Below are 1,004,774 nucleotides of genomic sequence, written 5' to 3' on the forward strand. Positions count from 1 at the left end.
CATTGGAGGTCACCAGAAAAACAGGGAATGTGAATGAAGAGAACAGGACACAGCGTTTAATAAAGATCCACTAGCTCAACTTAACTTGCATTCAGCTTCACTCTTTGCTGTTGAAACAACATGGAAAGGAGAAGAACCTGAAGTGGATTTTGTCAGTCTTCTCATTCATTAGGAATGTGAAAAAAAGCTGAACTAAACCCCTATCCTCATCCTCTGAAAGAGGCAGGTACAGCTCCTGCGTGGCCTATGTTGGGTTTCAGTGAACTGAGTCATAGTGGGGACTGGACTGAATGAAGTCTAAAAGGATGTCAATATCTGAGAAAGCTGCAATCAGCAGAGTATGAAATATGGCTTACATTTGAATTTATAAGCCCTGGGTGAGGAAAATTCACCTGAAACAATGGTTTTCCTGTTCCAAAACAACAATAATGGTGGATATTTCAAATGCATAAGCGAGTAATATAATAATACTTTGCACTTCCACCCAAGGGTCTGAAAGCATATTACAAACATTAAAGAGTTATTGGCCTGATTTTCAAAGGTGCTAAACACTTCCAGCTCCCATCAACGACTGTAAAATCAAGGCATAAACCCTATTAGGCCCCTCCTCCATGGTGACAAACTTAATTATTTTCCCCATTTTACAGATAGACAAATGGAGGCATGACAGAATTACACAACTTGCTAAAGATCAGGCAGCAATTCAGCAGCAGAGGTGGGAACAGAACTCTATACTTTAACCACCCATCCATGCAGATTATGCTTGCATAGTCTGCCAGCCCACCTTACTTAAGTGCGCATACATTCCTCCATGGTTTTAGGGCACCCGCTGGCAACTTCCAATCATCCTTCTTTTAGTTTATCCCTTGGTTAACACTACGGGCGAGATTCTGCCACTCTTACTTATGCTAAGTAGTGCCTTACTACATAATGACAAGTTTCAGAGTAGCAGCCATGTTATTCTGTATCCGCAAAAAGAAAAGGAGTACTTGTGGCACCTTAGAGACTAACAAATTTGTTAGTCTCTAAGGTGCCACAAGTACTCCTTTTCTTACTACATAATGTACCTCTTGATGTCAGTCATGCTATTTGTGTTTGTGTGTAACGGGTCATCAGTGAGAGTAAGGGTTTCACATTCTGGCTCTAATTAAAGGTACCAGTGCTAATAACGATGCTGCTGACTGAGAGTGTGTTGTTATGGTAATCATGACAGTGAGGTATTTGGGGGCTGATGTTACTGCTGGGAGAGTTCCCTTGGGACCAGAAAGACCTCCTGCTCTGAAGGACATTAGCTCCCTTCCCCTCCAAAAAATCGAGTTTATCTCATATAATCCAGACTGGGGTTGGTGCCTGCCCTGAAAAGCCACTTAACTAGCTGCCTGGGCTGGAGGTCATTATTAGTAATTATATCTCCACTGAAGACAGATTTGGCTGCCTGCCAGTCCCAGCTCCTGCCCTTCTCTGACCAGAATGAGAAAATACAGCCAATCAACAAGAGCTTTTCATTTCCTTTGCAGGGCCTTGACTGTTCAGCATGAGACCTCTGAACTGTCACCTGAATCTCATCTGTGTGTGCAGTACCACTGACCTGAGGCTGTCAGGGTTTTCATGGGGTAGGAGGGAACAGTGTAGTGGATAACTAGAAGAGAATTCTTCTCCATCTTCAGCTGTGACCTGGTTTCATAATAGTACTTAGTCCTTATCCAGTGATTTTCATCCACAGATCTCAACGCTGTGTACAAAGATGGGATAGAATTACCATCTCCACTTTATATATGGGGAAACTGAGACACAGAGACTGGGTGACTTTTCATGATCATATATCAAGTCTTTGGCAGAACTGGGAATAACAATGAGATTTCCTGATTCCAATGGACCAAAACAAAAATTCTATCCCTTCTGGCTGTGAAGAAAACCTCCCAAGTAACTACTCCCAAGTAACTTAAAGTAGAGTTTATTTCCTAAGCCTGCACACAGGCAGAGAGAAACAATAGTTCTGAGAGACGGAACTTGCTCCATTTAGTTCAATTGCTTGTTAATGCTGAAGCCCAAAGATGACAATTAAAATGTACATATTGTTAATTATTTCACTGCTGGTCATTTTAGTAGAGACACTGTGGTTTTGAACTGTGGCAGAGCTTGTATAGACTACACTATATTTCCTGCAGTTATTGTGGCTGCTGCAGTAGCAGGGGAGTTAAGAACCATATCTAGCATAGGTTGCTGGCACACAGGGTTCACATCAGGAAAACACAAAGGACATCGTGGGCGTGAGGGGGTGCGAGTGTGTGAGAGAGAGAGAATGCCACAGATTTAGTCCTGGGATTGGGTGAAATAAAATGAGCCCATACTCAGCTTTCCCTGTCCTAAAACATTAACACATTAAACTATGAACTGGTCTGATGTTAGCAATGAAATCTTTGGAGAGGTTTATCATGAACTGCGTGAGTGCTGCCCCTTCTCCATTGCTTCAGCTCCTCCCCTCCATTCAGATCCCAAATTTGGCTCCTGCCAGATTAGAGGTTTCATGCAACAGTCTCAACAACAGTTTGAACAGAGTCTCATGGAACTGGAGATGGGAAAGACATGTTATTTATTTGTAATGCGGAAGCATCTTAGAGGCCCTGACTCATTGTGCTAAGCATTGTACAGGTTTATAGCAAAAGGGGGTCCCTGCACCGCAGGGCATACATTCCGAGTCTACAGTGAGAGACAACAGGTGCACACAACAGATGGACAGGTGGATCACAAGATAACAGTGCGAGCCTCTCCAATCTGGCTTCCACTTTCTACACTCCACTGAAACTGCTTTCAGCAGAGTCTCTAACAACCTCTTCCTTGCTAAATTTCAGGGTGAATATTTCACCCTCCTCAGCCCATTGGCTGCCTTAGGTATAATTGTCCGTCTTCTCCATCTTGAAATCTTGTCCTCCTTTGGCTTTACAAAGTCTATTCCCAGGGCCTGATGCAGATTTGTTCCCGATTGTGTTATTTCCATTGTTTTATCCGGACTAGTTTTTAATGTCTGAACTGAAGCAATGCCGCTTCTTTCACTTTTCCCTTGGAAGACTATTTCTTAGAGTAACAAATTTCAGTGTTTAGTCATAGATATATTGGATAGATAGATCTTGCTGAAGGAGATCTTTCTGTTAATCTAAATTTTCCCTTTCTCATTTGTCTTCCTGTTACTGCTAGTTCTACCCTCATGTACCACTCTAAATGATTCCTATTGCTCCATGGTGTTTGAAATACTTTCCTACAATCCCTTGTTTTAGTTGTTTCTATGGCCACATCTATACTACGGGGACTACAGCAGCATAGCTACAATGCTGCAGCTATGCTGGCATAACCTCTGTAGTGTAGACGCAGCCTATGCTGATAGAAGAGGTTTTTCCATTGCTGTAGGAACTCCACCGCACCAGGTGATGGTAGCTAGGTTGATGGAAGCATTCTTCTGTTGACCTAGCTGTGCCAACACTGGGGGTTAGGTCAGCATAGCTACAGCACTCAGAGGTGTGGATTTTACACACCCCTGAGAGCCGCTGCTATGTTGATCTAAATTTTTTTAAGTGTAGGCCAAGCTTAAGAAAACTACTTTGATGCAAGAGCTTTGAATTAAACAGCTGCACTGAAGAAAATAATCCCCTGGAACATCATTGTGCACAAGGTACACTAGCCCTGCAGCAGTGACAGCCTTAATTCATATTTCTTTCCACATTCATCCTTTTTTCTCCCTCCTGTATGACCCCTTTCAAAAAACAGACAGCAGATAAAGAGAAAACACAACAGCCCCACACCTAATATGCTGTGTAGGAAATTATCTTTTTGAGTCAGAGTGTAATAAACCCCTTTCAGAGTGCAGGAGAGAAGCTTGGGAATAGCAGTTTAAAAGCCACGGGGAGAAATGTTTGCTTCATACGAATGCAGTTTAACAGTGGCTTTCCAGTCTCAAGACCTGAGCTAAACCACTATTTGCTAACACAGTTAAAGGATAGTGCTGCCCCAACCACGCTAGCAATAAAACACATGCTAGAAAATGGACACCCTCCACCCTGACCAATGCTGATAGCTGTGTTAGCATATGGCTATATTCAACTGGAGTTGGCGCTCAACAACTGCGGAAAGCAGTGCACAATCTCAAGTCGGGGAACCTAAAAACTGAGATACTCAAAATTAACAGGTGCTTTTGAAAAAGCCCTTTTGGTGGCATGAGGTAAAATTTACTGTTTGTAAAGCTCTTTGAGTGCCTCCGATGCAAGACGTTATGAAAGTACAAAATCCTGTTAACTCTGAGGTGAGCACAATGCTAGGTAAAATGAAGAGGGACTCACCGGTAGTCACACAATACAATCACTGTAGGCTGTTGGTCAAGAATGCAAATATTCCTTTCTTTGTGAGAGGGAAGGGAAAAAATGCAGCACCCTCATTTTCCTTTTTAGTAACTGTTAATTATTTTCAGGCCCTGCACTAAAGGGGAAGAACTAAAGGTTAAATGTGCCATGGTCACAAAAAACAAAACAAAAACAAAACCCCAACCCAAACCAACCACCAAACTACACAATATTAAGGCTCTCATGGAGCAGTCACCGTGAAATCCAAACTAATTATATGCCATTCTTTGGCACCTCTTTCCAGCTCAGGGTAGTAACAGAAACTTCCCTCCAAGCAGAGTGAAGTGTGGTTCTAGTCAGACACAGGACTATGTAATTGGATGATCCCATCTTTAGTTTTCTCTCTTTGCTTCTGCATCAAATGTGACTCATTTAAAAGCTAAGTCGTGGTTTTGCTGTCAATGCTGCAAACTCAATCTTGGATCTCAAAATCAAGCTACTGACAATTTTATTGATGCTCCCTGTGGGAGAATAGGATCTTATTCATGTTTCCATAGCTGTATTAGCTCTGAAGGGCTAACGGGGAGTATTTGCTTGTGATAGTAAAATAAGCACATCTGACTCAGATATACACAGGGAAGAGATCTGTTGCATGGGTTGGTACTGCTTAGATACAGTCACCTTTTCTGACTATGCGCCTGATTCACTTACTCACTGGTTTCCTGGACCAGGATCCAGTCAGTAGAGCCAAGAACACGGAAGGGCCAGGACCAAGCTGGCTGGGGGATTCAACACATCTCCTGGACAGCCTCACCCAGTGTAGCTGAGTTGATAGTTGCTCCTCTCTGGAAGAATCCCTAGGGTAGGACAGCTGAGGTGCTAGGCTGTCTCTTTCAATGTAATTGCTCCCATGGGCACACAGGAAGCAGTTTGCAACTCACTGTCCCAACACAGGTGAATCATTTCCCATAACTGCACTTTAAGGGCTCATCTAAAATAGGATAAAAGATGGGGGAGGATGGGTTAAAATGTGTGACCAAATATGTTTTAATGAAAAATATTTCAGGGCCCTGGTACAGAGAGGAGCTGTATTTTCACGTCACCTCAACCAGCTATCATGTGTTTCAATAGATCATTAGAGTTTAAGCCAGAAGGGACCATTAATGGATGATCTAATCCAGGGGTTCTTAACCTTTTTCTTTCTGAGGGCCCCACAGCATGTTTTTAAAACTCCATGGCCCCCCCATGCCACAACAACTGTTTTTCTGCATATAAAAGCCAGGGTTGGGGTTAGGGGGTAGCAAGCAGGGCAATTACCACAGGGGGTCCCGCAAAGCTAAATTGCTCAGCCTTCAGCTTCAACTCTGGGTAGCAAGGCTCAGGGTCCCAGGCTTCAGCCTTACGCGGCAGGGCTTCAGCACTCTGTCCTGGGCTCCAGTGAGTCTAATGCTGGCCCTGCTCAGCGGACCCACTGAAACCTGCTTACGGCCCCCCAAAAACCCCTGGTTGAGATTTGCTGATCTAATCTGATCTATGTCACAGACCATAGAATTTCACCCAGTTACTCCTGTGTTTGACTAACTGTTTGACTGTAATTGTGTTTGACTAAAGCACATCAACTAACAAGGCATCCAGTCTTGATCTGAGCACTTCAAGAGATAGAGAATCCATCATTTCCCTTGGTAGTTTGCTCCAATCTGCATTAAAATACTGTATACTGGAGTTTTTAAAAGTATCAGTTCACATTTATTCACTAGCAGTTTTAAAACACTCACCTTTTTATCCTAGTCTAACCCTCAGTATTTGGTTCGCATCAAGTACCACTAACGACTCACACAGCTGTGCCAGAGCCAATGGAAAAACCCCTTTACTGTAATCACAACCATTTACTTTTTAATGTACCGATTTAGTTTTTTAAAAGCCTCTAAGAACAACATTCCCAAGAAACAAATAAAAATGGTGAAAATTGTTCAACTTTGAATGGACATTTATTCAATGTTACTTCCTGCCATGAAAAAAAAGAGAGGGAAGCATGACAACAGAGTCCCCAGAATGTTTTTCCCTTACACTAGAGCTTAGAATCATCAAACCACAGAAGTGTAAAGCTGGATGAGACCTCAACAGGTCCAGCCCCTGCACTAACACAGGACCAAGTAAAACCAGACCATCCCTGACAGGTGTTTGTCTAACCTATTCTTAGAAACTTCCAGTGATGAGGATTCCACCCCACTCCCTTGGAACCTCTTCCACAGCTTAAATGCTTGTATGATTAGAAAGGTTTTCCTAATGTCTAACCTAAATCTGCCTTTCTACAGATCAAGCCCATTACTTCTTTTCCTATATTCAGTGGACATGGAGAACAATTGATCACTGTCTTCTTTATAACAGCCCTTAACATAGTTGAAGACTCTTATTCTTTTTTGAAGACTAAACATGCCCAGTTGTTTTTTTAACCTTTCCTCACAGGTTTTCTAAACCTTTTATAATTTTGGTGCTCCTCTGAACTCTCTCCAATTTTTCAACATCATTCCTAAACTGTGGCGCCCAGCACTGGATACAATGAAATGAAATCAGGAATGAAATCAGGAGGGCCAAATCGCACCTGGAGCTGCAGCTAGCGAGAGATGTCAAGAGTAACAAGAAGGGTTTTTTTAGGTATGTTGGCAACAAGAAGAAAGCCAAGGAAAGTGTGGGTCCCTTACTGAATGAGGGAGGCAACCTAGTGACAGAGGATGTGGAAAAAGCTAATGTACTCAATGCTTTTTTTGCCTCTGTTTTCACTAACAAGGTCAGCTCCCAGACTGCTGCGCTGGGCATCACAAAATGGGAAGAGATGGCCAGCCCTCTGTGGAGATAGAGGTGGTTAGGGACTATTTAGAAAAGCTGGACGTGCACAAGTCCATGGGGCCGGACGAGTTGCATCCGAGAGTGCTGAAGGAATTGGCGGCTGTGATTGCAGAGCCATTGGCCATTATCTTTGAAAACTCGTGGCGAACGGGGGAAGTCCCGGATGACTGGAAAAAGGCTAATGTAGTGCCAATCTTTAAAAAAGGGAAGAAGGAGGATCCTGGGAACTACAGGCCAGTCAGCCTCACCTCAGTCCCTGGAAAAATCATGGAGCAGGTCCTCAAAGAATCAATCCTGAAGCACTTGCATGAGAGGAAAGTGATCAGGAACAGCCAGCATGGATTCACCAAGGGAAGGTCATGCCTGACTAATCTAATCGCCTTTTATGATGAGATTACTGGTTCTGTGGATGAAGGGAAAGCAGTGGATATATTGTTTCTTGACTTTAGCAAAGCTTTTGACACGGTATTCTTGTCAGCAAGTTAAGGAAGTATGGGCTGGAAGAATGCACTATAAGGTGGGTAGAAAGCTGGCTAGATTGTCGGGCTCAACGGGTAGTGATCAATGGCTCCATGTCTAGTTGGCAGCCGGTATCAAGTGGAGTGCCCCAAGGGTTGATCCTGGGGCCGGTTTTGTTCAATATCTTCATAAATGATCTGGAGGATGGTGTGGATTGCACTCTCAGCAAATTTGCGGATGATACTAAACTGGGAGGAGTGGTAGATACGCTGGAGGGGAGGGATAGGATACAGAAGGACCTAGACAAATTGGAGGATTGGGCCAAAAGAAATCTGATGAGGTTCAATAAGGATAAGTGCAGGGTCCTGCACTTAGGATGGAAGAATCCAATGCACCGCTACAGACTAGGGACCGAATGGCTAGGCAGCAGTTCTGCGGAAAAGGACCTAGGGGTGACAGTGGACAAGAAGCTGGATATGAGTCAGCAGTGTGCCCTTGTTGCCAAAAAGGCCAATGGCATTTTGGGATGTATAAGTAGGGGCATAGCGAGCAGATCGAGGGACGTGATCGTTCCCCTCTATTCGACATTGGTGAGGCCTCATCTGGAGTACTGTGTCCAGTTTTGGGCCCCACACTACAAGAAGGATGTGGATAAATTGGAGAGAGTCCAGCGAAGGGCAACAAAAATGATTAGGGGTCTAGAACACATGACTTATTAGGAGAGGCTGAGGGAGCTGGGATTGTTTAGCCTGCAGAAGAGAAGAATGAGGGGGGATTTGATAGCTGCTTTCAACTACCTGAAAGGGGGTTCCAAAGAGGATGGCTCTAGACTGTTCTCAATGGTAGCAGATGACAGAACGAGGAGTAATGGTCTCAAGTTGCAGTGGGGGAGGTTTAGATTGGATATTAGGAAAAACTTTTTCACTAAGAGGGTGGTGAAACACTGGAATGCGTTATCTAGGGAGGTGGTAGAATCTCCTTCCTTAGAGGTTTTTAAGGTCAGGCTTGACAAAGCCCTGGCTGGGATGATTTAACTGGGAATTGGTCCTGCTTCGAGCAGGGGGTTGGACTAGATGACCTTCAGGGGTCCCTTCCAACCCTGATATTCTATGATTCTATGATTCTATGACAATACTCCAGCTGAAGTCTCACCATTGCTGAGCAGAGCAGGACAATTACCTCCTGTGTCTTTCATACAAGGCTCCTGTTAATACATCTCAGAATGATATTAACCTGCTTAGCAACTACATCACATTGACTCATATTTAATTTGTTATCTATTATAACCCCCAGATCCTTTTCAGCAGTACTTCCACCTAGCTAGTTATTCCCCACTTTGTAGATGTGCATTTGATTTTTCCTTATAAGTGAAGTACTTTGCACTTGTCTTAATTGAATTTCCTCTTGTTGATTTCAGTCCAATTCTTTAATTTGTCAAGGTCATTTTGAAATTTAATCCTGTCCTCCAAAGTGCTTGCAACCCCTCCCATCTTGGTGTCATCCAGAGATTTTACAAGCATACTCTCCACTCCACTCCATATCTCAGACATTAATGAAAATATTGACTAGTACCAGACTCAGGACAGAACACCACCAGATATACCACCCCACCCCCAGTTTGACAGTGAACATTGATAACTACTCTTTGATTACTGACTTTCAACCGATTGTGCACCCACTTTAAAGTAATTTACTCTGGACCACATTTCCCTAGTTCTCCTGTGAGAATGTCATGATTATGCTGGGTTTCGAAAACTGCCTTATTGTGGATTGTTCCTTTAAATAAGTGTACAGCAAAGGAGTAGCATAAGGAAATGTGTCCGATGGTTAAAAAAGCTGACTGTGAATCCACTTTTTCACTGTATGACTATGAGCAAGACATGGTATAATTTTTCTGTGTCTCTGTAAAATGGGTACAGCACTATTTACATAATGGGTATTGTGTAGATTAAATAATGAATGTTTTCAACACTTTGAAGTTGTCCAGCCCTATGTACATGCTAAGAATTATTACTGAGTGGAATGTACCTGCCTATTGCCTAAGAATAAGGCTGTGAAGCGGGGAGATATAAGTTGCAGGAGCATCTTAATGTCAGAGAGGTGAAAGCTTTGGATTTATCAGGCTGCTAGAAGTTAACTGGAACTGTCTGTGCATGTAGATATGTGAGAGTAAAGCCTGAATGAATGAAGTGTAACTGGACCATGACAAGAAAGTTACTATTAATCTTAACTCATACATGTGCATTCTGGACTGTAGCAACTAACTCTGCCTTGGTAGATTGGATATGGAATGCAGAGGCTCTAACACAATCAGTTCTTGTTAATGCTTTGAGTAGAGGGACACAAGGTACAGCTGATAGGCCAACTGAGGCTCCTGGAATCTTAGGATGTAGGCTGCTGCTGCAGTCTCCCTGGATGTGCAAGGTGGAGATGACACTGCTAAACACTTGTAAATTTTCGTGAGGGTTTAACTGCAACAGGCAGCAAATATGAAAGTCATGGCAATTTATTTTGCTTAACTAATGTATGCAAATGTGTGTGCAAATAAGCTGTGGCCATCCAGCTCCTGGCAAGCTGCCAGTGCAGTTTTCTGTACCAAAAGGTGTGGGCACCTCTAGCATCTTGTATCCGACTCAGTCTCTAGTTATGGATCCAGCACATCCGCCGAGGGAAACTAAGAAGGCCACGTGCATGGGAGCATTGGAGAAATGTGACAGACTCCATTAGCTCTTCCTAGGGGGATTCTAACAGACAGGAGGGAGCTGAAAAGAAAGGTGACAGCCGCTCAGAGATTTGGATGAGACAATGGGGATGAATAGTTTGAAGTGCTTCAGCATGTTGCCCAATGAGGCTGAAAGAAAGTTGGTCATTTAAAGTTTTTAAATGGTTTTGTTTAAATAGTATGTAAATCATCTTATTGTAGCTGTGTGGACACAAATGCTATTTGATGGTCTAGGATTGTATAATGTAGGCCTGTAGTAGAGATTTAAGCTCCTATCTTCCCCTCCCAATGTGTGTCAGAAAGATGATTTTTGCACACTTTTCAACTGACACTATCTCGTAGTTTTGGGGCGCTACATTTGGGCATTGTCCCCTACTAATGGATTAAATTAATCCCAGGGGAAGACAATAGAGCTGCACGAGGGGTAGATTTGGTGCAATAGGGCTAGAAATAAAGTGCTCAGGTACCACCTTGGAATGTAAAGAAAATAGTTTTCGTGGGATTGAAACAATTCTAGGGCAGTTTTGTGAACGCACACACAACTGCACTATGTGTGAGTCCACGAGAACAAGATTGAGAAACTGACCAGACTGGTTTCTGTGTCTAAGCTGAAAGAAGTGAAAAAGCTAAACAAACCACATAAAAAATTAAAAGTAAATTAAAATTTATACAATTCATTTAAGTTTAACAGTCTGAGGTGTTATTAGTAACACAGGGAAGGACCTTTTTTAAATTAAATTACATTTATTTTGACAATGTTAATTTAAATCCTCAGGGTGAATAATTTTGCAGGGGGGCTTCAATTAATATGTATATCCCAAATGCAATCTTAGTGTCCTTACCACCTTGCATAGGCATCCTGAGCCACTCATGCTGCTTGGGATTCATCAACCTATATTACATTCCTCCTCTCATGCAAGCTTTTAAATCTGTTTATAAACAGATTTTATATGTCACACCCAAGATACTGTAGAACAATTCTTGTATACTTGATAGAATCAGGAGTAGCATATTTGCAACTTTAAAAATCATATTTTTAAAAAATAGTCCTTACATGTTTGACCCCTTAGATTACTGAAATGGAGAAGATTGTTTAAAAAATACTTATTCTCCATTGATGCTTTTGTTTTGTTGTTCACTTTTCTCTATTTCACTTAGTTTGGACAGTGACAATACAGTGAATTACAGTGATGCTTCCTGGTTCTGATACATGAGCTCAGTGCTATTTTGTTTGGGTGTGCTACACATCAGGGGACTGTTTAAATAAAGGAAAGCTATTTTTATTTAAATTTAAAAACCACCATGGCAATCTTTCTTTTCAGGTTCTGTAAACCATTACTCCTCACCTCTTTACAAATAAAAAACAGCCTTTTGGATCTGATCTTAATAACAGCGCCACTTTAAGATGGTCTCCCTGAACATTAAAAGAAACTGGAGAGGGGTGGAGTAGGTGCCTCTGAGTCTATATATATTCTATTCTTCTTTCATTTACACTAAAATCAAATTTCTAATATCAGTAAAAAGCAAAGGGTTTGACGATTCAGCAAAGAAACGGTCACCCAAGGAATTTTAGATCAGTTCCTGTCTCAGTGGCAATATGCTCGTGTTAGTCACAACTCAGGAAGAAGGGAGCTACCACAACCTTCAAAGCCTCTCTAGAACTACACAGTGTTGCAGTTTTTCAGTTTTCAGTCAAGCCTGTGAGGTTTTCAGTTTTCGGTTTTCAGTCAAGCCTGTGAGGAGTAACAGTTCCCAACATCCCAACCAAAGTAGCTCATCAGTAGTGCTTTGGGAACTATGTTGCTATTTCTTTGTTTACAAAGAAGACCAAACAAAAAAGCACAAGGCCACACAAAATCTACTTCTCGGTATCAGTGTAACAATTTCCCCCTTAACATAATGCATGTGAGCCTATTACAATACAGCATCAACCATGCACAGTAGTGAAAAGATTCCATTTGGAGCATTAAAAGGAGAACATGTTTCTTCTAGTAGAACCCAGGAGGTACTATATTAGTGAAATCTACTCTTTGACAATAAATACCATTGTTATCTCTTCTTATACTTGAGTGTCCATTCTCTTCGATGTGTGTGTGTGCGTGCATGTGTGTGTCTTTGTGTTCTGGATGGGAACTGTGCGCTGGTACCACAACTCCAGAAGCAAATTGCATCTTGATCCCTGGAGCTCCTCAGGCTTGAAAGCCAAAAGCTGATGCTCTCTCTCTGAGTAGTTCTCGGCACAAATGACAACTCCAGCTCCCTGTAAATCAATGAACAATCAATCAATCTCACATGCACAGTATTATCTCTGAATACTGAGACTGTAAGCTAGGGATGGTTTCAATGGGACTGAAGGTATCTCCCCCAACTGGAATTTCCAATATCTTTCTGAAGCAAGTACAGCATTGCTCCTTTCCCGCTGGTATTGTTCACTTAGGGCATGGCTACACTGGAAACTTCAAAGTGCTCCCGCAGCAGTGCTTTGAAGTGCAAGCGTGGTCGCGCACGAGCGCTGGGAGAGAGCTCTCTCAGCGCTCCTGGTAATCCACCTCCACGAGGGGATTAGCTCCCAGCGCTCGGAGCCTGTTTACACTAGCGCTTTAAAGCGCTCTGACTTCGCTCAGGGGGGTGATTTTTCACTCCCCCGAGCCAGCAAGTTAGAGCGCTATAAAATTTAAGTGTAACCAAACCCTTAGAGTCGGACTATCCCCAGAAGTTACTGGTCAGTTGTGATGTGCAGCCTCACAATACTTTTTGCCATTTGATAACTTAATCCCGGCACTTCCCAATTAAACAGAAATCTTGTCTATTCAGTTTCCAAAAAATTTCTCCCTATCAGTTTAGTTTCCTCTTTAGCAAAATTTTAAAAAACATAGAACTCCTGTGGTCTTACACATCATGGCTACATGGTTGATTCATAATTATTCTTGTCTCAGCCCTGTTGGACATTCCAGTACATTCCATTAGAATCATTCTGTAGGCCTCTGTCAGTTTCTATTGGGCTCTATTGATTTTAATTGAAGGCCCACTAACCTCAAGAACTAGTAGATCAATGGGCCAGTTCTTCTGTTCCAAAACCAACTAACAAACCAGAACCAGCAGAAACACTTTCAAGTAGAATTTCTTTCAAGGACATAACTATGTACTGAACATAATACTGATCTGAAAATTCCTCCTTTTCCAAGGTACAGATGGTCTGAACAGCACTGAAAACTACTCTAAATAGTTTTTGGCTTGTCTAAATATGTCAGGGAGGTACTGCACATGCTGCCTGAACACAACAAGAAGATGGAGTCTCATTGGCCATTATGACTCCATGTTTAATGATATTGTATGGGGATTAACAAAAACAAAACCATTCCCATAAAACATTACAGACAGGCCTAAACCATAAGACCATCTCTAAATAGGGCATTTATAAACTCTACTGGGGAAGAAAAGGAGAGATTTCTTACCTCTACAGTAACTGGAGTTCTTCAAGATGTTTTGACCCTATGGGTGCACCATGTGTGTGCATGCACACCCATGCACCTTCCATCAGAGATTTTTGAGGAGCAGCATCCACGGGTCTGTGCCTGCACCCTACACATCTTCATGCTCCAGATGGAGAATATATAGGGAGGGGCAGACATGCCAATGCTCCAGTTTCTTCTCAACCCCAAAGTTCAAAGGCAAGGACTCCGAAGCAGAGAGGAAAGGGAGGGCAGAGTGGAGTACCCCTAGGGGCAAAATATCTCAAAGAACTCCAGTTACTGTACAGGTAATAAACGTCTCCTTCAAGTTATTGTTCCTATGGGGGCTCCATGTTAGGTGACTCCCAAACAGTACCTCAGGTACAGAGAAGGGTACTGAGCAGACAAGTTCAGAACAATTTGGAGCACAGCCTCACCAAAAGCTGCAGCTGATCTAGAGGTGTGAACAACAGCATAATGCTGGGAAAAAGTGTGCACCAATGACCAGAAGGCAGCTTTGCAAATGTCTGGAATGATATGTTCTTAAGCAGTTCTTACAGAGGTGGACTTCACCCTTGTGGAATGAGCAGTCCCCTACATGGAGGGTGTACCCCAAACGCTTTGTAACATGTTAAGACGCATTTAGATAGTCTTTGGGTGAAAAGAGGAGCTCCCTTCATTCTCTCTGAAATGGAGACAAAAAGTCTAGGAGAGGATTTGAAGGGTTTAGTTTTGTCAAGATAGAAAGCAAGGGCTCTTTTCACATCTAGAGTTTTGAGGCTAGTCTCTTCCCTTGAAGCATGAGGTTTGAGGTAAAAAAGAGCAGTAGCTGAAAGTCCTGGTTGATGTGAAAGTCTGATGAGACTTCAGATAAAAAGTGAGAATGAGGACAAAGTCACCTTGCCTTGGTAGAACACAGTATATGGTGGATCAGCCATAAGAGCTCCCAATTCACTTATTCTTCTGGCTGAAGCAATGGCTACGAGGAATGCAGGTTTTTGCAGCAGGGAATAACTTCCCATATGTTCAAAGGGGGTTTCTCAAGGCACTGAGAACTAAATTAAGGTTCCAAAGTGGCATGGACTGTCCTATGTGAGGAAAGAGGTTAGCCACTCCCTTCAGGAATCTGGTAGTGGCAGGTTGCACAAAAAGTGACACCCCTTCAACTGCTTCCACTTTTGCAGGTAGGTGTCACCAACCAAGCCATGTTCAGTCAGGCCCAGTGGTTGAAATGAGAGTTCAGCCTACTGTTTAACCCTGGGCCTAGGGTGGGCGGAGACCAGAAACGAGCCAAGGTCAGTGCCAGGACAGAAGTTGAATGCCAGGGCTTTAGAGGGTAAACTAGAGTTGTAGGCCAGGGGCAGAGCCAGAGATCAAAGCCAGAAGTCAGAAGCTAATGAGGAATGGGCTGGAGCAAAAGCAGAAGCAGGGATTGGAACAAGGCAAGCACAGTTACAGATACGATATGCACTTAGCAGCTGCTGATCTGCTGGGAGACCAGGTTTATAAGCAGAGCTGCTAAACCAGCTGCCAATGAGGAGCTGTGGCTACTCGGTCAGCTCCAAGGCAGTGCAGCTGGGCTCACTGGTTACAGTGAAGTTAGTCAGGGTGCAGGTCAGCAGCCGGTCTGATATGGTCTGGCCCCTCACAGTAGGTTTCCCTTAGGACAGGCTTCCTACTATTCAGCAGCACACACTGCAGCTCAAGAGAACAATCCTGCTCTAGGCCAAAGAGCCATCAAGGAGCCAGGTCAAGAGGTGTAATAAGGAGAGATTGGGGTAAGAACTATATTTGTCTTGACCATTTTGGAGCTAAGAGGATAACTACTGCTTTCTGCTGTTTCAGCCTATTCAGGACTCTGAGGAGCAATTGTGTTGATAAGTGTATAGCAGAACCTGAGGCTAACGGCTGAAGAAGAAATCTTCCAGGGAGTTGTGACCAAGTCCTCCCCTCAGGCAGAGGTGATGGCATTTTGTATTGGAGCCACAAAGAGGTCTATCGCTGAAGAACCCCAGGTGAGAAAAGTCTTCTGAAAGATAGTATTGCTCAGTTCTTATTTGTGATCCTGGCAGAAATGTCTGCTCAGAGTGTCTGCGAAGGTGTTCTGCAGACCTGGTAGATGGGCTGAGATGTCAATCTGGTGGGTGAGACACCAGTTCCAGAGCTTTATTTCCTCTGCACATAAAGATTGGCATGTTGTGCCTCCTTGGTGGTTGATGTAGTATATCGTCGCTCTGTTGTCATGCCTCTTAAGGAGTGACCCTGGATCCTGAGTAGGAAGTGAAGGGACATGTATTGGACTGCCCTGAGCTCAAGAATATTGATGTACAACAATTCCTGGGGGTCCATTTGCCCTGTGCTGTGGAGTCCTGAAAGTGAGCTCCCCAGCCTTGCATGGATGCATCTATGAGGATGATCCTTGTGGGAGATGAATGCAAAAATGTAAAACCCTCTTCTGTTGAATTTGGGAGGAACTAATTCAATTCCCTCAGTAATAGGAGGGATTGAGCTTCCTGCTTCAAGAGACCCTGATGAGAAGGATTCCTGAAAAGGGACAGGAAGAAGGGGGAAGTGGTTGAATGGGATGCTGTATCCTAATGAAATTATTTCCAGTATCCATCTGTTTGATATGCTCCCAGAAAGGTGTGAAATGGGAGAGAGAATTCCCATAAGTGGAGGGAGGACAGAATGTTACAGCGTAGGATTCATACAGCGTGGTGATTCGTGACTGTCAACCAATAAGCCAAAATGGTCACTTGGATGAAGTTGGTTACTAGGAGGCAGCAATAGAATACTGCTTGTGGGAAGTAAAATACTGAACTGGGCGAGACTGTTGGACTGTCTGTGACTTGTTATATTTTTGTTGTTGTTGTTGCAGGGATGTAAATGCCCAAGGATTGCAGGGTCTTTGTGAGAGTTCAGGGACGCATCTGTCTCATTGCTGAAGGGCTTGGGCCCTTCCAAGGGAAGATCTTCTAATGTATTCTACACTTCTCTAGGAAGACCAGAGGATTGCAGCCCTGAACCTCGACACATAAATATAACTGCAGCCACAAAGTGAAAGGCTGTGGCAGCCACACTGAGTGAGGCTTGCAAGGATGCTTTGGCAATTGTCTCTTCTTCTGAAATAAGGCCTTGAAATTGGTCCATCTGCTCCTGGGGCAGATGGTCAATAAAATATGAAAATTTGATGTTATTGGTGGAGTTATACTTCACCAACAAGGCATCACTGAACTGTAGTGCAGCTGAAGAATAACTCTTGCATCCAAAAAGGTCCAGGTATTTGAGCTTGTTATCATGAGGAGTAGATCTCAACCAGCGCTGTCTGTTCCTTTCACTGATTGTGTTGACCACCAGGGCGGTGGGATGGGAAAAAATGGTATTCGGAGCCCTTGAACAGTTTTTTGTCAACCATCTTCCATGTAGGTGAGATGATAGCAGATGTCTGCCATACGTTACATGCTGGAGAGAACAGGGCATCATTAACAGACAGGGATATTTTGCCATGAGACGTGGTATAGAAAATATCCACAAGGAAGTGCTGGGGCTTCTGTATTTCCTAGAAGGGAATTTGCAAAGTCATCAGATCTTGACAAAATTTATGATCATCCATACTGAATGGTGAAGGGAGCAAAATGGTTTCATCTGGAGATGAAGAGGATTTTATTGGAGAGAGGTGCCTCCTCCTCAACTCTTAGTACTTAGTCCTCTGCGGAGCAGGCTCCCTGGGTACTGGTGGTTGCTCCTCTTGACAGGCCCTTTTACATAAGAACACGCTATACAATTGGTCATCATAGGGGACCCAGGGTTCCAGAAAGCCCAATGTGACAGGACATATGGGAAAGGAACAGGATCCCAAGGGTGTTCCTGCCAGGGTTGGTGGGATAGATGACAACTAGTTTTTGGAGTCTTATTGTCAGGATACACCACTGGGGCAGGATGTTGGAATAGGAAGGTGGTCGAATCTTAGACAGAGATGTCTGATCCTGAAGATTTGTCATCCGCTGTGTCCAATGGAGGGGCAAGGAGAGTCAGTACTGGCGGTCAAGTAGGTATTGGCATCTGAGTTGATACTGGTGCCCAAGTTTTTGGGTGAGAGGGCTGCAGTACTGGTTGGTACATTGGTGTTGGCAGAAAGGCCCTCAGTCTCTAAGGAGAGGAGACTCAAGCCTCTGTCACTCTGTGGTCCTCATGGGAGAGGAATGAGGTCAGTACCAGCATTCCAGGGCAGTACTCCTCAAGCTGAGGTGAATCAAGTGGTAAAGAGACAGTACAGATGGGCTGTCTGCACACTCCTCGTGTCTGTGGCCCTCAGAGGGTGCCAGAGCTGGGGCCGGTGGTGGTTTCTTTGAAGAGTCCTTGTGCTTGGAGGACTCTGAAGGTACAGAGGCTGGTGCCAAGCGTGGTTGTTTGCCAAGATATTTTTCAGTACATAGCATGCTGGAGTTCTTTTTCAGTGAGATCGGGTCCTCAGTATTGAAGGAAGCAGGAATCTCAGCAGTACCCACAGCAGGATGCAAAGTCTCCTTAGATCCTGGTCTCTGGGGTGACTTTTCCCTCCATTTAGACTCCTTGTCAGGAGACCAAGATCTCTTCTTCTTTCAGGGCCTCTGGAGCTACCCATTGTTTTTTGCTAAACAGAGCTAGAGCCAAAGAAATCACCAGAACAGTCTGAGAAGATGAGGCCAAAGTAGGGGGGGGGGGCAATGGGATCCTGTAGATCTCAGGGAGCACTCCATAAAGAGCAGTTTCATTCTATCCTCTCTCAGTTTCCTTGATCTGCTCTTGAATCCAGAGCAGACCTTGCACTTCAATGGGATATGGGACTCTCTATAGCACTGGGGGCATTTAGAATGCCCACTACTGAATGACAGGTCTGGCAGGGTTTGGGTCAGAGCCCACAGAAGTGAGGCCATAAGTGAGGAAAGGCTGAGGGTGGCAGAGGCCATAACCATGGCCAACAAAAAAGGGAACAGAACCCCTCCCCTCAAAGGCACAAACTTGTGCAGGAAAAAAAGGAACAGAGTACTAAAAATAAAAGGAAGAAAGAAAATAAAAGAAATGGAGAATGAATAGCTAAAAGGTTAATCTAGTGGACACCACAATATTCAGTCTCTAGCCACAGGCAGTTGAGAAGGAACTGGAATGGCAATAGGTAGGCGCCTTCCTATGTATCTTTGGTCTGGAGCACAAGGATGAGTAACATGCAGGTGGACCTGCAGACACTGCTGACAAAAAAAACCCTCTGATTGATAATGTGGCACACCTGTAGGGACAATAACTCGGAGAACAACATAAAATTCAGGTAAGAAGCGTCCAACTATGAACTTCTGTAGTGAACCTAACCTAGCGGATTTCCCAAATCTGCTGAGTCACTTTAAAACACAGGAGAGCTGTTCTCTCATTTACCAGGTTTTCATGAGGAAATGTCATTGAGATTGCTTTCTCCCTTGAAATGCAGCATATGTCAGGAAGGACAGCCTACTCCCCACATTTCTCCAGCAAGGAGTATTGTAAACTCCCCATACCTGAGAGGTAGATTAATGTTAAACAGGGCCCAGACCCACCAGATTATCAGCCCTCATCCCCACTAGACAGGAGACGTCTAGCTCAGGCTTCCCCCAGTACAGAATCTTCAGCCCTTCCAAATGGTCTCTTGTTTTCCTTCAGGACTGGGTCCTTGATCTGCCTCCCTGGTAAGCCAACTGTTAGCAATCAGATGTGCACTACAAAGCTACCTGACATTTTGCCTCTGCCTCATTGCTCTGAGTCTGGTTCCCAATTCCTTCACCCACCTTGCCCACGGCCACCTTCTGATTTCCTCCCTCCTCCCCATGGGCCCTTCTGTTGCTCTCAATGTAGACTTCCAGAACATGTTACCTTCTGGAGGCTCGGACACTGGTGGGTTTAAGCAATACATGTGATAGCCACGGTCGCAGTCGTCACAGAAGAGCAGCTGGTCCTGAAGCAGAATTGTTGGCGGTGTGGGGGGGAGGGAGGAAGAGAGAGAGAGAGAGAAAGAGAATGTTGATTAGTCTATTGCTGAGGTGGGAACAAAAGCATATGTAAATCAGTACTGCACACTTTTGAACATAGCTTTAACAATAAGCACATACGGAACATGAATGGATTTACAAAACCTCACATTTCTGCTTCCAGGGTCAACCACCACACTCTCCTTACTTTGCCACAACAACCCTTTCTGGCCACATCTGAATTGAACAAGACAGCTTGAATTTCTAACTGATAAATCTCCCTTTGAGCTGCGGGAATCCACCAGCAAGATCAGATAAATGGAGAGGCATTTATCCCCGGACCACACCCATATATGAGATTGGATTTTCCACTTCATTATACCCTCATAGATTTAAAGGCCAGAATGGACCATCATGGTCATCTAGTCTGACCTCCTGCACATTGCAGGCCTTTTCTGCAGAAAAGGACCTAGGGGTTACAGTGGACAAGAAGCTGGATATGAGTCAACCGTGTGCCCTTGTCGCCAAAAAGGCCAATGGCATTTTGGGCTGTATAAGTAGGGGCATTGCCAACAGATTGAGACATGATCGTTCCCGTCTATTCGACACTGGTGAGGCCTCATCTGGAGTACTGTGTCCAGTTTTGGGCCCCATATTACAAAAAGGATGTGGAAAAATTGGAAAGAGTCCAGCAGAGGGCAACAAAAATGATTAGGGGACTGGAACACATGAGTTATGAGGAGAGGCTGAGGGAACTGGGGATGTTTAGTCTACAGAAGAGAAGAATGAGGGGGGATTTGATAGCTGCTTTCAACTACCTGAAAGGGGGTTCCAAAGAGGATGGATCTAGACTGTGCTCAGTGGTAGCAGATGACAGAACAAGGAGTAATGGTCTCAAGCTGCAGTGGGGGAAATTTAGGTTGGATATTAGGAAAAACTTTTTCACTAGGAGGGTGGTGAAACACTGGAATGCATTACCTAGGGAAGTGGTGGAATCTCCTTCCTTAGAAGTTTTTAAGGTCAGGCTTGACAAAGCCCTGGCTGGGATGATTTAATTGGGCATCAGTCCTGCTTTGAGCAGGGGGTTGGACTAGATGACCTCCTGAGGTCCCTTCCAACCCTGATATTCTATGATTCTATGATTCACAGAACCTCACCCACCCACTCCTGTAATAGACCCATAACCTCTGTCTGAGTTACTGAAGTCCTCAAATCATGATTTTAAAACTTCAAGTTACACAGAATTCACCACTTACTCTAGTTCAACCAGCAAGTGACCCATGCCTCATGCTTCAGAGGAAAGCAAAAAAACCTCCCAGGGTGTCTGCTAATCTTACACAGAGAGAAATTCCTTCCCGACCCCAAAAATGGTGATCAGTTTGACCCTGAACATGTGAACAAGACCTACCAGCCAGAGATCCGGGAAAGAATGATCTGTAGTAACACAGAGCCCTCCCCATCTAGTGTCCCATCTCCAGCCATTGGGGATATTTACTACTAGCAGCCACAGATGGGCTACATGCTATTGTAAGCAGTCTCATTATATCACCACCTCCGTAAACTTATCAAGGTCAGTCTTGAAACCAGTTCGGTTTTTGCCTCCACTGCTCCCCTTGGAAGGCTGTTCCAGAACTTCACTCCTCTGATGGTTAGAAACCGTCACCTAATTTTAACCCTAAACTTGCTGACGGCCAGTTTATATCCAATGTGTTCTTCTTCCAGCACTAGCCCTTCACTTAAATAACTCCGCTCTCTCCCTGGTACTTATCCCGCTGGTTTATTTATAGAGAGCAATCATATCTCCCCTCAGCCTTCATTTGGTTAGGTTAAACAAGCCAAGCTTAAGTCTCCTCTCAAAAGGTTGGTTCTCCATTCCTCTGATCATCTCTGGTGTTACCTAGTCCAGAGAATCCTTTCTTGCCAGGACCTTTTTACTCTCCAGCCTGGACAGAACAAATTTAGCAAAGTTCAGCAGGTTAGTGAGGGGGGTCTGTTCAGTGGCTCACATGTAAATGAGCTGTTCCTATCACGAGGACTGTAGCTCTTCACATTGTCACAAAAAAAACTCTGTTCGGATAGGCAACACCCATATACTGCACTGAAAATCCCCCCTTCGCTCTTAAAACAGAATGCACCCAGACTCTTAAGATTTTTCTGTTTTATTGCTAAAAACAAAATCCAGAGAGCTGCTTGACGTCTATCTTGCTATGGAGCAAAGGAAATGGACTAGATTATCAATAAAAAGTCCCTTCCAACCCAAATGTTTCCATGGTTTTGGGTTTTATCATAAAAATTGAAATTCATATGAGCTTCAAATTGGGTGACACGGGGGGATTAGTAATAGGAGATAGACCTGCCATCTCTAGACCATCACCCATTCAAATCCAGCCCAGATTACAGCTGTTCAATGACCTATGTGACATTGGGTTTGTGGCTTCAGTCCAGTTTCTATGGGACAAGTGTCCAAATCACAAATACGATCATCTAAAGTGGCCTTATATGACACCCATGATAATCTCAGGAGAAACAAATGATTAAATGAGTCACTGCAACTGGACCAGAGAGGTTCTTTCCATGTCAGGGCTCAGGTATACTGAAAGAGCAATGGAGGAGTGACCCATCGCTGCTGCCAGTGTTTTACAGTTTTTTAGTGAACCAGAGGACAGTATTCTAGGGCAGTCATTGCAGTCGCTTTCACCAGCACTAATTTACATTTAAAAAAAAACCAACTCACATCATTTTCAGAGGTCCCGCAAAGGCTGCAGGATTTGCACTCAATGCATTGCCACTTATAGGTTTTTACAGCCTCCGTCATGTTTGTGGTGAATTGCAGGCAGGTAGGGTGTCCTGGAGAAAATTAGAGAGGACTGTTGTTATTACTGTTTACTTTTTTAATTACTTGTTATTAAATTGGGGGACAAAATGCACATGGACATGGACTGATCACAACATGGGCTGCAACTAGCGGATACCAAAGAGGAAAGCAGGCATTAACCCTTTCGCTGCTGGGCACACAAAAAATCAGAGTAATCCCTGCCCAATTCCCCATTGGCAAAGCAGTAATTTGTTCAGAGCTCTTAAAAATTTTTTTAAAATAAAGTGAGAGGAAGAAAGAAATCAGCAGCTCCCAGTTTCAGAGGGAACTCATCCATCTTAATAGGAATGGAATTATGTTTTAATTGGCAGTTAATTCAGCCTGATTGAAGGACTTGGTTGCAATGAGATTTTATTCCTCTTTTCAAAGCTTCCCTTCCCACGGTCTAAAGATCTACAAATAAAAGAGTGATTCTGTAAACTTTGCTTGAGTGGGAGCAGCAGAGTGTGGAAAAGGGGCAAGATACAGCAAGAAGGGGGTGGTTTTTTTAAGAGCTCTGTGCTACTCAAGTTGGTTGGCACTGAAGAAGCCAAATTGCATAGCTAACCCTCCAGGTTAAACAAAAACAAAAAGCCACCAACTCCCACAAACGAATTAACCAAAAGGAATAAATAAGGGAAAGAAAGCTAGCAAAACAGTCACATCTATTTGGGAAGGACAAATTGCCAGAGTGACAACCCTCTCTCCTACATGCGTGTTGACTCCAGCTTTGTGAAACAGCAGTACCACCGTGCGGGGTCAGCAATGGGCTTTCTGGAGGGGAAAAATATAAACAAACAAGCAAACCAAGGTAGGATGAGTGTTCCTTCTACAAAACAGAACATGAAAAAAAAAGCTACACCACTGAAATAAAGTACTGTACCCCAAGATCACCATTCAAGGTTGAGACAGTCTTTGGTCACCTGGAGTTAAATATTGTCTTCATTCTCAGAAAACATTACGTTTTTCACCCTCTGTTGTATATACAAGTATTAACACTGCATACTGCATGGGAGAAAGTGGTATATAAAGGAAGTGTGTGTGTGTGTATATAAGACACACACACACACACTAAATGTAGTTTTGGACATCTTCAGGAATATTGTACAAATACACAATGTTTTGCCTCTTGCACACCTGCCATTATTGGGCAGCTATTAATAGGGAGAGAAAGAAAATCCTTTTAACTTCATTGTTGTGGAAACATTTGTAGGAAGGTGGTCAGAGTAGAAAAGTGGAAGATATTTTGCTAGTAAAGAAATTAAGGTCTGTCATTCCTTAGTGGTTACAAATGTGCATGTGAGAATGTTCCTTTCACTACCAAATGCCTCAGCAATGTTTCTCTCTTTCTGTTATACTTTCCCATAATTACTATACAATATTTGGAAGCTTGTATTTTCTCAGCAGTTACGTAAATGGTTTCTGAGAGCGGCTGGGTAACCCAATAATGCTGACAGAGAATAGCCATTCTTATAAATCAGTTATTATACAATCACCAATTGCTGTAGGATTCTGGGTCTCTGGTTATGCTATTGTGGGATCGGCATGAGAACTAAGGACATCTAGTGGTAAAATACATGTTCATAAATTAAGAAATGAACAGAACATAAAGGGGAGGCAGTATTAAAGGAAGGAGAAATCAGTGTCAGAGTCTGTTAATGTTCTTCTCTTCAGAGCTGGAATAAACAGTTTCATTGAGAGTAGTGACAGGCCCAGACCAAAACCCTGGCTAAGAAGAACCCCAATCTTTGGAGTATTTGAAATCTCCACATAGAACTAGATCCAGATTTTGCAAACAGCACCTATCGTTATGATGGATCAAACCAAAACCAAGGATCTTGAACTATGAGGTGTCCAGACACAGATTTTGTGATTTGAGCCCATCTCTAACTGAGAGTGACTCAGGGGATTATTGCTGAATGGAGCCTGCAGAACCTGACATGACACTTGGTTGGTCCTCCAGGGTTAACTCCTGGCAAAAACAGAAGTTCATTTTAATGTCAGTAATCTGAACAAGCACACCACAGGACATGTAAGAGAAGAGTTCATTGCAACAGCAACTAATTGATGTCCACAAAGGCTGCACAGTGCTGGGATATATCAAGCAAACCCACTCAGACAGGGACCCCATGCACTAATCACAGAGTTACGAGCTTCAGTCACACATGAAATCAACACTGGGAGGAATGGAATGAAATTTAACAGAAAGTAAATTAAGGCTCAATATGCACACACACACACAAACCCTGCATTGTCTGTTACTCTTGACAATATCTCCATCCTGCTTGGCAATCAGACCCATAACCCAGGAATCATTCCCTCTCCTTTCCCCATAAATCCAGACTGTTTCCAAATCTTTCCACTTCTTCTTCCATAATGCTTTTAGAATCCTGCTTTTTATTGTCCAGACTCAAAAACTCTGATCAAGGCATTCATCACCACATATCGTAAATACTGTAACCTGCTCCTCTTCAGCTTCCCTGACACCAACATCATCTTCTTCCAGTCTGTATAAAGCACAGCTGCTAAAGCTGTACTTCTTGACTGTTCTTCTGGTCACATCCTCTTCCTTTTCGAATCCCTCTACTAACTTCCCCTCTTACACCTCATGAAGTTCAAGTTTCTTGTTCCCGCTTTCAAGGCCCTTCCCAGGTTTACCCCTCCTTCCTTATCTATGTCTGTCTTTTATCATGTCACTCCTGGCCCTATTCTCCTTTGCTAATGAGACCATCCTGGACCACCTACTTCTCTACTCCTCCCCAAAACATCTGTGCAATTTCTTACACGCTGCTCCTCATCCAATGGATCCCATTCCTGAACTGATTCATCCCTCTCCTTCTTTAAATCCCTTCTCAAGACTTGCATCTGCCACAAGGCCTACAAGAAATCAGCCACTTTAAGATGGCTAGGTTGAGTTGGGGGAATAATGATAATGGAGATTGTAAAACATTTCCCATTAGTCGGATCTACTAGCAGTGCTAGTCTGGCCTATTTTTAGAGGAAGTACCTGCAAGGGGTGCCAGTTCATGCAGCCCGCCATGCCCTGTCCCGGAATGTTGTGAATGTCGAAGAGGCAACTACAGGTTGCCAAACAATTGCACATCCCTAGGACTAGCTCTCTCTGCTAAACCAGAGTTTCTTCACTTTCTGAAGAAAGAGATTGTCTCATGGATACTTGTCCTTCCAGCTTCCAAGTCAGGTTCTTATTCATGTTCACCACACTCCTTTGTGGTGACCATAGCCCCAGTCCAACTCCTCCTGCAGCCAATGGAAAGACTGCCACTGACTGCACTGTGAGTTAGATCAGGCCCTCTAGTGCTTGAAGAATTTGTCCATGTACAGTTCATAGCATTAAAATCAAATGAGTTTTCTTTTCCCTGCTCTCCTTTCTGGCTCTCCAGCTCCACTCTAGACTGGCCTTGTGTTCCGCATGACACAATGGACACTCCATAGCAGAGTGCTCCTGTGGCTGTACTCCAGCAGCACACCTAAGCTCCAGAGCAGAGCAGCTCCTGGCACTCCCTCTGCTAAGAATGGAAGAGCCAAACTGAACCTGAGTCTGGTAGACACATTTTTGTAGCAAAGAGTCCTATGGCACCTTATAGACTAACAGACATATTGGAGCATAAGCTTTCGTGGGTGAATGCCCACTTCGTCAGACGCATGTAGTGGAAATTTCCAGAGGCAGGTATAAATATGCAAGCAAGAATCAGGCTAGGGATAACGAGGTTAGTTCAATCAGGGAGGATGAGGCCCTCTTCTAGCGTTGAGGTATGAACACCAAGGGAGGAGAAACTGCTTTTGTAGGTGAAATAAATATGGCTAGCCATTCACAGTCTTTGTTTAACCCAGAGCTGATAGTGTCAAATTTGCAAATGAACTGAAACTCAGCAGTTTCTCTTTGAAGTCTGGTCCCGAAGTTTTTTTGCTGCCGGATGGCTACCTTTAAATCTGCTATTGTGCGTCCAGGGAGATTGAAGTGTTCCCCTACAGGGTTTTGTATATTGCCATTCCTAATATCTGATTTGTGTCCATTTATCCTTTTACTTAGGGTCTGTCCAGTTTGGCCAATGTACATAGCAGAGGGGCACTGCTGGCACATGATGGCACATATTACATTGGGTTGACATGCAGGTGAATGAACCCTTCAGACAGAGACCAACACCTACAAGATCTTCACCAAGTATTCTCAAAACTATGATAACCGCACGAGGAAATAAGGAAACAGATCAACAGAGCCAGATGTGTACCCAGAAGCCTCCTGCTGCGAGACAAGCCCAAGAGAGAAACCAACAGAACTCCACTGGCTATCACATACAGTCCTCAGCTAAAACCTCTCCAACACATCATCAGTGATCTACAACCCATCCTGGACAACGATCCGTCACTTTCACAGGCCTTGGGAGGCAGGCCAGTCCTTGCCCACAGACAACCCGCCAACCTGAAGCATATTCTCACCAGCAACTACACACCGCACCATAGTAACTCTAACTCAGGAACCAATCCATGCAACAAACCTCGATGCCAACTCTGTCCACATATCTACACCAGCGACACCATCACAGGACCTAACCAGATCAGCCACACCATCACTGGTTCATTCACCTGCACGTCCACCAATGTAATATACGCCATCATGTGCCAGCAATGCCCCTCTGATATGTACATCGGCCAAACTTGACAGTCCCTACGTAAAAGGATAAATGGACACAAATCAGATATTAGGAACAGCAATATACAAAAACTTCCTGGACATACAATAGCAGATTTAAAGGTAGCCATCCTGCAGCAAAAAAATTCAGGACAAGACTTCAAAGAGAAACTGCTGAGCTTCAGTTCATTTGCAAATTTGATACCATCAGCTCAGGATTAAACAAAGACTGTGAATGGCTAAAAGAAAAGGAGTACTTGTGGCACCTTAGAGACTAACCAATTTATTTGAGCATAAGCTTTCGTGAGCTACAGCTCACTTCATCGGATGCATACTGTGGAAAGTACAGAAGACGTTTTTATACACACAAACCATGAAAAAATGGGTGATTATCACTACAAAAGGTTTTCTCTCCCCCCACCCCACTCTCCTGCTGGTAATAGCTTATCTAAAGTGATCACTCTCCTTACAATGTGTATGATAATCAAGGTGGGCCATTTCCAGCACAAATCCAGGTTTTCTCCCCACACACCCCCCCCCAACACACACACAAACCCACTCTCCTGTTGGTAATAGCTTGTCTAAAGTGATGACTCTCCTTACAATGTGTATGATAATCAAGGTGGGCCATTTCCAGCACAAATCCAGAGTTTAACAAGAACGTCTGAGGAAGGGGGGAGGGTAGGAAAAAACAAGGGGAAATAGGTTACCTTGCATAATGACTTAGCCACTCCCAGTCTCTATTCAAGCCTAAGTTAATTGTATCCAATTTGCAAATGAATTCCAATTCAGCAGTCTCTTGCTGGAGTCTGGATTTGAAGTTTTTCTGTTGTAATATCGCAACTTTCATGTCTGTAATCGCGTGACCAGAGAGATTGAAGTGTTCTCCGACTGGTTTATGAATGTTATAATTCTTGACATCTGATTTGTGTCCATTTATTCTTTTACGTAGAGACTGTCCAGTTTGACCAATGTACATGGCAGAGAGGCATTGCTGGCACATGGTGGCATATACCACATTGGTAGATGTGCAGGTGAATGAGCCTCTGATAGCGTGGCTGATGTTATTAGGCCCTGTGATGGTGTCCCCTGAACAGATAATGGCTAGCCAACTACAAAAGCAGTTTCTCCCTTGGTGTTCAGACTTCAACTGCTAGAAGAGGGCCTCGTCCTCCCTGATTGAACTAACCTCATTATCCCTAGCCTGATTCTTGCTTGCATATTTATACCTGCCTCTGGAAATTTCCACTACATGCATCCAACGAAGTGGGTATTCACCCACGAAAGCTCATGCTCCAATACATCTGTTAGTCTATAAGGTGCCACAGGACTCTTTGCTATTTTGGTAGATTCACAGTGATAACATAAAAGGCCTGTTTTGCAACTACAGGTATTTCTAAAAAGGCTTGCACAAAGAGCAGCCCAAGAAATGGCCTACATGACAAGATGTGGTGGAGCTGTGTGCGACAGGGAGCTATAAAGGTTTTACTGCACCATATCTGTGGTTGTGATTGCCTAGAAATACTTTTATTTCTACAATCCCGGGATAAACTGTATTTAGGGAAGGCAAAATGCTCTTGAGATGTGCAATGAAGGTTCTGTAGTTGAAACTCAGTTAATAATCCAGATTATAACAGACTCCAGTTCAGTCTCACATACCCGTATGAGCTCTGCAAGCTAACAGGAGTAAGAAGTAGCTCAAATGTATTGTGTCCTTAAAGTCAATAGACAGAATGCTAAAATGCACACAGGCACTAGCTTGGTCAAAGGTTCACCAAGTCACTTTTCTAACAGACCATAACTACACTCTAACGATATCTTTCGCTATGGAACAAATGCTATAAACAACACATACAGCCAAACCTGCACGAAGGAGGGTAGCAGCAAGCAATCCCTTGGCTGTAAGCAACCAGTTTAATGCATAGATATCCCTGACTCAGAACTCCAAATCTGAATGAACACTCGCCATCATTGTGGACGTTCAGATCTGGATCTGAACTCTGTGGCTCAGGCCTACATGGCCAGTACTTTATAGTTCTCCCAATGTTGCTTCAAATGTCACGTTATTTGCTCTTACAGCACATCCAGTAGACCGCTGATTTGGGGGTGGGAGAGATCACTTCAGAAATATTAACTGGGTATGCAGACAATGCTAGTACAGGCTAGTAGAGAGGAAGATTTTACACAAATACCTTAAAAAATATTTAAATCTCTCCAGTCCTCACAGACTATGTGACACTAAAGACCAGGAATGACTCTGCGGCCAATCGTGATCTGCTGCATCCAGGCATTCTGCGATCAGTACAAACCTTAGAATGGCTCATTAGTCCTTCTTCAATAATGAATTCTGCATCACAAGGTTAATTGTAACTATGTGTGCTGTCACAACCACTGCAGACTGTTTAAATTAACAATCCAAATCAATCATCTTTTCCAAACAATAGCGGAGATGATTTTGAGACAACAATAAGCACCAGCTTCATTTTTTTTAAAGAAACAAATCTAAAAATATTTATGCTAAGCAAAAGGGATTTTCACCCAGTTTCAAAAGGAACATATAATCAGCATACAGTGCAACTGTCAAAGAAGATTATGGTATTTTTCAGTCGTTTCCTCAACCTTGTATGTGTGGTGAGGTTTTTGTTTGTTTGTTTTTGTTTTAATCAATGGCATAATGAAAACCCATGGGGATCATGGTTACCTTCTGTCAGTAGTCCATACAATATTCAGGTCTTTAAACAACCACAGATAGATGGTACAGGTAGAATGCTCAATGCTGCAACCGACCCACAGAGGTAATGGAAATTCCACGGGTAAAGTAACAGCAGAAATCAAGCCCTTCATAGTGCTAAGATGGAATCAGTGTTGCTATAACTGATGTTGTTATTACAAGGAATTAGAGCAATTACTGAAAATAAAAAGGGCAAGCTGTAATTCTAATGGGGGATATCATGTAAAGTACAGATCCTGTCCTCACTTGTCTGCCTAAAGATATAGTTTATAATGCTTACACATGTGCAGTATTGCCAACACCAGGCTTTCAAAAATCATGAGTCAGGCCCCTGCAAAATTATGAGATTGTTTTAAAATGCATAAGATTTCTAAAAAATAATAATAAATTTTGGGTTCTTTTCATTTGCATTCTGGTATTTGCCTCTCGGGGTCCCATTCTGAAGCTTTCCTCAGTAACCATAAGGCTAGAAACATGTAAATATGAGAAAGCTGAAATTCTCTATAATCACAGGATTCCAGGAGCCGGAACTTTAAGAAAAAGCACCATGTGTCACAAGACTCATGATCAAATTACAAGAATTGGAAAAACTGGGTATTTATTCTTGGAGTTTCCATAGCCCTTTCTATCATCAGAGCTCTTTCTCAAAATACTAAACCTCTAATTGTGCCAATATTTACGCATGTGAATAGTCCTAGTGACTTAAAGGGGACTATTCATGCACCTAAGTGTTTGCAGGATGAAGCCCTAATTCACTGATCATCACAATAGCCCTGTGTATTGGGGAAATACTGTTATTCCCATTTTACAGATGGGGAAGCTGGGGCACCGCGAGATTAAGTGATTTGCCCAAGCCTACAGAAAAAATCAGTGTCAGAGTAGGGATTAGCACTCAGGAATTTCTGGCTCCAAGTCCTCAGAACAGACCACAATTGAATTCAGCTCTTGAAATCACTGAAACTGTTAAAAGCATCAGTGCCGGATATTGTTACACCCAGCCAGTATTCTATTATTAAAGAAAGAGAGGAGAAAAGGAGGCACTAAAAAGCTTATTTCTGCCTCTTGGTGACATAAGAGTGAGAAAATCTGCCCTTTTCTTTTAATAGAGTCACTATATGAATACGCACATTGCTGCACCCCAGCGAGAGATAGTTGGCATTCTGTGGGCGAGCAACACCAGTGCTGCAGATGCTGCTGACCAAATGCCTTAAAGGGTTCTGGTGGCCTTCGTTAATAGACTAATTAGCTTGATTCAGTCAGCTACCTCCAATATGCCAGTAATTGTGGAAGAATTAACTCCATCAATAATTGATGGAGATCTGAGGCCATTCAGCTGTAGCAGAGCACAGCAATCTTCACCCCAAAGTTTCTCCTTGACCAGTGCGGACAAAGGGGAAGAAAGAAAAAAAAAAAGATACTCTGATGCCCTAGCACTTGGGAGGTGCAGACAACTGCATTCAAGAGATGATAGTTAGCTCCCAGGTACTGCCGGTTCCAGTGAAGTAATGCATTTGAATTAAAAAGAATATCAAATAGAATGAACCCTGTTTTAAGTGGTCACCCACGGCGCCAAAAAAACTCTTGCATAATAGACACTGGGCCAAATTCTGCTCTGAGTTATGCAGGTATGACTCCAGCTGGAGTCAATGGGAATTGCATATGTGCAACTGAAAGGAGAATTGGCGTGTGGTCTATATATGAAGTTCTCCTGGAAACGCTAGGGATGTTTTATAGTGGTTGTTTAGTCCATAGAGCTGGCTTCACTGTATTCATTCACATGCTTTCCAAGTGTTGTGCAGGACTGTAGTCATGCAAATCTCAATGATCATTATGGGAGTGAGTCTCCTAGCTAAATACCTCCCAACCTGAAGCAATTCTTTGAAAATCCTCTAGCCTAGGAAGCTAACCAGCCAGATCTCTCTCTCTAGCCTTGATTATACGACACATTTTCCCTTAAAATTTCCCACCATGGCTACCAACCCCATATGTACCCTGAGAGTGCTAGCATACATGAAATGCTCGCAATTTTAGGTAAAGCTTAGGTAAAAATGTGTAGGGTAGACACAGCCCTTTTCTCATAAGGCAAAAGCTCTGACATGACTGGCCATATTTTTAACAATTCTGTGTTTATACTGATTGAACCAATCTGCTATCAATTATTCATATTTTTAAAGGGAAAAACCCCAGCACTTGCTGGGCATTAAAAAGTGTAAAACAAAAATACCTGCCACTATTTGTACAAGACCGACCAGCAAACAAACAAAAAACCCACAAAGTTGTGAGCTCACCACATTAGCTAACACCCAGGAAATCTCTGATCAAAATAAATCATGAGCTAGTACCTAAAGCAAAGAGCAAAGAGTTGGGAGTTCTAGGTTCTGTGCCCAGCCTTGCCACAGACTTCCAATGAGAGCTTGGGCAAGCCATTTAACCTCTTTGACTCAGTTTCTCCATCTGTCAAATGGCATTAATTATTGTGACAGGAGTTTGGTGAGGCATAATTTGTTAATGTTCGTAAGGCACTTTGAGATCTGTGAAGACAAGGTGTTATAGGTGCAAGGTCTTTGTTAATAGAGCTGACGAAATTACCAGTGCTAATTATTATCATTATTCATCAATGTTGCATAAATAATGAAGTCAAAAATAGATATGTTAATTTCAGCTCCATTATAAATACAGGTGTTGGGGAAAACAATCGATGTTTGCCAATGGTAAAGGACCAGAGATGTAAGGACAATGTGTTTAAGCATGGAAGATATTTAGAGAGAAAATGAGGAATTAATCAACTGGGGTAAATTCTGCTATTACAGGCAAGCACCCTTAACTGTAGAATTAACTGAGAGCAAAATTTGGCTCAAAGGATGCGTGTATTATAACATTATGTACATATCTGCGGGGGGGGGGGGGGGTTGTGCACATACACACACACACACACCCCCTACCCGAGAGAGAGAGAAAACAATTCATTCTAGAAGGGTGTGCTCTGGAAGATTTATTTGTAACAGTTTGGGATGACCTGCATAACACACAAGTGGCAAAGCAATAAGTGAATTATTCAGGCGATATCAAAAGAGTGCCAGTAAAACGTTTATCCCACCTCAAACCATCATGTCTTCTGAATATGCTGCTATTTTACACACAAATACCTTTAAAATGCTTTAGAGTGTTTTTAAATGGTTTTATTGGTACTTCTAAAAATCTTTTCCCCTGTAAATCCAGACTTCCTTAGTACACATACTCCAGCTGTACAGGTCTTAATATACCTAATAGGTTTTAAAAGCCTCTAAAATTACCTAAAATCACTTTAATATAAATAAAATGTCATAATGTGAGAGTTCTATATTTTGGGCTAGAACTCAGGGTACAAGTTCTCTATGTCTCACTGGACAATTGGGAAGAGGAAGTAACTTACCTGTAACTGGAAGTTCTTTGAGATGTGTGGTCCCTATCTGTATTGCAAATGCAGGTGCACATGCGTGCCGTGCACCAGAGCCAGAAGTTTTCAGTAGCAGTATCCATTGATCCACACATGTGTCATACATTGCCTCATGCTCCAGGCAAGGTTATAAAGGGCCATGTGCGGTGATGCACCCTTAGTTACCCACTTACAGCTGAGTAGCACACTCCGCAGCAGCAGGGACAGTGGGCAGGTATTGGAATACAAATAGGTACCACACATCTCAAAGAGCCTCCAGTTACAGGTAAGTAACCTCCTCTTCTTCTTAGAGTGCTGGTCCCTATATGTATTCCAAACGTGGATGAGTATCAAGCAGTGATCAGCTTGGAGGCGGATGCGAGGAAGCAAGAGGTATCGCCATCTGCAGGACAGCCTGTCCCACAGCTGTGTCTTCTGCCACTTCCTGGGTGATGGTGTAGTGGATGGTGAAGGTATGCACGGAGTGCCAGGTCACCGCCCAGCATATGCCATGCCAGGGGATGTCAACCAGGGAGGTGGAGGTGGCCGCATGTGCCCACATGGAGTGGGCCTTAATCCCGTCAGGCAGCAGGGTGTTAGACTGCCCATAGCACTCTGTTATGCATATAGAGGCCCATTTTGATATGCTTTGTGAAGAGAGGGCTTGGCCCTGCAACCTCTCTGCAATGGCTACGAAAAGGCATGGAGGGGTGCAAAAGGCACAGGTTCTGTCAAGGTAGAATGCAAGTGCATGGCGGACATCCGATGAGTGCAGGGTCCTGTCCACTAGAGTGGTGTGTGGCTTAGGATGGACGACTGGGAGTGGCTGGACTGATTGAGGTGAAATTCCAAAACTACTTTCGGGAGAAACTTAGGGTGAAGGTATCCTGGAACTCTGCCACCGTGGACGGCAATTTGCTGAAGTGATGGCCACGAGAAAGATGACCTTCATGGATAACTGTGAGAGGGAGCACATAGCCAGGGGCTCAAAGGGAGGTCTGATGAGGGCAGAGAGTACAAGATTGAGGTCCCTGGGGGGTGTAGGTTTAAGGAGCAATGGGAAGCTGTTCATCAGCCCTTTCAGAAAGCAGGTGGTGGTAGATAAACATCGAGTGGGAGGAAGGCACTCAGCGCTGCCAAGTGGACTTGGACCGAGCTGGGGGCAAGGCTTGAGATCTTGAAGTCCAGAAGGTAGTCCAGGGTGGTGGAGACAGAGATATCACTGAGCGGGAGATGGCGTCATTGCGTCCAGGAAATGAAACACTTCCATTTCGCTGCATAGCACGCACGTGTGGAAGCTTGTCTGCTGAGTGTAAGTATGTGCTGCACCAGTGTCGAACAAGCATTGTCTTGCAAGCCCCATCCAAAAGCCAGGCCATGAGGCAAGGCAGGCCTGGGCTGGGATGTTGGACTCCATCCTGGTCCTGCATGAGGAGGTCCAGCAGCACAGGGAGGTGGATGGGGGGTGGACATGTGTAGGGGCATGTGTCCATTCAGGTGGGCACCCCAACTGGCTAAGGAGTCGTCCATGCTGAGAGTGGCAGTTGGGACAGGAATGGTGAAGGCGGTGCACCTTGGAGGGGTCGGTCCATTACGTGAGGGAGGCCCGGACCAGACATGGGACAGTGTAGCATCCAGGTAGTCGATGTGGTGTCTGCAGACTGATAGGAGCCACAGCTGTAGACAGCGCATGTGCAGGCGGGTCTGTGGAGTCATGTGGGGGCAGGCCGCCATGTGGCTGAGGCAGAGACTGCTGTGCACCATGGCACGTGGGTTGCAGCATAGGGCTGCCACTAGGGATGTCAGGGTAGGAAAAGGCCCAAGCTGTCCCAGAATCTAGGCATGCCCTGGTGAAGTGGATTGTCCACCTTGGGACAAGCACAGATTGCTCCTCATTTACACAGATGTCAAGAATGCAGATGGCCAATGTCATCTCTGCGAGGGATGGTGTCACCAGAAGCCAGTCATCTAAGTAAGGAAACACAGAGTACCCCAGTTGTCTTAGTTGGGCTGCCAAAACCACAAAGACTTTGGTGAAGACCCTTAGAGCTGTCACAATGCCAAAGGGGAGAACTCTGAAATGGCAGTGGTTGTCACCCACACGGAAGCGAAGAAACTTGTGGTGAGCCGGATAGACATCAATGTGAAAATAAACATCCTTTATGTGGAGAGCTGCAAACGATGCCTCCTGTAGGAGGGATAGCATGATGAAAGCGAGTGTCACCACACGGAAATTGATTTTCCTAATGAAAGTATTGAGTAGTAGGAGATTGAGGATGGGGCAGACTCCTCCTCCCTTTTTAGGGTTGAGAAAGTACAGGAAATAGAAGCCCTTGCTGATTAAAGGATTGAGCACCGTTTGATCGTGCCCTGTGCCGGCACATGAGCCTGGATGGAAGGGTGTAAGACCTGGGAAAGCAGAGATGGGTGGTGGTATGGGTGCCAGGGCAGCCAGTGTACCCATGGGGTTGGGTCCCGGGGATACAGCAGGCCCCAAGGATATCCATGGCAAGGCAGCGGTGCGGGAGTGTACAGAGCCCGAGCTGTGCCATGACACAGGTGAGAATGATGGTTCCCCTGATGAATAGCTGTCTGAGTCCAAAGAGACCTCGAGTAGCAATAGAGCCATCAATGTGGGCCGTCTGTGCTTAACTGCCAGGTGTGGTCTCTGTCAAAAGAGGAGCGGTACGTCCCCCAGAGTAGTGGGCTGCAGTACTGAGAGCAGTGGAGGGGTGGATATGGCAGGTCTAGGTGCGCTGTTGGGAGCAGAGATTTGATGCACCCAGGCATCCAAGGGATATCTCTTGGACCACTGGAGCGTGGAGGCATGTGCAGTGCGGAATGTGGAGACTCCAGTCACAATGGGGGTGCATGCCATGGAAGGCAGTCTCTTTGCACAGCTGGGATGGCAGTCGCAGTACCAGTGCCTCCTCCTTCCTTTTAGCTTTACCCACTGCATGGGGGAGCTTAGGAGGTGGCACGGTGGGGTTCATGTGCGATGTCTCACCCAACCTGGCACGGCTCGGGGAGGAAACACTGTGCTTTGGGGCAGTCTGCAACAGGGACTTGCTACAGTACCCATGAGAACACTTACAACCCTCTCACTTGGACTTGCCCTGCACCAGTGGTACTGATGGATCTGGGCAGGAGGCAGTGGGTGGAGCACTCGCCACCGGTGAAGGGAGGTGCACTGTCAGTTCCATCGGTCCTGGATTAGACTCCCCACACAGCTAGAGACCATTCTCCATGAGGAACTTCCGGAGTCGCAAAAGACGAGCCTCGCAGGTCTGAGGGGGAAAGGACTTGCAGATCTCACAGCATGCAGCAAGATGCACCTCCCCCAAGCAGTACGAGCAACAGTGTTGCTCGTCACTCACTGAGAATGAGCAAGGGCACGACGCACAGTTTTTGAACCCCATAATGTGGGGCATAGTCCCCCAGCGAAGTCGAGACAGGCCCTGAGCAGGGCAAGACCAATCATACCAACTAATTATGAACTGTCTACACTATTAAGAAAAACTAAACTAGCTGCATACATAGACTACAAGCATGGAGGAAAGAGGATTCCGACTCCGACCATGCAGTGCTAAGAGGGAACTGAAGGAGTGTGGCCCACGCGGCCTCTTATAACCTCGAGCATGGGACAACATACGACATACATATGGGCCAACGGACACTGCTATGGAAAACTTCCAGCTCCGTCACATGGAGTGCATGTGCACCTGAGTTTGGAATACATATAGGGACCATCACTCGAAGAAGAATTTTCCCTTTCCACTGGTATCAAGCTGCCATGTAAATCCTGCAGTTGTAACAAACAGCATCAGAAGTTATACCTGTCACTGGTGCAGAACTTACTATTGCACATTCTGCTGCCCTGGATCTAGGGCCACAGTAATATGGAGGACGGATTCCACATTTGATGGGGAAAGGAAAAAACCCTTCTGGAGCACTCACTGGTGGTGAGTGCTCCACCCACTGCCTTCTTGATTGGGTTGCTTAGGGTGTCAAACTTTAAAATCCTAGGGGACAGTTCAGTGACTGGTGTAAATTAGAGCAACTGCGAGGCTGCTCTAACTTACAGTTGCCTGCAGCAGTCATCCAAAAGGCTGTTGTGGCAGTCAGGGATCTCCAGAGTACAGTGCATTCTGGCTAAGTCCCATCCCTTGACTTACTATTGTACTGGGGACTGAGAGGTTGGATGGTGTTTCAGCTGCTTAGGCCATCCTTTAGAATGCTTCGTGCAAAGCAGCCCTACCATAGCTGAGGATCTGGCCCTTTGTTTTGAGTTGCTCAGAGGTTTGGAATATTACAAGCAGTCAAGAGGAGATGGTGTACTGGGCAAAATGCAAGTGAAGGGCAAGGTGCACGACAAAGGCTTATCACCTGGCTCTGCAATTCACAAGAATATCTTCAGCACTTATGTAAAGTTATAGAGAGATAGAGATATAGATATGATGCACCTGAGTCTCCTCTGGTGTACACCAGTTTTACATCAGTGCAACTCTATTGACTTCAGATTTGTACCAGCATAACTCTGATCAAAATCAGACTGTGTATAGAAAAGTGGGCCTGATTCTCCACTGCTTTGCACCTTGGGTAGACGCAAAAAAGCTACCATTCCTGTTTGCACACAGTACACAAAGTGCAAGGCAGTGGAGAATCAAGCCCAAGTCATACTTGCCACAGTTTCTCATGGAGCAATAAGAATATGTTCTGCTCACTGATTAGCATGTCCAGCTTTCTGACAACAGAAGGCCTGATTCATTCCTGGAGTTACACTGTTCTGAAGCTGGGGTAATGGAGTGGTGAAACAGGCCCTAACTGAGAGGTGTTAGAGTGGAACCTGACCTTAGATCCATTGAAACCATTGTCTTCTCAGAATTTTCCATCCTGAATCAAACAATGTTCTGCTTCCCTCTTTCCCAAACTGACTCCTTTTAGAGACTGCTGGCTGCTAAGCAAAATGGCTATTTCTTGCCTAAGAAAAATAATGTGGGAGCACTCAAATGACCTTGTATTGAAGTCTCAGCTTGTTACTGTACTGCATAAACCGTCCAACACTGTACAATTCCTGGGGGTGATTTAGGTCAGCGCGACCTCCAAAAAACCCAGCAGCCCGCATCACAGTGTGCATAGCATTATGGGTAATGATCTGCTAATTGCCAAAAGGCGGTTAGGCTGCTTACCAATGCCAACAGGAAAGAAACCGCCTTCAGGCACTGCACAGATTCTGTACACCAGGGCTTTCAGTAGCAGGAACACAGATCCCAATAACTAAAATGATACAACTTATAAAGTATGGCAGAGAATGCTATTGCTACTGTGCTGAGTCCTACACCCAGCAAATGTATGTATTGGCGGATATGCTGTGTAAAGCATTCCTAGCACTGTATTCCTTTCAATACAAGATGTTTTCTGTATTTAATTGTCTACCAAAGTGAGGAAGTAGTAAGATGAAAGAGTGGATGAAGGAGGTAGGCTGCCTGTCCAGACAGGGTGAATCTCCACAACCTGAAAAGCCAACGTATCACTTGTCTGGGGGACCTTGTTATTATCCCTCAACAAACTGCAGTGGAAAACACTCCTGCACAGCTCAGACCTCGTCACTATGCGCTGCAGGCTCCCCAGCCAGGCCAGCTCACACACCAGAGAGCTTTCAGTCAACTGGCAGGCTCACTAATCCTTTCAAAATGAGCAGTGAAGCAAAAACACTTGGTCATAAACACTAAAATAAAGGATGGAGGGTTAAGGTGGTGTTTTGTTGGGTTTTTGTTTGTTAGTTAGTTAAATCAGCTCTTCCCAGCAGATTAAACACATCTGCCCTGTAGCCTATTTACGACATTACTATCCCAGGGGAGCCAGAGATTTCCAGCGGTATGGTTATAATGGAAGGAATGCTGTAATGTCTAAGGTGTTTGGGAAGCCATGGACTGGGTATCCATTTGTCAGTGTGTGAAAAAGAACCTTATTTTTAAAATAAATATGATCTCCACCCTTTCTATACAAGCAATAAGCCTGCCATCTGTTAGAACCAACAGTACTGACTGCTGCTGCCCTATTACCTGCTCCTTCTTCAACATCACTGGTGTTAAACTACTGTGTTAATACAAACAGACAGCAGTATGTCTGCAGGGGATCCTAGTGCTGTCCAGCATACTGATATTTTCAAGGGTTACCTTCAATGTAACAGTTTTCTAGGCATGCACTGGACCCTGGTAATGCCATCTGTTCCTGAAAGGTGGAAGAAGGGGTCCCAACCAACATTGCACTGCAATTTAGAACTAGCCTGACAAGCTGATGGGACCAAAAGTGTCACCCACATTTCAAGCACTGAAAACACCTCTTTTCTAAGTTGGTATTTTACATTCCAGGGATGATTTTTGGATAGACTTTTATAACCATTTTGTTGTTGCTATAAAATTCTGTTTTTAAAATTCATTTCTTCACAGGACTTCCCCCTCTCTCCCACCCCTTATGAGGTTGTTTGGCTCTTTAAAAAAATACTCTACCCTACACTGTTTTGTAAGGAAGACTTGCAGTGTTGCAAGTAGAGCATTGCCCCAGAACACAATTTTTGCATGACCTTAGTATTCGTAAAAGGTGCAGGATGACAACCCTGAAGCCTCCTATTTATCCACAAAACAGGCTTTGCTACACTGACCTGTCTCAGACCTGAGCTAGAGGGACCATCGGTAGTGGTGAGAGCATCAGCTGGTTTCGAGGGCCTTTCAGTCCTTGGCTTCTCTTTAGACTTCCAACAAGGGGGGCACTAGTAGTGATGCACCACTGAAATTCCACTTAAGTCCATAGGGGCTTCAGTGGTACAAAGACTTAGTCTCTCTGAACGGGGTGATTTCACCCATGTGCCACGAAACAGCCATCAGATAAGAATGACTCAGACACAATTGAGTGGATTGGTTTTTAACTTCTGAATTTGAGGGGGGAAGTATCTTATCAGTCTTCTCAACCAACTAATTCAATTCCTAGAATGCGTTAAGAACAGCTCAGAATTAAGTTACTAGCCAGAATGGGTCCCAAAAATTCAAATCAAATGGCAAACTCCACAGAAATTATTTAAATTTCACTATTTAATATTCAATAAACTGCAGAAATAACTATGCATAAGACATTATGCCATTGCATACACAGTAACCTCATTGCTGTTACATGAGGTAACTATGTATCATACAGGTAGATAAATTCAGCATAATGAGTAAATGGCTCACAATCTACATAAACATATACTGTAAACGTAACAGCTCTGGCTTTCCCATGCAAGTCTGTTGAACCGCCTATAATTTATACTATTGCTAATATAGTCGTGTAATTGTATACTCCAACATAACTAGTGCCACATCACTCAGCTAAACAGAAAGAAAAACAATTCTGAGTAAGTTACCTCATTCATTCATTTAAATGGACTCCTTTACCTAGTGTGTGTGAGTGAGAGAGAGAGAAAATATATTATATATAAACATACTTGTCATTGATTGTAATACAATCTTAGAAGCTGGAAAATAAAATTGCATGGTCATTTTTCCATTCTCCATTTTTTAAACACTTTGGTTTTCGTCTCTTGCCAATGGAGCATTGGTCAACATGGCTGCCTTTCATTTACTTCTCCATCAAAATATCATCATTTAGTGGGAAGTGCTTAGTTAGTTAATGACATGCTGCAACCAGCAGGGGGCGCTCACACAGTGATTTCAATAAGTTATGCCAAGGTGGTGGTGGTTTCTGTTTTTTGGTGGAAAAATGGCAGACTAACATACATTCATTTGTTAGATCCCAGATGACCTTCCTCACCAGAACAACAAGTCAAAAGGTCAGTCATATTTTAGGCTTTAACAAGCTAATAGCATTCCTTTAATGTATTTAAATGATATTTCATATCACCTAAATATCACATTTGATTAAACAAGCAATTAGCAAGTGCCACAGCAGTGGACATAAATGCTTACAGTCCATTCAGCACCAAAAGGAATTACTGAGAAGAGGCTATCATGCAAATTAAAATGAAACACTATTTTATTTATTTATTTCCTTGCCCTGTTGGAATTCATTGTAGCTCTTAGGCCCCTGATGCAGTTTTATTTTTTAGCTGCTAGCAGGCTTGGTAATGGGCAGTTCTAGTCATGACAAAGGGCCTGAGGGATTTTCTCATAGAGCCTCCAGGCTTGCAAGTTTCTGAATGTCTTTGACTCCAATTAACTTTAATGGGAGTTGGGAGTGCTCAGCACCTCTCTGATCAGGTTTCTAGGGAGCTGCATCCAGGTACCAAAGAAGCCTTTGTAAGAGAACTAGTGCTGGGCCCCTTAAATACAAGAGGGCCTAATTCTTATTTACATACGGCTCCTTTACACTGCCAGAACAGAATGGCAATATTCCTAGAACAGTGTAAAAGGGGCTTCGGGGTCAGATTTGTAAAGGTATTTAGGTGCCTAGTGGGAATTTCAAATGTGCTTAGTTGCCTAACACCCATTGAAATCAACAGGGAACCAGCTGGGAAGAGGGCAGGTGACACCTCTCCAGAGCTCCCAGACCAGGCCTGGGAGAGCAATCTGCAAGAAGCAGCTGAGGGACCTACAAGGAGCAGAAGCCTGCTGGGCACAAAGCCCCAGCTAGAAGGGCTGCAAAAGCCTGAGTTTGGAGGGAAGGCTATAAGGAAGGAGAAACCCTGATAAAGGACTGGAAAGGGGTTTAACTAAAGAGGAGGTGTATATGGCTGCTGAAGCCCACTATAAACTGAAATGACTTATTGAGCTAGGGAAGATGGCTGAAAGGTTTTGAGTGTTATGTTATAGTAATAAGCTACACCCAGAAGCAGAGCAGTATTGTGGAAACCCCAGGATTTGTGATGGAAGGAGAAAATGAGATCCTGCTGCAGAGGGTGTTGTATGAAGTTTTATGTCTGGCATATAGTGGTTTTACTGGGTATCTGACACTTACAAAAATAAAAACATCCACCTTCGTTACTGATCAGCTCTTGACTGCCTCACATCATATGGGTTCCTCTCACTTAAACGAGTTGGCTTCAGTCACAGTACTTGTTACCGAGATTAGCACAAAAGTAACTAATGCCTGTTACCTGGTGACAGAAATGTTTAACATCTTAAATTAAGTCTCCAGTAATATTGACATAATTCTGGGAGTGCTCTTTTTAAAGCCTCTAATCTGTTTCAGGGAAGCTGGTTATATGTGAAGAACATGCTCCTCCTCCTCCCAAAGCACTGCATGGTGAAGTCACATTGCTGCTGATACTATGACAGAGACCCAGAGGCTGATGAGGCAGAGTGGTTCAGTTCAAGGGTTCAGTTCAAGCAAAAATGTCTCAAAGAATCACAAACATTTAGGAGAACACAGATATGAACTGGAAGGTCTCTTAGGGAATTTGCCATCAGAGATGGTTAAGAATAGCATCAAGAGGCAAATTATCTCTCTGGCAAAACCAACGGGAATATGTCCTTCTCTTGCCAGGTGGAGCTGTCCATCAGCCAGGAGTTCAAAGGAGGACTGTCCCCTTTCGGAATTTGCCAAAACTTCTGTTGCTTTCATGCAGGCAGCAACAGTTCAGAGAACTTCAATCCATCATTCAACTTTCATTGTTCAAAATATGTCATCTTTTCCGTGCAGCTTTATAACTGGCCCCTGTCTGTAGGTCACCCAATACCACTCCATATATTTTAGATAACTTTAAACTGAAACCCAGTCAGCAGTGTGGATGATGATACTGACAAAGACAAAACTGTGCTCCAGAAATCTAGTTTTTTTTAAAAAAAGAAGGCGGCACACTTCCTTATCATGGAAGAATTAGATGCCAGATGGATGAACAATCATCCAAATCATCGTCATGGTAAGTACTTTTCTAGACACAACCTTGTGTCTTATCATATGATGGCCTCATCAGAACTAGGATTAAATTGTTTTAAATGTCCAGATTTGGTGGAGCAAAGGAAATCCCATTTTACAGTGTTTGCCAGGGAACAATAGAGAGCTTAAACAAATACAAGCCCCAATTCAGGAAAACGGTGCTGCTGCTCCACTGAAGTTAATTCAGTGCTTTCCTGAATAGGGACGCTTTAGTGAGTAGGGAAGTTTTGGTGACTCGGGCTTCTGGTCAGGGAGCATCAAAAAGGGGAATGAGAGGTTAGGTCACTTCAAAAGAATATTAAAGGTTTTGTTTGAGGGAGTAGGGGACATGCTCCCTCATACACCATTGGTTTGATGGTTCTGATTATAATTGGGACTCACAGTTTTAGGAAGAAAATATTAACCAGAAAAAGACTTCTTGCAGATACGGAGAAGCAGTGGGAATAAACCAGAAATTGTATACTAGTAAAACATTAATTTAGGCCAAACCAACCCACAACTTTTTCACACAGTTCATAGACTTTGCCATCACAGCCCTCAGCTATACAGTCCTCGGGATAAATCGCCACATTGATTGGGAGCAGTACAAGACTGGTGGACATGGGGAGGCAGATTAGATGCAACTGAAAAAGAAAATGTTTCCTTCTCCCCTCTTTTCACCACTATCACCAGTAGGAGCACGTCTCTAGAGTAGAAAAATGAGATGTATTTATCTAACACTTTCCTACTCTAGACAGGGTGCCCAAGGGTGCAATCAGAAGTAACACTGCTCAGGAGCTTGGAAGGAACCTGAGCTCCCTTAAATCCTACATTGTTTCTGTAGAATTAAAACTTTCATCTAAGTATAATTATGTTTCTGGACCTTATGGGTTTAAAAATGCCTTCTAGATGGGAGCTCGATGCAGAGCTAAAAGCCTAAAACAGGTTTCAGAGTAGCAGCCGTGTTAGTCTGGATCTGCAAAAAGACAAGGAGGACTTGTGGCACCTTAGAGACTAACAAATTTATTTGAGCATAAGCGAAAACAGTAGCTCTATAGTGGTGGGAATGGATGGGGCCTTAATAAAAGTCTAAGAAGGCCAATTTAAATGCCAGCTTTCATTTCTGATCATTTTAGCGGAAATATCTAACTCATCTGCTTATCCACAATTATTGGACACAATGGCAGAGATGATGGGGGTGGAGCAGGGCAGGGAAAGATAGCCTGTATTAACTTAACAGAAAAGGTACAGTGATATGAGCAGTGGAGTCCTGTAATAACATCTGTTCTCTCCTTGATTTGTTAGTCGCTAAGCCTGCCCTCTAGCTAAAGTTCCCTGTCTAAGAGAAAAGCGAGGGCAAATGGAAAAAAATCACTGGGCTTCTACCCATTGTCTAGGGAGATACAAGGGAAGGATTTTTCCCGGCAGTTTTCCTCTCTCCTTGTCAAGGATCAACAGCTGTGTACGGTAGTCCACCCTCTTACTGATCTTCCTGCTGGCTGCGTGCTCTGTTCAGCAGCACATCAGGGAGCTGGAAATGATCTAGGACGCAGGCACATTGCAGCTGAGGAGAGGAGGAGCAGAGACTGCTATGATCAAGGATTTAGGAAGGGGAACAGGGATTTGCTATGGCAAATCTTCCTCCCTGCCCAGATATGGGGCAGGGAAGAAGAGCATCCGCTGTCTAAAATCCCTCTGGAAGAATAGTTTTGTGGGTCTGCACTCAGGTAAAGGGGGAGGGTGGGTAGTGCCTCCAAGAGTGAAGCCCAGAGAGAGGCAACTGGAAGTTGCTGGGCGAGGGGGGTTAAAAGGTACTAAGGGTCAGATCCTAGAGTTTGCTATAGTGACCCTAAGCAGCCTTAGAGCTACCCTAGTAGGCCAGCTGGGAGATTCCACCAGAGATTCTCTGCCAATCTCTCTCAGCCCCCTCCTAGCCCCAATGTACGAGATTTGCCAAGAATGGGAGGGGCATGGCCAGAATACAGCACAATGGCACCTTGACAGCCATTACAGATGGTTTATCTTGCAAAAGCCTTTAGGTGGCTCTAAATTTTGTCAGGGGCCAAACTGGCTCCTGGCAGCTACAGTGATTGGGGGAGAGAAAAGGTGGCTTAAAAAGCATCTTTCCCTTCAAAACTTTTTTCACCAACATTTTCAAGTCCTCTCCACCCCCGATGGAGACAGGAATCAAACTAGTGATTGAAATAAAAATTACACATGTGAAAGAGGCTATACAAATGAACAGAGGATGGTAAGCTTTCCATTACTGGGATATTATTACAGGGATATTAGCTCTACTATATTGGAGGATTTAAACATTCCAGAAAGTCTCATTCTCTATGGGTTTTAGCGTAATTCCTACACAGTCCTACTGGATTCATCCCTATTAGATTCTATAGAGAATTATTGGATTTTCTTCTTTTTGCGATCTGTTATTTGTCATTCAGCCCAGTTTTGGTTTCACTACTCCAGGGACTCTGTTCCCAAACATCAGAAGACCACTTAAGAACTGCTACTATTGCATGCACACATGAACACTGAAAATGCCTTCTGTAACCTCTTCTGGTAGCTGCGCGTGTGATGGGGGACAGGGAAACCCAGCAGAGTTTCAGATAAATGACAGCACAGTTACCAGAGGAAAAAGAAACAAAGAAAAACCTACCTAAAAAGGCTACTGCTCCCAGCAGACCTAAAACAGTCATCTCTCTCGTTCCTTCCCCATCACCCCACCCCAAAATGTGTGTGTGGAAGGAAAGGTTGAATCTTTACATTGTGAAACAACAAAATTAACCAAAAGCTTGAAACTGGCACCTAGATACTGAAGCGATGGCACATTAGAAATATGATGGATAGGTTCTGAATTAAAAAAAAATGATGTAACCAGTTAAAATCTATGCTAAAGGGGGCAGTGTCAAATAATTTAGACTCTGCATTTGACCTACTTTAACAGAGTTGTATTAATCTCAAGGGGATTAATAAATACACAATTAAGATCCAATGCTATTGCCAAACGATGGAAAAAACAATCATTCTTATTTACTTGGGCCCTACACAAAAGCAATATTTTAGTCTCTCCTTTGCCTGCCTCCACAGAAGCAAGTAGCAAACACTGTTCCCAAAATCCAGCCAACAGAGAAAAACAAGAAAGCTGTGTTAATTTCAAGCTTCATTAGCAAATACAAAACAAAACCCAAGGACAAAAGTCATCATTTACCAAATGGAAAAGGAAAACAAAATCAATAGAGAAGGAAGTTTTATTTTAAGCCTTGAAGAGAATATTGTAAACAATGGAGAGCTTAAAAAAGTGTACGTACAGCAAGTATATCTGACAGTGGGGTTTAAAGAGATGATAGTGTGCACTAAAAAGATCTTGTGGAATTGGTTGATAAAGTAATATTTACAGAGAAATATACAATGGGGGCATCAGAAGGAGACTTTTATTTAACAAGAATATTACACAATTTAAATCCAGACCCTACAGTTTGAGAAGTTTCATTACAGTTGTGCATCTTGTTATATTTTAAAAGAACAAAACCTGATTATTTTTAAAGGCAGTTTAACAACTGCAGATTTCAAAAAAACTGGCAAAGTGTCCTGCTCCTACTCCCATTGATGGCGATATAAGTTTTGCCATTGAATTCAGTGGGAGCTGGAGTGGGATCTACCAGTGATGTTACATTGCTTACACCTGCAGATTTGGTCCTAGGTGTTAAGAATGGGAGGTACTCCTCCAGATTCTGCATTCCTAACATACCCAAGATTCCCAGTGAAGTCAACTGAAGTCTTGGGTGAGCAAGAAACAAGATGAAGGGTCAGGACCTTCATTATCATCACATATTCTACCACCTTCTTGTCAATGGCAAAAGAACAGGTTCTCCCCAGATGCCTTTGATAAATAAATAATTTAGTGACTAAGCAGAGATGACTCACTGGATGAGGCGGGACAAGGGATCTCAGGCCAGCTCTACACTATAAATGTTTTCTGGCATAGTAATGTCAGTGTGATTGTTTTGCAACATTTCTATACTGGCAAAAGCCCGGTTATATGAGCATAAAGATGTTTCTGCCAGTATAGCTTATTTTGCTTGGGGAACTGATACCAGCTTCACCAGTAGCAGCTATAATGGGAAACCTTTTCTAGTGTATACTAGGCCTCAGGTTCAAATCCAAGGCCTTCTTTAGGAGACTAGGCTGTCCTGTATCTTTGAGACACTCAAAACGAGACTGCACAAAGCACTGTAGGAAACAATCTTGCACTGGCCCCTAGAGATGGACTGGGTAACCAAATAAGTCCTTCAATTCATCTATGAATCAATACCTCTTACCAGGCTGAGAAGATGAGTAACAGTTTAAAATAAATGTATGAACTCCTTCCTTCCCACACACGCTCCATAAAACTAAATTTAGGGTTCTACACATGGCACCTCACACTTGCCTCCTCCTGAGTCACCCCAGCTGCTTATTTCTGAGGTGCTTAAAAGAAGTTCTGCATGCCTTTGGATGTCCAGGAGTTCCCAAATTAGGGCTCAATTATGCAAGGGCACTGGCACTTGGAGTGCAGGGGACTTCCACTGGGAGATTCCACACCCAGAATGCTTGCACGCGCAGGCCCTTAGATTGCAAGCAGCTCTCAGAATGAGCTGCTGAGTTACTAAAATGAAATGTAGCACTGCTGTAAATTGAGTTGTTCCTTTTTTTTACCTCTATTTTCAGCAGCAATATTTCCCAGAACTGGTAAAGCCAAAACTTGTTTCACTCTATAGAAAAGATACATCAATATTCCTTCCAGCCTGGACACAAAAACCGAGAACAAGAATTCAGCCTTTGGGTCTGTTCTTTGCTTTTTCAACAGTATATTTGTTCAAATTTGTGCCTGCTACAGTAAAGCAAATAAGCTTTAAATATCTAACAGGGAAACAGTACCAAGAATTTAGGAGGAAGTAAACCAGAACAATCTTCACTTACCACATCCAATTTGCAAAAAATAAAAATACCCAGCACATGTATGAATGGCTTCTTTAAAGTAAGAGAGAGCAGAGTTGATCTTTATTTTCGTAATTTAAAAAAAGGTTTTCCTTAAAGTAAATATTCAGTCTTTATTTTACATTAAGTGCTTTTTTAAATTTTCACGTCTTCACAAAATTGCTTTTAAATTTTGAAGTAACCTGTATTTTAAACAAAAATACTGTGCAACTTGAGCACTTCTTTTCTCTCTTAAATATTGAAATAAATAAAATAGTTGTCTTTTTTTCAGTGTGTTGGTTTGTTTTTCAGTCATTTCTATTGTAGATCAATTCCAGTTTGACCTGGGTTTACACACACGCATAAAGGACAGTGAAATCAAGACGTTTAACAAAGAAAATGTTTTCTTTGTATTGCACAAGCTTAGGGCATTCCAAAACTTCTGAGCAGGTGCCAGCAGGCTTTCCACAGTCCAGGCTCCTGTGCCAGCTGGGATGGATTGGGCAAGGAGAGGAGAAATATCAAAGCATTCTGGCTTCTCTTGGCCTTCTTCGGAAATGGCTTGCTTGAAGGATGCTGGAGTCCATGAGGGCAGGGCAGACTGCAGAGGGAAAGGCAATACAAAATAAAACTAAAAAACCCCAAACATACAAAAAAGCAATTCTTCAAAAAGAACAAAAGCAAAATCTTCCAGTTTGGCTCCCACTCCGCTTCAAACTTTTAAAATATACTTAGGCAAAACTCAGTTTCTATTGAATGTGGGTGTCCTAAATGAATACCAAGAGAAGTTAAATGGGACGTGAAGGGGTTACACCCAAAAAATCCCCAAACATTGTGAGCTTTTTTCACTGTGAACATGTAGTTACATTTCCCCTCATTACTCATCTCCTACAACTGCTTCTTCACTAGCGGTTATGACCTTTGGCTTACGAGATCCTGAGCTGTTTTAAATTGTTATTGTAATCATTTATATAGAGCCACATGTGTATGAAAGGCAGGAACACATGTTCCCTACCCTGAGGAGTTATGTGATGCCAACCAAATTTTAGAACTCACACACGGATGTGGTGGTGACAGCCATGTGATAATTCTGGAACAAGTGAAAAACTGAATATCACACCTGCACTTCACCCACTAGCTCATCTCCCCTGAGACTAACTCCTATATTCCAAACCTCTGAGCAGTGTCAAATGGCCACTAACATAGTCTCAAATATTTCTTTCCCCAAAATGTGAAATCCACTCATCCCCCTCACCCCCAAAACTGCAATGGTCAGAGGTTCCGGGACAGGAAGTATTCAGTCATGGAGCCGTGATGAACTTAAGAGTCAAAACCGCAGCAACTATTGGTGACAGAAAGAGATGCTGGGAGACAGGGGAGTTCCCCTTTCCTTCTGGACACACCACTCATTTCTAGTTCCAGTAAATTATGAGATATCAGGCCTTAAAATCATGAAACCTGAAGTTTCAAAATTATATTATAATTTCTCTTCTTTTTCATGATACTAAAGATAGGTAGAGGGATATGAATAATAGTGTCAACTCAATTGTTTGAACTCTAAAACATTTCAAAAGTTTTTTCCCTATGAAATATATATTTTACACACACATGAATAATTACAGCCTACAAATAAATACAAAAAAAAGGAGAAATAGGGCTTATTGAAAGCATCAATTTATGTTACAGTAAAACACATACTGGGCAGATCTTATTTAAGCAAAATTCCCGGCTGAGTCAATAAGACATTTGCCTGAGGAATAGGCTAAGCAAAATTGATTGCCATTAGCAATGAGCCTAGGCCAAATAATGTGGATCAGGATCCACATTTTGAACACTCAGAGTTTGGGGTGTTTAGATCAGAGATTGTGTTTAGAGACCATCTCTAATGGTCATGAAAACAGTTCAACAAATTATGGGACAACAGCAGGGGGAGAATGTATTCATAACAGATGGTGTCCCAGAACCGGCGGGGCTCAGCCACTGTCTGGATGCAGCTCTGATGTGTTCCACGCATCAGCAGGCAGCAATCTGAGCCTCTGTCTCCAACCAAGAACCAAAGTAGAGAGCTGTAAAATGGCAAATTTGAACTCAAAATGAGAAACTAATGTAAAAGCTTCAAGACGAAACTACATGGAGGGGGTTACTCACGCCAAACTAAATACCGCATCCAGAAACAAATGAGCATCTCACATTAACTCGTGTGTGTACAGTACGATCTGCCTGCAGCAGCAGAAACTACCCCGGAAAGCTGGCTGCTGGGCCTATTGAAGCCAACGGTGAAACTGATTTCTGTGGCAGCAGAACACAGGAGACGCTAGTCAATGCGAGCTGCTCCTTTGTTTCACTAGTTTTTAGTTCGTTATATTTAGTTTGTTGTAAGTAATCCTACCTTCGTTGCTTCATTCTGAACTGCACTAGATATACAAAGAATAAAAATACAAGTCAAAAAATCATTACGGAAGGGAGAGGGAGGAAAATATGAGCTAATTTCATTTCCATCCCTTCTTTGCCACTTGCCCAAATAAAGCTCATGCTGCATATTTATCTCCTAGCCATTACATCAGCTAGGCCCATGTTAATTCCCCACCTGCTTGCAGGGGCTGGATCAAGAAGCTGTGGCTCTTCCTGCAAGTGTTCTGAGGCCCTTTGGTATGCAGGAGTTGGGAAGTGCTTGGGAAGGTGCCCCACATTATTAAGGGAACATACAAAAGCCTGAACACAAAACCTGAGAAACAACGGAGCCTGAGCTCCAGCCTGAGCCGCAACTTCAAAGCACGGTCTATACAGCTACTTTTAGAGCCCTGCTAGCCCAAGTCTGTTGACCCAGGCTGGGGAGTTCGCTCCAAAATGTTGTGTAGACATACCCTGAGGTTGTAGAGTGCAACATTTCCCTTGGGGCTTAAGAAATTATTTCCTCCCCCACCCCCAATTTATGACCTGGAATTCAAGTCCAGAAACTCTCTTTATGCCTTCTTGGCTTGGTCAGTGGCTTGTTTTTCTTGGGATACATGACTAGGACTGTGCAACTCCCCCACGCCTACTGAGAAGTCCATGGTGCTGGTGGTGTCAGGGACCTCCTTTTTCCTCTAGCTAATCACAGCTCCTCTCACATATTCTCTACCTTCAAAACTGAATGTGATCCGACTCTCCTCTCCCCACTCCTACAAGAGTATCAATTAGCACCCCTGTGGACTTGCTTATGCTTTCATCTCTGACCTCTATGGCCAACTCTCTTCCCCTATTCTCAATCCCATGCCTCAATGCCATTCAACACTCCTGGGTGTATTTAACTTCTATTCCAATGATCACTTCCATAGTCGCAATTATGGTCACTCTCCCAGCCTTGTTTTCACAAGGCACTCTTTCCTCTCCCACCACTACATTTTCGTTTCCTGTCTGTTATCACACCTTTTGTTCAGCATCACTGTCTGTGACATTCAATCTCCAGCGATCTCTCAGATTCCTCTACTGCTCTCAACTCTCTCCTCCCTTCCTTGTCTGCCCTGTACTCTGCATATTGACTCCATGACCACAGCCTTCAACTCCAGCTTCTCCTTCATGCTCCACTCCTACACTACACTCCCACACTGCTCAGCCTGTCCTATTAAACCCTGAGCTGCAGCTCTCTCCTCGCCTTTGTTATCTTACCATAGTGAGCACATCTGAAGAAGTCCCATGGACTACAGTGCTCTCCTCCACAATACATTTATCCTTTCTTCCTTCGTCTGTCAGGGCCAGATCAACCCAAGGAGTGGGTGTAAACACACACACACACACACACACACACACACAAAATATAGCTACTGGGGATTTTGTACACTACTGAAAATAAATGTTAGCTGGCATATTTTTATGCAAGTGCACTCTTACTGAGAGTCTTGCCCCTGCTCTGCTGCCATTAAGGTTGGCACCTAGTGGCTATGGGCACAAATTGACATATATGGTCATCAGAACTTTATTCATGAAAGTAAGCCATTATTTAATGCATTATTAATATTTGATTATCATTTGTATTCCAGAAGGGCCTGTAATGTGCTAGGCCCTGCTCACACAGACAAAGACAAAATCTCTACCCTGAACAATTTACACTTAGACACTAAAACCCAGACAAACGAACGAAAAAGGACAAAGTTCCAGCATTTCCTTTTCCCTTGTTAACCCATCTTCCACATGACTCCCATGAATCTTTTCTCCTTCAAAATATACTCTACCCTTTTTGGGGATCTCTATTTATTTAAAGGAACACAGTCAAATTTTAAAAAAATCACAATTCTGTCTGAAATTTTTTTGAGGCTAGTATAATTCAAAATAGCCACTATGGCAGTGGTCCCCAAACTGCCTCAGGGGGCACAGAGGAACGTTCAGGGGGGCACGTGGCAGGGCCAGGCTCAGCTCTCACAGTAGGATGGGGAGGGGGTGCCATCCAGCCACACAACTAGCTCTGACCCCAGCCGTAACTCCACTCTGCCCCCTGCTCCACCCCCAGCCCAGATCCAGCCCCAGCTGCTCCTCCCCCCTGCTCCGCCCCCAGGCCAGCTCAGCCTCTAGCCCCAGCTCCTCTGCCATTCCCAGTTCTGCCCCTGCTCCACGTTCAACCTAGGTTCCTCTACTGAGGAAGCCTTGGCTGTGCAGTAATGGGGGGAGCAGGGGTGCAACAAGAAAAGTTTGGCACCATTGCCCTATAGTATGATAACTGTAACAGAAGGAGATAAGAAATAACATTTTCTTCTCTATTTTTTTTTTAGTTTGTTTACTTTGTGCATTTGACAGCACTTTGTGAATAATCAGTTCTACTGCTTCCTTTGTATAGGCAGTGTCCTCTGTTGCTTGTGTGGCCTTTAACACCGCAACAGGAGAGAGAAAAACATGTTTTAAATACAAAGTTACAAATGTGACTGAAAATCCATAAACATTAGCTGGAGTGGACAGGGAGAAGGGCAGGTGTAGTGCGAAAAAGTACTTTAAACTCATTTTTTGAAATATATTAGATTTCAAGTTCATAGCATCCTTTTAAGTCTTCAGAACTACTGGACCAGATTCTGCTCTCAGCTACATTGACACAAATCCAAAGGAACTCCACTGACTTTATTGGTATTACTCTGGATTCACATTAGGGTCAGTAAGAAAATAATGTGGCCTATGTGTCTATTCAACTGTGGACTCCATTCCATGCTATCCTCCACCCTGACTTCCATTCCTTCAGTCTTCACATTATAATGTCTGATTCTTATATATATATATGAATAAAATAACAGATAGATAAGCAAAACAATGACTACAAGGCTATTATTCTTTCAGGGATTTGAGATAATCAGACAGCTCTGTTCTTGCGGCTCGCCATCAGAAGCAAGATAGAATTTAAGCTTTTAATAAACACAGAAGAGCTTCACAAACTGCAGACTGTAGAAACAAAATATTAGAAATCTATTCCATGTATTTGTTCAAACAAAACAATGATTGTGGAAAGAGTGAATGTTAAAGTTCATGTTTCATTGACATGGTTAAGTCAAAATACCATTGATCTGACATTTGATCGATTATAATATGACTTGACACAGCAGTGGGAACATAGCCCAGTAGAATAACAACAGGAAAAGATTACTAACATGGGGATGCCTTAAAGGAGACTTTCTTTGGGTCACACATGCATTAATATATACTATATATAAAAATACAGATTTATTTTGGAATTTTATGCAGCATTATTTTCTACAAAAAGGGCAGATTCTTAATGGAATCCAGAAGTCAATGGCATCACTCCGGATTTACATCTGCATATCTGATGGCAGATTCTGGCCATTAGTTATTTCATTTCTGATGTCAACTATAAAGATGCACAGAAGCATCACACCCAGATGTCTAATAATAAAATAAGGATTAGAGTTTATTTTAACACTAGATTGTGGCAAAAAGACTGAAGGAGCCATAAAATACCTGTTACAAACTGTGCTATGCTGCCCCAGCAAAAGAAAGAGAGTAATGGAAATAACCAGCCCTTTTTGGACATGATTTACTCAAGAACTAAAAGAATGTACACCCAAAGTCTACAGTGCATGGATGTGTTTCTATCATGAGTTCTGGTAACATGAATACACCACTCAAGCTTCCTTCTTGGGGTGAAACTCTGGCTCCACTGAAGACAATGGAAATGCTGTCATTGACTTCAGTGGGGTCAGGATCTCACCTTTATGGTTTATGTTGGCACTATAAAATGCCAAAAATATATCCTTACCCCTAATCCTGCAGTCCTTACAATGAGAGCATTGCTTGCATTAGGACTGCAGGGTGGAACCTACACACTTAATGTCTGGGTATGCTTTATTCCTGGTTATACGTATTGAGCCAAAGCTTGCTCGGACAAAACTCCCATTGAATTAATAGGGAACAGGGCCTGGCCTGCTGTACATAACACAATCACACAGTTTACTTTAAAGGACTTACTGCTATAATAAAACAGTAAATAGTTTGTTGAAAATCCATAGCACAGAGGGTTCACAGTGGCTGAAAAACATTTCTGTTGGGACATACCTTTGAAATCTGCCAAATGGCTCCTTGGTCCTGGGACAGCCGCTGGGAGGGAATCACTCTCTTCTCCATTGCCCTCAGGACTTTAGTGAGTATTGCTTTGGTTTATTTCAAGAGAAGCTATTGAAAAACAACACAAAGTGCCTCACAAGACACTACAGACAGAGAAAAATCTGGGCAACAAAATGTGTGTGTGAATTTTTAAAAAAAAAAAAGAAAGAAAAATTTAGGTGAGGTATTTTTCCTTTTAATTTCTTCCATGATTCATTCCTCCAGCTGTTTTGTCTTTGCAGAGCCTGTGACTTGCCATTTATATTCCATCCCTGTGCTTGGAAATTGCTCTCCATGAGGTGAAAGGTGAAGAAGAGAAAAAAAGAAAAAGAAAAAAAGCCGCACGGAGTGAGGAGGAGATGAAAAGGTGGGGGCGGGGAGGAGGAGATCTCTTACGAGTGCAGAGGTGTCCAGAGGAATAATGGAAATGTGTTCCTCAGTGTCATGGTCTTCAGAACTGCTTGCGTTTTCAAGCTGCTAAAGGTGAGTGGTACAGGAGTACGCGAGGGGGAGTCACAAATTCCACGCGCTACAGTAAGTGCAAAATCTCACATTGCAGAAGTCATCAAACCAAGGGCTTCATTGTCATCTCAAACAATCCACCCCACAGTGGTTTTTCTAGAAACAGTTCTAGTATCAAGTAGACGTCCATTGCTTTTTTGTTTTTTGTAATTTTTTATTTAAAAAGTCTTTTTTCTAATAATATATAGAATATATAAATAATAATAATAATAATAATAATTAAAAAAAATTATTTGGGTTGGGTTTCTGCTCTCCAACCCATTTGTATTTTTGTGGTTTGCTGATATATATTAAAAGACGAGAAAATCAACTCTGCTCATTATTAAAAAAAATACTAAATCCACATTTCAGGTTTCCAGAGAGAAAGAGGGGGGAGGAGAAAGGAAACAAATTAAAATGAAAAATAAAAAGTGAATCAAAACTTTCTGTCTCTTTGAAGTAGTTGTCTAGGTTTTATAAGTTTGTGCTTTCAGTGTACACACCCAAAGGGGAAAAAAGGGATCTAAAATTGAAAAAAAAAAAGTAGTAATAATAATCATAGTAGTAAAAAGGATAGAAAATCGCTCAAAGAGTTTCTGTGTCTGTTTAGTTATTTTAGCAGCCACCCTTTTTATTTGTGGAGGGAGAGCTGCTACCATGGCCGCCTCCTCGGCTCAAGAGAGGCTCTTCCGCATCATCCTCATCAAAGCCGTGAAAGGTCGAGGTGTCGCTTTCCGATGTGGAACCGAACAAGTCCTCCGTAGTGCGTGCTGGCGCTGCTTCCTCCTTCCTGCCTTCTCTTCCCAAATGAGCTGACATGTATGATGAATATATCAGCACATGGGTTAAGCAACAGGCATCATCATTATTTTTTAAATCATCATAATTATCAAACAATGCAGACTATCAACCTGGTAGGTGTGTGTGTCCACAAATCAACAACAACATAGGACAGTAGAATAGCAGTAAGAAAAGGTAAAAAGGGGTTGGTTTTTCTAAAAACCTACAATAACACAGATGCCCGTAGGTATGGCAGCGAAAAGGTTAATGTTGTTTTCCTCTCTTCAAGAGACATTAAAACTATTCTCTCTTGATTACTTTGATCAGTTTTAAAAGATTTTTAGACCACATAAATAATTAGAAGCTGTTAGATTTAAGCACAATGATTGTCCTTCAGATTGGCATCAACTGTCATGAATTTACTGCTGTAGAATAACAACTTACTAGGTATTTCATCAGTATTGCAATGGGATAGGTTTTTAAAAAATTCTCATCCCTATCTCTTCCTGTCCCTGCCCTAAAGTAGCTCCTTTGAAGACAAAGTGAAAAACATTTTAAAGACTAAATATTCATTAAATTAATATATTCCATGTTAGAAATTCTGTGGAGTCTCTTGTGAAAAACAAAAATGAATCTACACCATCTAGCCACTAAAAATGCCAGAATAAAGAATGATCTGCTTTGGGGGACACTTGAAAGTTTAGGAAGTCTTTCAGTCCATTTTTTCCATATAGGGTAAGAAATACTCAGCATAGACATCAGGAGCAACAAACAACAACAAGAAAGCTTTAAAAAGAGAAGTTAAATACTGAAATCTGTAAAACTGAACTTTTTTCTGAATCAAATGTGATATGTAATTTGCAGTACAGATGTCAGAATCCCACTTCAAGAAATGCAGGAGAAAATATGGCCCTTGAGCCCTAGGAAAATGAAAGCCTCATGTTTGGTAGGGCCGGGAGGTTTGTGGTGCTATTCAGAAGCACTAACTAACATGATGATACACCAATTGCTTGGTCCCTTAAGCTGAAGGAAGCAGCTCTGTTGCAATTATACTGTATTTCCTAAGAAACAGATTTAGAATCAAATCCTGTACCCCAAAAGGAAATGAATATAATAAAAGAATCGGTAAGTAAAATAATCACTTCATAGGGATGTGATTTGACTGACTGAATACTGGGAGGAAACAAAAGAATGCACATGGCCTCTCCTCCGTTTGTCTTTCATCACCAAGAAAAGTAAAGACGGCAGCCACCAGTCATTAATATTATAGCTTAAAAAAATCTATGTATAGTTGCACTTTAGGCATTCTCATCATACATCTATCACACAGATGGAGAACCCTTGTAAATGACTCAGGTGGATGAGAATTTGTTAAAAGTGTTTAATGGAATTGTTCTGGGGGGCTTGTCCACAGATAGGATACAACAGCTACATGGGGCCTGATAATCTACTTTGCAATACAACAAGGACACCAACAAACTAGTGTATCTCAGTCATGTTCTGAAGTTAAATATGAAATTACAGTAACAAATAGCTACGTGACAGAACATTTGGATCCCTGTCATTGTGCAAGATTGGGGTAACACTGAAATGAGTGAGGCTAGGAAATAACACCCAAGGTAAAAGGGGAAAACGGGAGTCATTTTCCAGTATGGCAGTGTAGACAGTGTAAGCTTCTTCTCCTTTATTATGAAGCAAACACAAAAAGACTTATGTTAGTGTCTGCAGAGCACTTGTAGCAAAGCCCCTTAGAAGACCAAGGGTTGCCACTGGTCCAGCGATAAGTAATTGTTTTCAACTCAGGATATCTTCAAAGGTCAGAACAACTGTAGAGGACATTTGCCATCTAGGGCCCAGTCCTGCTCCCTTTGAATTTGATAGGAATTTTGATATTAATTTCAATGGGAGCATGAGCAGACTGTTATTTCAGTCCCAGAACACTCTGCATTATATATCAGCAATTATACAACACACACTTTCCAGTGAATAAAGAGCAGAAGTAGCAGCAATTCTAAAGGTTTCAAATTTCAAAGGTTTTTTTTGTTTTCAGATTTATAATCCATGGCCTTTCTCCCCCCTTTCCAAAAAATCACAACAATTGGGAAATTTGAATTGGAGATGGAATATGCTGTTGTTAGAGACCCCATTCCCTTCCATAGCCAAAAATAACAGCTCAGCTGGGACAAAAACAAAAAAGAAAAAACAACCAACAACCCAGAAATAAAGACAGCTCAGGATGGGGAAAGATGCAACTTCCTAAATTTAAAAAGAGACACAGGAAGAAAACAGATAAATAAAAACTCTTTAAACAGAATTAATGATAGTCATCTTGTAAGAGAATAATTCTTGACAGCTACTGCCATTCCTACCCTGTAATTTCCCCCCTCTTTCTTTTTTGGATGAAGAAATGCATGAAATGTGTAATCAATGGAAATGCTCATCATGCAACTTTCATAAATCTTGAAAGTAATTTACATTTGTAATTATGGGATTTGAAGACAGAGCCCATCCTTTAACATTGTCATAGGATTTTCTCTCTCCATTTAAATAAGAACAAGTATGAGTACTTATGTTCATGGCAGCCAATAAATACAATATAGCATTATATAGATAGATACATAGATTATATCATAATTGTCTTGTTAGCCCATTAGCAGAACAGAAACTTTGACAACCATCCTTCCCCACAAACAATAAGCAAACTACCCCAAAACATCAGAAAGAGCAAAAAGGGAATCACGCTAAATTGTTCATCTTAGAAAGTTGCAAGGAGGAGTCACCTACCCGAGCGTCCACAGTCTGAGCATGACACAAGCTCCTCTGGACAGCCACTTTTTTTGTTCATACTGGAGCCTCCAAGGCAGAAGTCACAGTAGTTGTTGGGAATGATAGCCCCGTCTGGTCCTTTTTGGGCTGCAGGCAGGTTAGAAATCATTTTTACTTAAAGAGCACACACATTTCTCCCTTCTCCTCTTCTCTGTCATGTTAATTTGATGACTTTGGTGACAATAGCCTTCCCCAAATATTTTCAGTTAGGGTGACAAGCGAATTGTACAAAACATTTTCATTTTAAGTACATTACATACCAAGGCACAGAGCTCTGAGGCTCTTCTGAACATCCTGTTCAAATGGGCATTGCTGGTGTGCGATGTCCTGCTCTCCCTTAACAGGTGGAGAGGTTGTGTTGATACTGAGCAATCCAAAGTGTTTTACTTTTTTTTTCTTTTAAAGAAACACTGTCAGCTTAAACATTCTATTTTTTACTCTAAAATTTTTTACCTACACTTATTTGATTTTTATAAATAACTCTTAGGATTTCTATAACAGAAAGAAATTAGAGGGGGAAAAGCATTCTCTCTTTCCTTAGCTTGTGTACTTTGTGCCTTTCGCAGCACTTTCCATACAGTAAATGTCACCTTTTCCTCATATAATCAGTTAGACCCTGATCCTGCACTGGAATCTGCTAGCAATCACTGTGTCCATACAGAATCCCAAATAAATGGGGTACCTCTGCTAATGGACCCACAGGCAAAATCAGAGCCTTAGCCAGTATTCTCTGCCATTTTTCTTTTGCACAGCAACCAGGGAAGAGAAACAAAACAGAAAAAAATTGTAAATCCACAAAACACCAAACTCACACCAGGATTCCCAAAAGTTTCATGAACTGTTGACTGAACAGGTTTGTTCAGGTCATATTCACGGGTCTGTATCTAAATCAGGTGCAGTTTGTCATTTCAATTAAATGTGATGGTGTTTTCAACAGAGGCTTTGTCTACATACAGATTTATACCTACTTACCTAAATCAATACAAGACATTTTAAAAATGGTTTAAGGGTTTCCACATAAGGGTTTGCATCAGTTTAACTAAATCAGATTAAAAGAACACCTTTCATCAAACCACTGAGTTTTTGTGCGGAAAAGACCTAGGCTCCACCGAACACATGTGGTTTAAAACCAAAAGAAAAGGATCTCAGAAATCCTGGCAAATTAACCTTCAAATTCCACAGGGCTCCAGTTCAAAACACATTTTTTAAAACGCTGGGTTTGGCTAAACAGGTTCGTGTTTTTCTTAAAGCCCGAGCTCATGGGGGCAATCAACTTGGTTAGTTTTAAGAGAGAATTGGACAAATGTATGAGTGCAATTGAATTATGGGGTTGCTTGTGATGGTAGGGGGCAGGACTCAGTAGCCGGGGGCTCACTGCCAGTTTACGTCTTATTTTCCTAAAGCTCATGCTTCAGGATTTCAACTGTCCACTGACAGAGGTCAGGAAGGGATTCCCCCCCCAGTGTATGCTGGGAGGTGTTTTTATCTCCTTTCTGTGAAGCATCATGGATTGCCATGGCTGGAGATGGGCCACCGAGGGGATGGGCCAGAGGTCTGAGATGGCACTAAGTATTCTCTCTCAGGTACTTGGCTGGCTGGTTCTATGCTCAGGGTCTAACTGAATGCCATATGTGGCATTGGGAGGGAATTTCCCCCAGGTCGGACTGTCAGTGACCTTGGAGAGTTTCCCCTTTCTCTGCTGCATGCGGGTGCAGGTCACTTGCTGGGATAATCTGGGTATATCTCATTTAATCATTTCCCTGTCATTACGGGGGCCTCTAGCACTGGTGCACCTCGGTCCTGCCTATTCTCTCATTGTGGCACATAACAGCCTAGTCTGCTGTGGGTTTCATTTACTTTTGTCTCATGTCCATTGTTGGGTTTAGTGTGTGGGTGCTGGGTGGTGTTGGAGGCCCGTGATATACAGAAAGTCAGACTACATGATCCAGACTACATGATCTAGAGATCCCTTCTGGGCTTAAACTCTGTGACTCCTGGAGTCATATGAATATCTGAGCTTTTATTTAAAAAAAAAAAAAAAAAGCTTCTAGTCCTCATCGTTACAGAGAATTTTTGTCCCTGTTATGCATTTCAAAATTAGAAATGTTTCAGCTGTACTTGAAAACATGAACCCCAGGGGCTCATGAACCAGAAAGCAAATAAAAAGAACTCTATATTTACTTTTTAAATTTCACAGATTTTATGCCAATCTCAATTTTTGGGGCCTGACTCATGATTTTTAAATGTGTGGGGTTGGCAACACTGCAAAGAAGACGCCTAATTCTCCATTGCTTTGCACCATCTTGTAGTCCTTTATATCTGTGCAACTTGAATGCAAATTGTGTGTAAAATCCTACCATGCAATGAGTGGAGAATTCTCATTCAGTAACGTTTTGCACGCACTTTGCACAATGGCCACACAAGTTGCAAGGTAATGGAGAATCAGGACGGAGGCGTTTGTTTTAGGTTGGGGTTTTTGGTGTTTGCTACTTTAAATGAATACAGCAAATTGCTTATAATTAGATGGATGCCATTAAAAAGGGATTTTTTTTACCCTCTTTACTCCTGCTCTATCCACCCCCTTCCTATCCTTTTTCTTTCCATTTATCTTATCCTCTCCTAAGTTAACGCACCCCACATAAACATAGGCAATGGGTATAATAGCCAAGGTAAGGCTAAGCCTACCCTGGAACAGCTGCTGCCGACCCGCCACCTGGGCTGCGGTGGCCCTGTCCCAAGCCTCACCGTCTGCTGCTGCCTGCCTGTCGCTGCTCACCATGTCCCTCCTCCTTGGGGTGCAGGGGAGTGAGGAGGGAACACGGTGAGCCAGCGGTGGGCCAGAGGGTCTGGCAGGGGAGTGAAGCGGCTCGCTTGGCCGTGCACTGGGGCTGGCTGGGTGTGGGGAGACCAGCAGTTTGGCCCGGCCCAGTGTGGCTGGGGCCGGCAGCTCTGGAGAGGCCAGTGGCTTGGCCTGGTACTTGGTGGGGCTATGGCCTGTCCAGTCCAGTGGATGGCTTGGCCCAACATGGCCAGCTCGGTGTGGGGGTAAGGGGTGGCTCGACCCGGGGTGGCCGGCTCAGGGGGGACTGACGGCTCGGCCCAGCGCTTGGCAGGGCCAGGACCCATCCTGTCCAGGGGCTGGCTCGGCCCAGCATGGCCAGCTCGGCGGGGCTGGCAACTCAGCCGGGCATGGCTGGGACTGGGCAGGCGCTCAGGGGGGTGGGCCCAGCGTGGCTGAGGTGGGCATGCCACGGGGCTCCTCCAGTCGCCAGGGGGTAGGGTCTCCGGCGTGCGGGGGCAGGGCCTCGGGCGGAAGGGGCGCAGCCAGCAGGTTAGCTTCCCCAAAGTGGGGTTCACCCGCTGCTCATCCACATAAACAAATACTTGTAAATGGAACTAACACGCCATCTGCTGCCATCTCAGAGTTCACTCTGCCTGTGTGTTCTACCCCTTCCCCACCCTGTGTCTGTCTTGTCTATTTACACTGTAAGCTCTTCTGGGCAAGGACCATCTACCACTCAGTGTTTGTACAGTGCCTGGCACAGTGGGGGCCCATTCTCAGTTGGCCTTCCAGCATTCCCATAATAAACAAGGGTAATAATAATCTTCACAGCATGGGGGTTCCCACTATTGCCCTACTTACTTTCAGCTTGATCCAAAGCTCACAAAAATCACTACAGCTCTTCCTATTGAATTCAAAGGGCTTTGAATCAGGCCCTTTGCTTCCACTTGAGGCCAAATATTCCATAATGGATACCTAGGGGAGCATATCCTGAAAGCCCATATTTTGCAACGAAGAAAAAAAACGGATTTTTCTTAGAAAATATTACAAGCTTCTTTGTCTCAGACTTAGGCCCAGATTCCCCCTCCTGTACCTGCTCCCCACCGTTCACATCTACGTCCAACATTTGGCTGCCAGTTCAGTTCAAAGCCAGCCAATAACCCATCCTGTGTATTTCAAGTTTTCCCTTGGAGAACTCGATGATATATAATCTGAACCTATAGGGTAAGTGCCACTGTGCTTCTCTTGCTCTCTTTGCCCCCCTACTGCTGACAGATCTCATCCCTCTGGAGGGCTGACATGTTTCCATAGCAACCAGAATCCTAGCTCCGGTTGCCTCTGGTCTTGCCACCTGTTATTACTTCATCTCTCAAGTGTAAGGAATTGTAGCATGTCCCCTTATTTTGCTGCTCAAAATGCATCTACAGAGAATAGATGGACTCAAGAAACAAGAAATTAAAATAAAAAAATACATCAATGGGAGTTTGGGGGAGCAGCTGCTAGAAGATACACCTCAGGAAAAGCCACCCTCTAACAGAGCAAGAGATGGATTCCCAGCTGGAGATGCACCCACTTCCACCTGGCTTATTCCCAGTTTTTAATGAGAAATGGAGAAATTCATGGGGGTGGGTTGCAAAGGGAATGAATGGCTCATTGCACAGACGTGCCAATTTTTTAGTGTAGGGCAGAGCTCTGGATTAGAATAACACAAGGTAGATGGCATAATCTGTGGGTGTAGTGAAGGACAGGCCAAGTAGAGCTCAAATAAGTTTAGTTCACTTCACCCACCTTCCGTGTCTCTCTCTCACACACACACACACTTATGTATTGCTCTCTCCTATAAACTATTCTTACAACTTTTTCATTAAAATTCATGGGAGGAAAAATGCAAGTCAAACTAAATGAGAGGAAATGGCCAGATTCTTTGCCATGCAAGCCTGAGAAGCAGGCTGCACCATCCAAAGAGATGTTACAGTCTGCACACATCCAGAACTGGCACCTCCCATAACAGCATTTTGGCCCCTGCTGGAATCAGTCTCGTGATGACGCAAGAAGCTCTGGCCTTCATATGATTTCTAGCACCGCTCTATAGCTGTGATTGGCTGATCTTTCCCAAGAGGTGGGAAAAGCAGTCAAATCAGAGCTTCTGCAGGAGGCCAGTAGGGTTCTCCCATCCTCCCCTTATGAGCCAAGAGGAGTTTTTGGGTAGGACAGGGAGCAGCTGATGCCATTTTCATAGGAACGGCTATGGGGCTGCGGACCATAATTAATTGATGGGCTGTGGGTGGGCAGGTGAGAGGCTGGGAGGACACATTAATTAATTGGATTTTTTGGGTTTGGGGAGAAAGTGTTAGCTCTCTGAGATGTCAGGCAGCACTTTATACAAATTTGAGCAATTTGATCTCAGCTGAATCTTCTAGTAAGAGCTCCTGCAGCAGGGGGCCAAAATCGTGTGATTCACTGTAAATCTGTAAGAGCTGGCAACATGATAATTGTCCAGCACACACTGGAGATGACCAGGGGGAGTTTAAAAATGAGAAGACAGACCAAAAACCCATTATATTAAACTCTCCTGGTTTCTGGGCCAATCTCAGGATTGGGAGGGATCTGATGTATGAGTTTTGAACTTTTGGGGTTGGCAATACAGCACTCCCATCCTAACCGGAAACTTAGGGAGGGATTGCATTACCTGAGGCACAATCCATCCTGGAGTTCACACTGGGTCAGTGCAGCTCTGCACTCATCCAAAATGGGCTAGTACATTATGGGCACACATTGGTCCCTCCAATATGTAGAGCACTTTGAGGATGTAAATTGCACCCACGAGGCATGTGTGAACTCATGTTAACTAATTTCAAGCCCAGTCAAACACTGGAGGCTTTCTTGGGTTTGTATTCTGCTTTGGAGAAAGGAGTCAAGAGGTGAGAGAGAAAAATTATAATAAAAAAATATAAATATGTGAATTACACAATACAGAGGGCCCAAACCTGAGCCAGCCTTGGTTTTTTTTGAGGGAGGAAGTGGTCGTGGTGCAGCATATGATTTTCAAAGGCCAATTACTCAGTCAAATCAGAATCAATTTCCTCCAAAACACTTCAGAGTGCTTCTCCTCATTAAAAAGAAGAGGAGTACTTGTGGCACCTTAGAGACTAACCAATTTATTTGAGCATAAGCTTTCGTGAGCTACAGCTCACTTCATCAGATGCATACTGTGGAAAATACAGAAGATGTTTTTATACACACAGACCATGAAAAAATGGGTGTTTATCACTACATCAGCCACACTATCAGAGGCTTGTTCACCTGCACATCTACCAATGTGATATATGCCATCATGTGCCAGCAATGCCCCTCTGCCATGTACATTGGGCAAACTGGACAATCTCTACGTAAAAGAATAAATGGACACAAATCAGATGTCAAGAATTATAACATTCATAAATCAGTCGGAGAACACTTCAATCTCTCTGGTCACTCGATTTCGGATCTCAAAGTGACTATCCTTCAACAAAAAAACTTCGAAAACAGACTCCAACGAGAGACTGCTGAATTGGAATTAATTTGCAAATTGGATACAATTAACTTAGGCTTGAATAGAGCTTGGAATGGTTGATTCATTATAAAAAGTAACCTATTTCCCCTTGTTTATTCCTTCCCCCCACCCCCCACTGTTCCTCAGACGTTCTTGTTAAACCCTGGATTTGTGCTGGAAATGACCCACCTTGATTATCATACACATTGTAAGGAGAGTGATCACTTTAGATAAGCTATTACCAACAGGAGAGTGGGGTGGGGGGGGGGGGGGAGAAAGAAAACCTGGATTTGTGCTAGAAATGGCCCACCTTGATTATCATACACATTGTAAGGAGAGTGATCACTTTAGATAAGCTATTACCAGCAGGAGAGTGGGGTGGGGGGAGAGAAAACCTTTTGTAGTGATAAACACCCATTTTTTCATGGTCTGTGTGTATAAAAACATCTTCTGTATTTTCCACAGTATGCATCCGATGAAGTGAGCTGTAGCTCACGAAAGCTTATGCTCAAATAAATTGGTTAGTCTCTAAGGTGCCACAAGTACTCCTTTTCTTTTTGCGAATACAGACTAACATGGCTGTTACTCTGAAACTTCTCCTCATTGAAAGCTACTTTCCTGCCAAAATTTCTGCACCCAGCCATTTAAGGTCTCAAGAAGATTTTGTACGATGGGGAAATGTATGTTTTCACCCTCCCCACATTCATAATGAGTGAACAGGGTTTCCTCAAACTTCCCCACAACATTCAGGCATAGAAAATGTCAGCCCAAAAGGTAAATGTTAGGGAAAATTACGATTAACTAAAAACAGAGGGTACAAATGGAACCTGTTATGCACCCTTAATGACAGGCTGTTATAGCAGCCACTTCTGCTATAATTCTGATGGCACCCTCAAATTTCATTTTAAAATGACATTTACATTCATTCCTTTATAAAAACCAACAAAGGAAAAGAAAGAAAAATGGAATAAACTAATGAGATATCTAATCAGGGCATATGCAGCTCTTCACTGAAAAGGCACCTGCTGTAGGATTTCCTGTAGGAAGGTGGGTGTTGGAGCATTCCTGCATTCAAATGTAGCTCCTATCACCTCCCCAGTGAGAAACAGTGCTAAGGCAGAGAAAGGGAGGCCTGATGTAGCTTTTCAGATTGATGCTGCTTGTGGAGAGGAACAAACAGTTCATCTCCAACTGAGGGGCTGGCTCTTGTCATTTATTCATCTCCAGCCCCCTGCCTGGATGGAAATAAAAATGTTTCAAAGAAGGCTGTGTGGGGGAGCTGGAGGACAGCTTGGAAGCACAGTGAGGTTAGTGCATTCATTTTTTATCTTTGAAGCCTAGGTATCTAATTATGCTTAGAATATACAAATGCCGTTGACTGATCTCTCAACTAGAGATTTGTCCACATCACAAGATCTGCCAAAGAAATGGGCAAAATTGGAAGATGCCCTGAACTGGTACAGCAGTTGGTCTGACAAGTCAAATCTGCATATTAGCAGAGCTGTGTGAGTGCTCTGGACTGCAGCAGCATTAGCAGAGTGTATGGCAAGTCCAGACTGGTATTGGAAGAGGTGTCCAGGTGCCTGAAGTCTGAACAGCATCTGTTCACACTATGACTGACTTTAGACACTGCTATGAGACCCTAATTTTTTGGAACACTACAAGTTATCCTAACGTTTAAGTTTTAAAAAGCAAAGTGCCACTCAGATGATTCACTCCCATTTAAAAGGAGAAGATGTGCTCCTTACAGACAGGCACACACCTTCCTGTTCCTTTAGCAATGAAATTAGTTTTATAATACCACATTCATTGACACATATATTTAAATAGACAGATATCAAGTTAATAAAAATCCCACTTTAGAAACCTTTCAGAATCTGCAGGCGGCAGCTACCCCAGTTCATCCTATAACATTAGGATGAGATGTACATATATTGCAACATGTGTTCAGTGGCAGATTCATGGACTCACCCTGGGCTCAAAGCTCACATGCCGCCAATGCCGAATATTGAAGGATGAAGACAGCAGAAGAGCAGGTTTGACATGATGTGGAACTATTTTGTTCTATTGTCAGGGTTCAGGTTTGCCTGGTTTTTAAACAGTTTTCTATAACTTCTTTTTCATGATTTCAAATGCAGCTGACAAGTATTTGCAACATTAGATAACAAGTCTGTATGGGACTAAGGCAAGTTTGGGTCTTGAAGGAGGGACATCCCCCTATATCAAGAGAGTGAGCTGAGATATAGAAGTAAATCACCTAACGCCACATGGTCACAGCCTGTATTAAAAAGCATAGGCTGCCTTGTTTTAGGGGAAAATAGGAGGTCAGAGAAGGTGATCTGGGAAAGGCTGAACTATATGTCAGTGAGGCAGACAACAAAACCCACGCAACAGTGATAAGGAGAGTGAGAGATTCAGAGGAAACGGAACATCCCACCTGGGTTGGTGGTTGTTCTGTGATACAGACCCATCAGAAGCCAGTCAGTTTAAATTAGGCTGTTCCTATATTAATCTTTTTTTCAGTCCCTGGAGTATATATGTAGCCATCCAAGATGGCCTGCGGGTAATTGAGGGTGTGGGTACAGAGAAGCGTTGCGAGAGAGATGAGAGACCATCAACTGTTGAGCTGGCACCAGTCAGAGGATCAATAACTGACTCTGGCAGAGGCTCTGCTCCAGAGAAGTTCCTTCTGTGTCAGCAGGGCAGTTGTTACTGCAGGTACTGCTGCAAGCAGTGACTGCACAGGAGACATGGGAGTGGTAGAGAGAATAAAATGGCAAGAAGTTCATACTGGAGCAGTCTGCCAGAACCTCGCTGCCACAGACCCCACTGCCCACAGCACTGCAAATTCCAAATGGCTGCTTTGGATTTGCTTTGCCTTTTCTAAATTAGGCTGCATGTATTTCTCTGCCACACTGCTAAGGATATAATCAGTGCCTGCTGTTTACTGTATTTCTGGCCCTTCTCTTCCATAGATTGCAGATTAGCTGTTTGGATTAACATCCCCTCCTCCCCCCACAAGCCCACACGGAAAGGATATTTGAAGCCCAGACCCTGTGACACAGCAGACCTGTCAAATCTAATTCATAACACATGCCCAGCAGTACTTAGGGGAAAGGAAGGATCTGATGCTCTGGCTCCCCACCTTCCCCATGTACAAAGGGGCCGTTTAATGACTGTATATTAGCAACATGGACAATTAGCATTCACATGGAAGATGGATGGCAGCATAAATTAAATACTGCCAAATGAAAGAGGGAATATGCAAGAGCTGATCTCCAGGCTGTAAACCAACAAACAGAAAAAGGGAATAAACAGCCAGTCCAGAGAGTTGCCTCCCAGCGTACTGTGACTCCCCCCAGCAGAAATCTCCTGGCACTTTTACATGGTTTCTGTCCCCACCCTCAGTGGCCACTGATTCTTGAGCAGAGAGAACATTCCACTCAAGGATCTGGATCTCAGAGTGATTTACAAATGCAAAGGGGATGCCTGTGGCATTAAGCTACACTCTGTGTTGGGAGCTGCACACCAGCTGCCTCTCCCGGAGGCATTGCACCTGCCTCATGCAAAATGCCTGCAGGAGCCCGGGAGACACACAAGTCTGAGCAGCCCCTGCTGCACTCTTTTTCAGAGAGCAGAGTGCACTCTCCTCCACAATGGCCCAGGTTTGCTGGCTGGTGAGGAATGAAGGAGGTATATCATTCCATCCTTCCCAGCTCCTTTTGTGGAGTTTGGTACCACTCATAGTGCTAACATCTCCCTGAACCTCAGAACCGCAAGAACTGGGCCTGCCTCTGGCCCCTGTGCCAGGCTGAATGGTGGGGGACAGTGCCCTTCCCTGTTTGCTTATCTGTGCAGGGCTAAGATCAACACTAATTAATTAAGCCTCAAAAGCCTCATCAGGTAGATAAGTATTGTAGACCCTATTTCAGACACAGAAAACTAATCTAGAGACAGCATACAAAATAAAGAAACAAAATCCCCTCTCTTACAGCTCCCTGTGGGATAATGGCCCGATAGTGATATTCTAAAGCCTGCCAGAACAGTAACTCCATAGAGTAATGGTCAGTTCAAGTTTATCCACAACTCAGCAAGTCAAAACTGCTTCTGGACAAGTCAAAACATCTTACTAAACATGTTAAAAATGAAAAGGTGGAGCAGAAAGGTGATAGAAACCTTAGGATTGCACAGCGGGATCAGACCAACCCAACAATGGTCAGTAGTAGATGCTTTGGAGAAAGGGGAACCCCTCCCCACAACCACATGAGACAATTATGGATTATCCTGCTTAAGGGGGAAATGGCTTCCTAGATCCAAGTTTCTTACTTTATACTTATGTCAGGAAGAAACGGATTTGCCCTGTATTTTATTCTTATAAGCATTTCATTCTGTTGTCAATAAATAATAAACAACAACAATAATTTCTTTGAACTAAAATGGCTTTTCCATCTAAGGACCTGAAAGTATTTTACAAATATCAATGAATTTAACCACATGATCTCTCTGAGTGGGAGGCAATTATTACTTTGCACACAGGGAAACTAAGGCGGAGGAGGGCTAAGTGATACAATTCACTAATAAAATATGAATCTCCTGACTCCCAGTCCTGTGTCTTAAAAAGGTTAAAATGGGCTTTCCTGTGCCAGCAAACACACTATCTTCCCCCTACTTTGGTGCTAGGATTACCAGAGCACAGCCCTTCTGTCCTTTCTTGTGCCATCAGATCTGTGAAGTTAATTTTCTAGTCCTTTGGTTTTTCCAGATTAATATTTAGAAAGTGGTATTTGGGGATGTGGGATCATGGGGCATTTGTTGAGAATTTTATACCATAAAACTGAGAAGGGAATAAAGATCTTTTCTCAAAGAACATAGCAAAGAGGATGCACTGACATGAATTGTGCATTTTCTTGATCTCCACACTAAGCACTAAGAGGCTGTTTGATGACGGGCAGGTGTGGCTCCCTTCCCTCTCCCCTTGTCATTTTCTCCCCACAGGAGCAGTGATGGAAGAGTGATTTGCGGCAGAGTTAATGCTGAGTTTGAACTGAATTCTTGACTAGCTGAGTGCAGCACCAGGGCAGGCTGAAGTTGATTAGCTCCACTAAACATCCAGGTTCCACTCATTCACAAAGAAGCAGAACAATCTTAGAAACTGCTGAAATGCACAGACGAAGGGGGAGGTAACATCCCTGAAAAAAAGATTGAAGGGATGACAAAAGCAAACACTACTCACGTTTGTGGTTCTCGTTTCTGTGGACGGGTGGGGAGCATGTCTCCTGCTCTTGGGCTTCATCCCCCTCTTCGCTGGCTAGGTGAGTGTGAGCATAATGGTAGCTCAGTCCAGGTCTGTTCTTATAACGTTTACCACAGACTGGGAGGGAAAGAAACATGAGGGAAGGGAAAAGAGAATGGAATATCAGTACCTTCAGCAACAGTGAGAATGGCCTTTAATACATCATCCCCCACTAACATCACTGCACATCCTTCTTCTTGTTATCTGAAACTTTGCAAATATAATGCTGATGAAAGATGACAGATTGACAGCCCTGCAAGCTAATGTCCTCTATTTATCCCCAGAACACGTACAGCACACTCAAGCTTCCCTACACTACACCAGCACTGGTCCCTATCCCTGGCCTGGATGGAGCATCTCTGAGTTTGAGAGGGTTGGTCAGTCTCCCTGGCCCATTCAGTCCTTGACCTGTCCACTGAGACTGCCAACAAGGTTGTCTGTCAAACTAAATTAAATGACAATTGTGGTGTTGATGTTTTGTGATATAATGGGCTCTTTACCAATGGGAACCAGAGTGAGACCAAGCAGCATTGTTTCATGATTACTGACCTCGGGGAGAAGGAACCAATATTACTAGCAGCAAGAAAAGAAGAAAAAATCTTTAAAAGCTCTGCTTTCCAGATTTAAATCCAGACACAAAAGTTAGGAATCACCTATTGCTTCTGGTTCAAAGACCATTCAGCATGCTTCTATCCTCTACCCAGTTAAGCCTCACACTGAGCGTTCCAGTAAATAATATAAGAACATAAGTGATCTCTCTCCTGCCATCCATCTCCACCCTCTGACAACCAGAGGCTAGGGACACCATTCCTTACCCATCCTGGCTAACAGCCATTAATGGACTTAACCTCCATGAATTTATCAAGTTCTCTTTTAAACCCTATTATAGTCCTAGCCTTCACAACCTCCTCAGGCAAGCAGTTCCACAGGTTGACTGTGCGCTGTGTGAAGAAGAACTTCCTTTTCTTTGTTTTAAACCTGCTGCCCATTAATTTCATTTGGTGGCCCCTAGTTCTTATATTATGGGAACAAGTAAACAGCTTTTCCTTATTCACTTTCTCCATACCACTCATGATTTTATATACCTCTATCATATCCCCCCCTCCTCCGTCTCCTTTTTTCCAAGCTGAAAAGTCCTAGCCTCTTTCATCTCTCCTCATATGGGACCCGTTCCAAACCCCTAATCATTTTAGTTACCCTTTTCTGAACCTTTTCTAATGCCAGTATATCTTTTTTGAGATGAGGGGACCACATCTGTACGCAGTATTCAAGATGTGGGTGTACCATGGATTTATATAAGGGCAATAAGATATTCTCCATCTTATTCTCTATCCCTTTTTTAATAATTCCTAACATCCCGTTTGCTTTTTTGACTGCCACTGCACATTGCACAGACGTCTTCAGAGAACTATCCAGGATGACTCCAAGATCTTTCTCCTGATTAGTTTTAGCTAAATTAGCCCCCATCGTATTGTATGTATAATTGGGGTTATTTTTTTCCAATGTGCATTACTTTACATTTATCCACATTAAATTTCATTTGCCATTTTGTTGCCCAATCACTTAGTTTTGTGAGATCTTTTTGAAGTTCTTCACAGTCTGCTTTGGTCTTAACTATCTTGAGCAATTTAGTATCATCTGCAAACTTTGCCACCTCACTGTTTACCCCTTTTTCCAGATCATTTATGAATAAGTTGAATAGGATTGGTCCTAGGACTGACCCTTGGGGAACACCACTAGTTACCCCTCTCCATTCTGAAAATTTACCATTTATTCCTATCCTTTGTTCTCTGTCTTTTAACCAGTTCTCAACCCATGAAAGGATCTTCCCTCTTATCCCATGACAACTTAATTTACATAATATCTGTTGTATGATGGAGAATCCTCCATTAAACTTTGCATGTACTTATTTAGTCACCAAGTCAACAGGCCTTAATAACAGACTCAAGCCATTGAGATTCATGAAAGTACTTATGCTCGCATGACACTCTACAATGGGTCAAGCTTTATCACAAGGTTCAGGATAGCTATATATTAAAGTTTTTAATAGGAATTTATTTTTATTTGGGTTATTGCCTGTGAAAATGACAACCCAACCCTTAGCACTTTTCATCTTCAAAGCACTTTATCAAACAACATAATTCTCTTTCAAAGCCATTTTGTGAGCTAAGTCTCATTAGTACAGTTTTACAGATAGGATAACTGAGGCACAGAAGTTACGGGACAGATCCTGCAAAGTCTTACTACCAGACCCAGTACTTACTACTGAGTAGTCCACTCATCCCACACCTTGCACAGTACTGTTTGCAGGACTGAGCCCTAAGTAACAAGCCTAAGCCAGAGAGGCAGTTGGTGTCAGCACTGGGAACAGAACCCAGCAACTCATGGCTCTCCATACAGTTCTTAGGATCAATGCTCCCTTTAAGGTGCTCTGATGCTCCGATTCTGAAAATGCCTCTTAACCGTGTGATTTGTGTGTCTGTAATACACAGTGCAATTTCTAGACAACTTTATTTCACTGTGGCAGGTGGTGGAAAGCAATGCCAAGCGTGGTACTGCAGGCACTCCCTGTACAGTCCACCAGTCGTGGTCACAAGCTTGTCATCATTCTATACACAGCACACTAAAAATAACGAACTCAAACTTTGGCAGTCTGCACCTTTAAATAAACAAACAAAACTCCAAGGCAAATGCCTATCTGCAGTGCTTGAGGGCAAAGCCCTGGTCTGGCCCTCAGCTATCACAAGGAGCTTGCAGCTCCTCTATTCCAGTCTCACTCTGCACTGCCCAGAGAAGAAACAGGCAAGCCTTCTTAACTGGCCTGTTGGCTATTGATTGGTCAGTATATCCTCCTGGCCCTTCTAGGCTCTGGAGGGCTATCTTGTTAGTAACCTGATCTAAGTGGATTTTCATTGAGCAGGGAATGTCAGGGGTCCGATGCCTCCTGATAGACCCTGCACATTCACCTTCCCCACATGCAGGAGTCCAACAATGTTCTAATGCTCAGCAAAAAAGCTCAAAAAGCACTTGTTCATTTATACTCCGGTAATCAGGATTGCACTATTAAAAACTTTTCTGCTACTTCTCACAAAAAGCAGAAGGATGATCCACATTCAGGAGGAGATTATGTGAAATTGCAGACTGTATATTGGTGAAGTAACATTTTAATCTCAACTTGTTCTAACTAATTTGTAAACTCCCTCAGAGAACATACCTGGTCTTAGGTGTTTGTAAAGCATGCTTATCTATGGCATGATATCAATAAGAATAATTGATTCATAATGATAACCATTCTTGTCCTATTTTTCTCCATCCACTATGGTTAAATAACACATGTATAACATTTATGTTATTTCCTTTATTTACACAAAAACAATATATTAAAAAAAAAAAGTTAAAGAAATGCCTTGATATGAGCAGGAAACACACAACTTAGGCAGCAGCAGTGCAAGCTTCCTCCATGCTAGCCAGAAAACATGCTTCAGGAGGGACCATCTCCCAAAGTAAGCGGGGAATTCAGTCTGTATGACACATCCAGCCCTTGCCCTCTTTGCTGAGAGTTCCAACAAGGGGATCAAGTGTGAGGGCCTATTATCCAAGAGACCAGAATTTTTGGTTTTTAATAGGAGGCAGTAAAATGATGATTAGTTTTACACTAAAGAGAGGCCATTAACTTGGGTCAGAGTCCATTAACATAGGTGCAAGTCTCATTAATTTCAGTGGTAATTGTGCCCATGGAACTGAAAGGATTATCAGGCACCAAATGAATAAAACACAGTAGATCTAAGGCATAAGGGTGTGAAAGAAGGATAAAATGTTAACACTGAAATTCCCAGGAGACTGGCTGGGTCAGGGGACTGATAAAGTGATATGGTCTCTCTCACCTCTAGGTCACTAGGTCCAATCCAGCCCTGGTTGGTAATTTCCAAAAGACACTACTATATTATAGCTGCTTGGTGCACACATGAAAGAGTACTGTGTATATTCCTTGCTGGTATTGTTAAATATTATGTTAAGGCAGAGACTCACTTACCATTGTAAACTCAATTTTAACCGCTTGGTCCTCAAATGAAAAAAAAAAAAAGATCCTTTCCTCTTCAAATTTTGCAGGTGTCTTCTGTTTTGGTTAAATTTGTGGGGAATTATACAAGCTGTTTCTAAGACATGGGAATCAGAAAAATAGGTGGTGTGTTTTGAAGTCTTTTTTCTTTTTTGTCCATCTCAAAAATGGTTTGTTCTAGAAACTTCAAATTAAATGTGATCAAAATATCTTAGTGAAACCTAGTGCACAAGATCAATTCTTGGAGGGGTGGAAGGCATGTTTAAGAACTTATTCACTATCCAACTAGAATATCAGAATAGCCCATCAACCCTGGTGGGCTTTTGATGGAGTGCCATGTGACTGATGGGAGACCAAAGCTTTTATTTTAAAAAAGTAAGTCTCTATCCCTTTTCCTTGGAGCAATAGACTCCAAAATGTAACCTGATCATTAGGAAACTTTGTTACAATTATTTTTTTAAAAAAAGAAAAAAATCAAAGCCATCCCCAAGCATGTTCATATCACAGTTTTAATACATCACTTGCAGCCTATATTTGTATAAATGCCTAATCACAGCAACAGAAGTCGAGATGGGGAGATGGGGGAAATCTAAGTACAAACAACCAAACTCTAGGAAGGTCTGAGTAAAAGTCCACTTTTGTTTTGAGTCTGTGTACCTCTTCTTTCATTGCCCAGATCCCATGGCCACTGGTGCACTATAAGAGTCAGACAGAAATACAAGAGAGTATCCTCCAAATTTAAGTTTTTCACAGCAATGGACCACAGGCTTCCTATAGCCCTTATGAAAAAAATGAAGGAAAGATGGCAATTATACACTTATTGTATCAGTACAGACTTTTTCCAAATTAAAATGCCTACAGCCATAGGCTTCTTAAAACCCTTTAAAAAACACCTTTAATACAAAAATAACACTTACAATGAAGAAGCAGATATATAGGGGTAGAGTTAAGATTGTTTGGATGCCTTAAATGTATATATTCAAACTTTAAACTCACTGGGCTGCTTTTAAGTGTAACTTTAACTTTGAATTTCCTATCGGGGGTGGGGGGAGTTAATAAACAAGACTGTTTTTAGGTATAGGTCCTTTAAGAAATGTCTTTTAGGTCCTTTTAGAAATGCAATTTTGATCTCCCATCTTTCAGTATCTGCCAGATACTCTTTGATTGCATTTCAGAAGAGGAAATCAGATCCCACCCAGATCTTCCTTCATCCCACAGAACATGGGACACACTGGTGATACAAAAATTATCAGGCAGGCAAACAGCAAGAATTCACAACCCTTAACATTTTACACAAACAAGACAAATAGAAAACACTTATTGTTATATGGCTTATAGTACAAAGAAGTATGATTTTAAAAGATAAAGTCCTCTGATTTATACGACTCTTATTACATACCTTGGAAAAGACAGATGGAGAGATGTTCATAGTAGATTACTTGATTGTTAAATTGATGTATCCTGCACTATCCCATTTATGCTCATGTGAATGAAAAGGAAATTTTAAAAAACATTTACACTAGTCTTGTGAGCTACAGATACTATTCACAGACTTCACTACAATATTTTAACTTACGTGTTTTTGTCAGTTATATGTTGAACACAGCCTAAGGCTGTACGTAAATTCTGCAACTGGCTCCTCTTTTCTGTAGCAATCCTTATGATAGAGACAGGGGGGTTTCCAAGGATATCAGCAGGCAGGGGCATTCCTGGCAATGAAGGAGGCCAGTGAACATTTAAGCCAGAGTGGGAGGGGGCCCACTGTACATGGCCCAGTGGATACCTTGAGGGGTTGGAGGATCTCAGAGGATCTGCAGGTGTTTGAGGCTGAACCCACAGCTTCTTCTTGATGGCCAAACCTTTCCACTCCTCTCACTCATACACTGTCAACTCCACCTCTTGAAACTCTTAGGATTTCCTAGTCTCTGTGCAAGTTTATTTTTTGTAGGAGAGAAGGGTGTCCTGTGTTCTTATCCAGGCAAAACAATCACCACCTTCCCTAGGAGTATGCTGGAATAACAACTAACTCAGAACTTGGATGTCATATTGGAATCTCCCCAGACTGGTAATAGGCGATGGATCACTTGATGATTACCTGTTCTGTTCATTCCCTCTGAAGCACCTGGTATTGACCACAGTTGGAAGACTGAATACTGGGCTAGAGGGACCATTGGTCTGACTTAGTATGGCCACTCTTATGTTCTAAATTCTGCCTAATCTCTTATTTTCCAGATAGAATATATTTTATTAACCTCACATATCACTGTGTTCAGAGATAGGTATTGTTAATAATTACTCTTTTATCGACACTATCACTTATATATGGAAAACATTATTCAAAGGGATTTTCAGACATGAACTAATTAATCCTGCCCATGCTCCTGTGTGGTGTTATCCTCATTATACAGATGAGGAAACAGAATCACAGAGGGGTTCAGTGACTTGCCAAAGTCACACAGTGATCCTTTGTCAGAACCTGGATTAGAACCCATGAGTTCTTGATTCCCAGTCCTGTGCTCAGAACACATCTCTCTCATTCTCTTAATTGCCAAGGCTGAGATCAGAACACGATCTTACAACCCAGATAAAACTATCCACTGGATGTTATGCTCTGCTACCATGCACCTCCCCCTTAAATGAAGAATGTGCACTTTACAAACGTCACCATGTAGCTCTGCACTCCATTAAACAGCCTTGTATTTTTTTTTTCACTTTCCTCCAGGATGGACACATCAGTCTAGCAATTGACAGATTTTCTCCTGTTTTCTAACACTGAGGCAAGTCCTCCCTTTTTGGCTTGGACTTTAATCAGGCAACCAAACCAGGTTTTGAAGGATTTGGCCAGATATGCCTTTTGGTCCATCCTGCACTTAAATGATATGTTTTACATTCAGCCAGCTATAAACCATAGAGTGCTATGTTGTGGACAAACTGAGTGAGCAAGCCACATAATGAAACAGTGCAGATCAAACTCTTACTAAGCCTCATTCTCCAACAGATGCTCTTCTGTGATTTTTCTTAATTTGCTTCCAAATTTTGAATCTGAAATTAACATTTTACCCAATTATTTTATGGGAAAACAAGCCCTACTTAGAGACAGTTTGGTTACATACACAGGGAGCCTCACAAAAACAGGTTCTATTCCCAACTCCGTCACTGAAGAGTATTGTGACCTTGGACAAGTCACTTCAGCTGTGTCTCAGTTTTCCTTTATGTAAAATGGGGATAATGATACTTCTTGTTTTAAAAAGTGCTTTGAGGTCTATGGCTCAAAAGGCTTTGTCACTAGCTATTTATTGGCTGCACTGCTCTCATTCTGAGACTGTTACACATGTGGTCCTTGGCAGGAGGTGAGCTATGTTCTAGCCAGCACTACACACACACATACAATCTGTCACTAGTACGAGACAGAAGAAAATCATCCATGTGTCAGTGGAAACAGGAAATTGGGGGAGGTGTGAGTGCTGCATTCTCACCACACCTTCTCCCATACATTGGTCTTCTTTTTGCTTCTGTTTTGCCTGCTTTCAAATGGCTGTTCTTTCTTCTCAACTGGAGGGAATGTCAAATGCTAAAGCCTAAATTAATCACTGCCAGGGAGCCATTTTGTGAAGTAATCCCCATCTCCTATTCTCCACACAAAAAAATCCAACCCGGTTTTGCACTGGCTCTGGAATATAGTTTCCATTATTAAAACCGTCATAATCAGACTCTGGAAGTTGGAGATGTCTAACATTTTACAGGTTGCATTTTGAACTTCGTCGGTGGAAAAGCAGTAGGTTTGGTTCTTGCTGATCAAGGGTGTCATGTTGCAAGTCTAGTTAATCACAATGACAAAATGGTAATACATTTCCCACTGGATTTCCAAACAATGAGTGGTTCTGTTTGGGCTGACCAACTGGATGTGCCCTGGTACCTACCTACTGTGCTAATTTCAGGCTACATGCATATTAAAGACAGAAACAAAACGTTTAAATGTCTTTTTTTTTTAAAATGTGACTATATGTGGTTAAACTAATTGCTGGTGAAAGCTATGGATTGGAAACCCTGAAAACTGATGGCCTCTGTTAATCTCCAGAGCAGCTGCAACACAGGTAGAAAAAGCAACAGAGTCCTGTGCTGCGCCACCCGTGTGCCTCAACCCTGATCTAAGTGGGGCCCACCTCTACAGGTCAGAGACGTGTAATCTCCATATCTATTTAATCCTAGGCTTCTCTGCTGAGACTGCCAAAAATGGAATCAATAAGCAATAAGTGTAACAGGAGTAATGAAGGTTTTTATATGGACGCTTATCTAGAAAGCGGACTGAGACCATCAAATTCGTTTAACATTGGCTCCCAAACAGTTTCACAGGGCACAGGACTGCCATCATCCTACATGGAAACCACAGATAATTAGAGGTCTAGGACCTTCTGCAGGGACAGGAAGCCTCTGAGTGTTGTGAGGGATGGACTAAAAGGCTGATATTTGGCTTTGGACAGCTAAATATCATAGAAAGAATAGGCCCTCTGAATCCCAATGTCATCCTATTCATCCATCCTTAATAGCAACACTGGGTAACCCCATCCACTTCTAACTTCCCTTCTATTTTATTCTAGTTCTTAGTGCCTAAAGCTACTTTTCTTCAGTCTTCACTAAGCAGGGTAATGTCATCCCGTGGTTTAGCACTTAAGCTTCTAATAGTTATCAAGGGAAGTGTGACACAAAGCAGACTTCTGAGGGAGCATGTCACAAGGCTATAATCAGAATATATTCAAATTAACTGGATGCAGTGATATTTATCCTAGAGAGTTCAATGGGCCAGTGGAAGTACTATCAAAGCCATTGTTAATGTTTTTGAGAACAAAAAAGGCAGGTAAGGTCTCAGAGTCCAGGCAAAAAGCAAACATAACACCTGATCTTGCAGGCCTTGCTCCAGAAAACCTGCCACTGAAATCAATAGGAAGTTTGCGCAAGTGAAGATGGAAGGATCATGCCAATTTCAAAGATGTGAGGAAAGACTACAGGGGAGTGTAGAGGAGCAAATTTAATTTCAATTCTTGGTAAGTTGTTAGAACAATGAATAAAGCAGTTACTTTGTAAGCACATACCGGAAAATATGGTGATAAACAGAGAGCAACAAAGGTGTGCAAAAAACAAGTTATGCCACAGTTATGTAATATGCTATGCTGGGCTAGTTGGGTGCTCAGCTCCCATTGAAATTCAGTGGAAGTTGGGTGCCTTAACTCCCTTAGGCTGCTTGAAAATCCCAGCCTAACAGGATAGGGTGAGTGTACAAAGGGAATGCAGATGACAAGGTGTATTCTGACATTAATGAGGCCTTTGATACCATGCCACATGACACACAAGAAAATTAGAAGAATATTGATGAGGTCAACCTACAATGTAGAGGCTGCTTTTTTAAAAAACAAAAATCAAATTTAGAATATTAATTGTTCAGGGCCAAGTTCAAAATATTCACCGGGGCCACATTTACACTGGTATTTAGGTACCAAAGGATGCACCTAGTGGGATTTTCAAAAGTAAATTGAAGTCAGGATGATCCAGTGATTGAGGCATTAGCCAAGAACTTAAGAGACTGGGTTTACTTCCTGGATCTTCCCCAGACTGACTGTGTGACCCTGGGCACTTACTCACTGTGCCATAGATCCCCAACTGTAAAATGAGGATAACAGCACTTCTCTACTTCGTAGGGGCATTGTGAGAATAAACATATTAAAGGTTAAGGAGTACTTGTGGCACCTTAGAGACTAACCAATTTTTGCGAATACATATTAAAGGTTGTGAAGTGCTCAGATACTTTGGGGAAAATCCCTCTAGGTGCCTATCTGCATTGTTAAGCACCAAAATACTTTTGAAAAACTGGCCCTAGGCACTTGCAAGAGTCCATTTTGGGTTCAGTACTAGTCTATATTTTTATTACTGATTTGGCAGATGGAGTGGAGAATACAAGAATGACATGTGCAGAGGACAGATTGTTGGGAAAGATCACAGACACTTGGGAAAATAACAAAAAATGCCCTGCATGAGCCTGATAGATTGGAGAAATGAGTTGAAATCAATCATTTGATTAATAACTATGAGATCCAACAAAGATAAATGTAACATGTTTCAAGTAAGACAGATTAATAAAATGAAGAAATTGAAGCCGGAGGATAACTAGCTGAGGTAGCATGGAGACGGAACAGGTATACTAAATATAAAGACTGTTTGAACGTGGCAGTGGAGAAAGCCCCTTTGCTTGAGATCTTTAAATCATGAGTGAAAATAGCCCTGGAGAATACAACCCTGCACTGGCAAAAGAATGAACTAACTAACTCAATAGGTCTATTGCCTCTCTAGCTTTCATAACATGTGCACAAAAGGAATATGCTATATGAGGAGCATTATGGGTAAAACAAAAAAAATAGTTACTGAACCTAATACCTATCTTCTGCACTAGTTCAGCCTTCTGATGTGAGGTATGTTTAGTTTTGGCCACCACACTGTAAAAAAATAGACAAATTGGAGACAGTTCGGAGGACAGCAACAAGCTTGATAAGAGAACTGGAGGAGAGATATGATAAGTGTCTTCAGATACAGAAAAGGAGAGTATAAACAAGCCAACAAACAATTATTCTCATTAGGCACCAAGAAGAGAATACAGAGTGATGGGTGTAAGTCTACAGCAGAGAAAATTCAGGTTAAATAATTGGAGAAACTTGATAACCAAAAGGACAGTTGGGGCAACAGAACAAGCTTCTAGACAAGAATCATCATCACTAGGGATACTCAAGGCTGGATTAGTCACTGGTCCATCAGGGATGATAGGAAGAATTAAACCAGTTCTACCATTGTGAAGGGGATGGACTAAAAGGCCCACTTGGGATCCCAGCCTCAAAGAGTCTATGTACAAAGGATGCTATATAAAGTAAGCTGTCTTAATCAAAGTGCACTATAAAGAGAAGAAAAGTTACACAGAGATGAGAAGAAACAGTGAGACAGAATAGAGAGGGAAATGCTTGACAAAGTTACATGCAACAACTCCTTTTATAGAAGCAGAAAAGGGAAACCCCACATGTGATGATAGAGTAGAAGGAAAGAACACTGGAATTTAAAAGAAGATGCAAGTAAGTATATTTGCAGATTAGTTACAGTGAGGTGGGGGAAGGAACAGAAGGAGGAAGAAGAAGAAGGGTATGTCTACATTGCTGCTGGAAGCGTGCTTGCCAGCACGGACAGATAGACATGTGCTAACAGTGCTTGAGCTGGTACACTAAAAATAGCCGCGTAGCTGGGGCCAGCACAGGTAGCAGCTTGGGCTAGCCATCTGAGAACAAACCTGCCCACACACCCTGGGGTAGCCCATGCCAGGCCCGGGCAGCCCCCAGCTACAGTGCTATTTTTTGTGAGATAGCTCAAGCAGAGCTAACATGAGTCTGTCTACCCATGCTGGAAAGCATGCTCTCAGCTGCAGTGTAGACCTACCCTAAGTAGCGTCTCGATGACTTAGCACAGGTGGACCACTTCAGACAGATGGAAGAACGTCAGCTAGTCTAGTTCAGAAGCTAGAGTTGATCACAGTTTTTTGTTCCAGAACCCAAGCTATGAAACTTCATATAATGTTGATGAAGTTTTACCAGAGTGAAGATGTTTGATTTTCAAAGACAACCAAATCATGGATAAGAACACAGCTGTGGTGAGACTTCTCTGGCTGGTGGATCCCACGGGGCAACATTTATGACCATATGTCATCAATTGTCCTTTACTGTCATTTATACATTCATTCATTCACTCTGCCCTTCATTTGAAACTTGTACCCTGTTGTTCATCTGAAGCTGCTGTAGTAGGAGCTCCCCAGTCTTCCCCGGGCTATGTTGGGTTTGCTATCTAGCATGGTTTGGTACCCTGGCACCTACTTAGCCTGGATGTATGGCCCTATATCTCCTAGTTATGTATTCAGGCTGTGTTTGTAAGTGGCAGTACACATTCCTGCCTACAGCCCTCCCACATGGTCTCCTCTCGGTCCCCCTTTTCAAGGGTATCTGGTAGAGCTGGTCGAAAATGTTCAGATTGACCAGTTTTCCATCAGACAATGCTGATACAACAAAATGGAAACTTTTCCCAGGAACATATCAATGTTGTTGTTATTTTTTATGAGAAATTATCAAAACATTGTTTCAACTTTTATGTTACATTAGAATGTAATATAAAAAGTCAAAATGTTTCAACCATTATAGTATGTTGTATAACAAGTCAAATGAAATATTTCAGTAAGATTGAAATAAGATTTTCATTTCACAAAAAATTCCACATTTTTGACTTTTCATCTCGATTTGGGACAAAACCAAAATTTTCCTAAGGGACAAAAGTTCCATTTTTCAAGCAGCTCTAATTTCTGGACCAGCCAACTGGGCAAAATCCGCTCAGGTGGCACATAACCAATTACCTGTCCCCACTTGGTCAGGGCTGAGTTCCTTCTCTGGAGTAGCATTGCCATCTTCCAGTGGAAGGAGGTCTGCCAGCAATAAGTCAGAGGCGAAGAAGCTAACAAGGGCTCAGGGGTTAGCTCCTTCACAGCCATGCTGCTGACACATGGACAGGTAGCTTCTCACAGACCTTTATGCGAGTACTGACAACTGTTGAAGTAGATTCTGTTTCCTAAGTATAGTTTTATAAATGGGAAAGCAGAGCTGGTCAAATTCCTCAAAGAATTTTCTGTGACTATATCCTTTAAATAAATAAATAAATACTTCAAATCAGTTCTGTCTGTGCTCCTTTTGTGTTTGTTCATTTTCCACAAACATTCAAGCAACCAAATTTACTGGCAGGCATGTTTGTGGAAACAGAATATTTGGAGTGAAAATTAGAGAATATACAGGAAAAGCAAATTCTGGACTCATGAAGGCAATCATTCACACCAGTAACGTGATTCTAAGAGTAATGAGACAGGGAACAGAAATGATACTCTGTAACCTGCATGCTCCCATCTAAAACTAACCAATCTAGCTGTGAATTTATACATTGAATATTGGGAATTAACGTTCCCCAAACAATCTATAGATCAAGATATAATTGTAGAAAATATTTGGCAAATAATTTTGAAGAAGAAATAAATTTTAAAAAATCTTAAACTGTTTGCTGACAATTCATTAACAGAAAAGGGGTCTAAATGTGCCAAATAAATTATTCACTACAAATTATTTATATAAGTTCTAATGAATATTAAAAGGGAGGGAGAAGATGGCACTATAGCTGGAGCAACCCTCTTTCCGTTCCCCCATAGTAATGTAAAAGAGTTCTGTTACCTATAACAACCTTCTCTTAGCCATCTTCGTTGGTCCCCACTTCTGATCATAAGTTTATTAAAAACGAAAGATTTCAGCCAAAGTGAGTGGGAAAGATTTATTTTTCAAAACAAAAAGTAAATTTATACTCTAAAATGTAAACCAGGAATTAGCAATGGGCAAAACTACATCGGTACAACATGCACCATAACCTTGGCTTCAGCTAAGATTTCTGTTGCCTGTGTTGATCTCTTTGATGTGTCACATACTATCTGTGAATCACCTCTTTGCATGTCACTAAGGTGCCTGGGTGAACCCACAGCTGAGCTAAATCATTTATACTCTCACTAGGGAAATGGGAGTGACCAGAAAAGAGTCACAATGTCTTCAAAATGCCTATAATCCACAGAAGTGCCCTTGCATGTGGGGGCATTTCCAAGAAAGGAGATATAGACAATCCCACACACACATCCACTCTCACTGAAAGGCTCAGGATTTTCAACAGAAAATATGTGTTGAACTTCTGGACAATCCTTAGAAGGGGAAATTTCAACCCTCCAATGTCAAAACAGATCCTTAAATATAAACCTGCAGAGGTGCCCCCCATCCTTTCAACCTAAAGAGCTCCTCCTCCTGTGATGAGGTTATACTCATGTGCAGACATATTAGAAACCATTCTGCCCATTCAAGGCTTTACTTTCTCCCTCCCAAATCAATTGCACCATTAAGGAACTCCATCCCTAGAGTCCCCATAGTATTTGCATTGCCAAAGCAAGACATTTGGAATGCCAGTCACAACACCATACAAGGGTCACCCAACCTCACCATGAAAGAGCATGGCTGGACTGTGGGGAATAAACCTTTCATGTATGTTCCAGATTTCTTCATTTTTTAAAAACTACAGATTCATAGATAGCAATTGTGATTACTGGTCTTTTGGGGCTGGAAGAGTTGGGAGGTTGGGGGCAGAAAGGAGTGGGCGTACCAACTCATCCCAAACCCACCAAAACATTTTGGAGCTGTGAAATGAAGATGGTCACCTCTCCTCCTGACACTATTAGCTTTCAGTGAAACAAGATGGGTGAGGTAAGATCTGTTATCGGACCAACTTCTCCAATAAAAAAATATTACCTCACACACCTTGTCTCTCTAGTATCCTGGAACGGACTCAACACACAACAACACTCTGTTAGCTTTGGTTAGTTACCACTTGCTATGCTAAGTGGTATCTGACAGCACAAGTTCCCAATGAACACCCAATCTATGCTAGGTATTGAAATGGGAGCTTCTGAGAAAGACAGAGATTTGGCCCAGCATGTCACTCACTGAATCGGATGTATTGAAGCAAGAAAGTGTTGAAAAGAAGAAGAAAAAATGCCAATGGACAGATCCTAACTTTAAAAAAAATTCATAGTATGCCAAATTCTGGAGTTCTTCCTCACAGGCTGACACCCTTGCTTGTTTTGAGTAATGCCTTACTTCACCTGCAGTCCCACTGGAACCCATCACAGAGTCAGCTATTACTCACAGTGAGTCAGGGTACATCTACACAGCAAATTAAGGTATGACAGTAGTGTGGTTAGGCTCATCCATGCTAGCTTTCATCTAGCTAGCTAAGGTAACAATAGTAGTGACAATATGGAAGCATGGACTTCAGCATTGGCTAGCCGCCTGAGCTGCATACCCAGGGTCCCTGGCAGGAGGCACTGGGGCAGCTAGCCCACACTGAAGCCTGTGCTACCACACAGACACTACTGTTGGTACTTGAGCTAACTAGATTAATGCCCACATGAGTATGCCTACCCAGGCTACAATCACACCTTCCTTTGGCGACAGAACTGGGCAGTCAGGTTTTAAGCAGTGCTTACCGAGGCACAGCTCCCACTGATGTCCCTAAGAGCTCTGTCTGAGGAAGGGCTGAGAGAGTTAGGACTTTGAGATTTAGCCCACTGAGATTTAAAAAGGGATTGAAAGAAAGGAAATCGCCACAAAAATAAATGAGAGATACACAATGGTGAAGTACTTTTGTCAGAGATTTTTGAGTTAAGCTTTTGTTTGTAACAATCTGAAACAGAGAAAGAAATAGAGGGTGAATCTTACAAGGGGGTGCGGGGAGAGAGAGTGTTAAGGCAAAGAAGCTAGAGAGAGAGAGAGAGAGAGAGAGATTGACAGAGCATGAGAGGTGATTTCACTTTCTTTCCTTCATGCAAAAACCCCCAACAGCAGCAGCAGCAGCAGGTGAAAGACATGCAAGTCAGAGAACAGCAGGACTCTTTGCTGGAAAGGAGAAGATGAAGCCTTGATTGCATTTGAGCTGGTTGGACCAGGCCGGAAGCAGAGCTGGTGGTTTGGGTGTTACTTACTGTCACAAACGTAAGGTTTGTCATGGTCATCCTGGGAGGCAGCATCGTTCCTTCTCCTGCCACCTCCAGATCCCCGAGCCTACAATGAGAATAAGGATGTTAACGCCATTCCGGTGCCCCTCACAGCTTTCAACTTGCCCCAACCAGTATAAACTATGGACTAAATGCATCTTTGACTTCAGTAGCGTTACATCATTGTAACCAGATTACTAGGGCCCTGCCTTTTCCTAAAACACACTGTATATTTATTGAGCTTTCAATGTGGCAGAGCTCCCTTAGAGTAGAGATCCCTACCTGATTAGTCATAGTACTATAATGATTCCTGCCTCACTGCCATGGCATATTTCAGTCAAGTCACAGGAGGTGGTGTTCAAGTATTGAGCCTAATCAATGAATGAATGAATGGGAGGGCATAAATCCATTTGTGGCTAGAAGTAACACGATTGAAATCAGTCTGAAAACAGGCTCATAATATTATGAGATATAACTATGATTCTTTCCTTTTAATATTTTTAAAGTACATCTTGTGCTGGTGAAAGGTGCTAGCCCAAAAGCCCAGGAGACTGAGGTCCTTGGTTTATCCATAAAGTGCTGCCCTGCATATGTGCATCAGTGTTGATATGAACACCAGGGATAAGAATGGAGTTCAGTGTTAATGCCATTCAATCTTCACTATTCTCAGCTGAGATTGCCACCTTGGGTACCAGTTACAATGGTCAAGGTTGCGATGTGGATTATTTTATGTCGGCCAATGGACAGTCTTTAAATGATAATAACTTTGGGCCTGATCTCTATTCAAACTAGTGATCTCAAGGGAGAAGGTTACATGGCCCTTTCCTAATACTCTGAGCCACTGAGTCCTCAGGCAAAAGCAACACACCTCAATTGTTTCAGTCTTCCAAATAGATAAGTCCTTGGCTCCTACTTTCCCTCCTAGAGCTAACTGCTCTGAATCCCTTTGCTTTTTGTTTGAGAGAATATGAAATTGAAGCAGCATTAGCAGGTAGAACTGAAGATGATGCAGAGATGTAGAAAGTAGTATTAGTGTCCCAAATACTAAAGGGTTCCATGGGCTAACCTTTGCATCTCCTCGATGTACACTGAATAGCACTCAAGTTAACTGAGCCGTATTCCATCATGGGTCTGAAGACAAGGCATGAGGGACAGTTTTACACGGACATACCATTGGTCGATGATGAAAAGAGGGACTTACATAAACTGCACAGGTTAAAATGAACCCCATCCCATTGGGTTGCTCAGGTCTCCAGAACAAACCCAAGAAAGCCTCTTAACCACTTGGATGGAGTAGGACTAAGCCTATCCTCATTGTAATCCTGGAGGAGAGGGACAGATTTGTGACTGGCTGGATGGGGTGGATACTGTTAGGTATGATCAGTAGAGTTTTGCCTCCTGCAAGCAGAGTTCAAAGCAGGGCACTACATTCTGACCAGTGTGTGATCTCCTCGAGTGAGTCACATGTAAATCAAATGAAATGTAGTGAGGTACAAACTCCACATAGTAACTACAAACACAATCTTTAAGGAAGCTGATGTGCATCCAGGAAACAAGATTTGTAAGAATAAATTAAAGGGTGCGTCTACCCTGAAAAATGATTCTGCAATAATTGATTTATGCGATCCATGTTCATTGTCTCTCAGTGATTCAATATCAGGTTCAGTGCTCAGTTTACAAATAAAAAAAGATTATTTTTTTTCCTGATTGCCAGCTCTGCAAACTCACCCTAGGCGCTGAGAGTAAGCCTAGGTTCCTTCCTTCTCTCAGCACAAGCCAAATCAGGCCCTTAGTGACACCTGTGCAACCCCACTTTCTTCCGTGGGTTAGCACAGGTGTAACTGATTGGACCTTAAACAATTCTATTGATGGACAGACTAGACTCCAACCCCCTGGCCAGGCTAGGGGCACTGGTTCTGCAGGGCAAAGAGGAATAAAAGAGCAGTAAAGACTTCTTTTTGGCACTAGTTAGCAGTATGACTCTGTAGACACACAGGGAGCAGATCTGTGGAGTAAGGTGGTGTCATTTTAATATAATCACTTTTCAGAGTAGAATGGCAATTTAAGATCCATTGCTTAGCATTTTACAGCCAGCTGTTTCCCTTCTAACTGTCCTTTACAGAAATACAAGTGCAAAGCATTCATGACATGACCACATATACTCTTTTTCATAAATCAAACATGGGGAGATTTTCAGATTGAGTCAGTGTCTTTCAGTAGGACATGGCTCCTAAACTCCTTTGGCATTTTTGAAAATGTCCCCCCACACCCCCCCATATGTACTTGAAGAGCACTTGTACTGGACATGTGCAGCTGCATTGCTTTTATATTTTTTAAACAAACTTCATGGCCCAGCTCCATCCAACAAAGATTTTAAAAACCTCTGTGTGAATCCATCTCCTTGGCCTTCAGTCTCTTTACTAGCACATCCATTATTTCAGAGCTAGCCTTAGGGGGCCAGAAAACCAGGCAGTCACCCCAGGGGCACAAAACTGAATGCCACGTTCATGCTGTCAGGGCTTCAGTCTGTTGGATTCAGTCATCCACAGCTGCCTTCATTCTCCTGCTGGCATGCAGCAGGGACTAGGATACTTGATGTATGAAGCCTGGAAGCCTCAACAGAGCTGATTTGAAGCAGCTTAATGGAGCCAAACAGAGAGAGTAGCCAGAGGGACAGATGTAGGGTCCAGAATTAAAAATAAAATCATGCTGTAGGAAAAGAAAGGGACACATAGAATTTGGAATGTTCAGAGCAATAATTCTGCTGCATTAATCCTGTGTCAATGCCTTCAGTCCTCATTTGTTCTCCAAATAGCAAGAGGTTTATGGGCCAAACTTTGCAGAATCTAGTTCCCTTCAGCATGTCCTCCCCTGTAGTCTACCAGCCTTTAACAATACCCTATCCCTCCTTTCTAGGCAAGGAAGTGCAGTCCTTTCTCGGGTTCAGCTTTCAAGTCTCCTCAATTTTGACCCCTTTGTCCTAATTCCTACTTCAGGTTGCATACTTCGTGAGGAGCAGGGCATTTCAAAAGCAGACTTCCAGTTTACACCAGCTGAGGAGCTGGCCCTACATCTTAAAGTATAATTCTGTTTTGGTTCAACATGCTGACTTCACTCAATTAAAAGTTTATGGCATTTCTCCCCTCTGCATCCTCATCACTGTGAGAAGTCAAGGTCACCAGCAGAGCAGGACTCACTAGCATGGCAAGGGAAAGAGATTCTATTGTGGCTGGTTGCACTGTGCCCGCGCTTAATAAGGGGCTCTAGAACAGAAAGCAAGATATAAATGTATGCTTCCAGATGGATGAGAAGAATAATTAAATGCTCCCAACCCCCAGAGATTATTTTATTTATAATGGTAAAGCTAAACAATTAGTATTGATTTCACAGAGCTTTCTGGAGAGGGGAGTACAGCAGTGCATGTAACAATAACAACATCAGAGCATTGTTTGTATGGGTTGAGGATGCATGGAAATGAATGCCAGGAAATATAATTCTCCTTTCCCGACCTAAATATCTTTTTCACTATCCATTTGATCCTTCATTTCCAATGACAGGAATGCCCAAATTCCATGGCAGGAAGTTTATTACGAAAGGCCCACGTAGCTGAAGTATTAGTGATAGCTATAGTTAAGGTTGTATGAGTGTATCCATTCTAACCCATTTTTTATTACTAAATCATATAGTTTTCTGAAACTCACCCTTTTCTGGCTCTGTTTAAGGCTAAATTTTAAAAAATATTAAAGAAAGATTCAGTCAAACTGTTCAGCCAATTTTGATAATGGGGAGTGAAAAATACACTTTTCCAATTAAAAAAAAGTATTTTGATCTTTATTCAAAGAGTCTTAGCACAAAAGTGAACAATAGCAGGAAGCTGAAATAATGGAACAACAGAGGGTTTGCACAAACACGTTATGAGTGAGGTTTCAAACAGCTCTTCTTATTTTTTTAATTTTATTTTTATCTGTTTTTTATCTCAAAACATCCACCAAGCACACCAAAAGGCATGTTCAGAGATTATGTGCCCTTGCAGCTCCCACTGCACTCAATGACAGATGCAAGTGCCCAGCACCTCTGAGAATCCTGTTTACTTTCATTTAGGGGGCTATCTTTAGGGATCTACATTTGAAAATTTTGACTCCATGTTTTAAAATTGTGACCTTGTTACTTAGCTGACTTACTGCTAGATCTGTGAGAGGACATGATAGGAAACTATAGGGATGTTGTCTCCTGAGAGTGAAATCCTGCCCCATTTAAATCAAGGGGAGTTTTGCCATTGATTTCTATTGTGCCGGAATTTTACCCTTAGAGTGCTACTACAAACTTTCACTGCTGACTTTATCTTTGAAGAACATAGAGAAATGTATTTAAATTGTTAAACAAAAAACAGAAAATCAAAGATGACTTTGTTTTGGCTTATGGGACTGCAAATATTTTTTGCATTTATCTTTTAGTAAGGAATGGTATTTCAAGGTCAGCGGATTGTAATAACAGGATAATAATAATCATCATTATTAGATTTTATTTTAAAAATAAAAATTCATCCCTATAATAAATTTGCTCCATCTTCTAAGTCTCCCAACAGTGTTATTTCTTAGTAATAGGCAGAAATAAACTGAAAACATGAGAAGACATAAAAATCACTGACTGTCATTCCACAATTTACCACATGGATATCACTTCAGCATATCTGTGTGTGTGTGTGTGTGTGTGTGTGTGTGTGTGTGTGTGTGTGTGTGTGTGTGTGTGTGTGTGTGTGTGTGTGTGTGTCAGAAACCAACTGAGAATGTGAGAATAGGGGTTTGCTTCCCTTCTTTCCTCTCTCATAGATTCCCAACCTACCCGTCCTCTGGGCCTGTTCTTTCGTTTTGGAATATCTTCTTCTAATTCCTCTTCCTCATTCACTTCATCAGCATTTTCATCATTTTCCAAAACTCTCTATAGGGAACAATAATCATTTTTAGAAGAAAAGACGATTGTTTGCTAGAAGACACACATGGTCAACTATTATTTACAATTGAGATTGTGGTAATGCCCAAAATGTGCTCTTCAAACACAAAGAGAGAGACAGTCCCTGTCCCAAAGAGATTTCAGAGGTAAAGACAGACAAAAATGGATATAACATGCAAACAAGAGGTCTAAATAGGTGATTAAAATTACAAGTGTACTAATTCTCTAATGCCAGAATCAGATCCAAGCATCCCCAATTCCTTCCAGTCAACACCCTCAAAAGTTAGAGAGTTCCTCCCTCACCCACCCTCATTTCCACAGGGAAATGGTTCCTGAGAAATACCAGTCTTAAGGCTGACATCCCAGACACTAGCAAGACACAGTCTAGGGGGTGAGGGGGTCGTGGAGATTCTCTTCTGAAATTAACTCTTAGAAGATGTAAATCAACATTTCTTTCCCTAGTAGTCTACAATTTTTCCCATTTAGTGAAACATTCATTTTCTGCGTTTCTAATGGCCCTTGAAATTAATATCATTTTGGGGTACCAGTACCTTAAGTAGCTATACAGCTCTGGAAATAAGGGGTCCTGATCCTGCAAAGTGCTGAGCAAATGTCATTCCCACTGAAGTCAATGGGAGTAGCAATTGCTCATCACCTCACAGAATTGTGCCTGGGATTTGTTAATTTTTCCTGTTTTTGTGAATTCCATGCTTGGGGAAAGGTGTCCCATTTGGTAGCTCTGGAAGCATCCACAAAGCAGATATAGCAAGCAGTGACAGTGCAAGCTTCCCCCACAATACTGAGATGGAGCAAACTCCTGTTGAGGTGAAAGGATTATTCAATCTTCATAACCCACTCAGTCCTTAGCATCTCTGCTAAGAGAGCAAAAAGGGGCCACCCAGTGTCAGTCATGATATGAGTGCTTATTCTTTAGGAGCTGGTCTGAAACCACTCAGACAGGCCACCACTAAGTCTTGAGATGGCAACATCATTTCGCCATGAAACGGATTCAAACCACTGAGTTAGAGGTGATCGAAAGGTTTTGTAATCGGTTACCAAATTCTGACCTATCCAGTCTCCTGGATCATTATTAGTTAAAAGCTGCTACAGAGCCAGCAGAGGGAGAATAGGAGCAAAACACATTAGTTTTGAGCCCTGTGTACCTTCGGCATTGACTGCTCAGGGTGCTGGGAGAGAATACACAGAGAGATTTCACTGACAAGGGATTTAGAATCTGGAGGACCACCTGAACCACATTATTATAATCTTATCCGTTTACATTTTTGAGCCAAGATATTGGACATTTGTCACAGTTTCAGGGCAATTGCACCTCTATTCCCCCTCCATGGTCCACCAAGGGCACCCACTTCTAGGGTCCCGGCTCCCAGCCATCACCTCTCACCTGCATCTCACTCATGCCTGTGTTGCCCACAGTTATGTTACCACACAGCTCTTTCTAAGCAAGCACATTTATTCTTAAAGTGAAAGCATTACAGAGGAACATATTAAAAACAACAAAAGAACCTGCACGCATGCTAAAAATCTTACCAGAGATCACCCCACAACTCTAACAAGGACTCTGCTAGGTGTCAGTCCTTCAAAATCCACAACTGGGTTTTCCCCATGGTTACAAGTTCATAATTGTCTCAGATTCAGAACCAGAACCCAGGCAGAGCAGTTCAGCTGTTTCTTTACTTACTGTCCCAAAAGTCCATTTTTTGCTTGCACATCTTCAGTATAGTCCTTTGAACTCCCAGGCCTCATAATAATACACAAACTTTGCATTTAATATAATGGACACCAAAGATATTTAAAACTTAATTTAATAACGTCTCCCGAAGAAAGGCAAGAAATTGCTATATCTGTCATGGTGTCCCTTAAAAAAGTTTAAATAACCTGTAGAGTTTGGTGGGAAGTCTAATATCTGTAGGGTTTGGGATTTATGTTTCTCTCTTTTTTAATGCCTAAGGGGGCCATTTATGGGATCAAACTATTGTGAGTCTTCTCCCATAATTTTAGTTCCTGGAAGGATGAAACATTAAGTCACTGCCCATCACCACATATAATTATTATTTCAAAATTCACACAGTTACATATATTGGTAGGGGCGACTTCATACTTTTAAAGTCCAGAGGATGCCTGAAGAATTTTTGTTCCTGAAGAGATAAATGCTATGTAAAAAATTTTGAAAACTACTTATAACATCTTCCATTTTCACAGTGCCTTTCAACTCCAGCAACTCCATTCTGTATCAGCAACACTACACAACAGTATTAAGGAGGGATAGTGTAGAATACTTTCTCCAGTTGAAATTACAGGGCAAATTCAAAGTAGGCAGACCAATTAACCACATGTGAACATGGCCAGGGTGCCAGGTAATACCTCTAATTCTTGTGGAAAATGCCAGGTCAACTTTTAATGACTGATCAAAGACTTTGGTTTAAACCTATTCCAAAAGATGATGCCGTTTTCACCCCACTTGAGGCATTGGTTCAACAGTGATCTCACATGCGGCCAAATCTCAATTCATGTAAATAGTAGATGAACATCTGGCCCATAGTGACTGCACCTATTTAAGAAGGGGCAATCTTTATTCTTTTTTTAGCAAAATATCTATTATTTTCCTACTCTGTCCTTCCAAAACACTCTTCCAATTCACCATATTTTAATGCAGGTAAGCAACGAGTCCCTGCTTTTCTCCCAATCCACATTAAGGGCTAGAGTGAAAGTTTACTCTCAGCCCATAGTAAAGGGCAGTTCCTAGCTGGGACCAAGGAGGGAATTATGACTCTGTTCATGCTCCCCCACCTGCATGGGAGGAGGAGTAGCAGCCCCACAGAGACTGCTTCCTCCTGGACCTTCCCAAGCTGAGACTAGCAGAATGTGTAGCCTCTGTAGAGGAGTAAGAGGGAGACTTGCACATACACACACGCAACCTCCCTTACACCTCTACATGGGCACAAAGAACTAATGATGATCTTGTCCAACTGTCCAACCATCCCTACCACCTGCTGAAAGTGAGCTATGGTTAAAGTAATTGTTGCACAGACTGAATCCAACAAAGCTGCACATGCATAGGAAACAGCAGCAAGGAAAGCCTCTCATCAGCTCCGTGATGAAACCGGCATCCATAAGACAGGTCACAGCTCAGAGAGTACAGCTGAAGGCTCCTTGCACAGACACTTCTTCCCTCCCCACTTTGTAATGCAGTGATGCCAAGACTGCTGTCAATTCCGCTGTCTCTGAAGTCTCTTTCCTCAGGCTGATGCCAGGGATAACTTGGGAGCTCAGATTGCACAGCAGCATCCAAAGGCACTCATAAAGATGCTGCACCATGACTTCTGGTGACCTTGGAAGCAGCTGTAATAGAGTCTTTAGGGCGTTGAGTTTATTAAAGTCAGAAAAGGGGAGATGAAGGAGGCTTTTCACATAGACCTCACTGTGAACATGGAATGCTTCTCCTTTGGCAATTTTCCATCCCACAGAAAAGAAGGTTCTCATTTAAAGGGATGTGAAACAGATTAAAAATCATTACCTACATTTTGGGTGCACCAAGGTGCAGGCCATCTGTCTTTTGAAAAATCAGGTTCCTTTATTGTGTCCCAAGCTGGGCACTACAAAACTGAGGCTTACAAAATCACAAGTCACTTTTGCAAATGTAGACATATATATGTACAGTGTTTCCTTACATATGTCACTAGTAGCTCTAATCCTGCAGCCCTTACATAGGTGAAATTTCAGTGAGGCTGCTCGCAAGCGTAAGTGCTGCAGGATTGGGTTCCAGAGCTATGCAGATTTGATGCTCGTGATTTTCAGTTTTGATCTCTGTTGGGCCACATACTTGAGTTTTGCTTCAAGTTTCAGGAACGAACCCCAACACTTGCATCTCAGCCAGAATCACCAAGTTTTGCCAGTTTCACGTGATTCACACTAGAAACCACAGATCGGTGTAAGTTCATTCTGAACGCAGCTTTCAGCTCGTTCAAAATTTGCCTCTACTTCCCTGAAAGGTTTGCAAACCTCAACAAAACTGGCCAGAGTCAAAGATTTCATTATGAACATTGCATATAACTCTTCTGGTAGTCCCTTAGATTAGCAGGATCCTAGCTATACCAGAGACCAGCAACTAGTTTTTACTTTTAATATTGGTAAATGATCAGAAGGCAATCCTTATTATTTAATATTTAAAGGGATAATGGAAAGATATAAATAAAGTTTTCCCTGCCTGTGTTACTAATAATAACTGGGATTATTAAAGATGAAAGAAATTAAAAACACATTCATGCTATTTGCTTTCAGACATTCTGTTTGGACAAAGAAAACAGACTGGCCAGTGCCACTTTTTTTTTTTTTTAAATCAGTAGCTATGGGCCCAATTTAAGATCAAAATCTGAACTCTCCCAAAGCTCGAGGCTGTTGAGATCCAGTTTATGGTTTGGACTCATCTCTCTCCACTAGTCAGTCGCGTAGCTGATAATCTCACGTGTACAATGCTGCCGTGTTTGGGTTGCAAGCCATCAAGAACTTGTCAGGCAGTCCCAATTCTTGTGACACTTTTAGTTATAGTTTTGGATAGTTATACAAAATTCTGAATTTATTTTGAGCATCACAACATAGTGTCAGGGTTTCATGACATTCCGTGGCACATGGGTATGATATCACTATGCATTAATACAGCATTCTGACACAAAGGCACAAACTGCAAACATACAAATGATTTGGGTTTGGAGAATGAAAGGTAAAATCTTAAAGGCAGCCCTGCTGTCCCAGTCTGGAGACATATGGTGCAGCCAACATAAATGCTCTTTTTTACCTGGATTTCCTGTATAGTGTCTTCCTCTTTAGTATCCACTTTTTTCTCAATTCCTTCCCCGCGCAGCAAGGCTTCCAGTGTGGTTCCCTCTGATGTGAACCCATCCTTCTTCAAAGGCAGATCAACTTCTGAGAAACAAAACAAAGAGATTATGTCTATTGCCTGTGCACAACTGCACAGCGGAGGGAGCAAGAGGATAGGTAGCAGGTTGCCTGGCTCTTAACCCTATTCCCATTTTAAAGAAGAGGGAGAAGTACTTTAGTTAACCTCTAAACAGGGGATTCATTTCTAGCTTGCTGAAGCTCTGGGACCTTTTCAATTTGCTCTGTTGGGTTGCAACAAAGGAAGGCTGAACATATTATCTTGTAGGGGAATAAAAACAAAAACCATTCTCTTTTACATGAACTCCCCATACACCAAATGGGAAGAAAAGCCACATAGCTTTTTAGAGCAGGTAGCTAAAAATATTAAGGTCTTCTCCCAAAAAACAGGATATATATATTTGGCACCATTCATGATACTCAATTGTGTACAGGATCATTTTACATCAGGGGCCAAGAACCAGACTTTTCAGGGGTAGGAAAGGGGGAGAAGAGAGATCATACAGTGGGAGACTGCTAAGAATTAATAAAAATAATTAGGGGATGTGCAACCAAATATTGATTCCCACTTTTCTTATTTAGGCCCAGAGTCTACAACCCTTGCATAGACTTCAATGGGACTACTTACATGAGTAAATATTACTCAGCGTATATAAGGATTGCAGAATCCGGCCCTTGTGAGGTGGAACCTAACTCTAGTTCTCCCACTGCCTAGAGCAGTGGTTCCCAAACTTGTTCCGCTGCTTGTGCAGGGAAAGCCCCTGGTGGGCCGGGCTGGTTTATTTACCTGCCGCGTCTGCAGGTTCGGCCTACTGCGGCTCCCAGTGGCCGCGGTTCGCTGCTCCAAGCCCATGGGAGCTGCTAGAAGTGGCACGGGCCGAGGGACGTACTGGCCGCCGCTTCCAGCAGCTCCCATGGGCCTGGAGCAGCAAACCACGGCCACTGGGAGCCGCAATCGGCCGAACCTGCGGACACGGCAGGTAAACAAACCAGCCCAGCCCGCCAGGGGCTTTCCCTGCACAAGCGGCAGAACAAGTTTGGAAATCACTGGCCTAGAGCATGTGCCCCCATTAAAAAAAAACACAAGGATTAATGAGGAAGCTTGATGCAACATGGCACACAGAAGAAAGAGCCGACAGTACGCTAGTTTTGGATGGCTATCACTCACGGCTGGCCTTACCATGAGGCGAACTGAGGCGGCCGACTCAGGTGCCAGACTGTGCGGGGGCGCCACTAGGACCCAGAGTGTAGAAAATTGTGTCTGGTGCATATGTATTCTCTCTGCTCTAGATGCACACAGATGGTGGAGTGCTGTGCTGGAGGAAGGAGGGCACAAGAGACGTAACAGGCAGGCAGGAGAAAAGGTGAGAGGGAATAACAGAAAGCAGCAGGAGCTGCAGGGAGAGAGAGGACGAGGAGCCTCTTATGTACCTCTCTAGCACCCCCAGGAGCCTGGACTGATTAACACCAGCTTCTCAGGGAGCTTCCTGTTTCCTGCTGCTTCCCTGAACCCACTTGAAGAGAACAGGCAGTCAACTGAAGTAGTAGGAGCCAGTTAGGACCTTAAGACGCTGATATCTTCCCTCACTCAGGCCCTGCTACCAGCCTGCTTATGTGTCCCCTTCAACTGAGTGTTGAGAGCCACTATAGCTGACACAGAACAGCAGTCATGAATGAAAGAAGAAAACACCCCTCTGGGGCAGCATTCAGAAGAAAGAAAGAAAAAGCAAAGGAAGCTTTTCTATCTAAGCAGGAAGGAGCTCTCCCGAGCTACATAGACACAAATGTTCACAGTGAGCCTTCTGGCCACAGTGAGGATGTGAGTGGTGAGGAGATGCCTGATCTTCCAGTTAGTCAGAGTGCAGGTGACCTGGCATCTACTGCAGCATCCATATCTCCATCTCAAATGGATGTAACCATGCACATTCCTGAAGAAAAGTGTAGATCAGACAAGAGTGTGGTGGAGGCGCAAGAAACAGCTGCTGCTGAGTTTAGTTCCTTAAGTCTAGATGATCCAGGACTGTGGACCCACTTGAGCAGTAGCCTGAGGGACTTCCCTGTACTGCATGGGCCACAGCAAGTGAAAAACTTCCTGTTCTCCAAAGACAATGAAAATAGACGTTTCCATCCAACACATTACCGGCGTGAAATCCCCAATGGTGACAAAGTGGAGAGGCCATGGCTTATGTACTCAAAAACCCAGAATGCTGCATACTGTTTTTGTTGCAAACTCTTCCAATCTAACGTTCCAGCCACAATGGGTGCTACAAGAACAAAGGGCTGGAAAAATCTGTCTAGAAATCTGGCATGCCATGAGAAGGCAACAAATCACCGGAGAGCACTCCATAGGTGGAAAGAGCTTGAGATGAGACTAAGGTTAAAGGCCACCGTAGATGATCAGCATCAAGAGAAGATTGCATCAGTCTCTTTACTGGCAAAATGTTCTGAAAAGGCTCATTGCCATTGTGAGAATGCTTGCTACCCAAAACCTAGCACTGCGTGGCACTTAAGATCAGCTGTATGTGCCAAACAATGGAAACTTCCTTAAAATTGTGGAGCTGATGGCTGAGTTTGATGCTGTACTCTAGGAGCATCTAAGAAGAGTCACCACCCAAGAAATGTACGCCCACCACTACCTTGGAAAAACAATTCAAAATGAGATCATACAGTTACTGGCAACAAAAGTCAAACAGAAGGTTGTGGCAGATCTGAAGTCAGCAAGATATTACTCTGTTATTCTGGACTGCACACCTGACATCAGCCATATGGAACAAATGACTTTAATGTGTTTTGTAACAACAGCAGAACCTAGTGAAAATGTCCCTGCAATGGTGACTGCCAGAGAGCATTTTCTAGAATGTATTGACATTGATGATACTACAGGAGCTGGTATGACAAATATGCTTCTTAAAAAGCTGGAAGATACGGGAATTGCGATAGCTGACATGAGAGGTCAGGGCTACAATAATGGTGCCAACATGAGAGGAAAGAACAGAGGAGTGCAGACATGGATCCAAGAGTTAAACCCTCAAGCTTTTTTTTGTCCCGTGCAGTTCTCATTCTTTGAACTTGGTGGTCGGGGATGCAGCATCAGCTTCCGGTGAGGCTGATGAATTTTTTAATGTAATTCAAAGCATCTATGTATTTTTCTCTGCATCAACTCATCGATGGCAAATTTTAAAGCAACATCTGGGAACATCCTCTCTGACACTGAAACCACTGAGTGCCACATGATGGGAAAGTCGAGTGGAGGCAATAAAGCCTATCAAACACCAAATTGGGAAGACAGATGATGCCATAGTTGCCATTATGGAGGATAATGTTGTGACAGGAACTTTTCTTGGGAGAACAATGGCAGAGGGAAATGGAATCACCAGAAACATACATAACTTCCAATTTCTGTGTGGCTTAGTGTTGTGGCATGACATACTGTTTGAAATAAATGTTCTAAACAAGAGACTCCAAGGTGTTGACCTTGATGTATCTGGAGAAATGGAACAACTGGACAAAGCAAAGTCATGCCTACAGTCTTACCAGTCAGATGAGGGATTTCAAAACGTTCTGAAGAGTGCACAGAAGTTGGCAGAGGAACTTCACACTGAAGCAATTTTCCCACCCATTCAAGAATACAAGAGTCACCGAAGAAGACGACATTTTGATTATGAGGCACGGGATAATCCCATAAGAGACTCCAAACAACAATTTAAAGTTGAATTCTTTAACCAGGTGCTAGATTGTGCAATACAGTCAGTTGAAGAACGTTTCATGCAGCTCAAGGAACACAGCAGTATATTTGGGATGTTGTAGGATATTCCAAAAACTCCTCACTATACCTGAAGAAGACCTACACCAGTAATGCAGGGCACTGGAGACAGTGTTGACACATGATGACATGGGCGATATTGATGCAAGTGATTTAGGTGATGAACTGAAAGCCCTTTCAAGATACATTTCAGTAGGATCAACTCCAAAGGCTGTTCTGGAATATATGTGAACAAATAAGATGACCACCCTCTTTCCAAATGCTATTGTTGCTCTGCGCATACTTCTAACACTTCCTGTAACAGTTGCCAGTGGAGAACACAGCTTCTCCAAGCTGAAGTTAATAAAAACACATCTATGCTCCACAATGACACAGGAGAGGCTGGTCAGCCTTCCAACCATCTCAATAGAGCATGAGCTGGCCAAGACTGTGGACCTTCAGGAATATAAGAACATAAGAATGGCCATACTAGGTCAGACCAAAGGTCCATCCAGCCCAGTATCCTGTCTACTGACAGTGGCCAATGCCAGGTGTCCCAGAGGGAGCGAATCTAACAGGTAATGATCAAGTGATCTCTCTCCTGCCATCCATCTCCACCCTCTGACAAACAGAGGCCAGGGACACCATTCCTTACCCATCCTGGTAACTTAACCTCCATGAATTTATCCAGTTCTATTTTAAACCCTGTTATAGTCCTAGCCTTCACAACCTCCTCAGGCAAGGAGTTCCACAGGTTGACTGTGCGCTGAGTGAAGAAGAACTTCCTTTTCTTTGTTTTAAACCTGCTGCCCATTAATTTCACTTGGTGGCCCCTAGTTCTTATATTATGGGAACAAGTAAATAACTTTTATTTATTCACTTTCTCCATACCACTCATGATTTTATATACCTCTATCATATGCCCCCCCCCCCCCCGTCTCCTTTTTTCCAAGCTGAAAAGTCCTAGCCTCTTTCATCTCTCCTCATATGGGACCCGTTCCAAACCCCTAATCATTTCAGTTGCCCTTTTCTGAACCTTTTCTAATGCCAGTATATCTTTTTTGAGATGAGGGGACCACATCTGTATGCAGTATTCAAGATGTGGGCGTACCATGAATTTATATAAGGGCAATAAGATATTCTCCATCTTATTCTCTATCCCTTTTTAATGATTCCTAACATCCCATTTGCTTTTTTGCCTGCCGCTACACACTGCGTGGGTATCTTCAGAGAACTATCCACGATGACTCCAAGATCTTTCTCCTGATTAGTTGTAGCTAAATTAGCCCCCATTATATTTATGTATAGCTGGTGTTATTTTTTCCAATGTGCATTACTTTACATTTATCCACATTAAATTTCATTTGCCATTTTGTTGCCCAATCACATAGTTTTGTGAAATCTTTTTGAAGTTCTTCACAGTCTGCTTTGGTCTTAACTATCTTGAGCAGTTTAGTATCGTCTGCAAACTTTGCCACCTCACTGTTTACCCCTTTCTCCAGATCATTTATGAATAAGTTGAATAGGATTGGTCCTAGGACTGACCCTTGGGGAACACCACTAGTTAACCCACTCCATTCTGAAAATTTACCATTTATTCCTACCCTTTGTTCCCTGTTTTTAACCAGTTCAAATCTTTGCAACCAAGAAGGCATGGAAAGCACCACTTTGATTATTCAAACAGATAAAAATGCCAGTGTTTACTATGCAGACTGGAAAGTTACATTTGCTATTCAGGCATTTGAAAGTTAAGCGTTACTTAAAATTTTTGAACAAGTCATTTTAAGTTGTTAGTTCTCCTTTATTGGGGTAGGTAGCAGAGCAGTACCAAGAGAGGAGTAGAACAGGAAGAAGGCAGAATTGAGACCTTTCAAAGTTTTGGCCCAAGCGAGAGAGTATGGGGGCGTCATTTGAGCTCCTCGCCTCAGGTGCCAAAATGTTGTGGGCCGGCCCTGCTATCAGTGGATTGTGAAACAAGTACCGCAGTCAGGAAAATACAGCATGGGTGTTAAAATACATGCAGGGAAGAATTCCATCTCCTACTCCATTTACATAGGAGTTTGACTAGAATAATCCCACAGTAACCTCTTATTATGGGGCACCCTTATTGCCACAGCCACCCTTCTCAAGCCTCCCTCCTTCTCTTCCAGGATAGGTTCCTCTTCCCAGGCTAATATGTTTGGGAAGGAACCAGGAACCAGGGCTGATGTTTTACAAATCAGTATCTGTTGTCTTGGTTTCACTGCTGTGTCCCATTCTTTCATCTCACTGTGTACCCCCTCATCTAGTTGTTGTATCCACCTTCTATCTCCTGTCGTATACTTAGACTGTAAGATCTTCAGTGCAGGGACTGTCTTTTTGTTATGTGTTGGCCCAGTGCCTAGCACACTGAAGTTGTGACCCCTAGGCACCACCACAATACAAATAATGAATTATCATCATTTGGTGCAGAGGTGTGTAATTACTTTCTAGGGGAGCCATTTGCCCCTGGAGAATGACACTTATCTGTCAGGAACCCAAAGCCATGAAAAGATGTGGGGCTCCCTGAGCCAAAGTGGAGGCTAGGGGATTTGCAAAGTGCTCTCTCAAATGTATTGGAGAGAGGGGACTTTAGCTACCTTCATGACCTACCTTCAACCAATAGACCACAGAATGTGGGTAGTAGCCACAGCAAAAACTATCCCACTCATTGAGTGGGAATCAGAGTACAAGCCAAGCAGAACCCCCAAACCTCGGGGGCGGGGGCAGGGGGTTGTCCAGAGGAAACTTTCCCAGAATGACTCTCAGAATGGAAGCTGGAGTACTGAGTTGACAACTTCTCATCAAAGGAAAGGCCAAGGTATTCCGTCAGGATTTCTCCAGAATGGAGTTCTCAACCTTCTCCCACCACCAGACCACCTTCTACCAGGTTTCACTGCTTATGATGCAGGTTCTCTCCTGTGATGCTTGAGCTGTAAAAAGAGGGAAACTGATCCCTTAAATATGAGAGAGGGGGTCAGCTTGAAATTCCCTGTATGAATTTCTGGTCCCTCCTTCCCTCTCCTCTTCCTTATTCAGTTGGTCCATGAAAGGTGTGTTAAATCTGGGGACTAAATTCAGACATTTCAGAATGGAAGAGAGGGATTTTAGTCCTGATTCAAACGCAAACTTCAACACAGCCTTAACTATGGAGTCATTCAAGCACCTCTATAATAACGTCTCCCTATGGTCTTGACTTGATTACAATTTCTGTGCTGTGGTGCAAAAGGGTATTAGTATTGTTTTTGGAACCTCATAGGACTGAAAACTCCAGCTGGTCAACAGACATGTTGCAAGTGAAGGTGAAGCTTCAAGCAAACTCAAGGGCATCAGTAACACACATGTCTTCATTCTGACAAGCTACATCTGTCTCTGGCTTCTGATACATTCAACAAACAAATGCATTAGAACAGGGAATGGGGGAGGGAGTTCAACAAAATCCATATTAAATCTTAAACAAAGAACACAAAGTGGGACCTGTAAGTTACAGAGAAATTGAAAATTAAACCTAACATGGAAAATGCAGGGCTTTAACAGCAAGGAGGGCAGCTGCCTTCTAAAAACACACTTGTTTGTTGTGGTGCTGATACTTGCTACTGCAACTAATACTCAGCCCTCCTACAGTACTTCCCATCTTAGGATCTCAGAGCACTTTTAATTTTTAAACTTTCCATCTCCCTGCAAGGTACGTATTATTACCCCCCTTTACAAATGGGGAGACTGAGGCACAGAGAAGTTAAATGACTTGTGTGAGAGCACACAGGGAATGAGCAGAAGACATGGGAAAAGAACCCAAGACACCTGATGCCCAGTCTTGTGCGCGAACCACCATCCCACTGCTTTCTCTCCTCTTTTAGTACTTTCCCAGCTTCACATTTCAGGGCCATCTTAGCAGCCAAACTGTTCAGTGACTCATGCATGGAGCACGTAGAGACAGAAAGAGGGAGTTGGTCCACCTAGCTTACTGGGCACAGGGTGGTGGGGAGGAAATGAAGCCTCATATCATCCAACATTAATACATTCATGATAAATGAGTTGACCTTAAAAGAGCTCTGAAAGGTGCTCAGCTCAATCCTTCCGGAAGATGGATAGTCAGTATAACACAGCAGATGTACAGGGCCGGAGGGGGAGCGGGAGGCTACATTACAAGGATGAGGGAGAAACCTTTATAAAAGCACAGGTTGGACTGGGACTTCAACTGCTAATGCCCCAGTCCCAACTTGGTTACCCAGCCTGTTTGCTTGCACTACAAGGTATATTGTACTGTGGTTGTGGGGGAAAGCCTGGAGCTGAAGGATATGGCAAAATGCAGAGAATCACAAAAGAAAATTCCTTTCCTCATATCATTGGTCCTTTCACACCCTTAAGAAAGTGTCCTATAGAGAATGTAATAGAAAGTGATAAGGCTTTTTGAACCCGCCTAGATAATATAACAGAGAATTACATCCCAGCTACAGAATTCTGAAAAGTAGTTCAAATCAGCCTACAGAAAAGATCTTATTCTCTATTAAATACTATCAGGTTTGTGGAATAATTTCTATAAAACCCTAATGGTTTCCTTCCTGTTAAATTCTACAGGAATTTTCCATAAAGGTTGTCAAACTGCAGTTTTTCCCCTATAGCCCTACCCAAAGGGATACTGATAAGTAGATTTAGGCCCCAAATTTAGGTTTTGTGGGAAAAGTAAGGGCTTTACAAACAGAGAAACTGAGATCCATCTAGTCCAGTATCCTTTCTCTGTCAGTAGCCAGCACCAGACACTTCAGAGGAAGGTGTAAGGACCCCACAGTAGGCAGATGTGGGATAATCTGCCCCCGACATCAGGTGTCATCCTGATCTCTAATAGTTAAGCCCTGAAATATGAAGTTTAATATCCCTTCCAAAATATTTGTTTTCATGACAACTCTGTATATTCTTGTTATCCTTATAAATGTCCAGTCCCTTTTTGAATCTTGTTAAGTTCTTGGCCTCAACACCTTCCAGTGACAGTGAGTTCCACAGTTTAATTACACCTTGTATGAAAAATTATTTCCTTTTTATTGGTTTTAATTTTTAACCTTTTATTTCATTCAGTGCCCATATCCTCTTGTGTTATGAGACGGAGAGAACAGAAGCTCCTTATACCAGTCATTATTTTATATACTTCTATCACATCCCCTTTTTATTTACCTCCTTTCTGTGGTAAACAATCTTTTCAATTTCTCTTCATGTGAGAATTTTCCCATACCTCTTATTCTCATTGCTGTTCTCTGAACCCCCTCTCATTCTGCAATACCCCTTAGAGATGGATCAGTACTGCACACAGTATTTCAGATCAGGCTGCACAGCTGATTTATGTAAAGGCATGATAATAGTCTCCATATTATTCACCATCTTATTCCTTATGCATCCTAACATCTTATTTGCTTTTTGACCACAGCTGCACACTGAGCAGAGGTCAGCATTGAGCTTCTACAGTGATATCCAGGTCCCTTTCCTGAGTTAATTTAGAACCCTATAAGGCAGGGGTGGGCAAATCTTTTGGCCCAAGGGCCACATCAGGGTTGTGAAATGGTATGGAGGGCTGGGTAGGGAAGGCTGTGCCTCCCCAAACAGCCTGGTCCCTGCCCCCTATCCGCCCCCTCCCACTTCCCGCCCCCTGACTGCCCCCGTCAGAATGCCCCACCCATCCAACCCCCCTGCTCCTTGTCCCCTGACTACCCTCTCCCAGGACCGCCCCCCCAACCATCCCGCCCACTGACTGCCCCCCTCAGAACGCCCCACCCCCTATCTAAGCCCCCCTGCTCCTTGTCCCCGGACCGTCCTGACCCCTGACAGGCCCCCCAGGACCCCTGACCATCCACCCCCACACTTCTTGTCCCCTGAACCTCCTCCCAGGACCCCACGCGTTTTCCAACTCCCCCTGCTCCCTGTCCTCCCCCCACACTGGGACCCTCTAACCCCACGGGAACCCACCCCCTATCCAACCTCCCCCCTGCTTCCTGAATCCTGACTGCCCCCCTCCCTGAATCTCTGCCCCATCCAACCGCCCCTGTCCCCTGACTGCCCCCGGGACCTCCTGCCCCCCCACCCCCCACCCCCTTACCATGCCACTCAGAGCGGCAGGACAGGCTTGTTTGAAAGCCTGGGAGGTGGGCAGGTGCAAGCCGCGTGCAGCGTGGCTGCAGGGGAGGGGGGACAGCGAGGGAGGGGCCGGGGGCGAGCCTTCCTGGCCAGGAGCTCAGGGGCCAGGCAGGATGGTCCTGTGGGCCGCAGTTTGCCCACCTCTGCTATAAGGTGTACGAGCAGTTCAAATTTTTCCCTCTAATGCGTTTTACTTGGCATTTATGGACACGGAATTGTATCTGTGATCATGTTGCCCATTCAACTATCTTGTTTAGGTCCCTCTGAAGTTCCTCACACGAACTGAAGAGGCTGGGCCATAACACCCCTTAAATCCTTGGTTCGCAGGCCAAGGAGAAGGGTGCAGGTGGAGCCCAACTTAGCAAAAATCTTCCACTCTCAGGCACATGGGGCACATGCCTACCCACAGTGGAATACGCACAGGGACCATCAATTGAAAAAGAACTTTATGTCATCTACAGTTTTGCAACCTCACTACTCACCGTGCTTTCCATACTGCTGATATATTAAACAAGGCACGTAGTACAGAACCTTGAGGCACCCAGCTAGTAGCCTTTTTGCCATGATGAAAGTTGACCATTCAATCCTACTCTTAGCTTTGTCCTTCCTAGACAGTTTTTGATTGGTGACAATACTTTGCCTCTCACCCCGTAACTACTTAGCTTCTTTGGTAGCTGCTTATGCAGGATCTTCTCAAAGGCCTTTTTTATAAAAGTTGTTGAGTCTCTTTCTGTCTCCTCCCTAATTTCCCAGGGCCTGGGCGTCTCTACTTTACAACCTTGGTGGTTACAACTCTCGTTAGGGACATTCCTGAGGTGGGGGTGCTTTATCAGCAGCAGAACATCCTTTTTTTCCAATTTTAGTGATGAACTCCCTGAGTTTCACCCAAGGCTGGCTTAATATGGGGGGGGAGGGGGAGGTGATCAGGTCTCAGGCCTACATCAACCTCTTCCCCCTTTTCCATTACTTTACGACTTCCAAGAGATCAGAGAGACATGATTTTCCTTTGCAGACACCATGATGGTTAGATCCTATCATATCTTTCAGGTGTTGCATTATTCTGTTTTTAATTATTGTTTCAACCAATTTGCTGAGTACAAATGTAAGGCTTACTGGTCTGTAGTTCCCTAGATCAGCCTTCTATTGAATATAGGTAACTATATTTGCTGTCCTCCAATCCTTCAGAGCAGTAGCTATTTTTAATTATCAGTTTGCTCCAACGCCTCTTGTTCTGACATCTCAGTCTCTGAGAGTACCTCAACTTTATTACCCCCCAAAGCTGCTACTAAAACTAATATGAATAAAAGTTTTCATGTGTTTAAAATAGAAATTTCAATATACTTTATATATAAATCTCCTCACCGTTGGAATTTCAAACGCAGTACCACCTGGCTAGTGCGTGAGATACAGGAAGCAAACTTGACCAGGCTAGTTTCAATGTCAAAGCTAAATAAAATACAAAAATACTTGTATATTTTAAGGTTTCAGTCATGTTAGTCTGTATTCGCAAAAAGAAAAGGAGTAGAGACTAACAAATTTATTTGAGCATAAGCTTTCGTGAGCTACAGCTTATGCTCAAATAAATTTGTTAGTCTCTAAGGTGCCACAAGTACTCCTTTTCTTTTTGTATATTTTAAGTCTTTTTTCAGTTTTAATTAACTTTGATATAACTGGTGATACAGGTAAACATTGCATACAGAGAGAGAGATTGTAACTTAAATTTCTGATTTTAACTCGACTGTGTCCCTTTCATAGTGATTAAATTAACATGGATATTTTTGTTTACTAGCTAAATGCTAAATACTAGTAAATTTTGTTTACTAGCTAAACCTGTATAGGTATCAAGGTCCTTACACTTATTTACACAGAATCTGAACAATCGCCCATGTCAACATCACTCCTGGGTCTGTTCATTAGTGAACTTGCTACTTCTAAGAGAAGCACATTTTTATAGGTCCTACAAAATGGGGGTTTTTTTTAATATCAGTTTTTATCAAAACAGCAGTATGTTCCACCCTTAAATACGCACAACTTAATTCACAATGAACTTGGGGCTAAACAACTTCACAATGCCTACTCAAAATACAAATTAAAAACAACCTTCCCTTTTTCTAGACAATGTAATGTATTTGTTTCACAATGGATCATTTCCATCTCCACGGTAGCAGCTGCCACCGGAGCCATCATCTCTGTGCACTCATAAGCAGCTCCATTTCCAGGTCTAATTGGGAACAGAGATACTTATTGGGTGAGTTCCAGCATGATCCATCAGACCAGAGACAGCTACTGTGCAAACCAAAAGCAATCCAGCTTCCAAAAAGCCTCTTAGACGAACAGTGACTATGCTACAGGGATTCTTGTGGTCTTTGGTGCTGTTTCTCTAAAACTTAAGAATCGCCAGAGGAAACTACATATTAAGAATCCAATAAGTGCTGTTTAACATAGATAAATCCAAAGACGTAGCCTTAATAGCCACAACCTCTTTAAAATTACACAGGTGGTCAAAAAAAGCCACCTAATTCGCAGCAAACAGATCTACCACTGGGTGAATGCAGCCACTAAGCTCATTAACAGAATGTGGCAGGATGTGCCTGAAAGTGTCAGACAGTGGCTCAGTGAGCAATTAAATCCCATGTCACTTTAAAATAAAAATCTATCAGTGTCACAAGAGTGTGAAGCCTCAGCTCCTCTGCTGTTTCCCACCCCAGTCTTTTATTTATCATGGCATATCGGGAACAGTTAAAGACACAACGATTATAATGAAATATGCCATATAAAAACCAGATTAAGCCTGCTCTTCTTTTGGGAAATATGCAGAGAGAGAAGCTGTCTGTTAGCTGTCGAGTTTGCAAAAGATACCATCTTTTGGGATGGTGCTCCCTGCCAGCAGACAGAGTGCCCCAGGGGAAAAGGTGGTGAAAAACTCAGACAAGCAGCATCCATCCATCCATCATATGCTCATCTCCAAGGCACAAATATAGCATTAGCGTGCAAGGGGGTGGGGGGGAATACTTTAAGAAGAAATAGAATACAATGCTCTTGCTTGACTGGCTGTATTTTGTAGCTGTTTGGGGCAAAACCAGTGAATATAGCATATTTTGCGCGCGCTTGTTTGTTTTTGTATTTGTGATCAGTTTCGTGATTTTCTTATTGTTCTTGAATTGGATGGATTCACAGCAGTGAGTAGAATTAGGTATACTGAGGGAGAGCAGGTGCTCTGCAAGCTTCCTTCTACACACTTCTGCCAATGCAACTCAATCCTGATCTCCTGCAGCTCTCTCCTATTCCAGATCTGGACCTTCACACAGCTCTGCCAATGCACAGCCGCAACCCCTGTTATTCCAACTCTGGGTGCCAAAACAGCATTGCCATGGTGCTTCAATCCTAACCCTCAGTACCCTCTGCTATTCCAACCCTACCCTCTACCTTCTTTCCATTCTGTCAATGCACTTCACTCCTGACCTGCAATCCCCTTCTATTCCGGTCCTGGGACCTACACCCAGTTCTGATCATTCACTCCCACCTGGCTCCACGATACCTCCTACTAACCCAGTCCTGGGCCTCTCCGGAACAGAAACTGCCAATAGTGCTGAACTGTGCAGTGGGTTAGTGGTGCAAACAAATATCTTCTGGGATCTAGTCTGAAACCATCACATTCATTTCCCTTTTGATCTGAGACAGACTGGGAGAAGCCAGGTCTCTAGTGGAAGTGAAAGGCTACTGCATTAAGTCATGCCCAAACGTCTTCACAACTAAGGGCCTGATTTTCCTGTCTATCAATGCCCCTTCACACCGCACTGGCGATGTAAAAGGGGGCTGAGTGTAAGAATCAGGCCCTAAGTCACCATTAGGGAATGGCAAACCTGTCCTTGAACTAATCCTACTGGAAAGTTTGAAGATGTTTGGGAAGCAATATCTGTCTATTATCTCCCTCTCGCAACACATCGCCTTGAGTGGGGTGAATGAATTGATGGATTTTCCTCCCTCACGTAAAGGCTCTCTTCAGGGGGCAAACTGGAGCTGTACCTCACCCCGTAGGATGCTGCAGATTAAAGTGGGGCCCACTGATCCCTAAAATGGGCCTCACTAAACAGTCTTTCTACATGTAAAGGCCCACTGGGGCTTTCCTTCGATTTATGCCCCAGCAAGCACTGGCAGATTGGAAAGTCCTAGGGCTTCATCCCTTCCTTTCCTACAAAAACTACTAGGCTTGTGGGGAGGGAGAGAGAGAGAGAGAGAGAGAGGGGATGTGTGCGCACTATGGGACTGTGCAATTCCATGGGACACTCTGGGTATAAATTGCAAGAAAACCCCAGGATGCCTTTGAATGTTCAGACATTTCCCCTGGGCCCAAGGGAAGGATCCCTGGATGCCACTAGCACCTACCTAATTGTACAGCGCATGAGGTTACCAACGAAGGGGGAGAGAAATAGGTTGCAGGGACTGGTAGCAGTCCTCAGAACATGGTTAAGCATTGTAAAATTTGCCCATTACGAATCTGTGTGTTTTACAAGCAGAATATGGTAGCCTAGTCTCTAATAGACATCACAGTAAAAAAATAGCCCTCCCGTTGATTGTGTCTCAGAAGTAATTTACACGTTTATTTCTCAGCACAAATATAAATCAATGGCACATATAAAACATTGTACCTGCTTTTCAAAGACTTCAAACTTACAATACCTAGCTAAATTCTGGAGCAGCTAACTTCCCCCAGGGCATCAAATCCTAAAGTGATCTCTCCCTCTATTCTCCCCTCCGAAACATTGTTCTAATTTCGCAGTCTTTGCCATTCATTCTCTCTCTTTAAATAGCATCCTATATCAATTTAAAACAAGACGTAATGCAACTCACCCTTTCACAGCATCAGCTCATGTAACAATTATATTATAGTATTTGAGGAAAGAGGTTGCATAATCCCTACATTTGACAGAAGTCAGTAATTCAGGTGGTACGGTGCTGTGGAGCTAGGTGTGATCTAGACATCTGAGCAATGGACAAGGAATTAGGAGCTGCCAAGTTCTAGTCCTGGCTCCGGTGTCAATGCTCTCCATAGCCTTGAGCCAGTTACAGCCTTTCCACCTCAGTTTCCCCATCTATTAAATGGGACTATAATTACATACCTTCTCAGGGAAGGGTGGAAGTGTTAATGGGATGTGCTAAGTGTTATTACGGTTTGCTAAAAAAAATGTAAATTTTAGATTCTCCTAAGGTAATTTGTGGGATCTTGTGAGATTTTGCAGGACTTCTATAATATCCCATAGGACACCCTAGAGAGCTTGTAGTGAGAATTCCCCACATTTTAGTCAGGATGCTTAATAAGCAAACTGCACCACAGAAGTGGGGCAGGTGCTGGGTACTGTTGCAATTGTTGCTAGACCAATTGCTTTAAGCAACTTTAATTGACATGCTCTAGAGGGAAGGAAGGTTGACAAGAGGAGTTTCAAATGGGACAGGGAATTGAGCATCTTGGATGCTGTCTCTAGTCCTGCCACTAATTTGCTGTGTGATCTTGGGCAAGTCATTTACCCTCTGCCTGCTGTAGCATGGAGATAATCCTTATCTACCTCACAGGGTGTGGTGAGGCTTGTTTAGTGCTTGCAAAACACTCAGATCCTCAAATAAGAGTGTCTATAAAGTGCAACGTATTATTATAGCTGCTTGCAAAGGTTTAAACCATTTTTTCAGTGAAGAAAAAGAAAGTGCAAAACTTAGTCGACTTTATTTGCACACATAGCAGATAAATGGCCAGTTGATAAACCTCTAAGAATGATACTTACCCACATTGATAAAGGCCATCAGACAGATAGCGATATGTAATTTCAACGTACTGTTACAAAGAGGTACGCTTGTAATGCAAACATTGACACTTTCCTCCAGAGGTGCCAATAAGAATCTTTCTGGCATTGGGAAAAAGCACAACAAATGTATCCTCGGCTCTTGCCGCCACATGAAGATGAAAAACTCCAACAGCCCCATAAAGATTTTAGATTAAAATGTGAACTCTAGAATTAATACCAAAATGGGTAAAACAGGAAGATTAATGGCAGCAGAGACAATGCAGATGGTGAAAGGCAGCCTGCAGGTTCAGCAAGACTCTGCATGAGGGAGAAGGAGGAGCAAGAAGCAGCAAGGGGTAAACAAGGTGACATTCAAAGGCAGTAGAATGCCCTCCAAAAGGCCAGCCAGAGGGCAGCTGTGGACACAGATGGGCCATCTGGGGTAGGCAGGCTTATGCTAATATGGCAATAATTACTTCTTAAAAATTGGCAGGGAGGTAAGAGGGCCAGAAGCAGATAAAAGTGATTTGTTCAACGTGCAGATAACACAGTAAAAAGGGTGGCAAATAGGAAGACAAGTATACAGAGAGAGAACACCTATTTTAAAAAGAATGTACGAATGAGAGAGACTGAGACCCCCCACCAGGAGCCCTGTAAGGAAGTTTCCATGGTCACGTGGTACATTGGGCCAACACCACAAATAGATTATTTCCCCATGCTAACGTTTTCCCCAAGGATTTATTACTGAGGTTTAGGGAAAAGAGGTCAGAATTAAAGAAACAAAAGGGTTTTAGACAGTAAATAGTAAAAAAGCTCATCTCAGACTGCAACCCTGCCCTCCAACACCAAGACATGGAATTCTGACTCTTCAGAGACTCCTCTGATTTGACAGAGTTCCCTGGCTTTCTTCTCATTGCCTGAATGGGCCTTCAGCTTCCAGCCACGCTCCATTTGTTCCATCCTGTGCACCTCTGGAAGAGATGCACCAGGTTTTATAACTATTTGCTTACTGGTAGAGAAATGGAGGAGCAAGGCCTCCCTTACCCACTCTGACATAAGAAAAGGAGTACTTGTGGCACCTTAGAGACTAACCAATTTATTTGAGCATGAGCTTTCGTGAGCTACAGCTCACTTCATCGGATGCATACCGTGGAAACTGCAGCAGACTTTATATACACACAGAGAATATGAAACAATACCTCCTCCCACCCCACTGTCCTGCTGGTAATAGCTTATCTAAAGTGATCATCAGGTTGGGCCATTTCCAGCACAAATCCAGGTTTTCTCACCCTCCACCCCCCCACACACAAATTCACTCTCCTGCTGGTGATAGCCCATCCAAAGTGACAACTCTTTACACAATGTGCATGATAATCAAGTTGGGCCATTTCCTGCACAAATCCAGGTTCTCTCACCCCCTCACGAAAGCTCATGCTCAAATAAATTGGTTAGTCTCTAAGGTGCCACAAGTACTCCTTTTCTTTTTGCGAATACAGACTAACACGGCTGTTACTCTGAAATCTGACATAAGAGTGGCTTAAACAGGCTCCGGTGGCTTTCTCCTCTCCTATTCCAGGATAGCAACCCTTCTCCACATCATTACCTGAGTTCATCCTTCAGATAAGAATGAAACTTTTTACAATCCACTTCCTGGTTTCTATCTGAAACCAGATTGATAGCACTGGGGAAATGAGGAGCTATGACCCACCCTTCCCTCTGAGCTCCAGGCTCAGGGCCCTAACAAATACACAAGAAGAAATTGCCCAGTCTATTGAAAGGTGCTGACTTTTCTTTCCCAAGAGCTCCCAGTGACAATTTTCTCTGTCACAATAGCACTTTATAATACACCTAGAGTGTTGATAAAAATGCAGCTACCTCCAAGGGTGAAAGGCCAGCAGGTGGCCACACTACGTAGTATAACAGTTTGGGGAAGGCAAAATGTTGGCAAAAGACACCAAGATAAAATTCCTACTCTTTAAACATTCCCTGGAATCTTCAATGTCCATATAGAGCAGATAGCAGCTCAGTACTTTACATCTTTTCTGAAAGACCTTCTTGCATTAAATTGCGCTGAACCCAAATGAAAATATGAAGGGCTGAGTTGCCCCAACAGGGTTTGAATGTATGTTTCTTGAGGGAATCTGACTCAAACCTGATGTTCAGATCATTAGAACCAACCCATAAAATTAAAAAGTAAATGTATTCATCTATTTATTAAATGTATCAATCAAACATCACTTTGGTCCACATGTAATGTGTTTAAATTCACCAATGTCAGTTCTAAATGGACTCCTGCAAAATAAGTCAAGCATGTAGTCATCCCTCATCCCCCACCCCTACATACACACCCTGAGGCAAAAGTCAGAGAAAAAAAATAGACAATCCTATTACACTGTGCCCTGAAGGTCAATAGACTGTCTCTGTCAATCCAACAGGATAGTGAATTCAGGAGTCCTAGACATCCCTCCAAGCCCTTCCAGCAGCCTTTAGACCATCAAATCTAGGAACTGTTAGCAAGAGTGTCTGAGCTGATGGCAAATGTTGCAACAGCAAATAAAGTGTAAGGTGGTCTCTTAGGTAGCCATACCATTTGGCTGTATCTAATACTACTATAATAGACCAGGACAGGAGCAAGTAGATGCAATGCATACTTGAAAACACTAGATGGGGTGAAGGAAGGAGTCTTAGGAAGAAGTGGGGGAGGGAATAAGATGAAATAGCAGCAAGCTTGTATAATCATGCCATTGTATATTCAAGCCAAAGTACAACAGACTTGTTTTGAAAATTGCAACAAAATGTATGAGACATAGATGTTATTAGCCTGCATTATGCCCTCTGTCTCTCTCTCACACCTCCTCCTCATCTAGCAGAGAGGAACTAAACTGTGTGGTAAAGCCCTAGACCCTAATAATGTCTGTCTTCTGCCTCCACTTCACCTTACTGAAAATGGCAAGGAGGATGGATGAAAGTGGGGGAAGGGAGAGAACTAACATCCAAGGGGAAACGAAAGTAAAATACAAGAAGCTAAGAGTTGTGATCCTCCTGTATTACCTTTCATTCGACTAATGATGAGCCAAAGGAGCTGCTGGGCTGGGCTGCAAGATTGATGGCTGCAGGCAGACTCCACAGTGAAGAGACAAATGACTGGTCATTCCCCTCTGATGCACAGAGACACATCCATCCTCGCAGCCATACCAAACCCAGTCATGCTCCTTTTAAAAAAGGAGAGATAAACACTGGCAGATGGAGGCACCTGGGTGTCCTTTTCCTGCAGAAGGACACAGTTGTACTCTGAGTTCCAGGAGAAGCCCTGTCCATTCCCTAACATCTGGTTGTGGGATTTGCTAGCTTCTCTCCCGCCCAGAACAATCATCCATCTGTGGAACAGAGTGCAGGTCAGGGGAAGCTGAAGAGAATGGTATGACAAGCTCATCAATCTACACATGCATGTTTGGTTATTTAGCTTTCTTTAAGCTGTTCCTAAACTGCTACCAATATGAAAAAGTGAATGGTGGAAAGGGCACAATAACTATTAAAATATTGTCCATGTACTAAAGCAGTAGGAAACTAATTAAGATTCAGGATTGAAAAGTGGTTCCATCTGTAGCCTTTACTAAGTTCAGGTGTATTTGGGGTATCATTGCTAGCAGGAACGGTGATTTATTTTGCTCATTTGGATAGCAAAACAAAGCCCCACAAAAGTATATACAAGTTCATAGATTTATAATGCTCTACTCTGGGACCTCGGAGTGGAGCCACTACTCCAGATCGAGAAAGGCCAGTTGAGGTGGTTCAGGCACCAGGTAAGGATGCCCACTGGGAGGCTTTCTTTGAAACTCTACTGGGCACGTCCCACTGGAAGGAGGCCCCGAGGCCAACCCAGGATAGGCTGAAGAGATTAGATCTCCCAGCTGGCCTAGGAATGCTGGGGAATCCCTCAGGAGGAACTTGTGCAGAGGAAAGGGAGGTCTGGTCCTCCCTATTCTCCATGCTGCCACCACAACCCTTATCAAGAAAAGCGGCATAAAGGAAAAAGAAGACATAAGAAAGAAGAAGATATTTATAATGCCATCCCCAGTTATAGCAGCTTCAGAGGATACTCAGTCTTGATTATTGCTCCATTCAATTAATAGTGTGTTTGCTAATCCCATCCTGGTCTATAGCACCACTCCCAGTTACAGCACTGCTGTTTTCAGTTTTACAGCTGTGCTGCTACCTCACTTCAGCAATGCACATTACATGGCAGATGCACCAGGAGCATCATTCACAAATGTCACATCCCTCTTTACATCCCTAGCTTCTATGAACTTAATTTTATCATCATGTACCAAGTATCTCTACCGCCATCACTCCTGGATATAGCATCACTGAAGTCAAGAGAAGCTACAGGTACTCAGCACCTCTAAAAATCAAGCCACCTGCTGAGATGCCTAAGTGTGGATTTAGATGCCTGACAGTATGACCCACACTTGTGAACGTCAGCTTTTCTTCCTATAACACAAGGTCTGTTGGTCTTTTTAAAGGTCTTCTCTGTAGATCCATAGGTCCTACACAGGGTATTTATTATTATTATATGTATTTCTAAGGCATCCATCCCAGTAGTATCTAGGTGCCGATACCTATATTTAGAAATCGTTCATTTCTCTCAAGGAGGAGGAGTAAAGTTTCCATCCCTCCCCACCCCATTAAGGGCCAGGCTCTTAGATGATCTAATGGATGCAGCTCTATTGGCTGGAGTGACATCCATTTACACCAACGTAGGCTCTGGCCCTAAATCATCAACTTCTTTTAAGAGGAATAAAATCTCGTGCATTATAAAAGAGTGATATCTAGGTCTGGGAGGTGACATTTAAAAGAAACCACACACATGCCTTCTCCCTCCCAATGCACAGTACACACCTGTCCTCCTTCCCCCAAGGAGATTATTACTGACAATGTGCTCAGAGGCAAACACTGGTGGTGTCTGAATTTTGATGCATAAAATACTTGTATTTATTATGCATTTAAATACAAGGAATATTGAAATGAATTGTAATCCAGTAAAAACATATTTAATATCCATCAGGTACAAGATGATTATGAGGCTGTAAAATGTTGACCCTAGAGAATGAAAATGACAGATTTAAAGTGTCCACTGAAGAGGGAGCGGACATGTAGTGGAGAGAAAACTATCACCGAGTTCTCTCTGTGCTCAGCAACTAAGTAAAGCTTGGCTTGTAACATTCTGAACTGGACCTTAATGTTAACATTTATTGTTTATTCCTTTATATTATACATTGGAAAAAATAATCCACTATAGATGTTATAATATTTCAAGCTACAAAACAACTTAATTTGCCATATACCAAGAAGTTAATAAAACTGAATACATGAAATTGCCATATTATTGAACAAAATGACATTCTGCAATCTCTCTCTTATTTTTTTAAGAATTTCTTTATTATAAGTGAGTATACAAGGAGTAGTACATGGTTTCCTGGTCTAGCAGTCCTTCAGTTTTAGAGGGTTCAGTCCTACAAAATGCTGAGTACTCAGACTCTAACCCAGCAGTTCCATTGACTTCAACGCAACTATTTATGTGCATTATGTTATTTGTGTGCTTAAGTGCTTTGGTGGGATGGGGCCAGAGTGATCAACACCTTGCAGGATCAAGCCCTAAGGTTTTGATCCTGCACACACTTTTGCATGCACTGAACTCAAGGGATTAATCACATGCCTAAAGATACTCACATGTATAAATGTTTGCAGGATTGGAGCCACAGGGCTCAATCCTCCAGGTCTTACTACCAGTCATAGGGCACCATTCTCCACTGCTTTGCATCTTGAGTAGTCCTTTACGCCTGTGTCAAGTGGAGGGTGCCAGATCAGACTAAGAGGGCTTAATTTCATTTACAAAAAGTCCCCTTTAAAGGCACCTTAAAGAGAGTGTAAACAACAGTTAGAGCCACTTTAAGGCCCTTTTAACACTGCCAGAATGGTGTGAAGTGGCCTTCCTGCAACTGAAAATCAGGCCCAGAGCATTTTACAAGCAATTTGCAAAAACGTAAATGACTACACAAGGTGCAGAGCAGTGGAACGCCAGGCCTGTACTGCTTACTACCATGAGCAACTCCATTGTCTTCCAATGGGACTCTTCATGGTAGTAAGCACTAGAAACAGCAGAGTTGGCAGGACCTAGCCCAGAGGCAGTACAACGAAAAGAAGTTTATTTTAGACCATTTTATTTAGCCAGAAATTCCAAATTATTTTGAAGCCTGGTTATTCTCTCTCAGCTGTTTATTGGTAGTGAACTGTAAAACTGCTGGGGCCAAACGGTCCTCAAAATTACACGGATGTAAATAAGGAGTAATTATTAAAGTCAATGGAGTCACACCAGTATAAGAGTAGCATGAGAGAAGAACCAGGCTCCTGTACTGTCAGGACTTTTTCTGACTTCAAGTGTCATGTGAGCCAGAAGTTGCTCAAGAGAACAAACTTTGAGAGATAAATGAGTCGTCTTCAGCAGAGCGGGCATGTATCACTCATCTCATGCGACACTCAGGCATTTGGCAGCCCTGACACACCTCCTTGTTGGGATGTCCTACATCCAGAAGAGTTACAGGCATTCCTCTACACTTACAGCTTTTGTACCAATGCTGGGGAGAATTCTTTTATGACATTTTTATAGCGGCTAAAGCCCTAGCACAGATGCAGGTAAGTGGTTTTGCTGGTGTAGCTTATTTTGTTTGGGGATCCAGAATAAGCTATAATGGCAAAAGCACTGAGTTCTTCACTGTCATAAACTGTATCTACACTAGCAGGGTTTTCTAGATATAGGCAAACCTTTTCTCATGTAGACTAGGCTTCTGGAGTTGCTCCTCCCTTTTGCTAAGAAGCACTGAAGTACCTCTTAAATGGCCTAATTTCAAGGGACTTCCCCTATTTTAGTCCTCAGGTTATCTACATTCAACACAGATTTGGTATTCCCCCCCCCCTTTTTTTTTTTAATTGAAAATTACTTACATCAGAAATAAATAATTGTGAGAGTAACATTATGGAAAAAGTTATTTCCTGTACACTACAGGAATGAATCTCAAACATTTTACACTGCCATCAGGAATAATTCATCTCTCTCATTCTGAATCTGTGCTGGAACTAGGGGTGCTGCCGCACTCCCTGGCCTGAAATAGTAAAACACAAACACCAACATGGGTTCCATGGTTTCCATCAGCAGCACCCCCCCTATAAAAATTGTTCCAGCACCCCTGAGTCTGCATCACACACTGCATCCCACATTTGAGCCTTGGGAGGTTAAGAGGTATGTGCTGAGGCACCTTCTCTGCAATATGCCAGGCAGCTTCTCTGCTTCAAGCTGCCTGCTCTCCCTGCTGGATCTCAGCCAGATAAGCAGCAGGCAGTAGGGAGTGGGAAGCTAGAGGAGGAGGACTTAAGGAAGTAGGGAGAATACACAGGCAAGGTCCAACCTCAGTTAACACACACACCCACACCAGCTATCCCAGGCACCTGTTACCACACCCAGCTGCCTTAGGCACTCCAGGCCAGCTCCCAAAGAATTGCTCAGCACTTTGCAGGATCAAGCTCTACATGACGAAGGGTTCTGCAGAAGCCATTATTAGCTTCACCAGTGCCATTCATTCCTTCAATTTAATAATCTTCTCACTTAACCTCTCTGTAATGAGAGTAACACATGGGAGTGCTTACAAGAAACTGAACTTTTATTTCCTGGCACCAGTCACAGGACCTGGGTCACAGTTCCAAAGTTAAATAGACGTGGCAGAGAACAGGGGTCAGTAGCTAAAGGCCCTTTATTTAAAATGTAAAAAAACATGGGGCAGATTCCTACCTAACCTCTACAGACCAATGTGCTCTCATGGCTTTGCTCCGTTCCAGTGACACAAAGCAGTTGGAGTGTCCCATGGAACTGGCTTTATGGCTTTATTCAGCTACACAAGAGAAAATGTGAAAGATGTAAATTTTTAAAACCCAGGAAATAAATAATCATTTTTTTAAATTTGGGAAATTCCAGAAACAGAAAAGTTTATATCCAAATCTAATTCAAGTTACTGTGTGGAAACAATGTACATATCTGACACACCATTAACAAAATAAAAAAAAACACTTAAAAGCAAGGAAACTCCTAGTTAAGGACATCACAAATCTCACACCATCCACATTAAAAACAACAACAACAACAACCACCAAATTGGCCAAGAGGTTTTTTTTTAAAAATGGTGACTAAGTTTGGATGCTTCCATTTTTGGAGGCCCAACTTGAGAGACCCTCAGGATGCTAAAATTCTGTTCACTTATCCTCTGAAAAATCAAGCTCCTTTCAAGTGTCTGAAGCTGGGCAGATCATTCTTGCCAGATATAACAAAGTCATCCATATTTCAGCACAACACAACTTTAACTCTCATTCAAGATGAATATTATCTTTCCAGCTGCAAACAAAAAACCTTTTGAAAACAGAAATGTAAAAATTATATATGTTCAAATTAATGGCAGTTTCACACACAGGACTTTTTTGTTATTATTTCCAGGTTTTGCAGTTTTTTCTTTTAACATCTTTCAAATTTGCTTTTGTGTACCTCAAAGAAGACAATTTTTTTATATTTAAAAAGTATGTGTCATTCATTTTAGGCCCATATACACATAATTGTGCATGCAAAAATGCAGGGTCAGCTACGTGCCTCATTCGCACGCTCGGATCCAGCAAACATGTAAATACCTGCTTTACTTTAGTCATGCAAATCATCTAATTGAAGCCAAAGGACTGCTCACCGGATTACAGTTAAGCATGTGCTTAAGCATTTGCAGCATCAGGACCACTGGATAACATTTTCAAAAATAACCTAAAATTTTTAGGAGGCTAAGTCATATTTGAAAAATCAATAGGACTTTGGCTCCTGAGTGCTTACCTCACTTTTGATAATGGGACTTGGACTGCTTGGGAAAATTTTACCCCAATCTACCCCAGTTTTGCACACATTTTGTACCTGGTCTAGATTTTCTAGGAATGGTGTCTCAAGGAAAGGCCTAGGTGGCCCAGAAAGGTACAGAATTAACATTTCCCTAGTCCTGATTATTTGCTACTTTTGCATTGGCCTGATCCACAGCACACTGGAGTTAGCGCGTGTCTGACTTCAACCAGCTTTGGATCAAGCCACTTGAGAGATTCAAAGCCCCAGCGGCTTCTTTGGGAAGCCCTTTTCCTAATTGTAAGAGCTGGCTCATCCAGGCAAGAAACAGAAGCGACACCATGTGATTTATGAGACCAATCAGTGCTAATCAACACACGTGTAATTTCGAATAGCAAGTATCAAATACTTGCCATGAACTAGTCCATCTCAATCTACAGAGGAAAGGGGGAGAAAGAGACAAAAAGTTAGTCCCATAAATTCCAAAGACAAATTGAGAAAATAGCAATGTACTTGCAGATAGTCCACAAATACAAAAAGTGGTTTAGCTTTACTGACTTAATTCTCCACCAAGAATTATTTGCTCATCTAGAAATGGGTATGTTTGATTTTCAGGCATCCAAGATCATGAAATTCCATTTGGGGCAATATTACACACTCACTTTCATGCCCTTGAACCTAAAGAATTAAATTAGAAGGCTAAGAAGTTACAGCTTATCACAAGATAACTGCTTCCAGCAAGGATTGTACGTGCTTTAATTCCCTTAGGGGGGAAGTTATCACAGCTTAGGCAGCCCTGGTAGCCATACAATGCACAGCTCACAGAAGGTCAGCACAAAGCAAAAAGAGTTACACTGGGCAAAATCAGAATGATCTTTACAACATTTACCCTGCTCATACAGCCTTACAAAATTCTACTCTTTCACTCACCTAGAGTGATTTTATTTATTTATTTATTTATTTTGGATGAATGAGTTTAAATAGTTGTTCTGCATCATCATCCTGGAAAGGGTAGATAAGCAGATTTTGCTCCTGGGCTGGTAAATTTTCATGACTGTTTTGCAAGGCTGTTTGTTGATGACCAAAATGTGGTTTAAAAACCCGTAACAAACAACATGTTTTTAATTTATATAGTCCTTTTCACTTTAAGACCTACAAGCGCTTCACAAATATTCATTAATTAACCCTTGCAACACTTCCCTAACATAGATAAAATAACACAAGTATTATTACCTCCATTTTACTGACAGAGAAACTGAGGTAGCAAGATTTGGACTTCATTCTCCACTGCATTGCATCTTGTACAGTCATTTACTCCTGTACACACATGGGTATAAAGTGCTGTGGGCCAGATGCTCTGGTCCATCAAGTTCACTTTGCAGCGTGTAAGAAGAGCAAAGTGAACAAACTGCTTAGAGATTTGGACTGGAGGGAGAATCTCTGCTGATCTAACAACGGTGGAGGTAGTGTAGACTGGGCTAAGGATGTGTATAAGGGGATGGGGAGGAGGAATGTATCAAGGGGCAGGAGACCCCTCCCCCACTAGCATAGTTTACACCTATGGCAGAAGTTAGAGTAAACCCCCTGCTGCTAACTTCTGCCAGGGTTGGGTGGATGAAGATCAGGGCATGACAAACGTTTCCCAGTGGCAGCCACTGTCTGCTAAGTACAAACTGGAGACAGAAATAGTGGAGAATAGGAGCTTACAGTTCCAACTGTGCAGTGCTTTTGCACTCACTAGTCATCTACATGCTGTCGTGCTTTGCTGAATCAGAGCTGCAGGGACTTGTCCAAGGGCACAAGAGGAATCAATATTTACTTTAGTCCAGGTAAAAGCTAAAGCTGGTCCAAAAGGGGGGGAAATGTCAATGAATTTCCTCTTATCCATTTTTCATCAATGTTTTCCAAACAGACTTAGAACCGATTAAAAAAAAAAAATAGGAGCGGAGCAGTTAGAAATTCTACAAAACAACACAAATGGCTCATTTTGCTTCCAAATTTCAAACATTTTGAAATTTTCTGAACAGCACTAATACAAAAAAACAAAAAACAAAAAAAAAACCTCAGGATTTCCTGTTCCCAGTCTTGTGCTCAGACTATGAGGCTGAATTTCACTCCAAAGTGATCTAGAAAGTATTATATCTGCATACATGCTGTACAACCACAGGGTAGACCATATCCATATGTGCATTATATCTGTTGCTCTTCTATTTTGGCATGCAGCACTGTACCCTATAAAATACTTCATGAAAATTAAAGTCTACTCCTCAAAATGTTAAATGTTTCACTGCTTGTCCTCCCCTCCAAGTTTACTGTACGTAGAACAGATGGTGGAAATCAAGGGATAATTTTGAGATATTCTCTAGGTCGTCCAGACATTGTAGGCTTGATGCAGAAATTACAGGTTGAAATTCTATGGCCTGTGTTATGCAGGAGTTCAGACCAGATAATCGTAATGATCTCTTCTATGTGTCTGTGATTTATCCAAACCTAACATTTTACCTAACTGTACCATAAAACTGTCATAGTTTCACTGAGATTGCCCTAAATAAATAAATACATTTTAAAAAAAACAAAAACAATAAACCATTCTTGTCACAGAGAAATCTATACAAAGAAATAAAACATACGTAATGGGCCTAATTCTTCTCACACAAGGTTTATACTCATGTAAATCCACTAACTTCAACAGAGTTACTCCCACTTCACATCTGTTTAAGTGAAAGCAGAGTCAGGCCCTGCACACCCTAATCACATGCTATTTGTTGCTCCCTCTGCTGGCCCTGCAGCAGCAATCTGTACAGACAGATGCCCATACAAGAAAGTAAGCAGAAATAAGCAGGGTTCGTTTCAAATTCTGCAACAAACTTAAGGGCTGGCAGGTGGAACCAGTGACTATCATATGAAAAAGGAAAAAAGAAATCAGCTAGAAAAAAATGTTATTTTTAAGCATTGGAGAGTATGTTACAAATAAAACCCTCCATTGTTTAAAAAAAATGCATGTGTTTGAATGAAAAGCAGATTTGAAAAAAAAAACATTTTAAGTTTAAGATTTGGGGGAATACTGCCAATATAATATGGATTGGTAATGGGTTATAGAATTCTTCACCTTTAGATCAATTCCAGTCCCTGTCAGTAGAGATCAAAAGTTATTACCATCTTCTGGCTGTCAGGTCAAATTTGGGTGAAAATTTAGCATTTTCAATAATGTTTACAGAACCTGAGATCAATTCCTACACAAAAAAAAACATCACTGCCGTGAAATTAAATCTGCAGGCACCTATCTGAGGTTTGGACTCTGGTAAACAACAATTTTTAGGGTCTCGTAATTCCAGTGCACCTTGCTCAATTCACTTTAACTTTTACAGAAATGTTCTAATTTAGCCACAGATCGAACCTACCAATTTTGATTACCATATAATCCTTTTTGCAGATTTTAGGGTTTATAATATAGCAGAAACTCAAAGGCAATTATGGAATAATTAAAAAGTTTCCATAATTTTTTTTAAACATTAGTGAAAACAAACTTTTCCCTCCAACATTTTTAAGTGAAACATTGCAGTCTTGCACTACTGTATGAGAACAAAGAGTGTAACTAACTAGAAAATGACTGGAACCAATGAAGAAACTTGTTAACCTATTTTAGTTGGCCAAGCTGAGAGAAATGCTAAAAGGAAACAGTCTACACAGTGAAAAGTAGATTTGACCTTTTTTTCTGCTATAATAATCAAGGATGTTATTAGTAACATAGGTAAGGAAAATTGAGACAAAGATGATCTCGTGGCTAAGGCACTGGACTGGGACTCAGGAGATGTGGGTTCTGTTCTAGGTTCAATTTCCAGCTTTGCCACATACCTATTGCGTGACCATGGGCCTGTCATTTAACATCTGTATGAGTAAGTTCCCTGCTACGTAGTTGTGCAGTGCCTAGCAGAATGGGGCCCTAACTCTTGGCTAGGTCTATAGCCCCTAGCGGAACATAAATAATAAAAATACTAAAACTGTCTTTTGAAAATATATGATTTTAATATGACACTGTCCATTTAATGCACCCAATCCTGAGAGGCACTGAGCTCCTGGGCTATGATAAGCAACTTTCATAGGAGATGAGGGCACTCCTCACTTTCCAAGAAGAGCTCAGCACCCTTCAGGATCAGGTGTAATGTCAGTTAGAGGATTTGAGGCACTTGGATGACGGGCACTACAGATTGGCTATAAAGATCCATGTGCAATCATACACAGACGCACAGTGATTTATTCCCATGAGCCATAATGCTTATTTCTTAAGATATGAAAGATCTCACCATTGAAAGATGAAGTCCAGCACATGTGAAATTAAATGTCAAATATTTAGTGTAATTCATAATTGCCTGGTAATACAAAGTGATAATGATGGCTATATTGTCACTTTAAGTAGTTACGGCAAATGAACTTATGCAGTACTTTATTTCTGCCGCATGGTCTATGGGTTTTCATAATTAGTATTAACATAAAAATTGCTAGACTGTTGATCACATGATTTTACTACAGCTACCCATGCAACTGTCCCAGTCTACAATGGCCAAAGAGAGGTGGTTGTCCAAAGGTTGCTGTAGCAACAGCTATTTAGGAGTTAGATCACAAGATGTGAAGATAATTACTGTTAAATGAAAATATTTCACAAACTAAATTCCACAGGCACAGCGCTGGACACTAAGAGCATCGTTAATTATCAGAGAGATTTTTGTGCAATGTTCATATTAGCATGGAACTAAAAAATGACAGAGAAAATACTTTAATGCAATTACATTTCACACTAAAGGGGGCTTGTATTGAATGTATTTATTTTCGATTACCAAATGCAATAGTCTAATTGGCTGAGACATGGTCCTGTTCTTTGACATCTACAGATGAAAAGTGCTATACAGTGCAAAAGTATATTGTATTATCATTACTATTTTATTACAATAGAGTAATTTCTCCTTTACACTGTGTGAGATCACGATCAGTCCCCGGGTCTTGATTTTGTCCACGGTTTGTAACCCTTATTTGGCCATTACAGTACTTCCTTCCTTTTATCCATCTTATTAGTGACCTCTGCTATCATGGGGATAATGAGCCAAAACCTGGTCTCACTGAAGTCGACAAGAATTTTGCCTCTGACCTCCCTGGAGTCAAGACTTGGCTCTGCATCTTTTCTACCTCCTGCTCCACAAGTGACTGCACTGAAACCAATTCCCTGGTATTGTTGCTCACCACTCAGTTCCCAGAGAACTTATGCTGTCAAACATTTTTTAATATTTTGTTAATTTATATTTTCGATTGAATGTGCGTGTTTTATACTGGCTCCTCTTGAAAACCACATACAGCTCCCAGTGTGTTCCCTCTTTCTCATAAATATATGACCCTAAAGACAGTATGCCTTTACTACTAACTGCACTGAGGAATGCACCACACTGCACTCTACCGGACACAGCTGCTGATCCTTCACATCTGCTTTACAATAACGCATTCAGCATCCAGACTCTCCATTTCAAATTAGTTTAGTGGTGAGGAGGAGCACCAAGGATAGCAAGGGTGAAAATCAAAGGGACTAAAACACACACACAACGTTCCACATCCTCACTAACTGTTATGATTAACTATTTATATTGCAGTAGCACCTATTGTGCTAGGCACTATACAAACTTATCAGTGCACGATTCTGCACACAAATCAGTGGTCTCACCCCTCTTCCTAGCAAAGATTTCACAACAGAGGCCATAGCGAAGCTTCATGTTACTAACACTTTGGCAGTCACTATAACAGGGTTCAAAAAAGAACTAGATATGTTCATGAAGAATAGGTCCATCAATAGCTATTAGCCAGGATGGGCAGGGATGGTGTCCCTAGCCTCTGTTTGCCAGAAGCTGGGAATGAACGACAGGGGATGAATCACTTGATTTCCTCTGCGGCACCTGGCATTGGCCACTATTGGAAGATAGGATACTGGGCTGGATGGCCCTTTGGTCTGACCCAGTATGGCCATTCTTATGATAACTGATTGTCCCTTTATATCCTTATGAATGGAAGACAAGATTCATATAAGTGGGTTCAGCTCCTGGTGGTTTCAATGAGAGTTACACCCACTTATGCCAGGGATGAATTTGGCCTGCAGACTTATATTTATTTTATTTTCTAAAAAAAGAATGGAGATTTTATCAAGTCCAGTGCATAAAGAGAAGAAGAAGGAGATAGGCCAAGACAGAGTCCAGAGACTAAGCACCAGTGCTGTGCGTATGCCAGTCTTCACTTGATCCACGATACCTCAGTGAATGCAACACAGAGGAGAGAGAAAGTGAGAAAGAAACACAAAACACGTACCAGGTTTAATTTCCAGAAGCTTCAGCCTGGAGTCCTCAGGAGGATGTAAGCGTCTCTTTTTGCGCCAGCAGCGAGCAGGGTATGTGTACAGCTGACCTGGGGCCAGTCCTGTGGGTTAAAAACAAAAAATAAATGTGGTCCCCTTTGCATTTGTAAATCCCCATTATTTTCTCAAGCATCTCTGTTTCTCCATTCCCAGTATTACCATACTATAGGGGTCAATCCTGCAAAGTGAGAAGCAGCTCAGAGAACTGAAGGCATTCAGCACCCCAGAAGCAGTTCAGCATCTTGCAGAATCAGCCCTACAGAGAAGCCACGTGTCTCACTAAACATATTTCATTCTGCACAGGGGTTCACTGCAACCAGAGCGCCACTTAAAAAAAAACAAAAAAAAAAAGAATTATAACCGATAGGATGGGAACGGCTTTAACCCCATGGACACAAATGGTCATTTTTGAACAACTTGACAATATCAAACCTATGTCAATAATGCAGAACAATCCTACCATATGGTGATAGCGGAGTGGTCTAAGCCAGCCTTACATAAAAGCAAAGAACATTCACCAAACCAGGAACAAAATCTACTCCCCAAACCAGATGTTGATTATGAAAAAAACTGACACCCTACTTACTTGTGAAAACTGGGCCATCCCAGTTCCTCACCCCAAAGGAAAGAGCAAATCAAATTTGGCAAGTGCAGCCTAAGTCTTCAGTTTGAAATATGGAGACTCCTAGAAAATAAAGTTCAAATCCCAGCAGGGTCAAGCCACCCTTTATCCTCTTGAGGCAGTGTGACAAAGTTCCTCCTCTGCCTTGGTGGGTCCTGCACTTATTGGCGGATTTTCTCACCTCAGAGGTTCACGGCAGCCCTCAGTTTGGCCACTTTCGTGGCTCAAATATGCAGTTCACTCAGTTAACCTCATCACTGGCCAGCATGGGGAAAGGAAGAAGAACAATCCCCGCAGTCTCTGCTGATCCACCTAGTGGATCGGGGAACAGGCCAGCGTCTTTCCCCTCTGGTGGAACCCACAGTCCAGGTCAACTCCTCCAGTATCAAGTAGGGAGTTGGGGGGATGGAGGGATGGGGGCAACCCGGGCCCGCCCTCTACTCCGGGTTCCAGCCCAGGGCCCTGTGGATTGCAGCTGTCTACAGGGACTCCTGTAACAGCTGCATGACAGCTACAACTCTCTGGGCTACTTCCCCATGGCCTCCTCCCGAAACCTTCTTTATTCTCACCACAGGACCTTCCTCCTGATGTCTGATAATGCTTGTACTTCTCAGTCTTCCAGTAGTATGCCCTCTCACTCTCAGCTTCTTCCACCTCTTGCTCCCAACTCCTCGCACGCACCACAAACTGAAGTGAGCTCCTTTTAAACCCAGGTGCCCTGATTAGTCTGCCTTAATTGATTCTAGCAGCTTCTTGATTGGCTGCAGGTGTTCTAATCAGCCTGTCTGCCTTAATTGTTTCCAGAAAGTTCCTGATTGTTCTGGAACCTTCCCTGTTACCTTACCCAAGGAAAAGGGACCTACTTAACCTGGGGCTAATATATCTGCCTATCACTCTCCTGTAGTCATCTGGCCTGACCCTGTCACAGCAGATAAACTGAGCACCAACAAATTCACTGGGGGATGGGAGGGGCTTTTGGAGAAGATCCTGAAAACAAAGTTTCTTGTCTGCCCTGCATGGATTGACACCATCTGTAAGAATGGGGGTTGGCTCTGGTGGCCTTAGCAACAATTTCCCTTCCCTGTTATGCAGTGTGACAGTTGTTACACCCTACCTCAGAGAATGCTGCATTTCAGTGGGTTGTGTATAGTCTATGACTGGCTTTGGAAGGAAAAACACTGAATTACCTAGCTCTTCTATAGTGCTTGACATACTTCTTCAAGGCACTTTACAAACCTTAACTAGTATTTAAATTGCTATTATTAACGTATACATTGTGACTGGCTGTGGGTCATTGTGGGGGAGCATACAAGGAGTATAACCCTCCCACAAACATGCCCTGTGCAGGGGCATTCACAGTCTTACTTTGGTGTAAAAAATGGTGAGAAAGGAGAATCAGGTTCCTTGACCTGTTCCCTTGGGATGCGGGATTTGGGTAAAATCCTGCACCTGAGCTTTAACCCAAAACCTAACTTTTTTTTTGTTTTTTTGGTAAGATTTGAAAATCTTTGGTTCTATGGTTTCTCGGTCTCTCACAAATTGGCACTTCTAGGCTCCAGCAAAGATGGTGAATCACAAACATCAAAATACTAAAAGCTCAGCTGGAAGCAGGAAGTCCCAGAAATATTGTAGGAAGGCCTCCAGCCCAATTCGTCACCAGATGGACTCAGATAAGCTCCTGCAGGCCTCCAAACTGACCCTATGAAACTTTTGAGGGGAGCTCTCCTCTGCTATTCAATAAATCCCTGCTCAGCAGTGTTCAGCCAGCCACTAAATAAACTTTCACTTGATCCACACAGGTTTGATACCGTTTTCAAGAGGGAAGATTTACACCATTGTCCCCCACCCCCCAACCACCAATCTATCAACATGATCAAGTAAAGTGTGAACTGTTGGTCATTTTTGTGGAGGAGGTGGCAAGAGAGAGGGCCTTTTACATCTGCTTTGAACCTATCTCCCCTACTCTGACTCTGCCTGTGCCCACGATAAAACATGTACAGTTCTTGCCCTCTCTAGTACTTGCTGGGTTGTCTTGCACTGCTGTGCCTTATAGGGCAACCATAGAAGGTTCCAACCATTTGCTTATAGAGGAAATAGCAGAACCTGCAGTGAGTTATGTTGTTTATCTCATTAGTGTAGGAGAGTCATAACTCAAAGCTTGCGTGAAAGGCTGGGGAAGGAAGGGAAAAGAGGGAGGGAGTTATGTGCAGTGTTGTGTGAAATTAACCCTGAACTGTGTCGCGAGAGGCAGCCTTCTAACGCCTTTACAAGAAGGCTGTAAGAAACCAAGTTTATCCATGGGGCGTCTGACTCTCCTCTCCTGCTTTTAAACCATGTGTAAGTGAAATGAGGTTCTGGATCTTTTCTGTTTCCTGTGTGCAGTGCTTCAGGTTAGAGATGGGGGAAGTGAAGGCCAGTAAACAAAGCAAAGGGGTGCACACAACCCAGACACCACAATGGCTGGTGGAGATATTGCCACAAACACAGTGTGTGCAGCCTGAAAACGGCAATGCTCACACCACAGATAGATGCTGTGTCCCGTCACAATGGGGCTACAAGAGATGGATGGTACAGAGAGACCCAAGGGAGCACTAAATGAGCTAATCACATCAAGGAACAGCAAAGCGAATATGGGGGAGGAGGGATTCTTGGTTTCTTTCTAAATCATTATAGTTTAAATAAAAAAGACCTCAGGTTTGGTAGCTGACGCAGATACAGGCGGCTTCAGCCTATTTAAATTCTAAACGAAACATGTCTTGCCACTAATCAGTCCTCATCACAGCCCTGTGAGAAAGGGAAACACTATTATCCCCATTTCGTAGACAGAGAAACTGAGGCACAGTGATGCAAGTATGGCTAAGGTCGACAAATTTGCCCAAGATAACAGTGAGTTAGTGACAAACCTGGTCAAAGAACCCAGCTCTCCTGGCCCTATGCTTTAAACACTAGACAATGATTCCTCCTATAAACATCAAGATAACAGTGTGCCTGGTACAAGGCTGCCTTGTGCCATCCTTGTAGCATATGCTCCCTCCAGCATCTGGCTTCTACATATAATAAATGCATACCTGCTTATGTGTGTAAGTGAGTTCAAACGGATAAAAACAACCGTATCTCACTCATAACCAGATGCTGCAGGAACAGAAGCTCTTGGTGTAAATACATTAACAACAACAAAAAGCAAAAATAACCTTGTTTTGCCAAAGCATAATCTCTCTGGAACAGGGAGCTTTCAGATGAAACAAAACCAACGGTGGTCACTAAAGATCCCATGAGACTTTTCTCGTGGGAAGGAAGGTCCCCAGAGACCAAGACAAATTCCAGCTCAGGTAACTACATTCTGCCTACCCAAACTCCTCCTTTAGTTTCAAGTGGATAAGGTATTACCATCCTTCAGAACTTATCCTAAATGATAATGTAGTGTTGATGTGCACTAATAACACAGCTTCTATATCCCACACCAGGAGTGGCTGCATTTCGGTGATCGGTGACGTGACTCCCACGTATCCTTTACTTAGAGCTGGTCTTACTTTGGGTATTGTGAGGTTTAACTAGTTAGGGCCAACCCTAGCCTCAGGACTTGTTTACATTGGGTGGGGGTGAGGCTGGAGGTGTTATGCTGGAATAGCCATACCCCATCAATTCCATGTGTGGATGCTCTTACCCTGGAATGAGAGCACCTTATTCCAAATTAGTTTAATCTGCTACCAAAATGGAGTAAACTAATTTGGAATAAGGCAATCTTATTCCAGAATAAGAGCATCCACACATGGAATTAATTGGGAATAGTTAATCTGTTTTAAATTCACATACTACCTTATTCTGGATTAATATTTATGTACACACAAGCCCTGAGCCCTGGTGTGCAGGTGGGGAACAGTGCAAGATGCCTTCCCACATTCTGTGCCCTGTGAAATGGCCAGGGAAAATTCCAGTCCCTGAACTTGGTGGAATGTAGGAACTGTTTCCTCCATATGCCCCTGGGCTAGCTATGACTCCACCTGGCCAGTCACAGAGAAAGGAACAGGCCTCACCATCCCAAGACTGTGGAACTGTCTACCACAAGAAATAAGAATGACCAAGGACCTCCCCACAAACAGAACTAGACACAAAAACTCACATCTTGGACTTAGCTTTCCCTCAACCTGCACATGTACGAAATGCACATGAACACACACAGAAACCAAGAGCGAGAAACGAATCCAGACATTTCCCCCAGAGGTTAGGAAGGAAGAAAGAGTGAGAGATTGTTATTTCTCTTCTTAAACACTTGAGACATTCAGATTCTATAGCCATTTAAGCACCTAGATAGATTTGCTGAAACACATGGAAAAAAAGTGGGGCTAAAATGAGGGAAGGCAACCTGCTTCCTGCCTCTATTCTCATTTGCAAAAGCATCACTGCAGAGTTTGATCTGAACACAACCAGTCTGCTCCCTCCACAGCTGCACCCCAAGAACCAAAACCACTCACCTTACTTCTGCAAGTAGGGCCCATTGACTTCAACGGGACTACTCACAAGAGTAAGCAAGCAGGACATGGCGCTAGCACTGCACACATAGATGCTGCCCCTTATTACAAATCACACCCCTCTTGAGAGACCCACATTTACTCTTCCGCCCCCCCACCAACACCACTGCCACCGCCATCTTGGTAGGATTTCATTTTTGCTTATTGTAAATGATTTACGCAAAAAGGAAACCCAGGAACCACAAATTATACAAAATACTATTCTGGCTCTAAAATGAATCACACATTCGTTAAGGAGCGGGTGCAACCTCCATTATCCAACCATCAATTATCCAAAACAGAGCTATATCATCCAATGTCTATTGAACTGAGAACATCCGTTATCCAGAACCCCAATTATTTATAAATGTGTACACTTCCCACCGAGGCAGTTGGATAATCAACCCTTCACTGTAAATTTTGGGTGTTCCCCTCTTACTTTGGGTCTTTGTCCCAAATATTGAAAAAAAAAAAAAAACAACTTGGCAGAGATCAAAATGTCAAAAATTCCATTCTCTCAACAAATAATGCATCTGGCTACATTCTCAATTACTTCAGTGGGAGTTTTGTTAGAGTAGGGTGCTTAGGGTTGACCCAACAATACTTTAACTTCCATGCGAGGATCTCAATCTGCTCTACAAACATAATGAATTAGAACCTGATCGAAAGCCCATTGAAGTCAACGGAGGACTTTCCACTGAATTCAGTGGACTTTGGATCAGGCCCATATTGCCCTCATAACATATTTATGAGGACATTTATCCTCCTTTCACAGATGGAAAACTGAGACACAGAGGTGAAGACCAAGTGATCTGTCTAAGGCAGATCTGGGAAAAGAATCTAGATCTCTTGACTCCTGGTCCCCTGCTGTAATCACTGGAGCAAAGTGAATTTCAGAAAATAAGACTCTCCTTAAATGTATGTTTCCTATTGAGAAATAAGGTTGGTGAGAGTCCTCCCTCCTTTAGAATATTTCCAAGGCTCTCTTGAATAGAGGTCCTCTATTATGCAACTATCTCAGATCAATAGCAATAAAGGAGCTGTGATGATGCAGCATTAGAAACTACTATCTCAAGCAATAGAAAGAATAATTAGGATCCGCTCACTGCAGTTACCGAAGGGAATCCCCTCCAGGCCAGGAGGTTTAGGCAGCTTCTCCTATTTGTGTGGCCCTTAACAGGTTTGAGTTTTTAGTAATTAAACCCCGCGAGGGCTCAGTGGCCTACCCTACAGACACACACACACAGAATGCTGCCTACCTGGTCCCCGATGCCTCTTCTCCATCCAGATGTAGCAGTTGTTCTGAGCTACCCCAGTCTGCGAATCTAGGAAGGGGAGGCGGACGCTGCGCTCAGCGCACAGCCGAGAGTTGTAGCTGCGGCAGTGCTCGATGGCTTCTTTGTAGAACTGGTCTCCAAGTCTGCTAGGAGGAAAAGAGCAGAGAGTAAGAGATTGCTTTGGTCTCCCTGAACAAGTCATGGAAAGAAGGGGACATGGGGTCAGTTAAAAATGGATGAGCGGAAATACTTTCCACAGACACATTGTATGCATTAACCTGAGGCACTTACTGCCACAGGGTGTCACTAAGGCACAGAGAGTAGTAAGAGTCATAAGAAGATTAGACACTGAGGGTATGTCTACCAATTTTATACCAATTGCAGCTGGGAGTGAGAGCCACAGCCTAGGTAGACAGACCCCTGTGCTAACAGGGCTCAAGCTATGTCGCTAAAAATGGCAGCGTGGATGTTGCTGCACTGGCAGAGGCTCAGGCTAGCCATCCAAGCTCAGACTCACCTCATCAGACGGCTAGCACCGGTGCAGCAATGTCCATGCTGCTATTATTAGTGTGATAAGTGGAGTCCTGTTCATGCAGGCCTGTCTACCCAGACTGGGATGCTCACTCCCAGCTGCAATGTAGACAGACCCTTAAGGATAATGCAAACGTCAGTCAGGGAAATAGATGGTAATGGGAGGCAAAGCTTTTCGCTTCCAGTTTGCCGGTTCAAATCCAGCTCACAAAATGAGCCCATAGTTTTGTTCTGTATTGAAGGGCAACTTCCCCAGTATGTTTGAACAACTGAAAAGCTGCTTTAAAAACACTGGGCCAGTTTAAGAGAACTTCATTTCAAAACCTGCAGACACACACCTCCGCTCCAAGGCTGGTCCTGCAGGTGAGACTCATGCTCTGCATGCTTATGGGTGTGTGCCCCCTGAGCTAGCAATAGGGACTTATCTGTGCTCCTAGGTAGAATAATCAGGGAGAGTGGAGAGCTAAGTACAGCTGCACATTAAGGGTTTGGCTTGATATAGCATGTTACCCCATAGTTTGTAAAGTGCTTGTGGTCCTTTAGATGACTGACACTATAGAAATGAAACACACCAGTATGTGCAACATGGCACACAGTGATCACTGCAAGGGACAGGAAAGAAATCTAACCTTTGCCCCTTTACAGCTTTCCACAGCTGGCTTAGGGCACTGGCCAGGAAGTAGGATACTAGATTTACCAGCATGACAAATCCATTGTTCTTGAGTTTATAAAGGTGGGATGATAGTTAGAGAGACTTCTCGTTATCGTATAATTTATTTGATAAATAGCCATTTGTTCCAAACTTTGTGAACCCTTCGGCTTCTATAGAGAATGATAAAAACAAAAAACAAAAACAAAAGAACTGCACACCACAGATAGCCCTAAATCTCCTAGTTACAGCTTCTTTAATAGCAAGAAAGGCATACTTTCAACAAAGTGAGGCTAGATTCTCCAGTATGTTGTGCCACTTTGATGACAGTTTGGCCGTCGAGCTGGAGCGTCACAAAGCTGCCACAGCATACCCCTGGAGCTGGCCCTCATCCTACTGGGTGAAATTCAGCAATGGGCATAATTGATCAGAAAATAGGTGTAAAGTAGTAAAGTAGTATAACTTGCACTGAATTTGGCATTAATTAGTCTGCTACAAGAGAGAAAATTCCATGCCAAGGGAGCAAAAGTGGAGGAGGGAGGGAAAGCAGCCAATAAAAAGGTGTCAGATATAGGGGCTACACATTAACAGCTGATACAGCCTCAAGCTGCAACAGCTTTTCAGAGGACTGTCCAATTGTTTCTTGCAGCAGACAACACTCATGGTGTATCTAGCCCCTCTCAGCCCCATCTTCCCCCTCTGTCCACTGGCCCCAGAACCAATAGAGGTGTCACCTCTTGCATGCAATGCTGAAGACGAATGGAGAGGACAGTAATGTGGACGTACAGCCCATGCAGAGAGAGATCTGCATAAAGCAGGATCTTCTCTGCACTCAGATCCCAGGGAGACAATACCAGGCCCCTTCTTCCAGGGGAAAAAAAAGCTGCACATACTGTATGAGATTGACTGAATAGAAATGAAAACTTATTAAAACCTCTAATTAAAGCTGGCTTTCCCATACACGTGTGTGTGAGAAGAACTGTTACTCTGATCAGTCTGAGTTTCCGTGTTACTGACTTTGATTACACACTTTGAGTATCAGCAATGCTAAGTCAAATTCCTTCCCATGTTAAACCAGGGATGTTCAGACACACGGTGGTCTTTATAGAACAAAGAGTAGAAACTGGATGAAAACAAACTGTCACACACTGCACAGGTTCTCTGTGTAGTAAGAATCACACACACCCCACCCCCAATGAAATATGAGCATGACCGGCATACTGTATTAACAAAAATTCAACAGAATAAACTACAGCAACCAGGATAGGAGTCATAGCTGGAGACTACTTCAGTTTCCATACTGCTGTAAACTGAAAATAACTGCAAATCTTTGAATGTTAAATATTTGGCTTAAAGTGATACTGTCAAGTATGGTTTAAGCCTAAAATTTAGGTTTTCCTACAAGGGGAAGAAAGGTTTTCCAAAACTTAAATGTGTTTGATGATCAGTAGAAGCTGATAGTCTAGTATATCAAATTCATCCTCCACGTAACTCCACTGAGAATTATGTTTGGCTGGAGACTAGATATTTTATACCAATTGTAATGATTTTTAAATGAGAGCTTTTTCTCTTCTATAAAAAATGTTAATTAGTTAATTGAGATGTGGATGCAAGGTTCTGGTTTGGACTCCATCACCTCTGAACTTTAGGGAAGTTTGGATCCAGATTCAAATTTCACAGTTGGCGCTTTTATGATGAGCAGAATCTAAAAACCCCAAATCCAAACAACTCAGACTTTGGAGAAGTGGGGATTTACAGTGGTGGTCTGAGAGTTGGGCCAAGCTCTGGTTCTGAAGGCTGAAACCAGGGAGAATAATTGACATTAAAAAGCAAAGCAACATTTTATTACATCAGTTACATCTTAATGGAAAACTTTGTTATTTTGTTTGTTTTAACATTGAACTTCCCTGGAATCACAACACGAGTAAATTTGGCCCACTCTGAATTTTCATTACATTTTTAAAGAAATGTGACCAAAAGCATTTTTTAATGTAAGCATCTTCTCCAGTGCTGCAATCCAAGCATGACAACTTTTTTGCTTATGCAGGAAAACCAAGAAGTAATATTATTAATATTAAAGGCATCAAAGGAGGTCAAGAGCCCATTGTGCTAGGCATTGTACGTACACACAAGAGACACAGCCTGCCCCAAAGAACTTACAGTCTAAATAGATAGGACAGACAAAGAGTGGGAAGGGAAACAGAGAACTGAAGTGACTTAAGCAAAACTTAATGGACCAATCTAGTTTTACTGACCAAATTCAACAAGAGTAAAAAGTAAACAAACCACATTAATAGTGAAAAGTAAATTAAACCTGAAAGGATTTTTTAAAATGTAATCATTTAATGTAGTTAGCAACATGAGTTAGGAAAGCCATTCATAAAATATGTAAGACCTGCTTCTCGTCTCTCTAAACACCAATGTTACGCTGATACAATTACACTGACTTCAGGGGAATGTCACTGGCATAACACCCATGTAACAGGGGGGAGAATCAGGCCCTGTGATTTCTGTTAGGTCTATGTCCTTTTAAATGTTGAGAAATGAAGATTTTCTACTTATCAGTAACAGTCTGATCTAACCCTGACCAAAGTCAATGGATAATAGTCCTTCCCTTCTTGAAACCTTTGTCTATCTTGTCTATTTAGGCAGAGAAATTTGTCTGTACAGTACCTAGCACTACTTTAATACAAGAGTTAGATCAGGCCCTAGGTCACTATTAAAGACAGTGCTCCTACGTTACACCTTAGCTGCTTTGTACCCCTTCACATCCTTCAGGATTCCTCTTGAATACAGGAAAGCCCAGGCCGGCATACAGCCAATGTAGCAGCTCTATGCCACTCCTTCCATCCTGCCCTGGTACAGAGTACATTGCCAGAGGGTGAGTGCATGCTACCAATCTCTAGCTGCTAGAGTAGCTCAAAGCTGGGCATAATTTAGAGCATTTTTTAGCACCTGTCACATCTCAGATTAGAAACCAAGGGATGAAATACTCATTAAAAACATACAGCCAGCCAACCCCAGAAGAGATCACACTCATCACCCCCAGAACTTTATGCCATTAAAATACAGCTCCTAGATTCTCACTAGACGCTGGGTACCTCCACCTTCAAACTTGGATTGGATCCAGTCCCACAGAGGTCAGACCCTCCTCTTCTGTAGTATCGTTTCCCTCCATGGCAGTGCTCATTACAAACAACTGAGGTGTTAAGATGAAAATAAAAGGAGAAAGAAACAAGCAGCCTTTTCTCTCTGGAGGTTTGCTAGTGTCCCTAGCTGTGCTGACGTGCAGAGAATTCACTGCCCTTCCCAAGAGCAGCAGAATGCCCATGGAGATTTTATTTTCTCTACTTTTTGGCTCTACTCTTATTTTAAGGCCAGTATCATTGCAAGGGCTGGGGAGAGCAATTAGAAAATACGTAAACCTGAAACTGCTCAAGAAACCAGTACTTGACACTAGTGACCTGACTAACTACCATCCCGTTTCAAACCTTGGCAAGATTCAAGAAAATAGTGATAAATCAACTCCAGCAACACAACCTCAGCAGATAATGTGGACTCTCCCAGTCTGACTTCATAGCAGAGTCTGGAAATGAAGCAGCAATGGGGTTTCGGGGCTCCTCATAGAGTTGGACAGAGGTGACTCAATCACGCTGATACTACTCGATCTATCAGCTGCCTTTGACACTGCTGATCAGGAGGTACTGCTGACTCAACTACTTGTCTTGGCATGCCATGAGAGAACTGTGCTATGCTGGCTTCACTCATTCCTTTCCAACAGATCCCCAAAGACCCATCATGGACAGCTGCTCCTCCTCCAAGAGCTCTGACCTGCAGAGTGCCTCAGGGCTCACTCCTGTCACCACTTCTATTTAACAACATCTATGCAGAACCTTAGGGGATATTGTGAGATGACGTGGGATACAATGTCAGCAATACATTGACACACCGCTGTATGTACCCTTCTCAACTAACCCAGAGAGCAGGCTCCCAGACATCTCAGTATAAGAATGAGAGTGCAAAGAAGGAAAAAGAAGCTGGTCCAACTGGAATCTAGGCAAGAATGAAGTGAAGCTGTCTGGAAGCAAGAAATGCTCTGAGGAACTGAGGAGCTAAGATGGTGCAAGTCCTTGGAGTCCTAATGGACTATAACTGGCATGGACAGTCAAATAGAAGCAGTCACCAAAAGTGCCTTCCCTCAACTCCAACTAACAAGAAGATTCCATTCTATTCCTCCCAAATGATGGTCTGATCACAGTAATTTATGTTCATCGCCTCCAGCTGGACTATTGTGACTCACTCTACCCAGGCCTAGGTAAGTTCACAACGAAAAAAAAGCTAGTACACAACGTGGCAGTTTACCCTCAGATTCTGCTGTGGGATTTTGGGGTATCTATCACACTTGGTCCAGAATCAGCAACCGCAGTTTTATTTTTTGTCTAATCTATCTGATCAAACTATCAGCACTTCTAAAGGGCTTGTCATCATAGTATTTAGGTATTGCATATGGATTATAAAATCCATTGAGAACAACCCAGAAGAGCACTCAGTCTTTGTTTAATTATAGTCTGATATGTGATGGTGTACATAAGGGTTTTTTTCTGTCAGATTCTTTCGGGGATGCTATGGCACAGAGGTGAGGGCACCACGCAAGAGCCTCAAATGATGTACAAGGGTTTGAATACGAGTAAAGGCAAGGCAGACTTTTCCAGAAAGGCCATGGAATGACGTGGTCTGTTTGCAAAATAGGTTCTTTTGGCTTTTAAATACGAACCTGGCTTCTTTCACTCTGCCTCACACACACCTCCCAGCCTCTCCTGCTTTCTGAGGCTCAGAGTCCATCAAACATCCATCCCACTTCTACACCAGTTGATTGGCTTTGTTTTGCTCTGTGGGAGAAGGGGAATCTTATGCAACTTTCCACAGCACAGGAGTCAGACGTCTATTTTTAATCCAGCCATGATCTCTTAAGACATTTGCAACCTGCTGTTTGGATGCTGTAGTGTCTGGGAGGAAAACAGATAGAGGGAAAAAAAAAGACGTTCCCTACATACCGTTTCAGTGGATAGAACGTGTATATTTTAGACTATGTATCAGATTGCAAAGCAGTATAGAGATGTAGGAAAAATAATAAATTTGTGTTTTAGAAATGCCTGAAGGTCCCATCAGAGTCAGGGCCTCATTGTGCCAGGTTCCGTACATTGTGCCTGGCAGAGGAGATGGGGAGGAGGGAAGGCATCAGAAAGTTGATTACAGCTTACTGATTCAGTGCCAGCCCAGCCCATGTATTAGAGCAGCCGGGGAGCTACTCTAACTTATACCATTGGCATAAGAACCTAAGGAACCTTATGCCAGTGGAAGATCAGTGTAACGTGCACCCACATACCCCTGGCACATACCCATCCCCAGTATCCCCCATATACGTTTTTGCCAGGGGACAGCTCCCCTTGTGAAGGGGAACTCTGCCAGCCATCAATGGAGAGAATCCATCGGTGCTACCTGAGAGGTGCTAGAGGGCTGGATCATACCAGAGAATCTGGCCCCACAGACTAAGCACACTAGTCATTGTTCTGAATTTTTTTTTCTTTTTTTACATTCACAGGTTATATTTTAATCCAGTCTGAAATTTCAGCTGTCTCATGTAAATAAACCAGCTGCAGAAGGATAGTTACAAACGGAGGCATAGCAAAAAATGTAGCAGATTTGTTTAGTCCCACCACTGCTGTCAGGAAGGTGTATGTATCCCAGCAGCATCTCCATTTAAAAGAAAGGAACATCAGGCTATGATGCAAGCTCATGCTTCTGGGAGTACCTTATTCAGCACCAAAGCATTAACAAGGAGTAATGGTCTCAAGTTGCAGTGCGGGAGGTTTAGGTTGGATTTTAGGAAAAACTTTTTCACTAGGAGAGTGGTGAAGCACTGGAATGTGTTACCTAGGGAGGTGGTGGAATCTCCTTCCTTTGAGGTTTTTAAGGTCAGGCTTGACAAAGCCCTGGCTGGGATGATTTAGCTGGGAATTGGTCCTGCTTCGAGCAGGGGGTTGGACTAGATGACCTCCTGAGGTCCCTTCCAACCCTGATATTCTATGATTCTATGAACATTCAATTTCGTTAGCTAGGCACTGCTGTTTCCTACATGTGAGGTATGACTTTCAGTGATCAGGCGAGTTAGTTCAGAAGGTGAATTTCTTTGCAATATTCAGGGACGCTGGGCTTTGAACAGCAGTAATTTATCCACATTGCCCCTTCCTCCCTCCATCCATTCCCATTGGGAGTCAGGGTCGGCGCTAGTCTCCACACCACAAAACAGGGTACCTGGGATGTTTCCAGAGACAGGCATTGTGTATAATCTTTACAGGTCTATTAGACTTAGCAAAGTGACCAATTAGGTTAAGCTCAGAGGCAGGTTCCTTGAAAGTATCTCTCTCTCAGGCCAGAGATCCTGTTTTAAAGAGGTGCCGTACCATCCAATTAAACTAACAACAGGTGGACAAGATAATTAGCTACAAAAGGGGTCTAGGTTAAGACAGCAACCAGAATTCAGATTGGTGCTAATCTCCTCAGAAGGTCCTGTGCTCTCTCTCTTCAATTGCTAAAGATGTGAACTAGTGAAACCTTCAGCACCAAAAAAGGATGATCAGTGACTGGCATCCAAGAGATTTTTTTTAAAAAAGGGGGACTTAACATTTCAAACGGTAGGGGTTTGGGAGCATTAGAAATCTCCTTAGCTCTGAGGAACTTAATCTGATCACAAATTTAGAGCCAGCTTCAGTAAAAAGCAAAATCTTTCCATCCATAGAATTCCCATACTGGGCTCTTCTTTTCCATCTGGACAGTTTGGAATGGTAGGAATTTGGACCAGTAAAAAGTATGATCTGCTGGTCTGACCTGTCTGGAAGGCAGCAGACTTGAGTTCTAATTCTGGCTCTGACCCAGACTCCCTCAGAGGCTTGGGCATGGCAGTTAATCTATTTTTGTCTCAGTTCCCCTATCTGCAATGCGGGGGCAATACTACTGGCCTGCTTCACTGGTGTGGATTAGTGATGATTATAAGCCGTCTTTGAAGATATAAGCTGTGATTCACGGTGAGTGAAAATTATTGGCCTGTGATATACAGGAGATCCGCCTAGACCCTTGGTCTTAAACTCTATGAAAGTTATTTAGATGGTTGTAAAATGCCACTCAGTCAGAATGTTAGAAATTTTGCACAGGTGTAAATAACTCTGCTGGCTGCAAAACAGTGCAGATTTTTCTATTGGGTTTCCCCATCATACAAAATTGTAATTATACTAAAATTTCAGGTGCTTCCCCCAGCACAAGACTTTGAATGAATAGGATCAAAGGACCTGATTTTCCACTGCGTTGCCTCTTTTGTAGTCATTTTGAAACAATTCTTATACAGTACAGTTTTATACCCATTTTGCACAGGTGAAAGTGATCACACAAGAAGCAAGGCAATGGAGCGTCAGGCCAATACTGTACAACCAACACCAAGTGTGGGAGCAACTAGTGCTTTGTAACCTGAGCCATTCTGTCCCCCCACTAACTACTCTGCAGTGAAAACACCAGCAACACAATGTGATCCTTGCAATCAAATAATATATTATACAGATACAGAATAAATCCGCAGAAATTTAATAATTAGAATTTACTTTGCATCTAAGGTTAGCCTTGGAAAAGGCAAAAAATTCAACCACAAACAAAAAATATTTTTAAAACAGTCCACTAATTTTGAATAGCTATAATTTTCAGTTTAATTGCCATGGTACAGCATAATTAATACAACAAACATACATCACGAAACAATAAAACCTATTCCATTCAGCTATTAGTACCACAACAACAAATACTTGTGGTTGAAAATTCAATTTTCTACTCTCTCAAAATCATACTTAGATTCGAAAATAAAGGTTATGCCTCTTTTATTTATTAAATCTTTTTATCACAAAGGGACACTCTGTTACTGATGTAACTCCAAAGACTTGAGTGAATTACACCAGAAATGCATTTGACTTGTACTAAACCTATTAGTGAAATAAGGCAGAAGAACATTGTGAGGGGGATTTGGAATCAAATTTCCCTCTCTCCACCACAGTGATTTTATCTACAGCAGAAGTCCAACAGATGCATTTTCCCCTACCACAGCATTCTACTCTGTTCCATAAAATAGAATCATAGATATTAGAGATGGAAGAGACATATTGAGTCACCCCATGCTGGTACAGGACTGTTCCCACCAGGAAGAGAAATGAGGTGTATTAAAAGTGCACTCTGGAGAATTCAGAGTTCTAGTATAGGATCTTCTGCTCATGGGGTGCATTCAGGATTTGAACCCAGAGCACATTTCAGGTGGGCACATGAGTCTTTTGCACATAAACAATGATTAAATTCTGAGGTTCTCTAAGCACATTAAAAGCACCTGTATATGTATGTCGCTAGGTATATGGAATGCATTCAGTGGGAGCTAGCTGGCACAAGTGAAGAATACATACATACACCACACTATGAGAACACTTACATCAATTACAGTTAAAAAAAATTCAATTTATGTAGATTCTCTAGCCCCATTTTACAGATGAGGACACTGAGGCATAGAGATACCAGATGATTCGCCCAAGACCGTGCAAGAAATAAGTTGCTGAGCTAGGAAGAGAAATGGGTTCTGATGACTTCCAGTCCTGTGCTTCTTCCTCAGTTCAGACTCCTCTCCTGCCAAGAAACTTACAAGGCACATTCCACGACAGAAAACCAGTTCAGGATTTTATTTGCTATATTCCAAAACCCACTGCTCATGGTCACTGAAATGTAGTTCAGGTTCTTTTACACCAAAATCAGTTGACAGAATAAGGGAGCAGCAGACCAGTTTGCCACAATTATGCTGACCTCACTAACATAGCTCGGAGAGTGATAATCAAAGATAAAACCTAAACTGGTGCCCAGCTGACCTGGGTTCTGAGTCTCTCCTTCTATCAGTTCCATTGGTAATGGCAAGGAAACATGGATCTGAATGTTGCATAATCTGGGCCAAGAAAAGAGCAGCATCTAGCTGAAGGAAAAGAATCAAGGGACTCAACTGTCAAAGCAAGGAGAAAAGGAGTACTTGTGGCACCTTAGAGACTAACCAATTTATTTGAGCATAAGCTTTTGTGAGCTACAGCTCACTTCATCGGAAGCTTATGCTCAAATAAATTGGTTAGTCTCTAAGGTGCCACAAGTACTCCTTTTCTTTTTGCGAATACAGACTAACACGGCTGTTACTCTGAAAGCAAGGAGAGGTTACAGAAAAATAGGGGAGAAAGGATAACCCATACCCCTCAAGTGATGGCTAGCCTTTAACACATGGCCTCTGCTCCTGTCAGTATTTCTTCCTGGACACGTTATCTCAGGAATTTATGCTTTCCAATAATTACCTTTCAGAGGCCTTCAACTTATCTTGCAAGAGGAATTCGCTAGTAACCTAACCTGCATTGCTCATGCTATTGCCTTCCACCCCCTCTAACCTTTCATCTCATCTCTCAAGGCAGAAGCAGAGGCTCTTCCCAGACTTGCAGTGCTGGCTCAGCAAGGGTTGGTGAAGTTGATAAAAAGAAGAGTTTTAGTGCTATAAAAATATTGATGAGTTTGAGGGCACAAGCAGTAAAGTGTTGCCAGAGGGCTAAAATACCTCGTGAAGTGGTATTATATTACTCAGAGCTGAAGGATGAACAGGGTATTGCACAATCAAAGGAGCCATTTTAATCTGAGGGCAAGTTTTATTATTTTACTTCTATTGTTCTCTGACCCAGTCAATGTGTGTTTTATTAACCCTTGTTGGACCCTCTACCCAGGCTCTCTGCTGCTCTCTTACCATCCCCCATCCTTCTCTGTCTCTTTCCCCCCATGTAATCAATTTCCCTGTCTGTCCTTTCAGATTCTAATTCACCATCAGTCACTGGAGCAGTAGTATCAGGTACGTGATTTTCCGAAGCTCTTCCAGTCAGAGCTTGTTCTGGGGCTGCCTCAGACAATCTAGCAAATACACATCCGTTCCCGTCCCACTCCCACCTGTGCCATGCCCCTTTGCTTCCCACTCTCTAGGGATGGGCTCCAGCACACTGTGTGCATGTGTATTCTTCTTGGCTTGTGCCAGCTGCTTCCCACCACCCATTCTGGGGATGGGGGAAGTGTTTTCTTCTGAGTCTGCCCTGCTGCCTACTCTGGGCACGATGAGATATTGCCTCAAATGATCAGGAATCATAAAACACAACTTATCAAAAAGCTAAGGGAAAAAAAGGAGAAAGAAGAGAGAAGGTGTTGCGCTACATAGCAGCCTGCCACCAGCTCACAAATGCACAGTAAGGCCAAATTGAAACAATGGATCAAAACCTGAGCACAGTGTAGCCATCCTGAGTGGACCATAGCCACCTTTGACAGATACCTAAGGGTTACTCCTCTCAGCCTCAGCAAGTAAGAGCTTGGCTGTTGCTAAGCTATGTGTCTGCTCCCTGACACATCAGCTTGTCTGCCATGCCAGCAAACTCCCCAGGACTCTGCCAGTGCACACCCAGCCTTGCAGGTAACAACCAGTGAACCCCAATTGCAAAGTTCCACAGAAATCTCTCTCTGCAGCATCTAGGCTGTCTCACTAGGCACTCACCAAAGTTAAGTCACTGCCTCCAAAGAGACCATACATCAGCCTGCTAGGTTAGCTGAGGACTCACTCTACACTTTAATACACAGCACAGAGATGGTTTTGTAATAAGACAAGAATAAATTTATTAACAAAGAAGACAGATTTAAGTGATAAAAGATAAGAATGACAGGTTACAAATAAAACAAAACAAGCCTCCTAGTAACAAAAATTTAATTTCAGCAAGTTACAATCTTTGTCTAAGCAGGTTTCTCACCTATGGTCAGTTTCCAGCCATGGGCAGTGGGTGAACCCCTGGCTTGGGGAGGCTAGCCCCAGGCCCACCCTTTCCACCCAAGGCCCCACCCCTTCACGCCCACCGGAGCCCAGTCCCCACAGTGGGTGCTGGCCCCTGCCCAGTACCCCCAGCACTCCTCCCCCTGTAGCTGCTGGCCGCTGGCCCAGGCTAGCGGCCCCAGCCCCACCTTCACCCCCAGCACGCAGGTCCACACCGCCTGGCCCGACCCCCAGCCAGCATGCCCCAGCCTCCCCGGGCCACACCGCCTGGCCCAACCCCCGGCCAGCATGCCCCAACCCCCCTGGGCCGTGCCTGACCCCCAGCCAGCTGGACTCCCCACCCCTGAAGGCACCCCCCGGCCAAGCTGCCAGCCCGAGCACTGGGCGGGTCGGCAGGCAGCTCGGCCAGAGTGCCTCCAGCCCCAGGCAGACGGCGAGGCCAGAGTGGCCCCAGCCCCCACACTGGGCCGGCAGAGCGGCCTCAGCCCCAGCGCTGGACAAGCAGCGTGGCCCCAGCACCGGGAAGACGGGCGGTGTGGCGCAGCATGGCCCCCAGCCTGCCCGCCCCAAGAAACAGCATGCAGGATGGGGCCTGGGGGTGGAGCATGGGCGGGGGGATGTCAGGCTGTTTGGGCAGGCAACTCCTTCCCGTGCCTACGATACCCATCGCCCATGTTTCCAGCTATTCTTGCCTCCAAAGCTAAGAGGATCCACCTTTCATGAACTGAAAAAGTGCTGCTCGCCTCCACCCCCTACGTGATGGATGACTCAAATATCTCTTTGCCCCCACTTACATTACTCCAAAGTTCACTGTCTTTATTTCAGAACCAGGAACACTTTGTGGGGATGTAGATACCATCCCTCATCGAGATCGTTAAGCAGTCATTTCCCCTATTTGTAGTTTGATGACTTTACATTTAAATGTACTTTTCATTGTCCTTTGCAATCAAGCTGGTCAGACAAGTAAATACATATTCCTTTGTCTAGGGCAGGCTGGGCTTTATTGCCTACCAAAACACATTGTAAGAACATATTTCCAGCATGCGTTTATACTCTTTGTACACACCTGTACCTACATCACGAATTATTTTCGGGATCAGCGTGTGACCAGTTAGCATAAGATACTTTACACAACAACATCTTTTAGATACACATCATGACAACAGTGTGTTTGGGGCTATGAGTGTGTCATGCCAGATGTGAGTTGTGGTATGGCATGCCCTCTGCCAGTTGGCACTGAGGGGCTCCCAGGGGCACAGGTCTCTCTCTCTTCTTTATCCTTTGGCAACACTTGCTTGCTATGCCACTAAAAACTCTTACTGAAGTGACCTGACACTGGGCCAACCTTTGCCCTCTGTGCATGTGCTATGGCCTGGTTGTATCACTTTGAGGAAACAGCACTTTTGTTATTTTCAGTTATGTAACAACGTTTGAACGTTTGAACACTCAGTAGTGCTGGAACGAGGGATGCTGCTGCACCCCCTGGCTTGAAGTAGTAATAACAAACACCAAATACATGGTTTCCATCAGCAGTACCCCCACTATGCAATTGTACCAGCTCCCCTGAACACACGCACTCCTTGAGAGACTCACACTTCCATTGGAACAGGACTGTGCCACAAGAAAGTCAGCTGGGAGAGTGGGGAGAAGAGAGCGGCTCTTCCCACATTACACTCCAGTAGGTGTGCAATCCCACGGGTGCTTTGCCACGGTCTGGATTTATGTTCAGAATTAACATATTTCAAAGCACAAAGGTCTCTCTTCTGAAAAAGGAGGAGGAAGAGGAGAAAAACCACATTCCAAGCATTTGGCACAACAACCAACTTCCCCAGCCATCCTCCGGGAACAAAAAGGGGGGGAAAAAAGCTTGTCACCACACAATTTAAAATAACCAGTCTATCCTGGCTCCACTCTGTCTCAGAGGGTAGATCCAAGTCCTTGCCCCCACACACACACACACACACCCATCAGGACTGCAGCTCAAAGCACTTGACATTCAGCAGCAGAAGGAAAACAGCTCTGAGGGAAGGGAGTCGGAGAAGGGAACAGTCCTGCCACCGGTAGGATTTGGCGGGGGAAGGGGCCTGATAAAGGTCACAAAAACTGGAGGGGAGAGGCAGGTTATAGTTCCCCCAGGATCGAAGAGCAGAAGGAATCCTCTGAGCACAGATCTCTCCTGACCATGGAGCGGGCATTCAGTCACCTCTGAAGCCCCTTCCCCCTTTGCCCCAGGCCCCATGAAGAAGCCACTGTAGGTCTAAGCATTTGTACAAGGCACATAAGGAGGATGGAGAAAGGGAAGCGCATGCATCATCCCCCCTTCCACTCCTCCCCCCAAGCAAAAAGGGTAAATGCAGCTTCATGTTCTATTAAGTTTCCCATAGCCCCCTCTGCACTGAGGAACAAACCACTCCTGTTGAGGGGGTGCGAGGGAGCAGAGTAGCAAGGGGTGATGGAAGCCCTCCGAGCATGACTCCAACAGAGGAGGAAACTGCTCAGTGGAAGAGAAGGGAACCCTGGAGATGGGGCAAAGGTACAGGGTCTCTGCACAGGTCTGGCTTTGCCAAATCTTGCAATTTTATTACTATTCTCACAATATTTGGTACTTTCCTTAAAGCCCAATTGCTGGAATAAAGAGTCTGCATGAGAATCTCGGGCTTCATTAACTATAAAGTAAGTTTCTAGCCCTCACAGTGGCAGAGAAAAGCTAGACAACATGAAGCAGGTGCCCCTAAAGGCTTGGGAACCAGAAGGCAATTTTTTTTTCCAAAACATCATTATTCATAAGCCAATCTCCTGATTCTGGGGGCTCTCATTCATGAATGCTTGGGGTTGTCAAAACTGAAGATTATCCTTTGCCTCAAGGTGTCGAGGTTTGAGACCCAAATTACTGTCAGTTTCACAGAGGACAAAACCCTGACCCTCTCCCCTCATATTGAACAATTTGAGGGGAATTCTGCAAGGAGAGCTTCTCTAAGCTTGCCTTCCCGGCCTTCTCCTGTAGGATTGTTCTTTATAACGATTTATATAGGTGCATATAATGTTTTGCACACAGATATAAAGACAAGGGGCCAAATTCTCCATTGCCCTGCATCTTTCAGTCATTTACATCAGGGCAAAGTGGGTTTAAAGCACTACCAAATTAGTGTGGGAATGTTTCACGCTCTCTTTGCACTGGCGTCAGTGACAACATGGTGAAAGGCAAGGGAGAATCAGGCCCAAGCTTCCCATGCTCAAGCTATTCGAGATCAAGACCTCAACCCCAAATGGCTGAATACAACAGGCGTGATTCTCCACTGCAATGCATCTTGTGTAGCCACTTACAACACAAAGTGAGAGCAAAGTCCAGATAAAATGCAACCACTCTAATTTGGCAGTGTTTTACCCCCCTTTGCAAATCTGTATGTGAGCATACCTGGTACAAGGCAGTGAAGAATCAGGACCAATGGAAGGGGAGAGTAGGTAACAGAAGGAGAACGTCAGTAAGTACACAAAAAGAAAAGGAGTACTTGTGGCACCTTAGAGACTAACCAATTTAGTGGAGTATTGTACACAGTAAATACTCCATGGTGTAAACTCCACTGACTTTACTGGAGTTCCCGAGGGATGAATATTGCCCACTGTATTTATATAAGGATGTCAGGAATCTCCAAACAGGAAAGAACTGTTTGACCTCTAAGTCTGCCCCATATAAAGTAGCTTTAATCCTCTTACTTAGTCTCTTTGTATCCTCTCTCTTAGGCTCACATACATAGTGTTACTAGGGAGCAACGGTGAGCGCACGCACCAGAACAAGCCCACAGCACTTCACACTGCACTGTTCATAGTTCCCACACACCTCCTGGGGGGTGGTGTGGTGTTCTGTCCCATCCAGTGGCACCAAGACCACTGGGGGGGGAGGGAAGACAGAGAGAGAGAGAGAAAGACTAATGAGTTTGCTCTACAGCCTTAGCTAACAGCCAGCTGGCTGTTAGCTCATGTGGTAGAGGCTCATGCACTAAGCTCCAGAGGTCCCAGGTTCAGTCCCACCTGCTAACATCCAGGGTCTGTTGGTGTTACAATAGTACCTCTAGGAACCTTATGAGATGAGGTGTGGCCCCAGCTGGAGTAGAAACCATGGTGCATGGCTGTCTCGATGTCATCAGTCTGATGCACTGTATGTTCATGCTCAGCACCAAGAAATTCTGGATTCATGCCACCACTAACTGTCAGGTTGAGAGCATAAAAGATAGAAGTTATTTTGTGGATTCAACCTCCAACTCCCTTAGCAGTCAGAGTTATGATGGCTGGAGGCAATTCCAGTTCCAATACATGGAAACTTTTCCATTGGGAATGGAATCATTGGGGGGGAATTATCATGGCTTAATTTTGAAAGCTGAAAAGAAAGATCCTGAAAGCTGCTGAAGTCTCAAACCTCGCATTATCTTCAGTGAGCATGGTAGGTACACAGCACCTCTCAGGATCAGACTCCTTGGCTGGAGGAGTTATAAACAGATGGTGGATCACTTCTCCATACCGTCAGACAAACACACACTAGTCCCACCCTGAATCATTCTCTGAATAAGCAGAGTGACTAGCTGAAAGAGCACCATGTGACCTGATGAAGCATAGAATGTTTTCCAGGAAGCCAGAAAATTTATATAATCTCAGATGGGCAAAATCTATTATATAAACCAGTAACAACTTGTAGCACTTTGCAGGATAACATGTGGTTCTGGTGGTGCCTGCAGGTTTGATCAGAACTCCTCTCATTCTGGATTTACAAACAAGAATGCTGTGCAAATAAACAAGGGCATCTGGGATCCCTCTTTATTCTTCCAAATTGCCACGGGGAAGGGTAGAAAGAGGAAAACTCCCCTCCATGTTGGCTGTCAGAACGAGGACCGGCTCTAGGCACCAGCAAAGCAAGCACGTGCTTGGGGCTGCACAATTCCAGGGGCGGCGTCATTCCGGCCACCCTTTTCTTTTTTTTTGCTTGGGCAGTTGCACTCTTGGAGCAGCAAAAAACCTAAAGCTGGCCCTGGTCAGAAAGAGTGGAAGAAAGAAGAAATGCCATTTTCAAAGAGCCACAAAACAATCATGGCCTAATGATCTGACATTGCCCGGAGATGTTTGCACATAGCTTACCATCAATATGTGACCGTGTGCTGCAACAGCAAGAAAAAAGCAACAAAGACATCACAACACAGTGTCAGGACACGGCACAATGGTGGTTTTGTGGCTCCCCCTGTGAATCCATTCAATAACAAAATGTCTCCGTGAGTTTAAGACAGTATATATTACATATGTATCACACATATCAAATACTTTTTTTAAGGTTGCTATCTCTGAGGTTTTTGCATTGACTGTTTTACTTTAGATGAGTTGCAGGAACTTTGATTTAGTTTTTATTAGCAGAGGATGTCTGTGTTTATTTTATATTATGTATTTTTAGATACTATGGCTGGAGAATATTCTTTTTGTGGGCAGTGTGAATAACTGGAGGGAACCTCTTCTTGATTCCTGTGTTACTTTTTGAGGGAAAGATTTAATCAAAACAGAATATTGTAGTTATGGTCCTTTCTTTCTAATGCTCCTACTTTTGGTCTAAAAAGGCAAAATGTAAAAAGTGTCACTTACAGAACATTCTAAGGGAAGGAGCCTCCAGTTCCTAGGCAGCTACTGTACAGTTATGTCCTCAGTCCACCCTCTCACAAGAAATTCTATGTCCCACCTCATTCCACCCTTCAGAGCTCATCCATCAGACTCCTCAGCTTCATCCGTCAGTTGATGAGGCTTCTCAATTTGTGTGATGCATCCAAAAGTGGAGAAACAGCTGGAAACATTGGCAGCAGCTGTCAGGCACCTGTGGCAAAATTCCTAGAGGATTTAAGGTGGCATGCTGTGTGTGTGATTATAATTCTCTATAGGCTGGCAGATTTTAAACTTCTTAATGCATAAAGATGGAGACATTTTCAAATCTTTCTGCTTCAGGGTTTTTGTAGGGACTGTTTGTTGGTTTGTGCTTTTTGTGGATCTGGGATGCACAGAGTGCAGCTTGATAGAATATTAGAGGGGAACCCCATGGAATGCAAAAAGAGGGCTCACCCTAAGTTACTTCTTTTTAAAATGTCATTCTATCTGGGAGAATGACAGTGGAAATAGTGCCATATTACTGTAAACATCTGCTCCCTTCAGATTAATATGCACTTTGTACGATAGTCTGTTCTGCAAAACCAAAAGTTACTTTAGAAAAAGTTACTGATGATTGTCATATAAATTCTGATTCCAGAAACATCATGCAGAAAGAAGAGGTAGGAAGCAGGAAAACAAAATCAACTTAATTTTTAGACACACAATTAAGTTTGCACTAACTGGAAGGTTAAAATAAAAAATGCTCTAACTGGACCTGGATTCGAGGCCTGCATCTCAACTGTAGAGGCCTGATTCTCCACTGCCTTGCACCTCATGTAATCGTCACCACCCGTGAACGCTGGATGTAAGAGGCTACCATTCTGATTTATGGTAGCACCTTCCACTCAGTTTACACAGGTGTTAATGACTGCACAAGGTGCAAGGGCACGATTGTGGAAGACTGAGGCCATATTTGCAATATAAGAGTTTTTCTAGAGTACAGAGAATACAGAGTACACTATTCGTTTCCTAACACCAGGTTTAAAACCACATTATATTGAGGGGTTTGTTCAAAGGGCAAGTTAATAGGGCAGCTGAAGTTTTAAAGTGGACCACTGAGAAAGTTGTTCCTTGCAGCTCCCCTGTGGCAGAACCACTTTGGGAAGGAGGCGTGTGAGTGGAGGCAGGTGAAAAGAGAAAAAATGAGATTCAGGGGCCCATCAGTGTGTGAGGGAGACTGAGAAGCTGATTGCCTGCAGTAACAGGTGACGAGACATGATGACGCAGGAGGACTCTGCCCATCCTGTGTTCCTACGTTCTTAACTCTGGGCCCTAGATCAAAATGGCTCCCCTACCCATTACTAAGTGAACTGTTGTAGTCAGGTAAATCTAATCCAGGGAGACTTCAGGACAAGTCAAAACTTAGATATGCTCCATACAGAAAGGAGGGTTGTACCCAGAGAAGGTAAGGAGGTACCAATAGAAGTTCTTGTCAGTAACTGTCAGTCTTATTCCAATAAAATTCTGCTAAACTTGTCAAGTGTTTCTGTACCTGTGTATTCCTCCCAACTCACCCCTCTGTACAGAGTGCAACATAAAGCTGTCATGGATCAGGTCTCAAAACTCTAGAATGGGCCTCCCCATCCCTCTGGATCCACACCTCTAGAATAGGCCAACCCAACTCCCCAGATCCAAATGTGCCTCCAGGGAAGAGGGCTCAAAATCCAGATATGAATCCTAATTGCCCCAAATTCTGGAGAAATAGGATGTAGCATTTAGATTCAACCCATTACAGACAGGCCTATCTCTAGTTTTAACTAGAAAAATCAGAGAATCAGAAATGTAGGGCTGGAAGGAACCTTGAGAGGCCATCCTCCTGCACTGAGGCAGGATCAAGTATAGCTAGAGCATCCCTGACAGATGTTTATCTAACGTGTTCTTAGACATTTCCAGTGATGGGGATTCACTTAGATACTCCAGGGGCTGGTGCTCTACAAATATCCACAGTACTGATAACAAAAAACATTCAAAAATTATGAGTCAGTCTCCCAAAAACAATGAGATTTTTTTTTTTAAAAAAAATCTGCATTTCTTATTATTTGTTTTCTGGTTTCTGAGCCTTTAGGTTACACTCAGTTCCCATTTTCAAGGTTTTCTCCACAATCAGGAGAGCTAGGAACTTTTTTAAAAATGAAAGCTGAGACTCTCATGAAGTCTCTGGATTCCAAGAGCTGGGGGCTCTCAGAAAAATCACAAGCACTGGCAAGACTGTATCCATCAGACAGAATAAATATAGCATCCCACAATGTGGTTACTAAAAAGTCATTTTCTCTCAATAAAAGTGCTTTTTGCCATTGCACTCTGAACAGAGACCATACAAAAAGTTGACCATATTGAGTGTACGCAGTATTGTTGTAGCGGTGTTAGTCCCAGGATATAAGAGAGAGAAGGTGGGTGAGGTGATATCTTTTATTGGACCAACTTATGTTGGTCAGAAAGAGAAGCTTTCAAGCTTACACAGAGCTCTTCTTCAGGTCTGTGAAACATACTAAGAGTGTCATAGATAAACAAAAGGTGGGACAGGTAGTTACATATTTCAAGGGACCATTCAAGGTGAAGTTGCAAATTATCATAGAATCATAGAATCATAGAATATAAGGGTTGGAAGGGACCCCAGAAGGTCATCTAGTCCAACCCCCTGCTCAAAGCAGGACCAATTCCCAGTTAAATCATCCCAGCCAGGGCTTTGTCAAGCCTGACCTTAAAAACCTCTAAGGAAGGAGATTCTACCACCTCCCTAGGTAACGCATTCCAGTGTTTCACCACCCTCATAGTGAAAAAGTTTTTCCTAATATCCAATCTAAACCTCCCCCACTGCAGCTTGAGACCATTACTCCTCGTTCTGTCATCTGATACCATTGAGAACAGTCTAGAGCCATCCTCTTTGGAACCCCCTTTCAGGTAGTTGAAAACAGCTATCAAATCCCCCCTCATTCTTCTCTTCTGCAGGCTAAACAATCCCAGCTCCCTCAGCCTCTCCTCATAACTCATGTGTTCCAGACCCCTAATCATTTTTGTTGCCCTTCGCTGGACTCTCTCCAATTTATCCACATCCTTCTTGAAGTGTGGGGCCCAAAACTGGACACAGTACTCCAGATGAGGCCTCACCAATGTCGAATAGAGGGGAACGATCACGTCCCTCGATCTGCTCGCTATGCCCCTACTTATACATCCCAAAATGCCATTGGCCTTCTTGGCAACAAGGGCACACTGCTGACTCATATCCAGCTTCTCGTCCACTGTCACCCCTAGGTCCTTTTCCGCAGAACTGCTGCCTAGCCATTCGGTCCCTAGTCTGTAGCTGTGCATTGGGTTCTTCCGTCCTAAGTGCAGGACCCTGCACTTATCCTTATTGAACCTCATCAGATTTCTTTTGGCCCAATCCTCCAATTTGTCTAGGTCCTTCTGTATCCTATCCCTCCCCTCCAGCGTATCTACCACTCCTCCCAGTTTAGTATCATCCGCAAATTTGCTGAGAGTGCAATCCACACCATCCTCCAGATCATTTATGAAGATATTGAACAAAACCGGCCCCAGGACCGACCCTTGGGGCACTCCACTTGATACCGGCTGCCAACTAGACATGGAGCCATTGATCACTACCCGTTGAGCCCGACAATCTAGCCAGCTTTCTACCCACCTTGTAGTGCATTCATCCAGCCCATACTTCCTTAACTTGCTGACAAGAATACTGTGGGAGACCGTGTCAAAAGCTTTGCTAAAGCTTTAACATCTCTGAAGTCACAGGAGAGAACACAAGGGGAAGGGGTAGACAGGCAGCTGGTGGGGGTTAATAGTGGGTTATAGATTGTTGTAATAAACCATAAATCTGGTGTCTCTATTCAGTCCATCATTTTTAGTGTCTAGCAAACTTATGAATTTAAACTCGCAGGTTTGTGTTTTGAAAGAGAGTTGTGCAGGTTTCCTTTGAGCATGAGAACTGATAGGTCAGATATAGAGTGATCACTTTGTGACTAGTGTTCACCCACAGGTGATACAGTGATTTTGTCTTTTATCATTTTCCTGTGTGAATTCATTAGAGAGCATAGTGACTGTCTGGTTTCACCCACATTGTTAAGGATTTCACAGTCAACAACTAACATCATATCCACCACAATCTCTCCACCACCGGGAGGACAGCTATACAGTCCCTGAAATCTAACCACCAGATAGAAGTCTAACCAGCAGACAAAGGGAGCACTATCCTCGTCCTCCACTGTGATGACTACATTAACAAGGCCAACCAACAACTCTCCGACACCTCCTCCTATAAAGAACTTGGGAATTTAAAGATATCATCAAATCCTTTCCCAAATAACTCCACAAGAAACTCTACAAACTTATTCCCCAAGGACCCACCCCATGGACCTTCTACACACTTCCCAAGATACACAAACACAGAAACCCAGGCAGATCCATCATATCTGGCCACGACACTCTTACTGAAGAAATATCAGGACTCATAGAAACCATCATCAAACCACTCACCACACAAAGAGACAGCTTCTTCCTGGACACAACCAACATCCTCCACAAACTCCACAACATTAACAACCTTCCTCAGGACACCATCCTTACCACCATGGATGCCATTTCCCTATACACCAACATCCCTCACAATGATGGCATAGCTGCCTGCTTCAAATATTTACAAGACAATGGACAGCCCTCAGATATCCACCCCAAACACTGCCAAACTCATCCATTTTATCCTCACCTATAACAACTTTACATTCAATAACAAACACTTTGTCCAAACCACAGGTACAGCCAGAGAGAGCAGGATGGCTCCCCAATATGCCAACCTCTTCATGGGCCACCTTGAAGAAGAACTTCTAGACAAATGCAACATGAAACCAACAATATATCTATCTGAGATACATCAATGATATTTTCATCCTCTGGACAGATGACAAAACTCCCTCATAGATTTCCACCACAACTCCAACAACCACCACCCATCCATTAGACTCTCTCTAGAATACTCACAAACTAGCATCAACTTCCTGGATACCATAATCAGCTTCACTATTGGAACCCTACAGACAAGAAACCCCAGATCACCATACCTAGCTTCATAGATCCAAGAGCCACCCAAACACACCGAGAAATCTGCTATCTACAGCTAGGCACTCAGATACCACAGAATATGCACAGAGGAGAAAGTCTGGGATATACACCTTAACACACTCAAAATTGCCTTCATCAAACAAGCACACTTCACCAGAGAAGTAGATCTCATCATGGAATGAGCCAACCAAGAGAGAGAACCTGCTTTGATACAGAAATATCACACACCCCTAGTTATTGTCACCTACCACCCCACACTGGAACCCATATGGGGTATGATCAAACAACTACAACCAATACTTGATGGGGACTCCATCCTGAAAGAAATCTTTCCTGAACCCCCTCCCTTTGGCCTTCAAACAACCTCCCAACCTCTCCAAGCTCATTATCAGAAGCAAGCTCCCAACAGACTAAAACGCACCAACTCAAAAGGTGGCACCAGACCCTGCCAGAACAACAGATGCAAAACCTGCAGACATATCGCCACTGATACAATGATCAACATTCCCCCAAACATACCTTTCAAGATCCATGGGTCCTACACAACATGTAGTGCACTTCATCTAGCGCACTAAATGCCCCAAATAACAACTATGTGGGTGAAACCAGACGATCACTCCAGTCTCAAATGAACTCACACAGGAAAATTATAAAAGACAAAATCACCATATCACCTGTGGGTGAACACTTTTCACAAAGCCACTACTCTATGTCTGACCTATCCATCCCCATCATCAAAGGAAACCTGCACAACACTTTCAAAAGATGAGCCTGGGAGCTTAAATTCATAACATTGCTAGACAAAAAATCATGGACTGAATAGAGACACTGGATTTATGGTTTATTACAACAATCTATAACCCACTAACAACCCCACAAGCAGCTGCCTTTCCTGCCCCCTCCCTTGCTCCCCTATGACTGCAGGGATGTTAATGGGCCATTTCACCATGAGTGGTCCCTTGAAATGTGTGTTGACTACTTATGCTAAACAATCTGTTCCAACTTGTATTTAGCTGTGACACTCTGAGTACATTTCCCAGACCTGAAGAAAAGTTCTGTGTAAGCTCTAAAGCTTGTTTCTCTCTCCAACAGAAGTTGGTCCAATAAAAGATACTACCTCACCCACCTTGTCTCTCATACTGAGTTTAGTGAGATCTGGGAGTGTTGCCCCAGGGGTGACGGCTTCCCTTATTAAACAAACTCTGAATATAGCCCATTGCAGCTTGTCAAGCAAAATCTGTTCAGGAGGAGCCTGAAATTATTGGGTCAATTGACTTAAGTGGAATTGCTTCTGATTTACATCACTGTGAGAGGAGAATCAGGCCCATTGTGTTCTGCTCTTCCCTTAGCCCTGCCAGCAGAAGAATGTTTGAAGAGACACTGTCAAGATAAAAAATTATCTTGATTGAAAGAGCCAATTTAGGTTATTGAACCAGAATGAATTTCATAAATCTAGTATCTCTCATCATTTAGCCTGTTTGTTTACCTTTTTACCTTACTTTGAAGCTTGGCTGTTCTGTTGCACTCTGTGCACTTAATTCAGTCCTGAGTGGGATACATCAGCTTCCACCAAGATGACCCAGGGCTGGGGACCCCAGATAAGAGAAACTCTGCCTGGAAGGGGTTGCAGCGGCAGCCAGAACAGCCCTGAAAGTTGGTTGCACTGACTGGGAAAGAGCCATGGCCAGAGCATCCTTGAAATTCACTGATTCAGCACATCCCATGGAAAGCCCCCCCCACCAGCTATGAAGCCTAGATTAGAACTAAAAATTGGAATCCCTGCAGGAACAAAAATGAATCCTAAATTTAGGACACACATACAGACTCGATTTGACTCCTCTCTTCTCTGAAATCTCAGGGAAGCGGGTGGGATCTGAAAACATCAGAAGAGTGACCAACCATTGTAACAGTAACTCTAGTTTAACCAAATTTATCCTTGGTATAAATCCACAGAATGCAACCAAGTGACACCAAAGATTAATTTGGTCTTATTTTTCTGCCACTATAGAACATGGAAAGCATTATATTAATAATGAAGAAATAAATAAAATAATGATCATAGTGTGTTCTTTGTTAGGCAAGGCTCTTCATGTGGAGTGACCCAGGGCAATTCTCAGATTTAATCCCTCTTCTTCCCCAAACATGCAGCTGATTCCTGCTTTACTCCCAGTTTAAAATCTTTGATCAATGTTAGGGGTATGAAAGGAGTCCCTGATCTAAGCTGAGATAATGGAGAGAGATGGCATTTGGCTCTTTGAGGTAGAAGTGGACAAAAAGCAAAAAAAAAAAAAAAAAGACAGCTGGAGTCATGAGCATTAGTGGATTTCAGGCACAAGAGAGTGTGGGGTAAGGGCCAGCAAAGACACAATGAGAGACTGTAGCCAGTTTGTTCCATCTCCTTCAAGGTGTCATTTGAGTCAATGGGAATGATTGCAGCAGATGTCAAGACACACAAGGATCATTTATTTGGCTTTTAAAAATACATTGAGAATAAAGGAAATACTAAAAAAGTGAGCCAATTGCCTGGGTCATGATGCGTGGGAATGAATAAAAAAAGGTGAGTGCCATCTGGTAATAATCTGTGGTATGTAAATAGGCTTAAGCCAGGGGAAGGAATTTTTCTGGATCTGGTCCAATGGTGTCAGCCATTTGCAAGGTCTGACTGAGATTAACCTGTGGTTTTCCACGGTCAGAGCACAAAGGGGAAAATACAATAAGTACAGCAGTTGTACTGAGGATCCTAGTGCTGTTCAAACATATATAATGCGGTCAGAACCAGCCTGTGACCACACCTGGCAATGTTCCTTAGCTCTGGAAATATCCCCAGTGAGGAATTGGCTGGCTTGCTTCTCTCCTTCTCTCTCAGGATGCAGGCATTGAATTCGAGAGACATCATCTGTTTCTAAAGCACTATCTCTAAGTCACCATTCCTTTGGAAAGCAAACCAAAAAATCGAATTTTACTGAAAGACAATTTGGGCCACATTCATCGCTCCTTATACATATACATCACACACTATAACTCCCTGAACACTATGAGCATACACCAGGGATGATAAGCTTGGCCATTTAATGCTTGCAGTTTACCAAATTGTACATCTGTTTGGTTTCTTTATTTCTGAGACATAATTCCACAAATTATTATTATGAAAGAGATGAATTTAAGAAGGCCTCATCATGTTGCAAGGACACACTGAAAAGTCTGCTTGCATGCCCTTCATTCCCTGCCCCATACACATAATTTCAGAGTTGCAAATTGTCTTCCTATAAGTGTGCAAAAACATTTCTTCGGGTTACAGTCTTCACACCAAAAGTCCGGTCCTGTGGAGAACAATTATGCAATGATAGGGAGCAGGATAGCCTTCACCATCTTTAACTTCTAGGATTCATGGTAGACTTGTGGTTTAGAGAGGAGATTCAAGGGAAGAGCATGTGTGTTGGCCTTCTGCTTAGGGCTGGAGGGAGGTCAGGGGGAAAGGGAAAATTGATAAAATTCCTTGTCCACTATTTAAGTCAGTGGAGTTGTGTTCAAATATACCAGTGTTGAATGTGGCCCAATATACATGTTATAACATATATTCTGAATATCTGGAACTTTCTGCAGTAAAACAATGGATTTCAAAAGTGTAATAGCGTTTATTTCCTTTAAAAAAAAAAATCAACATTCCAAAGGGAGTCTGAAGTCCTGAAAAAAAGCCTACAATTGTCCTCTGATGAGCCAGTCAGGAACTATCTCCATAGGCTACCTGATGAACTCAAAGGCAAAAAATATTTTTCACTGACATCAGCATAACTAATCTAGATGCCTCTATTTGTATATGCAGCCTGATTGACTATAAACTCGCTCCAGATCTCAGTATTGTTTACATTAGAGGTGGCAACAACAGAAACCAAATGACTGACTGCATGATTTTTCGACCAATTATGAGTAGGGCCTTTTCAAATTCATGGCCATGAAAAACGTGTCATGGACCGTGAAATCTGATCTCCCCCCATGAAATCTAGCCTTGTGCGCGCTTTTACCCGATACTATACAGATTTCACAGAGGAGACCGGCATTTCTCAATTTGGGGGTCCTGACCCAAAAGGGAGTTGCAGGGGGGTCACAAAGTTATGTTAGGGGCGGTGCAGTGTTGCCACCCTTACTTCTGCGCGGCTGCCTTCAGAGCTTGGAGGCCACAGAGTGGCAGCTGCTGACTGAGGGCCCAGCTCCGCAGGCAGCAACGCAGAAGTAAAGGTGGCAATGCCATACCCTGCCATCCTTACTTCTGCACGGCTGCTGGTGGCGGCTTTGCCTTCAGAGTTGGGCTCCCGCCGAGCAGCTGCCACTCTCCAGCTGCCCAGCTCTGAAGGCAGCGTCACCGCCAGCAGCAGTGCAGAAGTAAGGGTAGCAATACCGCAACGCCCCCTACAATAACCTTGTGACACCACACACACACACACACCACTCCTTTTTGGGTCAGGACCCCTACAATTACAACACCGTGAAATTTCAGATTTAAATCGCTGAAATCATGAAACTATTTTTAAAATCCTATGACCGTGAAATTGACCAAAATGGACCATGAATTTGGTAGGGGGCCCTAATTATGAGCCACGATTTTTTTCCTTGCATATAACAGTAGCTATTTAACCAGGCTCTTCCACTTTATATTATTTTTATTTTGCTAGCACCCACTTAGGTACTACTCACCTGTCAAACACGCAAAGACAAGTTTATAACATTCAACAACAGTACCCCACCGCTTTCCTTTGGGGGCAAAGACAAAATGTTGATATAAGAAAAAGTGTAAGATCTTCAAGACAGGGACTCTTGTTTATACTCCATGTCTGTACAGTGTGTAGCATAACTGGATCCTCATCCCAGACTGGGGCTCTGGACAGTAATGTAATAAATAATATTTTCTCCTCTCTGATACTAATAAAAATTATTCAAACTAATGAGAGAAACTCCTCTGAAACCTGTCAACTAATAGTTTGGGAAAGGAAAATCTACATGCTTCCTTTATAAATACCAGTAGCTCAACATGTGGCCTAATGTCATTTTCATTTTGAAAGAGAAACCTTCTAGGACGTAAGTGAAGTCTGCCTGGAATGACAGCCATAGCACCATTACAGCAGCTGGAAAGAGAGCAAGCAACAGGCCGAGAAGGGGCAGAGCTCAGCCTTCAGCATAGGATGGAAAAGCGAGGAAGAATGCTAATTAAAGACACAGTGTGGATGCAGGAGACTCACAGAGATTCTCCCCCTCCCCACCCCAGCCATCCATATGACAATGCTGCTCTGTGGAACAGAACAATAGATACATTATGCTAACCTATAATTATCCCAAGAAAAACGATAGCTAAGTCAAGGCATTACATGAACGTTGTAATACTGGATACAATCCAACAAGAAGCAAACAGGGGGGAAAAGTCTTTAAACAAAGACTGAAAGCTGCCCAGCGCAGAACATCAAAGAGGAAATTTCATGTTCTCTTCACATTTGTTTGGGGTTTTTTTTCTTTTATTTAATTATTTAAGCACAATTCCCTCTTTCGTGTATTTCTTGGCTACTTTCTGTCCTAATCAGTTCCAGTTAGGAACATTTTCCTTCGACAGCATGGTGGATTTGGCTCACACAGACCAGATTCCTGTGCACGGATCTAGGATAGAGAATTTAGCCCAATGCATGTCTTTGTTACATGTGCAAGCAATGGGAGGCAGGAAGGGTAGATGGAGATAAACTCCAAAGCCAGACAACAACAACAGAAGCAAGCCGCTGGTGCTTTAGAGAGGATGCATAATCAGGAATCACCAAACTGCAGCATGTACAAGCACTTCAATACCTGCAGTCTGATTCTACTCAGATAGGGGATACCCAATTATGGGAAGGAGTGAGGGCACACCTGTCAAAAAAAGCTTCTTACTCCTTACAGCACCATGCAATGTTGTGGAAATACGTGAAAGGGGGATTAATATCATTGTTTAGAAGAGCTGGCATGTTGGAGTAGATGGCTTATTGCCTTTCCAAATAGGTTTATACTCAATATATTAAAAAATAATCCGGTATCCCCTGAATTCTGTATAATCCCCTTTACATTCTGGGGGTGCATATCTAGGGCAACCTGATTCAAGTAATCTAGTCCTCAGTCCTCACAGCAGACCTATGCAGTGCCCATTAGGATGCTTGTCAACAACCAAACCAACAGAAACACCTTTTTCTTTGCCAGCGCTAGACGGTCAGTGCTACTCCCTGCAGACCAGAGCAACTGAGTCCCATCCCTCTAGAGACAGTACCCTCTCTCTCCAAAAATATACACTAGGAAACAGCAAGGCCGGCCCACATGAAATCTTGCCATGCCATCTGCCTACAGAAGTGTCCAAACACGGCCATTGCTAGCACCATTCCAGCAGAATTTCCCTCTCTAGTGTGAGCAGAGATATTTTGCTGAGAAACATGCTAGCTATACTGTACTACATGGGCAGGAAGCTATCACCTTTAAACAGTCATTACACTTGGATATGGCCCAACAGCATTAGCATATGGTTCAAGGCAGGGCTAGAATGACAGCACGATTTCCTAACATGATTTGGGCCTATCCCCACGGTCAGAAATGCAATAATATGGTCAGAGAACTAACAAATTATTAAACAGTTCCCTGTTCGCTGTGTTGACTGGCACCTAGTCTCCAGCTCCTACACCATACTAGCTTTTGGCTACACTGAACCAACCAGGAGAGAACAGAAAGGATATGGCACATTCCAATGCTCTGTCACTCCCCCTCTCCCTACATTAAGGGAGACAAAAAGGCAGAAACATCTGCAGGAGAGATAAGCAGTTGCCTGGCTCAATTCAGCAGCATGGGAGCCTCTCTTTTCTTGCTGCAGGTGTTACTAGAGTCAGAAGGCCAAATTCTGCATTCAGATGCACCAGTTTAAAAATCCAGAGTAACTGCATTGACCTCAAAGGAATTAGTCTGTATTTTACACTGCTGAAGCCCACAGCAGAATCTGACGCAAAGGCAATTACAGAAATAAGTTGCAGGTGACATGAGTTACCCAAGCCAGCCAAAACAACAGGGCATAAATACTACTTACTACAGAGAGAGCTGGATAGGTCAGCACTGATGCTTTTCTTAAGCAAGAACAGAGCAACTGTAGTAATAACCATTTTCATAAGGATACTAAATAGTGGAAACCTTACCCAAGCCGCTTCAAATTTCTCTCTCCATAGACATTGTCAAGCTGCTCTCGTTACCCTCCCTCCTCCTCCACAACTATGCTCCCCATGTAGTACAGCAACTCATATTTCATCTATATTGCAGGCTTTGTGTGCTTGTAAATGTGCCACCGAGTGCTGTCAAAAAAGCCACCAGCTGGAAGGGATCCTGGAATGAAATCTATGCAGTTCTGCAGCCTCCTAAGTGATTGCAACTGTGGCCGTTAAACCCGCTAATGTGCTAAGCGTTTTCTGGCAAAGCCAGCAGGTTGTGTTAGTATTTTGGGCATGGGAGGTTGAGTGCAAAGACGACTTTCTAGGTGAGCTTGAGAAGAAAGGAGGGTTAAGACAAAGAAGAAGAAAAAACCACAACCCAGCACCCACGAAACATCTTGTAAAACTCACTACAGTAAGAGTTAAATTTCAGAGTTCCTAGAGCAGCCTCCCCAGGTAAGTTAAAGCTGAACTCTTGGGTTCCTGCCAACTGTGTGGAAAGAATTTCATTTCCTAGAAGAAGAAGAAAGTTTCCTTTGCTCTTTTCCTTGTCTTGGCTTTAATCAGAGCATTGTCTGGTTGTTTTACTGATAGGCCTGGAGAAGCTTACCATGGGACAGATCCGTCCCTGGTGTAACACCATTAACTTACCTAGGGCGTCCCTGCGCAGGATTTAGTTAGACCCAATCACTCTTGCAGGCTTCCCAGTTAGAGACGTTAGAAAGTGCCAGCTAGATTTCTGACATTTCCACTAGTTAAGATGTCTCAACAATATGGCCCAAAGGAGTCCAATTTGAAACCTAGGTCTAGATCCTCAAAAGTATTTAGATGACTAACTCCCACTAAATGGGAGTTAGGTGCCTAAATACCTAGGTGCATCTGGGCCCTAGTCAATTTGAAAAAGTGAATTAAAAATAGGTTCTGGCATGACAGCTGCCATTGGGTTTTCCCCCTTACCAATCTGTGTGGTTTTCAATAACACTTTCCTACAGTTGTGTGTTTCTTCCCCCTCTCCCCGCTTCTTCTATGGAAAAATCCACACAAACGTAAGTGAAACTGACTATATGCAAAGTGCTATCAAAAGTACACAGCAAATCAACCTGAAAAATAGGATACAGTAGCTTTTTTCTGATCTCAGTTGTAGCCATCTGAGGTATTATTTTTAACAGTAGTAGGTAAAAAGTGTCCTGAGAGAATCATGACTTAAGTTGATGTTTCTACATGTATTAATACTGAAAGAAGGCTAAAAATAAAGGGTGGTAGAAATATTAATAGGACAAATTATGAAGGAGTCAGTGAGGGTTTGTCATGAATAAAAACTTCAGGACTTGATTGTTTAGTAGTAGTAACCTCCTCAGACAGCATGACTGAGGAGGAATGTCTTTGGGAGGGGAAAGAGGCAGCTACGGAACTCTGAGCTGGCTTGAGTCACACCAGCGAATGGGAAAATTTTGAAAAAAAATGTATGTTGCATGATGTCATTACTGTCCACTTACAGGCAGAAGGGGAGTAAAGGTGCTGTATGGCTAGTGGGTGGAGGAAGTCAAAGGGAATTTGCCACAGGGAGGCTGCTTTTCAAGACCAATCTGGTTTTCAGAACCAAGCTTTGTAACTGAGAAACCCTCAGCACAGCAAAACAATGCAGTTCCTCAGGTGTACAATTGATCAGCAACGTTCGAAATATGAATGAGTGAGCTGATGAAATAATCCACTTTAAGAAACAGACTTTGGCTTTCAATTCCCCTTTAGGAGCTTTAGAGAAGGCAAATAGAGACTGGTGACAAATGAAAGCTTAGACAAAGTTACTGTGCAAGACTGAACTTCTGGAAGGGAAAAAAAATTGTCTTAATACCAAGTATTTCCTAGAGGAGCTACAGGGCAGAAAGAACAAACTCCTAGATGAGCAAGCCCCCTTTCCCCAGAGATCTTTACATGTTTACAAAATGTTACAATAAGCCACATTTAAAGTAAACAGGAAAACAAATAAAAGACACTTCAAATCCCATAAAATCACCTCCCAACTCTCACCCCCTTATCACAATATATCCTTCCCTCTCTGGAAAAGCCTGGCAGAATATATAGAGCTTGCAGCATATGCTGAAGATGAATAGTTTGGGGCTCTGCTGAACTGAAGTGGGGAGCAAATTCCACTGTTGCGCACACACTGAAAACACTCTGCCATTCCCTACACAGTTAAACTAGAGGGCTGATAGCTTAGTGCTTTGGACGATTTCATCCATCACAGCATGCCACAGGAAGGGAGGTGATCTCTGATATTGTTTACAGAGCATTAAGTGTGCTGGGTCCTAGTTAAAAGCACCACCCTAAACTGTAACTGGAAAGACTGGCAAACAATGCAGATCACGGGCCATAGGTGTGACTTGCTCCCTACTCACACTCTTTATGAAGCAGACTGCCTTATTCTGAGCAGCCTTATGGTGAAAAGCACCCACCTAGTGCATGTTACAACCCCAATGCCAAGATGACCAGCGTACAGATCGCACCAGTGAGGCCTGTATCCAAGAGAGCTCACAACACCACAGCAAAGCATAAATGCTGAAAGCTTTCTTGGCCAATGCCACTACCTGGTGACTCCCTACTAACACTGCTTATCTCTACAACTCTTCCCACCTTAATCAATGAACTAAGCCTCCTGGCAGCCTGTTGAGAGAGTTATCTGCATTTTTACAGACAGGCACAAAGAGGACAAGGCTCCACTGCAAGAACTGAACCCAGATACCCTGGTTCTCACTCGGCTCTTAACCGACTGGCTACACTCTATCTCCTTCCCATCCTGCTACACAGTCAACATGTCTTCCCTGCCACTGCCCCTTTGGTTCTTTCCTCCCTTTGCATGTGACTCCAGTCATTTGTCTTAATATTTATTTGAAACAGAGGGACAGGAAGGTTACAGGCTGACCATTGTCTCATTGTTTCCTTGTGCTCCCCCATTAGTCTGTCATCCATCTGTTGTCTCTTGTCTTGTACTTAGATTGTGAGCTCTTCTGGGTCCAGGTCTGTGCAGCACCTAGCACAATGGGGTCCTGGTCCATGGCTGGGGCTCCTAGGTACTATGATAATACAAGTAATATTGTTTTTATTATTTTAATATCTTCCCAGATTGGCCCACCAGGAGCTTTTGCTGTGTTTGCATCCAGAGGTCTCCATGATGTTAAGACGTATAATTCACCTATTAGTTCTTCTTACAATCTTGTCACCCTATCACCTTTTTTTCAGCTACGCTATTCAATTGTTTTCCTTTCTCACTGTGCCCTGCCAAGCACAAGTCTGTCTATTTGGCTGTCTAGCTTCTCTGCTTTGTGTGCTATCAGGTCATGAATTCACTTTCAGACACACAAAGACACAGGAATATCCAAAGATCCCTCACTAGAAGGCTACCTTGGATATAAGCCTGACCATGGCTTCCTGTTCAGCTTGATTGCATTATGAAGGTGCCCAGGCAGAAAATCTTCCAAAGAGGAAGCATGTAGTGACTGCACAGAACTGCTTTACAAATGGATAGTCTGAACGTATCTCAGAAGCCATTCTGTCAAGGAGCTCAGTTACTCGTAAGCATTTTTCTACCTAACATACCAGCAAAAAGTTCCTCTCATTCAAATGAAACTAGAAAAGGAGTACTTGTGGCACCTTAGAGACTAACCAATTTATTTGAGCATAAGCTTTCGTGAGCTACAGCTCACTTCATCGGATGCATACTGTGGAAACTGCAGAAGACATTATATACACAGAGACCATGAAACAATACCTCCTCCCACCCCACTCTCCTGCTGGTAATAGCTTATCTAAAGTGATCACTCTCCTTACAATGTGTATGATAATCAAGTTGGGCCATTTCCAGCACAAATCCAGGTTCTCTCACCCTCCGCCCCCCCACACACAAAAACTCACTCTCCTGCTGGTAATAGCCCATCCAAAGTGACCACTCTCTTTACAATGTGTATGAAAATCAAGGTGGGCCATTTCCAGCACAAATCCAGGTTTTCTCCCCCCCCCCCTCCCCCAAAACACGCACACACAAACTCACTCTCCTGCTGGTAATAGCTCATCCAAACTGACCACTCTCCTTACAATGTGTATGATAATCAAGGTGGGCCATTTCCAGCATAAATCCAAGTTTAACCAGAACGTCTGAGGGGGGCTTTCCCCTTGTTTTTTCCTACCCCCAGCCCCCCTCAGACGTTCTGGTTAAACTTGGATTTATGCTGGAAATGGCCCACCTTGATTATCATACACATTGTAAGGAGAGTGGTCAGTTTGGATGAGCTATTACCAGCAGGAGAGTGAGTTTGTGTGTGCGTGTTTTGGGGGGGAGGGGGGGTGAGAAAACCTGGATTTGTGCTGGAAATGGCCCACCTTGATTTTCATACACATTGTAAGGAGAGTGATCACTTTAGATAAGCTATTACCAGCAGGAGAGTGGGGTGGGAGGAGGTATTGTTTCATGGTCTCTGTGTATATAATGTCTTCTGCAGTTTCCACAATATGCATCCGATGAAGTGAGCTGTAGCTCACGAAAGCTTATGCTCAAATAAATTGGTTAGTCTCTAAGGTGCCACAAGTACTCCTTTTCTTTTTGCGAATACAGACTAACATGGCTGTTACTCTGAAACCTGTTAAATGAAACTGTTCACATGCAGCAGGCGTAATCCTTGCCATATTATTCCCAGTGCAAACATCACAGTAGACTGTGATGAGACTTCACCATGCTCAGAGGCAGAGACCTATCTATCTTGTCCTTTTACCCCATTCTCTCCCCTTCCATGCTACACAAACCCATTATACTAAATCATGTTGTGGGCGCAGGAAAAAGCTTTAACGAACAGTATATTCCATTTCAAGTAATGCTGCTTCCACTGGAGGATAGCTATGCAAACAAGGCTTAAATAAAGCACCATGACAGGGAACGCCCTGTGCAAGTTGAAAGAGATGGCTTAGTCCATCCCTCACGATGGCACACAAACTCCCGAAGGCCACACGTTTAACTTCAAGTGGGATCAGTTCAGCCCTTGATCTATCTGAGGTAGGTAAACTGAGTGTCTATCATTTATTTGAATTTTTTTCTACTTTAAAATAAAAAGCACCCATTCATCCAACGCTATGAGCAACCTTGACAATCTTTTAAAATATAGCAACAAACAGCCCTTCCTTTTCTCCAGATCAACTCAAATCATCCATTCCTGTATCAAATACAACCAATAAGTACAACTTATATTGTTTCAGGCAGCATACTAGTGAAGGAAGGAGAGCATCTTTTGAATGAGACCTTAAGAGTCAAGGCCCTGTCCAATTTATAGACATTAAAAAACCTCATGGAATATTCCATAATAGTAGAGGTTCTCTCCACATACAGTTCTTAGCCAAACGTCAGCCTCCTCTGCTGTGTACTATTGGGCTGCATACCTCAGAGTGGGTTACATTGCAGTGATGCTGTAAGTTAATTTGAAAACTGAGGTGCTGCAGGCTATGTTGCCAGTAGGTCAGTAAAGTGACACTGTTTCCTCATGAAGTCACTGTTGAACCAAACACCCAATCATGATGTTGACAGCATTGCACTGATGCCATAGTCTACTCTCTGATAAACTATGAAAAAGAAGCCCTGGCCCATTGCTATCCCTGAAAATGCCCTGGAGTTTTTCATATAAGCAAAATAAAAAAAATGGCTGGAGTGACCCACCACTGGCATAGGCAGGTGCCACACTGTTGACTTTGGCTTCTGCCTACTTACCTCAGCCATAACTCTGAGGTAATGTGAGGAGCACAAAAGCTGTAGCATGATTTCTAATGGGAGGAGGAGGAAGAGTGTTATATTACCTTTGTAAAAAGCCATATTAATCCAAGAACATCTTCTGGTATAGCCCTCACCTTCCATCTTGGCCGCAAGAAAAACTCACAGCAGGATTGGTCCCATTTACAGTGAGACAGGAAGGCTGAAGAGAGAACCTAATCCCTCTTAATTATATTTTCATTGATGAGAGATGAGATGATAGTAAAAATGCTCTACAACCTACAGAAACTCATTCTTGATCAGTCCTTAAAAGAGACGTTGCCAACGTAACGTAAATAAATCGCACTTCTGTCTGAACATCCTTTTTTTTAAACCGTGTCACTGGTCACATTTATGCAATATGTACTTTATGGGTACTCTAGTACTCCACACACACATCTGATGAACTGTTTTAATCCAAATCCATAAACCTTTTTTTTTTTTAAAGTATTTTTACTGTTCTTTGGTAAAGGATCCTGTAACCTCACTAAATTCAGCTCAGATTTCAGAGGAACAGCCGTGTTAGTCTGTATTCGCAAAAAGAAAAGGAGTACTTGTGGCACCTTAGAGACTAACCAATTTATTTGAGCATGAGCTTTCGTGAGCTACAGCTCACTTCATCAGATGCATACCGTGGAAACTGCAGCAGACTTTATATATACACAGAGAATATGAAACAATACCTCCTCCCACCCCACTGTCCTGCTGGTAATAGCTCAGTTTCAATTCTGATCCAAGCCACTTGGTTTTGCATAGTTAGGATGGAGATTTCATATGAACATAACACCTCATGGGATTTCTGATAATTTTGGGTTCCAAAAAGGCCAGACTTCTCATAAAAGCAATTGTTCTCACAGTATTTTGGCATTTCCATTTCTGTATGCAACCTGCAAGTGCAGAGATGAACAAAAGTGGGGGGGAGGGAAAATGAGGGAAGAATTCTCACTTTTGAGATATTTCTCAACAAAAGTGTGGGTGGGGGGAATCAGGGAAGAATTCTCACTTTTGAGATATTTCTCACCCAAAAATCATTCCATTCTGGTCACTGTTCAGATTGCTTCTTATTTAATCTGAATTTATTTGCTCCTCCCTTATTCTGTAAAGGTTTTATTAACTTGGAAGTGTATTAATTGTTGTTTTTTGAACTAAGAGCTATGTGACTATTTAAAAATAATTCTTGTTCAACTTGTCCAACATACTATGGCACAACTGATGAGTGGATGGGGAGCTAAGCTTGACCTGTCAGAGGACAGAATAACAATCCTTGGCGAAGGTCTGCCCAGATCTTAACTTTTGTGCTTTTCCTACCAGTTTCATGGACATCTAGGGAGAATCCTTGTCTGTGTATGATAAAGTGGCAGTCAAATGGGAATTATATGGAGCCTCCCTATAACAGAATAGAAGAAAGGCTTGTAACTAAAGTTACTGAGGAAAGCAAGGTCTTCTGACTGGGAGTCAGTGTCCCTTCTGGCTTTGATTCCTGGGCAAATCGTGCAACCTACTTCTGCTTTATTTTTCTTTACATAAGTGGGGATAATACCTACCCACATACCCCTCTGCAAAGCAGTTGGATATCCTGAGGTAAGAAGCATTATTGACAAGTAAAATACAGTACAATTATTGTGAAGTAGGAGGAGTCTCAATTCAAAGGAGTTTGGGGATCTTTGTGCATGGCTCCCAAACCATCATGCCTCTGATGTGTTGGCTTTTTGCCATGTCTTTATGTAAAGTAGAGGAGAAACATTGGGTTCTCAGGAACCCAAGGGAAATAAATTCTGTGCCGTGAAATTAGCATCTGTGTTTTCAGGGTTTATTTAAAAGTGTTTAAAAAAAACTTACTCAGACATTTACAACCATTAGTAGACCCTGATAGTACACAGAGGGGCTGTTAGGGTTATTGTGTGAATGGTCCTCAGATAATAGGATTTCTGAATCAAACAGTCACTTTCATTTCAAGACAAGGTGCTTCAAGGATGTATGGAAAGGGTTTGGACACTTTTACCAACCTCTAGACTCCTCCCAAGTGCCTCAGAGCTTGTAATCTACATCTCCATTGTAGGGGTACTTACAGAACTCTTTGAATGACAGAATCCCATACACAATCACTAGTTAAAATAGAAAGAAAATACTTGGTTGGGCTATGATAAAAGTCTTGGAGATGCTGTCAAGAATAACAGGCCCCAGAGGAGAGTTTTCCTTTGAACACAAATATGCCCCAGATAACGGAAGCGTCTTTCTTTCCCTCACCCCTACAATCTCCCTCAAAAATGGGTTGAGTGTTTTAAAATCCCACAAGCTAAAGTCCTCATCCACTTCAGTCCCCTGCTAACTCCCAACAAGGGAGCCCTTAAAGCCCAGCAGTCCATCACCTGCATACTCCCCTGCATCTTTGTTTCAACTTCTATAGAAATGTTTTGGGACTGGGGGAGAGGCAGCACGAAAGGGGTTCTCATAATCCCAGATGGGCGAGCCTATCCAGAAAACAAAAGGAATCCATGTAACCCATAGGATGTGAATTGGGGATTGAAGTTCACTTTGTAATGGACAAGTTTCCACATATCTAGCACGACCACCACCAACAGCACACCTAGCAAAGGAACGAATGTGTTTGGAGACCAAACTTTTCTCTATAGCCTCATCTACACAAGGAAATTGTACCAAGTAAACTAAATCAGTTTGGTTAAATTGGTGCAATTCCCTTGTGGGAACACTTATTTTGGTTTAGAGGCACCCTCAATCAATCTGGCTTACATCAATTCCTTACCCATTCACTTTCTAAACCAGCGTAGAGAAAGCTATACAATTCTCCTAGGTTCTTATGGAGGGATGCTGTTGGAATAGATATGAGGGAAGCTAGTACTCCCACTGACCGTGTTGTACAGGTTCTTTGGACAGAGAACTTCTGGAAATCCAGAAACTTTCACCAGAACCAACATCACTGAAATTTATTTTGATAAACTGGGATGGAAAAAACCTCACTTGCAGTATGTCTTAAATGAAGTGTGCGATCTGAATTATCCTAATGAAGCCCTGCCTCTGATATGCAGAATGTTTTTGGTACCACATCATATCAGAGATTATAAAGCTTCAATCCATGATTTGTCTCACTGGGCCAAATTCATTCTTGGTAGTACTCCAAGGGTGATTGTTTCCTTGGAAACATGGAACTAAATAACGTTAAAACAAAAAAAAAGGGTCGGATGTGGGTTCTAGGCGGAAGCTGCAAAGGCAATACAAGAAGTTCAATTGGAAGCTGAGCTTGGAAGGAAAATAAAAGTGTTGAGATCTCAGGATTTGTTTTGCCGAAGGCCTGAGCTACAGAAAAGCTGCACACATTTTTATCAGCACCGGGAGCACACCAGGTAAAAACCCTTTCTCAGCATATACAAACTGTGAAGTGAACTGGAAAATAACGTTCTTGGGCCTTATAAAAAAGCACTGCATTTTTCAGTATGTTGAAATGGATGAATAATATCAGCATTACAAGAGACAGACAGAGCTAAGAGTAGTTTTTGCATTTGGTGTGAATGCCATGAGGTTGGTGGCCATTCTTAGCCCTTGTGGGAGTGTGTTCCAAGCTGAGGTGTGGCTCCCAGTATAGTTCAGCCTCTCTGTATTGACCAGTAGTTTCACTGTTCCATTGGAAAGTAGCTGTCAAGGAAGGTTATGGGGGCAGAGATAAAAGGTAGGCCAATCATGTGGAGAGCTTTGAATTCAACATTAGCCCTCCAACACCTTCATTAGTTTCCACTATGAAGTATGAAAAGGGACGCTGAGTAGCTCACCAGCCTCATTCTCTCTGCTCACCTGTTCTCATGAGCTGGCCTGCTCGTCAGCAAGAAGCTGCTCTGCCATTCATGCCAGGACATCCCCAGCCTCTGGCATAGGAAGATATTGCTTCCTGGGCTGAGGGAGAGAGTAGAACTGGACAACTAGAGGAGGTGGTTCCCACTCAGAGGGCTGTCTGGGGGATAAAGGATGGAGACCATCCACAGGAGAAGCAGGGCAGGATTAACTAACTACAAGAAGAGGTCCCAGACCAATCCCTAGAGGCTGCAGACCTTCCTTTATACAGTCCCCACCAGCAGCCTTAGCAAAAGCATGGAGATTAGCCAGTGGCAAGGTTACATCCTGCTGGGAAAACAGGCCAGTTTCCTAAGGGTTAAAATGTAAATATTTAAACAAAATGTTTCACATTTAAGTTCTTTGGCCAGCCTACTGCTGTGCCCTGCCATCCAGGAAAGCCAGATTAGATTCCTGTCCCAGTTTTTATGCTCCCTGGAGTAGCAGGCTAATTAAAGAGTCCTTTTCAGTCCTCCTTGGCTAAACACATATCAAGGAGAGAGACCTGGGGTGATCGACAGACCCTCACTGCTGGCTGATGCACAGAGCAGCTCTCCTACTGCATCACACCACCATTTGCTTTTCAGATGAGACACAAGGAGTCTGATTCCCCTCTCACCCACATGTAAATAAAGAGTAACTCCACTGAAGCTACTGACTGGGGACTATACTGTAGATTGTTATACAGTGGTGTAGGGGAGAACCAGGACTACAATGTTGCCAAGTGAACCTTAAACATTTTAAGAAACAGGATTAAAAAAAAAAATCACAGGAATCTCTCACATAGGGCCAAAATTCCACATTCAGTAACTTTGACTGCAATGGAGGATAAACCACTTTAACTGAGAGAAAACTATGTCTCTATTTCTATAACAATCATGACATTGTGAGAGGTAGGACACCTTTAGATCCAAACTGGTTCAAGACATCTGCAAACTAAAATATAATGCATTATCCCACTGGTACCACAAAATGCCAAACAGAGTTTGGGAGAAACTTGGTGTATTACTACCTAGTTTACAAAGCACAGGTGGTTAGTGACCGCTATTTGGAGTGAAAGGGAGGTCTTATATTAAGGGTTAAAAACAATACATCTGCACGTTTGCCCAGGATGACTGGGAAAGAAGCCTGCAATTATAGTGCTTGCTGATTAGAAGTTCCTGGAACCGAGAAACTGTTTGCTTGATGACGCTATTGCTCTCTGCTAGGGACTATCTATATAACCAATACACAAGCCAGCCTACACACACACACACACACACACACAAAGAGCATGAGAGCCACTGATTTTACTTCTACCGCATCCCAAACCTCAATTCCCAGGCATACTTTTACTTTTGAGCCTCAATGCTACAGACAGAAGTTTCTATGCTACAGACATAGTTTCTGTGGTTAATTTCTGGTAGCATTTTCCTATTTAAGTTTGGACCCAACAGCCACTGCATCCAGCAACTGAGATTGGGTTTGATCTAAACAATGCTTTCTACAAAACAACAACTCTGAAACATATGTCACTGGGACAGCCAAGGCCTCTAAGGACTCACCTGAGAGGCTGATCAGAGAGGATGTCATACATGGTACTAGCATCCCAGAGGAGGAACTAGCGAAGGAGCACACACAGCCATTGTGCTTCTTCTCCCACAACATAGGACTGTGGCAATTCCCTGATTAAGAACGAACAGAGATTAAGTCTGTATGCAAATATTTGAACAGCGCACTACATCTGCCCAAACTGAGACATTCAGGTGTTTATACCTCTCCACTATGAAGAGATACAAGGATGGGGTCGGGGGAAAATCTCTGTAAACTACTACACACCCCTTTCTGTTTTCATTTCCACTCTAGGGGGAGAGTCATACACTGAAGCTCGTCTTTCCAGGATGTACTAGCCACCATGCTGAAAAATTCAGTTTGGTGTGAAGATGATACAATTCCTTTTCTCACTAGAGTTTGGTAGATTTTCAGAAGGACACACCCTCTTGCTCCCCTTGGATTGCTACATTTATACAGTGCACAGGTGTGCATGGCACATTATAGCAAAGAAAACAGGCAAGTCTCTGCCCTAAGGAATTTACTATCTAAATAAACAGTAAGACTTGGCCAAAAAACAAAAAAAACAAACAACAAAAAAACCCACACACAACAACCAACAACAAACACAACAACAACAACGGGCAGTGGGAGAAAGCATGGGAAGTTGTAACTTACAATGGTGAAAGATCACAAGATCTGCTCGGTGGTACGTGTGAACTTGTTAGTTCGGTTTCATTCCCCCATACCACTGATTATATTACAAAATCTTGATCTAAATTAAATCAATGACTAAACTTCCAGTGACTTCAACAGCACCAGAAATTGGTCCAGCATTCTCTATGAATGCCAGTGTGGAGACCAGCAGAGAAAGGCTAACCAAAAGAAAGGAATATTGAAAGAGGCTTAAAGGAGGGGAGTTAGGTATCATGGCGCACAGGTTCTAGGAAGTTACGCCACAGGAAAATTCCCAGTCACTTATGGGAAACTAAAGGAGCAACAAGGCAAGCTGAAAACTAGAAGGCACTAATGACAGAGCAGGAGGCAATCAGAGACAAGAGGTCAAATTCTGTTTCTAATCACACCAGTATAAATGCACTGATTTCAATGAAGTTATGCCAGAGGGAGGGCCAGGGTAGAGTTATGCAGGGTTTTGAAGGTGAGAATGAGACATCTGAATCTGATATAGAAGGAGATTGGAAGCCAGTGCTGGGAATCCAGGAGGGGAGAGCATGTTGGTTGGAACAATGGGGAGGAAGGAGTGTTGGCAGCCATGAGAGGTGCCACAAAAGAGAGGGAGAGGCCAGGGACTGCTTTAGTGCTAAAGTTGAGGTTAAATGAAAATTTTTAAAAAGGACTTTGAAGCAGAAAACAAAATAGGGAAAAAAATGAACTATTTTAATGAGACTAAAATGATCTTACTATCTTTAAGGTGTCAGCCTTTCCTCTTGAAAGAGAATGTAAATATAGCGGCAAAAGGGAATGTTTACAAATGCAGTTGTGTTGTGCGTAGAGGAATGCAAAATAATTCAGCTGATAACAATGTAAAGGAAAATTCCCCAGATGGGAGGGGAAATGTCATACTAAAGATGCCGGGAACAGGTTGGAGAGGGGCAAAAAACCCCAGCAACGGGAAATATAATCCTAATAGGATCTTAAAAATCATAAACAGAAGATAAGAATCAGCTATGTGTTCTCTTCTCCAAAGAGACCAGAGGGAGTTTCCATGATTCAGTGGAGGCATCAGGGAAGAGACCTCAGCTGCCTCAAGAATCACCATGGGAATTAGCACCATCTGCTACACAAAACGGGGAAGGAGGAGGGAAGGGGAAAATAGAGCACACTGAAACTTGCTAATAGAAGCCACAGTTCTACAGAGTGAGAGCTGCTCCTGAGAGGCCATCAATGCAGTGACAAGAAAATGGGCAAGCACAGGATTCCTTCAAACATGGAGAACTGAGTTGATACAAATCCTGAATTAAAATAAAATCTTCACAGAAAAAGTCTGTGAAGAGAACGGGCCAGTTTCTCTGCTGGTGTACATTGGCTCAGCTCCATTAAACTCCATGGAACTACCAAAATTTACTACAGGTGAGAATCTGGCCCGATGATTTTGTTTCCCTGTACTGCTGCATTATGAATTTGGCAGGGTGAGTTTCTTTTTAAAGGATCCAGCCAGCAATAGCACTATTGCAGAGGTTCTCCAGTCTATGTAGGTGTCATGTGAACTACAGGTGCCAGAAAATCAGGACCTGTGGTTCAGACTTCGTTTAACAGAAATAGCACAATGCAAACATGTAGAGCCAAATTTTACTGGCCTTGCTCATGTGAGTAGTCACAGTGATATCAAAAGGAGTGAGGACCACCCCAGACCCCACTCCAACATACTAGCCTTGCTCTTCCAAGTAGTCCTATTGACTTTAATGGAACTATTCACATGAGTAAAATGACCAAGACTTGCCCCTTAATGCTGAACTTGCTAATGTCACTATCGAGTGCAGCCATTAAAAGCCATCAGTCCAGCAATATAATGTACTCCTGGGGGAATTCTGCACCACTGCGCAATGCAGAATTTTGAAGAAATTGAACATTGTGCGTGCAGAATTTCCTTACCCCCACAGAAATGGGCTGCAGTGCTGCTAGCTGCCACCAGGGGCCACTGGACTCAGCAGAAGACACACCTGGGGGGAGGGAGAGGGAACTAGAGGGTTCCTGGCAGCGGCAGTTCCCAGCATGCCCGGAGGGAAGGAGAGTATGGTGCGCAGGAAACACTGTGTAAGCCTGGGACCAAGCATCAAGCTGTTTCTCCCTCTGGATCCCTGGGCTCTGGGAGGAAGGGGGACAGGTATGTGGGCTGAGGAGGCCTCCCAGGTGGGCTCTGGGGGGGAGGGGTTGTGGGTGTCTCTCAACCTGCTAACACATATAAAGAACTACAAATTGCCTTGTCTTCACTACAATTTCACCTCTTGTTAGTTACCACATGTTAGCTAATTTGAGGTAAAAACACACCCTTTTTCCTAGGGTGACCACCACCTTAAGTCCTTGTCTACACTACCAAATTAGGTCAACGTAAGCTGCCTGATGTCAACATATATGTGCATGTGTCTACAGTTAAATGTGTCTCTCACTGCTGTAAGCGCCCCATTACAGCAATGCATAACACCTTCTCCCTGAGCGGCACTGAGCCATGGTTGACATACTGAGGTTGATGTAGCGCAAAAGTAGACACTGCATTACTTAGCCCCACTGCATTACCACCCCCACGAACATGATACAGTTTTGCGGTGATCTAGAATCCTACTTTCAACAGAGCCAGAAGGGTACCCAGAAGTCACCTACTACAGGACAGGCCCAACAAAGAAAGTAACAGAACGGCACTAGACATCAACTATAGCCCCCAACTAAAACCTTGCCAGCACATCATCAAGGATCTACAACCTATCCTGAAGGACGATCCCTCACTCTCACAGACCTTGGGAGACAGGCCCGTCCTCACTTACAGACAGCCCCTCAACCTGAAGCAAATACTCATCAGCAACCACACACCAAAAACACTAACTGAGGAACCAAACCCTGCAACAAACCCTGGTGCCAACTCTGTCCGCATATCTATTCAAGGGACACCACCACAGAACCTAACCACATCAGCCACACCATCAGGGGCTCGTTCACCTGCACATCTACCAATGTGATATATGCCATCATGTGCCAGCAATGCCCCTCTGCCATGTACATTGGCCAAACTGGACAGTCTCTATGCAAAAAAATAAATGGACACAAATCTGACATCAAGAATTACAACATTCAAAAACCAGTAGGAGAACATTTCAATCTCCCTCGACACTCAATAACAGACTTAAAAGTGGCAATTCTTCAGCAAAAAAAAACTTCAGAAACAGACTCCAAAGAGAAACTGCAGAACTGGAATTAATTTGCAAACTGGACACCATCAAATTAGGCCTGAATAAAGACTGAGAGTCGATGGGTCACTACAAAAACTGATTTTCCCCCTGCTGATACTCACACCTTCTTGTCAACTGTTTGAAATGGGCCACCTTGATTACATTGAACTCATTAGCACTACAAAAGTGATTTTTCCTCCCTTTTTGTCAACTGTTGAGAATAGCCCACTTCCACCTTAATTGAATTGGCTCATTAGCACTGACCCCTCTCCCCCACTTGGTAAGGCAACTCCCATCTTTTCATATGCTGTGTATTTATACCTCTCTACTGTATTTTCCACTCCATGCATCTGAAGAAGTGGGTTTTAGCCCATGAAAGCTTATGCCCAAATAAATTTGTTAGTCCCTAAGGTGCCCCAAGGACTCCTCGTTGTTTTTGCTGATACAGACTAACACGGCTACCACTCTGAAACCTGCATTACTTATGCCAACAGTGTTCCAGCAGCTGTCCCAAAACGCTCGCCCAGACACCCACTGCTGTGTCCCAGCAGCTGGCCCAGACGCTCACTGCTCTGGTCACAATTGTGAACTCTCCTGCCCAGCGGTCATAGAGACTGGAAGGTCCCCCTCCCATTTAAAGCACCAAGAATTTTTGAAATGTCTTTTCTCGATTATCCAGCCTGGCAAGCACACCTAGCAGCTCCTTACTGTTGTGTGCGACTGAGCCAGCTGACCATGCTGGCTGCACATTCCAGGCACGTTCTGGCTTGGATTAGACAGGAGACATTGAATCTCCTGGGCCTGGGGGGAGAAGATGCTGTGCAGGCACAGCTACGGACCAGCCATAGAAATGTGGATATCTACAAGCAGATTGCACAGGGGATGCAAGAGAAGGAGAATGACAGGGATCAGCAGCAGTGCTGTGTGAAAGCAAAGGAACTGCAGCAGGCATAGCAGAAGGCCAGGGAGACCAACAGTCAATCTGCTACTGAGTTGCAGACCTGCCACTTTTACAAAGATCTGCATGCCATATTTGGAGGATGTCCCCCCACATCTTGCAGACCACCATTGATACCTCTGAGTAGCCTGAGCTATAGGCCTCTGGTATGAACAATGAAGAGATGGAGGAGGATGGGGGACATCCTGCAACTGGGCAGCGGGGAGGTGTGCTGCGAGCCAGGGCCTGCCTGAGTCTCCACTGCAGACCAGGCAGTCAGGCCAAATGCAGAGGAAGGAACCTCGGGTAAGTGTGTAATTGTATTTCCCATTACAGTGATTTACTGATGGCTCCCCCAACTTAACAGTACACAGCTACTGACTTTTCATTAAGTTACTTGTACTAGAAAAGGGAGCAGTACAGCAAAGAAAAGTAGTGTTGTTATCTGCTTTTGATTCCCCTGTAGAGTTCAGCTGGGGAGGGGGGGGCAGGCAGAGCAGTTTGTTTATGTATGCTGGGATGTCTCGAATCCTCCTGAGACAACTCAATGAAACTTTCATGGATGTACTCAGCAGTCCTCTCCCAAAGGTTTGTAGGGATGGCAGCCTTATTTCCCCCTCTGCGGTAGGACACTTTCCCACACCAGTCGGTGATAACTTTGGCAGGCACCCTTGCAGTACAGAGGCTAGCAACATATGGGCCCAGGTGGCTTCAGAATGCCAGCAGCAGCTGTGCTCTCTCTGTTTCTGTTCCCTCGGGAGTGAGGGATCAGCTGAAATCACCACTGCCCATGGAAAATGGTGCCAGTATTCAGTGCCATTACCCTATACAGTGGAGTCACATCATATGCACATTTAACTTATGCAAATTAAACTATATGTGCTCAGCAAAAAAAAATTAAAATAATTTAAATAGTGAGGGCGATTCCGCCCACCATTCCACTCAATGAGCATATGCCCCAGAGTGAGCGTGAGATGGGAGACATGAATCTGCTGTTCCCTCAGTCGATCTCAGTTCCCGCGTGCCTCTCATAGCGTGAGTGTGATTTTAGTGTTTAAAGATACGTATTTTTCGTAAAACACGGCCCCTAAACACAAGCCAACTTCTTCATCTGGTGCTTAAACGAAGAAACAGTGATCTGTTCCAATGCTGGAGGAAAAACTGGCTGTGTTGGACTTATTGAGAGACGGTATGTCAGTCTCCAACGTGGCACGTAAATATGGCCGCAACAAATCTAGCATCCGTGCCATCAAGATTAGAGAGAGAGAGAGAGAGAGAGAGAGAGAGAGAGAGAAATAGCCAGTTATGGGATAAGACTTTAGCGAAGACTGAAAAGGCATTAAACCTATGGCTGGAAGACATGAACGATAAACATGTGCCTATCGATGGCAACACATTGAGAGAAAAGGCTCTTAGCTGCTATGCGCTGTTCAAACCTCCTGCCGAAGAGGGACAGCCTTCTGATGAGAAGGAATTCAAAGCCAGCCAAGGTTGGCTTAACAGTTTTAGGAACAGCTTCAACCTCAAAAACGTGCAGACTACTGAGGAAGCTGCAGCTGCCAATGAAGAGGCAGCAAAAGCCTACCCCGAACCATTACAGAAAATCACAGAAGAAAAGGGCTATCTTCCGGAACAAGTTTTTAATGCTGACGAGACTGGGCTCTTCTGGGAAAAAATGCCCAACCGCACTTACACTTCGAAATCAGAAAGACAAGTCCCTGGCTTCAAAGCAGCTAAAGACCGTGTGACTGTGTTGTTTTGTGGCAATGCGGCTGGGCATTTAATAAAGCCAGGCTTGCTCTACAGGGCTGCAAATCCCCGTGCCCTAAAAAGCAAGAACAAAAATCTCCTGCCTGTGTTCTGGCAATCAAATAAAAAGGCTTGGGTGACGGCAGCATTATTTCTGGATTGTTTCCACAAGTTTTTCATTCTGGAGGTCAAGCGGTACCTCGAAGAGAAAGGACTTGACTTTAAAGTGTTGCTGATCATAGACAATGCTCCTGGCCAACCTGAGGCACCCCAGTTTGCGCATAACGACATTGAAGTCGTCTTTCTCCCCCCACCCCCACCCAATACCACCTCCATCCTCCAACCTCTCAACCAAGGCGTGATTCGCTGTTTCAAGGCCACGTACACGAGGCTTACATTCTCACGGATATGTAGCGCTATGGATGCTGATCCCAATCTTAATATGATGAAGTGTTGGAAGTCCTTCAACATTGCTGATTGTATCACTTATATTAAACTGGCAATGGATGCAATCAAGCTGAAACAGTCAATGCATGTTGGCTAAACCTATGGAAAGAATGTGTGAATGATTTTAAGGGTTTTCTGACCATTGACAAAGAAGTGAAACACATTGTTCAGGTGAGCAGACAAGTGGGTGGTGATGGCTTCATCGATGTTCTTGAGGAAGAAACTGAAGAATTAATTGAGGGCCATAGAGAAACATTGACTAACAAAGAGTTAGAGGAACTGATAAAATCTTCTACAGAAGACGAAGATGACAATGACAAACAGGAAGAGCCAGCAAGTTGGAATCTTCATAAATTTGCTGAAGTGTTCCAAGCAGCGAAACACTTGAATGATTTAATTTGTGGATACGATCCCTCTATGGAACGAAGCCTCAAAATCACACGTCGTATTACGAACGATTTGAGACCGTATCAAGAAATGTTTGAGCAGCTCAAGACACAACAGCGACAGTTGCCGATCACCATGTTTTTCAAGAAAAAACAACCACCAGCAGATGAGCATATGCAATCAACTTCTCGAGCTGAACCAGAGCCAACCACTTCGTCTACGACTCACTCTCCATCCCCCAAGCTCTCAGTCACCTCCGTCTCCTGGATTGACATCAAGCCCTGATGACCCCCCAATAGTGTTGTCAGGGGAAGAGGAAGACTAATCATCGGAGTGTGTACAGCGCCCACCTTCATCGTCTCATCGTTCATCATACGGGCGCTATGAATTATGATGATTATCATTCATCGTCTTTGCATCACCATTGTCATAGTTGTCGTATCACCATTATCATCGTCATCGTAGACTAGCAAGAATATCCAGGATGAATGGTGAGTGGTTAGGTTTACTGTTTTCCTTTTTTATTCTTTCATTATTCTGTCTCTCTCTCTTTTATGTAATTAAAAATACTGTAAAATTATATTTTTCATATGTACTCTTTACTGTATTATGTACTGTACATTACACATATTACTGTAGAGGGTTGTATACACAAAACCATGTACAGTATACTGTACTTTATGAGCGATTTAAGGGATTTTCAAGGGTAATTTTGACTATACGCAAACCTTTAGAACCTAACCTCCACGTAAGATGCGACTCCACTGTACTCATAGTTTCATGCAACCGAGCGATTCCCTCCTCATTTCCCTCATCCATGGTGGGCCATGCTCCCCATTGTTAATGGGTGTGAGGCTGTGCACAGGCATTCAGAAGAAGAAGTGTCAGTAAGCACATCTTGTTTAAAAAACTTTAGGGAAACAAGGGAAGGGAGTTCTAAATCTTCACTTTCGCTTTCCATTGTGACTATACTGACAATGGTACTTCTGTGTTTTATCTGCAGCTGCTGTCGTTGCAACCTTGAGGGGTTCTCCTCCACAGCCATTCCATGGCTGAGCCAGATAAGGAGGAGAAAGAAAAGGACTTAGGATGTCATGTTTGATGAGATCCTGCAAGCCAGTGCTGCATCAGAACATGAGCAAAGGGCCTGCAGGGTCAACACTTCAGACAGCCTAGAGAAGGAAAGAGTGGAAAGGAGAAAGGCCCAGCAGGAAAAAGGAGGGAGATGCACCAGGACATAACAATAAGGCTTCTCCGGCAGCAAATACAGATGCTGCAGACTCTTGTGGACCTACAGGTTCAACAATCCCAGGTTCACCTCCCTCTTCTGCAGTCCCTGGAGAACTCCATTTCAGCACCTCCCCATCCCCAACATTCCACATAGCATCAGTGGCGTGCTGCCCCACCCCTACCACTCCACGGCGGGGAACATTAGACAGTGGCAGCTTCACACACTGACCTGTGAAAGCTGTGGTTGGTGTATATGTTTAGCTGAAATAGACATGAATGTTCTTTCCCTTTCATAAGTTTTGTTCTATTTATTTATTAAAGTTTTTAATGTATTTGCTTTTAAATTGCACAGATTTTTTTTTCCACTGACTATTACAGAATAAAAATTTGGAACATATTTCATCTTTATTAGTTCACAATATATGCTGCAGAGTGCCTAGCAGTTCTGAAAGCAACCAATTACTTATTACTGTACAGCATAACTCATAGGATCGGTGACAATTAGTGTTATAATCATCAATGTACAGCATGCACCCCAAAAACAGATGCATTGACCATGTAATATTCATAGATGTACACCAAGCACCACACAATTCCTAACAGGCCCCAAAAACAGGCCAGGTACAGCACACCACAACACATTACTGTGGCTCACTCTTAGGGAAGCTTTGCAAGAGCACTCTAAGGGCTTGGCTACACTTCCATTTTATAGCGCTCTAACTTACTGGCTCAGGGGTGTGAAAAATCACCCTCCTGAGCGCAGCAAGTCAGAGCACTTTAAAGCGCTAGTGTAAACAGGCTCCCAGCACTCGGAGCTAATCCTCTCGTGGAGGTGGATTACCAGGAGCGCTGGGAGAGAGGTCGTGCGCGACCACGCTCGCACTTCAAAGCGCTGCCATGGGAGCACTCCCGCGACATCACTTTGAAGTTTCCAGTGTAGCCATGCCCTAAGCCACATAGCCTTTGTGTCTGGCTGTTCAAATTTACCAGGCACCCACTCCACCGCCACCCTCCATCCCAGCGGCAATCTTTCCCCGTATGCTTCACAAATATAATGCAGGAAACAGCAGGCAGTGTTTAACCATTGGGATTTTTTTCCATTGAGATCCAATCTTGTGTGAGTAAACAATGCCAGCGTCCTTTCAGTCTACCAAAAGTGCATTCAGCTGTCATTCTGGTGTTGTTGAAATGGCTGGTGTACAATTTCCTGTGCCAGGAGAGCAAGGGGTAGTCTAGGTGCCCCAGGATCACTACTGGCATTTCAACATTCCCAATGATAATCAGACAGTTGGGAAAAAAGTCCTTGCTTGTAGCTTTCTGAACAGTCCTGTGTTCTTAAAGATCCAAGTGTCATGCACCTTCCCTGATCAGTCAAGACTGATGTCAATGAAGCATCCTTGGACGGATTTTCGAACTCCAAAATGATTTCCCACTGACAACAGCAGTCTGGCATTGCAAGTTCCCACAGTGCAATCGCCACTCGCTTCTCCACTGTCAGTACAGCTCTCAGTTTGGTGTCCCTGCGTTGGACAGCTGGAGCGAGATTGGCACATTGTTCCAGAAATGTAGCCTTGGGCATTCAAAAGTTCTGCAGCCACGGCTCATCAACCCAAACCTGCATTGCAATGCGCTCCCACCAGTCAGTGCTCATTTCTCGGATCAGAAGCAGTGCTCCACCACATGCAGCTGCTCTGTGAACACCACAACCTCCTTGAATTGGTTCTCATTATGTCTTGCAGCAATCTGTCCTCCAAAAAATAGCCATGTCCCCCACTGGTTTGGGTCTTCTTACAGTTCTGCAAATACTGGAGGATCATGCATCCTGTATTTCAATGCTTATGACAATAGTGCAGAGCTGCGCAGCCTCCAGGCTTCTGTCAGAGATGGTGGACAGGGAGAAGGGCCATGCAGTTTGCAGGATTTTGAAAAAAAAGCACAAAAATTATGGGATATTATGGGATGGACTCAGTTGCACCGGGAAGCTGAGCCCTTGCTCCAAGTCCCCCCCTCCACAACTTATTCTGGCCCCACCACGTATTGTCAAAACTTCTCAAAAGATGCTGCACTGGATGGTGGTGGGTTGCACACTGGGATACCTATCTACGGTGCACTGCAGATTGACACAAGCATTCCTGATGAGTTGTCAAGGTTCCTCCCCCACTCTGAACTCTAGGGTACAGATGTGGGGACCTGCATGAAAAAACCCCCTAAGCTTATCTTTACCAGCTTAGGTCAAAACTTCCCCAAGGTACAAAATATTACACCCGTTATCCTTGGAATGGCCGCTACCACCACCAAACTAATACTGGTTACTGGGGAAGAGCTGTTTGGACGCGTCTTTCCCCCCAAAATACTTCCCCAAAACCTTGCACCCCACTTCCTGGACAAGGTTTGGTAAAAAGCCTCACCAATTTGCCTAGGTGACTACAGACCCAGACCCTTGGATCTTAAGAACAATGAACAATCCTCCCAACACTTGCACCCCCCCCTCTCCTGGGAAATGTTGGATAAAAAGCCTCACCAATTTGCATAGGTGACCACAGACCCAAACCCTTGGATCTGAGAACAATGAAAAAGCATTCAGTTTTTTAAAAGAAGACTTTTAATAAAAAATAGCAGTAAATAGAAATAAAGAAATCCCCCCCTGTAAAATCAGGATGGTAGATATCTTACAGGGTAATTAGATTCAAAACATAGAGAACCCCTCTAGGCAAAACCTTAAGTTACAAAAAAAGTACACAGACAGAAATAGTTATTCTATTCAGCACAATTCTTTTCTCAGCCATTTAAAGAAATCATAATCTAACACATACCTAGCTAGATTACTTACTAAAAGTTCTAAGACTCCATTCCTGTTCTGTCCCTGGCAAGAGCAGCACACAGACAGACCCAGACCCTTTGTTCCTCTCCCTCCTCCCAGCTTTTGAAAGTATCTTGTCTCCTCATTGGTCATTTTGGTCAGGTGCCAGCGAGGTTACCTTTAGCTTCTTAACCCTTTACAGGTGAGAGGAGCTTTCCCCTGGCCAGGAGGGATTTCAAAGGGGTTTACCCTTCCCTTTATATTTATGACATGAGTACATGCGGCGCCGATGCAAGGAGCCGAGTATGCATGTGCATAATCTACTGACTGAGGCAGCTTTATGCCAACATAACTTGCATTGGCCAAAGTGTGTAGGGTAGACATGGCCTCAGTCTGCTGAGGAGAATGAGTGGGTTTCTTCCTTTGGAACACACACTCTGCAATCAGAAATTTTATACATGAAACTACAGTATCTGATGCACCAGTATGAAATGTCCATTCCTCATTAGGAATTACATGAATCCAATTATACTGGATTTTTCAAATACCAAATACATGATTTTGCTTGGGTATTTGGTGAGTCCTAAATCCAAATACCATGGGAATCTGCAGAGCAGCTTCTGGGAAGTCTGGGCAATTCAGGCATGACCAGTGACCGAGGCAGTACTCTGAGCTGTCAGAGCTGCCACTGCAGGGTGGGCAGTAGAATTTGGGGACTGCACTGGGAGGGAGGACCAATGGAACTGGATGGAGCAACCATTACATTGATCATTGGGGTCTAGGCTGGCACTGCACCAATGGGGACTGACATAGTGGAAGAATGACAAAGATCCTTTGTGCAGAACAAGTTTCCTCCAAATGCACTGTTGGGAGTAATACAGTATAGATAGAAGGTATGTTACAGGCATAATAAGGAGTCCATGCAGTTGCAGTGGGAGCATGTCAAAGTTTCACTAAAGTATCCAAGGCCTCATGATATACAGGACCTGAGAGTTACTGAAGACCAGACCATGGGGCAGTGTCCAGAGATTCAAACATGCCAATCCTTTTGTCATTGTCATGTCATACCCCACACAAGGCAAGCTATTGCAAGGCAACAAGCTGTGTAATCAAATGGTCAAATTCTTGCCTCCTTTCATCAGTGTAGGAAATCAGGAACATTAGTGACTTAGGTTAAAATGAAATCATTCTAAAATCATGTCTAAATACCTCAGAATTTTGGGGAGCTTGCAAACTGAACCCAGATCTAGATCTGAATTTCACACCTGCCCCTCTCTCTATGTGGGGAAAAACAAAGCTCTGATCCAACACCCCTGAAGGAACAGGCTCCAACTGTTGCAGTTAAAGCCCATCTCTAACTCCAGCAAACTGAAAATTACTTGCCTCGTATCAATGCGGTGCACATGTAAACGAGGGAAACAGGATGTGGCAAAACGAACAGAATCATTTAAATTTTATTCTGAATCAATACTCTGCCAGCGTCCATACCGTATATGGAGCACTTCCCCTGCAGGTGCAAGAGGTTTCTGCAGGATCTGCTCTTGCATGCAGCATCCCACAGACTAAAAAACTTTAATAGATGCAACGGTTGATTAGCTGATTTTTTTTTTTCCGGTGAGGGGTGAAGGAAGAAGAGGTGGAGAGGAAGATAAATGAGCCTCAGCTTTTTTCTTTGTAGAGATGCCTCTGAAAGGAGTGGCTGTATAGTTCTGGTGTGGTAATTTAACAAGCTATCTTTAGTCAAACCATAACCAGGTTTAAGTGAAATTTGAGCAGTGTAAGGACTTGATAAATTTCATGTGGGAATAAGCCTATTCTCAGAGTGGGACGGGAGGACTGATTTTAGAGACCCAGACTGCACAGAAGATACAATACATGACAGTGCCAGCAGCTCTAACGCAATGCAGGCCTGTGGTATGACTGCCATCACACTGAATCATGAGCACTAACACACAAAAAATGGAGACAAAGCTTATAAGATCAGGGGGATGAGGCCAAAAACCATGCATATGGCAACCTAACCGTGCACTGCAAAACACACAGTGGGAGTCACAAATCGCTGCTATAATAGGCAGGCCTGAAGGCATTGTTCATTATACATATTTTCCCCCACCCTCAGCCTCCCCAGCAGAGCAAATATTCAGCAGCTAGTCTGTAAATTAAGCTGTATGTAGGCACTTGACTTCCTTGTGTCTTAACCAAGCATAAGATTGGGCAAAAGCAGGCACCTTTCCTGGAAAAAACCAGCAAGCTTCCATGTGGGGTGAATAATTTAGTGAAAGATAAATACATTATGATGACAACAAAGAGCCCCGCTCCAGTCCAGTTTGGGATTTCTCTTTACTAACACAGGCAAGAAGAGCTAGCTAATAAAATCTGCACATTTCACACTGTTCTTTCATCTTCAGAGAACCATACAAATATGAACATCCACACCCTGTGCAATAGGGAAGTAGTATATTGCTATGTCATAGATGGGGATCCTGGAGCATACACCCAAAGCTCATCCTCTCCTTTTTAAGTATAGCTCTTGATGATCAGTGACCTATTATTATTAAGACAGTGCCATCAGAAATGCACACAGCACTTGTGAAGTGAGTTGGGGGTCTCAGTCTCATTTACCGTGGACAAACATCTACATCACTATAAACACTACTACTGGCATTAATTGGCCTCCTTGCTGGCAGTTTCAAGCAGAGAAGCTGAGGACTTTAAGGGCCATGAATATATCACCACACACAATTCTGTGTTCATCAAGTTTGTCATCCAGCCTTCTGGCTGGGGAGAATATCTTTCTCTCTCACTCCCGCCAGAGCAGGGTGGGTGGGAGAATCTTACACTACCACTGTTCAGACTAATTCTGCAGATAAACAGAGGACCTAGGCACCAGCAAAAGGAATAAGGAAGAGCATTCCCTTTCCTCCTTCACACCTCCCCCACCCCCATCGCAACACCTTTGCAGGTGTTAGCTCCCACTGAGGTAAGTTTATTACTGACAAGGGACTTCCTCCCACTCCCAAATCCCAGAGCTCTTTCTTGAATATACTGACAGAGAGGCTGCCACAATGCCCTGGCTACCTGAGATGTGCTTGTGTGCATGCAATGTCTAATAGCCATAGTGCCCCTTCCAGATGATGATAATAATTTGTCCTGCCACAGAGACTTTCAAAGCTCTTTACAAACTCCTATACTGCACCTGAGTTTTATTATCCCCTATTGGGGGCAGGGAGGGGACTGGGTCATAGAGCACTTAAGCAACCTGTCCAAGCCTAATTAGTGAGCAGGGAATATAACCTACACGTCCTGACTCCCCGTGCTAGAATTCTAACTGCCACACACATTCTTTCCTAGCCCTGCACCAGCATATCGCAGCTTTCATTAACATTTCGAGTGAAGGCACATTCTGAATTGTCAAAAGGGTTTTCCTGCCAAACTGACCAGAGAAAGAGGTGGGGAGGGGGGTCTCCCTTTGGCAAATCTTTACATTTGAGCCCCAAGTTTCCAGTTTGCATGATATTCTCAGAACTCAGAGAGGGCAGGGTCCTGGTTGCTTAGCTTTCCAGAGGCATGGTCTAGGAAAGGAGAGGTATCTTCTTACAGAGTTTCTAGGTGTCCTATGATAAGCAGAAAGTATCACATTATCTGCCTTTTCCAGGTGTCATGTGAAGGGGTCAGAGGGCTGCTTCAGTTTAAAAGCCCTGCTTTCATTGGAAGTGTGAACATTAAGGCAACGGAGTTTGTAAGGTGGGGGGAGGGGTGCAAAGAGAGAAAGATAAGGACTTCATGGGTTCCCTTTCAAATTAAAAGTTCCTAGCATTGATCACTGGTATTACACTGTTATCTACCATGCAGTCAACTCAGCCATCAAACTCTTATTTTTTTTCTAGCATTACCTTTTTTAGGTGCTGTCTTTTTACTTCCCCATTATAGTGTGTTGTTTAGTTCTTCCTCAGACAAATTGGATTCCTATGTCAGATGCAGGTCTCAGCACATGGAGATAAGAGATTAAGTTCTCATTTTTGTATCATTATGCAAATACAGGACCTTGCCCCCAAAAAACCCTGATGCCTCTTAAGCACTCACTAACAGGATCTGCAAATACAGTCTCTCTAAAGATACAGTCCTGAATCAATGAACTCAATGGGAACAGAGCCTAAAACTTCTAGGAAAGAAACATACTGGATCTAAACATCCTACTTGTGAGTTCTATTTTAATGTAGTAGAGTTAGGAGTTAATCTTATTCTGCTACTAAAATTCAGACCTGCAAAAATTCTATCCTGCTCCATTTAGATTCTTCCATTGTGCCTGTCACAAGAGTATGTGAGTAGCAGAAAGGGACTTAAGTTTCCAAAACCAACCACTGGGGGCCAAATCTGTCTTCAGTTACGCTAGTAAGGATCTATTTTAGGATTGAATTTAGCCCTTGAAAATCTACACTTCACACATTGTAAATATTATAGTTACTAGAGGGAACCTGGTTGTGGACAGTAGGTATTTGTGCTCCACTCAGATTAAGGAAAAGAGTGGACTCCTTTTCTCAACCCCTTTTACCTATTCTCCCATCAATGTTGGCAGACAGGTTCTTCCCCATGAAGATATGAAGTGGAAAGAGGAGATCTAACTCCCTTTAATGGTAATAGGATTTATGCACACCACAAAGAAGCAGATTCCATAGTCTTTACAGTGGTGGAGTTGAAGGAGATTCTTGGAAATATGAGTCCTAAGGAGCAGGTTTATCAATGTGGTTTTCCAGCAAGATTCTTGTGGTTTTTAATCCTATGCCTACACTATGTAACGTGAGACTCCTGACAGTCATCCAGAATTAAGAATTTTACTTTTTACCCTAATCCCATTGATGTGGGTTTTATTTTGTGCAGTTTCCTTTACATTTTAGCACATACTGTTGTTCTTTGGTAAATAGATGAGCCTCCTGCTTTACAGTATTTATTGGCTGAAAATCTCAGGAGCTGTGGCAGTATATTTCAATACTGCCTCCAAATAGCATGAAATAGAACACTTTTAATGGGCTGAAAAATGCCTCTCTTTTCCCTCTCACCATGGTCTCTGTGTAAAAGAAACAAGGACAGGAGGGGGTCAACTAGCTCTCCATTCGGATACTGATAGCTCCTGGAATTCCTGGGCTCTGCATGTTGTGTGACAAAGTCATATTTAACGTGGGTAACAGGGAGATACTGTTACAGTGGCCCAAACAGAGAACTAGGAGTCAGGAACTCTCAAGTGGTGCTCTTGTAGAGATGGGTCTCCAGAGAGACTGACAACCATGGAAAATTGGGGCTGGGGGTGGGGGGCAGAGAAACATATATATAAAATAATATTCAACCAGAGATACAGCTGCATTCTAGAGAGAGGCATGATCTGGCACATGACAAGGTGCCAGGAACACCTGAATTCTAATCCCACCTCTCTATGGTCTTGGGCAAGTGACTCCATCCCTTTGTGCCCCCGCTTCCCCATCTTTAAAATGTCATAGAGATTTTCATTCCTACTGTTTGGGGAGTACAATGCTTTGAAGATATAAAGTGCTAAATAATGGTCAACTGACAAATTACTGGCAGCTCCTTAATTCAAAGCACTGAGATTTTAAATTTAGAGCTTTCCTGATCATGTCTACACAGTCAGAGTATTCACACAACACTGACTAAACACGCAAAGTCCTCTCCAGCATGCCATGGGCTCAGTGTAAAACATCAGAAAACATTTCTGGGATAAGCCTGTTCTGTGGCTGTCCCAAAGTCCTGGGTCCAGACTGTACACATAAGGATCTTCAATAAAACTTCGCCTCCTCCCATTGTTCCCATAAATACACTGGAGAGAGCCCTCTGTGGTATTGAAGGGCAGACTGTGGAGAAGACAATACAGTCTCCCTGACTACCGGCCCTGCGAAGAACTGGGAGCAAAGTTAGTGCAGCCTGAAGCTGCAGTAACTTGTCTGTGGGCTGCCTCCACAGTGTGGAGTCCTTCTCGGGATGGTGTTCTAGGGCAGCAGCAGACGGAAGAGTCCCTGCCACCACTGCACTGCCATGTTGCCAGAGAAGAGGCAGGACGTTCCAGGCAGCATGGCTCCCCAGATCTGGTTTGTACCCCTGTTGCTGCCATCAATAGCCACTGAGATGATAAAACCATCACCCAATTCCACAAAGGTAGGAACTGTAGGAAACTATGATGGGGACTTCATAGAGCAGGCATTCTCCTATGTGGGGATTTGCATACAATGCACAATTTGGACCCTGGTCGGCAATTAGGAGATGTTCCTAGGCCATCGTTATATCTGTTATAAATAATACCAAGCTTCTATTAAAATCTTCTTCCCCGTCAGGGCCTCAGTGAAGTCTCACCCTCTTAACTGATCTATGTGCTGCCTATAGCCTGTTGTACTCCTGTGACTCATTGCTGGGGTTTGGTACGCCTTTGTCTTAAATCTGTCACATGAAAAAACCTGCACCTGCTATTCTCCCTGCTGTAAAAGTAATAGAGAGCAGGGGTGAAATAGTCATTTGGGGCAGCAAGGAAGAGCTGATTCTTAAACCTATGATTCATTTACTGTAACGCCCGAGTTCACCATTGCCGTGCACCTTGTGCTGTCTACACCAAGCCAAAATGCTACCAGATCAGAACAGGCTTTTACACCCTCTTTGCACAGGTGGAAATATCATCACCAGGGAAGGTAATGGATAATCTTGTCCTGATCCTCCATCTAAGACCTTCCCCACAAACCCATCCCATCCTTCGAAATCCTGATTATTGGTATAGGTCTATTTAGACCAAAAAATGGAAGTGTGTATAAACTAAGTAACAGTTTGAATTACTATTGCACCGAGATGCACAAAGTACTGGGAATCAGCTCTTGTTGTATTTGGCTAAGCCATACATTTCTGTTAGCTACTGTTAAGTAGTTATGACTTAGTGTTTTAAGATCATGCAAGGATTGCAAGAACTTTAGGAGGAATTAGGGTGGATAGCAGTTGATGATTTTTTTAAAATAAAATAAAGAACTGGATTTTTATTTATTTAAATCAGATATTTTAATTTAAATTAAATAATGGTTTGTTTTTTTTAAAAATAAATGTATTTAAAAATTAAATTTGAAGCTGACAATACATATTAAGGCCTAAACTTACTATAATCCATTCACTTCATCTATTGCATATATCCGATGAAGTGAGCTGTAGCTCACAAAAGCTTATGCTCAAATAAATTTGTTAGTCTCTAAGGTGCCACAAGTCCTCCTTTTCTTTTTGTGGCTACAGACTAACACGGCTGCTACTCTGAAACCTATAATCCATTCAAATCATTTAAATTAAATTTTAAAATAATACGTTTGCTACCAAGTTTTAAATAAAGTCAAACTACTGAACAGGTGCGTCTCACTGTCTTAGCACCTCGAACCAGAGTTTGTTAAAAGTGGCAAACCAGCTTTTGACAGCAGTAGCCTCTTCTGAAAGGGAAGAGAGAATATTTTCATTTTAGTTTGAATGAACTAGTTATTGAACTGAACTAGCTGAATAAAGTAAATAAAGTAAATAAATTAAGAAACCAACTGGGAGCTGAACAAGCAGGAAAGCTTGTTTTCCTTTTCAAATCCATAAATAAAAACTTGGTGTGAGAGGATGAGATCTACTACTCCTAAAATCCTGAAGGACAGGGTGATCAGAGACAGTTAATTTATTCAACAATTGAGTTAGATTGAACTGCAAAACATGTTTTGATAATCATTTTTCTTCTGTATGCAGCACATTCAGGGTAGCTTTATTTAATACAAAAAGTAAAATGCTGTTTTTGTGCACTTTAATCAAATTTGAATTTCCATCCCAATGGAGCTTGACACAAGTCACAAGTAAAAAATTAATCTAGTAAATAAGAAATGCATCATTCACCATTTTCTAACATAATGTAAAATAAAAAATGTAAAATAAGAATCGGAATAAATGTAAGTTAAGCTATATAATTGCTCAAATAGATGTGTATAGATATAATATATCCTCCTGGTTAGCAAAAAGAAGCACCAAACTGAGTGAAAAGGCTATATTTAGAGGCAAATCAACATATTTTAATAGTTACCAACCAATGAGAGTCAACTTTTTTTAGCAAAATAACTGAAGTACAAATGCAAAACATGATTAAAATCAATGATTTAAATCAAGATTTCCTGCTTGCTGATTTAAATGATTAACATAGGTGATTAAAATAATTTTGACTTAAATCAATCCACTCAGAGGATTTCTAGGAAAAATTAGTAGTGAGAGGGGGGAAAAAAGTGGTCACAAAGAGCCAAATCAGTTGACCTGCTCCCACAAGAAACCCCATCTGGGAGGGCTCAGGGGAGAAATCTCACAAGGTCCCCCTCATAGCATTTTCTCCAAATCCAGTGGTAGCAAATGAGGGGGCACAACATCCAGGGCCTACAGATTCCTGTATAGATTTTGAGGGATCCACTGGAGGCACACAACATCTGAGCAGATGGCATATGCTACTTCCCTGCCCTTTGTGGTTGAGCCATGATGACCAGTCTTCCAGGGACAACAGTGGCCCCAGAAAGCAAACCTTGAAAATTTTATCTAGTACCTATCTTTCTTGGAGACAGGATATTGAACTAAATGGACCACAGGTCTGATCTGATAGGGCAATTCCTATGTACTAGCCCAAAGACTAAGCCTACTAGCCAGAGCAATAAGTATCTGTGCTGTCACACACCCCCAAAGCCATGCTACAAGCAATTTAAAGCAATAGTCGTACATTTTTAAAAATTATAACATAGTAGCAATCGTAAGTTCTTTGGGGCAGGGACTCTCCTTTACTATATGTTTGTTTGTACAATGTCTAGTATGAGTTGGGGCCTCTAGGAGCTACCATAATACAAATATTAATAAGCAATTTTCTATTTCATACAGTTTTAAAAATGTAGCTAGCTCCAACTCTTACTTTTGTTACATCAGCTTTTATTTCACATTTCCTTTCCTATCATAGCTCATAAAACATCTTTTCCAACCTTGTCTTCAGTATCTTTCCACTTATCCTTTTCTCTCTTTCTTTCCCTACTTTGTGTTCCCCACCCCTTGACAAGTTATCTCCTTTCTTCATCACTTGTCTCTCCAAAAAGCTCTCATCTTTCCCTCTCTCAATACCATACTTTTCTTTTATAGCTCACCCCATAATTCCCATTGGTCTCCCACTCTTTCTCACACCCATTCACCAACCTTCACATACCCGCTCAAACATACCAGAGGGCTTGAAATACTTACTAGCCCTCTACTAACCAAAGACCAATATAAAAGATTGGGATCAACATCCAGGTGAGAAGCTATCCCACACCCTCAGCTGCTGGGAAAGAGAAGAATTCTGGGATTCCTACCAGGGTGCCTGAACTCTGCTTGGGAACTGATCATGTATATCATCTGCCAGCTAGCTGGCAAATCCTACCACTCTAACTTCTAAAAATGTAAGGAGAGCTCTCTTGCTCTCTCTCATCCCCTCTCCCACTCTAAGGTCCACTGGATGCTGTGAGAGGCTGCATCTCTACTACTTGTCTCTAGGGTTGCCGACTTTCTAACTGCAGAAAACCAAGCACCCTTGCCCTGCCCACTCCTTCCCAAGGCTCTGCCCCTTCCCCGAGACCCCACCTCCCGCTCTCTCCATTACTCACTCATTTTCATGGGGCTGTGGCAGGGGGTTGGGATGCAGGGGGGTGAGGCTCCGGCTGGGGGTGCATGCTCTGGGGTGGGGCCAGAGATGAGGAGTTTGGAGTACAAGAGGGGGCTCCAGGCTGGGGGGTGGGGCTGAGGGGTTCAGAGTGTGGGAGGGGGCTCCAGGCTGGGGCAGGGTATTGTAGTGTGGGAGGGGGTGAGGGCTCTGGCTGGGGGTAGGGACTCTGGGGTGGGGCCAGGTTTAGGGTACAAGAGAGGGCTCAGCCAAGGGGTTGGGAGTGTGGAATGGGGCTCAGGGCTGGGGCAGGGGGTTGGGACACAGGAGGGAGTACAGAGTGCAGGCTCCAGGCAGCACTTATCTCAGGTGGCTGCCTGAAGCAGCTGGCATGTCCCTCCAGCTCGGGGGTGGCCAGTGGGCTCTGCATGCTGTCTCCGCCCTCAGGCACCGCCCCCACAGCTCCCATTGGCTGCAGTTCCCGACCAATGGGAGGTGTGGAGCTGGCACTTGGGGCAGCGCCTGGGCCAAGGGCAGGGGCAGTGCACGGAGCCCCCCTGGCCGCCCTTGCGCCTAGGAGCCTGAGGGACATGCTGGCTGCTTCCAGAAGCCGGAGCCGGCAGCTGCACCACAGACCAGACTTTCAACAGCCCAATCAGCTGTGCTGACTGGAGCCGCCAGGGTCCCTTCACAAGCAGGCATTCCGGTCAAAAACCAGACACCTGGCAAGTCTACTTGTCTCTGCTTTATTGAAGATATTGCCCCCTTCTAGCTTCCTCCTACAGATTTAAAGAAACAGAATCTCACAGCCAGAAACATTCCTTTACAAAGAAGTAGCATTGTCGTCAGTTTCTACAGAATCACTGGTGCCGGAAGGCACCTTGCTCACCAGGGTGAAAGATACAGTGGATTTTTCAAGCCCTGCTTACAACCCCTTTAGAAGGAGGACTCTGCTGCAGGAAAGGGCTCTTCTTAGAAGTCAACACTGACGTAGGCTGGCTTGTTGATTATAAGCTCCCTAATAGGTGCTGAACACATTTAACTCCCAGAAGGACAAATCCCAAGTGTTTTACTTAGTCCTTACTCAGGCAAACTTCACTGTAAAAAATATATATATATATATATATATATATATATATATATATATAAGTAAGAGCCTCAGGGTTTTGTCCACTGACTTTCATGAGCATTACAGATGCTCGGTTCCTCTCAGAATTTGGCCCAAAAGGTGGAACAAGTCAGCAGGCACCTTTAAGCAGTCTGTTGTTTTGAGCTATTCTATTTTGCAATTGGATGCCTTTGGTTACTGGGCAGATAGTGGAACTGTACAATGGCCACAAAGAAAATCAGAACTATTCAGTTAGCAGAACAAGGATAGTCTGAAACCGAGCAGACCTCTCTGAGCTATCATTGTAAGCATAGGCTGGGGTGAATGCCCTTTGTACAGAGTTACTATTTGCATAGTATAGAATAACTGTTTGCTAAGCCATGTTTAGGGACCCCTTCTACACTATGTACAAAGAGAGAGCACACACCAGCCTCACCTCAGAACTTAAATATTTGAAGAAAAGCCAGTATGAGAGAGGGAAAAAGAGTGATCACCACAACCATTTTTCTCCTCCCAATCAAGAAATCATTGTAGGTGGCACCCATTTTGATTGCTGTATATGCAGCAATAAATTCCAGGCACAAGGAAAAATGTGTAAGTCACACTTTCGGGGATTGTTGTTTTAATTCAGGACAGGTTATTATGTGAGTCCAGGGTGCGGAGCTCCCCCCGGAGTACACAGCAAAGCATTTCCTTGGAGAAATCATCCCTAGCTTTAACCTGACAGTTTTCATATGTGTTTCAGTATTAGATCTTGACAGTTCCCTCTTTTATGGCAAGAGCCCTCCGCCTGTTTCACTCCTCAGATGTCCCCAGAGGCCAGGTGTGGTGGCACTATGGACCTACCAATGTGTTCTGGAAACATGTACTGCTCTAAACTAGTAATAACATTTCCTTTTCTGTCTTTAGCCCTGAGAGAAGCATTTGCTCTACAGACTGGCTCTGATCCTTCCCTCCCACTGACTCAACAGACCCTATTTTACCTGTGCGAGACTGAAGTTAGGTTAATAGGTGCCACAAAATCCTTTGCTGCAGCAAGGATCTCATTAGGTGCCAGGCACCACCAAATATTTCATTTTAAACACAAATGCAACTTTATCCTGGGCCCCGGAGGGATCAATACCTCAAGAATTATCCATGTTTGCAGTTCCGCTTCATCTCACCTTCTGAGCTCTAACCAAATCCACACAAGTGGGCTCTCTCCTCCTCTTCTTGACTTGTAATAGCATTGAGGCAAGAGACCACTGCACTCCCAGCACTACTACAACACCTCCTTAGACATGGCATTGAAGGAAGCCATCTATGCCCACCCGGCTCTGTCCCCAAACTTGTGTTTACTTTCTGGTCGTCTCCCCCAAACAGGATTTCTAAGATTTCACAAGTGCACAAATAGAAGTGGATCTTCCGAGCTTACTCCTGCCTGTTGAAAGGTCCATTCATATATACCTAGTGTCCTGAAAGATCCTGCAGCACATACATTTTGGATTTTTTATGCCAATGCATTTAGTGCCCTGGGAACATCAGCTCCAGATTCCTGACCAAGGGCGTGCAGGGTCTGTAGCTGCCATGTGCCCACGAACACCAGTTACACCAGTGCAAAGAGGCCACAAAGCAGCTGCATAGATTTCCCCTGTTCAGGAGGCCCAAAGCAGGAGCCACAGAGCACAGCCAGCTCTGAGTTGTCACCCCCAACAGAGTCCCCAGGCACAAAGGGCTGTCCTACAGATGGAATGGGGCAGGTGCAGAGCAGGAGGGAGGAGCTGTGGCTAGGACATCCCCATGCCCTGGTTATTCCTCAGCTACACCAGGGCCATAAGAACACTTGGCAGTTAGAGCAGACCTGAGTTGCATCCTAACCTGAGCCGGGGCTGACTGGTCCCCTGAAATCAGGTAGGTTCAAGCCACCGCCCCCTCAGTATCCCCTGCAACTCTTTGGTGAGGATGAGGCTGCCCCAGATAATCCATCAAAATATTATGAGTGCAGTGAAGGTTGGGAAAGGACTTCGGGAGTTAGAGAGCACTGTGTGAATACTGGAACTCCGTTTCACACCTCACTAATGAGACTTGATTTAAAGAGCTACCAGTTACTTGGGACCCAACAATCAGACATCAAGAATCTTTCAGTGTATCCCTGAGATTTTGAATGGTGCAGTGCTTATGCAAAATGCTAATGCAAATCCTGTTGCCTTTGGTGTATTTCATTTTGAGGCACTGACATGTCCCAGTTTCCCCATCAGGATTCTCCTCTGTTTCCAGTTCCCTACCACACAGCACCAAGACAGAATAGCCATTTGATGTGAAAGTGCCAACAGCCACCTTTATTTATAAATAATAATTTTAGAAAAAACATGTTTTAAAAGTGTCACATAAGCAGAGAGGTAGCTGAATGGAGGAGCAAGGGTCACTGATTAGAGCAAGTCTGAGACATTACTAAAAACTCATCCCTCATATACTGACTTCTTGAGGGTACAGGAATGGAAAGAAACCGTGTCTAGGAAGCCAAGTGTACTGCTTCCTCTAGTCAAATCAGATCATTTCAACTTTCCCTATGATTAAAACTCCTAGTCGAGACTCTCCAAGAAACCATCTAAACAGGGGGTTGTGATAATTAATGCAAAATTTATCTAACAGGAATGTGAACTCAGATTTTATTCTCTACTGGAATAACTGTCCTATCCATAAACACTGACTACAGCAAAATCCTCTTCATCTCAGTCTACACCAAGTGAAACGGTGTTGCAAGACCATTCTATAGAACACTCCGAGCTGCTGCAGTACCTTGCACGCCCAGACAACACTACCCCTATTTAGCACTTACAGAGTACATTTCATCAATTGATCTCAAAGTGCTTTACAAACATGGTGTCAGGTATCAGAGGGGTAGCTGTGTTAGTCCGGATCTGTAAAAGTGGCAAAGAGTCCTGTGGCACCTTAGAGACTAACAGATGTATTGAATGCATCCGATGAAGTGGGCATTCACCCACGAAAGCTTATGCTCCAATACGTCTGTTAGTCTATAAGGTGCCCCAGGCCTCTTTGCCGCTTTTACAGACATGGATATGGATTATTATACCATTTTGGAATGCAGTAACTGAGGCACAGAAAGGTTGTGACTTGGCTAGTCAGCAGCACAGCCAGGAACAGAATGCAAGTGTGTTCACTCCCAGCCCGGACGATGCTGCCTGCAGCTCTGTACAACAGCCAGATCAGGTATGGAATAAGCATTGGTTGTCTCCGTTTGTTGCAATGCCTGGTATAAACTCTGGGTGAACTGGTACAATCTACAATGTCCTCTCCCCAGTGTTGACAGGAAGGCACAAGCGTTGCCTTCGTCCTGATTTAGCCAGTGATCTTAACTCCATCCTGCATTTAAGAGTCTCGTGTTTTTAAACTACTCAAAGGCCCCTTCTTGCAGCCACGATGCTAGGACCTATGAGATCGGTGCCTCTGCAGTCTCACAACACACTGGCACAACCATAGAGGTTGGGAATGGTGCGTGTGGACATGTCAAAATGATTCTGTGTAAAAAGATTAAAAAGTCTGACTAGATGGATGCACTACCAACTATTGTGAGACTAGGCAAGACAAACGACCATTTCCCACATTCACGGTTCCAACAACGGTTCCCTCGGTTAGTGTGGGCACTCTCTTATCGTGAAGGCACTTTTCTCATCCTCAGAACAACTTCAGTCACAGTGAAAGTTCACGGTAGCCTGGACTTCAGTTGGCACCTTGCAATACGCTGACATAAATAAGAACTTTCATTCAACTTCACGACAAATGGGGTTCCAGGATAGCAAAGTCCGTGATAACAAGGTTCACTGTATTTGTTTCAGCAAACATACTTCCGAAAAGAAACAACTACTGAGAACCAGAGTGGGTTTGTCAGAGAGAAACACTGATTGGAAAGGTCACGGATCAGAGCTGCTGCATCTCTGACCCTCTCTCTGGTCTCTCCACGTGCACCTCTTCATGCCATCACCCCTCTCAGAGTAGAATCTGTGATTCTGACACTCTTAGCCCAGGGTACAGTACACCCTGTATCAACTGTTCTTACCCCGCAGGTCCAACTGGATTTAGGCACCTGAAGTTCTTCCCTTTTGGCAGCTGTGACCAGTGAATACAGTGACCCAAAGCAGACTTCTTAAAAAAAGGTATTGTTCTATCTTAAAAGTAGGAACAAAACATAGTATAAGAGAAAGGATTTTTAAAACAATGAAAGCTCTACACACAGGCTGTGTGGTGACGTGGCAGACCTAGCCGCTTCAGACATCCAGGAGTATTTGAGTGTCCCAGAGAGGGGAAGAGTCCCTTTTTTATCCACAGGTCTTTGTTCTCCCTCCCTCGGCTTTTTTGACCCTGCTAGTCCAAAACCAGTTTGATGGGAGGTTGAGCCAGTCGCCTCCAAGCCCCTTGCTCTCACACTGCCTTGTAAAAAACCCCAAGTGTTTGTTTGAGGGATGCTTTATATCGAGTCCTTGTTTTTGCCATCCTGCTTGTTATTTCCAACAGCCCTATTAAACTAAACCAACATATTCATATAGTAAACATCCCTGAGAACCATCATCATGACAAACATATAGAACACAGACTATTCAAAAATTATTACGGGGCACTCCAAATCCGACACAGGGAAGAGGAAACTCCAACCAGTACATTCTTGGAATGGCTCTGTCAAGCAAAGAAGCAGCTGTAATGAATTTTTGGAGGGGAACATACTGAGAGATCAAAAGGCACTTTCCTTGCAGCAATCTGAGAAGGTCCCCAGTGGTCCATATTGTTTCTTATTGGCTCAAAGTATGGAAACATCTGGTGTAGTCATGGCTTATTTGATGCAGGGAGCATTCTGTAGGTGTCACCAGACCTAGAGATAATTACTATGCATTGGTTTCAGGGGCCAAGAAAGAAGGGGGGATAAATTGTATAGTTGGCATTAACACATGGATGAAACACTTTGCTTCAAAACTTCAAAGCAGCAGCAAGTCAGCTGAATGAAGTTGGCACAATGGTGACAAATGGGTTTCATGACTGTGCTATTTTTACTGTGTAATACAGAAACTATAAAAGAACAAACACTGTATGTGTGTTTAATGCCAAACCTAAACCGTTGCTAACATTCTTGTTATGATCTGATTAGAATGTCACCATCACCACTTGCTGAAAGAGAGTTCATTTTTTCCCCTCTGCTAGTGTTTTCATTACTGGAGTTTTACCAGACACAGTTGTGAGAAAGAAAAGATGAACAAAAACCCCGCCCAACGTATTTAAGAGCATTTAACCATTCGGGCTCATTGACAACTTTAGTCCAGTGATTTTAAAGAGCTGATGACACCTTATAGAAAAACTTTTTAAAATATGGTACTGAAAAACAATTCTGCCAATGTGTTATATTTTCTGCTTTATCCCTTCCTTCGCTTCTCACTGGTAGAGGTATTTACATGAAAACAAGTAGAGATTATTTCAGATCTGAAACCCCCAAAAGCTTGTGGGTGTTTGGATCCAGCCCATTATAAAGACAGGAGAGAGAGTCATAAACTTCAGATCCAGCTTTACTCTTCAAAGTTAACAAGAGGTACTGGGAGCTAATATTTTTGTTCAGACCCCTCTCTGTTCCCAAGAGGCCATCCACTCCCATGTTAAATCTGTTTGGGATGTCACAGGTGGCTGCTATTGATCGGACTTTCCCACCACAAATAGGGAATTTTGATGACTCTTCACATGGGAAAGGAGTCAAAAAACCTCTTGTTTTCATGTAAATGTCTCTAGTAGCAGGATTGTTCTGAGATAACCTGGGGTTGATTCTCCTCTCACTTACACATACACTGACATAACTCCATTGACTTCTGTTGACCAACGTAAATAAGATTGGACATTGACAATAATCTTTAAAATTACTAAAATAAACTGGAAAAACCAAACCAGTATGTGCTATTCTACTGCTAATTGGCATCCTTCAAATGTGGTAAATTTTATATTGGTTTCTCTATATTCAATATACAGAAAAAAGTCATTTCAATCCAGACACACAAGCTTCCACTGTTATGTGACAATGGAAAAGAAATAATCAACCTAAATCTCCTTCTCTGTGCATTACAGCATGTGCAAAAAACCCCTCATCTCATAAAGGTTCCAGATGGAACATAATTACAAAAATAATAATTCACACTTAAACATAGCCACAGTCGAGTGGCCTTTAGGCTTCCTGATTTATATACACAGCTAAAGCAATGGAAATATTTGGTTGTTACCTTCTTTGGAAATGTACAGAAAGGAGGAGACCTAACCTTTTACTGACTTTAACCCTATCTTTACAAAATTATGACTCTTACCTTCAGGATTCTGAAGCAAGGCAGGGAAAGGAGACTAACTAGTATGCAGATTCCCATCCTGCTCCAAGAAACCTTTCTTCAGTGGTTATACTGATGACTGTGTTTCCTGAAGAGGGCTGAAGGATCCATGAGTGCTAACAGTTTGCATTTCATTGTTGCTAAGTCATGAGACAAAGAGAAAAATGCAAAAGAAGCTGAAAAAGTAAAACCTTCGGGGGTTGAGTTGACTCCTACCAAACGGACACACAAAAAAAGAAAAACACTGATCTTGTACAGTTGTTAAAAAAGCATCCAGGAGTCTGCAATGACAGCTTCTAAGGGTCAGATTCCCATCCCTTTATTCTGTATATCAGCACCTTAGGTTACTAGTAGTCCCATTGACTTCAATGAGGCTACTCAACATGACTAAGGGGATGGGAATTTAGCCTCAAAGCCTCAGTGTTCTTCCTAAAAGAAAAGGAGTACTTGTGGCACCTTAGAGACTAACCAATTTATTTGAGCATGAGCTTTCGTGAGCTACAGCTGGGTAGCTCACGAAAGCTCATGCTCAAATAAATTGGTTAGTCTCTAAGGTGCCACAAGTACTCCTTTTCTTTTTGCGAATACAGACTAACACGGCTGTTACTCTGAAAAGTGTTCTTCCTGTTAGAAACTTGCGGTGGCAACACACAGCAGAATCCCATCAGTCAGGAAGTGCTGGAAGAGGAGGAGGGAATGGCCATCATCCCCATTAACAGGTGTGCCCAAGTAGCAGACAACAATTTAATTGCAATGCTATTGTTAGAGAACTGCTAAGCCCAGCAGGTCATTGCAAAGCCCTATGGAAATAGGAGGAGACCTCTGTGCACTGGGACAGGGATTGAAACTGTTGCCTTCCGGTGCCGGGACAAATGGCAGGCACATGGCATGGCAGCCCAGCATGTGTGGCTGGAGAGCAAGGGGCAAACACACACAGCAGGTAAAGCAATTCATCCCATTTCTGCACATATCATAGCTCTGGAGAAGAGCAAATAGAACGAGCATGAGAATGACACACCAAAGGCCTCATCTGCACTAAATCACCTAAAGGCAAATCCTGCAAACAGAATTACTTACCATCCCCATTAAGTGGCACTCATTAAAGATTTTGCCCTTACATCAGTTCTCTGGGAGACAGTCCCAGTTAAACATGTTCTAACTAAATGGAGTATACTGTGAAGCAAAGTCCGCATGTCCCACATTTGACACATCATAATAGTCCCCACCATAGCAACCAATTACATTTCACAGATAGAGGGGGAAGATTTTAGGCTAGGAACAGGCAGCGGACACCAAATGATATGCACAAAAATAAAAATTCTGGGCTTGATTCGATACCGCCTTGCGCCTTGTGTAGTCATTTATACCTCTGAAAAGTGGGTGTAAAATGCTACCAAATCAGCCAGCTAGTGATTCGCATTAACTTTGCACATGTGTAAATCGATTGCACAAAATGCTGGGCAGTGAAGAATCAGGCCATTCCTTACAAATAAAGGGTCCTTAGCAACCAATGATGAGGGAAAAGAAGCACAGAAGATATAGGATGCGTAATTCAAATAGTTTTGGAAAACAGTCAATTTAGAAAGGTTACCATGAGCCCGCAGCTGCTCTTTAATAGAAAATCTGCTTCTGAACTCCCATCATTGTCAAACCATAACCCTGTCAATAATATTAAAGGGTGCAAAAAATTATGACCAGATCAGGACGTTAGTTTCCTTTCTGGGCAGGAATCCCAGCATAACAGATACTTATGCATATTCTGTCCTCATTTTATCTAATTACAGACATCTCTCTGGGGAAGGAGAGGGGAGAAGAGGTTTGATCGCCTGATTTTAGGTCACTTACGCAAGGAGTTTCTGGGATATGCATTGATCCAACGAGTGCTATAATATTCAAAAAGTTCCCAGAGTCCTCTTGTAAAAAATCATTCTTTTCCATTACACAAGTTGTTGAAATCAGCCAATGGGAAAGTTAGAACATGTGCTACAATAAATCAGTACAAAGTGTTTGAAAGGCCAGTAGATTGATTAGCCAACAATACCATTTTTTCCTAAGACTCATCTACTATAAACATCTGCTCTTCCTATAGTTTTACATACAATCTAGTACACAAACACACAATCCAGTCAGAATAAAAGCAACATAATCAAAAATTAGAATAAAGGTCATTTCATAAAATCTAAGATATGCCACTCATTTGGCTTTTTAATTAATGACTGTAATTCTGGTGAAAGCTGCCAGGATGCCATACTGGTCATATGTATTGTTAAGAGTCAAATTCAGACCTGGTCTAAGCAAGTGAAACTCCATTAAATGAAATGGAGTTGCAACTGCTTACACCAGATTGAATTTGGCCCCAAAGTCCTCAGTATTTCCACAGAACGGGTACAGCACTGCAAGCTTCCCATTGTCACAAAATGCCTCATCCCTGCCCAGAGGAACCATCTTTAAGGCTAGGTCTGTGTTCAGTCTTTGTCTTCTCATATAAGGTTGCCCACAGGGTGGTCAATTAATGCTAAGTAGGATAGTGGCTTTCATGATGCAGGTGCTTATTCACTAGAAATGGGACCCAAGATCACCAACACATTCTAGACGTGATACTAAATATTCCACCTTCTTTTTATATTAAATATTATAGCCCAAATATATATTTAAATAAATATTATAGCCTTAAATATTATAGCCCAACCTGTGCCTGCTGCTAGTATAGCATGCAGGAGATCCAGGTTCGAGTCCCAGTCCTGGTCTCTCAGTTTCTAGGTCAATAAACATCCGGCGTCCCTATCACAGCCATCTTTCCAACTAAGGAGCTCTGGACAGAAGTCCCTTCAGACCAAGTCAATATCAACCACTGAATGGTTAGCATCCTCAGTGAGACATTCCAACCTCCTACCCCTAAGGAATGTCTCCACAGCTCTCCCAGCAAGCTGGGAGACAATGGAACTATCAGTTGAATCAAGCAGAGGTAGTCTTCACATTTCAGAGGCCATCCTTTCCCATCCCATCCCACACAGGCATCATACCACATAACACATCAGGACAGAACACCATAGAGGCACCTAATGCATTTGGTGGCTTCTACGCTGCCCAAGCAACAGCATAAAAACTAACCTAACCGTGCCCAACCCAAAGGGTGAGTTTAAGATTGCCATCTGATTGCAAGTCCTGTACCTGAGGCCTCTTTACACAGCTATGAACCTGCCCTGTGGTCAGGGTGTAGGATCAGCCCTCAACTCAAACTCCTGAGTGACAGTTAGAGCTGGACAAACTGTCAGACAACCGGGATGAGGGCAGTCTCATCTAATGGTCAGAGCAGGAGGTCTAGCCTAGTGGATGAGGTCAGAGACATAGTCAGGAGCCAAAGCCAAGAGTCAAACCAGAAGGCAGAAACAGATATCAGAGCCGAGGGTTGAGCCAGAGTCCATAGTCAGGAGCCAGAGCCAAAGGTTAAACTGGAGGTCAGGAACTGGAGCAAGTAGGGTATCAGGCAAGAAGGGTTCAAGGCAGGGGCAGGACAGAGCAAGATTGAGCGCAAACCAGGAGAAGCAGGAACCAGATCATAATGGAGCAGGCACAGTGGCGGGTATGAGCATTGAGAAGCCAGCAAGCTGCTGCCGCTTCTGGCATAAGAACCAGTCTGCTGGCCTCTGCAGTCAATCAGGTTGCGTGGTTAACCGGGTAGCCTGCTGCAGGCCAGCTGATGAGGCTGCCTGGAGACTAGCTCTGCTGCAAGCCCTGATTCCTGACAGTACTCCCACTTTGAGGGCACCATCTAGAGGCCTCAGGACCTGGTTTCCCAGGGTAAGTGGGGGACAAGGTATCCAAGAGATCCAGGGTATAGATCTGTTCTGCAGTTCCCATGAACATTCATCTGGGCCATACCAATCCCAGTCAATTAGATATTGTAGTTTTCCTCAAAGCCAGTGAGAGTCTAGAATCTGCCAAACCACGAATTCTTCTTGGCCCTGAGCAGTTGTAGGCAGAGGAGGGGGAGCAGTCCAGAGTGGGAAGTGATTTTTGACTAATGGTTTTAGAAGGGAGACATGGAAGATGGGGTGAATCTTGAGGCAATCTGATAGCTGTGATTTACAAGTATCCAGAATAATCTATTTCATGATCTGGAAAGTCCCCAGGTACTTACAGCCCAGCTTTGCAGAGGGGCAAGTTGATCAAAGATTCCAGGTGGACAACCAGACCTTGTCCCCTACCCCAAAGCCAGGTGTTGGCTGGCAGACCCGGCTGGGATACCATTTGCAGATAGCTTTGGCAATGCCCAACTGCCTCTGGAATTCTTGATGTACCTGCTGGATGTGGGTTCTGAGTTTGGTAAAAGTGACCATCGATGATTTAGAGGGGATCTCTGGATGAGCACAAAGATGGAAACCACAGTTAGCAAAGAAGGAAGTCTGCTTGGTGGAGACATGCATAACATTGTTATATGCAAACTCTGCATGAGGAATTAGGGACAGCCAATCATCCTGAGGATAGTTTAGGAATGTAGGTACTGTTCAAGGACCTGATTGACACGCTCTGCCTGCCCATTGATGCTGGGGTGATAGGCTGTTAAGGTTAGGTCTTGATACTCAGAAAGTGTAGAAGTTCTTGCCAGAAGCAGGAAATAAACTGGGATCCTAGGTCAGACACCATAACCATAGGTAAGCTGTGAAGATGAAATATGTTACTCACAAACAGGTAGGCTATCTCCTGAGCAAAGAGAAGCACACAATGTGGAACAAAATACGCCATCTTGGTTAAGTGGTCAACCACCATTAGAAGGTAGTGTGGCCTTGGGAAGGTGATAATTCCACAATAAAGTGCATGGAAACGATGGCCCCTGGCCGCGGTGGAAAGGTAAGGGCTGGAGGAGACCCAGCAGTCTTGATGAGGGGTTCTTGATCCAGGCACCATGGTCACAAGACTCTACATAGGATGCAACACCTCTGGGCCTCCAAAATTTCCTGGAAACCAGGTCTCGGGTCTTGGAATGACCAAAGTGGCCAGCTAGCAGAGCGTCATGGCAGAGTTGTTGGACTCTAAGCCAAGTGGCCCCTTTGGGCACATAGATATGTCCCTCGTGGTATAGGATCCCATCCTGGAATGTGAAGTCTGTGAAGGTCTGGTCCTGGTCGTGGTCTAAGGCTTGACAGTTTGGATGGTAAATGGGTCACTCGGTAACTGAGAGCAGATGGAGGATAATAGGTCAGAGACTGTGGTGCCAGAAATTAAGTTTGAGGGTTTAAGAATCTTGGACGTAGTCTTCCCACTGGGTTTGTAGTACTGATCCTTCCACAATGTGTCTGCCTTCCTGTTCTTTATCCCCAGCCAGGGAGTGACCACAAACTCAAATTGTGCAAAGAGACACCAGCATGCCTGCTGCTGGTTCAGGTGCCTGGCCATTTTTAGGTATTGAAAATTTTTATGGACTGTCAGGACTTAGACTGAGAACCTAGCATCCTTCAGAACATGGTGCCATTTTTCAAAGACCAGCAATTCCTTGTCCATGATGTCATAGTTTATCTCAGTGAGAGTGAGTTTTCACATGTAAAAAGTATACGAGTGAAGATGATCATTGGGAGCAGCTGGTTGGGAAAGGACTACCCCTGGTGCAAAGTTTGAAGCCTCTACTGTAAACTGCCTGGCAGGGTCTGGATGGATCAAGATGGGAGCAGTGGTGAATTTCTGCTTCTGATTATCAAAGGCAGCCTGGGCTTCTGGGGACCATGAAAACCGGTCTCTCTTTCTCAGCAAGACTGTAAGAGGGCTGGCCAAACCAGAGAATTCTGGGATAAAATTGTCTATAAAACTTAGCAAAACCAAAAAAAGCATTGGATTCCACGTACATGCTTTGATGCCACCCAATTTGTGATGGCCGCCACCTTGCAAGGGTCCCTTTCCAGTCCCTGCGGTGAGATAATATATCCAAGATATTCAAGGGTATCTCAATCAAACCCACATTTCTCTGGCTTGGCATACAAGGGATTCTGGCATAGTCTTTCAAGAATGCTATGCACATGTTGATCATGAAGAGCCGGGTCTTTGGAGAAAATCAGAATGTGATCAAGGTACATAATGACAAAGTGGTCCAGCATATCGCAGAATATATCAATCACAAAGTTTTGAAAGGTTGCTGGGTCAATTGCATAAACTGAATGGCATGATTAGATATTCATAGAAGCCATATCATCTCTGAAAGGCAGTCTTCCACTCGTCTCCATCACACGCACACACTAGGTTATAGGCCCTGTGCTGCACTAACTTTGTGAAAATACATGCCGCACAGAGCCAGTTTAGGAGCTCGTTGATAATGGGGAGTGGGAAGCGGATTTGTATGGTCACCATGTTCAAGATCCAACAGTCAATACACTGCTGCAAAGAGCCATCTTTCTTTTTGACGAAAAAGATTGGAGTGCCTGCTTGGATGCAGATGGGCAGATGAAACCATTGGGTTATCCTGCAAGTAAAGGCAGGCAGCTCGAAGTTCGGGTTCGGAGAGGGCATATATCCGACTGAATGGGATCTCAGCTTCAGGCTGGAGATCGAATGGGCAACCGTAAGGCCGATGTGTGGACAGGATGTCCGCCTTGCCCTTGTCAAAAACGTCAGCAAATTCCTAGTATTGGTGAGGAATCTTGGACCCAGCCAGCAGTGCCACAGGGGGGCACTGGGGCTTCTGACAGTCTTGTTGTCTGGGGATTGGGATCTTCCAGAGGACACCATGAGCCGCAGAGTCTGCTGGCCTGTTTCTCAGATCCTGGGAGGGGCACGATAGCCGGCGATGCCTAAAATTAAAGTGTAGGTCCCCTTCCACCAGTGAATGTGGGGGTCATAGGTGGTAAACCAGGGTGTACTTAGGAAAACAGGAGCATGAGGGCCTGGATTAATCCTGATTGTAGGGTTTTCTGATACCCCCATTTGCTGACAACCCCTAGCTCTGCATCTCTCACCTCTGACTGAGCAGAGCAAAAGAATGAAATACTCAGTGGCTAGATAAGCTTGGGGCTTAGAGCTTCTCTGAATACAGAAGTTGTTCTGGCTTAAACTAAAGTTGTGATGATAAACTGAGTTAGTTGTACTATTACTGGTATCATCTGGTGGATTACAGTCCTGAGGAGAGAAGAGACCCATCAATAGTCTTGAGCAGCTCTGGATGGTCCTTGCACATGATGGAAACCGTATAGGTCTTAGCAAACTTTAAGTCCATAAAGTTACCCAAGGCCCACAAGTTGACTAGGGCCTATCGGGGGATTTCAGAGCTTACCAGTAGTTGAATGAATAGAGGTATTCAGAGTTGTGTTGAAAACTGACGCACAGTTCATGCTGTGCCGACTCTGACCCTGGAGTGCTGGGAACCACTGGAGAGAGAAGAACACCAGCTCAGCCCATACCCCCTCCTAAGGGCTGGGGACATGGTATTTCCCAAGTTTTACCCAAGTCTTTGCTAGATAGATCAAGGCAAAATGGCTGGGTTCCCCATAATACAGGCACAAGCCTAAATCCCAGTGTCAGTGCTTCTCTGAGTCAGAGACATGCAGGCAAACCTGGTTGGCTTGCATGAGCTACGTATGATGCCAGGAAAGATCTGCATGTCTGGGGTGTCGGGAAATGGCAGCTTCCAGAAAATCAAGGTATACTCACAATGCCGCTCTGTGAAGTGATCATCGATTCTGATGCATAATTCAATCAGGTTGTCCAAACCGAGCAGAGGTTCCACCCATGCAAACTCATTTTTAATCTCCTTGTTTAACCCCAGGTGGAAATAGTGGTGCTGTGCCTCCTCACTCCACCTGGTGTCAGAAGCCAAACGATGAAGTTCAGCAGCATACTTGGTTATGGGCTGGCCTCCCTGCCGAGAGGCCTGAAGGGTTGACTTGACAGTCTGCACATGGTTGAGGTCACAAAAGATGGTGGACATAGGTTGAATTAATTCTCCTAATTGTTCCAAGAGAGGGCTGGACTGTTCCAGGAGCAGGGAAGCCAAGACCAAGGCCTCCCTGGTCAACAAACTTAAGATGAACCTCCCACAGCCCTGGTCCACGGCGAACGATCAGGAGCGTAGGAGGAACAGAAGCCCACACTGGGTCAGGAACCTCCGAAACCTGTCCCGATCTCTGTGAAATTGATCGGGCAGAGGAATCTTAGGCTCCAGGTGGGGCAAAGTAGGAGGAGCCAGCTGAGCAACCTTCACCTGCAGGCAACATTCTGTGATTGCAGGGCGGTCACTTGCACCTGCAGGTTCTGGATGGCATCCACTAGTTCTGGTGGTGCCTTAGTTGGGTCCATGTTAGCACCAAGAGCCCCTGGCCCCAATTGTAAGGTCTTCTCAATCAGTCAACCGATCAGGACAGAGAGGTCTAGCCTAGTGGTCAGAGCAGGCATAGGCCTAGTGGGGTAGCCGACAGGCCCAGTGGTCAGGGTCAGAGCTGTAATCAGGAGCCAAAGCCAAGTGTCAAACTGGAGGTCAGAAACTGGAGTGAGCAGGGTATCAGGCAAGGAGGGCTGAAGGCAGGGGCAGGACAGAGGCAAGACTGGGTGCAAGGCAGGAGTAACAGGAACCAGCTCACACAAGAGCAGGCACAGTGCAAGCATGAGCACGGAGAAGCCAGAGAGCTGCTGCTGCTGCTGGCTTAAGAGCCAGCCTGCTGGCCTCTGCAGCCAATCAGTTGCATGGTTAAATCAGGTAGCCTGCCGCAGGCCAGCTGCAGGCCCCGATTCCTGACACAACCCAAAATACTGAAATTGTGGGTAGTTTGGGGCTTGAACGTGGAAACCACACCAGGTGAATTTTCTGAGTGTATTTTTTGGGCACGTGAACCTTTCACTGAATGTCAAAGCTAAGCTTTTTTACTGTCTCTGGACAAACAAGAATTTGGTCCTTGCATTTTGGTTTGACAATGAAATTTGTGACAAATCCTCACAAACATATTTGCAGTGCAAAGAGGTTCTCCAGCTTTTATTATGCCTTGGATCATAGTGCAAGAGAAAGATCCTCTCTTCCCAACATCTTAATCATCCTTTGTTCTCAAAATGATTCATTTGGCCAATCACCTGGAAGAGCTCTCTGACCTGCTGGTGCTGCAGAGACCATAATTTACGAACTATGATCAACTTAATGAGTGTCACTGATTCCATTTTTAGTCTCAATTTTGTAAACAAGCCCAAAAAACTCTACAGACTAAAACGGACAGAGGTTTATTGAAACCCATGCAGACTGAAACCAATAAATTTCATGCAACTTTACTGTCAATGCAAATCCCTAACAACACACTCAGCACCTGAGATGGCCCCTTTATAAATATTTTTTTTAAAGAACAAAAGCAAAAGGCCACCTCTTACAGCCCTGAAATAGATGTGTCTGAGGAAGAAAGCTGACAGGTCCTGATTGATAACCATGCTGGAGGGGGCTGCTACAGAACGCTACAGCCCCAAAAGCCTGCTGCAGCAGAAAGGGTCCTGTGTCTACTAAAGCAGTAGATGGACATGGATAATTGACTGGGAAAGTTTAGGAGAGGTGGAATTAATGCAAAGAGCACAGAGCTCAGGTGTGCGATTCTATTACCAAGGAAAAGAACCATTCAGTTGGAATTGCAATCCATTTTCAGGTCAGAGCCTTTCCCAAAGTCACAGCAGCAGCCCAACACACTTCCCTCCCCCTCTTCCAGACAGGACAGATGAGGCTAACCACCCGTGCCAACTGCCCCTTAGTTTCATACCAGAGATAACCCAGAGAAATACACAAGAATTTGCTGACCAGCCTTCAACTTTGTGTGGTGGTTGCTTAGCAATGGGTAACCTTGAAGATATATCATGAGACAGGGGAGCCAAAAAGTGTATTTTGTGGATAAGCTGGTTATGAAAACAAGACCAGAAAGTAAATAATGAGGGGGAGGGGGGAAATCTATTTTCAGATCCACTCAGTGGAACAAATAAAGTCCTAGACCAGTTGCATTTGCAAGTTAGCAAGACAAATTAAGAGCACAGGGCGCATGTTTCTTCTCTCCCACTAATTTTACACTAGTGTAATGCCACTGATGTCAAAGGAGTTATTCTGTATTTACACCAGCACTTATGACACAAGAATCAGCCCCACAGGCTTTGTTGTTGTTGTTTTCTTTAAACTGAACTGTGCTGCAGAGGATGGTAAGAAAGAGACAGCATCAATGATGGGCTATATGACAAGGGTGATCTTATGCAGTGATGTGCTGCCAATATTTTGAAATGTAGCACCCACAAATAGGTTCCTTTTAGCTGGCAGATAAACTTTGTGGCCCAGGCATGCTTTTGCCTACAGACTGAGAGGACTAGGGCCTGGGAATCTATTAATTTGTTCTGCATTTAAACAAAAATGCTCCCTTTTAACCATAACCAAGGGAGGCAAACAACATCACTGGGTAGATAACTTAGTTGTAAAAAGAAAAGGAGGACTTGTGGCACCTTAGAGGCTAACCAATTTATTTGAGCATAAGTTTTCGTGAGCTACAGCTCACTTCATGGACATGTTTATATTTTGTTCCAAATTTTGTTCCAATAACGTTAATGTTTCAATAACATTATCTTAGAATTCCATCAGTTCAAGTCGAAGCAGAATCTGACCCACCAATATATTGATAGTATCCCACCATATTCAGCGCATGTATTTTGAAATGTGGAGGGAAAGGGGGGCCTGTGGGTATCTTATTTGGGGAGGGTTTTTTTAAAAAACCCACGTGGTGCAATCTGCTTCATTACAATGGCAAAATATTTGCACCTCAGAAGCATCTTCCTATGCACCAGGGACAAGTTATCTCTGTCAGGGATGGTTTAGCAATATCTAGAGAGGGAGGGAACTCCATCAGAGGCAGGAAGGTAGCCTTAATCCTCCATTTAACTGAAGCCCCCTCCAGCACATCATTGGCCTACTACCAAAAGCAGTGGTTCTCAAACTACTTCCTGCAGCCCCCATTGGCCTGGAGCGGCGAACCGCGGCCGTGGGAGCGGCGATCGGCCGAACCTGCGGACGCGGCAGGTAAACAAACCGGTCCGGCCTGCCAGGGGCTTTCCCTGAACAAGCAGCAGCCCTAGTTTGAGAACCACTGACCTAAAGCACAGCCTTGGAAGAAAATAAAATGTGGCTATTAAATTCTTGGCTCTGCCAGTGATTCACTACAGAGCCTTGGGTAAGGCACTTAATTTCTATGTGTCTCAGTTGCCCTTTCAATATGTCTCAGTTGCCCCATCCGTAGAATGGAGAAAATAATATCTCCCTGCCTGAGAAAGGTAGTGTGACATTTACTTCACAAATGTTTGCAGAATGCTTTCTGATCCTGGGAGGGTAGTGTCAAATATTAATATTCTATGTAACAGACATTCTCGCTAATCCCTTTTGTACTGTACCTCCTGCAACACTCACTGCAGGATATGCACAGAGAGAAACTTAGCACAGCTGCTACCAGCTCAGTCTGAAGAAATCTCCTTTTGTAGAGCTATACCCAGTGGACAAAGGGAGTCATTTTATATTAAAGAGACCCAGTCAACTTACATATATTCATATATAGAGAATTAACTCAGTTTTAAAATATCCATTTTCTAGTCATGCCTCCTTTAAATAGTTTATTCTGTATGGGAGCTACAAGTGATCAATACCGCCAAGAACAAAACAATACTGAAAACAAGGTTATAAATGGCTCGTTCAAACCACACAGTGAGTCACCATCCAGAATCAAGGGACTCCGGCTTCCAGCCCCATGCTCTAGCCACCAAAGTTGCCTCATTTTGTACATTGAAAAAGAACACAAAAGTGAATCCTGCCCTGTGACAAGGCTCCAGTGGCAAAACTGAAATCCACCACACAAACTCCCTGTTCTCCCACAACAAACAGTGGCAAATCTTAGGTAACCCACCTTCCTGTTCCAGAATCCATTAAACCCTCCTCCTCACTCTGTCTGAGGGACCTGAAAAAATTATTTTGTTTGGGGAAATAATTCAGGAAGACCATGTGAGCAAGAAGAGCCACAAACAACAAATAAGGCAGATATAAATCCAGATAAAATATTAAAATCGTTAAAGGGTTGCTGCTCCCTGAAGGTTGGAAAAAATGAAGACAGTTAATTAAAAGCAATCTCTGCACAGTGCTGAGCCAGCCTGCCCTGATAAATCAGTGACTAGGACTGCAGTTGTAGAGGTCAATGGAGTAAGGAGGTTGGGAAGGGGAGGGAAGAAAGGTGAGAGAAGAGAAAACATTTCGCTCAAACTACCAACAAAAATGAGTTCGAGTCAATGACAAAGTTTCCTAGATATTTCCCTTCCCAGAGATGGTGGGTTTGATTCTAATTTCCTTAACACCTATTTCACAATACTACACCAGTGATCTCAATGAAGTTACTCCACAGCAGTAGGAGAGCAAAGTTCTCATTCCACCTGAGGGGTGGTAACGTCACTCTCATCAGCATGATACCCAAGCAGCATACAGAACTGTCAAGTTCCCCAGGCTGGCACATGCCAGGTGACCAAGAAATGAAAGGTTGGGGAGGGTTTGTTTATCACCAGACACCAGGAAGTTGCAACAGAGACATCCCAATACTGCCCAAACTGCAGTCAAACCACTCGAGAGCAGAGAGAGCTCATTCTGAAGTATTGCCACCCTTTTCTCACTCCTGCCAGGTCTCTCAAACTGTGCAGGCCCAAATATAAGAGGCACTGACCTGTTTATTTAAACTGTTATTGATTTGTTGATGTTAAATATTAAACAAGTATATGTTGATAAACTGACAAGTAAAATGAAAATGATAAGAAGCCCATAAAATTCAAACCGGGAGTTTTCTAAACATCCTTGGTTTTAAGAAAATAAACCACGAGCAATAAAGTTAAACATGTAGCTAAAAATGGGCTCACATTATCACTTCCAATTTTGCACACTGGTGTTTAATGTAGAACCAGTTATAATTTATTTGAAAACTACATAGTATATCAGCTACAGTCATTATTTGTTTTATTCACAGTCGAGAACAAAGGAATTTAACAATAATGCAGATTCTGATCCACTGGTGTTTCAAATCTCCCTTTTTCAGGCTGCAGAAGTCAAAAAGAGCTAGCATCATCATAATCGTAAAGTATATTTTATTCCCATCACTTACCAACCACTAGTAAGAAATAGTATTGAGGCCAAAACAATTAAACACAACAAATTCAGTTCTCCAAGTCATAAGTTTCTTTCTTTGGGCCTGAGTTCTCACAGGAAATGGAAATGTGGCTATTATTTTCCCCTGATATAAAATATTTACTTTGTATTTCCAAATAACCTTCATGACAGCATGGTTCAGTGGATATGTGACTACAGTGGGACTCAGGACACCTGGATTCTATTTCTAGGTCTGTACCTGATCTGGTGTGTGACCCTGGGCAAGTTATCTTACTTTTCTGTGCCTCTGTTTCCCCTCCCAGCCCTTAGTCTCTCATTTATTTACAATGCAAGCTCTTCAGGGCAGGGCCTGTCTTGTTATGTGTTTCAGTGCCTAGAACACTGGGGCCCCTATCTTGGCTGCAGCCTTTAGATGACTTGATCACAGCTTAAATAATGACTTGATCACAGCTCCAAACAGCCTGGCCTTTTTAAAATGTGTAAAAAAGACAAAATGAGGGCTCCCCAGACAGAAAGCAGGAGGGTAGAAGCTGTAAGTTAGGATGGATTCATTTAGCATAGTTAGATTTAACTTTTGTCAAGAGTCAACATGTTTATACCCATTTATAACGATAAACTACAAGAGAACAGCAAGTTTGTGTAAGACGGGTAAAATGAGAGATGTAATTGAGTGTTATTTGACTCCACTGTTGCTTAGGCTATGTCTACACTACCACTTATATCAGTATAACATGTCACTTAGGGGGGTGAATAAACCATCCTTCTGAGCAAGATAAATTACACCAACATAAGTGCCAGTGTGGACAGTGCTATGTTGGCAGGAGAGCATCTGCCACTGACATAGCTGCGGCCGCTTATTGTGGGGGTGGATTAATTATATCAACAGAAATGCTTTCTCCCGTCAGCATAGAGCAGCTACACTAGAGATCTGACGGCGGCTCAGCTGCATCAGTATAGCTGCAGTGCTGTAAGCTCTCCAGTGTAGACATGGCCTTAGGGTGGGAATGGAGATGTAATCTTAAAAGCTTGTCTACCCAGAGAGTTATTTCACAATAGTCATTCCAGATTAACTCCATATGTGGATGCTCTTATTTCAGAACAAGAGCATCCACACAATGAGATACACAGGCATAGTTAATTCACTTTATATTCACACCCTCCCTTATTCTGGATTACTTTTCATCTAAACAAATACTTTGCCTCAGTCTTTAACAAGGCTAAAGATGATCTTAGGGATAATGGTAGCATGACAAATGGGAATGAGGATATGGAGGTAGATGTTACCATATCTGAGGTAGAAGGGAAACTCGAACAGCTTAATGGGACTAAATCGGGGGGCCCAGATAATCTTCATCCAAGAATATTAAAGGAATTGGCACCTGAAATTGCAAGCCCATTAGCAAGAATTTTTAATGTATCTGTAAACTCAGGGGTTGTACTGTATGATTGGAGAATTGCTAACATAGTTCCTATTTTTAAGAAAGGGAAAAAAAGTGATCCGGGTAACTATAGGCCTATTAGTTTGACATCTGTAGTATGCAAGGTCTTGGAAAAAATTTTGAAGGAGAAAGTAGTTAAGGACATTGAAGTCAATGGTAAATGGGACAAAATACAACATGGTTTTACAAAAGGTAGGTCGTGCCAAACCAACCTGATCTCCTTCTTTGAGAAAGTAACAGATTTTTTAGACAAAGGAAACACAGTGGATCTAATTTACCTAGATTTCAGTAAGGCGTTTGATACCGTGCCACATGGGGAATTATTAGTTAAATTGGAAAAGATGGGGATCAATATGAAAATTGAAAGGTGGATAAGGAATTGGTTAAAGGGGAGACTACAACAGGTCCTACTGAAAGGTGAACTGTCAGGCTGGAGGGAGGTTACCAGTGGAGTTCCTCAAAGATCAGTTTTGAGACCAATCTTATTTAATCTTTTTATTACTGACCTTGGCACAAAAAGTGGGAGTGTGCTAATAAAGTTTGCGGATGATACAAAGCTGGGAGGTATTGCCAATTTAGAGAAGGACCGGAATATCATACAGGAGGATCTGGATGACCTTGTAAACTGGAGTAATAGTAATAGGATGAAATTTAATAGTGAGAAGTGTAAGTTCAGGCATTTAGGGATTAATAACAAGAATTTTAGTTATAAGCTGGGGACGCATCAATTAGAAGTAACGGAGGAGGAAAAGGACCTTGGAGTATTGGTTGATCATAGGATGACTATGAGCCGCCAATGTGATATGGCCGTGAAAAAAGCTAATGCGGTCTTGGGATGCATCAGGCGAGGTATTTCCAGTAGGTATAAGGAGGTTTTAGTACCGTTATACAAGGCACTGGTGAGACCTCACCTGGATTATTGTGTGCAGTTCTGGTCTCCCATGTTTAAGAAGGATGAATTCAAACTGGAACAGGTACAGAGAAGGGCTACTAGGATGATCCGAGGAATGGAAAACTTGTCTTATGAAAGGAGACTCAAGGAGCTTGGCTTGTTTAGCCTAACTAAAAGAAGGTTGAGGGGAGATAGGATTGCTCTCTATAAATTTATCAGAGGGATAAATACCGGAGGGGGAGAGGAATTATTTAAGCTCAGTACCAATGTGGACACAAGAACAAATGGATAGAAACTGGCCACCAGGAAGTTTAGACTTGAAATTAGATGAAGGTTTCTAACCATCAGAGGAGTGAAGTTTTGGAATAGCCTTCCAAGGGAAGCAGTGGGGGCAAAAGATCTATCTGGCTTTAAGATTAAACTCAATAAGTTTATGGAGGAGATGGTATGATGGGATAACATGATTTTGGTAATTAAATATTCATGGTAAACAGGCCTAATGGCCTGTGGTGGGATGTTAGATTGGTTGGAATCTGAGTTACCCAGGAAAGAGTTTTCTGTAGTATCTCGCTGGTGAATCATACCCATATGCTCAGGGTTTAGCTGATCGCCATATTTGGGGTCGGGAAGGAATTTTCCTCCAGGGCAGATTGGAAGAGGCCCTGGAAGTTTTTCGCCTTCCTCTGTCACATGGGGCACGGGTCACTTGCTGGAGAATTCTCTGCTCCTTGAAGTCTTTAAACCACGATTTGAGGACTTCAATAGCTCAGACATAGGCGAGAGGTTTTTCGCAGGAGTGGGTGTGTGAGATTCTGTGGCCTGCATTGTGCAGGAGGTCAGACTAGATGATCATAATGGTCCCTTCTGACCTTAGTATCTATGAATCTATGTATAAACAAGCTAAATTGAGCTGGATCAGTTTTGTCCCAGTATCGTCTTTCACGGGGTCTTGCAAACCATGTGGCCACTCCATTGAAAGACAGACAAACACATCCCACCCTTCCCCACCAGAAGAATAATGGTGTTGAACCCAGAGTCCCCATCAGCACCTGGGTGGGGGGGAGGGTGACTTTCTACGGCTACTGCCCAGCAGAAAGAGAAATCAGTGACTTGGGATTTGGCAGGCACACCCTGCTGATCTCAGCCACCCAGTGCAGAGTCATCAGGATCACTTCCCTGCCGTGCTGTTGCTGTTCCAATCACGCCCTGGGAAAGCCTCCTCCAGTCAGTGCTCCAGTGGCAGCAAAAGCTTCCATGTGGCTACAGCTGCAGTCACTGACCACACCCGGTTCAGGCAGGTAGAGTGAAAATTGAGAAGCATACTGACATCCTCCTGTTATTCCCATAGTGGAGGAAATGGGGGTCGCAGGGAGGATATCTGCCAGCAGCCCTCAATTCACTATATTCTTCGTCCTTGTGGCATATGCTGGGAATCTGTGGTTAAAACAGGGTTGTCAGGAAATAAACCATTTTTTCTTAACTTACCTGTGTTTCTAACCATTTTAGGTTATTAAAGTTAAATGAGAATGCTGTTTGTTTGCTTATTACATGTCACTCAGCTGAGACAGTGAAACTAGACTGATCAGTTTCACTTCTTTAGTAGAATGAGTTTCTGGTTCTTAATAGCCCATTGCTCTTGGGTTAGGTTCATAAACTGCAGGAAAAAGTTTAAATCCAAAGATAATTAAAAAGGAAAATATTACTGAAAAGTTTTGTAAAAAGGAAGTTGCCTTATTATATTTTTTTCATATTCTGTTTTGTAATATCCTTTTCCAAAAAATAAAACCTAAATGTAGAGCATAAACTAAGTTGACAGTGACCCTTTAATAAAACTGAAAGCCTGATTGTCCATACAGCGCAAAATTCACCTCGGTGTAACAGGCTAATACATCGGTAAAGTCCTACTTAAGTCTTCAGAATAAGCCTTGAGGGTTGTATAGGCCCTGTGCTGATTCTTTGCACAGTGGTGAGTTTCACTCAGACAAGTCTTTTCAGATCAGAGGTTTCTCTCAGAAAGACCCTTCAAGCCCCTAAAATACAGAGTTGCTTCTTGCCCAAGGCAACTGCACATACAGACATTCAGATACCAGGGTGATGAGCACAGAATAAGGATCAACCCTGATAAAACAGATTTATTAGGCAAATAGTCAGAGCTGAACCTAAGTGAATAAAAAAAAAAACATTCCCAGCAAATGGTGTGAGATGGGGCTATCCTAAGGCAGTTTATTTCCTGCTGAGAGAAGCCTGGAGCTATATCATTTCTGCCTTCCCCTGGGACAGCCAATTGTCATTAATTACAGAGGCCAGATTTGCAAGATGGACAAAACGTTTATTTGAAAGCAACCTCAGAATACAACGCTCACTGGATTTTAAGGTTGGGGAGCATATATTTTCAGCACCACACATGGGAAATTAGATACATTACTGTTGTTGCTGCTAACCAGGGCTCAGAGTGAAGACAGAATGCCGTTCTCTTTAGTCTTCTGGGTCATTGTATAGGCTATAGTAAACTTTTATCATTTTAAGCCCATTTAACAGTTGTTGTGGATCTACTCCACCGCAGCCGAAAGGGAAATCGTGCGTGACATCAAGGAAAAGCTGTGCTACGTTGCCCTGGACTTCGAACAGGAGACGGCCACCACTGCCTCTAGCTCTTCCCTGGAGAAGAGCTATGAGCTCCCTGATGGTCAGGTGATCACCATTGGCAATAAGAGGTTCAGGTGCCCAGAAGCCCTCTTCCAGCCATCTTTCTGGGGTATGGAATCCTGTGGCATCCATGAAACTACCTTCAACTCCATCATGAAGTGCGATGTGGCTATCCGTAAAGACCTGTACGCCCACAACGTGCTGTCTGGTGGTACCACCATGTACCCAGGCATTGCTGACAGATTGCAGAAGGCGATCACAGCCCTGGCACCTAGCACAATGAAAATGAAGATCATTGCCCCCCCGAGCGCAAGTATTCCAGTAGGTGCACTCTGAAAATGAACCCCTAACTCTGACATTTTCTCACACCCAACAAGTCCAGGGCATTAGCTCCTCTTACCCACTCTACCTCCCATATGACCCATTGTTTTCAAATGCATGAACACCACAAGTAACAGGCTTCAAAAAGCTTTTTTCAGTGATAATTTTATGATGCCAGCTCCATCCATCCATACAACCTGACAGACTGTGAAAGACTGGAATGCCAGCAAAACAAATTACAAAAGCACTGCAACAAGTAATCGTGCACAAGTCACTCATGCAACCAAAGAAAATGCCATAACTCTCATTTATCAGGTCTCCCACATTAACCCAGCATATCCTTGGGTTTTCATATCAGGGCTTTTTTTGTTTATCCTCTAACCCGCTTTATTTTTATTCCCATGTTTCCCCAGACACATCGCAGCTACATTCATCTATCATGTTATCAGAAGGCCAGAGCTGCGGTATGGTAGAAAGCATCGCAGCGAGAATGGCAGCTTCAGCCTGAAAGACGTCACACTTGGGCATGTTTCTGTTTTTACCTGACTTCAAACACGACAGAAGCCACACAAGACTCTTAGAGATTTTGATCAAGTGATTTTATGAACACAACCACCTTGCCATCAAAATGCGATTCTGCCTTCCCCTGCCCCGTTCAAATCACCTTCATTTAACTTGTCAAAACTGAAGCATGAACTTTCCATCCAACTGTCCAGCCTTTTGTATGGTTAACAGCTGCTGAAAGGAGCGTTGTGCACTATGATTTCGTTTTAATATTTAAAACTAGCAACCAGATGGCTATGCAACAACATGCAAGAAATTGGACCTCATCCGCACTGAATCACAATTTTGGGTTGATTCAAGGAATGATAATGGGATACAGAGCCCTTCAGCTCTCAGTCACAAGTTGAATTCAATCCAAAGTCGTAAGTGACCAAAAGTAATTGTCATCCAAGAGCTGTTCTGTGGTCTGTATGAAATAGGTTTGTGATTCCAGATCAGTTCCTCCCTAACAAGTTTCCATATCACAAAATCCATTATAAGAATATCCTCAGCGGGCGAATGAATTATCCCCAACAACAGAAACTGAACTACCCCGTCATCCCAGTGGTAGGCTCTCTAGGTCTTGAGCTGGGCAGTGGAAGGGGAGAGTTTGCATTGGCATTGCTATTCTGAGTCCATGCTATCCAAAGGAAATCACTGCTCTTTGGGAGATACAGATCCAGAATTACAGTGTGAGCAAGTCTCAAGCAAAAAAAGGCAGCAGCTCAGTTAACATATGCACCAGTTAATGTGTTTAATTGATCATCTGAAATAAAATTCAGCTGTTGGAGTAAAGATAGTGGAGAAAAAAAATCAGCTCTGCTTCTGAATAAGACTTTTTAAATGACAAGATCTTAATTACATTAAATACATTATGGCAGCATATGTACATCAGAATGTGGAGAGAACACAAAGGAATGGAAGTCAAGTTTTCTGAGCTCTAGCTCTAGCACAGACTTGCTGTGTGAACTTGGGAAGTTTCTTAAGCGCACTTTGCCTCAGTTTACCCTTCTGTACAATGGAGATAACAGTACTTCACAGAGGTGTTGTGAGTTTAATTGTTAGTGTTTGTAAAGCACATTGAGACAGCTGAATGACATTTTAAGTGATTTAAAGTGTTATTCTACAATATTTCCGCCTTCCATACATCCATGCATCTCATATCTATTAGAATAAGATGTGTGCCTTAAAAGCAGAGAATGAGATAGGAAAAAATATAGAGAGATATAGACACACAACAGAAGGCTGCTTAAAAAAACTTGAATTTAAAACACACCACTATCCACTGATGGTTTCTGAATATGACTGTTTTGTTGAGCCAGGACAATGTGTTTATCCAGACACCTGCTGCCTTCTCTTTATGATCTGATGAACTCAGACCTGCAATATTTCTGCCTGTAGCACCATGTTGGCAAACAACAAGGTGTTAAATGGCAGAAACAATGGGAGTCATGTCAGGTTGATTGGATCAGAGAAGCAAATAGAGGAGAGGAGGACAGAGAAGAGATGGAGACATCCAAAGTGATCAAGCAATGGAAAAAGGAGAGTAGACAGAGAAAGAGGCAATGGTAATGTAAAGAGTCACTGGTCATTATAAAGGGACCCAGCCCTGAGCTATGCAATGTCATGTATTTACACCAGATATTCAGGTACACTGGAAAATATTATCCCATGAGAACTAGTATAGTATAAACAGAGCAATGTAAGTGTCTATATACTGGAGCGAAAAGAATATTCTACATACATACATAAATAAACAAAAACACACAGGGCATTTCACAATACCTGAGCTAGTATTTCAATCTATATAAGATCTACATTGTCCCCCATCAGAGCGAAACCTTTATATGGCCAGTTTCTCTAGGGGGCGTGTCTTTTTTCTTTTTTTGAGACACAATCAAAACGCAGACAGAGGAAATGCAAATGTCATTCAGCTCCCTTTCATTGTCAGGAAGGACACATGAGGATAAAACACTGTGCAATGCATCCTTCCCTCCCCCCCCTCGCCCCCCATTATGTGTCTTAATGCTTTTGTCCTAATTTATCCCTTGCATAATTTATTTACTTGTGTATTGTTTCCTGATCAGCAAGTTGTAAGAATAAATGGAAATAGAATGTTTTATTAAACAAGTTGTTCCAAAAAAAAAAAAAAAGACAGATGGTGTCAGCCAGCCAGTAACAGTCCTGTTTCCCCTACCCAGCATTGGTACTTTAAAAGGCTCACAGAGAAAAGCAAACCCTGCACTTGAGGTCTATTGTTTCCTCTCTTCTCACCCCAGAGGGAGGGGGAGGAATAGGGGGCTAATTATATCAGACCTGCTCCTGCTCCCATTGACTTCACTGGGAACAGGACTGGGCTTCGAAAGAATTTAACTATAAGTACAAACGAGGCAGGATTTAGTACGGAGATATAAATCACAGGTGTGAATGGTACATGTACCACAATTACAAAAAGTGAACCGCTAACACAATACATCATAACGTCGTTCAGAAAGGGCTAGCCCACGTTCAAATCCCCTCCCCTCGTCTCCCGTCCTCGACACTCTCACACGGGCTTACCACCATGTGGAGTTACTCCTCATTTGCACCCATGTAAGCAAGAGTAGAATCAAGCTTCCCTTCGCTCTCCGCGCACACACACTCACACTCACACACACACACCATCCGGCGCCACGCGACACGAGACTGATCGGATGCCTGGGAAGCTCACCTTCCAACACCAAACGAACGACTTTCCCGAAAGAAAAGCAACCTCCTTTGTTATTAGTATTTACATAGTCACACAAATATACACGGCATTTCACACAACACACAAGCAGGACAGAAGTTGGTCCAATAAAAGATATTACTTCCCCCCACCTTGTCTCTCTACACATATAACAAAACCTATTGTATAGTTACCTATATTGTTTCCATGCAGTTAAATTGGCAACAATGAAGGATCTAACATATTTATTTTTTAAATTGAAAAATAAAATGATTAAAGCAGCAGAATGCGGGGGGGTGGGGTGCGGAGAGAATGTTAATAAGTTGTTCTCACTGGGACAACTATAAAATATGCACGCTGATTGGTGGAACATTGTATAATCCATATATATTCACCGGGGGTGGTCTTCTTTTTTTCCAAAAGACATCTACTCCTTTGATAACACTGTTCTAACGGCACTTCCCCCTTCTCAACAGATTTTTTACAATTTACTAAATGAAAGAATATTTAATGTAAGAAAACGTTTGATGCCAAGATGGAGAAAGAGTGATGTAAATATGCCAGCTGTGTGCCCCCTCCCAGTGTAAAGCTTTCCTTCCCTCCAGATTGCTGCACAGCACAGAGACAGCAGCAGGAATCCCTGGGAAAAAAAACTCCAAGTATTTTTCCAACTCCAATCGGAGCGAGTTTAATTGAAAGGACACAGCTCAAAGTCTGCATTACATCTCTAAAAACTCAAACGGATAAAAGCGCCCACTCGGTGTGACTAGAAAGTACAGATGAAGTGTCTCCACCAGGTACTCTGCTTTCTTGCATTATGAGCATCTTGCATTATTAGCAAGAGCTGCCCCCTAGCACAGAAGTCATTTTAAAAGGTTGAGACAGCCCCTTCTCTCCCCACATACGGTGCCAAATCCCACTCTTCCTACTGCCTTGCGGGATTAACGGTGTGTGCAGCGGAGCATGAGGAAATGAGGGACCTGATCCAGCGAAAGATGACTGTGTGCCCCTCTTACATCTGCCTTACTTCAAGACCGGAGAACCCAGCACATTTCTGTAGCAGAGGCACCTGCCCCCTTCCTCTCTTCCTATATCGCCTCGCAAACAGTTGGCCAAATTCTGCCCTTACATCCGGGCAGATTTCGGTAATCAGTGTGTCCATCCAAAGATGGAAACACAATCAACTCTCGTTGCTACTTTTAAAAGCGAAAACCTCCCGTACGCAAAGAGCTCTCTAGACTTCCTGCCTAAAAATCAACCATCAGTGACCCCGAGTCATTCATTTCACGCAAGTCCGGCTTCTCTCTTCCTCGCACACAAACCGAAGTGTAATTGCAATGCCCCTGTTGCCCTGCTGCCCTGCTAGGAAACGAGCGGTGCAACCCCCTTTGCTACAGAGCCAGCAAACGCTGGGGCTGATTCTTTCCCCCTCTTCAAGTCATCCCAACTCCAAGAAGGTTTGCAAAAGAAAACTCCGAATTGCTGTCGGAGCACTGCAAAACCGATAATTATGCCCCCGATTCCCAGGACTGATCCCTCTCCCTTGGACACGGGGTTGGTAGCCGGGGAGCCTGCCCGGACGTCAGGCTCGGGACTCTGTCAAGTGCGAGCCCCCCCTCAGGGGTCCTGCAGGATCTTGCTCTTTCCAAGATCCACGCAGCCCCAAGAGCTGCAAGAAACCCCGCTGCCATCCTCCCCTTCAGAACTCAAATCTCTCTTCCTCCCGGCCAGCCAATTAATCACAACACAAATGTAACAATTTCTTCTCGTTAATTTCAGCGCAAGACGTCTGTGTGTGTTGCACAAAAAGAGAGGAGCTCAGAAAGGAAAGAGGGAGGGAGGAGAGATCAGCTGGGAGGCTGGAGGCACCGGGCTCAGGCAGGCAGCAGCATCGGAAAGGCGCCTTTTTTCATATTTAAACCACGCGGAATATGTACATTTTTGATTCCTACTTACGCTTTCAGGGGGTTGTGAATGACAGTCGCCATTTTGCTACAATGTAACAGAATATTGTGTCTCAGAGTTCTAAAGGTTCGCTTAGGGGAAGCGCCCAGCCAATCAGAGGATGGGATACCGGCCCGCTGCCCAATCCGGCGCTGTGGGCGGAGCCTGGGCTGGACTAGTTATTAGGGGAGCTGTCAAAGCCCAGAGGTCACTCCCTTTCTGTGGAACTGGAAGAGAGCAGGTCTTAAAGGGGCAGTAACACATCCAAGCTGTAGCTCACGAAAGCTCATGCTCAAATAAATTGGTTAGTCTCTAAGGTGCCACAAGTACTCCTTTTCTTTTTGCGAATACAGACTAACATGGCTGTTCCTCTGAAACCCATCCAAGGGGCTGTCACCATACCGAACTAGATTTAGGGATCTAGGATGAGGAGCACAAGACTCTTTGGAGTTATCTGGCTTTTAATGTCAAGAAATCGAGAGAAAGGAATGAGGGAAAATACATTGTCTTTTTGTATTGCTGTGGCTGCCTTTCATTTCCCAAATGGCATGCCCCCTTGTTCATGTGCAAGGGTTGGATGCATGCCATTTCATCAGGAAAATAAATGACATGTGTACTGACATTTGGTACTGCAGCATATTTTCCAGCTTTATTGTTATTATTCCCAATTTGTTTCCTTTTACCGAAAGCCACTTTCCCCTTCAGGTTGCTTGGAACTGCTGGCGCTTACAGTGACTCCAGGGCAGCACCCTCTCCCCCTCCCCTAGGAATTTCTCAATGTCAGTCATCCAGCTCCTGCAGCCAGTGCACTGGTTACATAATGCACAGTGGCCAAACTGCCTGCCTGCCTGTTTTCTGTTTTTCCCACAAAGCAACTTCTGAAGTGATTGTCTTGTCTAGCATGTTGAGACCTGGGCCTTTGATCTTTCAGCATGGAGAGAGGGAGGGGGAAGGATTTTAACCTATGTTTCATATGACACCTACTTGCATGGTAGCAGAGGAACTTGGAGTCAAGAGTTCTGGAACAGATACAGCTGTAGTTAAGAGTCCATTTCTGGGAGAGGCACCAACTCCAGGAAGTCAGAGTTTACCTGTGACTAATTAAAAGAGTTTGCAAATGAATTATCCAGCATGAGGTGACGCTCGAGACGTGGCTAATTCTGATCTCACACCACTGTAAATCAGAAGTAACTCCACTGAAATCAGTGAAGTTACACCAGCGTTAATCTAATATAATCAAGTTCAGACTCAGACCTAAGAAGTTTCTTCCTGTTTGATATTAGTGCAGGCTTTGCCTTACAACATTTCTCTACCTCTCAAAGATCTCCCTTCCTTCAGGCATCCCCTAACCACAAATAAGGAAACATAGGCCTGATTCTTCTCTCGTCACACCAATAAATATCTAGAGAAACTCAAGTGAAGTGAATTAAATTATACTGGTGTAAAGCCAGTATAAGGGAGAGGAGAATAAGGATCGTGGCCCTTTGATTTCAATCATTCAGAACCCAGACAGTTGGAAGTATCAGTGTTTTGTGATCTGTTCGGGTGTCAAAAGAGGTTTGAGACAGCAGCACTTCTGGAACAGAGGGCTGAATTAAGAAAGGGGCCAAAGAGGCCAAAGCTTCTTATAATAGTATTTAATATAATAATGGCCCAGGTGGCACTGGATGTGACTTAGGATCCTCATGTTTGACACTTTCCTGTTGGCCACAGAAAAAGTCAACTGCAAACTTTTTTTAAACGCATGGGTGACATACTCCATGAGAGAAAGGGAGAAATGAACAGAATAACATGTTCAGGTACCAATGACCTATGCTAGAGGGCATCAGAACTGCTTAACTGTGTGTCATAGGCTTTATCTTGCTGAAAGACATTCTCCTTTAGGTCAAATGATAGGAGAATATTGGTTCTATCTCCACTACCACAGAAAAATTCTTACTGGCCATGAACTGCCACACAGAAAGGTCACAATTATCACTAGATGGGCATAGATTTGGTTATATAACATTTATTTTTATAAACCGATGCGTACCACTAAATTCCCTCTACGCCACACGGCCGCGCAACAGTCCTATTAAGCGCCACAGGAGGGAGAGGCACCTCTTCCCGCCAGCCCAGGTGTTGCTGCACGGAGAGAGAGCTGGTGGGAGTCTGCTCTCCCTTCTGTAGCCCTGGGGAAGCCTGCACCCCAAACTCGTCATCCCTGACCCCACTCCAGAGCCCGCACCCCCAGCTGGAGTCCACACCCCGCACCCCAACCCTCTGCCAAAGCCCTGAGCCCCTCATCCTCAGCCCCACCCCAGAGCCTGCACCCCAGCCGGAGTCCTTTCCCCACACTTTCTGCACTCCAAACCTCTAACCCAGCCGTGAGCCCCCTCCCATATTCCAAACCCCTTAGCCCCACCCCCAACACATGAATTTTGTTATGTGCACCAATATGGAGGTGATGTATGACACATCATAACAAAATTCATTCTGCACATGCACGGGAAAAAGTAGAGGGAACACTGGGTACCAGATGCATGAAGGTAAACTGCAGCACCATGTGGTAAACTGCAGCACCATGATACATTTTATAACCATGGGATAAATTGCAAAGCTATGTGCATAAAGAACTTATTGTGTCCTTTCACTGCCTCAGTTGTATTGTGCTCCCTAATCCATCTCCGCAGAATTTATTGTAACATTCCCAGTCCCTGAGCAACTTCAGACAGCTGTTATTTTACTTAAAATGTCTCTCAACCTTTCCAGATTACTGTACCCCTTTCAGGATTCTGATTTGTCTTGCGTACCCCCAAGTTATATCTCTTTTAAAAAAGATTTGCTTTTAAAATCAGACATAAAAATACAAAAAAGTGACACAGCACACTATAACTGAAAATTTGCTTACTTTCTTATTTTTACCATATTATTATAAAATAAATCAACTGGAATATAAATATTGTACTTACATTTCAGTGTATAGTATATAGAGCAGCATAAACAAGTCACTGTATGAAATTTTAGTTTGTACCAACTTCGCGAGTGCTTTATGTAGCCTGTTGTAAAACTAGGCAAATATCTAGATGAGTTAATGTACCCCTTGAAGACCTCTACATACCCCAGGGATACGCATACACCTGGTTGAGAACCACTGAGTTAAACAAACCTGCTCCAGAAATGTTTTGTCTTTCTCTTCCCAAAATGTAGTACTTCCTCCCACAAAGTTACAACTTTGCTTCCAGACCTACAGCCACCCATCCTACAGATATGAGGAATATATTGATCTATTTTGATTCTTCTTCTAGTTTTAACCTAATTTTAATATATTTAATATATTGGCCTGAGGCCCAGGATGGACAACAGACAATTTTTCTCTATATAAAAGAAAATAAGCCCAATATCTCCTAGACCTGCAGTGATAGAAGTTGGAGATTGATGCCACTGGGAAGGGGAGACACCAACACTCACTCCAAACAATGGTAAGTCCTATGATAGTGTACTGTAAATGATGACATTTTTAAAGTATACAAAAGCTAGTTTAGGTCATCTTTAGAAGTTTAATGAGTCTCTTTGGGCCCTGTACAGTTGGACTCATGGGCGCATGACCTGTGGGCAATAAGCTCTTGGTGACGCTGGGTAGGGAAGAAGTTGCAAAGTTTGAAACTATCTTGGTGCTCCCCTGATCCTTAGGCCATTCAGATGCTAGGCCAGTCCCAGCCTCTAATTTATACTAGCTGCCATCAATCCCAACCATCTGGGCTGTTACAGCAGCCAACCATCATCTGGGCATAAGAAAAACCCTTGACGCACCCTCTTTTCCCCTACCATTCCCCATATGCAAGGGGTAGCCAAGCCGCGGCTCTTTTACAATTAAAGTGCAGCTTGCAGAGCCCCCCATTCTCCACCTATCAGACTTAGGGGGGGAGGGGCACTCAGGGCTTCTGCCCTGCAGCAGGGTGGTGGGGCTTGGGGCTTCTGCCCACCAGGTGTCAGGGCTTCACCCGCACAGGGCACACCTGCCAGGACTCAGGGTTTCCCAGGAATGGGGCTGAAGCCCCAACAGGTGCACTCTGCAGGGATGAAGCCCCAAGACCTCCCTTCCGACTGAGCTGGAGCCCCAAGCCCCAGCAGGTGCCTCTTGCAGGGCTGAAGCCCCAAGGCTCAGCAGGCGCGACCCACGGGGCTGAAGCCCCGAGACCCTCCTTCCTACTGGGGTGGAGTTCCGAGACCTGGCAGGTGCCTCCCACGGGGCGGAAGTCCCGAGCCTCAGCAGGCGCAACAGATGGGGCTGAAGCCCTGAGACCCCGTCCCCGCAGGGCAGAATCACCTAGCTCCACCCACCTGCTGCAGGGCTGAAGCCCCAAGCCCCGGCAGGTGTGCCCCAGCTTGCGAACTTGTGCAGCTCAGAAAGTCAGTACATTTGGCCACCGCTGCCATATGCCAATGGTCAGAAGAAGGGCGTGGCATAGGAATAACTACAGTAGTGTTATGCCACTCAAGGATCTCTGTATGCAGCTTGGGGGCAACTTTGCAATACCAGAGAAATGGAGAATCTGGCCCATAGTAACTAAGGCATCAAGCTTTACTGGCAGGATATAAAAATTGTATCAATAATTTTTTAACTCTAAAACATTTCTAAAATAGATTGTCTAGTAACGTGTAATGTCATAAAAATACATGATGGTATGGTGTGGGAGATAGGTTTTATAGACCTGTGTTTGAAATGACCTAAACAATTTACTTGTGGCTTCACTTCGTGTGAGTAATGTGACTACCACAAACTCATGCTCATAAAACCTTTACATCACACTATTATGGATTCCAATTTTATTCCCATTAGCACACACACAACCTTCATCATTAACTGATTACATGTGAATGAAATTTTTGGGACCCAGTCTTCTCTCACGAACATTGGTTTTATACCAGTGTGACTCCACTGATCAGTTGTTACTGCCGATTTGGAGAATCAGTGGAGAATCAAGACCAAAATACACACATTTTCTCATTTATTAACCCACCAAGTCCTGAATTCAGGGTTCTATGATCCCCACTTAAGAGCTGATGACATCACTCAAAGCCACCTAAATCACAGCAGGGAGATTGCTAGAAGATGGAAATGCTTTTAAAATATTTAATGTTATAAAGTAGGTAGGTATATGCTCCCCAGCAGTACAGGGAACAAATAAAAACCTAAACAACTGCATTAAAACTTAAGAAAGAGAGAAAAAAATAATGAATCTATTCGTGTAGGGTAAAACTCATGCATGCTGCACAAGACCCTCAGCAAAACTTGGTGGTGATGCGGGGGTGGGAGGAGCAGGTTGGGTTTGTTGCATTGTTTTTTTTTAATAAAATCTTGTTCTACCCACTACAAAGCCTGAGTATTCAGGTTCTATGTGGATGGAATGTGAAGGGCTTGAAGAGGAGAAACCCACCCCTTCAAATCAGGGCTGATGAGCAACACGTCCCACCCCTGCCGCAGAACAGCAGCTGTAGGTCCTCCATACCGGTTGCGTAGGTGATGGGGCCGTAGCAGCCACTGGACTGTTGACTCCTGTGACTACTCCTCTGACCTACCCCCATTTCAGACTTCTCTGCACTGGTCTCCATGGGGCCAGTGCAGTGCTCCTTTCTGTGTAGCGTAGGGGACACATGGGCTCCTGATCACCCTGCACCGCGTATATGCAGGGCCTACTTTTTTCTGGGAGTGCAGTGCATCATGGGTGAGTTTCACCCTTTTGAAATAGATTCCTTATTTGTCTCTCTTTTTTGAGTTTTAATGGAGTTTGTTGAGATTTTTACTTATACGCTCCTCAGCAAAGTTGGGAACATAAAGACAACTGCTTGAGAACTGGAAAGTGAAGTCAACTAGAAACTGAAGTGAAACTGACCTGCCTGTTTAATTTTTCAGGCTGAAGAAAATGCAAAAGGCAAACTAATAGATAAAAATGGAAAAAAGCTACTAGAGCTAAAACATTATTTCAGCTGTAACAATCTAAGGTGTGATCAGTAGCACACAATTATATTTGTAATATGTGGATTTGATATGGACAGTGCTTTGTAAGGACCTAAGCCTGTAAGAGTGCTCCATGCATGGAAGTTCTCAACTTTAGGTGCAGCTCTGTGTTTGCAAAACAGGGCCCCATGTCTACAGATATTCTGTAACTGATTGAGGATCTTAACCCCTTTTTATTTATTTAAAGCTCTGCAGACATCTTGCATGCACTGTTCCTTGTCAGTCCTCCTCCCCATTTTCTTTGATCTCCACCAGTAGTTCAGTTAACTCAAAGAGAGAAAGATATCAGAGTGTCAAAGTTCCAGACTCAACACCCTCTACAAACACATCACCCAAATCTTATATAGTCAGCAGAACAAGGGTAACTGCAGAGCTGCATGGATGAAGTATAATCAGCACCAAGGATTCATTCTTTACTACTTCAGGAGTCACATTCTCAAAAGGTGACCTGCAATCTTTTCTTTAAAAGGCAAAATTCCCTCCATTGTAACAACATGTGTTGAATGCCTGTAAGTCTAGCAAGATTTATTCAACACACATGAGGCCTGATTCTAATCTCACATAGTTTTATGCCAATATCACCCCACTGGTTCTCCAACTTAGTTACTCCTGATTTACATCCACCCCAGGAGGATCAGATTTAGGTCCCTTTAGTTTAAAAATGGGTTGTTCAAATAAAGCTGAGAAAGTGCTGCAAAGTTCACATCTGAATTCAGATCTCAGGCTGAAGTTTCCCAAAGCCTGGGGAGAGGAGGGATGTCTCAGATCTCCGGTTCTGGTTCAGGTCTATCTCCACTTTAATAATGCACTGAATGCCCCTCTTAGCCTGGCCACTGGTGTATTCAGCATGCCCTGCTAAAGTTGAGGTATTTTTATAAATGATTGGTAGGAACACCTTTACGAATAAGATATGCAAAGAGTCACACTTGGGAAAACTAAATTATTCCAAACTGTCCTATAAGAACACAGAAACTTTACAGTAGTAAATGGAGTGGTGTAGTACTATCAGATTATAATACCTTGTGCTTTCCATCTTCAGCATTAACTAATAAATCTTCATATCACCCCTCTGAGATAGGTAAAGAAGACCCTGTCTACGGCACAGCAATAACCAAATCAGGGGACCACATTTGTTCTCTGACCGAGATATAAACATGATCAAATTTGTAGTATAGATGGGGATTTAATTGTGTTCTCATCTCCAGACAAAAGATTTACACTGTCCAGGATTACAGTTAGGTTCTGTCTTCCCTATAATTTTTAATTAGATTTTAATAAGGTCATGGGGTAGACATGAGGCAACCTGGTCTCCTGCCACCATTGTAGCTGGAAGGATTGTATTTTTATCAGTAAATGTTGGTAAACAGTCACTTCACTGAAAAAAATATTTCCATCAACAGTAATCAAAATATACAGATAGGAAAAGAAAAATGCTGTTTGAGAACTTATTAATGTTCAATTTAAGGATATGTACTTTGAATATTTTGACATGTGCTGTTGACAATTTCTGTGTTAAGGGTTATAAAGCTTTAACTTTTTGAATCTCAACACCTACTGTCATTAAATAATTATCATCTAACCCCCCCATCCTTTCCCCATAATTGTGAAAATGTAAAACAATACAAATAAAAAATTCTTTGAAATAAACATCGATATTATCCATTGATATGATAAAAGATACAAATTAAATTCTGACAAGTCTAATTACAACTGTGATGTAGGTGGAGCCTGAGACACTACCTATATGCAGCTGTAACTCTTTTTAAACATGGTTGTGGCCCAAGAATATTATAACATGACTTCCGTTTGCCTGTGTGAATAGAAAAGTACATTTCATAACCATGTTAGGTAACCATGCTTTAACCTTGGTAGAGAGACAAGGTGGTTGAGGTGATATCTTTAATTGAACCAAATTCTGTTGGCGAGAGAGACAAGCTTTTGAGCCACACAGAACTCTTCTTCAGGTCTGGGAAAGGTACTTTCAGTGTCACAGCAACATGCAAGGTGGAACAGATTGTTTAGCATAAGCAGAGCGCACATATCGCAATGGACCTTTCAAGGTAGAGTGACCCCCTTAACACCTCTGCAGTCATAGGATCCTGGTAAATTTACTGACCACCTCTGTGAAGCACTTTGAGATCTACTGCTGAAAAGCTCTATTTAAAGCCGGGTATTATTAATTATTATTATTATTTAATTTTTAAATAAGTTATTTAGCCCTTGTGTTTGTGAAGATAAATTCTGAGACCTGACCTACACTTAAAACTTAGGTCAACATAGCTATGGCTCTCACAAGTGCGAAAAACCCACACCCCTGAGTGCCACAGCTATGCCAACCTAACCCCCAGTGTAGACACAGCTAGGTAAATGTAAGAATGCTTCCATAAACCTAACTATCACTGCTCAAGGAGGTGAATTTCCTGCCACACTGGGAAAAAACCCTTCTTGTTGCTCCAGTCTGCATCTATGCTACATGGTTATGCTGGTGTAGTTACAGCACCAGCTATGCAGCTATAGTCCCTGCAGCATAGACATGGTCTGAATGTGCAAGCAGGTTTAAACAATAGCTCTCAGAAGTATAAATTGGCCCTTTCATCTCAATGGGGTGTTAACTCTGAAATAAGCATCAATATCACTGCATATAAGAAAGGAGAGTGATGATGAAGATGTTATGAAGACATGCTCAATTTGTTGAGACTGATATTTCATTTGGCATCATGAGTGGGTGGAAGTGATGGCGGTTGAAGCCTTAGGTCGTGGGCAGAGCTTGAGAAAACACCACCATTTTTTTTCCAGTTTGCCGCTTGTTTATTATTTTTTTTCCGTTAACACAAGCAAGGAAAACAGCCATGTTATACTGTGGTCCAAAATGTTTATTTTTGCAGAATATATATAGGACTGAAATATTACTAGCTTCACGTTCTGCTACAGCTAGTCTAAATTTTTCCAAAAAACTATCCAATCAAAAAATACATTTTTGTCAAAAACAAATGAAAAAGTGTGGGGTGAAGGACACCTGGACATTATTAATATTTTTGCTTTGCATTTTATTGTCAAAGAGAGGAGGAAGAGGGATTAAAAAAAATTATTTCCCAAAAAAGATATTCTGGAACATTTTTGAAATAAATGTTTTGTCTCAAATCCTGCAAAATTGAATCAACTTCCAACAAATTTCACAAAATTCTTTTTCTATTTTTCAGCCAGCTGTAGCAGTTTAAAGGTAGACACAGTCTAAGTTTGAGCCTGTCTAGCATTAAGGAAATTTGCAGTGGTGTTGTTAGACCAGTGCAAACCCCTAATACAGACATGCTGGGCTGGTGCAACACAGGATTTATCCTGGTAATTTACCAGGATAAGGCCACATCTACATGACACGGACGATAGCAACATAGCTACAGCTCCATAGCTGTGTCAGCATAAGCCCATAACGTAGATGCAGCCTACACCAACTGAAGGGGTTTTTCTATTGCTGTAGGAACTCCACCTCCCTGAGCGATGGTAGCTAGGTTGGTGGAAGCATTTTTCTGTCCACATAGCTGCATCTACACCAGGGGTTAAGATGGCATAGCAATGGTGCTCAGAGGTGCAAATTTTTCACACCCCTGAGCAACATAGCTATGTCAACCTAGGTTTTAAGTATAGACCAGGTGTAAATTATATTAGTTTAAGTCAGAGTTGTGCAATTACGCCTGTGCAGTGTGTCTACTTTAGGGACTTGTACCTCTGTGGCTACCTTGCATAAATTTCCCTAATGAAGACAAGGCCCTTAGTGTCAAAACAGTATAAGAACTTTGGTATTCTCAGCTGCTGGTCATTTCCTCACTTCATTATACCGCACTGCTTCAGTAGAAGAGAGCTGAAAAATACCTCTCAAAGACTATTATGTAATTTTGAGTGAAGGCGGCGGCTGATGGGACTCTGCTTGCTGCAGGGAACAGTACTATTTTTGCTACTAACCATGCTGCTTGTGAGCATGTTACAAGCATGAACATGCTCACAAGCTTGTGAGCATGAACACTCTGTTGTAGCATCCTTGTGTGACTCCGTGTAAGGCTGCCAGGTAAGGGACATACTAGGCATACATATAGGGCCTGATTCTCCTCTCACTCTGGTTTTACATCAGCAAAATGCCATTGACTTCAGTGGAGATACTAGTGCTCCTGATTTACACCAGCATCAATGAGAGGAGAATCAGATGTGTATCGTCCCGATACCACAGATAGTACCTGGGATCTATGAGGCTAGGCAGGCTCCAGTGGCTCCAGTCAAGATATTTGCTGGTATGACCAAGAATCATATATTCTTTCCTCTAGAACACCATAAGTATCACTAGTATCAATACCAGGTGTGTAACCCAAGTCCCAAAGGGCTCACTCAAGCAAGACAGAAAAGAATTGTTACCACCCAGTATTTCAGGGTGAAGTGATAGTCCAAGCACACCATCTTCACGTAAGGCTCACAATCTCCATCACCCCAACATGCTCTCCATCTTCTTATTCCTTTCAATGGCTGCCTTCATCCTTTTCCATTTTGCTGAAGGACAGAGCCAACCCGCGGGCATTTCAACCACTATATTTGAAAGGGTGCACCAGCCATCTTCAAAATCAGAAAAGATGCCAACAAACTATTTCTGATTATACCTCAGAACACCTAAGATTTCTCAGGGCCTAAGATCAGGGGTGTCAAAAGTTTAGGGTCTTTTTAGTGGGCAAAAGCATGCCATTTGGAGGGGTGGGGCCAGGGATTGGTCAAGTGCTAACCCCTCACTTTTGTAATCAGCATAGATGGTGTAATAGGGTCAGGGAAGGGCAAAAGTATGTCCCACTCATGCACAGCACACCCTTTCCTCCCTTCTGGTGTATGACAATAGAACTTAGGCACAAGGACTCAAAGGTGTTAGAACAATTTAGATGTAAATAAAAATATTTATGAAGACAATACCATGACTGCTTTTGTGCAAGCTGGAGCACTACAAAATAGTCTGTTTTATCACACAGTTTTCCTGAAGGAGATTGTCCCCTCCTTAAGGGCTTTATCATCCTCTCTGCAAAATACCAGCATTTGGATCCCAATGCTGCAGCTGCGACATGTGCCAAGCTTCTGGGAGTTCTCTGCACACAATGGCTACAGGATCAAGCCCTACAGTTGCATCTTGCCCACTCTTCAAACGTTTAGAAATGACAGCAAGAAATGAAACTGAGCTGTATGCTTTGCTGCCCGCACTGGGCCTACCGTAGCTTCCCACTATCTCCTAACCTTCAGGTCATTCTTCTTGAATACTTTTTATTAATAGCCTTTTCTCTCTCTATGTAATATTAATCCCTTCAGGCAACCATGATCACCCCTGGTTGCTCTCCCAGACAGATGCATTGGTCAAGTCCATTTTGAGAAAAGGGGGAAGGATAAAATCAAAAATACAGCCTGGGATTTACTGTACTTACATTTGCTGCAGGTGAAAGGCACGTGCTAATTAAGTCTGCACTGGGGTCAGACAAGCAGCCGACTCTCTCACTCTATTTATACACTTGGAATAATTCAACAGCTCACACTTTTCCCGGGTAAATAAATGCCCACCTCCTGAAATGGATTCCAACTTCTGGAGCACTGAGGTTACACACCAAGGGTCAGTATGCAAATTGCCATGCCAGAGCCATGCAGCTGTTTCCCTCAGTCACTCGTCCCCTACTTTTATAGGACATGAGAATTCCACTTGTATTCCAAATTCAAATGTAACCATGTTATATTCCAATAGATGCTGTGGTACTGGGGACACCCACGCCTGGGTTTTCTCAGCTAGCACAGTATTCAGAATGCTGGTGGAATAGGTGGTTATTGTGCGGAATCCTAATACTACTGAGCATGTAAATGAACTCTGACCTGCATGTCTGCACAAGCAGCAAAATGTTGTTTTCATGCTCTGCAAGGTGGTGAAAAGCGGGAGGGTGACAGACTAATGGCCCAATGAGGAAATCACCATATTTTTAAACAACTTTCCTAAGGTCTTTATTTTATTTATAGGCATTTCTAAGGCATGTGGGAGAAACATAGGAACTATACTGTTTTCAAAAATAGGAGTTAAGGGTATAAGGTCCCAGTTCAGAAGAGATATTTACACATGCATATGGGTAGTCAGCAGGACTAGTCACTTGTTTAAAGTTAGGTATGTGCTCAAATACATTGCTGGACTAGGACCTAAATGAGAAGACGGGTGTTAGCCCTGGGGACCAGGCAGGGATGAGGTGAGACAGGACAGAAGAACAATTCAGGAAGTGGTGGTGTGCCACCACTGTGGAACAGATGAGAGATAGGGTACTGGAGCAGGTTTAGTTCTATCATTCCATTCCTGAAACTGGGTCATGATTTTAATCAAAAATTCCACTGTGGCAGTAGAATAAGGCAGGACCCCTTAAAAGCAAGGGCCCATGACTGTAGGAGACCTCGAAAAAAGGAGGGATGAGTCAATGTATTGTTTGATTGCTGCAAGATGGCCATTTACCACAGACACCGGATCCGAAGAGGACAAAGGGCATCCTTCTGGGTCCACAGTGCCGCCCATTACTTCTTGAGTCATGCCACAATACATCCCAAAGGAAGATATGTGATTCTGATGACCACCATTCATGGCACAAACTGAGGGGGAATATTTTTGCAGGTGGAGGGAACAAAGTTTTGGTGGATCCAGGCTCCATGTAGCCTCAATCCCCTGTACAAGACTTTTAATACGAAACGGAACTATTTCATCCCATGCAGAGATATTTGTTTCATCTTTAAATTCTTGCTTTTAAAAAGTATTTAACTCTTAGTCTAAAAATATTACTGGGTACAGTCTTAAAACACACAAGGAAAAATATGTAAACTGGAGATGGGTCCAATTCACAAAGTTTCGATCTACATAAAGATCCAAAGTGTGGGAGTGGTTAGATCAGGATTTTGGTTCAGTCCATTATAGAGGTAGGAATCAGCATCAAAGATCACATCAGGATCCTAATTTTTGTCTTAAAGATTTGGGGTGTTCAGATATGGATTTCTAATTTACCTTTAAATAGATAGTTGATTAATAACAGTAAAGAATTATATATAACTAGACCAGTTTGTACATGATAGTGATAATTTTGCAATAACACAGAGTATCATCTCTATCTGTATGAGAGTTTACAAAGATTGGGAATATCAGTCCTGAAGATAAACCAATATTTTCAAATTTAGAAGTCTAAAGTTCGGCTCCTAATATTTACTTAAGCAGCTAAATAAGAGGTCTGATTTTCAAAAAAAAAAAAAAAAAAAAAAAACCTGAGCACCCACAGCATCGTTTGATCTTAGTGGGACTGTGGGTGTTCAGCACATTTGAAAAATCAGACCTCTTATTTCTTGACTGCCTAAATATAGATTTAGATAGCTAGCTTTAGGCTCCTAAACTTGAAAATTTAAGCTATAACAATTGAAAGACCAAAAGCTTTGCAGGCCAGATTGTGATACCAAGTAAATCTAGAGAAAGGGCTCAGTCTTGCAAGGTGCTGAGTTTTTGGATTCAGTGGAAGGTCAGGGTGCTCAGCACCTCCCAGGATCAAACTCTAACTTGCACTGAAACCAACAGAGCTATCTGCATTTACAATGGTATATGTGTAGTTGGGTTTTAAAACCCCCACACATTATATCAGTGGAGTTTTCCATTTCAATGCAGATTTCCATGTTTATATAAAATACATCCCCAGAGAGAGAGGGGGCATAGTGTACAGCCAACACTGAGAGCTAGGAAATCCTGACTTCAGAAGAATTACTGCAGATTTACATCAGGGTACCTGAGAGCAGAATTTGGCCCATATATGGTGTTTCTTCTTGAAAAAGTGACCTTAATAAAAACATACTGAAAAAGCAAACGAGTAAACAAAGGCAGGACTTGCATGCATGAAGGTTTTTTGTGTCACTTTGTATATGAACTGGTTAATTTATCTGCTAGCTTCTCTGGATATACACATCATATATTGTTGTGGTGGAGTTAAAAGTTAACATGGATTATACACAGCAAATAGCTATGTCCACAGAATCTCTAATGTCATAGACACCCCTGTTTAATTTCATCTCTCCTCTTTACTGTTCCATATTACCAAATATTGCCTCTGATCAATTATAACTTTTGTTGTAACTTCCTTGCCCTGAAGTTAGGAAAGTGAGGAGGCAATAGTAACATGTCAAACAACCTTGGAATCGCACTCAGCAGATTAATCACAGCCTAACCTGATGCTTCATCTCCCCCTAGTGGTTATTGAAAGGCATTTTGAGCAATGCAAAACTAATAAACTGGTTAGTCTCTAAGCCCTGCTCTACACTAGGACTTTAGGTCGAATTTAGCAGCTTTAAATCGATGTAAACCTGAACCTGTCCACACGATGAAGCCCTTTATTTCAACTTAAAGATTTGAAGGCTCTTAAAATTGATTTCCTTACTCCACCCCTGAAAAGTGGATTAACGCTTAAATCGGCCTTGCCGGGTCGAATTTGGGGTACTGTGAACACAATTCGACGGTATTGGCCTCCGGGAGCTATCCCAGAGTGCTCCATTGTGACTGCTCTGGACAGCACTCTCAACTCAGATGCACGATTGTTTGCTGTTGCTCTGATGCAGGGCGGGGCGACTGACGACACGGCTTGCAGGGTTGGCTTACAGGGAGCTAAAATCAACAAAGGGGGTGGTTTTACATCAAGGAGTATTTCAGGCAGGACTTCACAGAGGGTTCCAATAAGAAATGGTGCACCTAAATTATTGTTCTTATTGGAACAAGGAGGTTAGTCTGGCCTCTGATTGATACATGGCTAGATTTACCTCGCTGCACCTTCTCTGTGAGTGACTGCAGTGTGACCTAGAGGAATGAGTCCCCTAGACGGGGGAGGAGGCAAATGAGTACAAAACAAATCTGGTCTATTTCTTGTTTTGATACACTCCATCTATCTTTTACATTTTTGGCTGGCAGTAGATGGTGCAGAAGGACTGCATGCCATCCACATCTCATGGCTGCTCGGCAGAAGATGGTACAATAGGACTGCTAGCCATCCTCATCTCTTGCCTGCCCGGCAGAAGATGATGCAATAGGACTGCTTGCAATCTGTAACACCTGCCTGCTCACCATAAGATGGTTCAATAGGACTGACTGCAGGACTAAAGAGAATGACTTGATCAAGTCACTCCAAATTTAGTCCCTACACCCATGTCTGCCCAGGCGCTCCTGATCGACCTCACACAGGCGACCAGGAGCACCTCGGACATGACGATAACGGCTACCAGTCCTATTGCACCGTCTGCTGCCACAAGGCAATGGGTTGCTGCTGTTGTGTAGCAATGCAGTACCGCGTCTGCCAGCACCCAGGAGACATACGGTGACAGTGAGCTGAGCGGGCTCCATGCTTGCCGTGGTATGGCATCTGCACAGGTAACTCAGGAAAAAAGGCGCGAAACGATTGTCTGCCCTTGCTTTCACGGAGGGAGGGAGGGAACGGGGGCCTGACGATATGTACCCAGAACCACCCGCGACAATGTTTTAGCCCCATCAGGCATTGGGATCTCAACCCAGAATTCCAATGGGCAGCGGAGACTGCGGGAACTGTGGGATAGCTACCCACAGAGCAACGCTCCAGAAGTTGACTCTAGCCTCGGTACTGTGGAAGCACTCCGCCGAGTTAATGCACTTAATGCACTTAGAGCATTTTCTGTGAGGACACACACACTCAAATATATAAAACTGATTTCTAAAAAAACAACTTCTATAAATTTGACCTAATTTCGTAGTGTAGACAACCCTAAGGTGCCACTAGTACTCCTTTTCTTTTTAGGAAACGGAAGGAGTTTGGCCAAACTGGACAGTCTCTACGTAAAAGAATAAATGGACACAAATCAGACGTCAAGAATTGTAACATTCAAAAACCAGTCGGAGAACACTTCAATCTCTTTGGTCACTCGATTACAGATCTAAAAGTGGCAATTCTTCAACAAAAAAACTTCAAAAACAGACTCCAATAAGAGACTGCTGAATTGGAATTAATTTGCAAACTGGATACAATTAACTTAGGCTCGAATAAAGACTGGGAGCAGATGTGTCATTACACAAAGTAAAACTATTTCTCCTTGTTTATTTCCTCTCCTACTGTTCTTGTAAAGTGCTGGAAATGGCCCACCTTGATTATCACTACAAAAGGTCCCCCCCACTCTCCTGCTGGTAATAGCTCACCTTTCCTGGTCACTCTTTTTACAGTCTGTATGGTAACACCCATTGTTTCAAGTTATCTGTGTATATAAAATCTGCCCACTATATTTTCCACTGCATGCATCTGATGAAGTGAGCTGTAGCTCACGAAAGCTTATGCTCTAATAAATTTGTTAGTCTCTAAGGTGCCACAAGTTCTCCTTTTCTTGTTACCAGAGAGCACCTCATGAGCCGGTGCAGTTTCCGACACTACACCGGCCCTCACAAGCCTCCTCTGTTATGCGGGAGGTACAAGTTAAGATAAGTGTCTGTCAGTCCACCTGACTGGATTCACTTCTCAGTGAAGAGCTGTTGTGGATAGTACTTTTCCCCATAGAGTAAGCAGTTAGTGTTAAGGGGGCACTGTGCCACCTTTCATATGAGGCTTCGTACAAAATGTTGACTGCCTAAAATTCCCCCTGCAATTTCAGTTAGATACAGTATTCTTCACTTCCTCTAACTCGTGTAAACTGAAGCTGTCATACTTCAGCTCAGGAAAGACAACAGTGGATGAAGGGATTCCTGTGTTTGTGTGTATTTTTATATATGTAAGATACAAACACACAGGGATTATAGGTGGCACAGGTGCTGCCTGACACCTATAAAACCCTATTTTCCTTTGCTTAGAGCTTTGCCAAACTTCAGCCATTCAGGCTACAGTTCATTTCCCATGTAAGGCGTCTGCCTGGGGTGAATTTTTTGTTTTTGTCTTTTTTGAAAGTTTTGGCAAAAATGGTTCAGCCATTTCCAAAAACGAGATAGGGAAAAAATAGGTTGTTTTCCCCTCATTAAAATAAATTTTACAACCGTTTTGTTGAGAAGCTCCAATTCCTTCATGCTTTGGAGCAAGGGCTTGAAATTTAGCAGAGGGGTTGCCCTGGGGTCAGAAACAAAGCACCACATTTGGCTAAGTTATAAGTCTTTGAAAAAAATCTCTGATTGCACAGACTTGGTAGAGTCTGGCAACTAACACATCCAAAGAGTCCATCTGCAATGGGCATGGTCCTAGGGCCTATGTGGATGAGTAGGACTTTCTGTCCTCTCTCTGTTCCCAACAGCAAAGGATCAATGTGGTGCCAGATACCAGAACTGAGAGCAGGGCAACTGTCACTCCTGTGCTCTCAGTGTTCACCCTGCTAGTGTCCAGGCAGCATGAAAGAGGGAAAAATAATACCTAGCTTTTATATAGCACTTTTCATAACATGTGATCATGTAATCAAAGACTATCATAAAGCATATTCACAAGGAGGCTGAATTAAGATTGCACAGGCAACCTTAACTCTGGCATTTCCTAACTTCTGAGCACTTGACTTTGCAATCTCAACGTTTTAACTTTTTTATGTAATATATATTGTACATACACACAGAATGTCATTTAATCTTTGAAGCCAGGTTGGTAACCTTGGGACTACCTTATCACTGCATCCAGAAGCATCAGTGGTTCCACTGGTAGGATAAAAAACATTAAAAGGCAGTTGATACCCTACCAGGAAAGTCTTGAAAAACATTTAGAACTAATTCTACATCAACTTCACTATTAGTTTTTCTTCCCACTCTGGTTTACTACAATAGAGACATTTGCTTGAAAGCAAGTCTTTCACTTTTAATGGTTTATCTGCTCCTGCTGTTTTCTCCCCAGCTGAAGTCATAATTCTATTTGTGACGTTTTAGTCATTTGTACTGCAGCAATTTGGATTTGAGAGACGATTATGATGACACTTCACTTGAGGAATAAGCAACAGGATCAGAGAAACACTTAAGCATAAAGTATTGTTTTCATGCCCAAGTTCTTAGTCATGAAAAACACAGGGAGGAGGAGGACAGAAAACATTATACAATAGGTAGAATAGTTTATATATAAAAATAGTAGTTACAATTTTCCATGAAGCATCAGATGATCTTTAAGGATAGGTCAATTGTAGATGCCTTGGTTCATGTGGGATTTATTATGTAGGATTTATTAAACATACATTATAACTGATGCAGAATATAAGGGGCATTTATTTGTCTGATAGGGAGTTTCTTAAATTTCAAACAAGCCAGCTTGCAGTATTTAAAACACTCTTCATAAGTGCGCAGCAAGTTTGTACATCCCACTTCCCAAAAACCTAGTCAAAGGCATTGTACTAGTCATGAAAAATTAAAACAAGTCTGGAGTTTCTAGATCAAACCATTTTCCAGTTATGACATTCCAAGTGTCGGGGAGTTTGGTTTTGGTTTCGAAAAGTTAGAGGGTGGGTTAAAATCAAGTTGATAATGGAAGGCATATTTCAGCTTTAACTATGGTAAAGACATAACTTATGATAAAACTATCTATCCATAATATCAAGTGGAGCGAATATTTTTTTTCAGACATCAAAATATGTTCATACTCCATTACTTCCCATCTCAAAAGACAGAGGTTATAAAATATACAGTCAAAGCAATCATCCCCAAAGTTGCACAGAAATCGTTTAACAGCCCAAATGTCTATAGACAAATATTCTTTACAATTGGCTGGTTTCTGCTTAAGCGTTCATAGTTCCAGGGATGGTCCTTGTATCAGGGTATAGAAACTGAACCAAGTTCTCAGTCATTCGCGTCAGGCATTAACGTAGCTGCTATTACTCACTTGAGAGTTTTGGAAATCTGGTAGGCCATTACTGTTGTCACAGCTAATACAGACCAAATTCCCACTCTTTCCCCCCCACCTATACACATTGACTCTAGTAACAGATGGGTAGGGGGGCAGAGTGGAATAGCTTGACAAAAAGCCAGCTGCAATAACTGATCCAGATCACTGTCAATGAGCAAAGAGATGTGAGTAAAACATGTAAAGAATAGTCTTCTATAGGCAAGCAAGTGGTATGGTGGCTTGGGATGAAATGTGATGCAAAGGCCAGAAAAGTGAAACCCTATAATTTGCCCAGCAACATCATGGAGAACGGGGACATTAAAAGGACACTATCAAGTTGTTATAGCCAAAAATAACACAGAGGGCCTAATTCTGCCCTCATTTACATGTATATAGCCTCATTTCAAATTTGGCCCAGAATACTTTAAAAGTTACATAGTCTATTATATTTTCTTTTTTCATTTGTGTTTCTTTTTTAATTCAGTGGGCTTGATTTATCCCTGCAGGAGTAGGAAAGTGCAATTTGCATCCCAACCCTTGGAGCACTATCATTGCTTCAGTCAAAGGAGACCAGTTTTAAACTCCCTTTTGAGAGGCAGAGCTTGACGCAAATCTTACTGAAGTCAACAGGAGCTGTCTTTCCAGTTCTTTCAGGCCCTCCATTAGTGTATCTCCCTGATGCCCTTGCCTCCCCAATCTCTGGCCAGCCCTGTCCCTTTGTACATGTTATTATGGCTGGCAAAACAGCGGGAGGAGGGGGGCTTGTAGTGCTGTGACCGCCTTCCATACACCAAGCAGTCTTTCTGACATTGGGGGTTAGGTTCCGCCAGCTGAGCAAAGTGGACCAAATTATTCTAAAAAACTGAAACAGGCAAATTATATTTATTGTAGATCTTACACAAACAAAGGTGCACACCAGCAAAATTTGATGTTTCTATTGAACCATGTGCACCCTACTTTGTTAATTTGTTTGAAGTACAAGGATCTATGCTACAGCATTTAATTTCCAAGAGAAACACTTGAACGAATGAATTTGACAGTCTCATTCCAGTTCCCAGTGGACAAGTTTTCAGCAAAATAGAAACCACTATCCCATTTGTTCTAATTTACATTCTTGGTGGCTGTTTCAAGAAAGGCCCTGAAGTCTAAATAGGCATTGGTGATTGAACTGTCAACTCATCCTTAAAAGTGGCCCCTCTCATTCAGAGTTGAGACACATGGGAAGGAAGAATTTTGAAGGAACTTTCACTCTACAGTGATGAGATTCTATGTGATAAGGGGCAATAAGAACCTGAACAGAACAGAAATCTGAGCCAAAATCTGTTCACCCATTTACTTCAATGGGACTTGCTGGGTGAGTGAAGAGGACACAATTTATCTTCAAGTGGGTACAGAAAGGGCTTCAGTCTGTGGCCTCTTCAGGTATTTCTATACTCCCTCTGGGAGCAGGATGGATAAAACTTGGGGGAGGGGGGGCAGGGTTGTCAAAAAAGTTGAATTGTATTTAAATTGGATTTTTTATTATTTAAATTATGATAAGTTTTTCTGTTAAAAATAAACTCAGATTTCATTTTAAATGAGTTTAACACAAAATATGGTAAGGCCTAAACTTATTATAATCTCTTAAAACATTTAAATAAAATAAATATGCTGAATCCATGAGCCACTATATAAAAAAAAAAGAGTTAAAGGCTGCTTTTCTATATAAAGAAAGAATCAGAGAAAAAAATATCTAATTTGTGAGGTCAAGCTTTACAATTATGGCACAATAGATTATGTACTGTATTAAGGACTTGTTTTGTTTAATAAAAATAAATTAATATGCTGTTTTGTGGTAAATTCCAGTTACCATCCTAATGCATCTTGACATAAATCATGAGCAAAAATTATCTATTATCTACTAAATAAGCAAAATAACACACTAAAAATGTACAATTAATAAGACTCTGACCATATTAAGGTATATAATTGCTTAAATAAATGTATATGTTTATAGCATACCCTCCTAGGTAGCAAAAAGATGTACCAAATTTTGTGTAAAGGCTCTATTTAGTTGCAAGTCAACATGTTTTAATGGTTACAATCAATCAATGAGAATGCACCTCTCTTTAGAAAATAAAAGTACAAATGGAAAAGTTGATTAAAATCAATGATTTAAAATCAAGGCTCTCCACTTGATTTAAATCATGATCCAGCCTGGGTAGACAGACTTGCACTGTGTGGCCAGCGTGGGATTTGTATACTCCATCACAAGCCAATCCCCTGAAACAAGTCTACCTAGAACAAGAAGAAGAAAAATTAATAAAATCTAAAAAATGAAAACACAAACCCTACTGCTAGCAGGGTTTTTACCCCAAGAAGGGAGAAATGCCAGACACTCCATGAAGTCTACTCTTGCTCTTGATTTTATGCAAAAGATGCTTCAGATACTGCCTCCTCTGAAGCCAGGAGCCGAGCTTGACATTGTAATTTAACACTGGATACGTCTACACTGCCAAAAAAAACTCCCAAAAATCTGAGAGTGAGACTCACAGCCTGGACGCTGGCCCAAGCAGGAACGTCTACGCTTATTTTCAGCCACGTTATGGAAGCCCAGGTCAATTGACCAGGGTTCTGAGACTCACTTGCAGATTTTGGGGCTTTGGGTGGTTTTGTGCACTGTAGATGTACCCAGTGTTAAATTACACCAAGCTCTGCTACTGGTATCAGAGGAGGCAGAATTAGCAGTTGTATGTGTAACAAATAGCCTAAGGATGTGTGAACATGTCTCCTAGTGGTTGGCCCCAAAGAGAATAAGAGCTTGCTACTTACAGCTGAAGGAGTTTAGCTAAAGAGGTAGAGGCCTGTGCTTTTCATGCTGAAGTGTGGGTTCTAGCTCTGCTCCTGACCTGTAGTGAATTATTAAATATGCACAGCATGGTACAGCAGAAATGCAGCTCTTTGCTAATGCTTGCTGAATGAATAGGACTACAACCCTAAGCACTACACAGGGACGCTTGAGAGTTAAAAGGGTGCTATCAGCTTTGCTAGTCCCCAACTATCACCTCCTTTAAAAGTACTAGGCTAAAGTGGTCCAAGAGCAGGGCTTAATGAGCTGCTGTGAGCAAAATCAGCCCAACTCTACTACACCTGCAATAGGTGTCAGGCTTGTGGGAGGGGTTACCAGGAGGAGAGCCCAGCACAGATGGATGCTGGCTGGGTGGGAGACCTCAAGCTCTCACTTCACGAGAGAAGCCTGGCTGGGATCAAGAATGACTGGAGAGACTGCTATCTGCCAGAGCCACCCTCATGGAAGAGAGGCTTGATGCCGGACAATTGTGTCAATTTGCCTTCTTGTTGCTGGGACAGACTGCTGCAGGTAGTATCCCTGAGAGGGGTGATAGCCAAATAAAATCCTTTGTCTTATGCACCCACCCAAGCAGGGTCCCAGCAGTGACCACAAGCCCAGCAGTGATTCTATTACAAAGGGATTTTCTTGGTTGGGGTTTGTCCCCTAAAAATTATTAGGAACTTAATATATTAATAATTATTATAAATTAATGGTATACCAATTTGTACTCTTGGTGCTCCTGTTTCATGCTGTCTGCAGACATCTCTTCTCTGTTTAAGTCTGGCTCATGTTGAAGCTTTTCTTCACAACCCAAAGGGCTAAAACCTTAACTTTAACACACACACAAAGAGAGAGAGAGTTTAAATTTTTGAACATAAAATACCAGCCTCCAGAAAAAACTACCAGCTCACCAAGCCACCCTGCACTGGCCCAATTCAATCCCTGCTCTTGGGAAGATCCACAGATTCAGGAGAGTTATTTTTCTTAAACTGGTGGGGTCACTGCTGCCCTGATAGCCCCAACTGGTCTTAGAATGGGTAAAGATTTCAAAGACCCTCAATGGTTTTCTTCAATGCACGTCTTTAACTGCTTCTCTTATTGAAGAGCACACCATAGAATCATAGGCTTAGAAGGGACCGCAAGGGTCATCTAGTCTAACCCCCTGCCAAGATCCAGGATTTGTTGCGGCTAACCATCCAAGATATGTTTAACGTTACCTCTGAAACCAGTCCTGCATCCAGATTAGCAATACTTACATGTATTGGTACAGACATGCTCCATAAAAGCCATTTTTAATATAGAGAAAGGTATCTTCTCTACATGTAAAGCTGAACTACAGTAGCAAGTCAATAGTTATGATTATAATGGTTATTTTATTTTAAAGTCCTCTTTTTCAGTCACAGATTACTTTGGCTGAACTTTTTTTATACTTGGTGTCAAGCCAAAATGGCAGTTGTGCATGCAAAACTCTTAATAACACTGATTCAGAAGCCTGGAGTTAACACAAGATGCTGTTCTGAGGACATCCCCACTATGGTCCAGACTAGGGCTCTGGAACAGCTTAGGAACTGCCCAGAAAACAGTGCTTCCAGATTTTAAACTAAACCCAGTCCATGCTGGGAGAGGACATGGAGTCTAATCAGTGATGCAGGAATACTAATATAGTGCAAACATGATCAATAAAGTCTAAAGTCTCAGTTCTTTAAGTTAAGGAGCTTCCATGAATGCAAAAAAACCCAAAACTTATTTTTTACTCAAAGATTGTTCTCTGAGTGGGTTTGGGATTTAAAAAACACACTTGGGCAACTCATTTGTTCTAAAGCTTCAGATTTAGAATGGACTATATCTGATCTTAAGTGAAGAAATCTGGTTATGAAATTAAGTTAATTTGCTTTCAAAGACAAAATTAGCTGCAAACTTAAGAATGGAGTGGCTAGCTACTGCTGCATGATATATGACAGTTAGGTACAGGGCATAAATTTCCCTTTTACCTGGAAAACAGTTATCTGATTAGTTTCATCTACATGGGATTCCACATGACTTTACAGAAGAAAGAGCTAGCATTCTCTTCCAGAACTACAGATCATCGTAGCTAGCTTACAAGTGCCCCCTGTACCCACTGAAAAGAGTTTGTCTTTTATCTCTAGGTGAGTAGTGGCACTGTTCAAAACAATAACCCTCTAACCTACTTGTCACCTGACCATTGGGCTAAACATTTTTAAATTAATGGTATCCCAAACGACAAGAATGATATTTCAAATGTATTCTTCCTGCAATTCACTTATACATAATGGAAGTCACAGGAAGCCTCAATTAAAGTGCCAATAGCTGGATCCCTGAAGGCACGGCTGCACAGAGGTTTCTGGGGGCGTGGAGCAAAATCTGAAACTGAGGCTGTGACACTGGCAGATCAGGGGCCAGCTCATGCCAAAACTCTTGAACACTGACAAATACATAGCTAGAGCCAGTCTGGCTCACCTGTGTGTTAGTACTGTTAAAATAGGCATCAGTTATAAATAGTTATAAAAATGTGTTTAGACTTTAAGGCATGCAGCAATTTACAAGCATTTCATCATCTCACTTATACCTGTATCCCATGTTTTAAAGTAATATTTAAGTGTTTGCTCTGTAACTGTAAATCAGACATGAGAGAAGCATTAACAAGTGTGAAATTCTAGTTTCCAACAAGAGGTATTCTCTATACCAACAAAAGAAGGCCCATTAACACCAGACGAACCATTGTGGAACATCAGAAGACAGATTGTGTCCCCTCCTCACGTCACCCTCCATGAAGAAGAGATATGCAACTGAATTCCTCCCAACAGCTGAATTGGCAACTGGAAGCAGAAGGGGGCAGGGCAGAGAGAAATAAAAAGCCCTAACAAGGAGGAACTGTATCTTTTATGCTACTTGGGCTTTAAGGGGCAAGAATTACTAAGCATAAGCAAAAGATCCCCAGTGCTTGGCCTGCCTTAGCCCTAAAGGACATATAGAGCTTGCTTATCAGAGAAGCTTCTATTACTTAGATAGAAACTCATTTGTTCATATATATGTTTACTTGCTTTAACATTATAAATAACTCATTTCCTTTTCTGAGTTAATAAAATCTTTAGATAGTTTATTACAGGATTGGCCACAGCCATTGTCTTTGGTGTGAAATCTTAGGTGTAATTGACCTAAGGTAAGTGACTGGTCCTTTGGTACTGGGAGTAACCTGAATACTGTTGTGATTTTTGGTATAAGGGATCATCTGTCACAAAGGCAAGCCTACCTGGGTGGCAAGATAGTCCCCTTGGGTACTCTGGTCTATCTATGACTCCACATTAAGACTGTTGTAGTTCTTGATGAGTTTACACTTGATAATTGGTTGGTGAAATCTAAGTCTACACCTCACAGCTACTTTGGGGTCTGTGCCCTGCCTCTTAACAGTCTGCCCTGAGTTTGGTACTCAGGTTCTTGAGCCACTGTAGGAGAGCTTAACAGAGGCTACCTCTGCCCCCTTTCCAGAAAAGTCACCCTGGAGATGAAAGAATATAAAAAGAATGCTATTGAAAACTTTAAAGCTGATTTATTATCACAAAAGAAATCACACCACGTTATCTTTACAAAAACAAAAAGAGAGCATCAAATGAGTTATAATTTAGGCTCCTTGCAAGATCGTACTCTATCGACAGCATCACGAAGGCCAATACACACTGTTTACCCATGGTAGATTGGAGGCTTTAAAAAAAAAAAAAAAAAGCAGCAGCAGCAAGGCTAATTTGCTAAAGGATCACTCCTCTTGGGAAACCAAAATCAGCATAGAGACAAAAATCCTTAGAGCAATGCAGATCTGTGGGGAAATATTCTGCAGTCCTTTGTAGTAAGTCTTGTTTAACAACTTAATTAAAATCACTTTTTCAAATAGTCACTCTCAGCTTATTTTAAAAGGTGAGTTTCTTCAACAGAATCATCTTCCATCAAATCTATTGGGTAGCATTTTGATAGTTTGAACTTTTGAGATACTGTACTTGGCATCATTTGTTGTCAGGCTCCAAATAAGTGAAGATATGCTGCTGATTTTTTCAGTTGTTTCAGATCTTCTTGTAATTTTGCATATAAGCACATCTAGAGCAACGTAAAAAACATCAACTTTGAACTCAGTTTCTTGATTTTCCTGGCCACATGCAGTGGTCCTGTCTTCATCATGGAATGTTTTCCTCTTTTCTTTCTGAAATCTTGCTCAAGGCCCAGACCAGCTGCTACAAATTTTGACTTGTCAAAAAACAGAGGCCAAGATTCTCAAAGGCCCTCCAGTGCACTTAGAAGTGATTTCATCAGCCTTGATTCATCATCAAGTGTAAGCTCAGAGTCTTGAAGTAAACGACTTTCAACAATGGCTTGTAGGGTCTTAAACCAGAAAGTGTCCAGTAAAATGATTTTTAAAAATGTTAACTGTTTAAATGAATAGTCCACTTTGTTGCATAAGTCTGCAGGCAAGCTGAGTTCTTCCTTCAGTTCCACCAAAGTTTGTGGAATTCCCTTGGTCTCTTCACTAGTGGTTTCACTGCTTGTGATTCTTGCACTCCACCATATCTGCAAAATACAATGCTACTAAATGTCTGCAGCTTGTTGAATTTTCCATCTGCTACGACTGGAACTGAGAAGTCCACTGACAGACTGGTCAGGGAGACAAATCATTTTGTACCTTTGCTTATTTCTACCAAAATATAAACCCTCTTTAGTCTTATTCTCTGTGTGTGAGTTATTTATATTTACAATTGTAGCCCACCCACTTAATAAAACTCAATATGAGTTTATTTAAGCTGGAGTGCCTTCAATGCTGCAGCAAGACCTCTCATGTTTACATGGAGTCTGTCACAATATTATAAGCATTTTCCCCATTTTCAGCATTATATTGTCTTTTGAATTCATATATGTACATTTGGGTTGTACACAGTGGATATGTTTCATCCAATAATCATATTGTTCCATGGATTTGCCCTTTTGCCCCACCCTCTGGGCAGCACTTGTGTGAAGGTACAGGGGAAAACTGGTTCAACTGTAGTTGGGCTTATTCATTTAATTTTAAAAGCTAAGCAGGGCTGGACCTGGCCACTAGCTGACACAGACTGCAGAGAGGAAAACAATCATGTGAAAAGAGTATACTAGGCTGTTGCTTAAAAGCCTAAGATAGGACTATAAAACCTACCAACAAACAAAGCAGATTCTTCTCCACACCACACCAATAATAACCCCCCTCCTTTGGATGAAGGAGTTTAATTTCTTGCTAGAATGGATTCCTCACAAATAAAGATTAATCCTTCACTTGATGTTTACTCACTAGAGCAGCTTTCTGAATTATGGGATCTGTGTCTGCACATTGAAATATATATTCAGATGCCATTAGTCAAATAACCATATATGGTCACAAATACAAGTCACCATAGAGGAGCAAAATGGTCCATCTAGCCTGGCATCTTGTCTCCTAAAGTGAGCAAATCCTGAGGCTTCAGAAGAAAGCATAAAAGCTTAATTGTGCATTATTATACCATGGTGGAAACATTTCTTCCTGACTCCATCTGGTGGTCTGCTTTTGCTGTGAAGCAGTGATAGCCATACATATTTCACTCCAACTAGCATAGCAGTAGATGCCATTGCTATCCAAATACGAATAGCTAGTCTTGGGGGCTACAGCCCTGATCCATCACAGAATGTAAGCATGAAATAACATTAAGAGACCAGAGTAGCTGCATTGAGATAAGTGGGGTTACTCACATCATTAAAATTATGCATGTGCTTAGGTGATCTGGTGGACTGAGGTCTACAATTATTTGCATCAATAGTGCCCCATGATAATATAGCTCCAAAAGATCTGTTGAATTAAAAAAAATGTTTCCTTTACACCCATTTATCATCATGGGAAGCAAATAAAAGGAGTTTCTACAGGGGGCTGGCTGAGTTCCTGGTTGAATGATTTCAGGGTTGCTAGGTTTTCATTATATTGTATAAGTATTAGGGAGCCCAGAGCCTCAGATAGGCACTCTTTAATAATTATAAATCTAAATAAGCTTCCTCTGACCACATCTTTTTGATTTTCTCCGCTGGCTTCCCGTAGAATTCTATGCAGCTTCCATGCTTCTCAGACTTTGAAAGTTCTTCATAATACTGCCCCCACCTTCAGCATACCTCTAATCTCACTGGCTCCCACACAAGCTTCTACTTCCCATTTTCCAGACTTCCCTTTGTCTTTTTTGTCTGTTGTTTTTCAGATCATATACTGAGAGTGAATGAATCTTTCATACCAAAACAAAAACCAAGAAAGAACAAGAGTAAAGGCTCCATAAGAGAAACCAGTGTCCATCTCTGTTGTTCTATGTTGCGGCAATTCTAAGTCACAACATGGCAACTGCCCAGGCAGATAACTAGAAATTTAAAGGAGCAGTACACAGAAAACTAGTCTAACAATTAAGAAGCTAGACACACCTGTCTCTATCTGCTCCTTACTTCGTTCCCCCTTTCATGGTACCCTCATGCATTGGAGAGCTTCCCAATGAAAATTCTAGAGCCCACTCTCCACCTTCAGAAACCTGTTCCGTGAGGCACACTGACCAGTCTGTGTGGGTTCTGAGTTCTATTCAGGATGAGAAAAGAAAAAGAAGAGCTCAAAAGTTGATTTTTTTTCTTATTTCATTTTGAATTTTCAAAAATGATCTGTTTTGGGGACATGGGGGGTGGGGGGGAAGAGACCCACACACAGGTTGCATAACAGCCCAAAAGTAAATCATGAAAAACGTCATACCAAGTCACTTCATCATTTGTGCACACTTCTGGAAATGCTGTTGCCATGCCTCATGAAAATTCAGTTTCCTGGTGTCCTCATTCTCTTCTATGAGCCATGCTGACCAGATGGACTATGTCTCTCCTGATGTGCAGCCTACAGAGGAGAATGGGAGCATGAACTATCCAGACTGCGGCTCCCATGAAGCATCACAGCAGCATTTCACATTTTGGCTGAAGCTTTTTTGTTTGTTTTCAGATTTCCACCAAAAGAAAAAAAAATCCCAAATTTAAACAAACATTTTTAAAGCCAGGTCTAGTCAGCATTTTATAGGATTGGCCTTGATCCTATCATAGAATCATAGAATCATAGAATATAAGGGTTGGAAGGGACCCCAGAAGGTCATCTAGTCCAACCCCCTGCTCAAAGCAGGACCAATTCCCAGTTAAATCATCCCAGCCAGGGCTTTGTCAAGCCTGACCTTAAAAACCTCTAAGGAAGGAGATTCTACCACCTCCCTAGGTAACGCATTCCAGTGTTTCACCACCCTCATAGTGAAAAAGTTTTTCCTAATATCCAATCTAAACCTCCCCCACTGTAACTTGAGACCATTACTCCTCGTTCTGTCATCTGATACCATTGAGAACAGTCTAGAGCCATCCTCTTTGGAACCCCCTTTCAGGTAGTTGAAAACAGCTATCAAATCCCCCCTCATTCTTCTCTTCTGCAGGCTAAACAATCCCAGCTCCCTCAGCCTCTCCTCATAACTCATATGTTCCAGACCCCTAATCATTTTTGTTGCCCTTCGCTGGACTCTCTCCAATTTATCCACATCCTTCTTGAAGTGTGGGGCCCAAAACTGGACACAGTACTCCAGATGAGGCCTCACCAATGCTGAAGGAACTGGCGGCTGTGATTGCAGAGCCATTGGCCATTATCTTTGAAAACTCGTGGCGAACCGGGGAAGTCCCGGATGACTGGAAAAAGGCTAATGTAGTGCCAATCTTTAAAAAAGGGAAGAAGGAGGATCCTGGGAACTACAGGCCAGTCAGCCTCACTTCAGTCCCTGGAAAAATCATGGAGCAGGTCCTCAAAGAATCAATCCTGAAGCACTTGCATGAGAGGAAAGTGATCAGGAACAGCCAGCATGGATTCACCAAGGGAAGGTCATGCCTGACTAATCTAATCGCCTTCTATGATGAGATTACTGGTTCTGTGGATGAAGGGAAAGCAATGGATGTATTGTTTCTTGACTTTAGCAAAGCTTTTGACACCGTCTCCCACAGTATTCTTGTCAGCAAGTTAAGGAAGTATGGGCTGGATGAATGCACTACAAGGTGGGTAGAAAGCTGGCTAGATTGTCGGGCTCAACGGGTAGTGATCAATGGCTCCATGTCTAGTTGGCAGCCGGTATCAAGTGGAGTGCCCCAAGGGTCGGTCCTGGGGCCGGTTTTGTTCAATATCTTCATAAATGATCTGGAGGATGGTTCCTCATGCCCATGCCAAGTGCCAGTGAACACAATGAGGCTCCAGCCAGGCATAAAGGTTTGCCCACATGGATCCAATTGCAGAATGAGGGTCTTAAATGGTCAGCTCTTCAGCTCAGGAACAAAGCAGTCATTTGTTTGACACAGAGCATCTAGAGTGCTGCAGTACATAAACAATAACATCCATTTATCATCTCAGTTTTGTTGAGCCTCCTTGCTCTTGCATGATGGGAACTATTCTATATACCTCTGTCATATTCTAGTATGATCTTTTATCCCCAAATAAAATACAATTTTCTTAATTTCTCCTCATATGAAAGTTCTCCTTGCCCCCAACTACACACATGAACAGTATATTGCACTGAATCGCTTGTTTATTTTCTCTTTCTCGTGTGTCATTTTGACCAGAGGTAACAAAACCTTAATTCAGTATTCAGGGTGAGGATGCTCCACCAGTTGACACAATTGCATTATACTTTCCCCCTCTCCTTTATCTTGTTCTGTGTCCTTTATAAAATCAGGTACGTTTTATAGAGAAAATGAGTACATGGCTATTAGTCAATTTACACTCAGTTGTTACCTAGGAAGAAAAATCAATTACATCTTGTCAGGTAATTAATCCATTTTATACCCCATGGTCTGGTAGCCTCTGGAAGCTCTCAGCCATTTCATACAGCGTACTCCATCTGTCATCCTTCCTGATCCCCCACAAGGTCATAGCACAGAGTATGCCATTTAGATCCTACAGCCAGTTACCTTAGCCGTTCTTTCCTGGGGACTTGGATAGATTTCCAGTTCCTAATTAGAAAGTACTTTCTTGTGGGGAATGATAACTCAACCAACTCTAAGTCATTTTTAATAGCTTTTACCTATTCCTTTAATTTCCATCCAATCAAGTCCAAAGTCAAAGTTTTTTGGAACCTATATACCAGGAAGTTATGTAGCTACCAGTATTTTAAATATGAAAGACTAGAACTGTCTCTCAGCTCCATAACATAGGCATCCAGTTTCAGTCTCTTTTCTACTCCTGAAGACCTTCTCACTAGACTTTACTAAGAATAGGGGCAACATATACATTCTTTGTAGAGATTTGTTAGTTTACAAGTTTGATTCATCTACTAGTTCCTTCCAAAACAGTTTACTGCTTCCAAATAAGTCTGAGGCTTGGTCTACACTATATACTTACTTCGATATCACTATACTGACCTTAACACACTGTGTAGACAGCGTTATGTTGGTGGGAGAGCTTCTCCCGCCAACATAGTTACCACCCCTTGTGGAGGTGGACTTATTAAGCTAATGGGAGAGTCTCTCCCATCAGTTTAAACCATCTTCACCAGACGTGCTACAGCGGCACAGCTGTGCTAATATACATTTGTAGTGTAGACCTGAGTCTTTCTCCCCCCAACCTGATTATTTCACAGCTTTTGATAGGCAAGAGGGAGCTGGGCAGGGCACATCCCATGTACAATTTTTTAAGTAAGTTTTACAGTTTCATAGACACAGAACCCAACCTTGCAATCTCATCCTCATGGGCACACTCTGGCCACTGGAGCCTGACATTGTTTGTTTTAATTCCCTCTTACATTCTCCCACACCCCAACAAATAAGCCAAAACACCCACATGTAGCCTCTTCATATGTTGATATTGTTGATAAAGAACCACCTACTTTCCCACATTAACCCTCTCTGCTCTGACCCCTTTTCCTTCAGCATAGTACTCCTGAAAGGCCTCAAATGAAAAACACTCAAGGTATTTTAAGTGACTGGAAAGCTCCCACAACCAGACATTTTTGTTCTAACAGGAGAAAATTTGAGAGTTGTGTTGTATAAATTTAGATGGAATAACTGAGCTAAAGGTGTTAACATAACCCAATCACTGTCCAACATCAAACTGGAAACAAAGACTGGGGACTGGCATACAGAGACCTCAGCCTGCTTAGCACCATGGCAAATACACCATTAAACATCATTTAACCTTTTCTGAAAGATACAGAGGAAAATGAAAAACAGCCTAAGCATTCGAAATGTAAAGTGTTAAATAGGGCTTTGATTTTAAACAGCAGCCCTTGTTCCCTTTATCTTTAGCTGCAGACAGTTTTTTAGAAGGAAAAACTCCCTGTTTGACAGTCTTCTAGATTGCATTAAAGATGGTAATAATGGTCCTTTTGAGGAAGAGAGAAATTAGTTGAAATGGGCTGGAGTCATTGCTGCTGCTAAAGTCCAATCTTAGAAGGAAAAGCCCCCTTATCTGACAGTCTTTTAGTATTAAAGGTAATAATAACTGCTCATCCCTGGTGGTGTTTGGGATTGAGCTGGGGCCAGCAGGGTGGTGATGTCATCTGGGTCCCTCTCTCAGGTCAGGACATCCCGCAGTACAAAGGCAAAGAAGAGGGGGGCCCAGGAGACAGTGCGGGTGGCAGCCAAGATGGTGAAGCTCACTCCAGTAGTCTCCATCTGTTCTTTCACTCTGTTCTTTTTGTTCTTTCCCCACAAAAACATTTATTTTAAGGAACTAAAAAGGGGGTGATGGGTGGAATAGCCCATCCCTCATTATTTTGTTCAACAATTAAGCCCAGTATAAGCTCATTAACTTCTGGCTCCACATTTCTTGCTTTTAGCAAGTAGAATCTCAACACAGTCCTTGAATCATATCAACTTGGTCTTTTTTGTTTAGACTAATCTAGTTATTCTGTCTCCCTATCAGACCTTTTCCCATCAACATTTGTTATTATAGGTTATTGTAAGATCTTATGAACTTTTACATAGTTTTTACAGTTGAGCTCATAATTTGGATAAATATGTAGGTCCAGTTGTCAAAACAGTGGCCTGCATACTTCATAAAACCTTGCACCTCCCTTTTTCTTCAGACACAGAGCACTCAGATACAGGAGATTCAACAACATAAATCTCCAGCCAACAGAAGGGGAGGCTGTCCTGTGTCCAACATTAGATATTGTTATGGCAGGAGTAACTAGATATCACTCTTCCACATAATCTTACAAATTTGTTTTCTTCACACGGGAACAGGGTACAGGGTCTGAAGAAACGCTATATTATTGTCAGTTTTGTCATACAGTTTCTTTGGGGAGGAGCTGTTACAAATAGCAACAGAGTTCATACTCTGTATTCATATCTCTAATTAGAGTTAATTCTTGATACAGAGTTGTTTCCTGGGAAGCAAGCACTGGTTTGGGGCTAAGAGTCCTGAAAGAGGGATCTTGCCTACATACCATATGCGACCCCCTCTGTTCAAAGAATGTTGTATATTTTGTAAGTAAACAAGTTGCCTACGAAGATAACCAGACTCCATGCCATTGATTGCTACTCCAACAGAAAATCAACCTCCAAGGCCCTGCCCTCTGGTATTGCTCAGTAGAAGGGAAATATTTTCCAGATGCATGAAGGTTCAACTTCACACCTGAGGGAGACTAAGAAGGGGCTGAAGTAGCTGACAATAATATTACATCTAGGGCAAAATGTTTCCTCTGGGATACTGGCCAGTTCTTTCCACTTTTCATCACGCCTTTCATGAATATGTTGCAGTTCAGGATAACCTTCCAGCAAACACTGCATTAAGAAGCTGTAAACTGATGCAATGACTCAGCAGGAAGGGGGTGGGGGGAGGGAGAGAGAGAAAAAAAAATAGTCTACACAGCACGGCTCCCAGCGCTGGTGCACTGTCTACACTGCCACTTTACAGCGCTGAAACTTGCAGGGCTCGGGGTCGGGGGGGAGAGTTTTTTCACACCCCTGAGCGAGAAAGTTGCAGCACTGTAAAGTGGCAGTGTAGACAAGGCCTTAGTCCCATTTTCAGAAGTGACTAAGGCACTTAAGAATCTAAGTCCCATTGACTTTCAGTGGGCTTCTAAATGCGAATGTTACTTTTCAAAATGGGACTTAAATGTTTTTGAAAGTTTTAATCTAAACTAAAATTTTTACTAATTTTACTCCTGCTAGCTCTGCAGAATCAACCAATGAGCTTGATTCCATTTCTCTTTATGCATCCTCAGCAGAACAGTGTATTAAGCCCAAATCATTTACACCTGACTAATCTCACACACAGTAGGACTGCAAAGGGGCAGCAGAGGGCAAAGTTTTACTTACGGACCATCTTTCAGTGCTTACAATGAATGTCAAGGAAAGAAGCTAGGCTGACTGAGTCCAATTTGAATTGTGAATTACTAAGGCTAGTAGATTAAAACTATATATTATATTATACATACACACACATTATTAAACACATTTGATATGAAAAATATTGAGAGCCAATATGTATAGAACCCACAATGCAATTATCAAGGAATCACTTCTCAGAGTGGAGCAGCACTGTAATGTTGCATTAACACAGTCAGCACCATTGCATACACCACGTCTTATTTTACAAACTGTTATAACACGTAAAAGACTTTACTGTGAAAGTTCATGTTACTCTCCATCTTTTTGGTGTATTTGGGAACCTCCTTCCTTCAGTGGAGATGAAGTTGATATTGCAGGATACAGAGCAGGCTTCTTCAAACACCTTCAGTAGATCTTCTCTAAGCATCGACAACATCATCTGGGACTTAAATACAAATAAATACACATTAAAATATTAAAATTGATTATTATAGAATTGCAATACGGGCACAAAGCTGGTTACAAGAATACTCCAAAAGAAACACGCTGCAGATCTTGCAGTGTGTTTTTGTAAGTGCACTACTGCCCTCCACTGGATGGAATCAGGTCTGTTCCAGTATTTATAGAAAGAAAAGGAGTACTTGTGGCACCTTAGAGACTAAGCAATTTATTTGAGCATAAGCTTTCGTGAGCTACAGCTCACTTCATCGGATGCACGAAAGCTTATGCTCAAATAAATTGGTTAGTCTCTAAGGTGCCACAAGTACTCTTTTTCTTTTTGCAAATACAGACTAACACGGCTGCTACTCTGAAACCAGAGTTTATAGACTGATTCCCTGGCATGTCTAGGGAAGCTACACCTCTAACTTGACAGGCAGAAACCTATGTACTGGAAGTACAAGTTCTCAGATGCCACATGAATGCAACAAGTGGAGGATCATGATTGTTAGTGTATGCTATCATAATCCAGCTATTGATGTTTTGTGGCAATTCCTGCCTTCACAAGCTAATGCAGGAGGATATAAACCAGAATTCAATAACTAGGGCCCTACCAAATTCATGGCCATGAAAAACATGTCACAGACCGTGAAATCTGGTCTCCCCCTGTGAAATCTGGTGTGTGTGTGCTTTTACCTTATACTATACAGATTTCATGGGGAGACAAACGTTTCTCAAATTGGGGGTCCTGACACAAGAAGGTGTGGCGGGGGAAGGGGGTTGCAAGGTTATTTTAGGGGGGTGGCGGTATTGCCACCCTTATTTATGCGCTGCCTTCCAAGCTGGGCAGCTGGAGAGCAGCGGCTGTTGGCTGGGCACTCAGCTCTGAAGGCAGCACCGTGCCAGCAGCAGTGCAGAAGTAAGGGTGGCAATATCATATCATTCCACCCATGGGTGGTGGGTATAATAGGCCAGGGGAGGCTTCCGCAGCCTCCGGACCCCCGGTTGTAGGATTTTGGGGGGAAGTTTTTGATTTATTATGCCCCATGCAGTTTCCAGGGTGGCTGAGGAGGTACTCACCTCAGCTGTCCCGGAACCTGCGTGGGGCATAACAAAAGCGTCTTTGGGAGAAAAGGGATGCATGCTTTTCTCCAGGCGGCTTGGAGTCTGGGGAGGGGAAACGCGGTGTGGCTGCAGCTGGCCCGGGACTTCTGGGCAGGGGAGCTTGGGGCTGCGGCTGGCTGGGGGCTCCTCTGGGCAGTTGAGGGGCTGTCTTGGGGCTCCGGCCAGCTCGGCAATCCTCCGGCCAAGGAGGGGGGCAGACTTGGAGCTCCTGCTCTGGGGAAAGGGGCAGGCAGAAGGAGTGGAGCTGGGGCTAGCCTCCCCAACGGGGGGCTCCATCCACTGCCCATGATGCCACCCTTACTTCTGAGCTGTTGCCTTCAGAGCTGGGCGGCTGGAGAGTGGTGGCAGCTGACTGAGGGCCCAGCTCTGCAGGCAGCAGCAGGTCAAAAAAAAAACCCCACAAAAAACAGGTAACCTATCACAGCCTCTTGGGAATTTTCCAACCATCTGCATCCCCACAGGCCTTGCTCTGAGTCACTTTTAGTGCTAGGTACTTAAAAGTTAAAGCACAAGTCACTGAACCAAGGGTTGAATCCTGGAAGAACAGCCCCTTAGAACCGCTCTCATGCCACATGCACTTCCCGAGCAGCACATTTTCCCTTGTTTAACAAGCCTGTGAAGGCTAAGTAAGAAAAACGGGGACAAAACATTCGACAGAACAAGTAAGTGGATTTCCTGGTTTCCCCAACGTTTGAGTTTTCTAAATTAAACTTTTGGGAATGGCAGAAATCTAGTTTTGGCCTTTTGCAAGGGGGATCCTAACTTAGCATTTCCCAGTTTTCTTAAGTGAGGGGTTTGTGTTTTATTGTAACCCTGACAATATTTTGGAGAGGCCCAGGTGGAGACCTTACCTGACCATTCCTGTTTTCTAACATTCAGTTTGGAACCTCCACACCCTGGATGAAGAGAGGAAGGCAAAAAAGCCAGTTGTGCAGAAACAAACAACTACAGGTTAAGAAAGGTTTTTGTTGTTGTTTGTTTTAAGCAAGAGACTATATGAAGAAGCCACCAGTTACATTTCCTTCCTCCTGTTGTTCTGCTGCTGCTACCTTAGCACCCTGCTGACTGATTGCCGTCCTTGGCTCTTCCTGACACCTTACCCCCCTGAGGATTGCCTCTCCTTGCCCACCTGCCTGCCAGTGCCCTAGCTCTCAATTGTCTGTTTCCTACTAGTGCCCTCTTGCTGATCTGTCCCTCCGTTGCTCACCTTCCAATAACCCTGTGTTGTCCAACCACCTCGAGCCACCTACCAAAAGGATTATTTCAAAATTTCAAAGAGCCACAGGTAGGAGGGGACGGACAGTTTAAAGTTGCCATTCTCCCCACCCCCCTTCTCACTCTGCCTTAAATTCTTTAGAAATTGAGCAATCTATAACAGCAACTCCCCACTCATGTTCCCCGTGCCAAACTAGATTTTAAGCAGTTGAAGCTGGGTCTGGAGAGTGAAGCAGTGGATAACTTTTTTTAAGAGCCCTGCTTTTGTCCCTTCCAACCCTGATATTCTATAAAATATATATAAAATGGGATTCTATAAAAGGGCTCACTGACTGCAGGAGCACTTCCATATGGCCAGACATGGCATAGCAGCTGTCTCCCCATATGATGTCCCCCCACTAATAGCCACTCCATTCTGCAGTGGTCTCTCTTCCTGCAACTTGGGCTTCCAGCAAGGTCCCACTTTAGAGTCCATCCCTTCCAGGACACAGAGAGCCCAACCCAGCTATAGTCCAATAACTTCATAGCAGCTCTTCCCTCTGTCGCTGGGATTTGTGGTCCTTACACCCCTTATCCAGGAGACTTCACCCCACCTGCCACAGTAGCTGGTAGGAGACCTAGGACCTCCCTCCACTCTGTGTTCCAGCCCAGACACCCTATAGTTAGCGGCTAAGGTCTACTTCTTCAGACTCCTTACTGACTCCCAGACCACTTCCTACCTCTTCTATCCCACAGAGGGCGACTAGATTCTCTTTCCACAGCCAACTTCCAGACTCTATACTTACCATCCAGCTCCCCACCGGGGATTACCAATTAATCCTGGCTGTCTCCCCCCACCCCCCAGGTATGTTAATTGACCTCTCAGACCCACATTAACCCCCTCAGGACCTGTGCGGAATACACATCCAATCACACCATCCTACAGAAACATGCCCAGCTCTGCCTTCTTTCCCCATCCATCCCCTGTGAAACTATCACCTTCACTCACAATTCCTGAAGTAAACTATTTCTTTCCCAGGAACACCCACCCTTGCCTCCCTCCAACCAGCCCTAAGGAACTCAGCCTCCCTCCTTTAACACGATCCCAGCAATCCCAAAAACATAACCTAGCACCCAAATCTCTCCCTTCTTCTCTCCCCAACCGCCATGCTTCTCAGGAAATCCACCCCACCCCTAAAATCCCCGCAAATCAATTAAAGTCAGTGACTAAGGCCCCCAATCTTTCTAAGATCTATTACAGTGGGGGCACTGTCAAGGTTCCTTCCCCACTCTGAACTCTAGGGTACAGATGTGGGGACCTGCATGAAAACTTCCTAAGCTTACTTTTACTAGCTTAGGTTAAAATTTCCCCAAGGTACAAACTATTTTACCTTTTGCCCTTGGACTTTATCGCTGCCACCACCAAACGTCTAACCAGTATATTATTGGGAAAGAGTCCGTTTGGAAACATCTTTCCCCGCCAAATCCTCCCAACCCTTATACCCCCTTTCCTAGGGAAGGCTTGATAAAAATCCTCACCAATTTGCATAGGTGAACACAGACCCAAAACCTTGGATCTTAAGAACAATGAAAAAGCAATCAGATTCTTAAAAGAAAAATTTTAATAGAAGAAAAAGTAAAAAGAATCACCTCTGTAAAATCAGGATGGTAAATACCTTACAGGGTAATTAGATTCAAAACATAGAGAATCCCTCTAGGCAAAACCTTAAGTTACAAAAAGACACAAAAACAGGAATCTACATTCCATTCAGCACAGCTTATTTTATTTTCTCAGCCATTTAAAGGAATCAGAATCTAACGCATATCTAGCTAGATTACTTACTAAGTTCTAAGACTCCATTCCTGTTCTGTCCTGAGCAAAAGCATCACACAGACAGAGAGAGAGGCTTTGTTTCTCCCTCCCCACAGCTTTTGAAAGGTTTCAGATGCATCCGACGAAGCGAACTGTAGCTCACAAAAGCTCATGCTCAAATAAATTGGTTAGTCTCTAAGGTGCCACAAGTACTCCTTTTCTTGTTGCAGCTTTTGAAAGTATCTTGTCTCCTCATTGGTCGTTTTGGTGAGGTGCCAGCGAGGTTATCCTAGCTTCTTAACCTTTTACAGGTGAAAGGGTTTTTCCTCTGGCCAGGAGGGATTTTAAAGAGGTTTACCCGTCCCTTTATATTTATGACAGGCACTCTACGTGTTTTTGTAGGGTTCCTGCCACCACTCATTCTCTCTCCTGGATGCCCCAGCGCCTCCTATATCAGCTGCTGTATGGTTGGTTGGCCCCCAATCCCCTCCCAATCTTGAGAAGGTTACATGGCTCCAACCCTCTGCTTTCTCTGTTCTTAAAGGAGCAGGAGCTCAGAGGCTGCTTTGCTCTTCACTCATCCCTTCCTGAAAAATAGTTTGCAGGGAACACATTTTCAGTTATGAAGAAAAATATATTTTATTACTAACACGCTCGTTCTCAAGGCCAATTCTTAGGAGTCCCAAGGGCCTCAGGCTGACCACCCCTTTTCAATCCAGTCCCTATGCTTCCTGCCATCTGCTGGCCATTTATCTTTGCGACCTGCCTCTACAACCTTCCCCTATTCCCTACCCACCATTGTCCTAACCTCCTGCTGCTTATGGTTGCCTCTTGACCCCTCTCTCCTTACCTCCTGTCCTGCCCCCCTTCTGCCTGCCTTTTGCTGCCCAGGACTGTCCTGTACCCTTGCCACCTTTTCACCTCCAATTACTATGTTATGGTCCTCCAGCTGTCCCGCCCAGACTTTATTTGCAATTCTTCTATTTTATTCAGGAATGCAAGAAAGGACTAGAAAATGACCCTCCTGGAACAATCTGTCTTGACAGAAAGGTGTGGTTTCCTTCCTATCCATCTTAAATTGTTAAAGAAAATGAGATTCTAAGTTTTTAATTAATTTTGGGGAGAGAGAATGTGACATTTAATTACATTTACATTTCAAAGTGGGTTTTCCTTTAATCTACTTACTTGTACTTACTGCTCTCGTGTATTTTAGACAAGGAATTTCAGAGGGCATTGAAGCCATGACAGCTTGCATAGTTTCCAAACCTCTGGTTTTTGCTCAGGGTCCTCAATTCCTTTGTATAGGAGGATTGCTCATTTTTTAAAATAACACCTGTAGCTTGCCTTACTGGTGCTGGAGGAGTACATGTGAACTTTTGTGTCTCCATGGTGTCAGGTGTCACTTCCAAATCTCTCAGTAGAAGCTGGGTTTCAGTGAGAAAACACCCCTTTCTTTCCCTGTACTTACCTGTCTTTTCTTTCGTAAAACTTTCCCCAATTCCATCAGAGAACACTAGCCTCACTTCAGGTGTATTTATACCAAAATGTTACTGGAACCTCCTAGAGTGCTTCAGTGAACAATATTCTGCATTTCTATCCAAGGATAGAAGGATCAAGGCTCTCAAAGTGAATTTGACCTCACAACACCTCTGTAAAGTGGATATTACTGTCCGTATTTCACAAGGTCAAAACGGACATTGAGTGTAAGTGACTGGCACAAGGTAACACAGCAAGTCAGCAGAAGAGCATTGAATAGAACTCAATTCTCCCCCTAAAGCCCCAATTTAAATTCCTCACGCAGTTGAATAAACTACCAGATGAAAAGGAATTTGAGGCACAAACCTGACTTACAATAAAAGACTAACATAACTTTTAACATTAATAAACTATATACAGTGTATACGTTTTGAGGGAGTCCTTGTGGAACAAATCATAGCTTGAGGCTGTGGGAACTGCTGAGTTCTCTGGGGCCTAAGAGGAGGGACTTACTGTTGATCTCTAACAGCAAGATTAACTGCTGGTAAACAAGATAATCGAACAGTCGTAATGTACATGACACACTGGGTAGGTTCTTGCCAATGGAATTGCAGTAGAATTTGTTTCAGAGTAGCAGCCATCTTAGTCTGTATCTGCAAAAAGAACAGGAGTACTTGTGGCACCTTAGAGACTAACCAATTTATTTGAGCATAAACTTTCGTGGGCTACATGGATCTGATGAAGTAGCCCACGAAAGCTTATGCTCAAATAAATTTGTTAGTCTCTAAGGTGCTGTAAGTACTCCTTTTCTTTTTAGTAGAATTTGCATCTCTCAGATGGCTTTTATATGCTTAGTTGCTAGGTCTTCTTACATATTTTGAGCTGCTCTCTTTCCTTATAAAATAGGCAAACCACACCAATACCTAGGTATCACATGTTGTTTATTACACAACATTGTACTTATAAAAACACTAAACGCATGTTAAACTATTTATGCATATTATACTGCTCATAAATATTTGCTATTGTGGCTCCCAGTCCCAGAAGCAGGAATGTTCAGTGTAAACAAAAAACACTGTAGAAGTGAAGTTGTTCTACTAATTCAGTTTCTCCTTTGAACTTAAGCTAGCAAACCTACAAAACAGCGGTATGCGTGTGCCTACAGGAGGCCATTAATACCCCGTAGCAAGCCCACATCCAAACCCTGATCCGAACCTCCGGGGAGTGGTGGGTCGGGGACAAGCGGCAGGAGCTCAGACTCCTGACCGGCTGGCAGCCAGGGACCTCGGGCTAGTCCAATCCGGGCGGAGGGCGAGGAGCGGCTGGAACTTCTCACCGCCACCTCAGCGGCTGCCGCATCTGTTGAGCAGCCCGGGGGAAACGAGCCGGGGAATCAGTTACCCAGGGGCAGGTACCCACAAAACCGGCCCTAACCGCACAGCCGGTGCGGCCGGGCCACCTCCGCCGAGAGCAGACAAACGAGCGGGCCCCGGAGACCCGGCCCCGGCTGCGGTGGAGCCGCAAGTCGGGCCGGCGGCGCGACAAGCAGTCACAGGCGAGGTCACCGGCACCTCCCCCAACCATTACCACTACGCACGCGCAGCCCAGAATCCCCAACCCGTTCCCGCGTACACCTGCCCGATGCAGCCCGCGGCGTTCTTCTACCGTCAGACCGTCACGTGACATGACACGATCCCCCCCCCCCCGCCGCCACGCCTCAGCGAGTGATCACCTGAGGCCTGACCCTTTGCTCTCCTGGCAGGGCGAACAGTATGTCATATGATAGATACTGTTGAGAACCAATCAGAAGCCTACAACAAGAGACAGTTGAACCAGTGAGCGGGCTGGGAGCGGCAAGGAGGCGGGACCGAGTCGAGGAGGCGGGGCCGTTTTCACGTGTGGCGACCGAGAGCGGTAGGCCCAAAGAGGTGAGTTTCTGACGGGCGGGAGCCGGGCTCCCCCCACCCCGTGCGGGCCTCGCTCCTGCATGATTCCGCCGGGCAGCGAGCCCTGGGGCCGTGGGTGGGGACCCCGGGCAGGGGGCACGTGGTCAGGGCCCTGACTCCTCTGGGGCTACTGGCGGGGGTGGGGGCAGTCTCAGTTCAGCAGGGACCTGGTCCTCAGCATGAAGGTACAGGAGGGAGATTCTCAGAAGCAGGTTGGTGAAGAGCAGATAAAAAAGCACAGCCCGTCACCTGGCTGCTCTGTGTTCAGGAAATCCAGCAAGCACTGTAGCCTGACTCATGTTATTGGGCATGGGGCGGTGGGGGGAGTTGTTCATGAAACCCTGTAGTGACCATTTTGTTGTCCATGCATCACCCAGCATAATGGGACACCGCTCCTGATTTTGAATTGCTGGGTGTTATGTGTATTGTTACTGTGATGTAAATGTCATCTCTGTCATCATGCTGCAAGAGTAAAATACTCAAAAACCAGGTATTATATTCGTGTAGATAACCAGAATTTAAATTTAAAAAAATATTCAGTACAACCCAAGCTTGACAAATAGGTCATCCAAAAGTTAACTAAAACTCAGGCAAATAAGTCGTTTTTGTAAAACTGATATTTTTTCTCCCATCAATCTGATATCTTAATTGCTTACAGAAAGAGACTTGACACCCAAAAAAGTGTGTGATGTTATAATCTAAAGCATTGCACTTAACTCACCCCAGTTTTTACTTTGGCAGGGAAGAATATTATTGCTGCCATCATATTGTCTCCATAGAGCCAAATTCAGCCCTGATGTTAGCAAGCGTATTTCCATTGATTTACAGTTTTTTACACCAGGCTTGAATTTGGGCCATAAAAATTCTAGGTACCTGGGCATTCATACATAAACATACATAGAAATTAGAGGAAAACATATATTACGTCATTATATTGCTCTCCTATGGGCCAAATAAGGATTATTGCATACTATATTGTCTCCAGTATTTAGTCCAATCTCATTTTTAAATTATTCAAGCTGTTGTTCTTTCTCTACTTATATTACAAGTATGTGGCCTTTGTATTCTCTCTGTGTTCATCCTAAAATAAGTTTCTTCCTTCTCTTCACTGTCTCTTTTGTTTTGACCAGCAGTGGGTCAAGACAAATTTGAAATATGAGGAAAATGATGTATTAAGAGAATACCCTGTGTGTTGAAACCTTCCAGACAATTGGAATGGAAATTCTGATTGTATATGTATCTGTGTGTTTTAGTGACGGGCATGAAGAGAAACAATTGGAGAAGTAAAGAAAAGGAGGGGTGGAGCAGTCGCAGACAAACCTACCATCCCAACCACTACAGAAGACACAACCACTGTAGCTTTACTGAAAGGCAAGTGTACACAGTTTAATACTTTAGCTGTAGATTTTAAGACCTTTCACAAAGGTAGTTTGGGGGAAGGAAGGTTGGGGGCTTGGGGTTTTTTTTGTTTGTTTTTGTTTTTTTGTATTTCTTAATTTGTTTTGTTAATGTTTACTGTAAAATAGGTACATATTATTTCTCATTTTTTACAGATTGGGAAACTGAGATAAAGTTTATAGGGATTCTGTTATCTTGAGATCTAGCCCATTTTTTACAATAAAAAGTAGTTTACATATTACACCTGCCTTTGTGAGTCTTTCTGATAATTTTTTGTGGCATTAAATTTTTTTCTCTCCCCTGTTGCTATGAGATACTCACACAAATAGTAGGGGAAACTGACTAAGGCTTTAATTCTGAAAACATTGTGGACCATTGATTCTATTGGGACTACTCACATAGAAAGTTATACATGTGTTTAAGTGTTTGCAGGATTTGGACCCTCACTCCGACTATATGGGGGAAACAGGTTTAAAAAAGGCTTTCAGATTGAAGTGATTTTTTGTATGTTAATTGTTGTCCTTTAAGTAACTAGTTCAATCCCACACAGAAAGCCAGTGCGTGGAGCCAGGATTAGAACTAAGAAGTTCCTTGCTCCTAATCCTGTTCTCAGAACACTAAATTGTGCAGCCTCTAAACCAACTTGACCTACTGCTTTCAGAATGACAGGATATAAGATCCATTACAGAGCTTAGTATGAACAGAAACACTGAGAATTAGTAACACATTATGCATATAATTTTAAATAGAATCTTAAGAAAATAACCCAGGGAAATTCAACCTAAAGTATGGACCTCCTCAACTTAAAATAGCTTACTTCTGTTTTTAAAGTCTTATACCTACTGTTATTGCAAGAAATAGCTACGCTCACTGTAATTGAAATAAAGAAGTAATTTTCTCTGATCTCTTCAGTTTGTTTACTTTGTGCATGTCAAAACACTTTGGGTGAAATCCTGGCCCCATTGAAGACAGAACTCACACTGACTTCAGCAGGACCAGGGTTTCACCCATGGTGTCAGTTTCACTGTAGAGACAGTGTTTTCCCCTGTTATTTGTGTGGATCTTTTACATAACAACATGGAGGCAGGAAGAGAGCAAATCACAAAAATTGACAAGAAAATTCAGGGCAGTTGTACTAAAAAAGCCCATTAAAAGTAGTTTCAGGTAAAATTGACTAGATTTTAAGATGATGGTGACCTTTTAATGTTTATACAGTACCTTGAAGATGAAAATGAAATATTACTATTTTCACATTGTATGTTCATTCTGTGTACATATGCTGTGTATACAAAATGTACTTAACAGCCTTGCCAAATTCTACTCAACTAGGGAAAATCATTGTTTTTAGCAAAGCAAAATAGCTTTTTCATTAGAATAATCTTCATAGAAAAGGTGTGTGAGGAGATCTTGCATCTGGGCTAATTAATTTTCAAGACAGTTTTGCAAGCTGAACAGAACAGTGCATTATTGTTAGGTGTGAACAAGAGGAACCATGGAGCTCACTGAATGCAGACACCAGCAACAGTGGATCCTCTTCCGAAGTATGTCATAGCTCTCCAGTGCCTGGTAAGGGACCATTGTGTTCAGGGGCCAAAAATCAGCACCTGAATATTGGGTGCATGAAGACAGACGATCCTGTCATAGTTTACTTCGCCTCTCTAATATCCATAGCCATCTTTGGCAGAGATCTTCTAAAAGTTATGTTATTGAAAGAGTTATGTTAAATAGACAAAGAAAATACAACAATACAACACCTCCCTGTAGGATGGGAGGATCCCAGAGCTCGGGCTCCAATCTGAGCCCAGAAGTCTACACAGCAATGAAACAGCCCTACAGCCAAAGCCCCGTGAGCCCAAGTCGGCTGGCACGGGCCAGCTGCGGGTTTTTCTTTGCTGTGTAGACGTACCCTGAGTGAGCTAGCCCAGTCCACAATTGAAATGTCTCGTGGATTGTAGGTATCTAAGCGTTTGATTTGGGAAGTGTAATTAGGGAAGGGTGTTTGTCCTGGGGAAGGGGATTGCTGCTTTTATGTTTGGTCAATGATCAGTTGTCCATTGTTCTTGGTGTTTGGGATATCCTAAAAAAAATTTTTTTGTCAGCAGTGTGACTCATTTATGTTCAAGAAGAATGGCCATGTCTTTGTTCTGGAGCACCTTTCCCTGTGTTTCCCCATTTCTATTTGCTGAATTTAATCTCCATTACTGCTGATCTCCCTCTCCATATCCCTGTAATGACATTTCTTCTGCAGATAGTAGGAGCATGGTCTGGCTTTTGCTGAGGTGGCCATTAATGTAATCAATACCTCTCCCCATTTGTGACCTGCCAGTCTGGAAGCAGAAGTTTCCATGTTCTTTTTGACTTGGAATCCCCAAAGTGACGGTCTCTTGGCTGCTACTCTGGAATTGGGTGAGGTCAAAGGACAATAGAAAAAGTTTGTTCTCAATCTGATTTTGTTTGGTAAATACTCTTTATAGAACTACCAGGATTTTACTATGACCCTGAAAAGAACCGCTATTTCCGACTGCTCCCTGGGCATAATAACTACAACCCTCTCACCAAAGAGAGCCTCCAGTACAAGGAGATGGAGTGCAAGAGACTGAAGCTGTTAGAAGAGGAGGAAAAGCAAAAGAAGGTGGGTCCTGTCTCTGAAATGTCATTTAAACTTTACTGTGCTGTGACCCAAGACACCAGGATGGGCTACAGGTTATAAAACCCTCCAGTTTCAACTTTGGTATAATCGCCTCTAATGCTTGCTGTTCAAGGTCAAATGTTCAAACATTTGTCCATACCCCCAACAAAAGCTATGTTAAGATGGAGTTACGGTTGAGACTACATAATGAGTAATTTAGGGTAAAATACAGTACAGGGATGAGGTAATTATCTCAAAACCAAGTATGATAAAGTCAGGAAATTCACAGTTAAGGTTAAGCTTAAAACCTTAATTCTTCCCTGTCACAGAGTCTTCAAACAGTTCACTGATAAAACTCACTAAAACCTCATGCCTATGCATTTTTTTTTTAAAGGATTAATAGTCATTTTTTCCAGTTGTTGTAGAATTCTTTATAGTAGAACATTGTGTCCTTTAGCATCTGCTGAAAAAAACTTCTATGAAGAATAACAAGAAAAATGATGATTAATCCTTAACACTTATTCAGATGTAGCTTGGGGACAAGATTTTAGTAAGTTATGGGAAGTTTGATGTTTCTATGGTGTCCTGTTACTGAGATCATGGGGCAAAAAAAAAAAAAATCTGACACAAGGTGCGAAACTTCTTAAAGAGCCCATTTTTAGTTTAATTTTAATTCTTTAACTGATTCATTTTTAAGTTTTCAGAACAAATGAATTCTCTGAGAGAGAGTAAATACTATCATTTGGGGCCAGGATATGCTTTCTTCGCTGTGCCTACCGATGCCTCCATTAAAAAAGTGACTACATCAGTGGGCTAGTTTTCACAGGTGCTGTGCACTTGCAGGTCCTATTAATCTCAATGGGAGCTGTGGGTGCTCAGCGCCACTGAAAGTCAGGCCCCAGCTACCTATTTGATTAAAAAGTGACTTTCAGTCTATGTTCAGACTACAAAATGGATTGTAAAAACCTGGTATGCTTTGCCTTGCTCCAGCTCTGTCTACTGTTCAGTCTTTTGCTTTTATGAGCACTGAAAGTATTTCATGAGCACTGAAAGCCCAGCTGTAAAATGACAAATGGAAAAGCTCGGTTATTGCAACATTAAGGTTGCACAGTTAAAATAAAAAAGGAAATGCCAAAGCTAAAGTTTCTATGGCAGCAGTAGGTGGCCATATTGTATTTCAGAGTTTTTGATTTAAAATAAGAACTTGAGACATTATTTTGTAGTGAAAATGGTTCATGGATTTCGAACCTCAAGATGAGATAGTCACATAGTTATCCAATTTTTGCTTAATACTATGAGGAATTCAGTAAACTGAAGGGCATTCAGTTAGTTTTGTGTTTGGAAGCAGCCAGAGACTTTTCTAATTTGTTTTCTACCTCAGAATGCATATTTTGACTTTTAAAAAAAAAAAAAAAAAAAAAGATGGGAAGTGCTTTGTTCTTCTTTGAAAAACAGCTTGTAAATACAAGGGCTTAGGGATAAATTGTTCCCCAAATATCCCAGACATGAAGGGACCATGGGCTGCTTTTGATCCTATGCAACACATAACTGCACGCTTTCATTTGTTCTTTTTTAATAGAAAACATCCAGAGCTGGATTGAACTCATCACTTGTCTTACGCAAGAGGCAGTTAGGGTTACTCAGCTCCACCAATTATTGCAGGTAAGATAATTTCAAATCCCTTTTTCACCCTATAAAGTCCTACTGCTAACGTTTCTTTGCCATTAATCTCGTAGCGTACCTTGTTGTTCCAGTAAGGGACAGAGCTGGGGAAGCATCAGTAATAGACACAAAAGTCTACACTGCCTTTTTCTCAAGACATCCTGTTGTTTTCTGTGTAGCTTTTCCATTACATTTTATACTGCACGTGCCTACAGAATGGCTCAGCAAGTCTTCCCTAAAATGACAAGAATTCAGATGCAAGAAAATATTTTCTGATCATCAGGTTTTGAATAGTTTGAGTGTGAAATTTCCCATCCTTAACATATACTCTCCTGCACTTTATAAGCATATTGTGGAGTTTTCCCTTATGTAAATACACTTTAACAGACTTAGTCTACAGGAAATTTCTCTTTTCCTTAACTTGTGTGGCTTCAATCGTCCAAGTGAGAGTGCTACTGTAGACAGTGTGTCAGCAGATGCCAGCAACCTGTCTTCTGCTGTTGAAGCTGATTGGGAAATTGCAGTGGCGTGACAAGGCTGGTGTACGTACAGATGGGGGGCCCCAAAGATTATTTATTGGTGACCTCATGAGTCTTGGGATCTGAAGGTTGCTCGTGCTATACATTGCTGGGGCTGCAACCCGCCAGCTCCCTGGGCTGTTTACCTGTTGCCTAACCTGCTGAGATAAAGAAGCATCTCAATGCCTTTTACCCAGAATTCCTTTCATTGGCATTAAATATCCGCATAGTTAAACATGTTTTCGTTTATAGATTGGTCCACGAATTAAAGGTGAACTGCATGCAAAGGAGGAAGGTAGAGATTCGGAGCCCAGATTCCTCAGTTACTGGAACCAACAATTTTAAACTAATAGTGGTATGTTATGGGCACTTCAATTTTTAAGGCTAGAGAGCACTTGGCTATAGTTATTTTCTTGTGAGCTCTGGGATTTGTAATGACCCAACATATAGGTTATATACACTGGGAAGTGCTTTTCTTTGTAGCAGATTGTATTGGCAGTTTCTCCTCCCATACAGAAGGTATTCCAGACTTGGGGAGCTCTGGGACTAGCTAAGTATGAATATGGTCTCTTTTCCTTGTGACCATTCTCCTTTAAGCAGTCTGCACTGACTGTTTTCCACTCTTTTGGTGGAATGAATAAATCCTTGTGTCAAATATTGCTCTCAATTACATATTATTTATATTGTAGTAGTGCCCAAAATGTGCTGGGTGCTTTCTTAACACCTAGCCTGAAGAGCTTACAGTCTGCAAAGACAGAGCCAGGTGAAGGGTGGGAGGAAAGGTCATGAAGATAATTGTCAAGCTCTGCTGATGAGAGAGGAGGAGAGGTTGGTGGGTAATGGAGTATAACAAGGGAGGGAGGAGAAAGGGAAAAGAATGAGATTGATGGAGTGAATGGGCGTGAAAGAGTTAAATCTGTGAATAGAGCAGATTTTATAGTCCAAAAAGTCTGTGTAGATGTTAAGAGCGACATCACGAGTCTCTGGATCTGAAGGGGTTTTTTGTGGGTTGGGGGAGAACTTCTGATAGCAGAGGCTACCTGGGAAGCTCACCCACACTGAGTTCTGGCTATGTAGATGGGAGTGAGGAGAAGCAGGCTGAGAAGCCCTGAACTTACCCCTACTCCATGGCTCCTGCTATGACTGGTGCTGTGGTGAGAAGCAGCTTTTAGGGGCAGACATCTTACAGAGGCTGCCTTGGAAGCTCTCTGCTGATCTGGTCCATGTAAGTGAAAGCTGTTGAAGCCAGTGGGGGTACTGAAAATTTCCACTGGTTTAAATGAGAGAAAAATCTGGAACTCAAGACCAGCACTTTGATTGCAAGGACACCAATCTGATCCAGTAGGGGAAGGAGGCTTTCAAATGACAGAAAAGTCTATGTTTACACTGAATGAAAATTCTTGATGCAGAGCCCCATTTATATGCTGGAGCCTGTACTTACTGATTATGGTTCCACATGACAGCAAGATCTGTCCACAGTGCCATCCCAGAACTCAGCCAATAAGAGACAGCATTCATTATTGTCAGGTGTTGAAGTGGAAAATGGTGTATCTTAAATGTTTTTCTAGTGAATTTCTCTAGAATGCAGATGGCCACACACATGCAGTGTCTGTGGTGCTGAACTGCAATCAGGTGGTGGTGGGAAAGCACAGTTAATAGATTTCTCATTGGGGACCCAAGCAGACAACCTAAAGCCAGGTCTAGTTTAATTGCCCACAGTGATGCACTTCTTTTGCAGGCAGACACAGCTTGTGAGCGGATATTCACTGTGAATGATGTAGAGCATGGAGGGTGTAAATATGGTATCATCAACCTCAGTGGCTTAGGGAAGGACTCTCTCACAGTGGAGATGTATGACAACCTCTACTTCACAAACCGCAAGGTACCATTCTTCCACTGGCTCCTCATCCAGAAGGATTTCCTTCTGTTCTGGAACTCTCAAAATGTTGTAACATGGGATGTGTGAGTGGAAATGAGGAAAGAGGGAGGGAAGGGCAGGGCAGGGGGAAGGAAGAGAGAATGGAAGAATCCAGCAATAAGGGATTGAGTAAATGTAGAATCCACAGAGACCTGAGCTCTGATACTCCTGAATTGCTTTTGGAGAACGGTGTTACAAAGCAGTCAGTCCAGTACCTTTCATGAGCAGTATATTACCACAGAATTACTCTTGGCATCACTTGAAAAGAGAGGCCTTGAGGGATTAATTCTACTGCTGATTTGTTTGCTCTGTTTCTTCTTAAGAAAGAAAAAAAACAAAAAAACAAAACAAAAAAAACCCCATGCCTCTCTTTGAATGGGAAGAACTTTTAGGACAAAATACGACAACCTGTAGGTGCCCAGTTCCATGGAGAAGACCTGTCTTAGTTAAGAGATGTGCTGAATGGACCCATCCAGGTTTGGGGAGGTTTTTTTTGGGTACTGACCTTTTTCTACTTCATACAAGTGTTAGCAAGAGGCTGAAATGCCTGTCTCTCTTTATTGGGCTAGTCATCACTAGTTTTTTTCTAGGATGTTCTTGGCATTCTCCAGTATACTAAGGGGGTGTGCTCAGTTTTTCAGACTTATGTGGAATGTTTGAAAATTCACTTTTCTGAATTAAACAGGAGACGGCAAGTATTGGTCTGTCTTGCTTTTGTTTGTAGGTGAATTCTGTGTGCTGGGCATCGCTGACTCATCAAGATTCTCACGTTTTATATCCTTTTTTAAAATAAATAAATAAATAAAGCTTCAGGCTTGCTTCCACAAGACAACAAATTGCTTCACAAAACAGAACATAAGAACGGCCACACTGGGTCAGACCAAAGGTCCATCTAGCCCAGTATCCTGTCTTCCGACAGTGGCCAATGCCAGGTGTTTCAGTGGGAATGAACAGAACAGGTAATCATCAAGTGATCAGTCCCCTGTCGCCCATTCCCAGCCTCTGGCAAACAGAGGCTTGGGACACCATCCCTGCCCATCCTGGCTAATAGACATTGGTGGACCTATCTTCCAGGAACTATCTAGTTCTGTTTTGAACCCTGTTATAGTCTTGGCCTTCACAACATCCTCTGGCAAAGAGTTCCACGGGTTGACTGACAGCCACTTATCAACAAGAAATCCCAAGTACTGGTCTTAAAAGGGCTTAATGGTTCACTGGAAAATAACCAGAGAAGCCCTAAAGTTGAAAGAAAGTATGCTGTTAAGTCATAAGTACACATGGCAGCATTCAGATATATAGTAAGGCAAAAGACAAGTATCTTACAACCTAACCTTCAGAGTTAACACAATGAATAAATTACATCAAATCACTTTTGGGTATAGAGAGGAAATAGCAGAAATGACAAAATAATGGGCTGGGGTAGGAAAAGTGTTTTTTTCTTTTGTGAACCCATCAGGGTGTCAGGTTTGGGATTGGCAATGGGGAATGTCTGATTAGAGGTTAGTGGCAGAATGCTTAGACAAAAGATGTGCATCTGTACTGACGGAGGCTTGCGTGGAAGGTGCAGGGGCACAAATGGGAGAATGTGAAAGGAGCATGGAGGTGAGATTGTTGGCAGACAAAGGGTGTGTGCTGGAGTATTAGCAAACAAGGGGAGATGTAGGCAAGTGTTGGATTCTGAAGACCCTTGAAAGGGAGAACAAAGAGTTCAAAAAAATGATTCAGACAATGGCAAGAAGCCAGTGGATAGAGTGAGGGAGCAGAGTGTCATGGTCATACTACAGGGAGAGGAAGAGGACTTTTCAGAGTCATGTTTCAGACCTGCACTGCAGCAGGCCTGGAGTTTTCGCTCTCCCCCATCTATCTGATCATAATTTCATCACACTGATCTGGAAAAATTAAGTTTAAATCCTGCCCATACCTGTTACTACCTCCAGAGGGCAATGTGATACAACCCAATTTTAAAAAAATGTATGCACTGGGGAAGACAGACCCAAAGTAGTTGGTAAAAGGTTATTTTTTATGTCTTCACTCTCCAAAGTTCTAGAAGTGGATGATATTATTTTATGACTGGAAAGACCAGGAAAGATTTTATTATTCCTCCCACTCTCCTTCCCTGTTGGGTAACGTTAAATATTAAAACTAGAATCATAGAATTGCAGATCTTGTTCTCTAAGTCCTATGAGAGAAGGGTGTGATGAGGCTTAATTCATTAGTGACTGTAAATCACTTTAAAGTTAATCTAAGAGGCACTGTTGAAGGACAGGATATTATGTGTACCAGTGTTTCAGAGGCATCTCTCTCTCTCCTCTTCCTCTCCTCTTCCTCTCCTCCCCCCCCCCCCCCCCCCCGAGTTATTTTATGCAACATGTGCCACTTCTGGGAGAAATCTTGCTTTTCTTTAACAGCCTCCAGCAAGTTGTGCCTCATGGGGATTGCAGAAACTCCAGGCTGTGCCAGTCTGCTTCCAGCATCCTTATTCAGCAACTCTAACCCAGGTAGAATACCTTTCTGTTCTGGTTAGAAGTTGTAGTCTGAACAGGGCCTAAATGAGGGATGACTTCTGTATTTTCATTCTCTAATACTTCGAGTGGTTTTGTAAGCATCACAAGAATGAATATTAACACTGTGTAGTGAAGCCCAAGAACTGATTTGGATAGTAATAACTTTAGGAACTAGTTAACAAGGATAGCTTATGGCATCAGATATTAACTGTATGGTACTTGGCAGAAAATGTACTCACCTATAAAGTAAATATTTATTTGGAATTTTCCCTATGTAAGTTATTTGGCCTCCCTTAATGCATAGAACCTGGATAGATAGATAGCCCAAAAGGTGCTCACTCAAACTATCTGGTCCTTTCAAATGGAGTGAACCAGTGCACAGTTGTTCTCCCAGGTATGACCTTTGCCCACAGTAATTGTTCACATACGTTTATTGATGGGACTATTTGAGATGGCAGTCCTCTTGTAAGTCCCTCTGCTCCTCTCCCAGTACTGATCTCCCAGCCCATGACAGGCACTGTGTATAGTGTTCAATCACATGAAAACATATGAATATTAAAGAGAGATGGTTAAAATAAATTGGCTTTAATTTGATGGGTTTGGCTACATTCCCCTATGTTGTATTTGTGCTGTTCCTTTTCATAAGGGTGGAATCTCCCTTAGTTGACTTAAGTCCTCACTATGCTGCTTTCTCCAGGTCTCTTTGTAGTGTCATTGTGTAATTTTGCTACATCTCTAATTTTTGTGTCCTGTGCAAGTTTGGCCACTGTTAAATTTACACCAAAGAAGTGTCTGATGAATACAAACATGTAAAGCACCTTGATGGGATGAAAATACAGGAGTTATTTCCAGAGGCTTTTTAAAAACAGTCACAGAGTTAGTGCTAACAGGAAGGGTTGCTGTTTGAAGACTGCAGGATGCTTTACCAGTATGACAAAAGTAGTTCTAGGGCAGTGGTCCCCAAACTTTTTCCATTGTGCCCCGTCCTTACCCGTAATGGAACCTCTCCATGCGCAGACACACACCCTGAACTGTGGTCAGGAGCCATGGTCGGGGGCTGAGGCTGGAGCTGTGGCCAGGAACGGGGCTGCAGCCGGCACCTGAGCTGCAGCTGCGGTAGAGGGCAGGGCCAGAGCCAAGCAGGGGGCAGAGTGGGGCTGGTTAGTGCTCCCTCCCTGCCTCCTGTGGGGGCTGGCCCCACTGTGCCCCCTTAGAGGGGTCATGCCCCACAGTTTGTGGACCACTGTTCTAAGCTAATTTTGGAAATCACTGCCTTCAGATACATAAGACACCTACAGTGGCATCTCTAACCCCAAGCTGAGGGCTTGGTCTTAACATACTTGTGTGAAGTGAATAAAAACTGAAAATTTAGGAACTGTCAGTGGGTTGGTTTTGAACTGGGTTGGGAGTTGAGGGAACACAGTACAAATCTCGCTTGTTGCTATATAGTTAAACTTTGCTCATTCAGCAGATGGGGGGGCCAGTGTAGCATGTTCAAAGCTTTGTCCAAACAAGACCCTTCCTCACTTCTCCCCCATTCCTTCCCCCCACATAAACATAATTTCAGTGCCCAACGTGCTACTTTCTGAAAATCCTTATGAATTCTCCATCAAGGGGAGAGGCAGGGGCGTAGATAGGCTTTGGCTCTTGGGGAAGGCGAAATGGTGTCCTTGTTCCAATGCAGTTGTATTAAAGCACTATGTATACCCAGTTTTTATAAACCTTGAGAATGTGGGTGCATTATGTAGCTATTTCTTTCAGTCTTCCCTCCCTTCCCCCAGAGTCCTGCCTTTGACTACAGAGTAGTTCTAATGGCAGTGTTCTTCGGCAATCAGTCAAGCATCTGGTGGAGCAACCTTTTGTTTCCAGAACAGGGTGGGTAGCAGCACGCCTGTAATTGAGTGGTTTAGTGCACTGGAAGCAGAAACCCTGAAAGTTGTAAGAGGTACAGCGGCCTGGTGAAATTTTCTAGGGGCATAGTTAACTTGAAGCTTCCTCCCACATCTCCTTGTGGTGCCTGAGGGCTTCACAGTTTGTTCTCGTCCCTGTTGCCATGTAGGAGATCAGCCTGGAATGCTGTGCAGCTTCAAGATCTCCACTGCCTGGTCTTGTGCTTGGTGCCTGAACCCCCAGGCTGATAACTGCTTCAGCACAGGTAAGCAGGAGTGTATTTGTACTACTTCTCAAGAGGAAAGATTTGCATCATCATTGCCTCCAAGCTGTATTGCCCAAATGATGGCCATGTGTTTGTTTTGTCTTTCTTAGGTCTGATGCGGCGAGTCCTTGTGACCAATGCAATGACTGGTCACCGGCAGACATTTGGAACAAGCAGTGATGTACTGGCACAACAGTTTGCCACCCAGGTAGAAAGGGACATGGGTCTTTGATTTCTTAGGGATATGTTACGCATTGCTGATTTTGTGGAACCAGCAGCCCTATACTCACTGTGACTACTTTTTGTGGTGGATTCAGTAGCTGCTCAGTAATGAAGTTGACACTTGATGATGTCGCTGACCATGGAAAAGCAACAAAAATAAGCTACGCTGATTTCAAGCTCCATTGGAAATGTGGGGTGGGATGGGGGGAATCAATTTTGCTAAATAGAAAAAGATTAAAAAGAAAGTGAAACAACAAATGCAAGGAATTATAATAAGGCTTTGCAGTCATAATGCATCTTAAAGCACTTCACACACACTAAGTATCAGTATTGTTCCCATTTTACAGATGGGGAAAGTAAGGACAGAGAGGTTAAATGACTTGCTCAGTCAAAGTTAGTTGCAAAGGTGGAACTAGAACTTAGGAGACTCAACTCCCCTTCCCCGATCTAACCACAAGACCAAGTTTCCATTGCTTTTTTACTGCTAAATATTTGAAAGCAGAATGAAAGTCCTAAGTTGGTTGCAATGTTTTACAACGTGACTATGCAATTCTGGTTCTTGTCATCCTCCATGTACGGTGATATTATTCTGGCACTACAGTAAAGGGGTATCTTATTACTTGAACCCTTCCTACAAAAGTGGCCACAACAACTGACTAGAGAAACCTGTTTGATACTGTTAAATGTTACAAGACTCATCGCCCTGCATGTTCTGGTTCGTCTAGACTCCAGTGCTGTACAATGGCTGCCGTTCAGGGGAGGTTTTCAGCATTGACATTCGTCAGCGCAGCCGGAGGGGTCACAGCTGGAAAGCTGTCCGTCTTTTCCATGACTCAGCAGTCACATCTGTTCGCCTTCTCCAAGCTGAGTACTATCTTATGGCAGCGGACATGGCTGGAAAGGTAGAGTTTCTTTTTATGGAAAGCTAGATAGTGTCTCATATGTTCTATTGGCCATTGCCAAAGTCCCACCCCAGACCTGAAAGAGGATGCCACTGTCTTTAGGAAGTGTGTTAGTTCTTCTTTGTCCCCTACCCAATCTCTCAAAGCTTTCCAGCTCACTGATTGGTCAGAAGGAAGTTGTGAACGGTTTGCAGATGTGTGTATTCTCCGCTGTTTACTTGTGTTTCTGAGATACTTGGAGTTTGGCTATGTCTACACTAGCACTTTTGTTGGTATAACCTTTGTCATTCTGAGGTGTGAAAAAAACACCCCTCTGAGCAATATATGTTACACTGACAGAAGCGCTGGTGTGGTCAGCGCTACGTCAGTGGGAGACACTCTCTTGCCGACATAACTACCACCGCTCATTGAAGTGGTTTAATTATGTCCATGGGAGAGCTCTCTTCCATCGGCATAGAGCAGCTACATGAGTGATTGTACAGCAGCTCAGCTGCACCGAAACAGCTGTGCTGCTATAAGCTTGCTAGTTTAGACATGGCCTTTGTCTTCTCCAACTGGTGCATAAGCACGGAGCGCTGTGTTGGAGAAAAACAGTTCTCACTCTCAGGTTGGGTGCAGCAAATCAGATACACTTTATTACCTCAAGCAATTGCACAGAGGGAGAGAGTGCACTAGGACAGAGGGTTTCCCCCACCTACGCAGGTCTCTCCCAGATAAACAATTAGAGCAAGTATTTATACCTCTATTACAGACAATAATAAGCAACAACTGCAGATTGTTTATACATATTCCTTCATGATCTCTTATTTTTCTTACCATTTCTCTTATAGTCTGCATTCTAGTCTTATCTAATACAAGGTCACAACAGCCTCTTTCACAGTTGTTTTCCATTCACTTTGCACTATCCCCGCTTCTACAAATCTCGCATTATTAAAGCTAGAGTTAACCTGACTCCTGCTCAATATAGAGGCCTGCATGCAAATTCCCTTTATCTACTTCCACAACTGGAATAGCCACAACACGCTCACTCAAGAACTTGGAATTCTACTGGGATTCCCTGACCCAAGATGGGGGGTGGAGTGACTTCCCCAAGGCCACCCAACTATTCTGTGGCAGAGCAAAATTAAAACTCAGTCCTTTGCTCAATCCACTAGACAAGTTGCCTGCAGTAAAACAAATGGAACGAGCCTTTCTATAAGTGGTTTCTCACAGGCAGTATCCTAAACCAGTGCTTCAAATAATGGTGTCCACTTGTAGCTAGGTGGTAATTCCAAAACTGAAGGAATTCACTTGGAAGTTTGTAAAACTTTGGGTGTCTACTCCTTTCTCTCCCTATCACCAGCAAAAACTGTCAAAAATTGCCCCGCTTCACTAAAATGTCCTCTCTTCTATTACCATTTCCACTTGCAGATAAAGCTATGGGATCTGAGAGCAGTGAAGTGTGTGAAACAGTACGAGGGCCATCATAACGAATATGCTACTCTCCCTCTGCAAATAAATGAGAAGGAAGGGCTTGTCACAGCAGGTGTGTCAGCTTTTCTGTAGTGCATGTATGTTTGGTTCTCTACACCCAGGTATGTGGGGCATTTGTAGAGAGAGGCTATTGGAAATTACGTGGGCATTCATTCCTTTCTGGCTTTGGGAACAGAATAATAAACCACAAGTGTGTAACTCAAAACAAAAATTATTTGGATGCATTTTAATTATGAGGATGGATGAGGGTTTCAAAAGATATGCTCCAGCCAGTAGGATTTCTCAGTCAGAAGTTAGGAAAGACATTGGAAGACAAAATGGGAGAGAAAGTGGCAAGTGTTCCATTTAGAAGTAAAGGAAAACAGTGCTAAACCTCTTCATGAGGCCATAAAAAGGGTAACTATTTTACATGGAAGGATAGACATCCTGGTAAGTCATATTAAATAACAGGAGTATATTGGGTCTTTTCTTTGATATCCAAAGGAAACAGTAGGATGAAGGGGCATGTGATGGGATGTGTACCCCCACATAGGTTCTGAAGGGATTAATGTGGGCCTGAGAAGTCAGTTAAGATACTTGTCAGCACCTGCAAGAGAGAGAGCCAGGCTTAATTGATAATGAAGCCCCACTGAGGAAGGGCTGGGTTGTGATTATAATGCTAGGTAGTTTGTGGCAGAAAGGGGGTTCAGGGAGAGAGCCAGCAGTCACTCTGTGGGGGGATAGAAGAGATAGGAAGCAGTCTAGGGAGGCAGCAAAGAGTCTGAGAGAGTATGCCTTGGCTGCCAGCTTACAAGGTCTCTGGGTTTGAGCCCATAGTAGAGGGAGGGCCTGGGTTCCCCTACTAGCCACCGAGAAAGGTAGGGTGAAACCACCTGCAGTAAGGGGTTTAAGGACAACAGAGCCTAGAGACAGAAGACTACAATAAGGTAATTGGACTACAGTTTGGTTGTACTCTGTTACCCCAAAAGGGGCAGACATAAATATTGTGACCTGGCCAGAGGGCTGGGTTATGGGAAGACGCACCGCTGTCGTGACAGAGCGCATGTCGTTAGGGGGTGCCACACCAAACGACAGCTGATACACTATGCCTGGCCACCAGGAGGTGCTGTTGCAGTGAAGGGAACCCCTTTACAGGGGGTATAGAAACACCAAGATATTCCTGAATTTGTTCTCATTTTCTTGAATTCTCTGTAAGCAGCACAATTATGGTAAGAGCTTCTTTTTTTTCTCATTATGACGGATAATAAAGAACCTAGCAATTGGGATACTGCTTTGGATAGTGACGTACTAAGCTCTGTGTTGCCTGATTTTGTTTGAGCTCTTGCCTACAGTTATTTTTATCCATCCCACCCTATGTAGAGTAAAATATTTGAGTGATGTTCTTCCTTTTTGGAGGAGCTCAGGGTTTTTTCCCTGCATGGATGGAGATGGGCAATGGTTCTTTTGTTAGTGTGTTAAATACCTTTTTTCTCTTCTGGGATCAGAATTTTTCAAAGCTGGTAATGATCATTTGTGTGGAAGCATTTCCTTGTCCTGATTTGTAGTGCTTTTTTCCTCCCCAGTTGGTCAGGATTGCTACACAAGAATTTGGGGTCTCCAAGATGCCCATCTGCTCAGAATGATTCCCTCTCCACACCCATCGTCCAGGGACTCCATCCCCAGTGTGGTGTTCTCTTCGAGACTCGGAGGCAGCCGAGGAGTTCCTGGCCTGCTCATGGCAGTCAAGCAGGATCTCTACCACTTCTCCTACAACTCAGATAATCCATGTTGTCCCTAGACCAGGGATATAGATCTTCCAGCTCCCCTGGGTGGCTCAAGAGACAGCTGTTAAGTGTGGCCTCTTATTGTCACCATTGCACTGACTCAAGTTGTGTGCCTGCTCTGTGTGTGGAGTTTTGAACTTTGCCCAGCAGGTTCAGCAAATTTCTACTGTATCTGCTCTAAAACTACCAGGCAGTTGTAAATAAAAGTGATGAACTGCTCATACAGAATTCAGCTGTGAGTTTGGAAGGAAGGATCATTTGTGGGATCTGACTTTCAGCCAGTAGCTGAAACTCATTGGCAAAAGTTGCATAGAAAAAGCTAACTGTTCTACTGTCTCTCCAATAAGGGAGATAAATGAAAAGCGAATGGGAGGAGAGCACCCCAGACAGACCAGGAAGTAAGGTTGCTGTCTAATACCTGACAGAAATTTGGTTAAAACTGGAACAGTCAGGCTTCCAGGAACACAAGCAACCTCAGAGATTACAGTGAATGTATTTAATATACGGAGTTCTCTTCATCCCACAGGGCTCCATACTCACTGATACTTTGTGTAGTGTCTTTCTAGACCTAGCCACTTTGCCTCTCTGAGCCCCCCTCTTTCTACTCCTTTTTCTGATGCTCTCTGCATTCTCCCAACACAGCATGCTGTCCCCTCTTTTTTCTATGCCATTGGATCTTTGTCTTCAGATTTCTTATCCACACCACCACTTATTGCTGAAACGCAAAACTCTGTCCCTGCTAGAACAGTGAAACATTAAGGAGAATGCTTCCTTTACTGGAAAAAAAAGTCACTTAGTGGGAGTATTGTGTCTGGACAAATGCCAGTGAATAATATACATAGAGGTCTTCCCTGTTTGTAATGTTTTTGCATATGGACTGAAAAATTCTCAAATTAACTTTACAGAACAAACAACTAGGCTAATTCCTCCAGTTACTAATTCTTGGCCTGCTTGTGGCTGTTTGTTGAGAATATTTGCAGTTTTCAATTCATGCTTTGTTTGGTTATATCCTTAAGTCATTTAGATTGTTTGTTTCTGTTTTTCAGTTGGACTGGATAAGTGATTTCCATATCCAGTACAACTTGGTACAAATGGTGACTGTTACCATCTACTGTTCAATTGAGAATTGGTGTTTGGAGTATTTGAAGTTAAAAATGTCTTTTGTACAGGCATTTCTGCTAGTATCCCCTGAGCTGCTTGAACATTCATAGAAAGCAAAACAAACGGGGTTATGAATTCCATTGAATCAAAATTCATTCTTGAATTTAAAGCAGTACATTTAGAACCCCCTTCCCTACTGTTCTCCCAGCTCTAGTCAAGATCCTCATCCTGGATAGGATACGGATTCTGTAATATTTGTGTACCATTGATGTGGGAACACCAGCTAAAACGAGTGTGGCAGGAAGGCATCTTGTTTTTTTTCCTAGTGCTTTCTTCACTCCCCTTCAGGCAAAGCCCATTAAATTGCAAGAAACTCAGTTGCTGTGCCTGCTGTTTCCATGAGCTAAGCATTCGTGATGAGCCCCTGCACACACATTCATCCCCACCCCCTGCCAAAGTCCCTCTAGCTAAGGCTTCTAATTAAGCTTGTGATGGGGGTGCAAAGGAAGGGTTGGGGTGCAGGGGAACAAGATGTGACCAAGTGTGCAGGCAGTGGCTAAGGGCACTAGAATAACCTCTTTTGAGCAGCAGTAGCTGGGTCTTGAAGCAGCCAGTAGGTAAGGCAGCTAGAAAGGAAAGGTCCCAGTGCCCTGCTACTCCAATATCAAAATAATCTACTTCCTCTGCCCTGATGTCCCAGCAGAGGGACTGTGGTCTAGCAGGAAATGCCCAGACTGGACCTGAAGTCATTCAAGTTCGGTCTCTGCTAGTCAGAAGGCATGCTTGTTCACTCACTCATTTGTAAAGCCCTGCAAATCCGCAGATATCCACAGACCACTTTTGTGGATCGCAGATGGATGCTAATTCAAATTTTATATCTGCGCAGGGCTCTACTCGTAATGAGGAAGACTGAGAAAGAGAGCTTAAAAATTTCCCCAACACCTGTTTGTCCAAGGACTAAGCCTATTAGCCCTCATGAAAAATACCTGCACTGCCATGCTACCAAAACCACAAACTTTTAACTTCAAGTGACGCTCTTCATTTGCCTAATGGAAGTCTAGTGATCAGCTCAAGCTCAACATGGCTAAAACAGAACTCTAAATCTTCCCTTCCCACTACTCCCTTTCTCAATTCCCGTGGATATCACCATCACCCTGCCTGTCATTCTGGCCTGTAGGTAGCCTCTCTAGGTCGTCTTATCCAGCCTACATCTAAATCCTGCAGATTCTTTCCACACATCTCCTCTCAGGTACAACCTTTTCTATCCATTCACACAGATAAAACTCTTGTCCAGGCTTTCATATTGTGTATTATTACTGAAACATTCTTCTCTCTGGCTTGACCAATGCAGTCTTGCCCCTCTCATTACCGTTCAGAATGCTGCTGCAAAGATACTTTTCCTTGCCTGTTGCTTTGACCATGTCACCCCTCCCTTTGCATCTCTACACTGGCTCCTCCTTCCCTGTTGCATTCTATTTTATATAGGTTCTGAGACTGCATCAAACAAGCGGCTTGTCTTCACTTTCAAGGCCCTTCATTTTCTATGCCTACCCCTACCAATCATCTCTCATTGCTATCGAGCCGTTAGTGCTCACCTCTGATTGGCCCGGCGTCATGCCAATCTCCATTGCCCACTTTTCACACATGCACTTTCATGCTTTCTACCTGCTGCCTCTCACGCTCTGGAGCGGCTTCCTGTAAACATCCTCAAAGCTACTTCACGCTGGTCTTAGAAACCCTCCTTTGCCATGATGCCTGCAAAAAACTTGCCAGTAGTTAGGCTGCTGCTGTGCTGAGACCACAGCCTATCATGGTGGCCAATGTCTCATTGTATCCTTGTGTTCCCTTGTCTGTCTGTATCTGTGCATTATCTTTTGTATTGTACTTAAATTGTAAGCTCTTTGGGCCAGCGGCTGTCTTTGTGTTTTGTGTTTGTACAGCACCTAGCCCAATATGGTGCAAGACTGGGGCTCCTAGGTGCTATGGTAATATTAATAAATCAAGGTTATCTCCAGTCAAGTCTATCCTCTCTCCCTAGCCACAATTAAACCTACCACCTGCACTTAACTTTTTGCTGGCTGTGGCTACTGCTATCCCCTCTGCTTTCCCCTCCTATAGCTGGGCCCTTCATTCTTCTGTCTGCTCCAAGAGGTCACTCTGCTACTTCCCCTTCCTTTAGAAACAGCAGTGGCTCCAGCTGCTTCCTCCCTCCCTGTTAAAGGACCAGCAGCAATTGTTAGCTCCCTGCTTCCCTCTACCCTCCAAAGAAAGCACAACTCAACGTCTTTTGTGGTGGGGTCCTTCCCAGCTGGCTGCTATCCAATGCCAGTATATGGACATGCTCCAAGCAACAAGAGCAGAGTTTCCCAGTGAGTGAGGGGAAGAAGTTGGGCCTAATCCAGGGGCAAGCACTGGTCTCATTGCTGGTCGGACAGCACTGTAGCTGACATCTGTTGGGGGTTGGGACTGCATGGATACAGGAATTGAGCAGAAGTTCTGAGAAGAGCCTCTCTAGGCTTACTGAAGTAAAGAACCTTACAGACACCCAGTTGTTCTCCTTATGGTTATAGCTTCATTTCAGCAGAGAATGAGTCCATCTTTGTTACCTTAATGAAACATGTTAGTGTGCGTGCCATGAGGTACTGAAAGCAGCATACGATCCTCTTATTAGTCACTTCTCTCTGCTCTTGAATGAGATTTCTCTTTTAGCATTGAGCTCCACAAGTCACACAGGGAACACTGAAAAATGGCAGCCTCAAAACTAGAAGTTACAGGAATGACAAGGTGGGTATTGCTCCTACTGAGTGCAACTGCTGCAGTATTTCTCCCTGGCTGCTTTTCCTTCATTCTCTGCCCACAACCGCAGAACCATGGAGAAAAGTCCTGGCTGCACAGAAGCCAGTGACAAAACTCTCATTTACGTCAGTGGCTCTGCTATTATGTTCGTGACTATGAACCGTAGGCCCAATCCTGTAAAATGCTGAGTGCTCTCATCTCCTGCTGAAAATGTATTTGTGCCTTAGGAATGAATCGAACGTCAGTTTAAGCTTCCTGGCCTTTCGCATTCATTCATTGCTCCACATGTAGGTCTTGCAAAGTAAGAGCAATTGCAGGGGCTAGTTTGAATACCACTGTTTAACTAAAGATTTGCTAATGAAAATGAATTTTTAAAAACAAAAGTTCATAACATGGCCCTTTGAGTAAATGGTGTTCTTGTTTAGCAGGGGTGGGTGCCATTTCAGGTTGAGTCCTGCAAGCACTTGTGTATGTACATCACTTCAAGCGTGTGAGTAGTCAGATTGAAGTCAAACACCTACATCAGTGTTTGCAGGATCCAGACCTATCTGCTAACAGCACAATTTACTTCCTCTAGATTGCCTTTTTGAGCCATGGATTTGAAAGTACTTCACAAAATTATTATCCTCCCATTACAGAGAGATTAAGTGATGTTTTCAAGGTGTGGGCAAGTCAGTCAGAGGCCGAGTTTGACAGACCGCAGGTCTCCTGACTGTGTTCCAACCAGTAGACCAGGGGTGCCCAACGCGGTGCCCACGGGCACCATGGTGCCTGCCGGGGCATTTTTGTGCACCCGCAGGACACCCCGCCACTAAAATGCCGCCGAGAAGCAATATGCTATTCCCACAAGAAAGCTTGGGGGCCACTGCAGTAGACCACAGCTGTGCACGCTATCTGTCACTGTTGTATCATCACTGTAGCTATGAACAGTTGTGATGTTTTTCTGACAGCCACCCTTTAGGTACTACTGCTTCCCATTAAGAAGTCCAGTCTGATGCTTTAGAACTGCTTTCCAGAGTAGAAATGGAAGAATTTAACACCCATGTGGAAGTAATAGAAATCAGGTTCCTAAGCCTCCCAAAGGAAATTTCTACAATTAAAAGTGGGGTGGGGGGGAACTTATTTAACTCCAGTGAAACTGTGATTTCTAAAGGAAGCTGAATTCTACAAGCCCAGCTTTGCAACAGCAGAGCTTTCGGATACATTTTTATTTATGCAATATATAAACTACATTAATTAGTGACTTAATCTGTAATTCAATGCAGTGATCAAATGATTTATTACATTGGAGATGTTACTGTTACAGCATATACTTGGATTTTTGTAAGGGAATTGTTCACACTGGTAGTGGTCATTTCAACAGATGGTAAAAGTCAGAAAACTAAATACACTTCATTGCTTAGTTACAATAACTGATCTTGCTCTTTGGCAGCTGCCATGTTGTTAACTTACATTAACTTCCTGTCACATGAATTGTCGATTTGCAAGGCTTGACTACAGTAATTTTCCTATGTTCTGGCATTGCTGAGATCTCTCAGCTGAAGTCTTTCCACTGTGAAGAACTTGAATAGTCCCAAAATGCATTATGTGGCTTATGCTCGATGACTAACAAAATACACGAGTCAGGATAGTTTTCTGTAATAAGCAGAGATGTTTGGGGGAAAGATTGTAATTTTCATATGCATATGCATGGTATGATACCCTCTCGTTCTGTAATAAAATCTGAGTGTTTTGCTATTGCTGAAAAATGTAACATGGATTGAAATGAATAGTCTATTTGATTTTGGCAACAGCAGGAAAGCAAGACCCCTCCCCTTCCTTTAGTATTTTTTTAAAAATGTAAAATACACAATTGGCATTGCCCTGCTCTACCCAATAGTACCTTTCACAGGCAGCTTCCTCACATTTTGATTTCATTTGAAAACTGATGCTTTCAATCATTTTTAGCTCCACCTGCTGTAACTTTGTGCTAACTACTCAGCAACCTTCATTTCTTAAGCCCTTAGCAGTAGCACTTGGGTGTCAATGGCTGTGGCCCTGCACAAACTGATTAGCAAAGGATAAGGACCTTTCCACTTTTGTGGAAAATTACAAACTATATATATCATGGGTGGCCAAACCACGGCTTGGGAGCCACATGCTCCACCCCCACCCCATTTTTCACCTACCCTACTCTCGGAGAGGGGGGCTCAGGGCTTCTGCCCTGTGGTGGGACTAGGGGCTTCAGTCCTGCAGGAGGTGCCTGCCTGGGCTTGGGGCTTTAGCCCTATGGGGCACACCTGCTGGGTCTAGGGCCTTTAGGAGAAGCAGGGCTGAAGTCCCAAACCCTGGCAAGTGCCTCCTGTGGGGCTGAAGCCCCGAGATCCCCCTCCCCACTGGGCAGAAGACGCTAGCCACACCACTCCATTGAAGGGCTAAAGCCCTGAGCCCTGGTAGGTGTGCCTGGCTCTTGAACTTCCAAAGATTATTGTATGCAGCTCAGATGGTCAGTAAGTTTGGCCATCCTTGATATATATTTTCTCCCATTTCTGTAATTTTTCATGAATTTTTTTTCAATGAAAAATTTTCAAATCTAATTCTCCCACCTTACTTTCACTTTTTGTAAAGTAAAACAGTGAGAGGAAAAGGGGACCCACCCCCCATCAAAATGAAAAGCCAATCAATCCCTTTTAATCTATTAAAGGACAAATCTATTGCTACCACAGTTCCAGATCCTGAAAGGTGTTTAGGTGCCTAACTCCCATTGAAATCAACAGGAATTAAGGTACCTAAGCATCTTTGAGGATCTGGGCCAAATTGTTTCTGACAGAGACTTAACTCCAGATAGTTGCATGTAGCTACACTAGCTGCTGTTACAGTCATTGAAAGCATAGGTTGTCCGATTACACATGAAAAAGGGAAGATGTTCAACAGACAAAAATGAGAGGCCAACACTTAAACTCTGGCAGGCTGGCTAGAGGTAAGGGAACTACATGTAAAAGAGCCACAGTTAGTTCTCTGTATGACCAGGTGGAAAGCCCAAAAGCTTTCATGCTGTTAGTACTCAGGTTAATCCCATTCATAACATCTTGGGAACTGGTCAGTCTCCCAGGGCTTCAGCTGGGGCTCTAGGGGATGCGGTAGCAGGCAGATGGGTGGTTTCTAGTTGTTGTGGGGCATGGCGGAGCTATGGATCAAGGAATAATATATAAAAAAAGCACAGAGTAGTTTTGAGACTATGGTCAGGGGAGGGATTGTCTTGTTTTCCAGACCACGGACAAAAGACCCAATGCAGGAGTGACAAATCAGGGGGTGTCAGTTACAAGTGAGTAAACTGGAGAGAATATAACTCACAGTCCACAAGGACAGAGGAAGGGTGAGGTTATAGCAGGAAAAGCACAAAACAGGAGGGTCAAAGACAGAAGTTCCTTTTCTTTCATATCCTCCTGCTAGATGCTTTTCCTGTCACAACCCTGCTCTTCCACCCTCTGGTTGTCTAAGTTCTAGTAGTCTATAGTCACCGTGTGCTATATATATACCTTCTGTTGCTTCTGAATTTGGCCCAAAGATTTCCACAGTGTGGGGCCATCTGAAAGTGAACAAATTTATAGTAACAGATAAACCTCCTACTGTGTCTGGCTCAAAATTGGAGAGGAAAATCCATCTGTCTATTCAGAGGAACTTACACCACTTTATATGTAACTGACACAGTCAGCTCATTTGAAGTAAACAAGTCTGAGCAAAGAATAAAATCATCTATGTTTCCTCTTCCTGAAATCTGAGCTGCTTACTGTACACCTTGTGTAAAGAATTATTTTCACACTTGAGCAAACTGTCAGGCATATTTGCATGTCAATTCACGATTCTTATTTTAATCAATTTTTTTTCCACATTTGGTAGGAAAGATGTAGAGGTTTCTTGATCCACTGTGAATCTGCCATCACTTTTCTGGCAAAAAAATACTATCAAACACAGACTACTTCATTCTGTAAATCAAAACAGTCTGTTATCTTGTCGGGCTCAATAGGTAGTGATCAATGGCTCCATGTCTAGTTCGCAGCCGGTGTCAAGTGGAGTGCCCCAGGGGTCGGTCCTGGGGCCAGTTTTGTTCAATATCTTCATAAATGATCTGGAGGATGGTGTGGATTGCACTCTCAGCAAATTTGCGGATGATACTAAACTAGGAGGAGTGGTAGATACGCTGGAGGGCAGGGATAGGATACAGAGGGACCTAGAAAAATTGGAGGATTGGGCCAAAAGAAATCTGATGAGGTTCAATAAGGATAAGTGCAGGGTCCTGCACTTAGGACGGAAGAACCCAATGCACAGCTACAGACTAGGGACCGAATGGCTAGGCAGCAGTTCTGCGGAAAAGGACCTAGGGGTTACAGTGGATGAGACGCTGGATATGAGTCAGCAGTGTGCCCTTGTTGCCAAGAAGGCCAATGGCATTTTGGGATGTATAAGTAGGGGCATAGCGAGCAGATCGAGGGACGTGATCGTTCCCCTCTATTCGACATTGGTGAGGCCTCATCTGGAGTACTGTGTCCAGTTTTGGGCCCCACACTACAAGAAGGATGTGGATAAATTGGAGAGAGTCCAGCGAAGGGCAACAAAAATGGTTAGGGGTCTGGAACACATGACTTATGAGGAGAGGCTGAGGGAACTGGGATTGTTTAGTCTGCAGAAGAGAAGAACGAGGGGGGATTTGATAGCTGCTTTCAACTACCTGAGAGGTGGTTCCAGAGAGGATGGCTCTAGACTATTCTTAGTGGTAGAAGAGGACAGGACAAGGAGTAATGGTCTCAAGTTGCAGTGGGGGAGATTTAGGTTGGATATTAGGAAAAACTTTTTCACTGGGAGGGTGGTGAAACACTGGAATGTGTTACCTAGGGAGGTGGTAGAATCTCCTTCCTTAGAGGTTTTTAAGGTCAGGCTTGACAAAGCCCTGGCTGGGATGATTTAATTGGGGATTGGTCCTGCTTTGAGCAGGGGGTTGGACTAGATGACCTCCTGAGGTCCCTTCCAACCCTGATATTCTATGATTCTATGATCTTGTCACATCTCGGACAGACTGAAATTAATAATCTTGCCAAGACAAGTGTTCACTGCAGCCACTGAAACATTACCATTACAGTGAACTGTGAAAGTTGGTGCAAAGGCCAAACTCCCACCTTGATTTACAAGATTTTAACTGTGACTCACTAATCAGTAATCTACAAAACCCACAAACTAGTCTGTTGGAAATGTACTGAAAGAGAATGGCATTTTTCATTTAACAGGGAAATAAGGTTTTGCTTTTAATCCAGTGATGTTTCATTCCTCAATTCCAATAATAAGTGTTTTCCCCATCTCCCAAGTGAACTTCATTCAACTACTAGACCTCTTCCAGGTTGACATCATGAAGCAACCTCCAGTTTGGGCTTTTCCAGAGCTCAGGAAAGGCTACTGATGCTTGGAGGTGGACTTTTGCAAGAGTCACTCCATTTAGATGCTGTGGGAGTGTCTGTTTTACAGTGCCTGGCCCAGTGGGATTCTAGTTCATGGCTAAAGCTCCTAAATTGTTATGGTAATACAAATAAATAATAATAATGAGCAAAAATGAGTTTTTCGGGTCCTTTTCCTAGTAAAAACCCATGTCTTCAAAATGGGGTTTCCACTTCCTGTCCTGGATGCTGCCGTGTTACCTGCTTAACACTCTGAAGCATTAAGCAAGTAACACTCATTTTTCAGATTGTTTTCCCAGTTAGTTTATGCTGCTGCAGAAATACAGAGCATTGTCCAAGTTCAAGGGAGAGGAGCTTGTTCAAAGCCATTTTCTTATGAAACACATGCCTCAAGCATAGAAATCTGGTAATCCCAGCTCCTGCTGGGCTCAGTTAATATGCACATTCTAGGCATATTTATCTCCTTTAAGTGCCTGATCCAACGCCCATTTAAGTCAACATGAATCCTTCCATTGATTTCACTAGGAGATGAACAAGGCTCTCAACCAGCAGCTAGTGCTGAGCCCGCGAGGAACCCCTGGCTTTCTCATGGGGACTGTATTCCAACATGAGAGCAGGATCTTGAATTTGACTCTCCTTTTGGAACAGGGAAGGGTCTAAAGAAAAAGTCTGACTAGGCTCTATTCTCCCCACACTCCTGATACGTGATGCTGTCAGAACAGGGAGAGGGGAGGGCCCACAGTAGACAGCTTAGAGCAGTACTGGAACTCACTTAAAGTCACCCAGGTTAACATGGTTACATTGCTGATCAATTAGGGAACATGCTCATTTAAAGCTGTGCAATGCTCCCTTCTAAAGTCGTTTGGCAGCCTCCTGCTTTGTCCACTGCTTGTGGGGAGAGCAGCCCGTTGCAGCTAGCTGGTGGGGGCTTGGAACCAGGGTGGATCGGCAGACCCCCTGTCAGCTCCCTGCTCCCCAAAGTTCCATGTGCAGCAGCCGCCCAGCAAGCTATCAGTTGCCAGAAGTTCAGCTGTCCCTCCCCCCACTGCCATGTGCTGCTCCTGCCCTCTACCTTGGAGCTGCTCCCTGAGACTCCCGCTTGCTGTGGGAGGGAGGGGAAGAAGAGGGGAGCCAATGTCAGGGTGACCCCCTCCCCCCTGTTCCTGCACCCTGCTTACCCCATCTTCCATAGAGCAGGGGCGGGATGGTCTCAGCTTGCTGATCTAATTAACAAGGCAGTGTACTTCTGACCCCACTCCTCATACTTAAAGGGGAAATGCACATCTCTATCTCTCAAACACACACAGGGTGTGTGTCTCTGTCTGCCCTCCCTCCTTTCCTGCTGCCTTGTAGAGTGTGAGAGTTAACCCTTGAGGGCTCAGCCAATTGCTAATTCATCATTTAGCAGTAAGGCATTCCCTGGGAAATATCCCACCCTCTGACTTCTCCACCTCAACCAAGCTCCACAATCATCATTGCTGTGTACCAGTATTAAACTGTTTGTTTAAAACTTATACTGTGTGTGTGTGTATATATATATAAATATAAAATATAGTCTTTTGTCTGGTGAAAAAAATTTCCCTGGAACCCTAACCCCCTCATTTACATTAAGTCTTATGGGGAAATTGGATTCGTTTAACATCGTTTCACTTAAAGTTGCATTTTTCAGCAACATAACTACAACGTTAAGTGTGGAGTTCCTATATAGCATAGAACAAAGCACAGTACATTAAAACTTAGGCCTTGGGCATGGCTACACTTGCAGATGTAGAGCGCTTTGAGTTAAACCAGCCTTCGTAGAGGGCAGTAGGGAAAGTGCTACAATCTATCCACACTGACAGCTTCAAGCACACTGGCATGGCCACATTTGTGGCACTTGCAGCGGCATTGGGAGTAGTGCATTGTGGGCAGCTATCCCAGCATGTAAGTGACTGCAACGTGCTTTTCAAATGGGGGGTGGGGTGGAGTGTGACAGGGAGTGTGTTGTGTGTATGTGGACGGAGAGAGAGTGGGTTTTGGGGGGCCTGAGAGCATGTCAGCATGCTGTCTTCTAAGTTCTGACAGGAGCAGACCCCCCCCACACAGCATTCCACAGTAATGGTTGCTTTGTCTCGGAGCAGATAAGCAGCCGGCTGTCAGAAATGGAGCTTTCAAAGGGCATATTCGCATTCCTGCAGCGATTCAAAAACAATGACAAGAGTGGCCACTTGACTCAAGAGGATTATGGGACATTTCCGGAGGCTGATCAGGGCGCAGTAAAGCTACACCTCGTTCACACTGGCGCTGCGACGCTCCAGCGGGGGCGCAGCAAACGTTATTCCACTCGCCGAGGTGGAGTACCCGCAGCACTGTAGCCGCGGAGTCAAAGCGCTCCACGTGCCTTGCCAGTGTGGACGGGTAGTGAGCTAGTGCGCCCGGGGTTCCTTTATTGCGCTGTAACTCGCAAGTGCAGCCAAGCCCCTTGTCTATCTGGGAAAGTTGCACCAGTATAACCTAAGGTGTGAATTTAACCCAATCTAGTTAAACTGATGCAAACCCCCATGTAGACACTCTTATTCTGGTATAAAACTTGTTTATTTCACATTAGTTTAAATGGATTAGGAACAGCTTTAAATTAAACTGAAATAAGCCAGTTAACTGAAATAAGAGTCCTCACGGGAATTTAAACTGGTTTGAAAAGAGATGTTAGTTAAACCAGAGCAACTTTCCTGTGTAGACATGGCCTTAGCCGAGTCTCTTACCTTTCCTGTTGCTACCTTATTTAGGGTTACCTGTTGCCCTCTTCTTTATTTTACTGATGCTCAGCTACAACATTTCCCCCGACATCAACCCCATTTCAGGTAAGCACAACAAAAGGGCTCTTGCTTTGCTGACAAGATCTCAGCATGGTCCCAACACCCCAGAGCACTAGAACTGTCAGTTGGGATTGGACTCCATGTCCTAAGAAGCACTTGGATACCACCACAATGTGTGTGCTAGAAATGCATAGACATCACTTTGTCTTAAATGGACTGAGGCATCTGCCTGTGGCAGGACAACATTCTGACAAGTCAATGACACAGAGATTCTGAAGTGAAGATTTTATACAAGGAATGTCATGGATGGTTTCTCTTTGTGCATTAACATGGTAGTGAAGCTACATGCATGGAAGCCACATAGGGCATGGCCTTCAAACCAACAACAAATATTAATTGTATTGTCCATCACCGATTCAAAAATAAACAACTCAAAGTGCAGAGCTATGCTGTAAAATGTCTTTTCTAAGACAGGACTGTTACCCACTCCCATCCCCCACTCCCTTCCGGGTGACTATCAGCTTATGACAGCCTTTGATTACAAAATACAAGTTCGTCTCTGGAAGTTTAACCAGCAGGGAAGGTTTCCTCCCACACATTCCATTTCAGCTTCCGCGTGAAGTCTGGGAATAGATGCCTGGGGCAGTCACTTTGCAAACAGGTTCCTTTGGGGGTGAGAGCAAGAACTATTAGTTAAAAGGCCAAAGCCAGCACACTTGTTCAGAAGGTCTAGTCTTTTATAGCAGCTAATTTAATAATATAGTCCTAACAGAGGGTGTCAATCATTGAGCTACACAGCAGGTAGGACTAAATCAGTTTCAGAGTATCGTGTCAAACTCCAGCCACTACAATTGGAGACAAGTCCCCTCCATGGGAGCATCCCTTGTCTACATAAGCCAAAAGTTCAGTTCATGATGGACTCTTTATTTCTTGTCATGAGAGCCAAAATCCACAGAAAGGGAGCATATCAGTTGAGCGCAGTGGTTTGCTCATTGCTGATAAATTCAGTGGTTCAATGCAGACCTTTATGGAAGGGTAAAGTCCAGTGAGTGCCACTTGCTAGGAGCTGAGAAGAGATTCCTGTTTTCCAGCTGGATCTGTAGGTTTGGTTGGTTGGTTGTTGTTTTTATAAGAAAGATCACAGTCAAATCTGTGCCGTTTCTATGCAGCCATCTGAAAGACCATTGGTGGCACCATGGATTTGGAGACCCTTTAAAACTTTAGTAAGCCTAGCAAACACTAGACTGCAGGTCATGCAATCTTCCAGAAAACTGGCATTTGCCTCGTTCTGGTCACAAGCCTCTTAGTTTCTGACAAACCTCATAAAGCAGTTAAAGTCCTCCTGAAAGAAATCCAAGCGCATGGGAATGTGGTCAAGAAGAGCGAGGCCCTGCTACCTTGTGATCTTGTGCTGACATGGAAATGGCTTCTACCACAGATGCCCTAGCATTTTCCATATCATTTGTTTTCCTTTCAACAACTCTAGCTTGGTGTCTGCCATGGTGCTAGGTTCACCTCCACTCGCCTGCACTGCAGTCCCATGACCTGCCAGACCAGCATCTGTGACCACAATTCAAACAGATTTTGCAAACCCTTTAGTGCCAGCAGGTGGAGCCTCCAGAGGCAGGGACCCTCCCGTTATCAGATGCAATTCATGCATCTATGTTTGGGGAGCCTTGGACCCTCTTGGCAGCAAAGGGTCTAAAACTTTACAATAGGACCATGTGATGAGCAAAATGCTGCAAGAGAAGAATTAGAAGGCACTGCAGTGGCTATGAATTCAACCCAATACAGCAGGGTCCAGCTGCATCTCTTATTTGAACTAGAAATATTCAAAACTTCACTAGCCACCGGTATCCTTAACATACTAAATTATATAGATATAGATGTTTAAACTGGAATAAAATACACTGGATTTTGGGTTGCTCATTTACATGAGCTCCCCTTTTCCCCAATCAGTTTACAATTAAAACCTGAAGGTCCAGTTTACTCACTTGAGCTCATGTCCCAGCATTCCAAGATGGGTAGAACATGAGAGCAGGCCAGAGATCAGAAACATGCACTCTAGCTGCTAAAGGTGAAAGGGAGACCAAATATTTTTTTCTAACCCTGAGAACCTAAGGAATCGTGAAGGACCCAGACAGGAAGCTGGGGTTAAAGATCACCGGGTTTCTTATTGCAGTTAAAACAGACTCGCACTGGATGATCCCATCCACGGGAAGGGACCGCTCGGCGCTCGTTTGAACATTCATCACAGAATCCCTGGCCACAGGCTCGACAGTGGTGTTTAGAGAGCTTGATGTTGAACTCCTTCTGGCAGTTGTGGCAGTGCAGGATTTCATGATCCGGCACCCAGTAAGCAGGTCTAGCAGCATCTTTCACGAGCCCTACAAAGGATGAGAAAGAACCACAGCAATTAGAATGTCTCCTGTTCTTTGCTAAGGCAGAGGAGGGGAAGGACCCAAGGATACCAGCCATGTCTGTGCCTTTTCAAGGAGCTCATTATGGAAACTGTTAAGATCTGCCCACAGAACACTTCATTCTAGCAGGCATCTGCTAGTAGTTCAGGCTATTCCAAATCTTTCATATTGTGCCCCTGTACAATTCAATGGCATCGTTTTAATGGGGACCCTACCACCACTACGCCACTGTTTAATAAATAATAATAATAATAATTAATAATTAGTTAGAGCTGGTTTGGTAGCCCTAGAGAATGAAATCCAATAGGCACAACATGCACTGGAAGCTTCCCCTCCACATTCAACCCTGACCAAGTCAGGGGCCAGATAGCAGATCAGTCTCCAAGTCTCTCTCAATCCTAGACCTCTGTGCTAAGACTGCCATCCAGGATACCAATTTATAGCACATGATGTGGATGCTTGTCTACTAGTAACCAGACTGAGAACTCCAGTTCATTTCACATCAGGCACCAAATAGTATCAGTGGCTTACTACACTTGGTGACTACTGACCTTGGCTAGATTTGGACCAGTGACCTAAACATGAAAATTCCTGCATTAAATCTTATTCAGTCTGGCATATCAAGTTAAGTAGATCTAATAGATCTCGGGGGGCCATACAGCCCACAATGTCATGGGCTTCTTGTACTTCACATGTGGAAGTAGGGCAGCTATTATTCTTAACCTCTAGTCTTGGCTCCTCAAGAGAACAGGGTGATCAAATCTCTCTGAATGACTGGAATAATCCCACAATCAGAGTATTATGCCAAGAAAGGCAGAGATTCTGGGCTGGGAAAAAAGCACAGCCCCACGTTGCTATTTTTTTTTGCCATTTTTTGCAGAAGGCCATCCAGGGTAAGTGGAGGTGGACACCTCCTCCGGCCATGACTCGTTCAGAGAACATTGGCTTTCTCTGCCTTATCTTCTGTCCATTGTGGTTCAGCTGGGTGGTCAAAACAATCTAACCATCACTCTTTCAGGTATCAGAGTAGGAGCCGTGTTAGTCTGTATCTGCAAAAAGAAAAGGAGTACTTGTGGCACCTCAGAGACTAACCAATTTATTTGAGCATAAGCTTTTGTGAGCTACAGCTCACTTCATCGGATGAAGTGAGCTGTAGCTCACAAAAGCTTATGCTCAAATAAATTGGTTAGTCTCCGAGGTGCCACAAGTACTCCTTTTCTTCTTTCAGGTACGTGTACAATGGTGGTAACACCAACATCTGGCAGCTTCATTCCTGCTTCCATTTTATTAGATAATAAAAGATCTGCCAGCCTGATTAAATTCCAGACAGAGCAATGGAGAGAAGGTCTGATGAGTGGTTAATGCAATTCATCACCCTCTACTGCTGTCTACCTCCTGTGGGGGTTTGGTCAGCAGAACAAACAGCAGTTCAGCTGTGGAACAACATTTAAACCCAGGTACCTGCTGCGGCACCTGGGCTGGTACCCAGTGCACTAACAACCAACACACTGTCATTGTACTAAGTTCAGCATTAGGAACCATCCTCCCAGTTACTGGATGTTTAAATGTCTTGGTCCTGATTTGCAGAAGTGCCGAGCACCCGTAGATCCCAATTATGTCAACTGCAGCTGCTGGCACTCAGAACCGCTAAAAAACCTGATAAAATGTCTCATAGTTTGGCCACGATTTTTTAAGTACAGCCTAGGAAACTCAGTCTGGCAGATCACTGCAATAACCCTACTGGCGTATCGGGAAGAAGTGACACTCAGAACTCAAGGATCTGTGATGCTGCACTGTGGAGAGAATAGAAGTGAGGAGGCGTAAACTGGAAAAAAAAATGCTGAGAAAGTAGAGGAAACATAGGGAGAGAGCTTGGCAGGGCCCACGGCCCAGCAGGAGCAGAAGTCAGAAGGGGGACCCTCGAGCTACATTGGCCCCCTGAGACAAGAAGTGTCAGTGTGCCATGCCAGCTCATTTCAAGCACTGAAGTTTAACAAACAGCTCTGACATACGCAACCAACATGTTCTTAGATAGAAAAACAATTGGAAGCAAAGGCACCCACCTAGTGGGATGTCTATGGCAGTCACCACAGCTCCAAGAGTGTTCTGCACTGCCTCACCGACCTTCCTGGCGATCAGTGTCCCACCTTCCTCCTCTGTCTGTGACTCGGGCACATCTGCATGATAGAAGAGTTATGGTTCAAAATGCAAGCCACAGTTCCTGCCAAGTCTCAGTTAATTTGTATTATCAGAGAAACTAATGTTAAACCAAGGTAACTTGGTTGGTCAGGTGCAGCACCCATAGCATAGGCCTGGGGCTCTCTGGCATCCCAGTGTAGCCAAACACCAGTCAGCCTTTATTTCACACCCTCCATGCCTTCCCTGGGGAAATTTGCATGACCTTCACTGTTACGCTTTTCCTCCACCCACGTGGACAAGACACAGTCTACTCAAGACCAGTGCAGAGGGATGCTATCTCCCCACCAGCAGGAGATGTTGCCTTCTGGGATATTGGGATAAAGTCCAATTTAGAAATAATTCCTCCAAGAGATCAGATTTTTCAGTAATTTCTTGTGAATGGTATTTGCAGTAAAAATGGTCTCTCAGAGTTCATCTGCTTTCCCCACCAGAAGCATTCACAAACATGATTTCAAATCCTGCTCTGAGGTGGTGTGTACCCAAAAGAATGGCACCATCTACACCCATTACAAGGGCATCAGTTGGCAGGTTGGATCAGCCAACTTCCCTATCTGCCCTAGAATGGGGCTTTTGAAAGAAAATCAGTGGTAAGATTTCAGACACAACATATGGTTAATGCTGACAGGAAGGTGGAGAATTTCTCTCCATTCCCAGAACGAGCACAGTCAGGTCAGCATTACCTAACCGGATGCCCCTGCTGTCATGGCAGTTGTCACACACTCTCACTGGCGCCGGTCCCCAGCCCCGCTCAGGGACGGGGCGGGTCTTGGAAGAGCAGCTATCGCAGAAGCCCTCCCCGCAGGCCCGGCAGTGATGTTTCGTATCATTATCTTTAAAGGACGTGCCACACTTGTTGCAATTCTGAACAAGACAAACCAGAAAGAAAAACTATCAGTTTGATTTTCCTAATTATCTCCAATTAGAAAAGCGTCCGAGAGCTGGATCACGAGACGGCAGGGACCGTGGCACCTATGAAAGTGACTGGATCCTGCATGAGTGGGGAAAGTATTGTAAGTCTCACAGTTAACTGATCTGTACTTGCACTGCAGAGACTTTTTGATGTCTTTCTCTGAAGTGTCTTGGGCATAGACTCCACTTGGGGTGGTGCCAGCATTGTCCTTCTGGCTCAATGACTTCATACCCAAAGAAGGGACCCGTGGGAAGACAAGCATGCTGTGGCTAGGCCAGCAGCATTACCGTGAACCCTGTGGTTACAGCCATGAATTGTTACAGCTATGCTTTCTTGGGTGCCTACAGCACTGGGCAGTTGACCTGTGAACACTTGAAGGTTTTGGAAAACAAAGATAAGATGGTCATTTCCAGTTTAGTCATCTGCCCAATTCCTTTTATATGCTTTCTCAAAGGAGTTGGAAGTCTCTCTCTAATTGAATTGTAAGGGCCAAGTATTCATATCCAGCTTCATATTTTGTACAAATTGGTTGCACTTGCAAAAGTGGGAACGCAAAAATGGGAGGCCAGGACTTCAACTTTGATTCTTTATACTCAAGAGCAAGTATGTGGGAGCCAGCATTTTTATCAGCAGCGTTGATGGTGGGAATGGGTCAAACTTGAAGAAGCAGAAAGGGTCAGTGGAATAATAAGGGGACAAATTGCACATCCAGGGAAGAAGGCATCTGACATGATCTTTCTCAGGCCAAGCCAAGAACGTGAATAGCAAGGGTCCCTGCCATTGGCTCTGAAGAGCTGCCGGAGGTGGGTGAGCTGCAGTTTGCAATCCACAGTAGACGAGGCACCTGAAATCTATCAGATTTTTTTTAACTGGTTACTTTGTCATTTTATTTTTTGGAGAAGGTGTGGAGGAAGGGTTATGTTCAGCTCAGCAAAGGGAGCAGTTTCCCTCAACAGCATGAAAGCACGGCAGCTGCTACATACCAGGATTTGAGAGTTGGGTCTCCAGTAGGCAGGGGCAATCTGGTCCGTCAGCCAAGAGGTCACAGCTTTTGTGGGTCCCAGGCTGAGCTCAGACACAGACTGTGCCATGAAATTCATCCCATCCAACAGGCGCTGAGCTGCATTGTTGTTGTCTTTCAGAAATCCATCTGTCTATAACACAATGGGGATTTACATGAAAATGGAAAAACAGAGAAGGAAACGTTTACTTCTCCTGAGCAGATGCTTCTTGGAGCAAATGCCCATCCACTGCTGCTGTTAAAATGGAGAACACCACCTGGAAGAATCACACTCCCATCTTTTTTAGAGAGAGGGGATGTTTTAATGGTTTAAACATTCACACTAGGAGTCCAAATGTTGATAAAGTCAACCCACTTCTTTATCCTTCCAAGGTAGGCTGAGCACTGTTCAATTTACTGTGTGCAAGACTTTCAGTGGGACCTTAAAAAACAAGGTCCTGTCCTGACTCCTGTCTCATGTGGATATTGAATATCCCATGGCACTTTCTGTAAGAGTAAGAGGTTTGCTCATATGTCCCTTATTCCCACGGTTGTTCAGCATGCTGTGTGGCAGGTGGCTGTATTTCAGTGGGGATGTGTGTAAGGAGCATTTTGGGATGAAAGCCCACTATAAAAATGTAGAAATCATTTACTTATTAATCAGAGATGGGAAAGACCTGTTAGGTTTTCTGACTCATCTCTTGGGGACCACTGCAATATCATGATCTGTCCAATCCAATTTTTAATGTCCACTTGGGCAAAACTTGGTTGCCTCTTGCTCTGAGGATGCCCATCCTTGAAGAGGCTCCATACTTCAAGCAGCAGGGGCAGCTGCCATAAAGAGAGTCAGTCCATTTTTTCTGCCATTATGCAAAAAAAAAGAAAGAAAGAAAGAAAGAAAGAAAGAAAGAAAGAAAGAAAGAAAGAAAGAAAGAAAGAAAGAAAGAAACCACCCACATCTCCAAAGCACCCCAACAAGACTTACTCCTGGCCAGACGTGCTCAATTTCTGTCCTCACCACTGTGTCCACAGGATCTTGGTTCCCAAACCAGTACTGCCGGCTGCGGTACACCACTCCACAGTTGGGGCACTCAATCACATACCTGCAGTGAGGAACAAGGAGAACTGGTTACCTAGCAAGGGGCTGGAGGCCCAAAGGAGCTGGCAAAGGAAAGGAAAGGGAGAGCAGAAAGTACTCACCCTGACCAGGCGTACTTGGCAAGGCCCATCCAAGGGGAATCAGTGGAAGCAGATGTTTTTGGCACCACATTGACCTCCATCCCACGCTCGTAACAGGCCTGGAACAGGAGTGTTTGATTAGAATCACACGTTTTGGTACCCCAGACACTGAGTCCCATGTGACTGTTTGGTCACGAGTGGGTTTAAGGGCCTTATCTGGTGTGTGTTTGTGGAGATGGTTTGCTAAAGGGGCCACATGATGGACCCCATCATTGATAACGGAATTTTTGTGCATTATGACCCAAATGATGTCATTTGTCTAATCAACAATAAAAATATGGCTGTGGGTGAAGTAACCCCCAGGCTCCTCCACGTGACCTTTGAGTTACATACACTCCCCCCAAAAAAATCAACATTAGGGGTGGAGGGAAGGAAATAAGGAGAGCAATTCAGAGGCTTATCCATTCACTGTACGGAGACTGAAGAGCAACATCTAATGCTTAACCTGTCCTGGGAAATGGCAGCAGTGCAGCCCTCGGCGATTCAGCCAGCAAAACACGCAAGCAGTGCAACTGGGCTGCCGGCAAACAGAACAATTACCAAAGAACTGTTAAAGATCGACAGGAATCTTGTTGCCACGAGTCTTCAACAGAAAAGAGGAGCAAGACCACAGGCACATGTGAGTAACACTTCTCCCTCTCCGGGTACTGGACCCCGTCCCTAGGGTTCTGCTTACCTTGCAGGTATAGACTCTGTTATCGTACTGGTGGGAGTATCTGCATCGGCTCTTGGCTTCATGAGGAACTCCTTCTTTCGCATGGTTCATGCTGTTCTTACAGCCACACCTGGAGTTCAGAAGCAAACAGTGAGCAGGCTAGAGAGTCACTGATACAGGACAGATCTCGGTATAAGGTCAGCTAAGTTGCCAGAACTAAAACTAGGTTTTATTCAATATGTTATGTTTGTATAGCCATTGAAATGCAGCCACCATGGAGTGGAGTAAGCAGTGGTTTCACAGCAACGTTATACAGCAATTTAGTACAGGAAGTAAACACTGTATCCAACAGAAGCTGCAGAGGGAATCTAGATGGAACTAACCAAGATCGGAATTTGGCCAAGACATGAGAACTAACATCCCACCTCTCACAAAGAAGAGCTAGAGAATCTTTAATGACCACAAAAGACAGGGAACCTAGTTTTACATCTTATTTGATAGACAGAACTTCCAGCAGCACAATCTTCCATAGCACCATGTTGATACAGCTCAGTACAGACTCAGAGGGATGACTGCAACCTACTGAATTACCAGCACCACTTACCACATCACCTGGGCTTTCCTTAGACAGGACTTGCACTCAAGTTCTGAGGCATCTGACTGGTTAGTATGCAAAATCTCATCAGCCCCAGTGGGTGTGGCTTCTAGTCACAGGCCATAGGTCACAGTCCAAGACTGGGTGGATGTATGTTTTGGTGATGTTTATGTCATGAATATGACAGAAAGTCTCACAGGGCAATTATTTCTGACTTCAAGGGATTCTTGTAGACCACTCATTTCACAGTCTGCCCTTTGAGGGACTTGCCAGTTCTGAGACAACATGTTTATGAACACTACGGAAGCGATGTGGGCAAAAAGAGATTACACTGATACTTAACTTGAGATATTGCGGATTCCACAATATTAGGTTTCGACGGCAATTTTGATATGGGAGCCCCGGGTGGCCGCTCTCAGCCCCAAGGGCCGACAATGGAAAATCACGGAAAAAGTAATAATGGGCTTTATTACTGCAAATAATATGGTCCATTATTACTTTTCCTCAATTTTCCATGGCTTGTCCGCAATTCAGCCACAGTTTTTTGACCCTCGTCCCGCAATTCAAGTAGGGTATTGCTGATAAATGGAAAGGAGACCCTATTGCCTAGCTGGGACACAGAGACAGCACCCCCCACAGCACACACCTTGAACTGCTTTTCAGGGAGTTCAAATGGGTTCTGGTGTCAGGGGAAACATACAACTTCTGTATTCAGACTAAGGAGTTATCACACTGATGTCACCACCTATGCTGATGATGCTTCTCCAGAGTACTTGTGACCTCACTATGACAGTGCATTCTGATGCTGCAGATCTTGACAGTACGGTCTCCCAGAGGGACGAGGGTGTATTTCTTGCCTACTTACCCACAGCTGAGGCATATAGTAGAACAGGTGAAATACTCATCCGGAAAGAAGGAGCTGTGAGCCATCTGGTCATCGGGGATCTCACCGCTGAACCGGTCGCTCAATGCCTGTCAGACCAATTGAGAGAAATTGCTGAGGAATTCAGAGCAACAAGGACACTGATTCACCAGGCCAGTGACAGCCTTCTGGAAAGGTACACATCTTCATGGACATCCTGGGAGGCTTCTCATGGACACTCCATGGGTTCCTCTCTGGGAGAGGGCCAACTGAGCTGTGTAGCTAACAAATCATGGTTCACTGACCAGGAAACCATACGGGTATGAGCTACAAAGGAAAACTATAATCCCCCCTGCCTTCCCTCTAATACAGACCAAACAAGATCAACAATCTTGCACTTGTCAGGGAGATGGAATGGATGATCTCAAGGGTTTTTTCCATCTCTAACTTCTATGATAGGGCAGAAGGGGTTGGAGGAAGAAGGTTGCACAGAGTAAATAGCTGGATAAAAAGGGTTTTGGATTCCACACCAAAGGAAACAACATTTGGTCCTACATACTCAACACACCATGCAAGGTTTGAGCTAGGTGACTTACATTAACTAGCATTAATTAAGGACATTGGGAACCTTTTAGTGATGGTGAAATAGTGAAAGTTTCCCTCCTGGGGCTTTGTCAAAGTGCCTCAATCCTATTCTGCAGGGACCACATATGAGATGAAAAGGGAGCTCGCTCTCCATGGTCCATTCAGTCCTTGGCTTTTGAGCTCAGACTGCAAACAAGCATGATAATTAGGGCCAGTTGTGATGGTAGCTTCTGTGATGGAGACGTCTCCACTGGGACCTGGGGCTTGTCTACACTGGCAATTTACAGCACTGCAACTTTCTCGCTCAGGGTGTGAAAAAACACCCCCCTGAGAGCAGCAAGTTTCAGCGCTGTAAAGCATCAGTGTAGACAGCGCTGGTAGCTATGTCCCTCATGGAGGTGGTTTTTTTAGAGCACTGGGAAAGCTCTCTCCCAGCACTGCACCGCAACCACACAAGCCATGTTAAAGTGCTCTAGCATTTTTTAGCGTTTTAGCATTGCCAGTGTAGACCAGCCCCTGGACTGTGACCAAACACATTCCACACAAACCACTAAGTGGCTCTCAAATGTCAGCCTTTTGATTACTGATGTGGGCTGGATGTGAACTGGCAGCACCATAAACCAAATGTGGCATTAGCCCTTAAATACGTGAGAAAAGCAAACCACCACAGCACACATGCTGCAGGAATGGTGAAGAGGTTGATATTCTTCTCTTCAAAAGAGATCACTTTTCTTCTTTTACTAAAAAACCAACAAAGCAAAATAACAGACTCTGCCCACACCCCTTCCCCATTAGATACTCAGAACTATGCACTGCCCCGGTGGAGCTATGTTCCTGATCTTCACTGATCCCAAGGGTCAGATCTTTCTTTATCTAGAGAAGAAAGGCAAGAAAATACTTTCTCTTGTAGGGACACTGAGGAAAACATCTGCTGCAAATCTATGTCTAGGTGACTGCCTGGAGACCAGTTACCCTGGTAACAACATAGATCTCTCCATTGAACCAAAATGGTTGAACTGTGTCTGTCTTGGGCATTTATAACGTGCCTACCGCTGCTAACAATGAGCTTCAGGGTCCAACCCTAGTTCTTATACCCGTATTATAAAGTATTTAAAAAGCTACATTTAATGCTTTAAAGAGGCAGAATAATGTTATTTTAAAAGTTTCATTTTTACAGGCTTTGTTTGCCATGAAGCCTGAACTAAACATCACGTCTAATAGGCAACTCTATCTATATAAGGTTTTCCTGGAGCCCGTCATGATAATACTGAAGAGCTGAACAAATGAACTAAATATCATGCTACTACTTTAAAGAGTTACCACATTCTTTAATATAATATTGTTTGACTTTTATGTATATATCAGTCTCTACCAGGCAATCAATTCCTGATGGTCCCTTGGGTGACTATGCACAAAGTAAAATAATAATATAATTAAAACTCCTCAAATATTTTACTTTGTGAGGCATTTTGGAAAAGACAAGTACCATACTGTTAATCTGTCCATTTGCTTTGGTAAAACAAGTCTTTCAAGGGATGTTATGAAGGCCAAAAGTATAACTGGGCTTAAAAAATTTTTTTGTATAAGATCATGGAGGATAGGTCCATCAATGGCTATTAGCCAGGATGGTCAGATATGCAACCTCATGCTCTGGGTGTCCCTAAACCTCTGCCTGCTAGAATCATAGACTTATAGGACTGGAAGGGACCTTGAGAGGTCATCTAGTCCAGTCCCTTGCACTCAGGGCAGGACTCGGTATTATCTAGATCATCCCTGACAGATGTTTATCTAACATATTCTTAAAAATCTCCAATGATGGAGATTCCACAACCTCCCTAGGCAATTTATTCCAGTGCTTAACCATCCTGATAGTTAGGAAGTTTTTCCTAATGTCCAACCTAAACTTCCCTTGCTGCAATTTAAGCCCATTGCTTCTTGTCCTATCCTTGGAGGTTAAGAAGAACAATTCTTCTCCCTCCTCCTTGTAACAACCTTTTATGTACTTGAAAACTGTTATCATGTCCCCTCTCAGTCTTCTCTTCTCCAGACTAAACAAACCCAATTTTTTCAATCTTGTTTCATAGGTCATGTTTTCTAGACCTTTAATCATTTTTGTTGCTCTTCTTTGGACTTTCTCCAATTTGTCCACATCTTTCCTGAAATGTGGCGCCCAGAATGAGACACAATAATCCAGTTGAGGCCTAATCAGCGCAGAGTAGAGCAGAAGAATTATTTCTCGTGTCTTGCTTACCACACTCCTGCTAATACATCTCAGAATGATGTTCACATTTTTTGCATCAGTGTTACACTGTTGACTCATATTTAGCTTGTGGTCCACTATGACCCCCAGATCCCTTTCTGCAATACTCCTTCCTAGGCAGTCATTTCCCATTTTGTATGTGTGCAATGGATTGTTCCTTCCTAAGTGGAATACTTTGCATTTGTCCTTATTGAATTTCATCCTGTTTACTTCAGACCATTTCTCCAGTTTGTCCAGATCATTTTGAATTATAATCCTATCCTACAAAGCACTTGCAACCCCTCCCATCTTGGTATCATCCATTGTACTCTGTATGCTAGAAGCTCGGACTGGACAACAGGCAATGGCTCAATCAATGATTGCTCTGTTCTGTTCATTCTCTCAAAAGCATCTGGCACTGGCCACTGTCGGAATACAGGTTACTGGGCTAGATGGACCAATGTGCAGACCCAGTATGGCCATTTTTATGTTCTTCTGTTAAATGTTTAGTAATGCTACTCCAGGGTGGGAAGGGCAAGTTAAATTGTTCCTCCTTACCTAAGCTCCCTCTAGCCCAGAGGTGGGCAAACTACGGCCCATGGGCCACATCCGGCCCGTGGGACTGTCCTGCCCGGCCCCTGAGCTCCTGGCCTGGGAGGCTAGCCCCCTCACTGTCCCCCCTGCTGTGCAGCCATGCTGCCACGTCAGCATCGCTCTGGGCAGCGGGGCTGTGTGCTCATGCAGGGCAGCGTGGCAGTGTGTCTGGCTCCAGCTGGGCGGCGCGGCTGCCAGACCTGCCACTCTGAGCAGCATGGTAAGGGGACCAGGGCTGGGGGGTTGGATATGGAGCAGGGGGACCCGGGGGGTAGTCAGGGGACAGGGAGCAGAGGGCAGTTGGATAGGGCAGAGGTTCGGGGGGGGGGCAGGGGAAAGGGAACGGGGGGGTTAGATAGGGGATGGGGTCCCGGGGGGCGGTTAGGAGTGGGGGTCCTGGGAGGGGGCAGTCAGGGGACAAGGAACGGGGGGGGATTGGATGGGGAGGGTTCTGAGGGGGGCAATCAGGTGGTGGGAAGTGGGAGGGGTCAGATAGGGGGTGGGGGCCAGGCTGTTTGGGGAGGCACAGCCTTCCCTACCCGGCCCTCCATACAGTTTCACACCCTGATGTGGCCCTCGGGCCAAAAAGTTTGCCCACCCTGCTCCAGCCTGTTCCTTTCAATATGGCAGCTGCCATCCTGGTATCCCCTTGGCTTATGGAATTGCAAACTCATCAAGAAGCTAGCAAAAAAGAGTCTCCGGTACCATCTGTCAGCTCGCCAGTCTCCTGGATTCCTCTCAATCAGGCTTCAGGCCAGAACATGGCATAGAGACAGCACTTATTTTTCTGGTGTATGATCACCTCATGTCCATAAGACATTGAAAGTACACCCATATTCATCTTGCTCTGACCTCTCTGTGGCATTTGGTTCACCCAGTCATCAAATAATCCTGGCTCAAATCCAAGAAACTGCAGGGGTTAACAAACACCCTGGATTAAAATATCTCAGGTCCTTCTCCAACTGAAGCTAGATGGCTGCCAAAGACTCAAAAAGTAATAGCAATTTTTTTTTAAGTACATCAGAAGTAGGAAGCCGGCTAAACAACCAGTGGGGCCCCTGGACAATCGAGGTGCTAAAGGAGCACTCAAGGATGATAAGGCCATTGCAGGGAAACTAAATGAATTGTTTGCATAGGTCTTCACGGCTGAGGATGTGAAGGAGATTCCCAAACCTGAGCCATTCTTTTTAGGTGACAGATCTGAGGAACTGTCCCAGATTGAGGTGTCATTAGAGGAGGTTTTGGAACAAACTGATAAATTAAACAGCAATAAGTCACCAGGACGAGATGGTATTCACCCAAGACTTCTGAAGGAACTCAAATGTGAAATTGCAGAACTAGTAACTGTAGTCTGTAACCTATCATTTAAATCAGCTTCTGTACCAAGTGACTGGAGGATAGCTAATGTGATGCCAATTTTTAAAAAGGGCTCCAGAGATGATCCCGGCAATTACAGGCCTGGAAGCCTGACTTCAATACTGGGCAAACTGGTTGAAACTGTAGTAAAGAACAATACTGTCAGACATACAGATGAACACAATTTGTTGAGGAAGAGTTAACATGGTTTTAGTAAAGGGAAATCAAGCCTCACCAATCTACTAGAATTCTTTGAGAGGGTCAACAAGCATGTGGACCAAGGGGATCCAGTGGATAGTGTGTACTTAGATTTTCAGAAAGCCTTTGACAAAGGCTCTTATGTAAAGTAAGCTGCCACGGGATAAGAGGGAAGGTGCTCTCATGGATTAGAACTGGTTAAAAGATAGGAAACAAAGGGTAGGTATAAATGGTCAGTTTTAAAAATGGAGAGAAGTAAATAGTGGTGTCCCCCAGAGGTGTGTTCTGGGACCAGTCCTATTCAACATATTCATAAATGATCTGGAAAAAAGGGGTAAACAGTGAGGTGGCAAAATTTGCAGTTGATACAAAATTACTAAAGATAGTTAAGGCACAGGCAGACTGCAAAGAGCTACAAAAGGATCTCTCAAAACTGGGTGACTGGGTAACAAAATGGCAGATGAAATTTAATGTTGATAAATGCAAAGTAATGCACATTGGAAAGCATAATCCCAACTATACATATAAAATGATGGGGTCTAAATTAGCTGTTACCACTCAAGAAAGATCTTGGAGTCATTGTGGATAGTTCTCTGAAAACATCCACTCAACGTACAGCGGCAGTCAAAAAAGCAAACAGAATGCTGGGAATAATTAAGAAAGGGATAGATAATAGGACAGAAAATATATCTTTCCTCTATATAAATCCATGGTACGCCACATCTTGAATAATGTGTGCAGATGTGGTTGCCCCATCTCAAAAAAGATATATTGGAATTGGAAAAGGTTCAGAAAAGGGTAACAAAAATTATTAGTAGTATGGAACGGATTCCGTATGAGGAGAGATGAATAAGACTGGGACTTTTCAGCTTGGAAAAGAGATGGCTAAGGGGAGATATGATTGAGGTCTATAAAATCATGACTGATGTAGAAAACGTACATAAGGAAGTATTGTTTACTACTTCTCATAACACAAGAACTAGGGGTCACCAAATGAAATTAATAGACAACAGGTTTAAAACAAATAAAAGGAAGTATTTCTTCACACAATGCACAGTGAACCTGTGGAACTCCTTGCCAGAGGATGTTGTGAAGGCCAAGACCATAACAGCGTTCAAAAAAGAACTAGATAAATTCATGGAGGATAGATCCATCAATTGCTATTAGCCAAGATAGTCAGGGATACAACTCCATGTTCTAGGTGTCCCCAGCCTCTGTTTGCCAGAAGCTGGGAATGAGCGACAGGGGATGGATCACTTGATGATTACCTGTTCTGTTTATTCCCTCTGGGGCACCTAGCACACTGGCCACTGTCGGAAGACGGGATACTGGGCTAGATGGACCTTTGGTCTGACCCAGTAGGGCCATTCTTATGGGCAATGGTCCCTTCCTTTCCCATATTATTCAACATCTATAGGAAGCCAGTGGCAGAGCTGGTGAAACAATACAGACTGTAATGCCAGCACCACCTGGATTATACCCAGCTTGTATGTCTCCTTTATGTCAAATGTAAATAGTACTGGCTTCCAGCTTTCCCAATGCCTAGCTGAAATCAGCGCCAGGATGAAGAGCAATTGGCTAAGTCTGAACCCAGAGAAGAATTAAGGCAATGCTGAGAAAGAGAGGGAAGAGCTCTAAAGGACTCGTTATAGAGGTAACAACTCCCTCAATTGTGAACATCTGCTCTCAGATTGTTCAGTCAGATCACAGCCTTGGGGTTCTTTTGGACTCCTCGAAGCTACTGGATGGTCACATAGCTATGGTGCCAAAAAATACCCATTTTAGTGGCTCATAGACTGCTCTACACCCTATCGGATACAAACCTGGACAGTGACTCCCACATTGGTGACCTCCAGAGTTGATTATTGCAACTCATATCTAGAAACAAAGCGACATACCCTGAAAAAGCTCCAACTGGCTCAAAATACAGCAGTCAGTCTGCTTAGTAACACAGATCATTGTGAACACATCATCCCAGCATTCCGCTATCTGCAGTGACTATCCACTGAATACAGAGTCCAGTTCAAGTCACGTGTTCTGATATTCACAGCCCTCTCTGAGGCTGGCCCTAACCACCTGACAACTAACCTTTCCCTTCCCAACCATGACCTCCCATGACAGCTACATTCCCCTGGAGCAATTAAAATGCCCACCAACAGGAGGCAGCGTATGAGTGCAGGGGACAGAACTTTCACAGAAGCCAGATCCAGATCAGGGAACTCCCTCCCTCAGGAAATAATAGTGGACACAGGAATAACCATTTTCAGAACCAGATGCAAAAAACTCTTTTCTTCAACTTTTTGAGGGAGAACCAAGTTCATCACAAGCATACATACATAGAAAATAATCATGCTCTTTCTCCTACAGAGAGAGAGTGATTGTTATTCTTATTTTTAAATACTTAGGAAGCCCACTGATATTATGGTGATAATATAATAGATATATTAGAGAGGTCTTCAGCCTCTCTTCCACCCCTCCAGCTCCTTTCCATCAGCCCTCAAGTATGCTACTGTATCTCTAATCCTAACAATCTCTCCCTTGATCTCACTTGCTTCTCCAGATACTGCCACATCTCCCTCCTTCCCTTTGCCTCCCAGCTCCTTCAGTATACTGTCTGTACCCAGTGCCTTTACTTCCTCACCTCTCAGATCCCTGGCAATCAGAACCTAGGAACTGGGTTAGACCAATGGTCCATCTAGCTCAGTATCCTGTCTTCTGACAGTGGTCAATGCCAGGTGCTCCAGAGGGAATGAACAGAACAGACAATCAGCAAGTGATCCACCCCCTGTTGTCCACTCACAGCTTCTGACAATCAGAGACTAGGGACACCTAGAACATGGGGTTGTATCCCTGACTATCTTGGCTGATGGACCTATCCTCCATGAACTTTTCTTTTTTGAACCACGCTATAGCTGTGGCCTTCACAGCATTCTCTGTCAAGAAGTTTCATAGGTTGTGTGTGTTGCATGAAGAAATACTTCCTTTCATTTGTTTTAAACCTGCTGCCTATTAATTTCATTGGATGACCCCGGTTCTTATGTTATTTGAAGGAATAAAAAAAACCTACTCCCTTATTCACTTTCTCCACACCATTCATGATTTTATAGACCTCTATCATATCCCCATTAGTCATCTCTTTTCGAGCTGAATTCAGTTTCTACCCTTATTACAGTACTGATGCTGCTCTTAAGAAAGTTACTGATAACCTCCTCCTGGCCAGATCCATGAGCATCTTTATAAATATCCTCCATGAACTGTTTGTCACTTGCAATAAAGTTTATCACGCTTTCCTCCCCCAATCAGCTTTCTCCCAGGTGTGGGTTTGAGATTTTGCTTTTCTGGTTCTCCTTTAACCTTTCCATCTGATTCCTCAGCGGGTCTCCCTCTGTTCTTCTTTATTTTCCCCCTGTCCTGCTGTCTTCCCCCAGGATAGATCCACCCAGCCCATTCAACCGTCTATATGAGATACATTGAAGACTTTCCTTTTCTCCAGATATCTGCAATTCTGCATTAGAGTTTTGTGTGGAACTTTATTAGGGTACATGATACTTGGGAACGGTGCGACAGACATGAATAAGTACCCCAGGAGACTCTTCCCCAACCGCTGGTGAGCCACACTCTTCAGCAAATGACTTACTTTCAGTGCTTTGAAGATAACCCCAGGTTGTCGTGGGGAACGGGTGGTATTGTTCTCCAGCTGGTACTCCACAGCTCTCCTAAGTCCCGAGAAGTCTGTGGGGGGATTGTAAGTCCTCGTTCCCTTGTAGTGGATTGAGCTGAAGGCTTCGGGAAAGCGGCTCAGTTTCCGGAAGCGATCCTGGATGAGTTTTTCAGGTGCCTCAGAGGGGTGATCTAAACCCATTCAAAAGCAGTAACAGGTGTATTAACAACTGCTGGTTTAGCATAACACTATTTAACAACCAGAAAGTGCTTTAACAATGCAAAGTGCTATACTCACATTCCTAACTACTCCTCACCACTCTTCTGTGATGCAGATAAACAAGTATTCCCCATTTGACACATGGGCAGAATGAAACATTTTCAAAAGTCGCCTCTGTTTTGAATACAGTGTTAGCCCCCTACAACCGAAGTTGAGAGCTGCTTAGCACAGCTAAAACTGAAATCAGTGGGAACTGTGGGTGGTCAGCATCTCTGAAAATCTGGGCTTACTGGTCTTAAAACTGGGCACCCAAAATTAGAGGCCAATTTGACATATCTGACATAAAAAAACAAACTTTATGCTAAAGTGTGATAGAACTCAGCAGTTCCTGGCTCCGGGCCACTAGGCCATACCATGAAAGGTTTAGTGTTAGTGCCTTCATTCCCACCACTCCTTATATGTTCTTTCTACATGCAGACCCTATGGCAGGAAAGGGAGTGTCTAGGTCTACTCTCACCCAGAAAAAACAAGCAACACAGAATTAGCAATTTCAGGTCAGACCAACAGTCTACCAACTCCTAGAACATGCTTCCAGCAATGGCATATGGTGTATGCTTCATAAGAAGGCAAATCCCCACGCCTTTTAAAAAAACACAACTCAGACATCCCAACATTGTCCGTCAAGCTGGACAACTGTGCGTTGCTGCATACGGTGTGTGTTAGGGAGGTGGATTCCCTTCTGGCTTCCACAGAGATCAGCTGATGCTCTGAAGTATATGTTTTTATTACCCTGCCATTGTGCATATAACTACAACTGACATTATTGGTCATAAAATTAACCAGCTACAGCATTTGACTCTGACCTCCTGAGGCAGTAAATTCCAGCAGCTAATTACATGCTGTGTGAAATCCTGCTTCCTTATTTGTTCTACATTTACCTACCAAGGTGAGAAGGTGATGCCATTTTTGTATAGCCACTTTGTTGCTTAAAAATACATTCTGAAAAATAACTGTAGGGAGATGCTGGGCTGAATTCCTTGTTTTTTCTATTTTGCTGAGTGCCTTGTGGTCAGCAAACACCCACCCTGAAGAAGCCAGCAACAATGTTGTGGGCCTGCAGGGAGTTGCTGTGGTCTTGCACAGCAGGGCACTTCTGGATGTACACAAACAGAAGGAAGCTAAACCCCATCTGCACTGATGTAGCCAGGTGTACTGACCAGGGCTCCCCCCAACATATTAGAGCGTGGTAGGGGTGGGCAAAGCCAAAAGAGGCTTTAGTGTACACTTTGAAAGAGTAGGTAAACTCCTGGTCCCTTTGAAGTCAATCACAAAACGCCCACTGACTTCAATGGAGCTAGGATTTCACTCATAGATGTGTAAACAAGCACTATGACTTAAATATGCTTAGTCTGGCATGCAATGAACCAAGTTAAAATGCTGAAGAAGGAAATAGACAGTGGTGAGAAATGACAACATAGTGGTGCTGACATCGTGTAAGGCATTGAAGGAAAACCTACTGGCAATATTGCATATTTTGAGCGACTCCCATAGGAAGAAGCAGGACAACCCACCAGCCATTGGCGACCACACACTCAGTCTGTTTCCTAGAATTAATGCCTGCCTAGGAATGGTACCAATCCCCAGAAATCCCAGTGCCCAGGGAAGGGTGCAGGTTTATAAACAAGTCCATTTCATACCTCTTACCCATTTAGTTCTGTAAGTATGATCTGTTTCATTTATTTTTGTGACAGGGTCCTCTACATCCCTATTATAATGTTAGGGTCCCCACTTTCACCTTGCCTTGCTCTATTACCCATCCTCATGGTCCAATGCCACAGTCACTGTCCTATGTTGAGGAGGATCACAGAAGTCTCCCTTCAGGACTAATCAGTGTTGATCATTAACTGGCTAACTGGGTTGCTACCCTGTGACTTAAATCCCTCACTCCACCATCAGAGCATAGCATGCTGCCTCTGCAGACCCTCTGCCAGCCTGAAACATGAGCAAGACCAGACTTTCACCCAGATCTTCCACATGGCAGTCCAATTAACAAATAACATTTAGCTATATTTTGATTCACTGTTTCTTTCTCTCTACTCACCGGAGCCCAATAGCTTGGTGTGCACAGTCTCATGGAAGATAATGACTGCAGGACCCAGAGTGGACAAAGGAACATCCAAGCCACAGCGGGCTGTGGTTGCCTTCAGCTCCTTAGTGAAATGTTTCAGGTAGGCCTCTGAAGCATCCCCAAGGAATTTGAAGAGGTCATTGTGGAGTCTGTCAGCATGTGTACGGTAGATGACAAGGTCAGAAATGGCCAGGACCTTCAGAAGCAGCCGCGTTCTCTGGCTCACGTTTACTGTGGCCCCAAGCAGACCTTCTGTGTCAATCACCACCACTTTGCAGACTGGGTCATAGGCTGCCCATACACCGACCGTGCAGGATTCTTGAGCTGGCGATGTCTTAAAGACCTCATGACCATAGAAGAAAGTGTGGTTAAGGGTGTGTGACTTGCCATCCCCAGTGTTCCCAAAGATGGACACCACCTTCAAGTGTTGGTCAGGCTTGCAGTCCAGTTTCTTAATAAAGTCTTCTTCATTCATCACCTTCCAAAATAAGAAAATTACAACATTATAGATGGGAAACTAGAGAAGACAACACTAAAAACAGAGCTGGCTTCAGGGCTCACAGGCTTCGTGAGGTCGAGCAACTTCCATTTAGGTCCTTTATAAACCTTACAAACATATAGGAGTCCCAGGCAAAATTTTCAAAAACACCAAAGTGTTGTAGGAGCTTAAGTCCCATTGACTTTTAATGGGACCCAGGCTTCTAAGTCATGTAGGTGCTCTTGCCCTCCATCATCAGTGGCCAAATGACAGCTCCTCCATATCCTATCACCAATTCTCCAAGCCTCCCGGAGCAATTTCTCACCCCCCCGGAGCAATACATCTTATGGGATGAGTAGAAAGAAAAAAAAAAAAGCCAGAGATTTAGATCCACACTTCTGAAGTGGATTAAAGCAATTTTTAAAGCAGGCTTTTCAAAACTGCAAGACAGACAGGATATTCCATCTTGTAATATACTTGATTAGGCCTTTTTTTTTTTTTAAGCCACAAAAGTTTGAAAAACAAAACAAAACAAAACAAAAAACACATCACCTTCAATGCATACAATACATCTGGTTTCCGGGGCTTTTACTTAGGATAAGTGAGACTTGTCATACTATTTAATGGCAGATTGTGAGACACTTCTGTTCAGATAGCACAACAATGGGGCTCAGATAAAAGAGACGATCAGATAGACAAGGCAGGCTCACCTTAAATCCTAATTTTAATTGGAAAATAACAGTGCTTTAGAGTTCAAAGTTTTTGTCCTGCTGAAGGTCTGATTCTTGTAGTTTCCCATGTGTGTTCACATAGGGACAAGGCATCCTTCCTTCAATAGGTGTTTGCTCAAGACAATTTGTGTCACAAGAAGAGCAAAATAAAAACACTTACTGAGAGGGATTAAATTCAGTTCATTCCCCCCTTCACTCCTCCCATGGAGTTCCCTTCAATAGCGAAGGGCCGGATTTCCCTTCTACTGGCCACTAACTTCTGGAGGCCTGGGTCATCTCCAAGGAAAAGGAATAGAAAAGATTTCTTCCCATATGCTACTTCTCTCACAAGTGTGTCCCAAAACTCCCCACCCCTGCAGGCCAGTATGGTTGGAACATCTCAGAACACAAGATCCACAGAGGTCAGGAGGCAGTCAATGGATTCTTTGAATAGGTTTATTCTTAGATCACTGATTCAGGTTCTAAAGCCCCACCCTGCTATGGTGAAATCTGTGAGCAAGATGTAGACTGTACATTAAAATAAAGAGAGTCTGTGTTCGAGGGAAAGGCTTGGAACAGCATTCAGAAGGAGAAATTATAGAGTATGGGGCCAGGTTAGTTACAGGCAGCCTCACAACATGAGGGAAGGAAGGAAACCATCCAGAAGCGCCTCTCCTTCTCATCCACGCCTTTACATAGAGTTATCAGGCTTTCCAGGGACACAGTGGGAAGGACGAAGGCACACCCGGGTTTTAGCTGGGGGCAGGAGTGTGCCTGTTTTTGACAGCTGTGTGTTTAAGGGACAGCTTCAAATGCTCAAGTATATTGTGACTGATTAAGACAATTGCCTCTGTAAGGCTCAATGCAGAAGCCTCGCTCTTTAAAAACATCTGCTAGGTTTCCTACTCCAGCCCTTTTCCGAGGACGCCAGTCTTTAAAGAAAAAATAATCTGTCCTTAACCCCTCCCTCCCTCTGCCCCAGAAGCTAGCACTAACCATAGTGCCTGACTATTACGGCCTCGGCACTCTCTGGAGGCCAGATGGGCAACAGCTTTGTTAAAACAATTGCTTAACTATTGGCTGGGCAACCAAGTGGGGATATTTCAGTGTCTTTGGTTACATGGGGTCAAGATGTCTGGTCTGGGATGTCTGGGTCTGGGGGAGGATCAGCAATGTTGGCAGCATGAAGGCAATAGAGAGAGGGAGAGGAGGCCAGCTCCATACAGAATTCCCAGCAACAGGTTTGTAATTCATTAGGGGCCTGATCCTGGACCAGGCCCTCACTGGGTAGGGGCAGTGAGCCCCAGCACCTCTTTCCTAACAAATTAAGCACTGGGCAGGGGCATTAATGTGATATGAATCTGCATAGCTCCAATGTTACTGTTCAGCACGCACTCTTCTAAAATTACACCATGCTAGTGACCTGAACACTGAACTGTTTCACCTCTTTCCAATGCACTGAATACACTTGGGCATCCCTAGAGAATACAACACAACTGTGTAAAATCCAGCCACAGCAACTGGCTCACCAATTTCCCCTCCCAGATTTGGTCCATTTATGCCAGCCAATGACAATTGTTAAGCTTCATCCCAACTGAAAGCAATGAAGATCTCGAACTCAAATGCTTGCTTGCTCCCCTTTTTTGGGGCGGTGAGGGAAAGTCCTAAAGAGGCACAGATCTGCCAGGGTGAGCAACAGCATCTCCTGGTGTTGATGCCAAGGCCTAGGTGGTGGCAGCCCATCTACCACAAACACAGCTGTGTAAATTTCTCATGCTGCATAACACCACACCTCTAAAGTGACAATATCAGGGGACACGGGGCGGGGAGAACAAAACCACACCCATAAATGACACTGCAACATCTGATTTCAGAGAAAGAACTGCACAAGCCTGTCTAAAAAGTGTGGCCTTTTCCTTAGCCCTAGTCCCCCTGCCCATAGTGCTCTTTCTTCCCTTTTGCCATTGGAGATTAATTTACAGCTTTATTATACTTAGAGATCATAACTGATAAACACACTCTTCTACCTCGAATAAAAAGAAATCTTATCTTATTCCCCATATCACAGGTTATAACCACGTTTAGTCTTATTTTCGGTATAGATATTTATGATTATTTGCATTTGTGTTAATAATTGTCATATACTTACATAAAAGCCCCTCTCTAACATGCACTTTTGATGACATCCCCTGAGTGGGTTGTTAATGGGTTTGAATGTGGAACCTTCAGCACTAAAAGCATGAAACTCTACCACTACAGTTAAAGGGATCACTTCTGTAGCTGATAGGATCAGTAGACTCTTATCCTTCTGTGTGGATCAGCCATCAGACTGGGACAAAGATCCATAGTGCTAATGTGGTTCATGTTTGGCTCACTTGTCACTTGTAGAGGGAATTATATACTCAGAAATTTATAACACCTAATCTAATAACATGAGACTTGAGCAATAATAAAAGCAAAGCCATCAAAAAGGCAAGAGAACTAATAACATAACTTCTCTTGATCATCCTCAGGACACGAAACATAGACTGTCAAAAAACTTGGATGTTATCTTGTCTGGAAGTTAAGTACACTGTTTTGAACTTTACCCAATAAAGGGCCTGATCCAAAGCCCACTGAAGTCAACATATATCTTTTCACAGATTTATGGGCCATATGAACTGATGGGATCAGGGAGAAGGTAAAAAGATAGCCCAAGACTCCTAAGATGAACCTCCTATCCATGAATTTCTTGAAACCAATCTCATTCATTAACAATACATGTTAAAATTCATGTACAAAACCCATAAAATGAAAACATTCTCAATGACTGGCACCCAAACAACCTCAACTCTGACCCACAGACAAAACACTCACAATGACTACTACATCTAAATTAGTCTTATCCATTTTTCACAGAACTTTCTCCTCTCAGAACTGTGCATAGGACCTTTTATGTCTTACTCTTATTCATGCAAAGGTTGTACAAAGCCTTCCTGTTCATAAGCCATACACAATTCAAAAAATCAACAATGCTTCATATGATATTCAGGTAGTGTTGTATTGATAGTCTTGAACTGAAGTTTGGAATTCTATTAGTTTGAATTGTATTGACTGTTGCTTTTTAAATCCTACTCTTTGACTGGGTTCATTTTGGCCCAGCATTTCTGGTGACTAAAACTTAAAAGTGTTGGCAATCTATAGTTTTAGATGCCAAACGTATAAATCATCATATCTATCATTCAACAGACTTGTTTGACAACCAATATACCACAAAATCCCCCAACATACAACCACTGCATCGCTTAAAAGTGTATATTTAAAAAACAAAACAAAAAAACCCCCAGAAATCTATGGAAAAATAAATGACAAGATTCCTGGCAGTGTGTTCAAATATGTGTCATATATATCAGTTTTCAAATATCTGCAATAAATCAATGTCTAGAAAAAAAAGAGCAAAAATAAATGAATCACAAAAGGACTTCTTTCATTCTGAAAATTACTGGGTTTTTTTTAAAGTTATGCAATACAAAACATTCTATTTCTACACTTCTAAAAATCATTTTTAAAACTGGTAATACCTACATAAATTCAGACCAATGGCTCTTTCAACTAAAGTCAGAGTGGAAAAGAGTCAAATTAAGCTTTATAATGGAACAGCAGTTGCAATTTTAATTGTGTGGTCTCAACCAGTGCCTCCATAACAGACAGCACTGAACTTCTGAAATGCAGAAGTCAGGAATTTTTAAGCAGCGAATCTCAGAAAGGGTTAGCATTTAAATCATAGAAGTTGGAAATCAAAGAAATCCAGTCCATCTCTCCCAAGGCAACATGGCTCGCTGTGATACTAATGTTTTGGCCATTTCAGTTTTAAATTATTCAAACTATGGGGCTCCATCCAGGGCTGGATTAAGGCTGAAGCACTACAGACCCAGGCCTAAAATGCCAGCTCCTGGAATCAGGCAATGAAATCAGAATCTCAGCTTTCCTTGGGGAAAAAAACCCCCCAAAATCTAGGCCATATGGTTGTGAATTAAAGTCTGAAAATATGAACAGAGCATAACAGACGGAATGATATCTGTCTGGTTCTGCAAATTGAAAGAATGGCTCTGAGAGGTGTGAACTACTCCATGCATCTCAGCGCTTTGGGAAGCCCCACCAGTACCACCCAACGGAGGAAACTGTGCCATGAGACAAGCACAGTAAGCCCACCCACCAACCCCAATGCACCTCAGCTGTTGGGATAGTTACTGGGGGACCCCGTGCTCCTGCCCCTACACCTCCAGAGGGGACTCCTGTTGGTGTCCTCACTGCCCCTCAGTGGAGGGGAGCAGGGGAAAGTCCCTGTTGTCACTCCAGGAGAAAGGGATTCTCTACAAGGGGAGGGAGCCCTCCCTCTGCCATGCAACTCCAAGTGGAATGCAGGACCATGGAATGCGGATGGGGCCACAGTGGGGCCTCTATGTTATGGTGTGCCTAGGGACTCAGACTGCCTTAATTCAACCCTGTTTCCACCACTCCTTTCCAGCTTTCAAATGCCTCAGAGACCAGAGATTCCATTCTTAGCAGGCAGTGTGACAAGTGGGCCAGCAGGATCAAAGCTGAGCGTTTAGTCTAAAAGGTAACCCGTAGATTTGGTTTCCTACTCAGTTTATCTAATATTTCTTCTTTCTTGTCATGAGATTTTTGCTAATGTGAAAAGTCTTTCCAAAAGGGTTATGCAAAGTAGTTAATTTATAAAATCAAGTATTCCTTACTTACAATTAAAATCTAATTTTTCATAGTGAATTACGCCCTGATACTGAAAACACTTCTGCACATTTAATTTTATAGTACCCTAAGTAGTCTCATAGACTTCAATAGGACTAACAAAGATAGGTAACCATGGGCACAAGTGTTTGCAGGAACAAGGCCTTATACCATCATAGGCCCTAATTCTGAGAGAGAGCCCAGGCAGTGGGGAGGGAAGGGAACAAAAGAGGCTTTAAATCAACTTTGTGCCTCTAGAATTCTATATGTGGCCCCCACAGCTGCCTATGGGCCACTGTCAGCCCAGAATAGTCAAAGCACAGTGTTAGGATATAGATATTCAGGCCTGTCTGTAAAGGCCTATAGTCTAAGAATTTAGGTGTATTCTTACCACTTGGCTAGTTATAGAGGTACAAAAGAGAATCAAAATCACTGCCTGCCAATGTAAGGGCCTTCTCTTACTGTGACAGTCTGAGGCCCTGTTCTTAGGCTAAGGCCTTTGGCTAAGCAACAGATGCAGCCATAAGCTGGGAAGCGAACGGTCACATCCTCACATTCCAAACTAGTCACATTGAAATAAGGTGCTATTGGGCTGTTAGGATACAATCCCGTCCTGATAGTGCCTATCACCTCCAGAGAAAGGGAAGTGCCTAGAAAATGTAAAAGGAAACTTAGTTTGATAGCATCCTGTCTGGCAAGAACTCACTTATCAATAGCTGGGATGTGAAATCCTCACTTCTGTATTGTCTTGTCATTATAGTTCCCACTTTGCTATTGTTTGTCTGTATAATCTCTGTCTGGTTCTGTGATTGTTTCTGTCTGCTGTATAATTAATTTTGCTGGGTGTAAACTAATTAAGGTGGTGGGATATAATTGCGTACATAGTCATGTTACAACGTTAGGATTGGTTAGTTAAATTTCAGGAACATGACTGGTTAAGGTATAGCAAAGCAGAAGTCAAGTTTTACTATATAGTCTGCAGTCAATCAGGAAGTGAGTGGGTGGGTGTGGGCATGCGGGTGGGGGAGATGGGAACAGGGAATGGGGGTAAGGAAACTGGAATCATGTTTTGCTAACTGGGGAAATAGGAACAGGGAATGGGGGTAAGGAAATTGGAATAATGTTTTGCTAAGGGCAGGAATGGGAACAGGGACACAGGTGTAAAGCTCTGTGATGTCAGAGCTGGGAAGGAGGATACTAAGGAAGGAAACTGGAATCATGCTTGCTGGAAGTTCACCCCAATAAACATAGAATTGTTTGCACCTTTGGACTTCGGGTATTGTTGCTCTCTGTTCATGTGAGAAGGACCAGGGAAGTAAATGGGTGAAGGAATAAGCCCCTTAACACACAGCTCACTCCAGCCATGCCCCTTCCCACCATTAACTCTCCCCTTGTGCTAGGGGCTGCAAGGAGTTGCATAGGACTGTTCCACCAGGGAAGCCCCTTTACGCTGAGGGTATTCCCTAAGGGGAGGCCACTGTACCCTCTTTTTGCCTATGGAATGGTGTAAAGAGAGAATGGGAGAGAATCAGGACCATCTTTATTCTTAGAATGAAAATTGTTCAGGGTGGAGGCAGTAGCTTCATGTGTGTTTGTACAGCTCCTAGCACAATGTAATCCTGATTGGCGCAGCTGGGCATTTAAAAAAATAACATAACGTTATTATTGAAAAGTACAGGCTGCCCACGCATGGAACATGAGACTGTTGGGCTCTTGCCCATGAAAGGCAAGAAGGCAGGAGTGACAAAACCTTTTTTACAAACTTTGGGCAAGCAATGGAGACTATGAATCCAATTTCAAAGGTCTTGAGGCACACCAGGCATATTGTGGGGAAAAACTGTAAAGAGGACCCATTACCCTGAGACAGGATAGTAATTCATAGATTCATAGATTCATAGATATTTAGGCCAGAAGGGACCATTATGATCATCTAGTCTGACCTCCTGCACAATGCAGGCCACAGAATTTCACCCACCACTCCTAAAAAAGACCTCACATCTATATCTGTGCTATTGAAGTCCCCAAATTGTAGTTTGAAGACCTCAAGGAGCAGAGAATCCTCCAGCAAGTGACCCGTGCCCCATGCTACAGAGGAAGGCGAAAAACCTCCAGGGCCTTCCAATCTGCCCTGGAGGAAAATTCCTTCCCGACCCCAAATATGGCGATCAGCTAAACCCTGAGCATATGGGCAAGATTCATCAGCCAGATACTACAGAAAATTCCTTCCCGGGTAACTTGGATCTTACCCCATCTAAAAACCCATCACAGGCCATTGGGCCTATTTACCATGAATATTTAATTACCAAAACCATGTTATCCCATCATACCATCTCCTCCATAAACTTATCGAGTTTAATCTTAAAGCAAGATAGATCTTTTGTCCCCACTACTTCCCTCGGAAGGCTATTCCAAAACTTCACTCCTCTGATGGTTAGAAACCTTCGTCTAATTTCTAATCTAAATTTCCTAGTGGCCAGTTTATATCCATTTGTTCTTGTGTCCACATTGGTACTGAGTTTAAATAATTCCTCTCCCTCTCTGGTATTTATCCCTCTGATATATTTATAGAGAGCAATCATATCTCCCCTCAACCTTCTTTTAGTTAGGCTAAACAAGCCAAGCTCCCTGAGTCTCCTTTCATAAGACAAGTTTTCCATTCCTCGGATCATCCTAGTAGCCCTTCTCTGTACCTGTTCCAGTTTGAATTCATCCTTCTTAAACATGGGAGACCAGAACTGCACACAGTATTCCAGGTGAGGTCTCACCAGTGCCTTATATAATGGTACTAAAACCTCCTTATCCCTACTGGAAATACCTCTCCTGATGCATCCCAAGATGACATTAGCTTTTTTCACAGCCATATCACATTGGCAGCTCATAGTCATCCTATGATCAACCAATACTCCAAGGTCCTTTTCCTCCTCCGTTACTTCTAGTTGATGCGTCCCTAGCTTATAACTAAAATTCTTGTTATTAATCCCTAAATGCATGACCTTACACTTCTCACTATTAAATTTCATCCTATTCCTATTACTCCAGTTTACAAGGTCATCCAGATCCTCCTGTAGGGTATCCCTGTCCTTCTCTAAATTAGCAATACCTCCCAGCTTTGTATCATCTGCAAACTTTATTAGCACATTCCCACTTTTTGTGCCCAGGTCAGTAATAAAAAGATTAAATAAGATTGGTCCCAAAACCGATCCTTGAGGAACTCCACTGGTAACCTCCCTCCAACTTGACAGTTCACCTTTCAGTAGGACCCGTTGTAGTCTCCCCTTTAACCAATTCCCTATCCACCTTTCAATTTTCCTATTGATGCCCATCTTATCCAATTTAACTAATAATTCCCCATGTGGCACAGTATCAAACGCCTTACTAAAATCTAAGTAAATTAGATCCACTGCGTTTCCTTTATCTAAAAAATCTGTTACTCTCTCAAAGAAGGAGATCAGGTTGGTTTGGCACGATCTACCTTTTGTAAAACCATGTTGTAATTTGTCCCATTTACCATTGACTTCAATGTCCTTAACTACCTTCTCCTTCAAAATTTTTTCCAAGACCTTGCATACTACAGATGTCAAACTAACAGGCCTATAATTACTTGGATCACTTTTTTTCCCTTTCTTAAAAATAGGAACTATGTTAGCAATTCTCCAATCATACGGTACAACCCCTGAGTTTACAGATTCATTAAAAATTCTTGCTAATGGGCTTGCAATTTCTTGTGCCAATTCTTTTAATATTCTTGGATGAAGATTATCTGGGCCCCCCGATTTAGTCCCATTAAGCTGTTTGAGTTTCGCTTCTACCTCAGATATGGTGATGTCTACCTCCATATCCTCATTCCCATTTATCATGCTACCATTATCCCTAAGATCCTCTTTAGTCTTATTAAAGACTGAGGCAAAGTATTTGTTTAGATATTGGGCCATGCCTAGATTATCCTTGACCTCCACTCCATCCTCAGTTTTTAGCGGTCCCACTTCTTCTTTCTTTGTTTTCTTCCTATTTATATGACTATAGAACCTTTTACTATTAGTTTTAATTCCCTTTGCAAGGTCCAACTCTACTTGACTTTTAGCCTGTCTCACTTTATCCCTACATATTCTGACCTCAATAAGGTAGCTTTCCTTACTGATCCCTCCCTTCTTCCACTCCCCATATGCTTTCTGCTTTTTCTTAATTACCTCTCTAAGATGCTTGCTCATCCAGCTTGGTCTACAACTCCTGCCTATGAATTTTTTCCCCTTTCTTGGGATGCAGGCTTCCGATAGCTTCTGCAGCTTTAATTTAAAATAATCCCAGGCCTCCTCTACCTTTAAACCCATAAATTCTTCAGTCCAATCCACTTCCCTAACTAATTTCCTTAATTTTTGAAAGTCAGCCCTTTTGAAATCAAAAACCCTAGTTGCAGATTTATTTTTGTTAATCCTTCCATTCAGTTTGAACTGAATTAGCTCATGATCACTTGAGCCAAGATTATCCCCTACAACCATTTCCTCTATGAGGTCCTCATTACTCACCAAGACCAAATCTAAAATGGCATCCCCTCTAGTCGGTTCAGCAACTACTTGCTGAAGGAATCCATCAGCTATCGCATCTAGGAAAATCTGAGCCCTATTATTATTACTAGCACTCGTCCTCCAGTCTATATCTGGGAAGTTAAAGTCTCCCATGATCACACAGTTTCCATTAGTATTTACTTTATTAAAAACATTAAAAAGGGCTCTATCCATATCCAAATTAGATCCCGGCGGTCTATAGCACTATAGCACTAATTGGGAACCAAGCAATTACCGGGGAGGTTACATCCATAAGGGGCAGCTGGGTGGTACAAAACAGCTAACGAGCTTTCTAACAACTTCTGAAAGCAAGGTAGATAGATCCCCTTGTAACTGATCCCCTAGGTGGAGTACTCTTTTTTATTTTTGTGCTAATCTGAGAACAATGAATACTTCCTCTGCTCTGTGAGGAATCCAACCAGATTATTTATTTTTCAGAACAGCTGACAAGAATGGAGCAGGAATGTTAATAATACTTTGTACTCACAGTATTCAGATTTCAGAGTGGTAGCCATGTTACTCTGTATCAGCAAAAAGAACGAGGAGTACTTCTGGCACCTTAGAGACTAACAAATTTATTTGAGCATAAGCTTTCATGTTGAAGGGTTCTCCGACTGGTTTTTGAATGTTATCATTCTTGACATCTGATTTGTATCCATTTATTCTTTTACATAGAGACTGTCCGGTTTGGCCAATGTACATGGCAGAGGGGCATTGCTGGCACATGATGGCATATATCACATTGGTAGATGTGCAGGTGAGCGAGCCTCTGATAGCGTGGCTGATGTGATTAGGTCCTATGATGGTGCCCCATGAATAGATATGTGGACAGAGTTGGCAACAGGCTTTGTTGCAAGGATAGGTTCCTGGGTTAGTTCGAAAACACTTCAATCTCCCCAATCACTCGATTACAGATCTAAAAGTCGCAATACTACAACAAAAAAACTTCAAAAACAGACTCCAATGAGAAACTGCTGAATTGGAATTAATTTGCAAACTGGATACTATTAAATTAGGCTTGAATAAAGACTGGGAGTGGATGGGTCATTACACAAAGTAAAACTATTTCCCCATGCTTATTTTCCCCCCTACTGTTACTCACACCTTCTTGTCAACTGTTGGAAATGGGCCATCCTGATTATCACTACAAAAGGTTTTTTTTTCTCCTGCTGATAATAGCTCACCTTAACGGATTACTCTCATTATAGTTGGTATGGCAACACCCATTTTTTCATATTCTCTGTGTGTGTGTATATATATATATATCTACATATCTCTTCCTACTGTATTTTCCACTGCATGCATCCGATGAAGTGGGTTTTAGCCCATGAAAGCTTATGCCCAAATAAATTTGTTAGTCTCTAAGGTGCCACAAGGTGCCTCATTCTTTTTGCTCGTAGTATTCAGAGTCCTTCTCAGACATTAATTTGGCCTCCCAATGTGCTGTGAGGAAAACAGGTATTATCACCCCCATTTTACTAATACAGACAGGGAGTCACAGGCAACTGAAGTGATTTGCCCAATGGACAGTAAGTCAGTAACAGAGCCAAGAATAGCATCCAGTGATCCTGACTCCTAGACATCTTTTCTAATTACTAGACAACACTCCCTCCATACTAACAAAGTTTAACTTCATTGTGGCGCAGAAACATCTTATGCAAGGGCCTTTGATGGGGTTGTATTTAAAGAATATTTTCTACATGCTGCATCATAAACTCTCTCTTAATCTAATCCCCTTTGAGCCCAATGGGAAAGTGTGAAATAGGATGGGGGAGGGGGAAGGCAGGGAGTCAAGATCTCACTAGGAGGAATATGACAGTTCCAGTTTCATATGACCACCAAGCTACTCAGCCAACAGTGAGAAAAAAGCAGTGGGAGGCACTGAGCTCCAAGGGCTGCTCCTGTACCTGCCTCTGAGGGTACGTCTACACAGCAATGTAAGCCTAGGGTTAGTGGGACTCACGTCAGCTGACCCATGTCAGGGAACCCTGGGCTTGAGTATGTACACTGCATTTTAACCCTAAGATAAGGGGTGTTAGATGGGGTGGGATCTGAGTTACCAGGAAAGAATTTTCTGTAGTATCTGGCTGGTGAATCTTGCCCATATGCTCAGGGTTTAGCTGATTGCCATATTTGGGGTCGGGAAGGAATTTTCCTCCAGGGCAGATTGGAAGAGGCCCTGGAGGTTTTTCGCCTTCTTCTGTAGCATGGGGCACGGGTCACTGGCTGGAGGATTCTCTGCTCCTTGAAGTCTTTAAACCACGATTTGAGGACTTCAGTAGCTCAGACATAGGTGAGGTTTTTCGCAGGAGTGGGTAGGTGAGATTCTGTGGCCCGCGTTGTGCAGGAGGTAAGATTAGATGATCGTAATGGTCCCTTCTGACCTTAGTATCTATGAATCTATGATTTTCTGACGCGTGCTCAAATCAAGGGCTCTGGCATCCACACTGCAGTGCACAGACCTGAATCAAAGTAACCCTAGCCCAGAGCATCTAGCACACCCCTTCCCATGTCGACACACCAGACTTACAAATGTGTTGTACCGTGGGAAAACTCTGCTGCCCCCCTTTTTCCTAACCGTGATGGTGCTATTGATGGGACACAGGTGTCCATATGGAGCTCATGGACTGCATAATTAGCTCCTCTCGTGGCTGTCAGTAGAAGAAAACCTGGATTTGTGTTGGAAATGGCCCACCTTGATTATCATACACATTGTAGGGAGAGTGGTCACTTTAGATAAGCTATTACCAGCAGGAGAGTGAGTTTGTGTGTGTGTTGGGGGAGGGGGGGTGAGAAAACCTGGATTTGTGCTGGAAATGGCCCAACTTGATTATCATACACATTGTAAGGAGAGTGATCACTTTAGATAAGCTATTACCAGGATAAGAGTGGGGTGGGAGGAGGTATTTTTTCATGCTTTGTGTGTATATAATAAGATCTTCTAAACTTTCCACAGTATGCATCCGATGAAGTGAGCTGTAGCTCACGAAAGCTTATGCTCAAATAAATTGGTTAGTCTCTAAGGTGCCACAAGTACTCCTTTTCTTTTCGTGAATACAGACTAACATGGCTGTTACTCTGAAACCCATCTAATATGAGAATTGGGCTCTTCACCTCTAGGCTGAGTCACACTGGCAGGAAAATGCCCACGTGCTCCTGTCCTGAGGATAATTAGGCCATCAGGCTCCAGGGCTGTCAGACTATTCAAATGGAGCTTGGCAATTCTTAATTTTTAAAATGGGATGTTCCATGAAGGTGGTTTTAGTTGGTTGTTTTTTTATTTATTTGTGTGCGTGTGTGTTGAAGTTTGACATAAAAGGTAGGTTTCAGAGGAAAAAAACCACACACACCCGCCTCAGCCTGGCCCCTGCCAGCTCTGGAGCAGTGAAGTGCATCCCCAGGGCTTGGGATACAGTGTATTCCAGCACTCTCCGAGGATCCTTTATCCCTACCCCCAGAACCTGTGGGCCTGGCTCCAACTCACCACCCTCACAGTGCCCGTGTGCCCCTTCACACGCAGCCCCAGGGCGGGCAAGGAAGGCCCAGGAGTAAAGGCCACAGAGTGGAGTGGGGAACCAGCAGCTGCCCTGCAGGCAGGGAGAGCAGCAGAGTTCCTGACTCAAAGCTGTGGGAGGGGTGACCCCCAACATTCTGGCAGCCGGGAGCTGTCTCCCACCCATCAGCTTTGCTCCCTGCTCCAGGCAAGCTCTGCTCAGCAGCGAGGAGGAAATGGAGCAGCTGCAACAGGAGGCTGCGGGGAGGTTTTGGGGCTGACTCCCACTCGCCTCCCTGATAGTGCACGTGTCCCAGGCACCTCTGCACATGGGCAGCCCCAGGGAGAGCAGGGGCAGGGGCAAAGAGCAGAGTGGGGATGTGCAGGGAAGGGGAGCAGCCAAGGTATTGGGGGTCATCCTCCCCCAGTCGTGCTGCTCCTTCTTCCTGCAGGGCAGCTGCTTAGTCCCCCCTCCGCTCTCTGGCCCTTGCTCCCAGGGGCTGTATGCACTGAGGCACCCGGGCTGTGCTCTTGTGACCAGAAAGCAGCTCTCTTCGATCAGAAGCTTTTTGCAGTCTCCACTGAAAACCCTGTAGGCTCTCTGATAAGGCACTTCCAGACCAGTGCTCAGCAGACAATGGGCTAACGCTGACCTAAGCTGCTGCCATTTGCAAAGAGATGTGTGGTTTCATTTTGCAATACAGTGCAAGAGACTGTACCACAGATTGTCAGCATAGAGAGGATTAAGTAAATTGCCCAAGGAACTCTGGGATACATCTGTGACCTGAATCAAACCGGAGCTGTGTGCACATATGAAAGCAATAGAGCTCAGACCTTAGATCCCAGCTTAACACAGGCTCAGACTTTCCAGCCTTGCAGGGTCCTGGGACCCTAGGTTAGCACAACTGTTGTGTGGACACAAAGGGGTCTAGGTTTACATTGCTGTGTAGACATACCCTGACTGGCCCCGGCTGGAACAGGGGAGTACAGCTGTGGGAAAGGCCAAGAGAGACTGCATGAGAGGAGAAAAGCGGTCAGGAGATTATCAGACTGCCTCCCATGGCTTCTCTTCAAGCCTCTACTTGTTCTGTCTGCCTGTCTTCTGCTTCCACTGGAACCCTACAAAGAGCCCTTTGGTAAGCATCGGGAAGGCATCAGCATATCTGCCAATAATCCTAGTTTAGCTAGGTTTTGAAAAACCATCCTGAGACTAAGGGACAAGCAAATACTAAGTAGCCTACACCCTATTTTCAGAGCTGTGCCTAGTTCAGCAAGAGGGCAGAAGTGTGACCACACATGCAGTGGTGAACGGCAAGAAGCAGGAAAGGGAACCTGCACTCTCACTGCAGGCAAGAAGAAGCCAGTTGCTCAGGGGGAAGGTAGAACAAGCAAGCCATAGGGAGAAAAGTGATGATACAATGCTTTCCAAGAATTATTTTTCAAATCAGCCAGGAGTCAGGCTGGGGACCACTGTCAGAGTTATGTATTCTGCTGAGTTTTGTATGACTCCTCTTGCACTTCTAAGAAAAAAGTATCCTAATGTTCTCCAAAATGCTTACAGACCCGGGAGGTAGAGAGTGAAGAGCTGCTTTGTAGGAGCAGGTTTCAGAGTAACAGCCGTGTTAGTCTGTATTCGCAAAAAGAAAAGGGGTATGTGTGGCACCTTAGAGACTAACCAATTTATTTGAGCATGAGCTTTCGTGAGCTACAGCTGAGCTACAACTACAGCTGTAGCTCACTTGAGCTGTAGCTCACGAAAGCTCATGCTCAAATAAATTGGTTAGTCTCTAAGGTGCCACAAGTACTCCTTTTCTTTTTGAGGGAGCACTGTATCTGTCAACACTTTTCAGTTGCTACCATTCTTTGCACTGGGAGAACAGAAAGCCAACCAAGTGGGGGAGAGGAAACTGGAAAAGGAGTAGGAGAAAGATGAGGAAGTGCTGGGGAGGGAATGACAGGGACTGAGAGCTGAGACATTCATAGAAGCTGGGGAGAAACAAATTCACAAAGATACATAGGAAAGAAAAGCTTCCTAAATCGAATGCGGGGGAGAGAGAGAGAGAGAGAGGGGAAAACAGGTGAAACGGATGCCAGGGACATGGAAGCCCCAGTTTCAGACCATGCAAACAAGAGGCCCCACCCCTAAGAGTTGGGAACCTCTGTGCAAGCCCTGCATCTGATTGGTGCCACAACTCTGCCTCCTTTTAGAAGTCTGCTGCAAAGGCCCCACTGTGGCACTTAAGGCTGCAGGAAAGCAGGGAAAAGTCCTGGGGAAAAAGCTCAGGCTGACAGCGTCATCAAAATATTCCCACATCAGCAGATGCGGGGGGAAGATGTTACAGAAACTGGGAGCATTTGCCACACAAATGCTTCTCCACACACAGAGGCAAGCAGTAAAACACAGAGATGAGATCTTCTCCAAAGACAGAAGTCATTTTGTTAGTTTGTTTTGATTGCTAAGGATTTCCTCTTTAGGAAAATGTGTCCCATGACTTTCTATCCTTTCACCTCTGGACTCTGACCTGGCTCAATCCAGCAAGTAATAAAGTATTTTCAGGACTATTCAGGGAGTGAAGCAGCTAAGCAATGCTCCTTAAAGCAGCATTCCATCAATAGTGCATGTAACTTTTAAATTAGAGGGAACATTAGACCCCAACAGCAGAGCAACCTATTGCCCAACAGTTGCATAAAATGACCAACCAGATCATCTTTAATGGGCCATCCTTGGGTCAAGTACAGGATGTAGTTTCCTTTCCATCTTCTATGTTCAGCAGTCATCCACGGCATCTAAACTTTCTTTAGTGTTTCCATGGAGCAGTATATATATCCTATGCAGTGTTTAGAAGGAAGAAGCTCAATTCCATACCCTTGAGCAACAGTTGACAAAAGGTCTCTCACTACAGGGGTTACAGAGAAACTCAAGCATGGGGCTGAACTCAGGAGGTGGAAAGGGTTGCTCTGTTAACAAGGAAAGTAAAATTCTTACATTGGAGAGGGAGATGTTGGTTGCTGTAGGAGTTTCAGCTGAGAGAATCAACAATAAGTGGACCCTCCTTTCTCCATTTAACATTGTGGCTTCCAGGAACCTAGGCCCTTGTAACTCGCTGCAGGAAGCTTTCTTCCTCTGTTTGTTAAGAAACTCTAGCAACAAAGCTTTTTTCCTTGCCCCACTTTGACTGAAAACAAGAGGCCTAGCTGTCTCTTATGACTGCTGCTCTAGGTTCATAAGTCAGTCACCTCATGCTACAGAAGGCAGAATGCACGTGATCAACCATAGAATCATAGAATATCAGGGTTGGAAGGGACCTCACAAGGTCATCTAGTCCAACCCCCTGCTCAAAGCAGGACCAATCCCTAACTAAATCATCCCAGCCAGGGCTTTGTCAAGCCTGACCTTAAAAACTTCTAAGGAAGGAGATTCCACCACCTCCCTAGGTAATGCATTCCAGTGTTTCACCACCCTCCTAGTGAAAAAGTTTTTCCTAATATCCAACCTAAACCTCCCCCACTGCAACTTGAGACCATTACTCCTTGTTCTGTCATCTGCTACCACTGAGAACAGTCTAGATCCATCCTCTTTGGAACCCCCTTTCAGGTAGTTGAAAGCAGCTATCAAATCCCCCCTCATTCTTCTCTTCCGCAGACTAAACAATCCCAGTTCCCCCAGCCTCTCCTCATAAATCATGTGTTCCAGTACCCTAATCATTTTTATTGCCCTCTGCTGGACTCTTTCCAATTATTCCACATCCTTCTTGTAATGTGGGGCCCAAAACTGGACACAGTACTCCAGATGAGGCCTCACCAGTGTCGAATAGAGGGGAACGATCACGTCCCTCGATCTGCTGGCAATGCCCCTACTTATACATCCCAAAATGCCACTGGGCTTCTTGGCAACAAGGGCACACTGCTGACTCATATCTAGCTTCTCGTCCACTGTAACCCCTAGGTCCTGTTCTGCAGAACTGCTGCCTAGCCATTCAATCCCTAGTCTGTAGCGATGCATGGGATTCTTCCGTCCTAAGTGCGGACTCTGCACTTGTCCTTGTTGAACCTCATCAGATTTCTTTTGGCCCAATCCTCCAATTTGTCTAGGTCCCTCTGTATCCTAGCCCTACCCTCCAGGGTATCTTCCTCTCCTCCCAGTTTAGTGTTATCTGCAAACTTGCTGAGGGTGCAATCCACACCATCCTCCAGATCATTTATGAAGATATTGAACAAAACCGGCCCCAGGACTGACCCTTGGGGCACTCCACTTGATACCGGCTGCCAACTGGACATGGAGCCATTGATCACTACCCGTTGAGCCAGACAATCTCGCCAACTTTCTATCCACCTTATAGTCCATTCATCCATCCCATACTTCTTTAACTTGCTGACAAGAATACTGTAAGAGACCATGTCAAAAGCTTTACTAAAGTCAAGGAAAAACACGTCCACTGCTTTCCCCTCATCCACAGAGCCAGTTATCTCATCATAGAAGGCAATTAGATTAGTCAGGCATGACTTGCCCTTGGTGAATCCATGCTGACTGTTCCTGATCACTTTCCTCTTCTCTAAGTGCTTCAGAATTGATTCCTTGAGGACCTGCTCCATGATTTTTCCAGGGACTGAGGTGAGGCTCACTGGCCTGTAGTTCCCAAGATCCTCTTTCTTCCCTTTTTTAAAAATGGGCACTACATTAGCCTTTTTCCAGTCATCCGGGACTTCCCCCAATTGCCATGAATTTTCAAAGATAATGGCCAATGGCTCTGCAATCACATCCGCCAATTCCTTTAGCACTCTCGGATGCAGCGCATCCGGCCCCATGGACTTGTGCTCGTCCAGCTTTTCTAAATAGTCCCGAACCACTTCTTTCTCCACAGAGGGCTGGTCACCTCCTCCCCATGCTGTGCTGCCCAGTGCAGCAGTCTGGGAGCTGACCTTGTTCATGAAGACAGAGGCAAAAAGCATTGAGTACATTAGCTTTTTCCACATCCTCTGTAACTAGGTTGCCTCCCTCATTCAGTAAGGGGCCCACACTTTCCTTGACTTTCTTCTTGTTGCTAACATACCTGAAGAAACCCTTCTTGTTACTCTTAACATCTCTTGCTAGCTGCAACTCCAGGTGTGATTTGGCCTTCCTGATTTCACTCCTGCATGCCCGAGCAATATTTTTATACTCTTCCCTGGTCATTTGTCCAATCTTCCACTTCTTGTAAGCTTCCTTTTTGTGTTTAAGATCAGCAAGGATTTCACTGTTAAACCAAGCTGCTTGCCTGCCATATTTACTATTCTTTCTACACATCGGGATGGTTTGTCCCTGGAACCTCAATAAGGATTCTTTAAAATGCAGCCAGCTCTCCTGGACTTCTTTCCCTCTCATGTCATTCTCCCAGGGGATCCTGCCCATCAGTTCCCTGAGGGAGTCAAAGTCTGCTTTTCTGAAGTCCAGGGTCCGTATTCTGCTGCTCTCCTTTCTTCCCTGTGTCAGGATCCTAAACTCTACCATCTCATGGTCACTGCCTCCCAGGTTCCCATACACTTTTCCTTCGCCTACTAATTCTTCCCAGTTTGTGAGCAGCAGGTCAAGAAGAGCTCTGCCCCTAGTTGGTTCCTCCAGCACTTGCATGATCCATCTCCATGATCACCTGGAGCCCAGGAGGCTACTTACTCTACCTAAGCGTGTACATTACATAATTATAGTCTTGGACAAACTGATATTATCCCACCTGCTACTGATGGTGAGATTACACCAAAGGATTGAATTCACACTCTGTGGTAAGAACCACCCATTATATCAGTTCTCTGTGATTCTTAGGCCAAAGCTACTATAAGAGGTAAGATGAATAGTTTAGTAAAGCTAACCTATTATTTGTAGTACCATAGTGCCTAGGAACCGTACTTAGAGCCCAGAACCCCATTGTGCTAACCGCTGTATAAACACAGAACAAAAAGATGGTCCCTGCCCAAAGGGACTTATAATCTAAGTATAAGACAAGACACAACAGATGGATACAGATAGGGAAGAAACAATAAGACAGGATTGGTCAGCATGATAAGCAGTGGACTCAGCACACCAGCAGCATAACCATTGCTAAGTTTTTTGTAGGTTTCATGACAAAGGAGAGTTTTGAAGATAATGAGCAAGTTCTGAGGATGTTTACAGGGAGCACCTGTTAAAAATAAAATCTCAGCCTGTCTCTTACGTGCCATCATGGATATCTAGCAGTCAGCTCAACCTCACTGTGGCTAAAAGAGAGCGCTTAGTGGGAAGGGCTTGTGGGGAAGGGAGACTACCTTCTTTCTTGATCCCTGTGGATACCCCCACCACCCTGCCGGTCACTCAGACCTGTAACCTGGAAATGATTTTTGACTCAGACCTCTCTCTAAGTCCTCACATTCAGGCTACATCTAAATCTTTCAGATTCTTTCTGCAGAACATCTCAAAGATATGGCCTCTTGTAACCATCCGTACAACTAAAACTCTCATCTCATGTCTCAACGACTGCAACATCCTTTTCTTTAGCCTTAACAAACTCAGTTTTGCCCCACTCCTATCCATGTTGAATACTACTGGATAGGTCATTTTCCTAGCTCATCACTCTGTCTAGGTCACCCCCTGCCTTTGAACCCTTCCACTGGCTCTCACTTCTCTATTGCATCACATATAAGCCACTTTCAAGGCCTTTCAGAGTATTTCTATATAGTGAGAGATGATGTTGACTCCTCTTGCCAATCAGTCCGTCACCCACCTCTGATGCCAGCCTCCACCATCCACTGGTTACATGTTCAAAACAGGCAAAGAGTCCTGTAGACTAAGAGAGATATTGGAGCATAAGCTTTCGTGGGTGAATACCCATGCATCCGACGAAGTGGGTATTCACCCACGAAAGCTTATGCTCCAATACGTCTGTTAGTCTAGTCTATAAGGTGCCACAGGACTCTTTGCCGCTTTTACAGATCCAGACTAACACAGCTACCTCTCTGATAATTTTCAAAACAGTACCTTTGTGCTTTCTCCCATGCTGCCCCTCATGCCTGGTAGTAGTATTTATTATACACTAATCAGGGTGATGGTAAAATAGGGTCTCCTGCAGTGGTCATTCTGAGCTAAGAGCTTATCTTGATCTGTTCTCCATTAGTCCACCCAGTTCTTCTCACAGCTCTGCTCATTATCACATGATCTCTCCCAGAGAAGACTTCTGCTGTGCAAAGGGCTTATCTTTTGACAACCTCAGCAGGAGAGGATTCCCTTCTTGGATGATAATTATTTTCATATGCTAGGCATGTAAGAAAATTCCTGAGCACTATCAGCAAAAACGAGAAGTCCACTTTGGCCAAGGATGCTAATTTAGCACCAAGAGCAGATTATCCACATTTCATCATTACTGCTGTTTTATGATTCAAGTGTCTGACTACTTAGACTCCACTTGAAGAATTCTTTAGTCTAACAGAACTATCAAGAAGTGTGGGTAACACAGAAACTAAGATATCTTGTCTGTTCAAAAGATACAATAGTTCTTACCTGAATCTCTTCTGTTTCATCCACCAGGAGGAAACTAGCAACCTTTTCTGCCATCCTCCTTCTTTTGGTCTCCTCATCCATCCCTTCCTCCTCTTCCTCTTGGGATTTGCTACCATGGTACATGGTAATTGGGTGTTTTCTTTTGTTTCCCCCAGCATGCATCCTCTTCTGACACTCCACGCATAGGTTTGTTTTGCACATCTGGCACCTCATTGCTGCCCTCTGCCTGGATCCTGTGGCATTGTTGTGCATTATATTCCCATTGGCACCCTTGCAGTTGTCGCAGTAAGGGATGTGGCCAGGTCTTATACGGGTACGTTCATGGTTTCGCAGCCTTTCCTGCTTGTGCAACTCTTTTTCACAGCACTGGCATTGCAGGGTCCCACACTCATCGCACTCAAAGACTGCTTCATCGTTCCCACTGCAATCATAGCTTTCCTGACACAGGAGCGCTGTGTTCAGTCCCTTCTCGGCTGTTGGAGCGTGAGCACTCATCTTCAGCTTTTTTAAGTTGTATTTATCTGACCAGGGTTTTTGTTTTTTTTAATGGAAACATATACAGGTTTTCAAGAGCTTTCAGTTGTAAAATTAATCTGTCTTCACAAGGACAAAAAGCTGCAAAAAAAGACTTTGGATTCTTAACTTTATAAACAATGTAACGACTGCTGCTGTAAAGATTTGTACCCGCCTGAACATTGAATCTCTCTTTCCCTCTACCCCCCCCCCCCCAAAAGGTTTAATGATAAGTAAAGTGCAGATGAAGTGTTCTTTCTCTAAAATAACCTTAAACAAGGTTGGTTGTTTCAATTGCTGACCCACAGGGTTTTCTGCTTAACTTGAAGCTGTAGTTTCAGTGATGTAGAGAAATCAGACTGGGGTATTTCAACAGACAGGTTCAAACGTTTCCCTGGAACACCTAGAGCCGAGGGGGGAAAAAGATTTCTTTTAATTAGTAACATATGATCTTATGAAGAAAGTAGATAACCTTAGAAATGCACAGTGTCCAGCACTGGCTCCCTAGAAAATTCACCAGTCTCACCCCACAGTTAAGCTCTTCCCTCAGAGTTCACAGCACTCCAGGGACTTTCCTGATCTGCTTTCCCAAAGAAGAAATTCTCCTTGTATGCTCAGCCCTGTGATTCTGGATACAAAATCTAAGTTATTATAACCACACTGATGTTTGTTTGCATCCCTCACACACACAGTATTTCCAAAATAAGGCTACTAAAACCAATAACTGCTACATGTACATTGCAGATCAACTAGTCTTTGTCTGACCAAACTTGTTTACAGTTGCCACCCCATACACAAAGCCTATCGTGACTAAGTCAGCTAACCTGTCATTTAAAATGTATGTAAAAAACAAACAACTTTTTAAAAATCGAAGCTGATTGATTATATTTGTAAAGCAATATAAATCAAATCAACCAACTTTAAATCAAAACAACCAACAATTTTTTTCTTGGTCATTTTAAACACTTGTTTAAAGCAATAACTTATTAAAAAATATCATCAATGATAGGGCAGGGGGAGAGGTGCCAAGGAGAGTTAAACTGCACCTATGCGCTGTTTACACTTGTGTCTTGATCACTCCAAATACAGACTCTGCCTGGAGCTAAAACAAATGTTTTCTTTAGTCACTTCACATTTCTTGAAACAATTCTACATTTACTAAATAACCTTAGTATCGGCTGCTTGCCTGCTCATGCTTTCACCATTCACCTACCTTAAACCAGACTAAACAACATTTTGTCATTTTAACAGTTTTTTTAAAAAGCAGTAATTCCTTCTGTTAAACAACAGCAACACTATCACCGGGCAGGCGGGTTTGCGAGGGGGTTGGTGTATACTGTGCCTAGAAACAAAGAAGGCCCCCCGAAGGGGACTCCACCACCCTGTCTATTGTTTACAAAACAGCAGGCACCTTCCTCCTCCTCCTCTTCCTCCCTCCAGTACTTAGTGACTAAGGAGTCAGATCTCGGCCGCCTCTTCCTCCTCCTCCTCTCAGCAGCCTGGGGGGAGTCTGCCTCTCTCCTGCTCCCCCACCACGTTGAGGTGTAGCCCCCGGGATGACTGTGTTAGCCCCACCAGGCAGGCTGGCTGCCCCCGCGGGGTGCTTGTGCCAGTTCCTCAGCTCCTCGCCTCCGTCTCCCCTTCTTGTCAGAGGGGATCAGCTGATCGCAGGGAACTTCAGGCTTATTTTCTCGCCGCGAAGACAGGAAGGTGAGAGCGGAGAAAGGCGCAGAGGGCGCCGAGGCACGCCGGGAGTTGTAGTACGGCCGCGCCGCGCCCTCATGCCTGGGGAGGCGCGGGCGGACTGCACGTCCCAGGGTGAGCACCGCGGAACGAGGCGCCGCCGGCGCGCACAGGCGGCCGGGAGTTGTGGTTTCCAAGGCCGGCTCCGCGCAGCCCACAGAATGTGGCTGGGGGCGGTGGGGTGAAGCCGGGGTGGGAGGGTGACTTGCGCAGGGCTGAGCGTGTGGATTGGTGACTTAGGGAGAGGGGAGCTTTATCGTAGGGACTGTGCTGACGTTTGGTTGGGGGTGGTGGTGGTTTGCCACCACCCTATTCTCATGCTACTAGTGATTTCCCCGCTCCTATTCTTGTAATCACTCACTGAAAGATTTCAGAGTAAGAGCCGTGTTAGTCTGTATTCGCAAAAAGAAAAGGAGTACTTGTGGCACCTTAGAGACTAACCAATTTATTTGAGCATGAGCTTTCGTGAGCTACAGCTCACTTCATCGGATGCATACTGTGGAAACTGCAGAAGACATTATGTACACAGAGACCATGAAACAATACCTCCTCCCACCCCACTCTCCTGCTGGTAATAGCTTATCTAAAGTGATCACTCTCCTTACAATGTGTATGATGATCAAGTTGGGCCATCTCCAGCACAAATCCAGGTTTTCTCACCCTCCGCCCCCCCACCCCACCCCCTCCATACACACACAAACTCACTCTCCTGCTAGTAATAGCCCATCCAAAGTAACCACTCTCTTTACAATGTGTATGATAATCAAGGTGGGCCATTTCCAGCACAGATCCAGGTTTTCTCACACCCCCCCCCCAAAACACACACACACACAAACTCACTCTCCTGCTGTTAATAGCTTATCCAAAGTGACCACTCTCCCTACAATGTGCATGATTATCAAGGTGGGCCATTTCCAGCACAAATCCAGGTTTTCTCACTCCCCACCCCCATACACACACAAACTCACTCTCCTGCTGGTAATAGTTCATCCAAAGTGACCACTCTCCCTACAATGTGCATGATAATCAAGGTGGGCCATTTCCAGCACAAATCCAGGTTTTCTCACCCCCCACCCCCATACACACACAAACTCACTCTCCTGCTGGTAATAGCTCATCCAAACTGACCACTCTCCTTACAATGTGTATGATAATCAAGGTGGGCCATTTCCAGCATAAATCCAAGTTTAACCAGAAAGTCAGGGGGGAGTAGGAAAAAACAAGGGGAAATAGGCTACCTTGCATATCTTGATTATCATACACATTGTAAGGAGAGGTTTCAGAGGAACAGCCGTGTTAGTCTATATTCGCAAAAAGAAAAGGAGTACTTGTGGCACCTTAGAGACTAATCACTTTAGATATGCTATTACCAGCAGGAGAGTGGGGTGGGAGGAGGTATTGTTTCATGGTCTCTGTGTATATAATGTCTTCTGCAGTTTCCACAGTATGCATCCGATGAAGTGAGCTGTAGCTCACGAAAGCTTATGCTCAAATAAACTGGTTAGTCTCTAAGGTGCCACAAGTACTCCTTTTCACTGAAAGAGTCCCTCCCCCCGCTTCTCAGGTTGGGTTACCACAGTTTTCACGTGGGAGTTACACCCAGAAGTCTGTGTGCTGCTGCTGGGCTTTTTACAAGCCCCTGGGGCTTGGGTGCTTCTCCCACATCTCTCTCAGAGCCAGGAGGATACAGCCTCTTCTGCTGATGCACTGTCTTGGGCACAAGCATGATGCCATGGCAGGTGGAGCATTGCACATACCTTCAGGATCCTCACTGATGACTCAGTAACACACACAAAAGCCTCCTCTCCCACTCTAGCAGCAAAACTGGAGTGGAAATTGGCACCAGTTCAGATCCGACCCTATCGCTCATGGCAGGTCAAGAGGTGGAGAAAACTGACAGTTCGCCTTGCCTTCTTTTCATTTCCAGGACTGACTGGGAGGGGGGGAAAGCAACTTATAGCTCATTTTCCACCACCATCTCAAGTATCTTGAGCTCTTGCAAATAATTAGGTCCTCTAGAAGGTGGAGAGACTTTTCTAGATTTGATTTTGACAAAGAGGGAGGAACTGCTTGAGAATTTGAAAGTGGAAGGCAGCTTGGGTGAAAGTGATCATAAAATGATAGATTTCAGAGTAGCAGCCCTGTTCGTCTGTATTCGCAAAAAGAAAAGGAGTACTTGTGGCACCTTAGAGACTAACAAATTTATTTGAGCATAAGCTTTCGTGAGTTTGCATCCAATGAAGTGAGCTGTAGCTCACAAAAGCTTATGCTCAAATAAATTTGTTAGTCTCTAAGGTGCCAAAAGTACTCCTTTTCTTAAAATGATAGAGTTCATGATTCTAAGGAATGGTGAGGAGGGAAAACAGCACAATAAAGATAATGGATTTCAAGAAGGCAGAGTTCAGCAAACTCAGGGAGTTGGTAGGTAAGATGCCATGGGAAGCAAGTCTAAGGGAGAAAAGAGTTCAAGACAGTTGGCAGTTTTTCAAAGAGAAATCATTTAGGGTACAAGAGCAAAGTATTCCACTGTGTAGGAAAGATAGGACGTCCGGCAAGAGATCACCCTGGCTTAACTAGGAGATCTTCAATTATCCGAAACTCAAAAAGGAGTCCTACAAAAAGTGGAAACTAGGTCAAATTACAAAGGATGCATATAAACAAACAACGCAAGCATGCAGGAAAAAATTAGAAAGGCCAAGGCACAAAACGAGATTAAACTAACTAGAGACATAAAGGTAACAAAACAAATTCTACAAATACATTAGAAGCAAGAGGAAGACCAAGAACAGGGTAGGACCATTACTCATGGGTGGCAGGAAACAATAACAGAAAATATGGAAATGGTAGAAGTGCTAAATTACTTTTTTGTTTCAATTTTCACCAAAAAGTTTAGTAGCGCTTGGACATATAATGCCAGTGAAAATGAGGTAGGATAAGAGGCTAAAATAGGGAAAGAACAAGTTAAAAAATACTTAGACAAGTTAGATGTCTTCAAGTCGCTAAGGCCTGATGAAATACATTCTAGAATACTCAAGAAGCTGACTGAGGAGATATCTGAGCCATTATCGATTATCTTTGAAAAGTCATGGAAGATAGGTGCGCTTCCAGAGGACTGGAAAAAGATTAATATATAAAAAGTGGAATAAGAACAACCCGGAGAATTACAGACTAGTCAGCATAACTTCAGTACTGTGAAAGATAATGGAGCAAATAATTAAGTAATCAATTTGCAGACACCCAGAAGATAATAAGGTGATAAGTAACAGTCAGCATGGATTTGTAAAGAACAAATTGTGTCAGACCAACCTAATAGCTTTCTTTGACAGGGTAACAAGCCTTGTGGATAGGGGGGAAGCAGTAGATGTGATATATCTTGACTTTAGTAAGGCTTTTGATACTGTTTCACATGACCTCACAAACAAACTAGGGAAATACAACCTAAATGGAGCTACTATAAGGTGAGTGCATAACTGGTTGGAAAACTGTTCCCAGAGAGTACTTATCAGTGCTACACAGTCAAGCTGGAAAGGCATATCAAGTACAGGGATCAGTTCTGGGTCCAATTCTCTTCAATATCTTCATCAATGATATAGATAATATGGCATAGAGAGTACGCTCTTAAAGTTTGTGGACAATACCACAAACTGATTGTCAGAAACTGGGAATGGGCGACAGGGGTGGATCACTTGATGACCTTGCAAAGGGAACTAAAACCAATAGTAAAAGGTTCTATAGCCATATAAATAAGAAGAAAACAAAGAAAGAAGAAGTGGGACCGCTAAACACTGAGGATGGAGTGGAGGTCAAGGATAATCTAGGCATGGCCCAATATCTAAACGATTACTTTGCCTCAGTCTTTAATAAGACTAAAGAGGATCTTAGGGAGAATGGTAGCATGACAAATGGGAATCAGGATATGGAGGTAGACATTACCATATTTGAAGTAGAAGCAAAACTCAAACAGCTTAATGGGACTAAATCGGGGGGCCCAGATAATCTTCATCCAAGAATATTAAAGGAATTGGCACATGAAATTGCAAGCCCATTAGCAAGAATTTTTAATGTATCTGTAAACTCAGGGGTTGTACTGTATGATTGGAGAATTGCTAACATAGTTCCTATTTTTAAGAAAGAGAAAAAAAGTGATCTGGCTAATTATAGGCCTGTTAGTTTGACATCTGTAGTATGCAAGGTCTTGGAAAAAATTTTGAAGGAGAAGGTAGTTAAGGACATTGAAGTCAATGGTAAATGGGACAAAATACAACATGGTTTTACAAAAGGTAGATCGTGCCAAACCAACCTGATCTCCTTCTTTGAGAAAGTAACAGATTTTTTAGACAAAGGAAACACAGTGGATCTAATTTACCTAGATTTCAGTAAGGCGTTTGATACCGTGCCACATGGGGAATTATTAGTTAAATTGGATAAGATGGGGATCAATAGAAAAATTGAAAGGTGGATAAGGAATTGGTTAAAGGGGAGACTACAACGGGTCCTACTGAAAGGTGAACTGTCAGGCTGGAAGGAGGTTACCAGTGGAGTTCCTCAAGGATCGGTTTTGGGACCAATCTTATTTAATCTTTTTATTACTGACCTCGGCACAAAAAGTGGGAGTGTGCTAATGAAGTTTGCGGATGATACAAAGCTGGGAGGTATTGCCAATTTAGAGAAGGACAGGAATATCCTACAGGAGGATCTGGATGACCTTGTAAACTGGAGTAATACTAATAGGATGAAATTTAATAGTGAGAAGTGTAAGGTCATGCATTTAGGGATTAATAACAAGAATTTTAGTTATAAACTAGGGACACATCAATTAGAAGTAATGGAGGAGGAAAAGGACCTTGGAGTATTGGTTGATCATAGGATGACTATGAGCCGCCAATGTGATATGGCCGTGAAAAAAGCTAATGCGGTCTTGGGATGCATCAGGAGAGGTATTTCCAGTAGGTATAAGGAGGTTTTAGTACTGTTATACAAGGCACTGGTGAGACCTCACCTAGAAGACTGTGTGCAGTTCTGGTCTCCCATGTTTAAGAAGGATGAATTCAAACTGGAACAGGTACAGAGAAGGGCTACTAGGATGATCCGAGGAATGGAAAACCTGTCTTATGAAAGGAGACTCAAGGAGCTTGGCTTGTTTAGCCTAACTAAAAGAAGGTTGAGGGGAGATATGATTGCTCTCTATAAATATATCAGAGGGATAAATACCGGAGAGGGAGAAGAATTATTTAAGCTCAGTACCAATGTGGACACAAGAACAAATGGATATAAACTGGCCATCAGGAAATTTAGACTAGAAATTAGACGAAGGTTTCTAACCATCAGAGGAGTGAAGTTTTGGAATAGCCTTCCAAGGGAAGCAGTGGGGGCAAAAGATCTATCTGGCTTTAAGATTAAACTCGATAAGTTTATGGAGGAGATGGTATGATGGGATAACATGGTTTTGGTAATTAAATATTCATGGTAAATAGGCCCAATGGCCTGTGATGGGATATTAGATGGGGTAGGATCTGAGTTACCCAGGAAAGAATTTTCTGTAGTATCTGGCTGATGAATCTTGCCCATATGCTCAGGGTTTAGCTGATCGGCATATTTGGGGTCGGGAAGGAATTTTCTTCCAGGGCAGATTGGAAGAGGCCCTGGAGGTTTTTCGCCTTCCTCTGTCGCATGGGGCACGGGTCACTTGCTGGAGGATTCTCTGCTCCTTGAAGTCTTTAAACTACTATTTGAGGACTTCAATAGCACAGATATAGGTGTGAGGTTTTTTGCAGGAGTGGGGGTGAAATTCTGTGGCCTGCATTGTGCAGGAGTTCAGACTAGATGATCATAATGGTCCCTTCTGACCTAAATATCTATGAATCTATGATTATCTGTTCTGTTCATTCCCTCTGGGGCACCTGGCATTGGCCACTGTCGGAAGACAGCATACTGGGCTAGATGGACCCTTATGTTACCAAGATGGGAGGGGGGCTGCAAGTGCTTTGGAGGATAGGGTTAATATTCAAAATGATCTGGACAAACTGGAGAAATGGTCTGACATAAACAGGATGAAATTCAATAAGGACAAATGCAAAGTACTCGACTTAGGAAGGAACGATGAGTTGCACACATACAAAATGGGAAATGACTGCCTAGGAAGGAGTACTGCAGAAAGGGATCTGGGCACAGGCGCCAACTTTTCAAAGTCCCAGGGGCTGCTCGACCCCTGGCTTCACCCCAGGACCCGCCCCCACTCCACCCCTTTCCCCAAGGCCCCACCCATGCCCCGACTCTTCCTGCCCCTGTTCCACCCCCACCCTGCCTCTTTGCGCCCAGTTCTGCCCCCTCCCCTGAGCGTGCCGCATCCTCGCTCCTCCCCACTCCCCTGCTCAGCCTCCTGCACACTGTGAAACAGCTGTTCGTGGTGGGTGGGAGGCACTGGGGGGGGAGGAGGGGAAGGCGCTGATCTGCAGGGCCCGCCGGCAGGCACAAGGCATAGGGAGATGGGAGGGAGCTGATAGGAGGACTGCCAGTGGGTGCTCAGCACCCACCATTTTTTCCCTGTGGGTGCTCCAGCCCTGAAGCTCCCATGAAGTCGGCGCCTATGGATCTGGGGGTCAGAAGGAGTACTGCGGAAAGGGATCCGGGGGTATAGTGAATCACAAACTAAATATGAGTCAACAGTATAACACTGTTGCAAAAAAAGTGAACATCATTCTGTGATGTATTAGTAGGAGTCTTGTAAGCAACACACAAGAAGTAATTCTTCCACTCTACTCCGCTCTGATTAGGCCTCAACTGGAGTATTGTGTCCCGTTCAGGGTGCCACATTTCAGGAAAGATTCAGGGCATGACTACACTTGCAAGTTAGAGCGCTTTAAAGCAGCCCCAGGCACCCTAACTCATGACACATCCACACTGAGAAGGCACGTAGAGCACCCAGACTCTGCGGCTGGAACATTCCTGGTAATCCACCTTGACGAGAAGCATAACGCTAGATGTGCCCTGGCTGGAGCGCTGTGTGGCCAGTGTGGATGCCCTGGTCTATTAATGCGCTCTGATCGGCCTCCAGAAGTGTCCCACAATACCAGTTCTAGCCACTCTGGTCATCACTTTGAACTCTGCTGCCCTGCCCTCAGGTGACCAACCGTCAGACCTTTAAACGCTCTGGGAATTTTGAAAATCCCCTTCCTGTTTGCTCAGCAAGGCATGGAGTGCTCTCAGCAAATCTTTCCAGGTGACCATGCCTCCAAGCGCCAGGCGATCCCCAGTATGGAGCAATGGCGAGGTGCTGGATCTCATCAGTGTTTGGGGGCAGGAAGCTGTTCAGTCCCAGCTGCGCTCCAGCCGTAGGAATTACAATACCTTCGGGCAGACATCAAGGGACATGATGGAAAGGGGCCATGACCGGGACACACAGCAGTGCAGGGTTAAAGGGAAGAAGCTGCAGAATGGCTACCACAAAGCCCGTGAGGCAAACCGCCACTCTGGTGCTGCCCCCACAACCTGCCGTTTCTACAAAGAGCTGGACGCAATACTTGGGGGTGACCCCACCTCCACTCCGAAGACCACCATGGACACTTCAGAGCCCAATTCAACAAGGCAGGAGGAGGAGGAAAGCAGGAGCGAGGGTACTGAGGAGGACAGCCTGGCATCCCTAGATGCATGCAGCCAGGAGCTGTTCTTAAGCCAGGAGGAAAGTAGCCAGTTGCAGCGGCTGGTGCTTGGGGAAGAACAAACACCAGAGGAGGTGCCCGGTAAGCGGCTTTTATTTTGGGAAGGAAGTTGTTCGGTGCGGGCTCTTGGGGCGAGGAGGGTTAGGGCTGCATGCATTCCTAGATGCGGAATAGGGTGTTGATGTGCTCTCTCACATCACAGTAATCGGCCTCAGTGATCTCTTCAAAGGTCTCATGCAGAAGCTGGGCAAACCTCTTGCATAGGTTCCTTGGCAGAGCTACTTGCTCCTTGTCCCAGTCAGGCTAACATGTCCGCATCACTGTGTCTTGGGGAGCGGAGGGACCATTGCTGCATACAGGCAAGCTGCATATGGACCAGGGCAGAAGCTGCATTGTGGCAGAAGACCCTCCCTTGCTTCCCAGGTCACCCTCAGGAACGAGATATCTTCCAGGACGAACTTCTGTGGAAAATGTGGGGACAGTGTTCAGTATAGGGGCCCCCTGCTGCTGTTGGCTCTCCCCAAGGCACAGAATCACAGTACAGCTGTGAAACAATCAGTCCCCCTTGCCCCTGTGCTTACTTACCATTTTGGGGCTCCTGTGAGTTATGTGCGCTCGCTTTGGGATGGGCAATTTCTGCTATTGTGTAGACTGTGCTTCTCTTTAAGTACGGGCGAATCATTGCTCTGTCTGGTGTGAACAATGCTGCCTCTGTTAAGTGTTGCATTTTGGCTTTACAGATGCAACCTTGAGATCTCAGCCGTCCTTGTTATCAAAGGACGAAAGACTCCAAAGAATTAGGAAGCGGCCATGTAGAAGCAAAGAGAACATGCTGCATGAAGTAATGATTACCCTTAATGAAAATCAAAAAGCGCAGGAGTGATGGGAGAGTGAAAGGATGGTCTGCCAGCAGAATGCGGATCCCTTGCACCCAAGCACAGAGCGGCTGCTAAGCATTATGGAATGCCAAGCGGACTCAATACAGGCGCTCGTAGCAATGTAGGCAGAGCAATTCCACATCTGCCCCGCCCTGCAGCCCTTGTCCCAAAACTCTTTCTCTTGTGACCCCATGTCACCTCCAATCCACTTTCCCCAACATCCAGGTTCTTATCGCCACCAGCTGCCTCCAACACCTGTAGCTTCACCACCCAGCCCTGCAAACTACTACCCTTACCCACTGCACTCAACCCCCATCACCATGCATTTTAGCCAGCCAGTTACTCCTTAAGCTACAAACTGACAGTGAGGAGTCTGATGAAGATGTCGACTTGTATAATGCATATGACACAAGATTGCTTGTGGCATTCACGGACATGCTCGCCACCATGGAATGCGGCTTTTGGGCTTGGGAAACAAGCACTGAGTGGTGGGATCACATCGTCATGCAAATCTGGGATGACGAGCAGTGGCTGCAGAACTTTTGGATGAGAAAAGCCACTTTCATGGGACTGTGTGATGAGCTCGCCCCCACCCTGTGGTGCAAGGACACAAGATTGAGAGCTGCTCTGATGATGGAGAAGCGGGTGGCTATTGCAATCTGGAAGCCAGCAACTCCAGACAGCTACCAATCGGTCACTAACCAGTTTGGAGTGGAAAAGTCGACCGTTCGCATCCCAACATGCTGGCAAGACCCATCAGCATATTCCTCAGCACTTCGGGATCCATTCCCACAGACCGAAAGGGAAGACAGAGCATGCAGTATAAAAATCATTGAAAGATGGCGCCAAATGTGGTCGGAAGCACAGGGATTGCTGGGATGCGAACCGATGCATCACTGGGTGTTGGGACAGGACCCAGAATGCCCCACACCCCTCCGCCCCCTTCCCACAAGCCACAGCGCCAGAATGGGAAAAGGTGCTCTGTGGGATAGCTGCCCATAATGCACTGCCCCCAATGCTGCTGCAAGTGTGGCCACGCCAGTACGCTTGCAGCTGACATTGTGAACACACTGCAGTGCTTTCTCTACTGCACTCTCTGAGGACTGGTTTAACTCACAGCACTCTACATCTGCAGGTGTAGCCATGCCCGTAGATAAATTGGAGAAAGTTCAGAGAAGAGCAACAAAAATGATTAAAGGTCTAGAAAACATGACCTATAAGGGAATATTGGATTTGTTTACTCTGGAGAAGAGAAGAGTGAGAGGAGAAATAAGAACAGTTCTCAAGTACATAAAAGGTTGTTACAAGGAGGAGGGAGAAAAATTGTTCTAATTTACCACTGAGATTAGAACAAGAAGCAATGGGCTTAAACTGCAGCAAGAATGGTTTAGGTTGGACATTAGAAAAAACTTCCTAGCTGTCAAGGAGTTAAGCACTGGAATAAATTGCCTATGGAGGTTGTGGAATCTCCACCATTGGAGATTTTTAAAAGCAGGTTAGACAAACATCCATCAGGGATGGTCTAGATAATACTTAATCCCGCCTTGAGAGCAAGAGACTGGACTAGCAGACCTCTCGAGATCCCTTCCAGTCCTATGATTCTGTCCTAATGACCATCTGAGGAGCACTGGATGCAGTTCTCTCTGAGCCTGCCAATGCTTCTCAGTACAGTGGCTGCTGAACAGTGAAGTGAATGTTCTCAATAATGAACTCTTCCCTCTTTCTTTGTGTTTGTGGGGAACAAGAAACTCTTGCTAAGTGGTTGGGCCTAGCTCTGTTGCTGAGTTTTGGCAATCTGGTAACATGCATGTTACTAAAGTAACTGATATATCTTATCCATCTTCATGGTACTGGGCCTCTTTAATGCATTCCACTTTTTTTTTTCTTAAAGCATTTTCAACTCAAGCATTTCAAAAGATTTTAGAAATCTGTATTAATTTAGCCAAGGATTGCCAGGTCGAAAAGGGACCCTGGCTGCTCTGGTCAGCACCGCCGACCAAGCCATTAAAAGTCTGGTCAGCGGTGCTGCAGGGCTAAGGCAGGCTAGTCCCTACCTGTCCTGGCACCGTGCTGCGCCCTGGAAGTGGCCAGCAGGTCCGGCTCCTAGGTCAGGGGGCCATTGGGCTCTGCACATTGCCTCTGCCCAAGCATTGGCTCCGCACTCCCATTGGTTGCTCCCCCCCGTGTAGGACCTGGACCTGCTGTACACTTCTGGGGCACAGCACAGAGCCAGGATAGGCAGGGAGCCTGCTTAGCCCCACTGTGCCACTGACCGGGAGCTGCCCAAGGTAAGCCCATGCCCCAACCCACTGCCCCAGCCCTGAGACTCCCCCAAACCTGGAGCCCCTCCTGCATCCCAAACCCTCATCCCCAGCCTCAGCCCAGAGCCCATAGCTCCTGCCTCAACCCACAGCCCCCTCCCACATTCCAAATCCCTCAGCCTCACCCCCCAACCTGGATCCCCCTCCTGCACCCCAAACCCCTCATGCCCAACCCCACCCCAGAGCCCGCACCCCCAGCTGGAGCCCTCACGCCCTTCCGCACCCCAACTCCCTGCCCCGTCCCGGAGTCCCCTCTCGCACTCTGAACCCCTCATTTCTGACTCCACCCTGGAGCCCACACCCCCAGTTAGAGCCCGCACCCTCACTCTCTTTCACACCCCAAACCCCTGCCCCAGCCCAGTGAAAGTGAGAGAGGGTGAGGGAGAGCAAGGCACCGAGGGAGGCGAAATGCAGTGAGCGAGGGGAAATGTAGTGAGCAAGGGGGAGGGCCACAGGGAAGGGGCACGACAGGGTGTTCGGTTTTGTGCGATTAGAAAGTTGGCAAACCTAGTTTAGCCTCAGCACCGTCATGAGGTAGGTAGGTAGTTATTCCTCCCACTTTTCATATGAGCAAACTGAGGTACAGATAGGGTAAGTGATTTGCCCAGTGTCCCACGGAGAGGCTCCTGGAGAGCTGGAAAATAGAATCCTGGTCCCCAAACTCCCAGTCCCTTGCCTTAACCACAGATCAATTTTTAATCCTTGGTTTGCATAGAGAGATGGATTATCTTACCTTTGCACTTCTTGTAGTGAACTTTAGTCACAATTGGAAAGAGACGTACTCTCCATCTTCAAAGTGGTGTTCACAAACACTTTCAGCATCCATGTCCGTGAAAAGCCTACTCTCTCTCAAATGCAGTTAAGAAGTGCTCTGCTAATTGGCCTCCCTGGTTTGATTATACACAAACATCATCCAGATGATACTGAATTACATAAATGGGTTGGCTTCAGTGATGTCTAACTCACCTATGAGATCATCTGCATGATAACCAGAACTGTGTCAGGAGTCCATGTTGCAACACATGAGACCTTAACAGTGTTCTTGAATCACGCTAAAGCCTTGGATGTGTCCAAGACTTTAGTACAATTCAGGGATGTTTTGGAAGCACACAAGGTCACATCTATGCTACAAATAAGGAAATGTGCTTTAACTGTAAACAGTTAATGATTGTTGTAAATAATTATTTATTTATAATGTGTGTGAGAGAGTGCAATCTACCCTTTGATGGCTGCAGCTTAGAAAGAACATAAGGATTCACTTATATTTCACCACCAAAACAAAGACTTTCCCTTTAATTCAAGGATTTTAGAGCTAAGGACTTGAGTTCTAGTGCTGACTTTATATTTGGAAAATGTTACATTGCATATTTCAGAAACCACTTTAACTCTGCACTCTGTATAGCTGCCCACCATGTATATAACAGATACTAGTATATGTATAACAACCACAATTTCAAAAATGGAATTAAAAATTCAATACATTCTGCAGATAAGTTAACTCTCTTTTCTTTTCTTTTCTTTTGTAACTAAGTAATGTACTAGGCTGTGTTGAGCAAAGTATTCTGGGGCCCACAGCAAGTAAACATAAAGTGGATTGGGATAAACCGAATATGTGATTGGCATCTGGAAAGTGGGGTCTCTGACTAGCCAACATATTTGGCTAGGTTTGAGAAAGATAATTTTTATAATATTGGAATAATGGGTGAGCAGGTGGATGTGGGAAGGAAGTGTTGTTGCTGATCTCTATACTTGGACAATTTACATGATTTCTTGATTGGAGAGACTAGTTGGGAAGGGGGAGGGTGGAGTCTGGTGTCTAAATATTTAGGGTAAAGTAAAGTGCAATAGGCAGATGTCTATACCTAATAATGAATAGGTGAACTGGTGTCTGTGTGAGTCAAAGTACCAAAATACCATGGATTTCTTAATAAGGTTCAAAATGGGGAAAAATTACAATTGTCTTGTGAATTATTAGGATCTCTGGAAGTGGTACTGTGAATTTTGATTTTAATTTTTTTTTCAGAAAGACTATAGTCTCAAAAGGAGTAAGCAACAAGCTGTGATGTGAGAACAGGAGATGGGAGCCAGGAATTTTACGTTTCTCAATCCTGCCTCTCTTTCTTCTTCAGCTTTCCCCATCTGTAAAATGAAGATTTGTCTGCCTCTCAGGTCTACCGCATGGATAAATTAATGTTCATAAAACATTTTCATGACTAATAGTGCTAGATACTGCAATTGTTTTACATTTATATTTATTAGTAAGGCTGCAAGTCTGTCACAGAGGTCACGGATTCCGTGACTTTCCGGTACCTCTGAGACTTCTGCAGCAGCCAGTGCATCTGGCCTGGGGCCAGCCACACTGTTCGCTGCTGGGACAGTCTCGGTTCATTGCAGCGCCCATCCAGCACCAGCGGGGATCCCGGGCCACACACTGACACTTGCTCCCCCCAGCAGCAGTGGGGGTACCAGGTCGTAGGCCACTGCCCCCTGCATCAACGCGGGTCTTGGGCTGTCCACTGCTGCCCCGCCCCAAACACCTGTGGTGCCCCCGGCCATCTCCCCCCCAGAGCATCTGTGCCACCCCTGGGCCACCCTCTGCCCCAGAGCACCCAAGATTTAGTCAAGGGTATATAGTACAAGTCATGGATAAGTCATTGACCGTGAATTTTTGTTTACTGCCCGTGACCTGTCCATGACTTTTACTAAAAATACCTGTGACTAAAACATAGCCTTATTTATTAGTTATGGGGAAGTATAAATTGTAGCTACTGTATGGAGAAATAACTGTAGCTAATCTATGTATTATCCTATTTAAGTTAACAGCCTATAATAAAGAAATGTTACTTCTAGAAGAGTCAGGTATTCATAAAACAGTGTACTACTGCCAAAATTGGTCATCCTTGTACATATGCAAATCTGTCATTCTCTTTGCTAATAATTTATAGAAATCTAATGGCAACAGCTTAAAGGGAAATGGTGTGCTAGACTGATGTTTTCACTGGCCTGCTGGTTGCTCAGGAGTATGTGTGAAACAAGTTAGTGGACTCAGTTTGGTCCCTCATTGCTGAATGTTCCAACCCGCTGCCACAATTGACAATTTTGTTAGCAGAAGTCAAGGAGTAAATGTGCTATCGCAACTGAAATATTGTCTCAGCCTCTACAAGGCAGGCCAACAAAAACTGGCAGGCTCTCTGTGAAGGCTATTGTTTATCTAGAACATCTGGCAAATTTCTCCAGCATTGTATTTGTAACAAAATATATTAAATAGATTTCTTCATAGGACAGTAACTTTACCCCACGCATTGCTCTCTTCATTACTTGTCTGTATTACAGGTATTGTCCCATACTCTCCTGAAAATTGTCTTGGAGCCTCCCTTCTCACTATTGCAACATTGAGTAAACTGACCACTACAAAGCAGCTGTACATTTGTAGTGTGAGCACCCTCTGCTCTCTTTGACTTGAGGCACTAAGCTGTTGTATATACAACACTTGCTGTGAACACTGCCCTCTTGACTTAAAGTGGGTGGGCTGGATTGGCCATAGAATCACAGAACTGGAAGGGACCTCGAGAGATCATCTAGTCCAGTCCCCTATACTGAAGGCAGGACTAAGTATTATCTAGACCATCCCGGACAGGTGTTTGTCCAACCTGCTCTTAAAAGTCCACAGTGATGGAGATTCCACAACCTCCCTAGACAATTTATTCCAGTGCTTAACCACTCTGACAGTTAGGAAGTTTTTCCTAATGTCCAACCTAAACCAAAGCTTTGAGTGAGGCTTGAACTCACAGCCCCAGGAGTACTCCCCCCACCCACCCACCCACCCCACACACTAACCAGTTGCACTACTGTAGGTATTTGTTAGAAAATGCCTCCTTGCCTTATTGGGATCCAGGAATCAAACCCGAGTCAACTCCTTAGAAAGCAGCTAGGCTCACTACTAAACCACCAATGCATCCATGTTTAGGCCCTGATCCTGCAAAGACTTATCTTTATGTACTGTGTCTATAATCCATGGAAAGCTTAAAAAAGAAATAGTGAGGTAGCTTATGCCTTTTCTGATATATGTGACATGAGCTGAATTATTGTGTAAAACAAAGTCTCAAACTTACGCTTACTGTGGCCCAGCTTTTAATGGTCTACACAAGACAATCTCTTTCCTCCCCTTCACGCTCACAGCGACTTCCTCTTTCCACTGGCAATTTCCTGGTATCTTCCTGGTAACCACAGTAATTGCCTAGAGGGGAGAGTAGTCTGGGGAAGGGGCAGCGTTCTGTATTTTTAAATGTCATTGAACGCGCTTTCGCTGCGGGCAAGGGAAGCCAGCGGCAGGCACCCAGGTCGCCCTGTGTGCCCCCACCAACAGTAGCTACTGTGAGTTACACCAGTGTGTCCTGGGCGGCTCATGGCCTTGAGGGCAATGGGGCGATGCCAGGGCTGAGGATGGGGTGCGGCTGCACTGAGCCGCGATGGCTCGGGGGGGGAGGGGGATGCCTACCCCGTGAAGCTTTTGTGTTAGGCTGGTGAGACGCCAGCAGCCTCGGCCACTTGACCTCAAGATGGCGACTCTAGTAAGGGTCAATCAAGTGGTTACCGCTCCTGGTTGCCCCCAGCAAAGATGGCGCCGTACACCCCTTTTCTCCCTACGCCCTTCTAGACATCACCACTCTATGGTAAGACGCGCTTTGTGTCTCTGTGCGTATAGCGCGGACTTTCTATCAGAACTCCTAGGCTGCCTCTATGATCGGGCGGCGCGGTGCAGGCCGGGACGCTGGCGGAAGGGGCGGCTCACGTGACACCCAGCGCAGCACGGCGGCGCGCCTGGTTCTGTGCGGTGTGTTCGCGGCCTAGAGGCCTCCAAGCCCGGCGGAGGCGGCGAGCGGGACAGGCCTTCCCCATCCCCGGCTGACGTGTGCGGGAGAGGCTGAGGCGGTGCCCCGGACGCGGCTCCTGCCCCTCAGGGAAGGAGGGTGAGTCCCGAGAGCAGGTGGGGAGAGAAGCCGCCATCGGCGCCCAGCCACCCGCCCGCGGAGGAGACGTAATCCCCGGCGGCGGGACGGGGAGAATTCCCCCCCCCCGCTCCCCCTCCTGGGAGAACCCGCCCCCTCCACCGAGGACTACGAGGGGGCTGCCTAGCGCCGGGGGTGGGGGCGAGTCGCGCCCTGGGGTGTATATTGGTGCATCCCCTCCCCCTCCCCCTCCTCCAGCAAGCGGAGAGTCTCTGCCCTATGAGCGGAGGAGGCGGGGACGTCCCTTCGCTGAGGGGTGGGGGCCACCTGCCATACTCTAGCTTGGAAACGCGGAGCGTAGCCATCCCCCCCATGGGGGGGGGGGGCACCTCTTCGTCCACACTGCCTAGCCCTGTGTAGGTCCAGTGGTGAGTGAGTGGTGGTAGTTACATGTGTCAGTGAAGGCGACTTAGCGCCTACTTTGGCCAAAACCCATGGTGTTTAAGAACATGCTAGCTGGCTGTGGATCCCACTAGGATTGAGCAAGACGAGCTATTTTGCTTTTAAACTGTATTCGTTTTTATCATGTCTACACTGGTAAAATGTATTGCAAGAGAACATTTTAACTAACATGATGTGAAATGTGATTTTTGAAATGTGAAATATGGACAAGGACAATTATATTCAAAAATATGTTAGTTGGTTGTGATTAACAAAACTTTCAACCTGATTCTAGGGAGTCAAGTGTTTTAAAAGTGTTGATAAGAATATTTTTAAACAACTCTCATTTCCCCAGATATGTCTACACAAGCTCTGAGAAAGAGATGGAAGCTTTCTCTGTTAGAGGGGAATAGTCTTCCCTTCATTTTAGTTAAAAATGAGGAGTCTCTAACAACTTCCTCCACACATGCATGCTCTCTGTCTTCATCACTTTGTGAGGTGAAGATAAGCTGGGGTGGGCAAACTATGGCCCATAGGCCGCATCTGGCCTGTCAGGGCTACGGATCTGGCCCGTGGGATTGCCAGCCCCGTGGCTGCGCCGGAAGCTGCTGGCACTGCGGCCCCTTGGGGAGAGGGGGCAGAGGGCTCAATGCGCTGCCCTTGCCTGCAGACACTGCCCCCTGCAGCTCCCATTGGTTGGGAACGGGGAATTGCAGCCAATGGGAACTTTGGGGGAGGTACCCACAGGTGAGGGTAGTGTGTGGAGCCTACTGCTCCCCCCTTCCCCTAGGGGTCGCAGGGACGTGGTGCAGAAGAGGAGCAGCGCAGGGCCAGGGCAGGTATGGAGCCTACCTTAGCCCTGCTGTACGCCGCTGCCACCCAGAGCCTGCACCCCCTGCCCTGAGCCCCCTGCCGCACCCCAACCCCCTGCCTTGAGCCCCCTCCTGCACTCCACACCTCATCCTGCACCCCTGCCCTGAGCCGCCAGTCCCCTGACCCAGCCTTACATTCATGGCCCTGCGTGCAATTTCCCCATCCCAGATGTGGCCCACCCCGAGATAAGCCCCCACCACTAGTGTAGTGCAGTGCAATAAGTGTGGAAGTTTAGGTTCTAGGCCCAGTCAGGCCTTGAGAGAGAGAAGCCCAAATCATAGTCTTTTGCACTTTTTATGGGGGCCAGACACCCCCGCAGTAGTTGCTTTGCAAACAGTTTTCTGGTTCTTCATGCTCCTCTCTAAAGATTTCCTGAGAAAGGAGGCTCATTGGATGCCATAGCCCTGGCCACACAGAGGAGATCTAATCATGTTGCTGAGGAATCCTCTTCCCATTCTCAGGATTGAGGTGCAGGCAGCCCCCGCATTGACAGTGGAGCTTTGTGTGGGCACAAGAAGTTACAGAATCAGGGGCTAAATAGTAAAGTGTGTTGCAGTGAGAGGCAGGGCATGCAGGGAAGAGTAATGGGAAGAATAATGGCTGTCTGCTATTTTGGTTGAGTGTGCTGCCTCTTGGGCAGCCTTTGCATGCATAGAAGGTAAAAATCCACACCCCTGAATTATGCAGCTGTATTGAGCGAAATCCCAGTGTGCCAAGAATACAATAACAGAACCTCAGAATGATGGCAAACTGGAGTTTTAGCTGTTTTCTACTTCAAAATAGCTTAAAATTCTATAATGAGGATTGTATTGACCTAATTTAGACCCTGATTCTGCATACATTGAACTCAATGGCAATACTGACAGGAACAATTTTCTTATTCAGTTGTTTCCTCTTCCAGAGGTCATCCTGTTCTGAAATTTTTTGGATATTTTTCTTGCAAACCTGTGCGGTTAAGTGAAATGAAAAATGTACAAATTATTTGAGGACAACATATAAATGGGCATTTATTCATTCTTTGGTGTGGTACTACTTAGGAGGACTAGCCTTTGAAGACTCATGTACTGTCAGAATTGTCTAATGTTTTTCACCCTAGGAATTTTGCTTGTTTTAGAAAGTATTTAAGACACTGATGTGGTGAAAATACTACACATTTTTAACAAAATACAAGGTAACATAGTATTCAAATCACCAGCAGAATATTTGTAACATCCTTTTAATTTGAGCAATTCTGATTATGTAATTGACAAGCCTACCCAGCATAATTCTGCAACCAGCTGTATATAAAATTAGACTTTCAATAAAGCATTCCACTCCAGACAAAAAAACACTACTAAAATAAGTATTGGAATATATCTGCATGTGCACCAGATTTTGCCTAAGACTTGAACAAACCAAGCTTAAATTTCTAATCTAGACAAAGCTGTTTTGGGGATTGGTTAACCAAACAGTAATAGAAGAATTTTCCAAAAGTGAATTGCACCAACAGCATTCCCTTATTTCAGAAACTGTTTTCTTGTTTGCCTCATGTTTTGGCAAAAATATCTCCTTACTGTAGACTAAATATACAGACTTTGAAATGCAAAAGGACAGTATTGGAGGAATTTTGGAGGTGAGGTAAAATCAGAGTTAAAATGGAAATAGTCAGAAGAGCCTTGACCGTAGCATCGCTACTATGATAACATAATATGTATCTTTACCTTCAAATATATATTTTAAAAAATTAAGCACTTATTCACACAGCTCGCAAGAGTTGAAGGTTCTGTAATTCCTGTGCTACAATTGATATTACTAACACCTTGTGTAGTGCATCCTCAGTTTAACAGTGTTGTAATTAACTGTTGCATGAGGAATACAGATTTCTGAATGCTGTTTTTTATAGGTTTTTAAAACAACCTTTTAGTTACCTTTGGAAAGGAAATTACACATTTTGCTCAACCAGGTTTTGAAAAGACCAACATTAAAACAAATGGAAAATTATTCTGGGGGCTAATGCTAATAGGGTCCAAAGTTATTGTCATCAAGATGTTACTTCTGCAAGGAGGCTTAGTTGCCAATTTAATAAAAAATTAAAGATGTCCTTGATTGTTTTAATTACATTACTGATTCTAGTAATGAGAAATTCGTGATCTACTTACAGCCCTGTCTGTTCACCCACCATTATTAAAAATATATTCGATATATTTAAAGTTTAGAAGTACTCTGAGTAATTGAAATTTTAGTTTCTTTAGCCACAGAATGTGAACATGGCATCAGCAGTGCAAGCTTTCCACGCTTTCTTGCTAATATGCCGGAAGTGTGATGCAGTGGAAGTGCTTCATAATGAGACAGTAGTACAGACTCCATGTTTTTTCAGTATTTGGAATGACATCACTTGTGATGGTGACTTGTGTGTTTTAGATACCTATTCTCCAGGTGTTTAATCACTGACACATTTTGTGTAGGCTCAGTTTCATTTAAAGTCCTACTATGTTAATGCATTAGTGAAAGCCATCTGTAACTTTGCGTAAGGTAATATAAAAACAAGAACTATAATATACACTTGTAAACTCTTCTCACTTGTGAAAATATATCTATATCATTTAAGTGATTACTTCACACATTTTCTTAACACTCTGGAGAAATCTGAAGTTTACCATATACCTATTGAGTGGACAGAGCTTGAAAAATTTATCAGATCTAGAAAGCTAACCCTACTAATTGTTGGCCAGTATGAAAGGGTAGCACCTGGTGAGAAGCTCTGTACCCCAGCTGCCAGGATGCCTACTAGGGTGTTCTCTCTAGACTGTGCTTGGATGCTCATACCTTTCTGTATTAGCCTTTGGTTTGTGGGTGACCAATAGGGTTGCCAATTGTCTAATCACACAAACCCTAAGGCCCCACCCCACTCACACCATCCCCCCCTCCCTCCATCGCTTGCTCTCCCCAACCCTCACTCACTCTCACTGGGCTGGGGTAGGCAGTTAGAGTGGGGGGTGGGATCTGGGCTGGGGCTGAGGGGTTTGAAGTGTGGGAGGGGGCTCTGGACTGAGCCTGGGGCAGGGTGTGGGGTGCAGGAAGGAGTGCAGGGTGCAAGCTCTGGGAGGGCGTTTCGGTGAAGGATCGGGCTCCAGGCTGGGGTAGGGGGTGGATGCAGGAGGGGGTATGGAGTGCAGGCTCTGGCCCGGAGGCGCTTACCTTGGGTGGCTCCCGGTTGGTGGTGCAGCCGGGCTAAGGCACACTCCCTGCCTGTCCTGGTCCTCTGCTACTCCCAGAAGTGGCTGGCATGTCTCTGCGTCCTCTGGGGGAAGCTGGGGGCTCTTCCTGTGCCCACAAGCACCACCCCCACAGCTCCCATTGGCTGCAGTTTCCTGCCAATGGGAGCTGCGGAGTTGGTGCTCGGGGCAGGGGCAGCGCGTGGAGAACTGCCCAGGAGCTGCAGGGATGTGCCAGCCACTTTTGGAAGCGGCGTGAAGCTAGGGCAGGCAGGGAGTCTGCTTTAGCCCCACTGCACCGCCAGACTTTCAGTGCCTAAAATCTCCCAGTTTGGCTTCAATAGCTTCCGGGAGATAGGGCGTAATTCCAGGAGACTCCCGGCGAAACCAGGAGGGTTGGCAACCCTGGCGATTAACTTGAACCACCAAGGCCCTTCTGACTGATGGAAGGGAGAAGGAGCACATGCCCTCTTCTCTCCCTTATCTATGAGTTTACTAATTGTCATAGGAGAAATCCTGCTAATCAATTCCTTCTTCTTTCTGGTTCCTGCCTCTCCCCCCCACCCCCAAAACAAACAAACAAACCCAAAACAACCTCCTGGCTTCTACAAGGTGTCTCTCCCCTACCTTCCCTTCACAGAGAATAGCTTCAATATCTGTATCTACTGCTGCTCTTCAGAGCTCTCCTTAATAGCCAGAGAATGAAACTGACATCTTTGTCAGTTTCACTCTTCCAAGAGAATTTTACACAGCAGCAGAAAAACATATCCTATTCCTTTTAACTTAATTTTGCTGTTGCATGTGAAAGCTATGGATAGCAGAGGTACTGAAGCTCTCTCTACTCACTCAGGACTATATCATTGAATTGATTCACATTAGTAAGATCTTTTCAAGGGCTAGAAACTTGTTCCTTTTTTAAACAAGTTTAAATTGGTGAATTTTTCAAGCTGTGTACATAGCAACACATTTTATTCACTGTAGGCCTAGACGTGAAAGGTTGTAAACCCTGTCTGTACTGTACCAACTCTTTTTTTTTATTCATCTTGAGGGCTAAAGGTTATTCCACTGAATGCTAGGTTTTGCTTTGATTTTGATCAAAAACAAACCTTAGCCTATATGGACATATGAGCCTCCAGCTCATTTGGAACAAGTCTGGGTCCAATTGTTCTTTCCTGCCATTCTTCCCCAAAACTGTCTTTATGTATCCACATTTGGAGGAGTCCCTTTGTTCAGATCTCTCCTTTCCTGGGACCCCGGGGAGTGATTGCTTGGCAGGGTGCATTTGACTTTTGGTTAGGAAAGTACACAACAGAAATACGGAGGTGGAGAAGGGAATCTCCTCGTTCTCCCACCCCAAAAGTTGTAGATGTTAGTATTTCAGCTACTTTAAACTGTCTTGTGTGTGGCAGTAGATTTTTGATTCTCAAAGCTTAATGGTGAAAGGGACAGCAAAAAGAGAGCCATAGAAAGGAGAGGCATGCTAAAAAATATTGAACAGTAGAAAAGTTTGTCTATTTTGTGTGATGTAAGTATAGCTTAGATCTCATAAATGTGAGAAGTCTTCTGTTTGCTACCTGGTTTACTCCTCCACCTCAGGCCTTGTATCAGATACATTTTACCTTTACTTTTGGTGGGAAGAGCTGGATGCCCTTGGGCCAGTTAAAGGGACATTGTCTCTACTTTAATCTTTTGTTAATTGGCTAACTTTAAAAAAAAAAAAAAAAAAAAAGCTAAACTTGCATATTGCTCCATTTTAAATAGTAGGAACTGAACTTTAAAAAATAGCTGCTTTTTCTGCTCCTACTTAGAGGTATATTTGATGTGAGCTCAGGAGTAACACCACCAAATATGCTTGGACTCACTGCCCCTGGTGTACATGCCTGCTTATTTCCATAGTTCTCCCAGACTCTGAAAATAATCTTGGTTCTGAATTCTAAAATCACATGTAACTCCTTCCTCTAGAGTCCGAGGTCTCTCTCTATCTGTTATCATGGTAGGATAGGTTTCAGAGTAACAGCCGTGTTAGTCTGTATTCGCAAAAAGAAAAGGAGTACTTGTGGCACCTTAGAGACTAACCAATTTATTTGAGCATGAGCTTTCGTGATGCATCTGATGAAGTGAGCTGTAGCTCACGAAAGCTCATGCTCAAATAAATTGGTTAGTCTCTAAGGTGCCACAAGTACTCCTTTTCTTCATGGTAGGATAGTGGTATTAGCTTTTAGTGCTGACATCACAGCACTACCATGTTTTCTGCTTGCTCCAATGTAGGGAAGGTATAGTACTCCTAGGCCCAGTGGCTCTCGTTTCTTGCTCCTCCCTGCTCCAGCACGAGTGGGGTATAGATAATGTTTTTGTTCCTCATCTATCTAGCTCTTGCACCATCCACATGCAGACCTATTTCCTGCTCATTCTGGCTCCTGCACTTGGGGTGCAACTTCCCTCCCCAAACGATCGCTCTCTAACCAGCTCTTGCTAAATGAAACCCATTTTTAAAACTGGACAAATAACACCTCCAGCAGGGATTGGAACCCTGTTGGTTCAGGGATAGTGGCTGAGTCTGGCATTCTGACTTAGTGGTACCCCATTTACTTAAGAATATAAGCTCACGGTAGGATATCTGCATGGTAATAGTTACCGATGCATTAATGTATGAGACTGTATGTGCATGTTATCTGCTTGAGTAAGGCTGATGAGCATATGGGTTTTTTTGGTTTGTTTTTTTAACACCAGTTTCGTCTGTAAAGACCAGATATTTGAATAACAAGCTAGATTACTTTTTAGATAGTTGTGAATATAATTGCTATGATGGTGCTGAAACTAAGAGTATATGCCTCCCTTCTGTTCTGGTAGGAGCTGTGTGCACTTTTCAAATTGTAAGTGGTCTCTTGTAAGTGTATATATAGATAGTGAGTGCATTTTAGAATGTTCTTTATTATGGATAGGTAGCATGCTGACTCTTCAGCTCATCAGCTACCAGCCAAGTTGAACCAACAAACATGGGAACTGGCAAGTTAAAAATAGACTGGAGAACCCTCTGCATGCTTATCAACTCTGTGTTTGAAGTTAGAAATTTTCCTTGTGTTTGTCCCATTAATAGATATTGCTTTTAGCTGATTCTGACCCTTGGTAACTTGATTCACAAACATCTAATACATTACTACTTCATCTGTGCAGGAGAGCTAGTTGGCGTATTGCAAAACTTTATTCTGAATTTATTTCTGATTTTAGATATTGGAAAAGTATCTCCTGTGGGCATATTGTATTTTCTCTGAGCTCGTTATCTACGAACAGTTCTTTGTGAAATGTTTGGCATAAAGAATTAGCTTAATCTCTTGCATCAGTCCATCCTAAAAGGCAAGACTTTCATGTTTAATAATAGCACTATTAGAAAATAAGTCTTCCACTACTGCTTTGTTATTGCTTAATTGGGGAAAGGAAACATGAACTAAAGTTTGCATTTCAACAGGCAGTCCCTAGAAGGACGAAAATCAGAGTTACTATGGTGATTGTCAGTTCACTCCACTTTGAATAGATGTTTTGAGGCTATCTTTTTTTTCTCCCCCCCCCACCCCAGATTGCTGCTGCAAGAATGTCTTTTCCACCTCACTTGAATCGCCCTCCTATGGGAATCCCAACACTTCCACCTGGGATTCCACCTCCACAGTTTCCTGGTTTTCCTCCACCTGTACCTCCTGGTAAGTGATGTTAGCAAGTAGAACTACTACGGAACTAAGTAATTTTTCCTGTACTAAATTTTAAACGTTTTGTATTCACTCTTGCACTTACGCAATTGCATACATGTATTTTAAGGTTGAAGACCCTATTTATCCATAGAGATGTACAATATGAGTAAGCTTCCCGCTGGTATGCCCAATGTTTCTCTGAACAGAAATTAAAGCTTCTAGAGTGAGAATAGCTCAGTTTCTGTGTCTAATTATTCCTCATCCTCTCCATTGAGATTGGCTCCTAATGTCATTTGTTTGTGGTGATGGGTTTTATGACACCTACCTCTTTGGCAATGGACTGCAGCTTTCAACATTTTTCAAATAGGCTACTGTAACAGCCTTTGGGGATGGTAACCCAAACACCATGGAAGGCACTTGGATACCCTGGGAATGTGTGCTAGGAAAATATAGCAGCAACTTTTGGTAGTTGCTAGCCTGTTTTCAATTTGAACCCATAGGTGAAGGGCTACAGAGTCCATTAGCAGTCCCTTGGCCATGGTTTCATTTGCACACTGAGGACCCTTTCTTGTTTATGTTACAGTACAGGCAGTCCTCAAACTTACGACACAATTGGTTCCTGAAAATTGCGTTGTAAGTCGAAACGCCATAACTCAGAACCACAATACACTCCATTGCGGGACCAAGCGTCTTAAAGTCAAAACCAATTGTCGTAAATCAAATCAGGGTGTCAATTCAGAAATGTCATAAGTGCCGTTTGTTGTAAGTTAAACGTCGTAAAGTCGAGGACTGCCTGTAATACTAAGAGGCCCCAGTCAAGATGGGGCTCTTTTATGCTAAGCACTGTGTGAAGACATGGCTTATAGTTTAAGGAGTTTACAATCTAGTCCAATTTACAAATACAGGTTTTATTTTAATTCTTGTTATCAAATCTAAATATTTCCTATCAAGGTTGGCAACTTTTGGGACCATGAGATCCCCTAACATAGAAGAAGTTGTTGTTCTCTGTATTGAAGCTTGGGAGCCCTGAGTTTATTTCTGTCTCTAACTCTCTAAGCAAGCAAAATGTTCTGGAGGCATGGGGAGTGTTCTGAGATTTCATAAGGAACAAGGTGGATCCCTGGGATTGAAGATATTACTTGCTGCACATTTTGGGTTGGAATAACTTTCTAAGAACATATATAATTGCCTAAAATAAAACAGAACTCTGTGGACCATGTTTCTCCTCCAAGAGATACAACTTAGATATCCTGTTCTGTATTTTAACAGGATGTCAGCAGGCCATATGGATAACTATCCCAATACTGCTTCATATGGGAATGTGTGTGCCCTTTCTGGCATTTTTACATGGTGAAGACACACCTATTAGTACCTCATGATGCCTAATTTTTAGACCTGTTTTTTGTTGGGGGGGGGGGGGGAGGAGGAGGACTTGCTTTGACTGGACTCTCATAAGCACATTTAATGCAAAAAGCAAGTTAAAATCCTCTGCTAAACCTGTCTGTTGTAACATTAAAATTTCTCTCTCATTCCTTTCCTTCTGATTTTCTATTGTTGTTTCCTTATACATATTGTACTTCCCGGTCTCCCTTCTTCCATTTTTAAATCTCTCCCTCTGTTTCCATTCTACTCCCCTTCCAGTGTCTCTTCTTCCTCTGCTCCTAGTGCTTAATCATTGGGCTGTCATTCTAGTTTCTCTTATATTGATCGCTCATTCTTTCTTTGCATTCCCAGTGCACAGGCTAGCCTCTGTCTAGAGACAGAAGCTTTACTTTTTCAGGCTAACAGCACATTCTTCTTTCTGCACTGTAGCTGGGAGCAGGGAGTAGTTGGAGGCTAGTGGAGCAGGAGAGAAGGGTGAGAGCAGCTGTTGTATTATGTTGCAGTTAAGTAAACTGCTGCAAAATGCTGCACAGCATATGGGCTACAGAAAATACCTTGCTGACCCTGTGTGTGGCTGTATGGGTTATCCACTGGTGTCTTGTAGAGTAAAATATTTTCAGAAGCCATGTGGCTGAACTACTGCATATATGGCTATAAATGTTAACACAGTTTTGTCCTAGTGGGTAATTCTGGAATGGTTTGTAGAATATAAAAACATTCATCTCCTCTCCCCCACCACACACACCCCCACCAATCCCTTCTTGCATTACGTTATTTAAAACTTAAATAGAAGTTTTTGAGATGAACAGGCTATTATCTTTTTTCTGCTAAAGCTGCACTTCTTTGATTAAATAGACATGTTCTGCCACTGAAAACTTTGTAGTGAAATTTAAAACTGTAACCCTGTTTGCCATTACTATGTCCTGAGTGTGTATACATGTTTCCGTGCTATTGCAAGACTTTATAAAGCCTATATTTTTTTGTAGTATTACCTGAGTACCATCTCTCTTCTTTCCCAATGGCATTTTAAAGAATCTATTCTAAAGTGTTTGGTGTATATGCTTGATACATGTAAGCTTCTGTTATTTGAAGGTTTCCTTATTACCACGTAAGAGGAAGAAGAACTTTCCTCTTGCAAAGTCTGACCTTATACAAAACAAATTAACTGTTTCAGTACTAGGAATCCATATGGGGTATAAACAGGAAGAGAGAAGGATTTTGAAAATATCATAGTCTTTCTTGCAACTGGAAAGCATGATCTGCATCGCTAATGTACTAGTCTGTGGGGATAACACCTATTTCCCTAAAGAGGGGGCACTGGTTTCTCACTTCTCTACTCTTCTGTGACTAATACTACAGGCAAATAGTGACACTTGTAGTTAAGATTGCCATATACTTTTCTGTACAAGACCTTGTTTTCAGTTGTTTTGCCAGACTTTAACTGTTTGGGCTGAAATTTCCTATGCCGAGTGTCTACCTCTGGGTGAATTTTTTTTTTTTTTTGGAGAGTTTCAGCTAAAACAGTTTGGTGGTTTCTGGAAACAAGATTGGGGGGAAAAGGTTATTTTGTGCATTTAAAAAAAATCTTACAACTGATTCAATGACAAGCGCTAGCACCTTCGTACTTTACAATGGGACACGGGGTGAAATTTTGGCAAGGGGGTGTGTGTGTCTCGTCATGGTGTCAGGAATGTGAATTTTTGCTCTACCTATGAAAATTCACCTAAATATGACCAAGTTATAAGCATCTGAAAAATTACAGTTTCTGTATGCTCAGTATAGATTTCTTAGTTTAGCAGCTAAATTGTCTTGATTATCAGCGTTGGGTATACTCCATACACAGACAACTCCTTTGAGTTGACCAGACTGCTACTCCTGAGGGAATTCTGTGCAAGTGCAGAATTAATGTCCCCTACAGATTTTACTCTTTCCTTGAAGAATAATTGATGCATGCGCCCATCCTGGGCAGCAGTCCCAAGTAGGCACGTCTGGTTTGGGCATGGGGAGCAGCCTGGGGAGATACAAATTGCCATCTCTTCCCCTGCATGTGCTGCTCCAGTGGCTGGGTCAGACCCATCCCTGGGAACCTCCCCCAGCTGCAGGAAGCTTAGCACTCCCACTTCCTGTCCCCATCGCTCCCCAGCTGTGGAGGGAGGGTTCACTGTGTGGGGAGCTGCCCCCTATACACCCAGACCCCCTGCCAAGCCCCACCCTCCCTGCACCTGGATCACTCTGCTAATCCCCTTGCACCCAGACTCCCACCCCACTGAGCCCCAATGAGCTGCACCTGGACCCCCACTCCCCCAGTACCTAGGCTTCCCCTTCTATTGCTGAGCCCCAGCACCTTCACCTGGATCCCCACCTGCAGAGTCCCATTCCCACTGCACTCAGCACCCCCCTGCAAGCCTCATGCATTGAAATCCTCCAGACCCCCAACCAAGCTGCTGGCCTCCAGATTGCCCCACACACAACCCTATCACCACACAGCTGGATTGGGCTGAGCCTGCTTGCCCCACACCTGGATTGGGTAGCAGGGCTGGGGGTGCGTGCAAGATTCTGTTCCTCTTGCTCGCTATTGCAGAGTGCCTGGAGCTGGGGAGAGAAAAGGCCTTAGGGTGGAGCAGGCCTGACTCTTGTGCTGTGTCAGGGTCAGGTCTGTGTCTAGGGGAGGGGGAGGCTTCAGGGTGATCCTCCACCTCCGTGCAGCCAGTGGCCTGCGCTCCCCACTGCCGTCCTGGATCTTCCACTTCCATTGCCCTTCTAACTTATTATCTTCAACAATTTCAGTTCTAGACCAGTGACTGTACATACCAGTGACTGTACGTGACTTGCTGAGTACTACTTAGCCATGCCATTCACGAAGGCCTCAATCTGGCAAAACACTAGTTTAATTGGGGAAACTCAGGTGCTGAACTTTATGCACATATTTAAGTGCTGTGCCAAATCACGGTCTAACTTTACTCCTAAGGATGTACTGCCCTTTTGATATGTTTACACAGCAAAGAAAAACCTGTGGCTGAATTGGCTGGCACAAGCAGGGCTTGCAGAGCTTTGGTTGTGGGGCTATTTCATCACTGTGTAGACTTCCAGACTGGGGCTGGAACCAGGCTCTAGGACCCTGCAGGGTTGAAGGGTCCCAAAGCTCAGCTCCAGCCTGGGCCTGGAAGTCTGCACAGTATTGAAACAGCCCCACAGCCTGAACCCCATATGCCAGAGTCAGCTGGCACCGACCAGCCGTGTGTGTGTGGTTTGTTTGTTTGTTTTTTGCTATGTAGACGTACCCTTAAAGTCTTCTGTGCTTGATATACATGGAAATATTAGTATTACCATTCACTTTGTGGCACCATATAGATGTGCTAATATGCCTAGCATGGAATCTTTGTCAAAACTCTTTCTGAATCTTTTTTGTTGTCTGTATTGTTGCGGACGTACTTACTGAGAGAGATTCTAAAATAATTACCAAAATAAATGAAAGTGGTGTGATTATATTGTTTTTAACAAATAAAATATGGAGAATTTTAAAATATTGTGCACATAATTTTTAATTCTGGGGGCACAGAATTTCCCCAGGAGTAGACTGTGCATGGTCCATCCCAGGGCTTCAAATGTTGAGAGAGACTTTTCATGCAATTGGTCTTTGTGGCTGCAGGGGGCAATTGTGGTGCCAGGCACTATATCTGAGAGCGAGCAGACTTTCTCTCTTGTCCTCTCTGTGCTCCCTCTGCTGATGCCCAGGCAGTTTGGAGGAGGAGGAGGAAGCAGCCTGACCTGAATGGGAGTGGGTGTGGGGGAGGAGATGCAGGGCAGTTGGGGGGGGGAGGTTAGGAGCAGGATTTGGTGGGGGGTGGGGAGGATTTGAGGGTGAGGGGCATAGAATGTGGGTGGAGGAAAATAGCAGCAGATGAGGAAATGGAGCAGGAACTGGGAAGGGAAGAAAGGGACAGGAGCAGGGGGGTACAAAAATGCAAGCAGGAAGAAGAGAAAGATATGAGGACAAGAGGAGGAGGGGAGTGTATCTGGGAAATGAGTGAGTGGGTAGGATGGGCAGAACTTGGATCTGTAACCACTAGAGAACAGTCCCCTACAGAATCTGAATTCTGAATCCTTTGTTCTGGAGTCTTAATACTTCTTTGCTGTCTAGCGATTAGCACTCACTGGCCAAGTGTCTCCACCCTTCTTCTCTGTGGACCTGCCATCGGAAATAACAACCTTTTGCTTACAGTTACTCCATTAGGTCAGGTAATAGTGGGGTGCTGCGGGTTTAAAGTTCCCAGTGACCCATTTTTGGGGTGGCGAGGAAGGAGGAGAGAAGCATCCATATAGTTTCACCTGATTAACTGGCTTTTGTGTTTTTCAGTTTTTGTTTTTAAAAAACTGAAGGTTTCTTATGTAATGTACTACGTTAAAAGAACATCAAGGTTGCAAACTCAAGCTCTCACAAATTAGGAAATGCCTGAATTAAAGTTGCCCATGCAACCCTAATTTGGCCCTCTTGTACATATGCATTATGATGCTGTCTTTAATTATATGACCACATACTCCCTCCCTGCCCCCCCGGACCCCCTGCCTGGAGAATGAGGCTGTTGTCTATAAGGCCTCGTTTGTTGGAGAGGTTGGAAAGTGTAGTGAATGAGCCAGGGAACTTCATGAAGAGAGAGAATGGTCTTGTGGTTCAGGGGTATTGTGAACATAAATTCATTAATGTTTTTAAAGAACTAAGATATGACAAAGAATATCAGAGATGTCCAGGAGGAAATACATTCTGTTTTCAGTGCAAGATTTGGATGTTGTGCAGTATACATGTTGTTCCATGGTATGATCTGAATAAACAGAAACAATAGGAAAATGTTGACTGGCTATCCATACAGTGAGCACAGTCCATTCTATGCATTGTGAACTTCATATTTGCTCTGAATTTGTTCTCTGATTTGCAGGCATGTCTGCACAGTAGCATACCAGTGTTACTTGCTACTTTTTCCTTGCATACAATGATACGTGATTGGCTCAGGTGTATTCTGTTTTTGTTATTCTAGAGTGTTTGTGGGTAACATTGATATATTCTCTCTGTCTCCCTCAGGGACCCCCATGATTCCTGTACCAATGGGCATTATGGCTCCTGCTCCAACGGTAAGTAGTACTGGGAGTAGAGGCAAAGTAATGTGCACAAAACATGCTTTATTGATTGAAACTACTCTATGTAATTTGCCCCCAATTCATTAACATTCACAACCATGAAAGGAAAAGCTTGGTGTTAAATGTTAGACTCATATATTAAACTCTGACTTGGGCAAGGTTTTAAAAGGACATATCTGGAATTGCTAACTGCAAGAAATTGAAACGGCTATTGTTTGAAAATAGAAAGTTCAACTTTTATTTATATCTCAAATGAAATAATTTAGAGATGGCCTCATGATAATACTCTGCACTGCCGTGCAAAACACCAGGGTTGGCTGGCTCGTCTCTTGCTTACCAGATCAATAGGCCTGCTGGGTGCCATGAGGTATTCCGTAGCCCATATAGAAGCAGTGTTGGGGGATGCACTCACCAAAACTGACCAGAAGAGTCAGTGCTGACAAGCTACTGAGGAAGTTCTGACAAGTCCTTTTTGGCTACAATGCTGTGGGAGGGGAAAGATGCTCAGGACTTAGGGAAACCTTGAGGGAAAAACAGCTTTTAGTGGTTTTATCTATACACATGGATCCCTACTGGCAGGTAGGGTTGTTTTCTGACTATAAAATCTGGGTTCATTCTAGGTATTAAAGCCATTTCCTAGCTGTTTTTCCATCTAAACTAATGGGACTGCTGTTTCTAAAATCTTGCAAAAGTGGAATCTACTGAAGAAATCAGTCCAAAACCTAATGTCTCTAAGAGGAATATACTCATGCTAAATTATGTATTTTATAGCAGTAAGATGCTAGAACAAATGCATTATTCAGTATCCTGGAAGAAATAAGGTTCTGCCCCTGGCCTTAAAGAATTGATGAGGAGGAAATAAGCACATGTACACAATGAATTTTCTTTTTTTAAACCCCTCTTTATAACATGACTGGAAGATGTGCACACACATGAATGCCCCATACCTAACTACATATTCTCCAGTTCCAAAACCATTTCTTCTTCACATTCAAGAAAAGAGGCTATCGTAGAGGAGGGGTGTGGATTGATAAAGTAAAACATTGGTTTCTGTGTAAAATCTGGAAGTATTAGGACATGGTACTTGATGCTATGAGTGTGTTTTTGAGCCAGAATTAATCTTCTATTTACAGTTATAACTCTTAAGAATCGGTTTCTCATAAGATGTTAAGGTGTACCAATATATCAAAGGATGGCAGGCTCATTGTTCATTTTTGGAGCAGGTACTGAGCTAAAGATGACTCATAACATCTTATCCAAAAGTGATTTATTTGCACAAATGTACCTCTTTCTGCCTTGCATTTCCAGCAATGATTTTAAAATAACAATTTCATGCTTTTGAATCTAATAGGCAATATCTGTTATATTCTGTGTAGAATCTTAAAACTACTGTCCTGCTGTATTGGCTTGCAATTACCATGCTATGCTGGAAACTTAGTAGTGAAACACCTTTTATATCTCCAACTCTTCCTTGTTTTAAGACTCTAAACCATTTTCTGGTAGGTTATAAAATAGATACAGACATCTTGTTTTTCCTCCATAGGTCTTAGTTCCTACCACAGTGTCCATGGTTGGAAAGCACTTGGGAGCCAGAAAAGAGCACCCGGGCCTAAAGAATAAAGAAAATGATGAAAACAGCGGTCCCACTACCACTGTCTTTGTGGGCAACATTTCTGAGAAGGCATCAGATATGCTTATAAGACAGCTCCTAGCTGTAAGTGTAGTGATTGGTTTGTTAGACTTCGTCCTCAGCTGGTGTGTAATGTAAATATTCTGTCATCACTGTAAACGTGGTGGGATTAATTCACAAGCGGTGAAGTTGTAATGGTGCAGTAATGACATGTTCATTAGACTTGTGTTTAAAGCAAACAATCAGTTTGACCAGAATAGCTTTCTTTTAGCTAGTTCCAAATAGGAATACAGAAGAGTTTTAGCAAAATTAACCCTTACTGTTTTGATTCTTTCTCAGAATGGTACATTTGCTTATGTATTGTGTGAGCAACCGTTAAATTTATTAAATGATAACATTCTTTTCTTAATTTTGCCTTCAAGAAGTGTGGCTTGGTTTTGAGTTGGAAGAGAGTGCAAGGAGCATCTGGAAAACTTCAAGGTAAGTGTTGCTTTTTGGCATCCTGATCAGATTGATTGATTTATTTTGATTATCAGGCAGCTTTTAAAGTATATACTGACAAATTAATATAACTCTAATATTTTGCATTTAAATTGAGTTGCTTATGACAATTTTTCCTGTTAAATCTTTACAAAAAAGGAACAAGGTCAAAATCTTAAATTTTGTAATTCTTTCAGAATAATGCAATGAAATGTTTTTGTAAATTTGCAGAGTAAATATTTTCCCTTTTATGATGCATATTTCTGAAATATTTTTAAAAAGTTTGAGAACCTATTAGTTCTAAGTTCCCAATATGTAACTTACTTAATGATCTGTAAGGGAAAAGCTGTTAAATATTTACCTGAAGACATGGTTTTTTTGCTTTTTCATCTTGATCATCAACCTCCAGCTTTCGGGTTTTGTGAGTACAAAGAACCAGAATCCACTCTACGAGCACTGAGACTACTACACGACCTCCAGATTGGAGAGAAGAAGCTGCTAGTTAAAGTAGATGCCAAGACAAAAGCTCAGCTAGATGAATGGAAAGCAAAGAAAAGGGCTTCCAATGGGGTAGGTATGCGACGTGTGACCTGCACTATGTAATGAGGGGCGGAACAGGGTTATCTAGTAGGTAAATAGGTCTGGAAGCCAGGGCTCTTAGTTTCTATTCCCGTCTCAGCTCTTAACTCACTCCATGACTTTGGCTAGACTGTGGCTCCTAAATCCCATTTGAAAGTTTGTGGGACTTGGGAGCCTAATTTACTTAAGCATTTTTGAGAATTTTACCCTTAGGGCTTGTCTGCACATAAATATTTAACCAATGCAAACAACTGTTTGTCAGTTTAGCTTGCCTTTGTACATTTACAAATTTACATTTACAATTATAAGCTAGGCTTAAATTGATTTAAGGGTGTCTCCATGCAAAGTTGCACTAAATTTGTTCAAAATCACAGCTTTAAATTGATGCGTCACTGTATATCAGCCAGGCCTGAAACTATGATTCTCAGTTTATATCCATTCTAAAGAGGAGTAATACATATTATACTGTACCTTACCTGTTCTGAAACTTAATGTTTAATTAAAGATTTGAATGTTGTTTAAAAAGTGACCTATAGAAATGCTTGTTACAAAATTTATGAGCCGACTGAGGGAGCTGAATTAAGTTTCTCTTACAGCTGAATTAAGTTTCTCTTCACAATTGTTTAAAACTCATGCAAGACCAAGAAGTAGATTTATTTCTGTGCTGTTATAAGGCTGTGAATAGATCACAAGCAGATGTAACATTAAGCATGTGGGGTATTTCCCCCCCCCCCATCTTTGACTTGACGGAACACCTGTTGGGGATCAAACCAGGGTCACTGTCCATCTAACTCATTCTGAATTTTCTAGTTTAATTATTTAATTGTCTTTCTGGGGTAGTTTGGTGTGCTGCATTTACTGGGCCAATTCATCACTGGTGTAACTTGCTTGAAACTAGTAGTTATACCAAAGATTAATGCAGCCCATTTTTTGCTAATGCTTCTCTTTAGCAAGGGTAATAGAACGTGTTCATTCATTTAAAATACCTGCACTTTTTCTCTAATTGCCCCAAGCAAAGGCATGTACCAATGGACGCTCGCTCCTTGAAGCAACAACTGTTCATAGTTCTAGCTGGCCAAAGTAGAATCATAGAATCATAGAATCTCAGAATTGGAAGGGACCTCAGGAGGTCATCTAGTCCAACCCCCTGCTCAAAGCAGGGCCAATCCCCAATTTTTGCCCCAGATCCCTAAATGGCCCCCTCAAGGATTGAGCTCACAACCCTGGGTTTAGCAGGCCAATGCTCAAACCACTGAGCTATAGATTTTTCAGTTTCATTTTATAGATAATGAACACAAAAAGGTTGGTAAACTTTTGCAGTCAGCGTTTTGTAGTAGCTCAGAAAGCTACACAGAATATGCAGGAAATATGAATACTTTTTGTCCAGTCAGACCCACGGCATAAATATGACCTCAGGTTTTTAACATAATTTGACTGTCTGTCTGGCATATGGGGGTCACAAGACTATTGCTCAGAACAACAAAGTGCTAACCATGTGAAATCCATATGGCACAAGTACTCTAGTTGCTAACCTAGATTAAGGGAGGAAAGTTTGACTCGAGCACTCACTCCTGTCAAAGCTTTCCTTTTCCCCTCTGGCAGCAGTGTAATTTCTATGCTTTACGGCTGGGATTGTAAGTAACCTTAAGACTGTAGTGCAGCTGTAGGACATGAACAGGAAGGATTGTGGTTTCTGTGAATTTTTGTGGGGTTTTTTGTGTAGGAAGGCAGAGATGGTCAGTTGTGACATTGTGAAGCTTTCTGATGAAAATAAATTTAATCACTAATATATAGTGAAAATTCCTAATTCTTTTTAGGATATATTCTTTTAGTAACCTGTTGATCGCCATGTAGAAAAGCTCTGCACCCTGATTTCATATAGTTTTGACTGGCATCTTTCTAATGATCTAGACAAATTAGACCCTGGTATGTTCTCATTATTGGTGGTTGAAGGAAATGTGAATTGCTGAGGAATATTGATGTAAGAAGTTATGAAATACAACCTCCACTGAAACACGAGTATGAGTTATTGTAAATGCATTACAAGTTTATCAAAGTGCTTGCAGTTCTTTTTATTAACCCCTTCATGTCTTCCATGGCATGCAAGGGCCACTGTCAGATCAGAAAGTTGCAGTGCTCTTCTCAGAACTCATTTTCTTGATTTTTTTTTTTGTATTAATGTACATTGCAACACTTAATTTCTAATATGAGGGAGATAAACCAAGCAACACTTTAATCTAATTAGCTCCTCTTCATGATCACCTCTTCTCCCTGGACCTCTTCAGCTCCATTCCCTGTCACTGCTTTCTAGCTCTTCTCAGTCTACTCCTCCTTGACCTGGTAGCCCCTTCAGCTCCAAGTGAACCCTTCTTCCCCCCTCATTCTTAGCTGCTGCTCCATCAGACCCTTCCCTCCCTCCCGCTATCCCTCTTTTATCCACCACCTATCGCTTGATGGGACACCCAGCTGGATTCTCAGGTGAGATTCCATTTTTTTACAAAATGGGGGAGAGGGGCCAGTAAATGGGCAAGATATTCTTTATCCAAAGTATTCATAAATTTCTATATAACATTGGTGCAAGGAGATTTTTCCCAGAGTTTCCCTTAGTCCTGCTTCCCCACTGGGAGAAGAGAAAAAAGTGTTGATAAATATATGATCAACAATTAGGAAACTTCTTGTATGGTAGGGATATTTTCTTTCTAGAAATGTTGCTTTAAAATAGCTCTTTCCCCATAGCTCACTGCTTTAAAGTTAATTAGAAAAGGAAAACATTTTTATTGTATGATAGTCTCATGGGCTTCCAAAAAAAAAAGGGTTAGAGGCGAGCTACTGAAGTGGCCCACAGTTCCTGAGAGAGAGAAATCAGAAGCTATGGTAGATCAACATTAGGGCCACAGCTGTTTATACTCCATTTGCTCCCTCTGTCTCTTCCTTGATCTGTCAGTCTTATCACAATCCTACTGTTGCAGTCTACAGCCGTTCCACTTGTAAAACCCTGGAATGCGGTCCCTCTCTGGCACTGCTGGTGTGAGGAGGTCTGAGCAATAGGATGCAGTTGAGAGCTGCTCTTAAACTTTGGTAAACACGGTGGAGGCACTAGCAGGATTATAAAAAATGAACATTTGGGACAAAATTCTTCCTCTCACGTGAGTGGGATTTAGTGTGACAGTTTGCTGATTTCTCTAAATTTGCCACTTTCCCTAGAACTCCAGACCAGAGTCTACAAATGATGATGATGAAGCACTGGATGAGGAAACAAAGAGAAGAGATCAGTTAATTAAAGGGGCCATTGAAGTATTAATACGAGAATATTCCAGCGAGCTCAATGCCCCTTCCCAGGAATCTGACTCTCACCCCAGGAAGAAGAAAAAGGAAAAGAAGGAGGACGTATGTGTTTTGATTTTGGACAAAACAGATTTTTCTTCAACTCACCTTTATATAATGGGCAAACCCTGTGCAAATACTTTAACCCAAAACTTCTGATGAGAAAACAAATCGACAAGCGTTGATGTCAGCAGCAGTTTCATGTATTAAATTGAAATCTAGTCAGTTTTAGATGCCATCCCCTCTGGATGGCTTAGGGGGTCTGAGCACCTAGACTTCCTGGAACTACAGGTTTGAATCCTGGCAGGTTTGACTCAGCCTTTCATCCCTCTGAGGTAGATACGTTGAATTCAGTGCAGTTTATTGCGTGTCTATAGGTCTTTCAGATGAGACCTTAAAAAACAAGGTCCTGCCTTTTCTGTGTTAACAGCTAAAGATCCCAGAACACTTTGTAAGCGTAGTGGTTTGCTCTGGTGTCCTTTGCCAAAAATTCCTCTTCTCCCCACTGTTCGATAGCATGCCATGAGTCAGCTGATTGTTGCTACTTTACACCCCAGAGATGGGTGCATTTCAGTGGTGGTATATGTGTATAGTTTTGAAACGCTTTGGGATCCTCCAGGGATGAAAGGCATGTTATAATTTTATTATTTTTACTATAATTTACTATTATAAAAATGTTTTAGTGTGGCTGTTTGACCAGCTGGCTTTCCTATGCTTTGTGACACAAGAAAAATCTAGTGTGTGGCAGAAGTGTTCTGATGCAAACCTCCTTCATGGGTGATCCTGTCAGTGTACTAAAATAAACTCTGGAGAAGAGGGGAAAACCAAGAATTTACAATTAGCAAACTAAGACTTTCCTTTTGCAATTGAGTCTCTAACCATGTGAAAATGGGCTCTTGACACCTCTCAACCTCCACCCAATGTTGCAAGAAATCAGAATCTAGTTGGACTGAGATTTTTACCTGCTTAAATCTACTGTATAATTCCCATTCCAAGGCAGTAATGCAGCTTCAGCTGCTGATGGGGTGTGAAAGAGCAGTGCAAGAAGCAACACCTCTCCCTCTGGGAGTATATCATCCCCACATCATTCTTAGTCTAAAATAACCGGAGGTATAGGAGTCCTGAGTTGAGAATTTAGATTTCCTTCCTCACCCTTTCTTTGGGGCAAAACTTTCTGGATCAGAATCTAAGAATGAAGTCATTGTCTAATGCTGTGGGCTGTATTTTATGCAAACAAAAAAGACTGTAAAATGTTTATTGTGCTCTGGCTATTTATGGTCATGGATAATGACAGATGACTATACTATCACATTGCCATGCCACCATAATCTTGCAAAAACTGAGTGCTAAGTGTACTTTTTGGAACTCTGCTATTTCTGCATGATCTAGTTTTAGACCAGTCTGAGCTAGCAGAGCAGATTAATATGTTCTTTCAAAGACACAGCAGCTGTTGGGTTGAAATTGCACTTTGTCTTCTCTCCCTGATGGGTAGGAAAACAAGAATCTTGGAGCATCTTTGGCCTGTGGGGGTGCAGGAGGGAGCAGGGAGATGATCCAAGTTTATCACTCCTTTGACTTTTAAGGAGGGGGAAGAGAAGAATCTGTGGGTGGCGGGAAAGGAAGATGGGGGCAGGTGCCATATGAAAAAAAACTGCTTGTTCTGGGGCTTCTGTCCCCCTGAAGGGGATGGGAAGAAAACTGCTGCGGATAGCAGCTGAGTCCTTCACTAGTTCCACTGGATGAAGGAATGATGGATGATGTGGGGGAGATGAGGGTGTGTGGGAGGAGTGGCGAGTGAGTGGAATCTGTTTTTGAATTTCAAGCATGGGGGAACCTCGCTAATTCGCACTAACTACCAGGAGATCCATTACAGATGACTAAATTTTGCGAATTAGCGAGTAAATGAAGCAAGATTTATGCACCACAATGTATTGATCACTTATTTTGACAAGTGTAGTTTAGTCTTCTTGATGGTGAAATTATTATAGTGTACTAATGTCCTGAAGTACGCTTTGTAATTCTGTGATGTCTTACTAATATGAGACCTCACTATAACATCTGTTAAATCTTTGCTGAGAAAAAGATCAGTGAAGGGAGAATTAGCGAGGTTCTTCTGTAATTTTGTTGAGTCAAAAAAATAAGATCACAGCAATACAATATTGCTTATAGTTCAAACATACAAAACATTGTTTTTCAGAGTAGTGTGCAATCTATTTTTAAAAAAAAAAATCTCCGTGGATTTTTCCGCAGATTTTCCGCAGATTTCCAGTGGCCCCACTGATACCTTATCCACTCATCACCAAGGTTCGTTTACATTGTAGGCTTTGACAATGACTATGTTTACTGCTAGTTGCCAGATTTGTGACTCTTGTCCATCTGATTTTTCACTCATTAACATCAGACTGTCAGGTTTGGTACTGCAGAAGGGGTATATTTATCTCTTACAAGACTGGTACAAAACTTCTAACCTTAAAAACTTTTCTCTTGTTCTTCTGTGTATGTACAGATGGCTCTTAATGCTTTTCCTCCTGTCCCCCTTGTTTTTTAGGAGGATATAAATGCTATAGAAATGGAGGAAGACAAAAGAGACCTGATATCAAGAGAGATCAGTAAATTCAGAGACACACACAAGGTAGTATTCTTGTTTTTGCACTTGATACAAAATTAGGCTTTTACAGAATCCCAAAAAAACCCACTTTTATAAAATTTCCAATACATTACAATATCACTTAAAATACTGTTTATAATGAGGTGTAATATATATATATATGGAGAGAGAGAGAGATATTTAAAAGCCAGCAAAAGACACATACCACGTTAAGTTGTCCTTGGCATTTGTAAGACTTTTTGGTGCTATTGATTGCTTTGCAGTCTTCTCACTTTATCATGAATAGACACAACTTAAGTTTCTACACATACATTAAGTTAGATATATTTATAACTAAAGACTAAACAGGCTGCAATGTAAGACATACACTTGAGTGTGTTTCTGTAGACAGTTATAACGTAATCCAAGGAAACTTTTTATGGAGAGCTGAAACTTTAATTTTAAATTTAAGACTTTTTTATTTTAATAGTTCTAAGTTGAGTGGGGGAAAATTAAAAATAGGTCAGTGGTTACCAGAATTACCAAAATTTAGATGCATGGAAGAATTGTAAATTCCCATAAAGCTAATCTATTCATTGACCCCCACCATTATGATAGAGATCATATGGTGACTAATGCAAGATGAAACTCTCAGCTTGGAAAGTAACATGGAATAGGATGTAAGTATGAGCTTCTGTTTTTTATTATATTTATGGATGCCCCCTCAGAAAAATATGCAAAGGGGTAACTGGCTTGGAAATGTTGTGCACAGCAAATCCCACTTCAGGGTTCCAACCTACAGAAGTTTCTGTTAATGTCAGTGCATTTATGAATGTTTCTGGTTTGGAAGGTGGTACTAATGGATAGTGAAATGCAAACTGTGCATGTAATATATTTCAATGTTTAGCTTATAAGGCGGTATTAATTTTCCCCAGCAAGAGTGGAGGTGGTCCATGACCCACTGAAGTATTAACCAGTGTTCACAATTTGAGCAAACACTTTTCTGAATACCTGAAGTTGACATTGATGAAAAGGTTGAAGGTGCAGTAAGGTGAAGTGTACCCCCTGTTATTCAGCTTTACCTTGTGCAGTTGTTGGGCGGTACTTTTTCACACAACTTTATCAACATAAAGCAAAAGGAACACTGCTGGCAATGTAAATACTGCATTTTCCTCTCCACTCAATTTGGGAATGAAAGCCTAAAGAAAAGAATTCCAGAAGAGATCTTCTGGTGAATTTCAGTAATTAAATACGAAACTGGTCAATGGTGAGACATAGCAGAGTTGTGTTTAATTCCAGGCCCTATCAAGTCACTAGTACAAAATATAAACAAATCACGTGGTTTAAAAAAATTAAAATATGCTTCACTGTTTCAGAAGCTGTCAGGCATTTTACTGCCTTTGATCTATTTTATTGGGGGGATATTTTGGATTTCTTAACTTTTAAAATCAACTTTAATTATAAGTGGCCATTGCATATATTGGGTGGAATGATTTAAAAGGGCTGTTGAATCCATAGCAGCTGGCTAATGAGCACAGTGAACCTTTGCATGTTTTTAGTATGAGTTTATAAAACAATAACCACAGACTGTCAGGGTATCAGCCTTGCAGGGGGCGTCCATTTACAGCACGGACGAGTCTGAAGAGAGCTCAAGGTAAGATTTATGATTCTTCTACCTGCCCTTTTCTGTTCATTACTTCAGTGTATCTATGATGCTTTTTCCATCCCATTATCCCTTCAGACTCTCTTGTTTACACTGGTAGCAGTTGGTTAAATGCGGTTTTGTTATGAACTAGATAGACCAGTTCATTTTTTTTAATTGGATTTTTTAAGGAACCAAATTTATAAAATAGGTCATAAGAGACCAAAACTCGTACAGAGAAAAGATGTCTCTGAGACAATTTTTTGCTATGAACAAAGTATTTGAGGGGAAATCCAGGAATTCAGGCAAAGAAATTTCTATTGGAACATCTAAAATAATCTGTAAGTATCAACTATTTCAGTATATAAACTTTTCTTTAAAAGTATATGAAATTGAGGTAAGTTTGATTTTGAAAGTTGACATAGCATAATCTAACATCTTACTGTATTAGTTTGTTACATTTTAAGACATCTATAAAAGAATTTCACTTAGTTTCTAAGTTTTCACCCCTCTATTTGGTAGAATTTAAGTTTTGTTTTTTTCATAGTATCAGTTTCCTACCATTTTTTTTAATCCCTTTTTCCTTTTGTGATTTCAATGTATCCAACACTAGCATGCTTGTATTTTACTATCAATACAGTGTGGTATGGTGGCTGGATATATTGATCTCTTGTGAATTAGCTTTATTTCTGTAACCCTTTGTCAGTTCTCTGGTCCATGGGCACATGACAGAAGAATATTTACCAGGTAAGATTGCTTTTTAAAGTTGTCTTAAATGCATTGTTTAAAGAAAGAAAAAAAGAAAAGAAAATGCACATTTTATTGTTTCGGTTTTTAATTTCTTTTCAGTGGTGGTAAACGTGGAGCCAAAGGGGATAAAACCTGTTTTTTCTGCTCAGTATGTGTAAAAACCATGTGGGGTTCTGGCATCTGTCAGGCTGACAATCTTGGTCTGTCTTTGTTGTTTGGTATTTTTGTGAACCGTGTACTTGCTCTTCCTCCCAGAAACATAGCTTATAGGCAAAGTTAATCCAGTGTTGGCGATCCATGTCCTAGCACAGCATCTGTAAGTTAACACACAACAATTGCTTCCAAGGATGGATTTATCTATCATTCTATTGATGTATTTTCTATTGTCTTATAGGAGTTCTGGTTATAGATACTGTTTTTAAATGGAAACGTTGCAACTGTATACAATTTTAGTAAAACAGTAGCAGATAACCCTTTAGTTTCTATATTTCAAATGAGTGATTTCCAACCTTTTTTAATCTTTCCATTATGTAGGGATGAAAGTTGAGGATTCCGTTCGGCAGAATTCACTTTTTACCAGTGAAGAGTTAGAGCTCTTTAGGAAGGGCAAAGTGGGAGGGGTCCAGCTCCCTGCTCACTGTTGAGGCATGTGCACCAGTGTGCAAATGGATGAATTTCTTTACCCCAAATTTTCAGATAGGGTTGACATGGTCTGCTGAGACCATGGGGAAACAACTCTGTCCCAATGGGCATCAACTGAATCCTGTTTGTCCAGCTGAGCAGAATGAATTTTGTTAGCTAAAAGTTCATTTTGTTTGTACCCAAGTGGTTCATTGCACCTGTGGAGTCTGTGGCTCTGCTGTGAACCATGATTGGGAGTGCACGGTGTATGTGCACCCAGTCATTATACAACAATCCAAGGCCAGCCCTACCCTGCCATCCAAGGTTGGAGATTGCTGGTCTGTGTAGATCTATGCTTTTGCACGAAATCTAGTCTTGTGATTGTTGCATTTTGATTTCATACTTATGAGTTCCAAACAAACTATTTAATACATTAAATGTTAAATCACTGGCGGTTTTGGTACGTCCATTACCAGCCTTACATGTTGCGCCGGGATTATCAGATTCCTGCAATTATGGAATTAACTGTGAAAGTTCTCTTGTTGGTTTTTAGAAACTGGAGGAGGAAAAAGGCAAAAAAGAGAAAGAGAGACAGGAAATTGAAAAAGAACGGAGAGAAAGAGAGAGGGAACGGGAGCGTGAACGAGAGAGGAGGGAGCGCGAAAGAGAGAGGGAACGGGAGCGTGAACGAGAGAAGGAGAAAGAACGGGAGCGTGAACGAGAGCGGGATAGGGATCGTGACCGGACTAAAGACCGAGACAGAGACCGGGATCGAGACCGTGACAGAGACCGTGAAAGGAGCTCAGACCGCAACAAGGATCGAAGCAGATCAAGGTAAATAAAAGTTTGAGTTGCTGAAATAGAACTCTAGTTACGCAAGTGAATATAGTTCAATATATTGTTGGGTTTTTTCACTTAGAAAAAAGACAGCTCTCAATCCTAGGTTAAAAAAAAGGTCCATGTAGAATAGGAAATATGATTTTAAAAAACTTTTATTTTGTACATCAAAAGCACACAAAGCATGTGACCGTTCTCACAAAAGGTGAAGCCTTATTGCTCAACCTGTCATCCTAGCTAATTGGCAGTATGAAAAGAGCTAAACTGCAAGGAAGCTAGTGGCTAAACATGGTGATGCAAAGTCTGTATGCAGGTTGTGAGCCAAATGGGAAGAGGGGAGAGTGTTTGTTTCAAGGAGGTGTACATATATTAGCCTTGACACTCAGTGTCTGCACCTTAAATTTAAGGGACTGACTAAATGCTTTTGAGGCCCCTGTCTTGTGATGGTAGAGCCAGATAGAGGTATTACGGAGTGTCAGAATTTGAATGCTTATGGGGCAGTAGAGGGTTAAAAATAATGTGAAAGATAATAAATGTGAATATCTCTCAGTAGGTGGTAACATACCCTTAAAATTCATTTAAGATTGAAGCTTTGTATACAAGGCTTTTCAGGCCAGCAGTAAACTTATTTTTTATGTCCTATATAAAAAATAGAGCGGGGCAGTATTCATACCTAAGGCAGTTGTCCAGTCTGACTTTTGGGGGAGGGAAGGGGGAGGGGTTATGGAAAGATGATCTTTCATACCTTGCACAACTATCTGGCTTTCTTATTGTCTTCTGCTTTTGTGGTGGGTAGGGAGAAAGAAAAGAAGAATCCTTATAGGGCTGGGTGAGGCAGCTGGATGTGAGTCTTTCATACAGACTGGGTTTGAGGGTTATTTTTTTCATAACTGGTTGCATTACACCCACTATATCCCCACCAAAGATCCCTTTATGCCTCTTCAGACAGAGCATCTGCCCTCCGTCCTGAGGTGTTCCTTTTCTCTCCCTGTAATAATCCTGCAGCAAGGTGATACCCTCTCTTAAGAGGATAAGGGAAAGTTTCATATATAAATATAAATAAAAAGAAACCAACTTCTGCTCAGCAAGACCTGCTCTCCCTGTCACCAAGATTAACCTGACATACCTCTGTTCCTGGTAGCCTGAAGAATGAGGGACTGAGCTTGCAGTTCAAACTGAGATTTCTACAAGTAGCACAAACCTTAAGAGTTATTTAAACTGTAAAACGATGGCCTGGAAAATAAAGGGGACTAATAGCTTTGGGACATGTATGTGGAAAACTACTAGAGAACATTGACCCTTGAATACTAGCTACTGCCATATGTGCTTAGTGATTCCCAGTGTTTATGGTTGGGCTGACTAAGTAATAGGTTTGTAATAGGTTTAAAAAAAACAGCAAAAATTAAATACAGATTTACATAATCAACACCATCACTTTATTTAATCATTTTGTACAATAACAAGAGGAATAACTCCAGAGAAGACAGGGTGGATAAAAATAAATGATTTAAAAAAAAAAAATTTAAAATAGGTTTTTTCCTCAAAAAGCATTTTATCAAAAAAATCCAATCTAAAGATATCTTTGAGCTATAACGTATCTTACTTAAAACTATCTCATCATGGAATAGGGATTATAAATACTAATTCTATAGTATGAGACAATATATTCATGTAATGTTTAAGAAAAGTTTTGTAAATGAGTTCCAATAGTTCATGGATTAGGGACCCAATTTTATAGGGTTGCAGGGGCTTCCATATAGATTTAGGTTAATCTTTCTATCTACCAAATGGAACTCAGTGCTCAGTCTAGAAGATACCATCAGAGATGTTTAGTTTTGCAGTTCTCAAACTGTGGATTCGTGTCTCCAGAGATAGCATGCTTGTTAACACCAAAAATGATTTTAAATAAATAACTAATATATAGAGGTGAGAAATAACAGACCTCAACCCAGTTGTCCCTCTGAATATTTGTGTACACAGAATCAATCCCTTACCTCTCTCTAAAAGTGCAAAGTTTCAAATGTTCAATGAATAGTCGATTGTTGGGGGCAGAATAGATCTGGACAAGGAGAAGAGGTCTGGAGATAAATGTGAGAAGGGAGGGACAGGCAGTAGAAACAAAAGTGAAACTGTCTGAACAGTATATTCCAGAAGTCTTGAGGTCTTTCTGAGTGTGTCCTTCATTGATTTGAGATCTACCATATCATTCTCTCATGAGAAGGGAAAACCTATAATGGCAGCAGGCAGTAGATGAGACCCAGTTTGGGTCTCCCCTATCTCCGAGTTGTGAAGAATATGTATTAAGGTTATAACAACCAACAAGAATGCACTTTTATGTAGAAATCCATGATTAAATCGAGTCTTCCTGACTAGTGATTTAAATCATTTCCACCCTGAGAGAAGGTATCAATACTGTATTATGTGTTTGAAATTACATCCAATACTTGTTTGTTCTTGTTTGGTAGAGGAGATAAGCTATCTGGTTGTGTGCTTAACTATATTGGTTCTTGTCCTTAGAGAGAAAAGCAGAGACAGAGAACGTGAACGAGAGCGGGAAAGGGAGAGAGAACGAGAGCGGGAAAGGGAGAGAGAACGAGAGCGGGAAAGGGAGAGAGAACGGGAGCGTGAGCGAGAAAAGGACAAGAAAAGGGACCGAGAAGAAGATGAAGAGGACGCCTATGAACGGCGAAAGCTGGAAAGGAAACTGCGTGAGAAGGAAGCTGCTTATCAAGAGGTAGTTTTGTAGTCGATTTGCTCTTCAAACCTTTCAAGTTACCTTGGAAAGTCACTTCTGATGTCAGTGACTTTTTAATCGTGTGTTTCTTGGTGGTTGTCTTACTGCACAACAGTCCGCTTTTTTCCCAACCCCATATCTAACCCTTTGGCACTGGATGACACTATTCAGAACACAATGTTCTACAAAATTAAATCCGTCTGGAGGGGAATTTCTGGCCCATTTCTTCCAAGGGCTTAAACTAGAAGTAGCGAATTTGTATATCTTGACCTAATTATTTCTAAGTGTGTAGAAACTGGTTTTGTTTTTTAGTTGTTTTTAATGCTCATGAGATTGGAGAGTATTTCATATACTTTTATTGCAGCGTCTTAAAAACTGGGAGATCAGAGAACGGAAGAAAACTAGAGAATATGAAAAAGAATCTGAGAGGGAAGAAGAAAGACGAAGGGAAATGGTAAGATTTGCTATTTGCAATTGGATTTAATTTTTTTTTCCTATGTCTGAATTAGAACTGAGGCAGATTCTGTAATTTTCGTCACATAAAGGGCTACTGTGAAATATACTGTAATTTTATTGTCCTACTTACATCAACAGAACACATGGATTTTTGTATACAATAGCTTAAAGCTAACTAGCCACATAATTGTGATAGTTGGCTTTTAAAACCTAAAGCAGAAGCGTTAGGTGAGAGATCCTGGAAAAATAAAGCTTGTTTGCCTTGGTCTAGCAGAAGCAAAACAGGGAGAGAGGCAGGCAGCTGCAAAATACTCTAGTTGTCTTACAGAGAATTGCACCTTCAGTATGAAATGTTACAACTGTGACCAACATACCTGTCAAGTTTTCAGTGTAAACATAGTCTGTTTTCTGACTTATAGGACATTGGTCAGATCTAGTCTGCTGGATGTACTCCTGTGGTATGCTTGGCATGTTCAGATTCTGCAGAATGAGGGTTTTGGGGTTTTTTTGGTTTGGGGTTTTTTTGTTTTGTTAAGATTCTGTTCCTCTGTCACGTTTTGGCTCGTGGATGAGCTCAATGCTGCAGCACATTGCAAAGGAGTATTTATAGCTAAAATTATTCATTAGAATTATTTATGTTGATTAGACTTTTGGTTTTTTTAAAATCTAAATTTCAAGACTAAATGGAACTGATAGTGCCCATTTAAACTGACACTTTCAAATCCATTAAACTGACTTTTAACGAGGTTATTTGAAGAACCCTATTGTGGTTTTCTTATTTAGGACACAAGAATATTGACCATATGAAAAAGCTTCAAGATGTTAGATAATAAGAACTTCAGTGCTTGCCAGTGAGGGACATTTATCCTACCAGTCAGAGATGGACAAACATTAGTGAGTTGTCACACACTTATATGGGAGGAGGGGGGTGATGCCACTCCAAAAGCTCTCCATCTGCTGGCAGGGAGAATCTGTATTTAGTAGTTTAAACAGGGATAGAATGAAACTGGATATATTTTATCTGAGAGGAAGGAGTAGAAAACCTTTACAGTAATGTTGATGTCTCTACTTGCTACAGGCAAAAGAAGCCAAACGGCTAAAAGAATTTTTAGAAGATTATGATGATGACCGAGATGATCCAAAATATTACAGGTATGTTTGAGTAAGCAACCAAGCGGTATAATCCAATCCTCGTTATCTAGTTGTTTAATAAAATTGTCATAGTTACTGGTAGAAAATAAGAGGCATGAGTGTACAGGGAACTTGGCACTCAAATACTCTGGAGATAGGGATCATAAGAACCTAGATTACCTCATGGAGTCCATACATTAAAAATGAGGGAACTGGGTAACACTTACTGATTCATGGAGCATCTCTCCTTCCCATTCTTTTAACAGGGACGAAGGTATTGCATTAAAGTGAGGCAGAACATGAGATCAAAGTAGTCCCAAAACTGGGAAAGGAAGGGAAGAGTGGACCTTTATATAAACTTATTTCTCTGCTCTTTATGCTAGGGCTGTGAATTACATTCAGAAAAATTTTAAGTCTGGGTGGTGAGGATCCTTCTTATGGGAATACCCAAAAAACTTAACTGATGAATTAAAATGGGGAGGAGTTCTTATCAAGTACAGGTTCACTAAGGTCTATAGAACACTTACTATTCTTTTCCTAGCTTTATAAGTGATCCCACTCTAACTATAATTTTTTCATTCAGGATTTCAGAAAGAGCACTTGTCTCTCAGCATGTCTCATTATCTGCTGAGCATGATGATGCTGATTCTTTGGAGTGTGTATAGAATGGGAATTGACATTTTAGCATCTCCCATCATGAGAAAAGAGGGTTCAAGGTGCACTTATACATCTTGTGGTTTTACTTAATGGAAAAATGAATGCAAGCAGTTGTGTCTTAGATGGCTTTCATTAGATCTTAACTTTTAAACACAAAGTTTGTATCTTCTTCAGGGGTAGTGCTCTTCAAAAGAGATTGCGAGATAGGGAAAAAGAAATGGAAGGAGATGAACGAGATAGGAAGAGGGAGAAAGAAGAGTTGGAAGAAATCAGGCAGCGCCTTCTGGCAGAAGGACATCCGGATCCAGATGCAGAACTCCAGAGGGTAAGCAGCAACTGGTCTGACAAAGGAAAATGCATAGATATCTTTATAGTATTAGGCAAAGTTAAATGTTTGAGTACATATTTAATAAATTAGAGGTTTATAGCTGATCTGGTGGTAATATATGCTTTGTTCGTCCAAATGTAGATATGGAAAGCTTTTTTGGTTTCCAGTCTTTATGTAAGTATCATAAAATTGTTAATCTGGATTTTTTTAAAAATCCAAATAAAATGGAGTTTAAAAGATTATTTGGATTTACCAGGATTATCCGATTATGAAGACAGTAGTAGGGTTTGTGTATATTTTAGTCCTTAATAACAGATTATGTAGTGGACATTTCATGGGGTAGAGGGCAGGACATTTAAGTAGGTCCTTTATCAGAATTTTCCCAAATAGCACAATTTTGGTTTTGAGAGGTTTTTATGTTCTCTAATTGGCTGTTTATTTGCAGATGGAACAAGAGGCTGAAAGGCGCCGACAGCCACAAATTAAACAGGAGCCAGAATCTGAGGAAGAAGAGGAGGAAAAGCCAGAAAAAGAGGAAAAAAAGGAAGAACCAGAGGAAGAGGAGGAGGAACCGGAACAGAAGCCTTGCCTTAAACCAACTCTACGACCCATCAGCTCTGCCCCATCTGTTTCATCTGCTAGTGGCAATGCAACCCCTAACACCCCTGGTGATGAATCTCCCTGTGGCATCATCATCCCTCATGAAAACTCGCCTGATCAGCAACAGCCAGAGGAGCATAGGCCTAAAATAGGACTTAGCCTCAAATTGGGCAAGTTGGCATTTCATTTAAATTTTCCTTGAGGGTTTGGAGAGAGAAGAAACATAGGAAGTTGAGAAGCAATTCAATTTTCCAAATTATATTGTAGATTTGGGAGCAAAACCGAGCAACTTGATATGCTAAATTGCCAATACCTAGTATGCTCTTCCTGCTCAGATATCTTAAAATATTAGCTAATTTGTCTAAAATCTGGGCAGAAGAAAACAGGTTTGGCATGCTAAATGAGTGGTTTCCTAAAGAGTGCTCTGCTAGTGAGCTGATAATACTTTGCACTTACAGGTCTTCTGACAAAAGATATTTTAAGCATCAGTCCAAAAGCCCATTGAAATCTGTTCATTGACTTCAGTAGGCTCTGGTCTGAAATGCTTTACAAACATTTATTCATAACACCCTTTACAAAGACCAGAAAAATAAGGGATAGAGAGGCTGACTTTCCCAGAGCAGCACTGTAAACTGGTGACAATCCAGAATAGAACAAGAGTCTTGACTCCCATTTTCTCTGCTCTGAGCACTAGAGAACAATTTTTATATCCCTGTTCCTTATTTAGGGGTGTGAATTTTACTGTGAAGACAAACAAAACTACCTTCAGTAGTAAATTGCAAATATTTTATTATTCTCTCCTGCCTTTTTTGTAGGTGCCTGCAATAGTCCGAGCCAGCCCAATGCTGTGAAGAGAAAGAAGCTCCCCGTGGACAGTGTGTTCAATAAATTTGAGGATGAAGACAGTGATGATGTGCCCCGGAAAAGGAAATTGGTCCCCTTGGATTATGGTGAAGAAGATAAAGGCTCCTCCAAGGGCAATGTCAATACAGAAGAAAAGCGCAAACATATTAAGAGTCTTATTGAGAAAATTCCCACGGCCAAACCAGAGCTCTTTGCTTATCCTCTTGATTGGTCTATTGTGGATTCAGTGAGTAACCGTTCCTGTAATTTAAAAAAAATAAAGCTAATTTTGATTGGAAAGCATAATCTGCCAAGTGATGCACCATGGTATTCACTAAAAGACAAAACATTTGTCACCATGAGTCAGATCAATAGCGCTGACTCGAATCAAACATGACAGCTGATGCTGTACTTCCTGTCCACAGATAGCATCTACTCTGCATCATGCCATGCCTGCTTATTTTAGCTCCTGGGCCTCTCCCCAGCTGATGATGCAAGTTACAGAATGGTTTTATGATAGGACCAAAAGTCCACTAGAAACTTACAAAACTTTTGATTTAAACCATAGGTGAGAATTAGGGACATTTAATTTACTGTGTCACAAGGTCCCTAAGGAATAGCTTTTGATTTCTAACAAGTTCTAACAAGTTTTTTTGCAGAAAACTGGTCTGCATGTGTGTTGGGCAGGTATTAATTGAATTAAAATATTGATCTGACATTTATATAATGTTGGATCTTTCACTAGCTATTTGTGTGTTAGATCCTCTACATCACTGTTAGTAGCTGGCTTCTGGGTACTACTGATGGTCAGTAAGGATAAGGATAAGTCTGACGTAAATGGTGTTCTCTTTCCTTTTCAGACATTAATGGAACGTCGAATTAGACCATGGATCAACAAGAAAATAATCGAATATATTGGTGAAGAAGAAGCCACACTAGTTGATTTTGTTTGTTCAAAGGTTAATATAATTTTCCTCCGAATAACTTTCTAAACATCTGGGTTTTTTTTCCAGTTTAAAAAGACAATGGCCGGAGAATAACCGTTTGAAAATACTACCAGTTTGCAATGTTGACCAGCAGCAAGCAGCCAACACTGATTTAGTGCATGTACCCAATTACAAGACAGCTCCTTTAATACTTACTTACTCGTAGTATGCATATATCCAAGGCTCTTTGCAGTCTGGTGCACACTTAACTGGATTTCTGTAGTGAGACCCTCCAGGGCAGCAGATGAGATTTTGCAGAAACTTCAGATGAATTAAAAAAGAGATGTTTATATAATTAATAATCAGTATGTTATCCCTGTTCACTTTCATACTTAATTCAGTTTTTTACCTTGCCCCATAGGTCTCAATTTTTAGTGTTTTATTGAAAATCCATAACTATTAGAAGTTCTTGGAGGGAAGCGGGAGGTTTTGCTTTTTTGGTTCAGAAGACTTTTGACATCTGAGAGAAATGTGGGAGACACTTTGGGAGTGTGGAATAAGCATGTTAGGTGGATATAAAATGAATGTATTTGAAATATTTAACCATGGTGATATTGGTATTTGCATAGTTAGATTTCAAATTTAATAGATCATTGAAATGAATGTGGCAGTTGATACTTGCAACAGCTTTGGAACAAGCTGTTTGCAGATTCAGGCAGAGACCACTGGACTGATTTTACATTTGGTTCACTTTTTTTAAAAAGGTTTCTTTACAGCCACAGGGCTAGAAACATTTATTTTTTTTTAAATAAAAGCCTGGCTTCTGGAGCACAGTTCTGATAGGAGGTATTAATTTTAGCAAAGTTTTAATTTATTTGTTTAAACTTTATTAAATTTTATATATAATGCCACCCTTTCCTGGAAAAGGACTTTGAGCTCTGAAAAACAATTTCAAATATGTTAAAATCCATTCAAATCTCTAACAAATAAAACAAAGTGATGGGGGATGATTGATACCCACCCACTCACTATTCTCCCCCTATCCTCTCCCAGTAGCAGATCCAGGTTGGAGGAGGGGGAATTCCTTCCCCCTCACTCCCCAAATTAGCACAGCCAGGCTTGAAGTGTAGGAGCAGTTAGTTGAATGAGTCCCTTGTGGCTTGTTGGAGCTAGTCAGTGCTGGTGCTTGTCCCACATGTTGACCTTGATACTAACACTACTGTGAAAGTAGATGCAGTTTTTAAGAATTCTTAACTTGCTGTGGAGAAACAGTGGGCTGCTCGCTATAGCAATTTCAAATTTAGGTTCATTTTTCAGAGATCTTTAATATGAGTATAGTTCTTTGGTTCTCAGTTTGTAGACTGAAAACCATTTATTTGTTTCAGGTTATGGCTCATAGTTCACCGCAGAGCATATTGGACGATGTTGCCATGGTAAGCTGAAATTGAATATCAATTATCTTCTATTTTTCCCCCCTCATGCTTCCCCCTGGCCCATTCATACCTTTCAATTCAGATGGGTTGGTTTTGTTGCCTCGTATACATTATGTAGAAGCTAATAATTACAAACTCAGAATTTCTAACTTTGAATTTTTTTGAATCTCTGCCAGCATTCATCAGTTATGGACTCTTTCTCTGCAGCAGTTTGGGTATAGCAATTGACAGCAAACTTAGGATGAAGTTTGATACACTATGATAGCATTATGCAGTCATTGGTGATGGACTTTCTTAATTGGGATAGTGTAGTATGTTTAATGTTCAGAAGGAAACTGGAAATGGATGTACATTTCCAAAATAGTAATCTTTTAGGTTTTACATACCTCAAATCAGTCCACTTACAAGTAGACTGGCTCCACATCCTTGCCTTTATGATTTGACATATGTAAAATCTAAAACTGCAAATTTCTTTGGTACTGGAGAGAAGGGTTTTGTTCCTTTTGGTGGAAAAGGTATCTTGTCAAGCATGCACAAGTCAACTTCTTCCTCCTGGAGAAAGCACCTAGGCAGTTCATATTTGTTTGTTAAACTAATAACGGTATTGATGCTAGGCAAAATTCATACTGTTTGTTGTTTAGATTGTGATAGAGCCCAAAATATGCTAGGCACTTTCTAAATATAGAGGAATACATGGTTTCTACCTGTGTAGATTCTAGATAGGCAAGCTGTGTTAAGAAATAAGTACAGCATACAAGCAAAGTGATCACTGGGGGATGGGAGGGATCACATCTTCAGTTGCATCTTAGTTTGGGATTTTTAAGTTACACATGAAATTCCCCACCCCTAACCACCTCCTACAGTTCAGCTCCATTACAGAGATGGGAGAGGCAAATGCAGCTGCAAGCTTCACTATGCCCTCCCAACATTGTCTTCCCCTTCCACATAAATAACAGTTCATAAGATAGATAAAGGAAAAGATAAATAGATGACTTAGCTAGTTTCTTGTAGGTGTTGCAGAAGAAGTGAATCTTCAGAAGGGATTTAAAGGAGAGGGTGGTGGCCATGTGAGTCACCTCAGGAAGGGCATCCTATGGAAGGATAGGGAGCAGCATGGAATAAATTATGAGGCAGTTGGAGGAGCAGACAAACAGCATCAAGGTGATGCAATGGGGCAACAAATGCATGGGAGAGTAAGTAGGAAGGGGCAGAGTTACATAGGGGATGATTTTGAGAAACTTGAGGTTTGATGTGGTGAAACAGATCCACTGGAAGAATCCAAAGAAGCAATAGGGAGGTCAGATTCTGACCTTACTGGCTGTGTTTTGTTCACATTAAAAGGGGGCAGGTGGGATGTGGGGAAGACCAGACCGCAGGTGGCTGTAGTACTCAGATTGGGACTAATGCTTTACACAGAGAAGAAAGCTTGAGTTTTGGGCATATTGTGTAGGAAAAAGGAAGAGCTGGCAGTGACCTCCAGATTGCAGATCTCTGTGTTAGGGAGGATAGCTGCATGGTCACTTGTGCTGGAGAATGGGATAAGAGGATAACACTGCTTTGCAGTTCAGCCTGTTGGATCGTTGTCATGCAGTCATGTTTCTGAAACTTAAAATTGCTCAGTTGCTATTCTGTAAAACAACTGTTGATGGTGGAAGGAGTGGTTGGGGACCATGATGCACGGATATTTAATAGTGATAGAACACACAGTGTGAAAGAGAGGTTCCAATACGAACTATCTGTGCCACTGCTTGTATAGCTTGCAGAGAGAACCCTTAGTCACAAAATTTGGATCCAGATTACAACAGTTCCAAATTTCAGAGGGAGGCTCAGAAAAACATATATTTTGGTTTGGCCCATCCTAAAGATATAGGAGTCAGCCACAAAGTTTAGATATGGATCAGAACTTTTGACACTTCCACTCCCATCCTCCCAAACTTTAGGGTTCACATCCAGAGTTTCAGTTGGCCCTATCCCTAATTTGTGAATAAAATATGGCCTTCCCTAGATGACTAAATGTAGCACTGATTACTTGGAGTTATAATAAAAATAAGTACATACGACATGAAGTCAACTTAATGAAATAAGATACCTTGGGTTCACTTCACTTTCAAACTAAAATATGTGAAGTGATTGCAATCTGCTTGTGCAAATCAGAGGACCCTAGCCATACTTGTTAAACTTTATATAATGCATTACTGAAAAATTCAAAAGCTTTTTAGTTTTGCGTACTAGGATCATATCACCCACCATTTGACAATAATACATACAACTTTTTCCAGGAACAACTTAATATTGCTGCTTAATGATGGAAAATAACTTTATAACTCAATTTATTTTGCTCCCCAGACGTTTCTTTCCTATGAACACTACCAAAGTAATAAGTCTTTCTGCTAAGTTTAACTGTAGTGTCACTACCTAGAAATCCACCATAACCTAATATATATTTTTCCCCCACCTGTAGGTACTAGATGAAGAAGCGGAAGTGTTTATAGTCAAAATGTGGAGGCTATTGATATACGAAACAGAAGCCAAGAAAATCGGTCTAGTGAAGTAAAGCACTCTCCTTGCTTTTAGGGTTCCATTTGTTTTTGTTTTCCTTTTCCATCATTCAAGAACTTTGAATTTTCTCTGTCCTCGGAGACACTTGTGAGACCTGTATTTTTTTATGTAGAAAATGTGAAAAAAAAATTTGTCCTCTGCTCTGTTGAGGCCACTCTGCCCCCTCTCGGTTATGGTTATATGAATCCTGCATTGGTTCTCTTTATAATTCACCAGGTACAATTATTGGTATGTTTTATAAGATGCAGCTACTGTACAAGTCTCTGGTGATCTTGTTCGGCAAATCTGTTCCTTGTAAATATTAAAAAGACTCCCTTGTTTTGCAAAACATTTGCACTTAATGTGGAACTATATCATACAGACCAAGATAATTGATTTTACTGAAAGTGTATCATCCTCTCTCTCTCCCTCCCCCCCTTTAATTTAAAGAACGATCATAATAGGATTGAAATTAGAATTGTAAAAATAGAATAAGTGGATGGAGCGACTTTCTTGGCTTTCACAGTATGCGTGTGAGCGTGCCTGCGACTGTTGATTTGCCCCCCCCCCATCTGACTTAGGGAGAGGAGTGGCCTTAAGCTTTTCATTGTATGTGAACCTGCAGGAAAAATGGTGGTGGTTTGCCAATTTAGAATTCCTTGTGAAACTGGCCAGAATCCCTCCTGCAGATGCTCAACCTTCCCATAAAGGGAGTAGATTGCAGGATGCTTCTTATTCTGTTATGTTGACGACAGGACTTCAGTGAGCACTATTTAATGCTTTTTTACCTCAGATGTTTTGTGCACAATTATTTCATTTTAGCCCTTCTCTGCTAGCCCTTCCTACCTCCAAAGATCTGATTTTTAAGAAATTACTTTTAAAACACCTTTTTTTAGAATTTAGCAGAGAAATTAATATGCCAGTTTAGGACATTTTGGGAAAGAAAAGGTTGAAGGATATAATTAACCATAGCCGTTTATAAAACTAAATCATACTTTTTCAAACAATGTAGAAGTCTGTTTTTATGTCTACTATCAAACCAGCCCTGGTTTTGTTTTCCTTCTTTTTTTGTACTGTAAGCAGTCTGTATCGTCATTGAAAGAGGGTGATATTTTCCTGCCTTGTCTGTATGGGATTTTTATAAACAAGCTGATGCGGTATAAATGATGAGATGTACTGTACACTGCATTTTTTATCTCATACCCAGGTAAAAAGGCACTGATGATGTGCGATGAGCCGTCTTGATTGCAGGATGAACGTTTTCCAGGGAGCAAAACAAAATCTCAAACATTTTTAATTTTTAAACACAATTCTTAATAGCAAACAAATTAAGTACAGCTGTTCAAGTATCTGTGTAACTGTATTTAACTGAAGGATACAGGTTGACCTGTTTAGAAAGCATAACTGTGACCTTGAGTTATTAGATTCTTGCATCTTAAGAGGACATTTGAAAACACTGTTCTTAACAAATGGGATCGTGTAAAGGTTCCGCCATGTAAATATTTCAAATATTAAAAATGTATATATTTGATTTGGGGGCTCAAATTCTTTTGGAGTGTCATACAGCATGCCATTTTATTGAACATATCTGTTCCGGGTCAGGAACCAGAACAAATGTCCACAGAGGCTTTTTAACTCCTCTATATGGGCTTAACGGAAGAGTGCAGATGTGGTCCGACTCCTAACTTGCCCTTTTTCATCCCTTTGAGTTTGTATGTTTAAAGTGTGCTTTTCTTTATTTGGGTTGAGATCTAATATTATTTTCTGTTGTGGTTTAGTTTGGGTTTTGGTTTTTTGCACACACCCACGCACACTCCAACCTCCTCCAGACTAGTTTTTGCTCAACGTGTGTGACTGCCGCTTGATACTACCCCAATGGCACCCTTTTCCCCTCCTCCACCACCTTCTTCGTGGGCTCTTCCAGATGCTGATGAAATTTGATGCTATGAACTCCAGGGTGGGAGTGAAGAGAGAAGGGGGGGAAAGGAGAGCTGGTTGAACTTAAAAATTCAAGGCCTTATTTGTTCCCTCTAATACAGTCTTCCCATCTCTGTCCCTAATGGTATTGTAGCAGAGCAAGTTGAACTGATCTTTAATGCCAAGCAAATGTCACTGAGACACAAACTGCTCTCCGCACTTGGTATTTTGCTCAACACCCCAACAGATTATGAAACTGAAGCTAGATCTCTGCTTAGCAGAACACACTCAGCCAGTAGGATTGCTCTACATACCTGCCTATTAAATGATAATGAATTTGATGAATGCTTGTGCACTTGCTTCCTAGAGAAACTGAGTTGAATGAAGATCTGGGTGGACAAGACTTTGGTAAAATTTAAATTGGAATGTTAAGCAAATATGGATTGGTTGGGTAAATAGTACTTAAGTGTGTAAATTATTGGATTACTGATTTATTTGGAAATTGGTTTTAAGGAAGTTGAGAATTTATATCACTCATTTATGTTTGGTAGTGAGTGCACAAGATTGGATATCTGCAGGTTCATAACTGATTCCCCCCCCCCCTTTCAGAATGCAACACTGACTGTAAAGTTTTTATGCTAGTGTTGCCTGTTTCTTGTTGCACATGTTACTTAAGTTATTAATGTGGTTTACCATTGAGACTAGTTTTACTGAGCTGTTTTCCACCCACTTAGAGGATGATTCTAGTTTTTGTGAATATACAAAGATCAATATCCTCTAGGATGTTCTCTGGTTATGGTTGTGTTGTGCTTATGAACTTAAGTCTTTTCCCCTTGGATTCCTGTAAACATATTTATTAAAACAATCAGTTAGTGTTTGAAAACTTATATTTCTGATGTTTCTAGGCTTTTTAAATCTCAAAGCATTACATGGAATTGACGTCACTAGTATACAGAAAAGGAAGAAATGCTATTTGCTGGAATGGATTTCAGAATAAAGTAATCCCTAATAGCGCTGCAGAATTCTTAATATAGAATGTCTCTTCCTTAAGTGTTTTTTTCTTTCAACATACAAGAACAGGGTTATTTCAAAATACAGTTAGAAAAGAGTTGCTACAGTTGATTGTGTAAACTATTTTGAGAGACAAGGTGGGTGAGGTAATATCTTTTATTGGACTGACTTCTGTTGGTGAGAGAGACAAGCTTTCAAGCTTACTCAGAGCTCTTCTTCACCTTGCCCACCTTCTCTCTCTAATATCTTGGGACCAACATGACTACAGCGCATAAACTATTTTGATGCATATTTGACATTCTCTGACCATTCTAAATTATTTTATTCTCTGAACATGTGGAAACTTGGGCTTGTTGAATACATACTATTGACATGTCAGTACAGTGAGGAAGTGAATTAACTATATATTGGTCATGAGATCTTTTGGTTAACTGTCCCATAAACTTTGGTGGAAATTTGGTGTGGTGTGCTATAACAGCACATAAAGTACTTTTGTTCTTATTATGGGATACATTTCACTGTGGTACAAATTAAAGGAAAAATATGTATCTGTTTTGGAAGCAATAAGGGGCGCTAGTCATGGATCAGGGCCCCATTGTGCAGGGCACTACAATTTAACTTTGGTTTAAAAACAAAACAAACAAAAAAACCATACAGATGCTCTGACTATCCTGAGAATAACCCAGCAGCATTAATACCAATATACAAATATAGCACAATTTCCCTTGAAATATCAGGTTCATATTCCCACCGATGAGTGTTGCACCACCAGGTGGTGCCTAACAGTAGAACCTTCTTCAAATGTAGTGCCTATTAGAGCACACATGTGCCCCCTCCTACGCCTTCCCTTAGCATTTCCGAGAGGGAGGCTATATAAGGGGGCACTGCATCCGCTACCACCTCAGTTCCTTCCAACTGCTGCACCAGACAGAAGTTCTTAGTATAGCTTTTAATATTAAGGTAGTTTTAGGTATAGATAGTTAGGACACTACCAAATTCACGGCCATGAAAAACGTGTCAGGGACTATGAAACCTGGTCTTCCCCGTGAAATCTGGTCTTTTGTGTGCTTTTACTCTATACTGTACAGATTTCATGGGGGAGACCAGCGTTTCTCAAATTGGGGGCCCTGACCCAAAAGGAAGTTGCAGGGGTGTTGCAAGGTTATTTTAGGGGTTGGGGGGGTCACGGTGTTACCACCCTTACTGAGCTGGGCAGCCGGAAAGCAGTGGCTGTTGGCTGGGTGCCCAGCTCTGAAGACAGTGCCCCACCAGCAGCGGCACAGAAGTAAGGGTGGCAACATACCATGCCATGTCATCCTTAGTTCTCCGCTGCTGCTGGCAGCAGTTCTGCCTTTAGAACTGCGCTCCTGGCCAGCAGCCGCCACACTCCAGCTGGCCAGCTCTGAAGGCAGTGCCACCAACAGCAGCAACGCAGAAGTAAGGATAGCAGTACCCCAACCCCCTCTACAGTAACCTTTAAATCCTCCTCCTCTTCCTCCCCCCCAAAAACTACTTTTTGGGTTAGGACCCCTACAATTACAACACTGAAAATTCAGATTTAAATAGCTGAAATCATGAAATTTATTATTTTTAAAATCCAATGACCGTGAAATTGGTAAGGCCCTTTAGATAGTACATATGGTTGGGTCCAGTGATGGTGGAACAGCAGAAGCAGTAGCTGGGCTTCATGAGATGTGCTTCATTCCCAGCTGCCTTCCTACTCTCTTTTCGGGTGTACTGCTTACCAGATTTTTCACACCCAGAGCATGCAAGAACTGGCGGAACAGACTAAAACTGCTGCTTTAAGAAGCTCTTGCTGCTTACACTGTCTTGTTCTGAAGGTTCATGGGATCCAAAGACCAAGAGCCCTGTTTCAGCTCTGGTTACTTCCATATAGCAAGGCTAACTTGTGTAAGGGTTCCAGGTTGTTGGGATCTTTGTCGGTCCTGATCCTTTGACTAAAGCTTTCAAGGCTTCAAAGGCACCGTTGGTAGAAAAGAGCTGACTGCCTGCTAAGGAACCTAGAGCCATCTCAGTTCCAACTGTATTGGTTCTGAAAAAGCTGAGGGTGAACGTGGCTAGCATTAGCAGTGCAAGATCCTAAATGTCCAACTTATTGGAGCCACCCAATTCTGACATAGCCTCTGTGCTTCTGATTTTGAAACCCAAATCGGTTCTGGGTTCCACTTCAAAGTCCAAAGTTGTGGACCTGTGTATTTCTCTGGTCTGATACTCTCCAGGCTTATGGCACCAGTTCCATCCTCCACTCCTGTTCCAGGACTATCCTCAGATCCAAAGAGGATGTTAACAGTGGTGACTGATGTGCACCTTCTTGTGTTTGAGTGTTCCTTAGATCTGACACGAAGTTGGTGATGAAGAAGAAACAATCTGCTGCTGCTTCTGAAAAGAGACTAAATTTCCTCTGCTTTTCTCCTTTCTCCAGATCCATCTATGCCACCACTTTCTAAGACTTGTATGGGATCTCTAGGGAGATCTTTCTTACCTTTTATCTCTCTCCACCATATGGTTCCATTGCTGTCTCTGGTGTGGTTCATAATGGATCTGAGGTTGGATCCTACTTAAGAGGAGGACAAAGGAAGAATTAAGAAACCTGATTCATCCTGGGGTATGCCCCATGATCCTTTTGCTCCTCCTGTGTGTTTCTGAATCTCCGCTACTGGAGATTGGCAATTGTGGTCTTCATGAATTTTTGGATCATTTATGGATGGAGAGATGTTGGTGTTTCATCTGATATGGATCCAGTTAACAGTCCTCAGATCTAGTTCCTCTGGACCCATTGGCAGCTTCGACAGTTGTACCTGATATGCTTTCCGAAGAAGAGGATAAGGAGACTACTCCCTTTTTTTGAGCAGGAACAAATGGATATCTATATTGAATGTGATTTGTCACCTGATGAGCACATGAGTGTAGCTTCTGCTTTCTCCCTTTCGGAGGATGCTCAAAAGTTCCATTGTGGCTGTGGAGGAAAACCACTCATTGAGTTTTTGACATTCTTGGTGCTACGTCCACGAATAAGGTGATGTTTCCTATTCTTGGATAGTCTTTTGCAGCCTAAGGCTGGTTATCTCTTGCTTCCTGTCTGTCTGCTTTCTTGGAAATAGGCTAACAGTATCAGATTCCCCCTGAAGGATTTTCTTACTTTCATACGCGTCCTGTGCCAAATTTCCTGGTTGTGTACTGCCAGTAATAGGTTTAGGTCTGGCGGAACTCACTCTGCTTTTGGGAGTTTAATTGTGGTGACCCATTACCAACTCCACTTGTGGGAAAGCTTGGCTTTCTTTGTCCAAGATTTGCCAGATGATAAAATGCTGGCTTAATTCTATTTTGGTAGGACAGAACATGGGAAAGCATGCCCTCAGAGCATCTTTTGATGTTTCAGACTCTTTCACCATAGCACTTGCATCCACAGTTAACTTGAGGAGGCATGCTTAACTCCCTTCGTCTTCTCTGGCTGCAAACGCTACAGTTAAGGTGAAAGACCATCCCCTTTGAAAGGCAGATATTTTCAGCAATAAGACTGACAACTTGTTGGAGAAATTAAAGGAAATTAGATCCACTGCTAACTCTCTGGGTCTTTAACCCTGGCTCAGAAAGGACAGTCTACACCTTTTTGATATTGGAGCAATATTACCCTCAATTGTCTGCTTATTTTTCCTCAAATATGAGATGTCAGCAACAGCAACCCCCAGCTTCATTTCAAACCCAGCATAAAAAGAGGTCTTTCAGATCCAGACCTAAGATGAAACATCTGCTCCCTTTTCTTTGTCTTCTTTGAACACCAGGCCTCAGATTTGATGTGAAAATTGTGGACCAATCAGTGAGCATCTGTCCTTTTTAATTTAATGCTAGCCCAATTCATCAACAAATGGAGACTGATACCTTTCTGTTTGTAAACTATGTCCCTTTCTGTTTGTAATCTTGAATGGTCTGATAGACTGAGCTCAGGGTCTTACAGCCAGGAACTCTTGAGTTGTTGTAAAGCCTTTGCTGACACAGCTCCCTTAGTAACCTTAAGCCTCTTGCTTAACCTCTGAGTCAGATTCATCCCTGCTGTAACTCCATTAATTTCAAGAGTAATACCATGGATGAATTTGGCCCTCTTCTCCATTTTACAGATAAGGAAAATACTTAACTTTGTATACAGGTGTCATTAAAGACAGATTAATACTTGATATTTTCATGCAGCTATCAACTTACTTTAGGTGACATAATTTTGGACCACGTAATTGACACTTGAAGTGAAATCCTGGCTTTACTGAAGTCAGTGGTAGTTTTGCCATTGACTTCAAGGGGGCCAGGATTTCACCTTTGTGTATAAAGGGGTAGGATCTGTCAAATGGGGCAAGTCATGACTTAGCAGGCAGACTTGTAAAGCTGTCAATGTAAAGAAATGCTAAGGGGGCTACCACCTTGGAATCTAAGTGTCAGTAATATGAGCAGCAGAAATGTCCAACAAGGTGTCTTCTCTGTGTTGGTTTTCAAGTTGATAATAGGCCTGTTGAATTGCAGTTAACTCACACGATTAACTCAGAATTAATCTTGATTAAAAATTAATCTTGATTGATCGCAGTTTTAATCACACTGTTAAACAACAGAATATCCACTGAAATTTAATATTTTTGGATGCTTTCTACATTTTCAAATATATTGATTTAAATTACAACACAATACAAAGTGCAGAGTGCTCAATTTATATTATTTTGATTACAAATATTTGCACTGTAAAAATAATAAAAGAAATAATATTTTTCAGTTCACCTCATACAAGTACTACAGTGCAATCTCTAGCGTGAAACTGCAACTTACTAATTTTTTTTGTAAAATACTTGCACTCAAACAAAACAATGTAAAACTTCAGCGCCTACCAGCCCACTTGGTACTATGTCTTGTTCAGCCAATTGCTAAGATAAACAAGTTTGCTTACATTTACAGGAGATAATGCTGCCTGCTTCTTATTTACAATGTAACCCAAAAGTGAAACAGGTTTTTGTATGGCACTTTTGTAGTTGGCATTGCAAGGTATTTACGTGCCAGATATGCTAAACATTCATATGCCCCTTCACGCTTTGGCCACAATTCCAGAGGACATGTTTCCATGCTGATGATGCTCGTTTAAAAAAATAATGCGTTAATTAAATTTGTGACTGAACTCCTTGGGGGAGAATTGTCTGTCCCCTGCTCTGTTTTACCTGCATTCTGCCATATATTTTGTTATAGCAGTCTCAGATGACCCAGCACATGTTGTTCGTTTTAAGAACACTTTCACTGCAGATTTGACAAAATGCAAAGAAGGTACCAATGTGAGATTTCTAAAGATAGCTACAGCAGTTGACCCAAGGTTTAAGAATCTGAAGCGCTTTCCAAAATCTGAGAGGGACGAGGTATGGAGCTTGCTTTCAGAAGTCTTAAAAGAGCAACACTCTGATGCCACCAAAAAAGAAAATCAGCCTTCTGCTGGTGGCATCTGACTCAGATGATGAACATGTTGGTCTGTACTGCTTTGGATCGTTATCGAGCAGAACCTGTCATCAGCATGGACACGTCCTCTGAAATGGTGGTTGAAGCATGAAGGGACATATGAATCTTTAGCGCATCTGGCACGTAAACATCTTGCGACACAGGGTACAACTGTGCCATGCGAATGCCTGTTCTCACTTTTAGGTGACATTGTAAACAAGAAGCAGGCAGCATTATCTCCAGCAAATGTAAACAAACGTCTTTCTCTGTGCGATTGGCTGAACAAGAAGTAAGACTGAGTGGACTTGTAGGCTCTAAAGTTTTACATTTTGTTTTATTTTTGAATGCAGTTATTTTTTGTACATTTTTAAGTTCAACTTTCATGAAAAAGAGATTGCACTACAGTACTTGTATGAGGTGAACTGAAACATTTTTTTTTACAGCGCAAATTTTTGTAATAAAAAATAAAGTAAGCACTGTATGCTTCGTAGGGTATGTCTACACTACGGAATAAGGTCGAATTTATAGAAGTCGGTTTTTTAGAAATCGGTTTTATATATTCGAGTGTGTGTCCCCCCACAGAAAATGCTCTAAGTGTATTAAGTGCATTAACTCGGCGGAGCGCTTCCACAGTACCGAGGCTAGAGTCGACTTCCGGAGCGTTGCACTGTGGATAGCTATCCCACAGTTCCCGCAGTCTCCGCTGCCCATTGGAATTCTGGGTTGAGATCCCAATGCCTGATGGGGCTAAAACATTGTCGCAGGTGGTTCTGGGTACATATCGTCAGGCCCCCGTTCCCTCCCTCCCTCCGTTAAAGCAAGGGCAGACAATCATTTCGCACCTTTTTTCCTGAGTGACCTGTGCAGATGCCATACCACTGCAAGCATGGAGCCCGCTCAGGTAACCGTCACCCTATGTCTCCTGGGTGCTGGCAGACGCGGTACGGCATTGCTACGCAGTAGCAGCAACCCCTTGCCTTGTGGCAGCAGACGGTACAGTACGACTGGTAGCCGTCATCGTCATGTCCGAGGTGCTCCTGGCCACGTCGGCTGGGAGCGCCTGGGCAGACATGGGCGCAGGGACTAAATTTGGAGTGACTTGACCAGGTCATTCTCTTTAGTCCTGCAGTCAGTCCTATTGAACCGTCTTATGGTGAGCGGGCAGGCAATACGGACTGCTAGCAGTTGTACTGTACCATCTTCTGCCGAGCAGCCATGAGATGTGGATGGCATGCAGTCCTTCTGCACCGTCTGCTGCCAGCCAAAGATGTAAAAGATAGATGGAGTGGATCAAAACAAGAAATAGACCAGATCTGTTTTGTACTCATTTGCTTCCCCCCCTCCCCTGTCTAGGGGACTCATTCTTCTAGATCACACTGCAGTCACTCACGGAGAAGGTGCAGCGAGGTAAATCTAGCCATGTATCAATCAGAGGCCAGGCTAACCTCCTTGTTCCAATAAGAACGATAACTTAGGTGCACCATTTCTTATTGGAACCCTCCGTGAAGTCCTGCCTGAAATACTCCTTGATGTACAGGCACCCCCTTTGTTGATTTTAGCTCCCTGAAGCCAACCCTGTAAGCCGTGTCGTCAGTCGCCCCTCCCTCCGTCAGAGCAATGGCAGACAATCGTTCCACGCCTTTTTTCTGTGCGGACGCCATACCAAGGCAAGCATGGAGGCCGCTCAGCTCACTTTGGCAATTAGGAGCACATTAAACACCACACGCATTATCCAGCAGTATATGCAGCACCAGAACCTGGCAAAGCGATACCGGGCGAGGAGGCGACGTCAGCGCGGTCACGTGAGTGATCAGGACATGGACACACATTTCTCTGAGAGCATGGGCCCTGCCAATGCATGCATCATGGTGCTAATGGGGCAGGTTCATGCTGTGGAACACCGATTCTGGGCTCGGGAAACAAGCACAGACTGGTGGGACCGCATAGTGTTGCAGGTCTGGGACAATTCCCAGTGGCTGCGAAACTTTCGCATGCGTAAGGGCACTTTCATGGAACTTTGTGACTTGCTTTCCCCTGCCCTGAGGCGCATGAATACCAAGATGAGAGCAGCCCTCACAGTTGAGAAGCGAGTGGCGATAGCCCTGTGGAAGCTTGCAACGCCAGACAGCTACCGGTCAGTTGGGAATCAATTTGGAGTGGGCAAATCTACTGTGGGGGCTGCTGTGATGCAAGTAGCCCACGCAATCAAAGATCTGCTGATATCAAGGGTAGTGACCCTGGGAAATGTGCAGGTCATAGTGGATGGCTTTGCTGAAATGGGATTCCCTAACTGTGGTGGGGCTATAGACGGAACCCATATCCCTATCTTGGCACCGGAGCACCAAGCCGCCGAGTACATAAACCGCAAGGGGTACTTTTCAATAGTGCTGCAAGCTCTGGTGGATCACAAGGGACGTTTCACCAACATCAACGTGGGATGGCCGGGAAAGGTGCATGATGCTCGCATCTTCAGGAACTCTGGTCTGTTTCAAAAGCTGCAGGAAGGGACTTTATTCCCAGACCAGAAAATAACTGTTGGGATGTTGAAATGCCTATATGTATCCTTGGGGACCCAGCCTACTCCTTAATGCCATGGCTCATGAAGCCGTACACAGGCAGCCTGGACAGTAGTCAGGAGCTGTTCAACTACAGGCTGAGCAAGTGCAGAATGGTGGTAGAATGTGCATTTGGACGTTTAAAGGCGCGCTGGCGCAGTTTACTGACTCGCTTAGACCTCAGCGAAACCAATATTCCCACTGTTATTACTGCTTGCTGTGTGCTCCACAATATCTGTGAGAGTAAGGGGGAGACGTTTATGGCGGGGTGGGAGGTTGAGGCAAATCGCCTGGCTGCTGGTTACGCGCAGCCAGACACCAGGGCGGTTAGAAGAGCACAGGAGGGCGCGGTACGCATCAGAGAAGCTTTGAAAACCAGTTTCATGACTGGCCAGGCTACGGTGTGAAAGTTCTGTTTGTTTCTCCTTGATGAAACCCCCCGCCCCTTGGTTCACTCTACTTCCCTGTAAGCTAACCACCCGCCCCTCCTCCCTTCAATCACTGCTTGCAGAGGCAATAAAGTCATTGTTGCTTCACATTCATGCATTCTTTATTCATTCATCACACAAATAGGGGGATGACTACCAAGGTAGCCCAGGAGGGGTGGTGGAGGAGGGAAGGAAAATGCCACACAGCACTTTAAGCACAGCACTTTAAAAGTTTACAACTTTAAAATTTATTGAATGACAGCCTTCTTTTTTTGGGGCAATCCTCTGTGGTGGAGTGGCTGGTTGGCCGGAGGCCCCCCCACCACGTTCTTGGGCGTCTGGGCGTGGAGGCTATGGAACTTGGGGAGGAGGACGGTTGGTTACAGAGGGGCTGCAGTGGCAGTCTGTGCTCCAGCTGCCTTTGCTGCAGCTCAACCATACACTGGAGCATACTGGTTTGGTCCTGCAGCAGCCTCAGCATTGAATCCTGCCTCCTCTCATCACGCTGCCGCCACATTTGAGCTTCAGCCCTCTCTTCAGCCCGCCACTTACTCTCTTCAGCCCGCCACCTCTCCTCCCGGTCATTTTGTGCTTTCCTGCACTCTGACATTATTTGCCTCCACGCATTCGTCTGTGCTCTGTCAGTGTGGGAGGACAGCATGAGCTCGGAGAACATTTCATCGCGAGTGCGTTTTTTTTTCTTTCTAAGCTTCACTAGCCTCTGCGAAGGAGAAGATCCTGTGATCATTGAAACACATGCAGCTGGTGGAGAAAAAAAAAAAGGGACAGCGGTATTTAAAAAGACACATTTTATAAAACAGTGGCTACACTCTTTCAGGGTAAACCTTGCTGTTAACATTACATACATAGCACATGTGCTTTCATTACAAGGTCGCAGTTTGCCTCCTCCCACCGCGTGACAACCCCCTCAACCTTCCCCCCTCCCTGTGGCTAACAGCGGGGAACATTTCTGTTTAGCCACAGGCAAACAGCCCAGCAGGAATGGGCTCCTCTGAGTGTCCCCTGAAGAAAAGCACTCTATTTCAACCAGGTGACCATGAATTATATCTCACTCTCCTGAGGATAACACAGAGAGATAAAGAACGGATGTTGTTTGAATGCCAGCAAGCATACACTGCAATGCTTTGTTGTACAATGATTCCCGAGTACGTGTTACTGGCCTGGAGTGGTAAAGTGTCCTACCATGAAGGACGCAATAAGGCTGCCCTCCCCAGAAACCTTTTGCAAAGGCTTTAGGACTACATCTAGGAGAACCGCAAATGCCAGGGCAAAGTAATCCTTTCACATGCTTGCTTTTAAACCATGTATAGTATTTTAAAAGGTACACTCACTGGAGGTCCCTTCTCCGCCTGCTGGGTCCAGGAGGCAGCCTTGGGTGGGTTCGGGGGGTACTGGCTCCAGGTCTAGGGTGAGAAACAGTTCCTGGCTGTCGGGAAAACCGGTTTCTCCGCTTGCTTGCTGTGAGCTATCTACAACCTCCTCCTCATCATCATCATCTTCATCCCCAAAACCTGCTTCCGTATTGCCTCCATCTCCATTGAAGGAGTCAAACAACACGGCTGGGGTAGTGGTGGCTGAACCCCCTAAAATGGCATGCAGCTCATCATAGAAGCGGCATGTTTGGGGCTCTGACCCAGAGCGGCCGTTCGCCTCTCTGGTTTTCTGGTAGGCTTGCCTCAGCTCCTTCAGTTTCACGCGGCACTGCTTCGGGTCCCTGTTATGGCCTCTGTCCTTCATGCCCTGGGAGATTTTGACAAAGGTTTTGGCATTTCGAAAACTGGAACGGAGTTCTGATAGCACGGATTCCTCTCCCCAAACAGCGATCAGATCCCGTACCTCCCGTTCGGTCCATGCTGGAGCTCTTTTGCGATTCTGGGACTCCATCATGGTCACCTCTGCTGATGAGCTCTGCATGGTCACCTGCAGCTTGCCACGCTGGCCAAACAGGAAATGAGATTCAAAAGTTCGCGGTTTTTTTCCTGTCTACCTGGCCAGTGCATCTGAGTTGAGAGTGCTGTCCGGAGCGGTCATAATGGAGCACTCTGGGATAGCTCCCGGAGGCCAATACCATCGAATTGTGTCCACAGTACCCCAAATTCGAGCCGGCAACGTCGATTTAAGCGCTAATCCACTTGTCAGGGGTGGAGTAAGGAAATCGATTTTAAGAGCCCTTTAAGTCGAAATAAAGGGCTTCATTGTGTGGACGGGTGCAGGTTTACATCGATTTAACGCTGCTAAATTCGACCTAAAGTCCTAGTGTAGACCAGGGTGTAGTCGGTGTTGTAATTGAAATCAATATATTTGAAAATGTAGAAAACATCCAAAATATTTAAATGAATGGTATTCTATTGTTTAACAGCATGATTAATCGTGCAATTAATTTTTTAAATCACTTGACAGCCCTAGTTGATAACCTTACTGACTAGCCTTATTTTTACAGGCACCAGTTTGACTCAATTTGTCTCACAATTTATGACTGACTATTGTACTGTAAAACACTCAGCATGTCCACACGACCCCATAGAAAGCTGACACATGTACCAAAGTATAAGTCTAATTTAATTTTGGCTGATTTATAGTGGCTACTCAGCGTTGTTCACTTAACTTCAGTTTGAAAATACAGTGTTTTGTTTGAAGGAATTTGTGGTGGTCTGATTTGAATTCTCTCATTTAGATAACCATTTGTATCCCCCAGCACTAGACAGTTAAACAGAGAAATACAGAATCCTTCCCAGTGTAAAATTCAAGATTGTCTAAAGTGTCTATACTAGATTTTAAAGAAATCCCATTTATTTTATAGGGTGTATAGCCATCTCAAATAGGGTTTTCGGCTTTTTGAAAATGGAATTCAGGATCATCCTTCAAATATAATAAGGTAAGTTAGTCCTTTTCAAACCTGAATTTGCCTCCATCCCCACAAAGTCCCAATTACTGTATTCTTACTAAAGCAGGCTTACTGACTTTACATGAAGCTTAGATTTTTTTTTATACTGATTTAAAAAAAATTAAAATCTTGAAGTGAGGAGATATACCCCTCAATTTGGGGAATATTTTTAAGTGTCAGTCAGATGATGAGTCATAGGGCAATGGCTCCCTGTTCTTCAAACATTCCCCTCCCCTAGTCCTCCCTCCACCTGGTGACTGATCAAACAGGACAAGCTCATTACTACTAATTTACAACAGGAAGATGAAGAACGCAGCTATGTAGATGGCCATCTGTTTTTTATGGGTTATTTAAAGGCAGCATGAAGACTGTAACTTGTGGCATACCAACTACCAAACACCTTTTTTGTATTCAGAGTACCCCACTGAACCAACCTATCTTGGTAGAAAAAGCAAAGACGATTGTGAGGCAGTAGCCTATATCAATCCAAAGAAAACCCTCTAGCAGCTCCTAACTCGAACACTGTGAACAGATGCAACTACCCTGGTCAAACAGAGAAGCCCGTCAGGCCCACAATGCACAACCTCAACGCTCAAGGCTCAATAGCAACTTACTGGAGGTGAAAATTTTCATATTAGTTCACTAAAACTGCAACACCAAGAAAAGTTGATTTGAGAGCTAGACTCGCCTGGCAGAGTAACACTCAGGCAAAGTTTCAGATAAAATAGCTAACTTGGGCAATAGCCTGTTTCACACATTTTGTCCACTCAGCTTCTTCCTATAATTTTAAGACCTAGTCCATCTCTTGGTAATTGCAGGATTGTTGCTTATATTGAGTGTTTTGTTTACTTCAATTCTGAACATCTTAAACAGGCTTCCCAGTTCTGTGGGAGATTGTTCTAGTCTAACTGATGATCAATGCTTTCCAATTTTTGTCAATGGTATTTTTTTTTTTTAACCCCTACCTGAGCTTGTCTTCCTCTGAGGAAAGCTGGTCTTGCTTTATCTCTTTTGTCTTGACAGCTCCCTTGACAGTGTAGTGGAACTAGGGCAGAATGCTAACATTTGAGTGACTTGGGCCTTTTTCCTATGAAGGGTTGGGTGGGATGACTTTTAGTGATCCCATATTTAGGGTAAGTAGACCAGAAATGACATATGTGAAGATGGGATATGGTCTATTAGCTGAATCTGCAGCAGCCTTTCTGGTTTTCTGCCAAACTTGGATTTGTGCTAAGATTTTGTGCATGCTTATTTTTTTTTCTTAATTTACTTGGCTGCTTTCCTTTGACTATGCTACTTCATGCTGCTTGATATCAATAATGAGCCTGAAGAATTTCTGGGTGAGAAATTTCTGTGCATGCTGTGGGAGGTTTCTCACTTTCCAATTATTTTACCTTTTCATCCTGCTCTGAACTTAGTTATTTTTAGAACACTTCTAGCCTTGTTTTCTGGATTGCAAAGAAGTTACCATCAAGTGACTTAAGGACAAGATCTCCTAAGAGCCTCCACTATAGTACTTTTTCTGTATACTATGTAAGAGCCTAAAGTCTTCCACCTTTTTAATAGGTGATCGCTTTCTCTAAAATTGAGGTGAATAAGAAGCCCTTCTTATTTAAGAACAGACTCTTTTCGACCCTAGGTTTTTAGTATCACAATCTACCTGGTTTCAGAGTAGCAGCCGTGTTAGTCTGTATTCACAAAAAGAAAAGGAGTACTTGGGGCACCTTAGAGACTAACCAATTTATTTGAGCATAAGCTTTCATGCATCCGCTGAAGTGAGCTCACAAAAGCTCATGCTCAAATAAATTGGTTAGTCTCTAAGGTGCCCCAACTACTCCTTTTCTTTTTGCGATCTACCTCGTGAAAGCCAAGCCCTTCCTGCCATTTTTTGTCCGAGGTTGTGCGGGCTGCAGGACGGGACGCGAGGGCAGGACGGTGACTCCACAGTTGCGGGGACTGCCCCCAGCCCCTTTCCCGGACCGCATACCCAGCACGACAAGTGCGCAGCATCCTTCCGGCCGCTCCCCTGCGCTGGCTGCGGGCTCTGGCGGGCTGGCGTCAATGCAAAGGCCGCGCTCGATTCCCGCCCTCTGGCCGCCGGACCCCGCCCCGCTACTGGCGCGGGGGTCACCGGAACAGCTACACGGGAAGCGGAAGTGAGGTCATCGGGTGGGGGCGGGGCCCGGGGCGGAAGCAGCTGGGGCCGGACGCTCGGAAGGGAAACAAGAAACCAGCAGCGGTGAGTGGCGGGGGAGGGGGGCCGCGTGCTCCGAGGGGCCTGGAGTCTCGGGTGAGTCCCGGCGGGGGCGGCTCCGGCCCCTGTGACTCCCGGCGCTGCGCCGATCCCGGAGCCCGGGCTGGGTGCGCCTTGTACGGGCCTGGGCCCCGCTCGCTGAGCGCTGCTGGGCTCCGGGAGCCGCTGACCCCGCAGGGCCTAGGGAGGGGCTGGCGCCCGGACGGTCCCTGCTTGTGTTCCGGGGCAGCAGGGCCGGTAGGAGGCCCACGGCTAGAGCGGCGGGGGTTGAAGGGACGGACACGGGCTCCTCCTCCCAGTGCTTCCTTCCTCCACACCCGAGTTGATTGTTTGTGTTACTGGAGCGCCAGAGCCCAGCCCTGACCCAGGGGCCCCCTTGTGCCAGGCGCTGCCCAGGCCGGAACAAAAAGATGGTGCCTGCCCCCAAAGAGCTTTACAATCTGAGGAGGTGAGGGGCGCTGCTGGGCAGGTTGGAGGCGCTGCTGCTGCAGCTCACCCCCCTGTAGCCAGGCCGTAACTCTGACATCTTTAACCTGCACCAAATATTCTTACACGTCAAACAAACAAAAGCTCTGGCAAGGATCGCTTGTACAGGAGGGGTTTGACTTTAGGTGCAGAATCATATGTATCTATTTTTATCTTCTTTAGACTTCAATAAAAATTCTTCAGGGCAGCAGCTACTTGAAGTTGCATCATGTCTGCTTTCAGAGTAACAGCCGTGTTAGTCTGTATTCACAAAAAGAAAAGGAGTACTTGTGGCACCTTAGAGACTAACCAAGGTGCTCCCACCTTTTAAGCATCTGACTTGAGACTGGAGGGAAGCTTTTAATTCATTAATGCAAGACCTAAGTATTTAGTTCTTATTCTGTAGTTTTCTGGGCTTTACTATGTAGAAGCCAGTTTAGTAGTGTGGTTGATGGAAGGTTTGAGTTATGCTTGCTCTCGAAACAAAATTTAGAATGTGTGGTAAGAACTGAAGACGTTTTTGGAGTGTGAAACTGTCCAGTACCACAGTGACAGTCTATTCTGACAACATTAAAATGATTAGATGGAGAGAGGAGGTTCCTTTCTAGCAAATGCTTGTGAAGTGGCTGACCAATTGGCCATAGCCATTGATGGAAACAGAATTTATCCTGAAGAAGAGAGTAGCAGGGATTCCTGGGTCCTTTTAATATAGGGATTTATATTACACTAATTATTGACATATCTAGGTTATGTATTTCCTGTAATTTAGCTTTATCCTACAGCTGTTTTGTTAACTGTGGGACTGTCATCTTATTGGTCAACACTGATTTCTTTTGCACTCAAAGTAAAGAGATCCAGATCTCAGTGCCTGGAGGAACTGAGTTTAGTGCTTGCCTCTGATTCTGAGGAGTGCTGCAGAGGCAGATCTACTGGGCTCTCAAGGAAGAGTGTCTTATTGTTGGGATTTTGAGCATTTCTGATAATGAGGCCTCTGCTAAGCATTGCAACTCTCAGATACTACTTTATGGTTACAAACCCCCTTTGAAAGGACTTCCTTTGCAGTCTGTCTATGCCTCTTCTAAATCAACAGGTCACCAAGCAGTGATGTGTAGTTCCGAGTCCTACCGTTGCTTCCATAGCATTGTTAGCTATATATCTGCAACTTCAGGAAATAAGAAGCCCTAACAATGTAACTGAATTCCACATTGCATTACTGTTCCGAGGGATGACTTATTTGTTAGATGCATGTTGTGGCAATTACTTTAAAGTGGGGTTAAGAGGATCACAGTGAATTGGACATACAAGAAACTAAAGCATTGAGCAGACTGATTTATAGGGAGGAGTGAAACTGGGTGACTTGTTTGATGCTATTTCACAGTGTAGGGTTAAGAATCCAATGAATTCTGCCACAGCAAGTGCCATGGTAGGCCAAACCGTGGGATTATTGAAGTTACCAGATCATATAATCAGATGTTCACTGTCCTCTAAGTGACAATAGCCAATTCAGTCCTGCAGGTTCCTTCATTGTGAATAGTGGGAGAAGGGAGAGTATTGACCACATCTGACTACCCACTGATCTTACCACCAGGGCTGAAACTGCCAGGAAATGTTACTGGTGATAGCATTGTTCAGAATCCCTTGTCAGGCCGCTGCTGATGGTAAAGTAATATCTCTAACTTCTAGATCAACACTGAGGTTATGCTAGCAATTAAAACAAAATCCCAGTTCAAGTAATTTGTTAAATAATGCAAGGTTTACCTTTCTGTGGTTTTTAGACTGAGAAATATTTTTACAAGATAAGTTTGCAGGTTGAAATGTCTATAGCAAAATTGCTTTGTCAAATTTAGAAGGAACATACAATACTGCTAAAACAGATGATGTCCTGTTATGAAGTTTGTAATAGACTCTGGAGTGTTTGGTAATTAAAACAATTGCCTTCTGGTTGGGTAAAGTACACTTTCCTTTCTGTTCCTAATTTAAAGAGACACTTGACTTAATAGTGTTAGAAAGAAACACATTTGTTTACACATTACTAATAACTTAGATGATTAAATGTAAAGTTTTTAAAATTAAATTTACCATGACTGTAACTCACTGCTCTGTTTCCTTTTTCATTTTGATGGGGAAAATAGTCAGTTTTGCTTATACTCATTCACTTCTAGGTTCTTCTCAGTACTGTAATATTTTGGCTTCAGACATTTTAGGGTCATAGATTCCAAGGGCAGAAGGGACCGTTGTTGTTGTTATCTAGTCTGGCATCTTGTATAACAGAGGGGCCATAGAACTTCCCCAGAATAATTCTTAAAGCATATCTTTTAGAAAAACACCCCATTTTGATTTAAAAATTGAGAGTGATGGAGAATCCACCACAACCCTTGGTAAATTGTTCCAATGGTTAGTTGCTCTTTTTTTTTTTTTTTTTAAAGAGTCTTATTTCTAGGGCCCTACCAAGTTAACAACCATGAAAAATGCATTGTGGACCGTGAAATCTGGCTAGTGTAGGAGAGGGGCAGAGCTGGGGGTGCCCCAGCCAATGACTCCTATCTAGCTGCTAATCATGGCCAGGCTGGGCAGCGATGGGACTTCCTCGTCCCCTGCTGCAGCTGGGGAAGGTTCTTGGAGGTGGATTTGACCTGGGAGCAGCCCCTGCAGGGGAAGAGGAAGTCCTGTCCCTTCCCAGCCCTGCTAAGACTAGCAGCTGGAGCCCGATGTGCGGTATGAGGCCCTGGCTGAAACGTCCCAAGCCCTGCCCCTCACCCACTCCAGGCCCAATGTTCAAGACCTAAAGAGTTCTTTGGCTGCCTGGGGAGGGTACAGACCACGGCACCCCCTGATCATGGGGCTGGTGGTTGCCCACCAATAAGGCCAGCCCTGCTCCCGGAAAAGTGATGACCCTGCATACGCTGTGACCTCCCCCCTACAATAGCTTTAGGACACCCTTATGGGTCACGACCCCCACAGTTATAATACCTTGAAATTTCACATGTAAACATCTGAAACTGTGAAACTGACTATTTTTAAAATCTTATGACCATGAAATTGACCGAAATGGGCTGTGGCTTGGTAGGGCCCTACTTATTTCGAGTCTGAATTTGGATAGCTTCAACTTCCAACCATTGGATCATGTTATACCTTTCTCTACTAGGTTGAAGAACCCATTATTCAATACTAATTTCCCACGTAGGTACTTATGGGCTGTGATCAGGTCGCTCCTTAGCCTTCTCTCTGTTAGTCTGAACTCCTTGAGTTTATCCTGTATGTCATGTTTTCTAATCCTTCAATTCTTATCATGGCTCTTCTCTGAACCATCTCCAATACATCAACATCCTTCTAGAATTGTGGGCACCAGAACTGGACACAGTATTTCGGCAGCAGGCAGTCACATAGAATCATAGAATATCAGGGTTGGAAGGGACCTCAGGAGGTCATCTAGTCCAACCCCCTGCTCAAAGCAGGACCAGTTCCCAACTAAATCACCCCAGCCAGGGCTTTGTCAAGCCTGACCTTAAAAACCTCAAAGGAAGGAGATTCCACCACCTCCCGAGATAACGCATTCCAGTGCTTCACTACCTTCCTAGTGAAAAAGTTTTTCCTAATATCCAACACTTGTGTCAAATATAGAGGTAACATAATTTCCTACCCAAGACTCCCCTATTTATACATCTGAGGATTGTATTAACTGTTTTGGCTACAGTGTCGCACTGGCATCTCATGTCCAGCTCATTACCCACAATAATCCCTAAATCTTTTTTTAGAGTGTCTGCTTCCCAGGAAGGAATCCCCCATCCTGTAAGTATGGCCTATGTTCTTTCTTCCTAGATGTATACATTTACACTTAGCCACATCTTGTTTGTTTGTGCCCAGTTTACCTAGCAATTCAGATCACTCTGTATCAGTGATTGTCCTCTTCTTATTTACCACTCCCCCAATTTTTGTATCATCTGCAAATTGTATCAGTGATTTTTTCCAGGTCATTAATAAAAATGTTAAATAGCATAGGGCCAAGAGCAGGTCGCTGTGGGACACCACTAGAAACACACCTGGTCAATGATGATTTCCTGTTTATAATTACATTTTGAGAGCTATCAGGCAGTTTTTAATCCATTTAATGTGTGCCATGTTAATGTTATTTTTTTTAAACAAAATGTTGTGCAGTACCAAATCAAATGCCTTACAGAAATAAGTCTGTTATATCAATACCATTACTTTTATCAACCAAATTTATAATCTCATCAAAAGATATCAAGTTAGTTTGACAGGGTCAATTTTCCATAAGCCCATCTTCATTAGGGTTAGTTATATTACCCCGTTTTATTTCTTTATCAGTCAAGTCCCATATCAGCCACTCCATTATCTTGACAGTGATCAATGTCAGACTGACAGGCCTATACTTACCCAGGTCATCCTATTTACTAGTTTTAAATATTGGCACAATATTAGCTTACTTCCAGTCTTCTGGAACTTCCCCAATGTTCCAAGGTTTATTGAAAATCAACATTAATGGTCCAGTGAGCTTCTCAGCCTGCTCTTTTAAAACTTAAATACAGGCTATCTGAGCCTGCTGATTTAAAAAAATGTCAGACTTTAGTAGCTACTGGTTAATCTCCAGTAATACTGGTGGAATGTAAAGCGTGTTATCATATGATGAGACTACATCATCTGGTTTTTGTTTGTTTTTTCCCCAAATGCAGAACAGGCATGTTCAATAAATATTTCTGCCTTTTCTGCATTATTCTACCGTTTCCAGCGAGTAATGAACCGTAACATTGTTAGGATTCTTTTTCTTCCTAATATATTTAGAAAACTCCTTCTTATTGTCCTAACTCTTCTGGACATAATTTCTCCTTGTGTCCCTTTGCTTCCCTTATAAATTTTCGACAATTCCTTGCCTCTGATTTATATTCATTATGGTCAATGTCCCCTTTTTTCCATTTGTTATATATAGTTTATAGCTGCCTTCACTTCCCCTTTAAACCAGGTGGGTTTTTTAACCTATATATCCTTCCTCAGTTGCGGCTTTTTGGGCATCAACTAAAGTGTTGTTAAACAATTCCCAATTATCATTCATATTTTTCTGATTAAATTCGTTTTCCCAGCTGATTTCACTCATAATTGCTTTCAGCTTTGTGAAACTGGCCCTTTTAAAGCACCAAGTATATGTTCCACTGGTTTGGACTTTATTCTGTTTGCCCATTATAAATGTGATCAAGTCATGAAGATTTGTACCTAAGCTACCATTAATTTTTAGTTCTGTGATCAGTTTCCCTTTGTCCTGTCAAGACTAGTTGGACGTTATCTGTAATAGGATGTTTTAGTACTGGCAGCATGAGATCTCCAGCAAGTCATGGAATTGAAGTCCCCCATGATCATGCATCTCTTTTATTCTTTACACATTATAGATAGAAGTGTTCATCCTGTTCCCTAGTGTGGTTTGATGCTCTATAACAGACACCAGCTAATACCCCATCTTCGTTGTGTTAGGACATTGATCCATAAGCATTCAAGGTAATTTTCTTCTGAGTTATCAGTGACTCAGAAACAGATAATGCCATTTTTGACATAGAGTGGCACTCCTGCTCCTCTTTTGTCCACTCAGTCCTTCCTAAATAGGTTGTAACCATTGATTTTAACATTCCAATAGTGCAAATCATCCCAGTGGGTTTCAGTAATACCAAATAGATCAAATTTATGCTTATAAATGAGCAATTCCCATTCCTTTTGTTTATTATCCAGGTTCCTAGTATTGGTGTTGAGGCAATTAAATAATTTCTTTTCTCCATATCCTTTGGTTCCTTAATTAATGCTGTTCTCGACATCTTGATTTTATCCTCAGTGAACGATCGCATCTTCCCTCTTTTTACCCTCCCCTTTTGTTGTCAATTTAATGTCCTCCTGACATTTCTAGCTAACCTATTCCCAAGAGATGGTTTCCTCTTTTACTGGGGTGGAGGCCATCCACACTATACAGCCGTCTCTCCCTATAGAAGTTAGACCAGAGTTACTCAAACCCTATACCACTTTACCTAGTCAAGTGATTCATTTCAGGTTATGTTGATTGGTTTTTAAAGCAATTTTATTTTCATTTGTTGCTAAAAATTTTTGAAGCATTTGTATTAGATTTAGATTTTATTAAAGATTGTTTTTATGAGTTTGACCCAGATGAGACGGTGCCCTTTTATTATGGATTCCTTGCCACTCTTTTCTTTTTCTTTGATATTTTGTATCACTGTTGACATCACGGCTTTGTATCATTGTTGATGTTCAGGTCTTTCTGAGTGCACCCCATCTCGTGTTTGGTCTTTTGCCCTTATCTGTCTTGGGGTGGAATCTTGCGATGGTTAGACTGGGACTTAGTACGCTATACCAACCTCTTATTGCCCAGCAGGTCCAAGTGCATTTCTTCCCTTCAGGAACCTGTGATCAGTAATATTGACCAAGAGCCTTCTTAAAACCAAGTATTTTTATTTAGTAGCTTGAACAAAGCGTTAGGCCTGGTCTGCACTACATAGTTAGGTTGGGTCTGTGGGGAGAAGAGGCTGTGCAGGCACAGCTCCGATCCAGCTGTAGAAACCTCTACATCTATGAGTAGACTGCTTGGGGGCATGTAGGGGAAGGGCTACAAGAGGGACCAGCCTCGGTACTACGTGAAAGCCAAAGACTTGAACCAAAAGGCAGGGGAGGCCAGCAATCGGTCTGGTGCAGAGCTACAGACCTGCCACTTTTACAAAGAGCTTCATGCCATAAGCAGAGACCCCACCACCACCTCCAACAGCCCTGTGGATGCTTAGGAGGAGCCCGAGTCACAGGCCCCTGCCATGAACAGCAAGGAGGAGGAAGTGGAGGAAGAGTATGGGGGAGAGGCAGCTGGGGGGACAGGCAACTGGGGTATCCAGCTGTGAGAGCCAGGACATGTGTTTTACTTCACCGCAGTCCAGCCAGTCCCGACAGTCGAGCACTGATGCAGAGGAAGGAACCTCTGGTAAGTACGTGGTTTGCTTTGAAATTACAGGGATGGAACCCCCAAAGTAGCAGGACAAATCTGTTGATTTACTCTTTTTACTTGTGTTAGAAGAGGTAGTGAAACAATCAAGAGAGGTAGAGTTACTATCTGCATTTCATTTCCCTCAAGAGTTAGGTGCATAGGGCTGTGTGGAGCAGTTTGTTTACATGCACCAGGAGGTCCTGTGAATCCTGAATAGAAATCTTGATTAAACTTTAGTGGGGGTAGTCTGAAATCCTTTGCCGAAGACTTTTGGGGAGGGCTGCCTTATTTCTTCCCCTGCACTAGGACGCTTTCCCATGCCATTCAGCGATTACTTCAGTAAGCAAAAGAGCAAGGCCGGGCAGAGCGCGCTACAGCTGCACACACCTCTCTGCCTCACTATTAAAACAGTCTTTCAAAGCCTCACTGAGCCATATAGCTCTTCATTGAGCTCTTCTTATAGCCCTTGTATCTGGCTGTTCAGATTCGGCAGACAGCTGCTCCATCTCCGCCCTCTACCCCAGCAGAAACTTCCCACCTTGGCTTCGAAGATGTTATGCAGGACGCATCAGGCCGCTATTGCCGTTGAGATTTTTTTTTCCACTGAGGTCCAATCTCATAAGTAGACAATGCCAGTGAACCATCAAATGGTTAAAGCAGGAGTGGGCAAACTTTTTGGCCGAAGGGCCACATGGGGGTATAAAATGGTATGGAGGGCCGGGTAGCGAAGGCTGTGCCTCCCCAAACAGCCTGGCCCCTGCCCCCTATCTGCCCCTCCCACATTCCACCCCCTGCCTGCCCCCCTCAAAACTCCCAACCCATTCAACCCCCCCTGCTCCTTGTCCCCTGACTACCCCCTCCCGAGACCCTCGCCCCAACCGCCCTCCCTCCCCCGGACCCAACTCCCCCCACTCCCCGTCCCCTGACTGCTCCCCCCAGAACCTCTGCCCTATCCAACTGCCCCCCGTTCCCCATCCCCTGACCACCCCGCCCCCCCTGAACCTCCGCCCCATCCAACCGCCTCCTGTCCCGTGACTGCCCCCCTGGGATCCCTTGCCCCTTATCCAATGCCCTGGTCCCAGCCCCCTTACCATGCCACTCAGAGCAGCATATCTGGCCGCTGCCCAACCGGAGCCAGATACGCTGCCCAGAGTGCTGCTGAGAGTGCTACCCACTCAGCAGCGTGGCGGGGGGGGGGGGAAATGTGTGCCATCTGTCGCCCCACTGCAGTTCAGGAAGCCCATTGCTGCAAAACCATCCATTATGTCCTGCAGATTGCCCAGAGTCACAGTCCTCTGTAGCAGGTGCTTAATGGCCCTGTACACTTGCATCAAAACAGCCCCCGTGGTGGGTATCCCAACTCCAAATTGATTTCCAGCTGACCAATAGCAATCAGCATTGCAAGTTTCCACAGTGCAATCACCACTTGCTTCTCAGCTATTAGTGCGGCTCTCATTTTGGTCTCCCTGTGCTGAAGGGCTAGGGCGAGTTCGGCATGCAAATCCAGGAATGTGGCCTTGCGTATCCAAAAGTCCTGCAGCCTCTGCTTGTCATCCCAAACTTGCATGCCAATGCGATCCCACCAGTCAGTGCTTGTTTCTTGAGCCCAGAACCAACACTCAGCCATTTGCAGCTGCTCCCTGAATGCTGCTAACAACCTTGAATTGTTTCTTTCTATATCCCACAGAAATCTAGCCTCCAGGGAATCGTCCTGTTCTTGCAGCTCTGCAAATACTGCAGGATCAGGCGGCCCATTCTTGCAAAGCTCATCACAATAGTGCAGAGCTGTGTAGGATCCATGTTTCTGTCACAGATGGCAAACAGCGAGGAGGGACGTGGAGATTTGCAGGGATTTTTGAAGAGAGGCACTAAATATTATGGGCTGAAGAACACTACATTATGGGAATTTGAATCCATGCTCCCAGTCACCCCTGCATGACTCATTTTTCCCAAGAGGCATTGCAGAAACTTCCCAAAACATCCTGTGCTGGATGGTGGTGTGATTGCACAGTGGGATAGCTGCCCAGGGTGCATTGCACTCTGCATTGATACAAGCACTCCTGGTGAGGATGCGCACCGCTGACACAAGGAGGGTAGGGTGGACACGCACAAACGATGTAATAAGTGCGGGGACTGTATGCTGCCATAACGTAGGTTGACATAATTTTGTAGTGGAGAGATGACCCTTGAGGAAAAGATTTTAAAACCAGGAGCCTAGGTGCACATTAGGGTTTGTCTCCATTTAAAAAGCTACCGTGGCACAGCTAGACACTACCATTGCTGATGGGAAGGAGGGGTTCTCCTGTCCTTATAGTTAATCCACCTCGCTGAGTGGTGGTAGTTAGGTTAATGGACAAATTCTTCCAACAACCTAGCTCTGTCTATGCTGGGGGTTAGGTCTGCATAGCTGGACCTCTCAGGAGCATGGAACATTCACACCCCTGAGAGACGCAGCTATGCTACGCTAAGTTCCCAATGTAGACCAAGCCTCAGTTAGGCTACGTCTACACTAGAGACCTTACAGCGACAGAACTGTACCACTGCAGCTGCGCCTCTAAGGTCTCCCGTGTAGCTGCTCTATGCTGATGGGAGAGAGCTCTCCTGTTGGCATAATTCAGCCATCACCAGCGAGCGGCGGTAGCAGTGTCAGTGGGAGAGCGTCTCCCACTGACATAGCACTGTCCACACCAGCATGTCTGTCAGTGAAACTTGTCACTCAGGAGGGTGTATTTTTCATAAAACCTCCCCCCCACCTTCATAACAGTTTTACTGACAAAAGTACTAGTGTAGACGTAGCCTTAGTGCAGTGGTCTCCAAACTTTTTATGACCAAGATCACTTTTTGAATCTAAGGGCAACCCAGGATCTGCCCCGCCCTGTCCCCAAAGCCTTGCCCCGGTCACTCCATATCCCTGCCCCCCTCACTCACTCTCACAGGGCTGGGGTAGGGAGTTGGGGTTCAGGAGGGGGTGCGGGCTCTGGGCTGGGGTCGAGAAGTTCACAGTGTGGGAGGTGGCTCTGGGTTGAGCCTGGGAGTTGGGGTTCAGGAGAGGGTTTGGGGTACAAGCTCTAGGAGGGAGTTTGGGTGCAGAAGGGGGCTCCAGGCTGGGGCAGTGTGTTGGGATGCAGGACAGGGTACAGGGTGCTGGCTCTGGGAGGGGGGTCAGGACAGCGGGTTGGGGTGCAGGAGAGGGTGCTGGCTCTGGGAGGGGGATCAGGGCTGGAGCAGAGTGTTGCGGTTCAGGAGGGGGCAGGGTGTTGGGGTGCTGGAGGGGTATGGGATGCTGGTTCTAGGAAGGGGCTGGGGGTTGGGGTGCAGGAATGCACTTGGGGTGCTGGCTCTGGGAGGAGGTGCAGAAGGGGGTATGGGGTGCTGGCTCTGGGAGGGGGATCAGGGCTGGAGTAGAGTGTTGGGGTGCAGGAACGGGTTTGCTCTGGGAGGGGGCTCCAGGAAGTGGCTGGGGGTTGGGGTGCTGGCTCTGGGAGGGGGCTCAGGGATGGGGGTTTGGGTGCAGCCTCCTGCTGGGCAGCACTTACCTCTGACGGCTCCCAGTCAGCAGTGGGCGCAGCGAGGCTAAGGCAGCTTTCCTGCCTACCCCGGCCCCACACCGCTCCCGGAAGGGGCCAACGCGCCCCTTGGGGCAGGGAGCATGTGGCTCCACACACTGGGAGATCCTCTAGGATCGACCAGTCAGCAGTGATCGACTGGTTGTTGACTTCTACCTTAGATGGACTTACCACTTATGTTACTAGAGCTGGCTGGAGCCATTAGAGCTGATCACTCTGGCATTGTCTCTTAATGCCCATTAAGTGGAAGTCATTATTAGAAAGAGTTTCCTGTCTCTTTCCTGAGGTGGATAGACTCTGCTACCCAGACAGACCTCTAGGGAGAAATATCAATTTCCATGCATGGTATGGAAACACTCAGCTAGTGAGAGATCCAGATACAATATTATTTATTAAACAGCACCCCCACGTTTGTCACTTGGTTTTCTCTAAAACTCATACTGAATTATTTTCCTGTGTCCTGGCTTTTACAGTCGTGTTTTCTGCTTCACGTACTTAGCTGTTGGGTGGGGAAGTGGGAGGGGAGGGGGAGAGATTCATTCATATGTATCTTATTGTTTTTACATTAGAGCTTGCATAGTTTTTAAGTAATAACTGGGGCTATCACGTATATTATGCATGGCACGTTTGAATAAATTTGCCCAAGTGATATCCATTAGGGGGTGTGAATATGCCTTAATACTTGAAAGCCTGCTGAAGGTTTTTGTGCTTAGTAATTGAATGGAAGTATTGTTCTGTGTAACTCCAGGCAACTGCCAGAGCATTAAAGATACTAAATGCTATACGTCAAACTTCAGTTTTTCAAATGTCAAGATTTAAAACTATAAACTTGTACCCAGAAGCTGAGAGATCTCCAACCTGAGAATGAGTGAGCCAAGAGAGAAGAATCCTGCATCTGGTTTACCATTACTTGGCTGTGGGGTATGGTGTGAGGTAATGAGGCTAAGGAAAGTTATAGGAGGATGTTCTGCAGTCTAATTAAAAATAGAAGTATATCGTTTACATTTTGAACAAATGTGCAATGAATGTTTGCATAATTGCTCAAGGTGGGATAAAGAATTTATCTTCTTTCTCAATAATTTATAGAATCCTAAACTTGGCACTTCTTTTGTTTACTCTCATGGCTGACTAACTTTTCTGATAATTTTTTATTTTTGTGCTGGGAAATCCCCATCGGGTAGATTTTCATGAAAATGTAGCATGGTTGTACATCACCAAAGAGAAGAAGGGGAAATGGTTATCCTTGATCTACATGAGTTATGAATTTTTTTTTTAAAAAGAGTTGGTGAATATGGAATCTTAACACATCTGCTTTTCCTTGCAGTGTCTCAAGAGGAAAGTTCTGTTTTGTGTAGCAATAATTGGTTTACACAGAGCTGTCCCAATGACAGAGCTATCTGCACACCTACCTCAGTTCCAGCATGGGCAGCTGACAGAAAACTTCCCTGACAACCACCTGAGCAATGCTGTAAGTAACAAACTACTTCATCAGGCAGTCAGCTTGCAAACACCTAGAAGATAAGGAGGTGATAAGTAACAGTTAACATGGATTTGTCAAGAGCAAATTGTGTCAAACCAACCTAATAGCTTTCTTTGACAGGATAACAAACCTTGGGTATAGGAGGAAAGCAGTAGATGTAGTATATCTTGACTATAGTAAGGCTTTTGCTACTGTCTCACATGTCCTTATCATAAACAAACTAGGGAAATACAACCTAGATGGAGCTACTATAAGGTAGGTGCATAACTGGTTGGAAAACCGTTCCCAGAGAGTAGTTATCAGTGGTTCACAGTCATGCTGGAAGGGCATAACGAGTGGGGTCCCCCAGGGATCAGTTCTGGATCCAGTTCTGTTCAATATTTTCGTCAGTGATTTAGATAATGGCAGAGAGTACACTTATAAAGTTTGTGGACGATACCAAGCTGGGAGGGGTTGCAAGTGCTTTGGAGGATAGGATTAAAATTCAGAATGATCTGGAGAAATGGTCTGAAGTAAATAGGCTGAAATTCAATAAGGACAAATGCAAAGTACTCCACTTAGGAAGGAACAATGAGTTATACACATGCAAAATGGGAAGTGACTGCCTAGGAAGGAGTACTGCAGAAAGGGATCTGGGGGCCATAGCGGATTACAAGCTACATATGAGTCAACAGTGTAACACTGTTGCAAAAAAAAAAACAAAAAAAAAAAAAACACCATCACTCTGGGGTGTATTAGCAGGAGTGTTGTAAGCAAGACACAAAAAAATTCTTCCATTCTACTCCGCACTGATTAGGCCTCAGCTGGAGTATTGCATCCAGTTCTGGGTGCCCCATTATGTGGACAAACTGGAGAAAATCCAGAGAACAGCAGCAAAAATGAATAAAGGTTTAGAAAACATGACCTGTGAGGAAAGATTGAAAAAAAAATGTTTGTTTAGTCTGGAAGAGAGGACTGAGTGGGGACATAACAGTTTTCAAGTACATATAAGGTTATTACAAGGAGGAGGGTGAAAAATTGTTCTCATTAACTTCTGAGGATGAGCAAGAAGCAATTGGCTTAAATTTCAGCAGGGGAGATTTAGGTTGGTTATTAGGGAAAACTTCCTGTTAGGGTGCTTAAGCACTGGAACAAATTGCCTAGGGAGGTTGGGGAATCTCTGTCATTGGAGGTTTTTAAGAGCAGGTGAGACAAACACCTGTCAGGGATGGTCTAGTTATGGAAAGGTCTGTTAGGGAAAGGGTGTTATAAAATTTGAGGACTGCTGATCTAAACTAAATCCCTTTTTGTAGGGAGGAAAAATTGATATACTCACGCCACAAGTTTGTTTGTTCCGCATGAGAATTGTCTTTTTAATTTTAAAAATGTGAGAATTATCTGAGGTTTTTAAAAATTATTCATATGTCAGTTTTCTTGCTTGTAAAACTGTGGAAATGCAATGCCAGACCAATTTGTAGAGTTTTTTCCAGCTTTAATAATGGTAGAAATTGCTCAGTGTAGTGTAGTGAATGTGAACCGCATGAAGACTGGTTTCAGAATAATTTTCATGGGGCTTTCATGCAACAAGTGTCATAAATGTCACATTATCACCATCTTCAATAACTGTGTAAGAAGTTACAATTGTTACAAACTTTGCGCTAACATCTGCTTTCAGATGCTCATGCCTCAACAGTATCTCCACTCAAGGAAAAAAAATAGGGCCTTCAATTTGTGTAATTTCAGTTTATGTAGAAGACACATCCATGCTGTTGGATAAAAGCAACATCAATTTTAACAACTTGTCTTGTTTTAGAGTTCCTAATATTGCTTTATATTAGCGTTGTGGATTAATCGCAGTTCACTCACTCAGTTAACTCAAAAAAATTAATCACGTTTAAAAAAATTAATCACAATTAATCACACTCTTAAACAATAGAATACCAGTTGAAATTTATTAACTATTTTTGGATGCTTTTCTACATTTTCAAATATATTGATTTAAATTACAATACAGAATACAAAGCGTACAGTGCTCACTTTATATTTTTATTACAGATATTTTCACTGTAAAATGATAAAAGAAATAGTATTTTTCTGTTCACCTCATACAAGTACCATAATGCAATCTCTTTATTGTGAAAGTGCAATTTACAAGTGTAGATTTTTTTTGTTACATAAGTGAATTAAAAAACAAAACAAATGTAAAACTGTAGAGCCTACAAGTCTACTCAGTCCTGCTCCTTATTCAGCCAGTCGCTAACACAAACAAGCAGGGTGGATAAAAATCAATGACTTTTTTTTAAAAAAAAATTTTAAAAATTGGATTTTTATTATTTAAATTGGATTTTTTTGATAAAATGCTTTTTGAAGAAAAAACCTATCTAAAGATAGCTTTAATTAAGATACATTACAGCTCAAAGATATCTCATCATGGAATACGGATTATAAATTCTAATTCTATAGCATGAGACAATATATTCATGTAATGTTTAAGAAAAGTTTTGTAAATGAGTTCCAGTAGTTCATGGATTAGGGACCCAATTTTACGGAGTTGCAGGGGCTTCTGTATAGATTATTTAGGTTAATCTTTCTATCTACCAAATGGAACTCAGTGCTCAGTCTAGAAGATACCATCAGAGATGCTTAGTTTTGTAGTTCTCAAACTGTGGATACTTAGTTTTGCAGAGATAACATGCTTGTTAACAGCAAAAATGTTTTAAAATAACTAATATATAGAGGTGAGAAATAACAGACCTCAACCCAATTGTCCTTCTGAATATTTGTGTACACAGAGTCAATCCCTTACCTCTCTCTAAAAGTGCAAAGTTTCAAAAAGTTCAATGAATAGAAGATTGTTGGGGACGGAATTAATCTGGAGGAGGAGGAGGTCTGGAGATAAATGTGAGAAGGGAGGGACAGACAGTAGAAACATAAGTGAAACTGTCTGAGCAGCATATTCCAGAAGTCTTGAGGTCTTTCTGAGTGTATCCGTCATTGATTTGAGACCTACCATACCATTCTCTCACGAGAAGGGAAAATCTATACTGGCAGCAGGCCGTAAAGGAGACCCAGTTTGGGAGTAAGAACCATTCAAGAAATATATGTTTGCTGATGATGTTTTAAAGAAGTGAACTGGTAGAAGTCACTTAAGCACTTGGATTCAGAGACTGTTGAAGTGATAATCTCACTTTTAACAGCAGTAGCTTCTTCTGCTGGTGTAGAAAGAATATTTTCTTCCTTTGGACTATTTCATTCCAAATGGAGAAACCGTTTGGGACTTGAAAAAGCAGGAAAGCTTGTTTTTCTTTTCCAGATTATGAACAAATGGGAAAATGAAGGTGAAGACGACTGAGTTAGCTGCAGAAGCCAATGTTTTAAGTTTCTCATGTTGACCTGGCTGACATAGTCTATTTAATTTTTGGTTTGTGTTTAAAAAAAATTCATTTAACTATTTTAGTTTAAAAACAATTTTAACAAAAACAAACCTGATTTAAAAAACTTGAATGTTTAACTAAATTCAAAAATTCATATGCTTGTTTTGTTAAAATATTATATGTTTGCTGTTGAAGAAAATAATCCGGAATACATAACGTTATTTTAGTTAAAACAGTTTAAATGTCTGTCTGGTGATGTTCTCCTCCTAATACAGCATGACAAGAAAATCCTCCAAATATTAATAATTAACCTGTAGAATTGGAGATAGTTCACCTCCCAATGACTTCATAAATGTCTGCTTCAATTACCTTTGGTAAATGAAATAACCAAACAATCATTCGTTTTCTGATATAGCTGTAACACTAATCTGAAAAGTTTTCAGAATAAATCACTTCAAAAATGTATAGTGTATATCTTCTACAAATGAAACCTACATCTATCTCTTGAGTTGTGAAGAATATGTATTAAGGTTATAACAACAAACAAGAATGCACTTTTATGTAGAAATCCATGATTAAATTGAGTCTTTCTGACTAGTGATTTGAATCAAATTCACCTTGCAAACAAGTTTGTTTACATTTACAGGAGATAATGCTGCCAGCTTCTTATTTACAAAGTCACCTGAAAGTGTGAGCAGCCATTTGTATGGCACTTTTGTAGCCGGCATAGCAACGTTTACGTGCTAGATATGCTAAACATTTGTATGGCACTTCATGCTTTGGCTGCCATTCCAGGGGACATGTTTCCATGCTGATGACGCTCATTTAAAAAAAAAAAAAAAAAAAAAAAGCGTTCATTAAATTTTGACTGAACTCATTGGGGATGAATAGACACTGGGGATGAATAGTATGTCTTCTGCTCTGTTTTACCCTTATTCTGGCATGTATTTCATATTATAGCAGTCTTGGATGATGACCCAGCACATATTGTTCATTTTAAGAACACTTTCACTGCAGATTTGACAAAACGCAAAGAAGGTACCGATGTGAGATTTCTAAAGATAGCTACAGCACTCAATCCAAGGTTTAAGAATCTGAAACTCCTTCCAAAATCTGAGAGGGACAAGGTGTGGAGCATGCTTTCAGAAATCTTAAAAGAGCAACACTTTGATGTGGAAACTACAGAACCTGAGACATCAAAAAAGAAAATCAACCTTCTGCAGGTGGTATCTGACTCAGATGATGAAAGTGAACATGCGTCGGTCTGCACTGCTTTGGGTCGTTATCGAGTGGAACCCGTCTTCAGCATGGACACATGTCCTCTGGAATGGTGGTTGAAGATGAAGGGACATATGAATCTTTTGCGCATCTGGCACATAAATATCTTGCAACGCTGGCTACAACAGTGCCATGAGAACGCCTGTTCTCATTTTCAGGTGACATTGTAAACAACAAGCGGGCAGCATTATCTCCTGCAAAATGTAACCAAACTTGTTTGTCTGAATGATTAGCTGAACAAAAGTAGGACTGAGTGAACTCGTAGGCTCTAAAGTTTTACATTGTTTTATTTTTGAATGCAGTTATTTTTTGTACCTAATTATACATTTGTAAATTCAACCTTCATGATTAAGAGATTGCATTACAGTACTTGTATGAGGTGAATTGAAAAATACTAATTTTTTTTTTACAGCACAAATATTTCATCAAAAATAAATATACGGTGAGCACTGTAGACTTTGTATTCTGTGTTGTAATTGAAATCAATATATTTGAAAATATAGAAAAATCCAAAAATATTTAAATAAATGGTATTCTATTATTGTTTAACAGAGCGATTAATCATGATTAATTTTTTTTAATTGCTTGACCGCCCTACTTTATATACTTCCATTCTATCCACAGTTTTCATGCAGTGTATTGTAAATGCTGTTGTTTAGGTCCTTGCTGCTGAAACTATATGACAGTCAATAGTACAGTGTATATTCCCCACTCCACAGCCTCCTTGGCGTAGCATACAGATCACGTGGCAAATAGATGCTTATGGAAATGGGATTACTTATCTTGCAGAATGACAACAGCGAGAGGCGACGCCATGATACGAGCGAGCGAAGGCGCAATGACAACCCTGAATCAGAGACTAATGGGCAGCCACAGAATAGCATGCAGCAAGTGGTGGAGCAGGACGAAGAAGATGAGGAGTTGACGTTGAAATACGGGGCAAAGCATGTGATTATGCTCTTTGCACCTGTCACGCTTTGCATGGTGGTAGTTGTTGCAACCATCAAGTCTGTCAGCTTTTATACACGCAAGGATGGACAGCTGTATGTATCAAATCCTCTAATTTTTTTTTTTATTGTCTTTGTTGGTTTGGATCTGCTGGGGATCCTTTCCTTTGCTATGTGTCTGCGCGTCTTCAAGTGCCTATGTTATACAATGAACTTTCCTCAAGCCCTGGTTTGATGCTGGTCCTTCTGGAGTCCAGCAGCCCTACTTTCAACATTGTTCCCAGCTTCTGTCAGCCTGGAGACTGATCCAGACTGGTTTTTCCTATCAGATCAACCCAATTTTTCTTGTGCTTGCATAAGTTAAAGGACTTACCACGATGAAACCGGAAGTTTCTCTTTGCAGCTTTGCCAATAATTTCAAGTCTCCCTTGTAGAAGCATCTCTCTCAAGATAATTTGTTCACCATTGCTTTCGTCTGAATCTTGGCCTTTAACTGAATAGTTTGTGCCTCTTGTGTGATGCTTACGCGATATGGACTTAATTCTGAGCACAGGCCATGAAAGTTGCACTCCATTAAAAATTAAAGCTTCCTTAGTGGTGAAAAATGAGAGCTTAAAGAACATCAATATGTATGCAGGGTTCGGGTTTGTTTATGTTGCTTGTTGACAAAGAAATAAATACGTTAGCAAGAGCTGTCAAGAAATTTTCCAACTAAATTTTTCAATTTCAACAGATCTGCATTGTCCAATGGAGAAACATTTTGTGGAAACATGTTGAATTTAACAAAAATGCATTTTTGGAGGAAAAAAACTGACACACAACTTTTTGATAATGTCAGAACATGTTTGGTTTGTGGCTTCAAAATAGATATTGCAAAAAAATTCAATTTTTTAAAATGTTAAGATCAGAATGAAACATTGATCTGAAATTACTGTTTTTGAATTACATTGATTTAGGAAGTCTTAAAATTTTGGTTTTATTCTGTTTTTGGAACAGGTGTTTTTTAAACTCGTGGAATTTCCCACAGAACAGAAAATCTAATTCCTCCCCTGCACTACTCATTTTTATCTTCAGGTTGCGTTTTATTGAATATCCACTAGATGGTGTATGTACAAAGGCTCAAATGTATTTAGTGTGACCTAATTCACATTTACTTGCATGCTATAAATCAGAAGTTCTCAAACTTCATTGCATGCGACCCAAGGAGTTGGGACTGAAACCTGAGCCTGCCCGAACCCCACTGCCCTGGGTGGGGGGACCAAAGCTGAAGCCCAAGGGCTCAGCCCCCAGGTGGGAGGCCTGTAACCTGAGCCCTACCACACAAGTCTGAAGCCTGAGGGCTTTGGCCCCGGGTCCCAGCAAGTCTAACGCCAGCCCTGGTGATCTCATTAAAATGGGGTCACAACCCACAGTTTGAGAACTGCTGCTATAAATAAAATAGTTTTTAAATGTTGGTTGCTCTCTTACTAAGCAAAAAATAACTCTCACTTTTGTAACTTTGATTTGAAAGATAAGTACTGAGATGTCAAGAGGGAAATTGGCTTTAAATATCTACATATTAATCCTGAGCTTTTATCTAGAAAACTTTTATGTGGAATATGTATTGGAATTTCATTTCTTTTTTTGGTCTGTATTGTAGTATCTACACTCCGTTCACTGAAGACACGGACACCGTGGGACAGAGAGCTCTGAACTCTATTCTCAATGCTGCCATCATGATCAGTGTCATCATTGTCATGACCATACTCCTGGTTGTGCTTTACAAATACAGGTGCTATAAGGTGAGCACAAATGTTAACCTTGGTAATTAGTTCTGCTAACCTTCTTTTATTTACTGAAATGTATTATCAGGGAAAGAGCAATCATGATTAACTAAACTGGCAGCACCAGTTGGATGTTCACTGCTTTAGTTTTTGGAGCCTTGTTCCCCATATTGGGAGGGAATGGACAATTTATTGGATCAGATAGTACATAGTCTTTCATGGAGTAAAAGTGGACAAGGCATGATCTTGGCATTGCCAATAATAAAATGCACTTCAACAGCAATGTTTGTGTGTGACAGTATGTCACCTGAGATCAGGACTCAAAAATACATAATGGTATTATTGATGGGAGCTCAAACTTAATCTAGATGAGGGTCGCATCAACTTGCTAGAACTTACAGTCTCCATATGTCAAAGCTCCATGTTAAAGCTGTGGGTGTGGGCTACTTTTGGCCCAGTGATTGTGTTTTTTTCCTTTAATGCTTAATAAAGCAGGATGTGGAATAACAAAATGATATACTGTCTTTTTTAGTCAGACCCTTGAACATATGTGTTTTACAGTCACATAATTTGCTATCAAACTTGCCTCAAAATTTAGTTCCAGCTTCTTAGATTTTTGAGGGGAGTTTCTAACTGCATGGATGCAATGAAAAAAAGCCTTTTGAAAATGTCACCACATTGTGATGGATGCAATGACATCTGCCTGAGTCTGCAGACACTCTGGAAAAAGATTTATGAGGTGTTAACTTCCCCATTTATCACAATGGGGTATTGAATTAATACCCCAAACAATGATAGTTTAAAATAGATATTTAAATTATTTCACTGCTGATCATTTTAGTAGAACTGGCCAACTGATGTGCTTAAACCCGCAATCCCAAACTGTCCTTTGGGCCTCTCCAGATGCCAGAAGCCTCACCTGTGCTTACCAAGCTGCCAAAACCTCTAGCTTCCCCTTGATCATTTCTACAGTGCAGTTGTGCACTGTCATTACAAAGATCTTTGGCACATCAGAAAGTGAATATGTAGACTGCATAAAACTAAATTCAATGACAAAATAAATATTGGAGCTTTGGTAGTGATTGTATTTATTTTCATGCTTACTTCATGAAAAATGTTGAACTTTTGAATTTTAATGAAGCTAACACAGTATCTCCAAGCCGCTGCACTGAAGTGCTGAAAAATCCAGGCACCCAGTTGCTGAACATAAATCTAATTTTCTGCTGGGTATGTAGAGAATCACTGTTGGTTTACATTTCAGTGAACAGAAACAAACTTCTAGCAAAAGAATATTTGACATCCCAAGTGGTGGCAGTATGCTATCTACTTTGCTCATTTGTAGTGCCTTTCATTCAGGCATTATGTCTGGGAAAATGCCTTTGAGGTAGGGAAAGTATTGTCCCAATTTTCCAACTGGAGAAATTGAGGCCCAAATGTGAAGCGTCTTACATGAGGTTACAGAGCAAATCAATAGTAGAGCTGGTCGTGATTTCAGATTCTAACTCTAACCACCAGAAATCAAGCCTTCTCAGCTTGACTGAGTAGTTTCTCTTATTCTTTCATGTATTTTTATTTTTGCCTTAATTCCCCCATATTTTTAGTCTGTCTAAGCAAATTCTTTTACTGCCAGAGCTCCAGATTTAATTCCCTGTATTTTGCAAACCGTGGCAAGTCCCTTTTATTCAGGTTTTTAGCAGGCAAGCTGACTCTGTACCAACAAATCAGTTAGGAGTCATTGTCAGGTGAGACGTGGAAATGTTTTAATCAGAAGTCTAGAAACTTGCCATGACATGTTACGAAATATGTTGGATAACACTTATCTTTCACATGTAGTGTGTTGAGAAACTTCTATGAGAAAAGGACAGGTGGTTTTGAAAATGATTTAATATTTGAAAAGCCATGTAATGTGAAGAACACACATTACTGGTGTGGAAAGTGGTGTGATACACCAAATTGTTTCAGTTAGGTATCAGTGAGGCTACTCACGGTAGTTAAGCACATGTAAGTATTGCAGGATTGGGGCGTTAGAGCAGTGGCTCTCAACCTTTCCAGACTACTGTATCCCCTTCAGGAGTCTGATTTGTCCTGCATACCCCCAAGTTTCACCTCACTTAAAAACTACTTGCTTACAAAATCAGACATTAAAAATACAAAAGTGTCTCAGTGCACTATTACTGAAAAATTGCTTGCTTTCTCCTTTTTACCATATAATTATAAAATAAATCAATTGGAATATAAGTATTATACGTACATTTCAGTGTATAGTATATAGGGCAGTATAAACAAGTCATTGTATGAAATTTTAGTTTGTACTGACTTCACTAGTGCTTTTTATGTAGCCTGTTGTAAAACTAGGCAAATATCTAGGTTAATTGATGTACCCCCTAGAAGACCTCTGTGTACCACTGGTTGAGAACCGCTCCCTTAGTTATGCACTTTTTGGCATTTGTTCAGTAGAGCAGATCTGCTCTTTGCTAGAATGGGACATTAGTATTCAGGCACACTGGACTGCCAGGTCTCTTCTCTTCCTAGGCAGTAGGACAGTTTTCTTTGGGGTTTTCTTATTGCTAATGTGTCTTTCATTTAACCATAAAGTTATGTCATCTTGTCCATCAAAGTGACCTGAAAAGATTTTGTTTTTAAAAACAAAATCCAGTCTTTCACTCTATCAGAATATATGTGTAGCCTTACACATTATTTGTAAAGCTGATCCCCAGCTTCAGAGTTCTTCTCCTTGTAACAGTTGTTGGTGACAGAAATTTGACGTCTTCCCTGCCAACAGCATTTAAAAACCGAATGTTTAATGCAAAGGAGAAAGCTGCGCATCCTTTATTTTTTGAGACGGCTCTATCAGATATAGAGAGAGGCTAACCTGTGAGGTTACCCAGGCTTGCCAACAAGTCTTGTTACATTGAGGTTTTTTTGTAAACTGGGATACATCATGAAGGATGGCCCAGAGGAAGAGATAGAAAGTGGAAGAGATCCTGCAGAGGACTCTGAACACACTTAAGAAAATACATTTAAAACCTATATGAAACTTGACACTCTTTTGTTTGTTAGAAGGTTGTTGCTGTTTCATGTAAGTCAAATAAATACTAGTGAAACAGAAATAATCTCTACAAGGTAAAACATTAAATTTCATAAGTTTTTATTGTTTTTAAAAATGTTTAAAATCCAATATAAACCATTTGCAAGGAGGGAAATAAGGAGGAAAAACAAAACTCCAGATCAGAAAGATTGAGTTCTCTTGGATGTATAGTTGTTTTGAATAGTAAATTCTGCTCTGAATCTGGCTTCAACACAGGTAGGATTCCTTGTGCCATTTTAACCAGTTCAAGCAAGTACTAAATTACTGCTTCTGACTTCTTTATCTATAAAGAACTTTAAACTAGTTGTGGGGTCCATGTCTTAGCTTGTGTGTGAGGTTCCTTGTCTAGAAGAAAAAATATTTCTTTATATTTCACGTTTTTCATACCCCATTGCACCTCAAAGGTACTCTTCTTAAGGCCAGAACTTGCCCAAAGTCTTTAACAGGTTGGAGTTTTTGACTTACAAGTCTAGGGATCTGTTTTTCTGAAGAGATTGTCCGTTCCCCTCCTTCAGTTGTTTTTGAAAGATATCTTCTATTGCTTTTTTCCCTGGGTTTTGGATGATTTTCTACCAGTTTGATGTAGCATTTCAGAGCTTTGTTTTTTGTAATCGTGTACTTAGGAAATCTAGCATTTTGTCATCTTGCAGCCTGTCAGTTCAGACATGATCATAGTTAGAGGGCTTTCCAAATTCTCTTCAATCTTTGTTTTTAGTCTGGGACATTAGTATGAAGGACTTGTCCCAAAGTATGCTCACTCCTTAAAACAAGGTTTGATGATATTTTCTAATGTAACTTTTTTTTGTAAAATTCATGTATGTCTTGCTAGACTTTAATCTCAAAACATGGTTGTCATCTTGATATACATGGTGATGTATTTTGCTATCAAATTGTGTGATGTGTAGAGATCACACTATTAGCTGTGTTAGTATTTGCTCTTCATATGCAATAAAAAGGTGCTTACATTAGTTATTCATTCATTCCTTACGTGATGCCTTATGCTAATTCTAGTTGATTTTAATATGCTAGAATTCATAAATGTAACACTTTAACATTGTACTTCATCCATAAGGTTACACATAGATTCTGCTATTGATTTGGAAACTGGGCTGTTCATTTCTTTAAATAATAGAAAAATTAATAGATGTTTTCCATGTATTTTACAATGCAGTATATTCTGCTTTGACATCAAGCCAACATTATCAAAGTGCTGTAAGTTAATATGCTAAAAATACTTTGCACTTATAGAGCACCTTTTATTCAAGGATTCCAAAGCAATTAACAATGGTTGGTTAAGTAGTGCCCCGTTTTATAGATGAGTAAACTCAGGCACAGAAGTCAAGGGACTAGCCAAAAATCAATGTATCAGTATAGAGTATGGTATGGAGCCAAAGACTTCTGAATCTCATTCCCTTGCTCTAACCACAAGATATTAATATGGCTGGGGGCTGTGAGTGGTACTCTGAAAACTGGCTCAGATATTACTATATCTTCTGCTTATGAAATTGAACCTTAAAAAAGCATTTTTGATAAAGATGTAATTAACTTTAAAATGTCCAGTTTGAAATGGAGATGTTTATTGTTGTGTCTTTCTCTTTCAGGTGATCCATGGCTGGCTTATCATTTCTTCTCTATTGCTGCTTTTCTTTTTCTCATTCATCTACTTGGGGTAAGTCTACAAGAGTTTCAACTTCAGAATTTGCCTTCCAGCCAATCTTTGTCTCTTCACCATAAGCATACATAAACAGTTGTCCTCATGTCACCATGGTAATTGGTAAGGGTCAGCCATGCAAAGGGTATTTATTTGGGAACAGTCTCAAAGACTTAATCTACTGAAAGGAATCTGTTCTGTCACCGATACACACTTCTATTATATCTAATGGAAGTTATGCGCTTGCATCTACAGCAGAATAGACCTATGTTTCAAGGCTTTGTACTTGTCTTGCAAGTCAAATCCTGAAGCAGCACTTCACCACCTCATCAGGAATGGCCGTTCAGCAAGCTCAAGCACTGATTTTTCACAGGCCAGTGGAAGTTACCTATGACTTGGAGAAAATACACTTGTTCCCTGCGAAGTAGTTTTTCCATTCATTGTATTCAGTAATCTCTCATATCTGATTGAGAAACATAGCTCCATCCTCAAAGGGAGATTTTTACTTTCTAGGAATGGTGGGCAGCTATAATGGTGATGCAGACCCCAAACACTCTATTACAGTCAGCATGCATTTCTTACCCCTGAGTTAGCACTATGATTTCATCTAATAGGACAAAAATGAATGAAGAACCCCAGGCTTATATTCCTGGAGAGCCGTCATAACTTTAAATTTCTTAGATATATTTATTTCACAGAATATTTTGTTCTCTTCAGTTTAAAAAAATCAGTTCATTAGGGCCCAGGACAATGTCTGATCAGCTGAAGCATTCACACTACATCCTCCTTCCCTTGCATGGTTGACACAGTGGTGCTACGTGTCTAGTTGACATTCCATGCAGGTAACTAACAGAGCCATTTGTATGCCAGGAAATTATTTTTTTGAAATTTTACTTACAAAATGGAGGACCATCTATAGGTTAATCAAGGTAAACTACTTTGCATTGATGTCCTGTGCTGGCAGCTTTTTGATCTGTAACTGAGAAGGAACGAGGGTCAATGGAGGATTGTACTGCAGAAAACTGAATTAGTAAACCTGAAATAGTTTAAATGAAACACACCCTGTAAAACTAGCTCTTCCTCAGAAAGCAAACTGTTTCTTTGAGTCATTGTCAGATCTAATTAAGATCTAATAAAAGAACAACTTTGTTTGTTAAAATACATGGAGTGGAGAGTTTTAAAATCTAATTCTCAAGTTTGCCTTCTTTGTTTTTTGCCATTGCTTTAGGGAAACAGTTGCCTGTTTTCTTTATCTAATCTCCTTTTCTTAAATGTTTTAGTGAGGTTTTTAAAACCTATAACGTTGCCATGGACTACATCACACTCGCGCTCATGATCTGGAACTTTGGTGTGGTGGGAATGATCTGCATTCACTGGAAAGGCCCGCTCCGGCTCCAGCAAGCATATCTCATTATGATCAGTGCTCTCATGGCGCTGGTATTCATTAAATACCTTCCTGAATGGACTGCATGGCTTATCCTAGCTGTGATTTCAGTATATGGTAAGATCCTGAAAAAAGCATAATACCAGCAATGATGATGGCATGCCTTCTTCCATCTGTTTGACCAGACATAAAACCCAGGGTCCAAACACAGGCAGGGCAAGGGTTTTGCTGCAATGTCTTACTCAAATTCCAGGGACCAGACTGTGTTCCCTTACATCTAACCCATGGGTAAGTCCCCCTCAAATGGCTGTTACCTCTGAGTGCCTCTGCAATACTGTCTCTGTCCACATACCCTGGACCTTATGAGGGGCCCTCTCCGGGTCTGCAGGAAGTGCAGATGGGATTGGAATTGGGGTAGTACAAGGGAGGAGAGGATAGGCGTGTGACCCATATTGTAGTCCTCCTTCTGGTCTCATTGAAAATAACTCTTGTGTCTCCCACTCCCTCAAGGGCCCTTGGGAGCTATTGCATTTCCAGAGTGAAGTAGTTCCTTGGGAAGCTGGAGCCACATCCTGGGTACAAGGGCTTGACGTGGGTAGCTGTGGCCTCCCTAGGGTCCTCCAAATACCAAGGGGGTCAATCCATCTCCTGACAAGAAGGGGGTATCTCAGAAATTCCTCTAGGAGTTTTCCTTAGGGAAAAGTCCCTTCACACAGGAGGATCTAGTCATGGCATGGTTAAACACTCTCCCACAGTTCAAATTGCTATAGTAGTCATTTCCTTTTCTAGATTATCACATATTCTGTTTCATCCCAGAGAAGGCTGCAATAAACTATATCTAGAGATCACATAACCTGTCTCAGACAGTTATCATACACTTTTAAAGGGCACTGAAACCCTTCAGTAGGAATGGTACTCTGTATTTTATGCTATTCATGATCTTGCTATAAGGGCAGATGTGTCTCAAAGACTGATTTGGTTTACATAATAGGCCAGAATAGCTAAGGTTACATCTACATGACAAGCTAGGAGTATGATTTCCCCTGCTTGTGTACACATGCTCATGCTAGCTTGATGAGAGATAGCGCGAGAATAAGTAGCAATGAAGCGGTGGTAGCATGGATCGTGGCAACAGAGGCTGAGCTGTGCCGAGTACCTAACCCCTGGTTTTGGGTGTGTTTGTACTTGGCGTGGCTCAGCCATACCTCCGCTAGCCATGCTACACTTCTATTGATACTCACGTGACCAAGACGAGAGCTAGCGCAAGCATGTGTTTGTGTATAATCTAGCTCCTAGTGTATAATCGAAATTTCTTATAGCAAAGAGGAGTATCAGTGCAAACTTGCTCATAAAGAATTTGAATTAATTTGGAAACGCAGAAGTGAATTTTAACTGCAGATGGACACAGAGTCTGAAATTCCCTGATAGCAGGAAAGGTGAGCGTCTGGTTTGGTTTTTTTTCTCCATATTTGTAGAAATACAGGATTAATCAGACTTGATTGGCCCTTTGTCCATCTTAGGCCAGTATTGTCCTTAGGTATCTGATGCCTCAGAAGAAGGTGAAAATGTTCCTTATGCACATAGCACTAGCTGGTTGACCCAGTTTATGAATGAGGTAGGGAGAGTCTTCCTTGGCTTTCATAGGTCAACTGCTTATTAAGCCCTTGTATCACAGCTGGCATGAACCCAAGGGTTAGTAGTCATAAGATTTCATTTATTTCACTTTAAACGACATAGATGTTTAGACAAGACTGTCCCATCCATGTGAAATACACTCCATAACAATAACAAACAGCAGCAATTCCTGTCCAATATAAAATAGGCAGTTACCCAATAATAATAATAATCCCCACCCCTCGGATTCCCCAAAGAAACCCCACACTCGGAGCACCTTATCCTTCCCTGAGTGCTAGCCCAAGGAACACAGGCTTCACAGCGTGACCTGAAGGTCACCACATTTGGAGTATTTTCAACCTGGTAGGGGTGAATTCCACGGTTATCAGATGCTTATCTAATTCTTTTTTGAACCCAGTTGTACTTTTGACCCTCACAACATCCCATAACAATGAGTTCCAAAGGATGACTGCATTGTGTGAAGAAGTACTTCCTTATGTTTGTTTTAAAACTGCTGCCTGTTAATTTTATTGGGTGCCCCTGGTTCTTGTGTTATGTGAAGGGGTAAATAACACTTCCCTATTCACTTTCTCCACAACAGTCATGATTTTATAGACCTCTGTCATCTCCCTCCTTACTCTTCTCTTCTGTAAAGTGAACAGTCCCAGTCTTTTTAATCTCTCCTCATATGGAAGCTGTTCCATACTTCTCATCATTGATTTTGCCCTTCTCTGTACCTTTTTCAATTCTAATATATCTTTTTTGAGATGGGGTGACCAGAAATGCACACAGTATTCAAGGTGTGGGCATACTATGGATTTAGATAGTGGCATTATGATATTTTGTCATCTTATCGATCCCTTTGCTAATGGTTCTTATCGCTTTGTGTGTATAGTTGGGATTATTTTTTCCATTGTGCATTACTTTGCTCTTAGCAACATTGAATTTTATCCGCCATTTTGTTGTTCAGTCACCCAGTTTAGACAGATCCCTTTGTAACTCTTCTCAATCAGCTTTGGATTTAACTATCTTCAGTAATTTTATATCCTATCCTCTTTTCCAGATCATATATGAATAAGTTGGATAGCACAGGTCCCAACATAGATCCTTGGGTGACCCAGTGTTTACTTCTCTCCATTGTGAAAACTGATAATTTATTCCTACCCTTTGTTTCCTATTTTTTAACCAGTTACTGATACATGAGAGGACCTTCCCTCTTATCCCCTGACTTCTTATTTTGCTTAAGAGCCTTTGGTGAGGGAACTTGTTAAAGGCTTTCTGAAAGTCCACAAGTACTCCTTTTCTTTTTGCGGATACAGACTAACATGGCTGCTACTCTGAAACCTGAAAGTCTAATGTACACTAATCAACTGAATCACCCTTGTCCGCATGCTTTGAACTCCCTCAAATAATTCTAATATTTTGGTTAGGCATGATTTCCCTTTACAGAAGCTGTGTTGACTCTTCCCCAACAAATCAAGTTCATCTAGGTGTCTGATAATTCTGTTTTTTATTTTAGTTTCAAACAATTGGCCTTGTGCTGAAGTTAGGCTTAATGGCATGTCATTGCCAGGATCACCCCTGGAGTGTTTTTTTTTTTTTAAATTGGTGTTACATTAGCTTTCTTCCAGTCATCTAGTATAGAAACTGATTTAAGTAATAGGTTACATACCACAGGTAGTAGTTCTGCAATTTCATATTTGAGTTCCTTCAGAACTCTTGGGTGAATACATTCTGGTCCTGGTGACTTACTACTATTTAATTTATCAGTTTGTTTCAAAACCTCTTCTATTGACACCTCAGACTAGGACAGTTAATTAGATTTGTCACCTAAAAAAGAGTGGCTCAGGTATGGGAATCTCCTTCATGTCCTCTGCAGTGAAAACTGGTGCAAAGAATTGATTTAGATTCTCTGCAACGGTCTTGTCTTCCTGAAGTGCTGCTTTGGCACCTTGATCGTCCAGTGGCTGCACTGATTTTTCTGTCAGGCTTCCTGCTTCTGCTGCTTTTCAAAAAAAATTGTGCTGTTAGTTTTTATGTCTTTTTGGTAGTTGCTCTTTAAAATTCTTTTTTGGCCTGCATAATTATATTTTTACACTTGACTTGCCAGAATTTATGTTCCTTTCTGTTTTCAGTAGGATGTGTCTTCCAATTTTAAAGGATGTCTCTAAACCACCTCTTTTATTCTGCTGTTTAGCCATGGTAATTCCCCTTCTTTGAAGTTAAAAGCGACTGTGATGGGTTTCTTCTCCCCCCACCCCCCCCCCTGCCATGAGGATGTTATCTTCAATTACATTATGATGGCTGTTACTGAGCAGTTCAGCTATATTCACCTCTTGGACTAGATCTTGTGCTCTATTAGGACTAAATCAAGAATTGCCCCTCCCCTTGAGGGGTCTAGGACTAACTGCTCCAAGAAGCAGTCATTAATGATGTCCAGAGATTTTATCTCTGCATCCCATCCCAAGGTGATGTGTTCCCAGTCAATATGGGGATAGTTGAAATCCCCATTATTATTGGCTTTATAATCTCCCTGAGCATAATACAATGCCCATCCTGGTCAAGTGGTCGGTAGTGTATTCCTACTGCTATACTCTTATGACCACCTTTATTGATATGTCTGGTTCAGTGACTTCCTTTGATTTTATATTTACTTCTTTTAGTTTCATTCATTGTCCCATGTACAAGAACCAGAGGACTTGATGAAAAAGGGGGCTGCTCATATTTCATTATGCTGCTTATCACTTTGAATACCTCAGTCAAATCCTTGCGAATACTCCTTTTTTCCAAGATTAATAATCCTAGTTTTTTCAAACTCTCCATATATAAATATTCACGCTTTCTCTTGTTCAAGGGGGAGCAGGCAGGTTGGCAGCCTGTGTGAGACTTGCACGTTCTATACAATACCTCTGTACGCTCCACTTACCTATTCTCTTAAATTGTAATGTTACTTTAGAGAATCCAAACCGACTGTTCCAAAGCTGGGGCTATAGCACCAACCCTGTGAGTCTATGTCACTGGCTCCTCAAGGGGCAATCATATCAGGAGTACGAATAGCAATTGCTGCCCTGCTATACATATGCCACTCCTTGGAACTTCAAGTAAATACAGGAGTGTCCACTTTAACACCCATAATGACTATAGATATTATTGGAGCAGTCGTAGACTCGTGTAGCCACAGTACAGATTCTTCGCAATGAGAGCTTGGTAGCCAATCTGTCTTGGTCCTCAGATGGCAGTCTGATCTTGCTTGGTACTTCTAGGCCACGTGGCTGCATTTGTCCATGTGACCCCTTTTGCCAGGCTTCACCTATGCAGGCTCCAAGTTTGGCTGAGTAAGGTCTGTCCCAAAGAGATTCCTTGGATAAGAGAGTCGCGCTTCCTCCCAGTGTCTGGATATCTCTCAGCTGATGGGAATAGAGAGAGAGTGTTTGTGTGTGATGGGGTTTCCCTTTGCTTCTGCCCCACCCACAAAGACACTCGTGACAGATGTGTCCCTCTGAGGCTGGGGTGGCATACCTGGGTGACCAGATAGCTCAGGGCTCCTGGACTTCTTAAAAGTGCATACACCAGGTCAACCGACTCAAGCTTCAAGCAGTCCACGAACCATGCATACAATTCCTCCCCTTCATTCAATCCATTCAGGTCCAGGTAAGATCAGACAGTGTGACCACTGCTTAGTATATAAACACACAGAGAGGATCAAGGTTTGCATCGCTCTGCAGGGAGGTGGTACACCTCTGAAACTGGTGCATCCAGCACCAGATCATCCTCTGCAGTGCATCTGCCTGGGGTAATGAATTCCCTAGCAGATAGCCTCAGCAGGCATTTTCACAAGTGGGAGCTCTACCTGTCTGTCACCCAATGAATCTTTTCCCATTGGGGATCCCCATCTTCCAACTTTTTGCAACCCAGGACAACAGAAGGTGCTCAACTTATTGCTCTCTGGATGCTCACAGAACTGCTCCAGAGAGGATGCATTCCTTATGCACTGGTCAGACCTGTAGATGTACACCTTCCTTCCCATTCCGTTCCTAACATGAGTCCTCCAAAAGACCAGCCCCAGCAGTACTGGTTCACTATGGCCCTACAGGTGGCCTCCCACCCATGCAGTCACCTGTACCCATTTCCAGACCTATGATCACAGAACAAGGGCGGCACCAGGTATCCCAAACTGGCAGCCCTTCACCTGACAGCCTTGTTTTTGGATGGATGACAGAATTAGAGAGATCCTGCTTGAAGAAAGTCCTGTTCATCGTTTCCAAAAGCAAAAAACCTTCTGTGGGAAAGTGTTACACTGCCAAGTGGGAGTGGTTCTTGTGGTGTCAGGCGCAATTTGCCTCTAGAGGAATCTGGCATTCCTCTTATCCTGGACTGTCTCCTCTCATTTGAAGTCACAGGCCTATCCATTAGTAAATTAAGGGTTTGTTTAGCAGCTATCAATGCCTTTTATTCTCTGGTAGAGGGTTTTCACCCATTCCACAACAGTCAAGTTCTTAAAAGGCACCGTCAGAATGTTCCCACTGGTATCAAGACCTACTCTGTTTTGGAACCTGAACCTACAGCTTTCCCAATTCATGAAACTGCCCTTTGAACTCTTGGCTTCGTGCTGCCTCTTACTTTTATCAATAAAGGTAGCCATCCTCACAGCATCACCTCAGCCAAGAGAGTAGTTGAGCTTAGGGGCCCTCAGGGCCCTTGCCTTATATTGTCTTTCACAGGGACAGAGTATCCCTCAGACTGGACTGCGAATTCATCCTTGAGGTTCCATCTGACTTTCACTTGAATTGGACACTCCACTTCACTTTTTTTTTTTCTTTTTAACTGAAGACCTAGAGAATATAGAGGCAGGAAACGGAATGCTGGAGCCCTGGGGGCATACACTCTGGATAGGACAAAGCACTTTAGAAGATCTCCATGACTATTTGTCTCCATATCTGAGAGGATGAAGGGAGAAGCGATGTCTTTCCAGGGACTCACAGCTGGAAATCCATTCTGAATCTTTCTCTGCTGTGAGAGGGCAGTAGTCCCTCCTTCCCAGTCTGTCAGGGCTCACTCTACCAGAGTGCAAGCTGCCTCGGTGGCATCCTTTCAAGGAGTCCCACTCTTGGAAACCTATAGACTGGCAGATTGGCTCTGTTGGCATGTTACCAGGCACTATTCCCTGATTCAAGCCTCAGCTGAGGAGGCTTCCTTCGTTTCTGCAATCTTGCTAACTGTGGTGCAAAGCATGGGTGGCGGTTGAAGCTTCCCATTGGAGAGGCTCGCCCCCAGCCCTGCCTCTTTCCTCCAAGGCCACACCCCTGCTTCCTGCTCTCAGCCCCCCCACAGCCCTGACCAGGGGGTAGGGTGGGCTGGGTTGGGGCTCAGTCAGAGCTATGAGGATGGGGGCTAAGAGCTCGTCCCCAGCTGGAGTCAAGCTCTCAGCCTTGGCTGGTACTGCACACAGCTCTTGGCTCTGGCTGGGGCTGAGAGTCTGGACCCCTTCCCCCATTCTGCCCCTTCCACCTGCAGCCCTGTCCCCACTCTGCCTCTTCTCTCCCCCCGTGAGGCCCTGCCCCCACTCACTGCTTCACCCCCCTCCTTCTCCCTGTTGTGGCTGTGAGAGCAAAAAAGGTCTGTGCCCCTGCCCTGCCCCCAGGGCTGTGGTGGGGTGGGGCAGTTTTTCTGGGGGCCCCAAATCCACCATTCCTCCTCCCCCAGTGGCGTGAGGTTTGGGGAGGCTTAGCCTCCCGCAGCCTCCATTGCGCACCGCCCATGGTGCAAAGCTCTTCCTCGCACTTGCCTTCTCAATAGGCATTGCTTGGGAGTTGCTCATAGTGAATACCCATAGAGACTAGCACTCAAAGAAAGGGAAGTTACTTACATTATAGTAACAGGAGTTCTTTGAAATGTGTGGTTCCTATGGGTATTCACAATCCACCTTCCTTCCCTTCTGCTTTGGATTCTCACGTGATTCACAGCAGAGTCGGAATTGGAGAGGCAGTTGGTTTGCCCCACCCCTCACACCCTCTCTTTGCAGCGCGAGGAGACACAGTGCATTGGTGTGGACCAACAGACACTGCTAATGAAGAATTTCTGGTTGTGGGAGCAGTGAATAGCCATAGGGACCATGCATCTCAAAGGACTCCCGTTATCATAAAGTGATTAACCTTTCTTTATTGATCTACCAGATGTTTTACAATGTGTGCGCAATGGACTGTTAACAATCCAAACATCAACAATGTCATCATTAGGTTTCAGAGTTGTCCGTTTATTATAATTTTAGCAGAAACCTCAAGACTGAGTGCTTATCCCCAAGTGCTGAGGTGGATATTCCATAGGTATTGTGATGGAGTGCAGTGGGGCAGCAAGGGTGTGGAATGAGGAATTTGGAATGAAATCCTGCTTCAAATTTGAAGTTACACCCATCCCTGCCTACAAGGGAGGGAGAGGAATTCACAACCTCCCCAGTACACAAAGCTTCAGCTGCTTCCTGGTTGCCAAAATTGTCAGATGCTGTATTGTTTAGTACCCAGTCATCAAAACCCCAAGCGTGCCTCTACCAGCTTCTGTGATGAAACTACATGGTCTGAGTTTAAAAATATACAGCATGCTGAAAAACAACAGTTTGGGGACAGCATGAAAAACATTAAAAGTAATATCTCGTCAAAAGTAATGTCAGAATAGCTCCAGATATGTTAATTAGTGTACAGGTGAGTCGCATCATATGCGTATTTAACTTACGCAAATTCAACTATATGCGCTCGGCAAGAAAAGAAAAGAAACATAACAAGATACCTGTAAATAGTGCAGGCGATTCTGCCCACCATTCCGCTCAATGAGCGTATGCCCCAGAGTGAGGGTGAGATAGTAGATGTGAATCTGCTGTTCCCTCAGTCTGTCTCAGTTCCCGCGTGCCTCTCAGAGTGTGAGCATCTCGCCGTGCTGAGTGTGATTCTAGAGTTTAAAGATACGTATTTTTCATACAACATGGCCCCTAAACGCAAGCCAACTACTTCATCTGGTGCTCAACTGAAGAAACAGTGATCTGTTCCAACGCTGGAGGAAAAGCTGGCTGTGCTGGACTTACTGAGAGACGGTATGTCAGTCTCCAACGTGGCATGTAAATATGGCTGCAATGAATCTAGCATCCATGCCATCAAGATTAGAGAGAGAAATTCATCAAGCTGTGGCATCAAATGCTCCAGTAACTGCTCAAGTGATGAGCCAGGTGCATGATAAGACTTTAATGAAGACTGAAAAGGCATTAAACTTATGGCTGGAAGACATGAACCGTAAATGTGTGCCAATCGATGCCAACATGTTGCAAGAAAAGGCTCTTAGCCTCTACGCGCTGTTCAAACCTCCCGCCGAAGAGGGACAGCCTTCTGATGAGAAGGAATTCAAAGCCAGCCAAGGTTGGCTTAACAATTTTAGGAACCTCTTCAACCTCAAAAACTTGCAGACTACTGGTGAAGCTGCATCTGTCAATGAAGAATGATTTAATGTTTGAATACGATCCCTCTATGGAACACAGCCTCAAAATCACACGTTGTATTATGGACGATTTGAGACTGTATCAAGAAATGTATGAGCAGCTCAAAAAACAACAGCGACAGTTGCCGAGCACCATGTTTTTTCAAGGAAAAACAACCAGCATCAGATGAGTCAACGCAATCAACTTCTTGAGCTGAACCAGAGCCAACCACTTCATCTACGACTCGCTCTCCGTCACCCAAGCTCTCTGTCACCTGGCTCGACATCAAGTCCCAGTGACCCCGTGTAATTACCCCCCTGTAAAAATACAGTACTGTAAAATTATATTTTGCATATGTACTCTTATACATTGTGCATTACTGTATACATTATACATTTATACATATTACTGTACAGGGTTGTATACACAAAACCATGTACAGTATACTGTACTTTATGGGCGATTTAAGGGATTTTCAAGGGTAATTTTGATTATACACTATTTTAGCCTTACACGCTGACTTTAGAACCTAACCCCCGCGTAAGATGCAACTCCACTGTATTTGCATTCTTATTTAATTTATTAAAATTTCCAATATTTGAGTTTATCTGAATTTGCCATAATTTCCAGTTTCTTGGAGAAACCAGGGAGCCCTGCTGCAGGGTTTAAGTCCAGCTGGCCACAGAGTTATAAGTGTCTTTACTCCTAAAGTTCTTGGGAGTAGGGCTCTTCTCCCTGTGTGCCCTGATGACTGGAGCCAGCAGGGATGGCTCAGTGGTTTATGGCGCTGTTTTGGGACTCAGTTCCCTGGGTTCAATTCCACAAAGTTTCTGTGTGACCAAGGGCATGTCACTCAGCATGTGTGCATAAATTCTCAGTCTGTGAAGCAGGAATAATAATAACGCCCTGCTTCATAGGGGTGGTGTGGGGATAAATACATTAAAGAAGCACTCAATTACTGCAGTGATGGGGGGGGATCATGTAAGTACCTAAAATGGATGGAGCGCAACAGACCCTGGGGAACATGAAGGAACCAAAGAGAACCATGCACTTGCATATCATAGAAGTTAAACATGGAAAACATATGTGTTTATGCCAAAGGCCCAGACTTCTGACCAGTCAGTCTTCCACTCTTGCACCTCCTACAGTGAGCAAGTGTGCGGCATGCACTGACACTGCTGTATGCCAGACATTAAAAGTGGCAGTAGAATTGAGGGATATAGTGAATAGGGGAGAGGGCTTGACGGGGGGTGGGTCCCTGCCACATAATTTAGATATAATAAACTATCAACTCTATTTACCATCAATATCTACATCCACTGGACTTGTATCTTATCACTGAAAACAGGACTGGGACAAACTCATTAACCTGGTCTATATTCCAGGCAGCATCTTAGAGGGTATCCCATTACCATATCCCTGCAGCCACTCTCACATAAAAACTTTTTACAAACCAAGTCTGTAATACTGTAGTACAGGATCTTTTCTGTGTGCTCTCCCCTGCAGATCTGGTTGCTGTCCTATGTCCTAAAGGTCCTCTTCGTATGTTGGTTGAAACAGCTCAAGAGAGAAATGAAACACTCTTCCCAGCACTTATTTATTCCTGTAAGTATATTTCGTTAAAGCTTTTAGATTTGTAATCTCTTGCCTGACCTTGAGGAAAGGAGATGTAATCATCCCATTGGCTTCCTTTGCTTTAATATGTTCTGTTGCATGTGCAGCTGGAGATCACATTTCATTTCCTTGGGCCTCAATTCTTAATTTGCTATTTACTCAGAAACCTGAAATATGTTCTTTATAAGATATTCCAAGATAAAAACAGCACACATTGTTCTTTTTAAATTAAAATGGTAAAAAATGGTAAAGGATCTTGGTCTGGCCAAAACAGCATCCGTAGAATGTGACTGTAGCACGCTTAGGATAGGCTTTGTTTCTGTTTAGAAATATATATCCATTTGCAGGGCTTAAACAATCTACTCACCACAGAGCGAGGGGATCCTATCCCATGTATTCCTGCAAGAAACCAATTTTCTTCAGACTTTTAAAAATTATGTTTCTAGCTTATGGTTGCAAGGAATACCTTATTAAATGTGAACTGCTTCTGTGTTCTCTGTGTGTGTCTGCTTCTGGTATTGCTCATAGTTTGTCGACCTGAAATTATTTGCAATTTTGACACAAATCTGCAGACTAGTTTTAACCCAAAAACATGTGTAGGCTATATTCACAAAGTATATGTGGGGTGTGCCCACCTTGTAACTTTTAGTTCAGTGCTTAGAGCACTCACCCAGTAAGTGGGAGACCTAGTTCAATCCGTCCCCCAGCTGATATGGAGCAGGGACTTGAACTTGGGTCTCTCCTCATCCCCCCATCTAATCACTAGGCTATATTTTGGTGTATTCTGGGATATTGTGTTATGATCTTTCTCAGTCTCTCCTGTTGAAATTGTTCTACCTTGTATACATAATTATGCATTGGAGCAAAGATTTGAACTTGGGTTTCCCACGTCCCAGGTGAGTGCCCTAACCACTGAGCTATAGAGTGGTTCTTACTTTCTCTCTATGTTCCAATAACTATTCAAGTATTTTATACAAAGTGGGATAGCTTCAATAGGAGAGAGACCTGTCTCAGGATGTTCTATAGTCCAGGCACTCTCCTCAGAGTGGGGGAAGACACAAGTTCAAGTCCTGGCGCCATATCAGGCAAATGGGGGAATTGAGCCCAGGTCCCCCCCATACTGGGTGAATGTCTTAACCATTGAGCTAAAAGTTATAAGGTAAGGACCACAACTACCTCTGGCAGTTTTGTGAATCTGGCCTTTAAAAATGCCTGGAAACAAGACCTTTTTGGGTTGAAATTCACCAACGTTTTTTCCAAATTTTTAGATTTGGCTCAAGTAGAACCAAAAAAAAATCAGTTATTTGCCCAGCTCTAGTAAGCAGCAGCAATGTAAAACTAGCACAAATCTGATCAGTTTCACTGCTGCTGTTGGTAATCCTGGGAGCAGCAGTGAAATTGTCAAGAATCAACCAATTTTACTTTGCTGCTGCTCAGGAAAACTCTGGGATGAAAGAGGAGGAGAACTGAAACTAAAATGCCAGGTGAAGATAAAGTACCAGACACACACTTTCACCTCCAGCAGCTAAGAGACTCTCAGATAGTGGGAAGAGAGTTATTTCTCCCTTCCAGCAGCCATATTTTAGACTAATCAGGTACCCAGCAGCCGGAAACTGATTAAAAAAACCTGAGCCCCCTAGTGAGGTCCACTATGGTAATGCCAGCTTCCTCTCCCTTACCAGCAGCTGGTCTTCTCACCAGGGCATCATCCATGGAGCTCACTATTGGGGATTCCTGCTTATCTTGCATATTGATTTCTGGCTACTGGGAGTGTATAGAGCTTTTTAAGCACTGTTCATTCAGACTGGATAAATTCAGAACATCTGGTTAAACCGCTTACATATTTTAACACTACAAGAAAGCTGACTGGGTAAGACCTTACAATTGGGAGAGGGACTGTGGTCTTGTGGGATGACAGGGAGTCAGGAGTTGTCTTTTCCCTAGCTCTGACATTAACTCGCTATCTGATCATCCCCCTGCCTCAGTTGTCTTGTATAAAATGGGGCCAATACCTATCTCGCAGGGGTGTTGTGAGGCTTGTTTTGTGGCCGGGGGGGGAGACTGTTTGAGATCATCTGAAAGGCTCTATAGAAGGCAAGCTATAAAAAATCCAAAATACTTTGACATTGAATGGAAGACTCTAGTTGTTTAAGAGGAATTGCCATGTTTTTATCCAAAATAAAAAAAATCAACATTAAAGATCAGTGTTTTAAAAGCTGGCCAGAAGTGCATGATAAATGCAGTTTATTACCTAGGTATTGCCATCTCAGATATAGAAGGGTGGGTGTATGTGGTGATGTCCAACTCATCAGACAGATTGTTACTTGGAGATCTGATTTGTTAGGGTATCCACCACTGACATTTTCCATACATATTAGCTTTGAGATACTATGATGTCCTGAAAACCTAGCAAATATCATGTTGATTCAGAAAATATATTAAAATGTCAAGCACAGTATGCTGTAGACTCCATTTGGCTGCTTAGGAGAGAAGTGTGGTGGGGGGAGAGAGTTGGGTGGAGTGAGGGTTGACTTATCTGTCAATCTTAGTTCTCAGAGTAGCAGCTGTGTTAGTCTGTAGTCGCAAAAAGAAAAGGAGTACTTGTGGCACCTTAGAGACTAACCAATTTATTTGAGCATAAGCTTTCGTGAGCTACAGCTCACATCATCGGATGCATCTTAGTTCTGTTTGTACTAGTAATATCCGCCAATAGCTGTCTCAGCCCTTCTGTATGCCAAGAAGTGGAAGTTAGGGCTGGGAAACAACAAACTTGAACTTAAAATAAACAACTTAAATTGAAGACAATTGAATTGTAAAAGAATAGGAGAAGTGACAAGCCTTTTAAAAGGAAAAATAACTTCTATAGATTCAGTTACCAGCACTGCCTGTGTAAACTGGTGCTACTTCAATACCAGTCATTCTACTTCCAAATGAAAATCTGGTTGCTTCTGTAAAGGAGAGTAGGAGGAGAATCATCAGTTCAGTTCAGTTTTTCAATGTGTACTCTTAAAAGGAAACTGTATCTCTAAGGCAGCTGCAACTTACCATTTTTATAACATTTATTATGACCAGTCTGTATCCAGTCAGATCTAGAAGATGTGTTGTAGCTGAAACTGACTTAATCCCATCTATTAGTATGCTTTTAAGTAGTTTAAAAGGAAGTAAAACTGCCTGTGACAGAAGATAGTTGCAGCAAAAAAGGTAGTAGAGAAACGATAGCCCAATGCTGAGACCAGAGTTTGTCTGCTGGCACATGTTGACCAGCGTGTTTTCTTCAATAGCAACGATGATATGGCTAGTGAACATGGCTGAGGAAGACCCGGAAGCCCAACGGAAAGCTTCCAAAAGCTCCACTTACGATAAACAAGGTGAGGATTTCTTTTGCATGTTTTCTTACTATAGAACATCTTCACAGAGAACTGTCCCTGCTTTCAGATGGAGCTTTTTAAACACACTTTTTGCACAGACCGGGCAACAAATGGTTCTCCACTCCCTAAGAGTGAAAGCCCCACTAGAAATAATCTGTCTTGACTGCAAATGATGTTCAGTTAATATACAATTAATATTCTTGCAGCTATTCATTATTATGGAACTCTTGGTTTCTATTTAAGAGACTTGTCTCAACAAGTACAGGAACTCTTCACTTAAAGTTGTCCCGGTTAACATGGTTACCTTGCTGATCAATTAGGGAACCTGCTCGTTTAAAGCTGTGCAATGCTCCCTTATAATGCCGTTTGGCAGCCGCCTGCTTTGTCCACTGCTTGCAGGGAGAGCAGCCCGTTGCAGCTAGCTGGTGGGGGCTTGGAACGAGGGTGGATCGGCAGACCCCTATCAACTCCCTTAAATTCCCTGTGCAGCAGCTGCTCAGCAGGCTGTCAATTGCAGGTAGTTCAGCTGTCCCTCCCCCCACTGCCATGTGCTGCTCCTGCCCCCTGTCTTGGAGCTGCTCCCCGAGACTCCTGCTTGCCGTGGGGGGGGGAGGGGAAGAAGAGGGAGGCGAATGTCAAGGTGTCCCTCTCCCCCCCAGCTCCTGCATCCTGCTTACCCCATCTTCCATAGAGCAGGGGGGGACACACGGATGAGGGAGCTGCTGCAGCAGCAGCTGTGGTCCCTCTCAGCTTCCTGATCTAATTAACAAGGCAGTGTACTTCTGACCCCACTCTTCATAATTAAAGGGGAAATGCACATCTCTGTCTCTCAAACACACACAGGGTGTGTGTCTCTGTCTCTCTCTGACTGCCCTCCCTCCTTTCCTGCTGCCTTGTAGAGTGTGAGAGTTAACCCTTGAGGGCTCAGCCAATTGCTAGTTCATCATTTAACACTAAGGCATTCCCTGGGAAATATCCCACCCTCTGACTCCTCCACCTCAACCAAACTTCATAATCATCATCACTGTGTACCAGTATTAAATTGTTTAAAACTTATACTCTGTGTGTGTGTGTGTATATATGTGTGTATGTGTGTGTGTGTGTGTATATATATGTGTGTGTGTGTGTGTATATATATATATATATGTAAAAAGTATACAGTCTTCTGTCTGGTGAAAAAAATTTCCCTGGAATCTAACCTCCTCATTTACATTATCTTATGGGGAAATTGGATTCGCTTAACATCGTTTCGCTTAAAGTTGCAGTTTTCAGGACCATAACTACAATGTTAAGTGAGGAGTTCCTGTACTGACTGAGCTCAGTTCAGTGCAGAGGATAGTTGTGGTAAGGCAACATTCATGTGCAGGGAAAGGCAAAGTTTATAAAATGAGAGTTTAAAGAATAAGGCCACATTGAAAGGGCAGGATTTGATCAGGTTTCCTGATAGTCCATTCACAGATTTCTGTACAACACTGAGTGGTTCTGCTTTCTTCCCTTTTCTAAGGGCTCCCATCCAGTGAGCATGTGGTATAGAGCTGTTGTCTCACTGGAGAGAGTCAAAGACATTCTGCTGACAAAATGTCCTCATGTTGTCATGTCAGATCATGATATAATGGGATGACATTTTGCTGTAACCTCATATTGCATCAACAATCTCACTGTAACTGGTTAAAAGATAGGAAACAAAGAGTAGGAATAAATTATCAGTTTTCACAGTAAATAGCGGACTGCCCCCAAGGATCTGAACTGCAACCAGTTCTTTTCAACATATTCATAAATGATCTGGAAAAGGGGTAAACAGTGAGGTGGCAACATTTGCAGATGATACAAACTTACTCAGAATAGTTAAGTCCAAAGCTGACTGAGAAGAGTTACAAAGGGATTGCACAAAACTGGGTGACTGGGCAACAAAAATGGCAGATGAAATTCACTGTTGATAAGTGCCGAGTAATCCACACTGGAAAACACAATACCAACTATACATATAAAATGACTGAGTCTAAGTCAGCTGTTACCACTCAAGAAAGAAATCTTGGAGTCATTGTAGATAGTTCTCTAAAAACATCAGTTCAATGTGAAGCAGCAGTCAAAAAAGCAAACAAAATGTTTGGAACCATTAGAAAAGGGATAGATAATAAGACAGAAAATATCTTAATGTCACTATATAAATCCATGGTATGCCCACACGTTGAATACTGCCTGCCATTCACGTCACTCCATCTTAAAAAAGATATATTACATTGGAAAAAGTACAGAGAAAGGCAGCAAAAATTATTAGTTTCCATCTGAGGAGAGATTAAAAAAACTGGAACTTTTTAGTTCAGAAAAAGGATAACTAAGCGGGGATATGATAGAGGTCTGTAAAATTTTAACTGGTGTGGAGAAAATGAATGACAGTGTTATTTATTCCTTCACGTAGCATAAGACCCAGGGGTCACCCAATGAAATTAATAGGCAGCAGTTTTAAAACTAACATAAGGAAGTGTTCTTCACACAACATAGGAACTTGTTGCTAGGGGATGTTATGAAGGCCAAAAGTAGAACTGGGCTTAGTAAAGAATTAGGCAAATTCACGGAGAATAAATCCGTCAATGGCTGTTAGCCAAGATTGTCAGGGATGCAACCCCGTGCTCTGGGTGTCCCTAAACCTCTGACCACCAGAAGATGGAACTGGATTACTTGATAAATTGCCCTGTTCTGTTCATTTCCTCTAACACATCTGGCATCAGCCACTGTTAGAAGACAGGATACTGGTCTGCCCCACTATGGCCATTCTTTCATCATTTTTTCATCATCATTTTTGTTGCTTTCCTCTGGACTCTCTCCAGTTTGTCCATATCTTTCCTAAAGTGTGGCACCTAACCTTGGACACAGTACTTCAGCTGAGGTCTCACCAGTGCCGACTAGAGGAGGACAGTTACCCCATGTGTCTGACTGTATTAACAGGAGTGTCTTTGTATGAGAAACACTTTTGAAATAGGTTTTATACTATTGTTTTCTTCCCTTGAGCCGCACCGAACCAGACTCAGAATGAAGATGCTGACATGGATGACGGAGGTTTCAATCCGGAATGGGAGCAACAAAGGGATACCCGAATAGGGCCACTTGAATCAACTCCTGAATCCCGGGCTGCTGTTCAGGCTCTCCCTAGTAACTCCCAAGCCAGCGAGGACCCAGAAGAGAGTAAGTATTGTTCCAAGACTGAATAAATGTACATTTGGTTTTCAGTCAGCTAAAGATAACGTTCATATGTTACTTACATAGTACACTGTATTGCAAGGACGGGCTGAAAAGTCCCTAATGATGAGGACATGTTGATCCACCTGATGACCTTCACAGGACTGGATGGAGCTCCATTTAGGTGTCTTTGTTCGTTTTCGTTTGAGATGCTGCAGAGGGGGGATATTGAGATAATTGTTCTTATTTTGCTATTGATCAACTGTGTTAGCTCCCTATCTGCTTAAACTGTCATATAACAGTAATGACCTGAATGGCTTTTTTCAATCTGCTGATGGTCAGAGATGGTCATCCATTTGGATACAGACCTTGCAACGGCGATCCATGCCTTTTGTCACCTCAAGATTAGAATACCGTAGTGCACTCTGCACTAAACTAAATGTTAAGTCTAATTAGAAACCAAAGTTCAATGCAGGATGTTGCAGCTTGCTTGGTTTTTGTTTTTTCCCCCTGTAGCAGCCTGCTTGTTAAATGCAGTGTCTCGCTGTGAGCACATAACATCAGGGATCTGCACAGGCAGGCTTTTCGTTTCCAGGTGGAATTTAAGGTGGTGTTGGACCTGTAGAGCACTAAGCATTTTCAGACCTGCCTGTCTGGCAGACTCCCCCCGTGCGTTACTGCCATAGTTGTGAAGGCACTTGTTGAAAGTGGTAGGATGTTAGTAGGGTGTATTTCATAACCGCATCTTTGGAGTTTACTGCCTGCATTTCTCCAAAATAACCCAAATCTCTGTTGACCTTCAGAGTGAACTGCAAAGCCTCTTTTTTTGCTAGAGCTTTTGGGAAGGACACTTAGGGGCACAGGGATCTTGGGAGTGGGGTGGAGTGTATTTTTAGTCTTTTAACAACTGACCTAATTCTTTTATGTGTAGACTGGCTGTGTTGGTAGACAGTTATAGTTTTCTGAATGGATTGTTATTTAAAGTAAGTGTTAGACTCCTGTCCCAGCTGTAGGCACTTTTTCTCCCTGCCCATGTGGGTATTTTAAATGAAGAAAATAACAAATTGTTCCAAGATGTGTGTCTTTCTCCCTCTATTTCTACAATCAGTAGTTCTAGTAGCATATTTACAGTGCTGCTGGTCATACTTGTCAGCCAGCAATAACTTGTTAGAAGTATGTTGGGAAATTCACGTTGTGTGGCAGTAGCTTTGTAGCCATTGCACTGATCACTGAGCGTTTAATACACTGCAACAGTATTTAAATGTTTAATATCTCAGCATGGTAAGACAGCATTCTCAACACTCCCCTTTTCATCAAGTTACTGTTCAACACAACTTGACTTGAGAGAGAATTGTTTTAGCATGCAGTGATCACTGTGCAGAGCAAGCAGTGATACAGTCTGTTACTGCAACCCACTAGTTTTGTGGTTTTTAAGAGTAAGCTGGGATGTTGTAAGTATTTTTTTTTAATGTCACTTTGCTAATAAAGGTAAGTAAACAAATTCTGTACTGGATCCATGCAGTAAGGTTCCTACTGAATTTTTCCCTTAAAGTTTAGCATGTGTCTCTGGAGCTTGGATTATTAATCACTGTAGTCAGTGATAAGTAATGGTAAGGCATTAATTTCCTTCTACAGCTGTCTCTTGAAAGCCCTTTAGAACTGAGATCAGGACAACTGCTAGTCCTAACTCTGCATAATTCTTTTAGTTTTCAAATACTTCCTTTTCCATTAAATTAGACCTCAATATGATGAGAAATTAAATTTTGAATAGTAGCTGCAATTCTAGATGTTTTAGATATTCGGAAGTTGTTTCCAAAATGACTTTTTAGTTTTAACAATGAACCTTTCCACCAGGAATTAAAAAAAAAAGTTGTTAATATTCTTGGAGCCTGGTAATCTAGTCAGATTGGAATGTGCTGCCATGCAGTGCTTCACTTGGCCTCTAGCTTGGTATCTTCTGTGACAGATCAGTGTTAATTTGAAAGTGCTTCATAGCTGATAGAGTACAATAAAGTGAAGGGTGACTTATAAAACAATACAACCTGTCTCTTTAAAGACAGATTGAGTTAGATTTAGATTGGCATCTCCAGTCAAGACAATCAGCATGTGAAAGCTATCTTTGTAAATGAGACGTTGGAGTGGGGCTGGGAGACTATTGTGTGTGTACATGTTCAAAAGGCTCCAAACTGTAAAAGTTCTTACAGGATAAACAAGAACCAAAAGAGTTGGTCCAAAGCAGTGAACATGATCCTGAATGAATTTAGGAAACACATAATGGTTAAGTCTTAGGGGAGATCACAGTGAACAGATCAGAGTAACCTGAGCGGTGGTACTGAGGGACTCCAGGGAGATGAGAAGTGTAAGGTGCTTCTGATTTCCAGTAGTGACCTAAGTTGGCTTTTGCCTGGTTGAAGACTAGCTATTTTATGCAGACTGTTTCTTTTGTTTTAATCGATCTCTTTTCCCCTCCCCTCCCCTCCCCTCGCCAGTAATCTTGATTTACTACAAACCCTGTGGTTTTGGGACTGTCTCTCTCTGTTTGAAAGAGCTGAAACCACTGTAGAGGTTTAAGAGGTAGTAAAGAAAAGGGTTTCTGGAGTCTGTCCTTCATGGGACTGTCTGTCTAAAGGCAGACTAGGAGTTTTCTCCCCACACTTGTTGCAGCCTGAGCTGCAGTCCTCTCAGATTCACAGGAAATTTCTAGTGAACATGGACAAGAACTGAGTGGAAGGGATGTACAGTCACACCCCGCTCCTGTGCTAGCAGAGGCTCAGGGGCAACCATGCTGAGTCCCTGCAAAACGGGGAACCACCTTGCAAATCAAAGATCAGATGGGATGCAGAGCATTTCATCCAGCTAATGGTCATAGCCTCATACGAATGAAGTATGTCTACACTACAGCAGCACAGCTATGGCGCTGCAGCTGTGCCGCTCTAGTGTAGACCCTTCCTACCTTTATGGAAGGGGTTTTTCCTTCGATGTAGATAATCCATCCAGGCAGCAGATAGGTTGACGGAAGAATTGTTCTGTCGACCCAGCTGCGTCTACACGGGGGAGTTAGGTCAACCTGTCTACGTCACACAGTGTGCAAAATTTTTCACAGCCCTGAGCAATGTAGCTAGGTTGATCTAATTTTTCAGTGTAGACCTAGGCTGAAAAATAAATGTGGGGAATGGTTAAGATATGGGGACTCCTTTGAGTTCAGAAGGGAACTGTTGAGGACCTCTCTAGAAAAACCCAATAATTATAACTTAGAGTAGGAGGGTCAAACTAAGTCTGAGGTGAGGGCCAAAGTGTACTTTGACTTGGGGTTTGTGGGCCAGAGAAACAAACCTCACCGCTAAGGAGCATGTTTTCCAGCCTCCTCTGACTAGAGTGCATCTGTTTAGCTATGTTAATTCTTCCTTTCCCCTTGTCTGAAAAGTAACAGACGACTGGGTTGGTTGGTGGAGGCAGCAGTGGCAAGAAAAACATGGTGGGAAGAGGAGGACCCACTCCCATAAACCTGGTGCTGCAGGGCTTGATGGGGTTATCAGCAACCCTGACGGAAAGATGAGGAGAGGGCGAGGGAAGAAGGGGACAAAGACAGGGAGAAGAGAGAAGGAGAGAGGAGCTGCTGTGGAGAAGAGGAGTCCTAGATTTCTGTGCCTCATCTGGGGTAGCAGAGCTCTGGGGCCCTTCCCACTAGGCCAGGATGAACAGAAACAATTTGAGGGGCAAGGGAAGTTCAGAAGCAACGGGCCTCAGTCCTGGTGGCAGAAGATGCAGAGGCAGCTGCCATAGCAGGAGGAGGAATGCAGAGGAGAGGTGGAAGGGGCTGGGGCTTCCTTGCATGTGGCCAATCAGGCATAAGCCCACTCCTCAGCTCTTCCTCTTCAGCAGGTGCCCACTCAATCACCAGCTCTCCCTTGGTTCCTGCAGAACGAGCCTAGAGCTGGATTGCACTGTTGTGAGAAAGGGAGCTGTGGGCTAGATGAGAGTATCCAAGGGGCTGGATCTTGCCCACCATCCGGGTGTTTGACAGCCTTGACTTAGAGGCTTTGAAAAAGCTATGGCGCTGTCTGAGCCTTATGTAGTGGAACAAATATACAGGAAATCTTCTTTACTTCTGTTTTACAGAAATGCTGTTAATTGGATATTATGCTACTAAAGTCCCTGCCAAGGTGGTAATTACCATAAAAACGAGCACATTGGCTCATGCACTTTTGAAGGGTCCACGTACTGCAGAACCACAAACATCCATTTAATCTGAAAGATGCATCATAATTACACAAAGAGCCTTTCAGAGCTATCAGAATAAGGATTTGTAGAAGACACAAGAGGTCACTGGAATGTTTTGCTGGGTGTTGGTAATATGTAAGCTGGAAGGTATGTAAGTGGAAACTCCAAAATGACAAGTGACTCATCTGCCCACTAGGCCAGATAATAGCAATAGTCTTTTGGCAAAATGTTGCTGTAAAATGAAACAACTGAAAGTGGCTTAGATCTATAACAAATATAACAGGAACATCCAAACTTGCTCAATTCAGAGTCACGTTGGCAATTATTAGGAGTCTGAAGACCTCCTCTGATTTACATAAAGTGGAGCAAATGGGCAGAGATCCTCCTTTTTACTCTAGAAATGACCCGTTTGTGTCAAAATGGAGTACTCTGTTGGGACCTAGCCACACCTCTGTACGAAAGATGAAATCAGCTACATTGTAGAACTCTGTGAACTGCGTTTTGGCTATCCTTTTTTCCCAGAACATTTTATGTTTGAGTATTCTATTCATTTTTCCCTTTTAAATTCCATTTTCTGATGTCCGTGTTTATCTGGAAGAGATAGTCATGCAGATAAGTGCTTCTTCCCTTGTTGCTTTAAAACAGCTTCTGAAAAAATTCTACTTCTCATTGATTCCAAGCGTCCCATTTTGACTCCTTGCTAACTTAATTCTAAAAAGGGGGTATGTGTAAAAAAATGTCTCTTGTGTTTGATTTGTGACAGTTAATCTGTTTATAACTTGATACAATGAAGTGTACTGACAAACTGCAACATGACATATTCATGTGTATTGCAGACTGGAACAGCTCTGCAGCAGGAGGGTCAAGAAGAATCTGCTAATTTTTTTTGGGTTCCTTGGATTATTCTGTCTGATACGTGCAATGGAAGTCATTTGCTGTGGGAGTTGTTTTGGGTCTTTATGTAACGCTTCCATATTTTTACCATTGCAGGGGGAGTAAAGCTTGGTTTAGGAGATTTCATTTTCTACAGTGTTCTGGTTGGCAAGGCCTCAGCAACAGCAAGTGGAGACTGGAACACAACTTTAGCCTGTTTTGTAGCTATACTAATTGTGAGTATAATGTAATGTGGTGGTGGTGGTGATATTTCAGTGCATTCTTCAGTGGCCAAGGGGGCTGCTGTTGTATATTTTCCTTTGGGATTTTGCATATTGGTTATTCAGTGCCTGATCTTACCATCATGGACTTAAACTGCAAGTTTTGCTGTGGATTTCAGTTGGAGCAGGATCAGTCACTTAAGCTTCAATTCAGCACAGCACTTAAGTTCATGTTTATGTCCTATTGATTTCAGTGGGATTTTAAATATATGCTTCAGCGCTTTACTGAGTGGGCTCATTAGTGAGTTACTTTGCGTAGTAAGTGTTAATCCTGACATTAATAGCGCTCAGTGTGGAAAAGCAAAAAATGTAATTTACCAACCCTTTTGTGAGCCGTTCATCTTGATGTGTTCTGTAATACATATTTTTGCTGTCATGAGTTTTACCATGTAACGTCTCCTTGTCCTTCTTTCCAGGGTCTGTGCCTTACTCTACTGCTTCTTGCCATCTTTAAGAAGGCTTTACCAGCTCTTCCAATCTCCATAACCTTTGGGCTCGTTTTCTACTTTGCCACAGATAACTTGGTGCAGCCCTTTATGGACCAGCTAGCATTCCATCAGTTTTATATCTAGCGCACTTGAAGTTGATATTCTACAGACGTTTATATTGACTCTAGAAAATCTGGGAGGAAAAAGGGATTTTTTACTTGGTCCTCACATGACAGTGAAGTTCAATGCTCAAGATTTCTGGCCTGAATCATTGCAACTTCCTCCCATGTTTTCCTGAGCTACTGCACTGGGTAGCATATGATTCTTCTGTGTAAAAAGGGTTTTTTCTCAATTGATGGACTAACTTGGATGCCATTAAGTCACAAGCAATTTCTGAATTGTAAACGTGTAATAAGGACCACCTGTGTAAAAGTTGCTAATGCTTCTACCAGCAACGTGAGCCCTGGGTACAGGTTGATATTTTCCCAACGCTGAAGGCACTCAGGACTGCCATGAGATTAAACAAAAGAAGTTAGCAAAGTTGTTTGATTTGACATGTAAACCATTTGAAGAGAGTCAATCCAAAATAAACCTTTAAAGCAATGTTTTTCACCAGTTGAGTCCTGACCCCACTTTGGGTCAGTAGGAAAGGGCCAGATATTGCAGCAATGGGACCGAAGGAGAAAGAATAGTCTCTCCTAAAGAGAGTTCCACCCCTTAATAGCCTCTGTGCCTAAGTTTACTTGGTTTTGATAAATCTAAAAGCTTATTTTCACACTGGAACAAGAGCCTGTACTCAAATTTACTAACGCTTTGCATTCTCAAGCATAGAGCGTGCATCCTGTACTGCTGCCGCCAATGTCTTATGTAGCTACCAAGGATTGGACTGAGTAGTTTGGAACAAGTCAATCGTGAGGTCCTAACATGGATCCTTGTAAAAAGTTGGAGGACTAATACTCTAAAATTTTCTTTACTAAAATTACATGACAATTTCTGGATTTATTTTTGTCGTCTCACTAATCTTTGCTAGAATAACATCAATTCAAACTCTGCCTTTAGATGGCCATTTGCCACACTGGACTGCATTGCTCTAAGTTCCCGTTCTCCGTCACTGGATCTTTGGGCATATGAAATAGGCAGACATTTGCAGCAGCATCTCCGTCCAAAGCATTCCAGGATTTTAACCTTCTATTGTCAGGTGTAGAGAAATGGAGGGTTATTTTTAGTAGCATTCCGCTGTTTCCTTCAAACCTTTCTCTCCAAAAACATATAGTTGAAAGGCTCTGGATTACAGCAAATTAAAATGAAGGGCAATGTTTTTCCTAAGTAACATTCAGTTGACTTCTCTGTTACATGTTAAGCTTTAGGATCAGCCGCTCAAGCTTATTTCAGGCTAACACCTAACACTGAGTGATTTTATTTTATATAATGTATTAATAAATGAATATTCATTAGTCAAGTGAGCCATCACTTAGTGTTGCCTGGGAATAAAAAGTATGGCCTTTTTTCCCGGTTATAATGAGGCGTGATGGAATAGGAGATTGGCAAAACCTGGAGAAGCTTGAGGGAGAAGAGAGTCCCAGAAGAGCTGAAAGAAGGCCCATGGGTTGTTTGCCTTTATACAAAGTGAAAAATTGAAACTAAACTTAATAACCCCACCTTAATTTGTTTTGTTGTTGTTTATTTAAAACTAACATGATTTGGTGTTTGGTGAACGTTTTTTTAGAATAGGACATTTTTGGGAGGATGAGATTGGAGAAAAACTTTTTGTGCAAGCGAAGAGCCTGGTTTTGGTGCAGCTGACCTCAATGAAGCATAGGGTGAATGGAAAGGTCTGACTGTTGATGGCATTGCAGCTTACATAAGTTTAATATTGGAGTCCTTTCTAAACACCTAATGGACAAAACCAGTATAAACAGAGCCTCTGAAGCAAACTTTTTCCCCTCCAGAAAGAGCTCAACTTCAGAAACATGGAGTAGTAGTAGGACTGAGACTTCATGCACATTCTCAAGTTGTTGTTTGAGTACTAGGTAATATGGTGAGGTGTTTGCATTTGTGTTGCATACCAAGAACGCTTTGCTTTCTTTAACTGCCTCATCTTTAATGTCCTGGGAACTTCTGTATATTGCTCAGTGTGACCTCTACTAGCCACAGAATGTTGGCATCTGCAAATCAGGGCAGTTACATCAAATAAGGTGCGCATACTCTTCTAATCTGAAAGTATTTGCATTCTAGGTAGTGGCTGCATTTGCCTGTTGAATTCATTATGGATAGCATTAATAAAGTAACCACATCTCGGTACCTCATTCTGGCTGTCTAGGTCAGAACTGCCTGTGTAATTGTAAGGACTAGTTCACTGTCCCAGATATTACTTGAGTGGAACTTCATTTAAATGGGATTTTTAATACAAAGTTTTCTGCAGTTTGAGTGTTCTTTACTGTTGTTACTTGATCCTTTCATCAGCATTAATCTCTGAGAAATTCAGCTGTTTTTTTTTGGTTGGGCATTCTAACTATTGCTTGTCGTTTATATAGAAAAGGATTGCCAAAAGTTGGTATCACTGTCATCAATTTGTACATCTGAGCCAAGTCTCAGTTAACAGAGTTATTAGTAAAATGCAGAGGTTATCTTTTGTTTGAAATAGTCACTGCTGGAACTCTGACTCCCTTAAGGCCCAATCTAATGCCTGTTTGAAGTAAATAGGAACCTTTCCATTTACTTCAGTGAGTGTTGAATCTGGCCCTTAAAGAACAACTCAGAATCTTCAAAACATTTAAATTTCCAGTCTTCCACTGCCTAAAATTCTGCCATCCTTGAGTTTTAACTTCTAGCTATGTTACAGAAGGTTGTGGTGGAGATTATACACCAATATAATAACATTAAGCCTTGAGTACACTTGCTAAAGCCTGGAGATACAAAAGTAAGATTGAAACTCTTTCCTTGATTTGCCCTTTTACACTGAAGTACAGTAGCACACGTGCTGAATACGATCTTGTGATGCTAGACCACTTCAGTACTTGGTCCAGAAGGGTTAATTAAGAATAGTGTTCATTCTGCATTTCTTGGCATTTGGGAGTTTAATGCACAAGTATGAAGTTAAGTCCTGTCATAATTTCTCTTCTAGCCTTCCATAAAAATACAAATCTAATTTGTTGTTGGATTATTTCAATCTGGTCTACTTTGTATAATCCAGAGATTTCTGGTATATTTTATAGCTCTTTGAGGGGGTTATTGATTCCTAAATTAGAACACTGTTGACAACACCTTAGTCTGCAGAAGCTCTTAGCTTTTATTGTGTTATCCCAGTAGCTGTGGATCTTTCTCCTCTGTGTTCCAAACATGTCTATCACATTTGATTAACCAGTAAATGTTGTGGTTTCAAGACTAAATTCTCTCATCTCTGATAGTTTCCCTACTTTTCAAATTTTCATAAGTGATTATTCTCTTTTAATGGCTACTCATCTGCAAAATATCTTAAACCAAAACGTCATTGAGTTGTAGGAGTGCTTAAAAATGTCTGCTTGGATTTATACCATATGTTTTCTTCCTCATTGCTTTTATTTTCAGATTTAGTCCGGAGCAGATGGTTATAACAGATATTTGTAAATGGGGGAATTATTTTCATGGCTATACTGAATGCTGCTACTATAAATAACTGGAAGCTCCTTCTGACTGTGATGTATCTGCATTCAGATGCAGTCAGTGTAGGGTGAGTCTGGAGGTCTATGTGCTTGTGTAGAGCACCATGTTCAAACTGTCCTGGGAGGAAATCCTGATTTTAAGCCAAATACTCAAGGGCTGAACTCTGCTGAAAATGGCTAACCTCCTTGGAGTAAAAAGCAGACCGTGCGTTTGTTGTTTGGACTCTGGTACTGTACATGGCAACTCGTTCTGCCATTGCCACAGTGAGGAAGAATTATCCTGGACTACATCTGAGTGGAATTTCAGGACGGATGAAGAAGTGTTAGGAAACTTCTCAAAAAAAACTTTAAATAAATAAATAAAAGGGGGTGGGGAAACTGTTTTTGACAGCTATGCTGTTGAGACCAGTATAATGAAGACTGTGGAACATGTCTGCACTACGGTAGTATCTTGTTTTACAGCATAAGTTTGGTCATTGGGAATGCTGGAATATGAACTAGAATTGGATTATTTTACACTCAAGCATTTGCTGTTTTCTTTTTTACAGACACTGGTTTGTACATAATCTGAATTGAATGTGAATAAGTTTTTTAAACACCTTTCCAGTTCTTGATAAGATACAGTTTTGATAGATTATTGCAAATTTTCCTTTGTCTAATCATTAAAATAAAGAATGCATGGATCCTAACTTTGCTGATTGTCGTGGTTTCAATATGATTATATTAAACATTAAACTTGTGTTGGATGCCTAAACACTGCAGATTTTAGCTTCAGTATTTAAAGAACAAGAATCTTGTTTTAAAGAGATGTTTAAAACCCTCTTATTTCCCAAAGGAATAATTTCTTCAAACTAGATTCCCATAAAAACACATTTTTAAAGCATCCTTTCATTTTAATTTAGAGAATCTGTCAAAACCAATTATAGGAACCCACATGAGACATAATTAAGGCGTGAAATAAGCTATATAAAATGGTTGAAATTCAGGGTGTTTTATGCAGCAAAAATAATCGTAGTCAGGCAATATTTATGTAGGTCACTCGGGAAGAAATCACTTCATAAACCATCTAAATGTACAACACTGAATACTGATTTCACAGCTGTAAGAGTGAGGGAAAAGCCTTACACTCCTCAAACAGTAACATTTCAGTTTTATTCCTATTGAGTGATGCAAATGTAGGTAAATTTTACCACTGTTGTGTGAAAACTGAGGTTTCCTTTACTGAGATTTGTCCTGTCTCTGTTAAAATAGAAAATGTAAATCAAATTATGAACACACCTTAGCAAATAATTTGTGATGAATTTAGCTGTATTGTTGTTGAATTGTCCACAAGCAGCTTAAGACTTTCTCAAATATAGCTGTTCAAGAATGATTCAGTACATAATTTTGGTCTGTAAATTGTTTGCATGGGTTTCACTGGAGTTCTCACAGCAGCCACACCTTCATTAACCAAGCACTATGAGGTGGATCTTCTGCTGAGGCCTTCTTTGGCCTAAAGATGCTGCAGGTGGTGGCCCAGAAATAAATACCAACTTTTGAGCAAGCTCACCAAAATAAGGGGTACTTCTTTCCTACAGAACTTTGGTTTCATAGCCCTCCCCACATCTATTCATGGCTTGCTATTTCTCAGATGTCCAGAATTGTAGGAGATACTGGGCTGCAGAAAGGAAAGTATTGGTAAGAAATTTTCCATTCTGTTTAACATATAAGAAATGTTCCATTTTAAAAAACAAACTACTTGTACTATTTTTGTATGCTTCTGCCTATAAAGTCTGGTATAGTCACCATGAATCCAACCACATAAGTCCTGGGAGGGAGAAATTCTAGCTAAATAACATTTCAGGGATGTTTTAAATGGTGTCCCAATTTTAAGGTCTGATATCTTGGGATCGTTCAAGGTTACATATATGTGCTCAAAGAGGCAGCACCTTCTGTAGAATGAAGACTTTGGACTTAATTCAGGTTGTGGGGTCTTTCTAAGAATTATTGTTTTGCTGAAATGTGTATCCTTTTTAAATACAGAACTGAGAATACTCGCTTTACCATTCTAAAATCTCAGGATTTGCAAAGTAAAATGATAACAATTTATCCACCCCTTCACTTTGAGTCTCTTTTCTTACTCCCTTCCTCTCTAATGTAATCGCTTGGCCTATGTAACATGAGATTACTCTGAGTTGATGTTTGAGATCTTGCCATCCTTCCATTATCATGGAAAGGGCTGCCCTGCCTGCAATAGATATGGTTAGATTCTGAATTGCTGGGAAATTGCAACTGAGGCACGAGAGGTGACTGAATTCATTAGCAAAAGTTTAGGATCAAATTCTGATCTGCTGTAAGTGGCAGTAACTCCTCCGCTCAGAGCAGGGGACCACCCCTCTTCATTGTTTGTGAAGTACTTGGTATACTGTGGGTGCTATAATAAATAAATACTAGCCTTCAGTAAGGCTACACCAAGTCTGAACTGGGGCCTTTACTGTTTTTAAAACTGCATTTACATTTGGGTGGTGCTTTTAATTTGTCTTCAGATGGTATTAATAGATAATTCCTGTGTACTCTTGTTTTTTTAAGTGCAATTTTCATCTGTAAACTATGTGAAAAGGGAAACATCTTACTCAACAGAACTTCCCCTTGTCAGAAGAGGAGATTCTGAATCCAGATTTCAGTGACTAATCGGTTTACCCCTTTGATCTGGTTATCACTAGCCACAACTAAGCACGGTTCTAGGCTCATTGATGTGATGGCTGAACACCAAGGAGAACACTCTTCAGAAGACAGCACAAGCTAATTCTGTTTCTTCTCCAGCATAATTGATGCATACAAATTGTCATACCATATAAGCCCAATGGTCCTTCTACTCAGTGCCAGATGCTGCAGAGGACACTGCAAACAACTCCATCATGGAATAATCTGCCCCAAAGAGAAGTGTCCTAACTCCCTCAGTTAGTGTCTGTGTTGTCTCCTGAAGTATCAGGGCCCACTGCATAGGTATCAAACTTACTTGGTGCACAGGACCTAATTCCATTTTTTAATTATGGTCAGTGCACCAGGATATAAATGTAAGATTACACCCTACCTTCAGTCCACAGCAAAACACCCACAGATGCCAAGGGGAGGTTTGACAAAGATGGTGGTGTCTGGTCTTTATGTTGTAACTACGTTTGGTTATTTATTCACTACCTTATTGTGTCATCCAGATTCAGCAAAGGGGACTTGTCCCCAACTCGGGACATGAAACAGGCATCACGTGGAGGACAGAACTGAGACAGGAGCTGGTCCCTCAATTTAAAATATCTGGGGCAAACTCTCACCAAATATTATTTACAGAGCTGTGATCAGAGTGCTATAATTAAGGATCCAACCACTGTTTCTATTCTCAGCATCAATTAACAGGGAGTTCCAAGTGCAGGATGAAAATACACGTTAAAAAGAAAGTGTTACATTTTATAATAGGGTTTCTTTTTATAAAGTGAGTGTCAAGACTCTGGGTAACTGGTACTGAATCCTGTAGGTGCGTCATAGATTAACTCCCAGTTATCTGCTAAGGTTTCAAAACTATTTTAAGGACAGTAGAATTTGGCCATTGCCATAGCAGCAATAAATCCTTTAATCTCACTTCCTGAGGAGCTGAAGCTGTCATTTGATTATCTACTTTGGAATCTTCGAGGCAGGTTATGCGAGAGAGCAGTACAGAGACAACAGCGTGAAGAGATTACTGACTGCATCCATAAGTCTTAAAGCTGCTGTCCAGTCTGATACCATTTGATGAGGATTTCCTGAAGTGAGGATTCTACAAAGGGCTAACAGGAAGAATGCCACTAGGGAAACAATGCAAAATGAAAGTGATAGGACAGACCTCCCACTGCTATGACTATGTGAATGTACTAGCCCCTTTTTGCAGGCAGTATGGGCTAGGGATTGGAGAACTAGACGTAGGAAAGAAACCTACGTTTGCCCATGGCAGAGGTAAAAATAGAATAATCTTTGAGCAAATTGCTTCATCCTTTGTGTTTCAGTTTCCCTGTTTTATTTATATTGCAGTAGTGCTTGTAGACCCCAATCAGGGATTTGGGACCCATAAAAGCATGGTAGACGTACAGAAAGATAGTCTCTCCCCTCAAGAGCTTACACTCAGTCTGTAAAGTGAATTTGAAATACCTCTTTGTGCAGTGCCTCAATATATTTGGATAAATGTACTCTCTATCTGCAAAGTAGGGCATGCTTGCTTGTTTGTTTTAGATTACCACTTTGTGGCTGCAGGGTCATCAGAAATCTGCAGAAAACTTTTCAAATTCTGCAAGGGGCAACACCATCTAAATCTGCATTTGGAGATCAGCATGCAATAAAGCTGTCATAATTTGAATGGGGGGGGGGGGTTAAATGTCACATTGAAACACACAGCAAAATTCTACACTGCCACCAGGCATGACTCTAAACTTATGAATCCAAGATTGAGGTAGTTTTCCTCCCAATGAGTAATATTTGGCGGTTCTGGTTTTGAGCATAAGAACTGAGGCCTCTAGTCATCACTAGATTACTATAGTTAGTTCCACTGCAGTCTCCCTGGAAGGCTGGAGTTAAGTAAACCACTGAGAATTGTACATGTAAGCCAATATGTTTTGTCTGTATCTGTATTCTACTATATACCTTGTTTCATTTTTGTGTTTTCTGAAGCCTGAGACAAGCCCCTGTCATGATGCATGCTTTACCTGTATAAATAAAACCATTTGGTTTGCGTAAAGTGCGTTTCCAAAGTGGTGCTCACTGGTTGACAAATACTAAATCAGGGGTTCTCAGACTGGGAGTTGGGACCCCTCAGGGGGTCGTGAGGTTATTACATGGGGGGAGGGGGTCATGAGCTATCAGCCTCCACCCCAAACCCTGCTTTAGCTCCAGCATTTATAATGGTCTTAAATATATAAGAAAGTATTTTTAATTTATTGGGGGGGTTGCATTCAGAGGCTTGCTATGTGAAAAGGGTCACCAGTCCAAAAGTTTGAGAACCACTGTACTAAATCCATAGCTGATCACCCCTCCATAGGGTTCTGATGACAGAGATAACTTCACCTCCTACCTCCTCTTTCCTCTTCCTCCTTTCTTGCTCTGTAGCCCTGAACAACTCTGTACTAAGTGGTGAGATTGTGACACTGGAGTTAGACTAGCCAGTCGTTCTGTCCCTGTTAGTGGGATTGTGACATTACTGTGACGTCAATCAGTTATCATCCAGCCCTTTTTTTATTTCCTCCCCGAGTGGATTTGCAAAGTGAAATGCTAAAATGCTTTTATCAGTCTCAAATATTTTATTAATCATAAAACATCTATTTGATAAGATTTGTTTGGTGTCTTGCAGATCTGTAGAAAAATGTGATTTGTCTGATTACTCATTTATCTAACATGGGGTTGCCAAACTCGTGTTGTTCCAGAGGGCTGCCAAGGGTCACACAGGCTGTGTCACACCTAGGCATTTGGCCGTCCTGTTACACATTGCTGCAGTCAGGCTGAGAGGTCACACATCCAGGTAGGCCCTAGAGATGGCCTGTAATTGCTGCTGACTGCCAAGGACCTCTACTCTCCCTGTTTGCGCCAAGCTGGGAAGCAGCAGATGAGAGGAAGAAGAGGTGGTGGTGGTAGGAAGAGAAGGTGAGGGGCACAACAATTGTAGGATTTACTTTTATATTTATCTTAAGTTTCCTTAAGAAAATATATATTATGTTGTAAAGAGAGGCCCTGACTAGCAAGTAGAAGGAAGGCCTTGAAAATAATGAGTAAAGAGGCCAGGTGGAATGAAGTAGGGAGAATGTCTGGCTCAAAAAATAACTTCATGAGATAAGGGGAAATTTCTAAAAAGAAGGCCCCTGACATAGGGGTGACTGCAGATGGCTTTCAATAAGACACAAGAAATCTGTCTTAAAATGAACCAACATGGCCCTTCCCCACCCACACGCCAGTGTTATCTCAGACGTTAGGGCCTATGTGAATCCAAGTGCAAAAACTCTTCATCAGTAAGAAGGAGGGGAGGAAAAACCTTGGGAAGAAAGGAGGTTGTAAATCTTATCTGGATTAAGAATGGAAATAAGGGTGAACTGTCTCAAATTGGTTTTTAGCTAAAGTGGTTGACAGCCTGGGGCACCATGGCCAAGATGCAAGGAGAGGGGTTTGCCTGGGGTGTGAGGCCATGGAATGGGAGCTTGGGGGGGGGATGGGTAAGGACCCTGGGGAGGAGAGGCGGTGGGGGGCCGGAGGAAGTAGCAGGAGCCTGGGGGGGATGGGTGGAGACAACAGGGGTCAGGGGTGATGGTGGGGGCACCAAAATACAAGTTTGCCCAGGGTGCCATTTTCCCTAAGGTCTGCCCTGATTGGTGATGATGTTTGTTTGTTAAAGGGTTATGAATTGAAGGGTTCTTTGTCACTCTACCTAATCATGCTGGAATATGCCAAAATGAGATGGTCATCCCTAGGTCTCGTCTATTTGTAAGTATACTGAACACATGCTTATGAATACTTTGTTACTGTATTGGGTGTAGTGAGTGTTTATTTTTAGGCTGTTAGACATGTTTAAGGCAGCTGCATAAAATACCATTTGGCCTTTATAAACTGGTGTTTGTTGATTTCCCATATCAATATTATTATTAATTCCAACCACAATGGCTGCAAGCTCCCTCAGACATTCCCACTTGGTTCCAGATGCTGGACACCCCGCTGTCCCCCATAGCAGACATCATCCTGCATTCACCCTTCTACCTAACTGCCTCCCCTACACTTCCAAGAAGGTACCATTGCACCCCCTTCCCTCCCATACTCAGCTACCATAATTTGTGCAACAACACATCCTATCCCCACCATTGCCTGGCACTGTGTTGCCCAGAAAGTGAAATGTATGGTGTGTGTGTGTGTGTATGAATATTTTCAGTGTCATCCACTTCTGTACAGTGGACTGAAATCTCTTACGGCACTCTCTGTCACGGGGGTGATGGTGAATGGGAGGTTTTTGTTTTTCCTCATGCTTTGAAGCCTTATGTAAATAAGGCAGCCTCATGGAATATCTCATTTTATTTGCAAGGAAGGTGATAGTACAAAACTCTTCAGACTGTTTTATTCTCAGTCAGGCAAGGATTCAGAAATTTGTAGGTCACAGCTATTCGTCTCTCTCAGCTTGACGTCTGGGTGACCTTGTATCTAGATCTTTATTAATAACTTGAGACTTTCCCATCTTCTCCATGTGTAATAGGATGGGTTTAAGGCATTTGTTTTTATTTTTCAAAAGACCTATCAATGCCCAGGAGGGAGTTAATGTAATTGTGGTCACTTTTAGAACTGATTTCTGCTATTCCATATTTGATTTCCCTAACACGCTGATTTTGAGACAAATCCATTAAGTGCACTTGAAAGATCTCAAATGTCAACAGTTTTTCCTTTGCCCGGCCACCTGATATAAAACCCATTCTGTAGCGTGTTGATCTTCTGACTGGTGACTAGATGAAGCATGGAGGGAAAGATGTGCTGCTGCTTTCAACGATTTTCTGATTTATTTTGTAAACTTCTCAAACATTGTGTTTTCTAAGGTAAGTCAGTGTGGCCAGGGCTGTGGATGGGGAACCCTTCGGTGTGGAGTTTTAATTCAAAATTGTAGCTGTACATGCAGCTGAACCTACAAAGGCTGCCTTGAATTCCACGAGATTGAAAAGTATAAAGGCAAACATATGTAGTGATATGGGAAATCAGCCTCTCTCTGTTATACTTAGAAGTGATGATAGTGTATGCAAGGACCCAGGCATTATCATCTTGCAGTGGCCCAATAATCCATCTAACATGGTATTCTGGCTCCCAGTGTGATGAGTGCATTAGCAATATGTATGTAAGCCCCAAGGCCTGAAGCTCTAGAGGGCTTGGAGCTCATTACTGACACCTGTTGGTGAACAGGGAGAAGAATGACCCAGAGTTGCCTGAGAACTCCAGATGGGCAAAGGCTCCATGGCCGGGAGGAGGAAAACAACTGAAGGGGCCTGGCAGTTTGGGGCATTTTCGTTAAAATTCAGTTAAGTTTTGAGCTTGGGGTGCAATAAAATGCTATTATCCCTGTTGGGGAATGAAAGAACAGCACTAAATGTGCCTGGGGTAGGGGGTTGCCATGACCAAGACTGCAGTCAGGAACAGTTTGGTAAGGGAGGCTGGACAGGGAGAAAAGGAGGGAAGAGGGGAGTACCTGACTGGTGGTAAGGACTCTGTAAAGGGTCTTATACGCCAGGGGTCTCAACCTTTTTCTTATTGAGGCCCCCTCAGCATGCTACCAAAACTCCACGGCCCACCTGTGCCACAACAACAGTTTTTTCTGTATATCAAACCCTGGGCCAGGGTTAGGGGGTAGCAAACAGGGCAGTTGGTCGGGACCCCACACCACAGGGGCCTTGTAAAACTAAGTTCAGGCTTTGGCTTCAGCCCCAGGTGGTGGGGCTTCAGATTTTTGCCCTGGGCCCCAGCAAGTCTAATGCTAGCCCTGCTTGGTGGACCCCCTGAAACCTGCCCAAGGCCCCCCCAGGAGGCCCCAGACTCCTGGGTGAGAACCACTTTTATACACCATAGCTCCTTCTGTAAATCAGCAGCGAGCTGAGGCAGCACACAGAGCTGGGCTGAGGTAGCTTCAAGGGGGCCAGCTGTGGCAGCAGACAGTGCAGAAGCAGTGCTGAGATAGGTAACAGCACTGAGGTGGCTTGGGCTGAAGCCAGACAGTGCCACAGCTTAGCTAAGGGATTCAGGTGTGGGCCTCCCTATCCAGCAATCAAAGCTGAAATCACTTCAGCTGGGTCAGGTGGTAGAATTCTTGGTGCTGCACTGACAATACTTCCCTTAGAGGCTGGAGAAGGACCTGCCTGAATTCTGGATTCTGCCTATCCTGGACAACAAACTGTGAGTGAGGGAGTGGGGAGAAGGCGGGAAGTGGCTAGAACGATGGTTCTCAACCAGAGGTCTTCCAGGGGGTACATCAACTCATCTAGATATTTGTCTAGTTTTACAACAGGCTACATAAAAAGCACTAGCAAAGTCAGCACAAACTAAAATTTCATACAGACAATGACTTGTTTATACTGCTCTATATACTATACACTGAAATGTAAGTATAATATTTATATTCTAAATGATTTATTTTGTAATTGTGAGATGATAAAAATGAGACAGTATGCAATTTTTCAGTCATAGTGTGCTTAGACACTTGTATTTTTATGTCTGATTTTGTAAGCAAGTAGTTTTTAGGTGAGGTGAAACTTGGGGGTACGCAAGACAAATCAGACTCCTGAAAGGGGTACAGTAGTCTGGAAAGGTTGAGAGCCACTGGGCTAGAAGGTGTTAGCCACTCTCAGCTGTGAGAGGAGGTCTGAGGTTAAGACTGTTGCTCAGACACCCTGCAGAACATGGCTGATTTGTTAATAGCTGGCTTTCCCAAGTTCATTCTGTCTCTCCTTTTCTCCACCCCTATATAAAAAGATTTTTGTTTTAAACCCCTGGACTCAGTGCTTGCAGATTGGGAAGTATTGCCTGTCATGGAGACCCAGGGGAGGTAATTTAGCTTCCCAGGTTTTTGGTGTGAGCTCAATCTGATGTTTAAGTTTTCAATAGCAACCCCTAGAAAACTGTACCTGGCATGTTTTTGCTTCTGACGACACCTGACAGAAGGGTTACATATAAAAAAATCCAACTGGAAGGAAGTAGAAGGCATAAACCACTCGTAAGGATCCTAACTCTGGAATACAGTGCTGCTACTCTTAAGAATTAAGGTTGTATGGGTGTCACCTTGGTGACTGTGGTTGATTACTGTTGTTTTGTGTGGTAGATAAAGGGGATGAGTGTATGAGTGAGAAGGTGATGTGTGTGATATATGGCTTTACGCTATATTTCCCAGGTTTTATGTGTTTGTCTTTAACATCCACTGTCACTAATGGGCTTGGTTGGTTGGTTGGTTGCAAATTTAAATGTCTGTTCTCAAGTTGTGCTCCCTGCAGTGTGGAGGAATGCCTGGAGGCAGTGTGAGGGAACACGTTGACTTATCCCAGGGGTGTCTCCTGTGCCCCTTTGGAAGAGCCCAGAAACTAAAATGCCCAGGGTACAGTTGCTGTAATGGAAGATGAAAGGCCTTTGTGTCACCCTCTTCCAAGCACCCCTCAGCTCGACATACAGGTACGTGTTAGGTGAGCTTGTGCTTTGGAATCATTTGTGTCTCAGGTGCCCTTCTTGGTGATCCCCCTCCTCTCTCTCTTGCCTCTGGGGCTGAAAAGGTAGTATGGTCGAGTGTACTGCTGCAGCCAATAGTGGCAGTTCCCAACCAGTATGGAAAACCCCAAGAAGCCCCTTCCCTCAGCCTATGCTATTCCCTGTAATTTTCTTGCTCCTGTCTCTCCTATCTGTAGCACTAGTGCTGCCCATCTGTTGGCATCTCTTTCTCAAATGCGTACTCTCCTGTGTGGCGGGGGTTGGTGGTCATTTAGGAGTTGGGGTCTTTGGGTATAGTGTGTCTAGAGCAGCCAATGCGTGGTTTAACTCAAGCCTTCTCATTTAGTATGACCTTGACGTGACTAGGCTAGCCGTTACTGGTTGTACGCCAGACCCTTCCTTAATAATGCGATGGAAGCACTTTTTTTGTACCAGTCATCTCCCCAGAGCACTTGGGGATTAGGCACGACTGAAAAACAGTCCCAAAAATTCCCTGGACCATGCAATTGTTAACCTTTCCTCATGAACCAATCCCTGCAGCCTCCTGGTCAATTATGTTGCTCTTCTCTGAACATCCTCCAATTTGTCAGTCCCCTTCAGACAGTGAGACGCCTAGAACTAAACACCGGGTCCCTGGAGCGGTTGTACTAGAGCAGGGGCTCTCAAACTTAACTGCACCACAACCCCCTTCTGAAAACAAAAATTACTACATGACCCCAGGAGGGGGGACCCAAGCCTGAGCCAGCCCAAGCCCCACCACCCTGGGGTAGGGAGGCCCAAAGCTAAAGCCCAAGGGCTTCAGCCCTTGGGAGAGAGCCTGTAACCTGAGCCCCAGTGCCCCAGGCTCAAGCCCTCAGCCTTTGGTCCCAGGCGGTGGGGCTCAGGCTTTGGCCCTGGGTCCCAGCAAGTCTAAGCCAGTCCTGGTGACCCCATTAAAATGGGGTTGCGACCCACTTTGGGGTCCTGACCCACGGTTTGAGAATCACTGTACAAGAGCTTTAAAAGGAATGATATTAACCTTGCTGATTCATGACATGAAGCCTGTAAGTGATGCAGCTCAGCACTGCTTAATTATTTTCCTCTGCGATACTGAATCCCAAACTCGTGTTGAAGTTGTGCTGTCCCATACCATTCCCCCACATCTTTTTTCTACACTGCTGCTAGTCTGTTCTCTCCCCTACTGAATAGTTGTGGTTTGAATTATTTTCCCCCAGGTACATTAGCCTGCATTTTTCTAAGAAAAATCTCCTTTTGTTGTTTTTTGCCCATGTCTCCAATTCCTCTCTAAGGGCCCAGTCCAATGCCTATTGAAGTCATGCCCAAAGTCCCATTGCATTATTTCTCTACCCTCAAGGGTATTTGCAGTTCCTTCCCAATTTGGTATTACCTACGAATTTCATGAACACACAGTTCACTTTTTCTTCCAGATCATCAGTAAAAACACGGAATAACACCAGAGCTAGAAGTGGTTCCTTCTTTTCTCCACTAGAAACACACACGCACACTTACTTCAATTTAATGTTACCATGGTCTTTCAGGAAGTTTTCAGTTCCCACAACCAGTGTCTGTATCCAAGTCAGTTTGAATGAGTTTTGAGAGTAAGACTGTGAGAGACCGTGTTTTACGTGCTGTACTAAAGTCCAACTAAATTACCCCTCTACTGCCTTCTCTGGGCATTGGTGTTGTAATTCTATCTGCATTAAATTGTGTAGGCCTGCCATGTGTACGTCTCAGTGCTGGCAGGGATGGTTCCTCACTAATGAAGACCTGCAGTTTTGTAATGCTGTTGTGTTCCAGCCTATTCCATTACCATGCGTGTCACGTGGGGTCTGGGCTGGAAGCCAGTGCAAATGTTTCTACAAGGACTTTAGGACATATATTTTAATTATGTCTATACTCCCCCTTACCCTTCTTCCCTTTTGTACATAATGTTCCCTTAAGCCTTTGCAAAGTGCTCTGGTCCACCTGCCAGTTCTAGTTTCTTGTATGACTCTGGCCCCTTTAACCTCCCATCGTGATAAGTGCCAAGGCTCTGGCTTGAAATACCAATTCTGAACACTGTCAGGCCCTGCATGATTCCATCACTGCCTTCAGCTTAAGCTGACATGGTCTCTGCATAGTCAGAGCTCGGGGGAGGGGGATGGCTCTAGAATGAGCACCTAAAACTTCTCAAGATTAGAGAGAGAATGTCCTGATCTGAGGCCGATGGATGGAGGGAGAAGGTCTCTCTGGGAGCACGGTGTGCACACAGCTGTCTCTTTCTAAGTCAGACTGGCATTTAACACAAATGGTAGTGCCAGAGAGGCCATGTAAGGCTCCCACTTAAGCGGACCAGTTGTCACTAAGCATACAAAATAAAATGCAATGCAACGAGCTGTGTACCCAAGCATAACTAGGCTGGGGGTGGGTCTGATGGAAACAGTGTCGGTGTCTCTGTCTCTGTACACGTGCTCTGTTGGGTGAGTGGGATTATACATGTCTGTGCGTGTAGAACACGTGTGAATAGAAAGAGTGTGTGTAGGCATGGACTGGAGTAATATGAAGGGCTACTTTTTGTCCTTACTTTGCAAAAGGTATCTTTGAGCCTGTTTCCCAGTTTCTGTGTAGGCTTTGACCAGATGGCCAGTACTAGCCTACATCAAATTTCCTTCCTGTGGAATTGTATGCGACATCCCTGTTTTAGTTGAATGAGTTTCTCAGGGTTAATGTCATTACACTGGATCACAAGCAAATGAATGATCCTTATTATCTGGGCAAGTTTATTATTAAATTAACGGAATTTCCAGAGAAGTACCCATCACCCACCCACATGACCAAAGAGTGGGCAAAGTGCTCACAGGCTCCAGTGGCTGATGGCATCAGCCCATTGCCCAGGGGAATCTGGGGAGTGTATAGTTAGATCATTTTTGTGTCATTTGTGTCATTGGCATCATTGGCAAAGCTGAGATAGCCGATGGAGTGAGGGAGAACAGTAGGAGATTGGGTTTAAGCTTCAGGATGGTATGGAGCTCAGTAGGGTATTTTGTGCAAGAGTGAGAAGTTTAAACTTGATTCACTCGCTCCCCCTTACCCAGAGCAGAAATAGCTTGAATTTCCTCTTGCCTACATGTGTTTTATACCACTGTATGGCTCACTTCATTGGAGCTACTCCTGATTGACACTGGTGTCTGTTTGCAGGGTTGTTGTAGCCATGTTGGCCCCAGGATATGAGAGACAAGAGAAAGATAAGGTAATACCTTTTTCTGGAGCAACTGCTGCCAGTGGAAGCTGTAACAGGTGAGGCAGGCCATGCTCTTAGCAGGCACTGAAGAGGGTGCTGGCTGAGCGATAAGTGCAGTTAGTCTACGTGAGCGATGAGCACTGCAGAGAGCCCCTGGGTGAATCTCCATGGTGAGTGATGGGCGAGTCTGAGAGGCTGCATAGAGGGAGTGTTGTTGGGCCTTTTGCTACACAGTGCATATGTTACTGTTGTCAGCCCTTGAGCAGATTTCTACAGTGCAGTGAAAATAAGTAGATTAACACAGCAAAGAGGATTAGAGATGCTTTGGGGAAGGGAAATGGGGAGGATGAGCAGAGGAGAGCATAAAAAGAGACAGTAGGAGTGCAAGTGCCAGGCTTCCTGGTGCATGTTACTCAGGATACCTGTCTTTGGCCCCTTCGGTTTCGGGATAGGCCAGTGGAACGGAACCATACCAGGCACGATGTCGAAGGAGAAACTGGAGTCGCTGGTAAAAAACATGGAGATCATGCTGTCCGAGGTGGAGCAGCTGAAGATCCACTGCACTAAGCAGACAGAGGAGGTGAACCAGGTGGTGCAGGAGCTGCGCCGGGAAAACAAGGATCTGATGCAGAAGTATGAGCGCATCTGCCAGGATCTGAAGGAAGCCAAGGAGACCATTGCCCAGCTTCAGGATACAAAGTTTGCCTTTGAGGCGAAGGAACGGCAAGCACAGAAGCTCAACAGGCAGCTGTGAAGCAATACAAAGGAGACGCATGAGATTTCCCAAGCAGACCTAAAACCAAACCTAAACCTTCTACCACTGGAACCAGAAATCACTGGACTGAACTGGACTACATCCTTCCCAGACCAAAGGGACATGCTAAAAAAAGTCACCTATTTGTGGGGGTGAGATCTCAGAAAGGCAAGAGAAGTGCAGCTTGGATTCTATCCTATGCCCTTTAGTAATGATTGCACATTTCATCATGCTGGGAGAAGATCCCTGACCCCTGTCCTGGATCATAGAGATCTAAATTGTAGTTGTAGTGGTGACCAGCAAAACCTGAGCATGGCACCATCACATCTGCCATAGAGTTCACACAAGGACAGAGCTGCGGGAAAGGAACTGGACTCACTTTGAGTTTGCTGGAGGGGACTGGACTATGTGACTGCATAGAGGAGAGCGAGAGAGAGAGATTGTCTTCTCATTACTCCACTTTGTCGCCGTATATGCAGGACTTTTCTGTACTAGCATTAGGCTTCAATACAGTCAGGCTTTCACTTGAGGTAAACTTTCTTACTGCCTGACTGAAAGGCACTTGCAGAGGTGGCATTGTCTCAGCCTCACGGTTCCAAGCACTGGCTACTAAAGGCGTGACAGGCCAGAGGTTATTAATGCTATTACAGTCATTCTTGTCCTTTTCCCATTCCAAGCTGAAATGTAAAACTTGCTGGGATTTCTGTCTAAATTTCTGTTTCAGTGTACTCAGCTCATGATGATTTGGAGTATTTGGTGTGTTAGAATTAAATCTTGGTTGACTTTTTAACACTTTTTAACTGAAGAGCTATATTTTGACACCAGATTTACATTTATTAAATCTCAGTAACTGTGTATTAATGGACCAGGAATTAGAGGAAGAAAATGGAGGAGGAGGGGCGGGGGAAAGTACTGTCAGGAGGCTGTTTTGCTTTCACTGTGTCTGTCATTTGGCTGTCTTGTCACCAGCACTGCAATGGATGTTCAGTGCTGAATGTAGCTAAGAACAGGTGACTTTTGACCATACAGTGAATAGCGGGAGGGGTAGGAGGTGGGAGTGTGTGTGGGAGAGGCAGGTTAGAGAAAACAGCCTCAGAGCTTAAACAGAATAGCTGGAGTGGTTCCAGGAGGATCTTTCTTCCCATCAACTGTTCTATGATCGGCTTCCTTTTATCCTTCAAAACTTCTCTTTATTATTCTTTTGCAGCAAACTCAAACACACAGCGAGGGCCAAAGGGCAGGCAGAGAGGGGAAATTGAAAGGGAAAACTAATTCTAAAACTGCCAACATCAAATCATCACCTCTCATAGCCAGTGTGCAGCTGTTGGGTGTGTTTGTTTTTCCCAAATGATTAGCTATCCTGTAAAATATAATGTTCTTTGCTTTTGATGGAATCAGTGTTACTTTTTGATCAACAGAACAAGCCCCTAGAGCACTGGTTCTCAACCCGCGGCCCAATCAGCACACAGCTGCAGCCCATGTGATGTCCTCAGAGCGGTACAGATAGTGTATATAGTGTGTGGATGCAGTCCCTCATGACACATAGAGAGCTGCATAGGTGGCCCACAGTGGTAAATAGGTTGAAAATCACTGACCTAGAGGCTCAGGGGAATGGCTAATGCTGGGAGTCCTTAGATCCTGTGTCTGAAGAGAGGGGTGGAGTTGCTTGGTTGGCTGCTTTGGCGTCCCAGTGAAAACCCTGTGTTGAAAGATGCAAAACCCCTCTAATGAAGAGGTTTTCAAAATGTGGGTGTGTGTGTGTGTGCAGAGGAATGTTCAGGGTGGCGGAGGGGCAGCGATGCCAGGGGGCTTGGACCAGTACCGTGCAGGGGGAGCTCGTGAAGGGAGCATCACCTCCGCCCTCTGTCTCACCTAAATGGGCTATCTAGCCTGTGGGTCAGTGTCAATGCCTCTGTGCCCAGTGCTAGCTCCGCCCCCAGAGACCGTCACACACAGCTTCCCCAACCCTGAAAACCCAAGGCGGGAGGGCTAGGTATTGGGGAAGGGGGCATAACCAAAAACTGAAACTCAAAATGGGAGGAGGGGCTCAGCTAAAAAAGTTTGAAAACCAGTGCTCTATTGGGTCCCCATCCAGCACAAGTGATGCCAAGTGGAGTTCTGCCATTGGCTTTAAAGGGTGCAGAGTCAGGCCCAGAGTGAAGTTAGATGCATTTTTCTCCTCCAAGACAACCTCGGTTTTGGCCTGATCCAAAGCCCATTGAAGTCCAGAGAATCCTTCCATTGATTTCAATGATCAGGCCTTCTGAGCAGAGTCACTGTGTCTGAACTGCAATCAGTGCACCGGGACTTTCATTCTACTTCATAGAAATAGATTTCACTCTAGAGATCAGTGTAAGCAGGATCCATTCCATAACAGTTTGTTCCATTTGTATCATCTGGGCCGGGGTTTAACTTTAGCTCTTCTGTTTTGGGTGGGGCAGACTAGAATATTTGAAAAACACTTTGGAGATAAGAGATTTTTCCTTTACGTTATAAAGTGTAACCTGAATAGAAATGTCTGAGCCTGACCCTGCATTCCTTGCAGTCCAATGGGAGTTTGCAGGGCACAGGAAACATAGGATCCAGAACTAAGTTTCTTGTGTTTTGTTCTTATGAATGTTTTCACTTCAAATTAATTTTCTAGCCCCAATCCACCTTTGCTTTGTTTTTCTACTTTTTTTAAATAATTAATATGTAAACCAATAATAAAAAGTAAAACAAATGTTATATGCACAGCTGTGGGAGCTTCTGTTCTGCATAAGGTAATTTCTCACTTTGTTCATATCATGCTGTGTGTGTGTGTGTGTTTACTCTAAGATAATTATTCCAGTTTCAACTCTGTGGAACAACAAAGGGACTAATGGAGAGCACACAGATTACTCACTGTTCCTAGGTTAATCACTCAAAATGGGATTCTCTCTCTGGCTGCCAGGTTCACTCTATATTTAAATCCTTGACACCAGGAGGAAAAGGCAATTCCTATGAACCTGTGATCAGTTTCTTGGCAATTAAGAGAATTCTAAGGCCTTGTCTACACTGCCACTTTACAGCACTGCAACTTTCTCGCTCAGGGGTGTGAAAAAACACCCCCCGAGCTCTGCAAGTTTCAGCACTGTTAAGTGGCAGTGTAGACACTGCACCAGCTACGCCCCTCATGAGGGTGGTTTTTTTACACCAGCACTGGTGCCATGACTACAAAGCCACGTTAAAGCTGGCAGCGCTTTAACATTGCTAGTGAAGACATACTCTTAGTGTGTGTGTCTTGTTTTAGGAACAGGGCCAGCCCTAGACCAAATGGCACTCCAGGCCAAGATGATTTAACTGGGAATTGGTCCTGCTTCGAATAGGGGGTTGGACTAGATGACCTTCTGGGGTCCCTTCCAACCCTTATATTCTATGATTCTATGATTCTATCTTTGGTGCCCCCAAGCCCATTTGTTAAACTTTTGAATACCTTATTTTTTATTGCATTTGTAGCCAATTTCATTACTTTGATGCACGATTTCTCTCTCTCATATAAGCCGAGAAATGTGCACTCTAGAATCTGTAAATCTAAAAGGAGGTTCGAGGAAGATGTAGTTCTCAAAAAGTCTGGAAGGTTCCACAAGATTCTACAAAGGTCCAGAACATTCTTGGAAGGTTAGTGGAAAAATGAATCCACATACAAAATACCTGAAATATTTTACTTCAAACATTCTATTTTTGTTTTGCTAACAACAAAAACAGCACTCAACCCTGGCACCCCCAGCCTGGCACCCCAGCAGTTGCCTGACCCTAAATCCTGCCCTGTTTAGGAATGGTGAAATGACTATATATAAATGTCCTACAACAGTGGGTTTGGGATGTGAAATGTATCCGAATGCTTTCTTTTTTTTTTTTAATGGAATTGAAAACATGCCCACTGATCTCTTGCTTGTATAACTCAGGAGTAGCTCCACTGATTTAAAACCAGCATAAAGGAGATTAGAACTGGACCTTCTGTTTTTACATCCAAATCTTCACATGTCCATCTCCTGCAGGTCACTTCCCCCACTCCAGTCTATTCTGAGGTTTTGTTGTCAGAGAAACTCTCAGATGCAGAATAGTATCTTCTCTTAAAATTAGTCATGGACTTTGGAAGATTTTAATTTCAAAATTATTCAGACATGTTTTTCCTCCTCTCTCTTTTAAGGTAAGGACGAGAAGCTTGTGCTTGGTTTTTCTCATTTCACCTGGCCTGGACTCTCCAGCAGGTCAGGATTTTAATCTCAACTGGTTGGAACTAGAATCATAGAGTTTAATGCCAGAAAGGACCAGATCATCTAGCCTGACCTCCTGCAGTCAAAGGCCACTAATGGACCAAAAATAAGTAGTGACAGGCTGATCACTTGCCTGGCAGTGGAGAGGGGCAAGGGCAGTTGCCTAACTCTCTGAATGCAAAAGGTCAGTTCATGTGCTGTCCCTCTGGGGAAATGCAGTGTGGGAATCAGAGCCCAGCTGACACAAAGGGCTGGCGAAGGGGCCGGAATCTGACTCACGGACTCTAGAGCCCAGGCTGTGCTGTGCCGGAGCAGCAGCCAGCGAATAAAGTCGTTCTACCCAACTAGGAGAGGGGTGCCTCTGCCGCTGCGCGTGAGTCCTGCGGGTTAGTACAGCTGGCAATTGAACCCATCACCTTCCTCATCTCTAGGTGGCAGCTCTACCGCATTAGTCAAGAGGAAGCCTCGCATGGCCTGACCCAGTAGCGGCTAGGCTAGGCTAGGCTCTTATATCAATCACTCTTCCCTGGTGGTGCAGGCAGTGGCAGGGTGCTGACTGATTTCATTGGACTTCACTGGACAGTCCTGTCTTGATGCACCCGGGTAAAGAATCTGAATGGGAATGAGAGCGGCACCTCCAGCTTCAGGCTCCGCACTGAGATTTTTACACACAAGCCCATTCGTTTACTATTGATCAAGGTTGTATTTCGGGGGGGATGTACCATGAGCGGATGTATGGGAATCCTTGGCTGGCAGTTCATGTCATTTCAGCAGTCGTCTTGCTGAGACTGACTGTAGGACTTTGCCAGACTCTCCCAGCCCCTCAGGGGCATGAATGAACGGGAGTATAGCTTTGTTTGGGAGCACTCACCCCTTGCATCTTAGCAGTAAGCCCAGAGCATCCATCCAGTACCGGCCTTCTCTACTTGGCCAGCATGCTCATGCATGGGGAAGAACTCCCAAGGGAAGTGGTGGGCTGGAATGAAAGCTCAGTACCCCCCCACATAGCCTGGACATACAGTCCCTTGCATCAAGAGGTGAAAGAGCCCCAGCTGGTATCCACCCTGGGCAGGATGAGCTGGAGTCCCTTACTCCTCACCACTGCAAATGAGAAACAACCGTATGAAAACTTTGTTTTAAAAAATGCTGAGTGCCCATCAGTGGTCGCTCCTGGGTGTTCAAGACTTGATAATCAGGCAGGTGCCTAAATATGAACGTAGGAGCCTGACTTTAGACTCTATTTGGAAATTGTTAGCCTGAATTCTTTGTTTCATTTCAAGCCTATGTGTGTCAAAGACACTATAATAATAGCAGTACTCACAGAGTATTGATTCATGTGGCTGTAGCCCTGCTAATATTGGGAATTATTTTTCATGTACTTTACCCCACCCTACTCCGATACTATTGCCCCCTCTCCTAACCTGACCAGACTCCTACTGAGCCCTATACCCAGATGCCACAGAAAGAACATATCTGCTAATAATTGTAATCATACAAAAGTTCTGTTAATTCAACTGATCACACTGCACCGAGTGGGCCAGTCCTCAGCACTCCAGGAGATATATCACAGGAGTGCATAGGTGGCCAGACCCCTGGAACAGAGAGGCAGTTATGGAGCAGTGCAAGAATTCCTGGTAAAAAATAACTATTGCAAGTAACTTGTTTGGTATAAACAACAAGGAGTACTTGTGGTACCTTAGAGACTAACGAATTTATTTGGGCATAAGCTTTCGTGGTCTAAAATCCAATTCATCAGATGCATGGAGTGGAAAATACAGTAGGAAGATATATATACAATAGTACATGAAAAGATGGGAGTTGCCTTACCAATTCTAACAAGACAATTCAGTTAAAGTGGGCTATTATCAACAGGAGGAAAAATCACTTTTGTAGTGGTAATCGGGGTGGCCCATTTCAAACAGTTGACAAGAAGGTGTGAGTAACAGTAGGGGGGAAATTAGCATAGGGAAATTAGTTTTAGTTCTTGTAGTGACCCATCCACTCCCAGTCTTTATTCAGGCCTAATTTGATGGTGTCCAGTTTGCAAATTAATTCCAGTTTTGCAGTTTCTTATTGGAGTCTGTTTTTGAAATTTTGTTGTTGAAGAATTGCCACTTTTAAGTCTGTTGTTGAGTGTCCAGGGAAGTTGAAGTGTTCTCCGACTGGTTTTTGAATGTTATAATTCTTGACATCTGATTTGTGTCCATTTATTCTTTTGTGTAGAGACTGTCCGGTTTGACCAATGTTCATGGCGGAGGGGCATTGCTGGCACATGATGGCATATATCACATTGATAGATCTGCAAGTGAACGAGCCCCTGATGGTGTGGCTGATGTGGTTAGGTTCTATGATGGTGTCCCTTGAATAGATATGTAGACAGAGTTTGCAATGGGGTTTGTTGCAGAGATAGGTTCCTGGGTTAGTGTTTTTGTTGTGTGGTATGTAGGTGCTGGTGAGTATTTGCTTCAGGTTGGGGGGTTGTCTGTAAGCGAGGACTGGCCTGTCTCCCAAGGTCTGTGAGAGTGAGGGATCATCCTTCAGGATAGGTTGTAGATCTTTGATGATGCACTGGAGAGGTTTTAGTAGGGGGTTGAAGGTGATGGCTAGTGGCATTCTGTTACTTTCTTTGTTGGGCGTGTCCTGTAGTAGGTGACTTCTGCGTAACCTTCTGGCTCTGTCAATCTGTTTCTTCACTTCAGCAGGTCACACCTTGCTGTAGTCACACAGCAAAGTCCATCTACAAGGGAAGTCTCATAATACTTTCCAGCTTTCATCTGAGTAGCTCAAAGTGCTTCATGAACATTAACGACTCCTCACAGGCTAGTGCTCCTGGGGGTAGGTAAGTATAGTCATCCCTGTGTTAGAGATGAGGAAGCCGAGAGTCCAAGGGATCAAGTGACATGCTCAGGATCAGAAAGTGAGTCATGGCAGAGCTGGGGTTAGAACCCAAGTCCCTGTCTCTCAGTTCCCTGCTGGAAGTACACAGATATTACTGGATCCTGCTAAAATAATGAAGGAAAACTTAAATAGCAACAGCCTGTCAGTCATGTGAAGCTTGTCAAGCTCTGTATTCTTATATGAATCAGTCCTTCTGAAAGGAGAAAGGAATTTCCCTGGCAATAAGGGAGTCTGGTGGTTCCTTTCCATTAAAAGTGCTCTGAGGGTTTGTTGGAAGAAAAGCTGGAATTGCTGCTGCCAGGACAGACCCCAGCCTAAGAGATCAACAGCACAACAGAAGGGATCTCCTTCACAACATGCTTCATGCCAAAAATGTTTAACAATATAAAACAGGTGACCTGACCCACCCAAATTCTCCTCCAGTTGGTGGTCACCCCTGTGACACTGCCATTGCCTCCCCATGCATCCCCTGGATGTAGCAGGCTGGTGGAGAAGTGAGTGTCCTGTTTATCTGATTAGATTTAGTGCATCATAAATCTCAGGTTCACTGTCAAATTATGAGAATGACCTTGGATCAGTGCACTGTCACCTCTTTTTTCATTCAGAAGTGTTTCCAGTACTTACAAGGTATACAGGGATCACTTCCTCTTTCACAGAAACAGTGTACACTTTAACTACTTACAATGGCAAGCGTGGGGTCACCATGCAGACATTTGTTGCACATTTATATACAATCATTTCGTTGCTTAGAATGTATCCTTAGGGCACCACTTTGGCCTGGAAATTTTGCAATTTCAAGCTGTCTTGTGAGACCTATAGTACAGACTTCCTGAGATGAGCTGGGCCTGGATCAAAATCCCACAAGAACAGCCTTTGTTTTCCCATGTTCCTGCCCTCCTGTTGGACTCAGGAAGTGTGAGGTACAAGGCCTTTTTTGTTTGGCTGGTGGTTGGGTTTGGGTTTTTTTTGTTTTGTTGGGGGGTTTTTTTGGTTGATAAAATGAACTTCACCAAAGTTTCAGGTTGTTTGAGTTTGGAGTGAAAGTTCTGGTCAGTTCTGATTTTATTTCAACGTCCCCAGGGAGCAGTTCTTCAATCTTTATGGTTAAAAATCTCCAGATGCTGTGTTCAGCCAGTGTCTGCTTTAGCAAAGTAGGCATAGCTGTTTCTTGGCTATGTCCTGGCTAGATTCCAGTGTGGGCAATTACATTCCTCCTTCCAAAATTCCTCCTGTAACTTCAATTGTCAGTCACAAGAGCAGCATTGCCTAACCCAGGCTTTCAAAAATCGTGAGAATGGCTTAAAAATCATGTAATCTCTAAAACAAGGCATTTGGAGTTCTGTTTATTTGCCTACTGGCTTTGGAAGCTTTAGGGATCATGTTTACAAGCTTTTCTCCACAACTGTGAGATGAGAAATTTACTTTAAAAAAATATTACAATCTGAGAGGCTGGTATATTCACACGATGCCAAGGTCTGAGGGGTTAAGAAAAACATCAGCTAACACAAGACTTGTTATAAAATCATGAGACTTGGCAACACAGATTTCTGGTCAGCTTGGGGATGGTTCTCCAGCAGGGCCTTGGGCTGCTCCACCCACAGCTTGTATGCCAGGTTGCTCAGAAAGCGCTTGGTCCGGCCACAGCTGAGACAATGTACGACCATCCAGTGCCGGATGCAGCATCTTCTCTAGCACACCATGGAGCTGGCTACATTGCTGGGCTCAACAGGTAGTGATCAATGATTCCATGTCTAGTTGGCAGCCAGTATCAAGTGGAGTGCCCCAAGGGTCAGTCCTCGGACCGGTTTTGTTCAATATCTTCATTAATGATCTGGAGGATGGTGTGTGATTGTACTCTCAGCAAGTTTGCAGACGACACTAAACTGGGAGGAGAGGTAGACATGCCAGAGGGTAAAAATAGGATACAAATTAGAGGGTTGGGCCAAAAGAAATCTGATGAGGTTCAACCAGGAAAAGTGCAGAGTCCTGCACTTATCACAGAAGAATCCCATGGACCGCTACAGACTAGGGACCGAATGGCTCAGCAGCAGTTCTGCAGAAAAGGACCTAGGGGTTACAGTGGATGAGAAGCTGGATATGAGTCAACAGTGTGCCCTTGTTGCCAAGAAGGCCAATGGCCTTTTGGGATGTATAAGTAGGAGCATTGCTAGCAAACCGAGGGACGTGATCGTTCCCCTCTATTCGACATTGGTGAGGCCTCATCTGGAGTAGTGTGTCCAGTTTTGGGCCCCACACTACAAGAAGGATGTGGAAAAATTGGAAAAGGTCCAGCGGAGGGCAACAAAAATGATTAGGGGACTGGAACGCATGACTTATGAGGAGAGGCTGAGGGAACTGGGATTGTTTAGTCTGCGGAAGAGAAGAATGAGGGGGGATTTGATAGCCGCTTTCAACTACCTGAAAGGGGGTTCCAAAGAGGATGGATCTAGACTGTTCTCAGTGGACGCTGATGACAGAACAAGGAGTAATGGTCTCAAGTTGCAGTGGGGGAGGTTTAGGTTGGATATTAGGAAAAGCTTTTTCACTAGGAGGGTGATGAAGCCCTGGAATGCGTTACCTAGGGAGGTGGTGGAATCTCCTTCCTTAGAGGTTTTTAAGGCCTGGGCTTGACAAAGCCCTGGCTGGAATGATTTAGTTGGGGATTGGTCCTGCTTTGAGCAGGGAGTTGGACTAGATGACCTCCTGAGGTCCCTTCCAACCCTGATGTTCTACGAACTATGAGCAAGAACTCACTGTCCTCCATTAGCTACACTGGCATTCTGTCAGCTTCTTTCCTCCTGAGCACTTTTTACTGTTGCTAAATTGTTCTCCCTGCTGGTTTTTCACAAGGGATGTGAACTACATGGTGCATGTTAAAGGAGAAAAGAGCATCTCAAATAGAGATGGACCCGAGCTGCAATATTCATCTCCGGATATAGCCTAACTCCTCCAAAATGCTTGGACCTTTAGATCTGAGGGTCTGGTTAAGCCCGTCATAGATATGGGGCCAGCTGTGAACTGGATTTGGATTCAAATTTCCCACGGTCCGGGGGATGCCTGGCTGATGACTTGTGGTTCTGGCCCACCTCTAGTTTCAAAGAAAATGTGATTAAATTCAATATTTTGTTATTTAGACTTGGGAATTTATTGAAAATGAGGAACAGTAAGTGGAACTAGGAATTACTGTATCTGTCTCTTGAAATGCTGCCGGCAGCTACAGTAAAACTAGTTATGAAGGGCTCCACCCAGGCAATAACTTGCAGCAGAATTTTCAATTAAAGCACGCACACATTCAAAGGGAACTGGAAATCATCCCAAATCAGGCTCTTCCATGTGTGCACGGCTACAACTCTGGCTTTCAAAAGCAAAACAGGAAACTCATGAAGAAACTTTGAGGCTCAAGGGGTTAAATGAAATCCAACTCTCCTTTTCCTGTGCAGTAAGGATTAGTAACCAAACAGAAGCTGGGGAGAGGAGAGTGTTGGAGCCACTGATTAAGCTACAGAAGTGGGGAAGTGGACACACAGCTGGGCTACAGGGTGGCTTTAGTGCCTCTAAACCTTACACTCACCTTCAAACAAACTGATGCAGAAGGTAAGAGTTAGTTTTGCATTATGGGTCGCTTCTTTCCTCTCCTCTTCATCTCATTTACCACTTGTCTATTTGTCTTTCCTTTGCCATTTATGGCTTTTTATTTCCAACTACTTTTTATCAGCCTGGCTACAGTTTAAAGGGCAAGAGAGATGTTTGCTGAATGGAGTCCTGTGATTGCAAAATCAGATTTCCTGGCAGAGAGGGAAGGAGAAGGCACCCATATATTCAGTGAATGTTAATCCCTGCTGCTTCACACTCCCAGGTTAATTAGTCCAGGGGCTAATATAATCAAACAGCCATTACTAACATTCTCGGGGGAGAGGGAAGAGGTATCAGTTAATGTTGGATGAGCCTAGGGGCTAGGTGCCTAAATAGATCCTGCCAGCATGAGTGTAGAAAGCAATATAAGTTTAGCAGGGCTTGTATTGGTGCCAGTGGATTCCTGTGCCTATTGGTAATTAATACTCAAATAACCATTACTATGGGAGACAGCTGTGTGGATTGAAGGAGCACCTGCCTACTTCCAGAGGAAGTGTCTCTCTATCCTGATCATTACACACCTATTTCACCTGTTCAGAACTTACACCTGATCCTGCAGACCTCTTCTCAAGGAAGGGTTTGCAGGATCAGGCCCCACGCTGACATCTTTTGTGGTTTTCCTGTTGCTAAGCAAGTGAACATGTCAGCTGAGAAGGCTACTTTGGAAGCTCACTCTGAGAAAGAGATGGTAAAAGGATGGCTATTGTTGTGACAAGTGCTGTGCTAAATCTAAAGGCATAGGATTTGCAAAGTGCCATGGTATTCCCTGGGGAAGGGCCAGCTGCTTTAAAGGACTTACACAGCTCAGAAAACCCTCATGGCTGTCCAGCAAGGAGTTCCCAAGATCAGGAGGTACTAGACTTGGTATAGGAGCACGGGGAGGGGGACGAAGGCTAGGTGGGTCTGTTTGTAAAGCTTGATTAAAAGGATTTGTACCTCTGTACTCAGTGATCTTGGAAACTTTTGCACTACATTTAGGTTGTACGCTCCCCATGTCTACATTGCACCAGTGCAGAGCCATTCAGCAAGATTGTGTGTAGACAGCTTTGGGACTCATACTCCCATTCCTCTCTGTACTTTGATAGATGTGATCCCCTCTCTTTCTGTAATGCTTTTTGACCCTGGAATGTTTCATAAATGGTATAGACACAGGTCCAGTAAAATGCAGCTATTTCTGGGGTGGAGGTCAGCAAGCAAGAGCACAGCCCACTGTACAACAGTGTGTGTGTGGTAGGCAGTGTTGTCCAGGGATAGCAGGACAAACACACTGCTCTTATAGAAAGTGCTGGGGGATTTTTAATGCCTACCAAAACTTATAGGGCCATGGTTTTTAAAGGGATAGTAACTTAAACATCATTTAAAAAGATAAATTGCTTTACCTACATTACTAAAACAGATTAAAATGAAAATTTTCAAAAATTAAATTAAAATTTCCACTATAGATGTTCTGTGTTTACTTTATTATTTCTCTCTGGTTGAACAATGAAGATATGTTAGTTTCACTTTTTTTTTAAGTCACTTTCATTCTCAGATTCTTCAGTTTTGTAAGTGTCCTGTGTCCTTTGTCCCCCCTCCCCCCCCCCCCCAAAAAAGCCAGCAACAAAAACAACTTTGAGGCCAAATTTGCCTTTACAATGACCCCGTAAGGTCGTACTGCATCCACACAGTAAATTGTGTGGAACCTGATGTACTTACATTAGATGGATAAAGGCCTGAGTTGACCCGCTGATATTGGAGACTCTGATCCCATAGAAGCTACACACCTAAGGCTTGGCTAGTAAGACATCCCCTGTAAATGTAACCTGTGACACAGAACTCCAAATGATTTGTGGCAAATGTCAAGCAGGGGTGCAAAATTTTGTTGCTAGGTCTCTCCGTATTCTCTCTCTCCTTAATAGTTTAAAAAAACATTTGAATTTGTTTGCTTTTAAAAATAAGCTGTAAATGAATGTCTCTCTCTAAACAGAAGGATGGCAACTCTGAGGCTGGGATGCAGCATCAGACAGAAGTTAGAGAATGGATAACCTGCAATGGTGGTGTTTTATAAGCTAGTTGCCGTCTGATGCAGTCTGTTTCTGGTTTTGGCTCACTCCTTTTTGAGTCCAGGTGTTTATCAAGTGTGATGTAAGTGTTCTGCAGTGTCAGTTCATCTAGTCATTAAGGGGTTAGTTATCTCACAAGATATGCACGTGGACTCAGCTGGAGTGCATGTGAGTAGCTGTGTTCCAATTTGCATGATGTGCTAGGAAAGGTGATACCTTGGTGCTGCCTTGTGTTTTGTCTAGAGACCCAGCTGCTCTGTAGAGCAACTTGGGAATTTTTTTATTATTATTAACAACACTTTAATTATGGTATTGCCCAAAGGCTCCAATCTGGATTGAGGCCCTATTGTTCTGGGTGCTGTACAAACATAAAAAAGAGAGAATCCCTGTCCTGAAGGGTTTACTCCTTAGGCTGCTGATGGTTATCTCACTCTTTAAAGTCTATCTGTAAAATGATAAACACTTCGTTAAAGAAACCAAGTCTGTGCCTTGTGATTCTTCAGAGCACAGCATGTGCAAATAGTAAGTCTCATAAGAGAATGAGCTGTTTCTGTGAATAAGAATAGCATCTGGCATTATAGTACCTAGGATGGGATTATGAGCATTATCAATCCTCTCCTTTTAGCCTATAGGTTCATCACCATTTGGGATCAGGAGGAATAATTTTTCTCCCAGAGACACAATACTGCTCCAGCATGAGCCTGAATGGCTTCGCTGCAATGTTATAGCCCTGTGACTCAAGCCAAGGGCACCGGAACCAGGGTGTGTGTGCAGGGGGGCCATGGCCCTCCCACTTTTTAACAGGTTTCAGAGTAGCAGCCATGTTGGTCTGTATCTGCAAAAAGAACAGGAGTACTTGTGGCACCTTAGAGACTAACAAATTTATTGGAGCATAAGTTTTCGTGGGCTACAGCCCACTTCATCGGATCAACTTTTTAACATGGGTGTAGTAGCCTCAGGCAGGCCTGGCAGAGGCTGCGTTTTGCAGCAGGGGAGCTGAAAAGGTGATCAGCTCCCCTGCCACAAAGTGCAGCCCCTGCTAGCACTGCCTGCCTCTTCCTGGTGGGGGGGCTGAGGTGGGCCTTAGTCCCCCCACTATGGGGCCCCGCCCCTGCTCCTCCTCTTTCCTGAGGCTCTGACCCTGGCCAGGCCAGAAGCTGAAGCTGGGCTGTTAAGAGCTGCCCAGGGAACCCAGGCTGCTGTGGAGAGCCCCAGACCCTCCACCTGCCTTGTGTGGTGTGCACCAGGGGGCAGGGACATGGGCTGGGGGCTGCTCTCCAGCTCCCTGTCCAGAGCAGGTGGAGGATCTGGGGCTCCCCACAGTGGCACAGGCTCCCTGGGCAGCTCTTACCATGGCCTGGCTCCGGTTATCCAGCCTGCCTAGGGAGCGGGGCCTTGGGGGAAAAGGGAGGAGTAGGGGGAGGGACCTTTCGGGGAAGAGGAGGAGCAGGGATGGGGGCATGGTTCTGGCACTGGTGGTCAGCCCACTTCTATGCAGGTTCTGGTGCTCCTGGCCCAAGTCCTGTGGGCCCGAGTCAGTTGGCAGCTGTGGGTCTTTTATTGCAGTGTAAACATGGATTCCTTTGAAGCATCCAATATTGGTTATGGTTAATGGCAGGATACTGATGCTAGATGGACCACTGGTCTGATCCAGTACATACATTCGTAAATCCTTAAAGGTGTCCCTTAATCCTGAGGAATTTACCCACTGTTCTGTGAGGATAATAGAGCCATCTCCCATTGTAATCTTTGCTCTGCAGGAGCTCATTGTGTGTATATCCACCCAAGGTTGTCTCTTATTTGACTCCATTAGGATCAGACCAATAGTCCATCTAAATCCAGTATCCTGTTTCTGACAGTGACTAAAAGGCATCTCTGGTTTCTGAAGAGGGGCATATATGAATGGAACTGGATGATTAACTACACATGTGCTTGTGCATATGTACACGCCATGTGTTCCTGCTCGCTCACGCAAATGCACAAACACACTCAACATGCAAATGTATGATGATGTCTGGAAAAACTGTACCACCCATGAATTGTTTATTTTGCTACTTAGTTATTAGAGCAGTGACTGCTGTGCTCTGGCTGCTACTTGGGAAGCACAGTGATGGGTCTTTGCGGAACAAACAGCAGGTTTATTTTTAGATGACACAGTTATCATTTTTCTCTGATCACACAGTCCCATATGCGCTTCCTTTCATATCACACTGCAGTGCCAGGAGTGATCACACATTCATAAAGCTATTTTTTTAAAGGTAATTTTTAGCAACTGCTGAAAGATGCCGGGCTGGCAGCCCTGGAGACGGAAGCTCTGTTTCTCCTAGCGCAGGTATGGCCTCTTAACTTTTTTTAGTGGAGTCAAAAGGATTTTTCAATTCTGCTAGCTTTAGTCTCCTGCCACTTACACAGCAATATAAAACTGGTGTAACTCCATCACTTCCTCAGACATACTTCTGATTTACACCACTAAGGGAGAGAAGACTCGGGCCCCACAGGCACAAAGAGAGAAAGAAAACGGTTCAGATTATTTTTATGTTTACACTTGGACTATTACAATACTTGTATGGTTGAGAAAATTGTCTGTTGTTGTTGTTGAGGAGGGAGGAATAGTTTAATTGGAGATAATTACCCAGCATCTAGACTCTAGTTAGGTTCTTAAGAAGTTTCCCAAAGTTACGTGTGTTAACCAGAGCAGATAAGTTTTTAAACATCACTGTCTTTGTCTACATTCAGTGCTAGTGTTTAAAATCATGTTAGTTAATACACGTCAGCTAAAACTTTTAAAACCCCACTCATTTTCCTAATCTATCCAAACCCCAAATTAATGACCCATAGCAGTATTAGAATATGAATGTAAATCCTTAGCTAGTCTTTTTCATTCCTTTTAATGCTTAGGCTTTTTTAATTTTAATTCTTGTCATGTATTTTCTGTAGGTTTATTCTATTGTGGCTTGTAGCTGTCTAAATTTTTTATATGGGGGAATGTAATAGAGACTTAATCAACATGTGTAGTCAGTGAGATTGCTAAATTACAAGTTACAATTACATCTTTATTTTTTTGAAGAAATTTGTAATGGAACCCTGGTTGCAACCTTAACTCTGGAAGGCTTGTTGCAGAGGGCTAAACCTGAACAGATCCCTTATTGTCTGCCTATTACTAGCCTCATGAAATATTGTATTTTTCCTTGTAATGGAACATTACAGGCTGGGACAACCACTACCTCTTCTCTGATGCACAAGGCATACCTACAAATGTGTTCCATCTACATCACTAATATGACTGTACTGTGCATTTCATGGGGTAGGAAAGCCACAGATGTGCAATTTCTGCAAAGACATAGCCTCATCTCGCTTTGCCATCCCACCCCTTGTGGGTGTGTGCAGGTGAAGCCTCACTGTGGAATCCCCTTGGTCAGGAGGTGCCAGAATCTGACATCACTGTTGTAGCTGATGGTTTTTCAGTTGCTCTTTTCACAGTGCCTACGTGGTGGGATTGAAACAAGCTTTTTGTCTGCCTGTCCATGCCTGTTCCTGACTCTCAGGTCCAACAGTGTCTGCCATGAGTTACTCTTGATCGATTCTCCTGAAGTTCTGCTAAGCTTGGCATTGTTGTAAGAATCTCTTGTGATAATGTGGCCAGCTTGGGTGGGCCCTATCAGTGATCTAGATATAATCATATGTCTATTGTGAACAGTGCCCCAGATCTCACCATCTCTCCCTCCCAAATTACAGGGGATTTAGGTGTCAAAGTGATGGGGTAGTGACTGGAGACCTCAGTACTAATTGGGTCAGAAGCTTGTATGGGTGTCTTGGTTTAGTCCTTAATACAAAACCACAAACGTAGCTTTACTCACAGGGCTGGAATTGCCAGGCATGGTTCAGATCACAACTGAAGTGCATTGGCAGATCTGTAGGGGTGGATAGGACTGGAATAGCATGAGGTGCTGCAGGTTAGGATTGAGGTGTGTTGGCAGAGCTGCATGGGTTCCCGATTGGAATAGCAGGCAATGCTGCAGGTTGAAATTAAAGTATGTTGACAGCTGTGCAGGGGAAACTTACAAAGCACCTGCGCTTAACCATGAAGTAAGAGAGTGCTCTCCCTGTTGCTGCTATCGTCTGTATCTTATTTTAAGTTCAGAATTCACCTCAAATTTAAAAATGTAACAACTTCATTTAAGAAAAAAGTTACGGCTGAAAGCGTGTTTCAGTGATGACTAATACAAAAATAAAATTACTTTCTTAGAATCCTGCACCTTTTTACAAAAGGTCAAACATTAACGAGTATGGAAATGAAGAGTTAGGGGATCCAGCCAGTTCCCCACTGCCATGTAAACCTTTCTCAAGCACCAAGTCGCGCCACTGTTTGCCCTCTGGTCTCCTAGTCGTGCTCCATCCCTCCATTGTCTCCTAGCATTTCCAGCCAGTTTATATGTACAGACATTTTAAAATTTTAAACGTAGCTCTGTCTGAGTGTGTCCCAGGTCTTAGCTGCAGGTAACAGGAGAGTGGGAAGGGAAACACAATACAACCATTTTAACACACACTTGCTTGCTCATTTTCTATACAGAGTATTTTTCCACCTTGGCTCAAAGGGAGTCAGGACCAGGGCTTGCTTTGGCTTGCTGAAAAACAGAGATAGAAATGTCAAATAAAAGACAGTTTGCTTCAGGCAGGGGAGAAAAGAAACAGCGATTAAGTTAAGAAGTCTCTTGGACCCAGTTTAATCCTCCTGTCTAAGGCAAAGGATCAGTTTCTCTATGCTTCCTGGCTTGGTCCTCAGACCTTCCCGACCCTGTTTCCAGCCAGGGGAGAGCTAACCCTCATATGGCTTCTCCCAGCCTCTTTATATCGCTGCTCCAGTGAGCCCCTAGTTGCCTACCTCTGTATAGGACGTGCTTACCCCATTTCACGCTCTTCATGTTAAATCTCTAATTCCTATGCTAATCCCTCCACAAACCCTAAAAAGGTTACCTGATTCTCCCTGGCATGGCCAGCAAACCAAAAAAAAAAAAAAAAACCCATGGAGTTGAGCCATTTTGGGGATATGGTGTGCAAAACAAAAGTTAGGAACATTTTAAGAAAATAAACAGGGAAACTTTTTTTAAAACATCATGAGCCAGATTCTCTGTTCATGTAAACTTTCAGCTATGACTAAACCAGTTTAAGAATCAAGCTCCATAATTTTAAAACTCCCTTTCTGATTGGTTAGTTGGTATGTTTCTTGGGATTTTTTTTTTCTTTTCTTTTTCTTCTAGACTTCCCAGAAAATCTGTCCTGGCATAGAATTTTAGGACTGCAAGGGACCTTGAGAGGTCATCTAGTCCGGTCTCTTGCCTCATGGCAAGATTAAGTATTATCTAGACCATTCCTGACAGGTGTTTGTCTATCTGCTCTTAAAAATCTCCAATGATGGAGATTCCACAACCTCCCTAGGCAATTTATTCCAGTGCTTAACTACCCTGACAGTTAGGAAGTTTTTCTTAATGTCCAACCTAAACCTCCCTTGCTGCAATTTAAGCCCATTGCTTCTTTTCCTATCTTCAGAAGTTTAGGAGAACAATTTTTCTCCCTCCTCCTTGTAACAACCTTTTACGTACTTGAAAACTATTATCATATCCCCACTCAGTCTTCTCTTTTCCAGACTAAACAAACCAAATTTTTTCAATCTTCCCTCATAGATCATGTTTTCTAGACCTTTAATCATTTTTGTTGCTCTTGTCTGGACTTTTAGCGTGTAAACCAGGCATTGCTATCTGTCCAATGATTTTGTGAAAAGATATAGTTTAAAAAGAGAGAGAGAGATGGGTAACCCATTTTGAAGAGCAGCTGCCTAAATCGTATCAGCCATTTCCTCATGACCAAAAGGGCATGGTGTGCAGTGACTCATCCTGAGCTTCTATGGCCTCATTTGCAAATGCAGATATGACTTTTGCACAAGCTGTTTAGGCAGACACCCATAGAGCTGGGTAAAGGTGCCCAGGATTTCACATGAAGCTATAAGTTGGACCAAGGCTGTGTCAGAACATAGACCCGAGCTCGCTGAAAGGTGCGAGCCTTACTGAGCCTGGTCTGAGTTTGGAGTTTGCAATGAAATGAGATTCACTGAGTTTCTAGTTTCCATTGCCACAGTGTTCCCCTGGTGTAGTCAAAGCTACGGTGGAGGTACTGCTACAGTGCAGACTATCAGCTCATTCCAGGCCTCCTAATTGCTAGTAGTGGGTGAACCTCAAAATCTTCAGTGTTGGGTGAGTTCAGTGTTAAACCTGAGAGTCTGGATGCTTATCCCAGCCTCTTGGGACTGCACAGCTGGGCTGCAAATTTCACCAGTGCCACCTCTCACAAAATTGGTGGGATCTCGTTCTGGCCAGGTTGGATTCAAACCAAGCAGCCCCTCTTAGTATTCTGGCACTTCTGCTTCCAGGCCCACCCTTTCAAATCTTAAAAAGGTTCAGGTTGGGGCTCAGTTTGAGTTCTCGGGACAGAGACAGGTGGCCCTGAGCTGCTAAATTCACACCCAGATCAGATCTTGTCCAAAATTTAAGGTGCTTGGTTCTGGAGTGTTGGTTTGGTCCATTACAGAGCAAGAAAGTCTCAAAGTTTGGCTCTGGACCCAAACTTCAACCAAGTTTAAGTGATTGGATCCAAAGCATTGGTTCATCCCCTTCACCAGTCTACTCTGAGGTGTTCGTTTCAAAGATAGCCACAAAGTTTGGATTCTTCCCAACCTTCAGCAATGTTCAGAGCTGAGGTTTTGGCCAGGCCCTTCTCTAATTCTGGGCAAAGGTTCAGGCCGCTTATTTATGCTGAACTTATTCCTCTTATCCCTGTTCCTAATGTGACCAGGATTCAGCCCTGTGGCAGAAATGTTCATATAGGGAGTGTCCCAGCAGCTGTTTCACATTCTGCTGCTGCATCTTGGATGGAGGGAGGGGGAAGGAGAGGCCATGCAGTTCCAGCACAGAATGAAAAGGGAGTATTTTTTGAACCATAAGGAAAGGTGTAATGAGTTATAATGGGACAGGAGGCACACAAGGCAGCAGCATTGGGCCAGTCATTTCCCATAGCTTCAGTTCACAGCCCACATGCAGCAAAACTCCACCCCACACTCCCAATGCAAGGAGAAATGGGAAATGAACAGAGCTGCTACTGTGACCCTGGTCAGTAGGAGCTTTTAATTCTTACAGTAAGACTCAGTGTTAAAAGACAGAACAAATAAGTTTACTGAATCTGTCAGACATGGCTAGGTATATCACTGGAATTAACTGAAACTCACACAGTGTCCTGTCTCAGCATGCAGAGTCTGGTTTCTTTGGAGACCTGGGATTATTCAGTGACTGTCCTGACTCTGGTTGTTCCAAAGTCCTGGTTAGGAGCATGGACACATGGTCTTTCCTGAACATTTCAACTGAGGGAGGTATTAGAAAAACAAGTTTTGTTGTGGCTCTTTTCACACAAGACCTGAGTCCTATTTCAGGGTTGCTCACTGTACAGGATTCACTTGGGTAAAGAGAGCCTTGTGCACCTGTTCCACCTCTCCAGCCAGAAGTCAGTAGATTGGTTGGGATGAGGACATCAAAATTATCTCTCCTAGGAGAATGTCAAGGCCATTTCTCCCTAGATTTTAAGAATGTGAAAAAGTGAAAATGTGAATAGAGAACACTTGACAGATTCTCATATACATTCGTGCATAATCCTCCACTGGTCTCAGAGGAAGAACTAGGGGCCTGATTCAAGCCCACTGAAGTCCATCTAAAAAAACCCCATGAAGTTCCATTTTCTCATGATCTACATAGTTAGCTTCTCAAGAGAGATCTCCTCATGCTTGTTTTCTCTGTTTCCTCTCCCCTCTACTCTATTATTTTGCCTTGGGAATTTTGTATAACTGGATTCCTGTAGGGACTTTGTAGTTCTAAGGCCCATGGAAGAAACATTAAAGAGTAAACCTTTCTGCCCCAGTATACAGGGATAGTGGGCATTACCAGAACCCATGTGCATATTTTCAATGCATTGTAGTATGTTATTTTATCTGCTATGTGTCAGTGCTAAGAGCAGTGAGATTCTCCCCAGACGCAAGACATGGCACCATGGAAGTTTTGTAGCAGCTGTGAAATTCCCAGAACAGCAGCTTCCTGTTTCAAAGCAACTTTGGGAGCATCTAGAAAAAAAGATGCTACTCTAGACAGCCTTACTTTCAGGTGTCTTTTTCTTGACTTGATACTTTCCTGCAGGAAAGGTTTTAGTCTTGATGATAATTATTAAATATCAACACTGTTCTCAATAATATTATAAATTCTGCATCTCAGCCAACTGGGAGCTTGGAACTAATCGTGTGTATTAAGTATTAATATTAAAGGGACAGAGTATTAAAATGACAGGCTAAAAATTAGGTCCATGTCTGTGCTTGAGAAGGAAGAGATGCTTTGGAGGCATTGAACCCATGTAGCAGCTCCTATGTCACCTTTACTTCCTGGGGCTGATGAAGAGAAAAGATGGCTTGACCAAGGCATCCTTGGATTATGACAATCACTGATTGACTTTTGGAGAAAAAAGTAGGGGGGCCCTGAATGTCAAGTGCCTTGATTTTATTTAAACAGCAGTGAGAAGTAAGAGGGCCATTAGACAGAAGTGAGATAGCCACCTTACTACTTTTAGGGGTTGGTTTCTCTCTCTCCGCCCCCCCCCCCCCCCGCCCATTCCTCCTAAAATTTGAGCACTGCTGACAATCCCCGGTGGCTGGAATGAGCCTTGTCATGGCTATTGTGGGCACAGTGGGGCAGGGCAGTTCGAAGGAATGAAATGGCATTAATGCTCAAAAGAGGAAGTTTGTTCTGAGAAATATAAGCTGACATAGTAGGAATGGTGAAGAGATCCCATACTGTCCTCACTACTAAGCAATGTCTCTGAGGAAACCTGGAGGCAGGAACAGCATGTGAGCTGTATTTACTTGCTGACTGTGTTAATGCCGGCAAGCCCGGTGACTCTGGAGCCCTATAGGCCAGAGGCGCTGCTGGATGGGCTTGGCAAATGATACTCATGCAGCTTGAGCATCTTAAATATTGGACACCTTGCTAAGGAGCCCACACCTGACAATATATCTCATCTAGTCAGGTGTTTGATCCTGCTGTAGCAATGTTCCCTCTAAACTTTCCATATTCAGCCCTTCACTCAAACTCTTGTATCTTGGTGCTGCTCATATGGGGCACATTCTTTTAAACTTGGGTGCCTAAAGCTAGACACCTGATTCCATATTAGGCATCTAAATAAATGTAGGCACCTGACCATTTCCATTTACTTCAAAGGCAGCTGCAGGTGGTAAGCACCTCTCCAAAATCAGGCTAGATCTTTAGATGCCTAAATATGGATTTTAGATGCCAAATTTGAAGATTTTAGACATGCAAGATCACCTCCTGTATTCTAAGACCCTGCTCCTGAAGCTCCTCCAACTCAAACAGGGTGAGTCAGATGCAGAAAGAATCTTTAACATGCGAATTTCCTGGTTTTGATTGGCTGAAGTCAGAACATTATTATTTTAAATACATAGGGTTTTTTTTGTTTTTTTTAAAAGGTATGTTGTATGCATAAATGGATGGGTGGGAGGACAAGAAACAGCATGTCTCTCCCTCTTCCCTCCCCTCCCCTCCATGCCCTGTGATGGTGTTCTCATTATGCCAAAGGCAAGCTTAGGAGAAATGCTGGGGATCAGTAATTACATGCTGGCTTGCTGTGGAGGATAATTTCAGTCTTCACAGTTGCCTTGATTTGTCTGGGATACATAGTGACAAACTACCTTTGTTCCTTGTTCCTTGCCTTTGGTTTCAGTCCATCATCTTTTCCTGTTAAATCTCTATTTCACTCCATAGTCCCTTCCATCAGATCTCCCACCAGACCAGCTTGCCCCCTTCCGTCCCTGACCTGTGCTCCACAGAGAGTTCTAGCCATGAAGGAGCAAGAAACTAGCAGTTCTGATCAATGTTCTCTTTATTCCACAGAGGACGATGAAGAACTTGTTCCTCCTGCTCACGCTAACAATGATGCCACTTCCTGCATCTTCAGTAAGTTAAGCACCTTTTCTCAAGAGTGGCTGTTACCAGGGATGGCATGAAACTTGGAGTAGAGGGTTTCAACTTTGGCAGCTAAAGTGTTTGTAGAGAACTTAGGGTAATGGGTGTCCTGTTTGAAAATGACTATATACATGCACTTGAAAAAGTTAATACTTGACTGACATACACTTGATGTTGTATCTGTCCTCCACGTCTCCACCAAGGTATTGGGGCCCAGTCACCACACACACTGAGGTATATATGTTAGAAAGTCTATACTGGCAGTTTTAATAGTAAGTCATTGATAGTGATTCTGTGGCTACATGGAACTAGACAATCATGAGGTATGCCACCTAGACCTAATGGTTGTCATCAGTGGAGCTAGAACTGTGAACCTTCTGCTCCAAAACTACAGGCCTCTGCCACTTGAGATAAGGGAGAATCTCTGTTAGTTGTCATAAGGATTGTATGCTCTGCACTTCCAGCCAACAGCAGGGAACTAGATCATCTACACTTGAGCAAGTCTGACTTTCTAGTATCCAATAGAGCAGAGGTGGGCAAACTACAGTCCGCGGGACTGTCTTGCCAGGCCCTTGAGCTCCCGGCTGGGGAGACTAGCCCCCAGCCCCTCCTCTGCAGCCTCACCTCACCTCACCGTGCCACCAGTGCTAAGGCCTGCCGCTCCTGCTGGGCAGCACAGCAGTGTGGCTGGCTCTGGCCAGACAGTGGGACTGTGAGCTCCTGCTGCTCTGAGTGGAGTAGTAAGGTGGCGGGGAGCTGTGGGGAGGGTTTGATAAGGGGCAGAGGATCCCTGGGGGCAGTCAGGGGACAGCAAGCAGTTGGATGGGGTGGACATTCTGAGGGGTCGTGGTCAGGGGACAGGGAGTGGGGGGGTTGAATAGGTGTGGGAGTCCTGGGGGGCCTGTCAGGGGGCGGGGGTGTGGATAGGGGTCGGGGCAGTCAGGACTGGGAGCAGGGAGGATTGGATAGGGGGCAGAGTCCCAGGGGGGCGGTTAGGGGTGGGGGGTTCTGGGAGGGGCTGGTCAGGGGACAAGGAACGAGGGGGTTGGATGAGTCGGAGGTTCTGAGGGGGGCAGTCGGGGTGGAAAGTGGGAGGGGGCAGATAGGGGGCAGAGGCCAGGCTGTTTGGGGAGGCACAGCCTTCCCTTCCCGGCCCTCCATACAGTTTTGCAACTGTGATGTGGCCCTTTGGCCAAAAAGTTTGCCCACCCCACAATAGAGGATAGTGGTACACACACATGCTAGTCATTGCATTAGAAGGTCCATGAGGTAGTTGGGTATGCTACACAATCTCTCCTTGCTAGCTGCTAACACAATTGGCTCAAAACCAGCACCCTTGGCCAAAAAAGAGCCAAAAAAGTTCATCCCATGTGAGCAACGCACCACATTGTTCCATGAAACTGTGAAGCGGGAGAATCTCTGGGGGATGGCTTTACGCTGCTCGTCTCTGATATTAGACAATGTGTCCTAAAGTCAGTAACTTCTCTTGAAAGAATGTGTAATGGATGGAAACGGTGGTGCATCTGTAGAGGAGGGAAAGTTTAACAGTCTGTCCTTAAGTGCCTCTGTGGTGTGAGAGCCACATTGGATGCTGGAACTGCCCAGCTAAGAAGGTGTGAGGAGATGCTCTTTAATAGCCGAGAGAGGAATGGAAGCACCACCGCATTCAGATGGGTCATTCCTAGTTCCTTCCATGACAGATTAAAGGCATAACTCCTCATAGTCATAAAGGGAATGTCACGCTTAATCTGCCTCACGTGGCATTAAAAATGTCCCTCCCCCATTTGTGATTCCTGCAATCACAGAGATCAGTGAGAATTTGAAAATAACTGAACTGGAAGGTGTACTTAAACATTTTGCTGGAGGCACAGTTTTCCTCTAATGAAAGGTATTGTGTCTTTAAAATGGTGGAGCTCTGTTACTCCTCTTCTGATGTAGTAGGAGCTAATCCCAGAGCAGCCCTGCTGCTGAGGCAGGAACAGTTGTTTTGTGTTCACTGTCAAACAAGTCACATGCAGAATAGGAGTCAGGTGAGATGGTTGTATTTGTATAAAGGTAATTCACCCTTCAGTCTTGCCAGAGTAGTATGGACCTCTGAAGTCAACGGTACTCCAAAAGAGGCTTAAAGGACTGTCCAGTGACATGGCAGCATGAAAAAAAAAACTAACCATCATGTGTGGGCTTCATTGTAGACACAGTAACTTTTCTGTTGTAAATCGTTCTCAACCTTTTGCCTAGAAATACAGACAGAAGTTTTTCTGATGAATCAGAGCATAGGCAACTGTCATTGCTGGAGGCTATTGACATTTTGTATTATACAAATGCACAATGTTCTGTCAAGGGTTGAGTAACAAACCAGGGCCCTTGGACAAAAACATCTGGCTAAATACCTCTAATCACTACTGTCAAGCACATATCTTCCATTGGGCCATAAAACCACTAATATCAGGTTACTGCTAATGTTTCTTCTTCTATAGAAGCCCCAGGTCAAAAGTCCATGCTGTACCAGCTGACACTGGGTTTTTGCTATTCTAAAAGAGCCCAAATTTAGAACATTTCCTGGTAGGTGCCAGAAGGATAGAACTTTAGGAGTTACCTTCACATTTGCTGGAAATCTAAACCCAGGAAATGAATTAAAAGCTCTCTATATGTAGTCTTTTAGAAGGGGCTAGCTAACAGAAGGTAGCTCCCCAAAACACTAGCATACTTTTGCTGCTATATAATTTAATAATAATAATAAATATTTTACCTCTTGAAACCTATTTTCATGCTTCACATATGTCATAAGTGACATGTGTGTCCCTACCTAGTCTCAAATCCAACATGTCCATATTATTGGCCAGTCTTTGCTCAGAATACATGTAGGTTTGAAAGAGATGGGGTACTGCAGTGCAGGACTGAGATATATTGACAAAACTCTGAGAGGAGCCAGAGCTGGAATAGCAGGGGCATTGGAGGGTCAGCTTGATAGGAACTTACAGAGTTACTATCGCTGCCTCGTGGGCAATGTGCTCAGATCGAAAACATAGTTGAGGTGTCAAGTCAGTAAAGAGGTCCATTCCCAAAGCTGTGTAGGGATTGAATAATAGGGATGATGCAGCTGAGTTGGAGGGGCTCTGGGAGAGCTATATGTGAGAGGCTTGTGCTGTGCCTTCCTGCACTGTACAGTATTTGCCTTTAATTCTTTCATGGACAATAAAATTAATCAAATTAATTCCCCTGCCTCCCACACCAGTGCCTGAAAAAGAATCTACATGCCCTGCCCTGCTCCCACAGTGTCATTGGCTGAATGCTATGATTCCCCAGCTGAATGGGTACATGGACAGGCTAGCATATGACAGCAAACCACTTATGGCTTCATGGATTAGTCGGAGGTTCTGATCCGGTTTAGTCGGAGGTTTAACAGTATGAGGAGAAGCGCATAAGGAGGATGTGTGCAGGGGTGCTGAAAAGGATGTATGCGGACACAGTGATTTTGCCTCCTCCCCACCCCCACCCCCGGCTTTTTAGTAGCTGTGAATGTTGTGGAAAATCCAGCTGTCTCAGCTCTGAGAACAGCGAGCGGAGATTGATGAATCACATCATGGGTCTGAATCTGCTCCCACTAAAGTCAATGGGAGTTTGAACACTGACATGACTGAGAGTAGGAGTGGGCCCAGTGCGTTCCAAAATTGAGCGTGTGCCCACACAAATCTACAAAAATTACAGTCTGCTGGCTTCTGAAATTCCCAGGTATCATTGGGTGGGAGGGGAGTTTGGGAAGAAGACCTTCTGACAATGAACCACGTGCCCTAAAGGACGCGTGCTGCCTGGCTACACTGATTGGGACCACTTCCATGTGATGACATTGCCTCAAAACAGACTGCCTTCTGTGGAGGTGCCTCGAGAGCATGGACTTGGAAACGATACAAATTAATAATGATAGTGCAAATATAGAAATCAAGTTGGTGTGAGCTGCAGGCAGGGGTGTGTGTTTCTGCTTGTGAACGGCCCTCCTTTAATTTGTTTGAAGGGTGTGTCCTCGTGGCTGCTCTTTTCCTTCTCTTCTCCCTTTTCATGTTCCTGGTTTTAGTCTGAAGTAGGCAAACTTTATTTTAACGACATCAGCTGTCAGACCAGGGAAGGCAGCAGATAACTGAGTGGGGAGGTGCTGGCATAGGCGACAACTGAGAATTTGGTCTGGGTCCAGCCTCAGCAGGGTGTCTGAGATTCATGGCAGAGTGAGCTGCAGCCTGCAATAGCTAGCAGAAGGTAGCTCCCCAGATGAACTGTCTGCCTGCGGCACCAGCTGGCTGATATGAGTTTCTCTCCCAGTGCTCCATCCTCAGCAGCACCTGCTGTCCCAGGCTTTGCCTCCCCTCCTTGCCAGCCAGAACATGCTGGTACCAAGCAGAACTGGCAGGATCTCTCCCTCCTCTTCCCAACACATGAGGGACCCCAGGCTCCATAGAGGGGACCCAGGGAGGAGACCAGCCCAGTTGCCAGCATCTCCTCTGTTGTTGTTTGTATTAGTAGTGCCTAGGTGCAGGATACAGGCTCATTGTGCTAGATGCTGTACAGACAAGTAACAAAGACGACAGTCCCTGCCTCCTAGAGCTTCGCTCTAGGTGTCAGACAAGACAAGACAGATGGACAACACAGACAAAGGCCTCAGTGTAGACAAGCCCTAATGCTGCTTCTATTCTAGGAAAGTTGGGATCAATGGTAGTGATGGTGGAGGCTAGGATTGAGGCGTTTTTTATCACTGAGACTCAGAGCAGGGGGAGATAACACAACAGTAAAACTGCCCAAGCTCTGTCTACAGAACAGCTTCCACCACTTCTATTGCATGTGGAGCTGTGCCACGGGAGACTAGAGTGAATTTTCCTGCTGTAGACAAAGCCTCAGATGACAGCCACTTTCTCAAGTTCTTGCACATGAGTCATCCTTCCCTCTTGGCTATGCAGATTTTTATTATCATGCTGAGGTTTGTCTAGCACATAATGGGCCTGATTTCTAGCCAGGCCTTGTCCTGGCTTCCATTTTTGCAAGTGTAATTTTGTGCCTGAAAATAACTGCACCCTGCATGTTTTGCATCTTTTGGGCCAGATTACAAATCCCTTACCCATGCTGGTGGCAATCCCAATCATCAAAGCGGTCCCTTTGAAGTTACTCAGGCTATTTCAGTATGTAACTGCTCATCATTGTAAGGGGTATACGATCTGGCCGTTTAGGTAGTTAGAGGATGTCTAATGACTCATATTTGCCCCCACTCTGAATTGCAACAGGAGGCTGTTTTGAAGTCTGGCTGAAAATCCTGCCCAGTGTGTATTAATCTGGAGACTCCTACCTTCCACTGGTATCTCTAGATTTACACCTACATGCATAGGTTAATGTGATGTTCTTTAATCTGATGCTCACTACTTCTATACCATTTAGTGTTTCCTCTCCTGCTGCCACCACCTTGTTCACTCTACCTTGTTTTAGTTGTTCCTGTTTTGTTTGAATGCATTTCCTTGATGACTTTTGTATTATTCATAATAATGATACTTAGCACTTTTTTCCTTTAAAGCTCTTTACAAACATGTTGTGTCTCCGAGGCAAGAATAATAATGAGTTAAGACAGAATTACTGGAAATGATTGCCTGGGTCCAGCCTCAGCAGAGTGTCTGAGACTCATGGCCAGAATGAGCAGAGATTTAGCTGTTGTCTGAAATACATACAGGCAGGCAGCACTAGGTTTCAGAGTGGTAGCCATGTTAGTCTGTATCACCAAAAACAATGAGGAGTTCTTGTGGCATCTTAGAGACTAACAAATATATTTGGGCATAAGCTTTTGTGGGCATAAGCTTTCATCAGATGCATGAAGTGGAAAATACTGTAGAGAGGTATAAATACACACCATATGAAAAGATGGGAGTTAACTTACCAAATGTGAGGAGGGGTGTTAGCGAGCCAATTCAATTAAGGTGGAAGTGGGCTATTCTCAACAGTTGACAAGAAGGGAGGAAAAATCACTTTTGTCATGCTAATGAGTTCAATGTAATCAAGGTGGCCCATTTCAAACAGTTGACAAGAAGGTGTGAGTATCAGCAGGGGGAAAATTAGTTTTTGTAGTAACCTGTCAAGGTTCCTCCCCCACTCTGAACTCTAGGGTACAGATGTGGGGACCTGCATGAAAACCTCCTAAGCTTATCTTTACCAACTTAGGTCAAAACTTCCCCAAGGTACAAAATATTCCCCCCGTTGTCCTTGGACTGGCCGCTACCACCACCAAACTAATACTGGTTACTGGGGAAGAGCTGTTTGGACGCGTCCTTCCCCCCAAAATACTTCCCAAAACCTTGCACCCCACTTCCTGGACAAGGTTTGGTAAAAAGCCTCACCAATTTGCCTAGGTGACTACAGACCCAGACCCTTGGATCTTAAGAACAATGAACAATCCTCCCAACACTTGCACCCCCCCTTTCCTGGGAAATGTTGGATAAAAAGCCTCACCAATTTGCATAGGTGACCACAGACCCAAACCCTTGGATTTGAGAACAATGAAAAAGCATTCAGTTTTTTACAAGAAGACTTTTAATAAAAAATAGAAGTAAATAGAAATAAAGAAATCCCCCCTGTAAAATCAGGATGGTAGATATCTTACAGGGTAATTAGATTCAAAAACATAGAGAACCCCTCTAGGCAAAACCTTAAGTTACAAAAAAGATACACAGACAGAAATAGTTATTCTATTCAGCACAATTCTTTTCTCAGCCATTTAAAGAAATCATAATCTAACACATGCCTAGCTAGATTACTTACTAAAAGTTCTAAGACTCCATTCCTGTTCTGTCCCTGGCAAGAGCAGCATACAGACAGACACAGACCCTTTGTTTCTCTCCCTCCTCCCAGCTTTTGAAAGTATCTTGTCTCCTCATTGGTCATTTTGGTCAGGTGCCAGCGAGGTTACCTTTAGCTTCTTAACCCTTTACAGGTGAGAGGAGCTTTCCCCTGGCCAGGAGGGATTTCAAAGGGGTTTACCCTTCCCTTTATATTTATGACATAACCCATCCACTTTGTCTTTATTCAGGCCTAATACGATGGTGTCCAGTTTGCAAATTAATTCCAGTTCTGCAGTTTCTCGTTGGAATCTGTTTTTGAAATTTTGTTGTTGAAGAATTGCCACTTTTAAGTCTGTTGTTGTCCGGTTTGGCCAATGTACATGGCAGAGGGGCATTGCTGGCACATGATGGCATGTATCACATTGGTAGATGTGCAGGTGAACGAGCCCCTGATGGTGTGGCTGATGTGGTTAGGTCCTATGATGGTGTCCCTTGAATAGATATGCAGACAGAGTTGGCACCGGGGTTTGTTGCAGGGATAGGTTCCTGAGTTAGTGTTTTTGTTGTGTGGTGTGTAGTTGCTGGTGAGTATTTGCTTCAGGTTGGGGGGGTTGTCTGTAAGCGAGGACTGGCCTGTCTCCCAAGGTCTGTGAGAGTGAGGGATCATCCTTCAGGATAGGTTGTAGATCCTTGATGATGCGCTGGAGAGGTTTTAGTTGGGGGCTGTAGTTGACGGCTAGTGGCGTTCTGTTACTTTCTTTGTTACCAGTCGTACTGCACTGTCTGCTGCCAGAAGGCAATGGGTTGCTGCTACTGTGTAGCAATGCCGTACCGCGTCTGCCAGCACCCAGGAGACATACGGTGACGGTTACCTGAGCGGGCTCCATGCTTGCCGTGGTATGGCGTCTGCACAGGTAACTCAGGAAAAAAGGCGCGAAACGATTGTCTGCCCTTGCTTTCACGGAGGGAGGGAGGGAGGGAAGGGGGGCCTGACGATATGTACCCAGAACCACCCATGACAATGTTTTAGCCCCATCAGGCATTGGGATCTCAACCCAGAATTCCAATGGGCAACGGAGACTGCAGGAACTGTGGGATAGCTATCCACAGTGTAACGCTCCGGAAGTCGACTCTAGCCTCGGTACTGTGGAAGCACTCCGCCGAGTTAATGCACTTAGAGCATTTTCTGTGGGGACACACACACTCGAATATATAAAACCGATTTCTAAAAAACCGACTTCTATAAATTCGACCTTATTCCGTAGTGTAGACATACCCTTTGAAATACAAAGTACTGTAAGATCAAACTGGATATGAGAAATGACTTATGCAGTCTCTGGGTGTGATTGTAGTTTTATGCTACAAATGTTCTACGTGACTTGACAATGAGACATAGGGAACCAAGTCCACTTTAATCTTTTATCACTGAAGTGGATAGCCGTACCTTCTCTTCCAGCAGGTAACATTGTGCAGACTCTTGTAGCTAATCCTCCAATGTGAAGGCACTTTTCATCATCTCTTTTTTTGGAAATAAGCTTGTGCACCCAAATAAGCAAGGTTTGTACCAGATCAACTTAGAGTCTAACAATTGGATTATTGGGTTCAGTAAGCCCCAGACATGCTAACTGTGGCTCAAGTAACAGATTTTTTTTGAGGAATTTCCAAGGAGTTTTGAACAGCAGCTCACAATATAAAGTTGCCAACTTAGTGGAGAACAGGGCTGATTAAATACAGCGCCCAGTGCAGTTCTTTGGGAAACTTCTAAAGGGTCTGATTCAAAGCTCTTTGAAGCCAATGAAAATCTTTCAAGTGACATGGATTGGACCCTAAATGCTAAAAAATAAGACCTTAGAATGTAAGTTCCTCCTTAGTCATAAAGTGATGCTATAATTATAAAATCATTGTGTCTCCAACAGGAATTTTATGCCTGATACCTGCCAGTGCTGTCTCTGTTTGCAATCCGTAGTGTAGTTGTAGCCATGTCACTCCCAGGACATTAGAGAGACAAGGTTGGTGAGGTAATCTCTTTTACTGAACCAATTTCTGTTGGTGAGAGAGACAAGCTTTCTGTGAAGTTTTCAGAGAAGAGTTCTGTGTGTGGCTCGAAAGCTTTCCTCTCCTACCAGCAGGAGTTGGTCCAATAAAAGATATTACCTCACCCACCTTATCTGTCTGAAATACACAGAGTAAGTAAATCTCTCTTTACTTATCTACTTATCTGTCTCTCGTCTCCCTGAGCAGCTGAGAAATCTCCGAAAGGTCAACACCACACAGGTACTGCCAACATTCTCTACCCCTCCCCGTTGGGTTTCATACCTCCTCCCCACAGTACCTTGTACTATAAGTTCTGTTTGTATCCTGATTGGTTCATGGGCTCCTTAGAGCACTGTGTGTATTGGAATTGCTCTCAGAGGCAGGGTGAGTACCAATCCTCACGCGAGCTGGAGGCATCCCTTTTACACTGCTAACTGGTTACTCTAGACACAGTTGTCTTTATAAGCAGAAGATGACACAAATCAGGCCAGCAACACCCTAACCTAGGAGTTACAAATGTTACACTAAACTTAGAAATGACCTTTAAAAGATCCACTTGGTTCAGAGCACAGCAGTGGGGGTGCTAGCCCATTAGGGGCCATAAACAGGAATATTTTGCCTCCCCTCCCCCCCACTAAAACATAATAAAAATCTAATAGGTGGCCCCTTGAGCTGCTCAGGGCCCTAAACCAATTGTTTAGTCTGCTTATGCCTAGTGCTGGCTCTGGAGCACAGCAGCCCATTTACTCTGCCACAGACCACGGAGAGCATGTCACCCCAATATCCCATTCTCCTGAGTAATCTGACTCTTTAAAATCCTCCATGTCCTTGGAGTACAAGACGTCCAAGCAGAGGAGACAGTTGGCAAGGGGGCATAGGTCATTCTACTGCTTTAACCCAATGGACAGCTGCCCAACAAGGAGAGCTAACCAGGGCTTGTATTTCTGATGCCTTTATGTATCAGACAGGGCAGTTCTGTACCCTGTATTGCTTTCTCTGGCATGTTAAAACATGCTCTCCTAGGCACACCCATTGCAAATTAGAGAACTCTGTGGATGTGTGTTGCTGAAGGCAGGAAAATGGAGCTGGGTGGTACACTAATAATGAACTTTGTGGATTCTGCTCGAGGGTCCAGGAGGGACAGGGGTTTAGTCATCGTGGCTGACAATAGATGAAAGCATACCAGAGGCTGAGCAGAGCAAAGGAAGGCTGTTGGGACAAAAACTGGATAATGGCATCTAGAAACAGCTCATTATAAGGATCCTATAATAATAGATTTCGTATTTGTCATAAATACACAGACCTATAAAATATCTCTATATTTACGCAAGTCTGTACACATGCACACAAAACAAGCCCAGTGTATAGTTTTGAATATATGAGAACAGTGAGCTCAGAATGGGAAACTCCCCTGTCGCTGTACTGCTCAGCAAGGGCTCTTTTGCTGAGATATCCCTTTTGCGCTGTGGCTAAACGAAGTAGTGTTGAGTCGGTGGTTGCTCCTGGGCTCTGCAGGCCCATAAACCTTAATGTAAAGCGCCCCTGGGGATGTCCATGTACAGAGAAGAAAACAATAATACACTTATAGCAGAAAAGCCTGAATATTTATCGCACAGGGCCATGTGCTAAGGGAGGGCTTGAGGGCAGCTGCTGCCTTTCTACCCCCGTCCCAGTTATCTGATTCTCAGCTGCCTTGCGTCAGGATTTGATCTAGATGTTTTCTTCCTCTTTCTGCTGACTGAAAGCTCCTTTGTTTCCAGAGTGAATTACTGCTGCTTCTGAATCAGCCAGCTGGTAGAGAGGAGAAACACTGCAGAGCAACAGAACTGTAGCATGTTTCATTCATCCGTGTATACGGCAGAGGAGGTAGGAGGAGAGAGAAGGAGTATACAGACTGATACCAGTTCAGAGGACAGGATTAGGGGTCTGGAGGATCATTTAAAAGATTGAGAGGCCCTAAACTCCACAGATGGGACCATTCCTAAAATGGCGAGGTGGGAAGGAGAGACAGACATCCAGCAGGTTATTTCTGACCGAGGGGAAATGCATGAATGAGTGAGACAGACTGATGAATAAGAGATCAGCTTTGGACCCTATGCACCAGCAATGGGTGGTCTGGCCAGGGAGATATTGACTAGAAGGGGAAAAGTGCATGGAAGTGCCTGTAATGCAGAGAGAGCAGTTTCACTGAGTCAGGCATGCTGTAGCTGGGAAGAGAGAGATGGTCAGCACCAAGGGATTCATCTCAAGGGATTTGGATTGTAGACTTGTAGTGGAAGAGGTTGAAGAGGGTTGTAAATAGCTTGTATGATGCAAACAGGACAGCAAAGTGCAAGGAGAAGGAACGACTTCTTCCAGTGCATCCTTACAAATGCTAGGGCATCACAGGAAATAGGTAGGAAGAACTCAAGGGGATGCTGCAGCAAGACAATCATGAATGTGATTTGGTAACAGTTACAGGAATATAGTGGGATGATTCCTGTGACAGTTGTATCAGCAAAGGGAGAAACATTCTGTACAGGAGGGAAAGAGGAGGAGAGACAGCTACGGGTGTTACACCAAGGACTCGTATACGAGCAGGGAAATATAGGTAGAAAATAAAAAAGCCATCTCCAGGAGACAAGGGGGAATTTACACACCCAGTTTTCTGGGGAAGGACTAATTTGATAGTTTACAAGGGCCAGGTCAAGCTATGGCTGGGTCAACAGTTGTACTGGAGATCTGAAACAACGGTCTTAGGATCAGCCTGATCCGACCCAACCCAACAGCTATTCTGTTACAACATAAAATCACAATGAGTGATGTCATCATGCTGAGATGCCAGCCTGCAATAGCTTGTTCTTCAGCAGGAGACCATTCCCAGAGTGTGACTGGAAGAAGATGTCTGGGTGCAGGAGAATGCCAGCTTTATCAAGAACACACATGCCTTCATTGCACAGGTGTTGCAGTGGCAGTTAACACACAGGGGGTTAATAGCCTTTTGCTGCTCTTTTCTGCAAGGCTGTAAATAGTCTAAGATTTGACTATTATATGTGTTCATATTTAAAGTACCAAGAAATGTTTAGGGAAGCTCTGGATATATTCCCAAAGACACCGTCACCTTTTCACCCCTCCTTTCCTGAGCTGTACCCAATATAGCTTGGATGCAGTCCAGGCTCTGGGCCCTTGAGAGTGATGTAACCATTAGCAGAAGGCATCCTGGATTCATAAATCCTGCCAAATAAACTCAGTTGCTTTTTGGATAGAATTATAACATTAAAAGGCAAAAGAAATGGAGGGGTTGTAAAGACAGCTCCTGACTCCTGTTGCAACCTTTTATACCTGTCTCAGCTCCATCGTCCTCTCGGTAGCAACATTGGTTCACTGGCCAAGCAGCACGCTTAGCCCCTCTCAACCACAGGATTTTCAAACAGAGCCCTATCGACACAGACACACAACCCTAGTTACAAACCTTATTTTCAATTACCATTCGAAATCCAGAATGTATTATTGCTCCAGGACTCCCATCTCTCCATGGGGTGCACTGTTTTCCCCCTTTCTTCCTTCCAATTAATCTCATAGTAAGTAATCTCCTTGCATACCTGCAATCATTATTCCTTCTCAGAATATTTCCCTCCTCTCCGAGTTCCACATCCTTCTCTGTACAGATCATGCTGACTGTGATGAGCCAGGTTTCCCCCAGCTACATTATTTTATACCCTTCTGGGGCAATGTTCTCTTACTGGTAGCATTGTGCTTAATACCAATATCTTATCTTAGTCTAAAGTACCTCTGTGGGTTCCCTTGACACCATACCTCAGTTATACCATCTAAAATACAAAAATGATTAGGGCTATCAGTGCTGATGCGCACAGCAAGGATAGTCAGGAAAAAATGTCTCTCCCTGGAATCTTATTGCAGACAGCTGCATTGTGGGTGTTTTATGCCTTTCTCTTAAGAATCGGGCCTTGAGACAGGATAAAGGAGTAGATGGCACCATTGATCTGTCTGGGATGGTGATGCCTATGTCAGCATATCTTTTTGTCTAATCTGGGAAGTAGTGCTTTGTGTCTAAAGCAGGGTTTCTCAAATTTCATTGCACCACAACCCCCTTCTGACAACAAAAATTACTATACGACCCTGGGAATGGGGACTGAAGACCAAACTCCTCTACCCCAGGCCGGGGGGCCAAAGTTGAAGCCTGAGCCCTGCCCCCTGGGTTGGGAGGGCGAAACCAAAGCTTGAGGGCATCTGCCCTGGGCGGGTGAGGGCTGTAACCTGAGCCCCACCACCCAGGGCTGAAGCCCTCAGGTTTCGGCTCCAGCTCTGAGCAGTGGGGCTCAGACTTTTGGCTTCAGCCCCAGGCCCCAGCAAGTCTAACGCCAGCCCTGGCAACCCCATTAAAACAGGGTCGCGACTCACTTTGGGGTCCCGACCCACAGTTTGAGAACCGCTGGTCTAGAGTGTTGAGAAAGAGAGGTAACATCCGAAGGAGCTAGGATCCTTTCTGGGAGGCAGCCGAATGGATTGAAGGTGAATAGAGGTGGCCTGTATGTCTATGCTGCAATAAAAGACTTGTGGCACAGCCATGGCGGGCCCAGATCAGCTGGCTCAAGATCGCAGGACTTGGTCTGCAGGGCCATAAAATGGCAGTTTAGATGTTCGGGCTTGAGATCCCGTGTGTGGGTGGGGCACTAGATGCTTCTTCTAGTACTTAAGGCTTTTTGTTCCTGGGTCTTGTCCCTTTTCCTCTATCTCCTTACCCATTAGCTAGGGAGAGGGAATGGTAACACCTTTGCTTGGTATAGCATGCTGTAGTTAGTTCAATTTTGCTGTTTTTGTTCTGTCTCACCATGTTCGCTTAAATGTTTGGTTTTCACAGGCCCGCAAGGCGAAGCGGCAGATTGATTTCTGGGGGGGCTGGGGAGAATGGAGCGAGTGCAGTCGGAGCTGTGGCGGGGGCATCAGCTTTCGGCAACGGCGCTGCTACTCACAAAGGTGAGGGCTTTCTTCTTTTTATATTACTGCACTCTTTCTCCTCCCATAAGAGGCATCACCAGGTAGCTCAGGGTAGCTTTCTAATGTCTCTTGGTGAAATGAGCTGTCAATCGCCTACCAAAGAAAGTTTGATCTCTCTTATTCCCTGTATGGAAATAAGGCTAAATCTGTTTTCTGGAAGGCATCTCTAATAAGCAGCTCTCCCCCAAAAGAGTTCATCTAGATGAAGTGGAATATAGTGTATATAAATAAGAAGAATTTGAGAGGCAGAGTTTGGATCCAGAATGGGGCCAGATCCTCAGCAAGTGTAAATCATCATAGCTCCATTAACCTAAATAGAGCTTCACTAATTTACATCAGCCTAGGAGCTGACCTTAGGTTTCTTTTATTAGGGTTTGAAGTGTGGCTTCAAAGCTGAACAAGGCTAACATTTGGTTTTGGTGGTGCCAAAATTGCATCTGCTTTTCTGTCAAAATTTCAGCCCAAATATCTTAAATCTTGAGAAACCAGCTGTTCCCACTGGATCCAGAAAATAGGCCTTTTCCAGTTTTCAGCCCTAGCCACAGCTAAAATTATGGTGGTGGGTTCAGATCCAGGGGAACAAATCCAAACTGCCCCACGTTCAAGGCGGATTGGGGGCAGGGGTTCTTATCTGAGGTTACAGTTTGGGTCCAACTCTAATATATAATGGAGTCACAGTAAAAACTCCATTATATAGGAAGCTTTTCACATAGTTTTCATGATAAACCTGATGGGGATTTTCCTCTAACTTTCTGAACAGGGCTCTCTTCAGTCTGAAATGCCCATGCTAGAGGAGAATGGCATCGTTGGAAAGTTTGAGGTTAACTGGACAAGAAAAGTTGTGTTTGGGGCACAAGTTTGATATGGCAAAAGGATGTCATTCTGGTCAGGATTATGGTACTCTGGCAGCCCTGTGAGGGAAATGTGCACAGCACTGTGCCTATCATTCTCCTGAGGGCTGAAAGCCATTTCTATGCTAAGATTTTTCAGACAAGAGCTGGTGGGAAATTTTCCATTGGAATGATTTTTGATGACACGATGTTAACAGTGCCTAAGATATGTCCACATGACAGCTTCCTTTGGTGAGGCAGCACCTAATGGGAATCATGGGTGTGAAACTGATCTGGCCAGAAAAGGGTAATCGCTTCCTGCAAAAAAAAATTCACGTTTTCGAAAAATAATTCATCCCAAATTGGGACAAAAAGTCAAAAACTCTCCCTCACCCGGAAGGGATTTCTAGAAAAATTCTGATTGTCCATCAGGAAAATTGAAACAAACTCTCTGCCAGAGAGGCTCTTGTCAATTTCATTTTCTGCTTCAGGGAGAAAGTAAAATTGACAAGAGCCTTCCAGGCAGGCTGTTGGCCGCTGAGTGCCCAGGCGTTCCACCTCCCTAGTGCTCAGCCTTCCTGCCACCCCGCATACCTGACTGTCTCTCTGATAGGGAAGATGAGCCCCCCTGGTTCTCTTCTCCCCGCTGCCTGGCTGCCAGAGAGAGGAGGTGGGGAGGCTAAGAGCCAGGAAGTCAGAGAACAGGGGCGCTTGGCCTCTGGCAGCCTCAGTCAGCTGCTCTTAGATGAAATCCTTCGGCTCTCCCCAAATGGAATTGTTCTGGAAATCCCTTCCCGTGAAGAATTTTGCATTTTTGATGTTGGGACAATTTTTTCTCAAAAAATGTGACATTTTTCACAGGAGGGGATTTCTATTTTCTGGCCAGTGCCTCTGTTTTAGACCCGTGAGTCCCAAAAGGTGCTGCTCTACCAGCAGAAGCCATAAGGTGGCCATTGTTCAGGCATTGTTAACATGGTGTCATCTCACCTCTGAGCAGGCGTAGATGGTAATAATGACTGAACCTCCCTGAGCAGGTAGAGTTGCTCCCATTGATAATGATAGGTCTAAAAATCCTTCTGTAGACATAGCCAAAAAGAACACAAGCTGAAGTAGGCAGCCTCCCTTCTGCTCCCTTTGGCTCCTCAATCTCCTTTTTAAATAGGCTTTTTATAAGAGTTCTGATTATTCTGCAATATTTAAAAAAAAAACAAAATCTCCAAGCATGCCTCTTCCCTTTGCTTATGATCTGGCCTGTCTCTCTCTGTGCTGACTCAGCATTCCTGGAGACCCGCCTTGCTGTGTCATGAGTGCTGAGATGCTGGACAGAGAGAGAAGCAGGAGGGGTACAACCAGTGGTGGATTAGCCACTGGGCCAATGAGCCGTGCACAGGGTCCCCCGCCAATTGGAGGCCCCCCGGAAAAATGGGCATCCCCACGTCCCGACCCACTTCACCTGCCTGCCAGTGGGGTACAGGGGCTTGCCCTGCTCTGCCTGCCTGGCACTCCTGCCGGGGACCAGGGGAAGCCCCCATGCCTGGACTCTGCTCCCCGGCAGGAGTGCCAGGTGGAGGGGGGAGGGGAACGGGGCTGGACAAGCCCCTGCACCGCGACCCCATTTCTCTGGCAGGAGCGCTGGGGAGTGGGGTTGGGGAACTGCAGGGTGGGGGGTGGAGAGAGTTCCCCACTTGCTCTGTCCCAGGGCCCCACAAACCCCTAATCTGCCTCTGGGTGCAACAGACGGCTTTTTCAAATCCAGTTTCTCCCTGGATATGAACGTGTTAGGCATTGAGCTGTATCCCTCTCCCTCCCCTTTTGAAGAGTCAGGTATAGAATAAGGGAAGATAGTTACCTCCCTTCCCTTTGGCCATTCTGTTCTTCCAGCTAATGAGTCCCATAACAGCAGGAATGTAAATGGCAGGGTAGTTTGAAGTGTGCACACACACTGACTTCATAAGTCACCCCACCCACTCTTCCTACTCACCCCCAGGTAGACATGCTGTATCACACAGGTGCTGTTAGAGACTTCGAGCTGTGTGTTAATAAAAAGCCTGACAAAGAATAAAAGAAACTGTCTCCACTAATTGGTGGGGGGAAAATTTTGCCCCCCAGAAAATATAAAAACCACCCTGTGTAAATAAATAGTGTATACACTACCTGTATCTATAACAAGATTACAGCAACAGAATGCGCTGAAAGATGCCAGGTTCAGTTTTGTAGGAAAGAAATAGGATATATTAGGTTGTTAGCTCTTTGGGACAGGGAATGTATCTTAGGGCTGCATGCTGTGTGCAAGGTGCTGATAAATTCACAGTGTTACCTGGGAGATTATTAATAAATAGCAATGGGGATGATATTTACAATCTCTTCAGAACTACTTCATGTTGTTTCTCTGTCTTTCAGGACAGATGGTGGGTCTAGCTGTATTGGACCAACTCGAAACTATCGCTTGTGCAATATTCAGGTACAGTGCCCAGTACATTCTCTCCTTCCTGATGCTTTCTCTCCTGGAGGAACTTAATTTTCTTCAGAAGCCATGTGCTGAGCCCACTCAGTGCCAGTGGGATTCTTCTCCTCCCCTGGAGCACCAATGCCAGTATTGTTGATGGACACTGTTTGCTTGGGGATGCGCACAGGTGACTAGGCCCCAGGCTAGAATTCGTGCCCTTGTGCAATAGATTCTGGGCACATACCAACTCTGTCTGGTGATTGCAGCATGCAGAGATTAGTATAGTTACAGTTATCTCACCCTCAGTTTTCTGAAAACCCCAGTGTCAGCTCAGTACACTGAGAATTCTTTCTATTATCCACAACCTATTCAAAGATTCCCATCACATACGGAGCATCAAGGTTGCATTTGAGAGACTATGGGGAGCAGAGAGAGCAGGAAGACAATATGAGAAAATGTTTAGGGCTCTGGGTCTGATCCTGTGACTGAGATGGGTCTGGTTTATTATGGACAATGCCATGGAAAGGAATCAGGGAGCACTCATACTGTTGATGTTCATGGTTATAGCTTGGTAGCCACCCAAAGACCTTCTGTCTGGGAAGAAGCAGTTCCCTAATCACCTGCTTTAAGATAAGAATGAAGCTGGCCTGACCTGGAGACAGCGTAATGCGCTGTCAAGTGTCAGAGCTGCATTCAGGAGTGACTTTGTCATTGCCAGTCTGTGGGGAAGCTGTGAGGAACACACCCCAGTGAGATCCTTTCCTTTACCTCCCTCCTCCCTGTGCGAACTCTGTGTACCTGGGTTCTCTCTTCCCCCATAGAGCTGCCCTGAGGGCTCCAGGGACTTCCGAGCAGAGCAGTGTGCTGAGTTTGATGGGACAGAATTCCAAGGAAAGAGATACAAGTGGCTGCCTTATTATGGAGGTAACAGATACAAGGTGTTAAACTTATTTGATGTGGGGGTATTTGGCTTTGCCTGAAAGTAGGGGGTGTCTGTCTGCAAAGAGTCCTACATGCATAGGTGTCTGTCCTCTTCTGGAACAGCTAGAGGGGTCTGTTGGAATGGATCATCTTTCAGAACAATTGTGTAACGCCGACAGACCCCAGTCGTCGGCAGGCGGGATTAAACTGGGGACCTTTGGAACTTAATGCATGAGCCTCTACAGCATGAGCCAAAAGCCAACTGCCTGTTAGCTAAGGCTGTAGAGCAAACTCATTAATCTGTCTCTCTCAGTGGTCTCGGAACCAATCATTAATGTTAATAGCAATCCACTCCTCAGGGCCTAATCCCACATTTCAGGTTCAGGCTCATGGTGTGTTCGTAAGGGACTAACTATGTCATATGACACCTGTTGTTTTCTTCCCTTCCAGCTCCCAATAAATGCGAGTTAAACTGTATTCCAAAGGGAGAGAACTTCTACTACAGGCACAAGGAAGCAGTGGCTGATGGGACGCCCTGTGAGCCAGGCAAACGGGATGTCTGTGTCGAGGGAGTCTGCCAAGTAAGTCATCCTATCACCTCATCCCTTTTCTATGAGAGAGAGAGAGAGAGAGAGAGGGTGTAATTCAGTCTTCTTAGCATTTCCCTTTGTCCTATCCAGCCCTTCCCAAACAATGCCCTTGTTATCTGACAACACACCAAATGCATTTGATTTCTGGGGAACTGAAGGAAGTGTGGGGAGCATGTGCATACATTTCTGTGGACTCTTAGGGCGAATTAATCACCAGCTCCTGATCATCCCCCTTTCTACTGCACCCCAGAGCTATCTAGTTTATCCTCCTCCTAGTGATCAGTCTAGGCCCTGGCCTTTTCTTTCTTCATCCCACCCCACGCCCTGGTTTTGATTTAAGCACATTAATGCCATTGTTTTCTGACAGGCTGTCGGCTGTGACAACATGCTCAATTCTGCCAAGAAGGAAGACAAGTGCCTGCAGTGTGGAGGGGATGGCAGGGCCTGTTACGAAGTGAAGGGCACTTTTGATGTGCTCAACCTCCCCAAAGGTACAGTAGTCTGGATTTTCTGGAAGGGTCAACAGGGGAGAAGGAGAGAGTGAAGCTTAGCCTCATTCTGACCCTTTGCATGGAGCTATCTGCTCTCTCTGCTCACTGGAGCCATTAGACCAGAACACTCACCCAAGCCCACCCATACAGCGGGCTAGAGCTAGAAAACATACTGACCACCTTTATCTGGGGGTCCCCTCCTAGTTCCCACTGCAGCCCTAAGGTTCTTCCACTCCTCCTGTATCTTCCCCAGCTCCTAGTCTCTTGTGGATGCCACAACTCTTCTAGAGGTGGCAGGCTCCATTGAACTGTCCCTCAGAGCATGCCTGCTGGAAGTGCTCTTTGCAATAGAGCTGGTTACCCAAGCTCTGCAGAACCTCCAAAAGGAGTGGGAGACTGGGACCAGGACTTGGAACCTGGTTCTCCCACATTGGCTGGCTCTGAACTACTTCAGCCTAATGATTGAACTGGGATGAATCTTTGTCTACTGAGTTTCAATCTGATGCATTTTGAAATGTCCGAGATAGGAAACTCTGAAAATCAGGGTTTATAATGGAAGCCCAAACAGGCCCCTGACTGTATTGTTTTCAGGGTGCAATGCTCTGATAATGCTGCTCTCAGATGTATTTTAGCCATGAAGTGGGTGGACTACTCCATGGGTGAAACAAATCTGGGTGCAGCCATCCTAAAATCAATGAAGCTGCAACAGCTGGATTGAGTTCTTTCCGGTTATCTCATAACTCATCCATGCAGTCACTAGCGCAGCTGGGCACAGCTCCTGTGCACATGGGCGACCATCTCACATCCTCGATCACTGTCTGTCAGTACCTTTGACCAACTTCCTTAATTTTCTTCAGGTTACAATCAAATCTTCATCATTCCCATGGGAGCCACAAGCCTCCGCATTAAGGAAGTTATGCCCAGCAGGAACTTCCTGGGTAAGACTGACTTTGTAATGAGTTTATTACTTCACCATAGAGATGGACTCAAGCCACAAAATTCTATTCTGACTTTCAAACACACTGGAGTTCAGGGGCATATGGGGCGGAAGCTTGCTCCTGCCCTCTGCAAAGGGAGGAGCTGGGCACAAAGTTCAATTCTAAATCCAGGTTTGGATATTGAACACCACTAGAGAACTAGGGGTGCTCAGACCTGGGACTCGGTCTTGGCCCAGCACCACTACTGTGACTCTATATACATGAGGATAAAAAGACCAAGCCCTATTTAAACCTTCCGCCTGGAACTTCTAAGGGTCTGACAAACATGGCAAAGTTTGGGTCTGGGTTTGTCTGTTTGCCACAAAGCTTGGTAAAGTCAAATCCAAACTTCTCCTGCCACCCCTACTTTAGGGATGGGCTCCAAGCACACAGGCGTCTTCTGGGCTGTCCAGTTCCCTGTGCATTAGGCCTTATCTTCCCCATGCTCTATGGATGGACTCCTGACATGCTCTTGTACAATACAAACATGACCGGGTTTTCATTACAGTGTCAAAATGTTCTATGCCACATTGGCAGGCAAAAGTGTTTATGTTGCAAACAGAACATGCAATAATCAGGTGGGGAAGGGAGAATACAGCAATGCTGGAATGGAATCTGCGGCAAAGAGTTGGACCATGCAGTGAAGAAGGCTCAATGTGCAGAAAAGCAGAGAGAATCATAGAATATCAGGGTTGGAAGGGACCTCAGGAGGTCATCTAGTCCAACCCCCTGCTCAAAAGCAGGACCAATCCCCAATTAAATCATCCCAGCCAGGGCTTTGTCAAGCCTGACCTTAAAAACTTCTAAGGAAGGAGATTCCACCACCTCCCTAGGCAACGCATTCCAGTGTTTCACCACCCTCCTAGTGAAAAAGTTTTTCCTAATATCCAACCTAAACCTCCCCCACTGCAACTTGAGACCATTACTCCTTGTCCTGTCCTCTTCTACCACTGAGAATAGTCTAGAACCATCCTGAGCAAGACAGCAGGGAGCATCAGTAGGGCTCGAATGTTGTCACAGGATAATGATTTCCTGCAGGGACTTGATTTCACTTGGCATTTGTTGAAAGCAAACACCGAAGGGAAGCACAGATGTTTATCTCCAATGCAGAAAGTACTGAACACAAGAGGGCATTCATTTCCCATGAGTTACCATGTTTGATGCACGCACCAGTTGCCACTGTCTAACTGGTTATCCCAGCAGTTACTCACAGCTTTCAGGAAGGTTGTGGTGCTTGTGTGAGGAAGCTGGGTTTCAAGTAGCTGAACCGAGGGCTTTGTAAGTTGCTGATGTCCTGTGAGATCTAGAGCAGAGCGTAAAGCCATGTCATATGGCATCTGGTTGAAGTGGTGTCAGCATGTCATGTGAATAGTGGATCTTCCAAATCATTCATCCCCCACCTCCTCTTTTGTGCTCTGTGGCTTTGTCCAGCCATCAAGAATGTGCAGGGGGAATACTATCTGAATGGGCACTGGACGATTGACTTCAGCCGAGACCTGCACATTGCTAGCACAGTTGTGCACTATGATAGAGGCTCGGAGGGGGACCTGGCCCCTGAGCAGCTTCACTCCAGGGGTCCCACCACGGAGCCCTTAGTCACTGAGGTAAGCAGCTGTGTTTACCCTCTCTTAATATTGTCATGCTGTGGTTGTTGGTCTTGGGCTGCACGTCACATTTGGCAGAGATGATGTGCTTGGTTTCTACAGGATAATGTCAGTAGATTTCAGGGGAGGCAATACACCTGTACTGAGCCCAGTGAGCAGGGATATCAGCAGGGCCAGCCTTTTGATCTGTGGGGCCTTCACCTGTAAGAAGGGGAACTATCAAGCCATGTTCACACCACTCACTGTCTGCTCTGATCCTGTTGCCAGAGAGGCAGTAGGAGGAGACCTGGTAGTGACTAGCTGTCTCTTCTTTCTGGTCAAGAAGCTAAAGAAGATAATAGGGGAAACTCATGAATTAAAGATCTGGTATAGGATGGGGGCATCCAAGTAGCTATTCATTATGCTTGTGCGTAAGGCCAGCCCAGGATACTACCTGCTGCCTAATAGAGGAGCAGCACAATCAACCAGCTCTGAAGAAGATGCACATTCTCTCTTCACTAGAAAGAGTTCTCTAAGCCTTAGAGTCTATGATGTATTAGGGAGGAAACAAAGCACAGAAAATAAATGGCCAATGAACAGAGGGGTGTAGGGAGCAGTAGGGGGAGTTTACCTGGCTTGGATCCTGAGGTAAGGGCAGGAAGAGTGGCCAGGAGAGAGAAAATACTGTTTTGTTTTCTGGCTCTTACTTCATTCTCTTTCCTTTGCAGCTCATCAGCCAGGAGCCAAACCAGGGGGTGCAGTATGAATACTACCTGCCCTTGCAAGGGCACAGCTCGGGCTACAGCTGGAGCTATGGCTCCTGGAGTGATTGCAGCTCTGAGTGTGGCGGAGGTAAGAGGGTTGGGGGCACCCTCACCAGCAGCAGACAGTGCCCAATGCAGAGCCAGTATCCAAAAGGAAAGACGCTACATGCTGCCATCTGAAGAACTGTCAGCAGCCCCTTCCCCAGGGCTGTCCCACAGAGAGATTAAGGAGCATTGGCAGCTGCAGTAGGCTATGAAGGGTCTGTAAATCAGAGGCCAGGCCGGGGTTCCCTGCAGGATTGTTCCCTACATTCTGTTCTTTAATGCTTTGTCCAGTCTAGTTTTCTATATCCTGAGTGATGGTGCTCCCACTGCTTCCCTTGGGGACAGTTTTCCAGACCGATAGATCTCCTCTCTGTCAAGGATTTCTTCCTGACAGGCAGCCTACGTTTTCTTTGGTTTAGTTTCATCCCTTTACACATAATTCTGCCCCCTCGAGTCACCCAAAACATGTCCTCACCAAGCCCATCTCCTTGCTGCCCCACCCCCACGTGACTGAGCCTGCCACCTCTAGTGCCTCCCTATGGAGCATCCATCCAGCAGAGAGGCTGCCAGAGTTCCCCTGTGGTCACACCATGTACACATCAACACACTCATGGATTTTCATTGAAAACCAGTTTCACGGTATGCTGAGCTCCTGCTTGCCCTTTCTCGCCTTCTTTGCTGGTGGCCATTGTAGTGACTTACCTCTCTTGCCCATAATATGAGTTCAAGGATGCCTCTGTAGAAGGTGACATCACCTCCCCTGCTGTTATAATCCTGGAATAGGGATGCAGAGTTGCCCCTTTTCCCAGGGGCTGATCCACTTTCATCCTGGCTTAGACCCAGCCTTGTTGGGCTGATCCACAGCTCTGCTGTTGTAACAAGTCCATGTGTTGTAGACAACAGACACAATTGCTAGATAAATTATGTCTGGCAGGGCACACCCCATCAGGAGCCAGGATTAGAATCCTGGTTCTTCAACTTCCAAAACACAGGGCGCAGCCATCTGAGCTAAAGGAAAATTCCTCTTCGATCTCTTTTACCCTTCCTGTGGGCCCAGCCGCTATCTAGGGTAGGTACTTCTATAGCCTCTTTCACCAGAGTATTTGAGCACCTCACAATCATTTGTGTATTTATCATCCCAACACCGCCCTGGAGTAGGGTAATACTAAGATCCACATTTTACAGTTGGGGAGCTGAGACACAGAGAGTCCATGGAGCAGCAGGGAATTGAACGTAGGTCTCTCAAGTCCTAGGCTGCTGCCCTAACCACTGGACCATTTATGTGGGAACAGGTTGTATAGAGAATCCTGGAGTTGCACCTGGCCCAGTTCTCTCTGCAGCATGCAGATGCTGTGGGAGCCCCAGACTACCTCAGAAATGTGCCATTCCCCAAACGATTGCATTTAAATCCCTTTTATGGATAGGCCACTTTAACCAGAATATTATTTTCTTTTCTCCTTTAGGTTACCAGTCACGCCTGATGTTCTGCACCATAGACAATGAAGCCTATCCAGACTATATGTGCAGGGACAAACCAAAGCCAGCCAATAACCGGACATGTGGTCTTCAAGCCTGTCCCCAGACAAAACGGTGAGACTTTCTCTTTCCACCTCTCTGGATTCTTCAAGCCCCTTGTGAAGTATCTTGAGACCCAGGAAAAAGAATGCTGATTGCCTTCTGCTTCCCCCACTGCCACCCCAGTCTGGAGCTGATGAAAGAATCATACACTTCACACGTCAGTGGAAACAGACATTTCTAGACCACCCAGGGGTAGGTGATACCTGAGCTGTGACTGACAGAACAGTGGTCAACGGGACTTAGTGCCTTGCTCACTTTAAAAAATGGGATATAGGCTACTAAAGGCCATGTCTACACGACTGTAGTAAGTTGACCTATGCTACGCAACTCCAGCTACGTGAATAACATAGGTCTACACTGCCGGGGGTCGACGGGAGAAACTCTCCTGTTGACTTATTGTACTCTTCTCATTGTGGGTAGAGTACAGGGTAGACTGGAGAGCGATCTGCTGTCAATTTGGCAGGTTTTCACTAGACCCACTAAATCGACTGCCGGTGGATCGATCTCAGAGCATCAATCGGGCTGTAGTGTAGATGTAGCCTTAGGCACTTTTGAAATGTTTTACCCAAGATGTGGGAATGAATTTCTGTGCCCATAAGGAATGGATCTACATGGCCTGAGTCTGTGTCCAAAACCAGGGGCTCTCACTTTGCCTAGGTAGAGTTGCTGGAGGTATTATCCTAGCCAAAGTTGGGGAAGGAGAAGGATTCACTTAGTGTTCATTCTTCCCTTCACTTGGAGCTGCAAATGTAAGAGCAAAGGGAGTTAACTTGCTGCATTCCCCAGGTCCTGGCCCTTTCTGAGAGGGCTGAGCCCTGCAATCCTTCCTCCTATGCGGCTGTCAAGCTCCCCCTTCCATTGCACTTACAGTTAGCTGCCACATGGCTCCAACAAGGGAATCCGCAGCATGTACCATTTTATCACCCTGGGACACCCTGGTGTCACCTCTCTGTATATCCAGTGGAATTAGTGTGAGGCCTGATGGAGCCCCTGTGTTTTGAGGGCACCTGGAAACATTTCTGCCTACACAATCGGCTGTAGCTCTAGAATTCTATATATTGCTTAAAGTCCTTTAAAACCTTTGTTCTGTGTATAAAGGATATCTTACATCTATCTGCCGGGAATGTGGAGCCACAGCGGCGCCTGGAGCTCTCAAATGAAGAGGTAACAAGAAGGAGATAGAGATTATAGAAAGCAGAGCTTCAGCTATTCTCTGTCCACTTCCCACCTAGAAAATCTAGTTGCTTGGTGAACCCCACTGGGTGTTTTCATCCTTGGTGATGGTTTAGGATGGTGCTTTGCTTTTGACTCTCACTGCCCACAAATGATGGTGGAGGGTCCTGGGTACTAGAAAAGGGGGAGCTTTGCTCAGACAGTGGTGAGCCCTACTGGTGATTTGCTCTTCTGATTTGACTATTGGAGGGGACAGACAGTTCTTTGTATCTTTCTGTTTCTGACCCTGAAATAAGCATTGCCATTTCCCTTGGGCAAGGCGGCTGCTTTTGAAGATTTTGCTCAATTTGTCAAGATGATAAACTCATAGAAAGAAAAAGAAATGCGGTAGGACTGCAGTGAATCACATTATTTTACTAACTAGTTAGAATGCCAAACTTCCTTTGTTGCAACCTCAAGTTTCCTCCAAAACTCTTCTCCCAACAGCATGTGCTCCAGTGCTGGCACAAAAGTGCCTGGATGCAGTGTTTACTGCAATGATATGGCTCTCCACCCTAACACCGGAAGCAAAAAGGAGAATAATTGTCCTCCCAACAAACCACTCTACTAATGGCTGAGTGGGACTTACCACCATGTTGCCCTCTACTGTCAATAGGGGGGCCCTTAGGCATCTTCTTTCATGGCTTCAATCTCGCAGGTTACCTCGGTTTACAGATGGCCTGTGATGAAAGAAGTGAGGCAGAAGATGCCTTGAGTACCAGTTGCAAAAGCCTCTGGGTGAATTTGGCCAATTATCATAAAGATCTTTTAACACAAGAGCGGCCATGCTGGGTCAGACCAAAAGTCCATCTAGCCCAGTGTCCTGTCTTCCAACAGTGGCCAACGCCAGGTGCCCCAGAGGGAATGAACAGAGCAGGTAATACTCAAGTGATCCATCCCCTGTCACCCGTTCCCAGCTTCTGGCAAACAGAAACTTGGGGCGCCATCCCTGTCCATCCTGGCTAATAGCCACTGATGGACCTATTCTCCATGAACTTATCTAGTTCTTTTTTGAACCTTGTTATAGTCTTGGCCTTCACAACATCCTCTGGCAAGCAGTTCCACAGGTTGACTCTGTGTCGTATGAAGAAATACTTTCTTTTGTTTGTTTCAAACCTGCTGCTTATTAAGCATATTATTCTGTGGCTTTATGGGGAAATGAAAAATTGTTTTTTTAACTCCACTATAGCATCTGCAAAATCTTGATGAGTGAATTTGTTTTGAATGGTTGGCAGCCTGATTAACCTGGGCAGTCTGAGCCTTGCTGCTGATTCCTGTTGTGAGGGAATTTCTAGTTATTTTGCAGATTTAGACTGAGTTATTTGCATTTGTGGCAGCACAGAATTATATCTGGTGGGGAACAAACACAAGGTCGTCTTTGCTCAGATTTCATCCTGTGGCACTCGTTGAGGTACTGGAGGTGTTGGGTGAATTTTTAACCACAGTCTGTGATTTAGTCCCATGTCCCTCCAGTTTGCTAAAGGTCATTGGGGAAGAACTAGGTCCATTGTTGGTGGAAATTGTCATTGCCTCCTTTGTAGAGCACAAGTTGCCATCTGCTTTGAAGGACACTTGCATATGCCCTTTACAAAAGAAACCTTTACTTGACATTAACAATATGAGCAATTATTTAACCATTTTAATATTCCCTCTTTTGGGCAAGATAACTGAAAAGGTTGCAAAAAGATGCTCTTATGGTATCTAGGTGCCTCAGATCTTCTTGGCCCTTGTCAGTTTGGTTGCATACTTGTGTACGGTACAGAAACACAACTTGATGGATAATGAATGATCAGGTGTCCACACTAATATTATTAGATCTATCAACTGCCGTAATTGCAGTTGACTTTGAGTTGTTTATGACTGGCCTACAGGCATAGGTAGCAATTGACGGGGCTGCTCTTGAGTGGCTCTGTTCCTTTTTGGCTGAGAGGACCCACAGAGTTATATTGGAAAATTGCTCATTGACCTTGAAGTCATTCTTGTACAGGATTCTATTGTGTCGCTTCTCTTACTCAGTAAGTATATGGGACTCTGAGTGGAGTTAATGAGGAGGATGGGCTGAGGGCTCAGTCTGGTTAAAATGGAGGTGATAATGGCAGGCTGGGGGAACAAGTAGAAGGAGATGGCAGAAATTATATCTGCCCTCTTTACTAATCAATGGAGCTGTTTTAGCTGGAGCTTACTTGATTAACTGGGAGGTAGCTGATGACAGGAAGTTCTCCATGAGCACCCCCTACTGCCGATTTTGGGCTCCACACACCACTGTGGTCCAAAATCATAGGCACCGACTCCGTGGGTGCTCTCGGGCTGGAGCACCCATGGAAAAAACATAGTGGGTGCTGAACACCCACTGGCAGGCCCCTCCTCCCCCTTAGCACCTGCGCTGCCGGGGGGCCTCTCCAATCAGCTCCTCCCCATCTCCCCAGCGCCTCCCGCCCGCTGTGATCAGCTGTTTGGTGGTGTGCAGGAGGCACTGTGGGGGAGGAGGAGGAGGAGCAGGAGGCAGGAAGAGGCAAGGGAGAGGGTGGAATGGGGCAGGAAGAGGCAGGGCGGGAAGAGGTGGGGTGAGGGCGGGGCTGGGTGACATCAGGGAAGATTTCCCCAGATGCTGGGGAGTGGAAGGGACCAACCCCTTCCGGCTGCTGGGACACTGCTCTGCAGCGTGGCCAGCTGGTGGCTGCCTGAGAGAGCCTGGCTGGGAGGTAGCTTCCACTCCCTGCCTGGGCTTGGGTGCCAAGGACCAGGGACGAGTGACCCGGAGCTCCCCCTTCCTGCATGTTTCCAACTTGCTCAGCTGCAGTCCCCGGTGGCTGAGCCTGGGCAGGGAGGAGAAGCTGCCTCCCCAGACAGGGAGCGGAAGTCACCTCCCCAGCCAGGCTCTCTCAGGCAGCTGTCGGGCTGCGGGGCAGCAACCAGGAGGGGACAACTTTAGAAGTGGCTCCCTTCTGCTCCCTGCCCCGGCTCCATCCTGCCAGGGAGAGCAGCAGGACATGCCGGGGGATAGGGGGGTGGGCAGGAGCAGCGGGAGGACAGAGCGCCCCCTTCCTGCAGGTAACGTGCAGTGGGGAGAGTATGGTGGCCCAGGGCTGGGCGTGGGGGAGCGGTTGGTCAGGGGGACATGTGACCTCCCCTTTATATCATGCCTCCTAGTATGGGGAGGCACCAGTTGTCTATGGGGAGCCCTTGGGAGGGGACAGAATGGGGGCAGGAAGAGGTAGGGCAGGGGTGGGGCCTTGGGGGAAGGGATGGAATGGGGGCAGGGCCTGGGATGGAACTGGGGTCGACCCCGCCCCGAAATTGGGAAGTCGGTGCCTATGTCAAAAATAACCCCTATCTGATGTCCTTCAAGGTGTGCTGCAAGGCCCATCTGTGTTCCCAGGCATAGGGTTGGAGCATGGGTGGAAAGGGCTAGGACAAGGGTTTTCAAACTTTCCTAATGTGGACCTCATCCTAACAGTGGGATTATCGTGAGGAGCCCTCCCCTCCCAACTCGGTGGCAACTACTGCAATTGTTTACATGACAAAGAGTATGTCTAATGAATTTTTAGCATTTTTTAATGCAAGTCAGCAGTTGGAAATAAGGACATAAGCCAGCACCCTGTGACAAGGAAGCTGTCCACCGACCACCAACAAGGGGTCACCACCCACATTCTAAGAATGGGCTTTGAGACAGAATGGGGTTTTGGTTTTTCTCTATACTGTAGCTTGTGGCTGGAGTTTGTTAGGTGGTCGGACTGATTGCATTGCTTGTCTTCTATTGTGCAGTCCTGTATGAGATGTTTTCAAGGATCGCACTCTAGTGTGATGGAGAGATGCCTTTTTTCCCCCTCTTCCTTTTAGAAATAAATAAAAGTGGTGCTCTAAGGGCATGGTTACATTACGGGCACTATAGCGGCACAGCTGTAGACACTTCCTACATCGATGGACATGGTTTTTCCGTAGGTAATCCACCTCTCCGAGGGGTGGTAGCTACGTCAATGGAAGAATTCTTCCAGCGACCTAGCCTCATGTACACTGGGGGTTAGGTCAGCTTAACTATACCACTCAGTATGAATTTTTCACACCCCTGAGTGGCATAACTAGGTCAGTCTAAATTTTAACAGTAGACCAGGCCTGAGGGGTCCCCACACAGTCAGAAAGCCAAGTGGGTTGCACTCAGGGATTGGTTCCACAGGGCTGCCCCATTGCCCACCTACACTATGCAGTAATTGTTCATGTTTAAACTCACCTGTAACTTTACTCCAGCTACATTTGAGTTTCTGCCTCTGGTAATGTAATGGTGATCAGCTCCACACTGACTGTTATGGTGAAACTCACTTAACATATGGTCAGCTTGTGTAGTCATCCGTTACTTTCATGGCTGCCTCCTGAACATGCAGGTATAGTGCAAATTGCCACCTTTGCCAATTTTCTGGAGTGAAAGACAAAAATATGCCCCTGTGACGTCCTGTCATGCTGTGGTGGCCCTTTGTGTCTTTCTTTCTTTCTGTTGCTGATGTTACAACACAAAAAGAGATTTTCCCCTAACTGGTTGAACTGGGGATTTAAGAGTTAACCTTGGCCCTTTGGGCACCAGCTGTGATACAGCAAGCTCTATGTACAGGGTCTTCCTTGCTAGCCCTCTTTGTTCATTGGTTCTGTGACGGCTTTCTGTTACCTACAGCTGGAAAACTGGGGAGTGGGGAGCCTGCTCAGCCACCTGCGGGGGAGGTACCCAAACGCGTTCCGTTTACTGCATGTCATACAATGGACAAGCCTCCCAGGGGGTGGTGGACGATGCCAAGTGCATGGCCTTTGCGGAGCAGCCCCGCAGCACTCAGCCCTGCAACATGCGACAGTGTGCAACGTGGAGCGCAGGGCCCTGGTCAGAGGTGAGTTTACCCTTTGAATGCAATGTACATATCGGACAACCACCCTCTGAGCTAGCACACCAGGGATTGCACTGGGGACCTTCAGAGCTAGAAGTGTGAAATGCTACAGCTTGAGCTAAAGAGACAGGTTCTCCACCTAGGGCTGCAACAGACTTAGATCCTGTGCAGATTGGGCAGAGAAAGGGACTTGTAGAACATACTCTGTGCAGACGGAGGACCAAATCCTGCCTTGGTCCTTAATCTACAAAGGCATTACACTAAACTGTATGTCTGGGCAGAGTTCAGTCCATACACGATATTGCGAGTTGGATTGTTGGTGCCTGGGTGTATTTGTGTCTCCACAAGGGGGAACTCTTTGAACCACTTACATGCAAGCCTGCCAATGAGGAAGACATTTGAAATCCTTGAAGCATAGAAAGGAGAGATGGAGGACACCTATTAAATCCTGTCTAATCCATCTTCAGTGCAGGGCTGAAATTTAGTCTCCTGAATTTACGTTCAGTCCAGCAGTACAGCCTGGCAACATTTGTATTGCTGTGTTGAGACATTGCATTGCCTGAAAAGGTGCACCATAGAATCATAGAAGATTAAGGTTGGAAGAGACCTCAGGAGATCATCTAGTCCAACCTCCTGCTCAAAGCAGGACCAACCCCAGGTAAATCATCCCAGCCAGGGCTTTGTCAAGCCGGGCCTTGAAAACCTCTAAGGATGGAGATTCCACCACCTCCCTAGGTAACCCATTCCAGTGCTTCACCACCCCCCCTAGTGAAAAAGTTTTTCCTAATATCCAACCTAGACCTCTCCCGCTGCAACTTGAGACGATTGCTCCTTGTTCTGTCATCTGCCACCACTGAGAACAGCCTAGCTCCATCCTCTTTGGAATCCCCCCTTCAGGTAGTTGAAGGCTGCTATCAAATCCCCCCTCACTCTTCTCTTCTGCATACTAAATAAGCCAAGTTCCTCTGCCTTTCCTCATAAGTCATGTGCCCCAGCCCCCTAATCATTTTCGTTACCCTCTGCAGGACTCTCTCCAATTTGTCCACATCATTTCTGTAGTGGGGGTGGGTGGGGGGAGGCAAAACTGGATGCAGTACTCCAGATGTGGCCTCACCAGTGCCAAATAGAGGGGAATAATCACTTAGAATCATAGACTTTAAGGTCAGAAGGGACCATTATGATCATCTAGTCTGACCTCCTGCACAACGCAAGCCACAGAATCTCACCCAGCAACTCCTGTAACAAACCCCTGACCTATGTCTGAGCTATTGAAGTCCTCAAATAGTGATTTAAAGACTTCAAGGTGCAGAGAATCCTCCAGCAAGTGACCTGTGCCCCATGCTGCAGAGGAAGGTGAAAAATCCCCAGGGCCTCTGCCAGTCTGCCCTGGGGGAAATTCCTTCCCGACCCCAAATATGGCAATCAGCTAAACCCTGAGCATGTGGGCAAGACTCACCAGCCAGACACCCACGAAAGAATTCTCTGTAGTAACTCAGATCCCACCCCATCTAACATCTCATCACAGGCCGTTGGGCATATCTACTGCTAATAGTTGAAGATCAATTAGTTGCCAAAATTAGGCTATCCCATCATATCATCTCCTCCATAAATTTATCAAGCTTAATCTTGAAGCCAGATGTGTCTTTTGCCCCCACTGCTTCCCTTTGAAGGCTGTTCCAGAACTTCACTCCTCTGACGGTTAGAAACCTTCATATAATTTCCAGTCTAAACTTCCTGATGGCCAGTTTATATCCATTTGTTCTTGTGTCCACATTGCTACTGAGCTTAAATAATTCTTCTCCCTCTGTGGTATTTATCTCTCTGATATATCCCTCAATCTGCTGGCAATGCTCCTACTAATGCAGCCCAATATGCCGCTTAGCCTTCTTGGCAACAAGGGCACACTGTTGACTCATATCCAGCTTCTTGTCCGCTGTAATCCCCAGGTCCTTTTCTGCAGAACTGCCACTTAGCCAACCTGTAGCAGTGCGTGAGATTCTTCCATCCTAAGTGCAGAACTCTGCACTTGTCCTTGTTGAACCTCATCAGATTTCTTTTGGCCCAATCCTCCAATTTGTCTAGGCCACACTGGACCCTATCCCTATCCTCCAGTGTATCTACTTCTCCCCCAAGCTTAGTGTCATCCATGAACTTGCTGAGGGTGCAATCCATCCCATCATCCAGATCATTAATGAAGATGTTGAACAATGTAATATGACAGTGTGGCATAACATCATGGCATTGCAATTCCTGAAACAGATTCAGGACTCTACATTTGTCTTGAAAGATGCAGGAAAAATATATAAATATGGAGATTGCCACAGATTCCAGAATGGTTTGGATACTAGGAATCATGACAGTGAAATTAAAAGAGGAATGTCGCATTGAAAAACACTAAAAAATATATATAAAATGTAATTTCTAGCATAGCGGTCACAACACAGCCCCACCATGTGAAAAAACAGAGAGTTCCTGTTCTCCCTTTGTCATCAGGAGAAACCAATTAGGAGCCAGAATGTGGATCACTTGAGTGCGACAAGGTCTTTGGGCCGGGGATCTGGACAATGCAAGAACCTATGTTCTCTTCCCTGCTCTGAAATACTTACCTTATGCTGATTTCTGGATCCGGCCCACCAGCTGTTTTAATCCGGCCCTCGAGCTCCTGCTGGGGAGTGGGGTCTGGGGCTTACCCCGCTCCGGCGCTCCAGCTGGGAAGCAGAGTCGGGGGCCGCTCCATGCAGCTCCCAGAAGCAGCGACATGGCTCCCCTCTGGCTCCTACATGTAGGGGCAGCCAGAGGGCTCCGTTCTGCACACTGCCCCCACCCTAAGTGCAGCCCCTGCAGCTCCCATTGGCCAGGAACCACGGCCAATGGGAGCTGTAGGGGTGATGCCTGCGGACGGGGCAGCATGCAGGGCCGCCTGGCTGTGCCTCCACGTAGGAGCCGGAGAAGGAACACGCCACTGCTTCTGGGAGCCGCTTGAGGTAAGCGCCGCCCAGAGCCTGAGCCCTTGAGCCTCCCCCTGCACCCCAACCCCCTGCCCCAGTCCTGATCCCCCTCCCACCCTCCAAATGCCTCAATCCCAGCCCAGAGCACCCTCCTACACCCCAAACTCCTCATCCCCAGCCCCACCCCAGAGCCTTCACCACCTGCCAGAGCCTTCACCCCCCCCCCCCATCCCTCCCACTCCAGCCCGGAGCCCCCTCCTGCACCCTGAATTCCTCATTTCTGGACCCACCCTGGAGCCCACACCCCCAACCAGAGCCCGCACCCTCTCCCACACCCCAACCCCAATTTTGTGAGTATTCATGGCTCGCCATACAATTTCTATTCCCAGATGTGGCCCTTGGGCCAAAAAGTTTGCCCACCCCTGCACTAACATCATAACCTGTAGCTCGTGTGTATCACTTTGCATCAGTAGATCTCAAAGCACATTACAAAGAGGGTCAGTATCCTCATCAATGGGGAAACTGAGAGGTGAAGTGACTTGCCCAAGTCACCTAGCAAGCTAGTCGCAGAGTCAGGAATAGAACCCAAGTCCCAGGCCAATGCCCTGTCCATCAGGGTACTCTGACTCCTATATAGCCGAAGAATGATGGCATCCCAGTAACATATGCATTAGGCTGCTTCTCCGATGGTGGTTCATACTGTACGTTTTCAAAGCTGACTTCTATTTTGAAATTGGGGAGCAGAGCCAGGAAGCTCAGAGGTACCTGGCTGCATTCCCTGTAACAATCAGGCCCCTTCTTGCAGTGCTCAGCCAGCTGTGGAGAGGGTGTTCAGACCCGGACTGTCACCTGCAGAACCGAGTTGGGATCTCAGACTCAAGACTTTGCCTGCCTGACAGAGCCTAAACCACTCCTCAGACAGCCCTGCAGCAAGGAGAATTGCATCCAGAAAATTGGTTGGCACATTGGAGTCTGGGGCCTGGTGAGTGTCGTACCCTCATGGTGCTCGCTTCATCAGTTAACTTGTACTCAAGCAGTGTTTCTCACATATTGTGCTGTGACTGAATCGGTCCGCATGTTGGTTGAGGCCAGGAGCACATACTCCTTCGTTATCAGCTCCATGGCTCAGTGTCACAGCTTGTGTCTTCTCCAAAAACAAGCCCTCTGGGGGGATCAATGTTTTAGTGACTGTGGCAGCATGCAGCTGATACACTGAAACAATCCACTCCTGTTGCTTCGTTATTCCCATTTCTGTGACACCATTATCAACATCACAGCTACCCATTTGAATGTGACAGATGGAGTATGAGAGAGGCTCCATCTCTATTTCGCTGGTCATCATGTTTGGTGAATTGAAGTATGTTTCTGAAAGGGTTCAAGGTAACCCAATTTAGACAGAGGGTCGCCTGCCTTTAGGTAGAGGGCCAAACTGTGTTTAGCCTGACTTGTGGTCAGGATCAGCACCAAAGCTAGTAGACAATTTCCCAAACTCAATTTTGCCCCATCTGTGCCAGCTGAGTTAGCCTGAACTGTCTTAAAAGATGCTAAGCACAGTTCCTGGCACCATGTAGATGGGGCCTTAACAAAGCTAGGTGAGCCCTTATGCCTTAATCTGGTCCTGTCTGATGCATAGGATTCCAACAAAATGAGGGAACGAGCGCTTGGTTTGGGTGTCTAATTTTGAAAATGATGTCCTCTACCTGATTAAAGGCGAGAAGTGTCTTGCTGGGGCAGATGTTTTACACAGATACTTAATCCCCCTTCCCCGACTTCCTTGCCTTCATTCCTGGCTGCTGCCAATCCCCCCCTGCCACCCCCACCTTACTTCCTAGCAAGGGTGGTAATGCCAGTCAGCTATGCTACCAGAACCATCAAACCTGGTTGCTCCATTGTCAGCCCCATTGAAATTTGGTACTTGGCCCCAGAGAAGGGGGACGTTAGGACTCTGCCTACCAGGGCCGTTGGACCCCAGTAACAGACAAATTGCTACTAGCCATGTTCAACAGTTCAGGGTTGGTCACACCGTCATTCAGCAGGCTGCCATGGGCTATGCTTTGGCATGTTTTGCCAGCAGCTAACCATATTCCTGGTCAGCATGCCAGGCTCGTGGAGTTACTGTATTCTGTCTCCCTGCTCTCTCATCTCATCTTTCTGCCCAAGTGTTCGAAGAGCTGTGACTCAGGCATCCGAAAACGCCAGGTCATCTGTGCTGATGGCGATTCCAAATTCTACCCCCCTGAGACGTGCAAGGCCAGCCAGCCGCAGACCCCAGCCGTGCTGGGAAGCTGCAACACTCAGCCCTGCTATCTGCCGCAGCGTAAGTGACATTACTAGACCTCTGGATTTTCCTAGGATGTTCCTGCTTTTGAATAAAAATTCCCAGTTTCTCATGCCAGCAGGGCTGATTGTTTCAAAGCCTCTGCTCCTTGCCTGCCCATTTGTGCAACTTTCATAGAGCAGCTAGTTTACTCCATCTTCCCGCGGTGCCTGGAATGGGTTTCCTGCTTCCTGTGCTGTCTGAAACGTGTGAATCAAGCACGTGAGCAACACCAGTGCCTACCCCTTTTGAGACTGATGCTTTTAATTCCTGTATTTCCCTTGCCTGTCTGATGGCCTCTGTCCTGGGTGACACTGAGGATTGCATCAGGGACCACCAGAACTAAAAGTGTGAGTCTCTGCCACGTGGGCATGGCTCTGTAGCTGGGGGTTGTAACGGTCTCATCCTCTGTGGATCAGGTGTAGACAAGGGCACACAACACACTGACCAGGGTGTTGTTACAAACACTTGCTCTCCATACTTCTCCCTCCAGCCAGATAGGAGAATCAAACCAAATGTACCAAAACCTGCCCTACTGTGTCTATCGCCTCAGAACTAGGGGCATTGCTTTGACGTTTCATCCAGTCCAAGCTGTCTATCAGCATGGATGCTCTGAGCAAACAAAATTCCTCATTGGCTTCAGGAGCTTTGAGGTCTCCTGTTAGCTATGCTAATGCTATGATTCCACCCTCAAAGCCATAGGACCCACTCCTGATTGGTTCATTTATCAAGTCTGTTTGGCTTCAAGCAACAGCAGCCTAACAATGGGCCCCAGAATTAGTTACCTGAAGTCTCACATGACAGAGCAGACAGTGTTTCACCATTGCTTATAGTGCTAACTGTAGGCATCTTTGTTAATCCATCTTACTCTCTCACTATCCCCTGCAGGGCAATTAATTTTTGGCACACTGTGAGAGATGTCCAGAGTTAGGATATTGCCCCTCCTGGCCTGAAAGCTAAAGGCTGCAGAGATGTTGCTGCCCACAGCTGTGTCATGGCAGATCCATGATTTGACATGTTTCAACATGTCATCTGGTTGGCTAGGGTCTTTCTCTCCCTCCTCTGGCCTTATAGGAATGTGGCCGTGGATTATGCAGGTTGACAGAGAATGATGCCAAGCTCCTCCCACACTGGGTCCCCCCAGGATTTGGAATAATTTTGTGGACACTTTATCCCAATCTGAATATTTCTTCTCCTGTCCAATCCCATGGCACAGGTGAATACAGACACCTGTATTCACTGACTAGTCCAACCCACTGCCTATATTCTGTCATTTGTCCATCTCCTTGCAGAGGTTCCCAGTATGCAGGACACCACAGGCTATGACATCAGCCGAGAGTACTTGCTGACCCGCTACTACCCAGACAGTGGCACTGCAGGTTTGGAAGTCGTGTGTTTTCTTTTATGATGTCCTCTTTACTGTTTTCTTTATGTGGCTTCCATGGGCTGCCAGGAATTGTAGGGCGAGGAACAATTTATAGATCCTTTTATATCTATATTGAGTTGTATCTAGATACAAATTCAAAAAGGAATGTATATATGTGTGCATAAATCCTAGACTTTGATATGGGTGGCATTAGGCATAGTGTAAATGGAGTGCCTCTTTGGCAGTCATGTCCAAGAGGTTGCCAGGAGAATAATAAGTTTACTATGGTCCCTTGCCAGCAGGGCAGTCCCAAACCTTTCTTCGCCACCTGCAGACTTGCTCCCCATCTTATCTCTAGAAGAGTTCCCCTGTTTCCACTCAGTTGTGTGCTGCAGGCATCTTTAGGTTTCAAGTCTGACCCAGAATCTTGCATTGGCAGCTCCAGTGCCTTATTTTGAACCACTACTGCAGCGGATACAAAAGATATTTGGGAACTAAAGACACCCAGAGAATCTGAGAGAACAGGGAACCCCCATTTGGGGGAGAAAGTGAAACAGGTGGGGGGCATCTCAGGTCTGTTACTGAGCTGGGTGGGTTTGTAGAAGGGAGGGAGTAGCCAGCAAGTGATTTGAGGTGACTGATGCCATATTCAGTCTTCACGAAGGTCATCATTCCTTTGAAGGCCAGTCCGTGTGTATTGAGAAACCTGCTAAACACTTGCCCGCAGTCACTTTATAATAGGAATATTTGAGGGGGAAAACTGCCCATATGATGTAGCTAACAGTGTTTCCTGGACTAGTGGGAGGACAGGAAGAATATTGTTAGAGACCATTTCTTAAGGGTAATAGGTCATCTGGTAGCACAGTAATCTTAAGGAACCAGAATTCATTGTGAATGGGAACCAAAGCTTCAATCAGGAAGTTCCCTGTGACTTTCTCCCAGGTGGAAAATGTACGTTAACAAGTCTGGCCTCAGAGTCGGACTGGTAGAGGACTTCTTTCATCTATCAATGTGCTTTGAACAGAGGCAGAGGAAACAGAGACTGGATTTTGTTGCCCACCTGAAATGGTTGCATGCATTAAGGAATTTTCTTTTCAGTTTATAGCAATGAAAGAACAATCCAAGGTAGCTCCACACACCATCAGCTCCAGCCCAATGAGGACCATAGCTCTAACTTCTTGCCTCTTCGTTGGGAATCCCACTCAAGCTCTTCAGGATCCCGGCAGTTCAGCTCCCATCAGGATATTGCCACAGGGACTGGCCCTTGGGACTGCAGCCAGAGCCCTCATGGCTGCTGCTCAGATGGCCGCACTCCAGCTTCTGGCCCTTTTGGGCAAGGCTGCCCCTTCAGCACATGCCATCAGAGCAGGTTAGATGAAACAGTGAGGTTTGATCTGGTGGAACCACCCTCTATGGCAGAGTTGATGATTACAGACTGCCTTTGTTGGGTCAGGGTTCCAGATAAGACAGATTTTGCTAAGCCCTTTGTCTTTTCCCTGCAGGTATGGATGTTGCCCTGATGGAATATCAGCTGCCCAGGGCCCCAACAATGTGGGTTGCACACAATATTACAGTGATGTTTATGTGAGCAGAAACAGGCCTGCTGCAGCCTCCCCAACGGTAAGTGCCAGAACTCTCTAGAACCTTTTACTAATAATATTGAGATCTGGTTGAAATAGCACATTGTTTTCAGGGTTTGGCTCTGGCCCTGGAGACTGAGGTTTTTGGCTCCTGTTCTACGCTTTCTTTATGTCTCCTGACAATAACTCTGGGGAAGTGATAGAGGGAGGATGCTAGATGCCCACAAAGCCAACATTCCTATCTGCCGCCACTCAGTGAGCCCCACTGGAATTCCCTCGTGCAATGGGTCCCGGGTAGTGGTGTAGAAGCTGCAATTTGTGCTGCTGGGTTGACGAGTGGAGCATCCTCGTTTGGGGAAGAGACTCAATATTCCTTATTATAGGACACTGAACCAAACTCCCTCTCTCAAGGCAACTGGAAATCAGCAGCACTGCATGTGGAGAGGGAAGTATTTGATTACTGGGCCTGTGTTTGATGTATGGTTCCTGCCATTCTATGAGGCTAACTTTGATATGATTGTTTTTTTTCTGAAAATGTAAGTTGATAGGTCTTTGCAGTGGGAGATGCTAGATTCCGGACCTGTGTAGAGTCAGTTTGGGCTAACAAGGTGGTTCGTGGTCCAGTACAGGTTAGCGGGGCATGCCAAAATGCAAACAGGGACAGATGGCTTAAGCGATATCGAGAGTTTCACACTTCGAAGTTGCCCATTTTAACCTAACCTAGGTGAATAATGACTGAAATTCCATACCATTCAATTATCCGGTGGTCTATGTGACATGAGACAGTGATCCCCGTGACATGAGACAGTGATCCCCATCCCATTCCTTGTGGACAGGGGAGAACACCACCATCGCCACTGGCAGTTCCCCTCTTCGCAGTCTCAACAGAGTAGCCAAGGGCAGGAGTGGCCACAGAGAAAGAACTCCCTTCTTATCCCTAGAGTTGATTCCTTCAGGCACATTGGTGGGCAGCATAGGGAGGCTTGCACTGCCCCGGAACTTGCTGTCTCTGTTCTGGAGATAAGCAGAGAATCTCTTGGCTCCAGTGCTGTCAGTCTAGCTCCCCCCGCTGGCATGACACTTACTCATAGAAAATCAAAGTTGATAATGGCTCCTCGAGCTGCTAGACCAATCCAGTGGGCAAACTGTATGATTTCTCACCTGTGCAGCAGCTGGTGCGGTAGCAGTAGCTGCCCAGTAACTTTTGGCTTTGAATTCCTTTCACTAAGGCAAGCCAAGCTTTGTCCCAGCAGAACCCGTCTGATGAGTGTCGAGGGTCTTTCTATGGCTGCTGCTATGACAACATTGCTTCAGCTTCAGGACCTCAAGGGGAAGGATGCCTCAATAGACCCAGCCAACGTAAGTGATGTTTTGGCTTCCTGCTTTAGAAATGTGCCTCCCCTGAAAGGAAAGTCCCACAGACTGTAATAGAAAATGTGAAGCTTTGTATAGGGTTTTTCACATATCCTGTAAAATGTAATAAAAAATACTCTCCCTGCAATAGGATTCTGTATGATGGTTGGAAAAAAACATTAGAGAAATTCCTATCAACCCCTATTAACTTTCTTTAGAATCCTATTGATTTCATCTCTGTTGGAGTCTATAGGACTTCCTCGTAAGGGCCACTCTGCAGGCCAGGACTCACTCATGCATCCCTGCTTGCATTGATCCCTGTCACCCCAGTATGGTTTCAGGGCTATAATTAGGGGTTGAACATGTCACTTAAGGCTTCAATTGAAGATTTGAAGCCACATCTCTGAGTAGCAAAAAGAAAAGGAGTACTTGTGGCACCTTAGAGACTAACCAATTTATTTGAGCATAAGCTTTCGTGAGCTACAGCTCACTTCATCGGATGCATACTGTGGAAAGTCTCTAAGGTGCCACAAGTACTCCTTTTCTTTTTGCGAATACAGACTAACACAGCTGTTACTCTGATCTCTGAGTAAGGGGCACTGCAGAGCCATCGTGCTCCAGGAGGAGCTCCAGGGAAATTGTTACTCAGTTTTGTTCCTTTAGCTCAGAGGAAGTGCTGTTTGCCCCATTCTAGGATAGAGCTACTCTGTCCCCCAGGACACCAGCTGTACTTGGCAGAGTAGTATCAGGAGTGTGCTATTACATCGCCTTCCCCAACCCCCTTCTCGAGCACAGGGACAGCCACTGGGAGCATTTCTGCCCAGCCATCCCCGGGAAGGGACAACTTCTTGCACACTCCTCCTCACCCCTATAGTGGCCACTTTGTAATCTGGGCCATAGCATCTGAAGCTGCTTCTCTGATGCATCCTAGCTCTAGGGAGTCAGAACAGTGCCTGTGAGTCAGCAGGAAGCCCAAGGTTCATAGGGCCACGGGATTACATTTACTCCTTTGTCCTAGCATGTGGGGGCCAGAGCACCTTGTGTTACCCTAGGTTTTGTGGCCAGTTCTGGTTCCAAGCCTCGGGTGGATGACCTTGGAATGACACCCTCCCTCTCCAGTCCTAAAGCAGGAACCCCAGAGCTCAAGAATAACTCACAATAGTGTAACACTGTGCTGGGCTATAAAACCTAAATGAACACCAGCAGCCCCTGGGAGGTAAGTGGTGGTATCTCCATTTTACACATAAGGAACTGAGACACAGAGAGGTGAGAGTGTCTTGCTCAAGGTTACCCTGGGAGTCAAGGACAGAGTTAGGAACAGAACCCCAATCTCCTAGCTGGGTATGCTACTCATGAGATCATTCTCCTTCCACAGACAGCAGCCTTGGGTAGCATGGCGATAAAGCTATCGGGGCTATGTGCTCAGTAAAAAGGGGACCCAGGAGTCAACCCTCACAATCAGATCTTTTTCTTTTCTGCCATTTGTTCATAGCTTATCCTGTCAAGTGTCTGCTGCCCAGTGCCCAGGGCCCCTGCACAGACTGGACCACTCGCTGGTACTTTGTAACTGCTGTCGGCAAGTGCAACCGGTTCTGGTATGGTGGTTGCCATGGCAACACAAACAACTTTGCCTCAGAGGAGGAGTGCATGAGGGCCTGCCAAGGCTCCATTGGAACAAGCAGTGTGGGGCACCAGCACCACAGGGGGACTTCGCACATCCACTCTGGCTCCCACCCACGAGAGGGAGAAGCCCAAGGACAGCCGCAGCCATCTGCAAGAGGGACTGAGAGTCATAGCCAAGGAGGAGGAACACGAGGGTCCTTCCATGTTGTCCAACCTGGGCCTGATAGCCATACGGCATGGCAGGGCACAGGGCTGCACCACAGGGAGAACGGCTGGAGCAGGACCATGAATGTGGATATACTGCCAGAGTCTTCACAGAGGAATGGCACTTTGGTTAGCCAGCGCTGGGGCTCTCGTCACTCTTCAGCTCCTGGGGAAAGGAGGACAGACCAATCAAGCCAGCTGCATGGGAGGGGAGAAACAATGGTGTCTGGGCACTCGGAGAGGCAGCTAACTGTCAATGGGCAGGTGGTGCAGCATGAACATGAGCAGTGGCGGAGTTCCTCTGGAGCAGACACTCTGGGGGTGGATGGACTTGGGCATCGAACCTTGCCGGGTTCCACCTTGCAGCGAAGCTTGTACAGGTGATGCTTTTATACCACCTCGCTGTGATACCAAAGCACCAAGTGCCATCTTCTACCGGGGGAAATGTTTTCCAATCCACAACTAACTCACTCTCCTGAAATCTCCCACTACAGATTACTTACAATAGTGTCCCTGTGGAAAGCCAGCTGTCCATGCAATGGGGATGTCTAGTACCCACTTTACCTCTTCTGGGGCCCACTCCTGCACATCTCATACAGCCATTGACTTGAGTGGAAGTATTGGGTGTGTAAGGAATGCAGGATTTGGCCCTTAATCTCTATCCTTTATATCTAGTGGGCACTTTACAGGGATCCTTGTTGGCCAGCTCTGGCTCCCATTTAAATCAACAGGAGTTGTGCTTACTTACACCAGGGTTAAATTTGGCCCTGTGTGTGATTTCAAGACTTTATTTTGGCATGGTAGGGGAACAGCAGTGGGGTTAATACTGGAAATGGATCCAGATCCAGCTGATGAATGCCCCACAAATCCAAGGCATTTGAATTTCAGGATTTGAGAATTTGGTTCGATTGTAAGTCTAGAGAAAACACTAGCTTGGTGTCTTCGAGGACCTGGATTCAGATTTGATTTTGTTCTCCCAGACTAGGGTTTTAATGGTCTCTGCCTCTACCTCATCGATTGGCTGTCCACAGCATTTCAGCTTGTAAAGATTGGTCTTCTCCCCAACAGGAGAGGTCTAGCCCTGGATTGCCGAGCGCAGGCTTTCAAGCCTCTAGTCTCTAACAGAGCTATATATAACTGACCTCTGGGTTACTTAGCTCACTATTGTGTAGCCCCCATCCTGTCCTTAAGGCCTATCTTACAGGTATGTCTACGCTGGAGCTAGAGGCGTGATTTCCAACTTGGGTAGACATACCTGCACTAGCTTTGGTTGAGCCAGTGTGCTAAAAATAGAAGAGTAGCCACATCAGTGAGCGGGCATAGCTGCCCAAGTAGGTACCTATGATTTCAGACAGGATCATACATGGGCGGAAAGTCCCTCCTGCCACTGTGGCTACACTTCTCTGTTTGGCACTCACGCTCAATCAGAACTAACATGGGTATATCTACTGAAGCTGGAGATTATCCTTAGAGAAAACAAAGACAGGGTGGGGGAGCAAGAGATGGACACAGGGAGTGAAATCATCTCTATCTCTGTCAGAGTCATCCTGGAAGGAGCCGAGTCCTCTGTAGTGGAGGCAGCCTTGGGACAGACCATTCATCTTCTCTGCAAGGCAGGTTCTTCTCCCTTCCCCAGAATTGAGTGGCAGAAAGATGGGAAGCCACTATCATCTGACAGGTAAATCTGGTCCCATGTTGCAATTCCTGTTCCAACATCACGATCCCACCCCTCCCCCATTAGTTTGCAGAATCTTTTTTCTAGGACATTCTCAAAAAACAAAATACAAAGAAAATAACTTGGTAAACTGGAAAATCCCCTCCTAACTGAACCCTGCTACTAGGTGATACCAGAAAGGCCTAGGCATAGCAATAACAAATAGGCTGTTAATTGTTCAATGTGGTGCAGCTGAACACTTATGGATTATCACTTCACCAACTTTCAGCAACAACACCCAGTTCACAAGTGGTTACACAAGTGAGTTTTGAGTGCGAAGTCCTTTTCAGTGTTGTCGGAAGATGGTAGAGTTGCCCAGGAAGTGCATTAATAGCCAACCATGTATGTCTTGGGGAGCCTTAATGCTATCTGATTGCGGCTCATCCCATTTAAAATTTAACCTTTGAGAGAAACCCTTCTTAAATTTCAGCTTTACAGGGTTTTCTAGGAGGTCTCTTGTGGCAGTGTGTTGCCCAGCAGTCACTTTCTATTGTAAAAACTAAGGTGGGAATATTGAACAGTTCCCAGTCTTGTTTTACACTGGAGGGCCACACACTATGGCTGAAAGAGCAGCTTGGGACTTCAGGGGAGGGGACAATTTAAAACGGTCACAGTGTCTCCTCCCCCCCCTTTGTTTCCCCATCTCAGTTTCCTCTTTTGACAGCTGTCTCCCCTCCTCTCACCCATTCAATAACCTGGGGAGTTTTGTATTCCAGTGATGAGGACCCAGCCATTCACCACAGAGAGGTCACTGCAGCTGTGACATAAGCAGGCCCAACTGGCCCATCAGAATGTGGCTTTGGACAATCAGCACCCACAGCCAGGTTCTCATACGTAACAGCATGTGTTCCATCTGTAGGCATGCCTACCAGTCTGACAGTTCTTTGGTGATCAGCCGTGTCAGGGCTGAGGATGCTGGGATGTACACATGCATAACTTCAAATGGGAAGATGGAGAGCCGACAGATTCAGCTAAGGATCAAAGGTGACTCATTATCTTCCATTTAAAACCAGAATATTAATTCTTCTCTGTCCCTTTTTAAGAGTCATTGGTAACAGGAACAATTAAAGTCAGTTGCAGAGGCAACTTGTAATGGAACGTCTTTGAGTAGACGCAGCTGTGTATTCTGCGGAGGTGTGTGCACGCCCAGTGCACTGGCATTGGAGAACTTTGCCTAGCAATACTCACAGGAACTGCACTCGCGCCCTGCTCTCCTAGCCCCACCTCTGGCCATATAAGGGCAGCACCACCCCAGCCCCCTCAGTTTCTTCTCATGACCCGTGGCTAAAATTGGAGCTCCATCATCACTTGATAATTGCCTGGTCCGTTCATTCCCTCTGAAGCACCTGGCATTGGCCACTGTCGGAAGGCAGGATACTGGGCTAGATGGACCATTGGTCTGACCCAGTATGGCCATTCTTATGTGGTGTTTTTCACCTCGCGCTCTTGGTCTCGGTCTGAGAGACTTTTTCTTGTATGTAGTAGTAACTTAAGTTTAGTGTTAGTGTAATAATAATTGGAGTAGTTGGCTGCCATCACCAGGGTTCAAGCATTGTCCATCATGTGGGAGGGCCATTTTAAAGATGATTTTAAAGCAGATCAGGACTTCCTGAGGCGTGTAGCCACTACCCTAGGTATCCAGGCAGAATTCCTGCAGGAGAATATGGTATAAGCTGCTGGATATTCTCCAATCATCAGATCCAGGGAGAGTAAGCATCCCAATAAATGGGGCTTTTCTGAAGCCTGCAAAGGCACTCTGTTGCCTCCCACAGTGAAGCATTTGGAGAAGCAGGACTTCATGCCCATGCAGGATTTTGAGGGTTTCCACTCCCACCTGATTCCTAACTCTCTGGTGGTAACTGAAGCAAATGACAGGGCATGCTAGGGGAGGTATAAGTCTACCTCTAAGAACAAAGAGTCCAAGAGGATGGACTAATAGGAGGAAGGAAGATTTATCTCCTCTCTTTCCTGCAAATGCACATCATGAACTAGCAGGCGTTGCTCTCTAAATATGATTTTGTCAATTGGATGGCCATGTCTATGTTCAAGGACAAGTTGCCAGAACCCTCTAGGGAAGAGTTTATGGTACTCATTGTGGAAGGCCGTATAGTGGCCAAGACCTCATTGCAGTCAGCTCTGGACGTGGTAGATGCCATGGCCAGAATTATGGCATCAATTGTGACTACGAGGGCCTCATGGCTGCAGAATTTAGTCATTGAGCCTGATGTGCAGCAGATGGTTGAGGAATTACCATGTGGTGGATAGGTTTTGTTTTCAGAAAAAAATGACAAAACCCTGCACTCTTTTAAGGCTCCTCAACTACTTTACATGCTTTGGGACTTTAGGTGCTCTTGCCATGAAGAGTAACCCTACAGCCACACCCTACGTTTTTATCCAAAGTGGTTTCCCAGTTTCATTTGAAACAAGCTATATATTTACCAGTGTTCATCCCTAGCCACGTTCCACCCCAGAGGAACATCATCTTCACACACTGGGTGCCAGGCGATGTTTAGCTTTTTATCTGGATAGGACCAAAGCTTTCTGCTCCTCATCTCATTTGTTTGTCACATGCAGACCACATGAAGGGTCAAGTGGTCTCTTCACAAACAGTCTTGAGGTGTATAATTCCCTGTATCATGACAGCATGCGAAGGAGCCCAAGCTACACCACCTCAAAGGGTGCAAGCTCATTCTACGAGAGCCCAGGCACCTTCGACAGCATTGCTAAGTGCCATTCCAAGATTGGGCAGGGCTGCCACTTGATCCTCTGTACATACTTTTACAAACCGTTGTGGCATTACTGCTGTGCCCAGATCAGATGCAAACATTGGGAAAGCAATTTTGCAGTCCTTGTGTAAACAGACTCCGAGCCCCACCTTCTAAGAGTACTGCTTGCAACTCACCTGAGTAGATTACATAGCTGCATCTGCTCCAAGAAGAAGCAAACTGGTTACCTACCTGTAACTGTTGTTCTTGGAGGTGTGATGCAGACATGTATTGTATGCCCCACCTTTTGTTCCCTCTGCATCGGAGTCTGTACTTCTGATGTTTGGTGCAAAAGAACAGAGGGGGTTGGGACAGTGCTGCCCTTATATGCCCAGGGGAGGGGGTATGGCTGCAAGGTGTGTGTCCCCCATGACAAGGACTACTAGGCAAAATTATCTGGCTCCAGCACACTGGGTGTGTGCACACCTAGTTAGAATACATGGCTATAACACCTCTATAAGAACAACAGTTACAGGTAGGTAAGTTTTTTTTCTCCACTGCAGTGTCTTGCTACCTTCTTCCATGGCAGTGGCCACAGCCTGCTGAGTGCTAGCCATAATCCCAGCAATACGTTTCCTCAGCGCAGTGACTGCCGAGGGTTAGCCCTGATGCCAGCAGTGAGAAATGCTGCAGTGCCAATCATAACTGGAGCAGTGACTTGCCAAATGCCAGTCACAGCTCCAGCAGGACAAGCTGCCTCAATATATTTTCATCCTGGAGTGCTATCTTCTCTCCTCTAACACTTTACTGGGTGCAGAGAGGGCTCTAAAGAAGGGGAATCCTGCAGGCCTTGGTCTGAAATCACTGCCATGGCTGCCTGTCCTACACCATATCATGTTATATGCTCTGCTGGGACAGACAACTCCACTTTGACTCTTGGTGCCTGTGGGAGATGCTGGAGTTTCGCCCAGAATGGGCCTGCCAGAGAGTGAACTATTTACTATGCTTTTTTTAAAAAGTGCATTATAAAAAAATGACTATCTTAATAAAAGAAGGCTAAACAGCCTCCCCTCACCTCTCCAGAGCGTGCCCTCATGCCTCTGCAGGGGGATGGGAAACATCGGCTTCTCTCTGCCATTCTTTTGTGGTAATGGCAAAAGGCTTCCTTACCTAAGGGATACTGCTGCAGGCAAGGAAGGAGTCTAATATCCACTGCCTGCATGGCTGTAGCTCCCATTAATAGGAATCGCAGGTTTATAGCACTCCTCAATCAGAGAACAGATGCTGCAGGGTCTTGGCTCCAGTTCAGCAGCTGCTTTAACTCTCCCAAGTTCACACCATCTCTGCACAAGAGGTCATGGGGGATGGATCGTATTATTCACATACAGCATTTTATTTTGAATAGAGGACCGTGGATCTCCTCTGACAGAGGGTATTAGAGGTCGGCTCCTTCATGGTCTGAATCACCAACACAGAGATCTCACCAGAGGAGTTAATACTGTACAGTCATCTGGTTCCTCTGTACACCAGCCACTCATGTACAGGTAAGGCCAGCAACTGTCATCTGGCATGCCCAAGTGACACCCACCTGGTATCCATGTGGGGAAGATCAGGGTGAGAGGTGCCCTCTTGCTTTGGGGGGCAATTGGAGGTGGTGGGTGGGTGGAAGTGGAGTTTAGCAAATGTCCCAGCCATACTACTACGAGAGCGACAAACTATCTTTACCTCACAGAGTCCATTCATAACAACCAGGTTCCTGGCGCCTGGCAGTAGAGAAGGGTTTAAATGACTAGGGCTGCGCTGGTTAGCAACTGAATTCATTGCCAGAAGGAAAGAAAACAAAACAGGACTATTTTAAACAAGCACAAACCAGACCCATTGAATAACAAAAGCCCAGCACCATAGCTCCAACACAGCCCCACTCGTCTAGAGTCTTGTGAGCCTTTTAGTCCTGCCTGGTTCCCAATGGCTGGGCTGGGCATTAGGCAAGAACGGCTGCTTATATGGTACTTGGATACTTCTGGGTCCTGCTGTAAATAGAGAAGGGGGAAAACTTTTTATTCACCTTAACCACACAATTTTGGTGGCTCAGATAAAATGGGACCAGGACCTGAGCCTTCCCTACTTTCAAGTTTGCAGATCCAAACCCCCAGTCACTGAGGGCTTCCAAAACCCTCAGACCAACTCTGGCTGCAAGCAGGAGGCAGAAGGTGAAGGTGTTAAACTTTTTCTGAAGCTCAAGAAGGATTTGGTTTTAATTTTGAGTAAAGGATGGGAGTTGGTGTTTTCCCTTTACTCTAGCCTAGTTTGTCCATCCCAAAGGATAAAACAGGGCTGATTTAGTCCCATCTGAAAGGATGTTTGGCTGCATCACCTGATCTTTATGCAGACTGAAGAGGCAAATATGTTACTGGTACGGTGACCAGATGTCCCGATTTTGGGGGCTTTTTCTTATGTAGGCACCTATTACCCCCCACCCCTGTCTGGTCACCCTAAGTACTGTTACAGGACACCAGGGTAGGGCTTGATGCAGACATTCCTTGGGGGATGAGGTTCTATGGCTGGTGCTATGTAGAGGGTGATCAGTGTAATAATTATTCCCGCCTGCCTTTAAACCTATGAATGTATTCAGTTGTGTGTGATGGACAGGCACTTACAGGTGAAGCTCGTTTGGTTCCCTGATCAACAGTGCCTAACATCACTCAAAGTGACCTCCTGACATTTCTAGGCCGACAGCCAAAGGAATGCTTAGGAGGATGTGTATGTAGGTCTGCACTCTCCAAAGCTTTAATGTGGAGACAATGCATTTCAGCAAGTCACACTCACCTGGCTCCTGGTTAAACTGAGGCTATTTTTTCCAGAGGGAGAGAGGGTTGGAGCATCAAGATTCTGAGGGGAATGCACAGGTCCTCATTCCCTCCCCAGGGGGACAAAGCAAGCAGTAATACAACAAAGCTGGATTGATTTGCAAATGCTGAACTAGGAAGTCGCTGTGCTTGTGGGGGTCTGTATTGCAGATTAATAATGGATAAGAATGAGCCTTCGGTGGTGGATGCCAACATTGGGGAGCAAGTCAGACTGCCCTGCGGAGTAGAAGCCTCACCTGCTTTAACCATCGAGTGGCAGAAGGACGGGCAGCCTGTCTCCTCTTCCAGGTGAGTTCATGTGGCTTTGATGACAACGCTGGGGCTCCTGGTGCATAATGCATTCTCTACCTGAGAGAATCAAGGCCCTAATGATGGAGGCAGGCCTTGCACTGGTTTATAACGATTATTCCATCCCATCAGGGAATAGAAACAATACCATGTGATTTTAGGTGGTGTGGCCCACAGTTTAAGGTGTGAACATCATTTTCAAGTGAACAGGTGTGGTGAATAATTCACCAGTGAGCCAGAGGCTGAAATTTGTTCATATGCAAGATTGCCACATGTCATTCGATCAACCAAATTAGTTTAAAAAAAAATCACAGAGAAAGGGGATAAATTCACCTGGTAGGTACAGGGTATAAGAACATTAAGGGGAACTTCAAGAGTTACTGGGGTCACCTTGTAATAGCTTTCCCCTAGAGGATGGATCTGAGCGTTCTCTGAAGATCACAGCACTAGGATCTATTTTTGTGGAGTGGCTGACGGATGTGGTGGCACAGTTCCCCTTATTGCTAAGGGGTGTCGTAGCCCACTTAAATCTGTGTTGCTGCTGAATGTTTGCCCAGAGGGTGTTAGCAGAAACGTTGCTTAAGACCTCACGTGCAGCGCTGCTCCTAACACCATGACTGCAAACTCCCTCTCCCGACACTCAGGGGAATTTGTGGCTTTTGTCCCCAGGCACAGGCAGCAGTCTGATGGTGCCCTGGTGATCAGTCGCGTTGGCTCTGAAGATGCTGGCTTCTTCACCTGCATTGCTTCGAACGGCCATGAGCAGGATCAACGGCAGATCCAACTTCGGACTCTAGGTAACGAGGAGGAAAAGGCCCCACTCTATTTTTAGATTATTAAAAGAAGGGAGTGGGAAAGGGTGTAGAGTGCCCCAGCTGAAGTCATGGATTTGGCCTCTATAGACCCCACCGTGTGTTAGTCAGGTCACATTCAGGACTAGGCTAGGAGAAAGGGGTAGTTATATTTACTGCTTCCCCAATGGCTGTAAAGTCCATATGTGACTAGAATAGCTGCAGTGTGTAATTATGCTGCTGCTGACTGTAGGTTGACAGCTGTACCATAGTGGTTCATTGAAAGGATGTTAGTGTGGACAAGATTTCAGCAGGGGTGCAGAAGAGAAATCAAGGGGATTCCTCTTCTCTACCCTTGTCCCACATGCTAGTGCCCAGCTGGGAGAGCAAAGCTGGCTGAGGGCTCAGGAGCCTGCCCAAGTGTTGGTTGGGCATTTAGAGCCACTGTGGAAAGACTTTTCTTATGAAGGAATGGTCCCTACCATCAGTGACAGGATAGAAGGGTCTTCCTGCTATTGATCTCCCCTCTGCCCAGGAGAGCTGAGGATCTTGGGCCTGCTGCCAAGCCTCACTGTGTCGGAGGGAGAGAATGCCCAGCTCCAGTGCATGGTGACAGGCAACAATGTGAACATCAGATGGTCAAGGTGAGCAGTACAACCCTTGGTAACAGCATTTCCTGTCCCTCTTTCCTCTCTGAATGGTGTCATTTATCCCCCACTCTAGGCATGCTGCAGAACCTGCATGAAATATTAACACAGGGCAGCCAACCAGCCTCTGAGCCTCCTGCAATATCTCACCCCCCCCGCCCCAATTAATCTTACTCTTCCCCTGCAGGTACATCCTGCACCACAGCTGGGCTCTGGTGAGCCATGGAAGAAAGCAGATGCTAGAGCTAAGAACCCCTTGCAGAGAAGTTCAGGTCCTGGCTAGACTGGAAGATGCTATGATGGATAATAGTGACATTTACCTCAGCAAAAAGTAGAGGCTGAAGAATTGAGAGAGCGCTTTTTGTCAGACCCTTTAAGGGCAGGGAATTCTCCTAGCTCCACTAGAAGGAGCCATTCGTGCCCGTGCCCATCTCTCCCCCCCCCCCCCCCCATCCCCAGTTATGGACAGGGAAGAATTAAAGATCAATTACAAGGGGAAAAACATTTCCCCTCCCCCCTTTTTTTGGGCTACTTTACAAGGTGTATTTGATAAAATAAATTTTTGTGTATTTTTTCTGCTCAAAAAACAGTATCATTGTGCTGGTGTTCTTGGTGGAGGACCCAGAGAAGTGGCTTGGGAATGGTCTTGGTCCTTAATTGAAGGGGCAGGGCTGTTGAATCTATAACAAAGATTTTCTTCTATGAGCATTAGGTATTTGAATTTACAAAACAAGAAACAAAGTGTTAACGTCTGAGTAAAACGAAACCTGTTCACTGAAAAGGGTTAATTTCCTTTGTAACCGAGTTCATAATTCTACTATTCTCCAGTCCTGTATAGCGTATTCCAGGAGAAACATTAGCCAATATCTGACTTTCTACTGTTAAAAAAAACAAACACACACAAGCAGTCTTTTGGATCTTCTTGAAGGAGGAAGAAAAAGGGGCCAATCCCCCTTTACTGGCCACATGCCTGGGTCTCATGGTCAGAAGGGGCCTGGAGGAGTATGAGATAGCAAGCAGCAGGTAGCACAGCTGATCACTGCTAGCCAACCACTCAATGCCCTTTGATACTGGAGAGAAGCTGTGGTTTTACAGAGCATGCTGCTGTCTCTTCCCCACTTTGGTGGATTCTGGCTTTAAATACATCTGTAATTATAGGGCCCCTGGCATGGCAGAAGTGCTTACCTTGATTTACTTATCTTTGCCTTTCAAAAGAAGAAATGACAAAGATTCTGTCGTTCACCTGAAAAATTAGTCAGTTCAAATGCCCAAGGAAGCTTAGGCCCTCAAACTCTTATCATAGAATGGGCTTTCCACTACAGGAATGGAGTTCCAATGCGAGCGGATGGTCACCACATCCACCTGTCACAGGATGGAAGCCTGATTATAAACAATGCTCAGGCTGGTGATGAGGGATCTTACACATGCAATGCCTACAGGGGCAGCAACTCTGTCAGTGCCAGCACCAAGGTGAAAGTGATTAAGAGCAGACCTGAAGGTGAGCAAGACCAGTTCTTCCCCTCTTCTCCCCCCCCAATCACCTGGATTCATTAATACAGTATTGTTCCACTTCTAGGCCTGTTTTACGTTTACTTTGAAAGAGACTGATTAGAACAGTTTGGGTACACTAGAAAAAGCTATTTGTTTACTTGCCTTTGCAGCCCTCTGTGATGCAGTAGGGAGGGGGGAGTGTTGACCTGGGAATGTGGCAGGGGAGTTTCACAGGGGATGGAATACCTGGGAGCCTGTAACCTGAGCCAGGAGGGGGAGGTAACACCTGCCTGGGAATGTGGACAAAGGCTGCACTGTGCTGAGCACTGACAACTCCCTGTGCATCTGGTGGGAGCTGTAGGTGCTCAGCAAACCCGGCCACCTACTTTGGTATCTAACTTTGGATTTCTAGAGCCCAACTGAACAGTTCTGGAAGGTAGCAAAGACTTGTTTACACAGTCAGCATGGGGAAGGCAGGAACATGCTCTCTCCTAAGTGCTTATGATGTTTAAAGACAAAGAAGGTCCTGGCAGATCAACTGAGTTTTGACTAATTATTCATTTAGAAATATAAATGTGTTTGTCAGAAATTATGCTACTACTGTGCAGCACTAAACAGGCACTGATGCCCTCTCCCTCCCCCATTTAACTTGTCATTCTCCTCCTGCTATTTCTTTTGCTGCAGCTGTGGACCTGACCACCCAGTGTGTTGACCAGCCACACCTTGCCAACTGTGATCTGATCATACAGGCCCAGCTCTGCACTAATGAGTATTACTCCAGCTTCTGCTGTGCCAGCTGTTCTCAGTACCAACCCCAGGACAACCCTTCTCACCAACAGGGATGAGAATCAGCTCTAGCCCAGCTCCCAAGAGATGGCGGCCTAGGAAGATTACTGGACAGGAACAGGGACTTTGTCCTTTTTACTCCAAAAAACACATTTTAGGAGCCTCACTCTGCTCATCACTCAGGTGGGCTGTTTTGCCAATATATGAATGCTACTCAGTGCCATTGTTCAGAGGCAGTAGAAGCTCCACTGTCCTAAACACATCACAGCTCCTTATTTTCACACAAACACCTGCCTTCATTCACAGAAGAAATGCTAAGAACCAAAGAATCCTGTTACTTTAGAGAAGCTTAACAGGCAGCGTGAAAGAGAGGGAGACACACACTTCATGCAAGCAAGAGAAAGCTTTCCTAAAAACAAAATCTGTGAGCCACTTGGAGAAAGACAACCACCATCCACTAATACCCTGAACAGTGAGGCAGAATGTTCCCATCTAAAAGCCTGTGGGCACTGAAGGGCAACAGAACCTATTGCATGTAAACATGGTGTTCTAATCCCATGACAGCCTCAGTGTTTCTTGAAGGCTATTTCTTTCATCCTAACACACTTCAAACACAACTCCAGACAGGTCATTTCAGCATCCACTGAAATATGGCAAGTTTTGGGAAGAAACAGATATTGCTTAACTGATCACAGCAACAGGGGCATTTCAGGTGGGCCAAGTCCCTGTGCTTTAACCATTCCTGCTTTTCTAATTCATCCAGCACCATGCTGGGGCTTAGCACAAAGACTGCTTTCTGCCAACTGACTCAGCAGTGTTTTAGAGCTCTGTCCTCGCTTAACTGCCACAAGACTACATGTCCTTTAGGACCCCACCCTCTCAGAGCAGTGGAGGTAGTCATTCCAGCAGGGTGGTACTACAGGTAAGGAATTCCACATGCAGTGTAAATAGAACAGAAGCATTCAGCATTCTGTGACCAACAAAGGGTGGCACCATCAAATGTATACACAGGACTGTGAAAGAAAACGGCAGTGCCTTGCTCAAGCCAAGACACAGTAACATCCCCAAACAATTATTGCCTCCTACACTAGTGTATTATGTATAAAGCTTCCTCTAGAGAGAACTACTGACATATGGAGCACCATCTCCTTGTTCCAACATGCCTGCTGTAGCCTGAGTGAGTTGGTCAGCTACACCCCTACGCTACATTTCAGCATGTGTAGAGGCCTAACCTACTCAGTGTTATTCAACCTTTGGTATTTCCCTCTTTGATTCTAGGCTGGGCCCTGAAGCACTGCTTTTCCCTCCCAGCCAGCTGCCCCCACATGGTGTTGCCAAGTCCATTTTACTAGCGTAAAACTGGATTTTGGTCAGTTCATGTGGGTTGTAGTGAATGTGTGCTGGGTACATGCTGAGGTCTAAACTAGTCAACAAACCTAATAATCTGCTAGGAAAGTCTCTATTTTCTACTCTAACAAGGTTGAGCAAATTTTTACTGTAGCGTATCCCATCACCTTTTCTCCTCCCATGCAGGGTACTAAGCAAAATTAGCCATCCTTTCCTGTAACAGACTTTCTTTGCTCCTATATAAGGCAGCATTAAAGTCTGCATTCTCTTCCTAGCCTTGTTGTGACATTAAGCAAATCCTAACCCTTCTCTGCCTCAGTTTCTCCATTAGTGAATAGGGACACCACCTGCCACACAGGAGTGTTAAGCACTTTTCTGGTTGGCAGTCACCATGTGGAGAAATATAAATTAGTGAAATTCAATTCCTAAATCTCTCAATATTAAGATTCCTCTCAGGGGGCTGTGCATGTTCTCTACAGAGCACCAGCAGCAGGAGAACACCACTAGAGGCTAGCCCTGCCCCCTTCTGATTTACCATTGCAATGCCCTGAAGCAAGCATATAGAGAGAAGCGAACGAAACACAGTTAGAACTTTATCCGAAACTGAGTGGTCACCACACTTCCCCCAGGCTGAGCTGAAGACGATTTACCAGTGTAACAATTTCTACAGTATAATGTTTAAAACATGTTAGCAAGAGTCAACCTTTGGTTAAGTTATACAATTATGTAGCACTCATGTAAATAGTCAGCTCCTGCAGCACAGGATTGGTAATAAGTTCCACTTGAAGTAAAGGCCTTTTTTTGGTTAAAGCAGCTGATGTCACCATCTAGTTTTGATGAAGTGGAGTTAGTTACATTAAGTTGCTCATACTCTCTCTTCACTGTAGAAAGATGGATGATGGCCAGTTTCAGTATAGATATTTTGAAGCAGCTGTCCAGGTATTTGATTTTTCAAATGGATTCCTAAATAGACCCGTTACTTCACACTGTTTTAAAAAGACATACAACCACCTTACAAACTGAATGAAGCTGTCCTTTCCCCTACCGATTTTATTCTCTGAGATTTTGCTGAAGCTTTAATTGTATAGTAACCAAACTAGCAGATTGTTTACTTTTTTGGGCTGTCTCTAAATATCATGAAGTAAAATATGTTCACTGTTCAGGGAAGAATGTTAGTGGACTGCAGGAAGATCATATTCTGCTTGGACTGACATCAAATGGTAGGTGTAGCTGTATCAGACAAATCTGAATGTTGTATTCCCCTTGACTGGCTATCTACAAGAGGAATGAAAAGTGACATTTATGGTAGCATTTGTATTTGATGTTGCAGAAAAAGTGGTCACGCTGTATTTGAGAAATGGTATGTTCATGGTATTAGACAACACAAGGGGCAGAGTTAATGTTGCATGGCCAATCTTAAACTCAGCATTGCCTGACTTGAGTGCTTAGCCATGCAACTTTAAAATAACACAATAAACGGATTTTTTTTTTTAAAAAAAGGTAGCACTTGCTAAGTCTTGAGGAACATGGCCTAGGGTGCGTCTTACCCCATGGACACACATCAGGTTCTAGCAGTCACAGAAAGTACCAATTTATTTCAATGGAAAAATAAAAGCACAAGTTCCCTTTACCTGGGTTTAGTGTTTGAGACTAAACTTCTCTTATCATTCAAGATACAAATTACTGGATTCAGCAGAATGATGAACTTTTTAGAAAGGGAAATATGAGCCACATAGTGGCTTGTGTTTTATACTTAGCCTCTCTGCACAGGGAAATCTAAGCACATTCACCAACTCTCTTTGGATAAGTTGCATCACCACTTACCTTAATAGCATAGGCAGCAGCTTACATATTTGTGGAATACAAAGAACCTCAGAAAAATGGAGAGCAGTAAGAACAGAGATTGATTGCCTTCTCCAGGGGCTGCCAGGATCTTCATGCCTTTATGCTGGGTAAGAGAAAAACACCTTCTCTACTCTTTCCCATTCTGTTACATGACACAGCAAGACTGATAGCTTTGGGCATAACTGCCATGGAACAGAAGGGTATCCACCCCCTGGAAGCAAATAAGAGCCCGAGATATTCACTCTGATATGTGAATCAGTGATGCAAATCAAGGATCTCACTAGGCAGTGAAAAATGCTATGAGTCTGATTTTCAAAATACTCAAAACATTCAAATGAAGTCAATGAGAACCTTGGGTGCCCAGCACATTTAAAAATCAGGTCCAAGAGCTCTAGGTAACCAGTTTTAATAGTATGTAGAAAATATGAGAAAAGGAATTTAGCTGTTGAAAGAATCAATATTTTGTTTAACACAGGCACTGAAGTGACTTCTCAGCTTATCAGGCAAGTAAGGGTATGAACTGAGTGCATAGGATACAAAGAAGGCATGCAGAGGGAGAAAGAAGGAAAACTTTGCAAAATGCAAGTTTCTACCACCAACATTTATTTCTGTTAAAGCAGATTATAAATCATCATAATCAGTACAAATATATAACTTACTTTTGCTTGTAAGGCCAAAGTTTAAAAGTAAAGTTAAAATGAGATGGATTTCACAAGTCACCAGAGGCAGAACTTGGAACAGCTGCAGCCCTAATCACAAAGTTTCACAAACAAAGTTAAAAAACGAATCTATGGAGCAAACACAAAATGGGTTCCTGGGTAGCCCCAGATTGTAGATATGGTTACAGTAAATCACAGTAGTGTTAAAATTAAGACAAGGAAACTGCAGCAGTACATGAAAGAAAAAATACATACAATATAATATTTAGTTTGATTCCATTAAAAAAAGACAATAGAATTTCCCCATGGTTTTCAAACCATGGCAATACTGTTCTTTAATTTTTTTTTTATTTAAAACTACTCTATAGTGACTTTATTGGTCATGACTCATGATTGTTGTTGCAATATGCCACTTACAAATGAACTTATACAAGAACAAGCTAGGGACCCATCTCCTCCCTCCCCCATATTACTTACAATAAGAATCAGTGATAAATCAATCTTATGTACAATTTCTTACATCCCACCCCTTTTTACCTTTGGCAAGATTACTTACAACTCAGACAGCTTTTAATAGCCAGAACTATTTAAAATATTCTAAATGCATAAAAATAAAGATTTTGGCTTTATTTTATTCTTTATATATATAATATTCGCTCTGTTACTCAAAATGGAAGCTCAACTTTTTCCACAAACAGCTTTTGCTGGGCAGTTGACAACTCCCCCCTCTCCTAATACATCCAACAACTCCTTTCCCCACCTTAGAAAACTTTGCTTCCTCTTTCCTCCAGGGGAATGTTCACAATTCACAGAAAAGTAGAAAGAACCTAAAGACAAAGGTAGATCATTGGATATTCATCCTGTGAGATCTCTTGATATTCCAGCAAATGGGCTTCAGGGCTCAACCCCCACCTCGGATCTCTTAGGTTTCCTCTGCCATTTAGCTTTCCAAGCGGGGAGGGAGGGAGGGAGGGCGGGCAGAAAGGGGTGTTTCCATAATTCCTGTCTAATAACTGCATAACAGGTCCATCGTAGGTTTCTCCTTCCCATGACTGCTCCCTCTTCATTTGTAGGGACCTTTTTAGTTCATCAAAATGTTCAAATTAGAACTAGTCCTCTGCTCCCTCCATCCTAGCACACAATACATGTTTAAAGCTCGATCTCAAACGTCTTCTGTAAATCACTTGAGAAGGGGTTAGTTGGAGATGGGTTAGTGCGCTGCTTTGCCTTGCTTTCTAGTGCTGCCCACTGTGCTTCAAATGGATCTACCTGGTGGCCAGATGCAGGAGGCTGTAACTGCTTGTCCTCAGTGGCCCATTTGCTACTGTCAACGCCATTGAAAGCTGCGGAGCCATTTTGCTGAGCAGAAGATTTGAAGAATGGACTGGCAGTAGCACTGTTGGTTTCAGACTGGGGGAACGTCTGCTGTTTGACAAGACTAGGTGACTGATGGGGATGGGATGCTGGAATGGGACTTGCAGTTCCAAAAACATTGGCTACCATCTGAGAAGGAGTGATTCCAACCACAGGCACACTGGGAGCAGAAAAGGCCATTCCATTTGCTACAGCAAACGGCTGAGCAGGGATAAATGCTGGCTGCATTGGCGGTACCACGCCAACTGGCACTGGCTGAGGAGCAACAAAGGTGTTCACTGGAAAAGGTGGCGCTGGCTTGGAAGCCGCAAGGGGAGGCTGTGCGAATGGCTGTGGGGCCGCTGGTGGTGGCTGCTGGGCTCTGACCGTCTTGGATACTTCTTCCAACCAGCGGTCTGCCTCTGAGGGAGTGCGTCTGTGAGTCATCTGGAAGAGAATTGGTGAAGCTGCACTGGAGGAAGTGCTCCATTCAGTACCTGGAAAGAAAAACATGGGGAAGTCAGTAAAACATCAGTTTGCCAGCTATGTTCACCTCCTTATCAAAGCTAGTCAAAGGGCTCCAAAGATGTGTACTCAAATGCAGCCCCAGGCTCTCAGCCCCTACAGCTTGCGAGGATGCTGCAATCTCTGCAGCAGGAGGAGGAAGAAGGGGAGAGAGAAGAATTCCCTTGTTCCAGAAGAGATTTTATCTAACAAATTTGCCACTAGCACTCACATCACCTCCATTCAGGAGGGGACACTGGCAGCACTGAAGCATCCTTTTACAGCAGAGATCTGAGGTTGGTTTTCCGAGAGGGGGAGGAAGGTGAGAGGCAAGCGGGAAAATGTAGCACTACCTTCCCTTATTACTTGCTCCTACTTTGGCATAGGAAAGGGCAACTTAAGACTTCCCTGTTCAGAGCAAAATAGCTTTTGAACATGCCAGTCAGGCCTGGTGACTCTTAGGCCTTGTCTACATTACAAAGTTTTGTCAGCAAAAGTTATGCCGCTTTAATTAAAAGCGCTGTTGCATGTCCACACTAGGTCCTTGTGTTGGCCGAGTGCGTCCACACTAGCAGCTCTCGTGTTGACACAGAGCAGTGCACTGGGGTAGGTATCTCACTGTGCAACTGGCTGCAGGATGCGTTGAGAAGGGTTTGCAATGCCTCATGGGGCAGGTACCGCATTACATGATGCAGGTTTCTCAATCCCATCATTCCAGGGGCATCCTTTTAGATTGCCAGCCACTTTTCAACTGAAAGGGGGGGGGGGGAGGGGAGGAGAGGAGAATGGTGTGTCTGGGGCAGGGGAGACAGCAGGCTGACAGACCTATCCTGAGGCAGGGAGAGGGGGACCCCCCCTCCACGCATAAGCCCCCAGCTCTGCTCAGCACAGCAGTCTCTCCCAAAGCAGCCCACTCTGCCTGCGGTTCTATGATTCCCGCCGAGTTCTCCCACAGCCTCCTCAGCTGCCAGGAGCAGCAACCAGCTCCATGAGCTCTCTGTACTGAGGAATGTCAAAGCAGCACAACAGTCCCTCCCTCCCCACCCCCAGCAGCAGTCTGCATGCCCCTGTGTTCCTAGTGCTGAGAACAGAACAGGAGCATTCCAATGATTTGCTCTTTGTTCCCCAAACAGAGCAGCACGCTCAGCTGTCAGATACTTCCCGGAGCTTTGAAATGGGGGGGAGGAAGGGAGGAGAGGGGCATGCCTGCAGGGCAGCAGAGTTCAAAACAGTGAGCAAAGCAGTCCTGGCAAGCATTGTAGGATTCTGGTGGAAGCCAGTTATGTCAACAAAACAAACAGCAGTGTCTACACTGATGCTTTGTCATTTTAACTTTGCCACAGAAAGCCCTATGCCTCTTGTCAATGTGGTTTCGTTTTGCTGCCAAAAGTAGCTCTGTAGCATGTACACCTCCCCTGTTTTGTCAGCAAAAGGCAGCTTTTACCGACAAAACTTTGTAGTGTAGACAAGGCCTTCGAATTCAAGCTGTAGCAAGCTATGGTGGTAACAACAGTATCTTTGGTTTTTTACTTAATTAGCAGGATCACAAAATCTCTTTCCTCTACTTCCTATTCTTTATCTTGTCTTCTTTCTTGTCCCTCATTTTCCAAAACTATTTAAGCGACTGTGAATAGTGCTTGATTGGAAGCCCTGGAGACTAAAGTCTTATTCATCAACAGAACATGTAGATGACAGGCAACTATATGAGTTCTCTCCACTGCCTATGAGCCCTGAGCTGAGAGGAACCATCCCAGTTGGGTAAGGATGGTAGTTCTGTCGCATAGCCAATTTAAGCTTTGGTCTTTCTACTTACAGCCCACAAGAGTGCTGATAACCTGCCTATTAGAAATCCCGGCCACTCAGACCAACCACCAATTGTACATAGGCCAAGGTTTTTAGATGGCAATAAAACTTTAGCATTATAACTGAGGCCAGACTGGAATCCGTGACCTAGCGACAAAATGCTCTGTCCCCCAGTGACTAAGACTGAACTTGTTACAAATTCCATTATTTAGTGGAGGGATCTCAGGGGGAGAGGTTGTTGTTTGAATATCCTTGCCCTGATGGATTTTAGGATTTTTACAGGAGGTTGGATCTCATGGGACTAGGAATTCATGAACACTTTAGGGCTCCTCCTAAGGTACTCATTTTCCATTACCTAAATGTGGGACTGCAAATGTATTTTTAAAATAGTAGACAAGATACACACTCTTTGTATTGCATATATACACTCAAACCTTTGGAATGTGTATTTAACAACTTGCAACATTCAATAAAACAGTTAAACTGTACTTACTATGACACCTTTGTTTTGTTCTTCTTTCTCTCCCTTCCTTCATCTCCACTCTTTCCTTACTCTTTTCCTGCATAATTCAGTCTGTTAACCTCTGTCTAATTTTTCTGCAATGTTCAATTCTCAAGATTTCAGTATATTTTCCCTAGCAGTTCAACTTTTAACTCATTTCTTAACACAGTTTAGATCCCATATAATTTCTCCCTCCTCCCATGTTCTTCCTTTCTTCCCTTCTCAAGTTCCCCTGGTCCCCTTCTTCCTCTCCCCATGTCAGCTTTCCAACCACGAAGGAAAGGGGAACCAGGAAGGCAAGGAGGCAGTACTATAGTGCAAATGCTGCTTAGTGTTTTGCTGAAATAGAAGAGAATCTCTGAACAGTGAGTTAACAACTGTCTAATACCTAAAATCAGGCAGAGAGAGCTCTCTGACTTTGGCAGAAATAAGTGGAGACACTGTATCCACAGATCAAGAGTCTACTGCTGTCATTACACGAGCTACCTTGGTGTGTAGGGCTGGATTCAAGGATCTGTGGATAATCCATCCCTGGATGTGATGCTAAACAGCTGAAAACATTTGAGTGGCAAAATTAAACCCTTGGCTGCCTGGAAAGCTATCAGAGCAGGCGTTTAGGGCCTGTCTATTAGGAAAGTTCTGCAGGTATAACAACCCTCCAATCCCATGTAGACATTTACTCTGAAATAAAGATGGCTTTTTCATTTAGCTTAAATCTATTCCCAAGCAACATAAGCTATATCAAAAAGTGACCGGAACAAGAGTGCCTATGTGTGGGGTAGTTATACTGGTATAACTATATTGGTTTAAATTCACACCATAGCTTATACCAAAAAACCTTTCCCATGTATACAAGGCCATGGCTTCCTCGAGGGCCAGATCAACTGCTCAGGGGCAGCTTTAGTTTCCAAAAGGGTCAGATAATGAAGACAGTACACCACCAGATTAAACTCCCCTTATTAGCGCCAATAAAAAGGTATTTTAGGTATAGAAACAACACCGAATTTTCTTTGCTCTAAATTTCCATGACTTGCCTTTTTGTAACTTAAGAAAATCATCAGGTGCTAAAACAAAACTCACAGTACAGCCTATAATCCCATAACTACCCAGTTCATGGCTCCCCTCTACCACTTGGGTAAAAACCTTCTACTTCCAGCTTTTTTCACTGTCCCTTCCACTCCTTAAATGAGACACATTTGTAGCTGTCCCAGGGGCTCAATCATACTTTTGACCCTAAGTTCTCAAAACAACTCAGAGGACCTATACCCAATCTTACCAGAGAATGTGGCTGCAGCTCCAGTATTAGCAGCAGGGGCAGCAGGGGCATGAGCCCAAGGATTGGTTTCACGAACTGGCATAGCTGTGGGTGCTACAGCAGCTTGGGATGGTTTAACAGCAAGCACACAGAAGGCAGAGGCAGTGCCATTAACTAAAATGGGAGCAGACAACATCATTGCAATTAATTCATGCAAGGCATGCAGCTGACTGGAGGAAAGGGCCTTGTCATTCCTGCCAACATACGCCACTTGTACAAACACACATGACAAAAGCTTGTGTAAATTAGCTCAGTTTGGAACAGTGACTAATTTACAGCCCATTCAAACTTTATAAAGCCAGTTATTTTAATTCTACCAAATCAACTGTTAGCTACACAGTTGGACTGTGGATTTTCTAAAATCCTATCAGTAAAATAAGAAGCTAGTTTTATGAATAAAGCTGTTTCAAACTGGCTGAAATAAAAGCAGGTATGCAGAGAGAATCAGAATGGAAATTATTACAATGCAGTGAAAGTCACAACAGAACACTTAAATGCAACTGATTGTTTTCTCTGTGCTTAAAAAAATGAAGTTCTGCCATAATAATACTCGCTTCCATTCACAGGATTTCATATATACTAAAAATCTGAGGCCAGTAACACAATTATATAACTCCCACTCATCACCCCTCATGTTAAAATGTCTCCATGTTTTAGAACAAATTGATGATTCGGGTGTCCTATACATGCTTCATCTGTGATCTCCAGTTCGAGGGGCCCTCTGCATCGGACTTGCATACACTGGCACCCCATTTAAGACCGCACTGCAATTCAGTAGCCAGAATAGTAAGGTAGCCATTATCTCTCTCCCCCTCCAACCCATGGACATAACACAATTTTGGGGATGGTGTATGAATCTTTTTTGGGAGATAAACAAAACAGAGGAAACAAACAGCTATACGCACATGAGATGAATAAAGCAGAATGTGTCTTCAAACTGCAGATGATATAATGGTTGTGCAAGAGGAAATCTGAGACATTATGGTGATGGCATGCTACTGGAAAGCAAAATTACATAAATACAAGCATCATCCAGCATGTCCATGCAAGCTTAAAAGTTACAAACCTTGAAAGGCAGGAGACTGTGGTGCAACTACGGTGATTGGTTTTGTCATAGGAGCAGAGGAGAAGGGGTCCTCTGACGGTGTGCTGAAAGCATTAGTAATCTGGGAGCACAGGGAGCTAATGCTGTCCACTTCCCCTTCCATCTCAGGGACTGAAAATTAAACACAGATCATTACTCATGGAAAGTTAAGGGATACAGAAAAGATGAAGTAAATATTGTCCTTATCTCACAAGATATTCCTTCCATTGACTTGGATAGCCTTATACGTAGATTGGGTTTACCACCCTTTCAATCCACGGTGAAGACTTGGCAGTAGAAATACAAAGCCATATCCAGCATATCTGGGGAGTTTTATCCTTGAGAGAAAGTGGAGTATTTGTTTTCCAGTTTTGAAGTGAGTTTCTAATGGTCTATCTCCTGGTTGATAGGACAGGCCATCCATTTTTAACATGTAATTGTATCAGGTTTTGTTCCCAGGAAGTTCAGACAATAAGTTCTAACACAGCTTTGTTACAGACATAAGACAGTTGTACATTATATTGTCTTATGCAACATATCAATGGCTCACAAGGCATCTGATTCAAGATGTAAGATGGATGTTACTATTCAAATGATATGCTTCAAACTGCAGGACAGCAGCTCACAGGAGCTAAGAAGATGTATTAGCAGAAGGCGTAGCTGCCATTCAGGAAATGATCACATACTTTGCCCTCTAAAAGGTATATTGTGGGATGGGTTTTCCCGAAAGTGAAGCTGTAAGGAACACCACTGACAATTCCTTACTTGTATAGTATTACGGTTGTGACAGTTAAAAGCCAGGAAATACAAAGTGAGGTTGACACTGCCTAGGCATTACAGCTCATGTGGTATAATTCAATATCATCATTTGTTAAGAACCCATTTGATGTATAATGGGAACTCACCTTGATTGTGCCACATCCTTACTACTACGTCAGCTTAAATTTATGTATATTTCTTTTTAATAAAACTATGACAGTTAAGCTTTTATATGTCTATTCCATAACTAGACTTGACCACATTTCCCAGTGTCCGTATGTGTGTGGAAAAAGAGAGGTATTTTTGGCAAATGGTGCGGCAATGTCAGATTTTCCAGATATTCCTACTTGCATTGCTCTCCAAAAGTGCCTCTGGATATCAGCCCTACACCATTCAGCAGTACACGCAAGCAATGGAAGCAAAACAGGATTGCAGAGATTACAAGTGACCTGAAAAATTCAGGAAGACTGGGAAAAAGAAAAGAAGTACTAGTGGCACCTCAGAGACTAACCAATTTATTTGAGCATAAGCTCTCGTGAGCTAATCATAAGCTTTCGTAACTAATCGGATGATGAAGTGAGCTGTAGCTCATGAAAGCTTATGCTCAAATAAATTGGTTAGTCTCTAAGGTGCCACAAGTCCTCCTTTTCTTTTTGCGAATACAGATTAACACAGCTGCTACTCTGAAAGGAAGACTGGGCTAAAGCAAATGGAGTGTATGCCACTTAAATGGGACATGCTTAATCAAGACACCTCCCAAAGAACCCATTTAACCCAATACTGAAAGGAAATGACAACTGCAAAAATGGGACAGTAATAGAATAAATTCTTAACATGAATGTATTTAGCTAGTACTAAGTTGTTCATTACCAGATGCTAAACAGATGTGAAATTTGGCAACTTCTGCTTTAACATCAGAGCTTAAAGATGAAAAGATTAACAAATAAAGACATGTAAATACTGCCCGTTTTGGTCGTTATTCAGTTGGTTTTTTTTTAAACTTTAAGGTTACAGATCTTTAAAATGGGGCTATCAGAATATAAGCCATGCAGCAGGATATCCTACTTACTGGGATTCTAGTGTGCGTATATAATTTTATTACTATATTGCATAATTGTCACTACTTACATTTGTATTGGGATGATTTAGTGTGAAAGCTTCGAAGTTTAATAGACATGGCACCACACACTACTGAAATACAGCCACTTTGCACCACTTAATACTAAAAGTTGTTTTCATTGGGGAGGCAAAAGCAGCTCATTTAACTGCTCTGAAGAAGAATTTAGGGAGTCAGAATTTGACAGGGACCTCTAGGATAACACTTGCGAAAAAGGTCATAGGATCTTTAACGATCACAAGTGGTCAAGACTTTAGCATTTTACATCTCAAAAGCCATTATTAGTACAGAGCCCCCTACCATCACACCTGGCTTTGGTTTAATGACAGAGCGAAGAGTGCCACCTACTAATTCACCAACACCTCTTCCTGAGCTTTTCTTGGAAGTCTCAAACACCAAGAACAAGTCAGTTTACCTTGTGCTGATGATTTACATTTGAAACCCTAATCCCTTCCCTGCCAACATAGTTCTTCTGAGCTGTGACACTTTTGTTAGTGGCAGGCCATCTGAAGTGAAGTGGAAAGAAGGAACTGGCACATTAAACAGCACTGAGCAAGTTAGCTGCATGGTTAAAACCAGGAGGTAAGAAGCATGCAGGAAGCTTTTGTCTTCTGCACTTGCAAAGGACAATGTTACGGTACAGGGGTTCTCACCCTTTTTCTTTCTGAGGCCCCCCACAACATGCTATAAAAACTCCACAGGCCACCTGTGTCACAACCACTGTTTTTCTGCATATAAAAGCCAGGGCCGGAGTTAAGGGGTAGCAAGCAGGGCAACTGCCTGGGGCCCCATGCTGCAGGGGCCCCCTGTGAAGCTATAATGCTCAGGCTTCAGCCCCATGCAGTGGGACTTCGGCTTTCTGCCCTGAGCCTCAGAAAGTCTAATGCTGGCCTTGCTTGGTGGACCTCCTGAAACCTGCTCATGGCCCCACATGGGGCCCCGGACTCCTGGTTGAGAACCACTGTGGTAGAACACACACTTGCTTTTACCTGAGTTCTTCATGGGGAAGTCTGTCTTTCTTTGCACTGTTGAAGGCAGCTCATTTATTCGCAATGACAGCTGGCGTTTAAAGGGGGACATCTTCTGGCTAAGGGCAGGGAAACCTCGGAAAGAGCCTTGCCTAGCAAGTTGCTCTATAGGGGCATGCCTTCGTGGGATAGCATGGGGATGATTCATCTCTTTATCTAGAGAAGCAGTGATGTCAGCAGTGGGAGAGGTTGGGGAGCCAGGAGATTGGGCAGTATTGCTGGGTGTAGCACTGGGAGCTGCTGCTGTTTTCACTTCTGTTTCAGCTGTGAAAAGAAAACAGAACATAAAAGTTTAGGAAAGTGAAGCACTGCTAAACACTTTTCCCGGGTCAGCAGTATTGGTGTGTTTTCAGAGGATAAACTTGCTGTAATTATAGTTAAAACTGCCTTTGTCGCTCAAAGTGTTAATATTACAACAGAAAAATCAGTTCTCTACAGCTGTTCATTTCACCATTGGCAACTGTTTGCACACACATGTATTTAACACTAAGACAGACCATGCACTTTACATGGACAGGCGCTGTGTAAAATGTATATTCCTTTTTAGCTGCTTGGTGGTGGGGATATGTCAAGTGTTCCTAAACCAATAGGAATTCAGTTTTACTTCTGGCTCAAAAAACCCGAAACAAACACACACACAAAAACTTGTAAGATAAAAATACAGCCCCATTCTTATTTTATAAACTTGTGCAAAATTGTGAGGTGAACAGCATATGGACAGAATTGTTAGTGTTACTTCTATTCAATTAAGTCACTAAACAATTTACATGTCCCAGAAAGCCAAAGTCTCTGGTTTACCTCAGAACAGGATGAAGAGGCAGATTTTCAGTTGTATTTACCTTTCCAGACAGAGCAGCTGCCAGTCACTAGTTACATTTTCACCAAAAGCTGCTCAAAGTAAGAGCACAGATGCTTAATTTTTTGTTATGTCACTTGAAACCTACTTCCTGGTGAAGCAGTGGACCAAGCTTAGTTTTGGACATGTAGAAGTTTAAGCCCAGATTAGGTCACGAGTGAATGCACTTACAAACTAATGTCCACATATCAGATTGACAATACTAAACCACTACAACAATAATTCCGGCCTAGGAGGCACTCTTTACTAGAATATTAGATGTGCTACAACTCATGATGGATGGGATATGGTATAAAAATGCACCTCTCTAGCTGTGGCATACGTCATTCATTTTTAGGAGAATTAAACATCACTAAGTAGAGAAACCAGCACGCACAGAACCCTCTCAACTGTACAGTGCTGCTGCTTTCCAAGCACCTCTTAAAAAAGTGAATTTCTTTCAACAGGCTTCAACAGAACAAAGAGATCTGAAAGACAAACATTACTTTGGAGATATCTAAAGTGGTAAGTATTAAAGGAAGGAACTTACTGGGCTGTCCCGCCCCCTTCAATTCCTATTAGCCACAACTACTCAGAACGCTGTTCACTCAACTGAAAAAACTTTAATAAGTCTTCCTTGAAAAAGATTTCACACCTTGAGGCATGATTTCTGTGATTCATGCCCTGGAGTTACATTGACTTCTGAGTTAAAGCTTCAGTTAGTAAGTTTTAAAATTGATGCATCAGGAATAGTGGGTAGCTGATGAAGACTACAAGATATATCAAGATTAGGGTTTAGCAAGTTCAGAGAGGAAGTATGAAACTTGTTATGGGAGTTTTTATTAGAGATAACTTCTACTGAATTGTCAGACAAACAATGGAGAATACTACTTTTTGTAATATTACTAGGTTACTAGAAAATACAGAAGGCCCCAACTCATTTAATAGTTTATTTATTTGACAAAAAAATTGGGGTCTGAAGATGGAGCCATCTTTACACAAACCCTAAAACATTCTAGACCCTTTAACACCTTTACTTCAGGTCCCTCATTCTGACTGTGCAATTCTGTATAACCCCATTATCACTTATTCATCTGACTAATGAAGAAAACGTGACAAATGCAACTGACTCATAAAGGATACCTTTACATCTCCAATATTTTCTCTTTGGGTATAAAGCCATCAGTTTTCCAGCAAATTGGACAGTATCATCAAAACCAGGGAGATATTTTTGGTCTAAAGCCAGAGTTTAAAACTCTTCAAAAATGGCTGGATTTTATATTTTTTCCTTACTGATTTTTTTTTTTTTTTTAAAGCTTTTTAAAAGTCCCTGGACCATTTTCATTGTAAATCCCTTTATCCTGGGACCTACCATCTTCCCTCTACAAGACACTTTTTAACCTACCTGCTAAGAAAACAAACAAAAAGTAGAAGCTTTTTCTAGTTGCATTCACACATGGATCAATGTTTTGTGATTTTCTAGGGGGGCATGTAGGGAAGTGAAGGCAGCTGGGATCATTTCATATCTTTACGTGGACATTAAATGTTCAGCGAATGACAAGCATGCTGCACTATGTGATTAGCCTTGTTTTTCCCAGAACTGTAGGAGTTTGTGGAGAAGTTAATCCTTTATTCTCTGCATAGACTATGAGTCACTTGTACAGATTGTCCATGGTAAGCAAAAAAATCACACAACTTGCAGTCCTTTACCTTTAGCATCCTGTATGTGTCTCATTATTTCCTCTCTTTCTGCTTGCTCAGTAGCTGTGGTGACCCTGAAAGATCCCTCTCTTGTGAATGTGGTTCTGCTGGCATCAAAGGTGGCAGTCACTCCACACTCCTTCTCTCGTTTCTGCTTTCGCTCCAGGCATGCTGCAAACGCACAGCCCACAGCATGACTCAACCGTTCCCCCTGTACAAGAAGACATTGCATCATATAGGAACTGGCACAACCATACATACATGTGTTTTGTGTATTACTCAGTGATAGTTGCCTTTCCCAAGAAGAATCTAATTAAGGAGCCTCAGATAACTGCTAGGCCTGGTCATACTGCATGGGTTTAAATTAACCCTTTGCGTACAAAGACTCTCTTCTGTTACTACACAAACATTGCTGGAAAAGCCCAGCGTAAGAGTTTTCCAGATATGCTGTTTAGTTCAACTGCGACTAAGATACTAGTGGAATAATTTGCCCTTGGGTTCAACTGTGCTCAGAGGGAACTCCGTAAAGCCATTTTTTGGAGTAGCAAGCACTCAAGTCCAAAAGGTTGCCACTGTTACAGAGGTAGAAAATTTTCATAGGGCTCTCTCTGGCTCACAAATCTTGAATACTTGTTCCTGTAATGACCCTGACTGCAGACCTAAACTAGTACTTAGAGGCAGACTTTTTGAAAAATAGCTGTCCATAATATGCTCAAGATTAAGATTTACAATGGTTCCATAACAACCCCAGTTTTACTAAACAAAGAACAAGGCTACTGTGATACAAAAGGGAGCTTCCCCACATCTTATCCCCCTATTTAGAAAATGAGAGGCCAGGAAGGGAGGTTCATCACAACAGCAGTGAAACGCTAAGAATCTTCATGATTCAGTCTAGTTTGACCTTGGCTGGCCTGGATGTAGGCACACAAAGTTATTTTATTATTGTATAAAAAGCTTTCAAGCCTTCTAAAAGACAACTCCAATATTACTGCTGATGTCTGGAATTCAAAAAAACTTACTGTCCTATAAGTTGCAACAGAAGTAACCAGCTTCCCAGTCTCCTTTTAATTTTTATAAGCCAAAGGTGATCACAATTTATGCAGTTTAATTTTAATTCTGAGGATCAGAATTACTTTGCCTTCTATGTGCGTTTGCACACAAGAGGCCTCAAAACACTACCACCAAGTCTATAATTACCCTCTATAGAGTTTTTACCTCAGACTGTCATTTCTATTTCAGTTTTCAGCTGTATACATTTTCAGATACAAGTATCTTCTGTCTTTATTTTTAAATGTGTAGTTCTGTTCTGACTGCCTTCCATTTATACACCGTGCTGGGTACCATCTCTCTCCATAAGATGACTAGGCTACCACAAATCGGGAAGCAAACAATTCAAACAAAAAATTAGAACTGCAACCATAGAATTGCAACCAAATAGTAATACAATATTTTGTTTAGGGTAAAAACCCTTTGGAGCATATTCTCTAGATAAATTTAAGTTTTATTACATATAGACTTCAAAAATCTGTGGGGTGCAGCTCTTCCTCCTTCTAGCCACAGCAGAAGCTAAATGCAGACCCTATCACACTCAACTTACTGTGTCCTTTACAGCCATGAAGCAGTGGCATATCCAACGCCGGGTAGTGCCATCTCGACAGATATAAGAGAATGCCCTGTCAAAATTTCGGTCCGGAGCACAGAAAGAAACCTTCTCTATTGTCTGATCAACTATAAGATCCTAAAGGAAACCCCCACCCCAAAAAAACAAGAGTGTAAACAGGTGCTTACTTAAAAAAAACAAGTAATTTTCCATGTTACCTACCTAAATCTCAGAGACATATGATTCTCCTTACTGTACGTTTTATTTAACTCCCTTGCTGCATTTTTGGAAGCTTGCTCATAAGATACAATGATCTGGAACTTCAGATGCACTGTAAACTGGATTGATCAATATAAATTTCTTTATACATTAATCTCTCATGTATCTCTACTAGTACATAAAGGACATCAGGGTCAGGGGAACTCTGCATGTACTACATGGATAGAAATGATTAGGAAAATGTGCTTTCCTGGCAGATTAAACAAAAACAGAATTCCAGGCTCACATTAACTGCTATGTTTAGTCAGATGAGCACAGGGTGCACTGCAGAATAAGACAGTAAAAATATGCATTTCAAATGGTTCACTACAAATTTCAGTTTATTTTCACTACGTAATGAATAATTAAACTGGTCACGTGCATGTAGGCCTCTCTTTCAGTGGACAAGTACTTGTCCAAAAAAGAACAGGGGTACCAAAGATTAGAGGCATTTTGATACAATGTAAAATCAAAGTCTCACCTTAGTTTTCTCATCTACAACTCTGAGTCCATCTGCCGAAACCCACAGGACTGCCTTAACTGCCTTCTTTCCAGTCTTTCAAGGGAAGAAAAGGGAAAAAACACAGTATTACAGCAATGTTTTCAGATTGTACACCTACTTCCGCTTTCCAAGAACCACAATAGTAAGTGCAGATGAAGTCCAAGTTCAGTAGAGATGCCCAAAGCCAGATACTCAAATCAAACTGCAAAACATTCAGAGAACCAAGCCAAAGCCAGTCTTTCAGAAACACAATGCAAATGACGGGGGGCAGAGGAAGGGAAAGGAATAGAACAGGTGAAATTAAAGACAGGTTAATACATTCATTTATAGGCAAAGAATTCAAGATTGAATTGTTCACCCATTTAAAAAGGTCAACCAAGAAAATTAAAAAGTCAGATAACACTAATGCATAAGGAGTTACACCACAGGTAGCTTCTCTAGCACAAGTTTAAACAATGTAAGAATTCTTACCTGATCTTTCCACCACCCTAGCCCTCTCCCCCAATAATAGTGTGGCAGAATCACGGCATCACCTTAAATCACAGTATTAGAATCACCTGCAAAATGTTATTAGTGCTATGCACCTTTAATGCACAATACTTGCACTTAGCATTAACGGTAAATGTGTTCTTCAGCTATTAGCTATGCACTAAACGTGCAGTGACACTTAAGGAAATCTTTATTAAATCTTTATTAAAATGTTTAATATGTCTAGAAAGCATTGTGTTATAAGATGAAAAGGTTAATATTTTACATGGAGCACTTTGGCAAGCATCCAAAATTTGACTGTGGGAGCTTTTACCTGCTCTGAGTAGAGACCAACAGAAACATGGGAAGCTGAGAGGAAGAACTTGAAAAGCTAAAAGTGCCATTTATTTTTTGGATATTAAACTGTTTCATTTAAGAGAAAATAGCAAAATGCTGCATAACACCCATCAGATAAAACAATTTTTAAAGAATGACATCTCACATTAGAGATGGAGCAGTTTCTCAGTTTAGTTAAAAACACCATTTTGCTGGTTGTTACTCAGAAATGCAGCTAGAAGAAAAATTTCTTTTCCAAAGTATTGCATTTTCCTACTCCTGACTAAAAAAGTTAAATAAAAAAAAATAAAAAGGATCTATACTTCAGGTTTTCATGCTTACCTATCCTTTTCATGTCTCAGCCAGATAAACAATTTCCTTTCTTCCTGGTTTGTTTTATACACTAGGCTTCCATCACACCACAACGGTCAGTACTATAAACAGCCATCTCGGGGAGACCTTTGGGTATCACCCCTCAGGCCACTGCAATGGAGCATAGCAGCAGAAGTGTGGATGAATGAGAGATCTCTGGTGGCCTTCCTGTGTAAGAACTGCGTTTTTTAAAATGGTTCCTCTATGGCTACATCACAGATTTCCATGAGTTACTTATCCTCATACATAAAGCACTGGAACACTGCTGAAATCTATGATTCATCCCAATTTAAAGCCAATGAATGTTCCATTTATGCAATACTGATTTTAGAATTACAGTGTATGGATAGGATATTCTATTGGGTGTGCTGGAGTGGTAAGCCTTCACTTGTATTACAGTGGTTACATTATCAGAGGAAAGATGAAGGGGGGAGAGGGGAGAGGGAGAAGAGGACTTTGTAGTTTGTTGTAACTGCAACCGACTGTCCCTGATTTCTGAATCAGCGAGATAGAGGGGGAAGACCAGCACATTAAGATAAACACTGATTATGGTACCTGGAACTGAACTGTAAGGAAGATTAATTTAGAGGACTTCAGGGAAGAAAGCTATGGAAAGGGGCCCAGTTTTAAAATGTAGGTTATCAGCCAGGCTGAACAAACAGAAAATATTGCAATATATAAATAAATAATTTCTAAAATTCTTTGTTTTAGAAGGCAGTAAATATGGGATAGCCACACTCTTTGGGCCTGTGCTCCCAGCTCTCAATCAACAACTTCCATAACTTCAAAATTCTTCACAAATCTAGATGTCTCTCCTTTGACTTCTTTTAAAATGGATACCAGTTTCTTTTAAACCATCCATAATGTTAATCAATATCTTTGTTTCAGCAAATATAAAAGTCACGAAAAAACAAAGGTATGTGATGAAGCTGGGTGGGAAGAATAAGGAAAACAACTTTCTCCAAAGAGTAAATACGACCTCATTCCAGGAGAGTAAAGCTTCGGGGAAGGGTCTTTTCAAAATCTACTAAAGAAGCAAAACTTGATACAACTCTTTTTAGAAAACAAACTCAGCCATGTGCTTCTAGAAGCAAGCATTGATCCCAAGAAAACTATATCCTCATCCTTTACTCACATATCGCCAAATCCCAATTTAATGAAGCCATGAAACTCCTCCATGTATTTCTCAGAGTGAAGAGACTAGAAGATGAGAATATGTATGCCACTTCTTGCACAGCGCAAATTCAAGTTTGCCAGCGTAAGACTGTCACCTCTTAAATCAAGGATTGAAACTTTCCTACTAGAGCCCACCTTTAAGACTTACCTCAAAAACAAATTAACAGAATTCATACTATAGTCCTTGCAGTCTGTATTCTAAAAGTAGTGAGACATAGCCTGCAGTCTCTTAGCACAAGATGTTTGTTGTGCTATTTTTTATACCGAGTTGAAAATTATTCCAAAGGTTGTTGCCCCCTTATTCTATCACCTAGTCAAGAATTAGGTAGATAATGAAGCCCGATTATTGGAAGACTTCAGCAAGGAACGCCCATTTTCGCTGGAGATCCTTGATAGTCTTTACATTAAAAATGGGAAAGCTTTGTTTATCCTTTTTGCACAGTCCCAGATCCTCTAAAATTCAACTAGTGACGTTCTCCTTTTCTGTCCCCTTAGAAGTGTGGACTTTCTACAGCTCTTCCATCTGCTGAATCCTTAGCCTATCCTTCCCAGCTTGGTTCAAAATACTAAACAGTGTGAAGGGAATGCTGACAGCATTCTTGAATCCTAACAAAGCACAAAGAACTCCTCCCATAATTAGTGGAGCAAAATGAGAGGATTGTGTCAATGGTTAGAATGAAGATATGGGTATCTGTACGTATGGCACTTACTGTGTTAGCAATATTTGGGGCTGCCAAGACAGAGTGCATGAAGTACTGACTCCACCATGACAGAAGACATCCTATTCACCAGGCTATATAGATTAAGTTGTGCCAGAGACCCCAGTGTATTACATCAAGTATAATCAACAAAGCGTGAGTGAGCAAAAGCCAAAAGTTATAGGCACTGAAAGTACTAGACACACAAATTAACAAGATATGCTGGACCAAAAGTCTCAACCTATGTTATTAGGTAACTCCATCTTGATCTCCACCAAGGATATATGCAGAGACTATAGCAGCCTCTCAACGCCACACAGGTAGCTTTTGGATTATATCAATGCTGTTAAAGTGCAGGCCCCTGACCAGTGGGTTACATCAATGCCTAAAAATGGACATCAGTAGTAGAAGAAAGCAGCAGACTGAAGTCAAGTTCTTTTCTAAAGAATAGTGTTTCTCATGGCAGTTAAGGTGTTAAAATTAAGAGGCAATATGGAATTACTGAGTCACATGTCTATATGCAAGTTTTGTGACATTAAAAGCTTTAAAACAGCAAAGTAAAACAATCCTGACCACTATGCACCTAGCTGACTCAGATACTGCAAAATAAAAGATTTCATTTTTAAATACAAGTTTCCAGCCAGTTAGATTAAGACAGATTTCTGAATGTCAGCCAGTTAGCACTGCCTTAGACTAGAACAATAGCTCAGGCTACATCCAACACTTGGAGCTGGGGGTGTAACACTCAAAGGAGCTCTCATTGAGCTAGCACACTACAAATAGTAAAAAGAAAAGGAGTACTTGTGGCACCTTAGAGACTAACCAATTTATTTGAGCATGAGCTTTCGTGAGCTACAGCTCACTTCATCAGATGTTTACCGTGGAAACTGCAGCAGTAAACATCTGATGAAGTGAGCTGTAGCTCACGAAAGCTCATGCTCAAATAAATTGGTTAGTCTCTAAGGTGCCACAAGTACTCCTTTTCTTTTTGCGAATACAGACTAACACGGCTGTTCCTCTGAAACCTACAAATAGTAGTGTAGCCACCGCACCAGAGGCAGAGGTGAGCAGCAGCATGGACTAGCCACTCTGAATACAAACCCATCTGGACCCCACAGATTTGTTCGTAGAGTGGCTAGCCCATGCTTCTGCTCACAACTGCCTGTGGTGCTGTGGCTACATTATTTTTAGCATGCTAGCTTGATGAGAGTTAGCATATGTCTGTGTGAGCCAAGAATCACACTCCTAGCTCCAAGTGTAGATGTAGTTTAAGGGTATATCTACACTGTAATTAGACATGTGGATGGCCTGTGCCAGCTGTCTCGGGCTCACAGGGCAAGGGCTAAGGGGCTGTTTAATTGCAGTACGGATGTTTGGGCTTTGGCTGCCAGGATCCTTCCACCTCAAAGGGTCCTAGAGCCCAGGCTCCAGCCCAAGCCCAAACATCTATATTGCAATTAAACACTTGCAGCTGACCTATCCAACTGGCTTGGGAAGGGGCTGTTTAATTGCAGTGTAGACAAACCTTAAGAGGTATGAGCTGCTTCCATTCATTTTGTTGCTGTGTCAACTCAAGTCTGAACCCTATACAAAAATACACAGATACATTTATAATTTCTATGCATATATACAGAGACATAAGAATGGCCATACTGGGTCAGACCAAAGGTCCATCTAGCCCAGCATCCTGTCTTCCGACAGTGGCCAGTGCCAGGTGTCCCAGAGGTAATGAAGAGAATAGTTAATCATCAACTGATCCGTCCCGTCGCCCATTCCCAGCTTTTGGCAAACATAGGCATATGCCCCTGACATATGCATGCCTACACTTTACACATAAATACACATGTGGCAGTGGAATACATGTGCTGACCATTTCACCTGAGCTTACGCATCACAACTCCACCACAGACAAGTTTTATTTTAAAAAAATTACACCCTTCCACCTATAAAGGCAGGACATTAATTTATGTGTTGCACAGCGCTCAGAAAATGAAGCTTTAGGAACTTTTAATGACCTTAAAATAGAATTTTCATACTTCATTTTATGATATGATTATGGGCTCAAAGGGTAGTGATCAATGGCTCCATGTCTAGTTGGCAGCCGGTATCAAGTGGAGTGCCCCAAGGGTCGGTCCTGGGGCCAGTTTTGTTCAATATCTTCATAAATGATCTGGAGGATGGTGTGGATTGCACTCTCAGCAAATTTGCGGATGATACTAAACTGGGAGAAGTGGTAGATACGCTGGAGGGGAGGGATAGGATACAGAAGGACCTAGACAAATTGGAGGATTGGGCCAAAAGAAATCTGATGAGGTTCAATAAGGATAAGTGCAGGGTCCTGCACTTAGGATGGAAGAATCCAATGCACCGCTACAGACTAGGGACCGAATGGCTAGGCAGCAGTTCTGCGGAAAAGGACCTAGGGGTGACAGTGGACGAGAAGCTGGATATGAGTCAGCAGTGTGCCCTTGTTGCCAAGAAGGCCAATGGCATTTTGGGATGTATAAGTAGGGGCATAGTGAGCAGATCGAGGGACGTGATCGTTCCCCTCTATTCGACATTGGTGAGGCCTCATCTGGAGTACTGTGTCCAGTTTTGGGCCCCACACTACAAGAAGGATGTGGATAAATTGGAGAGAGTCCAGCGAAGGGCAACAAAAATGATTAGGGGTCTGGAACACATGACTTATGAGGAGAGGCTGAGGGAGCTGGGATTGTTTAGCCTGCAGAAGAGAAGAATGAGGGGGGATTTGAACTACCTGAAAGGGGGTTCCAAAGAGGATGGCTCTAGACTGTTCTCAATGGTAGCAGATGACAGAACAAGGAGTAATGGTCTCAAGTTGCAGTGGGGGAGGTTTAGATTGGATATTAGGAAAAACTTTTTCACTAAGAGGGTGGTGAAACACTGGAATGCGTTACCTAGGGAGGTGGTAGAATCTCCTTCCTTAGAGGTTTTTAAGGTCAGGCTTGACAAAGCCCTGGCTGGGATGATTTAACTGGGAATTGGTCCTGCTTTGAGCGGGGGGTTGGACTAGATGACCTTCAGGGGTCCCTTCCAACCCTGATATTCTATGATTCTATGAGTGCCAATTCCCAACTGAGTGAAAAACATCAGTCAGGAAGTCCAAACTGAACATCGCTTCTAGAGAGCAAAACAGATGGCATTTCTTGTCTCTCGTGGCAAATAGGTCAACTGGAATGCCCCAAACTGGAAAGATGGACTTCAGAACACTGGGCTTCTGAGACCCCCTCAAAACTCAGGGGAAAACACTTGCTAAGTCAATCCGCAAATTACTCTACCTGAGGTAAAGAATCAATCGGCTACCAAAGTAATGTTCTTCCCGATGCAAAACTGCCAGAGCAAGATCATCTCCTGACACAGAACACTTGTGTGCTCCTCCTTTGTCTGTTCACGTAATATATCGTGGTGGTATTGTCAGAGAGTATGTGAACCACTGAGCCCTTGGTGTGATCTTGGAAAGTGTGACAGGCACTGTAGATGGTCTGAAGCTCCAGGACATTGATATGCAGTGAAGCTTCCTGTTCTGACCACAGGCTCTGAATTTTCAGTGACCCCAGATGTGCTCCTCAGCTTCTTAAAGAGATGTCATTGACAATAATCCTAGTCAGTGGGGACCAAGCAAGAGGAATGCCCTGGCATACACTGCCCTGAATCTCCATCACCATAAGGTGCCCCGGACTGGTAGAGGAAGTTGGACCAGTCTGTCCAAGGGATGATGGGTTGGATGATTGACTGACTTCAGCTGCATCTGGAGGGGGCAAAGATGCAATCTGGCAAAATGGAGCATTTGTGTGTACAGTCATGTGACCCAGCAGCTCCAGGCACACTCAAACTGTAGTAGAGGGCTGAGCTCCAGACAAAGGCGACGAATCATCTGAAAATGTCTCAGACTACTAGAATCTATTAAGGCCCCAAGGAACTAGATTTTTTGAATAGTGATCAATGCTGACTTCCTGTTTAGGGTGAGGCCCAAGCAATCGAGTAAGTATACTGAGATGTGCATGTAAGAAAGGACATCTTTCCTGGACTTGCCTCTCAGTAACCAATCCTCCATATATGGAGGATATGAATTTCCTTTTTCCTGAGGTTCACAGTCACCACAACCATACATTGGGTAAAGATTCAGGGAACTGAGTTTGGTGTATTGATAGTGCTGGTTCAACACAACAAACCATAGGAATCTCCTGTGGTTCGGGAAAATCACTACGTGGAAATAAGTATCTTGACGGTCCAGGGCAGCAAGCCAGTCATTGTGATTTAATGTGAGGGCAGTTGTTAGGGTGACCATCCAGAACCTCACGTAACTGATATATTTGTTAATTTTGCAGGTCTCGCCCCTCCCTTGGGCTTGGGAACTAGAAAGTACCAGGAATAAAACCCCCAACCCTGTTGCTGCGGAGGAACTTATGCCACAGCTCCCAAATCTAGCAGAGACTGAACCTATTCAAGGAACAGTGTCTCACGAAAGAGGTTGCTGAAAAGGGACGGGAAGGAAGGTGGGGAGAAAGGATGGAAAGGAACTAGATAGCATAAGCAATATCAGATCGAGTTAGGACCCAGCTGTCCGTGGTAATCAAGTCCCAAACATCGTAAAAACGAGCCATCTTGTCCCCAAACAGAGAGGACAGGAATGTAAAAATCATGACTGGATCGCTGCCCTGGATACACAAGACAAAACTGGCGCTTAGTAGATGCCAAAGGATGGGGACGGGGACAGAGACAAGTTGACTGGCTGAAACCAGAACCAAAAGGCATTTGCCTCCAGGACATAAGACCCTTTCCAGGGTAGTCCTGCTGCCTTGTGGAAAAAGACTGCCTAATGAAGTGCAGTGAGTGGTGCTGCTGCTGACTGCCATAATATCGCCTCTGCACCATCAGAGTATACCAGGGGTCACAGTAGACCACAAGCTAAATATGAGTGAATAGTGTAACACTTACAAAAAAAAGCAAACATTCTACGATATATTAGCAGGAGTGTTGTAAGCAAGCCACGAGAAGTAATTCTTCCACTCTGCTCCATGTTGATTAGGCCTCAACTGGAGTATTGTGTCCAGTTCCATTTCAGGAAAGATGTGGATACGTTGGAGAAAGTCCAGAGAAGAGCAACAAAAATTATTGAAAGTCTAGAAAACCTGACCTACGAGGAAAGATTAAAAAAATTAGGTTTGTTTAGTCTGGAGAAGAGAAGACAGAGGGTACATGATTAACAGTCTTTGAGTACTTAAAACGGGGGTGGGCAAACTTTTTGGCCCAAGGGCCACATCTGGGAATAGAAATTGTATGGTGGGCCATGAATGTTCACAAAATTTGGGTTGGGGTGTTGGAGGGGGTGAGGCCAGAAATGAGGAGTTTGGGGTGCAGGTGGAGGCTCCGGGCTCGGGAGGGGGAATGGGGTGTGGGGACAGCTCTGTCTGGGGATGAGGAGTTTGGGGTATAGGAGGGTGCTCTGGGCTGGGACTGAGAGGTTCTGAGGGTGGGAGGGGGATCAGGGCTAGAGCAGGGGGTTGGGGTGTGGGAAAGGATGCGGGAAGGGGTGCAGGCTCTCGGGTGGGGCTGGGGATGATGGGTTTGGGGTGCAGGAGGGTGCTCCAGGCTGGGATTGAGGGGTTCGGAGGGCAGGAGAAGGATCAGGGCTGGGGCAGGGGTTGGGGCTTAGGGAGAGACTCAGGGGTGCAGGCTCTGGGCGGCACTTACCTCAAGCAGCTCCCGGAAGCAGCAGCATGTCCCTTCTCCAGCTCCTATGTGGAGACACGGCCAGGCAGTTCTGCACATGGCCCCATCCACAGGCACTGCCCCTGTAACTCCCACTGGAGCGGGGGAGTCATTGGAGCCGTGTAGGAGTCGGAGGGGGCCATGACGCTGCTTTTGGGAGCCGTGTGGAGCGGCCTCCGACCCTGCGCCCTGGCTGGAGAGGGGCCATGCAGCTGCTTCCAGGAGCCGCATAGAGCGGCCCCTGACCCTGTGCCCTGGCTGGAGTGACAGAAGTGCAAGCCCCAGACCCTGCTCCCCAGTGAGAGCTCAAGGGCCAACTTAAAATGGCTGGTGGGCCGGATTCGGCCTGCGGACTGTAGTTTGTCCATCCCTGACTTAAAATGTTGTTATAAAGAGGAGGGAGAAAAATTGTTCTCGTTAACCTCTGAGCACAGGACAAGAAGCAATGGGCTTAAATAGCAGCAAGGGCAGTTTAGGTTGGATATTAGGAAAAAATTCCAAACTATCAGGGTGATTAAGCACCAGAATAAATTTCCTACAATGATGTGGAATTTCCATCATTGTAGATTTTTAAAAGCATGTTAAACACACACACCTGTCAGGGACGAGGACTAGATAATACTTAATCCTGCCATGAGTGCTGGGGGACTCAACTAGATGACCTCTTGAGGTCCCTTCCAGTCCTACAATTCTATGATTCTACGATCCCTAAAGAACGCAGTGAGACTCGCGGGGCAAGCAGACAGACAACAGTACTCTTGCAACAAGGTATTAGCACAGCTAGTACTACATATTTAGCACCCCCCCTGATGCTGGGGAAGGCATTGGTACACAGGCCAGCAGCAGTACAGAAGCAGAAGGCGGGATTTCCTATGGACATAACATCGGTGCTGAGGAGTGTACCAGTGCCAACGAGGTCCTCTGTACTGGGCCTGGCTCTGGCCTCAATTCTATAGGCCGCAGATTTGATGGACCCTGTGTCTCTATGACATGACCAGATGGTGTCGACGACATGGTGGAGGCTGTGGCCTCAAAAAAGTGCTGGACAAGTGTAGAGTCTGGAACAGACAGGCAGAGTAAATCTGTAGCCACCTGATATGCCACCAGCATGGAGACAGTCAGTGTCGGTGTTGATGTCGTCAGTACCAGACTCAACGGACACCCTAAAGCCGGAACTGGAATCAACTGTACAGGTTCTCGGTGGTCTCAGCCTGGTACCAAGGAGTATCTGATGGACTTCCTCAAACCTGTGTGCTGAAAGTGGTATGGTGCTAGTCTGTACCCTTTTCAGAAGAGGAGACGACTCCAAAAGCCCTGAGATGGTCCTGATTAGTTTTATGGGACTTCTTCCTCAGCACCCACAGAGGGTGAATGGCTCCTCCATCTCTTGGGGGAGACTCCAGCACTGGAAAGCAGAGTGCCTCAACCACAGAGTCCGAAGGTGACCACTAATCAGATGTGGCCCTCAGGCCTTACAGCCTGCTTGAGAAAGTACTACTGCATGCTTAAGTCTCTGGCCACCTGAGTTCTTTTGGAAAACAACTTGCAAATGGAGCACCACTCCTTAGCGTGTCTCTCACTTAAACCCTGCAAGTAACTTGTATAGGGATTGCTATTCAGAATCCCCCTCCCCTCCGACAGGCAGTGTTGAACACTGGTGAGTGCATCACGCAGGGCAATAAGTATCCTAACTCATTAACTTCACTAACACTATCCATAGTATTACTGACTATATACATGGAGAAAAAAAAAAACTCAGAAAATTGGGAGGAAGAAAACATGAGGTGACTACCACACACAGCTCTGACTCCAGCCATGGGTGGTGAGAAGGAACTGGGGGTGGGGAGCGGCTGGGGCAGCACAGCCTCATAGCTATGGGAGTGGCTACAGCTACAAGGCACAATTGCCACCCCTACAGGTACTGCTGGGCAAGATTGTCTGGCTCTAGTGCATTGGAATACGTGGCTGCATCTACTCAAAGAACTTTAGTTTTCTCCAAAGGTCTACTGAAATTAATTCTGCTTTTACTCCCCAAGCAAGGTGGAAGAAACTTCTGATCAGAGAATCTGCCATAAAAGCTTTTCCTCTTTAAGCAGTAAATAAAAACATTTTAAAATTCAAACCACTAACAGGTGTTTAAGCTAAGCTTACATTTTACAAGACATCTGAAAATCAAATCCTCTTATTTGTCCTGAATAAATTAAAGCAAAGTTAAAACCTTTTAAAATGGTTTAACATAGCTGCTGTTCCCCATGTACAAGGAAGGCACAGATTACTGACGTACTAAAGGAATGCAATTTGATTTGTTAGAGGATTACAATCTCTGCCCTATAAGAATGTGTGCCCACGCAAAATAACTTTTGGTACACTACACCAACATGGAGAGTTTATGTTTATATATATATATATACACACACACACACACACACACACACACACAGAGCCAGTCTCCTCCACATAAGAGGTTGCTTTTCTGAGTAGTATTGCACTGAAACAAAACATTGCAGACAGCAGGTTTCTGAGTCCCAAAGTGTTGTTATACATCAGGGGGGTCAGGACCCCTCAGCGGGTTGCAAGGTTACTACATGGGGGTCATGAGCTGTCAGCCTCCACCCCAACCCTGCTTTGCCTCCAGCATTTATAATGGTATTAAATATATATTTTAAAAAGTATTTTTAATTAATAAGGGGGGTTGTACTCAGAGGCTTGCTATGTGAAAGGGGTTACCAGTAAAAAAAGTTTGAGAACCACTATCTTAACTTCAGTAAGAAAAAGAAACAAAACCTAAGTTTTTGCCCCATCCTCGCATGGCCTTAAATTAATTTGGTTCTCAGGAAAGGGAAGCGTATTATAGCACTGTGCCTACAAGTATATTCTCCCTACACTATCAAAAACGGCAGTTCAGGGCAGAATATGGTCAAGTTTGCAATGATTTCAGGATGTGGACAAAACTTCTAATACATCAGTCTGGCTTCCATATGACCTAGTCCAAATCTGAGCTCAGGAGACCAGAGGGGAAGTGTTAATAGCATTACCAATCTAGTGCTGTGGTTTTGTCAGAGAGACCAAACCATTTAAAAACTGGAATTTTGCATACAAAATCAGCCGGATTGTCATTAGATGGTTATTTTGAGCTGCCTTTTACCCAGATTCTTTTCTTGACAAGTGTCATTCCAGGTAATCTCAGTCAGGAGGAGACATTCTGAAATGGATTGCTGTGGCTTCTATAACACTCTGATCTAAAACAGTGCTATACCAGGGATGTAACTCCTTATAGTGCAAGCACAAATGAGGCATTAAACTTACTTTTCCAAAGAAGCCTTTGAAGAACTTCCTTTCCTGGAGGAACAGGGGGGACAAGTCGAGTGCTATTACTGTAGGTAGCTAAAGTGTCCCAGAGTTTCAAACCAACAAGCACATACAAGAGTTGGGAAATGGAGGGAAAGTAAGGGGAGTTTAGAGTTATCCATAGAGGATGCGATAGGCAAATGTGAAAAATCCCATGAAAATGCAGATAAACAGGTTTGACACAGAGTGCTAATAAGATCACAAGCTACAGCTCCAAAACTGGTGAAAAGAGGGAAATGAGAACTGAATTTAACCGGAGACCCAATTCCATGCAAAGTGGTTATTTTGTCTGCGCAGTCTCCCTGTTTAGTCCTCTTTAGTACGGTTATAAATCAAACTTGGCAGCAGGTGTGGAGATTAAACAATCCAGATTCTGTAGTTTAAGACCACTGAGAAAAATTTTTAATTTTTATCACAGCTAAGAGTTTGCTTCACATTAAAATGAGGATTAACAAGATGAATGTTTGCAAACTGGAGAAACATCTAAAATTGCCTGAATAGCACAAAGTTAAATACAGAGAGAGACACTTTTGGGACCCCATTTCCACTATAAACCAGTTTTTGGAATTTAGAACTCAGCCATAAAAAACATGCTCTGGACTCAAAGTTTTGCGGGTCTGCTTCTGCGTGCTCCCTCAATTTCCTCTGAAAGCCAAGAAATTTTTGCTGTTTTTAAAGGTTGTTTTTTGTTTTAATTGTAGATGGCCAAGAAGTTCACTTGTTTCAGAAGCTTGTTTTTTAAATTGAAGCTGTTAAAGCTAAACAAAGAATTAAGCTTGGTAAATACTCTATAATATGGATCATTTTTGGTGCCCACCCTTCTCTCGCACTTCTTTATGTCCTGGGGGTCCTATACCCCCTACCAGGAATCTTGAAGAGTCTTTATCTGCGCTTTAATTGTCCCACTTTCAAGAGGAGTTTCCTCACAACACTTATTTTGAAGCCTTTCAATGTTACCTCTTTACACAAAAGAGGTACAATGAATTCGTAGTGTACTTCCCAGATCCTCAGGATGAACAAGGCACCTCTGAAGTATATCCAACAGAAGTCAGCTCACAGAGGGAAGGTGGTTCAGTGAAATAATTGAACTCCAGTGCTCTGCATAGCTTCACACCATGGGCTTGATTTTGGTGGTGGGGGTGTTAAACAAAAATGGACAAGTTAACTGGGTAAGATGTGCAAATTTCAAGTGTAGTTTGCCAAGCCAATTCATTCATTCATATTTTACTGGCTTCACCTTTGGTGTCAAAGTCTAACAAGAGACTAACACTCAGATACATCTGAGGTAGGTACAATCTTCTTGAGCTGGAACCCAAACACTTGCTCACTCATACCCCATGTCTATATGCACGTCCATTCAATAATTAAATGGCTGGCTCCTAAAGAGCACGATGCTGCCTTTGCTATCCCTCCAAATTATTTGCAGAGGTGGCACACTGTGCCACAAGGTCATAGAATTATTCAAATTCGAGGTGAAAGATCTGTTAGATAATTCAGTTCATCTCTCTGCCAACAAAAGATTGTTTCCTACAGGACGGCTCACAATCTAATGGCATAGCAGTAACCAGCAGAGGATACCTCTACCCACAGGAGGGAAAAATCTCATCTCATTCCCCACTGCAGTTTAAGACACCATCTATACCAATGTTCCAATAGTTAAGCCTTTTTATACTAAAGATCTGCATGTTTATACATATCCTGAGATTCAAACTGATTGTTAAAACACAAAATTCTATATTTAGACAAAGCTAAGGTTGCGACACCACTAAAGCCAGGAAACTCAAAACTGAGAAGAGAGCATCAATCTTAACCTTCAGGTTTCACCTTGCATTTTCTGACTCCCCGCTGCCCCGCCCCCATTCTCAGCCTGTAATTCTTTTCAGATGTAATTTAATGCTTACTACACATTTTACTATTTAAATGTACATAAATTCTTTAAACTTGGAGATGTTCTTACATAAGGTTTATATCAGCAAAGAGGCTCCAAAGAAAGATTTTTTTAAAAGCAAAACCTCTATTTGGATGGGACATACTGAATATTAGTAGGGGAACTAATGAATTAATCACACTGTGGTGTACCTAGTGAGAAGGGGCTGGATGCTGCTGCCAAGTTGAGTAAAATCTATTGTATTAAACTAAGTAACAGCTTTTAAAAGATGTAGCAAAAGCTAAACAGATTCACCAGAAGCGACCTCATTTTTACAGGGATAGTTAATCATTAATTTTGCTCTCAGCAAAGCACTTGTTAAACATGAAATTTTTTTCTTTAAAACACCCCAGGAAAAAAAGTTAATGGAAAGACAACATGCAAAATGTTTTTTAAAAGCACTAAGAGTTAATAGTTTAGAGATAACTAATGTACGTTTTAAAAACAATTAAATTAAGTTTCTTTTACCTGCTAAAACAAGAACACACATTAAAAGAAATGCATCATTTTTTTAAAAAAATGACAAGTTAGAAACTGGTAGTACACACTAAAACAACTTAAAGCCAAAACAGATATGACACGAGACAAGAAAGTAGTCTTGTCTTTGTACTGTCTGCTTGCACAGGAGTCGCATACAACAGAGACCTGTAAGTTTAACTCCTGCATGAAGTTAGATTTTTTCAATTTGCACTATGCTTTTCTTTAATTGACAGTAATGTGGTTTGAAAAAATTGTATGTATTATATATAGTGTCTAAGTATCACAACATTAATATATGTGCAATTTAAATCCAACTGGTAATCCAGCCAACCAATAGAAAAGTGCAAGCCCCATTGTTCACAAGAAGATTAATAAGATGACAAATGGACATAGACCCCTTAACTACAAACAAGATTGCTGTGCCACTGTATCAAAATAGGACAAGGGGCTTCAAAAGCAATGACATTCTCATGTACACTAAGTGTCTATTCTACCAGGGAGGCATTTTAAGTAAAAATCATCATCCTGCCTCTATTAACTTGCAGCAATAGAATATGCTACAGTTACAGAAATTTCTTTGACAAATCTACACAGTGCTCACTTTGAATATTTTTCTTCAAATTTATTTTTCTAAACTTCCAACATCAAAACATGAAAGAATATGTTTATTTAAGTACCACTCAATCTTAGCTGTATCTTTTTGCTTTTATGCAATCTTGCTTTTATCTTTTTCTGGCTACAGTACATCTTGTTGACTATTCATGGGATGGAGATAGAAATTATAATCATATGTTTAGATGCAGTCTATTTCCTCATCCAAGTGCAGTTTTAAGCAACACTTCAGATTCATTCTCTGAGTGCAATCATTTCGTAGGCCATGACCTCACCCATGCAAGATTAATCCTGCTCTGTATTTATAAGGGGATCTTTGATTCTCTGACACTTTCCTCATGTATTCAAGTTTTGAAATGAAGGAGTTATCACTTATCAGGGTTAGCAGGGTCTCACTATCCAGAGGCTTTCTATAGTTGAAGCGGCTCTTTGAAGCTATTCTACTGCAATGAAAAAAGTCAGACCTGTGAATTTTAGTTCTGCAAGATACACTGGTCAATATGCTACAATCAACTAAGAGGTGACAACAAAACCCTCTAAAAAATCAGGCGAAATGTGTTGGAGAAGTCAATTTGTACTTTTTTTTTTTTTTTTTTTAGGAGGACATTGAGAAAAAGATTTAAAAATTATTTTCTCAATGAGATTCCTGTTTTACACTCTTCCTGAAGGATCCCATAAAATTTTGTTTGGGCTGATGAGTCAGGCCTAAGAAGTGGAAGACAATGCATAATGTATTTGCTAGATTCTGTTGATTGCAGTCCAGAAAACTGGAATTTGGAAAAATCCCACACTATTAAAACAAATATAGAAAGAAAAAATAAGCGTAACTATTGATGAGCTGCCAGACAAGCAAGCATTTTGACAACTCCAGACTACTATCACCTGTTCCCTCCTGCTTGTAACTAGGTATATCCTATGTCCATTCTTCCTATTGACTGGATTTTGAGAAAACACTACACTCACTGCAAAAAAAAGAGTCAGAGTTGCATAAAATCAGAACAGGCAACATAGATTTAAAGGCATGGTAACCATATCAGAAGTAAATCTTCTCAAGGTCAGACATTCCCTAAACAAAGTCAGAGGATTGTAGGCCAAAAACTGTTATATTTGGTTATAGGGCAGAAGATGAGCAGCTCAATTTACCGATCTAGGATGAAAGCAAGAATCCCTCTTAAGGATGAATTCCATTGTTGGATGTCAAAATGCTACTGCCGGAAATAAGCCATATATTTTAGTAATCTTGCACATGGCAGACACACACAAGAGCCTTAAAAAAAAGTAAAGAGCTTCAAATAATCTGATTCCTAAGACATTAGAGGGAAATATTCCAAAAATAAAGCCCAAATGACAGTGTCTTAAATGCTAATAACAAACTCCAAATGAACGTCGATTTCATGGAGTTCCACCATTTAAAAAATCCCTGCCAAAAGTAGACTCAATAGTCTTACAGTAGGTAGTAGGTAGCATGGCTGAAAATTTTATGTCTGTTTCTCAGGTTCCAAGCTGGCAGACAGGACTATGAAGACAGAAATTGGAATAGGCATGTGCTGTTGTCATACTTTCTGTATCAGACTCACAATAAATAATTCAAATACCTCCTTTAGATTCTTACAAGCAGAAAAGCTATCCCCACCTTGAATGCTGAATTAAGTTTGGAAACTTGTCCACAATTTAAAATAATCAAGCTATTCAGGTAATTAAACTATTTACAAGGAATATATTTAGCTGTCCACAGGAAAAGTAGGTAAACCTTTAACTTTTATTCTCAATTTAAGTTTGGTATATGAATAGGTAGTTCAAGCAAGCTAACATCAGATACCTGCTCTTGTATGGATTCCAAAGAAACAGTACGCACTGTGACTTTAAGAACTTTTAATGGGTACATATTTTACTACTTGTTAAGTTTAGTCATACTTAACTGGCTTTTGGGCTTCAGGTTTTTTTTAAAAACTACCAGAGCAGAACACTCCATTCTGCACACAATTCTCCCCCTGGGGAGGGGAAAAGTAAAAGAATAAGCTGCACAACAGATGTTAGCCATGTCACTTAATATACTAACAGAAGGAGCTTGGACACTACATCAATGATGGAAGTAAAAGAACTTATATAGAACAGAATAGGACAAAAATGAATGCAGCTCAATAGCGTGGTCAGTCTATATTTGTGTTTTTAGCTACATAAACTAAATCTGATAAAGGACAAAGTGCCTCATTTACATTATTATCTGTAACCCTGTTAGGAAAATAGCAACCAATCACTGCTACATTGCATAAGAATGGATGGGGTGTAGCTTTAACATGTTGCTATAAATCGGCTGGGGCAGAAATGAAATAAAAGATTTAAGATGAAGTTTAATCAAAGCACTGAAGTCAGTTCAGAAACTTTATAGCATAACATGACGAGGAAAAGGAAAATCTATAACAATTCTTATGTGTGCTAGCAGAGAAGAAACTCAAGTGAGAAACCATGTGACACTCGCTAAAAATGAAGTCTGGCAGCAGATGCCTTAAATTTGCAAAGGTGCAGCACCACCACCTGCTTTAAGTAATTTTGCCGCACTACTGAACAGAAGCTCCACGAACTGCTTCACTGAAGAGCTCACATAGCCAAGATGTATAGGGGAAATGACAAAAGGGACTGGAGTTCTGTATCCTTCACAGTTAGGATTATTCCTGTGGTGAATTTTATTTTCCCTCCTAACCTTCAAGGTTTTTGGAGCCTGATTCCTTGATAAAAAATTGACTGACTGGACTTCATTAGTTTCGCAGGATTTTGTGGCAACAGCACTACAGGATATAGATGACACAATCTCCTAAAGTGAGATGCAGTAGAAGAAAGCATTTGAACAAGTGCTGTTCACAGGAACAAATGTTTATCGAAGCCAAACTAAGAGCAGCCCACCATACTGACATCACAACCAGGTAATCTTTTAGGCCATTTTGAGCAGATCCAAGCTTGGCATGCATGAAGTAATGCTACTAGTCTATTTTGCATAGGAAAGAGGAGCCCAAATCAAGCAGTAGTGCTGTGTGTAATGAAGAGTGGAATAAGGCCCCTGTTTAAGGGGTGCAATAGTACTGGTAACTGGCAGACTCCAGAGGGAGAGGCCATTCTTCATATCTAACCAATACCAGTAAAATAACATCTCTTATGGACAACAATTCAGTATAGGTCACTGTTGTCTCTGTTTTTCTTTATCTGACCCTTCTTTGAAAATATTTACTAGCTACTACAACTAGGAAGAATAGACTTAACTCTCTCCCCTCTGACTCCCAGATTAACATGTGCCTCTATAATCACATGCAGTGGGTCTTATAAGTGATCCAACTGTTTTTCTTACATAAGGTGAAAAGTGCACAACTTGAAACTGGAATGCTACTGCAGAATCAGCAACATCTTGGCATAACATTCACAGCACATGAGCCAACATTTTGATGAAACAGATATACATACAGCTTTCAATCTCTTCACAGCATCTTCACAGACATGCATTCCTCTCGATTCATCCACTTCCACATGACCCAAGTACTGCAAAGAAAGAGAAAAAAAGTTAGACTTCAAGGCAGCCCCTCTGAATACTTACATGCTTACAAAAAGCCACTCACCTCCAACCCATACCAATCTAGGTGAGATGAAGGACACAAAATACCTGGTGAGTTGAGACTCAGATTTGCATTCCTACTGTACGGGGCACAGGAATTAGTTATCAGGTGCATAAGTGGCTTTCTGTGTCACTCGGGCCTATACTGAATTGCACTTTTAAAGATGACCCAGCACCAAGACGACAAACATTTACTAAGCTCAAATCATCTCAGAAAGGTTTCAGAGTAACAGCCGTGTTAGTCTGTATTTGCAAAAAGAAAAGGAGTACTTATGGCACCTTAGAGACTAACCAATTTGAGTATAAGCTTTCATGAGCTACAGCTCACTTCATCGGATGCATCCGGATGCTGTAGCTCACGAAAGCTTATGCTCAAATAAATTGGTTAGTCTCTAAGGTGCCACAAGTACTCCTTTTCTCATCTCAGAAAGACACTTTCACTATGGTAAAGAGCCCTACCCCTTATGTTCTTCCTACCACTGAGTAGGAAGACCTCGTACTGCCATTGCAACATAATTAAAATGTTCAGAGAAAGCCCCCAATATAAGATGAGGCCTAAGTTTACTTCAATAACCAAATCTAAAAGTCTTAACCAGTAAAGAATGTGGGAATGCTGTATGATACTGTTAACACAGGTTACCATATCTTTCACTTCAGCAATCCATTCCCACCATTTAATATTTTATTGTAAGGTATCTTTAAAACTTTCAGTTGTATAATTTTTGCATAACACAAGATAGAAGTCAGCCATTGAGCTACACAGTCAGAAATAAAGGAGTTTACCATTTCACAGGGCATTAAGAAATGAAAGACAGAATACATTCAACTCAGAGGACAACTTATATTTAAAAACTAAATACTTTAAAATTTGTTAAACTGGACATCAGAATTATTTTAATCTAGTACTACAAGCTCCACAAGATTTCACCTTGCCAAAATACCACGCTGTAGGTGTAGTGAAACTATTAAAGATTTAACTTCAGAGTGACCCCGTCAAGGTTCCTTCCCCACTCTGAACTCTAGAGTAAAGATGTGGGGACCCGCATGAAAGACCCCTTAAACTTATTCTTATCAGCTTAGGTTAAAAACTTCCCCAAGGTACAAACTTTGCCTTGTCCTTGAACAGTATGCTGCCACCACCAAGCATTTTAAACAAAAGAACAGGGAAAGAGACAACTTGGAGATGTCTTCCCCCCAAAATATCCCCCCAAGCCCTACACACACCCTTTCCTGGGGAAGCTTAAGAATAATATCCTAACCAATTGGTTACAAAATCCTCAAAGACCCAAACCCCTGGATCTTGGAACAATGGAAAAATCAGTCAGGTTGTTAAAAGAAGGATTTTATTTTAAAAAAAGAAAGGTAAAAATCTCTGTAAAATCAGGATGGAAAATACTTTACAGGGTATTCAGATTCAAAACACAGAGGATCCCCCTCTGGGCAAAACCTTACAGTTACAGAAAACAGGAATAAACCTCTCTCTTAACACAAGGAAAATTCACATAAAACAAAAGATAAATAATCCGCCTTGCCTGGCTTACCTATACTGGTTGCAACATTGGAGACTTGGATAAGGATGGGTTGGAGAAGATGGATTTCTGTCTGGCCTCTCTCAGACCAACCATGACCAACCATGTAAACAAAACAAAAGCCTTCCCCCCCTCCTCCCGTCCAAAGATTTGAAAGTATCTTGTCCCCTTCTTGGTCCTTTGGGTCAGGTGCCAGCCAGATTAGCTGAGCTTCTTAACCCTTTACAGGTAACAGGAAGTTGCCTCTGGCCAGGAGGGATTTTATAGCACTGTATACAGAAAGGTGGTTACCCTTCCCTTTATATTTATGACCGACCCAAACAGTGTTGTCAACTCATGACATTTGGCGTTTTTAAAGCCCCAGCTCCTGAAGGCATCTGATTAGGCAGGAATCAGCTTTCATTAAAAAAAGTTATTAAATCTTATGGTTGAGGAAAATGTGGGAAAATGAATGAAAAAAACACAACCCAAGACAAAGAATACATTTTTTAAAATCTAGTTTTTATGCCAATCCCAAGCCCAACTCTAGATTTTTGATCACTGAGGCTTTGTCTACATTAGTAACTTGTTGATATAACTATGTTGCTCAGGGATGTGGAAAATCCATATCCCTAAGTGACATGTATCCGATGAAGTGAGCTGTAGCTCACGAAAGCTCATGCTCAAATAAATTGGTTAGTCTCTAAGGTGCCACAAGTCCTCCTTTTCTTTTTGGAGTTATACCAACCTAACCCTTGTTACAGATGGCACTATGTCAACGTAAGTGCTTCTCCCATCGACACAGTTACTGCCTCTCAGAAGGGTGGATTACCTATGCCAACAGGAGGAGCTCTCTCATCAGGATAAGTAGCATCTTCACTGAGGCACTACAGCAGTGCAGCTGCAGCCTTTTAAGTGCAGACAATCCCTTACAGATGGCAATACTACAATTACGCTCCTCACTTGGCCTTTGTGGAAACTTATCAAAGAAGGGAGAAGTGCCCTGCATTCATAAAACTCCCTAACTAGAACAGGAAGTTTACTTAAATATGATTATATTTCTGTAAAAATGCATTCAAATAGCAATTACAATACATTTTTAGTAGTTATAAATGCATGCTTCCAGGCACAGTTTTATATTGCAGCTATATACAGACTGAGCTTCCAGCTCAATCATGACTTGTATGACAATAGTAAAAATGCCTGAGCCCTTCTATGCTTTGCTTTCATGTTTTCTACCACTGGTGGAGCTGCAACAATGGGGAATTATGATCTGAATTTTGTAATTTGACTGACCAAACGGTGTTAAAAATAGGTTAGGGTGTAATCAATCTTTTTAAGCAAGATTAGAAACTACTTCAGTTCTACTTAGAAGGTAGCATAGCCAGGACCAAAAGTATGCCAACATGGTATCAGAGTTGAGTTAGTAAAACCACATCACATATCCATGGATTTTGGCCAATATTTTATTTCCAAGGAAATGTCCAATCTGCACTTACGGATACAGGATAGTTCAAAGAATCTTGGAACTATTTGGGCATCTCATTTACACTAGTGTAGACAGAGTGTTTCCATCTGCATAGATCCAGCCAATTCAGTTCCTGTACTTGGCAACTTGCCCCTTGCTCAGAAAGAAGAGAAGTTGAGTAGGATAAACATTGCCTCATGTCCCACTCCAAAAAAGAGAGCCATTTTCCAAAATGTTGCCAAACCTCTCCTTGAGAAGTCACATGGTGTGATTTTCACCAGGATTTTATTTAATACAGCTCTGTCGCTGCTGTTTTGAACATGAGTTTCAGCAGCAGTTTTCAATAGCACTTTCACATCAATGAATGGGACATTATTGCACATCAACTGCATCTGCCCACTCCAGAAGAGCACGATCCAGACTTCATTCGACATCAGTCATCAAAGAATTATTTAAAAAAAAGAAATCGCACAGCTGTGCCTTCCCCCAAATGTACCAGGGCAGGGACAGAGAATGCACTTTCTACACTTGAACTTTGAGATCCTTGGATGAAAGACAAAAAGTGTATTATTTTCATCATATCATTTTGACAGAAGTCAAAAGATAGCAGCTATTGACTTCAGTGATGAATGCTACAAGTGAAATTTAAAAAAAATATTTCTGCAGTCTTTGTTGTGCTCTACAGAACAAGATTTTTAAAAATTTGTCTTTTCTGCTGCAAAGAACTTTCAACAACATAGCCAACGTGTTATTGTCTTGTTAGCTCAGCCTTGAAGAAAATAGTTTCCAACTGAACAGTAGCAGCTGGTTCTCTCCTCATTCATCTTTAGAAACCTTATTTCCAACTCTTAAAATGTGGCATTCACCTCCAGCTCAGAGGAAAGGCCTACAACACCCATATTTAACCAAAGCTACAAACTACTTTACATATCACCTGATTTAAGCTATCATGCAATCATATGGCTTCAATTTTGCTTCCAGAAACTTGGAAGGTAAGTTTACAATTTCCAGCATTTAACAGAACTGAAGACTAGCGGGGGGAAAAAATCAACTTTAGATCAGAAAAACAAAGTTAACATTTCAAATGTAAGATCAGACAGAAAGGTAAACAGAAATGGCTAAATACACCTACTAATGAAGCAACAATTATGGTTCTTCAGACCTGTATTTCACATTCTGATGAAAAACTGCTAATTAGGTTAAGATGGGGTACTCAAATAGGGGTCGGGACCCCTCAGGGGGTCATGAGATTATTACATGGGGCATTGCAAGCGCTCAGCCTCCACCCCAAATCCCGCTTTGCCTCCAGCATTTATAATGGTATTAAATATATAAAAGTGTTTTTATTTTATAAGGGGGGGGGGGAAAATCGCACTCAGAGGCTTCCTATGTGGAAGGGGTCACCAGTACAAAAGTTTGAGAACCATTGGGTTAAGACATGGTCTATTCCCTAAAATTTATGATGCAAAGTTAATCTACAGATTTCAGCATTGTTGGGTGAATGGCAACAGAATTCACTGATATTGTTGGCACTGCAGCAGTATATTGTGTTAGAACCAACTAAATTCAGGGGACCACATAAGAGTCGGCAAAACTGGAAGAAGTCCAATTGTTCTCTGCACAATCTTTCACGGTCCCCAAAAATGACCATTCTGGGAAACACACAAAGGAGGGAGAAACATTACATTTAGATTGTCAAGTTCTTTGGCAGGCAACTTGTTCTTCGTTACACAGCACAATAAGTCTGCATGGTATTTTACAAACATACAACAATGTTCCACTGAAATTAAAAACCTTCAAGAACTCAAAAACAGTGTGGGTGGCAAAAGCTTAATGTGCTTTTGTACAAAACAGGTACATGTCTTCTTCATACCAAAGTCTACACAGGGTGAAGGATTTTTTTGAAAGACAGAGAAGCAGCAAATTCATTGGTGAAAGGCAGTCATTGTTACAAGGATCATGGCATCTCTAACCTCTCTGCAAAAAGCTGGATTTTTTCCAGCAGTATGTAAATAGTAAGAATACAGCATTGAACATATTTCCATTTGGCTTCCATGACAACCAAAACCAGGAACGAATGATACCACACTATCATCAACTTGCTCACCTTTTCACCAGGATTTCACCGACAATGCCTTTATACAAAGCTAAAATCCCCATAGACAGAGCCCAGTTCAAACAGTATGTTGTGTATAATACAGGTTCCTAAGATGATACCACTGAAGGTTGTCCTAATAACCTGTCATCAAAATTTTATTTTAACCAGCGTATCTGAACATTTTCAGAAACCAATCTTTATGGGATGGATGATGGAGCAAGTTATTACCCTGACCCTTCCACTCTAGAGAACAAGATTTAAACCTTGGCTGTATCATATGTGAAGAGGAGTACAGCGGTATCAGGTTGAGTAGAGTTTCTCCCCAAGATTTTAGATAATGCTGAGGCAAGTCGAACTGGGTCAGTCTATTCCTTCAGCGTGAAAAATGTGAGGCTTAAAATCTTTAAGGTTGGGGGTGCTTTCAAGAAGGGAACATGCAGTCCATCTCCTGGCTGTTTGTCCCATACTGACATGACCCTCAACCTTGAGAAAGTAATGGAAGGAACAGCTATTTCAATCTCTAGGCCTAGTATGACCAAAGTGTACGCAGTTTGAGTCTGTTGATTTCCTATATCAACTACTTCTCTCCACTAATATTTCCTAAGCATTTGTCTTTTTCCCCATCCAGGATACATTTAAGTCTTTGCCAGGACCACATTTCAAAAACTTCCATTTTCTTTTTGTCAGCATTAACTTCCCACGATTCACATTCATAAATCACTAAGGAAAAAAGTCACAAATTTGTAGATTTTGAGATGCCATCGTTTTTCCACACTTTAAGGAAGGCTATAGCTGAGTGAGTCAGCCCTAGTTTTCTTCCAAATTCTTTGGAACAGTCTCCTTGATTGGATATATATGATCTCGGATAATTAAATTCATTACTGCCTCTACAGCTTGTCCATTAATTGTGATGTCTGCTTGCATCCTGTTTTTGTTAGTCAGGTCAACATGCATGCATTTTGTTTTCAGTCATTCAGGAATAGTCCATATTCCTCACTAACTGTTTTTACACAGACTCCAATATTTGTTTCATTGCATTGGTGGTTGTAGCAAAGAGCATCGTTTCATCATGTTATCTGAGGTCAGTTAAGACATGTTCATCAGTGGATATCCCAGCTCCTTCTATTCTGTCAAAATCTTCGAAGACTTGTCTCATAATAAATTCTGGGTATATGGTAAAGACTCTTGGGACAAAAAACACCCTGGTCTCTCATACTGCCCAGTGGAACACCACTCACTGTGACCTACGGCCATTCACGCCATGATCTCTTGGTGGTGGTGACTTCCAATAAGAGGCTTTAAATCCTCATGTCTGCCAGCACCCTCCAGAGATGCTTGTGACAGACAGTATCACACTTTAAAGTAGTCAACGAAGCACATGAGAATGGGTGATTGTAGTCTAAGTTCTTCAGTGATCTGCCTAGGGCTGTCAAACAATTAAAAAAAATAATTGCAATTAATCACGAGATTAAAAAATAATTAATCGCACAGTGAAACAATATTTAAATATTTTTGGATGTTTTTCTACATTTTCAAATATATGGATTTAAATTACAACAAGAACACAAAGTGTACGCTGCTCATTTTATATTTTTATTACAAATATTTGCACTGTAAAAAAGAGGAGTGGCTCAACAGGTCGCACTCCCAGTGTCCTTCCTTGGATCCAGGGAACATTAGACCATTGCTTTTTGTGTTTGGACCATTGCTTTTTGTGCTTCTTCCTTGGCACTAGTGAAGGGGAACAGTGCAGAAAGACACGTGCCACCAGAGGAGCACTCTGCACAGATGCCAAGGTACCCTGGGCCAGCTCGACTCCGATGCTGGTCTGAATGCAGCTTCCATCAGGATGAACCTTAGTTTAGCCTCTGTGTCCTTTTCCCAGATGAGGCTTGAACTGGTGACAGATCTGGCAACGCTCTCACATATGACCTTCCTCCAGACAGCGGGAATGCGGGTCACTCACCAGCATGGGCTTGCCATAGGATGCACAGAGTTTGAAGCATGGAGACCAGTGCATGCCCAGCCCCAGGGTCAGAGGATGTCCCTCTAAACAAACGTGAGGGTCCAACTATTTACACTACTACCAAAAGAAAAACTGAAGGGAATGAAACTTGGAAAGCAAAAACAACAAGAACTACTGATGAATGCCTTGCTGAGGCAAGAGAAGCTGTTTTTACAGGCAGTAAGAAGGAACAGAGGGTGTGGGGCTGGCCAGGCCTCTTATAAGGGCAAATGAGCGCACAGCACCAGAGGGCGCTAGAGCCACCCCAATGGATATCACTGAGGGAAAAATATCTGGCGACTGCGCACCCATCGCGCACACACCTACCATGGAAAGAAAAATGAACAAGCACTCGAAGAAGAACAGATCAGTTTCACTTGGGAAGTCCAACATCTAGGAAGGTAAAAATAATTTGGGTATATAGAAGAAAACCACCAAGTCCCACCATAGCTTGCAGATCTTATAAACTCTGCATGCTCCCAAGCACTTGACTCTTATGTGACACTCTGACATATCTAACTCAGCATAGGCTAACTTTAAAATATGATTTTCAACATATCAAGTGTTGCCAGAACTCACAATTTTATCATGAGTTTCTATTCAGGTTTTTTTTCTCCCCTTAAAGCCCTGAGCTCCTGGAATCTTGTGATGAGGAAGAGTCTCGGCTTTCATTTAAGAAAGTAAGTTTCTAGCTCTCCTGATTACAGAGAAAGGCTTGAAAGCATGACCCCAGGATAACCTAAAAGTTCAAAAACCAAAAGGCCAATATAAAAAGAATCTTGATTTTAAAAAGTTATGATTTTGGGGGGCCTGAACTCATGACTTTTGATGTTAGAGATATTGAATCTCATTCTGTGCACTAAAAATGCAGTGACCTTTCATATAAACTTTATTTAAAATCTCAAATCAGCTGTTTTTTAAATACGGTGTGATCAAATCAAGAGAATTTTTAAACTACGAGCAAAAAATCTTTTTCATGCCCCATATCTTTAAAAGGTTACCTGGACAACAATTTTAAACAAAATCTGAGACTGTGTTCTGGTGATAGACCAAAGAGGAGGGATGCAAAGTTAGGCTCACAATGGATAATGAGACTCATCTTAACAGTGGTGACCACTTTTCCATACATTTATTTATATGGCTTTCAAGTTCTTTTCCATAGCCTTAACACTATTTCTTTATATTAATTTTCAAATGGAAATTGCTGTGGCCCTTTTTAAATTTAGTATTTCCTCGCTGCTGTGCTTGTTCTTAGGAGTGGTTATAAGTCACTGCTGACATCAGAGAATGATAAGATAGCCATTTACTCCTTTAATAGGAATGCAAAGTAGTGCTTATATGAAGCCTAATTAAGACATTATATTACCCTTGAATGTTAACCTTTGCTTTATTATTTTTAATACAATGCCATTCCCACATGTTGCAGAGTTTAAAACTTCCATGTTCCAGAAGGTCCTATACGTTGCTAGCATGCAGCTCAACTTGCTACTAATACTTCAAACTGATTTTATTTAAAATAGCAATTAACACTAAGGGTCATAATATAAATTAATGCATATTAAGTTATTTATATTTGGTGGTCTGTGTATTTGTGCAGAGTAGTCTACACTTCTGCTCTAGATGAGCAAAGTGACATTCAAGACTAATTCATTCTTAAAAAGGCATTGAATAAACTGGTTCAACATTTGTTTTTTGATATTTTTATATTAAGGCATTTTAACCAATAAGATTTCAGGATGCAAATTAAAGACAAGAATGAGGAAAGGAGAAAACAGAAAGAGGGTTAAGTGGTAGTTGAAGGGAACACAGGAACATGAGGACAGTGGCTGATTTGCTACTGATGTCAAGCCCACTGGGGCCATAAAAGTAAGGCTATGATTTAATCATGGGTGTTTTTAGTAAAAGTCATGGACCGGTCATGGACCATGAGTTTTTATTTCTTACCTGTGACCTGTCCATGACATACCATAAATACCCCTGATTGAATTTTAGGGTGGGTGCTGCGGGGCGGATTCCAATAGGCCAGCAGCTGCTAGGGGGGAACCCTGGAGAGCCAGCAGCTGCCCCGGGACTGCTGCTCGGGTGGTCCCCAAGGCCAGCTGCCCAGAGTTGCCAGAGCAGCAGCTGCAGAACCACTTCAGCAGCAGCCAGCTGTTTGGGCAGCCCTGGGGTCAGCCACACTGGCCCCTGCAGTAGTCACAAAGCCCTACGTATAAGCTATTCATAAAGTGATCTTGGGCTTAAAAAGGTTGGAGACCACTGATTTACAGGTTTAGAAGATTATATTGGAGAGACTGGCATTATCTGAAAGGGGGCAGGAGAGCTTTATCCCAGAGTCCCAATATCTCTTTGCTCTATGGACTTTCCCTAGGCTCCTACATCAGCTTTCCCAGTCGTGGTACCTTAGTGCCCAGGAGAGCCAAGCTAGCAGTGCCATGTGTAGCCTTCTAGGCATCAATGTCCAAGTTACATGTAGCCATGGAGTCTATGAAGAGCAATAGCAGGTTGGCCAAGTAATTAGCTAATGAAAACTTTGACATGTGACTGGTATCTCATACCACTGAGTCACTACAACCAATAACATTGTTGCAGGCAAATTAGATACAGAGGAAGGGTGGCAGGTGGACGGGTCACCGCCATGACTGTGGATTCACAATTAAAGGTCTGTGCACAGTAGATATGAATAGCTTTGTATCTGATATGTTTAGAATACTATAATCAAAGAAATCTGTTACTGTATGATAGTGGTCTCCAACCTTTTTACACACAAGATCACTTTTTGAATTTAAGATCAACCCAGGATCTACCCCTTCCCTTCCCCGAGGCCCTGCCCCGCCCACTAGTGTCATTTGTGGTTTACAGATCCAAAATCCTTCAGGGATTGTCACAAATTAGTGTAACATTCTCAACTGTGGGGTGTGCGTTGGCTGAGTATGGGGCAGGGAGTTGGGGTGCAAGAGTGAGGGGTGTAAACTCTGGGAGGGAGTTTGGGTGCTCTGGGCTGGGGCAGGGAGTTGGGGTAGAGGATGGGGTGTGAGGTGCAGGCTCCCCGCAAAAAGTCCAGGGGCGCAGCAGAGCTCAGGCAGGCTGCTTGCCCGCCCTGGCCCCATGCCACTCCCAGAAGCGTCCAGCTGCTGGCATGCTGGCACATCTCTGCAGCCCCTGGGGCAGGAAGGAAGAGGCAGCGGGTCTCCATGCACTTCCTGTGCCCGCAAGCACCATCCCTGTAGTTCCCATTGGCCAGGAACCAGCCAATGGGAGCTGTGGGAATGGTGCAGCACACAGAGCCACCAGCTCCCCCGCTTCCCCTCCTCCCCCCGGGGGCTGCAGAGACAGGCCAGTAGCGAGCTGCTTCTGGGAGCAGCGTGGGGCCAGGCTGGGCAGGCAACCTGCCTGAGCTCTGCAGCGCCCCTGGACTTTTAGTGGCTCGGAGATCACAATCAACTGGCAGAGGCTCCAGGATCTACCAGTCGATCGTGATCAACGGGTTGGTGACCACTGTTGTATGGGGATAGCAGTAGTGTAAATGGTCAACTTAAGATCTTAATATAAAACTTATGCAGTCCATCCTTCCTCCCTCCCTCCCTGTTTTAGGGATCATTGAGCATGAAACAAAATTTCATCTCAGTCTCCCCACTAAATTGAGGGCTAGTTAGAAAGCTAAAGAAAAAATTGACTATGAAAATTCTGATATATTAATGATGCAGATGTAATTAAAAAATGAGTAAGTTGTCATCAACACAATGTGGAAAATCAAATATTGATGGAAAGCCTAAGTCTTTTGACACTAGCAGTATAGGATCCAATGTCAGAATGTAAACCCATTCTGTTCTCACTTTTATACAAAGTGGCAAAGTTTTGCATGTTTCTTTCACTTGGACCTTGCTGGTGAATATACCCTGTATTCTATTTGAATACTCTAAAATCTGAACACTTCCCTGTGATTGCTCTTGGAGTAAGTGCAACCCCAAAAGCCTTCTTAGGTGTGTTAAAATCAGAAACCACTCATCACAGAAAAGGATATAGTAAAAACGATGGATTAAACCCAGATATATCAGGCTGCTGAGCATTCTAGATTTACAAATAGGAAATCACTTATTACTGTCCTGTTTGACACATCCAATTGGATAAAAGCATTAAGAACGTGTAAAAATCTGATTTGTTTAGTTATGTGGGGAGGGAAATGACCTAATTTTTCTGATCTAAATTTCACAGACAAGTCACTCCAGAGTACACTTGTATGAATGAAAACTACTTACCCAGAAAGACCTTAGAAAAGGCATTTCAGAAAGAAAAAAAAGCTGTAATGTTGAATACTTTAGTCATTAAAACGGAAAACAGCTGCAAATTCTCAATGAGGTAGCATCTGCAGCATGAAAGCCTGTTTTTAAATGTGCATGTGTAAATTAATTTCACATTTTGTAATGGATATAAGTTTATGGAGTATGCATACAAGAATACATTTTATGAATTCTATCACTGAAATTAGAGGGTTTTTTTTTTAAACTACTACACTTCTACACTTTAAACTAATGAGAAGTGAGTCACAAGTGAAGTGAGTTTGTCTCTCCCTAGTACACTGCATATGTCTGGCAGTTTCTTCTCTACTCAGAGGTTAGATTCACTGTTGCAACATAGCATTCCTGTTGTACCTTTCCCATTTCCCTTCCTCTCCTACAGAACAGCCACCTCTGTAGGGGGGAAGTTTTGCACACCTTGGCATACAGACTTTCAACAGCATGTGGATTTAATATTAAGGGACAACTTTAAAGAGGTCTATGAACCAAATGACTTTTCCATTCCAAAAATATATTAATAGGATGTTAAGGTTGTGTATCTGAGGGGATACTCAGTCTGAAAGTCACATTTGTCTGAACATCTGGCACAATGGAGCCTTGATCCTGACTAGAGGCAGTAGGCTTTCCTGTAATATTATAAGCTCAGTTAATTAGAACACTTAAGTGTACAAAGTAAACAAATTGAAAATGAACCTTTCAATTTTAATAATCTTGACAGCACTATGCTCAGTTACTTCACTACCATAATACCACTCATGCACCCACCCTCCCCCTAGGGGCCTTTAATTTGGGAACAGAGGTCACACAGTGACAACATGTCCTTCTGAACAGGAAGGACTACCTTGCCCTCCGTGGACATCCACCCCAAGCACCTGCACCATGCTCTCTTGGGCCCAACGTGGAGCTATGATAATTGTAACTTTTTTGGTCTTTCTATTTTCCTTGAACATTCCATCAGAGCCAGAGGTAGAAAGGAACAAGTTCACAGAATTGAGACTCTGATAGTTCCATTACCATCTGAAGGACATAGCTTTACAGATTCCTATGGTGAACAAATTTCGCAGATGGGCCTATTGGGTTTTTAAAAGGCAAAGATGATCATAGAATCATAGGACTGGAAAGGACCTCAAAAGGTCAACTAGACCAGTCCCCTGCACTCAAGGCAGGACTACATATTATCTAGACCATCCCTGACAGGTGTTTGTCTAACTTGCTATTAAAAATCTACAATGATGGGACAACCTCCCTAGGCAATTTATTCCAGTGCTTAACCATCCTGACAGTTAGGAAGTTTTTCCTAATGTCCAACCTAAACCACCCTTGCTGCAATTTAAGCCCATTGCTTCTTGTCCTATCCTCAGTGTTTAAAGAACAATTTTTCCTCCCTCCTCCTTGTGACAACCTTTTATGTACTTAAAACTTATGCCCACCCACCCCCTAGTCTTCTCTTCTCCAGACTAAACAAACCCATTTTTTTCCCCCAATCTTCCTTCATAAGTCATGTTTTCTTTACTTTTTATAATTTTTGTTGCTCTTCTCTGGACTTTCTCCAATCTGTCCACATCTTTCCTGAAAATGTGGGGCCCAGAAATGGACACAATATTCCAGCTGAGGCCTAATCAGCGGAGTCATTCTTCCAGATAGATCCTCTGTCAACTGAGCTAGTCTGCCTATATGTTCAACTTCCCTGAAATACAAGAGCTCAAGAGTGATTATATATGATAAACCCATCTGAACAACAGACTCGTGCAGTAAGTATTTGCTTGTTATCCCCTGACAATTTACAAAGGCAACACTTGTGTGAGCCATTCTTCAGAAACCTGTTAATAAATGCCAGCAGGATCAATCTGCCTTCACTTCAAGAAATATCTTTTTAAATATTGTTTGCATGGGATTCTCTGTGGGGGTCACCTCCGCAAACTATAAAACCTGAATGTGCTTTCTTACATAGCCACTAATCCAAAGACTTTCACTTTAGAGGTGATTAGGAGCTGTGTATCCAACTTAAATTAAATTAAATTCCTAAAGACAGGATGAAATACTGACAATGTGTTTTACTGCATTTTATTGAAATAGTTTGGTCCTCGATTAACTTAATTTTGTAGAATGTTTTGCAATCTCTGAGATATAGAGAAAGGATATTTTTCTCATCTCTTCCTCCAAAAAATATTGCTAGCCCTGTTCACAAAAACATATCTTCACACTATGAGCATAAAAACAACTGAGTATTCAAATCCATTTCCAAAAACAAATTCATGTAAAAGGTAATAGATTAGTAGTTTCAATGGAATTCACTTTATGTTCATCTCTGGATCTAAAGCCACTCCAATCAATAGCGTGAATATCCCTATAGTTTTACTTGTTACAGATTTAGTCCCAAACGAGCAAATCCAGAGTCTTGAGATTATATCTTCCTAAAACATTTATGTTCTGGCCATTTAAGATTGTTTCTGGAAGAACATATAATTAATACTGCTCTTCAACCCCTTGGTCACTTATAGCCCTACCCAAATCCTTGCCCTTAACTATGCTCCCTACTAGTGAGCTTATAAATAAGGTTACGATTTAATATCACTGGTATTTTTAGTAAAAGTCATGCACAGGTCATGCGCAAGAAACGAAAAATCATGCCCGTAACCTGTCCATGACTTATACCAGAGGTTCTCAAACTGTGGTCCTTGGACCACCAGTGGTCCGCGAGCTCTATTCTGGTGGTCCGAGGATAGTTCCCTCTAAGGTGCATGTCTGGGCGGCTGCACACTAGAGAATGAAGGGCCACCCACCTAATTAGTGGAGCCATGCAGGTGTGGCTCCACTAATTAGGTGCCTGGATCCTGGAGAAGATGCACATGTAAGGTGAGATGGTGGCCTTGGGGCAAATAAGGGGTAGGTAGGAGGGGGCAGTGGGGTGAAAAGAGGGGTGGGGGGAATTTGGAATATGTAGGGCTGCGGCGGCCAGAAAAAGAGGTGACTTTCCCCAGTTCCAGGGCTGCGGCTGCCGGGGAGAGACCCCCCTCCTTCCAAGACCCAGCTCGGGGGCTGCCACAGCGAGGAGGAAAGGGCACATTCATCGCATTAGAAAAGTAAGACTACTGATATTAAAATATGAGTTGTGTGCTTTTATTTGTAGAACAAAAAAAGTTTATTCTTAAGGGTTTTTTTTATATAGCGCTTTCATCTAAAGCACTTTACAATAGTTAGCTAGCGGCACAAACATTTGGAAAGATCCTCAGCAATTTTCAAGTGGTCAGTGAAAAAAAAAGTTTGAGAACCACTGACTTGTACCATAAATATCCCTGATTGAACTGTGTGTGTGTTTTGGGGGGTGGCGACACCGCTACTCTGGCAACCGCCGGGGGGAGGAGCCCTGGAGGGCCCTTTGCCGCTCAGTCCACCCTGGGACCTCTGCCAGGAGCCACTGAGCTGAGGTTGCTCCCGTCTCCCCCAGAACTGCTGCTCAGCCGGTCCCCGGGGCCAGTCGCATTGGCTTCTGCTCGGGCAGTCCACAGGGCTGACTGCCAGGGGCCGCCAGAGCAGCAGTTGGTGTGGCTGGCTGCAGGACTGCCTAAGCGGTTGCTTGAGCGGCTGGTCCCAGGGACAGCTACGCTGGCCACTGCAGAAATCATGGATCCCTACTTATAAGCGTGGAAACTTATACATGCAGATAGGGGATAATATATTTCAATACTGAAGACTATACCTGTGATTATAAATATTACAAATCTGGAACTTTCCTGACAAAAAAGCACACTTAGTTAAGTTTCAGTTAAGTCATTGGGTGACTGGGCAACAAAATGGCAGATGGAATTCAATATTGATAAATGCATATTGAAAAACAATCCTAACTATACAGATAAAATGATGGGGTCTAAATTAGCTGTTACCATTCAAGAAAAAAGAACAGAGTCATTGTGCATAGTTCTCTGAAAACATCCACACACTCTGTGCAGCGACAGTCAAAAAAAAGTAACAAAGTTTAGGAATCATTAGGAAAGGGATAGACTGAAAATATATTGCCTCTACATAAATCTATGGTACGCCCACATCTTGAATACTGTGTGCAGATCTGGTTGCCCAGTCTCAAAAGATGTATTGGAATTGGAAAAGGTACAGAAAAAGGCAACAAAAATTATTAGGGGTATGGAACAGCTTCCATATGAGGAGAGATTTATAAGACTGGGACTTTTCAGCTTGGAAAAGAGACAACTAAGGGGGGATATGATAGAGGTCTATAAAATCAAGACTGGTGTTGAGAAAGTAAATAAGGAAGTGTTATTTGCTTCATCTCGTAACACAAAAACTAGGGGTCACCAAATGAAATTAATAGGCAGCAGGTTTAAAACAAACAAGAGGAAGTATTTCTTCACACAACGCACAATCAACCTGTTGAACTCCTTGCCAGAGGTTGCTGTGAAGGACAAGACTATAACAGGGTTCAAGAAAGAACTAGATCAGTTCATGGAGGATAGGTCCATCAATGGCTATTAGCCAGGATTGGCAGGGATTCAAAACTATGCTCTGAAGTGTCCCTAGCCTCTGTTTGCCAGAAGCTGGGAATGGGTCACTTGATGATTACCTTTTCTGTTCATTCCCTCTGAAGCACCTGGCATTGGCCGCAGGATACTGGACTGGATGGACCATTGGTCTGACCCAGTATGGCTGTTCTTATGTAAGGTTGCTGGACTGCATTTCTCACAAATGCAATCCGTAGAAAGCAATAACGTTAAGTCATTCAACCTCCCATCTCCATTCTATTTATCTGTTCTCCTTCTCAGTCTCAAACTGCCTCCTTTCACTTACCCACAAGAGCAGGGATAGCAATGGTGGGAGCTTTAGTGTAGCTAAGGTGCCAGCTGCCACCAGTCTTTTCTTTACCATCATGTTGCCTAGACTTGCTTTGAACAAGGTGAGCATGATAAAAGCCAACAGCAGCTTTAGGAAAAAAGACTAGTGCAGTTACAATTAACTATAGATTTAAGAATTTTAAATCTGACTACAACATTTACAAGAGGGTTCAGAGAAAGCCAACAGTGCTCTTAAATTTTCTATTTTCCTCTATATAGTCACAGACTTTTCTTAGTTCCCCATTCCAGAGCAAAAATGTCTACAAAGGAAGTAGAACTCCACGCAAGGTCAAAAAAGTAGAGCCAAATAGCTACATCTTACCCCTCCTCAATCTCTACATTTCATCCCATTTACAAAGAAAAGTTAGACAAATAGCAAACACTTTAATTGCCTTTAGTTAGCCTTTATGCTAGCAATAGGCCAATTTCCAAAACAGAGCTCAGTGATATAGATTAAATAATTGTTTAGCAATAATATTTTAAAAATACTAAACTCCATATAGCTTCAAGTTCTAAGTGTATGTTTTACTTCAGCACAGGATCTCTTACATCCTATTGTAACAACACTATGTGGATGATTCTCAGCTCTCTGTAAAATAAGCCTAATCCTTTTAAGACTCTGAATCCATCATCTTAATTGTTCAGTAACCTTTTGGGCATCTCAAAACAAAAGCTGATGGCAGAGTGAGGCAGCAGTATTGTCTCCACAGCATAAGTACACTTTAACACAAATGCTGTCTCTGCAACATTCACTTATGGGTTATTGAAATGGAAGGTCTTGTTTCTATTTTCACAGTGTATCAGACTGTTGGGATCTTTGGAAAAAAGGCAATTTTAAATGTTTTGTTCTACACTGATGTTCATCAGGAAGCAGGAACACCCATTTAGATATAAACCCATACACAACAGCACGCTTTCCTGAAGTACAGTGCATTATTGAACAGTCCCCAAGAATTGTCTGACAGGATGCTCTCCTTCAACTGGGCAAGGTTATATTCCTCTAAATAACAAAATATAGTTCCACCCACCAAACTAACAACTTCAAATTTGGTTTATCTTGTTTGCTCATAATGACATACTTCCTGCCTGTATCTGTTAAATACTGGTTACCATTCACTTTACATCCCAAAGCTAATAAACCATTTTCCATTACTGCCCATCTCAATGCATAGTGTACTGAGACACAATCAGAGCAATTTGCTACCAGCATCAATAGGTCTGGTTAACTTCTGCAATTAGAATTCAACTTCTCATCTTAAATCTGAATTTAAATATGAACTCTATTATACACCAGTGGAGCCAAGTAAGCCCGCACAGGGCAACCTACATGCATGAGAAGTATTTTAACTCAGTCATTTTTCCAGTAGGACCACCAAAATGGTTCAATTCTACAAGTTAGTTACAGCACAGATCAGGAAAACATGGCTCTGATAAAGCTCCAGCAACACTACATGATGTAAAGCAGTGGTTTCGAAATTTTTTGGATCGCACACTCCCAGCGCCAGCTCTAGGGAAGCCCGAAAAAAAAGAAGAAGAGCTGCTGCCAGCGTGCCGCCAAAGACGGAGCAGGGAGAGCCAGGCTGCCGCCGGCTTGCCACCAAAGAATCAAAGGCCCAGGAGCGCTGCCGCTGCACTGGTGGCGCTCCTCCGGTGGCGCTCCTCCTGTGCGCACCCCGCTTTGGAGACCACTGATGTAAAGGATCGTTTATTTGCTTACCTTTTTACCAGAGGGTAATCCCTTACTGTTACATTGTTTTTAATCTCTGGGAACACATGTCCAGAGAAAGGATTGGTGCATCTTATAATTCTATGAAACAAACATCTGCCACTACAACTAAAGACCCTAACTTGTAGCATAACACTTATGACATGTGAGAAGCTATTCATGCCAGTGCAACATGTAGTGATCACAGAAGCAGTTTCACTTTGAGTTAATCCAGATGCTCAACAGACTAGAAGTTAGGAGACATTCTAGCTTTTATACCTAGCCTCTTACAATATCTTATCAGAACTTTGAATCATGTGTGTGCTCTTCATGACAGCCCCTCCCTTCTAGTCTAAGGCTAAACCACAGCATTTAATATAGAAAAGCTTAACAAATAGTCGACATGCACATGCTTCAGAAGCCTCAGTATTTGGGGATACTATATATTACAGTTTCAAAGTAGCAGAAAACATCTGAACTATTTACTGCACAATGCCCTGTGTCTCTGAAAGGAGCCTTTAAAATGTCATTTTCCTTTCTGTGTACTGGCATGTAATCCTTCGGTGTCCAACACCTGAGAAGCTGACCAGTTTCTAGAGATTACTGTAGAGTTACTTAGGGTATGTCTATTCTGCAATAAAATATCCATTGCAACAAAAAGACTGACTGGGGTTCATGGGCTAGTACGAGATAAAGGCAGAAAACTCTTACCTTAACTGGAAAGCTGCATTTTCCAGTGCGAACCCCTTCTTCATCTGTTTGCCATTGGTGAGGCCTACTAGCCTCTGGGACATAAACATCTTTCTTTCGCCTAAAACTCTGTCGTAATTTGTTCATTTCTCAGTTTTCACGTCCTAGAGAAGAAAAATATATATTTCAGTAGGCATCAAAATTAAGTTTTTCCACAGTTTAGGCCCACCAATATCACTATATGTTATTATGCGAAGAATTTGTGCTTCTACAGAAATAGATGGAAGTCTCTCGAAGGAAAGTGGCTTAGTAAACAAGGAGCCAGCTAGAGATGGGATCTGAGAAGGCTCTGCTTGTATAAGAGCATTATGCTCAACTAGCCAACAGCAACATCAGATGGAGTAAAGTAATGGTAATCTAGAAGGAACAACCTTGACAGCCCCCTTCCATCCTGAAATTTCTCAACACCTCCAAAATGAAGTCTTCCTTTTGAGCAGGAGGTTTTAGAACGCAAACCAAACCAAACCAGGCAAGCCAGGCACATGCCTCTTTAGATCAAGGGGTGGGGATTGCGTGTCCAAATATGTGAGCTGAGGGGCTTTGGAAGCTCATTTCAAAAGCATTTTGAAAAGAGCACCACATAAAACTTATATGGAGAAAATTTCACAGTGGACATTTTTGCTTTCCAAGTAAAACTATTAGACACTGAGCTACATTGAAAATGATTCACTTTTGTCTGTGTTTACAATTCCTGACATCTAAACGGCTTAAAATCCTCAAAAACCACAGCTGTCACATAACTGAACACAGGAAGGGATTAAAAGTTAAAGAAACTTGCTGCCAACCTCACTCCTAGTTAACCTAGTTTTCAGAAGAAATGTCAACCCCTTTCCATCTGCCATCACTAAAGCACTCTGGCCATTCCAAATGACAAAAGGTCTGAGTTTTGTCATTAACTCCCCCGCCCCAAGCTTTGTGCAACTGTCACTTTTTGTTATAAATTAATATGGTAATTGAGCAAAGCAGTTCTCTATTGTTTTATATGGGTGTGGTGATATTAATAAACCCAGACAAAGGAAACAAAATTTTGGATTGCCAGTCGGTTTGTTTCCCTAGCATTCTTTATTTTCCTATAGCCTATTTTAAAAAGTGACACTGTCAAAATCATCATTTAAAGCTCTCTTTACTTTATCTTTATGATTCTAGCAATAAGACATCAAGCAGTATGCTTGTTCCTGGAATAGGGAATGCCTCATACTTCAATTTCATTGGAAGATTTAAAAAGCACTACAGATAAATTCCCAAGCCAGACTTCCTTCCTCATACCACCAAATAGTCTTCCTCTGCAACAATGACACTGTTTCCTAGGTTGGCCCTAGAAGATGAATCCTGAATCCTCAGAAACAAGAAAGAGCACTCATGGAGAATGACAATGGGGGAGGGAGGGAAAAGAAAGAACACAAGCATGGAACTAAAATTTCCATAGCTGGTTAATGCTAGCATTGCCAACTCTCAGAAATTTATCACAAGTCACATAAAATTTTGCTCCCTGCAGCAGGTGCTCGCAAAATGATGCGGAGACTTCCAGCCATCATGCAATTTGGGAGCAGAAGCCTGCACTCACCTTTTCCCTAAGAGCAACTCCCATTCCCTTCTCCCCAGCCCTGCAAATACCTACTGCTTCCATGATCCCTTCCTTCCTCCCCACTTGCCACAGCCAATCTTGACCCCTCCTCACCACTCCCCAGGCCTACTTTTGACTCCCCAACTTTGCTCCACACTCTCCCTGTTCCCAGCTCCTGCTTCTGATCACTGCCTTCCCACTGACACAGTCCAGGCACTGGCAGCTCCCTGCAATCTGGCCCCTCACATACCTTCCCTCCCCCTGCCCTAATGTCTCACCACTTACATGTTGGGCTGGTACTTACTATCCAAACCAAAGCCTCCACACTCTGGGCTTCTCAGCCAATACCTGCTGTCCTGAGCCTTCCCTGCAGCCACTGGCCCTCCCCACTCCCAAAGTACTTCTGTCCCCTAATCCCATTGAGTCCGCCACTGCTCCAGCCATACCCCCAGCCTGGGAAACTTCTTGGGGGGCGGGGTAGTTAATGGTCTTGATCCCCCTGCAGGCTTCTGGGGTTACTAACCAGCTTGTGCCTCCACCTCTGCCTTGGGGCCACCAAGGAAGCACAGTGTGTTCCCCCTGTCCCGCATCCAAGAGGGCACCATTGGAGAGGGGACCCCTCCCGTCCTGCAAGCTGGCACAGCTGGCTTCCACTTTTAAGCCGTTGAGTACTACCAAGCTTTGCCTCCAGGAGGGTGAGGAATTATTCCCTGGGGAGGGGGGTAGCCTAAATATGGGCAGGGATGCCACCTGTCACTGAGAAAAAGCTCCCATTTGTAACAATCTTCAAGCCCCCTTCCACCTGCACATAGGGGTCAACTGTGGGATGTGGCAATTTGGGGAATTTGTTTAAGCGTTTCTTATGAATTCCGGTTTATCTTATGAAATTGCTGTATCATGAAATGACTGCGTAAATGGAGTAATCCCTGTGCTGTCAGGCACAACCTTGACAGCTCCATTCAAGTGGGAACACCAAGGAAGGGCTGAAGACTAGGGAAACCAGCCAGGTGTGTCGGAACCGGTGTGGGGGCTGAGGGCCATGGCCCCATCATTTTTTACTCACCTTAAGGACAAGTGACCGGGAGCGGGGGCAGAGAGTAGTGAGTAGGCCTCAGGGGAAGAGGCAGCATGAGGGCGGGACCATGGTTTGGGCATCTGTCCCCCGCCCAAACATCTCTATGGAGCTTCCGGCACTCCTGAAACCAGCCCCACAAAATTGGTCTGTAGTGTGGGGGTTTGGACCAAGGGAATTTTCTCAGGAAGCAGAAGAAAAAGGTCTTAAAAGCAACAGAGCCTGAGGATACATCTACACTGCAAACAAACACACACTCCACAGAAACGAGTCTCAGAGCCCAGGTCAACTGATTTGGGCTTGTGTGGCTTACGCGAAGAGGCTAAAAATAGTAATGTAGACGTTCCACTTGGCTGGAACCCAGTGTCTGAGACCCACCCCCACACTGTTGTATATATAGCTATTTTTAGAGCATGAGCCCTGCTGCTCCATATCTGTCAACTAGGTGGAGACACACACTAGGTGTAGACATACCCACAGAGATAAAAGGAAGCTTAAGCTGGAGACGGGAACAGGCATCCTATTTCTCTGTGGGACCAGTTGAGGAAGAATTAAACTAGCTGCACTGAAGAGACACTCACCATGACTCAGAGGGGAAGCCATGTATAAAAAGCATGATCCTGGACGACTCAGATGACTCTGACCTAAGCCCAAAGAATGCTTGAGTGCGGAAGAAACTAAGGCAGAAAAATCTATAGGTGTTGTGTCTAGGTATGTATAGATCTTGTTCTAGCTGAAGTAAAGAGTGACTGGGTTTTGGACTCCTTACATAGCCTACGTTTGCTTTCCCTGTCATATGTCCCTGAAGAGGTGAACTATAAATCTGGAACTGGCAAGGTTGGAACTCTAGGAAAGGGTATGCCTAAGGTACTGGTGGGTCTGCACTAGTTCTGGAGGTCTAAGGCAGCTGGGACATGAGGTCCCATTTCTATACAGAGGTCACAGAACCTGTGCCCAGGAAACGTGCTAATCAGGTCAAGGAAAGAGTGCTGCTCCCTATTCAGGCCAAGGGAAACATAAAAGAGCACAAGGGTCCAGTTTGGTGGGACCCAAATACAGCAATCTGGTGACTATCCAGCTAGTGAAGCTTTACCAGGGCTGTGTAATGGGGATGGGAGGTAATCCCTTCCTTTTCTCAGTGGGGAGGGGTGTGTGCGTGTGTGTGTAAGTGAAAAAAAAGGTAAAATCCTCCATCTGCCATATGTCTTGTGGGGGCAAGGGAGTTTCCCTCCCTACTCACTCTACCCCACTATCTTGGGGGGTAAGTCTGATTCCTCCATCCACCACTGTCTTAGAGGACAGCACATTGTTATGGGGACAACATAAGAATGGCCCTACTGGGTCAGGAAAAAGGTTCATCTAGCCCAGTATCCTGTCTTCCGACAGTGGTCAATACCAGGTGCCCCAGAGGGAATGAACAGAACAGTTAATCATCAATTGATTCATCCTTGGTCACACACTCCCAGTTTCTGGCAAACAGAGGCTAGGGACACCATCCCTGTCCATCCTGGCTAATAACCATTGATGGACCTACCCTCCATGAACTTATCTACTTCTTTTTTTAACCCAGTTATAGTCTTGCCCTTCACAGCATCCTCTGGCAAAGAGTTCCACAGGTTGATTGTGTGTTGTGTGAAGAAATACTTCCTTTTTTTTTAAACTGCTCCCTATTAATTTCATTTGGTGACCCCTAGTTCTTGTGTTGTGAGAAGGAGTAAACAACACTCCCTTATTAAATTTCTCCACACCAGTCATGATTTTATAGACCTCTATCATATCCCCCCTTAGTCATCCCTTTTCCAAGCTAAAAAGTCCCAGTCTTATTAATCTCTCCCCATATGGCAGCCATTCCATCCCCCTAATCATTTTTGTTGCCCTTTTCTGAATTTTTTCCAATTCCAATATATCTTTTTTGAGATGGGGCGACCACATCTGCACGCAGTATTCAAGATGTGGGCGTACCATGGATTCATATAGAGGCAATATGATATTTTTTCATCTTATTATCTATCCCTTTCATAATGATTCCCAACATTTTGTTTGCTTTTTTGACTGCCACTGCACACTGAGTGGATGTTTTCAGAGAACTATCCACAATGACTCCAAGATCTCTTTCTTGAGTGGTAACTGCCAATTGAGACTCCATCATTTTATATGTATAGTTGGGATTATGTTTTCCAATGGAGGTACTTCAATATATCGTCTCTGCAATCATGATTCCTCACCCAGCAGCTACTTGAAACAACATTGTCCTCATTGCTCTTTCCTCTCCCAAAAGTCTCCTTAATTTTAATAAATATGCAAGAGTTAGTAGAATTGTGCTTATCAAACACACTGGGAGTAAGCAAGGAGAGTTCAAAAATCAGATCAAAAGTGATTTAATCATTAAAGAATTTCATGATGGGGGGTTGATTTGATTTTTGAATTTGTGTTTGGCAAAACTGTAAAGCAGTTTGGTAGTAAAAACAATTTTAACAGCAGAGGAAAAGTGTGAACTAGTATGTGATTTAACTAGAGCAACATCAAACATGAATTTGATTAGCTAAAAATAAAACAGAATGTGGAAATGAGTGCACCCTCAGCACCTGCGTGCAAAGAGATCACATTTCTTATCACAAACTCTGCTGATGCTATTGACAAAGTCAATCACTCCAAACAAGTAACTCCTCCACATTCATGAAGTCCTAACTAGGTAAGTTCAAAGTTCTTTAAATAATAAAAGAATGCTGAGTGTGCAAAGCAAACTGCAGAACAGTTCTAAAGAGGATAGTAGAGTAACATTAACTTAGAATTTTGTATTACACATGAAAACCACCTTTAAGATAAAAAACATGCAGATTAAGAATTCCAGCCTCAAGAGCCTTAGGGAATATGAATTTCTATAGGAGTTTGGCCAGCCCAGGTCATCTGACTATTTTGTCCAGGGATTATTTTGTACTAAGAGGCAGAGTTAACCAATAACCACAGGAGGAGGACTGGTTGAGTTTTCCATCTCAACTGTTGCTAGAAGATTAGTTCAAAACAATTTTTCATGAAAGTGTCTTTCAGTAGAAATTTTAATTTTCTGTCAGAAACCCAAATACGCCAAACCCCAAAATATTTTGGGCAAACAATTATTTTGTTTGCCACACTGCCTCATAGAAGTTGTACTTCGGTTACCTCATCTCCCCCATTCTCCTCTGTGGATCAGGCCCCCTACCTGGATTTCTCCCATCAGCTATGGGACTCCATGATGCACTTCCTCCACCAAGATGGGAGACTGGTGCATCATTGCAACCAGATTTATTTCAGCCAGAAAACAGCCTACAGAGGAGAAAGGGAACATGAGGCCCCTGAACTACATCTCCCTTGAGGAACTAGGGTAGCATTTTCACCAAAAATATTAACGTTTTGTGCAAAAAAAACAAGTCCATTTCCCAGTGAGCTCTATGATCATGTGCTTTCACAACTTAGTTTCAGGAATTGAAATGGACTCTTTACAGCAGGGGCGGGCAAACTTTTTGGCCTGAGGGTCGCGTCAGGTTTCTGAAATTGTATGGAGGGCTGATTAGGGGAGGCTGTGTCCCCCCAAACAGCCAGGCATGGCCCGGCCCCTGCCCCCTATCCGACTCCCCTGCTTCTCACCCCCGGGTACCCTTGCCCCATCTACCCCCTCCCTTCTCCCTGACCTCCCCCTGCCCTTAACTACCCCCCACCACCCCACTCAATCCCCCCCCACCTGACTGCCCCCCCTCCGGGACGCATACCCCATCAACCCCCCCTGCTCCCTGTCCCGACCACCCCCCGCTGCCCCATCCAACCCCTCCTCTCCTTCCTGACTGCCCCCGAGACCTCTGCCCCCATTCAACCCCCATTCCCTGCCCTCTGACTGCCCCGACCCCTATCCACGCCCCTGACCACCTCCCAAACTCCCATGCCCTCTATCCAACCCCCACCCTGCTCCCTGCCCCCTTACCACGCTGCCTGGAGCACTGGTGGCTGGCAGCGTGGCTGCACCAGGACAGGCAGCCGTACTGTGCCACGCAGCACAGAGCACCGGGTCAGGGCGGGCTCTGTCCAACTAGTCAGAACAACCACTTGCCCCAACAAAGAAAAACAATGAAAAATTGAAAGAAGCTGAACTGTTATCAGAATTGCTCGACAGCCCAAAGCAGTTTGTCCTACAAACAGCCACCTGATTGGCAATGCACGTCATCCCCGGTCCCATCCGATTTAAAATTATTATAGCTAATGTTAAAAAATTATATAGTACACAGGTTAAGAAAAGTGTGTCTGTACATCTAGGTAAAGTGCTTAGATTTACTAAGATGTTAAATAAGCAATTCAAGTGACCAAAGAGATTGAAGTGTTCTCCGACTGGTTTTTGAATGTTATAATTCTTGACATCTGATTTGTGTCCATTTATTCTTTTACGTAGAGACTGTCCAGTTTGACCAATGTACATGGCAGAGGGGTATTGCTGGTATACGATGGCATATATCACATTGGTAGATGTACAGGTGAACAAGCCTCTGATAGTGTCACTGATGTGATTAGGCCCTATGATGGTGTCCCCTGAATAGATATGTGGACACAGTTGGCAACGGGCTTTGTTGCAAGGATAGGTTCCTGGGTTAGTGGTTCTGTTGTGTGGTTGCTGGTGAATATTTGCTTCAGGTTTGGGGGCTGTCTGTAAGCAAGGACTGGCCTGTCTCCCAAGATCTGAGAGAGTGATGGGTCATCCTTCAGGATAGGTTGTAGATCCCTGATGCATTGGAGAGGTTTTAGTTGGGGGCTGAAGGTGATGGCTAGTGGCGTTCTGTTATTTTCTTTGTTGGGCCTGTTCTGTAGTAGGTAACTTCTGGGTACTCTTCTGGCTCTGTCAATCTGTTTCTTCACTTCAGCAGGTGGGTATTGTAGTTGTAAGAATGCTTGATAGAGATCTTGTAGGTGTTTGTCTCTGTCTGAGGGGTTGGAGCAAATGCGGTTGTATCGTAGAGCTTGGCTGTAGGCAATGGATCATGTGGTGTAGTCTGGATGAAAAAACTTCAAAAACAGACTCCAACAAGAGACTGCTGAATTGGAATTAATTTGCAAACTGGATACAATTAAACTAGGCTTGAATAAAGACTGGGAGTGGATGGGTCATTACACAAAGTAAAACTATTTCCCCATGTTTATTCACAACCCCCCCCCTCCGCCCCCAGTTCCTCAGATGTTCTTGTCAACTGCTGGAAATGGCTCACCTTGATCACTACAAAAGGTTCCCCCCCCCCCCCCCCCCGGTAATAGCTCGCCTTACCTGATCACTCTTGTTACAGTGTGTATGGTAATACCCATTGTTTCATGTTCTCTGTGTATATAAATCTCCCCACTGTATTTTCCACTGAATGCATCCGATGAAGTGAGCTGTAGCTCACGAAAGCTTATGCTCAAAAAATTGGTTAGTCTAAGGTGCCTCAAGTCCTCCTTTTTTTCATAGAAATGACATTCTTAAAAATCAAGGTGATTACCCCATAAAATAAATACAGACCAGTTCCCCACTAAATCCCAAGTTTCTACAAACTAATCAGAGGTTAAGTTCAAAAGTTATCCAAGATGATGAGCCAATTTAAAAATTATTTCATTTTATTTTGTGCACTTGGAATATAGTCAGTTTCACTGTTATGTAATGTCAGTTAGCCCGTAAACTTCCCCTTTCCATAGGTCTTTCACACAGCAACAGACAGAGGAAAAATCTGCAAAGGCAACTATAAAAATGAAAAAGTTGGCAGAGTGACTCTGGCAGGTCTGGCGTGGGCACCTGAAACTACTTTTGAACTTTAGTAGAGTTTAAATTAGCAGCCTTACAAGTGTCCTCATTCAGAGAGCAACTAGTTAAATTCTCATTTTGAAGGACTACACAGCCAACCACAAATCTGACGAAGATTTAATTTCATGAATTCTAACATGAACCAGGGATAGTCAAGCCACATACAAATAACACTTTTTCCACTTGGACTGTAAAGGGATATGATCCATTTTAGACCAAGTCTTCGATCATGGGTAAGGTTTGTGAAACTGTTCAGGGTGCTTGGTACCACCTGTTGCCCCACCCATGGATTAAACAAATACTGAATGTTTTCCAGATCCCTTTGATCAAAATACAAACAGGTCATATAAGGGTACAAAGTACCAATGAAGTCTTTAGCCAATAGAAAAGTAATTAGGAAGGTCATGTGAGAGGAAGCTCCCTGTGCAATCCTCCTGTTTTGCAAGGGAAACCAGCCTTTTCAAGTATAAGTCCCTTGAAGAAAATAGGTCAGATTCACTCACCTGTCCGACTCCTAAAGTAAACAAATTTCAACTAATAGAAAAAACAAGGTTTAAAAAACAGTTTTTGTTGAAAGGATTCTTCTGGAACTGCATTACTAGTCTAGCCTCCAAATTACATTGCAAGTCCGTGCACATTTTACGATAGGTCTTTCTTTAAAGCAAGTCAAGAAAAAAAAACTGCAGTTTTGGTTACACCAATTTTAAGTGACGCCCATGCCCAGTAAATAAATAATGCACTGCCACCTATCAGTGGATCTTTTTTGATAGCTAAATTAACATATACCATCTCTAGCATAGAGTGACAGGTATGCTGCCCAGAAATTAAAATCTAAATAAGAGTTGGAGCAACAATCACACTCTATTATTTTGTCTATAATATGCTTTGTACCAGAGACACTCAATGTTAGGTGTAAGATAGTCAGAAGTTTGGAAATAAGTACTTTTTGCTGCTTTCTTTCAAAGTCATCTGACATTTCTGAGCCAAGAGGAGATACAAACTGTTGCAATCTCACTGAGAATCCGGCAAGGGTGGTTCTACTTGTGTAACTGATTTAGAAGGGAAAAAACACTTGAGACACATTCTTCTACATTGTTAGGAAGATTTGCATCCCAACATAAGCCTTGTGGTCTGTGTTTTTGCCTGTAATAAGGTGTGGCCAATATCTGATATCTCAAGTTTCATGGAAATGATATTAGACTCCACAAAGCTTTCAGGATTTTAGTATGCAATCAATATTGCAGAATAAGTAAACATATGAAAAAATATGCATGTATTTCTGGTTTTCCAGATTTCACATTTTAATCTACAAAGAGTTTATAAGGTAAAGCAACAACCAAAGTGTGCTACATAGTCTCTTATAGAACCTAAAGTTTATTGTTGGTGCTTTAATATTACTAGAACAGGGGTGGGCAAACTTTTTGGCCTGAGGGCTACATCGGGGTTCCAAAACTGTATGGAGGGCCGGGTAGGGAAGGCTGTGCCTCCCCAAACAGCCTGGCCCCTGCCCCCTCCCACTTCCCGCCCCCTGACTGCCCTGCTCAGAACTCCCCACCCATTCAACCCCCCTGCTCCTCATCCCCTGACTGCCCCCTCCCAGGATCCCCTACCCCTATCCAACCCCCCCTGCTCCCTGTCCCGACTGCCCCCCTGAACCTCAGCCCCATCCAACCCCAGCTGATCCCTGTGCCCAGTGCCGCCCCAGGACCCTCTGCCACTTATGCTAAAATACTAAAATACTAAAAAGGCACAACAATAAAAAGTTTGATCAGTATATAAAATATATATTAAAAAACAGTCAATTTAATAATTTCAGAACTATTTGCTTTTCAATACAATTCCAGAATCTCCACAGTTTAAAGGAATTGAATAAAACTTTGTTTTCCTGTAAGAGACAGATATAAGCTAAAGAAAATGTTATAACCAGGTTAGAATAATAGTTTGCCTCCAGCCACATTGGGTTGCTAAACTGTTTTTCCCCTCTACAAGAGCACTTAAGCCACTCTTAAACATGGTTGTGATACATGGTGGTTCTCTCTTTTTAGTTGAGTCTGTAATGGAGTTTAGATGTGGGGAAGGGATAGCATCAGTTTGTCCCACACTATTGGGAAAGTGAACCCTTATTACAATTACATTTTATCAGCATCACTGCAATTATTCTCCAGTGCAAGAATTGTGTGAAAGAATCTGTCCTTGCTTTTTATACCAAAATCACACTCTTTTTGTATGCTTTTCAGTGCTGAGTTTTGTTTTGAATTAGTTTATTCTTTCTGGAGGCTTGGATACTGTAAAATCTAATTAAATCCAGCTCTGTCACACTGATGAAAATGGAAGGATGCACCATATGAGCACTCTCTCACTAAAGCATAGCAGTCCTACTTACACATCACAGTATGACTAACCACATTATACATTACAGGACTTTCCAACCCATTTACCCTTTCATTACTAAATTAAAATCCAATAATGTACATACTGGGGCAAACTTTCTGCTCTAAGATGACAAAACATTTGCCCTTCTCTCCATTTTAATAGTATACTGGTTTAACAAATCTCAATCAAATCTTTAAATATGTTTTGTATTTGGCTTTGAAATAGTAAAGTACTTTTGCTTTTCATTTGGGTTGGGGGGACCAAACCAGTAATGGGTACACAATTAAGGGAGCAATCCTAAGTAACACTGTTTTGGTAGTAGCGGGTTGCACATAATGATTTTTGGGAGATCAAAAATAACCTCAGGACTCTTGCTGCTCACAGAGCTGAAGACTGCACAGGTTATAGAACTATATTCAGATCAAAGGAATGGGGTACTCTGGCAGAAGACTGCATGAGACTACTCATGAAAGATTGATGGTGGCTGTAAAGCACCCCAGACACCAACATCCACATATGAATTCTGGGAGCAGGGGAAGAGTAAGTGAACTCTGTCCAGGCTGGACCTAGGTAGAACTGAAGAGCCTACGCTTAAAGTCTCACTGTGAGAACATAGAAACAGATGGTAAAATAAACACAGTTGACTGGTCTAGTCCCATTTCCTTTATGACATACCAAATAATTGATCATTACTTGAACTTTGCAAAATGCTAACAATCAATAGCAACTATGGATACGAATACGATTATTATTTCCTAAAATTTTAGGATTTTGTTATTAGGTTATTAAACGTTAAACTAATTCAGCATCAATGGCAATGCGTTAAAATACCGGTAGCTACCTGGCATCCTGCCCCAAAACTAGGAATGTCATACTCAATACATCTGAATAATCATATAAGCATCCACAGATTGTCAATCTGTAGGTGGAGCAAGCAATGAGTTGGCAGATTTAAATATGCATTCAAACTAATTCAGGCTCAACATTTAATATTCCATAAGAGTGATATTTGAAAATGTCAGCAGAGACATAATGCAAAAAATTACTCCAGACCTTCATATATTGGTCTGTCAGGAGAAACACAGGTTTACAAGAGACCTTTAATATGCTTCTTGCAAGATAAATAGAGGATTAAATGCACTGTAGATGTAACAACTATTTCATTTACATATTGAAGCCAGTTGCCCACTTGAACCTATGCAGAAAAAGGAGTTCAGCCAGTGAGAGAAAACCCAAAAGCTATCCAGTAATTACTATTCTGAAGCAATGTCCCAAATTATTAGATTCGACTATTTTTGCAAACCCAGTGACATATGGTCCTGTATGACTCACTCCCATCTCAAAGAGGGAATTTATTAGAGAAGCAATCTTCTTGCTTTATATGAAATATACCTCAAATATTTTCCCAGACAGATAGCTATACAGTGTGCTGTAGAAGCTGCCAGATCCATCAAATGTTGAAAAGTAATTTGGTTTTAATTAGCATCCATTTTAGCATCTAAAATGGACGTAAAAATCTTACCTCTGATCTTTGCTTAGCCTTTTGGGAAGCAGTAAGCGAAGTAAAAAAGAGTTGAGTGGGCAAGAACCATACATGCATTATTAAACATCTTTCCTGGGATTGTGATACAGCCCCACGTGAGCTGAACAGCAAACCAACAACAAATTCTACAATAAAAATCCCCATTTGACCCACTGAGAGTTTGGTCTGGTAAAAAAGTCACATATGCATGAGAAATAGGAAATCAAATGCAGACGAGAGAGTTAAGGATCTCCATGAAAACGTAACATTTCCTGACTAGTCAAAAAAGTGCCTCTTTAAAATAATTACTTTTCAGAGCAGCACCAAATACACAAAAGGATAAGGGAGAACAAAGTGTGGTAATTTCTGTAATCAAAGTCTTTACTACCCCTAACTCCTTTACCTTACAAAGCCAGGGAGAACAAGCTCAATTTTATTTCATCTCATGAATCAGAATTGTTTGTTAAATTTAAATTATGTAGACCCATGGAATACCTTTGAAGGCAATGGTGTTGTGTAGGTGCCACAAATGGCATAATTTGGCCTGCAGAACCATTATTAATGTGAAAAGATGGAAACAACCCAGCATGAATCAAGAACCAGGCCATGTCTACACTACAAAAAGTTTTGTATGCATGGCTATAACAGTCAGGGGTGTGAAAAAACTACATAAAAGCTGATATAGCTATGCCAGCAAAACACCCACTGTAGACACAGCTATGCCAACAAACAGTGCTTCTGTCAGCATAACTGATGTCGTCCAGGGAACAAAACCTCTGCATCCACACTAAGGGGCTCTACTAACACACAGAAAACATCTGCTTAAAGTGCAGTGGCATTCAAAAAAAATAATGTTAGGAACCATTAGGAAGGAGATAGATAAAACAGAAAAAATCATCATAATGCTACTATATAAATCTGTTGTGTGCCCATACCTTGAATACTGCATGCAGTTCTGGTTGCCTTGTCTCAAAAAAAATAAAGATTAAAACTGGAAAACAGAGAAGGACAACAAAAACAAGTAGGGGTAAGGAACAGCTTCCGTATGAGGCGAGATTAAAAAGACTGGGACTGTTCAACTTGGAAATGACGACTAAGGGGAGATATGATAGATGTCTATGAATCATGAATGGTGTGGAGAAAGTGAATAAGGAAGCGTAATTTACCCCTTCATAGAAGGGGTTTTTCGCCTTCCTCTGCAGCGTGGGGCATGGGTCACGGGTCATTTGCTGGAGGATTCTCTGCACCTTGAAGTCTTTAAACCACAATTTGAGGACTTCAATAGCTCAGACATAGGTGAGAGGTTTGTTACAGGAGTTGGTGGGTGAGATTCCGTGGCCTGCTTTGTGCAGGCGGTCAGACTAGACTATCATAATGGTCCCTTCTGACCTTAAAGTCTATGATTCTATATAACATGAACCAGGGGTCATCTAATGAAATTAATAGGCAGCAGGTTTAAAACAAACATAAGGAAGTACTTCTTCACACAATGCACAGTCAACCCATGAAACTTGTTGCCAGGGGATGTTGTGAAGGCCAAAAGTACAATTGGGTTCAAAAAAGAATCAGAAAAGTTCATAGAGGATAGGTGGGTCCATCAATGACTATTAGCCAAGATGGTCAGGAATGCAACATCATGCTCTGGGAGCCCCTAAACCACTGACTACTAGAAGGTGGGGTATATCACTCGATGAAGTGTCCTGTTCATTCCCTCTTAAGTATCTGACACCAGCCATTGTTGGAAAACAGGATACTGGGCTAGATGGATCATTGTTCTGATCCAGCATGACCATTCTTATGGTCTTATAGCTATACCAGTATAGCTCTGTAAACTGAACTCGTGTAGATTAGTCCTAGACTGAGCTGGCAGAGTTGGTAGTTTGCAATCCCACATTTAAATGTGATGACTCAAGTTGCTAAAAAATCATGACTTTTTTTAAAAAAAAAATCAAAAACTGAAAAATAAATTGTTTTATTTTTATTTGCTTTTTAGTTTAGGTCTTTAGGGTATGTTCAGGTAATGTTGTTCTGCTCTTCTCTAAAGCTGTAAGGGAGATAAGTATCTTAAATGGAAGAAGAGACACTCAACCACAGGATTCCAGGAATTGGGGCTTTAAGAAAAATCATCAAATATGGCAAGCCTCAAAGTAAAAGCAAAAAGTTCGCAACACTGATTAAACCCACATGTAAAATTAAACATTTAATTTGGATAGCACTCACTGAGAGAAACCAAAAGACCCACAATGCCATTTTTACATAGTTATTTACTGTGATCTCACTTTATGTGCTTCCTATCCAATCTTAACATTCAGGCCTTGTCTACTTTACAGAGTTTTGTTGACAATAGCTATGCCAACATACAGCAACCGCTTAATTAATGTGTCGTTGCATGTCCACACTATGCGCCTTGTGTCAGCAGAGTGCACCCACACTAGCAGCTCTTGCACTGAGACAGAGCAGTGCACTGGGGCAGCTATCCCACTGTGCAAGTGGTCGCAGGGTACTTTGGGAAGGGATTGCAATGACTCATGGGGCAGCTGCCTTTTGCCAACAAAACCGCGTAGTGTAGACAAGGCCTTAGTAGCTTTTTGTACGGAATACAAAAACTTTACTCAGTGTGACAAGTTCTTTGCTCCTCAGAGGCTCAATCTGCTAAATTTTAAAAAGTCATTAATCTTAAATCCCATGTAAAATTTTATTCTACTTTTTTGACCAAATGAAATTATTCTATATTTTCAAACTTTACAAAGCTTTTGATAATGGGGAGATTTTTTCCTCCCAAAACAGCAAGCTTGTCCCACAAAAAACACAGGTTACTCAGCAGCTATGCTGCAAGACTTGAACTACATCAAAGCATGCTTCCCCTCATATGTCCTTGCACTGCTTGTCTGGTCAACATTTTTCAGTTTGAGCATTTGCTCCAGAAATGAAATGATCATCCAAGGTCTCGCTGGAGCTCTATCCTAAGTGAGAGCTCACTGGCACAAATCCACACAGTCTGGAGTGTTCTAAATGTGTTTTAGAAGATAACCCATTCCAACCAAGTTTGGAATGTGGTGGTTTCAGTGAGCTGTATGTAGTTTTTCAGTTTCATGTGTAGGAAATAGAACTGAATACAAAAAGAGTAAGAATTCCCACTCCTTGGGGCAGCCAACTGACCTAGCAGCAGTGGTCTGCAGCACTACTCAGGAGGCCCAGAACCCAGTGTACTAGGTCCCCAGACAGAGGGCAATTGAGACAAGAAACAGTAACCCCATAGATACAAGTGTGAAGTACAGACACAATGGTCTTCAAAAGGGTTCTATTCAATTCTTAGATCACAAGACTGTGGGAGACTGATGAGAGGAGAAAAATCTGGGAGCAACTGAAGGAGCAAAAAGTAGTTTTACCTCATGGTCAAAATAACGGAAGATAAATGGACTCATTTTCCAAGAAGACTGAAAATCTTGTAAAAACTGCAGACTGTTACACTATGTTTTCATCTTAATTATGCTAGTACAGTGTCCATAATGTACTAGGCACTTTCCAGACATGAGAATATAGTACCTGCCATGAAGAGTTTGCTATTTAATATTTAAACAAGAATTTTATTTTACGAATAAGTAAATACATTAACATTTCTAGGCCTGTCCAATGCAAATCCTTGCTTCATAACTCTTTCACAATACCTCTTTTTGGAAAACTTACCAAGAACTTGACAATATTTCTCAAGTCGGTTTCCTTTAACAAAGGAAATTAATTTGAGATATCACAGTTGTACCTTCCTCTACAGCCACACCTAACAGAAGAGAAATAGTGAAGTGACCCAGCAAGCAGTTTTAGTCTTGTGAATAACTAAGGTGTTACTAAAAAGAACGAGGAGTACTAGTTTCACCTTAGAGACTAACAAATTTATTTGGGCATTGTTAGTCTCTATGGTGCCACAAGTAATCCTTTTCTTTTTGCAGATACAGACTAACACCGCTGCTACTCTGAAACCTTACAAAGTGGTTGCCATTAGTCTCTAAGGTGCCACTAGCACTCCTCGTTCTTTTTGCTGATACAGACTAACATGGCTACCACTTTGTAAGGTTTCAGAGTAGCAGCCGTGTTAGTCTGTATCTGCAAAAAGAAAAGGAGTACTTGTGGCACCTTAGAGACTAACAAATTTATCTGAGCATAAGCGTTCGTGAGCTACAGCTCACTTCATCCTACACAAATACCCCTTTACTTTGTAAGGTGTTATCGTCAACAATTCCATCACCAAGTTTTCAAGTCCCCACAGGAGCACAAAGATAATGTTTTCAGTGGTAGGAATCCAATTCCAAAAACAGGATTAGAGGTTCTTAACATTCATCCACACAAAATGTTAAAAATGAAATGTCCAGTACAGGTATCCTTATTCAATAAGATTAAACCCTGCACATCATATTCACCACTTTCAACATTAGGCTACATTTCTTAATACAGTTTCATATAGCCTCAACATGTATAGTAATGATACGCATTACATTCCTCATGACTGCACTAGAACATAAAACCTAAACTCTGATCTTAAACTTAATATACATGTCAGCCATATGTGCACTGGTGAAGTGCATTAAGTCCTCCCCACCCATGCAGAAGTTATGGGATCTGAATATAACTATAGTGAGCTGGGGGGTGCTTAATTTTGAAAGGCATGTCATTTATTCATGTGCCTAAGTAGTATTTGAGAGACTAATTTTAAGAACCCTTTATTTTTTGAAGTCTTGGCCTAGATGTTTTGTGGCAGGAACTGAGAGATATTTCCGAAGTGACAAGTATGTTATAGGGGAAGTTAATATGCCTTATATCGGTTGCAGGAAGTGATGCCAACTTTTGCAATTTTGTCATTAGTCTTGCATATTTGCGGTTTTTCTTAAAATCCCAGCTCCTTGATTCAGTTGATTTCATAAAGAACCTTAGCTTTCATTTAAGTTGATAGCTCTCTTGGTTGTAGAGAAAAGTCTGAAAACATTAACTGTAAAGGCTCAAAAACCCAGAACGCAAGCAAAAATTCAAAATGTATCGTTTAAGAGTCCCATGATTATTGGGGGCCTGGGTTATGATTTTTGACCACTTAACAGGAGAAAAATTCCTGCATCGTTCCCAACCCATAGTTTGCTGCCCCCTCTCCCCACCTGACAGGGATGTCAATGCTTTTCTCTTCGCAGTTCTCTCACAACCTTCAGAACAACCCCAATTCCTCCTTGTAAGGCAGCTACTATTACTGCATCTAGCCAACGTATTAACAGAATAGTTAATTTACACGTGAAGTGGTAAGGCTTCAAATGCATTAGACAATTAATAAAAGCATGAACTGCATAGCCTTTTATATGCTTCTCTGGAGAATCTACCCAGAGTTTGAATTGATTTACTCTTTCTACAAGTCTGTCACACCATCTCTTTAGAGAAAAATTTACCAGAAATCAAGAGATACTAATGGCTCATCTCAGACCTAACCTAGCTGCCCAAGACACTTTCATCTCACTTATTTTTGTATTTGTATATTAAACTCCCTAAAGCACTGAAGGGACTTCAATTAAACTGTGGAAGTTTTTAAAATAAAAATGAAAGGAACGTGGAGACAAGGCAATAGATATACTTTTTTTTAAAAGAACTCTAAGTTAAGCTACTTTGAGACACGAGTGTAGAAAACAAGCACAGCACCCTCCCACCACCCCTCCCGTATTTAAGTTTATTGATAATAAAGCATGATAGCTCTGTTTATGGAGGGAAAGAACAAAAATGTTAATTGTTATTGATATAGCAAGTCCCAAGGCATCAGACCTTCAGGAAATGGGTATCCCTTCCTCAGTTAATTCACTTCATACAAGTAACCATAACAAAAGTTTATTGGTTATATTACTAAAATTAACAATGACATCACACCTCTGCACATCTAGCCTACTACAACATTGTTTCTGGTGATTAGTCGAGTAATTTGGTCTTATATAGAACTAAGAACTCAACCCTTTTTACAATATGAAAGTTTGAATACAAATATTAATCAAAGCATGGGAGGAATAGCCAGAAGGTAGGTAGATAGTATACCAATGGATATAGTTTCCGTAAGTAGTCATCATAATTCTGCCTTTGCATCATCATGGCAACAAAACTGTCTTAGGTTTTTTGATCAGTTTTATTATACTAAATTGTAAATAGGACTTATGTAACATTTAACTAGCCAGTCCAAATAAGCTCATTAATAAAATTACACCAAAAAACCCTATGAATAATCTGTTTTTCCCACTAACTGAACCAGACTGTACTGATCAATAGAACTGAGCTATCCGATAAATTGTACCAAAGGACACTTCGTTGTGTCGGCTTTCAGACAAGATTTAATCTACAGTTATTTGCATTGGAGTAACCAAGTCCTTGGCCTACAATTGCTACAGGATCAGTGTCACCTGCTGAGAGAGTAAGTGCCTCATCTTTGTTACAGCATTTTTCTAGTTGCATGAGTATATAAACTTGATAGAAAGTAGTTCTGTTCCATCAGTATTATCTTTCACATATGTTATTTGAGACTTCTGGCCGCCTACATTTAGTATACCTTTTGCCCACCCCCCTATGTCAATAGTTCCCTTCTTTCATGGCAATACAAGTAGTTGTGTTAATTTTCTCTATGAAAAATCTTAGAAATGAACATGTCATTAAACCAGTGCAGGTCTTTGCACATATTTCCCTTCCAATACTGTATCCAAATATCTCAAAGCAGGTCTTTCGGAAAGAACACAATGTTTTCAGAAAAACTCAACAATGAATACATTTAAATTTCATTAAGGTTTTAATTTAACAAAATTGATTTGCAAACTTAAGCGTCCTTGCATTAACTGAAACTGCTTTTTGCAGAATAATCTAGAAATCTTTTTGCAGAATAATCTAGAAATCTTGATGAAGCTGAAAGCATTATGCAACCCATGTCATAAGTGCAATAAGACAATGAACATGTTATCTAACCAGATTTTAATATTTTAATTTTCCATCAAAAAACTGCTAGGGGCTACACTAAAGTTGATCATCTGTACACTCAAAATCAGGAAAGGCCAAAGTTAAGGTTGCACAAACATTAATGCTGTGTTTTTGCATTATGATACAGATACTATTTTTGAAACAATTTACAGGATTGTTTTTCGTAGGGTGGAAGATTAAGAGAATTCTTTGATGACAGCGAGCGAACTGTTCATGATTATTGTTTCCGACATCAAGAATCGGCAAACATCAAGACATACCTCAGAGTGCTTTCCATTTCAGCGTGACACTTTCCAAATCACTTGCATCTTATAACTATTGAAACAACCTTTGTTCACCTGTGAACAGACTGAAATAAACTAAGACACTTGGTAAAGTAGATTTTAATCAAAAAGCACCAGGTGAAAGCTACAGAAATATTGTGTGCTGCTGTAACACACCAATGAAGCTATTGCAACTAAATGACCATCATTGCAGAATGAGTTGATGGCTGAACTAAAGATCTCAGAATGAGGCTTGCAGAAAAAGGAGATTAATGTTTGCAGTTTTTTCCACAGTCATAAAATTACAATATGTTTCATACAAAGCATGCCATGATATATGAAAAGTCATGATCTGCTGAAACCCATTGTTCTGTCCAAATACGTACACTGTTAGGATTGCCAGGTGTCCAGGTTGCAACTGGATCGCTGCTGACTGGGCCACTGAAAGTCCAGTTGTGGTGCAGGCAGGCTCCCTACCCAGCTCTGCGCAGCTCCTGGAAGCGGCAACAGGCTCCTCTGGCTCCTAGATGCAGGGGCAGCCAGGGAAGCTCTGGACACTGCCCTCACCCTGCCCCCCCGACTCTGCAGCTATGGCCAATGGGAGCTGCGGGGTGGGAGGAAGGACTCATTGCCACCTGGGCAGCGTATGTGCCTAGGAGCCAGGACGACATGTTGCTGCTTTCTGGAACCTCTTGAGGTGAGAATCACCCAGAGCCCACATCCTGAAGACCTGCTGCACCCCAAGCCCCAGCTCTGAGCTCCCTCCAACACCGAAACTCCCTCCCTGAGCCTGCACCTCACACGCCCTCCCACACCCCAACCCCTGCCTCAACCCAGAGCCCCTTTCTACACCTCAAACCCCTCATCCCCAGCCCCACCCCAGAGCCCACACCCTGAGTCAGAGCCCTCACCCCTGCCCACACACAACTCCTCATTTCTGGCCGCCCCTCAAAGTCCGCACCCACCTTCCCCAGTCCCCTCCCACACCTCAAAGCCCTCATCCCTGGCCCCACCCCAGAAATCACACCCCCAGCCGGAGCCCTCACACCCTCCTGCACCCCAACCTCCTACCCCAGCCTATTGAAAACGAGTGAGCGAGGGACGGAAGGAGGGGGGATGGAGTGAGCAGGGAGCATGGCCTTGGGGAAGGGACAGGCAGGGGTGTTCAATTTTCTGCAAATAGAAAGTTGGCAACCCTAGTTAGTGTGTATGAAGTTATGAGATTTTGCTGCATGGTTGTTACTGAAATAAGTTGTAAATTTGAGAGTCTCTACTGCCACTCCCATTATTCAGCAAGGGAGTTGCAAACAAGGGATTCACAATAATATAAGAGGGCTGCACAAGAATCACACAATGGGGGACTGCTCAACTCTGACTCAGCAAAACCCACCAGGACAAGTCTGAGCTAATGTTTTCCAGGCACATGGATTGAGGATCTAAAATAGGGGACAGTGGCATCATGCTTTTATCTTTCTCCTCCCTCACCTATGCTGAAAGCAACAAGAATGCCAGGAAGACAAAGACTTTAACGGAAGAGAGACTGGTCCCAGGCTTAAAGGGAAAGCCTGTGTATTAAAACCTATAACCTACCTGCAATGTCCAGTGAAGTGAGAAAACTGCTTGATTCAAATACCGCCTAATCTAATAACGTTTAACATTTAGACTGTGCACTTAAAGTACCTTTTATTTTCTTTGGTAACTATCTCTGACCTTTTGTGCCAACCATTTATAATCACTTAATCTCTCTTTCTGTAGTTAATAAATCTGCTTTATATTTTAAATAAAACAGTGTGTTTTGGTCAAAGTGCTCGGGAAATCTCAGCTCAGTTTACAAAGGCTAGCGTGACTCCTCTCCACATAGAAGGAGGAGTGGACTGCATAATAAACTACATTGGTCAGGCTTCTGACCAGGAATGACTACCCAGCCACTCAGTTTTATGACTGGATCAACAACGTGTAGTATCTGAACTGTATTGCAGCTGAGATTTAAACCAACAGCTCAAAACCACAAGGCTCCCAAGTTAAGGCATTAAACCAGTTTTTTCTATTACAGAGTATATTTCCCAGCTTCATCTATTTAATGTAAGATCTCTCACCAGCTTCCAAAAATGTAAATTAACTCCAGTATGATTATACATAAAGTTAGCAGACAACTGAGTAACTTATAACCAAACATGGCTAAATCTTTCCATGAAATCTGCCACGTACATCTCAGAGAAGAAAATATCTGAGCACATAAAAGAAAAAGGTCATTACCAAGCTACTTTTCAACTAAGTCAAATGTTGTGGCACAGATTAGGCAACAGGTTGCTGCTTGTTTTTGATTGGCTGAGCCAGGGGTCAGAAGCCAATCAGAAAGCTTGAACTGTGATTGGCTGAGGGTCAGCATGTGCACCATTCTCCCTTGCTTTCTGAGCCTGTTGCCACCAGCATTCTGAGCAGCATGAGAGAGTTTATATGTTTAGTTGAATGCTGTTTACAAAACAGTGTACAGTAAATACATTGATGTTGCAACATTCGTCATCTATAATTCATTTAGTATAAAAAACTGGGTTATTGTGGTGAAAATAGTGTATCAAGCTTTGGTTCAGGAACCAATCCCCCCTTCATACCATTGATTCCCATGCTAAAAGCTGTTTCGACTTACAATGCAATTCTGAGGAACACATTGCAATCCAAGGACTCCCTGTAATATCTTTTCTGGCTTATGTATATGAAGCACTGGGGGCAGGCTGTGGACATAATGGAAGTCTATTCACTCAATGTCCAGAGTGACTTTGGGAACACTAGCAACCTTCACCACCCACAGATAAACCAGAGCAGTAATTTGCTTGCAAATCTCCATCGCCACAGCACTGACAGTTGACGTGCTAACTAACGCCAAACTGATACATAGTAGTCTGGAGTCGCCAGCTTCCAGGTGGCAACAGCAACCCACATGTGCACTAGAAGACCTTTTCTGCTACGTGACCTCACACTGAAGGCCTGGGGCAAATGCCTCATGCAGCTCCCCAAAGGTGACCTTTTTCATTCAGAAGTTCTGGAGCAACTCCCAGTCATTCCAGGTCTGCATGACAATGCAGTCCTACCACTTTGTGCTTGCGGTCCAGAACTCCAGCCAGCCTAGGGGCATTCCACAGCTATTAAAACCTGCATCATTAGTCTCTACTGTTCCACATCTGCACACAGACTGCAATCGCTGCTTAGCAAGGCATGCTGCTACCTTCTCAGGGTGACAAGCTGATATGGAAATGTCCTCTACCTCCCTTTTTTCTTGAAATGTGACTTGAACTAACAGATGGAATAGATGCCTTGCCACCAGTGATTTAATGTACTGAGTTCGCAGGGTAAGAGCATTTTCACACAGGAGCTAAAAAGGAAAGACAAGTTCTCTCATCTTACACTGAAAATGAAATTAATAGAGCAGTGCAACTTGGCATTGCACTAAGAGCCATGGGATACCCCATGAAAAGTCCAGCCAAGCACATGGGTTAGTACAGCATCAGTGTGGATGCAGCTCCATGAGTCTGGCACAGGAATGGCTTCATAGCGGGGCCACTTCACTAGGACTAGGCAATCCAGGGCTCACTCTGCAATGAAGACATACCCATAATATTACTGTTCACTGAATTTGGTTTGAGTGCTGCTCTGGAAATCCTTTCCACAGAGATGATCTGCACAGCAATATCTTCTCTGTATGGTGCTTGCAGACAAATATTTGGACTGATCTCTACTTCCATGCTCATGTTCAGTGATATAAGGGCAGTGGGGAAGAGAAGAATTTAAGCTTCCCTCTTCTAAAGAGCATTGGGTAAGCTTTTTTTTTTTTTTTTTTTTTTTTTAACGCAACCTGCTGAAGTATGGGAACTAGGGAAAGCACGGACTCCCATTTAGCAATATTAAAAAAAGAAAAACTAAATCACAGCAGCCTAATTTACTATTGCAGGTTATTAGAGAGATGCTTGAGAATGATATTAAAATATCCCATTTACATAGAAATGGACTAACTTACCAAGTATCAAAGATATTAACATTTAAAAACAGAAGTCTCCTTCTCAAACGCTGCAACTAAGCCTGAACACTGACTTTACTTCATCAACTTTTCTACAGCATCGGTATGACAAGTATGACATAACTACAGGCTCAAGGAAAAGTTGCATGGTGCTTACTCAAAATACCAGCATCTACAATAGAAGCAAAAAAGGTAGCAATAGAAAGGCCAAGTTACAAAAAAAAAAAGGTTACATGTATAGCTCCTCAGTAAATTTCCTCTCAATGAAAGTCACTAAAGTTATGCAACCAACAAAGCATTTGATGTCATCTTGTGACTTTCCAAGCCACAAACCATTTATGTTTCACGTAAAGCACAGTCAGAAATTCTGCCAAATTGATTGCTTCCAGTGGTTACAAGTGGGAAATTCATGAACACTGCCAGAAAAGGCTATTCATGTAAGTAGCAACAAGACATTCTATTCTAAAATCAGACATTTATACAAAACTAACATTTCCTGAAATAAACTCATGAAGTTGCAAGGAAACATTTTGAAGACTGCATTCTTTCCTGGTGAACTAGTCTGTCCTTAGAAAAGTCTGATTTACCAGTTACTCAAGTTTATATATTTGATAGATGAAACGTATTTAGTATGAGATGGTAGGAGTGGGCATAATGGCATAAAACTAGGAGTAATGGGATTCAACTAAGGAAGGCAACATGTAGACTGAACATTAGGACAGGCTTCCTGACAGAGAGATGAATGTAACAGTGGAACCGTCTCCCTAAGTAAACCTCATTTCTGACTTTTAAAAATCACAATGGATAACGTAAGAAAGCATATCTTAGGAACAATCTTGCATTGTCAAGATGAACTGAATGATAAAACAGTCTGAGTTCCCCCTTCACATCCATCTTACTTCTATAAGGTACACCACTGAATAATACAGAGGGGGAAGTATTATCTTGTATGTTTCTCTGTACTGGAAAAACTAGTGTTCAGAAGCACACTCTGAACTGACTCAGACAATCACACACTCAGCCTTGATAAGTCTCAGAATCACTGAAAAGCCATACTAATAAGTACAGTCATGCGCAACTAATTTGTTGGTTTCTCCCTTGTCACAAGATTGGTCGACAGACACCCTGTGCCTGGTATCCCCCTTTTTAAAAAAAAATTGGGGGGGCAGAAGTTACTTGTTCAGTAGTCTCTTGAGCCTCTAGATCTGTTCACATGACTATTCCTGTATTAGGCACTGTAGCAGAAAGAGAAGGAAGGTGTATGTCAAGGAGCTTCTCATCACTTTACGGACAGCAGGGAGTTGGAAATAGAACTGGTTGAGAATTTGACAAAAACTGCTTTTCACTGGAAAAAACGCAGATTCACCAGAACTTTGTGCAGGAACGTAACACTTTCAAGAACAAAAAACACCAACAAATTCATCAGGAAAAAGGTTTCTCAGATCCAGGATGGAATTTTTGGTCAAAAAAGAAGAGACAACCCCATCCCCCTCGAATAGCCAGTAGCCTTGTTGGTGGTCAGGGCACTCAACTGGGACGTGGAAGACATAGGCGCTCTCCAATTCAGAACATGAACCAGACCTGGATCTTGTGCATCCCAGATGAATGCCCTTAGCACTAGCAAATTGGGGCTGGGGGGCTCCTTTCTAAAAGCTTTGAAAAGTCTTGGTTTTCTCCCAGAACAGAAGGGAGAAGTTTTGAAATCCAAAGAATTTCATAGGACAGGAAAGCTTTCCCCCTCCAAGTCTAGTCACAATGAATTCTGGCCTCTCTACTATGCTCCCTCCACCTCCCAGGGGGAAAAAAAAAAATTCTGCCCTGCAGAATTGGAGGTTTGCAAATTGCAAATAAAGTAAAGTCTTACACGACAGAAAAAGCTGGATTTTTTATATGTGAAGAGGTTTTGAGGCAAAAAAGGAATGCAGGCCCATATTAATTTCATATCCTGGAATGAAAAGCTTTTTCATAGCCTACAATTTGTATTTATAAACTGTGTCTGATTGTTGTAATAGAGCCAAGATGACTGAAGCTATCTGCCTTCTCTAGAACTACACTGTTGAGTATAATGTTTGCCAAAATTCAACAGTTGGTCACTGTCCTGGGCTTGACAGGAAGGATACTAGGGTACAGAATCAGTTGCTTTTACCATGAAATTGTGCACTTCTGGTGAATCATTTGATGTAAACCTCTAACTGTATACAAACAACCCTTTGGCTCAATATCTGTACATAAGCTCAAAAACCAGCTGTATATAAAGCAATGTGAGGCAGTAATATAAAATTAAGGCTGAGGAGAAGATTTGGGAGATAACTGGTCTAGTCATCTAGTGGCAAACTGCCTTACAGCACAAGATATCTGAATTAGAGCACGGCTTCCTAGGAACTGTATGTGGGGCTAGGTAGGGTGACTGGCAGTCTCATTCTCTTTTTATTATAGACCCAACTCTACAAAAATAAAAGGACTTAATTCTCTTGTCTAGTCCAGAGTGGGACTACGCCTGCAACAGTGGAAACAGAAGATCACTATTCTACTATTGCAGTAAGAAATCCAAGTATGGGTTGCTGAACTAATAATGCACTAGAACTGTTCAACTAAATATACACTGTGCTAACCTTCTGACAATTCATAGAATCATAGAATATCAGGGTTGGAAGGGACCCCAGGTGGTCATCTAGTCCAACCCCCTGCTCAAAGCAGGACCAATTCCCAGTTAAATCATCCCAGCCAGGGCTTTGTCAAGCCTGACCTTAAAAACTTCTAAGGAAGGAGATTCTACCACCTCCCTAGGTAACGCATTCCAGTGTTTCACCACCCTCTTAGTGAAAAAGTTTTTCCTAATATCCAATCTAAACCTCCCCCACTGCAACTTGAGACCATTACTCCTCGTTCTGTCATCTGCTACCATTGAGAACAGTCTAGAGCCATCCTCTTTGGAACCCCCTTTCAGGTAGTTGAAAGCAGCTATCAAATCCCCCCTCATTCTTCTCTTCTGCAGGCTAAACAATCCCAGCTCCCTCAGCCTCTCCTCATAACTCATGTGTTCCAGACCCCTAATCATTTTTGTTGCCCTTCGCTGGACTCTCTCCAATTTATCCACATCCTTCTTGAAGTGTGGGGCCCAAAACTGGACACAGTACTCCAGATGAGGCCTCACCAATGTCGAATAGAGGGGAACGATCACGTCCCTCGATCTGCTCGCTATGCCCCTACTTATACATCCCAAAATGCCATTGGCCTTCTTGGCAACAAGGGCACACTGCTGACTCATATCCAGCTTCTCGTCCACTGTCACCCCTAGGTCCTTTTCCGCAGAACTGCTGCCTAGCCATTTGGTCCCTAGTCTGTAGCTGTGCATTGGGTTCTTCCGTCCTAAGTGCAGGACCCTGCACTTATCCTTATTGAACCTCATCAGATTTCTTTTGGCCCAATCCTCCAATTTGTCTAGGTCCTTCTGTATCCTATCCCTCCCCTCCAGCGTATCTACCACTCCTCCCAGTTTAGTATCATCCACAAATTTGCTGAGAGTGCAATCCACACCATCCTCCAGATCATTTATGAAGATATTGAACAAAACCGGCCCCAGGACCGACCCTTGGGGTACTCCACTTGATACCGGCTGCCAACTAGATATGGAGCCATTGATCACTACCCGTTGAGCCCGACAATCTAGCCAGCTTTCTACCCACCTTGTAGTGCATTCATCCAGCCCATACTTCCTTAACTTGCTGACAAGAATACTGTGGGAGACCGTGTCAAAAGCTTTGCTAAAGTCAAGAAACAATACATCCACTGCTTTCCCTTCATCCACAGAACCAGTAATCTCATCATAAAAGGCGATTAGATTAGTCAGGCATGACCTTCCCTTGGTGAATCCATGCTGGCTGTTCCTGATCACTTTCCTCTCATGCAAGTGCTTCAGGATTGATTCTTTGAGGACCTGCTCCATGATTTTTCCAGGGACTGAAGTGAGGCTGACTGGCCTGTAGTTCCCAGGATCCTCCTTCTTCCCTTTTTTAAAGATTGGCACTACATTAGCCTTTTTCCAGTCATCCGGGACTTCCCCGGTTCGCCACGAGTTTTCAAAGATAATGGCCAATGGCTCTGCAATCACAGCCGCCAATTCCTTCAGCACTCTCGGATGCAACTCGTCCGGCCCCATGGACTTGTGCACGTCCAGCTTTTCTAAATAGTCCCTAATCACCTCTATCTCCACAGAGGGCTGGCCATCTCTTCCCCATTTTGTGATGCCCAGCGTAGCAGTCTGGGAGCTGACCTTGTTCGTGAAAACAGAGGCAAAAAAAGCATTGAGTACATTAGCTTTTTCCACATCCTCTGTCACTAGTTTGCCTCCCTCATTCAGTAAGGGGCCCACACATTCCTTGGCTTTCTTCTTGTTGCCAACATACCTGAAGAAACCCTTCCTGTTACTCTTGACATCTCTGGCTAGCTGCAGCTCCAGGTGCGATTTGGCCCTCCTGATAACATTCCTACATGCCCGAGCAATATTTTTATACTCTTCCCTGGTCATATGTCCAACCTTCCACTTCTTGTAAGCTTCTTTTTTATGTTTAAGATCCGCTAAGATTTCACCATTAAGCCAAGCTGGTCACCTGCCATATTTACTATTCTTTCGACTCATCGGGATGGTTTGTCCCTGTAACCTCAACAGGGATTCTTTGAAATACAGCCAGCTCTCCTGGACTCCTTTCCCCTTCAAGTTAGTCCCCCAGGGGATCCTGGCCATCCGTTCCCTGAGGGAGTCGAAGTCTGCTTTCCTGAAGTCCAGGGTCCGTATCCTGCTGCTTACCTTTCTTCCTTGCGTCAGGATCCTGAACTCAACCAACTCATGGTCACTGCCTCCCAGATTCCCATCCACTTTTGCTTCCCCCACTAATTCTACCCGGTTTGTGAGCAGCAGGTCAAGAAAAGCGCCCCCCCTAGTTGGCTCCTCTAGCACTTGCGCCAGGAAATTGTCCCCTACAATTCTCCTGAGGGCTTGGCTACACCTGCAAGTTAGAGTACAGTAAAGCAGCCCCGGGCGCCCTAACTCACGACACGTCCACACTTGCAAGGCATGTAGAGCGCCCGGACTCCGCAGCTGGAGCGCTCCTGGTAATCCACCTCGAAGACAGACAACACTTGCTGCGCCCCAGCTGGAGCGCCGCAGCGCCAGTGTGGATGCCCTGGTCTAACGTGTTCTGATTGGCCTCCAGAAGTGTCCCACAATACCAGTTCTAGCCACTCTGGTCATCACTTTGAACATTACTGCCCTGCCCTTAGGTGACCAACAGTCAGACCCGCCCTTTAAATTCTCTGGGAATTTTGAAAATCCCCTTCCTGTTTGCTCAACAAGGCTTAGAGTGCTCTCAGCAAATCTTTCCAGGTGACCATGCCTCCACGCACCAGGCGATCCCCAGTATGGAGCAATGGTGAGATGCTGGACCTCATCAGTGTTTGGGGGGAGGAAGCTGTCCAGTCCCAGCTGCACGCCAGCCATAGGAATTACTATACCTTCGGGCAGATATCAAGGGACATGATGGAAAGGGGTCATAACCAGGACGCACAGCAGTGCAGGGTTAAAGTGAAGGAGCTGTGGAATGCCTACCGCAAAGCCCCTGAGGCAAACCGCCACTCTGGTGCTGCCCCTACAACCTGCCATTTCTACAAAGAGCTGGACGCAATATTTGGGGGGTGACCCCACCTCCACTCCGAGGACCATGATAGACACTTCAGAGCCCAGTTCAACAAGGCAGGAGGAGGAAAGTGGGAGCGAAGGTGTTGAGGAGGAGGGAGACATCCCAGCTTCCCCAAATGCATGCAGCTACGATCTGTTCTCAAGCCAGGAGGAAGGTAGCCAGTTGCAGCGGCCAGTGCTTGGGGAAGGACAAACACACACCCAGAGGTGGTGCCCGGTAAGCGGCTTGTATTTTGGGAAGGAAGGTGTTTGGTGCGGGCTCTTGGGGCGAGGAGAGTTAGGGCTGCATTCATTCCTAGATGTGGAATAGGGTGTTGATGTGCTCTCTCAAATCGCCGTAATCGGCCTCAGTGATCTCTTCAAAGGTCTTATGGGGAAGCTGACCAATGCGCTTGCACAGGTTCCTTGGGAGAGCTACTGTACTCCTTGTCCCAGTAAGGCCAACATATCCATGCCACTGTGCCGTGAGGGGCGGCGGGGGGACCATTGCTGCACACAGGCAAGCTGCATATGGGCCAGGGCAGAAGTAGGAGTAGAAGACCCTCCCTTGCTACCCAGGTCACCCTCAGCAGCCAGATAACTTCCAGGACTAACTTCTGTGGAAAATGTGGGGACAGTGTTCAGTATAGGGGCCCCCTGCAGATGTTGGCTCTCCCCAAGGCACAGAACCCCAGAGGGCAGTATGGCCGTGAAACAATCAGTCCCCCTTGCCCTGTGCTTACTCATGATTTTTGGGCTCCTATGGGTTACGTGCACTCGCTTTGGGATGGGCAAACTCTGCTATTGCATAGACTGTGCTGGTCTTTAAGTAGGGGTGAATCATTGCTCTGTCTGGTGTGAACACTTAAGTGCAACCTTGAGATCTCAGCTGTCCATGTTATCACTGGCCGAAAGACTCCAAAGAATTAGGAAGAGGCCACACAGAAGCAAAGAGGACATGCCGCATGAAGTAATGCAGCAGTCCCTTAATGAAAATCAAAATGCGGATTGCCGGCACCAAAGCAAGGAGCGGCTGCTAGCATTATGGAGTGCCAAACGGACTTGATACAGGCACTCGTAGCCATGCAGGCAGAGCACAACTGCGTGTCCCCTCCCTGAACCCCCCACAGCCCTTGTCCCAAAACTCTTTCCCTTGTGCCCCCATGTCACCTCTAACCCACTTTCCCCCATATCTGGGTTCTTATCGCCACCAGCTGCCTCCAACACCTGAAGCTTTACCACCCAGCCCTGCAAACTACGACCCTCACCCACTGCACTCAACCCCCATCACCATGCATTTTAGCCAGCCTGAAGTGCAGCACTCATTGCACCGCACTCCAGACAGGAAGGAGGAATATGATAACAGGACATATGCAAATCAGTGATTGAATCATTCCCCACCCCACCCCCTTGCCCTTTGTTTCCTGGGCAGTTGTGTTTCTTCTCAATAAATGAATTTTCTTTTCAATAAATGGATTTTTTGGCTTTGAAAACATTCTTTATTATTGCATTAAGTAAACGATACCTTAGCCCCAGGAAAGCAACAGGCACTGCAAGTTGTGTAGCAAACACAGATTCCTAACATTGACACCACCGCTCTTCACTCCCGTGCAGGGCACCAAACACTACTGGTGGTTTTCAGCCTCAAATTGCTCCCTCAAGACATCCCTAATCCTGGCAGCCCCGCGCTGGGCCTCTTTAGTAGCCCTGCTCTCTGGCTGTTTAAATTCAGCCTCCAGGTGTTGAACCTCCGAGTTCCATGTCTGAGTGAACCTTTCACCCTTCCCTTCACAAATATTATGGAGGGTATAGCACGCGGACATAACTGTGGGGAGGCCAGGTCCAGCTTCCCATACAGACAGCGCCAGCAGCCCTTTAAACAGCCAAAAGCACACTCCACAGTCATTCTGCACTGACTCAGCCTGTTGTTGAACCGCTCCTTGCTGCTGTCAAGGCTCCCTGTGTAGGGTTTCATGAGCCACAGCATTAAAGAGTAAGCAGGGTTTCCAAGGATCACAATGGGCATTTTGACTTCCCCTACGGTGATCTTCTGGTCTGGGAAGAAAGTCCTGGCTTGCAGCTTCCTGAACAGGCCAGTGTTCCGAAAGATGCGTGCATCATGCACCTTTCTGGGCCAGCCTGCATTAATGTCAATGAAATGCCCACGGTGATCCACAGCACCTGGAGAACCATAGAGAAATACCCCTTCCAATTAATGTACTTGGAGGCTAGGTGGGCTGGTGCCAGAATTAGAATATGCATCCCATCTATCGCCCCTCTGCAGTTAGGGAAACCCATTTGTGCAAAGCCAGCCACAATGTCATGCACGTTACCCACAGTCATGGTTCTTCTGAGCAGGATGCAATTAATGGCCCTGCAAACTTGCATCAACACAATTCCAATGGTCGACTTTCCCACTCCACACTGGTTAGCAACTGATCAGTAGCTGTCTGGTGTTGCCAGCTTCCAAATTGCAATAGCCACCCACTTCTCCACCGCCAGGGCAGCTCTCAATCTCGTGTCCTTGTGCCGCAGGGTGGGGGCGAGCTCATCACACAGTCCCATGAAAGTGGCTTTTCTCATCCAAAAGTTCTGCAGCCACTGCTCGTCATCCCAGACTTGCATGACAATGTGATCCCACCACTCAGTGCTTGTTTCCCAAGCCCAAAAGCGGCGTTCCACAGTGGTGAGCACATCCATGAATGCCACAAGCAATCTCGTGTCATATTTATTACGTTAGTCGACATCATCGTCAGAGTCCTCACTGTCAGTTTGTAGCTTAAGGAGTAACTTGACTGATGTGCTGGCAAGACTCATCAGCATATTCCTCAGCACTTCGGGCTCCATTCCCGCAGACCGAAAGGGAAGACAGAGCGAGCAGTACAAAAAACTTTGAAAGATGGCACTAAATGTGGACAGAAGCACAGGGATTGCTGGGATGAGAAGCGATGCATCACGTGGTGTTGGGACAGGACCCAGAATGCCCTGCCCCCCCCCCCGCCCCTTCCCACAAGCTACAGCACCAGAATGGGAAGAGGTGCTCTGTGGAATAGCTGCCCATAATGCACTGCTCCCAATGCTGCTGCAAGTGCTGAAAATGTGTCCATGCCAGCGTGCTTGCAGCTGACAGTGAGAGCACACTGCAGCGCCTTCCCTACTGCGCTCTCCGAGGGCTGGTGTAACTCATAGCGCTCTACATCTGCAAGTGTAGCCATGTCCTGAGTCAGTGGTTGCCTGCAAGAGTTTAGGGTGGAGTTACCATTAATTTTTTGCAGCATGCCACTTAACTCTATCCTACCACTTTTAAATGCTAATATTGATTAGCTGGTCCAATTTCTCCCCTCCCACCATTATTTAACTGAGCCAAAGCATCAAGAAGAATCCAGGGATCAGATGTGTCAGTTAGCAAATTAAATCCTCCGAGTAAGATTCAATTTAATTGAGACTGGAGATTTGCTCTCCCTTCACTAAAGCAAGATTTAAGTCAGTGTTCGTGGAATGGGTAAGTTAGCTTTATAGACAATCAGTTGAACTTCACTGCTCTGCTAAGGTTTTTGTCTATGCATGTTTCATATGTGACCTAACCACCACATATGGAGGACACATTTGAACCTACACATTTTACTGATTCTAGTACTCTCCACAGACGTAAGTAAGTGACTCTTCTGCTCAGACAGAAGTTCCTAACCACTCTTACTTTTAAAGAGGTCCTTTAGTAGAGTGGCTCTCAACCTTTCCAGACTACTGTACCCCTTCCAGAGTCTGATTTGTCTTGTGTACCCCCAAAATCAGACAAAAATACAAGTGTCACAGGGGGCACTTATACTGAAAAATTGCTTACTTTCTCATTTTTACCATATAATTATAAAATAAATCTGGAATATAAATATTGTACTTGCATTTCAGTGTATAGTATATAGAGCAGCATAAACAAGTCATTTCATATATGAAATTTTAGTTTGTACTGACTTGACTAATTCTTTTAAAGTAGCCTGTTGTGAAATTAGGCAAATATCTAGCTCAGTTGATGTACCCCCAGAAGACCTTGACGTACCCCCAGGTAAGTCCTTACAAGATGCATGCAACAGTAAACATTTGGACAGTAAAAGCTCAGAAATCTAGAGCTCTTAAGAGAATCAAAATACACAGAACCCAAATGTAAGACTTTTTCCTCAGAGGAAAAACAAGATGGAAAATTCTGTTGAGTACAGAAACCTAAATGTACTTTTGTGAAGTTGGAAAGAATCTCTCAGAATTAGGGCTGTCAAGTGATTAAAAAAATTAATCATGCGATTAATCAGGCTGTTAAAGAATATACCACCATTTATTTAAATATTTTTGGATGTTTGCTACATTTTTAAATATATTGATTTCAATAACAGAATACAAAGTGTACAGTGCTCACTTTATATTTTTATTACAAATATTTGCACTGTAAAAAGCAAAAGAAATAGTCTTTCAATTCCCCCATTACGAGTGCTGTACTGCAGGCTCTTTATCAGGAAAGCTAAACTTACAACCGTAGAATTATGTACAAAAATAGCTGCATTCAAAAATAAAACAATGTAAAACTTTAGAGCCTACAAGACCACTCAGTCCTATTTCTTCAGCCAATTGCTCAGACAAACAAGTTTGTTTACATTTGCAGAAGATAATACTGCCTGCTTCTTGTTTACGTCACCTGAAAGTGAGAACAGGCGTTCACATGGCAGTGTCGTAGCTGGTGTTGCAGCCATGCCAGATGTACTAAAGATTCATACATCCCTTCATCTTCAACCACCATTCCAGAGGACATGCGTCCATGCTGAAGACAGGTTCCGCTCGATAATGACCCAAAGCAGTGCAGACCAACGCATGTTCACTTTCATCATCTGAGTCAGATACCACCTGCAGAAGGTTGTTCTTTTTTGATGTCTCAGGTTCTGTAGCTTCCACATCAAAGTGTTGCTCTTTTAAGACATATGAAAGCATGCTCCACACCTTGTCCTTCTCAGATTTTTGAAGGCACTTCAGATTCTTAAACCTTGGGTCAAGTGCTGTAGCTATACTTAGAAATCTCACATCGGTATCTTTTGCGTTTTGTCAAATCTGCAGTGAAAGTGTTCTTAAAATGAACAACATGCGCTGGGTCATCCAAGACAGATGGCCAGAAACACCCCAGAGCCCTGCCCCTCTGTGCCAGGTGCACCAGAGTGATGAGGAGTGATGGGTGCAGGAAGCGCGTGGGGGGGAGGGGGGGAGTTTGTAGAGATTCCTGCAGCTAGGGGAAGAAATCTGGGGTGGGTCTCACTGGCCCCGGATGCCGTGCAGAGGAAGAGGAAGTCCTGTCCTCCCAGCCCAGCCGGGACTAGCAGCTGATCCTGGCGCAGGGTAGGAGCCACCAACCGGGTCTTCCCCAGTCCTGTCCCCTGCCCCATAGTTATTTACCTCTCTGCCAGCTGCCCTGGGCACCCAAAACATACTGCTGGGAAGGGTAGCATGGCCGCTCTTGTGGCTTCCCTTTGCTTCCCCAACAGAAAGCAATTTTTCTGTGAGGAAGCCAAGAAATCTGCGGGGAACAAATTCTGCACATGCACAGCGGCGCAGAATTCCCCCAGGAGTAAGTTAGAAGACAATCCTCACATTGCTCATCTGGTCAAAGGAAGCAGTGGTGTAAAGACTACTTTGCAAGAAAAACAAGGTCAGAGCAACTCTGACCTAGAACAGAGTACTAACAAATGTTTATCACACCACAATTTGAGGCCAGTAAATCCAGGGCTTGAAAAATAAACTCTGTGGTAAGGTTTATCTGACAAGCGTGGGAGCTGGTTTATCAGCTTCTGCTGAATTCAGCCTGCCATTTAAAAAAAATGCTTCTAACTTTGGAGTAATAAAGACAAAAAAACCTTTCCAATTAACACCTGACCAAACACCACCAATAACATTCACTTTAAAGAATAAAATCCAACCAATGTAATTCTTTAACATATAGCAAAATAAAAGGAATGACCTCTGTAATAAAAATACTTTGGGCAGAAGACAGGCTACATATTAGACAGATCAGTATATTTTGGGAATGTCTTTTGAAGTGTTTGGTGCTTTGGTACAAACAGAAAACCAGATTAATGCCTGAATACAACAGGCATATACCCAGCTGCACAAAGGTTCCCCCCACCACCACCCAAGAGACATGCCTTGCTATTTGGAGTGACCTAGTACTTATAGTAGTATGAAGGGAATTGATGATGCTGTTCCCAAGCAACACTTTGTTTTAGCCTTGCCAATATTTTAAACTGCAAGATTTCTTAAAATAAGTTCACTAATAGACTCCAAAGCAAGCAAACTCAGTCATATCAGAATGCTGATAATGCTTTACAGGAGCTCAGCAGGTTGACTTCTCTGTCAAAGACAAGCTGACTAAGCTCTTAAAATGCTCATCTTCCCCACCTTGACCACAAGCATTGTAGCCAGATGGATACATTTGCCCACTTTCATGAACAAAAGAGCAGTGGTTTAATACTATGTGCTATAAACCTTTATCAGCAGTGGAAGGACACCTGGTACACTGCCTCAATTTGTAAATTAGAGATGTCAAAATTTGGAGCACCTGTCAACTGATCTTTTCTCAGTGATACTTACAGGCTAAGCCATTAGGCCCATACAGAAAAACACAAGCTCTCCCAAGAATTAATGTGTTCAACTTTCAAACTTATCAGATCTCTCAAACTTCCTCAAACCTGTCTCAAGTATATATAATTTAGAATGAAATCCCAGCTTCCTATTGATTATTATACAAGTCACCTAGGAAAAGACTAGGATATGGTAACATCCATCTGAGGACCCAAAAGCAATTTAAAAGTAACTGAATTTAGCCTCCATCTTTGGAAATCGTCAAGCCTTTCCATTTTACAGTTGGAGAAGTGACTTATCCTACAGGTGTGTGATCTTGGGTAACAAAGAACAAAATCTGTACATGACTGCCAATTCTATTCTAGCCACTAGACCAAGATTGCATTAAAAGCAAATGCCTCAGAGCATACTGTTGACAGACACTGGGTCAAAAACATTTTAGGTAACTACAATAAATCAACTCTAGGTTAAGCATTGCCTGGTCAGTAATGACTGACTGGATTGAGAGCACTTAATTCTAGCCCATCATTAAATAATCAGGAAATACTTTTACTAGCACCAATTACTATTTAATTGCATGCTCAAAGTTGCATTTCATATTGAAGTCTGAAGAGAACTCATTCATCGTGAAATGTCTATAAGAGATAATGGAAACAGGAAGAAAACTTTGCAGTTCTAAGTACAGCTTGGAACATGCTCCCCATCTGTGTAATGATCAACAGCAGCATTCATTTATTTCCCAGACATCTTAAAGAAAGCCAAGCGCTTCAGAAAGAAAACAAGTGATTTCTATTGAATGAATCTGTGCAATTACACAACACTGAGATGGAAACATGAATGATACCACACCAGCAATCCAAAACAGGTAGGAACCAATATTTCTCATTTGTATCCTAGAGGAGGGGCTACTTAATTATAATTTTGACTTTTTAAGAGCATAACATCTAACCACTCAGATATAGTTTATTATGTAAACAAAACATTAAAGGATCCTTGGCTTCTGTGTCAGCAGTGTTTATACAGAACAGATAGAAACTAGGTTTTGGTCAAAAATATATCCATGCTGTGTGGATTTACAACTGAGCATGTCTTCACTACAGTTAGGGCTCTTACCTGTGTATTGCACCTAGCCCTCCTTCACCAAAACCATTTACTGGAATTAAGTGGTGCTTTCAACCCGAGCTAGCTAGCAGAGTTAGAGATCTGGGTTAGTGCCTGGAATCCACTTTCACTCACACTGGTAAGTCACTCATATTGCAGTGAGGACACAGGTGAAATCACTCACGCACTACTAGTCCTCCAATACCATCCCAGAATTACCCATCCCTGCAGTATGCCCAAAAGGAAAGACATTCTCCCACAATTCACTGGGAAAGAATCAAAGTGCCTCAGTTTACAGCACAATAGTATGCCCCTAAAAGTCCTGGCAACACACAAAGTAGAATACAGCACCAGTGAGGAAGCAGAAACTCATGTATGGCCTTGCAACGTGGATGCTCACATCCAGGCTAGGCTCAGACCCAGTTGCCAATCACCCAGGTTCTCTCTACAGCGAAGATATCGATACCGTGGAAGGCATGCACCAAAGACAAGCTCTGAGCCTGGAAAAAGAGATGCAGCTATTTGATCATTTGAAATATTTGCATCTCAATCTTAATTTTCATTCAATATCAGTGGGAAGAGTAGTTGATGTTTCAGAAAGGACTGTCTTTATTCAAGAATCAGCATCAGTCCAGTAAGAAAGATCCAACATTTTATTTACATATTTCAGAAAGGCTCACTGAAAGGAGATGGCTCCTTCCCTCTTGCATAAGCCAACAAAGTTATTTCCTTCCAATGGCAAATCACAACTATAAACCCCCATCAAGTTACTAACAGGACTAAGATTCCATCAGTACAGACAACACTTCACTTAACCAGCAGCTGTATTGTAGAAATACTTAAGTCTGAAGGAGTGTTTTTAAAGATTGCTTATAGTAGCTTTAAGAAAGTACATAAAAGTATTACTGGATCAGTTTCCTTAAAATACAAAACAAAAACAAAAAAAAGATTTCCCTAAGGTATCCATTGACACTTTCAGCTTAGTTTTATTAGTAAAACTACTAAGAAATGTGCTGTGCCAAAGTATAGCATATGCATATAGCCATGTCCAGGGTAAAAGGCTTTAAACACATTGTAGTCCAATATTTGCAAACTAATAGTCACATAATTTATTAAAAGGACATTGTCTCTGATTTCACGATTTTTGTAAGCATTCACCACTGATTTGTTTACAAAAAACCATCAGCTGAGTGTTTCAAAACGGATTGCAGGAGCCTTATTTTAAGCATCCAGGTTTGAAAAATTTAGCTTCAGCTTTTAAATATATAAAGCGATAATACTTCCTGCTGCACAAATATGTATTTTTACACTAAGAAAAATAGGTGTGCAGCTTTCTTTCAAAAAATAAATGGCCAGCTTACAGCCAATCCTCTTAGTTTTGTATTAGCAGTAAGTGGTTCAGTTTTCTGCTCTAATGGGCATTTTGTCACTATATTCTACTGCTTGAATACAGTAGCTACTCCTTTTGGTAAAGGCATACTACTTTGTACTTTCCCTTATTTCCTTCATGGCTATTCAATCACAGGACATGCCAGTATAACTAAATGTACTACACCATAGTGTTTTATATCACTTGAAGAGAAAAGAAAGCTTAGCACTTATAAATCTTGTTTCTAATGATTTAGATACACAAATCATTCAAAATCCCTTCATCTGAGTTTAGTTAAGGCAGCTCCCCTCCATTTGTCTGAAAGCCTGTTTCATTAGGACAGTCACCTTATCATAGGCAGAACATGATTAAGCTTTCTTAGGCCGTATCTACACTAGCACTTATGTCGGAAAAGCTTTTGTCACTCAGGGGTGTGAAAAAACCACACCCCTGAGTGATACACGTTTTGCCAGCATAAGCACTGGCATGTACAGTGCTGTCGGCGGGAGATACTCTCCCACCGACATAGCTACCACTGTTTGTTGAATTGGTTTTATTATGCTGATGGGAGAGCTGTCTATCATTGGCATAATGCAGCTACATGAGTGATCTTACAGCTGTGCCACTGTAAGCTTTTAAGTGTAGATATGACCTTATACAACAAAATTTTCAAGCCATTATGTGGAAATCCATGCACACTAGAACACAGCTACACCTTAGAAACTGTACACGCTTTTCAAACTGCATTTCTGCCTTTCAGAATTCTTGGGGTTATAGCTAGAAAGTGAGTTTTATCTTGATTATTCCAGGTAGTACTGTATTATTTGTGTCAGATAGCTCCTAAAATATCTTCTCAGAAGTCTTACTGAAAGACTCACTGAAATAAGACTAGTACCACTCCACTCAGCTGCAGAAGTGAGAGAATTCCATTAATCAAGAAGTAGCATTATTTAGTAATTACATTATTTAGTAATCTCTCTCATCCCACCGAACACCGAAAAAGAACATTCCCAAAGGGAGTGGTGAGTTCCTGTTACAGCTCCTGCACATAAGAAAAGTATCCTGATTAGAGCCCACATCCTCTAATTCAAAAAAGTCTGCCAGAGGAATCCTCTGACATCACATTTCTTCAGATTTCTTCCAGTCTTCCCTGAAGAGCTGTATTCTAACATCAAGCTACAACTTATACATCCAAAGCCAAAAGTAGTTATAAAGCCAGTAACAGTCTTACTAGCCAGACTATGTAGAGGTGAAGGATATAAAACATTAGTGAGGATCTGAAAGACTGACTTGCTAGTTTATTTTAATTTGGTTGGCTGCTTCAAATGGAGCAGGCTAAACATGTTCTATAATATAGCTACATCCACTAAGGTGGGAGGTGTTGAACTGAACAGGACAAAGGTCTTATAGAAATTGTTTTCTGAAGTGAGTTTTGAACACATTCCACATTTAGTGAACTTTTAGACTTTCACAGTGATACCTCTTGCTACTTACTTAGAAAGGCATTTGAGGAAGTCTTCCTGTTAACAGTGCACTTACTATCAGACAGCTATATATCAACATTGGAACACTGTGTAAAACATAGAAGATCTTCATTCGTAGTGCAAATACCAGCATTTCCATTAAAAAGTCACACCCTTAAACCTACAAAATAGTTTGCCACGGAAGTAATAAACGTGTGGGATGGGAGGCGGTAAAAGGGGGCAGAGGTGAGTAAAAAAGAAGAGAAGAAATTGACAACATTATTCTGCAGGCTATTTCTTTTGTCCAGAAAGATTATTATGAGCTGGGAATGTGGGTACATTGCTTACTCTGATGCAACTTGTGGAGAATGCTCTTACTTCCTGCTGCTGAAGGGAACCAAGAATGGTATGCCTCTGAATTGTGACACTGACGTTTGTTTTGAATACAGCAGACTATCAGAATTACAAACTGACCAGTTAACCACACACCTCATTTGGAACTGGAAGTACGCAAGCAGGCAACAGACACACAAATACACAGAAAAGCAGATACAGTACAGCACAGTACTGTGTTAAATATAAACTACTAAAAAAAAGGGAAAGTTTAAAAAAAGATTAAGTTTCCTTGTCAATGCTTTTCATTTAAATTAAGATGGTTAAAAGCAGCATTTTCTTCTGCATAAAGTTTCAAAGCTGTATTAAGTCAATGTTCAGTTGTAAACTTTTGAAAGAATCACCATAACTTTTTGTTCAGAGTTATAAACATTTCAGAGTTACGAACAACCTCCATTCCCAAGGTGTTCATAACTCCGAGGTTCTACTGTAGTTATATTTCTTAGTCTTAGTTCAGCAGAGGAAATATTCTATATTGATTACAGTCTACTACCTATTCCTGTGTAGTGCTGCACTATGGAAGAGCACTAGCTCTGTTAAAGTTAAGGTTATGACGAGAGTTCTGTATACAGATCAACTCTAAATGTTCTAAAATCTGCACAGTGTACTCAGATTGCCCAGAGTTTGTTCAGCAATCCAAATTTGGAGCCATTTGAACAAGGGGTTCCCAATTTACAGCCCCTGGAAAAAAAAAAACACTCTTAGACTGGACATGTTTTTAAAAAAAAATGGTTACTAACTTTCCATAACTGTTGTTCTTTGAGATGTATTGTTCTTGTCCATTTCACGTTAGGTGTCTGTGCCCTGTGCACTGTTGGAGGTTTTTCCTCTCAGTGATATCCATCAGACCAGCTCTAGCACCCTCTGGAGCTGCACACGCATGTGCCAGCATAAAGAGTGCCACCAACCATGCACCCTCTACAGTTCCTTCTGGCCGGACAACTCTGACCCACCCTCCTTACTCCTCTGTTGGTCATGGAATGGACACAAGCACCACATCTTGAAGAACAACAGTTATGGAAGGTTAGTAACCTTTTTTCCCCCCCTCAAGTGCTTGCTCATGTCCATTCCACATTAGGTGACTCACAAGCAGTACCTCAGGAGATGGGTTCTGAGTACAAGGACATGCTGACAGCAACACTGCTCTTCCAAACCTGGCGTTGTCTCAAGCCTGTTGGGTGATGGCATAATGGGATGCAAAGATGTACACTGATAACCAAGTTGCAGCCCTGCAGATATCTTGGATTGGCACTTGCGCGAGGAACACTGATGAAGAGGCCTGAACGTTCATGGAGCAAGCAAGCAGTTAGGATGGCCAGCAGCAGGACGCTGTCCTGGATGACCACCTGTATTTGAGCTTACTACGAGCTGGCAAAGATCCTCCAGCCTGACAGTGGAAGCCCTTTCATCCTTTCTGCTACAGCTACAGAGAGATGCATGGATTTGCAAAAGGGTTTAGTCCTCTCAATATAGGTGGTGAAGGCACACCTAACATCCTGCTCCCTGTCATTGGAGACAGCCGCTGTCCCAACGGAGTCGAGGGGACTGGGAGTGATAGTAAGTTCCTGGCCACTGTGAAGGCCTCCAGGATCAAAGGGACAGTCAAGTTGCTGGTACTGCAATGGCTTCCAGGAGTCAGTGGAAAGTCCTGCACCAGACTCAATGCTCTGAGTGCAATGGACAGTGCCACCATGGGACCGGAATAGACGAGTGGCCCACCATGGTGCTGTGCTGCCTTCCCCATGCTTATCCTTTTTCTGCATCAGCAAGCGCGGTGTCAGTGTGCTGTGTTTTGTGCTTCTTCCTCAGCAGCAGAGATGGTGAATGGTGCCAGGAAGAACGCTGTGCCGGAGGAGCACTTTGCACTGAAGCCAAAGTGCTCGGTTCAGAATCAGAGCAACTTGGCAATGAGGATAGTCTGAGAGCAGCATCCATTAGTATAGCTGACCCTTGAGCCTTCTCTCTCCTTTTTAACGCAGGGGTCTAAAGTCCTGACAGATCTAGTACTTGTCCCTCATGTGCGTTTCTCCCAAGCACTTCAAGCAACTGGCTTGTCAGGGTGGTCCAGGTGTAGGGGGAGTGGGACTCATTGGAGAGTGGTTCTGAGTGCAGGGGGAATGAGGCTTGGCAGGAGGGTCCGGATGCAAGGGGCTTGGGTGGATGGGGGAGCAGCTCCCTGTACAGGGATCCCTCCCCCTGCAACTGAGGAGCGATGGGTGCAGGAAGCGGGGGAGGGAGGGAGGGGAGGGGAAGGGAAGGGAGGAGAAGTTTGCAGATTTTCCTTCAGCTGGGAGAGAAATCTGTGGCTTGGTCTGACCCAGCCCCGGATGTCGTGCAAAGGAAGAGGAAGTCTTGTCCTCCCAGCCCAGCCGGGATTAGCAGCTGAGCCTGGCACAGGGTAGGAGCCACCAGCCATGTCTTCCCCAGTTCGGCCTCCTGCCCCACAGTGATTTACTTCTCTGCTGGCTTCCCTAGGCTCCAGAAACATATTGCTGGTGAGGGTCGCATGGCCGCTCTTATGGCTTCCCTTTGCTTCCCCATCAGAAAGTCATTTTTCTGTGGGGAAGCAAAGAAATATGCAGGGGACAAATTCTCCACATGTGTAGTGGTGCAGAATTCCCCCAGGAGGAATATATATTCAAGGGACCAATCGCCTTTGGAGCAAATTTTCAAGATTTGGTTGCCTGGAGCGACCATTCCACTCCCAGATGCCTACCAAACTTGGTCAAATGCCTGCTACCCTGATGTCACTGCAAGATTTATTTCCAGCCATTTCAAGTGGCAGCCTAATTTAAATAGGACAAGCACCAATTTATGTTCATAAGACAGTAGAGGTGCCTCTTTCATGAATATATACATGCCTTCTGCTTTTCAGGCATCTGAGGTGTTATCTCAAAGCAATTTTAATCCTAAAAAAATGAAATTGGCCTGATTTTGGAAGTGTTGAGCACCTGGCTCTCCCAGCATCATCCATGGAGTTGTGGTTGCCTATTACAGTGGAGCACCACTAGTACAAATAGCAAATATGCCGGTCTGTACATGAGTTCTGCTACCCCAAAGGTGGCCACAAATGGCTGCAATCAAGGCAAAACCCCACCGTAGATAATGCTAGAGGTTTAAGAGTGCCTTATATTGATTTAGCTTAATTCAGTGAGCCAAAGATAAATCGGTTTAAAAGTAGCAAATATTGATTTAAGACCAGCAAATATTGCTCTAATAGCATTATACAAGAGTGCTATATACATTTAAGTAAACTGATTTAAAAACAGAATTGGTGCAATTTCTGTATTTAGACAAACACTGAAACAAAAAGTTCTGACTAGAGAGAAAACATTCTCCCCAGATCTCACCTGATGTAGTAGAGATCTTGTCTGGAAATAAACACCCCCCCCCCCCAAAAAAAAAAGCCTTTAGAACTGAGAAAGGACAGTTTACCATTACATACAGAAATCCTACACCAGATGCTCAAGAGAGACAAACCCAATTCAATAGTCTGAGTCTTTGTTTCATAATCTAATGTCTCTAAAATACATCCCTACATCGAAGAGTATTAAAATCCAAATTACAAAATTACAGCATCTACTTTAGAGAACCAATTGGCATATTAAGTGTATATGTCTAAAAAGTGATTTCTGAAGCATGGCATGATCTGAGATGTAGTGTTTTGACAGCTTCTTTAACCGTCATGGATCACAAGGTGTGCTACGCTGTGTGTTCCTCTGCAGTCCCATGAGTGCACAATTCCCCTAGTAGTGATAAGCTTGGGCCCTCACTTAACTCAAGGGGGATCCAGAGACCTATAAACTGAATCCCTAGGCTTCAGCACTCATTTCTCACCATGACTTCTTTAACAGGGCAGGTTTGGCTTGGCTCCATACAGAAGCCTTCTCTCTTGGGAGCTTCATAACCAGAAAAAATGTTTGCAGCAATACAGTTCAGCTTTTTAAAAAAACACATTTATTCATCAACAGGAACACAGCAGTCAGAGAAATGGGTTAAAAACAAAAAAGGCTTACACGTAATAATCTTGCCCCAAATTTGCAAGAAAAGAATGAAGCTTAAGTAACTTCCACTCAGCCCAGATACCCTTACTGCTTAGCTGCGAGAGACAAGACGACCCCTGCAGCATTCTCAGAGTGATCAAATCTCTCCTCCAGCCATTGCTTCCTACTCACCCCCTTCCTCTCTATGACAGAGTACTTAAAAGTTTAGTGTCCCCTTTGATCCTAGGCTCAAGGTTGGGGGAAAAAATAAGCCTGAGAGCCTGGCTAGACCAAGGCAGATGGGCACTTCCCAGACAACAGCTCCCCCCCCCTTTCTGTTGAAGACTATTCTCTCTAGAAGTTTCTTATCTGCCCTCACTGACACCTTTGCAGCCTGATTACCTGATTGACTGATCTTAGACACATCTGCTGGTAATGCACAAGGAGGAACAGAATCCACTCATTCTTAGCTCATTCTCTGCAGGGCTAATAAGAGTAAAAATATAGTCAGTAGATAGGATTGCATATGCATGAATTAGACCTATTGATTAGTGAGATGCCATTCATATTTTTCTCTGCAGAATCACACCATTACTCTGCTCTCTAGAGAATATCTTGCCTGAAGCACACTCCTGAGCACCACCACTCTAGAGAGGTTATAGTTCATTTGATAAAGTCAGTCCTTTCTAATGTTAGATGTTGCACTGCTAAAAGAGATCCATAGGTGTCATTTGGTCTCACCTGGCCTATTACATGGATATATTACCGCAGACTCATGTTCAACCTTATTTAAAGGCATCTTATTGATCTATTCTGCCTTACACTTGAGAGGACCACTACTTTCTGTGTGTAGTGTCAAAGCTCTCCAAAAATTATCATCCTTTGTCCTGGAGTTGGTGAGCTCTTTACTCATACATTTGTTTCTCAATGTTGACACTAGCAATATTGCTGATCAAAGTCCCTTGAGGCACTGACAAGATCAGAATGTTGTCTGAAAACAGAAATATGGAAACGTTCCAGACAAAATTAAGCAACTATCACTTCTTCTGTAAGTGTTAGGTACAGCGAACAATCCAGGTCACTCTCCTTGAATCTCTTACCACAACAGATTAATGTTCTTCACTTACAAATTCCTATGTGATTTGACACACTCCCCCGCCACAGCTCTGCTCCAGCTATCTCCCCATTATGGCTTATTTATACAGCACCATTGACACTCAGAGCATTTTAAACATTTTCTCATTCACATCCTTACCAGTTCTTTTTGTCCCTTCACATACACTGCTACTTCTCTTTTATCATGCTGTCCTACATACCTGGAACAATCCTCTCCTCTGCCAAGTCCTTCCATGAAACTCACTTCAAGCAATTTCTCTTATGTCCCTTAACTAAACTTCCCTCCAGTGTCTTTTGTCTTTGATAGCTCTTAAACTGTTTAGTGTGGTATGTTTCTCAGCACTTGTAATTTATTTTGTAACCTGTATTGTAAAGGATGTGGAAGACATGCAAGTCTGGATTTTTCAGTAGTTGTCCTAAATTAGGACAAGACTAGTCTTCTAGAGAAATTGACACAAAGATTAAGAACTTTTCATACGAAATATGGATTTTTTGGTACACTTATTTAGATTACAAAATCCTTAAATTTGCTCTAATTTCTGTTCCATTTGGGGACAAAGAATATATACTCCAAGTACTTACTACAAGATATGACTGCTTTCTCATCCAATAACCTACTGATTACAGATCCAAAGAACCATGAAGATAGCAAACTTCACTGTTTGATATTACCTCAGTATTGACATAGGTCTGTGGAACCTTACCCATTCGGTTGCACAGCATTCCACTAGCACTTCAAATACCTATAACGAAATCTTCTGGAATAAAATACAATGGTAAAACCAGAATTTTATAAACAGATGAGAATACCTTGTTCAATCTGACTATAGTGTTAAAACCTAGGTTTTTTGTCAAAAAGCATCCTCTTGCAAAAACCTGAGGGAATGTAGTCTCTCAGAACTGTGCAGAAGGGTTGGAGAGTCTGAACTGCATGGTAGTGGGGACGATGGAATTTGGAGGGGTGGGTGCTGAAAAGCTAGCATACTTATTGGGTGAGAGTTAAGATGGTGGTGTATTCTCTATGATTAAGGCCATGTTTATGTCATGAGGTCATGGAATCCGTGACCTCCAGAGACCTCCGTAACATTTTCTGCTTCAGCTCCAGGGGCTGCGGGACTGGAGCTGGGTTCCAGCAACAGGCGACAGCCTCCTGAGCGGGAGGGCCCTCCAGCAAGTGGCTGTGTGTGTCTCATTTTCTCTTTGGAAATATGGTCAACCTGCAGCTCCCAGCTGCTGTGGGTGGAGGAGCCCCCCATGGCAGCTTCCATCCACTGGTGGAGAAGGGGGAACCACACAGCTCCCAGCAACCACGGTGGCGGAGGACACTATGAAGCAGCAGCAGCAGCCACCTTAGGTGTTGGATCCCCCCACTCCCCATTTTGTCAGAGTTATTTTTAGTGAAAGTCAAGGACAGGTCATGGCTTCCATGAATTTTTGTTTATTGCTTGTAACTTACTAAAAATAACCATGACAAAAATCTTAGCCTTCTCTATGATGTATGGTGATTGTGCTAGCAGCAAAGTGTTTGAATGGAAGAGTAGAGCATGCACTATTGGTTGCTTTAACTCTTCATTTCCTCTTTTTAGTTTGTATTAGCTCTGTGTAGACCAACCATAATTGACAATACTGTGTTTGTGTATTTATAGAAATACAGCTTTCCACTACTTCGGTTACAAGATACTGGAGTCAATGCAGCAATTACTGTGCAAAACTCTATGCCTGAATTCTGCAGAAGATCAGATGAGATAGTCATAATGGTCCCTTGTGGGCTTAGAATCTATGAAAGCTGGAATTTACATTTGTATAAAACACTGGTTTCTAGGCATACCTTTTTTTGCTACAGCAGCTAGTAAAAAAAAATCAAGTTGGAATTTGGTAGTAAGGAAAGATACTGCACTACTCTGGTTAGTGCTGTAAGGTCTGAAGTCACCAGGACTAGAAACACGATATACACCCAACTGAAGATCTAGAATCTACTTTCCAGTGGTATTCTGTAGCATTGTTTCTAGCTCCGTTAGCTAGATACTTGGACCTTAAAATTGTTATTGGTCCCTCAGATCTGCAGGGGCTTCCATGGCACTGATTCAGGACTGAATAGAATCAGTACTGCTCCACTGGGTACAGCTCTTGCTCAGACTCAGGAGCCCTGGGTTCTAGCCATAACTGGGCCACAGACCTCCTGTATGACCTTGGGCAAGTTATTGCACCTCTTCTGCCCTTATCTCTCACCCTACTTAGATTTTAAGATCTTTGGGACAGGGCCATGTTTTACTACATGTATGTATACTGCTTACCACAATGAGCCCTGATCTTGGTTGAGGGGGACAGGTCTCTAGGCACTACCATAACACAGACAGTGTCACCACTAAGTTTTACCTACATGTCAAAGCAGTTATATGTATTCTGTTCTCCAGAGAAAGGAAAGAACCTCACAGAAACAGGTTTAGTTCCTCTAAGTTAGTGCAGTGCTCCTCTTTCTACCTAGCCACAATCTGAAAGTGACCTATCAAAAAATGCAGGGCTTCGGAGCTGTGCTCCGGCTCTGCTCCAGCTCCAGGCAAAAACCTGCAGCTCCACTGCTCCGGAGCTGCTCTGCGCTCCAGCTCCAGGCTCCGCTCCAAACCCCTGAAAAAATGGCTACCATGATCATCATATCCTACCATCCTGGTGCCATATTTTACTTTAAACCCCCAGCTCTCAAAAAATGTCTATTATGTGCATTCACTCTCTCAATACAAACAGTGTGATTTAACAATACTTCCCTGAAAAATGAAAAACATATGGGAGTCACGAGCCTACAGTAAAAAGAAAAGGAGTACTTGTGGCACCTTAGAGACTAACCAATTTATTTGAGCATAAGCTTTCGTGAGCTACAGCTCACTTCATCGGATATGAAGTGAGCTGTAGCTCACGAAAGCTTATGCTCAAATAAATTGGTTAGTCTCTAAGGTGCCACAAGTACTCCTTTTCTTTTTGCGAATACAGACTAACACGGCTGTTACTCTGAAACCTGAGCCTACAGTAGTCACTTCCAATAGTATGAAACAAGCTCCAAAGCTACTCCTAACCTTGTGATTCCTGAATTACATGAAGACCACTGTCCTGGTGTCATTTTTCTACAAACCCAGCTAGAAGCTATACCCCCATCCTGTTCCATCAAACTGAAAACAAATGAAATAACAATTAAATAGAACATAGTATGCATGTCAGTAATCTTTAAGTATAAGCATCTGCAACACAGCAAGAGCATGTCAAAACCATCTGTAATCAATTAGTGGTATAACTGGCACTAAGTGGTTTTTGTAACAAGTTCAGCACATTTTTTGCACCACAAACAGGCAGAATATACAGATACAAAAACTGTTAGGCAGCTGTGCACATATTATGATGGCAAAAATTTTACTGTTTCTGAAAACTGAACTGTTACTTTTAGCCAGCTAAGGAAATTATTAGGGCTGTCGATTAATTGCAGTTAACTCACACAATTAATTCAAAAAAAATTGCGATAAAAAATGCAATTAATCGCAGTTTTAATCGCACTGTTAAATAGAATACCAATTGAAATTTATTAACGGTTTTTGGATTTCTACATTTTCAAATATATTGATTTAAATTATAACAGTGTACAGTGCTCACTTTACATTTTTATTACAAATATTTGCACTGTAAAAATAATTAACTAAAGAAATAGTATTTTTCATTTCACCTCATACAAGTACATAATGCAAACTCCTTATGGTGAAAGTGCAACTTACAAATATAGATTTATTTTGTTACATAACTGCACTCAAAAAAACCAATGTAAAACTTTAGAGCCTACAAGTCCACTCAGTCCTACTTCTTATTCAGCCAATCGCTAAGACAAACAAGCTTGTTTATATGTACGGGAGATAATGCTGCCAGCTTTTTATTTACAATGTCACCTGAAAGTGAGAACAGACATACACATGGCACTTCTGTAGTCGGCATTGAAAGATATTTACATGCTAGATATGCTAAAACATTCATATGCCCCTTCGTGCTTCGGCCACCATTCCAGAGGATGCGCTTCCATGCCGATGATGCTCATTAAAAAAATAAGTGGTTAATTAAATTTTGACTGAATGCCTCGGGGGAGAATAGTATGCCTCCTGCTCTGTTTTACCCACATTCTGCCATGTATTTCATATTATAACAGTCTCGGATGATGACCCAGCAATGTTGTTAGTTTTAAGAACACTTTCACTGCAGATCTGACAAAATGCAAAAAAGGTACCAATGTGAGATTTCTAAAGAGCTACAGCACTCAACCCCAGGCTTAAAAATCTGAAGTCCCTTCCAAAATCTGAGAGATGAGGTGTGGAGCATGCTTTCAGAAGTCTTAAAAGATCAATACTCCGATGCAGAAACTACAAAACACGAACTATCAAAAAAGAAAATCAACCTTCTGCTGGTGGCATCTGACTCAGATGATGAAAGTGAACATGCATCAGTCTGCACTGCTCTGGATCATTATCGAGCAGAACTAGTCATCAGCATGGACTGGAATGGTGGTTGACGATGAAGGGACATATGAATCTTTAGCACATCTGGCACGTAAACGTCTTGCGACGCCAGCTACAACAATGCCATGCGAACATCTGTTCTCACTTTCAGGTGACATTGTAAACAAAAAGCGGGCAGCATTACCTCCTGCAAATGTATACAAACTTGTTTGAGTAACTGGCTGAACAAGGAGGACTAAGTGGACTTATAGGCTCTAAAGTTTTACATTATTTTTGAATGCAGTTATTTTTTGTACATAAAAGTTGAACTTAAAATGTAGAATTATGATAAACAGATTGCACTATAGTACTTGTATTAGGAGAATTGAAAAATACTATTTCTTCTGTTTTTTACAGCACAAATATTTGTAATAAAAAAGCAAAGGGAGCACTGTACACTTTGTATTCTGTGTTGTAACTGAAATCAATATATTTGAAAATGCAGAAAACATCCAAAAATATTTAAATAAATGGTATTCTATTATTGTTTAACAGTAAGATTAATTTCAATTATTCACACGATTAATTTTTTATTCGCTTGACAACCCTAGTAATTATGCCTCTTAATCATTATAGAATCATGATTAAGAACTGTAGTAGAGACAGAGCCTTAAACGTCTTATTTCTCCCTATACCTGAACAATGCTACCCATGCTATGATTAGGACATGGCATTGTCACACAGAGGTATCAAAAGGAGATGTGCGGGAATAAACTAATATATTAAAGAAAAAAATCACCAGGTCTAAATGGTATGCATTAATAAGCTCTGACTATACTTAATGAAGTGGCTGAGCTACTAACAAATGGGCACATATTAAAGTCTGCTACTACGCCAGGGGATAGCAAGTGGTCTGCCTATGTCTAAAAGGCGCCAGGAGCGATCCCTGAGAATTAGATCAATGACCTTTATTTCAGTACAAGGCAAAATGAAAAATTAGATTAAAAATAGAACAAACTGTGATACGACAGGGGATACACCAGTACAGCCTCTCTAAAATAAAGATGTTCCTTAATAATCTATTAGGATTCTTTAAACATATCAACTAAATAGCTGATTCAAAAACTCTGACAGAAGCTATTAAGAAAGCTAGTCATGGAATATAAGGTAAAATACTAACATATTACAAACTGCTTAAGACAAAAAGGAGGAATATATGGCCAATTTTCAACATAGCAAAACCCTGAGTAGAGTGCCCTACAGGGCTCCAAGCCATGACTTTTCTCCCTCCCAGTCATTCACAAGACATGCCTGTGGAAGCTATAGCAATTGTATTTTAACTGTCTTTAATACATTATCAATGTTCCTCTCCCAAAGCTCCTCTCCCTCCTGTACTTGCTGCCAAGCCATATAGTTATTTTTGTTCCTACTCCCCTGGAGATCCTGCCCAGCTCCTTTGTCCCTTGGAAAGTCCCCTCCTTCCAGGAGTGCAGATCCAGCTGTGGCAACAGCTCCTAATAAGGCTGCTTTTATAGGCCTCCAGGTTCTCATTTGACACAAGTAGATGGAACATCTTTAATAGCTAGGAAGAAGAGGAACATCGTTATCAAACTACAGTTTGAGAACCACTGGTTAACAATTTTAATATTTTGATCAAATAAAGGAAGAAAGGAAATTGAGGACTTTCAATGCTCCATTCAGAGACAATTGCGTATCATAAGGACTACACACAGTTTTACCAAGAACATTTAAGTAGCAGCAGCACAGTGAAGCTCCCTTACTTTGCACAACAGTTACTGCTTTTCTGGTCTTTGACCCCACACCACACTGGCCACAATGAACTGCTTAACTAGATCCACAGTGGCTACATTTCAAGCAGCCAACCCAACAAAAACAGAATTGTAGATAAAGTGCTTTCCTAACTTTCACTCTCAGTAAGTTTTCTTCTTATAATGCAGCAAGGAAGACAGAATTAGAAGCTTTTAAGCTTTTTATGGGGACTGGCAAAATAGAAATATTTGGTTGTGCACAATTTTTACTAGTGAATTTGCCCAATTATGCCTTTTCCATTTGTGGGTCTCGATGGTCTGAAGCTCCCTGGAATGGATGCTAGAATCAATATTCAAAAAAGTATAAGGGATCTTTGACAATAAATTTAACATTTAAATTGTAGAGAAAGTTACTGTATTAGGCTACTTAAACTTCCATATATTCAAGAACAATAATATAAAAAGATACAATTTCATAGAATCCAGCAATGAACAGCGGCTCCTCACTGTTGGCAATCTTGCCAATAAGTGAAGTGAAATTGCAGTCTTTACATTAAACTTCGTTAAACTAACCAAGACCTCTTAACCCTGGTCAGGAGTAATTTTGGCCAAGACTGCTGATGAAGTCAAACGTCAGAGACCAGTACTAGAAATATCCACTCCCCCATCAGTTATTTCTGACCAAATTGCCCTTGTGATACTCCAAGGGAAACAGGAGCAGAATCAGATAACTTAGCACTTCCTCTGTCTCAATGCATCAGCTGGGCATGGACAGGGCAAGTGGCCTCATTAACATTAAAAAAATTTTAACTGCATGAGTCAAGTTTCATGAATGTTTACAGGAAACATTTTTATCACTTTATCCCTCACAAAATCTCTGCCCTGCAGAAGCAATGTGAGAGTATTTCTTTTAGTATTAAGATATCTGGAATCAATTGTACAATCTGTGTAAAAATCTCTTTATCAGACCTAACCAGCACAGTACTAAAATCCATATGTGCCAAGAAAAAACTTCTTTTGAAAGGATTAAAAGCATCTATACCTTCCAGTGATTGGTATTAGCCAGTGGTTTAAGAGATGTACAACTTGAAAAATAGAATCACTTGCACTCTGCTAATAAAAAGATTCAAGTAATTTAGTTTAGCATCCATGTTAGTACCAACTGTCTGGGTTAAAAGTTTCAAAACTATGAAAAGTTGCTTTTATATTGTGGATGTCAACAGCCTTGCAGCATTACATATCTTTTTCAAATAAAGAACTTTATATGTAGGGACCTCAAGCTACCCAGAATACTTCAGCTACAGCATATGGCCAGCATCACAGAGAGAAAAGATTCATCTCCCCAGACATTTGTTATGTTACAGGCCAAAGAAAAAATGAAAAACTAAGCTGTAAAAAATTTTAGAGAATGGGTTTCATTTCTGCTACTTGTCTTTACTACTATACTGCTGTACAATTAGGTCAGTTTATCAAATAATGGGCCATCATGTGCCAATGTTTAGCACATGTTTATACTATACAGTACTTGAGGCAAATGAAAATGGATCACAAAGATGGAGGGAGTTTATTTGTAATGGGGTGGATTAGGCCCTAAAGCCTCCTACCGGACGCTTCATGGCCCTGCCGTCCCCCGCCCCAGAAAAGGACAGTGGAAAGGTCATCTAACCTGCCTAGAGCACCCGTGTGAGATGCAGTCAATCATGAAAGAGGCTACAGGGAGCAGCCAATCAGGTCTCAGCAGGCTCATATAAAAAGGAGCTGCAGGGACAGAGTGAGTTCAGGCTGCTGGTAGGGACTGAGGGAGCAAGAGGTGCTCTGGGCTGGCTGCAGGAGCTGTAAGGGCTGAACCGAGACTGACCCAGCTGGCAAGCCAGGGTCAGAGGACTAAAGGACAGGCAAAGAGCCTCCAGGGAGGAAGTCCTGGGAGTGCTGCTCCACCCCAGAGCAGGAACCTTTCCACATAAGCTGGCCAAGTAGCGTACTGAGATAGGCCCTGTTAGTCAGACTGAGGATTGAGCCTAGGGAGGGCAACAGAAACATTGCCAGAGGGGTACAGTGATGGGCCCAATTGGACTTTTAAAGGACTGAGCCTGGGGAGGGCTGCAGGACATTTTGGAAGTGATTTGTTTATTTTTAACTTGAATTGTGTGTGACTTGGCTGGAAGGCTGAGTCACCAAAACCCCCCTGACAAGCACAGCAACCAACGGGGTGGCACTGTGAGCAGAGGGGAAAAAAAACTGAGGAAAAAACTGTAGGCACACACTCAGCAAAGGGGTGCTCACGAGATGTAAGTGCATCCCTTTGCTGTATTCCATTAATTACCACTGAACAAAGCTGGTTTTGCCTTGGACAGACAAAAATAGCAGTTTTTCTTTGTCCTTATAGGGTGTACAATGCTTCTAGAAGCTAACTTTATTAAGATGAACAGAGATCTCAACATCTTTGAAGATAAGTACATAACCCATGACTGTAGTGTCACTTAATGATAAATTCTCTGAAAACAGATGATTAGGGTAGTAGCTCTTAATCTATGGTAAATAAACTAAGGGCTCATCTAGATGACTAGTTGGTGCATGGCAAGCTGGGGTGTAAATCTACAACATACTAGAATGCTGCACATTAACTGTGTATTAACATGTGTATGCTGCTACCATGCACTAGAAGTACCCTAGTGTGCTTTGATCTATTCCTATTTCAAAGTGCCATCACTTTCATCTAGTCAACCCCTTAGACAGCAGAGAAATAAAAAAAAAAAAAAACAGAAAAGTCCTGGAAAAGACAAAGCTAGATTTGCTCCAGAACCAAACAGAAATGGCCTGGGAGTATTTAACTATTATAAAAGCTTTTCAACTGCAGCTGTAGATACTAACACTTCTAACAAGAATAAGAACTCTGATGCCTAGAAGGCAGGGAGTGAAAGTACTACCATGAAAGAATGGAACAGACAGCAATGCCACATTTTCAACTTCATATAATGAATTCATGACATGTGGTGACAAACAATTAAAATTCAAAGGACTCTTTGGCTATTTCTACACTGCAATGTAAGCCCAGGGTTAGCAGAACTCTTCTTAACAGACCCTAGATTTGTTAACCAGGCTTGAGATTTTACACTCATTTGTAACCCAAAGTTAGTAATTGTTGTATCCTGGGTCATAACCTGGGCCTCCAGCATCTACACTGCATTATGCAGGTCTGACTGAGTCCAACCACCCATATCCCAGATTTCCTAGCACCTTCCCAAAATGTGGCTGCTGTAACCCTTTGTTCATGATGCAGTGTCAGAAAACTTTACTGTCCACCAAACTTGACTGTTCAGAGGACAAAGTCATCCTGTGGGATGCTTTTGATGGCCTCCCAGAGCATAAGTCCAGAGGGTTAACACTTACACTACAAAGCAATAGGGCTTGAACCCTGGGTCCTGGTTTGACTCACACTCTCACCCTCCACTTTACTAAGATGAACAGAGACCTGGGATCCTCTATCTGAGGCCTTAGTTACCAGGATTTGTGTGTAGCTGGAAGGGGATTAGTCTTGAGCCTGAGTTCAAACCTTGGGCTTACACTGCACTGTAGACATACGTTTAGAGCAGTGGTTTTCAATGTTTTTAGGATTGCATACCCCTTTCCAAATAATGTAGTACACCACGTACCCCCATCTGAGATAGGGTGATAATATACTTATGATTAGATCGCCAAGTCTTACTAAATAAAATGTGTTTTCTGCCATTACAGGATTTTTATCATGTACCCCCCGATAAGCACTCACATACCGTAGTCTGAAAACTACTGCCTTCGAGTATAGTAGAACCTCCCACAGTGGAGAGCAAATGAGAGGCAAAGAACAGGATTCATTTGTGGAGACGGAAGCTGCAGGAACTCCAGATTCACCACCTACCCCACTCCTCCTCCTCCTCCACATGTGCTCACATGTCTGCAGGTAAAGAGACTGGCCAAAACAGGAACAGGAAGACAAGGAGAGGTTGCTTTCAAGAAGTTGCCTTTGTAGTTGACTGCATGAACAGTTCACATATGCAAAACTGCAGACTCAGCATCAGCCTGGGCATCTCTGCTGCCACAGCACTCACCTCAAATGAATGCCCGCACCACCACCCAAAACAGTCTTCTGGTAAATGGTAGAGTCAGAAAAATCATGTAATAAACATGGAAAAGAGAAGCAGGGAAAAAAGGGAGAGAAGCAACTGGGTCAAGAGATGAGTTATCTAAGAGGAGCTCCAACAGATGTTGAGAACCAGTGAGTTATAGTATCACAACTTAACCATAATGGAGCAAACAGGGAAATGACGAGAGTGTAGGCACAATAGTGAACAGCTTATAGTTTTGTGGCAGCACAGTCATTCAAGATTTTCTTCTTTAGAAATAGGCACAGCAGTGTAAATGTTGTATCACCTTCCATCATTACAATCCACTGCATAAAAGTCAAAATTGAATTACTTATTAACATTATGCCTAAAAGTAAAAGTGCTCTAAAATCATGGTGTGTTAACATTTATGACAGTTTTTGCATAAAACTGCCTGTTGATGCAACCTTGTGTTCTGCGATGCTTGTATCATGATGCTGCTCCAGTTTATGACTCTACAGCTCCAGTAAAGTCCCTCTAAGCTAAGGCCTCGTCTACACTACAAAGTTAGGTCAGCCTAACTACATCTCTCAGCCCTGGTCTATACTAGGAGTTTAGGTCGAATTTAGCAGCATTAAATAGATGTAAACCTGCACCCGTCAACACGATAAAGCCCTTTTTTTCGACTTAAAGGGCTCTTAAAATCGATTTCCTTAATCCACCTCTGACAAGTGGATTAGCGCTTAAATCGGCCTTGCCAGGTCAAATTTGGGGTACTGTGGACGCAATTAGACGGTATTAGCCTCCGGGAGCTATCCCAGAGCTATACCGCTCTGGACAGCGCTCTCAACTCTGATGCACTGGACAGGTAGACAGGAAAAGGCCTGCAAACTTTTGAATTTCAATTTCCTGTTTGCATGGTCACCTGCAGCTTGCCACGCTGGCCAGAGCTCATCAGCAGAGGGGACCATGGAGTCCCAGAATCGCAGAAGAGCTCCAGCATGGACCGAACGGGAGGTACGGGATCTGATCGCTGTATGGGGAGAGGAATCCGTGTTATCAGAACTCCGTTCCAGTTTTCAAAATGCCAAAACATTTGTCAAAATCTCCCAGGGCATGAAGGACAGAGGCCATAACAGGGACCCGAAGCAATGCCGCATGAAACTGAAGGAGCTGAGGCAAGCCTACCAGAAAACCAGAGAGGCGAACGGCCGCTCCGGATCAGAGCCCCAAACATGCCGCTTCTATGATGAGCTGCATGCCATTTTAGGGGGTTCAACCACCACTACCCCAGCTGTGTTGTTTGACTCCTTCAATGGAGATGGAGGTAACACAGAAGCAGGTTTTGGAGACGAGGAAGATGATGAAGTTGTAGATAGCTCACAGCAAGCAAGCGGAGAAACCGGTTTTCCCGACAGCCAGGAACTGTTTCTCACCCTGGACCTGGAGCCAGTACCCCCCGAACCCACCCAAGGCTGCCTCCCGGACCCGCCAGGCGGAGAAGGGACCTCTGGTGAGTGTACCTTTTAAAATACTATACATGGTTTAAAAGCAAGCATGTGAAAGGATTAATTTGCCTTGGCATTTGCGGCTCTCCTGGATGTACTCCCAAAGCCTTTGCAAAAGGTTTCTGGGGAGGGCAGCTTATTCCGTCCACCATGGCAGGACACTTTACCACACCAGGCCAGTAGCACATACTCGGGAATCATCGTAGAACAAAGCATTGCAGTGTATGTTTGCTGGCGTTCAAACAACATCCGTTCTTTATCTCTCTGTGTTATCCTCAGCAGCGTGATATCATTCATGGTCACCTGGTTGAAATAGGGTGCTTTTCTTAAGGGGACATTCATAGGTGGCCGTTCCTGCTGGTCTGTTTGCCTGTGGCTGAACAGAAATGTTCCCTGCTGTTAGCCACGGGGAGGGGGGAGGCAAAATGTGACCTTGGAACGAAAGCACATGTGCTGTGTATGTAATGTTAACAGCAAGGTTTACCCTGAAAGAGTGTAGCCACTGTTCTAGAAAATGTCTTTTTTCCTCCACCAGCTGCATGTGTTTCAATGATCACAGAATCTTCTCCTTCCCAGAGGCCAGTGAAGATTAGAAGGCGAAAAAAACGCACTCGTGATGAAATGTTCTCTGAGCTCATGGTGTCCTCCCACACTGACATAGCACAGACGACTGCGTGGAGGCAGACAATGTCAGAGTGCAGGAAAGCACAATATGACCGGGAGGAGAGGTGGCGGGCTGAAGAGAGGGCTGAAGCTCAAATGTGGCGGCAGTGTGATGAGAGGAGGCAGGATTCAATGCTGAGGCTGCTGGAGGATCAAACCAATATGCTCCAGCGTATGGTTGAGCTGCAGGAAAGGCAGCAGGAGCACAGACCTCCGCTACAGCCCCTGTGTAACCAACCGCCCTCCTCCCCAAGTTCCATAGCCTCCTCACCCAGGCGCCCAAGAATGCGGTGGAGGGGCCTCCGGCCACCTGGCCACTCCACCCAGGAGGATTGTCCAAGCAACAGAAGGCTGGCATTCAATAAGTTTTAAAGTTTGAAACATTTAAAGTGCTGTGTGGCCTTGTCCTTCCCTCCTCCATCACCCCTCCCAGGTTACCTTGGCAGTTATCCCTTTATTTGTGTGATGAATGAATAAAGAATGCATGAATGTGAAGCAACAATGACTTTATTGCCTCTGCAAGTGGTGATCGAAGGGAGGAGGGAAGGGTGGTTAGCTTACAGCGAAGTAGAGTGAACCAAGGGGCGGGGGGTTTCCATCATGGAGAAACAAACAGAACTTTCACACCATAGCCTGTCCAGTCATGAAACTGGTTTTCAAAGCTTCTCTGATGCGCACCGCACCCTCTTGTGCTCTTCTAACCGCCCTGGTGTTGGGCTGTGTGAAACCAGAGGCCAGGCGATTTGCCTCAACCTCCCACCCCGCCATAAAAGTCTCCCCCTTACTCTCACAAATATTATGGAGCGCACAGCAAGCAGTAGTAACAGTGGGAATATTGGTTTCGCTGAGGTCTAACCGAGTCAATAAACTGCGCCAGCGCGCTTTTAAACGTCCAAATGAACATTCTACCACCATTCTGCATTTGCTCAGCCTGTAGTTGAACAGCTCCTGACTACTGTCCAGGCTGCCTGTGTACGGCTTCATGAGCCATGGCATTAAGGGGTAGGCTGGGTCCCCAAGGATACATATAGGCATTTCAACATCCCCAACCGTTATTTTCTGGTCTGGGAATAAAGTCCCTTCCTGCAGCTTTTGAAACAGACTAGAGTTCCTGAAGATGGGAGCGTCATGTACCTTTTCCGGCCATCCCACGTTGATGTTGGTGAAATGTCCCTTGTGTGATCCACCAGTGCTTGCAGCACTATTGAAAAGTACCCCTTGCGGTTTATGTACTCGCTGGCTTGGTGCTCCAGTGCCAAGATAGGGATATGGGTTCCGTCTATGGCCCCACCACAGTTAGGGAATCCCATTGCAGCAAAGCCATCCACTAGGATCTGCACATATCCTAGCGTCACTACCCTTGATATCAGCAGATCTTTGATTGTGTTGGCTACTTGCATCACAGAAGCCCACACAGTAAATTTGCCCACTCCAAATTGATTCCCGACTAACCAGTAGCTGTCTGGCGTTGCAAGCTTCCACACGGCTATTGCCACTCGCTTCTCAACTGTGAGGGCTGCTCTCATTTTGGTATTCTTGCACCTCAGGGCAAGGGAAAGCAAGTCACAAAGTTCCATGCGAAAGTTTTGCAACCACTGGGAATCGTCCCAGACCTGCAACACTACATGGTCCCACCAGTCTTGTGCTCGCCAGGCCCAGAATTGGCGTTCCACGGCATGAACCTGCCCCATTAGCACCATGATGCCTGCATTGCCAGGGCCCATGCTTTGAGAGAAGTCTGTGTCCATGTCCTCATCACTCATGTTACCGCGCTGATGTCGCCTACTCACCCGGTATCGCTTTGCCAGGTTCCGGTGCTGCATATACTGCTGGATAACGTGCGTGGTGTTTAATGTGCTCCTAATTGCCAAAGTGATCTGAGCGGGCTCAATGCTTGCCGTGGTATGGCATCTGCACAGAAAAAAGGCGCGGAACGATTGTCTGCCATTGCCCTGATGGAGGGAGGGGCGACTGACGACATGGCTTACAGGGTTGGCTTTCAGGGAATTAAAATCAACAAAGGGGGTGGCTTTGCGAGAAACTGAATGGGCCCCCACAAGGATAGAACTCAAAACTGGGTTTGGCAGGCCGTTGATTTTACAGAGGGAAGGAGAAATAGAGGAGAAAATGAATACAAAACAAATCTGGTCTATTTCCTGTTTTGAGCCACTTCATCTATCTTTATACATCTTGCTGGCAGCAGACTGTGCAGTACGATCGCTAGCAGTCATCTCCTGGGTGCTCAGCAGAAGACGGTGCAGTGTGATGACTAGCCATCATCTTCTGCTGGCTGGAGGTTAAAAGACCGTGCACTGCTGGTAGGACTGAATCGCCACGAGACGAAACTTAAAAGGGAAATGACCTGGCTGAGTCACTCCCATGTTTGCCCAGGCGCCCGATTAAAAGAGCACCCAGGACAATGATGACGACAGCTGCCAGTCATACTGCACTGTCTGCTGCCAAAAGGCAATTAACTGCTGCTGTGTAGCAATGCAGCACCACATCTGCCAGCACCCAGGAGACATACGGTGACGGTTAGCTGAGTGGGCTCCATGCTTGCCATGGTATGGCTTCTGCACAGGTAACTCAAGAAAAAAAAAGGCGCAAAATGATTGTCTGCCCTTGCTTTCATGGAGGGAGGGAGGGAGGGAACGGGGGCCTGACGATATGTACCCAGAACCACCCGCGACAATGTTTTAGCCCCATCAGGCACTGGGATTTCCACCCAGAATTCAGATGGGCGGTGGAGACTGTGGGAACTGTGGGATAGCCACCCACAGTGCAACGCTCCGGAAGTCAACGGTTGCCTCAGTACTGTGGACACACTCCGTCGACTACATGCACTTAGAGTACTTGTGTAGGGACACACACAATCAACTGTATAAAACCACTTTCTACAAAACCGACTTCTATAAATTCGACCTAATTTCGTAGTGTAGACATACCCTCAGGGCTGCAAAAGCCCTAACAGACATCGCTAGGTCAAAGGAAGATTTCTTCTATGTAGACTAGGCTATTGCCTCTTGGAGAGGTGGATTTACTATAGCAACAGAAGAACCCCTGTCAATGCAGTAAGTGTCTACACAACAGCTGTGCTGCTGTAGCAGCATTTCCAATGTAAATCTGATCTCAATACTGCAAAGGTTGAGGTATCACAGAATTTTCAAGACTGAATATTTAGAAGTTGCCTGTTACCAACGTAAGATGTCAGGTTATCAGCATGGCAGCACAGTTCCGGTATTTTACCTACTGTTTCGGTATTTTACCTACAGAGGATAGGTAAAATACCGGAACTGTGCTGCCATGCTGATAACCTGACATCTTACGTTGGTAACAGGCAACTTCTAAATATTCAGTCTTGAAAAGTCTATGATGCGGTGTAGAAGTTCCCCATTTTCCCCCTTCTTTTCCTTCATATCTACCACCACCAGTTTAAATCCCATCTTTGTCTTAAAGCAACCAGACTTGTTTTACAGTCAACTTCGTTAAATAGCCACTCTGTTTCAGATACAAAAACATTTGATACTACAAGAGCACTAAAGGGACCAGCACTTACAAATTTGAAATATTGAGGACAGGAGTGCCAACTGGCTAATATCACAGGAACACCTGGGGTGCCCATTCCCAAAAATTATGAAATGCTAGTTCTGAAGAGCAGTACTTTGTAAATATCAAACAGTATGGTTGGCAGAGATGTATTTATTGAATATATTAATTACTTTCAAATATATACAATACAGGTCCAAAAGATGTTTGTGCAGCCATGTCAAGAGATTTTTGAACAGTTTTCCTTACTTGTGGAAAGGCCGTCATCACTACTTAAAAAATAAGAATCTGCAGCCTTCATACAGTGAATTACAGTCAAATTCTTCACAAGACCAAGAGACACTTGCATCTTCAAGCTATATCTACTACAGCTAAATTATTTCCTGCTGATCCTCTAACGATTAGTTGAAAACTGAAGATATAAAAAGGGAATTCTGAAGGTACCTAGTTTACCCTATATGGCATTTTGTTTTACACTTCACTTAAGTCAGTAAAACTAAACTGGTTTCTTTTAGTCATTTTTGTTAATTCTAATTCACTAATCTTATAATTATAACTAGTATAAAGGAAATATTTGAACAGTAGTGCACTAGTAATGTTTCTTTAAACAAGTTTAATAAAATTAGCCATCAAAATATTGGTCCTAACCTACCTGACAGCATCCTTTCAAACCACAAGTCAGAAACATCCCATGAATTAATTGGCCTTTTAACCTGTTAGACTGTGTTGAGGTTTACTATTTGTTTTGGACACAACTGTACAATGGTAATCAAGCTTTTAAAATATTGAGAGAGATATATCTGAACACATTGTAAAACCACATTGAACACTAAGTTTTTTTGTACTTCTAGTACCAGTTACAGTGATATAGTTTAGTCATTTTTAAAGGGAGAGAGCACCGGATTAGGTTACTTAAAAATTTCTATTTTGTGATTTCTACTGTAGCTTCTTAAAAATAAAATTTTTGTTTATGGTGCCCCCCCTAGATTTTCATTGTTCAGACTATGCTCTTGTACACTAGTATAGAATTGCAATGTTTGGGCTCCAGACACCATGTAGGAATTTTTTTAAAAATTCTATCGGAAAAGGTTTTAAAAATATGAATAGTTTAGACAAGGCCTTATTGTACACCTCAATTCCACCACACAGGTATTCAACATGGACTACTGCACCTCCTGAATTAAGGCTGTGGGCGTAGTTGATATTTACTAAGATTCTCCTTTCTAAACAGTCTGTATCAGCGGTCCTCAACCAGAGAGCACGCAGACCCTTCCAGGGAGCACATCAACTCATCTAAATATTTGCCTAGTTATGCAACAGGCTACATTAAAAGCACTAGCAAAGTCAGTACAAACTAAAATTTCATACAACAACTTGTTTATATGATACACTAATAGAAGTACAATATTTATATTCCATTGATTTATTTTATTACATGGTAAAAATGAGAAAGTAATCAATTTTTCAGTAATAGTGCAGTGTGACACTTTTGTATTTATGTCTGATTTTGTAAGCAAGTAGTTTTTAAGTGAGATGAAATGTAGGATACGCAAGACAAATCAGACTCCTTACAGGGGTATAGAAGTCTGGAAAGGTTGAAAGACACTGGTCTACATTGTTAGCTGAGACAGTAGTCTCAAATTCGGAGTTTACCCAACTGTAGTCTTCCATATCAGCAATGAAATGGTTTCTCTTAATCCACAAAAATGTATCCACACATACACCATATCAGTTAACCTACACCCAGTAAATCTCATCATACTTGCATTAATACAGTTTTCCTATAGCTCCTGATTTAATTTTTGAAGATTTCACTTTTTCTATTCAACAGAAATAGAGCTGAAGTGTGAGGATTTTGCTATTTCTGGAATCTGTCATTAAAGAAGAAATTTAGCCCTATACCAAATTGAGATCTGGATGACAGGCTCTGAAATCTTTATGAACACAAGACTATTCTCTTTTTTAGATGACAGGTGCATGGAGACAAAGTTTCTTAATAGGAGGAAGCAGTGTATGGGGTTAGAGCTTGCCAAAGATGTCTCTGTACATTTTACAAGGTTAGTAATTTCATCCATATGAACACTATTAATGCATGCAGTAGTTTAGATGTAGAATAAATCTTTTCCGCCCACCCCATACCCCAACCAAACTTCTGGGCAAGTAATACTACAGATAATGCTTTGAAACTAGTTTGCTTCACTATTACTTTTAATTGGAGCATGCCCATTGAGGGTTTTGGTTTGTAACATTCCCAATAACATTTCATTCTTTATGTCTAAAAGCATTTTATGTCAAAATTTTTGATTTTCTGTTTTTTGCTTGATTTTGAAACAGACTGGAATGTATTTTGCGCTTTAACTTTGATTTTGACATAGCCCTTTCTACTTCTGGAAGAGTGAGATAAATTGAAAATTTGTAAAACAGTTTCAGAATACTGCTCAGTTCTATTCCCCTTAACCCTACCCCACAAAATGTTTCCTTAACCAACTTACGTGGATCAGTTTGAACTGTACACTACATGAGATTCATAAGATATACTATACGCATGTGGTAGAAGCACTCCTTGAGTAGACTTTAATTGGTGATCACAATTCACCAAGATCTGTACAAGCTACCTGGTAAGCTGACTGAAAAACTAGTTTTCAAATACCACTTTTTCTGATGTATATAGAACCTTACATTTAATTAGAATGAAATATGCAATAAGGTGGAGCATTCTGTAGGTTCATATATTTGCTTCATATTTTTGAAGAGCTTCTGTAACATTTTAGTATCAACACACTATATTCAATATCTGTCAAATAAAGAAGGTGCCTATTTTTACATTTGTTTCTCAAGTTAATAGTACCAGAATTAACAAAACCATGCGCTGGCAGGCACTGACACACTTCCTTTTGTTTTCCTCCTATGTCTCTCAGAGCCTCTTCTCCCCGCACCAGCCAAAAGAACTTTACCCAATGCACTTCTGCCCTGGCCTACAATTTTGCTACTCTTTTAATAGTGAAGAGAAAGTCCTAGAGATTTTTAGGCCAGAAGTGACCATCATGATCACCGTGTCTGACATCCAACAATGCACAGGCCATAACGTTCACCCAGTAATTCATGTGTTGCTTCTTATTCAGCTAGATCATACCTTTTAGAAAGATATCCAATCTTAAAGACTCAAACTGAAGAATCCACCACATCTTCATGTCAATTGTTCCAGAACAGCCCATATTAAATGTTTAGACACTGGTTAACTGACAGATTGCAAAAAGTAATTGTAAATGGGGAACAGTCACCCAATAATTCTTGGTCCAATGCTATTCAACAGCAATCAATGACCTGGAGTACAGAATTGCTATTAAGTTTTGCAGATGACAAAAACTGGAGGGGTAAACAATGGGGACAGGAGTTATGTTGACTGATCTGGATCACTTTCTAAATGTATTCATTTGAACAACATGCATTTTAATATAGTCAAATGTAAAGTTATATGTCTAGAAACAAAGGATGTAAGTCACGCTTACAAGATTGGGGAGTATCCTGGGAATCCAGTGACAGCGGAAAGTACTTCAGGGAAATGACAGCCAACTGAATAGGAGTTCCCAATGTAATGCTGCAGCTAAGAGGGAGAACATAATCCTTTGTCGTATAAGTAGGGGAATGTCAAGCAACAGCAGGGAAGACTTATTACCTCTGGATAAGGTATTAATGGGACCATAACTGAAATCCTGCCTCCAGTTCAAGTGTTCATGCTTCAAAGAGGATGTTGCAAAAGGTTCAGAAGACAGCTACAAAAATTATTCAAGTTCTGGAAAATATACCATATTATAGTGAGACTTAAGAAACTCAATTTAGTTTATCTAACGAACAACCTGACCATGATCTACAACAGGGGTTGGCAACCTGCAGCATGCGTGCCAAAGGCAGCACCCGAGCTGATTTTTAGTGGCACACTGCTGCCAGCCAGGGTACCGGCCGCCGGCCCCCCGGCTGGCAGGGACCGGCAGATGGAACCCCGAACTGGCAGCGGGCTGAGAGGCTCAGTGCGCTGCCGGTCTGAGGTTCTGGCCGCCAGCCCCTGCCAGCCGGTGTCCCGGCCACCGGTACTACTCAGCCCGCTGCCAGTCTGGGGTTCTGTTGGGGGGCCCCTGTAAATATAAAATTTATTACTGGCACGCAAAACCTTAAATTAATGAAGACTTGGCACGCCACTTCTCAAAGGTTGCCAACCCCTGATCTACAAGTTTCTACATGGGGAAGGAATTTCAAGTAGTAGGTGGCTCTTTAATCTGCCAGAGAGGCATAATACGATCCCGTGGTTGGAAGTTGCAGCTTGACAAAAACTTTGCACTTTATTTTCAGTTTGAATTTAACAGTGAGGGAATTAGCCATTGGAACAACTTCCCTGGGGATGTAATAAATTCTCCTTCACTTTAAGTCTTTAAATCACAACTGGGTATCTTCCTAAAAGTATGCTATAGCTCAAACTACAGCCTTGATGCAGAAATTAATAGGTGATGTACTTTGCTTTATGTTATACAAGTCAATCTAGATCAATGGTTCTCTACCTGAAGCCCACCAGCCACTTGTGGCCCAATCAGCACAGAGCTGCGGCCCACGTGACAGCCTCAGGGCCATACAGGTAGCACTGGATGCGGCTCACAATGGTAAATAGGTTGAGAACCACTGGTCTAGATAATCGTGATGAAGTGGAGCTTCATGAATTAAAACAAGCCCAGGCAACACTCTCCAGGAGCAGAGGGGCAGTTCATACCTCATCAGGGCATGTATGGGACAAACCCAGCCCAGCCTCACAGAACAAAGGACACCGGCCTAGGCAGCAAAAAAAGGACCTGTTGGACTCTCAAGTGAGAGTCACACACCCCCCCCCCTTCCCTTGGTCAGTTTGGGACTATGATGAGGTAATGCTCACCTTAACTCCGAAAGGGGGGGTGGAACCAAGAGGGAAGAAAGAACATGACAAAAGGGAGAAACATTTGCCATGCTCTCTCTTCCACCTCCATCTAAAGACACCACCACCAAGTGACTGAAGCGCTGATCAAAGGGGAGAGCCTGGCTGAAGAGCAACTGTCAGCCTGTGGTGAGAAGCATCTAAATTTGTAAGGGCACTGAAAGTGCTGATGTCAGCTTAAAATGCATTTTGCTTTTATTTCATCTGACCAAATCTGACTTCTTGTGCTTTGACTTATAATCACTTATAATCTATCATTGGTAGTTAATACATTTGTTTATTCTACCTGAAGCAGTGCGTTTGAAGCATGTCAGAGACTCCCCTTGGGATAACAAGCCTAGTACATATCAATTTTCTTTGTTAAATTGACAAAATCATATAAGCTTGCAGCGTCCAGTGGGCATAACTGGACACTGCAAGATGGAGGTTTCTAGAGTTGTGTCTGGGACTGGAGATATTGGCTAGTGTCATTCGGTTGCACAATCCAAGCAGCGGTTGGCCAAAAGTGCTCACTTGCGTAGCTGGAAGAAGCTTACATACTAGAGGCTACACGTGAACAGCCTCATGTACACAGCAGAGCAGAGCAAGGTTGGCCCCCAGAGTCAAGGATTGGAGTAACCTAGCAGATCACTGGTCCAGATAACACCAGGGGAATGTCACACCACCACCACTAGTCCCAAACAGAAGAATCCAAGTGCTAGAATTCAGTAAAACCTGCTCCGTAAGCATGGTAAATACACAGATACACTAGCCCAGAGTTTGGTGCAACAGTGAAAGAACTGTGGAATTCTGTCCCAGGATAGGTGAGGGTGCACTCAGACACCAAGAGGGGATAGATGTAGCTAGCCCTACAAACATGACAGTCATAACAGTTTTAATCTACAAGCATAGGAAACTTTAGGAAAGTAGTCAATTACGTCAATTTTTGCAATATAGGACAATATTTCTCTAGGATTTATGAGATGCCAGCCCGAACTCATTTTCATCTGTGACCAAAGCTATGGATTTGAACTGAGAAAAACCTGCATCAAAAATCTGATTAGAAAAGGATAGTTAGCTGAAAGTTTCCATATTATAAACAGAATATTTGTTCATTAAACTTTAGCATAACAACAGGGCTAACAAAAAATATTCCACTGATTTCCCCCCACCCCAAATAGGCAATTATCCTTACTTTACAAGATTTTAAAAGCTAGGAATTAGACAAAAATCTTTGTCTTTTGTAGGTGACTAATCTGAGGAATTGTCACAGATTGAAGTGTCATTATAGGAGGTTTTGGAATTAATTGAGAAATTTAACAGTAACAAGTCACCGGGACCAGATGGCATTCTCCCAAGAGTTCTGAGAGAACTCAAATGTGAAATTGCGGAACTATTAACTATGGTTTGTAACCTGTCCTTTAAATCAGCTACTGTACCCAATGATGGAAAATAGCTAATGTAACGCCAATATTTAAGAAGGGCTTTAGAGGTGATTCTGGCAATTACAGACCGGTAAGTCTAACATCAGTACCGGGCAAATTAGTTGAAACAATAGTAAAGAATAAAATTGTCAGACTCATAGAAGAACAAACTGCTGCACAAAAGTCAGCATAGCTTCTGTAAAGGGAGATCATGTTTTACTAATCTATTAGAGTTCTTTGAGAGGGTCAACAAAGATGTGGACAAGGGGGATCCAGTGGACATAGTGTACTTAGATTTCCAGAAAGCCTTTGACAAGGTCCCTCACCAAAGGCTCTTATGTAAATTAAGTCATCATGGGATAAACAGCCTGCTTCTACTACCAGAGGGAAATGGGTCCATACTACAGGTCTGCAGGTTCAAATCCTGCTTATGCCCATCTCCTCCACAAAATGGGGAATTTTTATGTAAGTCTCTCTATAAAATGACCCCTAAGTGTAAAGGCCTTGGAATAATAGTGATTGTTAGTAATTTTATATATAAGGGATAGAGAAAAAGACAGAATATCTTATTGTCCTTATATAAATCCATGGTACGCCCACATCTTGAATACTGCGTACAGATGTGGTCCCCTCATCTCCAAAACAATATACTGGCATTAGAAAAAGTTCAGAAAAGGGCAACTAAAATGATTAGGGGTTTGGAACAGGTCCCATATGAGGAGAGATTAAAGAGGCTAGGCCTTTTCAGCTTGGAAAAAAGGAGATGGGGCGGGGGGGATATGACAGAGGTATAAAAAAATCATGAGTGGTGTGGAGAAAGTGAATAAGGAAAAGTTATTTACTTGTTCCCATAATATAAGAACTAGGGGCCACCAAATGAAATTAATGGGCAGAAGGTTTAAAACAAAGAAAAGGAAGTTCTTCTTCACACAGCGCACAGTCAACCTGTGGAACTCCTTGCCTGAGGAGGTTGTGAAGGCTAGGACTATAATAGGGTTTAAAAGAGAACTTGATAAATTCATGGAGGTTAAGTCCATTAATGGCTATTAGCCAGGATGGGTAAGGAATGGTGTCCTTAGCCTCTGTTTGTCACAGGGTGGAGATGGATGGCAGGAGAGATCACTTGATCATTACTTGTTAGGTTCACTCCTTCTGGGGCACCTGGCATTGGCCACTGTTGGTAGACAGGATACTGGGCTGGATGGACCTTTGGTCTGACCCAGTATGGCCATTCTTATGTTATCATCTGCTAACACCTTCCATAATTCAGTGAAAAAACACAAACTCCCCACCATCTGATCCCACTGGATTGGAGATGAGACTACAACATTCAGTGATTTTTACAGTCCGACAGAAAGATGATGAGAAGGTAACTCCCCACATTGCACAGTCAATAGGCTTTGATAGACTTAAGCCTCCAACAGCCTAATATATCTGGAATGAACAGCAATTAAGCCCTGGTCTACACTACGAGTTTAGGTCAAATTTAGCAGCATTTGATCGATTTAACCCTGCACCTGTCCACACGATGAAGCCATTTTCGTCAACTTAAAGGACTCAAAACAGATTTCTGTACTCCTCCCCAACGAGGGGATTAGCGCTGAAATTGACATTGCTGGGTTGAATTTGGGGTAGTGTGGATGCAATTCAATGGTATTGGCCTCTGGGAGCTACCCAGAGTGCTCCATTGTGACCGCTCTGGACAGCGCTTTGAACTCTGATGCACTAGCCAGGTACACAGGAAAATCCCTGGGAACTTTTCAATTTCATTTCCTGTTTGGTCAGCGTGGCAAACTCAGCAGTACAGGTGACCATGCAGTCCCCCCAGAATCGTAGAGCATAGAATGTTTCTACGTGCCCCCTATCATCTCCGTCCCTAAGGTTATCGCAGATTAGAAGGCGAAAAAAATGCACTCGCAAGGACGTGTTTTCCGAGCTCATGCAGTCCTCCCGCACTGATAGGGCACAGCTTAATGCATGGAGGTATTCAGTGGCAGAGGCCAGGAAAGAATTGCTGTGTTTGCTTAACAGCGAAAGTATCATGCCTCGCTAGTGATCCTGCCAGAGCCAGGTCACTGTGTCAGCCTTGGGCGGGGACATGACTGCTTTCTGAGCAGGAAGGCCATAGATATAGACATTGCATTAGGTAGCTTCCGCAGCTAGAGAAAACATTCCTGTGCATTCGGCAAAGTTTGTGGCAAAAAAAGAAGCCCTATGACACAAACTATTAATATACAACCACACGTTACATAAAATATAATAGGGACCACGCGAGGGATACATTCAACTTGGGTTTCTGTAGTGTAGTGGTTATCATGTTCATCTAACACGTGAAAGGTCCCTGGTTCGAAACCGGGTGGAAACAGGTCACTGTTCCTTTTTCTGACTCCCCTCCTGCATTTTTAGTCTTAAAACAGACCGCACTGTGAAATTTTACTTTGAATTATATCAATTATGAGTTAAATAATATGGAAGCGGTCTCTAAGTTATAGTCCTGGGTTCCTTACCCTTTCAGCTCCTCTGATAAATTAACATTTTTGTTAAGGGTGGGGGAAAATTTTCATGAAGTCTTTTATAGGGACTAAATGCTATCTAGGACTCTAAAATAATCTTAACGTGGCCCACAGAGTGCAATCCTTCGTTATGGATTTGTCATTCCACAAGTTGAACTGCTCCTTACTACTGTCCAGGCTTCATGAGCCATGGGAGCAAGGGGCAGGCTGGGGTAGGTGCGACCATGTGGTGCTGCCGGCTGGGAGAGCAGCCTGAGGCAGAAACCTCCAGCTTGCATGATATTCCAGGCAGGACTGAATCTTCATGAGACGAAACTTGAAGAGAACGACTTGGAGTCACTCCCATTCGGTGCTCTAAGAAGAGGGTAGCCATGTCTGTCCAGGTGCCCCTGATCAACCTCACCAAGGTCTGCCAGGAGCACCCAGGAGACGTACGACGACTATCAGTCCTACTGCACTGTCTGCCGCGAAGGCAAGGAGCTGCTGCTGTGTAGTAATGTAGTACTGCGTCTGCCAGAAGCGCCCAGGAGATATACAGTGACAGTGAGCTGAGCAGGCTCCATGCTTGCTGTGGTATAGCAAGCATGGCAGCAGGGTGAGCGGGGCCGGCGGCCAGAACCCCGGCTGGCAGGAGGCAGCGGATGGAGCCCCAGACCGGCAGCAGGCTGAGCAGCTCAGCCCGCTGCTGGTCTGGGGCTCCGTCCACCGGCTGAGCAGCTCAGCCTGCTGCCTGCCTGGGGTTCCGATCATCCAGGCAGGCAGCGGGCTAAGCAGGGACGGTGGACGGGACCCCGGAAAAAAGGGCGCGAAATGATTGTCTGCTGTTGCTTTCACAGAGGGAGGGAGGGGACATGAACCCAAAACCACCCGCGACAAAGTTTTTGCCCTATCAGGTATTGGGAGCTTAACCTAGAATTCCAATGGGCAGCGGAGACCACGAAAACTGTGGGATAGCTACCCACAGTGCACCACTCTAAGTTGATGCTAGCCACAGTAGTGAGGACACACACCGTCAACTTAATGCACTTAGTGTGGAAATACACAATCGACTGTATAGACTTCTAAAAATCGACTTCTATAAAATCGACTTAATTTCGTAGTGTAGACATACCCTTAGTTGCATCTTTTCAGAAAGCAGGTCAGCTCCAGAAAATAGCCAAAAGCCTACCAATCTTGCAAGTTACACTCCGACTAGAACAAAATGTACATGCACAGTGTCAAGATGAGGTAGTAATCCAGCATTGTTCTCTGGATTAAATATTTTGCTGGTGCAGTGTGAACCTGCCTCACTTACAGCCAGCAGAATATTTCAACCCCAGCCGTAATTAGACAAACTTTGAAACCAGGGTGAACTGCTCTAGACAGACAAAGTTGCAATTCTAGCAGTTGGTCCAATAGAGCTACATAGATATTGACCCCAGTTGCTGTGATCAAGGTAGATCCCCACACTAGAGAAGAAATAATAGCTTTTTAAGGTATTTGGTCATAGTCCTCAGACTGGTGTTTGAAAACTCAGCACTAGACTCAGGAAACAATGAGGTGAAATTTACAAGACATATTACACCATTTAGCACAGTGAGCAGGGCAGATCACATTGTGAGAGATTTCTTTTTTTGGTTACATTATCAATATAAGACTTTCAAAAACTAAACTTGAACAATACTACTGTGTTACTTGGTTTTAGAAAAATCCATGTCAAATAAATTAAAGGAAATGAAGGGAGAAAGTTAGATGGAAGACTGCATTAGTGTGCCCATGAAGCTAGACTAAAGTAAATGAGACTTCATTCCTTTCTTTGTGTTACTAATGTTATTACTGAAGCTTATCCTACAATGCAACTGTGCTTAAGTAGGGTGTAGCTTTCAATATCAAACTGAATGAGGCAAATAAAGGGAACTTGCTGGAGATGAAGTCAGCAGAACTGGGGAAACATCAGTTGCTTTTAAATTAGATAGCATGATGAAAACCCTAATTCACAGAACGTGCACACAGTTTTGTAACCCGCTGGCAAAGTGGGTTACATTTCCCTCTACAGATGGGTGCACAGATGTTATGTCTACACTTTGAGCTCAGGGTGCAACTCCCAGCTCAAGGAGACACACTCACATTAGCTCTCAGACTTAGCATGCTACAAACAGAATGTATCCTATGGAAGCACAAGTAGCAGGATGGGCTAGCAGCCCCAAGTGCATACCCACCCGAGACCCTATGCATTTATTCAGAGCAGCTAGCGTCCCACCACTACGGTTACATTAGTTTTACCATGCTATCTTGATGAGCGCTAGAGGGAACTGCACTCCCAGCTTGAAGTGTATATATACACCCATATAGGATAAACAGCCTGCTTCTACTACCAGAGGGAAATGGGTCCATACTACAGGTCTGCAGGTTCAAATCCTGCTTATGCCCATCTCCTCCACAAAATGGGGAATTTTTATGTAAGTCTCTCTATAAAATGACCCCTAAGTGTAAAGACCTTGGAATAATAGTAATTGTTAGTAATTTTATATTGAAAACACTTTAAAAAATGAATTAGGATGTTGTGTTAAACATTTTAGTGTATTTTTAATGGTTTGTATCGTTAGTGAGCTGTCCCTTTAAGACCACTGTGAGCTACTTAATTGTACAGTGTGAGGAAAGCTTTGCCCATATGTCCAGAGAAGAGAAGATCCTGTGTGTGTAAGCTCCAAAAAGAAAGACCAGAATTTAGAAGCTTGTCTTTCCAAAAAGCAAGTCTTAGCCCTGGTCTACATTTTGGGGGAGGGGGGGAAGGGGGTAAGAGAATCGATCTAAATACGCAACTTCAGCTATGTGAATAACATAGCTGAAGTCGACGTACTTAGATAGACTTACCATGGTGTCTCCACTGCGGTAAGTCGACTGCTGCCGCTCCCCCATCAACTCTACCTGTGCCTCTCGCAGCGCTGGAGTACAGGAGAGCGCTCGGGGGTCAATTTATTGCATCTAGACTAGATGCGATAAATCGATCCCCGCTGGATCGATCGCTGCCCGCCAAGTAGGGAAGACATACCCCAATTCTTGAAGAAGAAACATTAGCACTTATCAGGGAGCTGGATCCCTCAACAAGTTATAGCCTCTCTCCTGGAGATCACCAATCCAGACCAACTCAGAAGGGATTCAAAGTTGCTCCCATCTATAGGGTATTTGGTGGGTCTCAATTCTACCTCCTCAAACTTTGTCCCATGTCACCACACTTAGTAATAACTGGCAGATTCAGACAGGTAAAGTCCTGCAAGGGCCACAGAGACTGAACTGACCCTAAAACGAAGTTGCCCTGCCAGCACCACCAAGTTGTAGGAAGTTTGTCCTGCTGCCGAGTGTTTTCTATTTTACCAAGGCTGTCAAAACAACTCCTTTCACAAGCAGTAAAGGCACACTTTGAAGATTAAGTGTCTATGGCTATATGCAAATTTACCAATATGCAAGTTAGGTCATTAATTTTCATAAATTTGCCACATGCGGAGCTACACAAAACCTGGTATCTATACTTCAGAAGAAGGTGACAGTTTCCTCCTAGAAACCCAGTTAATTCTTTTACATACTGAATATTTTCAAGAAATCCCCCACCACTGCACCACCAAGTGGCAGCAATAATAGAATCGCTACAGCAGACTGGTGGCCACTATGTGTACTATCATACAGACCTGCTCAGAATTAGAGGGCAGTAGAGTAAAAATGCAATCAGCTGGTCTGTACCAATGCTTACCTCATTACTGCTACTGGTAGAATTGCACAAGTATGAAGTTTCCCCAAAAGCTGCTGTGTTAAGGAATCTTAGGTCCTAAAATAAAAATACTATTTTTGACTCTTGCTAAATTCTAGGACTAGGTAATCTTGTGACAATGAATACCACATAAGTTTTAAAACTTATTTCCTTTTATTATTATTTTTAAACTTTCTCCTTGTCTGAGTTGAGAGGCAACATTTATTTATATAAGCAGGACTTAAAACAAGGTCTATAGCACTTTCATATCAGAAATTTTAGATTGAAAAATGTTACCAATTTACAACTCTGATTCCCCAGGGTCTCCAGCATTCAAGAACCACACCACTTGGTCGGATGGTCCTAACCTCTATGTCAGTTAAGTCAGGGATTGTCAAGATTTTTCTTTCCGAGCACCCCCCTCAACATGCTATAAAAACTCCAGAGTGGAGAGGGGAGACTCAGGGCTCCAGGCCTGGAGGGACCCTTGGGCATAGGCATAGTTTGGGGGGGAGGGGAGGAGGCGGCCAAGGGCCAGTGGGACTCAGGCCAACTCCGCATAGCTAGGTCCAAGGAGAGAGTGTGCCACCTCCACCCCCTGACTCACCTCAGCAGGCTACCTAGCCCATCTGGGTTGTGGGAGGACGCAACTGAAAAAAATATAACTCAAAGGGGACTCAGCTCAGAAAGTTTGAAAACCACTCACGGTGCAGGGAGAGGGGTAGCTAGGGGCTGTGCGCAGGGAGGGCTTCCCTGTGTTGGCAGCTCCCCGAGGGCTCTGCCAACCACAGAGCCAGGTCCCCCCCGCCCAGGTAGCTCATACTGGCTGCATAAGCAGTCAAAGGGGGCTGGGAGCTGAGGAGCAGCTGCAACCCCGGGCAGCAGCAGCAGCAGACGGGGGAATGCCACAGCTGCACACTCCATGGCACCAGCAGCCAGAGGAGCACCTGTCCCCCACTGCCTGGCTCTGGTGTCCCTCCGACAACCTGACCAGAGGCTTGCCTGAGGGAGCTGGGGAAGAGGAGGAGGTTGAGGGGCAGAGCTGTCCCCAGACTGCCCCACTCTGGGTAAGGCACTGCAGTTTGAGGGGGCAACACCTTTGTACTCACTCCCCCCAACTCTGCCCATGGGCTCAGGGCTTCAGTCCCCCACTGCTCCCGACTTCAGACAGGGAGGAAGAGGGGGACCACCAGGGCTCCTGGCTTCAGCCCCACAGGGAAATCGTGGTTCAGGGCACTGTGTTTCAGCTGTGAGGCCCTGCAGCCTCCTTGAAAGGGCTCGCGGACCCCCAGTGGAGAACCAACGAGTTACGCCATAACTGCAGCAGAGTGAGTTTCCTACATACCTTAACCTGATGATGCAGTATTTCAGGAATTTTACATGGTTAAATATGCACACTTAAATTTATTGGATAAAAAAGCTTTAGCTGACATGACTCAAACTAATCACAAGAGTAAACTTGCATGCAGGTTTCACAATTAGTCATGACTCAAGTAATTTCTCCCATTTGTGATCCAAAAAACAGATCTTAAAAGCATCAGGATAGATCTTATGACTTTTGTATTCATTAACCATGATCTGCAAAGGTTTACTGAAATAAGAGAACCCTTATATGTTAACATTTGTTCAAGTCACCCAAATTAAAAAAACAAGAAACTTACAAGTTAATTCCTTGAAGTTTGCATTTTGTACACACCTTTTTATGCTCACAAAATAGAAATATCAAAGACCCCATACACACACTAATCATAGAACAGTAGTCAGAGTTCCTAGAAGTCTGAGTTTTTTCCTCATACCACACTCTGGGTTGTCTTCATTTCAGAAGCAACTCAGATGACTGGCACCCAGGTCTGAGCAGCCATACCCAAATTCTGCACCCTGAATTGACTGGACTTCTGGGCTCCTATCCCATGGTTCTTTGTGTCACAATAACCTGAGCCACTCTGATTCTTTCCCAGTTAACCGTGGGAGAACTTGTCTGTCCTTTTGGGTACATACGGGAATTGTGGAAAGGCATCAAAGGACTATCAGCACTCAAATGATTTAACCTACATCCTTGCTAAAAATTCAGTGGGCAAGTTACCAACCCAAGTGAAAGGAGCACCTAACCTTTAACCAATGCCCCACGATGGGCCAGATAGCTCAGACCGAAAGCACTACTAAACTCAGGTGAGAGGATTTTGTGCGTGGACAGGAGAGAGGTTAGGGGCAACACTCAAATAAGAGCCTGAGTTAACTCTGTTGACTAAGACTTAAATATTGCTACCTCTCAGTACAGGCTAAGTAAGCAGTGACAGTCACTCAGGTTTCTCTAGGAGTTTGGGGTTCTGAACCATTGTTTAAAGTTAAGAATAATAAAGACAAGGGTTTTGACAGAGTGCATTTTCATGGGTGACGAGTCAAACTGAAAACATGAATAAATTTAAAAAGCTTTGCAGGTTACCTTTAATGAGTATAAGGCATTGTCAGGACTACTGAAAAACTGAACAAGATATAGGAAACTCCCAACAATTCAAAAGATCCTTCTAAGTTTAAGTTTTCATTTTAAAGAGTCTCTAAGCTTTTACCGTTTCAAACTTTCCATTACAAACTTGGACACATCTCCGTCTTGCAAACATTTTCCAGTCCAGCAGCAAAGGTGTGACCCTTTACCACAGTCTGACTCACCTAAGAGGTGCTGCAACCTGAACCAGAATTTCAAATTAATGTTTTTAAGTGAAACTTAGAAAAATGAAACTGGCCTCAGTGTATTTTTTAAAATCAATTGCTTTCATACTCACTACATTCTTCGCTACCTCAGATGGGATTTTTACCTATCCATTCATTCTTTGAAGTGGGACAAAGATGTCTTAAGAAAACTGAGATCTATCCACTACCACATTATCTTGTGAATTTGTCCTTTGCTTAAATTGCTGCTCAAAAAGTTACAGCACCTGCACCTTCCCCCAGACACCTGGCAGATATATCTTTGTAATTCTAAAACTTTAGAACCACATCTGTAAAACTAAGCCCAGGTCTAAAGGTGGGTTTTCTGTTTCACTGTCCAAGCTAGCTTGCACTGGTACAAATCCAAGTACCTACTTTTGTGCCCAAGTATACGCTATTTTACACATTAAACACCATGCTGACTTAAGTAACTGAGTTATTATATAGTAATGCAGAATTAACTGGACAAGTTCAAGGTGACAGTCCTGGTTTTGGTTCCTATCTATAGCAAAAATAAACATGCTGGGGAAACACAGCTAGGATCCTACCAAATTCACAGTCCATTTTGATCATTTTCTCAGCCAGAGGGTTTTTTAATTGGTCAATTTCATATTTTCAGATGTTTACATCTGAAATTTCATGGTGTTGTAACCATGGGGGTCCCGACCCAAAAGGAGGCTTGCAAAGCTGATATGGCAGGGGGTGTCATGGGATTGCCACCCTCACTTCTGCGCTGCCTTCAGAAAGCAGCAGTTGTGGAGCTTCCCACAGCCAGGGGAGATTCCCGGAGGTGGAGGTGGGTCTGATCTCCCCTGTGCTGTGGGGAGCCTTCAGCTGCTGGGAGTCATGGAGCTTCCTGTAGCCAGGGGAGGTACACTGAGGTGGCTCTGATCTTCCCCCAAGAACGGCCTCCAGAGGAAGAGGAAGTCCCATCCCTCCCCAGCCCTTCAATAGCTAGATTTCACGGGGAGGTCGGATTTCACAGTCCATGGTGTGTTTTTCTTGGCCATGAGTTTGGAATGGCCCTAAACATAACATAATAGGGCTGCAACACTTGAGACTAATTCTGTTTTGCTTGGATCAAATCCTGTTACAGCCTGGGAGTTTATCAAAATATAAATTTCTAAATATTTAGCTTTAAAATACTTCAACTATGATAGGTTTCAGAGTAACAGCCGTGTTAGTCTGTATTCGCAAAAAGAAAAGGAGTACTTGTGGCACCTTAGAGACTAACCAATTTATTTGAGCATGAGCTTTCGTGAGCTACAGCTCACTTCATCGGATGCATACCGTGGAAACTGCAGCAGACTTTATATACACACAGAGATCATAAAACAATACCTCCTCCCACCTCACTGTCCTGCTAGTAATAGCTTATCTAAAGTGATCATCAAGTTGGGCCATTTCCAGCACAAATCCAGGTTTTCTCACCCTCCACCCCCCCACACACAAACTCACTCTCCTGCTGGTAATAGCCCATCCAAAGTGACAACTCTCTTCACAATGTGCATGATAATCAAGGTGGGCCATTTCCTGCACAAATCCAGGCTCTGTCACCCCACCCCCTTTTTTTTTTTTTCTTTTTTTCCCGGGGACACACACACACACAAACTCACTCTCCTGCTGGCAATAGCTCATCCAAACTGACCACTCTCCAAGTTTAAATCCAAGTTTAACCAGAACGTCTGGGGGGGGGTGGGGGTAGGAAAAAACAAGGGGAAATAGGCTACCTTGCATAATGACTTAGCCACTCCCAGTCTCTATTTAAGCCTAAATTAATAGTATCCAATTTGCAAATGAATTCCAATTCAGCAGTTTCTCGCTGGAGTTCATTTGCAAATTGGATACTATTAATTTAGGCTTAAATAGAGACTGGGAGTGGCTAAGTCATTATGCAAGGTAGCCCATTTCCCCTTGTTTTTTCCTACCCCCTCCCCCCCCCCGACGTTCTGGTTAAACTTGGAGAGTGGTCAGTTTGGATGAGCTATTGCCAGCAGGAGAGTGAGTTTGTGTGTGTGTGTGTCCCCAGGAAAAAAAGAAAAAGGGGGGTGGGGTGGGGTGACAGAGCCTGGATTTGTGCTGGACATGGCCCACCTTGATTACCATGCACATTGTAGGGAGAGTGGTCACTTTGGATGAGCTATTACCAGCAGGAGAGTGAGTTCGTGTGTTTTTTGGAGGGGGGGTGAGGGAACCTGGATTTGTGCAGGAAATGGCCCACCTTGATTATCATGCACATTGTGAAGAGAGTTGTCACTTTGGATGGGCTATTACCAGCAGGAGAGTGAGTTTGTGTGTGGGGGCGTGGAGGGTGAGAAAACCTGGATTTGTGCTGGAAATGGCCCACCTGTTGATCACTTTAGATAAGCTATTACCAGCAGGACAGTGGGGTGGGAGGAGGTATTGTTTCATATTCTCTGTGTGTATATAAAGTCTGCTGCAGTTTCCACGGTATGCATCCGATGAAGTGAGCTGTAGCTCACGAAAGCTCATGCTCAAATAAATTGGTTAGTCTCTAAGGTGCCACAAGTACTCCTTTTCTTTTTTCAACTATGATAGTTTTCCTATAACTGGTACACTGTGTATGCAGAAGGAAACACTGGATTATTTAAGGGGCTCGCTAGACTTTGAAGAGGGATCAAAACTGTTAGAGAGAGAGAGACACGCACCCCACCACATTTACAGCCGCCATCATCTTTAATGTATTGTAAGGATGGCCAGAAAACATGCAAAGTTCTGACATATCTACAATCTTAGCTGTGGAGAAGGGAGAAAACTATTTCCCTGTTAGATGGGGAAAAATCAATAGCAGATACATTATTGTAAAATAAGTGTGCCTGCATTGTCTGATATCAGCAAATAAAAATGAAAAAATAAGAACTTTGAGCTATGACTCTTCACACTAACACTTCTAAAAGATTTCTGACCATTGCTAATACAAGGTCAGTTTCACTCACGCTAATATCAGTGGGAGCACTAGCGCTGAAAAAAAATTCTGCTAGCCTTTTAAATACAGTCAGTAGGGTTAGAGGACAGTGATTAGAATGCCAGAAGCCCATCAGCTAGTACTTTACCATTGCTACCACTGGTAGAGCTGAACCTGGGATAACTATGGTGGGAAATGAGAAATTTTTGGCAAAATATCACCACCTTAATCAAACCAAGTCTACCTCCCTCATTATGAATATAATTAAATACAAACCCATTAGAGTTTCTAGATCAGCTGCAGTCACAGCAAAAAAAAATGTGGAAACAATTAAAAGCGTGAAGCTACACGTTTCAAATGTTGCTTTTTGTGCAATTCTGACTTTCCCAATATGCAGCTAGAGTAATGAAGTATGAACTATCTGGGTTAGAAAATATTATGCAAAAATACAAAGGATAAACAACTAAAATATGATTATAAACTGTGTGTGTGTAAACAGGCAAAGCAGCAAATGCAATTAACACAAACATCTAGAAGTTTTAAAAACTATGATTCAACCTGAAAAATGTTTGCTTCATACAACAGCAGAAATTTATGAGAGTACAGATTGACATTAAATGCTTCCTTCACACCTAACACACATGGTGCACTCTGTAGAGTGTGCAATTGATGTATCATACTTCTGCTTCAAGTGCTAAAATTGATTAGCACCTCAAGATAGACATTGCCAATTGCTCCACTAAAAGAGAAGTTAGCTCTGAAACTTCCAAGACTTAATTAAAACCAAGTAGGCTCATTTTTGCCTTATGTATCCATGCCAGAGCTGTCTACAAGGAACAACTGCTACGCATTTCAGAAACTCTGTTCTCTACTGGCAGGTCTTATTGGCAATTAACCACCATGATAGAGTCTACATTCCATTTGTTACTAAGATAAGAGTTATGTGATAACATGATGCCCATGCACTACAAAAAAGGGCTATTACATCAAGGTGTTTACCTGTTGCTAAAGGCCAAGAGATAACTTGGGAGAATCTTACAAGACTTGCTGCAGTCATTTGTTATGCTTACAAAGCAGTTATTTTTCCATTTTTTGTCTAATGAATTAGAGGTCTCAGAGTTAAGCATTAGTTTGATTAGCTGTGGCTTTTCCAACAACAGCTTCAAGACAGAAAGGAATGGAGAAGGACTCGAACAGCTGACCCTGCACAGATGGGACTAAGATTAGAAGAAGAATTAGAGTTTATTATCTCTAACAGTCAAATGGATGCAGCAATCTGAGCCATTTTATGAACTGACTGCAACACGACAAAGTGTGTTGTACCCATATATCCTTGGGCACATTTGAGAGTTGCAATTGCTGGCTGCTAGCCTTCTCTAAGCAGAGCTCTGACTCAGCTGCTGTATCCATAAAGATTGATTTCAAGTTGGGGTGGGAGAAGGTTTTAAGATTAAAATTAAGATTATGATAGTACCTTGAGGCTCCAGTTGAGATCAGCACCCATTGTGCTAAATACTGTACAAACACAAAAGAAGAGGCAGTCTGCCATTAAGAACTTACTTTTGTCTGTCTTATATCTGAGTAGAAAAGACAGACAATGGAAGAAAGGATTATCCCCATTTTGCAGATTGAAGTTACTTTCTCCTAGGGCTTGTTTACACTTGAAATGCTACATTGTAGCGCTTCAGTGTAGATATTGACTACACAGACGGGAGGAGTTCTTCCATCAGCATAGGAAATCCATCTTCCTCAGAGGCGATGACTAGGTTGACAGAGTAATTCTTCTTTGATATCTAGTTTTGATGCACTCCAAAAAACTGTGCAGAGCAAATATTTAGATACATAAAACTTCAAACACAAAAACATGACGTTTCAGTGATCATGCCAGGCAGGGTGAATAGGTCAGGCAGTTATTTTAAATCAAGGCTTATCCAACTTATTCACGTTATGGCCAACATCTCATATGCAAACTCATGGACCACCTCTGTTCAGTCTCATGTGTGTCCAGCAACTGCCTACATGGCAAAACGGTATTAAGGAAGAATTTATTAATTTTTAGCTGTCAGTGCAAATTTATGGGCGTGAGGAAAAGCCATCCGTGACACCCTGACACTCCAATATTCACCACTGTCATGTAATTAGGGTATGTCTTATACAAAGTATGCCTTGTGAAGTGTAATTCTAAAAGTCCTGATCTGCTAGATAGTAATATCTAATTGGATTGTATGTGCTATTGTCGTACGTGAAGTTAGGCTATGTATGTGTTACTGAAACATGTTGCAAGGCTGAAAACACCCACAAGCAGCCTTTCAGGTATAACAGTAAAAAGGCCAAACAATGTTAATGGCTTATTGAGGAAATGCACACAAACACAAGGATTACCCCAGGAACTGTGTACAACAGAAACCTCTCAGAGATAGAACTACACAATGGGAACTATTTGACCCAGGTCACAGCAGAATAGCTTTCCAGCAAGTGGGACGATATAAAAGGGGGGAAATGACATCATGGGGGGACCTCACTCTCTCTACAAAAAAACATACCTGGAAACACCTGAGGAATAAAGTCTGAACTGAGGGAATTGATGGTCCCCAGACTAAAGGGATTTCTAGCTTGTGTATGAAAACCTGGGAAACCCAATCTGAAAAGCCAAGGCAGCGTATGCCCTAAAAATCTGCCAGTCTGTTTATCTCTCAGGGTGAGAATTTGCTAATTCATATCCTACCTATCAAGTATGTTAAGATGAGTTTGTGGTTTTGTTTATTTACTAGGTAAACTGCTTTGATCTGTTTGCTATCACTTATAATCATTTTAAATCTACCCTTTTGTAGTTAATAAACTTATTTTATGTTTTAATCCAAACCAGTGTGCATTTGATTAAGGTGTCTGGGGAAAATCTCAGCTTGGTTACCTCAAGTGTGCATAGTCCTCTTCATATTGAGGGAGAGGTAGACCGGGTGTTAAACCCATATACTGGCCAGAGCAGAATGGTACTGCTCTGAGATCCTAGGCTGGTGGTTAGATAGCCCGCATTTGACTGCAGCTGGGTGTATCCCTACCTGTGTGAATGCTGATGGAAGTGAAAGCTTGGAGGGCTTTGCAACTTGTCGCATCAGAACAGCGTGAGAAGGAGCCCAGGCTGGTAGGTCAGAGGGCTCAGTGGTATCCCAGTTCCAGGTGGCACACCCAGGGGAACCTGTCACACTATCATTAGAAAGTGAAGCACCACTTTAGAGTTTGAGAATGTCTGTTTTAGATTACGGGGATATGTAAAAAGTGATTACAGTTTGTGTTATATTACCAATATTAATATAACTTGTAACAACTGGGTGGAGTTTTAACTGAGTATAGTTTCAGTGAACCATGTCCAATATAGGTCCTGTAGATGTGATTTTAAATTCATCCTGTACTTGCTTTCAGCCATATGGTTCATCCTAAAGTAATAGAAAGAAAATATCCCTGTGCTGTATATCAAAAAAGAATTCTGAATCATTTGCAAGCTACCTTGAGAATCAAAGATTTTTAAAGGTTACCTGCAACAAAATAAACCAGGTTTGTGGGGTTTTGCTTCTGCAATTATAAAAAGGTTGTTTTTCCCCCTTTTAAATAAATCAAGCATAACCAGCATTTTCTTCTTGCCTGAGAACATACTGGATGATTCAAAAATGAGCAATAAGCAGTACTGTTAATCGAATGGGCAAGATTGTTGAATCCTTAATGTTTACCACCAACTTAATTTAAAAAGTTTTGAACAGTCCAGAGAAAAATAAGTTCCCCTTACAATAAATTCTGGTTTCACTTCTTTGGTAGCTGTGTTGCCATAATCTTTCTAGTTTCTTCCAAAATGTTCTAGGATAGGTAAGATATGCATTTCTAATATTGGAAAAGCAGAAAGTTTGAAGAGGAAAAACTTTCCAGATCTCCTTTATGTACAATAAAGCAAAAAAAGGCAAAAGCCCAGTTTTGTTTATTCCTTTGCAGAATGCCTTTAAACAGTGTGGAGGTGGGAAAAGGCAAACAATGCCTGCTGTAGGTTTTTCACCACCGACCTACTAGTGGCAGAAGCTCAGGTGCACCCTTATTCACCAGAACCTCCTGACTTCTATGCAACAGCTCTTGGAAAAAATAGATCCCAGGCAAAGAGTCACTAAGCTAAAGTTAAGACTAGAAGCTCAGCCACATTATTCAAGACTTTGGAAGTGGCAAAATTGAATTTATAATGGAGTGAGTGTGCTGGTTTACACTGGTAACTTACATTGGCATAGCTACTTCTCTCAGGGTTTGAAAAATCCACATCCTGAGAGATGCAACTACGGCAACCTAACCCCCATGTAGGTAGTGCTAGGCCAAAGGAAGAAATCTTCCATCGACCTGCAGGAACTTTAGTAAGGGTCCCAAGACCCTACCCCTCCTGTCAGCATAGGCAGGGTCTACACTTAAACCACTATAGGTGTGCCGCAGTAGCAGTTTAAATGTAGACGTATCTTGACACTCAACTGTAACCAAGGAGGACTCTCAAGATAAAGAGTGAGCAACTCTACTGAGTTGAGAAAGAAAAGAGCTTCAAGAGTTTAGAAAATATGGAGAATCAAACCCTTGTAAAAAGGAGTTACGGCCATTTGTTTACTAGAGGGTGAGGAAGCAAAACCAGTTGCTTTTACAGATCAACAGATAGTTGCATTTTAGACCTAGAAAGGGATGTTTCGCCAATCCCTTACAAAAGGATGTTTCTAAGCTCATCATTATAAAGGGGACTCAACAACCATGACTCAGTTTTAATTTTATCAGATCTCAGGCTCTCTCTACACTGAAACCACTATAGCAGCACAACTGCACTGCTGTAGCACTTCAATGTAGCTACTCACTACAGTGACAAGAGGGGTTCTCCCATTGGCATAGGTAATTTACTTCCCTAAGAGGCAGCACCTAAATTGACGGAATAATTCTGTTGATCCAGCAGTTAGTCAGTTTAACTACCTCACTCAGGCGTGTGGATTTTTCAACCCTGAGCAATGTAGCTGAGTCAATCTAACTTTTTAATGTTGACCTGACCTCAGATATTCAAGACAGACCCTTCCCCTACCATTTGTCTTTTCGACTATAAGTTCTTTCGGACAGGGGCCATGCTTTTTATGCTTGAAAAAGAACTAGAACATGGGAGGCACTGCTGAAAACAAGAATGATTAGTTTACTGTAAGCAAGAGTATTCTCTCTGCCCCACCCCCAATAGATATTAGCCCTTGTGCCCAGGGCCACAGGCAAAGCTTCTGCTATTCACAGAAAATTTAAAGAAGCTAGTACAGGTGAAGAAACACTGCTGTATCTGAAACTTCACATGCAAGATTAAGAAAGGTTCTCTATTTTGAAAGTCCTTGGCAAATAAGTGTCACAGGGAGTCAGTCAACTGCCAACAAAATGAAAAGGAGTACCTGTGGCACCTTAGAGACTAACACATTTATCTGAGCATGAGTTAGTCTCTAAGATGCCACAAGTACTCCTTTTCTTTTTGCAGATACAGACTAACACGGCTGCTACTCTGAAACCTGCCAGCAAAATGTTAGTTTTGTTCTACCATAAGGAATAAGCATGACACACAGAAGAAGGTTAAACAGCTGTTTCCTCTTAAGTAATTTTGCAATATTACACCTCATAGCATGTTCTGTACTTTGTTGCACTGTAGTTGAGGAGGAATTTAGGGCCAATACATTTGGCATTTCAGAACATGTACTATACTAGAGAGACTTTTTCCAGGTCTCTATCCAGCTTTCTTCCCTACAGCTGGAAGAGACCTTTGTTTTTCATGAGGGAACAATAAGGGTCATATTCGTCTGGCCTTTTTTTTTTTAGTAACTATTGTTAACTGTAACTAAGGTTGCAAGTCTTTCATGGAGGTCGCGGAAATCACGGATTCCATGAGTTTCCAGGACCTCCATGATTTCTGCAGTGGCCAGTGCAGCTGACCCCAGGGCTGCAGGAGTAGGTGAGGTGGCCCCAGGAACAGCCGCACCGGCTGCTGCTCAGATGGTCCCATGCAGCTGTTCCTGGGCACTGCCCTGGAGCAGTGGTCTGGGAGCAGCAGCAGCGCCCCGGCCCACCACCCCACACCCCACACCCAGAGCAGCAGCAGCAACAACGGAACCCCAGGCCGCACCCCACCCTGGCAGTGGCGGAATTCCAAGCCGTGCCCCCCCACAGAGACATGGATCAGCTACATTGACAAAAAGAACCTATCAAAGTAGTAAGTGTCTATTATATAGCACTAGAATGACATAGCTGCAGCCCTACAGTTGTGCCTTTGTAATGCAGACATACCCTCAGCACTTCAGCATAGACACTATCTATGCCAATTGAAGGGGTTTTCCTTTCAGCACAGGAAATTCAACTCCCTGAGAAGCAGTAGCTAAGGCAATAGAATAATTTTTCCATCAACCTAGCACTGTATACACTAGGGGTTAGGTCAGGATAGCTACCTCTCTCAGGGGTTTAGATTTTTCATCCCCTTGAGACACACAGCTATGACAATGTAAATTCCCAGTGTAAACCAGCTCTTAGTTCACAGCAAGATGGCGTGTAACTCTACCCCCACACTAGCCTCCCACACACTAAGGGCTGGTCTGCACTGGGAACTTACAAAAATTCACACCCCTGAGAAATATAGCTATGCTAACCTAACCCACAATGTGGGCAGCGCTAGATCAACAGAAAAATTTTTCTGTCGACCAAGCTATCCCCATTCAGAGAGGTGGATTACCTACACTGACAGGAGAATGCCTCCTGTCAGTGTGTGTCCAGTAATGTCTACACTGAAGAGCTGCCTAAGGGTATGTCTACATTACAAAGGCACAAATATGGTGCTGCAGCTGTGCTGCTGTTGCAGTTTAAGTGTAGACATACCCTAAGTGCCACATGGACCAGGCTGCTGCACACTAAAAGTTCTGTACTGCACTTTAATCAGGAGTAGATCAAAGTCCTCTAGCGACCTTTTAGCGGGTATCTATAGGGTCCACGTTGACACTTAGTGTGCGGCAAGTTAGTGTGGGATAGAGTTACAGCCCAGCTCACTACAAATTAAGCGTTTGTGTAGACAAGCCTTTAATCTTCATGTCATGGTAGCACATGACTTTCTAGACAATCATGAAAACCCACATGCCTGAAATTGGGCTCCTATATCCAAAGTTTTTGTTTTGTTTTTTTAGAAAGACTGTCATGCAATGTTTATGGGTACTGTACGTGCCTGGGATGGGAACCAACAGCACAGCTCCCAACCACCAGAATATCTATAGGAGCCAAGGAAAGCATTTAACCCTCTAAGGGTATGCGTACACTACAATAGCACAGTTATGGCACTGCAGCTGTCGTATAGATGCTTCTTACGTCCACAGAAGAGGTTTTCTGTTGATGTAGGAAATCCCCCTCTCCAAGAGGCAGTAGCTCAGTAAACAGAAGACTTCTTCTGTAGATCTAGCTGAATCTACAACAGGGGTTAGGTTGACCCAAATACGTAGCACAGGGCACAAAATTTTTCACAGCTCTGCATAATGTAGCTAGGTCTAGGGTGAATAAAAATCCATTTTTTTTTAATAAAATGCTTTGAGGAAAAAAACCTAAGATAAAGATATATTATAGCTCAAAGATATCTCAATGGAATATCAATTATACTTTCTAATTCTATAACATGAGAATATATTCATGTAATGTTTAAGAAAAGTTTTGTAAATGAGTTCCAATAGTTCATGGACTAGGGACCCAATCTTATGGGATTCCAGGGGCTTCTGTATAGATTTAGGTTAATCTTTCTAGCTACCCAATGGGACTTAGTGCTCCATCTAGAAGATATCAGAGATGCTTAATTTTGCAGTTCTCAAACTGGGATTTGTGCCTCCAGAGATAATATGCTTGTTAACAGCAACAATGTTTTTAAATAAATCAATAACTAATATATAGAAGTGAGAAATAACAGACCTCAACCCTACTGTCCCTCTGCAAATTTGTGTACACAGAGTCAATCCCTTACCTCTCTAAAAGTGCAAAGTTTCAAAAAAAGTTCAATGAATAGAAGATTGTTGGAGCCGGAATAGATCTGGACAAAGAGAAGTCTAGTGATGGCAGTAGAAACAAAAGTGAAACTGTTTGAGCAGCACATTCCAGAAGTCTTGAGGTCTTTCTCAATGTAGCCTTCATTGATTTGAGATCTATCATACCATTCTCTCACTAAAAGGGAAAACCTATAATGGCAGCAGGCTGTAAAAGAGACCCAGTTTGGGAATAATTTAAATGAAGTTCATCTAGGTGTGGGTAAGACAGGTATGTGTGCAAAATGCAAACAGTGCAACAAAGAAATGCAAGGCCTGGTTGCCCAAACGAAACATGTTCCTTCTCAGGAGGAAGCTGCGTTGAAGATAATGAAAGGAACATGTCTGAACATGCAGGATCTTCAGGTTGGTAAACTTTTTTTTTTTTTAATTTCATACTTCTTAAGGACTGCCTGTCTTCCTTCTGGACTAATTCTTGAATTCTCATGTTTGAGCAAAAAATATAGTTGTTACCCTGTGGTACTGTCATTTTAGATGCAGTTGTGATAAAAAAAATAAATAGCTGAAATAGGCAGATCTTCCTTTTACAATTTCACCTTTAAAGTAGTACTGAGTGCCAGTGAATGCAATGAGTAATACTAAATGAACAGAATGGTAATAATTAAATAACTGCATTGACTTATTTTGTTTAGGAGAATCCATCCTCAACATACAGGATTCTGAAAACTATCCACCTTCAAGATCACCATCATTTTCTCTAGTTTCAGAGTTATCTGCCAAAGATAGTGTTTCAGTCACATCATGTATGTCACATAGCCACAGTATATCACCTGTAGCAAAAAAAAAAAAAAAAAATCTCCATCATCCGGAAACAGAGATAAGTTTGTGATAAGAACCAGCAGATTACAAAAAGAGGTAATTGTTGAAAAAATTACCTGGTTTGTTTATGCAACAAACTCTCCTTTCCGTATGATTGAGAACCCACACTTCATTAACATGGTTCAGTCATTAAGACCGGGATACAGTCCACCCAACAAAGCAGATGTCGCAGGCAAATTGCTGGATAAAGTGTATGAAAGAGAAATTGAGCAGTGTGCAAAAGGTCTAGAGGGTGAAATTGTTAACCTGAGTCTTGATGGGTGAAGTAAAGTCCACAATGATTCTGTTGTATGTGCTTATGTGACAACAGAAGGGAATATCTTCCTTACAGAAACAATTGATACATCAGGAAATGCACACACAGGAGAATACTTACAAGAAGTAGCAGTAAAAGCTATAACAAACTGTGGAAAAAAAATTCAAATGTCTCGTACGCAGCTTGGTCACAGACAATGCACCCAAGATGAGAAGAGAGTCCCAAGCTAATAACATACGGTTGCAGCGCTCATCTGATGCACCTCCTAGCCAAAGACTTCAGTGTTCCAGAAATAAAGACTAATGTTGTTGAAATTGCAAAATACTTCCGTAACAACCATTTTGCAGCAGTTGCTCTGAAAAAAGTGGAGGAACCAAGGTAACTCTCCCACAAGACATGTGATGGAACTCAGTAGTGGACTGTGTTGAGCACTAGATCAAGAATTGGCCTAATCTGATGACAGTTTGTGAACCAAAAATCGTGAAAAAAATAGATGGCACTGTCACAGCCAAAGTTCTCAACATTGGGCTTAAGAGAAATGTTGAACACATGCTGAGTATCCTAAAGCCTATTTCTGTAGCCTTGAACAAAATGCAGGGAAATAGCTGTTTTATTGATGATGCTGTTGAAATTTGGAAAGAACTGAATGAGATCTTAAAAAGAGAAATATGCAATGACAGAGTTAAATTACAAGCACTAAAAAAACCAAATGGGACAAGCACTATCTCCAGCTCATTTTCTTGCAAATATTCTCAATACTCAGTACCAGGGTCAAACCTTAACTGCTGAAGAAGAGGAGTTGGCTATGACATGGACATCCAGCAATCATCCCTCCATAATGCCAACTATAATAAACTTCAGAGCAAAGGGTGAACCATTCAAAAAATATATGCTAAGAAAGTCACACCAGTAAACCGGTGGAAGTCACTTAAGCACTTGGATTCAGAGACGGCTGATGTGATAATCTCACTTTGAACAGCAGTAGCTTCTTCTGCCGGTGTAGAAAGAATATTTTCTTCCTTTGAACTAATTCATTCCAAATTGAGAAACCGTTTGGGACCTGAAAAAGCAGGAGAGCTTGTTTTTCTTTTCCAGATTATGAACAAACAGGAAAATGAAGGTGAAGATGATCGAGTTAGCTGCAGAAGCCAATATTTTAAGTTTCTCATGTTGACCTGGCTGACAGTCTATTTAATTTTTTGGTTTTTTGTTGTTTTTTTAACTATTTCTTCATTTAACTAGTTAACAAAAACAAACCTAATTTAAAAAAACTTGAATGTTTAACTAAATTCAAAAATTCATATGCTTGTTATATTATGTTTGCTGTTGAAGAAAAAAATCCAGAATACATAATGTTGTTTTAGTTAAATAAAAATTTAAATGTCTGTCTGGTGATGTTCTCCTCCTAATACAGCATGGTAAGAAAATCCTCCAAATGTTAATGATTAGCCTGTTGAATTGGAGATAGTTCACCTCCCAATGACTTCATAAATATCTGCTTCAATTACCTTTGGTAATTGAAATAACCAATCATTCATTTTCTGATATAGCTGTAAAACTAATCTGAAAAGTTTTCAAAATAAATCACTTTAAAAACGTACAGTGTGTACCTTCTAAAAATGAAGCCGACATTTGAGTTGTGAAGAATATGTATTAAGGTTATAACAACCAACAAGAATGCACTTTTATGTAGAAATCCATGATTAAATCGAGTCTTCCTGACTAGTGATTTAAATCATGATTTAAATCAAATTGATTTAAATCAAATCCACCCTGGCTAGGTCAATCTAATTTTTAGGTGCACATCAGGCCTTATATCCCCACAGAAGCCAGAGAAAGGAGCAAGATCAGACAGGTGTCCATACAATTAGGAGGAAAATAAAGCCAGGGTACAGCAGAGCCTCTAGACTTCTCTTGACCCCTCCACTCAGCTGGCAAAGCAGTGTTAGCAACATAGTCTGGTAGTACTGAGCAGCCAGGCTCAGTAAGTGTATGGCTTCACTACCCGCTGGATCAGCGGACAGCGATCGATCCAGCGGAGATCAATTTATCATGTCTAGTATAGACGCAATATATCGACCCCTAAGCACTCTCCCGTCGACTCTGGTACTCCAGCGCCGCGAGAGGCGCAGGCTGAGTCGACGGGGGAGCGGCAGCAGTCGACTCACTGCGTTGAAGACCCCACGGTAAGTCGATTTAAGTACATCGACTTCAGCTACATTATTCACATAGCTGAAGTTGCATAACTTAGATCGACCCCAGCCCCTGTGTAGACCAGAGCTAAGAGTACAGAAGCAATAGCAAGTCTTCACTCCCAGCTTTGTTTAGAAGGAATTAAGAACTGGGACAAGGTACTTGGGGAAATGGCAAGAGAAAATTACTCTTGGGTACAAGGAGCATCTATGAGATTTCAAGGGGCATGGCGGAAGATTATCTTTATTCCCTGGGGGCTTTGGGAAGAGAGAATTATTCATACAAACCTGTCCTACTAACAAAGGAAATCTAACGAGTGTCACATTCACCAGGAGCACATAGGGGGAGGAATATGCTCCAAAACAACGCCCGTTACTAGTGCTCAAACCCATGCATGTCCCATTAGGCATCTTTGATATTACAAATGGGGGGCGGGGGAGGAAGGAGTCTCACCAAAGGACACTTAATTACCCACATTTTTAGTTTTATCATTTTCAAAAGTGACGTTGACATGTGTAGTATCAGTGATTTGATTTCCCTGTGCATCCCATGCTAAAACATGGTAGCTCTTTGTCCTCTAATGCAGGAGTTCTAGAGTAGCAGAAAACAGGGACAAGAAAAGCAAAGCAACTTTAGCTAGGGCCCTGTGGGTGTCCTCAAACAGGTACACATTACTCCAGAGCTCCTCTACTGTAACACCAGGCTGACTGAAGTATGTTTTCATTCTTGCATCATTGTGCATTTGGCAACATGAGGTACCCAAGATTAGCTTCCTTAGACTCTTTGGATTTAAGCAATCTGTCATGCAAGACAGCTTGTTTGCAGCCAAAAAACCTGAACCAGAATTGCTGAATGCGTCAGTCAGAAAGGGGTACTGATGAAAAGAGTTTCTCTCACTGAAACTATTTTCAAGATCCTCTGTATTCGGTTAGAGCTTTCGCTCACATTCTCATCCTGACAGCTGAGAAACTGACCAAGCTCATAAAAAACTGAAAAGTCCTGTTCCTCTTGTAGATGCGGGACAATGTCAGCAATTGTCATTCTGAATGTATTATTTCAGTACTGTCAAATATCATTTGCTGAGGTTTCTGAAGCTCCAGATTCAAGAAAGCAAGCTTTGGTAAAAACTTTTTCAAAAGGAGCATACAACCATGTACTTCTGGATCTTGCAACTTTTGGGACAGTTCCAGTGAAACTGTGTTCAAAACTTTTCATTGAAGCCTTGATGGCAAGTACTTCTTGGTGGGCAAAACACTATAACAAAAAAAGTTTGAACTTTCTTGGAAGCGGTTCAGCACCCCTACTCATGTACCTTGCAAAACTACTGCCCCAGCAGCTGTCAAGCTGCACAGATTGTCAAAGTGAATGGGGGCACTCCTCCATTCTCGCCTAAAAATGCGTTTGCTAGTTAGCCTGTCATGGAGACTCAACTGACATAAAACACCTTCAGAAAAACAATGGCAATCAGTCAAAAAAGAGAGTGCATATGATTATCTTGGGATTCCTTGTGACATCAAGGCTCTCATCCAAGCAAAGGCTGTAGTAAGGGCTCTCAGACTTTTTCAGCTATTTCATTTTGTAGAAAATTCACCAGATCTCGTGTTCCCTCTGCAATGTGTCGTTGCTCAGTGGTATCTCTCTATAAGCATATTTTCTGGTTGTATGGCCAGAACAATTTTCTTCACAAATTCTTCATCGCTGAATGGTTTCCTTGCTTTTCCCAAAAGTAGTGCAACTTTAAAAGGAGCCACTTGTATCTGATCCACATTATTCAAAAATCTGAGCCATCATGGTCTTCCAAACTCTGTTTTTGCATCATTTAACAGCTTGTGCCTCTGAAACTCACCGTAGTAATTCTGTTCAACTTCCCCTGCATGAATGCTATAATGACATTGCATTGTGTAAATTCTAACTTGATGAATTTCTCTTACAAACAGTGCACACTGCGACTTGGAAACTAAATCAGATGGCTTCAGAAACACAAGAAACTGCATTTCCCACTGGTCCTGAAATGTTTTTCTTCTTTCCATGTTCTGCTCTCTTAGCAGCAGGTGGCTCCTCTGGAACAGTCTCTATCACATTCAGGGTCATTTTCTGGTACTGATTTTTTTGGGAAAACTTTCTTATATCCATTCATGTTTTTAACTCTTTCACCTTCTGCCACAAACAATCTCAACCTACCCAAACACCATGCAGTGATCTTGCCAATGATGGTGTTGGCCAGTAGTTGCCTACAGAGCTACAGTAGTACGAGATGTAAACAGTAATTAGCTAAGGTATACACTTTGTGACTTGAAAGAAAACCAAGCCTATGTAGTTAAGCTCTGCCTGCACCGTACCATAATACTTAGAAGGGAATGAGTGCGCATTATGATTTATGGCATTTACAAGGCAACTTTAATACTTAATGTCTCAGTGATTTTTGGGGCACTTTGGCAGCTGTGGTGGCCACACAAAAAAAATCTGCTGGCGGCTACATTTGAGAAATGCTGCTCTAGTGGCTAGACCATATTAGAACTTTGCCAGTCTTTACCACCTTTGAACCAATAGGCCTGGTCCTTTCAGTTCAAGCAATAGAAGATCATACAGGCATGGATCACGCAGGTGTGACACTAGTCTTAACAATTTTCTCAGAGAAAGAAAATTGATCCAGCTTTGTAGAATAGGCTGGGAAGCCCACTTTTGTTCAAACAGGGAAACTAAAGTACTGTCTTCTCTACCAAGGACTTTGAAGACTAAAGCACCTCCTCCCCCCAATCCCCAAATTCTGATTAACTTATGTACATCCTTTTCTCCAAAAGGATATTTTTTTCTTGTAGAATTAGACAACTTGAACCTGTCCCCACGACAGACTGGTATCTGTATTCGCTACAGACAAGTCATGTTCCAGAGATCTCCTTAAAAGGTGATTACATCAGCTGCCATGACAGAAGAAAAGAGGCTTCAGGTGCATATTGTCCAGAAGTGAAAAAAAACTAGAAAATTCCAGACTGTTAAAAAGTTATAAGCATGGCCTTTAGATAGGATATTGGAAGACCCTTGTAAGTGTAGTGACCCTTTTGGACGGTGCTGTTTTTCTGGGAGAGGTCCTAAAAAGATATTCAGAGCTTTGCCATTCTCCTAAACCAAATGGCTTTGACCATTTTGACTCAGTCTAAGAAGCCATGTAGTAACTAGGGATGTAAAATGTTAAACGGTAAGCATTAGTCTTACTGTGTAACCCGCCTTAACCATTAACCCCCAGCCAGCCGGAGCAGCCCCAGCTGTGCTACCCGGCCTTTTAATTGGTTAACTGTTTAAACAAAAGATTTTGTAATTGTTTAAATGGTTAACTTTTTAAACAACATTTACATACCTAGCAGTAACCAGGATTCTATATTCCTTTCCACAGAGCTAAGACAAAGATAACAATAACCAGGTCAAATGGGGTAGGTCTAGAACCCATGAAATACTCAACACATTTAATGAGGCTAAGCAAAGATGGAAGTAGGACTACATCTAACAAGTTAGAGACCAAGAGTTTCCTACCTCTTCCGTGGACTTGAGTGGCCCAGACAGGTTTGTAAACTGCAGGAGGTGCAAAGCACAGGCACAAGTTTCTGAGATTGTCTCACCTGATGGTTCAAATTCCTGTGGGTAGGAGACACAAACAGACCCAAATAGCTCTCTGCAATTTAGAGACTCCCTCCCTTTCCCCCACCTCTTGATTTATCTTCCTTCCATCACATGTAAAGTAACATTCTCATCTCTTTCAGAGACACAGAAATTATACTTTTGTAATTCAATCCATAGCAAGACCAACCAGGAGACAAAAAATGGTCTTATGGTTAAGGTAAACATTCAAGAGATCAAGGTTCAGTTCCTGGTTCTGTTGAAGACTCTGTAACCTTAGCCATGTCTCTTAACCTCTGCACACATCTTAGCCATCTGTAAGACAGATTATTCTCAGTTCACACGGATTTTGGGTGGCTACATTGGTTAGTATTTGTGAGGCAAATATTATAGTGATGGGATACATCAAACACACTGAGGGTCTACGAAGAAAGTGGGTAGAACTGAGTTCTACAGCACCAAAAAGAGTTTTGATAGATCAGCATTTTCATTAATCATTTACATGGAACAGACTCAGTTTGATTTATCTGAACCAATCACAAAAATACTGCTTTCTTTGAAATCATATTTATTGCAGTCTCCTACTTTTAAAAAACATGGCATTTTAAACAAACTAAAGGCAGAAATAAGCTAAGCTAAATTTTTCAGCATGGGCTAAGTACACTAGTGTAGACAAGCCATTAGTGTCTTGTCTGTCTGGATCCTGATTACTTTGAAAACCTTTTCTCTTCATGTAAGTGTCATGTCCACAGAAGCAAGATTCAGTTATCCACAGTAGTTGAATACAAGCAGTATTTTAATATAATTAATGTGTTTTAATTTAATTTTCTGCTTCTGACAGCATGCTGTCATGTGAGGGCACTGTCATGAAGTTCAATCTTGTCCATGTCAATAACTTAATCTAAAAAGAGTTTTCAAACAACAAGTGTCATTTCTGAGAATCAGACTTCGCATTTTTAAGTTAAAAATTTCTGTAGCATTATACATTTATACAGCAGACAGACACATTCCCTACCTGAGAGGAAGTTTACAGTTTAAATTAATTTTTTTTTTTTAAAAAGAACTACCATTTCACCTAAAATACATTTCTACCAAATTAATCTTGCCACCTTTCACTCTGCATAGCTATTTTTCCTTGGACTGCCTTGGGTAATTTTGAGTCTTAGTACTGGAAGAAATTCTAGTGACCTTTCCTTACCTGGACACTATAATCCACAGATAACCTCTGGAGTTTTCTTTACTACAACTGGATCCATGGTGGAGTGTTGAGGCTGCTCAAATGCAAAGAGGAAAACTGAAGAATTCTCATGATGCACTACTTGCCTATGCTCTCAACGTGTAGATGTGCAAGATGTCTTATATTTTAGGTGGGTTTACACTGGTACCTCAGTTTAACTAGTAGTAGTCCCAACTTCCCATTAACCCAGTCAATAGAGACTATTTACACATTGTCATGGGGACTAAAGGCCCAAAGTCAGATCAAGTATAAAAGTGCTGAAGAAAATTAGGCTTGTTAGAGATGATTATTCAGGATGTTTACCTGAATGCAACAATTTTTAATTATGATCATAGTTCCACTAAGATAAACCCATAAGCAAACAGAAATAAAAATCAGAATGTTAAGGCCTAGGAGAGCCTTGGACTACATATGGTTGGCCACCCGTTCAAAGAAACTTTTCTAACTTATTTAGATAGCAAAACTAACTTTAACTGGCTCACTCTGAAATGGTATCAGTACCTTCAAGTTAGGCACTAAGTTCTTTTATGTACTAAAGTTGACTTTAATACAAGTGATGGACTTCTGGATGACTACAACACAAAAAATAAACTAATTTTTTAGTTTTGCAGACAACTTTCCTAACAAAATTGTTAAAATATTGAAATATTGAAAGAATGCCTTTGTAGACAGGCTATCTTCACTATGATCGCAGGTAAACAACTCCTAAAGAAATTAACTTGGCATCTAGGTTAGCCAGAGCTACAAGTTGTCAACTGTTACTGGAAAGACAATTTTTAAAATATTGATAGACACACCTGGCTTAGTAAATATGAGTAGAGTCAGTAGTTTCAAAACTTAGTTCAGCTCTTTGAGGAACAAAAGAGAAGGGGGAAGGAGTGTAGCAAAAAGTCAATATAGCAACCTGATCTGAGGGAACTTGTTTTTACTTGGCAAGCCACATGCTTCACCTACATATTCATCCATATGAATGACAATATAGAAAGTGGTTTGGACAGAAATTACTCCAAGAGGAATGAGAATAAATGCTGAAGAAACTCTGGTAAAAGATGATTTTATGCATATGTAGTGGACGTGACCAGAGTATTGATGTGATTTGTACCAGATATTACAGACGGTGGGATATCACAACAAAGTATCCTCTGGTAATCTTTCTAGGGCTTCCGAGTGGAAGTACATACACCCAAGAAAAGAATTACTATTTGTTCAGTACTCAGACAAAGTACATTCACCTGCAAAAAAAACCAGCATACCTGTCAATTTTTAAAATATTGATAGACACACCTGGTTTAGTAAATATGAGTAGAGTCAGTAGTTTCACTCAATTTAATAAAATTACCAGAAATGTGTCCTGGGTGGCATACTGTAATATAACACCACCATGTTAAGCAGAAAGATTTGATTATATTACTGCACAATGTTTCTCTAAGCAAAATAGGTTTTGGTTGACATTTACTTGGCAATGATTTGCAACCTTCTAAATAAATAAGTTATAAATATAAAAAACAGAGTTTAGGTAGATGAAGTAAGAGTGATCTAACTACAGTTAGAGCTCACAGGACAAATCATTGTTTCTGAAGATGCCAGTTTATGAAAAGGTACAACGACAGCATGTAAAACTAAAGCAACTACCTATACAGTAGGAAAAAATAATCCTAACAAATAGTTTAAACAAAAAAAATCAAGTACTTAAACATTTGCTAGAAGAATAGCAAAAGGCAATGCTGCAGTCACTGACTTCCTTCAAATCAGTGGTATTTATGATCCAAATATGTACATTATGATCATATACTGAGGCTTAAACTCAAACGCAGCTCATAAGTCATTAGACAACTAACTACAGAACCATATGGAATTCAAATGCGTGTTCATTTTTGGTCTCTAAACTCTTCCCTGGGTGTCTCAGATGGTTACCTGCATGAAACACAGATGCAAGTTTCTGTACACATATTTTGAAACAAGAAATGTGAACAGAATTCTAACCTAAAATACTAGTCATTCCCCCATACTATACAAACGAAGTAAATTATCTCTAAAGTACTTAACTCTACAACATACTTACTGATGTTTAGTAAAGGGATTCATCACATCTTCTCACAAATGAAAAATAGATAACAGAACAGAAAGTCTTGTAAAGCAGACTTGCAAGTTAGCCATAAAACATGTCAACTCTGCAAAAGGAAACCTACACATCTACCCTCATATAACGATAACACACCAAGGATATTGCCCATCAAAGTGATTCAAAATGATTTTAAATCAAAGTTAAGAAAAGCGAGCAGACCACAAACCCAACCTCCTCCGCCCCCCAAAAATACCTTACTTGAGAAATACTGAACTCTACAGCCACAAAACCACAGAAGTCAGTACAAGTCAACTACATACCAACCATGTTCGCATGAGGAAAAACAATTAGTTGATTTAGTGATTTTCCAGAAAACTTAGTTCAGCTCTTTGAGGAACAAAAGAGAAGGGGGAAGGAGTGTAGCAAAAAGTCAATATAGCAACCTGATCTGAGGGAACTTGTTTTTTACTTGGCAAGCCACATGCTTCACCTACATATTCTAATGATACCAAGCTCAAATATCAGAAAAGTCCAAAACAAAAGTTACAAAACTATACAGCTAAACAACTACAAAGGACTTAACTTTTTTTGAAGATCATGAGGAAAAAGTAATACCATCAAGAATCAAATAGGTACAGAAGTAAAACATAAAAGTTCCCTCGAGCTCACGTTTCTATGGCAGCTTCCAACAAAAACAGAACCAACTCACCAGTTGTGCAACAAGAAGCTATTTTGTATCATTCCTCTCTCTTCCACTACAGAGTAATTTCATAAGCCTCTACACAAAATTTTACTTTTGAAATAGATGGAAGAATGCCTTTGTAGACAGGCTATCTTCACTATGATCGCAGGTAAACAACTCCTAAAGAAATTAACTTAGCATCTAGGTTAGCCAGAGCTACAAGTTGTCAACTGTTACTGGAAAGACTCAGGCCTGGCCTACACTAAAAAGTTAAGTTGACCCTGCTATTTCACTCAGGAACACAAAAAATCCACACCCAAGGGATGTAATTAAGCTGAGCTAACTCCCTAGTGTAAACAGTGCTAGGTCAACAGAAGAATTCTTCCATTAACCTAACTACCACCTCCCAGGGAAATGGATTACCTGCGCCAGCAGGAGAACCCCCTTCCATTGGCATAGGTAATGTGTACTCAAACGGTGTAGCTGTGCCTCTGAAGCTAGACTATGTCTAAGATCTCCAAAGGGGTCCACGCCTCCCTTCAAAAATTTCAGGGGTCCACAAACAAAAAAAGGTTGAAAACCACTGCTTTGTTTTCAAGTGTAAACAAGCCCTAAGTTGAGAGACAGTATCACAGATTAGTCACACAGAATTAGAAAAGTTGGGTTCCAGACCCACCTCTGCTCTTGACTTGGCATGTGGCCTTTGGAAAATCAAAATCTCTCAGGGTCTGTGTGGATTAGAGGAAATGAAATTTTTAAAAGTTATCTACCTAGCATGGAACCAAGGCTAACTTGATTAACAATTTAGCACCTTTAAGCTGTTAAACTAACTTCTTTCCAAAAAAAAAAAAAAAAAAGCCATTTCTCTCTTCCCAATCTACTCTTAGGTTTCAGAGTAACAGCCGCAGCCGTGTTAGTCTGTATTCGCAAAAAGAAAAGGAGTACTTGTGGCACCTTAGAGACTAACCAATTTATTTGAGCATGAGCTTTCGTGAGCTACAGCTCACTTCATCGGATGCATACCGTGGAAACTGCAGCAGACTTTATATACACTAACCAATTTATTTGAGCATGAGCTTTCGTGAGCTACAGCTCACTTCATCGGATGCATACCGTGGAAACTGCAGCAGACTTTATATACAGTCTGCTGCAGTTTCCACGGTATGCATCCGATGAAGTGAGCTGTAGCTCACGAAAGCTCATGCTCAAATAAATTGGTTAGTCTCTAAGGTGCCACAAGTACTCCTTTTCTTTTTGCAATCTACTCTTAGTTTGTTTTGACTAGGAAAAGTGGTTGAGTTGAGGTCAGAATTGGCTGATGGAGGGGAGAGATAACTCAGTGGTTTGAGCATTGGCCTCCTAAACCCAGGATTGTGAGTTCAATCCTTGAGGGGGCCACTTAGGGATCTGGGGCAAAAAATTGGGGATTGGTCCTGCTTTAAGTAGGGGGTTGGACTAGATGACCTCCTGAGGTCCCTTCCAACCCTGATATTCTATGTAATTGCTTCTGGCCCAATCCATCAATATAGAATTTCTGCCTGATGATGGCATTTGTGGTTTCTAGATCTCCAGCTGGCACAGAAGCCCAAGATAATTGGATATTATACAAAAACAGCTCAGTTTAATAGATTCTTTTGGCATACAGACCAACAGATTAGTGAACAGAAAAGGGCTGTGTTTAGGACCCAACATACCAAAAATCCCCACTTTAAATCTTCAAGAAAAGGTATGCTACCCAGAAACAATTCTGAGCTGTTTTATCTCTCTTTCTGCAGATAAACTTTTAGGCTAAGATTTGAAATTACTTGGATTTCACCTGGTAATCAGAAGACTGGTGAATTTGACTTTGAAGTTAGATCCAAAACAGTTTTTCAGGAATGCCCTAGATTTAATACTCTAAATCAGTGACTCTCAACCTTTCCAGATGTCTGTACCCCTTTCAGGAGGCTGATTTGTCTTGCATACCCCAAGTTTCACCTCACTTAAAAACTACTTGCTCACAAAATCAGACAAAAATGTCACAGCACACTATTACAGAAAAATTGCTTAATTATATGGTAAAAATGGGAAAGTATCAATTGGAATATAAATATTATACTTCCATATCAGTGAATAGATTATAGAGCAGCATAAACAAGCCACTGTCTGTATAAAATTTTAGTTTGTACTCATTTTGTTGTGTTTTTTATATAGCCTGTTGTAAAACTTGGCAAATATCTAGATGAGCTGATGTACCCCCGGAAGACCTCTGTGTAACCCCAGGGGTATGCATACCCCTGGTTGAGAACCACTGCTTTAGAATAACTAAGAAGGTTTCAGAGTAACAGCCATGTTAGTCTGTATTCACAAAAAGAAAAGGAGTACTTGTGGCACCTTAGAGACTAACCAATTTATTTGAGCATAAGCTTTCGTGAGCTACAGCTCACTTGAGCTGTAGCTCACGAAAGCTTATGCTCAAATAAATTGGTTAGTCTCTAAGGTGCCACAAGTACTCCTTTTCTTTTTGTGAAGGTTGTTTCCTCTCTAGAGCCTGAGGAAGACAATTGCTCAGCTCCAGACCTTCAACAAGAAAGAGGATTTAGACTGTAGCATTTGCAACCCCAGTCAGTTGTTGGTGTACAGAGCATTTGTCCTCCACTACAGAAACTGCTTCCTCAGATATTTTTTAATCACAATGCTTCAAAACAATGGGCCTGAAGGAAAGAGGGAGTGGACATAAGTCACTGCCCAGAATCAGCTTGATGCAGACAAGGTAACTCCAAGACATCAGAACTCTCCAGTGTGTTACATATTAAGGATCATGTGCTGGTCAGCCTTTAATACAAAAAATAAAGATGCAAAGTTTTCCCCAGATTGTTGACAGCTGACTCAAGTTTTCATGGACTTAAAGGTCTGCCAAACAGGGACTACATCAGAGAGTATGCTGTGAAAGTTACGAGCTTCTCCAGATTCCATGAAATGCCAGATGACCCCTAGAAACCTCACAAGCGTTAGTAACTTATCAGAACAGATTCTGAATCAATTAAAGTAAATAGGGCTGTGTCTCCTCCTGAACATCAAAGCAAAAATCAGAAGTTAAAATTGGAAGAAAAATCTTTTCTAATCAACATCTGCTGTCTCTACTGCAAGAACAAGGAATGGTAGACATTTCAGTCCTAAAGTGGTCCCCAATGCACTGTAGAATTAGGGTAATTTATCAAACATATTGGTCTTGTCTTCACCAAACATTAGCTAGCAAGTATTAAGATCCTAGCAGACAAGGCAGTTATAGTTTTAATGTTAGAATGTCAAGGTAAACCCTAGAATTTACCTCCACAAGCGAACACAAATACTTATTTTTTCCTAGCATGGACATGGTTGTTACCTGCCTGGGCCAAAGGTTATGCCCAAAGACCATTTACTAGATTTAAAGGAATAGTCCAAAATACTTTACATGAGTCCTTTTTCAGCTGACTGGATTTTCACAGAAGACTGAAAATGAACTTCAGAGGTTCTGAAACCTACTTTTTCAAAAAGGCAGAATACTACATTAAGGCTTTGTCTACATTAGGAAAGTTCTGGTTTTCCAGTACTGTATCAGTGCTGGAAATGGAATGAGAACAACTGTATGCAGGATTCAAGAGATCTTACCATCGCAGTGTTGCCAATTCTTGTAGTTTTATCACAAGACTCAGAACACTGAGTGTTTTTAAGGCTCTAACTCCACAATGCAAGTGATTATATAAGAATTTCAGCTTTTGTTAAAAAAAATTCTAGCCCTCATAGCTGTAGAGAAGAGCCTGAAAACATAACTTGAGTGAATCCCAAAGGTTCAGAAACCAGAAGGCAAAACAATTTTTTTTTTTTTTTTTTTTTAGGGGCCAGACATGATTTTTGAATGCCTGGGGTTGGCAACTGCTACCATAGTGCCATGAAAACCTTTTCACAACACAGTGGCAAAAAGATATCTGAATGCTGCCTACACTAGCATTTACCCCATTACTAGCAAAAAGAAAAGGAGTACTTGTGGCACCTTAGAGACTAACCAATTTATTTGAGCATAAGCTTTCGTGAGCTACAGCTCACTTCATCGGATGCATACTGTGGAAAGCGTAGAAGATCTTTTTATACACACAAAGCATGAAAAAATACCTCCCCGCACACCACTCTCCTGCTGGTAATAGCTTATCTAAAGTGATCACTCTCCTTACAATGTGTATGATAATCAAGGTGGGCCATTTCCAGCACAAATCCAGGGTTTAACAAGAACGTCGGGGGGGGGGGGGTAGAAAACAGGACTACACACTTTCTAGTTTAGATGCACCTTCATTTTCCACATGTCTAACTTAGCAGAGATGGGAAAGAAAAATAGTATAAGGGTCAAGCTAACATGCTTAAAAAAAAAAAGCAGCATGGACATTGCAGCACAAGCTAGTGACCCAAGTACAAGAGCACCCAACCTCCTGGGTCTGTAATCAGGTGGCTAGCTTCTGCCAGCAACATCCACAGAGCTATTTTTAGAGCACTAGCTCAAACAGAGCAAGCTTATGGCTAATCTCTGCCATCATGTCCACACTAAGCTAAAGTGCTAAAAACAGCAAACAGAGCTAGCGAATGTCTGTCTACCCAGGCTAGGAGGCATGCTCCCAGCAGCAGTATAGACAAATGCTAACACTGAGGGTTAGGTCAACCTAACTGAATCACACAGGGTGTGAAATTATCCACAATCCTGAGCAATGTAGCTAGGTCGACGTAAGATTTAGGTATAGACCAGGCCTAAGAGTTCAGGAAATAAAACTCAGTGTGAAAAATGTATTTTGTTCAGGAACTGCCAATGTGAACAGATTTAAGTGCTTGATGCTAATTGCATTTCTTACCTGAAAAAGCATTCTTTGTTATGTGATCTCTGAGTTTTGCTACAGCGTTGTTCTGCAAATCAAAGTTTTCATTGATGCTTAAAGCCACTATTTTATTCAAGTATAAATTAATGAAGTTCATTGTAGGATGAGATAAGCAAAACTGTTTAAGGATAATCAGCAAGGATGATTGATCTCACACTCCTAATTCAACTTATGTTTAAATTTTGTTCACATGATTTGATATCATTCAAATATTTTTTTGAGAGTTTCCACAAAGAATGGCCAATAAATGAAGGAATGGAAGACCAATATTGAGTGGGAAGAGTAACAAAGTGCTGTTTTTCTCTGGTAAGTTGGTTACCCATTTAAGTTTACATTTTATGCTACAAGCAATACCCAGAACAATATTGTAGCTGGACTGCATGAACTTGTCTCCCATTATAACGGTCTCTGTGCTGATGAGGACACAGGTACAGGCAGGAAGACCACAAAACATTTAAGCAACCATTTGTTATAACCAGATAGTGAACAAATGACAAAGATTAACCTTGGAAAACATGACAATGCACACATTAAACAGAAGAAATATAACCAGAAGCTCCCTTACAGTTTCATAAAACATTAATGAGCAGGTTACATAAATCTTGAGGATTAGCAGAGTTTTAGATGACAGCTGCCGCAAGACATGTTAGCTGTAGCTAGGGAGACATATCCTTTCATTCTTCAAGACTGTTCACTTTCATTAATACCACAATAAAATAAATTAATTCCTTGAAACAGAAGCTGCATTTAGCCCTTGACTTAAAGTTTCCAGTAGCTAACTGGTTAATAATCAAAAAAGTTACATCAGGAAATAGTGTTCATAGAGTACTTAAAGAAGTCACAAATATTATGCACTTTGTACCTCAATTTCTGCTGCATTTTGCATGAAAAATAAAAATACCCTGTACTTGTTTCTGCACCATCTTGCAGCCTATTTATTACATGAACACAAACAGGTCACAGAAACAAGTTAATTATGAAGTCAAGAACAATGCTCTCCCTTACAGGGACACACACATTTTGAAATCTAGTCAGTTTTACATTATCTCAGACACCAATATTTTTATATTGCTCTCACCAGAAGGGTTTAAAAGATTTTAATCTCAGATTTATCAAATCTTATTCCAACCTCACTTCTTACAACCACAGTAAAAGAAAAGGGGGGGGGGGGAAACGTATTCCTCTAGATTCAAGTACAACCAAGTTACTTGCCTTTCTCTCCCCCCTACCCTAGACCTCCAAAGTCCCAAGTACTAAAACTCAGAATCCAGAAACATTTCAGGCAAACACCACACACACAGACAGTGAGTGCAGGGCATAAGCACACACCCTAAGAGGCTCTTCTCTGGGTAATCTTGCTGGGAAAAGCCCCCTTCACAAAGCCTAGAGATGGGCAGAACTCAGGGCCTAAAAGAAAGCCAAGTGCCAGGCAACCCTAGGAGAGTGAATCCGGAAGTTGAAACACTCCCAACTGGGTAACTCTTCTAACTAAGCTGATGGGTTTGGTGCCTGGGGCTCGGCGACCGGGGCCCTCCAATTCCTCCCTATCTCCGGGGGGCTCAACGCCCCTCTTCTTTCCCAGGACTCCGGTTCCCTCCCTCTTCGACCCCCACTTTCCTCAGGCTCACCTCCCCCCCCCCCCGGGATGGCTCAGGCGCTTCGCCCCCTGCGCTGGAGCGCAAACCTGTGCGCCCCCCGCACCGCAGTGTTTCAAGCCAACCCCGCCGCTCTGCCGCGGGAGCTCAGGCCCTCACCTCCCCCAGCTGCTCTGGCCAACCCGCCTCGGACTCCGGCCCTTAGCCCCGCCCGCCCGGTCCCGGGGCAGCTCTGCCCCTTCCCGGGGCTCCGGAGCTCCCCTCAGCCCCCCTGGCCTCACCCCCCCTTCTCACCGCCCCCGCCCCTGGGGTCCGCTCCCCGCCCCCAGCCCCTCCCAGTTTTCAGGCCCTGCCGCTCTCACCTGCCGCCCGCAACCTCCTCCCTTCCGCGCCGCCTCGGCCGCCGGTCGCCCCCAAGCAGCGCAGCCGCCCCCTCCCGCCCCTAACAACCAGTCCCGCCCTATTGCCCTCCTCGCCCATCCTCACATCCCATTGGTCGCCCCCGCCGCAAATCCTGATTGTGATTGGGGAAAACAGATGTCTGTCAAGGTCTCGACCCCACCCTCAGCATTTTATTCACTCTAGAGTTTAGAACCCCCCCCCTACGTCTTCCTGATTGGCTCAAACCGTTGAGGCTGAGAGTTAGGATAGGATTGTAGGGATGCCAGCTGTTGCGATGCGCCCACCTGCCTCCCTCCCTCCTCTGCAGTAAAGGTGCATGTACTTCCCTTATGCTGAGTTTGGTTGCACAGCAGGGAGGGACAGGGCGGCAGGCGGAGAGAGAAGAAAGTACCTGGACATAATTAACTATCTGTTTGCGGGAGGTACTTCGCTCAAGCAATTCCTCTGTCCCCACAGAGCTATGGATGCTCATGGAGATTTTAAGTGTATTAATGTGCTCCTGGATTAAATCCCCTACCCGTTTTAATTCGGGGTGTCGAGCTCTAGATGGGTTTCAAATTCACTAGGCAAGGTGAAACTATTAAAATAATAAGGGTTTCACATGTATGAACTCAAATAACAGCACATTTCACCCAAAACAATTTGCTGTATTTCTCTAAATTTTCACTCTGAAAGGGGACACCTGTCCACCAAAAGGGGGCTTCAAATCTGGAATTTTAATTATCACTTGCTTTTGATACCAAACTAACCAATTTATTTGAGCCGATGAAGTGAGCTGTAGCTCACAAAAGCTCATGCTCAAATAAATTGGTTAGTCTCGAAGGTGCCACAAGTACTCCTTTTCTTTTTGCGAATACAGACTAACACTGCTGTTACTCTGAAACTTGATACCAAACTAGTTATTTTGTCAAAACCAAATTGTGTAATAAAAAAAAGTGTTTGAGGTGCAAGAGTTCTAAAATGAAACTGATCACTTGCATATTAAAGTTCACAGAAAATGTTGCCCATTTTGTACATTTCTACTTGTAGCCATATTTTTCTCAAAGTAGGAGTCACCATGCCTGACTCAGCATGCACTAGATAGCAGCCACCTTCATCCTCCTGAGAAAGGGAGTTTTGTATTGTGCTTTAGGCATAATACTGGGAAGCACCGTATCTGAGTTCTATTCCTATCTCTACCAAACGCTTCCTGAATGACAGGTTACATAAGTGGTGTCTCCATTTCTCAATCTATAAAATGGAGATAATAAGACTTCTCTACCTCATAGGAGCATTATGAACTGTTTTGATAACACAATAATAAGTTCTATAGAATACTTTTAAATAAAGAAGCCATTAATCCAGAGGACAGATCTTGACATACAGTGTGACCAGGCCTGTATGATCAAGAGGGAATACTACATATCACCCCTGGTAGATTAACCCTTTTGATTCTGCATTTTCAAGACACTGTTCTCTCTAGTTCCTCACCTAAATTGAGGAAGTAAAAACCAGTGTCCCTCCCTGCAATCTTCGGTTGCTAAATTCAGCAAGTTTCAGAGTAGCAGCCGTGTTATTCAGCAAGGAGACAAAAAATCAAGTAGAAGTGACGTGGTAATGTTTTGCGTGCAGTGTCCAAGTGACCCACACTTTGTGCGGTAGCTAGTCTCATCTACTGAAGTCTTCTCAGAGGCTATTTCAGCCAAAATAAAAATTACAGCAACCCAGAGCCTGCAGCTGCCCCAAGAATAGAAAAGTGCAAAAGTTACTTAAAGCAACTCTCCCACCACTTTTTTCTGAATAAGGTATAGGACTGGAGCAACAGAGAAACAGGCCCACAGGGTCTCAAAATGGGCATCCAAAAATGAGAATTAAAATTAGTGATGATTTATGAAAATGTTGTGCTAAATTAGGTGCCCACGGTCACATAGGAAGTCTGTGGAAGAAGGGAGAAGTGAACTCTGACTTCCTGACCCTCAGTGCAGTGCCTTAACCACAAAATTATTATTTTATTAACATTATTGTTATAGAAATAATAACATTAATTATTAACATTTTTCAGTGCTAACACTGAAAAAAGTCTTATTCTTTCACTATCTCTTTGCGGATCACTCTGCTTGGAGAGTGAAAACAACTAGTTAGTTCACTTTTTACAGTCAGCTTCTAGTCACTTTCACGTTGCAATTCTGATACACTAACACAATAAACCAATGGTTTGGATTCCAAGGGCATGTGTTAACATACATTTTAGATGTTTCAGCTGAAATTTTAATAAATCATGGAAACTAATCTATTGATCTTAATTTTTTTAAATCTTATTTTTACAAAATCTAAAGTCAATTCTGACCTGACGTCCCTCAAATATGGTATGTCCCAAGTGGCTTTGGTTGTATTCTACATCCAATTTACTGAAGCTAGACTCTAGACTCACTATCACGAACAAAGAATTTTAGATTACACATTGAGCTTTAAACCCGGACTCCAAAGGAATATATTATCTTTATGTCATGGGGTGACTTTCATTTCCATAGGTGATGTCATACTTAGTTGGTAAGTATAAACCAAGGGTATTGCTATCAGATGTAAAAAAAAGCCCAAATATATAATATGGTTATATTCAATTTATACAACTATCTATCTTGAAGCCAGTCTTTAGATTTTAAATTAACTCACTGCTGCTTCTCTTCTTCGCTCTGCTGGTGCCACCAGGTGCTGAACTGTGCTCCCCTACGTAGTGTTTTACGACAGAGAAGGGGAAGAGAGGATATGATGGAGGAAGAAAGATGGCTATAAAGGGAGTCTTTCATAGAATTGCACTTTCACTCACTGCAGTGGTCCAAGAGCAAATTCCTGCTGCATGTAGCTGAGCTTTATATCGAGGACTTCCACAGATGAGGGAGAAAGGAATCTACCCTCAAGGCCTCAGGTTGGGAGCAAAGCTCTGAAGCTGCAATTGCTTATGCTTTCTAGGGGTAATTAATGACTGGTAAAGTCTGCATAGCAGACGATCTAAAAGCCCAAACCCTAGTGTCCCCTGTCCTGTCCCCCAAACCTCACTCAGGAGTAATCCCTGCAGAACAGGGCTCCATGTGACATGCAGGTGATGTGGACTAAGTACTCCTTAAGTCCTGCCCTTTTCTACCCAGTGGAAGTACTTTGATTAAATCCCATTCCAACCAGGGCCCTCCTTGGTTACAGAGGAAGAGGTAAGATTTGTACCCTGTCCCCAAGGTCTTTAGAACATTTGCACAAATTTATTATAACTGCATGAACATACTGTACAAGCTCCATATTCTCACTGCAGTATGCTAGATGCCCAAATGTGTCACCTCAGTATAGTATATAGTAGTATACTTGGTCCTGCCTCAGTGCAGAGGGCTGGACTAAATGACCTCTTGAAGTCCCTTCCAGACCTACACTTCTATGACTCTGATTCTGAATTGTTACTACATAAATCTCAGTTATTTAATTACATTATGAATGGTGTAATGGGGCAAGGACTTAAGCGTATTCCAGTAAGGAACAATGTAACCAATGAAAAGAAACTGCTGAATTGGAATTCATTTGCAAATTGGATACTATTAATTTAGGCTTAAATAGAGACCGGGAGTGGCTAAGTCATTATGCAAGGTAGCCTGTTTCCTCTTGTTTTTTCCTACCCCCCCCCCACCCCCCAGATGCTCTGGTTTAACTTGGATTTAAACTTGGAGAGTGGTCAGTTTAGATGAGCTATTACCAGCAGGAGAGTGAGTTTGTGTGTGTATGGGGGTGGGGGGGGGGGGGGATGTGAGAAAACCTTGATCTATGCAGGAAATAGCCCGACTTGATTATGTAAAGAGTTGTCACTTTGGATGGGCTAGCACCAGCAGGAGAGTGAATTTGTGTGGGGGGGTGGAGGGTGAGAAAACCTGGATTTGTGCTGGAAATGGCCCACCTGTTGATCACTTTAGATAAGCTATTACCAGCAGGACAGTGGGGTGGGAGGAGGTATTGTTTCATATTCTCTGTGTGTATATAAAGTCTGCTGCAGTTTCCACGGTAAACATCTGATGAAGTGAGCTGTAGCTCACGAAAGCTCATGCTCAAATAAATTGGTTAGTCTCTAAGGTGCCACAAGTACTCCTTTTCTTTTTGCGAATACAGACTAACACGGCTGTTCCTCTGAAACCTGTCATTATGCAAGGCACTGCATTTAGCCGTATGGAGTGGAAATCTATCAACTGCATGAAGAAACTTGTACAGATACAGACAGACATCATCTTCCTTTCCAAATGCAAACAGATGGACATCGTACCAAAAGGACTGAAGGTCAAAAATCCATTACAATCTACATACCACACAGACTATGCTGACAGCTTGTGCCTCACGCTCTCAAAGAAACTGCGGAATCACCTGATCAAGATCCTCTACAGCAAACAGGGAAAGATTAAGAATGAGCTCTCAAAAATGGATACTCTCATAAAGAACCAACCTTCCACACAAACTTCCTCGTGGCTGGATTTTACTAAAACTAGACAAGCCATTTACAACGCACACTTTGCTTCTCTACAAAAGAAAAAAGACACTAAACTTTCTAAACTACTACATGCTACAAGGGGCCACAGCAATGGTTCCCTCACCCCACCTAGCAATATTGTTAACCTATCCAACTATACTCTCAGCCCAGCAGAAGCAGCTGTTCTATCTCGGGGCCTCTCCTTCTGCCCCTCCACCCCCACGAACATGATACAGTTCTGTGGTGACCTAGAATCCTATTTTCGACGTCTCCGTCTCAAGGAATATTTCCAAAATACCTCTGAACAACATACTAATCCACAGAGGTCTCCCTGCCAACACTACAGAAAGAGGGATTCTAGATGGACTCCTCCTGAAGGTCGAAACAGCAGACTGGACTTCTACATAGAGTGCTTCCGCCGACGTGCACGGGCTGAAATTGTGGAAAAGCAGCATCACTTGCCCCATAACCTCAGCCATGCGGAACGCAATGCCATCCACAGCCTCAGAAACAACTCTGACATCATAATCAAAAAGGCTGACAAAGGAGGTGCTGTTCTCATCATGAATAGGTCGGAATATGAACAAGAGGCAGCTCGGCAGCTCTCCAACACGAGTTTCTACAAGCCATTACCCTATGATCCCACTGAGAGTTACCAAAAGCAACTACAGCATTTGCTCAAGAAACTTCCTGAAAAAGCACAAGATCAAATCCGCACAGACACACCCCTGGAACCCCGACCTGGGATATTCTATCTACTACCCAAGATCCATAAACCTGGAAATCCTGGGCGCCCCATCATCTCAGGCATTGGCACCCTGACAGCAGGATTGTCTGGCTATGTAGACTCCCTCCTCAGGCCCTACGCTACCAGCACTCCCAGCTACCTTCGAGACACCACTGACTTCCTGAGGAAACTTCAATCCATCGGTGATCTTCCTGATAACACCATCCTGGCTACTATGGATGTAGAAGCCCTCTACACCAACATTCCACACAAAGATGGACTACAAGCCGTCAAGAACACTATCCCCGATAATGTCACGGCTAACCTGGTGGCTGAACTTTGTGACTTTGTCCTTACCCATAACTATTTCACATTTGGGGACAATGTATACCTTCAGATCAGCGGCACTGCTATGGGTACCCGCATGGCCCCACAGTATGCCAACATTTTTATGGCTGATTTAGAACAACGCTTCCTCAGCTCTCGTCCCCTAAAGCCCCTACTCTACTTGCGCTATATTGATGACATCTTCATCATCTGGACCCATGGAAAAGAAGCCCTTGAGGAATTCCACCATGATTTCAACAATTTCCATCTCACCACCAACCTCAGCCTGGTCCAGTCCACACAAGAGATCCACTTCCTGGACACTACAGTGCTAATAAACAATGGTCACATAAACACCACCCTATACCGGAAACCTACTGACCGCTATTCCTACCTGCATGCCTCCAGCTTTCACCCTGACCACACCACACGATCCATCGTCTACAGCCAAGCTCTGCGATACAACCGCATTTGCTCCAACCCCTCAGACAGAGACAAACACCTACAAGATCTCTGTCAAGCTTTCTTACAACTACAATACCCACCTGCAGAAGTAAAGAAACAGATTGATAGAGCCAGAAGAGTTCCCAGAAGTTACCTACTACAGGACAGGCCTAACAAAGAAAATAACAGAACGCCACTAGCGGTCACCTTCAGCCCCCAACTAAAACCCCTCCAACGCATTATTAAGGATCTACAACCTATCCTAAAGGATGACCCAACACTCTCACAAATTTTGGGAGACAGGCCAGTCCTTGCCTACAGACAGCCCCGCAACCTGAAGCAAATACTCACCAACAACCACATACCACACAACAGAACCACTAACCCAGGAACTTATCCTTGCAACAAAGCCCGTTGCCAATTGTGCCCACATATCTATTCAGGGGACACCATCACAGGGCCTAATAACATCAGCCACACTATCAGAGGCTCGTTCACCTGCACATCCACCAATGTGATATATGCCATCATGTGCCAGCAATGCCCCTCTGCCATGTACATTGGTCAAACTGGACAGTCTCTACGTAAAAGAATAAATGGACACAAATCAGATGTCAAGAATTATAACATTCATAAACCAGTCGGAGAACACTTCAATCTCTCTGGTCACGCAATCACAGACATGAAGGTCGCTATCTTAAAACAAAAAAACTTCAAATCCAGACTCCAGCGAGAAACTGCTGAATTGGAATTCATTTGCAAATTGGATACTATTAATTTAGGCTTAAATAGAGACCGGGAGTGGCTAAGTCATTATGCAAGGTAGCCTGTTTCCTCTTGTTTTTTCCTACCCCCCCCACCCCCCAGATGCTCTGGTTTAACTTGGATTTAAACTTGGAGAGTGGTCAGTTTAGATGAGCTATTACCAGCAGGAGAGTGAGTTTGTGTGTGTATGGGGGTGGGGGGGGGGGGATGTGAGAAAACCTGGATCTATGCAGGAAATAGCCCGACTTGATTATGTAAAGAGTTGTCACTTTGGATGGGCTAGCACCAGCAGGAGAGTGAATTTGTGTGGGGGGGTGGAGGGTGAGAAAACCTGGATTTGTGCTGGAAATGGCCCACCTGTTGATCACTTTAGATAAGCTATTACCAGCAGGACAGTGGGGTGGGAGGAGGTATTGTTTCATATTCTCTGTGTGTATATAAAGTCTGCTGCAGTTTCCACGGTAAACATCTGATGAAGTGAGCTGTAGCTCACGAAAGCTCATGCTCAAATAAATTGGTTAGTCTCTAAGGTGCCACAAGTACTCCTTTTCTTTTTGCGAATACAGACTAACACGGCTGTTCCTCTGAAACCTGTCTTTATACCAGTATAACTGTGTTCACGCAACAGGGTGAGCAGGGGGGAAATGTTGTACCACTTTGACTATACTGGTATAGTTCAAGTGGTACAATTCATGTGTGTGGATGAGCAGTGAGAATTTTTCAAAATTTCTGACTGTTCCTCTAGCCCTAGAGCAGCTCCACCGGTGTTAGCAAAGGTGTAAGCATTGTGTAAGCAGACATTTTTACCACCATGACATTGAACTGTGCTGTGAGCAAATCTAGATGACATGGTGGTTAAAACACTGGCTTCCCATTTACACTTCTACCACTGGTGGAACTGCACTGATGCTAGAGGGGTGGTGGAAGGATTTCAGAAAATCCTTAACGTGTGCAAGATCTTATAGTCCAGCAGTCATGTCAAAACAGAGATCACTAAAATCATAGGATGTTTTCATCTTAAGAAACTTGCTTAAAGAGTGAATGATAAATTGCTACACAGCAATTGGTCACTGTTAATACAGAAGGAATTTGAATAATTCCTGTGCAATGAGACATTGCTTAAGGCATGAACAAAACTTTTCTATCCCTGTTTCTCCCGGGCTGCTCTTTGTATGTCCTCCATGGGTTAGGATAAAAAACGGTCTGTGATGCATGGCCAGAAAGGGTTAACCAGCTTTCAGGCTAATTGACCCAGATTCAACCTTTAGGGACATATTGGTAGATTTTTGTGTTTTTGTGTGTTTACATATATACTGTTAGAGACTAACAGTGTAATATTGAGAAGTCCCTATCTATGCTGTATTCTGCTAATTCAGAGATCAAAAGGAAATCCTAACATCTAAATGAACTGTAAAAATAGTGATATCACTGTATTCATCCCTCTTTGAATTGTATAGCAAATCACTTGCAAATGGTGGAAAACAGGCAATTGCCTTATGTTAACCCCTGTAGCTAATTACTGGTGATGCTTAGAAAATAGGTCTACTTTGAAGTCTCCCTGATTGCCTATTGTTTGCCTCAGGACTCTGAGCTGTCAAAAGAAGGCCTGGAACTGTATAAAAACTCTTGGGTCCTGATCCTTTTTATCTCAGATCTGCTTGATGCTTCATGCAGGGGAAGCTTAAGTCGTAAGGCTGAGATCTCCAGTTCTATCTGGATCACCCTGAATATGAACATTGGACTATAACCTATGGATTAATTCTGACAGAACTCTTTGCAACTACAAAGCTCACCATCACTACTATGAATCTGATCTCAGAACTGTATTCATGTCTATATGTATACTGATCTTTTAACCAATACTCTTTCTCTTTTCTTTTTAATAAAACTTTAGTTTAGATAATAAGGATTGGCTGTAAGCGTGTATTTGGGTCAGATCTGAAATATTCATTAACCTGGGAGGTAATGTGTCCAATCCTTTGGGATTGGTAGAACTTTCTTATATGATGAATAAGATTTTCAGTAATCCTCATCATAGTTGACTTGGGTGGCTGGGTGGAGGCCTGAGGCTGGGTTGCTTTAAGGGAACTATGTTGTTAGCTTCTGGGTAACCAGTAAGGTATTACAGAAGCTGTTTTGTGCTGGCTTGGTAAATCTAAGTATTGGAATATCCACCAGCTTTGGGGACTGTCTACCCCATTCTTTGCAGTTCACCCTAATTGAGTAACCTCAGCGTGGCTCCCTGGGACCCCCATCACATGGTCTGAAACCATTACCTTTAGCATAGTTATTGGGAGAAAAAGCCTTGCCCAAATAGCTTGTAAAGAACATGCCTTGTGCACATTAAAAGTCTATTGTGCTGATACTAGACGTGGGATGGGGGTGGGGTCAGCTAGATTGTACCCTGTGTCTCAATTGTGCATACACAAGGTAATCCTATAGTGCAATTACTTCTTCCAGCTTCTCTTCTCTTTCATTTTATTATGTGGATTTCCCCCTCATGCACACTTACTCCTCCTCCCTCCCATGAAAAGCAAGAAGGCTGGAGTCTGGGAGTCTGCAGCTTTGTGTTTATACACTTGCTATAGAGACACTGCAGATGGTATCTGTTCAATATTACCAAGTCTTGGATGGCCTGTATTGTGAGCATAAAAATAAACTTAATAAATCCCAATAAAATAGACTGCAGGATTCCACTGGGAATGAGACGTGACAACTGAACTGGGGATCCGGCTCACATCTTTTGCACAATTTCAGCTTTATCTTGCAAGTTTTTACGTATTTCCTTTTGATGGGGGGAAGAAGTTGTTTAGACTTCTCTCCTCTTCCATCTGGTTATTTCACAGTGACCCTGTGAAATTAAAATAACTTTTAATTATTATTTCTCTTAATTTATTTTAATTGTACTGTTCAAATTTAGGGAAAAACTATTTTCTTGCTGGGGCTCTGTGTACTAGATAACCAGGATTACAGACCACAAACTAACAGAGGATAAGAAAAATCCCTAAGAGAGAGAAATGCAGCTGGAGATAGGCCAAGATTACTGGTAAGAGATGCTTCACTGAGTGAGTGCATTCATATGATTGTGGTGGTGGGGGTGTGTGTGGAAATTACTGAATAGCTCTTGAGAAACAGGCTTGTGAATTAGCTCTTAGTCTTGTTATCTGGCTGTAGACTTTACAGCGACAACAATAAGGAGCAGATTTCACAATCCTGCCCAGTGTCCTTACAGTGCTGACACAGCGGGTGTCATTGGGTTGAATGGAAAGGATTGTCAGGACTCTGGTTTATGGAAACCTACTGCAGCAGGCTTGAAATGCTCTTCTTCCATAGTGGGTGTTGCTTTTGATGCCAGAGCAAAAATGATAGCGTAGGGTGCAGGTTGCTAACAAAGTAAGAATGAGAAAAAGGATGTAACTTAATTTGACTTCCTAAAAGTAACTGTTTGCTAGAAACAAAGAGAAAGTGCCAGGCCATTTGCTCTATAGTGAGCTGAGTAGGGCTTTTATGGGGTGGAAAAATAAAGCCTACTTTGGGCCTGTCAAATGCATTTTGACCCTAAAGAGGATGGTCTTCCAGTGTATAAAGAAGTAAAAAATTAGACTGATCATGAGCCCAATCCTGCAAGGTATCAAGCATTTTCACTCCCATTAGAGAAGGGCACTCATACCCTGGCAACATCAGGCTCCCTGGGAGCTAAGTGTTGCATTTTAAAACTCAAGATTTCAATTCTCAGGAGAACACATTGAATAGAGTTTTTAAAAGACCTAAATCTCTTTGAAGTGTCATTTATTTCTGTTCAGAAGCCACTTGTGGCTCTTTAATAAGTAGTTACTCAACATGCTTTTATGTCCTCTTAAATAAAATGTGTGTGGCTCTTGGCAATGTGGCTGATATGCTCATAAAATTGGAGTAACATTGTGCTAAGCTCTAATTAGAATGTTTAATTGAAACTCCTGTTGCCAGAATGTATGTACAAGCAGCAGCTGAGGACTACCTATTCATTCACAGGAATTTTGTGCTCCTTTCCCTCTATTTATTTAAAAAGCTTTAAGTTACATTATTCTTTCCCTTTAACCACTTTTCTTGAAATATCAGCATATGAATGAAAACAGCAAAACCAACTCTGAGTTTATGGTTCTTAGCCACTGATACCTACACCGGTATTAGTGTTTACAGCTTTTGTGACTGGTTCTCTAGGCTCCCTTTCCCTGCCTGAAACCAAAATGATCTCTCCTGCACCAAGTCATTCAATGGCTATCTGGTTCCAACCACTCTAGTTGTAACCACTCTCCAGCTGCAGAGAGTCAGCCGCCTAGTGAAACTCTGTAGTGGTGGATTATCTAGTCCCACTCCTAATTCTTACCTGGCTCAATCCTGTTCCCACCCAAACCCTGCTGCACAAGAAAAAGGGGATATCCCCACAGAAATGAGCTCCACACCATAGACTGAGTGCAGATCCCTTAGTGACCTCCATAAACTTTGTCCTCCTGGATAGTCACTGGTTCCGCTGCATCTGGAGCTTTCTATGACACAGAGGAGCAGGCAGACTTTGGTCCTTAATGATGAGCCTCTGTGATGGACCTTGTGTTCCTGCTGTCCACCTATTATGAAGCCAGGGTTACTCCAAACCCTCATGTGAGACTAGCTCTGTTGCAGCACAAGCTCATTTGAAGATATGAGTGCGCACAAATGATGCATAGGATGCTACTGAGTGATACAACTGAATTTTTTTAGGTGAACTGGTACAGTTGCCTGAAAAGGTTTCCAGAAATACTGGGCCAAATTCATTCCAGATGAGTTTGAACCACTATATCTATACACCATAGCCAACATTAAAAGTATAAGGCATCTTAGCCATCAGGAAGGTAAAACTGAGCCTCAACTGAGGTTCACATTTTCCTCTGTCCCATAGAGAACTAGTTAACTCCCTCTTTATTTCTGTCAATTATTGACATCAGAAAGGCAAAATCTTGAAACCAGGTCATAGAAAACATTACACCACTAAAGACAAGAGCTCCCTAACAATTTCAAGCTTCCACCTCCATTATTTTTCATTATAGCCCTCATTTTGGGTCTTGGTCATATATTAAAAAGGCCTGTGTCAATCGGTTTGGGTCTTGGAGAGTTGAGAGCTATGGTGGTAGAAAATGACATGTACATTAATGTTAGAGCTGAGAAGCTAGGTTCTGATCTCAGTTATAGTGGTATCCAGAGTAACTTCAATGTACTCATTAAAGTTACTCTAGATTTCTTCTTATTCTGCAGAAGAATCAATTACACTAGACTAATTCCAGCAGTAATTCCCACATAATAATCTAGGTGGTGAGATTTTTAAATGTCCTCCTATAGATCTATACTTAGCTGTCATCTACATTCAGTATTCACCATGGTATAAAACCATATAGTGTTACACACACACACACACACACACACTGCTTTCACCTTCATGACACTCAGATTTCAAGGCAAACTATCAGTCCTGCCAAGAAAGTTTAAATATATATATAAAATGGTCTAAGAATTGTGTTCAAACATTCTGGGAATAGACTATCAAAAGAAGTGTGTGAAATATTATTCTTGATCTGCCACCTAGAGGCAAGGCCTCAAACATCCAGAAAATTAACAAGCTTACAGACAATAACTAAGGTTTTGTCTACACATAAAAATTGTACTGCTTTAGCTATACCAATATAGTTAAAGCAGTACAGTAACTCCTCACTTAATGTCCTCCCACTTAATGTTGTTTCAAAGTTACATTGCTGCTCAATTAGGGAACATGCTCGTTTAAAGTTGTGCAATGCTCCCTTATAACGTTGTTTGGCTGCCTGCTCTGTCCACTGCATGTAAGATTTTGTGGAAGAGCAGCGACTTTACAAGGGAGCACTGCAAAAGTTCCTCTTCTCCGCCTCCGCCTCCTCCCCCTCCCTCCCAGAGCTTCTCCCCACCCACCAAACAGCTGTTTGGTGGCGCCTAGGACTTTCTGCATCTTCACTCCTCCCGCTCCCTCCCAGAAAGTCCTTAGTGCGAAGCGCTGGGAGGGAGTGGGAGAAACGGGGAAGCGCCACGTCTCCACCCCTTCCTCCTCCCTCCCAGAAAGTCCTAAGTGCCGCCAAACAGATATTTGGCAGCGCTTGGGACTTTCTGGGAGGGAGGGAGAGGAGCGAGAAAGCACCGCGTCTCCACTCCTCCCCCTCCCTCCCAGGAAGTCCTAAGCCCTTAGGACTTTCTGGGGGCAGGGAAGGAGTGGGGATGCGGCATGCTCCAGAGAGGAGGTGGAGTGGGGGTGGGAAGAGGTGGGCCTGGAGTGGAGCGGGAAGAGGTGGGCCTGAAGCATCCCCCGGCAAAGTCGGAGCCCGTTCTTCTCTGGGTAAGCTGCCACTGCTGCTGCGAAGGTGCTTCCTAGCGTCCTTGCCTGCAGTGGGCTGTGCCTGTGTGGGGTAAGCCAGGGGCACTTCCCAACCACAGTACAGTACACACTGTACAGTATATAATGCCTTTTGTCTGCCCCCCAAAAATTTCCTTGGAACCTAACCCCCCACATTTACATTAAATCTTATGGGGGGAAAAAAAAGATGGATTTGTTTAACGTTGTTTCACTTAAAGTTGCATTTTTCAGGAACATAACTACAACATTAAATGAGAAGTTACTGTACAACTCTCCTGGAATAGATGCAGTTATGTCAGTATAAAGGATCTTTATACTGGTACAACTATTCCTGTTTGGGGAGGAGAATAAGCTATACCAGTATAAGGCACCTCTATATCAGTATAACACTAGGTGTTGTATTGGTATAACCACTTTGGTAAAAAATTACACCCCTAACTGAAATAATTATACTTGTACAAAACCTGTGTCTAGATATGGCAGAACAGACAGATGAGATCTTTTCTAGTGCTCTAAGCAAAGAAGACAATTGCCTACCTCTGACACCCTCTCTTCTCTAAAGCAGCTTTATAACCCATTTGGTCTCTTGTCATTTCTATTTCTAGAATGTGATTCTTGTTTTTGCTCCATTCACTGCAGCAGGTGTCTTAAGAATTCTCAAATACACTCCAGATTGCTTTGGGTTGGTCACAGTAGCAGCCAGCAAAAAGCCTTCTGGGGCACATCTGAAATCACCAGTGCCTGCTTAAATGATAAACAAGGGCAGTTTCTTGAACTGGTGGGACTGGGAAGTCAGAAATATCACAGCTGAAGTAGCATGGTTTGGGACTAGCCATTGATAAGTGACTAGCATTCACAATGCTATCCTACAATCACGCCTCACATAAATTTGTTGGCTGACATTTGTTTTTCAAACAACAAATATGTATCAGAAATTATGCCTTTACTGTTCACTGTGACAGAAGCTCCTTGTGGATACTAACTGGCTTCATCGTACAGTGACAGAAATGTCATCATGAGATGAATTTAAGCTGAAGCTTCCCATCACATAACTTTACACACCAAAATAAAGCACAATTTGATTTTATATGTATATTGCTAGTACAACATATTGTAATCTGTTCTGATTAGAGATTGGATCTAGGGTTTTGATTCAGTCCTAACAACCCCGAATTATGAAGAACTTTGGATCCAGATCTGGATTTAAATTTTGCAGCTAGATCTTATCTCTGTATTGGACTAAATCATTATTCCTGCTCTGAACATCCCTGAAATTTGGGGAAGTGTGGTTCTGGATACAGACCTGGGGTGCAATCTTGGCCCCACTGAAGTCAATGGCAAAACTCCCACTGACTCCAGTGGGGCCAGGATTTCACCCCTGAATTTTTTATCTTGGGCCTATCTCCCCTGATAAGTATCCTACACAAGAGTCCTGTATACTTTTATGAACTTTAGCTGTTTATTGTGTATGTGAGTGACTTTGGTATTCACGACTGCAAGAGGCTAATAAAATTCTTTTAAGTCAGATATAGTGTAGGAAGTTTCCCTGAGCAAGTTTCCCCCACCAATGATCTACTAAATTGCCTAAATCCTGAATTATAGTGACCTCGTGCTATTTGAGTTATGAATCTCTCTGCCACAGAATGTTTCAGCATGCCAAATTGAGTAGGGCTTCTGTGGTGTGGAACAATGGAGCCTATATCAGGCCTGCTAATTGTATTTAGATCCAAAATTGCACTGAGCTCTTCAAAAATACCAACCTAGTGCATTTGTCCTCTGCCTCACTGAGCTCCTCAAGAAACTGTTCTCGTAATAAAAATATGCCAGAGGGGTATTCTAATATTGAAATTTATTATTGACCAGAAGGGCTTTAATGATTCAGCATAGTAACACTGAAATTTATTGAACTTGTTAGCCTTTTCCATCTGCAGTGAGTCTTGATGGCTGAAATAACAATTGAATTGGAGGATAAGAGAGTAAAGTTCCCTTAGCATAGAATTAACTTTGTGTAATTGACATTTCAGAACAGGCAGTATTCCCTAAACTTGTGTAAGTTTACAGTCATTTATATCATCATTCTGGGAGACCTGAAGTCCTTGGAGAGAACAGACAAGGATGAGTGGGGATGGGGGTACTTTAGTACATTTGGCATAAAATGCTATGCAAGTCCACAGTTTTTGGCTCTTGGAATTCCTTAAGAAGATATAGCTTGTCACCTGGTGTCTCCCATCTCCATTATAAGTAGAAGTTTGGGTCTGAATAGAAATATACTGGAACTTGGATCCTACCCAACTGAAATTCCATTCCTAGTGTAATATAACCTTGTAATGTAAGTCTGCCCACATCGGGCTCTGTTTGGATACAAAATAACTCAGCACAGCCCAAAATAACACCTGATGATACTTTGACAAACCTTTTGTAGAGCTCTTTGTAGCACATTAATAGGAAGGTGGTTCCCAGCCAGTGAATATATACTCCTTAAATACCTGAGATTGAGTCAAGTTTATGACTCATCTGCCTTACCCTCTGTCTCTTAAATACCTTCCTCTGTTTTACATTATTGGTGGAGGTTATGGTAAGACATTACCCAAGATCAGACATGAAACCATAGAAGGCACTATAAGCATAACAATTAGAATCTCTGTGTGATGCCCCATCGATTAAAGGGACCCATAAGTAGAAATGCAGTCATTCCAGCTACATACCAAGATGTTAGTATTCCTGGAAATCTTGTGTCTGGTGTTATATTAGGCTGATGATGTGCTTTTAATATTTTCCTGCTGAGCCTAATTCCACCTATCCATTTTAATTAGGACATATGCAGAAACGTAGCCCTTTTCATTCTCAAGAAGGGTACTTGGTAGGTAATAAGTCCTTTACACTGGACCACCATATTTTCAGATGAAAAAGGTTTGAGCAAATCTTTTTAGCTCCAAAGTTTGTGTCTTATATATATGTAAAAATCATTTGTTGGTCCAATATGAAATATCCCATTGTGTACCATCTCCAATGAGATGGGCACTGATAGCAGTAGTAAAAGAAAGTGTGTATATACTTCAACTGCAGAGCAGGGTTACTTTACAGATAAACTAGTCATAGAAAAAAAATTCCTGTTACTGAGACAGATTTCACGCTTCCAGCCAAAGGTCATACACAGCTCCCAAAGTCTAACAGGATGTCAGAATTCCTGTATCTTCTTCCCCACAAGGCATACGTGAGGTTAAGCTAAGTAATAATCTGGTCTCTTGTCACGGGCCAAACAGGTTGGATGGATTCTTCTCCTTGCAAAGTGATCCTTTCCATAGGATTTCACAGTTTGTTCATATATGATGACACATCACTGTGGTGAGATCCCAGTGTTGATAAGATGGCTTCTCGTGTCCAGGGCCTTGAAGAGATTTTCACAAATGACTGAAATAAAATAATTGAAGTAAAATTTGAATTTAAGGCAAAGATGAAACCTTGGATAAGGGACTGAGTGGCTGCTTCTTTACACTATCACTTCAGAAGTATTTTAGATCAAATGCCCAGATACATATTTGGTATGAATTAAAGTCTGAGTTGATATAATTTGAGTTGCTCTTTTTACTGGAAAGTAATAACAATATAATAATACAAATAATAATACTTTGCCCTTCTGCAGCACTTTTTATCTGAGAATCTCAAAACACTTTCCATACATTAGATTTTAAGGTCAGAAGGTATCATTATGATCACCTAGTCTCACCTCCTGCATTGCACCAGCCATAGAATTGCACCAAGTGATTCCTACAGGAGCAGTTTGGGAGCTCGTATCTTCTTTATCAGCTATACCATATATTTTAGAAAAAACATCCAATCTTGATTTAGAGACTTCAAGAATCCACCATGCCTTTAGATAAGTTGCTGCCATGGTTAGTTGCCCTCACTTTTCAAAATTTATGCCTTATTTCTACTCTGAATTTGTCTAGCTTCAGCTTCCAACCATTGGATCTCATTACACCTTTTTCTGCTAGATTAAATCTCTTTCCCAGGGAGAACTTTTAGGCTGTGATCAAGTCTCCTCTTAACCTTCTCTTGGATAAACTAAGTAGACTAAGCTTCTTAAGCCTCCCATTATATGGCATGTTTTCCAGACTTCCAGTCATTCTCGTAGCTCTTTGTTGAATGCTTCCAATCTTTTTAACATACTTTTTGACACAGCATTCCAGAATTGGACACAGTATTCCAGTATTGGTCCCACTAATTCACACGAGAGATCGAACTGAACTCAGTGGGTTTTCTCGTGTGAGTAAGGCAAGTAGGATTTGACCCAGCCATAGCAGAACTTTAAATAGAACCCAGAAGTTCTGATTCCCACTCCCCTACCCTACCCGTTAGATATTCCCAGGGCCGTCCTTACCCATATGCAAAGTACGCAGCTGTGTAGGGCACCAGGAAATTTGGGGCACCAAATTTCCTGATGCCCTGCATGGCTGCGTGCTCCTCCAGCCCCTGCTCCGCCTCTTCCCCATGGCCTCCGCTCCAGCCTGGCCTCTTCCTGCCCCCACTCAGCCCCAGCCCTGCCCCCACTCCACCCTGTTCCCAAATCCCCCACCCCTTCTCCACCTCTTCCTGCCCCTGCTCCACCCCCACTCCCCTGAGGACTGCAGCAGGGCTGGGCCTGCACTCACCGATGGCAGGAAGTGCAGCAGCCCAGCCCCAGCCACGTCGCTGGTGAGTGCTGAGGGGTGGTTCCCCTGTTCCCCAAGCCAGCCCTGCCTCCCCCGCGGAGGTCTGAGTCCCCCCACTTCCGCAGGGAAGCTGCGTAGGGCCCCAGAATAGCTAGGGACGGCCCTGGATATTCCTACCTCCATTCATGACAATAACATGATCTGATTTATTGTTTAGTGTCTTTCATACAAACATATCACAATATACTTCACAGCCAATTACAGTCTTTAGATCAAAGGTGGGCAAACTATGGCCTGCGGGACCCTCCTGCCCAGCCCCTGAGCTCCTGGCCTGGGAGGCTAACCCCCGGCCCCTCCCCTGCTGTTCTCCCTCCCCCGCAGCCTCAGCTCACTGTGCTGCCAGCGCAATGCTCTGGGCAGCAGGGCTGCGAGCTCTTGCTGGGCAGCGCAGCTGCAGAGCCATGGCCTGACCTGGTGCTCAGTGCTGCTCAGGTGGCGTGGCTGGCTCCAGCCGGGCAGCACGGCGGCCTGTCCTGGTGCTTTGGGAGGTGCGGCTGTAGCGCTGCCAGCCACCAGTGCTCTGGCAGCGTGGTAAGGGGGCAGGGAGGGCGGGGGGGTTGGATAGAGAGCAGGGGAGTTCGAGGTGGTGGTCGGGGGTGGGGGTGTAGATAGGGATCGGGGCGGTCAGAGGGCGGGGAACAGGGAGGTTGAATGGGGGCAGGGGTTCCAGGAGAGGCAGTCAGGAAGGAAAGGGAGGTTGGATGGGGCAGCGGGGGGCACTCAGGGGCAGGAGTTCCAGGGGCGGTCAGGGAGAAGGGGTGGTTGGATGGGGCAAGGGTCCTGGGGGAGGGGGCAGTCAGGAATGAAAAGAGGGGTTGGATGGGGTGGCGGGGAGTCCAGGGGCTGTCAGGGGACAGAGAGGGGTGGAAGGGGCAGGGGTCCTGGGGGGGCCATCAGGGGACTGGGGGAGGGGTTTGATGGGGCAGGAGTCTCGGGGGAGGCCATCAGGGAGCGAGAAGCAGAGGAGGTCGGATGGGGACAGGGGCCAGGCCACGCCTGGCTGTTTGGGGAGGCACAGCCTCCCGTAACTGGCCCTCCATACAATTTCAGAAACCTGATGTGGCCCTCAGGCCAAAAAGTTTGCCCGCCCCTGCTTTAGATACTACTGTAAACAAACAATACAGATTTACAACTAGAACTGGTTGAATTATTAATTGAAAAGAACTGATTCAGTACATCCCCCCCCACCCCCTCCGCTTTATTTTCTTTTTTCCAAATTACCCTAGAACAACACATGCATTTTATAAATTTGTTCACTAACTGCAATTGTTTGATGATTATTTGCTTCTAACAAATTTTAGTCTATGGTTTATTCATGAACTAGTCACTATAGGTATTCACTAATTCACACTACATTATTGATCTCCTAAGTCACATGGTATTGTTTCCATTCCTCACTCAGCAGTATATCCAGGCTTTGTGGGAATGCTTCTGTGGTAGTGTGGAAGGTTTCTTGGGTACAGGACAGGGAGTCCCAACCAATGGATACATGACTATGCAAATTTACTGGTCTCTTCTAGTCCCATATGGAGCAGCTGCAGTAGCCATGGATTGGTTCTCCTCATCTTCAGCAGCCCAGGGGAAGGATTCTGTTCCCTTAGCCTATGTGTAGAACCCCTGTTTAAATTAGTTCTGCACAGGAAAAGCTTTGGCCCTTAGTGATATTGTTTTGGTTTGCAAAAAGAAAAGGAGTACTTGTGGCACCTTAGAGACTAACCAATTTATTTGAGCATAAGCTTTCATGAGCTACAGCTCACTTCACAGACTAACATGGCTGTTACTCTGAAACCTGTTTTGGTTTGTTTCCTCTAATCATAGAAGAATAGCGCCTCAAGTTAAAGGCTGCAAGTTTTCTTCACAGTTAGTATAACTAGAAATTTAATTTTCTTCAGTGACAATTTAGATTTTAGGGAAAGCAGTAAATTCATGGAAAGACTCTAAACCCACAGCATTTCTGGATTATTGTCACTGCCCATGAGTGTAGGTGGGATTAATCATGCCTCACAGGCTGATCATTTTCAACTAATCACTTTCCTCTGCAGCACTGGGCACAGGTCACTTGGTAAGATTATCTCATGTATTAATTCCCTGCCATTGCAAGGGCCTCAGGCATTGATGTACCTTGGTCACTCCTGTTATTTGCCTGTGGCAGACAATAGTTTCATTTCCTGAGGACTTTACTACTTTGGTCTGTTTCTGGTTATTGGCTTGGTGCCTGGCCTGTGATATACAGGTGAGACTAGATGAACTAGGAGTCCCTTCTGGCCTTAAACTCCATGCCTCTGCATAAAGACATAATATTCCAGGCTAGAATTACAATAGGATTCACAAAGTGTTCACAATTCACAAGTAATGGTGTGCAAAAATGACAACCATTATACTGAAAAATTTCACAAAATAATGTTGGCCTACTAGTTCTGCACACTATTTCCCTGCTGCAGCAACACACTCTTGGGGGCCACCTCCCCCGCCCTTACCTGGGCTGGGCCTGCACCCCTCAGTGCCTACGGTCACAGGCTGATCAAGGCCAGCCACACCACCTGTTTTGTGTGGCTGCTTGAAGTTCAGATTTCAGAGCCACACAAACACACCCGGAGACGGCTGGGCTTTTCATATGCGCCATGCAGGTTCCGGGGCGGCTGAGGAGGCGGGATGTGCTACTCAGCTTCCAGGGCGCAGCAGTGACGTCCCCGGTCGGCCAGGGGCGATCCCTGACGAAGCTGGCAGGTTTCAGAGGCGCACCCATGTTGTTCTGTATCCGCAAAAAGAACAGGAGGACTTGTGGCACCTTAGAGACTAACGAGTTTATTTGAGCATGAGCTTCCGCGGGCCGCAGCTCACTTCACCGGAGTAACACACCCCGCCTCCTCGGCCGCCCCGGAATCTGCATGGTGCATAATAAGCAAAACTTCCAGGGGACGCCCCGCCTCACCCCCGGCCGGGCCAAGCGGCAAAGCCCCACATGCAGCGGAGCTGGAAAAACAAGCCCCCGCGCCCGCGACGCTGCGGCATGTGAAGCCGCGTTTCAACAAACCCCGCGATTCCGCTTCGCGCCGGGGCACGCGGCAATCGGAGCCCCGGGGGGCGGGGCCGGAGACCCGGCTCCCGGGCGCGGGCTGGAGCGGGGGCGGTGACGTTTCTGGCACGAGCGCGCGCAGGGCGGCGGGAGAGGCGGCGGCGGCGGCAGCGGCAGCGGCATGGAGGCCGCCGCACGTGTCTCCGCGCTCTGGGTCTATCGCTCCGCGGCGGGCCCCGGGCTCTCGGTCTCCCTGCGGAGCAGGCGCATAAAGAAGCGGCCTAAGCAGAGCAAGAGGGGGGTGCCTGGGGATTGTCCCGCTCCAGCGGGGCCCGGGAAGGGGGAGCAGCTCGGAGCCCCTCTACCCGGCCGGGGCGCAGCAGGAGGAAAGCTGGGAAGGAGCCGGAAGGGGAAGCAGAGAGAGGGGTACTTGGCCCCCATGCAAAGCCAAACTTCGGGGCTGCAGGGAATCCCCAGACCGCAGCTGGCAGGGGTGGCACCAATGGGAGCAGTGAGGGGAGCTAGCAGCCCAAGGCCCCAGGAGCCCATCACTGGCCCCTCTCTGCATGGCCTTCTCCAGGAGCTGGGTCGGGTCCAGCACAGCAGGCAGCGGGCAGCCAAGCTGTTTGAGTGGCTGATTGCGCCCATCTCCCCACAGCAGTTCTTTGAGCAGAGCTGGGAAAAGAAACCTCTCCTGATCCAGAGACACAACCCAGGATACTACCAGGGGCTCTTCTCCACAGCCACCTTCGATGCAATCCTGCGGGACAATGATGTCCAGTTTGGGGTCAACTTGGATGTAACAAGCTATGTGGATGGGACAAGGGAAACCCACAATCCTGCTGGCAGGGCGCTGCCCGCTGTCGTATGGGATTTCTACAGGAATGGCTGTTCCCTGCGGATGCTGAACCCACAGGCCTTCTCCACCACAGTTTGGCACTTCCTCTCCATCCTTCAGGAGCAATTTGGGAGCATGGCTGGAGCAAACACATATCTGACACCCGCGGGCACACAGGGCTTTGCTCCACACTACGATGACATTGAAGCTTTTGTGATCCAGCTTGAAGGGAAGAAGCATTGGCGGGTTTATGGTCCTAGGAATGATGCAGAGGTGTTGCCACAGTTCTCGAGCTGTAACTTTGCTCAGGAGGTGATTGGAGAGCCCATTCTGGAGACAATACTCGAAGCTGGGGACCTGCTTTATTTCCCCCGTGGATTTATCCATCAGGGGGACTGTCTTCCTGATGCACACTCACTCCACATAACTGTTTCTTCATACCAGAGGAACTCCTGGGGAGATCTGCTGGAGAAACTCCTCCCAACGGCCTTGCAGATGGCCACAGAGGAGGATGTGGCGTACAGGCAAGGGCTCCCTATAGATTACTTAGAATATATGGGGGTCCTGAACTCAGATGTGGTTGATTCTCGCCGAGGTGCTTTTATAGAGAGAGTACAGAATTTGATAAAGAAACTGGTGGACTATGCACCAATTGATGCTGCGGTGGATCAGAAAGCTAAGTTGTTTCTTCATGACTGCCTCCCTCCCATGCTAACTGAACATGAAAGGGCACTGAGTATACATGGTGTTCCAGCCAGGTGGGAAGATGGAGATGTTCGTGATGCTGATATACCGATAAAGAAAGGGACTCAGGTACGGCTGCTCCGTCAGGGCATCATTAGGTTGTGTAATGAAGGAAATGGTTTGCTGCTGTATTACACAACAGAAAACTCAAGAGTGTACCACAAGGAGGAGCCCAAGTACTTGGAGATAGATCCTGAGTTTACAGATGGTATTGAATTTCTGCTTTCTTCGTATCCAAAGTATGTCTGCGTGGAGACCCTTCCATGTGACACCTTGGATGATAAAATCTCCTTAGCTACCTTCTTGTTTGAAAAGGGCCTGCTGATTACCAAGAAACCTCTGGTGCCTATATAATTGTTAAATTATGATCAAAATAAAAATATTGATTGTTTAGAAAAATTCTGTTGTTTGCTACCTTACACTTACTGGTAAATTTGAATCAGGGGTCCAGATCGGAGAATCCATCCTGGAGGAACAGCTTTGACCTGGGTAGACAGATTAAACACTTTCTAAAGGATACGTATACAAGAAGTAGGTATATAGCCTGTCCACAATAGCATAGAATTAAACTTTGTTTTCCCAGCCATATTAGTGCCTCTGTCAGTTAGTTTTATATGTTCTTTACCTTTTATGCGATAAAATAAGGTGTAGCAGCCTATGATTCCTTTATAGCAGGGGTGGCCAAACCGTGGCTTGCGAGCCACATGAAGCTCTTACAGTTAAAGTAACGCTTGTGGAGCCCCCCCTCCCATTCTCTGCCTACCAGACTGGGGTCAGGGGGAGCTCATGGCTTCTGCAGTGGAGTGGTGGGGCTAGGGGACAACTAGAGACAACTGGTGCTTCTCTCCCCACAACAGCTTGAGTCACACCCCTCCGTGCAGCTCCCAGGTGTTAGCTCCGCATGGAGAGGCAGTGACAAACAGCTGGGAGCTGCAGGGAGGGGCCGCTGCTTTAGCTGCATGGGGAGAGGCAGCCACTATTTTGCTGCGTCTCTCCCTGCAGCTCCCAGCTGTTTGCCCCTGCCTCTCCGTAGGATCCTCGCTTGCCAGCTCCAGCAGCTGCCATGCAGGGAGGGGGTCTGGCAGCAGCATGTGACCAAGTGGGGCCAGCAAACCCTGGTAAAAATCTGGGGTCACATTCCCCCCCCAAACATGTTGCTTCTGGCTTCTGCCTAGTGTGTGTGTGGGGGGGGGAGGGTCTCGGCGCTGCAAGAAGGTTGCGGTATTGGATTACATATATTTTTACACCTTAATTGCACTGACTTAGTCTCATTTACATCTACTGATTGACTTATGCATTCATCATGACATTACAAAGGACCTCTGAATTTCTCCTATGGTGCGTAGCAGACTATACTAAATATGCACAAGCTTGTAACTTTAGATGTTAGCCGGTAAGAGTAAGAAGATACTATTAGCTTTTTATTTTAGTCTTACTCTGCATTATCTGTAAAACCTTAGAAATTTGAAAAGTAACACCCTTGTTCCTGGTATCTCTCCTTTTTCTATTTAGTAAAGAAACACTCCTCTTCTCCCCACACCATCGCTAAGAGTGGAGAATTTTTTCACATGGTAGCATCATCACTGATGTTTGTGTAGTACTGGAAATAAAGTAGCTGCTGCAACACCAGTAGAAAGAGCTCATATTTTTTGCTGGTGCTAAGATAATGATGGGTTCTGGAAATGACAGAAATTAATTTTGTGATGATGAAATATTTTGTGGCTTTTTTTTTTTAATGATTAAGCATTTTGAATCCAGATAAACCTCCCCATTAGTTCAAATGTGGAGCCCAAAGTACTACACAGTTTATAAATTTCCTATTGTTGGGTGAATTGGTTAACCAATGTTTGCATCTAGCAAATGTGAGTGCAGTCAAATCTATTTCACATAAGGTAGAATTGAAACAGCTTAACATAAGCATTAATGTAATGTAAACACCTAGAACGTGCTGTTGATTATGATAATTTTAGTACTGAAATGACAAAGACCAATCCAAATTTTTCTCTCACTGTACTGCTGGTATTGTCCCAGCATAATTCAGAGCACAGGGACACCCCGCATTTATCCAAATTTCATCTTTGTTTGCCCTCTAGCCCCCACATAAAGACTGTGTAAAGTGGGAGTGACAGGTTTCTCTGACTGCTAGGTTTCTGGGTTCTGTTGATCTTGTAGTCAGTACTCTAATGGCAAGCCTAATACGATCATTGTAGGGAAAAGGGTCATTGGGATAGGGGAAGGAACCCACTTTTTATTGACTTGTTAGCACCATGAAAATTGTGGGACTTTGAGTTTGTCTCCTTCATGGTAGCACATCACTTGAGTCTTGTCAGATGGCCTGATCCCTCTGACCATTCCCTGTCCACGCTGTCAACCTTGTCCTAATCCTCAAACCCACTTACTCAGCAATACTCAGATATGAGTGAGGAAACTCTTGACAGATCTGGGTTCTGTTCCAGCTTCTGTAAAGCAGGTGGATAGTGAAGAAGCCTCACTGTCAGCAACTTTTTTCTATAAAGAAGAGATTTATATGGATTGCTCCTTGTCTCCCTTCCTAATGACACTGGCAGTTTCCCTTCCACACACCAGAATCTTTTTACTCAGCACACGCTACTCTCCTGACTGAGAAGTGCTTCTGTATGTGTTCTACCCAACACTGCACTAACGAGTTGTAGTAGGAAGTCAGTGTTCTTGCACCAGTGGGTAGGGAAACAGCCGTGGGTCTCCACGCCTCTAGCTCCAGGTCTCTGTATGGAAACTGAACACTTCTGAATGACACCCGTTCCGTTGCAGATCCTTAATCCTTGGCCACAAGAAAGTTAGACTCACAGGCAACCTACTCCTACTTGCACCACTGGGACAAGCTCCAGAACAGACTTCATGCCTGTGTGGAGTATCGTTCCCTGTCCATGCCAGAACATACCCGGGCATCCCCTGTCACACCAAGGGTTGGATTGTGGGAAGCAGCTAGTGTAGTGTAGCTAGGAGGTGACGGAGAGTTTTCCCTATGCAAGGAGAATTCTCTACTGACTAGCTCCAGCCATTTGAAAGCCAAGCAGTGCAAGGTAGCCTTAGCAGCCCAGAGAATTTTTTAATGACTGAAATCAAGTTTTATATCCTTTGCATCTACAACTCTCCTATCCTTTGAATGATATGCAGTATCTGCTGGGAGAGCTATTGAATGATATAACCTCCTCCCACCAAATAAGTAACTCAAAAGACTGGTATGATCTCTTCTGAAAGGAAGTGATCCATGTAACACATCCCTTCTAATCCATACACACACACACACACACACACACACATTACCAGAGAAAGTGGATCCAAGGACAGCTATGAGGTTCTGCAGTATATCCTTGTGGGCAGAGCTATGCTCCTTTGCATGATAGATTCGGTTGGCTTCCTGCCACAAATGACCTATAATCTCTTCGAGTTTCAGCAGTTTCCGGGTCACCAAGTCCTTTTGGCTTAGCCTGGAAATCTGGATAAAAAATGCGGAACAGGAGACCAGTTAGTCTGATGATAAGTCTTCAAATTCTTAATTGCAAAATTCGACTCGAGTGGCATGAGCAATTTTGGGGGGGCAGGCAAATAGCAATTAGTTTTTTCCATTATAAATCATGGTAAAGGGGTGAACAAGCATATTTTTTGGCTGGACTGTTGAATCTTGCAAGGTTATTTTCATTAAGTCCTGGAGCCAGCAGCTTGTGAGTAAGCACAGTGGATAGTTCTGAGTATCTTTTGTGAAAGTGTGAGCGCCACATTTTCTTGCCCATAAGAAATTCAGTTGCTCAATCAGAAAAATAAAAGTGTATTAAATATGGGACAGAGGGCTGCTATAGTTGCCACTCCCTACAAGGAAAATCCACGAACGATACGTTTTTTGCTCGTTTGGATGGAAAAGCTAATTATGTAAGGCTTCATATATTGCACAGGAAACTAGATAGAAGTTTTGGCACACTGGGCCACAGACTGGAATTTCTGGAGCAGCTCCAGATTAAATTAACAAGAATGTCCATTCAAAACATAACATGAAAATAAATGAAAACACATTGCTGTCATCCTTCTATTGTTTAGATATTAATTTCAGTTTTTTGCTTGGTCCTTAATTTTTCAATATGCAAATAGTGTTTGTATTGCCAAAGCACAGCTGCTTTGTAGAAGTTGTTAGGGGAAGCTGTGTATGGGACAGCTGGGGTTTTTGACACTTTGGAGATTATGGAATAAGCACACTGGCACTTCTGCAATAACATCCTGCTAGACTGTGATACACTAAGGCTATCTCTACACTGGCACTTTTGTTAGTAAAACTTTTGTTGGTCGGGGTGTGAAAAAACACACACCCCTGACCAACAAAAGTTTCACAATAAAAGCGCCGGTGTGGACAGCCCTGTAACAGAATATCTCAGTGGCTAGCGCACCCTCCTGAAAGATGTGGCAGACTCCTGTTCAAATCCTCTCTCCTCTGGCGAAGGTGGGAAATGAACCTGGGTTTCCTACATCCCCGGAGAGTGCTCTAACTACTACTGGGCTGTTATAAGATGGACACCACCATTGCTGCCTACCGGATCAAAGCCCACAGGGGAGATATGCATTCCTCAGCCTATCTGGTTAGCTAGGAGATAGGATGCCTAGTGAGGTAGCAGTGTGCATGCCCAAAGACAGCTGGGGAACTTTTACAATGAGTTTAGATGCATACAGGGTTAGGCAGCGGCTGAGCAGGGGTTTGGTGGATCACGGTGGCACCAAAAACTGAGACTTCGGTGCCTAAATCTGGGGTTTAGGTGCCAAGTCCCTTCATGGATCTGGGCATTACTCCCCACTTAGTCTTGTTGACTTCTATAGACCTACTTATGCTGTAAGTGCAAGGTACTGTTCAGCATGGGTAAATTTATCACAATCTGGCCCAAACCGATCAGCAGTGAAACAGCCAAAAAAATGGTCATTTAAATGGTCAGCTTGAGGTTTCAGAGTCAATACCCTAATGAGATGAATGGGGCAGCTCAGACTTTTCTTAGAGCTATTTGTACAGGATGACTACAGACCCAGGAAGACAACACTGCATTGGGTACATTCAGTAGATGTCTGAAAGGTTTTCATTGCAAGTTCAGATTTTAGAACACATCTGCAGAATACAGCAGTGCTGTAGCTAGGAGTGGAAATCTGGGTGGGCCCCAACTTTCGGGTGCACAGGCAATGACACACTGTGCTAGCTCAGCTTCTCCCCTGACACCACGCCCTCTTCCTAGCCCTGGTGCCCCCAGACACAGGGCTTCACCTGCTGAGCTGGGCACGCGCATGAGGCGGCTCAGAAAATGGCAAGGCAGAGCTGCTGAAGAGTAGATTTCTGAAGGGCAGGCGCATAGCTCTGTCCTGGATTTCAGGTGTCCATGTGACTCTCTGGACCGCTGTGGCAGCACTACACCCCTACTCAGATTTGGGTGGGCCTGGATGCTGAGTGGGTGGGCCGTGGCTCACCTAGCCCCACCTGTGGCTATGCCCCAGGGGGAAAAGATGGAATGATGAAGTACAGCCACATATTACACAGGGCCCTGAATATATGCTGGACTACATATAACTAGGAGAAAGCATTATTTGACAATTTAAAAAGAATCCCCATTTTTAAGGAGGAAAATGAGAAATATTTTATATTCAGTTCTTTCTGAATGTGGTTGTGCCTAATGTTAGATAGAATACTGTATAATGCACATAGTATGAGTGATCACATGCACCTGGGACAGAGACTTGAAATTCTTCTCTGTGCTGACTTCTCCCTGAAGCAATACTTAATATTCCAATTCTGAGAAGCGGTCAGTAAATTAATCCAAGGCTGCAGTGTGATATGATGATAAAAAAAGGCCAATGCAGTCTTGAGCTGCAGATGCTCATTATGTCACAGTGAGACTTTATCCACGTTAGATCTTATTCCCCCACCTAAGTGATGTCATTTACTATCTCTTGACCAAGCTCTAATGCAGGAGTGGCCAACCTGAGCCTGAGAAGGAGCCAGAATTCACCAATGTACATTGCCAAAGAGCCACAGTAATATGTCAGCAGCCCCCTAACTGCTCCCCCAACCCGCCCCCAGTGCCTCCCACCCACTGGCAGCCCCATTGATCAGCGCCTCCCCCTCCCTCCCTGCACCTCCTAATCAGCTGTCTCGTGGCATGCAGGAGGCTCGGGGGGGGGGGAAGAGGGGGAAGAAGCGAGGGCACTGCAGACTCAGGGAAGGGGGCGGGAAGGGGTGGAGTGGGGGCAGGGCCTGTGGCAGAGCCAGGGGTTGAGCAGTGAGTACCCCCTGGCAAATTGGAAAGTTGGCGCCTGTAGCTCTAGCCCCAGAGTCGGTGCCTATACAAGGAGCCGCATATTAACTTCTGAAGAGCCACATGTGGCTCCGGAGCCACAGGTTGGCCACCCCATGGAACATCCATCCTCTAGCTGAGATGGTGACACCTCCTTCCCCTCAAATTTATTAGCTCTGTGTGTGGGGGAGAGAGATCAGTTGCCTTCTAACCATCTCTAAATATGAAGTTGTATTCCCCTATCTTCCAACCAAAAGCCCTGAGCACATTTCCTCTATGAGCTGGGCTCTCAATGTCTCTTCACCTCATTCTTGATCTTCTGAATCATTTCCTGTTCCTCTGTATGTTGAAAATTGAGAACCTTCACAGCTTTATTCATTTCCCTAAACAGAAGTGATAAAAGACTTGTTACTTATGCACAGCAGAAGCTTGAAGAAAAAGCAAGAGCCACAAAAAGCAATGAAGTTCACATGCTACCTGGGAACCAGCCAAGTCTTCCAATCTGTGCTGCCTTCTCTCATTTGCCTCACATATACATGTGAAGCGGTACAAGCAGCAGCTATCACTGTGACCTGATGAAGGAAGGGATAGTGTTCCCACATTGGCATGGGTTGGCCCACCAGTTGGTCCGGGCTTCAGAGGATTGGCGGGGGAGCGAGTACAGAATTGCATAGAGGTAGTAGATGAGTGAGGGGAGCAAGGTGGTAAGATAACCAGCGTTAAGGATTTGTTAAGTGCTGCTAGAAGCAGTGTTAGTAACTCAATACATATATATTTAAAAATGTGATTTAACAAACATATTTAAGGATCCCCCCTCTCTTTGCATTGGTACTGAAGCAAAGCCGTAGCATGTTAGGGGACATGATGCTGGGGCACACTTTCAGATGAGAAGTAAAACTGATGATCTTGACCACTTGTGGCCCTGATCTCAGTTACATAGGTATAGCTATGGTGTAACTATTGAAGCCAACAGAGTCACACTAATGTAAAACTGGCATCAATGAAAACAGAATAGGACCCTGGTCTTTAATGATCTGATAGCATCTTTTGTCAGCACAACTTAATAGAGAGATTTTCCTATACTTACCTTCCTGTTTGAGCCCTCAGAATATACCAGTGACTACTGTGACAATCGTTTATATGAAAAAAAAATCAATATTGGGAAAATCTTTTTTGCTTCATTTAATGTTGGACAAAGACAATAGCTGACACCATATGACTTGCCAACTCTCCCCAAACCACTAGCAAGTGCTCCATGGACCACAGTTCAAGAATCATGGAATTGGGGTATTGATAGTCTGTCTCCCTTGAGAAGTTATGTTCAAATAGAAAAGTCTGCCCAATCCTCCCTACTTTAGTAAGACATCCAACATCAAGTGTGGAATGGGCTGGATAAGCTGAGTGAGAGGAGGGATTTAATTATGGTACCCATGGAACTATCTCCAGAAGTCTTGGCAGATATTGAGTCTAAGAGCTTCATGAAGTGGGTACGGGGAGTTGGAATAGTGGTGTGACAGAACACTTGTGCCTCCTTCCATCTTCCCCCAACCCCAGCTGACAAATGTCAGCTGCTTTGAAAGGTAGGTTTTAGAGACAGTAAGAGAAGGGTTAATGTGTGGGTCACTAAATTAGTCTTTAGAAACCCCTTAGCAATTGACTAAAGGAGCATCTTGGGAGGAAATTATATGTTGCACCATCCCTGCTATGTTGTGAGCATGCAGGGTTTATTAGGAAAGAAAGCAGCATCCCTCAGAAGGAAGGAGAGCACACTGCATATGCTTAGAGCCCTGGGGAGTATCCACTGACAAAACCATAATGAGAGAGGGGCTTTATTTTGCCCTGAGCATGTTTTCCTTTTGAAGCCTAGCTACTTACTCTCTGACCATCTCATTTGGCTCCAGAATCAACCTCTCCAATAAGATGGCCCGAACACTTTCATCCTGCAGCTGGAGGGTGACGATGCTACGACAGGCCTCTCTTCGTACTCCAGGTTCCTCCTCATGATGAACAGCCCAAAGAAGATGATGTTTCAGCTGGGGGGTCACATGGCCTATTTGGCCCAGTGCTGCCATAAAAGAGGAAATCAAGCGCTTTTCTTTGTTTTAATTTTTTCATGCCGGGGTTTGGTTGTGTTAACGGATACGCTTCTCTCTATTTATTGGGATTGCTAATGGCTTCCTGCTTGTGGAATCTTAGGAACAGAGCATTTGTCAAACAGGGCAGAAGAAACGTCCAACAAGTAGCTAATAGATTGTGCTACAGACAAACGTTAAAAAACAAAAACAAAAAAAACCCCAATGTGCTTTGTCAATTGTGCAATGTTGCTTGGGAAAGGGGAAGAAGTGGGGACTCTTTGCTTACCTCTGTAACAACCAGCTTATATCCTGAAGCATGGAATTTGATTACACCTATTTTAGCCTTACACCCACCTACAAATATCACCATCATAATGTTATCCCATTCTTTTTAGAAATCCAGTCACAGTTTGATGTGTTCACATTCTATGGTATCAAAATCTCCAAGAATCTAGGGTGCTGAAAGTAACATTTAAAAACATTTGTTCTAAATGTATTGCTTTCTAATTTTAAATTGAGTGGCTGCCTGTGAGAAGGAAGTTCTAAGACAATAATACAATATGTAAATAATAGGCTGCCGAGATACAGAAAAATGAGGTGTTCGGGGATATGTAAAATACACCATTTTGACATTGAGTATAGTGGTCAAAAGGCTCAGCATCCTCCGTGTCTAAAAATTGCATCTAGTGCAACCATAACATCATAGCTGTGTTATGTATTTCCCAGAGAGGAAGGATTTTCCAGTGGTTAGGGCACTAGACTGGGATTCAGGAGATCTGGGTTCAATTGCTTGCTCTGCCACAGACTTTGTGTCTAACTTTGAGCAAGACACTTAGCCTCTCTGTGTCTGTGTTGTGAGGATAAATACATTCAATATTGTGACAGGTTTCAGAGGAACAGCCGTGTTAGTCTGTATTCGCAAAAAGAAAAGGAGTACTTGTGGCACCTTAGAGACTAACCAATTTATTTGAGCATGAGCTTTCGTGAGCTACAGCTCACTTCATCAGATGTATACCGTGGAAACTGCAGCAGACTTTATATACACACAGAGAGCCATTACCCTATGATCCCACTGAGAGTTACCAAAAGCAACTACAGCATTTGCTCAAGAAACTTCCTGAAAAAGCACAAGATCAAATCCGCACAGACACACCCCTGGAACCCCGACCTGGGATATTCTATCTACTACCCAAGATCCATAAACCTGGAAATCCTGGGCGCCCCATCATCTCAGGCATTGGCACCCTGACAGCAGGATTGTCTGGCTATGTAGACTCCCTCCTCAGGCCCTACGCTACCAGCACTCCCAGCTACCTTCGAGACACCACTGACTTCCTGAGGAAACTTCAATCCATCGGTGATCTTCCTGATAACACCATCCTGGCTACTATGGATGTAGAAGCCCTCTACACCAACATTCCACACAAAGATGGACTACAAGCCGTCAAGAACACTATCCCCGATAATGTCACGGCTAACCTGGTGGCTGAACTTTGTGACTTTGTCCTTACCCATAACTATTTCACATTTGGGGACAATGTATACCTTCAGATCAGCGGCACTGCTATGGGTACCCGCATGGCCCCACAGTATGCCAACATTTTTATGGCTGATTTAGAACAACGCTTCCTCAGCTCTCGTCCCCTAAAGCCCCTACTCTACTTGCGCTATATTGATGACATCTTCATCATCTGGACCCATGGAAAAGAAGCCCTTGAGGAATTCCACCATGATTTCAACAATTTCCATCCCACCACCAACCTCAGCCTGGTCCAGTCCACACAAGAGATCCACTTCCTGGACACTACAGTGCTAATAAACAATGGTCACATAAACACCACCCTATACCGGAAACCTACTGACCGCTATTCCTACCTGCATGCCTCCAGCTTTCACCCTGACCACACCACACGATCCATCGTCTACAGCCAAGCTCTGCGATACAACCGCATTTGCTCCAACCCCTCAGACAGAGACAAACACCTACAAGATCTCTGTCAAGCTTTCTTACAACTACAATACCCACCTGCAGAAGTAAAGAAACAGATTGATAGAGCCAGAAGAGTTCCCAGAAGTTACCTACTACAGGACAGGCCTAACAAAGAAAATAACAGAACGCCACTAGCGGTCACCTTCAGCCCCCAACTAAAACCCCTCCAACGCATTATTAAGGATCTACAACCTATCCTAAAGGATGACCCAACACTCTCACAAGTCTTGGGAGACAGGCCAGTCCTTGCCTACAGACAGCCCCGCAACCTGAAGCAAATACTCACCAACAACCACATACCACACAACAGAACCACTAACCCAGGAACTTATCCTTGCAACAAAGCCCGTTGCCAATTGTGCCCACATATCTATTCAGGGGACACCATCACAGGGCCTAATAACATCAGCCACACTATCAGAGGCTCGTTCACCTGCACATCCACCAATGTGATATATGCCATCATGTGCCAGCAATGCCCCTCTGCCATGTACATTGGTCAAACTGGACAGTCTCTACGTAAAAGAATAAATGGACACAAATCAGATGTCAAGAATTATAACATTCATAAACCAGTCGGAGAACACTTCAATCTCTCTGGTCACGCAATCACAGACATGAAGGTCGCTATCTTAAAACAAAAAAACTTCAAATCCAGACTCCAGCGAGAAACTGCTGAATTGGAATTCATTTGCAAATTGGATACTATTAATTTAGGCTTAAATAGAGACCGGGAGTGGCTAAGTCATTATGCAAGGTAGCCTGTTTCCTCTTGTTTTTTCCTACCCCCCCCACCCCCCAGATGCTCTGGTTTAACTTGGATTTAAACTTGGAGAGTGGTCAGTTTAGATGAGCTATTACCAGCAGGAGAGTGAGTTTGTGTGTGTATGGGGGTGGGGGGGATGTGAGAAAACCTGGATCTATGCAGGAAATAGCCCGACTTGATTATGTAAAGAGTTGTCACTTTGGATGGGCTAGCACCAGCAGGAGAGTGAATTTGTGTGGGGGGGTGGAGGGTGAGAAAACCTGGATTTGTGCTGGAAATGGCCCACCTGTTGATCACTTTAGATAAGCTATTACCAGCAGGACAGTGGGGTGGGAGGAGGTATTGTTTCATATTCTCTGTGTGTATATAAAGTCTGCTGCAGTTTCCACGGTATACATCTGATGAAGTGAGCTGTAGCTCACGAAAGCTCATGCTCAAATAAATTGGTTAGTCTCTAAGGTGCCACAAGTACTCCTTTTCTTTATTCAATATTGTGAGGCACTCAGACACTTCGGTAATAGGGGATCACTACTTAGGACAGACAGATGTATGCACCCCAAATCACCACCAGCCCATGGAAAAACCCAAAGTTATCCTGGAATTGTCCTCTCTGGTTTGAAGGATTGTACATTTTTGTTCCCTCACAACTCTATGGATCTGGGGGCGGGGGCACATAAGGAAGGGACCCTGCTTCAGTGTGAAAATAGGAGGAGTTTGCCTGCAGGGTTTGCTGCTGCTGCTCTTCTGGCTCCCTTTCCCTGGCAGCTGCCATTGCCCCAGGGTGATATGCTTTTGATGGCTGGAGTTAGATAATCTGCAGCATTGAAGATTAACTGAAGTGTTGTTGTTTTTTTTAAAGGTTTGTGGGCTCATCTTGTATCTAACTGTAGTGACCTGCAGTAAATCCAACTTGCACTCTACATCACACAGATGTATGTATCATCATGGCCAAAGGATTGGGTGCAATCTTCTAACTAGCCTGAGGTGGAAGAAGGCATTTTTTGCAGCTGTAGCTCTTTGAGCCTCTGGTATCAATAAGGAGCCCGAGGCTGCAAACTGATTTGACAATCTAGTGGCAGACAGCCTCAATAGAGGGGGATGGGATACTAACTCTTCAAAATGTTTCCTTCTTCCATGCAATATCACCTCCATCGTGCCTGGGTTCAGCTTCAGCCAGCTGCCTTTTAGCCAGGCACTGGGATAGTTGGTGTTATTTGCATCCAGGTGAAGGAGATGTAGAGCATGGTTCTTTCTGTGTATTGTTGGCATTTGAGACCTGAGACATAGATCCTCATGCTTCCCCTCTTGGCTTCAGGTAATGATGAAAAAAGAGAGGAGTGGGGAATAGAACTCTGAGGAACCCGACAGGTGAGCATTCTAGAAATGGAGGAATAATCACACATCACCATTTTCTGGGAGGTGTCTGGAACAAAGGGAAGCCACATAAGCTCTCTTTGTCTGTTTCCCCATCTACAATATGGAGATAGTACTTGCCGTAGGGTTGCAAGACTTAATGAATGTTTGTTATGTACATTAAGGATTTGGGCCTTAAAGGTATTTAAGTTCCTAACTTCCATTGACTTTGATGGAAGTTAGGAGCCTAACTACCTTTGAGGATCTGGGCCAAAGCTCCGCAGAGGAAAGCGGAGATAAAAGTATGAAGGATATTATCATTCATATGATTTTTTTTAGACTAATGCTTTCTGGCCCTGGTATATGCACAGTTTAGAATTCTCAGCCAGCAATAATATTGCTTCCTCAAGTCAATGTATTTTTAAAAACCAAAATAAATCTACCCAAGTCTTCTTCTGATGTTCTAAACCACTTAAAAACTTTCACAGAAGGGAGAGAGGGAGGATGCAAAGCAGACTGAGTTCATTTACTGAACTGGACCCTGATACTTAAATATTGGTTATTAAGGAATTTGGAGAATTGGAAGGATTGTTCCTCTTAGTGGATTGAGAAGTTTGGGGGTACCACTGTGCCCCATTTGCAAATCCACCAGTGAAGAAGCTTTTTCTCCTGGTATGGGATCCATGGAAGTAATTACATTTAAAATGTTAAAAGCTACTATTTGCTGGCCATGTAGCAGAGGTTCAGAATTTGTGTACTTTGTTAGACGAATATTCTATTTCAAAGATACTGCTGTAGTATTTCTATTACTATTAGAATTGTTGTCTGTTCACATGTGCCATGTCTGACATTAAAGTTGCAAATTTTGAAACCTTAAATATTATTTAAAAAACTAAAATATTAAAATCCTCACAGTAAACAAAAAATATCCTATTAAAGCAACAAGTCTTCACCAACTAACTACAATACCTCTGATGGCAAAAGCCTTGATTTTCCAATGAGGGTCAGTCTGCATCATCTTAAAGAGGCACGTTAGCACCTGAGGTGGAAGGATATAGCTGTTAGGAGATATTATCATCATGCTTTATTATTTATATAGGATCATATAAATGTGCGATACTATACAGGATGTGACCCACACCAAATAATGAACAAGTCACTGTCCTAAAGAGCTAACAGCCTAAAGGCACAAGTGAAAACAATACCGGACAGAACACACATACAGTTATACAGGGTAGAGATGGTGATTTGGAGAGAAGAGCCAGAAGACCCCTCCAAATGGGTTGTATTCCAGGGGCATACCAGGTTTGTGTTCATGAGGGATGGCGAACAGTGTGACCTCATGAGTGTTTTAATTTCTACAGGCAGTCACTTATTCTAGTAAAAGCCCGCATGGCCCTCCAGATCCGGCACTGCTTCCTGCAGAATCCAGTACCTGCCTGAATAGTGCTAGAATTATCAGTCTGGTTTATTTTCCCTGTTTTAATTTGCAACTGAAGGCCATCACCTGCATTTGACTTTACAGCGGGGCACACACATACTGTACCGAGAGCCTCACTTCCAGGCTTCTGCGCCAGGTTCTAACCAGGGACTGCAGAAGTGAATGCAAACTTGAAAAAATGATGATTCTAAAAGTTAATCAAACTTTTCCAAGCCTTGAAGAAGTTCCTGTTTGATTAGTGTTCTGGGTGAAGGTTTGTGTAGGTGGGGTGAGAGGAGGCAGTTCTTTTTGGCACAAAGAGATTCATTGTCCACTAGATCCATTTTATGTACCTGTCGGCAGATTCCCAGCATGCATGTTCAGAACCAATATTTTGGAGATACATGGTTTTCTCTATTCCATATGGGAGGAAATATTCACAACCCACAATAATTTGACTCTTCAGCACCCTCAGTCCCCATCATTTTGTAAGCTAGAAGCCTGCATCCCAAGAAAGTGGAAAAAATTCAAAGGCAGGAGTTGGAGACAAAGCTGGATGAGCAAGCATCTCAGAGAGGTGATTAAGAAAAAGCTGAAAGCATACAGGGAGTGGAAGATGGGAGGGATCAGCAAGGAAAGGTACCTTATTGAGGTCAGAACATGTAGGGATAAAGTGAGACAGGCTAAAAGTCAAGGAGAGTTGGACCTTGCAAAGGGAATTAAAACCAATAGTAAAAGGTTCTATAGCCATATAAATAAGAAGAAAACAAAGAAAGAAGAAGTGGGACCACTAAACACTGAGGATGGAGTGGAGGTTAAGGATAATCTAGGCATGGCCCAATATCTAAACAAATACTTTGCCTCAGTCTTTAACAAGGCTAATGAGGAGCTTAGGGATAATGGTAGGACGACAAATGGGAGTGAGGATACGGAGGTAGATATTACCACATCCGAGGTAGAAGCCAAACTTGAACAGCTTAATGGGACTAAATCGGGGGCCTGAATAATCTTCATCCAAGAATGTTAAAGGAACTGGCTCATGAAATTGCAAGCCCATTAGCAAGAATTTTTAATGAATCTGTAAACTCAGGGGTTGTACCGTATGATTGGAGAATTGCTAACATAGTTCCTATTTTTAAGAAACGGAAAAAAAGTGATCTGGGTAACTACAGGCCTGTTAGTTTGACATCTGTAGTATGCAAGGTCTTGGAAAAAATTTTGAAGGAGAAAGTAGTTAAGGACATTGAGGTCAACGGTAAATGGGACAAAATACAACATGGTTTTACAAAAGGTAGATCGTGCCAAACCAACCTGATCTCCTTCTTTGAGAAAGTAACAGATTTTTTAGACAAAGGAAATATGGTGAATCTAATTTACCTAGATTTCAGTAAGGCATTTGATACTGTGCCACATGGGGAATTATTGGTTAAATTGGAAAAGATGGGGATCAATATGAAAATTGAAAGGTGGATAAGGAATTGGTTAACAGGGAGACTACAGCGGGTCATATTGAAAGGTGAACTGTCAGGCTGGAGGGAGGTTACCAGTGGAGTTCCTCAGGGATTGTTTTTGGGACCAATCTTATTTAATCTTTTTATTACTGACGTCGGCACAAAAAGTGGGAAGTGCGCTAATAAAGTTTGCGGACGATACAAAGCTGGGAGGTATTGCCAATTTAGAGAAGGACCGGGATATCCTACAGGAGGATCTGAATGACCTTGTAAACTGGAGTAATAGTAATAAGATGAAATTTAATAGTGAGAAGTGTAAGGTCATGCATTTAGGGATTAATAACAAGAATTTTAGTTATAAACTGGGGATGCATCAATTAGAAGTAACGGAGAAGGAAAAGGATCTTGGAGTATTGGTTGATCACAGGATGACTATGAGCCGCCAATGTGATGTGGCCGTGAAAAAAGCTAATGCAGTCTTGGGATGCATTAGGTGAGCTATTTCCAGTAGAGATAAGGAGGTTTTAGTATGGTTATACAAGGCACTGGTGAGACTTCACCTGGAATACTGTGTGTAGTTCTGGTCTCCCATGTTTAAGAAGGATGAATTCAAACTGGAACAGGTACAGAGAAGGGCTACTAGGATGATCTGAGGAATGGAAAACCTGTCTTATGAAAGGAGACTCAAGGAGCTTGGCTTGTTTAGCCTAACTAAAAGAAGGTTATGGGGAGATATGATTGCTCTCTATAAATATATCAGAGGGATAAATAATGGAGAGAGAGAGGAATTATTTAAGCTAAGTACCAATGTGGACACAAGAACAAATGGATATAAACTGGTCATCGGGAAATTTAGACTTGAAATTAGATGAAGGTTTCTAACCATCAGAGGAGTGAAGTTTTGGAATAGCCTTCCAAGGGAAGCAGTGGGGGCAAAAGATCTATCTGGCTTTAAGATTAGACTCGATAAGTTTATGGAGGAGATGGTATGATGGGATAACATGATTTTGGCAATTAATTGATCTTTAAATATTCATGGTAAATAGGCCCAATGGCCTGTGATGGGATGTTAGATGGGGTGGGATCTGAGTTACTACAGAGTGAATCTTGCCCATATGCTCAGGGTTCAGTTGATCGCCATATTTGGAGTCGGGAAGGAATTTTCCTTCAGGGCAGATTGGAAGAGGCCCTGGAGGTTTTCCGCCTTCCTCTGTAGCATGGGGCACGGGTCACTTGCTGGAGGATTCTCTGCTCCTTGAAGTCTTTAAGCCATGATTTGAGGACTTCAATAGCTCAGACATAGGTGAGAGGTTTATTGCAGGGGTGGGTGGGTGAGACTCTGTGGCCTGCATTATGCAGGAGGTCAGACTAGATGACCATAATGGTCCCTTCTGTCCTTAATATCTATGAATCAAAAGTGAGTGATGCACGTAAGTACATCCCATCTTGAACAAGGGAACAAAGAAATTAGAATTAGCATTAATAAAGGAAAGAAATGTTTTTTTCCTTTGGGTTCAGGATCTTTATCAGGCTTTTTTTTTTAATTTTTATTTTTAAACACTCCTACTTACCATTTCATCTTTGATCCTGAGTGCTCCAGCGGTAAGGCAAGCTTCTCTCCGGACTGCAACAAAGTCATTGGAGAAGCACTGAAGGAAGCCCGGAAGCAACTTCGCTGTCATAAGCCGTAGCCAGCCAATCAATGAGAGCGCTTCCACCTTCATCCGGCAATCTCCTCTGTTCAGCTTCACCCTGAGAGCGCAAAGGAGTTTTAAATAAGCAACTGCTGGGCCTGGTCTGCATGGTCCAGACAGATGCACACAAAAATGGGAGGATTATCCTGACTGGGCAAAGCCCCTGAGACTCATTACATCCCTGTTCAAAGGTTCCTCTCCTGTTCACTGCTCATTAAAAAAAAAAAAAAGACTCAGCCCTTTAGTCCCACTGTAATGAGTCCCAAAACTCCAGGGGTCACTCCATGTAACAGACCTATATTTAAACACTTCACATAGAATCAGGCCTGTTGTAGCATTGGTTATGCCCAGTGTGAGCATTCACAGACTCCTTACTGCTGGCAAGTGTATTCTCTGAGTATAGAAGATCTGCCTGTGAATACTTACCAATATATTCACGTATAACCCACACATAAACTGGACAGAGCCCATCATTTTGTAAGATAGAATCTAACAAAAGTGAGTGATTCATGTTAGTGGGCTCCACAAAACTTGCCCACAAAACTTGCTCCTCTCTCTTTTCAGCTGCTGACCCATGACTTGTCTGACTTTCAATGTTGCCTTGGGTCCCATAGTTTTCTTTTCAGCCACTGGATTGGTTATTCCCCAACTCTACCATCACCTTGCTCTCTCATGCTTACCGATCAGGGTGGTAAGTGGATCAATATAACTGATCTACAGTGCTAGGCCCCATTATAGGCTGAACCCATGTTAGTGGGCTGAAATTTTAATGTAAATATCTTATGCACAAGTATATACAGTAACTGCTTTCCCATGACAGTTTCTAGGTAAAGTCAGGAACAGATGTACACATGCAAAAGGATGCACTTGCAATTATTATGGCTGTAATTGTAAATAAAGAAGACCCTAAATACAGTATGTATTTGAAAGCCTGGTTACAGTCATAGATTAGGATTACAGAATATGCCATAATTCCAAATTATACAGTGCTGTATCAGCCCTGAGGGTAGTCCATTGCTAATCTAGTGTCTAACTAGGTTCCACCATTTAGCAAAGGAAATACTAGTGCAATTGTTGCTAGGTAGTGCTACACTGATGGCACAAGTGACCAAGAAATTTGGGTGATAATAATTCAGAACTCCACTTCCCCATAGCAAAGCTACCAAGATGGTTAACTCTTACCTGAGCTGGTCATGGACTTCTTTCCCAAGCTTCATCTGCCCCAGTGCCAGGGCAGCTGCCTGGCGCACCTCCATGTTCCAGTCATTCCACATCAGCTGCGCAAGCTTGTTCTTCAGGTCCTATACACAAGATCATCACAAGGGCTGAGGTTGACTCACTGCAGCATTAATCAACCATTTGCTTTGATTCCAAAGACACTACTTGAGGATGGAATTTTCCAAAGGGCTCGGCATGGACCTAATTCTGCTGCCATTGAAGTGAATGGTGGAACTCATATTGGCCTAACTTTGTTCCCATTGAAGTCAGTGGGAATTTTACCATTGACTTCAGTGGAAGCAAAATTAGGCCAACACTGGGTGCTTTACAAATCCCACCCTTAATGCACTGCCTTCCAACAGTATGTGGTGAAGTCTGAGTCTATCCATGCTCACACTGGCCAAGAACCCAAGGGCCACACTTGGAACTCAGTCTTGCAGGGTGGTGAATGTCCAGTTCCTATTGACATCAGCATTAGGTCTCAAGTTTGATTGTGTCAAAAATAAAACCCCAATATGTTGGGAAACATTAAGAAAGGAATAGATAATAAGATAGAAAATATCATATTGCCTCTATATAAATCCACAGTATGCCCACATCTTGAATATTGTATGCAGATCTGGTCGCCCGATCTCAAAAAAGATATTGGAATTGGAAAAGGTACAGAAAAGGGCAACAAAAATTATTAGGGGTATAGAACAGCTTCCATATGAGAAGAGATTAATAAGACTGAGACTTTTCAGCTTGGAAAAGAGACGACTAAGGAGGGATATGACAGAGGTCTATAAAATACTGACTGGTGTGGAGAAAGTAAATAAGTGTTATTTACTCCTTCTCATAACACAAGAATTAGGGGTCACCAAAGGAAATGAATAGGCAGCAGGTTTAAAACAAACAAAAAGGAAGTATTTCTTTACACAATGCACAGTCAACCTGTGGAACTCTTTGCCAGAGGATGTTGTGAAGGCCAAGACTAACTGGATTAAAAAAAGAACAGGATAAGTTTATGGAGGATAGAGCCCATCAACAGCAATTAGCTAGGATAGACAGGGATGCAAAACCATGCTCTGAAGTGTCCCTAGTCCCTGTTTTCCAGAAGCTGGGAAGGGTGACAGGGGGATCACTTGATAATTATCTGTTCTGTTCATCCCCTCTGAATCATCTGGCATTGGCCACTGTCGGAAAACACAATACTGCTCTACATGGACCTTTGGTCTGATGTAGTATGGCCATTCGTATATTTGCTAGCACTTGGTTGATGACTAGAAACTTCTGGTTAAATTCCATTCCCCGCCCTGCCTCAAAAAACAAAAACAAACCCTCTGCAGTTGATTGCCTTGTTCTCAATTATACAGGCAGAATGGGTCCCTGGCCACATTTTATTTATCAATTTTGAAACTTGTGCCTACCACATAAGTCCCTAGGCATTGAGTAAAAGACGTAACAGCACTTTGACTAAGCTCCTGAAAATAGACTGTGCACACCTTTAACATTCGCTATAGCTGGTCAGAAATTTTCCAGCAGAACGTTGTTTAAATCTATAAGTAAACAGACTATTATTATTGAAAAAGCCATTATAACTTGCTTTAGCAACACAAGTCACTGTGTACCAAACACTGAAGAATTAATCACCATTCCTGTTATAATGAACACACTTTTATAAAATTAAATCTGAGTTCTTCTAGTCAATGGATTGCATAAAAAATAAAAAGGGTTGGATGTACACATAGCTGTACCGGCTCAGGATGGAATAATTATTTATTTGTATTACCCTAGTGCCTAGGAGGCTTAGTCATGGACTAGGACCCCATTGTGCTAGGTGCTGTACAGACACAGATCTCTATTCCTTCATGCTAATGCAATCATTCAGTGCAGAACTGAAAAGCCTTTCTTATGCAATTAGTCCCGAAGTTGGAGGAAAAAACATCAACACTTTTTGTGAAGTTGTGTTGATGAAAGTCATAACAAGAAATGATGCCTATTTCATAACAAACAAGGAAAAAATTGTTGGGTTGTTTTTTTGGGTGCTTCTGTTGCAGATTTTTTTGTTTTTGTTTTAAAATGCCAACAACAGTTTCTGAGCGGAAAACAGCATCCATATCTTGGCAACGAAGTAGGTGTTTTCCCTCCATATTTGATAACAGTAGCAAATTGGGTGTTGTTGGTTTGGCATCAGACATGTTGGCTTGTTGCCTGAATACACTAGGTGAGGTGATCCTTTAACAAGAGATAACATCACCATCATTTTGCTTAGATTAAAACACAATTTAGTTGATATTTTCTACTCTGCTATGTAAACTCTTCCATTTATAGAACATAAAGAGAAAGCTGCTTCCTTTAGCAGCAGCTGTCATGAAGAGCAGCATCCTGACTGAACTGTGTTAGCTGCCGCTGAGAAGAAACTACTAGAAGCATGGGCAGTAAGAAGGCCCAATCCTGCCCCTACTGAAGTCAGTGGGAGTCTTGCCACTGACTTTAAAAGGGAGCAGGATCAAGGCCATAAAAATCTGTGAGTAGTCAGTACAGGAGAGTCACAAGTGTGTATCTTTAACTTGCCCAGAAGGTGTCATTACAGGACAACTTCACGTTTGTGGAAGGTCAAAAAAAGGATCCATTTTTTCTATATCTAAAATACACTCTGGTCATAGCAAGCCAGTTCCATTAGGACCCAATCATGCAAGATATTGTGCACCTCTTGAGAGCAGCTGAGCACCCTCCACTTGACTGACTTCAGTAGGAGTGGAGGGCGCTCAGCCTCTTCCAGGATCAGCCCCTTCAAACCACCAGGAAGAATTAAACTTTCCTTTTTCTTCCAAAGATCTTTGGACAAAGGAATTATCTAATTTTATTTGATGTTCATATTTGTATATCCCGCATTCTAAGTCTTCTATGGAATCAACTGTACCCAACAATGGTGTGTTTTTAGTGAAACACAATGAGGAAGACGGCCCCGGGGAAACTATTGATCAGGAAAAAATATTAAGTTGGTTGGGTTCAGCTATTTCCATTAACATGCCTTTCTCAAGCCTTCTAGGCCAATATGGAGATCCCCTCTTCCAGGTTACGGAGGACTAACTGGAGCGTCATAGATACTGTCCTTTGTGTGTGTGGTGTTGGCAGGGGTTGCAAAAGAAGGTATCAATGCGTATTTGGATAATCAGGAAGGCGCTTAATCAGGATAGGTCGTCCACTGGACCCTCCTGATTAGAGGCAAATCCAGCCCTTCTTCCATGAGTGTGGAGGGCTCCCAGGCTGTAGCGAAGCACGGCTGTGCAAGAGAGGGCTGGATGCACTGGGGGGTGGGGTGGGGGGGAGAGGTGTTGGAGGCACAACTGCCCCGCAGGAGCTCCCTGCATTCCAGCATAATGTGTAGTTATGTGTAGGAGGGGATGGGGCATGAGAAGCCCAGTGAAGTAGTAGAGTTGGAAGACCCACTACTACAAGATCCTTCCATTCCACCCTGGCAGAGCTGCATAAGAGGGTCAGAATCTACTGCACAGAATGTCTGTAGAGTTGTTCTGCAGACTGGGGAAGAGGAACCTTCTCCCCAGCTCCACATCTCACAGCAGCCACCTGTGTGTGAGAGGCCCCAGAAACAGGAATGGCCCAAATCTGGAGATAGTCCACGTGCACGAGGAGGCAGATTTAAGCACTAATGTTAACTCTTAGAGTTTGGAATTTTTTGTCTTGTGAGTCCTTGATTTCTTGTCCCTAATACTAGTTTTTGCATATAATTTAAGTTATAGATCAGCAGAGAGAGAAGCTGATCTGATTGGTTGAAATACATAACAAGTCTGTTCTCTCAGCTTAGTTCTAAGGGAAAAGCTGAGCCCTCATCTTACTGCACTGAGTTCTTGATCACCACAGCACAAGATCTGCAACACCCCAGTGTCTGAGGCCTCTTTGGAGACAGGCATTTGCTTCAGAAATTGACACTGTTACACAGATATAGGAGGCAGCCTCTCCAGCTTCTGAAGGGCAATTTGGGAAAGGCTTAGCCAGGTTGCTACTAGGAGGCACATTTTGTTGATGGAAAGGAGAGGAACTACTTTGAACAGCTGAAATATGCTAACAGACTTTGAAAGTCACTTATGTCTAGGGAGCTTGAGGCAAGACTTACCTGGCTTACATACCCACGGATACGAGAGAGCGCCCTGCAAGCCAAAATCCGATCTTTCCACTGGCAGCTGTTCAGTTTGGCTGCCAGTAGGGAGTAAACCAAGCTCTGGAAGAGGGGTAAGTTGTTTACAAACAGTGCAGGGTAAAACAAACACAGTATGAACTGGCATATCATCCAGATCACAAAGGAAGAGCTAGTGGCGAGGGCTCAGGCTCACCCAGAAGGGTCAAGGGTTGCCCACAGTATTTTATAGAAATGTTGCCTTATGCTACTTTGCCTAAGACTTTTGACTGACCCTTGGTTGGCTAGAGAGGGAAGGTTTTTATCATACACTGTATGGAAAAATCACCTAATAAAAAACCCCAATAAAGCCATCATGACAGATGAGAAGAGGATTTTGGCTTCTTTAGAAAGACCAAAGTGAGGGTGATGATAGAGGGTTAGAACTCTGCTAGAATCTCTTTTATTGTAAAGGAAGCATCATGGCCATGGCTCACAGACAGTTGGGGAAAGGAAATGATGAACCTTTGTACCTTTTAAGGCCTGGGAAATGAAAGCAGCAGAAACTTTTGCTGCGGGGAGTGACAGATGGATAAAGAACAAAATTGGTTTTTCAATTTAATTTACTTTTATTTTATTTTTTACTATATTTTCCTATCCAATAATAAATTACATTAAACGCAGAACCAAGAGACAAGTTGCTCCTGCTCTCAAATGACTGAGGCTATGTTCTACACTGCACACCTCTGCCTGCCCTCAGCCAGAGCCTTTCCCTGCTGCCAAAGTCTTTCACTATGGCAGGGAAAGGCTCTGACATCTTCCTGGGTGGAGAAAGACTCAAGAAGTGGGAGATAGCAGGACACTACATTGCTAAAAATAGCAATGTAGACAGGGGAGGCACTCCTTGGGCAAGTAGAGAGCCCTGTAGGATACATACCCGGGAACTTACTTATAGGGTTCAGGTGTGTCTTTACTCGCCTAAACAGTGCCTCAGCATCTACACTGCTATTTATACTGGGGTGGATTTGATTTAAATCACTAGTCAGGAAGATTCGATTTAATCATGGATTTCTACACAAAACTGCATTCTTGTTGGTTGTTATAACCGTAATACATATTCTTCACAACTCAGAGATAGATGTAGGCTTCGTTTTTAGAAGGTACACACTATACATTTTTAAACAGTGATTTATTTTGAAAACTTTTCAGATTAGTTCTACAGCTATATCAGAAAATAAATGATTGTTTGGTTATTTCATTTACCAAAGGTAATTGAAGCAGATATTTATGAAGTCATTGGGAGGTGAACTATCTCCAATTCAACAGGTTAATCATTAATATTTGGAGGATTTTCTTGCCATGCTGTATTAGGAGGAGAACATCACCAGATAGACATTTAAATTGTTTTATTTAACTAAAACAACAACGTTAAGTATTCTGGATTTTTTCTTCAACAGCAAACATACAATATTTTAACAAAACAAGCATATGTCCCTCGCTTCTCACATTTATCTCCAGACTTCTTCTCCTTGTCCAGATCTATTCCGCCCCAACAATCTTCTATTCATTGAACTTTTTGAAACTTTGCACTTTTAGAGAGAGGTAAGGGATTGACTCTGTGTACACAAATTTGCAGAGGGACAATAGAGTTGAGGTCTTATTTCTCACCTCTATATAGTATTTATTTATTTTAAAACATTTTTGCTGTTAACAAGCATGTTACCTCTGGAGACACAAATCCACAGTTTGAGAATGGCAAAATTAAGCATCTCTGATGGTATCTTCTAGACTGAGCAATGAGTCCCATTGGGTAGATAGAAAGATTAACCTAAATAATAATAACCTATACAGAAGCCTGTGGAACCCCATAAGATTGGGTCCCTAATCCATGAACTATTGGAACTAATTTACAAAACTTTTCTTAAACATTACATGAATATATTGTCTCATATTATAGAATTAGAATTTATAATCCCTATTCCATGATGAGATATCTTTGAGCTAAAGTGTATCTTAGTTTTTTCCTCAAAAAGTATTTTATCAAAAAAATCTGATTTAAATTAAAAAAAAATCCGATTATTAAAAAAAAATAATTGACTTTTATCCACCCTTATTTATACCCACGCTTGGGGAGGGCATGCAGCGCTTGTATTCTACACACCGCTGAAAGGAGCATGCAGTGTAGACATACCCTGAGAAGACCTGAGATAGAGCTTTGAATAAAGAAAGAAATAAACCATAGCAGAACAGACTCTGCCCAGTCATTTCTTGTTGAGTGTGAAAGTCAACCCTGTGCAGAGGTTCAGGACAAGGGGTTAAGTGGTGCACAGGTCTTGTGCCGGACCTCTGTATGGGGTGAATTTCACCCAGGGAGATAGAGCCAGAAGGCAGGGCTGATCCCAGCCACACAGATCCTTCCTGTCTTTCTGTGGTGCTTCTCTCCTCCCCAGCAATGGTACCTACCGAGCATTCACTGAGCTGAGTTAATAGAAGACATGCCTGCTCCTCTGTGGTGCTGTCATTCTTATCAAACATCTGGGAAAGGATCTTCTTTACTACAGGGAAAGTGGCAATGCCCTCCAATGCCAGGCACTGTGCTGCTGCCCAGCTGTCTGCAGAATTACCTACCAACAAGGGGAAAGAGAGAGAGGAAGTTATTGTACAGCAGGATATATGAAGTCAATGCTCTTCCCGTGGTGCTTTCTTTAGTACATCTCAAAGCACTGAGAGTTCAACCCCCCGCCTCCCCCTCAATGTTCCAAACTGCCTTGTACACCAAGTTTGGGCAAAGCCCCAGGCTCTCACAGCCCAGGTTCTGCGGAGCTGGCAAGCAAGTAGTGATGAGGACAGAAATAGCTTATGCCACTCAACAATGACCCCATGAGGCTGACTAAGCAACTCTGATGTGCTCCCAAGGGAGATATGCCCCATGAGGTACAGTAAAGTGAGGCCTCTTATTGGGTGGCAGGAAGTGTCACTGGGGTTACAAAAAGTTGTAGTGTGGGTGAATTATATGGGATCCTTTGTGACCCTGTTTCTGATGTGAAAGCTTACAGTAGGAGGGAGGGAAGGAGGGAATTAGGGCACTCAGCGTAAGGCCTGGTCTACACTACGAGTTTAGTACCTGGTCTACACTACGAGTTTAGGTCAAATTTAGCAGCATTATCTTGATTTAACCCTGCACCCGTCCACACGACGAAGCCCTTTTTTTTTTTTTTTTACTTAAAGGGCTCTTAAAAATCGATTTCTTTACTCCACCCCCGACGAGGGGATTAGCACTGAAATCAGCCTTGCCAGGTCGAATTTGGGTACTGTGGATGCAATTCGATGGTATTGGCCTCCGGGAGCTATCCCAGAGTGCTCAGTTGTGACCGCTCTGGACAGCGCTCTCAACTCAGATGCACTGGCCAGGTATACAGGAAAAGGCCCACAAACTTTTGAATCTCATTTCCTGTTTGGCCAGCGTGGCGAGCTCACCTGCACAGGTCACCATGCAGAGCTCATCATCACAGGAGACCATGCTGCCCCAGAATCGCCGAAGAGCTCCAGCATAGACCAAACAGGAGATACGGGATCTGATCGCTGTATGGGGAGATGAATCTGTGCTGGCAGAACTCCGTTCGAAAAGACGAAATGCCAAAATATTTGAAAAAAATCTCCAATGGCATGAAGGACAGACGCTATAACAGGGACCTGCAGCAGTGCCGCATGAAAATTAAGGAGCTCAGGCAAGCCTACCAAAAAACCAGAGAGGCAAAAGCTGCTCCGCTTCAGAGCCCTAGACATGCCGCTTCTATGATGAGCCGCATGCCATTCTAGGGGGTGTAGCCGCCACTACGCCAACCCTGTGCTTTGACTCCATCCAAGGAGTGGGAGGCAACACGGAAGAGGGTTTTGGGGGCGAGGAAGATGATGATGAGGAGGAGGAGGTTGTAGATAGCTCACAGCAAGGAAGCAAAGAAACCGGTTTCTCCAGCAGCCAGGATCTGTTTATCACCCTGGACCTAGACCCAGTAGCCCCTCAAACCCACCCAAGGTGGAGAAGGGACCTCTGGTGAGTGTACCTTTGTAAATATTATACACGGTTTAAAAGCAAGCGTGTTTAATGATTAATTTGCCCTGGCATTCACGGCCAGTACAGCTACTGGAAAAGTCTGTTAACATGTCTGGGGATGGAGCAGAAATATGGAGCTCCATAAAGCTCTCCTGAATGTACTCCCAAAGCCTTTGCAAAAGGTTTCTGGGGAGGGCAGCCTTATTCCATCCTCCATAGTAGGACACTTTACCACGCCAGGCCAGTAGTACGTAGTCGGGAATCATTGCAGAACAAAGCATTGCAGCGTATGATCCCAGTGTTTGCTGGCATTCAAACAACATCCGTTCTTTCTCTCTCTGTGTAACCCTCAGGAGAGTGATATCATTCATGGTCACCTGGTTGAAATAGGGTGGTTATAATAAGCGGTCATTCAGAGGTGCCCATTCCTGCTGGGCTGTTTTCCTGTGGCTGAACAGAAATCTTCCCCACTGTTAGCCATGCAGTGGGGGGAGGGGTGAAGCCATCATCCCAGAGAATTGTGGGGGGGGAGGGGTAGTTGGGTTTCTGCTGCATGTGAACCCAGAAACTGCAGCCCCTCCTTTTAAATTGCCAAACTATTTTTAAATGGCCAACCCAACGGCTATTTCGTATGGGAAATGAGGGCGCTGCTGTTTGATGCCATTCCCACATGTTATGACGGTTAAAGAAGCCAAAAGACTGTGGCTTACTATGGCTGCCTGCAAGCCGAATTCTGTTGCCCGGCCCTGCATGAGTGATCTCTCACACCAAACTGGCATATCCTCAATAAGAGGCAAAATGCAACCTTGTAATGAAAGCACATGTGCTATGTAATGTTAACAGCAAGGTTTACCGTAAAAGAGTGTACCCATTGTTCTATAAAATGTGTCTTTTTAACTACCACTCTCCCTTTTTTTCCCCCCTCCACCAGCTGCATATGTTTCTCCTTCCCAGAGGCTAGTGAAGATTAGAAGGTGAAAAAAACAGCACTCGTGATGAAATGTTCTCTGACCTCATGCTGTCCTCCCACACTGACAGAGCACAGCAAAATACGTGGAGGCAGACAATCTCAGAGTGCAGGAAAACACAATATGACCGCGAGGAGAGGTAGCGGGCTGAAGATGGTAGGCGGCGTCAGCTTGCTGAAAGAAGGCAGGAGTCAATGCTCAGGCTGCTGGAGGATTAAACTCATATGCTCCAGCGTATGGTTGAGATGCAGAAAAGGCAACAGGAGCACAGACCACTGCTACCACCCCTGTGTAACCAACCGCCCTCCTCCCCAAGTTCCATAGCCTCCTCACCCAGACGCCCAGGAACGCGGTGGAGGGGCCTCCGGCCACCCAGCCACTCCACTCCAGAGGATTGCCCAAGCAACAGAAGGCTGGCATTCAATAAGTTTTAAAGTGCTGTGTGGCCTTGTCCTTCCCTCCTCCACCACCCCTCCTGGGCTACCTTGGCAGTTATCCCCCTATTTGTGTGATGAATAAATAAAGAATGCTTGAATGTGAAGCAACAATGACTTTATTGCCTCTGCAAGCGGTGATGGAAGAGAGGAGAGGAGGGTGCTTAGCTTACAGGAAAGTAGAGTGAACCCAGGTGGGGGGGGAATTTCCATCAAGGAGAAACAAACAGAACTTTCACACCGTAGCCTGGCCATTCCTGAAACTGGTTTTCAAAGCTTCTCTGATGCGCACCACGCCCTCCTGTACTCTTCTAACTGCCTTGGTGTCTGGCTGCGTGTAATCAGCGGCCAGGCGATTTGCCTCAACCTCCCACCCCGTCATAAATGTCTCCCCCTTACTCTCAAAGATATTGTGGAGCACACAGCAAGCAGTAATAACAATGGGAATATTGGTTTCGCTGAGGTCTAACTGAGTCAGTAAACTGCGCCAGCGCACTTTTAAATGCCCAAATGCACATTCTACCACAATTCTGCACTTACTCAGCCTATAGTTGAACAGCTTCTGACTACTGTCCAGGCTGGCTGTGAAGGGTTCATGAGCCATGGCATTAAGGGGTAGGCTGGGTCCCCAAGGATAACTATAGGCATTTCAACATCCCCAATGGTTATTTTCTGGTCTGGAAAGTAAGTCCCTTCCTGCAGCTTTTGAAACAGACCAGAGTTCCTGAAGATGCGAGCGTCATGTACCTTTCCCGGCCATCCCACGTTGATGTTGGTGAAATGTCCCTTGTGATCCACCAGTGCTTGCAGCACCATTGAAAAGTACCCCTTGCGGTTTATGTACTCGCTGCCTTGGTGCTCCGGTGCCAAGATAGGGATATGGGTTCCGTCTATGGCCCCACCACAGTTAGGGAGTCCCATTGCAGCAAAGCCATCCACTGTGACCTGCACATTTCCCAGAGTCACTACCCTTGATATCAGCAGCTCAGTGGTAATGTTGGCTACTTGCATCACAGCAGCCCCCAGAGTAGATTTGCCCACTCCAAACTGATTCCCAACTGACCGGTAGCTGTCTGGCGTTGCAAGCTTCCACAGGGCTATCGCCACTCACTTCTCAACTGTGAGGGCTGCTCTTGTCTTGGTATTCTTGTGCTTCAGGGCAGAGGAAAGCAAGTCACAAAGTTCCATGAAAGTGCCCTTACGCACGCAAAAGTTTCGCAGCCACTGGGAATCGTCCCAGACCTGCAACACTTTGCGGTCCCACCACTCTGTGCTTGTTTCCCAGGCCCAGAATCAGCGTTCTACACCATGAACCTGCCCAATTGACACCATGATGTGCATATTGCAGGGGCCTGTACTTTGTGAGAAGTCTGTGTCCATGTCCTCATCACTCTCGTCACCGTGCTGCAGTCGCCTCCTCCTCGCCTGGTTTCACTTTTCTTGCAGGTTATGGTTCTGCATATCCTGCTGGATAATGCGCGCGGTATTTATAGTGCTCATAATTGCCACGGTGATCTGAGCGGGCTCCATGTTCCCAGTGCTATGGCATCTGCACTGAAAAAAGGCGTGAAACGATTGTCTGCCGTTGCTCTGATAGAGGGAGGGGCGACTGACAACATGGCTTACAGGGTTGACTAATAGGGAATTAAAATCAACAAAGGGGGTGGCTTTGCATCAAGGAGAAACAGAATGGCTCCCTCAAGGATAGAACTCAAAACCCTGGGTTTAGCAGGCCATTGATTTCACGGAGGGAGGGAGGAAGGGAGGAGAAAATGAATACAAAACAAATCTGTTCTATTTCTTGTTTTGATCCACTTCATCTATCTTTATACATCTTGCCGGCAGCAGATGGTGCAGTACGACTGCTAGCCATCGTCGTCTCCTGGCTGCTCATTAGAAGACAGTGCAGTACGACTGCCAGCAGGACTGAATCACCATGAGACGAAACTTAAAAGGGAAATGACCTGGTTGAGTCACTCCCACGTTTGCCCAGGCACCCCGACCGGCCTCACTGAGGTTGGCTAAAAGAGCACCCTGGAGTATGGCAATGATGGCTACCAGTCATACTGCACTGTCTGCTGCCAAAAGGCAATGAGCTGCTGCTGTGTAGCAATGCAGCACCGCGTCTGCCAGCACCCAGGAGACATACGGTGATGATGAGCTGAGCAGGCTCCATGCTTGCCATGGTATGGCGTCTGCACTGGTAACCCAGGAAAAAAGGAGCGAAACGATTGTTTGCTGTTGCTTTCACGGAGGGAGGGAGGCAGGGAAGGAGGGGGCCTGACGCGCAACAATGTTTTTGCCCCATCAGGCATTGGGATTTCTACCCAGAATTCAAATGAGCGGCAGAGACTGCGGGAACTGTGGGATAGCTACAATGCTCCGGAAGTCGACGGTTGCCTTGGTACTGTGGACGCACTCCGCCGACTAAATGCACTTACAACATTTGTGTGGGAACACACACAATCGACTATATAAAAACGCTTTCTACAAAACTGACTTCTATAAATTTGACCTAATTTTGTAGTGAAGACATAGCCTAAGTCTAGCCTTCTAGCAGTGATGTCATGATTCCCAAGGTTAATCAGGACAAACTTTGAATGAATCCTTGTTGCTAAATTCTGTTGCAAATTATCAGTCCAGTAGTAGGTCTACATGTTAGGCCCATACACTAAGTCTCCCATCAATGTCAGGTGGTAAGCAGCATTAATGTTTAGTGAGGGAGATGCCTAATTCCTCTGCTCAGCACCAGGAAGGAGTGTTTAATGACTGCACTAGGGAACTGGTAGCCAGGATTTCCCATTTGTATTGCTGACTCTGCCAGTAACTTGGTCTGGGCCCTTGTACTCGATGATTAAGTTATGTGCCTCTGTTTACTCTTAAATAAAATGGGACTGATACTTACCAACCTCAGAGGGTATTGTAAACCGTAGTTCATTAATGTTTGTAAAGCACTGGGAGATCTTATGATTAAAGATACTAGGTAAATGCAAAGAGTTGCTATGGATTGGGCTAAATCTTCTTATGGGTCAGGCACTGCTGCTGCCTTCCATTCAGAATAAATGTACAGAAGCCATTGTAACCTGGTAACTGAAACAACAGCAGTAGCATCCAAAACACAGGCACACGGAAACACTAAGGAGAAGCTGAATCATGTAACCTAAGGATCTTAAAATGCCAGGACTAGACTTTGATTGGTGAAATTGTATGTGTGCATGCGCACATGCACACCAGAGCGAGACTCAAGATGAACTGAAGCGAGACAGACTGGGAGAGACAGAGACTGCATGGACAAGCACAATGTATGACCCTGGAAGAAGCCAGAGAGGGGGCTCCTGAGTCTGAGCAAAGAAACCATCTCCTTTAGTTTTTGGTTCTTCGCATAGTCACCAACTCCATGGGTGCTCCAGGATTGGAGCACCCATGGAAAAAAATTAGTGGGTGCTTAGCACCCACCGGCAACCAGCTCCCCCCGCCCTAGCACCTACTGTCCGCCAGTCCCCACCGATCAACTCCTTCCCCTCCCTCCAAACGCCTCCTACTCACCAGGATCAGCTGTTCCTCGGGGGGGGGCACCTTTGGGGGAGGGGGCAGAACTGGGTGGGAAAAGGTGGGGCCAGGAAGAGGTGACATAGGGGTGGGGGCAGGGCCTGAGGCAGAGCGGGCAAGTTACATGCCCTCTCTTTGCCTGTGTGCACCCCTGGGGCCTGGAGGAAGCCAGCGCCTGTGGTTCCTCGTCTGTTTGGAGAAGCAGGGGTTTGTACATTACTAGTAAATAACAAGATTGCATAAAAAAAACAAAACAACCCACCACCAGAATCCATCATCAATTTCTACTCCCAAGTGGAACATCCTCAAGGCTCCAAACTGTGACTCATGCTTGGGTCAACAGAATTATGAATAAAACAGTCCAGAAAATGGCACCAAGCGAGTGCCACTGCTTCAACTAAGCCTCTTAGAAATGACAGAGCATTAACCACAATGTTGCCTTTGAAATGTGACATGTGTGATGCACCCAGGCTCCTGAGATAGCTAATTTAAAAGGAGGTTCCTCTTTTCGTAGAGCAAAACTAATAAATACCAGACACCTGTTTCTCTTCATAGGAAAGTCACAGAAAATATCTGCAGTTAGTTGCTGGGGCCACAAACTTCTTTCCAAAGTATCACTGCAGGGTGTCAGCTGGACACAGTATTCTTCACTTCCTGCCTAAAATGTAATGCAGTATTGCTGTGCACAGCTGAACAGCTGAGAAGCCCCAGCCCAGGAGGAACTGAATGTCTTTCAAGGATCAACCAGATCACCTCCCTTCGGTCTTGAATCAGAATGATATGAAATGGGTGCGTGGAAGCACTGGTGGTTTAGCACATAACACTATTTACAGAGGTTATGAGCTCCAGTACCAGGCTCCTTGGGGCTGGCAGGGCATGTAATTTTCAGAGGCAGCACACTCCAAACTGGGACAGGCCCCCTTCCCTCGCTTTCCAGTGACCCACTCTGCTACTAAACTGAATGGCTCTGGCTGGTTCTAGAGGGAGCTGCATCTAGCCGTCTCAGGCTGAAGTGTGTAGCTGCAAAGCAGGGATTTTGAAGTTGATGAAGGTGTAGGAGAAAAGTAAACAACAGAGGGAAGCAGCAGTAAAGCCCTTACCATGTACCAGAGCTTCCTTCATGATCATTTGTGCCTCATCGTTCCACATCCCTACGGTGTAGTGGCACACGGCAGCCGCCATTCTCACATGGGCATTCTCATCCCTCAGAGTCTTTCTAAGCAAAGGCTGCAGTTCCACAGGCACATCCTGAATAACTGGGGCCTTTCCAATGCCATGTAGTCCTAAAACTCAGGAAATAATGAGCTCTGAATAAGACAGCAGCTTCTCTCTCTCTACCTCTATTACCCATACAGAAACAGCAACATATTTTCTATGCATTTGCCATATGGAATGTTTGACTAAATGTTCAATTTACAAATATACTGCAGCAACAATACTCTGCCCTTCTCATACACCCCCCCCCCCCAAGGATCTCAAAGCATTTCACACCAATAATGAATTAAGCTTCACAAGCCACGGAACAGTAGCAAAGCATGATCATCCCCATTTTACAGACAGACACACAGGCAAAGAGAGGGCATGTAACTTGCCCAAAGACACATCAAGAAGTCTGTGGCAAACCTGGGGAAGCAATCTCATCTCCTCACTCCCACCCATATGCATTAACCACGAGACCGTGGCGCCTCTCATATTTCAATATATGCAGGATATCACATCTGGAGCTGAGGGGATGTGTTCAGAATTCACATATATTTGAAAATAAGATTAATCAAATCATTTGAATTTAGGGTACTTAAAACATGGCATTTATGAAATGTCTTTAAAAAGACTAGACCCAAATGAAGCGTTCTTATTGGCTGCCAGTGATGTCATATAACACTGCTTCCAATAATATTCAGTAACTTCAGAGGTCAGGCCAGTCCCCTTGTTTTCATCCATAAACTATATTTCATAACAACAATATGATTCCTCACATTAACAGTGTAAGTCAACAATGTCAAATTAGGCTTCTCTCACCTGACTCCTTACTGTCACTGTCTAGTCTGGGTCGCTCCAACACTGCAGTGGCACAGGTTATTAGAGCTGTGACCCGAATGACATCATGTATATCTGTAAGGGCCCTCATTAAGCCTTCAATAGTTGCATTCTGCCACCGGGGAGCTGAGCAGTAGAAAGGAAGGAGACAGAAGAAAATGTGTTCTGATAACAAAGAACGGGAATCTTTAACAGATCTATCAACTGTGAAAAAGTCTCCCAGAATTGGTGGAAGCCTCACCTCTGGATTCATTTTAAACTGGACAGAGCATTGGAGAATACACAGGAGAGAACAATCCTACACTGAGGGGACTGGACTACATAACCTCTTGGAATCAAAGATATTATTTATTGTTAACCTATGAATAGGAAAGGTTTCAGAGGAACAGCCGTGTTAGTCTGTATTCGCAAAAAGAAAAGGAGTACTTGTGGCACCTTAGAGACTAACCAATTTATTTGAGCATGAGCTTTCGTGAGCTACAGCTCACTTCATCAGATGTATACCGTGGAAACTGCAGCAGACTTTATATACACACAGAGAATATGAAACAATACCTCCTCCCACCCCACTGTCCTGCTGGTAATAGCTTATCTAAAGTGATCAACAGGTGGGCCATTTCCAGCACAAATCCAGGTTTTCTCACCCTCCACCCCCCCACACAAATTCACTCTCCTGCTGGTGCTAGCCCATCCAAAGTGACAACTCTTTACATAATCAAGTCGGGCTATTTCCTGCATAGATCCAGGTTTTCTCACATCCCCCCCACCCCCATACACACACAAACTCACTCTCCTGCTGGCAATAGCTCATCCAAACTGACCACTCTCCAAGTTTAACCAGAACATCTGGGGGGGGGGTAGGAAAAAACAAGGGGAAATGGGCTACCTTGCATAATGACTTAGCCACTCCCAGTCTCTATTTAAGCCTAAATTAATAGTATCCAATTTGCAAATGAACTCCAGCGAGAAACTGCTGAATTGGAATTCATTTGCAAATTGGATACTATTAATTTAGGCTTAAATAGAGACTGGGAGTGGCTAAGTCATTATGCAAGGTAGCCTGTTTCCTCTTGTTTTTTCCTACCCCCCCTCCCCCAGATGTTCTGGTTTAACTTGGATTTAAACTTGGAGAGTGGTCAGTTTAGATGAGCTATTACCAGCAGGAGAGTGAGTTTGTGTGTGTATGGGGGTGGGGGGGATGTGAGAAAACCTGGATCTATGCAGGAAATAGCCCGACTTGATTATGTAAAGAGTTGTCACTTTGGATGGGCTAGCACCAGCAGGAGAGTGAATTTGTGTGGGGGGGTGGAGGGTGAGAAAACCTGGATTTGTGCTGGAAATGGCCCACCTGTTGATCACTTTAGATAAGCTATTACCAGCAGGACAGTGGGGTGGGAGGAGGTATTGTTTCATATTCTCTGTGTGTATATAAAGTCTGCTGCAGTTTCCACGGTATACATCTGATGAAGTGAGCTGTAGCTCACGAAAGCTCATGCTCAAATAAATTGGTTAGTCTCTAAGGTGCCACAAGTACTCCTTTTCTTCTTTCTATGAATAGGAAAGAGTTTTAGAGAGGTGATCAGAGACTGCCAGTTCTTCTTGCATGACCCACCAAGCAGACTAATGGCTACCTTCAACCACTATAGACTAGAAAGACTGGAATTTCAATAAGCACATCTACTCACTCAGCTTCCAGGCATTCTTCCATTGCTCCAGCATAGTTTTGAGGATATGTACATGCTGAGGCAGGACTTCTTTAGGTTCCTTGTGCTCATTTCTCCCTCTCCTGGCCTTTGCAGGAGATGACTCCTGGCCCCTTTGTGCAAAGTCATCAGCAAGGGTAGGCAGAGCAATCCAACGGAAGGCTCCCCTCACAGGCCTCCGAGCTGCTCAGACAACATTATTAGAAACAGATTAGCACCAGCCCACTTTATCCCTTGCCCAAAACAATCAGCTAAGAAAGACCACAAACCTCAGTGCTTTTGAAACAAGTTGTACAATCCACTTCTTGTACCTAGCCTTCTCTCAGTATCCTCACTGACATTAAATATTTTAAAAACAAAAAAATCCCCTTCAGAATACGGGGGAGGGGGAGAAAGAGAGAGATCTTGTGTTCACTTCAGTAAATCTGTAGGGTGATGAGACAAAAATCTAAGGGGATGGAGAGATATAAAGGCAGGACACTGGATACTTTAACACAGGAAATTTAAGGGTGGATGAAGACTTGGAAGTTGCCCCCTTTGAGTAGAATTAAGAGTTATATCTCAAACAGTGTGTTTTCCAAAAACATAGTTAAGGCATTTTTCTAAGCAAAGAAAAGAAAAAGATGAATTTAGGGTTTGTTCAATAGCTTGGAAGACTGAAGCTTCCATACACTCATAGAACAGGTGCAGCACAGGTCGAAGCAGTGCAAGGGATACTCATGTGATTAGAGAGGTGTTTCCTCTGTCCCCATGAAACCTTGTCCATATTTGGCCAAGTTTCAAGCCCCAGAAAATTGCCAGTTGCATATGTTTAGTAGACCTTGTTCAAGACTTGTCCTTAATTTTATGAACATTCCAATTGCACTACTTGTGCTTCCAGGCTACTGTGCTTCCAGGCTCCAATGAGCCTCCTGCATCATTCTGGAGGGGTCTCAAAACACTATCTCCCTCCAAATACGACAGAAAAAAAAAACGGACCCTCCTCCTTCTCCCCTTACTATTTGTCCCCCTTGAAATATTCTTTGACATAGGAGACGATACACTGAACTGTCCAGAAGACCATAAGTTCTAGATCCACCTCTTCTACTGACTGATGTTAATAATTTTTCAAACTTCAGTTTTTATTGAGTATGGCCTCATACCTCTACTGTAAAAGAGAAGTCTGTATCAGTACCTTTTCATTTTACAGAGGGAATGTAAAAAATTGCAAAAGGTCACACAGCAGGGAAGGAATGGAACCCAGGTTTCTAATATGCAGATCCAAGTCACATCTACTTAGTAACACTGCCTCTCTGAAAGAATCTGCCAAATCTGCGTACTTGGGTGTGCTGGCTGTAACAGGGAGCTATTTCTGCATATATAAACCATTCTTTCAGTGTGCTTAAATATCCTCCTCAAGTGGCTATTTCATGGAGGATAAAAGTCTACTGCTGTTTCCAGCTAAGGAGTTATTCCTTTAGCTCCAATTGTAGAGATCTAAAGGTCCTAGGGTCCAAAGTCTGCTGATGACTCTTGCGGGGATCATTACAGTTGCACATAATATAATTTATTGTGGGTTCCTCCTCCATCCTTTTTATTATTACATTAAAAGAACATTATTAAGGCTGCAAATTTAAGCACTCAAAAGTTAGGAAGTATCTATGTAACCTTAATTCTGCCCCTTTGTGGGTATGCATACAATTTTCAATTACATAATAACATATTATTACAGGACTTGATACAGGGACGGGGGTCTTGCTGTGAAACAGTGGATGAGTAAAAAACTCTTGCTGAAAGGAACCCTCCACTTCAACAGACTCTGGCTACAGAAAGCCAAATTCTCTGCTCAAAAGACCTTCACGGCAGGAATCTATATTTGACCTGTGGAGGTTCCTCAAAAATCAAATGGAGTTGAGAAGTCTAACCTACAGCAGGAGTACTCATCCTCTTTCATACCTTGATCCCACATTCAGCTCCTCTCAACTAATACTTCTCAAATGTACCCTAGAATCCTTGGCACTAGCTCGTCTGGCACTTCAAAGGCTATACCACAAAAGTCACCACATTGCTTTCTGTGGTACTGCTTAGGAGGACTCAGCCCTGGTCTACACTAGGACTTTAGGTCAAATTTAGCAGCATTAAATTGATGTAAACCTGCACCCGTCCACACGATGAAGCCCTTTATTTCGACTTAGAGGGCTCTTAAAATCGATTTCCTTACTCCACCCCTGACAAGTGGATTAGCGCTTAAATCGGCCTTGCCGGCTCGAATTTGGGGTACTGTGGACACAATTCGACGGTATTGGCCTCCGGGAGCTATCCCAGAGTGCTCCATTGTGACTGCTTTGGACAGCACTCTCAACTCAGATGCACTGGCCAGGTAGACAGGAAAAGAACCGCGAACTTTTGAATCTCATTTCCTGTTTGGCCAGCATGGCAAGCTGCAGGTGACCATGCAGAGCTCATCAGCAGAGGTGATCATGATGGAGTCCCAGAATTGCAAAAGAGCTCCAGCATGGACCGAACAGGAGGTATGGGATCTGATCGCTGTATGGGGAGAGGAATCCATGCTATCAGAACTCCGTTCCAGTTTTTGAAATGCCAAAACCTTTGTCAAAATCTCCCAGGGCATGAAGGACAGAGGCCATAACAGGGACCCGAAGCAGTGCCGCGTGAAACTGAAGGAGCTGAGGCAAGCCTACCAGAAAACCAGAGAGGTGAACGGCCGCTCCGGGTCAGAGCCCCAAACATGCCGCTTCTATGATGAGCTGCATGCCATTTTAGGGGGTTCAGCCACCACTACCCCAGCCGTGTTGTTTGACTCCTTCAATGGAGATGGAGGCAATACGGAAGCAGGTTTTGGGGACGAAGAAGATGATGATGATGATGAGGTTGTAGATAGCTCACAGCAAGCAAGCGGAGAAACCGGTTTTCCCGACAGCCAGGAACTGTTTCTCACCCTGGACCTGGAGCCAGTACCCCCCGAACCCACCCAAGGCTGCCTCCTGGACCCAGCAGGCAGAGAAGGGACCTCTGGTGAGTGTACCTTTTAAAATACTATACATGGTTTAAAAGCAAGCATGTGAAAGGATTACTTTGCCCTGGCATTCGCGGTTCTCCTGGATGTACTCCCAAAGCCTTTGCAAAAGGTTTCTGGGGAGGGCAGCCTTATTGCGTCCTTCATGGTAGGACACTTTACCACTCCAGGCCAGTAACACGTACTCGGGAATCATTGTACAACAAAGCATTGCAGTGTATGTTTGCTGGCGTTCAAACAACATCCGTTCTTTATCTCTCTGTGTTATCCTCAGGAGAGTGAGATATAATTCATGGTCACCTGGTTGAAATAGAGTGCTTTTCTTCAGGGGACACTCAGAGGAGCCCGTTCCTGCTGGGCTGTTTGCCTGTTGCTAAACAGAAATGTTCCCCGCTGTTAGCCACAGGGAGGGGGGAAGGTTGAGGGGGTAGCCACGCGGTGGGGGGAGGCAAAATGCGACCTTGTAACGAAAGCACATGTGCTATGTATGTAATGTTAACAGCAAGGTTTACTCTGAAAGAGTGTAGCCACTATTTTATAAAATGTGTCTTTTAAAATACCGCTGTCCCTTTTTTTTTCTCCACCAGCTGCATGTGTTTCAATGATCACAGGATCTTCTCCTTCCCAGAGGCTAGTGAAGCTTAGAAAGAAAAAAAAACGCACTCGCGATGAAATGTTCTCCGAGCTCATGCTGTCCTCCCACACTCACAGAGCACAGACGAATGCGTGGAGGCAAATAATGTCAGAGTGCAGGAAAGCACTAAATGACCGGGAGGAGAGGTGGCGGGCTGAAGAGAGTAAGTGGCGGGCTGAAGAGAGTAAGTGGCGGGCTGAAGACAGGGCTGAAGCTCAAATGTGGCGGCAGCGTGATGAGAGGAGGCAGGATTCAATGCTGAGGCTGCTGGAGGACCAAACCAGTATGCTCCAGTGTATGGTTGAGCTGCAGCAAAGGCAGCTGGAGCACAGATTGCCACTACAGCCCCTGTGTAACCAACCGCCCTCCTCCCCAGGTTCCATAGCCTCCACACCCAGACGCCCAAGAACGCGGTGGGGGGGCCTCCGGCCAACCAGCTACTCCACCACAGAGGATTGCCCAAAAAAAAGAAGGCTGTCATTCAATAAATTTTAAAGTTGTAAACTTTTAAAGTGCTGTGTGGCATTTTCCTTCCCTCCTCCACCACCCCTTCTGGGCTACCTTGGTAGTCATACCCCTATTTGTGTGATGAATGAATAAAGAATGCATGAATGTGAAGCAACAATGACTTTATTGCCTCTGCAAGCGGTGATTGAAGGGAGGAGGGGCGGGTGGTTAGCTTACAGGGAAGTAGAGTGAACCAAGGGGCGGGGGGTTTCATCAAGGAGAAACAAACAGAACTTTCACACCGTAGCCTGGCCAGTCATGAAACTGGTTTTCAAAGCTTCTCTGATGCGTACCACGCCCTCCTGTGCTCTTCTAACCGCCCTGGTGTCTGGCTGCGCGTAACCAGCAGCCAGGCGATTTGCCTCAACCTCCCACCCCGCCATAAACGTCTCCCCCTTACTCTCACAGATATTGTGGAGCACACAGCAAGCAGTAATAACAATGGGAATATTGGTTTCGCTGAGGTCTAAGAGAGTCAGTAAACTGCGCCAGCGCACCTTTAAACGTCCAAATGCACATTCTACCAACATTCTGCACTTGCTCAGCCTGTAGTTGAACAGCTCCTGACTACTGTCCAGGCTGCCTGTGTACGGCTTCATGAGCCATGGCATTAAGGGGTAGGCTGGGTCCCCAAGGATAACTATAGGCATTTCAACATCCCCAACAGTTATTTTCTGGTCTGGGAATAAAGTCCCTTCCTGCAGCTTTTGAAACAGACCAGAGTTCCTGAAGATGCGAGCGTCATGTACCTTTCCCGGCCATCCCACGTTGATGTTGGTGAAACGTCCCTTGTGATCCACCAGAGCTTGCAGCACTATCGAAAAGTACCCCTTGCGGTTTATGTACTCGCCGGCTTGGTGCTCCGGTGCCAAGATAGGGATATGGGTTCCGTCTATGGCCCCACCACAGTTAGGGAATCCCATTTCAGCAAAGCCATCCACTAGGACCTGCACATTTCCCAGGGTCACTACCCTTGATATCAGCAGATCTTTCATTGCGTGGGCTACTTGCATCACAGCAGCCCCTACAGTAGATTTGCCCACTCCAAATTGATTCCCAACTGACCGGTAGCTGTCTGGCGTTGCAAGCTTCCACAGGGCTATCGCCACTCGCTTCTCAACTGTGAGGGCTGCTCTCATCTTGGTATTCATGCGCCTCAGGGCAGGGGAAAGCAAGTCACAAAGTTCCATGAAAGTGCCCTTATGCATGCGAAAGTTTCGCAGCCACTGGGAATCGTCCCAGACCTGCAACACTATGCGGTCCCACCAGTCTGTGCTTGTTTCCTGAGCCCAGAATCGGCATTCCACAGCATGAACCTGCCCCATTAGCACCATGATGCATGCATTGGCAGGGCCCATGCTTTCAGAGAAATCTGTGTCCATGTCCTGATCACTCACGTGACCGCGCTGACGTCACCTCCTTGCCCGGTATCGCTTTGCCAGGTTCTGGTGCTGCATATACTGCTGGATAATGCGTGTGGTGTTTAATGTGCTCCTAATTGCCAAAGTGAGCTGAGCGGCCTCCTTGCTTGCCTTGGTATGGCGTCCGCGCAGAAAAAAGGCGCGGAATGATTGTCTGCCGTTGCTCTGAAGGAGGGAGGGGCGACTGACGACACGGCTTACAGGGTTGGCTTCAGGGAGCTAAAATCAACAAAGGGGGTGTCTTTACATCAAGGAGTATTTCAGGCAGGACTTCACGGAGGGTTCCAATAAGAAATGGTGCACCTAACTTATTGTTCTTATTGGAACAAGGAGGTTAGCCTGGCCTCTGATTGATACATGGCTAGATTTACCTCGCTGTACCTTCTCTGTGAGTGACTGCAATGTGACCTAGAGGAATGAGTCCCCTAGACAGGGGAGGAGGGGAAGCAAATGAATACAGAACAAATCTGGTCTATTTCTTGTTTTGATCCACTCCATCTATCTTTTACATCTTTGCCTGGCAGCAGACGGTGCAGAAGGACTGCATGCCATCCACATCTCATGGCTGCTCAGCAGAAGATGGTACAGTACGACTGCTAGCCATCCTCATCTCTTGCCTGCCCGGCAGAAGATGGTACAGTACGACTGCTAGCAATCCGTATCGCCTGCCTGCTCACCATAAGATGGTTCAATAGGACTGACTGCAGGACAAAAGAGAATGACCTGGTCAAGTCACTCCAAATTTAGTCCCTGCGCCCATGTCTGCCCAGGCGCTCCCAGCCGACGTGGCCAGGAGCACCTCGGACATGACGATGAAGGCTACCAGTCGTACTGGACCATCTGCTGCCACAAGGCAAGGGGTTGCTGCTACTGTGTAGCAATGCTGTACCGTGTCTGCCAGCACCCAGGAGACATAGGGTGACGGTTACCTGAGCGGGCTCCATGCTTGCCGTGGTATGGCGTCTGCACAGGTAACTCAGGAAAAAAGGCGCGAAACGATTGTCTGCCCTTGCTTTCATGGAGGGAGGGAGGGAAGGGGGGCCTGACGATATGTACCCAGAACCACCCGCGACAATGTTTTAGCCCCATCAGGCATTGGGATCTCAACCCAGAATTCCAATGGGCAGCGGAGACTGCGGGAACTGTGGGATAGCTATCCACAGTGCAATGCTCCGGAAGTCGACTCTAGCCTCGGTACTGTGGAAGCACTCCGCCGAGTTAATGCACTTAATGCACTTAGAGCATTTTCTGTGGGGACACACACACTCGAATATATAAAACCGATTTCTAAAAAACCGACTTCTATAAATTCAACCTTATTCCGTAGTGTAGACATACCCTCAGTTACAAGTAACCATGCAAATCTACTTCAATGGAAAGCCAGAGACAAGAAATGGGAGTGATTGCCCCTAAACAATCTCCTTTGAGAGTCACGGTCTATTTGTTAAGAAGCAGTTCTCTATTCAGTGTCCCCCAGGCTGCCACGGGTCTCTTACCTGCCCCTTTCTGTGCCTTGAAACTCCAATGCTCTGGAGGTCTCGGGAAGTGCTGCTGGAGGTGTTTGTAGTACTCATCATGATTCTCCAGGATGAAGTGATCCTTCCCCCTCTCATCTACCTGATGGACAATCTTGACTGTCCCTAAATGTACACAGGCACAAATAACTACATCGGAGAGCTTCACTGTAAGGCTTTGTAGATTAGAAACACATAGCAAGAGAGGGATAAATCCATTATTTCTCCCAGTACTTCTGAGAATGCTCTGGAACAGCTATTGTTGCTGCTGAGAGGGCCCTCACAATGTAGCCTAGGAAGAGTTGTAGGAATCAAATACAATGTAGCTGTGGCTTTGGAGCGGTTGGGTCCATTTCAGCAATGAATTTTACAACTTTGACCAGCATATCAACTTTGCAACAAAGCCAGTTCAGAGGTCAGTTGACCAGGGGTCACTCCTGAAGCTAGATCTCTCTCCAGCAACACACAACCGGTAGGCTAGCTACCCACTATTTTGTCTCCTTTAAATATGGATGGTCTTTTCCCACTGAATTCTCTTATCCCGTGGATGATGGGGCAGATCACAACTTTGCAGGGTCTATACAGATAAGAGCATAGGGCTCATATGTTAGCAATACCAAAAATAGTTTCAGGGACTGCCCCAATGCCCTGCCCTCGCCAATTTCTTTGGCTTTACAACCACATTTTTCTTGTTTCTTTAAAATGCTTTTCTCCCCTCTGTAGCCGTGTGAAAGACCCATACAAGCTGCAGGGGAAACTGACTAAACATCCTGAGGAAACAGTGGATCGGACTATTCACAAAATGCTGCCAAATACACACAGTGAACAAACTGAAGAGAGAAAACATTTTCTTTAATCTCTTTTTGTTATAGTGGTCTTCAGTATTACTTGTAACCATAATAGAGAGATTTTGGACAGAAGTCTGGTTAAATTGATGGTGCCCCTTTAATAACTTCCTACCTCAAGCTCTAGGCACTTGTTCAATTATTTAAAATTCACACAAGGACAAATAAACATCCAAACAAACAACTTGTCCATTCAAATCTGCCTCAATTGCCAAATGATAGAATACCAAGTAATATAAGATTATCCAGATTCTTAATACTTTCTTCTCCCATCCCCATAAGCCCAGGAAAATAGACAGACCTTTCAATGTATCCCAAAAAAGTCATCTGTAGGACCAATGAAGCATGTGAGTTCCAGAGTCAAGGATCCCTCACGGTGCAGAGAGCTCTCTGCGTGCAGCAGCAAACAAGCAGGCTGCAGCATTCTGCACTAACGAGTTTTCCAGATGGGCTCTAGCTGTGGCCCACATAGAGTGCACTTCATTATGAGGCACTAGTCCTTTGGGATTAAAAGTGTTAATATAGTTAAATCAAGAAACTCCTATAGATTTTACAACAGTTGCCCATATTTTTTAGTTCATAACACTTGATTCAAAGTCACTAATCTTGTGGTTCCAGGCTGCTTCCTGTGTACTCGGGCCTGGCCAGATCATCCATCCACCACATAAAACCATGCACAGAAATTGGACATTACCAAAGTAGAGCTCCTGCTCAAAGGCGTTCTTAGTGGTATAGAAGTATTTCCCAACATGGGAGTTCAGCTGTTCCTGGTTTTTCAAAAGAGATGTTGGTCTAAGACACTTCTTTCCTATTATATGAGCTGTACTGTTTGTACCAACTGGGTCATCTGTCCAAAGCACCCTCGGGCAGTAAGCTGGTACCCTGACAGAAAAGAAACATGCTGTTAGCCTAGCATAGGCTTATAGCGGGAGCAATTAGTGGGAAAAGGGGACCATATGGGCAAGAGTGCCCTTTTGCTGTATTTATCAAAAATTGCATTTAATATCGATTGTATGCTGTTCTAAAAATATTCAAATAGCTCTCAACTCAGCATTCCAGGAATATTTACATTACCTATCTCATCTTGATATGCTGCTTCATTACATAAACACTCTTTTTTGCCACAGCACACCTCCCCTGTGCTTCATTCAGCACAGTTTGGCTGGTGTGCAACAATCTGATATTTTTTGCTCACTGTTTAATGTGTGTTCCACAACCTCATTCCCTGCACTCACTTCCTTGCCTTCTCACAAAGAAAAAAAAAGTCGCTGATGTCTTGGGAGGAGAGATGGGGATACATTTATCTTTGTGCGCACTTCACAATTTTGGGAGATGCTCAGATAGGTGATAGGCATCATATCAAATATACAAATATAAGGCCATGCTAGCCACTCTGTGGGGAACAAAGAGATCTCTTTAAGATGAATTTTAAATTGAATACTTACCAGGATACCTATGCATGTCAAGGGGGTGGGGATGGGAAATGATCACCATAAACAGCTGGTCAGGATGGCTTCTTGTGAGTGTGCATGGTCACTACACCAGATGAAAGGCCATCCTGTCTCAAAGACCAAGAGTATCGCTTTAAACATTTCTGTTCCCTGGAGCAATTTGAAGATCATCTGCATCACTCCATTGGCTATCTGCCATCATAGCACTTTAGCATCACCTGGGTGGGTAGAATCAGTGAATCCATTTCCCTCTGCAGAGTACCTCTGCATGGAACTGCCAGCCAGGCTGAAAGCACCTCTCGGAGGAGGCTAGCTGAGCATCTGTAACAGACCTGGTCCTCAGTAAGCCACCCAAACCCACTAGAATTATGTGTGTCAGAGCAATAACCAAGTTATATGATTCACCTGAGACCCCATTCCTTGACTGAGGATCTATGGAGTAGCACTTATATAATGGCATCAGAAGAAGCCATGTTTTACCCCTCCATCTCCCAAAGCAAGGAAAGATACTGTGCTGGCAGTCACTATTAAATGAGAAGTCTTGAATCTCAGTTATTGCAACATGCTCTTCTCTGGCCTGGACAAATGAAAACTTCCCCTGCTCATATCCATTCAGAATGCTGCTATAAAGATCATTTTCCTAACCTGTCACTTTGACCACATCACCCCTCTCTTTGCATCCCTACACTGGCTCCCCCTTCTCTATTGAATCAAACATAAGCTACTTGTCCTCACTTTCAAAGCCCTTCAGTCAATCCCACCCTTTCTATCATCTCTTATTCACTATTGAGATGTTGATGCTTGCTTCCGATTGGCCTGTGAAGCCAGCCTCCACTGCCCACTTATTAAATTTTCAAACAAACATCTTCGTGCTTTTTCCCATGCTGCCCCTCACATCTGGAAGAAACTCCCCATCAACATCTGCAAAATTCTCTCATTGTCATCTGTCAAGACTCTCCTCAAAACTTTCCTTTGCCACAATGCTTACAAAAAAACTTGCCCGCAGGTAGGCTGTTGGTGTGCTGAGACCACTGCCTACCATGCTGGCCAATATTGTCTTATTGTTTCCTCACAGTCCCCTTTCCCCCCTGCCCTCATCTGTCTATATCTATCTGTTGTCTCTTGTCTTATATTTAGATTATAAGCTCTTTGGGATGGGGCTCATCTTTATGTTCTGTGTTTGTGCAGTGCCTAGCACAACAGGTCTCGGTGCATGACTGGGGCTCCTAGGCGCTATGGCAATATAAATAATAACATAAGGATAATGTTAGTCTGACAATGAAAGATGTGGGTATTAGCTCACCTTGAAAAGCCTATGTAGAGCTGGCTGGGAATTTTCCAGTGGAACATTTTTCTGTCAAAAAATGCTGATTTATCAAAACGTTTTGTGGGAATGTGTCAATTTTGATGAAACTTTCCCAGAAATCTGTCTGTTCCCTCCCAGCTAGCCTGCCTCCCTGGTTCCTGGACAGTCTAACTGGATGACAGTTGGGCAGCCTGGGCTCCTAAAGTCCTTGGCTTTGCAGCAGCCTGCTTGGTGGCTGCCAGACAGACAGACAAATTCCAGGGCTTTCAGGACTTCCTGGCTCCTGAACAGTCCCCCAAGCAGGCAGCTGTGGAGCTGGGAAGCCCTGGGAGCCTTGGCTACCAAGCTCCCAGGTGCCTTGGCAGCTTACTTGGTAGACTGCCACAAAGCCACAGCTCCCAGGGAGCTTGGGGAACATATTTCGTTTCGGAAAAACCAATACATTCCTGTTTCAGTGTTTCTGAAACAAAACAAAATGCACTCCCAGTTCCTCAAAGAATTTCTTGGTTTTGGATCTTCGAAGCATTTTCCAAAACTTTGTATGTTTTCCTACAGAACTGGGAATGTATTTGCCACGCAGTTCTAAGCCAAAAGAGGGAATTGCATGTACTGCGCTATTACACCTGTTGAATGAGTCCTTCTCACCTGTAATAAACTGGAAGCAGAGTCTCTGGTTTCTTCTCCACATGGCTCTGGGGACTGACTTCCACGACATCTTCTTCTGCTTGAATTGCATCCAATAATCTCAACTCGCTTTCAGAAGAGAGTTCATCCCTGATTCTGTTCCAGTCAAACTTTTGTTTCTTGAAGCCATGGACATTCCCCTGAATCCAACCACCCCAGGCAGACTGCTGATTCACAATCCACTGAGCTGTGGACCTATTCAGCTTCTCCAACAGCATTTGCTCCCATCCCCGGGCCTCGCTCTTTGATTCTTGAATGTTATCCATGGGTACTCTCTTTGCCTGTCTTCTGGTCATGGAGGATGATAACATTTCATAGGATTCTGTCAGGAATGTCTGTGTGGCAGGAGATTCACAAGGAAGAGAAGGAGTAATAGGTGGCAGAGATGACTCTTTGAGTGAGCTGTCCAGTTTGGTTCTCTGCAGTCTCTCTTCCATGGGGACTTTAACCCTGGTGTCCTTAGGTGAGGAAAAATCCAATTTCATATGGCGAGGTGGTTGCTTCAGAGGGCTAAGCTTGAATGGTTGTTGCCCTACTTTCTTAGCAATGGGTTCTTTCCTTTTTGGCTTTTGGATGATGTCAGAAGCATTGTAGAGATCCTTGAAATCATACTCTTTATATGGCAGGCTTTGCAGTCCTCTGTGCTTCACAACTTCCTTGGAGAATCTCAGGTCTGTGGCTATCTTCAAGAAGTACTTTTTCTGGTAGAGCTTATAGTGCTGCTTGGAAAGGCAAAAGTCTTGCAAGCGCGTGGAGGCCTTTGTAGTCTGACAGCTCACAGTAGAGCCACTGCGCAACACCAAGCGCCCGGCTGGATCATTGCTGTCCTCAGAAACTGTGACCCTCAGTTCAGCATCAAGAGGGAATGGATTATTGCTGTTGTAAAAGGCTGATATTTTCATCCTGCCAGCAACAGTGAAACACCTCAGTGCGGCTGCAGATAAAACACTTTAAAACATAAAGATCAGTTTGAAGAGCTATGTTAATACATCAGCGTCTCATGGTTCTCCAAGGGATTGCTGGAGTCCATCAAAATAATGAATGTTACAAAGAAGAAGGTCACCCCAGTTTATCCCATTCCATCATGCAGGAAAGGGGAGCTCCACCATAGCAACTTCCCCTATTGCTAGTTGAAGCATCTTTTAACACTGAAGATGCATTCAGTTTGCATTTCTAGAAGACACACTTCCCTAGCACCAGCTGGTGTGAAGCTGATTTGGCATGGGAATAGGACAGCAGGTCAGCAATGGTGCTGACAGAGCTGGTACAATTAACTCCTTACCCAGGTTCAGCGAAGCAATTAAATACATGCTTAAACTCCACTGAAAAGGGACTTAAGCATGTGCTTAAGTGCTTTGTTGAACTGAAGCCTACATTTCTGTGAATGGTAAAGGAAGGACAAAGGAGAAAAGGAATGGAGAATGGGACAAAGAGTGAGAAAGAGAAAAAGAAAATAAGCAAAGATCCACTCTCTTTCCCATTAACTTGTTCTCTTTATTCTTTGATACAGCCATTCCACACCACAGGCAGAGCATAGGCAGATGAAATTCACACTACTCCCACATCATCCTACCCTGACAGAGAGGAGCGCCCATCTACGAGTGAAAAAGACTAGTTCCATTTACTTTATTCATTCAGTCCTACCATATTTTATCACCCTTCCTTCCATTCCACCCCTCAATCAATACTGCTCTTCCATGCTGTGAGTCACACAGATATATCTTTTGACCTTTTTAGACCTTTTATAGGGAGTTGTTCCTGCTTACAAAAGTTGCTGGATTGATAGCCTTGGAAAATGAAGGGCTCCCTTTGTCCAGAGAACAGGTGGGAGTCATGGAAGCTTTCCCACCCCATCAGGATGCCTCACCCAGACCTGAAGGGACCTTTAAGTATCCCTACTCTGTCAGCCTTTCTGCCTATACTTCCATTTAGAAAGGTGGTTTTGTAACAGACAGTTGTCCAATAGGATCTCTGGCCTGCAAATTCATTTAATAAAGTTCACTTCATCCACCCAGTGGGAACAACAACTTTTGTTCACTACTACTCTCAGCGGGATTTGAACCAGAAACATTGAGATGAAACACTCAGTGCATAACCAGTTCCCTGAACCATCATACCCCACCTAATTTACTTTTCCTATCAGTCAGCACTTGCTGTTTGGCTCATATGATGTCGGATTCCACTGATATTATATATGAACTCTACAGAAGCTAGCAAAAAACAAAAAATCACCACCTAGAAAGGCAGGAAAGACTTTGTATTTACCTTACAGACTGGATCCTACAAGTCTTGGTCTTGTACAAACAGGCACAATCAACTATTCCTTGCATGCTAAATCTCAGTTTCTTTGGATCTCAAAGGCCCAACCCCAAACTGTTTACAGTAGTTGCCTGGCAACTGGTGATGTACCTCAATTCCACCAAGTGTCATTTGTCCCTATAGACAATCAGTAATTCATTTTTAAATAAAGCTCCCTATTTTTAAATAACGGCAACACTTACTTATGATTGAGAGCTACCTCATTTTGTTAGGGATTTTTTTTTAAATCTTCAATTTTACATTATCTTTTATTAATTGCTGTTAGAGCCTTTTATGCAACACTATATAAGGTCTAATCAGCATTCCTACATAAATCTGATTTTTATGGGACAAATATTTGTGCTTAGCATAAACACAGTGTAGAAGTTTTCATTCAGAGAACATTATTTTTGGCTCCCCACAGTATTGTGTTAAATTTTGATCCTATGATAGATTGTGAGTTCTTCAGGGGAGAGATTTCTTATATTATGTATCTTGTGTAGTGCTGAACATGTTGTCAGCCCTTAACAAGTGAAAAAATAAGATAGGAATAACTTTGAATTTTTTTAGACTAATTTCAAAATGGGCTTACTTTATTTTACAACAAAACTTACCTCACTTTTGTTATTACTTTTTATTTGTGAAGTTTCAACAATTTGCAAACATTTACAAATAGAGATAGTCCCCTGCCTTAAGTAGGTTACAGTCCAAAAGATGAACAGAAAGAAGACAAAAGCACATTGGGAAACCCAGAGGACAGCAATAACTTATCTAAGAGAGATAATACTGGAAGAGATTTGTCCAGAATGAATACAACTATATAATCCCCTTTCATTGCAAAGGCACTGACCTCTCACTTACACGCTTATTGCAATTGCAATGGCCTGACAGTCCGTTCACTGTCTGTAAATAGCCTGAGAACAACATGCTCCAGTAACAGCCCCAGTATGCCCCACTTCACACCCCCAACACACACTAGGCTTGTGGAGGTATCAGCACAGAGATATTCTAGCAGATCTACTCAAATCAGGCAACCTCCTTATGCCGGTTTCTGCTCCCTTTATGCCACCCAAGAAGTGTAAAGGGGGATGGGGCAGAACAGAGAATCAGGCCTTCAACCTTCAAATCTTTCCTTTAAAAAGCACATTTCTTTCAATTAGCTGACCTCCACTTCAGTGCTATTCATTTCTCCTTCTTTGCCTTGCCTTGTTCTCCAGCGTAAAAATGTGTTCATTCATTCAAAACATTTCACCTTGTTTGTTGGTACTTTCACCCCTTCCTTCATTTGTTCTTCTTCTTTGTCTGTTGTCATTTAATTTAGGCTGTAAGATCTTTGGGACATGAACAGTGACTTTACTTCTGGAGAGCACCATGCAAGCTTTTGTAGTGCTATATAGATATTTCATCCTCCTCATGCAGGCTGACTAGCTCTGTTTCTAATAGAGCAATGAATACATAGCACCAGGAAATCTCTTCCCCACCTTAACCTGGGCCCCAGTCTACAAGAGATTTATTTTCAGCCATGATCAACTGGAAGAAGTTTGCTTGAGCAGAATACAGTAAGGATAGAGCCAGGGTGGAAAGGAGAACAAGGCAATTAATGCCTTCCTACACACTCTACCCTCCCGGGGAAACTCTGAGGGCTTGTCTACATGGTCAGTTAGGTCAGTTTGCCATGCACTATAATTTACAGTGTGTTGCAGGCTAGAGCACTATGTCGCCATGTGAACCCTGCTACTCACACTAAAAGTTCTAGTGTGCTTTGATCAACAGCTGCTTTACACAGTAGTACGTCAAAGTGCACTGAGGAACTTTTAGTGCACACCCTGCCTTGGTGCGTACTAAGTTCCTGTGTGGACAAGCTCTGAGTTTTTCTAACTCAGCAGTTCTTCCTGTGTTTTTCCCAATCTGATGTGGTGAAGGGCTCCTTCCCAGTGTAATACAACCACTAATCTACCAATCAACAACAAGATGTTTATTTGCCATTTTAGTTTCTTTATTAAGCCTATTGGCAAGTGCTTTGGAAACAACCTGTTTCAAAACCATCAGGACACTGCAGTCTACAATTAACTCAATTGTTTTATAAACTTTGGTCCAATACTTGCCAATATGGAAACGAACCCAGAAATGGGTCGGGCAAGCTACAACCTCTTCAGCATATGCAAGAGGGAGCATGGTTTACAGTATCTAAATTTTGATAGTGTTCCACAATTTCAATCAGCATTTTGTTTTGTTTCTGAACAGGAAAGAAAGACAGCATTCTTCTTAGCAGCCCATGCACGTGTCTAAACCCAGTTTGAAAGTCAACCCCCCCGGTTATCACCACATAAGAGATGCAGAGCCTTGAGGTAGGTATTCGGGGACTAGAGCTGCTCCCGCTCACTGAGTACATTGAGGGTATGTTTACACTGCAATTAAAAACCTGCAGTTGGCCCACGTCAGCTGACTCAGGCTCGTGAGGCTTGGGCTAAGGGGCTGTTTAATTGCAGTTTAGATGCTCAGGCTTGAGCTGAAGCCTGAGGTCTGCGTCCCTCCCCCCTTGCGGGGTCCTAGAGCTCTGGCCTGAACATCTACACAGCTGTTACAAAGCTAGTCCAACTTTACCCCTGTAGCCCTAGGCAGGATCATGCTTAGTCATTCTGTGGGGACGGACGTACTGCAAGCGCAGTACGGTCACACTTAGGAGCTGGGAGAGGATACAGAGCATGCTCAGTGGGGATGGGATTTTACCACAGGGGTTCTGAAACAGGGGGTCCCCTCATGGGGTAGCAAGGTTCCTACATGGAGGGGGGGAGGTCACAAACTGTCATCCTCCACTCCAAGTCTCGCCTTGCCGCCATCATTTATAATGGTGCTACATACATTAAAAAGTGTTTTTAATGTATAAGGGGGGTTGCACTCAGAAGCTTGCTGTGTGAAAGGATCACCAGTACCAAAGTTTGAAAGCCACTCTGCCTTTTCAGATTTCATGCTCCTGCTCCAAAGACTGGAGGCACTAGAGCTTCTCAAGGAAAGGCCCCTACCATATTTTAACATGGGCAAAACAACATATTTTTTCCCTAGTCCAGTTCTTTAAAAAAAACTGACTTCTTTTGGCTTAAATTAAAAAAAAGTTCAGCCTGATGGAGACGTTTGGCATGGAAAATTTTAACCCAAATGCTTAACGCTGGATAAAGTTATAAGCAACTGAAAACAGAGTCTTATAATGGGAAGTCTCTGGCATCCTTCATAATAGGCAGTGCTCCCAGCCCCACCTATAATATTTGATGCGGTATAATATTTGAGCCCTTCTTTACACGACATGGAGAAGCCCAATATCCCGATGATTAGTGCACTCACATAGGATGTGGGAGATTGGGGTTCAAGTCCCCATTTAGAATTAGGCAGAATGGGTAATTGACTGGGTCTCCCACAGCCTGGTGAGCATTCAGACTGTTGAGCGTAAGCAGATGCACCTCTCAGAGCCAGCAGGTCTTGGGTAGCTTTATGCAGAGCCACCAGCATAAAAGTTGGCACTTACGAGGTTAGATGGGTGTTTTGAGGATCTAAACTTTTGAGAAGGTTCCTTCTCCACTCTGAATTCTAGGGTACAGATGTGGGGATCCGCATGATAGACCCCCTAAGCCTATTTCTACCAATATAGGTTAAAACTTCCCCAAAGCACAAAGTCTTTGCCCTTGGATTAGGTAAAACGCTGCCACCACCAAGTGATTTAACGATCAGGGAAAGGACCACTTGGAGTTCCTATTTCCCCAAAATATCCCCCCAAGCCATTACACCCCCTTTCCTGGGGAGATGTGAGAATAAACAAGATGAGCACAAACCAGCCTTGGATTTTTAAGACCCAAAAAACCCAGTCAGATTCTTAAAAAACAGAACTTTGTTAGAAGAACAAAAAAAGATAAGAGAACAACTCTGTAAGATCAGAATGGAAGATAATCTTACAGGCAATCAGATTCAAAACATAGAGAATCCCTCTAGGCAAAACCTTAAGTTACAAAAAGACACAAAAACAGGAATACACATTTCCTCCACCACAACGAATTTACAAGCCAAAACAAAGAAAACCTAACGCATTTTCTAGCTAGATTACTTACTAACTTTACAGGAGTTGGAGGGCTTACATCCTTGATCTGTTCCCAGCAAAGGTATCACACAGCCAGACAAAAGCCTTTTTCCCCCCCTCCAGATTTGAAAGTATCTTGTCTCCTCATTGGTCATTTTGGGTCAGGTGCCAGCCAGGTTACCTTAGCTTCTTAACCCTTTACAGATGAAAGGATTTTGCCTCTGGCCAGGAGGGATTTTATAGCACTGTATACAGAAAGGTGGTTACCCTTCCCTTTATATTTATGACAACTTAGGTACCTGACCCCCTTTGTGGTTCTAGCCCTGAGTGTCTTTCACTGAGTTCATGAAGATTTAAGGAACCATGTAGCTATTTCTTAAAATTGTACAAGGTGAATTGAAATGGTGAATTTGAAAGGGATAATTTTAAAGTAAGGCTTCCTTTGATATCTTTATGAACTAGCCCATTTTCTGAGATCACCAATACATATGGGACTGATGAGGGCCTATCTGAATGTAAAGCAAGTCTGCTGGCCAATCATGGCTCTGTCATGTCAGTTCTGGCTTATTAGGGCTATAAAGAGCTCCCTAAAGATATAATTGAATTCAACCTGGAGTATTCTGAAGAAGCTGTAAACTACATGCCGTGACACACACAGATAGGTTGTTCATTGATGTTCCCTTTTACACAGAGAGCTTTCATTATAAGGCTGTTGTAGAGCTGGGATTCCAAACACAATCACCATACAAAAATAGCCGACTAAACTACTTGTTTCCACCTAACTCAGTCCCATGTTAGCAATTATCCATGACTGGCTATTTGATCTTTTTCTCTCTGAAAATCCCACACCTTTGTGATGACCTAATGATCCACAGCCGTCCATCCAGGCTTCCTATTCTGGCAGGAGCAGCAAAGCTATATGAAATCAATGTTTTTGAAACAAATATCTGAGAAGGAAACCTATAGAAATTATTAGAAGCCCAGTAGACTGACACTTGAGTCCTTAAACCAAATTTGGAAGGGACATAAACGGTAGTTTAGGTTGCTTGCACTTCAGAAATAGGCTAGCCAGCGTGGCAAAGAAGTGTAACATGCTCTGATTTTGCATTCAATGAGTGTACCAAATGGATGCAACTTTCACAGACTTAGTATTTCCAAGAACTAAACTCAGGCCCTGGTGGAAGTGGTACAAATCTCACTGCATTGAATGGGAATTGTGGGTATTTATAACAGGGTGAATTTAGCTCTGGAATATTTGTGATGATGCAATATGTAGGAGGATGTGGGAGAATTCCATTTTTGACTTAGACTCTCAATTTTTTTCTGCTATACCCTCTTTCCCGTTCAGGATGAAAGTTACATTAATTAGACCAAGCCCTATCCCCATCAAAGTCAATGAGAGTTTTGCAATGGACTTCAATTATATACGGATTTCACTGGTTTTGCACTCCTATGGAATGCCAGATCATTGCAAATTGTACTACTTTATCCCTAACACGTTATGTAAAATTTACAACACTGCTTGCATCACAGATTATTGTGGCCCAAAGGTTTCACCCTTACACCAAGTTGAATTTGGCTTCCAGGGCAGATCCAAGCCTTTTTCCACAAACACCTCAAAGGCAAACAGGGGGAACACACTGAAAGCAGAAACATGATGCATTGCTGAGTCTGTCTGGTTTGGGTTTTGTACATAAAGTGTCAAATTCTGCTCTCTGCTATGCTGGCTCAACCACACTGAAGGTCCTGTGTTTGCACAGCCATATCTGAGCAGCAGGTGGTTCAATTAATTTGCATTGTCAGGGGATTATTTTCTTTTAAAAATCTAAGAGAGGGGCTAGGAGGTACTTCTGGAGAAAGTGACTGGCAAATCCTAACACTGATTTTATTTTACAGGAAAATAACTTTATTTCTGCCTTGATGGTTAAACCACTTGTTCACAGCCTAATTGCCTCCTTCCCAAATTAATACAACACTTGCTCTCATGAATTTTTTATACATGCATCACCACCTTCCATTCTGCCCCAAATTCTACAGCTATAATCATCTTCCTTGGCCAATCCTCGGATCCTGCTCCCTATTGGCTCCCTTTTGCCACCCATATCAAATTCAACCGTTTTGTTCTCACCTTTGAGGCCTTACACCACTGTGCCCCAGACTACATTTCTGATCTCATTGCTGACCATGTTTTTTCCACCTCCTCTGCTCCGTCAATTACAGTAGTTTCAACATCTCTTTGGCATTCTTATCCCACAGCTTTCTCTGCCCCTTTCTCTATGCTGCCTCCCATGCATGAAACACTCTCCCAATCAGTTCACCTGGTCACCGAGCTCCTCATTCAAAATGCTCCTAAAAAGTCACTTCTGCCATGTTACCTGCAGTGAGTTAATTCAAACATGCACAAACAAAAGAAAATCCATCATTACATATGTGTAGAGTGGAACTATGCAGATGTGCACATGCCAACACTGAGCAACTGTGTGATTTTTATGTCACCTTTCTCCCACTCCCTTCATTATTAGTTTATCATAACTTGCCACAGAACTTCTATACATTGAGTAAAGTACCTATCACTTTAAAAGTAGCACTGAAAAAATTTGTTTGTTAGGCTCCATATAGTGCATATGAATCTAATAGCTAACAATTTTCCATACTGCATTTTCAGTGTTCCCACTTTCTTTCACGGTGACCAGTCATAGGAAAATGGATGAGAGGAGCGCCCATTAGAACTAGCCCAAACTTAATCTTCATATAATTAGCCACACAGTACAGGAGGGAAATGCAGTAAGTCGAGTTATTTACAGAAGCGATGCTCTGATAGCCTTAGAAGAAAAAGATCATAAGGATATACACTGGAAAGATATGGATCCAAAACTTTAGTTCCTTATTTTTTTTTAAAAAAAAAAGGGTTAGCTCCCTGATCTCAGCAAACAACTTAAAAAAATTCCCCCAAAATTTCTCTTAGCAAATTTCAGACTAGAATAGGATCTCATGAGAAAGATGAGGACTATGTCCATTTTAAATAAAAGGTATCTGGATTTGGATCATTTACATGTTGAAAGAAATCAGGGAGAGGGATGACTTTGAAATGGCTCACTGGAAGAGCTATTACATACCACACTGATTTCATATGAAACCTCCCTGAGAGAACCCTCAGTCTGGCAAAAGATGCACTAGACGTGTGCTTTACTTGCCCTGTAAAAAGGGACAAACCTCTGTGGCGTATTGAGAAAATAAAACAGTGGATGGAGCAACATCTGCTGTGTAGATAAAGAGAATTAGGGGTAGATTTAGACCTTCCCTCACGATACTCTGAGGATTCTAATGATCCTACAACAATAACCCTATACACCTTCACCCTTCACATGGGAAAAAGGAAGCACATCCACAGCCAGCATCCTCACACACTCTCTGGTCTGTTTTACAGCCACAGCATTCATAGATTTTCCCACTCTGACCATACTTCACTATGCTCTGTGATGCTGCTGGACTGAGCTGACAAAGTCATAAAAAGCGTTGGTGGTGTCACACTCAACCTTTGCTCTGTAGTACACTTAGGACCTGTTTCCACACGGTTGATCTGGGCGCGGTGGCATTGAGGATCAGTGAGCTCCTTTATGGGTTCAGTCATCTCTTAGTCCTGTGACCCTGGACAAGGGGAGAGTCTTGCCCATATGGGGTTCAAGCAAAAGCTCTTCAAAATTCTTCTTGGTCCTGTGACCTTGGCTGAGGTCAGAGGCTGCCTGAGGGGGCTTGGCCAGCTCTTCTAAGTTCTGTGGCCCTGGATGAGGAGAGTGTATTTCTGCAGGGGCTCAGCAAGCTCTGGGGATCCACTGCCCCACATAGTGACCTCAGTTTTATATATCCTGATTTCAGGACTCATTGGAAGGGGCCACCGTCTGATTTCTCAGTTGCTTCTTTCAATATTGAGTAGATGGCAAATTTCTTTGATGCTTCTTTTAGTCAGACTTTTAATTCATTTCATAGATTGTATTTCGGAATTAGCTCCAATTATTAATTGAAATGCCCCCGTAGAAGCATATTATCTTAATATTCCAAAGTTATACCCTGGCTAGGTGCTTATATCTTTCAATGTTCCTTTTTGTGCCACAGAATACTTATGGTTTCTAAAGTGCAACAGTCATTTTAGAAAGAAAACAAACAAAATCTCATATAAGTAGGTCAAATAACCTAGTTGGCACCTGACCAGAAGAACCAATGAGGAAAGAAGATACTTTCAATCTGGGGGGGAAGGTTTTACACCTACTCCTACTCCAATATACAAAACTTATTTATAATACTCATAACACCCTTAAATAGACTCGAGAAAGCATCCCTTTGTATCCCTTATTAACTCAATTCATTGGTTACATTAATACAACAGTCCCATATAGTCGTTAGAGGGAGTGCTTCCCCCCTCAGCTACTCATGACCGAATGAGCAATGTCAGTCTATTCACTGGTCAATATGGGCAACCACCGAAAGGAGAGCCTGTTACCAATGTAGTCCCACACAGTTGCCCTAGTTGAACCTATGTCAATGGCACAGTCCAGAGGAGCTCACTCAAGTCTGCCTCTCAGAGAGACTTCTGGTCTGTAGGTGGGTGCCAGGCCATATGCTACTGCTTACTCAATTCTATCTGGTATCGAGTTCTCATGTCACAATATACCCTTTTAACATTTAAAGGAAAATGACTAGTCAATTGTATTTCAGTCTTACTCCACAAGAAGGCATCCACACCCTTTGTATTCAAGCTCATAGAATCAACACTCAAAAGAAGACGTAAACAAAAGGCAGAAACAGAAGACAGAAAATGCTATGCTCCAGGTAAATTACAGCGGTCTGACACTTTGTCTTGCTAAGGGTCAGAGGGTAACAATGATTCTATCCTTGGACTTTTAGTGAAGGTGGGCTTTGAACCTTCCTTTTACACACAAGATGGTTTCTGTGTTCTCTTGAGCTCCACACTGGGTGCCAAATCTGTAGCCCAATCTGTAGTTTAAAGTTAACTTTAAATTGGCATGTAGTGGTCTGAAAGGGTTCAACCCCCAGATCAGCTACAGCAGTGAAATTGTCATTAGAATGAGGACCCCCAGAAGCACATGAGAAACAAAAACAATACCTTTATTCTTATTAGCAAGACAAACAACAGCATACACACTGCAATATGGCAAAGGAGAGAGAAGATAATACAGAACATCCAGCATTAGCATTAACCGCTAATGCAGCTGGGACTAGAGCTGCTTGGAGAATGAAATTTCCACCCCACAAAGAATTTCTAGGTCTCAGGAAAAAAAAAATTGTTCCCATTTGGGATGAAAAGAAAAAAACCCACATTTTTTACCTGGGATAGAAATTTCAAATTTCATTTGGGGTCTTGGGGAGAATCAAAATGGGATTTTTCAGTTTCCCAGCTGCCTGACTCAAAGACTCATCAATTTCATTTTTGCCATGCTTGCAGAAAGAAAAATGGACAAGAGCCTTCCAGGCAGGCTACCAGATGCCCAGTGTCCAGCATCTGGAGAGGCTGGAAGCTCAGCCCCCTCAAACACTCAGCCCACCCAGTTGCCTGCCTGGAAGGCTCTTGTCAATTTCACTTTCTCTGGCAGGGAGAAGATAACATTTACTAGAGCCTTCCAGGTGGGTAACTCCTCTGCTGTCATTTCAATTTTCCTAACAGAAACTAGAATTTTTTGGAAAAATTTACATTTTTGCAAAAAGGGCATTTCCCATTAGAAAATCATTCCAGTGGAAGATTCCCAACTAGCTCTCTCAAGACACTTATCTAAGTCTCCACTATGTTCAAAATAGAAGCTGAACCAGTATTTGCCAGCATCAATGCTGCTGTTTCCCCTTCCTCTTACATTCCAAAGGTTAGTTCTAAGCAATTAATTATATTGACTCAACAGGGAATAGTTATGAGGCTGTCTCAGATTTTATATATACTTGTGTAGTACAATCTTCAGGTCAAGGACTGTCTTCGTCTGTGTTTGGAAAGAACCCACACATGTTGGGCACTACTACAATTTAAATAATTTAGAAAATAGTTATAATGAGCTGCATTTAGCCAACATCAAACTTCTTATCATCCCCATGCTATGTAACCTGCAGGACTCCAGAAGATGCTGCAGATTAACATATCCTGGATGCCTCTAGCATGATGATTCTTAGAGAACTTAACTGCACTTTGTTGGCAATGATGACACACTTTTCTCATATACTATCTGACAATTTGGAGATTGATCTCCCACACTAAATTAGTCTGGAGTCCAGGGTTTAGGATGTTGTAACTGTGAGATGCTAAGTGAAAAGTTGCTAAACTGTGTGGTAACACTATGGATATCACAAGAGGTAAGTGAATCTACTTCCGAGCTTCCTGATAGCATCCAGTCATTTGCAAAAACTTTCAGTTTTGCAACACTGGAAGGACTAACACTAATTGCATATTAACATATCTTCCAGGACACTTAAGCCATCAAATGACCTCATGGGCCAATAAAAAGGGAAATTTCCAATTCTGTAGTGAAAGTTCAGATAGAGAGAGAAGCTTGCAAGACCCACCATGGGTCTGACCATGGAATTGTGGTTGTCAAAATCTAGAGAATTTCTAGTATTAGAGCTAGGATCCCTTTTGCTTTTGGAGAAATCAGAATACTTTTGACCAATGTAGAACCCAAGAACCTTCTCTCAGACATTGTTTACACCTCAATTATGTATAGTTGCCAGACAAAGTCACAGATTGGCAGCAATGATAAAGAGGTAGCTAAGAAGAATCACACACCGCAAATGAAAAAAGAATTTCAACTTCTCAGTGTCATCCAGCTACCTTCTTTATACATAGGAATTCTGAGAACATTTTTTCTATCTTCTTAAGAATACATCCAGGGATATTCAGTGGCACCATATCAAACCAATAATTTATCTTGGCATTATGGTCATTTCTACAGTGTTAACAAATCCCCACAGAAAAAGGTTTGAAAATGTTTACGTATTTTGAAAGAGTCTCACGCTACATCTAACGTCAGTATAGTTTGTGGGGTAGAAAGGGGTGGTTTAAATTGTTGAGCCAAGTAATTTTATGCCTAAAAAAATTATAATCTAAAGAGACAGAAAATGGTTAGCCAAATCTTAATAATTACCTCTCAATGTCCATTTAGGGAGGTGATGTACTCTGTTTTAGTAATGAAAAAGCAAAAGGATCTCAATTTAACTATTTTCTTGTTAAAGAACAAAAAGAAAATAAAAACAAACAAACAATGGCTACTTTGGTTACAACATCTTTTGTAAATCTCTCTGTGGAGAGCTTTTAACAGAGACTACTCAGAGACTTTTGACAGTGAGCCCACCTTTGGTAGAGGTGTTCCTCCCTAGATAAATTAAGACCAAAGTATATTATTTCCAAAATGAATAACGAGCCCTGCTTTATCACAAATAACTAAAATAGTTCATAGATGCAGAAAGGCATTTCATTTAATGGTAGGTGAGTCTTGTTTGGTTTATCATGGATAACCTAAATAGTTCATTAATGAGCAAAGGTGAGTGATCTTAACTGAGTCTTTTGAAACAAAGATGATATTTAAATTCAGTTACTTAAAGGAAACCATTCCAGGATCCACCTTGAGACAGGCAAGTTAAAGAATATTAAGAATCTTCATATTAAAATTAGATCCACTATTTCTTTGGCTATGTCTATATCACAGCTGTACCGCTGCAGCTGCACCACTGTAAGGTCTTCCGTGTAGCTACTATATGCCAAGGGGAGAGAGCTCTCCTGTCAGCATAATTAAACTATCCCCAACGAGCAGCGGCAGCATGTCGGTGACAGAGCATCTCCCTTCTACATAGCACTGTCCACACTGGCGCTTCTTTCGGTGAAACTTATGTTGGTCAGGGGTGTGCTTATTTCACACCCTGACTGACAAAAGTGCTAGTGTAGACCTAGGCTTTGTTTACAAAGATTAGCAAATGTCTCCTTTTCAGCAATATATTCTGGTGTTTTAAATCACAATAGCATTTCAATATCCTACTTATATCATTACAAGAAAATTTATAAACTGCATTCCAGTCTATAATTGAACCTGGAAAAGATAACTTATTGGCAAGGAAGAGGTATTCTCCCTGAAGTTTCTGTACCTGTCACTTATTGGGAGAAAGAGGAGATTTTCTGTTTCTCTAATTAGCCTGAATATTTCATTTAATAAATCAAGTAACTAAGACAAATATGTAAGCTATTATTCTTCAAGTACCATGTATATACAAATATTTAAGTATTTAAATTTTAATAAAGGCACAGGCAAGTTTATAAAAACTTAACATAAGACTTCATTACAACAATTTTATTAATAACCATTTTTGCATCAATATTAGGAATCAACCCCTACAAATTACTATAATTTTCATCAGTATAAATGAGATCAAACTCTAGCCCAGTGGTCTGATATTGCAGATTTTACACTGAGGGTGTGTTGACACAGCAATTAAACACCCACAGCTGGCCTTGGTCAGCTGACTCGGGCTCATGGTTGGGCTGCAGAGCTGTAAAATTGCTGTCCAGACATTCAGGCTCAGGCTGGAGCCCAAGCTGTGGGATTGTCCCAGAGTCCAGGCTCTAGCCCAGGGATCTCAAACTCAAATCACCACGAGGGCCACATGAGGACTAGTACATTGGCCCGAGGGCCACATCACTGAAACCTTTTCATACAACGATACGAAAGTATCGTCAAAAATGAAAAAAATGAAGAGTAATATAGTATGCTGTTAAAAGTCAATGTATTAACTTTTTTAAAAACTGTAATGCGAAGAGGAGTTTTAATAAAATATAAGCACTCAGTCATGCACCTCACTCAAATGATAAAACACACATTTACTTTTAGAATTACTTTGGTTAAAGCCCCCTCCTCTGCCCCGGCCCCGCCCCCACTTCACCCCTTGGATGAGGCCCCGCCCCTGCTTCACCTCTTCCCACCCCCATTCCAATCCTGTCCCCAAAGTCCCTGCCCCAACTCCGCCCCGCCCCTCCACCCTCTCCCTTCCCCAAATCTCCGCCCCAGACCCACCTCTTCTCCGCCTCCTCCCAGGAGCGTGCTGTGTCCCTGCTCCTCTCCCCTCCCTCCTGGAAAGTCCTAAGCGCTGGGAGGTAGGCGGAGGAGAGGGGGTAGCAGGGGGGGAGGGGAGCTTGGCTGCCATTGGAGTCAGCGCCTATGGCGGGCCACAGAAAATAACTCCGTGGGCTGCGTGTTTGAGACCCCTGCATTAGCCCAAGCCCAATTTTTAGCCCCATAGCCCAAGCCCCGTGAGCCTGAGTTAGCTGACCCCGGCCTGCAGCAGCCATGCTGCAGGTCTTTTAGTCCAGTGTAGGTGTACCATGAAAAGCCTCAGGTCAAATATCTTATGTATTGTTTTTATAGTTATGTATGTTAATAGGCCATGTTCAGTTCTGGTGTAAATGGTTGTGATTCCACTGAAGTCCACAGAGTTGCACTTGCTTGAATTTGGTCCCAGTGTTGTCTTTGGAGTTATTCGGATTTTGTTTATCTGACAGATATATAAGTTAAAAGTGGGACTGCTTAGTTGAGGTAGTTATACGGTGTAAGACTGTAGATTTCTGGGTATATGTTTAATAGTTTGTTATGTTATGTGGAATCCAATACTCCAGACTTTTTATCTTGACTGCACTTTACGTTTGGTTTATACTCTATTCCAGAGGTTCTCAAACTGTGGGTCAGGACCCCAAAGTGGGTCATGAGCCCGTTTTAAAGGGGTCACCAGGGCTGGGGCCCAAGACCAAAGCCCAAACCCGAGGGCTTTAGCCCTGGGCAGCAGGGCTCAGGTTACAGGCCACATGATTGGGGCTTTGGTTTTATCCCCCACCCCCACCCGGGGTGGCAGAGCTTGGGCGGGCTCAGGCTTCGGTCCCCCCTCATGGGGTCCTGTAGTAATTTTTGTTGGGAGAAGGGAGTCATGATGCAATGAAGTTTGAGAACCCCTGCTATAGTCTATTTGGTCCACATAAGAAGGATGTACTAAGGCTAATGACACTGTGCTCTTGGCCAATTTCTGGCCAAACCATCCTGTAAATCGTTTTGATGGAATGGTAGGTTGATACTTCTTCAATCATAGCTTACCACAATAATGCAGTGCCTTATTGGTATTTTTCCATTTGAGGCAAAAAAATAAAATAAAATGAATCTGTGACCATACTGCGGATCATGGGTTTTAATTACTATATTTAGATTTGTTGGTAGTATTTCTGTTAAAAGGTCTAGTCTCATTGTCTCAGAAATACTGTGTTACCCCAACTACTGTATTGCCATGAGCTTCACATAGGCCTGGTCAAACTCAAGAGTTTGCAGATTGGGAGAGATTATCAAAATTGACCTTGCTGATGCCAAACCTGGCCCCTCTCTCACATGCAACAAGTTTTGGAACTTTTTAAAACTTTTTAGTGACCCTTCTGTTAAGGTCGATTCCTAGACTCCCGGGAGCCCCTGACAAAATCCTCATCAGGACTGAATTGCTTGCTGGAGAGTGTCACCCTGGAATGACATATGTAGGTGGGTGTTAACTCTTGGGATGTATGCTGGAGAGCACACCTGCACCCCAGACAAAAAAGTCTGAATTTTCAGATACAGACAGAACAACTACTGGGCAAACTACAGAGATAGTTATTTGAGGTATTGGAAACAAAGAAATATATTTATACAATTTTTAAAAATTCAAAGCAATTTTCAGACCGTCCTGACACTTTTTCAGTATTTCCATAACCACAAATGCAGATGGACTCTCTCAGGAGAAACTGTCTCTATTGATCTTTCCCTAGGAAGCTCTCACAATTTGGAATGCATCAGAGGGGCAAGAAAGAATGAGGTGTAGTTACTTACTACATTATATAAAGACCTTTTCAAAGGACAGATTTAATTCAGTGTTTAAACTACTTATGTTAATTCATTTTAATACTATAACACACTTTAAAACAAAACTTTTTACACGTGTTAAAGAAAGAAAATAATGCAATGTAATTCAGAACAGATCAGAATGACATGGTGCCACAACAACCGGAAGAGAAATAAATAACAGTCCACCAAACAGCCAAGGGTGGCACGGGGCCCAGTTGTAAAAGAAAGATCCTGTTGTGACCAACCAAAACCCTCCTACATGTTGGCTCTTCCACAGCGGAGACTGGTCCTGCTTTGAGCAGGGGGTTGGACTAGATGACCTCATGAGGTCTCTTCCAACCCTGATATTCTATGAGAGGAAGGAGTCTGACGTCCGTGCTGTACTAGAGCCAGTCCCCGCCCCACCCAGCAGCACTCACCCAAGCACCGCCCCTGCGCGGAAAGTGGTCGGGGAGTCAGTCCTCTCGCGCTGCCGGCCTGACATTAGCCATGGCATTAGCCGCCCGGCGCACGCTGCGCGGCGCTGGGACGTTCTGCGCGCAGGGGATGCTGCAGAGTGTGCTGCACCGATCCTGCCGCCACGTGCTCAGGCGCAGCCTAGCCCAGGCACTGGGAGCCGCCACCACCATGGCGACCAGTGTTCAGTTCTCGCCCGCCCCACGCAGCCTGTTCGATGAGCCGCTGGCTATCACCGTGCACGGGCTGTGCCCGCAGCAGGAGGTCACTCTCCGTCTGTCTCTGCAGGACGAGGGGGGCGAGCTCTTCCAGTCCTGCGCCCTCTACCAGGCAGAGAGCAGCGGGGAGCTGGAGCTCACCCGCTCCCCAGCGCTGCCGGGAGGCAGCTTCTCCGGCCTGGACCCCATGGGGCTGCTCTGGTCCCTACAGCCCCAGAAACCCTTCAGACGGCTGGTGAAGCGGGATGTGCAAAGCCCCTTCTGCCTGGAGCTGGAGGTATTCGAGGGCCACGGGCCCCTCCCCAGCCGGCTGCTGGCCAGGGGTGCCCACGAGCGGAGCTTCCTGCGGGAAGGGGTGAGGAGGATCCCGGTGCGAGAGGGGAGGATCCGGGCCACACTCTTCCTGCCTCCTGGTGAGTAACCGAGTACTGCCCCTACACCTCCCTCCTCGGGGCTTCCACCGGCAGCCGGGCAGGGCGCGGCCCCTCAGCCTGCTGAGTCCCACGTTCCACAGGACGTCGGGATTTCCCGCCTAATTTCCAGACGGAGTCCCGGGGAGCCCCTCTCCCCCCTGCTGAATGTTCCAAACAACCCTGCCCCCCGCCAGAAGCGAGTGGCCCAGAGCCATCCAAAAACATGCTTCGCGTTAAAGTGCCGCCCCAAAGCAGCCCCCTCCCGCGTCCAGAAGCAGAGCCCCAGCCCCCCCACCCCCGCAAAGCCGCACATAATGTCACTCTACTAGAGTATAAACACCACACGCCAGGAGTTTTCAGCAGCCGGCTTCCAAAATAAAATGTTTATACTGATGTGGAATGGAAGGTAGAGGTCTAGTCGGCTTCACTCACTCCATACTGTGAGCATGGCTAACGCCATACAAAACAACGGGGAAAGGAGGTGGCAGGGGCATCTGCAGTGGTCTCCTTCATAAATCTTTATCCTGTGGTTACCTATGATGTGGGAGACCCTGGTTCAGTTCACCCTTCTGCCTGATAAGGGATTTCAATGGGGAATCTGTCTTCTCTCCAATGTCCTAACCACTGACTATGGCAGAGGTCCTCAAAGTGTGGAGCACTTTACCTTTACTACAACCTTCGCTGGTGACTGTAATGTCTTGCACCAAGGAGGGCTGCCCCAGCTGGGCAGGACATCCCGGCAGGGGACAGGCGGGTGGAGGTGTTCATGAGGTTAGTGAGGAAGTATGGGGGATAAAGAGGGTTGAGCTATGTCTTCAATAACTAGTTTTCTATATATTTACATCTCTTTTTGACTTGTTAGTTTGGTGAAGTATCCTAGGCCATGATTAACAAAGACTGTGGCAAAGATGAGGGATGGACTGAAACTCAATCCAGCCAAGATGGTGCCAGAAATTATATTAGTACCCTTGACGGGTGGGGTATGCTCACTCTTTATTTCTCAGATTCTTAACTTTGGGGTCTTTCTGAGGTCTACAGTTGCTCTTCACATGCCATGGGAAGTCTACTTTTTAATCATTTATACTTGATGAGGAGACTGCATCCTTTTCTTTTGCACGCAGACCTCTCCAGTGATATCCAGAAATTTATCTAACATAAAAATTATCTGAATACAGGTCTTTCTGTGTAAGGCTGTACTTAATGGTTTGGGATACAGAGTATATAAGATACCAACTCTTCCCATGTCGTACCATGGCCACTGCTGGAATGTGTTGTGTGTTTGAATTTAATAATTTGAGATTGTCAAATAGGCTCAAATGGAATTATTTAATCAAAGATTATAAATCAGATTAGTACAGCACTACACAGAATACAGGAAGACGTACTTTACCACCCCACAGATGGTGAAGAGAAGGTAATTTGGTCCCTTCCTGTGTACTCAGTGGAATGCTGGCATTGTTAGTTCCCAATCCAAGTCCCCAAACCTCTGTCATTTTATAGAGTGTGAGACAAAAACTCCTTTTTGGAGGAAAAATACTTTTCCACAATTAATTGCACTATGCGTTCTGTTTTGACATTTTCATTGTACCTAATTACTTATGAGCTTTCTTTTATGGTATCTTTAGGTTACATGATCAGTAAGCCAAAGGGAATTCTAATTCAGTCATTATTACTGAGAGCTGTGACAACCAGCAGTTCTTACTAAGTTTATAAACGTCTTTCAGTGGATCCTTATTTCCTCCATTACATAAAACATGTGCAATAACAAATATCCCTTATCAATCATCCAGTTTTGTTTATAACCTACTTCTGTAGACACTTAGTAGTTTGAGGGCTATTTTCCCTGGACACCTGGACTATATTAGTAAAGGCAGGGTAAAAACTAGTGTTAAAAGATTACACACATTCCATTATAAAGTTCATTTTCCCTTCACCCATTATGTTTAATTGAAGGACAAAGAACTTTTTAATTTAAATATAGGTAGGGCAATAAATAGATACCCAGAATAAAAATGCATATAATAGAATTAAGTGTTTAACATACAAAAATGATAAAAGTTAATATTTAATAACACATGAGGGACTCCAGCTAACACTCACCACCTGATTATAAAAGGGAGGTAATGGCATGTTCTCAGTGAAGTCCAAGTCTCTGAAACCCGTCTTCTGTCTTGGTGTACTCGATCTTGGATTTGATTACCCATTGCAAGAACCATCTGTTTCTGAGGCCTTCTCTAAGGATGGGGCAAAGGGGTGTCAACTAAGGGTATGTCTACACCATGAAATTTATAGAAGTCGTTTTTTAGAAATCGTTTTTAGTCGATTGTGTGTGTCCCCACACAAAATGCTCTAAGTGCATTAACTCGGCGGAGTGCTTCCACAGTACCGAGGCTAGCGTCGACTTCTGGAGTGTTGCACTGTGGGTAGCTATCCCACAGTTCCTGCAGTCTCCGCTGCCCATTGGAGTTCTGGGTTGAGATCCCAATGCCTGATGGGGCAAAAAACGTTGTCGTGGTGGTTCTGGGTCTCCTTCCCTCCCTCCCTCTGTGAAAGCAACGACAGACAGGCCCTCCTTCCCTTCCTCCCTCTGTGAAAGCAATGACAGACAATCGTTCTGTGCCTTTTTTCTGTGCAGACGCCATACCACGGCAAGCATGGAGCCCGCTCAGATCACTCTGGCAATTAGGAACACATTAAACACCACACGCATTATCCAGCAGTATATGCAGCACCAGAACCTGGCAAAGCAAAACCGGGCGAGTAGGCGATGTCAGCACGGTGACGAGAGTGATGAGGACATGGACACAGACTTCTCTCAAAGCATGGGCCCTGGCAATGCAGGCATCATGGTGCTAATGGGGCAGGTTCATGCCGTGGAATGCCAATTCTGGGCCTGGCAAGCACAAGACTGGTGGGACAATGTAGTGTTGCAGGTCTGGGACGATCCCCGGTGGCTGCGAAACTTTCGCATGCGTAAGGGCACTTTCATGGAACTTTGTGACTTGCTTTCCCCTGCCTTGAAGCACAAGAATACCAAGATGAGAGCAGCCCTCATAGTTGAGAAGCGAGTGGCGATAGCCCTGTGGAAGCTTGCAATGCCAGATAGCTACCGGTCAGTTGGGAATCAATTTGGAGTGGGCAAATCTACTGTGGGGGCTGCTGTGATGCAAATAGCCAACGCAATCAAAGATCTGCTGATATCAAGGGTAGTGACCCTGGGAAATGTGCAGGTCATAGTGGATGGCTTTGCTATAATAGGATTCCCTAACTGTGGTGGGGCCATAGACAGAACCCATATCCCTATCTTGGCACCGGAGCACCAAGCCGGCGAGTACATAAACTGCAAGGGGTACTTTTCAATAGTGCTGCAAGCACTGGTGGATCACAAGGGTAGCCTGGGAGGGGTGGTGGAGGAGAAAAGCACCAGGAAGGGTGGTGGAGGAGGGAAGGACAAAGACACACCGCACTTTAAAAGTTTAAAATTTTAAAACTTATTGAATGCCAGCCTTTTGTTGCTTGGGCAATCCTCTGGGGTGGAGATGCTGGGTGGCCGGAGGCCCCCCACCGCGTTCTTGGGCATCTGGGTGAGGAGGCTATGGAACTTGGGGAGGAGGACGGTTGGTTACACAGGGGCTGTAGCGGCGGTCTGTGCTCCTGCTGCCTTTCCTGCAGCTCAGCCATATGCTGGAGCGCGTTAGTTTGATCCTCCAGAAGCCTCAGCATTGAATCCTGCCTCCTCTCATCACGCTGCCACCACCTTTCAGCTTCAGCCCTCCACTTACTCTCTTCAGCCCACCACCTCTCCTCCCGGTCATTTTGTGCTTTCCTGCACTCTGACATTGTCTGCCTCCACGCATTCGTCTTTGCTCTGTCAGTGTGGGAGGACAGCATGAGCTCAGAGAACATTTAATCACAAGTGTGTTTTTTTTTGCCTTCTAATCTTCACTAGCCTCTGGGAAGAAGATCCTGTGATCCTTGAAACACATGCAGCTGGTGGAGGAAAAAAAAAGGGATAGTGGTATTTAAAAAGACACATTTTATAGAACAATCGGTACACTCTTTCACGGTAAACCTTGCTGTTAACATTACATACACAGCACATGTGTTTTCGTTCCAAGGTCGCATTTTGCCTCCCCCCCCCACCACATGGCTAGCCCTTCCCCCCTCCCCATGGCTAAGAGCGGGGAACATTTCTGTTCAGCCACAGGCAAACAGCCCAGCACGAATGGGCACCTCTGAATGTCCCCTTAAGAAAAGCACCCTATTTCAACCAGGTGACCATGAATGATATCACACTGCTGAGGATAACACAGAGAGATAAAGAATGGATGTTGTTTGAACGCCAGCAAACATACACTGCAATGCTTTGTTCTACGATGATTCCCGAGTATGTGCTACTGGCCTGGTGTGGTAAAGTGTCCTGCCATGGTGGACAGAATAAGCTGCCCTCCTCAGAAACCTTTTGCAAAGGCTTTGGGAGTACATCCAGGAGAGCCGCAAATGCCAGGGCAAATTAATCATTAAACATGCTTGCTTTTAAACCATGTATAGTATTTTAAAAGGTACACTCACCAGAGGTCCCTTCTCCGCCTGGCGGGTCCGGGAGGCAGCCTTGGGTGGGTTCGGGGGGTACTGGCTGGTCCAGGTCCAGGGTGAGAAACAGTTTCTGGCTGTCGGGAAAACCGGTTTCTCCGTTTGCTTGCTGTGAGCTATCTACAACTTCATCATCATCATCTTCCTCGTCCCCAAAACCTGCTTTCATGTTGCCTCCATCTCCATTGAAGGAGTCAAACAACACGGCTGGGGTAGTGGTGGCTGAACCCCCTAAAATGGCATGCAGCTCATCATAGAAGCAGCATGTTTGGGGCTCTGACCCGGAGTGGCCGTTTGCCTCTCTGGTTTTCTGGTAGGCTTGCCTCAGCTCCTTCAGTTTCACGCGGCACTGCTTCGGGTCCCTGTTATGGCCTCTGTCCTTCATGCCCTGGGAGATTTTGACAAATGTTTTGGCATTTTGAAAACTGGAACGGAGTTCTGATAGCACGGATTCCTCTCCCCATACAGTGATCAGGTCCCATACCTCCCGTTCGGTCCATGCTGGAGCTCTTTTGCGATTCTGGGACTCCATCATGGTCACCTCTGCTGATGAGCTCTGGCCAGCGTGGCAAGCTGCAGGTGACCATGCAAACAGGAAATTGAAATTCAAAAGTTTGCGGGCTTTTTCCTGTCTACCTGGCGAGTGCATCTGAGTTGAGAGCGCTGTCCAGAGCGGTCACAACTGAGCACTCTGGGATAGCTCCTGGAGGCCAATACCGTCAAATTGCATCCACAGTACCCCAAATTCGACCCGGCAAGGCCGATTTAAGCGCTAATCCCCTTGTCAGAGGTGGAGTAAGGAAATCGATTTTAAGAGCCCTTAAAGTCAAAAAAAAAAAAAGGCTTCATCGTCTGGACGAGTGCAGGGTTAAATCGATTTAACGCTGCTAAATTTGACCTCAACTCCTAGTGTAGACCAGGGCCTAGAGACAAATGAAGGTTTAAAGGAATTGGAGACTTGTGTCTGCGATATGGTTGATTTTTTTTTTCGGTAATTTTATTGAATAATAAAGATTTCTGGTTTTTAACAATGTATGGCACCTAAATCATAGGATAGACATGTGGGGGAAATCACAGTCAATAATGGCTTTTGTCAAATAATCCTTGGTTTCTTCAGTAATTGCAAGAATATGTATTATTATCCAGACCTGCACATGACATAGCAGGCTTTCTATTATAATCTCTGAAGTATTTAGTAGTTTATGGAGAACCTAGTGAACCTTAATCTTCTAGCTTTCTTTTTAAAAAAAAAAAATAAAAAATTTTAGAGCAAGGTAAAGACCAAATGGTATGAAATTTGAAATGTAAAGGAAGAATTCTGAGCTAATTACATCCCTTTATTTGGTCTCCTACAGAAGATGGTCCCTTTCCTGGAATCATTGACCTATATGGTACTGGGGGTGGGCTTCCTGAATATCGGGCAAGCCTTCTGGCCAATCATGGCTTTGCCACACTGGCTCTGGCTTACTATGGCTATGAAGATCTCCCCAAAGATATGAAGGAATTCCATCTAGAGTATTTTGAGGAAGCTGTGAACTATATGTTGCAACACTCACAGGTCAGTTTATTCATGGGTGTCCCCATGATACAGGGAGCGCTCATCATAAGACTGTTGTAAAGCAATATATGATACATAACTGCTGTGCTTAAAATCTCAGCTCTATCAAAGTCCATTGTAAACAACTTGTATTGGTAATCCTCTATGACTGGTCAGTTTGAACTTTGCATTTTAAGCTGGTACCATTTCCTGGAGGGTGTCTTACTGACGCCCACCCCCCAACTCACCCACCCACACGTTGATATCAAATTCTACTGAAGTTGTGTCTGTTTCTTTTGAGGGCTGTTGCCAGAGATTCTCAAGCTTCCAAAAGGAGTTTAATTTTTATGTTTTTGTAGCTTGGCCATGACACAGTGTTTTTATGCATGGCAAGCTTCTGTGATCCCAGTTCAAGGAAGTCCACAAACACCAAGTTATTGCCTTTTAGTTTAAGAAGCTGTTATGGTCACTACTAGATGTTAAAATTTTGTATTCTGGGACTGCATTTGTTTCCAGTACCTGGTGATTGATATATTGAGGCCTTGTCTTTGTACGATTCATAATAGCCACAACCACTAGAGCCATTCTAATCTACCCAGTTTATTGGTGAAATCCCATTTCTCTCCCACCATACTGAGCACAGGATGCTCCACCTTCTTTGAATACCATCAGTGCCTTCCTCCCCCATTATATTTTCTATCATGTTAAAATTCCATGCCCTTAATCTTTTGAAGGCCCTGCATAATTTAACCCCTTCCTCCAGTTCGTTGAAACCAGTGGAGTTGCAGCCAGTTATGCTAGTGGTGAAACAGGTGGTGAAGGAGCGTAATCTTAGTAAACTATGGCACAGTCTTTAGTTAAGTGTTCATATTTGAGTGTCTTACACTTGATGACCACTCTGGAATCATTATGGAGTTAGATTAAACCTTTTACAAATATTTTAACCAGGATGGCTATCTTCCAAGATCATGCTGTTTTTTACTATTGTGAATTTGCATTTATAAATGGAAAAGTTTATATAGGAAAGTACTCTAGAAGCACCAGTTACAGTTCCATAATTATGGTTGAGTATTTTGCACTAAAAGCAGGAATTCAGCTATTCTAAAGAAAATTGCAGTGTATCCTTCCCAAAATTACAGCACTTATTCTTTGAGTAAATTCTCATAAATTTCTTTCTTTACAAGTACATTGTGAGTAGTTTGAGATAAAAATTAATTACAAATGGGCCATTTTAAGAATTTTTTTTCTGTGCCAAATTATCTTAATGGAATAATGCGGATTCTTCAAACTTCCTGAGTAGTTAAAACTCACTGAAATCTTGTGCATCAGCTACAGTTGAAGAAACATTCTTGGGATTAATGTTCATTTTTAGCATTATTATTAACTGAACATTTCTCCTTCAGAAGCAGTAGAATAATAATGATGTTCTACAGAGAATTCCATGAAAAACTGGCCCCTTTTAAAATGGCTGCCATCTCTCATTTTCCCAATGAGAGTGAAGCCAAGCTGCCTTCAGCAGTCACCTTGCTGGCCAGGACGGAAAACATTTTTGGTGCCTTCTCCCAAGCAGCTGTGAAAGGAGGGGGGGAAAAAAGGCCAACCAATCAGCAAAGCAAAAATGGCCAACTAGTTGGAGTGGAGGGGGAAAAAAAGCCAATCTGTGCCAGCACCCCCGGAAGAAGGTGCCTAGGGCAACTGCCCTTCCTACCCACCCCTAGAACCAGTCATGGGTGGCTTCCACCAATGACACTATGAGGGAGGACAAATTGAATGTACAGTATCTTTAAAAATTTAAAAATCTCATCTGGGGCTGCAAACCCTATTGTACACTAATTATAATTGTATGGTTATTGTATTGCATCAATATAGACTGGAGTTAAAGTTGTTTGGGTGCCTAACTGTGTTTTACTTTTTCTTAATATGTTTGGATTTCTTTAAGTAGAACCCTAACTCTGAATTTCCTGGGCTTGTAATACTTGGTGTGAGGATAATTAGGGTGACAATTGCCATCTTGCTTGACACCAGGATTCAACTAGGGACCTCCAGAGTTCTAAGTACAAATCTATCTACCGATTGAGCGAAAGAGCCAGGTTCCATAGCTGGGAGTTGCAAACAACTTGCATCCTCTTTCCCTTAGGCACAGTGTGGGACGTATAACACACATGTCCAGTGGGTTACAACAGTATCTCTGAAATGTATTTTCTTTAAAATACCAATATGTACTCAGTCTTAACACCACTTTATCATAGTTTTTATCTGGGAATTAATATTCAGTATAGATGTCCTCCTCTTCCACAACACACTAGATCTGAAGAAAACCTAGAATATAGTTGTATGTGTTTTTTGTTTTTTGATGGTAAGCTCAAACCCAGCTAAACTGCAAGGGACCCCCTCTACCTTAGAAGTGAGGTTGAAGCCATTCCTCAAGCTGTGGTGATCTCATAAACTATGCAGAATTGGGTTGAGCTAATACTTGGATGGAAGAATTATAATGAAAACCTAGGCTACTACAGGAAAGAGTATTGCTGATTCAGTAAGTGACTTTTCTCCTGGGAGTTAATATTAATTAGTTATCTGTAATATCATCACTTTGCAATGTAAAAACAGTCACTCTACCCCACTCCAGATGTGGCAGCATTCACTAGAGGGTGAGTAGATTTCTATGAAGTTCATACAGTTATCAGAGTTTGAGTCCTTAGAGATCCAAATGGATATAGGTGCTATAGAAATGTAAGATTATTAATTTCCATTCAATGCTAATGACCTCTCTTTCTCTCCCACTCAGGTTAAAGGTCCTGGAATTGGGTTACTTGGAATCTCCAAAGGTGGTGACCTATGTATCTCCATGGCTTCCTTCTTAAAAGGCATTACTGCCACTGTCACCATCAATGGCTCTGTGGCCAATGTGGGTGCAGTGCTTCGTTACAAGGATATCACCATTCCACCTCTTGGCGTCAATCCGAAACGCATTAAGTTTGATAAGTCTGGGATTGCAGATATTGTGGATGTCTTGAATAACCCACTAGAGGGGCCTGACCGTCAAAGCTTCATCCCACTGGAGAAAGCTGAGGGGCACTTCCTGTTCATTGTTGGCAAGGATGATCATAACTGGAAGAGCGAATTCTTAGCTACTGAAGCCTCCAATCGTTTGCAGGCTCATGGAAAGGAAAAGCCTGAGATAGTTTGTTACCCTGGAGCAGGGCATTATATTGAACCCCCCTTTTCCCCAATGTGCTCAGCCTCAATGCACCTGTTGGTTGGCAGTCCTGTGATCTGGGGAGGTGAGCCCAAAGCTCATTCTGTGGCACAAGTGGATGCTTGGCAGCAAATCCAAGCCTTCTTCCACAAACATCTCAATGGTAAACAAGGTGTAACAACCAAGCTGGGAGACACCTGGCTATAAGGTGCATTTTACAGATAAAATTACTAGTTGTTAAAGTTTACTTGGGTAAAAGAATCTTTCAGTGAGTATGAAAGGGAATTTGAGTGAATAAATCTTTAAGCTGAATTTTTTTGTTCCTCCTCTCCACTGCCCAAGTTGCTGCCGGACCTTAGGGGACCAGAGGGTTTTCTGTTTTCTCAGTCCATTGGACATGACCCACTTGTAAGTCACATCCCACCAGTTGAGGATTAGTGCACAGTAGAGTTAACTTTCAGCCTACTCTGTGGGGATTTAGCCATTATATATGATTCTCATTATAGTCTCCTGGCTTGGATTATAAGAAACTGAATTGAAATATTGTCACTGTTGCTTCTGAATTAAATTTACTTAAACTGTTTGTTGGTTTGATAAATTTCAAAATCCAGTGCCTTGCAAATCCAAGCTAAAATTGACTGTAAAACCAACTAAGTGTTTTATGGAGATTTTATTCATTATCATTAAAATTAAATAAAACATGTTTCAGGATTTTCGTGCAATTGTATTATAGGAAGTGCTGGCAGCAACAAAGGTTAAGGTTGCCAAATATATTCCATTATAAGGCCCTATATTCAACAGATTGTAACTTTGCCAGACTTAAACTGTTTGGGCTGAAATTTTCTGTGCCAGTCATCTGCCTCAGTCTGATTTTTTGTTTTTGGGTTTTTTTTGTTTCAGCTAAAATGAATCAGCCATTTCCAAGAAAAAGAGTAGTGAAATTTTTGTTTTTCCTGTGTTAAAATATTACAGCTACTTTATTCAGAAGTTGTAGTGCCTCAGTGGTTTGGAGCAGGGACTCAAAATTTGGCAGGTGGATCACCTTAGTATTGGGGATATGACTCTTGTTGATTTGTATATATCTGCCCAAATTTAGCTAAATTATAAGCCTCTAGAAATTGAAGTTTGCACATGTTCATTAGAGGTTTGTTAGAGGCTGACAGTATTAATATTTAAAGATTCCATCTGCAATGAGCACACTCCTTCCCCATACAGCTCCTGGTGCTGACCAGACTGAGCATGATCCATTCCAAGATTGCATGGGTTGAGCAGGACTTTTCCTAAAATTGCTCCTCCTACCTGCTGTAGCACTAAACACCAGAACAGAGAGCAGGGAGTTTCTGTCCTTGGATTTCAGGGACCCCACTGCTGGGGCTTTGGCTGTGTAGAGGGAAAGGAAGGTGCAGCCTGAGTTGCTCAAATGCAGAGGGATGAGAAGAGAACACAAACAGTCTGTGGGAGGACATGGAAGCAGGGGAGATGGAGCAGAAGGGTCTATAACCATTAGAGAGACACTCATTTCCAGAACATGGAATACAGTCCAGAATTCCCGAGTCCCAACAAAACTCTGCTGTCACCAAATAGCTGTCAAACCCATTAACAAAGAGTGTGTTTCATGCACCTCTAGTGATTGGTCCACCTACAGGATAATAGCCTACTACTGCAACCAGTTAATTAGTGCAAGTGATAGAGATCTGTGCTGTGGTGGATCTAAAAGTTATAATCCTGTTGATGACCTATGTTTGGGTCAATATGGCTTCACATGATGGATTTTTTTGTTTTAGTACTTTGCTTTAAAAAAAACCTCCGGAAATTATATAGGAAAAACACCACATTACAAGAACATTAAGGCTGCAAGATGGAGCACTCGGAAGTTATAAAATGTCAGAAGTAGTGTTGCCCATGCATAGATTATGATCATACTGTTTTTTCTTCTGGACTTCTGCCTCATTTCCTAACTTCTGAGTGCTTGACTTTGCGACTTACTACTCTATTATTGTCATCTTATATGTAAGTTTGTATTCAGTGTAGTAAGCTGTTATATTAAATGACATGAGGGGCCTATCGTCCCTTAACAAACAAGCAGCACAAGCAAGATGCACTCCCTCAAAAAGCCTGTACATAGAAATAGATAAAAAGGAGCTGGAGAAAAGATTCACTCACATGTGTCAGTCCAAGTTAGCATGAATCCTGAGCATATTTGCTTCTTAGGGTACATCTACGTAGCAAAAAAACCCAACAAGACAGTAGTGAGTCTCTGAGCTCTGGTCAACTGACTTGGGTTCATGCTATGGGGCTAAAAATAATAGTGTGGGTATTTGGGCTTGGATTGGAGCCTGGGCTTTGAAACCTGGCATGAGGGGAGGACTCAGAGCCTGGGCTCCAACACAAGCAGGAATGTCTATGTTGGTATTTTTAGTCCCATAGGTGAAACTAAGTCAGTTGAACCGGGCTCTGAGCCTCGCTGCCACTGGGGTTTTTTGCTGTATGTACCCCTAGTGTTTCTTTTGAGGTGCCTGTCTCACATTCACTCCCATTACTGTGGCTGCAAATACCACCACTGTCTTCAAATGGGCCCAATCATCTGCAGAACTTGGAGATGTGTTGAAAATCAGGAAAAACTATTAAAGGTGACCTGGCTGGATATGGGCTTTGCTCCTGTGAGAGCTTGAAGTATATGCTGAGAATGGACCATGTGAAGTTTAAATGTAGGCAGTCTGGTTGGTAGTAATCTCTTCTAGCCTATCCATCGCCATTCTTAAATATTAATATTGTCTACTAATCAGCAGGCAAAGCTTTGTCAATCAGCTGCAATATTTAAGCCTCGGTCTGCCCTCTTTCCCTCAGAGATTTTCTAAGCAGGACAGAGTGGAACAAGTAAAGAGAGGAATAAACAACCTAGTTTAAATGAAACTCCCTGAGGGGAAGTGGAAGGCATGTAGGTGGAAGCAGAGAGAACTAGAACAAACTGGTATACCTGTTAGTGATCTTCCAGTGGTTGCAGATGTCTTGGAGTGAGCAGCCGAAAACTTGGGAGAAGGGCTTAACCTGTAGTGGAGTTTGGAGGGCTGCTCTTCCAAATCTGTGGCAGACCCAAGTAAAGGTGCTGGATGAGTATGAGAAGGAAGGTCCAATAGTTCCTAAATAGTTCAATGCTCCAGTGGTGAAAGAATGCATATGTCCAAATGGCTCTGGAGTCAAAGTTCATGGAGAAGTTAAACATTTAAAAACAATTACACACTTAACCAAGATTTTTTTCTGCTTTTTCTAAATCTTAGAAATATCAGGAATATCAAGTCTGGGATTCTCCTTAGGGTGCTGTCCCTGGACCGTGCATGTAAGCACCATCTTTCATAATAGCCTCCAGCTATTTCTAAAAGTTCATACACCTGTCTTCCCTCTTAATGAGACACCGGAGCCAAAGATTATAGGCTGAAAGTGAGAGAAAAGATGGCTTAAGTCCTCTCCCTACATTAGATTTCCTCCTTTTGCCCTATTTCCACTTCCTACAATATGAAAGTTGAGCTTTGTTCACATCCTTATATATTTGGTTATTTACAGATATAAACTGAGTTCTTAAAATATTGGTAAGGTAAGACCTTTCTCCATCCTAAATTGTCTGCTGTGCTGATCACTGGGTTTTTGGATTTCAGTGCTGAACGTTTCTAGGTGTCAGTTCCTTCTAAGAGGAATATTCTTTTTCTTAGAAACCTAAGCAGCTCAACTGCTTCCTTCTCAGCGCTCTGGGTGAGGACGCGCACTGCCAACACGAGCCAATAGTGCACACTCACAAGTGATGTAATAACTGCGGCAGCTGTATACTGGCCTACCTTAGGTCAACATAGTCTTCTAGTGTAGCCATGACCTAAGAAGGTTTTGCCTTAGCAGTGCTTAATTTGTAATTAAACAGGTGCTGGCCCTCAAGCAATTTTTTTACTTTAATAGCTGACATGGCAAGCTTGGAGGTACCAGAGCACCTAGAGGTGCCTGGACTCAGCCCGGGCACAAATTAAGCGCTGTTCCCTAAGCTCCTAGCAGTTGTGGAGGAGGTGGGCTACTCTGGGCGCCTGGCTGGGGGCTTTTTTTTCCCCTTCCCTCTTCTTCAACCCCCCCCCCCCCCCCCACAAAGATCTTCCCGCCCCATCCGGCGGGTTATCTAGGCTGCGGCTCCCCCCCGCCCTCTCCTCATTCCAGGGGCTGGGCGCGACCGCGCCTCCCGGCTGCACGAAGCGGCTTTCCGGGCCGGCAGAAGGGAGCGGCGTCCCTGGAAGAGCCTCTCTGGCGGGCCGGAGGCGGCGCTGTGTCTCTGCGATCGATTGAGGCTGCCTTGGAGGTCTCCGGGCCCGGCCGGGGCGCGAGCTGGTGTGTAGTGCCCGGCTCCGAGCCGCCCAGTGGCTGGGGGAGCGGAGAGGGGCGGCGAGCGGGGTTGCCCGTACCCCGCCATGTGGCGCGTGGCCCGGGCCTGGACCGCCCGCTTGCGGCCTCCCAGGCAGTGCCGCCCCCCGGGGCCGCGCTCTGGCACCAGGGGGGCAGCGACCGTGGCGGTGGAGCCCGCGGCGGGGCTGGCGGACGAGCCGGTGGCGACCAAGGTGCTGGGGCTCGCCCCGGGGCAGCGGGTGACGTTGAGGGGACTCGTGGCGAACGAGCAGGGCTGCCTCTTCGACTCCTGCGCCCACTACCTGGCGGACAGCCTCGGGGAGCTGGACCTGTCCAGGGACACTGCCCAGGGAGGGGACTACACTGGGGTGGAGCCCATGGGGCTGTTCTGGAGCCTCTCCCCCGCCGGCATGGAGAGACCCTACCAGAGACTCGTGCCGAAGCAGATTAAGACCCCCATGAAGGTGGAGGTATCAGTTCACCAAGGGCACAGTCAGCCTGGCAGCATCCCAGGGCAGGTCCTCGCCAAGGCCAATGTAGAGAGATGGTTCACTGCCCCCGGGGTGCGAAGGATTAGGCTGAAAGAGGGCAGCGTGAGGGGGAGCCTGTTCCTACCCTCAGGTGAGTGAGGGAAGCTCTGCCTTTTGTGGGCTGACGCATTAAATCTCCGGTGGCTTCCCTTTTCCTACATGTAAGGTGTGATGGTGACAATCACTTGCCTCTGTAAAGGGCTTTGGCAGAAGCCACTGACAGAAGGTGCCTATAAGTGTAAAGTGTTATGCACAGTACCGTCTCATCTGATTAGTGCATATAGAGAAGAATGAAAGCATATTTCTTCTGTCAATGGAAGTTTATAAGATTGGGCCCTTTCAGTGTGTAAAAATAAATACTCTAGAAATGGCCCTAAAGCCTTTATGGTTATTCCAAAAAGCTGGATTTAAATAATTGGAAGACACGATATAAGTGCAAAATATAATTTATTATCTGAACACAATCACACAGGATTTCTGCTTGCACAAAACAAGACTGAAAAATAGTCCATGTCCTCCCACACATATTGCAGCAATAGTTCTTTTGTTTTTTTTTTAAAGTTCACAAGAATAAGATGAATGCTGAAAATGAAAAGGACTAACCCATGGTATATACTACTATAAATAATCCTGCTGTGTATCTTAGAGGTTTATTATAAGAGAGTGGTAAAAGCAAAAGATGACAATTTATTAATGCATAACAGAGCAAGAGAAAGGCAGTTGTTATAGATCAGCTCATCACTCCGTCTGCATCTGGGATTCCCCATAACTCTGAAGTAAGGTAAAGTGTGGTAGAGTTTCCAAAATTTGTAGAAGGGTGACTGAATTAGTGAGAAGTCATATTTTCTTCTTAACAGGAGATAGTTATGGGCCCAATTCTTTTACCATGCTAAACAGAGGGAAATCCCCCATGGATTCCAGTGGGAGTAGGATTGTGCCCTATCAGACACTTTCTCTTCATTAAATGCATATAAATATGCAGGCCATCTGAAGAGATTATAGCAAATACATGCATACCAACTCTCTCTCTCATATCTCAGAACCAAAACTACTCATGAGTTTTATACTATAAAGGAAGTATTTTGCTAGATTGAGGCCTAAATCATGATCTCTGGTTAATTTAGAGGGCGATCCAAGGTCCCTTGAAGTCAGCAGAAAGCCTCAGATTGATCTGAATGGACTTTGGAGGCCCTTAGTCAGCACTCTTGATTCACCATTATTGAAGCCAGGATATTTTGCTAAGAGCTACATCCACTTTACAGGCATGTACAAGGTTTTCACTGAACTTAGTGGTATCCACAAGTCTGCAACCTAGAACTAAATTTGTCTCTTTAAACATTCCTGTTTTTTGATGCTACCATATGTAGCCTAGATAGTACCTTTGCTTGAATTACATAGTGGCCTCAGTCACAAGCAGTGGAGATGGTGTATCTTATTCATATACTCAGAACTTCAAGAGTTTCCAAAATTTATAATAAAAAACATAATGCATCTAAAATGTTTGTTTTACTATATCCTTCATCTTCCCCCCCTCCCACACACACTTACAATAGGAATATTCTGTTATATTTCACAAGACACACTTCATCTTTAACTTCTGTTTTTATTAAATTTGTCATTAGTACCATTGTGGAATAGAAAAAAATCTTGCATTTAACAGTTGTTCACAGAAGCAAAGTGTTTGCCAGCCCTCCTGAAAACTGCATCCAAATGTACAGGTTTACTGTTCTATTTTGATTCCTCATTTTCTGCACCCAGATGGAGCAAGGAAGTCAGATATACATTTTATAAAAAGGTCTGCCTCTCCTGCAATTTGTCCTGCTGTTGTCAATGTTGTCAATTCCTTAAAGCACCAATTTTGCCCATTGAAATAATTATGATTTTTTTGCCATTGAATTCAATCTGAGCAAGATCAGGACCTAAGATCCTTGTTTTTTTCTCCTGTATTTTCTGCAGTCTGTATGTGGCAAATTGGCAATTCTTTAACTGAAGAAGAGCTATGTTTCTTTGCTGCTATCAATAAAATTGGAGATAAATATATTTTGTTTTAAGTTGTGTTCCATTCAGTTTGGTACCCAACCCAATCTAATGACACATATCAGGGCCAAAGCAGATTCCATCTGCAACCTGTGCTTTCTTTAAAGAAATCCATGGCCAAGATTTTCCATTAACTGATGCCTGAATTTAGGCTCCTAATTCCATACTTAAGTACCTATATGAGGGCTTGGCTACACAGGCAAATTGACTGACAGAATTCCCTGTGTGGGCACTGTTATGGAATAATAGTCACTTTATTCCAGAATAATTAGGGTGTATCCAAATCAGTGTAATAATTTTGGAATCAAAACACTTTTATTCCGGAATAGAGAGTGTCCACACAGGGAGCTATGCTGGAATAGCTGTTCTGGTCCATTTCCTTAAGTGGCCTAACTTTCAAAAGAACTGAGCACTCAGAAGCTCCCATTAAAGTTACAGTGAAATTGATGTTTGAGTCAGAGAGCTGCTTCGTGCTCAGTGTTTCAGAAAGTCAGGACGTTTATATAGGCCTCAGAAGCCTCAGTTTTGGCTCCCATTTATGAAAATCTTGGCCTGTAATTTTGGGCCAGAAGCTATGTAAATTTGCCATTACACTGCTGCATTCCTCTCATGCAGCCTACAAAAAAAAATAATGTTCCTTTTGGTTAGACAGAAGCCACCTAAAACTTACTCACCAAAAAAAAAAAAAAAAAAAAAAAAAAAAGGTTTCTGTTAAGGCTTCTGTGATTACCCATGGCTTGCTCTGAGAGAATCCCAGAGGAGTTGGACAGAATACGTGACCTTAAAATGAATTAGACTTCTGTTAGAAGGCTAAATTTACTGGCAAGAGGCTACTATAAAACACAGGGGGGAGGTTCAGGGGGAAAACATCTGTAGAGCCTTAGCTGTTTATGGTTTCCTCAAGTAGTGCCATGGTGAAATTTACATAATACTTGTCTGTTTCACAGCTGCTCAAAAGGGCTGTTAGTAGCAGCAATGAAACTGTTCAGTGATTTCCATTTCAATCTGCTGCTTTCATTAATAACTTTATTGCTGAGGAAAAATGAGGACTGTTAGAATCACAGAAGTTGGAAATGAAAGAGAGAACTAGCTGATCTAGTCCATCCCTTGCACTGCCTGATTTTTCCTTACAATATATTTTCAAAAACAACAAGGAGTCCTTGTGGCACCTTAGAGACACATCTTTTCATGTATTTATACCTGCTCCTGTATTTTCCACTCCATGCATCTGCTAAAGTGGGTTCTAGCCCACGAAAGCTTATGCCCAACTAAATTTATTAGTCTCTAAGGTGCCACAAGGACTCCTCATTGTTTTTGCTGATATAGACTAACACGGCTACCACTCTGAAATATATTTTCAGTGCTTTGTCTAATTTTAACCGTTCCAAGCAATGGAGCTTCACTGTTCAGTAGTCTAACGAGTCTTGCTCAGAGCTTCCATTTCCAAAAATCCCTTAAGCGCCAAGACTTCCATCAGTGCATTATGTGTACCTCTTATTAATGTTAAGGTACATTCACATGAGAATAGACCTTTCCCTCTCCCAATTGCAGATCATTGCAGCTACCTGGATTTGAATGGATCAGCCATACCATCTGATGGTCAGTCAGAAAAACAACAAGATTGCTTGTGCTTTTCACAGACCTAGAGGACAGTATTCTCAAACCCTAGGTCAAAGTCCAAACTCATCAGGTATCCACTCTCTGCCATACTGGCAACATACCACTGTGCAGTAATTGTGACCCAGATCCACAAAGGCATTCAGACTCCTAACTTCCATTGATTGCCTTTTACTTTTGAGGATTTGGGCCAAAATGAGACTGGCTGCAACAACACATTGGTTTAACGTATGATCTGCTTCTTCAGGATGAGAAGGCAAAGCCTTTGGAAAGCATATTGGGTGCAGTTAAAAAGTATGTTTACTTGTTTGAGCAGGTGTTCCATATAGCTGTAATGGGAAATATTACTAGTACTGATAATATCTTGCCAGTGAAAATGTAATAAGTTTTCTAGTAATCATGCCTACTGTATGTTGCAGTTCATTCTTTACTATATTACCTCTAATATCTTGGCCTGATAATATTATTCTTTTTCTCATTTTTGTAGGGGACGGCCCCTTTCCAGGAGTGATCGACATGTTTGGTGATGAAGGTGGATTGATGGAGTTCAGATCCAGTCTCCTAGCAACCCGTGGCTTTGCTGCTCTTTCTCTGCCCTATTTTGACTTTGAGGATCTGCCCACGGTCATGAAGGATTTGCACCTCGAATACTTTGAGGAGGCAGCTAGATTTCTACAGCGTCACCCAAAAGTGAGTGTAATGAGATAAATTCATGCAGACACATTCCTTTGGATGTGGGGATTGGAGAGAAGACTCATCAACAGTTCTGTGTTGGTGGCAATGTGCGGGGGGGCGGAGGGGGAACAATAGTACATTAGTTTCCCTGGTACTCTAGGAAATAGCAATTTCTGCTAGCCAGGTCTGAATGGTTGTACTATAGAGTGCAAGAGTTCACAATATTTTACATGAGTTGGCACCTTTTGTGTTCTCTGAAAAATCGGACAAACAGGGGAAACATAATTATGATCCTGGTCTGCATTAAGAGTTCCCATTTGTAATTTTCCAAGAGGAAAATAATTTTGTACAATGTTCCTGGAAGAATCCACTCCAAATATATATGATGTCAGTGTCTCATTAACACATGTGCTTCTCTTTGCCTCCACTCCCTTTCTCCCTCTCTTTGTTCATCTGCAGGTGAAAGGGCCAGGGATTGGAGTGATTGGGACAGGGAAAGGGGCAGAATTGGCATTTTCCATGATTACTTTCCTGCCACAGGTGGTAGCTGCTGTCTGTATCTCTGGCTGTAGCTCCAATACGATCACTGCTCTTCACTATGGTGAGCTAACTCTGCCTGGGCTGCACTTTGACATGAGCAAGATCAGCATTTCTGAGACTGGTGTGTTTGATATTTTTGATGCTCTGGATGACCCAATGGATCCAGCTAATTCCCACTGCCTCATCCCCATAGAAGAAGCAGAAGGTAATTTTCTCTTGGTGGTAGGAGAAGATGATCGCAATTGGAAGAGCTCTTTATTCGCCAAGATGGCAATTGAACGCTTGCGCCAACATGGGAAGGACAACTTTAAACTCTTGAGTTATCCAGGAGCAGGCCACCGAATCGATCCACCCTTTTTGCCATTTTGCTCAGTAGCCCTGGACCGTGTCCTAGGGTTGCCCGTTCTGGGTGGTGGGGAGAGAAGAGCACATGCCCATGCACAGGAACACTCCTGGGGGAAGATCCAGGAGTTTCTGCGGTTTCATTTGGGATGAACACCTCACTACCTGAAAGCTGCCACTAAATTGCAGGGAGCTGAGAGATGAGCCACCCAAGGGAGTAGAGGACTGGAGGGACTGACTTAGAAAGATGGAAAAGTTAAATATGCATTTCTTGATCAAATGACAACTCAGTGGCAGGTGTAAACACTGAGGAGGGTGAGGATTTGTTAACAGTGGTGGAAGGGGCTTTAGGTAGGAGTATTGGGGAGAAATGGAACAATGGAAAACTTCAGGGTTCATGTTAGTAAAGGTTTCCTGATGCCAAGATCACTTTAGACTGGGAAATAATCACCCAAGGAAGGTGGTAGAAGTCCCCTCGCTTACAGCATGTGAAGGAGCCCAGCAACCTGGCCAGGCCTGCAGAGAATGGCAGTCAAGGAGCCTGGCCTGCACCTAGTGGAATGATGGCAGCCCAAGATGATAAGATTTTGAAACAGCTATGCCCTGTGAGCTGGACATGTTTGGCTCACTCTTTGGGACTTGAATCCAGCTAGTTCAGCCCAGATGTCTTCCACTAGTGTCCACCCCCACCCCACAGAGCATTCTATTTTAAAGCTGTGACTGTTTGCTGTGCCTACTTTGGAAATCTTTCTATTTGAACTTTATCTGGGATGCATACATGTGTCTGACATCTTGATGTTGGTTATCAGCTTTCAGCAAGCACAGCCAATTGTTCCTTACACTGACTGGCAGTTGCAGAGAAGAAAGATCAAGTGTTTTCAATGCCTGCTAATGAGAGGGGTAGTGCCGGCAGTGATTTACTAGTGGGGTATTCAAGAGGGACTCATTTCTATCTGTGGTGTCACAGGCTGGCAGCTAATACTTGGTTAGTGTATATTACAGTTCCACTGGATAGCTTGGTTAAATGCAGTTTTGTTATATGCATTGATATATTTCCTTCTTTCTTCCTGCAGTTAAGTCTAATTGCCTGTTTTTAAAGTAGTAATGATAGTTAAATGAAGGTTGTGAGGAACTGAGTTTTTGGAATTGCCTAGTAATGGATAGTGACCATCAGTAGCCATTGGATACTGAATGGCTTATACTGATAGCCACTATTGAGGGAGCAGAGGAGCAGATGGGTGATTTGAAAGGAAGGAGGGAGCCTGGCCAACAGGAGGCAGTAGAGTCATACATTAAATGGCTGTCGTAAACAGCGACCAGCTTAAGTATCAGACAATTAAAAATGAAAAAAATCCTGGGATAATTCTCCCATAGGTGTCCAGGAATGAGGGAGCAACTGTGCCCACAGCTGCCAGGGGATTGTTTCCATTCTGATTAATTGTAGGCTAGTGCCTCCCCTCTTGCCTGCTTAGGAGACCTGCTCCCTCCCATCATCTTGAGGGAAAGGAATCACAATTTCTTCTTTAATATTTCAGACTTCAGCTAGTCCTCTGAAACAGCGATAGTGCTGGAAGCCTGGTTCCCAAGTGCCACTGTGAACACAATTCCCTTTCCAGGGTTCCTGTTGCCAGAGCATCTTAAAAGAGCTGCCCAGGAGGAAATGGAGTTTTGGCTTGTGACCTTGACTTTTATTTAGTGTTATGGAAACTCCTGGTCAACATGCTGGTGCTTGATGCTCATTAACTTCATGTCATCAAACGTGCTCCGGGCACATCGTCAGTGCCAGTCTCATTCATGCTCAGTCCACAGACATCATCCAACCATACTCCACAACAGACAACTTCACTTGGGTTCACTTCCCCCATACCACCTACACAACTGGCATGTCACTCTCTCCCAAGTTGGTTATGGTTGAATGGGTCCTGGAGGGGGCTCTGGTGCCTAAACCTTCCCTGAAAATAGATAACAGTAATACAGGCCTGCAGCTAGCTCTGATAAGCACAGTAGTGCTTTCTGCACCTATGTTACTTCCTCTTCACCAAAGCTACTCCAGGTTGTGACCAGAGAAGGAGAGGCTGGCCATTAGTTTCCCCGTTTGCACTTTCTAACCCTCCTTCTCACATGTACCTCCACCAATTTGAGCCAGATGCCTGAGTGCCTTAGGTTGGGCAGTGCTTCCTGCCAACCTGTTTTTTTGCCCTCTCAGCATTGCCTACTGAATCTCCATTGTGTTGTCTTACCTCTGCAGATCCACTACTGCAAGTTCCTCGGACAGGTTTCTAAAATCCAGTGCAATTCTAGTCAAACTGGGCCAGTTAGAGGTACAAGTCCAATCAAACTTCTGGGTTCATGTATAAATAGATTCTGAATGTAGATTGTTAGATTTCTCTAATTTTAAATATCACATTTTTCATTAATTACCCAAAAGGCAATGTCAACAGTTGTAAAACAAAAACCAAAACCAGGTGGTTTAAAATGCCCTCACTTTATTCATAAAGCAAAATCCTTTAACATTTCATTTTAAAAACAAAAAATGGGCAGGAAAACTGTTTATTAAAACATTTAATATTGTGTAGAAAATTGGCTGCTGCTTTGTTTTTTTAAAATGGTTCAGATTTTTCAAAAGGGAGAGAGAAAAAAAAAACCTAAAAGCACTTAATACTGCAATCTGATTGTGTAAATACATCTCACACTCAGAAGATACTAATGACCAAAGAAAACACACACAATGATCTGTAGCAAATTGGTTGTTTATATAATTAAATATTAACTAACAACAACTCAAATTCTAAAATGCATCTTATTTACACTGCTGATGGAATACCATTATAAACATGCAGTATGCCTTAAAACAGAGTGCCTGGTTGTGGACATATTTAAGGTCTTATTTTTAGGCCGAGTCTACATTCTTTACTCAGAAAAAACTCTCGAAGAATTTCAGTGGAAGTAGTGTCTGAGTAATGAATGCATGATCAGAGATTTTGGGATCCCCAGATCAAGGTAAAATTAGTACTGGTGTTGCAGAATTGTTTCAGAAATTCGTTCTGTGCAAGAGTGGCTATGGTTCAACCTTTGCACTAGGCTGATAATGCCATAAGTATAACTTCAGCAGAGCTGAAGCAGGAGTGGCCAAATTCCTATTGACTTCAAAAGGGAGCAAGATCAATCCCAAAGTGTCATATCAGCTCAGCTGATGGTTATGCAGTCCATGACAAATAAATGACATTGTTCCAAAAAGGAAGTTTGTTCAGCAAATTAATAGCAATATATACGTTTGCAAGTGGGATGATGGAGCTAGTTTGTGTGAACTGACTTTATTTGCAATATTTTATCCTTTTGCCTGTTTTCATGAATAGCTTACAATAAATTTCTAAAATGTGTTGCTAATTTTTTTTTTCCTTTTAAAACACAGGTTTGTGGGGAGGAGGCAGTGAAGGTACTCTGCTCATGATCCTATACCAAATAGGTTTCTGCTAAAAAGGTCAGCAGTGAAATAGTTAAATGTGACATTAATTTTGCCCCCACAAGGCTTCAGAGATGAATGAAGCAGTTCATACTTCTTGGAGCTTTTGCATTTCTCTTGTCAGTCTCCAGACCAAGATAACACTACCTCAGTTACAGTTCTGTTCCCTTTTGCGAGATTTTCCACTTTCCAGTTCCTTCCAAACTTACACAAATCCATCTTGCTTTCTGCCTCAGAAGATTCTGTGGGATCCAAGCAAAGGTCCCTAGTTTCTGTACTACTTCATCTGTGTTACAATGGCTGATTTTTATGGAGATGAGTTTTACTCTTGCCAGTGTAAGATATCCCTTTACTGTTAGATGTCTGTAAAGAGCTTTAAACATGAAATGTGCTGTAAGTATAACCACTACAGAGAAAGCGTAACTTGCATGACAATAGGATACTCTATTTACTTTGAAGTGATGACACGCAGAGGGAATGTCACCAGACCATCAAATTCTGCTGCAGCAAAAGAGCTGAAGTAGAGCCTTGCATGTCTCCCCCACTAAAGAAACCAGAAGTCAACCAAATGAGTCATTCTGTCACGAGCAGCACATGTATTATGGGACAGACAACCTTGTTCTCTCCTTTCTACCCGCTGTAAGCCATAGCGCCTGAAACTGCTGCCAACCCAACGGCCGTACCTGCTAGCATGCCATCTTGGCCACTAGACGCGGTAGCGATGTCAGCTAAGCTGGGTGGGGGTCGCTGGCCTGTCCCCCAGAGCAGCTGCAAGTGTCAGACTGAAGGGGGCCCAGCAAAGTGCACAGGGCCTGTCAGGATGGGCAGATAGCAGCCCTCTGACACCCACTGCACACTCACCACGGATCACAGCAGAGAACTGGAAAGACAATACCCAGTATCCCACAATGCACTGACCATGTCTGGAGAGCATTGCCAAGTCTCACAAGAAAAAAAAGTGGCACTACATTTCAAAACAAGCCCAACCCATTTCAGAGGGAGTGTTTTTATACAAATGCCATGATTTTTTTTTAAGTAATAATGTAAGAACACACAAATGTATGTAACCCTTGTACCAGGTGGAGTCGGCAGCGACCAGGGCCAGGTTCAGTATCTAGGGGTTTTTCCTTTAGCAATACAACACAAAAGTGGCTCAAGCCCTCACCCAGTACCTGGGACAATTACAGGCTGCTGCTCCTGATGCGGTGTTACCTTGGTTTGGAGATAGAGAAGAGAGATGCAAAAGCTTAAACAAAGTAAAGTAACTGGAGAAGTAGCAAAAAGAAAATGCGCTAAACTCTCCCTTACATTAATATGAACTGTAATCAGTTAAAATAGTAGGCAAACAATTTTCAGAAAAAGTTTTTTTTTTAAGTTCATAATGCCCCTTTAAATGTGTTTGTTAAAAAATAAAACCAAACTCTTCTCTTGGGAATACTAACAGTAAGCGAGTATGAATGTGAATCTTGTGTTATCTTAACTAACAGGGAGATTTGTGAAGGGGGATGAGGGGTGAGTGTATGACTAAGCAGTTGTCTGTGTTTAACCAGCTATGCTATGGCAAGGAAGAGAGTATCTCTAACTTTGAGATTGTGGGAAATAGCTGTTTGTCTGTGCAGAAAAGCAGTTTTTATATAGAAGGAATTTCTGAATGTCCAGCTAATATCTCAGAAGTGAATGTGGAATTAGATGAAGCACAGGAAGAACTCATTGCTCAGGAAAATGTTTCTTTAGATCAGATTAAAGTTAATAGTCAGGTTAAAGCCCTAATTGAGGAAGGGAAGGGCAGATTTTTTGTGGGTGGTGGATTGCTGACAAGTAAAGTTTGTGCAAGTAAGCCAGAACAAAATAGAAGCAATTCACTTAAAGTAGCTCAGTATGATGAGCCACTGTTTGTGGTAAACAGCTGTTTACCTGTTGAGGGAGAAACTGTAGCCAATTGTTTGTCTGTTGGGAGTGGCAACTTGCCTGTTAAGGAACCCTTTCCACTCTCCCAGTATTTGTCTGTAGTCAGCCAGGGGTGCTGGGATAAGGAAGAAAATTTAGGTGAGTCTAGGCAGCCTTGTGAGCCAATGGCTTTGGGCATGGCTACACTTCGATGTGGAGCGCTTTGAGTTAAACCAGCCTTCATAAAGCGCAGTAGGGAAAGTGCTGCAATCTATCCACACTGACAGCCACATTAGCAGCTCTTGCAGTGGCCACAGAGAGCAGTGTATTGTGGTAGCTATCCCAGCATGCAAGTTGGATGCAACGTGCTTCTCAAATGGGGGTGGTGTGAGACAGGGAGTGTGTTGTGTGTATGTGCGGGGAGAGAGAGTGGGGTTTTTTTGGGGGGGGGGTCTGAGAGCATGTCAGCATGCTGTCTTCTAAGTTCAGACAGCAGCAGGACCCCCCCCCCCCAGCATTCTACAGTAATGATTGCTTTGTCTCAGAGCAGATAAGCATGCCAGATGTCAGAAACAGAGCTTTCAAAGGGCATATCCGCATTCCTCCAGCAAGTTCAAAACAATGGGAAGAGGGGATTAAGGGGATTATGGGACGTTTCCAGAGGCTGATCAGAGCACAGTAATGCAACACCCCGTTCACACCGATGCCTAGGTTTTTCAGCCAACGCGCAACAAGCGTTAATCTTCTCACCGAGGTGGAGTACCAGAAGCGCTCTAGCCATCGAGTCAGAGCACTCTACGTGCCTTGCCAGTGTGGATGCATAGTGAGTGAGGGCATCCGGGGCTGCTTTAATGTGCTCTAACTCGCAAGTGTAGCTTGAGTCTAATCAGCAGTTTGGGAAGGCAAGGTTAGTGAAACATGAGTATCTGTATGCCTTACCTGTTACCATTGTGAAGAGTTGTGACCATGAAGGAAATGTTCTCGTGTCTGTTAGTGGTAATGACTCGCCTATGGAGGGAGCTACCCCAATCTCCAAGCAGTTATCTGTGAACTGCCAAGTGTGCTGGGACAAGGGAAAGGAAATCCAAAATTGTTTGTCTGTTGAGAATAGCAGCATGTTTGTCTCCATCCAGTCTTTTGTTTGTGGAGTAGACAGAAAGTGCCTCTCAGCTTATGCTGGATGTGGAGTTGTCAGTTGTCCCAGAGTTGGTTCTGGACTTAAATGTCTACTTCCCTCCTGGGTTTCAATTGCCTGTGGTCCCAGAATTGGTTCTGGACATAACTGAAGCACAGAAAGATCCTGAACAGCAACAGATTCTTTTAGAGAGGGAAGATTTGGTAGCTAGTTTTGCAGAGCAGAGCAGAACAGTCTTATTTTTGAACCCTCAAGAATACAGGGCAGAGAAGCCAGAATCTCATCTCTAGATCCTTTGCATATGTCCTGTAGTACCCTAGTGGGCTCAGGCACAGCTGTTCCTGTGTGGAACCAAGAGTTGAAAGTGGGGAAGAAGCAGAATTCTGATTCTGACTTGTTGGTAGGAATTGAATTGAATTACGTTCCTGTAAAACAGAGTCCAATCCCTAAGCTCATGGTGGATCCAAAAGCAAGCATGGGGGTGAGGTGGGGTGGGAGAGGAAGGGAAATTACATCTGCGTTGTGCCACACCAGTCCTCTCGGGAAGAAATAAAAAAGAATCACAATCCTGGGGGTGGGAAAGGGACTGGGAGAGGGTGCTACTCAATGTCATCATGGGGGAAGGAGAGATGTAGGCTGCTCCCAGCCTCCCCACTCCTTGATGCTATCCTGGTATTGGGCATGGGGCAATTGATCCCCCCCACACACAGCAGGATTATCGTGGAACAGCACTGGGGTGGGTAGAGAACAGCCCCTCCCCCACAGTGCAGCAAGGAGCCTAGTGCCATGTGTGTGTCAAGGCAGACACCCCCTGCCAGAACCCCAGACGGGGGGGGGGAGGGAGCATAGGGGACCCCCATCATGCCAGGGGACAGCAGACCCATGGAGGAGAGGTGCAGGAGACTAAGACGAGGAGTTGATGCTAATGAAAAACCCTGTGAAAATGTGTAACGTGCCTGATTTTTGGAGAAAAAAATTATACATGTTAGGGATGGTGACAAGACAATCCCACAAGCATGTTGCTTTTCAGCTTATACCTGTAAACAATCTGGAAGCTTGGCACAGCAGCAAAAAGCATAACAGGCCTACACTGCTGTGTGGAAGGGGAAACTGAGGCACATCACCTCATGGCATTGGTGGCTAAATACCAAGACACCTACACTTTAACAGATATTGCTATCCGCATTCTGTTAGCAATGCTACACCCCAGCACATTTTCAGGCACCTGGGGATCAGGAACCCAGAACTTTGCAAGTACCCCTATGTACAGCATTATAGTGTTTAAGAACATTGGATGGGGGTATGACCACAGCTGAACCGGAACTGGCAGTAAGTTCAGGAGGAGGGTGTGATGTTGCACTCCAGAGGCTTTATGGAAATATGCTTATGAATGACATAACTGGAATATGCTTTATGCTAAATACCCCTTGCATGGTGTCATTAGAAAGCCTGTAATCTACTAAGTGTGTTCATCCTATTTGCTTGCATGTATTATTTCTATATCTGTAGTTAAGAGAATAAGATATAAACTTGTATCACTGATGTAAACATATTAGGTGGAGGCCATTAAAGATGCTCCAGAAACAATCAGTTGTAAATGGCCTTAGTTACTTGAAAACCTTCCTGTGTATGTGTGGGCCAGGCCATGGGGAATGGAGATTAGGAGTCTTGCACTGACATGTGACCATGTCACCTGATAATGAAATCCAACTTAAACCTGGCACTTTTCCACTTAGAAGGAAGGGTGGGGACAAGGACAGACAAAAGATTCCCACCTTGTGCCAAAGCTATAAAAGGAGGTGGAGCAGGCCAAAGGGGGCTGCCAGTCATGAGAAGACCCCTGTTTACCACCCCAGATGTCTGCTGGAACTAACATGGACTGTACCAGGGGAAAGGATTGGGCCCAGACTGGTAAAGAGTCCCACAAAGTGTCCCACAATGCCCTCCCTGGTCAGCGTAGCAGGGCACGATCCGCCCAAAGCTCTGCCCCCCCCCCCGGCCCCCAGCAGCGCAGGCATGCAGCCCCAAACCAACGCCCAGCCGTGCCGCCCCGCCTGCTGCAGCAGAGCAGTTCCCCTCCCTTCACAAATCCTAAACCAGACGGCAATCGACCAACAAACACAACCGTGCTGCCCCACACCCACAACCGCCCCCCCCCACACCCACAACCGCCCCCCCAGCCGTGCCGCCGCTCCCCGCTCCCCGCACAGCCCCGGGACGGGGGGCGCCGCCGCCGCCTCAGGGTGGGGCGGCTGTCACGCGGCCCTCCACGAACCCCCACAGTCCCTCCTGCAGCCCCCCACCCAGCTGTGCCGCTTCACACAACCCCCCTCCCCACGCCATGTTGTCCCCCCTCGCGGCGCCCAGCTATGCCGCTGCCCCTCATAACCCCCATCCGTGCCATCGGCCCCTCCACCACTGCACACACAGACCCCTCCACCTCCCAGCTGCGCCAGCTGCGCCACCCGCCCCCGGCGTAGCACCACACACGGAGCCGCGGTTACCGACCGTACCGTGCGTGCGGCGCCCAATCCGCGAGAGACAGAGACCCCGGCCATGTCCTCCAGTGCACCGCTGCGCTCAGCGACACAGCGGCGCTCTGCCCAGCGGACGAGAAGAAGAGTAAGCGAGGAGCGGGCGGGAAAGGTCACGTGATTTCCGGGCTCGGGACTGTCTAGTTGCCGTGGTGTCTCTATGATCCCCGGCTCCTCGCCTTTACTGCAGCTGAGCATGCGCGGGAGACTTGCGTGCCATAGCAACCGAATCAGCGACAGTAGCAACCGTAATGGTGAGTCTGTTCAAAGGCGAAGCGGGGAGCTGGGGGAGGGGGCGGTGAGGGGCTGGGGGTAAGGGGAGAGGCGGGACCTGGCCGGCTGGGGTGACTGAAGGGGAGAGGAGGTGACTCTGCTGGCGGGGGCAGCAAGGCGGGATTGAGGAGACCTGGTTGGGGGGGGGAGGAGGAGCTGGGGGACCTAGTGGGCCCTCCTGGCTGTGGGAAGGGGAGGGAAAGGGGCCTGGGGAGCCTGGCTTGGCCATTGGAGCATATTTCACTGAACGTGGCAAAGTTGGGCCCGACTCTCCGTGTTTCTCGACACAGAGAGGAGGAGCCTTTGCCCCTCCTATATTCTGAGCCCTGCGAGGAACCCATCTGGCCCCCAGCATAAGTTAGAGCAGCCTCAGGGTTGTTCTAACTGGCTCTCAGCTGCAACAGCATCCTAGAGGGTGTTTTGCAGTCCAGAATAGCCAGAGAGCAACTTGCTGTCGCTGTTCCCCCTTTCTCCTTGACAGGCCCCTACAACGGGAGCTGCAAGGGGTGTTGGTGTGGAGTGAACTGCTTGGTAGCAGAGCCAACTCCTGGAGAGGTATAAATGGTGGGCCACAGGGCAACACATAAACTGGCCTGCTATCTAGGGCCCTGGGGTTATTTCCTGCAATTGTGAATGGTTGTTATAAAGAAACAAATAAACCAGAAAAAGGTTGTGTCTTGGAAAGAGAATTATTCCAGGGCTAGATCAGAATAGCAGGAGCAAATGATCTTATGCCTCCTCCTGGAGCTGCTTGAGTGCCAGGAATCACCATCATTAAAATGCAGAATTAATAGATGTTTTGAAGACTGTAGTAAATACACAGTCTATTTTAACTAGCCTGATTACAGCTCCCTTTCCTGTGAAATTCCATGTGGTTTTATTTGACTGAAATGACCAAGAAGAATTAAATGCATAAAAATGAGGATGAACCCCACTTATCTATTTTTCCCCTGGGAACATTGCTGTATGTGTTGAATTTTTGTAAATGTTCTGTAACGATCCCTTGTAAGAAATGATTCCATTGAGGGGGCAGAGCATGGATTATTTAATATTTTTCTATTATATTTTACCAATCCTCTGTGTGTGCAGATTTCTATTTTTTCCTTAGATTATTTGTTGTTGTTCTTGTTCCTGTAACATCAATGTGAGCTGTCAAGGGTGACATTTTCAGCCCTTGATCATTTGGCATAATCAGCAGCAACATTTTGATTACTTGTCATTCCTTTCAGCAATCTAATCTCCTTTAACCTGAGTCACTCTGAGAAAGCAGCCAGTTCCCAGGTGAAGGAAGCCTAGTATTGGGCTGGTTCATGTGAGATTTATAGCAAGGCTAGTTGGTGCACCATGCGTGGGATCAGTGAAGCCTTCCAGTAGGAAGAAGGCAGGCCATATTGGTATTCTTGCTGGAGTGAATTTGAACCCACTCCAAGAAACCCTGATCTCTGATCTGTGCTACCCAGATGACCTATTTCCCTGTTTCTAGTTTTCATCCTCACCATCAGCATCAAGCCAGGTGTCAGCAGTGGGAGAGGCAGGACGGTTAGGGGTGCAAATCTGAAGAAGTCAGGAAAGAAACTGGTCACTATATTTAAATTATATCACATGGATTATTTAAATTTAAAATGCAGTCAGCTTTTAGGCTAGAGTATGGGAAAGAAACTGTACTAGTCATCTTTTTGTTTAATGGTGAGTGATACAGATCAAGAGTTCAGGCTGATTTTATTATATCTGTCACCTCCCTTTGAACCAGTTATTTAATATTTATTATTGCAGTTGCATTTGAATGCTGCAGTCAAGTTGGGCCCATTGTGTTAGGCATCGAACAAGCATATAATAAATGACAGATCATGTCCCAAAGAGCAGAAAATCTAAAAGACATGTACTTTTGTTGGCTCATCTGTGGTCCTTCACAGGGACTGATAGAGTTGTGAAAGTTAGTGAGGGAGGGATGCAGTGTTCTTAATTCAGGAATGATTCTCAGCCCTATGATGCTCTTGGTGTTTGATTCAGCTAGTGTGGTGGAACAAATTACCAAATGTCTTTTAGGTGATTAGACATTGATAAAGGCTAGATGGCAGTAGCTTAATCTAGATAAGATTGTGTTGATGGTGGTGGGTTGGGGAAGCAACTGGAAAAATTGGTGAAGTTTATATCTGCATCCCCAAATGAAGGAACATACCTGCCAGTTGAGACACAGGTTCACAAGTTTGGAATTTTGTTAGATTCTGGATCACTTTGACCACTCAGCAGTTTTAGCCATGCATATGTTCTGTAGTCTGAGAAAAAGCGCATGTACTTTCCTTTTGTATCTAGAGCTGCTGCTGCTGTTGTTGTTGTTATTGTTATCATTATTAGTTATTTGTATTACCATAATGCCTAGGAGTCCTAATCATGACAGGGACCCTGTTGTGCAAGGCTCTGTACAAACACAGAACAAAAAGATGGATCTTGACCCAAGGGTCTTAAAATCTAATCTTTCTACTATTATAGATGCTTTGCACTAGCATAATTATAGAGCATAATAATAGCATACTATTATAGAGATTGCATTAGCATAATATGCTCTACATGGGGGTTACATGATGAGACCATTCAGAAACTAAAGTTAGTGAGAACGGGATGCCTGTTGCTGAGTGGAGCATTGGACATAAAGTACATAACATTAGTGTTCTCTGATCTGTTCAGCTACCAGAAAATCTCTCCCTGTGCTGTACTGTACAGTTAAGATTAGCAGAGGTGTTCAAGCTGGAGTCCTCTTGATTTTTAAAGTGAGGAAGCAGTTGACAGGTTGTTTTCTCTGAGAGATCCTTGACTCTGAAACATTTCTCCCTCCTTTGTCCTTTAGAGCCTTGATTTTTTTAAACATTTTGGGCATGCTACCTTTCTTCACTGGCATTAGGATAGAAATAGGTAGAGGATTTAGTGGGGTTTTGCAATGGGCCTCAATATGGTGGTTGGGGTATTTCAGTCAGGTATACCAAGTTTCTGCTGTTATTGTGGGTCAGTCCATTAAATGAATATTGTATGGTAGCTTTCACACTTCTTTTTTTAATTGAACACAGTGTGACTTTCAATAATTTGAGGTGCCTAGAAGCATAGGATAGTTGATGGAGAAATAAAAATAAAATAAGAAAATCCCACAGGCTACACCTGACCCTGTGCAGAAAGGACAAAGTATTCCTTAGTATGTTTCAAAAAGGCTTAGCAAATTTCCACATGGGAAAGCTCTGTGATAAGTGTGATCTGCTAAGGCATTAAGCCAAATTCATCAGCAGAAACTTGGTATACCTTACTGCAATACCCCAACCACCATATAACTCCTTTGGCTTCAGTAGAGATTCACCAGAGATGCAGAGAACTTGGTCCAATATTCCAAGCCCTGTACTACCCATGCCTACAGAGAGCAGGCAAGATCAAGAAGATGATGTGCTTGGTCTCCTGGGGAAATTGTGCATGTATGTTCAAACTTACTGCACCACTTCTAAAATTGCTATTGAACGACTCACTGAATGAAATTAAAAGTAGCTTTTGGAAGGGGGTTCTTCATTTCTGCTTCTTAGGATCAGTTGTAGGAAGAGAGACCATGGAACTTAAGGGGAAAAAACTAGCTCTGCAATGAACAATTCAGCCAAACAAAATTATAATGATTCTTCTTTTGATTTTTGTTTAGGCAAAAGCAACAACTATTAAAGAAGCTCTAGCCAGATGGGTAAGTACAAGAGAAGTATCTGTGGTTGTCTCAGTAGTACTCTGTGGTTTGGATCTCAGTTGTAAATAGGATGGTTTCATCCAGTTTGATAAATTCATTACAATAATGTAGAAAAGGTAATTTCCTTGAAACATCTGCCACTAAAAGAAGCTTCATGAAACAACATTATTTTATTAGTGTCTCACTGAAATCAATTTCATATGAACCCATGTGTGCTATTCCTATTAAATTGTCCTGACCATGAAAACTGTATTTTAGTATCTGGCCTAACACTGCCAGATTGTACATTGACAGAAGATCTGATACTACAAAGAGGTTTTTCTCTGCAGTATGTCTTTTGATTTTCTCTGTCTAATTATACTCTGTTCAATTTTGATCACCTAATTAGAATTTATCCCTAGCACAAAATAATCAAGGATGAAATCCTGGCCCCATTTAAGTCAATTGGAGTTTTGCCATTGACATAGTTGAGCCAAGATTTTATCTGAACAGTGCATGAAGCAAAAACTCCCATAAGTAACTTTAAAAAAAGTCTGAATTCAAAACTAAGTGTTTTCCCTGTTTATAATGTTTTAACAGTGTAAAGGTTAAAGATGACTTACATCAGTATCATCCATAAGTGTTTTTCCCCATGCATGCAGATCCACTGCACTATCCGCTCTGCAAAGTCTAAATGAGCAACAAGTTTATTATATATTATTCTTTTACTATTAGACTTAGTATAGATCTCCATTTCGTGGGATGTGCCTATGTACTAAGTGCCTTCACACTAAGCCAGGAACCCTCTAGAAAGTTCTGTTTGTTGGAGATCACACAGTTGTGATATCAGACAATGGTATGGAAAATAGTCCAGAGACCTGATCCAAAATCCATGGGAATTTTTGCACTGACCTCAATGTGGAAATCATGGGTGTGACACACATGCTCAATTCCTTCCAGATACTAGAGAAGTTATTTATACTGTTTTACTTTCTAGAACAGTGGTTTTCAAACTTTTTTTCTGACCCAGTTGAAGAAAATTGTTGATGCCCGCGACCCAACAGAGCTGGGGATGAAGGGTTTGGGATGTGGGAGGGGCTCAGGGCTGGGGCAGAAGTTTGGAGTGTGGGGGTGAGGGCTGAAGAGTGGGGCTGGTAATGAGGGCTTCAGGGTTTGGGGGGGCTCTGGGCTGGAGCAGGGGGTTGGGATGCAGGAGGGGGTCAGGGCTCTGGGGTGGGGCTGGGGATGAGGGGTTTGGGGTACAGGAAGGGGCTCTGGGTTGGGGGGGCTCAAGGCTGGGGCAGGGAATTGGGGCACGGGGTTGGAGCGTAGGTTTAACTTGGGCAGCTCCCTGTCAGCAGCGCAGTGTGGGGGTTAAGGCAGGCTTCCTGCCTGTTCTGGCACCGCAGACCATGCTGCACCCCAGAAGCGGCCAGCAGCAGGTCCAGCTCCTAGGCGGAGGCTCACAAGCGGCTCCGCGCTTCTCTCACCCCCAGGCACCGCCCCCTTTAGCTCCCATTGGCCGGTTCCCGGCCAGTGGGAGTGTGGAGCCGGTGCTTGGGGCGGGGACACCACGCGGAGCCTCATGGCCCCCTCACTTAGGAGCCAGACCTGCTGCTGGCCGCTTCTGGGGCACAGCATGGTGTCAGAACAGGTAGGAACTAGACTGCCTTACCCAGGCAGCACCGCCAAAAGGACTTTTAACGGCCTGGTTGGCGGTGCTGACCAGAGTCACCGTGACCCAGTGCTTTACATTCCGTGACCCAGTACTGGGTCATGACCCACCGCTTGAAAACCGTTGTTCTAGAAGGTTCAGGGCTTGGTGTGGAGTGTATAGGCACAACCTAAGAGTAGGATAGTAGAGCTTTGTTACCATGTTTGGATTTTCAGTTCAGGATACTCCTTTTTCTTAACTATTCTTCTCTCTACTCCCAATCTATGTCCTTGGGAGATGTGATAGAATCTGACTGAGTCCCTCCTGGTTTCAACCTGTTTCTCCTTCTATATGCAAGTTTATTTTGTTTACAGTATAAACTCTTCAGAACAGGGACACTGTCAAAATAATAGCTAAGCACATGAACGTTCTGATACTGGGCTAACATCACCATAGTAGCAACAGCAGAGACCCAGCTAGAGCAGTAGAAGGAGGGAAAAAGAGACAGCCTGGGTTTTCTCACACCCCAGGACCTGGCATGTGGACCAAGTGGCCAATATACCTTTCTGGAGGCACCCATGAGAGAGGAAACATGCCAGGCTCCCCCCTCCATACATGCTTACCCAGCAGCCCTAGCACATGGCCCAGCATCCCTTTCCAACCTCTCAGGGCACTACATGGACCTGGAGCTCCCCACAACTCCTGGAGGAGAGTGGTGGGAGAGAGCTGGGTTAGTCTATCCTCTGTCTGCTCCCCTTGACCTACCCCCAAGACCTAGTACTTGGACCCAGTGGTCCTTCTTCCTCTGCAATAAATGCCTGCTCCTGCTTCTAGTATGTAGTTAGTTCAGTAAGTCAAGTGGTGAAGGTCTGTGATTCAAATCGTGATGCTGATGGCATTTATAACTTCTTGTTGCATATAATTAAACTTGATTTTACCTTTTCCCTAATACCCCCCCCCATTACCACCACCACCAAACCCTAGGAAATTACATAGAAAAAAATTACATTAGAGGAACATTACTTTGGTTGCAAAGTCAAGCACTTGAAAGTTAGGAAATACCAGTTTTTTATGGTTGCCTACCCAGCCTAAATCCAGCCCCCTTCTTCATATGCTTTAAGATAGTCTTTAATGACGTGATCACATACTGTTTTCTCAAAGACCCCTGCCTTATTCAGTGCACAGGATCAGACCTCCCAATAGTCTTGGGTGTCATGGGACCTAATTTCCCTCTAAGCTGTGCGGCCGCGCAGCAGGCTATAAAGGACCGCGCAGCTGCACAGCCACAGGGGTGTGGAGAGGGGAGCAAGTTGGGGCATGCAGGGCTGCCTCAGGGAAAGGAGCCTCTCCCCTGGCCCCGTAGCTCCTGCTGGCGGGGAGAAGCATCTCTCTCCAAGAGCTGCTGCCGGTGGGGAGAGGGCTGGGGTGAGTCCTCTGGCCCCAGCCCCGGGGCAGCCTCCAACCCAAACTCCTCATCCCCGGCCCCGCCCCAGAGCCCTAACCCCCAGCTGGAGCCCTCACCCCTGCACCCCAACCCTCTGCCCCAGTCCTGAGCCCCCTCCCACACCTCAAACCCCTCAACCTCAACCCAGAGCCCTCATCCCCCTGTACTCCAACTCTCTGCCCCAGTCCTGAGCCCCTCCACACACACTCTGAACCCCTCGGGCCCACCCCCACTACATGTCACCTTCATATGGGTGCACATAACAAAATTAATTCGGCACATGGATATAAAAATTAGAGGGAACACTGCATGGGACTGCCCTGCTTTGACCCCCCCGAACTCCCAGACCTGGTTGAAATGGCTCCTGTCCCATAGGGCTGGCTGGGCTTGGCACCCCTCTCTGGTTTGGGCCATCTGATCCTCTGTCTCCATCTACAGTGGGTCAGACAGGCCAAACCTGAGCGGTGCTGCAACCTCAAGCACCAGGGACCAGGTCACAACACCAAGAGCAGGGAGCCAAGCCCAGGCAGCCCCATGAGACAGGAGTCACTGCTGCAGGGTGAATGCTGGGCAGGCTCACTCTGCAACACACACCCTGGGCCCCTCCTCTCCTTTCCCCCTTCCCCCCAGGGCAGCACCTGTCCTATGTTAGCTATTTCAAATGCTGGGAGATACACGAGGTGGATGCAGAAGGAAGCAGAATTAAGTCTACACAAGCATTCATAAATCTGGCATTTCCTAACTTTTGAGTGCTTGTCTTCACTGTAAATAATGACAGGTTTCAGAGTAGCAGCTGTGTTAGTCTGTATTCACAAAAAGAAAAGGAGTACTTGTGGCACCTTAGAGACTGACCAATTTATTTGAGCATAAGGTTTCGTGAGCTACAGCTCACTTCATCGGATACATAAAGTGGAAAGTACAGTGAGGAGATTTTATATACACACAGACCATGAAAAAATATACATTGTAAGGAGAGTGATCACTTAAGATGAGCTATTACCAGCAGGAGAGTGGGGTGGGGAGAGAGAAAACCTTTTGAAGTGATAATCAAGGTGGGCCATTTCCAGCACATTTCCAGGAGTTAACAAGAATGTCTGAGGAACAGTTGGGGGTGGGGAGGAATAAACAAGGGGAAATAGTTTCACTTAGTATAATGACTCAACCACTCCCAGTCCCCATTCAAGTTTAATTTTTTTTAGCACCAAAAGTGAATGTTCTTCAGTTTACTGTTTAACAATTTCATCTATGCTTTGAGACTTACTGATTTCAGATTGTGATTTGAGACTTTTGTGCCTTACACCTAGACCTTTTGGTAGCTGATTTGTCACTGATCTGGAAATATGCATTCCTCAGAACTATGACAGGTTTCAGAGTAGCAGCCATATTAGTCTGTATTCGCAAAAAGAAAAGGAGTACTTGTGGCACCTTAGAGACTAACAAATTTATTTGAGCATAAGCTTCATGAGCTTTCTTTTTTCAGAACTATGAGGAGCCCAGATCAATAATACAGTTTGTCTGAGTTCCCCTGAAACTGATGTAGTGGGAAGTAGGTTTTCTACAACCTAGCGCTATTGTTAGGTATATATTTTTGCTGTGTCTGGCCCCTAATTCAGACTGAGATGAGTAGGTGTAAAGGGCAGAGAGGAAGAATAGATGCTAAGGGAAACAACTGAGTTTGCTGGAGACTTAAAATCCTGAATCTGATCCAGGGATCCTCCCTGTAAATTTTTTTAAAAATACATGCATTGATAAGCATTTTTATATCCTGGAAATAAGCCAGTCTTCTCTCTTCTTTTTCTTTAAATTAAAGGGTTTTTGTGTGTGTGTCTGTTCTCATCCCTGTTAATTACACAGTTGAGTGAGGGTCTGGGTTGCTGGAAGTGAGGTGTAATTCAGATGAACCACAACACCAGGAAATACAAACAAGATTTTAAACCCTTTTTCTTCTGTTTTCTTGAAGATTAGGAATAATTTTTATAACAACTGCAGATTCCAATCAGTGTCTCATTTTTTGCCCTTCCTTTTCATTCTTTGTTTTCTTCAGGAAGAAAAAAATGGCCAGAAGGCATCGGAGGCCAAGGAGGTGAAACTATATGCCCAGATTCCTCCTGTAGAGAAGATGGATGCATCTCTGTCCACACTTGTTAACTGCGAGTAAGTTCTGTTAAACAAACAAACAAACCTGGAAACAGTCAATTTTTAATCATCACTTCTGGTTTTTTGAAGTCTAGGTTTTCTCTCCTCTACCTCTACTACCTCTAGTTGTGAGCAAAATATCTCTTCAGTCCAACACCGCTCCTTTTTCCTAAGCTCTCTTCTTTCTCCCACAGAAACATAGATCTGTTCTTCTGCTTAGTAATATCATTGCCACTTACTTGAGAAGGCAGAACCTAGTTCTCTCAGACATTAATGCGAACTCAGCATTAATATCAGTCCATTGAATGGCTGGTAGATGGCATTGAAGTGAATAATTTCTGTCCCATGTCTGGAGTCCATCAGGCCGTGGACAATCATATGGTCCCTTTGAAGACTCCTGAACTGTTGTGGCTGCATAACCTTTTTGTGTGAAATTGTGAGCCAAAGTCTACACCACCACATCCAGATGCTCAGGCTTTCTCTAGGAACTGCTGTTCAGAAATAGAAGTCTTGAGATTCAATCTCATATGGTAATAGTACCGAAATTCATTTGCTGCAGTATTACCTTCTTAACAGCTTAATGACTGACTTGTGCTGAGGTCCTGGTTCTCCAAAGGAGTAGGAATCCTAGTATTAAGGCCTAGAGCATCCATGACAGCTCATAGTGCTGCTGCTCCTGGCATTGCTCTTGACCAAAATATGTCCAAGAGAAACATTTGACTCCATATGAATGAGGAAGGAGGAGGACAAAATAGAGCTAATTGGTAGCGTCAGAAAGAAAAATTTGGGAAATATTGTAACCTGTCTTTGGTTTGAGTCAGGCACACAAAGGAGGATGCCACACATATGGTATAAAAATGGTGGTGGAATCCCAAAAAAGTGAAATTTAAATCTTACAGAGATGGATGATTTGAGGAGAACAGGATTGTGCTTGTATCCAGTGGTTTACTACATAATAAGAGAAGAGTAAAATGTGATTTCATTCTAACAAGTGTTATTTGTAAGAGGGCCTTCTTCTGATCCAGTGATTCCTGTTGCTCTGTTAATATAAGCTGTTAATTATTCTTGCTTTTAAAGGAAGTTGTCTCTGTCTACAAACTGCATTGAAAAAATCGCCAACCTGAACGGCCTAAGTAAGTGATATGTCAATGACTGATGGTGCTTATATTCTAACTGCTTGGATTAGATATGTTCCATAGCTTGTGACACATGGCCAACTGTTGACATCCTGTTCTGATATCACCTTTCATTACCCCGCTTCCAAATAAAATAAATAAATAAAGGGGACTCACCAGGAAGGTGGGAGACCTTGGTTCCAGTCCCCATTTCACATCAGGCAAAATGGGGATTTGAACCCACATCTTCCCACGTCCTGGTTGAGTGCTTTAACCAATGGGCCACTGGCTATAGGGAGGCACTGTTGCCTCCATTTTCCTTAAGAAAGTGCCAACCTGGCTGAGGCACCTAACTCTATGGGAGAGTTCAGGACTGTACATCCTGAGTGGTGGGGAGGTGCCTCCCTCCAGCCTGGACTTAGGTGCCTAGCTCCCTTTGAGGGATGAGGCTTAGGCCAGGTTGAATCATTTAATTGTGTTTTACTTAATGTCAATATTACATTGGGGAAAATCTTGCTTCCTGCAACGTTTGGGATTTCTGAGTACAAGAATATTTAAGGAGTAATATTTTCCCCAGTTGGACGTCATTTCAGGTAACATCAGTTCACCAATTTTATATTTTAAGGTTTATAATAACTGAACAGATACTCAAAAGGTCAATGTTAAGTGCTTTTGGAAAACATACCCATAGTTTTTCATCGTGGTTTCAGAGAAGATGAGGATAATTTGGCTAGATCTAGAGTCTTTTTCCATGGGATGGGGAGTTTGGGAAATTCAAGGTAACATGGTTCCAATAGGCTTCAGGTTTGCTGTATTATGAGTGGCATTTACTTTTTCCCTTCCAAAGACGTCACCTAACCACCTTTTGACATTACACCCTATCGTATTCTTCTCACAGAAAGTAATATGTCCAGGATTTGTACAGATCCTGGGATTTCATTAAGAATTCCAGTTGCACCTGGATTTCTTCATGAAAGCCCATCTATTTCCCCTTTTCTTCCACCTCCTGTATATAGGCCTTCTGTCATCACAACCTTCCTTTACTTACACGTGTGGCTGGCCAGGACAGGTCACTGTTGACCAACCCAAAGCCCATCCCAACCACTCTAAACAACTGCTGTGCTTTCTCTGCAGCAGCCATTGGTACATGAGTGGAATATTCATTTGCCTCGTCATTGAATAGTACATACTGTATTTCTCATCATTGTGCAAACAGGAGAAAAACAAGATCATTAGGTAATTAATGCCTAGTTCAAATGCACATCGTGAGAAAGGGCTTGAACTAGCCGTGGAAACCATTGATTAGAGGTTAACCTAACTAGACACTATAGAATGTTTTTGTGCATATCTGGAAGAACAGCTGGAAATGAAGTTTCACGAAAAAGACTCTTTGTTTTTGATAGCTTCAGGTGTTCTGGCACATCACAAGAACAATTTGTGACTGAACAAGAATAGGCAATTTGAAAATAAATCTCATCAGAGTGGCTGTATTACTACTAGAATCTCACGGGCCAAAATAGTTGACCTCTTTCTAATCAGACACAAGTTGCTATAAATACCAGGTATTGCCTCCTATTCAGGAATTGAGTCTGCCTCCTTAGTAGTGGTCCCAATCCCTCCTGGCCTGGGAAGTAAGATCAGGACCAAAAATTTAATCTTGCTTCACGCACATGAGCACTAGAACACCAGAATGGCAGCCTGTTTTGTTCAATCCCTACCTGGACTGGATGTGAACAGGCAGCCTACAGATGAGACTTTCTAATACCCATACTTGAGCCATCCACTCCACCCATTCATTACAATCTATATATAGAACAGTATGTAGTTTGCTTCTGATATGTCATTCTTCCTTAATATAGCCTGTTCAGAATACAAACCTCTCTTGTCTGTGGTATACAGGATGTTGTCAGATTTCCAACCGCTCTTTATATTTTAAGCACCAGTCATTTGTTAATAAGAAGCTGTTCTCCCTCCATTGCAGAAAACTTGCGGATTCTTTCATTGGGGAGAAACAACATAAAGAATCTGAATGGGCTGGTATGTCCCTTTTTGTAGTTTACATTTATTAAATTGAGCAATGAAGTGCTACGTAATTCTTGCATCAAGGCATAGGGGAAGAGTGATTTCCCTACCCTTGCATCTCTCTTCACATAATTCAACCTTAGTGCCTAACCATTTATTTTGTTTTACTTACTTACTACATGTTGCTGATAATGCGTGGAGCAATCTTTCATTTCCCTTGTGCTAGTCAACCACCCTCTCTTCATTGAAATCTCTCCTTAAAATGCCCTCCCTCTTTACAGACTTTAAATGCTAATCCACCAAATAAAACATTTAAATCCCCCAATAAGCTTAAGAGGAACATTTTTCATTTTAAATATGCATTATCTGCTACCTATATTGTCTCAATCAGCCAACTTTCCCAGACCCCTTTGCTGTTGCTTTTGCTGTTTTTCTAACCTGTGATATGATCCTGTAAGGCCCTCTACACACATTTCCCATAACATGAGATTCTGCACACAAGAGCGGGCCCTTAGATTGTAAGATCCATTGGTAGAGAGTCTGCATTTTCTATCTATGTGTAAAGCACCATAAACTCCAGTGGCATTATATGAATTATAACTTCTGCTCCCTTTGCTTATATGAATCTCATCTCCTGACAGAAGGTGCTTTTGGTATCGTGGTCAAACACTGCACACATTGGCCTGCCTGTAAATCACATTGTGACTCTACCTATCACAGGGGTGTTTGGCACGCTGAACAATGGGATAAAAGGCATGTGGCAGAGAGGCAAGGGTAGAAATATAGATAACAAGGCAAAGATCTAGAGAAGAGGAAGCATATCAGGGTCAATTTTATTACCTCTGTGCTAAGATGTCTGTATAATTAAAACCAAAGAAATAAAGGAACGAGTTTGTTCTTCAAGAGCCTCTGTGCATTCCTGCTTGCAGGATATGGCTTTTCAAGGCAGTTCCTCCACTCAACACCAGGGCTGCTGTATCCCACAGGTGTGAATGCACAGAGGCGACTCTGAAGGAACAACAGTTATGGTAAGTAACCTCTCTTTCTCCTCTTGCTGGAGGATTGTTGAGGACAGAAAGTGAAATTTGAAACCTGCAGATATAAGCATGCACTTGTCTGAAACTATGCAATCCCTTATATTACATACTAAACCCTCTAAAACGGTTGATGAACTGCAGTCATCTAGCACTACAGAACTCTCCACATGCAGCTAAAATATCTCCTTTCTCTCCATATGCCTTGAGTAGAACTCTGCTCTGCTCAGATGTTCAATATATCTTGCTAGTGTCTTGATTTATTTTTCTAAACAAGCTGAGAGATTTATTTCAAAACTTGGGATTTTCTTTCCTTGAAGCTTTGTCATCCAGAATTAGGAACCTGCTTAAAAGAAAACAAGGAATATTGAAAGATCTGGTTCTGTTTGTTGTGTGACATAGTATCTGGAGGGGAGAAAGGGAGCAGAGATAATCTGGGAAATATAGGAAGACTTACTCTCACTTTTCTGAGAGGTGTTATAATTTTCCAGGAGGCAGTTGGAGATACATTAGAGGAGCTGTGGATCTCATACAACTTAATTGAGAAGCTGAAGGGCATCCATGTCATGAAGAAGCTGAAGATTCTCTATATGTCCAATAATTCGGTGAAAGATTGGGGTAAGCCTGGGCCCCTAGGTTCTCTTCTGAAATTTTTTACTGAGTATGGTGAGTGTGCATCAGCTGAGACAGCTTGGGTCAAAGTGGGGAAACTGGCTTCTAAGGTTCTGAATGGGCAAGTTTAGCATGGAGCCTGCAGAGATGAACAAGCTGTTCAGATTGCCTGCTCATACAAGAGAATTAAAAAAATATTGAGAAAGTCTGTTTATTCAACTTCTGTGTCATGGGTTTGTTCTTTGAACAATCTATCTGACCCATTGCTTTTGTCATCTGTCATCTGCATTCTTCAGCCTGGTACCCAATTTGTACCCAATAAATCCATATCCTTCCTCACCTAAAACATCCTGTCTGTATCTGTGCAGGTATTGAAAAGCAGCCTTGGTGCAGATGTGCTTTTTGTGTTCCGCAGTCTATTTCTAACATCTTTTGTGATTGCAGGAGAGTTTGTGAGACTGGCAGACTTGCCATTCCTGGAGGATCTGGTGTTTGTGGGCAATCCACTGGAAGAGAAATACTCTGCCGATCAGCAGAGCAGCTGGGTCGAGGAAGCAACCAAACGAGTGCCCAGGCTGAAAAAACTAGATGGTGAGCTTTAAGCAGCAGCTGGGTGGCATTTATTGTACAAGATCTTTTGCTTAGTGTAATGAGAACAGTCAGGTATTGGCTCAGCACCACAAAAGTACAACTGTAAGATCTGGAGGAGGGGTGGGAACCAACTCAATGAGCAGCGTTCTTTATTTTTCCTTTCAACACTTACTTCACTATGTGTTCACCTCTGCACAAGCTAAATTGTTCAGCCATAGCCTCAACTTCTTCTGAGAGTGGATTTTCGAGTGTTTGAAAGAGGGTGAGTGCTGTGGAGCTCCTCTGAATTGGCTTCAGCCTTCATAGTGACTTCATGTACAACAAAAGCTGTTTCAAATTAGACCTGTCACTTTGCATCACTACAGCTTCAGAGAGGGTCTTGCTCTGATGTGTTGAACTAGTATCCAGTCAAAGTACTCATAACAGCATAACTTAGAGGTGAACTGAAATGTGTTTTGATTTTTTGAGAGACAATATCTGTTAAGATTTTAAATCTCTTGTAGAATTCACATGTTGACTTAATGATGAGACCCCAATAATGTAAGTGGATTTATCTCCTAACGCCCATGTTCAGGATTCTGGGTTTTCCCACAAGAGATGGTGAGAGGGAAAACACCTAGATCATAGCAACGCGGTATGTTCTTTACCTTGATTCTAGGGCTAGGGATGTCATCAGCTCTTTCAGGGGAAACACAGAATTCCAAGCTCTTGTCCTGGCAGGTAATAAAAGGGGAAATGATTTTCAAATATTGTGTTTTGTTTTTAAACATATTTAATGTTTTGTTAATGGCTGATGATCATAAATCTTTCTGGTATTTATTTAAAAAGCAGCTCACTTCTCCTTTAAGGCAAATCTAAAGAGCTTCTCTGTTTGAATGGCTTCTAAAGGATGGAGGGTTGGTTGGGTAATAGTGGACAGCACGAGGGAAAAGTGGGCAGGGTGGGTAGCAGCTGGGAGGTGAGTGGTGGGGAGAAAGCAGCAGTAGGAGAGGCAGGCAAATGGGTGAAGAATAGAGTATCAGTGTAGGGAGCAAGAGCAGAGGATGAGAAGTCAGAGCCTGAATTATTGAAGAGGTGGGAGGAAAGAGGACACTGAGACATGGCTAGAGAGAAATGTTGATATGAAGAATGGGCTGGAGCAACAGGTGCTGTGTGAGAAGAGTAGACAGCTAAATAGAGAAGCTGGTGTGAGGCATGTATTTGTATGATCAAAGGGGTAACTGTTGTTTACATAACGACACCAGTGCACTGTTAGAATGGCACACACCAAGGTTTAAGAGTTAATGAGTGTTCCTCATACCCTGTCAGCACGAGATCATGTACCTCCAAGAAGAACGTGTGCAGCTCTCCTCTTGGGATGGTTGCACTGTGGTGTCTCAGCACAAACACTGTGACCCAGTTGGGCAGAACGCTGACCACTCATTATTGGTAGGCCATGCTCTAATATACTGTAGTCCCTGCTACTCAAGAAATGGAAGCAACAGCGTAGAAGAGAGCTCTTAAGCTGAAGCTTGGGGTAGTGAAGGAAGAACCAATAGTTAGAATCAGGACAGGAGGAAGATACTCAGATGCATGGGAAGCTTGATTTGTTGTCTTCAGTTAAAAAGCAGTAGTAAAAGCCTTTTTTGCTGGTGGCAGCTTAAACTCGTTCTTGCTTCTCCTCTGCACTCCTAGTTGACTAGCATTAGTGGATACTGCATCAGTGATTCTTATCAGGCCTTTTCTCTTTCTGTTTTAGGTGTCCCAGTTATTAAACAAGAAGAAGGTGAAGAAGGAGAAAACTAACACAACTCTTTCTTGTGTGGTATTATATTATTTAAGTTTCTTCAGAGCAATTCAGCACACAAAGCTTTTGTATAAATGTTTGTTTCAAAGAAAATATTTGGGTAATTTTTTTTAACTAACTCATCTCCATACTCTCCTTTCCTCACCCAAAGAGTTAATTACTAAAACATGGGGATACTGACTTTGTACATTTCACGTGCTCTTCTGTGAGGACTATTGAAAGTGAGATTGTCTGTCTGATTAATTTAACGAGAGACCTTAACTAAAACTACGTACTGATTTTTATCCTGTTTAGTGATGCTTGTAGATCTGTCTTTCCGGTTATGCTAGAACAGGTTTTCTTGTTAACGGTCTGTGCAGCTGAACTTTTTTTTTCTTTAATCATTTGAAACATGGAGACCAGAACAACAGTGTTTTGTTTTACAGACTCTTTGCAGGCTAGGCTTTTCGTTATTTTTTTAATACTGTCACAGGTAGAAACAGTTACTAACTGTAACTGGCTCTTCAAGATGTGATGCAGATGTGTGTGCACGCCCCGCGCAGAGCCTTTTGCCTAGCAGTACCTGTAGAGAGGCAGCACTCATGTCTTGTGGGCCCTCCCCTGGCTATCTGAGGCGGAGCCACCCTGACGCCACTCAGTTTCTTCACACCAAAAGCCTATGAGAGGAGACTCTGACGCAGAGGGAATAGAGGGTCGGTCGTAGAATACATGTCTGTATCACATCTCGAAGAGCCACACTTACAGTAATTAACCATTTCTTTTTCTTCAAGTGGATGCAGACATGGATTCTGCTGTGGTGATTTCTAAGCAAGCACCTCAATCTGGGAAGCGGGGCTTGGAGTCTACTGCAGTAGGGATTGTTTTTAAATCTTCCGCCCTTCCCAGGCCTTTGTTCCCTTTGGAAGATATAGTAGTAGCATAATGGGCCATAAATGTATGTGTGGACAACCACATGGCCGCCCTGCAAATGTCCACTATGGAAATGTCACTGAGGAACGCTATGGACATCACTTGCACCCTCTTGGAGTGAGCCCATATCCACAGAGGAGGCGTAGCCGAAGCTATCTCATACTCAGTCTTGATACAGGATGTTATCCATCTAGAGATGGTCTGTGTAGAGACCACTTGCCCCTTCATGAAGGCTGCATGTGACATGAACAGGCGAGGCGAAGCATGAACCGGTAGTCCTGTCAAGATAAAAGGCTAGACATCACCTGACATCCAGAGTACGGAGACGCAGTTTTTCTGGGGACGAGTGCGACTTAGGGAAAAACACAGACCGTGAGAGGGAACTGAGGGGGTTGGGGCGGCGCCACCTCATATAGTTAGGGCAGGGGCCACAGCCACAAGGCGCATGCACTGCCCCTCTACAAGTACGGCTAGGCAGAAGTCTCTGGTCCAGCATGCTAAGCACACATCCACCGAAGTGGAATACACATCTGCATCTACTGGAAGAAGAATCACTGCCCGCTCAACACTTCAAGAACATGTGGGGCTGTCTTTTCTGCCCTTATGAGCTCTGCCAGTTATCTGTAGCTCAGTAGGCCCAGTAGTTGTCATGGGCTCATGTTAGAAAAGACAGTGAATGGTCTAATGATCTCCTGTTGTTAGCAGGTTTCAGAGTAACAGCCGTGTTAGTCTGTATTCGCAAAAAGAAAAGGAGTACTTGTGGCACCTTAGAGACTAACCAATTTATTTGAGCATGAGCTTTCGTGAGCTACAGCTCACTTCATCGGATGCATACTGTGGAAAGTGTAGAAAATCTTTTTATATACACACAAAGCATGAAAAAATACCTCCTCCACCCCACTCTCCTGCTGGTAATAGCTTATCTAAAGTGACCACTCTCCTTACAATGTGTGTGATAATCAAGGTGGGCCATTTCCAGCACAAATCCAGGGTTTAACAAGAACGTCTGGGGGGGTTAGGAAAAAACAAGGGGAAATAGGTTACCTTGCATAATGACTTAGCCACTCCCAGTCTCTATTCAAGCCTAAGTTAATTGTATCAAATTTGCAAATGAATTCCAATTCAACAGTTTCTTGCTGGAGTCTGGATTCGAAGTTTTTTTGTTGTAATATCACAACTTTCATGTCTGTAATCGCGTGACCAGAGAGATTGAAGTGTTCTCCGACTGGTTTATGAATGTTATAATTCTTGACATCTGATTTGTGTCCATTTATTCTTTTACGTAGAGACTGTCCAGTTTGCCCATTGTACATGGCAGAGGGGCATTGCTGGCACATGATGGCATATATCACATTGGTGGGTGTGCAGGTGAACGAGCCTCTGATAGTGTGGCTGAGGTGATTAGGCCCTGTGATGGTGTCCCCTGAATAGATATATGGGCACAGTTGGCAACGGGCTTTGTTGCAAGGATAGGTTCCTGGGTTAGTGGTTCTGTTGTGTGGTATGTGGTTGCTGGTGAGTATTTGCTTCAGGTTGGGGGGCTGTCTGTAGGCAAGGACTGGCCTGTCTCCCAAGATTTGTGAGAGTGTTGGGTCATCCTTCAGGATAGGTTGTAGATCCTTAATAATGCATTGGAGGGGTTTTAGTTGGGGGCTGAAGGTGATGGCTAGTGGCGTTCTGTTATTTTCTTTGTTAGGCCTGTCCGGTAGTAGGAGACTTCTGGGAACTCTTCTGGCTCTATCAATCTGTTTCTTCACTTCCGCAGGTGGGTATTGTAGTTGTAAGAATGCCTGATAGAGATCTTGTAGGTGTTTGTCTCTGTCTGAGGGGTTGGAGCAACACTCTCACCCCCCCCCCCCAGACGTTCTTGTTAAACCCTGGATTTGTGCTGGAAATGGCCCACCTTGATTATCATACACATTGTAAGGAGAGTGGTCACTTTAGATAAGCTATTACCAGCAGGAGAGTGGGGTGGGAGGAGGTATTTTTTCATGCTTTGTGTGTATATAAAAAGATCTTCTACACTTTCCACAGTATGCATCCGATGAAGTGAGCTGTAGCTCACGAAAGCTTATGCTCAAATAAATTGGTTAGTCTCTAAGGTGCCACAAGTACTCCTTTTCTGTTGTTAGCAGTGGACCTATAACTAATCATCTTGAACTGCACTGGAACTCAAAACTTCATTACTGAGAAGGCCATGATATATTTATTTGTTTTTAAATGTAGCAATGGAAACTCTTTGCATAGTTTTTGGTGGAATTGAAGTACTTATTGGCTTTTTCTTTACATTGTTATAAGAAATTAGGCACTTTAGATTTGAATACATAGACTTTTACTAGCCAGTAGCTAGCTTGTGGTACTAGCCTGAGCATGACTTTCTTTTTAGCTGAGTGATTAATGTAGTTCTTCACAGCTCTGGAATATACTACTAAACTAAGGAGGTTGAGAGCTGTTCAGAAAAAAACAAATGTCCAAAAGACCTGGACTTGAGGGTACTTTTATAAGCTTTGATTGCAGGGTATTCATTTGTTGTTTCTAAAGCACAGACCTAGGCAGCCAACTAAAAGGTTTAGATAGCTGCTGGGGAAAGGACAGAAGAGATTAGAAGTAGGACCTGGAAAATAAATATTGATAAAGAGCTAAATTGCTTTGCCACACGGTGACATCTTAGTGAAGTCCCCAGATATGACAAGTAAATATTTTTTAAACGAAATGCATGAAATGATGATTAGAGAAAGCACCACGGACCCCTAGAAAATGGATAAAATGACCTAAACAGCTCAGATTGCTAAAGTTCTGGGTTTACTTTCCGATTCCTGGTACTAATTCAGTTTAATCAAATTAAAATGGCAGCAATGAGCATATTGCTGTATGACAGAGGTGGGCAAACTGTGGCTCGCGGGCCACATCCAATCCACGGGACCCTCCTGCCCGGCCCCTCCCCTGCTGTTCCCCCTCTCCTGCAGGCTCAGCGTGCCACCGGCAATACGCTCTGGGCAGCTGGGCAGCACAGTTGCAGAGCCGCGGCCTGACCCGGTGCTCTGGGTGGTGCGGCTATTGCGCAGCCAGCCACCGGTGCTCCAGGCAGCACGATAAGGTTGCAGGGGGGGGTTGGATACTGGACAAGGGAGTTCGGGGGTATGGCTAGGGGTCAGGGCGGTCAGAGGGTAGGGAACAGGGGGGTTGGATGGGGCAGGGATCCCAGGGGGGCAGTCAGGAATGAGAGGGGGGGTTAGATGGGGCAGTCAGGGGTGGAGGGTCCAGGGATGGTCAGGGGACAGAGAGCAGGGGGTGGTGGATGGGGCAGCAGTCCCAGCAGGGGGGGCTGTCAGGGGACAGGGAAGGTTGGCTGGGGCAGGAGTCCCAGGGGAGTCGTCAGGGGGCGAGAAGCAGGGCGGGTCAGATAGGAGGCAGGGGCTGGGCCACGCCTAGCTGTTTGGGGAGACACAACCTCCCCTAACCGGCCCTCCATACAATTTTGGAAACCTGATGTGGCCCTCAGGCCAAAAAGTTTGCCCGCCCCTGCTGTACGAGGAGCAGAATGAGTGTGGGAGAGAAGCAGAACCTCACTCGTAATTAGTCTTGTGTTCCTAAAGCTGAAGTTGTGGTTGTGTTTTTAGAATCCATGGTCAAAGATAGGAAAGTGATGATGCAGTTGGCCCCAGGCAACAGCAGTAGTCAGCTCCTGTTATGCTAGGCAGTACCATTACTTTCCCCTAGTCTAACTTTGGTCGAATTCCAGCTCTGACAATCAATTGTTAAGTGACCAGTGTGAAGTAGAAGACTATAGGCAAAGCAATTCAATGCTATTAACTTCTTTATAGCTACTCTCTACATTCCCACAGGAATAATGTATGCCATATTTGCCCAGTCATTGCAGGTAAGACTCAAATCTAATTTTAGGGTCTTTTCTTCCTTTTTAAGGAACAGATGCAGAGAGTCCTCTACCTTTGACATTCTTCACCTAATATAAAACTTTCCCAGACAGCCTGATGTGCTGTCTTGAATGCAATCTGACTCTATTTTCAGTGGTCCTGTTGGTCATCTTATAGCCCACTTGCCATTCAATAGTAATTTTCTAGGATTGCAGTCTTTACTGGTGATCAGGACAAGACAGCACTGGCCACAGACAATACTGTTGGGAGATGGGCGAAGTTGGGAACTTTGTAGACAGCTAACTGTTGTTACCAGGCTTGTCGTTTTGGTCCCTTTCAGCACTAAATTCATTAAGAGTTAGTAATTAACAATTCTTTGGACAGGAGGTGGCTTTACACATTATTTTTAAACCCTATATTGATGATATACTCAGCCTCTGCTGCCGTCAACTCTTTTGTACAAGAACAGTAAGCTAGATTTGTGCTCTTGAATACTATAGTTAAAATATTAGCATTTCTCCCTGCGAGGCAAAGCCTGGGTGAGTATGAAACCTGACTTCTAAATACTGCTAGCAAATAGAATTACCAAGTAGGAACAGTCCTCTTCACATATTTTACAAACTCCTAGGGAGGGCTGAGGAGGATTTTCGAAGTAATCTCTTAAGGAAAGCATCAGTCAGTGGGGACCTACTTTAAATTGATTCACTCCTAGTTGCTGAAATGAATTCCCTTCAAAAGTCTTGGTGTCCAGGTTTCCTAAAGTAACACATTCTGAAGCTGTTTGCACATGTGTAACTTCAGTGCTAGCAGTATGAGGTGGTTAACTGTAGTTTCTGTAATTCCTTTAGAGCGCTGCACAGCATGTCCAGTTTGGGTTGTTTGCTGCAGAGCCATGACCAGAGCACAGCTAGCAAAGGTGACTCTGTCAGAGAAATATGCCCTCAGGCACACTGAGCTTTAAGGCTGCCACTGGTGTATTCATGTAATGCTATTGCCCTCTGCTTTCCTTCTCCTTCTACCAATAGTGCATTCTCTGGCAATAGGTGGGAAGGAGGGGAAAATAGCAATTCCAAATAGTTGACGACAGCTCTAATACACATTTGAGAAGAATATGCTATCATGTAGCCTGTAAGTATGGCCATCCTCAGAACAGTGGGCACAGAAGTAGCCATTTGGCTTTGTCATTTTAGTTAAGAATTCACCAATGGCATTAAATTAGCTGTAGCCTCTTAACTTCCTTTTTTGTGGATGAAGGGCAGGTATGAAAAACACTTTCTGATGCTACCCACAGTCCTGCTGGTTGATTTATCTCCATGTAGAGTTGTCGTCGTGTGCAAGTACACAGGCAGAATTTCCCAAGGCAGCGACAACATTTGAGAACAGACTAGAAAAGTGCAAGAGTGGGGATTAGCACAAAACAGCGATACATTGAAAAGATTTGCGGGATAATCCAGGGTGATGTTTACAGAACAAAGTGCAATTCCTGCTGCCTCTGTCTTAAACATTAACAGAAGCTGTACAGCAAAGTCCAAGAGCAGCTCTTACAACCATTAAGAAATTGGTAGAATTGTGCTGACCTTTTTGTGTTGCTGCTTGTGAATACAATGAAAATTCACATTGATGGGGTTGGGCATCCAATCTCATTGACATTAAAGTACATTTTGTAACATAAAATTTATCCTGTAATAAATGTGAAATGGTAATTTAGCTAGAGTGGGGACGGGAGGGGGATTAACATCCTTTCTGACAAGACAAGAACTGAAATGTCAGACTTATTTGAGTGTTTGCTAAGGAACGCACCGAATGGGTTTCCTTTACTGCCAGCTGAAAAAGTGCTTACCAAAATCTGTTATTTTTTCCTAACAGTTGGCAGGAAAGCCCAGCTAAAGTCTTGCCTTGCCTAATGGATTATGGTTACTCTTATGAACAAATCAAAAGCAGCCAACTCACCAAACTTTACTTTTGCAAAATAAACTGAAGGGGGTTGATTTTTTTTTTTAAAGAAGATTTGCACTTTAAAAATTATGCACTGGATGTTGGTGAAAAGTACTTGCAGTACGGCAGATATGTAGCCGTAAGGAGTAGGGCCTATCAGTTAGGAGCCTAAGTACCTTTCAGGATCTGGGCCTAGCAGAGCAGGTTGTTGAAAGGATTTCCTTACTCTCTGATCTGCCATGTCTCACCACATCCGTTCTGATCCCTAGCACCTAGTGATTTGATCATGGGTGAAAGGAGCACCTATGTAAAATTCTCAAGCCATGTGGAATCCTGCTCTCCCCCACTGCAAACATAGTGGGGTCTCTCCCCACACCTCCCCCCTTTTCTTCTTATAGAAATTTGTTACATTAAAATGGAGTGTCAGTAAATGGATGGGTGTTTCCGTGCTTGCCAACATATTGTCAGTCTCCAAGCAGCCAATGCATTCAGTGATTACACTGAAAACTGTTGCTAGAATGAGAGAAGGGAATTTAAAGCCAGCAGTGCTCAGTCTATGTGTGGCTCACTCAGGTTACACGAGGGGTACTCGTGACTAGCCCAAGCTGCTGTACATGCCAGCACAGCCACACTGCTATTTTTAGCATGCTAGCGTGAGCTAAGATAGCACCGCTATCTAGTTGCACTGGGAAGCATGCACCCAGGTGCAGTGCAGACACATGAGAAGTCTCCAGTTCTAGAACAAACTCCAAGTGGGAGAGCAGTTTTAACACCTAGTTTGTTGGTAACCTTTTATATACAAGTAATTTTGTAGTATGACAAAATTGTTAAACTTGCTGTGTATTAAGTTATTTAGGCCTAAATTCTAAATGTTACTTTGTGAATTGTGTTTATAAATAGTAATAAATGTTATTTTATAAAGAAAAAGTGCCTCGCTGTTGTGTGTGATGATAAGCAATAGTTTGGCTTAAGGACAATGTATAGAACCTTATCTCTTATCCTCCATTTTTGCTCACATCCCTGTCTTAACTTTACAGCATAAGGCTTTAGTGAAATGGTCTTACTCTTAATCCTCCTTATCCCTTTACCTTTTGTAATAGAAAATGTGACTTTGGCCCAATCCCACTAACCCATCACCACTTCCCCTCTCACAGAAAAATCCTGTTTAATATTCTGAAAAGATTGTAAAATGGTCTGTAAAGCGTACGGAGCCTTGGTTTATTTCTTTAAGTTTATACTGCCTTACTGGCTCTTGCAAAGCCAAACTTCATACTCCTCCATTACCTCAAATTTCCTTCTAAGGTCTTGTCTACATTAGAAAAGGTTTGCTAGCATAGCTATGGCAATAAATTGTCCTACTGAGGACACAGCTTATACCAGTTCCCTGAATGAACTAAGGTCTACTAGCAAAAACATGTTTTTGCCAGTATAACACCTCCTAAACTCTGGGTGTTGATGGTATAAAAATGTCACTACCCAACATTACTGGATTGACAATATTTTTTAAGCACGGCCCTGGCATTAGTAACCAGCCTAAGTATGGAAAAATACACAAATTAGGTGGGGAAAAGAGAGTGGGAATGGTTGATTTAACCAGTTGCTTCCTTTTCCTAAAGGAAGTGGGTCCCATTTTGAGACTTCAAAATTTGATCTTTATGACCCTTTGTAATGGTCCAAACTTAGCTAAATAAAAAAATCTGCATGGTTTAAACATTTCAGGGCTACACAGTCTACTTTTCAAGGCCGACACTGGACCCATTCTAATGTAGGTCTAATTTTGACAAATGTCCCTCAGACTTTGACTATATTGTTTTAAAAGCCACACTGTTTAAGTAAGCACTTTGTTTTGGGATCAATAGCAATTCTGCTCCCTGTAAAACAACAGTTAAACAAAATATCACGGGTGCTTCTTTAACCGCTGCCTTGGATTAGAAGCTTGCCTCATTTAGACCCCATCTACATTGCAGCTGTAGAGCCGTGTCTAAGCTATGTTGTAGATAAACTTTCTTCTAACCCAGCTTGGCCATCTGCCATGGAAAAAAGGTTTTAGGTAGCTACACATTTACTATACAAGCCACAGGGGAAAGTAATTTAAGTGTAACTGTGTGAGGCACCCTTGTTTACTCAGTTTATTTATTTATTAGCATGCCAGCAAGACACTGACTGTATAACATTTTAAAGATGCACCTGTTTTGGTGACTGTTGATTTTAAATTGAATCCAGGCACTTAGATGCAATTACAATGAGCATTATATAAATCCCTAACTAACTACAGTAACTAAAGACTTTTTTTTTAAGTCACAGGAATTATTATATTTATGAGGCATCACAGCTAAGATGAAACCAGCTACAAGCAAAGCTGTGCTGCTTCATCAAGTAAACAAGATCAAAGTCCTTCAAAGAGACATAATGATGTAATTTCCGGATAAAAGATCACGTGTTTATTTCCAAGTGGTTATTTGCCAAAATGGAAAAGTTAAAAAATACAAAAAAAACCCCAAACCTGACATTAATGTAAACAAACAAATTATGGGTCAATATGTAGTTTGCAGCTGTAATAACTCAAGCATCAAACATGGGAGATGTGTTTCTGTTAGCTCAAGTTATTCTAGCATGTTTTTTCCGATGCTACCAATTTACTGATCTTTCCTGGATTGCACCTGTCACTGAAATGGAGTCAAGCCACCACCATTTTGTCTCCCCTAGCACTTGGCACGTAGCTGTGGTTTTAGGTGCTTGTAATGCCGGAAGTAGAATCCTATCACTTATTTACATCTTGGGAGTTGACCTGGAACCACTTTTCATGGGCTTCTGTAACTGCACTAGGCTTTCTACTTTGCATACATAAACTGAAAGCCTATAATTTAGAATACCAGAACTGGCATCTTTGAAAAGGGTGGGAAAGAACAGCAAACTCCTAGGACCAGTGCTGTGTTAACCAGACAGAGAATCTGAATCTGAAACGGATTTGGTCCTTCTCTCCCATGCTTGGAGGATGTTTAGTCTGTCCTGAAGAACAGAATTTTGAATTGCTTTACTGCAACCCTTCCGGCAGCTTCAGGAGCAGTACTGTAGACAAAATTCTCACTGTTAATTGCTTTCCTGGATGTGATGAAGTTGCTCCAGGTCAATGTATTGTCTTGGGAAAAACGTGTATAGAGAAAAATGGAGACAAGCTCTTGAGGATTCCTTGGGGTGACTGGGACTGGCAAGAGCTAATGTGCATTTTTGGGTCACTGATCATACAAGGCAAAGGAGACTGGTAACATGAACCAGAACTGTTGTCTTTGTGTTACATGGACCACATTTAAGGATGCTTAAGACACCATAACAACTGAGATACAGCCCTTTCCACCTTCTATCTTAAAATACTCAACCAAAACAACAGAAACGTCATCTATAAAACTTATTTTTAAACCTTATTTAATAAAAGGTTTTAAAAGATACAGAGGGACATTAAGTAAATAAGTTACATGGGTACATTACAATCACATCAGCAAGATTTCCTTTAGTGTATTAATATTTTATAAAAAGAGCACAAAAAATAAATTCAGTCTGGTCTATCACAACTGTACAGCAAAAAAAAGGTAAATATTTTATATAGATATGTACACTATTTTAATATGTAACAGTCTTTTTAAAAGGTGCCCTAAGCAGCAAACACACAAAAAGACAGTGTCTGCTCATTTGTTAAAATAAAAGTAATATACTTTTTATAATAAAGCATTTATACAGTAATTACAAAGGCTGAGACTGTTCCTGTACAGTACATCACCAAATGTAAAACAGAACAAAAAAGGTAAAATGCACAAAAAAACCCCTATTTGTATCAAATCTAAGCTACAAGGGAAAAATAATACACTTTGAGAAGCTGGAGAACATGGAAAGAGGTTTTTAAAAATATGCAATTACATTTTATAAAAATATATGCCTTCTCCCAAACTTAAGGAGCTGGGATTTTCCAGGCTCAGCTGTTGATGGAATCCCCTGTTCCAGAAAGAATTTTTATTTTTACTTTATTTTGGACAGCTGGGGATTAGAATTTTGTATTTCTCCCAACAACTGACACTGGAAAGAATGCGGGTGAATGAAGCAGCTGAACCCAAATGGAAAATTTACAAAAAAAACCACACTACTCACGCAAAACAAAGCTGGCAATATAGACACTGCTTCCTATTCTCTGGGAAACTTAACTAAACTTCAAAAGTGTACACTGGAAGATAATACAGGAGACTACAGTTTGTGTGGGCATGTTAGGAAAAGAGTGCATGGGAAAATGTTCTAGCTTTTAACTGACAGGATTAATCAGTAAATTATAGAACTTTGCTTAGAAGACACTATCATGGGGCTAGAACGTTGTCATAACATCAGGTTCCCCTGTTCTAGACAAATACTGAAAGGAGACTAAGATCTTTATGGATGAAATCTCCACAACTTTTTAAAAGCAGGAGACTTTTATATCATCATGATTTTCTAGATCGGTGACTGGTAGAATGGGTACACCAGGTAACAGGCAGAGACATTTGTAAAAAGGTGCATTCTGTTTGGCTTAGGAAACACTTGTTTTTGCGTGTCAGCCATTTTATTCTTAATCTTAGCGTACTATAACTAAAAGCTTCATCCAATTAAATTCTTAAAGTCAATAAATAACGATCAGCCACCCAGAAATCTGGTTAGCTAACTTTAATTTCACATTTCATCATCATCATAGGGATGAATAGATATTTTTAACAGAGACTTTAGGTTCAGATTTCAAAGCTACCCTTTACCTGCTGTCAAATAGCTGTATTTCTACTAGTCTCTAGCTATCAAAATGCCATGCTAGTAAACATATTTACCCCTGCATAGCCATTCAAAACACTATATGCCATTGTAGGCTTTTTTGATTGTTATTATTTTGTAGCATCTTGGTAGACTTGAGATACATTTACCTCAGAGCTAAGTTCTCTCAGATCAGTTTTACCTGTTCAGTCCAGCCTGAAATAACTGTGCTGAATAAATAAAAATGTGGAATTGCAGCTACATTGCCACATACCAGAGCGACAGTAGATTTGCATCTCCTTATATAACTACAGGTATAGAAACAAACACAACTGCTACAAAACTGAAATGCTGTCCCTATGCAGATCACACCAGACAGCAGGTGTAATACTGAGTGCTTATAAAGCCAGGAATAGTACAGGAAGGCAAGAGAGATTTCCCACACGCACCCTGTCAGTACATCTCAATGGCATCCAGTGTCTGGTAGATTCAAATGTGTAATGTTTAAAATATGGCCAAAAGGCAAGTAGGTTTACATTCTCACTTGACCTCCAACAGTGAAAAGGCTAGTACACTATGTTTGCACATGCAGAATTGCAATCTGCAAGGGGATTTTGTTTAAACATTGCATTTGTTCCCATAGAAAAGGTCCTCTCTGTTAAGCAACCCCCACCAAATGTGCTAATTCTACCTATTCCACCGCCACACATACTGAATTAGAACAGACTGTCAAGCTGCAAAAGATTAGGAGAGAAGAAATCTGCATGGATGAAAAAACAACCAATGCTTGATTCATTAATATCTAATACATCCACTAATTTTGCGCATTTTTAAAACAAACAAAACAACCCTTTCTACAGAGCAAAATCAATCAGCACCCATGTCTAGATGGATGTCCCCTGGGATAAGAGGTAAAGGAGATCTAAGAAAGGAGCTAGTCTACTGGCTCCTAGAAGTAGACAGTATCAGTGCAAGAACTTGCTATCAATCCCATAAGGAAGACTAAGTCAATGCATAGAGCAATTGCATGATCTTGTTGTTTCACCCTGTACTTCCTCACCCCTTCCCCTCCTGACTGACCGCGATCACCATTTGCCATGTATATAGCTACAACTAGACTGTAGGTTCTTCGTGGCAGTGACTAGACTTTATTTGTTCTTTAAAGCATCAAGCACACTTCGGGAGCACTTTAAAAATACTAAATCATTTTACTCAGTGCATAATCAGGAAAGGAGAGTAAGAGACAAAGAACTGTATTTAACTTCTGTTCAGAAAGGGAGAACAGGCATTTTGGGGGCACATTAAATGGTGTGTCCCAGAATCCCTGTCCTATATGGAGGATTTTCCGCAGCAGAGCAGATTCACAATCCATTTAGTTTGGCATCTTTACCTAGCTTCAGGGGAAGGTAAAGAACCACTCAGCTAGCTAACTCTGCACTGTTCTCATTGGGAAAGCAAAAGAACCTTTATTTTCTGACCCATACAATTTAATTAGCCGTATCTTAGTTTTCCTACCTGAGAATTCTAGAGGTTTTGATCTTATATAGCCCTTTCTGAAATCCTCCCAAGGTATCTGATGTCATGATTTCCAGAGTGGCTACATGCTGTAGTATTTCTTTGTTATTTGTTCTAACTGCACTGCCCTTGAATTTAAGGGACTCCCCCTTGTTCCATTATTATGGAATAAAGGAGAGAGACTGTTAAGTTTCCCCTTATAATTTTGAATACCGCAGTCAAGCCTCCTCTCCAACACAATGATCCTAGTGACTGCTCACTATCTCAGCCCATATAAGTCCAGGTGTATCTTCACTTATCTTTGTTGCTTATTTCTGGGCCTTTTTGATCTCCACTTTATAACAGGACAGAGTATTCCAGGTGTTCAATATGATGGTATAATATGTTCTGCATTATTTTCAATCCCTTTTAAAATGCACCTAAATCATCCTATTTGCTTTTTAAACTGCTGCATTACTCTATAATTCCCAGGGTCTGACACTTATTAGTGACTTTCCAATCTTCTGGAAAGAACTGCTATTTTAAGGCTTAACTGCATTGTAACCTTTTACTTGATTTTATGTCCAACTCTGAAAATGGATCATTAGCAGATGTGAAGAATTCAGAAGTGACTTCTTTAGAGTAGAACATAATACACAGTTACTTTGACTTTTTACTCCCCTTGACAGGAGCACTCCAAATATTCAGTTATTTACAGCACTGCTGGAATAGCGAAGAACATGCAATTTTAAAATGAAAATAATCTTTATTAATATTTAAATTCTTAAGATTTGCTGCTTGAACTTTTCTTGTGAAAATTATTTGCTTTTGATTCTCTGCAGTTTGCTAATGAATAATTAATAGCAGGTGACAGGCCATCTGCTTCCACATTCCAGTCCCGACCAGTTCACACGGTGACAAATGGATTTTATATGATTGCAAACGGAGATCTGGATTCTGGACTGGAAGCTGGCTTTCTGATTCCCAAACTGGCATGAGCCCAGGCTAGTTACAGAAGCTAAATATGCTGGTGAAAGGAGAGGGGCATTTCTTGTAAGTTAAAATGATTAACATTAAAAAAAAAATAGTAGCCAATTAACAATATTTTATTTTTATTATAAAGAAGAATCCTTCCTAACTAAAGAAAAGGAGCTGTGCAGAGATGAACAGCTTAAAGAGTAGGGTACCAAATATATGGCTTGAGGACTTAATTAGGCAGTGAAACAATTGTAGCTGCCAAAAAAGGAGATGGTCCCAAGGTCTGTGGAGGAAGCTCTGGTGCCATGGGGCAAAAGAGCCAGGCCAGGCAGGTGACAGGCTGGAATCTGACCTATATTAGATTGTAGTTGAATAAGCACAAAGGCATGAACAAGCACAAAGGCATGCTTACCTGAAACTTATCCGGCAGCTTGGAGAGCCAATTGCAAGTCAGCCAGATCAAGGACAGCCTGCTGCCATTAGCTGGAACTAGCTAAACAGCACCGCTCAGGAATGCACAGGCAATTAACTTATCTGACCACCAGATGCCACTACAGAACTGCAGGTCGATCTGATGTGCATTTCACTGGCACCAGAAAACTGGCAATTCCCTGCCACATTTAAACATTTTATTACTATGGCTCTTTGCTCATGCAGTTAAGTGCCACATAAATATCAGCACATGATGTTCCTCCAGAGGTGGGAGTGAGAATTGGCTGCCTGCATGTACAAATGCTCTACAGTACTACGGATGCTTCACTGCAGAGAGTGTTGTTGCCACTAAATCCCATTTGCCTCTTCAGTTATTTTCACTGGCTCCTGCCAATCTCCCCATTTCTTCACCCTATACTTATAAGGCAGAGGCCACGAAAGGAGCCAATTAACACTCTTGCGCAATGGATACAGCACAAGGAAACAACTGGATTCTTTATAGAGACAAGGTGGGTGAGGTACCATCTTGCATTGGACCAAATTCTGTTAGCGAGACAAGCTTTTGACCCACACAGAGCTCTTCAGAAAAAGAAGAGCTCTGTATGGCTGAAAAGCAGTGGTGCAAGTAGAAATCATTTCTTGCCAGCACTCCATTCATGGGAGGGACACAAGGGGAGGCACATGATCTCCCCAAGTGACTCCTCCCCGCTCCCCGCCCCCCCCCCCGTCACCCCACTTTGTATATACAAACATCAACAGCTTAACTACTCACTTTCCCACCAAATATGTAGTATTCAGTCTGTACGGGAGTTGGGTGAGGAGCCATTTCAGCCTATGTATGGCTTATTAAAAGACAAAATTTAACTGCTTTATGGTACCCAAACATTGCATTTCAATGGGGGATTCAACTTCCTTTAAAAGAACAGACTCCTGAAACTTTTATCAGCCCACAAAAGAGGTCCATAGTCATGCAAATAGTCCCATTGTCTTCAGTGGGGCTGATGAAATGATTAAGGGTTTACAGGATTAGGTTCCAAGTTTGTACATTCTTCTGGATGAAACTGAAAATGCCTGAGCTGCCAGATCAGAAGGAACTTCATTCGAATAACGGTGGGCAAATGTGTGACAAGTCTTAGCTCCGTTGCTAAGAGGAGGAACATATTTTCAGCAAAGTTTTTGGCAGACTCCAGAGGCAGCTGACTGGTTTAAGGCTGTCAATGTCCAGCATTATAATCTTCACTTATAGTTCTATCACCCACAAAGCTAGAAAATGAGGCATTTGTTTTCTTTGTTTTGCTGCTCCAGTTCCAATTAACAAAATGTATGTTAGACTAGTTTGGCTACAAAGAAGAATTCTAGGTACACTGGGGACAACATCTGATTCCCATCAGGCTACAGAACTAGGCTGACATTAGAATCCAAACAATCACTCTAATGATTTGGACTTGTTGTGATGCAGTATGGATGTCATGGATAATTTAGACCAATGGGGAGAAACAGAATCAAAAACACTGTTTAAACACCTTTTGTCCCCCCACCCCTCCTCTCTTGAGGACTCCTGACCAACGTAACAGCACAATACATTAACTAACAAACTTAAACAAAGGCTTTGTTTAAGTTTGTTAGCATATGTATTGTGCTGTTAAAGCCATATAAAGAATGAATGTCCTCCCTAGCTGCGTTCTGCTTCTTTAAGGAGCAGAGTGCAGCTTCTCCCCCCCCCAGGAGGGGAAAGTAGTCCCAAGTCTTTCCGGTACCCCATACCCACTAAAAATCTCTTGCCGGTACTACGTACTGGAGGGTACAGCTCTACTTGCAGCCCTGCTTGAAAGCTTGTCTCTCCCACCAACAGAAGCTGGTCCAATACAAGATAGAACCTCACCCACCTTGTCTAATATCCTGGGACCAACACAGCTGCAACTACACTGGATTCTTTACAGTTTTATGAAATAAAAGTATGTGAACAATATGTATATATGTACAGACAGATTCTGTGTAATTTTAGCATTCAGCTGACCGATTTTTGCTTTCTTTTAACACTTTGCTTTAATACCAGGCCTAGTTGCCTGGACTTTTGGCTAATGGAGCGATTTCAATGCCAGCTTTGCATGAAGAGTACATTTTACTGGTAAGGGGGCCATGATGGGATAGCCAATTATTCTGTGCTGTCCAATCACATCAAAGGAATGAATGGAAGGACACACAGCTTCTTCAGTGTAACTCTTGTAGGTGGCCATTTAAAGGGATTGGTAAAGGCCAATAGGGAAACAGGCATCCCCCTGCATAATGGCCATTTGGGGAAGGGAGTAAAGAAGCCTGAGGAAGAGACCAGAGTCCACCCTTCCCATCTCTGTGAGGCGTGCACAGTCCAAAAACGGTGTCTTGGGTCAAGTCTCATTAACCACCTTGCTCCCTTTTGTAATGAGTTAAAGCCAGATGTGATCGTTAGAGGCCTTTCAAATTGTACTTGTGAGGGGGCAAATTCTTCTAAAAGTGACCCAATAACTACTTCGCTTCCTGTACACAATATAGCCAGATCTTTAAGGTTTGTGGCTACTCTTATTGCAAGGGAGGATATATGTCCACTACTGAACTCTTAATGGCACAGGAAATATCAGGCATCCCCTTGCTACAGAAAAATAGAAATCTCCTCTCAGAGGAGAGGGGTGGGCTGAGTGTTCTTCACCCCTCTCCCTCACACTTCAGTCATACCCAGAGTATGTCTCATATTTCCACAGAACTTGTTAAGAGCCTGGATAGCGCACAGAGAGGAAAGCAGGAAGGGCATTGACAGGAATCTGCTATGGAAAGAAATCATTACAAAACACTGGTGTCACAGTAACTAGATGCAGACAGTCTCAGGGCAGAGCATCTTTTTCTTGCTCAGATCTGGAAGCCTTTACACTCAAGAGTCTCATTGCCATGAGTCTTGGCAAGCACAAGGAAAAAGCCCTGACTGATCTGCAGGAGAACTAAATTCCGCTCCTGATGACATTGTTCTATTACGTACCTCAGGTGCCTTTATAAATAAAATAGAAATCTGGTTTGTAAAAAAGAATATCCAGGTTCACACAAATCTCTTTATCCACTGATTTGGCTCAGTCTATACTGGCAGGGTGAGATGCAGAATGTGGGGTGAGGAAATGGCAGCAATGGACAGAAGCCTAGTAGAACTCAGCCCAGATAAGGAAAGTGCAGGAATGGAGGCAAACACACCGAGAGAGAGGCGGGGTCCAGCCTTGCTGCTCCCTCGACTTCCCCTGGGCTATGGCTAAATCTCCCCATCCTCATCCGAGCTGCTACTGTCGCTGCTGTCGCTGCTGCTGCTCCCCATGTCGCTGCTCTCCTCCCGCTGCGCTGCTGCTGCGGCTGCCGCGGCCGCCGCCTCCTTCTCTCGCTGTTTCAGTGCTGCCGCCTTCTTCTCCTGTTCCGCGTGGCTCTTCATGTGAGCGCTGCGGCTTTTTACCTTGGAGAAGATCCTGAGGAAGAACACATACGTGAACCTGTCTGTTCAGTCTCTCCATACCTCCTCTTCCCGTCCTTGCCAAAGGGGCGGCTGCATCTCTGGTTTGAAGTCAACAGACGACAGAGGAGGACCCTGTACCACCACCAAGATGGGACTACTGCAGCTACGACTGCTCTCACTCCCATTCCATACGCAGCCGTGTGGTGCAGTAGATGGGGCACTAACTTAGGACTCAGGAGACCTAGGCTCTGTTTTTGGCAGACAATAATGTGCTGCATGACCTTGGAGCAGTCATTTCACCTCTCTAGGCCTTGGTTTTCCCTCCCATCCTTTATCTGTCATGTCCATTTAGATTCTAAGCTCTTGGAGGCAGGCTCAATCTCTCACTATGGATCTGTGCAATAAAGGCCCCCAATTTTTTAGGCACTATTGTAAAACAAATAAATAAGCAAGCAAACGATGACCAGTGCCCTCTTTTTGCACTTCTTCCCCCAGGGTCAAAGGTTTTTGGCTTTTGCCCTTTGTGGTTTCCATTCCCTCTCTATCCTCTTCCCCCGCGGAATACATTTCTCAATTTTAGTTGCACCAAATAGACTTGAACGTCATTAAGATTTTCCTCCTGCTTCTGCCCTGTGAGCGTCCAGGCTAGAAATACAGCAGTGTGACTTCTCAAAGCTGTGCTACTTCATGGTCTAGTGGAGAGGTGTCCTGCCACTGCCACACCATGGAAACCTGTCACCACCACTGAATTAGACAAAGATGTCATTCCTTCTGGTTCTCCCCATCTCCTCACCATCCCGCTTCTATATGTAAAATGGTGAGAAACTCCTGGTATTATGAGGCTAGTTATTCTTTGGGATTAAGCAATTTAGGCAGCAAACTGAACTTTCTTGGCTGGAGCCACAGAGGGAAAGTAATACATCTACGATACGCACAAGAGACGAGTAAATTTTATCAAACCATTTGTTCACCCCTTCCCTGGCACCTGCTGCTATAGTAACGATAATGCCCTACATGCCTATAGTATTAGTCATCTGAAAAGTTCTTAAAGTGCTTTTTCCACTATACAGGAATCTCTCAACACACCAGTGAAATGTAAACACTGCTGAGGTGGACCATACAGCTGTTCAGCAGTGCACAGCAACATTAAAGAATACATGGGGGGTGCAGAATATAATCATCCAAGTTGTAATCTGTACAGGGTACTTGGGTTAGTATGCCTATGATTATGAAAACTTCTATGGCAACTGTTTTTAAGATCTAATCTGAAAGACAGCACCAGTGGTGGTAAACTGTTCATATTATTGCCAGCATTTCCAACAATTTATTGTATAATATCTCCACAAAAACTGCTTTTCAAGCTAATGTTCCTTTTGTACAACATTCCTGTGATTGTCATTGTCAATGCGTTTCTCTTACCTGCCACATTTTTTACATGGAAACGTGTTCTCCTGGTTCTGAGCTTTACTGGTTGTGTCTGGTTTTGGCTTTGGTTTCCGTCTCCTCCTCTGTACTGGGGGAGGAGTCTTCTGAGACTTCACTGCTGCCTCCTTAGGCTTCCTTACAGTCCTAGTGTTGGCTTCCCCTGCAGCATTAGACTCCTTGCTTCTTGAAATAAGGACTTCATTGACCTACATGGCAAAGAGACAGTTGTTAAAGCAAAGTGAAAATGAAGCATCTCTGAAATAAAGGCTCCTGGCTGAACTCTCACCCCATAGTATTCCAATTCAAGCTATCACTAATGAGAAACTCTCTCTGGTATTTCTAACACCACTTGTCCTCCTCTCCGAGCATCAGTCCCAGGGAATTCATCACATTCCCAGTCACCACCTCTCCCCGTCCATCAAGTCTCATAGGACACCATCTTGATGCTGGTAATACTCAGAGTTATTCCAGTTCCAGCTCCTTCCACCAGGAAAAGTTAAAGATGAAGACACTTTGTCTGGAATTATTCAACATTTTCCAAACTGTTAACCGGGGGCGGGGTGGGAAGGACTGGTGGGGGGAAGTACATGCAGCTCAGCATCACTGACCACTTCGTTGGCTTGTAGTGTCTGTGTGGCCTTGAGAGGCACTGTGCTCTTCCTGTCATCCAACTCTTCCTCCTTCTCAGCCACCTCCTCCACGTGTGTATGTTCCTCACTGTAATTCTCCTTTCTGGGAGGAAGAACACGTGCAAACCTATGGGAACTCTTCACATGAAGAAATGGTAAAGGGACAGAGTTAATATTTTCTTCTTTGAGCTTCAGCTCTACAGCAAGTTGAAGTAATTATGTGAAAAAGGATGGGAGGCTGGGCCTAGTGAACTTCAGCCTGACATGTCTCTGATGGTAACGGCAGCAGGTCAGAGAGACTTAGGCCATGTCTACACTTACAAGCTTACAGTGGCGCAGCTGAGCCGCTGTAAGAGCGCTTGTGCAGCCACGTTATGCTGCCTGGAGAGAGCTCTTCTGTCGACACAATAAAACCAGCTCAACAAGCCGCGATAGCTATGTCGGCGGGAGAGCATCTCTCACTGACATATCATTGTGCACACCAGCACTGATGCTGGCAAAACTTATGTCGTTCAAGGGGCTGTTTTTTCCATACCCCTAAGCAACAAAAGTTTTGCTGAAATAAGTGACAGTGTAGACATGGCCTTAGAAACACAAGAGTTTCTAATCAGACAGTTACTTACGGAATCTATGCAATAGTTAGGACCATATTTATTATTTCTTGTATATATGTAGCAACAGTAAAATTAGAAAGAGTGAACTGTGATTCAGTCCATGAAGTTCACATTTGGCACCAAAGCCAAAAGCAAGAAAGGGAGTTGGGCGGTTACCTTGATATCAACCTCAGCTTCATCTTTCATAGACTTCTCATTAGTGGCATCAACATCCCCAAAGATTAAGGTCCCATTCCGACCAATTTTCACTTGTTTTTTGTATGTGTAATAAAACTCTACACACTGGGCCACCGTCTTGGTTTTTATCTAGTGTTAAAAAAAAAAAGAAAAGAAAAGGCAAACTCCTTTTAAAAGGTGTATTAATATTCAGTAAAAGTGAAATTACAAGTCACTTTACATTGTAATTTTCTTTTCCAACAATATCTTTCTATTATATGAAAACTGTTTTAAGTTCTTTACACGTTGTTATGTTTCCCACAAACATTTTCTTTAGCCTCCACTGGAATTTCTCAGGGCTAGATTCCGGCACCTTTACTCACACTGAGCAGCACTTTAGGCTGAATAACCCCATAAGTTTCAATGGAGCTACTTGCACAATATGGTACTAGTCAACACCAGGATGGCAGAACTGGCACTGGGGCCTGGTCTACTCTAGGAAATTAGGTTGGTATAACTATGTCGCTCTGGGGGTTGAAAAATCTACACCCGAGTGACCAGGGCCAGATTAAGGCAGGGGCTTTAGAGGCTGCAGCCCTGGGCCCCAGCTCAAGGGGGGCCCCACAAAAATAAATCACAGGCAGCGATCTCTAACTCCGGGCTGCTAAGAGTCCCACGGTGCAGTGGGGCGCTCAGGCAGGCTGTCTGCATGCTGTGACCCCATGCCACTCCTGGAAGCAGCCGGCTGCTAGCACGTCCCTGTGACCCCTGGTGGGGGGCGGGTTCCCAGTCAATGGGAGCTGTGGGCGTGAGCACTACACAGAGACATGCTGTCCCCCTCCCCGCAGGGGTCGCAGAGACATGCTAGCTGCCAGCTGCTTCCGGGAGCAGTGTGGAGCCACAGCATGCAGGCAGCCTGCCTGAGCCCTGCAGGCCGGGAGCTGCCTGTGATAAGCGCCTCCTGGCCGGAGCCTACACTTCACACCCCCTCCTCTACCCCAACCGACTGCCCCAGATCAGAACCCCCTTCTGAACCCAAACTCCCTCTCAGACCCTGCGCCTTCTTGCACACCAATCCCCTGCCCTAGCCCCCTCCTGCACCAACCTCCCTCCCAGGAAAAATACGTGCATACGGGGGGGCCCCCACAAAATGCAATAGCCCCTGTCCCATAGAAGAGTTAATCCGGCCCTGTGAGTGACACAGTTAAACCAACCTATCCCCTGGTTTAGACGGCATTAAGTTGATGGGAGAATTCTCCTGTCAACCTACCTATCACCTCTCAGGGAAGTGGAGTCCCTATGCAGATAGGAGAACCCCTCCGATCAATACAGATAGTGTCTTCACTGAAGTGCTATAGCAGTGCAGCTGGAGCAGTGCCACTGTAGGGGTTTATGTGTAGACAAGCCTGAGGATATGCCTACACTGCAGGTAAGGGTGTCTCTCTCAGCACAGGTGGACACACGCTCTAGCAAGCATGCTAAAAATAGTAGCGTGGATGTTGTGGCTCAGGCTGGAGCTTGTGCTCTCAGGCTCATGCGTTCCCCAAGACTTAAAAGCCTGAGCTGCAGACTGAGCTGAAACGACCAGGCTGCTATTTTGAGCTCATTAAGCTCAAGCCCTGGTAGTGAGAGTCTGTCTACTCAGCTTGGGAGGCTTGCAACCAGCTGCAGTGTAGACATACAAAGAGAAATGTGCACTCCATAAGGGTATCTGCAACATTGCAAATGAGTTGTCAGGTCTCAGAGCAGACTTACAGCTTCCTGGGAGGTATTTAATTTCCAACAACATATTCGCTAAGGAACAACCAAAAAGCAAGTCTAACAGATAGGGAGGAAGGCATGCAGAACTTTTCAGTTCTGTACCCATCTGGGAACACCTGATCATCAGCAGACCCAAGGACAATTACACATGTTCTATCTGTGATGTATTTGAGAGTTTGGAGGCAGTGTATTAGCTTTTGTTAATGCCTAGGCTTTCACAAGTTAATACAAAGTTTTGCACATTTGTTATTTATTCATGAGAAATTTGAAAACTACTCCTGCCTTTCTTTTTTTCCTGTAGCTTTACCTCCAATGAAAACATCTTCATGATAGGTTAAAATGGATAGAAGGCATTTACTAAGAAGACATTTTCACTGTCTCTAATTTTTATAGAACACTGGAAGTAAAACTACTAAATATTTCACCAATCCATTTATTACTCCTGGGGGGATTCTGCACCAAAAAATTAAAAATTGTGTGCCAAAAAATTAAATGTTCAGCAAAATTCTGCATATTTTATTTGTCAAAATAATACAATATAATCACACCAGTTTCACTTGTTTTGTTAATTTATTTAAACTACAATACAGAAAAAAGTCACAATAACTATTCAGCATTTCCTAAACACGTGAAAGTTAAGTTACAAACACTTGGTAACTAATACCCTGCATTCCAGTTATAATCCTGGATTTTCATTTAAATTACATTACAGAACACCAAACAGCAGCAGCAGCAACAACAAAAAGTAGGATGTCATTTTAAATTGCTCAGAGACTTTCACACATAAAAGCCATACAGTTTTGCTAATCATTATCCTGGACCTGTCTGGGTACTTTGGGAAGTGCTTGCTTCTGATTGTCCTGACCTTTAACTGACTGCTTGATAAATGTTTTATTTGCCCTCAAACTCTTTTTTTTCAAATGGGTAAGTAAAATAAATCCTGAGACGTAATAAAACCCCATTGTGACACTTTGGCACAGGAAAAAAGTGAGAAAGCACATAGATCTTCTTAGCTGATTCCCTTACTGTCATTTATAATAAGGCTCCTTTACATCACTCTGGCAATGTAGGGGCCTTAAACCTTTTACAGGTTTTATCCTCCTGGGGGAATTGACTGAGAACAGAAACAGTTAACCAACAACAGGAACATTAACAATGTTACTTATGCAGGCAGGCTGCTACATTTCTGCCTCAGAGAATGAGATCAATTAAGTAGCAGGCAGGCTGCTACATTTCTGCCTGTGGGAAAGAGCCTTCCTCATGCATAATAAAAAGACCTATCCCTCCACACCCCTGGTGAGCCACAATAGCAAGCGAGAGGGACAGAGTCTCTCTCACTTGTTGGCAGGCACACACACCCAGCCCCGCCCCCTGATGGTGATCAACATCTCTCCTCCAGGCACGCACACCCAGCCCCTCTCCCCCTGCAGCGACTTGCATCTCAGAGGCTGCTCCAGGGCCAGGCACATTGGAATTCACACACTGCCTGGGCTACCGGGGTAGAGGCACGTGTCCCCCAGCAAATTTCTTTTGCATTTTTCTTCACAGGGGCACAGAAATATGCGGGCCGGGGGTGCAGAATTCTGTCAGGAGTAATTTATGGGACATTTTACCACAATGGGAATTTTTCTTATTCAGGTTTGTAACTGGGCTACTTGAGTGTTACTGGAGCACTCCCATCACTTTATAAATATATTCTGTGTAATTGATCTGTGTCCTGGGCTAAATGAGGGAGATTGGATTGATTAATGTGGGGGGAAAGGAAATCAATAAGTAGCACTATGTTTTCAATTTTTTTTTTAAGTTTAATCACTCAAAGGAAATTTGGGGAGTCTGGGGAAAGGAAGAAAAAACAAACACACAAAACCCCACAGCACCCAAGAGGGAATGCAGTATATTTTGTGTTGATGGTATCACTGTCAGCACCAACTGCATTAGCTCAGGTGAACCCTTCCACAGTGCATTAAGTAACTGACGGAATAACTTACAAGTTTCTGGACCAGGAAAAAGTCTTTCTTGTAGATTGCAATGCCTTTGTTGAAAAGCTTCTTCTCATCAACTTTCCACCTGTCCGATCCTATAAGTAAAGAAGTTTGAACTGAAACCTATTTCATTTCAAGCTTTTATTCGTCTAGTTGTATTTTCTTTAGGTTTCCTTTAAATAAAACCAGCCCAAACTATATGCAGTTCATTACACATCTGAAGTAGTCTTAGTACAATAACACTCTTGCACCTCCAACAAGAAAACACACAATCCAGAATGTCCCTTAGCTCTCCCACATTCTTTCTTTATCCACACTACCAGAGTACATTCCACTGTGGCTGTGTCAAAGAGCCGTTGTACTTGTAATGTGAACAGACGTGTAATTTTTGTGCACTAGAGATGGAGCTATTGAGCTTCTCTCTACCCTCACCAGACCAAGGTCTCCCAGGGTTGCCTAGGGACATCCTGGGTCACGAAAGTCACTATCTTGCAATTGGTTATATATTGAGTGAGGGTACAGACAGACATAGCTCATCCGACATTGCAGTTTTCCTTCCATAGAGGAAACAATGAGATGCAATAACCTGCTAGTGTCTGTACTCTCTAACATCCTACTGTAAGCAGCATAGGTTACTAGCGACTGGAAATTCTCCCACTAATACTCTCTCTCAATTCCCTGCTATGAATTCATGCCACAGAGATTGCATTCCTGAGATTTGGACAGTCCTTCCACCACCCATAAGCCTCCCTTCTGTGATTGCTCTCTGTGAAGACATCTAGTCCCTTGACAAGCCTGTGTATACAAAAGAGTGGCTCAGTGACTAATGGACTTGTGGTGTGTGCAGCACACTAGCCAATCCTAAGTGTCATGACAGCTGCAGGCAAGAATCCCTGAAATTCGCCACTGCACTCATCCGGGCAAGGGATGACGACCGATTCCTATAAAGCTTCGGGGGGGGGGGGGGGGGGGGGGAGGATGACACTATATCAATATTAAAAGAGCAGCAACAACCACCATCACCTGCTGTGCAAAAGGGTGAAGGAGGATCAGGAAAAAATTCCCTATCTGCAGCTAGGGCTGCCACCTACAAAGGAAACAGAGGCAGCCGCGCTGAGTTTATCTGTTGCCTTCCCCTCGGCATACCTGTGTAGTGATAGTCTGCCAGTGGGTGGTATGGCGATCGCATTGGCCTCTTCAGCAGCAATTTGGTCAAAGTAGCCTAAGAGACAGTACAACAACAGAATTAGCTTCATGTAGGACACTAACTTATACAGGTATTACAACAAAGAACATCAGGCAATCCCCTTAGTATCATCCTCTACCAGCAGGTTAATCATATTAAAAGCTCTCTTTCCCACCCTATGCTCTAGCATTTGGAACAGCGAAATGTGAGTCAAGACACAAGCTTTCTGTTCTTGACTCTCTGGTACCTTGTGCAAGTGCCCTCACCTCTCCATGCCTCCACTTTTCCATCTGTAAATTGGATAAAATACTACTCACCTACTCTAGCTCATAAAAGGTGTTGAGAGACAGGATTATTACTCCCACAGATGAAAGGCCCTATAGAAGTATTATCTTGTGTAGTGATGATCCCATGTAGCATGTGCTCTCTTATAAAGCCACTTCCCACTGGCCTCCACTCCTTTGCAGATCCAGGACACCAGTGAAATGTGTTTAGAAATCTCAGCTCACTTGAGTAAACAATATTCCGAAATAAAATGGAAGGATCACTTCAGTGGAAGAAATTTATCTCAGAGACTATAAAGCCATTCAATTGTAGCCACTTTTTATTTGCACTTAAACTACAGCTACCATTTGTGCTGAAGTTAGAGAAGATTATGAAAGGTGGATGCACTAAACAGCTACACTTTGCAATTTTACAGCATTTACCAGAGAAATCAGTGTTTTATAAACATAAATGGTTACATACTGCTGCAAGGTAAGTAAATATACCCATTTCACAGATAGGCAAAGAGAGGTTAAGTGACTTGCCTAGGGTCACAAAGAGAGTCAATGACAGAGGCAAGAATTGAACCCAGGAGTCCTAACTCCCAGTCCCATGCTGTAAAACCAGTAGACACTGCTCCCTCACATGAGACTTGACTTCCAATTCAGAGGGCAAGTGAATTTAGTTTAGCAATCTCAGCCACTTGATCCCTGCAAGCTAAAAACAGAAACCACCTACAGTCTGCTGCAGTTCGACATTTTTAGCAGTCTCTGCTTAGGAGAGGCCAAAGATTGAAATAGCAAGGATGGTGCAGGACAAAATAGAGGTGCAATCAGCAGAGCTGTGCGGGGCCATGTTTGGAATAGTGACAGCAAGAGGTGATGAGCATTAGGATTCAGATGTATTGGCAGAACTGTGTAGTGCTTTGCAAGCTTCCTTCTTTCAAATAAGCTTCTTGCTGGTGCAATCAGTCCTTGATTATAGTGAGCATTAAGGTCTCTTCCCACAATCCCAAAAGACAGACAGAAGATTGAAGAGGACTCACCAGAATGTTTCCCTTTGCTTCATGCAAGACGTGCAGCGCCAGCTCCTGATTGGTACCAGCCCCAGGAAAAATACTTGAACAGGAGGCAGTTAGCAGATTTTCCACTATTACCAGGAAAGTGCCATCAAACCAAAAAAAAAGGGATGGGGTGGAAGAAGCAAAAGATCAGATTAAGAAATAGAAAAGTAGTTGCTATTTTTCCCCATATTCAATGAGTCTGGCTGGTGAGGGTCTCTCAGAAGAGTTTTCGATGAGCGAGTGTCCACGTATATCTTGGGCAACAGTAGGATTTGCATTATTTTATCCTAATTGATCCTTTCTCGTCAAAACTAGAGAAACTAGCAAAGAACACAAGATTGAATGATCACAGAACTTGAACTCCCTCTCACATTAAGAAAGGATGGTGAATCCAGGTGATGTTCAGATAAGATATAATAATGCAGGACTAAGGGGAAGGGAAGAGAGCCAAGACTGAATGAACCTCAGTGTTTGAATTTCCCTCTTGCTCGGGGGGAAGGGAGAAGATATTTCCTCTCTAGGTTAGCATTTAAGAACACTATGGGACCAAGGTGAGAAAATACAAATCTGAATGAACGTGCAAATACCATTTCCTTCTTTTTCCAGAAAAGGGTGGTCAAGAGCTACTGCTTCAGTAAGTGAACAAACCCAGAATTCAGGCCAGCTCTACCCTACATAGTTGTGTTGGCACAATTCTGTTGGCCAGGAGCGGGGGGGGAGGGGTCCACATCCCCTAGCTTGCACAGCTATGCCAGAAAAACCTCTAATACAGGCCCAGCTATGTCAAAAAAGGTATTTTTCAAAATTCTTTGGCGAATCAAAAACGAACTTTTTTGTTTCCAATTTCCAGCATTTTGACAAAAGTAAAGGAAAGGTCAGGCTTGACAAAGCCCTGGCTGGGATGATTTAATTGGGGATCGGTCCTGCTTTGAGCAGGGGGTTGGACTAGATGACCTCCTGAGGTCCCTTCCAACTCTGATATTCTATGATTCTATGACTAGGCTGACAAAATGGATGGGAGAAAAAGCGGTGGTACCACCACCTCCCTTATAACTTTAGCCCACTTGTTGAGGCACTCACCTGGGATGTGGGACCCTGAGACTACACTACAAGCGCTACAGCTACACCGTCGTAGTGTACACACTTGCTACAGCGATGGAATTACTATTCAAGAGACAGTAGCTAGGTCAACAGAAGAATTCTTCCATTGAGCTATGCAATCTCTATACTGGGGCTTAGGTTGGCTTAACTAGGTCTCTCATACCCCGGAGCAATGTAGGGTCAATCTAAGTTTTAGTTGTAGACCTGTCCCTAGATGCAATTTCCCCCTCTGCCTGATGCAGAAATGGGATTTGAACTTGAGCCTCCCCACACTGCAAGAGAGTGCCCTAGCCACTAGGGTATGTGATATTCTGGTGTGGGGCGCTCTCAATTTCTCCACTTGTTCCACTTTTTAGAAATAGTCATTGGAGCAGGAACTTGAACCTGGCTCTCCCACCTCTGAGGTGAGTGCCCTAACCACACTGTAGTCACTCTCATTATTTCTTTGGCCAAACGACTATCCATTGTCATCACGAATGACTATGAATTGCCACTGTGAATGACAATGGATAGCCATTTGGCCAGAGAAATAATGAAAATGACTCTACAGTCTGGTAGTTAGAGCATTCCTCTGGGAGATGGGAAACTTGCCCCATGCCAGGGGCTGTGTGTCCCACATGTCTCCCTCCTCAGACACTAATGTCCCCAAGTCTCCCCTTCATGCCAGGTGCTCTATGTAAGCCCCATTCCCCCATTTTATTCCTTTTCCCTTCCCTCTCCCTGGGAGAGAAGTAATTTAGGTGTCAATATTTTTAAATTGTACTGGGAGGATGCGCAGAGCTGAGATGGGGGCTACTGTTATGCTGGAAGGTGTCAATGGCTGCCATCAACTGGTTCTTTGATCTTCAGACCATTGAACAGGTGGTTGAAGCTGCTGGGTGCTAACCAGATGCTAGAACTCCATGTATCCCCCCTTTCCCTCTTTCAGTTTTTCCACTTTTCACCAAAATCTATAGGGTTCTCCCCACTGATGCCTAGAACATTCCCTGAAATTTTGGAATGTATCTGATACAATGTACAAAAATTATATTACAGACAAAGAAATGCCACAGAATTGAAGAATACCTTTTATTCTGTTGGTGGAACAACAGATGCAAAACTTGCAGACGTATCTCCACTGCTATGATGATCAATACTACCCACAACACCACTTTTCAAGATTCATGGGTCCTACACATGCTCATTGTAACACCTAGCATACCTCATCCAGTGCATCAAATGCCCTAACAACGTTGGTGAAACCAGAAAATTACTATGCTCTCAAATGAACTCACACAGAAAAATGATAAAAGACAAATCACCTGTGGGCAAACTCTTTTCACAAAAAGAAAAGGAGGACTTGCGGCACCTTAGAGACTAACGAAGGTATTTAGTCTCTAAGGTGCCACAAGTCCTCTTTTTCTTTTTGCGGATACAGACTAACACGGCTGCTACCCTGAACTCTTTTCACAAAGTGATCACTTCATATTTGACCTTTCAGTGTTAGCACAGGCTTCCCTTGAGGAGAAGGCCTTCAAAAGGTGAGACTGGAAACTTAAATTCTTAACTCTGGTAGACACCAAAAGCCACAGACTTAACAGGGACACTGGTTTTATGTCTCATTACAGTTTGTAACGCTACCCTTAATTGCCCACTTCAAACCCTTTATGCATAACAACCTAACTCCCCATTGCCCACTTCATTTCAAGTGACTGTCTCCCATGTTACCTCTTCCATTTAACAATCTCTCCCAACTTGTAATTAGCTCAGGCCTGGTCCTCACTAGCAAATTAGACTGGTATAACTAGGTCGTGCACGGGTGCAAAAAATCCACACCCCTGAGTGATAAAACAGGTTTAAACAGGCCTAAAACCCCACTGTAGAAAGAATTCTCTGGACAACCTAGCTACGGCCTCTCTAGGAGGTGGATTATTTGTGCTGAAGGGAGAGAACCCCTCCTGTCAGCATAGGCAGCGTCTTCACTGAAGCACTACAGCAGTGCAATTGCATTGCTGTAGCATTTTAAGAGTAGACAAGCCCTGAGACATTCTACTTCCTTCCCCAGGCCTGAAGGCTCTCTGTAGCTCAAAAGCTCGTACCTTCCACCAACAGAAGTTGGTCCAATAAAAGATATTACCTCTCCTACCTTTTCTCTCTCATATCCTGGGACCGACACAGCTATACCACCACTGCAAAAACAGAGCTGAATGTAATGCCTTGCTTCACTCAGCCAATGATCTAATTTGTCCCTTCTGGCCTTTCAGGTCTATGAATCCTTGTTCTTCATAATCTTCCACAAGAAGTTTTCAGCAACACTTAGTGAAACTTGACACCTGATCAGTAGTGTGAAGCTATTTAAAATGGAGCCTAACATAGAGGACACAGCTACCCTACCAAAGCTGCTACTTTTTGTCTGAGGTCCATTTACCAATCTCTCCAGAACCTTACCATTCTCTTGAGTAGTTTTGTTAATTTCCAGGTCCCCCCATGGCTGCCACACCACATCCGCCTTATGCTTGTCAGCTGACGCCAAAGATCTGTCTTGGAGCACAGGGATTTCTGCTTGAAACCGGGATCCCACATTGATTCGCCTGGGAAATGGAGAACAAATAATGACAATAACCACCTCACAATATCTAGAAGGCACCTCTCTTCTAAAAACACAATCGATCCCAAAGAGATCAAAACATAGGCCACATGATAGCCACAGGCAAGAACAACATTCAGTAACTACTACTACTTGAGTCAGACCTAAGATGGTGACCTAGAGGTGAAAGGCTTAATGCCCGCTTACCTATTTCTAGTGTTGTTTTACTAATTATGTTGTTCTATTTAACGAGTGGGTCCCTTAGAACTGCTGAACTTCAACTCAGTCTCTAATCAGAGGTCTGATTGCTTACAAAGCACTCAGCTCTAATACAAATCAAGAACATTCAAGCGGTATGTTAGGTTCTATTAGTTTTCTCTTGGTTCTCCTAGCTGACCAATGTGCAGGACAGAAGCGGTGCTATCCAGACTCGAAATCAACAAAGAGATTTGATTACAGGAGGAAAGGAGAAGAAAATCCACAACCAGCCCCACTGAGCACAGCTGCACACTGTACTATTTCATGAGTCCAAATATGAGCACAATCTTTGACTACCCTCTTTTCCACTCCATATCTCTGCCATCAGTTGACTTACTGAGCAACATTAACAGATGGCTTGAGATAGAATGAGCAACTGAACCACAGAAAGGCAACTCAAAACGAAGTATAGGGAAGTATGAACTATGGTCAGCACCAGTTGCTATAAGCTGTAGAATCACCTGATAGTAGCAAGATAAAGTAGGGAGAAAATGATTAATGCAATTTATATTTTTAGGGTTAAAGACTCCCCTTTGTTTTGCTAACTCAGTTACCATTATTTAAAAGAAAAGAAAGCTCTATGAATTTGGAGCAAACGCTCCAGTTACCTTTGTTCCTGAAGCAGCTTATATTCTGAAAATTAACTATGTTTGTCCATTCTCTGCTTTGCCTTCCCTTTAAGAAGCAATATTTCCTAACTCTTAAAAAAAAGTATACAACATGCATAATAATGTTTATGCATGGCGGAATGACACAGTGACCCTGCCACCTTTAGCTAACTACAGTAGTTCAAATTCAGCCCAGCAACTGAAGAGTAGTGATGGAAAATAGTTACCACTGTGGCAACTGTTCAGTGGACCATAAGAAATTATTTAGTGCATGGATCATCAATAAATTTACTCTGCCTCAATCTAGAAAAAAAGAAAACCCTACACACTTTTAATAAAGACAGTCATAGGAGTGAGTCTGTAAATTTCTAAAAGATAAACCAACAAAAGGGGACCCTGCGGCACTTTCCTATCCTCCTAAATCTGTAAGCGGGGTAAGGAATATATGTTTGCCATCAAGCAAAGAGGTGGATTTTGTACGATTGTATTGATACTTACGGTTCAATGCTGACTGGGGTGGCCTCCCCCATTACTGAAAGGATGGGAGGGGTGACTTCTGAACTATCTGTAAGACAAGCAACAGGCTTGATCAAAACTCATTAATTTTATGTTTGGGGCAGATGTGCAAGTGTGTGAACACCACATTGGAGCACAGACTTTCCATCACCCAAAACAGGCACTCAACTGCCAAAGAACAGTAAGCTGAAGAGGGATTTTTGAATTTTCACCCACCACTTCATTCTGGTCCACTATTTTCGTCACAGTATCCCAATCCTTAAAGCAAACTCTTTCTCATATTTCAGCTAAACTAATCCCATGCTTGAGAGAACTAACTCTTTCAAGACTAAATCTTTTCTTTCGCAAGTTAGTAGGGGGTGCAGGAGATCAATGGTGGGTTCATCCTAAGTAACATCTCCAAATATGGCAGCATCAATTCTGCTACATCACATTTCCCCAAGTTTCCCAACAGGAAGCTCCACATCCAGCTATCCATAACTGTCTAAGAGAGCCATGATTTTGTTCGCGTTGGCACTCAGCCTCCCACTCCCAACAGGACAAAGAAGGGAACTTACTAGATCTGAGCAGAGTTCTGTGAGTACTTTTAGGGGTCATTGGAGGTGGAATTGAGTGACCGCTAGCAGAGAGGATAGCATTGAAATACAGCCCAGAACCTTCTCTCACTGGGCTGAGAATCGGTGGAGGTGTGTAAGGAGGTAGCTCAAAGTTCCTATCTGAAGGGTGATCTGCGAGGCGCACAGGTGAGCGTAAGTGGCTCTGATATGGAGTGATGGTGGAATAGACTGGAGGGACAATGAAGGTGCCTGCTTTTGGTGGTATGAAGAGTGGCTCAGGTCTTGGGCGCTGCTTTGGTTTCCGGGCAAAGCCCTCCGATTCCTCCTTTGGAGCAGCATCTTCATGCTACAAAAAGAAAACAAATCCTTTTAATACAACTTTCTAAACCAGGGTTCTCAAAGTGTGGGTCACGACCTCATTTTGATGGGGTCACCAGGGCAGAAAGCCCCAGCCCAGAGGTCCATGGGCAAAGAAGGGAAGCTGAAACCCTAGATAGCCTGCCCACCTCTCCGCAGGCACCCATGGGGGCTGAAGCACTGAAAAAAACAAATAAATACAGGTCCCGTCTCACTGCTGAAGATGACTTCTGCCTTTATCTCAGCCACACAGAGCCCCACTCAAGGATTTGTGTTCATCAATGCAAGCTCACCCCTCCCATTTGGTGCCTATTTATTTTCATTTTTTAATTACTGGATATAAAGATTGTCTTGTGATTGTATTGTGCATTAAAATATTTAGTGGCTACTTTTCATTGATACGGCCGTGTAATGCATTTTTTATTTAAAACACTAACTATTCTGAGTAACACAGGGCACGGGGATCATGCAGTAATTTTTCTTGTCAGAAGCGGGTCACGGAGCAATGAAGTTTGAGAAACGCTGATCTAAACACTAAATTGTATTTTAATGATGCCTTCAGATTGTTTAAAAAATCTCAGTGAGATGACAGGCTCAGTGCACTGCAGGATAGGAGCTGGCTAGGGCTGCTTAAGAGGCACTGCATGCAGCCCTAATGGGGAGTGTGGGGGGGCATGCTATTATTCAGCGACAACACTTCTGGTAGATTATAAAGTTGCATTTACAGGCTCCAGACAGAGATCCAGTCTGATGCTGGGTTAGAAAGATGGCAATTGTAACATGGTGGTCATGAAGGGGGAAGATGGGATTTTAATAGAACTCTGACACACACAGATGACCCCACAGGGTGAGAGGAGGAATTAGTCACTTTGAATGATAGAACAGAGGAAAATCCAAGGTCTTTTCTCAAAAGTCTGCAGTTGCTTAGGAACTATATACCATTTGTCATCTCTCCAGACAGCAAAATTATCCACTATAATCCTTTATCTCAATCTCTCTCTTCTGGCTAGATGCAATATTCAAATAAACAAATAAATAAAAAGTAGCTATTGAGGGAACCCCAACAAGGGATTCTTATAACATCACGGTAGCCATGTGAACAAAGATCCAGTTTGGGACTTAGAACCCAAAGATAGGTGCATAGTTTTACAACTCAAAGTTACCTGTTCATGAATGGTAAAAATGCCCCTTATTTAAAGCATAGCTCTGCTAAATGAAGATCACTTGAATAGAGCAAGCTTCCAACAGCAAACACATTATTTACTCAGAGACACACTGTCTACCTTCATTTCCTCTATCCTCCAGACTTCTAGTGGGCATTACTTGGCTATTTTAGTACCAACAATAGGCCTCAAAAAGCCAGTGGTGTTCCACAGATTAACCATCAGATGGCAGGGGTGCACATAAAAAAAAACCCCAACCCTCTACATACAGGACTAAGATATGGTCTCTGGATCAAATTCAGCGAAAGACAATGTGCCCCTTTCAAGTTTAGGAGACTCAAACTACTCATTCACAATTAAAAGTTGTTTCAACAGAAAGGATGAAGCTGGGCACGTAGATTTAGCAGACTTCAGTCTCCCTAGGTCTATTAACGTGACCATACCTGGACTGAGGTTTCCATGTTGGAGCTGCGATTGGACCTTCTTCGGGTGACTATCACAGAGGGCTTGCGTTCAGAAAGACCTCGATCATTTGCTAGCACTCTCTGGAGTTTCCCTTCCTCACCCTTTTCCTTCCCAATAGCTTGCAAGTCGAATTTCCTCACTGGCACAGACACAGGCATGATTAGAGGCACGAGGCTGCTATCTTCCCGGGGTCTCTTGGAGGGTTGTGGAGAACTGGCAAATTCCAAAACACTTTTGGCTGCTGCAGGTGCTGCAACCACCACATTCTTCTTCTTTTTCTCTTCTGAAGTATCCAATTCCTGAAGACAAGATGAAAAAAATCCCACATGTACCTTAAAAGTTTTAAATCACCCACCTTTTAATCAGACAATATATCACTTTCAATATAAATCTCTTATTTCAGGGTTCCATGGTATTCTCAACAAATCATTCTCTTAGCTGGAAAGTACTCAGAACTACAATATCTGGGGAAAAGGATACTTTATCTGAACTATCTTCCATAAGTTGGCAAAACTATTTTAGAGTTGTCCCATTTATTTCAACTGGCGTTAGAAACAGTACCAACTACTCTCTTGATCCTTCAGTCCCCCACCCATAGTTTTACATTTTGTGTTCCAGATTGACTTATGCCCTACACATAACTTCCCCAATACCTCCCCATAAGCACATGGGTAGGTATTTTCATTATTTTGGGAACATCTGTATATTGCAGTTCCAAGTATCTGACTTTTGATCCAAATTGCTGAACTGTAACATACCTGCTTTCCCTGGTTTTCCCTCTTCTTTGAGAGCTCATATAATTGAATTTCTTGACCAAAGAACTAAACTGACTTTTGTACTATACTTTAGCCAATGGAAATGTACCTTACTAAAATGAATAAATAAACCTCTTTCATCAGCTCCGTGGTCCTCTACTCTTCTTATATATGTTCTTTGCATAAGCTACAATAATCAGGTAGGTGCCTTTTAGATTTGTGCTCAGTAGGTTTTCTGATCAGCGGAAAGGAGTCAACAGTGGAAGCAGCATCTTGTATTGTGGGACAGAAAACCACTGGACTAAGGAGAGTGGGGGAGCAGACCACACTCCCACAAACAAACATATGACTTTTCTCTCTCTCACACGCATCCACCCAGTGATCCGCTGTAGTTAACCCCTTAAAAATGTAGGCTTCATAAGCCCCAGACTGATCATTTTATACATTCAAGATGAGATTTTCAAAGCTATTTAGAAGAGTGGGGTGTACAGAATCCCTTCCATTTGGGCCACTGTGGAATCAAACCCTTTTCACTGCTCATTGGGAAGAACAGACAGAATCGGTCATAAATATTGCTTCCTTTTGTCCTCAAGTTGCTAACCATGGCAATATGCTTGCACGACTAGGGGTGAAATGTCTTGTTTCAACTGTCAAATTCGATTTGATCTCCCCCAAGCTTTTTCTTAAATACACAACCAGATCTCTCTAACTGTACTCACTGTGCTGATGATCAGATTTTGTGTAATGCAGCTCTACTTGGATAAGTATAAGCATGTTGCGGGTGGGAGGGCAATAGATAAGCAAGAGTACATATTTCACATTGCTAACTACTCCCCAGTTTTCTACCAAGTGTGCTAACAATTAACTTGCTCAATAGGAATGGCGCAGCAAGGAGAAGGTGATCATGTTAACAAGGTCGATTAACTAATTGACGAAGGTTTTTGTTGGTCTTCTGTGGAACAGATGAAGCACTGTGTGTGCACTTCCTCTGACTGCTCACAAAAACTGAATGAACTACACGTCCCTGTATAGAGCGGATAGGCAAAGCAACCACTGAGCAAGCAGGAGTTCAAGGGGGGGAATGTCAAAAAGGAAATGTTTTTATTTTCCTTGTCACTGTTCTCCAATGCACCGTTGCAAAGATAGTTATATATCCTGACATGCACGCTTTGTTCCCCACCACCTCCACACCACTCAGCAATGAAGTCTTTAGAGAAAAGGATCTTTTGCCTTCCCACGTGAGGGATTCACTGTGAGACCAGCCAAAGAAAGGTTGGAAGAGAACATAGTTCTCAGTTACGCCCCTTAGTTCTTGGCCTCCTATTTCCTCATCTCACCATGTGACATGATATGATTCAGCTTATGGCTATGGAACACTAGAGGGAGCAATGGAGTGATTGCTCTGATCTCTTATTCACCAAGAGATAGCATGTCTTCCCCAATAAGCCCTACAAAGGCTCCTACAGGCCTTTGTCCTATAGGTTAGACAGATTTCTTCATGGCTGTCTCAATTTGGAATTTTAAAAATTTATTTCATGTTTTAAAAATATTTTAAAATGATTTGTTAAAGATGTCATCCTTCATGTTTTGACTGTGAGGATTAGTCAAGAGAGGCAGATTTTAAGAAAGAGGTCAGGTGAAACAGGCCATAAGAAACCAAGATTTACACCTGTTATTCTAAATTCTTCATCAGCTTGAATAGCTAGGTATATTTTATTTTGAGGGGCCGGGTTAGGAGTTTTATTCAATACCACTGGAGTAAATTATACTGCTCAGGTAGCCTCACTGCACTCTGAGGAGATCATACATGTAACAGTTTCTGTAACCAGGTCCCGCCCCTGCTACCATTCCAGAGCTGACTCTGCAGTAGTATACTCTGTCTCTCTTCAGTTAGGTTGACTTCCCACACGTTTTTTCTCTGAGAGATGTATTTTTAGGATGCGATACAGTATGGGGGCTATTTTAGAAATGCTATATTGGTCAGGATGTATCCCTTACCTTGTCATTTTGAAGAGAAGCCAGTTCAACAGCTTTTTGTGCCAGAGTTAGCAGATTGACCTCTTGAGAAACACACCGTTTTCTTCGGGTGCTCTGGATCACACCACCTCTCACCCCCACAAAGTCATTAGTTCTCTGAGTGCTTTCTTCGGTCATTGCCACTTGCTTCTCCCCATCTCTGCCATTATAGGATGTGGCCTGCCTCTCTGTGTCAGGCTGGTTCAAGTCATCACTACTCAGGGTCTCCTTTTGTCCCAGATGTGTTCTTGTGGGCTGTGGATAGCTACCCTTGTGGCTCAGAGCTTCAGTCTCATGCTGAAACTGAAGTCCTTGCTGCTGTGGTTGCCAGTGATGCAGGAAAAGATTGCTAGGTTGTTCCTCTACTTGTTTAGAAGCCAGTGTTTCTCCTGAAGAAGCAGATGGCAAAATACCTTCCTTGGAGAGTCTCCTTGACCTCCTTGGAAAGGGTATCTGGGTCTGAGGTAGCACAGTCTGTTGGTTTTGCTCTGTTAGGGCTTTCAAGAGTTCCTGGTTCCTCTCCGGTTGCTGGTACTGGTGGGCCACCATATGATGCTGGGGTGCTGTTGCTGCCACATGGGGATGTGCTATAGAGGCAGCTTGCTGGAGGTTGAAGGCTTGTGTGGCGGCCTGTTGCTGCTGTTGTGGGTAGAAGTTTTCAAACAGTTGCAGCTGGGGAAGAGACTGTTGTTTCTGCTGGGTAGTAAAGACTGGGTTGGAGGAAGCTGGGGCTTGTTGAAAGACATGTAACAATTCAGGAAGGCCTTGCTTCTGGCCTTGGTGACCGAATGCAAGCTGGAAAGGCTGTAAAGGTAGAGTCTGATTCTGCTGTTGTTGCTTCTGCATCTGGTGATATGAATTCATTTGAGCTTGCTGCCTGATTAGTGCTTGTTGTTCCAGCTGAACCTTCTGGGCCATCATCTGCTGAACAGCAGCATCTCCATATATTTCTAGCTGGGGCACCTCCATTTCTTTTTCCTGGCTTCTTTTCAGAGCTTCAGGATGGCCATAGAAACCTGGAGCACTGGAATTGTGGTGGACCCCTTTCTGATTGCCCCCAAAGACCACACTGTGGTTCCATGCCGCAGGTGAAGGCTGCCAACTGGAATCAATCCTCTCAGGCAACCTGCTCCCCATCAATGAGTTCTGCCATTTGACAGCAGCCAGCTGCTGAGACATCATCATGGAGTCCCCCCTATCTTGAGTGTAAACAACAGAGTTCATCAAGGCAACATTGTTGGGAGCACCAGTTAAACTCCCTGCTTTAGAAAGCTCCATAGTTTGTGAAGCAGGTATTTCCCCTCCATGTCCATAGTACTGTCCTTCCTTCAGCTGCTGTTGCAGTTCTTTCGATGGCACAGCTACATCCTGCTCATTAAAATATGCAATCCGTTTCCCAGCCCTCTTGTTTGAAGACTTTTGTTGAGCCTGAAGATTCATGGTTCAGTCTATTCCCAGTTACACATACAGATTTACAATCCACCCATCTCAGAGACTGGGGGAAGAAAAGACACCAAATGGTTCACTTTCCCATCCAGTTCCAGTCATAAGTTTCATACAAGTCCAGATGGAAGTGCCTCCACCTCCTTTTCCTCTGTGCGCCCTTCCCTTTCTTCTTTTTGCTCTTCTTCTCTGCAGTTCAGAGGATGCTGGAGTCCACTTGATCACAATGCCTGAAACAGAGAATGAACATCAATGACTCACAAGTAAGGAGCACAAAACAGCAATAGGACATCAGATGGCATATACACCCTCAGAATCAGCAAACAGTAAGGTGTGTGCCTGTCCCTCCTTCCAAAGAAATCATGACCAGGAAAATCCTGTCCAGTCGGGAATGGAGTGGAGGAAGATAAAATAGATCTGATCCTATGTAGAGTCTAACTGATTTATCCCTCTCAAAAAGAAACAAAAAATATCAGAGTACTTTTGCACAAGAAGAACAGCAGTTGCAAACAGCACTTCTGATTTCAATAATGAACTCTCTAGCTCAGGGCTGCCCCAGCTTATGGCACGCAGGCTGCACACGGCCCACCACAACATTTCATAAGGCCCGCGTCCTCCTTCAACACAATATATTATCGGCCAATTCATCAGTATTTTTTCATCATGTTTTCATCATTTTAGTTTATCCAAGTATATAAATAGACAATACTGTACTTAGAAACGATCTAAATATACATGAAACAAGATGAACTTAAAATATAAATCAAGACAGGTGACCAATTCTTATTCAAATATGTAGGATCTGTTTGGCCCACACGAGATTGCATTTAGGTTTATGTGGCCGTCCTGTGTAAGAAAATCGGGCACCACTGCATTAGCCCACTCTGAAGCCTTTTCTGTTCAACATTCCCACCTTCCTCACTTCTCTCCCATCAAGCCATTGATTTTTATTTAATTTCTTTCTCGTAAGCTGAATGATCTGCTTTTAATTCAAACCCTGAAAAAATAACAATGACTTGCTAAAACTAAAAAAGGCAAACAATTTAAATTATCTCAGGATTCCCTAATTTCCTCTCTGAGATGGTAAAAACAAACAAACAAACGCCACCAAAATCTTCAGCTGAACATGAAGGAAAGGTGCTCCATTCAACAATGGAGGAGGAAGGGAAGTAGCCAGTAGCTGTATTGTGGAGAAATCATCTTGCTTCTGCAGCAGCCTATCAGCCAAGAAATCCCTTAACAGCTCACCAAGTTCCCTATGACTACAGGCAGGACCTACCCAACCTGCTGTACTTTCAATGTCTTTTGCAGCAGTTAGAAGTTAGGGTGACCAGATGTCCCGATTTTATAGGGACAGTCCCGATATTTGGGGCTTTTTCTTATATAGGCTCCTATTACCTCCCACCCCCGTCCCAATTTTTCACACTTGCTGTCTGGTCACCCTATTGGAAGTTGCTATTTCTACGAAGGGATTTCACACTGAATAGTGATTCATGAAGAGTCTGGAAGAACCTTTAACGATCTTCAGAGATCGGTCAGTATACAACAGGAAAAGAAGATCCCTCAAGCACATGAATACACATAATCAAGGATGAAAAGCCACAATAAAGGAAGCCATCTTCTATGGCACATACTCCAGAAGGCTCATGGAATGGTCATTACTAGCACACATTTTAAGAGAATGTGCGCTATTAATGACAGTGATGCACCTTAAACCTTGGATAGGCATCTTATTATCTTAAATTTAAATACATAAAAATACCAGCTCCCATGTAATGAGGCTATCCCAAACCTAGATATCATGCCACGTCTTCAGTATTTTCATAGGCTCATCCAGTAAGTCACATTTTACAGAAGAATTATTTCTGAAATGTTTTAGATTTAAAATAATAAACAAATAAATAATATTTGTCTCTATCCACCTACAAAGCCAGTCTCTCTTAGCAAACAAACAATCTAACTGTTCGGACCTCAGAGGGAGAGAAAATGCAATAAATGTTATAATCTCTAAAATGATCTAGAACAAGTTAAAAATGCCGTGATTCCAAGGTTAAAAAAAAAAAACCTTGGGACCTACCAGGACAAGAAGTGCCATAGATCCCATTGGAAAGCTAGGAAACTTCACATTGCAATAAGAAATAGCAACCCATTTCTAGTTCTCATGAGTCCAAGACTTTGGATGTTAAACTTGTCACTTGCCCAAACCTGAATATCACCTAACCTAAGATTTGGGTGAAAGTAACTAAGTCTCTTTCCTCCTTTTTGGGTGTGGTGGGGAATGGACAGGAAGCATGGAAGAGATGAGGAAATTCTGCATTTGGAAGGGAAAAGAACAATGATGGCTAATGGTGTAAACATTAAAAAAACTAAAAATTTAAAGTATTCAAAATGGCAGCTGTTTGAAACTTAGTTTTGGAATTTTACTCGTAGTCCTGGGAAGATGGGATTAGTGGGCAAAATGCGAGAGGCAGTGAAAGACGGTCGGAAAAAACCTATCGGGTGGATATTACTACTACATATGGGATATGATGGTGCTTTTACTGTATTTCTTTTTTAAATTATTATACACACTATTTTTATAAATGATTCTTATCTATCCTGTATTTTTAAATGATTTAAATCAGATTTTAAATTTAAATATTTCCTTTTTAAAAATAAACCTGTCAAAATTAAATTAGAATTCATGACTACCGAGATGAGGTCTAAATTTACTATCATTTATTAAAATAATTTTAACAAATTAAAAATAAGCAGAATCAATGAGCCCTCCTCAATTTTAGTAATGAATTAGTAAGAAATTAGTTAAAGTCTGCTTTTTTTATACATAAAATCAGAGGAAAGTGTTTAACTTTCAAGGTCAAGCTTTATAAATATGGTATATAATATGACATATACTACATTAGCTATGTACATCATCTTCAATCTTTAGAACTGAAGTCAGTACTGGTATTTACTTTTCCCCAAAGGACAGTATTTTCAGTGTCTGTTGTTTAAATGGAAAATACAATAGCTTAAATAAATACTCTGTCATTATTTATGTTAAATGGAAGGAAGAGGCCCCAGGAAGAGTGTAAATTTGGACCATATCCTTTGTGTATGCTCAGTCTATTTGCAGGATGGTGGGGACTCCACCTGCTTATACAGTCTACTGTACATCACACAAACACCAGTGAACAACATATGGCCAACTCATGGTTTGCGCAGTACATGTAAGCATACAGAACCCAAGTCCTAGATTCCAGGTCAGCCTCTCATTCCTGGCCTGTGCTGCAGAGGGTTGACCTGCTGTTTAACAGTTTTGAGGACAAATACATGGAGTCTCTTTGGGGTAGAAACATTTATTTGCAGTTGCTCTTTTCATTTCCCCACCTCCTTTCCCATTGTGAAAAGTCTGAATGACAACCCACAAACTGACTCTACTATCTGGCTTGCACAGTGACCACAACCTTCCTTTTACTATCAAAGAAAAATGAATGATGATTGCAGCAAGTTGAGAACTGTGCTCAGTTTGGTTTTGGGTGGTGGATTTTTTTGTTTGGTTGTTTTTGGGCATTGCTAAAATAAGATTCACCAAAGTTCAAAGCTCCCACCTGTGGAGCTGAACTGGTTGTAGAAACAGTGAGGAAGAGCAGGAAGCATAGATGCAGACTAGGAGGCCACAATTCCCATAAAATAATGAGACTGGAAAAAAGCACAGAGGGCTTGGGAGAAAACACCATTAAAGAGTTTGTTTCTTCACTAACATGCTTCCAAGCTCAATAATATTTAACATTTAAATGGTGTGTTTAATTCCAGAGAATCACAAAGCGCTTTACAAACCAACACACAACTTATACTCCATCCAGGATCACTTCAACCATTACAGAAAAGCAGCCTTCTTTGGGGTGGCAAGAAAGCAAATGACACACACACACACATTGTGCTGTGTAAGGGAATTCTTGAGCAAGGAAAACACGGCCATCTCTTATGGAGTCTGCCATGGGATTTTTAAAACCCACACAGAGCAGACAAGACATTTTCATTATTATTATTAAAGACCCCAACAACAAGGTGCAATAAAATATTTTATATATTAAAAATAGAAGTTAAACTGGACGTTTCCCTCTGCCCAAGGTCCTGTAACTTGAATCTCCTCAAACTTCATATGGCTGCAGAGTAGATTTTAAAACTGGGAAAGGGGGAGGCAGGCACGGGGTTTATGCAACTTCTACCTTCAATCTAGACCAAGCCTGGCTTCCCTGAAAGTGGAATCATGGCTTGCTGTTTCAGTGAGAACTGACTCACTTCCTCTGCCTGTTTTATTGCTGTTCTCTTCCCTCCTCCTCCTCCTTCACCCTGGCCATAAGCAATGGAACTCTGCCACAGAGTATGACAGAGGCCAGGGCGTTCCTCCCTTCACTGAGCACAAACTCTCTCAGCTCATTTTCCAATCCCCTTTGGACAGCACAAAAATAACTCCAAAAGAAATGAGAGACACAGGAGATGGAAAAAAATCTCTTTTTAAAATGCTATCAACACACAATGTAACTAGCCAAACATGTTCAGTGAAACCCTGAAAATGCACATCCCACAAGGTAAGAGATGCTTTAAAATGGAACCCAGGCTGCAAATATGAACAGCTCTTGGACAAAAGTAATAAACGTACATCGCTTAAGAGTATTAGTGTTATTTTCCCCTTTGCTTTCTGCAGAATTGCTACAAATTTAGCAGCACTGTTTAACTACAGTGTGTAAGGTTATACAAATAATAGTGCCTTATGATACTACTATACCTTCCAGAGCAGTTCCAAAATATTTGTTTGGAAAAAAAAATTAAATTCTTTTGCAGTTTTCCTTCCTTTATCCTTTTTGAATTCCTATAGTACTGACTATTCAAATCTAGCATATTGTTATCTGTATGAATTCATCTAAAACCTTAACAGTTTCCTGTCCTCTTGCTAGTGTTCAACAGACTGTTCTCAAACCAGATACCTGCCTCCTCTACTTGTTCCCTGGTTTAGAATCTCTTGTAGAATTTCTCTTTCTGACTTGCACTTACTTTAGTTAAAACATCTAGAAAAACCCTTCCTATTTCTTTTTCACCTGCTTCAGAAACCATCTATCAAGTTTCAGAGGGACAGCCGTGTTAGTCTGTATTCGCAAAAAGAAAAGGAGTACTTGTGGCACCTTAGAGACTAACCAATTTATTTAAGCATGAGCTTTCGTGAAGTGAGCTCCATCTATCAAGTGTATTAGTTATTTTTAAGCAATAAATGATGAAAATCCTTCAGATCTCAGGTTCTCTTACAACGTGATCAAGGCATGAGGTTTTAAAAGATCTGTTGCTGACTGCAACAGATTTCAAAGCTTGAGGACCTCAATCTTGGAAGACAAAGGGGGTGCTGCAGTGAAAGAGAGAGGGGAAAAAACCCGAACACCATTGTTCAGCTTTGCATCATCTTCCCAATGATTCCTCCAGTCATGCAATACCAGTGAAGTGAGAAACTGAAGGAAACATAGCTGGCTAAAACCCAATCCAGAGGGAATACTGATGTGCAAGGAAAGTCTTTTTTTGGAGACAGATAAAAATTTGTTCTCACCCAACACTGAAGGCTAAAATACTGACTAAAATACGGTCGGGTACTCTGGATTCCATTCAGCTCCTCACTACTTCTAAAGGCCCTGAAAGCTGCTATGATCAGAAATGCCCTATACCTTCTTAAACTAGCCAAACTTCTACTAATGGACTACTACCACAAACCCAAGGGGCCACCTGGAACATCAAATCCTCCTCAACAGGGTCAACCAAAGGAAACACATCCACTCTACCTGTCCACATTCTGCATAACTGCCAGTCAAATTTTGTTTTCAGTTCAAGATCCTTGGCCTTTTCCAAGCCCTGTATGCATAACACACACACACCCGCCCCAGTTTATCTCACGGACTGTCTCTCCCTCCCCCTGGCTCTCTTGACCCAGCCTTGCGTTAGTATGCCCAGTTTGGGACAGTTGTCCTACAGTCATTGTTCAACTAAGAAAGACTCCTCAAGTCCCACTTTCCTGGAGGCTCCCAAGGGTGGGAATCTATACTGACAGTACTCAAAATAGAAAGATTTATTTGGCATTGGAGCTTACAGATCACTGCAGATACACAATCCCGACGCTCCATCCCCCTTTCTTTGGAGTCTATATTACAGACTATAATTTGAGAAAGTGGTAGGAATTGAGGGCTTGCAGGGCCTTTATAAAGGCTTGCATTGCTCAGGTTACAGTTTCCTCTTTTCCTCCAGGGAATTAACATGCCTTGTCTAAGGTGCTCTAAAAACCTGGCAGTATGAGACTGGGGTTCTCAGTGAAGCACAAAACAGTACCACCAAGCCAGTTTCCCATTTGCAAGTCTGAACCTTAAACATACTGAGCTCACATATCTCCTGTGCTTTGGAGACGGCCATAAGAAAGACTACCCACAAACTGACAGACAACGAAAGACTGTTTAAGTTGTATCTTCCCAAAAGAAAGTTGACCCTGTACTTGCAAAGTGTGGCTCCAATCTGCATCTACCATACAAACGCATTTAATATAGTGGCCCACTATGCATACACAGAGTAATGAGACCTTCAAAAATAGCTGTCTCAGATAAGCAAAAAAGGCCTCTATTAATGTACATGGGTAACTCTCCAACTCTCTACTTGCCCAGGCCTTGGCTTCTGTTTTTCCATTGTTAGATGAGGCCCTGGTGTATGCAGAATGTAACAGTAAGTGGTCTGGAGATGTACTTAGCTGGAAAAGAGGAGCAAACAAACATCAAAATGGTAATACAACAATTATGAAAGAAGGTCAAAGGTGACCGGTAAAGGGGAAAAAAGGACTTGTGTCTTTGTATTGTTCAAAGAGGGACTGAAAGGTTGTCAGAAAAGTTCTCACGCACACCCACACACATGCGCGCGGGTGTATATATAAGAAATTTAGGTCTTGTCTACTTTGGAAGACCATGGTGACTGGAGAACTAGTGAAGTTACAACATCACAAAAATCAAAATACTGAAATTGAGTTATTAAGAAAGGAAGGAAATTGTTAAAAAAAACAAAGTTTTAAATAAAGACAGACATACTTGGGAGAAAGAAATCTATCTGCTAAAGATTAAACACCCTGTACCTTCAATTAAGGTACGAGAGCTCACAGATCACATTCAAGATTCCTCCAGGAAAAACAACAAAGAACTAGATTTTATATTCCTAACATTTCTGAAGTTAAAAACAAACAATACATAAATAAATCTTACAGGCCTTTTATATACACAATAAAGCAGCACAAAAGATCCTTTGCAGGCCATCTTTAAAATAATAATAATAATAATCTATAGCTTAAGATGAAGCATGTCTATGTTCAGACTGTAGCATCATTGCTCCCAACTGGCAGCTTCCACTGCTGAGCTCTGTTGCCCCAGTGACTAAGCAGGCTCCCCTCCCTGATGTCTGGGGATGACCTCATATCATTATCATGCTCAGTTAACCTTTTTTTTTTTTTTTAAACATTTCTCCACAAGAGTCATCCTGCAGTTGCATTAGGGCAGGTTTCTGCAACATATTGTTAAGTATACTAGTCCTCTGAGCAGCAGCATAGAATGCCTCTGGTTGGTAACTGCTGTGGCATGCAGCATATGCAGGAACCAGGCCCCAATGCCATGCTCCCTCACCTCTTAGCGTCTGAGAGTGCTATGTACTACTGTTTGTACAAAGGGTGGAGAAAAGTCAGGATTTAAAGTTCGTGAAATTAAGTCAAAGATTGTCAGCTCCTGACACATCTGGGTCAACTATTCCACATACTAGTGGCCCCTCCAGGTAAAAAATACCCTTCACAAAGCCTTTCTTCAGAGGACTTCTTTTCTATAACACGTTAGTCTTGTACTTCCCATTATATTTTTATTAGTATTTTAAACTTCTAAACACATTTTTCTTGCTACAGGATCCCCCACCAAGGAACTGTGCACTATATAAATACATAGCACCAATGAAACACTGCAACTTTTGGAGTGGTAAACAACCAGGATACAGCATAGTATTGGGGATAGGGAAGAATTTTAGTCAAAGACTGTCCATCAACTCATTGTGAGCTGAATTCCTCCCTCCCTCCCATACCCAAAATACAAGGACAAAGAATATCGTATGCACCCTCTCAAGAAGAGCTCAAGAACCCCCTGTACCTGATATGGGCAGAAAGGACAGAGGAAGGTTATGTGATCAAACAACAAAACACATAACGAGTTAGCTAAGAGGGAATAATTTAGCTTCTGTTACTTGGTAAATAATTGTGCTTTTCTATGAGTAGCGGGACAACAGACAAGCATAAGAGGGGAAAACTAAGATTGACATAGAATTACAGAATATTTCTAGACTTTAACAATTAGATTTTTTGAACTACAACCTCATTATTTAATGTCCATATTTTTATTCGAATTAAAAGGCTTCTTCATAATTTTCTTCTTTAAAAGTACACCATTCTAATAATAATATTTCACATAAATAGACCTTTACTTCCAACATGAATTCTATTTTGGAAGGTTTTGCCTGGAAATTTACTATTGCACCCAAGTTCCTCTTAATTTCTTTAAATACTGTTTTCCATTTAACAGTATCTCTCTCTACCATTTAATATGCCAAGTTCCTGACCTCACATTTTGTAATGCCATGAAACTCTATTCTCCAGCTCTTCTGTTGAGAGCCTCCCTGCAGTTTTATGGTCTCCTCAGTTTCACCTGCTGTTCCACCCATATTTGGCATCATAAGGAAATTTAAACTCTATGCATCATTGATCCGCTTTAAGATGTTTTGCATACAACTATTAGATTAGTGGTTTTCAAACTTTTTAGGCTGCATACCCCTTTCTAAATAATTTAGTCTGCTGCATACGCCCATCTGAGATAGGGTCATAATATACCTATGAAAAAAAGGTCTATAAAGATATAACACGATCCATTGTCTGCCATTACAGGATTTTTCTCACGTACCCCCCGACGAGAGCTCATGTACCTCTAGAGGTATGTGTGCCCAGTTTGAAAACCACTGTGTTAGATGGAAGACCCCAATACTGAGCTATGAGAGATGCTGCACGGCTTCTCTTCAGAAAAGTGGATGAAATATAGGGTGCAGAAAATTACAATAAATAGTTGTAGGTCATCCTCTATTTCACCACTAACACAGAGTCCAAGCTCCTCCATTTTACCAATTATTTCATATAGTTACTTCATCAAAAGCCTTGCTGGGATCTAGCTAAAATGCCTCCATTGCCTTATCCACATCAATTTTCTTTGTCAGACCCTTAAAGAAACTCTATCAGATTAGTCTGATGAGATTGGTTTCTCATTAAATCCCCTTGCTGGCAGCTGCTGAGCTTACTGCTCTCCTCTTTAAGAAGTTCAATTTCTTTGTCTCTAGTGAATGAATTTTAAAATTGTTCCTGGAATCAAAATCAGATGTATCAGGCTACACAGTTCTTTACTTCCCTCCTAAGACAGAGTGGTTGTCTCAGATACAACCTTCCTCCAGCCTTAATAATTAGCACTTCAAAATGCTTTTTATTAGGGGATCCCAAGGCATTTATGACATGTGGGTAAAGTATCATGACCCACATTTTACTGGATGAGAAACTAAAGACAGAGGGGTTAAGAGAGATCACTGGCAGAATCATGAACAGAACAAAGTCCTGACTATTAATCCCCTGCTCTATATACTATAAAACACTCCCTACATTTACATACATGGCTAAGTATTGAAATAATTCTAAAAGACAATAAAAAACAATGTGATTTTTATTTAAGCCACTTTTATAGAATCATAGAAATATAGGGCTGGAAGGGACCTTGAGAAGTTATCTAGTCCAGCTCCCTGCACTGAGGCAGGACCATATAAATCCAGACCGTCCCTGACAGCATTCATCCAGCCTGGTCTTAAAAACCTCCAATGACAGGGATTCCGTGACCTCCCTTGGAAGCCTATTCCAGAGCTTTTAGTTTCAAAGTTTCTCCCAATATCTAACTTAAATCTTCCTTGCTGCAGATTAAGTCCATTACTTCTTGTCCTACCTTCAGTGGACATGGAGAAAAACTGATCACCGTCCTCTTTATAACAGCTCTTAATATATTTGAAGAGTGTTATCGGATCCTTCCGCCACCCCCCCGGTCTTCTTTTCTCAAGAAGAAACAACATGCCCAGGGTTGTTTTTTTTTTAACCTTTTCTCATAGGTAGGGTTTTCCCAAACTTTTTATCATTTTTGTTGTTGTTCTCTGGACTCTTTCCAATTTGTCCACATCTTTCCTAAAGTGAGGCACCCAGAATTGGACACAGTTCTCCAGTTGAGGCCTTCCCAGGGCCCACTAAAGCAGAACAATTACCTCCTGGATCATATGTACGACACTCCAGTTAATACACCCCAGCTATATAATATTGTATAGCTGAGCAATGAGCCTTAAGTGATTGGGGTGGGGCTGTTTACACAAAGCAGATAAGCTACTTTTATATTGGTGTTGAAGGGGAATAATAGACTTTAATTCCTCTGACATACAGAGAAAATGGATTCAGAGGAACAGCCGTGTTAGTCTGTATTCGCAAAAAGAAAAGGAGTACTTGTGGCACCTTAGAGACTAACCAATTTATTTGAGCATGAGCTTTCGTGAGCTACAACTGATCCAGGAGGTAACAACAAAAAGTCACAATACAGTTCATATCCATTGCCTAGTGATTGCGCTCCATGCCACTATGTGGAAGACAAAAGGTCAGATATTTGGTTCAGATTTCTCCTTTCATGGTCCAGAACCACAAGCATCTGGAGGAACGCAGTAAGAGAGAAAGAAAAGAGGGAATTTTTGTATCTGCTGTTCCCTCTAGCCAGCAAAGGAAATTTAGGTATTTCTGAAAGAAGATCCTTCCAGTCCTCAGGTGCAAAGTTTGTGGCTATGATGTAGGTACAAAGGACTAGGAAGCACAGCAAGGGAATACATGACATTCTAAGAGCTCCTATATGAGAATAAATTACCTTATATACTCATTCATAAGCCAAATATTTTTGGTAAAAAAGTGACGCATCAAAGAGCAGCAGTCGGTTTATAAACTGGTCTACACCAAAATTTGATGATTTTAAACTCTATGGAATCATTGAATTGAATATCTAATACATTGTCATTTTGTTTACCTGGAGCATCTGCAGGCATGAGCCCCTCAGCTCCCTGTGGCCGCGGTTTGCTGTTCCCAGCCAGTGCGCCACTTCCTGCAGCTCTCAAGATGACGGGCTAGGAGCCAAAGTTTGCCAACCCCTGAAATATAGGGTTGGCTTATGAAAGGGTCATACAGTTTTTGCTATTTTTACCTATCCATCTTGGGTGGGTCGGCTTATAAATGAATGGGCTAATGAACGTGTACATACGGTAACTCTGAGGGGGTGGGACACACAGACAATACCTATCAAGCTACCAGCTGCAAAGATAAAGGGAACAAGGTCAACTCCATAAACACACAAGCAGAGTGGAAGAAAAAAAATTAATCTTCCCATTTTGAAACGGGAACGATTCCTTCATCCACCAACATGAGGGCAAGCGTAGATGCAAAATGTGGCACACTGGTGTTAATTCAATAGCTTTTCATCACTGGAGATTTAGGATAGGTCATAAGCCGGAAAAATGTTCTCATCTCAGCCTGCTGGAGGTTTGTTATCATTAAATCACCATCTATTGTGACATACTTGGATAAGAAGTGATGAAGGCAGGCATGGGAAGAATGAATTCTGCAGAGCTTATGGCACACCTAGCCATGAAATGATGGCCTCACAATCACTAAAATTCTACTCCAAAAAACTCTCACATTTTCAAGTGTTCCCCTTCAAGCAGTCGGTCAACACCAACAGAATTCCTGCAGACTGAACTCACCCAGCTTTTCCTCCCACTCACCACCCTCAGACTCCTGAAAGCAGGAAGGACAGCAACACAGCATTCTTTCATATCAGGAAGAGGAGAGGAAAAAATAAATCATCATTGTAAGCTGTGTAAAGTGATCTGGAAGAGAGCTGGGTCTATCTTATCCACCCAAGGTGTGGAGCAAGAAGGCTTGCCGGGGCAATCAGGCACTGAAAATCATACCCTTGTCCAGAAAGCAAAAGAAATTAAATCCTGCACTAAATTATGCCATCCTTCCAAATGCCTCTTCTCACCTTACCGCAGGCAGCAAACCTTTCCAACAAATATTTAAAAGGCTTCAGTCTAAAGAGATATGTTTTTCAGGTGCCCAGTGCAACAGAGTAGAGACAACTTAAACTCAAAGTGAAAAAGAAACACTAACTGGCAAGACTGCTTCTAGCTTTCTAAGGGCCTAGTGCAGATAAAATACACAGGAGTAATGTAGGCCTATGGCTGCCATTCCTGACTGAAAAGAATAATTTAGGCAACTGCATTAGGTGAGTCCTGGAAATCAATAAGGCATTTTGAAAGACATGGATCAAAGAGAGCCACCTTGGGAAAATTCTGCACAGCACAGAAGGAACTCTCCAGTGCATGCATATGTTTGGAGGATGATGGTGTAAGGGGAAACAGTTTATGAGAGACAGGCAACAGTGAAGGGGAGGAATTAGCATCCAGGAAGTTTAACTGCTGCAGCATTGCTGTACATAACGGCTACCTGGCCCCAATAACAAAAAATCCAAAATGTATCCCCAATGTTGTTTTTCATGTACCTGATACATCCTTACTGAAGAAAGTAATAACTTTATTTATTTATATTTATTTATTTATAATAAAGTAATAAAGCAGTAACTTCTCAAGCTGCCAGAACAGCCACCTGGTGCACCTATGAGGCACATTTTGAAAGATACTATTACCACCCTTCTCATTTCTCCAATCTCACTCACAGCCTGGTAATAAATCAATAAAACCCCATTAAGCAGATGTACCAATCAGGGTCTTTAGAGTGAAGTTCAGCAGCTCTGTGACGAAAGACAGAGTGAGCAGAAAGCTATGGTACAGCAATCTACCTACCCATTTGATATAGGATCTTCAGGAAATCAGAGATTTAAACATCAAGAATATTGCTATAAATGACCAAAATGAAAGTGAATTTCAGTGGGGAATTACTGTTTTGAAACAGGAAGTAAAAGTGATTAAAAATCAATGCAAAGAAAAATAAGGAGCAAGGATATACTTCCCTTTGATAAAAATGAATCTGAGTATGGAGAAGTTAATATCCTTCTTATTTCTTTTGTTTACATCACATCATGACCCCTTCACTTTTGCCCTCTACCAGCAAATGGTGGTGGTGAAGAGAAAGGAAAGCAATGAAAAGGAATTATAAAACATCTGTTTTAATTAGGCTGGTTTCTTTTGTTTACATGCAGCTTTAAAAAAAAAAAAATCACAATTCCACCCAAACATGCACTCCAATTGCCATTTTGGCCTATCATTTAACTCTGTGAAGATGCTTTTATTTACCCATTAACTTCACTGACATCTTCCTCATTCCCTCCAAATATTTTGATACATTCTAGCAAAGGGCATGTTATAAAGAGAGAATGCCTCATGGGGTTGGAGGGTCAGAAAAGCAGCAGCTGCACCTCAGAGCAGGCTTTCAGACAACAGCTCTATACAGAAAACATTCTGTACTTTAAAAGGACGTGTCAATGTGCCCTACTGTCATAGTTTTTCTTATACCTTTTTGTAAACTCTGAAATTATTCAAGGTTTGCTTTCCAAAATGTTTCTAGGTTTTATTTTGGTTTTTGGAGGAAGGAAAGCAACAGGAGATGGATTTTAAGAAAGCAGTGCTACAGTGTACCAGGTTCTGAGCTCAACCCACAACAGCAAACCAACATAGGAAGCTCTGCATTTGTGACTCACCCCACTAGAACAAAATCAGCAGGCAAGCAAAGGAAAACAAATTATGTTAGGGAAACATTTGTGTTTCAAGCTTATTACAAACAATGATGAGGGAGAAAAAAAAGATTTTAGGAGTGACAATGTCCTTTCTAGCAGCTGCAGACAATTTAGAACAATTAGCAAAAACCAGATCCTCAGTTTAACTTTCTAAGTGATGTTTCCAAAATAACTAAATTGAAATTTTGCCAAATCTCGCAAGATGATAACAACAACAACAACAACAAAGGAGACTGCTGCAAAGCATCAGTTTCTTATCTCATAAATAGGGCCCTATCAATTACATGATCATGAAAAACACATCACGGATCATGAAATCTGGTCTTTTGTGTGCTTGTACCCTAGATTATACCGATTTCATGGGGGGAGACCAGGGTTTCTTAAATTAGGAGTCCTGACCCAAAAGGGAGTTACAGGAGGGTCACAAATTTATTTTAGGGAGGGATCGCGGTATTACCACCCTTACCTATATGCTGCCTTCAGAGCTGGGCAGCCAGAGAGTGGCGGCTGCTGACTGAGGAACCAGCTCTGCAGGCAGCAGCACAGAAGTAAGGGTGGCAATACCAGACCATGCCAACAACCCCCTTCTGCGCTGCTGCTGGCAGCGGGTCTGCCTTCAGAGCTGGGCTCCTGGCCAGCCACCGCTGCTCTCCAGCTGCCCAGCTCTGCAGGCAGAACTGCCACCACCAGCAGTGCAGAAGTAAGGGTGCCAATATCATACCATGCCACCTTACTTCTGCACTGCTGCCTTCAGAGCTGGGCAGCCAGAGAGTGGTGGCTGTTGACTGAGAGCCCAGCTCTGCACACAGCAGCACAGAAGTAAGGATGGCAATACCATACCATGCCATCTTTACTTCTGCATGAATGAGCATGCAACATTTGGCATAGAACAGAAACCAGCACATAAACTGGGTTACTGTGGGCAGGAAAGGGGTAGGAGGGAAGGCACAGCCATTTATATGTATGGGAGAATACCACAGTGCAGCATTACACTTCAGTAAAAGTAGGTTTCTGCCATTTGTTTCCTCTAATTAGCTAATGTTTGTAAATTGTATTGAAGTTGAAAAGCGCTGTCAGTGCCAAATAGTATTATCTGTCATCGTAAGAAATAACATGATGTGAATAAGATTGTGAAGCCTGTGGTGGGGCATGCACACGTAGAAGCAAAGAGCTTAAGAGCACTGTATGTTCTGAGACTACATGAAGTTAGAAAGCTCTTTGCTATTCTTTTCCTGTGGAAATGGGTTAACACTTCTGCTAATTGTAAGGGCTTAGAGCTATTTTAGGCTCTTCTGTTTGGAATTGTCAGGAAAGGCAGTTGCTAGCAACAGAGAGAAATGTTTACTCCAGCGTGCAGGATTTGCAGATAGCTCTACAGTCAGAATGGCACAGAGTTGGCCAAAATGCTCTCCTTATGCTTGCACTCACATAGCTGACATAGCCATACTTCTTTCACTCAGAGTTTCTTCCCAACCGCAAATAAGTCAGCTGTGGAATTGAACATGCCCAGCAGATATGACCAAGTCACTGTGCCTTTTTCCACTGAGAAAAATACATGCCTGACTTTGCAGGACTGCAGCAGGAAGATATACTGCAGGGTAAATCTTTGTCCCTTCTTGACCTTTCCTGTCATCTGGGTCAAGAGTAAGAAGCAAGACAGACCTGGGTGTCCACACTGCATGGAGGATCACAGTTTGACTGCTGATCAGATTCCTTCCCCACATAGGGCTTTGTGGAGGTGACAGAATGTCCTCTGAGGGGTGAGGAGGGAAAGCTGGGGTAACTGTATTTACCATTACTATGAGAGTCCTACTCATTGATATGGATCCAAAATTTCATAGCTGTTAGTCCACAGTAGAGACACTCTTCCAATCATCAGGTAGGCATTAGTTGTTGTTGTGTGGGACTGAGGTTAGGGCAATGGCTGCATAGCTAAAAGCACAGAACAGGTGTCAAGAGATCTGGACTCTATTCCCAGCCCTGCCACAGACTGTAATCTCAAGTAATCATTTCAACTCCACTCCTCCACTGGTAAAACAGAGATAATACCTGTCTCACATGGATGTTGTGAACCTAAATACATTTATGTTTATAAAGTGCTTTGAAATCCCCAGTTGAAAGGGGCTATTATTTTTTATAGCACCCACAAGTATGCTAGGCACTTTATAGTATAGACAGGGATTATTCCCCAGAGTTTACAGTCTAATTTTAGATGTGATGCAACAAGTTGGGGGTAATCAAACAATAGGGAGTAGACAGGTGGAAGGACAAAGGTTACACTAGTAAGATCAAACAGGTGCTCATTAGTCATGTGTGTATCTTACACCAGGTCTACACTAGAAAATCATATGGTTTCAGCAATTGGTTTAGCTGAACCAACACTGGACACAGTTTGTCTGTGCCTACACTTACAGATAGATAGCGGCCACCACTAATTCAGCCATCATTTAGCAAACAATTGCTAAAATTGGTGCTGTCTCCAAGAGTAGAAAAGGTTGTAGTGGTTCAGTTGCATTTTCTAAAACTGTTACATAAATAGTGTAACTTTTTTAAAGTACTGTGGGGAAAAAAGTCTGAAGGGATTTAGCTGACATGAGGGTAGTTGCTGGTAGACTAGAATGTTTGTGGGAAATGTAGACAAAGGATTTTCAAAGCTGTCACCTTTAGTAGAGCAAAGGAGTGAGCGAGTGATGCAGTAAGGGGCAAGGTCAGGTAGTTATGTAGAATATTGAATTGGGCAGTGCCTATGATGTGGTCAGGTCAACAGATAAGAAACATTGTTTCAGTAATTACATTTTAAAAGCTGTGTTTTAGATGGGCAACTAGCACTGTAGAGGGCAGATTATTAAGAAGTGAATGCTACAAGTTTTAAGCCTTGAAGGTATCTTCCTGGCTATAGATTCAGAATTCCCCACTTCCTCAACACCCAAAACAACCCCCTTCCCCCAAACAACCCCATTCCCCCAACGCACACACCTTAAGGTGGGGAGGGAGTACACTAGAGAAAGAAAAGAGCAGGTCGTTGGAACCAAAACTATCAAAAGCAAAGCAAAATTTTTGACCTATTCTGTAGCAGCTAATTTGTGTCCTTATTAAACCACATTCTGAATCAACACACCAAAAACTGTGCAAAGGCAATATCGGCCTCAAACTTATTCAGAAAGTCAGAAGTTTCCTGCAAAATGGACTTACACAAGTGCCAGCAGAAAAAGAAACCACTTGCCCTGCACTTACCAATATTTCAGGAAAGAGTAACATTCTTTACAATTGCATTTGGAACAAATTTTCTCCTGCGTGCAAGCCTTTGCAAAAAGTTTAAATCAAGTATCAGAGTGGATAAAAATCAATGATTTAAAAAAAATTTTTTTAATCAGATTTTTATTTAAATCGAATTTTTTTGATAAAATGCTTTTTGAGGAAAAAAACCTATCCAAAGATAGTTTTAATTAAGATACACTATAGCTCAAAGATATCTCATCATAGAGTAAGAATTAGAATTTATAATCCCATAGTATGAGAGAATATATTCATGTAATGTTTAAGAAAAGTTTTGTAAATGAGTTCCAATAGTTCATGGATTAGAGACCCAATCTTATGTGGTTCCAGGGGCTTCTATATAGATTATTTAGGTTAATCTTTCTAGCTACCCAATGGAACTCAGTGCTCCGTCTAAAAGATACCATCAGAGATGCTTAGTTTTGCAGTTCTCAAACTGAGATGTGTGTCTCCAGAGATAACATGCTTGTTAACAGCAACAATGTTTTTAAATAAATAAATAAATAATATGTAAGAGGTGAGAAATAACGGACCTCAACCCTATTGTCCCACTGCAAATGTGTGTGTCACGGAGTCCCTGGGCGATGCTCTGGAACTGCTCCCCATGAAGCCAGTCAGGACTCTGGGGTAGTCGCCTTTCTGTGAGCAGCCTGTCTTCAGGACACACAGCTCACACAGCTTCCACCTTCCTGGGTCTGACCTCGGAGCATTCAGCATCCTCTGCCCCTCCGTGCGCTTCCCCCCAGCGAGTCCGCTCAGGCGGGGCTCCTAGGGAAGCCAGAGGGTCCTGCACCCCAACTTCGCAGTCAGACGTGACTCTCAGCCAGCCAGTAAAACAGAAGGTTTATTAGACGACAGGAACATGGTCTAAAACAGAGCTTGCAGGTGCAGAGAACGGGACCCCTCAGCTGGGTCCATTTTGGGGGGCAGTGAGCCAGACAACCACGTCTGCACTTCACTCCCTGTCCCAGCCAGCCCCAAACTGAAAACCCCCTCCAGCCCCTCCTCCTCTGGGCTTTGTTCCTTTCCCGGGCCAGGTGGTCACCTGATTCCTTTGTTCTCCAACCCTTCAGCTCTCACCTTGCAGGGGGGGAAGGGCTCAGGCCATCAGTGGCCAGGAAACAGGGTGTCGGCCATTCTCTGTGTCCAGACTCCTGCACACACCTGCCCTCTAGGGCTCTGCAATGATCATACACCCTTACTCCACCCCCTAGATACTTAAGAACTGCCTGGGGGAAACTGAGGCACCCCCACACTATTCAGAGGAAACATTAAGAACAGTCCCACTTCGTCACAGTGTGTACACAGAGTCACTCCCTTACCTTTCTCTAAAAGTGCAAACTTTCAAAAAGTTCAATGAATAGAAGATTGTTGGGGGTAGAACAGATCCGGACAAGGAGAAGAAGTCTGGAGATAAATGTGAGAAGGGAGGGACAGACAGTAGAAACAAAAGTGAAACTGTTTGAATAGCATATTCAAGAAGACTTGAGGTCTTTCTGAATGTAGCCTTCATTGATTTGAGATCTACTAGACACTAGAAAGGAAAACCTATAATGGCAGCAGGCCGTAAAAGAGACCCAGTTTGGGAATATTTTAATGAAGTTCCTCTATCTGTGGATAAGACAGGCATTCGTGCAAAATGCAAACAGTGCAACAAAGAAATGCAAGGCCTGGTGGCCCAAACGAAACAATATCATGAGAAGTGTTCCTTCACAGGAGGAAGCTGCATTGAAGATAATGAAAGGAACTTGTCTGAACTTGCAGGATCTTCAGGTTGGTAAACTTTTTAATTTCGTACTTCTTTCTTAAGGACTAGCTGTCTTCCTTCTGGACTATTCTTGAATTCTCATGTTTGAGCAAAAAATATAGTTGTTTCTCTATGGTACTATCATTTTAGATGCAGTTGTGATAAAAACTAAATAGCTGAAATAGGCAGATCTTCCTTTTACAATTTCACCTTTAAAGTAGTACTGAGTGTCAGTGAACGCAATTAGTAATACTAAATGAACAGTATGGTAATAATAATTAAATAACTGCATTGATTTTATTTGTTTAGGAGAATCCATCCTCAACATATAGGATTGTGAAGAATATCCACCTTCGAGATCACCATCATTTTCTCTAGTTTCAGAGTTATCTGCCAAAGATAGCGTTTCAGTCACATCATGTATGTCACATAGCCACAGTATATCACCTGTAGCAAAAAGAAGAAAAAATCTCCATCATCTGGAAACCACCAGAGATAAATTTGTGATAAGAACCAGCAGATTACAAAAAGAGGTAACTGATGAAAAAATTACCTGATTTGTTTATACAACAAACTTTCCTTTCCGTATGATTGAGAACCCACACTTCATTAACATGGTTCAGTCACTAAGACCGGGATACAGTCCACCCAACAGAGCAGATTTCACAGGCAAATTGCTGGATAAAGTGTATGAAAGAGACATTGAGCAGTGTGCAAAAGGTCTAGAGGGTGAAATTGTTAACCTGAGTCTTGATGGGTGGAGCAACGTCCACAATGATCCTGTTGTATGTGCTTGTGTGACAAGAGAAGAATGGAATGTCTTCCTTTTTGCAGCATTTTGAACCATTTTGCAGCAGCTGCTCTGAAAAAAGTGGAGGAACCAAGCTAACTCTCCCACAAGACATGTGACGGAACTCAGTAATGGACTGTGTTGAGCACTATATCAAGAACTGGCCTAATCTGATGACAGTTTGTGAACAAAATCATGAAAAAAAATAGATGGCACTGTCACAGCCAAAGTTCTCAACATTGGGCTTAAGAGAAATGTTGAACACATGCTGAGTACCCTGAAGCCTATTTCTGTAGCCTTGAACAAAATGCAGGGAAATAGCTGTTTTATTGCTGACGATGTTGAAATTTGGAAGGAACTGAGTGAGATCTTAAAAAGAGAAATATGCAATGGCAGAGTTGAATCACAAGCATTAAAAAAACCAAATGGGACAAGCACTATCTCCAGCTCATTTTCTTGCAAATATTCTCAATACTTGGTACCAGGGTCAAACCTTAACTGCTGAAGAAGAGGAGTTGGCTATGACATGGACATCCAGCAATCATCACTCCAGAATGCCAACTATAATAAACTTCAGAGCTAAGGGTGAAGCATTCAAGAAATATATGTTTGCTGATGATGTTTTAAAGAAAGTCAAACAAGTGAAGTGGTGGAAGTCACTTAAGCACTTGGATTCAGAGACTGCTGATGTGATAATCTCACTTTTAAACAGCAGTAGCTTCTTCTGCCGGTGTAGAAAGAATATTTTCTTCCTTTGGACCAATTCATTCCAAATTGAGAAATCATTTGGGACCTGAAAAAGCAGGAGAGCTTGTTTTTCTTTTCCAGATTATGAACAAACAGGAAAATGAAGGTGAAAACGACTGAGTTAGCTGCAGAAGCCAATATTTTAAGTTTTTCATGTTGACCTGGCTGACATAGTCTATTTAATTTTTGTTTTGTTTTTTTTAAATATTATTTCATTTAACTATATTTTAATAAAAACAAACCTGATTTTAAAAAACTTGAATGTTTAACTAAATTCAAAAATTTATATGCTTGTTTTGTTAAAATATTATATTTGCTGTTGAAGGGGAAAAAAATCCAAAATACCTAACGTTGTTGTTTTAGTTAAATAAAACAATTTAAATGTCTCTCTGGTGATGTTCTCCTCCTAATACAGCATGGCAAGAAAATCCTCCAAATATTAATGATTAACCTGTTGAATTGGAGATAGTTCACCTCCCAATGACTTCATAAATATCTGCTTCAATTACCTTTGGTAAATGAAATAACCAAACAATCATTCATTTTCTGATATAGCTGTAAAACTAATCTGAAAAATTTTCAAAATAAATCACTTCAAAAATGTATAGTGTGTACCTTCTAAAAATGAAACCTACATCTATCTCTGAGTTGTGAAGAATATGTATTAAGGTTATAACAACCAACAAGAATGCACTTTTATGTAGAAATCCATGATTAAATCGAGTCTTCCTATCAATTTGATTTAAATCGAATCCACCCTGTCAAGCACGAGACTCAATTCTGCACATTACCCAAAATTATAACAATATTTTATCACAATCAAACTGGTACAACAGAAAAAAATAAAACATCCACATTCACCTATGTATGAGGGAAAATGTTGCAAAGGGTTAATCAGTTCATATTTGTAAAGAGCTCTGACATTTTATTCTGCACTTCCACAGCTCGATCTGTGGATTTTGAAACCATTTACAGACCATTTGTGAATTAATCCCGGCAACATCTTTGTATCGCTACCTCCATATTAGAGATGAAGAAAACTGAAGTACAGAGAGGTCAAGAGCTTGATTTTCCATGGTGCTAACTAAGCACACAATTCCAATTAAAAATCACAGGGAGTCACAGATCCTCCTCACTTGTGAATACCTCAATGACATGGGCAAGATCACAGAGCACCTTAGTGGACAAGCTGAAAATAGACTCCAGCACCTAGCTCTAATCACTAGACCACTTCCATGTAAAGCAGCTAAGTGTTATTATAATAAAAGTTCTTACATGAAAATTATATCATTTTGCAAACTGTAGACCAAAAAGGGATTAGTCATCCCATAAGGGGCACAAATTCCATTAGGACCTGATCTTGCTTTCACTGAAGTCAAAAGGAATTTTGCCAAGACTTCTATAGGAGCAGCAGGAGGCCCCTTTGCTGTCAATATGACCAACAATTTAGCTGAGTTAAAGGGATTTTTCACTAAACTAGATAAATACCCTTCATCTCACACAATATGCTAGTTTCTAGGTTGAACAGAATACTGTGTGTCTTTGGGGGAAAGTGAGCGAAGGGGATGTCCCACAAACACTGTATGAGCACTAATGGATTAAGCCTCACACAACACAATTGAGCAAGTAGGTAAATATTATTAATCCAATTTTTATAATGGGTAAACTGAGGCAGGGTGACTTGACCATTGCTTCATAGTGAGTCAGTGGTAAAGCAGGGATTATAACTCAGGAGTTCCTGGCTCCCAACATCCACTGCTCATTCCTTCAGACCATGTTTGGAAGGCATCAGGAAGAGGAAAAACATCTATACTCTGATCATATGGACTAAAATCTAGAAAATAATATGGAGCGTACACTTTAAAAAAAAAAAAAAAAACCTAGCAAGTTCATCCCACCCTTGAGAACATAAGAATGGCCATACTGGCCTGGACCAATGGTCCATCTATCCCAGTGTCCCATCTTCTGACAATGGCCAGTGCCAGATGCTTCAGAAGGAATGAACAGAACAGAACAATTATTAAGTAATCCAGCCCATTGTCCAGTTCCAGCTTCTGTCAGTCAGAGGTTTAGTGGAATCCAGAGCATGGCATTGAGCCCCTAACCATCTTAACTAATAGCCACTGATGGACCTATCCTCCATGAATTTATCTAATTCTTTTTTGAACCCAGTTGTACTTTTGGCCTTCACCGCATCCATAGCAACAGGTTCCACAGGCTCACACTGTGTTGCGTGAAGTAGTACTTCCTTATGTTTGTTTTAAACGTGCTGCCTATTAATTTCATTGGGTGACCCCTGATTTGTGTGTTATGTGAAGGAATAAACAACACTTCCTTATTCACTTTCTCCACAGCAGTCAAGTTTTTATAGACCTCTATCGTATCTCCCCTTAATCGTTTCTTTTCCACCCTGAACAGTTCCAGTCTTTTTAATCGCTCCTCATAAGGAACTTTTCCATACTTTAACCATTTTTCTTACCCTACTCCAATTCTTTATATCTTTTTGAAGATGGGGCAATCAGAACCTCAAGCAGAATTCAAGTTGTGGGCATACCATGGATTTACATAGTGGCATTATATTTTCTGTCTTATTATATATCCCTTTTCTATGGTTCCTAACATTGTTAGCTTTTTTGACTGCCACTGCACAGTGAGCAGATGTTTTCAGAGAACTATCCACAGTGACTCCAACATCTCTTTTCTTGAGTGGTAAGAGCTAATTTAGAACCCATTATTGTATGTATAGTTGGGATTATATTTTCCAATGTGTATTACTTTGCATTTGTCAAAACAGAATTTCATCTGCCATTTTGTTGCCCAGTCACACAGTTTTGCTAGATCCCTTTATAACTCTTTGCAGTCAGCTTTGGACTTAACTATCTTGAGCAATTCCATATCATCCACAAACTTTGCCACTTCATTGTTTGCCTCCATCCAGATCATTTATGAATATGCTGAACAGCACTGGTCCCACTACAGATCTTTGGGAGACCGTGCTATTTACCTTTTGTGTAAATAATAGACTATTATGATATCATACTGCTTCAATATAATTGCAACATTTTTCTTAAAAAAAACCAAACCAAAAAAAACAAAAACAAAAACAAAAATCACACAAGCCTGGCTACTGCTATCTATAGAAAAGCTCTAACCTCATTATGACAGCTCTCTGACCAGTACTTTAGACTCAGACTTTAAGGCCAGTTGGAACCATCATGATCATCTAGTCTAACATCCTGCACATTGCAGGCCACAGAACCTTGCCCGCCCACTCCCGTAACCTCTGCCTGGTTACTGACGCCCCCAAACCATGATTTAAATCTTTGCAGGTCTGTTCTTCTATACTCCCTTTGTATTTTTTCCAAAAGCTCCCTCTATGAAACTGCAGGCTACAGGAAATGGCACCTAAAATTTTTGAGTGAATTTAGTGTTTATAAAACTAACGTTTATCAGGGTGCAGACACAGAGCAGGCTGACTTTTTTGCAACCTTACGTGTTGCTGCACTGCCACTGCACCTCGTTCCTGAACTGTAACATCCACTATTTTAGGTACTTACACAGCCTTCATCACCATTGTATCTGAGCACCTGAATCTTTAATGCATTTATCTTCACAACAGCTATATAGGGTAAGGAAGTGCTATTATTCCCATTTTACAGATGGGAACTTAGGTACAGAACTGCTAATTGACTTGCCTGAGATCACACAGGAAGTTTGCAGTAGAGCAGGGAACTGAATTTAGGTCTCTCAAGATTTAGGTTAGCACCCTAATCAGTAGACCCTCCTTCCTCTGTTATGCAGACTTAGACCTCACCCATAGCTCTGCTAATGTACGACAATGCTGGCTTGCAACACCTTTTCTATTCCAGCCTAGGGCCAGTGTTCAGCAGGGACTGTCACTCGTACTAAACTAAGGATACGGTAACACTGTATTGCAGATGAGACAGGTTTAGAATGGGTACTAGCAATTTCCTTTTGCCACCAATGGACCACAACAGACATACTAGGCTCTTAACAGGAGTAATGTACAGGGCACACACAGAGGAAGTCCTATCACAATCCAGGAACATCAATTAAGTCCACCCCATAGGGCCACAGCTTGTGCACACAGCATTAATTATTCCAGTCTCTCCTCAGCAGGAACTATGCCTTAATTTTGTCTGGGCAGCCATATGTTCTATAGACCAATGTCAGATAATCTGACTGAATCCTTGTCATGAATGCATTTACAGTGTAAAGGTGCATTTTCACTTACCTAAAGTTAAAACTAATTTGTTTTATTACATTTAACAGATAGAATCACAGATCAAAACCATTTAGAGTGTAAGAAATGCACTTTGATATTATTTAAGAAGGGATAAAAAAATTAGTTATAGCAAGATAGTGCTTCTAAGTGACTGATCTAGCTTGATTGTACATTACCCTAAACTTCACCACCTACTTCCCTAAACCACTCCAGAAGACAGAATAGTTTCTCTCTCCCGACCCCACAGTGGAACTGCGATCTTTGAAATACCAAAATACACAAACTACCTTACAGGCCCCCACGGAACTGAGATATGTTAGAGCTGAACGTTTTTAAGAGTCCAGCGGTTCAGAGCCAAATATGTCCACCTCCATAATGAGACACTCTCAAACACAGGCCCTAATCATGTTCCCAAGCAAATGGCAAAATTCCCACTGATTTTAACAGGAACAGCCATCAGAGGAACTAATTTAATATTCTGGGAGTAGGATATCATTGCAGTTACCTAACTTAAGCACTTGTTCACTTTAACCTTCCCTAGCTTGCGTCATATTTCTAACCATAAGTAAACTGACTAGCAACAATTTTTAGGTGGTGGTAAACTGCAGATTATCCCATTGGCTGCTGCTCTGTCCTTATGGGATGCTGAAACCAGGCACCTTACATGCTAGTGTTGAGATCTGAAAGTGATATTAAGTACTGAAATCAGTTTCCTTGCACAATGTATCTAAAATTTGGATTCAGGCTTGCAGTTACTGCAATCAAATACCTGGGTGCATGGAAATTTCAGAACCTGAGCCAGAAGCACTGACCTACAGAAAGCACAGAAACCTGTTCCAAGGGACTTGGCTACCGATCAGAAAACAAGCAAGGCATGTCCTAACCTCCATTTATACATGCCAAAACCCACCCAGCTTGTCACACTTAAGAATCTGTACTCAAAAGGTCCAGAATTAGGATAGCAGGGTATATGGCTCAGAATTAAGATAAACGTGGTAGAGACTTGGGAGGCTGGGGATGAGGAAAATCTTGTACAGCTCTTACCTGTACTAAACATAAGTCCCTCATGTTTGTTAACACTAAGTTTACTCTAAAATTTTAAGACAAAAAGAGGGGTATTAATTTTAAATTGCTCACAGCAAGACTTCAGCAGCTGTCAAACAACGAACAACAGCAATGCAATTTGAATCACCTCTCTGCTCTCAAACCATACGCAACTCCCCACCCAAAAGGCAATTTACCACATTTCACTAAAATTAATATTAGCCAGAATTCTCTGTACCAAGTTTCCACACTAAAAAGGCAGTCTTCCTGTTGAGGCAGTCCATTAGCAGCGTTGAGCTGCGTAGCTGCACATACGCAGCTTGCATGCGTTATACAGACAAAAAAATAAATAAAAATAAAAAGCAAACAAAGTTACCAAGCATTCAATCTCCCCATTTCCTCCACCCCCACCCCCCAGCTCCTTGCTGCAAACCTTCAGGCTTGCAAAAACCACAGCCATGATTCAAATAGCCTCTGTGGTGTTGATTCTAGCCTCAATCAGGAGCAAGGTGCAGGAGTGCGCAGGCCCTTTGGACCTTGTAAGAACCCTAGATTTCAATTTACCTCGTCCTAATATGAGACAGACACTGTCAGAATTATGCAACAGAGCGATTCCTCTCTCTCTCTTCGCTTCACTTCCCAAGAAAAGACAAAAAAGTGTTTTCCAGACCCGATCCTCAGGGCTCCCAGGAAAGAAGCAGGAAGTTCTCTTGCAATCAAGAATATCCCACAAAGTGGTCACTACTCAGCTCCCCTTCTGTGCACAAGCAAAGCGAAGTCCTGCACTGTAGTTGGCCGAAATCTACAGCTCCTGTTTTTGATTCTCTCTCACCTCCAGTCCCACGATGCAGTGTCAGGATTGCATGGCTCTGACTCATCGGCTGAGCTCACAGCTTTAAAAAAACCAACAAGGCGGTGGCGGCAGCAGCGAGGGAGGGCGCTTTCTCCGACCTAAAGGATTGCACAACTCCCAGGCAAGTCAAGCAGAAGCACCCGCCTCCTAAACACACATGCACTATACAGAACTGAAACCAGCTCTTCCACTTCATCAGCACAACTGCCTAAGTCAGGAGCCATCTCTCTCCCGCTCCCTCCCTGCTCAAGCAGGCCTGGGCCACTCCCACTTCCCGTTGCCATATAAGGCAGTGAAAGGGTTTTAAAACCACCTAGCAACTCCACAGAGCTGGGGATTTCCAGCATATTTTAGCCCTACATAATAGCTTTCCCTTTCTCTCTCTCTCACATCTACTGTTTGATTTGCAAAAAAGCATCCAGTTAGCATCTCTTCAAACCACACCAGGAGGATGACTTCAGGAGAACATTGTTTTACCCACGAAGACTACACATCCAGTTTATCTTTCCACTGAGGAAACCTCTCTTTGCAATCTGCAATGTTCAAAATAGTTACATATGCATTAAACAGAAATTAAGCTATTACAACTGATAATTGGGGTGCATATCAGAGACAACATATACAGTAGGCCTTCTTCTGGCATGATATTATGCTCACAAAACAATTCTGTTTCCAACCTCTCCTGGTGCAGGTAGGCTAGGCAAGTGAAAAGATGTACATACTTGTGAGATAGATAGAGCATGACGCGGTAGCATAGGAAATGGGACAGTGTCAGATCAGAGGTCTCAGCAGCTCTGCTGCTGACTCACTGTTTAAGTGCCAAACCCAAACATTCAAAAACTTAAGTTGAGACCCCCAAATAATTGTGATACTGGCTTAAAAATCAAGACAATTTAAAAATAATACAGTACATACATTTTGGGTTGCTAATTTTCATTTGCCCTCTCGGTTTTGAGCTTTTAGTATATACTTGGGGCACATTTTTAAGCTTTTCTCAGCAACCATGAGGGCCAGAAACTCACTTAAAAAAATACGAAAGCCAAAATTCTCACAATCATTTGTCTCCAGGGGCTGAGGCTTTAAGAAAAAACATTAAATGTAAAATTGTGAACCTTGGCAAAACTGGTTTCCTGCTTTGTAAGACAGGTATATCAATAGACACCTATTTAGAGTGCTTTGAGATTTACACATGAGGAAAGCTAAGTAGTTGTATTACTTAAGAATATGCTTTGAACCTGAAACTACTTTTAACTATTTTTTTGTGATTGATTAGATTGTACAGTGGCTATGACTTTAAATAACTAATTGTTCTCTTTGGTTTTGAGTCCCCATGCCAATTTTTGTGGTTTTCAAAAATACATTTTCTTTTCCCTGTTGCTATGTGAAAAATCCCAAACTACAGGAGAAACTGACTATATAAAGAAAATAGTGCTGTCAAAGACAGCAAATAAAACAATTAAAGAAATATTTGTTTTCTTTAATCTTAGGTGTGTGATTTGCAAGAACATTAGGGGAAAAATTCTGAGAAGAGTAATTTTTAAGTTGACCATGTCCCCTAAAAATCAGATTAGATTTATGCTGCATGGACCATTCCTGAACTACTACCTTGCTAAGACCAGCCTGCTTTCTTTTGTTTAAGCACAGTCCTGGGCCCCAGCTCTGCAAGATGTTCCATGCACATGAACTCCTATGCTTGCATGATGCTCCACAATGGGGTTTTGTGCAGGCACGTGGGCTTCCCTAAAGCAGCTTGCAGACTCAGGGCCTATGGCTGAAGAATCTGACATGTTTCCACTACCCCAATGTTTGTTTTGGGTATTTAAAATTTGAGGTCAAGCACAGACAACAGCTCATTTCCACTACTATTGCAATGTGCAAGAAGGCTGCAACCGAAAGCAGAGTGAAATGTCCTAGGATAGAATATTAGAAGGAAGAATGAACTAACTGCCTTGTGAACCTTGAAGTATGCTGGTTTCTGCAAGCACAGTTCATCTTGCACCTGCATTCTCTATTCCCTTTGCACATTCAGGACAACAGTCCACCATTTATTACCAAATGCCTTTGGTGCCCCAAAGAGATCATGGGAACAGAAATTGTTCCACAAGAGATGGCACAGCCTACCCAGTAACATTCTTCTGAAGTGCATACACTACCACCTACAATTTCAAATGCAATTACAAAAGTATCTCCTCTAATTAATATATTTGCTTCCTTTCTTTGTGTGGCATTATAGAACACCATAAGGGAAAAAAGCATCTCATGGAGTACCCTGTTAGGTACATATTATGATGTGAAGTGCTGTACAAACAGAACAGAAAAATGGTCCCTGCCCTAACCAGCTTACAATCTTAACTATAAGACAAGAGACAGCAGATGGCTATAGACAGATGGGAAGTACAAAGAAACAACGAGACAGTACTGGTGATAGGCCGTGGCCTCTGCACACCAACAACCTAACTGCTATCAAGTTTTTTGTAGGCAACATGGCAAAGAAGAGTTTTGAAGAGGGATTTGAAGGTGGATAGCTTTGTGGATATAGACATCTGTACTGTAACTAAGTGCAATACAGTTTTTTCTGCAACATACAAGATCAATAAGTAACAACTATGACATGCCGAATGCAGCCATTGGCAGAAAAATACTATTCAACCTTTCAGCAAAGCTGGATAAATTATTTATTTAATGGTAATATTTTGGCTTCCGCCTTGCTGTGAACATTATAGTACGGCCTCATGCACAAAGCTGTGTTTCAAGTGGTAGTAAGTAGAGAAGAGGTGGGGACTTTCTCTATTAATGATTATCCATTAATGATTATCTGAAACTTACTCCCCACTTCCAAGAAATTGAGGGTTTGCCCCACCCCTTTTATCTTATTTATAATTATAAATATAATTATATATTATAATTTATAAACATTATTTATAATGTTTATTAAAAATAAGAAGTGATGTTTCTTATTAGGGTTTTAATACTTAGAAACATCAAGAATATCAGTAAACTAAAAAACAAAATTCCTCTTCAATTGCTCAACTTTCATTTCTCAATTCTTGCAATGGCATAATGTTACCAGTGCTCTAGTCAGAGTCTTTGAAAGGAGGAAGACCTGCAATTCTGACACTAAGAAAAAAAAAGGACCCCTCCACACACACACACACACACACAAATATTTCAGGCTTTTCATATATTATAATGAAGCAAAAAAGGGCACAAACTGAACTCCCACTCATCCCTCATGCAAATAACCTTTAACATTCTTTCGCAATTGTTGTACCTTCTGTAAAAACTAAAATATTGGCCTGTCTCTCTGACATCTTCTTGTGGATGTCTAGTCATCAGCTTAAGCTCAACATGATTAAAACAGGGAACCTAATCTCCCTACCACCATCCAAAACCCTCCCCACTACACTTAAATGGTAGTGTAGACATGACCTATGTTGGCAAAACTTAAGTTGCCCAAGGCTGTGGAAAAAAAAAATCACACCCCTGAGCGACAGTTTTGAGGGCATAAATGGCAGTGTGCACAGCGCTATGTCAGTGGGAGAGCTTCTCCCGCTGACATAGCTACTGCTGCTTGTGGAGGTGGTTTTACTATGTCAACAGGAGAGCTCTCTCCCATCAGCATAGAGCGGCTACACAAGCGATCTTACAACGGCTCAGCTGCCCCACTATAGCTGTAAGCTCCCTAGTGTAGACATGGCCTTAGATTGTAAGTTCCTTGAGTCGGGGACCATCTTTTTGCTCTGTGGTTGTACAGCACCTGGCACAATGGGGTCCTCATCCTTGCCCAGGGCTCCTAGGCACAAAGCAATACAAATAAACAATAACCATTTAACATTTATTTGGCTTGCTCAGATGAAACAGAAAACTGTTGTTCAGAATCTGGTGTTCAGTGTCTGCTCACTATGAGCACTACCTCTTCTATACAAGAGCCATTTTAATTTTTAAAACATCGTGCATCTCTCTCACACTAAGAACTGTCATACTAGTTCTAAATACTAGCTCTATGGTCCCTACTCCTTGTTTCTCTCTCTGTAATACCATTGGTGACTACTTTAGGGTGGAATGAAGGGTAATCTCCAAAAGCAGTTCACGATTCCTCTCCATGAACTGCCTCCACACAGGCCTGGGTTTTGTTTTTTCTTTGGTTGTTTCATTGTTGTTTGTTTTTCTTAAAAACAAACAAACTGGCTCTCCAAAAAGGATTGGGGAAGAGAAATAGCTAATCCTGAGACAAGAACTCCTGTACTGGGCCTCTAATTCCCTGAAATGCCTCTCTGCTAGGAGTGGGACATAAAACACCAATCAATGACAGAGCACGTGCTGCAGACCTCAGGATGGGCTGGTCTTATGGTGCTGGCTCCTCCTCCTCGATTCCAGCTACTTCTAAAGGCCTCCAAGGACTTCATTGCCAACAAGAGCCTGGAGAGATTTATGAATAGCTGGAAATGAGATGAAGCTAGCCTGATTGCGTAGCTGCCTCTACTAGGACTTCTGCTTCATGAGGAGGAAGAAACAAGAACTAACCTCAGAGTCCAAAGCCACCAGTGAAAGGGAACCATCTAGGAAAGCGGAAAGAGGCAGCCAGGTAGTATGTCCAGATGGGAGAAGAGGACCAAGTAGCTGGTCAACATGTTTAAGGGAACAGGGAAGGAAGTAGCTGGGAAACATATGCAGGTGATGAGGAGGACAAAGGCAACAGAACAGATGACAGGGGGAGACTAAGTGAAGAGCAGAAATAAACAATGGAAAGGAAATAACACTTCTCACTAGATGTCGTTTATAATAAAAATAATACTTCCCTACTATTACTTTTTCCATGTAAACCAGTGTTGCCCCAAACGGTACAGGAGGCACAAGACAGAAGTGACGAGCATTGCAGCTGGGAAAGCTGCAGAACCCCAGATCCATGCTTCTCCAAACATGTTTCTGTTTTGGTTTAAGTGGGACAGACAAAGATCTGTGAAACCCACTTTCCTTCTCTTCCTGCTCCTAAATAGAGCTGGTTGCAGGATCAGTTCACATGGGTAGGCTACTAGTACAAGCTGCTCTGCTCCTGCAGCTTTGGGTGGGACCAGGGGAAGCCTCTCACTCCCAGCAACATGTAGCCTTCTGGTACTTGGAGGAACAGGGAAGGGGACGAAGATGGAATCAAAGGAGAGGAGCAGAAAAACCTATTAAATATTATTACATACTAAACTTACTAAAATAGATATAGAAAAAAATACACAAAAACAAAGTTAAGAAAATAGAAAGGGGCTGAAGAGAGAGAGAGAGGATAGAAGAAATGAAGGCTAGCAGCATCTGGAGGGATGGCGGCTGCAGCACCCAGCCATTAATCCATCCCAAGGACTGGGAGGCTCCAATAAAAAACAGATTGCAAACCAATGACATAAGCAATTTCTGTAGCTGCCACAGGAATGTTATGTGATTGTGGATGGGAGAGAAGGTAGTTCCCAGGAGCAGAGGGAGAAGAGCAGGGAGGGGAGGTGTCCATGAGAATCTCTCTGTGAAGACTCCTCAAACAGATAAACTAAAAGCTGGAATCTAAGTATGGTAAAGATGAAAGATTTTGGACCAAGCAAGGGATTTTATGGTTAAAATATTCTTAAGCTTGCTCCACAATCTTCCTTGTGAATATAGGAGATGGAATCTGTATCTTAATTCCATTTTAAAATATTCTCTATATCTCCTGCAATCAGATCTGTGTGGGTAGACACCTGCACATGTGCAGCACCTCACTGAAATCATAGAATCATAGAATATCAGGGTTGGAAGGGACCTCAGGAGGTCATCTAGTCCAACCCCCTGCTCGAAGCAGGACCAATTCCCAGTTAAATCATCCCAGCCAGGGCTTTGTCAAGCCTGACCTTAAAAACCTCTAAGGAAGGAGATTCTACCACCTCCCTAGGTAACGCATTCCAGTGTTTCACCACCCTCTTAGTGAAAAAGTTTTTCCTAATATCCAATCTAAACCTCCCCCACTGCAACACTGCAAAATAAGTGGAGCTCTGCATATACACAGCAGTCTCCCCACATAGATCTGACTGCAGGATCAGTGCCTATATGTGGTAGCCTAAAGTGACATGAGTTAAGGTAAATTCCCTTAAAAACCACTATGATAGCTCGTCAAAGTTTTTTCAAATGAAATGTGTTTTTAAAGAGATATGGCTTTTTGAAATAAAGAAGAGGTTACTCACTTTGTGGAGTAACTGCAGTTCTTCAAAATGTATTTCCCTATGGGTAATCTACTTCAGGCATTCATGTGCCTCTTGAGCCCATCACTGGAGATTTTTCCATTAGTAGTGCTCATAAAGCCTGCGCATGCATGCTATGCCTCCTCATGCTAGACACCGAGACTATATAGAGATGCATGGGCCAACTGCACTCAGTTCCTTCTCCACCTGAATGTCTCCACAGAGAACAGCCTGAAGCAGAGGGGAGGAAAGGACGGGTAGTGGAGCACCCATAGGGACACACATCACAAAAAACTGCAGTTACTGCACAAGGTGAGTAACCTCTTCTTTGAGTAGCGTCCCTATGGGTGCTCCACTTCAGGTGACTTCCGAACAGTTTCCCCAGAGGGAGGAGGGAGCTTCAGAACTGCATCCAGAACTGAAGAGAGTATTGCAGTACCCAGAGCCACATCGAATCTGACAGCAGGAGTAAAGCATAGTACTTTGAAAATGTACGTATTGAAGCCCATGTAGCAGCCCTCCATATCTCAGACATTGGTATGTTCTTAAGCAATACTGTGGACATCAAGAGCTGAAAATCAATCCCCCCCTTCTCCACTGAAGGAATTATAGCTGTCAGAGTCATCATCCTGAACTTGTGAGGTTTTACGAACTTGTTTACAAGTCTTAGATCTAAGACTGATCTCCATCCTCTGTCCTTCTTTGGTACAAGGAAATACTTGGAATAAAACCCCTTGCACCAGTGAGGGGGAGGGACTGGGTCTGTTGCTCCTAACTGGAGGAGAGAGTTTACCTTATGTCTTAATACAGGCTTGTGAGAGGGGTCCTTGAAGAGGGATGGGGAAGGGAAATTGAAGGGAAGGAGTGATGTCAAAGGGATGGTATAGCCCATTATTATGACCCACTTGTCTAAGTGATCCGTCTCCAGGCATGTTGAAAATGGGAACGGTGGTCTCCAAAGAGAGAATGGTGGGAAAATGGGCATAGCTGTAAAACCAGAGATGCAGGGGGATTCAAACTCTCGATCAGCCCAATGGTTGGGTGGTCTTGTAAGGGGGCAGGTAGACAGCCCTCTTTCTCTGAACTTATGTCTTTTACTGGGGGGTTTGGTGGCTATATGAAATCCAGAAGACTAAGCAGGATGCAATCTCTGGGCAGTGTATGACCTACTACACCATCTTTTATTTGTAGATGTATATATGCCCAGGGAACATAAAGGGGTCTAGAGTCCTTCAGTGTATGGAAGGACGCATCTACAGTCTCCAGGAAAAGCCTATGACTGTCAAAGGGGAGGTCCTCAACAGTATTCTGTACTTCTCTTGGAAATTCCAAGAGCTGGAGCCATGATGCCCTGTGCATAACTACTGCCATATAGATGGACCTGGTGGCAGTGTCCACTACAACCAACGATGCTTGAAGAGCAGTCCTGGCCAATATTTGACCTTCTGAAACGATGACCTGGAATTGCTCCCTATCTTCATAGGGCAGATGTTCAATAAAAGTCATCCATCTATTGTAGTTTGTAAAACTGTATTTGGCAATGACCACCTGGTAGTTTGCAATCTGGAACTGCAGGGTTGCTGACAAATAGGATTTCCGTCCAAATACATCCAGTCTCTTTTGGTCCTGGTCATGTGGAGTAGACCTGGAGAAGTGTTGCCTGCCCTCCTCATTTACCTCATCCACAACTAGAGGTTAGGTGGACGGTGGGAGAACAAGAAATCAGAGTCTTTATAGGAAGCGTATTACTTTTTATCCAGCCTTTTACATGTTGGTAGAATAGTAGCAGGTGTTTGCCACACAGTCTCAGCTGGATCCAGGGACACCTTGTTAATGAGTACCACCATCCTGGAGGATGTTGCTGACTGTAGGATACCCAACTGCTTGTGTTGTGAATCCCTGACCTCTTCAAGTGGAATCTGAAGAATGTCAGCTGCCCTCTTTATGAGGTCCTCAAATGTCAGCCAGGAAAGGTGGTGAAGGCATAACCATTTCATCTGGGGACAAGAATGAGATGGATATTCGAGGGGTGGTCTCTTTATCCATCCTGGCCTCCTATTCCTCAAATGTCTCCTGTGAGGGAGCTGGTTGGGGAGGAAAGGACTGAACAACCTTAGTGTCCCTTAGAGACTGTACTAGTGGTCTGGAGAAATGCTATTGGTAAGCAGTCCAGGGATCCCAGTGTGGCCATGGCGGGGCAGCATGCAGGGTTGGTTCCACCACCCTTGATGACAGTGCAATCTTCCCTGTCACTGTCAAAGAACGAGTTCCTGACAAGTTATTTTGGGGAATCCTGGACTGAAATTGAAGACATTGACTAGTAGTCCCATTCATCCTCCTCCTCATCATCCAATGGAAGAGTCTGCATAGAAAAGGGTGGAGAGTCCTGTGGTACCAGGGAATAATAGCAGTCTGGAGACCAAGGTGTTAGTGCCAAGACACGCTTGGTACCCATGAGGAGTGGGGATTCTGGCTCATCCACTATGGACAGGTCCCTCACCTATCTAAACTCTTGCAGTACCAAGCAGGGAAACAGTACCAGTGCAGTAGCCAAGGATGTGGTAGCTGAAGATCATGGTACTGTCAATGGCGGGCATACCATTGTTGGTGCCGATGGAGTCTGGTGCCATTGCTTGCTCTGTACTGAGGGTACTGAATAGGTAGCTGCCGATGACAGGCCTGAGCCTGATGGTACCAGATCAGGTGATTATGCTTGCCCTCCTTGTCCCTGGTAGACAGTACTGAAGCTCTGTCAGAGCCACGTCTCTCCCTTGAGCTCCAGGGATTTCTGGCACTGCCACTACTGGTGGAGGAGTCCTTCAACTCAACGGTACTGAGCTCAGAGGTCAAGGTTTCGGAAACTGCAGATCTCATAGGGGACCTGGGCTTCTTTGGAGCCCTCTCAGAAGCCTCCAATGATCCTGTTCTTAGGGGAAGCCTGCGCCAAGATGGAAGGGGCACTGAATCTGTCTAAAAAGTGAAAACTTTACTTTTGCTTCCCGCCTTCCCATTGTGCTGGTTTTTAATTGACAAAGTGGAAAGAGGAAAAAGTGGATGCAAGGGGTGTGGGAGGAGTGGGAAAAAAATAAAAAAATTTAAAACCCAAGAGTTTTCCATAGAAGTTCTTGCAAAACCAGTGTAACAAAAATTACTTCTATTTCCCCCCCAAACTTTTTGATCAGCTCATATGCAAAAATACAGAGGTACCCACCCTACCTATCTTAGCTATTAGTTCTTCAGTGACTCACTGCAAACCTAAATTAAAACAAAACATTTGTTCCCTGCCCCAGAGTTATTTATTTCCAGAAACTAGAAAGATAATGGTAATGGAACAAAATAAGTAAGTTCTACTACACTCTTTTATTATTTATATTAATTTCATTACCTATATTATGTTATTTACATAGCATCTTTCCTCTCAAAGCACCCCCAAAGTGCTTCCTGAGCTATATATGTACCACACCAACTGTATGCAGCTGCTTCTGGAGGCTATGCAGGAAGCCAGCTTGCCACATGCTAGACAAAAGTGAAGCAAGAAAGAAACATGGCAAGTGACAAGCAGGCAAACCCTATTCTTCTGAAAAGTACTTGGTCATTAAAGATCTCAATTTAGAGGGGATAAACCCTCTGTTTTTTGTTTCTTTTTAAATAAGGTATCCTCCAAAAGATCCTGCAGGGTAAAACTACATGAAGCTCAAATCTGATGCTTCAAGCACCTAACTACCTCTCAGTCTACACTATTAATGTATGCAATATGTATTAATATTTACTATTTTAAAATAAAGTATTCTTCTAGTCATCCTAGATCTTCTGTACTCATTTCCAGCAATGAGGGAGAATCCACAAATTGCAACTGCTCGGTAAGTAAAATGAACTAGCCCAATGACACGTTACCAACCAACCAGAAAACTCCATGAACACATTCCAAGATTTTGCAGCCCCAGAGCAACACAGGCCAAATTCATACATAGTGCTCTGCCCTGGCGATAAGTGAGAAAAGCAATGATCCCACAACATCACATTGCATTTGGCCACAGCTATTTTGCACAAGAGAGGAAGGATGCTGATGGCAAAGGGTGTTTTAAGCAAGGGTCTGTTAGCAACACCTGAAATTGCTGGCTGACCTCTTATCTCTAGAAATATCGTTCAGCATATAAGTTATAACTCAAGAAATGCTGGACAATGGGGGCAGTTTTGCCAAACATTTTTTTTTTAAATTATGCAAAAAACACACTCCCAAAATAACACAACATGAAAACTAACCAAGGCCATTTGAGAGGTGAAGATCTACGTACAGTACCTTTGCAGCCATAAGAAACACTGCAAACTAGGGTAAGACAGGGCAAAAATAGCTGCACCATGCACATCTATGACATTATATAATTAATAGGTGTGTATACGTGTAGGGGTTGAGAGTAAGTAAGAAAACCTTTCATTTACACTTTTGAGAAACTATTGGAAACAGTGCCAATGAAAAACAGTTATTGAATTTTGAAAATAACTTTCACGTGCAACAGGTGGGTCAGCATTCTAATCACTGTAGCCTCAATTCGTTTCCCTCAGTGATGGTTGATTGAACAGTTAGCTAATGAGAAGGAGAGTGTGAGGAAGTGAGGAACCAATTAACCCTCAGCTGACTAACCTGATAAAAGCCAGGAAGGAAGTATTCCAAGGGGTGGGAAAGATGAGGATGACAATGAGGGGCTAGCGGAGCATAGAATGAAAGACATCCCGAGAGAGGGAGATTGTTTTACCTCCTAGGGCCCTAGTAAAGGCAGGCTGAAAGATGTAGGGATTTAAAATTGGAATGTTGCACTGTACTGGAGTGGGTGGAAAAGTTTAGAATAAAATACAGCCTGAACACTACAAGAAAGTGGATCTGAGCAGTTTCTGGGGCATCAGAGGGCAAGGGACAGAGCATTGCCCCATCATGGGGGGGGGGGGGTGGGGGGGAATTTTGCCTGTGAAAGATATGGGAATGTTGAGACACAAATAGATTCAGCTTTCTTTCAAAGTAACTTCCCAGATACTTCTGTAAACCATTAACCAAAGAACAAACATACTCCATGCAAACTCATGTCAGCTCTCCAAACTAGGAATTTAGTCCTGGAAAGGATAAGCTTTCCTCCTCCAACCCTTCCTTACCAACTCCACTGGATGAGTGGTGATAGTTTTGTGTAACAGTCAGCCAGGTGCAGAGTGTTTATAAAGGAGAGGGGAGAGTTACTGCAGGAGTCTGCAGTTGTTACTGTCAGTTTTTGACCCTGTTTGCTGTAGTATTCCCAGCCACAGAGTGCAAAGCATGTGGTCGCCAGCCTGAACATCATCAGCGCTATGCAGAATACAATTGTGCTTTTGTTCAGACCATGCTTTCCAGCAATCGTTCTCCTTGCCTATTTACACTCAGCATTAATGATATGCAAGGAAATATTAAGGTATCTATGCTTGTTGGAGTAGGCTACACAACCATGCAGCACCTCTTGCCCTGAGCTGATTCTGAATACAACCTATAGCTGTTCCCAATAAAGCATACGACCCTCATAAGTGGTTTTGGATCTGCAAAGTTTCCACTCAGCTCATTTTTCCAGACTAATCCCAAATTTAACATGGAGATCTCCAGTCCCACAAACCTATTAAGTTAAAATATTCTGAAGTAACTTTTGTTGACTTCACAGCATCTATACTATGACTTTGCATAAAGATGTTTCCAAAAAATTAATTGAGACTAAAACAAGAACATTTCTGTCATGTAAACCACAGTATTCTTGCCAGCAAGTTAAAGAAGCATGGGCTGGATGAATGGACTATAAGGTGGATAGAAAGCTAGCTCGATCGTCGGGCTCAACAGGTAGCAATTAATGGCTCCATGTCTAGTTGGCAGCGGGTATCAAGCAGAGTGCCCCAAGGGTCAATATCTTCATTAATGATCTGGAGGATGGCATGGACTGCACCCTCAGCAAGTTTGCAGATGACACTAAACTGGGAGGAGTGGTAGATACGCTGGAGGGTAGGGATCGGATAGAGAGGGACCTAGACAAATTAGAGGATTGGGCCAAAAGAAATCTGATGAGGTTCAATAAGGACAAGTGCAGAATCCTGCACTTAGGACGGAAGAATCCCATGCACCACTACAGACTAGGGATCAAATGACTAGGCAGCAGTTCTGCAGAAAAGGACCTAGGGGTTACAGTGGATGAGAAGCTGGATATGAATCAACAGTGTGCCCTTGTTGCCAAGAAGGCTAACGGCATTTTGGGCTGTATAAAGTAGGGGCATTGTCAGCAGCTCGAGGGACGTGATCGTTCCCCACAATAGATAGTTGTCGACTCTATTCGGCATTGGTGAGGCTTCATCTGGAGTACTGTGTCCAGTTTTGGGCCCCAAACTACAAGGATGTGAAAAATTGGAAAGCGTCCTGCGGAGGGCAACAAAAATGATTACGGGACTGCAACACATGACTTATGAGAAGAGGCTGAGGGAACTGGGATTGTTTAGTCTGCAGAAGAGAAGAATGAGGGGGGATTTGATAGCTGCTTTCAACTACCTGAAAGGGGGTTCCAAAGAGGATGGATCTAGACTGTTCTCAGAGGAAGCAGATGACAGAACAAGGAGTAATGGTCTCAAGTTGCAGTGGGGGAGGTTTAGTTAAGATATTACGAAAAACTTTTTCACTAGGAGGGTGGTGAAGCACTGGAATGCGTTACCTAGGGAGGTGGTGGAATCTCCTTCCTTTGAGGTTTTTAAGGTCAGGCTTGACAAAGCCCTGGCTGGGATGATTTAGTTGGGGATTGGTCCTGCTTTGAGCAGGGGGTTGGACTAGATGACCTCCTGAGGTCCCTTCCAACCCTGTTATTCTATGATTCTATGACAAATGGTTAAAACTCCATGGTCTTTCTATTGTTGTCAGGAGGAAAAGATGACAGAAAACCTTATGCATAGAGATGTATAGTCTTCCAGGCCATTTGCTAAGCATTCATAAAGCATTTGCTAAGATACCCGCATTCACATGATTACACTCCTTCCTTTTGCATAGGGTCACTATGTCCTGCCAATTTATCAACTCCCAAAAATAAACTTGTTGAGTAACTAAAGATGTCAATAAATTTTCACATTCTCCCCATGCAACCCACATTGTACAGCGGGGATGATTACTCAAATACAACTAAACATTTCATGCTTATTCATAGTGGACTATTTTTCAAGCAAATTCTGTCATTTTTAAATGTCTCCATTGTAGCTGTCACTAAGAAAAAGTGATTTTATTTAAATTGTGAAGGGAGGTTTCCTCTTACTTCTTACAAATTTAAGTCACAGTGAACTGTTTTCTTGAATTATTTCTTGAAGTGATTTTAGTGCTTATGAAAACTGACAGACTGACAGTTGTGGATGCTAAAGTCCTATTCATCTTCAGGGTGGATATGGCATTGGCAGCTACCAGGGGCGGTGGGTGGAGCCCCGTTCAGGGAGGCTAGCCCTCCCGGCTCTGCCCCACCTCCCTTGCGGCTGGAGTCCCGAGGCTGCCCCCCTGTGGAGAGAAGCCCCAGGGCTGGCTGGAGCTGCCCCAGCTGCGCCGCACCTCCCCTCCTGAGACCCCAAGCTGCCCCATGGGAAAAGCTCCTGTCTCTTCCCGAAGAACCTGAGCTTTTGATACGCATCACGGAGGTTCTGAGGCATCTGAGGAGACGGTATGTGCTATTCAGCTTCCTGGGTTCATCAGTAATCTCCCTGGAGACCATGGCGATTACGATGAACCCAGGAAGCTGAATAGCACATACCGCCTCCTCAGACGCCTGGAACCTGCATGAGGCATAATAATAAGCAAAAACTTCCCCCGTGCAAATGGCCAAAACCCGCAACTGGGCGTCCAGTGGTGGTGGCTGTGCCAGGGGAGGCATAGCCTCCCTGGCCTATTATACCCGCTGCCTATGGCAGCTACTGTGCAAATACTCCAGCCACTGTGCCTCAGTGTGGAGCTGGAGGGATCATCCTTTAAGGGATCAATCTCCTTGTTTTTCTCAGTCCTTGACCTTTCTGATGAGGTTGCTAATCTCAGCTCTAGCTGATATCAGTTAAATTGGTGCCATGTAGAAACAGATACTTGTCACTAGGAACTGGACTGAGACCACTAACTCTAGTGATTCCTTCTGTTCACTACCAACCTGGTTTGAATTAGAACCAATGACTTGGCAGTGAAAGCTCTATAGCCGATTATTTGTCTCCCAAATTATATTGTTTTTTCCTCTTTATTATGGCAAATTAATGTATAAAAATATTTTTCACTTAATGTACACAACATCTTCCATCCAAGAATCTCAAATCATTTTACAAGATGCAAGTAAGCCTCACTACAGCTCTGTTAGGTAGGTAATTATCTCCATTTTACAAATGAGGTACCTGAGGCAAGGAGAGGATAAGATTACATGTCAACAGTATAAACAAGCTGTCAAATATAAAGGGAAGGGTAAACACCTTTAAAATCCCTCCTGGCCAGAGGAAAAATCCTTTCACCTGTAAAGGATTAAGAAGCTAGGATAACCTCGCTGGCACCTGACCAAAATGACCAATGAGGAGACAAGATACTTTCAAAAGTTGGGAGGAGGGAGAAAAGCAAAGGGTCTGTGTCTGTCTGTGTGATGCTTTTGCCGGGGACAGAACAGGAATGGAGTCTTAGAATTTAGTAAGTAATCTAGCTAGATATGTGTTAGATTATGATTTCTTTAAATGGCTGAGAAATTAAGCTGTGCTGAATAGAATGGATATTCCTGTCTGTGTGTCTTTTTGTAACTTAAGGTTTTGCCTAGAGGGATTCTCTATGTTTTGAATCTAATTACCCTGTAAGGTATTTACCATCCTGATTTTACAGAGGTGATTCTTTTTTACTTCTATTAAAATCCTTCTTTTCAGAAACTGAATGCTTTTTCATTGTTCTTAAGATCCAAGAGTTTGAGTCTGTGGTCACCTATGCAAATTGGTGAGGATTTTTACCACACCTTCCCCAGAAAGTGGGGTGCAAGTGTGGGGAGGATTTTGGGGGGAAAGACGTTTCCAAACAGCGCTTTCCTAATAAATAAACCCAGATAAACATTCGGTGGTAGCAGTGGAAGTCCAAGGGCAAAGGGTAAAATAGTTTGTACCTTGGGGAAGTTTTAACCTAAGCTGGCAAAAGTAAGCTTAGGAGGTTTTCATGCAGGTCCCCATATCTGTACCCTAGAGTTTAGAGTGGGGGAGGAACCTTGACACAAGCGAGTGACAAAGATGGGAATAAAAACACAGAATTCAGTTCCCAATTACGTCCTATAACTACTAGACCATACTCCTGCCTGATATAGTACAGTTGCCTTCTGTACCAATTATATTTCTCTTTTCTCTTAAGTGTAATCCTGTATTTAGTACAAACAGATGGCACATGTAAAAATTACAGGCCTATACTGACCTATTGGCCAGGGCAAAAGAGGAAAAAAACACCTCTAAGCCCTAAATACACGTTATGCACTTTCACAGGAAATTTTAATTTCATGATAAGCAGCTCACTGGGTCTCCATACAGACAAAACATCAGTGAAAACAGTGCAGGATAAAGCATTCTTCCAGAACAGTTTCAGCAACATAGCACTGATGTTTGAAAACAAAACCACAGCAACACCAAGTGAAGACAGTTGGAGGAAAAGAAAGCACCAGTCAGCTGTTCCTGCACAAATCAGTACTGCTAAGCATGAGGTAAATTCAAAGACAAGGCTGATAGAACATTTTACCAGTCTTCTGTTGAGCTGAAAAGGAGTACATGGAAAATATTTTAGTCCAACAGTTCTCAAACTGTGGTTCAGGACCCCAAAGTGGGTCACAACCCCGTTTTAATGCGGTCGCCAGGGCTGGTATTAGACTTGCTGGGTCCCAGGGCTGAAGGTGAAGCCTGAGCTCCACCACCCCGGGCCAAAGCCAAAACCTGATGGCTTCAGCCCTGGGTGGCAGGTCTCAAGTTACAGGCCTGGGGCCGAAGCCCTTGGGCTTCAGCTTTGCCCCCGACCTAGGAGAGTGGGGTTCGGGCTTTGGGCCCCCACCCCGGGGTGGCAGGGTTCACGTGGGCTCAGACTTCAGTCCCCCTACTGGGGTCATGGAGTAATTTTTGTTGTCAGAAGGGGGTCGCGATGCAATGAAGTTTGAGAACCCCTGTTTTAATTCAAGACAAAGATACATGTTTAAGGTTTTATATAACACATCTTTAGAAAGGCTAGGTAAAAATCACTGACTTACTGTGGTCCTGTCTGACTTGGACTTCCTACTATAATGAATACATTTGGGGAAAAAAGTGTGCCTCTCCCTTTAAAACAGAGATAGAATTTAAGCAGTTGGTCCATATAGGAGCTGAGGTCTGCCACTGCAGACCCAGTTGCTGGATTGTTGCCTTAGCTAGCTGGGATTGCCAACTGTCTAATCACACAAACCCAAACACCCTTGCCCTGCCCCCGACACACCCCTTCCCCAAGGCCCCACCCCTTCTCTGAGGCCTGCCCCACTCACTCCGTCCCTCCTACCTCCATCGCTCGCTCTTCCCCACCCTCACTCACTTTCACCTGGCTGGGGCAGGGCATTGGGATGTGGGAGGGGGTGAGGGGTGCAGGCTCCGTCCAGATAGCGCTTACCTCAGGCAGCTCCCAGTTGGCAGCACAGCAGGGCTAAGGCAGGCTCCCTGCCTGCCCTGGCCCCACACCACTCCCGGAAGTGGCCAGCATTTCCCTGTGGCCAATGGGAGCTGTGAAGTCAGCGCTCAGGGCAGAGTCAGCGCACAGAGACCCCTTGACCCTCCCAGGGGCCACAGGGACATGCCAGCCGCTTCTGGGAGCAGCGCAGAGTCAGGGCAGGCAGGGAGCTTGCCTTAGGCCCGCTGGACTTTTAGGGGCCTAAAATCTCCTGGTTTTGCTTCAGTGGCCTCCAGGAGATAGAGCCTGATTCTGGGAGACTCCTCGCGGAACCAGGAGGGTTGGCAATCCTAACAGATCACTTTGCTGAATCTCCTTTTACCAGAAGAATTACCTGTAGATCCCAGAAGCCATGAGAGCAGCACTTGGTTTAATATATGTTGTTTTAAATTTAAATTGCATTAGAAGTATTAGTAAAACCAGATTGGTTCAGAATCCATGACTGTCTACATGGAGCAGCAGTGCACACTATGGAGGTGTGATTTTTGAAGTGCATGAATTGGTCCCTGTAGACCCAGCTGAGACACACTAGACATTCCCTACTGTGCTTTAATATAGTACTGCGTTAAAGTGCACTAGTTAACTTATAGTGTGCACCAGCAGGGTCTACGCAGACTAATTAGTGTGCAACACTGCTAATGCATTTTAGAAATCACACCCCTGTAGTGCCCACTGCACTATACAGACAAGGCCTTAATCTAAGTATTGAAATGAAGACATGAGAGACTTTTGCTTAAGAGTTTTATAATGCAAGAGGAGACACATTTCTTCTTCAGTTCTCATGCTACATAGAACAGCAGCATCTTTCCCCAAAGCAAGTTAGGAGTTGAGTGGAAATCATTCAAGTCTCTTTAGTCTACCACCAAAAAGCAACAGAAGATTCCCGAACAGGGACTAGTGAAAGAAAGCTTCAGTCCTATTTCATTTTTAGAACAAACATTTCTCATCTACAGTCATCATGCTTTGTTTTGAAAAGAGACGCTCCAAGGCTGAAAGGCTACAAAATTAATTTACCCTGAAACTTAGTTTTATGATCCACATATACTATTTTCTGTATAAGATACCAAAACAAAGGCTACAAGATTGCTGAAGAGCTGGACTTGCAGCAGACCACCACCACCAACCAGGGACACTCGTTTTCTTGGGAGGTTTTTCTTTTTTTTTTGGGGGGGGGGGGGGAGTGTGTTATTTGTTTGCTTTGTTTTGTCACCCTGCAACTCTGACAGTCTGCTGTATGTGGAAGTAGGCAGGGCACTATTTACTGTAGTATTTGAATTTTGGGTTTCAACTACATGGCTAGAATGAGAACCAATACCCTGAATCAAGGGGATATTAAAATAGTGGGTCTAAATATTAATCTACATTGATGGCATCTTTCACTATATTCATTTTGCACGTTAATGATTGACACTAACAGACTATCACTATGTTGTATAAGTCCTAAAGAGGCATATCAAAAGTAATTTTGTACTCACAAACAATCTAGTTACTCAGGACAGGATTATTTTATTGGTTTAGTCCGGCCATCAAAAGAGAATTTTGGTTTAAAAACACCCAAAAAGCTAATCCAATTTAATCCAAAACCAGTTACATATAGCACATTAATACACATGTATTCCAAGCAAAGAGTGTCTTGTTATTATGGTTTTGTTCTATTATCCATATAAACTATCAGAGTACACTGGTCCTTTAAATAAGCTGTCCTCATGCACATGGTCAGCAGTTGTTTATGTTGACAGGTATTTGGGACTGTGCCTTTGGTCTCACACCTGGCTAGCCATGCCTGCGGCGAAAGGCGTTTCGTGGAGAAAACTATCAACTCATAAAAAGCAGCAGCACATCCAGATGCCAAACAAAAAAACCAACCAAACAAACAAAAAAAATAATCTAACTTTGCTCTCCAAAATACCAAGACAAAGATTTCTCTTAATAGTTGCGTCTGCTTCTTTACAGAGAGGCTTGGCTGAGTTTCAGGTCTGTTCTATGCTCCTGGGATACGTATGCACAGCACATAAGCAAAATAACTCATCTAACTCATCCTACAATGGCACTACACACTACTCTGGAGGATTTGGTTTCTTTGCTCAGGTAGCTTTATTAATAGTAATTATTTATAAAAGAATCTCAATGCTACAGAAGAACTGTAGGGAGTCAGACCTGGGTTCTTTTCCTGGCTCTATTTTGGCCTGACAATGTGACCATAACTCCTCTGTGCCTTAGTTTATGCTACCTGTAAAACTGAGATCACAATGCCTATTTATTTTTGTAAAGTCTTTTGAGATCAGATGTGAATATTATTAGTTCATCAGAAACATCTAAATGAAAGAAAATCCAAAGAAAATGGCATCATCAAGGACCTGATTCAACAGGCACTTCACACTCAGAACTACCAGTGCAGTCAATGAAAGTTCTGTGCACAGAGAAACTGCAGAATCAGGCCCGACAAATTGATCCTACACTGCACCACTACTACCCTGAGTACTCTGGCCAGTTTCCAAAAGAAGATCCTGGAATTCTTCCAGCTGGGGAAAGCACTGTACGTGTCCTGAGCCTCCTTCTGAGAGAGAGTGGGCAGGGTCTGGTCTGCATCAGCAACCAGGTCCACACATTCCACCTCCAGGTCCCATAGAGATTCCTTCATCGTAGTCATAGTCCAGCACAGAGTGTGCTGGTGCACATCTTCCTCCACTGGCTTAGAAATAACCAACAGCTATTTTTATCTCCACCCACGGTGTCTGCCCCGAAACCTCTCCAAGTTGCCAGTCTTTTACCAGGACCACTTCAGGACTTGGAAACTAATTTCAGCAGCCATGTTCACAGTGGCCACTGAGGGAAAAGACCACCTCACAGAACCCCTACTTTGCAACCCACACCTTTGTGTGCTGGTGGTAGAGTCCCCCTTCATGCACCAAAAGATGGTCCTGGCTGGTGTCATGAGAATCAAAGACCTTCTGGACTACTGCTGGAGGGACTAGGTGGAGCCCATGGTGCATGGCTAGTGCATGGGGTTGCCCACCCTGTCATGTGCTCCAGGAGGTGAGGACAGCCTTGCTCCTGCTTCTCTCACTTTTCTCAAGCAGGCCCTGTGGGAGGGCGCTCCCTGCCCATCAGAGGTCATCATTGGATCCTTGCCTCACGAGTAGTTCTCCACTCCAACACACAATCTGAGTAGGCTGAATGCCATTCAGCCAGTCCATCTCTGAACCGCACACAGAGAACATCTGTACATGCGCATGCTCCATACCACCCACTTCCTTGCCCTTATGTCCCAACCCAACACCAAGTGCCAGGAATAGCTGCCACTTACAGAGGGCAGGGAGCCCAATGGACCAGCTTGTTCACCACCCTGGTCCCACATCCCGGTGAGGATATTAGTTGGTGTCTTCTCCTTGGAGCCATGAGTATGGGTGTATGGTTGGCACAGTTTATGGATTCCTCTAACAACTTCCCCTTCTACAATGAGAGGGAGACTCTGGCACACACCTATTAGAGTATGTCAGGCTGCAGCCCCTCTTCTGGTTCCTCCAGAACCTCTTGCTGAGGTTCTGGCTGCATTTCTGCACACACCTCCTTATATTTACACATCCTATCTGCGGCCCCAAAAAGTTGCAAGATCTCATCAACCTCCTTCTGGCACTGGCCAAGATGGCCATTGATCACACCAGGAGGAGGAAGCTAAATGGAGGGAGTGCTCTATGACTCTGGGGCCTGTTTCCAGTCCTTTGTATTATGTCTTCAGGCAGAGTTCCTCTGGACACTAAATATTTGGATTCCTTTGTGGAACAGTGGGTGATGTCTGGGGTTCTTTGCTTGGTGTCCCCATCTGGACCCCTTGTTTTGGCCCTATGACTCTCACTCCCATTCCTTTTTTTCCATCTGTTGTCCCCCATAATCACTTGCAACTGGGCTCAGTAGTTCCTTCCCCTGGACTGAGGAAACGGGCCTCTAGTTGCGGGAAGGCCTAGGCCCCCTCATCCTAGTACCTGCAATAGATACACCACACTACAGGTTACCTCCTGGCTGGTATTTCACCAGCCTGGCTGGTTTGTTTATGGATTTGACATTTTCCAGGAAAAATAATTTGATCTGCCAGGTTTTTTATGTGGATCTAAAGATTTGCATTATCCTCACAATACACTGGTATATCGAATGTTAAAAGTTTGTGTCCAGCTAAAGATGTTGCAGTGTTCCCACATCTGCAGTGGGAGAACATTATTTTCTTAACATATATAGATAAGTTTAAGTATCTCTCTAGATACTATAAGTGGCTGTTGAAGGGGGTAGAGGGGAGGTTGCAGAGTTGTTTTGTGGTTGGGGTTGTGGCAGGCTTGCCTTGTGGGGAGAGTGGGTGCTGGGTTTTTTGCATCCCAAAGGTGATAACCCTACCACACCACTAGTAGAAAATATTATGTTTTTAAATTCTAGGATAGGCTAGCATAAGCACTATGTTTTCATAGATCATTGTCATCATCTAGTCTGACCTCCTGTATAACTCAGGCCAAAGAACTTTCCCAAAACAATTCCCACAGCATATCTTTCAGATAAAACATTCAATCTTTATTAAAAAGTGGTCAGTGATGGAATATCCACCACAACTCTTGGTATAATGACAAAAATAAACAAAACCAGAAAATACTTCTAAAAATTGCTTTGAAGCTTTTAAGTGGGAAGGTGTTTACAGGTTAGAGGAAAAGCACGTCTAGAACTTTCAAACCCCAGATGAATTAAATACAGAACAAAAACAAGAGCTTTAAGAAATATAGTATTACAATGCAATAAAACACAAATGAATAGGTTAATCAAATCATTCCTCAATTTTTCTAAACTATCAGAATTATAGATATACATTTGAGACTTTCAAGTGAGAGTTTTGTAAATTGGAGCAACAGCCTCTCTTTTATACCTTGTAAAGTTGTCCAATATCATCCACAACATCCAATTTAACTTTTTAGGACTATAAGGAAGCTAAACCTTTTCTAGATTCCAAATCTTCACCTGTTCAGAAAGATGATAAATGAGCAATTGATGTTGAAGAGGGTGATATTTAAATATATTTATTTGCCATTGTTTTGAGTTTATGGGGGTGTGTTAAATGGTTAGGGTTTCTTTTAATTACAGTAGTAACATTCTGTGACAGCCTGAGATAGAATATTTGCAGCTGCTTGAGACATGCATCCTCTGCTATTTGATGCATCATTTGTGGGGGTTTTACCCACTAAGGGACAAATTGTGATACTGCTCAGTATGAGTAAAGGTACTTTACAAATAGTGCCACTGACTTCAAGGAGATTACTTGGGGAGTATGGAATTGTTCAACATGAATAAGGGTATCACTCTAAACTTCCTGAGTTTTTACATTTGAATGTTTCTTTGAGTGGTTATTCTTTGTATTTCAAATTCAAACTTAATAAATCAAAAATTGTTTATAGAATATAAACAAAAAATCAAATTCTCACATTTCTTTTCTTGTATGCAGTCACAGCGCCCTAGTCACTGCAGAAAATTTTTCAATAATCACAAGCAATGTACAGTGCACCAGTAGCAAGATCGTTCTGCAGAACGTTGTTTCTGGGATATTCTGCCTTTGCTGAAAAAGGATGAACATACCAGCACCAAAAGCAGAAGTAAACCCTCACAACAGCCCTCAGACTTCAGGATATATATTTTGGTGCAACAGGAAAGAAAAAAAAAATCAGCTCCTAAGTGCCTCATTCTCACACACAGTTTGGGACTCAGGGAAGTAAAGTTTTTGAATGAAGGCCATTTCAATTCTGAGACTAAACTAAAATGCTGCTTTTTGCACAAATGACACAAAGGCAAATATTATTTATCTGTGATAGCTCCCACTATGTGCAATGTATAGGCCCTATCAAATTCATGGCCATGAAAAACACATCCTGGACCGTGAAATCTGGTCTTGTGTGTGCTTTTACTCTATATGCTACAGATTTCACAGGGGAGACCAACGTTCCTCAGATATGGGGTCCTGACCCAAAAGGGAGTTGCAAGGAGTGAGGGGGGGGGGGTCACAAGGTTATTTTAGGGGCATCACGGGATTGCCACCCTTACTTCTGCACTGCCTTCAGAGCTGCTGCCAGAGAGCGGCAAATGTTAGCCGGTGTGGCAAGGCACCTTCTCTGTCTCACCAGCCTCAGCTGTTTTTAGTCTTGATAAGACGGGCTCTTGGGTAAAACAGTCCTTCTAGGATGCACAGGGGCAGTCTGTTCCTTCTCTCAGGCAGTCTCTTGAGCTTGTTTTTCTTCCCTTCTGGGAGGGAATGCAGCCTCCCCTCCGGGTGAGGCTCGCTGTCTTGCTGCTCCTAGCCTACTGGCAGCTTGACTCCTTCTCTCTTTCTTCCCCCCCAACAGGGGAGGGTTTAAAAAGGTCTCAGGCAGCCCTTAGTTGGAATCAGCTGATCCTAACTGACCTCAGGTAACTCCCTCTCAGCTGATCCTAACTGATTCTCTGGTAACCCCTTCTCAGCTGAACCTGATTGATCTGTAGTTACCCCTCCCCAGTTGATAGGGAGGAGGGCCTTTTAACCTTCTGGGACCGTTTTCTACCCCACACCCACCCCATAGGGGCCATTACAGACAAAGCAATGAAGCATTTCAGCAGCATGGTATCCCAAATTGTGTAGTTTCAGACCCCAGTTGACCAACAGTAAATTCATGAATTTTACTGGGAATGGGAATTCAGTCATATCACATCATCACCATACAATAGCCAGTCAAATGAGAAACCTGAACTGGCTGTTAAAAATTGCTAAGATTCTACTAAAGAAAGCTGCAAAAAAGCAAAGAAAATATATGGCAAACTATTATTGAATTAAGAAACTCCCACAGAAGGCCTTAATAGCAGCCCAGTACAACGTTTGATGTCAAGACATCCGTACCTTGCTGCCCATAGCCCCAGCATTACTATACTTGGTAGTGGTGGAAGGAGTAACAGACAAAAAGGAAGAGAGACATGCAAAGGCCAAAACCTGCTATGACTGACAAGCTAAAGACCTTCCAAAACCACAATGGAAGATCCTGCCAAAATCCAATTCTTTCCTCAGGCCACACCATGCAACTGAAAGCAAGCAACATGTATTGAATAGATAAATCTTCATTCATATGACAACAGGGGATGGAGATATATTTAACTGAAACTAAAATACATTCACTCACTATGAACACAAGACATAGATGTGAAAATAGAGAAATATACACTGCTCTGTGACTTGATCATCAGGAACACAGGCTCACAAGCAACTAAGAGATATTGGAAAAGATTCTCAACACACCACATCACCAGAAGAAACAAGTCACACTTGCTCCATCATCAAACAGCCTGCAAGTTATACACAAGACTATGTACAAATATTAAAGCATAAAAAATAAAACAACCCTGCCAAACCCAGAGGTTCATTCCCAAGCAAGTGAAGAGTTAGTCCAAAAATATATTAATATTAAGTTTTATATATATATATATATATATATATATATATGAGACTTTAAGGGAGTATGATATGTTAAATATGTAAATGAGTTATAGTATACATGTACAATTTTTCTTTCTGAAATAAATGTGACAAAAAAGATGGTGTGCCAGATAGCTTCCCCACAGGAGCAGCTGTAGTATGATTATGTATAGGGTTATGTCAAGGAACCTAGAGAATTCCACTTTCAGAAAGTACTTCATGAGTGGACAGCATATGTAGAGGAAGGAATGAAGCCTGAATGTTGCACTGTCTTGGCCAGGGGTGGCCAAACTGAGCCTGAGAAGGAGCCAGAATTTACCAATGTACATTTCCAAAGAGCCACAGTAATACGTCAGCAGTGCCCCCATCAGCACCCCTGCTCCACTCCCAGAGCCTCCCACCCCTGCTGATCAGCACCTTCCCCTCCCTCCCTCCCCGCCTGCACCTCCCAATCAGCTGTTTTGTGGCAGGAGGTTGGCGCCTGTAGCTCCAGCCCTGGAGTCAGTGCCAAAACAAGGAGCCGCATATTAATTTCTGAAGAGCCACATGTTGGCTCCAGAGCCACAGGTTGGCCACCCCTGGTCTTGGCTCTCTCTTTTTGTATTCAATCACTGAACGCACATCAAGTCAGTGACAAAGCTAGGAATAGAACCCGGGAGTCCTCGTTCCCAGTTTCCCACTTTGTTTAATCACTAATATTTACATTTAAGCAGTACTGCCACAAATTAAAATTGGAGAACTCAGAATTAACTATCAAAGAACTAAAAATAAAGGATGGGGGAATGCAGAGGAAAAGTGTGTTATTCCATGCTTTTTTATGGGTCTTTCAAAATAGCTTATTTTCACAAGTTCTAAACTTATCTGGGTTCACCCAGTCTTTATTTTAACTTCATACTAAAAAAAAATTACAAGTGTAATTTCATGCTAAACACTAGCTGTCAAAGCAACAACAGGTACCAGTGTAATCTATTAGTACGTATGACTGCTTGTCAGATTCAATGGTGATAAAAAGATATGCAAATTCCACAGTGTGTCAGTACGGCTTATGTAGTATAGAATAAATAAAATAAACCATTATCTATCTGAGTTTGAGGTGTGGAAGAGAGGCAGGTGGTCACAGTTTAATCTAGACAAGATTGAGAATGTTGGCACCTTGGGGGAAAGCAGCCAGAAGAGTTAGCAGAATTGATCTCAGCATCCCTAACTATGTGACCACTGTCTGTAGTAGAGATGTGCAACTTAGGTGTTTGATTAGATCTTAGGCTGCTCCTGGATGTCCAGGTAGTGGTTGAAGTCAAAGCACTTTCTTCATTTCTCCTGGTGAGAACCATTTCTCTCTGATCTTGCCATGATTATCCACACTTTTTTCACCTCAAGATTAGATTGGTGCAATGCACCCTAGGAAGAGCTACAGCTTGGAACCATTCACAAACAGAAGCTAAGGAGAATGCCATGGTCTGCTTATTAAGCAGTTTCATGGATGGAAACACACTCCATCAGTGCTCCAGGAGATGCACTGGCTGCCAATGAGCTTCCACATGGAATTCGAGGTGTTGGTGTTCAACTGTATAGCTTTAAATGGATTAGCAAAGAAGCCATCTCTCTCCAGGGGTCTCACACATACCACACAGCATGACCTATGCACAACTGACAGACTTCTTGGTTTGGATGCAGGGAATATTAAAGTCATGCTAGAGGGAACACAACACAGAACATAACCAAAACCTCTGCAGCAGACAATCTCCCTTTTCCATATTGCCACAATTCTGATAAGTGGAGGTGCTGAAGAAGTCAGTCCCTTGCTGCAAATAGAAAAGAAGTGCTGGAGATATGTTCTCTGTGAGAAGTCCTCTGTTTTGGAACTTGCTCCTCACCCTTGATCTGCCAGAGCCAGAATTTGTTAACCTTCCAGGCATGTGTTGCAAAACTTATCTTTTCTTCACAGCTATGAGGAGAGGTGAATTCACGGTGGTTAGGTTTCTTTTTTTCATATTACTGGAAAGATTTGTGATGTTAAGGCAAGATGAAGAGTCCCTTGCATTTTAATTTATTAGAATTAACACTTATTTTTTATAACTGAATAAATATAGCAGCAAAAAAATCTGTTAAAAATTGCAAAAAAAAAAAAAAAAGGAAACAAGATATAAAAACTATGTCAAAGTTTACCCTATCCATAAATCATTTTACTCTAACCATTTATTAATTTGATCACCTGGGTAAAAAAAGATATTATGGAACAAATGTCTATTAGAAGTAAAAAAATATAGTAATGTGTTCAAACACAATTAAGCACTGACTAGTATTGAAAAAAACACCCAAGTGTTTGTTTGGAGTTTATTTCCCCAGGGGATGAGGAGAAGAACTTCAGGTAATGAACTCTGGAAGAGCTGGCTGTATATTCCACCCCCCGCACACACACACTATTTTCATAATTAGGACCTTACCAAATTCACAGTCCATTTTGGTCAATTGCATGGTCATAGGATTTTAAAAATCATAAATTTCATTATTTCAGCTATTTAAATCTGAAATTTCACAGTGTTGTAATTGTAGGGGTTCTGACCAATGTTCCTTCTAATTTTTCCCACACATATGCGGAATGAATTTTGTTGTGTGCACCGCTACACACATCACCTCCATATTGGTGCGCACTTAAAGAAATTCATGTGCTGGGGATGGGGCTGAGGGGTTCGGCATGTGGGAGGGGTCTCAGGGCTGGGGCAGAGGATTGGAGTGCGGGTGTGTGTGTGAGGGGTGGGGCCCGGGATGAGGGGCTCAGGGCTGGGGCAGAGGGTTGAGGTACAGGGGCGTGCGGGCTCCGGCTGGGGGTGCGGGCTCTGGGGTGGGGCCAGGGATGAAGGGTTTGGGGTGCAGGCTGCCCGGGAGCTACAGCGGGGAAAGAGGACTCCCCTCCAGCTCTCTCTCCCCGCAGCAGCACCTGGGCTGGGGGGAGGGGCACCTCCCCCCCCCACCGGCCAGTCCATGTTGGATCCGGTGCAGGGAGGCACCTCCCCCCGGCTGCGGCAGGTCCATGCTGGGGGAGAGGCATCTCTCTCAGCCGCAGCCCTGAGTCCCTGCGCAGGGCTTAATAGGCAGCTGCGCGGCCTCACAGCTTAGAAGGAACTTAGGTCCTGACCCAAAAAGGAGTTGTGGGGGGGGTCGCAAGGTTATTGTAGAGGGCGTTGCGGTATTGCTACCCTTTCTTCTACACTGCTGTTGGTGGGAGGGGGCTGCCTTCAGAGCTGGGCAGCTGGAGAGTGGCAGCTGCTGACAAGGATCCCAGCTCTGAAGGCACAGCCGTCACCAGCAGCAGCACAGAAGTAAGGATGGCAGGGTATGGTATTGCCACCCTTACTTCTGCACTGCTGCCTGCAGAGCTGGGCCCTCAGTCAGCAGCTGCCACTCTCTAGTTGCTCAGCTCTGAAGGCAGCAACGCAGAAGTAAGGGTGGCATGGTATGGTATTGCCACCCTTACTTCTGCATGGCTGCTAGCAGGGCGCTGGCCTTCACAGCTGGGCACCCAGCCAACACTCTCCGGCTGCCCAGCTCTGAAGGCAGCGGAGAAGTAAGGGCGGCAATACCCCGATCCCCCTAAAATAACCTTGCAACCCCCCACTGCAACTCCCTTTTGGGTCAGGACCCCCAATTTAAGAAACACTGGTCTGCCCCATGAAATCTGTATAGTATAGGGTAAAAGCACACAAAAGACCAGATTTCAAGGCAGGAGACCAGATTTTATGGTCTGTGATGCGTTTTTCATGGCCATGAATTTATTCGGGCTCTATTCATAATAAAGTCCAATAAAGTTTAATGAAAAAAGCATAATCTTTCTAGAGGTTTCTTGAACTATCCTAGAAAATCTGAATAGACAATTATATCCTTGATATTGATTTGAATAGAATGGTTCAAAAAACCCTACTATTTGCATATGTATTCAAATCTAGTCCCTGATTCTGCAAAGATTTATGCACATGCTTAACTTTATGCATGTGAGGAGTCCACTGGCTCCAACAGACAACTCAGTTGTGTAAACTAAAGCATATAGTTAAGTCTCTGAAGGATCAGGGCCTATCCCCCCAATATTACACACTCTTCTGCATGTAACTATATGCTTATGAGTCATCTCATTGAATATCATGAGATTATTCATGGGAATAAAGCTACTTATCTGTGTAAGGATTTGCAGGAACATGGCCTAAGACTTCTTTCATATGAGTTATAAGAAAACAAAAGATTTCAGTGAGAGCTGATCTTTCTGAATTACAGCATAAGCCACTCAAGGAAACAAGCATTAGTGAGGATTTTTTCGTCTTTCTTTCTGGAAATAATTTTGATGTCAGAACATGTGATTATGGGTCTCACTAAATGAGTCAGACAGGAGAAGCAGAATGAAGAAAAATGCACAAGTACAAAATGGTTCAATCATGCACTGACTAAAATACCTTATTTATTTTATTTTAATGTACTGGTGGTTCACTGAAGGAACACTGGCAATGTTAGTGGGCCTACCATTTACCTACATATTGTGGTTTATAAGTCATTTGCAAAGCTCAAGTAAATTTCTGCTTAAAACAAACAAACTCAGTGCTCTGTTCAAGAGAACTATGTATAACTGTAGATGCACTATTTGCTCGATGATGGGGAAACCTACAGTAATAAACTGATGTGTACATACACATTAAAGGAATTGAATTTCTGATGGCTGAAATCTACCCTAAACTTCCAAGACATTATGATGAAATAACACTTCTCACGTCTATAGTCCCTTTTACCAGGGGAATCTCAAAGCACTTTATAAGCAAAAAGTAAGCCTCACAGCGTCCAGAGTAGACAGCATTATCCCCCATTTCACAGGTGAGGAAATTGAAGTAGAGTTTAAGGCCAAATTTCTCCAGAAGTGGCCTCTGATCTTGGGTGCTCCAATTTCTGAGTGCTTGAGCCACACTGGATCTGATTTTCGTAAGTGGCAAGCACCCACAACTCCAAATGAAATCTCTGGCAGCTATGGGTGCCCAGCACTTCTGAAAAGCTCTACAGTCTCTCAAGTTGAACACTTAGGAACTTAAACACCCAAAATTACACACCACTTTTCAAAGTCTTAGTCAAAGAGACTTGCCTAAATGTAAGCAGGGGAATAGTCCCGCTACTGTGGGGAACTTTCCTGGCTTCTGCACTACCCCGGTGAAGTGGGCTAGTGAAAGGATCCGAGTCCTCACTCCCATTTCCTTTACCCAGTGGCCTCCCTGCCCTTGAGGACTTCCCTTCCACTCTCCTGTTTGGCAGAATCCTCGTAACCCGAACAAGGCTGGGCCCAGGATTCCTAGGGTCTCGACCCCCAACCCTGCTGCGGTCACCTAGGACAGGGGCTAGGGTGTCCCCACTCTGGGGTACTCTCTCTGCACTGGGCACTTCTCTGATCCACTGACCATTACATACAAGTTTAAGCAAATGCAAGTTATTTAATCAACAATTAATTTTAAAAAGAATAAGGAAAAATGGGAAAGGTTAAAGGAAACACATCAACCCGCTCTGTGGCAGGGAACACCACAAACAGTGTCTCTGGAATGTCAGGGCAGTTCACAGTCTGTTCCTTGCAAGTCCCAGGCCTTCTTCTCAGGCCTGGCTTTGCTGTAGGGATGCTGTGGGTTGGACACTTGCTCTGGTGGTGGCCACACGCTCTCAGGATCTAAGTGGTAGGACCCTTCTTCCCAGTGTCGCCTCCGCCCTATTGGGATTATGATCCAAGCCTGGCCTGCAGAGCCTCTTGGCTGAGGCATCTCCCTGTGCTGGGCCCGTTGCCCAGGGTCCCCCTCGCTCTCCTCAGAGGCTCACCACACCCAGCTCTGGACTGCTCCAGCCCCAGCTCCACTACTCGGTCTCAGCACTGCTGCTGCTGCTCTGCCTCCAGCTCCCTGGGCTGCTTCTTTGGCCCCTCTGCCTCTGGTTGCTACAGCTCTGCTCCCAGGACGGGTCTGCTTTGCAGGCTGCTTCTGTGACTCTGCTCCCAGCATTGACCTGCTTCATGGGCTGCTTTTCTGGCCCCTCTGGCTCTGGTTGCTGCAGCTTTGCTCCCAGGGCAAGTCTGCTCTCTCTGGGCTGTGCCTCTGGCTTTGGGGCTGCATCTCTGCTCCCAGGACAGGGTCTGCTCTCTCTGGATCTGGCACAGCTCTGTTCCCCAGCTTAGCTTGGGCCCCTGCTTTCTCCTTAGCTCGGCCCCACTCTGCCTGACCCAGGCAAATCCAGCTCACACGGAGGACGGAGCCTCCCTGGCCTCCTGACTCCCTGATTAGCCTGCTTGCCCTGTCATTCAGGATGACCTGGAGCATTGGCCTCTCCCCATTGTTCCTGGGGGTTATCAGTCTCAGGGTCCTGATTCCCCATCGACCCTTCCCCCTTTTTAGTACTGGGAGCTAGCAACTAAAAAACCCCCACTGAACGTTAGTAAGGGGGCAACAGTCCCCTTACATAAAGTCATACCGCAAGTCAGCAGCACTCAGGAATAGAACCCAGAAATCCTAGTTCCCAATTCCTTGCTCTAAGTATGAGCCAACACTACCTATAGAAAAAAAGAGTTTAAAAATGTATTACTGAAAAAATCAATGTTCCTCTTAAGTTCTGATTTTCCAAAGAATTGCTAGGTTTGCTGTATGGCTCAAACTAGCCATTGCTCTGCCAGTATTGCCTAATCCAAATATTTAAAAAATCATGACTTGGTCCCCTCCAAAAACCATGAAATATCTTTAAAATCATGAGATTTTTTAAAAATAATAAATTTTGGGGGTGGGTTATTTGCCTCTTGGTTTTTGTGCCTTTAGGGTATACTTAGGTCATGTTTTCAAGCTTGTCTGCCTCCAGGAGGGCTAGATTTATTTATTTTTATAAATAAAAAATAAAAAATAAAAACAAAAACAAACAAACAATAATAGGAACAGATTCTCTGTTATCAAAAGATTCCTGGATCTCGGTTTTTAAGAACAACACTGAATATTGCCTGATTCACAATAAAAGCACCAGAGTTGGGAACATCTTGTCTCTATTACCACTCCTCTTCTGAACCTTTTACTTCTTGTGGCAGAACATGCAAACTACCTCCTTTGCCTCTCGCTCTACCAAACAACAAGATAGCAGAATTGCAACCACTTTTTAATTTTAATTCATTTGTTTTTCCTCACTCAGTATACAAGAGACAAGGACCTGACCAGAGTCACAATTGTACAGCAGAAGTTTACACAAAATCCACCAAACTACTAGCAAAACTGACTGCTTAGTATCTGCTGAATTGTCAAAATACAAGGCCACAGATTCAATGAGCTTTCAAAATCTTTTACAAGTTCAGACATTATTATAGGTATTTTCTGTGAAGTACAGCAAATCTAGGACTCCTCTAGTGGCATCAGTTTCCTGTGCAATACTTCCCTTCTCCCATTTCTTTTTCGGTGGGGCAATGTAAACAACTTTATTTTTCTCCCTTCTCTTTAACTCTCAGGTATTTGGTAATATTTCAGGGAGGGATCATCATGATGAGGTCAAAAGCCAAAAAGGAACTCAGCAGCTTAGTAAGGGCTAAATTTTCATTTTACTATTTGCAATGCAAATCTACTTTTTGTTCCATACAGAGGTCTTGCACAATAGCCTGTGTACGCACATTAGTTCCAACAATGCCTTCCTATGCAATCACATTGTAATTATACACTCACAAAGCTGTGGCTGCTATGAACTGAAGTATCACCCTCTAAACAACTAATCTCAGTCTCTGTATTAAGACATTTTTTCTCTGTTTTCCCTTTGCTGTTTGCTCAGTGCTTTGATGCAGAGAACCTTTGCACTACTTACAAACCAGTAAACCTGGATTTAATCAAGTTATTATCCTGTCTATTATAAAATTTTCAGCTATTTGTTTTAAAACAAATGCCAAATAAGTCTACAAAATGCAGTGTGGAAAAAATTCCTGTAGGTTTGCAACCTTGCAAGGCTTTATAAAGCAAAAATAAATCTTTGTTTAAAGTGTATTAGAATAAAGGGCTTGTATTATATAAGACATTCACATATGTGCATGGGGGTACTGTCAGCATTTACTAGTAAACTGCAAAATATCAGTCCTTTGCAGTTACAGTCAGATGAAGAATTGTACAACTCAGAATGCAAAATTGTCAAAAATAAGTTAATACGTTTAAAAAAACCCATCCAAAACTGTTTAAATCTCAGTGATATTTATGATCTTCACAAATCAAGAGCTCCCTTCAGTTTAATTTAGTACTTTAAAAAAATAATTTAACTTACTTCCTACATGCACAGGAGGCTTAGAGACAGCACTTTCCCCACACTTTACACATTGCAAAGGCTAACAAATATGGAACATTCAAAAATCTTGCACTGATATCCCAATACAGATCAGATGGAAATTTTAACAGGAGAAAAAAAATATGCAAGAGACAGCTTCTTAAGGGGGAGGGGGTCGCAAACCCATATTTAGAGACTTGATGTGGCTTTGGGGGGAAAAAAGAGAGAATGGCTTTGCAGTGCCTTTTTAAAAATTTATTTTAAAGGAATTTAATCTTGACTGTTTTCAAACAGAAGAAACAAAAGCTGTGTTTCTCATAAATAAAGGAACTTGTGTCACTGCACTTCTGCTATACTCCAGTTTCTTGCGCCTGGGCCCCCGAAGAGCGAAGTCAGCTGCTCCTGTCATTTGGCAATGCTGAGATGGGGGGTGTCAAGGCCATATAAACGGAAACTTAACAGCAGATCTCCCTCTCTAGTTCTTTTCGTCTCATCTTGCACCAAATAACCACAGGCCAACCCACTGATTTTTTTAAAAAAATACCACTGACACGGAAACAAATTAATACCAAAAATAAAGCTGCAGGAAAGAGGGTGGGGAGTGGAATTTGTTTGCTCACCTTGGAAGCTAAAGGCACTAGCTCTGTTCCCAACTCTGCTACTCCGAGAAGGGGGGACGAAGATGAAACAATTAACAAACAAAAACTTTGCTCCTTTCTCTCTGGGGCTCACTAAAAGCGTCACTTCCTCATACTGTAAGTGGAGGAGGCTCCCAATGAGTCCCTTTAATTCAACTCCTCCCTCCTGCTCCTCTCACAGAAGCTGCAGTTTAGAGCTCTAGTCGGGAAGCAGCTCCTTCCTCTCTTCCACCCTTGATTATTGAGCAGCTCTGACTAGCTAGCGTGATCCTTGCTGCCCTTCTCACAGATTTGACCGTCTGTGCTTAGTATTTGTTACGTATTTGTAGAAAAGAGGGGAGGGGAAGGTCTCTGCTGCACCAATTTGTGAAGCAAAATCTCACTGTGAAATGCCGCTCTGTGTATATCATACTTTGCAAAACTCCTAGGTTATATAATGTGTCCAGTCCCCAGCCTTCCCGTTAAGCTTGTAGTCTATTTACTTATTTTTAAAAGGAAAAATTATAATGTGATTTGTTTTAGGGAGCCACTTGCCCCAGAGAATATATTTTCCGGTTCTCTTCCCCGCTCCCCTCCTGAAGCCAATACAGTAAGCTTAAAAGTGGGGAACCATAGAGTTCTGGAAAAAAGGAGTACTTGTGGCACCTTAGAGACTAACAAATTTATTTGAGCATAAGCTTTCATGCATCCGATGAAGTGAGATGTAGCTCACGAAAGCTTATGCTCAAATAAATTTGTTAGTCTCTAAGGTGCCACAAATACTCCTTTTCTTTTTGAGAATACAGACTAACACGGCTGCTACTCTGAAACCTGTCATAGAGTTCTGGGTTTCTGAACAATCTTCAGAGCATTTCAATAAATGCTGAACATTTCAAACATCTGAAACTTTTTAAAAGAATTTTCTTCTTGCTACAGGAAATTGTCCTCTCACCCAGTGGAATATGTACCTCTGGGATTTCTCAATGGCTCACATGCAGTTCTGGAATATAACCCTTTCCGTCGCCCTGGCCTGAGGGAAAAAAATATTGCATGCTCACAAACATGCTCACCCTGCTCCACTTTAGGTCAGGAAGTGAACTTCTTGTTCCATCATCACTCCCCCTTTCATTAACCACAAGCAAAACTTTAAATATATAAAACAATGCTTTGGACAGTGTTAAAATGATCAGGAAAAAAATCATCCTGTGAATCATATTGAAAAAATATACTGACAAGTCAAATCAAAATTAAGATGGCAACATTTTGTGAAAAGACTCCTGTATATCCCTTTTTCTGTCACTTTTGAGCACTTGATGTTCCCACACCCATTTACTTTAGACCCAGGCTTGGGTCTATCCAGCACACAAAGGTTAATACAGAATTACTGTACTCAGACCTGGGGATTTTTCTCATCTCTAGTTTATGTAGGTTTATAATGTACAAATGATACAGGCAAACAACTCTACAGTGGGTTTTTTATTTCTTCAACAGTAATATAACAACATAACAGGTTCCACCAATAGATCTCAAAGTGCTTTACAAAGTAGGTCAATATAATTATCTTCACACTATAGATGTGAGAAACTGAGGCATGGGGAAATGAATTGACTTGCTCAAAATCACACAGCAAGTTAGCTGTAGATCTGGGAACAGTAACCAGGTTTCAGGTGTCCCAGCCCAGTGCTCTGTCTATTACACCACACTGCCTCCCTCTTAGTACCTGTACAATAATGAGAAACCATGTAATGCAAAGGATGTAATTCTATCCAGGCACGCTGGTGACATAAAGTTCCTTACTAAAGACATGAAGTAAAATCCTTGCTCCACTACAGTCAATGGCAAAACTCCCATTAATTTCAATGGAGCCAGAATTTCATCCATGATTTCCTGGTTTAGTGTTACCTATTTTTTTCCAAATAGCAAATAATTTTTTTCTCATTTAAATATTTTTAGTATTTATCTCTTGTTCCAAACCCCACCCCCATTATTGCAACATTGTACCAACAGTAAAATCAAATAGGAGTTAGTTTTCTCTAGCACCATTAATATTTGCTATCCAAAAGTGCTGTATAGATGGAAATGATAGTTCAGTGACTGTAATCCAATGCAGAAGGAATTATGGGTGGGATCATGAAGGGATTCATGTGTTGGAATGCTGAGCCTGACAGGTCCTAACTTTTAGGAACCTAAAAAAACCAACAGGAAGTGATCCACAAAGCCAAGTTTCATGTAGGTCACGAAAGCTTATGCTCAAATAAATTTGTTAGTTTCTAAGGTACCACAAGTACTCCTTTTCTTTTTGCGGATATAGACTAACACGGCTGTTACTCTGAAAGCCAAGTTAGATGCCTGGGCTCCCTGCTATACAATCCATGAGGAGAGATAGGTGCCTTAGAACGCAATCCACAAAAGCCAGCATGCAAGCCACAGCGCTGCATAAAATAGTAAAAGGGAGATGCCCACCACGGGTCTGTGTGCTAAGCCCAGCTGCCCCGTTAGAGATGAGCACCTAAGTCCAGGCAGCAGTGAGATATCTATCTCTGCTGAGCTATCCACAAAGGAGAACCAGCTGCCTGGAGTCAGGCAGCTTAGGCACTTTTGAGGGAATGGTTAGGCAAACTGCCTGGCTCCGCACAAAAATGGCAAAGAATAGGCTGCTGTTGCAGCCGCCGCCGCTGCCACCACCACTTTATACCTTTTAGCCCAGTGGTTTGAGCACTCACCCAGGCTGTGAGAAACCCAGGGTTCAATCTTCTCTCTCTGCTAGAGGGGAAGAAAGGATCTGAAGAAGTGTCTCCAATTTCTCAGGAAAGTGTGCTAACTACTGAGCTATGGGATAGCCTGGTATGGGAGTTCCCTGAGCCTCTCTTGATGAGTTATTGAAGCAAAGCAACTGGACCAGATACTGGGCCTCCCACACAGCTGCCATAGCCACTGGACCACAGTGTCTCTCTAGCATGTGCATGCACCCAATAACTGTTCTACCAGGGATAAATACTTAAGTTAGTCATTGGGTAGGAGAAAGAGCAGAAAGATGACTCTATAGTCCAGTCATTAGAGCATCTACCTAGGAACGTGGGTCAAGTCCCCCTGTTTCAGTTACACTTTCATTATTTAGCCACATTGGAATAGCTTCAGCAAGAGAGAATGAGGGAGAACTCCCATCAGAATTGCTCAGTGATTGGAGCATGCTCCTGACAGGTGGGACACCCTCCTGTTCAAATCCTCTCTCTCTCTCTCTGCTGGCAAGAGGGAAATTGAACTTGGGTCTCTCATATCCCCAGTATGTGCCCTAAGCACTAGGTTAAATGTTACAATGTGGATGGTGCCACAACTTCCTTGTCTGGCCAGATTTTAAATGAGAAATTTAAATTTAAATCTAAATCCAGCAGGCACACTCAGAGACCACGCACTGGATTGTGCCCTTCATGTAACTTAGGCAGCTAAATGCCTATCTTCACCCAGTTTGTGAATTGCTCTGGAGCATAGGTGAGAGATGGGTGACCAAACACCTATAAGCCAGCAGCACTGTGGATGCTCAGCTGCTGAAACATAGGTGGCCAATTACCAAGGGAACTTTTGGCCTGAAAACTTAAGCACCAATTGAATTTAAGTACCTTCTGGGTTTGGTAGGTGTTTTGTGGATCACAGCAGAGCCAAAACTGAAACTTAGGCACCAAAGTCTAGGGTCTAGGAGCTTAACTACCTTTCTGGGTCTGGGCCTGTGTGCTTAGCAATTGCTCACAGGCCAGTACATAAAGAAGCAAATTCAAACTTGTTGTAAATGTGGTGAATCCAACGGAAGGCAATGGGAGGTGCATGCATTGGCTCCAGGGTTGAATTTGCCCTAATACAAACTAGTAAGGTGTACTGTTGTACACTGGAGTTATTACCTGCTCTTTTGCAAAAGTGTCATAGGATCTAGATCTTTCTTGGAAAATGTGAATGGAGATGGAGAGAACTGATTTAAGTTTAATTCAGCTCATTTGAAAAGCAGTACCTACTAAGCCCTCAAACCACGTTGGAAGTGGAACATGCCAGAGCACAGCCCTGCCTCCTAGCAAGGATGAGTGAACAGCACTTCACCTGACTGAGTTTAATGAAGTGAAATATTTGCGTTGTGAACTGCAATGCAAAACACAACATAGTAATGCAAAAGCAACACTGTGACAGAAATGATATGATCCTGCATTATAGATATTAACATTGCAATGCCCAGAATGTGTGTGTTTTATCCTCTTCTTGCAGGTATTTTAAACACGGCCATCCCCTTAGTACTACACTATCTAAGTCCGAACCTATCACCTGCTGACCCAGAGCCAAGGCAACATAGTAACCACAAGGACAAAGTTCAAAGTCACCATGACATGGATATGTTTATTCACTAGTTACCTTGGTGTACTATATATAAGGCTTTATAAAGTGTTTTGTAAAGGTTTTGCCACTGTGCACTATTACATAGCTCCCCCACTCCTCAGTCTCCACTTTTTACAATATTGTTTTCTCCAAAACCATAGCTATTATAATTTTTCATTGCAGCAGCTGCTGTTACTGTGCTGTCCTCTTTGTTGCTATGATTTGCAAGGTTTGTGTATGTGTCAGACTATGACTCTACCAATATAACAGTAACAAAGCTCAATATGTATGTACTCCCTATTAGATCATTTATTTTATTGCTAAATTAAAACATCTTAGCAAATGAGAACATTTCCTATAAAACATATAAAACCCCTAAGTTCTGAAGTCTGTATAGGCATATCTTGTGCTGTAATGATGTCAGCTCTTATAACCTTAATAAATTATGCTGAGTCAGAATTTGGATGAAAGATTTGCAGCATATACCTGTGTTCTGCAAAAAGTGGAGCTGATATTCAGTAGGTGGCACTCTTTCCTCTGAGTCAGAGCTGAGCCAATGCCTCTGCATTGTGGGAGTGGATATTGTGCTACTAGAGATGCTATCCTTTGAATGACAGGTAAAATAAAGGTCCTGTCCACTTATGATCCCTAAAAACAGTATTACACTCTGCAAGAGAAGTAGTAGTAAACCCTATTGTCCTCACCAAGTTCCAACTCATGTAGTTGCATTCTGACTACCTAAATTTCCCCTGCATTTTCTATTGGATATGATATTGTTCTTCAGTTTCTACCATAAACTGTTGTTTTGTGTCATCGCCATGCATTGTTAAATAGTTGCCATGTTCCAACTCACAGGTGTATGGGAGAAGTGTTCCTTCTATTTTCTTTACTTCCTTTATAGAGGTGGAGGCTTAATTAAATGATTGTAAACTGCTTTGAGATCCTCAGAGGAAAGGTAATACAGAAATACAAACGATTATTGCATTTCAGAAACTTAGATTTCTGCAAAGTTATTTGGTTTTTAATTTCTGTTTTTAATGTTTAATTTTGAGGTTGATGATTTAGGAACCAATAACACTAAAACACAAAACTTCGGTTAAAATCCGAAATGTTTAGCTTTCTTTTAATCTGCTATTACAACGGAAAATGCTTGTAAGAATACAGTATCTGACAAGATACTTTATTCTTATTACAGAGGAAGCTAGAGTCCCATTAAAAGTCCTACATCAACACCTTTCCCCATCTGTATGAGAATTAAACCAACCCAAATACAATTTTACATGTGTGATTTTATGCGAGGATAGAATTTTTCTGGGAATTTTGAAGCAAATCAGCAAAAGGTATTTGGAAATGAGCAGATTCAAAAAAGGAGTTGTTTTCACCTTTTGCAAAGTTTCTTAATATTAATTTTGCTCCTCATATCTCAAAAACAGCTTTAGACAGAAACTCTAAATTTGTTCTGTTGGCTTCAGCAAGGGACAGGAACTTCACTATTTAATTGTAAGAAGCAGTTTATGCAAATCAGAAACAAACTGGCTCCCTAAGAATCATGATGAGACCTTGTTAGATATGAGAGAGGGAATAAACCACACTGACATACGTTAGTCACATCGCTTAATGCACTACTGGAGGTCCCTAGGGATGTCTCTATTTGAACAACTTACTCCTCCGCACCTGATGACTTTCCCCCAGCCCTTAGTGTAAAAAATCCTCTACAACCTTTTTCATTTTGTGTGTCAGCAGTCTGGTTCCATTTTGATTAAAATGGAGCCCATTCCTCCTGTATAGGCTATTCCTTCCCCAAAAGGTTCTCCAGTTCCTAATAAACCTAAATCCCTCCTTCCTACACCATCATCTCATCCATGCATTTAGACCTTGCAGTTCTGCCTGTCTTACTGGCCCTGTATGTAGAACTGGAAGCATTTCGGAGAATGCTATCATGAAAGTCCTGGGTTTTAATCTCTTACCCAGTAACCTAAATTTGACCTCCAGGACCTCTCTTCTACCTTCCCCTATGTCATCGGTATGCACATGTACCACAACCACTAGCTCCTCCCCAGCACTACCTATAAGGCTATCTGGATGTCTCTTGAGATCTGCTACCATCGCAGCTGGCAGGCAATTCACCATGTAGTTCTACCAGTCATCACAAACCCAACTATTTATGTTTCTAATAATCAAATCCCTCACTATTATTGCCGGTCTCTTACTAAGAACTGGACACAGTAAGACTACGGTACAAAATATATAGGAATGACAGAGTAGATCATGTAGAGGCAAATAAGGTGAATATCCTATATGAATCAAACTGTACCATAGAATCTGTATGGATAGGAAGTCCACGCTTAAATAGTATGAGTAAAACAGTAGAAATATACTACCGACCACCTAACGGTGATGATGATTGTGAAATGCTAAGGGAAGTCAGAGAGGCTATAAAACCAGAAAACGCAATAATAATGGGTGATTTCAACTATCCTTATATTGACTGGGTAAATGTTACCTCAGGGCTGGATGCAGAGATAAAATTTCTAGACACCATAAATGACTGCTTCTTGGACCAGCTAGTCCTGGAACCCACAAGGGGAGAGGGCAGGGCTGTCCTTAGGATTTATGGGGCCCTACACAGTATTATTAAACTAGTGCTCCTATGCCCGATGGCAGTCTGGGCTCACAGCCCAGGGCGGAGGGATAAGGCAGCAAAGGATACCGAGCCACCTGGCTCGCCTCACGGCAGGGGAAAATCACAGTTCTCCGCAGAGAGCCCTGTACCCTCTCCCTCACACAGAATGTACGGTGTCAACGCATTCGGCTCTGTGAATACAGCCCCTGCCTAAGAAGACTGCAGTGTCCACTGCTGTCATGGGTGGTGGGTGAAGCTGCTGCTTGGAGAAGCTGGCTACCCAGCCCACCTGTGGCCCTGCCCATACTCCACCCCTGCTCTGCCCCAGGCCCCACCCTCTCCCCACTGTCTCCCTCCTCTCTTCCCTCCCCCTCTTTGATCACCCCTTTCCAGCCAATCCCTGAACCCAAATGAAGCAAATGACATTTGAGAAAAAAAAAAACTCTCTGCAATTTCTTTCTAAAGAAAATGGAGCATGTTTTCCACTGCATGCCAGAAGGTGGAAGACTGGACATACAGAAGGTACCTAATTAAAAGCACTAAACTTGGTAATAAAAAAAGTCAGTCACGGGTTTTTTGATATACCCTGAAGTTTGTCAGAGATTTATTTGCAAAAACTTTGTAGTAAAGACAAGTCAGCTGTCCAGCTGAATACAACATTAAATATTATGGAATACATGATGCAACTCTTCTCTGATTTACATTTTCTGAATCAGTATTTCTAAGCTGATTTTATATTTTAAATGTATTCTTAAGCCTTCATAAAGTAATCATTCCAGATTACTACATAGTTAACGCACTGAAACAAAGACATTATTTTAAATGAATCAGTCACAGAGGTTTAGTGTGTTCATAACAATGTTCATTGCTTTTAGAAAAAGGGAACACACATTTACTTTGTGTGATCTCCATGACAACAGACATGTTTATGAAATTTCACCAACTTTAAAAAATATGTTTCCAAAGATTTTAGGCATAACAAAAGATTTTATATCTTACTATGGTACTGATCTTGCTAGAGGGTTCTCTTAAAACTAGATCAAATAGTCAGAAGTAAAGAAAGGGAAACTCGTTTGTCTAGCTATCTGGCAGGAAAGAGGTGTTATCCAGTGATGAGCTGCCAAAATCTTAACAACCAGTTCCCTCCTCACCCCACAAGGGGGTCGTGGCCCACCCCCACCCCCCGGGGACTCCTGCCCCATCCAACCCCTCGCATTCCTCGATGCCGCCCCCGGACCCCTGCCCCAACCACCCCCCATCCCCTGTCTGCCCCCAGAACTGGGCAGGAGGATCTCATGGGTCACCGTAGTGGGTGTTCACCCCGCCCCTAAGAGCCAAAGGGACCTTCTGGGGGGCGAGGTGGGGAATCCCGGCAGTGCTTACCCGGGGCAGCTCCCAGGAAGCATACGGCAGGTCCCTCTGGCTCCTAGGGGCGGGGGAGCAGTCGCTCCCCCCCCCCCCCCGATTCCATCAAAAGTGGCGCCTTAGGCACCAACTCCGTGGGTGCTCCAGCCCTGGAGCACCCAAGGGAAAAATTTGGTGGGTGCAGAGCACCCACCGGCAGCTCCCCGCCCTGCGCCCAGCCCCAGCTCACCTCACCTCCACTCCGCCTCCTCCCCTGAATGCGCCGCCCCACTCTGCTTCTCCGCCCCCTCCCCTGGCTTCCCGCGAATCAGCTGTTTGCGCAGGAAGCCGGGGAGGGCTGAGAAGCAAGCGGCGGCTTCGCACTCAGGCCTAAAGTGCCACTTTTGGCTGGCTGTTAAATTTAGAAGCCCTTTTACAACCGGTTGTCCCATGGGCTTCTAAATTTAACAACCGGTTCTAGCAAACCAGTGCGTACCAGCTCCAGCTCACCACTCTCTTCAAGGAGTTTTTTAGAGATATAATTTTATCATCTTCAGCAACACACTAATGAAGTATTTTTAAAACAAATTTTAAACTAAGGTCCTGTAGACTAACATGTTCTGAGTAAACATTACAGTAATGCACAATTGTTTTTGTCAGTAAATTCAGAAACTGACAGTCTATACCTAGGGATTGGCAAATGCCTGTTAAATCGCTTCATTACCACTTGAATGGCTCTTTAACAGTTTCAATGTTGTGCTAATAGGTCTAGCAGACTGGAAGGCTTTTTCACTTTTAAGTTACTAGATCCCCTCCAGAGTAAGAGTCATCATGCTGCAGCAGCCAGCTGTGGGAGCCTGCAGGAAGGGTCAGAACAGGGATAGGAAAAGGTGACCTCAATGAGCTTTAGAAGGACGACACTGAGGCCCCATGATGAAGTAGGTCCAGTGACCAATGGATAAGCATGCAATAAGCCCTTAAGAAATCTGGGTATCATCAGATGAGAGAAGACGGAGAGCAAACGTATCAGTGGATGATACACTGACATTGCTGCAAGATGGACTTTATTTGGGCTAAATGAAAACAGTGAATGCTTTATCTGCAGCAAACAGTCTACAATCCCCAGTGCCGGGGCATGCACTGAGTCTAGGTCACAGTGGCTGCCCATATTGAGAACCTTTACTAATTGGAAAAGTATGTTTTCCTCATAGATAACTTCCATCTCTGTGCCAGTATCTCCTGAATACGTAAGGAGCAGTCCCTTTCCAAAGTATTCAGCAAGCCAACATCCAGGCTGTCAGTTGTAACAATTTTGCATCTGGATGGAATACTTGACTATCTTGTGACAACAGGTCTCGGCAGTCTGGAAGCCTGATATATGGTTGCGAGCACAGTAGAAAGGTCCGTTGGCCACAACTTCCTCAGCCAGTAGAAAGCTCTGAAAATGAGTTTGACCTGGTCTTGTCTGGGCTTGGAAATCACTCTAGGGAATAGTAGTCAGTGGGACAGCATAAAGGAGGCCCTAATTCCACTACAGAAGGAAGACATCTGGCAAAGGTCTCAGGCTCATGTCTCCTCGAGAACAGAAGTGTGTGAGAGCTTGGCATTGCCCTTGGTGGCAAACATGTCTATTACCAAATCCCCCCATTGATGGAATAACAACATGTGTAGAGGTAAAAATCCTAAGGCCATCCTGGATCCTCTAAAGGACAACTAGGCATCCATTTTGTAAGCCCTTCTTGTCCCCTCCTCACTCTGAATTTGGCGCCCTTTTATGTTTAGGCAGAAAAAGATGGTTACTGTCATTGGCTAATCTGCCTAGCAACGCTATGTCTATATAAGGGCGGTGCTCAGATTAGAACAGGGCTGTCTGCCGGAATGGCAGAGTCTTGTTGCTGTCTGTTTGGGGCAGAGCAAGTGGCTGAGGGTTAACAGGGTAGGCCATTCAGCCCACAAGGGTCATCTTAAGCAGGGAATATACTTACCTACATGCACCTAATCCATCTCCTATAGTGATCATTTGTCCCAGGCACGACGCAGGTAAAGGGAAAGGGAGGGATTTAATTATCTGAATGCTTTCATCTTACCCGAGAAGAAGCTCATCTGGTTCTGCCTTGAGGTTCTATCTCCAACTAAGCGTTCTGGCCGTCCTGTCATGCTGCATCCATCCTAAAGAGGAGAAGACACCATCAAATCAAGCTACCAGAGATGGCAGTGTCATTGTCATTTTGAACCTCGTATATAGATCCCTATTGATACAGCCTGCCTACAGACTTTATTATCAGTCTCATCTTGTTACCTGGGGAGTCCTTGCCACCCCATCAATAAACCTTGTTGTACCTTTATCCTGTCTGAGTCATATCTGGGAGCACAAATCCCTGGTGACAGAAACAGGAAGGGAGGTGAACCCGAGACCGAGACTCCTGGCCTCCTGTTTTGGTTAACACATGGTGATGGATTTCAACAATGACCACTTATGAAGACAGACTGTCTTCTTAGGAAATCTGCCATGTCCGTGCTGGCTCCCAAAAGGCGCAGCGCTTTTGGAGTTATGCCATGTAGTTAGCACCAGTTCCACGGCTTGTTTCCCTGAAGAGGGGAAAAACGAGGACCCACCTTTGCTTCTTTACATAGTACATTGCTGACATATTGGCTGTCATTATCTTCATTACAGAGTATTATAGGACCGGGAAGAATGCCCCCTCAAGGTTCTGAGTTCTAACATGTTTCTGTGTAGTGTTTTGTCCTCTGTGGACCATGCCCCTTGAATTTATGTGGCCCAGGTGGGCTCCCCAGCCCAACTCTGTAGCATCTGTGTCTAATGCCCTGCATAACAAGTCACAAACAATACCCCTTCTTGGACATTGTTGGGGGGCAGCCACCAGGTCAGCACCATGATGACATGGTGTGGAATTAAAATGGTCTCGCTCAGTGATCCTTTGTAAGAGAGTAGACTGCCCTCAGCCAGAGCTGTAGGGGCCTCAGGCAAAGTTTGACAAATGGCATCATATATGTACATGTGGACATATGGCCTAATAATGTGAGGCAACTCCATACTGCTGTAGCCAGGTATCACCACATTCAGTAAAGACTGAAATCAGAAGAATCTGTCCTGAATAAGTATGCCCTCACTATCTTGGAATCTATCATGATACCTATGAACTCTTGTCATCTGTAATGGGATGAGAAGGGTGATTTTTCATAATTTCACCAGGAGGCCTAGCAGGGGAAACAGAGAAGGGGAACAGCTGAGGCTTTTCAGAGTTTCCTGCTATGATCTGCCTCTGATCAGCCAATGAACTAGATACGGATAGATGTGATAACCTTTTCCCTCAGGTGTTCTGCCACAACAGCAACACTCCTGGTGCCTTGGAGAGCCCAAAAGGTAGTACATTGTACTCATAGTAATTAGGACCCACAGTAAATCTCAGGTACATCCTACAGGCCAGGTGAATGGAAGTGTGCAAGTAGGTGTCTTGTAAGTCAAAAGCCACAAACCAGTCCTGAGCCTGAAACGATGGAATAATGGAGGCAAGTTTTATTATCCTGAATCTGAGGTGGCAGTGTATTCCTGTGGAATCTTTTTATGGCTCCTAGATAAAGCAAAAAAATCACTTCATTTGTAAGTGGCTTTTGTGAGAAAGGTCCCTAAGGGGAAATGGGAAAGGGAGACAGGGAGGGGGTAGGCAAAGGAATTGGATGGGGTAGACCTAGGTGACAATGTCCACACCAATTTGTGGCCTGCAATGTCTGCCCATGCTCAGTAGAAGCAGGCAAGGAGATTTCTTAAGGTCAGCTCTGAGGTGGTTGTGGTGTAGCTCTCAACTTCTTGTCAACCTGATGCCTCTGGGAGGGAGGCTGGTGTGCAATGGAGCAGGATGACCAGGGCTTCCTAGGATAACATGGTCCCTTTCTGAGCAGATATTCTGCTTGGTGACCATGGGAAAAAGACAGTGTTCTCTGCCTTTGAGATGACTGTAACCAGAAAGGCTTGTAGTACAGCACTGGAGTTTAAATACTCAGGGATCTGAACATGGCCATTGATTCCTTCAGTTCAGGTACTCAATAGCTCCATGCCATGAAAACCAAATCCTCAGTTCCCATCTGGACTTCTCTAGGAATCTCAGGCTCCTGTAGCAAAGAACCTTGTGCATTATGATCACTATGGCCATGGACCAAGTAGATGTATCAGACTTACCCATTGCCAGTTGTAGCACTGTTTTGGCAATTATCTACCTTTTCTTCATCATGTCTTTCAGTTTTTCCTTACATTCCCTTTGGGGTCTTCCTGGCGGATCAGGTTCTCTCTTGGACCTCAGACAATGAGTAACAACAGTGCTGGATGCTGTTACGAATTATTCCAGTTAGGACATGTACAGTTCGTTTCTAGGTTGAGGCAACCAAATAAAAACAGACTGCAGAGTGTCTTAAAGTTTCTAGGTTTATTACGCACGAGCGTGGTACCGCCTGTTAAACAGAATGGGACCCCAATTACAGGTTACACAAAGATTATATACTGTTGGCAAAACATCCTGCCTGTGTGCCTCGGGGGGCCTAAACCAATAAACAGGCCTTCTCCTTATCTATCACCAATCCCCTGCAGACACCTTCCCCCTACAAAAAAGCTGAAGTGGCAACTATTTCAGGCATGTCGGCTGGTTCCTGTCTCCTTTGTTTCCCTTATCTTGAAACTGTCCAGCTGTCCACCTTGAAGGATCCTTCCTTGGTACGTGATGTGCTCCCTTCTAGTTAATGGCCGACAGGAAACCCAAAATGGAGTCACATTTGCTAACTAGATTAATTTCCCCTAACAACGCACACAAAAATGTTTGAAACCCTTAGATGGGACTTGGTAGTGCTTTTCCACTTGCTTCAAAGTTGCAAAAAGCGAGGACAGGGTGTGCCACAAACCCTTCAGGAAGACCAGGAGGACTTCACTGATTGGAACAGCAATTCTTGTGGACACCAAGGAGCTGAGGATGTCTGTGACATACCGGGGTATAATCCAGCCCAGTGGAGGCCTGTGTCACCTGTGCTCTGTAAACTGGGGTACCTTACAATTGCAGTTTTCAACCTGGATTTCTCACAACTGGCCAACAGCATGCAGGCCACTCCCAAATGTGTTTGTGTAACTGTAGCCTGCCAGTGAGACCCTGGCTTTCATCAGCTCTTGGTTATATTGCAGGGTGACCCCAATACACACCCAGTCCTGGACTTTTCCCCAGAAATGTATGTCCTGCACTGTCCAGCCTTCTCCTAGACAGTCCAAAAATATTAGGTTTGTTATATCTTTAAGTGAATAATATACACCAAATTCTCATGATAAATGAAGTTACCCAGACACTTTAACTTAAACACACTGGATTAGATAAAACAATAAAACAAGTTTATTAAACACAAAGAGAGAGATTTTAAGTGAGTACAAGTAATGCAGCATAAAAAGTTAGCAATGGTTACAAAAAATAAAGATAGAACACTTATTAGTGCCTAACAAACAATATTAGATTCAAGCAAAATTTCTCACTACATGCTTCCAGCAAAATTACTGACCAAACTGTTCAGATCAGGAATCCAATGGCTATTTTCTTTTGTCTTCCCAGGTGCAAAGAACATGACAGGCAGGGGGAGAGAGATGGTGTTCGCCCTTCCTTTTCATAGTTTCAGTACCTCTTTTGAAAATCATTTTCAGCTGAGAACCAGGAGACAAAGCGTCAATGTAGAAGGATATTCCCTGCTGGCTTCTTTCACTTGTTTGAGCTTTTTTGTTTTCCATTCTTGCTTGATGACTCTGTTTACTGCTTAAATGCAAATTAAGGCAAGCACAAATTTCTTTGTTTAGGAAAGACCTGTTTGCTGACTTCTGCATAGGCAGGGCTGTGGGGCTTGGAACGTATTAATAACATCATACAGGGAAATCTTATAACTTCGTCCACATAGCCACACATTTTATCAGGACAGTACTGACCAGCAAATTATGAGTTTTCAAATGATACCCTACAAGGCATACCTTGTACAACAATTACAATAGTGTGTAGGGTGTGAATATAGGGGTGTATTCTGTCACAATGTCAAAGAGCTTGTATGTGTTCTCTTGGATCACCGTTGTCTCAACGTCAAGGTATCTGTTATCCTCAAGAGCAGCTCCTGTAAGACCATAAATTCGGACAGCTGGTGTTAGGGCGTTAGTGACAGCCTCATCCGGGGACATGGAGGATTCTTTAGGTGGGAAGGGAAATTGGTGTGCCCCTTGAGTCAACTCTGATTTCTCACTGGGAGGCTCCTCAAGCTCCAGTGACAGTGCTCTGCTTGTCAATGATGACAGTAATTGAGCTCTCCTCTTCTGTTTTTGTTTATTTGTTTGGTTCTGAAACACAGACCGCAGTTCTGGGAACCAGGAATATATGGTTCCATGCCCACCTATTGCTGGCTTGCTGTATGGTCTTTGGCAAGTCACAAACACCAGAATAATAAAAACACATTAATCATTACATCTGATTACAAAGAAGAGTAAATCACAAAGGGTCTGATTCTGCTCCCATTGAAATTAAAGGCAAAACTGTCACTCATGTCAGTGCAAGCAGGATCAAGACTCAAAATATATTTTAATTGTCTTAATTAACAGTAAAACAGGAAGCCACTATCTTCACAATTTCATTTTCCAAATCTATCCAGACAGATGGATAAAAAATAAACATTTAAAATTAATTTAACAGTAGGTTAAAAAATGTTAAATTAATTCAATTCTTTTTCAAATTACAGAACTCAACCAGCTTTGAAACTTCGATTTCCAATGTTTTCGAATGGGAAAACCAGTTCTTTCAGTTCCATATTACTCTACACCAAAAGGGTACATGAACCATTGAACTGTGAAGAATCATTAAAATGATAGCCCTTACTACATACGAATGGACATACCGAGTCAGACTAATGGTCCATCTAGCCCAGTATCCTGTCTTCCAACTGTGGCCAATACCAGACCCTTCAGAGGGAATGAACAGAACAGATAATCATCAAGTGATCTATTCCGCTGCGCATTCCCAGCTTCTAGCAAACAAAAGCTAGGGACACTTCAGAGCATGGTTTTGCATCCCTGCCCATCCTAATAGCCATTGTTGGACCTATCCTCCATAAACTTATCTTGTTCTTTTGTGAACCCTGTTATAGTTTTGGCCTTCACAACATCCTCTGGCAAAGAGTTCCACAGGTTGAGAGTGCATTGTGTGAAAAAATATTTCCTTTTATTTTAAAGCTGCTGCCTATTAATTTCACCACACCAGTCATGATTTTATAGACCTCTATCATATCCCCCCTTGGTCATCTCTTTTCCAAGCTGAAAAGTCCCAGTCTTATTAATTTCTCCTCATATGGAAGCTGTTCTATATTCCTAATGATTTTTGTTGCCTGTTTCTGTACCTTTTCCAATTCCAATACATCTTTATTGAGATGGGGTGACCAGATCTGCATGCAGTATTCACGATGTGGGAAAACCATGGATTTATATAGAGGCAATATGATATTTTCTGTCTTATTATCTATCGCTTTCCTAACGATTCTCAACATTCGCTAGCTTTTTTGACTGCTGCTGCACATCACTGAAAGAAACTACTGTATGACACATATATAATGCAAAAACTCAGTAATGGAGAAACTCAGGCAGTGACAGGTGCTAAAATTCTACAAACTTTTATATAGATATATAAGCCGTGATCTTATAAACACTGTTGCATGTGCTTCAATTTAAGCATGATTAGTCCTACTGAAGTTAATAGAACTACTCATGTGCTTAAAGTAAAGTAAGCGCATAAATATTTGTAGGATTGGAGCCATAAATCAGTGTCTCAACTGTAAGTGTGTGTGGGAACATAACAAATAGATGGAGATGATATCCATTTAAGGAATTGCAGAGCCAAGTGATAAACATGTAATCAATGGTATATGAGCAACTGTATGGAGGACATATATTTGCCAAAAAATCTGAGTTATTTTGAACAACATCTAAAAAGATAATTTTTCACTATTTTTTCAGCAATATGATCCGTGCATCATGCGTTATCTACAGTAATACTTTGTACTTACATAGCACTTAAGCTTCACAACACCCACGTGAGGTAGATACATTTGATTATTTCCATGTTACAGATGGGGAAAATGCAGGCACAAAAAGATGGAATGAGTGACTCATAGACACACACCAAGTTAGTGGTTAAGTCATGGGTAGAACCTACAAGTTTTGACTCTCATTCCTACACTACCACTACTCGCATTTGCTCCACTAAAACTGATTAGAACAAGGCCTATAATGGTGACATAGGTTTAAGCAATCTAAACCAGATGGACTTTTTATTTTTTAATATACCAAAGACTACCCACGACACCAAGAGGTGACTTTGCATAAAATATATCGTATCTTACCTTTTTGTCCTAAAGACACTAGGTCACATGAGCCTTTTATCCCAGCCTGCTGCCAAGATGAGGAAACTTTACATCTGTCAGATTATTTGCCAAGCCCTACAGTCACAACTTGATGGCATTGCTCTCTTTGACTATGGACAAAATACATTGGTACATACTATATCAATCCTACAAAGTGGGACGGGGATAAACTAGATGACACTGAGGACTTGCCTACAATGAACATTTAGTTTGAAGAAAGTTGGGGTGTGAATCAGCCCCACACTAGCTTTCTGCAGACTGTGTGGATCCTGCTGATGTGCATTAATAATTTGCTTTAATCTAGTTTTCTTTTAAATGGGACTAGATCAAAGAAAACTAACAAACTGTTAATGTGCATCAGCAAGGTCCACACAGTCTGCAGCAAGCTAGTGTGGGGTAGATTCACACCCAGCCTGCTGCAAACTAATAGTTCATGCAGACAAGCCACCAGTCTTTTCTATTCTACCTCTGACTATAAAATTGATTGTAAGATTATATCCATCCTGCTGCCTACAGACCACATATCCCACACTGCTGAGTGGAGGATACCTGGTACTCACCACTGTGTTGCCAGTTGCCCCTGAACAATGGGCGGATATGGGAATAATAATAGCTTTGAATTCAATCTCCCAAATAGATTAAAGTGTAAATTATTTCCAATCCCTGAATGCAAAAGAATACAGTTGGGGGCAATGAGTGGATAATCCCAAGAGCCAGGATGTAGTAGATATATTAAAGCACACAACCACCTGTTTTGGACATGATGGGTTATAGTTTATGCGTGATTTCTTAATTTATAACCACATGGATTTTCTCTTGTGAATTGCCATTTCATTCATAAATTTACACAAATATTTGTTTGGTATTTGTTACAGAACAGGTTAAGAGAGATACCACAGCTTCATTCCACTCAATCTTTATATTATTAGAATTACACCAATTTACTTTTTTGATGGTTGGAGCAGCTGAGATATGACGACACCTATTTGTAAACCTATATGCCAGAAACATAGCACATTAGTTAAACTCCACCACCAAGAATGTTCAAGACCCATTATGCAAGTGGTATGGTAAGCCACTCTCCTGAAATGCAACTGAGCAGGATAGATATGTTGCAAGGGATCTCTTAAGCATTGGTGGAATGAAGGTGCTGGTGGAGTGTTGACTAATCTTTTCAGTTACTTAAATATCCTGGGAATTTTGCTGATGTTTGTCATTTACTGTGATTTTTGTGGTGGGAATCCATTTTCCAAAACAGCCCATATTTCCCTTATGAAAATGTAGTATAATTTTAATAAACCTGCTATACTTGCATTATGCTATGTGTTAATACGAGTAATCTATTCTATTTGCTTCAATATAATTGCCCTTAACATTATTTTCTCTAAATTGTAATTGTCCATGTATTTCCCCAAGCAGTTACAAATACAGTTATTATTAAAGATAAGAATGTATGCTTTGGAAGGAGCTCAGATTAATGTGTTGATCTCAGATGAACTAGGAACTGCCAACAGTATAACTCTGAAAGTGCCTCTTGTAAAGATTTCTTTAAAGCTGTCTCAAATGATTTCTAATTTGCTAGTTCTTAAACATGCATTAGATTTTGTTTTCCTCCTTTGAAAATGTGAGGTAGAAAAATGAAAAAATCATTTCTTTCATGGATTGAAATCAATATACTATTTAATTAAATCCTGTTAACCCTAATGCAGATTTTATAATGTGAACTATATAATAGCTGACCTGGTTACATGAAGAAAGCTACACTCTGTATATATCATATGCCTTTGTGTGTTAAAAAAAATCATTAAAAAAAAATCCACAAAAGAGTTGTCCTTATCACTGAGCGACAGGATCATTATTTAAATATTTGCATGTACCATATACCTTTGCCTAGTTTAATTTCTATCACCACTAGTCATTGAGATATAGCACCTCCAAATTAATAGAGTGTTTTCCATTAATAGAGATCTCGTAATCTTTTCCTGTTTACTTATACGAGTTGTAACATTGTTTTCTGATATAACAATCGTAATTCTGCCTGCAATAAGAAGCTATACTCTTATTACACAATGAGAAAATTAATTTACTTTATATAGCTCTCCTACTTACATGACATACCAGTTTAATACTATACCAGCATCTCCAGCCCTAAAAAATTCCTTGCACTGTATTAAACTAATTAGCATGCTTGGTTCACATACATTATTCTACATTAAGGTGGCACAAATATAAACTGTTCACTTAGGCCTCAATTCTAATGTCATAGGCAAAACTGGAATAAAGAGCTTTGGCTGCAGCTATGTGAGGGTTGAGGGTGAGAAATCATCAAACCCAAGCTCTATGAAGTCAGGCTATAGCTGCTCTTACAGCCAATGGCATGGTCAATGTACACTCTGAAGTGGTTGTATAGTCCAATGGGTCTGTGCTTTGCATGAACTCACTGGCCACACCCCTGGTCAGACCACATTTCCCCTGGATAGCGAGCCACTGAAACATATCACTGAGTTACAGTGTTATAATGCCTATATGGCATCAATGCTGCTTGAGCCCCCTTGGCATCAAAAACACAATTTTTCAGCAGTTTTTAACCAGAACAGTCAATCAAACACACAATGGGATCACTATCTTTATCTGGATTTGTACAGTGCATAGCATGGCAATGTACCTGACGAGTATGAGGGATACTAACACACCACAAGTGACTTCAACCACAGAAAAGTGATGGCATATAGCGTAACTGCACTTCTCAAAATGGTACTTTTATAAAACTTCCTCATTTGTGAGCAGTAGGATGTAATTTTATCCTAGATTATTAGGAGTTGTAGGATACATTATATGCAATTTTCCCTACATTTTGCAATCAGGTTTGACATTTGGTGCATGATCTTGATGTCACAATAATATGGCCATTTTTAATATACCTATTCCTCAAATGGATGCATCCACTCCTTTTGTAGTAATTGGATGATAAATCTCACCTAATGCAGTTACACCCAGTGCTTGCAGTTCTGGAACTGATTTTGTAAAAGTAATAACACATTGCAAGCTGTGAGCCAACACACAAGAATGGCCAGGCTCTTCTGGTGACAGAGGTCACGTCAATTGGCATGCCAGTCTCCTGCCCCACAGCACACCCGTGAACGTGGTGCACAGCTGGTAAGTGTAATCACATGGCCGTCCCTCGCGTTTCACTGCCTGCTCAGTGCACACAGTCATATCTGCGCACAATAATTATACGCCTTCCCCTGCCATTTTCGTTACAAACTCACCCCCTGCCTTTCTCTACAAAAAACTTTCCGTGAGCGTCGGGCGAACACAAATCCTCCCTGCTGGGAGCCGGTTCGCCCCCCCGGCGCGCCGGACAAAGAGAGCTACCGGGAACCAGCTCTCTCGCCGCCCCTGCCCAGCCTACGGCAGAATTCGCTGGCCCGGTTTCCAAAGGGGGCTGGGTTTCCACGCGCGCTAGTGACGAAGTGAAGCGAAGTGCTCCCGTACACCCACGCGGGACCGCTCGCCACCATAGCGGCGAAGCTTCCCCCATACTTCGGCCTTAACCCGTCCGCACGAACCCCACCGGGGCACGCCCGCCTCGCCCTTTTAAGCAGCCGTGCCCCGCACGGCTCTTTTAAGAAGTACGCGCATGCGTGCGGGGCGTGAGCAAACACAGTCCTTGGTTTAATAAGCCGGCTGCTGATCTCGCGCCTAGGCGGGTGCGCAGGAGACTCAGACCTCGTGAGTACTGGCACCCCCAAACTGCCGGGGCGCGAGGAGTACCACGGCGCGCGGGCGCTGGGGAAGGAGGCGGAGGGGGCTTTTCGGTCCCTAACCGACCTCAGCCGCGCGTTCCCGTAACGGTCAGCGCGCGCAGCCGCGCACGTGTCCTGGGCGGGGAGGAGAGAGGAGGCGGGGTCGGCGGCGGCCGCTCTGCGCACCATTCTTCGTTCCACAGACTGCGGTCGTGACTCCGGGCGCCGCGCCGCGCCGCAGAGCCCGGCTCAGGTGAAGCGGGCTCGGAGCCTGGCGTGGGGGCGGCGTTTCAGTCGGAAATCACCGTCGAGAGGCGACGGGCTGAAAGTGCAGGGACGGTCGCGGCGGGCCTGGCTGCGCTGCACGTGACAAGGTGGCAGCGCCCTGGTTGTGGTGTAAAGTGGCGACGTCACTCTGGCTCGTGGGCGGGGTCAGAGTCCCACCCGCAGTACAGTATGAGGCCAAGATGGCCCCGATGTGGCTCGGTGCCCTGTGAGCGCTGGGTTGTGTGTTTGTCATGGGCCGTGGGTGTAGAGGGGCCCGATCCACTGCTTCTCTTTATGTTGACTAAATGCTGGTGCGAGCTGCAGTGCGCAGCCCTGTGCCGCCAGGCCTCTGTAGGACTGAGGCCAACAGCTACAGTCTTGTCAAGAATGAACTGAGATGGTTCCAGCCTGATCGCAAACATGGCCACCATCAAAGCTGTTCAAGTCAGAAGGGACTGTTCTGATCATTTTCTCTCACCCATGTGGTCTGTATTACACAGGTATAAATCCAAACTGAGGGTGGGATCCTCAAAGGGACTTAGATGTTACAACACTGAGCATCAGGCCACCTATCAAACCACAAGAATGACACTGTGACCCACAGAGCTGAGTTGTGTGCCCGTACAATTACTCCTGGGGGAATTTGGTGCCAAAAAATAAAAATTCTGCACACTTTATTTGTCAAAATAACACTACATAATGATGGCACTTTCAATTATTTTGGTAATTTATTTCAAAATACCTGTCAGCAAGTATGTCTTACAGATGCACAAAACACTTCCACCAGGAGTAGAGAGTTCAAGAAACCCCTACAACAACCCAGTTCCTGTTTCTCTGCCTCTCACCCCTGGAACTCAGCTGGGGGCCACAGTCTCTCTCCCCCCTAAAGCCCAGCCATGCCCCCCCCCCACCAATACACCCAAACCCCTTCTCCCCCCAGAGCCTGGCTGTGCTTCCCCCCCGCTACCTGCACCTCCTCACCCCTAGAGCCCAGCTGTTGGGGTCCCCTGGCCCAGATACCCACACCCCCTCTCCCCCAGAGCCCAGCCATGCCTCCCACAACCAATACACCCAAACCCCCGCCCAGGGCCTGTGCAACCACTAGATGAGGGTTGGGGCAGTCAGGGGACAGGTAGGGGGTAGGGTCCTAGGGGGGCAGTTAGGGTGTGGGGTCTCAGGAGGGGGCAGTCAGGGGACAAGGAACAGGGAGGCTTAGGTAGGGGGTGAGGTTCTGGGGGGCAGTTAGGGGCAGGGGTCCCAGGAGGGGGCAGTCTGGGGACAAGGAGCAGGGGGAGGTTGGAGGTTCTGAGGGGGGCAGTCAGGGGGTGGGAAGTGGGAAGGAGTGGATGGTCCTCTTTTTTGATTGTTGAAATATGGTAACCCTATTTGTGGGGGCGCCGGGAGGCAGCCTGGGCTGGGGGCGCAGCTGCTCCCTACTAGCGGCGCTGCTGCCTTTGCAGAGCTGCTGCACCGCGCCGGCTCCTCCATGGCTGGGGCTCACCATTGCTGCAAGCTGGATGCTCTGGCTCTCCAGTGTCTCTGGAAGGCGGCTCCTCCCAGCCAAGCTGCTGCAGTGGCCCAAGCCCGCCAAAGCCAGTGGGCAGGCTGGCCCCTGGGGTCTACAAAGGCTCGTTGGGATTTGCCCCTCAATGAACCAATGTGCAGAGCTGGGGGGGCAAGGTGGAAGGTGGCAAAAAAAAAAAATACCTGGCCCAGATACCCACACCCCCTGCCCTCTAGAGCCCAACTGCAGGGCCCCCTCAGCCCAGACACTCGTCCCCCTACCCCTCAGAGCCCAGGGATCCAGAGTGGGAAATAGCCTGATGTTCAGTCCCAGGCTTGTGTGGAGTTTCCTGCAAGCCACCATCTCTTTCCCCTCAGGGCATGTGGGAAATTGCAGCTGCCTGGAACCCTCTAGCTCCCACCCCCTCCCCTCAGCAGTGTCTTCCATGTGTGAGCTGGGCTAGTGGCCCCAGCACTGCAGCCCATTTTGGGGGGGAGGCGTGGAAGAAATTATGGGCAAAAAATATTAATTTCTGCTAAAATCTGTATTGCACATTGGCACAGAATTCCCCCAGGAGTAATACAATGAATGGGGAGACATAGGTGCTTAAGAATGTGGTCCACAAAACCAGCATCCTAGGCCGAGAGCTGCCTGAGCCAGCCAATGGGAGATGCCAACCATGGGGCGGGGGGGTGAGCCCCACCCCTCTCTTGTAGATAGGCACCTAGCTCTGCTAGTGATCCATAAACAGGAGCCCACCACCTAGAGTCAGATGGCTTTAGGAGCCTGTCTTGCTCCACACAAAATGCGAGGGGGAGGAGAAAGGAGGTGCCCACCTTCTAACTTTTAGCACAGTGGTTAGAGCAATCATCTGGGATATGGAGACCCCAGGTTCAATTCTGCCCTCTCTGCCAGAGGGGGAGAAGGGAATTGAACAGGGGTCTCCCTACAGAGTCATTCTCAAACTCTTGCTGGGCCAGAAATAGTATGTGTGAAAATGATTCTATAGTCCAGCGTAAGGGCACCCAACTAGGAGGTGGGAAACCCTGGGTCCAGTCATCTTATTCCAGTCACTCTCTTTCATTACTCATCCTAGTGCAAACAGCTTCAACAGGAGAATATCCCATTGCCCAGTAAATATTTTCTCCCCCCTCTCTGCGGAAAGGATGGAATTGAACCTGGATTTCCCATGTCCCAGGCAAGTGCTCTAACCACTGTGGTAAAAGTTGTAAAGTAGGTGGTACCATCTCCTCCTCTGGCTGGATTTTGAATAGGACTTGAACCAGTAGGTAGCCTCAAAGCATGGTAGCCCAGAGAGCTAGCATTAGCATTTATTTTATTGAGCAGTAACGCAAGGAGCCTACAGGCCTGTATTTTGTAAGACATTGGCTTCAGCATTTAGCATAAGGCTTTTGAGGCCCATTAACTTTAGCACAGATAAAGAGCCCAATGGTCACGCCTAAGTTTTAGGAACTGGGACTAGAGTGTTTAAGGGGGAAGTTTGTACATGACAACATGAGACTATGAGCTAACACCAGCTTTTGGATATTTTAGGATAGGAACATCTGCAGATGTCTGACCACAAAAGTGCCATGGCAATAAAATGACATACGATAATAAGTTGAGATCATTAATATACTAACTTATAGGAGAAGGCCATCCCAACATTAGTAGGGTGAGGAAATACAAATAAGGAAGAGGGGACAAACCCCTACTGAATATACATTAGGCATAGTGGCATCAGTGTAACATACAAGTTGTATCCCAGCCTGTGTACAGGAGGAGAGAGAGATGTAGACCTTGGGAGGTGCCAGGATGATGGCCACTGGTGATGATGAGGAAGATAATGGCTAACATTTCAGGTTATTCTGCAAGGGATGGTGTGAGTATATGGATGTTCAGATGTACATTCTGTATTATCTCTATCTACCTTGCTTGATTACCGTGTTTGTGACTTTGCTAAATGTATTAATAAACTATTACAAATACAGAAGGGTTCCTAAAGTGTGCGTGTTGCAACTGTGCATATTGAAGTTCCCAGTTATACAGTAATTTTAATAATACTGGGCTTGATCTTGGGACAAGAACGCTCAAACCTCGGAGTGATAACTGGGAATTCTTAAGTAATCAATATAATTTAATACATAATCCATAGATCAAGCTACAGCATCCCTACCAGATCAGGCCCTGCAAACAATTTAGGCAGCTGAATGTCTATCTTCCTCAAGGTTGTGAATCAGCCTGGGGCTTAGGTAGGAGATAGGTAACTGAACTCCTAGAGAGAGGCAGCAGTGCACATGCTGAGGTGCCTAGGGTACTTTTACTTAGAAAACTGAGGTGCCAAGTGAGTTTAAGTGCCTACCTGGTTTGGTGGGAGTTTTGTGAATCGCAATTTGAGCCAAAATTGGGATTTAGGCGCCTAAACCCCAAATGGAGGGTAAATCTACACAGGCAGCAGCAGTCTGTGGCAGTGAGCATCTGCGCCTGGGTTGACAGACTTGGGATCGTGGTGCCCATGCTATGGTGCTAAAAATAGCTGTGTAGATAGCGCTTTTAATTTGTGTCTCAGGCTTCAGCTCTTGCTCTAAAGCCCACCCCTTCCCTAGGCTTTCGATCCCAAGCTCCAGCCCGAGCCACAACATCTACACAGCTCCATTTAGCACGGTAACTCGAGATCAAATTTGTTGTCTTGGGCTTGGAGGCTTGCTGCCACAGGCTGTATAGATGTACTTTAGGCACCTAAATCTGGGGCTGAGCTGCATACATACTTTTATGGATCTGGGCCTTAGTCCAGCCCACAGTGTCCTCCTTCCCCCAACCAAGTGCTCAAAGAGGGGACCCTCTGCACATGGATCTCCAGGCTCCTGTGCAGAAAGTACTCCATCACCTCTGCAGCACTGCCCCGGTCCAATGTTCCCTCTAATTTTTTCCATCCATGTGCGGAATAAATTTTGTTATGTGCAACAAGGTATGTGCGGATATGTGCCACTTCTAGAAACAAAAAAACTAGATATATATTTTTAAAAAGTTACCATAGGGATAATTGCTCCAGACAGGACAGGTTAGGCATTTTAGAAATCACTACTCAAAGAATTAAATTTAAGTGTAAGAGAAATAAAAATTATGAAATGCATAAACCACTCAAAACACTAAAATAATACACTTTGAAAGAATAAAGTTACAGAGAATATATGTGCATTGCAGGAAGTACCAAGAAATAACAACAACAATAATACAAGTATATGTTGGAAGGTGAGTGTGACACAGAAACTGTATGTGTGCTGGTCGCCGAGGAAGTTTCTGAGAGATGCTATGCACTGTCTCTTTAAGGCACTCACTGAAAACTCTCCCACTCTGACCTGAGCCCTGTCTCCCTTCCCTGGCTCTGCGGAGATGGGGTACATGGGCAGGGGGGAGAGAGTGTGTATGTGTGTGTGAGAGACAGACAGACAGACAGACTGTGTGAGCTGGCTGCTGGGGAGGTCTCAGAGACCGTGTGCTGTCTCTTCAAGAAAGGCACTCACCGCCTGGAAGCACCAGGTGTTCAGACCGCAGAAGTTCTGAGTCCTGAGCCAGGCTGTCCCCTCTCCCCTACTCTATGGAAATGGGGTACAGGGGGAGGGGGGACACCCTGACATCAGCACCCCTTTCCCTCTTCCTGTTCTGCACAGCCAGCAGGAGGGTCTCAGGTACAGCTGCAGGAGCAACTTGGCTGCAAAGCAGTGGGATTCCGGGGCACCTGAATACACACTGCTGGATGTGTGCGCTCTGCTAATCAACTGGGCAGCACTTGAATCCCTCCTGGGCAGCCACCCAACCGCGCAGCTTAGAGGGAACATAGTGCCCCGCCCTCCTGCTTGTAGTGCCTATGCAAGGAGGTTTCCTTCCTCAGTGTCCCTTCTTGAATTTTTCCATAGGAGGTGATGCTCCAGACCTGTGCTAGCACCTCTCCAGCAAGAACTATGTTTAAGCCTGGTTCTTTGAATAGATACTAATATGTGGCCCAGTTCTACAAACTCTTATTCACATAAGTTGTCCCATTGACTTCAGTAGGGCTACTCAGGTGAGATAGAATTTGTAGGATTAGACTGTGGCTTAAAATGTATAGACAAGGCCTTAATTTCAGTCAAAAAACACCAAACAATTTTCTGCTTATCATTTGTAAAATAAATACATAATTTTTGTAGATTATTTAGTGAGTGTTTCTCAATATATATATTTTGTTACACACACAAAAAAGCTATGTTAAAAGAACTTCACTAAGGTTGCAAAGTCAAGCACTCAGAAATGAGGAAATGCCAGAATGAAAATTGCTTGTACAACTTCAGTTCAGCCTGCTTGTGTCAAATTACAGTATTTAACTGTATGATTACATACTGTTTTCCCCCTGCCTCATTTAGTGTCCAGGACAGATTGTGCTCTGGGGATGAATAAGGGTTGTGGAATGAAGAATACTGTTGTCTGTAGGATCCCCTGCCTCAGCTGTTGCAGAAGTTGGAAGATGTGGACGTATTGCAGATACTGGGATAGGTGGGCATAGGCCCATCCAAAATTTAAGGCCCACCCCCTCAAATGAGGGGGATGAACCACAGAGTCCAGACAGCAAAAGAGACAAAGAATGAAAAAACAGGGATGGGAGTGAGGGTCATAGGGCCAAAACAAGGGACAATGAGCAGAGAACCCCAGAGAGAGACCACTACAGAAGAACTCTCCCCAGAGACATGACATAACAAGGGGTTGGAAATAAGCCCCACAGTTGCAGAGTACCTTCCCCCACCTCCTTAGAATCATAGAATATAAGGGTTGGAAGGGACCCCAGAAGGTCATCTAGTCCAACCCCCTGCTCGAAGCAGGACCAATTCCCAGTTAAATCATCCCAGCCAGGGCTTTGTCAAGCCTGACCTTAAAAACCTCTAAGGAAGGAGATTCTACCACCTCCCTAGGTAACGCATTCCAGTGTTTCACCACCCTCTTAGTGAAAAAGTTTTTCCTAATATCCAATCTAAAGCTCCCCCACTGCAGCTTGAGACCATTACTCCTCGTTCTGTCATCTGATACCATTGAGAACAGTCTAGAGCCATCCTCTTTGGAACCCCCTTTCAGGTAGTTGAAAGCAGCTATCAAATCCCCCCTCATTCTTCTCTTCTGCAGGCTAAACAATCCCAGCTCCCTCAGCCTCTCCTCATAACTCATGTGTTCCAGACCCCTAATCATTTTTGTTGCCCTTCGCTGGACTCTCTCCAATTTATCCACATCCTTCTTGAAGTGTGGGGCCCAAAACTGGACACAGTACTCCAGATGAGGCCTCACCAATGTCGAATAGAGGGGAACGATCACGTCCCTCGATCTGCTCGCTATGCCCCTACTTATACATCCCAAAATGCCATTGGCCTTCTTGGCAACAAGGGCACACTGCTGACTCATATCCAGCTTCTCGTCCACTGTCACCCCTAGGTCCTTTTCCGCAGAACTGCTGCCTAGCCATTCGGTCCCTAGTCTGTAGCTGTGCATTGGGTTCTTCCGTCCTAAGTGCAGGACCCTGCACTTATCCTTATTGAACCTCATCAGATTTCTTTTGGCCCAATCCTCCAATTTGTCTAGGTCCTTCTGTATCCTATCCCTCCCCTCCAGCGTATCTACCACTCCTCCCAGTTTAGTATCATCCGCAAATTTGCTGAGAGTGCAATCCACACCATCCTCCAGATCATTTATGAAGATATTGAACAAAACCGGCCCCAGGACCGACCCTTGGGGCACTCCACTTGATACCGGCTGCCAACTAGACATGGAGCCATTGATAACTACCTGTTGAGCCCGAGAATCTAGCCAGCTTTCTACCCACCTTGTAGTGCATTCATCCAGCCCATACTTCCTTAACTTGCTGACAAGAATACTGTGGGAGACCGTGTCAAAAGCTTTGCTAAAGTCAAGAAACAATACATCCACTGCTTTCCCTTCATCCACAGAACCAGTAATCTCATCATAGAAGGCGATTAGATTAGTCAGGCATGACCTTCCCTTGGTGAATCCATGCTGGCTGTTCCTGATCACTTTCCTCTCATGCAAGTGCTTCAGGATTGATTCTTTGAGGACCTGCTCCATGATTTTTCCAGGGACTGAAGTGAGGCTGACTGGCCTGTAGTTCCCAGGATCCTCCTTCTTCCCTTTTTTAAAGATTGGCACTACATTAGCCTTTTTCCAGTCATCCGGGACTTCCCCGGTTCGCCACGAGTTTTCAAAGATAATGGCCAATGGCTCTGCAATCACAGCCGCCAGTTCCTTCAGCACTCTCGGATGCAACTCGTCCGGCCCCATGGACTTGTGCACGTCCAGCTTTTCTAAATAGTCCCTAACCACCTCTATCTCCACAGAGGGCTGTCCATCTCTTCCCCATTTTGTGATGCCCAGCGTAGCAGTCTGGGAGCTGACCTTGTTAGTGAAAACAGAGGCAAAAAAAGCATTGAGTACATTAGCTTTTTCCACATCCTCTGTCACTAGTTTGCCTCCCTCATTCAGTAAGGGGCCCACACATTCCTTGGCTTTCTTCTTGTTGCCAACATACCTGAAGAAACCCTTCTTGTTACTCTTGACATCTCTGGCTAGCTGCAGCTCCAGGTGCGATTTGGCCCTCCTGATAACATTCCTACATGCCCGAGCAATATTTTTATACTCTTCCCTGGTCATATGTCCAACCTTCCACTTCTTGTAAGCTTCTTTTTTATGTTTAAGATCCGCTAAGATTTCACCATTAAGCCAAGCTGGTCGCCTGCCATATTTACTATTCTTTCGACTCATTGGGATGGTTTGTCCCTGTAACCTCAACAGGGATTCCTTGAAATACAGCCAGCTCTCCTGGACTCCTTTCCCCTTCAAGTTAGTCCCCCAGGGGATCCTGGCCATCCGTTCCCTGAGGGAGTCGAAGTCTGCTTTCCTGAAGTCCAGGGTCCGTATCGTGCTGCTTGAGCATCCTCTTCCTGGTCTGATTGATGGCCATCTGCCAGTGCCAGGAGGAGGTTGATATGGAGGTCTCGTGCCTCTGTAGGGCCATGGGTGGGGTGTGCATGTACAAGGAGGTGTAGGGAGAAATGCAGTCAGAACCTCAGCAGGTTCTGGAGGAGCTGGAAGAGGGGCTGCAGCATGACGCTTTCTACATAGATGTGTGCCAGGGTCTCTCTCGGTGCAAAAGGGGCAAGTGTCAGGAGACTCTGTGAAGCACGCCAACCACATGCCCGTGCTCACAGCTCCATAGAGGAGCTACCAGCTGAATTCCCCGGAAGGCTGAGGGACTAATGTAGAATACAAGCTGGGCCACTGGGGCTCCCAGCCTTCTGTAGGTGGCAATAGCTGCTGCCGCTTGGTGTTGGGGCAGGACACAAGAGCAAGGACATGGAGCATGAACCATGGACAAGTATAGATGTTTTCAGGCACAGTTCAGAGATGGACTAGCTGAATGGCATTCAGCCTACTTGGGTGATGCATTGGAGGTCTCTAGTGGACTAGTGGGTTGGAAAATGTGTCGCAAATGAGGCAAGGGATGCCACGATGAGAAAAGATGGTCTCATGGTTAAGGCACTTGAATGTTGGCCTTGAGAATTAGATTCTATCCCTGCCTCTGCCAAAGAGTTCCAGTGTTGCTTGGCAAGTCACTTAAACCAGACTTTTCACTGGTGGTCGCTAATCGTGTGTCCTCAATTTTTTATTGTGTTTTGAGACCCTGGGGTCTTATCTGAAGAAGTGCTGAGCACTGAGCTGCAACTGAAGATTTGGAGCTGTGCTTTGAACATATAAAGTGGTTTATAATGTTAAATATTCTGAAGGAAAAAAACAGGTCCTAGTTGTCTCAAGTTTGACAGTCAAAATTAGTGAATTAATTTTTACTTTAATCTCTGTGTCTCAGGCAACCTTCATTCTGGCATTTCCTAACATTTGAGTGCTTGCCTTTGCAACCTTAATAACATTCTTTTAGATATGGTTTTGTGGGCAATTTACTAGGTTTTTAAAAAGGAAACTGAACAAATAGGAATTCCATCATGTAGCATCATATTGACACCTGCATGGCTTATCAGCAGGGTTGGAACCCGTAGATCCACCACACAGACATTTGCCACTTGAGCAAACTGAATAACTGATAGCAGTAGTAGGTTGTCATCCTCTACGTACACCAGTACTAGATGAAGATGAGACACACACTTTGTTAGTGGGTTGGCACAGATATTTGCTGACAGCAAAGGAATGAGACTCAGGAATCCTGGATTCCATTCCAGGCTCTGGAGGGATGTGTGCTGTAGTGTGCACACAGACTCTTCTGCCCATTTCACCAAAACTTGACCCCTTCTGCTCTGTCCTCCCGAACCTGTCCCTGTCCCATTCTTTTTTCCACCCTGGCTCCTCATCCCAGTTCTGTTCTCCTCATCTAGCCAGTCCTTGTCTCCCCCTCAAAACACACCATCCAAATCGCAGTTCCTTGTGCATCTCCCTGAGGCTCTTTGTCCCAATCTATTCCTCCCAACTTGGTCTGGCTCTTGTCCCATCTGCATTCAGATCAGGCACCCTCCTTCTCCTTGCTGCCTAAGCCCAGCAGGGAGAAGCTTTAAGAGCACAGAAGAGACAGGCTCCTACTCTCAGTTCTGGTGCCCAACTCTGGCCCTGGCACTGCCTGCAGCAGCCCAGAGTGGCAATTGCAGGGAATGCTCTGCTCAGCTCCAGTAGGAAGCATGCCTAGAGCAGACAGAATCTTTGGAGACTTTAGCTGTAAAAGTCTAGCACATCTCTAATAAGCAGGTGCATTGCTGGTTTTTTTTTTTCCGAAAAATTGTAACTTGGCCAAATTTGGGTAGATTTTCCCAAGAACAGCAAAAGGCATATACATGATACAAAGGCCCATCCTCTGCCAAATTTCAAGCCCCTGCTCCAAAGCAGGAGGCACTAGCAGAGTCACAAAGAAAGAGTTGCCAGAACTTTTTAACATGGGAAACGTGCTTCCCCGGTCTTTTTCTTAGAAACAGCTGAACCTTTTTGGCTGAAACTTTCCAGAAAAATTCAGCTTGAGACAGACACCTGGCATATAACATTTCAACCCTAGTGGTTAAATTTTGGCAAAATTATAAGCAACTGAAAGCACCATCTTATAATGGGAAGTGTTAGGAAACCTCAATAATAAATGGTGTTACCAATACACAAATGAAAACAAAAAAGCATTGACTTTTTTTTCCAAAATAAAGCCCACAACATGGTCATCTTCACTAATGTATTTTAGTCCTTTAAAATCCGGGTAACATTTTTAAAAGGGTTGTTGTATGCCTGTTTGCAAAAATGGGAAGAGACGTGGAAAAGTAAAAGTAGGACAGAGAACATAGTTGAGATTCCTCTGGGGATATTGCTGTTACACTCTCTAATGCTGCTGTAGCATGACTCAAATGCTGCTGGCATTCAGTCATGGCTTTTTAACCTTGCTGTAATTTATACCCTGAATGTGATAAAAGAACATTCTCAATTAATACACTCAATCCATTATTATTTGAAAAGTCTAATCTGTTAAAGTGTGCAGCATCTTATCCCAAAGAACTGAACCAATACAATTTTCCTTAGAAATAGCATTCATATTGACATGACACATGTATTCAAGGCAGTAATGTAAATACTCTTTCACTTTTTAAAGCAAAATATTTTTCCTTTCAGTCCCTGCAAAAGACTCCCATAATCCAATGGTGCTAAAAGGTGTGACCGTATTTTTTTCTTATGAAGTCTCTATTGCTTTTTAATGTTGGAAGATATTGGTGCTTCATGTTACATTGTGATATTAATGTGTCTAGCTTTTTTAACTTGTGTAATGGTTTATTGGCTTGCAGCCTGGAATAAGTGCAGTTGTACTGAGAAATAAATGTCCATCTCCATAATTATCTTTTACTGTGACAGCTGCCATACAGTGACACTTCAATCACCATCTTCCCCCTTACTCTCTCACCACCCACTCACTATATCAGAGAAGGTCTCCAAATGGCATTGCTGTACAAGTTTATCAACCACAGATCAGTAAGCTGAACTCGGATATTAACGGTATTCCTGTCCCCCAAGAACTTCAGACCTTCAAATAAGTAATCTAAAATTTTGCTCCTTAGATGCCCCTCTCTCTCTCTCTCTCTCTCATCTTCCTGTGCACTCCTGCAAATGTGCTGTTTTCCTGTATTTTAATATTTTTGTTTGTTAATCAGTGATTTTAAAAAATGCGTTGGTGCTAAGGTGGTAAGAATATGTTTAAATAACTTCAACACTCACTAACACACTGGAATTTCCAGATGGAGCTGAGTATTTTGAGGTCTGCACTTACTGCGTGCCACAATACAGAGCAGGTGTTGGGGAGGGTAGAAATACATATATATTTAAGAATTACTAATTGGCCCCTGTTAATACTCTTTCCATTCTCATAATACAATTGCGTATTGACTTCAGAATTACAAAGATTGTCAAAAATATGCACACACAAACATAATTTCTCTCTCAGGCCCATATTAAAATAACTACATGATGTCTGTGGGTGAAATCCATTACACCTACATAAAACCTGGGAATTTAAGCTTTAAGTGGGTGGAGTGTGGAGAGATTTTTGGAGGTGAAATCCATTCCTTATACCCAAAACCCAGAGCTGTTGAGTGGGGCTGCTGCAGAGACTCCCATGGCTACTATTTCAGCCTATGGGCTATGAAAGTGACAGTTCTTCATACCAGTTGCATGGGATGTTTGGGCCACTGGATCAGCATAAATGTGGATCCCTTGACTCCTCCTTAGTTCACCCCCATTGCAGTCCTTCATAAAGGTTTATGCAGTAGTAAGATGGTGAACTATTCTGCGGTGCCTGGGAACTGTGCATTTACTCTGTCTGCAGACACCCCTTTTCCAATTCTATCTAGGGATTAAATGGTACAGAGGGCCACATCAAGGCATGTCTGTGGCAGAGTAGGAGTTGAACTGAGCTCTCCCAAGTTCTAGGCTAGTACCCTTGCCACTGGGCTACTGTTCTTCATAGTTTACATCTGTATGTTTAGTTAAGAAACTCTATGGATATTTGAATATTTATGAACCTTCTCTTAAATGTTAATCTCTGTACTTTTAAATGTTTAGATTTTAACTGTAACATTATTTGGTAAACTTGCAGCCATAACAAAAGTTACAAAGTTTTTATGTGTTGTTAACCATACTGTGGTAACTTGGTTTTGTTGTGGAGAGCTGTGTGGGCTACCATATATAGTGTAATTATTCATAGATATGAGTTGGGTATAATACCAGCGGCTGATAAATCAATATACAAACATTTAAAATAATCTGTAACATTTGTGGTGGCAAATCAGCCACCTCCTTCTTCACCTTCAGAGCAGCCAACTGGCTTTAGTGGATGGATCAGTGGTGACTGGCTTTAGTGGATGGATCAGACTTGAAGAGGAGAGACTCTACGGAGGGCCCATAACAGCAAGCTCACTAAGCTGGTGTTTAAGAATTCCACATTTCATAGTTTTGCACCACTTGGGAACTGAAATATCAGAAGAAAACCAGATCTCATGTAATTTTATTCTCATAAACAGCATTTGAAAATATAATGGCAAATAAACACAAATATTACACCCCATGCATATATCAAATATAGATGGGAGGCCATGCATTTGGTTTTTTTCTTTTTGAGAAAGGGAGAGGGACCTGCATATGTTCATTCCTACCCCATTTAGGAGAGGAGATGTGCATATTCTTGTTATGCTCAATCCCCCCCATTTATTTATATATAAAACACACACACGCTTATTTTACTTTTTGTATTTTCTAACATTCAAGAATAAAGTCTTGAACAAGCACTCCAAACTAAACAGATGAGTCCAGAAAGAAAAAATGATCACTAAATCTGATTAGTTGTTCTCATCAACAAAATAAACATTGTGACAGATATCAGCTATCATGTTTTATTTTTTAATGTCCTTGATGTTAATGGAGGTTAATGTTTATGGAGCATAGCTGAGCAAGAAGTATGTAATCTAGATGTTAGTAAGAGGAACATTTTTATTTTATTCTTAATCCTGGAAGCCCATGAGATTGTAATTTTCTCTTTATTAATTAGGTTTATATCACATCGATCACCATGGCATTTTCAGTAGCAAAGACTCAGTCAGTGCTGGACACAAATGTCCAGTCCTCTATTTCATTCCCCCATTGAAATGCAAGGGGAAACCTCCCAGGAAAACAGTTCTAGTGGTGTAAAATTCTTCCTCACCCTTGACCAGGGGTGAAAATAAAATCCAGCTCTTACTGGTATGGGGCTGCTCTTGCCTGCCCAGAGGGGGCAGGGCCTTGGGTGGAAGGGGCGGGGCTTGGGTGTCAGTGTTTCCCATCTGCACTCCCTGGCCCGTACCACCGGGGGTTCCAGCAGTGATTTAAAGGGCCCAGGGCTCCAGCCGGTGCTGCCACAGTAGCAGCAGCAGCGGCTGGAGCTCCAGGCCCTTTAAAATTGTGGCCCCAGGGCAGCTGCTACTTTCCTCCTCCCCCACCATCAGCAGCCGGGGGCAAAAAGAACAGTGATGTTAAGTGCTGCCATCACTGCCCCTTCTGCAACCTCCATTGGCAGCCCTGCTGGGTCATCACTGCCCCTTTTGTGCCTCCCCATTGGCGGCCCTGCTGGTAGGGACCCGGCAGGGCTGCCGATGGGGGGCGAGGGGGCGCAAAAGGGGCAGTGACTTTAAAGTCAGTGGTAGGGGCTCGTACTGGCGGCTGCCTTTTACCGGTACGCCGTACCGACCTGTACCCCTTTACTTTCACCCCTGCCCTTGACCCTTCTCAGAAGAAAAATGTGCTGCTGAAGCAAAGACCTGATATTTCTTCTCTCCTCTTCATGGAGAGCAATACTTGAGTTGCCTTATATTGCTGTCTCTTACCTCATATTGAAAAACATATCTTAAATGGCAGTCTTTAGTGCAATGTAATTTATTTATTTATTGATGTCACTGGCATGTCTACCTTTTACTTGACTGTGTGAGACCTACATACATCCCTTCACCTTAGGTTGTTCAATGTAATGAGCTGTCTAATCTTATTTCTCTATATTTAGCTATATGTTTGTATGTTGGGGTGTATGTTTACCCTCCCTTAACATGGATATAAATCCATACTGAAATTAGATTAGGTACCTCAGTGTTTTTCATTTTTTTAATAGGGACATTAATTAATATGAAAAGGAGTTATGTACATTGGCCAAACTGGACAGTCTCTATGTAAAAGAATAAATGGACACAAATCAGATGTCAAGAACTATAACATTCAAAAACCAGTCAATCTCTCTGGTCACTCGATTATAGACCTAAAAGTGGCAATTCTTCAACAAAAAAACTTCAAAAACAGACTCCAAGGAGAGACTGCTGAATTGGAATTAATTTGCAAACTGGACACCATTAACTTAGGCTTGAATAAAGACTGGGAGTGGATGTGTCATTACACAAAGTAAAACTACTTCCCCATGTTTATTCCCCCCCCCCCCCCCCATTTCTCACACATTCTTGTCAACTGCTGGAAATGGCCCACCTTGATTATCACTACAAAAGGTTGTGTTTTTTTTTTCTCTCCTGCTGGTAATAGCTTACCTTACCTGATCACTCTCGTTATAGTGTGTATGGTAACACCCATTGTTTCATGTTCTCTGTGTATATAAAATCTCCCCACTGTATTTTCCAGTGCATGCATCTGATGAAGCGAGCTGTAGCTCATGAAAGCTTATGCTCAAATAAATTTGTTAGTCTCTAAGGTGCCACAAGTACTCCTTTTCTTTTTGCGGATACAGACTAACACGGCTGCTACTCTGAAATCTGTAATTAATATGAGATATTAAAAAGGGTTTGTGGTTTTTGGATTTTTTAAATAAATCTAATTTGTTTTTCACTTTTACTGCTGTTTAATTGTCCAAACTGAATGAGTGAAGGGTAAAAAGTAAAGCAGACGAGGCTGTTTTACTTCCTGATTTCACATACTATTACAGTGGTGTTTGGATTTGTGTTGCAATCACTGCAGAGGAATATTTAAATATAAACAAAACCTTTTTCAGTTTTTACAGATAATATATATTTTATAAAACTTATTTCCAAACGCTAATTTTTGGGTCCAAACTACCTGACATTGAGTTGAGTGGGATGATACACGTATGTAAAATTGCATGTGTGTTTTCAGGACTGAGACCTTTAGTTGTCTCCTAAAGCCTTTCCAGAAGATGTCATTGGGCTACGGGGTGAAATCTTGGCTCTATCAAAGTAGATGACAAAATTAACTTAAATGGGGCCAGACCTTCACAGCTAATCTTTTTTTACTCCCTTTGCTGCTGAAATTTGAATTCAATTTAACAATAGTTTTCTATGGAATGCCAGTTCATGTCAAGAAAAACCAGCTATGCTGAAAGAGAGAGTTTTTTCTAACATATCTGGTATACCTGTCAGCAGAGACAGTTAAGCATGGGCTTCATTTATAAGTTTAAAGGAACTGGGAGTGAAATCATTACCCTACTGAAGTCAGTCATTTTAAAAATAAGTTAATCATTCTGGGTAAATTTTTCTCATTTAGCTCTTTTCCTGCTTCTTTCACACTCTGTATTCCTTAATCAGTTTCCCATCATTATCCTTGCTAACAGAATAGTTGCAGAGCAAAAGTGAAGGATGGCAGGCTTCTCCCACCTCAAGAAGCAAAAGATATGCAGCTATCTGTAGTCAGTTGTGACTTCAACCGCAGCCACTGTCTATGAGACCACTTGAATGTTTTGCTCTCCATTGGACCCACATGTGGAATTTAAATTGTTTTTCTCTGAGTTTCAAATTACTGAATACTTCACCCCCAAAATGTTTCTCAGTAAGAAAATTGTATAAATTTGACATGCATTTCAAACAGCTTTTGCTTTACAGGGTTACTGACATACAGCGTGGAATTCCTGCCAAAGTGGTAATGATTATACAAAGAGTGGTGTTGAACTCACGTCCTGGTATGTATTTATTTCTAACAAAAGATCAGTGTATTTTGTATAATTGTGTAATACTCCTAAATGGGGAGGGAAATGGAGGAAAGTAACATGAGATATTGACAGAAAGTAATGTGCAATAGAAAAAGAGGTTTATGATAGAAGTGTAGTTATTGAGCCTGTATATGCAGTCTTCAAACTTTTAGGCAAGAAAAAACACAGTCTATATGTATTATAGAGTTAGGTGTAACATTAGTGACTCAGTGGCAATAGCCAAAGGCACGCTATCATTTACTGTTTTTTAGCTTTAAAATTTGTTCTCATTTTACTCTGCTATTTGTAATTGAGATGATTGAAAATAATATGCTTCTCTGCTGACTTTTGTCCTTTTCTTTTGGCAAATTTTGAATCTCTGCTTCCTCCCATGTTTCTAAAGAGCTTGAAATTTACATGGCTTTTGTTGTTGTTTGTTGTTTACTTCTTTGCTTATGCACTTGCATCACTGTAGATGTCAGAACAACTCTTGGAATAGTGTTTATTAGTTTGCTGCTGCAGAACCAGTAAAAATGTTGACATTTTTGGATATTTCTCAGTTTGGAAATAGTTTTTGCAGGTAAAAACGACAGTGGTATCTCCTGTAGATAAGTGTTTCTCTGAAGTGAGTGAAGGATCAATCAATGACCTAAATTTGTTCAGTTAACGCCAGAAATGGCCCCAGTTCTTAGGTCTGGCTGCGGGGCACTTAGCACAGACCCTGGAGAGAAGCTCTCTAATCCTGGGAATTACCACAGCATCTGGACTTTTCTAAGTTAAGCATAGTTGCTTATGGCCCCAAAGGGCTGTTGTGGCAGTGAGGAATATCTAAAGCATACTGGCACTCTGGCCACACTGTCTTTTCTCTGGCAAGACTTCTGTGTCAAGGGAGGCCACAAAAGGAAGTGGTATAGAGTCCATCTGGCCAGACCCACCAGGTTTCTGGAAATGGCACAGAGAGGCTGTACCAGACCAGAGAAACTGGTCCAATGCCACCTCTGTGTGAGGGGCTAATCAGAATTTTGTCGCTACGCAAGTATGTCATTGTCTTTGGAAAATAAGAACAACTCAATTTATATGAGCCAAGTTTGGATTTGATCTCTGCCACATTTTTCTTACCTGCCCTGATAAAACTTTATAGCTCTGTGACTGTTCAGAATTTAGGAGTGGTGTTGAGTTCCTAACCTGACTGTCCAGACTGTGATGCAGTAAAGTGAACTTATCATTATGTGTAAAAAATATTAGCATGAATACATTTTCTGTCTCAAATTATATGTATACCTATCAATTATAATTTCATGTGTCTTTTAATAAACTATGTTAAATGAGTAAAATTAGTAAGTGTGTTTGGGTATTGGTTTTTGGTTTTTAATTTTTCTCAATTACGGTTGACACTTCCTAATTTCAGAATGAAAAGTATAAAAACAGCATAATTCTCCCGTTACACAGGTGCAATTCAGCAGTATTGCATGTGTGTAATTTAGAGCAAGATTAGGCACCATGGATCTGATTCCTTTCTCACTTACACCAGTGCAAATCAGGAAAAATTCCGTTGCCATAAGTGAGTTATATTGGTGTAAAGCTAGTATGAGAGCAGAACTGGGACCAGCATTTTTAAAGCGTCTCAAATCCAGCTGTCCTTACTTAAGAGCATTGAAATTGTCCTCTGCACGCATTGATGTTCACATCCCACTTGAGTGAATGGGGTTGGGGAAAACGGTGAATTTACCTTTTCTGCAGTTTGTGGGTGGCTGAAGACCATTCTGCAAGGCAAACTGATTTAGGTTATCAAGACTGTCTTTGCAACAAAAAAAACCTTAAGACATATTCTTTTTGTTTTGCTTCCTATGGAAACTTAGACTAATTTGGAAAATTGATCTAAGAATAAAATGACTACGAATAATTCATTTATTAAGGAGGTTAATTTTTTAGCCCCAATTTGTTAAATGTACCTTCTGTGCAAAGTTATATGCTACATTTTAAAAAGTATTCTTGTTAGCCTTTTTGAATGCTAATATGAGAAAATGCAAAGCTACGTGTTCAGTCCAAAAAAATTATGGCCGTGATCCTGCAAACACTAATGCATGGGTACTCGAACATAAGAAGTGCTGTTTTGTGTCAGAGCAATGGTTCATCTATCCCAGTGTCCTGTCTTCCAACTGTGAAGTTAAGTGCATGCATGGATCAGGGTTAGGGTTCTCACCACCCTGCAAGATGAAGCTGTAAGTCAGTTTCTCCCTTGCTGAAAAGACCCTTGGAAATATTTCCCGGGGTACGTAAAACTCCTTTTATTTCTTTTGTTTCAGAGAAATAAATAATCAAGACATACTATGTAAGAATACTATGTCAAACTGGAATTTTGTGAATTTTAGTCCACTTAAAAAGTTAAATTATTTACTAAAAAAGGAAGCAGAACATTTAAATAAAAGGCCTCAATTTTTTAAAAAGAAAGTTAGAGCAAAGGTTTTATTACTGATTTGTTTGGAGGTTGTTTTTTTTGCTTCACTTTAAAATAATTCTAGGTAAAAATGGTGTGCCAGTGGCAGAAAACTTCCGAATAGAAGCAGTCCCCCTACCAGAGAAAATCACAGATGGACAGGTACAAACTCGAACCCTCTACCTCTCTGTGGACCCTTACATGGTAAGTGAAAGAATTGAGGCAATGTCAGGAGATTTTCTAAAAATGATTTTACCTCCATGCCAACCAGGATGTTTAGTGTGAACTACACAAACTATGAGCCAAACTTATCCCTGATATAACTCCATTCACTTCTGTGGAGTTATATTAGGGGGGAATTTGGCATTAATGTGCCTGTGGCTTATATAGGTTTTTATATATAAGAATGGGGTTATATATAGTCATGGGGTGGGGCAGAGGCAAAAATCAAAATTCCCTGATACTCCTAAAAAGTAGTCACCGAGGCCCAGACCCTCAGAGGTATTTAGGTGCTGAACTCCATGGGAAAACAGTGCCTAAAAACCTTTGAAGATCTGGACCTTATTTCCAAGCACAAAATTAGTACACTTAAATTCTATTTAGTTATCCAGTTTTTACTTACATATGTGGGGCCAGGTGCTCCTCTGCTCTGGATGGTGTAGGAGGGAGCAAAGAAAAAACAAACACAGCATGTGGAGAGGCCAGTGAGGCTGTCTAATGCTCCCTCACCCTTCTACCAATACCTGCAAAAGCCCTTCCATGTGAACAATATATAGCTGGGAGCGCTTTGGATTTGGGGGTGGAACTAGACAGAGCCACCCTTAGCAATTTTTGCATGGGCCTGTAAAATAAAATGTTCAACCTTCATGAAGAAAAGGATACTAGACATACTCTTTTTTTCAGAATATAAAGGAAAAATGAGACAACCCTGACATTTCTAGATTCCCCTAATCATAGAAGGCCCACAGCCATGGACTTTAGGCACCACAGTTTTGCTCTGAAACCGAGTAGCAGCAGCAGCTCTACAGAATAGTCTGCCCTTAATTTGGCAGAAATTCTAATAGAAAATCCAGCAGAGTTAGTACTGCCAGCCCACCACAGAATCTAGCACAACTATCTGGGTTTCAGGATTCACTCCAGCCTGCACTCTTGGCCTAGGTTGTGAGACAGCAAGAGGCCAATGACAGCAACCTGAAGGTCAATCCCACATCTGTGCCATTAAAGGAGGTAGCAGCAGCACCAAAACCCACCCAGAAGAGGCAGATCAGGAATGATGTGGAGGAAGGAGAGATGGGAGGGAGGTGTGAAAGATGGCATTCCTGTCCCCCAAGAGCCCAGCTACCTTTCCAGCAACAATTTATGATTCAACATCCACTTTCAATGCTCGATTTCTAATGAAAAAAAAAAAAATTTAGGGTCCAATAGGGCAGCTTAACTCAAGTAGCCCAGATGTTTTCACAGAAGGAAGAAATAGGAAATCATATTCAAAACATAACCATGACATTTCATATTAAACCCATAATATCTTAAACCAACCATCCTGGGGTCTGGGTTGGTGGCCTACTAATAATTTGCATGGTTACATGAGAATAGGGTTGCCAACCCTCCAGGATTCTCCTGGAGTCTTCAATTAAAGACTGTCTTGCGATAAAACCTCCAGGAATATGCCCAACCAAAATTGGTAACCCTACACACAAGAGCCAGCTTTGATTATTGATCCTGGGCTCTTATTCCCTGGGCTGGCAGGAGCTATGATTATGCAAGAGCAGTATTCTTGGCCCCTTCTAGTGGAGGAGTACCCCATGTTTCTGTATAAAGTTCTCTTCATCTGATTAAGTACTGTTGATTGGGTTTGAAGAGAATCTCAAGTCCTCATTGGCTAGAAGTTTCTGTGTGGTATGGTGCTTCAGCGTGTGTGTTTGTGGTGACACTATTGTGGAAAATAAAATGTCCTCCCTTTGTATCTATGTGAATGAATGAAAGGAGAAATAAAGAATTAAGAAAAGAAGGTGAAAGTGAAGTTCTTATTGAAAGATTTTTGGAGTAGCCCTTTGTGCTTTGTTGTTAAATGCATTCCACCCCAAGTTACTGAACATGTAAAGAAAACTCATGTACATCATCATGCAAGAATCTCCTCATTAGAGCCTTGTCTTTTAGCGCTGCCGCATGAATGAAGACACAGGTTCTGATTACCTCTTGCCCTGGCAGTTGTCTGAGGTGGCTGATGGTGGGGGCATCGGGGTTGTGGAGGAGAGCAAACATACTAACTTTGCTAAAGGAGATATTGTAACTTCTTTCAACTGGCCCTGGCAGACAAAGGTCATTCTAGATGGAAGACTCCTCCAAAAGGTAACATACTGAACTATAGAAAATTAAGTTAGTGTGTACACTATTTTTCTCCATTTAAAAAAAAATCTTTTGTTTGCATGTGACAATTGATTCTTTTATTTTAGAGAGATGTCAAGAACAAAGCAGTGCTAATAAAGCAACCAGTTACTACAAAGCAGATCCAATTATGTTTGGCAAAGTCTACATTAATTTCTCTTTTCCTTGTAAGAAGCAATTAGAATTCCTTTTCCTGCCACTAAACAATCCAATGATAAATTCATCAGCATCTTTTCTGATGCTGCTGTTAAGGTTGTCCATTAATCATGCAAACTCCAGGTAGAACTTTTGACACCTGATCACCAATATATCTTACTACTATGTTCTTAATTTAATTGGTGTTGGTCCTGCTTTGAGCAGGGGATTGGACTAGATGCCCTCCTGAGGTCTCTTCCAACCCTAATATTCTATGATTCTAACACATTTTGTATTAAATGCAAAAAGCATACATTAGTGAAACCTTGTAAAATCTCAAGCACACCCACAAAGGTAAGGCTATTCAAAGTCACAGTTCTGTAATGGCTATAACTTGACCCCTCTGCACATACAGTATTTAATATATTGCATTTTCACAATAGAAAACTTCTGCAACTTGAGGTGGAACTTGGCTTTCGGGAAACATTTGTTTTAGGACTATTTGTGTCATTAACTCAGCACCAGGATATGGCAACCCTGCTGTAGCATCCTTCAGACCATCATGGGTGTAGTTCAACATTGTTAACTATTTTCTGTCTCCGAACTGGTATTTTACCATGGCATAATTTTACATCTTACCATCTAATTTCTAAAAATCGTTACGTTTCTTGTGAGTGACTTTTTGTTAAAAGCATTTTGGAAAAAAAATCCTATTTATGTTCCCCTTTTTTGTTACCTTGTTATTGAAGTATTATAGTAGGTCTGACAGCTAGTGCACAGGAGGCTTCTGAATACTGGTTTGTACTTTGTCTGAACTAAACAGCCTGGGTTATTTTGTACTTGTGTTTATTTAAAATGTGGTCATCCTAAAATCTGCAGTCAACAAATAATAATCCAAAATGTCACTTAAAATTTTTTTTTTCTTGTGTAGCTTGATCCACAACTTGTTGATGGACACCTCTCCTACTTTCTTGGTGCAGCTGGCATTACTGGGCTGACGTCCTTTCTAGGAATAAAAGAGAAGGGACATGTGTCTTTAGGTGCCAATCAGACAATGGTTGTCAGTGGGGCTGCTGGTGCCTGTGGTTCTCTGGCTGGTCAGGTAAACAGGTTTAAGATTTGCAAGAGAATGAGCTATTACTTCTAAGTTCTGTCTTGTGAGATGTGCATTCTTGTAACTTCACTGATTTCACTGGAGTTACACCCACTTGCTTATTTCATCTGTAAATTTGACTCACAGTCAATGGGGGGGGGGTGGTATTTATGCTGAATGTATTTAGGTGTAGAACTTCAGATTCTTGAAACTGGGAGGGGAAAAGTTGAGTATGATGATTATTTTGTCACTGGCTTGAAAGTAAACAAACTGATTTACTGCATAGTAGTCTGCCCCCCAACTTCTAATTGCCTACCTGTTTTAGTTAATACAAATATATTGTTTATTGTCCATCTTATGGACTTTGGAACGTTATGATAAGGTACATTCTTACCAAATGTTGTGTGCAAGGCTGCTGGAGTATGGATGTGTTCACCCCTGCATTAGGATGATATGGCCAGTGAAAAGCATAGTAAATACTTTCATGTGTTGCTTTGGATGACATTACATAAGAATGGCCAAACTGGGTCAGATCAATGGTCCATCTAGTCCGGTATCCTGTCTTTTGACAGTGGCCGAAGCCAGATGCTTCAGAGAGAATGAACAGAACAGGGCAATTGTTGAATGATCCGTCATCCCCTGTTGTCCAGAGGCTTAGGGACACCGAGAGCATGGCAATCAGAGGCTTAGGGACATCAAGAGCATGGAGTTGTGTCCCTGACCATCCTGGTTAACAGCCGTTGATGGACCTATCCTATCCTTTCCTATCCATTTTTTATATTTTATTGGTATACAGTTCTCTAAAAAGGTAGTAATATTATTTATCCTCCCAAGCTTTCCAGAGTAAGGTATATACACAGCATCCAACAAGTAAACTTAAAACAGGTCCAGTTCAAACACGAACTGTTACACCACAGCATTTGAACAAATACATAAAATCAGAGTATATTTACATCTTGATTTTCCAGTCTTTTTACTGGAGACCCAATTACTGGAGGGGAAATGGTGCTTGATATTTGGCAGTCTTAAATTGTATTCAGCCCCTAAAGTACTGGTGTCTGTAATTCTGCTGCTTAAAATTCTAGTGATTACAGGGTACTGAAATGTGGGCAAATTGATGGCCTCACTGTTTTGTTTATGGTGTTTTTGTAGATTGGCCGCCTAGAGGGCTGCTCGAGAGTGGTAGGAATCTGTGGTACAGATGAGAAGTGCTCCATTTTGGTCTCAGAAATGGGGTTTGATGCGGCTATCAATTACAAAAAGGGGAATGTGGCAGAGCAGCTGCATGAACTCTGCCCAGCTGGCGTGGATGTTTACTTTGATAATGTTGGTGGAGACATCAGTGATGCAGTTATAAATCAGGTGCCTATACCAGCTGTCCTGTTTATACCCCCGCCGCCTCCCAAATTCTTCATGCATCTTTTGGAATGAGTGTAATATAAACCAGCCTGCATTAATTGCTGAAAGATAGGAAAACCTTCCCTTCCCACATGTACCTGACATACTGAATGTGATTGAGTCAAACTGTCCAAACATCAGAGACATAAGCCTATCATGCTGGACTGGCCTGATGGCCTCGCAGTAGCCATTTTGCATTGTGATGCAGGAGTCCTGAGTTTAATTTCTACTTCTGGTGTCTTACTCCCCTAACCAGCAGGGACAAGGGAGTACCTTAGCAACGGTGCCTGTCTGAGAGAGCAATTACTGTTGTTTTTCAACTTTGATAATCTCTAGCTGGTTAAGGAGTAACATTGCTGGGCTCTAGCGAGGGTCCTAACCAATCCTCTCTGGTAGTATCACCAGAGTTGGAGGTGGGAAGGGGAGAAAATAGGGACACTTGTCAAGACCTTAGTGAGACAGTCAATGAAACTCTTCTCTAAGGAAAACCCTTATCATGATAATCCAGATCATCAGCTGAATGAGGTTTACTCCGTTTGAGTAATTGGTTATTGTTTTCCCACCTCCTGAAAACATCACTTGGAGTTCCTGGGAAGGGGGGAAATGGATTATCATTCTTACTCAAGCTTTACTAGTAGTAGTATTTACTAGAAGAATACTTCCAGAGTATTTGGGCAATCTGAATGCTGCCAGGGTCAATCAAGGAAATAGTTGGGGAGAGTTAATTACAGTTGTTAAATCACTCCTGATACCCATTGTTCCCGTACTGCATATTATGCATTTCCAGGAATCTGTGACTCCTGTCAGCCCTTGAGAGCAGGTACCCTCTGGGACTTGGTGGGCCAGCAACAGGAGTCAAAGATCTCCCATTTTTTGTTGAGGCTATTCTACTGCTGGAGTAGAGAGCAGGAAAGTGCCTTTTTCGTTTTTAGTTTAAAACTTGGAATGTGGCAAGGGAGTGTAATGTACTGCACTTCACATATATAAGTGGTTGAGGGGACTCATATTTTCATGAGTGAGAGACTACATTGACACAGTCTGTCTTACTCCTATTTCACAAATTAAAAGAATAGAATAGAAAATTCACATTTATTAATTGTGTAAGACTGCAAAACAGATACATGGAATGGTTTTTATTTTTCATTACACAGCTGAGTATTTGCACTGTTTCTCCTTCTACAGTAAACATCCTCACTCAGTAAAGTAACAATCCCTCATATTTGTTACTCAGTTAACACCTTGTTGAATTGTACATGTACAGTGGTCTTATCCTCCCCACTACTGCACTGTTTTTAAACCATCTGCTATGTCGTTACAAGCTGAATGACCACATGTATACAATTATCCTCCCAATCTCTTCTTCTAAGGAAAATGACTTTGAGCAATATACTTGTTGCATGGTTACCATATATAGTCTAATTAACTTCTAATAGGCTTGTGTCTTTTTGAGGGCAAAGAAAGTAGTATTTCTCATTTTGTGTTGTCTCAAACAGATGAATCAGAACAGCCATATCATCTTATGTGGACAGATTTCCCAGTATAATAAAGATGTACCTTATCCTCCCCCACTGCCTCCTGCAGTAGAAGAAATACAGAAAGCAAAGAATATCACAAGGTATATTTCTCCTTCCCAACCAGCTTCATGGTACACTGAACACACAAATTCACATGTGTTGAATTTACATTATCAGTATATTTGATCTCGGGAGAGGGACTCTGGATCCACTGTAGGCATTTTTATGGTAACACTGGATTACTGAAACAGAGGGAAGGACTTGGTGATTCTGTGTTTCACAGCTGTTTGTATTATAAACATTTGGTGAGGAGGCCACTAAATGGGCAGAAGGGACACTGAGAATTGTGACTTCAAGTGGTACGAACAGCAGAATAGTACTAATAGCAGAATTAAAAGCATTTTAATTCCTGATATATGCCTTAGCTGTGGTCACTTTCTTTATTCTTTGGCTGTCTGTCAGTCTTTTTGATATGGGGAAGGTTCTGTTACCAGATGTTTTGTAGCAAGTGTCTTGTCTCTGAGTGTAGTTGTGTGTGAGGAGAGAAAATTAAGTAGAATCCTTCTTGGAAGGTATTGTGATCACTGCATCTTCCACTTTTTAAGTTACTCTTTTTAATACTAATTTTCTTTATTAGGGAAGAGGATATCAAATATGACACAATATATAGAGGAAAAAGATTCCTGAATGTAAATTAATGTGGGCTCTCAGTTAGGCTTACACTAAAATAAGACTGCAAAGACCAAACTCTACTAGTGCTCAAGGTCCCCTCTATACCCACCCCATAATCACAGGAAATTAATAGTGTTTGATATGCCTACCTGATCCTATAGGATGGTCCCTGCTAGGACAATCCAAAACAGATGACGAATGCATCAGGTCTAACTTTTTCAGTCTTTTGTTGACCACTTCCAATCCTTTAACGGATCACCTCCCATCTTATCCCATGAAATCGCCACATTCCTTGAAGCATTCTACACCTGAACAAGCTTCAGAAATACAGTGTATATATTGGTTTGAGATCCACTGCTCTCACCTTAAGCATTAATTACAGTTGTATACTGCACTGAAGTCAGTGCTTTAATGTGGCTGTGTAGTCGCAGCAGCAGCGCTGGGAGAAAGTTCTCCCAGCACTGTAAAAAAACCCACCTCCACAAGGGGAGTAGCTAACAGTGCTGGGAGCACGGCTCCTAGCGCTGGTGCACTGTCTACACTGCCACTTTACAGCGCTGAAACTTGCAGCGGTTGGGGGGGGTGTTTTTTCACACCCCTGAGTGAGAAAGTTGCAGCAATGTAAAGTGGCAGTGTAGACAAGGCCTAACAAACTTCAGAGTTAAAGGCAGTAGAGAATTGGGCCTTCAGGTAATCCTGTCGGTGTGTCACAGCCAGTCAGCACTGGTATCACTGCTGTTTCTTCTGATTACCACAGCAGCTATGACAAGAGATGCAAAATTGTGGGGGCCAGAAAGCTAATATGACCTCATCATCTAGCTTTTTTGTTTCCACTTGGGATGAGGGGGGAAAAAAAGTGTAAAAAAAAATTACCTGCATTTTAGTGTCACATATTAAGCTGATCTCTCTAGTACAGAGGTGGGCAAACTTTTTGGCCCGAGGGCCAAGTCTGGATATGGAAATTGTATGGTTGGCCATGAATGCTCACGAAATTGGGGGTTGGGGTACGGGAGGGGGTGAGGGCTCCAGCTGGGGGGTGCAGACTCTGGGGTGGGGCCAGAAATGAGGAGTTCAGGGTGCATGAGGAGGCTCCAGGCTGGGGCAGAGAGTTGGGGTGCAAGGGCGTGGGGGTGAGGGCTTTGGCTGGAGATGCTGGCTCTGGGGTGGGGGTGGGTATAAGGGGGTGGGAGTGCAGGAGGGTGCTCCGGGCTGGGACTGAGGAGTTTGAAGGATGGGAGTGGGTCAGGGGTACAGGCTCTGGGGGGTGCTTACCTCAAGCAGCTCCTGGAAGCAGCAGCATATCCCAGCTCCTATGCAGAGGCACGGCCAGGTGGCTCTGCGCACTCCCACCATCTGCAGATGCCATCCCTGCAGCTCCCATTGGCCTCGGTTCCCAGCCAATGGGAGCTGCGGGGGTCGTGCTAAGGGCAGGGGCAGCATACAGAATCCCCTGGCTGCTCCTACGTGTAGGAGCTGGAGGGGGGAAATGCTGCTGCTTCCAGGAGCCGCACGGAGCGACAGCACGTGCAGAGTGGGGCAAGCCCCTCACCCCGCTCCCTGGCTGGAGTGCTGGAATGGGGCAAGTCCTGGACCTTGCTCCCCGGCGGGAGCTCGGGGCCAGATTAAAATATCTGAAGGGCCGAATACAGCCCGTGGCCCACAGTTTGCCCACCCCTGCTCTAATAGCACTCCTTGGCTTCTAGTCCTCCTTTCAATACTGCTTGAAATACAGGCATGATTATTTGTCTGAGACCACATTGTTTCATCTAAAGCTTTCATTGTACAGAATTGTATGAGCAAGCTTGCCCAGCAGCTGACTGAACTACATGTAACTATAGATGATGCTACTAAATCTTCTGTTACATTTGCCCATAAAACTGAAAAGATTTCAAAGGCTTTTGAAATATATTGAGCAGCCACTCTAGTTATTAAATCATCATCCATTCTTTTCTTTCACAGGGAGAGGTTTCTGGTATTGAACTATATGGACAAACAAGAAGCTAGTATTCTACAGCTCTGTCAGTGGATCAAAGAGGGGAAACTGAAGGTAGGAACTGAACCTTTATATTTTATTGATAGGCATGAGCCTTCTTTCAGGAAGACTAATTTCTTTGTCCATATCAAAATCACTTTGACTGCAGTGCCTCACTTTGGAGAGGGAAGTGATAACACACTTGAAGGTTTCAGAGGAGCAGCCGTGTTAGTCTGTATGTGCAAAAAGAAAAGGAGTACTTGTGGCACCTTAGAGACTAACAAATGTATTTGAGCATAAGCTTTCGTGAGCTACAGCTCACTTCATCGGATGCATGCAGTGGAAAATACAGTGGGGAGATTTTATATACACAGAGAACATGAAACAATGGGTGTTACCATACACACTGTAACGAGAGTGATCAGGTAAGGTGAGCTATTACCAGCAGGAGAGAAGGCTTTTTTTCATAGCAGCACTGTTTTAGAAAGGGCAATATAGCTACTGAGAATTTAGTTTTACAGCAATAGAACTGGGTCCTTTAGAAGCACACATAACTGATGCCTAGATTCTACCATTCTCAGAGAAAGCCAGATCCTAGTTTTTTGACATGAGGGTCCTAATCCAGACTTGAAAAATCACTCTATTACTTTATGGTGGGTAAGTACCCCCTGTCCAGATCTTTTCTCCTGAGGCCTACTCATGTTATGTGGTCCCCCAACTGATCTTCTCATCCTCCCTGAACTTCACATTCATGTACACCCAGAGGTGCAGTAATGTTCTATCTTTCATTTAAATGATTTATTAGCCTACAGGTTTAAAATAATCTGCTTGAACAATATAGCTACTTTCATCGTGACCAAATGGCAAGGTCCAAAAGGGAGCACCTTCCCCTGTGGAGTAAAGGATACCTTTAAAATCTTTGGTCAGTACTATGGCAATTTCATGGCCCCTTTCAGATAGACACTGATTTTGGAGGGAAAACTAACAAGACCTATTTTTATTAACAGGTCAAAGAGACTGTGGTAAAAGGCCTGGAAAACATTGGGGGTAAGATGTTGAATTATTTTCTAGCATAATCTTTGCTGAAATATAGTTACAATACAGCTTTCTCTCTCCTTTCCTTTTCCCCCAATTCAGATGTTTGTCTCTCTCCTAGAACATGGTTTTATAATTATTTGCCTAAAAAAGGTCAAAATGTCACTTCAAGAGAGGTAAAATAGCCTGCAGCCAGTGGCTAAAAACCATAAGAAACAGGAAAAAAAACCCAAAAGGGGCTTTATATACCCAAGCTATAAAGCTAAAGAACGAGCTCATTCAAAACTTGTGGTTTGAAAACAAGCATTCTTACAGCAGGTAACAGCACAACTTAAGTAATGCTTTAGTCCCGCAGAGTCAGAGGAAAACTCCTGGGAACAAAATATTAGGTAAATCATAAAGGTTGGGTTTAATTTCGAACCATTAGCTTACTGTACTTCATGGATTTGTTTTAAAGGGAGTTGGCTAACTGGACAGCCATATTTAATATTCAGCTTTACTTTTTATGTAAAGTTTTCATGATTATTTCTGAAGCAATAAATATTTTAGAAGCTGCCTCTTCACCCCATGGTCAAAGCTTTAAATAAAAGCCTTTGCTGTAGGCTCGCCAGGTATATGCCCTCCTATTGTGTCTGCACTGCATGTTGTCTGCATGGCATATCCTAACAGTGCATACAATAATTAAAAATGAACCGTGATTGTTGTAAACAAAGGTCTGATCAGGCATTTTAAATGTTAAAACTAATTTATTAAAGTCTTATTTAAATTGCCTTTGGCAACTTGTTGTGTTCTAACATTATGGTATCTTAACTTCCTGTGTTGTAGGGGAATCTATACGTTAAGTCCAAAATTTGATTTCTCTTTACGTTGTTATAATCCAGTAAGGGAGGCTCTCAGGATCTTATCTAATAGTTTTGCTTTAAAAAAAAAAATTTACTACATGCATAAATGTTTAATTGGTATTATCCTAATAATATGTATTATTCTTATTCTCTTAAGGGGCTTTCCAGTCCATGATGACCGGAGGCAACACTGGAAAACAGATAGTGCTAATTTCTGAATAAAAATCTTTGCCTCTTCATGTGAGCGTGGCCCAAAAGATAAAATAAACTTGACTCTTTATCTTGAATGCTGAACAAGCATTATTTTATTTAAATTAATCTTCCCTTTTGTTACAGCAGGCACCAACAACTAAACCCCCCCCTAAACTTCGATAGCAGAGATTTTTAGAGGCAAGAGTACATTTGAAAAACTCTTCCACTGAGAAACTTAAATTTGTATCTGAAGCCAGGCTGTACAGTACCTGAAATACTTCCATTTCATAGCCTGAAACACTCTTCCACTGGTCCATTTAGTCCATTTCCTTAGATAGTGGCATTTTACATCATGCATACAAGTCAAGACAACAGAGCATTATTATATGAATCCTAATTTATTCACACAGAAAGTGCCGGCCTTCAGTTTGTACTCTGTGAGGGTTCCCTCCCCACTCTGAACTCTGGGGTACAGATGTGGGGACCTGCATGAAAGCCCCCTAAGCTTATTTCTACCAGCTTAGGTTAAAAACTTCTCAAGGCACAAATCCTTTGTCCTTGGACAGTATGCTGCCACCACCAAGTGATTTAGACAAAGAATCAGGGAAAGGACCACTTAGAGTTCCTATTCCCCCAAAATATCCCCCCACAAGTCCTTACACCCCTTTTCCTGGGGAGGCTTGAGAATAATCCCAACCAACTGGTTACAGAGTGAGCACCGATCAACCCCCCTGGGTCTTAGGACACTGAAAAAATCAATCAGGTTCTTAAAAGAAGAATATTATAAAGAAAAAAAGTAAAAGAATCACCTCTGTAAAATCAGGATGGAAGATAACTTTACAGGGTAACAAAAGATTCAAAAACACTGCAGAACTCCCTCTAGGCTTAGTTTCAAAGTTACAAAATACAGGAATAAACTTCCCTCTAGCAAAGGGAAAATTCACAAGCTAAAACAAAAGATCTAATGCACCTTGCCTTACTTACTTACTTTTTTTGCAATATTGAGATTCATTTTAAGATGGTTTATAGGAGAAGGAGTTTTCTGACCTGATGCTTCTCTGCTTCCCAAGAGAATGCACTCACAAAGCCTTCCTGCCCCCCCCCCAGATTTGAAAGTATTTTCTTTTCCCGTTGGTCCTTTTGGTCAGGTGCCAAACAGGTTATTTGAGCTTCTCAACCCCTTACAGTTAAGGAGGAATTCTAGGCTACCCTTAGCTGTATGGTTATGACATACACCACTGTGAGTTTCATCAGGGATAAATGCAGCCTTAGATTTAACCTTATGCTTAATGTTCATTAACTCCTGTTTGTTTTTCAGGATTAAAAGAGGGAAAAAATAAAAGGCTTCTTTTCAGAGTTCTGTATCTCATCATTCAATATGCAGATCAGCAAACTCTACCATTTAGCAATGCTGCCTGCTGTCATAGGGCTGCTTAGACCTAGGAGAAATAGTTAATCAAAGGAGAGGTTGCCTGGCAATGAACTCACCAAGTAGAGGTCTCTGTTCACCTGAGGAGGCTGATCAGGAGGTCATCTGATAGAGGTGCTGGAAGATTATAAAAAGCAGAAGCTGTTCTGTTTGATCTCTCTCTTAAGCCTTCTTCCATCAGTGTAAGTTGAGGGAAACTTCTGCAGGAGCCAGAAAAGGCAAGGAGAGAGGACTCTACCTGCTTGAACACAGATGGTCTCCCATGGAAAGGGTGAGCTAGAGAAAGGGGAAATGCATGTAGGATTTATTTATTTTTCATATAGATCTGCGTAATTCTTGTGATTAAAGAGCAATAATCTGTTAGAACTCTAAGTAAGGTGCCTCTATGTTATATGCTGCACCTACCAAATGCCTCTTGAGAGAGCTAAACTTTGACCCACAAGGCTTACACCTTTGGTGGGATTCTGGGGCCAGGTGTGTTTAAGCTTACTGGGGTATTTTGGAGGGATCAGGACTGGATCTGGATGCCTAGGCAAGTGTATTGAGGGGCTCTACTTCCATAAGAGGGTAACAAACCAAATGGGCGCCCAGGAAGTAAGCCAGAGAGGCCAAAGAAGGAAACTGCTACAACCTGGTGAGTCCTAGGGAAGCTTAAAACACTCAGGGATCGATAGGCTTTGATCTCCTTTCACATCAGTCTGATGCATGGCTGGCAGGGGGAGCCCAACCGGATCTATAACATACTGTTATTAATTCTTAAATGTATGATCTGTTTTTTGCTGTACTAGTCACACTAAAGATAGCTGATGGGTTAGGTAGCAGTAGCTGACAATGAGTGATAGGCTTTTCTATGGTGTTCATCTCTATAGTATCTAACAACCTTCCAACCACTAACATACGTTTCCCTTATAACAATCCTGGCCTGAATAACAGGGATACAGATGAGCAATAGACGCTCAGAGATTCTGACTTACCCAAGATCACGTGGGAAGTTTGTGGTAGAGCTAGGAATAGAATGTAGATCTCCTGCATCCTAGTGCAGTGCCTATACAACAAGGCTGTCCCTCCTTGGAATAGATGTGAGGAGCAGGTCATTGTGCCACCAGCATCACTCTAGATTCACACATGGAGGGGAACTTCTATATGTGCACCTACTCCTTTACCCTCTCCTCTCCCTGCATGGAACAAGTTCAGCTGCTCCCACAGCACCATTCCCCAGGATCCTACTGCAGTTTGGGGATCCATTCAGGGGAAAGGAGCAGCAGTGCGTGGAAAAAACACATACATATCCCTGCCAAGGTTCTCCAGGCTAGGTGGTATAATTGTAAGCACAACCCAAAAGTTGCTGGAGATCATCCTCCTCAGAGCTACTAGCCCCTGCTTCCTGGCAAATGAGATCCCAACTTGCATCGTAGGTTTGCAGTGAGGAGATGGAACCTTCTAAGAGGAAAGAAAAGTCTTATGGGCCAGGAATGTCTCATATTTTATCTGGTTGTAACATCATGACCCCAGTGGGAAGATGTACAGATCCTAAACTACACTTTAGAAATAACTGCTAGCAATTTCATATTGTCAGTACTGCCCAGTCAAATCCATCTATCCTTCATTCTGCATCACAAAAATGAAGGATGGACTTGACCCTGGAACACTGACAATTTGAAATTTCTAATGGCACATCCTAAAGAACACTGTTCAAGGAATAGGCCTGTATAAGGTTTCCAAAACCTGGTACATTTATTCTAAATAGGCTTTAGAAGTCTCAGTTTAAAAAAAAAATCTTTAGAATTCACTATAATATCCATTTGCCTGCCAAACCAGTTATGAGTGTTGCCAAAAACCCAACAACATAAGAATACCATTTTTAATTTGAAAGCCAGGGAGGAAGTGCAACACAATAACAATTTTGTAAACAGAGAATTACAGATAGAAATTGAAAATGAAAACATTTGGGTTGAGTGGGTAGACAGACCTAGAAGCCTTCTCCTACCTGAGGTTTAACAGTGTCACAGATCTTAAAAAAAACAGGGCAGCAAAGCAGGTAACTTATGCAGTTCTTGAGTCTTGCAGATAGCAAGCTACATTTCCCACTGATACTGTAGCAACCTGCATGGATGGAGGAGATCAGAGTGCAGGAGGAAAGAGTTGGGAGGAGGGCAGGAGACACCAGGAGACCAGCCTGTGTGCACATAGTTGGAATGCTGGCTGCAGTTACAGCATCTCTGCAAATAGTTCTTGTAATAAAGGGCTAATTTAGTTTTAGAAACACAGAGAAACAAGTTATTACCCTGCATGTGGTTAATGAAACAGACAGGAGTGAAACTTCCAAAAGAGCACAAATTGGCTTTAATGTACAATATATCTTGCTGAATGGGAATCCTGATTCTTATGGTCAGGACCCAAATCAAATGCCCTGTTCCTATATAAACAAACCCCAATGAATAAATGTGACAGCATGACACCTTAGTCATCAAGTCCTGACCACCAGTAAGAGAAATACCAGAATGTCCCTGCGGGGAAACTGATAGCAGCTGAGGCTAAATGGTTAATGGTCCTGAAAATTGCACCACTACTGCATTTTTGTGCAAGGGCTTTTAATAAATGCTACTAGTCTTTGTTACTTTGTTAGTGAGTTGAAATACCCAGTATCAGTTTTTAAATGGAAGTGGAAGGCTGTCTTACATGGTAATTTCTATGTAAGAATTTAGTTTTAGATACATTACTGAGTGACTTCCACTTTTTTTTTTAAGCCATGGGCTTTTCCCATTTCTCCCCATTCTTAAGGATTTGCCTGTTTCTCCACAAATCTTCTAAGGTCCCATATATCAAGTAGACTGCCCTACAAATGAGAATTTTCATAGAATCATAGAATAGAATCATAGAATATCAGGGTTGGAAGGGACCTCAGGAGGTCATCTAGTCCAACCCCCTGCTCAAAGCAGGACCAATCCCCAATTAAATCATCCCAGCCAGGGCTTTGTCAAGCCTGACCTTAAAAACTTCTAAGGAAGGAGATTCTACCACCTCCCTAGGTAACGCATTCCAGTGTTTCACCACCCTCCTGGTGAAAAAGTTTTTCCTAATATCCAACCTAAACCTCCCCCACTGCAACTTGAGACCATTACTCCTTGTCCTGTCCTCTTCTACCACTGAGAATAGTCTAGAACCATCCTCTCTGGAACCACCTCTCAGGTAGTTGAAAGCAGCTATCAAATCCCCCCTCATTCTTCTCTTCTGCAGACTAAACAATCCCAGTTCCCTCAGCCTCTCCTCATAAGTCATGTGTTCCAGACCCCTAATCATTTTTGTTGCCCTTCGCTGGACTCTCTCCAATTTATCCACATCCTTCTTGTAGTGTGGGGCCCAAAACTGGACACAGTACTCCAGATGAGGCCTCACCAATGCCGAATAGAGGGGGACGATCACGTCCCTCGATCTGCTTGCTATGCCCCTACTTATACATCCCAAAATGCCATTGGCCTTCTTGGCAACAAGGGCACACTGTTGACTCATATCCAGGTTCTCGTCCACTGTCACCCCTAGGTCCTTTTCCGCAGAACTGCTGCCTAGCCATTTGGTCCCTAGTCTGTAGCGGTGCATTGGGTTCCTCCGTCCTAAGTGCAGGATGCTGCACTTATCCTTATTGAACCTCATCAGATTTCTTTTGGCCCAATCCTCCAATTTGTCTAGGTCCCTCTGTATCCTTTCCCTGCCCTCCAGCATATCTACCACTTCTTCTAGTTTAGTATCATCCGCAAATTTGCTGAGAGTGCAATCCACACCATCCTCCAGATCATTTATGAAGATATTGAACAAAACCGATTTTACATCTCTCCCTTCAGACTCATTAGCATTGCCCCTAATTTAGCAACAGGCTTTGCTGCAAAGTCCTTCTTTCTCCTTAAGGCTGAAGATGGGCTGCTTTCAGTGCAAAGTATGCTGTAAACTGTGTGTAAAACACCAGGGTTTCACATGTATAATTGATTCCTCAGATTTCTTTATATTACCTTCTCTCTCCCCTTGGTAGTGCCAGTCACTGAGAAAAATATTAAAAGAAAAGTGTCAAGTTTTAGAAATAACCATTCCATGTTTTTTTAAAAAGTGTTTTTTCCCCAAATTCTATTAATTATTTTTCTATACATTCTACTTCATTTACTCCTTTTTTATTGTTGTTTGAATTAGGAGATTCTTTAGTGTACACAAGCAAAAAACCTCACAACACCTGTGTAGATGAGATCTGTGCTCTTTCTAGTGAGCACTTATATATCATTTCATGTTCAAGGTACTTAAATTTTGCATCTCACAACAGCCCCGTGAG

At 43.3% G+C, this 1,004,774-nt stretch overlaps 14 protein-coding genes, 3 long non-coding RNA genes and 1 other non-coding gene across 61 annotated transcripts; 10 read left to right on the plus strand and 8 right to left on the minus strand.

Annotated features, from left to right (window-relative positions):
- Positions 1 to 6,825: 6,825 nt before the first annotated feature.
- DPF3 (double PHD fingers 3) lies at positions 6,826 to 226,916 on the minus strand. Of its 4 annotated transcripts, none has more exons than XM_075129660.1 (11): positions 226,842 to 226,916; positions 133,461 to 133,621; positions 127,026 to 127,133; positions 96,006 to 96,133; positions 91,085 to 91,180; positions 86,231 to 86,309; positions 70,482 to 70,619; positions 58,893 to 59,021; positions 22,521 to 22,633; positions 19,692 to 19,773; positions 6,826 to 12,619 (listed from the first exon to the last, which is right to left on the minus strand). In XM_075129660.1, the coding sequence occupies exons 1-11, from the start codon at positions 226,871 to 226,873 to the stop codon at positions 12,549 to 12,551; spliced, it is 1,137 nt and encodes a 378-aa protein (XP_074985761.1). In that variant the 5' UTR covers positions 226,874 to 226,916; the 3' UTR covers positions 6,826 to 12,548. The 4 variants fall into 4 exon arrangements, 1 of the variants encoding a protein (XP_074985761.1); XR_012668954.1 differs by lacking the exons at positions 6,826 to 12,619; positions 19,692 to 19,773 and adding exons at positions 48,255 to 48,852; positions 54,780 to 56,140 and having other exon boundaries at positions 22,549 to 22,633; XR_012668955.1 differs by lacking the exons at positions 6,826 to 12,619; positions 19,692 to 19,773; positions 22,521 to 22,633 and adding exons at positions 23,352 to 23,414; positions 48,255 to 48,852; positions 54,780 to 56,140.
- Positions 226,917 to 246,544: 19,628 nt separating this feature from the next.
- LOC125639160 (uncharacterized) lies at positions 246,545 to 255,748 on the minus strand. 3 transcript variants are annotated; one of them, XR_012668958.1, is made up of 3 exons: positions 255,290 to 255,748; positions 249,227 to 255,121; positions 246,545 to 247,955 (listed from the first exon to the last, which is right to left on the minus strand). It is a non-coding gene; the product is annotated as an uncharacterized LOC125639160 (long non-coding RNA). The 3 variants fall into 3 exon arrangements; XR_012668957.1 differs by having other exon boundaries at positions 249,227 to 249,338; positions 251,213 to 255,748; XR_012668956.1 differs by having other exon boundaries at positions 249,227 to 255,748.
- A 12,961-nt stretch (positions 255,749 to 268,709) lies between these two features.
- On the plus strand, positions 268,710 to 291,655 carry DCAF4 (DDB1 and CUL4 associated factor 4). Of its 3 annotated transcripts, none has more exons than XM_048855747.2 (14): positions 268,710 to 268,848; positions 270,120 to 270,237; positions 271,739 to 271,830; positions 272,739 to 272,896; positions 274,473 to 274,555; positions 275,326 to 275,428; positions 276,812 to 276,955; positions 277,716 to 277,765; positions 279,410 to 279,489; positions 281,555 to 281,650; positions 281,761 to 281,858; positions 282,598 to 282,774; positions 284,185 to 284,299; positions 285,810 to 291,655. In XM_048855747.2, exons 2-14 carry the CDS (start codon positions 270,128 to 270,130, stop codon positions 286,022 to 286,024), a joined length of 1,521 nt encoding a protein of 506 aa, XP_048711704.1. In that variant the 5' UTR covers positions 268,710 to 268,848; positions 270,120 to 270,127; the 3' UTR covers positions 286,025 to 291,655. The 3 variants fall into 3 exon arrangements, with proteins under 3 accessions (XP_048711704.1, XP_048711705.1, XP_048711706.1); XM_048855748.2 differs by lacking the exon at positions 268,710 to 268,848 and adding an exon at positions 269,012 to 269,078; XM_048855749.2 differs by lacking the exons at positions 268,710 to 268,848; positions 270,120 to 270,237; positions 271,739 to 271,830; positions 275,326 to 275,428 and having other exon boundaries at positions 272,822 to 272,896.
- A 6,743-nt stretch (positions 291,656 to 298,398) lies between these two features.
- On the minus strand, positions 298,399 to 342,663 carry ZFYVE1 (zinc finger FYVE-type containing 1). Of its 3 annotated transcripts, XM_048855746.2 has the most exons (13): positions 342,388 to 342,641; positions 341,247 to 341,379; positions 340,464 to 341,078; positions 318,962 to 319,466; positions 316,618 to 316,832; positions 308,012 to 308,118; positions 306,573 to 306,681; positions 305,858 to 305,955; positions 305,643 to 305,760; positions 304,641 to 304,811; positions 303,428 to 303,608; positions 302,612 to 302,725; positions 298,399 to 300,515 (listed from the first exon to the last, which is right to left on the minus strand). In XM_048855746.2, the coding sequence occupies exons 3-13, from the start codon at positions 340,956 to 340,958 to the stop codon at positions 300,283 to 300,285; spliced, it is 2,346 nt and encodes a 781-aa protein (XP_048711703.1). In that variant the 5' UTR covers positions 340,959 to 341,078; positions 341,247 to 341,379; positions 342,388 to 342,641; the 3' UTR covers positions 298,399 to 300,282. The 3 variants fall into 3 exon arrangements, with proteins under 3 accessions (XP_048711703.1, XP_074985762.1, XP_048711701.1); XM_075129661.1 differs by having other exon boundaries at positions 340,464 to 341,379; positions 342,552 to 342,663; XM_048855744.2 differs by having other exon boundaries at positions 340,464 to 341,379; positions 342,190 to 342,445.
- Positions 342,664 to 355,566: 12,903 nt separating this feature from the next.
- On the minus strand, positions 355,567 to 358,133 carry LOC142072538 (uncharacterized). Its single transcript, XR_012668959.1, has 2 exons — positions 357,689 to 358,133; positions 355,567 to 355,715 (listed from the first exon to the last, which is right to left on the minus strand). It is a non-coding gene; the product is annotated as an uncharacterized LOC142072538 (long non-coding RNA).
- A 232-nt stretch (positions 358,134 to 358,365) lies between these two features.
- On the plus strand, positions 358,366 to 398,859 carry RBM25 (RNA binding motif protein 25). 3 transcript variants are annotated; one of them, XM_048852646.2, is made up of 19 exons: positions 358,366 to 358,563; positions 366,608 to 366,728; positions 373,177 to 373,226; positions 374,776 to 374,946; positions 375,285 to 375,342; positions 375,752 to 375,912; positions 379,126 to 379,308; positions 381,496 to 381,549; positions 381,794 to 381,877; positions 385,399 to 385,679; positions 388,200 to 388,416; positions 388,781 to 388,870; positions 389,951 to 390,024; positions 390,835 to 390,985; positions 391,434 to 391,758; positions 392,404 to 392,678; positions 393,292 to 393,390; positions 394,743 to 394,790; positions 397,252 to 398,859. In XM_048852646.2, exons 2-19 carry the CDS (start codon positions 366,623 to 366,625, stop codon positions 397,342 to 397,344), a joined length of 2,520 nt encoding a protein of 839 aa, XP_048708603.1. In that variant the 5' UTR covers positions 358,366 to 358,563; positions 366,608 to 366,622; the 3' UTR covers positions 397,345 to 398,859. The 3 variants fall into 3 exon arrangements, with proteins under 3 accessions (XP_048708603.1, XP_048708601.1, XP_048708605.1); XM_048852644.2 differs by having other exon boundaries at positions 358,366 to 358,546; XM_048852648.2 differs by lacking the exon at positions 381,496 to 381,549 and having other exon boundaries at positions 358,366 to 358,546.
- A 10,082-nt stretch (positions 398,860 to 408,941) lies between these two features.
- Positions 408,942 to 413,402, minus strand: LOC125637853 (uncharacterized). Its single transcript, XM_048852895.2, has 2 exons — positions 410,070 to 413,402; positions 408,942 to 409,479 (listed from the first exon to the last, which is right to left on the minus strand). Exons 1-2 carry the CDS (start codon positions 410,650 to 410,652, stop codon positions 408,959 to 408,961), a joined length of 1,104 nt encoding a protein of 367 aa, XP_048708852.2. The 5' UTR covers positions 410,653 to 413,402; the 3' UTR covers positions 408,942 to 408,958.
- PSEN1 (presenilin 1) lies at positions 411,591 to 467,198 on the plus strand. 4 transcript variants are annotated; one of them, XM_048852893.2, is made up of 11 exons: positions 411,591 to 411,613; positions 426,214 to 426,357; positions 431,790 to 432,043; positions 433,587 to 433,728; positions 438,400 to 438,467; positions 439,730 to 439,950; positions 450,413 to 450,511; positions 453,802 to 453,888; positions 456,898 to 457,071; positions 462,277 to 462,395; positions 462,857 to 467,198. In XM_048852893.2, exons 2-11 carry the CDS (start codon positions 426,274 to 426,276, stop codon positions 463,010 to 463,012), a joined length of 1,404 nt encoding a protein of 467 aa, XP_048708850.2. In that variant the 5' UTR covers positions 411,591 to 411,613; positions 426,214 to 426,273; the 3' UTR covers positions 463,013 to 467,198. The 4 variants fall into 4 exon arrangements, with proteins under 4 accessions (XP_048708850.2, XP_048708851.2, XP_048708849.2 ...); XM_048852894.2 differs by lacking the exon at positions 411,591 to 411,613 and adding an exon at positions 413,754 to 413,861; XM_048852892.2 differs by lacking the exon at positions 411,591 to 411,613 and adding an exon at positions 413,871 to 413,912.
- Positions 467,199 to 491,127: 23,929 nt separating this feature from the next.
- Positions 491,128 to 559,358, plus strand: PAPLN (papilin, proteoglycan like sulfated glycoprotein). Of its 2 annotated transcripts, XM_075129662.1 has the most exons (28): positions 491,128 to 491,413; positions 503,487 to 503,549; positions 517,260 to 517,375; positions 520,627 to 520,687; positions 521,494 to 521,596; positions 522,044 to 522,174; positions 522,551 to 522,674; positions 523,532 to 523,612; positions 525,083 to 525,255; positions 525,963 to 526,086; positions 527,507 to 527,633; positions 528,720 to 528,785; positions 533,497 to 533,704; positions 537,455 to 537,631; positions 538,810 to 538,966; positions 540,259 to 540,345; positions 541,431 to 541,701; positions 541,835 to 541,952; positions 543,142 to 543,271; positions 544,758 to 545,472; positions 546,633 to 546,770; positions 547,666 to 547,790; positions 550,917 to 551,055; positions 552,529 to 552,666; positions 553,336 to 553,463; positions 553,993 to 554,101; positions 555,427 to 555,602; positions 556,280 to 559,358. In XM_075129662.1, the coding sequence occupies exons 1-28, from the start codon at positions 491,405 to 491,407 to the stop codon at positions 556,438 to 556,440; spliced, it is 4,155 nt and encodes a 1,384-aa protein (XP_074985763.1). In that variant the 5' UTR covers positions 491,128 to 491,404; the 3' UTR covers positions 556,441 to 559,358. The 2 variants fall into 2 exon arrangements, with proteins under 2 accessions (XP_074985763.1, XP_048711052.2); XM_048855095.2 differs by lacking the exon at positions 528,720 to 528,785.
- Positions 559,359 to 560,155: 797 nt separating this feature from the next.
- On the minus strand, positions 560,156 to 833,257 carry LOC125638864 (protein numb homolog). 18 transcript variants are annotated; one of them, XR_012668961.1, is made up of 18 exons: positions 804,020 to 804,096; positions 786,303 to 787,244; positions 783,595 to 783,782; positions 782,038 to 782,181; positions 774,946 to 775,146; positions 773,243 to 773,386; positions 772,324 to 772,506; positions 764,682 to 764,842; positions 762,219 to 762,323; positions 758,063 to 758,181; positions 756,758 to 756,938; positions 753,285 to 753,354; positions 748,007 to 748,196; positions 746,436 to 746,514; positions 743,139 to 743,310; positions 740,259 to 740,317; positions 733,228 to 733,933; positions 706,459 to 706,554 (listed from the first exon to the last, which is right to left on the minus strand). XR_012668961.1 is itself a non-coding variant. In XM_075129666.1 (17 exons), exons 2-17 carry the CDS (start codon positions 787,241 to 787,243, stop codon positions 733,832 to 733,834), a joined length of 3,039 nt encoding a protein of 1,012 aa, XP_074985767.1. In that variant the 5' UTR covers position 787,244; positions 833,130 to 833,257; the 3' UTR covers positions 732,355 to 733,831. The 18 variants fall into 18 exon arrangements, 17 of the variants coding, with proteins under 17 accessions (XP_074985769.1, XP_048711061.2, XP_074985768.1 ...); XM_075129666.1 differs by lacking the exons at positions 706,459 to 706,554; positions 804,020 to 804,096 and adding an exon at positions 833,130 to 833,257 and having other exon boundaries at positions 732,355 to 733,933; XM_075129664.1 differs by lacking the exons at positions 706,459 to 706,554; positions 804,020 to 804,096 and adding an exon at positions 833,130 to 833,257 and having other exon boundaries at positions 732,355 to 733,933; positions 786,303 to 787,275.
- Positions 681,987 to 682,059, plus strand: TRNAV-AAC (transfer RNA valine (anticodon AAC)). Its single transcript has one exon. It is a non-coding gene; the product is annotated as a tRNA-Val (tRNA).
- Positions 737,953 to 740,231, plus strand: RIOX1 (ribosomal oxygenase 1). The gene has a single exon (XM_048855111.2). It carries the CDS (start codon positions 738,432 to 738,434, stop codon positions 740,184 to 740,186), a length of 1,755 nt encoding a protein of 584 aa, XP_048711068.2. The 5' UTR covers positions 737,953 to 738,431; the 3' UTR covers positions 740,187 to 740,231.
- On the plus strand, positions 804,090 to 814,716 carry LOC125638868 (acyl-coenzyme A thioesterase 1). Its single transcript, XM_048855112.2, has 3 exons — positions 804,090 to 804,687; positions 810,636 to 810,838; positions 813,603 to 814,716. The coding sequence occupies exons 1-3, from the start codon at positions 804,090 to 804,092 to the stop codon at positions 814,218 to 814,220; spliced, it is 1,419 nt and encodes a 472-aa protein (XP_048711069.2). The 3' UTR covers positions 814,221 to 814,716.
- On the plus strand, positions 818,382 to 832,203 carry LOC125638869 (acyl-coenzyme A thioesterase 5). 3 transcript variants are annotated; one of them, XM_048855117.2, is made up of 4 exons: positions 818,382 to 819,011; positions 823,062 to 823,264; positions 823,709 to 823,994; positions 825,667 to 832,203. In XM_048855117.2, the coding sequence occupies exons 1-4, from the start codon at positions 818,456 to 818,458 to the stop codon at positions 825,675 to 825,677; spliced, it is 1,056 nt and encodes a 351-aa protein (XP_048711074.1). In that variant the 5' UTR covers positions 818,382 to 818,455; the 3' UTR covers positions 825,678 to 832,203. The 3 variants fall into 3 exon arrangements, with proteins under 3 accessions (XP_048711074.1, XP_048711071.1, XP_048711070.1); XM_048855114.2 differs by having other exon boundaries at positions 827,544 to 832,203; XM_048855113.2 differs by having other exon boundaries at positions 823,709 to 832,203.
- A 66-nt stretch (positions 833,258 to 833,323) lies between the features above and the next one.
- On the plus strand, positions 833,324 to 849,789 carry DNAL1 (dynein axonemal light chain 1). Of its 2 annotated transcripts, XM_075129674.1 has the most exons (9): positions 833,329 to 833,404; positions 833,905 to 833,978; positions 837,094 to 837,132; positions 842,254 to 842,363; positions 843,423 to 843,478; positions 845,442 to 845,497; positions 847,008 to 847,134; positions 847,573 to 847,719; positions 849,458 to 849,789. In XM_075129674.1, exons 1-9 carry the CDS (start codon positions 833,347 to 833,349, stop codon positions 849,502 to 849,504), a joined length of 714 nt encoding a protein of 237 aa, XP_074985775.1. In that variant the 5' UTR covers positions 833,329 to 833,346; the 3' UTR covers positions 849,505 to 849,789. The 2 variants fall into 2 exon arrangements, with proteins under 2 accessions (XP_048711079.1, XP_074985775.1); XM_048855122.2 differs by lacking the exon at positions 833,905 to 833,978 and having other exon boundaries at positions 833,324 to 833,404.
- Positions 849,790 to 860,225: 10,436 nt separating this feature from the next.
- On the minus strand, positions 860,226 to 948,275 carry MIDEAS (mitotic deacetylase associated SANT domain protein). 4 transcript variants are annotated; one of them, XM_048853447.2, is made up of 13 exons: positions 948,085 to 948,275; positions 886,780 to 888,470; positions 884,005 to 884,325; positions 882,042 to 882,387; positions 881,467 to 881,533; positions 879,964 to 880,106; positions 876,418 to 876,521; positions 875,069 to 875,144; positions 873,929 to 874,017; positions 870,180 to 870,329; positions 869,389 to 869,547; positions 868,775 to 868,986; positions 860,226 to 867,368 (listed from the first exon to the last, which is right to left on the minus strand). In XM_048853447.2, exons 2-13 carry the CDS (start codon positions 888,235 to 888,237, stop codon positions 867,161 to 867,163), a joined length of 3,333 nt encoding a protein of 1,110 aa, XP_048709404.2. In that variant the 5' UTR covers positions 888,238 to 888,470; positions 948,085 to 948,275; the 3' UTR covers positions 860,226 to 867,160. The 4 variants fall into 4 exon arrangements, with proteins under 4 accessions (XP_048709404.2, XP_048709405.2, XP_048709403.2 ...); XM_048853448.2 differs by lacking the exon at positions 948,085 to 948,275 and adding an exon at positions 914,809 to 915,071; XM_048853446.2 differs by lacking the exon at positions 948,085 to 948,275 and adding an exon at positions 914,541 to 915,071.
- Positions 948,276 to 961,768: 13,493 nt separating this feature from the next.
- On the minus strand, positions 961,769 to 968,342 carry LOC142072539 (uncharacterized). Its single transcript, XR_012668963.1, has 2 exons — positions 963,320 to 968,342; positions 961,769 to 962,548 (listed from the first exon to the last, which is right to left on the minus strand). It is a non-coding gene; the product is annotated as an uncharacterized LOC142072539 (long non-coding RNA).
- On the plus strand, positions 967,975 to 999,125 carry PTGR2 (prostaglandin reductase 2). Of its 6 annotated transcripts, none has more exons than XM_048854212.2 (10): positions 967,975 to 967,993; positions 985,270 to 985,346; positions 987,878 to 987,996; positions 989,950 to 990,141; positions 991,244 to 991,414; positions 992,558 to 992,767; positions 994,297 to 994,418; positions 996,949 to 997,036; positions 997,969 to 998,008; positions 998,996 to 999,125. In XM_048854212.2, the coding sequence occupies exons 2-10, from the start codon at positions 985,310 to 985,312 to the stop codon at positions 999,058 to 999,060; spliced, it is 1,044 nt and encodes a 347-aa protein (XP_048710169.2). In that variant the 5' UTR covers positions 967,975 to 967,993; positions 985,270 to 985,309; the 3' UTR covers positions 999,061 to 999,125. The 6 variants fall into 6 exon arrangements, with proteins under 6 accessions (XP_048710169.2, XP_048710168.2, XP_048710172.2 ...); XM_048854211.2 differs by lacking the exon at positions 967,975 to 967,993 and adding an exon at positions 968,439 to 968,569; XM_048854215.2 differs by lacking the exon at positions 967,975 to 967,993 and adding an exon at positions 968,770 to 968,836.
- Positions 999,126 to 1,004,774: the final 5,649 nt, after the last annotated feature.

Source organism: Caretta caretta, chromosome 6, assembly GCF_965140235.1.
Source record: "Caretta caretta isolate rCarCar2 chromosome 6, rCarCar1.hap1, whole genome shotgun sequence".
Lineage (NCBI taxonomy): Eukaryota > Metazoa > Chordata > Testudines > Cheloniidae > Caretta > Caretta caretta.

Bases quoted from the DNA above. Each gene is read 5' to 3' on its own strand.
- DPF3 (XM_075129660.1), bottom strand. From the start codon at position 226,873: ATGGCGACTGTCATTCACAACCCCCTGAAAGC. The intron at 59,022-70,481 runs GTGAGTAGTGTT...ACCTGCCTGCAG, and splicing joins CAGAAACGAGAACCACAAAC to CCCAAAAAGGACCAGACGGG. The intron at 19,774-22,520 runs GTGAGTTGGTTT...ATTCTGCTTCAG, and splicing joins GCGGGACCTCTGAAAATGAT to GACCAGCTGCTCTTCTGTGA.
- DCAF4 (XM_048855747.2), top strand. From the start codon at position 270,128: ATGAAGAGAAACAATTGGAGAAGTAAAGAAAAGGAGGGGTGGAGCAGT. The intron at 281,651-281,760 runs GTAAGCAGGAGT...TGTCTTTCTTAG, and splicing joins TGATAACTGCTTCAGCACAG to GTCTGATGCGGCGAGTCCTT. The intron at 281,859-282,597 runs GTAGAAAGGGAC...TGGTTCGTCTAG, and splicing joins CACAACAGTTTGCCACCCAG to ACTCCAGTGCTGTACAATGG.
- ZFYVE1 (XM_075129661.1), bottom strand. From the start codon at position 340,958: ATGAGTGCTCACGCTCCAACAGCCGAGAAGGGACTGAACACAGCGCTC. The intron at 308,119-316,617 runs GTAAGTCATTTG...TTGGTCTGACAG, and splicing joins TTATCTTCAAAGCACTGAAA to GCATTGAGCGACCGGTTCAG. The intron at 303,609-304,640 runs GTATGTAGCAGC...TGTCTTGTTCAG, and splicing joins GACCCAACTCTCAAATCCTG to AATTGCAACAAGTGTGGCAC.
- RBM25 (XM_048852646.2), top strand. From the start codon at position 366,623: ATGTCTTTTCCACCTCACTTGAATCGCCCTCCTATGGGAATCCCAACA. The intron at 388,871-389,950 runs GTAAGATTTGCT...TACTTGCTACAG, and splicing joins AAGAAAGACGAAGGGAAATG to GCAAAAGAAGCCAAACGGCT. The intron at 390,986-391,433 runs GTAAGCAGCAAC...GTTTATTTGCAG, and splicing joins CAGATGCAGAACTCCAGAGG to ATGGAACAAGAGGCTGAAAG.
- LOC125637853 (XM_048852895.2), bottom strand. From the start codon at position 410,652: ATGCAGAGCTCATCAGCAGAGGTGACCATGATGGAGTCCCAGAATCGC. The intron at 409,480-410,069 runs GTGAGTGTACCT...TTTCTCCACCAG, and splicing joins AGGCGGAGAAGGGACCTCCA to CTGCATGTGTTTCAATGATC.
- PSEN1 (XM_048852891.2), top strand. From the start codon at position 421,300: ATGCAGAGGAAGGAACCTCTG. The intron at 432,044-433,586 runs GTATGTATCAAA...TCTGTATTGTAG, and splicing joins ACACGCAAGGATGGACAGCT to TATCTACACTCCGTTCACTG. The intron at 433,729-438,399 runs GTGAGCACAAAT...TTTCTCTTTCAG, and splicing joins ACAAATACAGGTGCTATAAG to GTGATCCATGGCTGGCTTAT.
- PAPLN (XM_075129662.1), top strand. The intron at 527,634-528,719 runs GTGAGACTTTCT...CTGTGTATAAAG, and splicing joins GCCTGTCCCCAGACAAAACG to GATATCTTACATCTATCTGC. The intron at 537,632-538,809 runs GTGAGTGTCGTA...TTTCTGCCCAAG, and splicing joins ACATTGGAGTCTGGGGCCTG to TGTTCGAAGAGCTGTGACTC.
- RIOX1 (XM_048855111.2), top strand. From the start codon at position 738,432: ATGGAGGCCGCCGCACGTGTCTCCGCGCTCTGGGTCTATCGCTCCGCG.
- LOC125638868 (XM_048855112.2), top strand. From the start codon at position 804,090: ATGGCATTAGCCGCCCGGCGCACGCTGCGCGGCGCTGGGACGTTCTGC. The intron at 804,688-810,635 runs GTGAGTAACCGA...GGTCTCCTACAG, and splicing joins CACACTCTTCCTGCCTCCTG to AAGATGGTCCCTTTCCTGGA. The intron at 810,839-813,602 runs GTCAGTTTATTC...TCTCCCACTCAG, and splicing joins ATATGTTGCAACACTCACAG to GTTAAAGGTCCTGGAATTGG.
- LOC125638864 (XM_048855096.2), bottom strand. From the start codon at position 804,096: ATGCCATGGCTAATGTCAGGCCGGCAGCGCGAGAGGACTGACTCCCCG. The intron at 783,783-786,302 runs GTGAGAAGGACT...CTTTTCTGTCAG, and splicing joins CTGCTTCCAGTTTATTACAG to GGTACCAGCTTACTGCCCGA. The intron at 775,147-782,037 runs GTAAGAGACCCG...TTGTCTGAGCAG, and splicing joins CAAGGCACAGAAAGGGGCAG to CTCGGAGGCCTGTGAGGGGA.
- LOC125638869 (XM_048855113.2), top strand. From the start codon at position 818,456: ATGTGGCGCGTGGCCCGGGCCTGGACCGCCCGCTTGCGGCCTCCCAGG. The intron at 819,012-823,061 runs GTGAGTGAGGGA...TCATTTTTGTAG, and splicing joins GAGCCTGTTCCTACCCTCAG to GGGACGGCCCCTTTCCAGGA. The intron at 823,265-823,708 runs GTGAGTGTAATG...GTTCATCTGCAG, and splicing joins TTCTACAGCGTCACCCAAAA to GTGAAAGGGCCAGGGATTGG.
- DNAL1 (XM_075129674.1), top strand. From the start codon at position 833,347: ATGCGCGGGAGACTTGCGTGCCATAGCAACCGAATCAGCGACAGTAGC. The intron at 833,979-837,093 runs GTATAAATGGTG...ATTTTTGTTTAG, and splicing joins CAGAGCCAACTCCTGGAGAG to GCAAAAGCAACAACTATTAA. The intron at 845,498-847,007 runs GTATGTCCCTTT...ATAATTTTCCAG, and splicing joins TAAAGAATCTGAATGGGCTG to GAGGCAGTTGGAGATACATT.
- MIDEAS (XM_048853447.2), bottom strand. From the start codon at position 888,237: ATGAATCTTCAGGCTCAACAAAAGTCTTCAAACAAGAGGGCTGGGAAA. The intron at 876,522-879,963 runs GTAAGGTTCTGG...TCCTGGTAATAG, and splicing joins CAAAACTACTCAAGAGAATG to TGGAAAATCTGCTAACTGCC. The intron at 875,145-876,417 runs GTGAGTCCTCTT...ACTGTCTCTTAG, and splicing joins AAGCAAAGGGAAACATTCTG to GCTACTTTGACCAAATTGCT.
- PTGR2 (XM_048854210.2), top strand. The intron at 987,997-989,949 runs GTAAGTGAAAGA...CTTGTCTTTTAG, and splicing joins TCTCTGTGGACCCTTACATG to CGCTGCCGCATGAATGAAGA. The intron at 994,419-996,948 runs GTATATTTCTCC...TTTCTTTCACAG, and splicing joins AAAGCAAAGAATATCACAAG to GGAGAGGTTTCTGGTATTGA.